Raw genomic sequence first — 1,017,685 nt, forward strand, 5'->3', positions numbered from 1 at the left:
GTCCACTTTGCTCTTGGGCAGAAATTCCTTACCTCCAACTTAGCCTCACCATCCTTCGCCAAGTCCCTTCCTAAGAACACTAAATTTTCAGCAGAAGAAAGTACAGTCGTACACAGCCTCAGAACAGATCATGACATAATCATCCTACCCGCAGACAAAGGTTTCACCATTGTAGTTATGAATCACAGTGACTACCTGGCAGAAAGCCTCTGCCAGTTGTCAGACTCCTACACCTGTAAACTCTGCCAGAGTGATCCCACCCCAGAAGCCCAACATAACTTCCATTCCCTGCTTAAAGCCTTAGACACTTCCAAGACCCTCTCCTTCAAATCTATTTCCCTGCTCACACCTATGACACTCCACACACCCCATACCTGTATATCAGTGGTTCCCAAACTGGGGTAATTACCCCCTGAGAGGTGAAATGAAATTTTCTGAGAGGTGAAAGTAAAAGTGTTAGATTGAGTTTGTCATGAAATATCTATTTTTAAAAGATCATTTCTTTTTAAAAAAGTGTGCTAATCTTCACACCACTTCACTCGGTAAAGGGTCATTACTGTTATCACTATTATTAAGGTTGTAGCAAATTACTGCGTAAGTTACCGAAATTATTTTTTAAAACAGCATTAATGTGTGACAATGTTTTGGTCTCACAGATTTTGAAACATTTTCCTTACATAATCCACCCACTACACTACATTGTACTTTGTCATGCATCTATGGTGATAAAATGGAGACATATATGGGAGTGTGTTGTACTTAGAGGATAGTTTACCAAGGAACATGTGATGTTTTCTGGTCACCGTTTCAATCTAATGACCAATTTTAGAATCACATGAAGGATTACACACTAGAGACCTGCCAGACACAGTTTTCAATATTTTCTACTGTTTTTGTTGTAAGAAGCGAGGTTGTGTTTTGTGCAGCATTTGTAAATATTGAGAGTCCTACATATTAAGTGTTGTATAATATATTGAACCTAGTTTGAGGATATTCTTGATTCTTCAGTTGCAGAGTTTTATGGTGAGTAAATTTCTTTATCCATCTTTTTAAAACTTTTAACACAATGTGTAACTAACTGAATGATACTTTGTCAACCATGCGCCATCCTATAGCTGAAGCGGAAGGTACCTTTACTATATAACGTGAAAATTTGCAAATTGAGTTTCATTAATGTCTTAACAATTTTCTGTGTCTCAAAAATGGAAATTTGTTGTAATTGCCTATAGCTTCTATTTCAGAATGTTTTTAATGTGTAACTGTTGTTGATGACATTTATTAATTTGATTTCACCCACTGATTATTGATATGGAGTAGAGTAATAATGTAATGTGCAGACAATTAAATAAAGTTGTAGGCAGCCGCTAAACAAGAGGAAATTTTGCACTGCCTTGCTCTTTCATCAGTCCAGGCAAATTCACACACTCATTGCAAAGGAAAGGAAAGATGGCTGAGAATAAAAGTATTTTACTTGTAAAAGTGGATTGTCTGTATAACACTACACTGTGCAAGACAGTTATCAGAATGTCTGAGCAGTTTGGCGGTCACAGGCAGTCATCCCAACCTCTGCCCTCATCCAGCCGTCCTATCACGGTGAAAGCCAGGTAGAAAATCTTATAGTGACAGTGACCAGTTGCTGCTGCACCCTCAAGAGGGCACCTTGCACCAATGCAGAACAGTCTGCCCTCCTAATTTATATGAATTAGACAAACACAAATATTCACAAGCACCATAAGTTAGGTCAAACAAACAAGAAAATAAAATGATTGAATTAGTCATCTTCACTGTACACAAAAGAATTATGTTCAGCTAGCAGTTGAGTAGTTATGTGGAGGATTGAAGTGTGTTTCCAGATCTTCAATAGCTGTCATTTGTTGGTTCCCATTGCTGTGCGCACTAAAACAATGCACCAAATTGTCGAGATCAGCGTGCATGTAAATAATGGCCCCCAGACTGCAAGACAACAACTGGCAAGTTGTCTTCCTTCAGGAGAAACAATGTACCTGTCTGTAGATTCTTTCGTTGAGGAGTGCTTTGTTCTCTGCTGCAGCTGTGATAGGTAGCCCTTTCACCACAGTTTACACACATGCTGCTTATACTGCTGGATGAGCTGCCATCTCAGCGACCTGGATAATGGTTCTGAATGCAAGTCTGACTCTGGGACAGTTGTCTAGGGTTCACTGATAAGAAAACAGACTGAAGTGAGGTATGAGAATTCGTATGGCTTATCAGAAAGGTGTGTAATGGGTCGGGAATTCGAAATGGGCATCAGAGGAGTGTATAAATCTTCAGATATCAACACTTGGTTTTCCACAAGTCTGTTTAAATGTGTCTTGATGTATTTTATATCTGCTTCCCATAGTGCACCAAAATGCTGCGCGTGTGCGGAATAAAATGCCACTGTATTCCATTCTTTGATGCATAGCTACGGATTTGTGTTGTGTGGAGCAGAGTACTAAATAGTTAGTGCAGTTCACTCAGCTCATTCATTACTCCCATGAATGTCTTCTCATTGTCACTGTACATATTTGTACAAAAGCTTTGTCATGAAATAAATCTTTGAAGAGCAGAAAGAACTGTTCAGTGACAAGCTTGATGTGTGCTGCCTTTGTTATCATTCAGATGAACAAGGCAGTGTAGATCTTTGCCCTAGCTTTGTTGCTCTTTCCTCCATTCCAGACGTATAGTGACCTTCCATACTCAACCCTGCAGTTAAGGAAAGGTCTCCTTTGTTCTATTCGGACTAAAGGAAGTTGTCCCATTAGCTGGGTTGCAGTGATTGCCTTCTGGTGGTAACAAGGAAGGCTCTCGTGAATTATTTTCTTTCTTGCATATCTTCAGTTGGGTATCCAGTACCTTTATCTGAGGCTTGCTAGTGGGAGTTGAGATCCTGCTCGCAACAAACTAAGATGCTCACCCATGACTATCAATTTAGTTATGTCATGCTTAGGAGGGAGAATCCTGGGGTGCTTCTGACTGTAAGAAGCCACTGACTGTCCGCCCAGACTTGATGACTATCCCTTGTCCAGAAAGGGATGAAGTGAATTCAATTTGCTTTTTGTGCGCATTGTTCGACCTTGTTGCAGTTCTTCAGTCTCCATGTAATAGTCCAGCTGTTGCACCATACAAGTGATTGCATGTGATGCCATGCAAAGTTCTCGTGCAGTCAAGTTTCCATTGTACCTTTGTGGTTTGCTTCTTGAGATTATTTATATATCAAAACACATATGCTATAAGTCTTTGCAGCAAGGTTATTTCTAAATGATACGTGATTTGACTCCTCTGTTAATGAGAGTTGCTGGATTTCACACACAGTTTCCAACAAATGTTTTCCACAATGTGGCTCTTTCACCAATCGTGCTAAGATAACAGTAGTATGTCTACAAAATTAAGTTTTTGTGATATTTTAGGTGTAGTCCAGTATTAGTCTTTTCCACTCATCCAGCAAGTGGTAGAACTGCACACAGTTTGTCTTGGTAGTGATACTGGCTTTGGATTTTGAACTCAAAGTTTGACTGAGAAATTACTTTTTTCAGAGACAAGGCTAAGATAGATACAGGCTCCATATGCTCACTCAGAGACATCTGAGAATGCGTGTGACTTCAGGCTTTTTAGTCAATTGCTGATCACTCTTTGTTCAATCTAAGTAATATTCAGTGACAATAGATTATTCGCCTGCTCATATTGTGTCTCCAGGTCATCTGATAATAGCTTACCCCATTCTATTAGTCTGTGCTAAAATTGATGCAGAAATGTCTTGCAAGTCGCTACCACTGGTCCTAGAAGTACCAATGAATCAAATATGAAGGCAGTTTGAGAAAGCACATTCCATTCAGTCTAACTTGTGTTACTGCTCTCTGCATCAGTAGCCAAAAACTGAAAGGTATCATTATGAAGAAAAAAAAAAAGAGTACCACAGTAGACCCAAAGTCTTGACTGTTGCTTGCTGTTCATTGCCCAGACTCATTGGATTTGTGCTTCACAGTGTTCAGGTTGGATGTTTTCTGGCTGTACTGAATCATTGCCACAACATTTATGAAAGAGAAGTTCTCCACTCTGAAGTAATTTAATCAGCACTCTTTACAGACTGTTGCCTCCTCTGTTGTGTCTGCTCTACTCAAAACATTGTCTACATAAAAATCTCTTTTTATAAGGGGGTGATCAAAAAGTTTCCATTCAAAGGTCATCCAATCCAGAGTTGGTAAGCCAATCAGGCAAAATTGCTGTGAGCATTGAGGTAACAATCATCCCACTAATGTACTAGGTGGAAGATATCTGTTTGGTAAAACCCCTTGTCCATCTGTGTGAAGAAGTTCGTACCTGCCTGCTGCACATCCTCATCTGACAGGAATCGTCGACTCTTCAAGGCCTTTTTTAATGGGCCGAAGGCATGATAATCATATAAAGAGAGATCAGCACTATAGGGCGGATGCTCGAGTGTCTCCCACTTGAGTTGGCATAACTTCTGCATTACATTTGCAGTATGGAGACATTCATCTTCATGAGGGGGAGAAGCACCCCTTGTTGTGGACCATTCCATAACGGTGGTTTGTGACAGTCAAGTTGCCCTATACACATTTCTCATTCTCCAGTGGATGTCTACCAGTGTTCGTCCTTTATTAGCCAAGAAAAGAATAACAGCACGTTGATCTGTTTGGATGCACTTGGTAGTAATGTCTCCATAGCATGCGTTTCCCTGTTTACCACATGCATGTCAGAAAGACATAATGTTACACTGATACGTTGTGTACATGTCAGTGCTTATGTATCTGCATCAGAGTCGTGCTACATTGCATATACATTGCAGCAGTACCGTCACAAAAAAATTTTTTGATTGCCCCATGTAATATGGTTGCAGACTTCATATAGGCTGCTCTTTCATCTTCTGCCAGTTGTGACAGGCATCTTGTTTCTAAAAAGGGCACATTTACTGTGCCATTGGTGATTATTGTCAATCAATAGGACTCGATTGGTCCATTGGGAGACTCACTCCGTAGTATTCATTGTAGGTCTCTATCCGCCGTTCGGTCCTCAATGCGTCTATACGTTTTTTTAATTTAAGCAGTGGAGGCATATCTGTGTAGTATCTGCAATAGGATCTAAGTAATTTTTTAATGTTGTTCCAACCATCAAGATGGCATTGAAAGAAGTCTTAGATGTCTTTGCAGAGGCATTAAACACTACTTGATGTTTAGCAGCAGTACATGATATGGCATGAAATACATACAGTTCTCTGTATATATGGTGACTATTTCCATATTACCCAAATCTTCATATTCTCTCATAAAACTAACATAATGTACCTTTAATTATGGCTGTCGTTGTAGCGTTCTCTCAAAGCTTTGTAAGCAATGTGTAGCTTTATTTCTGGAATTTTTCAGCCCTACATAATTAATTTTCACTGGTAGTTTCACCACAAACCTACCATTTGCATTCCTCTGAATGTTTGAAAAATGCTCCCCACATAATCGCTCTTCTTCCATGCACACAGAAAAGACTTCATTTCTTCCTACTGCTAGAGTCGTTCAACCTGAATGTTAAGGTGGTTGTTGCCTGTGAGACGTGACAGTACCCTTTGCATATTGGACTTCATTGAGTGATGTGGTATCTTTCTGGACAGAATCCAACTAATGATGTTTCCTGTAATGCTAAATGGTTGTCTCGCTTTAGCTAACCTTATTTCAATACGTCAAAAAATATGAATGCTGCATGCAGAAAATTGGTATCACCAGTTTCATTGAATGATGGTTATGCTAATCTTATGTGCTTAGGAAATTGCCAGGTGGAGATATCAGGGGAAGCTGTTGGGAGTGGCCCTGTAGTGCATGGCAGTAACGCACAGACTGCATGTTTGTGGCAGTCGCAACTCTGGAGGATATGTACACCTCGCCAATGTGTAACGATTCTGTGATTTAAACATCGCTGATACCACTTACTGGAACCAGATGCTGACTGAGTCATAGTCCCACCCGATCTGCTAAACACCTAGACATGAAGTCAGACATCTGTCAAGCAGTCCTCTGCAATGGTATACCTTCCCAATTTTGTCGGAGATGTTTACAAGGGTAGTTGATAACAGTACATCTGCATTCTGATGGCTTTTTTTTAACTGTGCAGTATGTTTGCTGGTGTGATATACCTATTTCTTTCATTTTATTGACATTATAACTGGCTTGTATATTATGCAGTAGCGCATTGTGTTGCTTGTTGCAAATGTGGCAGCTGCTGCCACAGCATTCCTTGTGCATATGATTTGTGCCCAGACAGTTGAAACATAGCTTTTGTCCGTTCACAAAGTCTATCGTGCTTTCAATATTGCTCTCTTTGATCTTAGGATGGCTACTTATTCTGTGTATTGAGGTAAAGAATTCACATTTAGAAGCAGTGGTAAGAAATGTAGTCTTCTGTGTTAGCATGCTTTGCGGCTGTCTGCTGGGACTGGTGCAGGATTTTGTCTGACAATAATCTCGGACATGTGGTTTCTTTAAATGTCACCAGATCTTTCAGACAAGGAAACGTGGTATCAGCAGTTTTTGATCCCCACTATTTCCTCAGATTCACTCTAACATGATCCAGCAAAACATGCTACAGTAATACCTCACGCAATGGAATGCCACCCTACATGACCTCAGTTCTGTTCAGATTCACATCAGCTGGATGATTAGCATCCCTAAGTCATTAGCAGATTTATTTTTGGTGTTGGGCAGATTCAGCCGCTCCTTTGCATCTAAATCAACAGTTAACGTGGAATTGTTATACCTTTGAAAAGTCAGATCACATGCCATGTTAAAGTTACTTTCTGTAACTGGTAAGTTTTCAGACAGCTTACGAGGTTCATAGAGACACATGATAACAAGCAATAGTACCACTGGACATCAGTTAAGGCCTCATTGCTAATAGTGTCTTGAAGGTATCAAGAAAAATGCATGAATTCTGCAATGCTACCATTAAATTTTGGCAGTGAAATCGCTGTAAGCCTTATGTCAAGCGAACCACATGAACCTGCAGAATGAAGTGGTATCACAAAATTTGACAGGAGTAATGTCATTATCTTTGATTCTATATGTAAGCACAAGTGTTCAAATGACATCCTGTCTGCATCAGGAGATTCTTCCACATTGTTAATCTCTACCTGAGTTTGTATATTATCATACTCATCTTTACTTGTATTTATCAGTGACTGCTTTACTCTAATGTTGCTGAGATTTGATCCTTCCTGAAAGATATTAACAAAAATTCAGTTACTGTGACTAGATCACTACTCTTTTCTCAATTAAACTTTGTCCCCAGCTCTTGGTCTAGTGGCTAGCGTTGTTCCCTCTGGATCACGGGGTCCCAGGTTCTATTCCCGGCTAGGTCAGGGATTTTCTCCGCATGGGGACAGAGTATTTGTGTTGCCCTCATAATTTGGGAAAGTGGTGAGGCTGGACAGTGAAAAGATTTGGACTTTGTACGGTTACTTATAACCAAGCACTTGAGCACCCTACAAACCAAATATCTTCATCGTCATCAGTTAAACTTCGTTTTTTGACAGGATCTGTCATTAAGGATATCAGAACACAGGATAATAGATTAAGGAAACTGAGCTAGACTGCTAAAAGAGCAGGACGACTGTAGTTGTGGCTGTGGCATGCTGATTGGGCTGCAGCTGCTGGTGGTCTTGGCAGTGAGTTGAAGTACAAGGTGTCTGCTGACTTGACACGAATTTTAGGACATGATTCTGGTGGAATTTGTAGCCAGAAGTGCTTTACTGTGGGCGTACCTCAAAATCAAAGCACATGATGTTTTGGATCATGCCCAAATAGCTTTATTCATGCAGGAGGATTAAAATGTTAGCAGCCATAAAACGTGAGAATTCTGTGCTACATCGCTTTTTACACACTCCAGACAAATGTATACACTTGTTGCAAAAGGAATGTCAGTTGAAAATAAAGGTACAAAAGTGGTAAAAGTGGACTGTATCTTTAACACTACTTTGTGGGACACAGTTACAGGTAAGCGTGAGCAGTTTGGTGGTCACGGCCAATCTCCCACACCTCTGCCCTCATCCTGCCATCGCATTATGTCAAAGGCCAGGTAGAAATTCTTATCTGCATCAACAGCAACCAGTCACTGCTGCACCCTCGCGAAGTCACCTTGCACCACTTTGCTCGACTGCATCTCTTCAATTTGAATGCAAAGTTTGTTCCTGGTTACACTATATTGGAATAGTTTTTCATATTTGGGAAGACCGAACTTTTCTGAAGTAATTTTTGTAATTTCTGAAAAAGACTGCAGCACACGCAAAGTGAATGCTAGAGGCGAAAGTGTGAAAAGAGTTCAGGCATACAACAGTGTCCCCTTTGTCACATATCCTTACCTGAGTTGCAGGTAGTTCCCACAATGGACCCAAATTGATTCATTATTGACTTTGCAACATATAAATGAACAAGTTAAGAGCACAATGCAGTACTAATTTAACATTGGCTACTACATTTTTGTATGGCCTACACATTATTATTATTATTATTATTATTGCTTTAATATCTGTGTTAGAAAACTGCTACATAAACAAAGAGAGCTTCATCACAAATTCAAGAGAAGTAAAAACATAGCTGAAAGCAAAAGCCAAAGGGAGCATAAGGAGAGGAATGAGAGAAGCATTCATTGACAGAGAATAACATTATGTCATCCAATCAGACTAAAAACCATACAAGGTTTTGATTCTACGTAAAACTCTGTAAGAAGTTCGAAATCCTCTATTCAGTCAGTCAGTCAGTCAGTGACCACACTTTCGCCTGCCAGGGTGGCCGAGCGGTTCTAGGCGCTACAGTCTGGAACCGCGCGACCGCTACGGTTGCAGGTTCGAATCCTGCCTCGGGCATGGATGTGTGTGATGTCCTTAGGTTAGTTAGGTTTAAGTAGTTCTAAGTTCTAGGGGACTGATGACCTCAGATGATAAGTCCCATCGTGTCAGAGCCATTTTCGAACCACACTTTCACCAAAATGGAAGATAATAGAGTGAAGGCCAAAATAGTGAATAGTCTTCTGAAATTGTTTCCATCAGCGTGACCACTATGGGTTTCAAGCACAGTGCACACCACCAATCTTGTCCAAGGGGCAAGTGGTGAGTACGCAGGTCTGCTGAAACAGTTTCCTGTTTTGATGCAACCTCCTGGAGCTCCTAAGGAGGTACATTTTTTTACTGTTCGCCATATTAAGACAATGGTCCACTTGTCTCTTGCAGACCTAGACAATTTGCTTCCAACCATCTGGCCACTGTGAAGGCAGAATTTGTTTCCAGATCAAGAAAGACACTATGTGCCTCTCAAGTAGCCCATGGTCATCTTCTTCCACATTAGACCTAAGGCTCCAGGTATAAAGGACCGGTGTGGCATGATCAGAGCAGAGAAACAGTAGTGAAACAAACCAGTAGTGTTCAAGGCGCATGATTATGGTGGCGCTGCAAGCAGAGCAGTGCTAAGTGAATCAGATATATTTGTTTCTGAGAGCGGCAACCAGAGCATTCAAGTGACCCCAAGTGCAATTGGGCAGTGCAGGTAGGATTTGTCTGTTGCTGAAGGCAGCAGAGTCAGAACTGTTGGTGGCACTTCTGTTTCTTCTGTTGTACTGTTGAGAAAATGGAGAAATGTAGGGTCCCCCTGAATAGGTCAGGCGTGCACTACACGCCGGAAGTGGCTACAAGGGTAGCGGAGTACGTGTGGAGTGCACATGGGTTTTTTTTAGGTTAGAGAATTCCCTCCCTAGGCCCGACAAGATGCCTCCTGAGACGTGGCAAGGTAGGAGTAGGCAAAATGCAACAGGGAATAACAATATTAAATCGCTAATAGTAAACTGCCGGAGCGTCTATAGAAAGGTCCCAGAACTGCTCTCATTAATAAACGGTCACAACGCCCATATAGTACTAGCGACAGAAAGTTGGCTGAAACCAGACGTAAACAGTAATGAAATCCTAAACTCAGATTGGAATGTATACCGCAGAGACAGGCTGGACAGTGAAGGGGGAGGCGTGTTTGTAGCGATAAGAAATGCAATAGTATCGAAGGAAATTGCCGGAGATCCAAAATGTGAAATGATTTGGGTGAAGGTCACGATTAAAGCAGGCTCAGACATGGTAATTGGATGTCTCTATAGGCCCCCGGGCTCAGCAGCTGTTGTGGCTGAGCACCTGAAGGATAATTTGGAAAATATTTCGTGTAGATTTCCCCACCATGTTATAGTTCTGGGTGGAGATTTTAATTTGCCGGATATAGACTGGGAGACTCAAACGTTCACAACGGGTGGCAGGGATAAAGAATCCAGTGAAATTTTTTTAAGTGCTTTATCTGATAACTACCTTGAGCAGTTAAACAGAGAACCGACTCGTGGCGATAACATATTAGACCTTCTGGTGACAAACAGACCCGAACTATTTGAAACAGTTAACGCAGAACAGGGAATCAGCGATCATAAAGCGGTTACGGCATTGATGATTTCAGCCATAAATAGAAATATTAAAAAAGGTAGGAAGATTTTTCTGTTTAGCAAAAGTGACAAAAAGCAGATTTCAGACTACCTGGCGGCTCAACACAAAAGTTTTGTCTCAAGTACAGATAGTGCTGAGGATCAGTGGACAAAGTTCAAAACCATCGTACAATATGCGTTAGATGAGTGTGTGCCAAGCAAGATCGTAAGAGATGGAAAAGAGCCACAATGGTACAACAACCAAGTTAGAAAACTGCTGCAGAAGCAAAGGGAACTTCACAGCAAACATAAACATAGCCAAAGCCTTGCAGACAAACAAAAATTACGCGAAGCGAAATGTAGTGTGAGGAGGGCTATGCGAGAGGCGTTCAATGAATTCGAAAGTAAAGTTCTATGTACTGACTCGGCAGAAAATCCTAAGAAATTTTAGTCTTATGTCAAAGCGGTGGGTGGATCAAAACAAAATGTCCAGACACTCTTTGACTAAATTGGTACTGAAACAGAGGATGACAGACTAAAGGCCAAAATACTAAATGTCTTTTTCCAAAGCTGTTTTACAGAGGAAGACTGCACTGTAGTTCCTTCTCTAGATTGTTGCACAGATGACAAAATGGTAGATATCGAAATAGACAACAGAGGGATAGAGAAACTATTAAAATCGCTCAAAAGAGGAAAGGCCGCTGGATCTGATGGGATACCAGTTCGATTTTACACAGAGTATGCGAAGGAACTTGCCCCCCTTCTTGCAGCGGTGTACCATAGGTCTCTAGAAGAGCGTAGCATTCCAAAGGATTGGAAAAGGGCACAGGTCATCCCCGCTTTCAAGAAGGGACGTCGAACAGATGTGCAGAACTGTAGACATATATCTCTAACGTCGATCAGTTGTAGAATTTTGGAACACGTATTATGTTCGAGTATAATGACTTTTCTGGAGACTATAAATCTAATCTGTAGGAATCAGCATGGGTTTCGAAAAAGACGGTCGTGTGAAACCCAGCTCGCGCTATTCGTCCACGAGACTCAGAGGGTCATAGACATGGGTTCACAGGTAGATGCTGTGTTTCTTGACTTCCGCAAGGCATTCGATACAGTTCCCAACAGTCGTTTAATGAACAAAGTAAGAGCATATGGACTATCATACCAATTGTGTGATTGGATTGAGGAGTTCCTAGATGACAGAACGCAGCATGTCATTCTCAATGGAGAGAAGTCTTCCGAAGTAAGAGTGATTTCAGGTGTGCCGCAGGGGAGTGTCATAGGACCGTTGCTATTCACAATATACATAAATGACCTGGTGGATGACATCGGAAGTTCACTGAGGCTTTTTGCAGATGATGCTGTGGTGTATCGAGAGGTTGTAACAATGGAAAATTGTACTGAAATGCAGGAGGATCTGCAGTGAATTGATGCATGGTGCAGGGAATGGCAATTGAATCTCAATGTAGACAAGTGTAATGTGCTGCGAATACATAGAAAGATAGATTCCTTATCATTTAGCTACAAAATAGCAGGTCAGCAACTGGAAGCAGTTAATTCCATAAATTATCTGGGAGTACGCATTAGGAGTGATTTAAAATGGAATGATCATATAAAGTTGATCGTCGGTAAAGCAGATGCCAGACTGAGATTCTTTGGAAGAATTCTAAGGAAATGCAATCCAAAAACAAAGGAAGTAGGTTACAGTACACTTGTTCGGCCACTGCTTGAATACTGCTCAGCAGTGTGGGATCCGTACCAGATAGTGTTGATAGAAGAGAGAGAGAAGATCCAATGGAGAGCAGCGCGCTTCATTACAGGATCATTTAGTAATCGCGGAAGTGTTATGGAGATGATAGATAAACTCCAGTGGAAGACTCGGCAGGAGAGACGCTCAGTAGCTCGGTACGGGCTTTTGTTAAAGTTTCGAGAACATACCTTCACCGAAGAGTCAAGCAGTATATTGCTCCTCCTAGATATATCTCGCGAAGAGACCATGAGGATAAAATCAGAGAGATTAGAGTCCACACAGAAGCATACCGACAATCCTTCTTTCCTGAACAATATGAGACTGGAATAGAAGGGAGAACCGATAGAGGTACTCAGGGTACCCTCTGCCACACACCGCCAGGTGGCTTGCGGAGTATGGATGTAGATTTAGATGTAGATGTAGCAGAAGCCTTGATAACAGTTGTTTTTACTCACCTTCATTTATCGAACCAGTGAAACAAGTATCATTACAACTGATTCATTTTGTACAAGTTATTTGATGAGGTGGCAGCAGTATTACAAACTATAAGTCCCAAATACATTTCCTTAATCTCTTATTTCCTTCATTGCTCTTAAAACAATATGCAATAATAAAGTTGAAGTAGCCTAGCTGACAAACACATGAAGAATGTGTTTTATTATGTGAGGAAAAAAATTCAAAATCATCTCATCTGACAGCTTCATTTGAAGCTCTGTTAAAATTTCATCCTGTCTGATAAGTACCTTGTGTAAAACACTCGATTTTTGCCGTATGTTGCTCATTGACACTCCAGGATCATTCTAAGTCAATAACAGTGTTGTGGAGAACATGTACAGTTCACAGTATCGTGAGCAAATTCTGGTGATGTTTGTACTGGCTTCCAAAATATGCTCAAGTTAGCGCTTATTATTCCAAATGTACATTCAATTAATTGTTGTGGTCTGGAAAAGCGTTTGTCGAAATATTCCTCTCTGGATCGAAACCCATCGACCGAAAGAGTTTATAAAATATCTCAACAGTGGATATGCCTCATATCCAATGAACACAAATGACAACACACCTGATGCCTTTAGTAGTGTTCATCACAGACGAGGGCATCCTCAGGAGTGTCCCAGAGAAGTGTGATAGGACCACTATTATTCTCTGCATATGTAAATGATTTGGCAGACAGGGTGGGCAGCAATCTGTGGTTGTTTGCTGATGATGTTGTGGTGTATGGTCAGGTGTTGAGTTGAGTGACTGTAGGAGGATACAAGATGATTTGGACAAAATTTCTAGTTGGTGTGACGAATGATACCTAGCTATAAATGGACAAAAATGTAAGTTAATATGGATAATTAGGAAAAACAAACCCATAATGTTCATATACAGCTTTAGAAGTGTCATGCCTGACACAGTGACATCGTTTGAATATCTGGGTGTGACATTGCAAAGTGATATTATGCAATTACCATGTGTGGATTGAGGTAGGGAAGCATATGGTTAACCATAGTTTGTTGGGAGAATTCTAGGAAAGTGTGGTTCATCTGCATATAGAACACTAGTGCGACCTACTCTTGAGTATTGATTGATTGTTTGGGATCCATACCAGGTCACATTAAACGAAGACATCCAAGCAACTCAGAGCTGGGCTGTTAGATTTGTTACTGGTGGATTCCAGCAAGATGCAAGTATTACAGAGATATGTTGGGAACTCAAATGGGAATCCCTTAAGGAAAGGCAACATTCTTTTCGAGGGACGCTTTTGAGGAACTTCAGACAACTAGCATTTGAAGCTGACTGCAGAACGATTCTATTGCCTCCACCATACATTGCACGTAAGGACCACGATTAGACACGGGAAAGTAGGGCTCATACGGAGGCATATAGATAATCGTTTTTCCCTCGCTCTATTTGCAAGTGTAACGTGAAAGGAAGTGACTATTAGTGGTATGGGGTACCCTCTGCCACGGACTGTATGGTGGATTGTGGAGTATTTATGTAGATGTAGTGGCGAGTCTGGCGGTATATTAAGCTCTCCTTCTGCACCAAGCGCAATACAATAGAAGAATGAAACCTAGCACCTTCTCTTTACTTCTCATATCACCCAACATCGATTATAAAGGATCTGAAACTGCTTGTAGGAAGATTGAATTAAAATCTTTTATGGTTATAAACATTGTAGCAGCGTTGTAGACGAATTTATTTTCTTTCAACATCACTGACTGCATTCAGGGCTTTTGTTTGTTGTATATATCATTTATAGTATTTAGAAAATCATCTTCAAAAGGCAATCGTGTAGTGGCTAGAGGCAATACCGCAATACTTTGGTAGTTGACTCCACAATTCTTACAGTGGCTGTGAATTGTATTTTGAATGTCATGTTTCGAAAACTTCTTGTGGTTTCTAGGAAGCTGTAACTATTATCTTTTCACCAGCTGTCGATGACCTTTAAAAATTACATTATTTCATTGAAAAAAAATCTGGTATTACTTGTATGTCGCGCTAGATAAGGAAGTTACGCACAGTAAGCATATGGCAACATACTGTCCTATTTACATACTATCCCTTGCCAAAACCCTTTTTTAAGATATCAGTCAGTTTATGAGATACAGGGGTGTTATGAATATTTCATTCTACTTTTATCATTTGGGCATGCGAGTGAAATGGAGTGCACTTTATACGACACATTTTCTCGAGAATGGAGTGAGTTATAGATCCCATCTCAAGTTTAAAGAATAGTTTAGTATGTTAACTACATTTTATATGTGACAAAATACAACCTAACATGCACCAAACGCAAATTCATAGCGACCTCTGTATTTCATTGTAAACTACTCGATTTTCTTGCAGCAGTTTCCTTACTTTTGAAATATCTTAAAAACTTATTTTACATCGAGTGGTTTCCTTACAATCGTTTGAGAAAAATTGCGCGTTAGCCATCCACATTGTCAAGTGAGGCTGCCGCGCCGCGCTCTGCCTCTCTATACCTGTGTCGAAGGACCCTTGCAACAGCTGGCCTACATGCAGACCCACTTTGCTCTGCTGCGCCGTTCTACTAGAATCCGAGACTGAGGAGTGCGGTACGTGGCGCCCATGCAGCGACTACTGAAAACTTAATGCTCAGACAGTGGCAGACCGGTACCCAGTACCCCTGCTGCGGAATTACAATTACGCTTCACAAGGCGCAAACTTGTTCAGCACTGCACTAAGGCTTTCACTCAAATCCCAGTAGCAGAAGATGACGTCACTAAAACAGCCATAATCACTCCACTTGGTTTATTTGAGAGTCTTTTATGATATTTCGCCTACATAAGTCTCCACAGTCGCGGCAAAGGTTCATAGACTCAATATTGCAGGGAAATATCACAATAACTATGACGACTGACGAAATGATGAACAGTTTATTCTGAAGCTGAGGAATAAAGCTATGCGCGAAAACGTATTGTGTTTCGCGTACTTGGACAGAATCCTTGCCTTTTCGGCCACTGTGGAACACCACCAACAACACCTAATCAAAATGTTGAAATGCATAGACCATCATGGAGTGGTACTGAACACTGCTGTGTGTGTGTTTGGCCAGTCACAGATTAGCTATGTAGGCCATCAGATTACCTCCCCAGGCTCACTACCATCGCTAGAAAGAGTAGAAGTCACTGCGAAGATTACATGACGAAATACTGATAAAGAATTACCCCACTTCTTGGATATGTTGAATTTTTACCGTCACCATTTGCCACATTCCACTGAACTGCAGGAACCACTGACCGCAGCACTAGGTGGTCCAAAAATCAAAGTAAATTTTCTGATTCAGTAGACAGACACAGTGAGCTCTCCCTTTGAACTGGCAGAACAGAGCGTGGCGAATTCTGCACTCCTGGCACACCATGAATTGGATGAACCACTTGCGAATTGGATGAGCCACTTGCTTTAGTGGTAGACTTGAACCAGACTGCTATCGGTATGACATTGCAGGAATTACATGATCTGAGTTAACCGACCTGTGCTTGGCATGAACAAACTGTGTCTGGAGGTTTCACAGAACAAAATTCTTTATTTTAATAACAAAAAGTGGTTCAAATGGCTCTGAGCAATATGGGACTTAACTTCTGAGGCCATCAGTCCCCTAGAACTTAGAACTACCTAAACCTAACTAACCTAAGAACATCACACACATCCATGCCCTAGGCAGGATTCGAACCTGTGACCATAGCAGTCGTGCGGTTCCAGACTTTTACTAACAGTGTCTGCCACAAAGATGGGACAAGTGGTTAATAATTTGGATACAAATCTGAACGTTTAACTCGCAGCTGAAACGTTCTGAACATGCATATAACTCAGGAAGAGGCAAAACAGTAAAACTTTCGTTGACACACACTGTCTTCCAGAGAGACTGGAGAAAACATACAAACATAAACCAAACGAAATCATGTAAAAATTAACATGTCAAGGAGTAAACAATACAAAAGAATATAAAACGTATAATGAAACACAGTGCCACTGGTGGTTGGCACGGAAGCTGTTTGATGGCTGCGATTTCTTTGTTAACAGGGACCACACCATACACAACACTGTACCACTGAACACAATAACAACACCAGTTGGTGCGAACTGTGTAGCAGACGCTACATCAGCCCCTGCAATGAAAGTGAAGTCTTGTCATAGAACTGGGCCGCAAAGTGTACATGACGGCCTGAACGAGTTGTGCGCTCTTGTCAGTCGAATTTGGCCGGTCTTTGCAATTTACCACACTGTCTAAAGTCTGCATGCTTCATTGTAGCACACAGTACGGGCCAGTGTATGATGGCTGCAGCGGTGGCGTAAAACTGTTCAAAGCATCACGTGTGTGCAGCTTTCCAAGTCACAGGGCACATAATTGGTTGCCATACTATGCCTGGAGGCTGTGGGGGACGTACACGTGTGATATGGTCTCTTAATTCTTGAAGAAATTCGGACTAATCTGAGTTGGGAACTGTAGATAGATAGCCTCAACAAATTTCCCAGAAGAGACAGTGGTTCAGCGTAGACTAATTCTGTAGCCAAGGAGTCCAAATCTTGCAAATGCATTGTCTTAGGCCCAGGAGAACAATCAGAATGGCGGAAATACAGGATGTACCACGGTACAGAAGTGCTGCCTTCAGGGAATGGGGCCATCTCTCGACCATGCCGTTAGTAGCATAATGGTAGCTAGTAGTTTCATGATGCACATACCTGCAGAATCTACCCAGCTCGGTGAACAGTCCTGATTCAAACTGCCTGCCGTGTTCGGTAGTTATATGGAGCGGGTAGTCAAACCTAGCTAGCCAAGTTGGTGTGAAGACAGAGGCTAAGGTTTCTGTGGTGATGTTGCTCACAGGTGTTGCCTCCGGACAGGGCGTAAATCATTTGATCACTGTAAGGAAATATTGCTGGCCGTTCAATGGGGAAAGTCGTCCTACAACATCAAGATGTACATAAGTAAAACGAGAGGTTGCATCTCAAAAGTTACCCACGGGCAGATGCACATAATGGGACACTTTGCAATGCTGGCATTGAAGGCATGTCCACTTCCACTCTCAGCAATCCCTCTCCATACCTGACCAAACAAAGCACTGTGACACTAGGCGAAAGGCAGGATGGAATCCAGGGTAATTTAGAGTGTGAACACTGTCGAAGGCTTGTTGTTCAAAGGGTGACGGGAGAAAAGGGTGAGGTCTTCATTGGGAGGCATCATAATATTGTCTGGCATCTTCTGCCATAACACCGACGAGTTGCAGTTGCAATGCTGACGTGGGATCGGTGACAAAAGTTCGGAGCTCTTGGTCATCTAGTTGTGCATGTGCCAGTTCCGAAAAGTCAATTGGGCTCACTAAACTGCTGACACGTGAGAGATAGTATGCCACTAAATTATCGATGCCAGATATGTTCCTTAAGTCCATACTAAAGTGGCTTATAAACTTCAAATGGTTGAATCGGCAAGAAGAGCAGCTGACGCTATTCCTTTTTAGTGCATAGATCAGTGTTTTGTGATCTGTGTGTATTGTGGATGTCCTAACGTCTATCTGTGGACGGAAGTATTTAATTGCCTCATACATGGGCACGAGTTCGTGATCATATGCACTCCACTTACTCTGCGATGGTGACAATTTGTCGGAGAAATATGCAATAGGTTGCCACGAATCTAATGACTATTGTTGCAGTAGTGCGCTGACAGCTGTTTGACTTGCATCTACCACTAACACAAAAGGTGCGTCCAGCTTAGGGTGCACGAGCAGTGCTGCATTTGCTGCGCTCTTTTTTGCAGCCTCAAAAGTGGAGCACATAGTTCCAGTCCACTGCCCTGCAATGCTGCCATGAACCTTGCGGCCATAAAGTGCTGCATTCAAATGCTCTTGTAGTTCCACTGCACAGGGAAAGTTTCGGCGGTAATAGTTCAGCATGTCTAAAAACCAGCTTAATTCCACGACTGTCGTTGGTCGTGGTGTTTAAAAGATTGCTTTGACCTACTCAGTTAGTGGTGGGAGCCTGTAGATAAAATGTGGTGGCCTAGGAACATCACCTCAAGCTGTCGACATATACTTGGTCACATTCAACATCACGGCATGTTGCTGTAGATGCTCAAATATTTCTTATAGGTACTGGTTATGTTCTCTGGTGGCAGGAAACACACCAATATGTCATCCAGGTATGTGAAGTAAAGCAGTAGTCCTCGTAGAACAGAGTCAGTAAACCTCTGCCAGGTTTGTGCAGCATTCTGTAATCCAAACGTCGTAAATTTATTCTCAAAGAGCCTAAGTGGATTGATTGTGTCCATCTTGGGAATGCCCTCTGTGGTACAGGTACACTGAATATCGTTGCACTGTGCTGCGCTTAATTATAGTCATGCAACAAAGGCACTGTGTATCGATCAGGCACAGTTCTTGCATAGAGAGCGCGATAGTCACTACATAAGCGCCAGGCTACTCCTTTCTTTGGAACAAGGTGCTGCACAGACGGTCACAGGCTGTTTCATGGCCGGATTATACCTTCCTTAAGCATCACATTGAATTCTACTTTAGTGATGGCGAAACAATCATGTGTCAATCTCCTGGGTCTACAACACACCGGTGGGCCATACGCGGTTTCTATATGGTGTGCCACGTGCTTAGGTGCACCTGGTGGCCTGGTCAAGGTCAGATATTGCCACAACAGTGCAGCATACTTCTCGTCACGCATCTGTATTAGCTTGGCACTATGCACTAATGTGTCATGGTGAAAACCCGCTGCAGTCAGTCCAGTAACACTGTCGATCAGTTTGGCGTTGGTTACATCTGGTAAAAGATGGTAACATGCCAGAAGATCAGCTGTTATTATCGGCTCCATAACATCAATTATGGTAAAGTTCCATGTAAACGGATGGTGTAATTCCAAATTTAACTCTTCCGCTGCATTCCATGTGTAGAGATGGATGAGTTGTTTGCAGCATATAAGTAGAACACAGTAAGCGGTCTACAGCGGCGGACTGGAGTTTGTAGCAGGATGCTTAAGTCTGAACCAGTGTCTGTTAACTATTTTTGACCATATCTCTTGTCTCTAACAAACAGGCACCATGACTTTATTGAACAGTCGGTTGCACTTACTTCCGGCTGCCACTCGCATTTGGGTGGGGACGTGGTGCTGTAAATTTATGTGCCTGTTCGCCAAACCTAGGGTTGTACCAGTTCCGTGTTCGACGATGCAGCTTTAGTTGATGACCAGCTTCTGAATCTCTGGCGATTACATCCTCTACCCTTTCAAACACCGCCCTGAGACAGTAGCGCTCCAGTCTGTGTGCTTAGCGTGTATATATAAAAGGGGCGTTCAAAAAGAAACGAGCGAGAGGCAAAATTACAGAAACCAGTATCTGAATGTTAGAACTATTGACCCTGCCTGTTGAGACACTTGTCCCACTGTGACACAAGGTGGTGAATAGCTGTCTCATAAAATTCCCAGTGCTGCAATGTTAACCAGTTCTGCACAGCCAGCTGGACGTCGTCGTCCGAGGTGAATCGTTTGCCCCCTTGCTGACGTTCTTCTTTGACCGAGATGGCCCCCTTCTGATTCACTTCCTGCAGCACGGGACTACAGTAAATGCCCAGTATTACTCGCAAACCTTGACCACCCTCCGCCAAGCGATCAAATCAAAATGACCAGGCAATCTCACCCGTGGGGTCACTCTGCACCATGACAATGCAAAGCCTCATACACCCAACACAGTTGCGGCACTCCTGCAGAAATTCAAATGGGAGGTTCTCTGCCACCCTACATACAGTCTGGACCTCTCACCCTGTGAGTAAGCCATTTTTGGTCCCCTTGAAAAGGCTCTGAGGGGCAAACGATTCGCCTCAGATGACAACTGCCAGCTGTATGTGCGGGACTGGTTAACATCGCAGCGCCGGAAATTTTATGAGACAGCCATTCACGACTTGTGTCACAGTAGGACAAGTGTCTCAACAGGTAGGGTCAATACTTCTAACATTCAGGTAATGGTTTCTGTAATTATGCCTCCGGCTCATTTCTTTTTGAATGCCCCTCATACTTTTGCTGCCAGCAAGTTCATTCCATGTGCACAATTGTCGGTGTCACTGTCGCTCTACTGAATGACACTGTCACTGCACTAGCCTGTGTGGGTGCGATGGCCCCTTGAATCTGATCTCCTAGCTCTGCCACTGCATCCAGTGACATTTCTGTCTGTGATGCAACAATTGCTTTGACTTGCGGAGATAATCAGGTACTCCACAGGGTGCATAGCAAGTTGTTAAGGACGATAACTGTATTGACTTTGCTCCACACATGACGCAGATATTGCGATGGCTTATGGTCACCAATGTCTTCTTGCATCTATATCTCTCTGATCCACTCTTCGTGTTACGCAGTGACACTCCAGATTAATTCCGATTTGATCTTCTCATTTGAATGTTCGTCTTGCGGTGCAGTGATCATGTCTTGTACCTCTGCAGCATAGCGATGGTCAATTTGGCTCTCAACGAGGTCGAATTTTGTTGAGTCAGCTGTAATTCCTGAGTAGCTGAAACTGGCTTCGGCTTGAGAAAACCATGAAATCTGGTTGTTTGACCAGAACGGAGGTAAACGGATCGCTAGTGTACACACACTTAGCTCATCTGTATCTAGCATGATATTTAAGTTCCATAGTAGTCGCTCAACCATTTTCTTCATCCCAGATCACGTTGGGGGATTAACATGATTCGAACTGACCAGCCTTTGCTTGGCGTGAACACACTGAGTCTGGAGGTTTGACAGAACAGAATTCTTTATTTTGGTAACATTGTCTGGCAAACAGAATGGACACGTGGTTACTATCTAAGCTGGATGTCAATCTGAACGTTTAACTCGCAGGTGAAACGTGCCGAACGTGCATATAGCTCAGGAAGGGGTGAAACAGAAAAGACGGTCGTTGACACTGTCTCTCACCCACATAAACTGCACCATTGAACACAATAATCCCGCCAGTTGGCGCGAACTTCGTAGCAGATGCTACAACACAATGGTGCATGGCAGTTGTTCACTTTTTATTCGCATAAGCTGTCACCCTAGCGGCGAAAGTGTGGTGCATATGATCCAGAAGTTCTCACTCTCTATGAAGCAATCAAGTAATTCCCTTCACAGCTGGAAGCCAGAGAGTCCATCTTCATGGACCATAAACCGGTCACCTATGCCCTTTGACAAAACAATCAATCACATCAATACAGCCGTTTGAAATTTATCTCTCAGTTAAGGACTGATATGAACATATCTCGGGTATCAACAATGTAGTAGCTGATTATCTTTCTGTCACCAGCAGTGTGACGAGAACCATCACAGTTTGCCAAGGCACAATACACAGACCAAGAGCTTCAAAATATCCTAAGTGATGAATCATCAACCTTAAATTTGCGACTAGTCGATGTTCCTGGTGCAGATGTCAAATTATAGCGTGATGTCTCAAGTTGAAGGCCTTGCCCCTTGTTGCGAACTACATTCTTCAGATGTGCCTTCGACAACATGGATAACTTGTGCCACCCAGCTGTCAACCATCATTTCGCCTGGTCTCGAAAATATTCGTCTGGCGTAGAATGCAAAAAGACTGTCGCAAATGGACTTGTGTATATATCCAATTGTAATGTATCATACTATTATTATTTATCTTCTCTCTCCTGCTCGTTTCTTTTTATACATATAGGATTAGATATATAATTTTGTACCATAGATAATACTGGCATAGAAACAAAACAAGTAGAGATACGCTCTTCAACTGTGAATTTTTGTATGTTCACCTGACTGTCTCTATAAGTGATAGTGCGCGGACATATTACGAGTTCCACTGAGTTAATATTGTAAAAAAAAATGTGTATTCCAATGGTACATTAAAAAGTATTATAGAAAGTTATCAGAATAGCAAAGTTTATTCTCGCAGTCATATTCTGTTCGTTATTCCGCGACGCGCCGAGAATCCTGCATCAAGAATATTGAAGCTAACAAGAAGAATTTGCGTGAGCAAAGGAGAGGCGATCCGGAACCAGTATTGCCATATCAAACTCCATGCACAATAGTGGTGACAAGAAAAGGCTGTACGTAAATTTACAATGTTAATCTAAATATATATCGAATATTGATATTAATGGTAGCTAAAGTTACTCAGGATATGAGTACTTTCCATTTTTTTCAATTATTCTTTCGAAATTTCTTTTTTAATTATTTAAGCAATAATTTTAATCAGTTTCCATTATGTATTATATTTTATGCACGACCCCCTATTCTCCTATTCCTCTCAGCAACTATTAAATGGCGGCCATTCAATGGATGGTGCCGAGCAGAATATGAACAGACCTTTCCATTGTTGAGATAAAATTTTTATGAGACAAATGATCCATTTTATCGTTACAAGAAACTACTGAGGCATTTGTTACATGTACGTGGGATTGGAACTATTAACAACTTGAAGGAGCAAATAAAATTAAATACTGCCAGAAAACGTGACGCTGCCGGAATGATGATTTCAGCGGTAAAGGGAGGAAGCTGCTACGCTGTATGCTTATATGGCCGCTCTTGGCGTTGTCTCTCTCGCAGTAAATAATTCCTTTACCTTCCAATTAATATCCTTTACGGAAAGTGCATTTGTATACGAAAGACGAAAATTTATGTAAAGTCAACATTAAAGTGCAAAATAATTCATTCAAATTCTGTAAGACTGTATCAGAGAAAAATCAGTTTCATTAATGAATACGCATATAAATCTGCTTTAATTGAAAAGTACCGATACAAACAAAATTTCTTGTTTAATTTTTTTTCTTTTCATAATTTTGTTAAACACTGTTCACAGTGGAGTCAAAGGAAACGGCCATTGTTGAAAACTCATTAAAAAATGGAATATGCCAAGATGGCAGAAATTTCCCTCAGCAACTCTTCACGGTGTAAATGGAGCATGGTACACTGCCATGTGCCTACACCAGTGAGAGGCTGCCCAGACGCAACTTTAGAATTTGCAGATCAATGTTGTAGGCTTCCTATCACCGGGAGATGGTCAACGTTTCCTTCTAATAGTGGTTGATTGCTTCACTTGCTGGCCGGTAGCGGTGCCAGTTGATAACATTTCAGCAGAAATGCTAGCCTCAATATTGGTATCAAACTGGATATCTTGTGGGTTATAGTTATCAAGGAGAACTGTAAGTGTTAGTCTGATATAAATGAATGATACAAATGAAGTGAGAAGAAAGCATGGTCGAATCTAAGACTAATAATGGTTGATGTCATGAAACGATTCAATTGAGCCCTCTTGAGCCATAGTATGGAGATCACTTGAGGTTGTAGAATTGCATAATAACCACCTTTATGTTGTTTACGTTTATTCCACTTCTCTTGCATTGGACGACGGTAAGATGCGTGATGTTATGCATATAATCCATATATGGTGTTTTGTAGTCAAGAATACTGCCTGTTGAAATCGCTTAGTTAGCTAAGATGATCACTTCCTTGTTGTATTTTATACCTGCATAAGAATAATTTGGCCTTTCTTAGAACAGCGATTAATTTCCTTGATCACATCCAGAATACATTGGTTATTGATTTATTCTAATGCTGAAACTTGGAACCTTTCAGGACACTATAGGAATCCAACACAATTAAAATCCTAGAGAATGAAGTTGAAAATATAAATTTAAGAGCCTCTAAAATTGCTACTGCTTCTGTCGTGAATATAGAAGTTGTCTTGGGTAATTTGTATGTCTTCCAGATTTGAAGCTGGGGGCAAATATAAGCGCATCCAGTATATTCCTCTTACGAATCTTATTAATCCATCAGTATAAAGATAAGTGAAATCTGGCAACTTTTCTGTACAGTAGGAGTGAAAATAGAGTTTATTAAATAAATTATCCCAAGCGATCTGTCCAAAATAACGTACTGGTATTTGAAAGCTGAGTACGTCTAGATCGTACTCAGATAGTGGGAACAGAGTGGAACATTTAATGTCTGAAGTGATAGTGTTGAAACTAGAGCAGATGGCATGATTTTTAATTCTTCTGTTAGAAACCACGCTAATACACTAAAAAATGCTATCTTTACTTTTATAGACTGAGCTGTCCTTAAATACAGTGCCGTGAAGATAAAATTTATCAGCAAGTTTTTATCGCCGAATGTTAAGGGGATAGCCTTCACCTCCGCTAATAGTGCATTTGTAGGTGTCAATCGCTTAGCCCAAACACAAGTAGGAATGGTTCTGAATTGTAGAGTGTCTAATTCTGATGCCAATAGCTTCCTTCGTTATGGATTCATTATTCATACTCTTGTGTAAAAGTTCTCTCAACTGCGTTTTCTTATCGAGAAATGCTTTGTCTATGTTATCCTGAATAAAGATATTTTCCAAGGTAGGCAGAAGTTATATTTCTTGTATCAGCCAGGCTGAACATTATGAGAAGCATTTGGTCAAATTGTTTGGATGGCCTCTGCTTTAGTCTATTCGAAACACTTTTTGCAGACGATACCCGTATATACCACGAAATGTATCTGCAAAATTATATCATTGTATGATACACAGTTCAGGGAATATGACATCATACACCATTAGATGCGTGAAAAACTAGATTCTGCTTAAAATGATTTACTTTATAACATCATTAGTACTAATTCACAGCACACTTTGCTGACTGCATCCACATGGATCACTGTACCTGCGAAATTATATCATTGTATGACAAACAGTTTATCAGATATGACGTAGTAAACAATGAGATGCATGAAAAACTAGCCAAATGGTAATCATCAAGTGTTTCGTAATAAAAACACTCAGCGACTTCCAACAATTAGCCTAATTTCAAACCTTTCTGAAATATTTAACACATTAACTTATCTGCAAAATAATCAGATGTTTAAAGTTGTTCCGTACATGGGCGTTCGATTCTTTACAGAACTGGCGCTCCCTGATACTGGGGATATTGAATAGATACAAAGAAGTGTAGAATAACACATACGGTCACAGGTTTGTTCCACCCATGGGAGAGTGTCACAAAGATGTTGAAACAACTTTACTGGCGGACACTATCCTGTGAAAGCCTACTTAGAAAGTTCCTAGAAACAATTTTAAGTGATTGATATAGGAATATACCGCAAACACTATATAGGCCTATAATATTGCCATAGGTCTCACAAAGATAACATCAATTACATCGCACACAGAGGCGTTTAAGCAATCGTTCATCCTGGCCTCTTTATTTGAATTGAGTAGGAAGAAGCCTGTGGAACTCCAGTACATAGTGATAGCGAATGATAAGGGACACATTAGTATGGAGTACACAACACACTTTATTTTGTACAAACTCGATACATACAAGAATAGACAATGTAACACACTTGAGTCACAGAGTGAACTGACTTGCTACTGTCAACCGTCATAGATAAGACTGTGAGTCTGAGTCGTTTTCTCTGGCCAGCGATGCTAACGTTCTCACAGAGCCTCCCCCTCCATCCTCGGTAGTGCATAGAATGGTGTAGATGGGGCAATGACTGGGGAGTGAAAATGCTGCTCTGGTGTAGGGTGTAGAGATGATAATCATGGTAATGGGTGGCCATGTGGATGGCGTGGCCTGTATGGGCGGGGGAGGTGGGGAAGATGCATCCCCCAGTATTTGTGCATGAGGTGGATCTGTTAGGAGCTCTCTGTCCAGAGGGGGCAGATGAGTAGTGGTGATGGCCAGGCAGCCATCATCAGTGACATGTGCACGCGGAGTTGTGGGGTCGACAGGTGAAAATTTCCTTGAAATGGTGTAGAATGGACCTAGGTGAGACTGTATAGTCATCGTGGGCCCCTGTGACTACCAGCTCCTTTCTGTAACTATGAGGCTAAGATCCTCTAGGCAGAAACAGCACATGAGTAGTGTCTGGAAATGAGGGGATGCAGTCACAGGAGGAGTAGGGTCGGGAGTAGGGGGGATCCACCATGATGGTAGAGTCTGTATCAGGGAGACAGTCGGTGAGATACCATTCAGGTTTCAGTCGGTTGATGGAGACAGTGGCTGGCCTCCCTCTAAGCAGAATGTTATAGGTGTTGGGACTGCATCGGAGGACTCTATGTGGGCCCAAGAATGGGGGTCTGAGTATGTTACGGACAGTACCATCATGCAGCATGATGTGGTCGCATGTGGTTATGTCTTTGGAACTAAAATTTTTGGATGGCATGGGGGAGGGTGGCAAAACATGAAGGTTGGCAATGTGACACCAAACATTGTCAACCAAGTTGGGAAGTGCAGCTGATGTAGATGGGCAGTCGGAAGAGACAAAATCACTGGGGACGGACAGTGTCTCACCATATAAAATCTTGGGTAGTAAGGCATTGAGGTCTTGTTTATTTGCCTTGCTGACACCCAGCAGCACCCATGGGAGTGTGTCAGACCAGTCATCTCTGTAACCTTTAGGGTTCAGTGCCACCTCTCAATAAGCCCCTTAGCTTCAGGGTGTCAACTGGGAGGAAACTCAGCATTGGCCGTATTTTGTTGTTTTATTGTCCACAAAATCAATTTTCGGTCACTTAGTGACCATCCTCAGTGTTGTAATATACAATTAAAATTGGTAGGCACTGGTATCAAGCTATAACCACAAGCTTAGAGCGTTTATGTGATGGCTCTAAGCTTGTGGTTATAGCTTGATACTAGTGCCTACCAATTTTAATTGTATATTACAGCACTGAGGATGGTTACTATGTGACCGAAAATTGATTTTGCGAACAATAAAACAACAAAATACAGGCATTGCTGAGTTTCCTTCCAATTCTATCCACTATTTGGTCGTGGTGCACAGAACACTCCATGGAGTCGTCAATCAATTGAGGGTGTCAGGCGGTGGTTCAGTAATGGGTAATCCCACATAGTCTACAGAGTTCAGCAAACAGCAAGGGATAGGATTATCTACCTTGGTCTGTGATTATGGAGGCAATGTGGCTGAAACCCACAAACCATAGACACGAGAGCACTGGCAACTGTTTCCAGCAGTGATGTCTTGGGGATGGTGTACTCTCTACCCAGTGTTTTACCCAGTCAACAATAGAGATGAAGTAGCAGTAGTTGTCAGATGGGGGAAGGGGCTGACCAGGTTCACATGAATGTGCTGGAGGTGTCTCTTCGGTGTGTGGAAGGTGCCTAGTGGGGGCTAAGTGGGCTGGGTGGTTTTACATCGCTGGCTTGGTACACAGGACTTCATCCACAACTTTCAGTCTCACTTAAAATAGAGCCAAACATATTACTCAGTTATGCAGCAAGTAATAGGTTTGAGATTTGGGTAGGCGAGGTTGTGAAACAGGTAGAAAATAATTCTGCAGAATTATTGTGGGATGACGGTCATGTGCATCCCTGGGACGTGCCACAGAGAACAGGGCAGGTTGAATTGGGGATAATCTTTGGCTCAGTGATGAGGGTGGAGGAGGCATTATTTAAGAAGTCCTATAGCTGACACTCGTCCTACTGAAACTGCACGAACTTGGGCTTCTATCCCTAAACAGCTTAGGACAGCAGTGATGGACAGGGGAGCTTCTGGAATAGGGTGAGCTAAGGTGGCTGTCTGAAACAGATCGTCCTTGATCACTTGGAAGGCGCACTGCATGTCTGCGGTCCATGTGAGCTTCCTGTGACCAGCTGTATTTTTGCTTTTGAGGGCCCATGTTAATGGTGCCTGCAGGGCAGCTCATTGCACTCTGGAGTTGCGATTGCCAGAAGTGTTAACGATGTGCCCCAAGATGGTGACATGCACCCAATAGAGCTGACATTTGACTTTGTTGATCACTACATCGTTGGCATCAAGAGCACCGAGAATTGTTTGATATGAGCAGAGCGTGAGTTAATATCTGTCGAAAAAAATGAGGATATCTTGCAGATATGCATAGCAAAAAGAAAATTTAAAAAGCAGGCTGTCTATAAAGTGTTGCCATAATTGCGAAGCGCTTTTTAGTCCATAAGGCATAAAAAGGAGCTTGAACAATCCAAAAGGCATGGTTATGGCAGTCTTGTGAATGTCATCTTTGTACATTGGTATCTGAAGATATACCTTCTTACAATCAATTACACCGAACACTTTAGCGCTGGCAAGATAGTGTGTGAAAACTTGAATATTAGGAACATGATTGTGTGAGAATTCCAGGCATGTTAGTCCCTGCACAGTCTGACTGAGCCATCCTTCTCATGGACGAGGCAGATGGGTGACACCCAGCTGCTATCTGATGGGTGAATGATACCAGCTTGTAACATCTAGTCCACTGCTGCCTTAGCCATGTGGAGGCAATTAGGGGGTAGACGTCAGGGGTGCTAACTAACTGGTGGGCTGGGTGTAGTGTTAATGCAGTGCACGATGTTGTAGTGGATTGCTGGCAAGATAAAAAGATCACATGGGGTGGAGCCACTGGTTGAGAGTTTGTCAGCATGGGCAGAGTGGAGGTCAGTGTCCTGAGCAGCAGAAATGAAATTGGATTTCAGCTGTAGAGTGGAGCCAGATTGCCTGACTGAGCAAGGTGGCAGTCTGTGTGTGCACAGCACGGTCAGTCAGCTGTGGAGTTTCAAGTGTGGTGCAGTGCTACGTGCAGGTGCTGGCTTGGCCTGGGAGGCAGTGGTGTCAGATGGAGGCTGCAAACTGGAGCTGGGCTACCTGGATGAGGCCAGTGCTTGCACGTGCCTAGTGACATTGACGAGTTGCAAAGATTCGGTCATGGTATGGCAGGCAGTGCAGGGTGCAGGTGCTGGCTCAGCATGGGCAGTGGTGTACCGCATGGGCATGGGTGTGGTGCAGGTGAGGCTGTTCTGCACAGACTCAGGTGTGGAGCAGGAGGCAGCGTATTGTGTTGGTGTGGACACAGCATGGCAGGCATCATCTGGCATGGGCGCAAGGGTGGAGAAGGTGAGCAGCAGTACTGTTAGCATAGCAGAGATGGCAGCAGGTGGTGGAGCAGCAGGCACAGAAGAAGCGGCAGGCAAGGTAGTGACCTGGGTGAACAGTGAGGCAGGGGCGGCTGCGTCAAGCAACTTGAAGTATCAGGTGACAGGTGCAGGTCTCCAAGCATAGGCAATAGGTGAGGTTTGGAGGCACTCGAGGCTGGAGCAAACCTCTGCAAATTCTGCCTGTGCTGTTTGGATGCGACTGTGTAGGGACACGTTGTCCTGTCGGAGGTGAGTGAGTGTTTCTTGCATGTCCACACACTGTTGACAGACGTGTAGCAAGCAGTCAGCGTAGTCCACACACTGTTGTATGTACTGTTGTGTGGGCATGGCTGAGGGTGAAGGAGAACTGGTATCATTGCATTGTGGCTGTGTGGTGGGCATGGTGTGTGTGCTGTTAGCAGTGCAGTCAGGAGACATGTAGGTGAGCCTGTTTGTGTGCAGTAAGGCCACAAGGTGAAAGGCCCATAGGAAATAAGCACACAGGACCAGCTTCATAACATCAGCAACAATGAACAACCACATGAAAGCTGTTGTCAAGCCAAGATCTAGAGTGCTTGTCCGGATACCCCTAACGGCGATAGGAAAGCAATTAGCAGCTGTCAAAGGAAAGCGTGAGTCTTCAGATATAGGCAAGACAGGCATGTGAGGCGTCATGCAGATCTGCGATCTGCTGTCGACCAGGAAATGCAGTCTGCTGATGCGGTAGAGGATGTAGAAATGATTGTTCAGAGTGACATCAGAAGCCAGAAGCAGGTGGTCACTTAATGTGTGTCAAGGCAGCCTATGCATAGTTCATGGCTCATGGCGCCTCAGGTGAGGCGAGTACAGTGTAGTCACAAGGTTGATGACAGAGGCACACAGTGTCAGCAAAGCACACGTGGTGCCAGCAGAGGCGAGACAGTGTGTGCACGGCTGCTGATTCATTGGGAGTGACAGATGGAGCCAACTTTGATTTGTATACACAGTGGGTGGTGGTCATTGTTACGCAAACATCAGGCATGGCCGACTGTCGATGGCTCCAGGAGGTCGCGCACTTGGCAGTGCAGCGTGCATATCCATACCATTGTTGGGAGCTTTGTTGTTATTGTGCCTATGTCGAGAAATGACAAAAATTCGGTCGGACAAGGACAGCCAGGCGTCAGGAGTCTGGTTACGAGTGGCAAGTAAACTCATCTGTACCTAGGATGGGAGCTTGATGATCCAGATCGTCCACAGCACCTCTTCAGACATGATGCGTGGGTGTATTTTGCTGCAAAGTAGCCGCCACAATTAGGAGGAAGTCCCATTCTGAAATTGTTCATTGTAAAGTACCTGTTGCAGTTGCTTTTAGGGAGTCTGAGAGAGGTATCATAAGAGGATTGTTTTGGCGGTCACATACTTGCCATAGACGGTGGTGCCAGGATGACGTTGTAGATAACGTCAGTGTGAGTTCCAAGGTGACTGAGTAGAGTGACGTACTTCATGTCGTCAGTGACGATGGCGTTGGAACCTTTCGACGATCGTGAACCACAGGCGTCTGTTGACTGTATGGAACGGAGGTAACGTGAGCCATGAAGCAATTGTATGGTAACGTGGTTGGAATACAGCCGCACAGCATTGGGAGAACTGTGAGTGAGTGGTGACCGATAATACAGGCGTCTGTATGGACTGGGACGGACGGCCCGTCATGCGGCGTGTCTGAGACGGGACGCATATTGGGAGGACACGTGTACGGTACGTACGATAGTGGCCACGACGCGGTCGGCACGGATCGGTAATCCAGGTCGTGAAAATGTTGACGAAATGAAAGGGTAAAAGTTACACTGGTAGAGTCCGTAACAAAGTCAATAAGCGAGTTGTCAATTGCTTTGCACTGCTGTGCCCCTGCGATTTGCAATGAGAATGCAATGTGAGAAATGTCACTGTCTCTTTTAGTCACTTGGGCAACATTCGGAGCATTGTTCATCTCTGTCGATAGCAAGAGGCGCGATAGTTCAACGAAATTCGCCGTCGGCGTGACGCAATGGGGGTGTGATGGCCAGATTGTCGCGACGCGAATTTGGACCATTTCTCGTAGTTCAGAGTCCCCAATGTGGATCTTTGGTATGTAGTGATAGCGAATGATAGGCGATGCAGTGGTATGGAGTACACAACACACTTTATTTTATAGAAACTCGATACAGGCAAGAATACAGAACTGTCTTGCAACCATCATAGATAAGACTGCGAGGCGTTTTCTATGGCCAGCGATGCTAACCTTCCCAAATGCCCTACTAACTTGTCCAATGTAAAGTGCCCTATGCTATTTACTTCACAGTGATTTGAGGAGCGTAGATGTAGATGTGGACACTGCCTCAAAAGATTATAACGGAGGAGATTATTGTGTGCAAGTGTTGTAGCAATCCCGCATGTAGGCTAACACATTGAGGTTTCTAAGCTCAAAGCAAGCAGAACTAATAATTTGTTTATGGTCCATGGGATGTTTTTCCTTTTAAAATTACAGTTTGCTGTTTGCTGCGGCGTCAACTCTCTTATTTTCTCTATTGAAGAATTGAGAGCAGCTGCCTTCTTATCTCAATCACTGTAATCTTTGATCGTCTCCTTCCACAAACATGTGACTCCTATATAGTTCAGTACATCCACCAATGAATTCGCGAAAGCACTGTCGTGTATCAATCACTACAGAATTGACTGCTTTCCGAATTATGAGAACTACTACACTGAACAAACAGCTGACTCAAAAACTTTCGCGCCCCGTATTTTCGGCAATCTTCTCTGCAGGCGCTACTATTTTCCTGGACCGATGTGATTTATGACCACACAATTGGGCAGTTTTACTGAAACCAAATTCCAGGTTTATGCACATCTTTCCACAAATCTCTTGTTCACACGCTAAGATCTGTCTCGGCCGTTGAGATGTTCGGTGGGCACAGATTTTTGTGCAGGCACATCGTTCCGTGTTGATTTGTATCAAGGATGTAACCACCACACTACAGTAACCACTACAGTCTTGATCAGTATCTGGGATTCTGGGAGTAAAGGCCCGTCCACACGCAACGATCTGTCTGCGCAAATGTCTGCGCACATCACATCTGCGCAGACAGATCGTTGCGTGTGAACAGAAGATTTGCACCAACCTGAGGTGTGTGCAAACCTGGAAGTTGGAGTTGGAGGTTTGAGCGAAACCTCTCGAATCTGTCGGTTCAAACCACATCTGCGCAGACAAGTTGGAGCGTGTGGACAGGAGATCGTCGCAAATCTGGCGCGAAACAGCTGTTTGCTCAGTCTAGTGTCTGTATTTGTGTGCACAGGGCCTTAAAATGGCTGATACTCGTCAGTGTTCTCGAGAGTTTGTAAGTGAATTCATTGAAATATACAGAAACCACCCATGTTTGTGGAAGATTAAAAGTAAAGAATATAGTGACCGAGACAAAAAGACAGCAGCATACAATGCTCTAATTGAAAAATTGCGGGCAGTTGTCGCCTCGGCAAACAGAGAAACGGTAATAAAAAATAATTTCGTTGCGAACTGGCGAAATTATTTGTGGATGGATGTCGAAACTTATAATTATCTCTTAAAGCATGTAAACCCTCATATTATGAGAAAAATACTTGTATGAGAAGGGAAATTTATCCTCATGAACGCCTGGCAGTAACATTAAGATTCCTAGCAACAGGAAGGAGCTACAATGATTTGGAATTTTCATCTGCAATATCGAAACAAGCATTGAGTGAAATAATACCCAACACATGTGAAGCTATTTACGCTTTCCTGAAAGATGAGTTCATGAAGGCAAGTCAAGTAAATTAGTCTGTCAGCGAACTGTTTACCGAAAAGAGTTATCCAAAGTTCAGAAATCTAGAAGATCTGGTGTAGGAGTAGATCCAATATACCAGCCAACGTTATGGTATTTTGATCTACTTGGCTTTCCTAGTGATCAAGAAACGCCAAGACCAAGCAGGAGTACAATTGAAGATGAAATTGGAGTGCCAATGTGCGAGGAAATGGAACACGAGGTTATGTAAAACAAAACAGGTTCGCCCTGCAACTCTCGCAGTAAATTTACGTGACAAAACTGCTTTCGCTTTAGCAGCCACTGTCTGCACCATTTTGACCGCTTTCTCTGTTTCCTGCGGTTGGTCTGAATGTTTTTTGCAACACAAGTTGCGAACACAGACCACAACAGAACTTCCTCCATTTCTATTTTTCAAAATAACTGAATTAAATTTTGACGTTTTCGGGGAGCGTAGTCGCTTGCCACTGATATTTCTTTTCTACAGCGACAGATGGCGGGCGAGTAGTAGATTGGGGTTAGTGTCGTGTGAACACACCACATTTGCAGCGATCTTTTGCATGTACAGACATCTGCGCCGATGTCTGCGCAGACAGATCGTTGCGTGTGGACCGGGCTTAACGAAGTTAAGTCATCTATGACTGAGGAACTGTAGTCTTCGTAGTAACTGCACTGAAACTGGCAGACGAATTGAATAATAACGTTTGTAAACAAGAAGTAATCCATTCCAAAACAGAAGAGCAGGTATATAGTGTAGGTGGGAAACCATAACTTACGTATTTAAAGCTGCACAAATAAGTATATCAAATATCAATACCAGTCAGAGTGAACTTCATTTACTGTCAGTTACCTATGAAAACTGGCGGATGGACAGCAGTCACTTTGCAGTGAAGCGAAATCGTGACACTAAGTAATAATAACATGCAAGGGACTATGATTTCAACGCCGCATTGAATTTTATGAGGTCATTTATTACCTTAATTTCTTTTGGCTCCTTATTATAGATAATTTTACCATTGCGTATTGTTTTTCTTTGGCAAAGACACATTTTTATTTGTTGCTTGTTTTCTGCCAGGTGTTATGATAATGAATATTTTGATTTTTGCTTAAAAAATATAGAATATGAACAGAAGTTTGTTGCTAAGGCAGAATATTCAAAATTTCTGGATGTGTGCATTGACGAGAAATTGAATTGGAAGAAACACATTGATGATCAGCTGAAATGGTTAGGTTCACCTACTTTGGGTTATTGCAAATTTTGGCCTACTATGCCTATTTTCATTTACTGCTTTCATATGGCACTATATTTTGGGGCAATTTATCATTAAGAGAGAAAGTATTCATTGCACAAAAGCGTGTAATCAGAGTAATAGCTGGAGCCTGCCCAAGATCACCTTGCAGGCATTTGTTTAAGGAAGTCAGGATGTTCACAGTACCTTCACAATACATATATTCACTTACCGAAATTTGTCATTAATAACCCATCCCAATTCAAAAATAAGTTAAGTGTATAGCTACAACACTCGAAGAAAGGATGATCTCCACTATTCTGGATTAAATCTCACTTTTTCACAGAAAGGAGTGAATTATGCTGCCACAAAAGTCTTTGGTCATTTGCCGAATAGCATTAAAAGTCTGACAGATAGCCAAAAAGTCTATAGCCAACCAACATTTAAAGGCAAATTAAAAGAATTTGTGAATGAGAACTCCATTAACTCAATAGATGAATTTTCAGATATGAAGTTAAAAAAAAACCTTAATTATATCACGCAAAGAAAACCTGTGTTAAAGCGAGATGTTCCACACCATTATGAAATGTCGTATTCATGATCTATGGAACAAGGGTTAATGTTGAAATGTCGTATTCACGATCTATGGAACAAGGGTTAATGTATGTATACCAGGACATATTATTGAATACTCCATAATTAACACTGCACTTTCGAGACTGTAAGTCAAAGAGGAAGCATCCCCAGCTTTTAAGAGTCATATACAAGGTTTGATCTTTTCGGTTCATCATGATTCTCACTATTCTTTTGCGCATGCTAAAGAGTTGTAATCAGAATGGTGGGTTGCCCCAGAAAAAGGTCTCATACATTAGGGGAGGACATAAATTAGCATAGTACACAAGTCATCAGACAGTCCTTATGAAACAAGTTTCAGGCTTTTCATTAAGTAGCACAGGGTACTTAATCTGTTAAACATACCATCAATATGTGAATCTGATATAGGGTTGTCTTGAAGCCAGATCACTAGAAATTTTGCAGTGGCTGCACTAACAATAAATGTGTCCGACAAACTGACTTTACATGTCCTCCTCAGTCTCTTTGTCACTGTTATGGAAATTTAATGCTACGATTTTACTTTTACTCATTATCAGCTTTCTTTTTTTCTTTTTGGCTGAACAAGTTTGAAGCATTTCTGCTGTCTCACCACTGATTAATATGCTTCTTCAATCAGCAAACTGAATAATGTTGTGAAAGTGTACGTTTCCTGTTACATCCCTTAGATAAATCAAAAATAGAACGATTCGCCATACTGACCCTAGTGGCACATTTTATTTTTCTTCATTGTGAACAGAACAGTGGCTGGTTAATTTTTTTTCATTAAATTGTATTTCTACTACTTGCTTGTAGCCAGTACGATCTTAGTCAGTCATTAGGTGCACTTCTGATACCAACACTTATCAAATGTCTGCAGCAATAAATTATGGTCTATAATGTCGAAGGCCATGGACAGGTCAATACATACACCTGTAACTTTTTTGCCACTATGAGGCTCTCAGAGTTCTTCATTGAGATATTCAAATATTTAAAATTTCTGTTGATCAGCCTTTCTGAAAACTGCATTGGCTGTAGTGAAAATATTGTATTTTGTACAAAATTAACACCTTCTTCTGGAAAACTTTTTGTCCAGTATTTTTGAAAACCAAAACAACAGAACAGTGGGTCTATAATCAGCTAACTCTCCTTTTTTCCCCCCATTTTGAAAAGTGGCTTGAGCATCATGATCTGTAAATAGCAAGAAAATATTCCACTTGTAAATGTAGTGTCGAACAGGTGGACTAACGTTATTGCAATGAGGTCACCAATGTTTTAAATGACATAGTCCGGCACTTTATACTTCCCAATTGAATATATTGTTTTTAACATTCTAATTACTTGCATAATCCTGTGGGTTGGTTGGAGAAAGGAAGAGGGAGTTAGGTTTTGTATTCAGTTATACAGATGATATTGTACAATATCACCACTCAGTAACTGATCAGATATTTGAAAAAAATGTTGAAAAAGTAGTAGAAGCTGACCTTAGAAATGTAGGACCACATGAGGCAGGGAAAGGTGGCAGGAGAGGGGGGGACCCCTACCACTTATCTTAGAAGACAGGTTAAGGAAGGGTGAACCTACGTTTATGTTTATAGCATTTGTAGACGCTGAAGAAGCTTTTGGCAATGTTGACTAGACTACTCTCCTTGAAATTCATACTAGCAGGAGTAAAGTACAGGGAGCAAAAGGCCATTCACAACGTGTACAGTAACCAGACAGCAGTTGTTAGATTAGATTAGTACTTGTTCCATCGTGAATACGACACTTCGTAATGATGTGGAATGTGTCAGGTTAATAGTGGGTGTCTATACAAGATATTACATTACACAAAATATTACATAACACTCAATATTTTTTATATTTTTTTTTTTTGTGGTGGTTGGGGAATTACCTACCCACTTACTATATCCAGAAATTCATCTAATGAGTAGAAGGAGTTGCCATTAAGAAATTCTTTTAATTTCCTTTTAAATGCTATATGGCTATCTGTCAGACTTTTGATGCTATTAGGTAAGCGACCAAAGACTTTTGTGGCAGCATAATTTACCCCCTTCTGAGCCAAAGTTAAATTTAACCTTGAGTAGTGATCATCATCCTTTCTCCTAGTGTTGTAGCCATATACACTGCTATTACTTTTGAATTCGTTCGGATTGTTAATAACAAATTTCATAAGTGAATATATATATTGTGAGGCTACAGTAAAGATCTCTAGCTCTTTAAATAAGTGTCTGCAGGATGATCTTGGATGAGCTCCAGCAATTATTCTGATTACACGCTTTTGTGCAATGAACACTCTTTTACTCTATGGTGAGTTACCCCAGAATATGATGCCATCCAAAAGCAGAGAATGAAAATAGGCGTGGTAAGCTAATTTACTCAGATGTATATCGCCAAAATTTGCAATGACCCTAATAGCATAAGTAGCTGAACTCAAACGTTTCAGCAGATCCTCAGTGTGTTTTTTCCAGTTGAACCCCTCATCAACGCATACACCTAGAAATTTTGAATATTCTACCTTAGCTACTGATTTCTGATCGAAGTATATATTTATTAATGGTTTCATTCCATTTGGTGTGTGGAACTGTATATACTGTGTTTTGTCAAAGTTTAATGAGAGCCCATTTGCAGAGAACCACGTAATGATTTTCTGAAAAACATCGTTTACAATTTCACCAATTAATTCTTGTCTGTTGGGTGTGATAGCTATACTTGTATCATCAGCAAAAAGTACCAGCTTTGCATTTTCGTGAATACAGAATGGCAAGTCATTAATATATATTAAGAACAACAGAGGACCCAAGACCGAACCTCGCAGCACCCCATTCTTGATTGTTCCCCAGTTTGAGAAATCACCAGTTTTTTGCATATTATATGAACTGTTTATTTCAACTTTCTGTGCTCTTCCAATTAGGTATGATTTAAACCATTTGATTCACACCACAGTACTTGAGCTTATCTAGAAGTATTCCATGATTTACACAATCAAAAGCCTTTGATAGATAAAAAAAAAATCCCAATGGGTGACTTCCGGTTACTCAGAGCATTTAATATTTCATTAGTGAAAGTATATATGGCATTTTCCATTGAAAAACCCTTCTGGAAACCAAACTGACATTTTGTTAAAACTTTAATTTTACAAAGGTGTGAAGCTACTCTACAATACATTACTTTTTCAAGAATTTAGGATAAGGCAGTCAGAAGAGAGATTGGGCGGTAGTTGTTGAGATCAGACGTATCCCCTTTTTTATTCAGAGGTTTAACAATGGCATACTTCAGTCTATCTGGAAAAATACCCTGCTTCAGAGAGCTGTTACATATGTGGCTAAAAATCCCACTTATTTCTTGGGAACGCGCTTTTATTATCCTGCTGGAAATGCCATCAATTCATGTGAGCTTTTGTTCTTGAGAGAGTTTATTATCTTCCTAATTTCAGAAGGAGAGGGGGGTGGAATTTCAATTGTATCAAATGGTGTGGGTAAGGCCTCTTCCATTAACTGCCTTGCTTCTTCTAATGAAAATTTAGATCCTATTTTCTCTACAACATTTTAAAAATGATTATTCAAAATGTTTTCGACTTCCGGCTTGTTGTTTATCAAGTTTCCATTTGCTTTGATGGTGATGCTGCCATCCTGTACTCTTGGTTGCCCTGTCTCCCCTGTAATAATATTCCAAATTGTTTTGATTGTGTTATCAGAGGTATTAATCTCAGACATGATGCACATGCTTCTGGACTTTTTAATAACCTTTCTTAATGGAGCACAGTAGTTTTTATAGTATTTGGCTCTTTCTGGGTCATTACTCTTTCATGTTGTTAGATACAGTTCCCTTTTGTGGTTACAAGATATTTTTATTCCTTTAGTAAGCCAAGGTTTTTTTGCATGGTTTCTTATAATTAGATTTAACTTCTTTCTTGGGGAAACAGTTTTCAAATTCTCTTACAAATGTATCATGAAATAAGTTATCTTTTAAATTAGCATCGGGTTCCCTGTACACCTCATCCCAGTCTAACTGCTGAAGATTTTCTCTGAAATTTCTAATTGAGTCATTAATTGAACGCACAACTTTGGAGGGTAGTTTTGAATTACTGAATGGAGCTATGTCATATAGTGTAACTAGCTGAGCATCATGATCCGAAAACCAATTCTCAACAGGACAATAATTTATGTTTTTAAACCTATCTTGGTCTATAAAAGTGTTATCTATCAATGTGCTGCTGTCCTTTACTACCCGAGTAGGAAAATTAATGACAGATGTCAAATTGAAAGAACCGAGCAAGACTTCCAGGTCATTCTTCCTATTACACGCTTTCAGTGAATCAACATTGAAGTCCCCACAAATAATTATTTGCTTTCCCCTATCTGACAGATAGCACAACAAGGGATCCAAGGAATAAATGAAAGTTTCCTGAAGGGGACCTATATACTGTTGCAATTATAAAAGAGCCCTCCTTCAGTTTAAGTCGACAGGCACATGCTTCTATATGTTCCTCTAGACAAAACTTTTTTGTATCTAAGCTTTCTACACAGTGATAACTTTTGACATATATGGCAACTCCTCCTCCCACCTTATCCTCTCTACTCATATGTGCAGCTAGTTTATAACCACTGATATTTACCTTTTCCATATCAGACACAATGTGATGCTCAGACAGGCATAGTATATCTATTACATTATAAGATTCAATGTCATCTAAACAAACCAGGAGCTCATCTACTTTATTCTTCAATCCTGGAATATTTTGGTGAAAAATGGTAAAATTATTTTTTACTTTACTTTTCTGAGGATCTACTTTTTTCTTAATCCAACAATATTTTGGTTAAATATGGTGTACCTCCTTTTTAGACTAATACTAGTGTCCAATGAGAAGTTTAGGCAGGCAGGTGCTAAAGAGGTCCAAAACTCACAAAATTCTCACAACAGGAAAGTACTAGTCCCCACCTTATGGATTTCGCTAACAACCCTGCCAGTTCACCCTTCCCTTTCCGATTGAGGTGTAGGCCATGCCTTGTGAAATCCCCCCCTATCAATAGCCTCAACAGAAACCAATCCAATGTCTAACAGAGTGGCCGCCGTACGCAACTGATCCAACTCCATGTTTACCCTCCTGACAGAGTGGTTCAACTGGGGCTGATCATGCCGCATGAAAGCAGGCACCAGCCCAACATTGGTATGGGTTGTTGCCAAGGCTATTTTCACCAGGTCACACTCAATATTGTAGCCCTGATCCCTATCAATACTGTTTCCCACTCCACCCACTATCATCACATGATCCTGCTTTGTGAATCCCTTGCACAAGGAACCTATATCGTCTACCACATGGCTAGGACTTGCACTTGGCTTGAAAAAGTTTGTGACCTGGTACCTCTCACTTAATTTTTCCTGCAAAATCTGGCCCACACCTCTTCCATGGCTGCTACCTAGCAACAGAACTTTCCTCTTACTATCTACTTTTTTTGAAATAGTTGGTTTCCTAGTGAGATTCTGTTGCATCTTAACTACATCTACTTCTACTGCAGCCTCTTCCTTACTTAACTGTGGTTAAGTGGCATGTAAAGTAATCAGTGGTTGAGAAGGTAGTGAGGCAATGTTGTAGCCTATCTCTGATGTTACTCAATGCATACATTGAGCAAGCAGTAAATAAAACAAAGAAAAAAATTGGAATAGGAATTAAAGTTCAGGGAGAAGAAAAGCTTTGAGGTTTGTTGATGACATTTTAATTCTGTCATAGACAGCAGTGGACTTGGAAGAGCAGTTGATTAGTTTGGACAGGGTGTTGAAAGGGAATATATCATGAATAGCAACTAAAGCAAGGCAAGACTAATGGAATGTAGTTGAATGCTGAGGGAATTAAATTAGGAAATGAGACACTTAAAATAGTAGATGAATTTTGTTATTTGGGCAAAAAACAAATGATTGCCGAAGTAGAGAGGATATGAAATGTAGACTGGCAATAGCAAGAGAAGCGTTTCTGAAGAAGGGAAATTTTTTAACATCGAATTCAGACTTAAGGGGAGTTAAAATGCAAAAAAAATTTTTTTCACATTTTCGGATTTTTATCTCATTATAAAATTTACAATTTTCCAAATAAAATGATATGTATATATCACTTATAAACTCACATGGGAAGTAGTTCATTTTATTTTTTTAAAATATAATCTACACTGGTTGAAAATGTTAAAAAATTTTATGTGCGTTACTTAAAGATCTAATAAAAATCAGTAATTTTTTGTATAGTAGGCTGTGGATTGCTGTGTTACAAAGGTTAACAGTGGTGGTCATGTCCAGAAGATGATGGGCACGAGGTTGAGGAAATTGAAACGAAGTTTGAGAGACAAGAAACATTCTGATGGTAAAACCATAAGAGGCAGGCTGGCAGACAGAATGATTGATGAACTACAGCAATATTATGGGATAGCCATTAGAAATAATACTGAGGATTTGTTGAAAATGAAGCAGGCAGTATGGGCTACCTTCTTCCATGGACTGTCAACTGATGAAAGACCAGTACACCACCTTTGCCCTCCTGGACCTGAGTCATGGTGCAATTACTGCAATGCCCAGTACTCAAACAGTTCCTACAGCCATAAACATTTCATCCTAGTAGCAGTCATGGATATCATAAAACCTATTTACAGAGACTGGCAAATCCTGAATTACTGAAGAAGCGTCTGCATAGTCAGACTCAAAATCCCAGTGAGTCATTCAGTTATCTTATATGGACTCACTTACCAGTAAATGTTTTTGTTGGAATGAAGACACTAAAGTGGGGCATCACTGATGCTGTTATTGCTTTTAATGATGGCAATGTTGGTAAGGTGAAAGTGCCACAGCATAAGGGAATTAATCCAAGAGCAAACTGCATCAGAGAAATTGAACAGATGGACAGGTTCATATTGATAAAGAAGAGTATGCATCACAGCTGGCCACTAAGGAGTCCAGAAGCAAGAAAAGAAGAAAAAGCTTGGAAAAAGATCGAGAGGATGCTATACCTTACAGTGCAGGGTGCTTCTGAGTGACTAAAAATAAAAAAATAAGCATATATTAACATACATATCCTGAGGCTACTACATTAAAAGAACAACATAATGTTATGTATAATTAAAATTATTTAGGATAACGTACAAAAAAGTACACAACATTTTAACTGTGTAATTAAAAAACCATATTTCTGAAAGCAGTGACTGAAATGCAATTATTTGTAGTTCAGTAGACTCAGAACATGCAGTTTAATGCCATGTAAAAGTTCCATGTCAATGGCTACAGTGGTTCCTGAAATATAGGGAAGCTAAGTCACTAAATTTAATATTGTCGGGATAGGGTGTTCCAACTTCCCTTAAGTGTTAAGAAGCCTTTTCTCAAAGTATTTGTATTGATTGTAGTCATGTATGGAAGTGAAACATGGACGATAAACAGTTTCGACAAGAAGAGGATAGAAGGTTTTGAAATGTGGTGCTACTGAAGAATACTGAACATCAGATGGGTAGATCACATAAGTAATGAGGAGTGCGAACAAACACACACACACACACACACACACACACACACATACACACACACTTTTTTTTCCAGTTTATATTCTCATCAGTATGGACACCTAAAATTTCTGAAGTTTTTCACTCTATTTAGTATATCCTCATCACATGTTACACTTATCATTGATGTGGTACCTCTAGGTGTGCAAAACTGAATACATTTTGGCTCTTAAAAATGGGAGTTAGCCCATTCGCAGAAAACCAGTCAATTACACTTTAAAAAAAAAAAAATAGTTTATCACTGTTTCTCTTGCTGTATGTATACTTGGATTGATTACAATAGTAGTGTGATCCACAAAAATAACTATTACTGTGTTGTGCATTTTACTGAAATCAGTATATATATGAGGAACAGTAAGCGGTCTTAAGTTTGAACCTTGGGAAACCCCATACATGAATTCTCTCTAGTCAGAATAATGTTCCCTGAGTACATTGGTTGAATTAGTAAGTAACACTTTCTGCAGCCTTTTGGCTACATATGACATTATCCATGGTTGACTATACTGTCAGTCCTATAACACCTCAGTTTATCCAGGAGAATATTGTGAGTCACACAGTAAAATGCCTTAGATAGGTCACAGTAAATACCAACCAGTGCAGTTTTGTTATTTAATGCTTGTAAAATAAGGCGAGTGAATGTTTAAATGGCATTCTCTAAAACCCAGACTGCAAGATATTACAGCACATAATGTACATTGTGTGAAGAGTGCTGCTAGAAACTTGCTTTCAGTGAGTGAAATAGTAAGGACAGTAAATTATTTTTTTATTTAAATTGTGCAGAAATAATTGATCAGAGTGGTTTTGTAATAGCCACAGTAAATAAAGAAAGCAGTATTTATAAATTAGATGCTCTTCAAGTTGGAAATTGTTATCCAGTATATCCTGCAAAAGTTTTTTTGTGAAATCAAAGACTTGGCTATCTTAATTGGAAAGGTATTGCCTTGTGAAAAGGTATGGCAACAAGGGTAAAAGTAACTTATGAAATTTGAATACAAGGAAAGATAGCCAGATTACCATTCAAAACAAGTAAAAGTAGATTTATTGAGCTTTTACAGCTGATACTCATAGAAGTGGGCCTGTGGAAAAGGAATTTATAGGAGGCAGTAGTTATTTCCTTAACTTTATTGATGATTTTTCAAGATATACCCATTTTTATTTCCTTAGAAACAAGGACAAAGTGAGTGAAATATTTGACAGTTTTCACACTATGGTTAAAAGAGATACTGGTAAGAAGATAAAAATTCTCAGATCAGACAATGGTACCCAATTTGTCGACAAACAGCTTAGGCAACAACTGAGTGAATTTGAAATCAGACATCAAACTACGTTATTAGGCAGAAGCAACATAAACTGCAGTGTATCTAAATAATATATTACCTTCTGAAACTGTACTAAACAAGATTCCACATGATATTTGTACTGGAAACAAAATTCATCTAGATCATCTAAGAATTTTTAGATGCAACACCATGATCCAAGTTCTCAAATGACTTAGAAGAAAATGCAACCCTAAATCTCAAAAGTATATTTTATTGGTCACTGTGAAGATTCCATATGTTACAGACTTACAAATGATAAAAAGAAGAAGATAATAACTAGCAGAGATGTAATATTTTTAGATGTGCTTAAAATGAAACAAAGGGCGAAAAAGTATGTGAAGATATTAATCCTGAATATGATGTACAAGAGCATGCAAAGGCAAAGTTAGAAACTAAAAGACTTGAAAAAGTTGTTCAAGAACAGTCATATATATGTTTATTTAAGATGAAATGGATGATGAGATCCAGTAAACTCCAAAAGCAAAGTTCTGTACATGTACATGGCTGCTCAAACATCCAACAATAAACATCTTACAGCTGAGGAAGCTGTGGCCAGACCGAATGCAAATAACATGAAGAAAGCTATAGAAAAGGAAGGTAACGGTTTGCCACATAGTTGAGGTGCTGTGTCATCAACAGTTACATGAACAAAGACAGAGAATGCTGCTAGCTTTGAGCATCCTTCTTTTGACTGTGATTGACTGACATGCGGACACACACACACACACACACACACACACACACACCTGTTCACTGTTAGTGAAAGCTTCCAATGTTCTCAGTCTTTTTTTATGTGCCTGGTGACGACTTGGAACCTCATCTATCCACACCTATAGAACAGAGTGTACAGCTGATAGTAAAGAAGATGAAATGTATGAAAAGGAAGTACCTTATTTGGAGGCAGTGGAAAGTCCTGTACATTTAGCTCAAATTTCCGTGCCAGATATTGCCTTAGCAATGAACACTGTGAAGAAATTTTGCAGAGACTATAGAATTGTACATTGGGTTGCAGTTAAATAAATATTTAAATGGAACAGTTGATTACAGGTTAAGATATTGTAAGGCAGGAAACTGGAATGTCTTATTGATGCAGATGGGCGAAATTAACTGCATAACAAATTTCTGTTACAAGTAGATGGGAGGAGTAATATTCTGATCTTGTGAGAAACAAAGAGTCTGATTGTCTCTCACCTTACGAAGAGTGTTACGGTTAAGAACTCCGAAAGGTGAATCTGAGCCGCATATGATTACTGAACCAACCAAAGTGCATTGAAAGGAAATGAGAGCTAATCATGCTATCTCAGATTGAAATAACAAGTGTGAGCTCCAAGCACATTGATATTAGGCAACATCTTATTAGGTACCACCGAAAACAGAATGATATTACTATGAAATATTTGTGTACAAAGGAAATGCTTTGATTTATTGGCCAAGCCAATCCGTAAAGACAAATTCCAAAAATTGGTAAACTTGTGTGGTTTAAATGCATAAAGTTCCATGCGTAGTGCTTTGAGATGGTGTAGCGTTCTATATTATTGTGAGCACATAAAAATATTTGTTCAGGGTGGGGTGTAGGGATTTGGCGAACAAAGTATTTGTTGTGTTTGTTGGCAGTGAGTTAATTTGTATTGAGTCTCTACCTATTATATGTATTCTTAAGTGCTCCATAGAAGGTCAATAATATTGGCAGTATTTCTTGGATGCACAGTAATATTGACCAACTAGGAGTGAGATTGAAAGGTTGCGCAATAACGTTCAGAACATCAAAAACTTTGAAAGTATGTTGTGGACCCTGGAAATATTGTGCTGACTGTGTGTGCAGTGTTGATGATATCCTTGACAGTCCCTTGGTGTTACATAGACAGAGGAGATTGTTGTTGTTGTTGTGGAAAATGAGTTCAAAACAAGATGAGACAGCATTATTGTTAGAGTGCATCAAAATGTGTAAATCATTGCTGGCATTGTGAGATATTAGGTCACATCAATATAAAAAACTGAAGTGTTAAGAATGATGAATTATGTGTCATGTTGCTCAGAAAATAAATCGAATGACCACAAAGGAAGATATTAAAAATTAATTAATGCAAAGTTTTGAATAAAACTATGTATGGCTATTTATCCATGTGTTTATGTTACTTATTTTACTGTTTAGTGCACATATTATTGCGTGATATGTTTCCATAACTATGTCTCTTCGTGAGTCACTCGTGTCCTGTATCACTCTAGTGCCCTTAGTGGCACATTTATATATTGTTTTAAAATGTTGACTATACCTGTTATGTATTCAGGTGGAAAATGTTTTAATTGTGGTTTTAATGTTTTGACTAGAGCAATGCCTCTCAAATTTCCTTTTAACCACAAATAAGGTAACAGTTTCTTCTGAAGAAGGCGCCCCCAGTTGGTGTTGAAAACTAATTAAAGACTTTTAAATTCTATTTGCAACCTGTTGGCTGGAAATTTGTGACATTGCCAAAATATGAAAATAAACAAATTTGTTTTGGCTTCTTACTACTGCAGGAAAACTGGCAATCAGGGTGGGGTGGCAATTTACACAAATGAAAATGTAGATTTTATTACCCTACCTGACTTAACTAGAACAAATGTCGAAAAGGATTATGAAATTGCAACTATAAAAATTATTTAGTTCAACCTGGTTATTGCCACAGTTTACCGATCACCACCTGGAAATTTTGAACTCTTCTGAAACAAAATGGAGTCATTGCTAAATAAAGTAAATAAAAAGGATTATGAGTTGATAATCTGTAGTGACTTCAATATTGATTTCCTCACAAATAGTGGAAATAGAGAGACCTTTTTGAACCTCACAACATCCTACAATTTAAAGGCTGAAGTAAAAGTGGCTACCCGAGTAACAGAAACTTGCCAAACTGCTCTAGATCAATTTCTAGTCAAGAAGTCTTTACACACCACTTCATTAAAAATTTTCAATGCAGATTTTAGTGACCATCTTGCTCAAATATTAAGCACAAAAGTAATAGGCAGTATTATTAACAAGATGTCTTTAAGTACCTCGTGTAGAAGTTATAATCAGTATAATGTAAACAACTTCAACACCTTATTACAGAAAGAAAAATGGTCAGAAGTGTACAAAATGAACAATATAAATGAAAAATTCAACACTGTCACTGGTACATTAACCCATTTATATCAAATTGCATTCCCACTGAAAACTGTAACCATAAAGGGGAACTCTAGAAAAAACAGCTGGATCACAAGGGGAATAAGAATTTCATGCTAGAAGCAAAGACTGCTTCATGAAATATGTAACACAAAAAATTCCTCACTTGAAGTATGAGCGTACTATAAAATATATAAAAAATACTCTTAGATATTAAGAAAAGTAATAAAAGCAGCAAAAATAATACATAATGATGAATTCATATATAATTCGGCTAATAAATCAGAGGCTATCTGGAGTGTTATAAAAAAGAATCTGGAGAATATAGACAACCGTGAAAAAATATAACACTATCACAAAAAAATAAAAAAGTAACAAACACCTTAGAAGTAACCAACACATTTAACAACTTTTTCACGGGTGTTGCTGATAATATGTTACAATCGAACTTACATAAGAGCACCCGGGCAAATGAATATAAAATAAATGCATGTAGAGGATCAATGTACATAAGTTCTGTTTCACAAGATGAAGTAGTTAAAGGAATGAAAGGACTGAAAAATTCCAACCCTGTAGGCATTGATGGTGTACCTGCAACTATATTAAATAAGAGTGCAAGATAAGAAAAAATTACGTATGAGAAAGTTATGAAATTTTTAAATAAAAGCTACATTGTATGTAAAAAAACAACATGGATTTAGAAATAAGAGGTCAACAACAACTGCTATTTACGAGTGCATCAGTTCCATCCTAAACCTGATAGACAAAAAACAGGAATCAATAGCACTAATTGAACTGTCAAAAAGCTTTTGACATGGTGGATCATAAAATTCTGCTATGAAAGCTTGAAAGATACAGTATTTGAGGTCTGTCCGACAACTGAATCAGTTCCTTTCAGACTAATCGAAAGCAGACAGTGTGCATCAAGCACACACATATCAAACTAAAAACTGTACCTGAACACTTACCTGACTATAAACAAATTAAATGTGATGTACCCCAAGGATCAGTAATGGGACCCCTTCTGTACATAAATGATCCGAGCTTAACTGTTGATGCACATAAAACAATCATATTTGCAGATGACACAACAATTCTACTAAAAGGAACAGCAACGAAAAGTTACAGCAGTCAGTAAACACGGTCACAAAACAACTTAGCAGATGGCCTAGAATAATCAGCTTGTAATAAACATTAAAAAAACATTGCACTAAAATTCCACAATGCTCCTAACAAGGACATGTTCATCCCATCAGTCTCTATCAATGGCGAACTTGTTGGTAACAGTATTGAAACCAAATTCTTAGGACTTTCGCTGCAGAGTGGCTGATTTTTGGCCGGACATGGCTGCTTGTCCTGTTCCAGAGGTTGCCCCTCAGTCTGCAAGATCCGGGCGGTCGCAGAGGGTGGGCTTACTGGTAGTTGGGAGCTCCAATGTCAGGCTCGTAATGGGGACCCTTAGGGATATGGCTGCAAGGGAGGGGAAGAAAACCAATGTGCACTCCGTGTGCATATCGGGGGGAGTCATTCCAGATGTGGAAAGGGTCCTTCCAGATGCCATTAAGGGTACAAGGTGCACCCATCTGCAGGTGGTTGCTCATGTCGGCACCAATGATGTGTGTCGCTATGGATCGGAGGAAATCCTCTCTGGCTTCCGGCGGCTATCTGATTTGGAGAAGACTGCCAGTCTCGCTAGCAGGATGAAAGCAGAGCTCACCATCTGCAGCATCGTCGACAGGACTGACTGCGGACCTTTGGTACAGAGCCAAGTGGAGGGTCTGAATCAGAGGCTGAGATGGTTCTGCGACTGTGTGGGCTGCAGATTCCTTGACTTGCGCCATAGGGTGGTGGGGTTTCGGGTTTCGCTATATAGGTCAAGAGTCCACTGCACACAGCAGGTGGCTAGAAGGGTAGCAGGGGTTGTGTAGTGTGGGCTGGGCGGTTTTTTTAGGATAGATGGCCTCGGGCAAGTACAGAAAGGGCAACAGCCTCAAAGGGTGCAGGGCAAAGTCAGGACATGCGGGGACCAAGCAGCAATTGGTATTGTAATTGTAAACTGTCGAAGCTGCATTGGTAAACTACCGGAACTTCAAGCGTTGATAGAAAGCACCGAAGCTGAAATCGTTAAAGGTACAGAAAGCTGGCTGAAGCCAGATATAAATTCTGCCGAAATTTTTACAAAGACACAGACGGTGTTTAGAAAGGGTAGATTGCGTGCAACTGGTGGTGGCATGTTTGTCGCTGTTAGTGGTAGTTTATCCTGTAGTGAAATAGAAGTGGATAGTTCCTGTGAATTATTATGGGTGGAGGTTACACTCAACAACCGAGCTAGGTTAATAATTGGCTCCTTTTACTGACCTCCCGACTCAGCAGCATTAGTGGCAGAACAACTGAGAGAAAATCTGGAATACTTTTTACATAAATTTCCTCAGCATGTTATAGTCTTAGGTGGAGATTTCAATTTACCAGATATAGACTGGGACACTCAGATGTTTAGGACGGGTGGTAGGGACAGAGCATCAAGTGACATTATACTGAGTGCACTATCTGAAAATTACCTCGAGCAATTAAACAGAGAACCGACTTGTGGAGATAACATCTTGGACCTACTGATAACAAACAGACCCAAACTTTTCGACTCTGTAAGTGCAGAACAGGGAATCAGTGATCATAAGGCCGTTGCAGCATCCCTGAATATGGAAGTAAATATGAATATAAAAAAAGGGAGGAAGATTTATCTGTTTAGCAAGAGTAATAGGAGGCAGATTTCAGACTACCTAACAGATCAAAACGAAAATTTCTGTTCCGACACTGACAATGTTGCATGTTTATGGAAAAAATTGAAGGCAATTGTAAAATGCGTTTTAGACAGGTACGTGCCGAATAAAACTGTGAGGGACGTGAAAAACCCACCATGGTCCAACAACAAAGTTAGGAATCTACTGCGAAAGCAGAGAGAGCTTCACTGCAAATTTAAATGCAGCCAAAACCTCTCAGACAAACAGTAGCTAAACAATGTCAAAGTTAACGTAAGAAGGACTATGCGTGAAGTGTTCAGTGTATTCGAAAGTAAAATTCTATGTACCGACTTGACAGAAAATCCTAGGAAGTTCTGGTCTTACATTAAATCAGTAAGTGGATCGAAACAGCATATTCAGACACTCTGGGATGATAATGGCATTGAAACAGAGGATGACACTCGTAAAGCTGAAATACTAAACAACTTTTTCCATAGCTGTTTCACAGAGGAAGACTGCACTGCAGTTCCTTCTCTAAATCCTCGCACGAATGAAAAAATGGCTGACATTGAAATAAGTGTCCAAGGAATAGAAAAACAACTGAAATCACTCAACAGAGGAAAGTCCACTGGACCTGGCGGGATACCAATTCGATTCTACACAGAGTACCCGAAAGAACTTGCCCCCCTTCTAACAGCCATGTACCGCAAGTCTCTAGAGGAATGGAAGGTTCCAAATGATTGGAAAAGAGCACAGGTAGTTCCAGTTTTCAAGAAGGGTTGTCGAGCAGAGGCGCAAAACTAAAGGCCTATATCTCTGACATCAATCTGTTGTAGAATCTTAGAACATGTTTTTTGCTCGCGTATCATGTCATTTCTGGAAACCCAGGATCTACTCTGTAGGAATCAACATGGATTCTGGAAACAGTGATCGTGTGAGACACAACTCGCTTTATTTGTTCATGAGACCCAGAAAATATTATATACAGGCTCCCAGGTAGGTGCTATTTTCCTTGACTTCTGGAAGGCGTTCGATACAGCTCCGCACTGTCGCCTGATAAACAAAGTAAGTGACTATGGAATATCAGACCAGCTGTGTGGCTGGATTGAAGAGTTTTTAGCGAACAGAACACACCATGTTGTTCTCAATGGAGAGACGTCTACAGATGTTAAAGTAACCTCTGGCGTGCCACAGGGGAGTGTTATGAGACCATTGCTTTTCACAATATATATAAATGACCTAGTAGATAGTGTCGGAAGTTCCATGTGGCTTTTCGCGGATGATGCTGTAGTATACAGAGAAGTTGCAGCATTAGAAAATTGCAGTGAAATGCAGGAAGATCTGCAGCGGATAGGCACGTGGTGCAGGGAGTGGCAACTGACCCTTAACATAGACAAATGTAATGTATTGTGAATAATAGAAAGAAGCATCCTTTATTGTATGATTATATGATAGCGGAACAAACAATGGTAGCAGTTACTTCTGTAAAATATCTGGGAGTACGCGTATGGATTGATTTGAAGTGGAATGATCATATAAAATTAATTGTCGGTAAGACAGGTGCCAGGTTGAAATTCATTGGCAGAGTCCTTAGAAAATGTAGTCCGTCCACAAAGGAGGTGGCTTACAAAACACTTGTTCGACCTATACTTGAGTATTGCTCATCAGTGTGGGATCCGTACCAGATTGGGGTGACAGAGGGGAGAGAAGAGATCCAAAGAAGAGTGGCACGTTTCGTCACAGGGTTATTTGGTAAGTGTGATAGTGTTACGGAGATGTTTAGCAAACTCAAGTGGTAGAATCTGCAAGAGAGGCACTCTGCATCGCGGTGTAGCTTGCTGTCCAGGTTTCGAGAGGGTGTGTTTCTGGATGAGGTATCGAATATATTGCTTCCCCCTACTTATACCTCTCGAGGAGATCACGAATGTAAAATTAGAGAGATTTGAGTGTGCACGGAGGCTTTCCGGCTCTCGTTCTTCCCGCGAACCATACGCGACTGGAACAGGAAAGGGAGGTAATGACAGTGGCACGTAAAGTGCCCTCCGCCACGCACCATTGAGTGGCTTACGGAGTATAAATGTAGGTGTAGTTGTAGAAAATGGAATAAACAATTGCAATATTGAGAAAAACATGTTACCTTCTTTGCTCACTAAAATTATGCTGTAGTGAGAAAACAGTAATGAACGCATATCATGCTTACTTTCATTCTCGTATTAGGTATGGGATCACTTTCTGGGGAAACTCTAAAACTGCTAATAGCACTTTAAACTATAGAAAAGGGCCATTAGAATCTTATTTGGGTGCAAGTGTAGAGACTCTTGTAAACCTCTGATTAAGAAATCTGGTATTCCTCCATTACTCCCCCAGGGGGTCCACAGATCTTTTGTGAATACGTTTGTGGTGAGCACGGCACCCTGAGCTAGTGCGGCCCTCTTTCCTTTCCGGGCTGCATACCTTCCTTTTCCACATCCTTCCCCATCCCCCATCCTACCTATCCCCCTCACCTCCGCCTCTTCCCTTCCTCTTCTCCCCCTCTGGGAGTATGTTTTGTGCCTACATCCGGAGATGGACGCTTGTAACTGTAAGACAGTCTCTCATCTTCACTTTCTCTGCTGGAAAGTCTCTGTCCTTCTCTTTTCCTTGCTTCTTTTCTCTACCCTCTTCTCCGCTGCAGTGTTTGAGACCTCTCTTCTTTCCTCTCCTCTTCTTTGTACATCCCTTTCTCTCATTTCCCCCCTTTGAATGGTTTGCTCTTGCTGATACACACTCGAGTGACCATTTTTCATGTGTCCTTCGATTGTAGCGAAAACTGCCATCCATGCGCCCGAGATGCTGGAAGTTTGCCCAAGCCAGTTGGACACTTTTTTCGTCTCTAGCAACATTCGATGACCGTCACTTTCCTAGCGTCGATGATCACGTCACTCGTATTACAGAAGTTATTCTTACAGCCACGGAACGTTCAATACCTCACACCTCAGATTTGCCCCAGTGCCCCCCAGTTCCTTGGTTGAACAAGGCGTGCCGTGATGCAGTATGTGAGCGGTGACATGCTCTTCGCGTTTTCTGCCATCATCCTACCTTGGCCAACTGTATCTGCTATAAGCAGTTACGTGCACAATGCCGTCGCGTCATCCGCGGTAGCAAAAAGGGAGGCTGGGACTTCTTTACTAGCTCTTTTAACACCCTCACTCCCTCCTCTGAAGTTTGGAGTCGAATTCGACGGTTATCTGGTGCGCCTAGTTCCCCCCCAATCTCTGGGCTCACTGTCACGCATGATACCTTAGTGGACCCCGTCACAATTTCTAACTCATTGGGTCAACACTGTGCTGAGATTTCGAGCTCTTCAAATTACCCACCAGCCTTTCTCCCAAAGAAACGTGCTGTGGAAGTGCGACCTCCTGCTTTCTCCTGTCAAAATAGTGAAAGCTATAATATTGTTTTCTCCATGCGGGAATTCCAACACACACTCTCCTCTTCACGCTCTTCCGCCCCAGGACCGGATGGTGTCCACATCCAAATGTTGCCCACCCTATTTGCCAAATCATTTATGTAAATCGAGAACAACAAAAGCCCCATCACACTTCCCTGGGGCATTCCTGGCTATACCTTTGTCTCTGATGAGCACTCGCCATCGAGGACATACTGTGCTCTATTATTTAATAAGTCTTCGAGCCACTCACATATCTGTGAACTTATTCCGTATGTCTGATTCATCACTTAGAACTGTTTCATCCAATTTTGTAATCAGGATTTCAAAGGATAGTTTGCATCTATCTTCAAGTATCTGCCAGTTCAATTTTTTCAGCATTTTAGCACTTTACTAGTATCCTGCCAGTGAATTGAGGGCTGCTGCCTACACAAAATTTTACTTGGTTTTCACTCATGGTATTTTCTATTTCTGTGGTCTCAGTTATGCTGTGAGGAGCACCAACTTCACTGATATGTACTTAACATCTGTGTGACTGGCTGTGATTTATTGTAAGAATAGTATATGTGTTAGGAATTTTATGTAAATTTGGCTTTCATTCATAACCCTTTGACATATTTTCTATTTACAACTCCAGGTGACTCAAGACATTGATAATCCTGAGCAAGACATTCATGTAACAGCATAGAAGCTAAAAAGAGGAGATGGCTTCTCATTCGTCATCTAGTAATCCAGACAAAGAAGATAGCTATGAAGGTGAGTTTGAGTTATAAACAAACACCTTCCACACTGACTAATTTGTTCATTTTTAATGTCATTATTGTTACCTCTCTCATCATTCTGAATGTTTTTATTTTACTTACCTTTTAACCAAGACTTATTAGAAATGTATCAAACCGTTAAATTTTTGGAGTGTTACTACTAGATAATCTCATTTCAAATTTTAGTAATTTTGAAATAACCCAGATAATAATTTAACTACAGTTAGCGGGAAGAACAGTCAGATTACGAGGGTAGTTTAAATAGTTCTCTAAGTGGAATAGATAGAAATGACTTACCTCAGTGAAACATTTCTATTTTACAATGTAGTCTAATACTGACAAAGAGATAGAGGGGCTGGCCAGTACTTACCTCAGCTCAGTACAGCCGATAGATACACAAGAAACAGAACCGAAAATTTACGTTCCTAGCTTTCGGAAAAAAATGTTCCTTCATCAGGGAGGAGAGAGGGGAAAGAAAGGGAAGAAGGGAAAGTGGATTCAATTACTCACAACCCAGGTTATGAAGCAACAGGGAAAGGAAAACAGGGAGGGTAGCAAGGATGGAGGCATGGTTGTCAGAGGGAAGCCAAAAATATTCTACTGTAAGTACTGTGCCAGCTTCAAACCAAAGAGGATGCATACAGAAGTAAAGAGGTATACAGTATAAAGATAAACACAACTATGTAGGATGAATAGATGCGTGAATGGCTAAAGAGGAAAGGGAAACAGGAGAAGACTGAAGAGTAAATGGGAGTGAGGTTGTTTAACATAGGTTCAGTCCTGGGGGATGGCATGATGAAAGGATGTGTTGGAGTGCAAGTTCCCATCTCCACAGTTCAGAGGGACTGGTGTTGGGTGGGAGAAGCCAAATGGCACATACGGTGTAGCAGGTTCCTAGGTCCGTAGAATTATGCTGGAGGCATGCTCCGCTACTGGGTATTGGACATCTCCTAGGCGGACAGTTCGTCTGTGTCCGTTCATGCGCTCAGCCAGTTTAGTTGTTGTCATACCGATGTAAAAGGCTGTGCAGTGAAGGCATGTCAGCTGATAAATGACATGTGTAGTTTCACACGTGGCCCTGCCTTGAATTGTGTATGTTTTACCAGTAGCGAGGCTGGAGTAGGTGGTTGTCGGGGGATGCATGGGGCAGGTTTTGCATCAGTGTCGGTTACAGGGGTAGGAACCGCTGGGTAGAGAAGGTAGTCTGGGAATATTGTAGGGTTTAACAAGGATGTTACGGAGGTTAAGGGGGGCGACGAAAGGCAACTCTGGGTGGTGTGGGGGAGAATTTTGTCAAGGGATGATCTCATTTCAGGGGTTGACTTGAGAAAGTCATATCCCTGGCGGAGTAATTTGTTGATGTATTCGAGGCCAGGATAATATTGGGTGACAAGGGGGATGCTTCTGTGTGGTCTGGGGGTAGGAACATTGTTGTTGGACGGGGAGGAATGTATTGCTTGGGAGATCACTTTGTGGACAAGGTCTGCAGGATAGTTGTGGGAGAGGAAAGCACTGGTCAGGTTATTGGTGTAATTGTTGAGGGACTAATCACTGGAGCAGATACGTTTGCCACGAATACCTAGGCTGTAGGGAAGGGAACGTTTGATGTGGAATGGATGGCAGCTATCAAAGTGAAGGTACTGTTGTTTGTTTGTGGGTTTGATATGGACAGAGGTGTGGATGTGAGATCCAGATGAAGGTCAACATCCAGGAAGGTGGCTTGGGTTTTGGAGAAGGACCAGGTGAAATTCAGATTCGCAAAGGAGTTGAGGTTATGGAGGAAATTAAGGAGTGTTTCTTCACCATGAGTCCAGACCACAAAGATGTCATCTATAAACATACAGCAGGCCAGGGGAAGCAGCTGTTGGGTCTTCAGGAAAGCCTCCTCCATGCGGCCCATGAAGAGGTTAGCATAGGATGGAGCCATCCTGGTTCCCATGGCCATTCCCCTGATTTGTTTGTAGGTCTGGCCTTCAAAGGTGAAGTAATTATGGGTTAGGATGAAGTTGGTAAGTGTGATAAGGAACGAGGTTTTTGGAAGATCTTCTGGTGGGCGTTGGGAGAGATAGTGCTCAAGGGCAGAGAGACCATGGGTATGTGGGATGTTTGTGTAAGGGGATGTAGCATCTATGGTGACAAGAAAGGTTTCAGGTGGGAGAGGAGTGGGAATGGATTTGAGGTGGTCTAGGAAGTGGTTTGTGTCTTTGATGTAGGATGGGAGTGTGTGGGGGATAGGTTGGAGGTGTTGGTCTACCAGAGCTGAGATACGTTCTGTTGGGGCTTTGAAGCCTGCTACAATGGGACGGCCAGGATGGCGCCAATTCCTGTTTTAGTTCATGTATTTTTGCCATGACAATGCCACTTGTGCATGGGCATACATTGTCATCTAAATCTGCGTTACTACTCTGCAGTTCACATTTAAGTGCCTGGCGGAGAGTTCATCAGATCACCTTCAGACTATCTCTCCACTGTTCCTCTCTCAGACATTGCGTGGGGAGAAATGAACACACGAAATTTTCTGTACGAGCTTTGATTCCTATTGTTTTATTATGATGATCATTTCTTCCTATGTAGGTTGACTTCAGTAAAAAAAATTAGCATTCAGAAGAGAAAGTTGATAATAGAAGTTTTATAAAAAGTCCTTGTTTTAAAGATGGCCACTCGTTTATCATATCCATGGCACTCACTCCCCTATTTCACAATAATACAAAATGAACTACCCTTCTTTGGACTTTTTTGATTCCCTGCATCAATTCTATCCAGTAAGGCTACCATACCATACAGCAAAATTGTAACAGAGGATAGACAAGTAGTGTAATCTTTTGTTTGTCTTTCCCACAACACCATCTATGTGATCGTCCCAATTTAAGTTGCTCATAATTATAATTCCCAGGTATTTAATTGAATTGACAGCCTTTAGATTTGTGTGATTTATTGCCTAACTGAAATGTGATGGTTTCCTTCTAGTACTTGTGTGCATGACCTCACATTTTTTGTTATTTGGAGTCAACTGCCTCTTTTCGCACCATACAGATATTGTGTGTAAGTTATTTTTCAATTGGTTTTGGTCTTCTGATGACTTAACCAGATGATAACTGACAGAATTGTCTACAAACAATCTAGGAAGCCTGCTCAGATTGTCTTCTAGATCATTCATATAGATTACAAACAGCAGAGGGCCTTCATAAAACGCTTCTTTCTTCCTTGTCAGACTCGTCTTTTTTCATGTATCTTTTGCTGTAGTTGCTCCATTAGGTTAGTGCAGTATTGTCTTGTAATTGTTTGATCAGTGGGAAGATAATCTATTCTACCAGTGGGAAGATAATCCATCAGCAGAATCCCTTTCTTATCCCAGGAAACTGATGCCACAACCTTTCTGGCCAATTGTATTGCCTTTGCTTCCTTTGGTGGTGATGAATCAATGTTTTCATTACATTGATTGTTTTGTCTGTGGGGTAAAGTAGTGGATCGAAGTTTCATCTTGAGGGGTCTTGTTGTAGATTGATTTTAAGTGATAAATATATTTCAAGATGCCAAGTCCTTACTTGTTCCCTGTAATAACAGTTACCTGATTCTCCATCCGTTTCTGTCTAGTTTTCTCTTGATTATTTTAATAATGTGGTTTGTTTGTTTATCATGAGATGCTAAATTTCGCCCGCCATTTACCTTAAGCCCCCCTGCGGGTCCGGGGGTTAGAATAGGCCCGAGGTCTTCCTGCCTGTTGTAAGAGGCGACTAAAAGGAGTCCATCCCCCTCAAGGGGGTAGTTAGCGCTTGCGTCTGGAGATGGACGGTCCCACAACCTATATTTGTGGTCTTTTTGGTTTTTCACTTCTCGTTTCTTCCTTCTTTGGTTGGTTCCTTTCTTTGTTCTTCTCCATCTCACTGTCTTCCTTACTCTTTCCTTTGCCTTCTTCTCCTTGCCTTCTCTGGTCTCCGCCTCGGCGTTTGAGACAGTCTGTCCTCTCTCTCCCTCTCTCTCTTCTTTTTCTTCTTCTTCCTTCCTCCCTGTGCGCGCCTGAAGGCCGACCCACGCGTTCGCACGCGTAGCCGGTGACGGGGTAACGCGTAATTCCCCGCCCTGGGTAGACAAGTAAGGCACGCACGTACCCCCTGGTAAAGGCCAGGCCCAGGGAGGGGTGATTGCCTGAGCTGATACCTTCTGACCATGCCGATTGGTCCCTCCGTCTGTTTCTCGGGAGGTGTGACCTGAGGTGTAAATATTCACCTAAGGCGGGAGTGCCCTCTGAGAGGGTCCCCTTAAGGAAGGAGCGCGCCATCGGAGACGCTGGCAATCATGGGGGATTCCTCTGCAATGGATTTCTCTTCTTCTCTCTCGACTTCTGCCCACAAACGGAAACATGGCCAGCCCCCAGTGACGAAAGTACTACCGCCTACCCCACAGTTCCTCGTCGTTTCTCGATCTGAGGATGGAAAGGATTTTTCCTCTGTCAACCCTTTCGTTATCCAGAAGGGCGTAGATGCCATAGCCGGATCTGTCAAATCTTGTACCAGGTTGAGTAATGGTACCTTGTTACTAGAAACTGAGAGCGCCTTTCAGGCACAAAAACTGCTTCGAGCCACACTCCTGTACACGTTCCCTGTCCGGGTGGAGGCTCACCGAACTTTGAATTCGTCTCGTGGTGTGGTCTATACTAGATCCCTCGATGGATTGACTGACGAGGAGATTCAATCTTTCCTCGCTGAGCAGGGCGTGACGGCTGTCCATAGGGTCATGAAAAAGGTCAACAATGACCTTGTACCGACCCGGACACTTTTCTTGACCTTTGATAGTGTTAAGCAGCCATCGCGCATCAAGGCGGGCTACGAGGTTATTTCTGTTCGCCCCTATGTCCCGACACCTACGCGCTGCTACCAGTGTCAGCGTTTCAATCACACTCAACAGTCTTGTTCCAATGCGGCTAAATGTGTCACTTGTGGCAGGGATGCCCATGAGGGTGACTGTCCAGCTCCGTCTCCTCGTTGTGTGAACTGTCAGGGTGACCATGCCGCATCCTCCCGCGACTATCCCATCTATAAGGAAGAATGCTGTATCCAAGAAATTCGGGTCAAAGAGAAAGTGTCCACCTCGGCTGCTCGCAAGCTATTGGCTAGTAGGAAGCCCACGCTGCTCCCAGCGGGGAAATACAGTACTGTCCTCGCCTCTCCTCGGACTACCAGGGAGGTAGCAACCCAGACATGCGATCTGACCTTCAGCACCACGGTCGTCCGTTCGGCCAGTGCTAAGATCGCGCGGTCGACGTCTCCTCTTCCTCCCATCACCCCACAGACACCAGCCCCTTCATCAGCTTCTGCTAAGACGAAGACCCAGAAGTCAGATGCACGGGCCTTCAAGAAGGAACCGTCCCGTGCAGACTTCCTACGTACCTCGACCTCCCAGCCATCGACCGGTACTTCCACCAAACGACCTTCCAAGAAGGCTCATAGGAAGCACAGTTCTCCTTCTCCGCCACGGCGCATTTCTTCTCCTGCGCCACCCAGCGGTTGCCGCCCCAGGCCGTCATCAGTGTCGCCTGGCCGCACCGCTGGTAGCCGAACATCTGGCTGTTCACCGGCGGAGGAAGCTCCCCCTCCCGGCCATCTTCCCAAGATGGCTGATGAACCTATAGAACCAATGGACGATGACTGTCTGCCTACTGATAGCGGCGGCAGTGCTCGCTCGAAGCCAGGCCCTCAGCGGCCTTCGAGGTGACCCCTTCTTTCATCTTCCTTTTCTTCTTACGATGGCACTTATTCACTGGAATATTCGCAGCATTCGCTCCAACCGAGAGGACTTGAAGTTGCTGCTCCGCTTGCACTGTCCGCTCGTCGTAGCCCTCCAGGAAACGAAGCTACGCCCATGCGATCAAATTGCCTTGGCACACTACACCTCTGTGCGTTTTGACCTACCCTCTGTGGTAGGTATCCCGGCTCATGGAGGGGTTATGTTGCTGGTCCGGGATGATATTTACTACGATCCCATCACGTTGCACACCGGCCTGCAGGCAGTTACCATCCGCATTACTCTCCCCACTTTTACATTTTCCATTTGTACCGTTTACACTCCATCGTCGTCTGCCATTACCAGGGCAGACATGATGCAACTTATTGCTCAGCTACCTGCACCATTTTTGTTAACTGGAGACTTCAATGCCCACCATCCCCTTTGGGGCTCTCCAGCATCCTGTCCGAGGGGCTCCCTGTTAGCAGACCTTTTCAACCAGCTCAATCTTGTCTGCCTCAATACTGGCGCCCCTACTTTTCTTTTGGACACATCTCACACCTATTCCCATTTAGACCTCTCTCTATGTACTTCCCAACTTGCACGCCGGTTTGAGTGGTATGCACTTTCTGATACATATTCGAGCGACCACTTCCCGTGTGTTATCCATCTCCTGCAGCATACCCCCTCTCCGTGCTCATCTAGTTGGACCATCTCCAAAGCAGACTGGGGGCTCTTCTCTTCCAGGGCGACCTTTCAGGATCAAACCTTCACAAGCTGCGATCGTCAGGTCGCACACCTCACGGAAGGCATTTTCACTGCTGCTGAATATTCCATCCCTCACCCTACTTCTTCTCCACGTCGCGTACTGGTCCCCTGGTGGACCGCAGCATGTAGAGACGCTTTACGTGCTCGTCGACGTGCTTTACGCACCTTTAAACGCCACCCTACAGTGGCGAATTGTATCAATTATAAACGATTACGTGCACAGTGTCATCGTATTATTAAAGAAAGCAAGAAAGCCAGCTGGGCTGCTTTCACAAGCACCTTCAACAGTTTTACTCCTTCTTCTTTTGTCTGGGGTAGCCTGCGCCGGCTATATGGCGCTAAGGTCCACTCACCAGTTTCTGGCTTGACGGTCGCGAATGACGTCCTTGTGGCCCCTGAGGCTGTCTCCAATGCCTTCGGCCACTTTTTCGCAGAGGTTTAGAGCTCCGCTCATTACCACCCTGCCTTCCTCCCCCGCAAACAGGCAGAGGAGGCTAGGCCACCTAACTTCCGCTCCTCGAATCGTGAAAGTTATAATGACCCATTCACCATGCGGGAACTCGAAAACGCACTTGGCCGATCACGGTCCTCCGCTCCAGGGCCTGATTCTATTCATATTCAGATGCTGAAGAACCTTTCTCCTGCGGGTAAAGGTTTTCCTCTTCGTACTTACAATCGCATCTGGATTGAGGGTCATGTTCCCGCATGCTGGCGCGAGTCTATTGTTGTCCCGATCCCTAAGCCGGGGAAGGACAAGCACTTGCCTTCCAGTTATCGACCCATCTCGCTTACCAGCTGTGTCTGTAAAGTGATGGAGCGAATGGTTAACTCCCGTTTGGTTTGGCTGCTCAAGTCTCGACGCCTACTTACCAATGTACAATGTGGATTTCGTAGGCGCCGCTCTGCTGTTGACCATCTGGTTACCTTGTCGACCTTCATTATGAATAACTTCTTGCGGAAGCGCCCGACCGCGGCTGTGTTCTTTGATTTGGAGAAGGCTTACGACACCTGTTGGAGGGCGGGCATTCTCCGCACCATGCATACATGGGGCCTTCGCGGTCGTCTCCCTCTTTTTATTCGTTCCTTTTTAATGGATCGACAGTTCAGGGTACGTGTGGGTTCTGTCCTGTCAGACACCTTTCGCCAGGAGAATGGGGTGCCACAGGGCTCAGTTTTGAGCATCGCTCTCTTCGCCATAGCGATCAATCCAATAATGGATTGCCTCCCAGCTGATGTATCAGGCTCCCTTTTCGTGGACGATTTTACCATCTATTGCAGCGCTCAGCGTACGTGTTTCCTGGAGCGCTGTCTTCAACGTTCTCTTGACCGTCTTTACTCCTGGAGTGTCGCCAATGGCTTCCGTTTTTCTGCCCAGAAGACGGTCTGTATTAACTTCTGGCGCTACAAAGAGTTTCTCCCACCGTCCTTACGACTCGGTCCCGTTGCTCTCCCATTTGTGGAGACAACAAAATTTTTAGGTCTTACATTTGACAGGAAACGTAGCTGGTCTCCACATGTGTCATATTTGGCTGCCCGTTGTACCCGTTCTCTAAATGTCCTCTGTGTTCTCAGTGGTATGTCGTGGGGAGCGGATCGAACCGTCCTACTTCGCCTATATTGGTTGATCGTCCGCTCCAAGCTGGATTATGGGAGCTTCGTATACTCCTCTGCACGGCCATCCATCTTACGCCGCCTCAACTCCATACGACATCGGGGTTTACGACTTGCGATCGGAGCGTTTTATACTAGTCCCGTCGAGAGTCTTGATGCTGACGCTGGTGAATTGCCACTCACCTAACGGCGCGATATACTGCTTTGTCGGTATGCCTGTCGGCTACTGGCAATTCCCGACCACCCGTCTTATCGTTCCTTTTTTGATGACTCTCTCGACCGTCAATACGGGTTGTATGTCTCTGCCCTGCTACCCCCTGGAGTTCGCTTTCGTCGCCTCCTTCAACACCTTAATTTTGCACTCCCTGCAACCTTTCGAGTGGGTGAGAGCCACACGCCACCTTGGCTCCAGGCTCAGGTTCGCATCCACCTTGACCTCTGCTCGCTCCCAAAGGAGGTTACCCCCGGTTCAGTCTACCACTCCCGTCTTGTTGAACTTCGTTCGAAGTTCATTAATATGACCTTCATTTATACAGATGGCTCTAAGACCAATGACGGGGTCGGGTGTTCTTTTATTGTCGGGGCACAAAGTTTCAAATGGCCATTGTTCGGTCTTCACAGCTGAGCTCTTTGCCCTCTACCAGGCTATTCTTTACATCTGCCGCCACCGACATTCTGCTTATGTCATCTGCTCCGATTCCCTGAGCGCCATCCAGAGCCTCAGTGATCCGTACCCGGTTCACCCTTTCGTGCACCGGATCCAACACTCTCTTCAGCAGCTGGTGGACGTCGGTTCTCTGGTTAGCTTTATGTGGGTTCCTGGCCATGTCGGTATCCCTGGGAACAAAGCTGCAGATGCCGCGGCCAAGGCTGCGGTCCTCCAGCCTCGGACAGCTTCTTGTTGTGTCCCTTCGTCAGATTGTAGCAGGGTCATTTGTCAGCACATTTTATCGCTGTGGCATGCCGATTGGGCTGCACTTACAGACAACAAGCTTCGGGCCTTGAAACCTCTTCCCGCGGCTTGGACGTCCTCCTCACGCCCTTCTCGGCGGGAGGAGGTAGTTTTGGCCCGGTTACGAATTGGACACTGCCGGTTCAGCCATCGCCATCTGCTGACGGCTGCGCCGGCGCCGTTCTGCCCATGTGGGCAATTGCTGACGGTCTGCCACATTTTAACGTCCTGTCCGGATTTTAACACACTGCATCTTGATCTTGGCCTGCCATGTACTCTAGATGCCATTTTAGCTGATGACCCACGAGCAGCTGCTCGCGTTCTTCATTTTATCAACTTGACAACCCTCTCTAAGGACATTTGATTATGCTGTTTTTTTTTTTTTAATCCTATGCCTGTCAGTCTGTCTTTTATAGTGTTTTCCGTTTCGTTGCTGTTTTAAACTTGTGACTCGCGGTGCATTCCTAACGTTGTCTAGGCACTAATGACCGTTGAAGTTGTGCGCCCTAAAACCACAAAAAAAAAAACAAAAAAAAAAAAAAAATTACCTTAAGGAGTTACATGTTAGAATTTCATCTTGTCTTACTTTCCACATTTACAAATCTCAGAATTGTTCTTGTTCAATGTGTATTCAAGAAGGAAAAGTCTGCAAAATCAGTCAGGTCCTGGTAGGTCCATATGCTTTAACTATTGTCGAGAATAATTCCTTGTTTTCATTTAATTTACTTTCCTAGTTTTGTATTTTTACATTTGCTGCATTCTCTCATAAACTAGCTTTCCTTCCTTGAATCCACCTGATGTTATTAGCTATAGGTTCTCTCTTTCATAGGTGTAGGTAAGCCTCCCTCTCATTCCTACCAAACCTATTCAGGTCCTTTCTTCTGTGAATTCACCTGACCTCAGGTATAGGTTCCCTTTTTCTAGGTAAACCTACCTTCTCGCCCCCCCCCCCCCCCCCCCCCCCACCTCTCTACAAATCTGGATACACGTCACCTTCATGCTTACAATCATATCCCTAGTCTCTGACCATACAGCTTTTACCATTTCTAATATTGAAGATTTCTCCTTAGCAAAGTGATCTTACCCAAAAGCTACATAAAACATTAGTTTCTTACTTCCTTCATTTCTCTTATCACTCCTCTTTCTGAACCTGTTGTTATTTGTGTGTTATATAAGTGCCTTTGAATAACTTAGCTTATATTACTATGTCCTTCCTCTCTAATCAGTGCGGGCTTGTAGCCATCTGTTGTGTGTGGCCGAGACTAATACAGTGTGGTTCATAAGTAGAGCGTGCAGTGAGGTTCGTAAGGTACCAAAAGAAACACAGGAACAAAGGAAAAGAAGAATGGACATTGAGTATAGTAATGCATTAGAAAATAGTAACAAAGGATTGAAGAAAACCTGATAATCTAAGCTTTCGGCCCTCAAAGGTCGTTTGTCAAAAATAGATCACACACACACACACACACACACAGGACTGCAGCATCTGGCAGCTGAAGCCACACTTTCAGCTGCCAGAGGCTGCAGTCCTGTGTGTGAGTTTGAGTTTGTTTGTTTGTTTGCGTGCGCGCGCGCGCGCGCGCGCGCGCGCGCGCGCGCGCGCGCGCGCGCGCGTGTGTGTGTGTGTGTGTGTGTGTGTGTGTGTGTGTGTGTGTGTGTGTGGGAGGGAGGGGGGGGGGGAGTGCACGTGTATGTGCATGTTGTGTGTGTTTTCCACAAAGGCTTTTGATGGCCAGAAGCTTAGATTGTGACAGTCTTTTTTTGTGCCTATCTGCGACTCAGCATCTCCGCTATATGGTGGATAGCAACTTCCCTTTTCATAACATTGGTGCAACATCTTATTTCCCACATTACTCCCGCCGATATCATTAATCCTATACCTTCAAATTGATTATTCTGCCTGTTTCACTCTCCTGTATTTTTGCGTGTTATATCCCACACTTTTCTGGTGCCTCATGATCTTGTATCTCATCATACGAACACCTCCCCACCACCCACTCTTTCTCCGTTCTGTCACAGTTTGCTCCCACTAATTCCCTCTAATTCACTTCATCCAGTCACATCAACCATCCCCCTTCTTCGCACGTACCCACCCTCAGACCTGCTACCCACAGTAAAACCTTTTTTAAAATTATTTCTATCTTTTTTTTGGTCTCATTGTCACTTATCACCAATTTTTGTGAGTATTCACCTTTTGCTGTCGTCGACTCCATCAGATTTCATGATGTTTCCCCCATTTTAATCCATTTCTTCCTTCTCATGATTTTTCCCACAAATTTGGCTGTATTTTTGCGAATTTTTTCAGATGTAATTCTGTCATTTATGTAATTTTTCGCATTTTTTCCACCACCATGGATCCTTACTCCTTCCACCTGCATCAATACAGAGAAGTTCCCTTATTCCTAGCCAGAACCCAGTCCCACATACTGTTCCTGCATTGTTGCTGGGCTCATGGAATCCTCCAAATGGCCTTACCATCAAATTAACCATCTCTGGCTGCCACCCCTTCTTCCACAGTGACCTCCATCTGTTCAGATTCCGCCAGTCCTTAGCCCTCACCAACATAGTCCTGCAAAACCATATCAACCTAGCCCCTACCTCCTTGCAATACCTTCTCTCCATCTGTAAAATTCTCCTGCTATACAATCCCAAATTCCTGGAGCCCATAACACACATTGAAACTCTAGTGTCAATTTTTCTTGCAAACTTGTGGACCAATATTTTCTCTTAAATTTTTCCTAAACATTTTCCCATGATTTAAATTCCTCTGAATGAGCTGTTCCCCATTCTGCTGTATCAGCTCATAAATTTCCTAGTGCAAGATTTACTTTTTTAGTATCATCCCATTTTGTGAAGCATAGATCGAGAAAATACTCCCAAGCAATATGTCGGCTGTCCTCCTCCTTCCAGCTTAAACTTTGAAAACTGCTTAGTGCAACTAGTTCCATTTCTATGCGTAATTCTTTTAATAATGCTTGTTTTCTTTATTCTCGAATCAGAAACATACAAATTTACAGTAGCCATACACATCAATAAATATGTACATATATATACACAAATTGTATTTATATTACATGTGCCCAGTACTTTGCAACCTCCAAGGTGCTTGGAGTGGCTTGCAGGAGATCAATCTTTGTGCAGGATGTAGGGCACAAAAGGCGCTGGAGCATGTGGCTTGTGGTTTGTTCTTGTCCACAATCACAGGACGTATCTTCTGTTATGAAGCCCCATCTCTTCGGGTTGTCTCTGGATCGTCCAACTCCTGATCATAATCTGTTTAAAGATTTCCACACCAGCCACCTCTCGTTGTGTCCAGGTGGTAGTTCTTCAGCTTCTGGCGTCTGCAGGTGAGGCGTCGACTTCTTCCATAACTCTAGCCTTGCCTTCTCTGGTGAAATGGTGAGCTTCTCAGATGTTGTCAGGAAGCTCTTTCGCAATCTCAGCCGTTGCTGTGGTGGATTATGTCTGTGTAGTGGATGGGTACTGGCCTGTTCCACTTTCAGTCTCTGCTTGTTGGCAGCCACTGTTCTGCGTATCCATGGTGGCGCTATTCCAGCCAGGCAGTAGAGCTTATCAGTTGGGGTAGGTCTTAAGCAACCTGTGATCAACCTGCAGGTTTCATTGAGAGCAATGTCTACTTGTCTGGCATGAGATGACCTGTACCAGACTGGAGAAGCATATTCAGCAGTAGAAAAGCACAGTGCCATTGCAGAACAGTGAATAGTTTGTGGATGTGATCCCCACTGTGTCCCAGCTAGTTTGCGAATTAGGTTGTTTCGAGCGGAGATTTTCATTTTGGTGTTCTTGCAGTGAGTTTTGAATGTCAGAGTTCTATCGAGAGTGACTCCCAAGTATTTAGATGCATGATGATGCTGGAGTTGGATGCCTGACCATGCAATATGTAGCTCACGATTAGCTTCCCTGTTCCTTAAATGAAAGGCACACATTTTTGTCTTCGAAGGGTTTGGTCTGAGTTGGTTCCAATTGTAGTAGCTTGACAGTGTTCTAAGTGCTGTTGTCGGGTTTCTTTCCACTCTTTCAAAACATGAGCTCTGCGTAGCAAGGGCTAGGTCATCTGCATATAAAAATCTCCTTGTGCCTGGGGTCAATGGCTGGTCGTTGGTATAGATGTTGAAGAGAAGTGGAGCCAAGACGCTTCCCTGAGGTAGACTATTTTTCTGCATTCTCCAGCGACTGCATTGTTCTTGAAATTCAACAAAAAACCTGCGGTTTTGGAGGAGGGTGCTGAGTAGTCTAACAAGGTGGGCATTGTTGATCATATTGTATAGTTTTGCGTGGAGTAACCGATGATGGACAGTATCATATGCTGCTGTGAGATCCACGAAGATCACGCCTGTTACTTGACGGGTTTCAAAACCATCCTCTATAAACTGCTTGTGATAATCCTATGTTAGATGTAGCTATTTTGCTTCTGAGTTCCTATTTGGTATCTTCTAATTCTTTCCATAATTTCTGTAACTTTCTCATATTAATAATAGTATTATCTGAGGAATTACTGGTAATGCTGTTGGTATCTACTTTTTCTTGTACTTTTTGCTCTACCATTTCTTCTAGACGCTTATCCAAATCAGGTGAAGTATTTGGATCACTAGAAATTTCAATAAGTTTTTTATTTAGTGCTGATATTTCTACCCTACCTCGTGTCTCTAAGTTTTGATTGCATATAGTTTTGTAATTGCTTGAAGATGATTAATAGTTCATGTAGTTTATCAGCTCAATTTTTTCTATTTTGGAATAGTTCATCTAATTGCTCCATTTTATGAGACATCTATTTTATTTGCTTGTTCTTCTAGTTTATCTGCTTGAGTTTTATTGTTTTGACATAGTTTATCTAATTTTCTAATGCTGTAATTTTATCTAGAATTTCTGCTAAGACCATATTGTCCATACTTCTGGTTGTGATAGGCATGTAATCTAAATCACTGTACTACTTACATCACACTAAAAACCTTCATTGTTAAGCAGTGTATTTGCATCATCACCCAATGTTGTTCACTGTCAATTATTTCAGATTAAATAACTACTCACAAATTCTATACAGCTCACATAATTTGCATAACCAGGTGCCATAGTGCCCTGCCGATGCCATCGTGTGTAGTGCAGTCTAAGGCAGTTGCTCAGTAGCCGCTGCCATAGTCTGCTGCACTGCTGCTGACTATGAAGCGATGGAGTGTTGCCGTTGGAAGCCTTCACAGCACTTGTCATCATTGAAACCACTCGCCAAAAATCTTCTCTGTAGTCAGCTTATCTTCATGTGATTTACATGCCAAGAACAACTCCAACATGTGAATAATATTTGTTGTTGACCTGATTGCTATGGCCAACTGGTATTCCTTTTGTTATAGATCATGACAATCTAAGTTGTATGGGTTTAATTAAAGCCACAGTCTCTTTAGTTGGAATAATTCGCTGTTGTTTGTACTGTTGCAGCATATCTGCTTACGATACAGTTCTTGATAGCTTGTTTTCTTTTGTCGCCGTTGGCAGCGATGTACATCTTCCCATTTTTTGTAAAATTTTAGTTTTAATTTCTTGTTGCTTCACTTATGATGCCACATAATGTGTTTTTGTTGTTTTGGGTTGATTTTAAGTGATCAGTATATTGCGAGATGGCAAGTCTTTACTCGTTCCTTGTAATAACAGTTACCTTCTTTTCCAAATATCCCAGCCCCTGTCTTGTTTTCTGTTGATGCTACAGTCCTGCTATGTAATGCTACGCATTTGACTGCTGATTTCTTTTCCAATTGCAGGGGGCAGGGGCTGTAAAAAAGCTTCTGCATCTAAACAACTCACTATGAAATCACAAAACACAGTTTCCATAATTCTTCTGTATTCAAATAAATTCTCAAATCACAACTGATAATTAACAAAGCTTTTCAAACAATGTGTTTGTACATGATGCGTCAGTGCTTGTCCACAACTATAAGTTCATACTTTACTACTTAACTTGAGATAGCATAGCATAGAGTCCAAATAACAACTTTCATTTTTCTTTAGTGCTTGACCATTGTCATCGGGCCCCTTTCATGTTTGGAGTCCACAGCACCCCCAAAGCCCACCTGCTAAGGGTAAGTGGCCCCTCATTGGCCAGTCCGAATTACACATATGTTGTCTCTTTCTAGTATCTGCACATAAATTCCAACAAACCTGGGCAAAGTGGATGCTCTTTATGCTACTACTAATTAAAGTCACATTTTTCACATGCACGTCTTTCAGCAGTCTAGTAAAGGGTAAGTGAGATGTATTGCTATGCTTTATAGCAACATTCACCATACAATCTGCTGTCACAAACCAGTGCAAAAAATCTTGTTGGTTGCTCTGGAAGTGAGTCAAACATAGTTTGGACATTTCCATTCTGATACATTTTTTATCTTGCATTAAGAATTGCAGCACCCACCTAACAGACAAGTTTCTCATGTTCAGTTCTACTGGCAAAATGTGATGTGCCCATTCAGGTGACATCCTTACAGCTTCAGCAATTTTTCCCACTTTCAGTCGGCACTCCTCCATGACAATTTTATGCACTTTCCCAATAATTTCTGGGGTAGTAGCATATCTTGGCTGACCACAGCACAGACATAATCTAAGCTGTCCTGATAATGTTTAAACTCGTTTGTTCACCTGGCAGTATTTGAATATGAAGGAGCGGAGTTCCCCAGTGTGTTCTGAAAGCCAGCATTAATTTCCTTTTTCTGTCTTTCTTTTCTTTATCAAGCACTTAATCACTGCTTGAATCTCAGTTTTTCCATCTTCACAAATAACTACACAAGAACAACAACAGTGGGAGATACTTGTATCACAGAGCTCCACCCAGTGTGCGCGCGCACACACACACACACACACACACACACACACACACACACACACACACACACTCTCACTCTCTCTCTCTCTCTCTCTCTCTCTCTCTCTCTCTCTCTCTTTGCGTGTTTCCTTATAAAGGATGACCTGTTATGCAGGAATTTCATTGCAGTAGTTCTGACACCTGGTGGTGATTCCGTGTACTTTTAAAACCACTCTTGCTTCACCTGGTATTTGTCATTCATATTTGTTGTGTCTTATGTAAATTACTTGAGACAAAGTGTACCACCTCATGGCAACAATCTGTCCCGTTTCAACTGTTATGAATTATCCCTTATGAAGGAATAATGTGTTTATGTGTTGATGAAACAATGTCAAAGATTTATGTGTTGTGGGAACAATAAGGCACTCACTAATTCCGTAAAAGTGGTGAACATTTGGGCAGTAGGCCAGTTGAAACACCCATTCATCCAAGAGACCCTTGGAAGAGTGCCTCCCTGATCAGGTATCATTAAAAGAAAAGTACTGTAAAAGAATATGCCTAGCATGTCAAAATGTATGAATAGCCATTAAGTGGCAAGAAGGTACATTCAAGAAGGGTTCATCCTTAGGCATCCAAAGAGCTTCAGAAGTTTAGGTGCATCCCTAAAATCAGTCAAAAGACTGAAGTACAATTAAAAGCTAAGAGAAAAGGGAGATGATAGGAATACACCAGAGAGCGAGAGTGGGAGAGCAGAGGTAGCAGGCGAATAAGACTTAATAATAAAAAACACAATAAAATGATGATAGTGGAAAAATAATGACAGTTGAAAAGAGGAGGTGGTTTATGTTAATGGAGATTAAGTTCAGAAGAGTATTGGGATGCAAAGATATGTTGCAGGGTAAGTTCCCCTCTCAGAGTGGAGGATCACTATACTTCGTTTGTCATAAGAATAAACCTGATGTAAACAAACACAAACGCTATGATTGGTCAGCAGCCATAGCTCTCGTAAACTGTTGTTGTTGCTCCACTCTTGGAAGTAGGTGCCACTTATGTATGTATGTATCAAAACATGTGGTGCATGCTAAAAATCTTTTCAGTGACAAATCTAAAGTGTTCAGTGAGAAAGATTTACGTGAGCAACGATAAGAATGCAGTGGGAATGTGTTCACATCTGTTGGACAAATGTTATGAAAACAAACACTCCAGACTGACATTTCACATAAGTCACATCCAATGGAAATCTGTAACGCAACCATCTGTGTGTGGCATGCTTATAATTATGTATTATTTATATTTTAGGACAATTAATCTGTAAAAAAAATGCACCACATGTTGTAAGGAAAGCATATAAACCGTCTGAAGATGAATCACAATGATTCAAAACTGGTAACAGTACCCTGTGAATAAAGGAACTGAAAGTAAATTTGTGGCTGGTTGCTGCCAAACACCATAAACATTTGTCTTCGAATGACAGCCATGGTCTCCAACCATGCCATCATATGAAAAAATTGCAAATCATTGAATATTTTGAAATGGGTAGCTGACAGGTTCTACCTCCTGCAGCTTTACAGGGCATTTTTCAGATAGATTATGGGAGCATGGTTTGTGGATCAACATGAACCTCCTATCTCATGATGTTAGATGCTGCCTACCATGAGGGCATTCAGATATCAACTGGAACCTATCGGACTGGCCCAGTTCAGACACCTTGTGCCGAGGCCAGTGAAATACCACTCCAGATTTGGCACCAATCCTTCTGGCTTGACAGGCACTGAAAATCTTTGCATTGCCTCAGTCATCAGCAATAAATCTGGCCACCCATCTCAACTCTGAGCAGCTGTTCAGGAATAGGCCCCATACGACCAAACCATTTATGATATGTGCTACTGCCTGTCTCACAGATATATCATAGATATGCAGCCAGGGATAGAACAAATTGCTACACTGGTGTCTTCAGAGGCCCAGAATAATTGTAAGCTTGATGCAGTTCTATAAACATGCGCCCCAGAGTACATTTTACATAATTTATTTTCTTCAGTTTTAAGTATATACCATGGTTTTATCATTGTATATACTGATGGCACTCAGCACAGTAATGCACTCACTATGTTCTCTAATGGGGTACTTTCCAAGTACACCTTCCAGAACATTACAGATTATAATGTGGATTATGAATGCACTGGATTGAATCCAGATCATCACAGTGTGAAGTTTCTCAGCTACTCAGACTGATTCAGTGCATTACAAGCAATCCACCAAATGTATCCAGTAGACCTGTTGACTTAGATCATGCACGACACACAGCAGATCCCACACCAAGGAGGAGGAGGTGGTGTTTTGTTGTGTACTTGTACATGTCAGTATTGTTAGTATACAGGGTAATGTCATAGCTGACAATGAAGCCAAAGAAACATCTAGCGATGTTGTGCATCGATGTACCTTGTATGCCATCATCTCATTGACAAAAGAATTGTGCGTCCCAAGTGGCGACCAACAAACTGCGGTCACTTGTATTGTCTACACAAGCTTGGTGGACTCATGCCAGCCACACAGGTAGAAGGAAGTGCTGCTCACTAGTCTCTGAATAGGACATTGCCCACTAACATATGGTTTCCTCTTCCAATGGGAGGATCCACCACTCTGTGAAGTTTGTGGTGATCTCTTTCCAGTTCAGCATGTTTCGGCTAAGTGTGTTTTACATACTGACAGTAGAGCAACCCCCAGTTTGGCAAGATATCTGCCCTCCACCATCGCTGATACTGACACCAATGCAATACTGGCACTGAAATTTTGTAAATTGCTGTGCCTCATCCATAAAGTGCTGGGGAGGAGAGGTCAACATGCTCTGGTTGGATAGCTTGCCCAGGCAGTTTGACATTTTTATTAAATGGGTTTCATTTCAATAGTTCAATTAATAATGAGAGTATTTTTTTTATAATTGCTAGGTGGTGTGTCAGACACTATAATCAACTCCATCTGTGAGGACAGCCTTCGTGCCCCCCCCCCCCCCCCCACTCAACATCATCATCATCATCATCATCAGATAGTTATGATTTCAAATCTCTGAAGTCAGATTAAAATGGAATACTTGTTTCTCTTTGGTCAGTGCCGTTGGGCCCTGATGGCCTGTTTTGGCGGAGGTTTTTTTTCCCTTAATGGGACTGGACCACACACAATGTGCAGTAATAATAATGTCCTCTTATTACCAGAAATAGCACTTAATGATATGTTAAATGAAAAATGAGTAAAATTATGTATAGTCCAGGTAGCTAACAAACTAAAACACAAGCAACATCTGCTAAAGCAAAGAATTTTTTCCTTCTTTCCTTCCTTCCTTCCTTCCTTCCTTCCTTCCTTCCTTCATTCATTCATTCATTCATTCTGTCATCCATCAAGTCTTGTAGATATGAACATGAAAATTAATTCAACATGATGACCTCCCAAGTGCAAGCTTATCTTCTTTTGCTTTAGCTTATAGTTCACTGTAGAACTTAAATGTGCCCAAGATGGTTAGCTACCAACTTGTGCTAGCACTGATCCAGAGCTGTGTTACTGTCAGTGAGAACTTGTGGCCTATAAATGCCTGTAAGTTCTCTAGGTGTCACCATACAGCCTCACACTGTGTCCCCGAACTTAAATAAAAATGAGTTTATATTCATAAAAGATAGGAATGTGGTTGATTCTCTTAATTAATGTTTGGGCAACCCATAGTTTGAATTTTAAACAGATAGCAATCTGTTTCACCCCACACATCTCAGATGTGAGATAAAAAAGCATTACACTACACTCGTTCGTCCTCTGTTAGAATATTGCTGCGCGGTGTGGGATCCTTACCAGTTGGGATTGACGGAGGACATCGAAAGGGTGCAAAAAAGGGCAGCTCGTTTTGTATTATCACGTAGTAGGGGAGAGAGTGTGGCAGATATGGTACGCGAATTGGGATGGAAGTCATTACAGCAAAGACGTTTTTCATCGCGGCGAGATCTATTTACGAAATTTCAGTCACCAACTTTCTCTTCCGAACGCGAAAATATTTTGTTGAGCCCAACCTACATAGGTAGGAATGATCATCAAAATAAAATAAGGGAAATCAGAGCTCGAACAGAAAGGTTTAGGTGTTCGTTTTTCCCGCGTGCTGTTCGGGAGTGGAATCGTAGAGAGATAGTATGATTGTGGTTCGACGAACCCTCTGCCAAGCACTTAAATGTGAATTGCAGAGTAGTCATGTAGATGTAGAGGATTTAGCCATAGGTAAAAATTGACTAACACTAGAAAGCATGAATTAATGTTTTGCAGAATTGTATGCAGTGGGCCAAAAATGAAATTGTAATTTGCAGTTTGGCTAAGTACCAGAATAACTTTTGTCGCTGTTCCCAAGTGCAATAACAAGTAATTTAGAGTCTTGTAAGAAGCTCCCAAAAATGACACAAGTTCTGTCTAACTCTGCATTAATTTTAAACAGTGGAAAATCCAGGATGGAGTAGCGACAATATTATGGAAAGGATAGATTGCTACTCGCTACTTGCTACTTTTAGAGGAGATGTTGAGTCACAGACAGGCACAGCTGGAAAACTGCTTTACACCTGAGGCCACCGAGGCCTTAGTGGCCAGAGGCAGTGCTCGTGTGTGTGTGTGTGTGTGTGTGTGTGTGTGTGTGTGTGTGTGTGTGTTTTGTGCTTGCATGAATTTGTGTGTTTTCTATGTTAGAAGAAGGCCTATTGACCAAAAGCTCATGTTTATAGCAGTATTTTTGTTGTACCTGTTTTCAACTCAACATCTGCTCTATATGGGGAGTAACAATCTATCCGTTCCATAATATTGTCGACACTAATTTTATAAGAGATAACTAGTATTACTGTTTTACTTTGCGTATGTGTTTTGGCTCAACAGTTTTCAGTCTGTGATTGTTTCCTTTGATAGAGCTGTGCATCTAATTAATTAAGATAGCAAAATCCTCATTGGACTTCTGACCTCTAACTAATGGGAAGAACTCCTAATTACAATAGGGACCTCATAAGTCCTGTTACAATCTCTCATAAGCAACAAATGTCCCTGTTCTGCATGCAAAAATATTAAGTTCCATGTTTTTTCTTTCTTTTATATTCAAATAAAAAGTCAAGTAATTGTGTTTACGCATGACCTCGATCATATATCATATTAATTCTTTGATCACATGCTGTATTAATACTTTGAAATCATGTAATTACACTGATATTACAGACTGTAGATATTACCTGCTTTATGCATTTTAAAATGATTTATGCTTTTTCAGCAACTGCGGAGGAAAAGCTTGCTGCAGTTGATTATGAACTGCAAGAAATTGAAGCTAAAATTCAAAGCTTACAGGAGAGAAAAAATGCATTGGTGAAAATGAAAGAAAAACTGAAGGATGAAATGCTTTTGAGGAAAAGCGAGCAGGCAGCAAGTCGTAAATGGGATACAAAAGGTAGGACTGATCTAAATAATCTAGTTTCAGTACTTGCAAGAGTAATTACTCCTCAAATGAATGGCAGGAAATCCATTCATATTAAACATGGGATTGAGAGAGGTGAACCTTTCCTGACATTAATGTTTTTGTAATACTTAAGAAATTGCTGGTTTTTCAGTGTAAAGCTTTATAAAAAGAAGACAGTATCAGAGGTTTGAAACTTTGTTAAAGAGTCTGTGAGTCCATGATATAGTCAGTACCATGGTTTTCTTTCTCAAAACAACTACAGTAATACTTCACTGTATTTTAAGTGCATGGGAGAACAGAAAGGTGGAACGAATAATGAAATCCTCCATCTTCTGGTGGAAACTGGCCATCGTATAATTTCTGGTGATGACTGGTGTAGCTTAACTCATCCCATATGCTAAGATAATGCTGACTCAGGGTAAGTTAAACAAACTGAGTAGCCTACTTAGTAAGTAAAAGTGAACAGAGATATATGCAGCCAATGGCACAGCTTTGAAGAAGCATTACCACAAAAAACCAGTAAGGTTTAAGGGAAACAAGAATGAATTACACCAGCTATAAAAACCTCCTGCCAGAGTGAAAGAATATTCCACAAGTTGCGCAAACAAAGTAATGGCTCCCGTCAGTTACTCAAATACTATAAAAATTATGTTTCTATCCTGAGGAGTGATAAGACAGCCAAAAGGTTGCACAGTGATGAGTACCTTGACAAACACAACAACAAAGTAAAAGCAGGTTGGAGTATTATGCAAAGAGAAAGAGGGGAAAACAAAGCATGCACGCAAACATAGAAATTAAACACAACAATAAAGTAGCAAACTAATCTGGAAACTTTGGTGACCACTGCCAGAAAACTCTTTTCAGGCATTAACTAAAAGTAATGCAGTCACAAAATATCAACCAGAAAACTAAAAAATGTGCATGTGCATGTGCATGTGCAAAGAGTCAATGTCTTTTAGTACAATCACTAAAGGTAGCAATGAAAAGCCTTCAGAGGGTTAAAAAGTTCTTATGCAGTGGGCTTCGATGGTGTTCCAGCGATTGCCAAAAAATGCGGTCATACTATGATATTGCTGAACCACTAACTCACATCTGTCACTGTTCTTTGCAGGCAAGTAATTTCCCAGAGTCACTGAGAAAGACAAAAGTAATTCCCATTTTCTAAAAAAACATGACAAAACGTACATGAACAGTTATTGGCCTGCGTCTGTAAAATATTTGAGAAAAAAAATTATGCCCAAAAAACTGATGGGCTTCATTGGCAAAAAAGTTGTACTAGCGTACATGTACCTCAGCGTGGGATTAGACACAAGTCTACACAAACAGTTGTATACGGCTGAATTAATATGATACTAGATTCAAAATAATGGAGCACAGCAATCAGTCATCCTTTTCTATCAGGCTTTATTAAAGCAAATCTGGATTTCAGCTAGTGCCTAGCCATTATCAGTGCACACTATTTCATAGTTTCAGTACATGTCCTAGTCCATCAGTCCCCTGTTGTTCGGACTTCTGTCATAATTCTTTCAAGACTACTGTATAATGAAAGTAGGCTTTGCGAAGAACTTGTTTCTCTGCAAAGCCAATGTCCTATCACAGTCATGGAGTGTATCCACATTCGTAATGGAAGGTAACGTGATGGTACTAGATCTTTTGGATGCAAAGTAACCTGCCACAGGCATATTTATAGGTCTGTCAAAGCCTTTTGATACAGTGAATAATAAATTATTGCTGCTAAAAATTGAACAGCATGATATCAGAGGACTTGCAAACAAATGGATTGCATCATTCCTAATCAGTTGTGTACAGGAGGTTCAATATGACATGTACAGATGACTAACTTATTTCAGCAAATGACATGTTTTATCTGGAAGTAAAACAGTCAAGCAAGGTGTGCCTAGGGGCTTGATACTGAGACCTCTTATATGCCTCTTGTATATCAGTAACTTAACTGTGAATATTGATCCCCACCGAACTGTTATATTTGCAGAGGATAGAACTGTTTTCCTTAAAGGGGATAACACAGAATACTGTGAACTTAGCTACTTAGCAACTTAGTGACTGAGCCATAAACAGCAGACTAATGATCATTGTTATAAAGAGTGTTTCACTAAGTTTGGCACCACACAAAATACAAACCCAGTCAACTATCTGCAACAATTAATAAGCAACCAATAGAAATTATCACTGAATTCACAATTGTGGATCTGTGGTTAAAAGATAATCTGAAATGGAATGAATATATTGACCAGACAAATGTTAAAATAAGCACTAGCTGCTATGCCTTAAGTGTGGTGTGAGAATGTACTACTCAGAAAACAGTAAAAAGGGCATACTATACATACATAACAAATTCACTTAAGATATAATTTGATATTCCAGGTAATTTTTGAACTGCTCTTATCATTTTCCAAATCAAGAAGAGAACCGTGAGGAACATTAATGAAAGCAAAACTAGAGACTCTGGCAAACCCATTTTTTAGGAAACTGGAAATCCTAACACTACCTGCTTATATATTCTCGAGACTGTAAAATCCTCAAAAAATCTCATAGTGCCAACTGAATGCAGACTGAAGAAAAACAGTGAAATTCACAATCATTACACTATAATAAATTCAAACCTGTATTTGTTACATGCTAATACATGACTTTGTTCAAAGGGATAAACTTCATGGGCCTTCAGCTGTTGAATAAGCACCCCACAAGTGTAAAGCTTATTGAAACTATCCACAATTTTATGGGCCATACTGTATTTGCTGTGGCACTGTTCTTACTTGTAAAACAATACCTAGAACTGTAAATGTGCTGGTTATGATTAAGTGCAACACATGAACTATCCAGTGAAGCAAATTTTATACAAACTTGTTGCAATATATTGTAAACCATAATTTACCCAGTATAAATATTAACACACCTGTAGCACACTGATGATTTCATATCGCATGGACCAAATAAATAAAAGAAATGACACATTGCAGATCATGTGCATAGTCCTTGTGAAACTGAAAAAATATAGATGCATTTGTAACATGAAATACAACACAATGTCTAACATTACGAACATATGTTATAACAGCATATTAATTGCAATTATTTTTTGACAAGTTGTCTTACTTGTTGTCATGCATGTGGAAAAGATTGCAGTGACAATACAGTGTGCCAAGAGATTTTACACAATAGTGCTATGACACATCAAGAGATAAGTGATTGAGTGTGTTAAGTGCTATAACCACTTTTATCAGCTCTTTGTTTTTTGTCTTTGAGTAAGGCTAATTGTAATGGTCTTCTGTAAGTCAAAGGCAGTTCATATATGTTAGTTTTACTAGGAAGGTTCTCAAATAATAGGGTGGTTTGCCCTTTGCTTATATGTAAATAGCTTTTATAACTATTTATGGAAACACTGAATAAATTTATATATTTTTGTTTGGTCCAGAATTTCCATGGTCAAAACAGCTTGATGAAGCACTGCACAAGGTTTTTGGCCTGACAGACTACCGTTCATTACAGTTGTCTACTATTAATGCTGTTTTGTCAAAGGAAGATGTAATATTAGTTATGCCTACTGGAGGAGGAAAGAGTCTATGTTACCAGTTGCCAGGTGTAGTTTCTAAAGGTAAGGTAGGTAACACTACATTGTTCTGTGTACTTTTCACTTCTGTCAGTTTATCTTCTTGATCTTTTTGTGTTAATAATGTGGTGAAATATCTTAATGCTTTTTGTGTTGTTTAAAAAAAGGTTGGTTAATGTGTATTTTCTGTTTTATAAGGTGTTACTCTTGTAGTTTCACCACTAATTGCTCTGATGGAAGACCAGATAATGGCATTAAAGGCTCTGAAAGTGGGAGCAGAGATGTTAACTGCTACAGCTACAAAAGCAGATGTTAACTCTATACAGGCAGTAAGTATACATGATACATCTGATTCAATTACTGTAAATTGTCAGTCTGTGCTTCAAATAATTAAATACAATGTGTACATTTCTGGACATAGCATGGCATTATGCTTCTGTAAATAAAATGTTGACATCTGCTAAACTCATACTAAGCTTCTGAAGATTACAAATTAATTTATCAAAACCGGTAAAGCATAAAAAAATTATTTGCAGCTGATGACTGAATTTTGTCCTGAAAAAATACATACTGTAGTTTCTGTAAATTAGAGCCATGTACAAAATAATATGTATATGTTGTGTTAGTAAATCACAGTGGGCTACTCTCATTTTCAAATTTGTCTTAATGTCAATAGTATTTTTACAGCAGATAGAAAATAAGCATGAAATTTTGCTTAGTTGCAGCAAAGCTGTAGCTTAAGCATTGGGTGTCATTAACCTACAATAAACTAGTGAATTTCACTGAATATTTTCCAAAATGTGTAGTGTACATTATGTCTGGCCATTATGCTTTACACTAATAAAATGCCAGATGAATGGAAATTAGTTTTTGAACATTTGTAGAGTGATTGTCACTGCTTAATTGATATTTTGAGTAAGTTGGAAACATTGTGTTATTGGAGTGAGTGGTGTGTGTAAAGAAATAAGAATATAAAGCTACTGACATCTGCACCACTGCTCTGCATTCCATATCCAAATGGTTGGCAGAGGTTTCTCGGAACTACTTTTCGATTATTTCTCGACCGTTCCACTCTCAAATAGCACATGAGAAAAATGAAAACCTAAATCTTTCTCTTTATTTTCTATTTATTTTACTATGATGGCCATTTATCCCTACGTATGTGGGAGTCAACAAAATATTTTCACGTTCTGAGGAGAAAGCTGGTGACTGGAATCTTGTGAAAAGATAACTGGTGCAACGAAAAGTGCTTTTGTTTTTCCCATTGCCATCCTGCTCGCACGTCATATCCATGAAACTCTCATCCCTATTTCGCGATAATAGAAAATGAGCTGCTCTTCTTCAGCCTTTTTCAATGTCCTCCATCTATCCTTCATACTAAACAGTAATACTCTAGTAGAGGACAGACAAGCATAGTGTGGAGAGTCTCTTCACTAGGTTTGTTGCATCTTCTACATGATACATCTGATTCAATTACTGTAAATTGTCAGTCTGTGCTTCAAATAATTAAATACAATGTGTAACACAGTCTTTGGTTTCAATTCCCCACAACATTTTCTCTGTGATGTTTCCAATTTAAGTTGTTCACAGTTGTGATCCCTAAGTGTTTGTTCGAAGTGAGATACTTTAGATTTGCACCATTTATCATGTAACGGAAATATAATGGATTCATGTCCACCCCAATAGCTGAATGGTCAGTGTGACGCGCTGCTGTCCTAAGGGACCCAGGTTCAATTCCCGGCTGGGTCGGGGATTTTCTCCACTCAGGGACTGGGTGTTGTGTTGTCTTCTTCATCATTTCATCCCCATCCGGCGCACAGGTCGCCCAATGTGGCATCGAATGTAATAAGACGTGCACCAAGGCGGCCGGACCTGTTCCGTAAGGGGTCTCCCGGCCAATGACGCCAAACGCTCATTTCCATCTTTGTACTCAAATGGAGGACCTCACAGTTTTTATTGTTCAGTATCAATTGACACTTTTTGCACCATACAGATATTTTGTTCAAGTTATTTTGTAATTCACATTGCTCATCTGGTGACCCTACTAGATGATAAATAACAGCATCATCTGCAAGCAATCTAAGAGGGCTGTTCACGTAGTCTCCCAGATCATTTGTATAGATAAGGAACAGCAGAGAGCCTATAACATTTCCTTGGGGAATGCCAGTGTAGCTTCTGTTTCCCTTGATGACTTCACTCCAATTAGTAGGAATTATGTCCTTTCTGATGGGAAATCACAAATCCAGTTGCACAGCTGGCAAGCAGTTTGATTAGAAGTCACTTATGAGGAACAATGCTGAAAGTCTTCTGGACATCTAGAAATATGGAGTGAAATGAGATACCCTCATTACTTCATGTGAATAAAGGGCCAGTTGTGTTTGGGATGAACTGCAAAACACATTTCTTTTGGGGGGGGGGGGGGGGGGGGCAGTTGCAGATATACGTTATGTGGGACGATGATGCAGTGGAGATACAGTATGAGGCTAGGAAGGGTTTAAGAGAGAGGGAAAAGTAAAAATGGCAAGATCTAGACATTACAATGCTTTGTTCTAGAAAATAAATTACACTGTTCTTACAATCAGAATGCCTTTTATGTTCACAGTGTTGCAGGACTTATAATTGATTCTCATTTTGAGAATAAGATATTCAGATCAAAGTATTTAATTTCTTTGCTAAGTTTTCAGCTGTATAATTTCTCAGAACTACAATTTTCTAGCTAATATGAAAAATGCAAAGGTCATTTAGAAAAATTTGTGATTGCGTCCAGAGCCGCCATGTTGATAAACTGGAATTCATGTTTATAGTAACAGAGAATGGGTATGAGGCAATAATGTGGTGCAATTTCAATGTTCTGATGTCAGTTTTTATGTAACAGTTCTATGAAAAAATGGGAGTGTTAAGATTGCCTCCAACTAATTGTGAGCATCATGCGGTTGTATTTCTATGTTCTCAGAAGCAAACACCAGCAGAGACACCATGAGCTGAGTCATGTGTATCGACCTAACATTATGAGAGTGTGGTCTGAAAGAAGGTGCAAGAAATGCAGTGAAGGCTGAACCAACGTGCAAGACAAAGACCATTGTGACTGGCTACTCTGGGAAAATCAGGGGCGCTTTGTAATCTTTTAATTAGAATTTTGACTTTCCGATAAAAATATACGCTGCTCAACCAAATCATTGTGATCACCTAGCTAATAGACAGTTGTCCACCTTTGGCATGGATAACAGCAGCAACACGTCATTGCATGGAAGGAGTGAGCCCTTGGTAGGTCGCTGGAGGGAGTTGGCACACCTGCACACATAAATTACCTAAGTCCTGTAAATTCGGGGAAGGAGGGTGATGAGCTCTGATGCCATGTTCAATGACTTTCCAGATGTATTCCCACAGGTTCAGATCTGGTAGGTTGGGGGGACCAACACATTAATTGGAAAACACCATTGTTATCGGGACACATGAGCACCATCAAGGTGTTTATGTGGTCTGCAACCAGTGTGCGATGCACCTTGGCCATCATGATACCTTGCACGAGCTCCACTGGACCCATGAATGTCCACGTGAGTGTTACCCAGAATGTTTAATAAACTCATGTGGCAGACTCTGCAAGAGAGGCGCTCTGCATCGCGGTGTAGCTTGCTCGCCAGGTTTCGAGAGGGTGCGTTTCTGGATGAGGTATCGAATATATTGCTTCCCCCTACTTATACCTCCCGAGGAGATCACGAATGTAAAATTAGAGATATTAGAGCGCGCACGGAGGCTTTCAGACAGTTGTTCTTCCTGCGAACCATACACGACTGGAACAGGAAAGGGAGGTAATGACAGTGGCACGTAAAGTGCCCTCCGCCAGACACCGTTGGGTGGCTTGCGGAGTATAAATGTAGATGTAGATGTAGATGTACATAATGGAGCCACCCCTAGCTTGTCTCCATCCTGCAGTACAGGTGTTAAGGAGCTATTCCCCTGGAAGATGACCGATTTGCGCCCTCCCATTGGCAAGGCAAAGAAGGTAGTGGGATTCGCCAGACCATGCAGATCTCTACCACTGCGGCATTGTCTAATGCCAATGGTCACATGTCCGTTTCAGCTGTAGTTGCCGGTGTCATGGTGTTAACATGCCCAGCATTAAATTATGATGTTACTTCCGCCACAGTTCGCCTCCTGTCCTGTTTTACCAGTCTGCCCAGTCTACAATTTTGGACAGAAAGTAATGAGGGGTGGCCGTACAACCCCATGATGTCTGGACGTGGTTTCACCTTGGTTTCGTCACATGTTGAAGACACCACAGCACTCCTCAAACATCCGACAAGTTGTGGAGTTTCCAAAATGCTCGTGCCGAGTCTCTGGGCCATCACGGTCTACCCTCAGTCAAACTTGGAAAGAGTGTGCGACCTCCCCATTCTACACAAGGACAGCATGTTCACTGATACTACATGCACCATGCGTGTGTCTGACTAGCAGTCATTCCTTGCCAGTTGACACTGCTATTACCCAGGTGGGTTTATATTGATAGTAAGTCAGTGGTGATAATCTTCTGACTGATTAGTGTACATCACAGAGTTGAGCAAGACGAGTATTTTTGGGTGGAATGATCTTCCTCATTGTCAAATGTCTCATCATACACTGTAAAATCTGCTTGGCCACCTCACGAATTCACCAATAGAACGAAGTTGTTGTTAGCAATGTAAGTTTTTAAATGTTGTTTCCAGAAACTTTTCATAAAGCTCTTTTGTTAGTGTTAATGACTTGAAGCAAGAAACGATGATATTCTTATATTCTTCTTCTGATTTTTTCACGGTACCAGCAACTCGAGGACCAAATTTAGTGCCAGGCTCTTGCATACATAAAAACACAAGGGGTAACAGTTTCCATCAAGCAATTAAACTGTACTGTGCTGTGCAACAGTGGATGGTTTGGGAGAGAGTGAGTTTGTTCACCAAAATGGTCTTCGAACTCTTGTAGTTGTGTGTGCTGCTGTACACTGATTCATACTGGCATCCAGTCTGGTCAGTGTTAATTACATAATCAAGGTTGAAGTTTTGAATTATACAGGGTGATTCAGAGAAATGGGAAATATTGAAAGTTGTGTTGGTAGTCATGGGTGATTAGTAGCACTGAATAGAGTATGCATGTCAATGATACCCTGCCATGTAGTTATCACTGATGCTGGGAGTGGTGTGCAATGTGCATCTGCAGTCAAAGCGTTTTACGAGAACAATGATTGTGTTGAGGGGGCACATAGAGAATTCTGCTGTCATTTTAATTTAGTCTGCCATGATTGTGTTCCATCAGCACATACAATTAAAACATGGATATGTAATTTTGAGGAAACTGGTTTGGCAATGAAAAAGAAGCCTCCAGGCTGTGTGCAAATGGTTCATACACTGCACAATATAAAAATTGTTTGAAATGCTGTCATAGGAAGTCCATACCTGTCAATCTGTCGCTACACAGCATCTTTACGGTTGCTTAGTTCAAGTGTTCAAAGAATATTAGTGCAAGACTTGTAATGCCATCTGTACAAGTTGCAGATCGTCCAGGAACTGATAATCAGTGATCATAGATGCACTTCTGTGAATTAGTGCTTGGAAAGATAATTGAGGATGAGGAGTTTATTAAAAAACTATGAATATCAGATGAAGTCCATTTCCAACTCAGTGGACTTGTTAATAGACTAAATTTTAGATATTGGCACAAGACAGTCTTACAGAACTACACAAGCATTCATAACACAACCATAAAGTTGCTGTGTGATTGCTATGTCGTCATATAATGTGATAGGCCCTTATTTTTTTGAGGATGAGACTGGCCATGCAGTTTTAGTCACATCAAATTGTTCCATCACCATACTGGAAACCTTTCTTGTGGAACAACTTCAGAGATTTCCACACATTAATGGCACAACCTAGTTTCAACAAGGTGGATCAAGGTCACACACGTGCAACAACGCGGTTTCTATGTGCTCGTCCAACAGAAATAATGTTCCCTCACTTTATGGTGAATTTCTTCTTCCGCAGTCTGGTCCACACACCTTCCCTGTAAAAAAAGGAATGGTGTTGTTCTTCTGGAATAGCTGTAGTAGAACCAGTAGCATTATATCAGTTGAGCAGGAGCAACAAATGCTTTTCAGTATCAGGTTAACTGAGCAATTAATAAAAAGATACTTTGTGTGTGAAAACTTCAATATATTGTTACTTTTTTATACAAAAACACTGTTAAGCCTGTGCTAATCTTAAGTTCTAGTTTCAGCACTCTCAATCAATCATAGTCGCTCGTAATAGCCAGCTTATGGTATTGAACCGAACATGTTACCTGAAAGGATTACAAAATGGATTAACCATGACAGTATTCTTGCTCAAATATTATACAATTTAACCACCAGAAGTGTTCAGCTTGTGGGCACTACTTGTATTACATGCCACACGGATTTCATGTGTTCAATTTTCTCACATGTTCACATCCACTTTGCAGCACTTCACACTCAAGTTTTAATCATTATTCTGCAAAACCAACACATATGTTCAGAGATCCTTATATCCACATCTGAACATGATGATGGCTGAGTGCTGAACTGGACCGTAGACTTCACAAAGAAATTCTTTAGCCCACAAAATTTGCTCGTACATACTTTCCTTTGATTGGCTGATACACATCATAGCCAATCTGATCCAAGTATTAAATCGTGCAATCCTGAGTCTTTTACCTTTGACTGATCACAACTTTATACATTTTATGAATAATTTACTAAATGAACAAATTCAGAAAATGCACAGTTATAAAAATAACTCCTCTTTAAATAACAGACTTATTATAATATATTTTTTGTTTCCCCAGTCCCTTAAGCTGGCTAGTTGCACCTTACAATTTCCCCTGAATATGATTCACTCTCACACTAATGCATACTCAGTTAATAGACACAGCATTATTAATTTCTTATCTTATTTTCCATTCACACCATCATTCATACTAATAAACAAATTAAATTAACAATAATTAATGAAAGTTGTAGTTGTCACAGTAGGGCAGTTTTGTTTCTAAAATATATTTTAACTACATATTATTTTATAGTATGTAAGATACTGATACCTTTCGACCACAGTCATAACTGCTTGCAGATAGCTACTGGATCAGAGCACAACTGTTATGTGATGGTATGAATCGTTGTATCTATCTGCTTGCTTCGGTCTCATACTTACATAGGTGCGAAGTAAGGCACTGCGCCTTACAGCATGAATATCGATGGCTGCTTTACAACAATTGTTTGGGGAATGTGTAATTTCAGAGAAGTAATTGCTGAAATTCCAGTTGAGATGTTACATCAAAGCGTGAACAAGGTAACGATGAAACTGCAGGAATATTTGCTTAAAGGAGGAGCTCACCTGCAAGATGTCATCTTCAAAAAATAAACTGTACTTTATGTATTCCAAAAAGGCATTATGTTTACTACCAAATGATACAGATAAATATTTTTAAAAAATGGTCTTTGTGAAATTATATAATTTTCTAAATTCCCAATTTATCTGTATCACCCTGTATGTCTTGTCTGTATATAAAACTTCTCTGCTGCTTCCACCGTTTCTTCAAAACTTGCAACTTCTTTTTTGCTGACAAACTTGGTGATTTTTCACTGCCTTATTGAATGTTCATGTTTGAAGGCTTTTGTTCAGATATCACTAGCAATAAACTGACATTTTTCTGCTAAATATGGGACTGCGACTGCCATTGCCCATTGTTGTAATGTTCTCATCATTACTTGTTCATAACAGCCTTGTACTTCCTGAAATCTTTACCATGTTTTGGAGCTGATGAATGCAGTTTTGTCATTTCTTGTGCCACCTTGTCCTGTTTCTTTACTCGAAATCTGGAGATTTTTTTTCTCCTCCAAGGTTGAAAATTGTGATTTTAGTGATGGGGACTCCCATTTGGGATGGGTATCACCAAAACAGATCACTTTCTTCTTATGAACCAGGGGCGCCAGAGTGTGAGAAGAATATTTGTCTGGATCATACTCATCATCATTCATGGCTGTACTTGAAGAAAGAACCTGTTACAAATAAAATAGGACTGCATACAGCAAAAGTGTATGTGGGCACATAGGGGAAGAGAGAATAAGAAAATCCACATACCTCTTCATAGAGATTTTGTTCATTTGGTTCAGTGTGTAATATTAAAGCTGTATCATTTACTATGAAATTAGCAGTCATAATTTCAGTAACCTGCTCTGCAGTTGCTTGACCTATGGCTGTTGCTGCAGGACCCACAGGTGTGTGAGGATTGTCTGTTATCATGCATTTTTCTTTACGAAATTGAATAAGTGTAACAAAGAGCACTGGTGATTTTTTTGTTTTTAAATCTTCATCACAAGTTTTATTTACAATATTTTCACCAGTCACTTCTCTGGTAGAAAATCCTTGCTTGGTTTCCATTTTCCAATAAAATAAGTTTTTATGATAAATCACCGCAGACACTTGGTGAAATACTGTTCACAGTTGTAGAAATTGTTACATTATCTCTTAAAATGGGTGAAACAACAAACTGTTAGAGATGAATCATTTAAAATCAATCCCTGTTTAACTATTCTCATTATTCAAATTAAAGTAATCATAACTAATTGTAAATTGTATATATTAATTTTGTGTACATAAATTGAACTGTTAAACTATATTTAAATTTTGTAAGCGATGATTTAACTTTGTGAGGAATAAAATACAATGAATTTAAAAAAAATAAAAATAAAAAAAAAAATTGGGGAACAGTGAAAATCAAACTTGAGCCATGGAATTATCACTCCATTATACTTTCCAACTGTACCCCACCACTAACTGGACAATAGTTATTCCAACATTACTCACAATGTAAGCAAAAAACTTTTGAGAGCATTTTCCCTTTTTCTTCCGCCCAGTCAGACAAAATATTTTAGGAACTTCAAAGGATCATCATGTACTTGTTTCTACTGACACAATTTGAGCCAAATCGATGGGACTTGTCCCATGCCCTCCCCTAGTCAGTTTAAAAAAGAGTGCAGAAATTTTTAGAGGAAAAAGTTAAAAGAGATTTGTACGTCTAAAAAATGATTGATGTGTGAAGCCTACAACAACTTCCACCATGATATGTTAGGGGAAGATCTTGCTGAGAACCTGAGAAAATTCTGGTCCTACATAAATTTGCTGAGCAGGTTGAATGCTTCTCTCATATCACACATTAACCAATCTGTTATGACAAGAGAACACAGCAATAGGAAAGCTTAAGTTTCTAATTTTATGTTTAAGAAATCATTTGCACAGGAGGGCTGTACAGACATACCATTGTACAGACTTTTGTATGGGGGACATAGTAATACAAATCCCAGGTGTTGAGAAGTACCTGAAAGAGTTGAAAACAAATAAATTGCCAGGTCCAGGTGGAATCCTAATTCAGTTTTACAGTATTTGACATCGGTTCTTTACTTAGCTTGTGGTTATGACAGATCTCTAGCCCACCAGTGCAGAAGCCCATGTGACTGGCGGCGGGGGGAGGGGGAGGGGGGGGGAGGGAATGGGGGGGAGAGAGAGAGAGAGAGAGAGAGAGAGAGAGAGAGAGAGAGAGAGAGAGAGAGAGAGAGGGAGAGAGAGGGAGAGAGAGAATGCAGTTGACCCCTGTGGGTAAGAGAACGAGAGATGGATCCACAAAATTACAGACGAATATCCATAAAATGCAAAATTTTGTAACATTTGGTGTAGAAAGCTTGTTTTTCAATTAGAGCAACTGGAGACTGTTTCGTGATGAGCTTTCGATATTATTAACTTGAGATTTACCAACAGTGCAAATGCCATTTATATGGCAGGTAAAGCTATATGTTCCAGGAGGTTGTCTTGGTATATTTTATAGATTGAACTATGATGCAGATAACTATTCACATCTTACCAACAATATTAGGATAAGAATAGACTGCTACTCACCATAAAGATGATTCATTGAGTTACGGATAGGCACAAGGTTTTTGTTGTGTCTGTCTGCAACTCAATGGGTCATATTTACAAAGAGGAGCAGTGTACCATTTTCCTAATGTTGTTGATATTCCAACCTGGAATTTCTATTATTTACGTCTTATGTTTCATAACTTGTCCCGATAAACATTTCACTACCATAACCTCATTTGTGATCTACTTTTGCACACTTTTACATATATTTGTTTTGTTTTGTTTTGTTTACTAACCTCATTCTCTTCTTGAATGTTCCTGTGTTTACTGTTCCTGGATTGTTGCCTTTGTTTACATTTATATAGGACTATTCATATGCCTTTATTAAAGTGACTAGCATTTTTTTCTATGAAACTTCTTCTTTGTATCAACATTCCCAAGTATAACAACTTTGTAAAATGTAAAGCCAGGCTTTCATTACTTTGATATGGAGAGAGGTAGTGGAAGATTAAATGGAAAACTGCCTTGAGTTGCGCTCGAGTTGCTAAATTTATAAGAGCACTGCTCTAAATAAGCAGGCATCTGTGTTCAAATTCCATCTGGTTCACAATTTCCATCTTGCAATTAATGTTTAATTCTTAACTAGAACTGAAAAAGGATATGTTTTTAAAATTACATTATTAAAAGGTATTAACAATATTTCTGGAATCCTCAGATGTTAATTAACAAATATATATTTTAAAAAAATTACAGCATTTGTTAGTGAGAGCACTGAACGTGATGTAATGGTACTAATTTTTCAATATTTGGTATCGTGTTTGTCACGACCAGTTTTAAATCACCATGCTCTGTGGTTGACAGTATGTTTCTGTTCTTGCTAACCACGCTAAATCCTCTTTGCACTAAATACTTCTTTGTTGCAGCTCATAAAGGTGTATGTACTATAGGAATTTGCCTTTGAAGCCATAAATAAATCTTGATATCCCTCTTGGAATTTTAATTTCAACCTTTCATTTGTTGAAAGTTCCATCAGTGGTTCCTGCAAGGATAATGCTGACATTTGTGGGTCAGAGAAAGGTGTCAGTACTGAACCTGAAATGGTCACTTGATGATCCTGTAATCTGTTTGTAAAATCTTCCACAAGTGCGTCCGAATGTTGACAACAATATCCTAAAATGTCATCATCATTTGTTTCCACAGGAGAAAGATTTGGAAACTTTCATACACAATGATAAGGAGAGGTGGGCTCCAGAGCAGCACAGCAGTGTTGTAGGGAAGCTGGGCAGGAGCAGAAATGATTAGCAAATACGTAAATACAGCAAACAAAAGTTTTATTTAACTTGTTACTTTCTCTAAGTTTTGTGAAGAAACTGTAGAGAAGACCAAACAGCAATAAAGTCCAGCTATTCCAAGAAGCAAACTAAAGAGCCTCATGCAGTGTGAAGCTCCCACTTCTAATGCACGGGTGAACTGTTGAAGGCTGGTTAAGAATGAAGATGGTCAATCACTGCAGCTGAGACTGGGCATGTAGCTGCTGCAGGTCATCCTATATCGCGGTGGCAGAGGGAACTTGTAGTCGGTGCTGCTGAAGGTGTGGTGCAGTGGGCACACATTATCGCATCTGCTGGGTCCCCACGTGACTGCTGTCAGTGTTTGTCAGAATGTGCGTTTCCATTTCCAGCTGAGAGACGCGAGTGAGCGTGCTATCGATCTATAACACCACAGTTTTTGACAAAAATTATATCTGTACTAGACAAGTTTTGACACAAAAGTAGAAATATACTACACAACAGTTGAAAAGATTACTCTTTCAGCGTCCTGTAATTGTTTCCCATTGTGCCACACAAGTTTGAAATTTGGCTTGAAGGTGCCTACAACCTTCATCTGTAATGGTGCAAAATCATGACATTCTGCTACATGACTCTCATGCTGAGTGATGATTCAATCAGCAAGGTGTCAACATGTGCGAAAGAAAGGCCACAGCTCAGAAGTTTATGTGAGCTATAAGGTGGGCGAATGCTGTCATTTTGGCACCAAATTTCACCTTAATTCTGCTCAACACCACCTCAGCTGTGTCACACAATGAGAAGGTCATCACAGCCCCTCTTACCCACATTTCACCCCTTCTTTTGACGTCTCAGCAGTGGAAGTCAGAGCTGTGACAACTGGCACTGAAGTAATGCAATTTTCTGATTTGTAGCTGAGCAAAACATTTCGGACACACCACTGCTCAGAATTGACATGAAAAGGCCACAGGGGATGGCATAAATGGCGTCAGTGAAACTATCCCTTTCCCCGGGGCACTCATTCTCACACATTATGTGATTGAAAATGATAGTTCGCAGTGAGATGAGTAGCAGGAAGAAATTCTTGTCGCCCTGACACTGCTGACACCCTCATACACTTCAAACTTTCTCTGAGGACATGTGGGGCTACATTCCCTCTGAGTGTGATCAAACCCCTTTGGAGTGCAGTCCGAACACAAGTTTTGCTCTTGTGTATGGGTTGGAGCCACTAGGAACCGTTCAAAACCATCTGATGAAATTTGAACACGATCCGAGGCAGTGAAGGATATATATGTTTTTTCAACTCTCCTATTTTTCACCCTCCTATGGCATGATCACATGTGTGTTAATAAAAGAGCAAAGGGTCTCTCTAAGACCCTCCAGTTTGGTAATGCCCTTGGTGCCAATGACACACCTATATTGAGCATGTTAGAAATGTACCTTCAGAAATTTTGACACCAAATTAGCCTGGCAGCTACTCTAGCAGTTGAAGGTTAGGCAACACGTTCACCACCCCTCAGGTGCGGTTTACCTATCTTCGGACTCTAGAGCAGGTGCGGGCTGAATTGGTGTCAAAGTTTCTGACAGGTACATTTGTAGCACACTCAACAAAGGTGGGGTGGGTGGTTCCAAGGGTGTTGCCCAACTGGGAGGTCTTAGATGGACCCTTTGCTCTTTTATTCATGTATATGTTACAGTTGCACTCCCATGTGATAGCACCACAGGATGGTGAAAAACAGGGGGGCTGAAAAATCATAAGTACCCTTTGCTACTTCGGATGACATTCGAATTTCATTGAATGATTTTAAACATTTCCTAATTGTTCCAGCTTGTAAATGAGTGCAAACATTATGATCGCACAGCACTCCAAAGGGATGCCATCATGTTCAGCAGGGATGCAGACCCACAATGAACTTGGGGAAGAATTGAAGCATATGAGAGTGTCAGCAGTGTCAGGGTGATTGCACTGTGAACTATCATTTTCAACTGCATAATGAGTGAGAATCAGCATCATAGGGAAAGGGGTGGTTTCATTGAAGCCATTTATGCCATACCTCCCAAGCCCTTTTTATCATGTCAATTTTGAGCAGCGGTGTGTCTGAAATGTTTTGCTTAACCACCAACAAAAAAACCACATGATTTAAACACTGGTTGTCGTGTCTCTGACTGCCACTGCTGAGATGTCAAAAGAACGGATGAAATGTGGGTAAGAGGGGCTGTGACATGTCCACGGTGCTGGGCAGCATTGTGCTGACATTTAGTGCCAATGTGACATCAGTGACCCACCTTACAGCTCACATAAACTTCTGAGCTGTGGCCTTTCTTTCGTGCTTGTTGACATGTTGCTGCTTGGAGTGTTGCAGAGCCTGAGAGTGACTTTGGAGGGTGCCATGATTATGTGCCATTACAGAGAAAGGTTGTGCTCTGCTTTGAGCCAAAATTTCAAACTTGTGCATTGTAATGGGAGACAATTATGTGGTTTAGAAAAAGTGATCCTCTAAATTTGTTGTTCTGTATAGTTGCTGTTCTGTAGATTAAATTGAAATCCTCACCTTGCAGCTATGGATTTGTGTCATTAAATTTACTCTGTAAGTAGTGAAATATGCTATATCATTCTTAAACTTCAGTAAATTATCCCTCAAAGAGTGATCTTTGTTTGCAAAAATGTTACAACTGTATCAAAGAGGTTTTAAAATCTTTTGAGCAGGTACCCTCTGACAGCCAATGAACCTCTGTGTGCAGGAGCTGGCAACTGAAATCTTCGTTGCTTTCATCACATAGATTCTGAAACTATCTATCATTGAGCGTGCTGCTTCTAATCTTGTTAATTATAGTAATTATGTACTGTAAGGAGCTATGAGTATGATAAGGAAAGTTTTTTGCCACCAAATGTTGTCCGTGAATAACTCAGTGTATGACTACTATGTTTGGTACCGCCTTTTTTTAAGTATGAAATGAGCCCGTGATATCATCCTACCATTGCTGAGATAATATTTTGTTGAGGAACATCTTTTTCTTTAAAAATAGTGTTCCAGTAGATAAAACACTGATTTTCCTTAAGAATTGGTTTATAATTTTCTGGCAAATAATGATGCGTGACAGATTTTATCATGCTTTATGAAATGAATGTAAGCAAAAAGTGAATGGTCATTATTTGGTAATATTGATTCATTGACCTGCAAAGAAAATTTAAAAAAAAAAAAATTGTTAGTGTTCTTGACATTCTCGGACAGTCCATGGATTCGTCCCTGTACTGAGCTGTTACTCAGTGGGACTTTCTTAATGGTATCTGACAATGGTTTATGCAATGCAGTTTGCAAGACCTCACTAACAGTTGTAGTATCAATTCCTCTCCAATAGTGTGGGGTTTTTCAGATTTAGCAGTAACTAAAGAAATTTTATAAGAGGCAAGTAACCCATCCTTATTTTGATTCAGTGCCACGCTAAACGTATTAGGTATCATTTGATGCATTGAATGTCGTTCTTTGAGGCTTTGTAAGTAAGACAAATTTTTATTTTCTTTATCAGGATGCATTTTTATCAAATGTTCTTCTAATCTCAAAGATTTCGTGACTTCATTTGGAAATACTTTCTGGCATATCACTCACATTGGTAATTTCTAAAAACCTGCTTTAGCCGCCACCATACAAATCATTGCTATATTAAATTAGTTATTATGATTTAATTGTGTAAATATAAATAACATTTTGATTTGTATTGTTATTAGAGTCTGCAAATACAAATATAACATGAAAAAAATAAAAATTTGAAGTTTAATTGAAGATAATATTTCCTGCATGTTTTTTTACCTGTGTTTTCTATTGTAACTCGTCCCTCATGGGAAAAATTTATGAAGCTGTTCCATAGTATCTTTGTGCACTAGTGGCCTATGATGCACAATTTATGTATATTTTTGTTGCTAAGTGTTTTACCTTTCAAGTGCATACAACAATAACTGCTTACAAGATTTAGCAATATAGGGTGAAATGGTGGAGTACAAAATACCAGCATGCAGTAATGGATTTTTTCCCTAGCTATTATTCAGTTATGGAGATAATATATCAACTTTTGGCGCAACACTTCCCAAAGTCCCACCTAAGTAAGCTATACTTCAAAATATGTCTTTTTGAGAAATAACTTGCAGTGTTGCCCTTATACAGAATATATTTAAAGTCTGTGCCAATAAACCAAAAAATGTTCTTTAAAGGTGCCATAAGAAAAGTAACTGAATTCCTATCAAACGAAATACTTTTTTACATCATGGAACAAGTGTTTGTTCATATGATTTTATTATTATGTAATGGTAAGACAGAGATTCAGGAACCAGGTTTTAAATTGTAAGACATTTCCAAGGGCAGATGTAGAGTCTGACCACAATCTATTGGTTATGAACTGTAGATTAAAACTGAAGAAACAGCAAAAAGGTAGGAATTTGAGGAGATGGGACCTGGATAAACTGAAAGAACCAGAGGTTGTAGAGAGCTTCATGGAGAGCATTAGGGAACGATTGACAAGAATGGGGGAAAGAATGGGTAGCTTTGAGAGATGAAATAATGAAGGTAGCAGAGGATCAAGTAGGTAAAAAGACGAAGGCTAATAGAAATCCTCAGGTAACAGAAGAGATATTGAATTTAATTGATGAAAGGAAAAAATATAAAAAATGCATTAAATGAAGCAGGCAAAAAGGAATAAACACGTCTCAAAAATGAGACCAACAGGAAGTGCAAAATGGCTAAGCAGGGATGGCTAGAGGACAAATGTAAGGATGTAGAGGCTTATCTCACTAGGGGTAAGATAGATACTACCCACAGGAAAATTAAAGAGACCTTTGGAGAAAAGAGAACCACTTGCATGAATATCAAGAGCTCAGATGGAAACCCAGTTCTAAGCAAAGAAGGGAAAGCAGAAAGGTGGAAGGAGTATATAGAGGGTCTATACAAGGGCGATGTTCTTGAGGACAAATTTATAGAAATGGAAGAGAATGTAGATGAAGATGAAATAGCAGATATGATACTGCGTGAAGAGTTTGACTGAACACTGAAAGACCTGAGTCGAAACAAGGCCCCGGGAGTAGATAACATTCCTTTAGAACTACTGACAGCCTTGGGAGAGCCAGGCCTAACAAAACTCTACCATCTCATGAGCAAGATGTATGAGACAGGCGAAATACCTCAGACTTCAAGAAGAATATAATAATTCCAATCCCAAAGAAAGCAGGTATTAACAGATGTGAAAATTACTGAACTATCAGTTTAATAAGCCACAGCTGCAAAATACTAACACGAATTCTTTGCAAATGAACGGAAAAACTGGTAGAAGCCAACCTCGGGGAAGATCAGTTTGGATTCCGTAGAAATGTTGGAACAAGTGAGGCAATAGTGACCCTATGACTTATCTTAGAAAATAGATTAACGAAAGGCAAAGTTACGTTTCTTGTATTTGTAGACTTAGAGAAAGCTTTTGACAATGTTGACTGGAATACTCTTTTTCAAATTCTGAAGGTGGCGGGGGTAAAATACAGGGAGCAAAAGGCTATTTACAATTTGTATAGAAACCAGACGGCAGTTATAAGAGTCGAGGGGCATGAAAGGGAAGCAGTGGTTGGGAAGGGAGTGAGACAGGGTTGTAGCCTATCCCCGATGTTATTCAATCTGTATATTGAGCAAGCAGTAAAGGAAACAAAAGAAAAATTCGGAGTACGAATTAAAATCCATGGAGAAGAAATAAAAACTTTGAGGTTCGCCAGTGACATTGTAAGGATCTGGAAGAGCAGCTGAACAGAATGGACAGTGTCTCTTAAAAGGAGGATATAAGATGAACATAAACAAAAGCAAAATGGGGATAATGGACTGTTGTCAAATTAAATTGGGTGATGCTGGGGGAATTAGATTAGGAAATGAGACACTTAAAGTAGTAAATGAGTTTTGCTATTTGGGGAGCAAAATAATTGATGATGGTCGAAGTAGAGAGGATATAAAATGTAGACTGACAGTGGCAAGGAAAGCATTTGTGAAGAAGAGAAATTTGTAAACATCAAGTATAGATTTAAGTGTCAGGAAGTCATTTCTGAAAGTGTTTGTATGGAGTGTAGTAATGTATGGAAGTGAAACGTGGATGATCAATAGTTTAGAGAAGAAGAGAATAGAAGCTTTCGAAATGTGGTGCTACAGAAGAATGCTGAAGATTAGATGGGTAGATCACATAACTAATGAGGAGGTATTGAATAGAATAGGAGAGAAGAGAAATTTGTGGCACATCTTGACTAGAAGAAGGGATCAGTTGGTAGGGCATATTCTGAGGCGTCAAAGGATCACCAATTTAGTATTGGAGGGCAGTGTGGAGGGTAAAAATCATAGAGGGAGACCAAGAGATGAATACTCTAAACAGATTCAGAAGGATGTAGGTTGCAGTAAGTACTGGGAGATGAAGAAGCTTGCACAGGATAGAGTAGCTTGGAGAGCTGCATCAAACCAGTCGCTGGACTGAAGACCACAACAACAACAAGTAAGCAGTGTTTCATTATATTTCTGGTATTTCATTTATCATATTACATACAACATAGGCTACTTTGTTCTTTGTCAGAAAGCTTAACAGACACAATTATAATCTGTATAAATACACATTCATTTGCCACCCTGAAAATTACTAATATCAGGTGCTAGAAGAAATACTAAACATATAACTCTAGAAAATGTGATTGTAAACGTACCTCTGTTGTAAACAGTTATTGCAACAGATATGTGTTTTTAACGAGCGATCCGTGTAAGTAATCCTTTGAATTGGTGTGCTGTGGTTCACAGTTGCTCTGAATGACCTTTGAAAAAAATCTACTGGAAACAAAAAGCCTTGGGTGTTTGAAATACTGTAAAGCATAATGAACCATTGGGGGAAAAAGCAGGTATCTTCACTATTCTGCACATATGTTGATCTTGCCACAAACCACTGCAAACTGGTATAATGTAGGCTTTATTGATTCAGCCACATCAATTGCAGATTATTCCACTTGGTTTTGCTGTGTGTCAGATAGCTAGGCGCATCATAAGGTGTACCGAAGAAAAGACAGCAACATAAAAAAAGGGGAGCTTATACTTACTAAGTAAACTGTCATGTACTCCTTGTCAAAAACGTTGTAAGGATGAGAGCTGATTGTACTGCACCTTTCCATTGTGGCTTCGTGAGTATTGCCTGAAGGGAGAAAGGTGTGTGTGTGTGTGTGTGTGTGTGTGTGTGTGTGTGTGTGTGTGTGTGTGGGGGGGGGGGGGGGGGGGAAGGTGTGAGTGACCATCAATACCCTTTAAATTTGCTCTGGATCAACCCCCCCCCCCCCCCCCTCCCTTTCCCAGACATCATGACTGGCCACCGGTGGGTGGTACCACCCCAGTAAAAACTGCTGCACTTGAAATAACTATAAATGAGAAATATCTTACATGAATAAGTCAAAAGGTCCAGTTTCAGATACTGGAAACATAACTGTGTGCAGCCTCTCAGTGATACTAGTTGCCGGAGAATATTTCTCTGGAGATAATTTTGATAGCCTTTTGTTTCTTTTTTATTTACCTTGTTTCTTTCAAGGTTGTGTTACCTGTTTGTGACTTTCCAGGCTATGCTGGACCATAAGGCTTCATTAAAACTGTTGTATGTTACCCCAGAGAAGCTAGCTAAGAGCAAACGGTTTATGGCAAAGCTGCAGAAAATGTATTCAATGGGAAGACTGTCACTTCTTGCTATTGATGAAGTACATTGCTGTTCCCAGTGGGGCCATGACTTTAGGCCAGGTATGACAAAAAAGTACTATAATGCTTGTGTGAGTGTGTAAATCATTTGTTTCATTGTGTTTCTTAGTATAGACGCAATATAAAACTGGACAGGACATCATAGTAAGTAATGGCATACCATTTGACAATCTTGTTCTTGTTGAGTTGGTGTTAGTGGTAAAATTTTTATTAGATGAGTTTTGAAACTGATATCAGGCTCATTCTTTGAAATATGTACAATTATAAGTGTGATAGATCACAGTTTATTGAATAGACTGAATTATGGCTTTTAATCAGAATATATGGCAAAGATGCAGTGAACACTCAAAACCAAGAATTTCCATTTTTAACTTGAAACAGGTTGTGGGATTGAAAGGACCAGACTGCTGCGGTCATCGGTCCTAACTTGAAACAGGAAAAATAATGCTCATACATCAGTACTTGTGTTGGCCAAAAATTTGTGTTTTCTAAGGCTTTTCCATTTCAGTTTTGTTAAATGCTTCTAGCTATCAAAAGGAGTCAGGTGCTCCCAATTTCTTTGATGATGAATCCCATCTGAAATGTCTTCAATTTAATCACCCTATTGGTGTGACTTGTTGAAATACACACATCAAAAATAGTTTTGCATCAACCCGGTTCCCAGAATTTCTGAAGATAGACATTGATTGTGGATATTGTATCACAGACACAGTCCTTTCGACTGTTCAGAGATCTCACTAAACCCGCCCAAAGATGTAAACAACCATGCATGAGCAGTGCCTATTAGACGGAGGGGGTCGGACAGCTGATCAGTTCGTCATTCCACCAGGAAGGAGGTACATGGCTCGTGTTGTCTGTAGTTCAACTGTGCCTAGACGGTCAATACCTTGGTTCGATCACACCCGCATTGTTACTTTATGCCAGGAGGAGCACTCAACAAGGGAAGTGTCCAGGCATCTTGGAGTGAACCAAAGCAATGTTGTTCGGACATGGAGGAGATACAGAGAGACACTGTTGATGACATGCCTCGCTCAGGCTGCCCAAGGGCTACTACTGCAGTGGATGACTGCTACCTATGGATTATGGCTCAGAGGAACCCTGACAGCAATGCCATCATGTTGAATAATGCTTTTCGTGCAACCACAGGACTCAAACTATGCGCAGTAGGCTGCATGATGTGCAACTTCAGTCTCGATGTCCATGGTGAGGTCCATTTTTGCAACCACGACACTGTACAGTGCGGTTCAGACAGGCCCAACAACATGCCGAATGGACTGCTCAGAATTGGCATCATGTTCTCTTGACCAATGAGTGTAGCATATGCTTTCAATGGAACAATTATCGGAGACGTGTGGAGGCAACCCGGTCAGGTTGACAGCCTTAGACACATAGTCAAGCAAGTGCAGCAAGGTGGAGGTTCTCTGCTGTTTTGGGGTGGCATTATGTGGGGCCGATGTATGCCGCTGGTGGTCATGGAAGGCACTGTAATGGCTGTACAATATGTGAATTCGCTGTATGATATGTGAGTTCCATCCTCCAGTGAGTGCAGCAAGGTGGAGGTTCTCTGCTGTTTTGGGGTGGCATTATGTGGGGCTGATGTATGCCGCTGGTGGTCATGGAAGGCACTGTAATGGCTGTACAATATGTGAATTCGCTGTATGATATGTGAATTCCATCCTCCAACTGATAGTGCAACCATATCGGCAGCATATTGGCGAGGCATTCGTCTTCGTAGACTACAGTTCGCACACCCGTCGTGCACATCTTGTGAATGACTTCCTTCAGGATAGCGACATCGGCCGACTCGGGTGGCCAGCATGTTCTCTAGACATGAACGCTATTGAACATGTGTGGGATAAATTAGAAAAGGCTGTTTATGGATGACGTGACTCACCAACCACTCGGAGGGATCTACGCCGAATTGCTGTTGTGGAGTGGGACAATCTGGACCAATAGTGCCTTGATGAGCTTGTGGATAGTATGCCACAATGAATACAGGCATGCATCAATGCAAGAGGATGTGCTGCTGGGTATAAGAGGTACCAGTGTGTACAGCAGTCTGGACCACCACTGCTGAAGGTTTCGCTGTATGGCGGTACAACATGCAATGTGTGGTTTTAATGAGCTATAAAAAGGGAGGAAATGATGTTTATGTTGATCTCTATTCCAATTTTCTGTACAGGTTCCAGAACTCTTGCAAAACATTTTTGGTTGTGTGTACTATTCACTGCCTCAGAAATATGTTCTTTTACTTTTGTATTTTCCTTTTAAGTAATAAAACAACATTCAATGCAATGCTTCTTATCAGTCAATTATTTTCTGTTCCTCAGTTTTCATCTCATAAAGATTATCATTTTTTCCAGCATATTAACACTTTCTTTTTTCTGTACGCCTTTTTTCTGTCCAACACTTTCACAGAGCCTTCAGACCCATTGTAATTTTAGTTTTGCATGCTTCCTGATGGCTGAGCAAGGTGGTGCAGTGTTAAGACATTTGACTTGTATTCAGGAGGACAGCAGTGCAAATCCACATCCAGCCATCCTGAGTGAAGTTTTCTGTGATTTCCTTAAATCACTCAAGGCCAGCATCAGGATGTTCTGTAAAAAAGGCATGGCCAGTTACTTCATGCAAACTGGTTTAGTGCTCTGTCTCTAATGAACTTATCACTGATGTGATGTTAAACCCTAACCTTCCAGCTTCCTGGTCATTACAACTGTAAAGTAATGTACACAGTTGCTTTCTTTTGTCTGTTCCAGAAAGCAGAAAATTAACAATAATATGAATTAGGTCAGATTGCTACTCCATGCATAGAGGAGGCATTGAGAGTCATATGGGCACATGTAAAATAAAGAGTGGGGCTGCAACATCCAGACTACAGATGACAGTGGCCATATGTGTTTGATTTGTGTGTGTATGAATGTGTGTGCGTGTGTGTGTGTGTGTGTGTGTGTGTGTGTGTGTGTGTTTCTTTGTCTGATGGAGGAGGATGACTAAATAATATCCAGCAATCTGCTTTTAAATCTACCTGTCTGCTGTACCACATCTCCTCCATGTGTTGAGTAGCTATCCGCTACAATTTATACCCTTGTTCCGTCTTGTATTTTCTGTTCTTTTGTTTCAGAATTAAGCTATTCTGCCTGTCAATTAGTCCAGAAAAGATGTCATCTGTGAGCTGTGTCCTGTGATAAGCTCTCAACCCTTGAATTTTTTTGTATGTTCCATTTTATGATGGTTCTTTTCAGACAATATGCTTGTAGGCTAGGAGTGGGCAGGGGGCATTAGGAGTGTGCTTGCATTTCCAGCATTTGGTTTCGCTGACAACCAAGAGAAACCTCCTGAAAATGTTTCTAGGTAATGGGGGCTTGGAACTATTTTTTCTGTACATGACGTATGTATGTGTGTGTACGTCCTAGGACCTCAGGGTAACACATTATAGCAGATCCCTGAAGACATTTACATATGAGTGAGCTATTCAAGTTTTAGTAGTTGTTGCATAATGCATTTGTAATTTTTACCATCGTAGGTGACTTTTTGTCAAAATGAGGTTTTAGGGTGATAAAAATGATGCCTTTATTTGCAATCAATATGGTACTGGGAAAGGGCATGGATCAGGAGCATGTAGGCCTTGTATATGTGCACTGTTAGTATGGTGTGATGTGATAACAGTAATGGCAAGAAGTGTGTTATGTTGAAGTACAGATTTGAGCTAATTAAATCTGTGGTTAGTGTCCTGTGTTAAGGTTGGGAATTGACAGACAACGACATATAGTTGGTAAACTAATGGCAATGTATGTTGAGTGGAAAACTTAAAGGTAGCAACAGGATGACTGCCAACATGACTGGGACAATGTCTTAGGAAATGAGTAGAAGATACAAATACAAAATTCAGACTGTTTGAGAAATTTAATGGAGCCAGGAGCTACGCACTTACCTGAAACAGCTGATTTTGAAGGCCTTTGAAGTAGGCTCAGATTTTTCACATAGAATCACAGGGATAGATTTTGTGCACTGTGTGTAATTGAAGAAGGCCCTTGACCATATAAAAATTACTATGTAGCACAAATGTAGTGGAATCTTTGTCACCTACGAGGGTTATATACCATGAGCACAAGAGCAAACAAATGATACAATGTTTAGCAGGACTTTTATTGGGACTCTGAATGTCCCTGTGTAAGGACTGGAAATAACCGAGTTCTAAAAGGTTATTGGGAAATGGTGGAAAATCATAGTTTGCTGATGGACAAGATTATTCTCCTTCAGGGTCACATATAGCAGCTGATCGTGCTGACAGTTGATCTTTCCACAATAGGGCAATGCATTTCTCACTCAACAGTTGTATGTAATGTGTTAATATAAAATGAAAATGGAAAATCTGCAATGGAAAAACAAAAATATGAAATAGGATACATCACTGCCCATGACATGAAGGAGGTATTGAGCAGCAGACTTGCATATTGAATGAAGACTATTACGTATTATAAGCTGTGGGACAGAGTTCTTCTTCAGGCACTGGCAGAACACACACACACACACACACACACACACACACACACACACACACACACACACACACACACAGCCATCATCATCTCTGGTCATTAAGGCATGCCTGCAGCGAACCAGAATCTCAGGTGGGATGGAAGATAGCAGGCATGTGCGATGCCAGAGTGGGAGCAAGGAAAGTGGTAGAGGTGGGTGTGGACAGGGACTAGCGAAGGTTGAAGTGGGGTAGGTGGGTTAAGTGAATGTAAGTAAATGAAAGATGTGTTGTAGGGAGAGTGCCCACCTGTGCATTTCAGAAAAGCTGGTGTTGGTGAAAGAATCCACATGGCGTGGTCTGTGAAGCAAACAGAGAGAGAGAGAGAGAGAGAGAGAGAGAGAGAGAGAGAGAGAGAGGGAGAGTTGTATGTGTATGTGGTTTTCTATCTGAAGAGTACTCTTCTATCCATAGGTTATGATACCTAACAGTCTTCTCTCAACATGCCTGTCTGCTGCTCAGTGCCTCCTCTATGTAGTGAATAGCAATCTGTCCTCTTTCATATTGTTAATATTGACGCTCCGTGTGATTCTTTTTCCTTACAGCCTATTTTGGAGGATGAGGAAACACCTGGATTGTCACTTTATATGCTAATTTTTCTCTTCATTCACTTAAAATAAAATCTGTGATTCTGAAACTAAATAGTTCAAATACTTGTCTTGTCTGAAAACAAATTGTTTTTCTAGCTCTCCTCTCCGCGTCTCTCCTTCTCTTCATGTACCTCTTGTTCCATATCTTTCTTATTTATCTTGTAGAGATATGGAAAACCAAACAATGGAAACTCCAGGATGGAATAATGACAATGTTGTGTGAAGATAGATTGCTACTCATCATGTAGTAGAGATTTTGAGTCACAGATAAGTACAACAAAAACATTGTTAAACAAGTAAGCTTTAGGCCAAAAAGGCCTTCATCAGAATTGAGCAAAAAGAAAAAAAGAAAAAAGAAACACCCCCCCCCCCCACACACACACACAAAACAAACACAGATCACACACACACGACCAGGGTCTCCATCCGCTGAGACCAGACTGTAAACAGCGGCACATGATGGGAGGAGCAGTGTAAGTGGTGGTGGTGAGGGAGGGGGACGAGGATGAAGCAGGGATCAGAAAAGGAGAGAAGTAAAAAGACTGCGGGTGTTTTAGTGGAATAGAGGGCTGTGTAATGCCAGAGTGGGAACAGGGAACAGAATAGACAGGTGTAGGACAGTGACTGACAGAGGTTGAGGGCAGGAGGGTCACAGGAGAATAGGATACATTGCAGGGGGAGTTCCCACCTGTGCAGCTCAGAAAATCAGGTGTTGGTAGGAAGGATACAGATAGCACGGGCTGTGAAGCAGTCATTAAAATGAAGAATGTGTTGGGCAGTGTGCCCACCAACTGGGTGGTCCAGCTGTTTCTGGGCCACAGTTTGTTGATGGTAACTAATGCAGACCGACAGCTTCATTGGTGGTCATGCTCACGTAGAACACAGCACAGTGGTTGTAGCTTAGCTTGTAGATCACATGGCTGGTTTCACAGGTAGCCCTGCCTCTGATGGGATAAGTGATGCTTGTGCCTGTACTGGCACTGGTGGTGGTGGGAAGATGTGTGGGACAGGTCTTGCATCTTGCCTATTACAGGAATATAAGCCATGAGGCAATGGATTGGGAGCAGGGGTTTGGTAATGACGGAAGTGGATATTGTTTAAATGGAACATTACTATTGAAGGAGTGGGAAGGGTAGTGGGTAGGACATTCCTCATTTTAGGGTAGGACAAGAGGTATTTGAAACCCTGATGGAGAATGTGATTCAGTTGCTCCAGTCCTGTATGGTAATGAGTACCAAGGGGAATGCTCGTCTGTGGCCAGACAGTGAGACTTTGGGAGGTGATGAGTGACTGTAGAGATAAGGCAAGTAAGATCTGTTTGTGTACAAGGTTGGGAGATAATTACAGTCTGTGAAGGCCTCAGTGAGGCCTGTGGTATATTTCGAGACGGACTGCTCATCACTAAAAATGAGACATCCACACGTGGCTTGGCTGTGTATAGAAGGGACTTCTTGGTATGGAATGAGCAGCTGTTGAAGTGGAGCTATTGCTTGTGATTGGTTGGTTTGACATAGACGGAGGTACTGATGTAGCCATCTTTGAAGTGCGATCAGCATCAATGAAGTGGCTTGTTGAATTGAGGAGGACCAGGTGAAGTGAACTGAAGAGCAAACAGCTGGACCACCCAGTTTCTGAGCACGCTGTCCAACACCCAACACAACATTCTTCATTTCAATGACTGCTCATTGTGGAAAACACACACACACACACACACACACACACACACACACACACACTTACTTATCCCCTTCCCTGTTCCCACTCCAGCACTACACAGCCTTCTATTCCACCAACACACCCACAGCTTTTTTACTTCTCTTCTTTTCATATACTCGCTTCAAGGATAGGAAAGTCAAGGCAAAGGGAACAGAACGCTCAGAAGAAAAAATAGCGTGTAGGTAAGGTTGTAACGGCCAAGATTTGACTTGCACAGTGCCAATAATAGAAACTTTACAGTTACCAAATCAAAGATAATATATCAAAAAACTGAAAAAGGATCATTATGTGCAGATAGAAATGTAAGTTTACAGATTGAATTAGAGGTGTGCATGAGAACTTAAAAAGGTGAAACATCATGTTAGAGAAACACTTAATGAATGCAGAAATGTTTCATAATAATTGAGAATCTACATTTTACCATTGCAATACATTGATGATTGCCTATTTTGATACCATTTTCTCTTATTTCAGATTATAAATTCTTAGGAGTGATGAAGGCGATGTTTCCTGATGTTCCTATTTTGGGGCTAACAGCTACAGCAACTGCAAAAGTGATTACAGATGTCCAGAAAATGCTCAATATTCAAGGGTGCCTTGTCTTGAGAGCTTCATTTAATAGACCTAATTTGTATTATGAGGTAATATTCAGTTCCCCTACACATACATATCACTTTTTTTCATGATGGTATAACAACAGATTGTGAAAAGGATAGATTGCCACTCGCCATATAGAGGAGATGTTGAGTCACAGACAGACACAATGGAAAAACTGCTATACATTTTAGCTTTCAGCGAAAAGGTCTTCGTCTGAAGTGGGAAACACACACACACACACACACACACACACACACACACACACACACACACACACACACAAAGAATCTTCAAGGATTGAACAAAAGACACATGGGTGAAACACAGGTTGCTTTATTCACACCTAATGTATTGCAAATATTAGATGTAGGTGAACAGATATCTGTAAGCAATTGACACCATAATTAATTGTCAATGTGATCATATGGATCATCGTCACAAATATGTGATTAGTTCATGGAATATTTGAGTAATAGAGCACAGTATGTTATTTTGAATGTCAGATATTCCATTTGGTGAGCAGACATTTCAACTCCAGCTCAGATTATCTAATCCTATAACATTTTATACTTAATAAAACAATGTAACCAGGCACTACTGAATTTGTTTTTAATTTTAAAATATGAAAATTCGAAACAAGATCACGATGATTTGTTGTGCTGTTTTATTTGTGTGTAAAACGTGGACGTGGTCTACCCACCATTGTTATTTTTAACTCGATGTAACCAAATGTCATCTGTTCAACATAGAAAAGCATGGCCTTCAATGTTGAACCTTTATATAGGTTAGGCAGTTATGTCATCTTTTTCTGTGTCTGTCTGAGAGTCCAGCCAAGACAAGTGATTGTGCAGTGGTTTTTGTCTTGGTTAAACCATTAGCAAAAATTTGGAACACTCGCTATGGGTTCAGGAAGATCCTCAGACATCCCACATCATCATCTTCAGAGAGAAACTGGGCTAGATGGTGCAGTGGTTATCATGGTGGACTTACATGTGGGAGGATGGCAGTTCAGATTCGTTTCTGGGCATCATGATTGGATTCCAGGGTTTCCGAAAATCAGATGAGACAAATGTCCAAGTACTTCCTTAAAAAAAAAAATATGGCCAATTTCCTTCCACATACTTTCTAATCCACATTTACATCTGTACTCTGCAAACCATTGTGAAGTGCATGGCTGAAGGTACTTCCCATTGTACCTTCCCATCCATTCATTTACGGAGTGCAGGAAAAATGATTTCTTAAACATCTCTGTGCACATTGTAATTAATCTAATCTTGTCTTCATTGTATATGAGAGCAATAGATTTATTATTTATATTCCTAGATTTTTCATTGAAATTTTTTTCTTGAAATTTTGTTAATAGGCTTTCACTGGATTGTTTGCATTTATGTTCCGATGTCAGTTAATTTTTTTCCCTGCATCTCCATGATTTATTTCCATGTGTCAAGCAAATCTGTCACAGTTTGTGCTACTCTTCTGTATATATGATCAATATCCCCTGATAGTCTGGTTTGATACAGGTCCCACACACTTCAGCAATACTCTAGGATGGGACACAACCTGCTTTGTTGTGATTGAGCCTCTGTGATCATTCATTTTGTATCCCATTTTGTATCCCAACAAAATGTGATGCCCAGCTAATTGTATGTTGGGTGAATCCAGTTGTGGCTCATTGATATTGCAGTTATAGGATACTACGTGTTTTGTTTTGTGAAGTGTGCAATTTTACATTTTTGAACATCCAAAGCAAGTTTGCTACTCTTGTCACCACTTTGAAATCTTATCAACTGTGTGTCCACTTTTGTTTTCCATGGTTTCCCAAAATCAGATAAGATAAATGCCCAAGTACTGCCTTTGAAAAAGTATGGTCAGCTTTCCCCATTCTTCCTGTATCTATATTTACATCTATGCTCTGCAAACCACTATGAAGTGAAAATTCGTGCAGCCTTTTTTGGTAAGTGCTTTATTAAGGATAACTGTAACTTAAAAAGGTCTGAAGGTACTATTAACATTATGTGCGAGGTCATTAATATGCAGTGTGAACTCCAAGAGTCCCAGGACATTTGCCTGTGGCACACCTTAAGTTATTTGTACCTTTGTCAATGACTCTCCATCCAAGATAACATGATTGCATCCTTCCTGCCAAGAAATCATCAATCCACCCATAAATTTTGCATGATACAATACAGTTCTACTTTTATTAATAATCATTGGTGTGATACTGAGTCAAATATTCTTGGAAATAGAGTATCACTGCATCTACATGACTGCCTTGATCCATGCCTCCTGAGATATCATGTGACAAGAATGCAAGTTGTTTTCCACAGAAACGATACCAGTTTTGACCCTTTCCTCAGACCATCTTCAGAATTTTCCTTGCTGTTATGGCTGCTGGTGGCAGCAGATTGAGCAAGATCTGTAGAAGTAAAGTTGTCACTGCTGCTGGAGCTTTGTTCAATTTGAGTGATTTCAGCTTTTCCACAATATCACTGGCACTAATAACTTATCTCACTCATCTTTCCTGTGGCATGAGAATTAAATTGGGGCAATATTCCTGGGTTTTCCTGTGTGAAGGAACATTTGACAATGAGGTTCAGCATTCCTGCTTTTGCTTCCCTAACCACAATTTCAGTTTCAGTGTAATCCATTAGTGTGTGAAGTCCGACTTTCATGTCACTGACAACCTTTACATAAGACAGAATTTCTTTGGGTTTTGTGAGAAATGTTGTGATAATATTCTGCTGCGACAGTCATTTGAAAGCCTTATGCCATGTGTTCTTGACAGTGAAATGAATTTCATTTAACATTTCCCTATGTATAGATCCATGCTTTGTTTTGCGGGTATTGTACAGTAGTCTATTTATTTATAGTGGCTTATACCATGGATGGTTGTTCTGATCATGAACTGTTCTATTAGGTATGTTTCTATCCAGTGCAGGATCAACAATGTTGTAAACATGAGTCAAATTTATTCTGTGTGCTCCTGGCCGGAGATAGAAGTTTTCAAGTTCCCTATTGAGATACACACAACTCCCTTTTTATTTATTTTAACAACAACATGAAAGGAATAGATTGCTACTCCCACGTAGAGGAGATGTTGAGTCACAGACAAGCACTATGAAAAAGACTGGTAAAAACTTAAACTTACAGACAAAAAAGTCCTTCTGAAATAGAAAAGATTTGCACATTCTCACAAGCACAACTCACCGTTGTGCTGCCTGTGTGGATATGCAAGTGTTGGAAGGCTGAGTGGGGATGGTGGCAGGAGGAGGGGGAGAGGAGAAGAAAGAGAGAAGTAGAGAAGGGGAAAAGAGAAGTAGGTGCATTGGTGGGAAGGGAAGGGATAGGTAGGAGGGGGACAGGGATTAGGGAAGGTGAAGGCCAGGAGGTTTACAGGAATGAAGGATATATTGTAGGGAGAGATCCTACCTGCACAGTTCAGAAAACCTGGTGTTGGGAGGAAGAACCCAGATGGTGTAGGTTGTGAAGCAGCCATTGAGTTGAGCAACAAGTTCAACAACTGGGTGGTCCAGCTGTTTCTTGGCCATAGTTTGGCAGTGGCTATTCATGTGGACCGAGAGCTTGTTTTTGTCTTGCTCACATAAAAAGTGGCGCAGTGGTTACAGCTTAGTTAGTAGATCACATGGCTGCTTTCACAGGTAGCCCTGCCTTTGATGGGGTAGGACATGGCTGTTACAGGGCTGGAGTAGATTGTAGTGGGAGGATATACGGAAAGGGTCTCGTATCTAGGTCGGTTGCAGGGATGAGAGCCATGAGGCAAGGGGTTGGGAGGAGGAATGGAATAGGGTTGCGCCAGGATATTGTGTGGGTTTGATGGGCAGCAGAATACCACTGCTGGAAGGGTGGGGGAGGATGTTCTTCATTTCAGGGCGCAACGAGAAGTAATAGAAAGCCTGGTGGAGAATGTGATTCAGTTGCTCCAGTGCTAGGTGGTACTGAGTCATGAGTGAAGTGCTCCTTCGTGTCAGATTGTGATTATGTGGAGGATGGTAGGTGACTGGTGAGACAAGGCACAGATTGTGATTATGTGGAGGATGGTAGGTGAGTGGTGAGACAAGGCACAGGATATCTGTTTCTGGGTACTGCATCTGGACTGTTCCAAGCTGTCAACAAGAAGAGTTCTAAAGTCTGAAGCACTAAACCAATTGAAACAGAACATGAGCAAGAACGTCAAAAGGGCACATAACGTGACAAGAGGCAAACTGAGAAAAAAACCCCTAAATATGCAAATGTGTAAGTGTGGTAGAATGTAGGCAGGTCAGGCTTCTAAGGAAGCAAAAATACAACTGACGTGAGTCAGAGGCAACCTTAACTCCTCACCGCGGAGGCTCTCTCCAGCACCGACAGCGCGGGCATGCTCTGCCAGTGACCACAGTGACTAGTTCGCTGGCTGCCAGCACTGTTGGTTCTGCATCCTCCATTGCCACGGCATTATCAGCAGCCACAGACACCAAACTGAACAAGGTTCGTAGTGTATTTTCAGTCTGAGAAGGCCGCAGTGAGACCCTTGGCATATTTGGAGAGGGACCACTCATCACTGCAGATGTGATGACCTTGATTGGCTAGGCTTTATGGAATGCTCTTGTTGGTAAGGAATGAGAACTGTTGTTGAAGTGGAGATATCTTTATCTGGTTTGCTTAACATATGAATCATTCTACTTGTTTTAGTTGCCATTTGTACTCTGGTAATCATTGTTGCTATAATTATTTCATAGTCTGTGAACTTAGTTTCAGCACGGACATTCTCAAAGAGATCAGGTTTATTTGTTCCCATTAGGCCCAATATATTTCCATAGTGAATGGCTGCCTGAACTGTTCTACATATTTTACAGAGAAGGCATTTAGTATTGTTCCACAGGATGTCTTGTCAGGCTCATCACTTACAGAACTGTAATCATCTCAATTGATTGCTCAATGACTAAAGTCTTTGATTATAACAGTGTGATTGGAACTTTTGTACTAGCGAAATGAGTCATTCCCCTCCCCCCTCCCCCCAAGGTTTTCAGTCACATTTGAAGGTGAGGCTCATGGTTGAAAGAAAGATCAAATTGTAGGTTTACACCCATCCTGGGGACTGAGTTTTGTCACATAGTTTTACATAAAGTTTCAGTTTTTATCTCATTGGAACTGATTTTCTTGTTATTGTGACCAATTCACAGTCTCTGTTTCCTATTAGGCTATCCCACTGATATTCGCCTAAATTGTGCCCAAAAATCTCACTGCTATCATCTTTGTGTTTTAACCAGAATCTTGTGCTCAGTATTCTGTGAGCTCCACTGCATTTTAGGAGTGTTTCAAACTCTGATGCATTGTTGTGAGTGCTTCGGTAGTTAAACTCTAGGATTTTAGTTTTCTCACCTGTGGATGGCATTCTGTGGCTGTTAAATACTTTGGAGTCTCCTGCAGTTCTCATTACATTGAGTGGCTGCAGAGATGCCTCATTATATATTATTGATAGTGAGGTAAATCAACAATGTAGGAAAAGATTGAGAGCCACTTACCATAAAGAAGACACGGCAAGTTGCAGACAGGCATGATTATAAGACACTCACATGTTGCTTTCGGCCACAGCCTTTGTCAGTCAATAGACACACACACACACACACACACACACACACACACACACACACACACACACACACACATGTGTGACTGTTGTGTGTGTGTCCCTCTTTACTGACGATGGCTGTGGCCAAAAGCTACATGTGAGTGTCTTTTAATTGTGACTATCTGTAACTTGACGTGTCTACTTTACGGTAAGTAGCTTTCTGTCTTTTCCTACATTGTTGATATTGAGGTAAAATAAGTGTGACAACACAAATGTATTGTAATGTAATGTTTATTGTCTCTGTAGGTAATATACATTGTATAGACCAAGTCAAATTTGTACTACAAGCATGGAAAAAATATAAACTACAATGTCCAATTTGTAGCATTTAGCAAATTATAATGATATACCTCAATATTGTAGGCCTATGTCATACTAAATTACAATTTCGTATGTGTCACCTATGCTGTGAGCAAGTTTTATTTTAACTAAACAACCTTTTCCATAACTAAAGATTTCATTTTATTGTGGTGATTACTATGTGAAATTATAATCTATGCTCATGACATGAATATAATGATATTCAACCACCTGGGCAGACAGTGATTGCCTTAGTGTTAGAGAGAAGCCAGGCATCTTTCGGTTGTTGGTCTGTTGAAGAATTCTAATTGCTAAAAATATGACTAAGATACAAATACATTCCTGCTATAAATTAAAACCCTTCATTTGTAAAGGTACGCCCAAAGCCAAACAGTCAAGCTGATTGTGTCGCAGAACTCGTAGACCTCTTGAAGCACAGATTTGCTGGCAAGTCTGGCATCATCTACACAACATCCATTAAGGATTGTGGCGATCTAATGGACGAGCTGCGCAGCAAAGGATTGGCTGTAGGCATGTACCATGCTAACCTGGATGCTCAGTTACGAAGCCGCTGCCATGCCAAGTGGCTTAATGGTGAATATCAGGTGTGTTAATATGTTAACGTGACTGATTCATTAAGTGAACTATTTCTTGAATCATTGTTTTCTTCTTCTTGACTGTATTATCTTACTGTCAGTACTCTGTAAGGTTTTTTTATCTAAGAAATTATGTTTTGGTTTTGTATAACCTCTGCATAAAGGAACTACCTTTTTTATATTGGTTAGAAAAAAAAATCTACTCACGAAGCGGCGCCAGAACACACACATAAAAGGAGGTTGCAATTAGGCAAGCCTTGGGAGCCAGTGGCTCCTTCTTCAGGCAGAAGGGTTGAAGGAGAAGGAAGAGGGATGAAGGAAAAAGACTGGAGTGGTGTAGGAAAAGGGATAGATTTTGAGAAAGTCACTTAGAACCGTGGGTCAGGGGAGACTTACCACACGGGAGGAGATGGAATGAGTCTTTCCTTTTCATCCCGTGCGGTAAGTGTCCCCTGATCCATGGTTCTGGGTGACTTTCCCGAAATCTACCACTTTTCCTAGATCTCTCCAGACCTTTTTCCTCATCCTTTTTTCTCTTTCAACCCTTCTGCCTCAAGAAGGGGCCACCGGCTCCAAAAGCTTGTCTAATTACAACCTCCTTTTATGTGTGTGTTCTGCTGCCTCTCGGTGAGTAGATTTTTTATCTATCCAATTAAATTATTCTGTCACAAATTGATTTTAAGAATGTGTATGTTATTTTTTTCATGAAGTCAGCAGACTTACATATTTTGCAAAAGTTAGAAATAATTGTATTACAATAGCTATGCTTACAATGTATGTGTTTGAATGTCCCTTTACTCTGATCAGTGTACATTAGGATTTTGGAAGCAAGGCTGTTGGTTTCAAATACTGTCAGATCTAAATGGTGATATGAATTTAACTCACTGCTGAGAATGGCAATGAAGTGTCACTCAACTGCAATACTTTTGATATGGAGTTATTAATGAATACAATGATTTAAGTTGCTTCTAATGTTCTATGGAAATTAATATTTATGCTGGCTGAATAATTCAGTTGCTTCAAATGAACTAGGATAATTTTGAAGTTTATGCAGTTGCCAGGCCAGCTCAACAAACTTCACTGCAAATCAGTCGATTACATCAATATGTAAAATAAGGGAAAGGCAACCACTCACCCTACAGCAGATCCATGCATAGTGCACAGACACACACAGCAGAAAGTAGCAGTCACGCATAATGTTGTGGGTCAATACTGTAGTCTACCACACAGATCTACACTGGTACAAAACACAATATTCTAGGTAAATTACTTTTTTCAAAAGAGTCACTGGGATAGACAATTTGAATTATTGATGACTCTATGTGTCAATCTTACATTCTCGTGATGCTGATGTGTCAAACATCGTACTCTTGTGGAGATGTTGGTCCTTGACAACAATGCTCCTGAACAATTCCGTTTCTGAAGTTTGCGACAGCTCATTAATATTGTGCTGTGACGTAAACTGGTGGCCCAGTTTTCTTCTCTGCCTACTGCAAGCCATGAATGCCAGGATTGTGAGAAATCACATGTTGTTTAAGTCACACCTCACAAATGAATGTGAGTTCAGTCTGCCATTTATGAGCCCACCTTGTGGCTCAAACCTGCTGCTTTACAATGCTCTTTGCCCTGTCGTATTCCAGCAATTGCAAGGATTACACATCAACACTAGAAGTAAGAAATGTTTGATTAAAATAAACTTCATCCTTGCTCAGGGACAGTAAACCCAATATAGTAACATAGTCAGGTTTACTGTTCCTGAGCAATGATGAAATTTATTTTAATCAAACATTCCTTACTTCTAGTGTTGATGTGTAATCCTTGCAATTGCTGGAATACGACAGGGCAAAGAGCATTGTAAAGCAGCAGGTTTGAGCCACAAGGTGGGCTCATAAATGGCAGACTGAACTCACATTCATTTGTGAGAAATAAAAAAATAAAAAAAAATATGCGTAACTAACTTTGTTGTGCTTTTATATGTGCCTTACGGTTTCTCGGTGAATGATTACAACATGAAAACAAGGCAACATCCAAACAAACAATGTGTCACAACGCTCAGGAATCTACATTGTTTCCTTACAGTACCAAAATTTCTTACATAAAAGAATCTCCACCACTATTAGGCTCTGAAGATCAAGTGATTGTCTGTTGGTCACTGTGTCATCCTCTGCCATGGCGTATCATATGGATGCAGTATGGGAGGCATAGTTCAGCACGCCGCTCTCATAGGTGTTCTCAAATTTTCAGACCTTGGAGCTGCTTCTCAGTGTATTCTGTTCTAGTCCTTCGTATGAGTGTCAGACGTCCTGACTACTCGGCTGTGGAGGTGGACTTCTTACATAGAGCAGTTAAAAAAAAATGTGTGAATTATCTTTTTTGCATGAAATAGAAATGTGTACCAGTTACATTATTTTGTCTGTGTAATGTTCTCTCATACATAGTGCATGTTGTATATGAATAAATTTTTCATGTTCACAGAAAAAGCTTACACAACAAATTTGTGTCACAGTCACCTAAAACACAATTGTAACATTTTTTCTTGTGTACTTCAAAACATAGTTGTAAAACACCTTAAACTGTTAATTAATGCACCAAATTGTAAAAATGTTATGCACTTATGAAGAATATTGAAATCTTAAGGATGTAATGCTTTTTTAAAATACTATTATCGAAATAGAGTGATGATAACGAGCCTTTTATTTACCACAAAATGTATATTGAAAACCAAAAGATGTGTTGTGCATCTTGTTGTACAATATATTTAACAAATATACATAATTTTATTAGTTAACTGAAAACAGAAAGATTCAAATGGTCATTTGTTTCAAAAGAATCAGATTAATACAAAATTCTCCTTTTCTCCTACTACAGGTGATATTTTTAAGGGTGAATTCTGTAGCTTAATTCACAGAATTATATATCTTTTTCCATTATTCCTCAAATATGCCCCTTGTGGACACATTTTACCACTTAGTTTTGCACATGCAAAGGTTCAGTTGACATACATCTGCCTTTGCTCATGCATCGTATCACTGACATTCCCTTTCCTCTTTTTTCCTCATAATCACTGGATGACTTACAGTGTCCAAAAACAGTGCTTTTCACCTGTATCTCTGCATCTACGACCTTAGTTTAAGATTTCTTTAACCTAATACTTGGTGTCGTAGATGATCACTATTGAGACTGCTCACCATGCAGTTAAAAGCTCTTGATTACATTTCAAATAAGACCTGCGTAAGTATCGGTGTGCTGTGTACCAGAAATTTTGAAATGACCTTGAAAACAAATCTGAACTTCGAGATTTCATTATTCAGTTCACATGTGTTAATGGGGACAAGGACACCTTCCTTAAATTTCACAGGTGTTTTTTTTTCACTTGTTCGTGTGATACCTCCTTTTTCTGGACAAGGTCCAAGTCATGCCTTAGTGAAAAGTTAACCACTTCTCCCACTAACTTTTTGACCTTTTGTTTTTCAGAAGAAAACTCTGTACATTCATGAACTAAAGTGTGTAATGTGAGTTTGAATTCAGGTACTTATTTGCTCCGTACCCTGTAGTTATGATGACTACACAGTCTTAAATAATCTGGCTAGCTCATGCATGTAGTGTCCCATTGTCCTCTTGTAGAACGTTTTTCTCTACTGCCAAGCCATTCCATAACAGACCTTTCAGTTTGCTGTTTCTTGTCTCATCTGTTTGGTTTCTTTCTTTTTTTTTTCTTTTTTCCCAATTGCTTTAGTAACTTTTTAGTGATGCTGTAACAAATGTCGGTCTCTGTCGGGCAGTGTTTTCACTCTTTTTCTCTCTTCAATCTTTTGCTACTTTATTTCAGTTTTGCATGTGCCTGACATTTCATTAGTGTATGACTGTTTCTCATCTGACTCATCATTATCAGACCATTTTATGTCCATTTCACTTCGTAGATACTGAAATCTCTGTGTTCCCCAATGATATATACATGGTCATCAGTTTTACCTTCCTTCCACCCCCAAGTGCTGTCCTTGCTCAAAAAGTTTAGTTAACCGGTCAGCGTGATTTGGCTATGGCATCAACAATGAACTGAGCCACTTGCATCTGTTGCATGGTGCACTTCTCTTTAAACTTGCTAATTCATCCGGGTCAGGTGACCTATGATAACTTTTCCCACCACCTCTCCCTTTCTGTTCTCTGTCATGATGTACAAGCCCTTAATACAGTCAACCAAGCTGCTTAAACCAAATCACCAAATATTCTGATTCATTATCCTGTATAATGGCAATTTTATCCATTTCCAGATGATGTATTCCAAAATGCCCCTTTGTTCAACAGGGCTATTTCCTTGAGTGGTAACTTTCACCACAACTAAATTTTCACTTTCGACCATTATTGTTTTGTCTTTATGTATGCTAGGTTTGTCTCCTCTGCAAATATCACATTTTAATTCTTGGGTCACTTTGTGAAGCTCATGCATCTTTGTGTTCTCTAATTCAACTTCATGGCAGTTTTCTGTCAGCTGTTTTCACCAGTAAGGCCATCGATGTTTTTAGGCTTTTGGTTGGGCTGAAAACACCTCCCTGTGCCCACTTTGCCCATAGCTAAAGGTTCTACAGATTTCCTGCTCTTCCCATAGAAGCATCATTGCTGTTCTCTCTTTCTGTTTAAAGAGGTGTATTATTCCACCATTCTCTCCTCCCATCATTCCTCGCCATATTTACATGCTAGCTCTTTCATTCATTCCTGTAATGTTCCCTGTTCCTATCTTGAGCACAATCATAGCTTTGATGAAAAGTTCTCTGGTTTCCAGGCAGGTGGTAGTGTTAAAATACCGTGACGTTTCGAAGAGTGTCATATTCGTGATCTTCTGGCAGAGCGTTGGGATGTTGTAATATTTACACTAGCAGTGGACCCCCTCTTGGGTACTGTCCGACTGGCGGGCGGGGTGAGGGTCGAGGTTGCAGTGCTTGGTATAACAGGTGTGCTAGAGGCTGTGCATGAATCTCTGTCTGGCTGTTCCAGTTGCATCTTGGTGTTGTGGTGTTCTTGTATTGTCACTAGTGCAGGATTCTATTCCAGACTAAGTTATTATCCTTCATCCCTATTGACCAGGTACCACAACATCTCTACACTTTCCCAGATGATGATGATTATGTCACTCTTCAAGACATCACAGTATTTTAACACTGCCACCCTCTTGGACAACTGAGCACTTTTCATCAGTAGTACACACTGGAAAAGTCAACATTCCCAAATAATTCTTTAATTATGATTATCTCGGTTATCATAATTATTTCTTCAATAGTTGTCCTGATTAACATGTCAATTATCTTCATTTTCAATGCTTTCTAAAACTGAAGCGAATGCTCTGCATTTGCAACCTATAATCTAGAGTCATCTGGCAATTTTTTCCAGAGCTGCCAAATAATTTTCAACTCTGCTCTGCCTTGCAAGTACTCCACTCTGCAAATCCAACCTTAGCAAAATTCCTTGATTATCAGCCTATTCGCGAAATGTCATGCCATTCAGAGGTAAATTTAATACTCACCCCTTTGCAGATCCAGCAAACACATCAATTACAACATTAATCTTTTCACTGTTGGAAATTACTACAAGTAAAACAGATTCACAGTTCCTTATGAATTCCACAGAATACCAGCCACCCTCTTTCTTGTGGATTGAAATTTTCTTCTTTCAGTCACACTTCCATGTAGTCCATTTACCTGCGGCATGTTTTGGCTGTTCAAGTAATCTTCTTTCTGTAGCAGCCAGTTTGTTACTGAGTTCAGATGTGGTAGTGGTTAACATATCTACTAATTAACCTTTCTGTCTGCAGGATTGGTGTGTATGTTAACTTCAGATTTTGAAATTTTGGTTCTCACATTTGAGACCTCTACATAAGTAACTTGCTTACTTTCACGTTTTACTACTGAAAATGTAATTCAATGACAGTATTTTCAAAAATAGGACTTATATTCTCCTCTATTTTTGTAACTTTTTAACTGCATTGACTATTTATCACATGCACAGTGCATTGTGTTGACTTCTGGTTTCAGGATTCGTTGTCCCCATGGTATTATTTATAGTATTCACTTTATCATCTAAACTACGTACTTAGCTTGCCATTCAGTGCTGATGATTGTGTATTAAGCTATGATTTTATTGTTGATGCCTATGCATCTTGCTAGTCAAAACTGTTAATAAATCATTAATTGATGAAAAAGAGGTTTGGATTCTGGTTCTGATTTGAATTTGGTTTGTACAGTATCAAATTCTGATTTTGTCTTAATTACTTGTTTAGGCTCCACACTCGACACCTTCTATGAATGTGTGGCCCATTCCAGGACCATCATAGTTTTCTACATAATCATGATCAGTGTGAGCTTCTCCAGTTCCGACAGTGGCATATGGTCTCTAGCGTGAACTGTCAACAGTGGGCTCCACTTCGAGTGTGGCATCTGTTATTCCGTTCACATTAATTTTATTTATGTGATATCAGTGCAGTCTGGGCTGTGAGATACACCAGTTTCTGGTATGTCCTGTCATCTCAAGCCAAGTTTAATGTCATCACACACTGATTGGTTAAACCACTTGACCTTGTCATAGTGTACCTAAGGATTTCAGAAGTGAGGTTATCAGTTCTGAAAACTGTTGAAAGGGGAATCACATACAGCACACTGCCATGAATACCAGGGGGGATTAGAAAACTCTTCAGTCCCACTATTTTATCACTCTTATCTTAGGCTCTTAAGTGACCATCCCTCCCTCACAACCTTCCCCAACCTCTCTCTTGCTGCTCCCCAAATAAAGAACTAATAGTTCCAAATCCTAAGAATGTACTATTTACTTTTATATATGTGTATTGGTAGTAGTAAACATTTCGTTTCCTGAGGGTAAGGGCTATCCAGAAATTCTATATCATAATTTTGTATTTTTCCAAAGTGAATTTTCCTTTTTATACAAAGTATAAAAACAGTAGCAATTATCTACCACGCAAGAATAAACACTATGAGTTTACTCCGAAGAGAACTTGAAAAAGGCCTTAATGGCTGAAAACTATAATTGTGTGAATCTTTTTGTTGTGTCTATCGCGACTCAGCATCTCCGCTGTATGGTGAGGAGCAACTTTCCTTCTCTGGTATTGTTACATTCCATCCTGGATTTTCCATTGTTTGACTGTAACCCTTCTCAGATCAGAATCTAAGCGTAACAAATATGCAGTCTACTGGATTCTGGAACAGCCAGACACAAAAAAAGTTCAGCTTAACAATGCACTCCCCTCCATTCTCTCTCTCTCTCTCTCTCTCTCTCTCGCTCGCTCGCTCTACACACACACACACACACACACACACACACACACACACACACACACACACAAGTCTTTCTTACAGAGTGACAGCATCCAGTATCTTAGAAAGATAAAAAAAAAAAAATTTCTTTTACCAGGAATGAAGTGCTTTAGAACCCTGTAATAGAAAATTGGGAGAATGATACTGTCAAGTACATTGCAAATAGTAAAAAGGGAGGAAGATTAAGACTTAACATTTCATCACTGACATATTCACTAGAGACAGAAAACAATTCTGGATTGGGAAAGAGTAGGAAAAGAAGTTGGTTATGTTCTCTAGCAATTAACAATTTAGAAAAAGTGTAACAAGCCAAAATTTGGATGGACTGGCAGATGTTTGAAACCCAATGCTCCCAATACAAACCAAGTGTCTTAAAAACTGCACCTCCTCGCTTGGAAAGAAACAGAGACGAAAGAAACTGGTTTTAAAATACCTGTTGTTCATACTGTCAGAAATTACAAAACTATAGGACTCAGTCCTTTAATGACTACCGACACAACAAAAAGTTTATAATAAGATAGGGGAAACCAAGAAAGGAATGGATTGAAATAATGGGGATTGAGAGAAGTGGATGAGAAAGAGAAATAGTCCTGGATCAATAGCACCAAGAAGAAACCTCAAGTGCTTCAATGCTGTACCTGAGAAACTGGACTTGAAAAATGGTGAGTTTGATAATGATGATGGAAGAGTAGAGGTATATGAGCAAGGGTAGCAGGACTGAAATATAAATAGACCACAGACGAAATTTTGCACTCATCTGATACTCGCCATAGCCTCACCTAAGGGTCCAATACATTATATTTTCGTTACTCCTGTATTTGTAATTTTTTGAACCACCCTAAAATAACAGTTGTTATAAGTAGTGTAATACATTAATTTAATGTATCCTGGCTTTGAGTAACTGCATAAATTACATTAATTACAGGCAGTTGTGGCAACAATAGCATTTGGACTCGGAATTGACAAACCAGATGTACGATTTGTAATTCACCATGCCTTATCAAAGTCCATGGAAAATTTTTATCAGGTGAGGAACATGATGTGTTTTTAATGTTTTTTTTTTTCAAATTAATGTATTTCTGAAGATATTTTTGAGCTAACAAAAACATTGTGTAATATTTGTGAAGAGGACACACTCTTGAAATGCATTTGCATATGCACTATATAGCTTTTGCAGAGGTAATTTGTAGAAAAATAAAAAATTCCATGTTGACATAAGATTTCAGTTTGCATAGAATACTTTAAAAAGCACTGAGAAACAACTCAGTTTTTCGCTGTGTATTGGTTGGATTAATAAATGGTCTCATCATTAACTCGTTGACACCTCTTCTCCAATGTTAGCAACCACTAGTTCTAACTAGATCATCGATTTCATATGTTCATTGATAGTATAGCTGGGCACCAGTAGTAGATGACATTAGAAAACATGCAAGTGCAACATGGATGCATATAGCCAAAGACTGTCGTGCATGGAGAATTCTAGAAGAGGCCTTCATCCAATGGTGGATGTCAAACGGCTGATGATCTACTTCAGCTTCTTCCAGGACTTTATAATTCTTACAGTTGTTGGCTGGAACTTTTAGTTCTTATTACTCCCACACGTATGAGATGGGATCTGGAAACTCTAGAAATTCAGAACTTAATTAAAAGCATTTCTTAATTACTGTTGTGTCTGTAAATCATCTGAATATCTCGATTCTGAATTTGAAATATTACCTTACACAGTGATAAGTTTACTAAACAGGAAAACAGAAAATTTATAATGAAAGTTAAAATAATGTGTAAATTATAAATCTGTGACCTTTTTTGGTAATACTCACTTTTTTAATAACTTGTTATTTTCTAACTATAGATAGAAGACAGCTATTGTTAATGGTATCTGTAGTTTTAATTTGCAAAAACTTTCATCAGTGTTTTTTGTATATTTTGACAATTTCCACATACACAAGCTTTTGTCGGAAGGACATCTACAACTGAGCTTCATTGTAGAATCAGAAAATCAATAGCTTCATTTGTAAATAGGTTTACTGCTTCAAATGCACAACCAGTTTCAGGCAATTATAAACCCATCTTCAACTGTACAAGAACAGTGAGATGTGGGGCCACCACACACTGTGAACACTAGGCTGCCGACAGGTGGCTGCCGCACGTGATGCCAAGATGCCTGTATCTCAGCTTCATTTGTGGCGGTCACCTGCACACAGCCTAGTGTTCACAGTGTGCATCAACCACATGCCTCATTGTTCTTGTACACTTGAAGATGGGCTTATAATTTCCTAAAACTGGCCATATTTTTTCATCTACATTGTCTCCAAATTGGATCTACAGAACATTGTGTGGATTAATGTCTTCAACATGATGGCCACCTCTAATTTGTCTTCAGTGTATTTTAGATTTTTCATTACATTACTTGATATTAATGTATTTTTTTCGTAGCTTTCAGTTTTTTTGCAGTAGTTGATAAGGCCGTCTGTTGTAGGAAAGCGGTCGTGCAGGGCGTGATGGGAAACCTTCAGACTGCATTCTCTTCTATAGGTTTGCTGACATTTTCCGTTTAAGTACCATGGTATTTTCTCAGCAGACTGGTCTGGAGAATCTTTACAGTATTGTAGATTACTGTCTTGATACAAAGCGGTGAGTATATGATGTATATGATTGATTGTGCATTTTCCACCTTTCCTCTTATTGTTACTTTAAGAACCAGCTAGCTTTCAAATCACCTATGTTGGGATTAGTTGTTGTTGTTATTGATGATGATGACAGAAATAGCAAGTACAAGGTTTTTTTGGCACATGGCAAGGTCTTTAGTGTCTGTACTAAATTGTTAAAGTGAATTAACATTTTTTTAAAAAAGAACTACACTAAAATGAGAATAAAATATTTTCATTAATCTTCTTTTACTCAACACACACACACACACACATGCACACACGCGCACACACACACACACACACACACACACACACACACACACACACACACACACACAGAAAGTAATACAAAAATGACTAGTGCAAATACACAACACTAACGTTAGCAGACAGTTATTAGTATTCTGGTAATGCTTTGGTCAAGTTTTATTGTGCCACCAGTCTTGTTCTAGAATACTAATTAAATGCACGAAAGTCTATTAAAAAAACTGAAAGTAACCCTAAAAGTGAATGAAACTTTCAATAGGGGGAAAATAATTATATTAATAATAACAAAGACAGAAAATTAATATTTCTCTTGGACTAGGTTGAGAAATACATTAAGTGTATTGTAAAAGTGCAGTGCATCTGCAGAGTATCTCCACAGCAGCAGCGCATATCGCACGGGCATGTTCTGTGGACCTGCAGTGATAGGGTGGGTGTAGTACTGTTGCGTGTGTGTTGCAGTTCAATTGTTAGCTGTGTTATTATCAAGTTCTTGTGTAAGGTGAGTGTAGTGAGAATGCTTACTATTGCACAGAGTGTGTTTTCAGTGGAAGAGATTTTTTTTTTTGTGCAGCAGGAATTACGGAGCATGCGGGGCAGCAATTTAGATTGCATTTTCCTGCTTCGAGGTGTCCACATTGTTACACTGTATGTGATTTAATTAAAAAATTCCAGCCAACAGGTTCAGTTCATGATGCACCACAAACTGGTAGACCCACAATTTAACAGAATGGAAGCTTGACATTTTGGGCATCATGTTGTGGAGTTCGACAAAATCAGTGATGAGATTGTAGCAGGAGGCGAAAGTCTCTCATACAGCAGAACACAGGACCTTACCAAAGATCTTGGGGTGTATTCCATGTAAAATTACTGCTGTGCAACAATTAGATTCTATGGACCATGCGAAATGAATAGTGTATTGTGAATGGTTTCATCGATTTGTTAACTGATGTGGAGTTGGTGTTTTAGATCAATTTTTTTCACTGATTAGGCTTGGTTTCACCTATGTGGCTACATTAGATCCCAAAATTCTTGAATTTGGTCATCAGAAAATCCATATGCCTTAAGAGAAACGCCATTGCTTGCAGAGAAAATTGGAGTGTTGGCTGCCATAACACGAGTGCGAATTGTAGGGCTGATCTTTTTCGATACTACAGTCGCTTCTGATGCATATTGGTCCCAGATAATTTATCCATTTATTGCCCTGCTGAATGAAAATGAGATCAATCATTCATTTTTCCAACAAGACTGCTACTGCTTATGTGGCACACCAGTTTCTATGGCTTTTAGATGAAATCTTTGGAGACAGAGTAATTATAAAAGGTCTGTGGCACCCGTGCTCACTTGGTCTGTCTCCACCTATTTCCTTTAGGGTGCAGCTAAAACATTTTTGTTCCGAAATAACCCGGAGACTATAGATGAACTGAAGCTTATCTGCATTTGATTATGCATGAAGCACTGGTAAAGGCATTCACAAATAAATGTAAATGGCCTGAGCTATGCCTTCAAGAAAGAAGAAAACATTTCCAGCACTTACTGCGAATTGGTGAGTACAGTTTATTTAATTGCAATTATAATAATTAATTAATTTCATTGTTTTAGTTGTAATAATGTTGAATCTCAGCCCCTAGCTTATACGTTGACGTGAATGTGCTGCCAACATTATGCACCCCGCAAGGCAAGACACGTGGAGCTCGCCACAGTTGAGAGACTTTGCGGATGCACTGTATCTCTAGGAGAATGAACATATTCTTTTATATGCTTAGAGCTCTCCATAAGCACACTAAACCAAGAACTTGAGTTCCTGCTTCAGGGTTTCTGTAGCTGTTGATCACAAACTGGACAGAGGAAGGAAAAAATACAAACAGTCATATTGTTAATTTTTCCTTAGGAGGTAAAATGCTTATAGGTGATCTGTTCAGTACTGAAAGATAACTTTTCACATTGCCCTGTGATATGCAGATGACTCGTGGAGTGTGAAAGGAGAAACTTCTTGAAGAAAATGTTGCTCCATTATGGAAACTAGTCCAGAAAAACCAGTGTGTGTCATATTTGTGGAGATATCATGTGCAAATCCCTAATTCCCAGTGCTCTGCAACACCACATTGTTGTAAAAAATTGTTCTTTGTGGGTACTAAAATCTTATGAGGAGGATCTGATGGCACATTGTGTGTAGTGATTCAAAGAAACTGTCAAAATATTTTAAACTATTGTGTTTCAGCATGTAAGCAGAATGTTTACATATCACAAAAACTGTATTTAATTTCCACGCTGTTCCAACCGAATCACTGAACAAAATGTGCATGTTTAATTTGATCATTCACTCACTCATTTACTCATCCGTCACATTCTGTAGAATGTTTGAAGGTGAGGGCACACCTATTGCAGTCTGAATTCTCTGATTGTAGAGAAGAAAATGATTACTATAATGAATTTATTGAAATCTTTCACACCCCCCCCCCCCCCCTTACGCACACACACACACACACACACACACACACACACACACACACACACACACACACACACCCTGACAGTGATAGTGAATGACAACTTGAAGTTCCAAGGGCACTCTAAACACACACACACACACACACACACACACACACACACACACACACCCTGACAGTGACAGTGAATCACAACCTGAAGTTCCAAGGGCACTCTAAACTATGTGTTTAAGGATGAAACATTTTTAAATATTTATGTTAATCCTTTATACAAATTTGATATCAGCATTTTAAAACTGCAGTAAATTGCAAAGTCCTGGAGCAATCTCCCACCAACCATGATACTGTCATATGTAATGATGCCCTGCTTCCACAGCCACAGACTTGAATAAAAGGTTGTAGAGAAAGATAGATTGCTACTTACTGTAAAGAAGACACATTAAGTTGTAGACAGGCATGATTAAAAGACACATGTAGGTTTCAGCCGCAGCTGTCATCAGTAAAGAGGGAGACACACACACACACACACACACACACACTTATACACATACACGTGTGTGTGTGTGTGTGTGTGTGTGTGTGTGTGTGTGTGTGTGTGTGTCTCCCTCTTTACTGATGACAGCTGCGGCTGAAACCTACATGTGAGTGTCTTTTAATTGTGCCTGTCTGCAACTTCATGTGTCTTTTTTATGGTGAGCAGCAATCTATCTGTTTTCCTAGATTGTTGATATTCCTACCTGGAGTTTCCATTGTTTGAATGAAAGGTTGGTTAGTTTATGCAGATGAGGAGTTGATGTGTTTCTAGGGGACAGTGAATGTGCCTAGTAAAATATACAATTTTCACCCCTTCGAACAATGTTTGATGTTTTATTTTCTTGATTTAAGAGCAGCATTACGTGTTGTGTCAAGTGCCGTAAAAATTAAAACAAATTGATCTGTATTTCAGTATTTTGCGAGTTCTGTCCCTAACAGTTCACAGTTCTACTGCATTCTAACTACTCACTGCCATAAAAAAGTGAAACAACATTAATTTCTGTGTAATGAACCTGAGCTGACGATTGAAAATTCTTGCCAGACCAGGAGTCAGACCCTGATTTCCCACTTATTGTAAGCATTATATTTAACCATTAGACTGCCCCAAACACACCTCGACTCTTGACTCAAACTTTCATTGTCACTAATATCGCCACCTACAGTAGTGCTTAGGCAGCCTTGTGATTAAAGTGACTTCTTGAGACAAGGAGGAAATGTGAATTTTCACCTTGGCAGTCACACCTTTGTTGAGTATATTTGAAAACTGTTTCACTAAGAAAACAGTGAAACATAATTGGAAGAACCCATCTAAAAATCCATGGCTTACTGAAGAGATAAAAATACCTTTTAAACAGAAAAGGGAAATGTATCTTATAGCTAGAAGGGCTAATGATCCAGAAACAGCCAAACATTATGAAAACTACTGTACTGTATTAAGAAAAGTTATTAAAAAGTTCAGAAGTGTGTGCATTAGACTGGGATTAGTACCTCTGATAATAAAATTAATACATTTTGGAATACTGGTAAAAGGGAAACAGGGTAACTGAGAACACGAGAAGGCTGTGTTTCTATTGAACTCAGTGAAAAGTTTGTTAGCAAAAAGTCAGAATGAAAATAATTAATAATCATTTTTAAGTGTTGTAGAAAAAATAGGATCCAGCTGTTCATTAGAACATGCAAGGCTGCATATGGAATAGATAAAACCTATGCAATTTGATAAAATTGGAATTCAATCCACCACTGCTACTGAAATTAGGAAAATAATAAATTCACTCAAAAGTAAAAGCTTGCGTGGAATTGGTCGTATTTCCAACAGAAGACTTAAAGCTTGTTTTTAAAAGACAAGTAGGATTCTCAGCCATGTATTTAGTAGTTCATTGAAACAGGGCACTTTCCAGATAGACTGAAATATGCTATCATGAAACCGTTGCAGTAAAAAGGGGATAGGTCTAATGCTAACAGCTACCGCCCACTCTCACTTCTGACAGATTCATCTAAAATTCTTGAAAAAATAATGTATCAAGACTAGCTTCACATATTTGTAAAAATGAAGTACTAACAGGATGTCAGTTTGAGTTTCAGAAAGCCTTTTCAACAGAAAATGCCATATATGCTTTCATTGATCAAATATTAAATGCTCTGAAAAACTGATCATCACCCATTGGGATATTTTGTGATCTCTCAAAGGATTTTGACTGTGTAACAATATTCACCATATAATGGAGATGCTGAGTCACAGATAGGCACAACAAAAAGACTGTCACAAATAAGCTTCCAGCCAGCAAGGCCTTCGCCAAAAATAGATCTCTCTCTCTCACACACACACACACACACACACACACACACACACACACACACACAAACGCAACTCACACACATACATTCCATCCTGGATTGTTTGAATCACAAAATTCTTTTATATAAGCTTAATTATTGTGGTATGAGTGGGACAGTGTACAAATGGTTTAATTCATATTTAGCTGGAAGAATGCAGAAGGTTGAAATTATCTGTACAGGTCGTCTGCAAACATTGGCAGAGTCCTCTAACTGGGGAGCTATCAAGAATGGTGTCCCACAAGGTTCAGTTTTTTTTTTTTTTTTTTTTTGGGGGGGGGGGGGGTGTTCCTTATTGTTCTTAATATATATTAATGACTTGCCACTCTATAGTCATAAAGATGTAAAGCAAGTTCTTTTTGCTGATGAACAAGTATACTAAGCACACCCAACAAACAAAAATTAGCTGAGGAAATTGTAAATGCCGTCTTTCAGAAAATCTAGTTTGCAAATGGACACACACAAAATTTTGAGAAAACACAGTATATACAATTTTGTACAGTAAATGGTAGTATAACACCACTGATAAATAATGACTTTGAACAGAAGTGTGTTGCTAAGGCAGAATAGTCAAAATTTCTGGGTGTGTGCATTGATGAGAAATTAAATTTGTGATGAAGCAAGCTGGAATCTCTTTACTTCCTCTCTTGTTTTGTCATCTGACTCCTTAAATTCATTTTGTTTTAATTTTTGCCTAATACCATTAACATGCATGAGTATAATCTGCATTTCCATAAAAGAGAAAGGTTGGCCCTCAGTCTTAAATAATATAGCACCAGTTCTAATTATGTGCTTAGTTTTGTGTATGTAATTTATTTCATAATTTATTTTTACCATTCCTAGTTAATACCTTTGTTATAGGATGAAATCAATAATTGTTTTGTGACTTAGATTCTATTGTTGACTTACAAACAATTATAAATTGTGTACTAATTATAAACATTTGGAAGACATACTACTAGTATTCTTATAGTATTTATTTGGCTCTATTTGAAAACACATTAGCAAAGCCACCCCTTAATTAATTTCAAAATAATTACCATGTTTGTCAAAAGCATTGTTTATGTAACTGTGTCTGTTAATTTCATTACTTAAACAAATGATTTGGTGGAACCTTTATGGTAGAAGAAACTTAAAAAGAAGGAATTTTTCGATGAATCCAGTTAATTGAATGAGTTATGTTTTAATTGTAATTTCTGTAACTTAAGCATTGAACAATGTACAGTTTCAGTGCCTATTATTGTGAGGATATATAAAGGACAGATTTTTGGTCTAGAGGCAGTCAGTCCACAGTCAGTTTTCAGAGGGGAATAGTATACTGTTTCAAGTAACAACAATGCATCAACTTAACAATAGAATTAGTGTAACACAAATAGACCATGCGTTAAAACAATGACAGTGTATGTTCAATTTATTTGAGAAATAGTGTCACACGTACTGAATTATTTTGCAAGAACTGTGAACTCTGTGGTTAGGTTTTTACTGCTTGTAGATGTTCAACAGCATACTTGTAGCAGTGTGTGGTGTTTGCCTGGACACTATGAATGAGGCTTATCAAACTTTACCAATAGTGAAGTGGCCATATAACTATGTAATATTGGGGGGTTGTGAACAGTGAAGGGGTGTGCAACTGTTGGCTACGTGATTTAAAGTAGTCAGTGTTGAACTTCTATCCCCCTCCCGTTTTTCAGCCAGTATAACATTGCAGTATGTCGACACCGAGGACTATCAATGAAAGAATAAAGCAGGCGAACATCATAAATTGGAAGAAACAATTAGGTTCAGCTTCTTATGCTACTAGGGTTATTGCAAATTTTGGCGATAGACATACCAGTAGATTAGCCTACTATGCCTATTTTCATTCACTGCTTTCATATGGCATCATATTTTGGGGTAATTCATCATTAAGAGAAATGTATTCATTGCACAAAAGCATATAATCAGAATAATATCTGGAGTGCACCCAAAATCACCTTGCAGACATTTATTTAAGGAACTTAGAATGCCCAAGAACCTTCGCAATACATATATTCACTTATGAAATTTGTTATTAATAACTCATTCCAATTCAAAAATAATAATGAAGTGCTTAGCTATGACACTAGAAGAAAGGATAATCTTCACTATTCTGCGTTAAATCTGACTTTGGTACAGAAAGGAGTAAATTATGCTGCCACAAAAATCTTTGGTAATTTGCCAAATAGCATTAAAAGTCTGATAGATAGCGAGTCAATATTTAAAAACAAATTGAAAGAATTTCTGAGTGTCAACTCCTTCTATTTAATAAATGCATTTTTAGATATGAAGTAGTAAAACAAATTTTATATATATGTGTATAAATAAATGAAAACTTATGTTAAACTGACGTATTCCACATCATTATGAAATGTCATTTTCACGATGTGTGGTACAAGAATGTGGTGTAATGTAATGTAGGTTCAGTGCATTTGAACAAATTGCAGTGACATCATTTCATGTAACAGCATCTTTATCAATTTCACAACCATCTATCAGTTATTTCATTGTAGCGCAGTTAATTCATTTCATTAATGTCTCTCTCTCTCTCTCTCTCTCTCTCTCTCTCTCTCTCTTTTTTCCTTAAAGTTATTTATACATTTTATTTTTTACTGTAAGGTGTCGACGGTCAGTCATAGCATCACACTTCGATGAGACATGGCAACCAGAACATTGCAGGGCTATGTGTGATCACTGCAGATCTCCACGGGAATCTAAGGAGATTGATATCACAAAATATTGCAGACAGCTGTATCAAATATTGCAAAATGCTGCTAAGGGTGATGTTAAACTGACAGGTAAAGCATAGTAATTATGTTAAGGAGTGATATATTTGGACTGCTTAAATAATCTTTGTTCATGTAGCATGTGAAGTTTTGTTGGCAGAGGCGTACTGAAATGTCTGTGTTCGCCTGTAAAATGAAATATGTTGGCTGCAATCTGTGGTACTGTTAGGGAAGGAAACTGATTCCACTTGTAATAGGAAATGTATGACTTAGTAATGTATTTTAATTCTGTTTCCAGCATGCATTCCTGCTTCTCTCTCTCTCTCTCTCTCTCTCTCTCTCTCTCTCTCTCTCTCTCTCTCTGTGTGTGTGTGTGTGTGTGTGTGTGTGTGTGTGTGTGTGTGTGTGTGTGTGTGTGTGTGTGTTGGTTTACAGAGTATAGATGTAGAAGTGGCCTTTACAAATGTCTGCTTGAGTCTGTGTATGTGCGGATGGATATGTGTGTGTGTGCAAGTGTATACCTGTCTTTTTTCCCCCCTAAGGTAAGTCTTTCCGCTCCCGGGATTGGAATGACTCCTTACCCTCGCCCTTAAAACCCACATCCTTTCGTCTTTCCCTCTCCTTCCCTCTTTCCTGATGAGGCAACAGTTTGTTGCGAAAGCTTGAATTTCATGTGTATATTTGTGTTTGTTTGTGTGTGTATCGACCTGCCAGCACTTTCGTTCAGTAAGTCACATCATCTGTGTTTTTAGATATATTTTTCCGAACTAGATACAAATATAGATTTTCTTGACTGGACAGGTGTGCACAGATGTCCTTGTTAGCAGGTAATGCTAAGTTTAAAAGCTAGGCTGCAGATTTTGGGACAACGTTCTTGTCACAGTGAGATGCTCAACAATTTTCTTATTTGGTGAGTACTTGTCATTTTGCTCGTAATTATCCCTTTTATAAAAATTAAGCACCCATGAATTTTAAAATTTCCCCAGTGAATCAATGCGCAAACAAATTTCAGGCTTGCAGCCGGTTGTTGTTGAATTCATCGCACGATATTTCGACTGGGCACCTACTAGTCATCTTCAAGTGACCCATCAAAGACTGGCGAAGACTTGCTCTTCCACCGTATACATCACGCAGTGGGTATTCCGCATGTGCATCAAAATTCAAATTGACTGATGGACCACACATTCCGGCAACAATGCCCTGGCTGGTGGAACTGCGGAATTTAGCTGTCCACTGTGTTACCTGTCACCGCAGCCATTGGTGCACTCTGTTGACGTTAATTAGAACAAATTGTGGAAATGATGGGGTTCCATGAACTCCCCAACTGATAGCTGATATCACAGTTCATCAGATTTTCTGCCAGGTGAATTTCCACTGATTTTTTAATGTTGGAGTCCCAAAACCACACACACTGTGAAAGAATGCTGCACTGAGCATCTACATTGCACTCACCTTTTGCATACAATCAAGTCTGCCATTGCTGAACACTGTCTTTCGACTGGACAGTCAGTGGGGTATGATTAAACGCAGATTCTGAACAAAGCAACATGTTTTTGGGATTACATTATTGAAGAATCTGTGGAAATATGCTGGAGGAAAATCTGATGAACCGTGATAACAGCTAACAGTTGGACAGTGCATGGAAACCCATCATCTCCATGATTTATTCTAATTGAAAATGACAGAATGTGTGAATAGCCACAGTGAGTGGTAATGCAGAGCACAGCTGAGTTCCACAGTTCACCAGTGAGGTGCTGCCTCCGGGAAGTGTGGTCTGTCTGTCAACTTGAATTTTGTCGAATGCACGGGATACACACCACACTATATAGGGTGAAACGGAACAAGTCTTTGATGGCTCATCTGAAGATGTCTGGCAGGTGCTCAGTTGAAATATCTACTTCTACATTTACATCTACATCTACATCTACATCCTCACTCTGGAAGCCACCCTTTGCTGTGTGGCGAGGGTACCTTGAGTACCTCTATAGGTTCTCCCTTCTATTCCAGTCTCGTATTGTTCATGGGAAGAAAGATTGTTGGTATGCCTCTGTGTGGGCTCTAATATCTCTGATTTTATCCTCATGGTCTCTTCGCGAGATATACATAGGAGGGAGTAATATACTGCTTGACTCCTCAGTAAAGGTATGTTTTCGAAACTTCAACAAAAGCCCATACCGAGCTACTGAGCATATCTCTTGCAGAGTCTTCCACTGGAGTTTATGTATCATATCTGTAATGCCTTATTCATTACTGAATGATTCTGTAATGAAGCGCGCTGCTCTCTGTTGGATCTTCTCTCTCTCTTCTATCAACCCTATCTGATACGGATCCCACACCGGTGAGCAGTATTCAAGCAGTTGGCGAACAAGTGTACTTTGTTTTTGGACTGCATTTCCTTAGGATTCGTCCAATGAATCTCAGTCTGGCATCTGCTTTACCAATGATTAATTTTATAAGGTCATTCCATTTTAAATCACTCCTAATGCCTACTCCCAGGTAATTTATGGAATTAACTGCTTCCAGTTGCTGACCTGCTATATTGTAGTGAAATGATAAAGGATCTTTCTTTCTATGTATTTGCAGCGCATTGCACTTGTCTACATTGAGATTCAATTGCATTCCCTACGCCATGCGTCAATTCGTTGCAGATCTTCCTGCATTTCAGTACAATTTTCCATTGTTACAACCTCTCGATATACCACAGCATCATCCGCAAAAAGCCTCAATGAACTTCTAATGTTATCCACAATGTCATTTATATATATTGTGAATAGCAACGGTCCTACGACACTCCCCTGCGGCACATCTGAAATCACTATTACTTCAGAAGACTTCTCTCCATGCTGTGTTCTGTTATCTAGGAACTCTTCAATCCAATCACACAGTTGGTCTGATAGTCCATATGCTCTTACTTTGTTCATTAAATGAGTGTGGGGAACTGTATCAAATGCCTTGCAGAAGTCAAGAAACATGGCATCTACCTGGGAACCCGTGTCTATGGCCCTCTGAGTCTCGTGGATGAACAGCACGAGCTGGGTTTCACACGATCATCTTTTTCGAAACCCATGCTGATTCCTACAGAGTAGATTTCTAGTCCCCAGAAAAGTCATTATACTCGAAATAATACGTGTTCCAAAATTCTGCAACTAATCAACGTCAGAGATATAGGTCTATAGTTTTGCACATCTGTTCGACATCCCTTCTTGAAAACGGGGATGAGCTGTGCCCTTTTCCAATCATTTGGAGCACTATGCTCTTCTAGAGACCTACAGTACACCGCTGCAAGAAGGGGGGGCAAGTTCCTTCGCATTCTTTGTGTAAAATCGAACTGGTATCCCATCAGGTCCAGTGACCTTACCTCTTTTGAGTGATTTTAATTGTTTTTCTATCCCTCTGTCATCTGTTTTGATATCTACCATTTTGTCATCTGTGTGATTATCTAGAGAAGGGACTACAGTGCAGTCTTCCTCTGTGAAACAGCTTTGGAAAAAGACATTTAGTATTTTGGCCTTTAGTCTGTCATCCTCTGTTTCAGTACCATTTTGGTCACAGAGTGTCTGGACATTTTGTTTTGATCCACCTACCGCTTTGACATAAGACCAAAATTTCTTAGGATTTTCTGCCAAGTCAGTATATAGAACTGTACTTATGAATTCGTTGAACGCCTCTCGTGTAGCCCTCCTCACACTACATTTTGCTTCGTGTAATTTTTGTTTGTCTGCAAGGCTTTGGCTATGTTTATGTTTGCTGTGAAGTTCCCTTTGCTTCCGTGGCAGTTTTCTAACTCAGTTGTTGTACCGCGGTGGCTCTTTTCCAACTGTTACGATCTTGCTTGGCATATACTCACCTAACGCATATTGTATGATGGTTTTGAACTTTGTCCACTGATCCTCAACACTATCTGTACTTGAGATAAAACTTTTATGTTGAGCCATCAAGTACTCTGAAATCTGCTTTTTGTCACTTTTGTTAAACAGAAAAATCTTCCTACCTTTTTTAATATTTCTTTTTATGACTGAAATCACTGATGCTGTAACGGCTTTATCGTCACTGATTCCCTGTTTTGCGTTAACTGTTTCAAATAGTTCGGGTCTGTTTGTATTCAGAAGGTCTAATATGTTATCGCCACGAGTCAGTTCTCTGTTTAATTGCTCAAGGTAGTTTTCAGGTAATGCACTTAAAAATTTCACTGGATTCTTTGTTCCTGCCACCCATTATAAACATTTGAGTCTCCCAGTTTATATCTGGTAAAGTAAAATCTCCACCCAAAACTATAACATGTTCGGGAAATCTACTTGAAATATTTTCCAAATTTTCCTTCAGATGTTCTGCCACAACAGCTGCTGAGCTGAAGGGCCTATAGAGACATCCAGTTACCATGTTTGAGCCTGCTTTAACTGCGACCTTCACCAAAATTATTTCACATTTCGGGTCTCTGTCAATTTCCTTTGATACTATTGCACTTTTTATCGCTATAAACACGCCTCCCCCTTCACTGTCCAGCCTGTCTCTGCCATATACATTCCAATCAGAGTTAAGAATTTCATTACTATTTACGTCTGGTTTCAGCCAACTTTCTGTCCGTAGTACTATGTGGGCGTTGTGACTGTTTATTAATGAGAGCAGATCTGTGACCTTTCTATAGATGCTCCTGCAGTTTACTATTACCACATTAATATTGCCATTCCCTGTTGCGTTTCGCCTACTGCTACCTTGTCGTGTCTCAGGAGGTGCCTTGTCGGGCCTAGGGAGGGAATTCTCTAACCTAAAAAACCCACATGTGCACTCCACACATACTCCACTACCCTTGTAGCCGCTTCCTGAGTGTAGTGTGTGCCTGACCTATTCAGGAAGATCCTACATTTCTCCACCCGATAGTGGAGGTCGAGAAATTTGCAGCCCAGATCTCCACAGAATCGTCTGAGCCTCTGGTTCAAGCCTTCCACTCGGCTCCAAACCAGAGGACCGTGATAGGTTCTGGGAATGACACTACAAATACTTAGCTCAGATTCCACACCACGAGCAACGTTTTCTGCCTTCACCAACTCCATCAACCGCCTGTATGAACTGAGGATGACCTCTGAACCCAGACAGCAGGAGTCATTGGTGCTAACATGAGCACAATTTGCAATTTGCATTCGGGTGCTCCCTGTGCTCTCTATCACTGCCGGCAGGGCCTCCTCCACGTCTCGGATGAGACCCCCCGGCAAGCAGACAGAGTGAACACTGGCCTTCTTCCCTGACCTTTCCGCTATTTCCTTAAGGGGCTCCATCACCCGCCTAACATTGGAACTCCCAATCACTAATAACCCCCCCCCCCCCCCCCCCGCCCCCCGGTGTGCCTGCTTGGAACTTCCTGAAGGAGCGACCACATGTCCATTCACAGGCAGAGCGGGCGATGCCACACGGCCAGCCTCCACATTGACGCTCCGTCTTGTGCGACGTGAATGCCGTTGAACCCGCCACTCCCCTTGAGGAGAGGGTGTTCCAACCGCGTCCGGTACCCGCGAAGATGTCTCGACAGCAGGGACTGTGAGTGAAGCGTGTAACACTGGGGTGTACCATGCAATGCACCAGACTCCCCACTGCCGCTACACTATGAGGCAGCAGCCTGAAACGGCTGACCACGGCCATCAGCATGCTCAGCTGTTCGTGAACAGTGGCCAGCTCCTCCTGCGTCCGTACGCAGCAGTCACACGTCCTATCCATCGTAAGAAATCAAAGGTGGCTGATAGCTGACTAAACTGTGGTTACTAGACACTTCTTGTTGGAAATAATGAAAATAAGCACTAACTGTCTCTGGACTGTATTCAAAACAAACACGAAATCTGTGGAACACTATTACTAGTACTCGAAAATTAAAGCTTCCTAAAAGCAAAAACACACGGAAAAAGAAGTGACAAGTAAGAAAAACACAGTTATTACTTAAATTTACTTAGCTTGCTGCACAGGAGATGTGAAGCAGATGGCAGTTACGACAACACTCATGAATTAAACGAGACTGCCTACAAGCCGGAAATTTGTTTGAACAATTAAGTACCCAATAGCAAATGTCAGCATGTTGTAGTTTAAAACATGAAAGCTGTCAACAAAAGGATATGGATATGTGGTTTGGCAAACATATGATTGTTGCATTCTTCAGGCTGCCAAATCCTCTCCTGATTGTGTGATGTGAAGTTCAGTCTGTATCTAAAACTATGAAATAATTTGGCTGTAAACTGCTGTTCCATCTGAGATGCGTTGGACTTCCTGTAAGGTCAATCCAGAACAGAAGGGTGATACCAAATGTACAACTATTTATAAAATTAAGAATGTTAATTGCAAAATACCTCATTTGCCCTGGATTGTCCTCAGATGTTGTCTGCAGCAGCAAGGAGAAAACATTAGGGGTCACACTGTTTCCGTGGCCAGGGTAGAAATTGATGATGTTAATTCACCACGTTCTGTTAACTGGATCTTCCATCAGTTCTTGGTAGAACAACATTATAATCAATGAAAAGCACTAGTTTGCTTTTGTTCTAAAGTATTACTTTTCTTGCGTTTACTGGTTTTCGGATTACAAGGCCATCTTCAGACATTTACTGAATTTTGTCACCAAAGAAGCTACAATGTTTGTAAACACCATTGGAAGAGAAGTTACACATGCAGATTGAAGCAGAAATGTACGGCAAAAAACATGTTTGACAGTGTGGTGATAATGCAATGTAAAAAGTAAGTTGAATAGTTAATAAATAAAAACAGAGTAAACAGGAAAAAACTTCAACACAAAACATTTACAGCAAGCCTACATAACAGTTTATATTAATAAACAAAACCAATAAAATTAGTACTTGACAAGGCTACTTCAGGAGGTATAAAACATGGATAGTGATACACAAACCAATTAAAAGAAGAAAGTATTATCGATGTAATAACAGAATATACAGTAGAAGAAGAATGGATAGTTTTGAGAGATGAAATAGTGAAGGTAGCAGAGGACAAGTAGGTAAAAAGACGAAGGCTAGTAGAAATTCTTGGGTAACAGAAGAGATATTGAATTTAATTGATAAAAGGAGGAAATATAAAAATGTGTTAAATGAAGCAGGCAAAAAGGAATACAAACGTGTCAAAAATGAGATCGACAGGGAGTGCAAAATGACTAAGCAGGGATGGCTAGAGGACAAATGTAATGACGTAGATGTGCATATCCCTAGGGGTGAGATAGATACTGCCTACAGAAAAATTAAAGAGACCTTTGGAGAAAAGAGAACCACTTGCATGAATTTCAAGAGCTCAGATGGAAACCCAGTTCTAAGCAAAGAAGGGAAAGCAGAAAGGTGGAAGGAGTATATAGAGGGTCTATACAAGGGCGATGTTCTTGAGGACAATATTATAGAAATGGAAGAGAATGTAGATGAAGATGAAATAGGAGTTATGATACTACGTGAAGAGTTTGACAGAGCACTGAAAGACCTAAGTCGAAACAAGGCCCCAGGAGTAGACAACATTCCATTAGAACTGTTGACAGCCTTGGGAGAGCCAGGCCTAACAAAACTCTACCATCTCATGAGCAAGATGTATGAGACAGGCGAAATACCCTCAGACTTCAAGAAGAATATAATAATTCCAATCCCAAAGAAAGCAGGTGTTGACAGATGTGAAAATTACCGAACTATCAGTTTAATAAGCCACGGCTGCAAAATACTAACACGTATTATTTACAGACAAATGGAAATACTGGTAGAAGTTGACCTCGGGGAAGATCACTTTGGATTCTGTAGAAATGTTGGAACACATGAGGCAATACTGACCCTACGACTTGTCTTAGAAAATAGATTAAGGAAAGGCAAGCCTACATTTCCAGCATTTGTAGACTTAGAGAAAGCTTTTGACAATGTTGACTGAAATACTCTCTTTCAAATTCTGAAGGTGGGAGGGGTAAAATACAGGGAGCAAAAGGCTATTTACAATTTGTACAGAAACCAGATGGCGGTTATGAGAGTCGAGGGGCATGAAAGGGAAGCAGTGGTTGGGAAGGGAGTGAGACAGGGTTGTAGCCTATCCCCGATGTTATTCAATCTGTATATTGAGCAAGCAGTAAAGGAAACAAAAGAAAAATTTGGACTAGGAATTAAAATCCATGGAGAAGAAATAAAAACTTTGAGGTTCGCCGATGACATTGTAATTTTGTCAGAGACAGCAAAGGACCTGAAAGAGCAGCTAAACGGAATGGACATTGTCTTGAAAGGAGGATATAAGATGAACATCAACAGAAGCAAAACGAGGATAATGGAATGTAGTCAAATTAAATCGGGTGATGCTGCAGGAATTAGATTAGGAAATGAGAGGCTTAAAGTAGTAAATGAGTTTTGCTATTTGGGGAGCAAAATAATTGATGATGGTCGAAGTAGAGAGGATATAACATGTAGACTGGCAATGAGAAGGAAAGCATTTCTGATGTAGAGAAATTTGTTAACATAGAGTATAGATTTAAGTGTGATGAAGTCGTTTCTGAAAGTATTATTGAGTGTAGCCATGTATGGAAGGGAATGTGGACCATAAATACAGGGTGTCCGAAAAGTCTTTCCCTGATTACATAAATTGATAACTCAGGCTAGAAGTAAGATACAAATCTGAAACTGGTGTCTAATTGTTTACAAACTATGAAAGTTTTTTTCACACATCAGAAAACTTCCACATGAGCACCCTTGGTAACATGTAGCACATCTAGGTGACATTCAATTTCCGTCCACACATTAGCCAACATCACTGGAGGGATCAGTTCAATGACTGTGGTTATCCGTTGCCGCAGGGTTTCAAGATCTGGTACACGTGTTCGGTAGACCTCGTCCTTGACATAACCCCATAAAAAGAAGTGTAATGGGGTTGTGTCAGGAGAGCGTGGAGGTCAAACCGTTGGCCCATCACGACCAACCCATCGCCCAGGAAAGGTCGTATCGAGATAGGCACGGACATCCAAACCCCAATGAGACGGTGCACCGTCTTGCTGAAACAAGACATCGGGGTGATACTGAAGCAGCTGAGGAACAGCATACAGTTGCAACATGTCCAGATACACTGCAGATGTGATGATGGTAGCCTCAGCAAAGAAGAATGGCCTGATAATTCGATCATGCAATAGCGCGCACCAAGCATTCACCTTTGGACTGCCTCTGGTGCACTCCGTGACCTCGCGAGGGGGCTGTGAACCCCAAATGCGCACATTATGGTGAGTCGCTACTCCAGTGACAAAAAAGGTCGCTTCGTCGGAAAAGGAAATTCGTCTGAGATAACCATCATCGTCCTCAATAGGTGATAGCATTTTGACCACAAAGTCATATCGACATGTACTGTCATTGGGCAGCAAGGCCTGAATGATTTGCACTTTGTATGCACGGAACAATAAACGTTTGTGTAAAATGTCATGGAGAGAGCTTTTTGGCATGCACCAATTTCTTCGGACTTCGCAGAAAAGACTGTCTTACAGCTTCCACCCTGTCTGCTGAGGTTCTTGGTCGACCAGACCTCGGAAGGTCAGCAACCGATCCTGTGTTCTTGAACTTCTCATACCAGGCTTTAATGCTCCTGATATCAAGTGGATTCCTTCCAAATGTTGTCTGGAAGTGTCTCTGCACTGTGGTTGGTGATCATGTCTCATGGTACCACAGGACACACTGTGCCTTCTCCTGATTGGTTAACATGGCTTCTTGGGTACTGCACCTCATCCACTACTTACGTACTGCAAATCTAAAACAGAAAAAAAACTTTGATAGTTGTGAACAGTTCGACACAAGTTTCATATTTGTATCTTACTTCTACCCTGAGTTGAAAAATGTAATGAAATGTCGTGTGGCTAGGGCCTCCCGTCGGGTAGACCCTGAGTTATCAATTTATGTAATAAGGGAAAGTCTTTTCGGACACCCTGTAGTTTAGACTAGAAGAGAATAGAAGCTTTCAAAATGTGGTGCTACAGAAGAATGCTGAAGATTATATGGGTAGATCACATACGTAATGGGGAGGTATTGAATAGAATTGGAGAGAAGAGAAATTTGTGGCACAACTTGACTAGGAGAAGGGTTCGGTTGGTGGGGCATATTCTGAGGCATCAAGGGATCACCAATTTAGTATTGGAGGGCAATGTGGAGGGTAAAAATCATAGAGGGAGACCAAGAGATGAATATACTAAACAGATTCAGAAGGATGTAGGTTGCAGTAGGTACTGGGAGATGAAGCTTGCACAGGATAGAGTAGCATGGAGAGCTGCATCAAACCAGTCTCAGGACCGAAGACCACAACAACAACAACAACAACAACAGAATATACAAGAAACTTAAGCAATATCAATAAGATAAACAGAAATGAATAAATGCATGAAAATGGAGTGTGAGGGAACACACTGTAAATGAAATCTTTCAGAGTGTGTTGGTACTGCATTTTAAAAGGTAAAAAAGCTAAAAATATACAAATACAAAAGGAGTGAACAGGAAAAACATTAACACTATACTCAAAACTGTGCCTATATAGCAGTTTGTATTAAATAAGTGAACAAAGTAAAATAAAAACTATACACATTCTCGTAGTAATGTGAAAAGTGATAATGGAACAAACAATGCAAAGTCCAGTATGGCCTAATATATTGCTCATATAATAATAGCTAGAAGAATTTACCTCAAATTGGTGCAGGTATTATAATCAACAAACAAATCCTGAAGTATGACTGAGGAGCAAGCAAAATGGAATACAAGCAGATTGTCTAACCTTCTCAGATGATATTGTGATGTCTTGGAATCATTAGAAGAGGCAGCTAACCCAGTCCACGCAACTCCAGCGATGAGCAAGTAAAGTAGAGCTACAAATTTCTGTAGAGAAGATGCAGTGTATGGCAGACATCAGAGCAGTTCCTAGGTGGAGGTCAATAGAAGGAAGAAAGATTCAGAAGGAGGGGCAGAGATACCTGGGAGAATGGAACATTTACAGTAAGAAGACTATTTCAGCCAATGGAAAATTGAGACATTATCATACAGTGATCTGCCCTGAAGTGTTTTAAGTAGCAGGAACTCTTAGCCTGGTAAGAACAGGAGACCAGAATTGGTGGAATGAGAGATTCTCAGGAGGATATCAGGACCTCGAAGAACAGAAGGTGGTCAATTTAGAATATGGGCAAACCAAGAACTATGTACCAAGATAGAATGACTGTCTGACATCATCAGGAAAAGGGGCATGTTCTTCAGACAGATCCTTGGAATGGAAGGAATCTGGAAGAAATAGGAATACAGGTACCAGAGATACACAACATGGTAATTTTTAAATAAAGAATTCAGGCTTTCACATGGTTCGAGGCCAGAACTAGACCTAGAACAGAATCATCATAGACAAAGGAGCAAAGAAGATTGCAAAGTATGAGAATGGAAGAATATTGAACAAGGAGAAATACCGGAAGAAACAAAGCTGATGTGAATTAACAAAGTCCTCAGATGGACAAAGTAGAAAGAAGTAGTTGGACAACAGGAAATACAAGTTTCTGTATCAGCTGTTACAGAGATGGTTTGAGAAAAATGTTCATGATGTCCATTTACTGTCCGCCTTGGCACCACAATCAAAATTTTTCTGTGCATCAGATATGGAACTTTCCATCTTTGGACTCCCTTTTCACAGTGTAAAACCAAGGAAGAGCTTTGGATTGTGTTTATTTATCCCTTGTATGGAATTTGACACACACGTTAATTATGCTGAAAATGAGCCCAGCCTCTGATTAAATAAACTGTTTAAGTCTGTTAGCAAGATTTGTCAACAGCAATGTTGTTCATTCGGAAATACCTCCCAGGTTTAGTAGCTGATAGCATGGACCAATTGAAAGGAAGCTGCAGTATTTTAACAGATGAACAATTCACAGAAAAACATTTAGTGCTGGATTGACTTTATAAATGTGTGTAGTATTTTAGAGGTTGCGTTCCAAGAGGCAGCAAACAAATTAAATTTTTTATTGATAAACCACCGATTTTTAATACAGTCTAAGTTGGAAAAATAGTTTAATAGTGCTTGAAAGCATACCAGTACAATCCTGTTCTCTCCTCTGTACACATTTAAATAGATATTTTGTGTACTACATGTGAATATGTCTGAGTTGATATATTCATTTGATGTACTGTTTTCGTAGAATTGAAGGGACTAACAAGTTAACCAATACAAGGATTACCATAGTGATGGAAAAGGTGTTTAATAACAACACTTGTATATTTTTCAAATAGAATAATGTCCATTTTTACTACAAAACTGATGCTACAGGTGATCAGAGTCACAATAGAGTATGTACTAAGGTTTTCTGTAAATATTTTGTGAGGCATATTCATCATATACTGAGTATCATCCGCAACTTTGGAAACACCACCAGCTCAGTATCTCTGCCTACCGCAGGTATATGTATCCTTATTCAAAATAAAATCCATTAGCTACATTACACATGTACTTCCTAGCTCCCAAGAAACCACAGTGCTGCAAATTAATCCTTCACTATTCTGTTCCAAATATTCTGACTTTGTATTTCATGTACCGAATGAGGATGTCACTGACCAATAGTGCATGTTTTGTAAGTTAACTGACCTTGCTTTTTTAATGTTACCTCATCAGTTTTACCTGTTTCAATGTACATTGACACGATACTCAAAATCTTATTAATAGATACTTCTTTCCCTTCTTGATAGAACAATGTCATATTTAAGGGTGAAAAGCAAATATTGTTTTGTTCAAGAAATATTTAGTATTAACAGGCTTAATAGGCTACCTTGAGGTTCAAGAAATCAAACTTTGAAAGCCATGTATATTAGGAAAAGCACAAAATGTTCGGTTATGACACTGGCAAAGAAATGTCATACTGACAACTCATAATTCATGTTGTTTGCCAAATATATTTGAATTAGTGGATTTACTTACTATAGAGTGGTACATTGTATAATAGTGGATATACATTGTAATCAAAGTGACCATTATTTATACTGTCATTGTATATACTCTCTTGTGCACATATACTCTCATTCCCAAAGTGATGTAAATGTTGACCAAAAATTTCTTTATATATAGGAGGCACAGTTCCATATATTGCACAGGTTGAAGGGAACCTGATGACAATGTACAGATGTTGTTGTTGTTGTTGTTGTTGTGGTGGGCAGTGGCGGTGGTGGCGGTGACGGTGGTGGTGGTGATGATGATGATGATGATGATGATGATGATGATGATGATGGTCTTGAGTTCAAATGCTGATTTGATGGAATCATCAAACTGTTTTCAAACGATTTTTGGAGGGAATGAATGCAATATTGACAATCTTTGTGATACATAATACACTTGTCCAATTCATGTCACCTCATCCTGCAGTAATCTTGCTCAGCTTAACAGCTGGTGATTTGATTGCTTTATATGACAAGTCAGTGCATTCAGAACTTTGCAGCCTGTAAACTCACCTGCTTTACTTTCACTGTGCAAATTCTGACATTGCACTTCATCTGGTGGCACATGAAATGATAGGCCAGAGAAGTAGTTGGTTGGCCAGCAAATAAATACCAAACTTGTCAGGTAAAAACAGACTGTATTGTTGAGGCTCTGTGTCTTCCAATTGGTATTCATAGCGTATCATATTCTTAATTAGAGCAATGTGTGTGTAACACCAGAGTTCAGGGAGCCTGCATAGGAGCTACTAATTCAGAGTAGTCATCTTCTCAGTGTGCTCATTACGAAGTTCCAACACCGTTTGGAGATAAAGCAATCAGGCAGTCATTAATCTCACACATTTAATGACACCTGTACAAAATATTCTGGCATGCTGGGCTTTTACATTAAACACCAGGAAATTGAAATACTGACTGGCACACTTCACAAAATTATTTTCCACTCCTGTCACATTTACCCACTCAGTTGCACCCACATGACCATTAGTGATTGTCTAAAACAACACTTAGAATGTCTGCAAAAGTATAGTTAACATAGCTCTACTTATCATTACAGTGGAGATCAGTGATGCAGTGGAGTGATGTAAGCTTTGTTCATATTTTCAACAATGTCTAATTCCATAACCATTATCACTATTAAAAATAAATTTAACTTTGCCTGTCAGAATCACTTCCTATGCAATTGAACATTTTTGAATACAGCATTAGTAGTGTGCTGCTTGACACAGGCACACAGATTAAATATCTAGATTAATGTTGATAAATGATATGAAATAGTACAAGCACATCAGGTTGGTTGTGTGGAAGACAAATGGTTGACTTCATTTTACTGGGAGATTTTCTCAAAGTGTAGCTTATCTATAAATGACATGTGTTGACTCTATCAGCTGGTGGGACTATACTAGGCACGGTCTCCACCTCAACAGGAAAGGGTAGGGAAAACTGTCTGGCCTAATAGCAAATAATTTAAGGGGTGGGGATTGGGGGGGGGGGGGGGGTAGACGGCACTGTCACAAGTGGTAAAGTACCCGTGACAGATAAGCAGCTTTTTAGGGTAGGGAGGGCAGAAACAAAAGATGTTCAGAGACAGGTTGAAAATGACATTCACATTGATAAAACAGGCAACCAGAAAGCAAATTTTGATGTACACAATTCATGCAGAAAGCTTCTTATTGAAACTAGAGATACTAAAAAATCGACATGAAAATTACGTTCATCCATTTGCAATTCAGCTAGTGCACAAAATCAGTTATTGTTATTGCATCAGAATATCCGAGGGCTAAGGGGGTAAGCTTTAATGAGTTGCTTATTTGTGTTGAAGAATTAGAGTTGAGCAAACCAGTTGATATAATCTGCCTATCTGAACATTACATGACTACTGGTATAGATATGTTAAATGTTACAGGATGCAAGTTAGCTTTTTATTTCTGTAAAGAAAATATGGAGAAAGGGGGAGTTGCCATATTTGTCAGAAAATGTTTTGATTTCAAGAATATTGATATTAATAAATTTTGTTTAGAGCAGCACTTAGAAGCTTGTGCAACAGAAGTAGTGTTTCATAATAAGTCCTTCATAATAGTAGGTATATACAGAACACCTTCAGGAAATTTTAACCTCTCCATAAAAAATCTGGAATGTCTGCTGTCCCATCTCATGGGGAAAAAACAAGGAAATAGTGATTGCTGGTGATTTTAATGTGGCTTTATTGAAAAGCTCTGTCAGTGAACAATTGTTGAAGTCAGTAACACTGTCATTCAATTTAGTTCCTACTGCGAACTTTAATACTAGGATATGTGAATGCTCCAAGACTGCTACTGATAATATCTTTGTAGACAAATCTATGGAAAAAAGTCATATCACAAAACCAATAGTAAATAGTCTATCTGATAATGACATGCAGCATCTTGTGTTAAATGTTGAAACTTGTCAGAATAAAAAATCTATTAAATCTGAGTAGAGTCAAAAATTGAGAAATTGAGGAAATTGCTCAAGACATGAACTGGATAATGTTTACAATACTTCTGGCTCAAATGGAAAATACATTCATTAATAAAGTTACCTCCACTTTTGAAAATTGTTTTCCTCTAAAGGTAACTCAAATCACACAGAAGTCAAAAAATAAACTGTGGATTACACAAGGAATAAAGATATCATGTGGGACAAAAAGGATACTGTATCTACTATCTATGAACAGCTATGATGTTAGAATTCTAATGTATTACAAAGAATACAGCAAAATATTGTAGCAAGTAATCCAGAAATCGAAGCAGCTTTATTATGAGAGAAAGATAATTACATCAGGCAACAAAATAAAAACTGTATGGGATATAGTGAAGACAGAGACAGGTGGGGCCAAAAAGGTTAAAAGTGCAATGCAGTATCTGAGACCAGTCTTTAAAAATAACTTCAATAAAATGGACATGACACTCACATCTCCCAAAGAAGTAGCATCCATCATAAAATTCTTAAAATCTAGGTATTCCAGTGGGTATGATAACATATCAACGAAGTTAATCAAAGAGTGCTCATGTGAGTTGAGTTCTATCTTAAGTTATTTGTGCAATCAATCTCTTATCAGTGGAACATTTCCATACTGGCTAAAATATGCTGAAGTTAAGCCTCTTTAGAAGAAGGGAGATAAAGAGATACCATCAAACTATCAACCAATTTCACTTTTGCCGGCTTTCTCAAAAATATTTTAAAAGGTTGTGTTTCAGTGTCTTCTTAAGCATCTGACTGCAAATAATATATTGTCCAAGTCACTGTCTGGATTTCTTAAAGGTTCTGATGTAGAGAAAGCTATTTCCACTTACAGTGAGAATATACTTAATTTATTAGATAATAAATTAGAGGCTACTGGCATTTTCTGTGACCTGTCAAATGCTTTTCCGCGAGACTGCTACGGTCGCAGGTTCGAATCCTGCCTCGGGCATGGATGTGTGTGATGTTCGTAGGTTAGTTAGATTTAAGTAGTTCTAAGTTCTAGGGGACTGATGACCACAGATGTTAAGTCCCATAGTGCTCAGAGCCATCAAATGCTTTTGACTGTGTGAACCACAGCATTCTCTTAAGTAAATTAGAATATTATGGTGTATCTGGCTCTGCTGCCTAATGGTTTGAGCCTTATCTATCTAACAGGAAACAGAGGGTGTCGTCGTGAAATACCTTTGCAGTAAGCAGTCAGTCTTCATCTGACTGGTAATTACTTTCATGTGGTGTTCCTCAAGGTTCCATCTTGGGTCCATTGCTTTTTCTTGTGTACATTAATGACCTCTCATCTGTTACATTGCCAGATGCTAAGTTTGTTTTGTTTGCATATGTTACTAACATTGCAATAAGTAGCAAGTGAAATACAGATTTAGAAATAGCTGCTAATCAAATTTTCACTGTAGTGGTTTAAAGCTAATTCACTGTCATTAAACTTTCAGAAGACACAGAATATGCAGTTCAGAATCTGTAAGAGATTTCCTTCCAGTATATGTATAACATATAAAATCGTGCAGATTGAAGAGGTTGACAGTGTTAAATTTCTATGATTACAACCCGATAATAAGTTCAGTTGGGATGGGCATACCACAGAATTGCTCAAGTGTCTAAACAAGTCTATATTTGCCGTGAGAATGGTGTCAGATGTAGGAGATATAAACATAAGAAAAGTTGCATACTTCGCTTACTTTCATTCTATTATGTCATATGGGGTCATATTCTGAGGCAACTTACCAAACCGAGCAAAAGTTTTTAGGGTGCAAAAGCGTGTTATAAGAATCATTTGTGGTGTAAATTTAAGAACGTCATGTAGAAACCTGTTCAAGGAGCTTTATATTCTAACCTCTGCTTCTCAGTTTATTTATTCTTAAATGAAATTTGTTGCAAGCAATACATCTCTGTTTCCAACCAATAGCTTAATACATAGCATCAGTACTAGGAATAAGAACAACCTACATAAAGACCTAAAATCACTTATCTTGGTCCAAAAAGGGGTCCAATATTCAGGAACACACATTTTCAATAAATTGCCGGCAGCCATTAAAAACTTGGTTTCAGGTTAAGCACAGTTTAAACAGAGTTTGAAAGACTTTTTGATAGGCAACTCCTTCTACTCCATTAATGAATATCTTAACAGAGACTGTTAGGCCAGCTTAAGTAAAAATATCTGTTAGATTTCAGATTTGACAGCATTTGGTCACAACAGTCATAATTAGATATTTTGTGTATGATAAATTTATTAACAGTAAATAACAGTGTTTCATTCTGACAGCGTGTTAATTCTGTAAATATTAGCTGTTCCAGTTTACCACATTGCATTCGCCTATTTCGACAATCTCCTGACAAATGATCAGGGTAGTAAGTATTACATTCAAATGTTTTATGTTATACTTTCTGACATGTTCCACACCCATGAGAATCATTTTATTTTTTGGGTCTATGGAATGAAACCTGAACCTAATCTAATATGTGTATAGAACACTAGTGTGACCCATTCTCGAGTACCACATGAGCATTAAGGATCCCCACTAGGTCATAATCAAAGCAATTCAGAGGCTTAATGCTATATTTGTTACTAGTGGGTTCTGTCAGCACACAAGTATTATGGAGATACTCCATGAACTTGAATGGGAATCCCTGGAGGGAAGATGATGATCTTTTCATAAGGCACTATTGAGGAAATTTAGAGAACAGGCATTTGAGGCATATCACCACAGAAAAATTCTACTGTTGACTGCATACATTTTGCTTAAGGACAATAAATATAAGATGAGAGAAATTAGGGCTTGTACAGAGACTTTTAGACAGTCATTTTACCTTGGTTTATTTGGAACTGGCACAGGAAAGCAAATCACTAGTAGTGGTATGTGTGCCCTTTGCTATATGCCATATACTGGCTTGCAGAATATGAATGTAGACATATTTGTATTTCACATGTCAAAATCAAATAAATTATGACTTCAGCCTGTTAGTCCACTAGTACTTGACTGCCACCAACAATGATATACGTTTGGTCACCGCTGTCACGATCTGCCTCAAACAAGGCATCGCTATTGCTATTTGTGATCTTTTGTACATTTGTGATGTCAGATATGTCAGTTTCATAGAGCATATGTATGTAAAATACTTTTGTTTGCACCATCTGTGAGTGCCACTTATATCATCTCAGATCATTTATTAGCAGAATTTTAATATGTGAAACAAATACTAACAAAGAGATAGAGGGGCTGGCCAGTACTTACCTCAGCTCAGTACACCCGATAGATACGCAAAAAGAGAACAGAAAATTTACATTCCTAGCTTTCGGAACTCTGTTCCTTCATCAGGGAGGAGAGAGGGGAAAAAAGGGAAGAAGGGAAAGTGGATTCAGTTACTCACAACCCAGGTTATGAAGCAACAGGGAAAGGTTAACAGAGAGGGTAGCAAGGATGGAGGCATGGTTGTCAGAGGGAAGCCAAAGATATTCTACTGTTAAGTACTGTGTCAGCTTCAAACCAAAGAGGATGCATACAGAAGTAAACAGGTATATAGTATAAAGATAAATACAATTATGTAGGATGAAAAAATGTGTGAATGGCTAAAGAGGAGAGGGAAAAAAGGAGATGACTGAAGAGTAAATGGGAGTGAGGCTGGTTAATGTAGGTTCAGTCCAGGGGGATGGCGGGATGAAAGGATGTGTTGGGTGGGAGAAGCCAAATGGCGCGTATGTTGTAGCAGGTTCCTAAGTCCCTTGAATTATGCTGGTATTGGACATCTCCTAGGCGGACAGTTCGTCTGTGCCTGTTCGTGCGCTCAGCCGGTTTAGTTGTCGTCATACCAAGTTAAAAGGCTATGCAGTGCATGTCAGCTGATAAATGATGTGTTGTTTCACATGTGACCCTGCCTTGAATTGTGTATGTTTTACCAGTAGCGGGACTGGAGTAGGTGGTTGTGGGGAGATGCATGGGGCAGGTTTTGCAGCGGGATCGGTTACAGGGGTAGGAACCGCTGGGTAGAGAAGGTGGTCTAGGAATATTGTAGAGTTTGATAAGGATGTTACAGAGGAGGAATGTATTGTTCGGGAGATCTGTTTGTGGACAAGGTCTGCAGGATAGTTGCGTGAGAGGAAAGCACTGGTCAGGTTATTGGTGTAATTGTTGAGGGATTAGTCACTGGAGCAAATACGTTTGCCACAAATACCTAGGCTGAAGGGAAGGGAGCATCCAACAACAATGTTCCTACCCCACAGACCACACAGAAGCATCCCCCTTGTCACCCAATATTATCCTGGCCTCGAATACATCAACAAATTACTCTGCCAGGGATATGATTTTCTCAAGTCAAGCCCTGAAATGAGATCATCTCTTGACAATATTCTCCCCACACCACCCAGAGTTGCCTTTCATCACCCCTCTAACCTCCGTAACATCCTTGTCAAACCCTACAATATTCCCAGACCACCTACTCTACCCAGCGGTTCCTACCCCTGTAACCGACCCCGCTGCAAAACCTGCCCCATGCATCCCCCCACAACCACATACTCCAGTCCCGCTACTGGTAAAACATACACAATTCAAGGCAGGGTCACATGTGAAACAACATATGTCATTTATCAGCTGACATGCCTCCACTGCACAGCCTTTTACATTGGTATGATGACAACTAAACTGGATGAGCGCATGAACGGGCATAGACGAACTGACCGCCTAGGAGATGTCCAATACCCAGTAGCAGAGCATGCTCTCCAGCATAATTCTAGGGACTTAGAAACCTGCTACAACGTATGTGCCATTTGGCTTCTCCCATCCAACACCAGTCCCTCGAAACTGCAGAGATGGGAACTTGCACTCCAACACATCCTTTCATCCCGCCATCCCCCTGGACTGAACCTATGTTAACCAGCCTCACTCCCATTTACTCTTCAGTCATCTCCTTTTTCCCTCTCCTCTTTTCATCCTACATAGTTGTGTTTATCTTTATACTATATAACTCTTTACTTCTGTATGCATCCTCTTTGGTTTGAAGCTGGCACAGTACTTAACAGTAGAATATCTTTGGCTTCCCTCTGAAAACCATGCCTCCATCCTTGCTACCCTCTCTGTTAACCTTTCCCTGTTGTTTCATAACCTGGGTTGTGAGTAACTGAATCCACTTTCTCTTCTTCCCTTTTTTCCCCTCTCTCCTCCCTGATGATGGAACAAAGTTCCGAAAGCTAGGAATGTAAATTTTCTGTTCTGTTTTGTGTATCTATCGGCTGTACTGAGCTGAGGTAAGTACTGGCCAGCCCCTCTATCTCTTTGTTAGTATTTGTTTCACATCTTTATATAAGATTTTCCATTAATCATTTAGAATTTTAATATGTATATTTCTTACCCAAACAGTTTCTTTACAGAACGACCATTTTGTGTCTCCCTCTTTCAGGGACAGGGATGAGTCCATTCCTCTGAGCACAAGAGATATCCCTTCTCTCAAACGGCATCTTCGTTTTCAGTTTTGCCACAGTTGTATCCATACTCTAACCTTCTAGAAGCTGCTGTATCATGTAAATCTTCCGACCATGTCAGCGACCCCACTCAGCCGTTTCTTCTCCCATCTTCTGAAACAATGGCAGATATGGCTATCTCTCACTCCCTTGAATTCTGCTGCTCCACTGTCTTCAAAATTGTATACAAATCAAACTGTAAGTCTGAGTTAAATGCTGATCGCATCAATTAAATGGAAATTTTCTACTGCATATTTTCGATCCTAGTACCCATAATTTATTCTTTATGTTAACTTACATTATAATGAAATTTATTTTTGGTGATGAGCGTGGCCTCTGCCTTGTGTCATGGGATTAACATTTAACAATATGCAACATGAGACAACTTGTACGATGTTTTCTTTTCAGCAAAAGGTCTTGAATGTAAATGAGGATCAAAAATTGTTTTGTATCTCTCTTAGATGCAGAATGAAATGTTTATATTTGATATGACTGACACCGAAACATGCAAAGCTTCAGAATAGAGAACAAACATCTGTAGACAAAAATTCAGGCAATGCGTGAGCCTATTGTGAAGTCTATTGTCAGAACTGCACCATACTAAGTGGATTAAAATGCTTTATCAAACTTTAATGTCTTCAGATTCTGATCAGAGACATGAACGTGCAAGTGTGAATACAGATAAGGACTTGTGTGTGGATGCAGTGTGGATAGGGATAGCATACCTCTACCAATATGATATAAGCATATGAAACTATTAATGGAGACACACATCTTTCTGGTAATATTTGTAGTGGTGTCGATAATGTTCATAGAATGTAACAGTGGTAACTCAACAACTATTTGCAACAGTACCCTACAACAAACTCCATTGCAATTTACGTCTTTTCTACTATCACAGTAGTACTAATAGCGTAGTACTAATAAGTTGAAAAATGTATTTGGGATGCTATTAAACATTATTATTATTTAAGCTAACTTCATGAGTTCCATTCAGTATAAACAACTTTCTGTTGCACGTCTCTTATGGGAAATATTCATGGTGAGAGATTCCATTGAATCACGTGGTGTACAAAGTGACGTATATTGTGCAAAAATTAATAAAATGCATTTAAGTACTACTCTAGGTTTCGGTAATACTTTACTTAATTTGAATGTCATTCTGTAAATTAGTATCTGGTATGTTGTTGTGCTCTTCAGTTTGTAGACTGGTCTGATGCAGGTCTTCATGCTACTCTATCCTGTGCAAGCCTCTTCATCTCTGAATATACCTACACATGCACACACGTGCATGCATGTAGCTACATTGTACCAATGAAACACACAATGCCAGGGCTACAGTGTGGCAGGTAGTTTGGCATGAAGAGTTGTGTTGGGTGGGATGGATAGAGGGAGAAAGAAGCAGGAAGGAGGGGAGTATTGGAGATGGGTAGCTGATGGCTCAGAGGGAGGCAGTAAGTGTATAGTGTAGGAACGCAACACACAGGGAGTTTGTGCAGCACATGATAAAATGAGGTGGAGAATGGATTGGGAGGAGGTGACAGGACACAGGAAGGGGAGATTGTTGGGTAGATGATGTGGGTATAGTGAGTTAGCAAAGATTGAGGCCAGGAGGGTTAAGGGAGTGGAGGATATGTTCAAAGGATAAATCACATTTGCATAGTTCAGAGAACATGATGGGATGAAGGATCCAGATGGCACCAGTTGTGAAGCAACTATTGAACTCGAGTGTTTTGTGCTCAGCAGTGTGTTCTGCCAGTGGGTGGTCTGCTCTGCTCTAGGCCACGGTTTAGTGATAGGCATTCACTCTTTTGGACAACTGATTGGCAGTCATGCCCACATAAAATGCTGTGAAGAAATTGCAGCAGACACAGATGCTTCCACAGGTTTCCCTGCACCTATCAGTATTGGGTAAGCCTGTGACAGGACCAGAGTAGGATCTGCAGGGTGGGAGACTCAGGCAGGTCTCGCACCTGGATCTCCCACGGGGATATATGACCCCTTTGGCAAAGGGTTGGGAGTGGAAGTGGCATAAGGATGGACCAGAATGTTTTGTAGCTTTGGTGGCGGCTGAATAACACTTCAGGAAGGGTGAGAAGGATTGTGGGTAGGATTACCTCATATACAAGCCTGGTGATAGTTAAATCCTTGACAAACAACTTGGTTCATTTGTTCCAGGTTGGCAGGATATTGGGTAATGAGAAAGGGGGGTGGGGTACTCTTTTACCTTTTACAGCTGGTTCTTGGGGGATGTGGGATTAGGGTGTATTTGAGAATATGGTGCAGTTAATCTGTTTGTGGACTGGGTTTGGTGGATGGTGCCTGTCTGTGAAGGACTAAGACTGTTAGCAAAGGAATTCTCCTCACTACAAATACACTTTCCACAGGTGGGTATGAGAAATGGCAGCTATTTTTTGTGTGGAAGAGATGGCAACTGTCAAAATGCAGTTACTATTGGTGGTTAGTGGGCTTGAGATGGACAGAGGAGTGGATGGAGCCATCAGAAGGATGTCAGTGTGTGTTTGTCTTGGGTCCAGATCTTGAAGATATCATCAATTAACCTGAACCAGATCAGGGATTTGGCAAATACTTTCATTATTTGCAGTATTATGTAGAGAACTTAAAAAAACATCATTCACATAGCTTATGAAGGGATATGGAGCACTGGAGCACTGAGGAACACCAAAATCTGTATATCTTATTCTTGACCATCTCATCTCTAGTACTTCTCAATTTTCTTATGTAATTTCTCAACACTGTTGTTTAATATTAAATATGTTGCTAGTCATTGCATGGGTTTTCCAATGACACCACCTATTGTAATTTATGACAAGACTGCATCAAGATGTTCTGCGTTGAGAGGTCAGTTAATAGTTCTGCTGCTGACGTGGGACTTCAACCATTTCTCAAACCTGGAAATCCCTTAATATATCAGCGTTGTTGTAATGTTCCAAGATGATTTTTAAGATAGTTTCTCAACCAGTTTGCTGTATGCGGTTTCATGCAGACACCACTTTCAACAGTATCTATAAAGTAATGAGTAAAAATATTGCTAAGTAGAAGGGAATCAGAAGTGGTATAGTTATTCACAGTTAATTCTACATTATTAATATTAATTTATGTTGCATGGTTTCTGATTATATTTATAACTGACCGGCAAGACTACAAAATTTTACCTTAGCATCCCATAGGAAACTTCCTGACAGATTAAAGCTGTATGCCGGACCGAGACTCAAGATTGGGACCCTTGTCTTTTGCGTGTAAGTGCTACCCAAGCATGACTCGTGAACTGTACTCGCAGGAGAACTTCTGTGAATTTTGGGAGGTAGGACATGAGGAACATGTGGAAGTAAAGTAGTGAGGACAGGTTGTGAGTCTTGCTCCAGTGGCTCAGATGGTAGAGCACATGCTCACAAAAGGCAAAGGTCCTGGGTTTGAGTCCCAGTCCAGCACACAGTTTTAATCTGTCAAGAAGGTTCTTGAGAACTCTCATGTTTGTTGCACTACTTCAGATGTTGTATGGATGTCATCACTAGCTGAGTGAATACATTCAACAAATCTTGTGGAAGTGTTTTCACTGTCAGAGTATAATGATGTGTAATGCTGTGGCTGATCATTGCATTTGAAGCAAACTCTTTCACCAATGTGCACAATCCAGAGTGAATGCTCACCAACGAATATGCCCTGTATGTTCATAACACCTGCCAGCTTTGACCAGTGCAATTCGGTATCCTCAACAAAATTCTTCAGTGATTGGAAACCAAGTTCCTCATGTGTAGAGGTGTCCATTGAGTCTGAGAACAAGTATTTCTCTCTCATTTTCTTTCATGACATCATCTTTTGTGTGTTGAATGTAAACAAGTAGCAGTGAATGAAATCCAACATTGACCAGTTTATCATCCCATGAAAGGAAAAAATCTCACAGCAATCACTCTTTCTCCTCACTCCTTATGATCAGGTATGTCATGAAAAGCATAACAGTATCATTGCACACTTATATTTAAATGAGGAAATTTGACTGTGCCACAACTTCCAAAAATGCTCTCTTTATTCTGCACCTTTGTATTTTGTACTTCACAATGTCTTGTGAGTACAAGTCGTGAGTCATGCTTGGGTAACTCAGTCGGTAGACTACTTGCCCGCGAAAGGCAAAGGTCCTGAGTCGAGTCTGTGGCACACAGTTTTAATCTGCCAGGAAGTTTCATATCAGCACACACTCTGCTCCAGAATGAAAATTTTATTCTGGAAATATCCCCCAGGCTGTGGCTAAGCCATATCTCCACAGTATTCTTTCTTCCAAGAGTGGTAGGCATTCAGGCTTTGCAGGAGAGCTTCTGTGAAGTTTGGAATGTAGGAGATGAGATACTGGTGGCAGTAAAGCTGTGTGTTTGGGTTGTGAATCATGCTTGGGTAGCTCAGTTGGTTGAGGTAAGGCAAAGGTCCTGAGTTCGAGTCTTGGTCTAGCACATGGTTTAAATCTGCCAGGAAGTTTTGTACCAGCACACACTCTGCTGCAGAGTAAAAATTTCATTTAGGAGCTTCATATATGTTGGGTAATTCTTTTCTGCATTCAATCTCCTAACTTATTTTCAGACCTGATATTTGTGCTGCTTCTAGAATTGTTTATATAACTTGTAGTTAGTCTGTGCAAGCTATACAATTTTCAGAACTTTTGTTATAACATATAATGGCAAAGGTTTTTATTTTAAAGGTGGATTTTTATAGATATTATTTACTTTTTTTGAATGCGATTGGTACTGTTTTTGTCCAGTGAGGACTTCTAAGAGGAGGTTCCATTTATTGTTGACCCACGACTGTGTCTACGTATAGCAATTATGTGCAGATAGATATCTTTTGTGTTTGTACATTTTTCTTGGTTTTAATTTGGTATTGCAATATCTGCTGAGATGATGTGGTCATAATGATCTATTAAAATACCGTTTATGTTAACTGTACTGCAGGTACTTGTCATCATAGATCTTTAACCTCATAAGATAGGATGCAATATGTTAAAGTTTGCTTTCCTGACAATCATGAGAAGTGTTCATTTTCAGATCTCCGGGTATGGTGTTATTTAAATTCCTACACCATGGCATTAATTTATTCAAAACTCCATCAAAAGATTTCAGGAATGAATTAAGTTTTCCAGATGAGGGTATGTATCTACCAACAACAAAGAAATAAATAGAGTGAAACGTGAATTGAAATTTTGACTCTTTGTCAACATAAAACTTATTCACGCATGACACTTTCCCTGTAGTGGATAGAAGCTTACGTTTTCTCAAGTATATGACGATGCCACCTACTTTATTATGTGTCATGCAGTAAGATGTATCTAGTTTATAATTTGAAATAGTGAATGTTATCTACTGATTTCTGGTGTTCTGTTACAAACTACTGTAGATGGAGTCAGTCCCATAATAAATGATGCAAAAGCATCTCACTAACATCTTGTACTTATAACGCGAAAATGATAGCGTACTCTTTCATGAACTTAAGGATGTATGAGGCATATATGAAACATATTTTCATTTTCCAGGCCTTTATTGTGTTTCTTCATGGGATCAGAACGTCAATTTTTGGTTTTGGCATTGTTAATGTTAGAGTATGGCCAGATGCATTTTCTGTCGCCAATCGCAAATGTCTGAGTCTAGTATTATCTCGTGTAAAAGTGTGCAAATGTTTTCTGTACATTTAGAAATTGTGTAACTGAGGTAGGACATGAGAAGCAGCCTGGTATTCTGTTGTTGAATGTGAGAAACTGCCTAAAAACTACATCTGTGCTTATTGGCGCTCTGAATCTCATTGTTAATCCACCACGTGAATTCCAGCCTGCTGATGTGTGCGGATAACCATGTGGGTCCATAAATGAAACACACACGCTGGTGTTATCTCATGTAGCACCAATGCAGTGTTTATTTGTCCTTAAAAAAAATGTCACGTTTGTCCTGCATGTGCATTGCTTCAGTGACATAGTATTTCAGGATTAACTCTCCCAAGAAATTGTAATTTTTGTCCTTGAGATGAATGACCTCTGTAACATTACATTGCACTTTCAACTTATTGTTTACTATTTCTAGAAACTGTGTTTGTTACCAAGTCCTTCCCTAACCTACTGAGATGTAGATGATGGGTCATATGGAATTTTCTTCCTGTGCAGCTTATGTCAGCAAATGTTATATTATTAAATCTTGTGTATGTATTTTGTGTCTCCTTATTTACACATGACCAGTCTGCTTACTCGTTATGATGCTTCTCAGTGTGTGCAGTCTTCTTTTGTCAAGATCACTAGATCTTTTGTTTCATTACTTGCTACATTGTTCGTTTCCACTAAGATCAAGAAAAAGTCTTTGCTTGATAATGGTGACATCCGAACAGAAAGCATCCCATAGAAGTTGCTGCCTGGAATTTTGTGCCTAGTTTCACTGTACTGGTTATATTTTGATGTATGTATGTATGTACGTACTACTTCTGTTTTGAAACTTTGCAGCTAAGATTTGCCCTTCCATATAGAATTATTTTACATTTTTTGACAGTTTACTGATTTTAGGCATAATAGTACTTTGGTGCTGTGTGATGACACTGTTTTGTCTTTTGCCGATAGTAGCTGATAATGCCGTATGAGAAATTCTTTCAGATCACTTCATTATCAGTGACCACACTATGATAGCATTATTTTTATAATACTGAAAATGTCTGTGTCATGCTTTGATTTCAGTTTAGTTTTTCTTCTCATGTGATTCGAGACTGCTCATTGCACTCTCACAGTCTGTAAATAAAAGCCCATAAAAGGGGTTTGGGTTTTCATGTACAAAATTTGTGTTGCATGCACTGTTTACATGATTACGGACTTCTTCCATGTTGTATTTGTGTGTAACTTCCATCCACTTTCAGAAGCAGATTAGATACTTGCACAACTTCTAGCGTATTCAGCTTACTTTTTCCTACATGAAATTTCAAAGTGTCCATTTTCAGTGCATGAATTGTAAACTGTAACCTCTATGCATTCAACTTCGTGGTCTTTTGTGTTTGTACATTTTTCTTGGTTTTAATTTGGTATTGCAATATCTGCTGAGATGATGTGGTCATAATGATCTATTAAAATACCGTTTGTGTTAACTGTACTGTCATCATAGATCTTTAACCTCATAAGATAGGATGCAATATGTTAAAGTTTGCTTTCCTGACAATCATGAGAAGTGTTCATTTTCAGATCTCCGGGTATGGTGTTATTTAAATTCCTACACCATGGCATTAATTTATTCAAAACTCCATCAAAAGATTTCAGGAATGAATTAAGTTTTCCAGATGAGGGTATGTATCTACCAACAACAAAGAAATAAATAGAGTGAAACGTGAATTGAAATTTTGACTCTTTGTCAACATAAAACTTATTCACGCATGACACTTTCCCTGTAGTGGATAGAAGCTTATGTTTTCTCAAGTATATGACGATGCCACCTACTTTATTACGTGTCATGCAGTAAGATGTTTCATTTGTGTGTGTTTCATTTATGGACCCACATGGTTATCCGCACACATCAGCAGGCTGGAATTCACCTGGTGGATTAACAATGAGATTCAGAGTGCCAATAAGCACAGATGTAGTTTTTAGGCAGTTTCTCACATTCAACAACAGAATACCAGGCTGCTTCTCATGTCCTACCTCAGTTACACAATTTCTAAATGTACAGAAAACATTTGCACACTTTTACACGAGATAATACTAGACTCAGACATTTGCGATTGGCGACAGAAAATGCATCTGGCCATACTCTAACATTAACAATGCCAAAACCAAAAATTGACGTTCTGATCCCATGAAGAAACACAATAAAGGCCTGGAAAATGAAAATATGTTTCATATATGCCTCATACATCCTTAAGTTCATGAAAGAGTACGCTATCATTTTCGCGTTATAAGTACAAGATGTTAGTGAGATATGCTTTCTTTGTAACGGGGAAAAATTAACATTTTTATAAAGAGAAATGTGATCAACGTACACATTGGATGCCATCTTGATCTTATCTGTGTATTTCTCTCTGGTATTTCAGTGAGTTCCCTTTCACATTATGGCAGTGGCATGACTGCAGTTCTCAAAATCTCTGTACACAAAAATTTGGCGTGTTTTTTTTTTTTTTTGTTGTTGTTTACATCTTGCACGGCTGTAATCAGACATGATTGGTATGGTTGGTATGGGTCCCAGACACAACTGCACTACTACATATGATGTCTTACCAGGAGAAAGTACTCTTCTTGCTTCACCTTTCTCAACCAGCCCTCCAAGATTCTTGTCACTTCCAAGAAGACCCTGTTTGCCTTGCAGCCCACCCCACTTTCATGCATTTGTGTCTTCAGCCAAAATAATTAGATGGAAACTTTGGTTCCCTACAGGTCAAATGTTGATCGATGCCTGGCTGGGTAAAGGAAAAGCCAACCTCAGGGTGAGTGGTGTTCCTGTACCACAGTTCAGCCGTGAGAATTGTGAGGCAGTGGTGGCATATTTATTGATCCAAGGGTTCCTGCAAGAAGATTTTCATTTCACCCCATATTCAACTCTTAGTTACATCAAAAGAGGTAGGTATTTAGCTTATCACAGTTTTGAAGATACCCTTTTGATGCAGAAATTTTAAATTTTTGGATAAAATAATCATCATTTTCTAAAATTTTTGAGAAGGTAATGTACTCCATGATTGTTGCCCACCTGTATAGTAATGGGGCAGCCTACTTAGCCAATCACAGATTGGATTTCAAAAGGGCATATTCTATTGAGTCAGCTTTTTATACATTTATACCCCACATAATACAATTATCAAATGATAAAGTATAATCAACTGGTATCTTCTGTGACATGTTGAAGGCTTTTGATGATGTCAGTCTTTATATTCTATTAGAGAAGTTAGGTTTTCATGGCATGCATAACTCACCTAATACGAAACAGTGTTGTGAAGCTGAGCAAAGCAGCATCATCAGAGAAGATAGTAAATGATGTTTTTGTGATAGTTACTGAATAGTTTTGCATAAAGGGCTAACTTTAAACTTTAAAAAAACACAGTTCATCCAGTTGTGTACTGTCAAAAATATCCCACCTAGTATGCCAACAATAAATAATAGAGTAAAAAATAATAAGTTCTTAGATGTACATGTTGATGAAAACTTAAACTGGAAAAACCATTTAACTCAGCTACTTTTGCCACAAGAATAGTTGCCAACATTGGGAAACAGAAGTCAGTAAGGTAACATATTTTGCATATTTTATTTCATTGATGTCTTGTGGGATAACATTCTGCAGTAACTTCTCAATTAGGCAAAAAGTATTTATTGCACAAAGCAAGATAATTAGAATTATGTGTGGAGTTCACATGTGTACATCTTGCAGGGATCTCTTTTAGCAGCTAGGAATACTAATGACAGCCTACAGTAGGTCTACATTTATTCACTTATGAAATTTGTAATCAACAATCCATCTAAGTTTAAGATGAACATAGATATTGACAAGTACAACACTAGAAGAAAAAATGATCTGCATTACGCTTCAGGGAATGGCACTTTATCACCAAGTGGGGTGAGATACGCAGCTATAAAACTCTTTGGCAATATACTTGTGGAAATAAAATGTCTGCAAAGTGGCAGAAATGTTTTCAAATGTAGATTTAGCAACCTCGTCTATATCATACAGGAATTCTTAAGTAGAGATAGACATTTTTAAATAAAAGCACCTGTAAATGACCAGCACATAGCCTTATAATTATTATATTTTATTTTTTTAAATTTTTTAGTTTTTTGCATTTGTTCTGTTGAAATATTGCATATAATAAGGTTTATTGTGAATTTAATGTGTATAACAAGTAACTAATTAAACTAAAAAAAGGTGTTTTCTGTAATAAATTAAAGTTATATGTTAAATCCAGTTACTGGACAACAGTCCTGACACCATGCATTTAAAATGGATAAGCTGTTGCACCACAGTTTGGAGTCCACATTAAACTGTAGGTCCCCCAGTAACAGATGAGGTAAGTCAGTGCAAAGGCTGAAGGAAGGTAATGGCATACCATCTCCATTAGGACCATGCCTAGTAAAGCACTGTGGCATACAAACCAACCTTTGGGTTGATGATAGCTTTAGTTTTTTATTTCTCATAAACAGTTTTTATATGCATCTGTAAGAGGTAGTTCAGGTTTTGTTCAGAAAAGGGAAGGGAAGGGAAGGGATACGTAACACAACAGAAATTTTTCCACATGTCTTATTATAAGAAGCTAAATAAAAATAAGAGGTGGTAGGAATCAGTTGGAAGTAGTTGGTGCAGAATGGTCATGGAGACTAGAGTGAGAGGAGAGGGCAAATTAATGCCTTAACATAATTCGTGGTTATCTTGTTTTATTATTTTGACAGAAACTTAAAATCCTGAGCATACTTGGGCTATTTAAGGACAGATCTCGCGGAGGGGGGACCACTTGTATCTGTTTCAACACTTATAATTAAGTGTGCGGCTGTTGAGTTTCGGTTCAGGTTGTTGCCACTAGGTATCCTCTTTACTGTGTACGGCTTTGGATACTTGACAACAAAACACGCACTTTCAGCCCCTCTCCTGTGGTGTTGTCAATTCGACACTTTCAACAGAGGATGGTGATAGTGATTCTGGGTTTGACATTGAATATAGCAGCTCAGAAAGCGAAGAAGAAATTGATGTTACTTCATTAGAGCTGAAAGTGACAACAGTTTGTCAGTTGAATGACAAGTGCTTGCCAGTGGTATGAGATAAATACACCCACTGAGCTTCAGACAGCTTCTCCATGATTTTTGTTCACATTAAACCATTGTAAAATACATGGTTAGACTTCATAGTTACACAGAAACTAAAAAATAACTTCAAGTTTCAGGATATTTTAGTGAAAGTCCAGTGCATGAGTATACTACGGATTTTATTATTGGTGATATTCAATTTTTTTTAACCCATTATTTTGAGCTTTGAAAGCTATCTTTATATTCTATGTGTAATGCCCTTCATTATAGGATGTTTTTCACCAGTAAAAAAATGTTTTTGTAACATAATTTGAAAAAAAAGTCATTAAGTGAAGCGGTTGATAAATTTGAAAAAAAAAAAAGCAAAGTTTAGTTAACTTACAAAAGTTGTTCAAGGAGAGGAAGTATTTATCTAAAGCTGATATGAAGTTAGACTGGCCAGTTGTGTTACCAAAACAAAAAAATAATTTAACTGGATAGATAAAAAATCTACTCACCAAGCGGTGACAGAACACACATGTAAAAGACAATTGCAATTGTCAAGCTTTCGGAGCCAGTGGCTCCTTCTTCAGGCAGAAGGGTTGAATTGGAAGGAAGAGGGGTGAAGGAAAAGGACTGGAGAGGACTAGGAAAAGTGGTACACTTCGGGAAAGTATCCCAGAACCATCGATTAGGGGAGACTTACCACACAGGATGAGAAGGAAAGACTGATTGTTGGGGCTGCATCGGATGAGATTTGAAAACCTGAGAGCTTAAAGGTTTAAGACAGGGTAACATGCAGACAGAGATTACTGCTTAAATATCATGCATGAGTTAATAAGGGGGAAAAACTAAGTGCATTGTACATAACAGAGGTGGGAGGGGGGCAGTGAAAAATATATGGGTGAGACAATGAAAGATGTAGAAAACTAAACTAGAGTGAAGCAAATAGTAGTTACTGTGAAGAAATGCTGAGACAGAAGAAATTAACATAAATTAAGGCCAGGTGGGTGGTGAGAACCAAGGACATGATGTTGTGCTAGTTCCCAACTGCAGAGTTCTGAGGAACTGGTGTCTGGGGAAGAATCCAGATGGAATATGGGGTGAAGCAGGCGCTGAGGTCACAATTGTCATGTTGTAGAGCATGCTCTGCAGCAGGATATCGCGAGTTGCCAGTATACACCATCTGCTTATGCCCATTCATCCTAATTGATGATTTGGTGGTAGCCATGCCAATGTAGAAGGCCGAGCGGTGTTTACATAACAGCTGGTAATGACGTGTGCCGTTTCACAGGTGGCTCTTGCTTTGATAGTATATGTTTTGCCAGTTACAGGGCTTCTATAGGTGGTGGTAGGAGGGTGCATAGGGCAAGACTTACAGCGGGGACGGTCACAGGGGTAGGAGCGATAGGGTAGGGAAATGGGTTCAGAAGGAGCATAGGGTCTGACAAGAATATTGTGGAGATTGGGAGGGTGACAGATAACTATTCTAGGTATGGTGGGCAAAGTTTCAGACAGAATGGATCTCATTTCAGGGCATGATTTTAGGAGTTTGTGGTCCTGTCGAAGTAGCTGATTAACACATCCCAGACCAGGATAATACTGAGCCACCAGTGATGTGCTCCAAAGTTGTTTTTTGGAGGGATCAGCAGTAACAGGATTGGATGTGATGGCCCAGGAAATCTGCTTTTTAACTAGGGTGGGGGTGTAATTATGTGCAGTGAATGCTGAAGTGAGAATGGTGCTATATTGCTGTAAAGAGCCTGCATTCGAACAAATACATTTGCCTCAGATCCCAAGGCTGTATGGGAGGGAATGTTTGACATGGAAAGGATGGCAACTGTCAATATGTAAGTACTGTTGTTTATTGGTAGGTTTAATGTGGACGGAAGTGTGTAGCTGGCCTTCGGTGAGGACAAGATCAACATCAAGGAAAGTGGCATGGGATTTGAAATAGGACCATGTGAAATTTAATTGGGAGAAGGTAGTCAGAGATTCCAGGAATTTTAGCAGGTCAGCCTCACCATGAGTCCATATGGTAAAGATGTCATCAATGTATCTAAACCAAACCAGGAGCTGAAGACTTATGGATCCCAGGAAAGTGCCCTCCAAGCGACCCATGAAACGGTTGGCATTTGAGGGAGCCATCCTGATTCCCATGGTCGTACCCCTGGTCTGTTTGCACGTCTGTCTGTCAGAGGTGAAGTAGTTGTTGGGAAGTATAAAGTTCATTAAGGTGAGTAGGAAGGATGTCATAGGTTTGGAAATGTTCACCCGCAGCTGACCATGTATGTGGGGGCTGTTGGTATAGAGGGAGATGGTGGGAGTGGGACGGGCATGGATTTCAGATGATCTAGGACATGGTTGGTATCTTTGATGTAGGAAGGGAGTCTTTGTACTGTGGGTTGCAGGTGTTGATCAACTAAAGCAGATATATGTTTAGTGGGTGCTTTGAAGCCAGCAACTATAGGATGGTCAGGATTATTGGGTATGTGGATCTTAGGAAGAAGGTAAAAGGTGTGGGTGTGTGGTTTGGGTGAGTGAGAAGCTCTATGGATTGAAGTGTTAGCCCTTGTGAGGGGCCTGATGTTTTAAGGAGGGACTACAAGTCAATTTGAATCACAGGGATGGGATCTTGATGGCAGACACTGTATGTAGAGGTGTCAGGCAGCTGGCATAGACCTTCACTAACATACTCCTTTTGGTCAAGTAATGCAGTGGTAGACCCTTTGTCTGCTGGGAAGATAATGATGGAGTCATCAGCATTTAGGGAATGTAGAGTCTGAAGTTCTGCAGAGGACAGGTTAGGGTCATGTTGTAGGGAAGATGTTTGAAATGTCTCATAATAAACATAGAATGTCAATGCTGTGTAAGGTATTGATGCACTGCAGGAATTCTTGATTTCACCTAATCAGTGAGAAAATTCCACTACCAAATACAAAGATGTCTGATTTAACTATGAATGGTTGTACTGTGTTGTGGAAGATGGCCAGTGGTTTGTAGGTCTTGAGTGAAGGTGGTTTGAAACTCAAACACTGCATTAAATTTGTTGATGGTCAGAGCTAAGTGTTTAATTATCTGTGTTCACATAGGTCTACATTATCAGGACAAATCCTTGATAGAGAAGTACACATGGTAAGAATATGTTTTTGACATGAGTAACATTCTAGTTTGAAGAATACTTTAATGTAAAAATTGAAAGCTTTCTGACAGCATGTTGTAAATTAGGCAGAGCAGTTGTCATAAGCTGTGATTTGCAACTAAGATATCTAAAGAAGAAAAAGCAAACAAGAAGAGATGTACAAGAAAGTAGCGTGTACCAGTCTCTTGGCATCCCACTACAAAATGTTTCCAGTAGATGAGGGTTCTGGACTTGTGTTGACCAGGGCAACAGTCAAATACCTTCTGGCTCCAGAAATAGGCCGAGATGGCACAGGAAACGGGCAGTATTGCATTATCCAAAATAGAATGTCAAGAAGACTTCGAAGATAGAGCACAGTCACCAGACGTAACACATCAAGAATGAAATGCATAGTATCTAAACAACTTTAACAATTGTTGCATGCAATCTTCAAGGTGTTGCAATTTTAATGAGCAGTGTTGTATGCAGTGTTGGATCACAAGCCTTGCCACATCTCATATTATGAGCATATGCCAGACATTGGTGACACATAATTTGATTGGTCGATTCAATGGAGCATGTACCACTTCTTTACTTGTGTAATAGTCTCACATGTAATAGTTTGCTGAACACATGTCACACTAGTTTTTGGAAAATGGGGTGTATACTTCTCCTTGTGCTGCTTTCATAGAAGTTAGCAATGATGAGTAATCTTCCTGTATGAAGAAAAATTTGAAGAGTCTGTTAATGGTGATGTACATTTTCCCCTGTTTTTGCTTATCATTTGAAAAATTTTTGTAATTTAATTACTGATGTGATTTTTTTTTTTCCAGGGCCGAGGGCAGCAAGTGTGTTGGCGAACAGCTACTGTATAAAGATGGCCGTCCCTGGCAAGAAGCTCCCAATGCCAGCCGTGGTGAAACCTGTACTTGTGTCATCTGGTGCAGCTGAGAGAGAACCAGGAGCATACAAAGAGAAGTGTACAAATAATAAGACTACAATTGTGATAAGTCCTGATAGGGAAACGGATGTGAAAAAGGAAAAAATGAAACAGGGTGGTGGGCACTCGGACTGTGGCTCGAAGTTGAATGGTGGTCCGAGTGCTTCCTCTGCAAAGAAACGTAAGAGTGATCATGAAACATTGTCCAACAAAAAACACAAATCAGAATCAAAATCTGATGTGCTTAGTAGTTCTTCTAATCATATTACCAAGAAATCAGATTTCATACCTACAAGCAGTGTTGAAACTGTGACGTTAGAGGACTCTGATAGTGAAGAGGCACCTGTTTTGAAGAGCACATCATTTTCGGCCAAGAAGCACAAGAAATATATAAGTTCAGGTAGCAGTGATGAGGACTTGGAATGTGGTTGAAATATGACCAAATGAGACTGTAATATGGCTATTTTTGTTACAAATGTATTGTGTAAAATACTCAAATATTAATATCCATTGCATTTTTCTAAAAGTAATTTACATATTTATTTATTTATTCATTCTGAATCATTCCATTAATGTGGAATAAGAAATAATCAAACAAACTTTGATTGGTATATTTTCAACCTCAGCTTGAGTATTTTGTGTATTATACAAGTAAATATGCAATAAGTAGATAGATCAAATTGAAGTGTATTTTGACATCGTTTAATACTGTCAGTCAGCTTCCAAAACAAGAATAGCATGATCGTGCTTGACAAGCCAATAAAACTCTTTAATTACACCACTTTTAAAAAGACACGTCTGTAGGAGAAACAACAAATTAGAATGTAAGATGGGAGGAAAGTAAGCATGGGGACTTTAAGAAAATATGTGTTAACACTTCGAAGTGTGGGATTTGGGGAGTAACAAACTGAAGAAAAGTATTTAGAAATAACAGTGAATTATAACATAAGAGTCAGGTTCCAGTTTGCTTACAGTGCATTGGCAGAATTTTATATGTAAAAAAATTGAGAACTTCATTTGAAATAAAGGACAAGATAGAAACAAAAATAAAAGAAATGGTGAGAAAGGAGAAAAAAGCGAGGCAAAGATTAAGGGGGAAGTGAAGGTGGTGGTTTTTTGAGATGAGGGGGAAACAACACAATAATAATAATAATAATAATAATAATAATAATAATAATAATGTAGCAAGCCTAATGTATATGTCTCTGTTAACTTCAAAAAGGCCTATGACTCAATCCACAGACCCCCACTATTTAGGATTCTTGAAGAAAAAGGATTGGATTGGAAAATACAGAAAATCATTCAGCAGACACTAACAAATACAACATCCAAAGTGAAATTTATGGAAAAACTTTCAAAACCATTCGAAATAGAAACATGGCTTAGACAATGTGATGGGTTATCGCCTTTGTTATTCAGTGTAGTTCTAGATAGAGTCATGGAAGAATGGGAAAAGAAACTTCAAGAAAATTGCTGGAAACAAATTTCATTGGGGGGGGGGGGGGGGGGCACCTATGAATACCCTACTTAGCCTTTGCGGATGATCTCCCAGTAATGGAAGATTCTTGTGAGATGGCTATAAAACAGATAGAAACTCTAAAAGAATGCACAGAGAAAGTCGGCCTGTAGATCTCATTTGAAAAGACAGTGTTTATGACGACAAATTTAGAAATTTTCAAATTACAAACCAAATATGGAGAAATTAACAGAGTATCACACCTTAAATACATAGGAGGAATTATCTCTGAAAAATATGCACAACAAGAAAGGATACAAAAGCTCGTAAAGGTTTAGGATTTGTGCAAAACCTCTATAATAAAAAATGCTTATCTTTAAATGCCAAAATTAGACATTACAAAACAGTAAGTAAACCATCAATGTTATATGCCAGCGGAACCTTGGCACTAAACAGGAAAACGGATATAGAAAATCTAAAGAAAGAAGAAAGGAAAATAATTACAAAAATTTTTGGACCAAGATGGACCGCGAATGGATGGAGACTACAGAAAACGTCCAAAATTGAGGATTATTCTAACAAAGAGACAGACATGAGGAAAAGATGCCTCAAATTCTATGCCTACATAATGAGGCTTCCCGAACACAGACTAACAAAAAGAATAGTAAAATACATAGATTCCCTCGCTAATGGAGGAGAGTGAATCCAAAATGTTAAAAAAGACTTGCAATTAGCCAAAATCACCAAAGAAGAAATAGACGTAAGGAACAAGTTTAGAATAAAAGTAGAAAAATGGGAAGTTAAATCGGAGACAAAAGCCCAAAGAACCAGAATGAAATGGAGCAAAGAAAGAAGAACTAAATTCTCACAAACAATAAAAAACTCATGGGCAAATAAAAAGAACCAGAAGAACAAGAAGAACAGAAAATGAATGATCCTTACGTAGCATCCTCCACTCTAGGAGCTTTAAGACTAATAATAATAATAATAACAATAAGGACAGAAAAGGCAATATATACAGTGAGACAGAAGGATTCATGATTGCAATACAGGATCAAACAATAAACACCAGATATTACAGCAAGCATATTATTAAAGATCCCAATACTACAACAGATAAATGCAGACTTTGCAAACAACAAATAGAAACAGTAGATCACATCACAAGCGGATGTACAATACTAGCAAATACAGAATACCCCAGAAGACATGACAATGTAGCAAAAATAATACATCAACAACTTGCCATACAACATAAACTAATAAAACAACACGTTCCCACATACAAGTATGCACCACAAAATGTACTGGAGAATGATGAATACAAATTATACTGGAACAGAACCATTATAACAGATAAAACACCACCACATAACAAACCTGACATCATACTCACCAATAAAAAGAAGAAATTAACACAACTAATCGAAATATCCATACCCAATACAACAAATATACAAAAGAAAACAGGAGAAAAAATTGAAAAATACATCCAACTGGCTGAGGAAGTCAAGGACATGTGGGATCAGGATAAAGTTGACATTATACCAATTATACTATCAACTACAGGAGTCATACCACACAATATTCACCAGTACATCAATGCAATACAGCTACATCCAAACTTACATATACAACTACAGAAATCCGTAATTATTGATACATGTTCAATTACCTGAAAGTTCCTAAATGCAACATAACATATACTGTACAGTTAAAAGGAAGTGACGCTTGATCAAGGTCCGCGTCACTTTCCATTTTTAACCAGACTTAACGTCTGAGAAAGTAAAGAAATAACAATAATAATGTAGAGGGAGACAACAGCTGCTGATAAGCCAAATAGTAAAATGCATGAATCTATATAGATGGGGTGGGGTATGTGTTGTAAAGTGACTTCCTGCCTCTGAACTTGAGTAGTGTTGTTATTTGGGTCGGAAATACAAATGATGTGAGTGGTTAGGTGTGAAGGAGGTATACAAGTTGTCTCTGTTATGCATCATAATATGCTTGAGAACGGAATATTGAATTTTGTTTGTGGACATTCATTCTGAGCGTGACTTGTAACATTCACCTGCTTTAATTCCTCATTGATTGTCCTCAGTGTCGACATACAGCGTTGCTACACTGGCTGAAAAATGGGGCATGGAAGTTCATCACTGACTACTTTAAATGATGTAGCTGACAGGTGTAGTTCTTTACTTTCACAGTTCATAACCCCCCAATAATACACAGTTATATGGCCAGTGCGCTTTTGTTTAACTTTCAATAAGTCTCATTAATAGGTTGCAAGCAAACATCAACATACTGCTACAGTAGTTTACTGTTGAACATCTATGAGCAGTAAAAGCCTAACCACACAGATCTTGCCGCATAATATGGTACGTATTGAACAGACACTGTCATTGTTTTAGCACATGGCCTATTACACTTATTTCACAGTTAAGTGGATACATTGTTGTTGATCTAACCAATGTTCCTCGTGTGATATTTGGCTGTGGACTGACTGTCTCGGGGCCAAAAATCGAGCCCTTATATATCTTCACAATAATAGGCGCTGAACCTACACATTGTTCGATGTTTAATTTAGAGAAATTACAGTTAAAACATACCTCATTCAATTAACTGAAAATGTGGAAAAATTCTTTCTTTTCAACAGTTTCTTCCACTACAAGGGTTAAGCCGAATTATTTGTTTAAGTGATGAAATTAACAGATATAGTTATGCAAACAATACTTTTGACAAAACTGGTAATTACTTTGGAATTAATTAAGGGCTGACTTTGCTAACATTTTTCGAACAGAGCCAAATAAATACTTAAAGAATGCTATTAGTTGTTCCTTCAAATGTTTGTAATTACTACAGAACTTATATTTGTTTATAAGTCAACAATAGAATTTAAGTTACGAAACAATTACTGATTTCGCCCTAAAACAAAAGATATTAACTAGGAATAGTCAAAATAAATTAGAAAATTACACACATAAAACTAAGCACTTAACATAAAATGAAGCACAAAATTAGATCTGGTGTTATATTCTTTAAAACTGAGGGACAACCTTTCTCTTGTATGAAAATGGATATTAAACTCACACATGTTAATGGTAATTAGTCAGACATGAAAAAATGAATTTTAAGGAGGCAGATGGCAAAACAAGAGGGGAAGTAAAAAAATCCCAGCTTGCTTCGTCACAGACTGGTGCAGGTAGAAATTTAAAAACGGGGCTAGGCACAATGTTCACAAATATGAATGTAAATTAATAACAGTTTTTCTCTCTTTGTAGCATCTTGTCCTGTAGAACTCCATACCTACATATTTTTGGTATTCTGTATTCAGTCAAATGCTTCCATAAATTACATTATCATCATTCTTATGGTTATAACTGAAAACCAGACGATTCTGCTTTTACTTTGATATTGAGCTTTTGTCCAAATGAATTACACGACATAGTGCTTGTTACTGTGCAAGATTCAGAAATGTATTTCTGCCCTTTCTGTCAGCGTGAAGGGAGTCGTTGACTAGTGTAAGGTTTGTTACTGTGCAAGATTCGTAAATGTATTTCTGCCCTTTCTGTCAGCGTGAAGGGAGTCGTTGACTAGTGTAAGTTCATGTAAGTGTGTAAACAACCTGGCACAATTATTGTCATAGTACTATCATGGTTGATGCCCTAATAATTCCAAAACATGTTTCAATTCTTCAATGAAAAAATTATAGATAGGTGGGTGAGCTACCGAAGCCTGTTTCACAAATGAACTTTGATCTCTCTTGTACCCTGCCAACAACAAATAACAATAACTTTTCCCCATTTCAAGTTGAACTAATGAAAGCCTCTCTATTTTTCCCCTCCTCATGCGGTTACTCCAGTTTTTATAACAGACGTAGACATCATATCTTCAGGCGTCTAGTTGGATGTGTAATTCCATTTCATATGCTGAATATTCCTGTGAGTAATAAAAAAAGTACAAAAGGCAATCGTTCAGTTTTAGTTAAATGATGGGTGGTGCTTAGGTACACTTAACAGACAAAAAAATCACTCTTGGTTTCAAACTTTTGTTCTTCTGCCATTACCCATTGTTGGTCATTGTTCTCTCTATCTCAATCAATCAGAATCATCATCATCATCATCATCAAAATGATCATCATTATTTTTTGGGTGTGTGTCCGGGATAGCATTTTATCTTCTTTCAACATTTTGGCTAGTAACCTCACAGCCATCTATTAGGTGAGTCGCTGGCAGTATTTCAACCACTTAATGCAGTACTATGAAACTGTGGATTAAATGGATGTGTGTCAGAGGTAACTTTGTCAATAACCCAACTTGAAGATGGCTGTAAGATTATTAGCTGAAATATTGGAAGAAGAAATAATACTGTCCTGGGTTCATGTCCAAAAGATGATGGAATATTTTATCTGCTGGTTAAACCTCAAGGAACACATGATAAACCTCATTCATTCTAATGGAACAACATCCAATTTCATTGTGTTTGTATTGTATCTTTAATGTCTTTGAATTTATATAGAAAAATTTTAATCATATCATCTGTATTGTTTATATTTATTTCACCATTACATCCAACTCATTAGGAAATCAATAACAGTCAAAACAAAAGCAGTGACAGATGGAACTGTTCAGTTTCACTAACAAACACAGACATCTAATTCCTGTGTTTGTTAACTGTTCTAACATTCAATTCTGTGACTCTTTTTAGCTTGCTGATATTCATCTCGTTGCAGTGCCTGTACAAGCCAGTCATCTGTTTCAGCAATTTCATTTTCTTCTCCATCACTGCTGGCATCAGATTCGGTGGAGGCAATAGAAAATGAATGTTGTCGTGCCTGCTGCCTCTGGTTTGCAGTACACCTTGCCACCCTGAAAATGAGTAAATGAACCAGTGTCACCCATGAAAATATTCTACAAATTGATGTATGTTTTTCTGCCTGCTTTTAAAGCAAACACAAAAAAAGGAAATTTAAAAATGATTTTTATTTGCTGACAATCATAATTGTGTTTTCAGACGATGGGTTTCAACCATCTGCAGTGGAATTCTCAGACATTTGTGTGCTGCACAGCAGTGTCATGCATTGTCCAGGCAGTACATGGATATGAGGATGGTTGTTGGAGATGTTTGGAACCTGTTATCTGAAAACACAGTTGTGATTGTGTCAGAAAATTAAAACAATTTTAACAGTTGCAGCAGTTATGGTTATCTTCACTTTATGATTAAAATATGATACCGTACAATAATATATGATGTCGTTCTGTAGTTTCTCTAAGTACATTTGATGGCAACAAACTGCTTCCTATTTTGTCCAAATGGTACATTATTTAAGAGTGTGTCCAAGACAAAATAACAATATTATGAAAAGGATATAAATCCAACATGATTTCCAGCCCCTCCTCAAATCTGTAGGTCCACCCCAGAACCACCCCCTGAGTCTGTCTACCTCCTGATCCTACAACTCCCCACACTCCTACCTTCCTGAAGTCTATAAACCCAACCACCCAGATGCCTTTTGTGGCCAGTTACTGTGCCCCCACTGCTCTTGTGAACCAGCACCTTCAGCCTATTACCCATGACCTACCTTCCGATATGAAAGACACCAACAATTTCCTTCACCAACTTTCCACAGTTCCTGTTCCTTTACCACACATTACCCTGCTCATCATGGTTGTTACTACCTCCCACTACACTAAAAACCCCAATGCTGTAATTACTTCTCCTTTGAAGGCATCACCTGCAAAAAATTCATGGCACCATCCTGTGTCAATCTATTCAAGGGTCATCCAGAGGAACCACTCCTAACCACTCAGAATCCCAAGCCCCTCACCTGGTCCAGATTCATTGATGACATTTTCATGATCTGGACTGAGGGTGAGGACAACACTATCCACACTCCTCCAGAACCTTGACACCTTCTCTCCCATTCACTTCGCCTGATCCTCTTCAGCCCAACAAGGCACTTTCCTCAAAGTTGACCTCCACCTCAAGGGTGGCGGGTGGCTACATCAGTACCTCTGTCCATATCAAACCTACCAACCTCTAGCAGTACCTCTACTTGAATATCTGCCACCCATTTTAGAATGAGCGTAGCCACCCATGGTCATTGCATCTGCAATGATGATCAGTCCCTCTCCAAATATACCAAGGCTCTCACTGAAGCTTTCGCAAACCAAAATTACTCACCCAGCTGTGTACAGAAGCAGATCTGCCATGCCTTACACCTCCAGCCACTTACCACCTCCTACATATCCACTGCCTGACCACAAAGTAACATTCTGCTCGTGTTCAGTGCCGCCCAGGACTGGAGCAACTGAATCATGTACTCTGCCAGGGTTTCAACTACCTCTCCTCATGCCTTGAAACGAGGAACATCCTCCTCACAATGCTTCCCACCCCTCCCACAGGGGTATACAGCTGTCTGTACATCCTCCCACCACTCCTGTCAGATCATGAGCATCTTCTATCCCATCTGGAAAAGTAGTTCGTGATCTTCAGATTAAGCTGCAATCACTGTGCTGCTTTCTATATGGGCATGATGACTGACAATCTGTCTGCCTGCATGAGTGGCCACTGCCATATTGTGGTCAAGAGACAGCTCAACCACCCAGTTGCTGAACATGCTGCTTCACAGCCTGCACTATCGGTATCCTTCCTACCAACACTAGTTTTTCTCAGTTGTGTAGGTTGCACACTCCCTGCATTATATGAGGGTGGTTTTTAAAGTTCTCGGAATCACCATGAGAGGTCAGTGCTAGTGCAATGAGTTGTTCACGTGATATCCATCGGGCTGTGGCCTGTAAACACATGTCACGTCAGTGCTCTTGGAAGAGATCTGTGGCAGTGACGTGTCTGTTGTTGTTCCCGCATAGTGATTTGCAAAGATGGGAAAAATTGAGATTAGAGCAGTGATCAGTATTTCATAAAGAAAGGTACGAAAGCAAAGGATATTCATGCTGATTTCCAGAATACACTGGGCGACTCTGCTTTTTCATAATTCAACTGTTATCAAGTGGACAAATGAATTTAAATTTGGTCGGGAGAGCTTCAATGATGATCCACACGGTGGTCGGTTAAGATGTGTCAATACTCCAGAAATCATTGCAAAGTGCACAAAATGGTCATGGAGGATTGCTGATCGAAAGTGCATGAAGTTGCTCACGCTTGCCATATCTCATCTGAAAGGGTATATCACATTTTGACAGAAGAATTAGAAATGAGAAAATTATCTGCAAGATGGGTGCCATTACTCATGATGCACGCCCACACACATGCTGTCCCTATGGCAAAATTATATGAACTCAGGTATGAATTGTTGCCACATCTACCTTATTCACGTGATATGCTCCATCAGACTTCCATCTTTTCCCAGAACTGAAAATTTTTCTTGGTGGTCGAAGATTCACTTCAAATGAAGAATTGGTAGCCGGAGTTGACAGCTGTTTTGCAGGCCTGGAGGAAACTCATTTTCGAAATGACATTCACAGCTACATGGTTCTCTACTCGTCTCTTTTTACGTCTCTACTACAGCTGTTCACATCAGTGCAGGTTAGTTGGATCACTTCCCTGGCCAGTGCTGTCCAAGTTACATGCGGCGGTAAAGCTGTTGCCCCATATTATCTATGAGCCGATGGACACGTAATGTACAGCATAGAACATATCCTCATCATCATACTTGACTGTATTCGAACATCTTCACTTCTGCTCCCTGTGAAATGAAATCCAATGAGCTTCCAGCAAATGAGGAAAAATACATAATGTAATGTTTACATGAGGTTTATTCTTAAGATGAATGGAGTATAGTTATTCAACAACAGCTCCAATGGCCATGCCATTTTTATTCCACCATTCTCCATCACTGTCTTCTCAGAACAGTCTTTCTATCACATCCTTCAGTCTTGCAATCCCTTCAGTCTACACCTCATAGTTAACATACACAGCTGTCCTAAAATATATGGTAGCTTTTTGAGAGCAGTAAGGAAAGATTTCATTCATTCAGAATATCAGTAATTAATTCAGATGCTGCCTTCCCCATTCTGCAGTCTTTATGGGATTCCAGTTCATAATCCTAATTAGAGTTGTCATATTTATATACTTTAGAATCCTACTCTTCTTCTTGACCTACATAAATAACTTTCTAAGACATTAGAGAATTATGAAACAAATACAATGATAACGGATCCAAACACATTCATACCAGAGGCAGCATGGAGAAGTGCAATATGAGCTTACAGCTGGTTCACAACAAACAGCTCAACTCTTTGATCTTACAAAAACTCATATTATTCACTTTCTAGCCAACAAAAATGTCTTACAGGTACTGGAGATATTTATTATTTCCTCCTCATGTGTTACACTTAACATTGCTGTAGTACCTCTAGATGTGCAGAACTGAATGCTGTATGTTGTGTCTTTTAAAAACTGAGGGTGAGACCAATTGCAAAAAACTAGTCAATAATACTTTTAAGGACCTTGTTTACTATTTCTGCTGTTGCTATATGTATGAAAGGACTGATTACAATACTAATGTCATCTGCAAAAAGAACTAATTCTGCTTGCTGTATTTTAGATGGAAGGTTGTTTACACATTCGTATATGAGGCACAGTAGCAGACATAAGACTGAACAATGGGGAACCCCATATGTGATTTCTCCCATCGGAATGATGTCCCCAGACTACATTGGTTGAATCGCTAAAGGTTGAACAAGTATGTAGCCTACAGAAATGTACAATAACAACACTAGCAGAGATGCTGAGTCACAGATAGGGAAAACAAAAAGACTGTCGAACATGTAAGCTATCAGTCAAAAAGGCCTTCATTGGAAATAGACAAAACACACACACACACACACACACACACACACACACACACACACACACACACACACACACACACACACGCGCGCGCGCGACCACAGTCACTGATGAATGCCTTTTTGGCTGAAAACTTACTTGTTTGACAGTTTTTCTTTTGTGCCTATCTGCGACTCAGCATCTCCACTATATGGCGAGTAGCAGCTATCCTTTTCATAAAATTTTCATTATTCCATCCTGGATTTTCCATTGTTCAGTATCAATGTTTGTTAGTTGCGTGGTCCATAGACCATTTTGCATGATAAATCACAATGATGTGGAATGAAGCATGTAAAGCTGATAACCCGACTGCTTGCATTAACTTCTTCAGTGCCCTTGGATTCCTTACACTTAAATGATAAGGAATTTAGTCCCTAATGGTATTAGTGGTCAATGACAAGAGTGGAATGAATGTGATATACACAATCACAATACATCGCAACTGGTTTTCAGTATGCTTTACAGTAATAGTGTGCAGTGGCTACTTCTGCCAATTGATGTATTGCGACTGCCCCAAATCCCTAATGATTTTTGTTAGTGATGGGATTTGCAAAACATGATGTGCAAATTAATTAATTTATTTTTATACCGTAGTATTAAAAATATTTGAGTTCATTGGGATGTTTCTGAATGGATGACCCTGTAAAGACAAAAACTCCCTTTTTCTTCATTGTTTATCTTCTTCTTCTTCTTCTTCTTCTTCTCCTACTCCTTATGCTCCTTGTTTGTGGCTTTTATACCAATCTTAATGGGGTCAGTATGGTAATTTATTGATTTGACAATGTTAGTGGTAGAGGGTGGCCAGATGCCTGTTCGTGAACTCCTCCCCTCCCCCTCCCCCTATGGGACAGATGTTATATGTCCCATCTGTCTGTGTCTAGTGTTACACCATGTGAACGTGAGTGAAAGTTTCCGAAATGTTTGCCAGTTGTGTGTCTGGAGCTAACCTGCTAATCCGTGCAGGCTTCAGAAAGGACTTCCTAACAGTTAATTTTGTATTAGAAGTTAAGAAATTCCTGTTTTTCAGATGTGTGTTCTTGCTATTTCCTGTCTGCATTTTATATCCTACTAGCTGACAAACCCAGCATTGCCCGGGTATTAATTTTGCCAATTTTCTATTAGAAACAAAAACGAAAAATTAACTGGGTTTGTAGTGTAATACCTAAAAAATTTAATTTCCATGTATTCATAGAAACACCTGAGAAATTGTGTGAGAATTTATGTGTGCTGGGCACAGCTGCTTCATGCATTTACAATTTGATGTTGCAAGTGTCTCTGTGACAACACCTCTTCATAACTCTGTAGGCAGCTATTGTTTTTGCATACAGCCATTTGCACTTCACATTTGAAAGCTGTCAAAAGCTTTGCCAGGTATCAGGGATTTCCTTAAGTTGACTTGACTGTATGAGTGTCCTAGTAGTAAAGAACAAAAGTATTAAAACTTCATGCATGATACAGCATTTTTTCACACATCTCAGTATTAATGATATCATATCTCCTGAATTATGTGTGTTACCATGACATAATTTTCTAGGTTCATTTTGTGGCATATGTGGATACTGTCTGTGAAATTTTTTGTGAATCGAGCTAGTAGGTAGGTGGTTCTTATGCCAATAGTGATTTTTGCCTGGCAGTAAGGGATACGTGTACCAAGTTTGGTTGAAATTGGCCCCTTTGGTTTAGGAGATATGAAACATACACTTATATATTCTAGGGATGGCCATTATTTCTGAAACAACAAATTTTTTTGTCTGCAGTTAACCTGACTATTAAAGCCATTCAAAATAGCCAGTTTCTGAAACAACTAATTTTTTAAAAATTGTTTTTACTTCCAGTAATAAATGTGGACTTCATACAAAGATTGGAAAATTATAATGAAGGTGAAGGTACACTAGATCACAGTCAACATGGGGTTTAGGCTGTGTCATACATCAGTCTCATTGTCCCCATGAAGGACTGTGATGGTGTAGGAGATGGGCGCGACAATATTGAGAGAGAAAGTTCACAAGCTGATGTCTACCCTGTGTCTTCAGGATGGTATCAGTTTTTCACCCTAAAGCAACCACAAAATTATGAGTTCAGTTATTGTCTCGAGTTTATAGCATGTCAATAAAATTGTAGCTATGAGGATATGATGAAAAGTGATGATGATGATGAGGTCCCATACTCGAGGAGCGTAGGGGACGATGCGAGGGACCCGCACCGCTGTACTAGGCTAGGTCCTGGTGGAGGTGGTTTGCCATTGCCTTCCTCCGACAGTAATAGGGATGAATGATGATGATGAAGATGACACAACAACACCCAGTCATCTTGAGGCAGGAAAAATCCCTGACCCCGCCAGGAATCGAACCCGGGACCCCATGCGCGAGAAGTAAAGCCTCCAAATTTTTTATGTGAAAATGTTAAAGCTTTTTATATAAAACAAACATGATTAACATTGTACATCATTATTCTTCATATCTAGATAATTGCAGCCCTCTGCCACTAGAGAGCTCTGAATTGTAGCTTGTAACAGGGTGGTGTGTAATGTAACTGTCGGTGCGTGAGGAACAGCTGCTGTAATCGAGTATCGATTTCGAAAAGTTTATCCACACATGAAGCACCTTCTTTTTCAGCTTCACAATGCTAGACCGCACATGAGCACTGTGCCATCTGCAACAATCCAGGACCCTAGATTCACTGTCATCAAGCACTCTCCATAATGTACAGTCCTGACGTGGCCCCATCTGACTTTCATCTGTTCCCAGTACTCAAAGAACTACTTCAAGGACTTCACTTTGATAGTGATGGAGTGGTGCAAGCAGAGGTGAGGCTGTGGCTCCATCAACAAAGTCAAATATTCTACAGTGACAGCATCGACAAACTGGTCTGTGGTTGGGAGAAATGTGTTTGTCTCCAGGGTGACTATGTTGAGAAATAAACATGTAGACATGAAGAATAAAGATGCTGAATAGTAATGATGTTTTGTTGTATTTAAAAACGTCAAAGTTTTCACATAAAAGCTTCAGAGGCATCACTTTTCAGCACACCCTCATACATCAATTAAATTTACCTTCTCTTCTGTGGAACATTGTGGACGTTTTCTCGTTATATGATGTCACAAGTTTGTTGTGCCTCCTCCCATCTTTAATCTTTGAGAGCAAATGTAACATTGTACTTCACTGCTACTGCACTTTCTAAAATACTTGCAAACAAGGGATGGTATCGTTCTGCAATGCAACTGATGTCCGAGGCCATCACTGAGAAACTATCATATAGACCAGGTGGCGGCAAAAGAAAGGAACAAAGATCAAGATTTAACATCCTGTTGACATCTAGGTAATCAGAAATGGTGACGAGCTCTCAATGTTTCAAGGATGGGGAAGGAAATCTAATTTCAAAGGAACACCTGATGCAATTTAGGGAAATTATGGAAGCCTAACTCTGGATGGCTGGATGCAGATTGGAATTGTTGCCCTCCCAAGTGAGAGTAGTGTGCTAACCACTGGAGCATCTTGCTCAGTCTGTTTGGGGGCAAGTCTTGCACACTGCATGTTCACGTACACCGTCTGATAGGCCACGCCACACGCCAACAGATACATTATTGTCACTGCAGTGTTGAACTAATTCTTATGTCATGTGTAGGCATTGTTATTAAAATAGTGCTAATAGCATTTCTCAATTTCTGTACCAGTCCAATATTTCAAAGTAATATAAATTCTATGAGAAAACTTAACTCATTTCTAAAAAAAAGTTTTATTTAAAAACCAAAAATTTTACTACTGTTACTATGGCAAATAGATTTGCTGGTTTTATACCCGATTATCAGTAAAAAATGAAAGAAACTTGTTATAACTGAGACTAAACAAGTACTGGAAAATAATGGTCATTCAGAACTAAAATACTAGTATCATTTTTAACCAGTCAGTTTTTCCCATCCCTAATATATACATCAATTTTTATAACATCTGCTTAAACTATCCTAAGTTATTTTGCTGCCCAAATAGCAAAACTTATCATTACTTTTAGTGTTTCACTTCCTAATTTAATTCCTTCAGCATTGCCTGATTTAATTTGAGGACATTCCTTAATTTGACTACATTCCATTATCCTTGTTTTGCTTTTGTTGATGTTCATCATATACTCTCTTTTCAAGACACAATCCTTCCCATTCAAATTCTCTTTTAAGTCTTTTGCTGTGTCTGACAGAATTACAGTGTCATCAACAAACCTCTAAGTTTTTATTTCTTCTACCTGAACTTCAATTCCCTTTGCAAATTTCTCCTTTACTGCTTGCTCAATATATAGATTGAATAACATGGGGCTTAGTCTACAACCCTGTTTCACTTGATCCTTAGCTACTGTCCTTTCACTCCCTGTATTTTACCCTGCTACATTCAGAATGTCCAAGAATTATTTCAGTCAACATTATCAAAAGCTTTTTCTGAGGCTACAAGTGTAAGTTCACCTTTCTTCAACCTATTTTCCAAGATAATGTGTAGGATGAGTATTGCGTCACATGTTCCTGCATTTCTCCAGAACCTAAATTGATCTTTGCTGAGTTCAGCTTCCACCAATTTTTCCATTCTTCTGCAAATAATTTGCATCAGTATTTTGCAATGTGACATGTTGAAACTGTTTTACCATCAGGTATGATGCTAATAAGTGCAAAACAAGTCGTGTCTGAGGTATAAATAATTGAATATTTGCTGTCCAGACTTAACTCATTAGTGAAAGTGCCAAAATTGCTGTTGCCTCTAGTTTTTCTTGATAAATGAAAGAAAACTAAGATTGGAGAAGTTCATAAACCAGCCTCTCCAGCATCAGATTCCATACTGTTTTCTTGGACACTTAAAGAATGATCAGTACACTAATAAATTTCTTTTGTGACTGTTCCTTCCACGCTGGAATGTGAACAACTTTAATGTTGATATATAAAAAAAGAAGGCATTTGAAGCACATACATGCACTAGGTTGTCTCAAGGTATAATTTTCTGGCCTGATTTTCCCGAGATGATCTGTAGAATATTTATTCACGAAAATTGAGGAGTAAGAATGTAGTGCTGTGTAGAGAAATGTACATCTCAAAGCTATCTTTATGGTAAATGTCCATTTGCATGACAGTATTTTTAAACAATATTATGAAAAGGAAAGTTGCCACTCACCTTACTGGCCAAAAGCGTTATTTGTGACAGTCTTTCTGTTGTGCCTATCTGCGACTCAGCATCTCCGCTAATGGTGAGTGGCAACTTCCCTTTTCATAATATTGTTACATTCTATCCTGGATTTTTTACACTATTTTTAAACTTTATGATTATTAAGGAAAAGTTGCAACTGTGTCAGAGCAATCTGTACAACTTCAGAAGTTGTCTGGATTGGGTCGCCGAAGCCATAACATTTCCACTGCTGGCAAAAAGGAGTTACTGCGTAGTGCTCCACTTTTTCAGTGAGCTGCACCTTCTTATTTTGTCTCCTCTGGTGGTGTGCTATGATACCAGGATTCCTGACTTGTACTTGCAAACAAACAACAAATGAATTACAGAAATTTATTTTTCGAAGTAATGATTAAAACTTTATGGTTACCCCACATACATATGAGGAGCGCATTGTCAAAGACGGTCAACTCCACCTTTCATTACTATGATCCTTTAAAATTAAATTTCAGTTCATTTTTTTGGTATAGAGTGAATAACAAAGTTGAAATTTGTGAGTAAATTTAGGAGCTGTCCAGTTATGTTGCACATATGAGTATTCTGTGGTCATGTTCTGATTACTTCTATCTCTTGACTTTTCTTGCTTATTTAAAATGAACTTCTTACACATTCCCTTCTGTAATTGCACTTTATTATGTTAAATTGTAATGTAAGATACAACTGAAAATACAAAATCTTACAACATAAGCAGTTCCGCCAAACTGGATATGCGTAGCAGTATGGGAATGCCAGAAAGGTGATCCTGTCATTTTATTGGCTGCTGCTGAAGTTGGCCTGATATGAAGCTGAAATATAATGGAGATGCCCAAATTTTGTCCATTTTTGAAACTTGAGAAGTTTATGATTAGATTTGACTTGAAAAGTACTACTGGAATCAGTTAACATCTAAACTTAATGAAAAATGGAATTATCCATCTTTGTAATGAACTCATTTGAGTCGGAGCCATTTGACTGAAGAAGATGATGAATACTATTTCTATTCTTTGGTATGATGCATAGACAACCAAAATCAGTGCTTCCCTATTCTTTTGCATATGACAGATCACTTTGTGTTTACATGTGTTTATTTTGATTTTTGTTGTATAATTTGTTTGGTTCAATTTAATGAAACACTGCCAGGAGAAGAAATGAAGAAACCACTGAAATGTGACACACTTCATATAAAAAAGAAAAGGAAATAATTCTTTATTCTCCTTATGGAATTGGTTGTTGCATATCTCAAGAAATCTAAATTGACTTGCTGAATCTAAAGTGATACTTTTAATAGTTTGCAACTATTGAATGTAATGTTTTCTCTGGCAGAAACAGAGTAGGTGATTTCTTCATGACTGGTTGATAGAAACATTTTAATTAAATTTTTCCAGTAATATTTGATTAAATCATATATGCAATATACCTGACACATTAAGATATATCACAGTCACACATTTAGAGCTAGAATAACACTTCACCAAGAATTTGATAATGCTTCATAGATGTTGAGAACTATATCCCAGCCTTATGAGAGTATTTTACCACTCAGCACGGTTAGCAAATTTTCTGGTTCAAGGTAAAGGTTGATTCCCTCTTCTCTCTCTCGAAAGTATAAACAGAATGTGCTATTATAATACACGAGACAAAAAAGGCCAGAATTTTGCCAATTTAGCACTATTTGGAGATTGAGTTCAGAAATGGAACTGCACACTGAAAGAATGATAAATATCTATGACATAAGCATGATGTGAATGCCACACAACCAAAGATTATAATTTGCTGTGGATGAAAGCGACTCTCGCACATTTGAAAATATTGTAAATGTGTTCTCTGAAAGCAAAACCAAAACTATGTTAAGTAAATTACACAATGGAAACAAATAATTGTGAAGATAAATTTTATTATAGCCATTATCACGAGGTCAAAGTGTACATTATAAACAGTTTCACATACATACACACAGTGTTTAGAGTTAGTTTTAGGTAACATTAAATTTCTGGATGTGTGCTCAATGATTTCACAAAGTTGTGTGTCACTAATGAGTAATGCAGTTTATTTCATACAAACCTTAGCAGTTATGAATATATAGCTACCTCATTTGTCAGAGATTTTATAATATTACAGTTATAGAACACAATCTATGACAAATATTTTACCGCTCAAATGAAAAGATAAAACTGCTATTAAACTGAGTGCAAAACCGAAGCTGTAAATAGGAGTTTTAGCTGAGAATCTGAAGTTATATGCTTAACTAGAAGATGTGTTCAGACTGATTTTCTAGCTCTGATGTCATATAGCCTGCCTCCCTTTGTTGAAAGTGGAACAGATTTCATGAACAGTAAACAGTTTCATTTAACAAGGACTCCCACACCACACAACATCCAGTCATTTATCATTTGGATCACAGTTCTTATGAATTCTATATTATTACTTGCTCAATGGATCAGTACATACACAAATACATATTTACAAAGTGGACACAGTATTTTTACAGATAACACAAGTAGCTGATAGCTTCCAAATACATAGAACATCTCTCAGACCATCTGCAGAATTTTCTGAAGAAAATAACGAAATAATATGCCATAAAATACACAACTCACATCTGTCATGTGCCCCAAATTTTGAAAGAAGAATTGTACCAATGCATTTTGCAGGCAAAGGTTTAAAAAATATTTCCCTATCCTACATGAATTTTGGTTAAGCTTATAGCTCCTTTGTAGGACGTGACATCAATCATTAGCTGAGGGAATCATGTGAGATTTTGTTGGTTAGCCGACTACAAAAATCCATCTGCCCCCAAGTGCGCGCGCGTGCGCGCGCGCACACACACACACACACACACACACACACACACACACACACACACACACACACACACACACACACACACACGTGTGCACTGAAACTAAAGAGGCAGCTGAATGGGTGGAATGATACAGCAGACAATGCTGCCCTGTAATACTATTGGGAATACCAAAACCCATTTTAATTCTTATGCTGATGATGTTACATTCAAGATAATTGTCAAGTATTTCTGTTACTGAACAGCATAACGTGGAAGAGGAGGAAATAAGTCTGTTCTGTATTAATTTTGTGGTATTTTTCTGTCCAAGTGATAACAGATTCCGTGCCAGATGACTGCCTTTTGCTGGTGAACTCTCACTTTCCACATACTGACAGATTCAGCCTCCTTCCTTCCACAGATCCACCTCACAGCCAGTCTTCTGACAATGTAAAGTGGTTTTGTTATCTTTAAACAATTTGACGGTGAAATTATACACACTCAAAGTGTCGCTGTAGAATATAAAAGTGGCCAGCACAGACATGTCACTGCTAGCTAAATGCCTGTCTTCTTTTACAAATGGAAAACTTGGTACTAAAGTCCGTCTACAGGGTTATCAACGGCGTTTTTACTACGCCAATGTGCATTTCAAGGCACAGCTCCATCACCAGGGGTTAAGTCTCTTATGGAAGGAGCTTCTTGTGTCGTGAAAAAACCAGAAGCTCGATTATGGCTGATATCTGTCGTAATGTATCCGACATCGGATCCAAATACATAGAACATCTCTCAGACCATCTGCAGAATTTTCTGAAGAAAATAACGAAATAATATGCCATAAAATACACAACTCACATCTGTCATGTGCCCAAAATTTTGAAAGAAGAATTGTACCGATGCATTTTGTAGGCAAAGGTTTAAAAAATATTTCCTTATCCTACAAGTTGTTTACACTATTGTACGATCACAGACAGTTGTCAACGATGATATGGAGTTACTTCAGTGTGATGTTGTTTAACTCAGAAATTGGAAAAATTTGTAGATTCGCTTTTCTAGTGTGCTGGCATAGAAATGAAGGTCCTTTGACAACTCGATGAAGCCTTTACGTGGATCTGTGCTTCAAAGTGTCCATTGGCAGTAGAGGGGGCTCGTTTATTAAGTTTTCCATTTATTTCACTGTCTCAGTTTTGCGAAGAACAGAGACTACGGTTACCACGAAAGAAGTACAGCGAATTTTGAAAATGTTGGTCGAGTGCCACACTCTAAGTGTGTTCTCGCTTGTAGCGAGCGTCGTGCGGCGCGACTAAGTGATTTTTACTTCACAGTTATTACTGAGCACCTCAGGCTAGAACGACTAGCATCGGTAACAGCAGTAACGAGTAGAGTAGCACCGTGACGGCCGGAGCGGAAGCCCCGCCGTCTGCGTGCGGCGGCACTGTAGTGGTGGTGACGAAGCTACTGGTGCTGCTGCGGGTGGTGGCGGCTGCTCCGGGCACGGTGAAGGCGCTGCCCTGCTGCGGCGTCCACGCGTCGTCGCTGTACAGGTACGACTTTGCGTCGACGAAGGCGCGGATGACGCGGTAGTTGGGCGTCTGCTGGTTGACGGTGCCGGCCATGAAGTTCTGCAGCCGGTTGCTGACGACCCAGAGGTTGCGGTCGGCGTCTACGGCCAGCGACGAGATCCACTGCAGGCGCTCCGGGTCCTGCGTGAGCAGGCGGGCCTGCGCCAGCGGCTGCGAACTGTCCCAGCGCGCGACGGCGTCCTGCTGCAGGTAGCCCAGGTAGAGGTTGCCGTGCCAGTCGGCCGCCGCCGCCTGCACCGGCGACTGCATGCGGCCGTGGTTCCTGACGAGCGCCGAGACGGCGACGCCGGGAGCGGCCAGCGCGTCCGCGGGCAGCGAGAACAGGTCGTAGCTGCTGAGCGGCGAGTAGAAGAGGCGACGGGGACCGGCGCGCGGCCGCGGCGACAGCGCCAGCGCGAACACGTTGTGGCGCAGCTCGGTGCGGCGCTGGCCCACCTGCACGAAGGTGCTGTCGGCGCGCATGGTGCGGTCGCGCACCTTCCAGGCGCGGCTGTCGCGCGCGCTCACCACCACGATGCCCGGGTCGCTCGGGCTCGCGTCGCTCACGTACGCCACGTCGTCGTCGCCGACCACGACGTCGGCAAGCAGCGAGTCCGGGGCGAGCAGGCCGGGCTCGAACTGGACGGTGCGCTGCACGCGCCCGCTCTCCACGTCAATGACGAGCAGCTTGGGCGGGCAGCGCGCGTCCGCGTTGCCCGACTGCGTGTTGACGCGGCCCGAGTCGGGCACCCACATCCTGCCGGCGGCGTCGATCTCGACGCTCTGCACGTACTGCAGCGCGGTGCAGTTGCCGACGGCCTGCATGTCCCAGGACGGGAAGGGGTCGAGCAGCGGCGAGTAGGCGGCCGGCGGCGCGGCGGCCGGCAGCGAGGCGAGCGTGGCCGGCACGCCCGGCAGCAGCCGCGGCACCGTCACGTACAGCCGGTCGCGCCACGCGCGGATGCCAGACAGCGCGCAGTTGACGGGCTGGAAGCGCGCGTCCGACAGCGCGCGCAGCCTCACCGACTCGTCCGGCCACTTAAAGTCGAACTGGTTCCACATGTACACCTCTTTGAACTCGTTCAGCTCGGGCCTCTGCGCCGCGGCGACGCAGAGGAATGGCAGCAGCAGCGCCAAACACCGCATGGTGCGACGGAGACTTCGACGCGCGGACGGAACGGCAGCTCTAGTCGATTGGGTTCGCACGCGTGCGCGCACGCTCACAGAACGGTCGCGGAGGGACTGGAGCAAACCCCGCCTGTGCGCGACCCCTCTCTATATACCCGGTGGCGATACGACGCGTCACGCGGACCCACACGGCGCAGTCCGAAGTATCCCGAAGCGTGACTGCCTAATCTCTCGACTGTAGTGCGCGCGACTGTGGCCTGCGGCTGGCGGCAAGCACGAGGCCGTGGAGGGGGGCGAGAGCGCCTGCGCCCGAGGTGGGGACGGCGGCCGCCTACGCGCAGACGGCTCCCTCCACTCTCCGCGACAACTGGGTTTAACCCTAGCGTACTACCAAGGAGAGGGAGGGTGAGGGGGTAGAGGGGCACTTTATACCCAATTTCGTCAACTGCTGTTAATGTTCACTAGCAACATTCTTTTTAAATAGATACTGATGCATAACAAGGATGCAGGACCTGAAAATATCTTTTGCGCAGTCCTAGCAGTACCAACGCATTTTCCGTAGAGTGTACACAGAGAGGAGGGGTAGTTTATGACCACAAAAAAAAAACAGATTTCGTTAATTATCGTTAAGTTTTATTCGTTTTATTCACACCATACTTTTTAAAGATACAGGGATGTGAAGGAAGGGAGCTGAACTTGAAAATACCGGTATGACATCGGTTCGAATCGCCTAGTCACTCATCATCAGATTGTACATATATTAATTGTTTGCAACAGTGAGGCAGTCATGTAGCTGTGCCAAGATGTGTAAACGAAACATGTAAGCACTGAGCGTGGCGAGAATTATTCACATTTTGAGGTAGGTTTTGGTGCTTTACTTAAAGCGATAAGTATCCGTTGTACACCGTATTCGGGAAAACGTAGTGAATGATTTCCAGGGGATTTTTGCGTTACATTTAACTGAAAAAGTCAAAACAGTTACGCAGTCAGCTTTAAGAAAGCATTAAAATATATTTTTTCAGAATTTTAAGATATGTTACTAGGGTACGATATTTTCAAAAGGTGGGCATAAAGTACCCTCGCCCCTCTCTTCGCTTGGTGTTGCGAGGGTTAATACGACGCAAAATGTACCACCTGACAAATTTTGTTCACAAACAAGTTCTTAAATGCCCCACCTCGTGTAGTGCAAACCGACCAGCTAAGTTGTAAGAGGAGGACGTAACTCGAACCTGTACCGAATACGAACGGCTGACTGTTGTAGCATCCCAGCCAGCTTGAATGAGGCATTTAGGTTTTCTTCCCACTACCGACTAAGCAGTACGTCTCAGAAACCTTGCAGGTAAATAATTTCAAAAGGACATGTCTGAGTAACAGATAGCGATTAGTTTTGTTTTCCACACTTAAAATGAAAGGTAATGTAATTTTACAATTTGGGATAAAAATAAGTACACTACAGCAAAGAATAGAGTGTATCATGCCCGGCTCGACGTACCTCGTTTCGTACCAAGTATCTCGTCAAAATCACTCCGTGTATAACGTTTTAACTGGTCTGAAGATGACAAACGTCCGAAACTAGTCATTCCTGAAGTAATGTTCCGAAGTGACGGGCGAAAATATCATTGACAATGAAAGCCTGGAGGTGTGTTCAAATGGCGTACAAGTTGAAGCGAGTACTCGCTAAAAGCAGGAAATCCAGGTTCGAGTCACCGCCTCGCACAGCTTTTCACTTATCACTCCAGACGCAGCAGTAACTGATGAGAGACGAGGAGATGCGTGAGCTTCCGCGGCTGTGTTCCGCACTCTTTATTGCGTAAGGCCGGAACTGTGGACGCCGCCGTCTCTACCCCAGCGATATCGACCACCGCGTGCTCGGTAAAACCCAGACAGCTGACACGGCGTCGATTTTCGACGGGGGAACGCGTTAGGCGGGCAACACGGTGTGGGTTACCCCACAGCACAGCACAGCACAGCACTGCGCTGCCTTGCCGTGCCCTGCCCTGCACTGTCACTGACGAGGTGGCGCAGTGGTTAGCACACTGAGCTCGCATTCTGGGGGACTGTTCAAACCCGCGTCCGGCCATCCTGATTTAGGTTTTTCCTAATTCGCTTCAGGCAAATACCGGGATGGTTCCTTCGAAAGGACACGGTCGACTTCCTTCCCCATTCTTCCCTAACCCGATGGGATCGACGACCTCGCTGTTGATCACATCTTCCCAAATCAACCGTCTCTCGTCAGAAGTAAACCACTGAACTGGGTGCCACAGCTGTAAAACAGTGGAACTCAGCGTCTCAGCAGAGACTTCCGTTAACGTATCCTAAGATCTGCTCAGAATTTCTACCATTTCGGGGGATCACACGTGGTCAGTATGACAACATGATAACAGGACATTCTGGCTGTAGATTGATAGATTCAAAATGTCTGCAGAAATGACACTGGAGCTCAGACCTGATGGTTTTCTAAGGATTCGCATAAAGTCTATAATAGAGTGTTGCAGCAACTGTTAGAAAATTACAACTGGCTATTTATTTCAGACGCAGTTCCGATTTTAAGTCTACACACAGCCGTCCTTTGAAATACAGTTCGGTATAATTCACGTTATGGGACACAGCTCGTATTTGAAGATCAGTAATCTAGATCTACACATACTGTGCAAACCACTCTGAGCGCATGGAGATGACGCTTACGCTTCTACGAACTGATTAGACTTGTTCCAATTCCATTAGGGTACAGATAACGGGAGGAGTGCCTGTTTAAGTGCCTCCCTGTGCGCTGCAATGTTAGACTAATCTTGTCTTCACGTTACTGCACGTTGGTGACTGAAGCAGATTCCTACATTCTTCATTTAATATTCAAATAAAATGTGTGTGAAATCTTATGGGACCTAACTGCTAAGGTCATCAGTCCCTAAGCTTACACATTACTTAACCTAAATTACCCTAAGGACAAACCCACCCACACACACACACACACACACACACACACACACACACACACACACACACACTCTCTCTCATGCCCGAGGGAGGACTCGAACCTCCGCTGGGACCAGCCGCACAGTCCACGACTCTAGCGCCTTAGACCTCGCGGCTCATTTAATATTGGTTCTTGTAATTTTAACGTACGCTTTCGCGGGAGAGTGATATTTACCTTCAAGCGTCTCCCAATTAAAATTTTTCAGCATCTAGGTGACATTCTCCAGCGGGTAAAACAAAGCTATGACTATTCCTGCAGCCCTTCTTTGTATAGCCTACCTACAGTAACTTCTGATAGTCCTATTTGGTAGGAGTCCTACACACCTGAGCAATGCTGTAAGACAAGACGCACAACCGTTTTGTAAACACTTTCCTTTGCAGACTTACTGCATTTTCTCATCGATGAACCCGTCCTCCACGTGCCGTACCTAGGATTCCATTTCATGTCTCCACAAATGGTTATTCCCCGGTGTTTGTATAGGTTCACTGATATCAGTTATTAGTCACGAAATTTTAGTCATAGAATACTACTTTACCAGCGTTTTCTGACTTGCACTAGTTCAAATTTAAAACCAGTTGCTAAACTCTGCAGCTCTCTGAACGCTTATCAATATCTGCTGGGATATGTGTGCAACTTTGTTCGTAGAGCACTTCGTGGTAGATAACCACATCATCTACAAAAAGTCTGAGGTTGCTGTTATCTGCCAGATTACAAATATACAACATGAACAGCAAGGGTCCTAAAACGCTTCCCTGAGCCACTCCTGAAGCTATTTTCGACTCTCCACCCAACACAACGTGCTACGTCCTCCATACCAAAAATTCATTTTATACCCCACTGATAGAACATTCTCTCAGTAAAATTTTGTATGCTACTGAGACAAATGTTTGTTGGAGTCATGAAATACTGGATCTACATGACTGCCTTGAGCCACGGCTTTCAGGAAGTCATGTGAGAAAAGCACAAATTGGATTTCGCATGCTAGATGTTTGATCTTCGGATACCTTAAGCTTACTTACGGGGCACCTCGTTAACGTTGTATTTCAATGCTGAGGGAGCCACATACGGCGAATAAGTCGATGAGTTACACTGTAAGTAATGTGAAGAAATGTGAAGATGGCTACAACGCTCTGAAGTAAATAATGATATATTACTCCTGAAGTTTTGAACTGGCGTACAAGGCGTGCGCAGTTGGGAAATGTCATGTCTTACGGTTGGATACTTCCTCTGCTAGCAATCCCTTGTCGCGTTTCTGACAACTGGGAGAATCTTCTTTAACTGATTACGCGCAACTTTTTTTAATTTTTCATAGTAATGATCAAATTTATATTAAGATATTGTGTCACTGTCCGCAGCTCGTGGTCGTGCGGTAGCGTTCTCGCTTCCCACGCCCGGGTTCCCGGGTTCGATTCCAGGTGGGGTCAGGGATTTTCTCTGCCTCGTGATGACTGGGTGTTGTGTGATTTCCTTAGATTAGTTAGGTTTAAGTAGTTCTAAGTTCTAGGGGACTGATGGCCATAGATGTTAAGTCACATAGTGCTCAGAGCCATTTGAACCATTTTTCGATATTGTGTCACTAATGTAGCGGAGTAGTTCGATGTTCAAATCTGTATTCATCAATGCTGCTATATTTTTTCTCTTGTTTTTTTCAGTAGAAAGCAGGGATAGTTGTTTTAATACGGAGAGGGAAGCAAGCTTAGAGAGCAACGCTTTTTATACGACAAGCTCATTACGAGGGAGCATTAATTCCAATTAGACGAAGAGAAAGACGCATTCATTCCTCTCCTTGTGGAAGGAACCATTCTGGTATTCTCCTGAAGTGGTGTACGATGGGGGTCGAAATTTTCTAAGCTGACTAAAGAATGACAAAAATTTCATAATACGAATTTATTTTTCAATATAATATCCGCGTAGATAACTTCTGTAAACCATTCAGCCGGCCGGAGTGGCCGTGCGGTTCTGGGCGCTACAGTCTGGAGCCGAGCGATCGCTGCGGTCGCAGGTTCGAATCCTGCCTCGGGCATGGATGTGTGTGATGTCCTTAGGTTAGTTAGGTTTACTTAGTTCTAAGTTCTAGGCGACTGATGACCTCAGAAGTTAAGTCGAATAGTGCTCAGAGCCGTTTGAACCATTAAACTATTCAAATAAAAGCTCTTCGGTTTTGAGTCCAACGAAGCCTTCACTGCATCAATCATTGCACCATCATTGTCAAATCGTCTTCCTTTGATATCTTTTTTTAGGTTTGGGAATAGAAAAAAGTCTGATGAAGCCAAATATGGAGAATATGGCGGATGACGTTACAATTCGAACCCGCAGTCACGCAGAGTTTCCAGTATTGCGAGGGCTTTGTGCTCTGGTGCGTTGTCCTGATGCAAAAGAACTCCGCGCACCAATTTTCCGCGCCTTTTTTTCCTTTATCCCTACTCTCAAACGGCGTAGGAGGGTGCAATAGTATGATGTACTGACAGTTACGTCTTTTTGCAAGTAAACTACAGTAATTAGCCCTTCTGCATACCAGAAGATGGATGCCTTCAGCTTACCGGCTGATTTTTGCACATAGATTTTTTTTTTTGGGGTAGGGGATGAAGGATGCTTCCATTATTGTGACTGTTGTTTTCTCTCAGGATCAAAGTGGTGAATACACGTTTCGTCCATTGTCACATACTTTGCAAGAAAGCCGCCTTCATCCGCTTCAGATTGGCGGACGATTTCTTCACAACACTGAACACGCTCCCGTCTCTGATCCGCATTCAAGTCTTTCGGGACCCACCGAGGTGAAACTTTCCGCATTCCCAAAATATCCACAACAATGTCATGAGCACGCCCATGGGAGATTCCAAACGTGGTTTCAATGTGCTGTAACGTTGTTCGACGACCCTGCAAAATCGTATCGTGAATTGCACTGTTTCATCAGTGGCAACGGTGACAGGCCTTGCGCTCCTTGGCGCCTTTTCTACACTCATTCTTGCACGTTTGAAGTCGGACATACAGATTTTCACTGTTGCATAAGACGGATCACAGCCCTTAAGTGTATACCGCATGTCTTCCGCAATTTCCTTGGGCGTCATTCCCTTCATATGAAGATACAGAACACAGCATGTTGTTCTCAATGGAGAGACGTCTACAGACTTTAAAGTAACCTCTGGCGTGCCACAGGGGAGTGTTATGGGACCATTGATTTTCACAATATATATAAATGACCTAGTAGATAGTGTCGGAAGTTCCATGCGGCTTTTCGCGGATGATGCTGTAGTATACAGAGAAGTTGCAGCATTAGAAAATTGCAGCGAAATGCAGGAAGATCCGCTGCGGATAGGGACTTGGTGCAGGGAGTGGCAACTGACCCTTAACAGAGACAAATGTAATGTATTGCGAATACATAGAAAGAAGGATCCTTTATTGTATGATTATATGATAGCGGAACAAACACTGGTAGCAGTTACTTCCGTAAAATATCTGGGAATATGCGTACGGAGCAATTTGAAGTGGAATGATCATATAAAATTAGTTGCTGGTAAGGCGGGTGCCAGGCTGAGACTCATTGGGAGAGTCCTTAGAAAATGTAGTCCATCAACAAAGGAGGTGGCTTACAAAACAGTCGTTCGACCTACACTTGTGTATTGATCATCAGGGTGGGATCCGTACCAGGTCGGGTTGACAGAGGAGATAGAGAAGATCCAAAGAAGAGCGGCGCGTTTCGTCACAGATTTATTTGGTAAGCTATCATTAGCGTTACGGAGATGTTTAGCAAACTCAAGTGGTAGACTCTGCAAGAGAGGCGCTTTGCATTGCGGTGTAACTTGCTGTCCAGATTTCGAGAGGGTGCGTTTCTGGATGAGGTATCGAATATATTGCTTCCCCCTACTTATACCTCTGGAGGAGATCACGAATGTAAAATTAGAGAGATTCGAGCGCGCACGGGGGCTTTCCGGCAGTCGTTCTTCCCACGAACCATACGCGACTGGAACAGGAAAGGGAGGTAATGACAGTGGCACGTAAAGTGCCCTCCGCCATACACCGTTGGGTGGCTTGTGGAGTATAAATGTAGATGTAGATGTAGACATTCAATCACAGCACGGTTGCTGATTCTCTCGATATTCGCCATTTTGCTTACACTGCGGTATACAACTCATCGTAGTGGCAAAACTAACGAAGCTGGAACCGCGAAATTTGACTTGCGTACCCAAAATGGGTCACCATAAAAGTCGGGTTGTTGTTTGTGAGAGACATTACGGTAACTATCTCGGGCTAGAAACTTTCCGACCGCCCCTCGTACGGAAGCTACGGCAAAACTAGACCAGGGCGGCCGGTGCGGGATGTGAACGGCGGTCTTCCTGCATGCGAGACCAGTGCCGTGGGGCAGCCGCCACCACAGATTCACCGCACTCGTTCTCCCCGTGCGAGTCGCGCCCGGCATACTTCCGCTTGCTGCCGGGTCCACGAGGGATCGCCCATTCTTTGAAGGTTTCTGATTGTGGTTCTTCAGGTTATTCTTTCAACTGCCAATATCTTCCTTTTGCCTTTACGTAAATTATATTTTCTACATTTGTCCAACACCACACCCCGAAGCTCCCTAAATACTTCCTTACCGTCCTGCATTATGCCCCATACAACAACCAGCTCGTATGCAATCCTCTTTGGCTACCGTGGTTCTATTGACACACATTCAACATGGGTTTAGAAAACAACGTTCCTGTGAAACACAACTGGCTCTTTATTCACATGAAGTGTTGAGTGCTATTGACAAGGGATTTCAGATCGATTCCGCATTTCTGGATTTCCGGAAGGCTTTTGACACTGCCACACAAGCAGCTCGCAATGAAATTGCGTGCTTATAGAATATCGTCTCAGTTATGAGACTGGATTTGTGATTTCCTGTCAGAGAGGTCACAGTTCATAGTAACTGATGGAAAGTCATCGATAAAACAGAAGTGATTTCAGGCGTTCCCCAAGGTAGTGTTATAGGCCCTTTGCTGTTCTTTATCTATATAAACGATTTTGAAGACAATCTGAGCAGCCGTCTTCTGTTGTTTGCAGATGACGCTGTCTTTTATCGACTAATGAAGTCATCAGATGATCAAAACAAACTGCAAAACGATTTAGAAAACATATCTGAATGGTGCGAAAAGTGGCAGTTGACCCTAAATAACGAAAAGTGTGAGGTCATCCACATGAGTGCCAAAAGGAACTCGTTAAACTTCTGTTGCACGATAAATCAGTCTAATCTAAAGGCCATAAATTCAACTAAATACCTAGGTATTACAATTACGAACAACTTAAATTGGAAGGAACACATAGAAAATGTTGTGTGGAAGGCTAACCAAAGACTGCGTTTTATTGGCAGGAGAGTTAGAAAACGTAACAGACCTACGAAGCAGACTGCTTACACTACACTTGTCCGTCCTCTTTTACAATACTGCTGCGCGGTGTGGTTCCTTACCAGATAGGACTGACGGAGTACATCGTAAAAGTTCAAAGAAAGCAGCACGTTTTGTATTATCGCGAAATACGGGAGAGAGTGTCAAAGAAATGATACAGGATTTGGGCTGGACACCATTAAAAGAAAGGCGTTTTTTGTTGCGACGGAATCTTCTCACAAAATTCCAATCACCAACTTTCTCCTCCGAATGCGAAAATATTTTGTTGACACCGACCTACATAGGGAGGAACGATCACCAGGATAAAATAAGGGAAATCAGAGCTCGTACGGAAAGATATGTGTGTTCATTCTTTCCGCGCGCTATACGAGATTGGAATAATAGAGAATTGTGAAGGCGGTTCGATGAACCCTTCTGCCAGGCACTTGAATGTGTTTTGCAGAGTGTCCATGTAGATGTCGATAACTAAATTCGTTGATGAAATTAGCATCTCTTGTTATAAGACCTCGCTTGTATTCGAACCGCTTGACTTCTGCAGCTGTACCGAGAGAGGTGACGCAGCGGTTAGCAGACTGGGCTTGTGTTCGGAAGGACGACTGTTCAGACACGTGCCCGGCCATTCAGATTTAGGTTTTCCGTGATTTCCCTAAATCGCTCCAGGCAAATGCCGGAGTGGTTCCTTTTGCAAAGGCACTGCCGCTTTTCTTCTCCAGCCTAGACGCCATCCGAGCTTGTGGTCCGTCTCTAATGACCTCGATGTAGACGGGAATCTTCCTTCTTCTGCTGAAGCGACGGAAGAAGGAGAATGCACTTGTTTGGAGGGCACTGTTTCAGTCAACAGGAGGGAATGGGCGACAACCTTCTCAATGACACACTCATCTGCTTTACAATAGGTATTAAATAGTACAAAAAGAACTACACATTCTTTCCTAGCAACAAACATGGACGTCCAGTGCGAGAGTATGGAAGGAACCCATTACGCAAACTGTTTTTTTAATCTTTTGTACAATCCGGCAGCGTCGTTTTTAAAATACAGGGTAGTTATAAATGAACTTTCGCTACCAGAGTTGCGCACAAGAAAATCTATTTATCCATATAGGTACCGAACTTCATAGGAATGACGTTCAGTGCGTTGCAGCATTTGCGGACACGGAGACGCCGTGAATTAGTTTGAGACAGAGTTGGAAAAGGGCCTCATTGTGGGTTCCCATTTCGCCGGCCTGTCGAATTGTGGCCTAAGCAGATTGTGGGGCATTCAGATGGTACAGTGGTCCGGCGTTGGACTGCATGGAAGCGTGAGGCCGGCAGGCATATTCGTCGTCAACGTTCCGGTCGAACACGTCTGACCACCGAGAAGGGAGGATCGCCATAGTGTGCAACAGCAACCACCTCACATGTGCGCCTGCCATCCGAGAACAAGTGATGAAATCCCTGAAACATTGTGTGCGCCATTCCACGCCATTGGTTGGACACCAGCAGAAGGCGAACTAGGGAACTACTGTCCGATACGTAGATTGCCATTAAAACCACAACACAACTGGCTGCGTGTGGAGTGGTGCTGTGACCGGAAAGCATGGACTGCTGCGTCGCAGTGTGTTCAACGACGAATCGCAGTTCTGCACCATCGTCGGCGAAGGTGATGGCTTTCTCTGCCTCGTGATGACTGGGTGTTGTCTGATGTCCTTAGGTTAGTTAGGTTTAAGTAGTTGTAAGTTCTAGGGGACTGATGACCATAGATGTTAAGTCCCATAGTGCTCAGAGCCATTTGAACCATTTTTGAAGGTGATGGCGACCTGGGGAGAGGTCCGACTCTTCCAATGTTTTGGACAGGTACAGTGATGTTACTCGTGGCGTCAACGCGTGGGGAGCCGTCGAGTATGATTCCAGGTCAGAGGTGATAGCGATTAAGGGAACTCTGATCGTTCAAAGGTATGCTATGGACATCCTGCGTCCTCGTGTCTTACCTTTCGTGCGGCAGTATTGTGGTGCCATTTCTCAGCAGGACAATGGTCGCCCACACTTGGCGATTGCGTGACGTTTAGGTACTCCCATTACCAGCAAGATTCCCACATCAGTCCCACACGGACCTCAACTCTGTGCCATTGCCGATAGCCAGGATATCAAGGGCCATTTGCAACAGTCGGTGCTAACTTGCCTCCGGAGAGAGCACAACGGCTTTATGACAGCATTCCCAACCGAACCAGTGGATGCGTCCAGGTCAGAGTGAGTGCAACGTCGTACTAATACATGGGCCCATACTGCTAAGTTCTATATAAATCTGACTCGATTTTGTAATCGCTGAGATAACACCCTCTATGACATTCAATGGGGTGCTAACAAGCCCTTCCATTTGAAATGAATGTACATTAATTCTGATGTTTTGTCATTAAGCCTTGTTCTTTACATTACACGTGATAGTAATTGCATAGTAATAACATTGGTTTTTATTTTTCTGGGCAGATTTGAAGTGAACATGGCTGCAAGAAAATAGGGAATTCGTAGTGAAAGAGAGTCGTGCTGTGATTGTCTTCTTTTTGAAAATGTAACACCGCTAAACAAATTTATGATGATATGTCAGTTACATTGAGTGGTAACTCCGTCCTACTCCACTATCAAGGTTTAAAACAGTGCTAAAAATCAAGCGCGTCCTACAAGGCCAACTTAAGTCACAGTTCCTGAAACTGTGGATGCTGTTCATTCCATCACAGGCTGTGTGCATATCCCGAGAACTTCAGCGTAATATTATTCATCAGATTTCGGACATGAAGAAGATCTCGGTCAAATGAGTTCCCAAATGTTTCAATACAGACCAAAAGCATGTACGAGTGATTGCTTCACAGTCCGTTTTTGTCCAATTTCGCCGGAATCCTGAGAGATTTTTGGATCGTTTCGACACCATGGATAAAACGTACACTTATGATCCAGACACCAAAGAACAGTCCAAATAATGGAGACACAGTGGTTCTCCACGTCCAAAGAAGTTGAAAACACAAAGATCAGCAGACAAATTGCTCATGTTCGTCTTTCGGGATAAAGATGGAAGCCTACTTATTGACTACTTACAACAGTGTTAAACCATAACGGCAAAGTACTATGTTGAATTTCTCGAGGTCTCCAAACGTCACGGCAAGCTGAGAAAAGGAACCTAATTTTTGCTGGACAATGCCGCTCCTCACAAGATGGCCATCACGCAGCAAAAACTGGCAGATATTCACTCTGAAATACTCAAACGTCCACTGTATTCACCTGACTTGATTATTTGTTCCCAAACCCCAAGAAACGTCTCAAGGGAAGACGATTTCTGAACACTGAGGAAGCCAGAAAGTCTGAGGAAGAGTGGGTTGCAGTACAATCGAAACAACTGAAGCTGGAACAAAGCCGTCATAAATGTGTTGAGCTCAAGGGGAAATATGTTGAGCAAATAATTTTTTGTCAATCCTGTAACAGCACTTTTTCTTTATAAAGCCGAGGACTTATCAGCACCTTCTCATATATACGTAGGAGGCTGTTGAATATTCGTAGTTTGTTCCCTGAGAGTCGGTTCTTGAAGTTTCCTCAGGCTTGCCTGCCTGTCTGTCTGTTAAGATTTTTAGACGTTTCTGTTATAGGTCTCTCGCTGGTGAAACGAATCTGTGACCATTCGCGCCGCTTTTTCTGTATGCCCGCTGTCTCCTGCTGGTCCGACCTCATTTAGTAGAGAAATAGTATGAAAATGGTTCGATGAATCCTCTGCCAGGCACTTAAGTGTGTGAATTGCAGAGTAACCATGTAGATGTAGATTTTGATCACAAACACTTGAGCAGTGTTCAAGTACGGGCCTTTGAAGTGTCTTCTGTGCACACACTACTGTAGACGAACAGCAGTTTCCCAGTCTCCCACCAGTGAATGAAACGTAGCCTGCCATTTGGGTTACCTACAACTGAGCGTCTGCAGTCGTTCCATTTCACGCACAATGTTAATCTGCAATGTCCGTAGGGCGTGAATGACTCCAAATCGCGTGATGTACAGAACTTTTGATTTCTCTACATCAAGACCGAGGCACCTATCTTTCCATCACGCTCGTATTTTGTTGAAATCTAACTGAATATTGTTTCACTTTTTGCCAGGTATAATTTTCTCATAGACAACCGAAAAATGTTGCATGGGGGCTTAATTAAATTTAATGCAAATAATTTTAATTTCGTAGCTGTCTGTTCGGTTTCGCAGTCTCGTAACCGGTTGGCCCTGACTAGTATTAGTACGCAATCTGACTGCATAGAATAATAACAAAGAATGAAACGAAATTTCCGTTAACACAATTAATTAATTAAGTCCCCAGCAACTATGAAAGCTACGAAACAACAAGGCACAAGTGTCGCTGTTCTGTGTGTGGAAGTGTGATTCAGCGTACACATCTGGCACAGTTCTTCCTCAATAAGACAAGATATTTTAAACACCATTTATACTGAAGTAATTAAAAAAAAATAAACAGAAATACTATAATTGCACATAGAAACCAGAAATACAGTCTAATACAAGAACACGAGCCAGATGCTTTGTTGACTGAACCTGTGACCAAGAGGCGTTATTGTTTAAGACATTGAAATAATGAAAAAAAAAAGGAATTTTTTACCTTCATATATATTGACGAAAAGCACACACTGATCATTACAGCATCCCCAATCCAACAACATCTGGTGTCAAGCCCATCAAAACAATACTACAAGTTCTAAACAAGCACTCTCCATGGGAACTTCTCAACGACGACTCACCACTGCTACATCTCAATAGCACTCTCCACCACGACTTCTCGATAAGAACTGCCTACTACTACTTCTCGACAAGAACTGCCAGTGGAGGCGGCGGAATAATACTCTTTGGCGCAATCTCTGGCACTGTGGCTCAGTGTAGCCACCTTTCATATGCCCCTCCTCCACGGGCCAGAATTTGATGGTATTTTTGCCAGCATTGGTGGTGAAAATACCACCAAATTCGTCCAAAAAAAAACACAAACAAAAATAAAAGATAATATTAATAATTAAATATCACATAACTAGATAAAATTTTGGCTTTGCACTGACCGTTTCATATCCTAATATATAAAATACAGTAAGGAATACAAATGCTTTCATACATGTGATTTTACATAATACTTTACATAAGTATTATTCAGTCAATGGCACCCAGTAATGTTAAGCAGGTGCAGACACCAACAAGTGACATCATTTCAGTAGAAGCAGTCCATCAGTAGCACCCAGTAATGTTGAACAGGTGCAGACACCAACAAGTGACATTTCAGTAGAAACAGTTTCATCAGTGGCACCCAGCAATGTTGAACAGGTGCAGACACCAACAAGTGACATTTCAGTAGAAGCAGTTTCATCAGTGGCACCCAGCAATGTTGAACAGGTGCAGACACCAACAAGTGACATTTCAGTAGAAGCAGTTTCATCAGTGGCACCCAGTAATGTTGAACAGGTGCCGACACCAACAAGTGACATTTCAGTAGAAGCAGTTTCATCAGTGGCACCCAGCAATGTTGAGCAGATGCAGACACCAACAAGTGACATTATTTCAGTAGAAGCAGTTCCATCAGTGGCACCCAGTAATGTTGAACCTATAATATTTGTGGGTGTCAGTGCAAGCCACAAAAAACAAGTAAAATAATATTTAGGAGATAGGTCGGTACCAATTATCTGGGATTAGGAAAGGAAAACACACAAAACACACTCACTCATCTTTCATCCACATTAAGTACTACTGTGTAATTGAATAGTGTTAACTGTGTAAATGCAATTCTGTCAAAATTTGATGTTCGACATGTGTATCAAGTAGTAATGGCAGCAGTGTATAACAGTCAATAATAGTTAGTCAACGTCATAGTCATCATGTCAAGACCAATGTTTGCCAAGCCAAATCAAATGTACGGTTGCTGAACAACTGTCAATGTGCCAAGATATGCAATTACTTCCTCTCTCCAAAAAAAGTATATACTGCTTATTGATTTAACAAAGTGTGTGTGTAGACAATCTTCTTTCCACTTGAGTGTTCTAGTCTGCCATCTTCATCCTCCTTGTTCCATATAAACAAAAAAAAATATATTATGCTCCTCACTTACTTTACCTCTTATCCACCAAAACTCTAATAATCATCAGCATCACATAATCTTAATACTTCAATAATACCTCTTACGTCGATACATATAAACCTTATCATCAATATCATTTACCTTACCTCTTGTCCACCAAAACTCCAATAATCATCAACTTCACACAATCTCAATACCTCAATAATACCTCTTCAATACGTCGATACATATAAACCTTATCACCAATATCATTTCACTTCCATAGCAACTCTTTCCTCTAGTCAGTCTCCTCGAACAAGTACAGATAAAATTCTAGTGCAAACTTCAATTTATCGTCCTATGCAATCCGAAGACACAATGTCCACACACAACCTCTGTGTAGTCCACCTGAGCCAAATCTTCTACTCATTATGAATTATAAAATACATTTTGGTTACCTTGTCCATCATAAAATAAAAGAAATGCATACATGACCTCTAACAGCCTTTAGTTAGAATAACTTTCAGTAAGTAAGTACGAGTTTGGAGCGTGAATGATCGTAATATTTCACAGTGTGTACTCCACTACAAGAATCATGGCAAAACAGAAGCAAACATGTGGAGTATTTCTTGTGTCAAGTGTCACTTGCTATTTCAATTGCTCACGAAGGATGCAGTGTAATGACCGTCAATGGTCTAAACCTAGTGTTGGTATGTCATGTCGTTAGCTTCCTTCCTATTAGCATAAATGTATACAGCTTCCATAAAATCTCCAGCTCATGGCAGTTCATTTTCTTATCTTAAAATATAAAGCACTGAGCGTAAGCAAAACATGCAATAGCGAGTAAATATACCAGTAGAGAACAGAATGTCAACACGTGGATGCAGCACAATCCCTATAACGAGGCTCTGCCAAGCAAACAATCTATAATTAATACCATAGTGTGACCCAAACTCCATGTTCACACACTGTACATCAGCATTTCTATATACCAAATTAAAGAGTAGTTATGACAACAAAACAGAAATGTGTAAATATGCAATCCATACGCAAAGCAGCAAATATATATCTTACATAATAAACAGGTCATTAGCATCATATCTGCATAAGCAAATAAATGTTCATATGTAATCTTAATAAGTAAACATGAAGGCGCAAGCAGATAAATCACAAAGTAGAACTTACATACATAACCACAGCCAGCATAATTAATCAGGTGACAATTATAATTTAAATAAATAGGCACAGCAGGCACATAATAAAAAAATATGACATCAGTGAAAAAGCATAGCGGCCAAGCGCTGCATAATATACATAATTAACAACCCTGTTCATTAATCAATCATTGTCAAAATCAGTTAATGTACGCAAGCACGTCGCCTCACAAGTAAATTCATAGAACATGAAATTTAGCACAAAGTATGAATCACGTAATCGCGAGCAACAAATTACGTCTAAAGTACGTACCAAAGTGGAAATATGTTACCTGAAAAACAAACTCAATTAATAGTTACCTTTTTAGTTTATTAGTTTCTTCTTCGAAATTACATTCTTCCTGAAAATTTCTCGATAGCAAGTCCTCTTAACGTCGGACACACACAGAATGTACCTGAAGTTCTTAAATATTTTATACAACCGTATCCTGAAAAATACTGAACGTTAATAACATAATTTATCAAGTCACTATAGCTTTATACTGAATTTAATCAGAGAAATTAGACTGTGTATTTGTTTACGGCTGTCAGTGCATTCGCACTGAGCGCTCGATCAGCTGTAGGTACGCGTGACGTAGGAAGTAATTGTTTGCGGTCAACGACTGCCTTGTGCGGCGCGCAGACTTGACTGTTGCTTTGAGTATGTGCCGCCGCCGGAACACGGCGCGGTATCCTTGTACTCTCCGTGTGTTTACGTATAACTGTTAGTTTCTCAGAAGTATGTCATTCCACAAAAATTTTAACGTTCGATATATGATGTATTCCCTTGGAGCGTCGAGATTTAAGAGTTTCTACTTCAACAGTGTTGTCATGAATAATTTTGCGAACTCTATATGGACCGTTATAAAGCAGAAAAAATTTACGACACAAGCCTTTTCCTTTGTGCGACAAACGGTGAGACCTTTTGACCAACTGACAAGGTTTTTGAACGACCAGGACGTTTAGCTGATTTCTCTCTTCTAGCAGCCACAGATGCAATATTTCGTAGAGCCAGGTTGACAACTTCAGAATGCCGCAGTTTCCGTGAAGGCGGAAAAGGAACGATTTCAGAAATGCGATTTGTCGGTGCTTTATTTTTTAATATCAATATAGGCGGTAAAGAAGTTGAATCATTAGGGAGTTCATTCAGAATGTTTTGAAAAATATGAAAATACTGATCCCACGTTCTGTGATTCTGATGACAATAAAGTCGACACAATTTATTGATTTCCTTCATCCATCTCTCTGAAGCGTTAGATTGAGGGCGAAAAAGTGAAATGAAAATTGGTTTAATCTTACGACGCAGTAGAGTACGAAGCCAAATTTTAGAGCGAAACTGTGATCCATTATCTGATATAACCTTATCAACATGACCCACTTCTTTAAGAAAATGTTTGATGAAAGCATTAGATACTGAACGAGCTGTTGCTTTGCGTAAAGGTGTAAAACGCACATATTTTGATGTCAATTCCACTGCTACCAAAATGTACGCAAAACCATTAGTAGAACGAACCACTGGACCGAACAAATCGACTGCAGCCATCTCCTTTAATTTCGCTGGAATTGTGGTGTCACCGCCAGACACCACACTTGCTAGGTGATAGTTTTAAATAGGCCGCGGTCCATTAGTACATGTCGGACCCGCGTGTCGCCACTGTCAGTGATCGCAGACCGAGCGCCACCACAAGGCAGGTCTCGAGATACGGACTATCACTCGCCCCAGTTGTACGGACGACTTTGCTAGCGACTACCCTGACGAAGCCTTTCTCTCATTTGCCGAGAGATAGTTAGAATAGCCTTCAGCTAAGTACATGGCTATGACCTAGCAAGGCGCCATTAGCATTATATTGCATTTATCTAGAGAGAGTCTCACTTGTATAATCAAGAACGCTGTATACAAATGATGGATTAAAGTTAAGTATTCCAGCAGCTACGTACTTTTCTTTATAGCATTCATTACGTATCCTGTTTCAGACCTCACGCCACCCTGCGTGAGTTAGCGCGTGCATCTTGGCCGCAAGTGTTGGCAAGTCTGCCGACACTACAGGAATGATAGGAAACAACGGTGCTCTGTGAGAAATAGTTGGCGGCTTAGCCTTTTGACATAATTTGCATTTGGCAAGAACAGATCGAATACGTTTTTCCATATTACTGAAGTAGCAATTTTCTCGTAATTTATGAAAGCATTTTCTGGGACCAAAGTGTGCATAACTGAAATGTGTGTACCAAATCAATTTATTGACCCACTCATCAGGAATACAAACTAACCAAACAGAGTTGTCGACCGATTTTCGTTTAAAAAGAATATCATTGCGAAGTAAATAATACTGTCTAATCGCTACGCTTTCCTTTCTCCTCCACTTCTCCTTAATGTCCTTCCAGATTGGATCCTTATTTTGCTCCTTAGCGATGTCCTGGAGCGAAGACGAAATAAAATTCTCAAACGCAACACCTTGAATATACATCAAACAATAATTGTTTTCTTTGCAATCCTTCTTCAGCACTTTGTTTCAAACCCATAGATGCACGTGATAAAGCATCAGCAATAATATTTGAAGAACCCTGTATGTAAACAATACTAAAATCAAATTCCTGTAGGTACAGCGCCCATCGTGACAATATTCCATGAGTTAATTTTGTTGACATAAGAAATTCCAGAGCTCGATGATCGGTGTAAACCTAAGTATGTCTCCCATACAAAAATGTCCGATATTTTGTGAAAGCCCATACAACAGCCAAGGCTTCAAGTTCCGTAATCGAATAATTCTTTTCTGATTTAGAGAGAACACGACTTCCAAATACAATAGTTTTCTGTACTACAACGCCGTTTTCTTATATCTCTTGAAATAAATGTGCACCTAGGCCTTTGTATGATGAGTCCGTCGCCAAACAAAAATCTTTAGATAAATCCGGATGTGAAAGAAGTGGAGCAGCAACTAAAGCATCACGAAGTCGTTCAAATTCTGATTGAGCCTCCTCATCCCAACACCAATTAGAATTTTTTCCAGATAGTTCACATAAACGAAGTGTGGCCAAATTGTCCAATCTAACAAAGCGTCTAAGAAAATTACAGACACCAAGGAAACTACGAACATCACGTTTTGTAGTAGGAACAGCATAATTACGAATAGCGTCTAGCTTCTCTGGATCAGGAAGAATACCTTCTGTAGAAATAATATGACCAAGAAATTTCACCTGAGAACGACCAAATTCAGATTTTTCCAAGTTCACTGTAATGCCAACTCTTGCAAAAATACGTAATAAAGAATCCAAAATTTTGTTATGCTCACTCCAAGAACGTTTAGCAATAAGAATATCGTCCACATATGAAGTAGTATTGTCACGAAGATAAACAGGTAAAATTTCGTTTAAGCTACGAATGAATGCTGCAGAAAATATAGTAAGTCCAAACGGTAATTTCCGAAATCACTTCTGGGTAAAATAGTCATATCCGGTTATTCTTTAACGACTCTCTAGATAGATCGATAGTTGAAGAGTTGTTTTTATAGATACAAAGAATAGTAAAAGAGTAGGCAGCAGTGCAGAAAACTAAAAGGGAAATAGCACTACTACAGCTCGGGGCCCTGTGCACGCTACGGCACATATTCACTTAGCGTAGTGAATCCCCTGAGGACTTTAATAGCCGCTCATAAATTCCAGTTTGTGACTTAGTGGCCAATTTGGTGGAAGTGCGTACATAAATTGATCTAACCATGAACATGGATGCATGTCATTCTCAGAATTGCGAAAGATCTTAAATTTCCGAACAGTTAAAAAGTGTTTATAGTCAAAGTTTTCGCCTCATGGCGACAAAGACCTACCGCGTCTGTCCCAGTCCCAGTGTCGATTATTGACAAGTTCACGTGCCTGGCGCTCTCTTGTTGCATCTCGTAAATGAAATAAATTACTTTCTTCAAACCCCGCTGCTATCGGTGATTCCAAATTTCTTCTGCTATCTTTTCCAACGATTTCGCTTTCAATATGTTTGACTTGCTTTCGTAATGCCTCAAATCCCCTTTTAACGCGATCATTAAATTTTCCCTGATTTTCAACATGCTTATTTATTTTCTGGTACTCTTCGGTTTCTGCAAATGCCACTGGAGCTGTATCATCTGAATCACTGTCCCCATTTAAACTAAGACTTGTCAGTTTATCTGAAATCTCCTCAACTCTTTCCGATGAGTCACCTATTTTTTCTTTCTGTTTATTTACGTCTTCCGTAAGTGTCGCGACTCGGGATTCAGTATTGACACATTTAGTAGTTAACTGTTCACATTGTTGTGTTAGGTTATTTATTCTGTCATTTGGTACGGATTCCTCGATTCTCTCAAATATTTCTTCCTTATTATGTGCACGTTGTAAATTTAACTCTGAAAATTTTTGTACTATCACGCGATTTTTTCTTCCTGTTCTCTGTCCTGTTCCTCTTGTCTAATTTCTATTGAAATTAAACTATTATTGTGAGCATTCAACATCGGTTGTACTTCTTCTCTAATTTCTTTCTTTGATTCATCTTTCATGTTTTTGAAACACGTCCCTATTCGTGAGCTTAACCGTGTTTCCATTGTTTCTACCTTGGTTTTAATTGTTCCTATCCGTGAGCCTAACCGTGTTACCATTGCTTCCATCTGTGATCCCAAATTTAATATAGCACCCATCAACTGCTCCATACTAACTGGTTCAAAATTCTTTTCGCCCCTAACATTTCCCATAAAACTAACTTCCTTCGTCATAGCCGTAAAGCTATCTGTGTTCGATACTATTCCAGAATCTTCTGTCGTTAATCTCGTATTATGAAAATTTTTTGATTGTGAAAAATTTTGAATTGGTTCCGGACTATTTTCCCGACTTATTAAATTGTTTTCAACTTCATTATTCATCATCCGGTTCTCCTGTGTTGGCGAGTTCGCCATGTTAACAATTTCGTCATTCTCACTATTCAGCATTTTTGCCTTTTTCATCGATCGCGTAATCATTTACAAAACATAAAAAAATCGTCACTATACGAAAATTACACACAATGAGACTTTATCTCCAACAATACCATTCACACGAAATGCTTCCCGACAAACACGATTAACGAACAATTGAAATCTTCATAATTGCACAAAATTGTCAAACGCGTATACAAGACATCAAAAATTAAATTCTGCAAAAAAAATACCATTAGAAGAATAACAATTACCAAATCTACACATGCAATACAGACTACAATTACTAAACTCCAAATTACTACAACAATCCTACTATATGCTATTTTCAAAATCAGAAGAATTCCAAGGGTCGATCCGAAGCAGCGGTCGCCACGTGCATGGGGGCTTAATTAAATTTAATGCAAATAATTTTAATTTTTTGATTTAGTAGCTGTCTGTTCGGTTACGCAGTCTCGTAACCGGTTGGCCCTGACTAGTATTAGTACGCAATCTGACTGCATAGAATAACAACAAAGAATGAAACGAAATTTCCGTTAACACAATTAATCAATTAAGTCCCCAGCAACTATGAAAGCTACGCAACAACAAGGCACAAGTGTCGCTGTTCTGTGTGTGGAAGTGTGATTCAACGTACACATCTGGCACGGTTCTTCCTCAATAAGACAAGATATTTTAAACACCATTTATACTGAAGTAATTAAAAAAGTAAACAGGAATACTATAACTGCACATGGAAACCAGAAATACAGTCTAATACAAGAACACGAGCCAGATGCTTTGTTGACTGAACCTGTGACCAAGAGGCGTTATTGTTTAAGACATTGAAATAATGAAAAAAAGGAATTTTTTGCCTTCATATATATTGACGAAAAGCACACTCTGATCATTACAGCATCCCCAACCCAACAACATCTGGTGTCAAGCCCATCAGAACAATACTACAAGTTCTAAACAAGCACTCTCCATGGGAACTTCTCAACGACGACTCACCACTGCTACATCTCAATAGCACTCTCCACCACGACTTCTCGATAAGAACTGCCTACTACGACTTCTCGACAAGAACTGCCAGTGGAGGCGGCGGAATAATACTCTTTGGCGCAATCTCTGGCACTGTGGCTCAGTGTAGCCACCTTTCAATGTGCGAAAAGTTTTAGACTGCAACTAATATTACCCGCTTAGTGATTAGTGTGTAACATGTACAGCAAGACTCCTATTACACTTCCGAAGGTTGTCTGGGATGCATAAGCGATTCCCGTTACTGATTACTTCTGAATCGCTGAAACAATAAGTGATGAATTCTAAGCAAATCTTGAGGGCCAACCGAGCAATGATGAGCGCTCACGAAAATCTTCCTGCCAGTGCCTTCGCTGTGGAACAACAGAAAGATCTGAAGCACGATTTGCAGGGATCTCCATCCCACCCAAGAGATTTGGCTTTCTCATACTTCTACCTGTCCCACATGCAAAGAAATTTGCGACTGGAGAAATATTTTTGGTTTAAAACAGAGACTGTGCTATCCGTAGGTGGATATCTTCCAGATCTTCCGAAACTGCAATTAAAGAATAGAAACAGCTTTGCTTAATAAAGGTTCCAGAATTGATGTGATATCTGATAGGGGAGAGAAGTAGTGATTTCGCTGGTTCCCTTATACAGGATGCGCTGGGAGGAGTGGTCAAACTTCGTGGACAAAACAGGAACGATCATTCGAAGTAATAAAGTCCAGTAAACGTGGATTCTAAAATGCATACCTTAAAAGCTGTGAGCATTTGTTCAGTAGAAGAGTTGTGTTTCACAGTAGCAATGATGAGTAAGTGCCTTTTAGAGCGTGTGTTTACAGAGACATTTTTGCTTTCAATGGTCGTTTCTGTCATATCTCGTAATAATGACCATTCCTCCTGCATAACCCGGTATAGGAGTAGTGTTAGATTACAGTTAAAGGCTTTCTAACTTTCAAGTAATGATTAAAAACTCTGCTCGCCGTTTGGTGTTGCGGAACCTCTAGACCGGCGGCAGAAGGCGTTACGCCATCGCCCGTAGCGAGAGCGATTACTTTTCCTGAAAGGGTCAAGACTTTCAACTCTGCTCTACTGGTCGTGGGAACACTGGGGGAATATCACTCGTATCAACAGTTCCCACGAACATACGTCAAGTGGCGAAAATTTATTGGACTATCAGTGACACAAGTCAAAAAACGCACTTGTTTTTCTAGCTCCCATTTAGGGCTGTGTGTGATGATTAGCGTGTGTGAAACTCTGAACAAATGGAACATAAGAAAAATTGAAGTCAACGAAATGAAGCAAACTCTCACACATCGACAACATCACACAGAAATGACATAATACACAGAAAACGCACTTGAAAATGGGAATCATTTCCCGAAACGCGTAGTGTGAAAAGCAAATAAAAAATCATGACTGGTAGCAGAAGAATTATTTATAAACAAACCTCTCGGCAAGTCATGACACTAATGCTGCTAACAACGCACGTGCTTCACAGCGATCAACATCTGACGCTGTTGACGCCTCTTAGCCTACCCTGCCAGGCCTGGTGACGGCACTAAACACTAACAACTCTACTGCTCCCTGGTGGCTGTACTTCCTGTCACAGAGAATTGCAACTCTAATCACTTACAAGCCCGCCGACGGTGTGTACTCGTACCTAGTTACACTGACATCCGACTATGTTTTCCGAATGTTTCACATTTTTTGTCGGTCATTGTATACAGTGCAGTAGAGAAGGACCCTTCGCCTTGCCTTTAGGGAGATGTAGGTATCAAAACATTTCCAGCACATGAAATCGACGCCTACATCTCTGGTGTCGGGCCCTCGACTTCCTCCCACTCCTTAGGCAGATATTTCGTTTCTGCTGTGACTTTATTGAACTAACGACCCACGCTCAGCAACAAAGCGACCCACAACAATTCCCGGATTCATCTTAAAATGGTCCAGTTGCTACTGAAACGTTGTTTTCGCATTGACCTTTGAAAGTTGGAAGTTGTGGTAAGGTTCTATGGAACCAAACTGCTTAGGTCATCGGTCCCTAGGCTTACACATTAATTAATGTAACTCAAAGTAACTTACGCTAAGGACAACACATACATCCATGCCCGAGGGAGGACTCGAACCTCCGACGGGGGGAGACGCGCGAACCGTGACAAGGCGCCCCAGACTGCGCGGCTACCCCGGCGGCATTGACCTTTCGTCTACTTTTGTCTCAGCCAAATCTTCATGGATGACGTACCGCTCCCTTTCTTCTTATTGGCCCGCGTCGCCAGCTGTACGATACACTATTACCCGTCGACCGTCCAGTACCGTACTGTCTACGCTGTCAATGTTTCCTCTGTCGTTGAGTTTGGAGCATCCATCGTGTGGATTGTCTGTTGTGCAATAGAAGTACGGCGACGCTTGAATTCATCTCAAAAAGAAGAGAAAGAATGTAATGTATTAGAACTCATGTGGCGCTGTTCTCCACGTTTTACTATCTTGGACTGAACTTTTAACCTAGAATTATTGCACCCTATGGTCTGTATAACCTGTTTTATGTATTGTACCCTTGGTCTGCTTGTGTTACTTTTCCCCTCCATTACTTCCAGTGCCATCTGTTAACTGTCCCTGGCGGCCGTCGAATATGTCCCAGTACGCGTCCCTTCTCAAGTGTCATACACAGACTCGTATCCGCACCCGTTAATGCGTGTTTATTATTAAAAGCAAGGACGTAAACATCAAGAGTGCAGTGGGAGAGAGAGAGAGACCGTGTAAGTGGAAACCAGAGCCCTACTGAGCCCACGGCGAGATAGGCCCCCGCCCAGGACGCAGGTATACAGAGGGCGCAGAAACTGGATGAGGGTGAAAAAATCACGGAGGTCGGTTTAACAACTAACTGCGAGAATTGCGTCAGTTCACTTGCCGTGTGTTCCTACCTTCTGCCTGCGAGAAGTCGAGAACGTAGACGAACACTGCTGTCACAATGCCAGCTCCTCCAAGTACCATCGTAACGAAGTTACTACAGAACAGGCGTCACAGAGGTTATGCGCCAACGCTGCAGTTGCTTCATACAACTGCCGCCTGCACTGTTTGCTCCTGGTCAGCAACTGAGTTTTAAAGATTTTGCTGCAACTTCGCAATGTTATTAGAGGACCTCGAAGGTTCGCGAGTGGGTACTGAAGCGAATATGCTGCCTGACTCAAAGCATACGATTTTTGTCGATTTCTGTACTACTCCAGTTTTCATTTTACAGCCTCTGCCTCATTTCTTCTTAAATGATGATAATATACAGCGTCATTTTTTTCCACCGTGTACAATCTCTAGGGACTGATCGATGAGAGGATACGAAACAAAAGAGGTATAATGGGTTTATGTCCGGAAATGCATGGTTTCCTTGCTACAGACCACTTATTCAATCATACATTGTCACAGAGACTGCGGTCTAATGCGCGCTGTACCATGCAGCCACAGTTACAGTATGTGCTGAAAATGGTTTCCATGTACCTCAATGCATGCGTGTACGCGCCATAGCATGTTCTGTCTCACATGTTCACATCGGCCAGGCTCCATCCGAACAGTGTCAAAGGCAGCATGAATATGCCGCTCCAGTGTCTCCACACCTCGAATGAGCTCTGCGGACACTTTACTTTTGAGGTGGCCCCATAACCAGAAATCGCATGGGCTGAGACCCGGCGAACGAGGAGGCCATGCAACTGGATCCCCTCGTCGGATTCACAACCAGGGAAGACACGATTGAGATTAACCCCTTGAATCGTCAATGGCACTTCTTCCAGCAGGGAAGGCGTAGTCACCCGTAAGAAACGCCGATAGTTTCGGCCTATTACGCGACGTGGAAGGAAGACTGGTCCCAAAATACAGTTGCCAATTACCTCGGCCCACACATGCCGGCTGCACCGATGCTGATTATTCACCGTCACCATTCCGTGGCGATTCTGCATACTATCCCACAGATGACTGTCATGAAAGTTGAAGATACCACACCGCGTAAAGGTTACCTAATCTGTGAATAGGATGGATGACACAAACCCCGGAATCATGGTTGCTTGGTGAAGAAACCAGTGACGAAACTGCTCCCGATGTGGAAAATTTGTCTCTAGTAGGCCCTGCACACGCTGTAATTGATAAAGGTAGTAACAATTGTCACGGAGAATGTTCCACGCGGTCATCTGGCTTACCCTGTACTGGCGGGCCAACTGCCTGGTACTAACACGGCGGTCGCATTCCACAGTGTTAATCATATTTTCCTCCAAGTCTGGTGTCCGAACATTTCGGGTACGTATATCATGATTTCGTGCTTCCTGAAATGACCCTTTCTCAGATAGACGGTGAAACACTTTTGCAAATATTGAATGCTGTGGTTGTTGTCTGTGAAGATAGGTCTCCTGATGAAACCTTGCTGTCCGCCGCCCTCTGCCATCTGCCTTTCCGTAAGTAAACACCATGTCGGCAAGCTCTCGATCCGAATACAGAACCACTGCGTACAACGCTGTATCACATCCACTACATGGTGAGTCAGCAAGAGAAGTGAATCGGACACAACATTGCCAATGACTGTGGCAGGAGAGAGCGCGAGGGCATGACGTGTGAGGAGCAGTACCACCCTCCAGCCGCAAACCATGCATATTGTAAATGTGGCTGCAAGGTACAGCTCGTATTAGACCGCAGTCTCTGTAACAAAATATGATTGAATAAATGGTCTCCAGCACGGAACATGCATTTCCGGACATAAGTTCATTAGACCTTTTTTGTTCCATATCCTCTCGTCGATCAATCGCTAAAGTTTATACACGCTGGAAGAAATCACCCTGTATAGCTCATTTAACTAATATTTTCCAATAATGCTTAATTTTTTGTAACTTGTGAGACAGAAGTTACAAAAATTTCCTAAATCTATACAGAAAAAATTGCAGAGAGTTAGTTTGTGTGTGTGGGGGGGGGGGGGGGGGGCGCAGACTTTGCATTCTGGCAAGGGCACAGGACCACCACCGTCCAGCTCTGGTGGAAAGAGTACACGACCTCTACGAGGGGAAGGACGCGTCTGATGATGTGATAGAAGAAGAAATGAGAGTCGATATGAAATACGTAAGGAGTCCATATTAGAGTCACAGCTTTGGAAGACTTGCGATCAAATAAGGCAGAAAACACAGATAACGTTCCCTCGGAATTTCTGAAATCGTTGTGGGACGTAGCAACCAAGCGACTATTCAAGTTGGTATGTAGAATCTATAACTCTGGAGACATATCGTCACTCTTTCGGAAAAATATCACCCACACAGTTCTGAAGGTAGCCATCGCGAGAACTACCATGCAATCAGCTTAACGGCTCATGCTTCCATGTTCCTGACAACAGTAATCTACAGAAGAATGGAAAAGGAAACTGAGAATCTGTTAGGTGACTATCAGTGTGGCTTTTGGAAAGGTAAAGGCACCAGAGAGACAGTTCTGTCGTTGCGTTTCATGATGGAAGACTTAAGAAAAATCAAAACAAGTTCGTAGGATTTGTTTACCTGGAGAAAACGTCCAACAGTAGGGAATGGTGCAAGACGTTCCAATGTATGTGGAGGGAGGATGGCGGCGGGGTGAGCAACACAATTCTGAACGTTATCCAGCAACAGAGTTCGATTTCAAACATGTGCACCTTAGAACAGGCTACCTTTATTCTAGCTGTTGTTTTGTTTTCACTTCACATCAAAATTTTTTGGTCAGATGGGGCTGCTAAGTGCTATACCACCTACTGCGCTCCCCTGACTTAAGCCTTCGTGAGTTCAACTCGGTTTCTAAACTGAAAGAAGCACTTCACGGCATTCGCTTCAGAACTGCTACAAATTCGTCGGACAATAGACCGCGCAGCTCGAACTGTCAGCACAACTGGCACTGCTAAGAGTATCCTACGACTTCCACAACGGGTTATACACAATGCTGGTGACTACTTTGAAGGTCAATAAAACTTTGAAACACGTATCTATTTTGTACGAGCTGTAAATAAATAGTTGCCAGTATTAAAATTCCAACCCTCGTATATTACACATATATTTCATTTGCCTTTGAATGATGCTATAAATCATGTACAACAAATCAGGTGCGTCAAATATTTCTTTTAAGTAACAAATTTCACAAAACATTTCACAGATTTTTTCCAAAATATTTTGTTATTCAGTTTAATGAGGCTTATTCTTTCTTTCTCACTCACTCCTGGATATATTTATGGGTCGTGAAACGCGTTTGAGCTGTTTATTTTAATAACTGGCAACTGTTTGTTGTCCATAACGATTTCCACATTACACACAAGCGTCGAAAGCCAAGGATTTCATATCTGTTATTGTATTGCTTGTAAGCGTTGACGAGACTCATAAAAAACAGTAAACAGCCCTAATCAGTCAAACCATTTAAATGGCTGTGAGTAGTAGTACGAAGCGATGTCAATGAAACGAATTTGTGGTCGTAAGACAGCGATTTTTTGGGTGATAATGCGGTGTGTTAACGAAAGCGCATGCAGTACTCCAGTACGAATACTCGTCCAGTGTTTGAATCCTTGTCGAATGGATCTGATGGCTGACGTTGAAAGAATTTAGACTCGCGTTGCTTGTCTGATAACACCTCGAGCGCAGCCCATACGAAAGTGTAACGGAGATGCTGAGAGAACTCGAAGTTGAAATCTTTGGAAGAAAAGTGAATTCGTTCTCGCCACACACTATTGGATAAATCTAGAAAACAGATATTCGAAGCAGGCTGCAATACATCTACAACCTTTGGGCGTGGGTACCATGCGAATGAGATACTGGACATGAGCACGCACGCACGCCAGTAAATGCCTCAAATAGGGGAATAAGCAGATGGAAACAGTTGACAGCGTTAAATTCTTGCGATTACAACTCGATAATAAATTCAACTGGGAGGAGCGTACCGTAGAACTTGTGAAGGGCCCAAGGAAATAACTATTTGCAATACGAATGTTGTCAGACGCAATTAGGTGATATAAAAATAAAAAATGCTAGCTTACTACGCTTACTTTCATTCCATAATGTCATATGAGGTTATTTTCAGGGGTAACTCATCAAGCCAAACTAAAATTTTCCGCGTCCAAAAATGTTAAATCAAGAATTATTTAGGAAACTACGGACACTATCTTTTGCTCACCAATATATTTATTCCTTAAGGAAATTTGTTACTAAAATGTATCTCTTTTCCAAATCAACATAACTAAAGTCGCTTACTTTCGGCCAGAAATGTTTCCCTTATTCAGGAACGCACATCTTCAATAAGTTGCCAGCAGCGATAAACAGTTTAACTACAGATAAAGTTTAGATTAAGAGGAAAATAAAGGATTTATTGGTGGCTATCTGCTTTTTCTCCATTGACAAATTTGTTGGTGAGTCAACTTATTTGTATATGTTATTTATAATATCAAACAATGCGAGTATTACGTACAATCTAACTTCTGCACAAATTAAAAGCAGTAATGCGATTATTGTAAATTAGTCTAGTGATGGTGCATGGCTACAATAGCCTAAGAATTATCACAGACACTTCAGTATATTTAGAATTTACCTGTTTTGTTCAAAAATGGTTCAAATGGATCTGAGCACAATGGGACTTAACATCTGAGGTCATCAGTCTCCTAGAACTTAGAAATACTAAAACCTAACTAACATAAGGACATTACACACATCCATGCCAGAGGCAGGATTCGAACCTGCGACCGTAGCGGTCGCGCGGTTCCATACTGTAGCGCCTAGAACCGCTCGGCCACAACGGCCGGCTTACCTGTTTTGTGACAAGATTGTTATTACCTTTTAAATGAAAATATTTAAGATTTTTAACTTATTCCACACCCATAAGGACCACTTTACTTGGGATTTGGGGAAGGTACATGGGCATATCTGTTGTTCTTGTTCTCTGACACAGTCTGCATCCTACAGGATCTCCTCACTATGGATCTATTGGAACAATAGGAACGTCTAATCTAATGTAGACGACAGGCAGAAGCAGCGGCAATGCTGGCTTCTCCGTCGTGACTTTCTTGGTGATCGATACGCAGAGCCCGCACTTCCCGGGTTTTCCCAGCCCTACTGGGTTATCCCCGCCTAGGAGTACCGCATTGCGGAGCAGCAGAGAGAGGTCTGTGGCACAACTGCAGGCCGCGTACCCCAGGCGCCCGTCACATCCTGGGGTTTCTCGTTTCCTGTGGCAGGTGGCCTCACGGTCCCGGACCGCAGGCTTCACGGTTCTCAGTGTGTGGGCGTGCTGAGTTCGCCAGAGCGAAATGACGCAGTGGTCAAGACAGACAATGGACTCGCATTTGGAAGCAGTGGAGTTCAAATCTACGTCCAGCCATCGAGATTTCTGTTTTTGCTGGTTGCCCTGAAACACTTCATCTACAGACATAACTCCGCAAGCTACTGTATTAGTATTCATGCGACAGCACGCGTACGTAATATGTTCTAAAACGCCGCGCATAAAAACGGAGTTTTATGGTGCTCATACCACGCGTTCCATTGGTAATGAAAAGGTAGGGTAAAGTGTTTTGGATAGCCCCTGGCCCAGGGACCATTTGTCTACGCAACAAAGGATTGTCCTACAGTACATGGTCAAAGTGTGAATATCACACTTCCTCCTATTTAGGAAAAAGGACGAAATAGTTTGGTTCTTTTGCATCTGATGTGGTCTATGATGGGCTTGATAGGAGTTGTGGAGGCACCAATAGTTAATGGGCACTTTGTCGGAAAACCGATTTCGAACAATCTTGAAAATTTTCTGGATGTCTTTATCCGTTTCCGAGACACAGAGGTTCAAAGCTATCCCTACTTGTACGCGTAAAATCCGGTGTGAGGCGAAAACGTTGTTTATAAGATGATGTAGCACGGAGAAATATGCTGTAAAGTATCTCTGTCATCATCTTGGAATCCCATGTTATAGTACTGAAGCACATGCAAAATTTTTTGCACGTAAAATCATGTCTGAGGTGTGAAGTTAGTTTAGCGTTATTTCAGTTTCACATAAATAAACTATCTAAATTTTAATGATCCATTACATTTCTTTTCATATGAGTTACATGACCTGCTGCAGCAGGGAAAAGATGGGAACAAGCGGAAAAAAAGTTCCTATTTGAGCACAAAAAATTGCGAATATGCTGCTGTTTTTTTAAAGACTCTGACTGAAAAGTGGGGTATGAGCTGCATTTTTCTACCTTCCTCAGCACCTTTAAAAATGTTCCCAAAAATTTTGGCATGCGAACATATTCGCGCTTTTTTTCTGAGAGAGAAGAAGACAGGAGTAATGACAAAGAGACGGAAAAGTAATAAATACTGGAAGATAGGAGACAATGGGAATGTGAAAGAAAGAGAGGGACACAGTGGCAGTGGAATATAGGTGACAGTGAGAGTGATAAGAAAGGAGTGAAGGGACAGTGCCAGTGGGAGAGGAATAAAGAGAGAAGGAGAAAGGGGAAATGGGTGGGAGCCAGTGATAATGAGAGACTGGGTATATGACGACGACTACGAAGAAGAGAGATAGTGACAATGAGAAGACACTACAGCAGTGTGAAGGAATGAATGAGCCAGTAGCAGTAAAAGAAAGCAAGAGGGAGACAGTGCAGTGGCAGCGACAGTGACAGTGAGAGGAGACTGGAGACAATGACAGTGAGAGAGACACAAACGGATAATGGCAGTGGGTTTGGCTAAATGAGTGAATGAGAATGGTCTAGTAGTAGAGTGTATGGGTATGAGCGACTTACAGTGATGGATTGTCCGCCCCAGTAGCTGAGTGGTCAGCGTGACGGATTGCCGTCCTCTGGGCCCGGGTTCGATTCCCGGCTGGGTCGGAGATTTTCTCCGCTCAGGGACTGGGTGTTGTGTTGTGATCATCATCATTTCCTCCCCATCCGGCGTGCAGGTCGCCCAATGTGGCGCCGACTGTAATAAGACCTGCGATATGGCGGCCGGACCTGCCCCGCGAGGGGCCTCCCGGCCAATGACGCCAAACGCTCATTTCATTTCATTTCAGTGATGGATTAGTAAATGTGAATGAGTTACAGGTAGGGGAGCTTGGGGGAGCGAGATGTGAGTTGCATGTTAAAGAGAATGCGCTTATGTTTGCACCCCAAAATGTTTGGGAAAATTTTTAGAGGTGCTGAAGAAGGTAAAATGAGGCACCTGGTACTCTACTTTTCAGTCAGAGTATTTTAAATAAATGGCAGCATATTCACAATTTTTGTGCTCCAATAGGAGTATTATTCTGCAGGTAGTACATGGCGGAGTGTATTTCGTACCACTGCTAGGCATTCGCTTTCCCTTACACTAGCAAACAGAGGGAGCACAAACGACTGCTCGTGTTCCTCTGTATGAGCCCTTATCTACCTTAAATAGTCTTTGTAAGATGAAACATTAGAGGCTGTAGAAACGCCTTGCAGTCTCTTACAACTGTTGGTTCTCTAAACTTCCTCAACAGCAAACGCAGTGATAGAAATTAATGTACGTACGAATCCGCCGCAGATCGCGTGTTATTTTTTGCCTTATTATTAGTTTAGGTCTTCAGACGATAGCATTCTCAGATATTCATTGTTCTAAAGACAACGCATTCAATGATTCAAAGTTTTGCTAGCAACCATTGTCAACACAAAGTGTGAGTTGGATAGATGAGGTACAGAATTTCAGAATTATTTCGTCTTATTAGGAAAACGTACGAAAGACGACTATTTACAGAAAAAGCGTTACGGTGATACTAAAGAGGAAACCAGAACCGGACAGATGTGATAATTATTGGACCATCAGACTGACTTCTCATCTACATATCTAACTCCCTTTAGTAATATACAGAAGAATAGAAAGAAAAATGTAAGCGTTACCGGATGAAGATCAGATTAGCTTTAGAAGATGCGGGTTACATGAAAGCAGCTCCTCTATATCGCTGTGGACGGCGGGGCGTCCGATGTATATAAAGATACATCAGGATACCTTCATGACTTTTATGGACCCAGACAGACGCGTCAACATTGTAGGGTGTAATACGATGTTCGGAATTTGGATGATGATGATGATGATTGTTTTGTGGGGCGCCCAACTGCGCGGTTATTACCGCCCGTGCAAATTCACAACCTTTCTCAGTCCAATCTCGCTACTTACACAAATGATGATGAAATGATGAGGACAACACAAACACCCAGTCATCTAGAGACAGGTGAAAATCCCTGACCCCGCCGGGAATCGAACCCGGGACCCCGTGCTCAGGAAGGGAGAACGCGACAGCGAGACCACGAGCTGCGGACGGGAATTTGGAAAAGAAGAGGATAAATGAATGATCTTATACCCGTAAAAAATTTAAAAAGTAAATAAATATGAAAGAAATAAAACTGAAAAAACTGAACACTAATTATTATGGTGGGCGCTATTGTGTTGAATAAAACTCGATTTCAGAGCAGAAAAAAAATTGCAAGCATAACAGATGCCAATTCGTAAGAACTTAACAGAACTGTTTAATCGAATCTACAACGTATGTACTGTACAATATGTATCAATGAAAACAAATGAAAGGAATTCATAATAGTTGAAAACAAATTATCGACTTTCTAGACATCAGATTAAGGGAAGATGTGGATTGCACAAGAGAGCCAATGAGAGGATGTCATCAGAAGCTGATAGAGCCAAGCGAAGAAAGTTTTCCCATACAGCAGAGCAGCACCATGCGTCACATTTTGGCACAGAACAGCGAAAGGATATGTGTCACGCTGTTCCTTCTGAGGAAAGCATTGAATGAAAGTTTAATAGGAACACACGAGAATGATCTGAAATCATCTGAAATGTGCTGTTGCAAAAGGGTGTAAAAATTAATCGGTAAAGTACTTTACGGAAAGAAGAGAAAGTAAGTATAATAGTGTAGGAAGGAAGTCTATTACCGGCAGAACGGGACGGGTTAGTGGGTACACGTGTCCAAAACTAGTTACCTTGTAGACCAAGAAACAGTACAAGGGAAACGCTACGGAAACACAGAGTACTGAAATAAGTCTTTTCATATCTGCGTGACTCCTGCAACCTACATCCATTCCAACCTGATTCCTGTATTCATCCGTTGGTCTCGCTTTACAATTCTTACTCCCCACACTTTCTCCTGGCGATTCATTGATGCTTCAGAATGTGTCCTGTCTAACGATTCCTTCTTTTAATCACGTTGTGCGACAAATTTCTTTTCTTCCCATTTCGATCCAGTACTTCCTCATTAGTTATTACGACTATTCTTGCAATATCCAACATTCTTCGGCAGCACAGCATTTAAAAAGCTTCTATTCTCTTCTTGTGTGAACTATTTATCGTCTACGTTTCACTTCCGTACAAGGTTACATTCCAGACAAAAACTGGCTGCAAAAGACTTTCTAACACGTAAATTTCTTGTTAGAAAATTTCTATTTTTTATAAACACTTCTCTTGATATTACCATTCTGCATTTTATATCGTCTCTACTTCGGCCATTGTCAGTTATCTTGCTGCCCGTGTACGAAAACTCAACAACTACTTTTCGTTTCAAATTTACTAATCTAGCTCCCTTTGCGTCGCCTTACTAAATTCGATCACACTCCATTATTCTTCTCTTGCTTTTTCTTCCAAATCGTTTTCAATATCCCACAGAATTATAAGATCAGATTTTATTTCTTCTACCCGAAGTTTCATTTCCTTTCCAAATTTCCGCTTGGTACATATGTATAGCTTGAATAACGTAGGGGTTAGGCCATAACTATGTCTCACACCTAAATTTTCAAACACTGTTTTCCGGTCAACATTGTCGAATACTTCGTCTGTATTTGCTTAAGGCAATACTGTTTTTCTCCGCAGTGAGTTTTTAACGTCAGTTGAGTAGCGAGGTCGCAGAAACCCTCGTCCTGTGCCATCAGGTGACGCAACAACGGAAGCATCCGTGGCCGTCATGGGTCACATACAACAATTCCACTCTGACGTGAGAGAAAAGTCAGCGTGTGTGTGTGTGGGCGTGCGCGCTTCGGGGAAGTTGCGTGCCTGCTGAAACCACGGCCATTGGTTTCTAACTAGACTTATCACAGTGACGGATCAATCAGATATCATGGCTGGCTGCATATTATACGACGACTTCCTCAAAAACACACCTTTTTCTCGACACACCCCGCGTGTACCAGCTGTAGAAGTATGAAACCGGAATTTGGTTGCAATAATTACACGTCTATTGTTTGAAACGGATAAACAATATTTTATTAAAAACAATCTCCATTGTTATTTATACATTTCTCCCACCTCTCCAGCAGGCTATGAATGACACGCCACTAAAACAGTTTTTGCTTTTGAAGCTAACCAGTCAGCGAACTTATTGTCAGCGAGAGCGTACCCCAGTGACGCAAATAGATGATACCGGACGGAGCCAAGTCTGGAGGATAAGCCGTATGCCCTAGTGTCTCCCAACTGAACGCCTCGATCGTTTCCCTAACGCGTCTTTTTGTGTGTGATGGGGCGTTATCATGGAGCACCATGACTTTGTGTTGCCTTTTCCCATATTCCGGTCGTTTTTCATTTAATGCTCGATTGAAGTCGATCATTCGCTGTTGGTAGCGATCAGTGGTAACGGTTTGACCAAGTTTTACCAGCTAATAATAGAGGACACCGACGAAGCTGGCCGGCCGGTGTGGCCGAGCGGTTCTAGGCGCTTCAGTCTGGAACCGCGCGACCGCTACGGTCGCAGGTTCGAATCCTGCCTCGGGCATGGATGTGTGTGATGTCCTTAGGTTAGTTAGGTTTAAGTAGTTCTAAGTTCTAGGGGACTGATGACCTCAGCTGTTTAGTGCTCGGAGCAATTTGAACCATTTGAATAGATGGCACCCTTTTGATCCCACCAAACACAGAGCATTATCTTCTTTCCAAAGCGATTTGGTCTTGTGGTGAATGTGGATGGTTTGTCTGGATTCACGCATGATTTAGACGCTTAGAATTCTCAAAATATATCCATTTTTCATTTCCTGTCACTACTCGATGTAGAAAGACTTTCTTTTGTATCTGGTGAGCAGCATTTCACAAGTAGTCCTTCGATTTGGTTGCTGTCTTTCATTCAGTTCATGCGGAAGCCATTTTCTCACTTTCTGTACCTTTCCTAGAGCTTTCAACCGAAGAGAAACGGCTTTCTGCGTCACATTCAACACATTCAATTGTTCCGCAATTACCTGTTGAGTTTGAGTATCATCTTCATCCAATAAGGCCTGCAATCAGTTGTCTTAGAACTTTTTCGGTGGTTTCTCGCGCTCGTCGTTTCTCACGTCAAAATGACCACTTTCGAATTTTTTTGAACCACAGAAAGCTTCGAAAAGCATTGTATGCGATTCTGCAGCAGTTTTTTTCAAATGATAACAGAATACCAATGCTGCACACAAATCGTAGTTCGTAGGCACAAAACTTGACATTTTTATGGATTTGAAACAGATACCGATGTATGGAACTTGGGTTACTGTGTGTTGACATTCGTCGTCAGCCGTTACAGGAAGCAGATGGTGCTGTAGACGAGGTCTCAGGGCCCCTAATCTGACGGCTAGCACCATCTATAGGGAAATTTCGGTTTCATACTTTCTACACCTGGTAATTCGACACAGATACTTCACCAGTTCTGTATTTTCGAGTCGTAGAGAGGGGAGAAAATCTTCGCACGTATACGTCAACCTGAAGCGTCAGCAGAGTCATGCCACAGAGTTCTTGTCCCGCATAGATCTTAGAATTCAAACTCTTTCATCAATCTACATATAGGATGACTCAAAAGTAATGTTCTACAGGGCAAATAGAGCGAACCACCACTCCACCGACAAACGAACAAATGCTAATACCTTGTAAGATACGCATTTTAGTGCCCATGTTCACTAGGTATTTTTTTTCTTGTTCTGGTCCATACTACCACCTCTATAAAGTTCGTCGGTGGAATTTGGTTCACCCTGTTTGTCCTACGGGACTAGATTTGAATCACCCTGTATACACTAAAATGGGATTTGTTGTCGACTATGTCGACTGACTCAGAAGAAACTGGAACATTCATTCATTGAACACAGATGGAAAACGATTTGCAATTGAATAAAACTCCCTTAAGCGTTGTAAAGAAACGTGTGAACTTTTCAGCAGATTTCATTTCCAACAAGGTTCCAGTGGAACCGAAAAGAAAGTGACTGACAAACCGCAAATCTTCAAATACAAGCGGAAAGATTTCTGTACAGGAGTTCCTCGCAGAAACTGATGACTTTTCTCTATAATCTGTTATGCGCTGCCGGGAAAAAATGCAGCACCTTCAACGACTATGTTCAGCGGAACCTGGGTGTAATGTGTGCACACTGAGGAGCTGTTGTGATTCATTTGTCATCGGCGTGCGTGTGTGCGCACTGTGTCTTGATTCTGCAGGCTCTAACTTTTCTGAGTTTAGATGTGAACGGTATCTGCAGTGTTCATTGTAGGATACAACCTTGTCCCACAGACGAGTACGTAATCCTGTTGAACAGCTTCAAGCATTTGAAAGGGGTCGCATTGTGTCATCTACATCTACATCTACATTTATACTCCGCGAGCCACCCAACGGTGTGTGGCGGAGGGCACTTTACGTGCCACTGTAATTACCTCCCTTTCCTGTTCCAGTCGCGTATGGTTCGCGGGAAGAACGACTGTCTGAAAGCCTCCGTGCGCGCTCTAATCTCTCTAATTTTACATTCGTGATCTCCTCGGGAGGTATAAGTAGGGGGAAGCAATACATTCGATACCTCATCCAGAAACGCACCCTTTCGAAACCTGGCGAGCAAGCTACACCGCGATGCAGAGCGCCTCTCTTGCAGAGTCTGCCACTTGAGTTTATTAAACATCTCCGTAACGCTATCACGGTTACCAAATAACCCTGTGACGAAACGCGCCGCTCTTCTTTGGATCTTCTCTATCTCCTCCGTCAGACCGATCTGGTACGGATCCCACACTGATGAGCAATACTCAAGTATAGGTCGAACGAGTGTTTTGTAAGCCACCTCCTTTGTTGATGGACTACATTTTCTAAGCACTCTCCCAATGAATCTCAACATGGTACCCGCCTTACCAACAATTAATTTTATACGATCATTCCACTTCAAATCGTTCCGCACGCATACTCCCAGATATTTTACAGAAGTAACTGCTACCAGTGTTTGTTCCGCTATCATATAATCATACAATAAAGGATCCTTCTTTCTATGTATTCGCAATACAAGAAAATTGAATCTTGCAACCAACAAAAGTAATAGGTCCTTGCAGTAACTCCTGTTGACCAGTCTCATTTGGTGTAATTGAAAATGTATCCACTGTCTTGTACACTGGAAGTGTGCTCCTCCTCCTGTATCTTCTACGACGGTACGGCATGGCTGTGTGCTTCGTGCGGCTGCCTCGAGTCGAATGAACATGCTGCTGCCTCTCGACACAGTTATCAAGCACCTTGACGTCAGCACTTCCGGCCCCCACTCGCGCGCACAGAGCCAGCGCGCCTTATCAGTGTTGCGCAATCTTGATTTTCCAGCAACACGGGCCTAGTAATACTAGGGCCCGTGTTGCCCGACAGCCTCGCTCAGCGGCTAAGTCCGCTTCAAGGTCACTCGCCTTACACAGCAGCATAAGGCACATTCACACAGCCATGAAAAGCACACAGCCATGCCGTACCGTCGTAGAAGATACAGGAGGAGGAGCACACTTCCAGTGTACAAGACAGAGGATACATTTTCAATTACACCAAATGGAAGGACCTATTACTTTTGTTGGTTGCAAGATTCAATTTTCTTGTACTACAAGAGAAGTCGTTAGTGGCAATGCATAGTTAACAATTGCTGTTGTGAGAGGTACTGACAAAGCTCTTGAAGGATTGGAAGCTTACAATGAGAGGGACATTATTTCTTATCGCACTTTTGCAGTTGGAGTTATACCTAACCGTAATTATGGAACATGTGTTGTTACAACAGACAAGCTGGGTGGGCGTATCGAAGGACTGCTGCTCATGTTGGGCACAACTTACCGGTGGTGGTCGCTGCTTTCAACAGTGGTATGCGGAACATTTCCATGCCTGTAGACCAGGTTATGGACGTCCGCGTAGTTCAGACTCACGTCAAGACAGACGCACTGTGCGTGAAGGAGTGGCCGGCCGATCATCGTCCAGGGACGAAATGGGGTAAGTGTTGCCGTATCATCAGGGACCATAGGGAAGCGCCTACTTGCAGCAGGATTAAAATCGCGTGTGCCTCTGGCCAGGCTACCACTGATAGCACGATACTGCCAAGCGTGGCTACTCTAGTGTTGCGAAAGAGACGACTAGAGAATGGAACGGCGCTCTGTTGTCTTCAGTGATAAGGGTAGGTGCTACCTGTATGCGGGTGATGGTCGTACACGTGTACGATGTAGGCGTGGTGGACGGCCTATTCCGGAGTGCATCCAGCCACGCCACACAGGTCCCACTCCGCGCGTCATGCTGTGATGGGCCTCCAGTTACAACTCGCGGCCACATTTGGCGTTCTTGCAGGGTAAAGTAACCAGTGTCAGCTACAGTGCACAGGCTGTTGGCCCAGTGTTACTACCATTTCATCGACAGGAAGGTAATATGCTTTTCCTGCAAGACAATGCAGCTCCACTTATAGCCGCTGCGACACAATGTACCCTTCGCGGTGTGCACCAACTTCCCTGGCCAGCAAGAACACCAGATCGCTCGCCAATTGAACACGTATGGAACATCGTGAAGCAGGAACATAATGGTTCTCCACAGCCCGTAAGAACCAGTGTCGAATTACAAAAAGAGGCTCATTGTGCTTGGGACAATCTATCGCAGTTTCATGACGTTTGCGTTCCGGAATAACGCCTGTGTTGTTGCCAGAGATGGGGTGCACTGTGTATTGATGCGACTGTTTGGTAACTCTTTACCGTGACGTGTGCGTTTCATTTGATCTGAATTTGTTATCATACACTCCTACAATGGTGATCTACCTGCGACCTTACCTGTCAATAAAATGACTGGTCATTGTGGTTCAAAAAAAATGGTTCAAATGGCTCTGAGCACTATGGGACTTAACATCTGAGGTTATCAGTCCCCTAGAACTTAAAACTACTTAAACCTAACTAACCTAAGGACATCACACACATCCATGCCCGAGGCAGCATTCGAACCTGCGACTGTAGCGGTCGCGCGGTTCCAGACTGAAGCGCCTAGAACTACTCGGCCACAGCGGCCGGCCGGTCATTGTGGACGTTGCATTTGTAGTGATATATACATACCTATTGATGTGTGTGTTGTTGAATGGTATGTGGGGTTTTATTATTTAATATAATTTATATTTTATTTTTATTTTTAATTTGATTTTGGTTTCACTGCAAAGAATGCGAAGGCACGGATCGTTTTTAGATTTTACTGACACAAAAATGTAGCGTGAGATCCCGTATAACTATTGAAATTACTCAGACGAATCCATGCTCAAAAACAGTTAATCATTATAGGCTATATACACACACAAAAATGTATTTCACCATTTTCAATACGTAAGGACCTACGTAGGATTTAATTACGTCTTAGTGCAGGCCAAATCTGTCTCCTATTGCATGTAACATAAATCGTTAAGTACTTTGAAAATAGTTTCCCATAGATCATAAACGAAAGAAATAACATCGCCGATCTCCATCGTCCCCTATGGAAACAACGAGATAAAAATTACGATAATTTCAAATTGCCGCTTAATGGCGGCCAATTGTTGCCGCCCAGCGATGTTCAGCTTGCTGCCGGCGCGGCGTCTGAAATTCTTTTAAGAATGATGGGACAAGCAAACGGAATATTCGGTGCAGGTTACAGTTAAAATTAACAACAGCAGTACTGTAGACATATATTGGAACTCACTGCTCAAATAATAAAACGTGTACACAGCTTGTTATGTAGACTGCGCACAATGGCGTCCTATCCGAACAAGACAAAGCAGGATAGAGCCTGGCGCTTTTTGTTTCACGCCGATACCAAAAAGAACAAAGATAATAATACTTATGTTACAGATAATAGTTTTTCTTTATAATCGCATTATTCCTTAACTTTCAGTAGAGTTTCTTTTACACATGACAAATATAATTGCTTAATATCGTGGAAAAATATTTAATCATTTATAGTTAACCTAATCTGAGCCATGGGACCTCATACATCTTTGTCCCTGGCTGTATATTATTACACTATCTCATATTTGTTTTCGTGTTTCATGAACTCTTTAGTTTCTTTTCTTATATACGTTTTCTAACCAGCGTTCTGTAAACCATATACCGACTCGTATGACGAAGCAGTTTTGGCTCGCTGGGTCTCACGGAACCTGACAAATAAATAAATAATGTGCAGAAGCCTATGAGAGACTGCCGATGGATATCAGATAGAAAACTGAAAATCACCGGATATATTGAAAAGCGAAATAAAAGAGTATCTTATGAGCCACTCTAACAATTGGTCAGAATACCTGGACCGTGGGATCTAAGTTCCACTGACCACTCAGCCTATGTTCGTGTTATACACGTTTCCAACTTTACCTGTATATAGACAGCTGAAAGTAGTGATATCGGTAGAGTTACATAAATGCTTAGTATGAAGGAGCAGAACGAAAAAAAAGTTAGTGAGTGAAAGAGAAGGATCAGTGTTTTTCCCCAAATTAGCAGCTTCTTCTCTAATATAAATCAAGTTATTTGGAAGTAATTGCCATAATTATCAGCGCGAGTGAATATGCATTAGTTGTAAATTGATGTTAGTATACGTTACAGAAGCAGCCAGGACTATTTGCTCCTGCCTTTTGGTGTGTAATTTGAGTCTTTCCTCAACCCTGAAACCTCTACTTTGTCATGGGATTTATGAAGCACAATGTGTGACTGAACCAGAGATTGAATGAATCAGTGTGCTTTGTCACTGTACTCTCCTAGTAGATATTCAGGTGAAAACATGGATCCAGGAGGTGACGTCTGGCGTTAAAATCACAAGCTGGGAGGCTTGTTTCTTCCTTCACGTCCCTCCGCTCCCGACTCACGAGTCTCCGCCGCCCTCATCTAACTGAAAACTCTTCGCTTGAGTCTTTTGTCGGGAATAAGGGGCTCGACCCGTCTGGGAAGGAGGCGAGCACACGAGTTTACAAGTATAACCGCCGACTAGTGGCACTGCCACTACATACGCAACGGTTGGGCATGGCGATTATTATATACCAATAGAGTGGCTGACGGGAAAAAGATCGCGAAAACCAAGCAGGAGTAGTGCGACATAAACGGAAGTTGGTAGGCGTGTTTCTACATCTGAAAGACGATGTCTATGCATACTTCGTGACAGTCGCATACGAGTGGCGCTAGCAGAGCTACTATGGATGCAAACCAGGTTTGCTTTAAATACACGTTGTAACGGTCGTGAGCGTTAGATACCTTTGAGATTGGACAGATTCAACAGGGTGTAACACTCCGGTTTATTTTACTGACTTATCCCGCTCGATCGGGATCTGATAGCAGCCCAAATAGATATTAATTAATGTGACCGTGTACCTAATGGGGCTGGCGATCGGATTGGACTGCTACGGAGTTATTACATTCCATTTTGTCCTTCTCGAATGCTGTAATAATGAAATGTCTGGTGGCAAGAAGAACGACAACACAGCTTCATTAATCAACCACCTATATTCATCACAGAAACACAAAGTAAGGAGACAGCCACTGCCTTCGTCGTACAGAATTAATAACGGCTAATCTCAGCACAGGCCCTTTCGTTATTCCTTATCGTCACACGCAATTTCAATCATTGTAATCCACCACTACAATCCAACACTGCAATCCAAATAATGCCGGTGCGGTAGACGCGTAATTACAAATATCGGCACAAAAATATCACTGAATCACACTAGTAATTATACTTTTTCACTTTCCCGTATATTTCTAACACAAAGGGGTTAAACCACGGCGATGGCCACTCCCTTTGTCGGTACGGTCTTGCGTTCCAGCAACAGACCTCCACCCGGCTCGGCCCGCAGCGCGTACCACACTCTCACTGTCTCAACACTCGCTCTCGCTCTCGCCACCCGACACACACTATCGATTGTTTGTCCTGTCGACCTGTGCTGTCGCAAAACTTATAGTAAGGGCCTACGGACCCCTTACAAGGGGAAGTGACGTTAGACAACAACGAGTTTGAACGAGTCGTGTAATAGGACAAGAAGAAGCTGGACGTCCCTACTGCAATACTGCAGAGACTTGGAAAGAGTGCAGCCAGTGTACATGATTGCCGGCAGCGGTGGTCGCAAGAATGTACGATCGCAAGAAGATAGGACTCCGGACAGCCACGTGGTACTACAGAGCGGGAAGACCCTCGTCTTTGGCATATGCCTCTGGCGCATCGTACTGCACCTGCAGCAGCAATTTGAGCAGTAATTGGCACCACAGTGACACACCGCACTGTTACAGACACGTTACTTCAAGGAAAGCTCCGAGCTAGACGCGCTGAAGTGTGCACTACAGTAACCCCATACAACCAGTATTTGCGACTTCAGTGATGTCAAGCGAGAGCTCATTGGAGGGCCGGATGGAGGTATGTTGTGTTTTCTGATGAAAGGTGGTTCCGCCTCGGTGCCGATGTTGGTTAGAAGAAGGCCAGTTGAGGACCTTCGCCGCGCAGGATTAGCCGAGCGGTCTGGGGCGCTGCAGTCAAGGACTGTGCGGTTGGCCCCATCGGAGGTTCGAGTCCTCCCTCGAGCATATGTGTTTGTCCTTAGGATAATTTAGGTTAAGTAGTGTGTAAGCCTAGGGACTGATGACCTTAGCAGTCAAGTCCCGTAAGATTTCACACACACATTTGAGGACCTTCAACCAGTCCATCTTCGTAGTAGGACCTACTCCTGGAGTTATGGTCGGGGTGCTATCTTGTACGACAGCAGGAGCACTGTCGTGGCTATCCCATGCACCCTGACCTCAAATTGTACTTCAGTCTGGCGATTCGACCTGTTGTGCTGCCGTTCATAAACAGCATTCTAGGTGATGTTTCCCAACAGGATAACGCTGGCCCACATACCGCTATTGTAACCCAGCACGCTCTACAGAGTGTCGACATCTTGCCTTGGCTTGCTCGATCACTAGATCTGTCCCCAGTCGAGCATATGTGGGACATCATCGGACGACAACTCCAGCATCATCTACAAACAGCATTAACCGCCCCTGTATTGGCCGACCAAGTGCCACAGGCATGGATCTCCAGACCAAAAACTGACATCTGGCACCTGTGCGACACGATGCAAGCACGTTTGCATGCTTGCGTTTAACATTCTGGTGGTTGCAACGGTTATTAATGTACCAGAATTTCACATTTGCAATGGATGATCTTGCGCTTACATTAACCTATGATACTGCAGCGTTGATCACTTAAATGTGTTACCTAGATGAATGAATTTCCGAAACTACATTACTCTACATTAATTATTTTTTGTGTTGCGATTTTTTCCCGCCAGTTGGTTGGTTGGTTTGGATAGAAGGGGTCAAAACTACATCTATTCAGGGAATGTCTAATAACTACGTTGCCATACACACACTTTTAAGGCGCTGCCAAGCATGTGATGACAGTACAAGAAAACATGACATGAGGACGAAGTACTTTCTCTAAATGATGATTACTTATTAAAATAGATTTATAATAGTCTACAACATAAATACAGAAGCGAACGATAAATTACACAACTCGCTGTTAGTCCACAAACGAATGTTACCATGGCCATGATCGATGGAATAGCGCGCTTTTTGGTTGCGGGGCAGAACAGTGACGTTCCTCTGTGGCCAGTTTTCGTATGAAGCAGCACACATGTTTTCTCATGTTGAAGGTGGAATAAACAAGAATATAACCACTTTGTTTGCACTGGACGAAATTGCTATGTTTTGCATCTGAAGCTTGGACTGTAGTATGGAACTTATTTAAGACATCACTCCTCTTCTAATGGAACACATTTGCAATTGTATAGACTGCATCGCTCAAGTTCCGCCTTACACCATCCACAGTCTCAGAAAACACAGTATCGTTGGCCATCTGATCCCGACAATTGGTCATTTCGCCTTGTTGATACTCCTTTACAACAGCAAGATCGTGTACTCCATATTAACAAGTAGTCACGATTAGCCTTATACTCCCGCACGCTTCATTTATGAAGAAAAAGTCTACAAGTATGAAGCGACTGCAGCGCCACATTTCTCGGGCTCATCACACTCGCGGAACTACAGAAGGAAGGCAGGCAGGGAGGCAGGAAGGAAGGACTGACGTAACAGCGGCGCCTTGATTTGTTAGGTATGCAACCCGCAATGTTAGACTCTTTAACGCGCTCCATTTGTGATCTCCACTGCTGACTCATCGGCGCGCCGGTTTACCGCCTCGCGCTGCCCCACCACTGCCACAGCTTGTTAGTCGAGGTAACAGGCACATGGGTATTTGAAAACACCAAACAGCATATCTGCTTCCACCGAGTGAGTCAGTGGAGTAGGTAAGATACAAAGTTTCTGTCAGGCAGCAGTTGGATTCAAATCCCTGCTGCCCCTATCGAATACAGTTTACCACATGTTCCATGCACCCAGCTCTGGCCAATTCTAAGATAATTCCCTCTAAAAAAAAGTTGCAGTCGATTTCCTGTTCCCTACTTGTCTGACTGTAGTAGTGTTGCATCTCTAGTGATGCGGCATTGATAGGCCATCACCCCATCACCTCTAACCTATCTTCCTTTCTTCCCTCTTTTGACCCTTCTCTGCACCTGCATGAGGCCCCATCATTCTTGCATCATGCCCTGTCATAGGATGTCTTAATGCCTCAGTGCCATACTTGGAAAGGTGATAGCTCACATGGATAGTATTACTCACTGTTCACGAAAATAATGCATCAACTTCTCATTCATGATCTATGCACCTGAGAAATCTGTAACATTCCAAAACCTTTCACGAATTATATTTCATTTTTAATATATTTAGGTACTGTAACACTCAAGTTGTAGCAATACCCAGCCTTATGAAAAGAATGGAATCTCCCTAGCATGATACATCACAGCATCTGAAAAAGCTAACTCTGTAAGCTGTTCCCTCCGTGAAGCTGCATATGGAAGGCAACGTCGGACAAATTACGAGAGCGAATTCTTACAGTCTGCATGTCATGATTGGTTGATTGTAAGAACAGAGATCTGCTCATCTTGTGCCATCTAAAAATGTCTCGTTGTCCCAATTGGAATTGCTCTCCATAGGTCAAAGCTTCTAACTTAGCTATTTTCAACAGTGAAAATAAGTGTGGCTATGGGGATCGCTACTCATGGCACTATAGGACTGTTCATAGTTTTTGACTTAATAAAAACAGACGCCATCTTATTTATCTGTATAACTGCTGAAATAATGGAAATGCTTATATCGGTAGGTATGGTAATATAACTGCCGCATGAGAGCCAGTAAAAATCCATAGATCAATGTTACAATCGCGATGTCTAATCATGACATCGGACGCAGCAACTGTTGTGCATAATATCACTGTCTTTTCTTGAGAACCACTTGGAAGGGTTGTTGGAAGAAGTCTCTGTTTTGCATGGATTAAAAATGGTTCAAATGGCTCTGAGCACTATGGGACTTAACTTCTGAGGTCATCAGTCCCCTAGAACTTAGAACTACTTAAACCTAACTAACCTAAGGACAACGCACACATCCATGCCCGAGGCAGGATTCGAACCTGCGACTGTAGCGGTCGCGCGTTTCCAGACTGTAGCGCCTAGAACCGCTCGGCCACTCCGGCCGGCACTGCATGGATTAGTCTGATCATATTAACAGTTGTGTTTTCGAATGCACATCATGCTGGTAACACGTATTTCAATTGGTACCGCTAGGAAGAACTATTTTCTAAGTAAATTCTTTTGTCTTACTCTGCAATTATGTTTTTGTATTGGAAATTAAACGATCGTGAAAGGTGCAGTAACTCAAAATGAGTCTCTCGTGGGTTACCACTTTACTCCACAAATCCCTTAATTTAATATTGCATTAGGCGTCGTCGAGGCACTTTTAACATGTATATCTTTCGTTAACGAGTTAAATGTTAAACATTACCGAGCAACCGAGCTAAACTGATTGACGACCACATCTAACAGTTTGCTCCCCTGGCCTCTCAAGACGCATACCCATCAGAGATGGGCGCCATTTCTGCTGACATTCGTTACGTTAATTTGGTTCATTTGTGTTTTTTCCGAAAGCTTTTGTTAAAAAAATAATGTTGCATTTACGAAAATTCAGCATGAATAAGGATTCCCTTATGGTCAGCTTGCTTTTTGATGAAGTGTTTATTAGTTACCGTAAGTTAAAGCTGTAGCTATTACCGTCAGCTTTTACGGGAGTTCCAACGGTCTGGTTTAGCTCGCGAGCAAAATCCTCGGCCGGATGAAACTCCCCCTCACTCAAGGTCCAGATGACCATTCGTCATTTCGGAGTGTGTAGCCTGACTACCTCTTCTGACGGGCACAGCGATAGCACTGAACGTAATTCTGTATCGGAATTACAGTACGATAAGCAGCGTGGTATAAACGCCACAACGTGTGAACCTCACTGCAAGCTTCATACCAGCCAGAAGGAAGGAACCTGAGGCAGGCTTTAAAGTCCATCTGCGACGAGTGGGATTGACGCCCCTCCACGGCGAATTCATTAGACACAAATCTCACGGTTTGGGTAAGGAAATCGGTCGTATCCTTTGCAAAGGACCCATTCCGGCGGTTTCCTTACGCAATTCAGAGAATCCTAGATCTGCATGGCTGGACAAAGATTCGGACAGCTTTCTCCCGGTCTAGAATGGGAGTTCCGTGTACTGACCAAACGACCTGGGTCCTGGGTTCGAACCTAGCCCCTCCTTAGATATTGAACAAAATTATGAGCAATACTGGCTGTAGACTACCTTCATAAGAAGTCACCCTCGTTCGGCTAACGGCCTTGTCAAAGAGAGCGGAGGAGCGGACAGAGGTTCAGGCACTCTCTTGCCTTTGGGGCGGGACACTGCCCCTAAAAGACGGAAGAATCAGCAATGACCGACAGCATGAGAATGCAGAGGCAGCAGAAACCACTGACTTAAGGGCATGTAAGATGTATCCACAAGATATGTGACCTGTAATTAAAAAGTGTCTTGGAGATCTCTCTATTGCCAAAAGATTCCGAACTAGGCCCCTATTCAGATCTTCGGGAGGGGACTGCAAAGCGAGAGGTGACCGTGACAATGATTTCTGGGCAGATGAATACTGGGTAATATCAACAGCAGCAGAAAAGGGACGCAGGATGTAGAATTCAATTATGAGTAGGAAGATCGGGCAGCGAGTGAGTTATTGTGTAGAGTGCATGATAGGATTGCTCTTATCAGAATCGACAGCAAACCAACACTGACAATAGGCCAGGTATACATGCTGACATCGCAAGCAGAAGACGAAGAGATAGAGAAAGTATATAAGGATACTGAAACGGTAATTCAGATGCAAAGGGAGCTAGTCATAGGCGATTGGAATGAAGCAGTAGAGAAAGGGATAGAAGAAAGGTTGGGGGAGAACGTGGGCTTGGTAGTAGGAGTGAGACAGGAGAAAGGCTCATTGAGTTCTGCAATAAATTTCAGCTTGTTATAGCTCATTTTCTGTTCAAGAATCACAAGAAGAGGAGGTAACCTGGGAAAGGCACGGAGACACGGGAAGATTCCCGCTGGATTTCATCATAGTTAGACAGAGATTCCGAGATCAGATATTGGATTGTAAGGCGTACCTAGGAGCAGACACAGACTCAGATCACAAATTAGTAATTATGAAGAGCAGACTGAAGTTCAATGGAACCATCTGGAGGATTCAATGTGGAACTAAGTAGGATACTGATTAAGAATGAAATGCGTTTCATGTTCTCTGAGGGTATGGGTAATGTGACAATGAATTTCACAGTAGGCAGTTCAGTTGAAGACGCATGGACATCTTTAAAAAGAGCGATAACAGAAGTTGGCCTGCCAAACATACGTTCAAGGAGGGTAACTGCGAAGAAACACCGGAAACGGAAGTAATACTTCAAGTGATCAACGAAAGAAGGAAGTACAAAAATGTTCAGAGAAATACAGGAATACAGTAACATAAATGGAATGAAATAAACAGGAAGTGCAGGGAAGCAGAAGCGAAATGACCACAGGACAAATCTGGAGAAGTAGAAAAAGAAATGTTCGTCGGAACGATTGGCTAAGCGTGTAGAAAAGTCAAAATAATCTTCGGTGAAATAAAAAGCAAGAGTGGTAACACTAATTGTGCTATGGGAATTCCATTGTAAACGCAGAGGAGAGAGCGTATAGGTGGAAAGAGTACACTGAAGGCCTCTACTAGCGGGAAGATTTGTCTGATGACGTGATAGAAGAGGAAACTGGAACTGATGTGGAAGAGATAGGGAATCCAGTATTAGTCAGAATTTAAAGAAGCTTTGTAAGATTTAAGATCAAATAAAGCAGAAGGAATAGATAACATTCCATCGGAATTTCTAAATTCATTGGGGGAAGCGGCAGCCAAACGACTATTCAGGTTGGTGTGTAGAAACTATTAGATTGGCGAAATACCACCAAAGTTTCGGAAAAACATCAACACAATTCCGAAGATAACAAGAACTTACAAGTGCGAGAACTGTCGCACAGCTTAACAGCTCATGCATCCAAGGCGTTGACAATATACAGAAGAATGGAAAAGAAAATGAAGGATCTGTTAGATAACGAGCAGTTCCGCCTTAGAAGGGTAAAGGTACCAGGGAGGCGTCCTCACGTTATGGTTGATAGCGGATGCAAGACTGAAGAAAAATCAAGATATGTCCACAGGATTCGTCGCCCCGGAAAATGCATTGGTCACTGTAAAATGATGGAAGATGTTCCAAATTCTGGGCAGAATATGAGTAAGTCATATGGAAAGAAGGATAATATTCAGTATGTACAAAAACCAAGAGAGAACAATAATAATGGAAGACAAATATCTATATGCTCGGATTAAAAAGAGCGTAAGACAAGGATGTAGTCTTTACATCGAAGGAGCAGTGACTGAAATGCAAGAAAGATGCAAGACATGGATTAAAATTCAGGGTAAAAGGGTATCAATGACAAGATTCTCTGATGACATTGCTACCCTCAGTGAAAGTGAAGAAGCGTTACAGGAAATACTGAATTGAATAACAACCTAATAAGTACAGAATGTGGATTGAGAATAAACCGAAAAAAAGACGAAGGTAATGAGGAGTAGCAGAAATGAGAGCAGCCAGGAGCTTAACATCAAAGTTAGTGACCACGAAGCAACGAAGTTAAGGAATTCTGCTACTTTGGAAGAAAAATAACACATGGCGTGCCAAGCAAGGAGGACATAAAAAGCTGACGAGCACAAACAAAGAGAATGATGCCAGTGGCGGAGGATGACACAACGGTAGATCGGTATCGATTGCTCCCCAGGGCCTGTGGACGGAGCACAGTCAAAGTGGGAATTCATGGCCAAGAGAAGTCTGCTAGTATTCCGATGTCTTCACATCACACCCTTCATCGCCAACATGCTCACCAAGTAGACTCCCAATTTTTCAAAAGCCTCGATATTGTGCAGCAATTTTACTTTTTTATTGTTTAGATGTACTTTACACAAAAACTTCTATATTACTGACGTTTACTTCTGTTTTAGATACGTAGCATGGTATGTCGAACCTAAACTTACATTCAGGAACGTTTACATACAGTACGCTGTCGATTACATTTTGCTTTGATGAAAGTCATTTAGTATGGTACGGAATGTTACAGGACGTCTAAAAACGCTTCGAGGACCGGTAGGAACGTCGCAGTGGTTCATTTTGTGATGAAGAATACATCGTTTATTACTGATATCTGATGGAGACACACAAAGCAGATTAATGCTGCGACGGAACAACTTAAGATGCGGTGCATATTGACCAAGCCACCTAGGTTTGAACTGCCACGCAAGATCTGCTCCGTTCTTAAACGAACACGATCCAACACTGAAAGGTGTGCCGACTCTTTTTACAAATGGAAGAAAATAACTTCTCCAAGTTGTGACTGTGGTGTTGAAAAGCAGACTATATGGATCAAGAATGTCCTCTGAGACCTTCTCCTTGAGATCCAACAGAGTTCCTGGTGGTGACGGAGAGACCAGTAGAATACATTCGTGGCCTGGATGTTACACTACTGGCCCTTAAAACTGCTACGCCAAGAAGAAATGCAGATGATAAACGGGTATTCATTGGACAAATATATTATACTAGAAGTGACATGTGATTACATTTTCACGCAATTTGGGTGCATAGATCCTGAGAAATCAGTACCCAGAACAACCACATCTGGCCGTAATAACGGCCTTGATATGCCTGGGCATTGAGTCAAACAGAGCTTGGATGGCGTGTACAGGTACAGCTGCCCATGCAGCTTCAACACGATACCACAGTTCATCAAGAGTAGTGACTGGCGTATTGTGACGAGCCAGTTGCTCGGCCGCCAAATACCAGACGTTTGCAGTTGGTGAGAGATCTGGAGAATGTGCTCGCCAGGGCAGCAGTCGAACATTATCTGTATCCAGGAAGGCCCGAACAGGACCTGCAACATGCGGTCGTGCATTATCCTGCTGAAATGTAGGGTTTCGCAAAGATCGAATGAAGGGTAGATCCACGGGTCGTAACACATCTGAAATGTAACGTCAACTGTTCAAAGTGCCGTCAATGCGAACAAGAGGTGACCGAGATGTGTAACCAATGGCACCCCATACCATCACGCCGGGTGATACGCCAGTATGGCGATGACGAATACACGCTTTCAATGTGCGTTCACTACGATGTCACCAAAAACGGATGCGACCGTCACGATGCTGTAAACAGAACCTGGATTCATCCGAAAAAATGACGTTTTGCCATCCGTGCACCCAGGTTCGTCGTTGAGTACACCATCGCAGGCGCTCCTGTCTGTGATGCAGCGTCAAGGGTAACCGCAGCCATGGTCTCCGAGCTGATAGTCCATGCTGCTGCAAACGTCATCGAACTGTTCGAGCAGATGGTTGTTGTCTTGCAGACGTCCCCATCTGTTGACTCACGGATCGAGACGTGGCTGCACGATCCGTTACAGCCATGCGGATAAGATGCCTGTCATCTCGACTGCTAGTGATACGAGGCCGTTGGGATCCAGAATGGCGTTCCGTATTACCCTCCTGAACCCACCGATTCCATATTCTGCTGGATCTCGACCAACGCGAGCAGCCATGTCGCGATACGATAAACCGCAATCGTGATATGCTACAATTCGACCTTTATCAAAGTCGGAAAACGTGTGGTAAGCATTTCTCCTCCTTACACGAGGCATCACAACTACGTTTCACCAGTTAACGCTGGTCACTCGCTGTTTGTGTATGAGAAATCGGTTGGAAACTTACCTCATGTCAGCACGTTATAGGTGTCGCCACCGGCGTCAACCTTGTGTGAATTCTCTGAAAAGCTAATCATTTGCATATCACAGCATCTTCTTCTTGTCGGTTAAATTTCGCGTCTGTAGCACGTCATCTTCGTGGTGTAGCAATTTTAATGGCCAGTAGTGTAGTTTACAATTTGAGGTGATAGTAATTTTTTGTGATCTAGCCACACGTTAAGGAAATAAATAAAACGTGTCGTTTATGAGAAATATGATTTGGAGAGAAGGACTGCTCACAGGACACCAAGCGCCATCATGGTGAACTTGTAGTTTGTTATTCTGATCCTAGGCCTGAAACCTCACCAGTTGTTGTTTACACGTGACGTTTTGAGTCCAGTATATACTACGAACTGTTTTACCCACCGACACGATTTTGTATTACAACGAGTCGCGTCTACTACTATCGATTTTCAAAGAGGAGACATTCCTCTAGATAAACAGTATTATCACACTTGCGTACATTTCAAAACAGAAGCTTACCAACATTTAAAAATTCTGACAACTGGCTGTCAGATGTTACTTCTTGGTCGCGAAGCTTTCCTTGAGACAAGTTCTTGTGGTTCGGTACTGTGCTGAAACTAGCTCCTTAATACTATAGTTAAAGACATAACATTAAGAACATCATTGTCCATTCTGAATGCAATAGAGTGTGCATCTTTGTACGTGTCTTTCTGCTTGTGAACTATGATTCTAGGAGGGTGAGGGCGCAGCGTAATAGAGATAGATATGCCTAGGTCTGGCTATGCGTAAGTAAACTGTTCGTGCCTTTTCATATCAGTTCAGACAGAAGAGGCTTGAACATTCGCAGTAGCACACATCGTTTTCTAAAGCGGAGTATTGATTTCACAGTCGAGGAGTCATGGGAATGCCAGAGGAATTAGGCGGGAGATCCCACATGTAGCATCAATACCCGGGTTCCGCAGCTCCGGAAAAGAGAGAAAACTGAGCCGGACTTTATCCAGATACAGTTACAAACTTTCCCCAATTAGTGATAAGCTCAGTCGCTTTTTGTAACACTCGCGGCTTTCCAGCCGAAGAACCCTGGAGATACTAGAAGGTATCAGATAGATTATATAATGGTAAGACAGAGATTTAGGAACCAGGTTTTAAATTGTAAGACATTTCCAGGGACAGATGTGGACTCTGACCACAATCTATTGGTTATGACCTGTAGATTAAAACTGAAGAAACTGCAAAAAGGTGGGAATTTAAGGAGATGGGACCTGGATAAACTAAAAGAACCAGAGGTTGTACAGAGATGCAGGGAGAGCATAAGGGAGCAATTGACCGGAATGGGGGAAAGAAATACAGTAGAAGAAGAATGGGTAGCTTTGAGGGATGAAGTAGTGAAGGCAGCAGAGGATCAAGTAGGTAAAAAGACGAGGGCTAGTAGAAATCCTTGGGTAACGGAAGAAATACTGAATTTAATTGATGAAAGGAGAAAATATAAAAATGCAGGAAGTGAAACAGGCAAAAAGGAATACAAACGTCTCAAAAATGAGATCGACAGGAAGTGCAAAATGGCTAAGCAGGGATGGATAGAGGACAAATGTAAGGATGTAGAGGCCTATCTCACTAGGGGTAAGATAGATACCGCCTACAGGAAAATTAAAGAGACCTTTGGAGATAAGAGAACGATTGGTATGAATATCAAGAGCTCAGATGGAAACCCAGTTCTAAGCAAAGAAGGGAAAGCAGAAAGGTGGAAGGAGTATATAGAGGGTCTATACAAGGGCGATGTACTTGAGGAAGTAGTTAAATCCGCAAAATTTACAGCCAGAAAATCTTTCTAGAGTTACTGAGTTCAGTAGAAATGCTCTTACAAGCTAGAATGAGTTCACGTCAGGATGAGCGGTCGTTATTTCTGCGTAAAATTCAGCTTCTCGTCCCGGCAAGTAGTCCACCTGTGCAGGATAGCTTCTACGCCGATATACACCGAAACGCCATAGAAACTGGTATAGGTATGCGTATTCAAATACAGAGATAGGTAAACAGGCAGAATATGGCACTGCGGTCGGTAACGCCTATATAAGACAACAAGTGTCTGGCGCAGTTGTTAGATCGGTTTTTTTCTGCTACAATGGCAGGCAGGTTATCAAGATTTAAGTGAGTTTGAACGTGGTGTTATAGTCGGTGCACGAGCAATGGAACAATGCATCGCCGGGGTAGCGATGAACTGGGGATTTTCCCGTACGACCGTTTCGCGAGTGTATTTTGAATATCAAGAATCCGGCAAAATATCGAATCTCCGACATCACTGCAGCCAGAAAAGATCCTGCAAGAACGGGACCAACGACGACTCAAGAGAATCGTTCAACGTGAAAGAAGTGCAGCTCTTCCGTATATTACTGCAGATTTGAATGCTGCGTCATCAAAAAGTGTCAGCGTGCGAACCATTCAACGAAACATCATCGATATGGGCTTTAGGAACGGAAGACTCATTCGTGCGCCCTTGATGACTGCATGACACAAAGATTTACGCCTCGCCTGGGTCCGTTAATACTGACATTGGACTGTTGATGAGTGGTAACATGTTGCCTGGTCGGACGAGTCTCGTTTCAAATTGTATCGAGCCGATCGACGTGTACGGGAATGGACACACCTCATGAATCCATGCCCCCTGCATGTTAGCAGTGGACTGTTCAACCGAGTTGTAAGTGGGCTGCTTCTGTGTTGGCAGCGCTGTGTAGCGCTTGGCATTGAATCTCTGACTGCGCTTTATTTGTAAGAGACTCTGTGACTGGTTGGACTCATTGTTGGAAGTTAATCGCCAGTAGTGTTGGGTAGTTGGAAGTTAGTCGCCAGCAGTGACGAAAGTACTGTTGGGCAGTTGGAGGTGAACAGCCAGCAGTGATGGATGTTAAATGTGAGAAGTTAGCACTGATGGAGGGTAGAGGTCTGAAGTGTTAGCGTAGGCTAACGATCCGGAAGTATCCGACTTGGAGATTGAAAATTATTCATGATTGTACTGGATTTCAATGACGATTTATATTCGTGTTTGAACTGGGTGTCACATTATTAAGGTAAAAAATACATTATTTGGTTTGCAACAAAATCTTTCCTTTGCTAATCTCATGCCTATTAGTAGTTAGTGGCTTTAGTAGTTAGAATCTTTTATTTAGCTGGCAGTATTGACGCTCGCTGTACTGCAGTAGTTCGCGTAATGAAGATTTTTGTGAGGTAAGTGCTTAATGAAATGTATAGGTTATTGTTAAGATTTCTTTTTCGTCAGGGCCATTCTTTTGAATTAATTATTTGAAGTCAGGTTGTAATTTTTTGAGCAGTCAGATTGCGTTGCGCTAGAATATTGTGGGTCAGTGTTGACATGATAAGAAAAAGTAAAGAGAAAGTAGGCTCAGTACGTTCAGTTTTGCTCAGTTGTTTCAGAATCAAATAACGTAGAAGTTTCATCTTCTCAGTCATTCAGCAATTTAAGTACAGACACACACATTTAAATAAAGAAGTTTTAAAGTGGAGGCTCTGTAATGGTGTGGGGTGTGTGCAGCTGGAGTGATATGGCACCCCTGATACGTCTAGATACGACTCTGACAGGTGACACGTACGTAAGCATCCTGTCTGATCACCTGCATCCATTCATGTCCATTCTGAACAGAATTCCGGCAGGACAATGCGACGCCCCACACGTCCAGAATTTCTACAGAGTGGCTCCAGGAACACTCTTCTGAGTTTAAACACTCCCGCTGGCCACCAAACTCCCCAAACATGAATATTACTGATCATATCTGGGATGCCTTGCAACCTGCTGTTCAGAAGGGATCTCCGCCCCTTGGTACTGTTATAGATTTATGGACAGCCCTGCAGGATTCATGGTGTCAGTTCTCTCCAGCACTACTTCAGACATTGGTCGAGTCCATGCCACGTCATGTTGCGGCACTTCTGCATGCTCGCGGGAGCCCTACACATTAGGCGGGTGTACCAGTTTTTTGGCTCGGCAGCGTCATTGCTACTGAGTTGGATGAAATTTTTTTATTAAAATGAAATACATTGGCACAGTAGATAACGTCAACCTACAACTAATTTCGCCCTCCTCTCAGGCCTAGGAGCATGAGAAGTGGAACACAATTCGCCATTTCAGCATATAGAAGGAAGGCAAAGTCGTAATAAAAGCATGTCCGCTAAATCAGCGGCCGTCTTTTCAGCCACAAGTCTTTCACCAGCAGGTCTAGTTCTAATTTAATGAAGAAACCAATGAATGGATCTTCGAGTTTAGCGTCCAGACGGCATCGAGGTCGTTACAGATGGAGCATCAGACCAGGCGAAAGAGAGAGCTTAGCAGGGAAGGGACAGGGAAAGCAGTGCATGATTATCTTAATGACCCATCCCTGCATTCTTCTGAACCACAGAAAAGCCAAATAAAAATCGTGGATCTGAGCTGCTTTCCTACCGAATGTGTCTCCATCGCACCAAACACCTCACTTGATGATGCCAAATGAATCTGAACCCTATTTCCCGATGACGTCAATATTCCCAGGATATACCGTTTGGCTTTTCATTATCAGTACTATGATGTTCCTCTGTTGAAATTTGTCTGGTATGAATATTTGCCAGTAGGAGGACGCTTCTACATCAGCTTCAACTAAAGAAGCCACTACTATTGTTTATAAATGCACAATGATGAGTCAGAAATATGACGATGTATGAACAAGCTGACCAACTACAGGGCGATGTAGTTAGCTACAGGCCATTAGCCTTGAAATTAAATTCAGCACATACACCTTCAGTGCTGTAATGTACACACTTTAAGAAATAACTCCTGATAAAACAAGTCCCCTTATGGCATAACTGTGTATAAGATAGTGAAAGAGCTAATATAAGAGCGATGAGTGAAAAGCGACGTGACCTTACACAGAACTTCTTAGGACGTGTCTTACAAAAGAACATTACTTGAAAATTTTCTGTCACATCGAAGTAAGAGCAACAACACACACAAGATTCATGTCCACGGAGGGCAGATAATTCAGACGCAGACTTATTTACTCAAACCATCACAGAAGGTCAAAGTAGCAAAAGAGATCATCTGGCAGAAATGCTCACTACCACCAAGTCAACCATTCGATGTGAAAATGTCGTTTGAACAGCTCTATAAAGCAGACGCAATAAAAAGCAGACGTGGTGCAAGTATGGAGAGTCATAAGGGAGGAAGCTGCTATTAACATCGTTGTGCAGCCTCAAAATTAATTTTACGTAATACCACAAGACGAAATCGAAAGTAACTGTAACGACAGAAGTACAATAATTGTAATGTGATTCCTTACGCTCTAACTGAAAACAGGTTTCTAGAATAAATAATTGCATCGGATTCTGCCTGTTGAGGCAAAACACCAATTCTCCTTACTTTAGTTTCTTGTTCACACACTTTACAGCAAATCTTAGTGTTCTTCCGTCGGTACCTAATGTATTGAAATATGAAGTTACATGATATTTTACAGTAACAATTGCCAGCGAAAATTAGCGCTCAGAACATTTTTTTCAGTTCTTAAAAAAATCACAGTCACATTTGCTGACCACTAAGTTGCCCGCAGCCACTGTTCAGTAGAAGTGGAAACAGTTCTAAAAGAACAACTTGCACCAAAAACTTGCCATTGAAGAAAACTTTCTTTTTATATCATTACATTATGCTACCCAGCACAATGTTTAATACATTCAAAGAATTATACAGAAAAGAGCACACATATAGAGTTAGAAGGTTGGAGTGCACACACACACACACACACACACACACACACACACACACACACACACATGCGCGCGCGCGCGCGCTCTAGTGCTTGAGAAAACAAGATCAAGACAGAAATTCAAATGATGCGCCATATTAAGTAGTACAACAATAGAATATCGACGTATAGCAAGAGCATGAGCATTGTGTTTGCAGTTAACAAACTTGTAAGTGTCGTTACAAAGAATAACATGTGCAGCGTTTTTACACCCCCATTTTCACTTAATGTTAAGAACGTCTAAACGAACTGTTAGTACACACGAAATATTTTCACAGAATTAGAGTGAAAGAATTGAGTTTCAATAACTTCTTAATTATTATCATGAAATACCATCTTGTTGCAGATATGCGACCCATCCAGTTAGTGAACATTCTATCTGTCCATACATTTCCTTCAGCGTGTCTTCTTCTAATGAAGAGGCCGGCCGAGACACAAGCAGCAAAAGGGAAGTAACCGATTTTGTGACATTTTAAGAGATCCTAACCAGGAGCGGATTATATAGTTTCACCTGTGTGCTTTAGTGGTTTAGTTTCTTGAATTTCTGGGTGTTTACGTTTGTGTCGGAAAGTAAACAGATTTTTGGAGATTCAAAAGGATGTAGGTTGCAGTAGGTACCGGGAGATGAGGAAGCTTGCACAGGATAGAGTAGCATGGAGAGCTGCATCAAACCAGTCTCAGGACTGAAGACCACAACAACAACAACAACAACAATTACAAGTTCCTAATCAGGTGCGAATTATTTAGTCTCGCCTGAGTGCTTTGGTAGGACATGTTCTGAGGCATCAAGGGATCACCAGTTTAGTATTGGAGGGCAGCGTAGAGGGTAAAAATCGTAGAGGGAGACCAAGAGATGAATACACTAAGCAGATTCAAAAGGATGTAGGTTGCAGTAGGTAGCGGGAGATGAAGAAGCTTGCACAGGATAGAGTAGCATGGAAAGCTGCATCAAACCAGTCTCAGGACTGAAGACCACAACAACAACAACAACAACAACAACAATTACAAGTTCCTAATCAGGTGCGAAATATTTAGTCTCACCTGAGTGCTTTGGCAGTTTAGTTTTTGTATCTCTGCATGTTAATCTAATTTATTAGACACCTTTCTTGCGTTTTCGTCAGTGTCGACAGTAGAGTTCCATACCGTGTGTCGCTAGTCCTTTGTCTGTGTAGTGTAGTTTTCCGTTACCTGTAGTATGGATAGGGACTGTGATTCTTGTGTGTGGATGCGAGCCGAGTTGGTGACACTTCGCTCTCAGCTCCAGGATGTGATGGCTTCGGTTTCACAGCTTGAGGCTGCAGTGGATGGCCACCTCTGTTGAGGGCCGACCTTGGCGATCCAACGGACATCCATCCCGACTCAATAGTCAGCCCAGTTATTGTTCCCACTGAGATTGACCCCTCACCGGACCGGTGGTCGAGTGGGAGGTCTCCTCGGGGTGTGGCAGGCGCCGAAAGATGTGCTGGGGGGGGGGGGGGGGGGGAGGGGAGGCGAACGTAAGGCCTCCCCGGTTAGTGTGACAAACACGTTGCAGGTGCCGTCCGTGGCTGACACTGCCGCTCAGCCAGATGTAGTCACCTGTCCAATTTTAGAGGAAAGCACTCAGCCTGTATGGAACGGGCGACCACAGAGGGTGGGATTATTGTTGTTTCGGAGCTCTAACGTTAGGCGCGTTATGTGGCCACTTAGGGACATGGCTGCCAAGGAGGGGAAGAAAGCCGGCCGTTGTGGCCGAGCGGTTCTAGGCCCTTCAGTCCGGAACCGCGCTGCTGCTACGGTCGCAGGTTCGAATCCTGCCTTGGGCATGGGTGTGTATGATGTCCTTAGGTTAGTTAGGTTTAAGTAGTTCTAAGTCTAGGGGACTGATGCCCTCAGATGTTAAGTCCCATAGTGCTCAGAGCCATTTGAACCATCTGAGGGGAAGAAAGTCAATGTGCACTCCATGCTCATACCAGGTGAAGACATTCCAGGAGTGGAACGGGTCCTTCTGGATGTCATGAAGAGCACAGGGTGAAGCCAACTGCAGGTGGTGGCTCACGTCGGCATCAGTGATGTGCGTCACTTTGGATCAGAAGAGATTCTCTCTGGTTTCGAGCGGCTAAGAGAAGTGGTAAAGGCTGCCAGTCTTGCTTGTGAGATGAGAGCAGAGCTCATCATTTGCAGCGTCGTCGACAGCACACATTGCGGACCTCTGGTACAGAGCCTAGTGGAGGGTCCAAATCAGAGACTCAGGTGGTTCTCCGACAGTGTAGGCTACAGGTTCCTTGACCTGCGCCATAGGGTGATTGGGTTTCAGGTTCCGCTGAATAGGTCAGGATTCTACTACATGCAGGAAGCGGCTACACGTGTAGCAGGGGCTGAGTGGAGTGGACTGGGCGGTTTTTTAGGTTAGAAGGTCTTGGAATTACACAAAAAGGGCTTCAGTCTCAAAGGTTGCAGGTCGAAAACAGGAAGAACCTGGACCCAGGAACCATCGATATAACAGCTGTAAACTGTCGTAGCTGTGTTGGGAGAGTACCAGAGCTCCAAACGCTAATAGAAAGCGCTGATGCTCAAATCGTTATAGGCACTGACAGCTGGCTAAAGCCGGACAAAGGTTCAGCCGTAATTTTGCGAAGGACCTAACGGTGTTCAGAAAGGATAGGCTAAACAGAGCTGGCTGTGGCGTGTTTGTTGCTGTTAGAAGCAGTTTACCTTGTAGCGAAACTGAAGCAGGTAGTTCCTGTGAGTTAGTAAGGATCGAGGTCATTCTTGGCAACCGGAATAAAATAATAATTGGATCCTTTAACCAATCGCCCAACTCAGATCATAAAGTTGCTTAAAGGTTCAAAGAAAACTTGAGTCTAATTTCAAACACATACTCGACTGATACAATTTCAGTTGGTGGTGACTTCAATTTACCCTCGACTTGTTGGTGAAAATACATGTTTAAATCCGGAGGTACTCACAAAATTTCGTCCGAAATTGTGCTAAACGCGTTCTCTGAAAATTATATTCGCGCATTTAGTTCATGAGCCTACTGGAATAGTAAGCGGTTGTGAAAACACACTGGAACTCTTAACATCAAATAGTTCTGAGCTAATAACGAGCATCAAAACTGATACAGGGATTGGTAAACTCAGGGTTACCGGAGGGAGTCACTGTAGCTCCCAAATACTCAAAAAATAAATGAAAAATATATCCATTTAAAAAAGAAGATAAAAATTCGCTTTACGCCTTCCTGAGAGACATTCTCCACTTCTTCCAAATTAACAATGTAAGTGTAGACGAGATTGGGATTGAATTCAAAGAAATAGTATCGACAGCAACTGAGAGATTTAAAAATAAATTAACAAACGATGGAGCTGATCCTCCATGGTACACAAAACGGGTTAGAATGTTTTTGCAGAAACAGCGGAAACACCACGCCAAATTTAAACGAACACAGAGTCCCCAAGAGTGGCAGTCTTTTACAGAAACTCGAAATTTAGCGCGAAATTCAATGCGAGATGTTTATAATAGTTTCCAAAACGAAATTTTGTCTCGAAACCTGCCAGAAAGTCCAAAGAGATTTTGGTCGTATGTAAAGTATGTTAGCGGCAAGACACAATCAATGCCTTCTCTGCGCGATAGCTATTGAAATACTATCGACAACAGTGCTGCTAAGGCAGAGATACTAAACTCATCCTTCCAAAATTCCTTTACCAAAGAAGACGAAGTAAATATTCAAGAATTTAATCAACAACAGCTGCCAATTTGAGTAGCTTAGTAGTAGATATCCTCGGAGTAGTGAAGGAACTTAAATCACTTAATAAAAGCAAGTCTTCTGGTCCCGAATATATACCAATTAAGTCCCTTTCAGCGTATGCTGAGGCAGTAGTCCCACAGTTAACAGTCATATACGTCTGCTCGCTCGATAAAACATCCGTACCCAAAGACCGGAAATTTGCACAGCTTAAACCAACATTCAAGAAAGGCAATACGAGTAATCAAATAAATTACAGGGGCATATCATTAAAGTCGATATGCAGGAGGAGTATATATTCTGTTCGAGCATCATGAATTACCTCGAAGAGAACGGTCTATTGACACATAGTCAACACGGATTTAGAAAAGACTGTCGTTGTGAAACACAACTAGCTCTTTACTCACACGGCGTGCTACGTGCTATTGACAAGGGATTTGAAATTGATTCTGTATTTTTAGATTTCCATAAGGCTTTTGAGAATGTACCACACAAGCGACTTGTAATCAAACTGCGTGCTTATGGAATATCGTCTCAGTTATGCGAATCGATTCGTGATTTCCTGTGAGAGAGGTTACAGTTCCAAGTAACTGACGGAAAGTTATCGAGTAAGACAGAAGTGATTTATGGCGTTCCTCAAGGTAGTATTAATTGGCCTCTGCTGTTCCTTATCTGTGTAAGCAATTTAGGAGGCAATATGAGCAGCCGTCTTGCGTTGTTTGGAGATGCCGTTGTCGTTTACCACCTAGTAAAGTGATTAAAAGATCAAAATAAACTGCAGAACGATTTAGAAAAGATATCTGTATGGTGCGAAAATAGGCAATTGACCCTAAATAAATGAAAATGTGAGGTCATCCACATGAGTGCTAAAATGAATCCGTTAGACTTCGATTACACGATAAATCAGTCAAATCTAAAGGTCGTAAATTCAACTAAATACTGAGGAATTACAATTACGAACAACTTAAATTGAAAAGAACACATAGAAAATGATTTAGGGTTCAAATGGCTCTGAGCACTATGGGACTCAACTGCTGAGGTCATTAGTCCCCTAGAACTTAGAACTAGTTAAACCTAACTAACCTAAGGACATCACAAACATCCATGCCCGAGGCAGGATTCGAACCTGCGACCGTAGCGGTCTTGCGGTTCCAGACTGCAGCGCCTTTAACCGCACGGCCACTTCGGCCGGCAATGATTTAGGGAAGGGGAAACTAAAGACTGTGTTTTATTGGCAGAACAGTTAGAAGATGCAACAGAGCTACTAAAGAGACTGCCTACACTAAGCTTGTCCGTCCTCTTTTGGAGTACTGCTGCGCTGTGTTTTGTATTATGGCGATATAGGTGATTATGCAGGATTTGGGATGGACCTCATTAAAAAACAAAGTCGCGTCTCATTGCAGCGAGATCTTCTCACGAAATTTCAATCACCAGCTTTCTCCTCCGAATGCGAAAATATTTTGTTGACTTCGACCTACATAGGGAGAGACGAGCATCATAATAAAATAAGGAAAATCAGAGCTCGCACGGAAAGATATAGGTGTTCGTTTTTTTCTGCGCGCTGTTAGAGATTAGAATAATAGAGAATTATTGTGAAGGTGGTTCGACGAACCGTCTGCCAGACACTTACGTGTGATTTGCAGAGTATCCGTGCAGGTGCAGACGTAGGTGTAATGTCTGAATTCCTTGTACCTATGTGACCGGTGTCTCCCTCTTTTCTTCCTTCGTTGTGATTCCTGTTCCTTGATTTGTAGTGGCTATTTGTCCTCTGACGTGCTTTACGTATGTAGATACCATAAGAGTTGTTTTTCTTCCATAAAATCAAAAATCGAACTTTTAATATTTATTTTTATCCCCAGAACTTCATTTCTGACCCTTTTACGCTGGATACCCTATAAACCGTCTCAAATAGTCCACCTGATTTGCTTTTGACTAATTCGGATTGAACTGTCGATGTTACTGATCCACATGTCATAACGTTTCTGATAATTGTTTTGAAGACTTTTTCATTTGTCTCCTTTCTGATCTGTTTATCCCATAGGGCGCCTACCCAAGTGGCGGGTGGAGGAATGATCATTAAATACGGCGTATCTCGGAAAAATGAAATACTCCGGACGGACCAAAACTGCCAGCTCGTGCCTGTTGTTAGATATTAACTTATCAAAGGCTAAAGGAAGACAACAGTGAACAAAAATTATCTGGTCCTCCAGGCTGGGGGTTGATCCGATAGATGAAGTTCCCCATTCATCGTAAAATGCACTCTGAGCACTATGGGACTTAACATCTATGGTCATCAGTCCCCTAGAACTTAGAACTACTTAAACCTAACTAACCTAAGGACAGCACACAACACCCAGTCATCACGAGGCAGAGAAAATCCCTGACCCCGCCGGGAATCGAACCCGGGAACCCGGGCGTGGGAAGCGAGAACGCTACGGCACGACCACGAGCTGCGGACTCATCGTAAAAAAAACAGATGTTAACGAAGTAGTAACTTAAGTAAAAAATCGCAATAGACGCTAACATATTTTTCGACACAATTTTTACTTGTAGCTCTCTTCATAAAAGTTTTGTATTTTCAGATTTGATTAAAACCCCACTGATGATGGCGCAGATTTGTTGAAACACGTCTAGGGAGAAAATTAAGATAAAAAGTTTCTTTTTCAAAAAACGGAAGGAACCGAGTCATATAACTGAACTGCCCAGTTACGTTCATGTGACCGCCTGTCAAAAGCCGGAATAACCACCTTTTTCAGCCTGGACTGGTTCGAGACGTGCAGGAAGGCAGTCAGTGAGGTTCTGGAAGGTATCACCAGGGACGTGTAGCCATGCCGACTCCAGTGCCATGGCCAGCAACGCCAGGTTTCTGGGTTGCCGCTCCATGGCGAGAACAGCACGATCGAGGTGGTGCCACAGATTCTCGGCTGGGTTTTAAATACGGGGAGCCTGGTGGCCAGGGAAGTACTATGTAGTCATGCTAGTGCTCTTGGAACCACGCACATACACTGTGAGCTGTGTCACACGTTGTATTGTTCTGCTGGTAGATGCCATCGTGCCGAGGGGCAGACATGATCCCCAAGGATAGATGAATACTTGTTGATCCAGTGTACCTTTGAGAATGATGAGGCTACCCAGGGAGTGCCACTAAAACATTCCCCAGACCATTACACTTCGTCCTACGGCCTGGACTCTTCCGATGATTTTTGTAGGATGACTACGAAGTCTTTCGCGACGGAGTCCTTGCATAGAAAGTTCTCGGTTTACTTGCCGCGTCAAATTTGGATAAAATCCCAAGCTTTCGATGACTACCTCCGTCATCTTCGTCAGGGGTAAAACTGACTGTCGTGGACCGGTGAGGCTTCCGCTTTTATAAGCAGTGGACGGCTTCTCATTGGCTGAACTTCATAAAAGTTGTTGAACATTTGAATGGTATACATCAGAACATAAGATTTACAGTGGAGGTGGAGAAGGATGGAAAGTTACCCTTCTTAGATGTACTGGTGGAGCGAAAATCAGATGGACGTCTCGGACATTCTGTGCACAGAAAACCGACGCATACAGATTTATATCTAAACGCGCGTAGTTTTCACCACCCAGCTCAGAAGAGAGCTATGCTGAACACCTTGGTACACAGAGCAAGGACTATTTCGGACAAGGATCATCTCGGCTCCGAGATTAACCATCTGACGACGGTATTCATAAAAAATGGTTATTCTGTTCGTGATATCAGATCTACTCTGGCGAAGAAACCAAGAAAGGACGCTGTTCGAACAGATCAAGAGGACCAACACATCGCGCGGCTACCATTCTGCGGTGCAACGACCAGCAAGATCGGCAGAGTCCTGAGCCGGCAAGGAATCAGACCAGTCTTCCGCCCACCCAGGAAGATTAAGGAAATGCTGCGACCCGTGAAAGATAATCCTGGCCTGAGAGTACCGGGAATTTACAGCATTCCTTGCGAGTGTGGCAAAAGTTATGTGGGCCAGTCTATAAGAACTGTCGCCGATCGCTGTGTGGAACATCAGCGTCACCTGAAATACAGGTATCTAGAAAAATCAGCGGTGGCTGAGCACAGTTTGTTAAATAAACATAAGATTTTATTCGATGAAACAAGACTACTTGCTCACGCTTCAAACTATTGGGACTCTGTCATCAGGGAAGCAGTTGAAATTAGACTCTGTGAAAATAATTTCAACAGAGATTCCGGTTATGCACTCAGCAATGCATGGAAGCGCGCAATTGATATAGAAAGAGCACAGAGGGAGACTTCTTACATTCCTCGCACTTCTCCGCCTGTTGCGATGGATGGCGCTGCAAGCAACGCTGGATAAAGCGCGCAAACAAAATCTATGGATATAGAGGCCGCAACCTCAGTACGCATCGGTTTCACCGTGACGTCATCCAGCCAATGAGAAGCCGTCCACTGCTTATAAAAGCGGAAGCCTCACCGGTCCACGACAGTCAGTTTTACCCCTGACGAAGATGACGGATGTAGTCATCGAAAGCTCGGGATTTTATCCAAATTTGACGCGGCAAGTAAACCGAGAACTTTTTATGCATTTTTATAGGATGTTTTTGTTTCCAGACGTTTCACGACGGATGGGGCATAAAACGTGATTCATATGAAACGGCCACCTGTCGCCACTCAATTAAAGTCCAGCTGCTGTATTGGCTAGCAAATACCAGCCTACGACGTGGGTGCTTGAACCAAGCGCCTGCCACAGAGGCCCATACGCTGCAACGTTCGCTGAGCGGTCGTTGACGAGACACTGTAGGTAGCCCCTTCTGACATCTGGGCGGTCAGTTGCTCAGCAGTTGCAAGTCAATTCGGCCGTACACATATACAGACCTCCGCAGCCGTCGTTCATTCTCCTGTCATCTATGGCCCGTGATGCACCATAGTTGTCTCGGCACCGGTTTTGGATAGCGCCATTTTACCATGCACGATATACTTTAACCACGGCGGCATCCGAACAGTTTAGAAACTTATGCTTCCATGCTTGGCCCGAAAGCCAATGACCACGCCCCTTTGGATATCCCATAAATAGCTCCGGTTCCGCTTTATGACAACGAGTGCGTTGTTTTCCTCATTCCCCCGACACGCTTTATATACCGTCCACTGCTAGTACTGCCCCCTCCGGTCTGTGAGTGATTCTTGAACGTTGACCTCGGATATAGGCGGCGGTCACATTAATGTGACTGGACTGTGTATAATTTGCGAGAGATGCAATACTTTCTCGAATATCTTCTATACATCTGTAAACTGAATACGCGAGACAATAATAGGAAACTTGACCAAAGTTGTATACATAAGTAGCACCCAAGAGTGGTCTTTTTATATACTTATTCCAGAACTCAATTATCCAAAATACTTTTTCCTCTCGACGATGTTTACCTCGGAATGGCATTATTTTTGTTTTATTACTAGAAAGTTTAAAGTTGAGTCTCTTACGTATTTGATTCAGCTGGTATATTGAACTTTGGATGTCATCTTCACTCTTTTGAATAATAACAATGTCGTCTGCAAACGAAAATACATTCAGGTATTCCTCATTCGTACTCTTAATTCCTTTATTTACTTTACATTTCCATTATTTAGGCTGTGTCATAAGCTTCGATTTTGACTCTGATATTGAGAGTAAAAGCAAACAGATTCCAAGCTGTCCGTAGCACCATTAGCAGAACATTGGGCCATAAAGAACAAAAAGAGAGCGTCATGATATTCTACACTGAAGCACCAAAGAAACTGGTACAGGCGAGCGTAGTCAGATACAGATGCAGAATACGGCGCTCCGATCGCTAACGCCTATACTACTGCTACAATGGCAAGTTGTCGAGATTTAAATGAGTTTGAACGTGGTGTTATAGTCGGCGCACGAGCGATGGGACTTAGCATGTCAGAGGTAGCGATGAAGTGGGGATTTTCCCGTATCCGGTAACACATCAAATTTCCTAAGAGAATCGTTCAGCGTGACAGACGTGCAATCCTTCAGCAAATTGCTGCAAATTTCAGTGCTGGGCCATCAACAAGTGTCATCGTGCAAAGCATTAAACGAAACATCATCCACATGGGCTTTCGGAGCAGAAGGTCCAATCGTGTACCCTTGATGACTGCACGGCACAAAGATTTACGCCTCGCCTGGGCCCGTCAACACCGACATTGGACTGTTGATGACTGGAAGCATGTTGCCTGGTCGGATGGGTCTCGTTTCAAATTGTATCGATCGGATGGATGTGCACGGTAATGGTGACAACCTCATGAATCCATGGACCCTACATGTCAGCAGGGGACTGTTCAAGCTGGTGGAGGCTCTGTAATGGTGCGGAGCGTGTGCAGTTGGAGTGATAGGGGACACCTGATACATCTAGATACGACTCAGACAGATGACATGTACGTAAGCATCCTATCTGATCATCTGCAACCATTCATGTCTATTGTGCATTCCGACGGACTTGGGCAATGCTAGCAGGATAATGCGAAGTCCCAGACGTTCAGAATTGCTGCAGAGTGGCTCTAGGAACACTCTCCTGATTTTAAACACTTCCGCTGGGCACCAAACACCCCAGAAATGAACATTATTGAGCATACCTGGGATGTTTTGCAACGTGCTTTTCAGTAGAGATCTCCGCCCTGACGTCCTCTTACGGATTTATGGACAGGCCTGCAGGATTCATGGTGTCAGTTCCCTCCATCACTACTTCAGACATTAGTCGAGTCCATACACGTCGTGTTGCGGCACTTCTGCGTGCTCGCGGGGGCCCTCCACGATATTAGTCAGGAGTACCAGTTTCTTTGCCTCTTCAGTGTATATGTGCTCTCATTTACTTTACATTTCCATTATTTAGGCTGTGCTGTAAACTTAGATTTTGACTCAGATATTGAGAGTCAAATAAACAGCTTCCAAGCTGTCTGTGGTGCCATTAGGAGAACATTGGGCCGTAAAGAACAAAAGAGACCCTTCATGGTATTCCCTAAAGTGATGGCAGTTCCTGTGTTATCCTATGAAAGCGAAAGCTAGGTTACCACAAAAAATAAAAATCAAACAGGAAAGATGAGGTTGCTAAGGAAGAGGAAGGGCTGCACGAGAAGAGATGTGATTAGAAATGAAGACATTAGAGCAGAATTAAATATCTGCAAGATAAATGAGAAAATTCAAACATATGGTGAAGACTGAAGACAATACGTCAGGAGAATGACAGGTTACAGAATCCCGCTTATGCTGATCAACAGACGGAAATGGGAGAAGAGATACCAGAAGTCCCCGAAAAAGATGGGAATGTTTTTGTGAAGTCGGAACAGGCAACAGGATAATCCTTGAAAGGATAATGATGATGATGATGATGATGGTGACGGATTTTTTAACACATTGGGGACTGTGTATTTGCTACGCCATTGTAGCCTGTTTAACACTTACAGCACGGTGCCCGTACGCCATACGGGCGCGGCCGCTCTGACGTTGGCGACGGCGCCCGTATACCGTACGGGCGAGCCTTTATTTCGCTCCGTAAGCGCGTTTAGCGCGTCTTCGAAGCAGTTTCGTTAACTAATGTGGAGTTATTTCATTCTTCTTCCGCAAGAGGCAAGCACTTATCGGCTATCTCATCATGGGAGCGGTTATGAGCACTGCAATGACGAAGTTACCTGCAGTTCATTCACAGGTGTTTACGATCGTGAAAATATCGTGCAGCGAGTTGACGTAGGCAGAGATCTTAGATATTCTTTATGGAGATGCAGGATCTGAAATTGACGATTCTTACAAAGAGGATTCGTACTCTCCAGACGAAAGTACAAGTGATGATTCAGGTATGTATATGTCTCAATTGTTCATAAAGTGAGGAGTTCATTACCGCATTTTGTATTGTGAGTAATGTTCATTACTTCACTTGCATTTAGTACCTTTTACTACCAATGTTAGTATTATTTTTCTTCTATGCAGACAATGGTACAGACCATCAGTCACCGTCTGAGGTACCTGGTCGTGTGTGCCTCACTGAGCACAAAGAGCAAGATTGGTCGCAACTGGACGATCAGCCAGCACTGCCGGATTTCCAGAAAGTAGTCGGCGTAGCATCATACACTCCTGGAAATGGAAAAAAGAACACATTGACACCAGTGTGTCAGACCCACCATACTTGCTCCGGACACTGCGAGAGGGCTGTACAAGCAATGATTACACGCACGGCACAGCGGACACACCAGGAACCGCGGTGTTGGCCGTCGAATGGCGCTAGCTGCGCAGCATTTGTGCACCGCCGCCGTCAGTGTCAGCCAGTTTGCCGTGGCATACGGAGCTCCATCGCAGTCTTTAACACTGGTAGCATGCCGCGACAGCATGGACGTGAACCGTATGTGCAGTTGACGGACTTTGAGCGAGGGCGTATAGTGGGCATGCGGGAGGCCGGGTGGACGTACCGCCGAATTGCTCAACACGTGGGGCGTGAGGTCTCCACAGTACATCGATGTTGTCGCCAGTGGTCGGCGGAAGGTGCACGTGCCCGTCGACCTGGGACCGGACCGCAGCGACGCACGGATGCACGCCAAGACCGTAGGATCCTACGCAGTGCCGTAGGGGACCGCACCGCCACTTCCCAGCAAATTAGGGACACTGTTGCTCCTGGGGTATCGGCGAGGACCATTCGCAACCGTCTCCATGAAGCTGGGCTACGGTCCCGCACACCGTTAGGCCGTCTTCCGCTCACGTCCCAACATCGTGCAGCCCGCCTCCAGTGGTGTCGCGACAGGCGTGAATGGAGGGACGAATGGAGACGTGTCGTCTTCAGCGATGAGAGTCGCTTCTGCCTTGGTGCCAATGATGGTCGTATGCGTGTTTGGCGCCGTGCAGGTGAGCGCCACAATCAGGACTGCATACGACCGAGGCACACAGGGCCAACACCCGGCATCATGGTGTGGGGAGCGATCTCCTACACTGCCGTACACCAGTGGTGATCGTCGAGGGGACACTGAATAGTGCACGGTACATCCAAACCGTCATCGAACCCATCGTTCTACCATTCCTAGACCGGCAAGGGAACTTCCTGTTCCAACAGGACAATGCACGTCCGCATGTATCCCGTGCCATCCAACTTGCTCTAGAAGGTGTAAGTCAACTACCCTGGCCAGCAAGATCTCCGGATCTGTCCCCCATTGAGCATGTTTGGGACTGGATGAAGCGTCGTCTCACGCGGTCTGCACGTCCAGCACGAACGCTGGTCCAACTGAGGCGCCAGGTGGAAATGGCATGGCAAGCCGTTCCACAGGACTACATCCAGCATCTCTACGACCGTCTCCATGGGAGAATAGCAGCCTGCATTGCTGCGAAAGGTGGATATACACTGTACTAGTGCCGACATTGTGCATGCTCTGTTGCCTGTGTCTATGTGCCTGTGGTTCTGTCAGTGTGATCATGTGATGTATCTGACCCCAGGAATGTGTCAATAAAGTTTCCCCTTCCTGGGACAATGAATTCACGGTGTTCTTATTTCAATTTCCAGGAGTGTATTTTTCAGATGCCACTGAGGAGCTTCAACATTTTAGTTATTTCTTTGATGACAATCTTATTCGGCTCATCAAAAGTGAAACCAATCTGTACGCTGGTAACGTTATTACGACAATGAAACGAAAAGGTAGCTTGAAAATAAACTCTGTTTGGCATAAGTGGTCTGCAGTAAAATTGCAAGAGATTTACTGGTCTCTCAGTATTATTTTGCATATGTGCGTCGTCAAATTGCCGAAAATCAGTGATTATTGGGCAACAGATTCGTTTCCGCAGAAAGGATTTGTGAGTAAATTTTTGAGTCGCGATCGATTTTGCGCTACATTGTCGAAGTTACACTTGAATGACAATGCTACGTTAATTAGCAGAGGCGAAGAAAAGCACGACCCACTTCACAAAGTGAGGCCTTTGTTTGATTTCTTTGTGAATAAAAGGAAAATTAGTTTTCGTCCAGGCATGAATCTGACATTAGCTGAGGCAATGTGTCCCTTTCGTGGTAGAACAAGCTTCAGAGTATACATGAAAAACAAACCCAATAAATATGGAATAAAATTGTATGCTCTCTGCGATTTATCAACTGGTTATATGCTAAACTGTGATGCACATACAGGTTCTGCAGGCAGTGTTGACAATAGTATCCAGGACCTTGTAAAAAGGTTGTGTTCACAGTACTTTGGCAAAGGACATTGCATTTATATGGGTAGGTACTACACCAGTCCATCTCTTTTGGACATGTTGTGGGAAAAGAAAGCTCTTGGAGTGGGAACTGTAATGAAAAACAGGAACGGTTTGCGACGAGTATTCAGAACACTAAAACTATAAAAAAAGATCGTTTTTCAAAGGAAACACCATCTCTTGGCTGTGAAGTGGAAGTCAAAACTAGATTTTTTTTGTCTTGCCACAAAGCATAAGTCTACCAGCACTAATATTGAAGTGAGGGCCAAAGGTGGAATAGCAGAAATTGTAAAGCCAGACGTTATTATTGATTACAATAAGAATAAAGCTGGGGTTGACAGAGCAGATCAGTTCTCCAGCTGTTATCCGTTTGACCGAAAAACTTTGAAGTGGTGGTAAAAGCTGTTTTTCCACTTTTTTATCGTGTCAACTGTCAACAGTTTTATTTTATATAAAGAGAACTCTAGGAAGAATATATCCCTAGTAGACTTTATTCACAGAGTGGGGAAGAAATTGGCTGAGAAGGGCGGAAATATCTTTCAGCAACAAGCCGCTTCATCCTCACAAACTGAGAGGACATTTGCAAGGCACTTTCCAGAGAAGGTCCCACCCACTGCAAACAAGGTGAATACTACTAGGTACTGCAAAGTATGTTCAGACAGGGGGAAGAAAGAGACGGGTAAGCGCATCAGGAAGGAAGTAGATGGTGGTGCAAGGACTGTGGCGTTGGCCTTTGCCTCCCACAGTGTTTCCAGGATTTTCACACAAAGGCTAACTACATCTGAACTATTAAAATACTCTAGTTTACAGGTACCTGCAGTTAGACAGTCCAGTGATATTTTGTTTTAAATTTAGATACAGTAATAATGGCACTACTCGAGAGAGAGATCATGTAAAACTTCTTTATCCACGATATTTTTGTGTTTTCTTTTTTTAATTATAACACCCATTTGTATTTTATATTGTAAAATAATCTCAGATTCATGTAAAGCTCTTACTTTTTCCTTTTAAATGATGCAATTCCTATCATTTTTCTGTTCTTTGCAATCTAATTTCAAACATCCATTAAATATGCCAGTTCACAGCCGGTTGTAAAGAGGGCAGTGTTGAAAGTGTTAACATAAATAACTCGACTTTTAAAAGTGAATTTAGAGGACTCCTCGGGACCGGCAGAAGACGGCCTGGAGATTGGTGGTCCCGAAGTGAGTGCGGGAGGACGGCTACAGGACGTACTCTGACTCTCTGGGCACCACAGGTGAGTCAGCGCGCCGTGCGTCACCGGCGAGCCGCGTCCAGGTGCGCTGACACCCGCCCGGCAGCCCGCGGCGGACGCGCCTGTTAGCGGCCACGGACGCTGTTTGCGAGCCACTTCTGGCCGTGACGGCGTTCCTCGAAAATTCAGCGGACGGCGCCGAGGGAGCGACTCTGCGCTCACAGTGTGGGAACGTCGGGCTGCCCTCAAGATGCAGCACTTGCCCCCAAAACAGTTTAGTTACCCATATCTACGAACGTAGTCCGTAAGCCAATGGATAGCGCGTGGCGGAAGGTGATTCGTAACAATATTAGCGATTCTCTCTCCTAATCGATTTGCGTACTGAGTGCAGAAAGAAAAATGATGTGTATATACCTGAACACAATCTGATCAAGAGTATCAGGACATCTACTGTGGGATATGAAAATGGAATGTGTCACGCCTCGCCCTTATGACGGCTTCAGCTCTGCTGGGGACGCTGTCAATGAGGTCTCTAAATATCTGTGGACGAATGGTAGCCAGTTCTTCCTCAAGAGCCGGAACGAGAAAAGTTGGACGCTGGGGTCTGCGGTGAAGAGGACGCTCTAACTCACCCCAAAGGAGTTCCAAAGGGTTCAGGTCGGAACTGCAGCCAGGCCAGTCAATTTCAGTAATGTTAATGTCCACAGACCTCTGCCTCGCAGATGCCGCTTTATAACACGGTGCATTGTCATACTGATACAGTCTCTGTGTAGCAACTGTTGCTCTGCTGTACGCAGTAGAAAATGCTGTAAAGTGAGTTCGTATTCTTCCGCATTAAGAGTTTTCTTAAGTGCAAAAAGTGGACCACACCCTAACTACGAGAAACACCCCCACGCCGCAACACCATCTCCTCTGTACTCCACTATTCGCACAGCAGGTCATGCATGGCACGTAACGTCCTCCAGCCAGAAGACCAAATCAGATCTTTCCTGTCATCCACTCTCTCTTTACACCGTCTCAAGCGGTCATCTAGCATTGACTATAGAAGTACGTCGATTATGAGGAGCTCCCTCCCGCCCCCCCCCCCTCCCCCCCGCACCGATTCCTTTTGAATCCCTTCGCACAGTTATCGTGCTACCTAGACCGTTGGTAGCATTTTCGAGCTCACGAGTGATTCCTTCGCCTGATTTCACGTGATTTTTTACAATTACCCAATACAATCCTCCTTAGTCCCTATCCCTCAGTACATGACCTCTGCCTGGTCTCGGTTTAGCTGTGATTGTTCCTTCGCGTTTCCATTTCACAATCGCATCACCAACAGTGGATGGAGCAGCTGTAGAAGGACTGAAATATCCCTAATGGATTTGTTGTTCTGGTGATATCTAAAGACTGGTCAACGTTCCAATTCAGTGAGCTCTCCTGGACGACCCATTCAGCTGTTCCTGGTTCTCTACTAACAACGCAGTACTAATGGTTCAAATGGCTCTGAGCACTATGGGACTTAACATCTGAGGTCATCTGTCCCCTAGAACTTAGCACTACTTAAACCTAACTAACCTAAGGACATGACACATATCCATGTCCGAGGCAGGATTCGAACCTGCGACCGTAGCAGTCGCGCGGTTCCAGACTGAAGCGCCTAGAACCGCTAGGCTACACCGGCCGGCAACACAGTACTACCCGCCAACTTTTGTGCTTGCGGGTCTGCCTCTCGTGACATCTGGTGGTCAGTTTCGCATTACACAGCAGTTACTTTTGATCAGATAGCGCATATGGGCTTCAGTTTGCTTTAAGACACGCAGTAATTAATGACATTTATCTGACAGCGGACATTGATTTACATCCATGGGGGATGTTTAAAATTTGTGCTGCAATGATATTCGAATCCAGGCCTCGTGCTCACTAGCTAGACGGTCTGACCACTAAGCCGTCCCGACACAGTGGTCATCACAATTGTACAAACTACCCTAGCATGCTTCCCGTCAGGTCCAAATTCTCACCTTATCCACACACTACTGACGTAGTGCCCCTGTCCACTATGCTCTTTACTCGCGGCATTTCGTCGATTCCCGTTAAGAGTTCGAGCGTGGTGTGCATCTGCACTTAAGACATCACTATCCAGCTTTGATTATATACGTGTTGTCTGTTCTTTCGGACATCTCCTAAAGAACTGACACAACGTACATGTCAATTTGTTTTATTTTATCATCACGGTTCCTCCGCGAAGAATACGATGGTGGCACCGGAATTCTCCTAAAATTTCCCTTCAGCAGAGGTTCTCTAAATTTACCCAGCACGTTTCGCGACGGTAGCGTCACCTTTCTTGCAGATGTTCACTGAAGGAAAAAAAATCTCAACACCAATGAGTTGTGCGACATAATCGAAAGTTCGTAGGCGTGTTTCTACATCTGAAAGATGATATCTGTTAAAATTCCGCGCCAGTCGCGTAAGAGTGGCGCTAGTGAGTGAGGATCCAAATCATGTTTGCTTTACATACACACAGTATCGGTCGTGAGCGTTAAGCCGTCGGCACACGGACCGTGCTGCCGAACGTTAACGTTAGGCGTGCCCAGTTCAACGTGCTGCTCAACGCTCAGGAATGATGGGACTTGTGCATACGGTACGTGGACCCCAACGTGGTATACGCGATCGCAACGCACTCAAGCGACAGTTGAGGGATGTTTCTAGTTCGTTAATCACACTGTTTACTCAACGGGCGCGTAAAATTCCCACGTTAGCTCTATTAAAATGCACATTTCTTCCATTGTCCACGAAAAGGAAAGTACCATGTCCAATCAATAAGGACACAGGCTTATAAAAGTTCCATTACAAGCAGTGCGTTACAGAATTGGAATACTTTCCGCATAAGATAAACATTATTTCATCATTCCCACATTTTAGTAAAACCCCAAGGTCAGTCTTACTTGATCACTGTTCGTACCCAGTAGCAGAATCTTTGCAACATGTCAATTACGAAGCGTAAAAGAAAAAGGAGAAAAAATACCTTTATACATGTAGCGTAAGCTGTCCTTTAGATTAAGCCAATCGAACAAAGTCACCCCTCAAAAAAAGGTGAACTTGTATTTACATAAAATCAAACATTACAGTCTATACTTATATTAAACTAATAATAAAGTATCAGAACCTAATAAAAACACGAATGTTAGGAAAAAAAAAATTTGTCGTGTCAGGACGCGAACCACCGCCCCAACAAGAAAAAAACACTAGCATACAATGATGCTATTCATTACGCTATACCAACATCAGCTCTGCGTTATGTAGTAATAGTAGCTTACGTCTTGCTAGAAACTTTAATCGTAGATATTTTATTAACTGAAATTTAATTATAACACATTGTACCAAGAACAATGCGTTTTGGGTGGATCTTCAGTGTGTCGCTGCCTTCAAATAGCCTACTCTCATTATACGCAAGTTACAATAATTATTTTGCCGCGAATATGATGTTTCTCATTATTTTATTGGAACGAATCACACAGTTAACAATGAGTTTTGCAGTGATTCTCAATTTGCTGGTGCTCGGAACGGCATATATACGTATAGGCTTGAAATGAATGACAATATGGCGCGTCACAACTCTGTACTGAAGGGAGACGGCGTGCGTGTGACGTAGGTGGCGTTGTGCCATGTCATTGGTCAACGCTCAGACGCACGCTGAGAATATCTGACATGCCAGATATTGCTCTGCACGTTCGGAAAGACTCCCGAGCGTGCTATTCCATGCCGTGACGTCAGAAACTCGGCACGCTCAACGCTCAACGTTCGGATGCACGGTCAGTGTGCCGACGGCTTTAGTTACTTCTGAAATTGGACGTAGTGAGTTAATGTTAGTCAAGAATGCCTCCAAGGCGACAAAGACGTGGTTATCAACACCTCACTCACTTTGAACGAGGTCTTGTTATAGGGCTACGAGAAGCTGGATGTTTCTTCAGCAATATCGCAGAAAGAATTGGCAGGAATGTAGGCAATGTACGTGACTGCTGGGAGTGACTGTCACGAGAATATATGGTCGCAAGAAGACTGGGCTCAAGCCGACCATGTGGCACTACCGAGAGGGAAGACAATCGTTTTCCGTTATTGGCTCTGGAGCATCGTACTAGATCTGCAGCAGCAATATGAGCAGCAGTTGGCACCACAGTGACACAACGAACTGTCACAAATCGGTTACTTCAAGGACAGCTCAGACCCAGACACCCTGTACCGTGCATTCTTTTGACCTCAAACCACCGCCATTTGCGACTTCAGTGGTATCAAGCGAGAGCTCATTGGAGGGCAGGATGGAAATCTGTCGTGTTTTCTGATGAAAGGTGGTTCTGCCTCGGCGCCAGTGATGGCCGTGTGTTGGTTAGGAGGAGGCCAGTTGAGGTACCACAGCCAACCTGCCTGCATTTTAGTCGCACTGGACCTACACCTACACCGCGCCCAAGCCATAAATCCATATTGTCTGTGATGGGATTTCGAATGACAGTTCCGGCGCTCTCGTCGTTGTCTCACGCATCCTGATTCCAATTTGTGCCTCAATCTGGTGATTTGACCTGTTGTGCTGCCACTCATGAATAATATTGCTGGGGGTGTTTTCCAACTCGATAACGCAATCCCACATACAGTTGCTCTAACACAAAATGCTCTACAGAGTGTCGACATGTTTCCTTGGTCTGCTCGATCACCAGACGTGTCTCCAATCGAGCACATATGGGACATCACTGGACGACAATCCCAGCGTCATCCACAAACAGCATTAACCGTCCCAGTATTGGCCGACCAAGTGCAACAGGCATGGAACTCCATACTACAAACTGACATCCTCACTTGTACGACACAATGCATGCACGTTTGTATGCTTGCACTGAACATTCTGATGGTTACATAGGTTACTAATATACCACCATTTCACATTTGCAATGGCTTATCTTTCGCTTACATTAAATTTTGATGTAGCGATATTAATCACTTAAATACATTACCTAGACAAATGTATTCCCGAAATTTAATTACTCTACATTAACTGTTTTGGAATGTTCCAATTTTTTTCCGTCAAATTCTTCAAAAACCTCTTACATATTTAGTACGATCTTGACCAACCCGTTGCGATTCTGACAGCGTGTTTTTGAATTCGTTCCAAGTCTGGCGCGATGCCTATTTCCTAAGGACCCGAGAAGCCGGAATAAAACTCTACAGTGGTCGCATTAATGTCTTGTAAGCAATTTGCCTTACAGATGCAATGGACTTTTCTAGTACCCCACCCGTCACATCGAGTCACTTTCCTTAATACTGATAACATCTGTCACATCTGTTCATATTACTTTTCAATATTATCCCTCGATATTTATGCGATGTGACATGCTCATAACATTCAGGCCTAATCTTGTAATTGGTTCTTTCTCTTTGTTACAGGTGTTTCGTGTATTTATCCACACTGAAAGAGAACTGCCATGGACTGTGCGGCTTGTCCCGGAGGAGGTTCGAGCCCTCCCTCGGGCATGGGTGTGTGTGTTTGTCCTTAGGATAATTTAGGTTAAGTAGTGTGTAAGCTTAGGGACTGATGACCTTAGCAGTTAAGTCCCATAAGATTTCACACACACACAAAGAGAACTGCCGTAACATAGCACCAAGTAGTAATTTTATCCAGGTCTATGTACACTTCCGTACGATCATTCTACATAGTACTTTCGTGCAGACAACAGCATCGCCAAGTCACAGACTGTCAGTGTTGTTGTTCTTTGATAAACCATTTATGTATACTGAGAACTTTAGAAATCGTATTCCTCTTTCTTGGGGCACGCCCATTATTTATTTTCTGTGTGTGGAACTTTCTCCGCCCTATAAAATAGTGAGTTCTATTAGTAAATACTTCATCGAACCAGTCGCATATCTCTTGCTCTACATGACCATATATAGGGTGTTAATCAATATGTGATACAGTCCTGAACGCCTTTCATAACCGAGGACGACGTAATGTAGTTGTTCACCTCCGTCTGTTGTTTGCAAGATATCATCTGAGAATAAAGCAAGCTTTGTTCCACATTTATGTGGGTTCCCAAAATCTTTACACGACTTTTTAGATTATCAACATTAAAAGCTTCGTTCGCGTTGGCCCCAACTCTGAGTATATAGTGCTCTGCTTAGACTGGCCGTGCTTTTGCCGGGTACTCCCTGGTCATCCTGAAGGAAAAACTGATTATTACCGTGTGCACGTATTTTTTTACACTCTTAGTTTCATTCCCAAAATGGGATGCATACGTGGAAGAGACGTGGAGAGACGGAAGGTTTTCAGACTGTTTACATAACGGCAAGGCAGGGTTTTCAAAACCAAATTTTAATTTGCACATCATTTCCGGGGGCGGTAGATGAGAACCATGACCATTTGTTCATGAATTGCAGATCAAAACTCATGAAATTGCAGAAAGACTGGAAATTAAGGAGGTGACTCCTGGATAAATTGATAGAACCAGAGATTGGTGAGAGTTTCCAAGAGACCAGTAGGCACGATTGACTGAAAGGCGGGAAGGACTACATAAATGAAATGGTGAGTGCAGTAGAAGTCAAACGGGGAACATTACATTGAGGCGTCCAAAGTCATGGGATAGTGATATGCACATATGCAGATGGCGGCAGTATCGTTTACACAAGGTATAAAAAGGCAGTGCATTGGCGGAGCCGTCATTTGTATTCAGGTGATTCACGTGGAAAGGTTTCCGACGTGATTGTGGCTGTACGACGAGACTTATCGGACTATGAACGCGGAATGGTAGTGGAGATAGACGCATGGGACGTTCCATTTCGGAAATCGCTGGGTAATTCAATATTCCGTGCTGCACTGTGTCAAGAGTGCGCCGAGAATGTGAATGTAAGACAAAGCTGTGGCCAACGGCCTCCGCATAACTACCGAATACATTGACATTCGCGTAGAATGGTCAGTGCTAACAAACATGCAACACTGCGTGAAATATCCGCAGAAATCAATGTGGGACGTACGTCGAACGTACCCGTTAGGGCAGTGCGTCAAAATTTGACGTTAAAAGGCTATGTCAGCAGAACACCAACGCGAGTGCCTTTGCTAACAGCACTACATCCCTGCAGCGCGTCTCCTGGGCTCGTGACACATCGGTTGCGCCCTAGATGACCGGAAAACCGTGACGTGTTCAGATGAGTCCCGATTTCAGTTGGTAGGAGCTGATGGTGGGGTTCGAGTGTGGAGCAGACTCCACGAAGCCATAGACCCTAGTTGTCAACAAGGCACTGTGGAAGCTGGTGATGGCCTCATATTGTTGTGGGCTGCGTTTACGTGAAATGGACTGGGTACTCTGGTCCAATTAAATCGACCATTGATTTTAAATAGTTACACTCGTCTACTTGGAGAGCATTCGCTTTCATGGACTTCATGTTCGCAAACAATGATGTCACCGGGCCATGACTGTCTGCTATTGGTTTAAAGAACATTAGGGACAATTCGAGCGTTTATTGGCCACCCAGCCACCAATTCCATCGAACATTTATGGGACGTAATCGAGAGGCCAGTTCGTGCACAAAATCCTACATCAACACTTTCTCAATTACGGACGGCTAAAGAGGCAACATGGTTCAGTATTCCTGCAGGGGCTTCCAACGACTTGTTGAGTCCATGCCACGTCGATCTGTAGTACTACGCCAGGGAAAACGAGGTCCGCCATGCTATTAGTAGGTATCCCACGTCTTGTCTCACTTCAGTGTAAAATGAAGGCTTTCACGACCGGATCACATGGCTGCTGGTAATCCTTTCGGGATGTGAGGTCGTGGTCCAAGAAACTCTTCCGTTCCTGACGTTTCGTCCAGGACTGCGCTGGACATCTTCAGACGCACTGAGTCGACATGACTCAAAGGAGGAGCGCCTCTGAAGATGTCCAGCGTAGTATTCGACGAAACGTCAGGAGCGGAATAGTTTCTTGGACCACGACCTCACATTCCGAAAGGTTTACCCGCAGCTACTTCAGTGTAAACTGGAAACTTACGAATGAGTAACTGCAAGTCTGACAGCCTTCAAACTTACAGCTTTACTTGAAATGTAGAAAAACATTATTTCATATCTCTGGTATGACATGGCTTGATAGCTCCCTACCAACGTTTGACAACGTTAAGAAGGGGAACCGGCAGTGGAGAGGGACCAGCAGCACACACGACGCCCGTGTGAGCTCCCCGCTGTCGTCTGGTGAGGTGAGGTCACCCAGCGTGGGAGGGCAGAGGCGGCGCTGCGCTGCGTTGCGAAGTTCGCCCTTCGAGCACGCGCCGCGCTTCCGCCGCACTTTACGAGCTGGGGCCGGGAGCGTCCAACCGCGCAGAAAGCGCGCGGGCGTGCGTTGCTCGCGACTGCGACTACAGTGCGCACCTCCTGCCTCAACACACTGACAGGTGGGCGGGAGAAAGCACTGGCCTACTTGTGAACGTTATCAAGCTATAATCTGTCTTGTCCACCCGATCAATAAAAATAAATAAATAAAATAAATGGAAATGTCGTGTGGCTAGGGCCTCCCGTCGGGTAGACCGGTCACCTGCTGCAAGTCTTTTTGGTTGACGCCACTTCGGCGACTTGCGCCTCGATGGGGATGAGATGATGATGACAACACAACACCCAGTCCCTGAGCGGGAAAAATCTCCGACCCAGCCGGGAATCGAACTCGGGCCCCTTGGCGTGACAGTCCATCGCACTGACCACTTTTTTTTTTAATATCTTCATTTTGTTCGGTATTGTTCGTTGCGCTTGGTCTGGGCGGACGTCACAAGACTTCTGTTCAAGTTGATCGTTGATTCCTTGACTCAGTTTTTTTTTATTTTTTATTACAGAGAACACGCAGCCCTCTGGCCGAACACGCTGAGCTACCGTGCCGGCACACAATACCCAGTCCTTGAGCGGGAAAAATCTTCGACCCAGCCGGGGATCGAACCCGGGCCCCTTGGCGTGATAGTCCGTCGCGCTGACCACTGAGCTATTGTGGTGAAACCGATCAATAAATGGACGGCGATCTGATCGCTTTCCAGCACGGAAACTACCCCCGGATATTTGTTGATCGGGCGTTGTGCGAGGTCAAATTTTGTGAACGGTTCGGATGTGGTGACTGGGCGTGCCCTCCACAGTAAGAAACAGAGCACCGAGCAACAAATGCCAATTCGATACGAAAACGTTGACCCCCAACCCACTTGCACAGTGCGCGTCGACAGCGTAAAGATTGACGCGCTTGGTGGGCTACAATGTGTGGCGGTGCGCTCAGTACTAGGTTGGTGCATAATCCGTAGCGTTTTTCCATAAGTTTATTAAACACAACAAACAGACATAACAGAGACCTTAGTCATCAATAATGTATTTTCCTTTACAACCGCCTGCCAATGTAGAAACTACTTGGTTTTGAAGCATAGAACTCGTTGCGCCGTGCTCGGAGCTCATTTTCTTTCGGAAAGGAAATTCCTTGAAGGTTGTTCGATAGAGGGCGGAAAATGTGAAAATCTGAGGGCGCAAGATCAGGTGAATAAGGAGGTGCGGATTGACTCCCCAACCCAACTCCTGTGTAGTGCCTTTTGTCAGACTAGCAGAATGCGGACTGGCGTTACCGTGGAGTAGCATCACGTCACGCAGTCTTCCTGGTCGTTGCTGCTGGATTGCGTCTGCAGGACGTCTCAATTAGCGAGTTGGACCTCAGAAGTTAAGTCCCTTGGTGCTCAGAGCTATTTGAACAATTTTTTGGAAATATAACAAACGTACTTTGCTTTGAATACAGGCACAATTTTGGGAAGAACTTCAGGCGCTAAGTTCGTTATCTACTTGCAACTTTCCGGTCTCTTGCAATCTTCTCACAATTCTTGCGAGCACCGAATGATGTGGAATATATATATATATATATATATATATATATATATATATATATATATATATATATATATATATATATACCAGCTTACGGTGTGCGATGGAGGCCTCTCGTAGGACTACCGTTTCTCCTTTTAAGTGGTGTGCAGGACAAATGACACTCGACTGACTTCCATTGAGGTCTGATTTCTTTGATTTTTCCCGTAGTGGTATTTATGTTGCCAAACTCGTACGTGAAGCTTCAAAATTTTTGCAATAAACATATTCGTGATGCATATCGTCTCTCTTCATACGCCCCTTTTTACTTTTAACCTTAAATGCATGTAGAATATTAAGGGCCCAAGATGTTCGCGATTAACCTTATACTTAAATCTGCTTGTCTCTTGCTGTTACAAGCTTTATCTTCTATTTATCCGCATTTAAAGAGACCTGACAATCATTACACCAAGCGGAAAGTTTGTCCAGGTCTTTCCTTACGATCACCAATGACTATTCTTTCGTGTACACAACAGTATGGTCAGCGAACGATCTTTTAGTGATGTTGGCCCTGTCAGATAAATCGTTCGTGTATAAGAACGACAGTAGATGTTCTGTTATGCTTCTGTAGGGCACATCCATCATCAGTTTTGTAACGTCGTCCCGACAAGATGAAATCACGAGCTATCAGCGGAACATCCTCCAGGGAGCGTAGGAAGACATTTTTACAAATTTTGGTTGGTGGCTCTGAGCACTATGCGACTTAACTTCTCAGATCATCAGTCGCCTAGAACTTAGAACTAATTAAACCTAACTAATCTAAGGACATCACACACATCCATGCCCGTGGCAGGATTCGAACCTGCGACAGTAGCGGTCGCTCGGTTCCAGACTGCAGCGCCTAGAACCGCACGCCCACTCCGGCCGGCTACAGATTTTGGTTTCAAGGGTGTAGCATCAACGGAGGAACGACATATTCCTGTACGTTAAGGCTTCCGGTAGAAAACTCCACGCAAGTTTTCCCAATATGATGACGGATTTGCATCTGTAGAAGAAAGTTTAAAATGGAGAGTTCGATTCTGCCACAAACACAAGATTCTAAATGACATGACAGTTGTGATTGTTCAGTGGAGTATACGCACGCAGCATTTGACTTATGTAACGAAGCAAGACTGTGGCTGGCACTGAAATTAACGTTAGGCTTTAGCGTTCCGTCAGCATCGAAATCATCAGAGCGGCAACACCAGCTCACGGCCGTGGATAATTGTAACAGCCGCAGCGCCACTCCTGTGGAGTGTTGTAAGTAAACCGCAGAAGGTGAATCAGTTTGTCTGAAAGAACAGATGCGACGCGCACACACACACACACACACACACACACACACACACACACGAAGAAACGGACAATGATTCATTCAGTGCAGATGCACACCTGGCTCGAACTCTTACGGCAATCGAAGAAATGTCGCGAATAATGAGGATAATGGGCAAGAGGCACAACATTAATAGTGTGTAGACAAGTTGAGAATTTCGGCCTGACGGGAGTCGTGGTAAGGTAGCCCGTACAGATGCACTGACCACTGTGTCCAGATGGCTTAGTGGTTCAGTCTGCCTTCGGCAGTGACACAGTGCGGACCGTGTTGCCTGCCGGCCGCGCTGTGGTGCGCGCGCCTGTTTGTTTACGCTGGAGCAGCTTCGCGTGTGCGGTGTTGTGAGTCTAGAACGAGATGGCACACTCGTACAGAAAAACGACTTTGAAGTTCAGTTTTGCGAACGACTATACACGACCAAAGGCACACGAAATTGAACGTTTCTTCAGAGAAGAGGTAAAAATCGATCCACAGGAAATCGTGGGAATCAATTTATCGCTCGTTTCAAGCGTCGTCTATGTCAAGCTTGTTGACGAGGCTGCTTGCGAAAGACTTCTACAACGATCACCGAACGGGTATCGTTTCTGTCATGCCGACGGGAATGTTGGTGCGGTTACAGTCGATCACGCGGGAATGGGGATCCGCACTATACGAGTCTTCGAACTTCCGTTTGAGGTCCCGTCTGAACTTGTTACCGACGCCTTTCGACCATACGGTACAGTTCTATCCCATGTGGCCGAAAAATGGATGAGTTTTACAACGTACCCCGTTTTAAATGGGGTGAGACAAATACGGATAGAACTGCGCAAGCACGTCCCCTCTTATTTGTACATAGGAGGTTGTCGAGCGATTATAATCTATGATGGGCAACCTCGCACTTGCTCGGGGTGCGGGAAAGAAGGTCACGTCCGCTCGGAATGCCTCCAGCGACGTTTAGTGCAAACTCCACGGAATGACGTTCAGTCACCACAACCAACGACTGTCTTACCGTTGACCTTTGTGGAAGCCCTGAGAGGCGACGTGAGGGAGACTTCCGATGGGCACCAGCAGCTACGCCCTATAGAGAACATGGACACCAACGGACTGGAACTCCGACCACCGGTTCCACCACAGCAGACACAGGACATCACAGAAGAGATGCAGCTGACGGCCGCTCCAGGCTCATCCGTGGTGGCTGCCAGTGCTTCCACCGAGAGCGTGATAGGCCAGGCCCAAGACGGAGGATACGCAACCCCAACAGCCGATGCGGAAGCAAGGCAACGGAAACAGCGTTCGCCGAAGAGAAGAAAGAAGCGTCGACTGACTTCTGCTGACGATAGCCATAGTCCCGAGGGGACAGTGGACGACAACGACAGTATCGACCTGAGACCAGTGGATCCAACAGATACCGAGATGACGATGCAGGAACTACACAGCGACGATAACTTGAACTCTCCTTCTGGTGACCGGAAGGCAGAAGTGGAGATGACAACTGTCCAACATCAGAGCGATGACACCGTTACCTCCCATCCTTCGACCAGTTCCGGAAATATGCTGGGGGACTGGGCGCAAGAAATGGACCAACAGGAACAGGATGAAAATACGAACGCGACGATTGAGGACAGTCCTGGCCAGAGGCCGGGAGGGGTCGGGAAATGTTGACCAACTTAGGTGTGTTGAGGAGCGCCGGGGGTGCAGATGGTCGCTTAATGACACCGCCCTACAACTGATGAACACAAGCCAGGCGTACCGCATTGCCACGATAAACATTAATGGCATACGGACACCGCTTAAAATTCAAATGCTGAAAGATATGTTACGCGCTGCGGACGTGGATATTGTACTCCTACAAGAAGTGCGTTTCACATCGCCGCCGGAGTTCTACGGTTACGAGGCACATTATTCAGTGCACGATGAAAGTGGATGCGGTGTGGCGATTCTCACCAGGGAAGGAATAGAAGTGGAGGACGTCAGGTCTCTCCCTTCGGCACGCGGCATAGCGATCACTGTCGACGGCGTTCGTTTCATCAATTTATACGCACCATCTGGCTCCACAAAACGAAGAGAAAGGGCGACTTTTTACACCGAAGAGATAGCACCGTTGTTCGCTGGACGCTTTGATAACTATATAGTGGTCGGCGACTTTAATTGTGTCGTCGACAAAAAGGACCAAGTACCTCATTATGTGCCATGCATGGAACTGCGTGCGTTGATTACCGAAATGGCGCTTCTGGATACCTGGGAACTGCAGCATGGTGACAGACCGGGTTATACGTTTGTCACGGGACACTCGGCGAGTAGACTTGATAGAGTGTACGTGACACGAGCTCTACGGACGACGATACTGGATGCCGAAATCTGGCCAGCGGCTTTTACGGATCATATGGCGTACGTCTGTACGATGTCACTAACGCGTCAGAAGATATGGCGGAGTAAAGGTCACTGGAAAATGAATTGTACACTTTTACGTGACACTGAATGTCACCGGTCGATAGAGGCGGCCTGGGAGACCTGCGTTCGCCGCCAACGAGCATACACCTCAGTTCTCCAGTGGTGGATTAAATGCGCAAAACCAACGTTACGGAGAACGTTGATACGATACGGGCAGGACAAATCGCAGTGGAACCGCACAACGGCTGATTTTTATTTTACAGCCCTGAGGGAGCTGATGACCCAACAACCATCGCCGGAAAGGCACACGGCCATGCGCAGGATAAAAGCCAAGTTATTACAGCTGACGAGACTAAGACTGGAAGGTATAATGGTCCGGGCGAGATTGGCGGACACAGTTGCTGCCGAAACCCCCTCCATACACCACGTGGTACGTGAACGCCAACGACGACGCAGGACATTGATCAGGGAACTAATCTCTGAAACTGGCCAGCAAGTTGTGCACCAGCGTGATATTGCGAATGTGTTTACCGACTATTTCCGCCAGTTATATGGACCTGTACAAGTGAACCACGAGACACTACATGATGTCATCTCGGAAATGCCAGATAGAGGACCACCACTGGATGCAGAGACTTTCATCACAGCGGTAACAGAGGACGAGCTGACAGACGCAATTGCCAGGGGGGCTCCGAACAAGTCCCCAGGACAGGACGGCTTCCCAACTGAATTTTACCGCGCCTTTGCATACCTCATGGGACGGACCTGGATTCAGATGTACAACGAACTCCTGTTACCGCAGACTGAGATACCTGCCGAATTCACGGAGGGTATCATCGTCCCAATACCCAAACCACGCGGTGGCAGAAATCCAGGAGATTATAGACCACTCACTCTCTTGAACTGCGACTATAAGATTTTCGCGCGCATCCTTGGGGCTCGCCTGTGCTCTTCACTTGTATGTCTATTAGGCTCCAACCTAGGCACAATCTCGAAAATCATGATATATTTGGAACATTCACGACCGTTTCTCATAGATTGCTGTTATTCTGTTTGGTTACCTACGATATCAAATAACTAACAACAAGAGCATGAAATAGATGAGCTGCGGACACCGTAACTGCAGTTTAGCTTAAATTTCTAAATACCTCGAGATGAGACGATATCAGACCTTTTCGCCCATTTACATCACATTTATTTTCAGTCTGCCTTCGGCGGTGACACAGTGCGGACCGTGTTGCCTGCCGGCCGCGCTGTGGTGCGCGCGCCTGTTTGTTTACGCTGGAGCAGCTTCGCGTGTGCGGTGTTGTGAGTCTAGAACGAGATGGCACACTCGTACAGAAAAACGACTTTGAAGTTCAGTTTTCCGAACGACTACACACGACCAAAGGCACACGAGATTGAACGTTTCTTAAGAGAAGAGGTAAAAATCGATCCACAGGAAATCGTGGGAATCAATTTATCGATCGTTTCAAGCGTCGTCTATGTCAAGCTTGTTGACGAGGCTGCTTGCGAAAGACTTCTACAACGATCACCGAACGGGTATCGTTTCTGTCATGCCGACGGAAATGTTGGTGCGGTTGCGGTCGACCACGCGGGGATGGGGATCCGCACTATACGAGTCTTCGAACTTCCGTTTGAGGTCTGAACTTGTTACCGACGCCTTTCAACCATACGGTACAGTTCTATCCCATGTGGCCGAAAAATGGACGAGTTTTACCACGTACCCCGTTTTAAATGGGGTGAGACAAATACGGATAGAACTGCGAAAGCTCGTCCCCTCTTATTTGTACATAGGAGGTTGTCGAGCGATTATAATCTATAATGGGCAAACTCGCACTTGCTCGGGGTGCGGGAAAGAAGGTCACGTCCGCTCGGAATGCCTCCAGCGACCTTTAGTGCAAACCCCGCGGGATGACGTTCAGGCGCCATAACAGATGACTGTCATACCGTTGACCTTTGTGGAAGCCCTGAGAGGCGACGTGAGGGAGATTTCCGATGGGCACCAGCAGCTACGCCCTATAGAGAACATGGACACCAACGGACTGGAACTCCGACCACCGGTTCCGCCACAGCAGACACAGGACACCACATAAGAGATGCAACTGACGGCCGCTCCAGGCTCATCCGTGGTGGCTGCCAGTGCTTCCACCGAGAGCGTGATAGGTCAGGTCCACGACGGAGGATACGCAACCCAAACAGCCAATGCGGAAGCAAGGCAATGGAAACAGCGTCCGCCGGAAAGAAGAAAGAAGCGTCGACTGACTTATACTGACGATAGCCATAGTCCCGAGGGGACAGTGGACGACAACGACAGTATCGACCTGAGACCTGTGGATTCAACAGATACCGAGATGACGATGCAGTAATTACACAGCGACGATAACTTGAACTCTCCTTCTGGTGACCGGAAGGCAGAAGTGGAGATGACAATTGTCCAACATCAGAGCGGTGACAACGTTGCCTCCCATCCTTCGACCAGTTCCGGAAATATGCTGGGGGACTGGGCGCAAGAAATGGACCAACAGGAACGGCTACGAGGCACATTATTCAGTGCACGATGAAAGTGGATGCGGTGTGGCGATTCTCACCAGGGAAGGAATAGGACTGGAGGACGTCATGTGTCTCCCTTCGGCACGTGGCATAGCGATCACTGTCGACGGCGTTCGTTTCATCAATTTATAAGCGCCATCTGGCTCCACAAAACGAAGAGAAAGGGCGACCTTTTACACCGAAGAGATAGCACCGTTGTTCGCTGGACGCTATGATAACTATATAGTGGTCGGCGACTTTAATTGTGTCGTCGACAAAAAGGACCAAGTACCTCATTATGTGCCATGCATGGAACTGCGTGCGTTGATTACCGAAATGGCGCTTCTGGATACCTGGGAACTGCAGCATGGCGACAGACCGGGTTATACGTTTGTAACGGGACACTCGGCGAGTAGACTTGATAGAGTGTATGTGACACGAGCTCTACGGACGGCGATACAAGATGCCGAAATCTGGCCAGCGGCTTTTACGGATGATATGGCGTACGTCTGTACGATTTCACTAACGCGTCAGAAGATATGGCGGAGTAAAGGTCACTGGAAAATGGATTGTGCACTTTTACGTGACACTGAATGTCGCCGATCGATAGAGGCGGCCTGGGAGACCTGCGTTCGCCGCCAACGAGCATACACCTCGGTTCTCCAGTGGTGGATCAAATGCGCAAAACCAACGTTACGGAGAACGTTGATACGGGCAGGACAAATCGCACTGGAACCGCACGACGGCTGATTTTTATTTTACAGCCCTGAGGGAGCTGATGACCCAACAATCATCGCCGGAAAGGCACACGGCCATGCGCAGGATAAAAGGCAAGTTATTACAGCTGACGAGACTGAGAATGGAAGGTATAATGGTCCGGGCGAGATTGGCGGACACAGTTGCTGCCGAAACCCCCTCCATGCACCACGTAGTACGTGAACGCCAACGACGACGCAGGACATTGGTCAGGGAACTAATCTCTGAAACGGGCCAGCAAGTTGTGAACCAGCGTGATATTGCACATGTGTTTACTGACTATTTCCGCCATTTATATGGACCTGTACAAGTGAACCACGAGACACTACATGATGTCATCTCGGAAATGCCAGATAAAGGACCACCACTGGATGCATCATAGCGATAACAGAGGACGAGCTGGTAGATGCAATTGCCAGGGGGGCTCCGCACAAGTCCCCAGGACAGGACGGCTTCCCATTTGAATTTTACCGCGCCTTTGCATACCTCATGGGACGGACCTGGATTCAGATGTACAACGAACTCATGTTACCGCAGACTGAGATACCTGCCGAATTCACGGAGGGTATCATCATCCCAATACCCAAACCATGCGGTGGCCAGGAGATTATAGACCACTCACTCTCTTGAACTGCGACTACAAGATTTTCGCGCACATCCTTGGGGCTCGCCTGCGGTCTTCAATTTCTGATAGACTCCTCATACACTCCTGGAAATTGAAATAAGAACACCGTGAATTCATTGTCCCAGGAAGGGGAAACTTTATTGACACATTCCTGGGGTCAGATGCATCACATGATCACACTGACAGAACCACAGGCACATAGACACAGGCAACAGAGCATGCACAATGTCGGCACTAGTACAGTGTATATCCACCTCTCGCAGCAATGCAGGCTGCTATTCTCCCATGGAGACGATCGTAGAGATGCTGGATGTAGTCCTGTGGAACGGCTTGCCATGCCATTTCCACCTGGCGCCTCAATTGGACCATCGTTCGTGCTGGACGTGCAGACCGCGTGAGACGACGCTTCATCCAGTCCAAAACATGCTCAATGGGGGACAGATCCGGAGATCTTGCTGGCCAGGGTAGTTGACTTACACCTTCTAGAGCACGTTGGGTGGCACGGGATACATGCGGACGTGCATTCTCCTGTTGGAACAGCAAGTTCCCTTGCCGGTCTAGGAATGGTAGAACGATGGGTTCGATGACGGTTTGGATGTACCGTGCACTATTCAGTGTCCCCTCGACGATCACCAGTGGTGTACGGCCAGTGAAGAAGATCGCTCCTCACACCATGATGCCGGGTGTTGGCCCTGTGTGCCTCGGTCGTATGCAGTCCTGATTGTGGTGCTCACCTGCACGGCGCCAAACACGCATACGACCATCATTGGCACCAAGGCAGAAGCGACTCTCATCGCTGAAGACGACACGTCTCCATTCGTCCCTCCATTCACGCCTGTCGCGACACCACTGGAGGCGGGCTGCACGATGTTGGGGCGTGAGCGGAAGACGGCCTAACGGTGTGCGGCACCGTAGCCCAGCTTCATGGAGACGGTTGCGAATGGTCCTCGCCGATACCCCAGGACCAACAGTGTCCCTAATTTGCTGGGAAGTGGCGGTGCGGTCCCCTACGGCACTGCGTAGGATCCTACGGTCTTGGCGTGCATCCGTGCGTCGCTGCGGTCCGGTCCCAGGTCGACGGGCACGTGCACCTTCCGCCGACCACTGGCGACAACATCGATGTACTGTGGAGACCTCACGCCCCACGTGTTGAGCAATTCGGCGGTACGTCCACCCGGCCTCCCGCATGCCCACTATACGCCCTCGCTCAAAGTCCGTCAACTGCACATACGGTTCACGTCCACGCTGTCGCGGCATGCTACCAGTGTTAAAGACTGCGATGGAGCTCCGTATGCCACGGCAAACTGGCTGACACTGACGGCGGCGGTGCACAAATGCTGCGCAGCTAGCGCCATTCGACGGCCAACACCGCGGTTCCTGGTGTGTCCGCTGTGCCGTGCGTGTGATCATTGCTTGTACAGCCCTCTCGCAGTGTCCGGAGCAAGTATGGTGGGTCTGACACACCGGTGTCAATGTGTTCTTTTTTCCATTTCCAGGAGTGTATATCAAACTTGCCTCGGCGGTAAGAGTAACGTACATACGGCGCTCGGTGACTACCGAGATATCATCGCAATAGCAGCGGCATGCCGAGTACGTGGGGCACTCGTCGCTATTGACTTCGATCATGCTTTCGACAGAGTGGATCATATCTTTTTGCATGCGGTGATGGGCAGATTGGGAATCCCACAGGCCTTCATCCTAGTGATCATGCGACTGTTACACGGCTTGCGATCAAAGGTCTCGGTGAATGGGCGGGGCACTGACTACATTGTTATTTCAAGGTCAGTTCGTCAAGGTTGCCCCCTTTCGATATTTTTGTGTGCAATGGCTTTGGAACCCTGTCTATATGGTCTCCGAAGACGGTTGGAGGGAGTGCCGTTGCCACAACTGACCTTCCATTGCCGCGCTTATGCTGACGACGTGATGCTGGCGGCAAGGACAGGCGACGAAGTACGTACGGCGTTGGCATGGATACAGCGATACGAGATGGCGGCAGGAAGCGTGCTTAATCTACAGAAATCACACTGCATGAATGTCGGTCGAGGATTGCAACCGGGGGAGGAAGGCATGCTCATGTTAGTTAAGACCATCAAATGTGTAGGTATTACGTTCCACACGGATGTGCGGCGGACAGCAGCGGATAACTACCGACGCATATTGAGGCTGATGCGGACAATGGTGCTGTGACAGAAATTAAGAGCGTTGGATATGATTCAGAGGGTGACGTATGTTAACGTATACCTAGCACCGAGACTCACTCACGTAGTGCATGTCCTACCTTTAACGCGCACAATGGCACCACGGATACAAGCAACTTTCGGAACCTACGTGAGTGTGGGACACCTGTTCAAGATCCGATACACAACGCTTACGCTACCACCTGCAGAGGGTGGACTTGGTCTAGTGAACGTATATGTAAAGGCACGGGCGTTATTCGTCAGTACGATTTTCTGACAGTGGCTCGTTCAATTTCGCAATATCTCGGGTGCGTTGGCCAATGTACTAGCGCCCACTTCAATGCTGCCCCCAGTCAATGTGGGCCATATTTGACCGAAGATGTCACATTTCAAGTCGTCTTTTTGGAGCTTAGCTATGTCAGAGATTGCTTCCCAACAACACGACTACCGACGACGCGAGATGTGTACCAACTCTTACTGCGCCGGTCCCCCAGGAATACCCTGGAAAAGAAGTACCCTGACAAGAACTGGCGACAGATATGGCGCGTTATACGGAACGTTTACCTCCCAACGTCGGTACGGTCAATATGGTATGTGGTGGTAAACAGGAAGTTCGCAACGAATCAACGGCGGCACGCGATTCATTTGGCAGACACCCCACTATGTTTAGGCTGCGCAACAGTGGACACTGATGAACATCGTTTAGCATGTAGTGGGACGGCTCCAGTGTGGCACTTGGCACAACAGATATTGGCGTTCCTGTTAAGCTCCGCCCCTCACACAATTTCATCAGACACACTTTTTTTCCCCCAAGAATCTTATTTTCCGGTCCAAAAAACCAATGCAGTGACATGGGTACGGGGAATGGTGGTGGGCTACGTGTATAACGAATCGGAAAAGGACAAAATTGATTTTTGGCATTTTATCCTGGATGGACACACGAAGCTGCAACAGCATAAGAACTATGGGCAAGACTTCGCTAATTACTTGCGTCTTACATTTACCGACCCGCCGGCCAGATGGGGTGTGACGGGTGAGAGATGAGATAGACGAAGAAGCCGAGATACACATCGATCACACTTACGGACCCTTAGTTAATTTCGAGAAGACGACCTAGTCTTACACCAACATCTGGAGAACGAGTCGATAGATGGCTCTCTTGCTCTATCGAACGTCGGGTCGTGAGCAGGTGTCGCCCCAGACACGAATTTCATTTCATTGCTACAGGAGCATGTTTCTTTTGTATTTGTACTATCCGCAATGTCTTCATGTCTTTCATTTGGGCATTTTCAGTTTTATTCATTTCCTTAATTAATTAATTTTCTAATTAGCCACTATTTGTCAACACATGGACATTGTAGACACTATTTACGCGGGAGTACAACAAAATGTATGTCAGCAAAGGTGGTAAGCCTGACATTGGAAAAAAATGGCTAACTCACCTTCATAGCAAAAAAAAAAAGAAAAGTGGTCAGAGCATCTGCCTAGGAATCAGAAGACCCATGTTCGTATCCCGGTCCGGCAAACATTTTCGACTTTGTCCTTTGATTTCAATCAATGCACGCTCGCAGCCAGTGTCTGTAATTCCTTTGTGTCTTAATTCATAATTGCTGTTGTCTCAAAATGGTGTTGGCCCATACGAACATGTCCGAAAGAACAGACACACACACACACACACACACACACACACACACACACACACACATGTATGTCTATTAGGCTCCAACCTAGGCACAATCTCGAAAATCATGACATATTTGGAACATTCACGACCAGCCTGACCGTTTCTCATAGATTACTGTTATTCTGTTTGGTTACCTAAGATATCAAATAACTAACAACAAGAGCATGAAATAGATGAGTTGCGGACACCGTAACTGCACTTTAGCTTAAATTTCTAAATACCTCGAGATCAAACGATATCAGATCTTTTCGCCCATTTACATCACATTTGTTTATGTCTAGAGAAGCTTCCAATCTTTTAGCTAGACGCCTATGGTCAGCGGGTCAGAAATTTTCATAACACCTCCCTGTACATAACTCAGCCGTCTATTAACAGCCTCATACGACTACAGACGTTGCTAGCCAAGTAATTTGAGTGTAATCGCGAATGGTAGCGTACCACACAGACCTGAGGTACCCATGATGCTACCTTTGGTTGTGACGATGCCTGGTCGTTAATAACTACAGGGGGTGAACAAAAATATGGAGACACCAAAAACACATTAAAACGCCTAACGCTGTATAGGAAACCCGGTAGCATTCAAAACGAATTTCAGCCGTTTCGGAACGGATAGATACAAGTTCTGTATAATTTTTACTGGAATCTTATACCATTCATCCAGAGAAACAGTGGCAAGATCAGGCGACGATGATGGATGTGGACAGCGATCACGCACCCTTCTCTCCGAAGTAGACGACAAAGGCTCAATAATATTGAGACGAGATAACTGTGATGCAACAATTCATAATGGTGCTCACAAAACCAGTTATGGACGATGCGAGCTGTGTGAACAGGGGCCCCGTCACTGGCGAACAAACACTGTACCATGGAATGGATCTAATGTGCCAAAATGGTCAAATAATCCTTAGCAGTTGTTTGGTTTGTGAGATTAAAGGGACCAGACTGCTACGGTCATCGGTCCCCCTTAGCAGTAATTCGGCCTTGCAGAGTAACGATGGGACCGATGAAATACCACGACATGGCTGCCCAAATTACCACCGAAACCCCCTCCATGAGTCACTTTGGCGTCTGGATCGTTGACTTGAGATGGTGTACGCCAGATGTAAACTCGCCAAGAGGTTGAAATCACCGTGAAACAAGACTGATTCGACCAAATGCCTATCTTCCATTGCTCTGTAGACCAGGTTTTATGGCTTCGGTACCACGTTTTCCCGGATGGTGTGGCCGAGAGGTTCTAGGCGCTTCAGTCTAGAACCGCGCGACCGCTACGGTCGCAGGTTCGAATCCTGCCTTGGGCATGGATGTGCGTGATGTCCTTAGGTTGGTTAGGTTTAAGTAGTTCTAAGTTCTAGGGGGCTGATGACCTCAGATATCAAGTCCCATAGTGCTCAGAGTCATTTGAACCACGTTTTTCTGTTACGGTCATTTGCGTCACTGATAAGTGGTTTTGTAATTCCAGGTCGCCGTGAAATTGTCTGCTTTTTGAGCTCCCTTCGTGTTGTTCTGGTTCTGATAGGGTTCACGAGTGCGACATGCAGTTTTGCAGTCACTTTTGCAGCTGGCGTCCACACATTTTTCTTCACAGTGATCTTCAATGACCGCCTGTTACGATCCGTAAACACACGGACACACTTTCGTCCGCGTTGTGACTGCGCATCTGATGCTTTTCCGCTTTCGTCGTATGCGGTATCAATGTTCGATATGGTGCCTTTTGAAACACCAAACACTTCGTCTATCTTGGTTACGGAATCACCTAACGACAGTTTGCCCGCTTTCGAATTCTCTTTGCTCCGACATAATGCACTCAGTACTACACAGCACACTGTTCGCACCACGATCGACAATTTCAAGGTATTGAGGGCATTTCGCAGGTGCCATTCGTGGTCAAATACAGCAGCGCCACCTACAGGCTTGGCTAGCATCTAGATTTCTCGCGACGTTTTCATATTTTCGTTCAACCATCGTGTGGTTACAGTGTTGCTTATGGAAGGTATGGGTGGGGATTCCGATGCCGGCTCTTAGGAGGCAGGCTACTCATCTGTCAGGAAATACCGACGGCCCGGAGGGCCGCGCATTCCCTTCCGCTGGATGGATCTGCGTCACCGTTCTGGCGCAACCTCACCCCACGACACCCTGTGGGTAGTTCTAACCGCAGGTACCGGCACAGAGGCGTCTGGTGGCTCTCCTTCCCCCCTTGTCGGTGATGAGTGTTCGTAAAGGGAAAATCGTGATCACCAGTTAGCGTCAGCTCGTTAATAGGCGTCAGCCGTGGAGGTAGTTCTACGTAATGGTGTACTGGAGAATTTTTCCATTGCCTGATTCTCACACATACAGGATGTTTCAAAAAGGATTTTACAACTTTGAAAATTCATATAAATTAATTGATAGTACTTACAGCGGTGATTGTAGTGTCAATTTGTAGGGAAATAAATAAAGTTTTGTCTCGCGTACTTCGCTAGTGCCGAATTGCACCGTAAGGAGAGCTAGCTGCAGTTGCGTTAAAGATGGCTGCCTTCACTGGACCCGAGCGTGCTAGCTATGTGTTTTGGTTTGAAGAATCGAAGTCGGCGAGAACAGTTCAGCGTAATTTCCGTACCAAGTACGCTAATGATCCTCCTAAAAGGCCTGCAATTTATGAGTGGCATAAATGTTTTGTGGAAACAGGTTGCTCCGTAAGATATGGGAAATCATCAGGTCGTTCAAGCACATCTAACGACGTCATTGAGCGAGTGAGACGACGTTTTGTCAACAGCCCTACGAAATCGACTCGGGAAGCAAATCCCACATACTGTTTGGTGTATGTTCAGAAACCGTTTGCATTTGAAACCGTACAGATTGACGATCGTACAAGCAATAAAAGACACTGGAAAAATTGCTCGCAAGAACTTCTGTGCGGATATGTTAAATCGATTACATGAGTATGAACATTTCTTGGACAAAATCATATTTTCTGACGAGTCGACTATTCACTTAAGTGGCATGGTTAACACACACAACTGTAGGATTTGGGGCAGTGAAAATCCACATCAAACATTGTAACATGTTCGTGATAGCCCTGAACTGAACTTTTTTATGCATTGGGGAAGAACAAAGTGTATAGGTCCTTTTTTCCATGAGGGAACCATCAATGGGATAGTGTACCTGGATATGTTACAACAATTTTTGATACCACAGATCGATGAGGATGACCAAGAACGAAATGTTTACTTCATGCCAGATGGTGCAAAACCCCACTACCTGGTTGACGTCCGGGATTTTCTCAGTGACCGCTTTCCAGGTCAATGGATTGGCCGTGATGCGCCAGTTGCATGGCCCCTGCTTTCCCCAGACCTGACACCACTCGATTTTTTTTTATGGGGATTCATCACAGATATAGTGTTTCTTCCTCCTGTGCCGGCTTCCCTACCAGAAATTACGCCGCCACTAAGAAAGAAACACCTGCAATGCTACAGCGAGTTTGGGAAGAAATTGACTTCCGATGGGACGCGTGCAGGATAACTTTAGTCAAAGGCTAAAAAAAAAAAAAAACACTTGATGGGTTTCCCTTAAAATAACACTAAGCCCAGCTCTATATCTTCTTTCAATAAATTTATATGAATTTTTAAAGTTGTAAAGTCCTTTTTGAAACATCCTGTAGACTAGGTGCCACGTCCAGTGACGTACAGAATTGGTGCATGCGGTGGATGAGTATTTTTGTAACAGGCGGAAAAGCTGAGGAAGGGCAAAAGGAAAGGGAGAGTATAGCAGGAGAAAGAGGAAGAAGAAGAAGAAACAGAACTGGAGGGCAGTGAATTGAAATGGGAAGGGGGCGGAGTTGTGTGAAACTCATCACGCTGGAATTCGGATCGAGCAAGAGCTCCATAATATGTTCTTACTGCCACAGAGGCGCTCTGCACGCGTACTGCCATTCCGAGGTAGCCTTGTTTTGAACATTTCAAGCTGCTGTTGAGTGCAGCTGGTCATTGTCGCTGCCCCCCCCCCCTTCCCCCCTTCCCCCTCCCACCCCTGACACGTCAGTACAAAACACAGAGCATACGCACAACCACGTGAAACTATCAGAGAAGTCCTTCTTTTTCGGATGTTGCTCAACTCGCGCGTCACATTGGCTTGAAATTCACTTACGTCATTAAAGCGTTTGAGCCGTCATGTGAATTTCTTCACATTGTCATTTTTTAATATGTGAATTTCTGGAAATTGTATTTTTGTGGTGTTTAAATTTCTGTACATTGTCGTTCTGAGGGAGGTTCGTACTGATAACACCAAATCTCGTCACCCGCGATGGTTTCTTCCAGAAAACAACTGCCCGCGTTTTTCATTTCCTCTTCTTCAAAACATTCTGGAAAACTCTTGAACAGTCCGTTTAGAGGTGTTTCTCTACTGCGAGTTTTGGCACAGCAACGTTGACACACTGCGGCCGCAGGTCCACTACTTAAGACTGCTGCCCACAACTGAATGGTCGAATGCAAGCCTGCTGCTTACAGTTGTTAGTTGATGTTGCAACCGTAATTACTGCGCTGACGTTGCTTACACGCGAGGAATAACATCAGCCTCGTATCTTTTTTGACGGCTGTTGTATGCCCTTATGGAAGCGCGGTTGCGGTATACAAACAATGCGACACTGGTATTAAGCACAGCGTGTGATTTTAATGCGACGTATTAATGCTATAAAAACGCCTCACTTATTGTAGTAAACTGCATTGTGGCAATATCTGGTGAGCAGAAGGTGACTGATAACCGAAGCAATAAGTACTCACTCATGTGATACATCTGGGGCGGTAATACGACGAACTCTAAAATATTTTCGGAACACGATCAGACAATCCCCTATCGGGGCTGAGCTGGAGCCAGTGCAATTTCGATAATCGAAAATGGCACCTCACGTAACTACTGTGAAGCATTCGGGGCTTGTAATTGCAATAATGGCCAGCCGCTGTGGCCAAGCGGTTCTAGGCCCTTAAACCCGGAACCGCGTTGCTGCTACAGCCGCAGGTTCGAATCCTGCTTCGGACATGGATGTATGTGATGTCCTTAGGGTACTTAGGTTTAAGTAATTCTAAGTCTAGGGGACTGATGACCTCAGATGTTAAGTCCCATAGTGCTTAGAGCCATTTGAACCTTTTTTTTTTTGCAATAATGGTCTGCCGATAGTCCACCCTGGCCACCAGTAAATCAACATATAAAGAACTGTGTAAAATGTAAGTAAGTAATTTATATGAACCACTTTCAGAATATAAGGAAGTGTCAAATAATGGTTCAAATGGCTCTAAGCATTATGGGACTTAACATCTGAGGTCATCAGTCACCTAGACTTAAACCTAACTAATATAAGGACATCACACACGTCCATGCCCGAGGCAGGATTCGAACCTGCGACCGCAGCAGCAGCGCGGTTCCGGACTGAAGCGCCTAGAACCGCTCCGCCACAGCGGCCGGCTTAAGCAAGTGTCCTAGTAACTCGTAGAACGTAACTAGAACGCAGTTTTGTGAAACTGCAGCTGCTGTACGGAAGCACTGTGGCGCATGGCTGAATCAGTGCATGAATCAGTGCAAAGGTGGATGATTTCAACGAACTGTGTTCAAGTGAATCACCGTCATTCAAAACTACGTAGGCTCTCGCAATTTATTTGTAATGCGCCAACTGTGAAGTTTAGGCACCCCGCCCACCTGCCAAAGAACGGTTTACTATCGCACCGGGAAGGATATGAAATCGCTAACCATGTGATACTAACCAGGGGCGGATGTGGACTCTGACCACAATCTATTGGTTATGACCTGTAGATTAAAACTGAAAAAACTGCAAAAAGGTGGGAATTTAAGGAGATAGGACCTGGATAAACTGAAGAAACCAGAGGTTGTAAAGAGTTTCAGGGAGAGCATAAGGGAACAATTGACCGGAATGGGGAAAAGAAACACAGTAGAAGAAGAATGGGTAGCTTTGAGGCATGAAGTAGTGCAGGCAGCAGATGATCAAGTAGGTAAAAAGACGAGGGCTAGTAGAAATCCTTGGGTAACAGAAGAAATATTGAATTTAATTGAGAAATATTGAATTTAATTGATGAAAGGAGAAAATATAAAAATGCAGTAAATGAAGCAGGCAAAAAGGAATACAAACGTCTCAAAAATGAGATCGACAGCAAGTGCAAAATGGCTAAGCAGGGATGGCTAGAGGACAAATGTAAGGATGTAGAGGCACATATCATTAGGGGTAACATAGATACTGCCTACAGGAAAATTAAAGACACGTTTGGAGATAAGAGAACCACTTGCATCAATATCAAGAGCTCAGATGGAAACCCAGTTCTAAGCAAAGAAGGGAAAGCAGAAAGGTGGAAGGAGTATATAGAGGGTCTATACAAGGGCGATGTACTTGAGGACAATATTATGGAAATGGAAGAGGATGTAGATGAAGATGAAATTGGAGATACGATACTGCGCGAAGAGTTTGACAGAGCACTGAAAGACCTGAGTCGAAACAAGGCCCATGGAGTAGACAACATTCCATTGGAACTACTGACGGCCTTGGGAGAGCCAGTCCTGACAAAATTCTACCATCTGGTGAGCAAGATGTATGAAACAGCGAAATACCCTCAGACTTCAAGAAGAATATAATAATTCCAATCCCAAAGAAAGCAGGTGTTGACAGATGTGAAAATTACCGAACAATCAGTTTAATAAGCCACAGCTGCAAAATACTAACACGAATTCCTTACAGACGAATGGAAAAACTAGTAGAAGCCGACCTCGGAGAAAATCAGTTTGGATTCCGTAGAAATACTGGAACACGTGAGGCAATACTGACCTTACGACTTATCTTAGAAGAAAGATAAGGAAAGGCAAACCTACGTTTCTAGCTTTTGTAGACTTAGAGAAAGCTTTTGACAATATTGACTGGAATACTCTCTTTCAAATTCTAAAGGTGGCGGGGGTAAAATATAGGGAGCGAAAGGCTATTTACAATTTGTATAGTAACCAAATGGCAGTTATAAGAGTCGATGGACATGAAAGGGAAGCAGTGGTTGGGAAGGGAGTAAGACAGGGTTGTAGCCTCTCCCCGATGTTATTCAATCTGTATATTGAGCAAGCAGTAAAGGAAACAAAAGAAAAATTCGGAGTAGGTATTAAAATCCATGGAGAAGAAATAAAAACTTTGAGGTTCGCCGATGACATTGTAATTCTGTCAGAGACAGCAAAGGACTTGGAAGAGCAGTTGAATGGAATGGACAGTGTCTTGAAAGGAGGATATAAGATGAACATCAACAAAAGCAAAACGAGGATAATAGAATGTAGTCAAATTGAATCGGGTGATGCTGAGGGAATTAGATTAGGAAATGAGACACTTAAAGTAGTAAAGGAGTTTTGCTATTTGGGGAGCAAAATAACTGATGATGGTCGAAGTAGAGAGGATATAAAATGTAGACTGGCAATGGCAAGGAAACCGTTTCTGAAGAAGAGAAATTTGTTTACATCGAGTATAGATTTAAGTGTCAGGAAGTCATTTCTGAAAGTATTTGTATGGAGTGTAGCCATGTATGGAAGTGAAACGTGGACGATAAATAATTTGGACAAGAAGAGAATAGAAGCTTTCGAAAAGTGGTGCTACAGAAGAATGCTGAAGATTAGATGGGTAGATCACATAACTAATGTGGAAGTATTGAATAGGATTGGGGAGAAGAGAAATTTGTGGCACACCTTGACCAGAAGAAGGGATAGGTTGGTAGGACATGTTCTGAGGCATCAAGGGATCACCAATTTAGTATTGGAGGGCAGCGTAGAGGGTAAAAATCGTAGAGGGAGACCAAGAGATGAATACACTAAGCAGATTCAGAAGGATGTAGGTTGCAGTAGGTACTGGGAGATGAAGAGGCTTGCACAGGATAGAGTAGCATGGAGAGCTGCATCAAACCAGTCTCAGGACTGAAGACCACAACAACAACAACCATGTGATGTAAGCAATTAAGGGAGCTCACAGCTTGTGTCTTGTTTCTGGCTACTAGACGGAGCCACCCTCGCTATGCCAAGTAACCCAACGCAATGAAAATGGAGGAGGTATATTTTACTTTTGTTGATTTGCTTTTACGGCTTTGCATTTATCGCCAATGGAACAGTGAAAAGAGACTCGTGATATTTTAGCAAGCAATACACGTTTTGAATCATACAAAGTACGAGGGGCGTTTGAAAAGGCCATGCAAAGTCCAAGAGTAGGCACCGCCCGCGCGTATGGAGGTCTGGTTTAGTTAGTAGCATCTTTGGAAAGAGCGCACACCAAGTTTCAACCGTATTGGTCTATTTCTTTGTGTTTGACACTCGTGTGAATCAAAAAAGTCGAGTGATTATCAAAAAATGGACGAAAAAGAATTTCGTGTGGTGATTAAACATTACTTTATGAAAGGCAAAACGCCTCAGGAGACTAAAGAGAAGCTTGATAAACATTACAATGACTCTGCACCTTCGATTAGAACAGTTTATAAGTGGCCTAAAAATTTCCGGAGTGGCCATATGGGCACAAGTGATGCTGAACGTTCTGGACGCTCTGTGGAGGTTACGACTCCAGAAATCATTGATAATATCCATGATATGGTGATGAATGACAGAAGAGTTAAGGCGCGTGAGATTGCTAGTGCTGTGGGCGTCTCGAATGAACGGGTACATAATATTTTGCATAAACATTTGGACATGAGAATGCTATCCGCAAGATGGGTTCCGCGATTGCTCACGCTTGACCAAAAGAGGAATCGTGTGAAGCGTTACAAGGATGGTTTGCAGCTGTTCAGGAAGAATCCGCAGGACTTTAAGCGCCGTTTCGTCATTGTGGATGAAACATGGATACATTACTATACTCCTGACACCAAAAAACATTCTAAACAATGGGTTACCAAGGGAAAATCTGCACCAAAAAAGGCGAAGACCATTCCTTCGGCCGGAAAGATTGTGGCGACTGTCTTTTCGGATTCACAAGGGATAATCCCCATCGACTATCTGGAAAGGGGTAAAACTATTACAGATTCATATTATTCATCGTTACTGGACCGTTTGAAAACCGAGCTGCAAGAAAAACACCTGTGATTGGACCGCAAAAAGTCCTTTTCCATCACGACAATGCACCAGCACACACCTCAGCAGTTGTGGTCGCAAAACTCGTTTCACATCCCCCCTATTCTCCAGACTTGGCTCCCTCGGAATACCATTTGTTTCTCAATTTGAAGTAAAGGCTTGCGGGACAAAGATTTTATTCAAACGAGGAGGTGATTGCAGCAGCTAACAGCTATTTTGCAGACTTCGACAATTCCTATTATTCGGAAGAGATCAACAAATTAGAACAGCGTTGGACGAAGTGTATAAGTCTAAAAGGAGATTATGTCGAAAAATAAAAAAGGTTTACTCGAAACACGTAAGTAGTTATTATTTTTGCACGGACTTTTCAAACGCCCCTCGTAGTATAACTGACATAAGAACCCGTTACCTCATTGTGAATTCGAGTCTATCTCAGTACAACAGCCGGCCGGTGTGACCGAGCGGTTCTAGGCGCTTCAGTGTGGAACCGCACGACCGCTACGGTCGCAGCTTCGAATCCTGCCTCGGGCATGGATGTGTGTGATGTCCTTAGGTTAGTTAGGCTTAAGTAGTTGTAAGTTCTAGGGGACAGATGACGTCAGGTGTTAAGTCCCATAGTGTTCAGAGCCATTTGAACCATTCAGTACAGCAATAAAAGGACTGCGCAGCGATGAAGATAAAAGGGAATAAAAAGTGGGAGTAACGATGGCAGGAGCGGCGTGGGAGCGCCAAGTCGACGTTCGCTCAGGGCCTCCTGTCGTTCTCGGAACACTGGATGTGATAATTTCGTTACCAGGGGACGAACGAACCACTTCCGCAAGGTGTGCTGCCGCCGCGCACGTTCCTCCCACGCAGCGAAACCCTCCCCCTGCAGGGAGGTGAGGCGGGACGCAGGAGACTGGGACTTCCCTGCGCTGACGTGGCACCGGCTCACGTCACACTGACTCACCCCTGCTCCGCCGGCTGAATCCCGAGGCGGCCGCAATACTATACAGGACGTATTCTACAGCCGCGTTGCTGTGGTGGGGAGGGGCGGGTTGCGACACGCGCTACTCACCCACTACCTGACCGGCTTAGCGAGTGCCGACGCCACCGCATCCTTCTGCGGTTATTAACGTACCTTACAGCATGCTGCGATGGAAACGTCCGTCCCATTTGGGCCCTGGTAGAAAATTGGTAAAGGGCGCCCTGAAGCAACAATCCCTAATAAGTGAAAGTTTATTCACATATTATCTACGATCTTTTTTTAATTCCATATTTCTGCCTCCTCTCATCCTCAGGTTCCTTTGTAACACCGAAAATGCAGATAAAATACCTTCTGCACCATACAAAAATACTTGCCGTTTAATATCCGTTGATAACTCGTACTGTACTTCTGTTTATGAATCTCTAAGCCGTATTACAGAAACCGTATTTAAAAAAATGGCTCTGAACACTATGGGACTTAACATCTATGGTCATCAGTCCCCTAGAACTTAGAACTACTTAAACCTAACTAACCTAAGGACAGCACACAACACCCAGCCATCACGAGGCAGAGAAAATCCCTCACCCCGCCGGGAATCGAACCCGGGAACCCGGACGTGGGAAGTGAGAACGCTACCGCACGACCACGAGATGCGGGCAGAAACCGTATTTAATGCGTAATCGATATAATAGTGTATTTATTTTTGACTGTATATAATTGATTGCAATTATAACAAAAATATTGTAAATTGCTGGGTGATAGCCGAAGGAACTTTGTTTAAATGTATCGATAGCAACGACGAAACGGCAGTAGCTGTGCCGTTGTTTATCTTCGCGTATGGAGAGTCTCTGTCGCGCCGCGAGCAGAGAGGAGACAGAGCAGCTTGAGTTATGAGCCGCGCGGGATTAGCCAAGCGGTCTGGGCGCTGCAGTCATGGACTGTGCGGCTGCTCCCGGCGGAGGTTCGAGTCCTCCCTCGGGCATGGGTGTGTGTGTTTGTCCTTAGGATAATTTAGGTTAAGTAGTGTGTAAGCTTAGGGACTGATGACCTTAGCAGTTAAATCCCATAAGATTTCACACACATTTTTTTTTAGTTATGAAAGAGTGCGGAAGTGTTTGTTGTGCGCTCCCGCAGACGCGGTGTACAGCAATGCTCGCACTAGTGTTGGCGCGCCTAATTCTTTCTAAACTCCTCCTGAACAGGCCATGAAGGCCCAATGGTACCGACTGGCCGCCTTGTCATCCTCAGCCCATAGGCGTCACTGGATGCGGATGTGGAGGGGCATGTGGTCAGCACACCGATCTCCCGGCCCTATGTCAGTTTCCGAGACCGGAGCCGCTACTTCTCAATCAAGTAGCTCCTCAGTTTGCCTCACAAGGGCTGAGTGCACCCCGCTTGCCAGCAGCGCCCGGCAGACCGGATGGTCATCCTTCCAAGTGCTAGCCCAGCCCGACTGCGCGTAACTTCGGTAATTTGACGGGAACCGGTGTTACCACTGCGGCAAATCCGTTGGCTGCCTAATTCTTTAACAGGCAGTTACTGAGAGCACGGTAGGAGTGGACAGGCGGAGGAAGCTCCAGTTCCAACTGTTGCCTGTGCCATAATTATCCGTGGCTCTGGAGACAACACCAGGGTTCTCACCGAACAGCAGCAGCAGCAGCAACAACGACAGCTCAGCATTGTGGTCGGCTATATTCTTCGTCGTCGCAAAGCTACAATATCGTAAGACTGTTAAGTGAAAAATTATAAACTTACGTAGGCGGCATAACCCAACAACATTTCTTTCATGAAGTATGGCTAACCTGAATAATAACATGCAATTGTTAATACTTGTAGGGCACCTGTGGTGTCATTGACCTCAGACATTATTACCAAGCGGGGTCCCTTTTCCTTTCCATGCAATCACCGAATGTCGTAATAATATGAAAACTGATTAAATATTTACTGCCAGTTTTGCGTGTTTGCTATTGACCAGTTTCAGTCTAAATTTTCTGCCTCAGTAACTGTTCATTGTCGTATTTCGTGTCAAAGGCCACTTAAAGTAACCTAAAATTTCACTGGCAAAACTAATAACTAAAAGATACAGCACAAATTAAGAGTGCACGTTTCATTTATTCTGTATTTGCCTTAGTGAGTGACTTCTGCTGGCTTGGTATGTATCTTATTGCAATTACAATAAAAGTAAAATCAGTTGCTCATTTGCTTAAACTAAACTTAATTCAATCTTTCAATAATGAGAAGTAAATTGCTTGCCTTTTTCTGAATTTTGCATTACGTTACACTACGGTTACTGAAAGTAATTTTTTTTTACATAATAAAGTTTTAGTTACATTTAACCAGTAATTCCATTTAACTTTATTTTTAAAATTTAATATTTCAGAATAAGTAACTGCAAAATCAGTGCTTTCTGATTCATTTATTTTCTCGTGAACTGTTGTGGTGCGGAAAAGGGTGACAATCTTCTGTTGCCGCGCCAGTGATTATTGCTTAAATTTCTTTGCCATTGCCTTTCTTAAGATTCTGGAGCTAATGAGTGTTTTCTTTGTATTATCAGTAATATTGTAGTAAATATTAGTGCTACCCTCCCCATCTCCCCCCTGTGTGCTTCGTAAGCGATTGCAATATATTCCACCCATTTCAAAATAATCATAAGTGTTCAGCTTAAGTTTAGAACAGATTCTTCCTTCAGAAGAGTCTGTTGTACATTTTCCTCCAACTGACCGGTGTTATTTTCCTTCCATAACGATAGTCTTACTACTCACTGTAAAATTTCATTAGGCATTTGCGATCACGGTCAGTCATATTGCAATCCAGTAGGCCGATTAGGAAGGTGCAGGTTACACCTTACATTTAAAAATTACCAAAAAGTTCCGTATCTGATTTTTTTTCCTGGCGTAAAAGCAACGCCAGCGCAATAACTGCGGTGGCAGCTGGAAGTAAGAAGTATAAACAAGAGATATGCACGTCCGACCATTCAGTTGTCAGCAGGCAGTGGTAAGCAGTGGCCGGAGGCCATTTCGTGTTGACGTCGTTGTGTTACAAATCACAATGCAGCAACATGTCTAAACCAAGGGTTCAAGACATTCTACAGAAGGTTTTAAAGAAGAGGAAAGTCTGAGCAAAGTTTGTCCCACACACTTTGACTTCCGAAGAAAAACAATGGCGCGTGGAACCCTGCCGTGACTTGCTGTAAAAGCAAAACGCGGACTGGAAAACACCATCAACGGTGACAAGACTTGGTGTTATCAATGCGAGCCTACCAGATGACTCTACAGTGTGGAAATTTCAGTGAAGGGTCAACGGTTTGACGTCATGACGACACTGAAACCAAATGATGCGCGAGTTGATTAGATTCACTTTATTACATGAAAGTTGTGTCCGTTGTACTCAAGTGCAGGGAGACTTTATAGAACACCTGAATCATTAAAACCATGATCTTAACTTTTCTCTGTTGTTTATCAATCCGGACTAGAAACTTTATGGGCTGATGGGGTACGCAATACTGCAGTGGAGGTTCAGTAACCAAGGTGCATAAACTGAGTAAAGTATAAAGTATCACAAACAATATTTAAAACAAAGAGACAAAAAATTGAAGAATATGACAGGATAAATGAGATACTCTGTCTAATCGTGCAGAATACACTAATAACTTCCTTTTTACACTGCCAGACAAAAACAGTGAAGCATCGAGAAGACATGGTGGGAAGTCAACGTATCTTCACACACACGCTGGGTATGTAAACGATTAGAGCTGCAGTTCTCTGTGGCAGGTAGAACGGCCACCAGAGTGCATTACATTAGTTCGTGTTTAGTGTTGTTATCAGGTCTGCTAGGGTGTATAATGGGCGTGGACACTGTCGTATACTGAGTGATTACTGTGAAGGACACGGAGATGCTGCGCACTCGTGTGACACAGTGTTATCAGCACCTGACGGAGTTTGAAAGCGGCCTCACAGTGTGTCTGCATTTGGCTGGCTGGTCAAGTCGTGCAGTATCCAGATTTGTGGGACATCGTGGAAGTCACAGTTGCCAGATGTTGGGAACATGAGGACAGGTTTAATAGGCGTCAAGGTTCCTGTCGGCAACCTCTGACCACCATAATGGAGGATCACCATAATTTGCACCAGTTGCTTACTAACCCCTTCACGTCTACACCTGCCAAGCGAGGATATGTTGTGGATTCTCTGCAGATTCTGTGTCACCTGCATCATTGGTCAGACACTAGCAGCAGCTGGACAAGAGAATTACCGTCCAATGTAGGCTGCCGTTGTGGGGCCATTTTTCATCAGTATAATACTCGTCCAAATATGTCTCGCGTCTCTATGAACCATCGTGGTAATCACGTGGCCAGCAGATCCCCCGATCGTTCTCGACAGAATATGTGTGAGGCCAGGTCGGACATTAACTCCGTCCCAGTGCCAATATCCGGGATATCAAGGATGAGTTACAACAGCTGTGGGCCAGCTCGTCTCAGGAGAGGATACAATGGATTTATGGCACCCTACACCGATCGAGTCAGTGCGCGCATTCGGAGCAGAAGGGGTGTAACGATGTACTGATAAGTGGTCCCATACTACCACGTTCTTTGTAAATTTGGTTCTATATTGTAATCACTGAAATAACATCACACATCCTGTCAAGCTTTGACCCGCCAGGTTAGCCGAGAGCGCTAATGCACTGCTTCCTGAGCTGGAGTAGACGCCCCAGATCGAATCCGCCCGGCGGATTAACGGCGAGGGCCGGTGTGCTGGCCAGCCTGGATGCTGTTATTAGGCAGTTTCCCACATCCCTCTAGGTGAATACCGGGCTGATTCCCACGTTCCGCCTCAGTTACACGACTCGCAGATATTTGAATACGTTTGCACTATTTCATGGTTTACACTAGAAGCAAATAGCTGGGGTACAATACTTCTGTGCCAGGGGGATACGGGGTGGTGACAGGAAGGCCATCCGGCCACCCTCTGACACTAACATCGCCAAATCCATAGTAACAAGGCCGACCCCGCGTTGAAGTGGGACAAAGACATAACAAAAATGATGATGATGATCCTGTCAAGCTTTGCTTTCATTTCTGAGTGATTCACTTTCTTGTCAGGCAACGTATAAGGTATAGACACTTTCCACGTCTCTCTAGATCAGTATAAACCTGCCTAAAACTGGTTATGCGGCTAAATGTGTTACAAATGTTGAAGGCACAGCACGAGTTCCATTAGTTCAGTAGCTCAGTTTCCAATAGTGACTTGTTACCGTTGATTGTTAGCTCGGACAATAGTCGATAAGTTGCTAAATCGTTTAAATCTAAGTGGGTTTGGATTCTAGTTGGAAACTGTTGGCCAAGTTTTTTAAGATTACTTTCGAGTATTTTACGTGCTCGTTCTCCCTGACACATCGAAAAAAGAACGAAAACTTGTAGTTTGTATCACGTAGTGGCCTGGTACTAAGGCTGATCCTGTGAAGATGTTTCTTGAAGTTCCAATGATTTAACTTCAGTCTTGCAATAGCTGTTGTGTTTTTCTCATGAAAACCACGTAACTGCAGGGTTATTCGATTAATTAATGCATAATAGCCACCTTTGATTTTAGATATTCTTGACCATTCACCTTGCGATTTGAATCTCATCTGCTGTTTGAGCAAGGGAATCATATTCTTTACAACGATTTTCTCGTATTTAACGTTCCCATTTGCAGATGCCTGCTTAGTGAGGATGTTTACCTTTTCATTTCCAGGTATTCCAGAGTGGCCTTTCATCGCAGTTATTCCGATTTTTCGATGTTTTCTATTCATCTCGAACATGACAAAGGCCATGTTAGCTACTGGATTTGTATGACTACTGTGGTGCTTTCTGATTAATTGCAGGTCGGTTATGTTGTCGAATGTTTCGACTGTTGTGATCTCTCAGTGTTTCTCGTCGCCGTTGATTAAAGGCGTGCTTCGGCATGTTCTGGAAACGCACTAATAGTTATGATTGTTTTTCCTTCAATTGTCGTCTGCGCAAATATCAAGGCTCCCAGTACTGTAATCATGTCAGAAGTCACCACGGTATAGTCTGGGTCCAACTTATATTGTATGATCCTCGTTGTTAGGCACATTATATTCTTTGTACATGCTACTCCCATTTGTTGTAGCTGTTGCTCAGTGTAGGCCCCGGAATATAAGAAACATCCAGGGGAGTACGGTGGGTCACGTGCGAAGCCTTCTGCCCTGCTGGAAGAGCACGCCTTCCTGGATGTTGTGGTCCGACGCACTCTGAAGGATTTCCCTCTCCTGGTCGAAGCGTCACCAAGCGGGTCGAAGCAGTGACACGAGAGGGCTGCGGCTTACGTCTCAACACGCCTTCTCAGCCTACAACGACGCGCGAGACAAGAGGCCGCTCCCCATGAGACACACATTCCCAACTTAATGTCACCACACTACATTCGTAGTGCCCCTGCCCATTACACTCATTACTCGTGGCAGACGATCTTACCGACTCCCGTAAGAGTTCGAGCAATGCGTGTTCATCCAGCACAGAAGAAGACGGTCAATGGCCGGTTAGCCTTAACTATATGAAGATGGTATCTGTTCTTTTGGACATGTCCAAAAGAACAGATGCCATCTTCATAGAGTACACTGTTTGTTTGTTACATATTTTTACGAGCATCCAACAGGAGCGACTTCAGTAATGCATAGGAACAGTGATTGCTGTGTGCAGATGCGAGCTGAGTTTGTGAACGTTCGCTCACAGCTGCAGGCAGTATTGGCTTCTGTCACACAGCTTGAGGCTACTGCCAAGGGGTATCACTTTGGGGGGGAGGGGGGGGGGGGGCGGACGCCGGGATGCGAGGGACGTCGAGCACGTCCCACGTGTCCCCCGATCAGTCCACTGACTGTACTGAGGTCGACTTGTGGTCGAGTGGGAGATCACTCCAACATCTGGCAGCCAGCGAAAGACTCTCCGAGGGGCCGATTGCTGAGCCTCCCCGATTCGTTTGACGAACAGGTTTCGGCTCTTATCTGTGGCTGACGAAGTCTCTAAGCCGGATGCAGTCGTCCACCATGTTCCGGAGGAAGCTTCTCGGCCCGGAAAGCCTGGGCATTCACAGAGGGTGGGTTTGCTACTCTATCCTGTGCAAGCGTCTTCATCTCCCAGTACCTACTGCAACCTACATCCTTCTGAATCTGCTTAGTGTATTCATCTTTTGGTCTCCCTCTACGATTTTTACCCTCCACGCTGCCCTCCAATACTAAATTGATGATCCCTTGATGCCTCAGCATATGCCCTACCAACCGATTCCTTCTTCTAGTCAAGTTGTGCCACGAATTTCTCTTCTCTCCAATTCTATTCAATACCTCCTCATTAGTTATGTGATCTACCCATCTAATCTTCAGCATTCTTCTGTAGCACCACATTTCGAAAGCTTCTATTCTCTTCTTGTCTAAACTACTTATCGTCCACGTTTCACTTCCATACATGGCTACACTCCATACAAATACTTTCAGGAACGACTTCCTGACACTTAAATCTATACTCGATGTTAACAAATTTCTCTTCTTCAGAAACGCTTTCCTTGCCATTGCCAGTCTACATTTTATATCCTCTCTACTTCAACCATCATCAGTTATTTTGCTCCCCAAATAGCAAAACTCATTTACAACTTTAAGCGTATCATTACCCAATATAATTCCCACAACAACACCCGATTTAATTCGACTACATTCCATTATCCTCGTTTTGCTTTTGTTGATGTTCATCTTATATCTTCCTGTCAAGACACTGTCCATTCCGTTCAGCTGCTCTTCCAGGTCCTTTGCTGTCTCTGACACAATTACAATATCAGCGGCGAACCTCAACGTTTTTATTTCTTCTCCATGGATTTTAATACCTACTCCGAATTTTTCTTTTGTTTCCTTTACTGCTTGCTCAATATACAGATTGAATAACATCGGTGAGAGGCTACAACCCTGTCTCACTCCCTTCCCAACCACTGCTTCCCTTTCATGTCCCTCGACTCTTATAACTGCCATCTGGTTTCTGTACAAATTGTAAATAGCCTTTCGCTCCCTGTATTTTACCCCTGCCACCTTCAGAATTTAAAAGACAGTATTCCAGTCAAAATTGTCAAAAGCTTTCTCTAAGTCTACAAAAGCTAGAAATGTAGGTTTGCCTTCCCTTAATCTATTTTCTAAGATAAGTCGAAAGGTCAGATTTGCCTCACGTGTTCCAACATTTCTACGGAATCCAAACTGATCTTCCCCGAGATCGGATACTACCAGTTTTTCCATTCGTCTGTAAAGAATTCGTGTTAGAATTTTGCAGCCGTAGCATATTAAACTGATAGTTTGGTAATTTCCACATTTGTCAACACCTGCTTTCTTTGGGATTGGAATTATTGTATTCTTCTTGAATTCTGAGGGTATTTCACCTGTCTCATACATCTTGCCCACCAGATGGTAGAGTTTTGTTAGGCCTGGATCTCCCAAGGCTGTCAGTAGTTCTAATGGAATGTTGTCTACTCCCGGGGTCATGTTTCGACTTAGGTCTTTCAGTGCTCTGTCAAACTCGTCACGCTGTATCATATCTCCTATTTCATCTTCATCTAAACTCTTTTCCATTTCTATAATATTGTCGTCAAGGACAACGCCCTTGTATAGACCGTCTATAAACTCCTTCCAACTATCTGCTTTCCCTTCTTTGCTTAGAACTGGGTTTCCATCTGAGCTCTTGATATTGATGCAAGTGGTTCTGTTTTCTCCAAACGTCTCTTTAATTTTCCTGTAGGCAGTATCTATGTTACCCCTAGTGATATGTGCCTCTACATCCTTACATTTGTCCTCTAGCCATCCCTGCTTAGCCATTTTGCACTTCCTGTCGACCTCATTTTTGAGACGATAATGGCTCTGAGTACTATGGGACTCAACTGCTGTGGTCATAAGTCCCCTAGAACTTAGAACTACTTAAACCTAACTAACCTAAGGACATCACACACATCCATGCCCGAGGCAGGATTCGAACCTGCGACCGCAGCGGTCGCGCGGTTCCAGACTGTAGCGCCTTTAACCACGCGGCCACGTCGGCCGGCCATTTTTGAGACGTTTGTATTCCTTTTTGCCTGCTTCATTTACTGCATTTTTATATTTTCGCCTTTCATCAATTAAATTCAATATCTCTTCTGATACCCAAGGACTTCTATTAGCTCTCGTCTTTTTACCTACTTGATCCTCTGCTTCCTTCACTATTTCGTTTCTCAAAGATACCCATTCTTCTTCTACTGTATTTCTTTCTCCCATTGTTGTCGTTCCCTAATGCTCACTCTGAAGCTCTTTACACTCTGTGGTTCTTTCAGTTTATCCAGGTCACATCTCCTTAAATTTCCACCTTCTTGCAGTTTCTTCATTTTTAATCTACAGATCATAACCAATAGATTGTGGTCAGAGTCCACATCTGCCCCTGGAAATGTCTTACAATTTAAAACCTGGTTCCTGAATCTCTGTCTTACCATTATATAATCTATCTGATACCTTCTAGTATCTCCAGGCTTCTTCCATGTATACAGCCTCCTTAAATAATTCTTGAACCAAGTGTTAGCTATGATTAAGTTATGCTCTGTGCCAAATTCCACCAGGCGGCTTCCTCTTTCATTTCTTCCCCCCCAATCCATATTCACCTACTACGTTTCCTTCTCTCCCTTTTCCTATTATCGAGTTCCAGTCACTCATGACTATTAAATTTTCGTCTCCCTTCACTATCTGAATAATTTCTTTTATCTCATCATACATTTCATCAATCTCTTCGTCATCTGCGGAGCTAGTTGGCATATAAACTTGTTCTACTGTGGTAGGCGTGGGCTTCGTATCTATCTTGGCCACAATAATGCGTTTATCATGCTGTTTGTAGTAGCTTACCCGCATGCCTATTTTCCTATTCATTATTAAACCTACTCCTGCATTACCCCTATTTGATTTTGTATTTATAACCCTGTATTCACCTGACCAGAAGTCTTGTTCCTCCTGTCACCGAATTTCACTAATTCCCACTATGTCTAACTTCAACCTATCCACTTCCCTTTTTAAATTTTCTAATCTACCTGCCCAATTAACGGATCTGACATTCCACGCTCCGATCTGTAGAACGCCAGTTTTCTTTCTCCTGATAACGACGTCCTCCTGAGTAGTCCCCGCCTGGAGATCCGAATGGGGGACTATTTTACCTCCGGAATATTTTACCCAAGAGGACGCCATCATCATTTAACCATAGAGTCAAGCTGCATGCCCTCGGGAAAAATTACGGCTGTAGTTTCCCCTTGCTTTCAGCCGTTTACAGTACCAGCACAGCAAGGCCGTTTTGGTCAGTGTTACAAGGCCAGATTAGTCAATCATCCAGACTGTTGCCCCTGCAACAGCTCGTTTTGTATTATCGTGAAATAGGGGAGATAGTGCCACAGACGTGATACGCGAATTGGAGTGGCAACCATTAAAACAAAGGCGTTTTTCGTTGCGACGGGATCTTCTAATGAAATTTCAATCACGAATTTTCCGCTCCGGTTGCGAAATCATTCTGTTGGCACCCACCTACATAGAGGGAAATGATCATCACTATAAAATAAGAGAAATCAGGGCTCGTACAGAAAAATTTAAGTCCTCGTTTTTCCCTCGCGCCGTTCGAGAGTGGAAAGGTTGAGAGACAACTTTAATGTGGTTCATTGAACCTTCTGTTAGGCACTTTGTTGTGAATAGCAGAGTAATCACGTAGATGTAGATGTAGATGAAGAGCGGAGAAAGCATGACGTAGCTTCGAGTCCTGAGAGGTCGTGAGAGGGGTAATGCTTACTTGTTCCTTGGTCCGTACTGGCAACCAACGGATGTGCTCGGCTGGTACCGATCAGTAGCTGTAGTATAAATAAAGCACGGAACTAACAAGGACTCGCGAAAGCAGGTTATAGGGACATTCGGGTTCAAACACACTCGTTATATTATATACTTCTCTGCTGACCTGCACAAGGTTACTGTCAGCTGTGTAAGCGTGACTTCAGAATGGCTCAAAGGGTAATGTCGATTAAAATCAACGTTCTTGTTACAGAAGTTCATCATTGGAACGACAAAGAAGTGAAGGCGTTCTCAAATCTACTAAAATATTTTGGTAATGGCAGCAAGGACATTAAAAGCATTACAGGTGAGCTAGCCATAGTTTTTCACATTGTCAAAGATAGTATCAGCAACAGAAGTGTGGATTGTGGAAATAAATTATCTACTGATGGATATTTTCCACGATTCCAATTTAGGAAAGGTGATGACATGTGCTGGAACTAAGGCAGAAGCAACTGTGAAACAGGTTTTGGCTACAAAAAGTGTTGAGAACTTCAGTGGTGTCTTGAAAGATCCAGCTAAATCAAGCAACTTTTTCGCTCCAACGAATAAAATAGAAGGTATTTTGACCATGAAAAGGCAATAAGAAATATGTTTCTATACGTTACTGAACAGGCTGATGTTCACAGACTCATCAAGCCTTCACTGAATCATCACTGCATACTGTGCCGATAATTAAACGTTAATAAACGAAAGCATAACTGTATGTTTGAATTGTTTCAAGAAGACAACAGGGACTTGGTGAAACCACATATTCAAATAACATGCTGCATAATGTAACAAAACATGCATGTGATGCAGTAGATATAGAAATTGAAACACTTTTCTTTAAAATATATGGACATTTGTCTGTATCACCAAATCCAAGAAAACGCGATGTAGTCGTGCAGTTGAAATTTATTGCGACTAAATTCCCCTTGTTGTTGTTGTTGTTGTCTTCAGTCCTGAGACTGGTTTGATGCAGCTCTCCATGCTACTCTGTCCTGTGCAAGCTTCTTCATCTCCCAGTACTTACTGCAACCTACATCCTTCTGAATCTGCTTAGTGTATTGATCTCTTGGTCTCCCTCTACGATTTTTACCCTCCACGCTGCCCTCCAATGCTAAATTTGTGATCCCTTGATGCCTCAAAACATGTCCTACCAACCGATCCCTTCTTCTAGTCAAGTTGTGCCACAAACTCCTCTTCTCCCCAATTCTATTCAATACCTCCTCATTAGTTATGTGATCTACCCATCTAATCTTCAGCATTCTTCTGTAGTACTACATTTCGAAAGCTTCTATTCTCTTCTTGTCCAAATTATTTATCGTCCATGTTTCACTTCCATACATGGCTACACTCCATTCAAATACTTTCAGAAACGACTTCCTGACACTTAAATCTATACTCGATGTTAACAAATTTCTCTTCTTGAGAAACGCTTTCCTTGCCATTGCCAGTCTACATTTTATATCCTCTCTACTTCGACCATCATCAGTTATTTTGCTCCCCAAATAGCAAAATTCCTTTACTACTTTAAGTGTCTCATTTCCTAATCGAATTCCCTCAGCATCACCCGACTTAATTCGACTACATTCCATTATCCTCGTTTTGCTTTTGTTTATGTTCATCTTATATCCTCCTTTCAAGACACTGTCCATTCCGTTCAACTGCTCTTCCAAGTCCTTTGCTGTCTCTGACACAATTACAATATCAGCGGCGAACCTCAACGTTTTTATTTCTTCTCCATGGATTTTAATACCTACTCCGAATTTTTCTTTTGTTTCCTTTACTGCTTGCTCAATATACAGATTGAATAACATCGGGGAGAGGCTACAACCCTGCCTCACTCCCTTCCCAACCGCTGCTTCCCTTTCACGCCCCTCGACTCTTATAACTGCCATTTGGTTTCTGTACAAATTGTAAATAGCTTTTTGCTCCCTGTATTTTACCCCTGCCACCTTTAGAATTTGAAAGAGAGTATTCCAGTCAACATTGGCAAAAGCTTTCTCTAAGTCTACAAATGCTAGAAATGTAGGTTTGCCTTTCTTTAATCTATTTTCTAAGATAAGTCGTAGGGTCAGTATTGCCTCACGTGTTCCAATATTTCTGCGGAATCGAAACTGATCTTCGCCGACGTCGGCTTTTACTAGTTTTTCCATTCGTCTATAAAGCATTCGCGTTAGTATTTTGGAGCTGTGACTTATTAAACTGATAGTTCGGTAATTTTCACATCTGTCAACACCTGCTTTCTTTGGGATTGGAATTAATATATTCTTCTAGAAGTCTGAGGGTATTTCGCCTGTCTCATACATCTTGCTCACCAGATAGTAGAGTTTTGTCAGGACTGGCTCTCCCAAGGCCGTCAGTAGTTCCAATGGAATGTTGTCTACTCCCGGGGCCTTGTTTCGACTGAGGTCTTTCAGTGCTCTGTCAAACTCTTCACGCAGTATCGTATCTCCCATTTCATCTTCATCTACATCCTCTTCCATTTCCATAATATTGTCCTCAAGTACATCGCCCTTGTATAGACCCTCTGTATACTCCTTCCACCTTTCTGCTTTCCCTTCTTTGCTTAGAACTGGGTTTCCATCTGAGCTCTTGATATTCATACAAGTGGCTCTCTTTTCTCCAAAGGTCTCTTTAATTTTCCTGTAGGCAGTATCTATCTTACCCATAGTGAGATAAGCCTCTACATCCTTACATTTGTCCTCTAGCCATTCCCCTTAACATCCCTTAAAATCAAGGCCAGGTGTTGATCATCTCCCTCAAAACGATCTTCAAATGCTGGTCACCCTATTTCGCTTCCAGACCATAAAGTCAATCCTGAGCTCTATCCAATCAATTGTAACCTGCTCCACCTCTTCCATTCCAAATTAAGGCTCCAGTTCACCCCTCCCCTATATTCTGCCCACCTACTACCCTACTGCCTGCAGTGCATGCTGTTGTGGACCTGAATGGGTATGCCTGGGACCAGTTCAAACGCCAGCCGCATCGCCGTAGGAATCGTCTTCTCACCTGGGTGACGTCGTTAAGACAGTGAAATCTATGTAGAACAGAGTGAGGCACTGACGATATGAGAGACTGACTAGCAGTCCTGATGGTATATTTTCCAGTGACCGGTGACGCTGGACTTCGGGCTGCTAGATGTTTACGCCACTTTACATAGACTTAGAAGAGACGTCACAGAATGAAAGACCGGGCAGTTCCTCGTCGCAGCTCGCTGGCACTCTTCTTCCGGCTGCGATGTGTTTAGTTTGCTGGGCAGGTGTTTAGGAAGCGCAGACGCGGTGCTCGTTCACCAGGAGGCCCACACTCAGCTGGAGCACGTATGCAGGAAGCAGCGACTAATTCAGCTGAGTAAATCGTCGTTAATGTTAAAATAAGCACGATCTGCAAACTAATTTTTTTCACTGAGGAGTTCATCCGGTTCTTTGCGTTTCAGAAAGTAAAACACCAGTTATTCTGAACTTTCTAACCATCTTCTTGCTTCGACACTATGTACGATTTTTAGTTATTGGCAATGCTACGAATATTATGTCCCTCATTTTGCGTATGTAAACCTAATGCTGTTTTTATTGCTGGCTTAGGTATATTATTTGAATCTCAAGTCAAACGCTGGCCGGAGTGGCCGAGCGGTTCTAGGCGCTACAGTCTGGTGGTGGTGGTGGTTAGTGTTTAATGTCCCATCGACAACGAGGTCATTAGAGACGGAGCGCAAGCTCGGGTTTGGGAAGGATTGGGAAGGAAATCGGCCGTGCCCTTTCAAAGGAACCATCCCGCCATTTGCCCGAAACGATTTAGCGAAATCGCGGAAAACCTAAATCAGGATGGCCGGAGACGGGATTGAACCGTCGTCCTCCCGAATGCGAGTCCAGTGTGCTAACCACTGCGCCACCTCTCTCGGTGCTACAGTCTGGAACCGCGCGACCGCTACGGTCGCAGTTTCGAATACTGCCGTGGGCATGGATGTGTGTGATGTCCTTAGGTTACTCAGGTTTAAGTAGTTTTAAGTTCTAGGGGACTGATGACCTCAGAAGTGAAGTCACATAGTGCTCAGAGCCATTTGAACTATTTTTTTCAAGTCAAACGACATGCCAGTTTGGCCAATATACTGTTTCTCACAGTCATTACGTAGTATTGTGTAAATGCCTGACTTATGGTATATATTTGATTCCCCAGTTGTGTGTTTCAGTTTCATCTTTAGTGGGTTATTGCTTTTAAATGCTATTGTCACGCTTGTATTCTTAAATAAGTGGCCGTAACTTTCTAACACGTATTAAGGAACATACTACTGGTACTGCACGTACCAAATCAATATTTGGTCAACATCTTGATGGATACAATCGTTCTGAGGGTTGCATTTCTAACAATTTGAAAATATTACATACTGTGCCAAAAGGACTACTGCTAAATACTTTAGAAGAAATTGAAATCTTTTCACTTCACAAAAGCAATCCGTTACCTGTTTTAAACGAACAACTTCAGTTCAAAGACAGACATTTCTTTGAGCTTTCCGATGATCTGCTTTAGAATGTTCACTCTTCTGTCCTTCGTTTTTAAAATTATTAAGACTTTTAGGAAATATTTTGTCTTTACTTTGTAATTTTATTTCACCAAACATTATTTTATGACTGACTATCTGTTTTTAGAATATTTGCTTATTTGCTTTCAGACTGCATATTGCTAATTCACATCCCTTTGTTTTTGACAGTACGGCTCATAGTATTATAATTCTAAATTCATTCCATTTTCATTATTTTTTATAAGACTGGCATGCAACGTAAGTAATAGCAATGTCTTTTTAAAAATTGTCACATGTTATTTAAAAAAAATTGGAATCTACATACGAACTTCGTAGACAATATTTCATAAATACGCACAACTACTGTGCCCTCTCGATTTTTTTCTCTTAGTATTGATCTGTAAGAATTATTATGTAACCTATGTAAATGAAAGTCTCTTATTACACCAGTAAATCGTATCTGTACAGCATGTACTGTACATACCAGATAAAGATTATTGCAGCCTACTCATTGAAAATCGTTTCAATAAAGACATGGCCGGCCGCGGTTCTAGGCGCGCAGTCCGGAACCGCGCGACTGCTACGGTCGCCGGTTCGAATCCTGCCTCGGGCATGGATGTGTGTGATGTCCTTAGGTTAGTTAGGTTTAAGTAGTTCTAAGTTCCAGGGGACTGATGATCACAGCTGTTGAGTCCCATAGTGCTCAGAGCCATTTGAACCATTTTTGAATAAAGACATGTTGCTGCTCAATAGTACATCGTCTGACGTGACAGTCTTTGCCATTCCACTTTCGCAAGAACTTCGTTTGAAAGAAGCCTGCTGCCCCATCTCTGCACTGGCGTTTACCCTCACCATGGCAACCACTAGTTTGCCTATCGACTTTACAACAACTTCAGTGGAAAGGAGCCTGCTGCCTCATCTTTGAAACGGCATCCAACTTCACCATGGCAACCAGTGGTTCCAAATGGTTCACTAACAGGCCTTGAGAGGGCAACGCATGTACTGTCAAAACGAAGTTCATTTATCCTACATGTTTAAATATTTTTAACGGTTCTTAATTGACAATAGCTGTTAAATGAGCTAAGTTTAGTGTGTGTTTATTTTTATTTCTTGACAATGTTCTTTTAACTGAGAAATTTTACATTGTTATTCGACCTATAACCCATTGGATAGTAATGACATCATTCCGTCAGAAGTGGGCGGAGCCTCCATTATACAGGGTGAGTCACCTAACATTACCGCTGGATATATTTCGTAAACCACATCAAATACTGACGAATCGATTCCACAGACCGAACGTGAGGAGAGGGGCTAATGTAATTGGTTAATACAAACCATAAAAAAATGCACGGAAGTATGTTTTTTAACACAAACCTACCTTTTTGTTAAATGGAACCCCGTTAGTTTTGTTAGCACATCTGTACATATAAACAAATACGTAATCAGTGCCGTTTGTTGCATTGTAAAATGTTAATTACATCCGGAGATATTGTAACCTAAAGTTGACGCTTGAGTACCACTCCTCCGCTGTTCGATCGTGTGTATCGGAGAGCACCGAATTACGTAGGGATCCAAAGGGAACGGTGATGGACCTTAGGTACAGAAGAGACTGGAACAGCACATTACGTCCACATGCTAACACCTTTTTATTGGTCTTTTTCACTGACGCACATGTACATTACCATGAGGGGTGAGGTACACGTACACACGTGGTTTCCGTTTTCAATTACGGAGTGGAATAGAGTGTGTCCCGACATGTCAGGCCAATAGATGTTCAATGTGGTGGCCATGATTTGCTGCACACAATTGCAATCTCTGGCGTAATGAATGTCGTACATGCCGCAGTACATCTGGTGTAATGTCGCCGCAGGCTGCCACAATACATTGTTTCATATCCTCTGGGGTTGTAGGCACATCACGGTACACATTCCCCTTTAACGTACCCCACAGAAAGAAGTCCAGAGGTGTAAGATCAGGAGAACGGGCCAATTTATGCGTCCTCCACGTCCTATGAAACGCCCGTCGACCATCCTGTCAAGGGTCAGCCCAGTGTTAATTGCGGAATGTGCAGGTGCACCATCATGCCGATACCACATACGTCGACGCGTTTCCAGTGGGACATTTTCGAGCCAGCGAGGATTGTCCACGGACCAGTAGTGCATGTTCCGTAGATTCACTGCCCCGTGGTTTGTGAAACGCGCTTCATCGGTAAATAGGTAGAACTGCAACGCATTCTCTGTTAATGCCCATTGACAGAATCGCACCCGATGATTAAAGTCATCACCATATAATTGCTGATGTAGCGACACATGAAACGGGTGAAAGCGGTGACGATGCATTATGCGCATGACACTACTTTGACTCAGTCCACCGGCTCTCGCAATGTCCCGTGTGCTCATGTGTGGGTTCATGGCAACAGCAGCTAACACACCAACTGCACCCGCTTCTCCTGTGACGGGCCTGTTACGGACCCGTTTGCGTGCTACGACCATACCTGTTGCATACAGTTGGCGGTAGATGTTTTGCAATGTGTGGCACGTTGGATGTTCTCTGTCCGGGTACCGTTCTGCATACACCCTGCAGGCTTCAGCTGCATTTCGTCGGCACTCGCCATAGATGAGTATCATCTCCGCCTTTTGAGAGTTCGAATACACCATGGTCGCAGTTCCTACAACACTACACTATCACAGACGTCTGGTAACACGGTGTACTACAGTTGGTCTGCGTGCGGAGACGAATGCAGGATAAGAATAGCAGCTACACCAAACCACAATAGTGCACTACAGCCACACTCGTAAACACGGTCGTCATCGTAAACATGTCCCTGCAGATGCTGCTCGCCGACCGTGGCCCGTGTTTGTTACAACACGCAACTGAACTTCACAGGTTTCAAGCGCCAACTTTAGGTTACAATATCTCCGGATGTAATTAACATCTTACAATGCAACAAACAGCACTGATTACGTATTTGTTTATATGTTCAGATGTGCTAACAAAACTAACGGGGTTCCATTTTTTAAAAAAAACGTAGGTTTGTGTTAAAAAAATACTTCCGTGCATTTTTGTATGGTTTGTATTAAACAATTACACTAACCCCTCTCCTCACGTTCGGTCTGTGGAATCGGTTCGTCAGTATTTGATGTGGTTTACGAAATATATCCAGCCGTAACTTAGGTGACTCACCCTGTATATAGTAAGACGAAATGGTTCAAATGGCTCTGAGCACTATGGGACTTAACATCTGTGGTCATCAGTCCCCTAGAACTTAGACCTACTTAAACCTAACTAACCTAAGCACATCACACACTTCCATGCCCGAGGCAGGATTCGAACCTCCGACCGTAGCGGTCACGCGGTTCCAGACTGAAGCGCCTAGAACCGCACGGCCATACCGGCCGGCATATAGTAAGAGGTGCACTGGTTTCTCCAGTAGTGATTCTCCAGCGGAAGGAGATTCTTACTCATTGGTAATTCATCGTTCTATAGCTTTATAACTATATGTATTTTCTTTAATGTATGTAGCCCTCTAATTAAAGCTTTGTATACGACTTGTAGGTCTGAAGATGACTGCAATAGTGGTCGAAACCGGTCACCGTAATAAATAAGTTGTGATCAGGACTGTTTTTGATAGTAAATATTTGTAACACATTGATCACTGTCACTCCCATAATGTATTCAAAAGTAATTAACTTCTTACTGGTGGCTGGAAGAAGTAGCGTCATGAAGTCATGCGTGAACTTTTCAGCGCAGCCTCTTTTTCGTTTGAGGAAATCAATGTCTTTTAATCTCCCGGATTTCATACTCTCTTCTGTTATCATTCCACTTGACAAAACAAACTGCGCTTTTCATTAGCTTTATTCACTGTCATGGTAAAATCCCGTTTCAGAAAAGCTTCTTTGTATGAGTTTTTTCAGGTGGTATGGCCCTTAAAGAAGGGAAGAGTGTGTGAAGAACGGGTAGCGGAGAGCGAGAAACACACGGTAACGTATTTCTGAACAAAAGTGTCGCGAAAATGTAACATTATTTGTCAAGAATGTATTGCAACTGACATTTACTATACTGATGAGTTTAATATTACGTCTATTTGCAACTGAGTTAATACAATTTATATTTCGCTACGAACTTTTCACCTCAATTCATTATTAAGCACCTTCAGTAGCCTTACATGCTGCTCATGCCATTTTTTTTTATCCGTATACGCAAGTAATCTCAAAATTCTCAGTACAGTATTGCTACATTTTGTTCATTGTAAGATTAACACAGATATCATTGCGCTGTGTATTACCCGGCAAAGGACAGTGTAACGGCACCGTGTTTACAGCCCCGTACAAACTGAGCGCTCACGAAGGCTCCGTTTCCTCTGACGTACTGACGGCACGCTCAGTATGTACGCGCCTTAACATATTCAGATAGTATTTGCCAGGACACTTTGAATTTACAGTATATGCAGAAAGAGAACCACTGCTAAGAATAGCGTTAAATTTGAACAACATATTATGGACGGAGAGGGAACCGCAAAAAAAAAAAAAAAAAAAAAAAAAAAAAAAAAAAAAAAATAAATAAATAAATAAAAAAAGAGTCAAATTTTACCAATAAATGGCGCTCTAGGCGTCTTAACGTAAATGGGTCGGCTACAAAAGATAGATGAATCGCAATACGGCGGCTATAGTTTGAGTTACACATTACACTATCCATACTGTTCAATGTGCATCAGTGCACAAATTCGACAGTCAACAGTTGTTTCACTGTCAGTTAGGTAAGCCCATGCGCCAAGGCACGGTCGTACCACACCGGATGGGAAAAGTCGGTTTTTAAGTGTCCCGAGGCCAAAAACATCATTAAAAGCAAAATGAGCCGGCCGAAGTGGCCCTGCGGTTAAGGGCGCTGCAGCTTGGAACCGCAAGACCGCTACGGTCGCAGGTTCGTATCCTGCCTCGGGCATGGATGTTTGTGATGTCCTTAGGTTAGTTAGGTTTAACTAGTTCTAAGTTCTACGGGACTAATGACCTCAGCAGTTGGGTCCCATAGTGCTCAGAGCCATTTGAAAAGCAAAATGATAGCGGTTTTTAAATGTCTTGGAGCCAAAGACTGGGTAAAAAACAAAATGACATCGGTTTTAATCGTCGTGAGACTGGCGTAAGACATGTTCAGTATGCTGTCCACCGTTTTGTACCACAAATTGAAATAGAGCAACATCATATTCCACAACAGATCGCAGTGTCTTGGGGATGACGTTCAAATGGCGTTGCACTATGCGAGCCTTCATTTCAGCTATGTTCGTAACTGGAGCACTTAAAACAACATCTTTCACATAACCCCATAGCCAGAAGTAACACGGATTAATATCAAAAGATCTGGACGGCCAGGCTGTAGGGAAACAACGGCTGATAATTTTAGCATTTCCGAAATGCCTCTGCAGCAGCCGCTTCACTGCTTGTGGAATATGAGGAGGAGCGCTATAAAAAATGATCATACCCACACATCCACGCTGTTGCAGGGTTGGTATGACGTGAGCGTGCAAAAGACTCCCATAGCATTTACCAATGACGGCACAGGTAATAAGACCCACAGGACATATCTCCTCGAAATAATAAGGCTGTGTGATAAACGATGCCGCCAACCTTCACCACAGAGTCACCTTTTGCGGAATGAAGTGGTACCGGCTGATGTGCGAGTGGATTTTCTGTTGCTCACAGTCTGCAGTTCTGCATATTGACATATCCTTGGAGTTGGAAATGGGCTTTGTCTGGCCACATGATGTTCCATGGGCATCTTGCGTACAAGAAATTCCAGACCGAACGTTTGCCTCGTTGGCAGGTCAGCAGGAAGCAACTCCTGAACTGGGTAATTTTGTATGGATAGCAATGCAGGATGTTTCGTGGGATTTTATGCACTGTGCTCGCAGGCATGTCCGATGTTCGGGCGATTCCCCGTGCACTGCATGATCGGTTCAAAATGGTTCTGAGCACTATGGGACTCAACTGCTGAGGTCATCAGTCGCCTAGAACTTAGAACTAGTTAAACCTAACTAACCTAAGGACATCACAAACATCCATGCCCGAGTCAGGATTCGAACCTGCGACCTTAGCGGTCTTGCGGTTCCAGACTGCAGCGCCTTTAACCGCACGGCCACTTCGGCCGGCCATTCTGCACGATCGCACACCACCTCTCGACCCCTCCAGCAATGCCGTGGCCACAACTTCAACAGACGTCGCGTCAACTGCTTTCCTCCCTCTATCACATTGCGCTTCAAAAGAACCCGCCTTTTCGAATTCTGTAATCATTTACTCCAGATTTCTTGCAGACAACGCACCAATGACTTTTTCATACCGTTGAGTTTCCGAAATTTCTGCAGGGCTACTGGCGTACAGTCACCGTTCTTGTAAAAGAACTTTACCAGCCGTTATGCTGGTAGTGATGATGGGGTGGAGTAGCAGTCATGGAGCCAGGCATGTTGGCCGTCTCTGACGCACACTGAGGAACAGCCGTGTGCCGTGCGTCTGTTGGCGTGCATATTCTGACGCTTGCAGCGTCATCTATTGATCAAAGTTTCGTTAAAATATTTGTTGTTCTCATATTGAGAAGTGGCTCTATTTCTACAGCGTTGTCAAACAGGAACTTTAATTATTGATATCCTGTCTAAGACTGGTAAACGAATCCCCACAGGCGAGAAAGATGTATAGGTATTTTACAATCATAAAAAATCATTCAGATGTGTTAGCTGCATTTGGTACATATCAATGTATAATATAAAGTGCACCAACCGAAAAGTAGCAGAATTTCTCATAAACAATGGTAGATGCGGGAGCTTCTTGAAAGAATTTTTATGGCAAAGATCTTCTTCAGACGCTAAAAACGAAGATTGTGATGGAATTCAGAAACTCCTTGCTGGTGACTACAGAAGTTTTCGAAAGACTTCTAGAGTTGATTGGGGAATGCATTTCGAAGGAAGACGACAGTGTGAAGCTCCCAGTTTCTGCTTTCCTCACAGTATCAGTCGCACTTCGCACTCGTGAGTCACTGAAAATACTTCGAACAACGGGCAGTGAGTTGCTTAACTTCGAATATCGTGATAAATATTGTCAGTAATGAAAAGATAGCCACTTCATCATCAAGCTGCGATGTGAGACTATGAAATACAAAATATTTTTACCGAATAGTTTCCTAGAAATCGTTTGAAATCGACGGAATAGCGAGAAAACAAGCTGATCCAAAATCTGTGGCTTTTAATTTTTTGTGTAAAAACTAAACCTTTTTCCGAAAACCTACTTCAGCAAGCGATGCAGCTTTGTTTCGTTTGCATAAAGAAATTTTTTTCATCAGTGCAGCAGATGACTGACTTTTCAGCTTTCTGGTTTTCTTGAATTAAACCTAGACACAGACACGATTATTTGAACGATAGCGTGAAAAAGTCTGCGACAAAGAATCCGCGACAGAGGACTGAGGCACTGAGTCTGAACAATGAACGACCACAGTGCGCACTGAGGTTATCAAATGAAGTGCTGCCACGGGCTAGACGCCCAGATCGTCGAGCTCAGGACGCGCCGTGATGAAAGAGGGCGACCAGACGGACACTGCAGTCTCGGCGCTGGTTACATTTGTTGTAGCGTTCATCCCATGCAAAGACACTTGCTGTACTGTCACAATATCGAGTATGCCATCCTTTTATATTCATGAAAACATTGTAACAAATTACATCTCATAGAATTCTGTAAGGATTTTCCTCACCCTAAGTCTCCTCGATTTCACAAGCTTGAAACCACTATTATCTTTGAAATCATACCTACGTCTGTGCAACTTTCATTGCACAGTGAAAAAGCTGACTTAAACAACATGCAGAATCCAGATGTGTCTAGTGATCTTTTCATGATTACAGCTCAGTGGCAACGGAACTAGAAAGGAACTTACACACCTATTTACATCTTGTCAAATGGGCTATTTATGTCTGATAGCTAAACGACAATCAGTGGTCCCAAATTAGCAATTTCTTACCCGAGCAATGGCACTTGGATAGGAAAATTTTCACTTACTCGCTTCTCTTTCCTTCTGGATCTCGTTGAGAAGATAGTGAAATCAGAGGCACCGACAATGCATTTATTCACGTCTTCATCATCTTGGTTGGTGAGTGAACGACTTACAAACGAAAGATGAACAGTGAACGAGCCGATAATTCGTTGGAACCAATAATGGACGTCCCACGCCAAGCAAGTGGCCGGCAACCCGATAGACAGCCCTTAGTTTCCGCATGCCTGCAAACAGGAGCTAGAGCAGCAGCAGAGCTTCGCTCAGCTGAATGAGCATCGAAGTCTCTATACAGGTACAGATTTGAAGTGTTCAACAAAGGTGTACAGGTGGAGCCAAGGTTGTTGCCAAACTAAGAGGGATCCTTCACCATTTTATTCACGTACATGCCAATGCTACCCCCCCCCCCCCCCCCCCCCCAAAATCACCACGCCACAGGGGCGCGTAATACAAAGGGACTCAAAAACACAAACATCCTTTGCTACCTCGGATCTCATTCAAATTTCGTCGAATGGCTTTTAACAGTCCAAGCTGTACAGCAGAGCAAAGATTGTGGTCGCGCTACATTGGAAAGATATCAGATCTCGTTCAATGGTGTTGCAACCCTACGATGTCCTTAGTGAAGTGTTCAATCAATCGTCCGGTGGTTGTCAGCAGACTCTTTGGCATTAGTCAGTCATGCAGGCAGGCAGCAGCAGCCGACCGTGACAGCGGCAGCAACAACACGGAAGCAACAGGTTTTGTGATATTCATAAAATGTCTAACTAGGAGCGAATCTTACAGTTCCATCTGTGTGCTTTGGTAGTTTAGTTTTTGAATCACTGCGTGCTAATCTAATTTATTAGACACAGGTCTTCCGTTTCCGTCAGTGTCTACAGTAGAGTTTCGTAGCGCGGGTCGATAGTTGTTTGGACGTCTGTTTAGTGCAGTTTTCCAAGGTCGTTAGTATGGATAGGGTCTGTGATTGTTGTGTACGGATGCGAGCCGAGGTGATCATACTTCGCTCTCATCTCCATGCTTTATTGGATTCAGTTACTCGGCTTGAGGCTGCTTTGGATGGGAATTACTGTTGTGGGACGGCCGTGGGGATCCAAAGGACGTCCAGCACACCTGAGTCCTCCGATTGGTCCTCACCTGTGCCCAGCCCAGTTACAGTTCGCACTGAGTTGATTCCTCACTTGCGGTTGAGTGGGAGGTCGCCCCGGGGCGTAGCAGCCAGTGAAATACTTCCCAGGGGGTTGTACGTAAGGCCTCCCCAGTTAGTCTGACAGACAGGTACCAGGTGCTGTGTGTGGTTGTCATTGCCCTCAGCCAGATACAGTCACTTGTCCTATTTCAGAGGAAACCTCTAAGCCTACAACATCCGGGCAACCACAGAGTTATTGATAGTTGGGAGCTCCAATGTTAGGCACGTTATGGTGCCCGTTAGGGACGTGGCTGCCAAGGAGGGGAAGAAAGCCAACGTGCACTCCGTGTGTATACTGGGTGGAGTCATTGCATACGTGGAACGGGTCCTACCTGATGCCATAAAGAGCACAGGGTGCAACCAACTGCAGATAGTGGCTCACGTTGGTACAAATGACGTGTGTCGCTATGGATCGGAAGAGATTCTCTCTGGTTTCGAGCGGCTATCGAAAGTGGGAAAGGCTGCCAGTCTTGGTTGCCAGATGAAAGCAGAGCTCCCTACTTGCAGCATAGTCGACAGGACCGATTGCGGACCTCTGGTACAGCGCCGAGTGGAGGGTCTGAATCAGACGCTCAGACGGTTCTGCGACCATGTAGGTTGCAGATTCCTCGACTTGCGCCGTAGGGTGGTTGGGTTTCGGGTTCTGGGGACTAAACAGCGAGGTCATCAGTCCCATCGGATTACGGAAGGACGGGGACGGAAGCCATCCCGGCATTTGCCTGAAGCGATGTAGGAAAATCACGGAAAACCTAAATCAGGATGGCCGAACGCGGGTTTGAACCGTCGTCCTCCCGAATGCGAGTCTAGTGTGTTAACCACTGCAACACCTCGCTTGGTAAATAGAAAGCGCTGATGCTCAAATCGTTATACGCATGGAAACCTGGCTAAAGCCGTAGATAGTTCAGCCGAAACTTTTGCGAAGGACCTAACGGCTTCAGAAAGGGTAGGCTACACACAGTCGGCGGTGGCGTGTTTCTTCTTGTTAGAAGTTGTTTATCTTGTAGCGAAATTGAAGTAGATACTTCCTGTGAGTTAGTATGGGTAGAGGTCATTCTTGGTAACCGGAATAAAATAATAATTGGATCCTTTTACCGACCTCCCAACTCAAATGATACAATTACTGAAATATTCAGAGACAACTTGAGTCTAATTTCAAATACGTACCTGGCTGATACAATTACAGTTGGTGGTAACTTCAATTTTCGCTCGATATTTTGGGGAAAATACATGTTTAAATACGGAGGTATGCATAAAACTTCATCTGAAATTGTGCTAAATGCATTCTCTGAAATTTATTTCGAGCAATTAGTTCACGAGCCCACTCGAATAAAAACGTTTGTGAAAACACTCTTGACGTTCAAAATGGCTCTGAGCACTATGGGACTTAACTGCTGAGGTCATCAGTCCCCTAGAACTTACAACTACTTAAACCTAACTAACCTAAGGACGTCACACACATCCATGCCCGAGGCAGGATTCGAACCTGCGACCGTAGCGGTCGCGGATCCAGATTGTAGCGCCTAGAACCGCTCGGCCACCCCGGCCGGCCACTCTTGACATCTTAGCAATAAGCTAATAACGAGCATCAGAACGTATACAGGGATTAGTGAATGCAGCGTTGTCGTAGTGAGACTGAATACCGTAACTACCAAACCCCGCCAAAAATAAACGAAACATATATCTATTCAGAAAAGCTGGGACAATCTCCACTCCTTCCAAACTAACAATGTAACTGTAGACTAGGTATGGCTTACATTCAAAGAAATATTATCGATAGCAGTTGAGAGATTTATACCGATTAAATTAATAAACGACGGAGCTGATCCCCCCATGGTACACAAAGGAGATCAGAACAGTGTTTCAGAAACAACGGAATAAGCATGTCATATTTAAACGAACGCAAAATTCCAAGGTTGACAGTCTTTTACAGCAGCTCAAAATTCAGCGCGGAATTCAATGCGAGATGCTGATAGTAGTTTCCACAACGAAACTTTGTCTCGAAACCTGGCAGAAAATCCAAAGGGATTCTGGTCGTATTTAAAATATGCTAGCGGCAAGACAGTCAATGCCTTTTCTGCACAACAGCATTGGAAATACTATCGAAGACAGTGCTGCCAAAGCGGAGTTCTAAACGCATTCTTCCGAAATTCCTTCAGCAAAGAAGACAAAGTAAATATTCCAGAATTCGAATCAAGAACAGCCGCCGATATGAGTAACTTAGAAGTAGATATCGTCGGATTAGTGAAGCAACTTAAATCACTTAATAAAAACAAGTCTTTCGGTTCAGACCGTATACCAGTTACGTTCCTTTCAGAGTATTCTGATGAAGTAGCTCCATAGCTAACAGTCATATACGACCGCTCTCTCACCGAAAGATCCGTACCCAAAGACTGGAAAGTTGCATATGTCACACCAATAATAAAGAAAGGCAGTAGGAGTAATCTACTGAATTACAGGTGGATACGCAGCAGGATTTTGGAATATCATGAATTAACTCGAAGAAAACTGTCTATTGACACATCGTCAAACCAGATTTAGAAAATATCGTTCTTGTTAAACACAACTAGCTTTTTATTCAGATGGAGTGTTCAGTACTACCGACAAACGATTTCAAATTAATTCCTTTTTTTTTTTTTTTTTTAGATTTCCAGAACGCTCCAAACAACGTACCTCACAAGGGGTTTGAAATTAAATTGTTTGCTTAAGGAATATCGTCTCAGTTATGCGATTGGGTTCGTGGTTTCCTATCAGAGAGGTCGCAATTCGTAATCATCGAGTAAAACAGGAGTGATTTCTGGCGTTCCCGAAGGTAATGTTATAGAGCCTCTACTGTTCCATATCTATGTAAGCGAATTAGGAGACAATCTGAGCAGTAATCTTGGGTTGTTGGCAGATGGCGCTGTCGTTTACCGGCAAGTAAACTGATCAGAAGATCAAAATAAATTGCAAAACGGTTTAGGTAAGATATCTCTATGGTGCGAAAATTGGCAACTGACCCTAAATAAATAAAAGTGAGAGGTCATCGACATGAATGCTACAAGATATCCGTTATACTTCTAATACACTATAAATCAGTCAAATAAAAGGACGTAAATTCAACTAAGTATCTAGGAATTGCAATTAAGAACAACTTAAATTGAAAGGAACATACAGAAAATGATGTGGGGAAGGTGAAATAAAGACTGTGTTTCATTAGCAGGACACTTAGAAGATGGGACAGGTCTACTACATTGCGCTTGTCCGTCCTCTTTTGGAGTACTGCTGCGCGTTGTTTTGTATTATGGCGAAGTAGGGGAGAGAGTGTCACTGGTATGATAGAGGATTTGAGGTGGATCTCGTTGCGGCGTTATCTTCTCAATAAATTTCAATCACCAAGTTTTTCCTCCGAATGCGAAAATATTTTGTTGACGCCGACCTACATAGAGAGAAACGATCATCATAACAAAATAAGAGAAAGCAGAGCTCGGATGGATAGATATAGGTGTTCGTTTTTTCCGCGCGCTGTTAGAGATTAGAATAATAGAGAATTTTTGTGAAGGTGGTTGGATGAACCCCCTGCCAGGACTTACGTCTGATTTGCAGGGTATACATTTAGATGCAGATGTAGATGTAGCGATGTCGAAGGGTGTCAAAAACATCCTTCTGTTGCTTATCGCATTCCGAATTGTCGTTTTTGACCTCGAAATGTGTGCGAATCAAAGCCCCAAGTCAAGGGGTGGTTTTCATTGACTCCCTTTATGCCACCTCTGAGACCTTTCCGTGTTGATTCCGAGCGGCGGCGTGCGTGAAATGTTTAGCTCGGCCACCCAGAAGAACCGCGTGATTTTAACGCTGGGTGTCGCGGTTCTGACCTCCATCGCAGAAGCGTCGAAAGAAAGGGTGAAATGTGGTTAAGAGGAGGTGTGTACCTTACCATCCTGCGACATGTGCATGGTGGCGCTGGGCAGAACTGTGGTGAAATTTGGTGCCATTGTGACATCATTAACCAGCCTTACAGCTCACACGAGCGACTGAGCTTACTTTTTTTTTTTTTTTTTTTTTCTTTCCGCGCGTGTCGACACCTCTCTGTTTGAATCGTTGCCGAGTTCGAAGGTAACGTCGCAGGACGGCCCGCTTTTTCACCATTACAGAAGTAGGTTGCACGCATCTTTGGGCCAAATTTCAAACTTATGCGTTGGAAATGGAGACAATTACCATGCTTCGAGAAAGTGATTCTTTAATTTTGTTGCACAGTGTGTGTCTGGAAACCAGTACCCGTGGATTGTAACGGGACGTCCTCCTCTAGAATTACTTTTCCTCAACAGTAGTTGTCGATAGCAGTATTATTTTTCCAATTTTGGACAGGTCAATATTATCTCAGTTGCTTTTCTGAAAAAATTCATGTAATTTTATACACGGTATGGTATATTTCAAGCTAAATTTTATGAAAAGAATTACTGTATAAAGTATTTTAGTCTCGGTGTTATAATCGATAAGTCCTAGTTCTGAACGCACAGTTGAAATTATTTTTGTTTAGAAACATTTGAAATTACGAATTATTGACACACTTAAAATTTCTATTATTAATTACTCAATTGTGTACTGTTTACTGTATTTATTTCTGGATTTATTTATGATATAATAATCGAAATTAATAATGTAACGAAAACTACTAGACATCCATTTGTTAAGAAAAATTGTAAACCCTTTGGAATATTGTTATTTCCTCTGAGTGTGAGAGTCGTAAGTATGCCTCTTATGGGATGGGACGTATTTTTGTGCGAACAATTTAATTTCGGCTTTGGTAATGTTAAAAATCAAAATACTGTATGGTACACTCAAATTTGAGAAAATATATTTACATAAAAACAAAAATTCTGCAACAACAATTTTCAAATTTGTTTAGTTCAATCCACCGGTGCGGATTTAAGATGTAACGTTTTCAGCTTCATGAATCAGACCCCTAGACATGACAAGCTAAGTAAACTAGAAAATTTTCAGTAATCTTCGCTTCTCTCAAATCTTGATAAAAGACATTGAGCAAAGTGGACTATAGATGGAAGTAGGAAGGAGCAGGTGGATTGCAGGAGGTAGAGCCAGTCTGTCCTCTCATCACAACCTGCCTGTTAATGGGGAAGTAGGTACTATAGGCATATCCTGACACATACTTCAGCCCCTTTTAGCAGTGAATCACACACTCTATCAACTGCATCTGACTCATTTCGGATTCCATAACAGGCATCGGTGACACACCCCCGTAACATCTGCAAATTGTCGATAGCTTGGGCTTACCGAACGCCTTTAAATGTTGAAAGGGTACAGTACCGCCCGACATTGAAAATAGGTACAACATACTTCACTATTTTTTGTCAGAACAACACATTTTTTTCTAATAATAACTCAATTTCAATTAATACAGTGAAGCCGGATACCAGTGTGGGAAAGAATGACAATTTATTTATTTAATTGATCACATGTGCACTCCCACAAAATAAATCCCTACATCCAGTTTGGTGAGATCTGTGAAATGAATGAATGTATGGTCGTCTGCTAACCGCAGATAGTGAATTTGAATATATGATCATCTTTGAGACGATCCTTTGGCCACCTTTGGTGGGACCAAAGAGATTAAATTTACCTGAGCTTTGAGCACCTGAAATGTGGCTGACCAATACGGTAGCAAGGTGCTCCCCCACTTCGACAGAGGTGCAAGAGGACCTGAAGAACGGCCATGTTTCAGCACTCTGCCGCTGGATCTTGTGCTGTTAAGACCTGTCTTGGGTGTGCTCCGTAAAGACAAAAGAGTGGAGACATGGTATGCATGTAGAATATTTAACAGTAGTTTGAAATAATAATTTCTCTATTTCAGGAACTTTTGTGGGGAGAATTAAATGTCAGGCAGGTAATATTAATGGGATCGTAGTAATCTTCGAAAGTGACCAACGGTCACAATGAAACTACATGTAGCAATAAGTTGAAATACTTCCGTGTGCTTAAATTAAGCTGAATTACTAGCGTGTGTACTATAAGTTGAAATATTTAAGAAATAGCGTGTGCAAGACTTGAAATTAGAGGCGAGTACTTCCACGTGGTGAGTACTGTGTGAGTCTCATCTGTGTATGAGACAAAGGATAAAGAGAAGTACTCGTCCATGGTATCAGTTGAGGACTCGTGTGTGTGATGAACATGTTCTTTATATTACTTTGCGTGATATGTTTCCGTGTGACGCTTGATTCAATCTATAATACTCTGAGAGAGAAGCAAGGTGAGTCAGCCGTCTATCCAGCAACGCCACTTGGCTTGCATTGCACAGGAAGATGTGCATATATCTCCAGAATTCATAGTAGGAAAGAAGAATTACGAAGTGGGGCAGTGTCGTGTGAAACTGGGATAAATACTAATTGAAGTGGGAAAGCTGAAAGTGATAATGTTGTGACTATTCCTTGTGTTGTATTCCATGTTGTAGTGTGGTGTATGTCATGTAATTTAAGTATGTGTGGTTTGCATGGGAGAGTAGCAAGGTAGTTTCAGAGGTAGTGGGTATGCATGTTCCTTTTGTACTGCTCGACCTGGAGGAAAGTTTCGTGATGATGGTTGTGAGAGTCAAAGTGTAAGATATAGCAAAAGATCTACCATCCTATCCAGAAAGTGCACTGTAGCGTTAAATAATTACGAGACCATAAGGTAGAGAATCACCAATGTAAAGCCATGCCCACTGGGCGGAATTTCTCATGTGTTATTGTTGTAGGTTATAGAATTTGTGTGTTTAGCTTATAGAATTTATCGGAATAAATAAGATAGTGAAAAGAAAAAGATTGGTGGACTTTTCCTTCGAATTGTATGTTGTCATGATATCCCGAATTTATAATGTGTGCGCCATTCATATTCAGTGCGATGGCCACGTGTTGATAAAAGCCGTTAAATAAAAGAAAAAAGAAAATGTGGTATTGCCAGTGCGTAGTGAACAGTCAGAGTAGTGTAAATTACTAATAGTCAGATGTGCGTTTCCGTTGCATAATATTCATACAGGAGGATAATTTGCAACTTAATTGTGAGTACGAGAGTTCATGTTACTTGATAAATAAGAATGAATCCACTCGCTTGGCAGACCACTCATCTTGCAGGCCTGACTGCTTGATGCCACAGTATGAGCAAGGCATGTGGGTGCCTCTCATAATTTCGACCCTGCCAGGATATTTTGCTGTTAGGGTTTGCTGTTAAGATTTTTTTATTTGATGGAATATACTGTGATAGCGCTAAGAAGTAAAATTTTTTTTGTTTGCAATTTCTTTCTGGATTGGTGAGGATCTTTTATTTTTTTTATGTAATTAATTGCTATATCGTCCAAGTCTGGAAGACCATTGCATAATATTTTTGCGTAATGTCCGTAGTAACTAGGTCGCAGTCGAAAAGTGTAGTCACGATGGAGAATAGTGATTCTGGGGTGAACGTAGCAGTGCAGCAGGAAGTAGGTGTCGACCTTGGGTTAATGACCGAGAACGGCAAACACTCGGAAGGGGCTGAATTGTTCAGCGGACCGCGGCTAGGTGATCCTTTATGCGGCGGGCTTTGTCCACAAATGGGGGCTTTTCCCGACGACGCGGGCGAGCCGGGACTAGGTCAGGTATGCAGTGAAAGTGAAGCTACCCTTAGCGAAGCTACGGTTTCTCAGGCGAACGAGGTGAGCGCACCGAAAGTAGCAAATGACAATGTGCTACTGCAGTTTTTACAGAGGATGGATAGAGATAAAAGGGAGCGACATAGGGAGATTAAGGAAATAACGGAGGTGATGGATAAAGATAATAAGGAAAGATGGGAAGCGATGGATAAAGATAGTAAGGAAAGTATGGAGGCATTGGATAAGGGAAATAAAGAGACAATGAGGAAGCTACACTCAGTTATCGATGAGCGTCTGCCCACAGTTAATAATTGGTTAGATGAGGGGGAGAAGAATCTGGGAGCGTTGAAGCAAGTATGTGACGCCGTGAAAGAAAAAGCCAATAATTTGGAGGTACAAATAATTGCAATAGAGAGTGATATTACACAACGTATGAGCGAATCAAAGAGGTAGTGGAGGACTTACTTGCAGATAAACAAGGGGCATTAGACAATGTGGAAGCTCAAGTCACCCAGCAAGAAGTGGCGCTAAATAAACACAGGGATGAAGTTGCGGAGGTAGTGGTCAGAAAGAATAAGATTAGTGCAGATGTAGAAAAGATCAGTATAAGAGGCGAGACAGGTTCTGACACTACGCAGCGAGAGGTTTATGCCGACCAGGAGGAGATACAATCACCATTACAGTTTAAAGAGGCACAATTAGAAATAAATAGGAAACATAGGGAAGAACTAGCACAGTTGCAAATAATGTGCAGTGGCGAAGGTGACACACCACCAGGTAGATTGCAGACGGAGGGTGAGATAAATTCAAAAAAGGAAAATAGGCAGAAAGAGGAAGACGAATTCAGAGAGTCAGAAGAACGGTTGTGTCGGATAAAACAGGTGGGAAACCCAACTGGGTATAGTCCAAGGTCGGAAAACATAAATGCGGAAGAAGAATGTAGGAGGCACTTTGTGTCGGTACAAACGTACACTTGTTTTCCGGATCCTGATAATTACCAACATCCATGCCTGTGGCTGTCTCAATTTCAAGATTCATTACCTTTATTGTGGGAACCGCTCATCAAAATGAAGTTTGTGTGTAACCATTTGAGGGACAAGGCTAGAGCGAAAATGCTAGAAGTTATTAAAGACTGTAGTAGCTACAAGATATTTTGTGACAAGTTTTTAAATGAATTCTGGTCGAAAAATAAGCAGGACCAGGTTAAGCAAAGCATATTGGTGATGCCAAATTGTAACGAAGGTGGTATAAGAGATCCAGTGGCGTGCTATCAGGAAATGCTGAGGCGAAATAGGTATTTGGATGTGCCATACGAAACTGGGGAGCTCATTAGGATCTGTATAACGAAGTTGCCAGTGAAATTGCTCAGAGACATAGCGATAGCAGGCAGAGGCGTAGACAATTCTGCGTCATTTCAGCACTTGTTACAAGAATTGGGTAATGAGAGCAATATCGTGAACAGAGACACGACTCATAGGTCAGATAGTGTCGAGGTTAGGAACAGCAGAAACTATCAGAATGACAGGAGAGCATGGAATCCTGGCATTTCTTTCTTGTCGTAATAGATTGATGGATAGGAAAAACTAATCCAACATATTAGCCCTCAGCATCTTGCCTTAAAACACATGCGACTGGCACCGAAAATTGTCTATGTAACAGACATACTCTACTGATATGTAGGAATGCAAATACCATACTTCTGATCAGAGAATAAAACACCAGTAATGGCATCTGTTAGGCTGGTCTCTCAGAGCAAAATTTGCAAACTTTTATTTCGAACACTAAAGTAAAAGGACTGTTTCCTCAAAACAAACCAGTTGCTAAAAAGAATGTTATGTAATAATGCCAATGAGTCCAGTCTAATTAGTGTGATTTGACTATAGCAGGTACTTAACATGTAAGGTAAAAAGTCAACATTGTGATCGAAGTTTTTAAATTAGATGCCATCTGATCTATAGTATGTCATAGTGACAGTTATAATGAGGTGCTGCGTATGGTTGTTCAGAATCTGGTGTTGGCGAAAGAGACCACTAGCACCAAAGTTTCTAACACTTGGGCTGTCCCATCTCTCCCAGCTTGTATACTCTCTGCACACATTTAATTTTCATGTAAGCACAGATTCCTAACTAGCAAATTATTTACTGTGTATAGTGGACCATACAGAGTGAGACGGATTGCCCATGAAAATGCTGTACTGATTGAGACGATCAAGGGAAAACAATCTCGTGGGCTTCATCACATTTCTAACATCAAATTATGGAAATGTTAAGGATAGATCGAAAGTAGGCAATTTATGGTAGATAGTCAGTGTATTTATTTTTGGTGTGTGACGTTGTGCAGGGTCAAATCGAACATAACAATTTTCAGGCGGGATGTCAGGAAGTATGACGGAATAGACTGGTCGAATGAGTCATGAACAGGAGTCGACAGAGTGGTGTATGTACGTATTTTTTGTCATATGAATAAGGATCAAGCAGAAACGACGTGATGATTAATGAGTGGATAAAGATGGTAGATAGAGAAGCGGCGTGATAAATAGTAGTGGATAAAGGTGATATTTAAGGAGAGAAGCGATGTGAAGCAGTGTGATTAATAAAGAGAGATTCGACGTGATGAAACAGTGGTAAATAAAGGTGAGTAGAACTAATAATGTGGAGATGTCTTAGAGGTATGTTACAGAGAGGCCTGTGTATGCTGCAATCGAGATTGATGCGAATGGCGAAGGAAGATCAGGAAATGATGGAGTAATCGACGGACGGAGAGCCAAAATACGAATGAAGAGATGAGGACAACTGCACAACGTGAAGGGACATAAAGGGAGTATGAGATCCAGATGGTGAACGTTGTGGAAAACTGACATAAGATGTAATATAAGTGTAAATCTAATTCTTACCATAACATTTGCAATATGAAAAAAAAATAATTATTGTTGTTGTTGTTGAAGCCTGGTACCAGTATAACTAATCAGAACGGTACCAAGAATGTGTACAGTTATTTTGCAGGATGAATAAATTGTGTATTTTTTGTTCTTAGATGAAATGTCGCAATTCTAAGTTGGTATTTAGCAGGATGAATAATCGGTAAAGTGAATGCAGAGGTAAGCCGATGGAGAGAGGTGCCAGAGTGAAAGGACGAATTCGGAGACTGGAATGCTATCTCCAAAACAGCTTCATGTGTTATGTGGTTGAGTATAAGGGAGCAAAGGTATGGTATGTTGTCGTGAGTGTGGTGGTGTTAAGGTTAGCTGATTTCTAGACCTATTCTGTTAGTGTATTAATGGATTGAATGAGAAGCAAAATGTGTTGTCTGGTGAGTGAGAGTCATAGAGTAGTGTGATCAATGCGCACACTCCTGTAAAGGGGATGCTACTGATCCATAACTAAAACATTATTGTGCTTTATTGTTTGATTTGGATGAACCTCGATGACAGGTCAGGATCTGACATCATGTGGATGGTTCATACATGTCCTAAAATGTTGTTATATATAATAAAAAGGTAAAATATATAAAGAGATACTAATTTCAGTCTGTCACATGCACAAAGGTGCATTGTATGTTGTAGATTTAGAGTCATCAGTTTCTAAAATGTTTATTGTGTTAGGATGTTAAAGTAGTTTACTATTTAATAACATGTGGTAGGTAATGGTGAGCTGTGTAGATTATTTCTTATTTTTTTGTTAGAACACTTTCAAGGGGTATTAATTTCAGTCTGTCACAAGCACAAAGGTTCACTGTATATTGTAGTTTTAGAATCAACAGTTTCTAATATTTTCACTGTGATAGGATGTTAGAGTAGTCTACTATTTGATATTGTAATTATGAGCTGTACAGATTGTTTCTTATTCCTTTTTTTTTACACTTTCATGTTTTGTATGAGGGACGACAGGTACAATCAATAGCACAAGTGTGGGCTGTATATAGAAAAGGCATAAATGTTGATGTTGTATGTGTAGAAAACTAGGGTGTATGATTTTACGTTTTTGGGACAAAGATTCTTTTATTACCAATGTATCTAATAGATCATACATGTAAACAGTGAGTATTTAAATACTGTAAGAATATTCTTTTGTCTGTAATGTTGCGAGATGCACGGAAGGGTCTGACTGATTGGGTGCCGTAGCGCTGAGGTGTTCATGCAGAACAAGCCCGTACCACGTAAGCCAAGCTGACATCGGCATGGGAGAGGCAACAGAGCCGGTGCGCTCCCCACTCCACTGCCGGTCGAGGTACACTCCACGCGCCCACTACAGCAGGTCAACGGCCTGGGGCGACACGCACGTACCACTGGCCATTCATAAGTTCCGCCACCCTTACGACTGTGGAAAGTATCCCGTAGAGGCAACAGTGGGTGGTTTCTTCTGCTCAACGGCTCACTCGGCGGCGCCACGGCAGAATGAACAACGCGGGGCAGAGTCCGGCGGGCATTTTTTACCAGCAACTATTAACTAGTACTGGACTGTGGAGCCGTGAAACAAGATGACTGCTCGTATGTCTCCATAAGGTGGAAAGTGGAGGACTGGTGTTTCCACGTTGTGAGTGGTGGAAAAGATTTTGTCTTTAGCAGACAGGACGATTGTTTTGTTTTGTCTTGACCACTGAACGGTGGGATCCATAAACTTTTGGCAGTGACTTGTTAAGTGTGCTTTGTGAATTGAATGTGGGACGCTTGGTATACTTAAAGAGGACAGTTGTCGTTTGGTGAGTAATTATTGTATGAACGCAAGAAACTAAAGTGGGGCATTGACATTTGCATTTGTAGTAGGAGACATTTCTTTAATTGGTGCAGTAATAAGTGCTGTTTGTTGGAACTTACGACTTTTAATTACACCATGAACTGAAAGGACAGAACTGTGGGTAATAGTAGTTGTAGGGCCATTTCTGGATGACCAGTTTCGTGTGGATGGTACTCTGAGAGTGGCTATGACATTTGTGTTTAATGTGAGATACAGTTTACTGTTCAGTGCGTGTTCAAAATGCCGATTTGAGTGACCTCAAGACTTTCGTCCGGGTAACCATGGGAGAGCTTTGACACCGAGACAGTGTTTCTAGGGAACCTGTCAGCAACTTTTTTGACCCCAAGAAAATCACAGAATGAAATGATTCCGTGTGACTGACGAGATAGCGAATAATGTATTTGTACTTGTAACTGTGTTTTTTTTATATGTTTCATTCCTGAAGGGAATTAACATTTGTGTTTAGAATAGTTAGTGTGTTTTTTTGTTTGTTCTGTGTTATCAAGTTCACGTAACATGTTTATTAGAATATTTGGTACAATAATACTTTAATTATTAGCCAGTGGCGTAATACTAACGTAGCGGCACTTGTTGCATTGGTCAGTAGGGTTGTCACAGGGAACAAGAGTTTGCGTTGCACAACAAATATCGGAATTAACTGATGCATTTTGATGTCGTGGACAGTAATGATCTTGTTGGTGTGTTGACTGAAGCCACTTATTTGCATTATCACAGTGGTGATATTTCACATTAAAGTGTAACGAAGGCTAGTCGATATGCAAGTTCTTGTCATCTAAATGTGTAACAACAGAGAAATGAGCAGTAGAGTAAGATACGAGAGCTACTGGTTCAAATGGTTCAAATGGCTCTGAGCACTATGGGACTCAACTGCTGAGGTCATTAGTCCCCTAGAATTTAGAACTAGTTAAACCTAACTAACCTAAGGACATCACAAACATCCATGCCCGAGGCAGGATTCGAACCTGCGACCGTAGCGGTCTTGCAGTTCCAGACTGCAGCGCCTTTAACCGCACGGCCACTTCGGCCGGCGAGCTACTGGTGGATTCAAGCATTTATTGTTAACTATTTATTGCGTGTATTGATCAAAGTTGATGGACTTAGTAGCTCAGCAGCAGGTATTTGTACTGGTGGACAAGGATAAGGTTAAACTCACAGTCGAGTAATGGTGGCAATTGCTTAAGTGATGATAGTTAATGAGGTATGACATGATGTCTTAGGTTGACTATATTACGTAACCAGTATGTAACTTGTGGTATATTTCATTGTTTTTCTTCTCAGTTTTATTTCTCTGTAGGTTCGTTGTATATTTTAGAGTACTGATATGGAGCCTGTCATTTTACATGGAACTAGTGTACGCAATTTTTTCTTTTGTTGATTTTGTTTTGTATTTAGACATTGCCGTGTAAAAGATTATTACAACGCAATTTATGAATGTCGGATTACTTGTTCTGTGTTTGGACGGTGAGCTATTTAAAATTTCATGAGTACAATTAGTATTTTTTTTTATTTGTCATAGAATTAGTGAAGTTTGGATTACTCATAAAAATAACGAAGATCCCAGTAAATAAGCAAATTTTTATCTCAACATTATTTTTTATTTGTATGATGTAAAGTTTTATTTGTCATGTGGATTGTTGTAAATTTGTATGTGTACGTTACTCTGGATTGTGGAGAGTACAATAATGCAACAACTGTGTCAATAATTTGGTAAAGTAACAGCATTTGGTCGTCTATTTGAGGTCACCAGGGGCTAAGGTCTCCTCCTGGTTATTTTGATGACTTGCTACGTTTGTTCTAATACAGCTTTCTTAAAAAAATGTTCGGAGCTACCCTCGCATTGCAAGGATAGTACCGTGCCATTTTTTCTGCATGGGTAGCCGGTGGTGAAAGGGTACAGTACTGCCCGACATAGAAAATAGGTACAAAATACTTCATTATTTTTTGTCAGAACAACACATTTTTTTCTAATAATAACTCAATTTCAATTAATACAGTGAAGCCGGATACCAGTGTGGGAAAGAATGACAATTTATTTATTTAATTGATCACATGTGCACTCCCACTAAATAAATCCCTACTTCCAGTTTGGTGAGATCTGTGAAATGAATGAATGTATGGTCGTCTGCTAACCGCAGATAGTGAATTTGAATATATGATCATCTTTGAGACGATCCTTTGGCCACCTTTGGTGGGACCAAAGAGATGAAATTTACCTGAGCTTTGAGCGCCTGAAATGTGGCTGACCAATACGGTAGCAAGGTGCTCCCCCACTTCGACAGAGGTGCGAGAGGACCTGAAGAACGGCCATGTTTCAGCACTCTGCCGCTGGATCTTGTGCTGTTAAGACCTGTCTTGGGTGTGCTCCGTAAAGACAAAAGAGTGGAGACATGGTATGCATGTAGAATATTTAACAGTAGTTTGAAATAATAATTTCTCTATTTCAGGAACTTTTGTGGGGAGAATTAAATGTCAGGCAGGTAATATTAATGGGATCGTAGTAATCTTCGGAAGTGACCAATGGTCACAATGAAACCACGTGTAGCAATAAGTTGAAATACTTCTGTGTGCTTAAGTTAAGCTGAATTACTAGCGTGTGTATTATAAGTTGAAATATTTAAGAAATAGCGTGTGCAAGACTTGAATTAGAGGCGAGTACTTCCACGTGGTGAGTACTGTGTGAGTCTCAATCTGTGTATGAGACAAAGGATAAAGAGAAGTACTCGTCCATGGTATCAGTTGAGGACTCGTGTGTGTGATGAACATGTTCTTTATATTACTTTGCGTGATATGTTTCCGTGTGACGCTTGATTCAATCTATAATACTCTGAGAGAGAAGCAAGGTGAGTCAGCCGTCTATCCAGCAACGCCACTTGGCTTGCATTGCACAGGAAGATGTGCATATATCTCCAGAATTCATAGTAGGAAAGAAGAATTACGAAGTGGGGCAGTGTCGTGTGAAACTGGGATAAATACTAATTGAAGTGGGAAAGCTGAAAGTGATAATGTTGTGACTATTCCTTGTGTTGTATTCCATGTTGTAGTGTGGTGTATGTCATGTAATTTAAGTATGTGTGGTTTGCATTGGAGAGTTGCAAGGTAGTTTCAAAGGTAGTGGGTATGCATGTTCCTTTTGTACCGCTCGGTCTGGAGGAAAGTTTCATGATGATGGTTGTGAGAGTCGAAGTGTGAGATATAGCAAAAGATCCACCATCCTATCCAGAAAGTGCACTGTAGCGTTAAATAATTACGAGACCATAAGGTAGAGAATCACCAATGTAAAGCCATGCCCACTGGGCGGAATTTCTCATGTGTTATTGTTGTAGGTTATAGAATTTGTGTGTTTAGCTTATAGAATTTATTGGAATAAATACGATAGTGAAAAGAAAAAGATTGGTGGACTTTTCCTTCAAATTGTATGTTGTCATGATATCCCGAATTTATAATGTGTGCGCCATTCATATTCAGTGCGATGGCCACATGTTGATAAAAGCCGTTAAATAAAAGAAAAAAGAAAATGTGGTATTGCCAGTGCGTAGTGAACAGTCAGAGTAGTGTAAATTACTAATAGTCAGATGTGCGTTTCCGTTGCATAATATTCATACAGGAGGATAATTTGTAACTTAATTGTGAGTACGAGAGTTCATGTTGCTTGATAAATAAGAATGAATCCACTCGCTTGGCAGACCACTCATCTTGCAGGCCTGACTGCTTGATGCCACAGTATGAGCAAGGCATGTGGGTGCCTGTCAATGTAATTACAAATTTCCAAAGGATTCGGGTCCAGTGAACATTCTACCTGACCTAGACCAATCCATCGTTCATGAAACTTTGCAGTAAGGTAGAGTCGCACGATCCGCCGGGAAACCAATGGAGCCCCGTAGTGCATAAGCCACAATCGTCTTTCGCATAGGTAAGTTTCAGCAGTAGCACTGGTAGTCCATCGCCCAGACACTGGTGATACACAACACCTTTGAATCTGTTTGGTAAAGTGTATGACCCTGTAAGTCTCTCGCCGACAATTTCTGCCAGTACAGTGATAGTGAAGCTATCCTGAGGCCTCACCTCCACATTTGCTTGAGAACGCCCAGACGTGCGTATTGCGGTTCTTTCCTACGCCACCTCATGTGAATCCTGCCCTATCTCAAAACAAAATGCAGGCTGCGGATTGCTGATCTTCCACGACCCGCATTGCAACAGCTTTTGGTGTCCGGACACATCATTATAGGAAATCTTCTTCTGTTTTTGACCAATACTTCATGTGACACTTTTTTTAAACCCACTGTATTTCTTAATTCAAAGCAGCTGTGAGTTTCATTGCGTAACATACGAGCTTAATTATGCTACTTTGTGGAAATGTCCGATTCTGAAACGCAGCATACCTTCTTGCATTGACGTTCACCGAAATTTAATATCATGTTGGCAATAGTAACCATGTGGAACAGATGTGCTATTATCAACGGAAACGAATTACCCTGTAATTTGTTTAAAGACCTAGGGAAAGCTCCGTTTCATATAATGCTTTTGTTCCTCTTCCTGTTCACATGAGACACGGAAGTAATTGCTAAGGCCGTAACGAGAGACAGGAATAATGCCTTTCCTTAACGACTTCAGAAGCAATGATTTGCAACTGTCGCCAGACAGTACGGAGTCGCTTGGTGCCTTCTGCTGCACGGCCAGAACTGAACAATGGCAGCGAGTTCAGTAGGTGAGAGAGAACAAAGACCCAGCGGGGCCTGGGGTTCCCAGAGCTACTGCAGTCCATCAGCAGAAGTAACGTGAGAACTGTGATCTCTCTGGTGAGATACAATTCCAGACCGGGCCGCGTGGGACGCTATATACACAGTTGCATTTACTTTTCCCAATCTGCTTTAACGTAGATGCGAGGATGCAGCTCTTTTATCACTCCCTGTTAACTGTTCCGTTTTTGAAAGTGGATTAAAACATTTTGTAGTCGAATATTTGCTCCATAAAAAGAAGAAACTGCGCAGCTAGTTTGGTCTCTCATAGTTGCAAGATGACCCTGTTTCCAGTGTTAGACAACAGAAATACGCTCGGTCACAGCTACTGTCTCAAGAGGGGCAACACGGACGGGTCTGAATAATATCCGTAGATAGCTCGATGAATACTCGTTCTTGGTGTTTTCTGAGTTCGCCTTTACCACGACACGAAGACTTATTTTTCTACTCTAAATTTATCTCTACGTTTCTGTAACACCTTCTGAGTAGACAAATAAGCCTCTGAACATTAGAGTCCGTGTACCCTGGATGACGGTAACGTCACCATGTCAGTGAACAGTATTCCAGCGTACGCCATACAAACGTATAGTACAAAATGTTCTTCAGAGACATCTTACCAATGAAACAAAGCTTTCCTCTTGTTTTATATACGTTTAAGTTTGAGTCAGAATTTCACTTAATGCACATAACCATTGTTGTTTCATGACCATGGACTGACAAAAGTCTTTGATCTTGATAGGCAGTAAATGACATCTGTATTTATATTCCGCACGCCACCTTACGGTATCTGGGAAAGCTCTTTCGTGCAGAACTACGATTTTGTCCCCATTTCCCTGTTTCTTTCACTTATGTCGCCGTAGTATCAGGTCGAATGTCCCTAACTTTCTCGTCCAAGTCAGTTCGCAAGACGTATGTGGGAAGACGGAATACGTTACCCGATTCTTGTTGTAACGTACGCTAGTCAAATTTTAACAACAATCCTCTGAGTGACTCACAAGACTCTCCTGCAGCGTCTGCCCCAGGTGTTTGTTCAGAATCTCCGTAACGCTTTCGCGGTAATTATACAATCTAACGACGAAATGTGCCGCTCTTCGTTCTTCTACTAACACTTAACTGCATAGTGTTCCATATTTGAAACATGGATTGTAAAAATTGTTTTGTGCACCTCTAGTGGAAATTTGGTGAACTAATCAAGTTTTACAGATGCAAAGAAGCTCACAGAGAGAATCTCTGATACTAGGCATGTAGGTGTTGGCTACACTGCGGACTTCTGGTAACCTCTTTGGATGAGACCAGAGAAAGCTGTCGAGTACGAATTTTTCTTGGTTTTGGATTGCGTTTGCCTTACTAAGAGCCAGTTTAGGAAGTAGGGGAAAATCACACAAACTAAAGCAAGTATGTAGAACCATATTAAACAAAAACAGCTGTGCAAGTTATACAACTTCAGACTGTGTATGTTGCATGTGTGGAACCTAGTGTGAATACTGAAACACAGCACTATTCAGACCGCTTTGCTTTGTCAGGATTTTTTACGTAAGTATTCTCATTCAATGTTCTGTTTTTGTGTTGGGTGTTATTTTTTAGGATGGTACAGGCACTACAGTAGTTAATTATTGGCTGTTTTTTTGTGGTGGTAAGACCCTGTGGAACCAAACCGCTGAGATCATCGGTTCCTAGGCTTACACACTACTGAAACTAACTTACGCTATGGACAACACACACTCCCATGCCCGAGGGTGGACTCGAACCTCCTATGGTGGAAGACGCGCGAACCGTGACAAAGCGCCCAAGACCGCGCGGCTACCAATAGCGGCTGTTGGCTGTGATTTAAAAAAAGTGTTTTAGGTTAATCACAGTGTTTTCTTGAAAAAGGCGCTGCTGTATTGGACATAAGGCAGCTATTAGATTTACCTTATGGGAATGCTGATGAGCTTAGTGACTTTGGCGGTTGCAGTGATGAAGATCCTGCAGCAAATCCGAAGGAGTAACATGTTAACACCAGTTCTGAAAATGATCTCTCAGCGAAAGATAAAACAGAGACTGTAGAGTTATGACACATCCCTGCAAGTAGTTCACAAAGGGTTGGAAATGAGCATATTTCCCGTTATGTTAAGCGAATAATCGAGTACCATAACAGCAAACCCAATGACTGTGCTCATAAGCATTCTCACAAGAATGATGAACCTAAAAGCATGAAAGCAACTAAAAAACTCAACCAGTGCATATGGGAAAGGAAGAACCTCTCCCTCATTGAGGAAGTAAATAAATTTAAAAGGAACTTAAATTATCGAGACGAAAGAAAAATATTTCAGGCTGGTTTACCGTTTGCTTGATCTTTCAATCAGAAATTTTTGGGCAGTTTATAAGGAAGTAGTGCTGAGCAACCCTTAAATCCCTTAAATTAGCAACAGTTCAGGATTAAGATGGTGCAATTTTTTTGTAACACAGAAAGATCTCAACGAAAGAAGGGAAGATCAAACAATATAATACAGCAGTAGCTAGAGACGAGAAAGAAGTGTCCCAGGAGTATTCTCCCACAAAAAGATGTGCGAAGTGACACTAATGGCCACTGCCCTACATCTGCGTCATGCTCCGCAACCACCTAATGGTGTGTGGCAGAGGATAGTTTTGCACCTTAAGTGGAATGCCAAAAGAAATCGATGCAGGTATCTTTGATGTCGTGGGTATACTTTCGTTTCTTGAAGAAAATGTGATGTATACCTTTGTTCAACAAAGACGAGAACTGCTATTTAAGTTTCCATCAGTAGTTGGAACTTACTGTTACTACGTAGAACATTGGTCAAAATTCATACGCGATGTTACCATTGCAGTTTGTGTTAGTTACATATTTATAAAAATGTCAGATTGATGTAGAGTAAGTATGTGAGTTTAATTTCAAAATATTTTAGAAACAAAAATAGTAGGATTGATGTTTTTCTACGTTGTATTGTGTTGTTTATTGACTGGCAACAGTATGATTCCACACGGTGTTGCATACAGGGTGCTCAGAAAGCAATTCGATACGTTGAGCTGTTTCCTGGTTAACTAGCATTGATGTTAGCCAATCTGGCTATTGAGCGCCCAAATTCTAACGGGCCGCCACATACAATTAGTATCAGTTGTTCTCACAGCGTAGATGATAGCACACGAGACTGCTTAACCGTTGGGTTGGGTTCAGTCTTTATTACCGCCCGATGTCCAATTGTTGCATCGCTCTCTTGTTTGGTTTTAGTAAACCAAACGAGGAACACGTTTGGCGACACCATCTCCGGTGGGCCGCTTGAATTTGCGCGCGCAACGGCCTGATTGACCAACTCCAATGGTAAATAACTGGGAAATGGCGCATCGTATCGAATTTTTTCGAAACAATTATTTCTCAGTACAATCTACCCTGCAATACAATCTACCCTGCAACCCTTACACGCTTTTCAGACTTTTTCTGACCACTCTGTAAATGCAAAATGTGGAAAATATGTTTTCTTTTTAAGTTTTTGTTTTTTTGTTTTTGCCTCTGTTGTCCCCTTGCTATGAACCTACTTAAAGCAGTGGACGTCAACCTTTTTTGTCCAAGAGCCAGTACTGACATGGTGGGGCGTCCTCTCGGGCCGCATACGTACCGATCTCACGATTTATTTGTATGCTACGTAAATTAGTGTGTTACGAGCCGCCAGCAGAGTAGCTACAGTAACGGCTTCGTAAGTCGGCCGCTGGCTCCCAAGTACTGATCGTTAACAGTCGGCACCATTCGGAACGCTTTATGTTGACTCTTCTGTTTCATATTCCTGCCACTCTGAGAGACCCAAAGTACTGTACTTGCCTGACGAAGTTTTGTTGTGTTGTCTGTGTGAGCCGATGATTACTTGATTAATAACAGTAACTCCGCTTATACGAGGGTAATCCCAAAAGTAAGGTCTCCTATTTTTTTTATAAGTACAGAATTCTGTTTGTGTGGCAGTTGGTCACACTGTTATGAAGAATGCTTCACGCGCTGTGTGTAAACATGCGCACGCCGCGCTGAGGCGCTCAGTCTTGGCTTGGCAGCTGTTGAGAATGGAGCTCCCGTTGCATGTTGCCGCCAAGTGCGAACTGCGCGCAGTTATTCGGTTTTTGAACGCAAAGGGCACTGCGCCGATTGAAATCCATAGCCAGTTGACGGAAGTGCATGGTGAGTCGTGCATGGATATCAAAAATATTCGTAAGTGGTGTAGAGAGTTTGCAGCTGGTCGGACCGAAATTCACGACTAACAAAGGAGCGGGAGACCGTCAATTTCCGAGGAGACAGTGTTGAAGGTTGAGCAAAGCATGCGTGAAGATCGGCAGATCACCCTGGATGATCTTTGCACGTTGGTTCCTGACGTTTCCCGAAGCATCGCTCACAGAATTTTAACGGAAACATTAAACTACCGGAAGGTATGCGCAAGATGGGTGCCACGCATGCTGACTGAGGACCACATGCGGCAACGAGGTGATGCTTCCCGCGCTTTTCTTCACCGCCTTGCAGTCGAACAGGACAACTTTATGGACTCAATTGTCACGGGTGACGAAACCTGGGCATACCACTTTACACCTGAGACCAAGCAACAGTCACGTCAGTGACAGCATCCTTCTTCAGCATGGCGGCGAGCTAGTATGACATGGGCATACAAAAACTGCCACAGCGTCTACAAAAATGCATTGACAGAAATGGTGATTATGTCGAAAAATAGCTAAACGTTCAAGCTGTAAACTGAAGTAAATCATTGTAGAAATAAACAGTTCTGTGTACTTATAAAAAACTAGGCGACCTCACTTTTGGGTTACCCTCGTATTTAAATACACTATTGAACGTGAGACACCCCAAAAATCTTACGAAGTATTTTGAATGTTATTTTTCTTTTATCGTTTTGGTATATTGCTGCACTCTTAATTTAATTTCATGTTACTTGCTACAAATATGTGCCGCATTTGAACACGACAGTCTCTATAAAGCGCACTAACGAATCCATGTTACTTCCGTGTCAAAATCTACGGTATACCGCAGCAGTGGATCGGTACGAGCAGCGCACGACCGTTAGTGGTCAGTACTGGAAGACAAACAGTAAAACATTCCCAGTCTCGCATCTCTAACCCCGCAGTGACCACGCTATTTGAGGTATGCAGACAACTTTACTTGGCTGGCAGCCAAATTCACCAACTTCAGTTAAAATTAAGCACATATTGAAATGTTACTGCCTCTTAAAGTACTTCTGTACCTCACGGAGCAGGAAAACTACTTTGTTAAGAAGCTCTTAACGGCGGTTGACTTTTTGGATTCGGCTGTTATTTGCTACATGCACATTATGATAAAATAGGCTGAGAACCGATAGCCACACTAACACTTGATTGAACACTAGCCATACTAACACCCACTAACATGGGCCACCGTTTGACGACCACTGTCTTAAAGATTTCAAAATTAACTTCTGAAGAAAACATAAAAAAATCGTGCATACCTCGAGATACCTGGATGTTGTTGTATCGTCTTCATCATCATCATTCATCACCATTACGGTCGGGGAAGGCAATGGCAAACCACCTTCGATAGGATCTTGCCTAATCGGCGGTGCGGGTCTCCCGCATCGTCCCCTACGCTGCTCAGAGTATGGGACCTCATCATAATCATCATTTAACGATTAACACTTCCTGGTAATCGTCGCAAGCTACCGAGCTATCTGTCAAACGACGGCCGGCCCCTGTGGCCGAGCGGTTCTAGGCGCTACAGTCTGGGGCCGCGCGACCGCTACGGTCGCAGGTTCGAAGCCTGCCTCGGGCATGGATGTGTGTGATGTCCTTAGGTTAGTTAGGTTTAAGTAGTTCTAAGGCTAGGGGACTGATGACCTCAGATGTTAAGTCCCATAGTGCTTAGAGCCATTTTAACCATTTGTCAAACGACGGTTTTACAAGTTACCTCCTTCGTGAAAGAATTCTTCCAATGAATCTTAGCCTAGCAAGTGCTTTTCCTGTGACTCGCTTTATGTGGTCGTCCCGCTTGGGCGGTTCTGTACGATTACATCTGTGTGTTTTACGGCTGCTGCTGTTGCCATTGATTCATCGCCAACCGCGTAATCATCCAGTAGTATGTCTTCGCCTGTTTACGTGCAACACGTCACACTTATTCACGATCAGGGTCAAATGCAAGTCTCTGCGCCAATCTTAGATCCTTACATATCTCCATACATTTCCATACAATCTACTGGTATTCTAACCTTTGTATAGACAACAAAATTGTCCATGAACGGCATCACGAATTTTTCGACTTTATGCACTGGATCATTTATATGTATTGTATGTAGTAATTTTCTTAAAAAACTCCCTTGGAACACTCTTGAAATTACCTTTACAGTTATTGAACTTGTCCCTTTAAGAGCGGTGTGTTAAGTTCTGCCGGCCGGAGTGGCTAAGAGGTTCTAGGCACTACAGTCTGGAACCGCACGACCGCTACAGTCGCAGGTTCGAATCCTGCCTCTGGCATGGATGTGTGTGATGTCCTTAGGTTAGTTAGGTTTAAGTAGTTCTAAGTTCTAGGGGACTGGTGACCTCAGCAGTTAAGTCCCATAGTGCTCAGAGCCATTTGAACCATTTTTGTTAAGTTCTATCTGCAGGGAAGTCCCGATCACAGTCACAAATGTGACCTGATACTCAGCAAGCTCATTTTTTTCACTTATCTACATAGCGGAATTGTGTCGAATGTCTTGCGAAAGTGAAAGAAACATGAATGTTTTCGATCTCCGAAAAGGCCTTAATATGTGAGCACAAAACAGGTTCCACACTTGTATATAGTGCTACGTTCTCCTTACGGGAGACGATAAACAGTGCTGCGCCCTGTTGCCAGTCGTATTTTGCACACCGTTTTCTATTTTTGTGACTAGGAGGATGTCGCCGTGGCAGACTGGCTGGTTTTATCTTCGCGTGTCGTTATTGTGTACCTCGAGGCACTCATTGTCATACAACGCTTCTCACCAACAAAGAGGCAATAACAGCCAAGAGAAATGACGTGTTAGTGCATTTTCTTCGGAGCAAGCGTCTCTTGCTGCTGTGCCTTCTGGCTCGTTTCACTGGTTTCGCACTTGATCTGGCACCCAGCAGAAGGATAAAGCCTTCCTCTGTCGGTTTTTTAGGTGAATGGTGTCTTGTACATCATGTTCCAAATTGTCTGCTAGGTATGTCTGCATAATTTATTGGTATATTTCGTGACGGAACCTATACGCTTTACAAACTCCAAGGAGAAACTATGGAATATTTAACATGACATGAGTGTTTGAAACGACGAAGACTTAGACATTTCTAACAGCAGCTTAAATTTTCTTGTGATAATATTCTGCCTGTTTTGTTGCTTAGACGGCCGCTAATAGTAGAATCGTCATGCCGCACGGCGCGGCATTTGAGGTCAGGTTAAAATATGCGTCATTGATTGACTTTTTCACATATGAGACCCGGGTCTTCTAATATGGAGCACTTAACTAAATTATCTTTTCACGTGTCTTCTTCAGTCCTCAACCGCTTAAGGGTTCTGCTACGCAGTTTCTTCAGCAGTTCTCACCCACTCACTCGCGTTGAAAGAAGTTGCTTTCTTTTGATCCACACGAGCTTTATCTGGTGATTGTGCTGGCTCTTGGATATTCTTTATAAAGCTCCTCTTTGACCTAAATCGCGACGTGCAGTAAATGTAACAGTAATAGGAACACCTACTGCCTTACAGAGACTTATAAATTTCACATCAGTACAGACTATTCTTCTAATGTTTGATCGCAGACTTCGTCATGTGATTTGGGTATAAGACAACCAGTGACAAACCGTGCAAGTGTTTTTGAGTTCAGTGTCGCCCACCTAATGGTCTGAACGGTACTTACACAATCAGAACATACCCTTGAATTATTACATAGCTCAGACACACCTCATCTGTTGCAGGGACTTTAGGACCGCGCAGTGTTCTGCGTCAAATACCGCAAATTTATTTTCAGACGTCATGGAAAATTACCGAGGCAGCGGAATTTTCTTCTAACTTAGACCCATCGCTACGTACAACTGTAAAGAACAATTACCCCTCTAGAAAAACTTTGTAACAAGAATATTTATTAGTTCAGTCTTGTGTACAGGGGCTCTTGTCCTTTGGCAAGTGTTAAAATGACTCTCACTGCCGGCTAGGGACAAAACTTACTGTAACACTGTGTCATAACGTTCAGCTTTGCTACACCAAGAAACATTCGTCAACCATCTTACATCAACTGATAGAAAAAAGTGTTCCGGCGTAAAGACAAGCGCGGACACAAAGATCAAGAACGATACAGCAGAGGGGGCTGTGAGACGACGTCACGCTGACGGGGACCGCACCACGACGGGAGCGGCCTCTACACAAAGAGAATAAAAGAGACGCGCCGCCTAGCCTCGGCCGCTCTAGTAGACCGGCACCACACGACGGACTAAAAGAGAGGCACTAGAAGAGCCGTAGTCATATTAACGACAGCAGTGACGTATGAACTTGTGTGATTAGCTTCCATAGAAATTGTATCTGTCAAAGGACACTCGAGCAGTACTCAAGACTGGGTGACGCTATTATTCTACATGCCGTCTCGTTTATAGATCAGCTACACTTCCCCAAAATTCTTCCAATAAAATCAAGTCGAATATTCACCTTCCGCACTACCGTCATTACGTGCTCGTTCCAGTTCACTAGCTTTGCAGCATTACGCCCAGATATTAAATTGATGTGATTGTGTCAAGCAACACGCCACTAATGTTGTATTCGAAAATTACGGGTTTGCGGAATGACATTTTCGCTACCACTAATGTTGTATTCGAAAATTACGGGTTTGCGGAATGACATTTTCGCTATGGAGAGAGTATGTGCTGGTATGAAACTCCCTGCCAGATTAACAGTTGTAATGCCGGCTTGAGTGGCGCTACAGTCTGGAGCCGCGCGACCGCTACGGTCGCAGGTTCGAATCCTGCCTCGGGCATGGATGTGTGTGATGTCCTTAGGTTAGGGGACTGATGACCTCAGAAGTTAAGTCCCATAGTGCTCAGAGCCATTTGAACCATTTTTTGAACAGTTGTAATCTGACAGGAAGTTGCGTTACAGATTTGTTTTCCTTACTCATTTGCATTAACTAACATTTTTCTACATTTAGAGCAAGCTACCATTCATCATACTAACTAGAAACTTTGTCTAAGTCATCTTACATCTTTTTTCAGTCACTCAACAATGTCACCTTCCTGTACACCGCAGTGTCATCAGCAAAAACAGCCACAGATTGCCGCTCATCCTGTCTGCCAGAACATTTACACATGTACAGAACACTTTGCAAGACTGTACTGCACTTGCGGTATGTTTTGGAAGGGGACAGGCGACTCTGGTTTACCGCGCTGACAGAAATCGCTTTAACGAGTAAACCTTCCGCTTGCCTACCTGTCCCAAGCATCTGATACATCGATTTTGCCCTTCAACTGTGTGTGTTACTGATAGCACAGTTATCAGAATCTAAGTGAACATGAATGCTGAAACAGTGTTGTCGAAATGGTGGTCGTGTCATTATATTTGTCAACAGTTGATGGGTGATTAATGTATCAGTAGGGGGTTGGTCTTTTATAAAAGTTATGGCACAAGTTTATTGGTAAAAATTGGACAAAATACATGTTAAGCATGATGATAAAAAATAAACATGATCTGATGTTAGCACAAATATGCAACGAACAATTGACAACCGTGTGGGATGGCTGGTTGGCGAAGACTAACGTTTGTCTGATTGAACTATTTACTCTGGCTCTAAATATGGATAACTCATTTTGAAATTATCTAACACTCAATAAACCTTGATGCATTTATTCTACACAGAAGTTATACTACGTTGGTGCACCTGAGAACAAGTGGCAAGATTGTCATCTTGTTTGCCCTAGCAAGCCAGAGCAGCTTTTCTTGATTTGCAGTGCTGTCTCAGGTGACAGTCGTGGTTCAAGCGTCTGCAGAGCAGCGATGTGTGGCGCCTGTAACTCCCTATCGTGAGCACAAAATATGCAAAGTCGCTGCTAGCGATCTGTTAGATGGTTCGCAAATACTCTCTAATGGAGCTCTGAAATCGCAGCAGATCCAGCGTGTGACACTCCCGTTCACCAGTCCACCGTGGACCAATTTGACTCACTTCTTATACAGCAGTGCACACAAGGAGATCAAACGTCAAAGCGGCAGACCTGTCACGAATAAGATTACCTCGGCACAGCCAGTTGTCCGAGATGACTGAGCCCTAAACTGTCGCTACATCTAAGCATTCACCACAGGTTCCCCAGTCAACATCAGCGCTAGCGCAGAGTCATGCTCAGGTTAAGTGTCCCAAGTGCAGCCCACTCGTAACAAAAGTCAAGACCAGTATCCTCTCTAGACCGAAGTCTGAATCAGAAGGCCCACTACAACCCAGAGTCTGAATTGGAAGACCCACTCCAGAACAGAGCCTGAATTGGAAGACCAAATATCTCCTCTCCTCACTTTACATCAAACCTTGGTAAACTCTACAAAAGCATTCCTGCAACTGACCCAATAAGGGTTTCCTGCCAATCACAAGTCTCCATGAGTTCCATGTCTCCCCTCTAACTCATCTGTTCTACTCATCGACCAATCATAAACAAAGTTCACAATATTCTTAACTTTTCAGGAGAAGCGGCCAATCCCTGACTCAGAAATTCCTGTGCAGAGAGGAGGAGCCGCTGCGCTCCCGATTTTTTTTTTTTTTTTTTTTTTTTTGACAGCATGTTATTTTGAGTTTCCTCGTAACTCTAGAGTGAACAACACATTTATCATGGAGATCATTTTCTGGACGGCCTGAATGCTACCGCGTGACCGACCATTTGTCCTTGTCAAACCAATAGAAGTGATTTTGTATCTCAACATCATCGTTTCAGAGCTCCCATAAATGTTCTATTCCTTCTAAAATTGATTGTAATGTCTGAGGCTTCCCAAAAAACTCTGGCAGGCTGAGGGATGACAGCACCTGATGGCTCCCTCAACAGCGTCCTGCCACGATCAGCATGGAAACCGCGAATTTTTATGGTCACAATCACTGTTCACTAAGGCCGTTTGTGATGCTGTCGTAACGTATTGGCCGGGTGAAGTGGATTTCTCTCACGCCCCCGACCTATGCTGTGGCAAGGTGCGTCTAACAGATATATCTAGGTAGGCCGTTTTTCCACATCGTCGACCGAATGCATTATCTGCACTCCATGGGAGAAGTTCTTGGGCCCAGAATTCTGTCCTCAGTAAGTGCTTTGAGACGTCCCTTTAGCTAATAGGTGCATGTGGCTTTCAAGCCCCAAGCGTTCACTGCAAGATTTGTTGTTAAATGACCAAAGTGCCTCTTGTTCTCAACTCCAGAAAAATACTGTTGGAAGGAGGGCCACCATAAAAACCACGCGTACATTAACAATGTGCATGCTTCCATCATTCCCCGCTCATGTTGATACTTCAAGACGTCTCACAAATTTGATGTCAAAAAAATGGTTCAGATGGTTCTAAGGACTATGGGACTTAAAATCTGAGGTCATCAGTCCCCTAGACTTAGAACTACGTAAACCTAACTAACCTAAGGACATCACACACATCCATGCACGAGGCAGGATTCGAACCTGCGACTGTAGCAGCCGCGTGGTTCCGGACTGAAGCGCCTAGAACCGCTCGGCCATAGCTTGTGATGTTGTAGGAGAGAAATCAACATCACTAAATTGTACCCTTGAGAGAGGAGAATAGTGAGAGAGTGACTTGTCCTCTCTCAACTTCCCTGGGGCACTCCTGGCGATACCCTTGTCTCTGATGAACATTCGCCGTTGAAGAAACCTACATGGTTCTATTACTCAAGAAGTCTTTGAGCGATTCACATACCTAGCAAGCTATTCGGTATCTCAAACTTTTGTTAACAGACTGCAGTGGGGCACTGCATCAAACATTTTTTGTAAATCTATGAATATTTATGAGACACTGTGGGGTAGTTTGGAATGTAACCCAGAAGATTGGCATAGAGAGAGAGAGAGAGAGAGAGAGAGAGATGATCAGAAACTTTACGCCGCCACCTCTTCTCCCCTCCCCTTGCCGGCCGATTACTGGCAGTGAGAATTTCATCCACCACCAGGATTCAAACCGGCTTGCCTCCGAGTCTGTGCTGACGCACAGGAGTGCGTTGGTGACGTATGCGGGATTCACTACGGTGATGTGATCCCCCACTGTCACTGGCCCAACGTCGCAGACGTCCATTACTGGCATCCTTGTGAGCTTCGCGCCCGAAAGTATTAAGCTACATATTGCACACGAAAATGTCAAATATCCGATCTCTGCCAACTCATCTCGACGAGTCCCCGGTATATATTTCAAGACACAGAAATGCATCTAATACTTCTGTCAGAGACCTGGCGCAAACCTAGTATTCCCACAAGTACGGTAAATCTAGAGGGGTTGGAGTAGGGGATTTCTCACCTAGGTGCTACACACGTCCAACAATATCGAAGATAGACAAGTGGAATTTATGTTCATAGAGACTAAATCCCTCAACAGAGAGTGCCTGATATGTCTCCTCTACAGAATAAAAAAAAAAAAAAAGGGTTTGCGTCTTTCGAAACTGCTCTTTCAAGGTCCGCAGCTCGTGGTCGTGCGGTAGCGTTCTCGCTTCCCGCGCCCGGGTTCCCGGGTTCGATTCCCGGCGGGGTCAGGGATTTCCTCTGCCTCGTGATGACTGGGTGTTGTGTGCTATCCTTAGGTTAGTTAGGTTTAAGTAGTTCTAAGTTCTAGGGGACTGATGACCATAGATGTTAAATCCCATAGTGCTCAGAGCCATTTTTTTTTTTTTTTTGCTCTTTCAAGTCTCGAAGCGACACACGAGCACGTAATTATAGTTGGTGACACTAATACAAATTTGATGTAAAATAGTCCATACAGTGCGAATGTAGGCGGGTGCTTTCTTCTTCAGATGGGTCACTACTTCAGGCTACTCCTACCCATCACACCAACAGTAGTCACACTCTCACAGATATATTTGCAACTAAATCCCCAGAGTAAATCGTACTTCTCTATTGTCTGCATTGCTCTTGTCCGCCCATGACATAATTTTTATGACGTATTCGTTAGAATATCCCAGAAAGAAACCGCAGTTGACTACATAGCGAGACTTCAAATGCATTAATTTATCTGAACTTGCAACTGATGCGAAATAAATAGCTTAGGGGACGTCTTCTATTACTCTCTCGGAGATAAAAGAAAAACTTCGTAGGTTTACTAATAAACTTGCTCAACTACGTGACAAACATGCCCCCTTAAAGACCAGAAAAATAAGAAGGAAAGCTGCACCTTGGCTAACATTCCATTAACCACGTTTTGCTGTTATTGATGTTCATCTTTATGCTCCTTTCAAGACACTATCCATTCTGTTCAACTGCTCTACCAGGTCTTTTGCTGTCTCTGGCAGAATTACAATGTCATCGGCAAACCTCAAAGGGTTTATTTCTTCTCCTTGGACTTCTACTCCAAATTTTTCTTTCGATTCCTTTATTGCTGGCTCAATATACAGATTGAATAACATCGGGGTAGGCTACAACCCTGACTCAGTCCCTTCTTAGCCACTGCTTCCGTTTCGTGTCCCTCGACTCTTACAACTGCCATCTGCTTTCTGTACAAATTGTAAATAGCCTTTCGCTCCATGTATTTTACCCCTGCCACCTTCAGAATTTGAAAGACTGTATACAGGCCAACATTGTCAAAAGATTTCCCTAAGTCTATCAATGATAGAAACGTAGGTTTTTACCTACGTATGTTCTAAGATAAATCTTAGGACTTTGTAAGGAACGGGAAGAAGGGAGATTCATCTGTAGTGATTCACATTAGATTTGTCTCCTTTTCAGTGAAGTGGGTGGATGAGTGCGCATTTCCAGTCGTCTAGGAGTTCTTCACTTCGCCATATGTTCTGAATGATCTGTGTGATTTCCTCTAATGACTGTATTCCGAGTTTTTTCATTAATTCTGTCATGATCCCATCTTCTCCTGATGTCTTTCAGTTCTTCAGTTTTGTGATGTTGGGTCGGATTTTTTTTTTTTTGTTTTTTCGGCGGATCGGCGTCGGGTACCGTGTGACTTGGGGATGTGTGTGGGAATCGTTCGGATGGTTAAGGGCAATTAAGAAGGTCGGAAAAATAGTGTGCTAGTTCTTTGCAGTTCTCGGTTGGCGAGTGCGAGTTTCCCATATTTTTTCATGAAGGTTAAATTTCGTGGTGAGTAACCTTTGATTCGGTTAGCGAAAGCTCTATAGAAATTTCTGCTGTTGTAATTTCTGAAGTTGTCCTCAATGGAGTTGAGCTGTTCGGTGATGTAGTCACGTTTGGTTTCCCTGATGGTTCTGTTGGTCTCTTTGTGGATACAGAGGAAATGTTGTAGGATTTCCGGCGAGTTGTTACTGTTGTATTTCTGAAAGGCTATTCGGCGATTAATGCTGGCCTGCTCGCAGTTGGAATCCCACGATGGGTGTTTCGCCTTTTCCTGAAGTGGGATTAATTCTTTGGCTTTGGTAATTATTTTACAACAGAAGTCAGTCCAGTTGTTTGTCTTTTTTTTTCATTCTTCTGTGATCTTTGTTTCTTGAATTCTATATGTGTCGAACTTTTCGGTATGCGGTCACAATTATTGTTGTTATTATTATCATCGAATTTTCTCATTTTGAGAATATAGAAGGAGCGATCTGTTTTACTTGCTAAAACACTCAGCAGCCTAGATCATTTAAATATTTCTTTAAGACTGGTTGTCTCAAAAATAAAGAAATATTTAGGCGATCTATGCTCTTGAATGGTTTTAGCAGTTAGTGTTGTCACTATTTGTGGCTGCAGCCGCAGTAGCAGAAGTAATGGCAATATTAACTTTGTTAGTTCATAGTCAGTATAATTTAGTCATACCGCCAATGCAGACACTCGAATCATTTTAATACTAGTTGTCATACTAAAATAGTTATTGTGTTATTTATTTATTTATTTTACACGTCTAGTTTCTTAGGACCAAACTGAGAAGCAAATCTCGAAGGTCATGCAACGTGTTAGTACATTAAATTACAACATAAAAGTAATAACAGATAACATAAAATGTTTATGAACCCAAAAAAGACAAATGGTACGTTTACGTAAACGCAGTCAACAATATAACACAGGATACAGGTCAATTTTTCAAGCAGCTCCTCGGCAGAATAGAAGGAGTGACCCAGGAGGAAACTCTTCAGTTTCGATTTGACAGCGCGTGGATTTTTGAATTCTTGTGGTAGCTTAACGAAAATGGATACGGCAGTGTACTGTACGCCTTTCTGCACAAGAGTCAAGGAAGAGCGAATCAAACGCAGATCGGATGTCTGCCTAGTATTAACTAAGTGGAAGATCCTAATTCTTGGAAATAAGTTGATATTGTTAATAAGAAACTACAGTGAAGAATACATATATTGAGAGGTCAGTATCAGAATGCCCAGACTAGTGAAGAGAGGTTCGCGAAGTTACACCACTTATTGCCCGAACCGCCCATTTCTGAACCAAAGATATCCTTTGGGAATGGGAAGAGTTGCCCCAAAATATAATACCATAGATCACAATCGAATGAAAACAAGCAAAGTAGACTACTTTTCGTGTCGAACTGTCACTTACTTCAGATGCCCTTCGAATAATAATAATGGCAGCATTAAGTCTTTGAACAAGATCCTGAACGTGGGCTTTCCACAACAGTTCTATCTGAACACCTAGAACTGTTGAATTTCACCAATGGCATGCCAATTCTGTGAAATTAAAACGGGTTTTGTTGAATTGTGTGATAGAAAATGCAAAACGGAGTCTAACTGTGATTTAACGTTAGTTTATTTTCTACAAGCCATTAAGTTATGTCATGAACTGCGTTATTTGAAACAGAGCCAATGGCACACAATATACTTACTACCAACCTAGTGTCATCATCAAACAGAAATATTTTAGAATTACCTGTAATACTAGAGGGCATATTATTTATATAAATAAGGAACAGGAGTGGTCGCAGCGAGGATCCCTGTGGCACCCCCCATTTGACCGTATCCCCTCAGACCCCACATCATAGCCATAGGTAACTATGATGTAATATGTAGAGTATGTGTGAAGTCCTCGTCCGGTGTAAGAGAGGGCCTGATGGCCCCTATCAGATAGGGTGAAATAAATAAATAAAATGAGAATATGTTGATAATTAGGCCGCCTGGGGTGGCCGAGCGGCTCTAGGCGCTTCAGTCCGGAACTGCGCGACTGCTACGGTCGCAGGTTCGAATCCTGCCTCGGGCATGGATGTGTGTGATGTCCTTAGGTTAGTTAGGTTTAATTAGTTCTAAGTTCTAGAGGACTGATGACCTCAGATGTTAAGTCCCATAGTGCTCAGAGCCATTATTTTGTTGATAATTATGTCGCCTTCCGCAGTCTGCTCTCCGGTCAATTCGTTTGTTTGTTTTTTCTTCAGCCTTTCTCGTAATTCCCAAAACACGAGCACGGTTTCCGTCGGACAGCAGACGATTGGCCGTAGTCGGCCTCTGTCTGGTTTACCTAGAGTTGTCGATGCCGCGACGCAGCGAGGACGGTCGCGCCGGCGGCAGCTGTCGGGTGACCTCTGTGTCTTCTGTTGGAGGTCAGACTTGCTCGTCCCCATTGCATGCTGTCCTAGGACGAGGCCACCGCGAACGGCAAGTGGCGCTTGTGTGTCACACCTCGGCTGTTGCTGCTCCTGTTGCGCGAGCACCGCCGACTCGGCGCTAAACGGGTTTCTCGGGTGGAAACCTTCCACCTTCCTGCCTGTCACTCAGACCGCAAGTGAACCTCGCCACCGGAGGCGGCACGCAGCGGCGGCCCTCAGTAGTCTGATAGGCCGGTCAGCCCTGTGTATCAGCCACGGCCTGAGGCCAGTATTCATATGTCGCTAGTCGAGGTCGTACGGCTGCCAAGTCGATGATCGAGGTTATTCCAGCACTTTATCGCCGCACACGTCCGCATCAGAAACCGTCCCAAACGTTATGATTCTCTCACTGATATACGGGCCGCTTCTTTGACGATGTTGCAAACTTTCAGGTATGATAGAGAAGGGTGAGAGTGTCAATTTGAGGTAAGGGACTCTGGTTCGGAAGCAACCGAGCCGGAAGTTATAAGCGAAAATCGTTTTTGGAAATTTGTGGTAAGGTGTTATGGACCAAACTGCTGAGGTCATCGGCCCCTAAGCCTACACACTACTTAATCTAACTTAAACTAAGTTACGCTAAGGACGACACACACGCCCATGCCCGAAGGAGGACTCGAACTTCCGGCGGGGGGAGCCGCGCGAACCGTAACGAGGCGCGTCAGACCGCACGGCTACCCCGCGCGGCGAGCGAAAATCGTTCTGATGCCTCTGACAATCGACCTCTTGTACTGCAAGCTCTCCATATTTTGAGGGGAGCAGAATAAAAACAAAAAAATTGGTCAAGTGCCGCTGGGACTCGTCCACAGAGGGTTCTGTACAAACTTAGCTATGTGTATAGATAGTTCATCCATCCCGGGAATCGAGAATCTCGGTAGTTTTTGCCTGTTGTCGATGTCGATACTGGCAAGATATCGGTCCCAGGGATTCGAATGCCGTATAGAAATGTCCACAGTAGCTCCTGGGACTAGCCTGGACATACAGAATGGAGCGAATAGGTGACTTCCATTTATATATCTATAAAGAAAGTATTTAATAAAATATTTTTTATTTACTTACTAGAAGACCACAACTTACATTTTATGATTGCATGCGGTAATATTTTTTCAATTACGCTTCTGACGCATTATGAATGCAGTTTAAGTTATAATGGCGAAAAGATATATTTTATATAATATAATTACAATTTAAATATTTTCGGGCTTCTTTTTTCTATACTTGTACTGTGAGAGATCGTCTCCTGTCAGATTTGTTATGCTCCAGGATAGTACTCCCGGCGGACACTAAAATCTCGTTCAACTTCTACCTTGGCAGCTGTTGGAAGCCGAACCGCCTGTGTCAATGACCAGTAGACCGCCAGCTAGGAGGAAATGCTGAGCGAGTTGCTGCAAACACGGAAGCTGTCGCAGCATGGGGAACGACCGAGAGCCCTAGTTTACAAGCTAAGCGTAATGACTTTAAGGAAGCTGAGAGATACTGTCATACTAATGACAGAGTTTCGTAAGGAAGGCTAGTTACGACGCAACAATGATTATTCAGGTGTTGAGCCAGCAGAAAAGAGCCTCTGAAAGGTGAAGTTGCGAAAATCGGAAAACATTAGGAGAACTGACAGCGAAGGAAAACCAGGACACATGACGTCATTGCCACCACCACAAATACCCCGCACATTCATAACAAATGTCTCACTGCTGAATGGTGATAGCTGACCGCCCAGTGCGTAGTCTTAGTCCATTTGTCAGTTGCATCTACCGAGTGTGAAGGGAGGCTATGGAGGTCGACCCTCGGCAAGCGTATCTGTCTTCGATCTTCTATGGAATGACGAATTTGGTTGGAAGGACGCTGCTGCTGCCAGCAGCACTGCCATCTTCTGAAAAAACAATGATGGGGCGCGTCTTTGCCGGAGTCTTGACCTGCATGACCTGGGCAAAGTTCGTCATCCGCCTCCGAGAAGGGGGGTACTGCAGCTGCTATTCCCGCTCCAGTGGTAGATGCCAATGCTGCCGACTTCTAAACAGGGCTGAGAGCCGACACCTGCATGCCAGCGAGTACTTCCGGTGCAACTGCGCGAGACTTCTGACTGCAGATCTTCGACGACAATTAGTGCACTTTGGGGATCGACACGTACAGCTGGACGCCGCAGATCGACGGCCGCTCCTTGATGTAGCAGCCGCCACCCGAAGCCTCGGTGTCCTGGCAGTATGGCAAGACAATCACTGCTCTGCTGGCCCAACTGTGGCGTGGCGCTCTGGAAGATAATTGTTTTTACTGCCCAATAAAACTACTATTGTCAAAGACGTATTCTTGGCACTCATGAGCGTAGCTATGTCTTCGTCACCGCATCACTTCGAGCGCTCTCCTGACGACTGTAAGAGTCTGGGACTGGATTCCTGTAGATTTCATGACTGTAGGTAAACGAGAGGTAGCCCTTAGGTTTTGATGAGTGAATCTAAGAGTATCTTTTGCTTGTACCGAGTTAGAAGATTAAATATTTTATTCCAAGAGAGCGTAGACCTTAATACACTACTGGCCATTAAAATTGCTACACCACGAAGATGACGTGCTACAGACGCGAAATTTAACCGACAGGAAGAAGATGCTGTGATATGCAAATCATTAGCTTTTCAGAGCATTCACACAAGGCTGGCGCCGGTGGCGACACCTACAACGTGCTGACATGAGGAAAGTTTCCAACCGATTTCTCATACACAAACAGCTGTTGACCGGCGTTGCCTGGTGAAACGTTGTTGTTCAAATGGCTCTGAGCACTATGGAACGTAACATCTGAGGTCATCAGTCCCCTAGAACTTAGAACTACTTAAACCTAACTAACCTAAGGACATCACATACATCCATGCCTGAGGCAGGATTCGAACCTCCGACCGTATCAGTCGCGCGGTTCCGGACTGAAGCGCCTAGAACCGCACAGCCACCATGGCCGGCAAACGTTGTTGTGATGCCTCGTATAAGGAGGAGAAATGCGTACCATCACTTTTCCGACTTTGATAAAGGTCGCATTGTAGCCTATCGCGAGTGCGGTTTATCGTATCGCGACGTTGCTGCTCGCGTTGGTCGAGATCCAATGACTGTTAGCAGAATATGGAATCGGTGGGTTCAGGAGGGTAATACGGAACATCGTGCTGGATCCCAACGACCTCGTATCACCAGCAGTCGTATCGCGCAGCCACGTCTCGATCCCTGAGTCAACAGATGGGGACGTTTGCAAGACAACAACCATCTGCACAAACAGTTCGACGACGTTTGCAGCAGCATGGACCATCAGCTCGGAGACCATGGCTGCGGTTATCCTTGACGCTGCATCACAGACAGGAGCGCCTGCCGTGGTGTACTCAACGACGAACCTGGGTGCACGAATGGCAAAACGACATTTTTTCAGACGAATCCAGGTTCTGTTTACAGCATCGTGATGGTCGCATCCGTGTTTGGCGACATGGCGGTGAACGCACACTGGAAGCGCGTATTCGTCATCGCCATACTGGCGTATCACCCGGCGTGATGGTATGGGGTGCCATTAGTTACACGTCTCGGTCACTTCTTGTTCGCATTGACGGCACTTTGAACAGTGGACGTTACATTTCAGATGTGTTACGACCCGTGGCTCTACCCTTCATTCGATCTTTGCGAAACCCTACATTTCAGCAGGATAATGCACCAATTGAAAACGTCTGGTCAATGGTGGCCGAGCAACTGGCTCGTCACAATACGCCAGTCACTACTCTTGATGAACTGTGGTATCGTGTTGAAGCTGCATGGGCAGCTGCACCTGTACACGCCATCCAAGCTCTGCTTGACTCAATGCCCAGGCGTATCAAGGCCGTTATTACGGCCAGAGGTTGTTATTCTGGGTACTGATTTCTCAGGATGTATGCATCCAAACTGCGTGAAAATGTAATCACATGTCAGTTCTAGTATAATATATTTGTCCAATGAATACTCGTTTATCACCTGCATTTCTTCTTGGTGTAGCAATTTTAATGGCCAGTAGTGTATTTTATTCCATGAGAGCGTAGACCTTAATATGCGACAACTTGATACATTTATCTGTACCTGAGGAAAAGGGTTCTAAACAGTCGGACAGATAGAGAGCAAAGCTATCCTATAAGGGTCCCCTTTTTACGGATTGGGGTGTATTAAAATGCAAGCCTCTCCAGTTGTGAGCACTTCTTCTGTTGCAAGAGACGTGTTTCAGAGTAACAAAGATGAACAAGATCTCATACCTCGTAATGTTTGCAGTTCGCAGCCCATGTTTACCGGAAATTTCTTTCTTGTTTTGGTCCATATTACCTCACCCCAAAACATGGAAAGCAAAGAACCTGCAGTAGCAAAGGTCCACTGTCAGAGGTATGAGAATTATCTTCGCTTATAACTTTCGATTCTGTCGTTTCCGAACCACGGTTCCTGACCTCAAATTGATACATTTACCCTTCTCCCTCATCCCTCAATGTTCGCAACCTCGTCACCGAATCACCCTGTATACTGGTGAGCCACAGCGCTTGCCCACACTACGTGTGAATTGTCGCCTGGTGACGTTGCTGGCACGTGACGCCGTAAGGAAAGTACATAAGCTGGTCAGAGACAAATAGAGGGTCAATCCTCAAATGCGTGTGTGTGTGTGAAATCTTATGGGACTTAACTGCTAAGGTCATCAGTCCCTAAGCTTACACACTACTTAACCTAAATTATCCTAAGGACAAACAAGCACACCCATGCCCGAGGGAGGACTCGAACCTCCGCCGGGACCAGCCGCACAGTCCGTGACTGCAGCGCCTTGTCTGCTCGGCGCTCAGTCCTCAGAAGCGCAAAATTTTCGCTTCACAAAACGGGAAAATGTAGTACCCTATGACTGCAATATGAATGAGACATCTCTGGAATCGGTTAACTCGTATAATTACCTGGCTGTAACGATTTGTAGCAATACGAATTGGAACATTCACATAGACTTAGACGTAAATAATGCAGACGACAGACCACGGTGGATCGGTAGAATACCAGGGAAATGCACGAAGTCTACAAAGGAGATTGAATACAAAACTCTCGTGCGACGCATACTAGAATACTGGTCAAGTGTGTGCGACACTTGAAATAAATTGTCGTATTTCCTCATTTTTATGTCAAAGTACAAGATGTGAGGCATAACATATTTATATGGATGTTGTTACGAGACTGCCACACTTTGTGTGACATTACAAGCATAATGCCCCAGATAAGTCTAGTGAATGGTAAACGTGCACTCAAAATTCATCTCATAGACAAACTGTTGTGATAATTAAACTATTACAGATAAATAAAGTTTCTGTATGACGAAGCTCACGGGAATGAAAGAGCTGCCCGTCGCATTTATCAAGATCGTTAGCCACAACGTCCGGCTCCATCGCATACCCTTTTCGCCACAATTACGCAACGGCTTCGAGAAAGGGGAACCTTCAACGTCAGCAGGCGTGACTCATGCTCCAAGGAGACGCCGCAAACCTGAATCGGAAGAGGCACGGTATTCATGAAAACTGATTAATTGTTTGTTTCTTTATTAATGAGTGGAGTTGTAAAAAAAAGATGTACTGGGTTATACCTAATAAATTACTTGTAAAAGTGGTCGCGTCATCAACATGTTTTTAAATGGTTGTAGCGCGAAAATGATACTTTTCAGGACGACGGGTTCCCATTCAAAATATTATCGTCTTTGTCCCCTCTACAAGTCCTAGAACTTTTTAAGGGGAATTTTAGAGCACCCTGTAGATAAAGGCTAAGGTATTCTACATGTGTGGGGCGAAAATGCTACCTGTTCACCACCAGATATTTCGTGGAACTATCAAACCTCCTTAAAAAATTTATATACAAAGTGTCCCAGGAGGAACGGTAAATATTTAGGGATATAACGGAACGATCATTTGAAGCATTAAACTTCACACAGACGTATGTCCCATTCCAAATGGTTTTTCGAGACAGAACAATTTAATATATAATGTTATTTATTTTCCCTACTATTCGGTACATTGTCAGGTTTACACTTCCACAACAGTTAGTGAACATTAAAACACGCGTTTTACAAAGTATCAGTTGATAAATACGTATTTTAACACACTCACCTCAAACCATTGTCGTACACGTCACATTACAGCTGCTGTACTGTTCACAATAAATGTTCGAATATCCCACGGTCAGCTTCAGTGCATTTGTGCGCTCTTCAGAGACATATGTTGCTTGTCTGAGTGTGTGTGTGTGCACTTTCCCTAAGGACGGCAACAGCGTCCATTCTGCGACCAAGCAGTTCATCTCGCTTCTTTCGTTTGTAGATCTCAGACTTCATCCAACACTATAAACAAAACTCTAACGGTGTAAGGTCTGTCGATCTCCGTGGCCGGTTAATTTTGTTACAACGAACAATCCAGTGATTAGCAAAAGTATGGTTCAGATGTCCCCTCACATGACTGAACCTATCAAAATGCTACCGATCATGTTGCACCAAACAATTATTGAAAAACAAACCCGGAAATTGGTTTCCGCTGTAGCGTGTGGATTTTCCTGCTACCGTAGATGATTATTACGTGTGTCGTTAATTCCACTCCGTGTACACGTGGCTTCCTCAGTGAACAGTATCAACGGGAGCAATTGAAGATTGTCATGCAATCATCGACAAAATCCAAGTAGTGAGGCATTGTCGCCAAAGCGAAAATTGTGGACACACTATACATATGTGCTACGGACACAAGTTTTCCACATGTAATGTTCGCCATACAGTTGTTCGTGGCCCATTGGTACGTGCAGAAAGTCTCTGTGTGCTGGTAGCAGCACTACGCTGCACCATTTCAACGCTGTGTTGCTGTTGCTGGAGAGGTTGTTGAACTGCACGTTCAGAAGAAGAATGGGAACTTGGTTGAATACTTGTTTCAAGCAGTGTGCTAAAAACTCTGGTAAATGCTCCACGATCAGGTATTCGGCATGTCGGAAAGGGCGGACGGTATTCTTCGACAGCAGCAGGAACACTACGGTTGCAGAAGTCGTAAATATACACCTTACCTGCAATTTCAACATTAGTGTAGATTTGTGGCATTTTGGCCAGCGCGTGTACAAACACAGTTAACCGATGCTTCTGTCTGTTACAGTCTCCCGCACTATTTCACTCACAAACAAACCAGGAACAACGGCACGTTCAACGAGCTAGTGTAATTGCGGAAAGAGATCCTGAGCGAAGAGGTTGGAAACAGCGAGGTAGTTTGGGCTGGAGTAAAACATTACAGAGGCTGACTGTCTAGGGTCACATACTTTGATGAGCCAAAACATTGTGACCACTGCTCACCGCGAGGTTGAGTTCCTGGTACTGTTGCAGACGTGTGAAGCAGTAAGGAAAGAATACGAGCGGAAGAGAGACGAACGGGCAGTCACTAAAGCGGATATACGGGCCGCAAATGCGGAAACCCACTGATATAAGCGGTTTTGACAAAGGCTAGATCGTTGTGCCGCTGCGGCTGGAGACGAGAATCTCTGAAACGGCGAATCTGGTCGCCTGTTGGCGTGCTAATGTCGTGAGCACGTATGGGATGTGGTTGAAGGATGGTGGAATAACGCGTAGGCCATATGGTACTGGGTGACCACGACTCATCACAAAACGTAGAGGTCGGAAGGTCCCCCACTGTGTAATACAGGATAGGCAGCAATCTGCGGCAGATCTCACGACATAATACAATGGTCGTACAGTCACAAATGTTTCGGAGTACGCCGTTCAAAGCCATTGTTGAACATGGAGCTCCACATCACACGACCCCAACGTGTGCCTGTGTGGACTCAACTACATCGTCAGTTATGATTGCAGTGGGCACAGACTCACTGGGTTTTCACCCTGTCGCCTGTCGAATGAATCGCAGGCATTTCTTGTTACACCAGGTCGATGGCTGGGTCCTCACACGCCGTCGTGCAGGCGAATGGCTGCAAGAAACATGCACCGCGCCACACGTGAAGGCCGGTGAGGGCAGAATTATGCTGTGTGGCACAATGAGCTGGGCTTCCATGGGGTCTGTGGTGGTAAGCGAAGGCACTGACATCTTCTAGCAGGATAACTGTCCGTGTTGCAAGGTCAGAATCGTTCTACAGTGGTTTCAGGTGCTTTGTAGTGAACTCACATTGACGTCTTAGGCAGAAAATGTGCCTGATGTGTATCCATTGGGACACATATCGTATGCCAGCTGCGTGCCCGTAAACCACCATTCTGTAATTAGCGGGAATTGCTTGACGTTTGCGTAGACGTCTGGTGCCTCATATTTCTGGAATCCTGTCAAGGATTTGAAGAATCAATGCTAAGCAGAATTTCTGTTGTATTGTGTTTGAAAAGTGGAACAACACGCTGTTAAACAGTTGGTCGTAATGTTTTGGCTCATTGGTGCACGTGCGCGCTACTAGCCCAAAAACGAATTTAAATTAAGTGAGTTTTGTCTCAGAAGCCATCAGGAATAGGGAATACTTCCATGTGAACTTTTTTGCTTCAAATGAGCGTTCCTGTCATATCCCTGAATATTGACCATTTCTACTGGGAAACCCTGTATGTACAAGAACACGTCACAAAGGGGATATTTCCAGTTGACGAATCATATGCCGACGGTTGGTTATCGTCACAGTAAGTGACATTACGAGTGAGACAATGCGCTGGAGGTGAAGTACCGTTGCGAGCGTTTGTTTTCGTGAGGAGGGGGTAGGGGGAGCGCAGTGAGCGCGTCTTGTACGCCGCAAGGGCCCACGGCTGATTGTGAGCGGTCGACAATGCGCATTGTACGCGTCTGACACGCACGCCACGCATGCCGACGCGTCCCTCACGCACGCTGCGTGCCAACGTCCCGGGACAGCGCCACAACGCCGCTTGCGAACCGTCTTCCAATGCTGTCTTCTGAGCAGGACGGTACCTTACCGGTATAGCTTCACTGTAGCTGTGTGGTCTTCAGTCCGAAGACTGGCCGGATGGAGCTCTCCACACTACTCTATCTTCAGTGTATCTTTTCGACACTGCATAACTACTACAACCAGAATCCACTTCAGCGTGCTTTGTATACTCAAAAACTTAGTCTTCCTCGACGACATTTCACTCTCACACGTCCCTACATTAGAGTATTACCTACTCCTTGAGCAGCAGGATGGAAACACTTTTAGCTATGTTGTGTAGTAAAGTTCTTTTCTTCACAGCTTAATCTCTTCGTTAGTTACTTGAGCTACCCATCTAATCTCTAGCATTCTTCTGCTGCCCTACATTTCAAATGTTTCTATTCCTTTGCTGTCTGAACTCTTTACCGCGGACCTTTCACTCCCGTGCAAGGCTAACCCTAGACAAATCTTTAGGAAAAGGTTTCCTAACACTTAAATTTAATTTGATGATATCATATTTGTGTTTTTCATAAATGATTTTCGTAATGTTGCCAAACTACACATCAAAATTTCACATACTATCTACTTTGGCCATCGTCAGTTAACCTACTTCCTCCAGCATCACTTACTTCGACTTACTCCTTTACCCTCTTTTTACTTTTATTGATTTTCTTCTTGTAACCTATTTTCAGGACACTGTGGATTCTGTTTAACTCATGTTACAAGTAGTTTGCCGTCTCTACCTGCCGGCCGCGGTGGTCTAGCGGTTCTAGGCGCGCAGTCCGGAACCGCGCGACTGCTACGGTTGCAGGTTCGAATCCTGCCTCGGGCATGGATGTGTGTGATGTCCTTAGGTTAGTTAGGTTTAAGTAGTTCTAAGTTCTAGGGGACTGATGACCACAGATGTTAAGTCCCATAGTGCTCAGAGCCGTCTCTACCAGAATCACAACACCATCGCCAAACCTCAAAATTTTTACTTCCTCCCGCATGACTTTAATGCCTGTCCCAGATTTCTTGTTGGTCCCCTTTACAGCTGCTCAGTGTACAGATGGGCCAGAATCCTGTCTTATTCTCTTCTCATTTATTGCCTCAGTTTCTTGTACTTACACTCCTACAGATGCACTCTAGTTTCTGTTCTAGTTGTAAATAACGTACTATTAGTGCTACAAAATATATGGATTTATAACTGGAACAATAATTTTTTCATAATTCGAACACGGTAGCATCTTGTGTGTACAATATCTGTCCTGTGCATAAAATGCAACTTGTCTGTAGCGAGCGCTTGTACAGTGTGGTGTAGTTTCTTGTTACAGTTTTGGACGATGGAAGCGCTGCATCACATCTCCGCTGTACCACAGCGGTAACTGCCTACGGTAGGGTCACTAATGTACCCCGGAAAGATGACGTTCTGGATGAAGACAGTTTCGTTGGCTGGGAGGAGCTACACGTTGAGCAGATAGCTGGTACAATTGATGGGAATATCTTCTGCCTCACTTCCTGCCACTCTCCCAGTCAAGGATGCATGAGGCTGTGGAGGGACAGTGCACGTAGGGGGACTACGTGCTAGGTAATGTGCAGACTTCCCATACTACTGTATCCGCCGATTTATCTTTCCGAGTTCCGAAATGCTCTGCCATCGAACTAAGCATTACCTTCTTCCATAGTCGGAACAGGAGGTGGACGAAATCTTCAATTCATTAGGCTATGATTACATTTCCCCTGCTTAAGTAACCTTAACATCAGAGGTACCTCGATGTAAACACTGCAGTTGATTATCAGAGGCAGAGCAGACGCTTAGACGAACCAGTGTAATTTGAGAAATAACTACGTTGTTTACTTAAGAGGTCGTGGACTAACCATTTAAATTTGCAATCCAGAATGTAATTTCTCTTGTACTGCAGGAGATCGGAAATAGCTCGGAATCTCTTGACCATCCAGTACGACAGTCGGCTTTAACCGTGGACTGACGCTTATCTCCGGTCTCCTTCGTTCCCGACTGGCTTTGTGGATCGCTGGTGATTGGAGGAACACGACTGTATAGCGGGAGCGATCAACCGAGTGGCGACGATAGTCGATCGAACAGGATGCTGTATGACGCAGCTCGAGGCGCTTCAGTCAGATAGACAGTGGTCACTTACTAATTCCAGCACAGAAAGTGTCTATGCCGTTGGTCCCGTTGTCACCTGTGGTCAGCAGAATCCTCTCATGGTGGACAGCGTAGATGATATTTTAATGCATATCTCTTGGTACTCTTTTCAGCTGGAATTCATGCAGTCCATTCCAGGCACAACCATCTGTGGACTTCAGAAAGTTGTAGCAGATACTCTCTGTCCTCTTTCCAAGAACTGAATCTGGAGCATGCAAGAATGCCTATTAGCTGAGCTTGCTATCAAGTATGATCCTCGTTATGTAACTGGCCTCTCTTGTACCTCGTCTCTCTGAATCTGGAGCACTGAGAACATTTACAAAGCATGTGACTTAAAAAGGAGCCATGAATGCTGCAAATGGACGAATCCAAACTTATCTGTAGAAAATCTAAACCCAGAGCATCCCATGACTGATCCAAGGCTTTTACCTCACTACAGTCAGTTGCAAAATCATTCACAAATGTGGAGGGCTGAGTTAGTCTCCTAATGGAGAACATTTTACTGTTGATGGCTGGTTATGACTATTACTTCAGTTCTGTACGGACTTCTTCAGGCGACGCTTGCTTATGCGAAATTAATGAGGTAAGAATGAACATTTATTTTTTCGTGCAGTTAGAAGGAATTAAACGGAGCACATCGAATTCAAAAGGTAAAACGATGTGTAACAGTCATTGGAAGGAAGGATGATAGGTGGCGTAACGTCGATTAAAGTATGTTCAACTGCTCGCTGCAATGTAGCCACGAGATGTAAACAAAGATCAAACAGAGCTTGCTTCACTCACATGCGATTAGCTTCGGACTGCGGACATCTCAGGTTTCCGAAAGACTGTTGTTGATAATTCTTCCGGGTTATATGGCCGTGGTCTATGGAATACTTCTATTCCTAACGTTTCGTCCAATACTATGTTGGACATCCTCAGAGGTATGGCTGGTCCTGTTGAGTCCTGCCGACTGACGAGTGGGGCGTCGGAGAGCGGCCTAAATACCGAGGAAAGTGGGCGTGGTCTAGCTTGCACACAGTAGCAGAGGGAAAACTAGTCAAAGATAAAATGTAACTATCGATAATAGTCCGTCATAAATAAAAATCACTTATCGATCCTGTAACGCCACTGTCCATATCTCGCTTAATTTCAATGCCTCTTCTTTTCTATTAAAATTATCTTCATATTTATAAATTTCAATAGCCTCCCTATACAGTCGTGGATAATAGTTCGTGGTAGCACTTAAAACTGTAGTTTCAGAAAACTTAACTACATGGTCACCGGACTGAAGTGCATTTCCCGCAACGGCCGATTTATCTATTTTGTCCAGTCGGCAAAGACTTTTATGCTCCTTTACCCTCGTATTCACACGTCTTTTCGTAGTACCAATGTAGACCTTGCCACAGGTACACGGAATTTTATACACACCGTTAGATGATAATGGTGGCCATCTATCTTTAACAGAACGAAGTACTTGTCCTATTTTTCTGGTAGGTTTGAATACCGGTTTCACATTATGTTTCAGCAAAATTTTGCCGATTCGATCTGTAACCTTACTAATGAAAGGTAAAGACACCGTGTTCTTCCATTGTTTGAACCATCCTTGTCCTTTGGCCTGCTGTAATTAGGTTTTAAAACTCTAATAATTTCTTTGTTTGAATACCCATTCTTTTCGAAGGCCTGTTTCAGATGATTCAGTTCCGTATCCAGATGTTCCGGCGTATAAATCTGCTTAGCCCTGTCTACTAAACTCTGAGGATGTCCAACGTAGTACTGGACGAAACGTTAGGAATAGAAGCATTCCATGGACCACGGCCATATAACCCGGAAGAATTATCAACAACAGTACCATCCGGTCGTGAAAGCCTTCATTGTTTCCTAAAGACGTCCCCTACTGTACCACACCATCCAGGTGACTCTCATTACTATCTTTACAAATATGTAGTTGTGTCGAGGACTTTTGGCAACCGAACACAGTACGTTATACTGGGCAGTGGACGTTCAGCAGAAAGGAAAGTTCCAGTGAAGTCTAACAGGACCTCTGATGCTCTCCGTGTCCACCTTTGTAGCTGGTCAGCATGGCTGCCTTCCATGCGGGGTACCAGGTTTCGACACCCGGGGTTTTTCCTCGGTCGTACGGGGTGCACTCAGTCTCGACCGGTCAGTAGCGGTTCGAAGGTCGAAAAACCCGACAAACGCCGAGAGAGTGCTGTCCTGACAATATGCCCCTCAATACCGCATACGATGACGCCATTGTCGGAGGATGGCACGACGGTCGGTCGGGCCCCACTGACCCATCTAGGGCGAGAACGCGCAAGTCTACCATCACCTTTAGTGTCCTCTGTACACATTAACGATGGATCAGATAGGATCTACAACATTGTCAGATTGTTCGCTGACGATGCCGTCTACAGGAAATTATCATCGATATTCAGAAAAGTTTGCCCAACATTTCAACGTACTGTAAAGAACGGCAACTCTCTCTGGTTGTGGGTAAACGCAATGTAATTCCCAGAAGAAAGAGAAACAGCCCGATAGTAGGTTACTCGCTTTCAAGGTAAGTGGTCAACATACACGCAGTATATCACGTCGTCTCAGTTTTTAATGTAATACTCGAGAGATGGGAGGCGAAGGGATAATGAGAATAAGATACGGGTCATTAGGGAGTAATTCAGAGGAATACAGACCGTCGCTTTTCCCTCCTTCAGTACGTGATGGGACAGGAAATGTACTTTCAAAGTACCATCCGCCACGCAGAGGACAATGGTTTGGGAACTATACGTGTAGATGTAGATATGGATATTCCGATTAGGCGCGCGTTCGCATGGCAGTTAACGCTTACATACATGAGATGAAGTAAAACAGACGTCCACGTGGTTCCTTTCTTCTACGGGTTTCGGCAGGTTCAGTCGGAATCTACGGATGGCAAGTTAAATATTCCGCGGAGCTGTGGAGATAGAAGAGCGCCGCTTGGCACAGAAGTCTGCCTGTTCTGGAGCCGTGGTTCCACGTGCAAGCAGTCGCGGTTTCTGATCTCACGTAGGCAGATAGCGCGCGCACCTCCCGCGCGGCTTGGACTGCCTGCCTGTGTGTGTGTGTGTGTGTGTCTTGTCTCCAGTCTGACGTAAACGCGCTGTTGCGCATCGTCCGCTCTCCATGGTCGCCTGTGAGACGCATCTTCAGCAAAAACCAGTGCCAGGATATGTTCCGCGGTGTTAGGCCGGTGGCCATTAGTAACAAACTGATCAGAGCAAGTTCTGTAGTAAATTAAACGAAACAGTTCTACATGACAAAACCACTTCCAAATGATGAGTACGAAATTACCTATTAAATATGCTCATAAAGTTTCGCACCGCCTTCTAGCTCTGCATAGTTTGTGGCTTTTGAGCTGAAACACTTTTCTCAACATTCTTTTGATCGCAGGTAATTGCTATCTGTGTAACAGAGGTAAAGTAAACCAGCATTCAAGATGAAATTTCGTAGAACTCGCTGTACCTCCAATCATGAACGGGACAGTGCGGCGTTGTGAACGATCTTCAATCCGTCCCTTTACACCAAGAACGGTTTTCAGTACGCGAAGTTTCCTGTTGAACTGACGCACCCCACCGAGCATTAAACCACTAACGCGAGACACAATACATAAAAGATCTGCTTTGTGGTCACATACGATCAATAACATCAGTTGATAGCCGCTGTTTCCTACCTATAGCTCAGAGGTACCCCGATAAGAACGCAACAGAACTTTCTGGAGGGAACTGGTGGACTCTGTCGACTGTACGTAACCGTCTCCACACTATCTACAACTACAACTACACCGCAAGCCACAGTACGGTGCGTGGAGAAGGGTACCCTGTACCACCAGTTGTCATTTCCTTTCCTGTTCCCATCGCAAATCGAGCGAGGGAAAAACGACTATCTGTATGCCTCCGTATGAGCCCTAATTTCTCGTATCTTCGTGGTCCTCACGCGCACTGTATGTCGGCAGCAGTAGAATCGTTTGGAAGTCAGCTACAAATGCCGGTCCTCTTAAGTTTTCTCAGTAGTGTTTCTCGGTCAGCGTGGTCTCTGGGCGTGCCCTACAAAAAACAGTAAAAAGCTCCAAGCCTGTGGTGCTTGTAAATGATGGGCAATGAAATATCTGGAATCCAACCTGGATCAGTGGCAACGGATTATCTTGACTGACGAGTGTAGCATCTGTCTGACGCTTACGGTCATCGTAGAAGTGTGTAATGGCGGCCAAACACCAAAGTACAGCACATCTCAGACATACAGCTCCATGGCCTCAGAAGGAAGCTGGGTGAGACATGTTTTGGGCTGGTGTCAGGTGCGAATGTCGGACGGCTCTCAAAGCTATCTAGCACAATTTGAGGGCTGTGCAGTATGGGAGACAGGATCCTGTAACCTATTGTCGAGACCCACACTCAACATTTCGGCGATGGGTTCGTCTTTCAATACAATAATGCCTGAATACACTGCGCCCTCCTCGTGAACATATTCCTCCAACAAGCAGCAATCATCCGAATTGAACGACCTGCGGTACCTGCTTCCGAGGTCCCCAACCGAGCATGCCGAGCTGAAGTCCGCAATGCGTCGTCGTATGGGCCCTCCTCGTGCACTGTAAGACCTCAGGAGAGATGCACATTACGGACTTGAGCAGCAGCGCCTCCACCACCTCGTGGATAGCTTGCCAACTAGCACCCAGGCGCGTAAGAGTGCTAGGGATGGAGAAAGATGGTACTGTATTTCACCCAGCAGTAGATTTTGATTTCACAGATGTGGAAAGATGTGTACTTTCGAACAGACTGGCTGTTCAATTCCCTGCTCCCCTTGAACCAAAGTCCACTTATATTTGCGGAAATATTGTGGCACTAACCTTTTTTGAGCTGTTTATGTCAGAAGGCGCGGGCGTGTGTGAATCTTCTAATTTAACACTGGAACTGCTGGCAAAATTTCAACCAATCTCGGTACACATATGAAAAAAGTGATGTATGGTAAGTCACTGTTAGGAGCCACAGTGAAAAAAAGTCTCCAACAGACTGTCCACATCAGAAAATACTGACTTTTATTTTATTTAACACATCGTTCAAGTTGTTCACAGTGAAAATATATATATATTGGCGGCCGTTGTGGCCGAGCGGATCTAGGCGCTTCAGTCCGGAACCGCGCTGCTGCTACGGTCGCACTTTCGAATCCTGCCTCGGGCATGGATGTGTGTGATGTCCTTAGGTTAGTTAGGTTTAAGTAGTTGTAAGTCTAGGGGACTGACGACCTCAGATGTTAAGTCCCATAGTGCTCAGAGCCATTTGAAAAAAATATTACTACGATAATAGTTCCGAACATCGATCAGCGGCCACGACAGAATGTCATGGGAAAGCTCATGTGGCGCCGAGGGCACGGGAGCCTGGGCCACACCTTCCCGTGTGATGTGTTTCCAAACTCTGCTGTCAGCTCCTGGGACATAAATAAACCAGCTCACATGTGTCTGAATGCGGGCTCCATCAGGAGCTGCGTGAACTACCACGACCACACCAGTATTAATATCAAAAGATGGGTCAGCATTGGTCGTTGAAGTAGAAATCTTTATTTCTGGTGCAAATATGTTTCGATCACTACGTCATCAATGCTGTAGATAAAACAAAAATAAAATAATCAGACTTCACTACAAAATACAACATCTACCCAAATATACAAGTAAGGACATACAGAAGCGATCGTTTACATTAACATATCTGGTAGTACAGCCTTGTGGACTCATAAATGCAAGCAGTAAAACTGTAATATCTGCATATATCAGTGACGAGTACTAGTAAGACTGAAAATACGAGCTGTGCTGGATGCTTACACTGGCCTACGCAGCTGCGCTCACTGCCAACGTCGGACGCAACAGCGTCCTCTTTAATTACCATTATCACAATTTTTTTTATTAATAAAAATAGAAGTATAGTATCTAATCATCGCACGCATCAAGAACCTTAAACGTATAAATCTGGAGGATTAATAGTAAAATCATAAAACTGACAGTGCTCACGCCTTCTACCGTGTGTTACAAGAACCATGCCGCGACGCATGCGGTGTACCATGAGACATTCGAGAACATAGCATTGCAACCATTATATTAACATAACACTGAAATAATTCCAGCGAAACCAAAAGAATTGGGTTACACTGTTATGCTATTTGATATTAATTTTTATACTCATACAATTTCAAATACCCATATGATAGACATGTTTAAAATACAATGTAGGTATGGAAATACACAACACCGTGTAAAAACTTTTAAAAAATCCAAATTCCAAATTCGTCATTAATCATATTTAGGTAGAGTGACTGTACTCACACCTTCGGCCTTAATTTTGACGCTCATATGTATTTGAATGACGAATGAAAAACATCTAGATGCTAACACAGATAAAACACCATCTAAAACCTTTTAAAACCAGCATAGAAAATTTTCATAATCATATTTAGGTAAAGTGACATTGCCATCATGTATTGCCATAACATGATCATGGCGTTTTGAATCCGAAGAATGATTACCCTACTTTACTGCAGTTGAGACTTGATCTACAATAAAACATTACAGTTTGCTATTATGAAGTGTTTCTTGTTTATCTTCTATTTGTTCTTACTTGTATGACTGGGTAGATGTTTTATGTTATGGTGTAGTCTGATTATTTTATTCTTGTTTTATCTACAGCACTGATGATGGCTACTCAATGATTGAAATGGATTTGCAACAGAAATAAAGATTTCTTCTTAAACAATTTGTTATTCATATTTTTTTACCGTGATAATCTTAAATCTATGGATCAAGGCGGTCAGGCAGATGTAACTTTTCTTGACATCAAAAAGGCACTGGACTCAGTGCTACACACATGCTTATTAACGAAGGTGCCATCATATCAGATGCAATTTGTGGCGGTATTCAGGATTTCCCGGTAGGGAGCACGCAGCAAGCAATCTTGAATACACTGTCATCAACAGATATACACTGCTCAACAAAAGTTTGCAATACTTTTGGAAAATGTAGTGTACTATCCTGGAGGTCTTATTAATATAGGCACGTCATGCATTATCCAGTCAGAGCCTATGAACTGTACGGTGTTTACTACTGGCATAGTTTGCGGCCGTTTCCCAGCCATGTAAACATACCGTTACCGCAGCGACATACTGCGAGCAGTCCAGCAGCGACAACAGCTTCATTCAGGTTGTGTTCCGCACTGCAGTAACATGCCACATGCGGGCATACAACACTTTGACAGAGTCAGCATAGTGGCTTTACTTTCAGCGGGTCATACGCAGAAGATGTTGCCGGTCGGTCACATGTCACTCAAAGTGTTGTGTCTAAGGAGTGGAGAAATTACAGAGAGAAGGGAAACGTGAACGACAGACCTCGCAGTGGTCGTGATTGTATGACAACACCAATGCAGGATCGTTTCCTCCAACCGTCGGCTCGCAGGCGCCCGGCATCAACTGCCAGAGATATTGACTTCTCCCGGGCAAAAGGGATTCGTATCTCAGACCAAACAGTGCTTAGAAGATTGCGTCAGGGTGATCTTCATTCCAGAAGACCAATAAGAAGCTTTGCACTGAACCAACGGAACCGACGCAGTCGAAGGACCTGGTCTCTTGCACATCAACATTGGACCATTGCAGAATGGAGTAATGTCACGTTTGCTGACCAGACCAACAAGTCCTACAGTCCTGCTCAGGAGCACATTCAAACCTCTCGAGATTTGTAGTCTCTTCAGAAGTTGAAGTATAGATCGGTCGTTCACCGTCCAGAATTAATCACTTATAAGACCGCACTTCACTGCAGGCAGGTCTGCCTTCTTCAAGAACTCGACGCAAAGTGCCAGAATCGCTCCCTTGAGCTCTTCACTCGAAAAATCCCAGTCTCCAGTTGACTCCCGTAGTGTTCCGCTTCCGTCGGCTTTTTCATTGGCCGATGGCTATCTTCACCAAAAGTACACCGTCCTGAAGCTCTACAGATACGATTTGATTCAAGATGACCACTTCCCAAACTAAAGTAATATACAGAGTCCGGCAGAAAAATGTATACACACTTTAAGGAACGAAAAGTATTACTTCTTTGTTTATTTTACATTTAATAATTGATCACACATGTTGTACAACCTTCAGTTTAGCACATGGTTACTTTAAATGTTCAAAACGTTCACCGTAGGCCGCTATACACAAAACAGAACGACGAGCGGTCGCCCCAACTACGTCAATGTTATAGTGGAGATCGCTACACATGTCGCTGTAATCTCCTGACGAAGTTCCTCCAACGTGCGTGGCTTACGTCGTTAGGTGTTATCTTTCACAGTTCCCCACAAGTAAAAGTCCATAGGTGTTAGATCTGGTGACCGTGGAAGGAACTCAATGGGCCCTCTTCGTCCAATCCAGTGCCCCGGAAAATTGTCATCCAGGGAAGCTCTTACGGATAGGTGGTAGTGTGGTGGCGCCCCGTTCTGTCGGTAGAAGATCTCTTCATCAGCTATATAAAGTGCACGTTTACCTGGAAAAATTAGTGTGCGTAACATTTCCAGGTACACTTCTCCAGTGACAGTAGCATCAAAGAAAAAGGGTCCTACGAAGTCCCTAGATGACAGTCCACACCACACATGAACCTCTGGTAGATTGACCGCTTTATCCAGATAAACATGCGGATTCACGGTTCCATTAAGTTTAAATTGTGCCTCGTCACTCCACGCTACCTTGGTCACAAATTGTTCGTCATCAGTTACCATTTGCTGGTACCATTCGCAAAATTGCATTCGGCGATCAGAATCGTCATCTTTAATCTCGTGCAGTAATCGTGCAATGTAAACTTTCCACTTTGCAGCTTTCAGAATTCTTCGTACACTTGTGCTGCAAACCCCCACTTGACGTGCACATTGCGTAGCAGACTTCCATGGAGAGTTAACAAACGTATCCAACACGAGAGCAGACGAAGCAGAACTTGTAGCTGTACGCTGTCTTGCCGGTCTTCCATTGTGAATATCAAAAATCGTTCCATGCAATTCAAACTTGTCAATGATGCGTTTAACTGTTAGGCGGGTTGGCGGCACTGTTTCAAACTCCCGCTTCCATTGACATCGCACTTCAGTGGCATTATCAAACTTGAAAAACCACATCACAATACATTTTCGTTGCTCGAATGTCAAACGTGCTCCAGCCATTTTGTTTTCTCAATACCTAGATGAAAGTACTAACATCTGTTGAGCCAAAGGCCATACTACAGCACAATCGTAACTCAAATCGAACGACAATATCGATATCTCGATAGAGCCTGACAAAGAGTGCATACATTTTTCTGTCAGACTCTTTATTATAACAAAATTTAAATAACTAAATGTTATAAACATTTGGTCACAGTCAGACCATTAACAGTAAATATAAATAAATTTTGTCCATACACAAATAAGCCTGTATTCTGGCATAAGTGTGCTAACGATAACAGATTGTACGTTATATATTGTTTAATGAATTGTTTAGACCTGCTTGTCAGAAGTGTCTTTTGGTACTCTTTTGAAAAGATGGTGTCAGAGCTAACAAATGCAATTGTCCACTTCTTAAAATAGCTCAGTTTTTAATAACACTTACAGTCATCATTTAAATAAAGTTACTGGCTAAATAGGAAACTGTTCATTAAATAAATACGCAAGTATGCATACTGTGTTCATTTTCTGTGTAACTTTGGAGAATACGATGGTCTGACAAATATTTGTTTAATAAAAAAGATACAAAAGACTTCATAAGCCAATATAAAAAAATAAATACAGATAAATGGCTTTCTGTGATGATAGCTACCGTGCAATGCTATCATACGTGATATCGTTTGCTGACATCGCATGAAGCGCTTAAAATTTGCTAACTCAGAGGTTCATCATGTAAATGTTTATTCACTGTGATACATTAACTTCTGCAGTTTTAAAAATATTGAAATAATGTCGTGTCTTTCGATGCGCCTCGTTTATCTGGGGTCTCCGATTATCCAGATTTGCGTTAATACACGACTGTGGGCTACTGTCGAATCTCAGAGAGCTGTAACTTAGCCACCTTTAAGACTCTGTGACACTCCGCCATTTTTGGAGTATCGTCTCCTGCAAAAAGGTCATGTGAACAACAGCCGTCACAATTCCCGTACTAGAATTTTTCCCATTTCTGGCCCAACTGCTAGTCTTTGTACCTGAATTCGCTCGTAGCGTTCACCTAGCCGCAAGCCGGAACTGCCGTGGTGCGTCCTGAGACCTTTGCCCGCTAGTGTTCAGCCGTACAACAAATTCATCTTACAGCGTACCAATATTGGGCGACCGATTAGCTGGCCTAAATACGCGTGACGTTATATGGGAGAAGGTGGTAGAAATCGCAACAGAAATAAAAGATTTAGAAAGTAGCACAAAGACGTGTATCCTGAAACAGCGGAGAACAACGTACTCTTAACCGAGGGCGGCCTGCACTGACATAGACACATTCAAAGAGTGACGTATAGAGATAGAATTCATGTAGAGCTACTCATGTTTAACTGAGAACGCTCCTGAAAGAGAATACTGAACCATGAGAACTAGGTTTCGGCAATAAAAGAGGGGAAAGGGGAGGGGGGGGGTGGAAGGGGTGGCAGACTTGGGTGAACCTTACCGCATGGCTGGCGCTGCTGCTCTCCCGTAGTATCGCGAAATACTCGCCGTCGCTAAACGGCCCTAATAGTGATCGAACCCGGGCATCGTTATTAGACTGTGCCGGAGCGCACACTTATAGACAACAGGCGGTCGAGCGCGAGACGGCAGCTAGTGGACCTCCCATGAAGACCTTCTAGAACGGGCCGGAGCGGCGATGCTCGAGTGTTTTGTTAGCTGACCGGCACCTCACACTAGTGTGGCTACGGCTGAAACAAGTAGTTCCGGTTCCAACTTGCTGGATGGTTAAGCTGCTAGCTGCCGCGTGCTGGGCCATAGAAGTGATAGCTTCCCTTCTTTCCCCAGAAGTTTGCTAACCTAGTACAGTCCCGGCCGTTGGGATGGCTGGATGTTCTGTGTTCGTAACTGCCTCAAGAAAAAGAAGACGCTCCGTTTCACCTTGAATCTTTCTAACGGCCGCCGCCATTTTGAAGAGTTTATTAATTCCTCTCAAAATGACGCCAGACGTGGCCTGTTTACAGTTTTCGGTTTCTCTGTATCTAGAGAATTATTATTAAAAGGTTTCTTTAGTTTCTGTATTATTTAGCTTCTTTAATTCGCGGTTCAATCCTTGTTGTTGTTATTGTGGTCTTCATTCCAGAAACTGGTTTGTTGCAGCTCTCCATGCTACTCTATACTGTGTAAGCCTCTTTATCTCCAAAAACCTGCTGCAACCTATATCCTTCTGAATCTGCTTAGTGTATTCATCTCTTTCCCTCCCTCTACAATTTTTACCCTTCACGCTTCCCTCCGATACTAATTTGGTGATACCTTGACGCATCAGAATCCGTCCTGTCAACCGATACCTTCTTCTAGTCAGATTGTGCCACAAACTCCTCTTCTCCCCAATTCTATTCAGTACCTCCTCATTAGTTACGTTATCTACCCATCTGCTTCAGTCCGGAACCGCGCGCCTGCTACGGTCGCAGGTTCGAATCCTGCCTCGGGGTCTAAGGCGCCTTGTCACGGTCCGTGCGGCTCCCCCAGTCGGAGGTTCGAGTCCTCTCTCGGGCACGGGTGTGTGTGTTGTCTATAGTGTAAGTTAGTTTAAGCTAGATTAAGTAGTGTGTAAGCTTATGGACCGATGGCCTCAGCAGTTTGGTTCCATAAGATCTTACCGTAAATTTCCTGCCTCGGGCATGGATGTGTGTGATGTCCTTAGGTTAGTTAGGTTTAAGTAGTTCTAAGTCTAAGGGATTGATGACCTCAGATGTTAAGTCCATAGTGCTTAGAGCCATTTGAAACATCTACCCATACAATATTCTGTATTCTTGTGTGGTAGCACATTTCAAAAGCTTCTATTTTCTTTTTGTCTAAACTATTTATCGTCCATGTTTCACTTAGATACGTGGCTACACTCCGTACATATACTCTCAGAAAAGACTTCCAGTCACTTAAATGTATACACGACGTTAACAAATTTATCTTCTTCAGAAACATTTTCCTTGCCATTGCATGTCTATATTTTATATCCTCTCTACTTTGATCATCATCAGTTATTTTGCTCCACAAACAGCAAAACTCATTTAGTACTTTAAGTGTCTCATTTCCTAATCTAATTCCCTCAGCATCACCCAACCTAACTCGACTGCATTCCATTATCCTCGTTTTGCTTTTGTTGATTTTCATCTTATACCCTCCTTTCAAGACACTGTCCATTCCGTTCAACTACTCTTCCAGGGCCTTTGCTCTTCTGACAGAATTACAATGTCGTCAGCAAACCTCAAAGTTTTTATTTCCTCTCCACGGATTTTAATTTCTACTCCAGATTTTTCTTTTGTTTCCTTTACTGCTTGCTCAATATACAGATTGAATAACATTGGGGGTAGGCGAAAACCCTCTCTCAGTCCCCTCTCAACCACTTGTTCCCTTTCATTTCCCTTCGACTCTTATAACTGCCATCTGGTTTTTGTTCAAATTGTAAATAGCATATCGCTTCCGGTATTTTACCCCTGCCACGTTCAGAATTTGAAAGAGAGTATTCTAGTCAATGCTGTCAAAATCCTTCTGTAGGTCTGCAGACAATAAAACGTAGGTTTGCCTTTCTTTAACCTATCTTCCAAGAGAAGCTGAGCACTATGGGACTTAACATCTGAGGTCATCAGTCCCCTAGAACTTAGAACAACTTAAACCTAACTAACCTAAGGACATCACACACATCTATGCCCGAGGCAGGATTCGAACCTGCGACCATAGCGGTCGCGCGGTTCCAGACTGTAGCGTCTAGAACCGCTCGGTCACACCGGCCGGCTCAAAGAGAAGACGTAGGGTCAGTATTCTGTGTTCCTACATTTCTACGGGATCCAAACTGATCTTCCACGAGGTCGGCTTCTACCAGTTTTTCCATTCAACCATTAGATACTTCGAATTAAAATTAATACAAATTATAGATAGAGAAGCGGTCTATTCCTCGTCAGAAAGTCCCGAACCTGTCACCTTAGTTCATTTTCATTAATTACTTCTTGACTCATCCCGTGTTTCCGGTCTTCCATGCCTGCCCACGCCCTCCTCACTGTACGTGGCAAGCTAGGGAGGGTTCGCAATTCGATATGTTACAAGAGTACGGTGTGGAGTGGTGGACAGCTTTCGCAGCTGATGACAGCGCAGTGGACTGTTTGCGCTGGTTGGAGTGGCGTGCTCGCCAGTGCCGGGTACCACGTTACCACGCTACCACGTGCAGGGGGCGCCCCCCAGCTGACCGCAGTGTGTGTACATTTCACAGCGCCGCTCGTACCCAAGGCCGACCGGTCTCCGTCTGTTTACCGTGCCGGCTGTGACGCAAGCGCCTCGCCTCGCTACGCCGCCCCCTCAAGACGGCACGCATTAAGGCCGGTTCCCACTAGGGCTGCCGCGCGTCAAAACGGCGCGTCAGCGGCGTGGTTGCCATGGAAATGGCGTCAGCGGCAAGGCGCGGCGGGCTCTGCGTCGCGGTTTGACCATGTCGAACCGCTTCCGCTGCCGCGTGCCGCGCTCCAGGTGCGCGCCGCCAATCACAGAACGAGCTGAGCGTGACGTCAGGTACGGACTCCCGGGCCACACGAACTTTCACCGAACCGCTGGCGCGGACGCGGCGGCAGCTATGAAATACTTATCATCCGATTCCAAGGAAACTATTCGGTAGAAAAATTTGATTCTTGGGCATGTTACAGCCTGATATCTTCTCTCGATAAAGGACCGAATTTCTTTTCGTTATTCGTCGTGGTTACTTGCTGTATCGCATTTACGTAAACCTTTACACGAAATTTGAATGAGTGTGCAGAGGTAAAAACGCATTGCGTGGACTTTGCGTACAGTTCATTTTAGGTTATACATTATTGCGTATGAAATTTAGTCAACATATCGAAATTGTTTTTAAAGCTGAGAGCAGAACGATAGCTATCACCGTTCTCGAGATATTGGATGATATGTCAGCGGACGGGCTGTGCGGTGACCGCGCGTGGGTTGCTCGCGACGCGACCGATACTTTCGTCCCGCTCGTCGTAAACCATGTGGTTGTATCAACTGCAAATTTCGTAAACGGTTCAAGAAATCGAAACGTGTTTTTTTGCAAACGATAACTTGTAAAAACTCATGTATTTTGTCGCATGATAAATATCCAAAATCTGTTTACCTACCAAGATATGAAACAAACTACAGTTTTTTCGGAAGGGATAGATGAACTTTTTAAACAGCATTTAATAGCATGTGTAATGAGAAGTTAAACCGAGACTAATTTGCTGGTATGTCATAAGATGTAATTTGCTAATTATCTACAGCTATTGATTATTTCCTTTGGAAGTAACAAACGTTTTTTTCTTTATCCAGTGTACTTTATTGGTTCAAGACGCGTTTCGCCATTTACTTTACGGCATCTTCGGTGGAATCTAGAATGATTCAGTTTTGTTTTGATATGTGATACTTGCAGATTATAAAACAGTTCACATCTTTTTTTACGCGAATAACTGATTACTCTGAACGGAATGGACATGTCTTGAAAGGAGGATATAAGATGAACATCAACAAAAGCAAATCGAGGATAATGGAATGTAGTCGAAGTAAGTCGGGTGATGCTGATGGAATTAGATTAGGAAATGAGACACTTAAGGTAGTAAAGGAATTTTGCTATTTGGGGAGCAAAATAACTGACGATGGTCGAAGTAGAGAGGATATAAAAGTAGACTGGCAATGGCAAGGAAAGCGTTTCTGAAGAAGAAAAATTTGTTATCATCGAGTATAGATTTAAATGTCAGGAAGTCGTTTCTGAAAGTACTTGTATGGAGTGTAGCCATGTATGGAAGTGAAACGTGGACGATAAATAGTTTAGACAAGAAGAGAATAGAAGCTTTCGAAATGTGGTGCTACAGAAGAATGCTGAAGATTAGATGGGTAGATCACATAACTAATGAGGAGATATTGAATAGAATTGGGGAGAAGAGAAGTTTGTGTGACAACTTGACTAGAAGACGGGATCAGTTGGTAGGACATGTTCTGAGACATCGAGGGATCACCAATTTAGTATTGGAGGGCAGCGTGGAGGGTAAAACTCGTAGAGGGAGACCAAGAGATAAATACACTAAGCAGATTCAGAAGGATGTTGGCTGCAATACGTACTGGGAGATGAAGAAGCTTGCACAGGATAGAGAAGCATGGTGAGCTGCATCAAACCAGTCTCAGGACTGAAGACCACAACAACAACAACTGATTACTTACAGTGAATCGAGTTTTTGGCGGACATCTGCGTTTCCCCTGACCTGGTCACATGCTGGAGGTTGAACTAAAATTTAGATTATGGAACATAACCACATTTTTATGTTCACTCTTTTTTCTTCTGTCACTAGCTGTAGACATTTTACCAAAAACACTGATTTGAAGTCATAACTACAGTGTGTTCTCCTCATGTCCCTTCCTGTTTGATTTGTTTATGTGCATGTTGCCAATCTAAAGAATTATATGATGAAAACTAATGTTTGTTTATTTCTGTCCTCCTTACATCTTTATGTGTGTGTGGCTAGCCAGTGATAGTTATAGAAAGTTGAAAGAGAATGCAGTAGTTGTCAGACAGTGGTTGAAAGATTTGGTGTTCAGCTGATATCAGTTCTGGTTTAAATGTTTAGTGGAGAAGTGCATGGAATAGTATATTCACTGCTTACATTAATCGATAAAATAGCAGAATAGCATTTCAACAGATGATTATTATCAGAATACTATCACCCAACCCCTTTGTCCTCACTCTTTGACACCTCATAATATGTCCTGTCAACTTATCCCTCTTGTAGTCAAAGTTGTGCTGTAATTTCCTCTTCCTCTTCCTGCTCTAATTCTGTTCCTCTTCTTTAGTTACACGATCCTCATATCTAATCTTCAGCATTCTTATTGATCACCACGTTTTGAAAGCGTCCATTGTCTTCTTGACAGAACTGTTCATAGCCCACGTTTCACTTACATACAAGGCTGCACTCCACACAAATACCTTTGTAAAATTGTACCCAATCATTAGAATTTATATTCGATGTGAACAAAGTTTCTTTTTCAGAACGCTTTTGTTGCTATTCACAGTTTTCATTTTATATCCTCTCTACTTCTGCCTTCTCAATTACTGCTCCCTTGCAAGTCATTAAAGTCTTAGAAATGCAGTTTGGTTTCTGTACAAGTTGTAGATAATCTTGTGGCCCTATGTTTTAGAGCTTCAAAGAATGTTTTAATGAAGACTGTCAAAATCTTTCTCTAAACATGCAAATGCTATAAACACAGTTTCACAGTTCTTCAGTGTGTCTACTTAGCTAAGTGGTAGGATCAGTATTGCCTTGCATGTTCAGACATTTCACAGGAATCTAACATTGTGCTTATGTTAGTTTGTACAACCCCTCCCCCTCTCCTCTCTACATATTCCTTCCACTTTCTAGCCTTCTCTTATTTGTTTAGTTCTGGCTTGCCAGATGAGTCCTTGGCAGTTGCTTCTCCTTTGAGCAAAGTTTTCTTTGTTCTTTCTCATTTTCATTCCCCTGTTTTCCAAGTGCAAAATCGCGTTGCAATTTTGGACTTTCTGTCAACGTCATGTTTAGATATTTCTATTTTCCATGGCCTACTTTATTTGCTGCATTTTTATATATTTCCCTCGTGTCAAATTTAATATATCACGTTTTATCTAACGATTTCTACTGTACCTTCTTCCCGTTCACATACTCTGCTGCATTCACCACTTTTTCTCTCAAAGATATCCATTCGTATTCTAGCGGATTCCTTTCTCTGTTTCAGTCAGTTGTTGCATTACGGTAACTTTAAGATTATCGAAAAACTGTGGGTCTTGACTTATTCAAGTTCCATTTCCTTAATTTGCTACCGTTTACTGTCTCTTTAGTTGTAAACTGCAGCTCGTAACTAATAAAGTATTGTAGGTTTGCGTCTGCACCGGGAAATGTCTTATAATTTAAAATCTGGTTTCGAAAACTTTGTTCCAAATATGTATTATTCTTTCATGATTCTTAAGCAATGTGCTAGATAGTGAACAATGATGAACGGTAGTCATGAAATCTGTTTATGGTGAAATGAGAAAACATGCATAATGGAATATGTGAAAGAGTACATTGTACAGAAAATGAAAAATTGGTATGTCTTCACCCAACTTCGTCTTTCCTTCATGTAGGTGTAAGATATAGTTTTTCAAACGCACCGCGCGTTTCAGTGGGTCCTGCCCAGTACCTCAGTGGCTGCCCGTCATTGGCTACCGCTAACGTCTGCCGCTTCCAGATGGGAACGCCAATTCCGCGAGCCGCCGCGTCAACGCGGAAAACGCTTGCCGCTGCCGTTGCCGCACGCCGCGCTGCCGCGCTCTAGTGGGAACCGGCCTTTAGGCACGCCGCAGCACGGCACACCAGGACGTGTCGTGCCGCGCTACGGCAAGGCCCGAGCGAGTGCCCACCCGTTGCGGCGTGGGGTGGCGTCGCAGTGGCTGCCGCAACCGCCTTGTACACGCTGTCAGCGATGCCGATGTGGCCCTTATCGGAACATCATACTTCACTTCCAGTATGCCTCTAGTTGTAAGGACTCGCAATGTTCGTAAGGCTAATGAGACTGAGTCTGTTTTTGTACGGTGGTGGTTGTTGTGCAAAAGTAGAAATTCTAGCTTATTTTACAAGGGTCGTTCAATAAGTAATGCCCCACATTTTTTTTTTTTAGAACGTATTTATTGTTAAGAGTCAGAATTTGGTGACAATATACATCAACATGTCTTATCCATGTCCTATCTTTCTACGTAGTCTCCGTCACCTTCTACGTCCGTACGCCAACGTTGTGGAAGAGCATGTATTCCCTGCTCATAAAAGCTCTAGCCGGCCTCTGTGGCCGAGCGGTTCTAGGCGCTACAGTCCGGAACCGCGCTGCTGCTACGGCCGCAGGTTCGAATCCTGCCTCGGGCATGGATGTGTCTGCTGTCCTTAGCTTAGTTAGGTTTAAATAGTTCTAAGTCTAGGGGACTGGTGACCTCGATGTTAAGTCCCATAGTGCTTCGAGCCATTTGAACCATCATAAAAGCTGTTGTTCTGTAGGCGTAGCCATGTTTTCACTGCATGACTGACAGTCTCGTCATCTTCAGAATGCGTTTCCCGCCCAAAGACATGCAAGTCCGAGGGTGCCAGGTCCGGATTGCAGGGAGGATACACTGCACACAAACGTTTATGGATGTTCACCATGGTTTCTTTTTCTGCACACAAGAATTCAATAACAGCACGCTGCTTATAGCGTGAGTCCTATGTAGGAGCCATTTTGACGCTATGCTATGGCTCTGCCATCTTCCACAACGGTTGCAAACTTCACCGGCGCACAGAACAAACATCAACTGTGAAGCGCCAACAAGGACGTTTGTCTGTGTATATTAATGGCTTAAAAAAATTTAAACGACTCTGGTACAATGTCAGTCGAAGGAGGTCAGTCAAAGCAGGGCACGAGGTGACCTACAGAAGCGGGACGACGGCGTTAGTTTCGAAATGAAAACGCAGGTGGCGGTAGTGAGTCATGAGCAGGAGATATGGCGTCAGCTGTTTTGTGATAGGAAACGCAAATTAACGCTAATGACTCACCGAAACGTATCGTAGCCCATTAAATGCGTGACAGTAATTTTATCTCGTTATCCAAAATTATGAAACAAAGATTTACCCACAAAATAATTGTAATTACTGACTCCACTCTTACGTTAAATAACATCCCACCTCCACGACACTGCTTCCATCATTTAGCGACTGTATATCGAGAAACTCTTTTTCATCCTCTCCCCCTTCTCTAAGGAATTCTACGTCATATATGTGGTTAAAGAGTGAAAGTGCCCCTACCCCACTCAGCTGAAATCTTGGTTGTGGTGACAGATTGATCTTTACCATAGCTCAAGGTCTAAATTAGGTCGGAGGGTCATAGTTTGCTTGTGAGTTGGCGAAGCCAACGAATGTGAATACGAAATGAAGTTTGTAGTATCGGATATGCTTGTAGCATAGTACAATGTCTGCAGTCGCGCCATATCTAATGCACTATTCGTTATGACAGTTAAAACTGCAAAATAAATGCAAAACGCTGTATTAGATAGTAGATAAATTTACGACGATTATTTTAGAGTATTTAATGCACGTGCTTTTACCCGCATGACCCGTTTCAATCCTATCACACTACTCTCTTGCCGGGCTTTCCAGTACACTGGCCTGCAATCGTAAATCACTTTTGGTATTTTTCCATTCCCCATCCTATTCAACTGCTCCTTCCAGTTCCTTCTCATATCTTTTATTTTATAATTGATACCAAACAATTTAAGTTCTTCTCTGACTACATTAATTGTTATCTTTTGTATGTCCCTTGATTGATCTAAGGAGTTCCTTCTCCGCCGGCCGGTGTGGCCGAGCGGTTCTAGGCGCTACAGTCCGGAACCGCGCTGCTGCTACGGCCGCAGGTTCGAATCCTGCCTCGGGCATGGATGCGTGTGATGTCCTTCGGTTAGTTAGGTTTAAGTAGTTCTAAGTTCTAAGGGACTGATGACCTCAGATGTTAAGTCCCATAGTGCTCAGAGCCATTTTTGAATTCCTTCTCCGCTACGTAAGAGTAACAGCTGTCACGAATATCAGATAGATGCGATTTCACAACGCATAACAAAATGCGAAAGCAAACTGACACGGCTACTATCCACAACAACACACATAAAACTTAAACAAAAAATTTAAAAAAACTCCGACTCAAAAAATCTCTAAAAAGAATATATATATATATGATGTTTCACTAAATCTGTTGGGGGACTGATGACCTTCGCTGTTTAGTCCCCCTTAAACATCCCAACAACCACCAACCACCACCACTAAATCTGTTTGCCTCTGTAAGTTACGAAGTAATAGGCGACGAAAATATTTATTGCGGTAGGCCACCATAAGAAACGTTACACTGTCTGCGGAGCTATGAACATAGTTTATTGTGTTATTATCCAAAGAGTTACAGCGAAAAGATATAATTTTTAAAATGGAACAATAGTTGTTTCTATCATGCACTGGAATTTATAACACGAGATGTGAATACATCAATTTAATTACATTCCTATCGCTATTAGTTTGGGAGTTACAACCTTTCTTGGTTTCAGGGGCAGATACCACATACGCTGCGCATAACGCAATGCGCCTTCTGAATGTGGTGCGGCCGAGTTGTAGCGTCACCGTTGTCACGGAGCGAGAAGCTTCCTCGATGCGCTGTTAGACTGCCGACTGTCGCTGCACACGGCCGTATACCCGACAGTTCGAGCCACACAAACAAACGGGGCTCAATATACCACAGTTACTGACATCGGTTGAAGATGGCACACACGAACAACGAGTACGTTGACATGTTGCTGATGCTCGGCGAGTGCCGACTCGATCCCACTGAAGCAGCCATGGCATACGCCGTGAGGTATCCTAGGCGAAGAGCTCTGGCAGCCATTACGTTCTTACGTACCGAACAACGACTTCGGGAAACAGGCAGCTTGGTAATGCGCTGCAGTAACAGACGAGGAACTGAAAGAAGTGAGGAGACGGAGGTTTGTTTTAGCTGCAGAACACCACGATCCTCATGTCAGGTTACGAGCCGTTGCTGCAGTCGCTGGTGTCAGTCTCACATCTGTGTAGCGTATAGTACACAGCCACAGGTTTGACCCGTATCACCTGTCACTGACCCAGGAGCTGCATGGGAAAGATTTCTGTGCGAGAGTTACATTCTATGAATGGGCAATGCATAATTTCATGCTGTAGTCTTTACAAGGTGTTATGTTCTCTGATGAGTCCACGTTCACAAACTATGGTGCAGTGAATCGCCGTGACGTGCACTACTGGGCTGCAGACAATCCTCGGTGGATACGACCTGTCGACCGTCAACGCAGGTGGTCTATTAACGTATGGTGTGGAATCCTTGGGGATGAAATCAACGGTCCACACTACTTCCCAGGTACACTGACAGGCGAGTTATATCGCGCGTTTATAGTCGACAGTTTGCGTGGTCTCCTTGAACATGTGTGTCTACACACGAGAGTCCATATGTGGATGCAGCAGGATGGTTACCCAGCCCATTCTGCGCGTGCTGCTGTGGAACAACTAAACAACAGATTTGCAGGAAGGTGGTTGGGGCGCCATGGTCCTCATTCATGGCCCGCAAGGTCGCCCGATTTAACACCGTTATATTTGTTTTTGTGATGACATCTAAAGGATCGTGTTTATGTCACTGAGCCCACATCCCCAGATGTTCTAAAACGGCGCATCGAGGACGTATGTTGCTCCGTGACACCGGCCATGTTACATCTCGTCCGCAGATCCTTTAGAAGCCGCATTGCATTGTGCATTCAGGAACATGGACACACATGTGAACATCTCATGTAAATCAACTTCCCACCGCCAGAACATCCATCACACAGCACACAGCCATGTATTAGGTACAGCGTTTGGTATCTGCCCCCGAAACTTTGAAGGGTTTTAGCTCCCCAACTAAAAGTGATAGGAATGTAATTTAAATTGATGTATACACAGCTCGTGTTACTAATACCAATGCATGATAGAAACAACTATAGTTCCATTAAAAATATTTTCTTTTTGCTATAACTCTTTGGATAATAACACAATGAACTATGTTCATAGCTCCGCAGACAGTGTAACGTTTCTTATGGTGACCTACAGCAATAAATATTTCCGTGCCTGTTACTTCGTAACTTACAGGGGCAAACACATTTAGTGAAACACCCTATATATCTCTAAGTTTAACATAAGTATTAATATTCTGGTCCAAGAGCCGTCGCCTCGGGGGTCCGCTAAGTAAATAAAATAAGTAAGAAGTTAACAAAAATGGCTCTGAGCACTATGGGACTTAACTTCTGAGGTCATCAGTCCCCTAGAACTTAGAACTACTTAAACCTAACTAACCTAAGGACATCACACACATCCATGCCCGGGGCAGGATTCGAACCTGCGACCGTAGCGGTCGCGCGGTAGCAGACTGTAGCGCCTAGAACCGATCGTCCACCCCGGCCGGCAAGAAGTTAACAGCAGCTATAATTTCTGCAACAGCCTACTTTCATTGCTTGCATAAGGCTTTTCTAATTGACGTCATCTCTTCCAATCCTGTGCATCCCGCAGTTGCACCTCAGAACAGCTAGTGAAGTTACAATTACTTATCATATAAAATTTGAGAACCAGTCCGTCCTTAATAAACCTAACGTAGTTAAAGAATGAGGTTACCTATTTATGTTTACCATATTTTACATAATTACGTACGAAGTTAGTTTGATGCCTTGATCTATCTTACGAGGCCAATGTCCTGCACTGGTTTGGCTACAGCGTACTAACTAACTCACGCTTCATCAAAGCCCGGGGCGTTACGTTATGGTGGTGGTTTTATTATTATTTTTTTATTTTATATTTTATTTTATTTTGGAATTTAATTACCACCATCAAGATTCATATTTCTTTAGCTAGGATTATCTAAAATTTCCCTTTTTGCAAAACGAAGTACGATAGCTGCTAGAAGTAAATCACGTCCCAAAATTATATTCACCAATAGACAAATTTTAGATGCAGGTTCTATTTTGAAAGCAAACCAAACGTATTACACTGATTGGTGCCGTTAATATGCGTTCATTCACCAACAAACATCCCCACACAAAGTAAGCCACATTTACTTTTCAAATTCATGAGAAAAGCTGAGGAAAAAAGGTATGATTAGTCATAATGATAAACAGAATCAAATTAAGTAGTTATTGTTACGCAAAATGAGCATAAAAAACATAACCTCTACGTAACACAGATTATTGCGACCGTACCGGACAATGGCTGAACAGGAAGAGAGCGAACAAAAAAAGTTGTCGGTCCGGTTCATTTAAAATTACATAGATAATGAAATTACAGAGAGGTTTTATTGTAATCACAGAGTCTGTTAAGCAGCGATAAAATCGTCCCAGCGCTACTGCACGAAAGCACACTGTCACGAAATCCGCTAACACTTGGGGAACATTACAACGTGATCAAGTACGGCGATCCGAATGTGCATTCGTGTGAGGGCAGGTGTCAATGACGGGTGTGTCTGTATTGCGAATTATTCGGAGTGAATTATTTAAAGATTAGGTAGTGTTATTATGATATTTACCTACGTTGCCTAGGTGGCTTACTTGTATTTAAAATTCATACTTAATCATTTTTAGACGTATTGTGTTTTATTTTATTTACTTAGTGGTTCATCGACGCGACGACACCTGGATCATAATATTACGACTTACATTAAAATTAAAGGACAATACATATTTTTTAAAATTTTTTAGACGATTTATTGTCAGGGTTATTTTAAATTTTTAATTCAAGTTCTATTTCGTACTTTCCATACTTTATATCTTACTAGTAGACACGGCTCCATCGCTACTCTATCCCCACAGTCACATAAATACTTTTCGGAACGAAGCACGAAATTGCGACGCGAGATATTGCCTCACCGAAATCTGCGTATTCCGACAATGGATGTATTTTCGTAAATATTGCTACAGTTACACGATTTTGGAAATGTAATATCGCATGTACGGTTTTGAGTTTCAATCTGAAATTATTATTCCGACTTTTTTCTTTTATTTGATATTTTCTTCACTTACTCGATTTACGTGTTTCTGTTTTTGATTCACAAGTATATTCATTAACTGTGTTTTAGTCTACCGTTGGCTAATTTAGGTGACATAAGCAATAAGCAGTGGCAGTAGTTCTATATCAGATCGGAAGAAAGTGGGTTGCCATTGCGCTCTCTTGCAATAGGCTGGCCAAACTGTTAGGGCACAATCATTTGGTTTGGTACTGAAATGTGGAGCTCAAAAAGAAGTACAAATGTATGCTAGCGCTTATGCTTATCTTTTACAGTTGAGTTACAGTCACCCTTTTTCTGCTTTGTAGGTGCTGAAACAGGCGACCTCAAACGACCGAAGTCATCATTGTTGGTCAACCGTAAACGGTAAACATATATTCTCTTGGATGTCTAAGATCTTTTTGAGCTCTATAGTCTAGTACTACGTAAATTGATGTAGCTCTTATGTATTACGTAGCACATATCAAGGGACCGTTCTGGAGGGAAACATTTCCCTGGGGAAATTTAAGCGGCTGAACAACAGAAAAAGATGAAAAAATCATCAATGTTGGTCAACCGTAAAAATAGATATATGTTCTGCGGACTTTTATTTGTATCTTTTTGAGCTCTACAATCTGGTACAACGCAAATGGATGTAGCTCTTATTTATTACGTAACGTATGTCAAGAGAGCGCTCTGGCGGAAAACATTTTTACTTAATGTCTCTGATAAAATTTAAATAACTGAACAGACTCCCATGGAACATAGCTAAAAACCATCCCGATTAAATCAGCTTTCAAATATAAAAAACTGCATTAAAGTCGGGCCTTTCGTTTGGGGGCTGCAGACAGATACACATGTTAAACTTGTAACGCCCCTCTCTCTGCATGGGTGGTTAAAACTCGTAACTCCCTTCTCTTTGCGGCAGCAGTGAAAAAAACCTAAGTATATAACTGTACCATATTTAGGAGTCACTTCACACAAAATAACCAGCCTTTTTAAAAACACAGCTATGAGGGTCACTGTTGCCACCACCAATAACTTAAGGAACAGACTAATGCATGACATCTCACAACCAGTTGACAAACTGAGCAAATAAGGAATTAGCTAACTAATATGCAGTCACTGCAACAAATACTACATTGGCCAAAGGCGTAGAAATTTTAATAGTGTTACAATAGACAATATTCTGAAGTACTGCATGCTTTACTAAAGAGCTGGATCATGTACATCTCGGAGGAAATGGTAATATTCATACATTACCAAAAGTTGAAAAATTAGATCCTAAAAGAAATTGCAAAGTTAAAGACCTCACATTTTTTTACATATTTCAATTCAATACTCTTAATATGAAACATACGCAAAAATTACGGACGTACATGAAACTGTGTTCCAGAAATATATTTGTAATTCTTTAAAATAATTTTGTACTTTCATTTTTAACATCAGATTGTCACAGTCTCGCTAATTGCAACATATTTCGTCTACTAAAATCAGAGATGCGACAACGAGTTGCACAGAAGACATTAAATCGAAACAAGCTTTGTTTTGACTGCCATCTTGTTTCTACTACACAATAATTGCTTGTGATGTAGTGTTTTAAGTATCCCTTACAGGTTCATGAAGAGTAGTTAACAGCATCCTAGAAGCCATAGCAACGAAAATATATGAACACACCACAAGAAGAAAGCCATTTAATATGAACACAGTGGGCGATTACTCAAATTTTTTTATGTGAGCTGCAGGCCAACAAAAGAAATGAATACTTGCTCATATTATGTTATCCTTCTCTTTCTTCATAGGATGACCGCAGCACTTGCCAGCACCCTACAGAACAACTCTGAGATCTACCTGGATTTTTATTAAATTATTTTTGTATTTGCTCTTGTAGCTTGAAGATTAGGTTTGTCCTTAGAAACATGTTGCTCCATTAAATAGCTTGGGCAGTTAACAAATTTTGTGAGCGGTACCGGTCTCTGAAGAAAACCTTTTCATATAGTGAGAAACTTGTCGAACTGGTTTATTATCGATAGTTATTTTTTGCTCAAGACATGTATGTTGCTACGAATGCGGTTACTTGACTTTTTCAGGTCAGTAAATTCTAGTCAGAGCAGATCTGATTCATTTTATGAACAGAGAACTGCAGACCGATGACTGCGTCACCTACAGTTAAAACATCATAAGCAGCAATAAGCCCCTGTGATATCCTACTGTCGTCAGTTTTTACTCATTTGTGTTTCAAACTGAAAGGTTGCATCCGTTTCGGAGACCATGATCCATAATTCTTTTTTCATCATTTGACTTTTGAAGGTCTGTAACCTCCCCCTCACTTATCGACCTTAATGACAGTGAAAAATGAAACCGCGTGTACCTAATGGGAATTTTGGAAAAGCAATCGTCACCGAAGTTAACCTGTCGGTAAAGAGGGAGGAAAGGGTTACATCTCAATGAAAGGAAAAATGCAAGTGAAACTGGTGGAAATTAATTTTGAAATAGGGATAAAGTTAATAAAGAAAGTAAATGTGCGGCCGTTACATTAACAATCAACTAGCGGTAATTAGATATTTGAGATTTGGGGGAAATTACGGTCGCCAGTCCTATGGACAATTACTATAATAACTGAAAAAGAAAGGTTATTACACATATAATTAGCACTAGAAGCGTGGCAACTGAAGGTTGACACGTGTAGTGTGAAAACTGAAAGTTTGTCAGAAGTAATAAATTTCGCTACACTTAATTTAGCAAAAGAATTAATGAAACCGGAAAATCGAAAGTTAATTTAGTGACTGAAGTTAATAGTGAGCTTTCTTTCTGAAGCACATCGAAATACAGTTAGTCTTGGACTACCTCAACAATCATTTCTAAAGCTACTTGAATCTACGCAATTTAGAAAGAAGAGATTTAACTTTGAACTTGAATTAAAAGATTCTGAACAATTAACAATAGTAAAATTTAGTACGTACCAAGCTGAGCTGCAGTCACAGGTAAGCTAAAATACGGTAACAAAACTCGCACTCTTAATTTGTGCTTGTGTAATCTAACTATTGTAGCCAGCTATGAATACTTAAATTGAACTTTGAAATTAAAGCAGTGAAATGGAATTATGCTGGCGTTTGAATTTCAACGACACTCGGGTTCATTTCGGAAAAGGAAGGGACCCTGCTTGGCAATGCAATTGGGACAATGAGCAACAAAGGTTCATGCTAAGTTGCTGTAATTTTGCGAGGCAAATGGAACAATTTGAAAAGCTGAGGTCTGCCATACAGTTCTGAAACTTTACGTGCTTTTAGTCTTCCTTGTTGGTTGATTGAAGGTTTGAAGCCGTCGATCGAGGAGGTGGCGGCAGTCACTCATTGTCGGCCGTCGCTGTTGCAGAAGCTGGATGTTGGCGCGCCTTCTTCTCGACACGGTCACCAGGCGAAACGGGCTCTTGATGTGCGCCAGCTAATGCTTCCCGTCCGCGACACCATGTCAGAAACTATCATCGCGAGTCGAGCGCAACTACATGCTGCCAAACCCCGAAAGCGCGGCAACTCGCGGGAGCGTCACACAACACACCTGCTCCACTCGCTACTCCAACCAGACACCCTCAGCTCTGCCCGCGCTCCACGCGGCAGAGTTAACACTACCAAAGATCCTACACACTTTGAGTCTTCACACGACCTATCGATGTAATCGTTCGATAGCAGCTTTCCCTAGGCAAGACCCAGCGTAAAAATACAAATAATATTTACGAAACAAACCAATTATACATCGACATAAATGCATAAATATATATATATACAAATAGTAAAACAATTACAATATGCAAAGACACAGAAATGTCATATATTCAGGTAACAAAAATAAGGAAAACAAATTATAGTACAATAGATGGAAATAGGAGGATATGCATTTCCGGCGTTACAGGTCGATGACTGTTTTGGTATTCTTGCTGATTTTAGTTGTATGGACATGAGGCTGTGATCTAAGGCTTAGTGCCTATACAGCTAAACTCACCAAGGATGTAAATTCTGGCCGGGAAAAACTACGTTGTACTAAGTATTGTGTAACTTTCCAATATTGTGTATAAAGTCTATCAGGTACCTGTATTCTTTAATGATCTGCCGTAGCAGTTTTCTACCAACTCAGTCGAAGGCTTTTCACAATTTATAATTGCCTTGTGAGTTGATTTATTGAATTTGCTGCGCTTTTTAATTATTTGTTTATTAACACGTATAGGATAGGCAAAAAGTCATGAAGGGGTTATAAGTGTGCATAACTTTTTTATTTATTGTGCTCAATAATTATGATGTTTTTCAAGAAGCAAAATCAGTTCTATAAAAATCAATATGAATTCCGCAAACTGAGATCTTTCGAGACCCAGCTCACTCTGTTCCTCCATGAGATCCATAGCGCCGTAGACAAAGGCGCTCAGGTGGGTGCCATGTTCCTTGGCTTGAGGAAGGCATTTGACACTGTCCCATATTGCCGTTTAGTGAAGGAAAAGCGAGATTACCGAGTACTGGGCCAGATTTGATACTGAATTCAAGACATCATTGCAGACAGAACTCAACACGTCACTCTTAACGGAATAAAATCGACAGATGCAAAGGTAATTCCCAAGTACCCCAAGGAAGAGTGATAGGCCATTACTGCTTACAATATATACAAATGATCGAATAGAAAAAAGCGTCGGAAGCTCTTTAAGACTGTTCGCAGATGATTCGATTGTTTATAACAAAGTAGCAACGCCAAAAACAGTGACCATTTGCAGACTGACCTCCACAGAATTGATAAATCGTGCATTTTGTGGAAGTTCACCCTGAACGTGAATAAATGTTAACATATTGAGCAAATATAGAAAATAAATCAGCTACTGCACAACTTCACTACTGACGACGAATTACTGGATACAGTATCTACCGTAAAATATCTAGGAGTAATTATCCATAGCGACTTTAAATTTAAAAAGCGCATAAACCAAACAGTGGGAAAAGCTGATGCCAGACTGAGATTCATAGGCAGAATCTCATGGAAATGTAACTCATCCACGACGGAAGTGGCCTATAAGGTGCTTGTTCGACCGTTTCTTGAGTACTGTTTATCAATATGGCCTCCCTACCAGGTGGGATAGACAGAAGAGACAGAGAAAATTCAACGACGAGCGGCGCGTTTCGTCAAGGGATCGTTTAGTCGGCGCGAGAGCGTTACAGAGGTGCCCAACAAACTCCAGTCGAAGACGATACAAGAGAGGTGTTGTGCATCACAGACAGGTTTACTGCTAACATATGGAGAGAACGCTTTGCGGGAAGAGTAGTGCAACATATTACTTCCTCCTATACATCTGGCAGAATGACCACGACGAGAAAATTCGAGAAGTTAGAAGTAATATAGAGCCTTGCAGACAGTCATTCTTCCCTCGCGCCATTCGTGAGTGGAACAGTGAAGGGGGGATCAGTGGTAAAAGAAGTACCCTCGGCTACACACAAAGGTGGTTTGCGGAGTATTGATGTAGGTATAGATATTCTTTTCCCCTTTTTTGTTTCAGAGTCTGACAGAGGAAGGAAGGGAGATTGACCACGGAAAAACTGAGTAGCTACTGTTCAACGAATCATGAAAATTAATGATAAACGTTCTTTGCAGCTATAACCCTTTCCTGACTTCGTGAATTTCGGCCCACCCTGTGTTTCAGAATCTGTTATCAAGTAATAAATAGAATTATTTCTCTATTTAATTCTCTCTTTACCCCCAAGTCCTGGAATATACAAATCTAATATCGATGAACCTGATTTTTCTCCTTCATTCATAGAGAAAGGGATTCAGTCTACCGTGTACATAGCGTACCTGCTTCCTTCCAACCACCACTCCCTAACACTACATGTAAAGAAATATTTTTTTCGTTCTCCACAATATTTACCATTTCAGCTGAATGTAGGAATTGCAGTTTGTGTGTGTGTGTGTGTAGTGCCTTCTCTTTATAATTTTAGCGTCCACACAGCTTCGTTTCAATTATTTCAGAGACGTTTGTAGCACTATTAACCACGCGAAAGGGTCCAATAATAAGCAAGCGGGATAAGGAATTAGTCACTCCCAGGAGACATGACGTTAATACTGTGTAACACCCCTTGTAGACTTCATCGTGTCCTCAGTTCGGCGAGGAAGACAATCGATACGTTTGTTCAGGTATACCATACCGAGGTGAAGCCAGCCATTGATGATCAGATACCGGAGAGCTACAAAATTACGGAAATGTCAATTGCTACGCTACACACTGTGTTCCAGATAGTCTCAGACATTTTCTATGGAATTAAGAACGGGCGATTTTGCGGGCCAGTCGTGGTGATACAGGCTGAGTTTTCGCCAAACCAGGAACGTACGCGTGAAGTACTGTGAAGGTGGTTGTTGTATCTTGGAAGACAGGAGTGTCCGCAGCAGACTCGTCACGAAGGTGAAGGAAGGGCGACACTTGGTTACCGAGAATGTTGAAATATTTGACGTTGAGATTTGAGTGATCGGAATGAGCGAACCGCAGTCATGGTACGCGAAATAGGTCAAAAGTATCACGGATCCGTATCTGGCCTCAACTACCCTCTCCACACACTCTGGGTTCAACACCTCATTCGTCCGTCCGTGCACCCGACGCCTTTCATCGTTTGAAAAGAGGCAAAATTGCGACTCGTCGGACCACACTACATTGCCGTCATCTTCTCTCGAATTCCTGTGATGTATTACGCATTGAAGAAATGCAGCTTTCTGTGGCGCTATGGGCAATCGCCTTTTTCGAGGTACCCGATTCCAAATGTTCACTGCATGCACATCCCGTAGCGACGTTCGCTCGGAAACTGGTTCAGACTGACCTGCATTGGCTGAGAGCAGCAATTCCTACCGAATTTGAAAACGATTGTCGTAACACTTGTCTGCGTTTCCTGTCGGGTTGGGTAAATGACCAAACAGCGAGGTCATCGGTCTCATCGGATTAGGAAAGGATGGGGAGGGAAGTCGGCCGTCCCAGCATTTGCCTGGAGTGATTTAGGGAAATCACGGGAAACCTAAATCAGGATGGCCGGACGCGGGATTGAACCGTCGTCCGCCAGAATGCGTTCCTGTCGGTTACGTTCTTTCTAGAAACACTGTTCTCACGCCCTGTTACAAGGCCGCGAGGGGTACATCATTCTTCGTAGACACATTGGACAGTCCACGTTGATACGGAAGCAAATCAGGTAAGCTACCGATAGCTTGGCAATGAACACGTCCAAACAAGATAGCTCGTTTCTGCCATTACGTCACATAGACTCGTCAACTCACGTTCCATGCAGCCGACTGGCTCAAGCACACCATTTTACTACCGTGACTTAATGCAACCGACTTCACATGACAGTCTGGTAACAGATCTACGGCGCTCCACAGAGGTCTTTGTGTTCTTTAAAGCGTCACTAACATTTCGTCCCGTCTGTTTACAAACACAGTCGAACATCACTCGTACTCGGGGTGGTCATTACTACTCTTCCGTTTCTTACAAGGGAACCTCCCCATCGCACCCCCCTCAGATTTAGTTGTAATTTGGCACAGTGGATAGGCCTTGAAAAACTGAACACAGATCGATCGAGAAAACAGGAAGAAGTTGTGTGGAACTATGAAAAAATAAGCAAAATATACAAACTGAGTAGTCCATGTGCAAGATAGGCAATATCAAGGCATATGTGAACAGAGGAGCGCCGTGGTCCCGTGGTTTGCGTGAGCAGCTGCGGAGCGAGAGGTCCTTGGTTCAGCCCTTCCCTCGAGTGAAAATTTTAATTTTTTATTTCCGGTTTACATGACAAACTCTTATGTTTTCATCACTTTTTTGGGAGTGACTATCACATCCACAAGAGAACCTAAATCGGGCAAGGTAGAAGAATCTTTTTACCCATTAGCGAAGTGTATAAGTTAGGTGGGTCGAAAACATATTCCTGTCATGTGACGCACATGCCGTCGCCAGTGTCGTATAGAATATATCAGACCTGTTTTCCTGTGGAGGAATCGGTTGACCTATGACCTTGCGATCAAATGTTTTCGGTTCCCATTGGAGAGGCACGTCCTTTCGTCTACTAATCGCACAGTACTGCGGTGCGGTCGCAAAACACAGACACTAAACTTATTACAGTGAACAGAGACGTCAATGAACGAACGGACAGATCATAACTTTGCGAAAATAAAGAAAGTAAAATTTTCACTCGATGGAATACTTGAACCCAGGACCTTCCGTTCCGCAGCTGCTCACGCTACCCACGGGACCACGGCGCACCTGAGTTCACACTTTCCTTGATGTTGCCTATCTTGAGCATGGGCTATTCAGTTTGTATATTTTGCTTATTTTTTCATAGTTCCACACAACTTCTTCCTGTTTTCTCGATTGATCTGTGTTCAGTTTTTCAAGGTCTATCCACTGTGCCATCTTATAACTAAATGTGAGGGGGGTGCGATGGGGAGGTTCCCTTGTTAGGTGCAGTATAAAGCAGACTGTAAAGTGATAAATTCAGCTAAAAAGTAGTATACTTTAGAAATGCTATCCAGAACGTGGCTTTAGCATGGGCTTGCGGAAACCAGCTGCTCGGAGGACGTTGGCTTCTTTGCCTTCAGCGCTCGTTTTTACGACTGCCACCTGAGCGTGTGGCATCGCCTCTTGGCCGTGAATGTCTTGCGTGCGTGCAGCCAGTGCTGACTGGCTGTTACGGCGACTACCGGTCGTGCGGTCGGTGGACAGTGACCTGGGCGGCAGAGGACGGCTGTATAACGTGGTCTGAAGGTGTTCACAGAAACAAAAATCAATGATGTTTGCATCTGTAGGATACTTGAACTTAATGCTGTGACAGATTACATCAAAATCCGTCATCTCTGTGGAAGTGAACCGTCAGTTTACTGGAGACATGTTGTGAGGAGTGTGTCAGAACTCTCCATTACATTGGAAACAATATAGTCAGCTCAGAACTCTCCATGACACTGAAAACAATATAGTCAACTCAGAACTTGCAACGTCCCCTTAGAACAATTTCACACGACTGTTCTTAAACTGACACACAATATTTTTAGCGCAACGCAATCTGACTTTCAAAAATCCCTACAAAAGAATGGCCTTGACTAACATTAACCTATACTTTCCACAAATCGCTTACCTCACCAAAAATCTTCGTTACTCGAACTACTTCAATACAGCGAGCGCCACTACTGCCAGCTAAATAAAAGATTCAAACTACTGAAGGCACTAACTACTAATAGGCATAGTTAGCAAATGAAAGATTTTAATAGAGAACAAACAATGTATTTATCTTAATAGTGTTGAAAAATCATAATATACATAGCAGTTCATGACATCCAGTCTTACAAATTTCAAAACTCCGCCATTTCTCTCCCCACATCCACCACTGCTGGCGGCTCACCTCCAACTGCGCAACGCTACGCGCTGTTAACAGCCAACTGCCCAACGCTACAGTGGCAGACAACAATGCAAACTAGCCACAGACTGTACACAGCACAGCCAGTCATTTTTCACACAGAGCGCTACGTGGCGTTACCAATAAGAAAACCTAAACAGCCTACTTACATAGCCCCCATGCTCCCCACAAAAAATTTTACAAATTGTTTTGGGCACTGGCCAATACAGATTTGAAAAAAATTTTCATAATTACAGTAAGAAAGATATCAAATGCACACACTTATTGATACAATGTTGGTCAAAAGCTAAAATTTTCTCACAGTCCATAAAGACAGTCCTGATCATTCATCACAGTAAAATTGCAGTGTTTTTCTCAAAGTCTGAGCAGTAAAAGAAAATGCACATGGAAGTAGAGCATTTCCATGCAGTCTTGAAGAAGTAGTGTTGTCCTTCCAACGGAAAGACAGTGCTGACTCTCGACATGCAGACAGGTAATGGGCCACAACAGAGCAAACCCACCGCAGAGTCAGTCGAAGTTTTGAAGAATATTGGTAGGTAGGTCATCACAGAGCAGACCACTGTAGTCCTGGTAGAGAGTACGGTATTGGTGGGCCACCAGAGGTGCAGACCCACTGCAGTCCTTGTAGAAATAATGGTATTGGTGGGTCATCAAAGGTGCAGACCCACTATAGACCTTGTAGAGACGGCCAACAGCCAACTGTTGCGACTGTGCAGGTGCACAATCACCATCTAAGAGTCTTGCGGAGAATATAGCAAGTCCATAAACCAACACTTGTCCACTCACAAAAAATTTGTTTGAAATGTCCTTAGAACCAGCAATGCTGTTATCCAGTCCCTTGCTGAATTATTAACACATGTGCAAACTTACTTAATTTGATGAACTGGTGTCAAGTACAATTTTATAACATAAGAACACAATAACAAAGGTACAAAACACATCATTAAAAACATAATAATACAGATAACATTTGTAGTAATAGGGGCTTTACAAAAGAATAGAAATAAACATATACATCAGTGTTACAGGAATTATGACATAAGTAAATACATAAAAGATCAGAATAACTTTTGAAACATCAACTTCACACATGAGCATTAAAACAAAACAGAATAAATAATGTCTAAACATCTTTACAAAGAAAATAACATAGTATTTGAAAAATTCTACAACATAAATCTTATTAGCTAAACACATAAAGACAGGAAAAACACAAATATACAAGAGTACACAAACACATAGCAGAATAACACAGGGGGAAAGGACAGGGTTTGTTTTCAGTGTAACATTTGGTACTGCAGTCCAACTTAAAACTTCATTCCATAGATCTTTCGTCTTATTTCAACATTTGTTTCCACCAAAAAAATCCTATCCAAGCATGCTTTCTGTATTTATATGTTCACATATTTCTTACCTCATTATTTATTTTCCATCATCTTACATCATTTATTTCCAAGAAAATCCTACGTAAACCTGTTGTCCCTAAACCCTACTTTTTTGCTCATATCCTCTTTCAAAATACTTTTTTGGCCAAACCATTTTCTTATAGCTTCTCAATGCATTTCTTCCAATTCATCACAACTCGTTCTCTCATATAGCCTACCCCATCTTAAGCTAACTTAAATCTACTGAGCTCAGATGCTAAACTAAGGAACGAGGCAATGCAGCAGCACAAAACAATTAACATAAACAGCAATGATAAAAAATACAAATGGCAAAGCAAGCAGCATAAATTAGCAAAGCAAATGCAATATTACAACTAATATAAGGCAATGCGCAGCAAACAAGAAAAATAAATCAGTAGTAAAACTAGATTAACAGAGTAAAACAAAGTGAAATTTAATAACACTATGCCTGGCAAACAGCAGCAGCATATGCAATAATGCAATAACTTATATCTAAACATGACAAAGCTCAAGCAGAAAAATATTACAGTAAAAATGGCCATGTTTAATACCTATGTCACATCTTAACACTAGAGTGATGCATCACTGTAACTTGCTCTAGCAGACAAGTTACCAAGTCACTGACAAAAATTATGTATGCAATTCCTGTAAAGTGGAAATGTCTTTTTGTGCTCCCTCATTTTTTTGGAATACATCCGTCATAAAGTTATTTTTTACTGGATCTGTAGGCATAAAATATTTATATTAGTACATCTATAAAATTTTATTTTAACCAATGCTGCAGTGCAGCTAGGAACTAGACATTAAACAAAATGAGTAAATAAATACATAAAGCAAGCCATATGGCATTTCTCTCAACTAGCAAGACAATAGCCGTGAAATGTTTCTCATCGTTTCATTAGGCATTTTTAGTAAATATCATAAATTAAGAGCACCACAGTATAATCATATGTTTTCAAGTTTGAGCGAGTCGTATTTGTAATGCTTTCTACAAAGGAATGTCAATAGCGAGGATAATGGCCTCTTTTTCTTTTTTTTTTCACCTGTGCCTCTGAAAGGCACACACTAATGGCTTTTTCTCCAGGCGTCTGACACAGCTGGGTGCCCACGACGCAGGTCGTTACTTAACTTTCTTACGGAAATATTTACGACAGCAGTTTCCGCTACAGTGACAGTCTCATATAAAAATATTTCACAGGTCAAGAATTTGCATTACAAATCTGTAGAAACAAAACCCTATTGATATAACAGAGTCCAAAAAATTTTCGTTGGCATTTTAATACATTCACGCATTTACATACATTTCATAACTCTTAAAGTACGATTCTTGGTTTCCAGCATCCTTTTTCACAAACCAGAGTCCCTAACCACTACTCATTATTCCTTACCTTATTCGTCAACACTTCTTCAATATTTCATCATAACACATACGTAGCATACTCAGATAACTCATATAGCATCAGCTTATTGATCATAAACATACCGCAACAGCATAATACATATAGTCATCGTAATAATAACATCATAACACCTCAGTCAACTCTCAAAATCGTCGTAGCTTCCTCCAATAATTTCAAAACCTAAAAAAAATTCTCTGCTCATTTCAATAGTGTCATCTACCTCAAATGTACTTCAAAAATCATGATCCCATAGCAAATATATCATTCAAAGCTCTCATAGTATCACAATGGTTCCAAAAAAATATGAACAGTTCACAAAGTACAGACGAAATACAATTTCATAAATGTGAAGTTATCCAACTGTGTAATTGCGTAAACATGTGTCACTGATGTAGTAAAAAAAAAGTTTATCTCTCAGTTAAATGATCAGATAGCTGTGTAATTTGTGTGTTAGAGATATATGGTACCGATGTCTAAAGTTGTATAAGCAAATACCATATTAGCTAGGGCTCCTTGTGCTTGCCAAACACATGGTACACAAAGTAAGTGTGTACCCCCCTGAGGATTAATGAATAATACCCTCAGGTGTTACAGATTACAGCAATGGAATGAAATGTATCATGGAAAACCTTTGTATCATTGTACTTCAAATATGTTTAAAAATAAATGTTTTAAGTACAAAATTAATCACTCAAATACGTGTACTGTAGTGCTAAACTGTGCGTCTTGTTGTAAGATTATCTCTGTGGAAGTGTCGTATTTATCGTCCTCCGAAAGCTAAGTTCTGCAAAAGTCAATGTACTTACCTCATGATAAACAAAAGTGAAATGCTTTGCGTATAGATATCTTAGTTATTACGCTTATTGTCGTGATGAAGAAAGTACTGTGCTGTAACATATTGTTGTGCTACGGAAAAGGCAGTCTCATTGTAGCTATACCACAAAAGTTACTACTAAAACATGTTTTACTTTCCAGAATAATACAGAAAAACTGTGCAGATATAAAACAGAAACACTGCAAAAGCAACATTGTAAATTGTCACTCATTAGTAGCATCGTGATAAAATCGTGTAGCTGTCACATAAACTAACCACTGTGTCTTCTGGTATCTCACAGAAAGTACTTTAAATCCAGAATATATTTTCAAGTAAACCAAAATGTTGCATTAAAATCTCATTAGCAGTACCAGTATATGTTCTAAGTATGTGAGCCTTATAGTCGTTACGTAATCGTGCAACTAACAAGCAAGAATGTACACACACAATAAGACTGTGTCGCCTGTTCACTATAACAATGCATTTGTGAATACTGTCTAAAATGTTCCCTTGGTTCTAGGCTGGATAGTTAACTTCAAAACATTGTTGCGTATTAACAGATTCTAAGTCTGACAAAGCATACTAGAAATGTGAAGTGAAATGTTTTATGGCAAAGACAAAGTTAAAAAGCAGATTATCTTTCAACAAACGGTTTTACATGTGAAATGTGGTGTAAACCTTTACTCTGACTGCTATGCAGAGCTCCAGCTTCAACGGAATCATCGTGTGGTATATGTCGGTAAAGAATACTGGAATTTTTCTCAAGGTTAGCATCCATGTTATTTTTCTCTGAGCCAGCTGGCGCACGCGGCTGCCTGCTGTGCGAGTCATTGTCTGTCTCTTTGTTGGCGCGCGTCGTTATTAGGATTAGGAGACCTAACTTCTACAAATTCACCTTGCCGAGAAGGCCCTGCCCTGTTTAAGTCCCGCCAGTTCTGATGCAATTCAGGTCTGTCGTTACGAATATATCGTCTGTCGTAATGTCGGTAGATTCCGTAGTTTCTTCCTTGTCCGTCACGTGGTGGAGAGTTTCTCCCTGAATCGTAACCGTGTGCTGGACTGTTGCGTTTGAAGTTATTATGTCTCCCTTGATAATAATTGTTTTGGTACCCATATTGTCTGTTTCCATGGTTATCTCTATCATATTCATTACTACAGAAATGCGATCTTTCTCTGTAACTGTTACTCTGCCAGTGGTTGTCATACGGGTGGTGTCTGTTTTGGTCACGATTTGCTTTGTAAGAATAGACTTGTCATGTCCAGTTATTGTTTCTGTCGTCACGGAATTGTGACGGATGTGACCTGTAGTGATTGTTTTCCTGTTTTCGCATCTGGCGACTGTCTGTGTCAATTTCTAATTCTTGTAAGAGTCCCTGAAAAGCTTCAATGTCGTCTTTGCAACGTCCTGCCAAAATAATATTTCTTAAATGTTCAGGCAATTTCATTCAGCAAATGCGGATGAGTTCTGAAGGACTGTATGGGTTTGAAAGATACTGATTCTTATGCAACATGTCTTCAAAATAGTTCACAAGACTGGAAAATTCAGATTGTTCGAAATGTTTCATCATTATGATGCTATGTTTCACTCGGTCTTGTGTAGCTTGAGACCAATATGCTGAGAGGAAGGCATGGTAAAATTCTCCTTCACTGTGACAATCGTGAATGATCGATCGCATTCTTACAGCTGGTTCATTCTCTAAATAGCCACACATAAATTCTAACCTGTGCTCTAATGACCAGTTGGGAGGAAAACAATGGGAGAATTGATGGAGCCACACTTGTGGATGAATGTCGTTGCCAGAATTCTTAAATGTTTTAAATTTACGTGTAGTAATGAACAGCTTATAGTCAGAATCATCATCTAGGCGAGTCGCATATCGGTCATTGTTACGTCGTTTCGGCGGTTCAATTTCAAAATTCGGTGCACCTTGCCAATTTCTTTCAAAATTTCCAAAATGCGCTGTGTTATTATTTTGTGACTGTTCCGTATTTCTATGTCCCTCTTCCCGTATTGGGGCGCGAGTGTCCTCCAAAATACGTAATTCTTGTATTACCTGTGTCAGCTGTTCTTGTACTTCCCGGATTTCTCTTTGGTGTTGTGTATTAATTTGATTCTGATTTTGTTTGAATTTCCTAATTTGTTCGCACTCTTCTGTCTCATTAAAGACTACCGGTTTTGTGTCATTCAGATTATCATCTACCTTTGTGGATAAGTTAGTGAACTGATCCGAAAGTTCGGCTACTTTCTCTGATAGTGAACACATTTCCTCAGTGTGTTTTTCTGAACCAAGTTTCAGAGTGTCCATTTGTGTTGAAATCGAATCTACTGTGTCCTTTAAGTTTTCCTGAGTTTTTGCAAGTTGCGTAACCGAATCGGTAGATGCAACTGAGTCAATTTTAGCCCACAAGGTCTCATGATTTTCATGAACAATGGTTTGCAGTTCTTTTATGGCTGCTTCGTGATTCTGTAATGCATTTTCATGTCGCGAAAAGATAGGTTGAAAATGCTCACAAATTTGTGTTTTTACGTCATTACAGACTTTTTGTTTGACATTTCGATTCAATGTTATGTAACTCAGTAGTTAAATCTTCACGTGTTTGTTCAAGTGTGGTGTCTAACTTCCGAAGATTTTGTTCCATTTTGTCTAACTTTTGAAGATTTTGTTCCATTGCGTCTAACTTTTGAAGATTTTGTTCCATTGTGTCTAACTTTTGAAGATTTTGTCCCATTTGTTTCTGATTTTGTTCAAGCGTTGTGTCTAACTTTTGTAGCCTTTGTCCCATTTGTTGCATTAACTGTAATAACAGTGCACTGGTGTCTGAAACATGTTCTTCAGTGCTATTCGGCAGTGCATTTGAACCGGCAATATTCGCATTTCGAAAAGCAGAAAATGTGTCTTGATTTATTTGAGAAAACGGTGAGGACGCAAAACCTGAATCTACAGTATTTGCAAGATTGTGTCCTGTCATTTCGGAATCCTGAGGCGAGCTGTTGCCGACCGATCGATCGATAATGCTTCCCTGTTCACTAATTGTTTCACTGCCTACACCATTATCTGCAGCCCGCTCCATTTCCCTATGCACAATTACCAAATTACTACTTTGAACATTAGTTAATTCATTACTCTGCGGCGCTAACACACTGCTTTCGTCTTCACTGTCATTTCTCAGTTTACTTTGATGCCTAGTATTACGTTTTTCACACGCCATTATTGTCACAATATTTCACACGACAACATAGAAAAACACAATTTGAAGAGCAAAAATAAGAGAACACATTAACATAGCACTGAAAATAATATCTAGTTAATTGCAAGCGCAGCAGCGAAATACTTGGTGCAAATCTACATGCATGCCACAACTTCAATGAAAGACTGTAACTACAAAGGAGTTCTCTCTACAATTACGCGCTAGCAATAAACAAAATCTACACTAATTACACAAACTACAAGGAAAAAATCAGAAGATTCCAGTGAGGTATCCTCGGCTAAGGGTCGACATATGAAACGTCCCCTCAGAACAATTTTACACGACTGTTCTTAAACTGACACACAATATTTTTAGCGCGACGCAATCTGACTTTCAAAAATCCCTACAAAAAAATGGCCCTGACTAACATTAACCTATACGTTCCACAAATCGCTTACCTCACCAAAAATCTTCGTTACTCGAACTACTTCAATACAGCGAGCGCCACTACTGCCAGCTAAATAAAAGATTCAAACTACTGAAGGCACTAACTACTAATAGGCATAGTTAGCAAATGAAAGATTTTAATAGAGAACAAACAATGTATTTACCTTAATAGTGTTGAAAAATCATAATATACATAGCAGTTCATGACATCCAGTCTTACAAATTTCAAAACTCCGCCATTTCTCTCCCCACATCCACCACTGCTGGCGGCTCACCTCCAACTGCGCAACGCTACGCGCTGTTAACAGCCAACTGCCCAACGCTACAATGGCAGACAACAATGCAAACTAGCCACAGACTGTACACAGCACAGCCAGTCATTTTTCACACAGAGCGCTACGTGGCGTTACCAATAAGAAAACCTAAACAGCCTACTTACAAACTCTCCATCACACTGAAAACAATATAGTCAAATCAGAACTCTCCATTACATTGAAAACAAGACAGTCAACGCTATTCTTTGCATTGTGTAAGCACGTAGATATAGATAGTAACAATCTGAGGGCTAAATATGGGAGCGCGATTCTAAGCATTGTTCTGAGACGAGGTCTGTCTGAGAGAGTGGAAGTAGTAGTGTCGGTCGAGAGATCGGAGACAGAAGACGTGTCACGCTGCCTTCACGTCAGTGGTGGCAGATCTGACCACAGTCAAGGCCTGATTTCATTGATATAGCCAGGAGAGGTTTAGATGCCATAACTACGCCTGGAGATGGAATTCAAGGTAAAATTCGCAAGCATAGCCCAAAAGCAATTGCAGGGTCAGGCTCGTGATTGTTAGTCCGACTTTGCAACAATCCAGTGTTTTGCTAGTCAGTCAAAGAAAGCCTCCTTATCCTCCAAATAATAATAATTGTTCTCCACATCTAATTAATTAATAAATGCTGTGGTGATTAAATGTTAATGTAACTTTAAAATTGAAAAAACTTGTTAATCTGGCACTCAGCGATGATTGATACCTATGTCATTGTCAGTTAATTAATGAAATCCCTTTTCAAAAGTTATTTAGTAGTTAACAGGACCTAAACAAACTCCTTTTTATTAAATTCATTCTTACTAACAAGAAGCTTTAGCCGCTGCTGCTGCATCCTGCTGCGAACTGCTGTAAACCACATGGAAAAAAGCAGTCTAAAGAGGTGAGGGCAAAACTTAGGGCCAAAACAGAGACGCTGACACACCACAACACGCCATGTACTCTAATCCAGTAAATTCAGTTGCACAAGTCAGATTCTGTATAACTTGCAAATTCTTGTTCAAAAACGCAGTTAGATAGCTTAGGTATTCATTGTTACAGGTTTTTCGTATTCAAATACGCAGTCAGATAGCTCATCCAAATGTTAATTTTAAGTTTTTCATGTAACGATCTGTTGAGGGCTTAAATGACAGTGAAGCTGACACTCTTACAACACGCACACTGTGTTGTGCAGGTTAGATTCCGTTTACTGATAGCTCAGGATGCTTATCGAGTCCATTTTCACAGACGAACATCGGCAACATTGGCTGTAGCTACGTTACTTATATTAGTTGCATATACGTTACAATGTCTTGCTCTCCGCCGCAAAATGTGTGTAATGTCTTGCTCTCCGCCGCAAAATGTGTGTGAGATCCGACACAAGAGAATACAGAATGATGATGCCAATACACATACTAGCCAAATATGATCTGTCAGTGGTGGTTATCTTGAAAAGTGGGACACGCATAAGCCCACACACGTCTGTATTTGTTCCAACCACATCTCTTCGTAGGCTGAAAGAAAATTTGCAGAAGGAAATAAACCTGAGAAGAGAATAGGCGCAGGTACTACAGTTCGCAGGCGACGTAGGCCTCATAGACGGATGTATAGAAGCAATGGATAGCATATTAGCAAAGAATACAGGTGACGGGTAAATAAAGAAAAGGTAATGAGCAGTAGTGATAAGGAGGGTAATGATTCGCTTCAAATCGAAATTGGGACAGACACGATAGTGAAAGAAGTGAGGGAATTCCATCTACGAATTACAATAATTCGCAACAGCCTAAGCCAGGAAGGTATTGGAAGTAGCAGGTGGTTATAATTAAAATGCAGCTATTCACGGAGGTCCATTGAGGGCTGTTATTGTCATATGCCACCGAAATTTTGTGGATATGCTAATGCGTTAATGCAGAACCAATCTACGCTGGAAAAAAATTAGTTCCAGCCGTGGGAACCAGGCGCAGATCTGGCGCTGTACACTGTTTGTATGACGGATGACTTTCACACTGTCGTTTGACAAGCCATAACGCGAGGGAACAGTAGGCTGTAGAGCAGAGAGATCGTGCGCTTTCAGTGAAACTGTTTGATAGTTCAAATGGCTCTGAGCAGTATGGGACTTAACATGTGAGGTCATCAGTCCCGTAGAACTTAGAACTACTTAAACATAACTAACCTAAGGACATCACACACATCCATGCCCGAGGCAGGATTCGAACCTGCGACGGTAGCGGTCGCGCGGTTCCAGACTGAAGCGCCTAGAACGGCTCGGCCACTTCGGCCGGCAAAGTGTTTGATGTAAACGGCAGCAATTGGAGTGCTGCATTGCCAGAGTATCGCCGACTGAAAGGCGAGGCACTATGTCATTAAATGGTTTAAAGAAGATGATAATGGTATTCGAAAACACTGGTGAGCTTAGTGTGATGCCTAGAAGAGGAAGGCGTCCTATCCTGGTGGAAGTTACTGACGAGGTTGCTGTTGCTGGAACTGACCATGTGCCACGTGCCCCGGGTTGTGCTACGGCTCGTGCAGTGTGTAACGAGAATTGTCCACCCCACGATCAACAGAGCGGAAATTTTTGGGTCTGTTTTACAGTGGTACCCGTAAAAGATGTAACTGAAATCTCAAGATCCGCAGCAATGTTCTGAATTTGCTCTTCGGTTTCTTGCATGGATCGAATTTGTTGACACGTGGCCGGTCAATATTCTTTACAGTGACGAGGCACATTGTACACTACAGAATACAGTGCTTACACAGAACTGTCGAATTTCGGTTACTGTTAAACCGCATAATGTGCGCCAAGAGCCACTGCACTCTTCATATGTGACTGTGTGGCGTGGATTCACAAGCACCTTACTCTCGGTCCATTCTTCTTTGAACAGAATACTGCCAGAGGGCTTGTCTGGTGTACCGTGACATCGGCACGCTATCGATATCTCCTTATAAATCATGTAATTCCTGCTTTGGAAGAGCGCAACTGTGTGGAAACCACTGTTTGCATCCAACATGGAGGCAACACCTCATGTCGATCGCTCAGCGGAAGCTTTGCTTAATGCAACATTCCACGAATGTGTTATGTCCAGAGGCCTTTGGCCTGCAACATCACCTGATCTGAATTCGTGTGACTTTTGGCACTGGGGACATCTGAAAGAATGCGTTTGGCAGGGACACGTTCGCTCTCTACCTGGTCTGATGGCCAGTATACAGGAACACATCGCTCAGATTCCACCGCAACTGCTGCGACCAACTGTTGTTTTACGGATGACGACGTCACCAGTGTTCATATTGAACAAATTGTGTAAGAGGAAGGTAGCATTAAAATCAAAATTATCCTTTTGTCTCTTGTTTGACCTTTTATGCCCACGTCCCGTTCCTAATCCATTGCATATGGAAACATTTCTATACGTTTCTCTTGCATTCTCAGCGCTAGATTTCTCACACCTGGTGGCCAAAATTGGAACTAATTTTTTTCGAGCGTAAATTGGTTTCGCATTAACGCATTAGTATATCTATCACGTTTCTCTGTCACACGTTAATTACAGCCCACAATGGACGTCTGTGAATAACTGTAATGTAATTATAACCACCCGGTAGACTGGCACAGGTGAAGAATATTTTGTACGATAAACCAATTCTACTGATATCACATATTTGATATTAACATGGAACTAGGGATACGTTCGTGGAAGAGTTGGTCTGCAAGACAGTATTGAATGGAAGTGAAACATGATCCATCGGAAATCTTGAAAATCAGGAACTCGAAGCATTTGAAAAGTGGGGCTGCCGAAGAATGTCAAAAATTGAGCTCGCAGCTAAAGTAGGAAATGAAGAAGTACCAAGGAGAGTAGGTTAGGATAAAGGCCCATGGAAGGCCTCCACTAGAAGAAGGGGCAAGCCAATCGGACATCTGTCGAGGCTCTAGGAATTTGTTAACTTGGCGCTGGAAGGAACAGTGGAGGGGAGAAATAAAGGGAGCAAATTAAGACTAGAATATGCACAGCAGATTGTAAACGGTGTTTGGTGTAGTGGTTGCATGGAGATGACAAGTTTCGCACTCGGTAAGAAAATATGGATGTCAACGTCTAGCCTCTCGAAAAGTTGACGGCTTTTTTTTTTTTTTTTTTTAAAAAAAAAAACTGCCCAGGAATTCCGACATTTTTACCTTCCCGTTGAGCGCTTGCACGTCTAATGGTACTGCGCTGATCGAGTTTGATGAAATGTGTTGCAGCCAAAGGATACAGCGTTAGTTCCAAAAACAATGGCGCACCGATACGTCACGGCAAGCACATTGTTGTTTGCGAAAAGTCTCGTATTAGAAAATCTAGTATGATTGGTGCACGTAGCTTGAAAGACATCTTGCTGTACGCCTTGAGCACATGAAGCTCCTGGTGTAAAGCAAGATATTTTTTTAACAAAATGTGGTTTGTTAAACTGTACAAGTACGCCGATTATTCCTGAGATCTCTATCCTTTATTGACGGCCCATGTTGTGAAGTCTCAGATTCAACCGTTGGCAAATGTTAGACATAGGTAAACGAGACTTGACGTGTTGTTGATATCCAGTTTACATAAGGCGCGATACAACTCTAGAAATGGCTACGTGCAAGGCTATGAGCCGAAGAGGCCAGGACGATTTGGTAGTAATGCGACACAGAGTCCAAAATGTGAGGAAATTGTGAGATAACAGAGATCTCCATCTTCTCGTCAAGAGAGATTTCTTCATCTCGAGTGTTAAAATAATAATAACAGAAATACTCCATACCACTTCCTCATGTACGACACCTCTTTCTGCTTTTACGAGAGAAGTACACTTACTCGAATGCCTAAAACCTATTAAAAATTCTTATAAAATACGGAGATGTGTCTGTTTTACCACTAATTAAGGACATTTGTCTATTAAGCTTTGTTTGCGTGTAAAATTGCAGCTCATAAACAAATGAATCTAGAGTACAGAAGAACAAATCACTGAAGAAAGAATTCTGTGAAACAGAGTTGATCAGTAGACTCATGAGAGTCACGCATGAGATGATATTTGAAAAAAAGCTAAACATTTGCCTGAAACAATGTATGCTAATATACGTAGTACCTACAGAGTCACATTTCTCACACGAGAAGTATCTGAGTTGTAGAAAGTTCGTCGCCTATTCGTCATCGACGTCCAAATGTGTTCCATCTAACGGATTAAAACTATACATAGGAGCGGGACTCGAATCCAAAACCCGCACTCACAGACCTACTTCTATCAGTAACTCATCATCTACCGCGCATACTTTACGGTAGTTCTCGCGCATACCTGCAGGATCAGGACATATGTAAGAAAGCATAAGGGGGAGAAATGGATTAGCTGGAGATTGTTTACGGAATGCAGGGCTTCTGGGTTCGAGTCCGGTCTGGCAGACATTTTTAATCCGCCAGGAAGTTCTAAATTTCACAAATTTGCAATGAGCTTGTGCATTTCACAAGTAGCATAATATTATAAATGGCTTTCTACGACAGATCGATGGAGCAGTTAAGTAAAGGCATCTTATCTTTCGGCTTATGAAGTATGTGTTTCGAGTCTTATCTGCCTCCGAAGCAGTCCGGAAAAAGCGCAGCAGACAGGTTTACTGCACACAACACTTTGACCGCTGCGTTATGAAGCGCGCGGGAGGTTGTTCTAAGGGCACACCAAGGTGGTTGTAGTTTTTACTCTCCTGCAGGCGCGGATTATATGTAAGAGCGCTGATTGCAGTGCTGCGGAAAGTCGTGTAATACGCCGCATTCCACCTCATCCAACCTGTGTTACGTGCCACCATCACTGGCTTCCGGTAACAGCGAATATTTGCAGGAAAATTACTGCACCTCTCATCAAAAGGACTCTCACAGGCGCCTGCCAGGTTAGGGTCTAAATGGGTACCATAAGGACGGGTACCATGAGGCGTCGGACCAGGCTAACGAGGTGTTGTATTAACAGCCAGGCGGCTTACTCATACAAACAGTGTGCGCCGTTTTCGGGATTTAGAGCAAACTTCAATGCGAGATACTTTTAGTATTTTCCACAGCGAAACTGTCTCGCCACGCGGTGTGGCCGCGCGGTTAGAGGTGCCATGTCACTGATTTCGAGGCCCCTCCCGCCGGAGTTTCGAGTCCTCCCTCGTGTTGTTCTTAGTATAAGTTAGTTTAAGTAGTATGTAAGTCTAGGGACCGATGACCTGAGCAATTTGATCCCTTAGGAATTCACACACACACTAACTCTGTCTCGAAGTCTGGAAGAAAAACCAAAAAGATTCTGGTCGTATGCAAAGTACACCAGGGCAAGACGTAATCAATACCATCACTGCCCGATAACAATGGTGATGTTATTGATGACAGTGCCACTAAAGCAGAGTTGCTAAACACAGTTTTCCGAAATACCTTCACAAAAGAAGATGAAGTAAATATTCCAGAATTCGAATCCAGAACAACTGCCAACATGAGTAACTTAGAAGTAGATATCCTCGTTGTAGGGAAGCAGCTTAAAACACTAAGGAAGGCAAGGCTTCCGGTCCAGATTATATACCAGTCCGGTTTCTCTCAGAGAATGCGGATGCAATCGTTCCATACTTAGCAATCACATACAACCGCTCGCTCGTAGCAAAATCCGTATCGAAAAACAGGAAAGTTGCAAAAGTCAGACCAAAGTCTAAGAAAGGAAGTAGGAGTAATTCGCTGGATTACAGACCCATATCACTAATGGTGATTTGCAGTAGCATTCTGCAACATGTATTGCGTTCGAGCATCATGAATTACCTCGAAGAAAAATATTTATTGACAAACAGCTAACACGGATTCAGAAAATATAGTGCTTGTGAAACACAACTAGCTCTTTATTCTCGCGAGGTAATGAATGCTATCGACAGGAGACGTCAAATTGATTCCATATTTTGAGATTTCGAGAAGGTTTTTGACACCGTTCCTCACACGCGGCTTCTATTCAAATTGTGTGCCTATGGAATATCGTCTCAATTGTGTGATTGGATTCGTGATTTCCCTGTCACAAAGGTCACAGTTCGTAATAACTGACGGAAAGTCATCGAGTAAAACAGAAGTTATCTTTGACGTTCCCCAAGGAAGTGTTATAGGCGCTCTGTTGTTCCTGATCTGTATAAACGATTTAGGAGACAATCTCAGCAGCCGTATTAGGTTCTTTGCAGATGCTGCTGTCATTTATCGAAGTCAAGTCATCAGATGATCAAATAGAAGTACCAAATGGTTTAGACAAGCTATCTGTATGGTAAAAAACTATAAACCCGCATCGATTGCAAAAAAACACCTAGTGTTAAACTAGGTTTCGGCGTAGATAACTACACCTTGTTCAGAACAATAAAACCCACAGGTGCCTAAGAAGACCTTTGTCAATGATTAAAAGACCACCATAGCTATACATTTATAAACGAAATAAAGGAAACCACAAACAGTACATATGTACAAAGTCTTTAAGACTTTATTTCGTTTATAAATGTATAGCTATGGTGGTCTTTTAATCATTGACAAAGGTCTTCTTAGGCACCTGTGGATTTTATTGTTCTGAAGAAGGTGTAGTTATCTACGCCGAAACCTAGGTTAACACTAGGTGTTTTTTTGCAATCGAGGCGGGTTTCTAGGTTTTTAATATATTAACCAACGATTGCTGACGCGCTGCGATGTTGAAGGTTCTTATATCTGTATGGTGCTAAAAGTGGCAATTGACTCTAAATAATGAAAAGGGTGAAGTCATCCACATGGGCACTAAAAGGAATTGGCTAAATTTCCGATACACGACAAATCACTCAAATCTAAAAGTTGTAATCTGAACTAAATACTTAGGGATTACAGTTACGAATAACTTACATTGGAACGATCACATAGATAATTTTGTGGGAAAAGCAAACCAAAAACTGCGATTTATTGGCAGAACGCTGAGAAAAAAAAGAGACTGCCGACACTACGCTTTTCCGCCCTCTTTTAGAGTAATGTTGTGCAGTGTGAGATCCGCATCACATAGAATTGGCGGAGGGCATCCAGAAAGTTCGAAGAAGAGCAACAAGTTTTCTAATATCGACAAATAGGGGGGAGAGTGCCACGGATATTATACACGAAATGGGATGGCAATCATTAAAACAATGGTTTTTTTCACTGCGACATAACCTTCTCATGAAATATCTCTTGCTGACTTATCTTGTGGTGGATGTGATGCAGCGTTGTACACAACGGTTCCGTATTCGAATAGAGAGCTTACCGACATGGTGTTTACTTAAGGAAACGCAAATGGCAACAGACAGCAAGGTTGTATCAGGAGACCTATCCCCGCCAACAGCAACCAAAGCATTCAATGTTTGCAACAGTGTTTCGCCGTTTCTTTGAGACAGGGTCGTTTCAGAAAGCAGGAAATCATAAAGGGCATACCCGAAATGTTTGGACACCAGACTTGGAGGAAAATGTGATTAACACTGTGGAAGGCGATCACCGTGTCAGTACCAGCCAGTTGGCCCGCCAGTACAGGGTAAGCCAGACGACCGTGTGGAACATTCTCCGTGACAGTAATTACTACCTTGATCATTTACACCGCGTGCAGGGCTTACTAGCGACAGATTTTCTGCATCGGGAGCAGTTTTGCCACTGGTTTCTTTACCATGCAACCACGATTCCGGGAATTGTGTAATCCATCCTATTCATGGATGAGGCCACCCTTGCGCGGAGTGGTTTCTTCAGCTTTCATAACAATCATCTGTGGGGTAGTATGCAGAATCGCCATGGAATTGTGACAGTGAATCATCAGCATCAGTGCAGCCGGCATGTGTGGGCCGAGGTAAATGGCGACCCTACTTTGGAACCAGTCTTCCTTCCATGTCGCATAATAGGCCGGAACTACCGGCGTTTCTTGCGGCTGACTTTGCCTCCCCTGCTGGAAGAAGTGCCGTTGATAATTCGAGAGGTTACGTGGCTGCTCCATGACGGTGCTCCAGCAAACTTCGCCGTTAAAGTCCAGATGCATCTCAATCGTGTCTTCCCTGGTTGATGGATCGTACGTGGGGGTCCAGGTGCATGGCCTGCTCATTCACCAGATCTCAACTCAACCCTTCGATTTCTGGTTATGGGGCCATCTAAAAAGTATCGTGTATGCAGAGCCAATTCGAGGTCTGGAGACACTGGAGCAGCGTATTCATGCTGCCTTTGACAGTATTCGGATACAGCCTGGCCGATGTGAACCTGTGAGACAGAACATGCTATGGCGCGTACCCGCATGAATTGAGGTACATGGAAAACATTTTCAGCACATACTGTAACTGTGGTTGCATGGTACAGCGCGCATCACATCGCAGTCTCAGTGACAATGTATGATTGAATAAATGGTCTGTAGCGTGAAAACCATGCATTTTCGGACATAAATCCACTAGACCTCTTTTGTTTCGTACCCTCTCGTCGATCAATCTCTAAAGTCTGTACACTGTGGAAAACATCACCCTGCACGTGACGCAATTCTGGCAGCAGTACTCATGTATCTGGGAGTGGCAAGGTTCTGCTCTGTGTCTGTAGAGGGAGATGACGGCGTCACGGGTGTTGAGGTGATCGATGGATGATGACATTTCCGAGAACACGCGGACGACGAAAGAGGGGCCGGAGGAGTTGCCGCTACGTAGAACTTATGTGATCATGGCGTCAGGGATTGATTTCTTCTCTTGAAAGCAGTAATGCTGGTTAACTGTGGCAGACTGGGTAATAAATTCAAGGTGTACTATCCCCTTCACGTCCAAAAAACAGTTTTAGAGTTGGTTGGTAAAACTAACAGTAGTATACAGCTAAAACTCATCAAAATGCCATCCCGGTGCAAGAATTAATAACGAACCCTTGATATATACCAATGAAGACGTGTGCAATCCACGAAACGCATGTGGCATCCTATAACTATAGGAATAATGAGACACTCTTAGATTCTGCTACGTCATAACAATCCAGGGTGCGTAAAAAATGTACATGCACTTTAAACTCTCATAGAATATTTATTTTCTAGTTACAAACTTAGATTTCTGTGAAAAAGTAACGGCCGGCCGGGGTGGCCGAGCGGTTCTAAGCGCTACAGTCTGGAACCGCGCGACCGCTACGGTCGCAGGTTCGAATCCTGCCTCGGGCATGGATGTGTGTGATGTCCTTAGGTTAGTTAGGTTTAAGTAGTTCTAAGTTCTAGGGGACTCATGACCTTAGAAGTTAAGTCCCATAGTGCTCAGAGCCATTTGAACCAAAAAGTAACGTTATGTTTTCCCAACGCAGGGCAGTAGAATCACAGATCTAGCTGCGAAACCCGGTAAGTGTGGGAAGACTAACGTCAAAATGGCCGACATTAGTTGGAGCTCTGAAGAGTGGAAGCAGAAGCAGGTTATTAAATATTACTGGAAATCTGAGAATGTTTCAATGGTTCAGAGACAGCCTAGGCGTGAATGTGAATCTGAGCCACAAAAGAAGCCCACAAATCCCTGACCGTATTTCACTGTTTCCTAAAATCATTCACAAAATTATATCCTCCCGTCTTTATCGTTGTCGCTTAGCTGTTGCGCTAGCCTCGAAATGAAATAACACAACGTGTTTCTCTTCAAAATGTGTCGATCACTTCTAGAACTTAGATCCTTGAACTGAAGAGCCTCGAGGTGAACACTGAAATAGTTAAGGATTGTAGCCACGAGAGGTCGCACTGATCAGCCTTCCTGCGCATCACATACTGCTCTGTGGACGTAGAATTTTTTCTTGTAGGTGTGTACTTGCTAACCTTCTAGGTGAATCATTCCCAGTCCCATCTCCGATGTCTCTGAATCGCAGTAACACTCGCCTACCATCTGTTGAGAATACTTACGATTTCATTTTCTCATAAATTTAACCTTGTAGCTAGGGAAATAAATTTTCTGTGATAACTCAAAGTGTACGTACATCATGTGACATTATTGCCGCATATCCCTCAGTGATATTTATACTGGGAGTACTGGACATGTGGGCTTCGGAGGAAAGTTTTGGTTTCTTCGCAGTGGTGAGGTGTACCCCTGGCGTGGCCTCAGGGTCCTGTTGCCAGTAGAAGATGTTACGGCCACCATCTGGCGCCGGTGGAACATGTGTAAGTTACTCTGATCTTTTATGTATGTACTTATGTCATCATTCCTGTAACACTGATGTATATGTTATTTCGATTCTTTTGTAAAGCCCATATTACTACAAATGTTATCTGTATTATTATGTTTTTAATGATGTATTTTGTACCTTTGTAATTGTATTCTTATGTTATAAAATTGTAATTGACACCAGTTCATCAAATTAAGTAATTTGTTAGTTACATTTCACTGCACACATTTCTGTTGGTCATAGTATATGGACAATATGTGAGAAGTAGGGACTGTTAGTGTTTGCACGTGTGTTGATAATTCAGCAAGGGACTGGATAACAGCATTGCTCGTTCTAAGGACAATTCCAAAAAACTTTGTGAGTGCACAAGTGGTGGTTTATGGACTTGCTATATTATCCGCAAGACTCTTCGATGGTGATTGTGCACCTGCACATTTGCAACAGATGGCTGCTGGCCGTCTCTACAAGGACTGCAGTGGGTCTGCACCTCTGGTGGCCCACCAATACCGTAATCTCTACCAGGACTACAGTGGGTCTGCTCTGTGATGACCTACCTACCAATATTCTTCAAAACTTCGAATGACTCTGCTGTGGGTTTGCTCTGTTGTGACCCATTACTTGTCTGCATGTCGAGAGTCAGCACTGTCTTTCCGTTGGAAGGACAACACTACTTCTTCAACTTCTTCAAGACTGCATGGAAATCCACTACTTCCGTGTGCATTTTCTTCTACTGCTCAGACTTTGAGAAAAACACTACTATTTTACCGTAATGAACGATCAGGACTGTCTTTATGGACTGTGAGAAAATTTGAGCTTTTGACCAACATTGTATCAATAAGTGTGTGCATTTGATTTCTTTGTTATTGTAATTATGAAAAATTTTTTCAAATCTGTATTGGCCACTGCCCAAGCCAATTTGTAAAATTTTTTTGTGGGGAGCATGGGGGCTATGTAAGTAGGCTGTTTAGGTTTTTGTAGGCTGTTTAGGTTTTTTTTATTGGTAACGCCACCTCTGTATGAAAATCACTGGCTGTGCTGTGTGCAGTCTGTGGCTGCTTTGCATTGTTGTAATACTCGCCATTGTAGTGTTAGGCAGCTGGCTGTGAACAGCGCGTAGCGTTGCGCAGTTGGAGGTGAGCCGCCAGCAGTGGTGGATGTGGGGAGAGAGATGGCGGAGTTTTGAAATTTGTCATGAACTGCTATATTTATATATGATGATATCAAGGTAAATACATTGTTTGTTCTCTATTAATATCTTTCATTTGCTAACTATCCCTATCAGTAGTTAGTGCCTTCCATGGTTTGAATCTTTTATTTAGCTGGCAGTAGTGGCGCTCGCTGTATTGCAGTAGCTTGAGCAGCGAAGATTTTTGTGAGGTAAGTGATTTGTGAAAGGTATAGTTTAATGTTAGTCAGGGACATTCTTTTGTAGGGAATTTTGAAAGTCAGATTGCGTTGCGCTAACAAAATATTGTGTGTCAGTTTAAGCACAGTCATTTGTAATTGTTCAAAAGGGGACGTTTCACATGTTTTGCTGGTTTTGGGGAAATGGAAATTTCGCAGTCTACGGCAGCGGGATCTGCACTCTGAATAGCTTGCTAATTATTTGTTTTGGTATTTGATTACAATTTGTGACTCCGTCTCATTAACATAGAATTCGCGAGCTGCCCCACACAAGGATAAGTTATTGCGTTTTCTCCCCGCAGTCCTCCATATAATTCATTACATCGCCACAGTGTTATGAACATTTTTGTGTGATTTCTATCCAGAGTTTCAGAAAACTTTGCTTTCTGCTACTTGTGAATTGTAACCAATAATTAGACCAAATAAAAATCTGTTAGACGTGGTTCAAATTACGAGATCATCTAATTCCTTTACATCGTTAGGCGACTCACTAATAATAAATATAACTTGTGGCGTCCCTCTGACGCTGTTATTGGCGTGCACAGTGGCCAAAGACAACAATAACTCTCTTATTATTCAGTGAAAGTAACGAACATTGCAATCCCTCGTCTTGTTTGATAACGTTTGTTCATTGACTAGGGAGAGATGTGTCGGTTTCCCCTAGGATTATAAGTTTGCTACGTGTTGTTTCACGACTATTTGGTCAACGAGCTTGCAGTATTCAGTTGTAAGCAACGACTTTTTATAGCAAAGTCATAGCACACCGCAGGTCCAGAGTCTCTGCATTCGAAGTACCAAATTTTTTGAAGCATACTGTGCTTGGGAGTAACAGTATGCAGAGACCTGAAATGGAACGAGCACAAAGGCTGCGTTGTGGATGGAGGAAGTGACAGGTCACGACTCAGTGTTAGGATGCTGGGAATTCCAGGTCATCTGCAAAAGAGATCGCGTATAATATGTTTATAAGGCCCATAGTTGAGTTTGACTGGCGAGAAAGTGCGACAAAATGAGTCGAAAAATCTTAGCTCGAAGACAGTCGAAGAAGGATTTGTATATCTCACGACTACCTGCTTAGAAAACTTCGAGAACCGTCTTAAAGGGCAGAAACTACTAACATTCCTTCGTGCTCTCCACATCTATCCCTTGGAGATGAAGCAGACGTTATTAGGCAAATACGAGGGGTATTCAGTAAGTAATGCGACATTATTTTTTTCTGAAAGCAGGTTGGTTTTATTCAGGATTGTAATACATCATGTTATGGCCCACTCTTTTGGCTACAAAACCCGGATTTCTATTTAATCTCCGTTCAATGCGACGGCCTCAAGTTACCTTACTGGGAGGGCGTGCATGCGCTCATGGTACCATTATACTGGTCAATGCCGGAGCCAGTGTCTTGCTGCATCAATAACCTCCCCATCACCAACCTACTGCTTACTACCAGCGGAGTGCATCCTTCATTGGGCCAAACAGACGGAAGTCGGAAGGCGCGAGATCCGCGCTGTAGGATCAGGAAGAACAGTTCAATAACGTTTTGTGAGTTCCTCTCGTGTCTGTAGACTTGTGTGAGGTCTTGTGTTGTCACGGAGAAGGACAAGTTCGTTTGCATTTTTGTGGAGACCAACACTCTATAGTCGTTTATTTATTTTCCTGAGGACAGCACAATAAACTTCGGAGTTGATAGTTGCAATATGAGAGAGGACATCAAATACACTACTGGCCATTAAAATTGCTACACCAAGAAGAAATGCAGATGATAAACGGGTATTCATTGGACAAATTTATATACTAGAACTGACACGTGATTACATTTTCACGCAATTTAGGTGCATAGATCCTGAGAAATCAGTACCCAGAACAACCATCTATGGCTGTAATAACGGCCTCGATACGCCTGGGCATTGAGTCAAACAGAGCTTGGATGGCGTGTACAGGTACAATGCCAAAGCAGCTTCAACACGATACCACAGTTTATCAAGAGTAGTGACTGGCGTATTGTGACGAGCCAGTTGCTCGGCCACCATTGACCAGACGTTTTCAATAGGTGAGAGATCTGGAGAATGTGCTGGCCAGGGTGGCAGTCGAACATTTTCTGTATCCAGAAAGGCCCGTACAGGACCTGCAACATGCGGTCGTGCATTATCCTGCTGAAATGTAGCGTTTCGCAGGGATCGAATGAAGGGTAGAGCCACGGGTCATAACACATCTGAAATGTAACGTCCACTGTTCAAAGTGCCGTCAATGCGAACAAGAGGTGACCGACACGTGCAACTAATGGCACCCCATACCATCACGCTGTGTGATACGCCAGTATGGCGATGCCGAATACACGCTTCCAATGTGCGTTCACCGCGATGTCGCCAAACACGGATGCGACTATCATGATGCTGTAAACAGAACCTGGATTCATCCGAAAAAGCTTCGTTCACCCAGGTTCGTCGTTGAGTACACCATCGCAGGCGCTCCTGTGTGCGTTGCAGCGTCAAGGGTAACCGCAGCCATGGTCTCCGAGCTGATAGTCCATGCTGCTGCAAACGTCGTCGAACTGTTCGTGCAGATGGTTGTTGTCTTGCAAACGTCCCCATCTGTTGACTCAGGGATCGAGACGTGGCTGCACGATCCGTTACAGCCATGCGGATAAGATGCCTGTCATCTCGACTGCCAGTGATACGAGGCCGTTGGGAACCAGCACGGTGTTCCGTATTACCCTCCTGAACCCAACGATTCCATATTCTGCTAACAGTGATTGGATATCGACCAACGCGAGCAGCAACGTCGCGATACGATAAATCGCAACCGCGATAGGCTACAATCCGACCTTTATCAATGTCGGAAACGTGATGGTACGTATTTCTCCTCCTTACACGAGGCATCACAACAACGTTTCACCAGGCAACGCCGATCAACTGCAGTTTGTGTATGAGAAATCGGTTGGAAACTTTCCTCATGTCAGCACGTTGTAGGTGTCGCCACCGGCGCCAACCTTGTGTGAATGCTCTGAAAAGCTAATCATTTGCATATCACAGCATCTTGTTCCTGTCGGTTAAATTTCGCGTCTGTGGCACGTCATCTTCGTGGTGTAGCAATTTTAATGGCCAGTAGTGTAGAATAACCCCTTCAGAGTCCCAGAAGAACGTCGCCGCGACTTTACCGCCTGAGGGTGCGGCTTTAAACTGTTACTTAAGAGGATAGGTGGCGTGGCGCCACCTCATGGAGTGCTGTTTTGTATCCGGTTCGACGTGATGGGCCCCTATTACTTCACCTGTGACTGTGTTCGACAAAAATTGTCACTATCAGCCTTGCAACCAGCAAGCAATTCTGCACAGATTGTCCTTTGTTGCTCCTTATGGTCTTGTGTTAGGCTGAGAGGAACCCAGAGAGCAGTACCGCAACTGGTTGACGAGTGTACTAGCTCAACAATCAGAGACGTCCAGTTGTGCAGCGAGGTGTTTGATTGTAACCTTTCGACCACTCGAATGAGAGCGTTCGCAAGTTCCAACATTGCAGGAATCAGAGCCATGTGCGGAAAGCCGGCATGCGAGAGGTTTGCACGACCTTGTCGCGATAATGACAGACACCTCTCACAACGACTCACCGCGCGTTTCTTCTCTGTAGGTCGCCATAGATATTCTGCAAGCGCCTTTTAATACTCGTATGTTCGATGCTTTGGTTTTCCGTCAAAAGAATCTCAGTGACAGCTCTCTGCTTGGGACAGACCTCTGTTACAGACCCCATTTTGAAGGCTACGTACAGCGCCGCCACCCATCAGAACTTCATGAAACCACAGGGGCTGAGGTGAGAAATTTCCATGATGTCCTGCAACAAATTCTACATTTTTTCAGTCGCAACTGGACAACAAAAAAGTGTTGCATTACTTACAGCAAGCCCCTCGTAGCAGCTCGCAAACTCTGTGAGTGATGTGAACGAGTAACAACTGTTAATGCGTCAGGATTGGCCAGGAGCGGAAAGCGGTAGGCACCCGTTGAGGTGAAGAATAAAACATAGTTTAACCTGTGTGAAGTTTTAATGCCGTAAAGAAAGGCATGCCTGGAGAAGCCGCCGAGACTGAATGGGCAGCCGCCCAAGAGAGCAGGTGAGGAGGGCGTCTGATCGATGTGGAAGCTGCCAGCAGAAGAGAGCGAACGGCGTGTCCGCTCACGGCAGCCGGCCGTGGTTCCACCCCCACTTGACCACCTCCAAGCCTCCCTATTGGTCGGCAAGATCGTAGGACGCGTAGTTCGGTAGCGTTACCTCCTCAGCAACACGTGAGTTTAGCTGCTGATGCTTCAACACGTGAGTTTCAGGGTGGTCCTATCCAGTTCTGGGCAACGTGACTGAGACGCTGCAGCTTACCGCCAGGCAGAAGGCACTGACGAACATCAAGTGAAAAAATAAAAATAAAATTTTTATATTAGTGAACCCATTCAGTAACGGCCCCCTACTGTACACAACCTTAATGTAATATACGATACCTACTGTTACGCAGTTCAGTGTTTGGCAGAGTGTAGATAAAAAATAAAATAAAAAAATTGGAGTTAATCCACAGGGCTTGATATGAGCGAAACTGAATGCGTGGACTGTTGGACTCACTGCCGTAAGTATTTGTGCCTCTGTTGCGAGACGTTCAGTCGCAGAGGTGTGGTAAACACATGCACGAATCGCACCCTCGGAAATGATTAAAGTTTCATGCGACGGCGCGTCGCTGTGTGCATGTCAGACGACGCCGTCGAGGTAGCTCTATGTGTGATTTATACAAACCGTCTTTAGAACAAAGAGTGTGTCGTCACACCCACAATACTTGCAAGCCCTGAGTCATGAGCGGTTGCCACGCATAGGAAATGGCTGTGGCGATTGTGCGAACAAATGACGGGGCTTGAGGAAACACCTTGTCAAGCACGGGAGGAGACTGTGTGCCGAGCAGTGGAGTGGCGAGGCGCGTGTGTGTGCTCCATTTTAACCGCGCATGCCGCGAACTCTTACTGCGTTTCCCAATACCGCGATCAAACGGTATCTAATCTGGAAGTAGAACACTGTTATAGAATTGATCCGAAAGACGGTGGTGAACGTGCAACGTTCTAGCTCGAAGCCCCTTGACTGGAAAGATTTAAACACTCTGGAACACACTCACACCTCTGCCATATAACAGTTTAAGAGGGGTCATACATGAATTTGGCCGAAAATGTTAATTTTCACTTTACTTTTTGTTTATTAGTAGCACTCATGGACAGTGAGTTCCCAAAGGTTCAATGACGAAATCGCATCCGAAGTGCGTGAAAAATCCAGAGAAACATCCCATTCATCATCTGTGCCACATTAGCTGTTGTAAAGATCAATAGGCTCAGAGGGGTAACAACCCGCACATTCACAAGGAGGCTCTTCAAAACCGGTATGTTGCGAAGCCCACTTACTGGTTTCTGGCCGATCCTGAAATTGTAAAAGAAAATGTGTTCATGGCAAAATCCAGAATCCAACCGAATCTATAAATTCACTCATATGGAAGGTATGCCCTAGAACCACATGTTCATCTTCTAAAGTTGTTAAAATTGCAACTTGTGATCAGTTCTTGTACTTAATAGCGGGAATTTAAAGAGAATGAAGATATTAGAGATAATAGTCGTTAAGATAGGAAATTTCACTCAAGACGTCTTGAGGAAAACAGATTTACAGCCTCTCTGCAGCTGAAAAGTCAGTCGAAGACCAGGTAAAGGAAAGAAAGCAGAAAAAAAGAAACCTTGACAGACAAGAGGAGCCTGAACACAAATCTACGCTCTTCTGAATAGACGGCATAAGAAAAACGACAGGTTGAGCTTCAAAATGGAGTTCCCCCAACATTATGTTTTTTAAAGTTTATGCACCTTTTTCGTAAAACCTATGAAATTTAGAATTATGAAATGTTGTACACTTATTTCTATAAACCCAGTAAATGTTGTCTCAACAGTAAATTTTGAATTCTGAATGTAAGCTGAGATATGGAGCAAAGTGCTTGAAATTTTGCATGAATTTTGTATTATACTTACATATTTATACTTAAAAAATTCGATTTTTTTAAAAAATCTCATGGGACAAGTGTACTACATGCAAAGAGATAAAGCAGAGATAAAAATTGTAGAAATCTCTTGAATAGTTTATGAGAAAAACGTACATATATTATTTTTGTAAATAAAGTTCCATGAAAAGATTAGGAACTTTGACAGTAAATGTGTTAATATCATGTAAAGCGTGGTACAAAATTTCATTGCCGTATATTCAAAATTGTGGATTTGGCGCATCTTTCAAACAATGTGTGTTTAAATGTCCCCCTTACGCGAAGATTATGTACACCTCACAACACCCTAAGATCAGTTTCGGACACTTCTCATTACGGTCAGTGTTCGTCAGAAACAAAGGGAATGTCAGGAGTGCCCCAGGGACGTGTGATAGGACCGCAACCGCTCTCCGTGTAAATAAACCTCTGTCGGATAAGGTGGAGAATCTGAGATTTTTTTGCTGCTTACACTGTTATCTAAATGGCAGTGTTATCTTCGAATGATTTCTAGGAGGATTGAGGATGATTTGCGCAGAAAATCTGTTTGATGCGATTAATGGCAGCTTACTTTAAATGTGGATACATGTAAGCTAACGCGGATGGGTAGGAGAAGCATTCTTGTCACGTTGGAGTACAGTATTATCGGTATACTGCTTAAGTCTGTCATGTCGATTAAGTATGTAGATCCAACGCTGTGAAACGATGTCACATGGAACGACTACATAAGGTTAGTTGAAGCGAAGGTGAATGGCCGTCTAGGTTTATTGGGAGTGTTATGGGAAATGTAGCGCGTCCATGAAGAAGAAACCACACAGAATGCTTGTGCCACTTTTTTCTGAGTATTGATAGAGTGTTTGGGATTCTCATCTGATCCGATTAAAGGGACACATGAAGCAGTGCTGTACTGCCGGGAGTGCAGCCGAGTTTGTATTTCCATTCTGGCACCAGAACATCACGAAGAGTATCAGCAACGCATCCAGCTAAAACAAAAATGCAAGTCAACAATCGCCAAGCACTGCGTCGAACATAATCATGAGATGAAATATCCCACTACTACATAATAGAAAAATACATCCATATGTAGAGGCAGGCAACCATTCAAATGGTTCAAATAGCTCTAAGCACTATGGGACTTAACATCTGAGGTCATCAGTCCCCTAGAACTTAGAACTACTTAAACCTAACTAACCTAAGGACATCACACACATCCATGCCCGAGGCAGAATTGGAACCTGCGACCGTAGCAGCAGCGCGGTTCCAGCAACCATTCAGGTCTGGCACAATTCTGAAGTATGGGAAGTTCTTGATCGCACAATTCTTTATTGAGCTTAATAAAGAATTGTGCGATCAAACCATTTCCATATTTCAGGGTTGTACAAGAAATGAAATATGTTGAGACTAGTATAGTAGTGCAAATGCCAAGTTTCTGGGGCAGCTTAGTTACCGAGTCCATTTAAATAAAGATGTTGGAGAATCTAACAAACGTGGATGGAAGTTTCAATATAATTTTTTTTCAGTCTTCCATCGGTCGTGAAATGGAAATCACAGTGAAAGTAAAAAAGTCTTATTCGTAAAATTTGGCTGTACTTTGCAGCTACTTCTGCACATAACTGCCACTCTGACTTAGACATGGGTCATATCATGGTACAGACTTTCCAATACCCTTACCATAGAAGGAGCTTTCTGCAGTTTTACGCTGGTCTGCAGGCCATTGTCTGCACCTACATGCTGTGCTCATAGCCAGGAGTTCTTGTGAGTGAAGACTTAACAATCAGAGGGAGCCAAGTCCAGGCTGTAAGGTCGATATTCAGACACATCCCATCGAAAATGCTGCAGGAGTGTATTCGCTGCATCTGCAATTGACGCTGAGAATTGTTCTAAAGAAGGAAAGCCATTACAGTTACGTTATGCAGGCTGTGTGAAATCAGGCGCAGCCTCTCAACAGGCACTTCACACTTGGCGGAGACATCTGTAGGCACCTGTATGTGCTAGCTGTGCGCTTAGAACTGAAAAGTGTGACTTGATGCGATCGATGGGCACACTAGAGACACTGCTCAACACATTTGTACAAAGCTTCATCGGATTTTTACGGTGGTTTTGATTTGAAGACCGATTGGTGGTTGAAAAAAATAGCTCTCTTATTAAGAACTCTGCGGCCATCACAAATGCAAGAGTGTGGAAACACTGAGTGACTGTGTGCTTCATGGAATATCATTGCAGTCTCTGAAAAACAAAACAGGCTCAAAGGTCCTAGTGGGCATCTGGAGTGGAACACACAACAAGCTACAAATGGTGGCTCAGGAACAACAATAGTTCACTGCCTGGTTGGAATCCAGGCAACGAATACACATAACAGCAAAACTCGCAGCACCTGAGGAAGACAACTGGGTCGGTGGTCGAAATTATGTGTAGATAACCGAAAAAGTGAGAAATTGGAAATACAAACTCTACTGAACACTTGGAAGTACGTCGTCGATTAACCGTGCCAGGAAGATCTGAGAGATCGCAGGCACGAACCAATTCGCAGGACTGCTGTAAGACTTGTTACTGGTCTCTGCTCAGCAGGTGATCCATGGTCTTAAGTGGGACTCCTAGGGCGGAAGACGACAACCTTTTTACAAAACGCTATTGGGGAATTCTTGACACAGGGTGCAGAAAGATTCTACTGCATGCAACGTACGTCTCGCCGATCGTTTCTAGGCGCTTCAGTCCGGAACTGCGCTGCTGCTACGGTCGCAGGTTCGAATCCTGCCTCGGGAATGGGTGTGTGTGATGAACTTAGGTTAGTTAGGTTTAAGTAGTCTAGGGGACTGATGACCTCAGATGTTAAGTCCCATAGTGCTTAGAGCCATTTGAATGTTCGTCTCGCATAGGGACATTGAAATGAAATGATGATATGGCATTGTTGCTGGGATGTCCCGGTCGGGCTCGGCCGCCAAGTGCAAGTCTTATTTCATTCGGCGCCACATTGGCCGACTTGCGGCCGGTGATGAGGATGAAATGATGATGAGGACAACACAACACCCAGCCCAAGTAAGGGAGTTGGGGGCTCGTACAGAGGCATACGAGCAACAACATTTCCCTGTCTCTATTTGCCAGTAGCAATGGCAATGGCACGCCCGTGACAGACGAGAACTCCTAATAGGCCTAACGTGTGGATTACATTTTTCCACCATTCTCCACACTTATTAAGGGCTTCTCTTACCTAAACTTAAACATCGCTTACGTAGCTTGGAGCTCTACACCTACTATATTTTTACCACCCCTTACAGCTACTTCAACGTCTTGGATTAGCCGGCCGGAGTGGCCGTGCGGTTCTAGGCGCTACAGTCTGGAGCCGAGCGACCGCTACGGTCGCAGGTTCGAATCATGCCTCGGGCATGGATGTGTGTGATGTCCTTAGGTTAGTTAGGTTTAATTAGTTCTAAGTTCTAGGCGACTGATGACCTCAGAAGTTAAGTCGCATAGTGCTCAGAGCCATTTGAACCATTTTTTTCGTCTTGGATTCTGTCTAAATTTGTGAGTCTATCTTTCTTCTAAGAATGCATCCTGTTACAGCTAGTCATATTTTCTCTTTTCTGTAAATTCGTCGGACATCTTCGAAAATCCTACTGTTCCTTCAACGTCAAATCATTGTAATGTCGGGCCGCTGCCCTGCCTTCTTCCAGCACCTTCCCACGACCTCAGAGCTACTTCGGTGTGCCCCTTCTTCCTGAACATGACGTCAACTTTCCCTTTTTACCTACAGCCTGAGTCTGCCATGCTGCACGCACCGCGGTTCCCGTATCCTGTCTCACCTCATAACAACGGCGCACCTCTCACTCCTGCCCGTTCCCTCTGTCACGTGTTGTTAATGAATTGAGGCTCAAGACTAACAGTATGGCTGCTACCTAGCCGACCATGGTGTGAAAAAAGGGAAACTAGGGTAGCCTAAGTATTAAAATAGAATTAAAAAAGTACACAACCAGTCACTAAATTTTAAGTATTAGTGTAATGTAATAACTATTCTAGGTGAAATAATTGCAGAACTTTCAGGCCCATTACGGATACGATAGATACGATCCACAGATTTGGAAACGTGCAGATGAAACGAAACTGAGAAGAGCAAGAAAACATATGGCGCTTAAACTGCATCACGAAACCAAATTTTTCAATGAACAAAGGAGAGCAGAAATATTAAAAGCATTCGTGTTTTAAACGGTGTATAACGATCCTAGGCTGACGGTCTGTGCCCAGCAGTGAATTATCGAAGCCCGATTTCGTAAACGAAGATTCTGCTACAGTTTTTGTTAACTTCGTCTTTCGGTTTTGACGGAGGCGCCCATTTATATCTGCTCGGCGTTCGGCTTTTTGCAGGATAATTTCTGATTTAAAGTTTTCAGTAGACGTAAATGCTGTAGCTCCAAGAAGAATAGCCATCCAGGTACTTCACACGACTTAAAACGAATTTGAATATAAACGATAACTAAATATATTAAGACAAATGATATTTTTAAATAAAAGATAAATTTCTACCTTTTCATGTACAAAAATTTATGTCACGCTCTATATTTTTTCATACCAACGCAATTTCTTGGAAGCCTATCTTTGGTACAAGTGTATCTTTGCCTTTGGAAGGTACCAGTCAGTCAAGTCGGCATATTTGTAACGAAGTCTGAGGAAGGAACTGTGTTAGCGTGCTTGTAACTCGGGAATAGTTGAGTCATGTATGAGAGCAGTTATTGGACTATGCAGAAGGAAGTTCCATTTCGCTGTTTTTACGATGAAAGTGGACTGTATCGTCTATGTCAAACTAAACGAAGATATTTTTGGTATTTTATCAGTTTTCAGCAAGTATAGTTATATATAGAAATAATCAGCAACTAGTTACACAAAAGGAATTTTATTTCCTCAACCTGTTTGAGACACTTAGTGCCCTCCTTCAGAAGTTCCGGTTACAGTTTCCAGTCCCAAGATGCGATTCGCACATTGTTTTTGCTGACAGGCTCTCTGCTATGGTCCTATCTACTGACGATGGTGGTTCGTACATGTCGAGGCACGAATGGGGATGGCGCTGATGGCGATTCTAAGCGACAGTTGCGGTAGGCGCACGCGCATGCTTTCCGCTTGAAGAAAGCATATATATGCCGCAAGTTATATCTCTGGCTTCCTTATGCAGAATTTATCGCTTAGCACCACCACCGGCGACAGCAAATGGAATAGAAATTCACTAAACAACGCGCTACCACCATATTTAATGCTCGCCTTAGCAGCATTCGCAGCAACATTCGCAGCAGAGTGCTCAGAATACTTCTGAATGCTCATTGGCTGTCGGAGAATGCGTGACGTAGACGCGCAGAACAAGTGCAAACTCGACTGCCATCGTTCTGACTCCAACTATAACATGCTAACGACCTCGTTATAGCTGTTCGGAGAGGTGCATCATGGGACTGAAAACTGCAACCGCACCTAAGTGCCTCAAACCGGTGAAGGGAATAAAATTTGTTTTATGCAACTGGCAGCTGGTTTTTTCGATGTATGAGGGGATTTTTCTTGAAGCCAACAAGGAAGCTTGCGTTTTAGACAAGCAACTGTTAAAAACCGGAACCATTATTAACACCACGTCAGTAGAACACAACTCTCAAATCATTTACTCCACTCCAACCTAATTCGAAGTGCAAAACTGTTTCGTCTAAAATGCTTTCACCAACTAACTTTTACCGCTAATATCATTGTGAGATGTGGCTACATTTGAAAGTGCAATTACCTCCCTAGTTTGCCCCTCTTATGCCACTTCACACCTTTCGCTGTATTTCACTCCACACCCAAACCCCTCCTCTCCCATACCGTCTCTCTATTGAGACGGCCTATTGCCATTGCCAAATGTTGTTTCAGTTGGTAGCGAACTTATCTTAGATATACTTTGGCTCGTAGTAGGAAAATGAACGCCTCCTGCGTGTCAGCAGAGATAACGTCATAAATTGCGTGCTGAAATTCTGGGCAGAACAATAAAGCAAGCAACGTGGTTGTAATAAATGAGTTTAGACGCAGCCAGACTTAACTTGACATATGACGACAGAATAGCGTCATTCATTTGCAAAAAAAAGATACCATATTTTATTTTTTAAACCGGTGCAATATCTCGTTTTCACTAGTCCCACCGTGTGCAGTCTCTCTCTCTCTCCCTTTCTGTCTGTCTGTCTCTCTCTCTCTCTTTCTCTCTCTCTCTCTCTCACACACACACACACACACACACACATCACACACACACACGACTATAAACACGGCTATGACGCTGTAAGGCTTGGCTTGCAGAGACGACAGAAACCGGCCCGCTATCCTTGACGCTGGTGAGCTGGGAACGATTTGTTTCACTGCCTACGGCCTTGACCGTCACCCCGTTTAAAAAAAAAAAACCGCCGGGATTATGAAAGCACAGGTAGCCTTGTACAGAGCCAGCGTTCTGCGGTGCTTTGCTAGCGATGCGACTGGTGCCCCAAACGCCTCGAGTTTCCTCGTATGCAGCCACGGCTAGCAGAAAGTGTTAAGGAGATAAAGCAGTCCACAACCCGAAAATTGGCCTGGACACCGTCGTGGGGACCGATGACCTCAGCAGTTTGGTCACATAGGAACTTACCACCACACCGCCGTGCTCTGCTAAGTGCGGTCTTCCATCCGACCGCTGAACTCACTCACCCCACTAGTTATATAGTGGGGGGAGGGGGGCGAGAGGGGGGGAACTACAGTTTAGTTCAGACTCCCAACCATGGCGCAACTTGGCACTTTACACATTTAAAGATCAAGGCAAGAAAAGACTGAACTTGGACTTTGAGAGTTTTCAAACTCTCACTGTAAAATTTGGAAATTTGTGGTAAGGTCTTATGGGACCTAACTTCTAATGTCATCGGTCCCTAAGCTTACACACTATTTAATCTAACTTAAACTAACTTATGCTAAGGACGACACACACACACACACACACACACACATGCCGGAGGGAGGACTCGAACCTCCGACGGGGGTACTCTCACTGTAACTTCACCGGTTTATACGTAGGATATAAAATACCCTTCTGTCTACTGCTCTTTCCCTCCATAACGACTATCGAACTACATCACACTGCACATATGTTTAATAGAAAAACTAATAATTGAACGCTCCGTTCGTGTCCTTTCACGCACATCATTCCAGGATTAACCACAGTGTTTGAAGAGGAGAGACTTTCTTTCTGTCTCCCCCCCCCCCCCCCCCTCCAAAAAAATCTTAAGACCTCACATACACATTTGGGTTTGTAATCAAGTAGCACTTTGATGCTGTTTAAATTGAAGAGAAGAGGTGAAATGACGGTGAGTTTGGTACTGGACAAGGGGAGGTGCAGATAAGGAGAAGGGCCTGACTTTGTGGGTGAAAGCGATTTTACAAAACTTCCCCGGCCGCAACTCCTCCTGCTGTTGAAGCTTTTGCAGTCGTAACTCCGAACACAATAAGTTTTTTCCTTTTACAAACATATCTAGGACATTTAGAGGCTTTCCTTAAATTCCCATTAGCATCACACACTTAAGTGTGATTTTCAAAGTATTCATGTAGATGTAGATGAAGCAGTCGTTGGTTACAGTTTCAGAAAACCTGGATTATTTATTCAGGGGCAAAAGCTTCACAAAGTGGGCAAGTTAGCGACGCGTTGGTCTACCTCTTACCCTTATGTAAACACCTATTCTGCTTGCCATTGGTCGATAAAGATGTCGGATGTCCTCCTGAGCGATATAGTGCTAAATTCTGTGCAATTGGTGCGTTAGGATCGCCATAATCACGAAGAGATTTGCGGGTCCTGCTCATAATGCTCCAAACGTTGCTCAGTTGCGGAGACAATCGCTTACCTTGCTGGCCAACGTAGGGTTTGGCAAGCACAAAGACAAGCAGTAGAAACTCTCTCCGTACACGAGCGGGCATTATCTTGCTGAAATGTAAGCCCACGGCGGCCTGCAATGAAGGGCAACAAAACGGAGAGTAGAATATTGTCGATGTACATCTGTGCTGTAAGGGTGGCACGGATGACAAAGAAAGGGGCCCTGCTACTTATGAAATGGTAGCCAGGCTGGTATCCCGGCGCTGTTCGGGGCGCTTCCAGACACGTCTTCGGCTGTCATCGGGGATCATCACTGAAGCGGGGCTCATCATTAGACAATTCTGCTCCAGTCAACGAGATTCCAGGCCGAATGTGCCCGACACCACTGCAAACGGGCTTATTGGGGTCCACACGTCAATGGTAGTTGGCACAAGGGCCACCTTGAGCTCAGCCACATTTTCTGTGGGCCGCATATTAATGGGCCTTGTGGTCACTGAAGCAACAGTTGCACGTCGGATCGATGATAATGGCGAATCCGTTGAAATTGGTCTGCAGAGGCACACATCCATCCATCCATCGGCCGCCAAAGTTTACAATTTTGCTTTTGCGGTCGACGTTGTTGTTGTTGTGGTCTTCAGTCCAGAGACTGGTTTGATGCAGCTCTCCATGCTGCTCTATTCTGTGCAAACTTCTTCATCTTCCAGTACCTACTGCAACCTACATCCTTCTGAATCTGCTTAATGTATTCATCTCTTGGTCTCCCTCTACGATTTTTACGCTCCACGCTGCCCTCCAATATTAAATTGGTGATCCCTTGACGCCTCAGAACACGTCCTACCAACCGATTCCGTCTTCTAGTCAAGGTGTGCCACAAATTTCTCTTCTTCCTAATTCTAATCAATACCTCCTCATCAGTTATGTGATCTACCCATCTAATCTTCAGCATTCTTCTGTAGCACCACATTTCGAAAGCTTATATTCTCTTCTTGTCCATACTATTTATCGTCCACGTTTCACTTCCATACATGGTCACACTTCATACAAATACTTTCAGAAACGACTTCCTGACACTTAAATCTATACTCGATGTTAACAAATTTCTCTTCTTCAGAAACGCTTTCCTTGCCATTGGCAGTCTACACTTTATATCCTCTCTACTTCGACCATCATCAGTTATTTTGCTTCCCAAATAGCAAAACTCCTTTACTACTTTAAGCGTCTCAGTTTCCCGTCGATACCTGTATGAATATAAATTTGTGACCAATTTGTATAACTTCTTCGCAGAGCGTCGTTTCTCTCTCTTTTTTTGTCTTAGAGTGCACATAAAAATATTCGTTGCAGCTTGTTTCTGTTACGACAGCTTGCTGTTTATGCTCGAATAATCCAAGTCTGAGACTGTGGAGATACACATCGTCGTTCTTGCATTCATTCTGTGACCCTGTGGAACCTTAAGATGTAAATTTCGAGCAAATGTGTTTGAGGACACGATTTTACGTTCGTGTACAAAGACGGGAAACAGGAATTCTTTGAATCGTGAGGCGGTGTTACACAACTGTTGTAAACTGCGATCCAGCAGACGCCAGAAGAAAACCTTCTAATATTTGGAGTAAACCTACTTTGAAAAAAATCCGAGAATCGGTTTGCGGCATCGAATTCCTCACATGTTCCCTAAACGCCAGCGCTGGCAGAGGCATAGAAACACGCATTCTTCTTTCTATCCTTACGTGAATAGTAGCAAAAGAATTCTCTAATATTCAGTAAAAACTACTTTTCGCCAAACAGTTCATAGTAATCTGCAGACTATGGATGTAGATGTAAATGCAAAAGCTAAATCCGTATGACAAACAATTTGTTTCAATTAGTTGCATATATAAGGAATCATGAAGAGTGTAACATGACATAACTAAGAAGCAGCCCCCATAAGCATCGACTTATGCATACGGGAGTCACATGCTTCTAATTTGTATACTGGTACATAATTACTGGCGAATTTTGTGGTGTGAGGTACAAAGGAAAAGGTTATAAAATCGTCAGAGATTTCTCATACTGGTGAGAGTGCCGCTCGCCAGGAACGAAAATTAAAGCTGGCGATTTACGACCGGAATGATTGAACAGACGAACGAAGTGTCAAACCTCGTTCGTGCATGTCATACGGACGTGTCTTGAAAACTGACCAACAAGCGCGTGTGTCATGATTAGCGGCTCTTATGCACGCCAGGCACAGAACGCAGAAACGAGGTCTGGCTGCTCGTTTACACGTTCGCTGGCCGTGAATTTGAGTACGCAGACCGGAGTGTCCGGTACTTTTCCTACTCTGTTCGAGGCTGCGATGAGTCAGCGACGCTGTACTGCGACAGCAGACGACACTACGTGCAGGGGAAGGTCGCGGGACCCCGTGAGCTGGTTGTTGACGGCGCGTTTGCCTCCCGGCTCGCCATTAGAGGACGTTCTGACACAGCCTTGCCGGACCAGTGCTCACGTGCGTTTTCCAGGGTTTTGAGGCAGGCCTTCACCCAATCAGAGTGTTCTTCCTGCATCGTTTATTTTAATGCTGAGTAGTCTTATGGCAGTATTATCAGGTGTTTTTAATGACAGCGTACGGTCATAGATGCATTGGCTGTGTGTGGTCCTCTTTTGTCCTTAATTAAATAACCTTAGGCCTTTTCAATAATTGCACTAAAAATTCTCGGATTACTTGCCGCTTCAAATTCCGATAAAATTCCAAGCTTTGGATGACTGCCTCCATCATAGTAGTCCGCGGCTCTGTCTGACGTAGTGAAACCAGCGAGGCTCCAACTTTTATATCCAGATCACAACATCTGCTTGGCTCGATTATGTCATCATCTGACGACGGTGTTCAGGAGGAAAGGATATTTGTCTGTGATGCACGAATTGGATAAAAAGCAGTGGCAACAATGTTGTAATCCGTATCAGACTTTATTGGCAGACGCTAACCATATTACAATGAAGAGCCAAAGAAACTGGTACACCTCACTTGTATCGTGTAGTACCTCTACGAGCACGCAGAAGTACCGCAACACGACGTGGCACGGACTCGAATAATGTCTGAAGTAGTGCTGGAAGGAATTGACACCATGGATCGTGCAGGTCTGTCCACAAATCAGAGTACCAGGGGGTTGACATCTCTTCTGAACAGCACGTTGCAAAGCATCCCAGATATGCTCAATAATGTTCATGTCTGGGGAGTTCGGTGTGCATCGGAAGTCTTTAAACTCAGAATAGTGTTCCTGGAGCCACTCTGTAGCAATTCTGGACGTGTGAGGTGTTGCATTGTCCTGCTGGAATTGCCCGTCGGAATGGACAATGGACATGAATGGATGCAGGTGATCAGACTGGATGCTTATGTACGTGTCACCTGTCAGAGACGTATCTAGAGTATCAGGGGTCCAATATCACTCCAACTGCACAAGCCCCACACCATTACAGAGCTTTCACAAGCTTGAACAGTCCCCTGCTGACATGCAGGATCCATGGTTTCATGAGGTTGTCTCCACACCTGTAAACGTCCATCCGCTCGATACAATTTGTAACGTGACTCGTCCGGCCAGGCATCAACAGTCCAATGTCGGTGATGACGGGCCCAGGTGAGGCGTAAAGCTTTGTGTGGTGCAGTCATCGAGGGTACACGAGTGGGATTTCGGCTCGGAAAGTCCATATCGATGATGTTTCGTTGAATGGTTCGCACGCTGACACTTGTTGATGGCCCAGCATTGAAATCTGCAGCAATTTGCGGAAGGGTTGCACTTCTGTCACGTTGAATGATTCTCTTCAGTCGTCGTTGGTCCCATTCCTGCTGTCTCTTTCTCCGTCCGCAGCGATGCCGGAGATTTGATGTTTTACCGGACTCTTGATATTCACGGTACACTCGTGAAATGGTTCAAATGGGTCTAAGCACTATGGGACTTAACATCTGAGGTCATCAGTCCCCTAGAACTTAGAACTACTTAAACCTAACTAACCTAAGGACATCACACACATCCATGCCCGAGGCAGGATTCGAACCTGCGACCGTAGCGGTCGCGAGGACGTGAAATGGTCGTAGGGGAAAATCCCCACTCTTCTATTGACAACACAGTAGTCGCTGCCACAAATTTAAAGTGGCGGGTGCGTCTCTCGTGACACCTAATCGTCAGTCCCGCGTGACATAGAGGTCTCTGGATATCTATGATCAGATAGTGTACACTGTCAAGTTCATAGTGCATTATATCCCTGAGTCAGGGTTTCAAATCCAGTCGGAGCACTGTTGCTCATGTCCGCAGGTATCACCTCTCTTTTACCTCCCTCTTACTAAGCGAGGAACAACTATTAAGATGAGACGGAGCCGTCTTAAACGATCTCTAGGTGAGAAATTAAGGAGTGGAGATACTCGAAGAAGTCCTTACGAGGACCTTTAAGTTTGTATTATGAGTCCTTCAATTGCCAGAGATGAAAGAAGTGATAAGTGAGAGAGGAAATCCCACGGACTCATTGGGATTGAACCCCAGACATTTTGAGCTTTAATCTGGCTTTTAACCACGACACATTTTTCTTTAGAATATCGTAAACATTACACACACACACAAACACACACACACACACACACACACACAGACACACACACACACGAGCTCTGTGACAGATGTGGAAGGATACCCGTAAAATGAAAGAAAGAGGCAGGTTATACGTAACGCTCTGCCTATGTGGCTTTGGGCTCTAAGGCAATTCGTGTTCGAATTTACGCAGCGGATTAACGGTTACTTGTCTGATATACCGGCCAGATTTCCTGTGGCTTTTAGTCGATTTCCTACACTCGTCTAGGCCGATACCCATAAAAAGGAGACACAAATAGCCGAAACGGGAAGTGAAATGTGCGTACGGCATAACTGACTGGTGCGAGTCCTTTTATTTGACGCCGCTTCGGCGACTTACGAGTCCATACTAATGATGGTGAGGGCAACACAACACCCAGTCCCCGAGCGAATAAAATGTTCGACCCTGCCGTGAATCATGACCTAGAGGCATCAACGCTAATTTTTTTCTTCTTAATTGTGAATTATATGATGAGGAAAAAGTTTTCATTTTGTGGAACTGAAAAAGAAAAGAAATAATACAATAAAGTTCTTGTTTCTTTTTCAGAAAAATTAGCGAAATAAATAAAATAAATTTCTTCTCCTTCGCTGTAGCATATTTTCTTTTTACTATGTACTTGGAGATCGTGAGGTGCATTTGAAAGTAACATAATGAGTAAAAGCATTAATCTTAGTTACAGAGTAAAAGGAGCAGTCTATACACAGACCTTCATAGCCCAGGTACAGAGATACCATGCGCTTGGGTAGATTGCGAAATTGTTTTGATAATTTCGTTTGTTCTGCAGTTCATGGTGTAATGTTGTCAATTTAGACTTGAATTCCGCTGATCTCCTTGCTTCTGATATTATCACGACTGTACGAATTGACCCGATAGCCAGCTTACAATATCGTTTTCCTTGCCGGGGTATCGGTTTTGGTCAGGTGTCACAGTTTTTCGTATCTTCACATACTGCGGTGTCGTCCGCAGTAGTGATGCAAGTTTGTGTTGAGTCAATTCCCAGACTCTGCGTGCGTTGTGACGTGTGAACCGGTATATCACAATTCAGTGAATCCGCAAGATGAATGGAGTATAGCTTTGTGCGCACTGGAATTATTTCATTGACGAATTTTTGACATTCTATCCTAATCTCTGCCGTAAGATGATTTTCGTGAATGTTCCTCTACACGTCAGGCCAATTGACGTGAGGATATTTAGTTTCCAATCTGTTAGAAGCTAAAAGTTAATATGATGGTACCGTTTCCTTGCGTCACGCATTTTGTCTTCCTGGGTTACGTAATGGTTCTCTACTATGGCGGTTTTGAGAAAGCCGAGTTTTGAATGTATTTTGCCAATGTTGACGGTTGCTACTTCGCTTTGTTGCTGCTCTTAGAAGTATACTTGTCCGGCTGGTAGAGCTGAATTTTGACCTTTTGAGGACGTTGTGTGCTGGTAATGCTTTGCATTTTGCTTCAGTATCTATTAACACTACCCCACTGTCCGCCCCTGGTAGCTGAGTGGTCAGCGCGACGGAATGTCTTATCTAACGGCCCGGGTTCGATTCCCGGCTGGGTCGGAGGTTTTCTCCGCTCAGGGACTGGGTGTTGTGTTGTCCTTATCATCATCATTTCATCCCCATCGACACGCAAGTGGCCGACGTGGCGTCAACTCGAAAGACTTGCACCTGGCAAACGGTCTACCCGACGGGAGGCCCTAGCCATACGGCATTTCATTTTACTACCCCACTTTCTTCAGAGGGCAGTGTTAGTGTGCTGTAATTTACACTGAAAATATTTCCACAGGATACGGAACATCCAGTCGCTGATAACAGACGTCCGGCGCTGGTACTGGCAAAATGGACGCTAGGTAATACACTTTCGAAAAGATGAATTCGTTCATTAGTTTGACTTTCTTTTACGGAGTATAGCTGTGCGCTGGTCCTAACTTTGTTCATCATCGGCCGCTAGTTGCTAGTAGGTATCATTCGTGTGCCTAACACCGTCCACTAGACCAAGAGCCGCGGACACTGATATGGGAAATCACTCAGCACATTTTTTACACGATTTACAAAGTGGTGGTGCACCCAACTTTCCCTCCCACTTTAGGCTAAAGCGACGATGCAGAGACAGATATCATCGCATGAAGCAATGCTAAATCCAGGAATTACAAACCCGGATGCCGTCCAGTAACTAAGAAAAAGCTGAAACTCAGCGCACAGAAAAATTAGTCACCCCATTAAAAGATCGCACCGGTCGCTTCGGAGCGCTGAGATAATTTAGGACTCGTCTCATGGGGTCAAGCGAGCCTCCAACGCTGAGGTAATGTAAGACGTGACAGAAAAGTGGAATGTGACAGCCTCTCGGTTATGTGGGACCGGCGCAGCGAGATGGGACGACTTGACAGAATGGAAGAAAGATGCTGTTGTATGTGGAGGGGACTACGGCTACACCGTGAATGTGGTTGCCCGATTGGACACGTTTCTATAAGGAATGTCGCACCACTCGCAACAACCACGCACCGCGGTGTCACAAGCGGTCGCACAAAGATCCTAATGGACTACGACGGTCGATTTGGAACTCGACAGGAATTTCTGCTATCAGTGAATGCAGGTTGGACTCAGCCAGTTTCCCAGCGAGGGGAACCGCATGGAACGAACACTTTGATTCGGGTGTCCCGCAAGAGTCACATAAAACTGCACGTTTTCATACCCGCCAAGAAACAGAAACTGGTTTGTAGTTGACTGACACGTGTAGTGTGGTCCGGCGAGTCGCGATTTTACCTCTTTTCAAATGATTCGAGGCGTCGAGTGCACCGACAATCCAATGAGGCGTTTACCTGCAATATGTGAAAGGTATAGTTCAGACCTGAGGTGGTTCTGTGACGTCTTGGGGGTGTTTTTTGCGCTGTGACTTCGGCCTTCTCATTCACATTACCGTGGAAATGAATCAAGATGTTTATTTGAACATTCTCGTCGACCAGATCTCGCCATTTTTTTACATCACTGTGACGAATATGTACTGGACACTCCTGTCTCCCAAGAGACAACAGCTGTGTTCACACACGACTCCCGGCGTGGGTTCCTAGATTGACGACAACTCAGGCACGCAGTGGCACTTCTAGTGGTCCGTTAAATCAGCCGACCTTAACTCGATAGAAAATACACTACCGGCTATTAAAATTGCTACACCAAGAAGAAATGCAGATGTTAAACGGGTATTCATTGGACAAATATATTGTACTAGAACTGACATGTGATTACATTTTCACGCAATTTGGGTGCATAGATCCTAAGAAATCAGTACCCAAAACAACCACCTCCGGCCGTAATAATGGCCTTGATTCGCCTGGGCATAGAGTCAAACAGAACTTGGATGGCGTGTACAAGTACAGCTGCCCATGCAGCTTCAACACGAAACCACAGTTAATTAAGAGTAGTGACTGGCGTATTGTGACGAGCCAGTTGCTCGGCCACCATTGACCAGACGTTTTCAATTGGTGAGAGATCTGGAGAATGTGCTGCCTAGGGCAGCAGTCGAACATTTTCTGTATCCAGAAAGGCCCGTACAGGACATGCAACATGTGGTCGTGCATTATCCTGCTGAAAAGTAGGGTTTCGCAGGGATCGAATGAAAGGTAGAGCCTCGGGTCGTAACACATCTGAAATGTAACGTCCACTACATCTACATCTACATCTACATTGATACTCCGCAAGCCACCCAACGGTGTGTGGCGGAGGGCACTTTACGTGCCACTGTCATTACCTCCCTTTCCTGTTCCAGTCGCGTATGGTTCGCGGGAAGAACGACTGTCTGAAAGCCTCCGTGCGCGCTCTAATCTCTCTAATTTTACATTCGTGATCTCCTCGGGAAGTATAAGTAGGGGGAAGCAATATATTCGATACCTCATCCAGAAACGCACCCTCTCGAAACCTGGCGAGCAAGCTACACCGCGATGCAGAGCGCCTCTCTTGCAGAGTCTGCCACTTGAGTTTATTAAACATCTCCGTAACGCTATCACGGTTACCAAATAACCCAGTGACGAAACGCGCCGCTCTTCTTTGGATCTTCTCTATCTCCTCCGTCAACCCGACCTGGTACGGATCCCACACTGATGAGCAATACTCAAGTATAGGTCGAACGAGTGTTTTGTAAGCCACCTCCTTTGTTGATGGACTACATTTTCTAAGCACTCTCCCAATGAATCTCAACCTGGTACCCGCCTTACCAACAATTAGTTTTATATGATCATTCCACTTCAAATCGTTCCGTACGCATACTCCCAGATATTTTACAGAAGTAACTGCTACCAGTGTTTGTTCCGCTATCATATAATCATACAATAAAGGATCCTTCTTTCTATGTATTCGCAATACATTACATTTGTCTATGTTAAGGGTCAGTTGCCACTCCCTGCACCAAGTGCCTATCCGCTGCAGATCTTCCTGTATTTCGCTACAATTTTCTAATGCAGCAACTTCTCTGTATACTACAGCATCATCCGCGAAAAGCCGCATGGAACTTCCGACACTATCTACTAGGTCATTTATATATATTGTGAAAAGCAATGGTCCCATAACACTCCCCTGTGGCACGCCAGAGGTTACTTTAACGTCTGTAGACGTCTCTCCATTGATAACAACATGCTGTGTTCTGTTTGCTAAAAACTCTTCAATCCAGCCACACAGCTGGTCTGATATTTCGTAGGCTCTTACTTTGTTTATCAGGCGACAGTGCGGAACTGTATCGAACGCCTTCCGGAAGTCAAGAAAAATAGCATCTACCTGGGAGCCTGTATCTAATATTTTCTGGGTCTCATGAACAAATAAGGCGAGTTGGGTCTCACACGATCGCTGTTTCCGGAATCCATGTTGATTCCTACATAGTAGATTCTGGGTTTCCAGAAATGACATGATACGCGAGCAAAAAACATGTTCTAAAATTCTACAAGAGATCGACGTAAGAGATATAGGTCTATAGTTTTGCGCATCTGCTCGACGACCCTTCTTGAAGACTGGGACTATCTGTGCTCTTTTCCAATCATTTGGAACCCTCCGTTCCTCTAGAGACTTGCGGTACACGGCTGTTAGAAGGGGGGCAAGTTCTTTCGCGTACTCTGTGTAGAATCGAATTGGTATCCCGTCAGGTCCAGTGGACTTTCCTCTATTGAGTGATTCCAGTTGCTTTTCTATTCCTTGGACACTTATTTCGATGTCAGCCATTTTTTCGTTTGTGCGAGGATTTAGAGAAGGAACTGCAGTGCGGTCTTCCTCTGTGAAACAGCTTTGGAAAAAGGTGTTTAGTATTTCAGCTTTACGCGTGTCATCCTCTGTTTCAATGCCATCATCATCCCGTAGTGTCTGGATATGCTGTTTCGAGCCACTTACTGATTTAACGTAAGACCAGAACTTCCTAGGATTTTCTGTCAAGTCGGTACATAGAATTTTACTTTCGAATTCAATGAACGCTTCACGCATAGCCCTCCTTACGCTAACTTTGACATTGTTTAGCTTCTGTTTGTCTGAGAGGTTTTGGCTGCGTTTAAACTTGGAGTGGAGCTCCCTTTGCTTTCGCAGTAGTTTCCTAACTTTGTTGTTGTACCACGGTGGGTTTTTCCCGTCCCTCACAGTTTTACTCGGCACGTACCTGTCTAAAACGCATTTTACGATTGCCTTGAACTTTTTCCATAAACACTCAACATTGTCAGTGTCGGAACAGAAATTTTCGTTTTGATCTGTTAGGTAGTCTGAAATCTGCCTTCTATTACTCTTGCTAAACAGATAAACCTTCCTCCCTTTTTTTATATTCCTATTAACTTCCATATTCAAGGATGCTGCAACGGCCTGATGATCACTGATTCCCTGTTCTGTACATACAGATTCGAAAAGTTCGGGTCTGTTTGTTATCAGTAGGTCCAATATGTTATCTCCACGAGTCGGTTCTCTGTTTAATTGCTCGAGGTAATTTTCGGATAGTGCACTCAGTATAATGTCACTCGATGCTCTGTCCCTACCACCCGTCCTAAACATCTGAGTGTCCCAGTCTATATCTGGTAAATTGAAATCTCCACCTAAGACTATAACATGCTGAGAAAATTTATGTGAAATGTATTCCAAATTTTCTCTCAGTTGTTCTGCCACTAATGCTGCTGAGTCGGGAGGTCGGTAAAAGGAGCCAACTATTAACCTAGTTCGGTTGTTTAGTGTAACCTCCACCCATAATAATTCACAGGAACTATCCACTTCTACTTCACTACAGGATAAACTACTACTAACAGCGATGAACACTCCACCACCGGTTACATGCAATCTATCCTTTCTAAACACCGTCTGTACCTTTGTAAAAATTTCGGCAGAATTTATCTCTGGCTTAAGCCAGCTTTCTGTACCTATAACGATTTCAGCTTCGGTGCTTTCTATCAGCGCTTGAAGTTCCGGTACTTTACCAACGCAGCTTCGACAGTTGACAATTACAATACCGATTGCTGCTTGGTCCCCGCATGTCCTGACTTTGCCCCGCACCCGTTGAGGCTGTTGCCCTTTCTGTACTTGCCCAAGGCCATCTAACCTAAAAAACCGCCCAGCCCACGCCACACAACCCCTGCTACCCGTGTAGCCGCTTGTTGCGTGTAGTGGACTCCTGACCTATCCAGCGGATCCCGAAACCCCACCACCCTATGGCGCAAGTCGAGGAATCTGCAGCCCACACGGTCGCAGAACCGTCTCAGCCTCTGATTCAAAGTGTTCAAAGTGCCGTCAGTGCGAACAAGAGGCGACCGCGACGTGTAACCAGTGGCACCCCATACCATCACGCCGGGTGATACGCCAGTATGGCGATGACGAATACACGCTTCCAATGTGAGTTCACCGCGATGTCGCCAAACACGGATGCGACCATCATGATGCTGTAAACACAATCTGGATTCATCCGAAAAAATGACGTTTTGTCATTCGAGCACCCAGGTTCGTCGTTGAGTACACCATCGCAGGCGCTCCTGTCTGTGATGCAACGTCAAGGGTAACCGCAGCCATGGTCTCCGAGCTCATAGCCCATGCTGCTGCAAACGTCGTCGAACTGTTCGTGCAGATGGTTGTTGTCTTGCAAACGTTCCCATCTGTTGTCACAGGGATCGAGACGTGGCTGCACGATCCGTTACAGCCATGCGGATAAGATGCCTGTCATCTCGACTGCTGGTGATACGAGGCCGTTGGGATCCAGCACGGCGTTCCGTATTACCCTCCTGCACCCACCGATTCCATATTCTGCTAACAGTTATTGGATCTCGACCAACGCGAGCAGCAATGTCGCGATACGATAATCCACAATCGCGACAGGCTACAATCCGACCTTTATCAAAGTCAGAAACGTGATGGTACGCATTTCTCCTCCTTACACGAGGCATCACAATAACATTTCACCAGGCAATGCCGGTCAACTGCTGTTTGTGTATGAGAAATCGGCTGGAACCTTTCCTCATGTCAGCACGTTGTAGGTGTCGCCACCGGCGCCAACCTTGGTGTGAATGCTCTGAAAAGCTAATCATTTGCATATCACAGCATCTTCTTCCTGAGGGTTAAATTTCGCGTATGTAGCACGTCATCTTCGTGGTGTACCAATTTTAATGGACAGTAGTGTATCTAGGGCTGTTTGGTGTAGTGGGTGCAACTTGGAAATCAACATACTGGAAATCTGTCGGCACTGCTGGATCTAATTATCAGTGAGCGACTTCAGTTGGGTACATCATCATTAGTGTTCTAAGGCAGATTTTCACGTGGTAACTCTGGACGCTCTCCTGTCTTCTGCCATCCCCTTCACGCCTGTGTAATTTCCGCTTCCCTTTATGTTTATGTCAAATTGTACCTTCTTCTTGCTCTGTCGCCTCTTACAAACTAGTCCTTCCAAAGAATCTCATAGCAAGCACTCCCATTTCAGCGAACATCCCATCCAGTTGTTCTTCCCTTCGCTTGTAAGCTGCAGCAGTCTTCTTTCCTCACCAATCCTTTCCCAAATTCTTTCGTTATTCACTCTTTCCAACCAGCTAATCCTCTCCATGCTCCTTCGAACCTACATCTCGAATGCTTCTCGCATTTTTTCATTCTCTCGTCTCAGTTTCCATGTGTTGAGTGCCACACTCCAGACAAAATATTTGCCAAGCCTTTTCCTCGGACCCTTATCTATTTTGCCACGTAATAACTTCCTCTTTCTACTGAATGCCTCTTTTGCTATACCAAAGCGAGTTTTCACCTCCTGATGACAATTCAAGTCTTCAGTGATTGTGCTGCGGAGGTATTTAAATGCTTTTACTTGGCTGATAATACCTCGTCCTATCTTAATATTTGTCAATGTCTTTCCTCTACCCAGCACCGTACTCTTTGTTTTTACTCTATTGATTTTAATCCAATATTTCACACAACATTCATTCAGATCTGTCAGCGTTTTATTTACGGTTAGTTCACTTTCTGCCACTGATCGTCAGAAAATCTTATACATTCTGGCCTCTTCCCACCAATTCATTCTTCTCTTTTTCCATTTAAACCTTTTGCAAAAATCTCTGCTAGATATTAGTTGAAAACAACGGGGAGAGGCGACAACCTTATATAACTCCTCTTACATGGCTGCTTCCTTCAGACATTTCACTTCCAATCCCTATTCTCACATTCTGTTGCAAATGTAGATTTTGTACCAGTCGTGTCTCCTTCCAATCGACTCCTCTTCAAAATATCCATCAAGTCGGTCTACTGAATCCTGCCGAATGTTTTTTTCCAAATAATAAAAACAGCGTAAATCTTCTGCGTAACTCAATACATCTTTCCCCTCTAATTCCTAACAGGTCATTCGTCTCTGTTGTCCCTTTCCCTCTTCTAATTCCGAACTGCTCTTCCCCAATCCATCTATCCAACTTGTCATAAAGCCTTTTACTCGATACTCTCAGCAGTACTTTAGCTGCACTAGAAATTACGCTGATAGTCCCATGCTCTTCACTTTCTTTGCTATTTTCCTTTTTCTCAGTTGGTATCAATACCGTTGCAATAAAGTCATCAGGCCATTCCCCTGTCCTATATCTCATTACTTGCGGTTTCATACAGATGACTTGAGAAACCTCGTTCTCTTCGTCGGGGATTAGTGAACAAAGGGTTGTCGTAGCGAGATGGACTATTATAACCCACAAATCCTCGAAAAATAAACGAAAAATATACCTACCCAAAAAAGCAGATAAAAATCCGCTTGACGGCTTCATGAGATACAATGTCCACTCCTTTCATATTAACAATGTAGGTGTAGACCAGATGTGGCTTGAATTAAAAGAAATAGTATCGATAGCAATTGAGATATTTATACCAAATAAATTGACAAATGAAATAGTTGATCCTCCTTGGTACACAAAAATCAGAACATTTTATGAAGGAGCCAAGGTGGCCTCTGAGGGCCGGCAACCCGCATTACACCACAGAGGACGGGGCTGTCTATGTCCAAGGCATACCAAAAGCACCATGGTAAATACCGGCTATTTACATACAACATAATGGAAACAGACATTCCGAGCACTACTTGCTGCAGGTGGAGCTCGAGCCATGGCCTGCAGAAAGTATCACTACGCCAAAACTTGACTGGCTGGAGACAGCTATTTAGGGGCTAGAACCAGCCCAAAGTTCAGTTCACTCCGGATGCCGACCTCGTGGACGTCGACCGCTGAAGATTACGTCTTCGTCTGTGAATTGGACTTTTACTAGTGTGCGTGTGTTACCACGAACCTTTATGGAAAATTAGAAGTGGACTTTTATTTGCCTCAATTACGAGACTTTTACTGGCATCGTTATTGTTACCTTTCGTTTGTATATTCAGTCATCAACCTCGTAAACGCACATAAGTAAAAGTTGTGTTCGTGAAAAATTGCGAATTGTCAGTCACTACAGAACACTGTTACAGAAACAACGAGAAAGCATGCTAAACTTAAACGAACGTAAAGCCTCCAAGATTGGCGATTTTTTACAGAAGCTCGAATTTTAGCGCGGACATCAATGCGGGATGCTTATAATAGTTTCTACAACGAGACTTTGTCTGGAAACCTGACAGAAAATCCTAAGAGATTTTGGTCGTATGCTAGCGGCAAGACACAATCAATGCCGTATTTGCGCGATAGCAATGGAAATACTATCGACAACAGTGTTGCCAAAGCAGAGTTACTAAACACAGCCTTCCGAAATTCCTTCACCAAAGATGACAAAGTAAATATTACGGAATTCGAATCAAGAAGAGCTACCAACGTGAGTAACTTAGAAATAGATATCCTCGGAGCAGTGAAGCAACTTAAATCACTTAATAAAAGCAAGTCTTCCGGTCCAGACTGTATAACAATTATATCTTTCCTGAAGGAATAGCTCCATAGTTAACGATCATATATAACTACCTGCCCGACGATAGATCCATACCCAAAGACTGGAAAGTTGCAGAGGTCACACTAATATTCAAGAAAGATAGTAGCCAAATTACAGGCCCATATCATACGCAGCAGGACTTTAGAACATATATTGCGTCTCAACATTTTGAATTACCTCGAAGAGAACAGTATATTGACACATTGTCAACACGTAATTAGAAAGCATCATTGTTGTGAACCACAAGTAGCTCTCTACACAGACGAAGTGTTCAGTGCCATTGACAAGGGATTTCAAACTGATTCCGTATTTCTAGATTTCCGGAAGGCTTTTAACACTGTTCCACACAAGCGTGCTTATGGAATATCATGTCAGTTATGTAAGTGGATTCTTGATTTTCTGTCTGAGCGACCACAGTTCGTTGTAACTGACGAAAAGTTACCGAGTGAAACAGAAGTGATTTCTGGCGCTCGCCAAGGTAATGTTATAGGCCCTCTGCTGATCCTTATCTATATAAACGATTTAGGAGACAATCTGAGCAGCCGTCTTAGGTTGTATGGAGATGATACTGTCGTTTATCTTCTAGTCACGTCATCAGAAGATCAAAACCAATTGCAAAATGATTTAGAAAAGATTTCTGTATGATGCGAAAATTGACAACTGACTCAAAATAATGAAAAGTGTGAGGCTATCCACATGAGAGGTAAGAGGAATCCATTAAATTTCGGTTACACGATAAATCAATCAAATTTAAAGGCCATAAATTCAACTAAGTACCTGGGAATTACAATTACGATCAACTTAAAGCAGAAGGAACAGATAGAAAATATTGTGGGGAATGCTAACCAAAGTCTGCGTTTTATTGGCAGGACTCTTAGAAAATGTAACATATCTGCTAAGGAGACTGCCTACACTACGCTTGTCAGTCCACTTTTAGAATACTTCTGCGCGATGTGGGATCCTTACCAGATAGGAGTGACGGAGTACATCAAAAAAGATCAAAGAAGGGCAGCACGTCTTGTACACACATCAAAAAAAGTTTTGCATCACCTCGGTTCCGACAGTTTCGAAACCTGTACTGAAAATTGGAATAGAGATCAACATAAACATCATTTCCACCCTTTTTATTGCTCATGGAAACCGCACATTGCATGTTGTATCACCATACAATGAGACCTTCAGAGGCGGTGGTCCAGACTGCTGTACATACTGGTACCTATAATACCCAGCAGCACGTCCTCTTGCATTGATGCATGCCTGTATTCATCGTGGCATACTATCCACAAGTTCATCAAGTCACTGTTGGTTCAGATTGTTCCACTCCTCAACGACGATTCGACGTAGATCCCTCAGTGGGTCACGTCGTCCATAAACAGCCCTTTTCAATCTATCCCAGCCATGTTCGATACGGTTCACGTCTGGAGAACATGCTGGCCACTCTAGTTGAGCGATGTCGTTATCCTGAAGGAAGTCATTCAAAAGACGTTCACGATGGGGGCGCGAATTATCGTCCATGAAGACGATTGCCTCGCCAATATTCTGCCAATATGGTTGCACTATCGGTCGGAGGATGGCATTCACGTATCGTACAGCCGTTACGGCGCCTTCCATGACCACCAGTGGCGTACGTCGGCCCCACATAATGCCACCCCAAAACACAGGGAATCTCAACCTTGCTGCACTCGCTGGACAGTGTGTAAGGCGTTCAGCCTGACCGGGTTGCCTCAAAACACGTCTCCGACGGTTGTCTGGTTGAAGGCATATGCGACACTCAACGGTGAAGAGTACGTGATGCCAATGCTGAGCGGTCCATTGTGCCGCGCTGCATGTTGTCATGTTTGCAAAGATGGACCTCGCCATGGGCGTCGGGAGTGAAGTTGCACATCATGCAGCCTATTGCGCACAGTTTGAGTCGCAACACGACGTCCTGTGGCTGCACGAAAAGCATTATTCAACATAGTGGCGTTGCTGTCATGGTTCCTCCGAGCCATAAGCCGCAGGCAGCGGTCATCCATTGCGGTAATAGCCCTCGGGCGGCCTGAGCGAGGCTCTCTCTGTATCTCCTCCATGTCCGAACAACATCGCTTTGGTTCACTCCGAGACGCCGGACACTTTCCCTGTTGAGAGTCCTTCCTGGCACAAAGTAACAAAGCCTGTGCTATCGAACCGCGGTATTGACCGTCTAGGCACGGTTGAACTACAGACAACACGAGCCGTGTACCGGGGTGGCCGAGCGGTTCTAGGCGCTACAGTCTGGAACCGCGCGACCGCTACGGTCGCAGGTTCGAATACTGCCTCGGGCATGGATGTGTGTGATGTCCTTAGGTTAGTTAGGTTTAAGTAGTTCTAAGTTCTAGGGGACTGATGACCTCAGCAGTTAGGTCCCATAGTGCTCAGAGCCATTTGAACCATTTGAACCGAGTCGTGTACCTCCTTCCTTTTGGAATGACTGGAACTGATCGGCTGTCGGACCCCTTCCGTCTAATAGCCGCTACTCATGCATGGTTGCTTACATCTTTGGGCGGGTTTAGTGACATCTCTCAAAAGTCAAAGGTACTGTCTGTGATACAATATCCACAGTCAACATATATCTTCAGGAGTTCTGGGAATCGGGGTGATGCAAAACTTTTTTGATATTTGTATTACAGCGGGAGAGAGTGTCACTGAAATGATAGAGGGTTAGGGATGGGCGTTTTTCGTTGCGGAGGAAGCTTCTCACGAAATTCCAATCACCAACATTCTCTTCCCAATGCGAAAATAATTTGTTGACGTCGACCTACATAGGAAAAAACGATCAGGGAAATCAGAGCTCGTACGGGAAGATACAGGTGTTCGTTTCTTGCGCGCGTTGTTCGAGATTGGAATAATAGAGAGTCATTATGAGGGTAGTTCGATGAATCCTCTGCCAGGCTTTTAAATGTGATTTGCAGAGTATCCATGTAGGTGTATAGTCTGTCGGTAAACTGAAGAGCGAGCGAGCGAGTCCCCACTCTGCCAACCCAGCTACGTCACAAGGCGCTTCTACAAGCTGCTTCACAACGTAGTACCGGCCCTGCCGCGGCGCGCGATTTCGATCTGTGGCGACGCCGTGCACAGATACGTCTCGGCTGCTTTTGTTTTTAGATAAATGCATTAAGACCATAAGGAATATAAAAGACGATATATTCTTTCGAAATAAAACAATAGAGTAAATAATATTAACATAAGAACGGAAGTCAGGATTCTACTACAAACATAGAACCGAATGCCTGTTCATGTGAATATGGTATACGTTCCTCTATTGCTATTCGTAAAACGAACCGCACGTAATTCAATCAATCTGTAGAATTTAAAGCTTATTCTTACTTTGTGTTTCTACTGAAAGGTACAAGTTTTCTTTGAAGGACTGAATGGAAACTTAACAATTCTTGCAACATGAAGAGTGTCTAAAAAGTAAGCAGAAATTTATAATTTTGTGTGTTAGTCCGATTTGCACTACCTTTTTGTCACTGTTTTCGTGAACATGTCTCTAAAGTATGTGTACAATGTTATGCATGTTGGCTATTTACTCTGTTGTTAGTTGTCAAAAAGATTAATGTGTTTTGGTAGCATCAACGATTATTTGTTTTGTATAAAAATAGATTAGAGAATCTGTATCAAATTTTGTTGTAAGAATGGAATAAAATGTATGAAATTTTTAGAAATGTTGAATACTGCTTTTGGTGAACTAGTTATGAGTAAACCAAGGGCATACAAGTGGTATAAACATTTCAAAGTGGGTCTTAAAGGGCAGCAGTTTTACAAGTATGGATGAGATTAAAAATGTGCAGTCAGAAGATCTATAAACTATCCCGAAGAAACAGTTCCTAAAGTGTTTCAGGAATTGGAGAAAGCACTGGCACAAGTGTGTAGTATGTAATTGGGAATATTTTGAAGAGTATAACATTGCTGTAGACTAACAAATAAAGTTCTTAGCAAAAAATAAAAGTTAATATGTAAGCGCACCTCTATGTCAAGCTTTCTGCTTGGAAGCCCAGAATCAGGGTATGTGTTTCGAAGGAAATTTCAGCAGTGTTTACAATAGCTATTGCGCACATGTTTTAAGCAATATGACTTAGAATCGGGTGAATAGTGACCGAGACAGAGATTTAGTGTTCCATCAGCATCAAAGGTTTTACGTGATTTTGAAACTTTCTATAACGATGGGTTTCCTCACAAAATTATTAATTTTCTTCGTGGCGATTCAAGTAAACCATGCGGCTTATTTCCGCGTTTCTTCTTTATGCGTCCTATTGGGAGAGGCTGACATTTGCCTAAATTGTAGCCGCTTGGTTGGGAGTAGTAATATTAGCCAACAGTTCTTTTTGCGTCGCCTCTTTAACATACGCTGTACTAACATTAGAGACGATCGAAAGCTTGTTATTCCGCAAATACCTCCTCTTCTTCATATTCTGCACATTTTCTTACAATGCTAGACGATTATATCGAAGTATATCAGTAAGTATACTGACACTGGCAACTAAAATCCCACGAACAGAAACGACGTATATCACTGCACGACATTTCATTTTTCACTGCACGCCGATCTACAGCGCTACACAGGTAACGGGCAACAGATTTTGGGTGCCCCTGCAGCCCGGTGGCAGCGTTCTTCCGGGAAAGGCCACTTCCCCCACCAAGATCGCTGCTCGCTCTTCAGTATACAGACAGACTATAGTTGTAGGTGCTGTGTTACTCGCTATTGACGTAGTGTCACACGGGGTTAAGTAATCCTTCTTGACGGTGTGCTGTCTCTCGAGCACACGGCAATCTGTGTTGAGTTGAGTTATCGACAGAGAAAGCAAAGCGAGGCGCGGCGCTTGCCCGGTAGCCAGCCGGCGGTGGCGAAATCAGCGCCATCCGGTCACGAGCAGGTGGTTAGCGAGCGGCCACTAACCGCCGGCCCTCCCGCCTCTTAGCGACGCGCCACGACCGCCACAGCAGCCCCGGTAACAGCCGGGAGCGTCCTCGCCTTCACTTGGCGGCGGGCTGCCGCGGGCGAAAGCCTGCGCGAGATCTGCATCTCTGGGCCACGGCAGGCGTTAGCGCGAGCAAACTCGGCAAGACACCCAGGACATAACGAGAAAGTGTATCAAACAATTTCATAGCTGGTCAGCGCAGTTCTTGTGGCGTTCTTAAACCATACTCTGCATCTACATCTACGTCTGTATCCTGCAAGCCATCTTACGGTGTGTGGCGGAGGGTACTTTTTGTACCAGTCCCACTTCCCCCTTCTCTTTTTCCAGTCGCGATGGTTCGGGGAAAGAGCGATTGCTGGTAAGCCTCCGTTTGGGCTGGAATTTCTCTGATTTTATCTCCGTAGTCCTTACGCGAGATGTACAAACGAGAAAGCAATATATTGCTTCACTCTTCTAGGAAATCACGCTCTCGGAACTTTTAACAGTGCGAGGGGCGTTTGAAAAGTCCGTGCAAACTCCGAGAGATGGCACCACCGGCACGTATCGAGGTAATGTGTAGTTAGTAGCATCTTTGGAAAGAACGCACGTTAAGTTTCAGCTATATTGGTCTATTTCTTTGTGGCTATATGGGCACAAGTGATACTGAACGTTCTGGACGCCCTGTGGAGGTTACGACTCCAGAAATCATTGATAAAATCCATGATCTGGTGATGGATGACAGAAGAGTTAACGTGCGTGATATTGCTAGTGCTGTCGGCATCTGGAATGATCAGGTACATAATATTTGGCATAAACATTTGGACATGAGAAAGCTATCTGCAAGATGGGTTCCGCGACTGCTCATGCTTGACGAAAAACGGAATCGTGTGAAGTGTTGCAATGATGGTTTGCAGCTGTTTAGGGTTAATCCGGAGGACTTCAAGCGTTGTTTCGTCACTGTGGATGAAACATGGATGTTGTTGTTGTTGTGGTCTTCAGTCCTGAGACTGGCTTGATGCAGCTCTCCATGCTACTCTATCCTGTGCAAGCTGCTTCATCTCCCAGTACGTACTGCAGCCTACATCCTTCTGAATCTTCTTAGTGTATTCATCTGTTGGTCTCCCTCTACGATTTTTTACCCTCCACTCTGCCCTCAAACACTAATTTGGTGATCCCTTGATGCCTCAGAACATGTCCTACCAACCGATCCCTTCTTCTTGTCAAGTTGTGCCACAAACTCATCCCCAATTCTATTCAGTACCTCCTCATTAGTTATGTGATCTATCCATCTAATCTTCAGCATTCTTCTGTAGCACTACATTTTGAAAGCTTCTATTCTCTTCTTGTCCAAACTGTTTATCATCCATCTTTCACTTCCGGACATGGCTACACTCCATACAAATACTTTCAGAAACGACTTCCTGACACTTAAATCTATACTTTCCGTTAACAAATTTCTCTTCTTCAGAAACGCTTTCCTTGCCATTGCCAGCCTACATTTTATATCCTCTCTACTTCGACTATCATCAGTTATTTTGCTCCCCAAACACCTAAAATTCCTTTACTACTTTAAGTGTCTCATTTCTTAATCTAATTCCCTCAGCATCACCCGACTTAATTCGACTACATTCCATTATCCACGTTTTGCTTTTGTTGATGTTCATCTTATATCCTCCTTTCAAGACACTGTCCATTCCGTTCAACTGCTCTTCCAAGTCCTTTGCTGTCTCTGACAGAATTACGATGTCATCGGCGAACCTTAAATTTTTTATTTCTTCTCCATGGATTTTAATACGTACTCCGAATTTTTCTTTTGTTTCTTTTATTGCTTGCTCAATATACAGATTGAACAACATCGGGGAGAGGCTACAACCCTGTCTCACTCCCTTCCCAACCACTGCTTCCCTTTCATGTCCCTCGACTCTTATGACTGCCATCTGGTTTCTGTACAAATTGTAAATAGCCTTTCGCTCCCTGTATTTTACCCCTGCCATCTTCAGAATTTGAAAGAGAGTATTCCATTCAACATTGTCAAAAGCTTTCTCTAAGTCTACAAATGCTAGAAACGTAGGTTTGCCTTTCCTTAATCTAGCTTCTAAGATAAGTCGTAGGGTCAGTATTGCCTCACGTGTTCCAATATTTCTACGGAATCCAAACTGATCTTCCCCGAGGTCGGCTTCTACTAGTTTTTCCATTCGTCTGTAAAGAATTCGCGTTAGTATTTTGCAGCTGTGACTTATTAAACTGATAGTTCGGTAATTTTCACATCTGTCAACACCTGCTTTCTTTGGGATTGGAATTATTATATTCTTCTTGAAGTCTGAGGGTATTTCGCCTGTCTCATACACCTTGCTCACCAGATGGCAGAGTTTTGTCAGGACTGGCTCTCCCAAGGCCGTCAGTAGTTCCAGTGGAATGTTGTCTAGTCCTGGGGCCTTGTTCCGACTCAGGTCTTTCAGTGCTCTGTCAAACTCTTCACGCAGTGTCGTATCTCCCATTTCATCTTCATCTACATCCTCTTCCATTTCCATAATATTGTCCTCAAGTACATAGCCCTTGTATAGACCCTCTATATACTCTTTCCACCTTTCTGCTTTCCCTTCTTTGCTTAGAACTGGGTTTCCATCTGAGCTCTTGATATTCATACAAGTGGCTCTCTTTTCTCCAAAGGTCTCTTTAATTTTCCTGTAGGCGGTATCTATCTTACCCCTCGTGAGATAAGCCTCTACATCCTTACATTTGTCCTCTAGCCATCCCTGCTTAGCCATTTTGCACTTCCTGTTGATCTCATTTTTGAGACGTTTGTATTCTTTTTTGCCTGCTTATTTACTGCATTTTTGTATTTTCTCCTTTCATCAATTAAATTCATTATCTCTTCTGTTACTCAAGGATTTCTAGCAGCCCTCGTCTTTTTACCTACTTTATCATCTGCTGCCTTCACTGCTTCATCCCTCAAAGCTACCCATTCTTCTTCTACTGTATTTATTTCCCCCATTCCTGTCAATTGTTCCCTTACGCTCTCCTTGAAACTCTGTACAACCTCTGGTTCGTTCAGTTTATCCAGGTCTCATCTCCTTAAATTCCCACCTTTTTGCAGTTTCTTCAGTTTTAATCTACAGTTCATAACCAATAGATTGTGGTCAGAGTCCACATCTGCCTCTGGAAATGTCTTACAATTTAAAACCTGGTTCCTAAATCTCTGTCTCGTCATTATATAACCTATCTGAAACCTGTCAGTATCTCCAGGCTTCTTCCGTGTGTACAACCTTCTTTTGTGATTCTTGAACCAAGTGTTAGCTATGATTAAGTTGTGCTCTGTGCCAAATTCCACCAGGCGGCTTCCTCTTTCATTTCTTCCCCCCAATCCATATTCACCTACTACGTTTCCTTCTCTCCCTTTTCCTACTATCGAGTTCCAGTCACTCATGACTATTAAATTTTCGTCTCCCTTCACTGTCTGAATAATTTCTTTTATCTCATCATACATTTCATCAATGTCTTCGTCATCTGCGGAGCTAGTTGGCATATAAACTTATTCTACTGTGGTAGGCGTGGGCTTCGTGTCTATCATGGCCACAATAATGGATACATGGATACATGGATACATTACTATAATCATGAGACTAAACAACAATCTAAACAATGGGTTACCGAGGGAGAATCTGCACCAAAAAAGGAGAAGACCACTCCTTCTGCCGGAAAGACTAGGGCGACTGTCTTCTGGAATTCACAAGGGTTAATCCTCATCGACTATCTGGAAAAGGGTAAAACTATTACAGATACATATTATTCATTGTTATTGGACCGTTTGAAAACCGAGCTGCAAGAAAAACGCCGGAGATTAGACCGCAAAAAAATCCTTTTCCATCACGACAATGCACCAGCACACACCTCAGCAGTTGTGGTCGCAAAATTAATGGATCCCTCGGACTACTGGTTGTTCCTCAATTTGAAGAAATGGCCGCCGGGACAAAGATTTTATTCAAACGAGGAGATGATTGCAGCAACTAATAGCTATCTTGGAGACTTGGACAATTCCTATTATTCGGAGGGGATCAACAAATTAGAACAGCGTTGGACGAATTGTATAAGTCTAAAAGGAGACGACATCGAAAAATAAAAAAGGTTTACCAGAAACACTTTAGTAGTTTTTGTTTTTGCACGGACTTTTCAAACGCCCCTCGTACACCACAACGTGGTGCAGGACGCCTCTGTTGCCGCGTATGCCACTGGAGTTGGTTGACAATTTCTGTGACGCTTTCGTGCTAACTAAATGAACCTGTAACGGAAAGCGCTGCTCTCCTTTGGACAGTCTCTATTTCCTCTGTCACTCCTATTTACTGCAGATCCCAGACTAACAAGTGATGTTCAAGTATCTGACAAACTAAGGATTTTTTTTAAGTAGCACATTTCAAAAGCTTTGATTCTCTTCCATTCCATACAATACATTCCGCACATTTTGCTTCCATAGAATACTACTGTCCAAACACTACCCACCTAACACTTAATTTGTACCAGTGTTAACAAATTACAAGGAAAACTTTTCTTGTTATTGTCAGTCTACATCTTGAATCTGCAACACTTCTGATAGGTGGAAAGGTAGCGACTCACAGAATAGTGGACGTGAGTTCGTACTTGTACTCTTAAATTATTTGTATTACACTATGACTTTCATTACTGTATTTATACTTATATTATTGTTAGCTATTTTTCTGTGCAAAGAACAACACTCATCTACTACTCTTAGTGTTGATTTTCATACAGAATTCCCTCAGCATCACGTGACTTAATTCAAGTGCACTTCATTACCACTGTTATACATTTGTCGGTATTCACGTTATAAACTCGTTTCAAGTCGGTGAGCATTCTATTCAACTGATCTTACAAGTTCTCTGTCATCGCCGACAGGGTTACAGTGTCCCCGACAAACCTAAAACGTTTAATTTTTTCTTCCTAAACTGTAATTGCTTTCCCCAATTTCCCCCTAGTTCACTTTACAGCCTGCTCAATGTATAGATTACTTGGGGCCGCGTGGGATACCCGTGCAGTCTGCACCATTACCGCAGTCTGCTGTCGTGCTTGGCAGTTACGCTATGTGGGTTACATGAAACCAGGCGGAAACCCTCACCGAATCGCAGCCAGCGCTTCACACTTCGCGGGACGCTCTACTGTTGTAGGCCTCTTTATTTCCTCACTGTGCACTCGCTATTGAAAACTGCGACGTGATGCTATCGACAGGCATACTTAAGACAGAGGGCAACACATGTGCACAAAGCTTCATCGGATTTTCGCTGTGGTTTTAATTTCGCGATCGATCGCAGCTTTAAAATAGCCCTCTTACACTGAAGAGCCAAAGAAACTGACACACCTGCCTAATATCGTGTAGGGCTCCCACGAGCACACAAAAGTGCCGCAACAAGACGTTACATTGACTCGATTAATTTCTGAAGTAGTGCTGGAGGGAACTGACGTCATGAATCCTGCTGGCCTAACCATAAATCCGTAAGAGTACGAGGGGGTAGAGATCTCTTCTGAACAGCACGTTGCAAGGCATCCCAGAAATGCGCAATAATGTTCATGTCTGGAGAGTCTGGTGGCCTGCGGTAACTCAGAAGAGTGTCCATGGACGTGTGGGGTGTCACATTGTCCTGTTGGAATTGCCCAAGTCCGTCGGAATGCATCCTGGACAGGAATGCATGTAGGTGATCAGACCGGATGCTTATGTATGTGCCACCAGTCAGAGCCGTTCAAATGGCTCTGAGCACTATGGGACTCAACTGCTGTGGTCATCAGTCCCCTAGAACTTAGAACAAACCTAACTAACCTAAGGACAGCACACACATCCATGCCCGAGGCAGGATTCGAACCTGCGACCGCAGCAGTCGCACGGTTCCGGACTGCGCGCCTAGAACCGCGAGACCACCGCGGCCGGCAGTCAGAGTCGTATGTAGACGTATCAGGGGTCCTATATCTCTCCAACTCACCACGCCCCTCAGCATTACAAAGCCACCACGAGCTTGAACTGTCCCCTGCTGACATACAGGGTCCATTAATTCAGGAGGTTGTTTCCATACTCGTAAGCGTCCATCTGCTCGATACAATTTGAAACAAGACTCGTCCGACCAGGCATCAACAGTCCAGTGTCGGTGTTGACGGGTCCAGGCGAGGCGTGAAGCTTTGTGTCGTGCACTCATCAAGGATACACGAATGGACCTTCGGCCCGAAAGCCCGTATCGATGATGTTCCGGTGGATGGTTCGCACACTGACACTTGTTCATGACCCAGCATTAAAATCTGTAGCAATTTTCGGAAAGGTTGCACTTCTATCACTTTGAACGATTCTCTTCAGTCGTTGTTGATCCCGTTCTTGAAGGATCTTTTTCGGCCGCAGCGATGTCGGAGATTTGATGTTTTATCAGATTCCTGATATCCACAGTACGCTCGTAAAATGGTCGTACGGGAAAATATCCACTTCATCGTTGCCTGGTTGATGTTGTGCTCCATCGCTCGTACGTCGACCGTAAGACCACGTTCAAACTCATTTAAATGTTGATAACCTGCCATTGTAGCAGCAGTAACCGATCTAACAACTGCGCCAGACACTTGTTGTCTTCTATATGCGTTGCCGACCACAGCGCCGTATTCTGCCTGTTGACATATCTCTGTATGCCTATACCAGTTTCTTTGGCGCTTCAGTGTATAGTTCAGTGTCACGTAAGATATTTGCGACAAGTAGACACAGGGAAGTACATAATTCAGGTCAGTATATCAAGAGAACGAACGATAGGATCCCATGAAATTCCCGAAATAACTGCAATCGCCGGCGAAGTGCTACTTTCATTTCATCATTTTCTTGCTGTTGGATGCAGTGCTCGCTAGATCAAAACTAAGTTGCAATAAGTTTATGGGGACTCCACAGCACCACCGAAGGCCGTTTACTCCTGGATGGTCGAAGGTGAAATGCTCTCCGACCGCCCTACCACCCAGTTGCGATAATAAAAACGGAGTACATAGAAAACAATCTGGGAAAGCCGAGCGAAAGGGCATTAGTGAGGTTAGACGGTAAGTATAGACATGTGAACTTAGCATAGTCTCTTGCATTAAAAAAATCAAAATGAAAATCCTGTGTGCACGATAGGAGTCGCGGTTGCTGACATTCGACCAACAACGCATCTGTAAAACTGTTTCAGTGCAGTCTTTGGTGTTGTGTAACCGCACTGCGCCCCACTTTTCGCGGCGATTCGTGATTGCGAGTAAAGCGTGGATCCATCAATGCTGAGCTTAATGAAAACAGCGGAAAAAATGGGAAAATGCCGATGAGAGTGCGCCGGAGACGGTATAGAACGTTTTGTCAGCTGGTAAGGTGATGACCACCATTTTTTTTTTTAAAAAAAGTTTGTCGTGTTGCGATCATCACAGATAACCTGGAACACGGCAGAGAGATAACTGAACACTACTATACTTTAAAGTTGGATTATCTGAAACATGAGTGGGTGGAAACGATCAGAAAGGGTTAGAATTGGATCCTCAACCAGTGGCGGACTGATAAGACACTAGACTCACATTCGAGAGGGTGGAGGTTCAGTTCCCGTCCAGCCATCAAGGTATAGGTTTTCCGTTATTCCTCTCAATCGAAAAATCGGGTAAGTGAATGCCGCGATGATTCATTAAGGAGAGTACAGCGGATTCCTTCCACAGTGAGAGCGTGTGTTCCGTCCTAATGACCTCACCGACCACGGGACGGTACACCCTAGCATTATTTTTTGTATATCACTCAACTTTTCAGCAAGCCAAGACGTCTGGGAGAGCAGTGTTACTGATACAGAGTGGAAAAAAAATCTATAAAGGCACTGTTGCTACTGTCTAGGATGATGGTGTGTGAATTATAGCTCAAGTTCAAATTGATACACACAGACACACAGACACACACACACACATATATATATATATATATATATATATATATATATATATATATATATATATATACTCCTGGAAATTGAAATAAGAACACCGTGAATTCATTGTCCCAGGAAGGGGAAACTTTATTGACACGTTCCTGGGGTCAGATGGTCAGATACATCACATGATCACACTGACAGAACCACAGGCACATAGACACAGGCAACAGAGCATGCACAATGTCGGCACTAGTACAGTGTATATCCACCTTTCGCAGCAATGCAGGCTGCTATTCTCCCATGGAGACGATCGTAGAGATGCTGGATGTAGTCCTGTGGAACGGCTTGCCATGCCATTTCCACCTGGCGCCTCAGTTGGACCAGCGTTCGTGCTGGACGTGCAGACCGCGTGAGACGACGCTTCATCCAGTCCCAAACATGCTCAATGGGGGACAGATCCGGAGATCTTGCTGGCCAGGGTAGTTGACTTACACCTTCTAGAGCACGTTGGGTGGCACGGGATACACGCGGACGTGCATTGTCCTGTTGGAACAGCAAGTTCCCTTGCCGGTCTAGGAATGGTAGAACGATGGGTTCGATGACGGTTTGGATGTACCGTGCACTATTCAGTGTCCCCTCGACGATCACCAGTGGTGTACGGCCAGTGTAGGAGATCGCTCCCCACACCATGATGCCGGGTGTTGGCCCTGTGTGCCTCGGTCGTATGCAGTCCTGATTGTAGCGCTCACCTGCACGGCGCCAAAAACGCATACGACCATCATTGGCACCAAGGCAGAAGCGACTCTCATCGCTGAAGACGACACGTCGCCATTCGTCCCTCCATTCACGCCTGTCGCGACACCACTGGAGGCGGGCTGCACGATGTTGGGGCGTGAGCGGAAGACGGCCTAACGGTGTGCGGGACCGTAGCCCAGCTTCATGGAGACGGTTGCGAATGGTCCTCGCCGATACCCCAGGAGCAACAGTGTCCCTAATTTGCTGGGAAGTGTCGGTGCGGTCCCCTACGGCACTGCGTAGGATCCTACGGTTTTGGCGTGCATCCGTGCGTCGCTGCGGTCCGGTCCCAGGTCGACGGGCACGTGCACCTTCCACCGACCACTGGCGACAACATCGATGTACTGTGGAGACCTCACGCCCCACGTGTTGAGCAATTCGGCGGTACGTCCACCCGGCCTCCCGCATGCCCACTATACGCCCTCGCTCAAAGTCCGTCAACTGCACATACGGTTCACGTCCACGCTGTCGCGGCATGCCACCAGTGTTAAAGACTGCGATGGAGCTCCGTATGCCACGGCAAACTGGCTGACACTGACGGCGGCGGTGCACAAATGCTGCGCAGCTAGCGCCATTCGACGGCCAACACCGCGGTTCCTGGTGTGCCCGCTGTGCCGTGCGTGTGATCATTGCTTGTACAACCCTCTCGCAGTGTCTGGAGCAAGTATGGTGGGTCTGACACACCGGTGTCAATGTGTTCTTTTTTCCATTTCCAGGAGTATATATATATATATATATATATATATATATATATATATATATATAATCGAGCGAGCGTTCGTTTTCAGAAATGTCGTCTAGACTAGCTACATTGAAATGCACGTGCTGATTCTTCCAGCGTCTTGCTGATCTGTGAGTGGAGATTCGATATTATCGCGCGTGTTATAATCATATGTATTCTCCGAATGGCAAGCAATTACGCTACCTGCATCTTCCCTGTTTCCTTTTCTTTTATTTTCTTTTGCCTCACGTCAGAAAAGTAGCTTTAAACCACGACTGAGACGTCAATGATACGAATACCTCTACTGTGTCTGAAATTCGTAGTTTTCATAGTGCTGTAAGCCTCTATGTTCAAATGGCTCTGAGCACTATGAGACTAAACATCTATGGTCATCAGTCCCCTAGAACTTAGAACTATTTAAACCTAACTAACCTAAGTCATCACACAACATCCAGTCATCACGAGGCAGAGAAAATCCCTGACCCCGCCGGGAATCGAACCCGGGAACCCGGGCGGGGGAAGCGAGAACGCTACCGCACGACCACGAGCTGCGGACTGTACGTCTCTGGCAGGCGTGCTAACACCGCAGCCAATTCTTGATGGCACATGTATGAAGGCACGGATTCAATTTCAAAAGACATTCTATTCCACTGTTAAGATTTTCAGTTGAGTGAAACAAAGATAATCCTAATTTGTGGTAACGTGTAAAGATAAAAAATATGGTAAGAAGATATAGACATGAGCTGCTACGGGGTGCCGGCCGCGGTGGCCGTGCGGTTCTAGGATCTGCAGTCCGGAACCGCGGGATTGCTACGGTCGCAGGTTCGAATCCTGCCTCGGGCATGGATGTGTGTGATGTCCTTAGGTTAGTTAGGTTTAAGTAGTTCTAAGTTCTAGGGGACTGATGACCTAAGATGTTAAGTCCCATAGTGCTCAGAGCCAGCCAGCCAGCTGCTACGCCCAAATCAGACACCAACATCTAGCGAAGTAAGTGCACTCAAGCCAGTCGCATCTGAAATTATTACATGTCACAGTAAGTAAGGTACAACATACGTGGCTATCCACTTCGGTGATACATTACGAACATGTCGCGTATCTTCCGCAAATACTGAGATATCCAAAATAGTGACACGACCTCTTTTGCTGGGTAGTATTCCCTGATAGAAAATAAAATGTTTATTATGACTGGGAATACCACTCCTTACTGTCCAGCTGAATGGAACCGCATGTTACACAGAATGAGGTTTAGAAAATCTTAGAAGGATATATGATACGTAAACAAAGGAGAGTACCTCTAATTATAACAACATAATTTATGATGATGCTGAAACGTTTAGGGTTGAATTTAGCTGTTTTCGAGGAAGCGTTATTTCACATCTTTGTTTGACAAAGAAAAGAGGAAATGTGTTTCATGAGTTTGATGACCTTGGCTGGGTTTGTCCCCTCTTACATGCAAAACATAAATTTGGTAAGCTATATGTGGAACGCGGGCCGAGCTAAACGAAGCATAAGGGAAAACAATCTGATATAGCAACTGATGCTACATGCTAAGCCATCAATACGTAAAAGAAACAGCAGTGGTTCTGTCAGACCTCCCTCACAGAAGCCCTTCATCCGGGATAACGTGCTGTGTTCCACATTACAAGAAGTTTCTGTGTTAGTCTCAAATGAGTATATGCCGTATGATGGCAGTTTTTTTAGTGGACGTGGTTGTGCTACGGAATCAAAAGCTTTCTGAGTCTTGGTACATCTTGTCCGCCTGGTTACCTCCATAATTAATGTTCTCACAGCTGATGCTAGGTGGCAGGTAGAGAGTTATATTGTTCTATTTGGGACATTATGTCTTAACTCTGTATATATTCATGAAATCTATACAAGTTGAGGAGAGAGGTACAGCACAACCGTTTTGTGAATCTGTTCTGCAGACCTGTTATTTTTATTTCTTTTTTTTTTCAGACGCGTGAAACTCTGCCCTTTTCCAGTCTGAGGAAACACTCCGTCGCTGGTCGGATATGCGGGACACTAATGTTGTGTTAAAATGTTGGAAATGTTAGACTTCGAGATGTGGAACTTCAGAATCGTATCATTATGGACAGAGGTGAAAAGCGTTCGACACTGTACCACAACCCAGACGGTTGACAAAGCAAAGTGTAAGCAGTCTCTTTAGTAGACCTGCAGCGTTTTCTTAGTGTTCTGCTAGTAAATCACAGTCTTTGGTTTGCCATTCCCCGCCTCATCACCTATGTGATCGTTCCAGTTTTAGGTATTCGTAATTGTAGTTGAGTTTACAGCCTTTAGATTTGTGTGATTTATCGCGTAACTGAAATTTTGCGGATTCCTTAGTGCCCATGTGTAAGACCTCACACTTGTCATTATTTGGAGTCATGTCCCACTTTTTAAACCATACAGATATCTTGTCTAAATCATTTTGCAATTTGTTTTTATCCTCTGATGACATTGCATGACGGTAGATGACAGCTACCTGTACACTATTTAAGAGACAGTCTGAGCAGTCCTTTTAGATTGTTTGCAGGTGGTACTGAAATTTGCCATCTACTAAAGTTATTAGAAGATCAAAATCGATTGCAAAATGTCTTAGACATGATATACGTATAGTCCGAAAAGTGGCAGTTGTCTCTCAATGACGAAAAGTGTGAGGTTATCCACATGAGTCTGCCTACTAAAAGGAATCCCTTGAATTTCGGTTACACGTTAAATCACGAAAATCTAAAGGCTGTCAGTTCCACTAAATACTTAGGGTTTACAATTACGAGCAACTTAAACTGGAACAAATAGATAATATTGTGGGCAAGGCAAACCAAAGAACACGTAGAAGATGCAGTAAATGTACTAAAGAGATTGCTTATACTACGCTTCAACGTCCTCTGCCAGTGTATTACGGTGCGGTATGGGATCCTTAGTAGATAGAATTGACGGATGACATCAAGAAAGTCCGAAGAATGTGAGGTCGTTTTGTATTATCGCTAAATAGGGTGGAGAGTGTCACGGATATGACACCGAGATGGTGTGGTACTCATTAAGACAAAGATGTTTTACTTTTTACTGAATTACAATCACCACCAACTTTCTGCTGTGAATGCGGAAATATGTTATTGGCGTCAGGCTGTATAGGAAGAAATTATCAATGGAATAAGAGAAATCAAAGCTCGTACAGGAAGATTTAGTGTTCATTTTTCCCGCGCAATGTTCGAGAGTGGAACGGTAGACAAACAGCTTCAAGGTGTTTGGATGAGCCCTGTATCAGACAGTTAAGTGTGAATTGAAGAGTGGTCACGTAGACGTAGAAGGAGAACGTCCTCTTCAAAGTTGAGAGTGCGGCGCGTCCGTTGAGTACCGCAGTCCACCGGGCCTAGTTGTGGACATACCGGTTTCTCGCTGCCGTTGTTTCAGCCAGACGAAAATGGTGTGTGATGTCATAACTTCGTCAGCGACTGACGACGGGGCGCTCCTCTCAGTCTTCAACAAGAATTGTGGAAAAGCCTGTATGCGCAGACGTAGACGTTCGGATAGTTATATCAGACACTGGTCCCCAATACTTGGCCCGCCGGCTGCTGAGAACATAAGCGACGTGCAGCCGTTGAGATTCGCGAGCAGCGATGAGCGCGTGTCGTGGGAATGCTAGGCGGGGTCCCGTTGTCCCATTCCCAGCATTGTGAGCGCCCGCTGACCCCGGGGGAGCTGCGCGCCGCGCGACCCGGTTTACAGGAGGTGCGGGTCTGCGGAACCACGCGCTCGCTTTTACAACGGAGACACGGTTCGCTATTATGTTTGGAGAGATCGCAGTTATTCTCCTGCAGGGGAGAACGCGACCCACTGGCAAGGGATGCGGGCACTCGACTGCGCATCTTAGGTTAGTACACTTCATCCAGACACGGGATACCAACAGCCAGCGTGGCCTTGTGGATCTACCTTTCCAAATCTAGTTGCAGGATGCGAATTTATCCCTCACACGCAACCCCAGAATAACGAGTAATAATTCTGAAATTGTAGCGATTTTGATAAACAATTTTCTGTAGTGCCTTTTTTTCTTGAAAATGTACGTAAACAGTCTCGACCACGAAAACATTTATTTTGTGGTAACCGGTTTCGTTCAGTTTTTGACCGTTCTCAGTCCTTATACCATGACAGTAAGCGGTGGCCGTTAATGGTGCGGGTGTTGTAACTCCACGAACGTCAACTGCTCAAGTTACAACACCGCCCCAGTCATCGCCATCGCTTACCATCATGGTATGCGGATAGAGGATGGTCAAAAACTGAACGAAAGCCGTTACCACAAAATAATCGTTTTTGCAGTCGACACTGTTTTTGCCATTTTTAAAGTACTTTTTGCCAGACCGCTATTCTCCACGACAAATGTTATCAAAAATGATCTTTTTCTTGGATCACAGTAACACGAAAAGTTACGGCAATATAGCAAAATGGTTCAAGTGGCTCTGAGCACTATGGGACTCAACTGCTGAGGTCATTAGTCCCCTAGAACTTAGAACTAGTTAAACCTAACTAACCTAAGGACATCACAAACATCCATGCCCGAGGCAAGATTCGAACCTGCGACCGTAGCGGTCTTGCGGTTCCAGACTGCAGCGCCTTTAACCGCACGGCCACTTCGGCCGGCGCAATATAGCAATCTTCTACATAAAAATGGATGTTGGTGTGTACGTTTGAGATAAATAGATTTCGACATCACTTGACCGATCACCATGAAATTTGACTTATATATGTATACATGTTTTTCATGGAGAACGTTTTTATGGTATACCATTTGCTGTAACTCGACAGTAGATAGCGCTGTAGCACATCAACTTCTATGCCATTCAACCGCTCGCCATGAAAAGTGGTAAACATAGGTATTTGAGCGTGGAAAATATTTTCGCGCCGTCTACCTTGTTCCAACTCTCCACTAAATGGTGCTGCAGCATATCAATTTCTCTATCGTCCAGTCGGTCCCAAAAATCATAGCGACGCCTCTGTCCTCAATAATAACAAACTCTACGGTTCGTAATTGGTGACTGAGTTTGAATTGGAGTACCATATACATTTTGTCAACACCAGCAGGCGAGACGAGCGCATGTCTGAAAAATTCGGCCCTCTGGAGAAATGTGAAGAAAATGACATTGCCGGACCAATAATGCATGTGCATTTACTTGGAGATGTTTTTGCATAAATATTAACCAAGCAAGTTTTGGATATGGACAACGGCAGACTTCCAGTTCTTCCAGAAACACAGGAGGTATCGTCGTCACGGAGCTTTTGTCTTCTTCAGTCATCAACTGAAGATTTTGAGAAGGTTTTTCTGAACATCGCGCACATTTATAGGGATCACGATTGGCTATGTGAGCTAAATATCTTATTTCCAAAGAAAGATGACGTCAATCGAAAAAATAACAAGATTCAATTGAAACTTTCTGGTGGGGGTCACGAAATACAAGTCCGTTGACACAGTTACAGACCGAGCGAGGTGGTGCAGTGATTAGCACACTGGACTCGCATTCGGGTGGACGACGGTTCAAATCCGCGTCCGGCCACCGTGATTTAGGTTTTCCGTGATTTCCCTAAACCGTTTCGGGCAAATGCCGGGATGGTTCCTTTGAAAGGGCACGGCCGACTTCCTTCCCCTTCCTTCCCTAATCCGATGGGACAGAAGACTTCGATGTTTGGTCCCTTCCCCACAACCAACCAACGAACCAACAGTTACAGAAGAGGATGAAGCTGTTAATTGTGTAGGATGATGAAATGATGAGTTCAACACAAACACCCAGTCCCTGGGCAGAGAAAATCCCCAACCCGGCTGCGAATCGAACCTGGGACCCCGTGATCCGGAGGCAGCAACGCTAGCCACTAGACCAGGAGCTGCGGACAGGAGTCCTGGAGTGACGGTTTCTTTGCACCTGAGTGGAGAGTGAAGTGTTGATCTTTTATTGGTACCTGTTATCAAGCCCACGTGTGTGTTAATGTTGAATTGGCCTCGTAATTTTCATTACGCCTCCAAATGATTGTGTGGATGGTCACCGGTGAGTGTAACTGATTTTAATCTGTTTATTCCAGATCAGATCTATCGCAAGTGTATGAATACTCTCTGTTGTAAACTGAGTCAAAGTAATTGTGTCTGTAATATAGTCTGTGTCGAAGGCAATGCACTGTTAAACGAGGATGTGTCCTGGTATTTGCATTTACAGGTGGTTTTAGTTCACGCCCTCAGTTTTCGTATAATATTAAGGAGCGTCAAGCTCGTGACTTGTGTGTGTAGCCACTTCCGCAATAATTGAATATTTCCTCCATCTTAGATATTGTCGCTTGTAGCGTTATTTGGGCAGATTACTGGTTCCTTTCTGGTGCATGTTGGCAGGGTAGTTTTGGCAGCGGACGACGCGTTCCTGTTTGCTGGGCCTGCAGCAGAGCCGTGTTTTCTTCCTGCTGCAGCGACACGTCCGTGGTCGCACGACGTCTTAGTTCGCCCGCAGCCAGGCGCCTCTCTCAGCTGCCTCGTGTTAGCTCAAGTTAAGTAAATTTGATCGTTTTCGTACGTGCCACGGCGGAGTGTCGCCCAGTTAATTCCGGAACCCTTGATCTATTCAAATATTGAGAGTTGCGCAAGCACAAAGGCCTTAAAGTGTTTTGTACAAGCCCGAAGTTCCTTGTGAGTATATTTGCCCTTTAACAACTTGTTTAAATCTTCCAGGCCCTATTTTGCTACTTCTGTGCATGTTGAGTTTAAAAGGCTTTTACTTACGAGTATCAACCGTTGAGTGTTTTTACCTGCAGTTATTAGCTAACTCCATTCATTGTCAAACTTTCGTGGTTGCTGCCAGTTTCCTGTGATAACTGGTTGCTATAATTTGTCACCTTTCTTGTATTCTGAGGGACTGTATATTTATTTAAGGGTCATTTTTAATGTTTCTACTGGTGTTTACCAATTGGGAGTCACGTTTAAATTGTATGCCTTCCGAGGGGGTTGTGTATTTTATAGCTTACGGGATTTTATTACGGTCGCAGGTTTGAATCCTGCCTCGGGAATGGATGTGTGTGATGTCCTTAGGTTAGTTAGGTTTAAGTAGTTCTAAGTTCTAGGGGACTTATGACCATGGATGTTGAGTCCCATAATGCTCAGAGCCATTTGAACAATTTTTGCTAAAGTTTTTTTTTAATGAAGTGATCCATTTCAAGTTCTTTAAATTATTGTGAGCACTGTTATTTATTTTTTTGAGGAGCCTTTTAATTTTCAACCATAATAAATATTATTAAGCAATAAAATGATTCAGTGAAATGACAAATGACGAAATATGTGGGTCCACCCTCTATCTGCTTTTCCTTTAAATTATCCCAACCCCTGTTGTGAGGTATCAGACATCTTAATGCACAAAGTATAAAGATGGAAGAGGTTTCATGTGCAATACCAACGAAGTCATTAGTGTCGTTACGCAGACTTGGATTAAACAAAGACTGGAGAGGAGATTCGCTGTAGACACTTCAGGGGAAACTTCTCAGTATTTGTCCGAATCTCACTGGCAGTAAACCTAAATCTGCCTCGTGAGACAGGAATATGAATCCCTCTCTTCACAAATGAAACTCCATTTAATGCTGACCTCTTCTAAGTGTAACGCATGGTTTTGCAGGCCATTCTAAATATACATATTATTATTTACGCACCGAATTCAGTTGCTTAATATACACTGCAATTAAGGGATCAATTTTTCGAAACTGCGTAGTTGTCTCCCATTGCAATATAGAAGTTTGAAACTTGAGTTAAAGGCGGCTGCAACCTTTCCCTACACACGGCTGCAAAAGCGTGGCTTCCTGCAACGCCACTCTCGGGCTCGGCGAAGTTTCAGACAGCGAGCTGCCGACGCATCCGAAATTAGGCCATAGCTCAGTTCGTGCGAGGACCAAGGTGGGTTAATTATCTCACGTTGACACCAAATTTCACCACAACTCCGCCGAACGCTACCGTGGACGTCTCACACAATGGAAAGGTCGTCACAGCCCTCTTTTCACATTTCACCCCCTCTTCGGGCGCCTCCGCAAAGAAGGTCAGAACTGTACCGCCCGGCCTTAAAATTAGGCGGTTTTATTATGGGTGGACTAGGAAAACATTCTAGATGCACCGCCGCTCAAAATTAAGCGGTGGCATAAAAGACGTCGATGAAATAACCCCTTTCCTTCGGGCGTTGATTCCCACACATTTCTCGATCGAAAACCTTCAGTTTACAGTGTGTTGAGCAACAGGATGACCTTCTTAACAACCTTCGAAACAGTTGATTCACCCCCCCCCCCCCCACCCTGGACGACTCAACCCTTCTCTAAGGACATTGTGAGCCAGGAGCCCCACGGAGTATGATAGCACCCTTTTGGAGTGCAGTGAGACTGCAGTGTTTGCTCTGGTGTGCAGGGTGGAATCACTAAGCGCCGTTCAAACCCACTCGATAAAATTTAAACGCAATCTAAAGCAGTAAAGGGTTCTTGGCCCTTCTGTTTCGCACCATCCTGTTGAGTGATCATGGAGAGCTGTGTAATTGACATACGCGTGAACTGAATAGCAAAGGGTCCTCCGAGAACCTCCAACTCGGTGCCGCTCATCCGCCTTGTACACCACCTTAAAAATCACCCAGTATAGAGACTAACTTGTAAGGTGGCTATGATTTCGCAGCTTACAAGCACTCATCTACATACTTTGCCATGATTTACAACCGGAATTACGTATCATTTGATAGGTTGTACATCGTATATATGAATATTTAAAGAAGAATGACATTGTCATGTACACCTTGTAAATAGTTGTTAACGCTTACTGCATGAAAAGTGATGGAGTGTCTTTATTATCAAAACGGCGTAATGAATGATTGCCTATACTAGTAGACGTTGGAACGTCAGTGGGACGAAACGGCAGGCGTAACTCAGGCCCTGGGTGGAAAGACCCACACAGGTGTCCTAGCCGGATGGTCGAGGCACCTAAGTGCTGAAACACAATACAGCTGCGGCCGGCTGATATTGTAGCGGGGTCGGAAGAATAACCAGACAATACTTCGGAAACTCTGAAAATTTTGGATGCAGCACAGAGGATTTTTTACTCTGAGAAGCGTACCATTGTATGTACTCCTAATTAATGAGGATAGGTATTTCCTCGCAAACTTTTCGCGCTGGACGACAAAAGACTAAAATATGGTTGGTCGGCGTTCAGAATAATCTGTAGAGAGGGAGAATATTCGGTGGTTTTCAGAATACGATTCGCCTTCTGCAGTTACGAGAGAGAGGAACTGAGCTTTCCTGGGAAGGCAGCGGTGGAGAAAAAGAGGTCTCCAGTTTTGAGCGCCTGTGTTTGACGGTCGCTCAGAATCAGCTTTTGTTGGTACAGACGGACTTGCTGTCTTTGCTCTCAGGAGATTTTATCGTTAGAACGGTTAGGTACTGTACTGTTGCGAACTTACACTATTCTGGACTTAGCCTCCAGGTAGGGAGTCGTCGATGAGTACGCAGTGTTCAGTGATTGAGAGCACTTCTTCTGCCTATACTTACGTTGAGACATTATCTGAACTCCATCCTTGTGGCTGGGAGTTCGCGTTTCTCGTCTGTAGAACACAGAGAGCAGAAGACAGTATTAGATTATACTAGTCAGAGGACCGTCTTCTACGTCCTAGTGTCCAAATGAAGATTTTTTTATATCTTGTGGCTGGAATTGTTCCGTCGTCACAGACGTGTACGAGAACCATCACTCTGACGCACTGGACGCAGTACATACGGTGATATTGCTAATTGTTTCGGCTTATTAGGGCTATAAAGCTAAACAGCTGTGACCACGTAAATTTTATTTCCAGTAAGGTTGCACACCACTGTAGATCATCTTTGAATGTAGTGTCCTCTAGTGTTTGGTACGTAGATGATGTCAGTCATTTCGCGTTATTTATATTATATTGCATAGCCATAAAAAGGGACAGGTTTAGGCAATTGATCAATCATATTAGTGGATGTGTGTGATGTCCTTAGGTTAGTTAGTTTTTAGTAGTTCTAAGTTCTAGGGGACTGATGACCTCAGAAGTTAAGTCACATAGTGCTCAGAGCCATCTGAACCATTGAACATTGATATATAAACATTTGTAATATATAAAGGGGTTTTAATCCGCAATAAATGTATAAGCAGAAACAGCATTTATCATTTGTAGTTACTAGTTCCCTTAATTATTCATTTATGTTTATGTTGGAATTTGTATGTTAAAGAGCAAGGAAGAGGAGATAATATCACCATTAGGAGATCCTATGATCTGCCTCAGGGTGTGGTCAGACAGGGCCAAATCTTCATTTGCGTGTTCAGTATTTTCCGTTGCGCACATTCATTTTACACCTGCCTGGAGTAGCATCTTGAAAACTATGACAGGAGTCCTAGGCGCCTGCAGGCAGGTAACATTGCTGCTCTTGCGCCTGCAGCTAGCCTACTAGGCATGCAGAGTCGGAGTGTTGCCTCTAAGAAAGCACCTAGGACTCTGTCACAGTCTTAGTACAAATAAATTTTCAAAGTGCTCAGTGAAGGTGGGCAGGTGGCACCGAAGGTATTGCCGAACTGGCGTGGTCTTAGAGGGAGCATTTTACGTTTTATTCGCAAATGTGTCTATATCATGCCTCACACCGAAACACAAGAGCTGAAAACGGATAAGCACCCTTTGCTGCTTCAGACTGCATTCATATTTTGTCGAATGAATTTGAATGGTCTCTGGTGGTTCTAGCCTGCACACCAGAGAAAAAACTGCAGTCGCACTGCACTCCAAATTGGCGCGATCATGTTCAATGGGATTGCTGGCCATGATGTTCTTAGAGAAGTGTTGAATCGTCTGTGGTTGTCAGTTATGTCAACGGATGTCAAGAACGTCGTCCCATTGCTTACCACAGTGCGAACTGTCGTTCTCGAACCTGAAATAAGAGTGTGAATCAATGCTCCACAGAGAGAGATGTTTCCATTGACAGCCTTTATGCTACCTTCTTAGGCCTTTTCGTGTTGATTCTGAGTGGCGGTGTGTCTGAAATATTTTCTCGGCCATCATAAGAAAACCGCGTGACTTCATCGCACTAGTACTACTATCGAACATTGGATTTATTTGATTCACCTGTATTTGCGAATATTTACATTAATAATTTCTTTGCGATTTAACGTTATAGGTCAGTTTCAGTTTTACGATTTTAGTATACTTTTGCATAACATGTGATCAATAACAATGATTACTATTCTTTAAGTCTTTATTGTTATCAATCTGGTACAGAATTTCGCAATCTTGTCTTAAATGAGCAGTACCCCAGGGACGTTAGTTGCACTGTGGATCTCCGCAAAGACTAAAGATGAGGACACGGAGATCTTCCTCATTTTTTATGTACTTCCTATTTTGGTCGTATCAGTCTTATGTCTGAATCATTCCTAATTCGTTCGTATTAAGAACTACCGTTATTGCAGTTACCGAAAGTTGCCATACAGAGACCAGGAAGGTATTTTAGGACACTCCATACACTGGAATTTTCACTTCAGCGCCCGACTGCCGTTTGCATATCACATACGACGCGAATAATGTTCACTATTATCAACGGCTTCTCTTAAGAATGTTAACAAGTACACAAATCATCTCTTGTTCAAAATGGTTCAAATGGCTCTGAGCACTATGGGACTTAACATCAGAGGTCATCAGTCCCCTAGAACTTAGAACTACTTAAACCTAACTAACCTAAGGACATCACACACATCTATGCCCGAGGCAGGATTCGAACCTGCGACCGGAGCCGTCGCGCGGTTCCAGACTGATGCGCCTAGAACCGCTCGCCCACAACGGCCGGCATCTCTTGTTACGTTCGGAAGTATAACACATTAATGTGATTTAATAATATGTTGAATTAACATACAGTTGATAAACGATCTCTACATCTAACATTAAGCAGTTTGCAAGATGTGGCGAAAACTTATAACACAACATCCTAGCGTCGAAGAAATATTCGACACAACTTTTCACAAAATTCTTTTCTGTAAGGAGAACAGGAAGGTGTAATTTAGGGAACGTAGCAATAATATGACAAGACTTCTTGTATCAAAATGTGGTCGCGATGGGCACTTACGTTCTTAGGCTGTGAAATGTAAATCAAAAGGTCCGACGAAAATTCAGACCTGGCGCAAGCCTACCGTCATACACTGATGAGCCGAATCGTTATAGCCACCGCCAGCTACGACATCAGCGACTTTGAGAAAGGGCAGACTGTTATTGCCCGGTGACTGGGAGCGTGATTCTCGGAAAACGGCCGGCGAACCTCGTCGGCAGTTTTCGTACTACTGTCATGAGCATCTATGGAAGGGCGGTGAAATTACATGTAGGCGACAAGATGTTGGACGTCCCATAATCGCCGTACACAATGGAAGCTGAGGGCTTGCTCGCTCTGTAAAGCTCCTTTTACACGATCGACTTTCTTGTTTCAATTGACTGCCCGTGACAAGTGAGTCTACTGCAGCGCCCCTGGCGCCTTATTCCTGTACTGAGTGTCGCCTGTTTCGAGTGTTAATTCCGTTTACAAGTCAGCACCGAAATTATGAGAGTTGTCTCTGTAGTGGACTGACAAGGCAGCCAGTCCACAGTGACGGGTAGCCGAAAGAAAGGCACGCGTACACACACGCCGACTGGCGTGAATTCTGGAACAGGATAAGTAGTGAATTCTAATAAGAAAAGCATGCAGCTCCTCGAATACTTAACTTTTATTCTTTGTTGGTTTACAACGTTCTTGATGAGACATTTCATACGATAACTATCAAACTATGTAAGGCTAATGGCGCCTTGCTAGGTCGTAGCCATGGACTTAGCTGAAGGCAATTCTAACTGTCTCTCGGCAAATGAGAGCAAAGGCTTCGTCCGTATAGTCGCTAGCAATGTCGTCGTACAACTGGGGCGAGTGCTAGTCCGTATCTCGAGACCTGCCTTGTGGTGGCGCTCTGTCTGCGATCACACAGTGGCGACACGCGGGTCCGACATGTACTAAATGGACCGCGGCCGATTTAAGCTACCACCTAGCAAGCGTGGTGTCTGGCGGTGACACCACAGTCTCCTGTGGCGTTTGGCATCTTAACGGCGAAACAAAGGTTATGAGGGACTTCTTTGCACAAAAAACTTGGAATATGGTAACAAAATATTGTAACAAGTAATGATAGTAGTGTTTATCAATGTCAACAGCAGAACTCATTGTGGAAGTTCTTTTCAAATGTCGGATGATAAATTTTTTACACTCCTGAGAACTGTAAGAATACGAAGTGTCATTCAAACATTTCATAACATACCGGCATACCTTTTTTTTGCTCGAGAAAATGTATACCTGCAAAGCGCAAACACATCAAACGATATCCAGAACGCAGTAAAAACCTTTCTTGTTCTTTCCCCTTTATATCTTATTTTCTTGCTGAGTGCCAAATAACATGGAAAATCATTCTTTTCATCAAGTAACTCTGACGTTTTAACAGGTGAAACAATTTTCATTACATCACTTTATCTATTTATGTTCTTGTTTCTGTATACGGTAGGCTAGATTTTTTCTCTGTAATCTGCAGATATCTTTTTCGTTTCAGATATTTCGTCTGTCTTGTAAGATAACACCAGTGCGAAGAAATATCTGTACTATATGTAAGGTACCAAAGAGCCACAAAAACAAAGCAAATAACAAAATAACGATTAAGCAGACAGGAAAGTACGAAATCCATTTCTATAACAGGCGTGAGGTCGTGCAGTATAGATTAACTTCAGGTTTCGCGGTGTTGCAGCATCCTAAGATGTTTAGAAGTCCACAATCTATAGATCATTGACATTATGCACACATTCTCCTGCTGATTTACAAGCAAGCATAGCAGATGCACGCACTTTGAGTAGTCGATTTTGACCAGCAAATCGCTCATGTAAAACGGGCTTAGCGCACGATAGGTGGTGATCAGTGGCAGATCTGACGTCAGAGTACAACATTGGTTCAGGCACAAGTGTATCGGAAAACGATGCTCGGCGCACATCGCAGAACACGGGACTCGCTTGTGTGCCACACCTACATGCTGCCATGTTGATCCAACAATGTCGTCAGTTAAGACTGCAGTGGAGGCTGGACGATGGGGCAATGGAAACGTGTCGCCCGGTAGCGTGAATCAGGTTTCTTGTTACACCAGGCCAGTGGTCGCGTCAGGAGAGGCCCTAATCTAGGGGAAAGCCGCACCACTACACGGACGCAGGCGGGTGTGGGCGGTGTTAAAAGGAAGATTAGGTGGTAAGTTCCTATGGGAACAAACTGCGAAGGTCATCGGTCCTTAGGCTGACACACTACTTAATCTGACTTAAACTTACTTCCGTAATGACAATACACACACACACACATGCCCCAGGGTGGACTCGAACCTCCGACGGGGAGAGCCGCGCGAACCGTGGCAAGGCGCCCGAGACCGCGCGGCTACCGTGCACGGCTGGAAGATTAGGTTCAAATGGCTCTGAGCACTATGGGACTTAACATCTATGGTCATCAGTCCCCTAGAACTTAGAACTACTTAAACCTAACTAACCTAAGGACAGCACACAACACCCAGCCATCACGAGGCAGAGAAAATCCCTGACCCCGCCGGGAATCGAACCCGGGAACCCGGGCGTGGGAAGCGAGAACGCTACCGCACGACCACGAGATGCGGGCGGAAGATTAGGGTTTCACGTCCTGTAGACAAATGGGACACTAGGAACGGAGTACAAGCTCGGATTGTTTTAAGTAAAGGGAAGGAAAGATGCCTTTTTAAGGTATCGTCGCGGCATTTACCTGCAGTGATATAGGAAAATCAAGGAAAATCCAAATCTGGATGGTCGGACGCGAATTTGAACCTTCGTCCTTCCGACCGAGAGACCAATCTGCTAACCGCTGCGCCCGAAGGGATAGTATCATAGTATGCTGCCGTAAGGTCTCTGGTCACAATCGAAGGCAGCAGGACACCTGTTCACTACGTTAACATAACGGAGGACCATCTGCATCCATTCGTGTTTCATGTCTTCTCCGAAAGCGACAGCATCTTCCAGCGGGGTGACTGTCCGCGTCACACTTGTTGGAATTGCAAATTCGCCCGATCTGAAACCGATGGAATACATTCGGTACGGAATCGGGCGCAAGCTCTACGCTTACCAACTACCGGCTCGTAATTTACCGGAATTGTGTGTCCTGTGCGAACACGCCCAGTGCCACATACCTACGGAAAGCTAACAAGGACTTACCGAATCCTCGCCACAGCGATTGTCCAACACACTTCTAAGCAGGTGCTCATAATGTTTGGCCTCATTAGTGTAACCGCAGCACACTGAACGTTTTGGTGTACAATATTTTTTAGTTTGGTGCATAAATTTGTAGCGTTTTTTTTTTGTTTTGCATGTTGGTATCCGGTTGGTATGGATTTATTTATCGACTATCATTTTTTATTTTTAGTTCACTGCTGCTGTCTTTTTGACATTTGGAAATAGTGAGAGGAGCTGAGGACACTAGAACACGGAGTGCCAAGTGGAGAAATCGGAACATTTCCGACATAGTCTATTATCTGAGTTCAATAGATGGGTGACAGCAGCGTAGGCAGCCAGAAACATTTGGTCCTTGTATGGGGATCATCCCGCTGGACAGAGCATGGCAAAGAAATGATTCTCTCGTTCCAAGGAAGATCGCTTTGACATTAGTGATTCTCCACTTTCAGGAAGACCTTCGGGGTTTGATGGAGATCGTTTAAACGCGTTAATCCACAATGATCCAAGTCAGTGTTCTCAAGAACTGGGAAGTGTGACGAACGGTGATCATTTCACCATCGTGCGACATTTGCACGCAATGGGGAAGGCTCAAAAATCGGGTGAACGAGTATCGCATGCTCTAACCCGAAATCACCAAAATCATCTGGTGGCGTTTTATGCGCCTGTGCTTGCTCGTTATCAATTGGCTCGTAATAAACATCAACCATTCCTATCCTGCATCGTTACTTGTGCCGAGAAACGGTGTGTTTATGCTAACATAACGAAAAGAAAGGATCGATTAAGCCCAAACAAAGCAGAAATTCCCTGTACAAACACCTACGTGCTCCCACAAAAGATAGTGTTATGACTATGGTGGAACAACGCCGATGTGGTGTACTACGAATGGCTTCCCAGAGGTGTAACCATCACTGCTGACATTCATGTCGACAAATGAGACGTTTTGCAGACGCAAGCGAAGAACAACGACCAGGAAGACTGTGTGAACTGATGCTACTCCATGATAACGCTCGTCCGCATCCTGCTAAACGCCGGCACTTGTGGCCGAATGGTTCTAGGCGCTTCAGTCCGGAACCGCGCTGCTGCTACGGTCGCAGGTTCGAATCCTGCCTCGGGCATGGATGTGTGTGATGTCCTTAGGTTAGTTAAGTTTACGCAGTTCTAAGTCTAGGGGACTGATGACCTCAGATGTTAAGTCCCGTAGTGCTCAGAGCCATCTTGCTAACCTGACAAAAGCACTACACAGGTTGGGAACTGATTCCGCACCCACCTTATTCATCTGATCTTGCGCCCTCAGATTTTCGCATTTTCCGCTCTCTATCGAACATCTTTCAAGGAACATCGTTTCTGGGTGACACTGCACTCCAGATATTGCTCGACGAGTTCTTCAGGTCAAAGCGACGTGATTTCTACAGTCGCGGAATGGAAACGTTACTCCAGCGTTGGCAGACTGTTCTGAATAATGAAGGAGAATTTACGGGGTGAGTCAAAAAGGACTTTACGACTTTTTGACATAGAAATTTATTGAGATAGCTTACAGATCTGTAGATGTGTCATTTTGTAGCAAACAACCTCACGTTTGATTCACTTGTGCATCAGTACCCCATTCCGCCACCAGGAGCGTCAGCGTAGAGCACAGTTAAAATGGCTACTTTGGCTGGTCCGTAGTATGCTCGCAGTGTGTTTTGGTTTCCTGAAATGAATTCTGCAACAACTGCTCGGCGTAAATTTCGCACCTAATACGCTAAAGAAGCTCGAAGCAGGCCAACAGTTTACTCTTGGCACAAGAATTTTGTTGAGACTGATTGTTCACTGCGACATAAAACTGAAAGTGTAAGGCCCTTTCTTCTTCATTGAGAAAACTGTCACTGGTATTGCGCATATGGATAAACTTGAAAACTTTTTAATCCCACAGATCGATGAAGATGACCGAGATGAGACGGTTTATCTTGAAACGTCCCCTTAGAACAATTTTATAAATTACTGTGCTGATAAACCTATTACGTTATTTGATTTATAAACAACTGAGCAAAACTGAAGGTACTCACACATTTCTCTCTTTACTTATTCTGATCATCACTAAACTGACAAGCCGGCCGCGGTGGTCTAGCGGTTCTAGGCGCTCAGTCCGGAACCGCGGGACAGCTACGGTCGCAGGTTCGAATCCTGCCTCGGGCATGGATGTGTGTGATGTCCTTAGGTTAGTTAGGTCTAATTAGTTCTAGGTTCTAGGCGACTGATGACCTCAGAAGTTAAGTCGCATAGTGCTCAGAGTCATTTGAACCATTTGAACCACTAAACTGACACACAATATTTTTAGCGCAACGCAATCTGACTTTCAATCCCTACAAAAGAATGGCCCTGACTAACAATAACCTATACCTTTCATGAATCACTTACCTCACAAAAATCTTCGTTACTCGAACTACTGCAATACAGCGAGCGCCAGTACTGCCAGCTAAACAAAGGATTCTAACTACTGAAGGCACTAACTACTGATAGGCGTAGTTAGCAAAGGAAAGATTTTGATAGAGTACAAACAATGTATTTACCATAATAATGTTCAAAAGTCATATATATATATATATATATATATATATATATATATATATATATATATATATATATATCAGTTCATGATATCCAGTATTACAAATTTACTCCTTCTGGCGGACATATGTCCTGATCGTCCGCTCTTAAAATTCTGCCATCTCTCTCCCCACATCCACCACTGCTGGCGGCTCACCTCCAACTGCGCAACGCTACGAGCTGTTCACATCCCACTGCCCAACACCACAATAGCAAATATTCCAACAATGCAAACCAGCCACAGACTTCACACAGCACAGTCAGTGATTTTCATATCGGGCGCTACGTGGCGTTACCAACATAAAAACCTAAACAGCCTACTTACGATCTTCAGGAAGACGGTGCACCACCAGATTTCCTCACTGGATTTCTTTCTCTGGTGTTTCATTAAAGGCCGTGTGCATGTTCCTCCCGTAGCGAATAATTATAGCCGACGTGAAAAGTCGAATGTACACTGCCCTTGCACAAGTTAGGCCACATTTGCTGCAACGAGAGTGGGAAGAAACTTATTATTGGTGGGATGTTAACGGCATCGCAAACGATAGTCACATCGAATGAAAATGGCACTTGACAATTTTACGTTAAACTTGAGATTGTTTTCTACAAAAGGACACATCTACCGTTTCTGTAAGTTGTGTCAATAAATTTCTAGATAATTCCGAAGTTTTAAAGTCCTTTTTTGACTCTCCCTGTGTTATCGTTGACTAAAATCTGTGTTATGTGTATCTGTTGTGTTTACGGTAAAACGCTACAAACTTACGCACCAACCTAATAATATCCGCAGATGTGGACGGGGATGACAGACGCGGGCCTTTCGGTGTGGGATGTGCACAGGACTTTTGTTACGCGCGCAGACGTGTACCGGTAGGTGCCGGTCTGCTGGCAGTGTGTACTGGTTGTGGATGGGTGGGGGGTGGGGGGTGGGGGAGGGGCCACATGGCTGCACGTCGCGCAGGCGCCCTCTGCATGCTGAGCACTGTGCTGCTGCGCTGCGCTGTTTCGCTGGCTGTGGTCTGCTCCGCACTGTCTGGCGGACAGGAAGCAGGCGGCCAGGGCGCAGAGCTGCTGCAGTCAACAGCTTTACGGCCTCCACGTCCCACCGCTTGGCACCGATCCTTCCTCGCAGCACCAAGCTCCGCGCTTTACTTCTCCCGTGCTGCGAATCCAGTTGGACGATGCCCAGAACAGGGCGGCGGTGAGAAAGTGTTGCACTTAAACGGCCAATGAACTTGTATTTCCTTCGTGTAGATCCACATCTGCATGTACATCTGTATAGATAATCCGCAATCCACCGCGCAGCACGTGACAGAGCGTACCCCGAACCCACTACTAGTCATTTCCTTTCCAGTTTCATTCGGAAATAGAACGAGGGAATAACGACTGTCTATACGACTAAGTACGAGCCCGATTTTTTGTATCTTGTGGTCCTTACGCGCATTGTATGTTGGCGGCAGTAGAATCATTCGGGCCGACCGCGGTGGCCGAGCGGTTCTAGGCGCTTCAGTCCGGAACCACGCTGCTGCTGCGGTCACAAGTTCGAATGCTGCCTCGGGCATGGATGTGTGTGATGTCCTTAGGTTAGTTAGCGTTAAGTAGTTCTAAGTTTAGGGGACTGATAACTTCAGCTGTTAAGTCCCATAGTGCTTAGAGCCATTTGAACCATTCTTCCTTCAATCTGACCTGGTACTGATCCCAAACACTCGAGAAGTATTGAAGAATATGTCGCACCAGCGTCCTACATGCGGTCTCCTTTACAGATCGATAACTTCCTAGAACTATCCCAATAAACCGAAGTCGATCATTCGCCTTCCCTACCACAATCTCCACATGTTCGTGTTATTTCATACCGCTTTGCAACGTTACGCCCCGATATTTAAACGACGCGACTGTGTCAAGCAGGACACTAGTAATACTGTATGCGAACATGACAGGTTTATTTTTCCTACTCATCCGCATTAACTTACATTTTTCTACAGTTAGGGCTAGCGGTCATTCACCACACCAACTAGAAACTTTGTCTAATTCTTCTTGTATCCTCATGCAGTCACTCAACTTAGACACCTTACCACGGTATCATCAGCAAACAACCGCAGATTTCTGTCCACGCTGTCCCCCAAAACATTTATGTATACATAGAATAATAGCTGTCCTATCATACTTCTTTGACGGCCGCTGGTGGCCGAGCGATTCTAGGCGCTTCAGTCTGGAACCGCGCGATCGCTACGGTCGCAGGTTCGAATCCTGCCTCGGGCATGGATGTGTGTCATGTCCTTAGGTTAGTTAGGTTTAAGTAGTTCTAAGTTCTAGGGGACTGGTGACCTCAGATGTTAAGTCCCATAGTGCTCAGAGCCAACACACTTCTTTGGGGCTCTCCTGACGATACCCTTGTCTCTGATGAACACTCACCGTCGAGGACAACAAGCCTTCGAGCCGCTCACATATATGTGAACCTCTTCCATATGCTCCGTACCTTCTTTAATAGCCTGCAATGGGCACCGTGTGAAACGCTTTCCAGAAGTCTAGAAACTAGCAGTAGTAAGAAACTATATTATATTCTGCGCACCCACAGCTGTTGAAAGCCGGAGTTAATAGCTGGTAAAATTGTTGTTTATTGAAACAACCGGTTTCGCGGCCTGAAGCCGCATCATCAGGCGCAGCCTACGTGGTAAAGAGCAATGTACAGTGTCACCACTTCGTGGATATTAAGATTCATAAAGGAATGTCTAAAATATACCCACAACGTTAAAAGATTATAGGCATAACCATCGGTCCTAGTTAAAATTTAGTATTCAGTGAATGTTATCAATACTACCGTGAACGAAAGGTAGCGAAGCGGTGCTCCATTCGTTTAGACAAACTGCTGATAGGTGAAATTTGCAGTTACAGAACCATGTTTCGAATTTGCCTGCATCTAAAAAGAAAAAAGAAAAATGTTTATAGTGAGAGGACGCTAAAAATATTTTTGAAAAAGAGTACAATTGGCGATGGCGATAACAAATTGTCACTGCTAACATGGTTAGTCGCGGCACTATGCAGGTTACCGTGTGGAACGTATCTTACCAATGCGACAGCAGGGCAAGCCAGAATAATACAGAATTTTATTACCTAACCGTGTAAAGAATCACAATTACCCAGAATGTTATGGTGCTTTAAATCTAATTGGTTATTCAACGTGAACTGTGCATTTCGTTTTTTACATCTAAAAATTTCTGCTTCCTCTAATACAATGGCTTTTTTGTGAAGTATTTTTAAATTTTCTGAAGGATTTGTGATACTGCACCCCTCTTCGGAATTATTTACATTAAGATGTTCCTGAAATCTTATTCTAAATGACATACCGGTTTGCTCTACATATTTCTTAGGGCAATCACTGCATGTAACAGAGTATGCACCACTTGATTATACACTATGTGATCAAAAGTATCCGGACACCCCCAAAAACATATGTTTTCCATATTAGGTGCATTGCGCTGCCACCTACTGCCAGGCACTCCATATCAGCGACCTCAGTAATCGTTAGACATCGTGAGAGAGCAGAATGGGGCGATCCGCGGAACCCACGGACTTCGAACGTGGTCAGGTGACTGGGTGTCACTTGTGTCACACGTCTGTACGCGAGATTTCCACACTCCTGAACATCCCTAGGCCCACTGCTTCTGATGTGATAGTGAAGTGGAAATATGAAGGGAGACGTACGTAGCACAAAAGCGTACAGGCCGATTTCGTCTCTTGACTGACAGAGACCACCGACAGTTGAGGAGGGTCGTAATATCTAATAGGCAGACATCTATCCAGAACATCACACAAGAATTCCAAACTGCATCAGGATCCACTGCAAGTACTATGACAGTTAGGTGGGAGGTGAGAGAACTTGGATTTCATGCTCGAGCTCATAAGCCACACACCACGCCTGTAAATGCCAAACGACGCCTCGCTTGGTGTAAGGAGCGTAAACAGTGGACGATTGAACAGTGGAAAAACGTTGTGTGGAGTGACGTATCACGGTACACAACGTGGCGATCCGATGACAGGGTGTGGGTATGGCGAATGCTCGGTGAACGTCATCTGCCAGCATGTGTAGTGACAACAGTAAAATTCGGAGGCGGTGGTGTTATGGAGTGGTGGTGTTTTTCATGGATTGGGCTTGCACTCCTTGTTGTTTTGCGTGGCACTATCACAGCACAGGCCTACACTGATGTTTTAAGCACCTTCTTGCTTCCCACTGTTGAAGAGCAATTCTTTCAAAACGATCGAGCACCTGTTCATAATGCACGGCCTGTGGCGGAGTGGTTACATGACAATAACATCCCTGTAATGGACTGGCCTGCACAGAGCCCTGACCTGAATCCTATAGAACGTCTTTGGGATGTTCTGGAACGCCGACTTCTTGCCAGGCCTCACCGACCGACATCGATACCTATCCTCAGTGCAGCATTCCGTGAAGAATGGGCTGCCATTTCCCAAGAAACCTTCCAGCACCTGATTGAACGTATGCCTGCGAGAGTGGAAGCTATCAGGGCTAAGGGTGGGCCAACACCGTATTGAATCCCAGCATTACCGATGGAGGGCGCCACGAACTTGTAAGTCATTTTCAGCCAGGTGTCAGGATACTTTTGATCACATAGTGTATTTATGCTTTTTCCTTGTTCCTGAGTTGCCTACCTAGATCCGAAAAAAGTAAAATATGCTGGAATACCGTTTTTAGGTCTCATACATCTGCCTATTTTTTTTCTGATACTGCATCCAGATATGGTATTCTACAGAAAATAGAGCGTTCCATTGTCTTCTCGGCTGGTCTAAACGTCATAAAATCTGCCTCCGATCCGCTATGAGAAAGAAGATTTTTCCTTTCTTAATATACTTCTATAATTTGCGTTAACAAATTCGGTATCGTAATCGTTTTGATACGATATATACAGTATAATCTCACATTCAGTCTTTTGAGCTACACTAGTAAGGGACACTTTGTACATACGTTTTAACATGGCTCTAAATGCCGCGGATTTATAGTTCATTGGGTGAAATGACTCGCTATGTATAACAAGATCTGTCTCGTTGGATTTCGGTAAATATCGAAGTAAGTATTTCCGTTTCTTACGGTCACTTTACGCCACGAAATCGGTTGTGTTTCAATAAACAACAATTTTACAACTTCTTAGCGGAACTTTTTAGTAAATTTGGAAGTCAATCCGCTTACTCTACCCTACAATAAACCATCACCAGCACATCACTTCCTGCGCACATTGAGCACGTCCTTACATACTGTCCTTCTCGGTAAACTCATTGTTTCCCCCTAGTTACGAATCATGCTGACCTGCCTCAGCTTTATCAACATGGTGCAACCGCTCTGCACTTACACACCTTCCATACCCCCCGCCAGCGCACTTTTATAATACCCCCACTTCCTGGCTAAGAAGTCCGCCTTGACACCTGTTCCTCCTACCAGATTTAGCCACCTTCTCCCTAGCCCTTTCTGATATCAGGGTTTCACCTCCTCGCTCCCTCCCTATCCCTCCCTTTCCTTCCTCCCCTCGACTCTGGCCTGTCCCCCACTCTAGCTATCTGTACCCTGAATTCCACATTTTCCTGTCATCCATACTCCCACACTGCCCTGTCCCACAACCTAATCCACCTGTACAAAGTATCTCCATAAGCACTTAAACTTCACCAAAGGATCAATTGCCTCTCCCCATTATTCATCCTAAACGCACGTCTCTCTCACGAAGTGGTAACGAAATAAAATTTAAGACAGGACAGTGTTTGTTTTAAGTTTCCTGCAACCTCTTGCAATTGTTTTAAATCTCAATCAACGTTTTAGTTATATTTCAATTATCATCCATGAAACAGTTTTTCAAAACATTTGTATAAAGTTCAACCTTTTAGAATTTTAATTTCGCCGGCCGGTGTGGCCGTGCGGTTCTAAGCGCTTCAGTCTGGAACCGCGTGACCGCTACGGTCGCAGGTTGGAATCCTACCTCGGGCATGGATGTGTGTGATGTCCTTAGGTTAGTTAGGTTTCAGTAGTTCTAAGTTCTAGGGGACTGATAAAAACATGTCATCAAATTACCACCACTCCTCACCCAAATCGAACACCTTCGTACATTCTACACTACTGGCCATTAAAATTGCTACACCACGAAGATGACATGCTAAAGACGCGAAATTTAACCGACAGGAAGAAGATGCTGTGATATGCAAGTGATTAGCTTTTCAGAGCATTCACACAAGCTTGGCGCCGGTGGCGACACCTACAACGTGCTGATATGAGGAAAGTTTCCAACCGATTTCTCATACACAAACAGCAGCTGACCGGCGTTGCCTGGTGAAACGTTGTTGTGATGCCTCGTGTAAGGAGGAGAAATGCGTACCATTACGTTTCCAACTATGATAAAGGTCGGATTGTAGCCTATCGCGATTGCGGTTTATCGTATCGCGACATTGCTGCTCGCGTTGGTCGAGATCCAATGATTGTTAGCAGAATATGGAATCGGTGCGTTCAGGAGGATAACACGGATCGCCGTGCTGGATCCCAACGGCTTCGTATCACTAGCAGTCGAGGTGACAGGCATCTTATCCGCATGGCTGTAACGGATCGTGCAGCCACGTCTCGATCCCTGAGTCAATAGATGGGGACGTTTACAAGACAATAACCATCTGCACGAACAGTTCGACATTTGCAGCAGCATGGACTATCAGCTCAGAGACCATGGGTGCGGTTACCCTTGACGCTGCATCACAGACAGGGGCGCCTGCGATGGTGTACTCAACGACTAACCTGGGTGCACGAATGGCAAAACTACATTTTTTCGGATGAATCCAGGTTCTGTTTACAGCATCATGATGGTCGCATCCGTGTTTGGCGACATCGCGGTGAACGCACATTGGAAGCGTGTATTCGTCATCGCCATACTGGCGTATCGCCCGGCGTGATGGTACGGGGTGCCATTGGTTACACATCTCGGTCACCTCTTGTTCGCATTGGCGGCACTTTGAACAGTGGACGTTACATTTCAGAAGTGTTACGACCCGTGGCTCTACCCTTCATTCGATACCTGCGAAACCCTACATTTCAGCAGGATAATGCACGACCATATGTTGCAGGTCCTGTACGGGCCTTTCTGGATACAGAAAAAGTTCGACTGCTGCTCTGGCCAGCACATTCTCCTGTTCTCTCACCAATTGAAAACGTCTGGTCAATGGTGGCCGAGCAACTGGCTCGTCACAATACGCCAGTCACTACTCTTGATGAACTGTGGTATCGTGTTGAAGCTGCATGGGCAGCTGTACCTGTACACGCCATCCAAGCTCTGTTTGACTCAATGCCCAGGCGTATCAAGACCGTTATTACGGCCAGAGGTGGTTGTTCTGGGTACTGATTTCTCAGTATCTATGCACCGAAATTGCGTGAAAATGTAATCACATGTCAGTTCTAGTATAGTATATTTGTCCAATGAATACCCGTTTATCATCTGCATTTCTTCTTGGTGTAGCAATTTTAATGGCCAGTAGTGTACATCATCTTGAAACTGGTACAATAATCCCATACCCCACTGTTTGCTCCTTAGTTTCCAGTCACAGGACGCTGCCGCGCCTGTACAGTTACATCACACACACACACACACACACACACACACACACAATCACACACACACTGATGAATACCCTCTCCCTCCCTATACTACTGCCCATGCGAGTCCCCACTTCCCTCTCAAGCCTTACCTGTTCCTCAGATTCTAGTTCCCTATTCCATCCACTAGCCATCCACCATCTACTCGCCCGTTTATTCTGGACCGCTGTTAATGCCTTGCCCTACTACTGAAAAAGTTAAATACATTATTAATTGAAACAGTATATGAAATAAGTACAATCAAATTGGAAAAATGCATTTTTAAATACTGAAACTTAATTATAAAAGAAATTGCCGATGCGTCTTTTTTTGTTGTCATACTAGGGTTCAGTTTATAAACCACAGTCGTTAAGCACCGAGCGAGGTGGCGCAGTGGTTAGCACACTAGACTCGCATTCGGGAGGACGACGGTTCAATCCCGTCTCCGGCCATCCTGATTTAGGTTTTCCGTGATTTCCCTAAATCGTTTCAGGCAGATGCCGGGATGGTTCCTTTGAAAGGGCACGGCCGATTTCCTTCCCAATCCTTCCATAACCCGAGCTTGCGCTCCGTCTCTAATGACCTCGTTGTCGACGGGACGTTAAACACTAACCACCACCACCACCATAGTCGTTAAAATAGTTTTTCATCATTGGTCCATGTTTAGAACCCATGAAAAGTTTATAGTGTGTAACCAATGGCACAGGCCCGGACAGCAGCACTGTGCCGTATCCAGGCCGTGAGCCGCAGGCAACCAACTCAGCATTTTGCCATGCCGGCAGCTTTCTCAAAAGCGAATCAGTTCTTCGGTCAATGAGCATCTTCAGGAAGTTTCGACGGCATTGCCTTCTGTATGAACAAGCCCCCTTGGGCCATATACTGGGGCATATACCATGGGCCATCCAGGAAGAACGTTAGTACGCATCGACACACATCGTGTCTCGGCCTCCACAGCAGGTTGACCGCGTTCTCCAGACGCAGCTACCATCGACACAGCCGGGCTGCAAACCAACGACCGTTGCCATACAGCCTAGTCACCAGGCTGTCTCTACTCTGTCACGTTCTCCGTGAGACCGTCTGCCGGGGATCCCACCAACAACTCGAAATCCGAAGTAGGAACTGAAGTCCTCCCGATTCGGAGCCAGATGCATTCAGACGCAGTTCTTCAGCCACCTACCCACAGTTCGCCCACAGGCGACACTGCTGTCTCCCGCGTAGTTGGACGACAACGTGCCCCGATGAGGCCACACGAGACGGGACACTGAGAACGCAAGTTAAGTTTGCCTACCTTAGAGGTGAACTGTTTAATATCATCAAACCAGAAATGATCGTCGTTCAGGCGTGTTCCAATAACACGTACCAATTTTTCATTTTCCTAGTTTAAGAATTTACATCTATCTACATCTACATCATTACACTGCAATTCACAATTAAGTGCCTGGCAGAGGGATCTTCGAATCACTTTCAAGCTGCTTATACAGGGTGTTTCACTAAATGTGTTTGCCTCTGTAAGATACGAAGTAATAGGTCACCTTAAGAAACGTTGCACTGTCTGCGCAGCTATGAACATAGTTTATTGTGTTATTATCCAAAGAGTTACAGTAAAAAGACACAATTTTTAAAGGGAACAATAGTTGTTTCTATTGCGCACTGGAATCAGTAACACCAGTTGCGTATACATCAATTTAAATTACATTCCTATCACCTTCAGTTTCGGAGCTACAACCCTTCAAAGTTTCAGGGGCAGATACCACACGCTGTACATAGTACATGGCTGTGTGGTGGGTGATGGATGTTCTGGCGGCGGTGAGTTGATTTAAATGAGATGTTCAAATGTGTGTCCATGTTCCTGAGTGCACAATGCAGTGCGCCTTCTAAAGGATCTGCGGACGAGATGTAACATGGCCGGTGTCACGGAGCAACATGCGTCCTCGATGCGCCGTTTTAGATCATCTCGGGATGTGGCCTCAGTGACATAAACACGATCCTTTAGATATCATCACAAAAAGAAATATAATGGTGTTAAATCGGGCGACCTTGAGGGGCCATGAATGAGGACCATGGTGCCCCAACCACCTTCCTGCAAATCTGTTGTTTAGATGTTCCACAACAGCCCGTGCAGAGTGGGCTGGATGATTATCGTGCTGCATCCACATATGGACTCTCGTGTGTAGACACACATGTTCAAGGAGACCACCCAAACTGTCGACTATAAACGCACGATATGACTCACCAGTCAGTATACCTGGGAAGTAGTGTGGACCGATGATTTCATCCCCAAGGATTCCACGCCATACATTAATAGACCACCTACGTTGACGATCGACAGGTTGTATCCACCGAGGATTGTCTGCGGCCCAGTAGTGCACGTTATGACGATTCACTTCTCCGTAATTTATGAACGTGGACTCTTCAGAGAACATAACACCTTGTAAAGACTCCAGCGTGAAATTACGCATGGCCCATTCCTGGAATGTAACACTCGCACGGAAATCGTTCCCATGCAGCTCGTGGGTCAGTGACAGGCGGTACAGGTGAAACCTGTGGCCGCGTACATTACGCCACACAGATGTGAGACTGACACCAGCGACTACAGCAATGGCTCGTAACCTGACATGAGAATCGTCGTGTACTGGAGCTAAAACAAACCTCCGTCTCCTCACTTACTGCAGTTCTTCGTCTGTTACAGTGGCGCATTACCAAGCTGCCTGTTTCCCGAATTTGTTGTTCGGCACGTAAGAACGTAATGGCTGCCGGAGCTCTTCGCCTAGGATATCTCACGGCGTACGCCATGGCTGCTTCAGTGGCATCGTGTCAGCACTCGCCGAGCATCAGCAACATGTCAACTTATTCGTTGTGCCATCTTCATTTGAGGTCAGTAACTGTGGTATATTGAGCCCCGTTTGTTTGTGTGGCTCGAGCTGTCGGGCATATGGCCGTGTGCGGCGACAGTCGGCAATCTAACAGATGGTTCAGATGGCTCTGAGCACTATGGGACTTAACTACTGTGGTCATCAGTCCCCTAGAACTTAGAACTACTTAAACCTAACTAACCTATGGACATCACACACATCCATGCCCGAGGCAGGATTCGAACCTGCGACCGTAGCAGTCGCGCGGCTCCGGACTGCGCGCCTAGAACCGCTAGACCACCGCGGCCGGCGGCAATCTAACAGCGGATCGAGGAAGCTTCTCGCTCCATGACAAAGGCGACGTTACAACTCGGCCACACCACATTTAGAAGGCGCATTGCGTTATGCGCACCGTATGTGGTATCTGCCCCTGAAACTTTGAATGGTTGTAGCTCCCAAACTAAAAGTGATAGGAATGTAATTTAAATTGATGTGTACACATCTGATGTTACTGATTCCAGTGCATGATAGAAACAACTACTGATCCATTTAAAAAATTGTATCTTTTTGCTGTAACTCTTTGGATAATGACACAATAAACTATGTTCATAGCTCCACAGACAGTATAACGTTTCTTATGGTGACCTACCGCAATAAATGTTTCCGTCGCCTATTACTTCGAAACTTACAGAGGCAAACACGTTTAGTGAAACACCCTGTATATCGTTCCACTCTCGAACAATGCGCGGGAGAAACGAACACTTAACTTTTTCCGTGAGAGGTCTGATTTCTCTTATTTTATTATGATGGTCATTGCTCCCTGTGAAGGAGGACGCTAACAAAATATTTTCGGATTCTGTGGAGGAAGTTGATGATTGAGATTTCATGAGAAGCCACGCGGGGTAGCCGTGCGGCCTTGGGCGCCTTGTCACGGTTCGCGCGGCTCTCCCCGTCGGTGGTTCGTGTCCTTAGCGTAAGTTAGTTTAGGTTAGATTAAGTAGTGTGTAAGCCTAGGGGCCGATGACCTTAGCAATTTGGTCCCATAGGAACTTACCACAAATTACATTTCATGAGAAGATCCTGCCGCAGCGAAAAGGTCTTTGTTATGTAAGTAGGCTGTTTATGTTTTCTTATTGGCAACGTTACGTAGCGCTCTGTATGATAATCACTGGCTGTGCTGTGTGCAGTCTGTGGCTAGTTTGCATTGTTGTCTGCCATTGTAGTGTTGGGCAGCTGGATATGAACAGCGCGTATCGTGGCGCAGTTGGAGGTGAGCCGCCAGCAGTGGTGGATGTGGGGAGAGAAATGGTGGAGTTTTGAAATTGGTAAGACTGGATGTCATCAACTGCTATGTATATTATGATTTTTCAACACTATTAAGGTAAATACATCGTTTGTTCTCTATTAAAATCTTTCATTTGCTAACTATGCCTATCAGTAGATAGTGCCTTCTGTAGTTTGAATCTTTTATTTAGCTGGCAGTAGTGGCGCTCGCTGTATTGCAGTAGTTCGAGTAACGAAGATTTTTGTGAGGTAAGCGATTTGTGAAATGCATAGGTTAATGTTAGTCAGGGCCATTCTTTTGTAGGGATTATTCAAAGTCAGATTGCGTTGCGCTAAAAATATTGTGTGTCAGTTTAAGGACAGTCATGTATAATTGTTCAAAGGGGACGTTTCATATGTCGACCCTTAGCCGAGGATACCTCACTGGAATCTTCTGATTTTTTTCTTGTAGTTTGTGTAATTAGTGTAGCTATTGTTTATTGCTGGTGCATAATTGTAGAGAGAATCTCCTTTGTAGTTGCAGTCTTTCATTGTTGTACAGTAAAACAGTTGTGGCATGCATGTAGATTTGCACCAAGTATTTCGCAGCTGCGCTTGCAATTAACTAGATATTATTTTCAGTGCCATGTTAATGTGTTTTCTTATTTTGCTCTTCAAATTGTGCTTTTCTGTGTTGTCGTGTGAAATATTGTGACAATAATGGCGTTGAAAAACGTAATACTAGGCTCCAAAGTAAACTGAGAAATGACAGTGAAGACGAAAGCAGTGTGTTAGCGCCGCCGAGTAATGAATTAACTAATGTTCAAATTAGTGATTTGGTAATTGTGCATAGGGAAATGGAGTGGTCGGCAAATAATGGCGTAGACAGTGAAACAATTAGTGAACAGGGAAGCATTATCGATCGATCGGTCGGCAACAGCTCGTCTCAGGTATCCGAAATGACAGAACACAATCTTGCCAATACTGTAGATTCAGGTTTTGCGTCCTCACCGTTTTCTCAAATACGCCAAGACACATTTTCTGCTTGTCAAAATGTGAATGTTGCCGGTGCAAATGCACTGCCGAAAAGCATAGAGGAACAGATTCCAGACGCTAATACATTATTATTGCAATTAATACAACAAATGGGACAAACACAGCAAAAGCTTCAAAAGTTAGACACAATGGAACAAAATCAGAGACAAACACAGCAAAAGCTTCAAAAGTTAGACACAATGGAACAAAATCAGAGACAAACACAGCAAAAGCTTCAAAAGTTAGACACAATGGAACAAAATCTTCGGAAGTTAGACACCACGCTTGAACAAACACGTGAAGATTTAACTGCTGAGTTACAAAAAATCGAAGCGAAATGTCAAAAAGTCTGTAATGACGTAAAAAGACAAATTTGTGAGCATTTCCAACCTATTTTTTCGCGGCATGAAAATGCATTACAGAATCACGAAGCAGCCATAAAAGAACTGCAAACTATTGTTCATGAAAATCATGAGACCTTGCAAGCTAAAATTGACTCAGTTGCATCTACCGATTCGGTTACGCAACTTGCAAAAACTCAGGAAAACTTAAAGGACACAGTAGATACTCTGAAAATTGGTTCAGAAAGACACATGGAGGAAATTAGTTCATTATCAGAGAAAGTAGTTGAAGTTTCGGATCAGCTAAATAATTTATCTACGAAGGTAGATGATAATCTGAATGACACAAAACCGGTGGTCTTTAATGACACAGAAGAGTGCGAACAAATTAGGAAATTCAAACAAAATCAGAATCAAATTAATACGCAACACCAAAGAGAAATCCGGGAAGTACAAGATCAGCTGACGCAGGTAATACAAGAATTACATATTTCAGAGGACACTCGCGCCCCAATACGGGAAGAGGGACATAGAAATACGGAACAGCCACAAAATAGTAACACAGCCCATTTCGGAAATTATGAAAGAAATTGGCAAGGTTCACCGAATTTTGAAATGGAACCGCCGAAACGACGTAACAATGACTGATATGCGACTCGCTGACATGATGATTTTGATTATAAGCTGTTTATTACTACACGTAAATTCAAAACATTTAAGAATTCTGGCAACGACATTCATCCACAAGCGTGGCTCCATCAATTCTCTCATTGTTTTCCTCCCAACTGGTCATTAGAGCACAGATTAGAATTTATGTGTGGCTATTTAGAGAATGAACCAGCTGTAAGAATGCGATCGGTCATTCACGATTGCCATAGTGAAGGAGAATTTTATCATGCCTTCCTCTCAGCATATTGGTCTCAAGCTACACAAGACCGAGTAAAACATAGCATCATAATGATGAAACATTTCGAACAATCTGAATTTTCCAGTCTTGTGAAATATTTTGAAAACATGTTGCACAAGAATCAGTACCTGTCAAACCCATACAGCCCCTCAGAACTCATCCACATTTGCTTAATCAAATTACCTGAACATTTACGACATATTATTTTGGCAGGACGTTGCAACGACGACATTGAAGCTTTTCAGGGACTCTTACAAGATTTAGAAATTGACACTGACAATCGCGGGACGCGAAAACAGGAACACAACAATTACAGGTCACATCCGTCGCAATTCCGCGATGAAAGAAATAATAACTGGACACGACAAGGCTATTCTCACAACACAAATCGTGACCAAAACAGACATCACCCGTATGACAACCGTTGGCAGAGTAGTAATAATTACAGGGAAAGATCACCTCTCCGCGGTAGTGACTATCACAGAGACAATCAGAGAAACAGACAATTTCGGAACCAAAATAATTATTATCAAGGGAGACAGAATAACTTTAGACGGAACGGTCCAGCGCGCAGTTACGATTCAGGGAGAAATTCTCCACCACGTGACCGACAAGAAAGAAACTATGGAATCTACCTACATGACGACAGACGATATGATCGTAACGACAGAGCTGAATTGCATCAGAACTGGCGGGATTCAAACAGAGCAGGGCCCTCTCGACGAGGTGAATTTGTAGAAGTTAGGTCTCCTAATCCCAATAACGACGCACGCCAACAAAGAGATAGCAGACAATGACTCGCACCGCAGGCAGCCACGTGCGCCGGCTGGCTCAGAGAAAAATAACATAGAGGCTAACCTTGAGAAAAATTCCAGTATTCTTTACCGACGTATACCGCATGATAATTGCTGTGAAGTTGAAACTCTGCGTACTAGGAAGAGTAAAGGATTGCACCACGTTTCACATGTAAAACTGTGTATTGAAAGATAATCTGCTTTTTAACTTAGTCTTTGCCATAAAATTTTTCACTTCACGCTACTAGTACAATTTGTCACACTGAGGAACTGTTAACATGCAACAATGTTTGAAGTTAAATATCCAGTCAAGAACCAAGAGAACTTATTTCAACAGAAATTACGAATGCATTGTTATAGTGAACAGACGACACAGTGTTGTTATTTGTACATTCTTGCTTGTTAGTTGCACGATTACGTAATGACTACAAGGCTCACATACTTAGAACATTTACCAGTACAGCTAATGAGATTAATGTAACATTTTGGTTTACTTGAAAATACATTCTGGATTTAAAGTACTTTCTGTGAGATACCAGATGACACAGTGGTTAGTTTATCTGACAGCTACACGATTTTATCACGACACTACTAATGAGTGACAATTTACCATGTTGCTTTTGTGGTGTTTCTGTTTTATATCTGCACAGTTTTACTGAATTATTCTGGAAAGTAAAACATGTTTTAGTAGTAACTTTTGTGGTATAGCTACAATGAGGCAGCCTTTTCCGGAGCACAACAATACGTTACAGCACAGTACTTTCTTCATCACGGCAATAAGCGTAATAACTAAGATATCTATACGCAAAGCATTTCACTTTTGTTTATCATGAGGTAAGTACATTGACTTCTGCAGAACTTAGCTTTCGGAGGACGATAACTACGACACTTCCACAGAGATTATCTTACAACAAGACGCAAAGTTTAGCGCTACAGTACACGTATTTGAATGATTAATTTTGTACTTAAAACATTTATTTTTAAAGATATTTGAAGTACAATGATACAAAGGTTTTCCGTGATACATTTCATTCCATTGCTGTAATCTGTAACACCTGAGGGTATAATTACATTAACCCTCAGGGGGGTACACGCTTACTTTGTGTACCATGTGTTTGGCAAGCACAAGGAGCCCTAGTTAATATGGTTTTGGCTTATACAATTTTACACATTGGTACCATATTTCTCTAACACATAAATTACACAGCTATCTGATCATTTAACTGGAAGAGACAAACATTTATTTTACTACATCAGTGACAGATGTTTACGTAATTACACAGTTGAATAACTTCACACTTATTAAACTGTATTTTGTCTGTACTTTGTGAATTGTTCATTTTTTTTTTGAACCATTGTGATACTACGAGAGCTTTGAATGATGTATTTGGTATGGGATCATGATTTTTAAAGTACCTTTGAGGTAGATGACACTTTTGACATGAGCAGAGAATTTTTTTAGGTTTTGAAATTATTGAAGGAAGCTGCGATGATTCTGAGATATGATTGATCTGTTATGATGTTATTATTGCGATGACGATGTGTATTATGCTGTTGAGGTTTGTTTATGATCAATAAGCTGAGAATCGTACTTTAAGAGTTATGAAGTGTGTGTACATATGAGAATGTATCACAATGCTGCTGAAAATTTTTTGGACTCTGTTATACTGATATGATTTTGTTTCTACACATTTGTAACGCAAATTCTCGACCTGTGAAATTTTTTATATGAGACTGTCACTGTAGTGGAAACTGCTGACGTAAATATTTCGGTAGGAAAGTTAAGTGACCTTCACGTAATGCGTGGTGGGCACCCAGCTGTGTGGTAGTCACCTGAGAAAAAGCCATTAGTGGGTGCCTTTCAGAGGCACAGGTGGAGAAAAAAAGAGACCATTAACCTCACTATTGACATTCCTTTGTTGAAAGCATCGCAAATATGACACGCTCATTACTTGAAAACATATGATTACTCGTACTTTGTGCTACTTACTGAAATGCTTATGAACTAATGGGAAATATTCATACATCTGCACACCTGATTATGACAAGTGTCTTTCTACGAGAATTGAGAGAATTTCAACAAACTTATGAAATGCCTCATGACTACTGAATTATTATTTTATGCTTTACTTTGTACATAGTTACTTATTTTATTTGATATCTGTTTTCCAGGTGTGTTGCATTATTGCTTTTATAAAATAAAATTAAATGCATTTGCTAATGTGAACACTTTCTGTCAATAGATCTGTTAGATAATAATTTTATGATCCACATTCTTCAAAAAAAATAAAATAAAATAAAAAAAAGGAGCACTTGAAAAGGAAAGAACAGTAAGAAGGGACTAATGATAGTAACTACATACATAATTTACTTTTCAAGTACTTGGTAATTTTTATGGTAGAATAAGTTGTGGTGCACCACTTTAATTACACAGACATTAAGATGTGAATATACATTTCCCTTGTCTGCATTGTAGTCTTTAGTGTAATATTTTTTCTACATGAGCTATGTCATGTTTAGATATAAGTTATTGCATTTGCTGCTGCTGTTTGCCAGGCATAGTGCTACTAAATTTCACTTTACATTACTCTGTTAAGCCAGTTTTACTACTGATTTATTTTTCTTGTTTGCTGCTCATTGCCTCATATTAGTTGTAATATTGCTGCTTGCTTTGCCAATTTGCATTTTTTTGTCATTGCTGTTTGTGTTAATTGGTTTGTGCTGCTGCATTGCCTTGTCCCTTAGTTTAGCGTCTGAGCTCAGTAGATTTAAGTTAGCTTAAGATGGGGTAGGCTATATGTGAGAACGAGTTGTGATGAATTGGAAGAAATGCATAGAGAAGCTATAAGAAAATGGTTTGGCCAAACAGTATGTTGAAAGAGGATATGACCAAAAAAGTAGGGTTTAGGGGCAACAGGTTTAGGTAGGATTTTCTTGGAAATAAATGATGAGGTAAGATAATGGAAAATAAATAATGAGGTAAGAAATATGTGAACATATAAATACAGAAAGCATGCTTGGATAGGATTTTTTTGGTGGACACAAATGTTGAAATAAGAGGAAAGATATATGGAATGAAGTTTTGGGTTGGACTGCAGTACCAAATGTCACACTGAAAACAAACCCTGTCCTGTATTTTTGTGTTATTACACTATGTGAATTTGTGTTTTTCCTGTCTTAATGTGTTTAGCTAATAAGAGTGATGTTGTAGAATTTTTCTAATAATATGTTATTTTCATTGTTAAGATGTTTAGACATTATTTATTCTGTTCTGTTTTAATGCTCATGTGTGAAGTTGATGTTTCGAAAGTTATTCTGATCTTTTATGTATGTACTCATGTCATAATTCCTGTAACACTGATGTATATGTTATTTCGATTCTTTTGTAAAGCTTGTACTACAAATGTTATCTGTATTGTTATGTTCTTTAATGATGTATTTTGTACCTCTGTAATTGTATTCTTATGTTATAAAATTGCAATTGACACCAGTTCATCATATTATTAACTTGTAAGTTCCATTTCACTGCACACGTTTCTGTTGGTAATAGTATATGGACAATATGTGAGAAGTAGGGACTGTTAGTGTATGCACGTGTGTTAATAATTCAGCAAGGGACAGATTAACAGCATTGCTGGTTCTAAGGCCAATTCCAAAAACTTTGTGAGTGCACAAGTGGTGGTTATGGACTTGCTATATTGTCCGCAAGACTTTCAATGGTGATTGTGCACCTGCACAGTCGCAGCAGATGGCTGCTGGCCATCTCTACAAGGACTACAGTGGGTCTGCACCTTTGATGACCCACCAATACCATTACTTCTACAAGGACTACAGTAGGTCTGCATCTTTGATGACCCACCAATACCATTATTTCTACAAGGACTACAGTGGGTCTACACCTTTGCTGACTCACCAGTACCATTATTTCTACAAGGACTGCAGTGGGTCTGCACCTCTGGTGGCCCACCAATACCACAATCTCTACCAGGACTACAGTGGGTCTGCACCTCTGGTGGCCCACCAATACCTTAATCTCTACCAGGACTACAGTGGGTCTACTCTGTGATGACCTACCTACCAATATTCTTCAAAACTTCGAATGACTCTGCTGTGGGTTTGCTCTGTTGTGGCCCATTACCTGTCTGCATGTCGAGAGTCAGCACTGTCTTTCTGTTGGAAGGACAACACTACTTCTTCAAGACTGCATGGAAATCGACTACTTCCGTGTGCATTTTCTTTTACTGCTCAGACTTTGAGAGAAACACTGCAATTTTACTGTGATGAATGATCAGGACTGTCTTTACGGACTGTGAGAAAATTTTAGATTTTGACCAACATTGCATCAATAAGTGTGTGCAGTTGATATCTTTGTTATTGTAATTATGAAAAATTTTATCAAATCACTATTGGCCACTGCCCAAAACAATTTGTAAAATTTTTTGTGGGGAGCATGGGGGCTATGTAAGTAGGCTGTTTATGGTTTCTTATTGGCAACGTTACGTAGCGCTCTGTATGATAATCACTGGCTGTGCTGTGTGCAGTCTGTGGCTAGTTTGCATTTTTGTCTGCCATTGTAGTGTTCGGCAGCTGGATGTGAACAGCGCGTAGCGTTACGCAGTTGGAGGTGAGCCGCCAGCAGAGGTGGATGTGGGGAGAGAAATGGCGGAGTTTTGAAATTTGTAAGACTGGATGGCATGAACTGCTATATATATTATGACTATTAAGGTAAATACATCGTTTGTTCTCTATTAAAATCTTTCATTTGCTAACTATGCCTATCAGTAGATAGTGCCTTCCGTAGTTTGAATCTTTTATTTAGCTGGCAATAGTGGCGCTCGCTGTATTGCAGTAGTTCGAGTAACGAAGATTTTTGTGAGGTAAGTGATTTGTGAAACGTATAGGTTAATTTAGTCAGGGCCATTCTCTTGTAGGGATTATTGAAAGTCAGATTGCGTTGCGCTAAAAAAATATTGTGTGTCAGTTTAAGGACAGTCATGTATAATTGTTCTAAGGGGACGTTTCACTCCTACTTCTAAGTTAGTCAAGTTGGCAGTTGTTCTTGATTCGAATTCTAGAATATTTACTTCGTCTTCATTTCTGAAGGAATTTCGGAAAACCTTGTATAGTAACTCTGCTTTAGTGGCACTGTCATCTATAACACCACCACTGTTATCACGCGGTGAAGGTATTGATTGCGTCTTGCCGCTGGTGAATTTCCGTAAGACCAGAATCTTTTTGAGTTTTCTGCCAGATTTCGAGACAGAGTTTCGTTGTGTAAACTATTAAAAGCATCTCGCATTGAAGTTCGCACTAAATTTCGAGCTTCTGTAAAATTTCGCTAATGTCGGGATTTTGCGTTATTTTAAATTTGGCATGCTTTCTTCTTTGCTTTTGCATTAGAGTTCTGTTTAGTCTACCAACTGCCGTCGATACTATTTCTTTGAATTTAAACCACATCTGCTCTACGCTTACGTAGTCATATTGGTCGGAATGAAAGCTGTCTCTTAGGAGAGTGTCTAACGAAATTTTATTTGATTTTTTAAATGACGTATTTTGCGTTTATTTTTGGTGCGTCTGAATGTTACGGTATTCAGTCTAGCTACGACCACTTTGTTGTCACTATTCCCCGTATCTCTCATGATGCTCCTTATTTGGTCAGGATTGTATATTGCTAAGAGGTCAAGTTTGTTTTCGCTCCTGAACTAGTTGTGGGCTCCTGAAGTATTTGTTCAGAATAATTTTTTCTGAAAAGGCATTCAGTACGATTTTGGACGAGTTTTATGACCACCGCCGACTTTAAAAATATATTTTCGTAAAGCTTCTTCAACTGCTGCTGAGAACAGTCTCGGTGATATGGGATCTCGTTTCTCGAGACCTCCTTCAACCGTGAATTTTTCATTTTTTTATGTCGGGAGTGGGCGAGTGGTTCTCTGATAGAGGTGGGTGAAGACACAGACGATGAAGGCAGCGAAACATATCGATGCGGATGCGAGGCTCCAGTTCCAGGAATCAGAGCCTCGGATGGATGTTGGTCCTGCATTTAAAGATATAGAATGGTAATATTATGCTCCATGGCAGTTGGTAACATGAAGAAGAGCCATGTGTGAATTACGTAAACACTTACGTTGAGCCTACGTAACACTCTGTGACGTCAACGTGGACCCTCGCAACGTCACCACGAGGCGAAGTACTGAAGTACTGTTTACGTCGGAATTCTAAAATACAAGGACCAGTGTTTAATGTGTTGACAGAATTCAGTTCATGCATTTATCCAGACTGTCAATGACTCAAGTCATGTTACCTGCGATAGGATCCTCGTCAGTATTCTAAAATCTACCTTTCTGTTTTAACTACAGCGAAAGAAAGTAAAATTTATTCTAACAGAGACGTCAGAGATTGGTTAACTTAGTTGAAATGCTTGAGAAATATATTGCAGATTGAACAAAGCACCAAGAAAAGTATCAGACGAGTTATTCCGAAGTACTGAAGTAAAATTTGAAGTTCAGTGATACAGTCACTAGTCAGAAAATAAACTGAATCTGACGGTCCTATTTAACAAATTTAAAATAAATTTTAAGTTTTGTTTAGCATTCTATTTATGTGCGACTAGAGTATATTTGTCCATGTTTACTTGCGTTAATAGAATATCTATGTAGAGAAAGTAGTAGTAGACGTTGATTTATTCAAAACCAGTCAGATTATCAGAATGAGAGTTTTCATTCTGCAGCGGAGTGTGCGCTGATATGAAACTTCCTGGCAGATTAAAACTGTGTGCCCGACCGAGACTCGAACTCGGGACCTTTGCCTTTCTTTCAGGAGTGCTAGTTCTGCAAGGTTCGCAGGAGAGCTTCTGTAAAGTTTGGAAGGTAGGAGACGAGGTACTGGCAGAAGTAAAGCTGTGAGTACCGGGCGTGAGTCGTGCTTCGGTAGCTCAGTTGATAGAGCACTTGCCCGCGAAAGGCAAAGGTCCCGAGTTCGAGTCTCGGTCGGGCACACAATTTTAATCTGCCAGGAAGTTTCAGTCAGATTATTTTCGTAATTGTTAGTGTCAGGAAGTCATTTTGTTGTTACTTAGTGTATCACAGTAAAGAGAATGTTGAAAATTAGGTGGACTGATAAGGTAAGGTATGAGGGGGTTCTGCGCAGAGTCGGAGAGGAAAGCAACATGTGGCCAGACGTCGTGGTTGAGCGGTTCTAGGCGTTTCAGTCCGGAACCGCGCTGACGCTACGGTCGCAGGTTCGAGTTCTGCCTGGGGCATGGATGTGTGTGAAGTCCCTAGGTTAGTTAGGTTTAAGTAGTTCTAAGTTCTAGGGGACTGATGATCTCAGATGTTAAGTCCCATAGTGCTCAGAGCCATTGGAATCATTTGAGCAACATGTGGAAAACACAAGGAGAAGGGACAGGAAGAGAGGACATCTGCTAAAACTTCAGGGAGTGACTTCTGTAGAGGGGAAAAACTGTAGAGGAAGACAGAGACTGGAATACATCGAGCAAATAATTGAGGACGCAGGTTGAAAGTGCTACTCTGAGATGAGGAGGTTAGCATAGGAGAGGAATTCATCAGTCAGTAGACTGATGACTCAAAAAAAATAAAAAAATAAAAAAAAGATAAATAAGAAAATTAGTAAGTTAGTGAAAAGTTGATTCCACGAAATAGTTCTCTCATGGAACTGTGAGTGAAGAAACGTAATTACCTTATTTTGAGTTTAATGCTTGCAATTTCCGTGTTTACTGAAATTAATGTCATGTTACCTCGCTACAACTACAAATAACTGCTTCGTGTAATGTAACAAAAAACGTTTGAAAATCCGGATTTTTCTGTATACTGATTATGGTATGTTTTGAAAATAGGAACTGTTAGTCCGATGACCTAAGTAAACCTCTATCAGCAAGATTACGGTTAAAAATTACTAAAATAATGACACCAGAACGAGAGACTGTTACAGGTACTCCATCATCGTGGCGATTACAATGCTTATCCTCGGCGCATCAAATTCCTCTGGCTCATCCACAGACAGCACCTGCAGCCGAAGTAACAGGCTCGAGCATGACTTCCTTCACGCGCGTTTCTGGAACTGCCCATCTTACGTGTCGACACTGCGTAATGGACCGTCATTCACCACGACACAGAACGTCTTTCCATCGGTTACAACGACTTATCGTGTCTGTCCATAGTCGTTGTGAAATACTATGGTGTCTAGCTTCTACACAGCTGACCGTTTCTGGGTAGTTGGTTTATACTCTTACGTCTTTTCACTCATAGTGTAGTAACATTACTGAGTTCCTTGATTGCAGTGGCGATGGTTGAGCCAGCAAATGTCAGAACAACATTTTTATGTTCTATACCGGAAATTTTAAGTGTGTGGTGACAGTGGCTACTCCACGATTGCGGAAGTCCTGAGAGGTGTCCATACAATTGTGAAATATGAAGCACCGCTCCGACTTTTATACAGAACAGTTCAGCATAATTCTCGCACTGTACTGTAGGTAAGGTCTCCATTTTAAAGGTCCAGTTCACTGAACTTTCGGCTAACGAAACTGCGAATAAAGGTACGATCACTGAACCTAGTTCAGTTGAAACCCAAGATATTCTTTAGTCTTAGAAGGAAGAGTGCTTACGTCTTTCTGTTCTGCCATCGGCCTTAATAACGTTCAGCCCGTGAAGAACGATATTAACCTACAACTTTCAGAGTAACTGTTATTTTAATATGAAGAGGCGATTCCACAGTCACTGAACTCCCGGTAGCATATTTTTACGTCTGTGTTCACAGAAGGATGACTAAATTACGTATCGTCAGAAGCTACTCCAACGCATTTAAGTGAGAAAGGGCACAGAAGCATTCTCGCCGAATGCTTTGCTAGAGACCTTTCACACTAACTGTTCTATCGTCAGGTGATGGCCGCCGATTTGTCAGTTTGCCGTCAGTGCTTTTCCACCCTTCAGAGGAACGTCAATCCGCCAACCGTAGCGCTGTTGGGAACGTGACCACTTTGTACAGTCCAAATGGAAGTGTAACAGAGACGCTTGAGGAACATACGTAGAAAAGCAACGCTATCTTCGCAAAATATTTTTGAGCAAATCCAGAGAAACTGTATGTGAGAATGATTTGCTTCCGCCATCGTGTATCTCGCGTGGATACCGCGAGATCAAGAGAGGGATTAGGAGGATTGCAAAGACAGCTATATAGTCATTTCTCCCTCGAGGTTGGAATAGGACAGAAAATCGCCAATACTTGTCGAAGTACCCTCCGCCACGCTCTGTACAGTCACTTATGGAGTATAGGCGTTTATGCTGATATACACTGTTCTGCAATCGAAATTTCGAAGAAGAATCTGTTAAACATATGAATAACAATGCCTGATGGCCAAATCCTTGACAGTGGCGTAATAACAACTATATTAATTGAGGGTGGAGAGGGGAGGGAGGTAGGAAAGGGAAGTCGTGGTGTCACCTGCATCGAGACTTTACACTAAGTCAGCGGCGATGAGTGACAATGTGTACCGGACAAGGATTCGAACCCGGGGCCTCCTGCTTACTAGGCAGTTACGTTAACCACGTTGCCAGCCGGAAATACTGTTTATCGCAACTGCGTGGACTATAGAAGGTCGAACGTGATAGTGCATTCGTACTGAAGGTGCTGGAGTCATAGACTGTCGAGTGGAGTCAGTTATGTGAATGCTTGGTGTCTGATCTGTCGGACGTGCCTGACTCACCTAAATGGGCAATGAATCCACAACCTTCAGTGCCGATGCACAGTCACGTTCGACCTTCTGTGAGAAAAAGCAGTGAGTAAGGGCACAAGAATGGGGACTGCGGATAGGTGGCGGTAGGTGGGAATATGGGTCGGCCGAGGGGCGTACCATGATAGTCCACGCATTTGCGCTAAACACTATGTCTGGATGGCGCAGTGGTTAACACACGTGCCTAGTAAGAGCAGATTCCGGGTTCGACTCCCTGCCCGGCACACATTTTCACTCGTCGCCGCAGACTCTGCATAAAGTCCCGATGCAGCTGAAATCTACAATTTCTTCCCTTTTTTTTCCCACTCCTCCCCTCAACCTATTTACATAATACGTATCACAGCTGAGGATTCTGCATGGTGCCTGTTCTTTCGGACATGTGCGAGAGAACAGACACTACGCACTCATTTAATAATAAAATACATGTATAAGAAACAACACAACAAATTACTGATACTAGTACTTCGCTAGGTAGCGTTTCGGAAAATAATTTACATCTTTAGATGATGCACTTGATTCAGTTTGGTTGCAGGCTTGATACACACTTAGCTGTCATCGAAAGAAGGCCTGTGAAACCAAATTTCAGAATTTAGACTGAGGTGATGTGGAAATTATTTTCGTTCAATAAACATTGCAAGTCTGCTCACGTTATTGTTTGACAAAACTTCAGTTTACTTTTCAAGAATTGAAGATACTGCAAGCGCACCAGGATGGACTGACGTCCTCCTAGGAGACAAAGAGCTTTGCGAGGTTTTCCAGAAGCCAGACACGTCTCCCTACAAGGCCGCAGCTGCTGCCGCTACCCAGGCGACACCCCGGTGACGTAAGCGGCTTCGATGCAGAACGTCACTTCCGCCGTTTATTTCGCTTGTAACATTTTGAAACAGATGCGTGATAACAGTGCAGAGGTCGACGAAATAATTGTCTCTAAAACTGAAAACTAACAACTGGAGTGACATAGTATTTCCCTTCGTAATCATTTCTTTGCGAAATCATTCATTTAGTAACAAGTGAGGCTACCTTTTAGCACCGTAGTTAAGTGAATTTATAGACAGACGGGCGTAGGTCGCAAAAGTTGCTGGTGTACTACATCATACCGCAGTCTATATCTAATCTACATCTACATCTACATCTACATCCATACTTCGCATACCACCTGGCGGTGTAGGGCGGAGGGTACCTTGAGCAATTCTATCGGCACCTCATACGAGAGACGTTCAGTAAGTAATGCGACGCATTTTTCTCGGCCAATTTCGGCTGAAAAAATGCGAAATCTGTTTTGGGACATCGTGGAACATTCCCACTTCATCCGATATGTTCCAATAGGTGGCGGCTCTATACGAAGCCTCAAAATGGCGTCTGTAACGGAGGTGCGTTCCAAGTAGAGAGCTGTCATTGGGTTTTGCGGAAAAGCAGAGCATCGCTTGCAGATTGTCTACGGTGTCTTGGTAGCGAACAAAAGCAAAGTTAGTCGTTGGGCGAGGCGTCTGTCATCATTGCAACGAGGTCGTGCAAATGTGTCCGATCTCCCACGAGCCGGCAGGCCGCACATGGCTGTGACTGCTGCAATGTTGCGACGTGCGGACACTCTCATTCGAGGTGATACATCAGTTTGGAATACCTCGCTGCTTAACTGGACGTCTCTGTTGGTAGTGCTAACACACTCGTCCACCAGTTGGGGTACCCAGAGGTGTGTGCCTGCTGGGTTCGTCGCCATAAAAAAGCAACGAAGGACCATCTGTTTGGAACTGATTGCTCATTACAGGACTGATCGTGACGGCTTTGTCGCACATCGTCACAGGCGATGAAACATGGGTTGATCTCTTCGAAACAGAAACAAAACAGCAGCGCCTTCGGAGCGCCGCAACATCATCTCTTCTTCGAAGAGAGAGTCCAAAACCGCACTCGCAGCCGGTAAACTCATGGTGACGGTCTTCTAGGGTGTCCTTCCTCGTGGTCCAACGAATGACTCCAAAGTGTATTGTGATACCCTCAGGAAATTGAAGAAATCACTTCAGCGTGTTCGCCGCTCCTGCACTACAACTCAAGATCTCACACAGGTTTGCGTATTTGAGATGGGATCACAAAATTTCTTTGGACTGTTGTTCCTCATCCACCATATAGCCCGGACTTCTCACATCCCGACTTCCATCTGTTTGGCGCATTGAAGGATGCACTCCGCAGGAAGCAGTATGTGAATGATGGGGAGGTTACTGATTCAGCAAGACGTTGGCTCCGACGTCGTTCATTAGAGTGGTAGCATGCGGCCATACAGGCCACCCAGTAAGGCGGGATAAGGCTGTCTCATTGAACAGAGACTATGTTCAAAAATATGGTTTTGTACCCAAAAGAGTGCGGTATAATACGGTGAATGAGAATCCTTAACTAAACCAGTTCAAATGGTTTAAATGGCTCTGAGCACTATGGGACTCAAGTTCTGAGGTCATTAGTCCCCTAGAACTTAGAACTACTTAAACCTAACTAACCTACGGACATCACACATATCTATGCCCGAGGCAGGATTGGAAACTGCGACCGTAGTGGTCACGCGGTTCCAGACTGTAGCGCCTAGAACCGCTCGGCCAATCCGGCCGACAATGAAACCAGTCTACTGTCAGAAAAAAAAAATGTGTTGCCTTACTTACTGAACGCCTCTCGTAGTAACTGTAGTTATAATAACGCATCTTTGTCCCTCGTAATGTAGCAATCTTGCTTTTTAGTACAGCACGTACCTGAAAACAGCTTGTACCATACCGAGAGATCTCCTTAGTCTGATTTACAGACATACAGATGTTTGATAGGCTATTCTCCTGACTGTTTCATATATAAATAAAAACACAACGCAAGCAGTCACAAAATTTTAATTTTTTTAAATATTTACGATGCATTTAGGAAGGTTTGATGCATCATTAGCTGCGAGTTATGGCGTTGAGATCATCTACATTGCTCCTGGAAAACCAATGATGTCAAAAACTCAGAATGCCTTAAGTTCATCACTTTAATTGCAGAATGCTTTTGGTGGATTAATAACAAGAAATCTTTTGCAAGTCGTCTAGCATACGTGCAGTCCTCTTCATCTTAGTTGTCAAATAAGTATACAGAGTGTGGCATGGGAAGGAGTGATGTATTCAGGCGCGTAAGTCTTTGAGTAACTACCCATTGACGTAACGGTTTAATAGATAAAAAATTAACTTCAAACACATGGTAAAATCATATCTGCTCGATATCTCTTTATTATTTTCAGCCATGATGGCTATGTTTGTGAACCGTGACTGTGTGGGATAATTATTTATTTCAAGTTTCTGCTACCAGTCACATGTTCTGTTCATCTTCAAGCGTTTATACATACATAGAGAAATGATACTTAAAAATAAACAGTTTTAAACTAGGTTAATCTAGAACACTTTGTTTTTTACTGTAGCTGCTGGTGTGGCATTTGGGGGGGGGGGGGGGGGGAGAGGGCAGTGTATATCTAGAAATCGAAGTCAGCGATGTCTTCTGCTGGTTTTCTTTTTCTTCTTTGTTGTTGACTATGTATATCACAGCCTGTATCGGATGCAGATAGATTTGCATCAGCTATGTGTTACGAAAATAGTGTGAAAGGCCAGAATGAGATTTTCACTCGGCAGCGGATTGTGCGCTGATATGAAATTTCCTGGCAGATTAAAACTGTGTGCCCGACCGAGACTCGAACTCGGGACCTTTGCCTTTCGCGGGCAAGTGCTCTACCAACTGAGCTACCGAACCACGACTCAGAGCCGGTACTCACAGCTTTACTTCTGCCAGTACCTCGTCTCCTACCTTCCAAACTTTACAGTTTTAATCTGCCAGGAAGTTTCATATCAGCGCACTCTCCGCTGCAGAGTGAAAATCTCATCCTGGAAACATCCCCCAGGCTGTGGCTAAGCCATGTCTCCGCAATATCCTTTCTTTCAGGAGTGCTAGTTCTGCTTGGTTCGCAGGAGAGCTTCTGTAAAGTTTGGAAGGTAGGAGACGAGGTACTGGCAGAAGTAGAGCTGTGAGTACCGGGCGTGAGTCGTGCTTCGGTAGCTCAGTTGGTTGAGGCCTCCAGGAGGCTGAAGTGGCACCCCTGCCGCTTGTGCGGACTCTCCGGTACCTTGGCATTACCTTTAGCCCCACGGTCACACGCACGGCGGCAACGAATTTCCGTCGCCTGTTACACGTCATCCGCAACGACGTCCGCCAGAACCTCTTGCGCCGCCAGGACACACTTCAACGGGTTGAGTTTATTAATCTTTATGTGGCATCAAAATTGGTTCACATCGCGCAAGTTCTCCCTCTACCAACTGCAATTGGGCGCAACCTTCAGGCGGCTTTTGGCTATTATCTCACGGCTGGTTCAATGTTTAAAGTCCGTTATGAGACACTTACCCTGCCCTCACGGTATGGTGGCGTCGGGCTCGTCAATGTCCGTATGCGAGCTGCAGCATTGTACATGAGTACCATGAGAAAACAGTGGACGGGCCAGGGTACATCTCTAACACGCAGCTTGCTTGAGGTCCTCCTACCCGCTTCCACCTCACCACCGGTGTCTGTCGGCCATATCGTGCCTTATTTGTCCCATTTTTCGACCTTTTTCGTCGACTACAGTTACATACATACCAGTCTCCCAGATACACGCCCACCTAGGACTGAGGATTTTTACAGCCTGTTGCTGCGCTGTGTTCCCCGGAATGTGATGGAGACCAAACACCCCTCCATCCAGTGGCCCATAGTGTGGACTACCGTCCACCAGCCCTTCCTCCCTACGAAGGTCCGGGCACTGTGGCATCACATAGTCAACAGGAAATTTGCCACGAAGCAGCGCCTGCACAACATTGGCTTGTCGGAATCCCCTCTTTGTCTCCTTTGCCAGCAACTGGACACTGATGAACACCGTCTGACATGCGCCTCATCGCAAGATGTATGGCGCTTTGGGCAGCAAATCATTGCCTGCTATCTCCGGGTGCCACCAGACACAGTCGAACCTCGAATGTTTCTATACCCGGAGGACCGACATTTTCCCGCCGCCAAATATCATGCTATTACGTGGGTCAAAGGGTGGGCGGTCGCTTATCTCTTTCGTGAGGGACCTAAATCCCGCCTCGACTTCTGGACCTATTTACGAACAGCCCATGCAGCTCTCGAAAACACGCCACGTTACCGAACATTATTTGCTAACTATCTTCGAGCGGTCTTTGTTAGACCTCCACTGAGTTGGGCGGTGCCTGGCTCAGAGGGCACCCACCCCTCCTCCCCCGGCGGTGTCTGAGTTTCAACCGCCTACGATCTATTCTACTTCTGACCTCCGCGGATGGGAGAGCGCGTTGCAGATTGCGCGGATTTTATTTCTTTTTGCTTTATTTTTTTTCTCCTTTCTTTTTCTTTAACCAGAATTTATATTTCTTTTCTCTTTCGCATATGTGTTCCCATAATTTCATGCTATTAGTGAATATTACAAAAACACATGCAAATAAATAAATAACAACGCCTTCCACTACTGTTGATTCCTGTTTCTCCCACTTCCCTAAGCACCACAGGCTCGGTGGTGGTGAGGGGGACACTGTGGCCAGGCCTCAGGTTTCGACCCCTGCCCGCTTTGCCCCCCAAGCCCCCACCGGTCCACAAAAAAAAAAAAAAGCGCGGCTGACTGTCAATAAAAAAAAAGAAAGTTGGTGGAGCACTTGCCCGCGAAAGGCAAAGGCCCCGAGTTCGAGTCTCGGTCGAGCACACAGTTTTAATCTGCCAGGAAGTTTCAGTGTGAAAGGCTTTTATATGACAGTTGATCACTTACAATTACATCATCTTGATGCTTCACTTGCATCACTGGTGTAATGGCGCAACTGTTGATTGACATTACACTATTGCACATTATATTTTGTCACTGATTGATACTGCACAAATTGCTTCGATGTTATACACACAACACAAGATTGCGGACTGTAGCATGTGAGTCTGTATCAACTATCGAGGTTTTGTATCGATATTCTTGGTTCAGTCAATTATTTGCATTGACATTTCTTAAATCTACTGAGTTAGAACTGGCTTAATACTGTTGAAGAATTTTGAGTTTCTGAATACGGTTATTTCATTAAGAATGTTATCTCCATGCTTAGATGGAACATAAGCACAACGGTCAAAAAACTAGTCATCCCAAGGAGATAACACTCCGGTAACGCGAAAGAGCGCCTGTAGCATTGTGGTCCCAGCTCAGCGAGGAATTCAAGAATGACTTGTCTAGCTGTAGCCACACATTGATGATTAGATGCCGCTTATTACCAGTGCAGGAATCCTGATTGTTACTTTTTTCCCGTTGTTCTGATGATTTGAAGTCGTTTTCTAAAGAATTACATTCAGTCGGTTTAGCAGGCCGGCGGAACTGCGACGGAGTGCCCGAGTGTTCGTCAAACTACGGACACAGTGCGTGCAGCTCCGTGAACACGGCTGTCGCTGTCTTGGAAGACGTGAGTACCCCCAGTGCACTCATCATGAAGATGTAGAATAAAAGCACCGCTTGCTCACCGAGAACACTGAAACAAACATCCTGTTTTACGTTCACGGCGACCTGAATGGGTGGAGAAACGCCACTAAAACATAACAGAGCTGTCTCCAGCCCGTGTTACGCGCCGCACGCACTGAGGGTTAAACGTTTCACTCGGACGCTGCCGTACTCTCCACGCTTCGCATCATTCCAAAGTGTGACTCCTCAGATCACAGTACACGGCTCCCATCAGCGACCGCTTCTATTAAATTTTTGTTAAGTGATGAACCACACAAATCTAAAGGCTGCCAATTCATCAAAATTCTTAGGGATTACGACTACGAACAACTCAAATTGGAACGATTGCATAAATAATGTTCTTGGGAAGGCAAACCAAAGATTACATTTTATTGGCAGAACACTTACAACATGTAACAGGGCTACTAAAGACGCTGCCAACACTACACTTTGTAACGTAGCAAGTTATTACGGGATAACATTCTGTACAGTATAGCACGCAACCGTGTATCGAGGTGGCTGCAGGATTTGCTCTCCGCTATGACTCACAGCGCAGCTAACGCTATCGGCCGTGAGAAAGGTCTCCAGTAACATCTAGTAGGAACGTAAATCCATACCCCCTACGAATCTAAATAAACTATAGTAATTATCATCCGATTTTGTTCAAACTTGGAATATCATCTTTTGTTATTAATTAGAAGTGCGTGTTAAAATTTCAGATTTTTATATCATATAGTTCCGGAGATTGAGAAAATTACTTAAATGTTCAAAAACCGACACTTATGTTTCAAAACTCAGTTAGGAACAATAGCAGTTTGTCTTTTATTAGCATCTAAAGTCATACCAGAATTCTCAATAAATAAAATCACTTAACTGGAATTTTTCTTTTCAAAATTACTCTGCATTTCGTAGTGTAAAAAATTATTCAAAATTATTATCTGCTTATTATTTTGTTGTGTGTATACATGGGAACGAATGAGAGAGTGTCTGTGGGACATACGAAAAAAACTTAATATTGTTTTATGTAAAACCTGATAAAGCTGAATCGTGGGAAAACTGTGGTGCAACCACGATGCTGATGACGTATGTCGAAGTGTGCATGCTTTTGTAAGAGAGCAGCCAGAATGCCAGAATAGAGGTCGGAAGTGAAATAAGTTTCTAAATTAATTTAAAAATTATTTTGTATTTCGGTCTATTTTAATGAACATTATATTAGAAATTGGAAGTGTAATGACGTCAATATTTTCTGAGTAGTGATTGGCTCAGGCAAGTTTTGCCGCGAGAACGATCTAGAGGGATCATTCTGATTGGTCAATCAGACCCATCAACCAATCAGAATTAAGCTGTTCCCGCGCACAGATAGTTAGATATGCAGAGAGTGGGGTGCCATCGAGAAAGTCGCTCCCCAACCTTCGTACGTGTAACATCATGTTAAATGTTGCCGAGAAACTAACTTGTTAAATGAAGAACTGTTGAGTTAATTGCTGTTAGAAGTGTCGTGGCTCAGGCAGTTTAAGTTACGAACTTTTTGAGAACAATTTGATTAATTAATTGATGTGTTATGAGCGTGTGATATTTCGGTGTTAGTGAAATTCCACGTGACATATTCCCTATACTTTATGGACTACTTGGGTGAGCACTTCTAACTTTGAAGACCACTGATACGACCGAAGTTTCAACTCGCCGTAGTAGTGGGTCAGTGACTGTCAGATCGAATATTAATCGGGTCGGACTGGTAGATATTCTGGCTGCTTTTTTCGTGCGAGAACATTTTGTGCAGACTGTGAGATGGGAATAGCAGAGCAGTTAAAATAGTAAATTCGGACTTGATAGCAAATTTATGTGCTTCCTTAAGAATAAAAACCAATTTGCTAGAATTTCCGAAGGCTTACTGCAGGTAAACTGCATTTTACCACCATCCGAAATTTGTTAAAAATGTATTAACAGGAACTGATTAGCAACTTGAGTCATGCGGCCTCTGTGTGGTAGGTATTAGGTCGTGGTTTCATCAACACTGCTTTACACGGCGAAGTGAGTATCTACTACTGCAGAGTGAAGGGACGTCGTAAGAAAGCCCAACTGAGGTAGGTGGACAATTAATGAAGACAGTACGAACGAGCGTGCGACAACAAACCCGACCCACCGCAGCTTGTCCGCCCCCTTATGGAGTATTGCTGTGCGGTGTGGGATTCTTACCTGATAGGATTTACGGATGACATTAAAAAGTCCGTAGAAGGGCAGGTCTTTTTGTATTATCGCGAAATAGAGGAGGGAGTGCTATGGGCATGATACTTGAATTGGCGTGGCAATCACTAAAACAAAGACGTTTTCCGTTGCGGCAGGATCTTCTTGTGAAACTTCAACCATCAACTACCTCCTCTGAGTGTGAAAATATTTTGCTGCTGCACACCTAAATAGAGAGTAACGATCATCGTAATAGTGTAAGAGAAATGAGGAAGCTCACGGAAAGATATACGGGTTCGTGTTTGCCGCGCACTGCTCGACAGTGGAACGGTGGAGAAATGGAGTGAAATTGGTTCTATGAGCCCTCTGCCAGGCACTTAATTGTGAATTATAGAATATTCATCTAGATGCACAGTATAGACTCCGGCAATTGTGGTGCATGGCAGTTGTATCTTTGCGTTCATCTTGTTACTGCCGTACGCCAAACTAATCGGAAGACATAGGGCCTCAATAATATGTGGAGTTTCCTCAGACTAGTATGTTATTAATTGGATGGTGTACGACCCTCTTTTAGAGTAGTGTTGGGTTAATGCAAATAGTAACTGTGCCACGCCAGCTGGAGCGCAGCGTAAGACTGACTGCAGACCAGGTAAGGGCAGGCAGATCTTGACACGCAGAGAACGTGCGGAGAGACTACGAGTAGAGAGAATTAGAAATAAGGTCCGTGGGTCAATCATACCTGTCATTATTCCGCTTACGGCTGCAGACAGCTTGTTCTAACATACGTTGACGGTTTCCTCTGGCGTGTTTCTCCTATCTAGTATAAATGGATGCGCTAGTTATTCATGGCTGTACAGCCTGAAACGTTTCGAAGTTGTGCAACTCTAAATAAACGAACTATTTAATAATGGTTAAGGAAGTTTGACGTTGCACCCGAGTCCCTGAATTTCACGGCCAGTGCCCCACCAGTTGTGTTGAGATTGAAGACCAGAGCTGTTTTAATTGCACTCTGAGAAGTGCTGTGTCGTCCCCTTTCGAACTTTTCCCCCCTGTATCCACATAAAACGAAAGATCACATCAAGGAGAACAATAAGCATTCAATGAATTTGAAAGATTTTTGTTTCCAATCGATTAGACTAAACATTCTGAAAAGTTTTTGTCTTATATAAAGTCAGCAGACGGGACAAATTGATCTATTTAGTCGTTCACTGACCATACTGGTGCCGCAACGGATGGTAACGAGAGAAAGCGGAGATATTGAAGTCAGTTTTCCTAAACTGCTTCACCGTGGAAGACCGCTGCACGAATGCCGAAACGGCAGATGTTGAGATAAGTGACTGCGGAACAGAACCTCAAGTAAAGCTGCTTAGTAGCAGAAAGACACAGAAAGATCCTGCAGATATTGTGTGAAAGAAGTTGCTCCCCTTCTAGCAGTAGAGTTGTTGGGTCGCTGCGGCGACCAAAGCGACTGGATTACAACGCAGGTAATTCGTGAGGTGGCTGCTGAGCTGCTTAGCATACCCCCAAGCTGCTATAAGGCTGACCCCTGGTGACCTACAGCAAAGCGGAATTCCCCATAAAATCACGCAAATTTAACAAAAAAAAAAAGTAATGGTTCACAAGGAACATCTCACTGAAGGAAAAGTAATAGGGGTGACACAATCAAGCATGAAAATATGGGTACCACACTACAAATGGATATATTAATGAAAGGGCTCATCTGTCTACAATAGAAAAAAGCGTTTACGGTGACAGTTTCGTTTATTACTACGGAATAGGAACACATGAATTACCCACTGACATATGGACGTGAACATTTAACAACGGGACAAGGAATTGTAATTGTGAAATCTAATCTTGCCACAAGCTGCTGAACACGATAAAAGCGTAATCATGAGAATAAATTGCAGATGCAGCCAATGATTGAAATAACTGTTAGTGGTTTGAAGAAAAAAAAAACACGGAAAAATAAGTAGAAACGTCAGTGGAATCGTCAAAGTGCATGAAGGAAGCAATTAGCTGGCTGCGAACATTAAAGCTGTGTGATTCAGTGACTACATAGCCAGCTCGTTCTTACTATTGCCGTATTCTGAGTCCAGCTCGACCTCTGTACTCTGTTCTAGGATGAGGACATCATTCTGTAGGACGCCTCAACAGCGAGTCTTTACTCATCGATCTGCCAGCAGTGAGTGTGTTTACTAACCGATCGCCAGGCAGAAACTGCCCTTGCACTTAACTCTCTTAATCTCGGCTGTTTCTGCCAGTGCAGTGTATGAATCTCACTGGACAGCTACAGTAGATCGTGTGCTCTCACTTATTTTTGTCATGATTAACAAGTGATGGTCTCGCATGGTGAGGAAGGCAGGAAATCTCTCCTACTCCGTGAGAGGTTTCTAACAGTGGCGTATCGAACGGCTTTCATCTAGGCACATACAGAACAACACATGTTCTACAGAAGGGTTTTAAATGACATTCTTTCGTGGCGTGACAACAGAGAAATGGAAGGTACCACGCTTTTCCAATTCTGCAAGCTACAACTGCCTTCACCCGTTATCTTTCCAAAAGGATTCCATCAGGCGTCTCACACAATGGAGACTCGTGGCAGGCAGCCCGGCCCCTGAGTCGCCCACTAGGGATGGGGTGATGCGAATTCTGCGTTGCCTACCTGCTGTGGAGGACAACTTTCATGTCCTAACACGTTTACGACTCTGTAGTCCTTTTAAGGAAGCGTCCATGTTGCAGCAACCAGCTAAAAAGAGCTCTCGGAGGCTGCAGAAAATAGCAGGTCCCTCGCTGTAATAAAAGGAAAGGAAGAGAAGAAGTAATTAGCTTGGCAGTCGCTGGTAGTAATGAATACTGTCTGTACCTACGACGCAGCGTTACAGGTTCGACTATATTGACCAGGGGGATGTGCATATAACATTATAAAACACGCTGAGCGACAGTTTGGGGATAAACTGCCAAGTAACGCATTCCAATTTTCGACCTCGATCACAGATTGATCACTTCCAGAGCGGAGTAGACTAAGGTTCAAGGGCTGATTCCTTTTTCCTTGACTTCAGGATGGCATTCGATACAGTTCCATAGTGTCGTGTGATGAACAAAATATTAGCTTACCGAGTAAAAGACCTGATTTGTAACTAGTTTCAGTATATCCTTGCACGCAGAATTCAACAAGTCGCTCTTATCGGAACAAAATCGACAAATGTAAAAGTAATTTTCGTGGTTACACCATTACTATAACCTTCTGTAGTGGTCAATCCGAGGATTGGTTTACAACAGCTACAATGGCAGCTTGTCTCCATTCTGTGCGTCTTTCAGTTTTCCTCTTCATTTCTTTATAGGTGTTACATCCCACACCTTTCACGATTTGATTCATGTACCTCAGCCGTGGTCTTCCTCTTGGTCTTTTTCCCTCGACATATCCCTGTACGATTGTGATCAGGAGTCCTTTATGTCTTGATAGATGGTCTGTAAATTGCACTCTTCTTTTAACAATGAAACTCCAGAAGCTTCTCTCCTCACCTGCTCTTTTCAGAACCACTTCGTTTGTGACCTTGTCGATACATTTTATTTTGAGCATGCGTCTATAGCACCACATTTCAAAAGAATTTAGCTTCTGGTCTCCCTCTGTCCCGAGAGTCCATGTTTCGCACCCATAGCATGCCACACTCCACACATATGATTTCAAAAATCTTTTCCTGATTTCAAGGCTGATGCTCTTAGATGTTAATATGTTTTTCTTCTTGTTAAAAGCAGCCTTTGCTTGAGCTATTCTACTTCTCACTTCTGCCTTGCTCCTTCCATACCTGGTAATATTACTGCCCAGATAAGTAAATTTATCAACTTGTTCAAGCAGTTCATTGCCTACATGAACTTGGACTTTCACTTGATCTTCTTTGTCGCATGCCATTACTTTTGTTTTTGCTTTATTAATTCTCATATTATATTCTTCACCCATAACTTTATCCATTCTATTCAGTAGGACTACAAGATCTTCTTCACTTTCAGCCAGGACAGCTATATCATCGGCATATCTTATCATATCTATTCGTTGGCCATGAATTACTACACCTGTCTGTGAATTTTCCCTTACTTTTTTCAGCGCCTCTTCAATGTATATGTTAAAGATAACAGGGGATAGTGCGCAACCTTGTCGGACACCTTTCCGTATCTGCAACTCTTCTTGTTTTGTCCGTCCACGGATAACTGCTGTCTCGTTTTTGTACAGGTTCCATATCATTTTTCTATCTTTATAGTCTATTGCTACTTTTTTGAGAACTTCAAACATCTTATCCCATTTAACATTATCAAAGGCTTTCTCTACATCTACGAAAGCTATGTATGTTGTCAGGTTCTTATCTAGTTGTTTCTCTATTATTATTTTTAGAGCAAATATTGCTTCTCTGGTTCCTCTATCTTTCCGGAATCCAAACTGCTCTTCGGAGAGTGTAGCTTCGAATTTTTGTTCTATACGTTTTAGGATAATTGAGGTTACTATTTTAGAGGCACGAGTAACTAGGCTGAGGGTCCTATAATTTTCACATCTTGTAGCATTTGCCTTCTTTGGAATGGGGATCATAATGTTTTTCTCAAAGCATATACCAGCATATACATGACAGAAAAAAACATAACACCAAAAATTGATTAATATAGAGTGATGAAATTCTGGAATACATTTGTCTAGGAAACATATTTCAGCGATTAACACTGAAGATCGCAAGTAATGTAAGTCCAAAACAAGCCACTGCAAATTTGAAATACTTGTATATTAACAACCGAGGAGGTTGAACGCAAGCATGCAAACGTGTAACGTACAAGTTTGTGGGTTTGTGGGTTCGAGTTCCACGCCTGTTGCTCTTGGTCAGTCAGTGCAGGCACAATTAATACTGCTGGTGGATGACGCTGGAGTTGTCGTCCCATGGTGTCCCGTCCGTGACCGACTACAGACAGATCTGGTGATCGATCAGGACAAGGCAAGACATCGACACTCTGTAGAGTCTTACGTGGGCGAGCGATGTCCCGCTGTAAAATGCTGTTTATGAATGGCAGCTCAACAGGTCGAATCACCAGATTGACGTACAGATTTGCAGTCAGGGTGCTTGGGATAACCACGACAGTGCTCCTACTGTCTGCCCCCAGACCATAACTCCAGGTGTAGGCCCAGTGTGCCTAGCACGCAGACACGTTGGTTGCAGTCCCTTAACACGGCCACCGCTGGCACCGAGGTAGAATGTGCTTTCATCATAAAACACAACAGTCCTCCACCCTGCCCTCCAGTGAGCTCTCGCTTGACACCACTGAAGTTGCAAACGGTGGTGATTTGGGCTCAGTGGAATGCACGCCACAGGGCGTCCTTGATGTAACCGATTTCTAACAGTTCGTTGTGTCACTGTGGTGCCAACTGCTGCTCAAACCGCTGCTGTAGATGCAGTACGATGCGCCAGAGCCATATGCCGAATATGGTGGTCCTCCCTCTCCGTGGTGCCACGTAGCTGTCTGGAGTCCGGTCTTTTTGCTACCGTAAATTCTCGTGACCACTACTGCCAGTAATCATATACAGCGGCTACATTCCTGCCAAGTATTTTTGTAATATCGCAGAGGTAACATCTAGCTTCTATTAGGTTTATTACACGACCTTGATCAAACTCAATGAGGTGTTGATAATGCCGTCTTCGTCTTGACCAACATCAACCAAGGGCGTCCAATCTCAAAGGTAACTAACGCTCACGACCGCTACAGCGTGCACTTAAAGCAAACCTGATTTGCACTTTCATAGTGGCGCTACAAGAGCCCCTCTTATGCGACCGGCACGAAATTTGAATATACATCTTGTTTCAGATGCAGAAACACGCATACCAGTATTCATTTATGTCGCACATGACATTGGTGTTGGGACTTTTTCCCGTCAGTGTAAAATGATTTGGTAGGTAACGTCGTGAGCTACGTAAGGTTGTTGGAAAACCTTGCGGTTGCTTACAAGGAGGTAGCAACGTCATAAGAGTATAGTGAAATACAGGCGGACTTCCCGGCGATCGGTTATTGGTGCGAGGACTGGCAATTCTAACGTACTGCACACAAATGGGCTAAGAAACCCATCAATGTTCCATGACACTAGTGGCAACAAATCACTAGCAACAGTAACTACAGTAAGATACCTAGGGGTAGCCATTCGGAGCGACCGTAGTGGAGTAGCCATTTAAAAGAAAAACCAGATGCCTGACTGAAGTCCAATGGGAGAATCTTATGGGAGTGTAATCCATGCACGAAAGCAGTGGCTTACAAAACACCTCTCCGGAAGATTCCGATTGCTCATCAATCTGTGACCCTTACTAGGTTATACGAGGGGCGATCAAAAGAACAACATTGTGGCTATAAATGAAGCCTTAATTCAAAAGCAATCACCAGAGGCCTGAACACAACTAACCCACTGTTTCACGAGCCGAAGGAGTCCCAGTTCCCAAAATTGCTGTAGCTGTGACAGGCGGCAGTCCTCCACTGTTTCATTCAGTTCGTCGTCTGAGTTGAAGCGCTTCCCTCTGAGACTTTTTTTTTTTTTTTTTTAACTGACTAAAGACACGGGAGTTGCAGCGCGACATGTCCATACTGTAGATCGGATGCTAAAGTTACTCCCACTTGAATTTGCCCACTACGCTTTGTGTGACCTCGGAGACGCGTGGAAACGCGTTATCGTGCAACAGAATCGCTCCCTCCGTCAGCAGCCCAGGCCGTTTTCGATAGACTTGCGCAGGTTAGGGAGTGTTTGAGAGTACACGTCACTGTTAATGGTTTCTCCGTGCATGAGGAATTTGATGAGTATCGGACCGCAGACGTCGAACAAGACTGTGAGCAACACCTGAGGGCACAGTTGTGACTTTTTTAGGGGGAAGTGACGAAGCATGCTTCCTTTGCCCAGATGTCTCACCGCCTAGTTTAGTTGTTACGACGTTTCATACCTTTTCATTTGAATACTCCTTATACACTGAAGGGCCAAAGAAACTGGTATAGGCATCCGCATTCAAATACAGAGGTATGTAAACAGGCAGAATACGGCGCTGCTGTCGGCAACGCCTGTGTAAGACAACAAGTATCTGGCGCAGTTGTTAGATCGGTTACTGCTGCTACAATGGCAGATTATCAAGATATAGGTGCGTTTGAACGTGGTGTTGCAATCGGTGCACGAGCGATGGGACACAACATCTCCGAGGTAGAGATGAAATGGGGACTTTGCAGTATGACCATTTCACGAGTATGCCGTGACTATCAAGAATCCGATGAAACATCAAATCTCCGACGTCGCTACGGCCGGAAAAAGATCTTGCAAGAACTGGACCAACGATGACTGAAGAGAACCGTTCAACTTGACAGAAGTGGAACCTTTCCGAAAATTGCTGCAGATTTCAATGCTGCGCCATCAAGTGTAAGAGCACGAACCATTCAACGAAACATCATCGATATGGGCTTTCGGAGCCGAAGCCCCACTCTTGTACCCTCGATTACTGCACGACACAAAGCTTTACGCCTCACGTGGGCCCGTCAACACCGACAGTGGACTGTTGATAACTGGAAACATGTTGCCTGGTTGGACGGGTCTCGTTTCAAATTGCATCAAACGCATGGACGTGTACGGGTACAGATACAACCTCATGAATCCATGGACACCGCATGCCAGCATGGGAGTGTTCACGCTGATGTGCGGCCTGTACAGTTGGAGTGATATGGGACCCCTGATACGCCTAGATACGACTCTGACAGGTGACACGTACGAAAGCATCCTGTCTGATCACCTGCATCCATTCATGTCCATAGTGTATTCCGACGGACTCGAGCAATTCCTGCAGGACAAAGCGATACCCCACACGTCCAGAATTGCTACAGCGTGGCTCCAGGATCACTCTTCTGAGTTTAAACACTTCCGCTGGTCACCAAACTCCCCAAACATGAACATTATTGAGCATATCTTGGATGCCTTGCAACGTGCTGTTTAGAAGAGATCTCCAATCTCTCGCACTGGTACGGATTTGTGGATAGCACTGGAGGATCCATGGTGTCAAGCCCTCCAACACTACTCCGGACATTAGTCTAGTCCATGCCACGTCGTGTTGCGGCACTTCTGTGTCCTCACGGGGCGCTATACGATATTAGGCAGATGTAACAGTTTTTTTGGCTCTTCAGTGTATTAATACACGAGATAGAGAAGATCCAATTAAGACGGCACATTTCGTCACAAGATCGTTTACCCGCCGTAAGAGAGTTACGGAGATGCTCAATGAACTCCAGTTAGAAACGCTTCTCTACAAGAGAGAGTTCGTGCAGAGTACAGAGTACATTGCGTGAAGAGGTGCACAACATATCACTTTCTCCCACATACGAGATAACAACAACGGGAAATCTGGAAAAAAAGGTAGAGCTAATGCAGAGCTCTATCTTCACGCTTCCCAGGCGCCATTCACACTTGGAACATTGAAAAAATGGCTCTGAGCACTTATGGGACTTAACTTCTGAGGTCATCAGTCCCCTAGAACTTAGAACTACTTAAACCTAACTAACCTAAGGACGTCACACACATCCATGCCCGAGGCAGGATTCGAACCTGCGACCGTAGCGGTCGCGCGGTTCCAGACTGTAGTGCCTAGAACCGCTCTACCACCCCGGCCGGCGGAACAGTGAAGGCGAGCTCCAGATGGTGGTATCTGAAGTACCCTCCGCTACACGCGTAATACGGCCTGCGCAGTACAGGACAAGGGACAAGAATAGACGAGTGTGAAGCAGGAGCGCGACGTGTTTACCCGCCCTCGTAGCGAGAAACTTCGACCCAGCATCGCTAACGAGCAGCGTCCACGCCTGACGCAACTTCTCCCTTCACAGGTGATGGCGATAACCATCTGCAGCTGACCGCGACGCTTGCGAGGCTGGTTGGCTCACCTAGTTAGTCTCTCGGCCGTTTCAGATCGACTAAAAAAGGTAACTGTCGTACGTTGTCTGTGACAACAGCAAACACGTAACATATTCCATTGTTTATTTCCGTCGCCTATGGGCGAAAAATATTGGTTATTTGGAACGTTGCTTTGTGCATTTCGTTGCTCTCGGCAATCGCATATTGCTACTAACCACATTTATTTTTTAAGTCAATTAACCACCAGCGAATGTTTCCCCTGCTACAAAATTACATTTGCTTTAATTATATTCTGCACGACACATTTCAGGGAATAATTTATATTATCAGGTGTGTTTTTCGGGTGCTACGATATTTTGAGACGTGGTTTCCACTGTATGAGCTGCTGCGTTACATGGGTGCCTTTACTTTAAAAAAGACATGCTCAATTTTGTAATCATCCTCGTCAGACACCAGAGGCAATGCCTTACTGCTATAGGCCTCACCATCTTTGTAAAAAAATTTGTGGTAAGGACTATGGGACCAAATTGCTTAGGTCATCGGTCCCTAGGCTTACGCACTACTTAATCTAACTTTAACTTATCCTAAGGACAACACACACATCCATGCCCGAGGGAGGACTCGAACCTCCGACGGGGGGAGCCGCGCGAACCGTGACAGGACGTCCCAGACCGCATCGCTATCCCGCGCTCACCATCTTTACGATTTGTTTGTAATCACTGCAGCTCCTTCCCCTGCTAACACTTTGTGAGAGAGATGATCTTGGCTTAGCTCTCGATTTTTTCCCAGGATTTTTCGTTTTAATTTTTGTTTAAGCCGATACGTCTAATTAAATGTCCAGTTAATTTAGCTTTTCTTCTCTGTATCATGTAAATCACTGTCCTTCTCTCCTTAATTTCTTTTAGTATTTGTTCATTAGATTTTCTGTCGGCCCAAGATGTTGTTTTGGCCCTTCTCTGTATCCATATCTCTTTTGCTTCTAATATTTGCTTTTCTTGTTTCCACAGAGTCCACCCCTCACAACCGTAGCTTAAAATGGTTAAAATACATGTATAATTAACGTTTTCCTTGTTTCTGTATTAAGGTGATTTCTGTTAGTAAGCATTATTTCTCAAGGCTTGTTTATTCATTACAATTCTTCTTTTAATATCCATGACATTTCATCTGTTATTGTAATTTCCAAATACGAAAATTCATTTATTAGCGTTAGTACTTTATTTCGTATCTTAATATTTACAACCACTGCCCTCTTTGGTTTATCTGACACGGTTATTTTAGTCTTGTTTGCGTTTATTTTCATTTTTCTGTTGTCCAAGGCATCAGGCAAAATTTTTAACTAATGCTTCAAATCCTTTTCAGAATCCGTGAGGACTAGTATATCAACAGCAAATCGAATGCTATTTATTTGTTTACGATTACTTTTGACTCGTTTCGTGTACATTTTCATTGTTTATATTGCACTTTCTATAAACAAGAAAGGAGATAGAGGACAGCGTTGTCGGACACTTCTTCTTATCCTAGCCTCCTTAATACCATCGATATCGGCTTCTGTACTTTGCTCTTTGTATAAACTGGGAATCAATATTTTGCCTCTGGACTCTGTTCCAGTTTTATCTAATTTTACAATCAGTATCTTCCCGTCCACTCTCTCAAAAGCCCTCTGTAACTCAATAAATGCAGCATACGTTTTCCTATTCTGCTTTATTCTTCTTTCTACGATCATACAGCTACCCTGGTTCCTTTTCTGCTCCTAAATCGAACTAAGCCTTCTTCGAAATGTGGTTAATTTTTGCTTTTAATCTTTCCTTGACAATACTGAGTATAATTCTTGAAGCATGACTTACAAATCCAAGGTTCTATAGCTCGAACAATCATTGGCATTTCCTTTCTCAGGCAAGGGTAATCATTTTGCTTTTTATTAATTCCACTGGTAGTGTTCCATCCTCATACCAGATACATATAGATTTGTACAGTTCTTCTCTGGCCTTGTCTCCAACATCCTTTAACAACTCAGCACGGATGTTATCTGTTCCAGTCGCTTTGTTGTTGTTAGAGTTGTTATTGCAGAGTCGAATTCTGACTTGGTAACTGTTGGTCCTATGAGTTCATTACCACTTCTTCCGTTGTGCTTATGGCATCTGAATCATTTGTGACATGCTCTCCATCTCGTAGTATTTTCTACAGATTCAAATATAATATTACCTTGTTTATCTTTAAGCATGTTGCAACTAGTTCTGCATTTAAACAGGAGTGATTTAATTTTTGAGTTCATCTTGTCTCTTTTTCTCTGGGGTGCAGAGTGGGTTTTTTTTTGTGTCGGCAAAAATCTCATTTTCTCAACCTATTTCGTTCTTCGATGACGTGCAGAATTTTTTTGTGTCATCCGTGATTTGCTTGGCTTCAGTTCCTTTTCCCCTAGTACATTCTCTGCTCCTATACTGACACATCATCTTATTTACTCTCGGCTTACAGTTTCCTGATATGTTGTATGTGTTTCCACTCTAAATTTCACACCTGTGGTTTTCTATGCATCGTTTAATCCCAACTGTTCGTTATTGCTTTTTATATCTAATACTGTTCTTGGCTGTAAGTATTACGTGATCGCAGTCAGTGTCTAAACTCAAAATAAAATACTGTAATGAGAAGAAAGTAATGAATTTACACAATGTGACAGCATCTATATCTTTTTGACACTGTTTTCGTGAAACCTTTCAGTTTGTAGACACTTATCCAAGATTGAACTGTACCACCATGAGCTGCAATAGAAAAAAACTTTATTATTGCTGCTAGATTCAGCTGTCACAAATCATCGTCAGGAACATGGAGTTTGACGATCAGAGTACTTTTGTGGATACATACAAGCTGTCCAGCCGCATTCTTCATACTCTGAAGGGCACAAAGTGAACAGCAGAAAGCGGGTGAGGCGGTGCAGTGGTTAAGACGCTAGACTCACGTTCCGGCGCACGACATTTCCAATTCCCGTCCGCCCGACCACATTTAGGTTTTCAGTGATTTCCCTAAATCGCTTAAGATGAATGCCGGAATGTTTTCTTTGAAAGAGGACGGGCGATTTTCTTTCCAGTACGTCCCTTATTAAAATTTTTACTTTGTCCACAATGATCTTTCCGTCGAGCACCTTCCTTCTTTCTAAATATGAGAAAGTGTTAGATAAAATCTGGACATCGTTCACAAGATGTGTGAGTAATAAAACGGTACGAGGCACCCAGCTTCGGAATACTGGTAAGGTGTCATGCGTCTAAACAACAATCAGCCGCGATTAAGAGGTCTAATCGTGATTTGTAATCAGAAGATGGTAACCAGAAGCTGGATGGTTTATATCGTTGTATTTTTTGCGGCACTGGACCTTGCGAACGATGTTTAGATTTTATAGGGACGTTCTAAAGTTGACTTTCAGTTTTTGACGTTACGTAGAGTGTGGCCACCCTCATGTACTTATCCCAACAAATGCTCTGGTTGAAAATTTTTTTGAATGTGATGATGTTTTGTGACAATCATAACTAGTAGCAATAATACAGGTTTTTCGAAGAATTTGATGGTGGTGCAGTACCATTTTCTATGAATAGCTTTTGTTCGTGAATTACTGATTAATACAATACAGCATTTGGATTGTGCAGTCCTGACGTCACGTCCATGTTGTGATGACATTTCTTGTCTCTGCAGCTGCGGTAGTGTTCAAATGGCGTCAAAGGGCGGAATATCATCTAGTTAAATTTTGTTCGGTGTGAGGAGTTGATCGACTGAAGAATTTCCCGAGAGCTACAGTAATTCTGTGTTTATTTCAGTATTTTATGTGGCAAGATAAGGCTCTTCAGACCCTCTAATGCAGGCATCTACAGAGCCAATTGCCACAAATGTCAACTCAGCATTTACTATGTATTTTCCGCGCTCTATAAATCACGAGCACGTTACTAATGTATTCTGCGCCCAGTAATCGATGTCTGATGTGAGGATAGTCGTTTGCTAGTCGTAAAGCGGAGACTTTGACGAGCAGAGTCTCAGCCAATGGGAGCTCAGAGCGGCCTCGTTCCTGTATTAGCCTGAACTGCGTTCCAATGGGAAGACGGAGAACTGGATAAAAGAGAGAGAGAGAGAGAGAGACTTGCTTAATGATGTTTACGGTTCGGGGCGGGATGCATGGTTCTTTTGCGTGCAGCTCTGTGCTTACACGTCCTTAGTGAAGGAGACAGCTTTGCAAACTTGCCACGAGATTGCTTTCGGCATACTCTAATTACGAGTTTCGGTGAGGCAACGCCTAGGGCTGCACAGTTTAACATACACTCCTAGAAATTGAAATAAGAACACCGTGAATTCATTGTCCCAGGAAGGGGAAACTTTATTGACACATTCCTGGGGTCAGATACATCACATGATCACACTGACAGAACCACAGGCACATAGACACAGGCAACAGAGCATGCACAATGTCGGCACTAGTACAGTGTATATCCACCTTTCGCAGCAATGCAGGCTGCTATTCTCCCATGGAGACGATCGTAGAGATGCTGGATGTAGTCCTGTGGAACGGCTTGCCATGCCATTTCCACCTGGCGCCTCAGTTGGACCAGCGTTCGTGCTGGACGTGCAGACCGCGTGAGACGACGCTTCATCCAGTCGCAAACATGCTCAATGGGGGACAGATCCGGAGATCTTGCTGGCCAGGGTAGTTGACTTACACCTTCTAGAGCACGTTGGGTGGCACGGGATACATGCGGACGTGCATTGTCCTGTTGGAACAGCAAGTTCCCTTGCCGGTCTAGGAATGGTAGAACGATGGGTTCGATGACGGTTTGGATGTACCGTGCACTATTCAGTGTCCCCTCGACGATCACCAGTGGTGTACGGCCAGTGTAGGAGATCGCTCCCCACACCATGGTGCCGGGTGTTGGCCCTGTGTGCCTCGGTCGTATGCAGTCCTGATTGTGGCGCTCACCTGCACGGCGCCAAACACGCATACGACCATCATTGGCACCAAGGCAGAAGCGACTCTCATCGCTGAAGACGACACGTCTCCATTCGTCCCTCCATTCACGCCTGTCGCGACACCACTGGAGGCGGGCTGCACGATGTTGCGGCGTGAGCGGAAGACGGCCTAACGGTGTGCGGGACCGTAGCCCAGCTTCATGGAGACGGTTGCGAATGGTCCTCGCCGATACCCCAGGAGCAACAGTGTCCCTAATTTGCTGGGAAGTGGCGGTGCGGTCCCCTACGGCACTGAGTAGGATCCTACGGTCTTGGCGTGCATCCGTGCGTCGCTGCGGTCCGGTCCCAGGTCGACGGGCACGTGCACCTTCCGCCGACCACTGGCGACAACATCGATGTACTGTGGAGACCTCACGCCCCACGTGTTGAGCAATTCGGCGGTACGTCCACCCGGCCTCCCGCGTGCCCACTATACGCCCTCGCTCAAAGTCCGTCAACTGCACATACGGTTCACGTCCACGCTGTCGCGGCATGCTACCAGTGTTAAAGACTGCGATGGAGCTCCATATGCCACGGCAAACTGGCTGACACTGACGGCGGCGGTGCACAAATGCTGCGCAGCTAGCGCCATTCGACGGCCAACACCGCGGTTCCTGGTGTGTCCGCTGTGCCGTGCGTGTGATCATTGCTTGTACAGCCCTCTCGCAGTGTCCGGAGCAAGTATGGTGGGTCTGACACACCGGTGTCAATGTGTTCTTTTTTCCATTTCCAGGAGTGTATTAATTCAGTGCAACGATTGCAAGCCTGCAACGACACATATCAAGTGACAGGACTTATCGCGCTTGCTGCTGTGAGATAATGTCGATTCACGTGGGCCAAAATAAATTTCCTAATAGTACGTACGTATCGTAGGCAAACTAAATACGTCTACATTTCGTTGCCACCATTAAACTGATAACTGTAACGTAACGCTTCTACATAACTTGCCTTGGGCTCCTGTACTTTGCAGTAAAGCTAAGTAGACCTTTGTTACATCATTTGCCTTTAGCAAAACTGTTTTTTCATGGAAGCTGCTCTACAGTCAGTACTTACATATTCGCGCAGCACCATTAGCTACCAGCTTCTCTGTATGATCTTTCAAGTTAGTGAAGAAAACTTTCGTCGAGATTTTCGCTGCAGACGCCGATATCCCATTCTCTATTCGATGTTTACTCTCGTATAATACAATTTCGTTGAAAAGTTTTGAAATGGCAGTTCGAGGCATGTCTGGCATTGCATATGCTTTCGTCTACAAGATGGGGCATTGATACAGTTCGTAAGTCAGATCATGAATTTGCCAATAGGAAATTTGATCACTCAAACCATTGCTCAAAGTAAGCCTTCTTCTTCTGAATTTGTGCTTAAAATTATACTCAGACAGTGTTTAATAAAATTTCATGGTTCAAAAGTGCTGTGTTATAGCCGGGAATTTTTAAACAGGACAATTTTCTGTAGATCTTCTCATTTAAGATACATAGGGCAGCTTACAACTTGACACAGGAATGTGCGTGGCAGATAACCTCCACACAGTAACAATAACAGCTACAGTAATGACTATAAGTAATACAGTAATGTCATGCGTGTTAATATAATTTTGAGTACACTTCTCACAAAATCATGGTCCTGTCGCATGGGTCTATTGCCACTGTAACAGAAATGGGTACGAGTAGAGAGAAAGTTTGAAGAAATTAACTAGTCAGGGAAAGTTCGAGCTAGAAAAGGGTTAAAGTTAATAGAAGGGGCGAAAGAAAAAATAAACAGAAATATGGGACGTGGCTGAGAAAGCAGGGAGTCTATTAATGTGACAGATGGACTACTTCGCTCTTCTACAGCTATGTATTTACTCCACAGACAACTGCACAGTGCACGGCAGAGGGTACATCCTTCCTTTTTGAGCGAGGGGAAGATGACTGTCTACATGCCTCTGTATCTGCTCTAACCTCTCATATCTCATTCTCATCGCTGTGTGACAGCATAATGGTCCTAGGAATTTCTTCGAACACAGTCTCTCTAAATTCACCCAATGGGGTTTTCCTCAAAGCATTCTCACTTAGGCTCCCCGAGTCTTCCTGTCCCACGCTGGTATGTGTTAAACCAACTTGTTACGATCGTCGCAGCACGCCTCCGAATACGTTCGATGTCTGTTCTCATGCCTAACTGATAAGGCCTCGAGAATTTCGTAAACTACACGATAAGTGGGCGCACTAGCCTCTTGTATTCGATGTGCTATACAGATGCAATGAAATTTCCCAGAACCCTTGCAACAAACCTGTCTTCCATTCGCCACCCCTAAGATTGTTTTTATGTGACCGTCCCATTTCGTATCGCTTGTTAGCATTACCTCTAGATACAAATGCGATGCTATGTTCTCGATATATTCACCACTCATCTTGTAATGGGGAGCTTTCTCTTTGTAGTAAGAAACTTTATCTTGAATTTATCCCCATTTAAAGACAGCTGCAATTCATTAAATCAGAGCAAATTTTATCCCAGTCTGCATTTCCTTACAATCGTCAAGCGACGATATTTTGCTGTACACAGCAGGAAACAAACTGATAGTACTGCTGATCCTATCTGATAAATGGATGTGGGCAAGAGGAGGACGGTTGTAGCGCGGCCAGCTCGCCACTATTAAGGTCCGGCCACGCATGTCCAGGCCGTGTCAGGGCCGAGCATCCGACGTGTGACGCCCGTACTCCACCCTGTTTCTCTAGGAACCACACATACACGAGGCTCGTCCGCATTCCTGCTGTTCCTTGTAGTGACTTGAAGGTGGTGGTCTGTATTCCTGTTCGTGAAAGTTGTAAATATGTTGGCTAATTTTCGTAATAGTGAATTAGTACTTACAGCACTTACCTTAGAGCAAATATAAAATGAAGTGAGACAAAAAAAGAAGAAATATATGGATCCACAGTGTCTGGAAAACAACATCAGTAAGGGAGAGTTTCTAATATTATTTCCTAGTCTTATGGATGATGAGACGAAGATTTATGAAAATTTTTAAGACGGCGCACAGTACACCTGCTGTCAACTTTTAAAGAAAATAGAACCAAAATCGAGAAAAAAACATACTTTCTGGAGATTACCAATTTCACACAAAGTACGCCTGGCTGTTTTTTAAGGTAGATTCACTAGAGACTAAACATAATGTAAACAGAAAAGAAGTTAAGAAAAGTTTACGAACTTCTTCTATGACCCTTTCAAGGACCATTTTTTTGTACACCAATGTCTTTCTCAGTTGCAAAGCCTACAAATAAATTTACCGTTGCATTGTCCTTCACGTGAAAAATTAAAGATAACTTCCGGGTGACGGCCGATACTCGGATGTGTCTCGGGACGGACACACCCCGGACATGGGTGACCGCACCATCGGCGTTAGCCAATCCACCAGGTGCGGTCAGCCACGCTCGCGGCGAGGTGCAGAAACAAGAGAGCAAGTGTTCGTGCGAACAACGCGGCGTGGTAGGTGCCATCGCGCGTGAACCACAAAATTAGTGGGCCAGTGAGGCACCATTCTGTTCAAACTTATTTTGAGTGGCGCGATAGTGCTGGCAAGATCAGGAAACGGCTGAGCTACGGCTGCACTTCAACGACGCCCCGCCAGCCTCCTACGCAGAACAAGCTCACCTTCAGGATCTCCTTGAACGGCGATGCAATCGCCTCTGAGTCACAAGCAAGCCAAACGCTGCCCTGCTGTTACCGTCTAGGTCTTCAGTCTTTCCAGCTGGACATCCAATTTCTCAAACTGTTAAGATATACGCTGAACAGCCAAAGAAACTGATATACCTGCCTAACATCGTGCAGGTCTCCCGCGAACATGCAGAAGTGCAGCAACACGACATAGCATGCACTAGACTGATGTCTAAAGTAAGCTGGAGGGAACTGACGCCATGAATGCTGCAGGGCTGTCCATAAATCCGTAAGAGATCTCTTCTGAACAACACGGCGCAAGGCATCCCAGATATGCTCAATAATGTTCATATCTGGGGAATTTGGTGACCACCGAAACTGTTGAAACTCAGAAGAGCATTCCTGGAACCACTCTGCAGCAATTCTGGACTTGCCGGGTGTCGCACTGTCCTGTTGGAATTGCCTAAGTCCGTCGGAATACGCAATTGAAACGCAATTTCCATATACTCCGTCAGTCCTATCTGGTAAGGATGACACACCGCGCAGCAGTATTCTAAAAGGGGACGGACAGGCGTAGTGTAGGCAATCTCCTTAGAAAGTCTGTTACATTTTCTAAGTATCCTGTCAATAAAACGCGGTCTTTGGTTAGCGTTCCCCGCAATATTTTCTGTGTGTTCCTTTCAATTTAAGTTGTTCGTAATTGTAATATCTAGGTATTTAGTTAAATTTACGGCTTTTAGATTAGACTGATTTATCGTGTAACCGAAGTTTATTGGGTTCCTTTTAGCATTCATGTGGATGACTTCACACTTTTCGTTATTCAGGGTCAACTGTCACTTTCCACACCATTCAGATATTTTTTTCTAAATCGTTCTGCAGTTTGTTTTGATCTTCTGATGACTTTATTAGTCGATAAACGACAGCGTCATCTGCAAACAACCTAAGACGGCTGCTCAGATTGTCTCCCAAATCTTTTATATGGATAAGGAGCAGCAAAGGGCCTATAACACTACCTTGGGGAACGCCAGAAATCACTTCTGTTTTACACGATGACTTTCCGTCAATTACTACGAACTGTGTCCTCTCTGACAGGGAATCACAAATCCAGACAGATAACTGAGGCGATATTCCATAAGCACGCAATTTCACTACAATCCGTGTGTGTGGTACTGTGTCAAAAGCCTTCCAGAAATCCATAAATACGGAATCGATCTGAAATCCCATGCCAATAGCACTCAACACTTCATGTGAATTAAGAGCTGGTTGTGTTTCACAGGAACGATGTTTTCTAAACCCATATTGACTGTGTGTCAATAGACCGTTTTCATTTATTTTTCTAATTTATAATGTTCGAACACAATATACGTTCCAAAATCATGATACATATCGACGTTTCCATTGCAGCAACGACCTACGAGAAACTACAGCTGAGAGAGGAGCAAGATCTCTCTTTGGCGTGTTGCCTGTGGAACCTCCCCCGGTCCGGACGGAGTTCCAACGTCATGTCTAGCTTTGCCGCGTTGCGATGAGGATGTCCCAGGAGCGCGATGAGTCACAGGGCCGTCCAGCCACAGGGGCCGCGCTCGTATCTGGCGCGGGGCCTTGCCCCAGTCCTGTCCAGGCCAGGCCAGGCCTACCAGCTGAGCAGCAGCAGGACGTACAGTAGATGTCCTCGCACAGTACACGACGCGCAGCGCAGGGCCGCGCCGTGCCGCGTGCGCTCGGTCAGGATGCTGCGGTCGCGTTGTGCTCTCGCCGAGTCGCTGGCCGGCCTCGCGTGCGTTAACTGAGACAGGGGCGAGCTTTTTCACGGACTCTCCTCCGAGCCCAAGAACCATTGACCGCAGATCGTGGTCTAGTGGCTAGAGTTGCTGCCTCTGGATCACAGACTCCCGGGTTCGATTCCCGGCCGTGTTGGGAATTTTCTCCACCCAGGGACTGGGTGTTTGTGTTCTCCTCATCATTTCATGATCAATCGTGGTAGTGGTGAGATTGGACTGTGTAAAGATTGGGAATTTGTACGGGCGCTGATAACCGTGCAAATGGCTCAAATGGCTCTGAGCACTATGCGACTTAACTTCTGAGGTCATCAGTCGCCTAGAACTTAGAACTACTTAAACCTAACTAACCTAAGGACATCACACACATCCATGTCCGAGGCAGGATTCGAACCTGCGACCGTAGCGGTCACGCGGTTCCAGACTGAAGCGCCTAGAACCGCAAGGCCACAACGGCCGGCCGATAACCGTGCAGTTGAGCGCCCCATCATCACCAAGAACCATCCCTTTTGGGTAATAACGAATAAAGCGTAAACTAATAACCAAGGTACCGGCACATTCGAGCAGAGCACCTTCGCAGATATGTGATCTGCTCGGTGAATCAGCAGCGTGGCCCAAGAGTCCGTTAAATTTGAAAATGCACTAATTCATGGAATATTGTACACTACTGGCCATTAAAGTTGCTACACCAAGAAGAAATGCAGATGATAAACGGGTATTCATAGGACAAGTATATTATACTAGAACTGATATGTGTTTACATTTTCACGCAGTTTGGTTTCATAGATCCTGAGAAATGAGTACCCAGAACAACCACCTCTGGCCGTAATAACGGCCTTGATACGCCTGAGCATTGAGTCAAACAGAGCTTGGATGGCGTGTACAGGTACTGCTGCCCATGCAGCTTCAACACGATACCACAGTTCATCAAGAGTAGTGACTGGCGTATTGTGACGAGCCAGTTGCTCGGCCACCATTGACCAGATGTTTTCAATTGTAGAGAGATCCGGAGAATGTGCTGGCCAGGGCAGCAGTCGAACATTTTCTGTATCCAGAAAGGCCCGCACAGGACCTGCAACATGCGGTCGTGCATTATCCTACTGAAATGTAGGGTTTCGCAGGGATCGAGTGAAGGGTAGAGCCACGAGTCGTAACACATCTGAAATGTAACGTCTACTGTCCAAAGTGCCGTCAATACGAACAAGAGGTGACCGAGACGTGTAACCAATGGCACCCCATACCACCACGCCGGGTGATACGCCAGTATGGCGATGACGAATACACGCTTCCAACGTGCGTTCACCACGATGTCGCCAAACACGGATGCGACCATCATGATGCTGTAAACAGAACCTGGATTCATCCGAAAAAATGACGTTTTGAGACTCGTGCACCCAGGTTCGTCGTTGAGTACACCATCGCAGGAGCTCCTGTCTGTGATGCAGCGTCAAGGGTAACCGCAGCCATGGCCTCCGTGCTGATAGTCCATGCTGCTGCAAACGTCGTCGAACTGTCCATGCATATGGTTGTTGTCTTGTAAACGTCCCCATCTGTTGACTCAGAGATCGAGACGTGGCTGCACGATCCGTTACAGCCGTGCGGATAAGATGCCTGTCATCTCGACTGCTAGTGATACGAGGCCGTTGCGATCCAGCACGACGTTCCGTGTTACCCTCCTGAACCACCGTTTTCATATTCTGCTAACAGCCATTGGATCTCGACCAACACGAGCACCAATGTCGCGATACGATAAACCGCAATCGCGATAGGCTACAATCCGACCTTTATCAAAGTCGGAAACGTGATGGTACGCATTTCTCCTCCTTACACGAGGCATCACAACAACGTTTCACCAGGCAACGCCGGTCAACTGCTGTTTGTGTATGAGAAATCGGTTGGAAACTTTCGTCATGTCAGCACGTTGTAGGTGTCGCCACCGGCGCCAAGCTTGTGTGAATGCTCTGAAAAGCTAATCATTTGCATATCACAGCATCTTCCATCGGTTAAATTTCGCGTCTGTAGCACGTCATCTTCGTGGTGTAACAATTTTAATGGCCAGTAGTGTAGGTATATAGGTAAAAATTGACAAACATGCCTGAAATGACCTTTGGTTTTATTGAAACCAAAAACGAATGCAAGAACCGACCAAGAGATGACGCTAGACAGCAACATGTTGGTGACGCTGAATGAGAATCGTGTATAAAATGAGCGGTAGTGAGAGAGGGACTCAGATCAACCCTACAGTGGCTGATAAATACCTGATGGAATGTACAACTTTCATGCAGGTTGGCGCTCCATCCCATATTGCTACACGAGATGAAGATCTCTCGCGCACATCATTTGGTGAGGATCGCGTGCTGAGCCGCCAGTTCCGTCATATGCTTGGCCTTCCAGGTTCCCAGACCGCAGTCCGTGTGATTATTGGTTGTGGACTTACCTGAAGTCGCAAGTATTCAGCGATCGTCCGACCTCATTAGAGATGGTAAAAGACAACATATAACGGCAGTTTCTCACCAAACGTGCTCGCATGCTGTGCAGTGCTGTTGACAACGTTGTCCCTCAAGTGCAGGTATCGTCGAAGAATGGCGGTCGACGTGTTAAGCGCCTATTATAAGGAACATCGTCGTCTCTACAAATCTGTTGTATCATATGAAACGACATCTGTTGGACTTTCTGTGTACATGTTTTTGCTTTCAGTAAAACTCCATGTCGATTCAAGCACAGGTTTGTCAATTTTTACCTCTCTACCTACGTTACTCCGTGAAGTACTGAATTTTCAAACGTTAACGGACCTTTGTGGCACCCTGTATATTACTAAACGACTAACCTGGTACCATTTCCAGGCTGCCTGCCTCATAGCTTCGAGCGGCAGCAAAAATTCGGTTTCAAGTATTTTATATAAGTATTAACGAAATTTGAAAATTTGAAATACTGTCATAATCTCCTCATAAAGATGTATAACCATATGTTAAAAGTATAGCACAGGAAAGTCAGTATTGCAGCTAGATACTGTGTAGGTGTCTTGACGCAGAGTAACTCACGCCGCCCTGATCATGCAGAATATGTTGTACATCCAGTGTCAGAGAAGGAGAGCACTCAGTGACTTTCAGTAAACCTTACATATACACTCCTGGAAATTGAAATAAGAACACCGTGAATTCATTGTCCCAGGAAGGGGAAACTTTATTGACACATTCCTGGGGTCAGATACATCACATGATCACACTGACAGAACCACAGGCACATAGACACAGGCAACAGAGCATGCACAATGTCGGCACTAGTACAGTGTATATCCACCTTTCGCAGCAATGCAGGCTGCTATTCTCCCATGGAGACGATCGTAGAGATGCTGGATGTAGTCCTGTGGAACGGCTTGCCATGCCATTTCCACCTGGCGCCTCAGTTGGACCAGCGTTCGTGCTGGACGTGCAGACCGCGTGAGACGACGCTTCATCCAGTCCCAAACATGCTCAATGGGGGACAGATCCGGAGATCGTGCTGGCCAGGGTAGTTGACTTACACCTTCTAGAGCACGTTGGGTGGCACGGGATACATGCGGACGTGCATTGTCCTGTTGGAACAGCAAGTTACCTTGACGGTCTAGGAATGGTAGAACGATGGGTTCGATGACGGTTTGGATGTACCGTGCACTATTCAGTGTCCCCTCGACGATCACCAGTGGTGTACGGCCAGTGTAGGAGATCGCTCCCCACACCATGATGCCGGGTGTTGGCCCTGTGTGCCTCGGTCGTATGCAGTCCTGATTGTGGCGCTCACCTGCACGGCGCCAAACACGCATACGACCATCATTGGCACCAAGGCAGAAGCGACTCTCATCGCTGAAGACGACACGTCTCCATTCGTCCCTCCATTCACGCCTGTCGCGACACCACTGGAGGCGGGCTGCACGATGTTGGGGCGTGAGCGGAAGACGGCCTAACGGTGTGCGGGACCGTAGCCCAGCTTCATGGAGACGGTTGCGAATGGTCCTCGCCGATACCCCAGGAGCAACAGTGTGCCTAATTTGCTGGGAAGTGGCGGTGCGGTCCCCTACGGCACTGCGTAGGATCCTACGGTCTTGGCGTGCATCCGTGCGTCGCTGCGGTCCGGTCCCAGGTCGACGGGCACGTGCACCTTCCGCCGACCACTGGCGACAACATCGATGTACTGTGGAGACCTCACGCCCCACGTGTTGAGCAATTCGGCGGTACGTCCACCCGGCCTCCCGCATGCCCACTATACGCCCTCGCTCAAAGTCCGTCAACTGCACATACGGTTCACGTCCACGCTGTCGCGGCATGCTACCAGTGTTAAAGACTGCGATGGAGCTCCGTATGCCACGGCAAACTGGCTGACACTGACGGCGGCGGTGCACAAATGCTGCGCACCTAGCGCCATTCGACGGCCAACACCGCGGTTCCTGGTGTGTCCGCTGTGCCGTTCGTGTGATCATTGCTTGTGTCGCAGTGTCCGGAGCAAGTATCGTGGGTCTGACACACCGGTGTCAATGTGTTCTTTTTTCCATTTCCAGGAGTGTAATTTCAAACGAATGTTCAAATGTGTGTGAATTCCTAAGGGACGAAGTTGCTGAGGTCATCGGTCCCTAGACTTCCACACTACTTTAAACTAACTTATGCTAAGGACAACACACACACCCATGCTCGGGGGAGGACTCGAACCTCCGGGGGGGGGGGGGGGGGGGGAGGGGGCGCGCAATCCGTGACATGGCGCCTTAAACCACGCGGTCACTCCGTGCTGCTATTTCAAACGATTTCGGACCTTTCTCTCCCTGACACTATCCACAAAATAATGAAACGAGAAAAGTTTATCGCTTACTAAATTCTCGCTGTTCGTGCGGTAAAACTCCAGCGTCAGACTTTACTTTATGACTTCCTCACCACTGACTCTATTCGCAACACATTTTTGCAGACAGAGTCCACATATGCCGCTGAATGTATTCGCAACGTTGTATTACAGTACGGCTCACAGTTCAGGAGATATGACGTCACAAACATTGAATAAGTGAAAAAGTAGATTTTGCTTGAAACTGAACGCAAATTACCCAGCTTATACTCATCCAGTGTTTGATGATGAGAACACATGACGAGTCCCAACAGACCTTTTCTAAACTTGTTCTCGCGTACACCTGGGACTTCGATGCTAAGACGAATCACGCAAATGTTCAAGAGAAGTAACATCGTGTGTCCCGCAAGCCACCCTTATAGGACCTCGAACGTCGTCTCCACACATAGAACATTTACCAGGAAGGATCAGCAGCAACGCAAGGGTGAAGGCCGACGATGCTGTTGTCTGCACGGAAGTGTCGTAGTTTCCCGACCATAAGAAAATGCAAAGACACTTGCGCGAAATTCCCACTTGCCGTAATGAACGACAGCTCTCTTTAAATATGGATAAATGCAAAGTAATGTCTATAACAAAGAGAAAGAACTGTATAGTACCAGATTACGAGATCAGCCGTGCACACCTTGAGCCCATCAGTTTCTATAAGCACTTACGAGTAATACCGAAGCCAGTATTAGGAAAACTGGTGCAATACTTGGTTTTGCTGGAAGGGTTCTGAGGAAGAGCAGTCGATCTGTAAAGTAACTCCAACACTACACAGCAACAAATTGCTGTAGCGTTTGCGATCCTTAGAGGTTGGGTTGTTTGGAGGACGTGACCAAACTGCGAGGTCATCGGTCTCGCCGGATTAGGGAAGGAGGGAGAAGGAAGTCGGTCGTGCCCTTTCAAAGGAACCATCCAGACATTAGCCTGGAGCGATTTAGGGATATCACAAACCTAAATCAGCATGACCGGAAGCGGGATTGAACTGTCGCCCTCCTGAATGCGAGTCCAGTGTGCTAACCACTGCGACACCTCGCTCGGTAGGATCCTTAGGCCAAAGGTGCAGTACCAGATATGTAACGAGTACACAGACTCGCTGTGAGAATTGTTACTAGTCGGTATAGGCAATACGAACCAGTATAGGAAAGGCTTGGGAAACTCAAATGGAAATTCTTGGAAGAAAGTGAGCGTAGTTCTTGTGAAACCATATTTCGTAAATTTGGAGCGGAAGACCTTTCGACAGTTCCGCTGCCACTGCCATATATCTTGAGTAGGCATCGCGAGAACCGCATGAGAAGCACACGGGGGGGGGGGGGGGGGGGGGAGTTATTTCACAGTTCCTTTTATAGCTCTAGGGGTTGTAGGGGCACTTAGTAAGTAAAGTTTTGACAAAATAAAAATTGCGACACAAAACTAGTTGAAGATCGGATCACTTTCAAATTACCCACTTAACGGTCCAGTGTTTGATGGTAAAGCTGCTCATTGGGAATATCGAGAACGTTTTCCGAGTCGCCTCAGCGCATCACATACCATTTCCAGCAGACTACAACAACGGCTGCGAGAGACTGGTACACTCGCAACTAGGAGGGTTGGCTGTGTTATGTCGCCGACGCGCGCCAGGGTTTGTGGGCCGTTTTTGTGAAAGCGTGCGTAGCAAGTACACCCGGTGGCATGGACAGCAGGGCCGCCACATGGAGCAACTCCTGCAGAGCACACACGTCACAGCTCATTGTCTCCGCTGTGTGCGTACCGTAAGGCGAGAGATTTGAAAATGATCCGATGTTCAAACTTGTTTTACATCCGAACAAGACATTTACAGACATGGCTTCCTTATGAAAACTTTACCTTCTAAGTCTCCTCTACAAGCTCTAGAACGGTGCTTCCCAACCTACGTGATTATTACTGCCTGAGGAATAAAATGAAATTTTCTAAGAGACAAAAACTAACGGGTTCGACTGTGTTTCAGTCCCGAAACTAAATTATTTTAAAACGTAATTACTATTATGCTACTTCGTAACGTTGTAATCCTGATCACATAGGTCTCGAGCAATTCATTTTTCCCCGAATACTAGCTGGAGGGAGGGGGTTCTAAAGGAGAGCTGATGGGAAGAGTTTCTGGCCACCCCTTAAAAATGAACGTGCCAGTTCCGTGAATAACGATGATGACCGTGTGTCAAAGGCACAAGAAAAAGATGAATCAATTCACTAAATTTAACGAAAAATAGTATTGAGAGCGCAGTTTTCATTTCATTCTCTCTGAACTGCAGTATATCTTTTGCAGTGCATGTTTTCTGGTATATTAATGCAGTGGAAGAGTTCCCACTTGACAACGATGAATGATCGTTGGAGGAATAGGTAGGTGTTTCCATCAGGCTCTCGTTAAAACGACAGCAGCTGTGGCGTAGGGAAATAACGGTGAACATTACAACCTTTAAAGCGACAATCAGCAGGAACCACTACAGACACGAAAGGCTATTACAGTGGAAGTGACACACTCCAAAAAAAATTCTTTACAAGGTTTTCAGGTAGTACCCAACTGGAAACCACCGCCCACATTGATCAGGTACCCATACGCTCGTACTTGCATTGATTTCTACATGAAAGGGTTGATGTATGGGTGACAACTTTCGTTCATTTTTAGTCCAGCTGAAGAGCAGTAGAAATACAGAGTTCGGTAATAGCAGATTTGTTGCCTTGGAGGAGTGCTGTACGCTGCTGGTGATCCATAATTAGTTATTGGACGTTGCGCGTGATTTAAAAAAAAATGGTTCAAATGGCTCTGAGCACTATGGGACTTAACATCTAAGGTCATCAGTCCCCTAGAACTTAGAACTACTTAAACCTAACTAACCTAAGGACATCACACACATCCATGCCCGAGGCAGGATTCGAACCTGCGACTGTAGCGGTCGCGCGGTTCCAGACTGAAGCGCCTAGAACCGCTCGGCTACAACGGCCGGCCGCGCGTGATTTGTTCTACGTAAAATATTTGGTACAAAATCCTATAAATCCTGCCTTGCGCACCACTAAATCGTCTTTGATCTGTCCCAGAAGCGCCGTGGGTTTTGCTGGTGGAAGACGCACCGTTTTAATCTGTCGCTGTCTCTGTACTCTACCTTCGCACAAAAATTTCCTATCTCTGACAGTAAGGTGTCGTTACCCAACACCCTGCAGCTCTCCTGAAATTTCACAGGAGAACTATAAGCCGGGAAATTCTTAAACTATACAGCAACCATTTATTACTGGCATAGTGAAATTTAGACAACACTAACCAGGTATTCTGGGAAAGCTTTGTCACTGAATGGAGTTGGGGTGCACAGTTCACGAAAATAAAAGATGAGGTAGAAACATTACTTTAGCATGTGACTATATCAGAAGGCAGAAAAGGTAATGATTTCATTCAACATAATAGAGACAAAATAGGGGCCATGTAGAAGGCACGACAAAACGCTGTGCACACAATAATAGTTTTTGACTTGCTGTCGTTCTGAGCACTATTCCGAGTCAGTGAATGGGACTGCCATACCAGGATAAACTATAAACTCCATCAATTTGAATCTGCTTACTGCAGTCAAGAATTTTATTTCTGTCTGTTTCAACAGACACGATACTTCCAAGAAAGCTCTTCATCAAACTTAAGCAGGAACAATAAAAAGAGCTCGACTTCAGCAATTATTTACTATCTTCTGTTAGTAAAATATCGATTTTTTTCAAAGTTAATTGTCACTATTTATTGTGTGTTATCGCAGACGAAGCTACACTATATCCCCCAGACGGTGTTACCTGTCTCAACAATTACTGTATCAACGACGTTGATTCACGTTATCTGTATAAATAAATAAATAAATAAGAATTAGAGTCATTTGTCACGTTTAGTGGTTAATCAGTATTACATTTCAAGAGAAACAGTGGAACAAGAACTAAATCTTGTACCACACCTTATACCTGTTGTGTTGTTGTGGTCTTCACTCCTGAGACTGGTTTGATGCAGCTCTCCATGCTACTCTATCCTGTGCAAGCTTCATCTCCCAGTACCTACTGCAACCTACATCTTCTGAATCTGTTTAGTTTATTCATCTCTTGGTCTCCCTCTATGATTTTAACCCTCCACGCTGCCCTCCAGTACTAAATTGGTGATCCCTTGATGCCTCAGAACATGTCCTACCAACCGATCCCTTATTGTACTCAAGTTGTGCCACAAATTTCTCTTCTCCCAAATTCTATTCAGTACCTCCTCATTAGTTATGTGATGTACCTATCTAATCTTCAGCATTCTTCTGTAGCACAGCCTATGCCTATACCCACTCAAATATACAAGGTGATCAGAAACAGTCTGAAAAGCTTGTAAGGGTGTTGCAGTGCAGGTTGTGCTGAGAAATATGTGTTCAGAAAATAATTTGATTCGTTGCTCCGTTTCCGAGTTATTCAGGAACCAGGCCGTTGCGCGCGCAAATTCAAGCGGCCCCGCCATAGAAGCCGTCGCTCAACGCGTCCTTCGTATGATTTCCAAAAAACCAGCCAAGAGAGAGGTAAAAAAATTGGACGCTGGACAGTATTAAGGATAGAACCCTAGCCAGAGAGTGAGCAGTCTCGTGCTCTATCATCTACGCTTTGAGAACAAGTGACGCCAATTCTACACTACAGACAAAAAAAAAAAAAGAGGCCCCACAAAGAAATTATCTGAATGGAACGTAAATCGGTAGGTGTGATGTACATGTACACACTAACAAGTGATTACAGTTTCAGAAAATTCTATGATTTATTCAAGAGAAAGAGCTTCACGAATTGAGGAAGTCAATAAAGCATTTGCCACCTCTGGTCCTTATGCAAGCAGTTAATTGGCATTGATTGGCAGACTTGTTAGCTCTCCTCCTGAGGAATGTCATTCCTAATCCCGTCCAACCGGCGCGTAAGATCGTGAGAATTCCCAGGTGGTTGGAGGTCTCTGCCCATAATGCCCCAAACGTCCTAAGTTGGGGAGAAATTCTGCGGCGAGGCGGGGTTATGAAATTCCGTGCTCCTATGCCGGCTGCAAATTAGAAATTCACCTCCCTCAGAATGGCGTCTGCTCGATGTCCCTTCACTCGGCAGCATAGATACTTACAAGATGATGTAAAAGCAGTATTGATAAAAAACACATCTACAATTACTGCGGCCGCGCAACTCTAATAATGAAAAAAAATTTCTGTAGAAAAACTGTCATTAAAAATTTATCGGGAAGTAAGATAATGGATTGGCTTCTGGTAAATAATGTCCGAAATTTCCACACAAAAAATTTTTTGTTCTTATAGCCAAAGAAACAGTACTATTCAGTCCACATTTAAACTATTGGTTATTTTCGCCAAGTTCACATTTCATACACTCATTTCGCATGCCCAGCAGCCAGAAATCTGTCAAAATCCCACCCGAGTTAAACAACGTTACCACAGTCATTAATTCCACCACTAACATGAGTTATTACATTCGGTCCTTCTGGTGGATTTCAAAAAAGAAATTGGTTGTCAAAAATGCTCAGTGGTTGAATACTGAAACATGCCACGCGGATACTATGAAGGCCAAATCGCACATGCGAATATTTGTCCAATTAAACAGTTCTAGAACTTCCGAACTTCAAAAAACTGTCCATAACTACATCAGCGTAAGTCACGACACATATCAAATGCGAGGAACTCAATATTTCGTCATTTTACACATAAAGAGAAAAATCACATTTAACATGTACTTCCGCGACCGAAGTTGGCGAGCGACTCCTCTCTTGCAGCCTCGCTCCCAATATAACTCAGGTAACGAGCGGGAACCATCTCAGTTCTGATTGGCTGATCATAGTGACTGCCAATCAGAATCCTCGCTCATGACCATGCGCCAAAACTGGCCTGCAGCAATCCTTATACACAGACGCATTTGCGTCATTCTGACATACAAATATTAAAGCAATGTTTAATGAACGAAAACTAAAAGACAATAATTCTGAAAATATTCTTTAGATACAGATTTTACTCCAGCTAACTTTCTGGCTGCTCTGTTCGATAGCAATCACACCTAGACACACGTCATCAGCAAAGTGGGTAATTTCCCTATGATATTTTCCCACGACAGGCTTGCGTAACTCTTGCACGTTACTTAAGACGGTATGTAATGCAACATTAAAATTTGATGAATGTCACGTACACACTCTCATTCACTCACACATACTCCCACAACAATATCAGACACCAACAATAATTTTGTCTGATTTTTATATTACGAAAACAAAAAATAATTAAAATTTTAATACGGAAATCTCAATTAATTAATTCCTCTCACTGAGAGTTCTGTTTATGTTTTTAGACAATACCAAAAGATAAACTACTATATTTCCAAACTGAATTCAGTTCCGTAAGAGTCGGTTTTTTACTTTTTTAGCAATTTTTTTCTATCTCTGAAACTGTGATACTTATAAATCTGAAATTTGAACACAATCTTCTCCTGAATGTCAAAAGGTAGTGTACCGATTTCGAAAATGATTGAATAATATTTAATATCATTTATTGAGGTTCTTATAGGTGGTGAATGTACGCGTCCAGTAAGAGACAATAGATAGCTTTCCCACGGCAGCTACTGACAGATGCGCGTGTGTCTTCCGGTTAGGCCGGCAGATGTCAGCCCCCAAAATTACACTACTGGCCAATAAAATTGCTACACCAAGAAGAAATGCAGATGATAAACAGGTATTCATTGGACAAATATATTATACTAGAACTGACATGTGATTACATTTTCACGCAATGTGGGTACATAGATCCTGAGAAATCAGTACCCAGAACAACCACCTCTGGACGTAATAACGGCCTTGATACGCCTGGGCATTGAGTCAAACAGAGCTCGGAAGGCGCGTACAGGTACAGCTGCCCATGCAGCTTCAACACGATAACACAGTTCATCAAGAGTAGTGACTGGCGTATTGTGACGAGCCAGTTGGTCGGCCACCATTGACCAGACGTTTTCAATTGTAGAGAGATCCGGAGAATTTGCCGGCCAGGACAACAGTCGAATATTTTCTGTATCCAGAAAGGCCCGTACAGGGCCTGCAACATGCGGTCGTGCATTATCCTGTTGAAATGTATGGTTTCGCAGGGATCAAATAAAGGGTAGAGCCACGGGTCGTAACACATCTGAAATGTAACATCCACTGTTCAAAGTACCGTCATTGCGAACAAGAGGTGACCGAGACGTGTAACCAATGGCACCCCACACCATCACGCCGAGTGATACGCCAGTATGGTGATGAAGAATACACGCTTCCATTGTGCGTTCATCACGATGTCACCAAACACGGATGCGAGCATCATGATGCTGTAAACAGAACCCGGATTCATCCGAAAAAATGACGTTTTGCCATTCGTGCACCCAGGTTCGTCGTTGAGTACACCATCGCAGGCGCTCCTGTCTGTGATGCAGCGTCAAGGGTAACCGCAAGCATGGTCTCCGAGCTGATAGTCCATGCTGCTGCAAACGTCGTCAAACTGTTTGTGCAGATGGTTGTTGTCTTGTAAATGTCCCCATACGTTGACTCAGGGATCGAGACGTAGCTGCACGATCCGTTACAGCCATGCGGATAAGATGCCTGTCATGTCGACTGCTAGTGATACGAGACCGTTGAGATCCAGCACGGCGTTCCGTATTACCCTCCTGAACCCACCGATTCCATACTCTGCGAACAGTCTTTGGATCTCGACCAACGCGAGCAGCAATGTCGCGATACGATAAACCGCAATCGCGATAGGCTACAATCCGACCTTTATCAAAGTCGGAAACGTGATGGTACGCATTTCTCCTCTTTACACGAGGCATCACAACAACGTTTCACCAGGCAACGCCGCCCAACTGATGCTTGTGTATAAGAAATCGGTTGGAAACTTTCCTCATGTCAGCACGTTGTAGATGTCGCCACCGGCGCCAAGCTTGTGTGAATGCCCTGAAAAGCTAATCATTTGCATATGACAGCATCTTCTTCCTGTCGGTTAAATTTCACGTCTGTAGCACGTATTCTTCGTGGTGTAGGGATTTTAATGGCCAGTAGTGTACATGCAGCTAGCTATCCTAAAACAAACGTTCGATCGGAACAAACTTGAAACGCTACAATCCGGCGACCTTGCTGGTCAAGATAGGGATCACCATGTGCAGGTGGGTATGGTGTCACCGCCAGACACCACACTTGCTAGGTGGTAGCCTTTAAATTGGCCGCGGTCCGCTAGTATACGTCGGACCCGCGTGTCGCCACTGTCAGTGATTGCAGACCGAGCACCACCACACGGCAGGTCTAGAGAGACTTACTAGCACTCGCCCCAGTTGTACAGCAGAGTTTGCCAGAGATGGATCACTGACAATTACGCTCTCATTTGCCGAGACGATAGTTAGCATAGCCTTCAGCTACGTCATTTGCTACGACCTAGCAAGGCGCCATTACCAGTTAATATTGAAATTATAAAACATGTACCATCAAGAGCGATGTTCTCGAATTGTGGATTAAAGTTAAGTATTCCAAGAACTACGTTCTTTTCTTTATAGGATAATTACTTTACCTTGTTCCAGACCTCACGCCAATCTGCGTGAGCTTAACGCGTGCCTTTCGGCTACCTCCGAGTGGCTTGGCTGTCTTGCCACGCCACTACAGTTGGCGACGAGCTAAATCGCGTTTGTACCAATTGATCTTGCCTTAATTTACTTGTGTCATGGCTTCGCCACAATCTCCAGATGTACTGTCCGAATTTTATCGCTTGCAGAATCAGCAGACGCAGGCGTTATTGGATGCCCTTGGACAGCTCGTCCAGGGTCAACGTGCAATGCAAAACGATGCGGCCGCCGCCGCTCCACCGCTACCGCAGCCACAACACGCAGTTGCACCACCTTTTCGTCTTTTGATGCGGCACTGGAAAGCTGGACGGAGTGGTCACGCCAATTTGGATTCCATCTCGTCGCCTACAGAATTCAAGGTAACGTGCGGCAGCCTTTCTTGTTAGCATCCGTTGGGGTGCAAACGTACAGGGCCTTGGTTGCGCTAAGAACTATAAAGCACATTTGGAACTGAAAATAAACGCGCAACCGAAATTTTTCAGAGTGCGCAATGTTCCCCACACATTGCGTGATGAGGTCGCGAGAACATTACACGATTTGGAATCACAAGGTGTAATTGAACGTGTGCAGGCTTCTCTCTGGGCCTCACCCTTAGTAATTTTGCCAAAACCTTCCGGAAAATTGAGACTTTGTGTGGACTTCAAGGCTACGGTGAATCCACAACTAGTGATTGCAACTTTCCCTTTACCCCGCCCGGAAGATCTTTTTGACAAACTGTGCCCGGGTAAATATTTTTCGAAGTTGGACCTCGCAGATGCGTACTTGCAAATACCAGTGGACGACGAATCCCAGCGCGTCTTGGTGATTAACACGCATCTTGGTTTGTATAGATTCAAAAGACTGCCATTCGGGTGTGCATCCGCCCCTGGATTGTTTCAGCAATATCTGCAAACTGTTTGTGCGTCGGTCCCTACTGCAGCAAACTATCTGAACGATATTGTGATCTCCGGAAAGACGGAAGAAGAACATTTAGCCAATCTCAGAACATTATTTCAGGTCTTGCGACAAAATGGTCTTCGCTTGCGGAAGGACAAATGTGTGTTTTTTGCTCGGGACTTACAAGGGGAGGCCGCCAATTGTGAAATTCAGATTCGATTCATACTGCGCATAATAAAAGCTCATGGCCAGAGGTGTAATGTGGCAAAGCACCAAGATGCACTTCTCGGCCGTTGTCGAGAAAATCGACAGTTAAAAGAAACCGTTGCGGTGAAATACTCTCTACGATTAATAATTCTCTACAGCGTCGTGGCGCAGCGGTAAGCGATCGCGTTCGTAATCCGAAGGTCACCGGATCGAATCTCTCGCTATGCAACCTTTTTTTTTTTTTTTTTTAGTATTTGTTTTTTATAATTCAAATATATATATATATATAATTCCCGGCAATCTGTGCAACAATTATGCATATAATATGTTGTTGAAAGTCGTTTGTCGTGGAAAAACTGGCGACTTCGAACATCATTATGTTTTCCGCAAACAAAGTTGTATTTCACAAATGTTATTAATTGTCTTCATAATGTTAACCACGTATAGTTAACGGAAGACGTAGAAACGATATTGCGAAACTAATACGTATAGCGTAAGTCAAACGTTCGAATTAGAACAGAGACCCCACGAATACAAATTTGCTGTGGCAGGTATGAAATATAAACTCCGTTACTCGCTCGTTACACTTGAATGACAGATGTTGAATGGGCCGAAACGAGCCGCCGCATAACAGCGTAGTTGCCTGCTAACTTCGAAAGAAGGTAGATGCGGTCCCTGGCGCAACTTATAACATTGTCGAAAATCAGTGCGGACGGGAGAGCTTTGTTACACCCTGTTAAAAAAAACGGAAAAATGGATCCGCCTTCACCAACATGCATAAGCCATTAATATATCTGAATTACAAAAAACTAATAATTAAAAAAAAAATGCATGGCGCGAGATTCGATCCAGCGACCTTCGGATTACGAACCCGAGCTCTTACCGCTGCGCCACGACACTGTAGAAAATTGTTAATCGTTGAGAATATTTCACCGCAATGGTTTCTTTTAACTGTCGATTTTCTCGACAACGGCTGAGAAGTGCATCTTGGTGCTTTGCCACATTACACCTCTGGCCATGAGCTTTTATTATGCACAATATGAATCGAATCTGAATTTCACAATTGGCGGCCTCTCCTTGTTAGCCTATCTGGGCCGTGTGCTCAATACCCAAGGCATACATCCCAGTCCAGAGCACCTCCGTGCCATACAAGACTTGCCTTCGCTGCAGAATTTGAAGCAGCTACAGAGTGTGCTGGGAAAAATACATTACTATAACAAATATGTGCCCCACGCCTCTTCCATTTCAGCTCCGCTTCATCGCTTACGCCGTAAAGGTGTTCCGTTCGTCTGGACGACGGAATGCGAACGCGCCTTTCGCCAGTTGAAATCGGCGTTGCTTTCTAATACTTGCCGTACGCCATTCGATCCCCAGAAACCCCTTTTGTTGATGGTAGATGCATCGGATTTCGGGATCGGTACTGTGCTTGCGCACAAAGATGGTTCACACGATCGTCCTATTGCCTTTGCGTCCAAATTGCTCTCGTCTGCGCAAAGAAATTATTCACAGATAGGGAAGGAAGCTTTGGCTCTCGTATTTGGTGTTACTAAGTTTCATGATTTCTTGTATGGTCGTCACTTTACCATCATCACAGACCACAAACCTTTGACGTCGCTTTTTCATCCGAACAAGCCTGTACCTCCACGTACAGCGCAGAAATTCATTCGCTGGTCTATTTTCCTCTCGCAGTACCGCTACGATATCTTGTATCGGTCCACTGCTCAGCACGGAAACGCCGATGCGTTGTCCCGTTTGCCCGTTGCTGAGGATAGAGCATTCGATTCTTCCGAACTTGCTTGCATGTTCATTGATGCGGAAACCGATGACGTGGTCGACTCCTTTCCGACTGATTTTCGTCGTGTAGCTACGGCCACAGCTGCTGACCCTGTCCTTGCTACAGTTTTGCGTTTTGTTGCTACGCAATGGCCCTTGTCAAAGTCACGGATCGAGGATCCGTTGGTTCGCCGATTTTTTGCTCACCAGGAGAGACTTTTTGTTCGACGTGGTATTTTGCTGTTGCGTTCTGATAATGATCAGTCCAGGGTCGTGGTCCCGCGTTCGTTACAGTCCTCTGTCTTACGGTTTCTCCACCAAGGACATTGGGGTATAGCGCGAACGAAACAACTTGCTCGTCAGCACTGTACTTGGTTCGGAATCGATGCTGCAATTACGAAAATGTGCTCTTCTTGCATGGCGTGTGCCGAACAACAATCCGCACCGCCGCGGAAATCCTTTGCATGGCCGAAAGCCACTTCCCCTTGGCAACGCTTGCACATCGATTTTGCTGGTCCATTCTGGAATGCTCGATGGTTGGTCTGGTCGATTCCTTCAGTAATTTTCCTTTTGTTGTCCGGATGTCTTCCACGACGTCATCTGCCACCATCCAAGCGCTATCCGCTATCTTTTGCGTTGAAGGTCTTCCACAGACTATTGTTTCCGACAATGGCCCACAATACATGTCCGCAGAATTTCAGTCATTCTGCAAGGCCAATGGTATTCAACATCTGACATCCGCGCCGTTTTCGCCTCAGTCAAACGGTGCCGCTGAACGATTGGTCCGGACTTTCAAGTCACAGATGTTGAAGTTGAAAGAGTCGCATTCTCGGGAGGACGCGTTCTTGCTCTTTTTGTCCTCGTATCGCTCTCAGCCCCGAGATGGTCGCTCGCCGGCTGAGTTGCTCCACAGTCGTCCTCATCGAACCTTGATGTCTTTGCTACATCCGCCGCATCAGGTTCCTGTGCAGCGGCAGCCACATGCTTTTGCTCCAGGCGACGTTGTATACCATCGCCACAATCGAGGTTCACGGCGTTGGCTCGCAGGGCGCATTCTTCGCTGCCTCGGCCGCGCTATGTATTTGGTTTTGGGGGCCTCTGGTGAGGTGCGTCGGCATCTCAATCAGCTGCGCCTCTGTCGTCGCACGGGTTCTGCCGCTCCCCGTCTGCTTTCAGCGACGGTGCCGTCCGGTCAGCGCCCTGGGGCCCATCTACTGGCTCGCCTCATCCCCAGGTGTTACCGACGCTGCCTTCCATTTTTCCCCATGGCGACGCGCCGCCGCCGCCGCCGCCGCCGCCGCCGCTGCCGCCGCCTGTTCTCCCGCCGGCGCCGCCCGCAGTGGACGCGTCGCTGCAAGCGCCGGGCGCCTCCCTGGGTCACGCGCCGCCGATCGCTTCCCGTGAGCAGCTGTCCTCCGACATGGAACTCTTGCCGGCTCCGGACCAGATGTCGTCTTCGCCCGTCGGGTACCCCGACGCGATGGAGGTCGACCCTTCGGCCCCTCCTGTCTCTCCACGGGCGCATACACCGTACGTTGGCGTGCACCCTGGACTAGGTTTTCAGGCGTTTCCTAGCTCCCCTCGGACCGAATGGCAGGTTGCGGGTGGCACAGCCTCGCCTGTTGTTAGGCTCCCCACCTCGTCGCATACGTCAACATGGGGTCCTCCCCACGGCGGGCGGAAGCCATATAACACAACCGTTCGCCGATTTGCGGAGGAGGAATGTGGTGTCACCGCCAGACACCACACGTCCGCAGCCCGTGGTCGTGCGGTAGCGTTCTCGCTTCCCGCGCCCGGGTTCCCGGGTTCGATTCCCGGCGGGGTCAGGGATTTTCTCTGCCTCGTGATGACTGGGTGTTGTGTGGTGTCCTTAGGTTAGCTAGGTTTAAGTAGTTCTAAGTTCTAGGGGACTGATGACCATAGGTGTTAAGTCCCATAGTGCTCAGAGCCATTTGAACCATTTTTTTGCCGAGACGATAGTTAGCATAGCCTTCAGCTACGTCATTTGCTACGACCTAGCAAGGCGCCATTACCAGTTAATATTGAAATTATAAAACATGTACCATCAAGAGCGATGTTCTCCAATTGTGGATTAAAGTTAAGTATTCCAAGAACTACGTTCTTTTCTTTATAGGATAATTACTTTACCTTGTTCCAGACCTCACGCCAATCTGCGTGAGCTTAACGCGTGCCTTTCGGCTACCTCAGAGTGGCTTGGCTGTCTTGCCACGCCACTATAGTGGGCATTATGTTGCTGAAATGTATTCCGAGGGTGGCTTCTCATGCAGAGCATTAAAACGGGACGTAAAATATCGTCGACGTACCGCTTCTCTGTAAGGGTGCCGCGGATGACAACCAGAGGGGTCCTGCTGTGAAAAGAAACTGTACTCCAGACCATCACTCGCCGTTGTCGTGCCGTATGGCGGGCCAGAGTCAGACTGGTATCCCGCCGCTGTCTGGAGTGTCTCGAGACACGCCCCCGCCGGTCATCGGAGCTCAGTTAGGAGAACAACTCTTCACTGAAGACAATTCTACTCCAGACAATGAGATTCTGCCCCGATCAACAACGACGACGTGTCTGGAGACGCTTCGGGCAGCGGTTGGAAAGAAAAGTCCGCGCTTAATACAGTGGCCTATGCACAGTGACCAATTTTCGTCCAAAGCGTTCGGCGAGTTCATTCTTTTGTTCAGAAGGGGAGGCCGACAGTGTCTGATTCCTTTCGGCCGGTCGGAGATGACAGAATCGAGGCACACACCGTGCTGTTTCTCTCAAAGGATTTTACAGTGATGATTTGGTAAAAAAAAATATTCGTTTTTGCATCACATACAGCTTTTATGTTAGCTTCATCATAATGTGCCCATCATTTTGTTAATGGTTACAGTTATCGTATTTCTGCATGGAAGCATGATACTGTGCGAAATTCGAAAACGTTTGCAGTGGAAAGAAGGGGTCGCTTTGATTTTGCCTTTGGTGCATATTACATAATATGTTGCTATGTACGAAACTTAGCTAATATACTGAATTTTTCTTTTAGACTTGGATGGAGGCCACTATCTATCACGAACCTCCAGAAAATTGATCAGATGTACACTACTGGCCATTAAAATTGCTACACCACGAAGATGACGTGCTACAGAAGCGAAATTTAACCGACAGGAAAAAGATGCTGTAATATGCAAATGATTGGCTTTTCAGAGCATTCACACAAGGTTGGCGCCTGCAACGTGCTGACATGAGGAAAGCTTCCAGCCGATTTCTCATACACAAAAAGCTGTTGACCGGCTTTTCCTGGTGAAACGTTGTTGTGATGCCTCGTGTAAAGAGGAGAAATGCGTACCATCACGTTTCCGACTTTATTAAAGGTCGGATTGTAGCCTATCGCGATTGCGGTTTATCGTATCGCGACATTGCTGCTCGCGTTGGTCGCGATCCAATGACTGTCAGCCTAATATGGATCGGTGGGTTCAGGAGGGTAATACGGAACGCCGTGCTGGATCCCAACGGTCTCGTATCACTAGCAGACGAGATGACAGGCATCTTATTCATGGCTGTAACGGATCGTGCAGCCACGTCTCGATCGACGTTTGCAGCAGCATGGAATAAATGGAAATGTCGTGTGGCTAGGGCCTCCCGTCGGGTAGACCGTTCGCCTGGTGCAGGTCTTTCGATTTGACGCCACTTCGGCGACCTGCGCGTCGATGGAGATGAAATGATGATGATTAGGACAACACAACACCCAGTCCCTGAGCGGAGAAAATCTCCGACCCAGCCGAGAATCGAACCCGGGCCCTTAGGATTGACAGTCTGTCACGCTGACCACTCAGCTACCGGGGCGGACCAGCATGGAATATCAGCTAGGAGACCATGGCTGCGATTACCCTTGACGGTGCATCACAGACAGGAGCACCCTGCGGTGGTGTACTCAACGACGAACCTGGTGCACGAATTTGCAAAACGTTATTTTTTCGGATGAATCCAGGTTCTGTTTACAGCATCATGATGGTCGCATCCGTGTTTGGCGACATCACGGCGAACGCATATTGGAAGCGTGTTTTCATCATCGCCATACTGGCGTATCACCCTGCGTGATGGTATGGGGTGCCATTGGTTACACGTCTCGGTCACCTCTTGTTCGCATTGACGGCACTTTGAACAGTGGACGTTACATTTCAGATGTGTTACGACCCGTGGCTCTACCCTTCATTCGATCCCTGTTAAACCCTACATTTCAACAGGATAATGCACGACCGCATGTTGCAGGTCCTGTACGGGCCTTTCTGAATACAGAAAATGTTCGACTGCTGCCCTGGCCAGCACATTCTTCAGATTTCTTACCAATTGAAAACGTCTGGTGGCCTAGCAACCGGTTCAAATGGCTCTGAGCGCTATGGGACCTAACACTTATGGTCATCAGTCCCCTAGAACTTAGAACTACTTAAACCTAACTAACCTAAGGACATCACACAACACCCAGTCATCACGTGGCAGAGAAAATGCCTGACCCCGCAGGGAATCGAACCCGGGAACCCGGGCGTGGGAAGCAAGAACGCTACCGCACGACCACTAGCTGGGGACCCGAGCAACCGTCTCGTCACAATACGCCAGTCACTACTCTTGATGAACTGTGGTATCGCGTAGAAGCTACATGGGCAGCTGTACCTGTACACGCCATCCAAGCTCTGTTTGACTCAATGCTCAGGCGTATCAAGGCGGTTATTACGGCCAGAGGTGGTTCTTCTGGGTACTGATTGCTCTGGATCTATGCACCCAAATTGCGTGAAAATGCAATCACATGTCAGTTCTAGTACAATATATTTGTCCAATGAATACCCGTTCATCATCTGCATTTCTTCTTGATGTAGCAATTTTAATGGCCAGTAATGTAGTACATTCATTTGCGATCAGTCGCGCCAGCGATAAAGCCTGAGTGAAATATCTACAACATTCCTCATTATTTCATAAACAGTTTGAGATATCGAAATGACATTTTGGCGAACGATAGCAGTCAAAGAGGAGAGTAATATATCATATGCTTATTATGCAAAACTTCGTTATCTACCGATTATTCCACTAACTACAGACGTTTCGATGAAAGAATGTAATTTTTAAGGGCCATCGATAAATGGCGAATGAGAAATCCTAGGGGCTTTAGAACAACGTAAGTGAAGATATTACAGGATTATTTCTGTATCGAGGATAAGATTTTTCAGAAGTACTGACCTTACTTTTCCTCAGTTTTTCGCTTAATAAGCTTAACCGTTTCAGAATTCTCCCGCAATTGCATCTGCACAATATGTTAGTGAGGTGGCACTGTAAAATCCGCTATGTTTTTGGGAAAGAAAGCGGATTCTAACATGGCAACCAGAGAAATGTGTAAGTCTTACTCAAAATTTGCCACTCATGACGCTTCTCTGAAAGTTACAAATCGTTAACAAGCCAGGTCATAATGTCACTTCTTTTATTGGATTTTTGCGGAATTCCTTTTAGATACTAACAACCTAAGTGTAGACTGGGAAGGCCTCCACTTCATATTTACAAAAAATGTGAGTGTGGGTTGAGTTTAGAACGCCATTTCTCCTCCAGCACTTGGTATTTCCCCTACAGCGACTGTCTGCAACCCCCACCACTACCGCTCTAGCCACACATGACCTGCCGATTGCGCATCTAGTGGCAACGTTATCCTTCGTGAACTCTCAAATGGTTCAAATGGCTCTGAGCACTATGGGTCTTAACATCTGAGGTCATCAGTCCCCTAGAACTATTTAAACCTAACTAACCTAAGGACATCACACACATCCATGCCCGAGGCAGGATTCGAACCTGCGACTGTAGCAGCAGCGCGGTTTCGTGAACTCTACCAACCTGTCATCCGCTATATGGCTCGACAACCAGTAGTGGTAGTCCGTGACCTAGCGGTATGTCGACAAATTTTATGCTTGAATTTTCTCATTTTGAGACATCAGAAGAGCGACTTGCTTGATCAACATTCAATATCGCATAAAATATATTTATTTAAAACAACCAGTTTCAACAGACTATGCTGTCATCTTCAGGTCTTAAAATCTTTTGTTGTAAAACACGTTCATTTTACGCTGAAGTCACGCACAAGATGTCAAGTGGATAAAAATAGCATATTATAAAATGTTTGTCATCGCTAAAATATTTAAAAGCGTAAAGTAACTTGTGCAACAGTCTATGTCTAAGTACATTTTGCTCACAGTTCTTTGTTGCATCGTACAAACTCAGTACACAATAGCACAACTGTTTGCACATGCTCGGCATATTCCAAAAACAGTGTGAATCCACTTTAAATAGCATATAAGGTACCAACCTTTTATAATGTGCTTGGCATCTTGTGAGTGAGGTCAGCGTGAAATGAACATGTTTTACAACAAAAGATTTTAAGGCCTGAAGATGACAATGTAGTCTGTTGAAACCGGTTGTCTTAAATAAAAAATATTTCATGTGATCTTGAGTGTTGAATGGTTTGTAACTATTGATATTTTATGCCTCGTTTTATTGCTCTTCAATGCAAGCCGTCCTGGACTCAAATTTTAACAATATAAGGCCCGCCACGCTCATAGCGAGATTTTCTACTGCTTTCTTCGTGCTTGTCAAATCCTGCCTTGGCCAGCAAGGTCGCTGCATCTCTCCCCAACTGAGAACACTTGCTTACTTATGGGCAGAGTTCTCCAAGCAGCTCGGGATTTTGACGATCTAACTTGCCAGTTGGACAGAATTTGGAATGATATCCCTTAGAAGAACGTCCAACAAGTATGTCAATCAATCCAAAGCCGAATAACTGCTTGCATAAGGGCCAGCGGCGGACCAACGTTTTCTTGACTTGCTTAGTTTGTGAGGCTCTTGAATAAATTATCCAATTTTTCTGAAATTTTAATCATTTGTTTATCTGTACGCGTACATCACATCTGCCGATTTCCGTCGCATTCGGATAATTTCTGCTTGGCAAGTGCTTTTTTATAGATGGGCTTCTATCGATCTTTAAGAGCTGTTTTTTGAAGAAAATAATAGACGATGGTTTTAATAAGACATTGAAATGCACTGAATTACATAAGAAATCAAAAGTCATGTTCAAGGAAAAGGAATTTTTCAAATATTTAGGACAAACAAAGAAATAGGACTGCTAACGTATCTCAAAAAAACTTTGCTGTCTTTTGAAAAATGGTTAAAAATCAAAATGTTTAATGTATGAAGCCAGTTATTCAGATAATATCGTGTGACTAGGGCCTCCCGTCGGGTAGACTGTTCGCCGGCTGCAAGTCTTTCGATTTGACGCCACTTCGGCGACTTACGCGTCGATGGGGATGAAATGACGATGATGATTAGGACAACACAACACCCAGTCCTTGAGCGGAAAAAATCTCCGACCGAGCCTGGAATCGAACCCGGACCCTTTCTTTTTTCTTTGATCTCATTTTGTTCGAATAGTTCGTTGCATTTGTTCGGTGCGGATGTCCCATGTAACTAGTTCAATTTCAGTGCTGTGCCGTTGACTCAGTTTTTTATTACAGAGGGCAGCTAACCCTCTGACCGAACACGCTGAACTACTGCGCCGGCAAGTGTTGTTTATACCGAGATTATTTTTTTTTTTTTTGCATTTTGTTCGGTATATTTGATCGTAGCGTACGTCACGCGACATCAGTTGAAGTTCGTTGTTTCGTTGTTGATCCTTTCGCCCAGGGTGGTTTTTTTTTTTAAAAAAAAAAAAAAAAGAACAGAGGCCATCCAGCTCTCTGACCGAACACGCTGAGCTACCGTGCCGGCGTGGGTCTTAGGATTGACATTCTGTCGCGCTGAGCACTCAGCTACCGCTACCGGGGGCGGACATTCCGCTAATAATATTAGATATATATGGGCAATAAAAGAAAGCAGGAAATTAGGTAAGGAGTATGGGGACTTTACTACTAAAGAACACAGTTGAATGGTAAATGACGGTATGCTGGCAGATAAAGTATTTAATAACTACGGTCTTTAGCAGCTCAGACGCTTGGCATGGACAGTTCAAGTGATACGTAAATATAATATGCAAGTAGCAACGCCTCATATGTACAGATAAATCACAAATAATCCACGCCCTGTCAAAGATTTTAAGAATGTAATTAACTCTCTCAAAACGAAAAAGTCACAAATAATGGACAATACATCAAGTAAAGTAAAGAAATCCCGTTCTTTAGAAACATGCAGTGTATTTAATGGTATATGTACCACGTCAGTACAACAGAGTATATTTCCAGGCAGACTTTAATATGGTATTATCAGATCCATTTATAATAAGGGTAGTAAGAGAAATGTTAATAAATCCCGACAAATCTTACTACTTATTGAACTTCTCTCAAAACAAGATATTAAGTGAATCTCAGTTTCATAAAGGTTCCTCCATGGACATGCTACACTCCTGGAAATTGAAATAAGAACACCGTGAATTCATTGGCCCAGGAAGGGGAAACTTTATTGACACATTCCTGGGGCCAGATACATCACATGATCACACTGACAGAACCACAGGCACATAGACACAGGCAACAGAGCATGCACAATGTCGGCACTAGTACAGTGTATATCCACCTTTCGCAGCAATGCAGGCTGCTATTCTCCCATGGAGACGATCGTAGAGATGCTGGATGTAGTCCTGTGGAACGGCTTGCCATGCCATTTCCACCTGGCGCCTCAGTTGGACCAGCGTTCGTGCTGGACGTGCAGACCGCGTGAGACGACGCTTCATCCAGTCCCAAACATGCTCAATGGGGGACAGATCCGGAGATCTTGCTGGCCAGGGTAGTTGACTTACACCTTCTAGAGCACGTTGGGTGGCACGGGATACATGCGGACGTGCATTGTCCTGTTGGAACAGCAAGTTCCCTTGCCGGTCTAGGAATGGTAGAACGATGGGTTCGATGACGGTTTGGATGCACCGTGCACTATTCAGTGTCCCCTCGACGATCACCAGTGGTGTACGGCCAGTGTAGGAGATCGCTCCCCACACCATGATGCCAGGTGTTGGCCCTGTGTGCCTCGGTCGTATGCAGTCCTGATTGTGGCGCTCACCTGCACGGCGCCAAACACGCATACGACCATCATTGGCACCAAGGCAGAAGCGACTCTCATCGCTGAAGACGACACGTCTCCATTCGTCCCTCCATTCACGCCTGTCGCGACACCACTGGAGGCGGGCTGCACGATGTTGGGGCGTGAGCGGAAGACGGCCTAACGGTGTGCGGGACCGTAGCCCAGCTTCATGGAGACGGTTGCGAATGGTCCTCGCCGATACCCCAGGAGCAACAGTGTCCCTAATTTGCTGGGAAGTGGCGGTGCGGTCCCCTACGGCACTGCGTAGGATCCTACGGTGTTGGCGTGCATCCGTGCGTCGCTGCGGTCCGGTCCCAGGTCGACGGGCACGTGCACCTTCCGCCGACCACTGGCGACAACATCGATGTACTGTGGAGACCTCACGCCCCACGTGTTGAGCAATTCGGCGGTACGTCCACCCGGCCTCCCGCATGCCCACTATACGCCCTCGCTCAAAGTCCGTCAACTGGACATACGGTTCACGTCTACGCTGTCGCGGCATGCTACCAGTGTTAAAGACTGCGATGGAGCTCCGTATGCCACGGCAAACTGGCTGACACTGACGGCGGCGGTGCACAAATGCTGCGCAGCTAGCGCCATTCGACGGCCAACACCGCGGTTCCTGGTGTGTCCGCTGTGCCGTGCGTGTGATCATTGCTTGTACAGCTCTCTCGCAGTGTCCGGAGCAAGTATAGTGGGTCTGACACACCGGTGTCAATGTGTTCTTTTTTCCATTTCCAGGAGTGTATTTTTCTGTTCAGTTTTTGCTAAGATTGTAAGGCAGACAACTTTCAGAGGTGGTAGTATGGACCGACACAAGGAATAAAGTCTATTAAATGTGGGCTCGGATATGCACGCCTTAAGAGCTATGGGATTTGTTCAGTAGAAGATATGTGTTTCACAATAGCGAATATGAACAAGTGCTAATAGCTCCTCAGGTATGCATTGTAAACCCCATGTTTACCAGACTTTTTTTCTTGTTTTGGTCCATAAACTGTCTCTGAAAGTTGCCCATCCTATGATCTTGGTAACAATATGACCGGTTCATGTACTCCACTGTTAGGGTATCAGAACGATTTTCACATATAACTTTCGACTCTGTCATTTGCGGACCAGGGTCCTTACCTCAAACTGAAGCATTTACCCTTCTTCACCATCCCTGAAAGTTTGTAGCATCATCACGGAATAACACTGTATATATACCTGTCAGTTCATCGTTGCTTCACGACCTGATATGGTCACCGATGTCTCATGTATTAACTGCGAGCAGGCAATCTCGCTGTCGCTTAATACTATAGTTAATTTATTCAGGATGTAAGTTGATATGTCAGACACGACAGCAGTGTGGCACAAACTTGTCTTTAAACTATACTTCTAATGGTTGCTAGAAGTCCTCGTTTTCTGTACAGAGAGCGCAATTGTCGTTTGCGGTGAAGTGAAGACGACCATTTACTGCAACTGCTCACCGTAATATACAGCAGTTCTCGCCGTTTCTCTTTCGACGACGTTTTAAAGTCTTCAGCGTATTCCTTAACTCGCCTTCCTGCCGGTTACACGTGTGCTATACTTTAGGACATTAAAGTAATAGGTAAACTTGGTCTGACCCCACACCCAGAAATAAAAAGATTTTGACTACCTTCTGCTACTAGCCCCTGTTTACTTGCCACAGATTGTTCTCAAGCCGCTTTTTTTTCTACTCAGAGCAGCTCTCGCTCTTGTCTGGTGACCTTGGCGCAGCAAAGCACACAACATGTTTACGTTCTGCTTTATCGTCCCGTCACGACCCACTGTGGCTCTTTGCTATTTCCTTCTAGGATACCTATCTGTAGAAACCCTTTTCTTGTCTTTCTTTTTTTAAGAAAAAATGTCTTAAGAGAAATTTGAGCCACATTCTCCTCTTGTTTGCAGAGTAAATTCAATTGTGCAATTGTGTTTCACTGTTGCTACTCCAAAGCAAGACTTTTAGTAAAAACACTGGAATGACTGCAAGCCAGAAAACACAAATTGTTATTACCAGATGACGTGCTTAACGGAAAGAGGAATAGTTTTCCCCGTAACCTGTAAAGGGCCTCTCGGAGATTAAACGACTTTTGATTATTTTTTATACGTTCCATTATCGCTGTTGGATTTTCAGGAGCGGTAACTCACACAGTGGCGAATGTTAAGTGGCGAAGAATATACGTTGCGCATCGTAACAATTGCAAGTAGATATGATTATAGAGTGAAACGTACGGCCCTTTCTAGTTAACAGAGGAGGAACAAAACTGTACTGATAAAAGGTTCCCTATGTCTGCCCGAGGGAAAACTGGGACGCAATTCTACGTTGGGCTTTCAATAAGTAATGCAACACGTTTTTTTTATGAGAGCAGATTGGTTTTATTCAGGATTCCAATACACCATATTATTCCCCACTTTTTTGGGAACAAAATCGTATTTTCCAGCAAAATCTGCGTTAAATGCGACGGCCTTACATCACCTTGCTCGGTGGGCCTCTACACCTGCATGGTATCATTCTACGTAGATGCCAACGAATTACCGCGTCAGTTACCTCCCCATCATCCACGTAATGCTTCCTGCGGAGTACATCTCTCATTGGGCGAACACATAGAAGTCGGAAGGTGCGATACGGGCCGTGGGGTGTATGAGGAAGAACAGTCCAATCAAGTTCTGTGAACTCCTCTCGGGTCCGCAGACTTGGGTGAGGCCTTGCGTTGTCACGGAGAAGGAGAAATTCGTTTGCACTTTCGTGACGATGAACACGCTGAAATCGTTTCTTCAGTTTCCTGAGGGTACCACAATACACTTCAGAGTTGATCGTTGCACCATGGGTATGGACGTTAAACAGAATAACCCCTTCAGAGTCCCAAAAGACCGTCACCATGACTTTACTGGCTCAGGGTGCGGCTTTGAACTTTCTCTTCGGAGGATAGGTGGTGTGGCGCCACTCCACAGATTGGCATTTCCTTTCCGGTTTGAAGTGATTAACTCATGATTCATCGCCTGTGACGATGTTCGACAAAAAATTGTCAAGATGAGCTTCGTAACGCGCAAGCAATGCCGCACAAATGGTCCTTCGTTGCACTGTATGGCCTTCCCTCCGTAAGGGACGAGAAACCCAGCGGGAACACACATTTGGCTATCCCAACAGTTGGACAAGCGTGTCAGCACTACCGACAGGGACGGATAGTTGTGCAGTGAGGTGTCTGACTGTGATCCGTCGATCACCTCGAATAAGAGTTTATATGGATATGGTGTCTGTTCATTCGATCATGTCCGAAAGAACAGACACCACTGATGACCTGCAACCGTCTAGCACAAAATTAGAATTATATATTAATACATTCAGCTGCTGACAGGCGTTGATATACAGTATATCAAGGGGACAGGTGAAAATGTGTGCCCCGATCGAGACTCGAACCCGGGATCTCCTGCTTACAAGGCAGACGCTCTATCCATCTGAACCACCGAGGGCACGAAGGATAGTGCGACTGCAGGGACTATCTCGCGCACGCCTCCCGCGAGACCCACATCCTCACCTTATATGTCCACACACTACATTCGTAGTGTCGCTACCCAACACACTCATTTCTCGTGGAAGACATTCTTACCAAGTCCCGTAAGAGTTCGGGTAATATGTAATAGAACCAGATATTTTGGAGAACGAAATCCAGTGGGCCCTTGAAAATATGGCTGATAACAAAACTAGTGGACATGATGAAATACCAGCAGAATTGTTTAAAGTCACTGGAAAGGATGCAGTGAAAGTGCTGCACTCAATATGTCAAAAAATATGGATCACGCAGCAGTGGCCAGAAGACTGGAAAAGATCAGTATTCATCCCCATTCCAAAGAAGAGAAGTTCTAAAGAATGCTCGGATTACCGAACAATCGCACTTATCTCACTTGCTAGCAAAATCATGTTGAAAATCTTACAAAATAGACTTCGCCAATATCTAGATCGAGAGCTACCAGAAGAACAACCTGGATTTAGGAAAGGAAGAGGAACTAGAGATCAAATTGCTAACATTCGGTGGATTATGGATAAAGCAAGAGAATTCCAGAGAGATGTGTACCTCTGCTTTATTGACTACGCAAAAGCCTTTGACTGCGTCGATCACAACAAATTATGGAACGTATTGAGCAAGCAATAAAGGAAACAAAAGAAAAGTTCGGAGTAGGTATAAAAATCCATGGAGAAGAAATAAAAACTTTGAGGCTCGCCGATGACATTGTAATTCTGTCAGAGACAGCAAAGGACTTGGAAGAGCAGTTGAACTGAATGGACAGTGTCTTGAAAGGAGGGTATAAGATGAACATGAACAAAAGCAAAACAAGGATAATGGAATGTAGTCGAGTTAAGTCGGGTGATGCTGAGGGAATTAGATTAGGAAATGAGACACTTAAAGTTGTAAAGGAGTTTTGTTATTTGGGGAGCAAAGTAACTGATGATGGTCGAAGTAGAGAGGATATAAAATGTAGACTGGCAATGGCAAGGAAAGCGTTTCTGAAGAAGAGAAATTTGTTAACATCGAGTATAGATTTAAGTGTCAGGAAGTCGTTTCTGAAAGTATTTGTATGGAGCGTAGCCATGTATGGAAGTGAAACGTGGACAATAAATAGTTTAGACAAGAAGAGAATAGAAGCTTTCGAAATGTGGTGCTACAGAAGAATGCTGAAGATTAGATGGGTAGATCACATAACTAATGAGGAGGTATTGAATAGAATTGGGGAGAAGAGGAGCTTGTGGCACAACTTGACTAGAAGAAGGGATCGGTTGGTAGGACATGTTCTGAGACATCGAGGGATCACCAATTTAGTATTTGAGGGCAGCGTGGAGGGTAAAAATCGTAGAGGGAGACCAAGAGATTAATACACTAAGCAGATTCAGAAAGATGTAGGCTGCAGTAGGTACTGGGAGATGAAGAAGCTCGCACAGGATAGAGTAGCATGGAGAGTTGCATCAAACCAGTCTCAGGACTGAAGACCACAACAACAACTGAAAAACATGGGTGTACCAGATCGCCTCATTCATCTGATACTGAGTTTATACCTAGACCAAGAAGCCACGGTGAGAACTACGTATGGAACAACGAAATGGATAAAGATTCAGAAAAGGGTCCGGCAAGGCTGCATACTGTCACCGTACTTATTCAATCTGTAGGCAGAACATGTTACGAGGAATGCGAGGCTAGACGAAGGAGAAACGGGAATTAAAATAGCTGGAATAAATGTAAACAACCTCAGGTACGCGGATGATACGATCCTGTTGGCAGAAAGTGAAGAAGAATTGAGAGCATCCCTGCTGAAGGTGTAAGACGAAAGTGAAAAGGCCGGTCTTAGGCTGATGGGAAGAAAACGAAAATTATGGCAATTACACCTACCAATTCGTGGGATATAGCAGGAGAAACCATGGAGGTAGTGACCACATTCAGTTATCTCGGTTCCCAGATCTCTGCTGATGGCGACTTCAGCCTTGAAATCCGGAGACGCCTGTTGCTCGGTATACAGGCCATGTCAAACCTTGACAAGGTTATAAAGTCCAGAGATATAACACTAGCAACAACGATCCGTAATGTGAGGGCTATGGTCTTTCCAGTTGTGATGTATGGCTGTGAGACCTGGACCATTAGAAAGACTGAACGGCGAAGAATTGACTCCTTCTAATTGTGGTGTTGGAGGAAACTTCTTAGGGTTCCATGGACTGCAAAGAGAACCAACAGATCAATATTGGAGCAAATAAAACCATATTTCTCCCTGGAAGGTCTAATGTTAAAGCAAAAGCTGACGTACTTTGGACACACAATGCGAAGGCATGCCTCGCTGGAAAAAAATATTAATGCTGGGGAAGATTGAAGGAACTAGAAGAAGATGTCGTCAGAGGATGAGATGGATCGATGGCATCACAGAAGCTATGTGTTCCAACCTGGAAGGTCTACGGGAGAAAGTGCAAGACAGGAAAAAGTGGCGTGATTTGGTTCATGGGGTCACGAAGAGTCGGAACCGACTAAACGAATAGAGACAGAGAGAATATGTTTGCATCCGCACAGAAGAAGGAGGTCATGGCCGGTATTGCCAGAACTTTATATTTATATGCATATGGTGTCTCTTCTTTCGGAAATGGGGTAGGGACACTACGAATGCAGTGTGTGCACATTAAGTTGGGAATGTGGGTCTCGCGGGAGGCGTGCAGTCGCACTATCCTTTGTGCCCTCGGTGGCTCAGATGGATGGAGCGTCTGCCTTGTAAGCAGGAGATTCCGGGTTCGAGTCTTGGTCGGGGCACACATTTTCACCTGTCCCCGTTGATATACACTCCTGGAAATGGAAAAAAGAACACATTGACACCGGTGTGACAGACCCACCATACTTGCTCCGGACACTGCGAGAGGGCTGTACAAGCAATGATCACACGCACGGCACAGCGGACACACCAGGAACCGCGGTGTTGGCCGTCGAATGGCGCTAGCTGCGCAGCATTTGTGCACCGCCGCCGTCAGTGTCAGCCAGTTTGCCGTGGCATACGGAGCTCCATCGCAGTCTTTAACACTGGTAGCATGCCGCGACAGCGTGGACGTGAACAGTATGTGCTGTTGACGGACTTTGAGCGAGGGCGTATAGTGGGCATGCGGGAGGCCGGGTGGACGTACCGCCGAATTGCTCAACACGTGGGGCGTGAGGTCTCCACAGTACATCGATGTTGTCGCCAGTGGTCGGCGGAAGGTGCACGTGCCCGTCGACCTGGGACCGGACCGCAGCGACGCACGGATGCACGCCAAGACCGTAGGATCCTACGCAGTGCCGTAGGGGACCGCACCGCCACTTCCCAGCAAATTAGGGACACTGTTGCTCCTGGGGTATCGGCGAGGACCATTCGCAACCGTCTCCATGAAGCTGGGCTACGGTCCCGCACACCGTTAGGCCGTCTTCCGCTCACGCCCCAACATCGTGCAGCCCGCCTCCAGTGGTGTCGCGACAGGCGTGAATGGAGGGACGAATGGAGACATGTCGTCTTCAGCGATGAGAGTCGCTTCTGCCTTGGTGCCAATGATGGTCGTATGCGTGTTTGGCGCCGTGCAGGTGAGCGCCACAATCAGGACTGCATACGACTGAGGCACACAGGGCCAACACCCGGCATCATGGTGTGGGGAGCGATCTCCTACACTGGCAGTACACCACTGGTGATCGTCGAGGGGACACTGAATAGTGCACGGTACATCCAAACCGTCATCGAACCCATCGTTCTACCATTCCTAGACCGGCAAGGGAACTTGCTGTTCCAACAGGACAATGCACGTCCGCATGTATCCCGTGCCACCCAACGTGCTGTAGAAGGTGTAAGGCAACTACCCTGGCCAGCAAGATCTCCGGATCTGTCCCCCATTGAGCATGTTTGGGACTGGATGAAGCGTCGTCTCACGCGGTCTGCACGTCCAGCACGAACGCTGGTCCAACTGAGGCGCCAGGTGGAAATGGCATGGCAAGCCGTTCCACAGGACTACATCCAGCATCTCTACGATCGTCTCCATGGGAGAATAGCAGCCTGCATTGCTGCGAAAGGTGGATATACACTGTACTAGTGCCGACATTGTGCATGCTCTGTTGCCTGTGTCTATGTGCCTGTGGTTCTGTCAGTGTGATCATGTGATGTATCTGACCCCATGAATGTGTCAATAAAGTTTCCCTTTCCTGGGACAATGAATTCACGGTGTTCTTATTTCAATTTCCAGGAGTGTATATCAACGCCTGTCAGCAGCTGAAGGTAGTAACATATAATTCTAATTTTGTTCTAGACGGTTGCAGAACTACGTTGTATTCATCGTAAGTTAAACACGGAAGCCAACATTGGGCCCTATGTTGTTTTTCGTTTGTACTAACTCCACTGGATTCTCCTACTCGCGGGACTGAATTTACGCCCTGTCGAGTACAGTCGCTTACGAATACAAGGGCATGTTTATGCTACAGGTTGTGTAAAGTACTAGAGGGATCTATGAAATGCCGTTAAGGTCCTAGACACGACGAATGGAAACTCCTACACCTCCTCCTAATTGGGGGGGGGGGGGGGGGCGCCACTGTGTGTGACGACTAACCACTTGGAATGTGAGAACACTGCTGCAGCAAGGGAAACTGCAAAACCCAACACTTGAAGTCAACAACTGTAAATCGGTGTCCTTGGCATATCTGAGATGAGATGGCACCTACCAAGAGACTTTTGGCATTGGAGAGTACAGAGTCACGTCGCATTTGATCAAGACAGTCCAGACGTAAAAGGAATTGGAGTGATTTTAAGAAAAAATCGCTGCCTAACGTGTCAACCGATATGAGCAATACAGCTCTAGGATAATACTGGTAAAAGTTCAAATTAAACTAAAGTACACTATAGTAATACAATTGTGCACGCCAACATCCAAAGAAGTGGCTGTGATAGTTGACGAAATGTTGTTGTCGTCTTCAGTCTAGAGAATGGTTGGATGCAGCTCTCCATCCTAATCTATCCTGTGCAAGCTTCTTCATCTCCAAGTACAATCTGCTTAGTGTATTCATCTCTTGGTCTCCCTCTACGATTTTTACCCTCCACGCTGCCCTCCAATATCAAATTGGTTATCCCTTGATGCCTCAGAATGTGTCCTACCAACTGATCCCTTCTTCTAGTCAAGTTGTGCCACAAATTCCTCTTCTCCCCAATTCTGTTCAGTACCTCCTCATTAGTTACGTGATCTGCCCATCTAATCCTCAGCATTCTTCTGTAGCATCACATTTTTAAAGATTCTATTTTCTTCTTGTCTAAACTATTTATCATCCATGTTTCACTTCCATATACGGCACACCTCATACAAATACTTTCAGAAACGACTTCCTGGTACTTAAATCTATACTCGATGTTAACAAATTCTCTTCTTCAGAAACGCTTTCTCTGCGATAGCCAGTCTGCATTTTATATCCTACTTCGACCATCATCAGTTACTTTGCTTCCCAAATAGCAAAAGTCATCTACTACTTTAAGTGTCTCATTCCCTAATCTAATTCCCTCAGCATCACCTGATTTAATTCGACTACATTCCATTATCCTCGTTTTGCTTTTGTTGATGTTCATCTTATATCCTCCTTTCAAGACACTGTCCAATCCGTTCAACTGCTCTTCCAGGCCCTTTGCTGTCTCTGACAGAATTAGTGTCATCAGCAAACCTCAAAATTTTTATTTCTTCTCCATGGATTTTAATTCCTACCCCAAATTTTTCTTTTGTTTCCTTTACTGCTTGCTCAATATACAGACTAGATAACATCGGGGATAGGCCACAACCCTGTCTCACTCCATTCCCAACCACTGCTTCCCTTTCATGCCCCTCGACACGTATAATTGCCATCTGGTTTCTGTACAAATTGTAAATAGCCTTTCGCTCCCTGTATTTCACCCCTGTCACCTACAGAAGTTGAAAATTAGTATTCCAGTCAACAATGCCAAAAGCTTTCTCAAAGTCTACAAATGATAGAAACGTAGGTTTGCCTTTCCTTATCTGTCTTCTAAGATAAGTCATGGGGTCAGTATTGCCTCACGTGTTCCAAAATATCTACGTCATCCAAACTGATCTTCCCCGAGGTCGGCTTCTACCAGTTTTTCCATTCGTCACCAGACGGTAGAGTTTAGTCATGGCTGGCTCTCACAAGACTATCAATAGTTCTAATGGAATTTTGTCTACTCCCAGAGCCATGTTTCGACTTAGGTCTTTCAGTGCTCTGTCAAATTCTTCACGCATTATCGTATCTCCCATTTTATCCTCATCTGTGTCCTCTTCCATCTCCACAATATTGCCCTCAAGTACATCGCCCTTGTATAGACCCTCCATGTACTCCTTCCAATTTTCTGCTTTCCCTTCTTTGCTTATAACTGTTTTTCCATCTGTGCTCTTGATATTCATGCAAGTGGTTCTCTTTTCTCCAAAGGTCTCTTTAATTTTCCTGTAGGCAGTATCTATCTTACCCCTAGTGATATATACCTCTACATCCTTACATTTGTCCTCTAGCCATTCCTGCTTAGCCATTTTGCACTTCCTGTCGATCTCATTTTTGAGACGTTTGTATTCCTTTTTGCCTGCTTCATTTACTGCATTTTTATATTTTCTCCTTTCATCAATTAAATTCAACATCTCTTCTGTTACCCAAAGATTTCTACTTGTTCTTGTCTTTTTACCTACTTGATCCTCTGCTGATTTCACTATTTCATCTCTCAAAGCTATTCATTCTTCTTCTACTGTATTTCTTTCCCCTGTTCTTGTCAATCGTTCCCTAATGCTCTCTCTCACACTCTCTACAACCTCTGGTTCTTTCAGTTTATCTAGGTCCCATCGCCTTAAATTCCCACCTTTTTGCAGTTTCTTCAGTTTTACTCTACAGTTCATAACCAATAGATTGTGGTCAGAGTCCACATCTGCCCCCGGAAATATCTTACAACTTAAAACTTGGATCGTAAATCTCTTTCTTACCATTATATAATCTATCCGAAATTTTCCAGTGTCTCCAGGCCTCTCCCAATTATACAACCTTCTTTCATGATTCTTAAACCAAATGTTAGCTATGATTAAGTTTTTCTCTGTGCAAAATTCTACCAACGGCTTCCTCTCTCGTTTCTTACCACAATATTGACGAAATATACGAGAAATAAGTAGCGTGATAAGACATGTTAAGGGAAGTGAAAACTTGATTGTCATGTGGGGGGGATGCTTGTCTGGATGAAGAGCGGAAAGTGGGGATTGCCGGTGACTATGCACTTTGAAGAAGTAATGAAGCAGGAGCCCGATTAATCGTGTTCTGCTAGAGGCTGGGGCGTTGGCAAGGGGCTATAGTTCCTCACCCCCCCCCCCCCCAAATAGAATATCATATTACACTGGATAAAATGACTTCAGAAATCAGCGAATATCTTACTTCAACAAATTCACTCTCTTTTTTATAATTATGTAACAATATAGGTTGCAATGTATTTCAACATTTGAACAAAAGAATAAGAGCGGCAAATAGCGTACTATCCAAACCAATAAATATCATTTAACTTAAAACGGGCGTCTTATTATTTATTGATATACTGGATGTATATTAATGCACGAATACCACTCAAGAATCAAGAAAGCTAAATATGCCGGGTATGCCTACAAACACTTAAATTTCTGACCCCAGACAAAAACTTCGAATTCGCCGGAGATCTGGGTCAAATCGTATTATTTTCCCGGGCACACACAAGCTGTAGGAATGTTTTTACCCTGAACTCCAAAACAGTTACCAAAAACTAAGCAACACCAAATTTTACCAATTTGTCGGTGGAGGACCCCAACTCTCCTTTTGTTAAGCGATATTCCGTTCCCCCAAACCCCCTTCCTCCCGCCATTAGCCCCACTACCCCCACCCTTGACCGATTTCCGACATAACAAGCGATGAAGATACACCCTGACGGCCCCATGAGTCGTAAGGAGACAATAGTCGATTACACTTTTAATGAAACCACGTTTCAGAAAGCAAGTTAAAGATTGTAGCTGGTATCCAACTGCAAACATAGAAAGTGACTACAGCCTGGTCCTGATGAAAAGTTCGCTCACATTCAGATGTCTGAAGAAAAAGACAGTAAAATAGAAAAACTGAAAAAACAGAGATTGCCAAGGCATTATGAACAGCAAACGACAACATAGCTAAAAATTTCCAAAATGGTGGAGTAAAAAAAGACTGGGAACAAATTAAATCTGCTATATACAAATCAGCGGGAGAGAGAGTTTGGAAAACTAAATCCAAAAATAAAAGGAAATGGATTACACAAGAAGTTAATCAGCTTACCGAAGACAACGTAAAAACGCAACTGATGAACAAGGAAAAGCTGATTACAAGAGACTGAGTCCATAGAGAAGCTAGGAAAGCAAAAGAAAGTTTTCTAGAGCAAATGTGCAGAACAGTGGAAGAAAAAATACGAGAAAGGAGACCCGATATATCCTACAGAACAGCAAACAAATTTTAAAAGAAAACTCCAAACAAAAATGTCGCGTACAATCGAAGATCAAGAGGAAAAAATGCTGTTTTGTGAAGACGTCGCGAAGAAATGGAGAGAATACATTGAGGAACTGTATGATGAAACACGTTTATCGGCGGATATAAAAGGACAAGAAGAGGAAGCAGACAAAGATGACAAAGGAGACGACATTCTGTAGGAAGAATTTGAGACATCTCATAAACATGTACAAGACAACAAAGCAACGATCTTGACGACATTCCCGCAGAAATAATCAAGAATGTTGGTAAAAACATGAAAATGATGCTGCTGAAAGTTATTAGGTCCATCAGGAGACACAGCAACCGAATTCCAGAGACGCATCACGGTTCTCTTACTGAAGAAGGCGGCAACTGCGAAATGTGAACAGTATCGAACCTTAAGCCTAGTGCCACATCCATCAAAAATTCTCATATTATAATTCTGAGAGGAACTGAAAAGGAAGTGGATTCAAGAGGGGATTAGGTACCAGAGATGCGATTGTGGCACTGAAGCTTCTTATCGGAAAGCAAATAAAGAAAAATAAACCAACTTATATTCCCTTCGTTGGCCTGAAAGAGACATTTATTTTGTTTTATTTACACGTCAAGTACCGCAGGACCAAATTGAGGAGAAAATCTCCAAGGTCATGCAACGTGTCAGTACATAAAATTACAACATAAAAGAAATAACAGATAATAATAAAATGTTAATGAACATGAAAAAAGTCAATCCATAAGTTTAAGTAAACGCAATCAACAATACAACAAGAATCAGCTTCATTTTTCAAGGAACTCCTCGACAGAATAGAAGGAGTGATCCATGGGGAAACTCTTCAGCTTAGATTTGAAAGCGTGTGGATTAATGCTAATATTTTTGAATTCGATTGGTAGCTTACTGAAAATGGGTACAGCAGTATACTGCACACTTTTCTGCACAAGAGTTAAGGAAGTCAGATCCAAATGCAGGTTTGATATCTGCCGAGTTTTAACTTGGTGAAAGATGCTTGTTCTTGGGAATGAGCTAATATTGTTAACGAGAAATAACAGTAATGAATATATATATTGAGAGGCCAATGTCAAAATATCCAGACTCGTGAACAGAGGTCGACAAGAGGTTCGTGAACTCACACCACTTATTGCCTGGACCGCCCGTTTCTGAGCCAAAAGTATCCTTGTAGAATGGGAAGAGTCACCCCAAAATATAATACCATACGACATAATTGAATGAAAATAAGCAAAGTAGACTAATTTTCGTGTTGAAGTATCACTCACTTTCGATACCGTTCGAATAGTAAAAATGGCAGTATTAAGTCTTTGAACAAGATCCTGAACATGGACTTTCCACGACAGCTGACTATCTATCTGAATACCTAGAAATTTGAACTGTTCAGTTTCACTAATCATATGCCCATTCTGTGAAATTAAAACGTCGGGTTTTGTTGAAATTTGTGTTATAAACTGTAAAAAATGCCCCTTGCTGTGATTTAGCGTTAGTTTATTTTCTATAAGCCAATAACTGAGGTCATGAATTGCACTATTTGAAACCGGGCCAATGTTGCATCCTTTACCACGAAAGTAGTATCATCAGCAAACAGAAGTATTTTAGGGTTACTCATAATACTAGAGGGCATATCATTTATATAAATAAGGAACAGGAGTGGCCCCAACACTGATCCCTGGGACACCCCGCACTTGACTGTACCCTGCTCAGACCCCACATCACAGCCATTCTCAACATTGTGAATAATGACCTATTGCTGTCTGGAGCAATATTTTGTGATCAACACATCAAACGCCTTCGTTAAATCAAAAAATGTGCCTAGCGTTTGAAACATTTTGTCTAACCCATTCAGTATCTCACAGAGAAAAGAGAATATAGCATTTTCAGTTGTTAAACTGTATATTTGATTGCAAATCGTGTGATATGAAATGATCAATTATCCTTTCATACACAGCCTTTTCAATAACTTTAGCAAACACTGATGGCATAGAAATAGGTCAAAATTGCCTACATTATCCCTTTCCCCCGTTTTATAAAGCGGCTTTTCTACTGAGTACTTTAATCGCTCAGGAAACTGACCAAATGAAAAATTGCAAATATGGCTAAATTCAGGGCTAACATGTGCAGCACAGTACTTTAATATTCTGCTAGGCAGTCCATCATATCCATGATAATCCTTGGTCTTCAGTGATTTAATTATTGACTCAATCTCCCCCTTATCTGTATCACAGAGGAGTATTTCAGACAGCAAGCTCTAAAAGTCATTTGCGAAGAAAGTTATGTGATTCCCTGTAGAATTTACGCCAGCAATGCTCATAAAATGATTGTTAAATACTGTACATATATCTGATTTCTCAGTAACAGAAATAGTTTTACTACGAACTGACTTTATATCGTCGACCTTGTGCTGCTGACTAGACACTTCCTTCATAACTGACCATTTGGTTTTAATTTTATCCTGTGAAACAGCTATTCTATTTGCATACCACATACTCTTTTCTTCCTAATAACATTTTTAAGCACCTTACAATACTGTTTGCAATGGGTTTCTGTAGCTTGATTGTGACTACTTCTAACATTTTATTATAATTCCCACTTTGTTCTAGATGATATCCTTGTCCCACTAGATCATATGAATTTAGGAGATCTACCAACATCCTTTTTCTTGCACCATCATATACAAAATTTATTTTTAAGTCACCACATACAACTAATTTCTGGTACTTCCTACAAAGTGATTCAAGAAACATCTCTAGCATGAGCAGAAATGCACTGAAGTCAGAGTTAGGAGGCCTACAAAAAACAACAATTAGAAGATTAGTTGCACTAAATTCAACTGCCCCTGCACAACATTCAAATATCTGTTCAGTGCAATATTGTGATACGTCTATGGACTCATATGGAATACTGTTTTTAAGTACATAGCCACTCCCCCACTCCGCAAGTAACTCCTTCAACAACTATAGGCAGATCACTAACTTTATCTCTAATACCTCTTAAAAAATGGCTCTGAGCGCTATGGGACTTAACATCTGAGGTCATCTGTCCCCTAGAACTTAGAACTACTTAAACCTAACTAACCTAAGGACATCACACACATCCACGCCCGAGGCAGGATTCGATCCTGCGACCGTAGCGGTCGCGCGGTTCCAGACTGAAGCGCCTAGAACCGCTCGGCCACACCGGCTAGCCTAATACCTCTTATATTTTGATGAAATATGCTAATTCCTTCTCCGCTTGAAAACATGAAGTCCTCTGAAGGTGAGCCCTTAGTTAAAAGGACTTCCTTTAAGCAGATATACCTATCAGCTGACTTCAATCGAAAAAAACGTGCAGCTTTAACACCGGCTACTCCAGGAATTTTTCCATGGGTGATCCCACCACCACGCACTACACTGTCACCTATAAGCTTTGCCAGCCTCCCCTTCCCATACCTGTTGAGGTGCAGGCCATGCACAGTGAAACCCAATCTACTGATAGACCTAACTGACACCACTGAAATGTGACCCATGCCCTCTGCCATCAGCGCCCCCTCCAGCCTCATGTTAATGCGCCTAACAGCCACATTAAGATTAGGCTGATCATGACGCTGAAACAGTTGCACGAAATGCACATTAGTGCCACCAGTTTGAGTAGCTATCTTTACCAGATTACCACCTACATCATATTCCACGTCCCTATCAAGGCTGTTCCCTGCTCCACCCGTTAATACTACCTGATCCTCCTTCGTAAAATTCCTACATAACTCCCCTATGCTGTCAGTCACCTGAGCCAACCCTGCACTAGGCTTCACAATGCTGGTGACCTGGTATTCACTCCCCAACACTTCCTGCAGCTGCTGGCCCACACCTCTACCGTGCGAACTACCTAGCAGCAGAACCACCTTCTTTCTGTTAGACTTTGCAACTGACCTAGGCCTCCTAACTGCTGAGGACTGCTGCACGTTGCCTACATCTACAGCTGCAAGGGGCTCCTCTCCACTCAACTCTGACAACTGGCCAAATCTATTGTACATATACGAAGTATAACTCTCTTAATACCTCCTCTTCCTAGCTGCCTTCTTGCCATCTGCCAGTTCCCATTCCGCGCCACCCTTCACCCTCCTCAACCTATCTAGTTCTTCCTTTGCGCGTTGTAAATGCACCTGAAGGGCACATATCTTACGCTCCTGCTTGTCTATCAACATATTTCTACTACAGATTCTGCTTTCCCAGGGGAGGATCTCGCTAGAATGCCCACTGGCTTCCCCTCTGCACCCCCCCCCCTCCCTATGAAAATATTTTGAACAAATAACACACCGTAACCCACTACTCACAAACCTACGACAGAGACCACACTTCTCACTCATGGCAAAATGTTACAGTCACTGAAAAAAACTATACGTCTACGTTACCTAAGTTTAGTTACACCAGCAGAACTATTTATAGAGCTAATAATAGTGGTCTCGAAATTCTCTGTCTACTAAGAAAGGAACTACTTTTAACACTACTACACCACAGCTAATACCAATACCAACAAAACTTCACAATATTGTTAGCTAAAACCAAAAATTCAAGCAGCCGCTGGAACACTCAACGAAGTTAAAACACTGAATGAAAATTTTACTGAAATATTTCACTAGAAACAATAAGAAACTTCAACTGAAACCTAAAGCACGAAATTTACTAAACGACTTCAACGCACAGAAAACTCTAAAAAACACAGCGAGAGAACGTTTCCAAAAGTTTATTAAATCGTTATTTCGCCACAAACAGCACGCAACACCGCTGAAAACTATTAAATTTAATAACTGCATAACAGTGCACAAATAACTTTGTCAGTAATGAGGTTTATAAGCGCTACAGCAGCAACCGCACGCCGTAAAATGTAAGCACACTACATAACAATGTTATCCAGCAAGACATGAGCAGAGCGCTGACGAAAGCAGGTCTAATAATACAAAGGCATACTAGTGATGCTCAGCTTCTATAAGAACGTAGAGACGGTGATCACAAATTTTCACCAGAAATAAGAAGCAAAAATTAGAAAACGCTTGAGGCAAAGATGTGCTCCCTTTCGTCTTATATTCAGAGCTTGCGTCCTGAAAGCCACAGACCAAGTTCACGAAACTACTGATGTGGGATCAAGAGTAAAGGACAGCTAAGACAGACATCGTGCTTTATGGAGATAATATTGCTGTGGTCATGGAGACGAAAAGAGATCTAGACAAGGTTCTCAACAAAGTCGATGGATTTTCTGTAATCATTGTGATATGAAAATAAAGAATCGAAAAAAGAAGAATATGACACTCAAAGAATAAGAATTGGAAGAGAGGTATTAGAAGGGATACAAGAATGTTCCTATTTGGAAAGCAGCATCGTACGAAACGGTAGAAGCCGGAAAAAAATGTAGGCCACAATTGCATTAAATTTGAGCATTCATCAGCAAGAACATCAGTCTGGAAATAATGGAAAGGATCACTGAAGCATTGAAGCACTTGTGGCACGAGTTGTGAAAATTGGATAGTAGGAAACCAAGAGAGACAGAAAAGATGGGGCAAACTCGTAGTATACATTTTAAGACACAATAACATCATTGAAACAACAGCAGAAGGAGCTACAGAGGGATAGTACCGCCGGGGGGGAGGGGGGGGGGAGGGGACCAAGGATGTCATGCATGCAGCATATTGTGAATGACGTGGGGTGCGCTACATACCCAGAAACGAAGAGAACGGCAAACAATAGAGGGAAATGGTGTACTGCTGCAGATCAACCACAGGGTTGAACACTAAATAAGAAAGGATACATCCTTGCGGTTCGCATTTTGCCTCACTGGCGCACTTAATGTCAGAATACCAAAAATACTTTTCACGACTACGGAAATTATCTCCTACATTGGTGAAAGGCCGAAGAAACACAGCATCGACATTATACACAAGCTCTTTCTCGCCACATTTTAATGGTTTTTCGCACAATTGTTTCACTTCTGAAGACAAAACAGCCTCACTCTATCACAGTGCGCACGAACGACAATACCATATGTGCATGTGCGACGGACAGGACAGAACAAGCGACTGTCCAATGGGAATCGGAACAGTATGCTCTGCGTCTGGCAAGGAAAATGAAGTCTTAAAGTTTTTCAGTTCTTTAGCGTGCCGGTTCAGTGTATCATTCGCACTTAAGATTAACAAGATACCTACCTAATACATACCATAAATAGGGCCTCTTTCCAGTAGTACCACAACAGCTTGCAGGTATGCACTATAGCCGACGAACAATCTTTTAAATTTTATAGACCGAAGAGCAAAAGAAACTGGTATACCTGCCTAATGCCGGGTAGGCCCCCGCGAGCACGCAGAGGTGCCGCAACACGACGTGCGTCGACTCGACTAACGACTGCAGTTGTGCTGGAGGGAACTGACTCCATGAGTCCTACAGAGTTGTCCATAAATCCGTAAGAGTACGAGGGTGGGGGGGGGGGGGGGTAGGAGAGAGATCTGTTCTGAACAGCACGTTGCAAGGCATCCCACATATACTCAATAATGTTCATGTCTTGGGAGTTTGGAGGCCAGCGGAAGTGTTTCAACTCAGAAGAGTGATCCTGGAGACATTCTGTAGCAATTTTGCACGTGTGGGGTGTCCTGCTGTAATTGCGCAACACGAGGAACTTGAATGGATGCAGTTAATCAGACAGGATGCTTACGTACGTGTCACCTGCGAGAGTCGTATCGAGACATATCAGGGGTCCCATATCACTCCAACTGTACACGCTCCATGTAGGGTTTATGGATTCAAGAGGTTGTCTCTGTGTCCGTACATGTCCATCTGCTCGATATAATTTGAAACGAGACTCGTTCGACCACGGAGCATATTTCCAGTAATCAACAGTCCAATGTTGGTGTTGACGGACCCAGGCAAGGCGTAAATCGCTGTGTCCTGCAGTCGTCAAGGGTACACGAGTGGGCCTTCGGCTCCGAAAGCCCATATCGATGATGTTTCGTTGAATGGTTCGTACACTGATACTTGTTGATGGCCCAGCACTGAAATCTGCAGCAGTTTTTGGAAGGACTGCACTTCTGTGACGTTGAAAGATTCTCTTCAGTCGTCGTTGTTCCCATTCTTGCAGGATTTTTTTTTCGGGCGCAGCGATGTCGGAGATTTGATGTTTTACCGGATTCCTGATATTCACGGTACACTCGTGAAGTGGTACTACGGGAAAATCCCCATTTCGTCGCTACATCGGAGATGCTGCGTCCCATCGCTCGTGCGCCGACTATAACGTCACGTTCAAACTCACTTAAATCTTGATAACCTGCCATTGTAGCAGCAGTAACCGATCTAACAACTGCGCCAGACCCTTGTTGTCTTATATAGGCGTTGCCGAACGCAGCGCCGTATTCTGCCTGTTTACATATCTCTCTGTTTGAATACGCATGCCTATACCAGTTTCTTTGGCACTTCAGAGTATACATAGAGTGTAATAAATAGGTATAGCCTAAGTTTCATTCCGCGCACTTAGAGGAACAAAATTTTGTATGGACATGAACCATGGAGCTTGCCGTCGGTGGCGTGCCTTGCGCACCTCAGCGGAAAGATACCCGTACAGTTGGTGAAATCACAACCGAGGAGCATCTGTTGAGAGGCCAGACAAGCGTGTTGTCCCTGAAGAAGGGCAGCGGCCTTTTCAGTAGTTGTAAGGGAAACACTCTTGATGATTTTCTGATAATGATCTTGTGACATCAACCAAGACGACGTTGCTGTGCTGGTACTGCGTACAGCTGGAAGCAAGAAGAAACTGCAGCCGTAATTTTTCCAGAAGGCGTGCAGCTCATCTGTATTTTTAATAATGATGGAATCCTCTTCGGTAAAATATTGCGGGGGTAAAATAGTCCCTCATTCGGATAGCGGGGCTTCTCAGAAGGATGTCCTCATCACGAGAAACAAAATTGGCATTCTATGTGTCGGAGCGTGGAATATTAGATCCCCCAGTCGGGCAAGTGGGATAGAAAATTTAAAAAGGAAGATGGATAAGTTGAAGTTAGATATAGTGTGAATAAGTGAAGATTAGTGGGAGGAGGAACAGGACTTCTGGTCAGGTGAGTAAAGGGTTCTAAATACAAAATCAAATAGGGGTAATGCAAGAGTAAGTTTAATAATGAATAAGAAAATAGGAACACGTGTAAGCTACTACGAACAGCATAGTGAACGCATTATGATAGCCAAGAGAGACACTAAGCACACACCGACCACAGTAGTACAAATTTATACGCCTATTAGATCTGCAGATGATGAAAAAATTAAAGAAGTGTTTGATGTGATAAAGTAAATTATTCAGGTAGTTAAGGGAAACGAAAATCTAGTTGTAATGCGGAACTGGAATTCGATAGTAGCAAAACGAAGACAAGGAAAAATAGTTGGTGAATATTTACTGGAGAAAAGGAATGAAAGAGAAGTCCGCCTGGTAGAATTTTGCACAGAGCATAAATCAATCATCATTAAGACTTTATTGAAGAATCGTGAAAGAAGGCTGTATGCGCTGAAGAGACCTGGAGACAGCTGAAGGTTTCAGATTGGTTGTGTGATAGTAAGACAGAGCTTTCGGAACCAGATTTTAAATTATAAGACATTTCCAGCGACAGGTGTGCACTCTGACCACAATTTATTGATTATGAACTGTAGATTAAATCTGAAGAAACTGGAAAAAGGTAGGACATTAAAGCCATGGGACATGACTAAGTTTAAGGAACGAGAGGTTGCTGAGAGTTTCGGAGGGAGCGTTAGGCAACAACTGACTGAAACAAGAGAAAGGAATGCAGTAGAAGATGAATGGATAGCTTTGGGAGATGAAATAGTGGAGGCAGAAGACGATCAAATAGGTAAAAAGACAAAGCCTAGTAGAAATCCTTGGATAACACAGGAGATATTGAATTTAATTAGTTAAATGGAAAGAATAAAAATGCAACAAATGAAGGAGGCAAAAGGGAATACGAATGTCTCCAAAATGAGATTGACAGGAAGTGATAAATGGCTGTTCAGGAATGGCTAGAGGACAAATTTAAGGATTTAGAAGCTTATACCACTACGAGAAAGACAGAGGTCTTTGGAGAAAAGAGAAGCATTTTTATGAATTTGTAGAGCTTAGATGGAAAACCAGTCCTAAGCAAAGAACGTGCAGTTGAAAGGTGGAAAGACAGCATAGATGGCCTGTACAAGACAGATGAAATTGAACGCAATATTATACAAAGGGAAGAGGACACAAATGAAGATGGGATAGGAAATATGACACTGCGAGTTGAACTGTACAGAACACTGAAAGACCCAAACCGAATTAATGCCTCTGAGCAGACGACATTCCGTCAGAACTACTGATAACCTTGGGAGAGACAACCATAACAAAACTATTCCATCTGGTATGCAAGATGTGTGTGTCAGGCCAATACCATCAGACTTCATGAAGAATATAATAATTTCAATTCCAAAGAAGGCAAGTGATGACTGGAGTAAAAGGCCTTTTACTTACAGAAGTTACACATGTGCTGTCGCATTTGTTCGTGGACCTTAGGGATATGATTGTGTTGCTGAATAGTTATGTCAATGGAGTATATGTTTACAGTTTTTTGTGACTTCAGTGCTATTTTTATGCACGGTTTTGACCGTGATTTACATTGTTTGCATGTTGAAATAATTAGAGTAAATGAGATATTTCGGTGGCTTTGCGATGTCTATAGAACGTTTGTTCATTATGTTTTTTTTTGCATTTGTTTACTCCAGTCGTTTGGTTTTATGTAATTAGGTTGCTTCGTTTTACTATTGGTACATCCTGCATACGTAGGTGTTCCGGTTAGGGAGGTACAGGACTTCGGTTACTTTGCGGGTGTAATACATTACATCACTGATTTATGTAATTATTATATACATATAAAAACATTTAATCAATATAAATTACATGGTCAATTTTATTTTCCACGGGTACCAATGGTAAATTTTTATTATTTGATTTTATGACTGTATGATTTTTGTTGTCAGCACTCTCATTATACTTTACTTTCATTCTGTGTTTGTTTCCATGTTCAGGGGCCTGAAGCTGACGCTTTTTCGCGTCGAAACTGGTAGCATTATTTAAATAAACGACGGTTGAACTACAATACAGTTGTTGGTTTCAGTTTTCATCATTCAAGTGCTTCAGGTAAGGCTGTTGTCCCACTGTCTTCGATGGATTAGCAGGCGTATCAGTATGGTGCGAAAAGTGGCAATTGACTCTAAATAATGAGAAGTGTGAAGCCATCCACATGAGTACTAAAAGAAATCCGCTAAATGCCAGTTACACGATGAGTCACAGAAACGTAAATGCTGTAAATTCAACTAAATACTCAGGGATTAGAATTACGAGTAACTTCAGGTGGAACGAATACAAAGATAATGTTGTGGAGAAAGACTGCGATTCATTGGCAGAACACTCAGAAAGTGCAACGCAGTCTACTAAAGAGACTGCTTACACCACGCGTGTGCGCCCTATTCTGGAGTATTGCTGTGTGGTGTGTTACCCGTATCAAGTGGGACTAACGGATGACATCGAAAAAGTTCAAAAGAGGACTACTAGTTTTGTATTATCGCGAAATATGGGAAAGAGTGCCACAGATATGATACATAAAGTGGGCTGGCAGTCATCGAAACAATGGCGTTTTTCGTTTCAGCAGGATTTTCATGAAATTTCAGTTACCATCTCTCTCCTCCAATTGTGAAAATATTTTGTTGGCGTCCACCTGCACAGGGAGAAATTATCATCATAATAATATAAGAGAAATCGCAGCTCGTACAGAAAGATTTACGAGTTCGTTTGTCCCGCACGCCGTTCGAGAGTGGAACGGGAGAGAAATAGCTTGAAACTGGTTCGATGAACCCTCTGCCAGGCACTTAACTGTGAATTGCAGAGCAGCTGTAGATATCTGTTTCATTCTTTCTTTTGATGAAACAGACGTTATGGGGGCTATGAGCAGTCGATAGACTTGCCACTGTGTCATTAACTTACCGCTCTATAGAAAATAAACAGCCTTCCAAGGGAAAACAAACTCCACGTTGTAATAGGTCATTCCTTTTCAAAATGTCAGAAAACGCCTTCTTTTGTCCCGATGGTGTCCACTGCACAAACACCTGAGTCATATAACAACTTTATTAGTAGGAGAGAAATATACGAACTGTCGAAGGCCACTAATTGATGAGCGTACTTGTGGCTCAGTGTTCAAGAGAAAAATTGGAATATTGGAATCTTGTTATCCTTTCGAGTGGTGTACATGTAGAGAATTGGGTAATAAATATAATAAAACGGAAGTAAACTGCGCTGCTGGAACTGCCTCTTCCCACCGATCTCGACACAACACTTGTAACGCCACATCCTTCTCTAGTATTACTCTTGCTCAACAGTAGTTGTCGATACCAGTATTATTTCCGAACTCTGGACAGATCAATATTATCTCAACTGGTATTCCGAAAACTTTCATATAATTTTATACACAGTAAGTTATATTTCAAGATAAAATTTATGAAAAGGAGTTACTTTACAAAATATATTATCTTCGATGTTATAATCTGTAAGTACTAGATCTGAATGTACAGTTAAAATAGTTGTTTTTAGAAATATTTGAAATTACGAGTTATTTGCAGACTTTAAATTTCTGTTATTAATTACGCAATCCTATACTGTTTACTATGTTTATTTGTGGGTTCATTTATGAAATAGTAATCGAAATTAATAATGTAACGAAAGCTAGTAGGAATTCATTAGTTAACAAAAATTGTAAACCCTTTGGAATATCGTTATTTCCACAGAGCGTGGGAGTCGTAAGCTTACCTCTGATGTGGTCGGACGTATTTTTGTGTAATAGGTGCGAATAATGTAATTTCGGTTTTGTTAATGTGAAAAATCAAAATACTGTGTGATATACTGAAATGTGAGCAAATCAATGGAAAACTTACTGAGTTAAAAAATTTTGCAACAACAATCTTCACATTATTTAGTTCAAACCAATCGCGAGGATCTGATGTTAGATTTTCAGCTTCAAGAATCAGACTCGTAGACAAGAAGAACTGGAACCATCTCAACATGACAAGCTAAGTAAACTTGAAAATTTATAGTAATCTTCGCTCTTCACAAATCTTCATAAAAGACTTTGCTTATCAATTAGCTGGACTGGGCATTGTTTAATGTGGACAACAGATGGAAGAAGGAAGGAGGGGGGAGATTACACACTGCAACACCTACATTTACATCTACATACATACTCCGCAATCCACCATACGGTGCGTGGCGGAGGGTACCTCGTAACACAACCAGCATCTTCTCTCCCTGTTCCATTCCCAAACAGAACGAGAGAAAAATGACTGCCTATATGCCTCTGTACGAGCCCTAATCTCTCTTATCTTATCTTTGTAGTGTTTCCGCGAAATATAAGTTGGCGACAGTAAAATTGTACTGCAGTCAGCCTCAAATGCTGATTCTCTAAATTTCCTCAGTAGCGATTCACGAAAAGAACGCCTCCTTTCCTCCAGAGACTCCCACCCGAGTTCCTGAAGCATTTCCGTAACACTCGCGTGATGATCAAACCTACCAGTAACAAATGTAGCAGCCCGCCTCTGAGTTGCTTCTATGTCCTCCCTCAATCCGACCTGATAGGGATCACAAACGCTCTAGCAGTACTCAAGAATAGGTCGTATTAGTGTTTTTAAGCGGTCTCCTTTACAGATGAACCACATCTTCCCAAAATTCTACCAGTGAACCGAAGACGACTATTCGCCTTCCCCACAACTGACATTACGCGCTTGTCCCACTTCACATCGCTCTGCACTGTTACGCCCAAATATTTAATCGACGTGACTGTGTCAAGCGCTACACTACTAATGGAGTATTCAAACATTACGGGATTATTTTTCCATCTGCATTAATTTACATTTATCTATATTTAGAGTTAGCTGCCATTCTTTACACCAGTCAAAAATCCTGCCCAAGTCATTTTGTATCCTCCTACAGTCACTCAACGACGACACCTTCCCGTACACCACAGCATCATCAGCAACAGTCGCACATTGCTATCCACCCTATCCAAAAGATCATTTATGTAGAAAGAAGCCGGCCGGAGTGGCCGAGCGGTTCTAGGCACTACAGTCTGGAACCGCGCGACCGCTACGGTCGCAGGTTCGAATCCTGCCTCGGGCATGGATGTGTGTGATGTCCTTAGGTTAGTTAGGTTTAAGTAGTTCTAAGTTCTAGGGGAGTGATGACCTCAGAAGTTAAGTCCCATAGCGCCCAGAGCCATTTGAACCATTTTGTAGATACAAAACAACAGCGGACCTACCACACTTTCCTGGAGCACTCCAGATGATACCCCCACCTCCGATGAACACTCACCATCGAGGACAACGTACTTGGTTCTTTTACTTAAGAAGTCTTCGAGACACTCACATATTTGGGAACCAATCCCATATCCTCGTACCTTAGTTAGGAGTCTGCAGTGGGGCACCGCGTCAAACGCTTTCCGGAAGTCAAGGAATATGGCATCCGTCTGATACCCTTCATCCATGGTTCGCAAGATATCATGTGAAAAAAGGGCGAGTTGCGTTTCGCAGGAGCGATACTTTCTAAAGCCGTGGGAAGCGAAAAGACGCTCTTGACGCGCCAGGTAATGGGTATGTCTTCAAACATGTGGTACACCCAAAAATAACAGCCGTACCACATTGTCGTCTCTGTAGTCACTAGGAAACAGGAATGTAGGTGGACCACACGACTGCACTGGTTCTCAGATTATTAAAAAGCATTTTTCTTAGACTTTCCTGGGACAATCAGTACGGATGCGGAGCACGGGGAGTTGACCAAGCTTCCGCACTGGCTGCTGCTGTTGGAAACGGACGTTTAACACGGGAGCCGACAAATCGCCTGCGTCTGACCCTGGCCGTGGGCTTCCCGCCGCGTCCAACTGCTAATGAATGCTGAGCGGCAGTGGCGGAGAACACTCCTCGTCGCAGCCCGCTGGTGCGTCGCCAAGCACGTAGCCGCAGCCGCCTGGCAAGCTGCCCTCGCGCTCACCGTCTTCTGCTGACATCACCGGCCGCACTCAAGTTCTGCCGCTCACCAGCTGTTCTCGCGGCAAGTACACAGCTCATAGTCCAGAGAGGCGCCTGGAAAATTTTCCACCACTACTTTCCTAGTCAGACGCACGTAGGGCACTTTTTTTGTGTCTGGCGGAGAGGAAATGTGGAATATTATACTCGGGTTGTACAGAACAGTCACCGACAAGCCTGATCGATTCCATATATTGAAAAACAACAGCAGGAATATTATATGCACAACGCTGCATCAGTATTCCTAACACACGCGGTCAATCGCACAAGGCACACAATCTAAACTTAATCACTTGTTACTGAAGCATAATGTGAACAGCACTTACACGCGTTCGGCAAAAATATGGAAGGACGTTACTGAACATAAATGCAGATACAGGTCAAGCCTGCAGCTTTCGCTGTTTATTTGACCAGAAAAGCCCCTGTGTGGTGTCCTCAACAGGTTACAAGCGTGACTCGTGGCCAGAACAGTGTTCTGTGTGATTGTGAGTGCATTATGTCGGAGATGAGTGAATTCGAACTTGGGAAAATTGTTGGTGCTCTTATAGTGGGTGCTTCCGTAACCGAGGTGGCCGAAGTCTTTCGTATTTCAAGAGCCACCATATCGAAGATTTATACCGCACACTGAGTAAGCGGGAAAACTTCACCCGCGGACGAAATGATTGTCGGGTTTATTACATGAAATGAATACCCCTAGCTGCATACAGGCGTTGATATAAGTCAACGGGGACAGTTGAAAATGTGTGTCCCGCCCGGGACTCGAACCTGGGATCTCCTGCTTACATGGCAGACGCTCTATCCATCTGAGCCACCGAGGACACAGTGGTTAGTGCGACTGCAAGGGACTTCTCTCTGGCACGTCTCCCGTGAGACCCACATTCTCAACTTATTGTCCCGTACTATATTCATAGTGCCCCTGTGCATTATATTCATTGCTCGCGGCTTTTTGCCGATACCCTTAAGAGTTCGGGCACTGTTTGTGCATCCGCACGGAAGAAGATGGTCAAATGGCCGGTAAGCCTTAACTATATATATATATTGTCGGGCTTGTTACTGACGGTCATTGACGAGGGTTGTGACAAAAAATATTAAGGCGAACTGGAATCAAAAGCCGCTCATCAGTGATGCAAATGCCCGTAACTGGAAAACGTGATGCCGAAGGTATAAAACGTGGACAATGGAACAATGAATGAAAGTTATTTGATTTAATGAGTCTTCTTGCACATTGTTTCCGATGTCTTGCCGAGTTTACGTCCCAAGAGTGAAACGTGGCAAAGGTTCCGTGATGATTTGGGTAACCTTATCGTGGTGTTCTATGGGCCACATGGGTACTCTGCATTATTGCACTGCTTCCAATGACTATGTGATCATTGTGGCTCATGTGGTCCATCCCATGGAACAATGTTCGTTCCCAAATAGTGATACTGTATTCCAAGAGGACAGCTCCCTTCTTTCACACAGCTTGCATCGTTCAGGACTGTTTCTGTGAGCACGAGGTGGAATCGTCGCCTCTCTCACCAGATCTCAGTGTTACTGAGCGTTTGTGGTCTACTTTACAGAGGAGGGTGCGTCATCGCTATCCATCTCCGTCACCATTAACAGAGCTTGTCTCTAATTTGCAGGAAGATTGGTACACGATTTCATTGAAAAACCATACAGGATTATCATTTATCCATTACGGGACGACTAGAAGCTGCTCTGAATGGCAACGGGATTCCTAGACCGTATCTAGGCATGGAATGTGTTATCTTTTTGACGTTTAGACATTTTTGTCCACACCCTCCTCCCCTGTACAGACACTTCTCACTTTCCTGGCTCTGTTTTTGAGATAGACGTATGAGAATGAACAAATCATACAATGATGAGGCAGGGGTATCATCACTGACCTGGTGTCGACGGCAACACAATAAGTGTGTAACGTACACAGTGATTCTTGGTGGGATTTCAAGGAACAACATAAACGTTTTGAAATATTCGGTCGGTACTTGGAGCAACACACAGGGTGACAATTGTGAAACTATATGAAATTAAGTCTTCATAACTTCTGAACGTTCAAACTACACGGTTGCCCGAGGAGCATGTTGAGAATTAGTATGCGCAGTATGGCTTGGTTTAGAGCCGAAGTCCACTTTCATTTGTATGGGTCCGTCAGTGAGCAAAATTGGCGCATTTGGGGGATTGAGAAGCCGCATTCCGCCATCTAGAAGTCTCTTCGCCCTCAACGGGTGACTGTGTAGCGTCCAGTGTCCAGTCACGGAATAATCTCTGCGATGTTCCTTGTTGGCACGGTGACTACCGAACGGTACGTGGTTTTGGATGATGATTCGTCCTCATTATCCAAAGTGACCCCGATTTCGACAAGATATGGTTCATGCAAGGCGGAGCTCGACCCTATCGAAGCAGGAGAGTGTTTGATGTAGAGGAGCACCCTGGAGACCGCACTCTGGCTCGGGGTACCCAAAGGCCACTGGCATGGGCCACGATTGGCCGCCATACTCTCCGGATCTGAACAGATGCTGCTCCTTTTTGTGGGGCTATATTACAGACAAGGTGTACAGCAACAGTCCGAAAACCTTTGCTGGCCGAACGGTTCTAGGCGCTGCAGTCTGGAACCGCGCGACCGCTACGGTCGCAGGTTCGAATCCTGCCGCGGGCATGGATGTGTGTGATGTCCTTAGGTTAGTTAGGTTTGAGTAGTTCTATGTTCTAGGGGACTGATGACCTTAGAAGTTAAGTCCCATAGTTCTCAGAGCCATTTGAACCACTTGAACCAAAACGATTGCTGAGCTGAAAGCAGCTATTCTGGAGGTCATCGACAGCATCTGTGTTCCAACACTTCAGCGGGTCCTGCAGAATTTCGCTATTCGTCTGCACCACATCATCTCCAATGATGGCAGACATATCGAGCATGTCATAACCTAAATCCGAATATCTTTAGTGACGTTTATGTGTTGAATAAAGTGTGTGCACGGTGTACGTTATAACTAATTTACGTATTTTCATGTAGTTCAATAATTGTCACCCTATAAATGAAACACACACTATTTTTTTAAACAAAAATACCGTGTATTTCAGTTTTTGGACAGTGTAAAACAAGTTACGCAGTTTACTAGCACAGTAAGTGCTACGTTTTATTATTGTATGAAGCTGATTGATCTGATAAATGTAATTCAAAAGTTATCTGCAGATGAATAATGTGTAACCAACAAAGATCTGTCACAAGTGTAGTTAGGAAATTAAGCAGAGCTCACTTTGGCGATGGAAGAAGGAATGTTGGAATTAGATGTTTGACAACATCTACGTTGTACACGAAGCAGCATGTGCCACTTGAACAACAGCGGTATGCAAATTAGGAGACCTTGCTGCCTCATAAATGACGGAGCGTGATCCGAGTGCGAGAGCCCGGGACTAGCGTGCTGTGGCTGGACGGTGACCCTGCGGGGGAGGGCGGGGGAAGGGGGCGCCCGCAGCTCTTATCTGTTGTGGCTGCTGCTGCCGCCGCAGCTGTGCGCGTGCTGCCTCGTGTCGCTGCTAATGACCCCGCCACCTGACGGAAATAGCGCTCAGTTCAGTTCAGTCACGCTCTACACATAGGCCTATTATCCTGGATGACTGTATCTAATGGCGAATTTATTTTGTTCAATGCCGCAAGAAAAGGAAAAAAAATGTTATCTGTTTTGGTTGCAGAACACTGCAGCTGTTTTCGTAAATTACACTGCAGGAAATACAGCAACCAGTCACAGCTTTTCTCGAAATTATTTTATTATACCATTACCAGTTTCGGACCTGAGCCCATCGTCAGATAGTACCGCTGACTTCAGGCAAGTCCTAAAATACAATAAAATTTTTTGTGATGCAAAGTTTACAAAAGATTTTAAATTTCCATTCTAAAATTTAACAAACTTTTTTTGATTACACAGCTTTATACTTATTAATTTAGCGTCTAGTAAAATCATCAGACGATCAATTTCAGTTACAAAATGATCTAGAGAGAATTTCTGTATGGTGCAAACAGTGGTAATTAGCGCTAAACAAAGAAAAGTGCGAGGTCATCCACATGGATACTAAAAGAAATCCGATAAATTTTGGGGATACGATAAATCGCACAAATCTAAGGGCTATCAACTCGACTAAATAACTAGGAATTACAATTACGAGCCACGTAAATTGGAAAGACCACATAGATAATACTGTGGAGAAGGCGAAACAAAGACTGCGCTTTGTTGGCAGAACACTTAGAAGATGCGACATACCCACTAAAGAGACAGCCTACATTAGACTTGTACGTCCTCTGCTGGAATATTGCTGCGCGGTGTGGGATCCTTACCAGGTAGGATTGACGGAAGTGCAAAGAAGGGCAGCCCGTTTCGTGTTATGGCGCAATAGGGGTGAGAGTGTCCGTGATATGATACACGAGTTGGGGTGGCAGTCACTGAAACAAAGACACTTTTCTTTGCAGCGAGATCTGTTCACGAAATTTCGATCACCAACTTTCTCTTGCGAATGCGAAAATATTTTGTTGACACCCAACTACGTAGGGAGAATGATCATCATAATAAAATAAGAGAAATCAGAGCTCGAACGGAAAGATTTACGTGTTCCTTTTTCCCACGCGCCACTCGAGAGTGGAATGGTAGAGAAGTATGAAAACGGTTCGATGAACGCCCTGCCAGGCACTTGAGTGTGAATTGCAGAGTAACCATGTAGATGTAGATGTAGATGCAGATGTATGCTCCTTACATATTATAGAACAGAGGTCTGATTTTTATTTTACAATCCACACTGATCAATGACTTGAACTAAAAACAAGATAACGGACACATTTATTTATATCGACTGCTGACCTGAAGTGCCAAACAACGTGGTATGTGTACAGATATGTTACACTTATGGAGTTACTTCAAAGATATTTCTACGTAGTACAGATAATTTTATACAGTCAGATATTTAATAACTTAGGTTTGAAAGATACTGGTAGTGACCAATGAAGAAATTTCTCTCTATCAATTGACTGCTTCTGTCGTTTCAAATTATAACAGTTGTATGAAATTTTGGAGGTACATTTGGTTTTTTAATCTAAGGTGATCATTCAGTATACAATCACTTTTGTTGTCAATGTGGTTGTATATTTCTAATTCCTCTAACAAATTCATCTATACTCTTTTTTTACAAAAAGTACTATTTCTAAGTTTTCGTCCATGCTTATGTCTGCGTTCCCGTACTGGGCCAACTGAGTAGCGAAAGTTGATTTATTTAAGTTGTTGAGCCTGAGATTATCCATGTGCTCCCGGAATGGTACGCTGAAACTCCCACCAGTTTGGCCAATATAGAATTTGCGGAGCATAGAACAATTTAGTTTTTAAGTGCCAGACCTGTGGTGTAGCTTGGTTTTTAAATTTAAGCTGTGAACAATTTTGCCTTTCATTTTATTGTTTGTAGAAAATATAATTTTGATATTTTTTGACACGGAATAGGTTTGCAACCTGATATGACACTTTACCAATGAATGGTACCCAGACGTATTTCACAGAGTTTTGAGGACCTATTTCTGCTAAAGTGCTGTTTCCTTTGAACTTACAGCTAACTTTGTTACAATATTTTAATTCTGTTGTGAAGTTAAGTGAGGGTATTAGAGCTGTTAGCACTATTGTGGGCTATTAGTTTGATTGAATTTAGTTCTTCTAGTTTATCTTGAGTGCCTAAGGGATTTTTTCCATTCTGTTGGGCATTGTCCTATCATAAGCCATTTGGTGTTGCTCAGGGTTACATGATGAGCTGCTGAATGTGGGTTTTCTGTAAATCTTAAATTTATGTTTACCACTGTATTTACTCATTTTCACCCCTTAACCGTTTAAAATATTTAAACTTATACGTCAGTGCACTCAAAAGATACAGTCGTTTATGTTACATCTTTTGACATATTGCCAGTATGGCTATCGATAACAGGCAAAAATCGTCGATTTCTCGATTCCCGGGACGGATGAGCCATCTGTATACATACTGAACACGTGGTGTTCGAGTCCTACGAGCACTTAGCCAGTTCTTTTTGTAGAATACCTTGCTTTATTGATTCAAATTTACATTCGCAAATGTCTCAACACTAGAGTCCAGCCAAGAAATTAAATCTGACAGCAAGATAACGATTTCAAAAATTTCTAAACTAAACAACGTTTTAACAATGTCATCCATGATAAAGGTTCTCACTTTTTTGTTCTCGGGAAAGTGAGTTGTCGTTAGCATAATACAAAAAGTCCTATTATGCAAAAGAAAGTCTGCAGTTGTGCATAGGTAGCACTTTTTTCGTTATGGATCAGTCCACACATCGGCCGTTCACTTGCAGGCAGACACACCCGCGGCCTCAACACTCCCAAACCATCATATCAGTTTGTCTTTCAACATTGTGCATGACACTTAAGATGAGATAGAATGTTGCAGGCGTCCAACCTTCCAAATTGTGAACCGACTTCTACAAGATCCTGACATTAAGCGTGAGCTCCTCCACCCAATACTAATGCAAATGATCTAGATAATAATCTGAGTAGCCCCCTTAGATTGTTTGCAGATGACGCTGTAATTTACCGTCTAGTAAAATCATCAGACGAACAATTCCAATTACAAAATGATCTAGAGAGAATCTCTGTATGGTGCGAAAAGTGGCAATTAGCACTAAACAAAGAAAAGTGCGAGGTCATCCACATGGGTACTGGAAGAAATCCGATAAATTTTGGGTATACGATAAATCGCACAAATCTGGGGGCTGTCAATTCGACTAAATACCTAGGAATTACAATTACGAGCAACGTAAATTGGAAAGACCACATAGATAATATTGTGGGGAAGGCGAAACAAAGACTGCGCTTTGTTGGCAGAACACTTAGAAGATGCGACAAACCCACTAAAGAGACAACCTACATTACACTTGTCCGTCCTCTGTTGGAATATTGCTGCGCGGTGTCGAATCCTTACCAGTTAGGATTGACGGAGGACATCGAAAAAGTGCAAAGAAGGACAGCCCGTTTGGTGTTATGGCGCAATAGGGGTGAGAGTGTCACTGATATGATACGCGAGTTGGGGTGGCAGTCACTGAAAGAAAGGCGGTTTTCTTTGCGGCGAGATCTATTTACGAAATTTCAATCACCAACTTTCTCTTGCGAATGCGAAAATATTTCGTTGACACCCACTTACGTAGGGAGAAATGATCATCATAATAAAATAAGAGAATCGGAGCTCGAACGGAAAGATTTAGGTGTTCCTTTTTCCCACGCGCCATTCGAGAGTGGAATGGTAGAGAAGTAGTATTAAAATCGTTCGATGAACCCTCTGCCAAGCACTTAAGTGTGAATTGCAGAGTAACCATGCAGATGTAGATGTAGATGTAGGTACACATATTTATGCACTTTTTAGCAACAGCATCTTTCATCGAGGCTGGTAGTGGTTCAGGACTTACTCTCTGGCATTTACTGCAGACGTGTGGTCCAGAAGGCCGCCGTAGAACCGAAAGAGATCAGAACAGAGCACGTGCCACAGTCACTTAATCAATGCGACTTCTAGCCTGTTTCATCGCGAGTGAAAATCTTTAAAAAATACTGCCACGACGAGCGTTTTTCACTCTCAAGACAAATTCCTTGTAATCTAGATAAGCTTTCACATCTTCTTTAGGCTCACGTTCATGCTCCACGAACCTGCGGTGTGCGACCGAGCGGCTATCGGGTAGTTAGACTGTCGTGCCTTTCGAGCATTCTATGCCCCAACGACCGTGAGCAAAGCCGAATGCAGTTTGCTCCCCGCATCCGACGCGGCTGCATTTACATTTTCGGACTCATGCGGAACTACCTGAGCCGAGCAATTCGATTGAACATAAACTGCAGAGGCAGACCTCTATTGCACATCTATGGCGGAAAGGAAGGGAAAGGTCGTATGGGATTGTTGGCTGTGACTACCGAGGGAGTGTTCAGTTTCGTAAGCGGAAAGGGTTTTCTTCCTGGTCTGTGAGATTTATGTTTTAAATCTATCGGTTGAATGCAGGCAATTGTAATGGGTATGTGTATAATATGATATCACCTTTTTGTTGTACAATGATGAGAAAAGGGAGCCTACTGCTCTCGAATAAGACGAAGGGAACAGCCGAACTTAGGGTCACCATCAAATGGACAAATCAGTATCAACAGAGTTATATGCCCTCACCACATAAGAGACAGCAAAGATTTGGAATTCAATTCACGAAATTGGGAAAAATCTGATGATCGTAAACTTTGCACCGGTACTTCTCCTCCTTTCGCCGGCAAATAATGACAGTGAAAATTTCATCCCCCACCGGGATTCGAACCGGCTTTCTCGACGTCGAGTGGCACTACACGTTTTAGAGACCTTAGGTCGGGAGGTAGGCAAGTATGGTGGAAGAAATTGGCGATCGACCACTCATCTGACCGTAAGCTTCAAATCTCTATGCCTGGACTGGATGCAGCCTCGCTCGTTTTATGCATTTCCCAGCCGTAGGTGTGATGGGCTTCAGATTTTCCACTACACTCCCTCTCCGCCGGAACACTTCTCGAAGAAAGGCTAACGCCGAGAAATGGCTTAATGTTAGTCACAGCCTGGGGTATGTGCTGTCAGCGCGGGACGCGCCTGGTATGCAGGCTCGTCTGCAACACACCGTAGAAGCGCTGGCTGCAGCGTCCAGCGGCGGCGCGGCGCACAACTGTAGCAGGAAATCCTCTCCAGATTAGAGGTTCAAAACATGCCTTTCCAGGGATAGGAACAGAACGGCTAATTCACTGCAATGAACAAACTCTTTTTACCGAAAGAGATCTAAAGCGAATTTGTCTTATAATTATCACACACATAAACAATTTTCGTGGATTTTCCATCATTTACTTTTTATTTTTAAACAAATATATATAGGGTGGTCCACCGGTCGTGACCGGACGCAATAGCTCACCAAATAAGCGTCAAACGAAACTTGTCTAGCTTGGAGGGGGAAACCAGATGGCGCTATGGTTGGCCCGCTAGATGGCGCTGCCATAGGTCAAACGGATATCAACTGCGTTTTTTTTAAAAGACAGGAATCCCCATTTTTTATTACATATTTGTGTAGTACGTAAAGAAATATTAATGTTTTAGTTGGACCACTTTTTTCGCTTTGTAATAGATCACGCTGTAATAGTCACAAACATATGGCTCACAATTTCAGACGAGCAGTTGGTAACAGGTAGGTTTCTTAAATTAAAATACAGAACGTAGGTATGTTTGAACATTTTATTTCGGTTGTTCCAATGTGATACATGTACCTTTGTGAACTTATCATTTCTGAGAACGCATGCTGTTACAGCATGTTACCACATTAATGCAATAAATGCTCAATATGATGTCCGTAAACCTCAATGCATTTGGCAATATGTGTAACGACATTCCTCTCAACAGCGAGTAGTTCGCCTTCCGTAATATTCGCACATGCATTGACAATGCGCTGACGCATGTTGTCTGGCGTTGTCGGTGGATCACGATAGCAAATATCCTTCAAATTTCCCCACAGAAAGAAATCCGGGGACGTCAGATCCGATGAACGTGCGGGCCATGGTATGGTGGTTCGACGACCAATCCACCTGTTATGAAATATGCTATTCAATACCGCTTCAACCGCACGCGATCATCTATGTTGCGGACATCCGTCATGTTGTAAGTACATCGCCATTCTGTCATGCAGTGAAACATCTTGTAGTAACATCGGTAGAACATCACGTAGGAAATCAGCATACATTGCACCATTTAGATTTCCATTGATAAAATGGGGGCCAATTATCCTTCCTCCCATAATGCCGCACCATACATTAACCCGCCAAGGTCGCTGATGTTCCACTTGTCGCAGTCATCGTGGATTTTCCGTTGCCCAGTACTGCATACTATGCCGGTTTACGTTACCGCTGTTGGTGAATCGCGCTTCGTCGCTAAATAGAACATCCTCCCGTAATTTCTCTTGTGCCCAGTGGCAGAACTGTAAACAACGTTCAAAGTCGTCGCCATGCAATTCCTGGTGCATATAAATATGGTACGAGTGCAATCGATGTTGATGTAGCATTCTCAACACCGACGTTTTTGAGATTCCCGATTCTCGCTCAATTTGTCTGCTACTGATTTGCGGATTAGCCGCGACGGCAGCTAATACACCTACTTGGCCATCATCATTCGTTGCAGGTCGTGGTTGACGTTTCACATGTGGCTGAACACTTCCTGTTTCCTTAAATAACGTAACTATCCGGCGAACGGTCCTTGACACTTGGATGATGTCCAGGATACCGAGCAGCATATATAGCACACGCCCGTTGGGCATTTTGATCACAATAGCCATAAATCAACACGATATCGACCTTTTCCGCAATTGGTAAACGGTTCTTTTTAACACGGGTAATGTATCACGAAGCAAATACCGTCCGCACTGGCGGACTGTTACGTGATACCACGTACTTATACCTTTGTGACTATTACAGCGGCATCTATCACAAAGCGAAAAAAGTGGTCTAACTAAAACATTCATATTTCTTTACGTACTACACGAATATGTAATAAAAAATGGGGGTTCCTATTTAGAAAAACGCAATTGATATCCGTTTGATCTATGGCAGCGCCATCTAGCGGGCCAAACACAATGCCATCTGGTTTCCCCCTTCAAGCTAGACGAGTTTCTTTCTTTGTAGTTTTTTCATTTGATGCTTATTTCGTGAGATATTTGGCCCGGTCACTATCAGTGGACTACCCTGTATATAATTATTACACAGATAAACGATTTTCGTGGATTTTCTATCATTTAGCTTTTATTTTTAAACGAAAAAGCTAATAGTTTTATTTTTAAAACAGAAAGCTAATAGAAGGCACTTTGCTTTAGCAGCTTAGTTCTACAGAACCGTATTTCTACCTGACTTGCTGATTTGGCCCTCTTTAGAAAATAAAGAGTGAAATTAGATTAAAATTTTCAGTAACGTTCTTCCAGCTACAGTTTTGGTATTTACGAAAGATCCTAAATCTATTTGTCAATAAAGTTACAATTATAACTAACAGATACTGAAAAAAATATTCCACGTTTGACCATGAGAAGGCAGCAAGGCACACGCAAATTACACTGACTGCCCTCATAGCTGCATCATCAGGAAGCAGAGAAATAAAGAACTTTTCCTTATTTTGCATACATATATGAGGAAGGAAGAAGACACGAATGGCGAATGGGGGGTGTACGGGGAGCGACATGTAGCACACAGAGCTGCGATCCTCTGCAGCAACAATGAATCATCAAATCGAACTGAGCTTGGCTGACATCCATGGACAAGTCATCCGTGCTGCTTCAGCCTCAAGCAAGTGGCTGGCGAATGCTGGCGTGCCGGTCTCTTGGCAACGAAAGTGTTACGGCCGAGTGCACCAACCTCAACCAAAAGTTAATGGAACTAAAGTCGGCATTTAACATTCTTCATCGCAAAATTCTGGTGCAGCGACCTCGATGAAAGTGAAACACGGGAGTTCACCGCGGTTAAATTTGACCGCCGCTCAAGCCCCGTTTCCGAGAGATGACCAGTGTCTTACAAGCGTACGGTATTAAGAGGACGGCACGTTTCGATGTACTGAGAGAGACTCAGGGCATCGTATACCGTGCCCTATATGTAAGGTTGACCCAGAAAGTTTATTAATTTATGAATCAAACTTACTAGGCGTGGAATTACATTGTGCATCCACATGTGACCATATTGACTGTTTTCGGTAAAAAGATTTTTGTAATTTTTTATGTTTATATTTATACAAGGTGAATCACTTAAAACTTGCACAGCAGATATTGCGAAAATGGGAAGTGCTATTGATGAGTGGTTTTCACAGACTGGGTTATTAGTCAGGGGCTCTATTGTTAGCCATTAAACAGAAGATAATAATACTTAGAAAGTGTAATTTTTGTGCAGATACACTTTTTTAAATCTAACAATGCCTGTTGACATTAACAGACTAAAAGTACAGTAAATTGGAATGTCAGTGGTGTTTGTTGCAGGAGGCAAGCGCGAGTCGTTTACGAGAGTCGTATTGTGCAAAATTTCCACACAGACATTTGTTTGTGCCATTCAACATGCGTAGTTGCTACATACGATGTTGTGCTGTTTGCTTACAGTGTGTTTGCGTGTTCCTTCAGTTCATTGCGACTTGCTTGTCAGTTAGTGTGTGACAGTCCAAGCAGTAATTCGTGAGTGGAGAATGGGATTTACGAATGAAGAAAAAGCCGACATGCACATGGTGTATCGACATAATAGGAAGAATGCAGTTCGTTCTTGTACGGTGTATACGGCAAGATATCCCAATAGACGTCAACCATCTCAGCAATTATTTATCAACCTCTTCAACCAAATGGTCCAAATGGTTCTAAGCACTATGAGACTTAACATCTGAGGTTATCAGTCCCCTAGACTTAGAACTACTTAAACCTAACTAACCTAAGGACAGCACACACATCCATGCCCGAGGCAGGATTCGAACTTGCGACCGTAGCAGCAGCGCGGTTCCGAGCTGAAGCGCCTAGAACCGCTCGGCCACAGCGGTTGGCAATCTCTTCAACCAGTCATGTGAAAGTGGTAGTGTAACACTTAGACAACGTAAGAGAAGGAAACAGGTGACGACAGAAGAGGGGGAAATTAATGTCCTTGTTGACGCTGCAGTTGCTCCGCACTTTATTTCCCACGCAATCGCACGAGGAACTGGCATGAGTCAGGCAAGAGTCCTACGCATTCTCCATCGAAGAGCTGCATGGAAACAACTGTGAGAACCGTGTTGACTCTGTACATTGGCATTAAGATAGGATACCCTAGGTGCTTTATGTATCTCGTTTAGTGACGAACCCGCATTTAGCAATCACGGCCAGATAAACCGTCGAAACATGTACTATTGGTCTGCCTAAAATCCCCGTCGGCTTCGTCCGGTGGAACGTCGGCGTCCGTGGAGTGTAGACGGGTGAAGTGAGACAGCGAACCATCAGCTCATTGGCCCGTTGTCTGTAGACGGAACACAACGTGCACAACCATCGCAGCCTCCTAACAGCCTATCTTCCACGGATGCTAGAAGACGTTCCTCTGCAGACGGGGAGAAACCTGCGGTACCAACATTATGGCTGTCCAGCCCGTAGTGCACGAAGTACTACAGCATTTTTTCACGAATTGTCTCCAAGTCGTTGGATAGGACGCAGAGGACCTGTACCATAGATGGCCTGTTCCCTCCATTTGACGCCTGTTGACTTTTTTCAGTGGGGAAAGCTGAAAGATGATGTCTACAAGGACATACCAGCTACGCCGATGATATGCAACGATGTAGTGCTGCATCCTACACTACTGGCCATTAAAATTGCTACACCACGAAGATGACGTGCTACAGACGCGAAATTTAACCAACAGGAAAGAGATGCTCTGATATGCAAATGATTAGCTTTTCAGAGCATTCACACAAGGTTGGTGCCGGTGGCGACACCTACAACGTGCTGACCAACCGATTTCTCATACACAAACAGCAGTTGACCGGCGTTGCCTGGTGAAACGTTGTTGTGATGCCTCGTGTAAGGAGAAGAAATGCGTACCATCACGTTTCCGACTTTGATAAAGGTTGGATTGTAGCCTATCGCGATTGCGGTTTATCGTATCGCGACATTGCTGCTCGCGTTGGTCGAGATCCAATGACTGTTAGCAGAATATGGAATCGGTGGATTCAGGAGGGTAATACGGAACGCCGTGCTGGATTCCAACGGCCTCGTATCACTAGCAGTCGAGATGACAGGCATCTTATCCGCACGGCTGTAACGGATCGTGCAGCCACGTCTCGATCCCTGAGTCAACAGATGGGGACGTTTGCAAGACAACAACCATTTGCACGAACAGTTCGACGACGTTTGCAGCAGCATGGACTATCAGCTCGGAGACCAAGGCTGCGGTTACCCTTGACGCTGCATCACAGGCAGGAGCGCCTGCGACGGTGTACTCAACGACGAACCTGGGTGCACGAATGACAAAAAGTTATTTTTGGGATGAATCCAGGTTCTGTTTTCAGCAGAGGTTCCCAAACTTTTGTTTGTCACGCCCCCCTTTTGATGAAAAGAAAACTTCCGTGTCCCCCCCCCCCTAAAAAAATATAGAGATTTTTATTAATTATCAAGAAACTATTGAAAAATTTGCAATGGTGACGTCATGTAACATGGCGGGCTGTTAATGTATCGAGTCGCAGTCATTACGTCATCAGTCTAGTCTAGTGATTATAAGCCACTCCTAAAGTAAAGAAAGTCCTTGGTAAACAAGGAAAAATATTTGCGACCTTGAAAGGTGGCTACACTGAGCCACAGCGCCAGAGAGTTTTGTTTCGCCGCCTCCACTGGCAGTGTTTATTGAGAAGTAGCGGAGGGCAATGCTTGTTGAAAACTCGTGGTAGTAGAGTGCTTGCTGAGATGTAGAAGTGAAGAGTTCTTGTCGAGAGGTCGTAGTAGGGAGTTCTTGTTGAGATGTGGTAGTAGCGAGTCGGTGTGGAGATATATTGTAATGATTAGAGTGCTTTTCGTCAATATATGAAGGTAAAAGAAAAAAAAATTTCTCCTTTTCTTTTTATTGTCTCAATGTCTTAAATAATGCGTCATTACAGGTTCAGTCAACAAAGCATCTGGCTTGTGTTCTTGTATTAGAGTGTAATTCTGCTTTTCTTGCGCAATTATAGTATTTCTATTTTTTTTAATTACTTCAGTATAAATGGTATTTAAAATTTCTTGTCTTGTTGAAGAAGAACCGTGCCAGATGTGTACGTTGAATCACACTCCCACACACAGAACAATTACACTTGTGTTTTGGTTTCGTAGGTTTTATAGTTGCTGGGGACTTAATTAATTAATTGTGTTAACGAAAATTTTCATTTCATTCTTTGTTGTTGTTCTATGCAGTCAGATTGCGTAATAATACTAGTCAGGGCCAACCGTTTACGAGACACAGTGTAATCGGATACACAGCTACGAAAAATAAAAATATTTTCAAATTTGATATAATTAAGCCCCCATGCACGTGGCGACCGCTGCTTCGGATCGTCCCTTGGAATCTTCTGATTGTAAAAATAGTAGACAGTAGTATTGTTGTAGTAATTTGTAGTTTAGTAATTGTAGTCTATTTTGCATGTGTAGATTTGGTAATTGTCATTATTCTAATGGTATTTTTTTCAGAATTTAATTTTGTTGTCTTGTATACGCGATTCACAATTTAGTGCAATTATTTCAATTGTTCGATTAATCGTGTTTCAGGGAAACATTTCGTGTAAATGGTATTGTTAGAGATGAGGAGTCATTGTGTGTAATTTTCGTACAGTGACGAATTTTGTATGTTTTGTAAACGATTACGCGGTCGATGAAAAAGGCAAAAATGATGGATAGTCAGAATGACGAAATTGTGGACATGGCGAACTCGCCAACACAGGAGAACAGTATGATGAATAATGAAGTGGAAAACAATTTAATAAGTCGGGAAAATAGTCCGGAACCATTTCAAAATTTTTTCTCAATCAAAAAATTTTCAGAATCCGAGATTAACGACAGAAGATTCTGTAATAGTATCAAACACAGATAGCCTTACAGCTATGACGAAGGAAGCTGGTTTTGTGGGAAATGTTAGGGGCGAAAGGAATTTTGAACTAGTTTATACAGAGCAGTTGATGGGTGCAATATTAAATTTGGGATCACGGTTAGACTCACTGGGATCACAGTTACGATCTGAAATTAAAATTGATATGGGAACAATGGAATCACAGTTGGGATCTAAATTTAAAACAGAGATGGGAACTTTGAGATATGAATTAAAAACTGATATGAGAACAATGGAAACACTGTTAGACTCACTGGGATCACAAATAGGAGCAATTAAAACAGAGATGGAAACAATGGAAACATGGTTAGATTCACGAATAGGGACATGTTTCAAAAACATGAAAGATGAATTAAAGAAAGAAATTAGAGAAGAAGTAAAACCGATTTTGAATTCTCACAATAATAGATTAATTGCAGTAGAGATTAGACAAAGGGAACAGGATAGAGAACAAGAAGAAAGAGATCGCGTGATAGTACAGAAATTTTCAGAGTTAAATTTACAACGTGCACACGATAAGGAAGAAATATTTAAGAGAATCGAGGAATCCGTACCAAATGACAGATTAAATAACCTAACACAACAATATGAACAGTTAACTACCAAATGTGTCAACACTGAAACCCGAGTCGCGACACTTACGGAAAACGTAAATAAGCAGAAAGAAAAAACAGGTGACTTATCGGAAAGAGTTGAGGAGATTTCAGATAAATTGACAAATCTTAGTTTACATGGGGACTGAGATTCGGATGATACAGCTCCATTACCATTTGCAGAAACCGAAGAGTACCAGAACATACATAAGCATGTTGAAAATCAGGGAAAATTTAATGAACGCGTGAAAAGGGAATTTGAGGCATTACAAAAGCAAGTCAAACAAATTGAAGGAGAAATCGTAGGAAAAGACAGCAAAAGAAATTTAGAATCACAGATACCAGAGGGGTTTGAAGAAAGTAATTTGTTTCATGTACGGGATGCAACAAGAGAGCGCCAGGCGCGCGAACTAGACAATAATCGACATTGGGACAGGGACAGGCGCGGTAGGTCTTTGTCGCCACGAGGCGAAAACTTTGACTGTAAACACTTTTTGACTGTTCGGAAATTTAAGATCTTCCGCAATTCTAAGAATGACATACATCCATGTGCATGGTTAGATCAATTTATGTACACACTTCGACCAAATTGGCCACTAAGTCACAAACTGGAAATTATGTGCGGCTATTAAAGTCCTCAGGGGATTCACTACACTAAGTGAATATGTGCAGTAGCGTGCACAGGGCCCCGAGCTGTAGTGGTGCTATTTACCTTTTAGTTTTCTGCACCGCTGCCTACTCTTTTACTATTCTTTGCATCTGTCAAAACAACTCTTCTACTATCAATCTGTCTAGAGAGTAAGTAAACAATAACCGGATATGATTATTTTACCTAAAAGTGATTTCGGAAATTACCATTTGGACTTACTGTATCTTCATCAGCATTCATTCGTAGTTTAAACGAAATTTTACCTGTTTATCTTCGTGACAATATTACTTCATATGTTGACGATATTCTTATTGCTAAACGTTCTTGGAGTGAGCACAACCAAATTTTGGATTCATTATTACGTATTTTTGCAAGAGTTGGCATTACAGTGAACTTGGAAAAATCTGAATTTGGTCGTTCTCAAGTGAAATTTCTCGGTCACATTATTTCTACAGAAGGTATTCTTCCTGATCCAGAGAAACTAGACGCTATTCGTAATTATGCTGTTCCTAGCACAAAACGTGACGTTCGTTGTTTCCCTGGTGTCTGTAGTTTTCTTAGACGCTTTGTTGGATTGGACGATTTGGCCACACCTCGTTTTTGCGATCTATCTGGAAAGTTCTTTTTAAACGAAAATCGGTCGACAACTCTGTTTGGTTAGTTTGTATTCCTGATGAGTGGGTTAATAAGCTGATTTGGTATACGCATTTCAGTTATGCACACTTTGGTCCCAGAAAGTGCTTTCATAAATTACGGGAAAATTGCTACTTCAGTAATATGGAAAAACATATTCGATCTGTTCTTGCCAAATGAAAATTATGTCAAAAGGCTAAGCCGCCAACAATTTCTCACAGAGCACCGTTGTTTCCTATCATTCCAGCGAAATTAAAGGAGATGGCTGCAGTCGATTTGTTCGGTCCAGTGGTTCGTTCTATTTATGGTTTTGCGTACATTTTCGTAGCAGTGGAGTTGACATCAAAATATGTGTGTTTTACACCGTTACACAAAGCAACAGCTCGTTCAGTATCTAATGCTTTCATTAAACATTTTCTTAAAGAAGTTGGTCATGTTGATAAGGTTATATCAGACAATGGATCACAGTTTCGTTCTAAAATTTGGCTTCGTACTCTACGGCGTCGTAAAATTAAACCAATTTTCATTTCACTTTTTCACCCTCAATCTAACGCTTCAGAGAGATGGATGAAGGAAATCAATAAATTGTGTCGTCTTTATTGTCATCAGAATCACAGAACGTGGGATCAGTATCTTCATATTTTTCAAAACATTCTGAATGAACTTCCCAATGACTCAACTTTTTTACCGCCTATACCGATATTAAAAAACAAAGCACCGACAAATCGCATATCTGAAATTGTTCTTTTCCCGCCTTCACGGAAACTGCGGCATTCTGAAGTTGTCAACCTGGCTCTACAAAATATTGCCTCTGCGGCTGCTAGAAGAGAGAAATCAGCTAAGCGTCCTGGTTGTTTAAAAATCTTGTCAGTTGGTCAAAAGGTGATAATTAAGTCTCATCGTTTGTCTCACAAAGGAAAAGGCTTGTGTCGCAAATTTTTTCTGCTTTATAACGGTCCATATAGAATTCGCAAAATTATTCATGATAGCACTGTTGAAGTAGAAACTCTTAAATCTCGACGGTCTAAGGGAATACATCATATATCTAACGTTAAAATTTTTGTGGAATAATACACTTTTGAAAAATTTTTGTGGAATGACATACTTGTGAGAAACTAACAGCTATATGTAAACACGCCGAGAGTACAAGGATACCGCGCTGTGTTTTGGCGGCGGCACATACTCAAAGCAACAGTCAAGTCTGCGCGCCGCACAAGGCAGTCGTTGACCGCAAACAATTGCTTCCTACGTCACGCGCCTACAGCTGATCGAGCGCTCAGTGCGAATGCACTGACAGCCGTAAACAAATACACAGTCTAATTTCTCCGACTAAATTCAGTATAAAGCTATAGTGACTTGATGAATTATGTTATTAACGTTCAGTATTTTTCAGGATACGGTTGTATAAAATATTTAAGAACTTCAGGTAAATTCTGTGTGTCTCCGACGTTAAGAGGACTTGCTATCGAGAAAATTTCAGAAAGAATGTAATTTCCAAGAAGAAACTAATAAACTAAAAAGGTAACTATTAATTGAGTTTATTCTTCAGGTAACATATTTCCACTTAGGTACGTACTTTAGACGTAATTTGCTGCTCGCAATTACGTGATTCATACTTTGTGCTAATTTCATGTTCTATGAATTTACTTGTGAAGCGACGTGCTTGCGTACATTTGCTGATTTTTGTCAATGTTTTATTAATGAACAGGGTTGTTATTTGTATATATTATGCATCGCTTGGCTGCACTGCTTTTTCACTGATGTCATATTTTTTTATTATGTGTCTGCTGTGCTCATTTATTTAAATTATAATTGTCACCTGATTAGTTGTGCTGATATGTATGTAAGTTATACTTTGTGATTTATCTGCTTGCGCATTCATGTTTACTAATTAAGATGACATACGAACATTTATTTGCTTATGCTGATATGATGCTAATGACCTGTTTAGTACGTAAGATATATGTTTGCTGCTATGCGTATGGATTGCATACATATACATTTCTGTTTGTTGTCATAACTACTCTTTAATTTGGTATATAGAAATGCTGATATACTGTGTACAAACATAGAGTTTAGGTCACACTATTGTATTAATTATAGATTGTTCGCTTGGCAGAGACTCGTTGTAAGAATTGTGCTGCATCCACTTGTTGACATTCAGTTCTCTACTGGTATATTTACTCGCTATCGCATGTTTTGCTTACGCTCAGTGCCTTATATTTTTAAGATAGGAAAATGAACTGATAATTCGACATAAACGACATTAGTACAAGAAACTTCATAGAAGTCACGGGAGCTGGAGGTTTTATGGAAGCTGTATAAATTTATGCTAATAGGAAGGAAGCTAACGACATGACATACCGAAACTAGGTTTAGACCATTGACAGTTATTACACTGCATTTTTCGTGAGCAATTGAAATAGGAAGTGACACTTGACACCAGAAATACTCCACATGTTTGCTTCTGTTTGCCATAATTCTTGAAGTGGTGTACACTGTGAAATATTATGATCATTCACACTCCGTAATCGTGCTTAATTACTGAGAGTTATTCGAACTAAGTCTGTTAGAGGTCATGTATGCATTTCTTTTATTTAATGATGGACAAGGTAACCAACATCCATCTTATAATTTATAATGAGTAGAAGATTTGGGTCAGTTGGATTACACAGAGGTTGTGTGTTGACAGTGTGTCTTCGGATTGTATGGGATGATGGGGTTTGCATTAGGATTTTATCTGTACTTGTTCGAGGAGACTTACTAGAGGAAAGAGTTGTTATGGAAGTGAAATGATATTGGCGATAAGGTTTATATGTGTCGACGTATTGAAGAGGTATTATTGAGGTATTGAGATTATATGAAGTTGATGATTATTGGAGTTTTTTTTGGACAATTGGTAAGGTAAATAATATTGATGATAAGATTTATATGTATCGACGTAAGAGTTATTATTGAAGTATTGAGATTATGTGATGCTGATGATTATTGGAGTTTTGGTGGATAAGAGGTAAAGTAAGTGAGGTGCATATTTTTTTTTGTTGGTCTATATGGAACAAGGAGGATGAAGATAGCAGACTAGAACACTCAAGTAGAAGGAAGATTGTCTACACACACTTTGTTAAATCAATAAGCAGTACATATTTATTTTTATTTATTTATTTATTTATTTATTTTTTTTTTTTTTTTGGAGAGAGGAAGTAATTGCATATCTTGGCTCACTGACAGTTGTTCAGCAACCGTACATTTTGATCTGGCTTGGCAAACATTGTTCTTGACATGATGACTATGACGTTGACTTAACTATTATTGGCTGTTATACATTGCTGCCACTACTACTTGATACACATGATGAACATCAAATTTTGACAGAATTTCATTTACACAGTTAACACTATTCAATTACACAGTAGTACTTAATGTGGATGAAAGATGAGTGAGCGTGTTTTGTGTGTTTTCCTTTCCTAATCCTACCCACCTATCTCCTAAATATTATTTTACTTGTTTGTAGTGGCTTGCACTGACACCCATAAATATTATAGGTTTACTGATATTTGAGTATTTGTAATAGTTAATATGACAATTATCTGATATCATTTGTGTGTTTATTAGAATTTGTATGTTTAGTGTAAGAGCATTGAGAATAATTTTGTAAAAGCATTTGTATGTGCATTCAAACTATTGTTCATGCCTGAACTGTCTGATTAGTGATGGTGAATATTATAGATTGTTACCTGCACTTTTTCAACATAATGGGTGCCACTTAGAAATGATTAATTTCTGCTGATGAACTGTGTGATTAGGATAGTGAATATTATGGACTGTTACTTGTACTTTTTCTACATGATTGGTGCCACTAGGACATGTTTAATTTCTGCTTATAAACTCTGCTGAACAGTGTGATCAGTGATAGTGAATATTATGGACTGCTCTCTGGACCTGCTCATCATTGCTAGGTGCAACTGATGGACTGCTTCTACTGAAATGAAGTCACTTGTTGGTGTCTGCACTTGTTCAACATTGCTGGGTGCCACTAATGGAACTGCTTGTACTGAAATAATGTCACTTGTTGCTGTCTGCACCTGCTCAACTTTGCTGGGTGCCACTGATGGACTGCTTCTACTGAAATGATGTCACTTGTTGGTGTCTGCACCTGCTCAACAATGCTGGGTGCCACTAATGAAACTGTTTCTGCTGAGTGATGTCACTTGTTGCTGTCTGCACCTGTTCAACATTACTGGGTGCTACAGATGGAACTGCTTCTACTGAAATAATGTCACTTGTTGCTGTGTGTACGTGTTCAACATTGCTGGGTGCCACAGATGGGACTGCTTATACTGAAATAATGACTTGTTGGTGTCTGCACCTGCTCAACATTGCTGGGTGCCACTGATGGACTGCTTGTACTGAAATAATGTCACTTGTTGGTTTCTGCACCTGTTCAACATTGCTGGGTGCCACTGATGGACTGCTTCTTCTGAAATGATGTTGCTTCTTGCTGTCTGCACCTGTTCAACATTACTGGGTGCCACAGATGGAATTGCTTTTATTAAAATGATGTCACTTGTTGGTGTTTGCACCTGTTGACCATTGCTGGGTGCTACTGCTGGAACTATCAACTATTTTTTTTAATAATTAAAAGTATTTTATGTGAACATTTGTATAAACTGATTTTTTGTGTATTGTGTAAACTATTACGTAAAGCCACATGTATGAAAGAATTTGTATTGCCTACTGTATTTTATATATTGGGTCATTGAAAGGTCAGTGCAAAGCCAAAATTTTATCTAATTATGTGATATTTACGTATTAATATTATCTTTTATTTTTGTCTGTATTTTTTTTACGAATTTGGTGGTATTTTCACCACCAATGCTGGCAAAAATACCATCAAATTCTAGCCCGTGGAGGAAGGGCATATGAAAGGTGGCTACACTGAGCCGCAGCGCCAGAGAGTTTTGTTTCGCCGCCTCCACTGGCAGTGTTTATTGAGAAGTAGCGGAGGGCAGTGCTTGTTGAGAACTCGTGGTAGTAGAGTGCTTGCTGAGATGTAGTAGTGAAGAGTTCTTGTCGAGAGGTCGTAGTAGGGAGTTCTTGTTGAGATGTGGTAGTAGCGAGTCGGTGTGGAGATATATTGTAATGATTAGAGTGCTTTTCGTCAATATATGAAGGTAAAAGAAAAAAAAATTCTCCTTTTCTTTTTATTGTCTCAATGTCTTAAATAATGCGTCATTACAGGTTCAGTCAACAAAGCATCTGGCTTGTGTTCTTGTATTAGAGTGTAATTCTGCTTTTCTTGCGCAATTATAGTATTTCTATTTTTTTTAATTACTTCAGTATAAATGGTATTTAAAATTTCTTGTCTTGTTGAAGAAGAACCGTGCCAGATGTGTACGTTGAATCACACTCCCACACACAGAACAATTACACTTGTGTTTTGGTTTCGTAGGTTTTATAGTTGCTGGGGACTTAATTAATTAATTGTGTTAACGAAAATTTTCATTTCATTCTTTGTTGTTGTTCTATGCAGTCAGATTGCGTAATAATACTAGTCAGGGCCAACCGTTTACGAGACACAGTGTAATCGGATACACAGCTACGAAAAATAAAAATATTTTCAAATTTGATATAATTAAGCCCCCATGCAACCTTTGCAGATTAGTGGATGCGGGCCATTATTCTAAGTTGAGTGTAGCTTATTACTTTCACTCATTATCAAAAATAGTCACTCAGTCGCGGTGTTAACGAACACCACTGATGTACGCCTATAGCGCTCCCCATTGTCATTGCGCATAGGTTGGCATTTAAGTCAACGACGACAGTTACCGAACGTCGGCAAAGGCCCAGCTCCCAGAACCAGACAAAAAATGAAAAATAAGTTTTACGAAATAATTTTGCAGACTACACAGAACTTTAAAAAATATGAATAAAACAACTTCCTTACCTTGATTACATTCCCTTGCTGCACACTAATTCTTCACCAGTATACGATTTTAGGACTACTCTTCGCTTGCCATATCTAGGATAAACTTTCGCTGTGTCTTCATCCAGAAGAAATACTATTATTAGTTGAAATAGCATACCACACGTAACATCAGAATCCATAAGGACCACATGCAGTATTTATATTTAAATCAGAGTCACTATGTTTATTTTATATTGTTTCTTCGAAATAGTTTTTTATAATTTTACAGTGTTACCTACATGTAAGAATAGTTAGGAGGAAAATAATAAGTTCTCTTATAATGTGACGTATTTATTATAAAAATATTTCCACACACATATGGCAAGAAACAAACAAATTATCAATGTGAATAGTAGAAACTGCGCAACGTAAATCATTGGCAATACTGAGTTTGCTTCTAAGCTTATTTTTTATCGCCACTACCGCTGAAAATGCTCTTTCGCACGAATAAGTGCTTGAAAATGGTAAATATAGTTTCAGTGCTTGTTATGCGGTGCTGGGATACACCGTGAGATATTTCACCCAAAATAAAGGCTTATCCATCTTCTCAAAGTCATACTTCGCTGCAGAATCATTTTTAATTTCTAAGACTTCCTCTTGTAGTCTGTCTGGCAACACATCCACGTCAACGTGAAATGGATCCGTCGCTAACCTATAATAAATTTTAGCATTACAACTGTTAGGGAAGTATCGTTCGAATTCATCAATGAGGTGCTGCAAATGGTTCGATATTTTACTCTTAGTATCAGTATCCTTATAATCGTTTTGAAATCGGGCTTCTTCCAGGATTCCAAACAATCTGGGAAAGCAGGAATAATTGCAGGCTAACATTTTACGTTTACATTTACATCTACATTTATACTCCTCAAGCCACCCAACGGTGTGTGGCGGAGGGCACTTTACGTGCCGCTGTCATTACCTTCCTTCCTGTTCCAGTCGCGTATGGTTCGCGGGAAGAACGACTGTCTGAAAGCCTCTGTGCGCGCTCTAATCTCTCTAATTTTACATTCGTGATCTCCTCGGGAGGTATAAGTAGGGGGAAGCAATATATTCGATACCTCATCCAGAAACGCACCCTCTCGAAACCTGGACAGCAAGCTACACCGCGATGCAGAGCGCCTCTCTTGCAGAGTCTGCCACTTGAGTTTCCTAAACATCTCCGTAACGCTATCACGGTTACCAAATAACCCTGTGACGAAACGCGCCGCTCTTCTTTGGATCTTCTCTATCTCCTCCGTCAACCCGATCTGGTACGGATCCCACACTGATGAGCAATACTTAAGTATAGGTCGAACGAGTGTTTTGTAAGCCACCTCCTTTGTTGATGGACTACATTTTCTAAGGACTCTCCCAATGAATCTCAACCTGGTACCCGCCTTACCAACAATTAATTTTATGTGATCATTCCACTTCAAATCGTTCCGCACGCATACTCCCAGATATTTTACAGAAGTAACTGCTACCAGTGTTTGTTCCGCTATCATGTAATCGTACGATAAAGGATCCTTCTTTCTATGTATTCGCAATACATTACATTTGTCTATGTTAAGGGTCAGTTGCCACTCCCTGCACCAAGTGCCTATCCGCTGCAGATCTTCCTGCATTTCGCTACAATTTTCTAATGCTGCAACTTCTCTGTATACTACAGCATCACCCGCGAAAAGCCGCATGGGACTTCCGACACTATCTACTAGGTCATTTATATATATTGTGAAAAGCAATGGTCCCATAACACTGCCCTGTGGCACGCCAGAGGTTACTTTAACGTGTGTAGACGTCTCTCCATTGATAACAACATGCTGTATTCTGTTTGCTAAAAACTAGTTGCAACTTATCGATAAACGCTTTGATGGCATCCTGATGAAAAATTATGTTTGACTCTCCACATTGTAATTTCAAATTCAATGTGTTTAAAGATTCGAAAATATCTGACAGATAGCCAATGCAACATGAACACCGGGCTTTCTAAATTCCACATACAATTCAGCTTGTTATTTTCCAAAAACTGCATCACTTCGTCTCGAAGTTCAAATAACCTTCCTAGCATATTTCCTTTTGAGAGCCAGCGTACTTCTGTATCAAATAAAAGTGCTTTATACTCTGCTCCCAAGTCTTCACAAAGAGCCGTAAATAACCTGGAATTTAACGCACTCTTTTTAATATGATTCACGATTCTGATGAACAATTTCAAGACATCATAGAGTTCCTTTGGAAGTATCTTAGCTACCAATGCTTGACGGTGTATTACACAGTGGATAGCAGTAACACTTGGTTTTTTTTCTCTGACCGTCTGCACGAATCCTGAGCGACATCCAAGCATTGATGGGGCGCCGTCTGTGCATACACCTATCAGTTTCTGCCATGGTAACTCATTTTTATAAAGGAATTCAGAGACGGCTGCCATTATATGAGTTGCTTTTAAAGTTGTCTTTAACTCTGTAGAAAACAGCAACTCTTCTTTAGTTACTTCATTTTCTATATAGCGAACGAAAGTTAGGAGTTGGCAACAATTCGCAACATCGGTACTCTCGTCTAACTGCATCGCGAAAAAATGCGATTGTTTGACGTCCGTAACTAATTGATTTTGTATGTCTTCGGCCATATCATCAATCCGACGTTTCACAGTATTGTCAGAAAGCGGTATTTGTGAAAGTTTTTGTTTACTTTCTGACCCAAGAACAATATCAGCAGCTTTCAACAAACAGGGTTTGACTAGTGTCTCTCCGATAATATGACTTTTCTTGGTCCTTGAAATAAGTAGCGATAACTCATACGAGGCATCCAGTACCTTTTCTGATGTCTGAGCGAAGGTTCCAGCAGTGTCCAACTTCATTCGTTTCAAATTATCACATTTTGTAGCAAAAAATTCCTTCGGCTTCTCTTTCAATGCACCATGCTTTGCCCACAAATGGCGTTCCAGACGAGAAGGTCTCATTGCTCAATACCTCATAGCAAATAACTTGCGGCTGGCCAACACCATTTTTTTGTATAGAAGCAAAACCGTATTTGATATAATTATCATTATAATTACGTTTTTTCACGACACTCATGGTGAAGTAAAAAGAAAAAAGGAAGTTCACAATATAATTTCGCACTAACACTGATTTTACTGAGGCACAACTGTGAAAGATTGAATGCGATTTCAGCAAAATCCAATACATCAGATGTGTCAACAACTGGAAACAACCAACTGAAATAAGGAAAGCTACTGTCGTCTGTCGGCACCTCAGATGACTCACTGCCTGTGAGGAGTGGGGCGAAGAACGGGGAAGCCCAGCCGCAGCGCAGGTAGACAGTGGACTGTCTCTCTGCGACCTGGTGGCCGAGCAGGGCTCTTGCTGGGAGAAACGGGCTTTTTCCGGATTAGGGCGGAAACAGCCCACAGGCACCCTAAGAATTTGCTACCTGCTCTGCGGTGCTGTTCTGAGCAGTGCGGCCTGAGGTTTTATGCGAAAATCGTTTTCGTGCCCCTATCTTTCGTTACTTATAAACGATATGTTATAAGTTTTGAGATAACATCAATGAATTGGTTGTTAAATTTCACAGTAATTAAGTAAGGTCATGGATACACCTCACACATCGCTGTAAACTGTGCACAGTGCCAAGCAGTTATCTCTGTACTCGTACCAAAAGAAGCCATCGTCACACCATTTCAAACGAAATTATGCCGTATTTCAAAAAGGCAGAAGAAAAATAACTGTTTTGTCAGATAAGTAATCCGAATGAAACAGCTGTAGTTCTGACTGTTCGAAACAAAATAGCCTCACTAATGGACTTAATTGTCTACCTAGATGGATTATGTTCATTGTTAGCAGTCACGACAATGTTTCCAGAACGGCGTGAAGTACTCAGCTCAGATCGAACACTTGTACTAGTTTCGCATTCACATCGTGCACATTTTTCTGGTGACAAAGGGCATAACCCTGGCGTCCAAATTACGAACCCGCCAGTTCATTTGAAGCGTATACAGTCTATTAAAGTCACTGTAATCGCATCACATAGGGATCCGCGGGTTGACAGGGTAATAAAACAACATTTTTGCAATTACGCAGTATAATTGATTATTACCCTGATGAACATAGCCTACTACGGCTAAAAGTTATAACATGATTACGTTCAGTTCATGTGTACAAATGTACGGAGTAGTTAATACCTGAATTTTCTGTTTTCCAATTGTCAGAAGTAAGTTGTTTACAAATCTGATATATTAGAATTAACGCATATAACCTTCGTAATTTTGAGAGTTTCTGTGTGAGACATTCTAAACGTGATCTTCAAAAGGTATATGTTCTAGGATAGGTTATTGAGATAGGATTGCGGGAAGTGGGACGCCAAACGATTGCATTTAGCACCATAATCTATCATTAATACCTGCGCATTCATTTTTATTAAAATATCGATATTAAAAAGAAGTATTATGTTTATACCCCTATCTCCACCCGCGCACCCCTTGGAACATCATCACGCCCCCCCCCCCCCCCCAGGGAGGGGGGGGGGCGCCCCCCAGTTTGGGAACCCATGGTTTACAGCATCATGATGGTCGCATCCGTGTTTGGCGACATCGCGGTGAACGCACATTGGAAGCGTGTATTCGTCATCGCCATACTGCCGTATCACCCGGCGTGATGGTATGGGGTGCCATTGGTTACACGTCTCGGTCACCTCTTGTTCGCATTGACGGCTCTTTGAACAGTGGACGTTACATTTCAGATGTGTTACGACCCGTGGCTCTACTCTTCATTCGATCCCTGCGAAACCTTACATTTCAGCAGGATAATGCACGACCGCATGTTGCAGGTCCTGTACGGGCCTTTGTGGATACAGAAAATGTTGGACTGCTGCCCTGCCCAGCACATTCTCCAGATCTCTCACCTGCTGAAAACGTCTGGTCAATGGTGGCCGAGCAACTGGCTCGTCACAATACGCCAGTCACTACTCTTGATGAACTGTGGTATCGTGTTGAAGCTGCATGGGCAGCTGTACCTGTACACGCCATCCAAGCTCTGTTAGACTCAATGCCCAGGCGTATCAAGGCCGTTATTACGGCCAGAGGTAGTAGCAATTTTAATGGCCAGTAGTGCATTAGCAAATCTCCGCTGAAATGCTAGCACGTTTACTGCAGTGGTTCCACACCAGACTGGAAGCGTGTATTGTCGCTGGCGGTGGTTATCTTCAACACAAGTTGTGATAGTCAGCTGTCTCGTTACTCTTCAGAATCCATATAACTAGGGCATTCATTCACTTGTGTTCCTTTTTAGTATGTGCTATCACAAGTATTGCACAAGTGTCGGTGTGGAACTTTTCAAAATACGGTATCTTGTAAGCGACTCGTACTAGAATCCTGCAACAAACAGCATTGACATTCTAATTTACCCTACTTTTAGTCAGTTAATGTCAATAGGCATCGTTCCGTTTAAAAAAGTGTTTCTTTGCGGTAAAATATACTTTCTCAATATTATTACAATCTGTTGACTGGCTAGCAATAAGAACCCCTGACACACAATCCATTCTGTGAAAAAAACACATCAATAGCACTTGTACTTGATTCACCCAGTATATTCATACAAGGGTTGGAACTGTGGTAGTGGCAACTAATTATTTACAGCTCGTACAAAATAGATACGTGTTTCAAAGTTTTACTGACTTTCAGAGTAGTTACCAGCATTGTGTACAACCCGTCGCCAGCGATGTGGAAGTCGTAGCATACTCTTAGCAGTGCCAGTTGTGTTGACAGTTCGAGCGGCGCGGTCTATTGCCCGACGAATTTGTAGCAGTTCTGAAGCGAATGCCGTGAAGTGTTTCCTTCAGTTTAGAAATCGAGTTGAACTTACGAGGGCTTAAGTCAGAGGAGTGCAGTAGGTGTTACAGCACTTAGCAGCCCGATTTCTAAACTGAAGGAAACACTTCACGGCATTCGCTTCAGAACTGCTACAAATTCGTCGGACAATAGACCGCTCCGCTCGAACTGTCAAGACAACTGGCACTGCTAAGAGTACCTTACGACTTCCACATCGCTGGCAACGGATTGTACACAATGCTGGTAATTACTCTGCAGGTCCGTAAAACTTTAAAGCACGTATCTATTTTGTACGAGCTGTAAATAAATAGTTGCCACTATTAAAGTTCCAACCCTCGTATTCATATTTATGCTCCTTGAAATTCAAAACTCAAATACATCCCTCCCAAAGCAGTTCGACGAAATTCTCAAAAATTCTCGAGAAACACGATTTCTAAGTTGTCCTACCATGTTTAATATGCTAAAATAAGTAGATATTTTTCGACAACCAGTGTTTACTCGCAGCGCGAGGGGTCTGGGTTTCATTTCTAGGTAGACTCCAATTTTTAAACAAAGATGCATGTTCTACGAACATTTCGTGGTACTTAAACACAAAGAGACAGAAAAAGTTAATTTGTTGTTTTTTAATTGTACAACGGGATTTTTGTATACAGTATGTACATTAGTCAACCAGGACATTGTGACTACCGACTTACTATAGATACAAAATCGTCCAGCCGATAGGAGCGCCACCTGGCGAGGATTGGCTGCTAGTCAGACTAACGCACGGTTCATATAGTGTCAGTGAGCGTGCTGATCGTCTGTAGAATGTGTAAGGCGCGCGATCTATCCGAGTTTGACCGATGGCTGATTGTGAAGGCCCAGAGGCTCGGCTCGAGCATTTCGGAAACTGCACGTCTAGTTGGCTGTGCGGAAAGTGCTGTAGTGTCTTCAGCATATGGTGAAACCAGGCGTCGTGGACACCCTCATTACAGGTGTCGGACGTCGTGGGCTGGGCAGACTGGTGAAACAGGACAGGTGGCGAACTGTGGCGGAACTGACATCAAACTTTAATGTTGGGCAGAGTACAAGTGTGTCTCGATACGCAGTGCACCGAATACTCCTAAAGATGGGCCAACGCAGCCGACGACCTATGCATGTGCCAGTGTTAACACCACGACATCGGCAACGACGACTGAAATGGACGTCTGACCATCGGCACTGGAAGTTGGCGCTGTGGTAGAGCGTTTCATGGTGTGATGAATCATACCTTCTTTATCATACCGATGAGAGGGTGGGAATCCGTCGTCTTCCAGGGGAACGGTTCCTTGAATCCTGTGCTGCAGGACAGACAAGCTGGCGGGCACTCCATTACGCTCTGATCAATTTTCAGTTAGGCGTCCATGGGTCCAGTCGAGCTCCTGCAAAGCACCATGACGGCCAAGGAGTATCGTACACTGGTAGCACACCACATACACTCCTTCATGACGATCGTGTTTCCGACGGCAGTGACATTTTTCAGCGAGATAATGCGCCGTGTCAAAAGGCCAGGAGTGTGATGGAGTGGTTCGAGGAATACAGTGGCGATCTCCAATTGATGTGCTGCCCCCCAGCTCGTCAGCTCTCAACCCGATCGAAAAAATCTGGAATTTGACTGAACGTGGCGTCAGAGCTCATATCCACCCTCCCCGCAATGTACAGGAATTCTCTACATCTACATCTACATGGATACTCTGAAAATCACTCCTAAGTGCCTGGCAGAGGGTTCATCGAACCACCTTCACAATTCTCTATTATTCCAATCTTGTAGAGCACGCGGAGTGAACGAACACTTATATCTTTCTGTACGACCTCTGATTTCCCTTATTTTATCATGGTGATCTTTATTTCCTCTTGTAGTCTGCGTCAACAAAATATTTTCACATTCGAAGGAGAAAGTTGGTGATTGAAATTTTATGAGAAGATTCCTCCGCAACGAAATACGCCATTGTTTTAATGATGTCCATCTCAAATGCTGTATCACTTCAGTGACTATCTCTCTCCTATTTCGCGATAATACAAAACGTACTGTCCTTCTTTGAACTTTTTCAATCTACTCTGTAAATCCTATCTGGTAAGGATCCCACACCGCGTAGCAGTATTCTAAAAGAGAACGGACAAGCGTAGTGTAGGCGGTCTCCTCAGTAATTCTGTAACATTTTCTAAGTGTCCTGCCAATAAAACGCAGTCTTTGTTTAGTTTTCCCCACAACATTTTCTATGTGTTACTTCCAATCGAAGTTGTTCGTAATTGTAGTTCTTAGGTATTTAGTTGAATGTACGGCCTTTAGATTTGACTGATTTATCGTGAAACCGAAGTTTAACGGATTCCTTTTAGCACTCATGTGGATGACCTCACACTTTTCGTTATTTAGGGTCAATTGCCAATTTTCGCACCATACAGATATCTCTTCTAAACCATTTTGCAATTTTGTTTTGATCTTCTGATGACTTTATTATTCTATAAACGACAACGTCATCTGAAAACAACCTAAGACGGCTGCTCAGATTGTCTCCCAAATCGTTTATATAGATAAGGAACAGCAAAGGGCCTAAAAGACTACTTTGGGGTACGCCAAAAATCATTTCTGTTTTACTCGATGACTTTCCGTCAGTTACTACGAACTGTGACCTCTCTGACAGGAAATCACGAATCCAGTCACATAACTGAGACGATATTCCATAAGCACGCAATTTCACTACAAGCCACTTGTGTATTAGAGGGCCGAAAGCCTTCACGAAATCCAGAAATACGGAATAAATTTGAAATCCCTTGTCAAAAGCACAAAACACTTCGTGCGAGTAAACAACTAGTTGTTTGTCACAAGAACGATGTTGTGGTATCGACAGCTTCGATGCCACAGTGTAGGTACTACGACACCGACGACAGCGCCCTCTAGCCGGCGCTGTGCAGCTCTATGAGCGCCGCTCCAGATTCTGCCCATTTGATTCCGAGCAGACGACCAAGCAACTTAGCTTCTACTTCATAGGGGGCTAGCCATTACAGACTTTGCCTTTGTTACTTCAATGATATTTTGCCCAACTACTAGTAACTGCTAGCTTTGATACATGGACAACGGCTTCGCACCCACATGCTCATCTTTACCAAAAGTTACGTGTATGTCACTGACTAATATTCTCTATTAAATGTACTCTTACTTTAAAAGCAGTACAAAGAGTTTTTACCTCACCTGCTCCTACTCGCTTCCTACATTCGGCCTACCCTTCGGTTTACAGGAGCAGACCCACGCGCCACCTTCCAGGCGGGATACAAAAGATGTTTTCTAAATCCGTGTTGACCGTGTGTCAATAGACCCTATTCTTCGAGGTAATTTATGATGTTCGAACACATTACATGTTCCCAAATCCTGCTGCATATCGACATGGGCCTGTAATTTAGTAGATTACTCCTACTAACTATCTTGAATATTGGTGTGCCATATGCAACTTTCCAGTCTTTGGGTACGGATCTTTCGTTGTTAAGTATGGAGCTATTGCATCAGTATACTCTGAAAGGAATCTAATTGGTATAGTCTGTACCAGAAGGATCACTTTTATTAAGAGATTTAAGTTGCTTTACTACTCCGAGGGTATTTACTTCTACATTACTCATGTTGGCAGCTGTTCTTGATTCGAATTCTGGATTATTTACTTAGTCTTCTTCTGTGAAGGCATTTCGGAAGGCTGTGTTTAGTAACTGTGCTTTGGCAGCACTGTCTTCGATAGTATCTCTATTGCTATCGTGCAGAGAAGGCATTGATTGTGTCTTACCGCTAGATTCTTGACATACGGTCAGAATCTCTTTGGATTTTTTACCAGGTTTCGAGACAAAGTTTCGTTTTGGAAACTATTATAAGCGTCTCGCATCGAAATACGCACTAAACTTCGAGCTTCTGTAAAAGAACACCAATCTTGGAGATTCTGTGTCTGTTTAAATTTGGCATATGTTTCTCATTGTTTCTGCCACAGTGTTCTGACCCGTTTTGTGTACCAAGGAGGATCATCTCCGTCGTTTATTAATTTAATCGGTATAAATCTCTCAATTGCTGGCGATACTATTTCTTCGAATTTAAGTCACATCTGGTCAATTTGGAAGGAGTGCAGGTTGCCTCTCAGGAAGCCGTCGGGTGAATTTTTATCTGCTTTTTCGAATAAGTATATTGTTCGTTTAATGTTGGAGGATTTGGGGGTTACAGTATTCAGTCTCGCTACGACAACCCTGTGTTCACTAACTGCTGTTTCTGTTTTGATGCTCGTTATTAACTCAGCGTGTTTTGTTGCTAAGAGGTCAAGTGTATTTTCACAACCATTTACCATTCGCATGGGCTCATGAACTAACTGCTCGAAATAATTTTCAGAGAATGCGTTTAGCGCAATTTCGGATGACGATTTATGCGTACTTCCCGAATTAAACATGTATTTTCTTCAACATATCGAGAGCAAATTAAAGTCACCAACAACCATAATTGTACGAGTCTGTTACGAATCTGAAATGAAACTCAACTTTTCTTTGAACCTTTGAGCAATTATATCACCTGAAATGGGAGGTCGGTAAAAGGATCCAATTATTATTTTATTCTACATCTACATCTACATTTATACTTCGCAAGCCACCCAACGGTGTGTGGCGGAGGGCACTTTACGTGCCACTGTCATTACCTCCCTTCCTTTTCCAGTCGCGTATGGTTCGCGGGAAGAACGACTGCTGGAAAGCCTCCGTGCGCACTCAAATCTCTCTAATTTTACACTCGTGATCTCCTCGGGAGGTATAAGTAGGGGGAAGCTATATATTCGATACCTCATCCAGAAACGCACCCTCTCGATACCTGGACAGCAAGCTACACCGCGATGCAGAGCGCCTCTCTTGCAGAGTCTGCCACTTGAGTTTCCTAAACATTTCCGTAACGCTATCACGGTTACCAAATAACCCTGTGACGAAACGGGCAGCTCTTCTTTGGATCTTCTCTACCTCCTCTGTCAACCCGACCTGCTACGAATCCCACACTGATGAGCAATACTCAAATATGGGTCGAACGAGTGTTTTGTAAGCCACCTCCTTTGTTGATAGATTACATTTTCTAAGGACTCTCCCAATGAATCTCAACCTGGCACTCGCCTTACCAACAATTAATTTTATGTGGTCATTCCACTTCGGATCGTTCCGTAGGCATACTCCCAGATATTTTACAGAAGTAACTGCTACCAGTGTTTGTTCCGCTATCATATAATCATAGAATAAAGAATCCTTCTTTCTATGTATTCGCAATACATTACATTTGTCTATGTTAAGGGTCAGTTGCCACTCCCTGCACCAAATGCCTATCCGCTGCAGATCTTCCTGCATGTCGCTGTAATTTTCTAATGCTGCAACTTCTCTGTATACTACAGCATCATCCGCGAAAACCCGCATGGAACTTTCGACACTACCTACTAGGTCATTTATATACACTCCTGGAAATTGAAATAAGAACACCGTGAATTCATTGTCCCAGGAAGGGGAAACTTTATTGACACATTCCTGGGGTCAGATACATCACATGATCACACTGACAGAACCACAGGCACATAGACACAGGCAACAGAGCATGCACAATGTCGGCACTAGTACAGTGTATATCCACCTTTCGCAGCAATGCAGGCTGCTATTCTCCCATGGAGACGATCGTAGAGATGCTGGATGTAGTCCTGTGGAACGGCTTGCCATGCCATTTCCACCTGGCGCCTCAGTTGGACCAGCGTTCGTGCTGGACGTGCAGACCCCGTGAGACGACGATTCATCCAGTCCCAAACATGCTCAATGGGGGACAGATCCGGAGATCTTGCTGGCCAGGGTAGTTGACTTACACCTTCTAGAGCACGTTGGGTGGCACGGGATACATGCGGACGTGCATTGTCCTGTTGGAACAGCAAGTTCCCTTGCCGGTCTAGGAATGCTAGAACGATGGGTTCGATGACGGTTTGGATGTACCGTGCACTATTCAGTGTCCCCTCGACGATCACCAGTGGTGTACGGCCAGTGTAGGAGATCGCTCCCCACACCATGATGCTGGGTGTTGGCCCTGTGTGCCTCGGTCATATGCAGTCCTGATTGTGGCGCTCACCTGCACGGCGCCAAACACGCATACGACCATCATTGGCACCAAGGCAGAAGCGACTCTCATCGCTGAAGACGACACGTCTCCATTCGTCCCTCCATTCACGCCTGTCGCGACACCACTGGAGGCGGGCTGCACGATGTTGGGGCGTGAGCGGAAGACGGCCTAACGGTGTGCGGGACCGTAGCCCAGCTTCATGGAGACGGTTGCGAATGGTCCTCGCCGATACCCCAGGAGCAACAGTGTCCCTAATTTGCTGGGAAGTGGCGGTGCGGTCCCCTACGGCACTGCGTAGGATCCTACGGTCTTGGCGTGCATCCGTGCGTCGCTGCGGTCCGGTCCCAGGTCGACGGGCACGTGCACCTTCCGCCGACCACTGGCGACAACATCGATGTACTGTGGAGACCTCACGCCCCACGTGTTGAGCAATTCGGCGGTACGTCCACCCGGCCTCCCGCATGCCCACTATACGCCCTCGCTCAAAGTCCGTCAACTGCACATACGGTTCACGTCCACGCTGTCGCGGCATGCTACCAGTGTTAAAGACTGCGATGGAGCTCCGTATGCCACGGCAAACTGGCTGACACTGACGGCGGCGGTGCACAAATGCTGCGTAGCTAGCGCCATTCGACGGCCAACACCGCGGTTCCTGGTGTGTCCGCTGTGCCGTGCGTGTGATCATTGCTTGTACAGCCCTCTCGCAGTGTCCGGAGCAAGTATGGTGGGTCTGACACACCGGTGTCAATGTGTTCTTTTTTCCATTTCCAGGAGTGTATATTGTGAAAAGCAATGATCCCATAACACTCCCCTGTGGCACGCCAGAGGTTACTTTAACGTCTGTAGACGTCTCTCCATTGAGAACAACATTCTGTGTTCTGTTTGCTAAAAACTCTTCAATTCAGCCACTCAGCTGGTCTGATATTCCGTAGGCTCTTACTTTGTTTATCAGGCGACAGTGCGGAACTGTTACGAACGCCTTCCGGAAGTCGAGGAAAATGGCATCTATCTGGGAGCCTGTATCTAATATTTTCTGGGTCTCATGAACAAACAAAGCGAGTTGGGTCTCATACGATCGCTGTTTCCGGAATCCATGTTGATTCCTATAGAGTAGATTCTGGGTTTCCAGAAGTGACATGATACGGGAGCAAAAAGCATGTTCTAAAATTCTACAACAGATCGATGTCAGAGATATAGGCCTATAGTTTTGCGCGTCCGGTTGCCAACAATGACTTGTCCTCCTACTAATTCACAGGAATTATCTACAATTTCGGGAACGATCTGAGCGTCAGTGCATTCTATTAGCGCTTGTAGCTCTGGTACTTCCTAACACAGATACACTTAACAACTGTTATAAGTAGTATAGGCGTAGGTATGGGACACCACATATTTTTCACTTAAAAATACTTTCACATATTTTTCTCTTAAAAATATTTTTGTCTTATAAAGTTTCCACTTAAATTTTCTCTTAAAATTATTTTTGCACATAGTTTTCTCTTTAAAAAAATTTCCTGATAAACTCCTGTCATAAAAATTTCCTGTTAAATTCCTGTTAAAAACATATATCGAGAAGACTATCATGGTTTCGTTGTTGAAGTTATTGATACTATCGGGCGAATAACACTCTGGACAGCCGTGCCAGAAACAACCGTGATTCTGGTAAACTGTTTTCGTGTTTGTATAGTAGGCGTCAACTTTTGCACCATATATTGTAACTTCCCCACCGCTCAATGCGTGTTGTACATTAGGAAATGAATTTAACCACCCAACTGACTCTTTGCTGAACGTTTCCTTCTTTTGATCTTTGACTACAGCAGTCGCGTTAGGCTCAAGGTATTCTGACCTGTAAATAGCCATACAAACAATAGCAATTGCTATGTATTGGAAAGAATCAATGTTTGCTATTTCCAGGAAAATCCTCCTAAATTCAAGGCAGCCGCGGCGCAATATGTCGACATCAGAATGGCAATACTCGGCATGGGCGTGCCATTCTAAGAACGCTTTTCTTGCTTCAGGTTTCATAGTGTCAACACCGTAGTACTTGGTTGCTGGAAGTCGCCCTACGTAATTCTGATTTTCGCGCCTATTGAAGAAGTGCGGAAAGTAACCTCTCTTCAACTCTTTCAAACCGAATGTCTTGTGAAACGTCACGAGACCTCCTTGGATAAAGTTTATGCTGTCAATTATTCTGAGCCTTAGGGAAGGTATTTTTGGCTCCATAATCTTCGTTCCTTGGTATATGATTTTGATCTTAATTCCGTTATTCACACAATACTGTAAAATGAAGTACGCATCCTTTGCATTGTGTGCTGTATACGTGTACCCCCTGTTACTGTGTGATAGCAACCACTCACAAAATTCATTGTTATTTCTAAATTCGTACTTGTTTCCTTTGAAGTCAAGCACAGCCACAAAGTTTGGCATGTGTACGCCTGTATCTTGTTCTGCTTCGAAATCGAAAAAGTAGTACCTTTCTGTGTAAGTGCATTTTTTAAAAATTTTTTAATGCCACTCCCATTGCAAGTATGTTTATCATAGCAGTAACCACCACGACTTTTTCTCCTTTCTATGTAGCATTTGTGTTAATTTATCATCACACATTCTTCACCACAATTACGGCAATCAGAGAAGCCACAGTTGTGTCCGCCGAGGTTTCTTCTATATATTTTTTTACACTTCTCGCACTTGTAAACCTTTTCACACACTCGCTTGTTATTATCCATCCTTTACGAAAGCAATATCTGTTGCACTTTTGCAATAAATTATTGGTCGTTTACCTTCATGCTTTGGTCTTAAACACAAATTGCACACATTTCCTTTATCTTTTTTGCAAGAGTGTTTGTCTTTATGGTCATAGGGTTCATCAAACTTCTTGCAATAAATAGTACACGCTGCCTAAAAAACCCTTCATATTGTTGATGACGTCATAGTGGTCATTATTTAAGTACAAATAAAATGTAATTTCCTTTTCGGCGCCAGAGGAATGAACTACCCTGTTAAAATTAACAGCTGAAACACCTTTAATCTGAACATTCAAAAAAGCTGCTGCATCGTTGATATCGTCCAGACTGAAACTTTCTTCACAGTTCTTTCCGAGTCTTGCGCACAACTCTTTTGCTAATTCTTCCCGCAGAACTCTCCCTTTCCTAATGTAGAGAATTTCGTTATCCATCAATTCCTTGCCCAGTATGTTTATTGTTTCGTAGGGAAGAGCTGTGATTACTGCTCGAGGGCCGCACAGGTTATCCTTGTTGGTTATTTTGTGTATACTTCTCTTGCCAATTATATCTTAGGCAATATTCACTTATTTCTTTCCCTTTGAACCTTTACCTCTAGGTATTTTGCAGACCTCAAAGTAAAATTTGGTGTTGTTTATGCCTACATTTTTGTTGGATGTTACTAGTCTTTCAATCTGATCAAGTAGCCGTGAAGCGTTGACTTTTAAATTCCTTTTCGACGAAATTTCATAATTAAAATGATCATTTTCAGCAACTACTTTCTTTTTGTCTCCTTGCTTGGAATCTGTTAATTTTCTTATTGCTTTTATAGCTGCGTGTACAGTGTTTCTGACAGTTTTCATTTCTTCCAAGGGATTAGCTTTCTTCAAGTCTTTGATTTTAATAGTATAAGCTGTCTGCCAAACATTATATTTCTTTAACAATACCGTACGATCATATGGTTGAATCCCGAACGGTAGTTTCTTTTCTTTCACTGAAGTGAACAGTTTTTTCTTGAACGGGAAAATTTGGCCTAGTTTTTCTGTTTTCCTGGATCCTCGTTGTTATTGTTGTTGTTGTTTTTCTTCGAAAACCTATGGAGAGAATTGGAAGTGCCGAATTCTTTCCAGACGTTCCTTCTCTGCATGTACCAAGTTCAGCAGGCCTTTCTTTGTATGTACTAGAGAGCAACCTTTGACCCTATTTTCCCTCGCTATTTTTTTTCAGTTCACGAGTAGTTTTCTGAGACAAGCCTCCATAGTTAAACAAACAATCCTCCATCAAAACATGCAATCAATAAAAAATAAAATGCAACTATTAGAAGTTGAGCTCCAATCTCTGAACTGCACAGTAGTTTGTGTTACTGAGCACTGGTGTAGAGACACAGAAATCCAACATGTAGTATTATCATTGCATGAAAGGGCACACTCTTACTGCAGAACTGCTTCAAGCGGTGGAGGATCATGCACTTATATCAGAAAAGGAACATAGTTCAAATCAAGACAAGACCTCAGTACAGTAAGTGAAGACAAACACTTTGAAACATCATCTATTGAATTTACTGGGCTTGATATCACCAAGAAATTAATCATTTTGTGTGTATATAGATCTCTCAGTGGTAGTGTGGACACTTTTTACAATAAATTAACAGAAGTTCGTGATAAAGTCTCAAGTATAAGGGTGAACATAATACTGTGTGGGGCCATTAACATCAACACTAATGTCATAAATGAATCCAGCAGCACCCTCATAAATATCCTTCAAAGTTTTGGCATGTTCCTATTGGTCAATAGCGCAACAAGGGTACTACAATGACTGTATCAGTAGTTGACCATGTGGCCACAAATATGGACAGGGAAAAATGTGATGTAGCTGTAAAAGATCACGGACTATCAGACGATCTCTGTCAAATAACAACATTAAAATCAGGCATCAAATCGTTCCCTAAACTACAAGCCTACAAACGCATCTATTAGAAATCAAAATAAAAGTTTTTTCAAGGGAGAGCAGTTAAAACAGGCAAGAGTTGTACCTTTGCTTAAGAAAGGTAATGCAGAAGACATGGAAAATTACCGGCCCATTTCTCTGCTGTCACCATTCTCAAAAATAATATAAGAAATTATGAAAGACAGATTAATGAATTACCTGAATAAATACAATCTTTTAAGCGAATCACAGTTTGGTTTCCAAAGTAGCAAAAATATGGAGTCATCCATAGTAGAATTCAAAAAAATTGTACTTGATGCTCTTGATAAAGATGAGTGTGTCACAGGCATATTTTTGGATCTTTCTATGGCCTTTGATACAGTCAACCACAAGATTCTATTAAATAAATTAGAAGCATTAGGAATAAGAGGAGTAGCTAATGACTGGTTCCGATCATACCTAGCAGATAGAGTACAATGAGTAGAGATAAAACATACTTCAAATAGATCTAAACATTTAGTAAAACTCTTATCAGAACCAAAATACATTAATATAGGGGTTCCGCAAGGTAGCATATTAGGACCAATACTATTCCTGATATACATCAATGACTTCCCCAGTAGTGTAACTCACTGTGAAAAAATTCTCTTCACCGATGACAGCAATATTATAGTCACTGAGAAAACAAGAGAACTCCTTGCAGAGAACGCAAATGAAACTCTCAAGGAAGTTAACGGCTGGTCAATAAGTAATAAAGTGACAATGAACATAAAGAAAACTAACGTCATCAATTTCAGTTTTACGAGGAAAAATGACAATGTTAAATTAAATGTAGATGGCACCTCTACACAGTGTGTAGCAAATGCAAAATTTCTAGGAATGAATATTGATTCTCATTTGAAGTGGTGTGAACACACAAAGGTACTTGCAAACAGAATGTCATCAGCATGTTATGCCCTTAGAATCCTATCATCAGTGTGTAACATGCAGTGTCTTTTAGTTACATACTATTCGTATGTACCCTCAGTTCTTAGCTATGGCATTCTTTTTTAAGGGACAAATGCACAAAATATGAACACAATTTGCAAACTCCAGAAAAGAGCCATAAGAATAGCAACCAAAAATAGTAGTCGAGCTCATTGTAGAGATCTGTTTAAAACACTGTGGACTGTAACTGCTCCATGTGAATACATTTACCAGTCAGTTGTACAGATCAAAAACAACATTGGTAATTACTCCACAAACAGTTGTTCCATGAACATGGAACAAGAGCTCGACTCAACTTACATTTACCAATAAAAAATAAACATAAAACTCAAAACAGCATTTTCTACCAAGGAATAAAACTGTACAATAAATTACCAAAAGAGCTTAAAGAAATTACAAAAATACACTTATTTAAAAAGGCAGCTAAAAAGTACCTGTGATGCAATACATTTTATACGTTGAAGGATTACTTAAATAAACAGCGTAGGGGTTTGGTAAAAAAAATGTTATACAAATAAATAATAATAGTGATTATAAAACATCCAACATTCTATATAAAACCTTCACACTATGTTTTTCCCTTCTTTTTTCCTTTTCTAGAAATAGTTACCCCCAAGCTATGCATAGCACAATACTAACACCTCTTCCTCTTTTTGAGCTCAACATCTCACTCATTATAGAGGAATACTGAATCAGTTTTTCAGGATAGCAAATGGGAAGTTGCGGTACAGAAAATGGCCCAGAGATCACCAGTGTGTGTGTGTTTGTGTGTGTTATGAAACAAAGTGTGTATTGTGTGTGCAGTGACTGATAGTGACATATGAGTAAACAGTGTGTATACCAGGAGTAAATACAATGATTTTCTCGAACTAGAAGTTTGTAAATGTACGTGTATACGAATTAGCTTATTTTAAATTGGTCTAAACTTACAAATACTTCGACATGTCATATATCCTTGTAAAAAGAGATCTACGGATGAATAAATCTGCTACTGCTACTGCTCCCTGGTTTGCCACAGGCTAGGGAGCTGGTCTGGCCACCCAAAGCAATTAGGATCATCATCATCATCAAGTCGCTGCTGTTCCTGTGCCCTGCCCCCTCAATTAGAGACGACGGGTGACAGATGCAAGAAGGAGCAGCTTCCACCTCGTCGCAGATCATTGGACCTGGCAGTGGACTTGGACATCGAGAGAAAAAACTCCGGAGGTTAAAAGATGAGAGAGAACTTGGAAGAAGAAAAAACTCCCTCCGGGCTTTCCTTCAGGTGGCGCCGAAGGTTTTGCACTCTTTTAATGGATCTCGATCCATTAAAAAATTATGCCAACAGCTTAGCCTCATGGAGATACTTGATATCGTTAATCAGTTCGTCTTAAGTGTAGTTCATGTGGTAGTCTATGTTCAAGTTTTCCTTCATTCTTTGGTAAAAATATATCGTACTTGATCGTACTCGAGCCTCAGCATTTCTTCGCTATTTGAATGTCTGTCCATAATACCGTACAAATGCTTTTGGAAATTTCTTCTCTCACTCTGATGACGTAGTAAGCGTAGTTGCAATCATCGTCAAACAATATCAAGAGTACAAACATGTGTCTCAAATTTTCATTGACTGTTTGAGGGTCAACATGAGGTAATAATTCATTTAAAAGTTGAATGTGCTATTCGTGAATTCTACTTAAATTTTCCAAGTGAGTTTTTGGCCTTGATACATGTCTTTAATTCTGCACTCACCGTGTTTTCGAATCCAAGGCAAGGCTTCGCGGGTGACCCATTTTCTACCCTGTTTAGCCTCATTTTTAGTGGATGTAAATAGCAGTGAATAAAGTGCAGATTCGTTGATGAATATTGATGACTTCGTTACCTCTTAACTCGCTATCCGATAGCGGTTTTAAAATTTCTTCATATTTTAATTTGTCATCTTCATCAACATTTATTGTAATACATTTGAATGCAGACGTTCATGAAAAAATTGAATTGCATGAAAAGTAATAATAATATTTTTTCTATGAACGGAATACTTGTTCTTTCAATCTTTTTATCCTTATTAGTATCTCCTCTTGATGAAACAGCAATAAAGTACTTGCACAACTTTGGCTATCTGGCTGCCCAAGGAGAATATCAGCTTTCTAAACTGAGTGACAAAGTGTTCAAAGAGGCGCTTACGTTATTTCAGCAGAAATATAATCTAGTGGCTAATGGCGAGCTGACTCACGAAACTTTGCAATTAATGGAGAAAGCAAGATGTGGCGTGTAAGAGGACGTTTTGAGCTTTACTACACACATCTACAAGTGCAACATGAAGAATATAAAATGACATTGCTATCTTCCGACTAGAAAAATGTTGCAGGTAGCTGAAGCAGCTTTTAAAATGTGCCGAGATCACACATATCTTACTTTTGAGAACAGCAACCAAAATCCTGATATTGTCATTTCGAACAAGAGAGGAGGTCACAGAAGACAAAATACAGTGCTGCAATTCTGTCAACGCAGTTTTGATGGGAGAGGTCACATGCTGCAGATTACCCTAATTTGTACAACGATCCTATTGAAATTCACGTTGAACAGGATGAATACTGGTACATGGAAACGGACAATAATACGCCTTCTTCGTAAACAAACTTGCTCGCTTAGTTCACGAAATTGGCCACACGCTAGGTTTGGCGCATTCAGACGTCGATGAGTCTACAACAGCACTATCATGCAGCTATCAGAAGACGATGTACGCGGTTTTCAAAGTTTATACGGCAAACGTGCTGCTGCTGCTGCTTGTGAGCCTACTCAGCCGTAGACGCCAGCAGTGCCTGAAAAAGTTTGGAAGCTGTGTTGGCTCTGAGCACTATGGGACTTAACAGCTGAGGTCAACAGTCTCCTAGCACTTAGAACTACTTAAACCTAACTAACCTAAGGACATCACCCACATCCATGCCCGAGGCAGGATTCGAACCTGCGACCGTAGTGGTCGCGCGGTTCCGGACAGAAGCGCCTAGAACCGCTCGGCCACCCCGGCCGGCGGAAGCTGTGTTATTGTGGAAGAATTCCTGTACATTTTCCACGGAAGATGGGTTTGGATGAGCGCTCTTAATACTAATGACGAGCACGCTACTACTAACCCTTTGCTAATCACAGACTGGATAAGATTTCTACCTCAGAACTTCAAAAATATATCTGCTGTTTATCAGAGGCCACCAGGTCAAGTCGCGTTGATTGTCAGTAATATGGTATACATGGTTCAAGTGCCGAGTTTAGCTCTAGAAGCTGGCTACCCTCAAAAAGTGTCTGATATAGGCCTGCGGCAAAACTCTGTCATCCACGGAGCTTTAAACACTTATTCAAGCAGAACGTTTATTTTTTATGACGACGTAAACTTTGCAGAAATAGACGCATGCAGCTTTAGAGCAAAGGCCTATGGCGTTATCAGTAAAAGTTTTCCTGGCGTGCCGTCAGCATTAGACTCTGTATTTAGATACATAAACGGCATGTTGTACTTCTTCAAGGACGACATATTATACGAATACAATGAATTCTCGAACGTTCTAGTGAGAGCAGGTAAATTTGAACTGTCATTATTTTGCATAAACTTCCCAAAGACATCTTCTTCATTCAGGGCAATAATGAAGACTTTAAGGAATACTATGGCGCAACTAGAAGCGATAAATCCCTAAAAAATATATATTTCATATAATAAAATGGAGCCGGCCGGTGTGGTCAAGCGGTTTGGTCTGGAATCGCGCGACCGCTACAGTCGCAGGTTCGAATCCCGCCTCGGGCATGGATGTGTGTGATGTCCTTAGGTTACTTAGGTTTAAGGAGTTCTAAGTTCTAGGGGACTGATGACCTTAGATGTTAAGTCCCATAGTACTCAGAAGCATTTGAACCATTTTTAATAAAATGGAACGAGATAAGTTGATGACGAAACTCAATAACGTGAACGCACCAATGTGTCATAAAAAGCTTAGTGACTTAGAAGAAGAACGTTTATACTCAATTACAAACGCCAGCAGCGTAAATATGAGACATGGATATAATACATCTGTAGTTCACGATGGCGAGATTAAGATTCTTTTACCAGATAGATAAAACAAAGTGCTGACTTACGAGGGCTATGCAATGCTGATAGGCATGATGATGATATATAAAGGTTACAAGAATGTCAATGGCTATAACGTTCACGATATCGAATTCTGTTAAATTTTTATGGTTGATAAAACCTGCCAGGCGGGCCTCAAAATATCCGCAAAGCAGTGGCTAAATGTTTGCATGCTCAGTGAGACGTGAAAACGTAGACGTGAGACGTGCATCTTTAAATGTTTCTCCTTAAACAAAGATGTTTGCAAAGTATGATCAAAAGCTTGCTAAACATGCAAAGAAGAACAGAAAGAAGTCTGAACAGCTGAAAAACTAGTTCAAAGAGTGGAAGATGAAGCCGATAACAGAACACGGGAAGTATAAGAAAGAAGCCAGCCTGTTACCGATAAACTGGACGCTTTAGGGAAAGAAGTTATCAGTGTTATCGTGAAAAATCTAGAGGTTGAAAAACAGCTAGTTGCTTACAAAGGGAAGTATGACGATGTGTTTCCTATCCCGCCTACACCTAAGGAATCATATTTTGAAAGAAGCTTATTTGTTGATGATGAACCGAACACGCCAAAGACGCGTAAGATACTTGAGCCCATGTTGCAGCAAACTGAGGAAAAAGAGCGGGATGAAAGCTGTTACAGACTACTCGACAACATATCTTGGGCCAAAAGTATCAAAATACTTGGACGGTCTCGGTGATACAGTATTTGGCCTAAAGTTTGACGATGGAAAGCACTACATAGGCGATTCCGAAGTAACGTTTCACAATGACACTATTTCTATCAGAGGTAACGGTTTCACTGCCAGTGATGGAATGATGAAACTGCTAACCCGGAAAAACGTATAATTCGAAGACTACACACCTGATGACCTTGAAGCATATACAACTATGCTGAAGGAAACGATTGCAATATTTCACCACAATGGTCCAAGTACGAATAAACCAAAGTCAAACAGCAGCGAAAAGTGCAACAACATCATTCAGCCGATATGGCAGTCGTTAAGGAAAGTACGTAGTAATTCGACGTCGAAGTTACCAGGCAACAGCAGCAGAGGAGGGATGGGCTTTGTAAAAAACTATACAGCAAAACCTGTCGAGTATATCTGGATGAATGACGTCAGAGATTTAATCGACAGCCTGATAGTGATTTGCGGTGAAGAGAATGCAGGAAATAATAGTTATCGTGTGTGACGTCCTTAGATTAGTTAGGTTTAAGTAGTTCTAAGTTCTAGGGGACTGATAACCTCAGCAGTTAAGTCCCACAGTGCTCAGAGCCATTTGAACCAGCCAATAGTTATCACAACGAAAAAGTAGGTATAACTAAAACTCTTACCAGTAAATTTAACGACTTTATTGTGAACAATGCAAAGGGAATTCCGTATTTGATTTCTGAATAATCTCCCTCACACGTTCTGGAAGTCAGAAAAGCATGGTAAAGGCCCAGTCAATTGGGCATTTAATAATCTGCCAATGTTCGAGATGCATCTGCCTGGCTACAACGTTTGCGGGCCTTTTATTAATTAGACGAGAGATTAGCACGTGGAGATGTAGGAATTAATCGTTTAGATGAAGCTTGCAAGAGACATGGTACGGCAAACAGAGACCATAAAAATCTGGAAAAAAGACATGAAGCAGATAAAGAATTTCAGAAAGCAGCAAAAGAGAGAATTTTCAGCAAAGACGCATCGCTAGGTGAAAGATTAGCTTCTACTGCTGTTGCAGGGATAATGTATGGAAAGAGAAAATTAGGCATGGGCTTAGTAGACGATAATGGTTGGACATTATAATTTTTCTCTCCTGTTAATGAATGAAAGGATTTAGTATTGATTTTAATGTAACATCTAGTGGCAAGCCAAAGCTATTAAGCTAAAGCTCTCCAACGACGAACTGTAAAGTCACGCCTTTCTTGATAATTTTCTTACTGAATCACAGGTGAAACAGAAAGCCAGTAAGTTAAAAAAGGCGGTAGTTTACTCCTACTTGAATATCTTACAGCAAAAAAAGAAGCTAAACACGAAGGCGGCTTCTTACCGCTGATTCTAGCTGCATTTGGCGCAATTGGATCATTGGCCGGTGGTGCTGCAGCAATTACGAATGTTGTCCATAAAAAACAAAAGGAAGATGCAGAGTTAGTTTAACAGAAGAGACATAACCTAGAAATGGAGGAAAGAAAAGTGTGGGCAAGTTTACATAAGAAATCATGCCTTACAAAGAAGAAGTCAAAGAAATGATGCTAAAGTATAGCCACCCGCTAACCAACTTTGACATCGAGAAATTAGTAAATCAACTGAAAATTGCAAATTTTAGGGGCGTCTTTATGATCGATGAACTACCGCAAAAAGCAGCAAACGTTGAAGCAGAAATTGTTAACATAGACACGTCTGATCTCGTAGGCACTCACTGGATATTTTACTAGTGAAAAATTTGTGTTTGACACGTTTGGTGGCGATATTCCACAAGCGTTAGTGAACTATCTAGGCCGGGATGACTTGTCTTACAACGCAGAGAGGGTTCAATATTTTGGTCAGCGCCGTCCGCTGTGGCCGAGCGGTTCTAAGCGCATGAGTCCGAAACCGCTCTGCTGCTGCTGTCGCAGGTGACCTCAGATGTTAAGTCCCATAGTGCTTAGAGCCATTTGAACCTTTCTTTTTTTCTTTAATCAGGTGATCTTGACGCTGCATACAGACGGGTGGTCGTTTGATAAAATTCTCGATATAATAAATGGATATATTTGGGAATAAGATAAAAGAAGGGGTTAAGGAGCAACTAGAATCGACTGCCAGTAAAGCTGACTTGGGGGAATTAGCTTCAAAAATCAAACAATTTTAGAAGGAACTAAGATCGACTGCCAGTAAAGCTGACTCAAAAATGGAAGGCGAGGCTGAACAATTTCGAAAGTAATTAAATAGCGTTTTTAAAATAACGAAAGGTTATATTGACTTCAAAGGTAAGAGATAAGTAAATGTAAAAGACCCTATAGATTGCCATGATGTAGTTACCAAAAGATATCTAGAAAAGCAATTAAATAACTACGCGAGCAAAGCTGAATACACAAGTATTCTCACACTATTGAATAACTGCTCGAGCAAAGCTGACCTCGGCGAATACTACAGCAAAAATGACTTACAGATAAATAACATGAAAGGCAGGATTGATGCACTAGAGAGGAGGATGAAAAGTTAATTATAAATGAATGACGACGAGAGGCGTACTTGGTGCTTGAGGTGCAAAAGAATTACTTTTACAGTTCACCCTCAGTTACCACAAAAAATGGCCGAGCCAGAATCGAGGGCAATTGTGCAGAATGTAAGAGTAAGAAGAGCAAGTTTGTAAAAAAAAGCTGAAGTAGTCGACTGAGAATATTCGTGAAGAAATTGTGAACGAGCTGCACAAACCGTTGAGAAAGAACTTCCCAAGAAGAGCTGTTGTGGCATTTGGTATGGACGATTTGTGGCAAGCTAACTTGGTTGAGATGGATTCTGGTAATCTAAAGAAAGTATCCAAAATCAATAAAAATATGCGGTGTTTATTGACTGTGATAGACGTGTTCTCGAAATATGCTTGGGCGCTTCCTGTTACAGATAAATTGGTGAAAACGTTACTAGCGCTTTCAAGCATGTATTGGCAGAAAGGAAGCCGAAAAATTTGCAGAGAGATAACGGTAAAGAATTCTACAACAAACACTTTAGAGAGTTGATGAAGCTTGAAAACATAAATCACCATTATACTATTTCAGAGATTAAGCCGTCTGTCGTCGAACGGTTTAACAGAACACTCAAGGAAAAAATGTGGAAACAGTTTGCACTTCATGGTAATTACAGGTGGGTCGACCTACTGCCAAAGTTAATACACAAGTACAACAACAGTGTGCATAGTTCAATAGGCATGAGCCCTGTAAATGTAATTGATTCGCTACGGCAAAAAGCGGTGGAACTCAGAGGTGAATCAGCCAAGTACGCATCAGGTGATAAAGTAAGAATCAGCAAAATGAAGGGTTTGTTCGAGAAAGGTTACACAGCAAATCGGTCTACTGAATTATTTGAAGTCGTTGATGTCAGCAACACAAATCCGTCTACTTATAAGTTGAAGGATATGAGTGGTGACGAAATTAAGGGAAACTTCTATGAGCAGGAATTACAGAAGACGAAATACTTAGATGTTTACCTCGTATAAAAAGTTCTGAAAAAGAAAGGTGATAAAGTTTATGTGAAGTGGCTAGGCTTTGATAGCTCACACAATAGTTGGGTGAATAAAAGCAGTGTATGGATCTTGATTCATTAAAATCTGATAAACGTTTTAACTTTATCTCTGTATTTTCCCGAATTCGCTTTCCGAATCATATCGATAGTTATAAAGCCAAAATTCTCGTTCCAAGATTTACTGCAAACTTCCGTAAAGTCGTTCCACTTCAAATCTCCACCCACAAACTCGTCGCAGATGTGCTTTAAATTCGTGTCATATTGCCTAAAAACGTTGAGAAAATTAAGGTTATCTCTCACCAACTGATTGGAATTTTTGAGTACGTTTGTGCAAAATAGAAGAAGTCAATGTTCTTATGTCGTCCTCTGGTAAAATATTCTCTGACTATATCTTGATTTACAAGAATGAAGTCGTCAAAAGAAACAGCGGAGTTGTCTATACATTCATCTAGTGGAATAATTTCATCAGTGTTGCTGATAAAAGTAGTAGTTTTTTCTCTGTGTTTATCTTCACTTTTTTGCATGCTTTTATAAATTCTTGATGTTTCGGCTTATTTAAACTTCTAGAGTAAACAGATGGTTAATTTTTTCCCAGTTCAACCATCCTGGCGCTAAGATATAATTGTCAATTATTAACGTTGTTTTCCCACAGCCACTTGGGCCTATTATTGCACATCAAATAGAATTAGGTAAGAGATCACCATGTCGCTTTTTCTGTTTCATTACACGAATTCTGATTTTTGTCTCCCAATCAGTCGTCATTTATTATAATAATAAATGAACGGAATTTTTGAACTCAGTGGTAAGTCTTCGACTTTAGAAAAAAGACTGAACGTACCTATACGAGGTGTGGTTACAAAAGTAGGACTGGTTGGTTTTTGCTTGTCATTTTAACTCCAAATGTTATATGTGAAAACAACATACTGTACTTTGAGAAAGACGGTGTCATTAACACATTAACTATTCCCACAGGCCAGTACAGTCTAGATAATTTAGAGAAATATATACAGAGTCAGCAGCCATTCAATGTTGATAATTTAAAGACTAAGCCAAATAGTACGCTCAACAGAGTCGAAATCCAGAGCACTCGCCGCAAGCTGTATTTTGATAGAGAGCGCAGTATTGGGCGGTTGCTGCGTTTTACGGAGAATCAAACTGTGGAGCTCGCAGTAAACGCTGTTTTAGCACAGCTGCCGAAAATCATACTTTTCGATAAAATCAAAGTCCATTTGAATTTAGCAGATGGCATGTTTGTAAAGTACCCTGATCATTTTCGTAGGGAAACGAACATTATCGCTTCATTTAAACCAAACATCTACATCTACGTGATTACTCTGCTATTCACAATAAATTGCCTGGCAGTGGGTTCAATGAACCACCTTCAAACTGTCTCTCTACAATTCCACTCTCGAACGGCGCGCTCTGATTTCTCTTATTTTATCGTGATGATCATTTCTCCCTATGTAGGTGGGTGGCAACAGAATGTTTTCGTAATCGGAGGAGAAAACTGGTGATTGAAATTTCATGAGCGGATCCCGTCGCAACGAAAACCGCCTTTGTTTTAATGATTGCCACTCCAATTCACGTATCATGTCTGTGGCACTATCTCCCCTATTTCGCGATAACACAAAACGAGCTGCCCTTCATTGTACTTTTTCGATGTCATCCTGAGAATTTTCCAAGTCAACTATGGGTTGTAGTAATTGTCAAGAAAAGAGAACAGATTATATACATGCTAGAACATCCAAGTGTTTCTTCAACAGTTTTGTATCACCTAACGTCTTCTCTGGACGATGACACAAGATTCGAGGGAAATTTCATTAACAACGGGAAGTTGCAAAGAAAAGAAAATGAAGTACTTTACCCGCTGAAAATGCTGGGCGGCTTTTTTAAAGATTATAGAGAAATAATACGGGAAAGAGATTTACCGACAACGTTGTAGGAAGTCCAAATGCTGGCGACGCGTTGTGTAGATAGTTTTCAAAGAAGGGTGAAGGCACTGACATTCCAGATTCTCGGTCATACCATGGCAAAGTGACAGTTACGAATATGGAAAATCGAGTACCTATTGTAAAGTACGAACCAAACTATGAAATGGAATTGAGAGAAAAGATGCTTAAGCAGCCTGAAATACCTATTTCATTTTTTTTACCTCCAAATGCAGGAAATAGCGGGAATCATCGGCAAAAGAATTTTTGAATTGGATATAACAAATTACTATAATTCTATGGAGATTGACATGCAGTAATTTGTGTTTGTGGTGTTTCAGACCAACAGGAAAGGAAATCAAGATGGCGACTCGTCATTGTATGATCATGTTAAGCTGCAAAACATCTATCTGAAGAACGGCAGGAGCAAGTTATTTCCCGAAGAGCTGTGGAACATTAACCCTCCAGCCGCTTGTTTGAAAGCATACAGTGCTTTCACAGATTTCAAGAGAATAACTGAATCGAGTAATGGCTCTAAAATTAGCCCATACGCTTTCGTTCATTCATATCCAACTTATGCTATCAATACGAACAAGCGCAAGAATGTTGCTACTGCTCAAAAGACAGCATGAAACTGTCAGCGACTTTTAATGAACCTATTCCTGATGGCATTTTGGCGTACATCAGTAGGTACGGCAAGAGGAATTTGACTTATGATCTTAAGCATGGAATAATTACTGAGAATTTTTAAACGAGTTGAGAGGTATAGAGTTTTTTAATGGATCTTGATCCAGTAAAAAGGTTCACTCTCACGCTTAGAAGAAGTACGAAAATAAATTGCGGATGCCGTTGTTGGTTGTTGTTGCTGTTGTTCTCCAAGATAGTTGTTCTACACATTGGACAATTGTTTTGCATTGCTCGCCACTTTATGAAGAAAGTGCTTGCATCTTGTCACCACAAATTGCCGTTGCTGGTTTTCTTCTTCACCTAAGCAGATGGCACATTTTTCCTGACACTGTTCAATTAGATCATACTTTTGAAACAATTTTTCAAAGAATGATGCAGATAGTGTTTGGTACATTGGAATTACTTGCAAGTCTAATCTATCTCGAAATTCCATTATAAAATCTTCCGACAGGTCCTGTATCTTGTTATCTTGTACCAGTCTACGTTATGTTGAAATTCAGGAATTAAATTTTCAGATAGCTTTTGTTTTTCGGATATGATATGCCAGTCTACTTTATCATGAAATTCGAGCATGAATTTTTGAGATAATTTTTGCCAGCATGAAATTCCCTCCCAGTCTACTTTATGTTGAAATTCACGATGAATTTGTCAGATAATTTTTGACAGTCTGAAATTCCCTTCCAGTCTACTTTATGTTGAAATTCACAAATGAATTTTTGAGATAATTTTGATTATATGAAATAAATGGCCAGTATACTTTATGTTGAAATTCCCGTATGATTTCTTGAGTTTGTTTCCGGTACAATGACATCTCTTTCCAGTCTAATTTATGTTGGAAATCACGAATCAAATTACCTGATAGCTTTTATTTGTTACCGGATATCCTCTCCCAGTATAGTTTATCATGAAATTCGCGCATGAACTTTTCAGATAAATTTGTACGTTTTGAAATGGCACGCCAATTTAATTTAATTTCTTCTCTCATGATTAACTGCACAATTACTTCTCTGCATTTTTCATTCATTGAATACAATTTGTATAACTCTCTAAAGCCCAATTGTTTACCGAGCGAGGTGGCGCAGTGGTTACACACTGGACTCGCATTCGGAAGGACGACGGTTCAATCCCGCGTCCGGCCATCCTGATTTAGGTTTTCCGTGATTTCCCTAAATCACTCCAGGCAAATGCCGGGATGGTTCCTCTGAAAGGGCACGGCCGACTTCCTTCCCCATCCTTCCCTAATCCGATGAGACCGATGACCACGCTGTCTGGTCTCCTTCCCCAAACCAACCAACCAACCCAATTGTTTGCACACGTAACTCAACCCATTAAGAAATTGTTCTTCTGTAGTGTAATTCTTCAGTTCTTTGGTAAACACTTATAACACAAATAATTTTAATTTTTTCAATAATGCAATTCAGTTGCACTGACCAACGCCTGTCCGCAGGAAAGTGGTCGCCAAAAAGTGGTCGCAATAAGGCGCCTGCCATAAAGTGCTCGACATCTTCTGCCCAAAATGTTGAGGGTTTGTCCTCAATCTCCGCACTTACTTTAAGCCGCTAAGATTTCCAAAAAAACCGCTCACCTGAAAGTGTCCGCCATCTTTTGTCCAAAAAGATGAGGCTTCAAAGAGGCGACCGCTTTTCCAGTAAAGTCGCCATGATTCCGCAAAAAAGCGAACGCCAAAAAGTGGCCGCCAGCTTTTGGCCGAAAAGATACGGATTCAAAGAACCGGCCACTTTTGCACTAAATGTTTTAAAACTTAACAGTGAAACAGTTGTGAAAATTTTTTATGTGGAAACTCTGTGGAAATATTTTTATGGGAAAAACATATGGAAATGATGAAAATAGTCTTATCGATACAGGTTTTTAAAAGGAATTTAACAGGAAATTTTTATAACAGGAATTCAACAGGGATTTTTTAAAGAGAAAACTAAGTGGAAATATTTTTAGGAGAAAAATATCTGAAAATATTTTTAAGTGAAAAATATGTGCCGGCCTTTATGGCCGAGGTGTTCTGGCGCTTCAGTCCGGAACCGCGCTGCTGCTACGGTCGCAGGTTCGAATCCTGCCTCGGGCATGGATGTGTGTGATGTCCTTAGGTTAGTTAGGTTTAAGTAGTTCTAAGTCTGGGGGCTGATGACCTCAGATGTTCAGTCCCATAGTGCTTAGAGCCATTTGAACCATATAAAAAATATGTGGAATTATTTTTAAGTGAAAAATATATGGAAATATTTTTAAGTGAGAAATATGTGGTGTCCCATACCTACGCCTGTACTACTGTTACACCGATGGGTCCTGTATCTACATTCTTCCTGTGTTTGCCCTGCACCCTTTGTGACTGAAGCCCTTTTTGTGTTTTCCCGAGGTCCGCTAACCTAGAAAACCGCCCAGTCAACGCCACACAGCCCCTGCTACCCGTGTAGCCACCTCCTGCGTGTAGTGGGCTCCTGACCTATTCAGCGGAACCCGAAACCCAACCACCCTATGGCGCAAGTCGAGGATTCTGCAGCCTACACGGTCGTAGAAACGTCTGAGCCTCTGATTCAGACTCTCCACTCGGCTTTGTACTGGAGGTCGCAACCGGTTCTGCGACAATGCTGCAAATGGTCAGCTCTGCTTTCATCTCACAAGCATGACTGGCACCCTTTACCACTTCTGTTAGCCGCCCTAAACCAGAGAGAATCTCTTCTGATCCAAAGTAACACACACCATTGGTACTGACGTGAGTCACCACCTCCAGTTGGCTGCACCCTGAGCTCTTCATGGCATCTGGAAGGACTCACTCCACATCTGGAATGACTTCACGCGGTACCCACATGAGTGCGCGTTGGCTTTCTTCCCCATCTTGCCAGCCATGTCCCTAAGGGACCCCATTAAGCACCTAACGTTGGAGCTCCCAACTATCAATAGCCCCACCCTCTGTGATTGCCCAGATCTTGCAGGCTGAGAGGTTTCCTCTGAAAAAGGAAAGGCGATGGCATCTGGCTGAGCGACAGTGTCAGCCAAACAGCACCTGGAACCTGTTTGTCAGACTAACTGGGGAGGCCTTACGTGCGGCTCCCTGGGAAGTCTTTCGCCGCCTGCTACGCCCCAGGGCGACCTCCCACTCGACCACAAGTGAGGGGTCAATCTCAGTGTGAGCAGTAACTGGACTGGCCACCGGTGAGGACCGATCGACGGGCTCAGACGTGCTGGACGTCCGTTGGATCCCCACGGCTGGCCCAGAACATTGGTGGCCATCCACTGCAGCTTCAAGATGTGTAACCGAAGCCATGACAGCTTGGAGCCGAGGGCGAAGTGTCACCAACTCGGTTCGCATCTGCACACAACAATCACAGTCCCTATCCATACTAAAGACTGTGGAAAACTAAATATCCAGATAAACGGACTATCGGCAAGTGCTACGGAACTCTACTGTAGACGCTTACGAAAACTCAGGAACTGTGTCTAATAAATTAGATTAATACGCTGAGACACATAAACCTAACTAGTGTAGCACTCAGGTGAAACTAAATAATTCGCCCCTGATTAGGAACCTGTAATATGCCAAAAAATCAATTTACTTTCCGACGCAAACGAAAACGCGGGAACAGTGGTTATCAGATATAAATTAACACCCGGAAACCCAAGAAACTAAACCATCAAAGCCCACAGTTGAAATTATAGAATTCGCTCATGGTTAGCAACTCGTAAAAGTCATAAAGTCGGATACTTCCCTGTTGCTGCGTTTGTCTCGCCCAGCTGCTGTTGCCTGAATGTGACTTCTGTGAACAGATGTGGTGCCAACTCCCTCCAGTGACTTAGGAATGCCTTATTGCTTGCGTGCTAAGACTCGTCGACTCTGTCATCCGTGCCAAAGCTGGACATACTGGCTATCAAGTAGGTGGTCATAATGTTCTTGTTGATGAAGTAAATATTCCAGAATTCGAATCGAGAACAGCTGCCAACATGAGTAACGCAGAAGTAAATATCCTCGGAGTAGTGATGCAACTTAAATCACTTAATAAAAGCAAGTCTTCTGGTCCAGACGGTATACCAATTAGGTTCCTTTCGCAGTATGCTGATGCATTAGCTCCATACTTAACAATCATATACAACCGTTCGCTCGATGAAAGATCCGTACCCAAAGACTGGAAAGTTGCACAGGTCACACCAATATTCAAGAAAGGTAGAAGGAGTAATCCACTAAATTACAGGCCCATATCGCTAACGTCGACATGCAGCAGGATTTTAGATCATATATTGTATTTGAACATAATGAATTACCTCGAAGAAAACGATCTATTGACACACAGTCAACATGGGTTTAGAAAACATCGTTCTTGTGAAACACAACTAGCTCTTCATTCACATGAAGTGCTGAGTACTACTGACAAGGGATTTCAGGTCGATTCCGTATTTCTGGATTTCCGGAAGGCTTTTGACACAGTACCACACAAGTAGCTTGTAATGAAATTGTGTGCTTATGGAATATCGTCTCAGTTATGTGACTGGATCTGCGATTTCCTGTCAGAGAGGTCAAAGTTCGTAATAATTGACGGAAAGTCATCGAGTAAAACAGAAGTGATTTCTGGCGTTCCCTAAGGTAGTGTTATAGGCACTTTGCTGTTCCTTATCTATATAAACGATTTGGGAGACAACTGAGCAGCCATCTTCGGTTGTTTGCAGATTATGCTGTCGTTTATCGACTAATAAAGTCATCAGAAGATCAAAAAACTGCAAAACGATTTAGAAGAAATATCGGAATGGTGTGAAAAGTGGCAATTGACCTTAAATAACGAAAAGTGTGAGGTCGTCCACATCAGTGCTAAAAATAACTCGTTAAACTTCGGTTACACGATAAATCAGTCTAATCTAAAAGCCGTAAATACAGCTAAACCCTAGGTATTACAATTACAAACAACTTAAACTGGGAGGAACACACAGAAAATGTTGTGGGGAAGACTGCGTTTTATTGGCAGGACACTTAGAAAATGTAACAGATCTACTAAGGAGACTGCCTATACTACGCTTGTCCGTCCTCTTTTAGAATACTGCTGCGCGATGTGGGATCCTTACCAGATAGGACTGACGGAGTACATCGAAAAAGTTCAAAGAAAGGCAGCACGTTTTGTATTATCGCGAAATATGGGAGAGAGTGTCAGACAAATGATACAGGATTTGGGATGGACATCACTAAAAGAAAGGTGTTTTTCGTTGCGACGGAATCTTCTCTCGAAATTCCAATCACCAACTTTCTCCTCCGAATGCGAAAATATTTTGTTGACACCGACGTACATAGGGAGCAACGATCACCAAGATAAAATAAGGGAAATCAGAGCTCGTACAGAAAGATACAGGTGTTAATTCTTTCCGCGCTCTATACGAGATTGGAATAATAGAGAATTGTGAAGGTGGTTCGATGAACCCTCTGCTAGGCACTTAAATGTGATTTGCAGAGTATACATGTAGATGTATATCAGTGTAGTTAGAAATAGGAAGACAAGCATTTTCCATAAAAATGATAGATGTGATAATGAGCATATGTTTGATGATTTTTATATTTAACTAACTGAGGTATTCGAACTGAACGGAGTCAGTTCTTTTATTTTCAAGAATTGATGCACTCGCACCTACCAATCCGAGAAGTTCATCCATTTCGTACTTTGAAAAATTTGGTGTTCTTCTATTGTTTTCCAAATCACCAAACACTAACGAATGGGCTGTTAGCGAGGTATTAAGACATTCCTACTTGTAAAATAAAATGTAACAATGACATCACTCAGCACTGATTGTCTAGGAAACTTATGTATACAGGCAACTGTCTGCAAATTCATATCTCTATTAACATGTTTGCTTCTCGAGGGCGCCTTCCATTGCAATACATGGAGATAACCATGGTCAAATGCACGTTTCGCTAACCGGCGATTAATATTGGTGCACCGCAGAGACACTGTAAAGGCGGTTTGCTTTTAACTGTGGTCATGGGACCTTGGCCACCTTGCTTTTTGACCGAGGTTGGTGCACTCGGCAGTCAGTATAACGCCTGCTGTGTGATTGTATTGTATGTGAACCGGGGACCTAGAAACGAAGGAGAGGCTCCGTCCCCGCCGCAGCCGCAGTGGTCCACAATCCCACGACGACTACCGCAGTCCACTTCACCCCTCCGCCGCCCCACACCGAACCCAGGTTTATTGTGCGGTTCGGCCCCCGGTGTACCGCCCAGGGAACGTATCATAACAGACGAGTGTAACCCCTATGTTTGCGTGATAGAGTAATGGTGGTGTACCCGTACGTGGAGAACTTGTTTGCGCAGCAATCGGCGACAAAGTGTAACAGAGGTGAAATAAGAGGAACCAGCCCGCATTCACCGAGGCAGATGGAAAACCGCCTAAAAACCATCCACGGACTGGCCGGTTCAGCGGACCTCGACACAAATCCACCGGGCGGATTCGTGCCGGGGACCAGGCGCTCCTTTCCGCCCAGAAAGCCGTGCGTTAGACCGCACGGCCAACCGGGCGGGCGCTGTGTGATATGCGGGAGATCTGGAGGGCGTGCTTACCAAATTAACGGTCTGTACATCAGGACAGCATGGGAAACATTCGGTCTTGCCTTATGTTGTTGAAAGATAACGCCACGTAGTTATCGAAGACGGGGAGCAGCCACCATCCTTAACACGCCAGAAATGTAAGGTCAGCCCTCTAAACAGCCTTCTCCGTGAAGCAGACGTGATCGTGTTGTTTGCCCAATGGCACTTCGTACCGAGTGCTGGGCCAGGACGACAGTAACGAATGTACACATGGACGCCCCACCGTGACGCAATACACAGAACCGGGACTCGTCTAAGAGGCGGCGCGCTGCCACTCCTGTGTCCAGTGCCGTTGTTAGCGGCACCACTTCGCTGCGCGACTCTCTGTTGCGGCATCCAGGGAAGCGTGCCGGAGTCCATGGCGCGCTACACGTTGTCGCACTCTTCCCGTGCGTCCTCGGCCAATTCGATGGCAGCAGGTTCCGCAAGGCCGTTGACCCGTCAAAATGTTTGTCAGTCACCTACTGGCGTCGAATTGGTCGAAGACGAACCTCGGAATGTGCAGGTGGCGAAGAAGGCATCCCATAACGTACTATCTCGGGGTGTCCATTGTCTGCCGATGTTGCCGATGCTGACCGGCAGCAAGTGAATCAGCACGGAAGACTCGACGCCAAGGAGATACTGCGTTCCGACACAGAACGGTAGATTCTGGAGAATTCTGCCGAAGCTACCATATTTTACGGCCTATAAGACGCTACGGAGTATAACACGCATCTTAATTTTCAAGCAATTCTTTTAAATATCATTTTTATCATTTTTATTATTACATTACAAAGCCAGACTTAAAAGGATTCTTAGTTTATAAAACTGAACTGACCCTTAAAATCCCTGAAAATCGTCATCTAAACTTTCTTCTTGTTCTCCGTCATTATCGTTGTCCTTTTCGTATATAAAACAGTCTTCACTGCCATCGAGAACGTTACTCATGCCGCACTTCTTGAAAAATTTAACAGTAATGTCTACTCTCACTCTAGACCACGACTTTTTTATGCACTAACACACTTGTTTTCTTGTAGAATCCAGGATGTAATGTATTGTTTGATTGTAGATCGTTTTATAGCTCCCTTCGGCGTGAATTCATCCATTTGTTCCATTCCTCTCTCACATACTCTTTAAATGGTTTATTTGTCGACACATCAAGAGGCTGCAATTGTGAAGTAAGTCCCCCGGGGTAACAGCACACTCTGTATTTCGCTGTTTCAGTTTCTCTTTTACAGAATTTTTCAAATGACTACTAAATGGATCTAACATAACAAGATAACTCTTCTTCAATAAAGCACCTTTCCTTCTCTCCCACGCTCTATTAATCCATACTAATTTCATACTACCCTCGTCCGTCCAATCCTTATCATGTAGGTGAACAACACCTGGCGGTATTTCAGAAGATTTTGGCATTATTTGGCGCTTGAAAATGTTCAACGGATTAAGTTTAGTACAGTCAGCACAACATGAGAGGCCAACAGCGTTGTTTATTTTTTCATGTTCACTTGTTTTTATAGTTACAGTTTTAGCAACTTTCAAGTCAACAGTTTTGTCACTTGTCGCATGAAATGTCGGAGGAGTTTGGCCCATATTCGCTATTTGGCTTTGTTCCACACTGGTTTTCTTTCCATACTGAATAATAAAGCGATGTAAATCATAACATGTAAGCTTTCACGGCCGGCGTCTTCATTAATTAAAACTTCCAGGCTGAATTGCCGTGGTCCATAAGTAAAACTTTTTCTCCTTCCTGACGTTTCGTTGCCTACTGCGGGCAACATCTTCTGAGGTGAGTCGGCGATGTAAAGATAGTGTTTTCTTTTTATACTGTTGTGGCATTTCCTGAGATATTTTGGTTTTGGTTCGCATGCTACGTCCATGACGCCTTATATACTTGTAGCACCAACCAACTCAACCCTAAAGTCTGTTCCACTGTAGCGCTAGCTTACGAGTGTGTGTGTGAATCGTTTTTGTATTAATTCCTGTGCCGTTTTGACAGTGTTCTTGAATTCATTTCAATATGTCACCTTCTAGTTTTGGCCATTTTGCATTCAGTCCTCAATTTACACATTTAGTCTTCCTCATTTTATACAGCTCTTCTTTACCAGCCCGCAAGTAGCGAATGGTTTTTTTACTGTTGGTGGAGGGCCGAAATGCCGCTCTGCTGCTTTGTCTCCATCTTGTTCTGCATATGCTGTTATATGCTATTACTTTCAATTTATGACTCGCATTATTTGAATACCTTTTATTTTTCTCCATTACTAAACTAGCTACTAATAAAAGAAATTGTACTGTTACCGATAGCACAAATCACTTTCAGTTCAAGTTGACTGGCGCTGAAGACTGCAGTGACGCACCGTAGACTAGATAGGGGCATGATAGGACGATGATTTGAAAACACTGAAGAAGTCAAGCAAAAACTGAGGGAGGAGCTGTCAGCCATTTCTAAAGATGATTACAAAAAATGTTTCGAACAGTGGAAGTACCTGTGGGACAAATGTATTAGTTGTAAAGCATAAGGTTGTTTTGTAACCAATTTGAAAATATGTAGCTTTTAAAAAATAATTCCTGCTTTTTCGGTACCCCTTCGTAATTTCTAGTATAAAACGCGGCTTAATTTTGGAGACAATTTTTTGAAGAAAAAAGTGCGTCTTATAGTCCGTAAAATACGGTATTTGAAGTGAGGCTTGGGTAGCACGTTACCTTGTAAGTTAACCCCCATGTATTCCATGTCGTGGCAGAAGACCGAGAAGCAATTCAGCGAAGACATCTGAGATCCACAGTAGTGACAGACAAATCGACAACAGCGCCAGCACGCAGATCGTGACAACGCCAGAGTGGAAGCGCGGCTGTGGATCTTGTCTCGTGATCCAAGGAACAAGTACCAGGGTGACCTGTGTCGGTATGTTGCTGCACTCCTCTCCGGGAGAAACGATGCTCGCTCGGAATAAGGAAGTCGTCCCGTGCAACAAGGAAGCCTACGAACATCGGAAGAGGCCGACAAAATCACAACACCGTGCACAGTGCCCAGGGAATCGTCACGGTGTGCCTACGGAACGGGTAACGATGGAGTGCATTGTGGAAAATGCCAGTCAAGACCTGGCGTTATTACTGTTTATAACCTTTGTCAGTTGTTTATAGGGTTTACCAGTGACAGACAGGAGGGAAACAAGCTGTAGGGCAATAACAGTGGCAGACATACTTAGATTTGGAAGTGGGTGTCGTTTTATCAATATGGTTCAAATGGCTCTGAGCACTATGGGACTTAACTTCTGAGGTCATCAGCCCCCTAGAACTTGGAACTACTTAAACCCAACTAACCTAAGGACATCACATACATTCATGCCTGAGGCAGGATTCGAACCTGCGACCGTAGCGGTCGCGCGGTTCCAGACTGTAGCGCTTAGAACCGCTCGGCCACCACGGCTGGCGTTTTATTAATGGTAGGAATAGTAGTGGTGGTGGGAAGAAGTATTGTTTAGGATGTAATAATGCATATCTTATCATTGATTGCTGCCGTATAGGAAAAAATTAGCCTAGGTTTTCAATAATTTGTGTAAGAATGAGTACAGCCTGTGTTTAAATTATACATAACAGGCTAGACTGTGGTGTGTGACGTTGCCTCACGATCCTGCATGGCCGAGCAAACGTGCCCACTCGGGCGCTAGTCTCGTGGGGCCGTTGAGATCCAGCGTAGCACTGAACATGGCCATCCTGAACTCATCGATTCCATATTTCCATAAAAGTCTTGGGATCCTGACCAACACGAGGAGCTGCACCGCGGAACGATTTACAGCAGTCTACTTAGGTCACGACCACGCCTCTGTCGAATTCCAACCCATGCTGATGGAAATTTCTCGTTTTTACGCAAGACATAACGCGATCTTCTCGCAAACAATATCATTCAGATTTTATTTCTGAATGATAAACTCCGTACTTAACCTTTCGATGTGTACGAAATGTAAGTTGCACTACTGCTATCTACTTCGTTAAGTTACAATTAAATGCCAATCATCTGCGTATCTAAAGCAGCACACGTCATGCCATTTGACGTTTGTTGCGCGCCACATTCATGGTGTGTATAAATCACGTATTAGCAAACCTGACACACCTTTGGCCAATTGAAAAAATGATTCTCCCGCCTCGCCACGCTCGCGTTAGAATCGAACAGTCACGTGACCACAATAAACGTATTCACATTTTTACGTAATATAAACGAACCTACAGATGTCGTTGTACAGGGTGACCCAAAAGACCGTTAACATTTGAAAATTCGTTACTTCGCGGGATAATGTAGATCGACAGATAAAAGATGACACGCGCGCCTGAAATGACGTGGAGTTTTATTGAAACGAAAACAGAGCTCAAGAACCGGCCAACAGGTGGCGCTGGGCAACAACACGTCAGTGACGCCTCACGAGGGTGCGAGGTACGCCCCATACGTTAGAGGATCGCATCATCCCTAGCCTGGGTGATAAACACCTGCTGGGAGGTACGATTCATGCAAGATGGCGCTCCACCCCGTACTGCTACACGTGATAAAGACCTCTTGCGCACATCGTTTGGTGAGGATCGCCTGCTGAACCGCTACTTCCACTGTGCTTGGTCTCCGAAGTTCCCAGACTTCAGTCTGTTTGATTATTGGTTGACGAGTTACCTGAAGTCGCTTTAAGTCAACCGCGATCATCTGATCTCATTAGGGAAGCTAATAGACAACATACGACGGCAGTTTCTCACCATACCTAGCTGGAAGTTGAACAGTGTTATTCACAACATTGTCCCTTGACTTCAGGTATTGTTGATGAACGACGGCCGACGTGCTGAGCGTTTGTTACAAACAACATCACCTTTGTTAGAAACCAGTTGTTCCGCTAATTACTGCTTTTTTATCATATGAAGCGACATCTGCTCGTCATTTTGTGCACCTTTTTTATTTTCAGTTAAGCTCCACGTCATTTCAAGCATGTGCGTCAATTTTCACTTCTTTACCTACATTATTCCGTTATGTATATAGTTTTCAAATGTTAACGGAGTTTTGGGTCACTCTGTACATCATCCAAATAGATAAGTTACGTATTAATTAACATAAAATTTATTTTATTTTTATTAATTTTCCTTCATGTCATATTAGCAAACAGTGTTTTTTAAGTAAGTCCTATGAAAATGTACCTATTACATTTAAAAAACAAACGACTATAAATCACCTTTATTTCATTCCTTTGCACTATAGGCGCACTGTAGCTTGGCGTTTCGCGCAGGTGATGCTGGAAGCAGAAGCATGTGGTCCGTTCCTCCCACAAACGCTAGTTTCGTAAGGTGGACCGCATACAAAACAACCGTGCACTCGCAATTCTACGAAAGCAGAGGTGACATCTAAGATATGATCGCTTACATATTTCTACGAGTACGTGTGTAGTCAAACCAAAGTTTTTTTTTCCTATATGGAATTTACAGAATACATTGTTAAGACAATAGGCTCGCATTCGGGAGGACGTCGGTTCAAACCCCCGCCCGACCACGCAGGTTTACGTTTGCCGTGATTTTCCATAATTAGATCAAACCGGTAAGCACCCACACCCGAACCCATCCACAGAACACCTTCAATCGTCTGATATTTACAAATGAGTTTGTGTTGAATATTTGACGTTCAGCATGTGAGCGAGAAAAAGTTTAGGTGAGGTTTGAAATTATGTTTAAAGTTTGCTAGAAATCGCTAAGCGCTCTTATCATAAAACACCGGATGTATACACATAGTCTGGGTAGACTGTACGCCTTACAAACAGAAGCCAGTTCTTCATGCATCTCAGTGTTTACGACATATCTTCTCCAGTACGTCTCGTATAATCATATAATTTTGCAGGTCCGTTCAGTGGTATATGTGGATACCGTCTGAAAAATCTGGTGCTAATGCAGTTAGTAGTAAAGAAGAGATATTTGAATTGAAATTAGTCTTGGGTGCAATTTATTCTTATATTAAGAACGAGTTTCGCCTTCATAGAGCATCTTCAGATTATCTTAAAAATGTGATTCCACAACATTAAAATAAAACCATTAAACGGATCTATGCCACACTGAAGCACGCATCGAATCAGATGAATGGGTACTTCAGCCTAGCACAGAGCCGATTTATGGTTTTTAAATATTGTAAAACAAAAATTTTAAGATAATCTTAAGATGTGATACGAATGAGAAACGCGTTGCTAATAAAAGAATAAATTGCAAACAAGACTGATTTTGGTTCAAATATTCTACATACGATTGCTGTGGGAGACAGCCTAATGGAGTGGTAGGTAATTTAAAAGAAAAAATAAATTAAACGTCATGCCTGCTAATGAAATTTTACTGCGCGAACAACGAAAATATGTCAAGCGACAAACGTTTATCCTTTTCCCATTTTATAGGATTGTGCGCAAGGAAAAGTTCCGTAAAGATTTGAAATTATGTGTAAAGTTTGTTCCAAGCTGCTAAGTGCTCTCATTATCGCATAGTGTATGCATATAGGGCTGGTAACTAGCGCCCCACGAGCTACGATTCCTCAAGGTACACAAACTGTAACACCTGTCTTACTGTATGAAACCATTAACGTAAGATTATACATCGTAATGACTAGATTTCTAAAGCGTTTTAAATTTTTAAATTCGGTCAGTAATTACGGGCAATACCTAAAACCAAATTTTTGTTGCCCAGACAGGACGTTAGATGGGCAACCTGCAACTAGGATTGTGCACCATGACACATGAAACGGGTTGCAGACTATAGATGCCGGGCTGCCATCCATACAAAGTTGAAGTATTTATTTATTGCCCCTGAACTTTCATCCACTTTCCAAACTTCTCCTTGGTCTCCTTTACTTCTTTCTCTATGTGCATTTTGAATAACTTGTGGGATAGGCTACAACTCTGTCTCACGCGACCACCGTTTACCATCATGGGATGAGGGTCTGAGAATGGTCGAAAACAGACCGAAACCGATTATTTCTGGGGAAATTGTTTGGGTCCATTTTCAAAGCATTTCATTACAATTCTAAATTACTTCCTTAGCCTTAGAGTCATGGGAGAAGATACGCTAGTAGACAGCCCCCCTTTCATGTCCTGCGACTCTGAGCACTGCAGTCCGAGTTCTGTACAGGATGCACCTAACCTAGTTCGTGGAGCTGTAACAGAGATATCTACGGAGCCTCCTAAAATCTGCGGCAGTGTGGAGGTGCCCCCTGCGTGCCTGGGAGGAGCCCCCCGCGCTCCCGGACAGACGGAAGCGCCAGCTGAGGCTGCCGGCGGTTGCGGCGGCCAAAACGCAGTCCTTGACCCGCGGTGAGCGGCGGCCTGGGAGCCCCTCCCTCCCCCTCCCCCGGCCGGCGCTCTGTGCCGTGCCGTGCTGTCTGCTGTGCTTTCCTTTGTTGCCCTGCTGGTGCTACGTGGCCGGCTTCCCACGGCCCAGGCAGCCGCCGTTACTCTTATACTGCTGGACCCGTAAGGCGACGGCTACTCGTTCACTCCGCTCCTGCTCCGCGCTTTACCTCTTGGTGACAGGTCGCCTCCGTCCCTCGTGTCGCAAGGGACCAAACGCTGTACCTCGATCCCTCACAGCTCGATTTCTGGGTATACTCACAAGGGGAGGCCACGACGTTTGGAACGCGGATTTACTGTAAACTTCGTACACTCGTAGTACCCCACGGGGACAACAAAATGTGTAAGCAGTAGTGCGTACTTCTCAAGCGTTATTGATAAAATCGCAAGATAACTTCGGTCGTCGAATGTATACTGTATTTGTGCGTGGCCATTTTAACAATGAAGCGGCTGCGACCGAGTGGTGCTGGCACGGAAGCTCAGCATGCCGGCACGGTAGCTCAGCGTGTTCGGTCAGAGGGTTAGCTGCCCTCTGTAATAAAAAACTGAGTTAATCGATCAACGACGAGCTTAAACGGGTGCCTTACGACGTCCGCCCCGAGCAGAGGCAACGAACGAAAACGAACAAAAATGAGATTAAAAAAAAGAAAAAAAAAGCGTGTTTGGTCAGAGCGTTAGATACCCATTATATAAAAAAAAACTGAGCGAACGGATAAATGAACAAACTGCACTGGTGGCATCGGACGTCCGCCCTGAACAAATTCAACGAACAACATAGAACAAAAAGTTAAAAAAAAGTGTTTGGCGTTCAAGCTGCTGGATCGAGTTCCGTTCGTCAGATTTTTTTTTATTTTCAACATAGTCATTTTCTTTATTATTTAAATTACTGTGGTGTGCGTACTGTAAGACCTTCGGTACACACACCATCAGATTATTTGACTTGTCGCTCTAACGAAGTAGGCGAGTGTCAGCAATATGTCTTGTGGTCTTATCGTGGCGTGTTTATCTTCTGCTGTTAGGTCAGACGATAGAAATGCCACTTGCACGCTTAGAGTAGCAGATTGACGGTGACCAACTTTAAACGGGACTTGATTAATTTTCACACACATTTATTAAAATAGTAACAAGCATAAAGCTTACTTAACTTGATTCTGGATGCTATTTACAATTGACAATCTGAAGTTCCTATGGTCTTGGTATGTTAATCTTATTCTCACATATCTCTGATACTTGACAAAGTGTCTATTCGTTTATCTTCATGGCTATGTACAGGAATATGATAATCTTATTAGGCGCAGACTGAAACTTGACTATAGACTGGTACAGACTAATGCAGACTCGTACAGACTAATGCAGACTGACTAATCGGAGGTCTGTACACTCGTTATAATACCTCGTGCATTCATGTATCACTGCGCGATTGTGATCCGCGAGGAGAAAAGGTTCTATGTTAGCAGCAAACTAATTGGCTGCGTTACATATTAATACGCGGATCGGCGGAAGCAGAATTTGGTCCGTCTCTAAGGTAGCGCCTTCTCGTAGTGCGAAGACGGACGAGCGCTGCGCCTGCGCTGTTGTGCTTAGCGGGGCACGCTCTAGTGGGAAAGTTGTGTACGCGCTGACTAAGCGGAACTACGTACACAACAATTACAATTGATATAATGGCGAAAATACGTGTAATCAGATGAACTTTTATTAAATTTACAATGTTATTTGGCAGTCTATATTTTTATTATCATAAATAATGTAATATTCATAACTATCGACTAGTAAACAACCAAACGCATAAAGTGATACTAAAAATGTATGCTTGTCTGTGATTTGAGAAATCTCTTATACCCAGAAGGAGCCCGAAACGACTTGTTACCTCCAAGTTTTGACTGGCACAGACGGCTTTCGAAAGACGTACAATTAATCGTCGCTTTCGACATTACCAGTACAAGTTGCAGGATGGTACTTTTCGTAAAAACATGGAAAACATAAAGTTAAATGGCACCAGCTGCATTGAATAAATGCCATGTTTCCGCATACGCAAGGTCTTTTGACGGTTTCCGTGGAAAAACAAACTTCGTTAACATTTTCAAAAACCTCTCTTTCAGACGATAGTTTGGAAGCAAACCATGCATAACGCAGTATTTCCCTAAAAATCGGCGCTGATAATTGGTTATGCAGTATCGAGTGTATTTTAATAGCGTCTTCCGAGAAGCAATTTCTCGTTCTCTTTCGATTAAATACGAACAGTTTTGAAGACACGGACAAACATACATTTTCAGTATCACTTTATGCGTTTGGTCGTTTACTGGTCGATAGTTATGAATATTACATTATTTGTGATAATAAAAATTAGTAGACTGCATTGCGTGGCCCTTCCCGCCGGAGGTTCGAGTCCTCCCTCGGGCATGGGTGTGTGTCTTGTTCTCAGTTTAAGTTAGTTTAAGTACTTTGTAGGTCTAGGGACCGATGGCCTCAGCAGTTTGGTCCCTTAGGAATTCACACACACACACACACAAAGATAATTTTTTTTCTTTCTCCTGTTGGTGCTCCTGTTACTGTGGGAACAGTCTAACACATATATAACGACACTCCTCTAACTTTTGGTCTATACTGCAAAAACAGCACTCCCTGCGGCCTGTAAGCTACACTTCTGAATACGATGTCAGATGAGTAGAAATAGTATCTTTTATATTGATTTGCAACACAGTCTTTATAGTACGGAATGAACATCATCATCATCATCATCATCAGTTATCTGCTATATTAGCAGGTCCTTTGCCTCTCCATTTTCTGCGATCCATTGCTTCCTTCTTAAGGCTGCTGTATGTTGTACCGTCCAACATGTCATCCAGTATCTGGAATCTCTTCCTTCCTCGCTTCCTTTTCCCTTCTACATAACCTTCTAAAACTGTTTTTATCAGTCCGTCATTCTTTCTTAATATATGCCCAATCCAATTTCTTTTTCTTCTCTTTATTACATTTAGTAACTGTCTTTTCTCTCCCATTCTTCTCAGTACCTCTTCATTTTTTACTCTGTCCATCCAACTTATTCTTTCCATCTTCCGCCATGTCCAGATCTCAAAAGCCTCCAGCCTTTCTCTGTCTTTTTTCCTCATAGTCCATGTTTCAGCGCCATATAGAAGAACACTCCATACAAGACATTTTATGAGTCTCTTTCTGAGTTCTCTGCCCAGACCGCTGCAGAAGATTCTCCTTTTCTTATAAAACGCCTCTTTTGCCATTGCTATCCTTGTTTTAATTTCTGTGGTGCACTTCCAGTCGGTGTCTATCCTGCTTCCAAGATACTTAAAATTTTGCACCTGTTCTAGTGTTTCTCCATTCAGCACAATTTTTATTTCCTTATTTCCTCCTATTGCCAATACTTTTGTTTTATTTGTGTTAATTTTCATTCCATATTTTTTTTCCGTTAGTTGCAATGGTGTCCACCAAATCCTGTAATTCTTTTTCCCCTGTGGCTAGAAGGACCATGTCATCAGCAAATCTCAAGCACCCTACTCTTCTTCCTCCAATTTCTACTCCTTTGTCATCTAATGAGCATTGGTCAATCGTATTTTCCAAGTACAGGTTGAAAAGAGTAGGTGATAAACAGCATCCTTGTCTTACTCCTTTCCCTAGTCTGATCCAGTTTGTACTTTCTCCTCTCACTTTAACTGAAACTTTTTGATTAAGGTACAATGAGTTTATAAGTCTTCTGATTTTCCAGTCCACTCTCTTTTCCCTCATAATAGTCGCCAGCTTGTCCCAAACCACATTGTCAAATGCCTTTTCTAAATCGATGAAGCACATATAAAGGTCTCTTCCTTTTTCAATAAACCTTTCTCCCAAGATTCGTAGGAGCCCTATTGCATCTCTGGTGCCCGTATTCCGTCTAAAGCCAAACTGCTCCTCGCCGAGATTCTCCTCCATTACTTTCCCAAGTCTTTTATTAATTATTCTTAACATCACTTTGGCTGCATGTGAAATGAGGCTGATTGTCCTGTGCTCGCTGCATTTCTTGGTTCCTTGTTTTTTCGGTAATGGAATCATTACTGTTGTCGAAAAGTCCTTAGGCCATTCACCACTGTCATATATTTTATTACATAACCACAATATTTCTCTTAGTCCATTGTGGTTCAAGCATTTTAGTATTTCTCCCGGTATTGTATCTGTACCTACTGCTTTGCCATTTTTCATTGCAGCAATGGCAGACTTTAGTTCTTCCATTATGATGGTCGGTCCTTTCTCTTCATCACTTACACTGTTGTGTGATTCAAGTTCCAGAGTTTCTGGTTTGCTATTTGTGTCATATAGCTCTTTTATATATTCTTCCCATCTCTGGAGGACATCGTCACGATCTTTGTACACTACCTCTTCGTCTTTACTCAAAATTTCCATAGTAGCACTTCCTGCTCTGTTTTGTTCCCATGTCATAGGCTTTACTCTGTTGTATAGTAAGTCGTATATTCCCTTCCTGTCCAGTTCTTCAATTTCATCACATTCCTCTTCTAGCCATTTTTTCCTAGCCTGCTCTGTTTCTCTTCGCAGTTCGTTATTTAACCTTCGGTATACCTTTCTTGCATCTTCAGTGTTCTTATTTTTCAATTTTCTTCTCTCCTCCATCTTGGAAATCATTTCTTGTGTGACCCATAGTTTTTTTTACCTTTTCCCTTTTACATATCCTATATTTTGCTGTCCTGCTTTAATGGTTCCTTCTTTCAGCATATTCCAGTACTCGTTGGCATTATCAGGTGCTTCTTTGTCTCGTAATGTGTTTAGAAAGTCCCGAGACAGCATTTCTGTAATTTGTTCTTTGTTGGACCTTATCTTCTCTAGATCCCACTTCTTCACCATTGTAACCTTTTTCAGTTTTTCATTCTTATTTCTATTTCTGCCATAAGTAAGTTGTGGTCACTATTAATATCTGCAAAAAAAAATGGTTCAGATGGCTCTGAGCACTATGGGACTTAACATCTATGGTCATGAGTCCCCTAGAACTTAGAACTACTTAAACCTAACTAACCTAAGGACATCACACAACACCCAGCCATCATGAGGCAGAGAAAATCCCTGACCGCGCCGGCAATCGAACCCGGGAACCCGGGCGTGGGAAGCGAGAACGCTACCGCACGACCACGAGATGCGGGCTTAATATCTGCACCTGGTAATGTGTGCACCTTCTTGATTCCATTCCTGTATCTTTCTTCTACCAGTATAAAATCGATTTGGTTTCTATATTTATCCCCTGGTGATTTCGAAGTGTAGAGCCTCCTCTTATGGTTCTTGAACCATGTGTTTGCCGCTATCAGCTGCCTTTCCCTGCAGAAGTCAATTAACCATTCACCTCTGTCATTTCTCTTACCAAGACCATGACTGCCTTCTATGTTTCCCTCTTTCCCTTCTCTCACAATGGCGTTCCAGTATCCCATTACTATTTTGCAGCATTTTTTATTTTCGTCCATTATTCTCTGTATTACATTGTACGTTTCCTCTACAATTTGGTCATCATGTTCTGAAGTTGGCATATACACCTGGACAATCAGTAAATCTTTTTGTGCTCCTTTCAGCCTTACACCAATAACCCGGTCATTTGCATAGTCTACATATTCCACACATTTAGCCAATTCCTTTGTCATAATCATTCCTACTCCATTAATTCCTTTTACTTCTCCTCCTGAGTAGTAGAATACATATTCATCTGACTGCAACTCTCCATGTCCATTCCGTCTTGCCTCAGCAACTCCTACGAGGTCCATATGATTCTTTTCCATCTCTCTTTTGAGGTTTTCTAGTTTTCCTGCTTGTAGCAGAGTTCTGACATTCCAGGTACCAATTCTCGTTTTGATTTTTTGCCTCCTTTCAAGTTGTCCCCCCCCCCCCCCCCCCCGGAGATCCGAATGGGGGACTATTTTACCTCCGGACACTGATTTAACATGAGAGGAAGCCATTTTTTGTGCATAAAATTGAGACTGCATTATGCAGGGAAGATAATCTGCAGTGGTATTCCGTTGCCTTCCGCAGTTCTGGAGGCCGCCCCTAACATGGGATACAGACGCTTTTTGCAGCCGCCCGCTCAGGGTCAGACGCTGCATGAGAAGTATAGGTTGGAAAATGAAAGACCCCTAGCCCTCGAAACCTATATATAACGACACTCCTCTAATTTTTGGTCTATACTGCAAAAACAGCACTCCATGCGGCCTGTAAGCTACACTTCTGAATACGATGTCAGATGAGTAGAAATAGTATCTTTTATATTGATTTGCAACACAGTCTTTATAGTACGGAATGAACACAGTACCCTAAAAACTGGAAATAATTAAAAAATTACTCCACATTTGTATTTCTTTAATTTTCTAAGGACCCTGGGACGTAGAGTATATTATGGGACAGTTTATTTACAAGTCTCTTGTAGCCTACAGATATTTACTGAAGAATATCGTTTTCTTTTAAGAACAAAAAAGGTTAGCAAACAACAGAATATCTGATCTTTTGTAGAAAGGCTTCGTATAAGTTTTCATCACTACACTTCCATTCAAATTGCTGAATGTGGAACGCAGGAAACTTGTGTGGAATGCAATACCCGTACGTACGTTATTTAACCTACTAAATAAGGCATCACAACTGTAGCTGAAGTGAAAATCACAAAGACGTGATAATAAAACGTCGAAACAAAACTAATTCCCAACAGAGACGAAACAAATTTCACAATTGTTACTACATATGAGCCACATACGGAAGGAATCAACACTTTCGCTTTTGAAACAAAAATAACAACAATTACAAAAATATTAGCGTATTAGAAAGTCTAGTGAAGTGCAAAAATGTGCGAACAAGAACAGTGCCTATCATAATAAGAACAGACAACAGTAATATTTGCGTCTCATGCACGAAATACGTGTTTATATACTCTTGCTTTCAGCGGAGTAAGCTGTAATTATACATATATTCGAAAGTATTTCTTCACGAATAAGATGTAGCTTAAATCACTAAATCACTGAGATTTCGCTGTTTTGACATTTATTTCATGATTATTCGTGTCTCTTGATAATTTATCAGTGCTTAGAACACAAAAATATAATAACTATTTTCTTAATTACGCAGAAAAGCAATTAAAAACAAACATTAATCTTACGACGAGTTTCACGTCGCTATAATCCGTTCATCATAAGAATAAACCTGATGCAAACAAACACAAACGCGATGATTAGTCAAAAGATGTTATTACACTCTTGGAATTAGGTCCAACTTATGTATTAGATATCTTATTACTAAGTTACGTTAAATGAAACTTTAAAATATTCAAATGTATTAACAGCCGTCAACGCTTTTGTTAATCACGCTGTAGCTATGTAGCTTTTATTTCAAAAATCGTGTACAGTCGCAGCCTCTGCAGGATTGTGCTCTGTCGCGCTGTTAATGCGCAGTATGAAAATGGTTAAGGCTGCTTTCTGTTCCGTAGTGAAACACCGCCTGGAACACGGTTAGAAAGTGCCGAGAAATAGGCTGTTCTTAATGTTTTTCATAAATTTACGGAGATAATCGGCTTCAAAGTTTTCCCAGAGCTGTACACAATGCAGTTATAGATAAATTTGCGTTGATTGTGTAGTGCAGTTGGTAGAGTATTGGCGCCGTCATTCGTACGTTGGTTCAAATCTCCACAGTATCAGTTTTTTTCTCGTTCATTTTGAGATACCTACATCTCATAATTATAAAACTCATCGTTTTTTTATGAATAATGCACGTCTTCTTGTTTCGAATTACATATTGGACGCGAAATTCCTGTTTCCATTTCAAATACGAATTCTTAATTATCGATGTTTTATGAAAGACTGTTAATAAAAGTTGCTTAAATTAACTCTTCAGGCGAAAATGAAAAATCAAATCCTCTTTATCTGGACTATGTCCATAGTTTTATACCATAGAGGTAAATAAGTATCGTAGAAACATGAAAAACAATCATTTTCACAGCATCGAGCTCGTCATACAAATGCTGCATTTTTACATTTGCTACTGTACCACTGCAGTATGAACCCAACAGAACTGATCTGGATCCAAGCCGCGCGATTTGGTCTGGGAAGTTACAAGACTGTTAAACAGCCAGTCGTACTGGAACTAACGCACGCAGCTTTTTCAGACGTCACTGCCGAACGCTGGCGGGATGTAGAACGGCTCGTCACAAAAGAAGAAGAGAAAATGCTGCGCCTGGTTGGCTTCGTGGATTATGTTGTTGATAGGCTCGTTATAAACGTAGCAGGTGACACTCCCAGAACTGAAATGTATTTCTCGGATTCGGAAAAGGAAGCAGCTAAGAGATTACCAAGCGACTAACTGTAAGAAATGCCTTCAGTGGCTTGAATATTTAATTATACGGTGAAATCCTTCAATACTCACTTAAGTTTACACACGGCTTATGCAGGAAAATTACCCTGTGGTTAAGTCAGGAATTTTCATCATTCTTGTTTTTAATTACAATCGTACGTTAGCTAAAAAAAATAACGTGTTGCGGTTTTCGTCTAGTCGTCTAAGGAGTGTATTGTTGTAGATTTGCAGTGTATTATTTCATTCTGCTTAAAAATTAAAAGACACTGGAAGCTGTATTGCTCCTCTGCTCGTCTCTTGTTACGTGTGTACTGCAGCTGGCCACATCACTGCACGCTAGCTGTACCAGCTGACCGGCCAGTGCTAGTGCTGTCCAAGCTAAATGCGCCGGTAAAGCTGTTGTCCCTTATTATCGTTAAGTCGGTGTGCGCGTAACGCACAGCACAAAACGTACCCTTATTATAGTACTTGATAGTACTCGAGACGGATTGGCAGCAGTCCCACGTGAAACGGAAATACAATGAGGCTCCAGCAAACGCGGAAGAATACATAGTGCAATGTTTACCTTAGGTTTATTCTTATGATGAACGGATTATAGGAACTCTACTGACGTTTCAATGTCAGACTGCAATAACTTTCTCAGCAGTAAGAAAAAAATGGCTCTGAGCACTATGGGACTTAACATCTATGGTCATCAGTCCCCTAGATGACAAAACAACTCTCCGAAGAGACTCAAAAAAGGCCTTTATCAAGACCATCACTAGTAACAACTTCCTGCAATATTGAAGGCTTATCTGTAAATAAAGAAATTTTATTATCTGACGTGTGCAAACGAAACAACTGTGATGTTTTAGTGTTACAAGAAACACACAGAGCACCAACTAGCCATAGACCAAAAATACAGGGCATGAAATTAGTTCTTGAGAGACCACACGAAAGGTACGGAAGTGCTATATTTGTGAAATCGAACTTAGACGTACGCTCCTGCGCTCTGACCTGCGAAGAAAACATAGAAATTTTAACTATTGAGCTACATTCATGTACTGTAACATCCGTGTACAAACCACCCGGTACGAGGTTCAAATTTACGGAGCCTGGAAATTTCCATTCAAAAAACATGAAAGTTGTACTAGGAGATTTTAACTGTCACGGTCTCGCATGGGGTTATAAAGAGACAAATGACGATGGCGAAATGCTGAAGACCTGGGCAGACCAGACTAAACTGAAACTGATACATGACCCAAAGTTGCCTGCATCATTTAACAGCGGAAGATGGAAACGAGGATATAATCCAGATAACATCTTTGTCTCCGAAAAGGTATCCCTGCAAACTGTAAAGCAAATCGAGGACCCAATTCCAAGATCGCAACACAGAGCAATAACTTGCTGCATTACTGCAGTAATCAAATCAGATGTAATGCCCTTCAAGAGACGCTTCAATTTCAAAAAAGCTCATTGGGAACTTTTCACAGAGGACCTTGATAAGGAGATCCTGGAAATTAAACCAGAGATACAAACATATGAAACTTTTATAGACCTTGTCAAGAAAATCTCTCGTCGGCGCATACCTAGAGGGTGCCGCACTCAGTATATCGCTGGACTCAATGGTAGCAGCAAGGAAGCTCTGAAAAAGTATGAAGAACTGTACAATAAGGACTCCTTCTCAGAGGAAACGATCCAGGCAGGTGAGGTACTGATGTCTGGTATCTCCGAAGCGAGAAAGGAAAAGTGGTGCAACCTCCTACAAGAGACGGACATGAAGCACAGCAGTAGGAAGGCATGGAAACTGGTCAAAAGTCTCAACAACGACCCAACAGAACCACAACCAAATTACAGTGAAGTTACACCTGATCAGATAGCTCACCAACTACTCATGAACGGAAAAACTAAAAGGAAGATCAGGAATGGCAAAATTAAAAGAAAATTGAACGAGGAGATTAGCTTCCTAGCTCACCCGTTCTCCATTCAGGAGCTACAAGATGCCATCAAAGATTTGAAAAACAATAAGGCCGCTGGCCTCGACGATCTGAGATCTGAGCAAATTAAACATTTTGGACCGGGAGTACAAGCATGGATCCTAGAGCTAATGAATAACTGTATTACAACAATGCAAATTCCTAAACTGTGGAGGAAAGCCCGGGTTATTGCGTTACTAAAACCAGGGAAAGACCCAGCCGAAGCTAAAAATTTCCGGCCTGTCTCACTGCTTTGTCATTTATTTAAAGTGCTGGAGCGAATGATCCTCAAACGCATAGCTGATTATGTGGACAAAGCCCTCATTAACGAACAAGCTGGATTCCGACCAGGAAAATCATGCTGTGGCCAAATCCTGAATCTCACACAGTACATCGAAGACGGCTATCAGAGAGGAGAAGTAACTGGGGTCGCATTCCTGGATCTCAGTGCTGCATATGACACAGTTAACCATAAGTTGCTTACCCAGAAAGTGTATAATGTCACTAAGGACTACACCCTTTCTATGTTCGTGCAATGTATGCTACAGAACAGACGCTACTATGTAACCTTACAATCTAAAAACAGCCGATGGAGGACACAGAAAAATGGACTTGCACAGGGCAGTGTCTTGGCTCCAATATTATTTAACATCTATCCCAATGATCTTCCCATCAGCCACCAGACACGAATGTTCATATATGCTGATGATGCAGCAGTGGCCACACAGGATAAAACCTTTGAACAAGTGGAGGAGAATCTCACAGGAGCCTTAACAGAACTTGCTACCTATTACGACGGCAATAATCTCAAACCAAACCCCAGTAAATCACAAGTATCCGCCTTCCATCTTAGGAGCAAACAAGCCAAACGGAAACTCCGAGTCATGTGGCAAGGGGAAGAGCTGAAACATACAAACAGCCCAAAATACCTGGGAGTAACATTGGACAGAGTACTTACTTTTAAGCAGCACTGTCACAACACTAAAAAAAAAGGTCTGTGCCAGGAACAACATACTGCGGAAGCTAACAGGTTCATCGTGGGGAGCTCAACCACATGTTTTGCGCACCACAGGTCTGGTGCTGAGTATCTCAGCTGCGGAATATGCGGCGCCAGTTTGGAGGAACTCTGCCCACGCTAAGCAAGTTGACGTCGCCGTAAACGAAACTGTATGTATTGCCACAGGATGCCTCAAACCAACTCCCACAGACATCATTTACCCCATCATAGGCATTGCACCACCCACTATCCGCAGACAAGTAGCCGCCGAGATCGAAAGATCAAAACAAAAGAATGATCCTCGACACCCGATGTATATGCACCGAAAACAACGTGTCCGGCTGAAATCCCGCAGGAGTTTCATGGAAACTACTGAAGAGCTCGCCACCAAGCCCGTCGCAAGGCGACTATCTCTCTGGGAAGAAATGGTGCCACACTCCACAATGGAACTACTTGAGGAGGGATCTGCAGGATTTCAACTACCTTTTACAACTTGGAGGTCATTAAACCGGCTGCGCACTGGAGTAACTGGGTGCAAATCAAACCTATTTAAATGGGGTTACAGTGATAGCGATAGGTGTGAATGCGGAGCAATACAGGACTTGGACCACCTACTGATCTGCCCAGACATGTCTATAACATGCACTAAAGAAGATATTTTGAAAGTCAATGACAAAGCAATCTACGTTGCTAATTACTGGGAAGGGAAGATATAATTGGCGCATCCGGACACGGAAGAAGAAGAAGTCCGCTAGAACTTAGAACTACTTAAACCTAACTAACCTAAGGACATCACACAACATCCAGTCATCACGAGGCAGAGAAAATCCCTGACCCCGCCGGGAATCGAACCCGGGAACCCGGGCGCGGGAAGCGAGAACGCTACCGCACGACCACGAGCTGCGGACTCAGCAGTAAGAGTTGCGATTTTATGTGTTAGATTGCGCTATGCGCTATGCGCTTATTGATCGATTGTCATCTTTGTTTGTTCAACTTCTGAAGCTGAACTCGAGGTTACATAAATGTATTTTTCTACTGTTATTTGCATCTGTAGGGTCACTTCTGCGTATCGCTCAGGCGGGCCGCACGTACGTACAAATGATGAGAACGCCGATATCGTATTTGAGTGCGAGTTGTGTAACCAGAAACGCTGCTACTGATTGTAGGATAACACGGGAGACGATCTGATAGCCACAGAGTACCAGATTCATGATTGTTTCCTCGTACTTTCACCAAACAACATGAGACGGATGCAGTCCATAGCAGTCATAGTGTATTAATCGGAACGTGCAAATGAACAGATTATAAATACAGTAAAAGACATTATTCATCTCTTACAACGTAGACGTTCAACTAGGACACGCAGAATTTCTGCACGTGTCAGTATTCCATATACAAGAATATAGCAGATATTACGTATGTACAGCCTCTTGTAGAAGATGGGAACTTTGTTGTTGGCTAATTGCAAACCGCCAAGAAATTCCATTAATTATGTTTACTGGTGTTGCCACTTTTACTTGTGACGATATCAATAACACTCGCAACTGACATCAGTGCTGAGAATAATATCCACGTGCATTTGTAGAGACATATTTTCAAGGATGCTTCCCTGTTAATGTGTGGTGTGGTGTGTGATAGACAGTTCATATGGCCTGTTCCATTACGGCATCGTCTTTTTTAAAAACTAGCTCTCAACACTACTGCAAGAGGTTCCTTTGGCTACGAAAATGAGTGTGTTCTTCCAGCACGACGGGAGCCCTACACATTCTAGTCGCCAAGTGACACATCAGTTAAGCCTGACACTCACCGGAAGATGGATCGGCAGAAATTGTCACCTTCCCTAGCCACCAAGGTTCCCGAACCTGACCCCTTTACATTTTGCCTACGAAGTTGGTTCAACGCGAAGTATACAAAGGAAAAGTGAACACAAAAACCGACTATGAATTGCGCTGTCCTCGTAAAAAAGAGGACCTCAGGGTTATGTGAAATGTTTTATTGGTCTATACTACCATCTCCTAAAAAAATTACTGTTCCTGTCGGTCTTTTTCGTTGTTCTCGTTGTTATAATTTGGGACCCGTTCCGGAACGTGCCCGCTTTTAGCTGTTCGACCTCTCACAGAGGAAAGCACCTCCTCTAGGAGAACTGTTCGCTATGTATACACGACGTCTTATGTGACATACACACTATTTGCTAAGAATAGCGAATGAAAATAGGCATAGTAGACGAATTTACTGACATGTGTATCACCAAAATTTGCAATAACCCTAATAGCATAACCGGGTTCGATTCCCGGCCGGGTTGGGGATTTTCTCCGCTCATGGACTGGGTGTTGTGTTGTCCTCATCATCATTTTATCCTCATCACCGTACGCAAGTCGCCCAATGTGGCGTCGACTGAAATAAGACTCGGCCGAACTTCTCCGGATGGGGCCTCCGGCCAACAATGCCACACACTCGTTTCATATTTTTATCATCAAAAAGAACTAGCTTTGCATCCTCATGAATATACAGTGGCAAGTCATCAAAAACAGTTTTGCATCACCTCGGTTTTGAGAGCTCCGGAACCTATATAGAAAACTGAAATAGAGATCGACATAAACGTCATTTCCGCCCTTTTTATTGCTCATGGAGACCACACATTGCATGTTGTACCACATACAACGAGACCTTCGGAGGTGGTGGTCCAGATTGCTGTACACACCGGTACCTCTAATACCCAGTAGCACGTCCTCTTGCATTGATGCATGCCTGTATTCGTCGTGGCATACTATCCACAAATACATTAAAGTACTGTTGGTTCAGACTGTCCCACTCCTAAAAGGCGATCGGCATAGATCCCTCAAAGTGGCTGGTGCGTCACTCGCCCATAAACAGCCCTTTTCAATCCATCCCAGTCATATTCGATACGGTTCAAGTCTGGAGAACATGCTGGCCATTCTAGTCGAGCGATGTCGCTATCCTGAAGGAAGTCATTAACAAGATGTGCACGATGGGGGTGCAAATTGTTGCCGATGAAGACGAATGCCTCGCCAATATGCTGCCGATATGATTGCACTATCGGTCGGAGGATGGCATCCAAGTATCGTGCAGCCGTTACGGTGCCTTCCATGATCACCAGCGGAATACATTGGCCCCACATAATGCCACCCCAAAACAGAAGGGAACCTCCACCTTGCTGCACTCGCTGGACAGTGTGTCTAAGGCGTTCAGCCTGATCGGGTTGCCTACAAAAATGTCTCCCACGATTGTCTGGTTGAAGGCATATGCGACACTCATCGGTGAAGAGAATGCTATGCAAATACTGAGCAGTCCATTCGGCATATTGTTGGGCCCATCTGTACCGCGCTGCATGGTGTCGTGGCTGCAAAGATGGACCTGCCAAGGACGTCGGGAGTGAAGTTGCGCATCATGCAGCCTATTGTGCACAGTTTAAGTCGTAATACGACGTCCTGTGGCTGCACGAAAAGCATTATTCAATGTCCGAACAATAACACTTTGGTTCACTCCGAGACGCTTGGACACTTCCCTTGTTGAGAGCCCTTCCTGGCACAAAGTAACAATGCAGACGCGATTGAACCGCGGTATTGACCGTCTAGGTAAGGTTGAACTACAGACAACACAAGCTGTATAGCTCCTTCCTGGTGGAATGACTGGAACTGATTGGCTGTCAGATCCCCTCCATCTAATAGGCGCTGCTCATGTACGGTTGTTTACAATTTGGATGGGTTTAGTGACATCTCTGAACAGTCAAAGGGACAGTGTCTGTGATACAATAGCCACAGTCAACGTCTATCTTCAGGAGTTCTGGGAACTGTGGTGATGCAAAACTTTTTTTGATGTGTGTATATTAAGAACAATGAGGGAGCCAAAACTGAACCCTGTGGGACACCATTCTCCATACCTCCCCAGTTAGAGGACGCTGGTGATTTTTGCAGACTATCTGTACTGTTAATTTCAGCCCTCCGGATTCTTTCAGTTAAATATGAATTAAACCATTTGTGCACTGTCCCATTCGTACCACAATACCTAAGCTTGTATAGAAGAACTTCGTGATTCACACAGTCAAAAGCCTTTGAGAGATCACAAAATATTCGGTTATTCAAAGCATTTATTATTTGATCAGTGAAAGCATATACAGCATTTTCTGTTGAAAAGCCTTTCTGGAAACCTAACTGACACTTTATTAGCCGACCGGTGTGGCCGTGCGGTTCTAGGTGCTTCAGTCTGGAACCGCGCGACCGCTACGGTCGCAGGTTCGAATCCTGCCTCGGGCATGGATGTGAGTGATGTCCTTAGGTTAGTTAGGTTTAAGTAGTTTTAAGTTCTAGGGCCCTGATGACCACAGATGTTAAGTCCCATAGTGCTCAGAGCCATTTGAACCAATTTGACACTTTATTAGCTTCATTTTTACAAATACATGATGCTGCTGTTAAATACATTACTTTTTCAAGAATTTTGGATAAAGCTGTCAGAAGTGAGATTGGATGGTAGTTGTTAACACCAGGCCTCTCCCCTTTTTTATGAAATGGATGCTATGGTTTAACAATAGCGTATTTAAGTCTATCTGGAAAATGCCCTTTTTCTGTGAGCTACTACATATGTGGCTGAGAATCCTACTTATCTGTTGGGAACAAACTTTTAGAGCTCTGTTGAAAATGCCATCAATTCCATGTGAGGTTTTATTTTTGAGTGAATTTATTAGTCTCCCAATTTCAGTAGGAGAGCTGGACTGAACTTCAGTTTTATCAGATTGCATAGGTATTGCCTCTTCCATATAAGACTTTGCATTGTCTAATCAATACCTGGTTCTCTCTTCTCTACAACACTTAAAAATGGTTATTCAAAACGTTTTCTACTTCTGACTTTTTGTTAACAACATTTTCATTGAATTTGATAAAAATACAATCTTCCTATACTCTCAGTTGCCCTGTTTGCCTTTTAACAATATTCTAAATTGTTTTAATTTTATTATCAGATATGTTAATTTCAGACATAATGCACATACTTCTGGAGTTTTTAATAACTTTTCTTAATACAGTGCAGTAGTTTCTATAATGTTTCACTGTTTCTGGATCATTACTCCTTCTAGCTATAGGATACATTTCTCCTTTCTGTGTAAAAGATATTATTATCCCTTTAGTAAGTGTCTTTTTAGATGGTTTCTACCGGTTATGTTTCACTGTTTTCTTAGTGAAACTGTTTTCAAATATGGTCACAAAGGTATCATGAAATAGGTGAAATTTTAAATTAGCGTCAGGTTCCCCGTACACCTCATTCCAGTCTAACTGTTGCAAGCTTTCCCTAAAATTTTCAATTGTTAAATCGTTAATCGAATGCACTTTTTTGGAAGACTGTTTTGCGTTACTGTATGGAGCTATGTCATATACTGTAACTAGCTCTGCATCATGTTCAGACAGACCATTCTTAACAGGAAAAGTTTTTATTTGATTAAATTTATCTTGGTCTATAAAAACGTCATCTGTTAAAACTGAAGGTGTAAAATTTGCATGTAATAGTGCTTCTGTAGATTGTTTTATGCTTTGTATTATTTGAAACTTGCTACCAAAATTAGATTGCCGCAATAGTCTCTTGTCATACAAAGATAGTTCTCGATGTAAATGAATAAACTACACTCCTGGAAATTGAAATAAGAACACCGTGAATTCATTGTCCCAGGAAGGGGAAACTTTATTGACACATTCCTGGGGTCAGATACATCACATGATCACACTGACAGAACCACAGGCACATAAACACAGGCAACAGAGCATGCACTAGTACAGTGTATATCCACCTTTCGCAGCAATGCAGGCTGCTATTCTCCCATGGAGACGATCGTAGAGATGCTGGAGTAGTCCTGTGGAACGGCTTGCCATGCCATTTCCACCTGGCGCCTCAGTTGGACCAACGTTCGTGCTGGACGTGCAGACCGCGTGAGACGACGCTTCATTCAGTCCCAAACATGCTCAATGGGGGACAGATCCGGAGATCTTGCTGGCCAGGGTAGTTGACTTACACCTTCTAGAGCACGTTGGGTGGCACGGGATACATGCGGACGTGCATTGTCCTGTTGGAACAGCAAGTTCCCTTGCCGGTCTAGGAATGGTAGAACGATGGGTTCGATGACGGTTTGGATGTACCGTGCACTATTCAGTGTCCCCTCGACGATCACCAGTGGTGTACGGCCAGTGTAGGAGATCGCTCCCCACACCATGATGCCGGGTGTTGGCCCTGTGTGCCTCGGTCATATGCAGTCCTGATTGTGGCGCTCACCTGCACGGTGCCAAACACGCATACGACCATCATTGGCACCAAGGCAGAAGCGACTCTCATCGCTGAAGACGACACGTCTCCATTCGTCCCTCCATTCACGCCTGTCGCGACACCACTGGAGGCGGGCTGCACGATGTTGGGGCGTGAGCGGAATACGGCCTAACAGTGTGCGGGACCGTAGCCCAGCTTCATGGAGACGGTTGCGAATGGTCCTCGCCGATACCCCAGGAGCAACAGTGTCCCTAATTTGCTGGGAAGTGGCGGTGCGGTCCCCTACGGCACTGCGTAGGATCCTACGGTCTTGGCGTGCATCCGTGCGTCGCTGCGGTCCGGTCCCAGGTCGACGGGCACGTGCACCTTCCGCCGACCACTGGCGAAAACATCGATGTACTGTGGAGACCTCACGCCCCACGTGTTGAGCAATTCGGTGGTACGTCCACCCGGCCTCCCGCATGCCCACTATACGCCCTTACTCAAAGTCCGTCAACTGGACATACGGTTCACGTCCACGCTGTCGCGGCATGCTACCAGTGTTAAAGACTGCGGTGGAGCTCCGTATGCCACGGCAAACTGGCTGACACTGACGGCGGCGGTGCACAAATGCTGCGCAGCTAGCGCCATTCGACGGCCAACACCGCGGTTCCAGGTGTGTCCGCTGTGCCGTGCGTGTGATCATTGCTTGTACAGCCCTCTCGCAGTGTCCCGAGCAAGTATGGTGGGTCTGACACACCGGTGTCAATGTGCTCTTTTTTCCATTTCCAGGAGTGTATTTAAGACATTACATTCGCTGTCTGATAATTTAGTTTGACAGAAAAATCATTCACCCATAACGAAATTCCAAACAAATACCGATGCCTGCTAGCGTAACAGACAAGCAATATCACGTTCCTGTGCATTCATCGTTGCTGCCCGAATACTCGTATTTCAGAGGTGGAGACCAAGAAAAAAGTTGACAGTTAACAAGCGACCAGTAAAATCAGATTATGTAGTTTACTGTCGTCTTGGATCACATTAACTTCGTGTCTCTAACTGAAAAGTAATTATTGCGAAGGAACGTTTTATAAGATTTCGAGCAAACGTACCCAAGTGATTACTATGTTACAGAATTAACGGAGACCAAACTGGTGAAGCGATGGGCGAAAGGTACTCGCCTGTAAATCACGCCAGAGCCAGTCATACCGGGGTATTATTATAGACGCAACAATACTACAATTACAAAAGTTTATTCTGCACTGTTTCTCAACTGAAGCGCTACATCATTACGTAATGTACATTAAAGCGCATGGTCCCGGCGGAGGTTCGAGTCCTCCCTCGGGCATGGGTGTGTGTGTTTGTCCTTAGGATAATTTAGGTTAAGTAGTGTGTAAGCTTAGGGACTGGTGACCTTAGCAGTTAAGTCCCATAGGATTTCACACACATTTGAACATTTGATTTGAACCTCAGATGTTAAGTCCCATGGTGCTCAGAGCCATTTGAACCATTTCAAGTAGAGCATTTTCCGCCAGTGCGCTTTCCAGAACGCAAATGCATTGACCAGTCGTTTGTTCTCAGATTCAGACTCGACAGTTTTCGTTTGTAACTTGAAGTTCCTTTCTAGTTTCAGTATCATTTTGATTATGTGCACATTACCAAGGCCAATTCCAAATCATGCGCCGATGTTTAGTTTCCATTTGGTCATTTATAAGGTTAAGTCTATCCGTTTACTATATATTTTCACGAACGGTAAACATAAACAGTCTAAAACCTGTGTTCCTTTTGATACGCTATCCTTATCATCATTAAGCTCGATAATTATGCAACTCTAATAAAACACGCACTTCTTTCATAAACTTGCATAAGTTGACAGTTTGGGCAGCGCAATAATGAAAAACAGTAAGTGTTGGCCACAAATCCAGTTTAGCGGGAAAAAGAAAACTCAGTCCATAACAGTCAATCATTACTTCAGTTACAATAGCTATGTGATGGGCTGCTGTGTTCTGCCGCCATATTTGAGTTCACCCTGTATTGCAGATTTGATTCTTCCATCCTCTGTTCCTCAAAGTTGTGCTGCACCTTCCGCGTGACTCCTCTACACGGGAACTGCACGAAGAGTGATGCCCGTTGTTCCGGCCCCCATGCAGTCTGACTGCACACTGGTTTTCCGGCAAGACACAGTACACGGATAGTCAAGTGACTTGACTCAAGTCACAGTCTCATCTCGAACGTGTAACATCAGATAACGAAAAAGGTTTTACCTTGCAGTAAAATCGCAGTGAAGGTATTTATAAAATACTAATTGCATGGTACTTTTTCCACTTTTATGAACTGCAAAACTACCTTTTATGTAATCTAAAAACAGGTAACTTTTTCTCTCTGATTGTCTTCGAAGGAGTATTTGTACCTTCGTTTAATGCAAAATTCTTTCTTTTAAAGTTACCACATAAGGGTGCACTCAGCCTCGTGATGCCAATTGAGGAGCTACTCGACTGAATAGTAGCGGCTTCGGTCAAGAATACCATCGTAACGACTGGGAGAGGGTGTGCTGACCCCACGCACCTCCTATTCGCAACCTCCACTGAGGACGACACGGAGGTCAGATGGTCTCGGTAGGCCACTCATGGCCTGAAGATGGAGTGGTACATAAAACTATGCCTCAAACAATTTGGCCTCAATGTTTTGACGCTCAAATGTTTTTCATCAAAGGAAAATTGAAACCAGATGCTGTGCACCTATTTTTCATTTTCCTGTGCGTGTAACACTCCAAGAAAAATGCGAAAACCACCAATTCATGGAAGTATGAAAGAAGTGCTACCTGGATCGGAAAATGAAGTTCAAGATCTTATTTATACTTTTGTCAATATGACAGTTAAAAAAATAGTTATGCATAAGTTTCAGTTACTGAAAAATTCAGGTTCATACCATCTGAAATGCCATTTATCAGAAGTTTGTAGAAAATCTACAAGAAACCCTATGAATAGTGTTGTTGAATAAGAGCAGCTACTATTGGAGCTTTCATAGGATACTGAAAACAACACTTCAATGAATATACTTTTAAATTTTAGCAGTAATTTTTTGTCAATTTCAGAATGCAGAAAGCTTGTTTAACATAACATAACTGTTTTTTCACTGTATCACAAACATTGTCTTCTTTATGAGCAACTCTTTGTTGATTTTTTTGTTGTGCATTTTTACCACCTAAAAATGTGCTGAACTTCCTGGCTCCAGGCCAAGAAGTCAGTTTTATAGACACTAGAAATGCACTTATGAATCACACTTCGTTAGGTAACACTTTCATTCTCTAAAATATATTACATAACTTACAGCTTATATTATCTCACTCACAACTACAGTTTTCTCAATAATCAATGTCTGGTAACATATTTTGCTCCATAGTAGGTTGACATTGTTTCAGTATATGGAGTGGATTTCGTAAATATCCTAAAATCTGAATACTCATTTTGTGTAAAAATAGAACTTCATTGATAAAATATTATGTCATTTCCTATAATATCATAGCATATTTTTTTTTCCTCCCATGTTTCTGGAGTAATCATTTGAAAACAAAATGCATTCTATCGAACTGACATTTTGTCTTCCAGCTTTGTGGAAGAATGAACTACATGATACACAGAGTAGCAAAAAGGGGCATTCATTGAAGAAAATGTAATTATGGTCTTTGTGCAAAGTATACATAGAACTGTCAGTACAAAGCATCAAAATCTGTTTATTGAACTTTCATCTGGCTGACTATTAAAATAATAAATGTTAAGAATTTTGCAGAAATTACGTTAACTGCAGTGCTATAGCAGATATTGTATGCATTACTAATACAAGAAGACACTCAGATGTCAAAATCAATGCTTCATTTCAGCTAAAAATTAGAAACACCTGTAACAGTTAGCTCCATTTTGCATCATGCAGAATGACAGAGTATATGGCTTTATTCCAGCCATCCATCATGTGACTGAGATGTCAGTTTCAAACAGTGACCTTTATGGTGTATGAGTGCAGAACTCTGGTCTGGGAGTGCAGTATGTTCATGTGCCTGCGGATTTCTGCTTCATGCTTTGTCCAGCATGTTCTAGTCAGACAAAATGTTATCATCGGTCTGTACATGATTATGAATTATATTCTTATTTTTTATTAGCTTTTTGTCACTGACTGTAATAGCTACTGAACCAGAAGACTATCAGATCAGCATAAATATGCAACACTTTGTTAGAAGATGCCCACAAAACAGAATAATTTCTTCCTCACATATGCTGCAAACACCACAATTTCTCTTGTGGATTTGTTTAGCAAATGGTAGTAGAAAGTTCAGTGCTCCAGAAACATTTTTTGTGCTTTGTATCATTATTGTGTATGTCTTGTTAATAGGGCCAGATTAAGGTCCAAGTGACACATTATGTTCAGCTAACTTTTGAAGAACAAAAGACAAGGAGAACCAAAAGTCTTGAAAATGGCAAGAAAATTTAAAAGAAATCACAAGCTTAGTTTAGCTTAGGATCTCTTCCCTGAGGGGAACTCGTGTGAGTTCGTTTGCAGCCCAATGGGCTGCAGTAAACATTTCAACCAAGAAATGGCACAGACTTACAAGCCTGACCATACCTGCTGGAAACAACAGATACGACATGGTTTCTGAGTCCACAGGCTGGATCAGCAAAACACAGTTGGTTGACTAAGGCAAGACAGAAGGGGAAAGACACTCCACTAAGACAAAAATGACAGAAAGACTTCACACATCAATTTTCTATCACATAAATTATCAAGTTATAAAATTAAGAAAATGTTTACATTATTTGCTTGATACCAGTACTCCAAGAATTTTTAGATAGATGACATTTAAATGATATATTTCACTGTATCACAGTTTCTTGGAAGCTATGCTATATTGATGTACCGGTATTTCATTAATGTTAATAAGAACTGCTGCAGCTGTATAAAGGTACATTTATTATGTCACAGCTTGTTTCATTCAATGTATGTCACCAAGTGATGCTCCCAATAGTCTTCCTGACAAATTCTCACAGATTACACAAAATTGTTATTATATTAAAACATTTTATGTACTTTACTGTCACTGTTATTAAAATCTTAGGCATCTGTATTTCATCAAAAGTGGGGATGACAGCTGGTTTTATTTGGGGGGGGGGGGGGCGGAGGGGGGGGATACCCCTCAGAATCCAAACCAAAACGATAGATCTGTGCGCTTATGGTTTCAAACTATTACAGTGTTACACAAATATCAAGCAAGATGATGTACAACATGTGTTAAAACAGGAAATGACCATTTAATTAGCATTTCAAACATTTACTTGGCTGATGTATAGTTTCTCCCTTTTTTTAAAAAAATCATGATGATTTCATGAGGCTAGGCTTTGATGTTAATCCTGATTCATCGCTTCAAGAGTAGGACATGGAGAGTTACATAACAATGCTACCTTTTTTGTGAGTGAAATGGAGGTTTCTCTTCCAAATGTGCTGCACGAAATTTTATTTCTAGGCTGTTCTTTTAAATCAGCATATAAAAGAAATGTATACTTACCTTTCACTCACTGTGTTCATCTTTTCCAGGTTATTTCATCTGGCATGCAATTTAGAAGCCGTTTCACTCAAAAGATGTTGAGGATTAACTCATGACATTACATGTTCAATGCAAAAATAAGTATATAAATTCATTCAGCAAGTAACCACACTATATGATATGACATGTCATGTGTACTGGTTTGACATCTAATGTGCAGATATGGGAAGTTATACAAACAGATAAATAACAGAAAGCCTTGAAAGTAACATCGGATAAATGGCCATGGAAAAAAGCTAATGAGTAACAAATTTTGCTCTGGTAAAGATCAGAATTATTAATCTATAGTTCCTACAAAAATAATTTATGTTTAAGAATGACTATCTGCAAACTGTGGTTCAAACCTGGAAACTGAAGTCTTGTCCTGGAATATTAAAAGTGTATGGTATTGTGTGACTTAGAGCCACCCCTTACCTTACATCTCTGTATTTGTTGACTGAATGTATTAAACTGGAGAATTTTAGTAATTTTAACCATTCTGCATCTGAAAATTTACATTTTATAGCTTCAAGCTTTGTCCTTAACTGAGAGGCACACTTGATATTTAAATTGAGAGGTCACTGAGCACAAAAGGGAAATTCAGGGTTTGGTTCTGCTCTTGTACTCATTAACTTGCTATATATCTTCAAATCAGGGAATGTCACCAAGAGGAAAAACTTAAATCAAAGTTGGCAAGTCTGTTCACTAATAAAAATTTTACTATCAGGGGTAGATACCAAGTGGAAGCACTCTGCCTTCTCTTCAGCAACAGAACTGAAGTTAATGCCGTTCCTAATTGCTGTAAGTAGTGCCACGGAAACTAAGCAGCAAAATAAGTTGAGACTTACCCCCTAATGATGGCTGCAACTGCTGCACATGCTGAGGTTCCCAGGCTGAGCACATGGAACAGTACAGCTGCACCCCACTTCTGGACGATGAAACCCGCAACCAGGCAGCCGCACCCGTAGCCGATACCGTAGCTCGTCCTCACACTCCCAACTGTTCCACCTGAGGACAGGGCAGATCCAGCCCCCTGCAGGGTTCCCAGCAGTGGTGGCAGCACCCACACTGGATGAAGCTGAGCTGCCAGCTGCTCGACACCAAGCAGCAGGGTGCCAGCCTCCCACAGCCACCACCACCGCTGGTGGCCGGTCACTTCTGTCCTGAGCAGTTGCCAACGTCCGCCCCCTGTCTCGTCGTCAGACTCACTTTCAGCATCCTCTCCAGCTTCAGTTCTCTTCCTTAGTACCCTATTTGAACAGTAGTGTTTACCCTGTTCCACTATGTCATAAAAAGAGAGAGTACACATACTTATCTGCACATGTATCTACATTATGACATCATGTAGCCAAAATTAAAGCAAAAATTAATTCTAGTAACATTCATCACAGAAGACAAGTGTTGCTTACCAGCTACCAAATCAGGAGCATTGCATCAATTATCTCTCTCCATTGCCTCCTAGATAAAATTTAAATTGGAATACGAATAGTGATAACCTATTAGGGACATTGTCCTGCTGTGCATTTGCAATGCAAATATTATTCAGAGCCACTGATGAGAACTTTTGAAAAACTGCATACTGCAGCTATTTTGAAACAATAATCAAGTATGGCATTGTTTTCTGGGAAAGTTTTAGTAACACATCATGTATACTGGAGTCCCAGGAACAAATTATCAGAAATGTGTGGTGCCCATCCAAATAGCCTTTATCTAAAAACCTGGAAATTTTAAAAATCCCCTCCCTATACATCCATGATATAGCAATCTTTTTAAACAGCATACCACAATTATTCACAAAAAATAATTTTGATCATTCATTCTGTACCTCTTGTGCAACAAATGGTTTATGAACCAAGAAAGCAGAATTACCGTTACAATATGTTATACAGAATAAAGATCATTTTATGGCTCCTGTTCACGCATTAACATTATATGCCCCGACTCCTCAACATATGGGAATGAAAATCTCCAACAGGCTAAAAGACAAGAGCATTTGGAATGTGAAGTTAGATCTACTAAATAAAAGCTAGATGGTACCCTAATACGGAAAGGTTACCCCTCAGCTGATAAGGATGAGCTGATAATTCAAGCAGGATGTCTGTCAATGATCATTAGCATTATTGTTTAAATATAACATGAGGAAAAAATATTAATTTTAGAATACTGCTTCATTTCATTAGCTATAATTTTACCTAATTAAAATGAATTATTGATTTATGATGTCTCTCATGTATGCTAATTTGATAATTAATGAACATTTATGAGATGAATAAATCACTATTCATTTCTCTCTCTCTCTCTCTCTCTCTCTCCCTCTCTCTTTTCAGAGGCTATGCTCAACTATTTGCTAGTTGTTGTAACGCTATTCAGCTACTAACTTCAATGTTCTTTGCTCTTACTGATTATGAGATTGTTCATTTCAACATTTTCAAGAGCTCATTCATGCTGAGAGATAACTCAAGGAACCCATACAAAGGAGACAGGAAATCCAGTATCAACCTTCAGAATAATGCAGAATAATAGCTATCTTCCTAGAAAGCAATATCTTAATATTACCCTATGGTAATGCTCTAGGGACAGGGTACAACTATACAGATGAGGTGTTATTAATACAACAAACTTCTGTAAGGTTATGGGAAAAACAATTTTTTTTTCTGTTTACTCTTTTTTTGGAAATCAGGGCCAAATTTATTTATACTCAAAACATCTTAGTGGCTTGTTTAATGAGGGAAACATTAAATTTCATACTGACCTATTTAACAGAAACTGTGTGATTGAAGCTGTGGCAGAATATCCACAGTACAGATATTCATAGTTGTGAGAGAATGTTTCTTGTGCTTCCATGTACCACATCATGAACTCCATATTACATGCTGTTATAAATCCTGTTATACCCATTCTAAGTGAGAAGGAAAATCTGAAAAATAAGATTGTCCATACATAAGTGGTGTTTTTGGACCAAAGAAATATTTTGTAGGTGGAAATGAAAGCAAAAAAATATGTAAGGAACAATGCATATATTCAAACAACTTAACAGTTTGTAAATTGTAAACAGAAGTGTGTTGCTAAGTGTACTACCAAGAACTCAGCTTATTGAAAAAACAAAATTAAATAAAATCGTAAAAATGATCATAAGAAATGTGAGACAGCATGACAAACCAGATGAAGTACATCAGAACAAAATTTGTGTGATTATAGTAATTAACAATAAGTCAGTACAGTTTCAATGAATATGCTGTGCCACTAATAACTGCAGGCATGGATTTGGGAAATTCTTGTAGATCTCAAACAGCTATGGCTGGAAGGCAGTAGATGAGGGATCAATCAGCACATTGGATGGCAGGCGCGGGTGATACTTTGCTTACAATTCTGTGAGGCAGGTTTACAGCACCACTCACAGACTAGAAGGCATGGCCCAGTGGACACTATATATGAATTTGAAGTAATCAGGGCAGCACAGGGCACAAATGTGCTGGGAAGAACCCATGCATTGCAGTTTTAACAGCACCTAGTGTCCTGTAAGTAGGGGTCGCAGTGGGCTGAGGAAAGCTGATGTTGTAATTATCAAAGAGCACTGCACTTTTCCCCTCCAGAGGAACTACATCAGAGGCATAGGGAAAAGATATATAAATAAGGGAGCCCAGAGGCTCAAAGCAGGCAGTCGTGCCACCATTTTGTCGCATCTAGGACCAGAGAGAATGACGATTGTTTAAGTTGCAGGTAAACCACAATGACTTTCTAGTGATGGATATAGGCTGGCCCGCTGCTCAGATGAGTCACTGCTGTAGCAGGGTGAGTCGCACCTTGGAGCTACACTGGCAGAGGGGCGAGAGGGCTGCTAGCCTCCACTCTCTGGGTAGCATCGACTGGTGGACTGCATGCTGCCGCCCACAGGGGCTGCGCCAGGGCTCGAATTTACAGCCTCCCAGGTGCAGAGCTGTTGGTGGACACCGAATGAGCTGCCCTGGGTGGACGACCAGAGCAGCTAAGGCTCACTACAATTACGGCAGTTGGCTGCTTCCCTTTGGTGCTCTACACAGGGTCCACAAGTCACACTTGAGGAAGCAGTCAGCCGTGTTCTGGGCCATGGGCACAGTTAACATGCACAGTGGCCACTTAGCTGTGGCATGAGTAGGACCTCTACATCAGCAACCAGATGCCGATGCTTCAGATTCAGACATTCGTGTTGGCTGACCCAAGCATTCACTGTGCGATGCCATCACCAAGTTCAGTGCAAGGCTGGCTGTGTACCTTCAGTGTAATAAAGTCAATGACACACTTGCCTGTATTCCTCTGCATGCTTCAGCATGAGTCACCCCTTGCTCCCAAACCATACCTCTTGTTTGATCTGACATACTACAACCCGTGAGTAAAAGTGGTTGTAACAGTGTACTGCAGAAGAAAATGTGTTGCACTGTTTACGCAGTTAAAATTCAAGCCATAAACCCATCACAGGTTGTTTATTGTTTGATTTATTGGGTAGTTTTGTTCATTAAATGTGAGCACCATCAGATATTTATTTCTTAATTGGCAACTCGTTACAGGTTTAAGCTACCACTCGACACCATCATCAAGAAAAAGTATTTTGTATATATACCTCTGGTATTTGTTGACAGAACACCAAACAATGTACATCTACATCTATACTTGGCAAACCACTATGAGGTGCATGGCAGAGGATACATCCCATTCTACGAGTGTAGAGTGCGTAGAGACTATTGTGTATCCAATTCTATTGCTGTTTCTACAATGTCGAGAAGATATGCACTTCCAGCAGGTCACAACCAGTGCACAAACACCCATATTACCCATTGCTATGCAATATCATTGCCAGCTTTTTTGGCCAACAGAAACACTAGATCCCACTGGGCATGTGTTGGCTACACTGGAAAAATGTGTATTGTTTATTGAAGTATTGTCAACAGTGTTTAACCAGCTGCAACAAAAGATGGAAGAAACTTCTACAAGTACTTCTGTGCTCTGCAAACCACTGTGAAGCGCATGGCAAAGGGTATGTCTGACTGTACCAGTTATTAGGAGTTTCTCATGTTTTATTTCCATATGGACTGTGGGAAGAACAGTTGCTTGAATGCCTCTCTGTGTTCTGTGATTATTCCAGTCTTCTCTTAGCAATCCCTATTGGAAAGACACATATACAGTTGTAATTAATTCCTAGATTAATCACTTAAACTTAATTCTAGAAACATTCTAAGTAGATTTCTTGGGTAGTTTGTGTCTGATTTAAAACATCTGTCCAATCAGTTCTTTCATTATATTTGTGACACTCACAAACCTGTGACCATTCATACTGCCCTTCCTGTAGCCATTCAATATATGCTGTTAGTCCTGTTTTGTATGGTCCCATGCACTTGAACAACATTCTAGGAGTGGGTGCACAAGCGCATTGTATGCTGTCTCCTTTGTAGACTGATTGCATTTCCGTAGTAATCTATCAATGAAACACAGTCTGCCACCTGCTTCACCTATGACTGAGACTACATGAATATTCCATTTCATATTCCTAGAAATTTTTACATCCGGATATTTGTGTGGGCTGACCAATTCCAACTGTGACTCATTGATATTATAATCATAGCATGCTTTTCGTTTTTTGAAGTGCACATACTTACTGAATGCTCTTTCAAATTAATTCTGTAAATTTTAAAACTATGTGTGATTATTTGGTGTTATTAAACTAATGGGGCACAATTACAACAACAAGACATCCCATTTTAAACAGATATCAAATTTACATAAATTTGAAGCAAAACTGAAGGATCCCAGTGTGGTACTCCTGCACCATTTGGCTGTACCATGTCACATATCTATACACCTTTCTGCTGTGGCCTCACCACAACTCAGCTGCTGGAAAATAAACATGAGACTTCATACTTGCAATGTAAAATAAGCATATTTACCAACCAACTTATGGAAAGCACCGCATGGTACCATAGTGCCAGTGTCACTCCAGGTGGCACCACAATTGTGGACCTATTTCCTACAAAGGGCATATGCCACCCGGAAACTGTTTGTGTTTGCTTCTGCTGGGCATGTACTTAGACAGCCATGTGGCCCACAGCCATCCACTTGTTCTGCAGGTTCCATCTTTCCAAGCAGCCAAACCAGCAGCAACGCCATTCACAGCCACAAAGGACTTCACCAGTAGCACACTTCATAGTTTCATTGCTATTGCCCTAAGTGTTCTTTGCTTGCCACCATCCACAGGCTCATTAGTCTAGCATCTTATGCTCTTATGCCTCGCTGTAAGCTGCCTGGCTGACATCCCTGACCTGCTCAGCTGTCACCAGGTGCTGCCATTGCTCACCACAAACCCCTACCCCATGGGACTCAGCAATTATAAATGCTACTAGTCAATCCTACTTCAGAGAACTAACCTAGACTCTGACTGAACTATCTTACTTGTGGATACAGTGTAACCTTGTTTTTTGTTATCCAGAAGTGACTATTTTGTTCTTATCATCAAGTGGTGGCTCTTTATATTCCTATTACTCATGTTCCATGTTTACTGACTTAATAAACTATGTTGATCATTACCAGTGGCACACCAATAAGTGTTCTCTCCTTGCGGTCACAGACATAAAAGGAACTATTGCCTGTATTCTGTTTCCGGGATTTTGGAATACCACAAAAATTAGTATAATTGATGAAGTATTCTTACCATACTATTCTTTCAATTGTCTTATTTTTTTTTTATAAACATGTTACCAATATACAATTATTTTTCACAATCGTAATATATATAATTGTATTTACTACATGAAACTTGACTTGTCCTATTTTGTTTGTGAAAACTACATATGAAATCATGATTTTCAACACTAATAAAGAAATACAGATCCAGACTGCCAAATGGTGTTGTAGGAGTGACAAGTAATTCTTGGTCGTGGTCAACTTGTAGATTCTGTTTCAGTGAGCTTGAAATTTTAACTACACTTGTGTAACACATATGTGGTTATGAAATGTATTGTACATAATTCATCAGGTTTAAAATACTTGTACATTACCAATATGTAATTACAATAAGTAACAAAAATACTTCCATAAATCTTCTATAAAGCTAGCTTCAGCTTAAAAAGGGATGAATTATACCACAACGAAATCTTCAGTGAGTTGCCCAGTGATTAAAATGCCAGATAGTAAGGTTAATGTCAAAAACTGAATGCAAAAATTTTTGTTTTTCTAAATAAACTTGTGCAAAAAATATGAATATGAGCATTGCTGTTAATAACTGGAACCATTTTTTGCTGTTGTTAATAGCAGCATGTAAATGTGAATAAACCTATTTTTTTAATAACTGAAAACAAACTCATTCCACACTCTTATGATAGGTCAGACAAATGATCAATAGATGCTGTAGTTAACACACCTGCATCTATGTCAGTGTTGAAAAAAAGTTGACACATTTTCAATGTATGCATTACAATGCAGTCCAGCAATGTGCATAGAGTGACTGTAGAGACAGTAGTAATGGTAGTCATTGTAGTAATAGTTTTAAACAATGTAAACTGTAGCTAGGAATGTCAACACTGTAGGAAAAGACAGATTGCTACTTACCGTAAAGAAAACATGTCAAGTTGCAGACAGGCACAATTAAAAGACACTCATAGCTTTTGGCCACAGTCTTTACTTACACACACACAAACACACATATATATATATATATATATATATATATATATATATATATATATATATATATATATATATATATATATATATATATATATATATATATATATATATAAAACAAAGGAAAGTGCTGGCAGGTTGATAGACACACAAACAAACACAAACATACACACAAAATTCAAGCTTTCGCAACCAACGATTGCTTCATCAGGAAAGAGGGAAGGAGAGGGAAAGATGAAAGGATGTGGGTTTTAAGGGAGAGGGTAAGGAGTCATTCCAATCCCAGGAGCGGAAAGACTTACCTTACGGGGAAAAAAGGACAGATATACACTCGCACACACACACATATCCATCCGCACATACACAGACACAAGCAGACATTTGTAAAGGCAAAGAGTTTGGGCAGAGATGTCAGTCGAGGCGGAAGTGCGGAGGCAAAGATATTGTTGAATGACAGGTGAGGTATGAGCGGCAGCAACTTGAAATTAGCGGAGGGTGAGGCCTGGTGGGTAACGAGAAGAGAGGATATACTGAAGGGCAAGTTCCCATCTCCGGAGTTCTGACAGGTTGGTGTTAGTGGGAAGTATCCAGATAACCCAGATGGTGTAACACTGTGCCATGATGTGCTGGCCGTGCACCAAGGCATGTTTAGCCACAGGGTGATCTTCATTACTAACAAACACTGTCTGCCTGTGTCCATTCATGCGAATGGACAGTTTGTTGCTGGTCATTCCCACATAGAAAGCTTCACAGTGTAGGCAGGTCAGTTGGTAAATCACGTGGGTGCTTTCACACGTGGCTCTGCCTTTGATCATGTACACCTTCCGGGTTACAGAACTGGAGTAGGTGGTGGTGGGAGGGTGCATGGGACAGGTGTTACACCGGGGGCGATTACAAGGGTAGGAGCCAGAGGGTAGGGAAGGTGGTTTGGGGATTTCAGAGGGATGAACTAAGAGGTTACGAAGGTTAGGTGGATGATAGAAAGACACTCTTGGTGGAGTGGGGAGGATTTCATAAACGATGGATCTCATTTCAGGGCAGGAATTGAGGAAGTCGTATCCCTGCTGGAGAGCCACATTCAGAGTCTGATCCAGTCCCAGAAAGTATCCTGTCACAAGTGGGCCACTTTTGGGGTTCTTCTGTGGGAGGTTCTGGGTTTGAGGGGATGAGGAAGTGGCTCTGGTTATTTGTTTCTGTACCAGGTCGGGAGGGTAGTTGCGGGATGCGAAAGCTGTTTTCAGGTTGTTTGTGTAATGGTTCACGGATTCCGGACTGGAGCAGATTCGTTTGCCACAAAGACCTAGGCTGTAGGGAAGGGACCGTTTGATGTGGAATGGGTGGCGGCTGTCATAATGGAGGTACTGTTGCTTGTTGGTGGGTTTGATGTGGACGGACATGTGAAGCTGGCCATTGGACAGATGGAGGTCAATGTCAAGGAAAGTGGCATGGGATTTGGAGTAGGACCAGGTGAATCTGATGGAACCAAAGGAGTTGAGGTTGGAGAGGAAATTCTGGAGTTCTTCTTCACTGTGAGTCCAGATCATGAAGATGTCATCAATAAATCTGTACCAAACTTTGGGTTGGCAGGCCTGGGTAACCAAGAAGGCTTCCTCTAAGCGACCCATAAATAGGTTGGTGAACGAGGGGGCCATCCTGGTACCCATGGCTGTTCCCTTTAATTGTTGGTATGTCTGGCCTTCGAAAGTGAAGAAGTTGTGGGTCAGGATGAAGCTGCCTAAGGTAATGAGGAAAGAGGTTTTAGGTAGGGTGGCAGGTGATCGGCGTGAAAGGAAGTGCTCCATCGCAGTGATGCCCTGGACATGCGGAATATTTGTGTATAAGGAAGTGGCATCAATGGTTACAAGTATGGTTTCCGGGTGTAACAGATTGGGTAAGGATTCCAGGCGTTCGAGAAATTGGTTGGTGTCTTTGATGAAGGATGGGAGACTGCATGTAATGGGTTGAAGGTGTTGATCTGCATAGGCAGAGATATGTTCTGTGGGGGCTTGGTAACCAGCTACAATGGGGCGGCCGGGATGATTGGGTTTGTGAATTTTAGGAAGAAGGTAGAAGGTAGGGGTGCGGTGTGTCGGTGGGGTCAGGAGGTTGATGGAGTCAGGTGAAAGGTTTTGCAGGGGGCCTAAGGTTCTGAGGATTCCTTGAAGCTCTGCCTGGACATCAGGAATGGGATTACCTTGGCAAACTTTGTATGTAGTGTTGTCTGAAAGCTGACGCAGTCCCTCAGCCACATACTCCCGCCGGAAGAATGACGATGGATCGGTCAGCCTTCAGATCACAGATAGCCTGGAGATCTGGTGTGAAAAAAGTCTAAAAAGTGTTGGTTAACAGTTGCTTTCTAGTTCACCTTTATCTCCCCCCATATATTTTTATTTTTATTTTCATTTCAGCCTCATGTTACACTTTCCACCTTCTAATACCATGTCACCCTCACAACATCCCCACAACGATCCCTATGAAATCCCCAAACCACCTTCCCTACCCTCTGGCTCCTACCCTTGTAACCGCCCCCGGTGTAAAACCTGTCCCATGCACCCTCCCACCACCACCTACTCCAGTTCTGTAACCCGGAAGGTGTACATGATCAAAGGCAGAGCCACGTGTGAAAGCACCCACGTGATTTACCAACTGACCTGCCTACACTGTGAAGCTTTCTATGTGGGAATGACCAGCAACAAACTGTCCATTCACATGAATGGACACAGGCAGACAGTGTTTGTTGGTAATGAGGAACACCCTGTGGCTAAACATGCCTTGGTGCATGGCCAGCACATCTTGGCACAGTGTTACACCATCTGGGTTATCTGGATACTTCCCACTAACACCAACTTGTCAGAACTCCGGAGATGGGAACTTGCCCTTCAGTATATCTTCTCTTCTTGTTACCCACCAGGCCTCAACCTCCGCTAATTTCAAGTTGCCGCCGCTCATACCTCACCTGTCATTCAACATCTTTGCCTCTGTACTTCCGCCTCGACTGACATCCCTGCCCAAACTCTTTGCCTTTACAAATATCTGCTTGTGTCTGTGTATGTGCGGATGGATATGTGTGTGTGTGCGAGTGTATACCTGTCCTTTTTTCCCCATAAGGTAAGTCTTTCCGCTCCCGGGATTGGAATGACTCCTTACCCTCTCCCTTGAAACCCACATCCTTTCATCTTTCCCTCTCCTTCCCTCTTTCCTGATGAAGCAACCGTTGGTTGCAAAAGCTTGAATTTTGTGTGTATGTTTGTGTCTGTTTGTGTGTCTGTCTTTGTTTTTAGATATATTTTCCCACGTGGAATGTTTCCCTATATATATATATATATATATATATATAGTTTGACAAATACAGGCAAGCGGTTGGCTGTGGCCTTAAAGTAGGAACCATCCCAAGTTTCCATTTTGTGTACCACGACTTTCCATTCTCTCTATAATGAAGGGGACTCAGAGCTCAGAAATAGGGTAGGGTGCCAGTATTATACATTGCATAGATTTAGGAGCAAGATTTCCCCAAATTGAAAAGAAGAGAAAAGAAAGAAAGTAAAAAACAAAGTGTGAAAGTGTTATGTGAAATGATAGATGTTTTATTATCATTATTACTATTTAGTAGTGACAGAATTTCTTTCTATACCCCTACTGTGTGTCATGTTCAGTGAATAGGACATATTGCTTAAAGTTTTATTCTCTGGTAGATAACGCTGTTTTGAGTTATCTGTTCTACCAAGGCATCCAATGTAGTTTGCAAGCTATGGATTTCCTCAAAAATTCTAGACGGATATCATGTCATGATGGCTGCATAGTTTAGAGTTGACTCCTTGGGTGAACTTGGTAGGCATCTGTCATGTTCAGTCAGCCAGTATGGCAGTGTTGTTGTGACAACTGTTGCGGATAATTCGAGTGTTACACAGGCTCTATCAGTGACCTGTAGTAATTTGTTGGGTGATTTATTGGAGCATATTGCCAATGCTGTTTGCAATTGTGCCAGTAGTTGTTACTGCTAAACATATAGTTATAAATTGTTGGAAACTGTGGAGCTGTCTACTAAATTGTGTAGATGTCAACAGAACACTGAGAGGGTCTTGTCACTAAGTTTCTCATCATATATTACTTGTTTCACTCTGAGGTCAATGGATATCACACAGCAAGAAATAAACTCATTTTTCAGCTTGTTGTAAGCTGTGTCTGGTAGTCAGTACACTATAATATCCACTACCAAGACTGTGGTTTGTTGGTCCAAAATGCCTATCTCAAAGGTAAAGTTCTCATGGTCATTGGCTACTTGTTATTGCAAAATAACATTCTCCATTACTGTGAACCAAGTGTGCAGTTGGTGCATGGAACTGTGGTCACAGCTCTGTTATAGAGCTCATCATTACACATGGTTGCAACCAGGAATACTTAGCTGAGCCAATAAAGTCTTTAAGTCTGGGTTAACATCTTCTTCTGCCTTTGCAGAAATGTGCACTGTGCTGTGATATGTGGCTATCGCAGGCGTAACACCACTTCTGTTTTACTGGTTAGGACTCACATTCAGAGTCACTTAGAGAGCAAAATACAAGATCTGTATATTGTTACATAGTTTGTTCTTCTTGTCAACAGGGGCATGGAATGGCCTGTTGCCATCATTTGTGGTGCTCATGCATATTTCTGCTGTTTGTTGAAAATACCATTTCTGGGAAGGAATGAAAATTGAGGATCATTAATTATGTGCCCTCTTTGTTTAAGCATATAATCAATTACACAAAGCTTTTGAATACCCAGAATTAACTTTTATTCATGAACATCAACATACAAGAGCATTCAGTAAAGACAGGTATTAAAAGCATAGTACTTACAAGTGATGTAAAAGATAAAAATGCATGTCAGAGAGGCCGGCTCTCACAAAAATGCATCACTGCCAGTAGGATATACTCTTACTCTAGAACTGTGTGTTGTCACAGCATTGACTTGCAGGTTATGCTTCTGTCTAGTATCATAAAAGTGAAAATCACAGTTAGCTTGAAGAGTTATCTTCTTTAAAGGCACTTTCTTTTGTGGAGACTAGTGTTTGTGTCTATGGAATCTCGGTGTTTAGCTTGTTTTATTATTCCGGAAATCTTTTCCTGTAGTCTAAATTTTTTTTCTGATAATTATGGAGATCCTCCAAAAGATAATTCAATACATCAGGAGTGACTGGATTCTGCTGTGGTACATTGTGGCCACTTATGCACATCTTGTATTTTGTGAGAGGAATCTTACAGAATATGTGTATATATTTAACTTTTTATTCACATTATTCAGGTGAATCTCTCAGTTCAGTTTTTTCTGAATATATATACCTAAAAATTTTGTCTTGCTTACCAATGAGATAAGTTTTCTGTCAATGTTAAAAATTGGTGTTGCAGGGTGGAGTTTCTGTGCAGTGTGGAAATTGACTGTCACTGTTGATGAATTTTCATTTCTCACCCTTAAATAACATTCACAAAATGTTAGAGACACACAAATGTTAGGGACTATTATCAATTACTTTTATTAAATTGAAAAATAACTGAAGACAACTGAGCACAGACTTCTTCCTTCAAAATCTTATAGTAAAGACGTTTATCTGCTTATGACAGAGACTCTTATAGAGATAAGAAATGTATGAATAGAATGATTTCATGCTAGTAATGCTTGCTTTAAGCTGTATAAAGAGTTCTGTAACCTTCAAACCAAACCAGTTGTGTCTTTCAGTTCTTCAGGAATAGATGCTCCTTCAGGAATAACCATGTATATTTCCTCCTTGACTAATCAATCAAGAAAAGCACTGGCAACAACAAATTGTTCCAGATCTAGTCCTTATTGGATTTCAATAACTGACATTATTCTAACAGTTGCAAGCTGAGCCACTAGCGCATATGTTTCCTCATAGTCAGATCTTTTTGATTGTGAACATCCTTTAGCCGCAAGTCTAGCCCTGTGTCTTATAATATTTCCATCCTTGTTCTTCTTCAGTTTGAATACCCATTTTCTGCTGATGATTTTCCTTCCAGGGTGTAGTTTAACAAAGATCCAAGTCTTGCTTTCCTTTATGGAGTCAGGTTCATCCAATATAGCTTCATTCCAGTATTCCTTATCTTCACGAGTTGCAGCTTCCTTGTAGCTTTTTGGTACATCATCAACAAATGATTCAGCATCAACTGCAAGAACAGTGTAGTCATATAAGTATTTGGGAGGGTTCCTCTTCCTGGTAGAACATCGAATAGCATTCTTTTCAGTTTCCTCTTCATCACTGGCGAATAGCTTTCTTTTCAGTTTCCTCTTCATCACTGGTCAGTTCTGGTATGGGAATTCTTTCATGACCTCCAGCATTTGATGTAACATCATCTTCCTACACAGATTCTGGAATCCAGTCCTCAACTGGTATACGTTCAAAGTCAACTCTACTTTCATAGAAAACAATGTTCCTTCCTGTGACTATTTTTCCCTCCTCCCAATATCGAAGTCTGTAGCTATCAGGACAGTTGCCAGTGAAGTAGGACTTCAAAGATTTTTTGTCAAGCTTCCCTGTTCTCAATTCCTTTGGTACCAGGAGATAAGCAATACCTCCAAAGACTTTCAGCTTCTTCAAGTTAGGTTTCTTATTGTACCACAAAGCTACAGAAACCTTTCCTTCCAAAGATGTAGTAGGAGTTCTGTTTAGTAGATCTGTGGTGTCACCGCCAGACACCACACTTGCTAGGTGGTAGCCTTTAAATCGGCCGCGGTCCATTAGTATACGTCGGACCCGCGTGTCGCCACTATCAGACCGAGCGCCGCCACACAGCAGGTCTAGAGAGACTTCCTAGCACTCGCCCCAGTTGTACAACTGACTTTGCTAGCGATGGTTCCCTGACAAAATACGCTCTCATTTGCCGAGATGATAGTTAGCATAGCCTTCAGCTACGTCATTTGCTACGACCTAGCAAGGCGCCGTGTTCAGTTACTATTGATATTGTGAATAATGTACAGTAAAGAGCGACGTTCACCATTAATGGATTAAAGTTAAGTATTCCACCAGCTACGTCTGTTTTTCTAAATTCTAATTTCCTTGTCCTGTTCCAGACCTCACGCCAGCCTGCCTGAGCTAAAACGCGTGCCTTTCGGCTTCCTCTAATAACACAGTGTTGGCTCTCCTGCCAACCCACAACATTGGCGACGAGACAATACCGCTTGCGTAACTATACTGCCCTAATTTACTTGTGTAATGGCTTCGCCACCATCTCCAGATGTACTGTCCGAATTTTATCACTTACAGAATCAGCAGACGCAGGCCTTACTGGATGCCCTTGGACAGCTCGTCGAGGGTCAACGTGCGCTGCAAAACGATGCGGCTGCCGCCGCTCCACCGCTAACGCAGCCACAACACGCAGTTGCACCAACTTTTCGTCCTTTTGATGCTGCACTGGAAAGCTGGACGGAGTGGTCACGCCAATTTGGATTCCATCTTGCCGCCTACAGAAATCAAGGTAACGAGCAGCAGCCTTTTTTGTTATCTTCCGTCAGGGTGACCACGTACCGTGTGATAGTCAAATTATTTCCCTGACGCGACGTAGCAACTCTGTCCTATGAAGAAATTTTGTCTGCATTAGATGCATATTTCAAAGAATCAGTCAATGTAGTTGCCAAACGGTATACCTTCTTTCGTACAAAACGTACGGCAGGTCAGACTAATCGGGAGTGGGTTGGAACCTTGCAAGGCCTTACTAGGGATTGTGCTTTTGAGTGTCAATGTGGACTCCCTTATTCAGATACTATGGTACGTGATGCAATTGCACAGAACGTTTCTGATGTTCGTATAAGGGAACAGATTTTGAAACTAGTCAATCCCTCCCTTCAACAAGTGATGGACATATTGGATCGGCAGGACACACTTGACTTTGCTCAGGAATCATTTGAAACTTCGCCACCCGTGTGTCAGGTTAACCGCCCCGCCGGGCGAGCTGCACGGAACAGTAAACAGTCCTCGCGCCCGGCTGCGCCGCTGCCGCCAGGCTCTCAGCCACGTGTACCGCGCCGGCAAGCAAATGCAGTGCTAAAATCATGGCCGCAGCGTGCTACTGGACATTCGCGTGTTGCCCATCATGCCAAGCTATTTGCTTTTACTGTAATAAAAAAGGACATGTTCAAAGTGTTTGCCAGAAAAAGCTCATATCGGAAGCTCAAAACCATACCAGGTCCTTTGCTTTGCGACGGAATCGGAATCAAACCAAGGTTACTCAGGCTTGTGACACTTCGCCCATGGAAATTCATATAGTTCATGCCACTCCGCCCAGTGCCACTCTCTCTAACAGTGACTGTGTTCGTCCCACAAATAGTGTGCGTCGACATCGCAGGAACTCCCGTCAAGTCGCAAGTGATTTTGTACCAGTGTCAGTTCACGCTGCACGAGACAGTCGCTCTTGTCGTCAGCAGGGCAATAAACGTTTTGTGGACTTGGACATTAACGGCAAAGTGATACCATTCCAGCTCGATACCGGAGCTGCAGATTCATTGATCAATAAAGTCACGTACAAACAACTGCGCACTCCTCCGTTGCGTGCCGCCAATGTTAAGCTAACTACATACTCAGGTCACAAGATACCTGTGTTAGGACAGTGCAGCCTTCTTGCAACATACAAGGGACAAACAAAACTTGTGTCATTTTACGTCCTTCGTTCTTCTTCTGCAGTGAACTTGTTTGGTTTCGATTTATTTCAGTTGTTTAACTTGTCTATAGTAAATCAGGTCCTATCAGTGAACCAGACTGTGCCTTCCAACAATGTTTCTCGTCTATGTGACGAATTTGCAGACATTTTTGCACCGGGCCTCGGTTGCGCTAAGAACTATACAGCACATTTGGAACCGAAAGTAAACGCACAACCGAAATTTTTCAGAGCGCGCAATGTTCCCCACGCATTGCGTGATGAGGTCGCAAAAACATTACACGATTTGGAATCACAAGGTGTAATTGAACGTGTGCAGGCTTCTCTCTGGGCATCACCCTTAGTCATTTTGCCAAAACCTTTCGGAAAATTGCGACTTTGTGTGGACTTCAAGGCAACAGTGAATCCACAACTAGTGACTGCAACTTTTCCTTTACCCCACCCGGAAGATCTTTTTGACAATGCCCGGGTAAATATTTTTCGAAGTTGGACCTAGCAGATGCGTATTTGCAAATACGAGGGGGACGAAGAATCTCAGCGCGTTTTGGTGATTAACACGCATCTTGGTTTGTATAGATTCAAACGACTGCCATTCGGGTGTGCATCCGCCCCTGCATTGTTTCAGCAATATCTACAAACTGTTTGTGCGTCGGTCCCTACTGCAGCAAACTATCTGGACGATATTGTGATCTCCGGGAAGACGGAAGAAGAACATTTAGCCAATCTCAGAACGTTATTTCAGGTCTTGCGACAAAATGGTCTTCGCTTGCGGAAGGACAAATGTGTGTTTTTTGTTCGTGACTTACCCTACCTGGGACATGCACTCAATGCCCAAGGCATACATCACAGTCCCGAGCACATCCGTGCCATACAAGACTTGCCTTCGCCGCAGAATTTGAAGCAGCTACAGAGTGTGCTGGGCAAAATTAGCTATCATCGCTATGTTCCCAATGCCTCTTCCATTTCAGCTCCGCTTCATCGCTTACGCCGTAAAGGTGTTCCGTTCGTCTGGACGACGGAATGCGAACGCGCCTTTCGCCAGTTGAAATCGGCGTTGCTTTCCAATACTTGCCTTACGCCCTTCGATCCCCGGAAGCCCCTTTTGTTGATGGTGGATGCATCGGATTTCGGGATCGGTGCTGTGCTTGCGCACAAAGATGGATCGCACGATCGCCCTATTGCCTTTGCGTCCAAATTGCTCTCGTCTGCGCAACGAAATTATTCACAGATCGAGAAAGAAGCATTGGCTCTCGTATTTGGTGTTACAAAGTTTCATGATTTCTTGTATGGACGTCAATTTACCATCATCACAGACCACAAACCTTTGACATCGCTTTTTCATCCGACCAAGCCTGTACCTCCACGTACAGCGCAGAAATTCATTCGTTGGTCTATTTTCCTCTCGCAGTACCGCTACGATATCTTGTATCGGTCTGCTGCTAAGCACAGAAACGCCGATGCGTTGTCCCGTTTGCCTGTTGCTGAGGACAGAGTATTCGATTCCTCCGAACTTGCTTGCTTGTTCATTGATTCGGAAACCGATGACGTGGTCGAATCGTTTCCGATTGATTTTCGTCGTGCAGCTACAGCCACAGCTGCCGACCATGTCCTTGCTACCGTTCTGCGTTTTGTTGCTACGCAATGGCCCTTGTCAAAGTCACGGATCGGGGATCCGTTGGTTCGCCGATTTTTTGCTCACCAGGAGAGACTTTTTGTACGACGTGGTGTTTTGCTGTTGCGTTCAGATAATGATCAGTCCAGGGTCGTGGTACCACGTTCGTTACAGTCCTCTGTCTTACAGCTTCTCCACCAAGGACATTGGGGTGTAGTGAGAACGAAACAACTTGCTCGTCAGCACTGTACTTGGTTCGGAATCGATACCGCGATTACGAATCTGTGCTCTTCTTGCATGGTGTGTGCCGAACAACAGTCAGCACCACTGCGGAAATTCTTTGCATAGCCAAAAGCCACTTCCCCTTGGCAACGCTTACACATAGATTTTGCTGGTCCATTCTGGAATGCTCGATGGTTGGTTGTGGTAGATTCATACAGTCATTTTCCTTTTGTTGTCCGGATGTCTTCCACGACGTCATCTGCCACCATCCAAGCGTTACCCGCTATCTTTTTCATTGAAGGTCTTCCACAGACTATTGTTTCCGACAATGGCCCACAATTCGTGTCCGCAGAATTTCAGTCATTCTGCAAGGCCAATGGTATTCAACATCTGACGTCCGCGCCGTTTTCGCCACTGTCAAACGGTGCCGCTGAACGATTGGTCAGAACTTTCAAGTCACAGATGTTGAAGTTGAAAGACTCGCATTTTCGGGAGGACGCGTTATCGCTCTTTCTGTCCTCGTATCGCTTTCAGCCCCGAGATGGTCGCTCGCCGACTGAGTTGCTCCACGGTCGCCCTCATCGAACCTTGATGTCTTTGCCACATCCGCCGCATCAGGTTCCTGTGCAGCGAAAGACACCTGCTTTTGCCCCAGGCGACGTTGTCTACTACCGCCACTATCGAGGTTCACGGCGTTGGCTCGAAGGGCGCATTCTTCGCTGCCTCGGCCGCGCTATGTATCTGGTTTTGGGGGCCTCTGGTGAGGTGCGTCAGCATCTCAATCAGCTGCGCATCTGTCGTCGCACGGGTTCTGCCGCTCCCCATCTGCTTTCAACGACGGTGCCGTCCGGTCAGTGCCCTGGGGACCCATCTACTGGCTCGCCTCAGCCCCAGGTGTTACCGACGCTGCCTTCCATTTTGCCCCATGGCGACGCGCCGCCGCCGCCGCCGCCGCCGCCGCCGCCGCCGCCTGTCCTCCCGCCGGCGACCCCCGCAGTGGACGCGTCGCTGCAACCGCCGGACGCCGCCCTGGGTCACGCGCAGCCGATCGCTTCCCGTGACCAGTTGTCCCCCGACGGAACTCTTGCCCACTCCGGACCATAAGTCGTCTTCGCCCGTCGGGTGGCCCGGCCCGATGGAGGTCGACCCTCCGGCCCCTCCTGTCACTCTGCGGGCGCATACACCGCATGTTGGCGTGCACCCTGGAGCAGGTTTTCAGGCGTTTCCTAGCTCCCCGCGGTCCGAATGGCAGGGTGTAGGTGGCACAGCCTCGCCTGTTGTTAGGCTCCCCACCTCGTCGCATACGTCAACATGGGGTCCTCCCCACGGCGGGCGGAAGCCTTATGCCACAACCGTGCGCCGATTTGCGGGGGGGAAATGTGGTGTCACCGCCAGACACCACACTTGCTAGGTGGTAGCCTCTAAATCGGCCGCGGTCCGTTAGTATACGCCGGACCCGCGTGTCGCCACTATCTGTGATTGCAGACCGAGCGCCGCCACACGGCAGGTCTAGAGAGACTTCCTAGCACTCGCCCCAGTTGTACAACCGACTTTGCTAGCGATGGTTCCCTGACAAAATACGCTCTCATTTGCCGAGACGATAGTTAGCATAGTCTTCAGCTACGTCACTTGCTACGACCTAGCAAGGCGTCATGTTCAGTTACGATCGATATTGTGAATAATGTACAGTAAAGACCGACGTTCACCATTAAAGTTAAGTATTCCACCAGCTACGTCCGTTTTTCTAAATTCTAATTTCCTTGTCCTGTTCCAGACCTCACGCCAGCCTGCCTGAGCTAAAACGCGTGCCTTTCGGCTTCCTCTAATAACACGGTGTTGGTTCTCCTGCCAACCCACAACAAGATCTACAGCAGTACAAACAGTTTCTGACCAGAACGTCTTACTTAATTTACATAGAAATATCAAACAGCGAGCTTTCTCAATCAGAGTTCTGTTCATTCACTCCGAGGCACCTTTCTGCTGAGGAGTATATCTGATTGTAAACTCAAACTGTATTCTTTTTTCTGCAAAAAACTGCTTTAACTCATTCAACATGTAGTCATGACCATTGTCACATCGCACTCTGCTGATCTTCAACATGAAATGAGCTGTAGTCATGGCATGGAACATCTTCAGATAGTGAGTTACCTCCAACTTTGATTCCAGTGCGTAGGCCACTGTGAAATCTGTACAGCCATCAATGAACGTGAACACATACTTCATAGTTTCGAATGACTGGTGAAATTGGGCCACACAGGTAACTGTGGATCAACTCAGGAGATCTGGTGTCACTTTTCCTAGTATGATTGTTTTCCTTTGACACAATCTGAGCATTGTTCTGTGGGGAATGTGGAAGTGTCCAGTTCCATACCAACAACTTGTGACTGCAGGAATTTAATGCTATCATAACTGAAATGGCCTAATCGGCAGTGCCACACTTTCACATTAGTTTCAGTTGAAGCAACTGACAAGGCTTTATGTTGCAAAAAAATTAAAACCTTTAGCTGAGATTTATTCCTATTTGCAATGACAATGATTTCTTTTTCCTTTTTAATAGAAACCTTGAGTTTTTTCAAATGATACCACTTCCAATATTCTAACTGACAGCAAATTATAATTAAGATCAGGCACAGATAAAACATCTTTGATTGTTATCTCAGTTTCCTTTCCTTTCACAACACCATGGACCATGGACATTGCCGTTGGTGGGGAGGCTTGCGTGTCTCAATGATACAGATAGCCGTACCGTAGATGCAACCACAACGGAGGGGTATCTGTTGAGAGGCCAGACAAACGTGTGGTTCCTGAAGAGGGGCAGCAGCCTTTTCAGTAGTTGCAGGGGCAACAGCCTGGATGATTGACTGATCTGGCTTTGTGACGCTAACCAAAATGGCCTTGCTGTTCTGGTACTCCGAACGGCTGAAAGCAAGGGGAAACTACAGCCGTAATTTTTCCCGAGGACGTGCAGCTTTACTGTATGATTAAATGATGATGGCATCCTCTTTGGTAAAATATTCCGGAGGTAAAATAGTCCCCCATTCGGATTTCCAGGCGGTGACTACTCAGGAGGACGTCGTTATCAGGAGAAGAAAACTGGCGTTCTACAGATCGGAGCGTGGAGTGTCAGATCCCTTAAATGGGAAGGTAGGTTAGAAATTTAAAAAGGGAAATGGATAGGTTTAAGTTAGATATAGTGGGAATTAGTGAAGTTCGGTGGTAGGAGGAACAAGACTTTTGGTCAGGTGAATACAGGATGTTGTTGTTGTTGTTGTGGTCTTCAGTCCTGAGACTGGTTTGATGAAGCTCTCCATGCTACTCTATCCTGTGCAAGCTTTTTCATCTCCCAGTACGTACTGCAACCTACATCCTTCTGAATCTGCTTAGTGTATTCATCTCTTGGTCTCCCTCTACGATTTTTACCCTCCACGCTGCCCTCCAATACTAAATTGGTGATCCCTTGATGCCTCAGAACATGTCCTACCAACCGATCCCTTCTTCTGGTCAAGTTGCGCCACAAACTTCTCTTCTCCCCAATCCTATTCAATACTTCCTCATTAGTTATGTGATCTACCCATCTAATCTTCAGCATTCTTCTGTAGCACCACATTTCGAAAGCTTCTATTCTCTTCTTGTCCAAACTATTTATCGTCCATGTTTCACTTCCATACATGGCTACACTCCATACATATACTTTCAGAAATGACTTACTGACACTTAAATCAATACTGGATGTTAACAAATTTCTCTTCTTCAGAAACGCTTTCCTTGTCATTGCCAGCCTAAATTTTATATCCTCTCTACTTCGACCATCATCAGTTATTTTGCTCCCCAAATAGCAAAACTCCTTTACTACTTTAAGTGCCTCATTTCCTAATCTAATTCCCTCAGCATCACCCGACTTAATTCGACTACATTCCATTATCCTTGTTTTGCTTTTGTTGATGTTCATCTTATATCCTCCTTTCAAGACACTGTCCATTCCATTCAACTGCTCTTCCAAGTCCTTTGCTGTCTCTGACAGAATTACAATGTCATCGGCGAACCTCAAAGTTTTTATTTCTTCTCCATGAATTTTAATAACTACTCCGAATTTTTCTTTTGTTTCCTTTACTGCTTGCTCAATATACAGATTGAACAACATCGGGGAGAGGCTACAACCCTGTCTTACTCCCTTTCCAATCACTGCTTCCCTTTCATGTCCCTCGACTCTTATAACTGCCATCTGGTTTCTGTACAAATTGTAAATAGCCTTTCGCTCCCTGTATTTTACCCCTGCCACCTTTAGAATTTGAAAGAGAGTATTACAGTCAACATTGTCAAAAGCTTTCTCTAAGTCTACAAATGCTAGAAACGTAGGTTTGCCTTTCCTTAATCTTTCTTCTAAGATAAGTCGTAAGGTCAGTATTGCCTCACGTGTTCCAGTGTCTCTACGGAATCCAAACTGATCTTCCCCGAGGTTGGCTTCTACTAGTTTTTCCATTCGTCTGTAAAGAATTCGTGTTAGTATTTTGCAGCTGTGACTTATTAAGCTGATAGTTCGGTAATTTTCACATCTGTCAACACCTGCTTTCTTTGGGATTGGAATTATTATATTCTTCTTGAAGTCTGAGGGTATTTCGCCTGTCTCTTACATCTTGCTCATCAGATGGTAGAGTTTTGTCAGTAGTTCCAATGGAATATTGTCTACTCCGGGGGCTTTGTTTCGACTCAGGTCTTTCAGTGCTCTGTCAAACTCTTCACGCAGTATCATATCTCCCATTTCATCTTCATCTACATCCTCTTCCATTTCCATAATATTGTCCTCAATATACTCCTCTATATACTCCTTCCACCTTTCTGCTTTCCCTTCTTTGCTTAGAACTGGGTTTCCATCTGAGCTCTTGATATTCATACAAGTCGTTCTCTTATCTCCAAAGGTCTCTTTAATTTTCCTGTAGGCGGTATCTATCTTACCCCTAGTGAGATAGGCCTCTACATCCTTACATTTGTCCTCTAGCCATCCCTGCTTAGCCATTTTGCACTTCCTGTCGATCTCATTTTTGAGACGTTTGTATTCCTTTTTGCCTGTTTCACTTACTGCATTTTTATATTTTCTCCTTTCATCAATTAAATTCAATATTTCTTCTGTTACCCAAGGATTTCTACTAGCCCTCGTCTTTTTACCTACTTCATCCTCTGCTGCCTTCACTACTTCATCCCTCAAAGCTACCCATTCTTCTTCTACTGTATTTATTTTCCCCATTCCTGTCAATTGCTCCCTTATGCTCTCCCTGAATCTCTGTACAACCTCTGGTTCTTTTAGTTTATCCAGGTCCCATCTCCTTAAATTCCCACCTTTTTGCAGTTTCTTCAGTTTTAATCTACAGGTCATAACCAATAGATTGTGGTCAGAGTCCACATCTGCCCCTGGAAATGTCTTACAATTTAAAACCTGGTTCCTAAATCTCTGTCTTACCATTATGTAATCTATCTGATACCTTTTAGTATCTCCAGGGTTCTTCCATGTATACAACCTTCTTTCATGATTCTTAAACCAAGTGTTAGTTATGATTATCTTGTGCTCTGTGCAAAATTCTACCAGGCGGCTTCCTCTTTCATTTCTGTCCCCCAATCCATATTCACGTACTATGTTTCCTTCTCTCCCTTTTCCTACACTCGAATTCCAGTCACCCATGACTATTAAATTTTCGTCTCCCTTCACAATCTGAATAATTTCTTTTATTTCATCATACATTTCTTCAATTTCTTCGTCATCTGCAGAGCTAGTTGGCATATAAACTTGTACTACTGTAGTAGGTGTGGGCTTCGTATCTATCTTGGCCACAATAATGCGTTCACTATGCTGTTTGTAGTAGCTTACCCGCATTCCTATTTTCCTATTCATTATTAAACCTACTCCTGCATTACCCCTATTTGATTTTGTGTTTATAACCCTGTAGTCACCTGACCAGAAGTCTTGTTCCTCCTGCCACCGAACTTCACTAATTCCCACTATATCTAACTTCAACCTATCCATTTCCCTTTTTAAATTTTCTAACCTACCTGCCCGATTAAGGGATCTGACATTCTACGCTCCGATCCGTAGAACGCCAGTTTTCTTTCTCCTGATAACGACATCCTCTTGAGTAGTCCCCTCCCGGAGATCCGAATGGGGGACTATTTTACCTCCGGAATATTTTACCCAAGAGGACGCCATCATCATGTAATCATACAGTAAAGCTGCATGCCCTCGGGAAAAATTACGGCTGTAGTTTCCCCTTGCTTTCAGCCGTTCGCAGTACCGGCGCGGCAATGCCGTTTTGGTTATTGTTACAAGGCCACCTCAGTCAATCATCCAGACTACTGAAAAGGCTGCTGCCCCTCTTCAGGAACCACACGTTTGTCTGGCCTCTCAACAGATACCCCTACGTTGTGGTTGCACCTACGGTACGGCTATCTGTATCGCTGAGGCACGCAAGCCTCCCCACCAACGGCAAGGTCCATGGTTCATGGGGGGGAATACAGGGTTATAAATACAAAATCAAATAGGGGTAATGCTGGAGTAGGTTTAATAATGAATAAAAAAAATAGGAGTATGGGTAAGCTACTACAAACAGCATAGTGAACGCATTATTGTGGCCAAGATAGACACGAAGCCCATGCCTACTACAGTAGTACAAGTTTAAATGCCAACTAGCTCTGCAGATGACGAAGTAATTGATGAAATGTATGACGAGATAAAAGAAATTATTCAGATAGTGAAGGGAGACAAAAATTTAATAGTCATGGGTGACTGGAATTCGAGAATAGGAAAAGGGAGAGAAGGAAACCATAGGTGAATATGGATTGGGGCTAAGAAATGAAAGAGGAAGCTGCCTGGTAGAATTCTGCACAGAGCATAACTTAATCATAGCTAACACTTGGTTCAAGAATCATGAAAGAAGGTTGTATACATGGAAAAACCCTGGAGGTACTAAAAGGTATCAGATAGATTATATAATGGTAAGACAGAGATTTAGGAACCAGGTTTTAAATTGTATGACATTACCAGGAGCAGATGTGGACTCTGACCACAATCTATTGGTTATGAACTGTAGATTAAAACTGAAGAAACTGCAAAAAGGTGGGAATTTAAGGAGATGGGACCTGGATAAACTGAAAGAACCATAGGTTGTACAGAGTTTCAGGGAGAGCATAAGGGAACAATTGACAGGAATGGGGGAAAGAAGTACAGTAGAAGAAGAATGGGTAGCTTTGAGGGATGAAATAGTGAAGGCAGCAGAGGATCAAATAGGTAAAAAGACGAGGGCTACTAGAAACCCTTGGGTAACAGAAGAAATATTGAATTTAATTGAGAAAGGAGAAAATATAAAAGTGCAGTAAATGAAGCAGGCAAAAAGGAATACAAACGACACAAAAATGAGATCGACAGGAAGTGCAAAATGGCTAAGCAAGGATAGCTAGAGGGCAAATGTAAGGATGTAGAGGCTTATCTCACTAGGGGTAAGATAGATACTGCCTACAGGAAAATTAAAGAGACCTTTGGAGGAAGGAGACCCACTTGCATGAATATCAAGAGCTCAGATGGAAACCCAGTTCTAAGCAAAGAAGGGAAAGCGGAAAGGTGGAAGGAGTATATAGAGGGTCTATACAAGGGCGATATACTTGAGGACAATATTATGGAAATGGAAGATGATGTAGATGAAGATGAAATGGGAGATATGATACTGCGTGAAGAGTCTGATAGAGCACTGAAAGACCTGAGTCGAAACAGGGTCCCCAGAGAAAACAAATTCCATTAGAACTACTGACAGCCTTGGGAGAGCCAGTCCTGACAAATCTCTACCACCTGGTGACCAAGATGTATGAGACAGGCGAAATACCCTCAGACTTCAAGAAGAATATAATAATTTCAATCCCAAAGAAAGCAGGTGTTGACTATCAGTTTAATAAGTCACAGCTGCAAAATACTAACGTGAATTCTTTACAGACGAATGGAAAAACTGATAGAAGCCGACCTCGGGGAAGATCAGTTTGGATTCCGTAGAAATGTTGGCACACGTGAGGCAATACTGACCCTACGACTTATCTTAGAAAATACATTAAGGAAAGGCAAACCTACGATTCTAGCATTTGTAGACTTAGAGAAAGCTTTTAACAATGTTGATTGGAAAATTCTCTTTCAAATTCTGAAGGTGGCAGGGGTAAAATACAGGGAGCGAAAGGCTATTTACAATTTGTACAGAAACCAGATGGCAGTTATAAGAGTCGAGGGGTATGAAAGGGAAGCAGTGGTTGGGAAGGGAGTGAGCCAGGGTTGTAGCCTATCCCCGATGTTATTCAATCCGTATATTGAGCAAGCAATAAAGGAAACAAAAGAAAAGTTTGGAGTAGGTATTAAAACACATGGAGAAGAAATAAAAGCTTTGTGGTTTGCCGATGACATTGTAATTCTGTCGGAGACAGCAAAGGACTTGGAAGAGGAGCTGAACGGAATGGACAGTGTCTTGAAAGGAGGGTATACGATGAACATCAACAAAAGCAAAACGAGGATAATGGAATGTAGTCGAATTAAGTTGGGTGATGCTGAGGGAATTAGATTAGGAAATTAGACACTTAAAGTAGTAAAGGAGTTTTGCTATTTGGGGAGCAAAATAACTGATGATGGTCGAAGTAGAGAGGATATAAAATGTAGACTGGCAATGGCAAGGAAAGCGTTTCTGAAGAAGAAAAATTTGTTAACATCGAGTATAGATTTAAGTGTCAGGAAGTAGTTTCTGAAAGTATTTGTATGGAGTGTAGCCATGTATGGAAGTTAAACATGGACGATAAGTAGTTTAGACAAGAAGACAATAGAAGCTTTCGAAATGTGGTGCTACAGAAGAATGCTGAAGATTAGATGGGTAGATCACATAACTAATGAGGAGGTATTGAACAGAATCGGGGAGAAGAGGAGCTTGTGGCACAACTTGACTAGAAGAAGGGATCGGTTGGTAGGACATGTTCTGAGACATCAAGGGATCACCAATTTAGCATTGAAGGGCAGCGTGGAGGGTAAAAATCGTAGAGGGAGACCAAGAGATGAATACACTAAGCAGATTCAGAAGGATGTAGGCTGCAGTAGGTACTGGGAGATGAAGAAGCTTGCACAGGATAGAGCAGCATGGAGAGCTGCATCAAACCAGTCTCAGGACTGAAGACCACAACAACAACAACAACAAGTGGCTTTAATTTCTCCTTTTACCTTAAACCTCAAGAAAAATGTCTGATATACCTACTTTAACTTTAATTGGTTGTTCCAGTTTCTTCAAATTAGTGAGAGGCATCTTACTGTTAATGAAGTGTTCCATTGCCCCACAGTCCAAGAACCAATTTATGTCGTTCACTGACTGATCTTCACTTGATGCTACAAAACAAAAACTTCAATTGTTGCTGCAAAACAAAAACCATCTTCCTCTTCGACATTAGACAAGACCACTGAACTGCTGGTTCCTGACTTCTTGTTTGGTACCTTAGCTCCATAGGTAGCTGAATGAGATCCCTGAAGTTCCTTGCTGATTTCTTGCTTTACTGGCATCTGACGAACCTTTTTCTGATACCGCTGGGTCTGATTCATTTTTGTTTTACCCAGCGACTAGCTTCCCATTTGACTCTTCATCCAGTAGCCTATTTTTCACGAAGCTCTGCGTCAAGTCTTTCATTGGGATTGTTTCGATTGCAGTGACCACTACGCTGTATTCTGTAGGTATTGTTAAAAGTATATGGCATACGATGTCGATTTCTTCCATAGTAGCTCAAGTCAAACGTAATTCGCGAATCTGTTTATCAAACTTAAGAAAGTGATCCACTAGCATATCATTTGTCGCATTAAATTTCGTGGTTAACAACTGTTTTCTCAACAAAAGTTGACTAGCAATGCCTTTTCTCCCAAACGTACTGCACAGGGATGTCCATAAATCGAAAGATGTTACCTTATCTTTCACATATTCCAAGTGACTGTCAGCGATGCATTGAATAAGCTGAGGCTGAATAAGCTGACCTCGTTTATCCAGTTCAACCAGTCGTGTTCCTTTTGCGACACACTACGTGTCTGCCTATCCGTCCATAACTTTGTGAGATAATTCGCTTATACAAACGGTAAAGTTCCAGTTCCTCGAGAAGGATTTCCATCCTGAATTTCCCATTTTGAAGTTTGTTCCATCAAATAAAGGAATATGATTTTTTTCCGCTTCAGTTACCATCTTGAAAAAATTTTACATGAGCGTCCACTCATGGCCAGGTATTTTATTACAAATTCCATTTTAAAACAACCCTGGACCCAAAACCTGATGCATTTTCAGTTTTTCACCCTTAAATAACACTCGCAAAATGTTGGAGACTATCCTTAATAAACATACACGAATTTTAGATACTATTGTGGTAGCAGAGCGTGGTTGTGGACCTCTGCTACCATCATAATCTTTAACATTTGTGAGTGTTAATTAACGATAGTTAAGGGTAGTCTCTAACATTTTGTGAGTGTTACGTAAGGGTGAGAAACCGAAAATTCATAACTGTTTTCTCAGAATTTATTATTAGCCTGTTAGTTCTGAACAACTGTGTTAAATCTTGTCTTACATCTATAGCTGTTTTTTGTAGGCTGTCTTCATCTCATTGGAAACCTTCTTTCTAAAGGTGAGATGCACCAAATTGTTGCTCCATAACTCAGCAATGAATTAAAATGGGAGAGTCTTGGTGACATATTGGTCTGTTTGTCTCCAGAACTTGCAAAGATATATTGCTGAATGCAGCAGAGTTATAGGAATTTGTCCATTTTCAAAAGATTAATATAAATATGAGAAATTGGGATGTCAGTTGTTATCAGTTTACACCGTTTTATGCCAGTTATAGGTAAACTAAAATTACTAATAATTTATAAATACTTTGTTTTGAAATAATCTGTTAGGATGTGGTGACTCAACATCGATTCCCTTAGCAAACCCTTTGGTCAGCGCAGTAGATATCTGCTGTGGCACTTTCTTTGGCCAGCAGTTTCCTCTGAACAATAGCTGTGTGTGTATGTGCTCTCCAGTGTAGCACAGTATTGGTAATAAAGTGTAAATTATATGCAACTGCTGCCTACATTATCCAGCTATGAATATCCACAACTAGATCATCTCCACATTGATGACCCTGCGATGAAATTCAGTACCCACTATGAAATGCTCAGCATACCCCATCTCATGTGCTGACAATGCAGTCATTTGTGTGACGACTCCATTGTCGGCACATAGGTAATGAGATGGAGTATGCTGAGTATTTCATAGTGAGTTCTAGTGAACTCCAAGTGCAAGACTGAGACTCTCCTAATGTTCTGCTTAGTGCTCCAAATCAGCAGGAAAAATCTGAGTTTTCTGTGAAATGTGGAAGTGATGCTTTTCCGTACCATGCTGTTGGTAGCAACAATGATCCTTGTGTATGTAGACAATGTGTAGTGACTGCCGACCTTCTGGGTGATTTCAGTAATGAGTGTAGCCTGTTTGTGTACCAATAAGACAATTTATATCAGACTGTCGCAGACGAACACAGTGGCATGCTATCCAAGTACGAGTACATCGCACCAGCTGCGTCAAAAACTTTTCTGCCAAACCCATCTGTGGTGTCATATGGAGCCCAGCTGGACTGGGATTTTCTTCCCCGCCATGTCTGGACTAGGGAAACTCGTCCGCTGTTGCTGTCCAATCTTTCATGTCATCACATCTATTCCAAAATTCTTGTGTAACTTTTATTTGACTGGGATCCCACCCCAAACTAACACCCTTCCGCCTGGAACAACCAGCGATGAGGTTTCCTATCAAGGGGTGTATTCTACACAACTACATAATTTTTTTATGACAGCTGCAAGTTTGTCACACTGTTGAGCCATATAGTGGAGCAAGACAACATCATCAGTGACATCATTCAGACATCTCTGGCTATAGACATGTACAACACGGTGAAGGCAGCATACTTCACCAGTTATTGAGGACACCAGAACAACAATTATGCTAAATCATTTAAAGTGAGGGACTAGGCACCTGTGCCCTCTCAAGTTTGGAGCTGTCTAGGAGAACCACATCGAAACATTCGTGATGCTCGCATGCGTGCAATGCTTCTTCATCGGGTCTCAGACGTTTATGAGTTGCAGCATGCCCCTTTCTCTGAAGCCAAATTGCTCTTCAGGGAGCAGAGAGCAGGCCCAAACTAGTTTTGCTGCGATTTCACAGGACAGTGCCAGACTACATGCGCTACATCACTTAAAACAACTAATACTTTCTCATCGAGATGTTGTGAGAAGTGAGTACCCCTCCCAGTGAGGAACCACCGACACTTTGTGCCACAGACGATTCCTCCATCACAATTAATGGAACTGCCTATCAGAATGTGAACCTTGTGTTGAAGGACATGTTCCCTTGGCAGATTTTAGTTGCCAACACCAGAGAGCCTGTACTGCAGGCAGATTTCCTCTGACATTTCCATTTTTCTCTCGGCTTGGCTCTCCTACCAAAAGCAGCAGAGAATCTGTGACCAGCATCATTGGCACACCACCACCACCATACACTCAGCTGCCGTTGACAGATACGAGCAGCAGCTATCTCACCCCATCTCTGCACAGGATAGCTGCTGACAGATCCTCCAAGACTGCCAGGTGTTGGAGTTGGAATTACGACAGATCACCCTGCATTGTGGGTATGTCAGGAGAGAAAGTCTCGGTTTACGATGAGAACTGCAACCTGCACATCAGAATTCGTTAGATTTCCGACGAGTTTAACGCTGCATGCTCTTACTAGAAACACCTCACAGGAAAGCAGTCACATTGTTCCAACACCACCGTCACACACGAGGTAGTGGCGCAGAGGCGCCAGAAGCAGACGCACAGCCTGCAATGTTCGTGCCATCATCAACAAGAGGTCACTACAGCGAATTTTTCTCACAGTGCCTGTACACCCCTCTCCACCCCCCATATGGACTTCCCCAGCCCTCAGAACTTACATGTGACGTTATAACAGAGAGCTATCCAACGCAGAACTGTATATAAGATTCCCAGTTATCCACAATGCTTGACGACTAGCCCCTGACAGATTTCATGCAGCCAAGGTGGCTATAGACAATTATTACTATCCAGAATTGTGAGACAGTCTGATAGTTCCTGGGCCTCACCCATCCAACTCGTCCCAACAAAGCACGTATAGATTGTGCGCAGTTGCTGGCCTCTCAGTGCCCAGCTACCCAATCCCAATCCCGAACATTCAGGTCTTCACCCATAACTTACTAGGTGCCCCACTGTTCATTGTTTTAGATTGTAGAAAGACATAATCTAAGACAGTGATTATCATCACTCCATTTGGACTTTAGGAACTTTTTTACATACCCTACCACCAGAAACGTGGCACAGACGAGGGAGAGGTTCACAGACAATATTCTCTTCAAGTTCACCTCAACGATATGCTAGTCTTTTCCACTTTCCCACACATAAACACAAGGAGCATCTCAAATTCGTTTTCGAAACACTGAAACATTTTCGTGTTGTGATCAGTGACGACAAGTATCAGCTGTAGAAACACGAAGTTATCGTTTTTGGTCATTCCTTCGGCAATGAAGGCATATGGCCTACAACACAATGCACGGAACTCATCTGTTGGCTGCCACAACCATAAAACTACGCGAATTACCCTGTCTTCTCGGAATGGTAAACTTTAACTTCTAGCATGTACCTCCTGCTGCCATTCAGGCCCCACTGATGAACGCTCTGGCATAAAAACACGCATTCAGCAAGCGAGATCTTGTACGGACCCCACAGATGCAATGGGCGTTCGATCAGTCTCTCTCAGGCTACGACGCTGGCATACCCACTTCCCACCACAGCCTCTGTCGATCATTTCCAACTTGAGTGATTCTGCTATTGGAGTAAAGCTTTAGCAGGTGTACAACAACCGCTACATTTCTTCTCTAAGGCACTGACTGATTCCCAGTGCAAGCGGTCGGCATATGATAGGGAACTGCTCATAGAATATGAAGCAATGCGCAATTTGAAAGACGATACTGAGGGCAGACCACTTACCATCTATACTGATCACCAGCTATTGGCGGATTCCATCTGCAACCTGTAAAAAAACTTCAGCCCACAGGGTTTCAGTATCTAGATTATATTGCACGACATTCCACTGATATCCTACGTCTCTGTGCTACAATGTCATCACAGGCTATCTCTCTCAGATCAAGGCACTCTCAGAGAATAATGATTACGATGAGGTGATCGAGGCACAAATACAGGACACACAATTGCTTGATTTCCTTTGCAACACCAGAACTGAATTGAAAACTGGACGTCACATCATTCCTGGTTCACCAGCAGTAGTTTTGCGTGACGTGTCGCAGGATCGCCCTAGCTCCTCGTTCCACTCATCATGTGGAAGGCTGTTTTCGGCCGACTGCTCAGGCTGTCACATCTGGGTGTCCATCCGACAGCTAGATTCATCACAGACTTTTTTGTATGGCCGAATGTAAACATTCGACCCAAGCTTGTACAGCCTGTCTACACCCTAAGAAAGGCCGGCAGGCACAGCTAAAACACGGCCGCTACCCCGTACCAAAGGGTCGCTTCCAGTACGTTCACCTGGACCTCATCGAGCCCCTCCCTGAGTCAGGAGGCTTCTACTACATTCTTTCGACCACCAAACTACTCGCTGGTGTGAGGCCATGTCACTCTCTAACATCATGGCATAATCCATGCTCAGGACATCTGTTCACTTGTGGATTTCCTGTTTTGGCTGCCATGCCTCTGTCACGACTGATCAAGGCTGCCAATTTGAATTGGTTCTCGTCACCGAACTCTACAACTAATGTTCAGTGTTTCTGAATCGTAGCATATCACCGTCAAAGCAATGGCTTAGTGGAGTGTTGTCACGGCACAGCACACTTAAAATGTGTGATGGAGGTGATTGGATAGAATCCTTACTATAGGTGCCCTTAGGCGTTTGTTGAGCATATAAACAAGACCTCCAGGGTCCCCTACTCGAAATCATATGCTGCGAACCTCTCACACTACCGGCAGACTTTATATCACCAACATCAATGGATAAGAAACTCACAATGTGCTCATCCACAAGGTTAAACAGCAGCTACATCTACAGATACTCCACAAGCCTTCGTACAGCTCTATACGACTACTAGACATTTCCTTTCCTGTGCCAATCGCAAATAGAGCGAGGGCGCAACAACTGCCTGTATGCCTCCGTATGAGCCCTAATTTCTCGTATCTTATATTCATGGTCCTTACGCGCGATGTATGTTGGCTACTGTAGAATCATTTGGCAGTCAGCTTTAGTTGCCAGTTCTCTAAATTTTCTCAGTAGCGTTTCTCGAAAACAACGTCGTCTTCCCTCCAGGGAGTCCCATTTCAGTTTCCGAACCATCTCCATAACACTTACATCCTATGCTTCAAGATATCCACCTGCAGGCACATGGATCACACAAAATCTTTGTCCATCGACCCCTGAAAGACTGGACTTTGACATGCTGAGGGATGACACGGTCCGCCCTGTCTTGCAATCATCTTATACTGGCCCTCACAGCATGATAAGATGAGGAGTCAACATCTCTGATATTCTACTACGGGAAACTGACAACTGTAACAGTGAATCGTCTACCCACGTGGATCCTATGAGACACCACCGGTACAGCCAATGCTGCTACCGCTCACAAATACACCAATTAGCACACCACCTGAGACAATCTCAGTCTGCTGGATATGTAGGATGAGAAAGATACATGCGTAATGCGACTCGATATGCAGCACTTTCAAACAGATAACGTGATGGTGAAACTACTCGATGCCTTCCTCGTCATCGAAGAACAGTATGGGGAATGGCAGGCCGACGAAAGGTCACTTCCTTGGCCATTTATCCACAGACTCCCGTATGACGTCGATCGAGAGACAATTACGTCAACGTTATGAGCTGACAGAGCCCTTACCGTCGTGGCTACATGATGACGACATCCACTTCGGCACGCGCAAATAAAGTTTGATGTAACTCCCACTACAGCGTCGTCGCCTCCCGCAGCCCATCTCCCAGTACACCCACCCCACTCCACAGTAGGACTGTTGATATTTTTAAAAATATCGGGAATCTGATACATCGAAATTTAAAAAAGTATCATTATCGGCCCTCGGTATTTCGGTATATCGGCGGAAAACATCGACGGACCAGCCTATAAAAATATCGACTACTTATTGTAAATATAGCGCCGAGTTTAGAATTGTATATTAAAATATTGATTTATTATTGGACATTCTGTACATCAACGATCTAGCGGGCTGCTTATCTCCCTTAGAGGAAGGACTGAAAGGAAAACGATACACATTCACGTTTGACGATAACTTTGCTAGCAATGGTAACAGCATTTAAGTAGCACAATAAAAGGAGTCCAGTGGGTCCGTCGACCGGGTTTTGTCACATATCGGATTTGCGCAGAACAGTTCATGTCGATTTCCCTGTTTTTTTCATTTCTGCAAACGTAAGCGGCCTAGTAACTGTAGTGTTAAAATTGCGTGTTTGAGTTACACGTAGCACTTTCTGTTGGTAGCGCCGAGCGCCGATTACGTCAGCATTTCCTCTCACACGTCTCCACCAACCACTAAGACTAGTTTTGTCAATTAGATTTTTGTTCATCTTCCCTGTTTTTGAATAATGCCAATGTGAAGAAACAGCACACTAGTTGGATTAAAAATTACTTTTTAACGCAACTGGTGTGCTATTTCTTCACATCGGAAGTCTTTTTATTCTGTTCACACTGCCATCCCCAAGGGCAATCTGACATCTTTTGTGCGACCTATACTTGTTTCACACAGTCAAAGAGACCGACTGGACGTGATGAAAGCTCAAAAATTAGCTAGATTCCTTCACACAGTGAAAGTAAAATTGTTTTCTACTACAATTTCATAATAACATTTTCAAATATTAACCGAAAATTGCGAAAAAAATATGACCTGAAATAAAAATATCGGCACCCGATATTGCCATTTTGATACCGAAATATCGATACATCTGTGAGAAAGATATTGCTGGCATATGTCTACATTTCGTGGAAACTAGCGATATATCTATATTTTATCAACAACCCTACTTCAAAGCAGACACTCTATCACATTATGCCTGACCACGCCGTCTTCTTCCTCATCTCGCACAATATAATCCGTATTAAGTCGTGACAAGGACTGCACCCACAAACGGTCCAGCCGTGACCAGTATAAGCTGCCAGCCACAGCACTGGCGGTCACACACATCTGCGTGAAGATGTTACTTGACGCTCCCGGGAAAGGGTGGTGGGGATTTGTAGTGACTCAACATCTATTGCCCTTTTATCTTTCTTTTCTAAGTCACCAGTTTTCTGATTGGTTTGATGTGGCACGCCACAAATTCCTCTACCATGCTAACCTCTTCATCTTAGAGTAGCACTTGCACTCTACATCCTCAATTATTTGCTGGATGTATTCCTATCTGTCGTCCTATACAGTTTTTACCCTCTACAGCTCGCTCTAGAACCATGGAAGTCATTTCCTGATGTCTTAACACATATTCTGTCATTCTGTTCCTTCTTTTTGTCTGTGTTTTCTACATGTTCCTTTCTTCAGCAATTCTGGGGAGAATCTTCTCATTCCTTACCTTATTAGTCTATCAGATTTTCAACATCATTCTGTAGGATCACATCTCAAGTACTTAGATTCTCTTCTTTTCCGGTTTCCCACATTCCTCCACTTACTACCATAGAATGCTGTCTTTCAGATGCACATTCTCAGATATTTATTTCTCAGATTAAGGCCCACGTTTGATACTTGTAGATTTCCTTTGGTCAGGAAAGCCCTTCTTGCCAGTGCTAGTCTGCTTTTTATATCTTCCTTGCTTTGTCCGTCGGGAGTTACTTTGTTTCCAAGGTAGCAGAATTCCTTAACTTCATCAAATTTGTGATCACCAACATAAGTTTCTACCTATTCTCATTTCTGCCACCTCTCATTATTTTCGTCTTTCTTCGATGTACTCTCAGTCCACACTCTGTACCCATTAGACTGTTCATTCCACTTAAGACGTCCTGTAATTCTTCATTGCTTTCACCTAGGATAGCAATGTCATCAACGAATCTTATAATTGATATCCTTTCACCCTGAATTTTAATCCGACTCTTGAACCTTTTTCTTATTTCTGTAATTGCTTCTTCGATATATAGATTGAATAACCTTGTTATCCACAGATAAACAGGCATCAAATTTGTAATTTTTAATAGAATAATGCTGCATTTTTGCCGCAGAATGGAACTGACCCAATAAAACACTTTCATAATTCTGAAGCTTCGACCACACCGGTGACCTGCAGAACTTGTAAGCTATGTGTCAAGGTAAATATCACTGAAGAATTAAAACATATTTGCAGCAAGAAGATTCACTCGCCCAGTCTGCAAAGAGATAGGAACAGAAACGTTCTGTACTTTTTCATATGTCAAAGATAACTGCAGTTCAGAAATCTAGTGAGCAAGATGTATGAGACAGGCGAAATACCCTCGGACTTCAAGAAGAATATAATAATTCCAATCCCAAAGAAAGCAGGTGCTGACAGATGTGAAAATTACCAAACAATCAGTTTAATAAGTCACGGATGCAAAATACTAACGTGAATTCTTTACAGACGAAAACTGGTAGAAGCCGACCTCGGGGAAGATCAGTTTGGATTCCGAAGAAATATTGGAACACGTGAGGCAATACTGACCCTACGACTTATCTTAGAAGAAAGATTAAGGAAAGGCAAACCTACGTTCCTAGCATTTGTAGACTTAGAGGAAGCTTTTGACATATGACGATGTTGACTGGAATATTCTCTTTCAAATTCTGAAGGTGGCAGGGGTAAAATACACGGAGCGAAAAGCTATTTACAATTTGTACAGAAACCAGATGGCAGTTATAAAAGTCGAGGGACATGAAAGGGAAGCAGTGGTTGGGAAGGGAGTGATACAGGGTTGTAGCCTCTCCCCGATGCTATTTAATCTGTATATTGAGCAAGCAGTAAAGGAAACAAAAGAAAAGTTCGGAGTAGGTATTAAAATCCATGGAGAAGAAATAAAAACTTTGAGGTTCGTCGTGCTTCGGTAGCTCAGATGGTAGAGCACTTGCCCGCGAAAGGCAAAGGTCTCGAGTTCGAGTCTCGGTCGGGCACACAGTTTTAATCTGCCAGGAAGTTTCATATCAGCGCACACTCCGCTGCAAAGTAAAAATCTCATTCTGGAATCGGATTATTGTTCGAATGGCAGCTGTGTGAATAAGAACTAGCACATGCCCTTGTTCTTGCGATTTTAAACAATTTGGTAAAACATTTTGCGCACCTACTGTGCAGCCTGATGATAAACTATTTTTCCATTTACTCCTAAACCATTAACTTATTTCAATTTCTGCTTTGGTTGGGCAAAAGAAGGAAAAAATGGCATCTAGATAAATATACCGTATGTGTTACTCAAAATTCGTCGTTAATGAGTGACATTTCCGAAGAAATCAAGTTTAACAAGTCAGATTAAAATAGATGGCCAGTTCTGTTGCAGTTCCAGGGGAATTCTGTAACTCAGTACATCATTAACAATGAACATCTGGGAATTAACTTCTTGTTGTGGTCTTCAGTCCTGAGACTGGTTTGATGCAGCTCTCCATGCTACTCTATCCTGTGCAAGCTTCTTCATCTCCCAGTACCTACTGCAACATACATCCTTCTGAATCTGTTTAGTGTATTCATCTCTTGGTCTCCCTCTACGATTTTTACCCTCCACGCTGCCCTCCAAAACTAAATTGGTGATCCCTTGATGCCTCAGAACATGTCCTACCAACCGATCCCTTCTTCTAGTCAAGTTGTGCCACAAACTTCTCTTCTCCCCAATTCTATTCAATACCTCCTCATTAGTTACGTGATCTACCCACCTTATCTTCAGCATTCTTCTGTAGCACCACATTTCGAAAGCTTCTATTCTCTTCTTGTCCAAACTAGTTATCGTCCATGTTTCACTTCCATACATGGCTACGCTCCATACAAATACTTGCAGAAACGACTTCCTGACACTTAACTCTATACTCGATGTTAATAAATTTCTCTTCTTCAGAAACGCTTTCCTTGCCATTGCCAGCCTACATTTTATATCCTCTCTACTTCGACCATCATCAGTTATTTTGCTCCCCAAATAGCAACACTCCTTTACTACTTTAAGTGTCTCATTTCCTAATCTAATTCCCTCAGCATCACCCAACTTAATTCGACTACATTCCATTATCCTCGTTTTGTTTTTGTTGATGTTCATCTTATATCCTCCTTTCAAGACACTATCCATTCCGTTCAACTGTTCTTCCAAGTCCTCAAGATTAATCTGCCAGGAAGTTTCATATCAGCGCACACTCCACTGCAGAGTGAAAATCTCATTCTGGAAACACCCCCCAGGCTGTAGCTAAGCCATGTCTCCGCAATATCCTTTCTTTCAGGAGTGCTAGTTCTGCAAAGTTCGCAGGAGAGCTTCTGTAAAGTTTGGAAGCTAGGAGACGAGATACTGGCGGAAGTAAAGCTGTGAGGACCGGGCGTGAGTCGTGCTTCGGTAGCTCAGATGGTAGTGCACTTGCCCGCGAAAGGCAAAGGTCCCGAGTTCGAGTCTCGGTCGGGCACACAGTTTTAATCTGCCAGGAAGTTTAATAATCCGATTGTGTGGTTCCAGCACCACCAGGGTGCTTGTGGTGAGAGGGCAGTGGGTTTATGACTTGGTTTAGATAGTCATCTCCGTGTTCAATTTCTGTTGTGTTTTGGCAAAAGAATCAAAAGTCAACGTGGAATCTCGACAAATGCACAATGTATTACTCAAAACACGCCCTGATGACACTTTAAAGAAAAAAATTTAAAAAGTCACATGAAAATGAATTGCCAATTCTGTAGCACTTCCTGGGGAATCCTGTAACCCAATGTATGTTTAACAATGAAGAGCTGGAACAGGAAGCGCGTGCATCTTCTTACTACAAATATCTTCTAATTCATCAGTGGTATTTACTTTGAAAAAGATTCGGCGAAGTTCTGCAAGTTGACAATGTGTTCACAGCTTCAGAGTTACAAAATGGCTCTACTGGGCCAGTTCTACTCTGCAGCAAGAATTCAGCCTTGTTCTATTAGAAGAAACATGTTTGATGCCTGTATACCTGTAGATAACAGGGTAACAGAAACGTGATATTTATCACCTTATGAATCGCTTGAAACTACGGCTAAAATAGATTATAAATATAAATAATGTACTGCCTTTAACACATTACAAAATAATTATTGCGAAGTAGGTCACCACAGCACCCTCAATGGGGATAGGAACAGAAATATGGTACACTATTTGCTGCGAATTATTTTCATATCTCTCAGATGAAGAGCAGGAAGAAATTCCTTTGGTAAGTTCCATTCCAGTCGTTCACTATTAAAAGAACGATGGGTTCCACCTAAATTGCAACAGAATTGGCGACTAATGTTTACCTGGATTGTTAACCATTTCTCGTTTGAAGAAACATCATCAGTTATGAGTAGCGGCTGCATTTCTCTTGTTGACTCGTTGAATTTTGTTTCTTTTGCCAAAACACAGTAAAAATTACACAAACCCATCTTGCAATAGCTATTGCGACAGAATCTTGAAATCGAGTGTTTTATTAAACAGGTAATAGGTGATCAGAGAGATCATTACACAAACACATTACACAAACCCATCTTGCAATAGCTATTGCGACAGAATCTTGAAATCGAGTGTTTTATTAAACAGGTAATAGGTGATCAGAGAGATTATTACCTTATAGAAAAACTCATTATATCGGTTTGCAGTAACATAAGAGAACAACTTTAACGTTTATTTTCATACTAACAAATTGTTTTTCCTCTAGCTACCGACGAGTTTAAAAAAAATTACAGTAGGCTAGATTGGAAAAAAAATTAAATAAAAACTGTATCTACAGCTATATCGATGTAGATAAGAAACTTCAATATGTTAAGCATATGGCAAAATACTCTCTCCTTCGTGTGCTACTGTCAGTCAAAATCTCGGTTTAGGAGATATGAGGTGTATTATGAATATTTCACTGTCATGCTTGTACGATTGTAAGTGAAGGTGCTACATAAAATCCATTATCTTGAGATTCGAGACAGAGACTTCCTCTAAAGTCAAAAGATATTTTCAATGCATTAGCTAAATTCCATGTGCAGAAACCTATGGTACAATATGCACCAGACGCAAAATCATAGCGACCCATATTTTTCATTGCAAATTCCTTCAATTTTGTGCAGTATCGTACGTAAATGCGAATATCATAGTAAGTAGGACTCTTTGGGAGATGATGAGTATTTCATCATTAAGCTGACGTAAAAGCTAAAAGTAAAATAAAAATTTAAAAAATTAGATTAAGTAGAAAATAAAATTTTACCGAGTGTGGTGGCGCAGTGGTTAGCACAACAGACTCGCATTCTGTAGGACGACAAATCAGACCCACGTCTGGCCATCTACATTTGGGTTTTCCATGATTTCCATAAATCACTCCAGACAAATACTGGGATGGTTCCTTTGAAAGAATACATTCAATTTCTTTAATCGTCCTTCACACCATCCGAGCTTGTGCACTGTCTAATGACATCGATGTCGATGGGACGTTAAACCCAGTCTTCCTTTCTTCCTTAAAATCAATTTTTTTAATGAATAGTTTATGTAAAATAGTTGAAAAAGATGGTAGTATGTGTGCTTCGATTTTGTCGGCCCAGCGCTTCGCCAACAGGTAAGGAATGTCTCGGTCACTCTGGCTCGCCGGCAGCTGCACGAGCGCTCCAGTCAGCGCCACCGCCCAGCGACCATCGTGTGCTGCCTCATTAGATAACACCGGGACATCTACCGTGCTGGTTCGGGCGGCCTTGCGCTTGGCCATCCCGGTGCACCTAAATGGCTTTCTTTCTGTGTGCTCCCTAACAGGCTGTGAATTTGGGTCAGATGTGATGCATGCTCAGATGGCTGAGGCGAATAAGGCGACTGCTTGCATCAAACGGGAGATCCAGTTCTCAGTCCCAGCGTCCTGGCCTGGCATAAATTTTCACCTGTTACCGGTGATCCATTTCAATGCCCAAATGTGGCCACCATAATTGAAAACCGTTAAGTAGTATTTGTTTGGCAGCTGGATTATATATATATATATATATATATATATATATATATATCATAAAGCTTATGACAGTCTGGAGGTGCGGTGAAACAGTGTAACCAATGAAATTGTCAAGTATTTCAACGAAAGCTACCTAAATGCAGTTGCTTTAGTGACTGCAATAATGAAATGTACACCAAGAAACGAACAGAATTTGGTATATCCACAGAAAACAAAATTTTAAAAAAGGCAAAATGAAAAAGAAGTCTTCAGAATCACGATCAAGGACGACTTCAGGTGGGAAGTGCATACATATTCCTTAGCTTCCAAGCTGTCTGCAAATATACTTGTCATAACCATGATTAGCAAATATTGTAAAGATATGTATGACATTCACTATGCTCTTTTAATTTAAACTATGCAGTAGAAATACGGGATGCAACAACGCAAAACAACCTAAGTACATTAAAATTGCTACACCACGAAGATGACGTGCTACAGACGCAAAATTTAACCGACAGGAAGAAGATGCTGTGACATGCGAATGATCAGCTTTTCAGAGCATTCACACAAGCTTGGCGTCGGTGGCGACATCTACAACGTGCAGACATGAGGAACGTTTCCAACAGATTTCTCATACACAAACAGCAGTTGACCGGCGTTGCCTGGTGAATCGTTGTTGTGATGCCTCGTGTAAGGAGGAGAAATGCGTACCATCACGTTTCCAACTTTCAAAAAGGTCGGATTGTAGCCTATCGCGATTGCGGTTTATCGTATCGCGACATTGCTGCTCGCGTTGGTCGATATCCAATGGCTGTTAGCAGAATATGGAATCGGTGGGTTCAGGAGGGTAATACGGAACGCCGTGCTGGATCCCAACGGCCTCGTATCACTAGCAGTCGAGATGACAGGCATCTTATCCGCATGGCTGTAACGGATCGTGCAGCCACGTCTCGATCCCTGAGTCAACAGATGGGGACGTTTGCAGACAACAACCATCTGCACGAACAATTCGACGACGTTTGCAGCAGCATAGACCATCAGCTCGGCGACCATGCTGCGGTTAACCTTGACGCTGCATCACAGACAGGAGCGCCTGCGATGGTGTACTCAACGACGAACCTAGGTGCACGAATGCCAAAACGTCATATTTTCGGATGAATCCAGGTTCTATTTTTCAGTATAATGATGGTCGCATCGGTGTTTGGCGACATCGCAGTGAACGCACATTGGAAGCGTGTATTCGTCATGGCGTGATGGTATGGGGTGCGATTGCTTACACGTCTCAGTCACCTCTTGTTCGCATTGACGGGACTTTGAACGATGGACGTTACATATCAGATGTCTTACGACCCGTGGCTTTACCCTTCATTCGATCCCTGCGAAACCCTACATTTCAGCAGGATAATGCACGACCGCATGTTGCAGGTCCTGCACGGGCCTTTCTGGATACATAAAATGTTCGACTGCTGTCCTGGTCAGCACATTCTCCAGATCTCTCACCAATTGAAAACGTCTGGTCAACGGTGGCCGAGCAGCTGGCTCGTCACAATACGCCAGTCACTACTCTGGATCAACTGTGGTATCGTGTTGAAGCTGCATGGGCAGCTGTACCTGTACAAGCCATTCAAGCTCTGTTTGACTCAATGCCCAGGCGTATCAGGGCTGTTATTATGGCCAGAGGTGGTTGTTCTGGGTACTGATTTCCCAGGATCTATGCACCCAAATTGCGTGAAAATGTAATCACATGTCAGCTCTAGTATAATATACACTCCTGGAAATTGAAATAAGAATACCGTGAATTCATTGTCCCAGGAAGGGGAAACTTTATTGACACATTCCTGGGGTCAGATACATCACATGATCACACTGACAGAACCACAGGCACATAGACACAGGCAACAGAGCATGCACAATGTCGGCACTAGTACAGTGTATATCCACCTTTCGCAGCAATGCAGTCTGCTATTCTCCCATGGAGACGATCGTAGAGATGCTGGATGTAGTCCTGTTGAACGGCTTGCCGTGCCATTTCCACCTGGCACCTCAGTTGGACCAGCGTTCGTGCTGGACGTGCAGACCGCGTGAGACGACGCTTCATCCAGTCCCAAACATGCTCACTGGGGGACAGATCCGGAGATATTGCTGGCCAGGGTAGTTGACTTACACCTTCTAGAGCACGTTGGGTGGCACGGGATACATGCGGACGTGCATTGTCCTGTTGGAACAGCAAGTTCCCTTGCCGGTCTAGGAATGGTAGAACGATGGGTTCGATGACGGTTTGGATGTACCGTGCACTATTCAGTGTCCCCTCGACGATCACCAGTGGTGTACGGCCAGTGTAGGAGATCGCTCCCCACACCATGATGCCGGGTGTTGGCCCTGTGTGCCTCGGTCGTATGCAGTCCTGATTGTGGCGCTCACCTGCACGGCGCCAAACACGCATACGACCATCATTGGCACCAAGGCAGAAGCGACTCTCATCGCTGAAGGCGACACGTCTCCATTCGTCCCTCCATTCACGCCTGTCGCGACACCACTGGAGGCGGGCTGCACGATGTTGGGGCGTGAGCGGAAGACGGCCTAACGGTGTGCGGGACCGTAGCCCAGCTTCATGGAGACGGTTGCGAATGGTCCTCGCCGATACCCCAGGAGCAACAGTGTCCCTAATTTGCTGGGAAGTGGCGGTGCGGTCCCCTACGGCACTGCGTAGGATCCTACGGTCTTGGCGTGCATCCGTGCGTCGCTGCGGTCCGGTCCCAGGTCGACGGGCACGTGCACCTTCCGCCGACCACTGGCGACAACATCGATGTACTGTGGAGACCTCACGCCCCACGTGTTGAGTAATTCGGCGGTACGTCCACGCGGCCTCCTGCATGCCCACTATACGCCCTCGCTCAAAGTCCGTCAACTGCACATACGGTTCACGCCCACGCTGTCGCGGCATGCTACCAGTGTTAAAGACTGCGATGGAGCTCCGTATGCCACGGCAAACTGGCTGACACTGACGGCGGCGGTGCACAAATGCTGCGCAGCTAGCGCCATTCGACGGCCAACACCGCGGTTCCTGGTGTGTCCGCTGTGCCGTGCGTGTGATCATTGCTTGTACAGCCCTCTCGCAGTGTCCGGAGCAAGTATGGTGGGTCTGACACACCGGTGTCAATGTGTTCTTTTTTCCATTTCCATGAGTGTATTTGTCCAATGAATACCCGTTTATAATCTTCATTTCTTCTTGGTGTAGCAATTTTAATGGCCGGTAGTGTACATTACTGACACTTCAGAAAAAAGTTAACATAATTAACTGTGGTGCTCAACCTAGAAAATCATATCAGAAACTCTTTCCCAAACTAGGTGTGCTACCGACGTACACTATGTGATGTAAAGTATCCGGACACCCCATAAAACAAACGTTTTTCATATTAGGTGCATTGTGCTGCCACCTACTGCCAGACTCTCCGTATCAGCGACCTCAGCAGTCATTAGACATCGTGAAAGAGCAGAATGGAGCGCTCCGCGGAACTCACGGACTTCGAACGTGGACAGGTGATTGGGTGTCACTTGTGTCATACGTCTGTACGCGAGATTTCCACACTCCTAAACATCCCTAGGTCCACTGTTTCGGAGGTGATAGTGAAGTGGAAACGTGAAGGGACACGTACAACACGAAAGTGTACAGGTCGCCCTCGTCTATTGACTGACAGGGACCGCCGACAGTTGAAGAGGGTCGTAATGTGTAATAGGCAGACATATGTCCAGACCATCACACAGGAATTTCAAACTGCATCAGGATCCACTGCAACTACTATGACAGGTAGGCGGGAGGTGAGAACACTTGGATTTCATGGACGAGCGGCTGTTCATAAGCCACACATCACGCCGATAAATGCCAAACGACTCCTCGCTTGGTGTAAGGAGCTCAAACATTGGACGACTGATCAGTGGAAAAACGTTGTGTGGAGTGACGAATCACGATACACATTGTGGTGATCCGATGGCAGGGCGTGGGTATGGCGAATGCCGGGTGAACGTCATCTGTTAGCGTGTGTAGAGCCAACAGTAAAATTCGGAGGCGGTGGTGTTGTGGTGTGGTCGTGTTTTCTGTGGAGGGGGCTTGCAGCCATTGCTATTTGCGTGGCACTATCACAGCACAGGCCTACACTGATGTTTTAAGCACCTTCTTGCTTCCCACCGAAAGAGCAATTCGGGGATGGCGACTGCGTCTTTCAACACGATCGGGCACCTGTTCAAAATGCACGGCCTATGGCGGAGTGGTTACACGACAATAACATCCCTGTAATGGACTGGCCTGCACAGATTCCTGACCTGAATCCTGTAGAACACCTTTGGGTTGTTTTGAAACGCCGACTTCGTGCCAGGCCTCACTGTCTGACTTCGATACGTCTCCTCAGTGCAGCACTCCTTGAAGTATGGTTTCCATTCCCAAAGAAACATTCCAACACCTGATTGAACGTATGCCTACGAGAGTGAAAGCTGTCGTCAAGGCTAAGGGTGGGCCAACACCATACTGAATTACAGGCTCACCACACACAATTAATGTCAGTTGTTCTCATAGCATAGACGCTAGCACATGAGACTGCTCAGCCTTTGGCTTGGGTACGATCCTTACTACCGTCCCATGTCCAATTTTCGTATCGCTTTCTTGTTGAGTTTTAGAAAACCAAATGAAGAGCACATTTAATGATATCATCTTTGGCGGCCTGTTTGAATTTGCATGCACAAAAATCTGATTGGCGAACTTCAATGCTAATTATCTCGGAAACTTTTTTTCTTAACAATTCACTCTCAACACAGCATAACATGCAACATCCTTACAAGCTTTCCAGACTGCTTCTGATCGCCCTGTATATTAAAAGTATAAATGCTTGTGAGAACAGTAATTCCAAACATAAACTGTGTCCTACACCAGCGTAATACAAGATAAAAATTAAGATACCATGTAAATTGCCACAAAAAAGCTTTATACGGAAAAAATGCATTTCATGCTGGGCTGAGTCAGTTTCCTTCCGAAGAGTCTCATAGCTCTTCCTACTGGTAACTTAAGAGCCCAACTAAAAAGAATTTTAACTGAAAATCCATTTATTCCCTTGATGAGTACTTTAGCTTCATCTTGTGAAAAGTGCTGTCCGAGTATTGTAATCTCATAGTTTTAGGTAGTTAACAAGTGACCTAATGATAACAAAAAATTTTTACCACTGTTATTTATAAAAAGCATGAAAATGTAGAAGTTTAATTTAGTTTGTAATTCTCAAACTGACGTATTCACAAGAACAGTCTATACAATACCCTGGAATTGTATTAATTCTAGGGATTGTATCTGATTATTCGATGCTGAATAACTATTATTATTATTATTGTTATAATTATATCCTTGAGCTTTGATTGTCAAGATTATACTTGTCTGACGAGTTTACCAGCAGACATTTTTAAGTGATATAGGCGCTCGTAGAAATGCTTCCTGCTGCCTTGAAGTATCAGAGACAGTAAACACAATTGAACATTTTTTTAAAGATATGGAACCTAACGAAATGCAAATAGACTCCCTCTTAGGGGTGAATCATAAGGGATGTTTAAATTGTGCACAACATACTGACAGGTAAAAAGAACAACCATTTTTTACACGGCAGAAGAAATAGGGATAAATAAATAAAAAACAACAAAAAACCTAGCAAAGAGAAAAACATTGCTGGAAGAAGAACTATTCAGGAGTTAAGCGAAAAAATCATCCCAGACCTTGGGTGGGGGGAAATTAATAGAAAATAATGACTTAAAATGTGAGACAAGTCAGCAATCATACATACACCCAACAATGTGTAGCATTGCATCCTTTTTACGAGATTTAGCCCTGTTCTCGTGTCTTCTCTATTTATCTAGGCCTTGGCAGTCTACAGTACAATGGATAGGATTGTTAAAAGTCGTACTGCTATGTGAAAAATCCAGGCATGTCAGATCCTGGTACAGTAGTTGGGAGTAGTCCACTGAGGAAAATCGAAAAACTGCTGCTTGTAACAGCAAGCATCTTCTGCATCCATATCACGCTACACGAAGTTTGGATCTATAGACAATAATATGGACCTTATAACTCCACCTGCCTCTGCCATTTTTTAGGGATGCAAAGAAAACTCAGCGAAGTTGAACGAAGAGTTAAAAAATAAAATCACCTGAATTGGGTAGAAGAAGTTAATGCAACCAAGACCATTTTACTGCAGAGAAACAGAGCTTGGGGAACATTCTAATGAATGCTTTGCAATAAATAAAGAAAATTGAAATCAATTTTAGAATTTTAGACAGAAGTGCTAGACTTGTTTTTAAAATTTTGGGGATATTGATAGCAACCTGTATCGCCGGCGAGCGAAAGGAGGTTTATCTTTGGACAGAGCAAAGTCTTCAGTGCGTTCTGTGTCATGATTGAATGTGGACGTGTCTTTATATTGCAGCTTGTAACTGAATCACTCATACAACTAACAGTTTCAACTACGTCACTGGCACATTCCTTGTCACCAGATGGGGAATGTCTCTTCAAAATTAAACAAAAATTATTCCTTTCCAATCATTCATTATTGTCATTACTCGTCCATTTGACTGCGAGTGGCGTTTCTATGGTAGATCCAGGCGCCTTGACCAGGGCGGACTGACGGTGTTATACCGATTCCCCTAAGCAAAATGTTCGAGGTGCTGTCTTTCGCTGAAACTGGAACTGAGCTGAGCCAGTGGGAGTCACTTCAGCTGCTTTGATGAAACCTGTCTTGTCCAGTGTCAATAGGAGGGAAACGCAAAGGGTAGGGATCTATTAATCGTTGTCAGTTCAAACGTTGGGTGAAAGATGGCACCCGTTAGGAAAATGGCAGCAAGGGACAGGGTAGGACACCAGGTGTACTCAGTGTGTATGCCTGAGGGCCTCATTCGACATCTTGTGGAGGCTAATCCGGCAGCCACTGCATCCAACTGCAGATTGTGGCGAACGTTGGAACACCTTATGCCTGTGGTCTGGTCTTCTAGGTCGTATTTCAATTGTTCCAGTGCCTAGCAGAGGGGGTGGAGAATACCAACCTCGCTCAAGGAGTTTCAAAAAAGCTCACAATTTGCAGCATTGTCCTCACATCATACCATTGTCTCCTGGTTCTGAGTCCAGTGGAAGGACTGAGCCAGAGACTTGGAAGGTTGTGTGACAAGCTAGGCGGCGACTTGCTGGACTTGCGACATAGGGTCAGGTGTGCACTATACATCAGAGGTTGCTACCCAGGTAGCTGACTGTGTGTGGGGTGCACAGAACGGTTTTTTAGATTAGGAGTTCTCAATCCAATAACGATAACTATGGCTAAACGAAATCTAGAAACGTTTCCCACAGCTGAGAGTATTAAAATCTTATAGGTTAACTACTGAAGGATTCGCAACAACGTGTCATATTTCAAAGTGCTTCTGAAAAGCAGTGAAGCTCACATAATACTAGGTACAAAAAGCTGGTTGAAACCAGTAACTGATGGCAGTGACATTTTTGGCGAAAATTTAAATGGATATCGATAAAATAGGCTAATGGGAAATTCATGTCCACCAAGATAGAAATAGAAGCTTCATGTGAGATTCTCTGAGCAAGACTTAGTATCAGGAGTGGGCATAAAATGGTAACTGGACCCTTCTATCGCCCACCAGAGACATCTCCTAATGCAACGGAAAACTTAAGAGAAAACCTCAATTCACTTTCCCAGTCATACTGTAATCGTCGATGGAAACTTTAATCATCCAACAATCAATTGGGAAAATTACAGTTTCGTTAGTGGTGGGCGCGATAAGACATCCTGCGAAACATTACACAAAACATATTCTCCGAAAACCGCCTATAACAGTTCGGAACGCCATTCATGGTGGAAGTATGTTCAGTGAACTAGATATAATGTCGCTAGTGTCATATCTCAATAAGGAACTTGAAACTTTCAGCAGAGGGCAGGAGCATGTAGAGGAACTATGGCTCAAGTTTAAAAGAATAATTGGCCATGCACTGGATAGATATGTACCCAGTAGAAAAGTTCCTAATGGAAGAGACTCTCCATGGTGTGTAGTCACTGCGGAGAAACTGCTAAAGAAACAGAGATTGTCACATAATAAGTGTGAAACAAAGCATAGGACTATAGGTAGAGAAATAAATAAAGTGCGTTTGGCTGTCAAGAGAGCAGTGCAAGAAGCCTTCAATGATTACCGTAGCGGAACTGAAATTGAGGGCAGCAAAGCAAAAGCTGAAATGCTTAACTCTGTTTTCAAATGTTTATTTTCAATGGAAAATCCAGGAATTTCTCTAAGCACGTCCGATGTTACCTGAATGACACCATTCCAAGACGTTGGATTGGAGAGGAGGAGCAGAAGATGACCTACACCGCCGGTCGCCTCCCATGTCACCAGATCTCACACCTTGTGACTTTTATCTGTGGGGTTACGTAAAAGACAGCGTTTTCATCCCCACTCCCCCCTTCTCTATGCCTGACACTTTTGAAAGTCTGCAACATCGCATTGTTGAAGTTCTGAATTCGGTAACTAGAGACCAGCTGCTAGCAGGAAATGAGCCACCGTTTTGATGTTTGTCGTGTAATATATAGTCCTCACATTGAATGCATAAAAATTTGAACTTTTCTTTTCCCAGGTAGTAGTTGTTAAAATCACAGTGCAGAAAAAATTGTAAAATTTTATTATATGGAACTGAATAATAACTGTGATCAGCCGCAGAGCTAAATGATACCATGGAATGAGATGATGATGAACAAATGAATAATTGTTAATATAGTGAAAAATCAACAGTGTAATTAAGTCAACCATCTATTGTAAGGTAATTTTTATTATTTTTATTGGCATGCGCATAGTAAAGTTACTTGTCTGAGATGTTAATATTAATTTGTTTCATTCTTTTCTTTTGGGATTCGTCAGCACCAGTTGACCCAGATTTGTAATATATTCAATTTTCCTGTGTAATGGATTGTAGATCTTTATCAATAACGTAAAAAATTTTCAGAATATAATTGTTTTTATCAGTCAGCTATAAAAGTATAATTTCCCCTTACGCCACTGCCAGTCCAGATCCAGTCATTTATCTAAATTAAAATATTCCAGAACTTTTGTCAGATCATAGTCATGCGCTCTTTAGCAATCAGACGACCAACAGTGCAGCTGTGTCACTAAGTAAAATCAGTTTTTCTAGTAATTCAGATCTCAGACAAATGTTATCCAGTATTAGTAGATAGGCCAGCATTGCACTAAGCTGTGCCATTTACGAGCAGATATATAGACAGCGTTATCCAGCGACACCATCACGAGGTAAGAATTTTTCAGTTTATTTCTCACCAACAGATTCAGATTGATTTCACAGGGTCATGGCATAGCGCTGCTTACGTCAAAATTTATTTGTTTTTCATGAGTTAAGATTTATCAGTTTTCATGCATCAGAACTTAATTATCCAAATTTCATTATTTTATATTTTTTTATTTACACAGGAAGGTTACAATGGTGAAGAAACTGAACTGGCAGAGTCTTGAAGGCAGACGTCAACTATCCCGGGAAGATCTACTAACTAAGTCACAAGAACCGGCTTTAAATGATGACTCTAGGAATGTATTACAATCCCCTAGATATCGCTCTCATAGGGATCGTGAGTACAAGGTTAGAATAATCACAGCATGCACAGGGGCTTTCAAACAATCATTTTTCCCACGCTCCATACGTGAATTGAACAGGAGGAAACGCTAATAACTGCTACAATGGGACGTACCCTCTGCCATGCACCTCACGGTGGTCTGCAGAGTATAGGTGTAGATGCAGATGTAGATTCTAATGTACGCACCAATGTGCTAACAACCAGCTGAAGAGGCGGAAGAACGCTATGAAGAATTACAGGAACTGGTAAATAACACCAAATCCCACTCCAAGACAATCATTGCCGATTTTAATACATGTACTGAAGAAATCATTTGTCACAAGTGTCATACACGGCGGCTATTCCGAAAGTGTGGAACGATCGGTCGCGAAATGTAAACCACTGTGAAAATCCGATGAGGCTTTTCACAGATGTTTTGGGCAGTGTCTCTAGTACGCCCATCGATCGCATCAAGACGCTCTTTTCAGTTGTGAGCGCACTGTGAGCTTGTAAAGGTGCCTCGAACAACTCTGTCACCCGCCAAGTGGGAGGGCCCGCTGAGAGGCTTCGCCTTAATGAATGCAGCCCGCCTAACACAACTGACACGCACTTCCTTCTTCATGGCAATTCTCAGCTGCACTCTGCAGGGGCAGTGAAGACGCTCCTGCAGCCTTTTCGATGCAAAGTGTTCGATCACCCACAACACAGCCCTAATTGTCTCGTCCTGAGTATCATCTCTGTTCACATGAAACGCTGGATACGAAGACAACACTTGGGCGCAGGCTACGCGCTATAGACCAGCGTAGAGAATTATCGGGAAGCACAGGCGGCTGCCTCCTATAACGATGGTGTTGGAAATTTGATATAACGATACGACAAATTTCTAAGTCGGAGCGGCGACTATGTGGAGAAGTACCTGGAAAGTGTAGCTAAATGTGCAAAGAAAACAGTTTTGATTTTCACTGCGGTTTCCATTTCGCGACCGATCGTTCCTTACTTTCCGAACAACCCTCGTATTAACAGAATTTGCAAGAACAAAGTTAACACACTGCTCAACAAAATTAAAGCATCATTTATTCGAAACCCGGTAACTGTATCCCATTGCGACGCATGGGTCTGGCATTTGGCTCAACGGTGCCTAAAACCTTCCGCTGTAAGGGTGCAAAAGCGCGGCTGGGCGACGCTTGAGACAGCAAGTGGCGACACATTAAAAAAAAAAAGGTCAGAGCTTAGAAGTTCAGCCGGCCGAAGTGGCCGAGCGGTTCTAGGCGCTTCAGTCTGGAACCGAGCGACCACTACGATCGCAGTTTCGCATCCGGCCTCGGGCATGGATGTGTGTGTTGTCCTTAGTTTGGTTAGGTTTAAGTAGTTCTAAGTTCTAGGGGACTGATGACCTCAGATATTAAGTCCCATAGTGCTCAGAGCCATTTTAGAAGTTCATGTGAGCTGTAAGACGGGTTAATGATGCCACATTGGTACAAGACTTTACCACAATTCTGCCCAACGCCACCGTGGATGTGTCACACGATGGGAAGGTCGTAACAGTCCCTCTTACACACATTTCACCCCTTATCTTCACGCTTCTGCGATGGAGGTCAGAACCGCCACATCCAGCGTTAAAATCACTCGGTTTTCTTATGAGTGGCCTAGGAAAAAATTTCTCACACACCGCAGCTCAGAATAGACACGAAAAGGTTCCATGGGGTGGTATAAAGGGCGTTAGTGAAAATCACCCCTTCGCTTGGACCGTTGGTTCTCCCACTGTTCGCGGTCGAAAACGGCAGTTCGCAGTGCGACGAGCAACAGGACGATGTTCTTGACAACGTTCAAAACCGCTGACATACCCCTGGGCGTTTCAACCCTACACTGACGACATCATGGGGCTGCAACCCCATGGAACGTGACAGATCCGCTTTGGAGTGAAGTGTGACCGCAGTTTTTGCTCCGGTATGCAGGATGTAACTACTAGGCACCGTTCAAAACCATTCGACGAAATTCGAACGAGATCCGAATCAGTAGAGAGTGTCTATGCTTTTTCAGAGCTCCTGTCTGACGTCCTCCTTTGGCGTGATCACACGAGGAGAGGGGGGGAGGGGGGGCGGTACATTAGCAAATGCATGAATAAAACAATGAAACGGTAAAGGGCCCCTATAAGACTCCTCATTCCGGCAGCACCCTCGGTACCACACACGCGCCTTTCTTGAGCACGTTACGATTTTGGAGACAATTTGAGCAGCCGTCTTAGGTTGTTTGCAGATGACACTGTCATTTATCGACTAATAAAGTCATCAGAAGATCAAAACAAATTGCTAAACGATTTAGAAAAGATATCTGAGTGGTGCGAAAATTGGCAGTTGACCCTAAATAACAAAAAGTGTGAGGTCATCCAAATGAGTGCTAAAAGGAATCCGTTAAACTTCGGTTACACGATAAATTAGTCTAATCTAAAAGCCGTAAATTCAACTAAATATCTAGGAATTTCGGTTGTGAACAACTTAAATTGGAAGGAACACGTAGAAAATGTTATGGGGAAGGTTAACCAAAGACTGTGTTTTATTGACAGGACACTCAGAAAATGTAACAGATCTACTAAGGAGATTGCCTACACTACGCTTGTCCGTCCTCTTTTAGAATAATGATGCGCGGTGTGGGATCCTTACCAGATAGGACTGACTGAGTACATCGAAAAAGTTAAAAAAAAGGGCAGCACGTTTTGCATTATCGCGAGATATGGGAGAGAGTGTCACGGAAATGATGCACGATTTGGGCTGCACATCATTAAAGGAAAGACGTTTTTCGTTGCAACGGAATCTTCTGACGAAATTCGAATCTCCTCTGAATGCGAAAATATTTTTTTGACACCGACGTACATAGGGAGAAACGATAACCAAGATAAAATAAGGGAAATCAGAGCACGTATGGAAAGATATAGGTGTTCTTTCTTTCCGTGCGCTATACTAGATTGGAATAATAGAGAGTTGTGAAGGTGGTTCGATGAACCCTCTGCCAGGCACTTAAATGTGATTTGCAGAGTATTCATGTAGATGTAGATGTTACAAATGTACATGTCAGAAACTTTGATACACATTCAGCATAGGAACTGCTCTAACACCTGAAGGCCAGGCAACCACTTCGACACTCCATAGGTGGGATTTGCCTGCTTCAGGCGCTACAGCGGCCATTTTACTGTCGCACATGTTGATATTGCAGCCCCCTCCTCCCTCATGATTACACCACAGCAGGGCTCGAAACAGGGGGGCTGTAAAAGTATTAACACCCTCTGCTGTTTCGGGTTAGGTTCGAATTTTGTCCGGTCCCTAGTGGTTCCACACTGTATACCGAAGCAAAAATTGCGGCCGCAGTACACTCCAAAGGAGACAGATCATTTTCAATAGAGTTGCAGCCCCATGATGCCCTTAGTGTAGGATTGAAAGGCCCTGGGGGTGGGAGTTATCAAGAATGTCGTCCTGTTGCTCGTAGCACTGAGTGCTGTTGTTTTCGACAGCCTACTGTGTGGGAATCAACGCCCCAAGAGAAGAGGTAGTTTCATTGACGCAATTTACGCCACCCCCTGGTCCTTTTCGTGTCTGTTCTGAGCGGTGGCGTGTCTGAAATGTTTTCCTCGGCCACTCATGAGAAAGCAGCGTGATTTCAAAGCTGGGCATCGCGGCTCTGACTGCCATCGCAGAGACATCAAAAGAAGGGGTGAAATGGGTGTACGAGGGACCGTGACGAGCTTCCTATCATTTGACACGTCAGCAGTGGCTTTGGTCAGATTTGCGGAATAATTTGGTGCCAATATGACGTCATTAACCCACCTTACATCTCACGTCAACAGGCCCATTTTTTCTCTCTCTCTCTCATGTGTCGACACCTTGCCGTTTGAAATGTAGTAGGGCCTAAAGATGACGTCCCAGGGTTCAGCACTTTTGCTCCATTACAGAAGATGGTTAGCATTTTTGAGCCAAATTTGAAACCTATGGCAGACAACTACTGGGTTAACTTCGTTGCGTAGTGTACATTCCTTCATCCATTCTTTCATTCACATATCACGTCACATAAATCTCACCTTCACGTAGGGACTTGACGGATATGGAATAAATCAGTTAATACATTGACAGGCAAAAGCAGCGACACTTCACTTACTCATTTAATTGTGTTGTGCAGATCCCATCAGAAAGAAGAACCATCAGGTATGTGGAACAAGTCAGGAAATACATTAACAAAAGACAAACAGATAACACAAAGTTAACCTCTAAAATGTGTTAATAATAATTAATTACTATTTTGTTTGAGATTTTCACGTTTATGACAGCTAAATTTAACATAGTAAATTAGAGGACCAGATCTAAACAAGACAAAAGTGCACGACAAGCAGGATTGCAAAATTCTTCAGAGTATGATTAAGAAGGCAAAAACAATGTACTATGCACAAAAAAGTGCAAGTCCCAAGAAGGAGACAAGAAAAATTTGATGAGTTTTAGGCATAAGCTAAATGTAAGTTGTAAGACAAATCGCGTTCAATTCCCTTATGATAGGGAGATAGATGATATGAGATTCATGTCATTAATTCTTCCTAACAGCGACTGAAAACACAGGGACAATGAGTGGTCCATCAAAGACAGACCCAATAGATTTACTTATACAGGCATTACATTGTCCACTAAAAGACGTCAGTTTTTTAAAATCATGTTAGAAGATGACAAAAGTTATTGGGTCACTAAGATACTGTCATTTTTCTGGTTGTGCAGGTACTTCAACAAAATTACTAATATCTTGCAGTAGTGCCACTCTAGTGGTACCTTTGTAGCTAGTCAATCACCCAACGTATATTTGCTGCAAGGCCAAAGTATATAGTAGTTACACCATTTACAGAAGTGGTGATGTGCAAATGACGTCTAATTATAGGCGGTTCTGTCTGCTTTCGACGATCTCAAACATATTTGAGAAAGTAGCTTACAACAGAATATTGAATCATCTTTCAGAGAATAACTTGTTAATTATAGTTCAGTTCGGCTTCCATAAAGGCTTCTCCATTCACGAAGCAATATATGATCTCACTGATACCATTTCAGTAGAACTAAACAAGAAAATGTATCCTGTTGGCGTTTATTGTGATCTTGTCAATGCCTTTGATCGTGTAGATCATAAAATCCTACAAAGGACCCTAAAATGATACGCCATTGAAGGCGTTGTATGTATAGACTCTTACCATAACAACAGAAAAAAGGGGTTCACTTTAACAAATAAAGCTACAGGAATAAGATTAAATTCAGAAGGGAGAACATTAAATATGGTGTCCCACAATGTTCAGAACTTGGCCTCTCATGTTTTTGGTCCACATAAATAAATTATTGTGGATACTGGAGAACTCTTCAGACTCGTACAGGTACTTTATTTGTTTGGTATTTTATTTTAGTCTATTACCTAGGTACAAGAGCAGACCAAATGGCGCACAGGAATCGGTATGAATGTAAGATGTAATACTTTTACATAATTGCGAATATGTTAGTTTAGTTAAACTTGATGATGTTTAAGGAAGAAAAGAAAATAGACATAAAATTTGTTCATAAAAATATTATAAAATAATTTTTAAAATCCACATTCTACCCTTTGGCATCTGGCGCACAGATATACCTATGTTCATGTGGAATCCAGAAGGCACTTGCCACTGGTCTACTGGACAATGCTACACTGCTACATCACAAATTTTGTAGTTTATAATTCTGGACTACAATAACACGAACTCCACAGCACTACACTGCACTACTGTACTTGGTATTATAGCCAAGTTAGGTTCCCAAGTTTGTCTGGAAGGTTACGACCTGGTATGTCGAGGCACAACTCAGGATTCGGAGAGGCAGTTGCTATGACCCAGGGTGCAGAGATTGAGAGATGGTTGATAGGATATCAGGAAATCCTTGCTGGTCCTCCCTGAGGCTCACCTCCTCACTGCTTCCAGAATGTTGTTGTAGATGTATGTTCTACCATCCTGCGTCTAACTGCCTATGGTGTGTGACCTCTTCTTGGTTGTCCCTCTGCCATATAGGGTTTGCATTTCATAAACTGATATTTTGGCCGTCAGCGAGCTCAGGTAGTGCCACAGCTCCTCATTCCTTATTATGTTGTAGACTGGTGTATTATGAAAGATGTTCCTATCCTGATCTGTAACATTCTGCGTAATGGCGTACTCCCAGACGATGTGGTCCGGCATGGTGATTGCTCAGGATGCACAAGTATCTGTGGTGTGTTGTCCTACTTGGGATATGGACTATGTCACAACTGGTAGTGAGTATCTCCCTTCGTTGGTAGTAAGTTCTTCATCTTTCTTTCACATTAGGAAGGAACTGATAAGTTCTCCTACCTGTTCCTGCCCTATCGCAGATTTCTTTCCACTTTGTATAAATGCGTGTGTTTATTTCCTTATTTGGTGTGTCTCTCGTGCCCAGTATCTCATTTACCTTCCCATATTCATCCTTCTTGAGCCATATTGAACTCCTCTCTTTCCTATTACTAAGTCTGAAGGTATCAAGCCTAGTATCACCAGCAGCGCCTCAGTCAGTGTTGTTCTATACGCGCCTGTCACACGAGGGAGTACACCGAGTTAGTCGTAGAGCTTGTGCTGGCCAAATACCCCAGACCCCGCCCAGGTCGTTAACACACAGTTCACAAATCTTTCGAAAACGTTCTTACATATTCATATGGTTAACGCTTGACACAGACTGATTTGGTGCACAAATTTCGTCCCGAGGGACGGGGGTCAGGGGGGGGGGGGGTCTAGGGGAGGGGGAATAATCTCACAAAGCCTCATATTATGCAGTTAAAGACAAATGAAAATGACCTCAAGATACTAGAAGTACGGATTGGTGGGCATACACTGGATGAGGCTCCATGTGTGAAGTTCCTGGGATCTTGATAGTTCATAAACAGAGATGGTACCGGAAAACGAATGAATCAACCAAATCATTCAGTTCCGCCTGCTCTGCTCTTAGGAATTTCTCTCAGTGCTTAGTCTTACTTATTAGCCTTCTGCGGCGTTATCTTCTGAAACAGTGCAGACAAGATGACAAAAGAATTTACATCGACAGATATGTGCATTAAGAATACTGTGGAAAATTGAAAATCTAACGTCTTCAGGCACATAACTAGTCTTAGGCTTGCGTGCCAAAACATGTAATTCCTAATGGTATTTGCGGTTAATAACAAGAGTAATTTTAGGATAAATTCTGCAGTTCGCTCACAGCACTGTGGAGTCGTTAAAAAACGAAACTGTTGTAGGGATGTTTCAGGGCAGTTCCTACTGAGATATAAATGCTGAGAAAAAGATTCGATATGTTGCGTTGTGTTCCGAGTTATTTAGCATTGAAGTTAGCCTATCAAGACGTCGCACAGCCCACAATCAGTCAGCCACCAGTGCTCTATTTGTTTAGCCTGAACTTGAATTTGAGCCGGCAACGACCCGATTGGCTGAATAACTAGGAAACGGCGCAACATATTGAATTTTTTCTCAACTTTTATGTCTCCTTACAACCTGCCCTGTAACATCCCTACAAACATTTCAGACATTTTCTCACAACTCTACCCCTCTCTAGCCATCAGGATTTCTACTGTATTTCGAAAGTCTATAATAGGTTTAGCCAGAAATCGATGTAATGTGACATATCACTCTAGTAAAAAGATATGCTGGATGAGCATTTACCAGAATTGGGGTAAAGAGAGTCTGGTGCCACTCTGCATTGTTGCCACATGTATCCAAGATGGTGTCGATGACGTCATCCAAGATAGCGGCGTGTAGGCTTGGCAACAGCGCATTACGTCACCCAAGATGGCGGCCATAACGTCATCTAAGATGGCGGCCGTGACATCAGCTGATGACACAGGTAGCATTATCCAAGATGTTGGGGGAGTGCCACACCCCCATGCCACACACACACCCCCTTGTCACGCCCCCCCCCCCCCCCTGGTGGGAAGTTCAATTTCCATCAGGACAATTCAGCCTCCACTAACCTAAGAAAATGGCGGGAAAGAAAGGTCACTTGGGTTACCTCCACTAACCTAAGTCATCCGACTGCCACCTCTTCCTAGGGATTGGTGTGAAGTTTGAATTTTGGCAGTAAAGAAAGATCACTTGAGCTATCTCTACTAACCTAAGAAAATGGTGGGAAAGAAAGAGCACTTGGGCTACCTCCACTAACCTAAGTCACCCGACCGCCACCTCTTCCTAGAGATTGGCGGTACAATGACTTGACCTGTGTGGGACATGAGTCTTTATTATTTTGCATGCACCAGTCTTTATTTAAACAATTAGAGGCAGTACCACCATCCAGTGTGTTCGCCATAAGGTCTGGACTCCAACTGACCTAGTACACAGTACCACTGCCAGGGGGTGTTCTCATCCATGATATAATCCAAGATGACAGTCATGACGTCAGCTGATGACACAAGTACCATTATCCAAGATGGTGGGAAACAGTGTGTTCACCATGAGGTCTGGACCTAGTACACAGTACCACCACCAGAGAGCACTGTTGTCCATTCCATGACATAATCCAAGATGGTGGGGGGAAATGGAGGAAACAGTGCAGTTGCCATGAGGTCTGTAGTCCAACTGACCTAGTACACAGTACTGCCACCATAGGGCGCTGTCATCCATTCTGCAGTGTAACCCAAGATGACGGTCTGGGGTGGGGGAAAATGGTGGGAAAATGACTCTGCCTGTGCTGGACATAAGTCTTTATTTTGCAGGCAACTGTCCTAGTAAACAATACTGCCGCCAGAGGGTGCTGTCATCCTTATGTGACATAATCCAAGATGGTGGTCTGGAGGGGAAAATGGCGCGAAAATGACTCAGCCTGTACTGGGCTGCTGGAGAGAGTAAGAAAGGAGTGTACTTTATTGATTTTGGAACAGTTTATTTAGGGATGGATTTTAAGAGATAGTATATTTATCACACTGATACAAAACACATGCTCTGACATGCTGGGGGTCATGCCACACAGTCCGCAGACCTGTAAATTACTCCTAAATAACACCCTGCACACACACAAACAACTCCTAAATTACTGAAATAATTTCAGCACAGACATGCAAACTCCTCCTAAATAATGCACTCCACTGATGTTCAGACATGAAATCAACTCGTAAACTGTTCAAATAATGCACAGCACAGCCTACAGACCTGCTAGCAAAATAATGCAACAGTCACACAATCAATGTGCACAAGCACCGCCCGACACCCCTGTCCACAAGACCACACAAGAGGCTACCGGCAGCCCCTGTGAAGTGACGCAGCCATCAGCTGTCAAACCACGTGCAGGTGCCCTCAAGCATGAGGCAGCGACATCCCTTTCATACTTGACACATGAGAAATTTCTCTCAAAAATACGTGATCACCTAGGCACCATTGCTGACACAACCGGACGGGAGCCAAGACCTATTTGCAGAGCGCAGACACTCCAAAGGCGTGCACGCATTGAAGCCACCACAGGACAAAAGCCAGTGCAAGACATCACTCTCACGCCGCTGCTGCCTGCAGTGAGCAGGTGAGAGTTTCTTCTATTTTCGGGTATACAGTTAGAGTTCTATGAGTGTTATACTGATGTCACAGAACTCCAATGCATGCTCACACTGCTCCCATATGTGAGAAACCTTTGGGCAGCACATGTGTTTTACCATTGCTGTTGCGATACCTGGTGATACTGATGTCACTGAACAGCACAGGGTACATTGTTCTTAGCGCAACATACGAGACACATCTAGCCATGCTTACCTGCATCAGCATGACTGACGCCTCGCTGCGAAACGTCCACGTGGCAACTCACCATCCCAAAGGTTCTCAATGTTATACTGACATCACATGGCTATGTAAAATAAGAAGTGACTCGACCTCTCAGAAACTGTATACTGTCCCAGAAATAGTTAATGCTCGCTTTCTTGATGTCACAGCTTCTTTGCACGGAAATTCTTGTCCTAACAGAACCTGTTTACGAAAATAGCTCAGAATAACGTCAAATGAATTCTTCCTCGCGGTCCTAACGTGGCACCACGTCTATCACATGTTACCCATCCTGCTTTCAACATACACAAACGTTCTCATCAATATGTAGAGACTCCTATACCCAGAACAAAAGGATGTCATGTGAATAAGTGGGGGATTATGATTGGCTCTTATCGAATTTACCCACCGAATTACTGATGCAGCCAGTGTGGAAGCACCGGCTGCCTTTTCTTTTCGTTTCTGCAGACAAGACTTTCAGCAGGAAAAAAAACTACTTTACACAGATCGCCATATTGCACCGACAATTAAACCCTGCAAAGTGCCCATACATATCGCCAAATACAGTAAGACTCTTACTCAATTACACTGCCCTTCCACTGAGAACAGGTGCTTGAATATTAGCGACCTAGTACACAGTACCACTGCCAGAGGGTGTTCTCATCCATTAAATAATCCAAGATGGCAGTCATGACGTCAGCTGATGACGAAAGTACCATTATCCAAGATGGTGGGAAACAGTGTGTTCACCACGAGCGAAACCGATCTCCAACCCAACAATATATCACTGCATAACGTGTTGGTGTAGTAAACATATATTTCCTATCCTGCGCCATACAAAAATCATCCCTTTTACATCATTCATACATATACCGTGAAGACAGACAGCACCGTATATACTCCTCACAGCACTAGAAATTTCCATGTGAAGTCAGCGGTCATCCACGTCTGACAGGTGACCAGACCACCCTCAGTGGACCGAAGTCACTCTCAGAACTGTTCAACAAATTCGGGCGTGAAATGTGCCGAAGCAATCAACCAAACAATTTACATTGGAGGGAATAAAGGTCCAGCGCAAACACACCTTCACATTCAATCTTCTCCAACTTACATGTGATCACCAAAGCTATCCAACACATACTAAGTAATAGTTCGCTATATGGCTGTCTCCATTTGGACAGTCTCTGTCGTTAGATGTAAACGTGAATCATTCCCACCACAGGCCATGCATAGATGGAAATATCCTGGGAAATCAGTCACATATATATTTGATCGTTGTACTTACAATTAAATGTTACGAATACGGTTTTAGTTGAATGACCTTTGACAATGAACGAAGTATCGGAAATACATCCTGCTGATGACTGTGGCTCTGGAAATAGAAATATCTGTACCATTCTTATGACTTGACACATTATCCCCTTTGCTATCACAGTATTCCACAGTCATCTCCCCTGCACATGTCAGAACACAAACACATACTTTATAAGCCTGATGCTCAAGGTGAACCTTTCACACATCCCCTACTACTACTAAGTATAATACTTCATCAATAGCTGATTGCCTACGATACGAAATAATGCTGAGAGAAAATCAGCGTGGGTGGACATGTCTCATAAGTTTCTGTTGTGAGTGATACCAATGTGTCTTAGAAAGATAGGCGTAATCGTCTCATCTGTTAAAAACCCCAACCGCAACTACTACTGTATGTTACTGTCACAAGCAGTCTTGATTCTCCAGGTGCACACAAGTATTGTTGTTAAAAGCTATACCGGCTTTATAAATCGTGGTACGACATTACCTCTGAATTATAGATGATTACCTCTGAATTATAGATGGTTTTGTGGCCAAACAAATACCGAGACAGTGATCACTGGAGTGTATATTATCAGAGCAGCAGTCCGCTTACACATAGCCCACAATGCAACCTCATGATAAAATCATTGAATTTTGAAAGTGATTCAGCTAAGAAACGTGGTATGTATGCGATATTTGCGACTCCCTCACGCTACCCCAGCTAGATATTTCTCCAATACGTGTAACGTATTCTGTCTCGATACCATGTCAGAGGTTCTGCGATATATCCACTGAGTTAAGGGCAATGACTGATTGAGAAGGATCACAAACAGTAGTAGTAGATGGTGCGCTGATTGTGGTCATAAGGAAATGTACACTAGCTTTTCAGGCCTCTAGTGTAATGCTATCTGTTAGAAATGATGTTTATGGTTTGGAATACAGTCTTTCCATTCAAGCATATACCTGCATTGGATCCTATTGACAAGTCCTTTAATGATTACAACCACTACTCAGTCATATTTCTCGCACTCTTATATATCGAAACAAGTCATCTTTCTCGAACCTATCTGCTACAGTAAAATTCCCGCCTCGTTTTCGATAGCCCTTATGCAATCTGCAACTGCGCTTCTCAGACTCTATGCTACCATCCCTGCAGCTTTGCACACATGATCGTTCCCATGTTAGTTGGAACTGAGCAGAAATCGGAGAAAACCATATCCACTACCTTCTACAACCCGTGTAGAAACGGAATGACCTTAGTTAGTGCAACAGAACCGTGTTTTGACCATTCAGTGGAAATGCGTGCATTGTGGTGGTTCTCCAAACTACATACAAGTACTACAGATCCATGTCCATTCACATCTATCTCCCCAACGTGCTATCTTCGTTATTCTGTACCATCCATCAGAGAAAAATTACGAACTACAAAAGCTCAACTAACTTCATCCAATAGATAATTAGATAAGATTTTTACCGCATCTCCCTCCTACCATATATCGAAAACAAATGCTGCATGTGTGCAGATATCGAGCATGTGAGAGGATCCTATTAAATATACAGGTATTGATCAACTGCACAGACCAGTTTAAAGTTTCATCACCGGTACTGTAGGAGGATGATCGTATCCCGTTGACCATACTGTAAGTCGCAAGAGACGCCCCCTGTGGCCCTGTCTCATTGTTTGGAACATTGTTTTTTTTTTCTACTCTAACACGCTTTGTACACTGCCAAACATTTTGTTTTTCTGCCATGACTTCGAGGTCTGTGTCAGGTTCTAAACTGACATTAAGACATTCTGAACCACTGCCTCTCACAGACAACAAGGACATCACCCCAAAGTACCATTATCCAAGACGTCACACTGTGATGCAATTGACGTCATTCAAGATAGTTGCTGCGACGTCAGCTGATAATGCGATTGACGTCATTCATTAAGACGTTCTGATCCATGGCCTCTTGCAGACAACAAGGAAATCACCCCAAAGTATAGTTATCCAAGACGTCTCACTGTGACGCGGCTGACATCCCCTGACATTGCTACCGGGGGCAGATACCCCGATTTGATCCCCCCCTAGATCTGGGCCTCGCTGGAAACAGCATTTGAACCGTAAATGACACTATGTTTCTTGGAGTGCACATCAGTGACAGATTAAGCTGGAAATTACATCCAGATACTGTGTAAAAAACACTTAACAAAGTCTGTTTCTTACTGCAATCAGTAATAGATGCAAATAATGTAGACACTTTAAAACTTGAGTACGACGCCCTATTTGAGTCTGTTAGCAACTAGGGTCTGATTTTCTGGGGGAAATAGCTCTGAATCTCTTATCATTCTAAAGTTACAAAAGCAACAATGAGGAAGTACGAACACTGTACGCCACTTTTAAAACAGTTTAAAACCTTGCCCTTAGCATACCTGTACATAATTAATTTGGTTTGTTTCACACTACAGCATTCAGAGTCCCTAAACAATAGCCCCGATCACCACTCCAAAAATTCAAGAAACAAAAATCACTCATGGATTGTACCACACAATACAAAATTTGATGAATACTGTGCAGAGTATAAGGGAATCAAAATATACAGTCATCTTCCACTAAATTCAAGAGAATTAAACCAGATGGAAATGAAAGGCAAACTGAAACAACTTTTATTAAAACATTGCTCTCATTTGGTTAAATCATTTTTAGAAACAAAGTTATGATTTGAAATTCACATTTTTTTTCCCACTACATGATTTATGTAGCAATATCAACATCCCCCCCCCCCAATGAACCATGGACCTTGCCATTGGTGGGGAGGTTCGCATGCCTCAGTGATACAGATAGCCGTACCGTAGGTACAACCACAATGGTGGGGTACCATAATTGTCGCGAGGCCAGACAAATGTGTGGTTTCTGAAGAGAGGCAGCAGCCTTTTCAATAGTTGCAGGGGCAACAGTCTCGATGATTGACTGATCTGGCCTTGTAACATTAACAAAAACGGCCTTGCTGTGCTGGTACTGTGAACAGCTGAAAGCAAGGGGAAACTACAGCCGTAATTTTTCCCGAGGGCATGCAGCTTTACTATATGGTTAAATGATAGTGGTGTCCTCTTGAGTAAAATATTCTGAAGGTAATATAGTCCCCCATTCGGATCTCCGGACGGGGACTACCCAGGAGGAGGTTGTTATCATGAGAAACAAAACTGGCGTTCTGCGTTTCGGAGCTTGGAATGTCAGATCGCTTTATCGCGTAGGTAGGTTAGAAAACTTAAAAAGGAAAATGTAGAGATTAAAGTCAGATATATTGGGAATTAGTGAAGTTCGGTGACAGGAGGAACAAGACTTCTGGTCAGATGAATACAGGGTTATAAATACAAAATCAAATAGGGGTAATGCAGGAGTAGGTTTAATAATGAATAAAAAAATAGGGTAAGCTACTACGAACAGAATAGTGAAAATATTATTGTAACCAAGATAGACATGAAGCCCACGTCCACCACAGTAGTACAAGTATATATGTCAACTAGCTCCGCAGATGACGAAGAGATTGAAGGAACGTATGATAAGGTAAAAGAAATTATTCAGATAGTGAAGGGAGATGAAACTTTAATAGTCATGGGTGACTGGAATTCGATGGTAGGAAAAGGAAGAGGAAGCTGCTTGGTGAAATTTTGCACGCAGCATAACTTAATCATAGCTAACACTTGCTTTAAGAATCATGAAAGGTGGTTGTATACGTGGAAGAGGCCTGGAGACACTGAAAGGCTTCAGACAGGTTATATAATGGTAAGACAGAGATTTAGGAGCCAGATTTTAAATTGTAAGGCATTACCAGGGGCAGACGTGGACTCACCACAATCTATTGGTTCCGAACTGTAGATTAAAACTGAAGAAACTGCAAAAAGGCAGGAATTTAAGGAGATGGGACTTGGATAAACTGAAAGAACCAGAGGCTGTAGAGAATTTCTGAGAGAACATTAGGGAACGATTGACAAGAACAGGGGAAAGAAATACAGTAGAAGAAGAATGGTTAGTTTTAAGGAATGAAATAGTGAAGGCAGCAGAGGATCAAGTAGACAAAAAGACGAGCGCTAATAGAAATGCTTGGGTAACAGAAGAGATATTGAGTTTAATTGACAACAGGAGAAAATATAAAAATGCAGTAAGACCTTTGGAGAAAAGAGAACCACTTGTATGAATGTCAAGAGCACAAATGGAAAACCAGTTCTAAGTAAAGAAGGGGAGGCAGTAAGGTGGAAGGAATATATAGAGGGTCTATACAAGGGTGATGTATTTGAGGACAATATTACGGAGATGTAAGAGGACGTAGATGAAGATGAAATTGGAGAAGAAGTTTGACAGAGGACTGAAAGACCTCAGTCGAAACAAGGCCGCAGGAGCAAACAACATTACATTTGATTAGAGCTACTGATAGCCTTAGGAGAGCCAGCCCTGACAAAGCTCTGCCAACTGGTGAGCAAGATGTATGAGACAGGCGAAATACCCTTAGACCACAAAAAGAGTATAATAATTCCAATCCCAAAGAAAACAGGTGTTGACAGGTGTGAAAATTACCGAAGTATCAGTTTATAATCCTCGGTTGCAAAATACTAACTCGAATTCTTTACAGACAACTGGAAAAGCTGATAGAGGCCGACCTCGGGGAAGATCAGTTTGGATTCCGTAGAAATGTTGGAACACATGAGGCAGCACAGACCCTACGACTTATCTTAGAGGATAGGTTAAGGAAAGGCAAACCTACCTTTCTAACATTTGTAGACTTAGATAAAGCTATTGACAGTATTGACTGGAATATTCTCTTTCAAATTCTGCGGTACCAAGGGGTCAAATACAGGGAGCGGGAGGCTATTTACAATTTGTACAGAAATCAGATGGCAGTTATAAGAGTCGAGGGGCATGAAATGGAAGCACTGGTTGGGAACGGAGTGAGACAGGGTTGTAGTCTATCCCCGATGTTGTTCAATCTATATATTGACCAAGAAGAAAAGGAAACAAAAGAAAAATTCGGAGTAGAAATTAAAATCTGTGGAGAAGAAATAAAAACTTTGAGTTTTGCCGATTACATTGGAATTCTGTCAGCGCCAACAAAGAACCTGGAAGAATAGTTGAACGGAATGGGCAGTGTCTTGAAAGGGGGATATAAGATGAACATCAACAAAAGCAAAACTAGGATAATGGAATGTAGTCGAATTAAACCAGGTGATGCTGCAGGAATTAGATTAAGAAATGAGACACTTAAAGCAGTAGATGAAGTTTGCTGTTTGAGGAGCAAAATAACTGATGGCTCAAATGGCTCTGAGCACTATGGGACTTAACGTCTAAGGTCATCAGTCCGCTAGAACTTAGAACTAATTAAACCTAACCAACCTAAGGACATCACACACATCCGTGCCGAGGGAGGATTCGAACCTGCGACCGTGGCGATCGCGCGGTTCCAGACTGTAGCGCCTAGAACTGCTCGGCCACCCCGGCCGGCCAAAATAACTGATGATGGTTGAAGTAGAGAGGATATAAAATGCAGACTGCCTATGGCAAAGAAAGCGTTTCTGAAGGAGAGAAGTTAGTTAATATCGAGTATAGATTTAAGTATCAAGAAGTCGTTTCTGAAAGTATTTGTGTGGGGTGTAGCCATGTATGGAAGTGAAATAAGGACGATAAATAGTTTAGAGAAGAAGAGAACAGAATCTTTCAAAATGTGGTGCTACAGAAGAATGCTGAAAATTAGATGGGTAAATCACATAACTAGTGAGGAGGTACTGAATAGATTTGGGGAGAAGATGAATTTGTGGCACGACTTGACTAGAAGAAGGGATCGGTTGGTAGGACACATTCTGAGGCATCAAGGGATCACCAATTTGGTATTGGAGAGCAGCGTGGAGGGTAAAAATAGTATTAGGGGACCAAGAGATGAATACACTAAGCAGATTGAGAAGGATGTAGGTTGCAGTAGGTACTTGGAGATGAAGAGGCTGGCAGAGGATAGAATATCATGGAGAGCAGCATCAAACCAGTTTCTGGACTGAAGAACACAACAACACATCAAGGACATGTGTCGTTATGAATGTGACTCTATATTTTTCATATTTAAGTCACTAAATTTGTAACCACACTGTTTGTTTATCTTGTAAATAGCAGCATAGCTCCGTCGTTGACATAGGACTCTAAGTAGATTATTCTATGTGTACATGACATGTTATGTTGCATATGTAAAAGTGTGTGTATGTAGGAATCCACAAATTGTGTGTATGCATCTCATACATATGTATGTATGCAAAAATATGAATGTAGCTGATGAAACCCATGACAAGCAGGTGGTTGGTACATGATCAGTGGTTGATTAACAAATAAGAAAAACAAAATAAATCATTTTCTGTAGTTTTATTGCTAATATGGGGGAAAGTAGAGGAGGAGCGTATTTTGATTGTGTTGTTGTAGGTATCTGAGCATAAATTGCAAAATATTGTATAAAATAATAGTGGGACAGTTGAATGCTTGATAGCATGGAAGAATGAGTGGTACAGCATCAAGTGTATATGTTTGTAGATAGAAAGAGTATATTTCTTAACATCAGTGAAATTTTAATAGGGTCGCTTGTAGGCTGAGGATGACACGGCGGCCGGTCGGTACTATTGGGCCTTCATGGTCTGTTCAGGCAGAGTTTAGTTTTTTTTAATATTTAATGAGAGTTAAAAAATAATTAAATTAAAAAACAGGGTAAAGTGCATTGCTAGAAAAACAAAGACTTAGAAGTAAATTAATTTTAAGACAAAATTCAAAGATTTTATGTTTTTTTCCGTTGACCTAATGAAGTATTCTTTCTCGTGCGATTCTAGAAACGTTGCAATATCTATGAAGCAAAGGTAATTCTAGGGCAGCTAGCAGCACATTAAAAATAGTCGCTGTACTCCGATTAGAAGTTCTTTTTTGAAGTTGAAATTATGATATTACCATCTTACTAAGAAAATTCAGAGTTGGTGATGAAAGTTCTAACGTTTTTTTTAATTAGTACCTGAATGCGATGCACTCAGCATATGTCGTCAAAGACTTAAGAAAAATCTGAGAGATTTTTCACAATGTCATAAAAAAATTAAGACTGGAGGTTCTTACGAAATCACAATGTTTAACCGGCTACAACTGTAACAGTTACACGGAGCATATCAGACGCCACTATTTTAAAACTATACGGGCCAAAAGATTAATACCCAGCGCTATGTGACGGGAAATACTAAAAAAAGCTATGGTATCTGATACCTTTGTGTCTGTGGCAACCCTACACCACAAACACTTTTGGCTAATAAATTTACTATCTTGTCTTTACTCCTCCTACTCCGATGAAAGCAATGAAAAGGCAACAACCTGTAGACTGAGAAATGTAAGAAGTCCAAGCATACCTTGTAATGACTGTGGCGTGCATATCTTCATAGGTTTTCCGGTAGGACGGTTTCGATGGCTTCCTTTTCCTCGATCTTGACACTGGAGCAACCAGTGGCAAAAGAAGGAGAGCGCAGAAGGTGAGCGCAGCGGCGACCGCCATGTGTGCTGTTATCTGGAACGGGCAGGGAGACAGGGCAGCCACCACGCCCACCAGGGGACACACGACGAGCGACCACCCAACCAGCACCTGGCTGCTCGTAACGAGTTCCCCGAGCACCGCGCAAGTGTCCCGCGTCATTACTCCGCACAGTCTCAGCATCCAGACCAGAGCTGACTGGCACCCGGTCTCTAGAAACAGTGATATAGCAAACACCGTGTAGAATACAGTTGACCACGAACCGTACTTGCTGGCACCAAAGTCTTCAAGAGTAGAAAAATATGCGATGCTGTCCGTGTACATAGAGTTTGCATCTGGACGTGAACTATTTCGTATTTGCCTTTTAACGTTCAAGTGGCTGTTCAGTGCAGTATTCTTTTGTAATAACGGTGATAAATCTGTTACACTACCCGACGCTCCCCTCCTCGTCGTAATTTCACTCTGTAGCACATGATCAGAAGTAACTGGTTCCAAATGGAACAGATCAACACTGTTCACGACGTCACTATTTGAAATTCTATTATGAACACTGCGTACACTACGCTTGACAATGCCATTTTCATTCATATATTGCGATGGTAATTGGTATTGGTATAACGGTTTTACACTGTCATACTGCTGTGATAAGTCCAAAATTTGATCTTTTTGTTGTTGCTGATTTCTGTACTGCTTCTTGGGACTATTGGAGTAGTCCAGATCATTATCAGCACCATTTAATTGTTGTTCGCGATATCTGGGAGTGTGGAGAGGCTGTTTATGCTGATAAGGATTTCCGACGGTCAGCATATTGTTAACGCCGTTTGGCTGACTCTGTTGGAAATTTTTCTGAAACATCTTCCTCCTAGGATTTGCAAACGTCTTGCTGCCACCTTCGGCTTGTCCTCCTGAAACGCCACCATGTTGCATTTCATCAAACTTACTCTGGTCAATCCACTGGTAGTGATGACTGTCTGAAGGCTTGGGCTTCAAGTATTGTGATACGTAGTCATAGTCAGTATGCTCTGGCGTTACCAACATATTGTTATCATTTTCACCATCTGCAATATACGGTGGGCTATTTTTCTGAGAATTCTCCGCGACTGGCAAATCATGATTAAAAATGAACGGAGTGTTAGTGATTTTGTGGTAGGAATTGAGAATACCCTTTCTTTCCTCCATTTGCCAGGAGACTGGCGAAGTCTTTCTTTCTGACGATTTGTCGTCAGATGTTTGCTTGGTGTCAGTATCAGCAGAATTATGCTCAGGCGAATCGTTATCCTCCATATCTCTGTTTTTCTGCCCGATGAACTTGTGCCAGCTGTAGTCACCTTTCGAAATCTCAACTCTCTCTGGTGTAGACGCAGTGGTTTTGCTTTGTACAGTCTCTGGATCGACTGCAGTTTTTATCTCTGGCGCTGAAATGTTGAATGTCTTATTTTTGGTCTCCTGTAAAATACGACTGATTGATTCGTGGGCCTCTAACTTCGTAGTGCCGTTTGGGTCGTCCAGAACGAAGAGTCCCCAGCCTGGCCCTGGAGTGGCGGTGTGCGAGCAGTGAGTTACATCCCTGGGAACGGCGAAGGGCGGCACGAAGACGAGGCTGACGTAGGCCGCCACGGAGGTGAGCAGCAGCAGCGCCGCGAAGGCCCCGCGGCCGCGGCCCGAACCGAAGAGTGAGCTGGACAAGGCGGCGGCCGCCGGCGCCGCAGCGACGCCCGCCCACGCCTGCAGAGCGCGGACGGCGCCAGCGTCGCCGGCCGACAGGCCCAGGTACTTCAGGTACACCGAGAAGAACTGCGCCGCAGCGCTCTGGGCCGCGAACAGCAAGAAATACGAGAGCCTCGCTGGCGCCGAAAATTCGACGGGATCTGTTTCGTCGATCATAGTGCGCTTTTGTTACATCCACTTCCATGCGAAGTCGACACCTTTGTATCCAATAAATCTGATGGGCTAGCTGCTCGTCGCAGGTTTCCACCATTGGCTTCTTTAAACACGTCTTCCTGCACAATAAAAAATATTATTTAGTTTATTATGATTATTGCTTAATAATTTCAATTATGACCAACTATTGCACTAAAGTATATGCAACGGAAATTTGTAAAAGTAAAGTTTCAGAATTTAATTATGAGAGAAATAATCCAATCAAATTCTCAGAACAAAGCAGGTAACATAAACAGAGCCAGAAAAATGGAAATGAAACTCTACTTAACAAAGAACATTTACAATAAAAAATCCTTTTTAATAAAATAAAATACACACAGTAAAAATCTGTTTAATACAAAACTGAGGCAGTACAATATATCGATTAAGATCAGATGTCTTTATGCCTCAGAACACCTCGCCATAAACACAGCCAAACACTTAAATAATTTTGAGAAGTAAGAAAAGGATAATTTCCAAAAAAAGGATCAAAAGTATCAAAATAGGGCTTCGAAACTCAGAAGCATCTATGAGTTGTATGAAAAAACACAGAATATTATCGATACAACGAGACAGCGGAGCATTATACTTTATGCCCATTTAAAAAGAACTGACAACAACAGACTGATAAAAAAAAATACAGAACTTCTTTGCAAAACCCAGAAACCAAAATTCCATGGTTTATAGAAGTTACGAGAGATATGCAGGGCCGTCCGCTGTGGCCGAGTGGCTCTAGGCGCTTCAGTTCGGTACCGTGTTGGTGCTACGGTCGCAGGTTCGAATCCTGCCTTGGGCATGGATGTGTGTGTTGTCCTTAGCTTAGTTAGGTTTGAATAGTTCTAAGTCTACGGGACTGATGACCTCAGATGTTAAGCCCCATAGTGTTTAGAGCTATTTGAACCATTTAGATATGCAGGAAGTAGGGACAAAAGACAAAGACGTAGAAAACAGACACGACTTCAAGGAAAAGATTCAAAAAGTCCAAGGGTTTCCAGAAGAAAACACAAAAGAATAGATGAGGGACATGGTTAGCAGAAAATGGTTCAAATGGCTCTGAGCACTATGGGACTCAACATCTGAGGTCATCAGTTCCCTAGAACTTAGAATTACTTAAACCTAACTAACCTAAGGACATCACACACATCCATGCCCGAGGCAGGATTCGAACCTGCGACCGTATCAGTCACGCGGTTCCGGACTGAAGTGCCTAGAACCGCACGGCCACCACGGCCGGCATGGATAGCAGAAAGAAGAGATCAACAGAGAGCAACAACGATGAAGTGTTTGCTATCCAAGTAAAATAAAAGATTACGATGTCATAAAGCAGCTGTTTCACATGGTCCTTAGTTGGCCATCTTTGAATAATAATAACAACAAGAGCTCAGAAGTTAGCAAACTCTCGATTTCAGTTTCATTACTTAAATCACCTTGAAACGTTTTCGTTACCATTCACGCCCATCATTATGAAAAGCATCCAGTTGAGGTGACTCTTGATACTTACAGGCCCTAGGGCAGAAAAGTATTGGGCATTACCTACCAAAACCTGGACAGGCTCAAGAATATTTTTCAGACAAGCGACTTATCATTTAGCGCCCCCACGGCCCACCCCCACCCAGCCTCCCCCATTTTCCCACGTACATCTCCACCAATTGTCAGTTATCAAATGGTTCAAATGGCTCTGAGTAGTATGGGACTTAACATCTGAGGTCATCCGTCCCCTAGAACTTAGAACTACTTAAACCTAACTAACCTAAGGACATCACACACATCCATGCCCGAGGCTGGATTCGAATCTGCGACCGTAGCGGTCGCTCGGTTCCAGACTGAAGCGCCTAGAACCGCTTGGCCACACCGGCCGGCTGTCAGTTTTCGCGATTAATTGTGACACGCACTGTATACAAATCTTGCACTTGGACTCCCCTGCTGCCCCTCTGAACTTGGCGCTCCAAGCAGCCTCTACTAATTTTATGTCCTGTGTAGAAATCTCAGTTGTGCCACATCTGGCGCCCCTTTCAGTATGGCGATCCAAGCGGCGGCTTATGTCGCTTGGGCCGTAAGCCTCAGTGGGTGTTATGGAGTATACGAGTAAGAATAGCCCATCCATGTTCCAATGCACGTAAGGCCAGAATTTTCCGATGTGCGCACTTCTGCTTCTCAACGTTGTTTTGGGCGTTTCTTTGTTTGATTAGGAAAGTGAAGTAAGTTGCTTGGGGTAAGCCGCTCCCCGACCGCACTGTTCGCTTTACAAATAAAATAATTTTAGGCACTTTATATTTTTATTATTTACACAACTATTGCTATGGCTAGCACATCTAAGGACATTGTGTGTGTTGGGGATCCAAATTAAAGACACATTCTAACTCAGTGGTTAAATAATGTTGATGATTAGTTATTATTAGTTTTCCATCTTGAGCTCACGGCAGTTTCATTAAAGAGAATTACACCAGACGTATGTCGCTTTTATTTATAAAGCATCTTCCGTGGTTATTCTACAAATGGGATAACACGTAAAGAATATGCATACACGCCGCTGAATGTACCTGCAAAATTATAAAATTTTACGACACGTAATTCAGAAAATAAGACATCGTAAACATTGAACCACGTGAAAATCAAGTTGCAGGACGAAATTCGCTATATATATGGGTGAAATATGTGTACAAATATGTGTGAAATATGTTAAATGTACACTGAAGTGACAAAAGTGGATGACATCGGAAGTTCACTGAGGCTTTTTGCAGATGATGCTGTGGTGTATCGAGAGGTTGTAACAATGGAAAATTGTACTGAAATGCAGGAGGATCTGCAGCGAATTGACCCGTGGTGCAGGAATGGCAATTGAATCTCAATGTAGACAAGTGTAATGTGCTGCGAATACAAAGAAAGATAGATCCCGTATCATTTAGCTACAAAATAGCAGGTCAGCAACTGGGAGCAGTTTATTCCATAAATTATCTGGGAGTACGCTTTAGGAGTGATTTACGAGGGCAGTTCAATAAGTAATGCAACACATTTTTTTTCTGAAACAGGGGTTGTTTTATTCAGCATTGAAATACACCAGGTTATTCCCCAATCTTTTAGCTACACAACACTATTTTTCAACGTAATCTCCATTCAATGCTACGGCCTTACGCCACCGTGAAATGAGGGTCTGTATGCCTGCACGGTACCATTCCACTGGTTGATGTCAGAGCCAACGTCGTACTGCATCAATAACTTCTTCATCATCCGCGTAGTGCCTCCCACGGATTGCGTCCTTCATTGGGCCAAACATATGGAAATCCGACGGTGCGAGATCGGGGCTGTAGGGTGCATGAGGAAGAACAGTCCACTGAAGTTTTGTGAGCTCCTCTCGGGTGCGAAGACTTTTGTGAGGTCTTGCGTTGTCATGAAGAAGGAGAAGTTCGTTCAGATTTTTGTGCCTACGAACACGCTGAAGTCGTTTCTTCAATTTCTGAAGAGTAGCACAATACACTTCAGAGTTGATCGTTTGACCATGGGGAAGGACATCGAACAAAATAACCCCTTCAGCGTCCCAGAAGACTGTAACCATGTCTTTACCGGCTGAGGGTATGGCTTTAAACTTTTTCTTAGTAGGGGAGTGGGTGTGGCGCCACTCCATTGATTGCCGTTTTGTTTCAGGTTCGAAGTGATGAACCCATGTTTCATCGCCTGTAACAGTCTTTGACAAGAAATTGTCACCCTCAGCCACATGACGAGCAAGCAATTCCGCACAGATGGTTCTCCTTTGCTCTTTATGGTGTTCGGTTAGACAACGAGGGACCCAGCGGGAACAAACCTTTGAATATCCCAACTGGTGAACAATTGTGACAGCACTACCAACAGATATGTCAAGTTGAGCACTGAGTTGTTTGATGGTGATCCGTCGATCATCTCGAACGAGTGTGTTCGCACACTCCGCCATTGCAGGAGTCACAGCTGTGCACGGCCGGCCCGCACGCGGGAGATCAGACAGTCTTGCTTGACCTTGCGGCGATAATGACACACGCTTTGCCCAACGACTCACCGTGCTTTTGTCCACTGCCAGATCACCGTAGACATTCTGCAAGCGCCTATGAATATCTGAGATGCCCTGGTTTTCCGCCAAAAGAAACTCGATCACTGCCCGTTGTTTGCAACGCACGTTCGTTACAGACGCCATTTTAACAGCTCCGTACAGCGCTGCCACCTGTCGGAAGTCAATGAAACTATACGAGACGAAGCGGGAATGTTTGAAAATATTCCACAAGAAATTTCCGGTTTTTTATACCAAAATTGGCCGAGAAAAAAAATGTGTTGCATTACTTATTCAACTGCCCTCGTAAAATGGAATGATGATATAAAGTTGATCGTCGGTAAACCAGATGCCAGACTGAGATTCATTGGAAGAATCCTAAGGAAATGCAATCCGAAAACAAAGGAATTAGGTTACAGTACGCTTGTTCGCCCACTGCTTGAATACTGCTCAGCAGTGTGAGATCCGTACGAGATAGGGTTGATAGAAGAGAGAGAGAAGATCCAACGGAGAGCAGCGCGCTTCGTTACAGGATCATTTAGTAACCGCGAAAGCGTTACGGAGATGATAGATAAACTCCAGTGGACGACTCTGCAGGAGAGGCGTTCAGTAGCTCGGTACGGGCTTTTCTTAAAGTTTCGAGAATATACCTTCACCGAAGAGTCGAGCAGTATATTGCTCCCTCCTACGTATATCTCGCGAAGAGACCATGAGGATAAAATCAGAGAGATTAGAGCCCACACAGAAGCATACCGACAATCCTTCTTTCCACGAACAATACGAGACTGGAATAGAAGGGAGAACCGATAGAGATACTCAACGTACCCTCCACCACACACCGTCTGGTGGCTTGCGGAGTGTGGATGTAGATGTAGATGTATAATTGCGATATGGACATATACAGACTGCGGTATTATCACGTACACAAGGTATAAAAGGGCAGTGCAGTGGCGGAGCTGTCATTTGCATTCAGGAGATTCATGTGAAAAGGTTTCCGACAAGACTATGGCCTCACGACGGATATTAAACGGACTATGAACGCGGAAAGGAAGTTAGAGCTAGACGCATGGGACATTCCATATCGGAAATCGGTACGGAATTCTATATTTCGAGATCCACAGTGTCAGGAATGTGCCGAGAATACCACATTTCAGGCATTAACTCTCACCACGACAACGCAGTGGTCGACGGCCTTCACTTAACTACCAGGAGCAGCGGCGTTTGAGTAGAGTTTTCAGTACTAAAAGAAAAGCAACACGGCGAGAAATACCAATGTGGGACGTACGACGAACATATCCGTCAGGACAGTGCGGCGCAATCTGGCGTTAATGGGCTGTGGCAGCAGACGATAGACGTGAGTGCCTTTGCTAACAACACGACATCGCCTGCTGCGCCTCTCCTGGGCTCTTGACCGTATCGGTTGGACCCTAGACGACTGGAAAACTGTGATCTTGTCAAATGAGTCCCGATTTCAGTTGGTAAGAGCTGACGGTAGCGTTCGAGTGTGGCACAGACACCATGAAGCCGTGGACCCCTGTTCTCAACAAGGCACTGTGTAAACTAGTGGCGACTCCATCATGGTGTGGGCTCTGTTTGCATGGAGTAGACTGGGTCCTCTGGTCCAACGGAACCTATGATCGACTGGAGATGTTTTGTTTGGCTACTTGAAGACCATTTGCAGCTATTCATGAACATTATGTTACCAAACAACGATGCGCCACGTCATCGAGACACAATTGTTCACAACTGGTTTGAAGAACATTCTGGACAATTCGAGCGAAAGATTTGGCAACCAGATAACCCGACATGAATCACATCGAACATTTATGGAACATAATCGAGAGGTCATTTCGTCCACTGAACCCTGCACCGGAAATTATTGATGGCTATAGTGACAGCACAGCTCAATATTTCTGCAGGGGACTTCCAACGACTTGTTGAGTCCATGTCACGCCGAGTTGCTACACTACGCCGGGAAAAGGGGGTTCGAAACGATATTAGGAGGTATCCCATCGCCTCAGTGTATGTGAAATATACGTGAAGTACGTACACAGAAGAAGCCAGAGGCAAAAAGTTCCTCCTAAATCCTGGATTCATATCAGCCAAACATGGTACAGATGTCAGTTACTAACTGGTAAGAAATACTGCGGTGGTAAGAACCATCAGTTTCCTATTTGTGAGGAAGGGATGGAGAGAGAATCATGGGAGAAGACTAAATGAGAGGACATAGAGGGGAAAGGAGGAGATCGACAGATATAGGGGGAGGAGGAGATGGACAGAGGGAGAGGGAAGAAGAGATGGACAGAGGGAGGGAGATGAGGAGACAGACAGAGAGAGGGCAAAGGTGAATGTGGACAAAGATAGGGGAGAGGAGGTGATGGACAGAGAGTGGGAAGAGGAGGAGGAGAACAGAGAAAGGGAAGAGGATGAGGTGAACAAAGTAATAAAGAGGATGGATGGATAGAAAGAGGGGGAGGAGGAGATGGACAGAGAGGTGGGAGGATAACTTGGATAGAGGAAGGACAAGGAGGACATCTTCAGAAAGAGGGGGAAGATGGACAGAGAAAGGGAAGAGGATGAGGCGAACAGAGAAAGGAAAGAGGATGGAATGGACAGAAAGAGAGGAGGAAGAGATGGACAGAGAGAGGGGGACGATAACATGGATAGCAGAAAGAGGAGGAGGAGATGGTCAGAGAGAGGGGGAAGGTGGACAGAGAAAGGGAAGAGTATGAGGTGAACGTAGAAAGAAAGAGGGTGTATTGACAGAAAGAGTGGGAGGAGGAGATAAACAGAGAGAGGGAGAGGATAACATGGACATAGGAATGAGGAGGAGGAGATGGTCAGAGAGAGGGGGGATAACATGGACAGAGGAAGGAAGAGGAGCAGATGGTCAGAGAGAGGGGGAAGGTGGACAGAGAAAGGGAAGACTATGAGGTGAACATAGAAAGAAAAGAGGATGGAATGGACAGATAGAGGGAAGAGTATGAGGTGAACATAGGAAAGAGGATGGAATGGACAGATACAGGGTCATGAGGAGATGGATAGAGAGTGGGGAAGGTGGACAGAGATGGGGAAAATGATGAGGTGATCAGAGAAAAGAAAGAGAATGGAATGGACAGAAATAGGGAAAGAAGTTGATGGACAGAGGGAGGGGGAGGATAACATGGACAGAGGAAGGAGGAGGAGGAGATGGTCAAAGAGATGGGGAAGGTGGACTGAGAAAGGGAAGAGGGTGAAATGTACAGAAAGGACGGAATGGACAGAAAGAGGAGAGAAGGAGATGGACAGACAGAGAGGGAGAATAACATGGACAGGGGAAGGGAGGAGATGGTCAGAGAGAGGGGGAAGGTGAACAGAGAAAGAGAAGAGGATGAGGTGGATAGAGAAAGGAAACAGGATGGAATGGACACAAAGAGAGGTAGGAGGGGATGGACAGAGAGAGGGGAAAGGTGGACAGAGAAAGGGAAGAGTAGTAAATGGACAGAAAGTGGGGAGGAGGAGATGGACAGAGAGACAGGAGGAGGAGATGGGCAGAAGGTGGGTGAGGATAACATGAAAGAAGAGGAAGAGATGGTCAGAGAGAGATGAAGACTGGCAGGGAAAGGGAAGAGGATGAACAGAGAGAGCAAAGAGGATGAAATGGACAGAAAGAGGAGGAGGAGGAGATGGACAGAGAGAGGGAGAGGATAACATGGACAGAGGAAGGGAGAAGGTGCACAGAGAAAGGGAAGAGGATGAGGTGAACAGAGGAAGGAAAGAGGATGGAATGGACACAAAGAGGAGGAAGAGGAGATGGGCAGACGAAGGAGAAGAAGATGGATGAGATCAGGGGCAATAGGAGATGGAATTAGACGGAATGAGAAGGAGATAGGAGTGGTAGGAGGAGGCTTGAAGGCAGAGAAGGAGATGGGCAGAGGGAAGGAGCAGGTTGGATGGGGCAACTGGGGGAAGGGGGTGAAGGAGCAGCTGGGCAGGGGTATGGATGAGGAGGAGATGGATAGAGAAAAAGATGAACAGAATTTGGACAGAGAGAGGGGGTGAAGATTGACAGACAGAAGAGAGAGGTTGAGGTGAACACTGAGAGTGGGAAGGAGTAGTCAGAGGGTGCAAGGAACAGGTAGAGGGGATGGACGAGATGGGCTTAGAGTGGGGAGAAGGCGATGGACAGAGGGGAAGGAGCATATGGACAGAGGAAGGTAGGTGAAGCAGATGAAGAGAAAGGAGGAGGAGAAGATGGGCTAATAGAACATTCTATTAAATGCATATCTGGACAACATCGCATACTCAGCTAGTATTTCATAAAAGTACCACAATACTGGTTCAGGTTTACACTGGTCCTTCCCTAAACACAATAGAAAAAGTGCGACATGGCGCATAATTCGCCTAGTTGTCAGCTGAAACACGTTGGCAAAATGTCGACATCTTCTGGCTGCAATCCCGAAATATCCTGAAGTATTATTACGGCGGTAAACTTCAAGACTAGCAGGAGCATGCCTTGTTAAGTACTGTGGCGTTCAAACCAACCCTTAGGCTGAGGACAGCTTAACCTTTCTCCAAGATTAGATGCGTTATGAATGTACAAGATATTTGTGCAATATACACTCCTGGAAATGGAAAAAAGAACACATTGACACCGGTGTGTCAGACCCACCATACTTGCTCCGGATACTGCGAGAGGACTGTACAAGCAATGATCACACGCACGGCACAGCGGACACACCAGGAACCGCGGTGTTGGCCGTCGAATGGCGCTAGCTGCGCAGCATTTGTGCACCGCCGCCGTCAGTGTCAGCCAGTTTGCCGTGGCATACGGAGCTCCATCGCAGTCTTTAACACTGGTAGCATGCCGCGACAGCGTGGACGTGAACCGTATGTGCAGCTGACGGACTTTGAGCGAGGGCGTATAGTGGGCATGCGGAAGGCCGGGTGGACGTACCGCCGAATTGCTCAACACGTGGGGCGTGAGGTCTCCGCAGTACATCGATGTTGTCGCCAGTGGTCGGCGGAACGTGCACGTGCCCGTCGACCTGGGACCGGACCGCAGCGACGCACGGATGCACGCCAAGACCGTAGGATCCTACGCAGTGCCGTAGGGGACCGCACCGCCACTTCCCAGCAAATTAGGGACACTGTTGCTCCAGGGGTATCGGCGAGGACCATTCGCAACCGTCTCCATGAAGCTGGGCTACGGTCCCGCACACCGTTAGGCCGTCTTCCGCTCACGCCCCAACATCGTGCAGCCCGCCTCCAGTGGTGTCGCGACAGGCGTGAATGGAGGGACGAATGGAGACGTGTCGTCTTCAGCGAGGAGAGTCGCTTCTGCCTTGGTGCCAATGATGGTCGTATGCGTGTTTGGCGCCGTGCAGGTGAGCGCCACAATCAGGACTGCATACGACCGAGGCACACAGGGCCAACACCAGGTATCATGGTGTGGGGAGCGATCTCCTACACTGGCCGTACACCACTGGTGATCGTCGAGGGGACACTGAATAGTGCACGGTACATCCAAACCGTCATCGAACCCATCGTTCTACCATTCCTAGACCGGCAAGGGAACTTGCTGTTCCAACAGGACACTGCACGTCCGCATGTATCCCGTGCCACCCAACGTGCTCTAGAAGGTGTAAGTCAACTACCCTGGCCAGCAAGATCTCAGGATCTGTCCCCCATTGAGCATGTTTGGGACTGGATGAAGCGTCGTCTCACGCGGTCTGCACGTCCAGCACGAACGCTGGTCCAACTGAGGCGCCAGGTGGAAATGGCATGGCAAGCCGTTCCACAGGACTACATCCAGCATCTCTACGATCGTCTCCATGGGAGAATAGCAGCCTGCATTGCTGCGAAAGGTGGATATACACTGTACTAGTGCCGACATTGTGCATGCTCTGTTGCCTGTGTCTATGTGCCTGTGGTTCTGTCAGTGTGATCATGTGATGTATCTGACCCCAGGAATGTGTTAATAAAGTTTCCCCTTCCTGGGACAATGAATTCACGGTGTTCTTATTTCAATTTCCAGGAGTGTATTTACGTTCCACTGTTACTTATACAGGCTGTTACAAAAAGGTACGGCCAAACTTTCAGGAAACATTCCTCACACACAAAGAAAGAAAATATGTTATGTGGACATGTGTCCGGAAACGCTTACTTTCCATGTTAGGGCTCATTTTATTAGTTCTCTTCAAATCAGATTAATCATGGAATGGAAACACACAGCAACAGAACGTACCAGCGTGACTTCAAACACTTTGTTACAGGAAATGTTCAAAATGTCCTCCGTTAGCGAGGATACATGCATCCACCCTCCGTCGCATGGAATCCCTGATGCGCTGATGCAGCCCTGGAGAATGGCGTATTGTATCACAGCCGTCCACAATACGAGCACGAAGAGTCTCTAGATTTGGTACCGGGGTTGCGTAGACAAGAGCTTTCAAATGCCCCCATAAATGAAAGTCAAGAGGGTTGAGGTCAGGAGAGCGTGGAGGCCATGGAATTGGTCCGCCTCTATCAATCCATCGGTCACCGAATCTGTTGTTGAGAAGCGTACGAACACTTCGACTGAAATGTGCAGGAGCTCCATCGTGCATGAACCACATGTTGTGTCGTACTTGTAAAGGCACATGTTCTAGCAGCACAGGTAGAGTATCCCGTATGAAATCATGATAACGTGCTCCATTGAGCGTAGGTGGAAGAACATGGGGCCCAATCAAGACATCACCAACATGCCTGCCCAAACGTTCACAGAAAATCTGTGTTGATGACGTGGTTGCACAATTGCGTGCGGATTCTCGTCAGCCCACATATCTTGATTGTGAAAATTTACTATTTGATCACGTTGGAATGAAGCCTCATCCGTAAAGAGAACATTTGCACTGAAATGAGGATTGACACATTGTTGGATGAACCATTCGCAGAAGTGTACCCGTGGAGGCCAATCAGCTGCTGATAGTGCCTGCACACGCTGTACATGGTACGGAAACAACTGGTTCTCCCGTAGCACTCTCCATACAGTGTCGTGGTCAACGTTACCTTGTACAGCAGCAACTTCTCTGACGCTGACATTAGGGTTATCGTCAACTGCACGAAGAATTGCCTCGTCCATTGCAGGTGTTCTCGTCGTTCTAGGTCTTCCCCAGTCGCGAGTCATAGGCTGGAATGTTCCGTGCTACCTAAGACGCCGATCAATTGCTTCGAACGTCTTCCTGTCGGGACACCTTCGTCCTGGAAATCTGTCTCGATACAAACGTACCGCGCCACGGCTATTGCCCCGTGCTAATCCATACATCAAATGGGCATCTGCCAACTCCGCATTTGTGAACATTGCACTGACTGCAAAACCACGTTCGTGATGAACACTAACCTGTTGATGCTACGTACTGATGTGCTTGATGCTAGTACTGTAGAGCAATGAGTCGCATGTCAACACTAGCACCGAAGTCACCATTACCTTTCTTCAATTGGGCCAACTGGCGGTGAATTGAGGAAGTACAGTACATACTGCCGAAACTAAAATGAGCTCTAACATGGAAATTAAGCGTTTCCGGACACATGTCCACATAACATCTTTTCTTTATTTGTCTGTGAGGAATGTTTCCTGAAAGTTTGGCCGTACCTTTTTGTAACAGCCTGTATAACTGTGATGAATTATTACCTTTCAGTCGTTGCATTGTGAACAGACGAAAGTTGTTTCCATTGCTCAATTTAATGACAAAGAGTGGATTATATTAAAAGGTTGGTTGTTGCTCTAGTTTTGGTGGCGTCTTAACAGTAAAGTCGAGGGAGTACTTCACTAATTTATCTTAATAGAATACAGAAAGCTATCAATATTGAGTTATTAGGTTTATGATTAAATAAGCAACATACAATAATTACATATCTTTCACTCCCAAATTATAAATGGGGTGTTTTCATCTTCGTAAGCGTAAAACTGAAAATACAGATAAATAATGGGTTGTCGTGTTACGTGAGGTTGGCGGGGAGGGGGGCGGGGAGGGTTTCGTGGCGCTGGAAGAGCGAGATAGTTGCAAGTGTCAGATTGTTGCCGATTTAGATTATACTTTGTTTTAAAGTGTGGCATTATTCCTAGTGTGAGCGGATTGGAAGTTTAAATATTGTCAGTAGGCCTATATTAGTCAAGTTAGTTTTAGTCGTTGGTGTAGCAGCGAGTTGTTATGGGCATGCTGGTTACAACTTGGGTATTATTGACAAGTGTGCGTAGTTTTTGAGAGGTGCTGTGTGTGACTGTTCTTGATTTGGTCAGAAGGGCAATGCATTTACATCACGTTGGTTGGAGGATAAAACAAGTAACAGTATAAACATACAAAAGTCAGAATTTTTGAAAGTTTCTGTCCAAATTTCGGCGACCTGGTAGATAGACTATTAACTGTTTCTATGAAGCTGGCACTGCATCCATCACTCTGTTGGCTGCCCTGCATTTTCTAGCGCTGGACGACATGCGTTCTAGAAGAATCAGCATAGACACCTGAGTCTAATGAAGAGTCTACTTTGTGTGAATGTCAACCTGTCAGAGCATACTTACAAAGCAGATTCAGAGAATGCTTAAATTGTAACATTAGCCGCCTGGAGGTGATATGACAGGAGGTGAATTTGTTGTGTGGTTGAACGATAGCGGACCAAGGACTCAAGGCACGCAGTGGCAGGTCGTGTTAGGTGACCGGTACTGGCGAGACCAGGTACAAAGACTAGAAGTTTGTCAGAAATGAGGCAAATCCCAGTACGGGGAACTTTGATGGCTGTTGCCCACATGGTATTTGTGCAGGAGATGCACCAAAATGTCGGAGTGTCAGACAAGCTCAAAGACGGCTACAGTCAAGTATAAAATCTAATCTGACTATATTTGCGATATCAAAAAAGTGAGGCGCATCAAATGACACAACAATATTTTCAATATATTTGAAAATATGGATGTTTATATTTTACAGTGAATAAATATTTTCAGAGTGAACCACTGATTTAACAACTATTAAACGCTTCATGCGATAGCATTGCACTAAAGTTATCGTCTCTGAAAGCTATGTATCTGCATCTATTTTATTTCTTGATTTAATACGTTTTTAAATTTTTTCATTATGCAGATGTTTGTCAGAAAATTGTATCCTCCACAATTACATAGCAAATGAATGCAGCATGAATACCTCATATCTTGACATACTTTTGTAGTTAATTAAAGAACAGTTTACTATATTGCCAGTAACTTGATTTAAATGTTGATTGCAATATCTATTTAAAGAAGTGTGCTAATTTAATAAGTGGTCAGCCGCAGCTGTTAGCTAACAAAAGAGTGCCAAAAGACGCTTCTGACAAGCAGGCCTAAATAACTGCTTAAACAATATTTAACGACTATTTCTTGTCATCTATTGTGAACACTCTTGAAGAAGAATACTGGCTTATTTATCTATGGACAAAACTTTATTTATATTTATTGTGTGTGGTCTGACTGTGACTGAACGTTTATAACATTTCTCTATTTAAACACTATTGAAATAGATTAGTTTACTCGGATAAGTGGTGAACTTGAGTCAAATCATGCCTGTAGAACTTAAGAATGATGTATTTTTGGTGGGGACAGCCTTCAGTCAATGGAAAAGCAGACAGTAGTGAAACATTTGGGAGTCAAGTTGAGAATGGGACTTTTTCGAGCGAAGAGGTCAAGGGAGCGATTCGACACACTTTTACGTGATTTCTGTAAGAATGTACACCTACCTGTGCTAACAAGTTGTACTCGATCATGGAGGGTTTCTTAATTTGGGTGCTGAACGTGCACTACCATATTTCAACTTCTGAAGGGACTTTATATTTCGAGAGGTCTGAATCTTCTCCACAGTAGGACTCTAACTTTTCCGCTTGTATTATGAAACTGAGGACAGGGAAGGTATGAGTGTCTGCTTGCCATCTCAAGTGTGTTAATATGTAAATCATCGCGTTGAACTTTGAACTCTTTTGAGCTGATAAATATTTCGTGTATTGTGATCACGAAATTGACTTTGTTTTCGTATACCTTTGATGACTATTTAGTTTGGGGTTATTGCTATCATTCTAGTAAAACTCTCAACATTACTGCAATCGAGGAAGATGTTTTTTGTCTGTATTTTAACTGAATATCGTAGGACCACTTCCTGTTTATTTGAGATGTCCTTTTTTGAATAAACATTATTCAACGTAATTCTCTGTCGTCTACATCAATTACGGACATTATCAAATTACTCATTTATCTTTTATTTTGTATTGCTGTGCATTTTATTAACTTGCAATTCTAGCCAATCCATAGACTATATGAGTGCAGAATCACAGCTACATATTATTTGCAGCGAATTAGCTGCGGGGCATCAAAGCAGACGTGCGCGGCTCGATCCTATGACTACATCGAAGCCGGCCGGAGTGGCCGAGCGGTTCTAGGCGCTACAGTCTGAAACTGTGCGACCGCTACGGTCGCAGGTTCGAATCCTGCCTCGGGCATGGATGTGTGTGATGTCCTTAGGTTAGTTAGATTTAAGTAGTTCTAAGTTCTAGGGGACTGATGACCTGAGATGTTAAGTCCCATTGTGCTCAGAGCCATTTGAACCATTTTGACTACATCGAGCTATTCTTTTTAAACAGAGCTGTGCATAACCCAACTACGTAAAGTATGAGTAACCACGGGCAAAGAGGCAACTGGTTTGCTCATATGCGATACTGTTTGGGAGAGAAACTACACTAGCTGTAACTGCTAGGTACCGTCGCACAATAATAAGGGAAATGCCTGAGAATTACTTCATCAGTTACGCCGAAAGTGAAAATTTATGAAAGAATTGGGATTTGGTCCGGACTATTATTGTTGCCTCGCTGTGTAATACAAAACAGGTTTTTCCACACACCAAGACGACTGACAGCCTGTGAGGATACCACACTTGAAATTGTAATTTGTTGTTCAACCTAGCAGGTAACGAACTACAACTGTACGTAGCAATGTGAACAGCTAACGGCTGAGTATTATCAGGTGGTGTAACGAGCGCTTAGTGGCTGAGCACTGAGTAGGCCAGACGTGTATCATATGCAGCGCATATTTCGCTGCCATAAAAATATGCTGATATACGTCGTACCAGCTTAAAATGAAGGAAGGGAGCAGTGGCAGCCAGTTGTCATTTGCTGATGTGTTACAGCACAGCGTAAATATTGCGGTAAATTACGCCGTTCCTTTTCGAATGCGAGCCAGAAATCGCACTAAAATTGCGCCATTTCTCTTCGAATACGTGCTGGTATGCAAATGAAACATACGAAAACATGTTTTGTGCTACTCTCTCCAAGATAACTAGAAACCAGTGCTGGTTGCTGAAATGGTGGTCAGCCGTACTACAATCAACTCGTTGATGGGACGCAGCGAATTTGTTTTCGACTGTGCATTCTCTGATGTGATGTCTTCCTTTCCGTCACTAGGAGTGTTACAGTGCTCAGAGCAACAGGTGAGTATTTTCCTTTGAAACTTCTTGTAACGGATTACGCCAGTGTAGAGTACGAAGGGTTTTTGAGGAGCTATTCTCGTAACGGCAGCGCGACCGAGTGCCATAGCGCACTGACTGGCAATTCGTCGACTCGGGTTTGATGCTCACTGTCAAGAGCCTTTTATTTTTCTCAATGTTAAATTGCTAATTATAAAATGCAAAAATATTTAAATACTTCAATTTATATACGTAAAATTAATATATTCAATATAGTTACGACTACAACCCACGTAAGCCAAAAGTCTGCAGGCCACCACATTGTGGCACACTGGAGAAATTTTGCACAAACCACCACTGGAATGAATATTAGGTTTCCACGTCCTGTCGATTACGAGATCGTTAGAGACGTAGCACAAGCTAGGACTGGGGAAGGAAATCGGCTGTGTCCTTCTCAAAGGTAGCATTCTGGTAAAATTTTAAGGCCCCTGCTAATGATCAGATTTGTTTATCAGGTTTGCTGTTTCTTATCCACGGGTTTGTCAAACGAGAACGCAGAAGTACCAACTAAGTCTGTCAAATTTAACAGCACTTTAAAATCAGCTGACAAGCTGTGCGTCTCGTGTCATGAAGTATTCTGATACTAGTGCGAATGGCTACCAACGCTAAGGAAGCATTCCTTGTGTTGAAATTAGCACCGTGTGTATGTAAGAAAAAGGAAACAAGACGCTGGTCCAGGGAATGTCGGTGTTGGTTTGCTGTTGATCATGATGAGAACAACACTATCACTGAACTGTTCACATAGCAATTCACTCTCTGTCCTACCCTCCAATTCATAACCAGTCCTACTCCCATTGTATCATTTTCTGCTGCTGTTTATATTACCCTATACTCGTCTGACCAAAAATCCATGTCTTCTTTCGATTTCATTCCACTTACACTCAATATATCTAGATTGATTGGTTCAAATGGCTCTGAGCACTATGGGACTTAACTTCTGAGGTTATCAGTCCCCTAAAACTTAGAACTACTTAAACCTAACTAACCTAAGAACATCACACACATCCATGCCCGAGGCAGGATTCGAACCTGCGACCGTAGCAGTCCTGCGGTTCCGGACTGAAGCGCCTAGAACCGCACGGCCACCGCGGCCGGCTTATCTAGATTGAACCTTAGCATTTACCACCGAGCGAGGTGGCACAGTGGTTCTACATCCACATCTACGTAATTACTCTGATATTTACAACTAAGTGTCTGGCAGAGGGTTCAATGAACCACCTTCAAGCTGTATGTACCGTTCCACTCTCGAACGGCGCGTGGGAAAAACGAGCACTTACATTTTTTCTGTGCGAGCCCCGATTTCTCTTGTTTTATCGTGATGGTCATTTCTCCCTATGTAGGTGTGTACCAACAGAATGTTTTCGCAATCGGAGGAGAAAATTGGCGATCGAAATTTTATGAGAAGATCCCATTGCAACGAAAAACGCCTTTGTTTTAATGATTGCCACTTCAATACACGTAACTTGTCTCTGGCACTATATCCAATATTTCGCGATAATACAAAACGAGCTGCCCTTCTTTGAGCTTTTCCGATGCCATCCGTCAGTCCCGCCTGATGCGGATCCCACACCGCACACCAATACTCCAGAATATGGCGGACAAGTGTGTTGTAGGCAGTCTCTAATACATCTGTTGCACCTTGCAAGTATTCCACCAATGAATCGCAGTCTTTGGTTTGATCTACTCACAACATTATCTATGTGATCGTTCCAATTTAGGTTACTTGTAATTGTAATCCCTAAGTATTTAGTTGAATTTCCAGCCTTTAGATTTGTTTGACTTACCGCGTAATTAAAATTTAGCGTATTTCTTTTAGTACTCATGTAAATAACTTCACACTTTTCTTTATTCGCGGTCAATTACCACTTTTCGCACCACACAGATATCTTATCTAAATCATTTTGCAATTCGTTTTGGTCATGTAATGACTTTAGAAGACGGTAAATGACAGCATCATCTGCAAATAGTCTAAGAGGGCTACTCAGATTGTCTCCTATGTCGTTAATATAGATCAGGAACAATAGTCTAAGAGGGCTACTCAGATTGTCTCCTATGTCGTTAATATAGATCAGGAACAATAGAGAGCCTATAACACTTCCCTGAGGAACGCCAGATATTACTTCCGTTTTACTCGATGACTTTCCGTCTATTACTACGAACTGTGACCTTTCCGACAGGAAATCACGAATCCAGTCGCACAAATGAGGCGATATTCCATAGGCACGCAGTTTGGTTAGAAGATGCTTGTGAAGAACGATGTCAAAAGCCTTCTGTAAATCTAAAAATATGGAATCAATTTGACATCCCCTGTCGATAGCACTCATTACTTCATGAGTATAAAGAACTAGTTGTGTTTCACAAGATCGATGTTTCCTGAAACCGTGCTGACTATGTTTCAATAAATCGTTTTCTTCGAGGTAATTCATAATCTTCGAATACAGTATATGTTCCAAAACCCTACTGCAAATCGACGTTAGTGATACGGGCCTGTAATTCAGCGGATTACTCCTATTTCCCTTTTTGGGTACTGATGTGACCTGAGCAGTTTTACGGAACTTTCTGTGAGCGAGCGGGTGTATATTATTGCTAAATATGGAGCTATCGCATCAGCATATTCTGAAAGGAACCTGACTGGTATACAATCTGGACCGGAGGCCTTGCCTTTATTAGCACACTGGACTCGCATTCTGGGGGACGACGGTTCAAACCCGTCTCTGGTCATCCTGATTTAGGTTTTCCGAGACTTACCTAAATCGATTCAGGCAAATGCCGGGATGGTTCCTTTCAAAGGGCACGGCCGATTTCCTTCTCCATCCTTCCCTAATCCGAGCTTGTGCTCCGTCTCTAATGACGTCGTTGTCGACGGGAGGTTAAACACTAATCTCCCCTCCCCTCCCCCTTAGCATTTACCTTTTCAGATTTTCTTGCTTCCCTACCACGTTCAAGCTTCTGAGATTCCACGCCCCTCCTCGTAGAGCGGTTATCCTTTCATTGGTAATTCAATCTTTTTCTCATGGTCACCTCCCCTTTGGCAGTGCCTTCCCGGACTAGTCGGAAATCTTTTGCCAATGGAGAGATCATCGTGACACTTTTTTTCAGTTACATGCCACATGTCCTGTGGATACATGTTAGAGAGATCATCATGACACTTTTTTAAGTTATGTGCCACATGTCCTGTGGATACTCGTTATGTGTCTTTAACGCAATGGTTTCCATTGCCTTCTGCATCCTCATGCCGTTGATCATTGCTGATTCTTCCGCCTTTAGGGGCAGTTTTCCACGTCAAGGGCAGGAGTGTGCCCTGAACGTCTGTCCGCTGCTCTGCCCTCTCTGACAAGGCCGTTGGTAAAATGAGGGTGACTTCTTATGCCGGTGGTCTTCGGATGCCATTGCTGATGATTTTTATTCAAAATTTAAGTAGTGGCGGGGTTCGAACCCGGGACCGAGGACGTTTTGATTGCTAATCAAAGACGCTACCCTTAACTTATTATAAAGCGCAACTGGCACTTCCTGAGCAAAGAACACTCTGAGGGCTACAACATTAGCCCTATATTATTGAACTATTCAGTAGTGTTGTTCAATAGTTCACACACCCACCTGGCTGATGTTCTACTTCGACAAGCCATAGAGACTGCATCTGGCACACATCTGCCTTCGCCTGTTCGGGGCGGCCATCGTTCAGTAGCATCACTCGATCTTACATAAGAAGACAGCAAGTCGCTCATGGGAACGAGTGCAGAGGGACCTCCTACGTGCGATAAAATCCAGCAGGGCTCTCAGTTCGACTGACTCCTCTTCAGGCAGCCTGTAGAGCCACCGAGGGCTTTTCAGGTGCGATTCCACTGTGTTGGATGTGATGACACGTTTCGCACTGCAGTAGCCATGGGCCCTGCAGTGGCGCTCCTCTATTGTGACTGAATGCAGCCTCATCCAGTGGTGCACAGCCGATAAAATACATATATACAGTCTTAAAATGTAAGAATTTTGTATAACTTGTCTTTTAGTCGTTGTGCATATTTCAAGAAACGAAGCTTTATAAACATCAGCGGAAAAATGCTCCTATGGAGCACAAAAAAGGTGAATATGCTTCTGTCTACAGGCTGACTAAAAACTAGGGTACAATCTGCCTCATTCTATCTTCCACAGCAGCTTCAAAAATTTTCCCGAAAATTTTGGCATGCAAACATGTCCGTGCTCGTTTTAACATGCAACTCACCTTCACTCCCACAACTTCCCCTAGTTGTAACTCGCTCTCACCCACTAGTCCATCACTGCTGGTCTCATGTCCATCCACTCCCAATTGGCCACTCTCACTTATTCATTAGCCTGAACTCACTGTCATTATATCTTTGCGTCTCTCTAACTGTCACTGTTTCCCGTCTCATATCCACAGTCTCCTTCGTTCTGTCCTACTACTACTGGGTCCTCTCCCTGTCAGTTTCTCCCTCTTACCCTCTCTTACTGCCACTATATCACTCATTCCGTCCCACTGCTGCAGTCTCTCCTCATTGTCACTATCTCTCTCCTCCTCGTTATCATTGTCATAGACTCTGTCTCCCATTATCACTGACTCGCCTACTTCCACTTTCTCTCTCTGTTTACTCCTCTCCCTCTGGCACTGTCACCTTACTCTTTTCCTAGCACTGTTCTGTCACTGTCAATTATGTTCCACCATCATTATGTCCCTTTCTTTGTCTCACACCGCCATTGTCTCCTTCGCTCTTCCTACATTGAAGAGCCAAAAACACTGGTACACCTGCCTAACATCGTGTAGGGCCCTCGCAAGTACGCAGAAGTGCCACAACACGACGTGGTATGGAGGGAACTTTAACCATGAATCCTGCAAGACTGTCCATAAATCCGTACGAGCGGGTGGAGATCTCTTCTGAACAGCACGTTGCCAGACATCCCAGATATGACCAATAATGTTCATGTCTGGGAAGTTTGGCGGCCAGCGGAAGTGTTTAAACTCAGAAGAGTGTCTCTGGAGCTACTCTGTAGCAATTCTGGAACTGTGGGGTGTCGCATTGTCCTGCTGGAATTGCCCAGATCCGTCGGAATGCTCAATGTGTATGAATGGATGCAGATGATCAGACAGGGTGCTTACGTATGTGTCACCTGTCAGAGTCGTACATAGACGTATCACGGGTACAATATCACTCCAACTTCACAGGTCCCATATCACTCCCACTGCACACATCGCACACCATTACAGAGCCTCCAGCAGCTAGAACAGTCCTTTGCTGACATGCAGGGTCCGTGTATTCGTGAAGTTGTCTCCATACCTGTACATTTCCATCTGCTCGATACAATTGAAACGAGACTCGTCCGACCAGGCAACAAGTTTCCAGTCATCAACAGTCGAATGTCGGTGTTGACGGGTCCAGGCGAGGCGTAAAGCTTTGTGTCGTGCAAACATCAAGGGCACACGAGTGGGCCTTAAGCTCCGAAAGCCCATACCGAGGATGTTTCGTTGAATGGTTCGCAGGCTGACACTTGTTGATGGCCCAGCATTGAAATCTGCAGCAATTTGCGGAAGGGTTGCACTTCTGTCGCGTTGAACGATTCTCTTCAGTCATCGTTGGCCCCGTTCTCTCAGGATCTTTTTCTGGCCACGATTCCTGATATTAGCGGTACACTCGTGGAATGGTCGTACGGGAAAATCCCCACTTCATCGCCACCTCGGAGATGCTGTGTACCAACGCTCGTGCGCCGACTATAACACGACGTTCAAAGTCACTTAAATCTTGATAACCTGCCATTGGAGCAGCAATAACTACGCCAGACTCTTTTTGTCTTATATAGGCGTTGACGACCGCAGCACCGTATTCTGCCTGTTTACATATCTCTGTAGTTGAATTAGCATGCCTATACCAGTTCCTTTGGCGATTCAGTGTACACTACTGGCCATTAAAATTGCTACACCACGAAGATGACGTGCTACAGACGCGAAATTTAACCGGCAGGAAGAAGATGCTTTGATATGCAAATGATTAGCTTTTCAGAGCATTCACACAAGGTGGGTGCCGGTGGCGACACCTACAACGTACTGGCATGAGGAAAGATTCCAACCGATTTCTCATACACAAACAGCAGCTGACCGGCGTTGCCTGGTGAAACGTTCTTGTCATGCCACGTGTTAGGAGGAGAAATGCGTACCATCACGTTTCCAACTTTCAAAAAGGTCGGATTGTAGCCTATCGCGATTGCGGTTTATCGTATCGCGACATTGCTGCTCGCGTTGGTCGTGATCCAATGGCTGTGGGTTTAGGAGGGTAACACGGATCGCCGTGCTCCATCCCAACGGCCTCGTATCACTAGCAGTCGAGGTGACAGGCATCTTATCCGCATGGCTGTAACGAATCGTGCAGCCACGTCTCGATCCCTGAGTCAACAGATGGGGACGTTTGCAAGACAACAACCATCTGCACGAACAGTTCGACGACGTTTGCAGCAGCATGGACTATCAGCTCGGAGACCGTGGCTGCGGTTACCCTTGACGCTGCATCAGAGACAGGAGCGCCTGCGATGGTGTACTCGACAGCGAACCTGGGTGCATGAATGGCAAAACGTCATTTTTTCGGATGAATCCAGGTTCTGTTTACAGCATCATGATGGTCGCATCCGTGTTAGGCGACATCGCGGTGAACGTACATTGGAAGCGTGTATTCGTCATCTCCATACTGGCGTATCACCCGGCGTGATGGTATGGGGTGCCATTGGTTACACGTCTCGGTCACCTCTTGTTCGCATTGACGGCACTGTGAACAGTGGACGTTACATTTCAGATGTGTTACGACCTGTGGCTCTACCCTTCATTCGATCCCTGCGAAACCCTACATTTCAGCAGGATAATGCACGACCGCATGTTGCAGGTCCTGTACGGGCCTTTCTGAATACAGAAAATGTACAACTGTTGCCCTAGCCAGCACATTCTCCAGGTCTCACACCAATTTAAAACGTCTGGTCAACGGTGGCAGAGCAATTGGCTCGTCACAATACGCCAGTCACTACTCTTGATGAACTGTGGTATCGTGTTGAAGTTGCATGGGCAGCTGTACCTGTACACGCCATCAAGGCTCTGTTTGACTCAATACCCAGGCGCATCAAGGCCGTTATTACGGCCAGAGGTGGTTGTTCCGCGTACTGATTTCTCAGGATCTATGCACCCAAATTGCGTGAAAATGTAATCACATATCAGTTCTAGTATAATATATTTCTCCAATGAATACCCATTTATCATCTGCATTTCTTCTTGGTGTAGCAATTTTAATGGCCAGTAGTGTATAGTACAACCACTTTCTACTATCCTCCAGCACTTATTGCTTTTCCGTCTCTTTCCCACTGCCTCTGCCTCATTCAATCTCATCCTAAAAAAGTTGGAATATGTTCCCATGCCAAAATTTGTGGGAAAAGCTTCAAAGATTATAAGGAGGTAAGAGATGCCTTTTTGTGCTCCATTAGAGAAATTTTGCCGCTGGTTCCTTTCTTTTTCCTGGAACAGCAAGGCATGTCACTCATATGAAAACCACTTTACAGGTCAGTAAAACTTTGACAGCGTACTTATACAAAACTGAAATAACACAAAACTAATTTTAAACCTTAGACAGGATCTTACATACACAAAAATATTGCTTGTGCATCAGTACTACAACATAGAGTTTCTAGAACCCATTTGATGGTAGGGGAGACACTTTATAGCATATTTGTCGGTGCTACTTCACTTTATAAACTTCACCGGATTTTGCGTGTACAAGTAGCGTAACTTTAAAATTCTGTATCTCGGAAAAAGACATGCAGAAAATTTTCAAGGGTGTTCGAGATCGGGATCTTAGGAATATATCGTGAAAATTGTTGCCATTTGCTGTGCATAGCCTTCTTGGAATCCGCGGCCCGATTTTGGCACGAAAAAATTGTAAAATACGCTTTTTGGAGCTTTTCTAAGGAACCGCCAATGAGCTGATGGTGCCTCCTAAGCCCCTTAGGGCCATCGTGGACAACAGACGCGAAAAGAACCAACCGCTTTATTCCATTTGTCTGAGCAGGAAGAACTGCTTAGTATTCATACTTTCACACTGTAATGTGGGATAGCGACACTAAGGCGATCGTTCTGTTGGGTAGAAAAATGGTCTGTAGCCCTACGGTTATCCACAGCACTTGACGCTAATCTTTATATCACCAACAGAATCCGAGGTTTGGGTCCCGGAAGAGCCCCGTTTATATGCACTGCGCTGTGGAACTTGTTACTTAGTTCCATCACCCTAACATATTTCCTCTGTAGCAATACCTGTATAGTAACCCTTGTGGCCGAGTGGTTCTAGGCGCGTCAGTCTGGAACCGCGCGACAGCTACAGTCGCAGGTTCGAATCCTGCCTCGGGCATGGACGTGTGTGATGTCCTTAGGTTAGTTAGGTTTAAGTATTTCTAAGTTCTAGGGGACTGATGACCTCAGATGTTAAGTCCCATAGCGCTCAGAGCCATCTGAACCATTTTGAACTTAACATCTGAGGTCATCAGTCCCCTAGAACTTAGAAATACTTAAACCTAACTAACCTAAGGACATCACACACATCCATGCCCGAGGCAGGATTCGAACCTGCGACTGTAGCAGTCGCGCGGTTCCAGACTGAAGCGCCTAGAACCGCTCGGCCACACCGGCCGGCTCGTCACCAGAGAGAGCACTGTCAGTCGTGGACTACTTTTCTTCCGCCTAGTATCAGAGGTAGAGAACCTTCCGCCAACAAGCAGAAAAGTTGACAGGCCAAGGACAGTTTGTCAGTTCAGTTCTTGCGACATCAACAGTTGCGTCTGCAGTTCACTTAGTAAACGAACCCATGAGGAAATTTGCCGATTCTGTTAATCTAATCCGGTCTCCTGCTGACGAGTAGTACTTCTGTACATCTGTCAAACCATTGTTTTGTATGTCACTTCTTTCGTGGACAAGATTCCGCTCTGCTTTCTCTGCTACTTACTTCATGTGCAGACTCGACCTTAAATCGGTCGGATTGCTTGCTCCCAGGTATTTTACGATTGCTCCTGTTTCTAGTGATTTGTAATCAGTAGTGCATTAGAACAGTAGCGGCTCTCTTGGCCTACTTATGAGCAGTATATTCAGCTCCGACTCCCATTCTCGGCAACAATCGTCAATCGTCTGCAGCCCTCTCTGCAAATCACTCCAGCCTGCTGGCGTTACATCCCTCCTACAGTAAACAGCATCGTCTGTGAACAACGTACATCTTCACACATATTCCGCGGGCAGGGAACCGTAGTCACAGTATTACCGGTCTTCGTCCCACTCCCCTCTCGAGCACTGACTGAGGAAAAAGCATTTATCTATATACCTCTGTATGTACCGTTACCTATTTATGATCATTGCACTAGATAAATAGTTTCTCTAAATTTACCCAATAGTGTTTCGCGATAAAGAACCTCGTCTTCATCTCCAGGGATTTCCTGAGATTTTCTATCACATTTTACTAATAGGGTATAGCGACCTGATACGATCCGCTGGATGGTTTATATTGCTACAGTTTATTTGCGGGTTAATCATAACCAATGAATCATGTAAGGTTATTTTATTAGTAGTAGTGCCAATAAGTGATCCATGGGTATCGCTTTTTCCTGCATTTTGTTTTTATGTGATCATTCCAATTTAGATAACTCTGGATGGTTACTTACATATACACTCCTGGAAATGGAAAAAAGAACACATTGACACCGGTGTGTCAGACCCACCATACTTGCTCCGGACACTGCGAGAGGGCTGTACAAGCAATGATCATACGCACGGCACAGCGGACACACCAGGAACCGCGGTGTTGGCCGTCGAATGGCGCTAGCTGCGCAGCATTTGTGCACCGCCGCCGTCAGTGTCAGCCAGTTTGCCGTGGCATACGGAGCTCCATCGCAGTCTTTAACACTGGTAGCATGCCGCGACAGCATGGACGTGAACCGTATGTGCAGTTGACGGACTTTGAGCGAGGGCGTATAGTGGGCATGCGGGAGGCCGGGTGGACGTACCGCCGAATTGCTCAACACGTGGGGCGTGACGTCTCCACAGTACATCGATGTTGTCGCCAGTGGTCGGTGGAAGGTGCACGTGCCCGTCGACCTGGGACCGGACCGCAGCGACGCACGGATGCACGCCAAGACCGTAGGATCCTATGCAGTGCCGTATGGGACCGCACCGCCACTTCCCAGCAAATTAGGGACACTGTTGCTCCTGGGGTATCGGCGAGGACCATTCGCAACCGTCTCCATGAAGCTGGGCTACGGTCCCGCACACCGTTAGGCCGTCTTCCGCTCACGCCCCAACATCGTGCAGCCCGCCTCCAGTGGTGTCGCGACAGGCGTGAATGGAGGGACGAATGGAGACGTGTCGTCTTCAGCGATGAGAGTCGCTTCTGCCTTGGTGCCAATGATGGTCGTATGCGTGTTTGGCGCCGTGCAGGTGAGTGCCACAATCAGGACTGCATACGACCGAAGCACACAGGGCCAACACCCGGCATCATGGTGTGGGGAGCGATCTCCTACACTGGCCGTACACCACTGGTGATCGTCGAGGGGACACTGAATAGTGCACGGTACATCCAAACCGTCATCGAACCCATCGTTCTACCATTCCTAGACCGGCAAGGGAACTTGCTGTTCCAACAGGACAATGCACGTCCGCATGTATCCCGTGCCACCCAACGTGCTCTAGAAGGTGTAAGTCAACTACCCTGGCCAGCAAGATCTCCGGATCTGTCCCCCATTGAGCATGTTTGGGACTGGATGAAGCGTCGTCTCACGCGGTCTGCACGTCCAGCACGAACGCTGGTCCAACTGAGGCGCCAGGTGGAAATGGCATGGCAAGCCGTTCCACAGGACTACATCCAGCATCTCTACGATCGTCTCCATGGGAGAATAGCAGCCTGCATTGCTGCGAAAGGTGGATATACACTGTACTAGTGCCGACATTGTGCATGCTCTGTTGCCTGTGTCTATGTGCCTGTGGTTCTGTCAGTGTGATCATGTGATGTATCTGACCCCAGGAATGTGTCAATAAAGTTTCCCCTTCCTGGGACAATGAATTCACGGTGTTCTTATTTCAATTTCCAGGAGTGTATTTTACGATTCTAAATACTTATGACACACAACATTCAGAATCCAATTAAACCATATCCTAAAGAGCCAACTTGGACACAACAAATCACACTCCACTAATCTAACATCAGTAATAAAACATCTCGAGGGAACAGCACTTAACATACCTGCCACCACCCTTCTACTACATGTAACATAATAATAATAAACCATCAGTTTATACGTTATGATGATGAGGTTTAGGTCTCAAGGTACGGTTTGTAAAATTACACAATGTTAATCCTATAGAAAATGCGTGGGATTGTTCGGAACAGCGAGTGAAACGTAACAGACAGCATCCCCACAACCTGATAGGTCTACTTGATTTAGTCATCAATGATCAGGTCAGCTGGATATGGCATACCAATACAAACCTTCTCCCCAAATTGAGAGCATTATCAAGGCTAGAGGCGGTGTTGCACCGTGATGTAAGTAAGTCTTTGTCTGGTGTGGTTCTCTTAGATTATGTTTTGATATTCTAGCGTATTGGAGGTACAGATGCAACTATGCAGATATCCATATATATTATATAAATGGCTGCACGTGTGTTGCACATCTCCTCCTAAACAACTGGACCTATTTCAACCAAACACGGTACGCATATCCCTTACTGCCAGCCAATAATCGCTGTGGGAATACTTATCTGTCATCGTTCAGAAGATGATACAAAGTCATAAGGAATGAGATACTTGAAAAACTGCAGCATCAAGCATGAGGTTTTAAAACATTTATTCTTTATTACTAAAATCCTCCTACAGTCGAATCAACTTAGGGAAATCCTTAAGACATGGCAGCGCTTTTGACAGCTTTCAACTGTGAGCGAGAACGACAGCCATCTCTAAAGGTATGGAGAGGCGTTGCCGTAGAGACGTTTACAAAATTGCGCTGTAGACACGAGGAGCAGCTGCGCCCAGAGAACAGAAACTATCTGGCATCATGTTTCTTAATCTGAACATTGTACTTATGTATTTGTACAGTGTGCGCATTTCTCTGGCGACTATACCATAATTTCGATGATGTTTTCACGAATGCATGGAAATGAAATTTCTTCGATAGTTCACTTTTTGGCAAACTGCCAGTTGGCTTCTGTCTCGGGTTCTTCGGACGCCGTTCGTCTGATGATTTTTCTGTCGTTTCACCAGCAAGACCCTATTCACCGCCTCTCAAGCACATCGTATGTACGACAGAATGGAACCCGCTTTTCTTCGTGAGTGAATTCATATAACACGGAGATACTTAGCAACAACGGGTGAGGAACTTTTGGACATTTTCTATCAACTAAGTAGCAGAATGCATCGAGACGACTGGGACAAGATCGACAGCATCACTCACAAGAGCATGCAGAACGAACTCGAGCACTGCGCTGAATGACAGAAGGAAAAGTTTGAAAGATGCGGGAAGCAGACTGACAAGGCGATACCCGACATGTCACGCACAGTGGTCAACCTCACTGAAAGACAACTGACCGATGAGGAAGAGTCTGTCCTTCAAAAAAAAAAAAAATGGTTCAAATGGCTCTGAGCACAATGGGACTTAACTTCTGAGGTCATCAGCCCCCTAGAACTTAGAACTACTTAAACCTAACTAACCTAAGGACATCACACACATCCATGCCCGAGGCAGGATTCGAACCTGCGACCGTAGCGGTCGCGCGGTTCCAGACAGTAGCGCCTAGAACCGCTCAGCCACTCCGACCGGCAGTTTGTCTTTCAAAAAGGAGGAAATTTTGCTCTAATCCCTAGAACTGTACCTATGGAAGAAATGGTTCAAATGGCTCTGAGCACTATGGGATTTAACTTCTGAGGTCATCAGTCCCCCAGAACTTAGAACTACTTAAATCTAACTAACCTAAGGACGTCACACACATCCATTCCCGAGGCAGGATTCGAACCTGCGACCGTAGCGGTCGCGCGGTTCCAGACTGAAGCGCCTAGAACCGCTCGGCCACTCCAGTCGGCACCTATGGAAGACATGCTGAAGCGGCCATTCGTACCCCTTCCTTGTGAAAGAGCAGACGAAATACGCAATGCAACAGCCAGGATATTGCGCCGAACCAAACCACGAATTTGCAGCCTGAAGAAAGAAGAGGTACAAACCATTAAGAACCTTAATGCCGACAAGAATATATTGGTACTGCCTGCCGATAAGGAAAATGCGACCGTCGAAATGAAGACTGAAGATTACGAGCAGAAGATCCGGGACCTATTAGATCCGACAACGCACACGAAACTAAGCACAGATCCGACGCAGCGTATCACGCGGAATACGAATCGGTTAATCAAGGAGTCTTCTCTGCCGGCGGACATACAGAGGAACCTGCGTAACACAGAAGCCCTACCACCTCCGCTGTATAGATTACCTAAGATCCATAAGAATAACGTTCCAATGAGACCGACTATTGGTGCTGCTGCCTCACGGACATATAAACTGCCAAAACACTTGGCCTCTCTGCTCCAGCCACACGTGGAAAAAACTGACACATACATAAAGGACTCAGGACATTTCATTGAGAAGCTGAAGAAACTGAAACTTGCACCAAACGACATCCTGGTCAGCTCTGATGTTGTTTCTTTGATTACCAAAGTGCCACTCAATGACTGTCTGGAGCACATCGGTTCCATTTTCCTGCAAGACGTCACAAAGCTCTTTCATGCATGTCTCACCACGAGCTGTTTCACATGGAACGGCGACTTCTACGAACAGATGAAAGTCGTCTTCTTAGTTGAGTGATGGCCAACTTCTTCATAGAACATTTCGAAGCCCAGGAACTGAACCCGCTACCTTGTAAACCTAAGGTATGGTACAGGTACGTCGAAGATACCTTCGTTGTGTGGAACCATGGTGAGGAACAGCTCCGTGACTTCATAAGACACTTGAAAAACCTCCATGCCAACATAAAATTTACCATGGAAGTAGAAAAGGACAAAAAAGTACCACTTCTAGATGTGCTGGTCACAAGGGATGGTGAAAACCTGGGACAGCGTGTATCGAAAACCGACACACATGGACCGATACCTGCACAAACTATCAAATCGCCACCCGAGTCAGAAAAGAGGCCTGGTTAACACGGTTGTAACGCGAGCAAGACGAACATGTGAGCCGCACCACCTCAGACGAGAAATACGATACTTGGAAACTGTTCTGAGGAGCAATGGGTACTCCACAAGTTATATTAGCAGTATATCAGAGTCAAACACTCGGCGAAGTGACACATCAGAGAAAGAAATGTCGGTTACAGCCTTTCTGCCATACATTACCAGAGTGAAGGACAGAATCGGCCGTATTTTGCGCAAACACGGCGTAAAGACTATTTACAAGCTGACAAAAATGATCGAAGAGTTTCTGAGATCGGCAAAGGATAAAAGGGACCCTCTTGCAATGTCGTGAATATACAGCATACCATGCAGATGCGGAAACGATTGTCGGACTGACTGGACGATCAATCACGGAACATAAGCTGCATTTCAGGTTGGGGTAGGTGGAGAAATCGTCCGTGGCAGAGCACGCACTGTGTCAGGCCGACCGCGTAGTAAAATTCGCCAACACGGAAGTTCTGGCTGTGGAGAAGAGTTATCACACCCCCTTCTTCAGAGAAGCTGTAGAAATACACAAACACGAGAACAGCTTCAACAAGAAAGAAGGAAGTCTCAAGGTAAACGGATCCTGGCTTCCCGTGCTGCAGAAAACGACCGTTGCAGGAGCAAGAGGAGAGCCGCACCGGAAATGACCGCGGAGAAGCCCTCGGACGTTGGTGCGGCAGATACATAGTCTGCGACCGCGAGTTCGGCTGCAGTCCACCACCAGCAATGGAGGGTGAAACTTTAACAACGCCAGCCACTCGTGCTGGCGAAACGTCAGAAAAATAAGCAGACGAACGTCGGCCGAAGAACCCGAGACAGAAACCAGCAGGCAGTTTGTCAATAACTGGGCACAAAAGCCTCAACAACTTTTTACTTCGTTTTTTGTTTTCGTTTCTAATACAAAATTGACTAAATGAATCCCCAACAATGCCATGTTTGTCAGCTAATGTTACATAAAATTAGGGTCACCCTAAGAATACACTCTAATTAAGCAACATACAAAAGGATCAAACAGTTAATAGTGCGGTAGGACGCAAGAAATGTTCTAGATTCAATTCCCTATCCTGGGCTACTACACTGCCAGTATTCAGCAGCAGTGTGCGTGTTTTTGATGAGAGGCAAAATATTGTACATCTATTCCACAAGCCACTGTACAGTGCTGGGTGCAGTGTTGTTGAAGTAAAGTTAGGTGTTTTCTGTTCCATTAAGTGAAGCAAAACTGAGCTGCTTCTATAGTCTAGCGCGCTAACATGCCAGGCAGGTATACGGCATCAAGCCCACACGGTGGATTAACGACCTTTGGTCCTTTGCACTAGCCGGCCTAAGGGTGATTTTTGGACAGCTCCTCACACTAGCTTAGGCAAATGCTGCGCTGCACAAACTGGTTAATGTGATTCACAGTCAGATTGAGCCCAAAACTTCCGATTCTTAGGAAATGTTATGTACTTGGTCCAAGAGGTTCACGGCACTACTGCGAGAGGCTGCCACCACATAAGAACAGCCACTCCCTTGGCGTGTGACTCAGGTTCGTGCAGCAGCCTCCAGATGACGCTGGCAATCCCCGCACCACGTCCATCACGAGTCGTATTTGTTTGCCGATAATGTCACCGGTCACTAGAGGGAGCGCTGTCAATCGGGATCCGGCTAGTACCAGAGATAGTTGACACGCGGTCCTGCTGCGGATCACTTAGCACAGCGCCAATGTTTCCTGCCCTTACGCTTTGGAGCACAGCTCTGTAAGCTCCACTCAGGAGACAACAGTTAACAAATGCTAATCGTTATTTCTTCTTGAAGAAACAGGAAAGAATCAATGAGTTGCAAAACAGAAGGTTTATTTAAACCCCTTAAATAAACCTTCCATTTCGTAACTGAATGGCTGTTTATTATTTCTTCAAGAAGATTTCATCCTACGGTTGCTGCTGCAGCCATGTACAAAATTTTGCGATCATTTCTTATTGTGTTGTTGCATTTCTGTTCTATCCCCATCCTGTCAAGCAAGCATTTAATAAGTAATAACTAGTGTACAAATTCCCACCTATTTTATTGAACCCTAGTGGAAATACGTTCGGTGCTACCGCAAATGTTTGGGCTGAATAAACACTAACATTCAGTTACAGCATCCCAACAGGTTAAATGACGACTGCGATGAGAGGATGCATATAAGCTCACGTAGTTAAATCACATTAATACACCGACGGAAAAAATCTCAACATCAGAAAGTTATTAATGTAGAGTAATGAAGTTTCGGGAATGTATTCGTCTGTGTAACATATTTAAGTGATTAACATTGCAAGATCAGAGGTTAATGTAAGAGAGAGATAAGCCATTGCGAATTTGAAATGCTGGTACATTAAAAACCAAAGTAGCCGCCAGAATGTTGGATGCAAGCATGGAAAAGTGCACGCATTGTGTTGTACAAGTGCCGGCTATCAGTTTATGGGATGGAGTTCCTTGTCTGTTGCTCTTAGTCCATCAGTATAGAGACGATTAATGCTGTTTGTGGATGACACTGGAGTTTTCGTCCTCTGATGTTCCCTATGTGACCAACTGAGACATATCTGGTGATCGAGAAGGCCAAGACAACATGTCGACACTCTGCAGAGCATGCTGGGTTACAACAGCGGTATGAAGGTGAGCGCATACTGTTGGAAAACACCCCTGAGATGCTGTTCATGAGTGGCACCACAACATGTCGAATTACAACACTGACGTACAGTCAAGCTGCATGGGATAGCCACGAGAGCGCTCCTGCCGTCGTACGAAATCTCACCCCAGACCGTAACTACAGGTGTAGGTCCGGTGTGTCTAGCACGCAGATTGTTTTGTAGCGAGCCCTCAACTGGTCTCCTGCTAATCAAACCATGGCCATCACCGGCACCGAGATAGAACCAGCTTTGGTCAGAAAACTCAACAGACCGCCATCTTGCCCCCCATTGAGGTCTCCCTTGACACTACTGAAGTCGCAAACGGTGGTGGTTTGAGGTCAGTCGAATGCACACTAAAGTGCATCTGTCTCGGAGCTGCCCTTGAAGTGAGCGATTTGTAACAGTTCGTTGTGTCACTCTTGTGCCAGCTGCTGCTCAGATTACTGCTGCAGATGAAGTACGATGCGCCAGATCCAAATGCCGAACACGATGCTCTTCCCTCTCGGTAGTGCCACGTTGCCATCCGGATCCCGGTCGTCTTGCGACCGCACTTTCCCGTGACCACCGTTGCCAGCAATCATGTATAGTGGCTACATTCCTGCCAAGTCTTTCTGCACTATCGCAGAAGGAACATCCAGCTTCTCTTAGCTCTGTTACACGACCTCGTTCGCCGGCCGAAGTGGCCGTGCGGTTAAAGGCGCTGCAGTCTGGAACTGCAAGACCGCTACGGTCGCAGGTTCGAATCCTGCCTCGGGCATGGCTGTTAGTGGTGTCCTTAGGTTAGTTAGGTTTAACTAGTTCTAAGTTCTAGGGGACTAATGACCTCAGCAGTTGAGTCCCATAGTGCTCAGAGCCATTTGAACACGACCTCGTTCAAACTCAATCAGGTGTTGATAATGGCGACCTTGTCGCCATAAACGCATTCTTGACTAACATCAACTCAGGAGCCGTGCGGAGTGGCCGCGTGGTTTGAGGCGTCATGTCACAGACTGCGCGGCCCCTCCCGCCGGAGGTTCGAGTCCTCCCTCGGGCATGGGTGTGTATGTTGTTCTTAGTATAAGTTAGTTTAAGTAGTGTGTAAGTCTAGGGACCGATGACCTAAGCAGTTTCGTCCCTTAGAATTCACACACATTTGATTAACATCAACTCACCACGTCCAATTTCACAGTTTACTAACAGTTACAACCGTTACTGCATGCATTTAAAGCAGGCCTGTATCCTCATAGTGGCGCTACTAGCGCCACTCTTATGCGACTGGCGTGAAATCTGAATAGACATCATCTTTCAGATGCACAAACACGCCTGCCAACTTTCGTTATTGTCGCATAACTCCTTCGTGGTATTGCGATTTTTTTCTGTCAGCACATTAATAAATACTATTGATCATTTCTTATTGTGTTGTCTCATTTCTGTTGTAGATCTGCCCTGTCAAGCGAGTGTTTAAAAAGTAATAACTAGCGTGTAAATTGCCACCCATTTGATTGAGCTCTAGCAGAATTATGTTTCTTGCTACCGTGGATGTTTTTTCTGAATTAATAGTAACATTCTGTTACTACATCCCAACGGGTTAACACTGACGACTGTGGTGAAAGGATGGTTATCCGGTCACAAAGTTAAAGCAAATAGATATTTCTAAACCATGCAAACAGCAAACCCATCTTTACGGTATAAACGCTAGGAAACAGAGAGGTTAAGTGAAATAAAACGCTCCCTAATCTCCCATGATGCTTCCGCTAGATACCGCGAATAGACAACTGGACTGTCGCCCAGTCTTCCTCAAATAACAGACCCCTAAAGCCTCGATTTGAAATTTTCTAAGCACCTCTGCAACTATGTCGTATGAGCTGTACCAGCCTGCCACGACCACAGCAGCGCGTCTCTGGATTCGATCGATTTTGCTGTCACTCCCTACTGATAAGGACTACAAACGTCATAGCAATATTGTCGTTTGCTGCTCGTCGTCTGCAGTGCCGTATCTGCTGTAATTGCTGCCTGGCAACGAGTGGGGTAAGCGATTCGATTCTCACTTCCTGGAATTATTTATTGTTTAACGTCTGTGATTTCTGGAAGGTCCAGGGACTTACTTGTGTACGGAATACTGGAGTTTGCTGAAACATTCTACATATGTATAAATATGAGCACTCTCTCTTGAGGCAGACTTTTGAATCCGTCCGTACGTTCGTCTGTTCTGAACACGCTTTCAGTGTGTAGTGATACTTCTCGTTGATGACCCGACTGTCGTAACTGGTTCTTAATTCAGGATTCTACGAGACAGTATTCTAGAATTCGTCTCACTGGCGTCTTGTACAAGGTTTCCTGTACAGGTCTACCGTACCTCCTAAGAACCCAACAAATAAATCTAAGTCTTCCATTTGTTTTACCTATTACAGGTCGTACGTGATCGTCCCTTCTCGTATCGCTTCTTAGCATTACATCTAGATGTGACGTGCTGTCGAAGTTCACCACTAACCTGGTAATCGGATACTGTCGGGTTATTTCCCTTTTCTACGGGCTTCACCTTTCATTTATCAACATTTACGGAGAGATATCATTCATCACACTAAGAGGACATTTCTTACGCTCATCAAACGCCAACACGTTCCTATAGATCCCCATTGAACAATCTCATAATACTGTTGGCCGTATTTGATAGAGAATTCATGTACAGTATATTGAGAATATTTGCTGTCCTTTTTCACTCTCTTTGAATACGCCCGAATTTACTATTGTTTCTGTTCAACATTTGTCGCTCATCATAACGAAAGAAATATCTTTGACCAACAACATATGAGTAAAAATACTCCGTATGATAGTATCTTGGCCATCAGTGGACAAAGAAATATACCATCGAATCATTTTTGGAAATGTAGGCAGGCGAAATCTGTCTATTCACACACATTTAAGATTTACTTTTTCTCAGTGCGAGCTGGCTCTTTGAAACAGCTTAATTTCCCTCAGGAACGTCATAAAGTTTGAGTTTAGAATATGCTCTTGCTCTGTAATTCTGTATAACTGTTATTTTAGCCTTTTTAAGTAGGAGTAACGTGCAGGCTTTTCCATTCATGCTGGATACCTTAACTCTGTCTGCAATAAAAGGTGAACTGAAGTTCTATAGAGTGTTCGAGCGATGTACGATTCCGTTTACTAACAGAATTACGAAGACAACTCAAATAAAAGCTTTTAGTGTATTGTAAACTTAATGGACCGAAACGCACAAAAAAGTACTGACCTTCCAGTAAGCACAGCGTCGGTCCCTGTCGTTTACAGTAATACCAGGCTGTACCACTTCGGGTACAGGTACAGACACAAGGGCAGAAACTACATTTAACAATTAAGGAAAGGCAAAACTTAGGACAGAAACCGATAAGGCAAATCGTGTAAAGAAAAGCGTCCTGTGCTACAGTGGTATAGTATACCCAAAACATTAACAGCGGGAAAATGCTCCAACAGGAGCACAAAAAATGCGAGTATGTTCCTGTTTAATTTAAGACTCTGACTGAAAAGTAGGGTACCAGCTATCTCAATCTACCTGCCTCAGCATCTTTAAAAAATTTTCCGAAAAGTTTGGCGTGCGAATATATTCGCGCTCTTTTTAACATGCAATTCACACCTTACTCACACAAGCTCCCCTAACTGTAGCTCTCTCACATTCACTGTTTCATCGATGTAAGTCGCTCACATCCACCCATTCCCACTTATCCATTCTCACTCGCTCATTCAGTTCAACTCATTGCCATTACCTCTTCGTGGTTACCAAACTGCCACTGTTTCCTGTCTCTCAGCCATAGTTACCTTCATTCTGTCCTACTGCTACTGTTTCCTCTCACTGTCACCTGTCACTGTCTCCCTCTTGCTCTCTCTGACTGCTACCATTTCATTCATTCCTCCGCACTGCTGCTATCTCTTCTCACTGTCATTACCTCTCTCTCTCTCTCTCTCTCTCTCTCTCTCGTTGTCACTATCATAGACTCTGTTTTTCATCATCACTGGTTCTCTAAGACTTCCACTGTCTCTTTATCTTCATTCCTCCCTTCCTTCCCCCCCCCCCCCCCCCCCCCCTCCTGGCACTGTCTCCTTCACTATTTCCCTAGCACTGTTCTGTCCCTGTCAAGTAGCTTCCACTGTCACTGTGTCCAACTCTTTCTCTCACACTGTCTCTGTCTTCTTCGGTGTTTCTCCAACATAACCATCATCTACTATCTTCCAGTGTTTATTCCTTTTTCGTCTCTTTGTCACTGCCATTGTCTTCTTCTCTCTCAGTATAAAAAAGCGCGAATATATCTGCACACCAAAATTTTTGGGAAATTTTTTAAAATTGCTGAGGAAGCTAGAAAAAAGAAGCTGTTGCGCCACTTTTCAGTCAGAGTAGAGTACTTTAAATTAACACGAAGATATTAGCGTTTTTTGTGCTGCGATAGGAGCATTTTACCGCTGTTTTTTCCCTTCTTTTCTCTGATGCAGCAGGGCGTGTAGCTCATATGAAAAAAATGTATTGGTCAATAAAATGTAGAAATTAAAATAACGTAAAACTAATTTTACATCTCAGACCGAGTATTACGTGCAGAAAGTTTTGCACGTGCTTCACTACTACAACATGGGGTTCATAGATGATAACGAAATCCCTTCACTGCACGTTCCTCCGTGCTACGTCACTTTATAAACTATGTTTTCAGCTCACACCAGTGTTACGTGCGTTTTTACGTGTACAAATAGGGCAACTTACAACCTCTGTATCTCGGAAACAGGTAAGCTTATGAAGAAAATTTTCAAAGTTGTTCTGGATCGAAATCTTAGGAATATATCGTAGAAATTACGGCTATTTGCTGCGCTTAGCCGTCTTGGATATTGCGAGTAGGTTTTGGTACCCAAAAAACAAGTTATTGTGGTGTTTCTCGATAACGGATAGAGATTTTTGAAAACGGGGAGATGGGTCTTCTAGATAAATGTGTAGCAAATATACTGTTCCAATTTGAGCAACTTGCCGCAGTTATTTATTATTTAGCTTTCGCCTTATACCAGATTTTAAGGGTAGAAGCAGAGTAAGTTTTAATCTCCGTATCTTGGAAAGGGACAATGATATCAAGAAAATTTTGAAGTTTGTTCGAGATCCGGATCTTAGGAGTATACCGTAAAAGTTTTAGCCATTTGCTGTGCGTAGCCATCTTGGAATCCTCAGCTAGGTTTTGATGCGCTGGGGTTTTTTTCCAAGGAACCGCCAATGAACTAATGGTGTCTTCATAAGACCGATAAACCCCACTGTAGACCACATAAAATGCAAAAAGAACCGGCCATTTGCTCCGTCTACGTAATTAGGATCCTGTCTGTATGATAGTGGCACTAAGACGATCCCTCTGTTGGGTATACATATGGTCCCTAGCCCCAGGGCTATCCAAAACACTTGACCCTTACGGCCAATAGAAACCGAGGTATGATATCGGAAACTCTAATTTTTATCCAAGGCGTTTTGGAACATATTACGTATGCATCCCGTCGCATGCTCACCGATGACCACTGCGCCCATCGCAAGATCAATGCCGCCTGTGGGGCTTTGGGCACATAGCGCGATAACGGAACTATATGAGCGAAGCAGAGACGATTGGGGCTCATACTAGTGACTACACATGCCGCAAATGAGGAAATCCACTGACAAGAGAGCCTTAAACAAAGGGCAGATTGTTATGCCCTGGCGCCTGAGAACGAACATCTCGGAAACAGAGAAATCTGTTGTATATTTGCGTGACATTGTAGTGAACATCGATGGAAAGTGGCTGAGGGACGATGAAACCACGACTAGGCGACAAGAATTTGGACGTCGGCGCTGCAGAGAAGCGCTTCTCGGTGGTTCGTGTGAAGCAGCCCTTAACCATCTTCGGGCTCAAGAATGAGTTTTATGGTTGCTTGTTTAAGCGCACACCAGTGCGGCAGTCGTTAACGTGAATTGTTCAGATGTCTGTCGCGAACTCTAGATCGGAGAAAGCGAAGTAGCAGCGTAAAACTGACGGAAAAGTTCAAAAAACATTTTATGTTAAATATCTGTATATCGGTGATGAAAATTCTTTTATTTCAGTTATTATACTTACTGTCCGAAACTTCTTAATTTGTGGCAATGGCTAAATGTACAGTATTCTGTAGTTCTATGGGAATGTTGATCGTTTTCAAACGGATGGTTTTTTATTAACTTTTTTAATGAGCTAAAACTTTTGCTCGTGTGACTGGCGTAAAACAAACCATGCGTCTAGGTCTTATGTATGTCGTGCATTAATCCTTCACAACGACAATTATAGCAATAACAAAAGATAATCTATTATACTTACCTATTTGTGGATACATAAATCGAACTTTGCAAATCCTTGATAGAATCAGAGTGAAGTTGTTCGTTTTTTCTCGAGCGGTGCTTTTATGAATAAACATTCGTGACTGCGGAAGAATGTGACCTGACGAATGTAACAGCAGTTGTCTATAACAGTCTAGTAATGGAGTGAGGAGGTCATTATTACAAGAGACTGGATGTTAACTTACGAATTTGGCACGTAGCACGCACTTCTGTTTGTTGCTTCGTACAGTTGAGATCGCAACGGTTGTCAGTGTGAAAATGGCACGTGTGTACAAACGTAAATCGCGTGAATTGAGAAAATATAGCCTGGACGTTTTAGAACTGTGTCTCACAGAAATTTTAAATGGAGAAATAAGCATTAAGAAGGCTAACCGAGTGTATAAAATTCCAAAAGGAATCCTGAGAAATAATATTCATGGTCATCATTCGGGAGGACCACGGTTCAAACCCGCGTCGGGTCATCCTAATTTAGGTTTTCCGTGATTTCCCTAAATTGCTTCAGGCGAATGCCGGGATGGTTCCTTTGAAAGGGCACGACGACTTCCTTCCTCATCCTTTCCTAATGCGATGGGACCGATGACCTCGCTATTTGGTCCCCTCCCCCGAAACAAACAACCAACAGTTTTTAGTGCTAAAGAAGAAGAGTGTGTGTCTCTTCGGAATTTCATAAAGCAAATTTGTGATCACATTTTTTCTCCTTAAACATTGTTAGTATGTTACTCTGAAATTAGTATTAAAATTTAATTATTATTTAGCCAAATTTATTTTTCAATTATTGACAAAGTTTCATCACCATAGAGTTATAAACAATCCACAATTGTCATATAACAGATAATCGGTCAACTCACCCTCTGGTTTTATTGATTTCAAAGCTACACTCCTGGAAATTGAAATAAGAACACCGTGAATTCATTGTCCCGGGAAGGGGAAACTTTATTGACACATTCCTGGGGTCAGATACATCACATGATCACTGACAGAACCACAGGCACATAGACACAGGCAACAGAGCATGCACAATGTCGGCACTAGTACAGTGTATATCCACCTTTCGCAGCAATGCAGGCTGCTATTCTCCCATGGAGACGATCGTAGAGATGCTGGATGTAGTCCTGTGGAACGGCTTGCCATGCCATTTCCACCTGGCGCCTCAGTTGGACCAGCGTTCGTGCTGGACGTGCAGACCGCGTGAGACGACGCTTCATCCAGTCCCAAACATGCTCAATGGGGGACAGATCCGGAGATCTTGCTGGCCAGGGTAGTTGACTTACACCTTCTAGAGCACGTTGGGTGGCACGGGATACATGCGGACGTGCATTGTCCTGTTGGAACAGCAAGTTCCCTTGCCGGTCTAGGAATGGTAGAACGATGGGTTCGATGACGGTTTGGATGTACCGTGCACTATTCAGTGTCCCCTCGACAATCACCAGTGGTGTACGGCCAGTGTAGGAGATCGCTCCCCACACCATGATGCCGGGTGCTGGCCCTGTGTGCCTCGGTCGTATGCAGTCCTGATTGTGGCGCTCACCTGCACGGCTCCAAACACGCATACGACCATCATTGGCACCAAGGCAGAAGCGACTCTCATCGCTGAAGACGACACGTCTCCATTCGTCCCTCCAATCACGCCTGTCGCGACACCACTGGAGGCGGGCTGCACGATGTTGGGGCGTGAGGGGAAGACGGCCTAACGGCGTGCGGGACCGTAGCCCAGCTTCATGGAGACGGTTGCGAATGGTCCTCGCCGATACCCCAGGAGCAACAGTGTCCCTAATTTGCCGGGAAGTGGCGGTGCGGTCCCCTACGGCACTGCGTAGGATCCTACGGTCTTGGCGTGCATCCGTGCGTCGCTGCGGTCCGGTCCCAGGTCGACGGGCACGTGCACCTTCCGCCGACCACTGGCGACAACATCGATGTACTGTGGAGACCTCACGCCCCACGTGTTGAGCAATTCGGCGGTACGTCCACCCGGCCTCCCGCATGCCCATTATACGCCCTCGCTCAAAGTCCGTCAACTGCACATACGGTTCACGTCCACGCTGTCGCGGCATGCTACCAGTGTTAAAGACTGCGATGGAGCTCCGTATGCCACGGCAAACTGGCTGACACTGACGGCGGCGGTGCACAAATGCTGCGCAGCTAGCGCCATTCGACGGCCAACACCGCGGTGCCTGGTGTGTCCGCTGTGCCGTGCGTGTGATCATTGCTTGTACAGGCCTCTCGCAGTGTCCGGAGCAAGTATGGTGGGTCTGACACACCGGTGTCAATGTGTTCTTTTTTCCATTTCCAGGAGTGTATTTAAGTTCAAAGTCCAAATTCGATCAACTTCACTCGATCTGATGGTACTGAAATTTATGGTCAAGTGTTGGAAGAATGCTGAAAGGTAATTCGCAGATAGAGTATGTTGTACAAGAATGAAGTTTTGTTCAAATCTCGTGGCATGAATTTATTACTGTGATTCAATAACACCTTTCGACAAAGGGTACAATAGACCAATAGTGCCAGCTCAATCCACTCTGTTTAATTAACTTCACACAACCGATCACTAAAAACTACGCTAAGGAGAAGGGTAAATATAGACCTACTGAGGCAATGCGACTCGAGACTTTTTTAATTCTTTTTGTTTGTTAGCTTTCGTTACGTGCGCATACAGCCATCTCAACAGTGAAATGTCATTTATGACGATAGGAACGTAAGGACAACACAACAATCAGTCCACTAGCGGAGAAAATCTCCTACCCAGCCGGGACGGCTGCACTTAGTGCACAGTTACTGACGCGGATGAGCCTTACAGCTTCGTACTCTGCAACCGACAAACCCAGGTGTTTCCATGTTGACCCAACGTCATCGTCAGTTAGGACTGCTTTGGGGACGGGATCGTCGATTTTGGGTTGTGGATCAACGGTAACGTGTCGCCTGTCATATGAATCACGTTTCTTGCTAAATAAATCTAAATACATTACGTTGATGGTTGTGTCGAGATCTGCCTTCATCCAGGTGAACGGGTTCTCAACAGTTTCACCGCGCAACAGACTGGCCGGTGGGGGCCGTACTGCACAATGCCGGACGTTCACCTGGGCTTCCATAGAACCCGTGGTAGTAGTCAAAGGCACCATGACACTGTTAAGCAGCTGGTCGTAATAATTTGGTTAATCAGTGTCACTGTAGGCAGGAAATCCGGCGCGCAGGTCGCCCAATGTGTAACAAGGCGGCGGGACCTGCCCCGCATGGAGCCTCCCTGCCAATGACGCCAAACGCTCATTTCCACTTACGCAGGAAGCGAAGGAGAGGCTGCGGTATAACGTCTCATTGGGGTCAAGGCACCTAGGCACGGAATACTATTTTGAGGAACATCCTCAATAACACTATTTTCCATGTCAGATAAAAATTATCAACCGTTGTATTGAACAATATACCAGCAACTCAAAAAATTAACCAAATTTGTCAGCCCCACTTATTTGCTTTAAAAAAAAAAAAGTTGTCACCTGGATACAAAACCTGCAGACCCACATAGTACATGTATCATATTTTCCAAGGCTGCGAGCAGGGGGATTAGGAGCTGGCAAGGGGGGCTATGGGGGAGTGGGGGAAGCCGTCATCCGACTGGCTATTGTGTACCTTCTGGTATATGGGAGGGGGCTGGGCTTTTTCTGGTGGAAACGAGCTTTCGTAATCCCCTGACAAAAAGCCAAATGTTATTGATGTGATTAAGAAATGGCCAATGAAACTGTTTGCATTCTGCCCCTGAATTTGATTGGTGAAAAGGCCAGAATGTAAAAACAATTTTCGTCAGCTACTTGGAACTGACGAAATCGATAGTCGTTTAGCAGCCCTCAGGGATTGGTGAGCAGTGGGGGGATGTAGGAATCATTTCGTGAGTCCTGTGAGGTGGGGACAATATTGTTAGTGGTGCGTGTTCGACGTCGGGAGTGAGTGAGCCTCAGTGTTAGTTAAAATTATTTTGCTAGTACGGAAGACTAAACAAATTTGAAACTTCTTTCCCGTGAATGGTCGTGGATCGTGGCTTAGTCATTTCTGATCAGCTGTTGAGTGAGTGAGTGTGCGCTCGACACACAGATTTCTCATACCAGAACGTGAAGCCATTAGCTGTCTGGAGGTGGTGTTTAAGAAAAATCCTGTCTTGCAGATCTAAATGATGCTGGCGACCATCATAAGGAACGATTTGTTGACTCAGCAATGAGTTAATAAATAAGTCTCAAATGCCAGAATATCGGGTATTGTTTTAAATTTAGGGGCCCTACGTATCTGGAACTTGTGCTGACATGTCGTGTGGAAGGTAGCCTATATTCTGCGGCCGTTGGTTAATGATCTGCAGTCAGACCAAGACGGCAGCTGTGCCCTCAGTGTATACCCGACCGGAACATCGCGATTTTCTTGAGCCGAGGGACTGTCCACAGAGCACGCCCATAGCGAAATTCGTTCGGTACATGGTAAGAACTGTACTTCATAAAAATTCGTGTTCAACTGCATACAGGAATTCAGCAAAGAACAAGAAAAAGTCACAAACAAAGAGCGTCCTTGCCGCCCCGGTTAACCGGTGAGGCCACATTGTTTCGCCATCAAGGGGTATTTCGCTACCCCTTGGACACATCGGTCTTGTGGGTTGCAGCAACGTAAGGAACCAAAGGACCTCCTGCGAGGTCACTCATTAGATACGAACGCTGCCACATTAATTCTACACTGGAGCTCCAAAGAAAATGGTATAGGCATGCGTATTCAAATACAGAGATATCTAAAGAAGCACAATACGGTACTGCAGTCGCCAACGCCTATATAAGACAGCAAGGTCTAACGCAGTTGCTAGAGCGATTGCTGCTGCTACAATGGCAAGTTATCAAGATTTAAGTGACTTTGAACGCGGTGTTGTAGTCGGCGCACGAGCGATGGGACACAGACTCTCCGAGGTAGCGAAGAAGTGGAGATTTTCCCGTACGACCATTACACGAGTGTACCGTGAATGTCAGGAATCCGGTAAAACATGAACTCTCCGACATCGCTGCGGTCGGAAAAGGATCCTACAAGAACGGGACCAACGACGACTGAAGAGATTCGTTCAATGTGACCGAAGTGTAACACTTCCGCAAATTGCTGCGGATTTTAATGCTGGATCATCAACAAGTGTCAGCGTGCGAACCATTCAACGAAACATCATCAATATGGGTTTTCTGAGCCGAAGGCCCACTCGTGTATCCTTGATGACAGCACGACACAAAGCTTTACGCCTCGCTTGAGCCCGTCAACACTGACATTGAACTGTTGATGACTGGAAACATGCTGCCTGACCCGTTTCAAATTGTATCGAGAGGATGGACGTGTACAGTTGAGGAGACAACCTCATGAATTCATGGCCCCTGCATGTCAGCAGGGGACTGCTCAAGCTCGTGGAAGCTCTGTAACGGAGTGGGACGCAGGCAGACGGAGTGATATTAGACCCCTTACACGTCTAGATACGATTCTGACAGGTGACACATAAGTAAGCATCCTGTCTGATCACCTGCATCCATTCATGTCCATTGTGCACACCGACAGACTTGAGCAAATGCAGAAGGACATTGCAACTCCCCACATGCCCATAATTCCTACAGATTGGCTCCAGGAACACTCTTCTGAGTTTAAAGGCTTCCGCTGGGCATCAAACTCCCCAGACATGAATATTATTGACAATATCTGGGATGCTTTGCAACTTGCTGTCCAGAAGAGATGTCAACTCACTGGTACTCTTACGGATTTATGGACAGCCCTGCAGGATTCATGGTGTCAATTGCCTCCAGCACTACTTCAGACATTAGTCGAGTCCATGCTAAGTCGCGCTGTGGCACTTCCGCGTGGTCGCTGGGGTCCTACTCGATATTAGGCAGGTGTACCAGTTTCATTACTCTTCAGTGTATGTTGCACGTTTATCGAACGATGGTACTAAGTGTTAAAGATTACGAGGGGAGTATGTTGAAAAGGAACAGCAATTTTAGGCTGGTACACGCCAATCTGATGTCTCTATCCCAGTTTGCGACTTATTTATTGACTCGCCCTCGTAATAGTGTAGCACCTGTACTGCACATATCCAGTAATTTGTGTGTACACTTAAAGAAATACACCTATATACGCACTACACTTCCATATTTTCCATTTGTGACACATTAAAGATAGTTCCAATCCCCAATTTTGACCGGGGTTTTCGGGAGGTTTCCCCCTGGTTGTAAGGCAAATGCTGTTACTGGGAACCCTCTCCCAAATATTCCCACTTGGAACCTCCTTTACCCGACTGCCAGCTCTCCTCGTATTTGTCTGGGAAGTCCCTCACTTTCCAATGGACCGCCACCGAAAGAGCCCGCTCTAGCTCTACCTCGCGTAATTTGTCTGGCACACTGCCAAGAACGCCGTTCTGCAACCGTGTAGGCTGCGTGTTTCTTAACTTGCACCACTGGGTGGAAAGTGTCGGGATCCGCACAATGGTCAGGGGTCCACAACACGCAGGAGGTGACTTACTGGAAGCGGGGGCTGTGTGGAATGGACTGGGTTGTTTTCTAGGTTAGAGGGTCTCGCAAAACTACAAGGAGTGCTGTTCAAACACAGGACGAGGGTAGACCTAGTAAACAGCCATATTATAGTTGTAAGCTGTATCGGGAAAGAACCCTCACAGAAAGCACTGAAGCGGAAATCGTCATACGCACTGAGATATGGCTAAAGGTGCAGAAAGTTTTACCAACGATGAGACAGTGTCCAGAATTCTGTTGTTGAGTGCTTTTGTTGCTATTAGAAGTAAATTAAGTAATTTGTCTTGCATTGAAACCGAAGTAGATAGTAGGGTTAGAGGTTATACTCGGCGACTGGAAAAATTAATACCTGGTTGCTTTTACTGAACCCCCGAATCACACGATACAGTTGCTGAGGAGGTCAAGGAACATTTGAGTCTCGTTTCAAATAGACTTAAGGGGGTAGGGGGGGGGGCACTGTTTACAAGTGAGAGAACACCAGTTTTTTAGGGTAGAAAGGACAGAAACAGAAGATGTTCAGAGACGTGTTGAAAGTGACATTGATAAAACAGCTAGCCAGAAAGCAAATTAAATACACAATTCAGGCAAAGAGCTGTTGACTGAAACTGAGATACTCAAAAATTGACAGAAAAATTAGGTTCATCAATTTTTAATGCAGAAAATGCGCAAAATTATTTGTCCTTATTGCGTCAGAATATCCTAGGGCTAAGGTGTAAGCTTAATGAGTTGCTTATTTACGTTGAAGAATTAGAGTTGAGCAAACCAGGTGATATAACCGGCCTCTCTGAACATTATGTGACCACTGGTACAGGTACGTTAAATGTTACAGGATTCAAGTTAGCTTCTTACTTCTATAGAGAAAATATGGGGAAAGGAGGAGTTGTCACATTTGTTAGAAATTGTTTTAATTTCAAAAATACTGGTATTAATAAATTTTGCTGAGAGCAGCACTTAGAAGCCTTTGCATAAGAATTAGTATTTCATAGTAAGTCCTTTATATTAGCAAGTATATACAGAGCAATTTCCGAATGCTTTAACTTCTTCATAAAAAATCCGGAAGCTCTGTTGTCCCATCTCACAGTAAAAGACAAGGAAATAGTGGTTTCTGGTGATTTTAATGTGGATTTATTGGAAAGCTCTGTCAGTGAAGAATTACTGTAATCAGTAACATTGTCATTCAGTTTAATTCCTACTGTGAACTTTGCAACTAGGGTGTGTAAATACTCTTAGACTGCTATTGATAGCATCTTTGCAGACAAACCTAGGGAAAAAGTCATATTACAAAACCAATAGTAAACGGGCTATCTGATCATGACATGCAGCTTCTTTTGTAAAATGTTGAAACTTGTCAGGATAAAAAATTTACTAAATCTGAGTACAGGAGGGTAATAGATAAATCAAAAATTGAGAAATTCAGGAAATTGCTCAAAGACATGAACTGGATAGATGTTTAGAATATTTCTGACTCAAAAGAAAAATACAGAGCTTTCATTAACAAAGTTACTTACTCTTCTCAAAATCGTTTTCCCCTAAAGGTAACTCAAATACAACAAATGTCTAAAAATAAACCATGGATTACATAAGAAATAAAGATTTCGTGTGGGGCAAAGAGAAGACTGTATCTATTATTTAGAAATAGCTCTGATGTTTGCATAGTAATGCATTACAAAGAATACTACAAAATATTAAACCAAGTAATTCAGAAATCTAAGCAGATTTATTAGGAGAAAAATATAATTACATCAGGCAACAACAAAAAAATGTATGGGAATAGTGAAGTGGGCCAGGAAGGAAGAGTAACAGAGAGCTCTAAAAATAGAGTGCATGTACTGTTGCAAACCTCTTAAACAAGTATTCTGTTTCTGTTACTGACAGCTTGAAGTTATCAGGTTGAGTCAGTGTAATGGAATATCTGAGACCAGTCTTCACAAATAATCTCAGTAAAATGGAAATGACATTCACATCTCCCAGGGAAGTAGCATCCATTACAAAATCCTTAAAGTATTCTAGTGGTTATGATCACATACCAGTGAAGTTAATCAGAGGGTGATCATGTGAGTTGAGTTCTATCTTGGGTTATTTGTGTAACCAGTCTCTTATCAGTATTACATTTCAAGACTGTCTAAAATATGCTGAAAGTAAGACCTTTTACAAGAAGGAAGATAAAGAGATACAGTCAAACTATCGACCATCTTCACTTTTGCCGGCTTTTTCAAAAATATTTAAAAAGATTGTGTTCAAGCGCCTTCTTAAGCACCTGAGTGCAGATAATATTTTGTTCAAGTCACATCTGGGTTCCTTAAAGGTCACGATATAGAGAAGGCTACTTACACGTACAGTGATAATCTACTTAATTCATTAGATAATAAATGAGAGACTACTGGCATTTTCTGTGAGTTCTCAAAAGCCTTTGACAGTGTGAATCACATCATTCTCATAAGTAAATTAAAATAGTATGGTGTCACAGGCTGCTGCAAAATGATCTGAATCTTATTTAACTAAGAGGAATCAAAGGGTGTCGTAGCAAAATCTGGTACGGAATCAATTACATGTGATGTTCCTCAATATACCATTTTGGTTCCATTACTTTTTCTTGTGTACATTAATGACCTATCGTCTGTTACTTTGCCAGATGCTAAGTTTTTTTTTTCAGATGATACCAGCATTGCAATAAATACCAAATCAAGTACAGTTTTAGAAATGGCTGCAAATCAAAATTTTAATGACATTAATAAATGGTTTAAAGCTAATTCACTGTCATTAAACTTTGAGAAGAACCACTACATGTAGTTCAGAACCTGTAAGAGATTTTCTTCCAGAAATTGTATAACACATGAAGACAGGCACGTCGAAGGGGTTGACAGTGTTAAATTTCCGGGGTTACAACTCGATAATAAATTCAGTTGGGAAGAGCATATCACAGAATTGCTGAAGCGGCTAAGCAAGTCTGTGTTTGCAGTGAGAATGATGTCAAATGCAGGAGATAAAAATACAAAATAACTTGCATACTTTTCTTACTTTTATTCTATTACGTCATAAGGGATCATATTCTGGAACAACTCGCCAAACCACTCAAGAGGAAATTTGTGCCTTCGAGCCTGTTGCAGAAATTAATCATTTTTCATGTTAGTGTTTAGCGTTGTTACTAGACGTTGTAGACTGTATTATGGGCGTGAACAACATCAGATGTTGAGTGATCAGCTGTGAAGGACACGAAGATGCTGTGTACTCATATGAGCCAGCGTTATCAACAACTGACAAAGTTAAGAAATGGGCTTCACCTTGGTTCTCCATTTGGCTGGCTGGTCCAGTCGTACAATATCCAGATTTGTAGGGCATTTGGATGTCACATTTGTCGGATATTCACACTCCTTGAGAACGTGAGGGCACTTATATTCGTCATCAAGGTTCCAGCCAATCACATCTGACCATCACAGGACAGGATGACCTTATTGTGCACCAAGCACATCGTAAACCCTTCACATCTGTGCTTGCCTTACGGGAGCAAGTAGTAGAATGCCTGTAACATTCAATGTCATCCCATACCACTGGTCAGAGACTAGTAGCAGCTGGAATTACCGCGCCATGCGTCCGCTGTCGTTAACGCCACAACATAAACGGCTGCGTTTGGGCTGGTGCCTTGACCGGAAAGCACGGACTGCTATTGGATGGCGCCAGCAGTGTTTCAGCGTTTAGAGTTGCACCACTGCAGGTCATGCCGCCTACACAACACAGGGTGTTTCAAAAAGGACTTTACAACTTTGAAAATTCATATACATTAATTCGTAGTACCTACAGAGGTGATTGTAGTGTCAATTTCTAAGGAAATACATCAAGTTTTGTCTAGCATAGTTCACTAGTGCCGAATCGCACCAGAACGGGCGCTAGCGGCAGTTGTGTTAAAGATGGCTGTCTTCACTGGACCCGACCGTGCTAGCTGTGTGTTTGAGTTTGATGAACCGATGTCAGCGACAACAGTTCGGCGTAGTTTCCGTACCATATATGCTAAAGATATTCCTAGTAGGCCTACAATTTATGAGTGGTATAAATGTTTTGTAGAAACAAGGTGTTCCGCAAGACATGGGGAATCATCAGGTCGTCCAAGCACGTATGACAACGTCGTTGAGCCAGTGAGACAACGTTTCTATAAAACATTTATGCCACTCATAAATTGCAGGCCTACTAGGAGGATTTTTAGCGTACTTGGTACGAAAACTACGCTGAACTGTTGTCGCAGACGTCGATTTTTCAAACCAAAAACAGCTAGCACGCTCGTGTCCAGTGAAGGCAGCCATCTTCAACGCAACTGCACCTAGCAGTAGCGTCAGTAGCGAACTGCGCGAGACAAAACTTGATGTATTTCCCTACAAATTGGCACTACAATCACCTCATTAGGTACTATGAATTAATTTTTTGAATTTTCAAAGTTGTAAAGTCATTTTTGAAACACCCTGTAGATGGCGAACGAAGTTCTTTATTTCAATGTATGGCAACTATTTGTGTTACATTAAGGGTAATTTGCAAAATGCTAAAAATTTTTTCTGTTTCTTTTGTGTTCAACGTCGAACTTTGGCGTTAGCGAAAGGATACTCTGCTGCAGTTATCCGGCTTGAGGTGCTGGGCTAAGTTAATGCTAGACCGATACTCAACCCTCTGCGAAGGATGCGTGCTAAAATGCCGCTGGTAATTATAGAACTTGCGATTGTGCAATAAATTCTTGTGGTGTGCTGAACGTTAATCTGGTGGTTGACTGATGAATTTTTATCGAAAACCTCTCAGCTAAAACGCTTAAAGTTTGACTACTGGAAGAATAATCCAGATATGCATTACTAACACCGAGTGAAAATATTTTGCCAATACGACGGGGGAATATTAATATAAAATGCATCTCCGATGTTAGAGAATTACGACGACTTCAATTTACAGAGGCAGATTTTATTGCGTTTTAATACAGAAGATCTACAAGTTACCTATTACAGAAATTACGAGGTTCACCTGTAAGAAAGTAACAAGCAATAAGAAATATCTGAAAGTCAAAAAGCTAGCTGCGATTCATTTAAAAGTTTTAATTGCAAGATATGAGAAGTTATTGTGTCCCCTATTCTTTAAAGATTTTCTGAGTGGTTCTACACACGTATGGCTGTCGTGGGCGGGTATTACGACAACCTCCGGGGGGGTCCCGTTCTTCCAGTTTTTTCGAGAGACACAGCAGGAATAGTAAATACTGTGTTTTAGGAGTTGCTAGTATAGACTAATTCCAATAAAAACAGTCAATATAACACGCGTACAATTTTTATTGGTTGCAGAGGTACAGAGGTTAGAAAATAACCCAAACAGATACTCACAGACAAAAAATTTGATTTTTAATTTGATTTTCATAAACTCTATCTCCGACTTCTCTGGAGATGTGCGATATGGTGTAACAGACAATTAGGCGACTATGCCCGTTGTGCCACCGTTTCGTCCTACATGGCCCCGACACCTCGACTTACTTGTCGAAAATCTTCTAGCTTTATTGGAAAAGGATTCTTTGACTAAAAGGACTGGTACGTTCTTCCAGCGTGATGGGGCCCATGCACATCCCAGTCGTCTTCTAAACCTGGTCGGTCACATTTCCTGCCCACAAGGGTCACCGGACGTTATATTTTTAATTTTTTGCACGTGGTAATGGTTCAAAAGCGAAGTCTGGAATGGAGGAGTACACACAAGGGAAGAAGTGATCGTTGAGATTATCAGTAGTGCTGCCCCCACACAACAACGCAAGTAACAACACAAACACCATGTGTCGTCAAGAGAATTCGTAAGAGCATTGACGTCGGAAATTGAATTTACGAAAATTAACTTTCGGCTTACACCTACTGCGAATATTTGTTTAGGTTACAGTCTTACACCTCTGATTCTGTAATCAATAAAAATTGGTCACATGTTACACGGAATGCTTCATTCAAATGGGTCTTTGCTACCACCTCCTGAAGCATTTACTATTCCACCTGGTCAATATTCGTGGATGTGACAGCAACGATCATTCTAAGCAAAAGTTTAGCAAAAATCGGCTCTAAACTGATGCCTTAACAGCTATGAGCATTTCTTCATCTTCCTTACTGTAAAACAAATCTCTTCCGTTGCCTGTTGACACCTACGGTCGCAGGTTCGAATCCTGCCTTGGGCATGGATGTGTGTGATGTCCTTAGGTTAGTTAGGTTTAAATAGTTCTAAGTTTTAGGGGACTGATGACCTCAGAAGTTAAGTTCCATAGTGCTCAGAGCCATTTGAACCATTTTTGAACCGTTGCCTGCTCTTCGCTTTCTATATTTTGCCAGATGACAGCATGGACCAAAACAAGAAAGAAATGTCCAGTAAACATGTACTTTAAAGAGTATACTTTCAGAGCTATGAATACATGTTCATTTTGCTGCTGTGAAACACGTCTCTTCTACTAAAAAAGTGCCAACAGCTCATAAGCTACGCGTTTTACAGCCCTAGTTTACCGCCCATATTTGCTTGTTTTGATCCATACTGCCTCCTCGCGAAATATTGAAAGCATAGAGCTTGCATTTTAAACCGACGCATTCCGTCGTCGCTGAGCGTTGCCCTCAGCAGCATTTGTTTCCTGACAGGCCACAGACCGTATCCGGTACACTTAAACCACATGGGAGTACCTAACGCCGCGCGACTGCTACGGTCGCAGGTTCGAATCCTGCCTCGGGCATGGGTGTGTGTGATGTCCTTAGGTTAGTTAGGTTTAAGTAGTTCTAAGTTCTAGGGGACTGATGACCTCTGATGTTAAGTCCCATAGTGCTCAGAGCCATTTGAACCCAGTACCTAACGATGAAACGCGTTTGCGGAGAAACTGGGACAACAGGACATGTCACACTGCTATGCAACACGCTGGCACAAGTGAGAGCTATACAGAACGACAGTAATTTATTGTCGTTCGCCGGGTGAAAGTCTTTCGATTTGACGCCACTTCGGCAACTTGCGCGTCGATGGGGATGAAATGATGATGATTAGGACACTTTTTTTTCACTAGCTGCTTATATTTTATGACCCACCGTCTAATTTCTTATGGTGGGTCGTATGTTGCCACTTAGCCGCTGTGACTGGGTCCGGGGTCCGGTGTGGCTGAAAGTAAAACCACCCCGGCTCCCGTCCCCACTCACACCGTTGCCCGTGTCCCGCCACGTGGAGGCGGGCTCTATTTGTTTACATCCATTTGATATCTTTTTTGTGCAGCATTAGAAAAACTTACAACTAATACAAACAATTAGGACAACACAACACCCAGTCCCTGAGAGGAGAAAATTTCCAGCTCTGCCGGGAATCGGACCCAGGCCCTTATGATTGACATTCTGTCGCGCTGACCACCCAGCTACCGGGGGCGGACAGATCGACATGTGACATCGCCAGAATAATAGGTAATCCCGATGACTGGAACACAATAAATAGTGTAGCCCATATTGCATCGAACACACTGCATGAAGAATACAAGCGCCAAAACGCATATGGAAGGAGGCGTAGACAAGCACAAACAACACAACAAACCACATGGGAGGACACAAGCGCGACCACAGATTCCGAAACCGAGGAACGAACCAACACACTAAATGAACGTGACTCAGAAGGGATCAACACGTAAGGGTCCCGAACCAACAACGCTTGACACTGCATGGAACAACACAGTCACAAACAACACAACAGGCAGTAACAATGAAAAAAAACACCCACACCACATACTAAGACTCTAGCAATAACGTAACGCCGCTAGGGAGGAGAAGGCTCGAAAAACTTTTATTCTGAGGCTCATACCGCCAACGACATTTTGCATAGTGTTTAAAGTATACTACACACCAGCAGTAATGTATTGTGCGAAGATAGAAGTGCATTCTCTTCTCTGTTTAAAGCGACGATGAATTAATTTTATATATCAAATATATGTTCTGTATAAAGTATGTATAAAACTAAAAATGTTGAGTATTAAGTTATTTAAGGAACAATGCATTCAAGTAGCAATGATCTATATTCTATTTCTACGAACAAGTTTAAAAACGCAAGTGTATTTCTCATGTAAAGCTACAATTCATGTATTACATGTATCAAATGCTCAATCAGTATTTAATCTGTGTAATATCAGGTGTATGTATCTAACGTATAACACAGAATCTACCACAACTACCAACAATAGGATAAACAAACAGCTGCTAAATATCATGTAGTGTCCTGACTTGCAACACTCCCAGTAATATACCAATACACACAAACACAGTAAAATGGTTCAAATGCCGGCCGAAGTGGCCGTGCGGTTAAAGGCGCTGCAGTCTGGAACCGCAAGACCGCTACGGTCGCAGGTTCGAATCCTGCCTCGGGCATGGATGTTTGTGATGTCCTTAGGTTAGTTAGGTTTAAGTAGTTCTAAGTTCTATGGGACTGATGACCTTCGATGTTAAGTCCCATAGTGCTCAGAACCAACCAATTTTTAAGCACTCAATTCGCTATAACCTTAGAGAAATTTTTATATATTATGTTGTTTATATTATTTAAAATAGCGTGAACAATTGTATACCAATAAGACTGTAATGACGAGAAGTGCTTGCTGTTGGATTTAGAAGCATCCGACCCATCTTACATTTCAAGGCGATGGGTTACTCTGCACTGTTAATGAAATGAATAAATACATTTGTTTGGACTGACTCCAGCTACACGGTGCGAAAACAAAATTCCAAATGTCTAAGGAGAGACACCAAATGCAATCCTGTTTTCGCAACGTGTAGGTGGAGTCAGTCCAAAGAAATGTTGCTCATCGCGTCTTTCACGTAACGCCCAGCGTCGACGGAATGCGTCGGTTTGTTTCTCATTTCAAACAAAATGATTTTTAAATCAGAATTTTACGTGTCTGTTCAACACAGCACTACCAGATTAGCGTAGTGCGTCGTCCGTTTTATTCGTATCCAGAAAGACGGACAGTATAAGGTGAAGAATACAGGATAATCCAGCAGCGACAGTACCGCCCTGGCTCGTGTTCTACTGTGCCTGTTAACAGATATGAGAAAAACGAAGATCGCACTACCCTAATCTGATAGTGCTCTATCGATCAGGCACGTAGAATTCTGACTTAAAAACCATCTTGTTTGAAATGTGAAACAAACCGACGCGTTCCTTCGTCACTGGGCGTCACATGAAATGTGTTGACCAGTATCTCTTTGGACTGACTCCAGCTACACGTTGGGGAAACGAAACTGCGTAAATCTGGTGAAACTCCAGAGAAAATGGCTCTGAGCATTAGGGGACTTAACAGCCGAGGTCATCAGTCCCCTATAACTTAGAACTACTTAAACATCACACACATCCATGCCCGAGGCAGGATTCGAACCTGCGACCGTAGCGGTCGCGCGGTTCCAGACGGAAGCGCCTAGAACCGTTCGGCCACAACGGCCGGCGAAACTCCAGGGAGAATGAGCCCTATGACTCTTAGGAGAAACACTGGGTATACAAGATGATTCAGCTGATCCTACCGATCTGTTTTATATAATACACAACGCCTTCAAAAACGATGCTGGAGATTTCCATGTTCTCTCGCTCACTACACGCGAATTATTAATGCCACATAAAAAATGTACAGGACCTTTTTGTGGTAAATTTAATATACTTAAATTTTGTACTGGGATACGTTTTAGCCAGAGACTGTACTTTTCGGCTTATTCGAGAAAAACGTACAAAGGAGACTATTAAATAACTCGAAAACCATGGCCTCCAATGAAGACGTATCCCAGTAAGAAATATAACTACATTAAATTTGCCTCAAAAAGGTCCCGTACATTTTTTATGTAGGACTAATAGTTTCTGCCTAGCCAGCGAGAATATGAAAATCTTACACGTGGTATCTTACACGTGGGTTCCATAAAACCCGTAGGTAGGGACAGTTGAACGACCGTACATGCCGCCTGTCTCTCCTGATTGTGAGAGTCGACAGGCTCAGTTTCTCTGCTGCTTCCTGTAGTTTCATTTTTGCAGCGTTTAGCTGGACGCAGCCCAAACAATTACCGATCGTCAAGTCTTTCATGTGACGCCCAGGGTAGAGGTAAATTTTCGATTTGTTACCCGTTACAAACAAAATTGTTTTTAAAAGGCACTTTTACGTGCCCATTCGACAGAGTGGTCCCAGATTAGTCCGGTGCGATATTTGCTTTATCGCTATGCTTTAACTGGGACAACAAGACACGAAGAACAACAAACACTACCCCGGCAGCGCCAGCACCGGCGCCTGGCTGTCGCTGACTACTGCCGCCACGGAACAGCGCTGCTCGATAATTGCTTGTGGAGTACTCATTCTTCGTCGTCTTTTACTGCCCTTGTTAATAGATATCGATAAAATGAACGCGACAATAGACTACTTCGAGCACGCAAACTTCAGCTTTAAAAACAATTTTGTTTGTAACGGGAAACAAAACGAAAATTTCCCTCTACCCTGGACGTCGCATGAAAGATGTGGAGATCGGCATTTGTTTGGGCTGCATCCAGCTACACGCTGCAAAAACGACATCTGCAGAAACACAGAGAAAATGACGACCCTCGGTAAAGTCACCCGGGCATTTGAGTGAACCTCTTCCAAGCAACCACGGAAAGCCTAAATCAAGGCAGAGAACGTCGGTCCTCTCATATATGAAGATGGTACCTGTTCTTTCGGACATGTCGGAATGTAAGTGTGCGGATTTTAAGTTGGGAATGTGGGTCTCACGGGGAGCGTGCAAGAGATAAATCCCTGCAGTCGCACTATCGTCTGTGCCCTCGGTGGCTCAGATGAATAGAGCGTCTACCATGTAAGTAAGGGATCCCGGGTTCGAGTCCGGGTCGGGGCACACATTTTCAACTGTCCCCCGTTGATGTATATCAACGCCTGTCGACAGCCTATGGTCTTCATTTAATTATCATTTCGGTCCTTCCAGTCTTCCTTAATAGCTACACAATCTCGTCTACTGACACGAGAAACGCTTAGGGCATTAGAACAGCGGAATATCAAGCAGGTAGTTCATTCTAATAGAATACACGGCAGCTGGAGGCGTATGTGCTTGCAGTTCGAACTGAATGCGTTGTGGTGATCGTACTGGACGACGGCTTTTTACAGCAGTCTTCCTGTGGTATTGGTCACTACAGTATGCATTTGTAGTCGTAGCAGACACTATAACATAATGGACTTCGTGGGAAAAAAACTTCTTCGCAGCGAACATCATGGATTCCGAAAAAATCAATCCTCCGAAACACAACTCAACAAACGCACTGTTGATGTCCTCAGTCCCGTGAACAAGCGAAGCCCGGTCGATTCGATGTTTCTAGACTTCCGGATAGCTTTTGATTCAGTACAACATCCAGACCTTCTAAAGTAAATACAGAACGTCCCGATGAGAAATCTAACCATGCTTGCGACTCGATCTACAATCTTCTAACAAGTAAAACGCAGCACACCCTGGATGGAGAATCATCTACGGAGACTAAACTATTATCTGATGTGTCCCAGGGCAGTCTAGAAGGGCCAATCTTGTTCATATTAAACATTAATGACGTAGCTGAAGGTCGTACCAAGGAGTGCTGAAAAGAAATGCTTCCGAATTTTGAGTATGAAAACCCTTAAAGATTTTTAAATGAAACAAATATTATTTACATTCTACATCAAGAAGCACCCTCTCCTTCAGCATGACAACGCTGCGAGAAATTCGTTATCGACGGGGTGACTATCTTCAGAAATAAATATGTAGACATGAGGAATAAAGATGTAATGTTAATAACGTTTGTTTCATTTAAACAGCTTCACGAGTTTTCGCAAAAAAATTCGGAGGCATTGCCTTTCAGTGCGCTCTCATAATTTCCTTCACGGACTTTTCGCAGATGATGGGAAAGATTTATCGAATAAAAATTGCAGTATTATCCATTGAGATCTCGGCACCATATTAAACCAGTCCAAATCCGACAATGGCTATTTATGTTGAGTAATGCAAAGCCGTTCCTCAAAAGACGTAAAGCCGTGGTATCCTTTAACTATAGAACTTAGGACACAACTAGACTTGTGTCATGTCATACAAATATTTTGGAGCAAGAACGTGAAGCGGTATGAAGTGAAACGAGCACATAAACTCAGACTACGATTTGTGAGATGTATGTTTACCCTTAGTGCCCCTGTATTGTGTCGATGTATTGAATGATGTGGCCGCGTGTGCCTGTCCCTGAATTATACACTGTTGTGGGAACGTGAGAGTTCCTTTGCTTCTGATCTCAATAATGGGCCTCCTTAGGCGCGCGCCAGCATGCTGCGAGTGTTGTGTGGGAATATTCGTGAAAGGGAGACGACGTCGTCCAATAGGCGGTAGAACTGTTGATATTTTTAAAAATATCGGGACTGCGCTATATCGATATTTATAAAATAACATAGCCGGCCCTCGTTATACCGAAAAGAATTATCCGTATATTGACGGAAAAAATATCCACTGACTGGCAAAAAAAAAAAAAAAAAATCGACTGCACATTGTAAATATATTGGCAGTTTTAGAGCTGCACACTCAAGTATTAATTTGTAATTAGACATGCTGTAAATCAATAAGCTAGCAGCCTGCTCATCCCCCTTAGAGCAAGAATTGAAAGAAAAACTATAAACATTCACGCTTGGCGATAACCTCTTTGCTAACAATGGTAACTGCATGTAAGAAGCACAATAAAAGGTGTCCGATGGGTCCATCGTTTGGTTTCATTACATGTCGGACTTGTCTGGAACAGTTCATGTCGATTACCTGTTTTTTCGTTTCTGAAAATCGCCAGCGACCTAGTGTAAAAATTGCGCGGTGAAGTTAAACGTTGCAGTTTCTGTTGGTAGCGCCGAGCGCCGATTACGTCAGCATTTCCCCTCACTCGTCTCCGCCAACGGCAAAGACCAACCTCGTCATTTAGATTTTTGTACATCAGTTTCAGTAACTGTATTAGAAGAACGCAAGTGTGCAGAAATAGCACACTATTTGCGTTAAAAATTATTTTTTAACGCAACTGGTGTGCTACTTCTTCACATCGAATGTCTCGTTATTCCATTCACACTGTCACCCCCCAATGAAATAGGACTTCTTCTTTGTGCCATCTGTACTTGCTTGACACAGTCAAAGAGAAAGATGAAAGCTCAAAAACTAGTAAGACTACTTCACACACTGCAAGTAAAATTACGTTCTAGTACAATTTCACAATAACAGTTTTAAATACTTACAGAAAATTGCGAAAAAATGTAATGTAAAATAAAAATATCGCACTCAATATTCCCATTTCGATATCGATATATCAGTGAATATAATCTTGCCGATACGTGTCGGTGTATTTTGGAAAAAATCGATATATCGGTATTTTATCAACAGACCTAATAGGCGGCACTGCTGTGGCGCGTTTCTTGAGTAACATGATTAATATTTTGGGTGTAGGACTGTCTGAATCGTAGTGGCACATGACCATAAAAAATTTAAAAAGTGTCACGGCAGACTTTTGAGGAATCAATAATATAAACGTAGTCTTTGTTCCGCATTAGTCGACTTATGTATTAACTTGCGACCATCACAGACCTAACGTGAACCTGGCAATCAGGGTCCTATCTATAAAGATTGTAAGCTAGCTGCCTATGCAGCCCGCAAGTCAAAACGAAGACGAAAAATACACTCTGCAAGAGGATAAGTAGGGGGTACATGGTTTGTATACTGGGAAACAGCAGCGTGTCTAAGAAAGAGATTGCATACGAGACACTACGTGAATGATGTTCGGGTGTGTATGACCAAACCAGGTCGGAGTGACAGCACAGACGAAGATGGGCGGCGCGAATAGCTATAGGCTGGTTTGCCCGTCGAGAGAATGTAACGGAAATATCGAATAATTTTAGGTGGCGTACACTCATAGAAAAGCGCCTACATGTCGCGAAAACTTGCTTCGAAAACTTCAATAAGCATCTTTGAAGACATAAACTACGAATATTCTACAGCCTTTCAACTACAGGGTATCCCAGGAGGAATGGTCACTATTTAGGTATACGACAGGAACGATTGAAGCAAAAACATCTTGTGGACGTGAGCTCTAAAATGCGTAGCTTAGGAGTTATGATCATTTGTGCGTCTTCAGTACTGTGAAACAAATCTCTTCTACTGTAAGATCCTTGCTTTCCATAGTTTGGGAGGTGGTAGTATTGGCCAAAAGAAAAAAAAAATGCCAAGTACACATGGGCCTTGAAATGCATACGTTAAGAGATACGAGTACTTGTTCATCTTCGATGCTGTGAAACAAATCTCTTCTACAGCAAGCTCTTTGCTTTCCATATTTTGAGAAATGGTAGTATGGACTAAAATAATAAATAAATGCTGTAAAGTGCAGACGTTAATAGCTATGAGCACTTCTTCAGTAGAAGAGATGATGAACACGTGCTCATAGCTCTTAACGTACGCACTTAAGAGCCCGTGCTTACTGGGCATTTATTTATTTTTTGGCCGTACTACCGTGTCTCAAAGTATGGAAAGCAAAGGGCTTCCTCTAAAAGAGATTTGTTTCACATCATTGAATATAAACAAGTGCTCGTAGCTCTTAAGGTATGCATTTTAGGGGCCATGTTTAACAGATTTTTTTTTACTTAGAATGATGGTTTCTGTTATATAACTAAATAATGACTGTTACTCCTGGGACACCCCATATTTCCCGTGTAAGAAGAAAAGATAAAAACCATGCGGATATCAGCTCGCACTTAGTTGTACAAACAGTAATTCTTCACGTACTCCTTTCGTGAAAAGAAGGTTCAAAATGGTTCAAATGGCTCTGAGCACCATGGGACTTAACCTTTGAGGTCATCAGTCCCCTAGAAATTAGAACTACTTAAACCTAACTAACCTAAGGACATCACAGACATCCATGCCCGAGGCAGGATTCGAACCTGCGACCGTAGCGGACTTGCGGTTCCACACTGTAGCGCCTAGAACCACTCGGCCACTCCGGCCGGCTGAAAGGAAGGGGATGAGACTTTAATGTAAGATACAACAAAACTTAGCCTCTGCCTTCTACTTCACAGTTTTTTGAACAGTACAAATATCGATGCAGAACCAGTATTTGGTCGCTTTATGTAATAGTGAAATATAGAGATGACTTGAACGACATTGACAACATGCAGTTTTGGGTGATTCATGTTGACAGCTAAAACATCAACTTGATTCATTTCTAATGTAAACGGTCTGGTCTAAGTTACTCTCTAACTTTCCGAAAAAGCATTCGTTGGAAAAGAAACGATACACTGAACGGTATTTTCAAGAAATTAATAAAATTACGAATAAACGGAACCAATAAGAAATAAAGAATTACAAACGGCAACTACTCGTAGTTTACAGCTAAAACAAGGAACTTACGATTCGAGGTCAAGAGGGCACAAATCTGAAACACATCCCGCTCAATCCGGAACACGGAATCAGTCACACACGTCGGCTAGCTCTGCCGTATTGAAACTACTGTCGACCAGAGTGTGGGCACCGGCGGCGGCCCGTCCGGGTTTAATTTCCGACTGCAGGGTATTGCACCATACGGCGGACCTCTGGCTGCTATCAGCAGCGCCGGAAACCCACAAGCGAGATAACTGCCCTGCTGTGTGCCGCGCCATCTCACCATCAGGTGGAAGGGCAGTGCTCCAGCCAGCCAGCTGAGGGGTCAGCGCAAAACGGGGCCACGTACACTCTGAAGCTGAAACTTCCCGACAGACTGAAACTGTGCGCAGAGCCTAGCTGCTCGTGGACAAAGCTCCATCCAAATGACCGATCTGGACAAAGAAGTGATTCAACCATTTTACTAAACTTCCCGACTTGTCACAGCCTTAGGAATGTAACAGTCTTTTCGTATGCTTATAATAACCCTCAGCTGGAGATCTAGCCCGACTAGCCAACCACACTGCACCAGTGTCCACTGTGACACTTACGAGGGTCACTCCAAAAGAAATGCACACTATTTTTATAGAAATACAGTTTTCATTCTGTATGTGTCAAAGTTTTACAGTGTGTAGATACATCCTTTCCACTTGTTTTCAAACTTAGTTCAACCCGTTCCCGCGAGTGGCTCCGCCACAGCATGTCTTCAAGATGGCTGCTACACTTGACGTTCGCCAGAAGCAACGTGCTGCCATAGAATTCCTGTGCTGTGAAAACGAGACAGTGGGAAACATCCACAAGAGGTTGAAAAAGGTGTATGGAGATGCTGCTGTCGATCGCAGTACAGTTAGTCGGTGGGCAAGCAGGTTACGTGATGAAAGCGGGCACAGCAATATTGAGGATTGTCCTCGCTGCGGCAGGCCTCGTACTGCTGTAGTGTAACGACGTAAGTTTTGTATAAATGATTTTCTTTGGACGTATGACCATGTGCAGACTTTGTCACCTACGTCAGTTACAACACACTTCAAAATTATTTAAACTGTTTTAAAATTTGTCTCTGAATGGTTCTTGAACGAAACTGTAATTAAAACATCATCATTTGAGTCGTATGCGCAGAATTACGTCACTCAGTCCAATTGGTTTGAGCAAACTTTTTCCAATTTAGACGTCGTTTGTTTCTCCTCAGAAATTATATAAATGCAAGTTATCTGCTTTACTACATATTAGAACCACACTGAATCAAACTCGCGATGAACGCTGTCAAAAATTAATAATCTTGTCAAATAAATTACGTAGCATAATTCCTCATAAATAAATTCTCGGAACACGTATTTAAACTTTAGTAGCATCCACTAGTTTATTATCTTCCTACATATAGACGTGAACCTGAGTCTTGACAAGACAGAACTGAACATTTACAACATGATTAAACTTTCTATGACGTCATTGTTGTAGAAACATTACAAAATTCTTAATTTTCAATTTTTAGAAGCACGACGCAACAACTCGGTTTCAGGATCTTCTGTTGCTCTTTGGCTGTCGACCCGCGACGTATAGTGACCAGCAATTTTTTCTCTGGTCCCGGCAGCGAAGATGCTGTCTCCGTTCGTTGCGCCGCCCTCTCCGTACATGACACATAAAAAATAAATACAAAACTTTAGACAATTCACAACCATTACAAATATTACAAAAATACATAAACAAAAACTAAATTAACTTATATTCACCTGCAAACTGGGCTGACACTGGTGGATGGGTGACGCTTCAATTTCACGTCCCACTACACTGCACACACTCCAGACAGTGTGCAGAGAGTTAACGAATTGGTGACTGCTTACAGACGCATCACAGTGAACGAATTGTCGCGCTACCTTGGGATAGGGGAAGGAAGTGGTTGCAGAATACTGAAAGTGTTGGGGTTGAAAAAGGTTTGTGCCAGGTGGGTCCCAGGTTGTTGACACTGGCTCACAAAGAAACAAGAAAAAACGGTATGCATCGAACTTTTGGAACAGTACGAGAATGGTGGAGATGAATTTCTTGGAAGAATTGTGACAGGTGATGAAACATGGCTCCATAAGTTTTCACCCGAGACGAAGAGGAAATCAATGGAGTGGCATCATGCAAATTCACTCAAGAAAAAAAATTCAAAACCACACGCTCTGCTGGAAAAGTTATGGCTGCGGTGTTTTTCGATTCCGAAGGACTCTTGTTTCTGGACATCATGTTAAGTGAACCACCATAAATTCTGATGCATATGTGACCACACTGAAGAAACTTCAAGCTCGACTGAATCGTGTTCGACCACATCGGCAAAAGCAGGATGTTTTGCTGTTGCACGACAATGCACGGTCACATGTCAGTCAAAAAACCATGGAAGCGATCACAAAACTCGGATGGACAACACTGAAACACCGGCCTAACAGTCCTGACCTGGCTCCATGTGACTATCATCTCTTTGGGAAACTGAAAGACTCTCTTCGTGGAACAAGGTTTGAAGATGATGACTCCCTTATGCACGCTGCCAAACAGTGGCTCCAACAGGTTGGTCCAGAATTTTACCGTGCGGGTATACAGGCGCTGGTTCCAAGATGGCGTAAGGCAGTTGAGAGGGATGTAAATCATGTGGAGAAATGAAAATATTGTTCCTAAAGGATGTATCTACACACTGTAAAACTTTGAAACATGTAGAATGAATAATGGATTTAAAAAAATAGTGTGCATTTCGTTTGGAGTGACCCTCGTCATTCCGCCTGGAGGCATTTCGGGAACGTGACGAGGCAAGGAAAGTATTACACGAATTGGGGGGGGGGGGGGGGGGGGGGGAATTATTCTAGCGACAATACGACCTTATACTTTCCCAAATCCCCTACGACACTTACAGCTGTAATACCGGTGGTTCCTAGATCTACGTTCTTGCTGTGTTTGACCTGCATTCTTTGATACTGAAGCCCATTCTGTGTTTCCCCTATACCTTCTAACTTAAAAATATCGCCCAGCCCACGCCAAATTCGTCCAAACGGGAAAATTAATTGACACAAACGATTTCTATAAAGGCAAGTTTGTTATGGCGCGAAGCTTGGGAGCGAGCACCTCGGAAGCGACCAAGCCGGTGCGCTGTTCGTGTACTGCTGTCATGAGCGTCTACGGAAAGTGGTTCAAGGATGGTGAAACCAGGAGTAGGCTACTAAGTGTTGGACGTCCACGCCTCGCCACAGAACCGGGAGGTCGGAAGCTTGCTCGTTTTGTAAAGCAGGGTAGGCGTCTACCTGTTGCTTATCTGACGATAGAGTACAATGCTGGTGCCGGCGCAAGTGTTTCAGGGCACGTCTTTGAGCGCACAGAGTTGAACGTGAGGCTCCGCAGCAGACGAGCCTTACACGCTCCCGCGTTGACCCAACGACATCGTCATTTAAGACTGCAGTGCGCTCGAGATCATCGAGACTAGACCTTGAATCAATGGAAACGTGTCGTCTGGTCTGATGGATCATGTTTGTTGTTACAGTTTGTCGATGGTCCTGTCCGGATAAGCCATCAACTGGGCGAACGGCTGCTCGAAACATGCACTGGGCCACGAACATAGGCCGGCAAGGCAGTGATCTGCTCTGGGGGACAGTCATCTGGACTACCGTGGCACAATCGAAGGCATCGTTACAGCTGTGGGCTGAGTGAACGTTACTGAGGACGGCCTGCATTCCTTCGTGCTCGGCCGGCCAGTGTGGCCGAGCGGTTCTAGGCGCTTCAGTCTGGAACCGCGCGACCTCTACGGTCGCAGGTTCGAATCCTGCCTCGGGTATGGATGTGTGTGATGTCCTTAGGTTAGTTAGGTTTAAGTAGTTCTAAGTTCTAGGGGACTGATGACCTCAGATGTTAAGTCCCATAGTGCTCAGAGTCATTTGAACCAGCCTTCGTGCTCGATGATTTCTCCCACGGGCTACTGTCGGTGTCACAAGACAGAATCGTGCTATAGTGGTTTGAGGAGCGTGACAATGGATTCACGTTGATGTTTCGACCACCAAGTTTGCCTGATCTGAACCCGCTGGAGAGATTCCGAGATACTATGGAGAGCCAGCCCTGCACCCGCAAACCACCAGCCCATAAACTATGGGAACTGCGAGACCAGTTCGTACACATCTGATGCCACATATGTACATTCGGGAACCCAGTAAGGACCTGTCGAACCGATGCCATGCAGGATCACTGCTGTATTGCGTTCTAAAGGCGAAGCAGCAGCTTATTAAGCAGGCGGTCATAGTGTTTGGGGGAGGAGACCAAACAGCAAGGTCATCGGTCTCATCGGATTAGGGAAGGACTGGGAAGGAAGTCGGCCGTGCCCTTTCAAAGGAACCATCCCGGCATTTGCCTGAAGCTATTTAGGGAAATCAAGGAAAACCTAAATCAAAATGGCCGGACGCGGGATTGAACCGTTGCCCTCCCGAATAGTGTTTAGGTTCATCAGTGTACGGACTAAATAAAAACGAAACATTTTCTGGTCACTTCTTTTTCTGGTTGGTTATGTTTCCTTTAAGAACATGGAATTAAGTGATTAATCATTCACTTATTTTGACGCTCGAGTGACATGTTGTTATATATATATATATATATATATATATATATATATATATATATATATAGGGTGTCCCAGCTATCTTGTCCACCCAAAATATCTCTGGAACAATAACAGCTATTGGAGAACGACTTTCACCGGTATCAATGTAGGGCTGGGGCCCATGAATGTACTTATTTGGAAACATTCTAAAACGAAACCATATGTGTTTTTTAACACAAACTTATGTTTTTTTTTAAATGGACCTCCTATATTTTTTCTTCAGCAATCCATAGCATGACAAAGCACATACACAATGGCGTTGATTGCATTGCAATATTCCCATTACATACCGAGATATTGAGACGCGAAGTTGACGCTTGAAACACCCGACATGGCTGCTAGCGCACGTCCTGAGGCTCAGGCGTGAACCCCATGCTGCCCGTAATCGCGATGAGATTGACAAGTAAGTGTCCCTCTTGATAAGTATGGAAGTGTGATTACGCATGTCAATCACATCGCGATTACGGGCAGCATGGGGTTCACGCCTGAGCCTCAGGACGTGCGCTAGCAGCCATGTCGGGTGTTTCAAGCGTCAACTTCGCGTCTCAATATTTCGGGATGTAAAGGGAATATTGCGATGCAATCAACGCCATTGTGTATGTGTTTTGTGATGCTATGGATTGCTGAAGAAAAAATATAGGAGGTCCTTTTAAAAAAACATAAGTTTGTGTTAAAAACCACATATGCTTTCGTTTTAGAATGTTTCCAAATATGTACATTCATGGGCCCCGGCCCTACATTGATACCGGTGAAAGTCGTTTTCCAATAGCTGTTATTGTTCCAGAGATATTTTGAGTGGACAAGATAGCTGGGACACCTTGTATATATACAGGTTGAGTCACCTAACATTACCGCTGGATGTATTTCGTAAACCACATCAAATACTGACGAATCGATTCCACAGACCGAACGTGAGGAGAGGGGCTAGTGTAATTGCTTAATACAAACCATAAAAAAATGTACGGAAGAATGTTTTTTAACACAAACCTACGTTTTTTTAAATGGAACCCCGTTAGTTTTGTTAGCACATCTGAACATATAAACAAATACGTAATCAGTGCCGTTTGTTGCATTGTAATATGTTAATTACATCCGGAGATATTGTAACCTAAAGCTGACGCTTGAGTACCACTCCTCCGCTGTTCGATCGTGTGTATCGGAGAGCACCGAATTACGTAGGGATCCAAAGGGAATGGTGATGGACCTTAGGTACAGAAGAGACTGGAACAGCAAATTACGTACACATCCCAACACCTTTTTATTGGTCTTTTTCACTGACGCACATGTACATTACCATGAGGGGTGAGGTACACGTTCGACGGTCGCTTCATAGGACCTGGAGAACGCATAAATTGGCCAGCCCGTTCTCCTGATCTTACACCTCTGGACTTCCTTCTGTGGGGTACGTTAAAGGAGAATGTGTACCGTGATGTGCCTACAACCCCAGAGGATATGAAACAACTTATTGTGGCAGCCTGCGGCGACATTACACCAAATGTACTGCGGCGTGTACGACATTAATTACGCCAGATATTGCAATTGTGTGCAGCAAATGATGGCCACCACATTGAACATCTATTGGCCTGACATGTCGGGACACACTCTATTCCACTCCGTAATTGAAAACGGAAACCACGTGTGTACGTGTACCTCACCCCTCATGGTAATGTACATGTGCGACAGTGAAAAAGACGAATAAAAAGCTGTTAGCATGTGGACGTAATGTGCTGTTCCAATCTCTTCTGTACCTAAGGTCCATCACCGTTCCCTTTGGATCCCTACGTAATTCGGTGCTCTCCGATACACACGATCGAACAGCGGAGGAGTGGTACTCAAGCGTCAACTTTAGGTATATATATATATATATATATATATATATATATATATATATATATATATATATATATATATATACTCCTGGAAATTGAAATAAGAACACCGTGAATTCATTGTCCCAGGAAGGGGAAACTTTATTGACACATTCCTGGGGTCAGATACATCACATGATCACACTGACAGAACCACAGGCACATAGACACAGGCAACAGAGCATGCACAATGTCGGCACTAGTACAGTGTATATCCACCTTTCGCAGCAATGCAGGCTGCTATTCTCCCATGGAGACGATCGTAGAGATGCTGGATGTAGTCCTGTGGAACGGCTTGCCATGCCATTTCCACCTGGCACCTCAGTTGGACCAGCGTTCGTGCTGGACGTGCAGACCGCGTGAGACGACGCTTCATCCAGTCCCAAACATGCTCAGTGGGGGACAGATCCGGAGATCTTGCTGGCCAGGGTAGTTGACTTACACCTTCTAGAGCACGTTGGGTGGCACGGGATACATGCGGACGTGCATTGTCCTGTTGGAACAGCAAGTTCCCTTGCCGGTCTAGGAATGGTAGAACGATGGGTTCGATGACGGTTTGGATGTACCGTGCACTATTCAGTGTCCCCTCGACGATCACCAGTGGTGTACGGCCAGTGTAGGAGATCGCTCCCCACACCATGATGCCGGGTGTTGGCCCTGTGTGCCTCGGTCGTATGCAGTCCTGATTGTGGCGCTCACCTGCACGGCGCCAAACACGCATACGACCATCATTGGCACCAAGGCAGAAGCGACTCTCATCGCTGAAGACGACACGTCTCCATTCGTCCCTCCATTCACGCCTGTCGCGACACCACTGGAGGCGGGCTGCACGATGTTGGGGCGTGAGCGGAAGACGGCCTAACGGTGTGCAGGACCGTAGCCCAGCTTCATGGAGACGGTTGCGAATGGTCCTCGCCGATACCCCAGGAGCAACAGTGTCCCTAATTTGCTGGGAAGTGGCGGTGCGGTCCCCTACGGCACTGCGTAGGATCCTACGGTCTTGGCGTGCATCCGTGCGTCGCTGCGGTCCGGTCCCAGGTCGACGGGCACGTGCACCTTCCGCCGACCACTGGCGACAACATCGATGTACTATGGAGACCTCACGCCCCACGTGTTGAGCAATTCGGCGGTACGTCCACCCGGCCTCCCGCATGCCCACTATACGCCCTCGCTCAAAGTCCGTTAACTGCACATACGGTTCACGTCCACGCTGTCGCGGCATGCTACCAGTGTTAAAGACTGCGATGGAGCTCCGTATGCCACGGCAAACTGGCTGACACTGACGGCGGCGGTGCACAAATGCTGCGCAGCTAGCGCCATTCGACGGCGAACACCGCGGTTCCTGGTGTGTCCGCTGTGCCATGCATGTGATCATTGCTTGTACAGCCCTCTCGCAGTGTCCGGAGCAAGTATGGTGGGTCTGACACACCGGTGTCAATGTGTTCTTTTTTCCATTTCCAGGAGTGTATATATATATATATGTATATATTGTGTGTGTTGTGACTGTGAATGAATGATCTGTGTGTAATGTAGTTATAACGTGTTTTATGAAACTGTCTTTTAAACAGATAACGGTCAATTATTTTTATCACAAATCACCTTACAATCTTTTAAACTGTGAAAATGTTAACACATGCGTATTACACTCAACACTTCGGTGCGCTAAATAATTGGTTATAAATTTTTCCTTTTATTGAAGTTACGTTATCGTGCAGATACGTTAATGCACACCGAAGCAAAAACAACATATGAGCATATCTCTTTTCAGAATGAAATTTTTCACTCTGAAGTGGAGAGTGCGCTGATATGAAACTTCCTGCCAGATTAAAACTATGTGCCGGACCGAGACTCGAACCCGAGACCTTTGCCTTTCGCAGGCAACTTCTCTACCAACCTTTTTTACTTTATTTTAAAGGTATAGTAGATCAGGGGGCAGAGTGGGCAGGGATCGTACTTGGAGGCCTGGCCACGGTGTCCTCGTCTCCTGTCAGGATAAGGGAGAGGCAGCGGGAAGGAAACATTGTACATGTATGTAATTCTTTTTTATTATTTATTTATTTATTTAATTTTAATGTCCCAGAAGAAAAATCGTACATGAAAAAGAAAGGAAAGAAATATAGGGCCGAAGTGACATCCTCGTCACTTCACTGGGAGTAATATCCTATCCCTCAAAACTACGTAAACTTGGGGCTCCCCACCGCGTCGGGGGGTACTGAAACATGCTGCCTAAAAAGTTCGCAAAGTGCGCTTTATATTTATAGTGGCGTCGGATGATTTCGTGTTGTTCTAGGAGATAATGCCAATAGTCCATGCCCGATATCAAGTCCGCGAGAGCACGTAGTACGATGAGTGTCCTCCAGCGGTTTGCCGATGCTTTCTGTGAGGGGAAAAAGACAGCGTCAGGGAAAAATAAAGCGTCCGTTGTGATCGTGGAATCGTCGGTGCGTCGGAGGAGTGCCATGACACGTTGCGTCAGTCGCCAAACATCCTTTGCCTCACCACACTACAGAGAATGTTCGGCGGTGTCCTGCATGCCACATATAAGGCAGAGCGGGGAATCTACCATGCGAATATCGTACAGTCGTTGGTGGTTGACTGTCTTGCGGTTGATTAATGTATACCAAGACGATCTTGCTGCCGTGGTGAGGAGAAGCGTATGGACAGCTTGCCAAATCTGTCACCAATCCCGCGTTGGGTATTTAAGTTCGACAACATTGCTGCCATGATGACGCCTCAAGTATCGATATATCTCACGGGTAGGGGGGATTCTCGTAGTAGGTAGCTATAACTGAACATAACTAAAATCAACAAAGAATCGTGCGAGGTGAGAAAAAGAAGGCGATATTGTGCCTACCGCCACCGGCGGTTCAAAGGAAAAACTGTGTGCCGGACCGAGACTCGAACCCGAGACCTTTGCCTTTCGCAGACCAACTGAGCGACCCAAGCACGACTCACGACAACTCCTCACAGCTGCAATTCCGCCAGTACCTCGCCTCTTACCTTCCAGAAGCACTTGCCCGCGAAAGGCAAAGGTCTGAGTTCGAGTCTCGTTCCGGCACACAGTTTTAACCTGCCAGGAAGTTTCACGATCTCTTTTGGTGCCAGGGATTGAAACTTTAGGGTTCTTACGTATGTATACTTATTAGTAGCACAATTGTTTGTTAATTTAATTGCACGAAGCGTTTTTAGTTATAGCTCTCTCAGTAACGGCGCCTATGTGAAAAATAATGTACTCGATATTTGTCTCCCAGCACGGCAAAATTTGCATCAGAAAATGAAAATAGTGACGGAGGTGCTTTAATATTTTCCTAAATGCATAATCCAATTTAGTTATCTAAATCATATCGGGGCTAGAAGAGCCGTAATTACCAAAAATAGTTGTGCCGACCGTGATGGCGAACAACAACAGGATAAAATCGTAACTAATAAAACTTTTAATAGCTGTTGGAAAGGACGGAATTCTCCTACAAATAAAAGATGGTTTCAATAGTAACAAATAACATTTTGTATTCTGACAACGATTTAGATAAATTAACAATGATTACACTTATTACAGACCTCTTAATATGGAACGCAGGAAGAGTGCGTATTGCTAGATCAGCGTATAACACTATTTGTTTATGGTTCATCTATATTTTTTCAAATTTTTTGCTTTAAAATTTTCGCGTATTGGTACTATATTTCCTGTATATGTAAAGTAAAGCGTACTATATTGGAGACTGAAGTTCTTTGCATTGTATGTCAGTAATGTATGTAAAATACGACGTAAATTCTTTATTACGTTAAATAATTTTCTGATGACATTTGTATTTAAAAACATTTGTGTGTGTAAACTATTCATGTTGATGTAAATTTGACAATTTTAAGAAATGATCACCCTTAGGAACAATGTAAGAAATAGTTGTTATGTAAAAGCCAGCGCACTTTTGCTTGAAACGAAAGTGGCTCTGGGAGTGGAAAAGATGGCAATGGCGAATTGTCGCGCTCCCTAGCGCAAGTGCGGGAAGTAAGTCACACAGTCTGTAGGCAGCAGTGGTTGAGGCAACAACCTTGTGGAGCAGGAGAAACTTTGGCTGCAAATTTGAACAAAAATGCCTCTGACGAAGACTGCAAACGTCTTACGGCGTAGTTGCGAGTTGTTGGGCTACTATATGTAAAATTGAACGACGGCAAGAAGAGAATTTGAGGCCATGCAGCAAGATACTTGCAGGCCGTACTGTGGGAGTGTAGGAGTGTAGCCGCTATAATTGTTCGCCACTATCAAGCCTACAGCCACCACATAAGATTTTTTTTTTTTTGTATTCTACTTTTTTACAGCGTGAATCATTAACATAAACATATGAAGATGGTATCTGTTCTTTCGGACATGTCCGAAAGAACAGATGCCATCTTCATATAGTTAAGGCTAACCGGCCATTGACCTTCTTCTGTGCGGATGCACACGCATTGCCCGAACTCTTACGGCACTCGGTAAGATTGTCTGCTGCGAGTAATAAGTGTAATGGGCAGGGGCACTACGAATGTAGTGTGTGGACATTAATTTGGGAATGTGGGTCTCACGGGGGGCGTGCATGTGATACATCCCTGCAGTCGCACTATCCTCTGTGCCCTCGGTGGGTCAGATGGACGAGTTCCGTTTCAGTCGTGATGCACTTCCGTGTTTACATCGCTATATTTGTGCTTCGCCGAGTGCTGTCTGTCCGTTAATCTCCGTGTTCGTTCATATTCCTTGTGATCTGATCGCTCTTTCTGGTCTTGATGCTTCTAATTGGAATTTCGGTTGTTTAACCGAAATTGCGTCGCTGAATTAACCATAGCTACAAACCTCAGGAACAAGACTCTGGTATTTGCTTTTGACAAGGGATCTCGTGCTGTTCAGCCTACATCGCTGGAAATAGATGACTGGATTACACAGGTAATTGGTCTCAATTTTGAAACCGCCCGTACCTGGCAACTGGATCAGGAAAAATACTAAGTTTTTATGAAGTTAATCAGTGCTGCGACTGTTGATAAAGTGTTACGAAAGTGGGGCTATGAAATACATTTTGTGCATAAAAATGGTTATAAAAGTAAGGTTTCCATCTACAGAGCGGACATTCATTACGAAACCGTTCGTGTCTTGAATCTTCCCATTGAAATTGAAAATGATAAGATTAAGGAAGCTCTTTCAAACTACAGGGACGTTAAATCAATAGCAAATGAAAGACGGTCGCCTCGCTTTAAACTGCAGTTTTTCAACGGGGTCAGTTGTGTAGAAATGGGCGTTAGACGAATATTCCGTCTCACATAACTGTTTGTGGGTATAAGGCACAAATTGTTTATACAGGTCAGGAAGCTACATGTCATACATTTAACGAAACCGTCCACTTCAGACAGGAATGCCCGCGGCGAACTGTTGTTCTTAAAAGTAATTTGATACAGCGTCAGAAGCTTACCTTCAATGATCTGTTACCAAAGAGTAGCCCGGATCAACTGGTTGACGATGTTAACGCAGCGGGCCAAGCTGATGTCTCCCGTCACGATAAGTCAATTTCCCCCGTTAACAACAAAGGGAAACCCCGTTACCACTACTCGTGAAACTGGACTGCAACCGAAAAACCGACCTCTGGAGACAACTGATAGTTGCGGGCTGAATCGATTGGGACGTGGCCTCTACGGTGATGGGTGAATTGGGTGACGGCAACTCACGGTGAAGCACCATCTCCTTCTCGGACATGGGCTACGGGCGCGGTGGTAAATGGAGTCTTACGGCGACCCACCAGTAAAACATCCCTGGTCATGACAGTCGTAAAAGTCTGTTTCAAGGATGGAAAACGTAATCAGAGAGAAGGTTCAAAAAATGGTTCAAATGGCTCTGAGCACTATGGGACTTAACATCTGTGGTCATCAGTCCCCTAGAACTTAGAACTACTTAAACCTAACTAACCTAAGGACATCACACACATCCATGCCCGAGGCAGGATTCGAACCTGCGACCGTAGAGGTCACGCGGTTCCTGACTGTAGAACCGCTCGGCCACTCCGGCCGGCCCCAAAGAATGTTCGGTCCGAAACGGTCCTACACGAATCACTGGAGGAAAAATCAGTAAGTTTACCAGGAAATCAGTCTGCTTGCGGTACAAAAGAAAACATCAGAAGTAGAAAAAAAAGAAAACGGGACAGTAACTAATAAACTAACTGAAGTGTTATTCCATGTTCAGCCTTCCGAGCAAACTGTTACAGCTTAACTGAACCCTTAACCACAGAAAACTAAATTAGTTCATCAAAACAGCGATATAGTGGCAGCGCAATGACGCAATCTTATTCTGTCACCACTACAAACATAAATAAAATTACGTCCGGTTTGAAATTATCGGCCCTTAAGAAATTTTTGTACGAATCAGCGACTGATATTGCCCGTTACAAGAAGTTCTAATTTCGGATTTAGTAATTCCCGGTTTAGTCAGTTACATAAATGTGTCTCCCGAAACAAGTGTTCGAACAGCTGTTTTGGTGAAGGAAAGGATTATAGTAAGCGAGGTGGAACGACTGGAATACGGAAGGGAAATAGGACTAAATATCTATGATGTGGCTATCATCAACTTGTATGCCCCTTAAGGAAGTTCTCGCCGAGCTGACAGGGCACATTTCTTCAAAGATGATCTGATATACTTGTTAAGGAAAACTCCAAGACAGTTATTACTTGGAGGTCATTTTAATTGTTTTTTAAATGGAAAATATCAGTTACCTAATTTTAATTTCTCAGGTGAACTAAAACAACTAGTCACTGGTTTAGAATTAAAGGATATATGGGAAATCAAATACCTCTCCATTGTTGAGTTCACTTATGTCACGGCAACATCAGGTAGCAGGGTTGATAGATTATACATCTCTAAAAATCTTGAAACTTCCGCGACGAAAGTAGAAACCATTCCTACGTACTATTCAGACCATCCAAGTGTCTTAGCTTGCATGAATCTAACAAGACAGCCAGTTCGCTGATTCAAGAGTCAGTGGAATTTGGACACTTCCTTGTTAGTAAATCATGATTTAGAAGACCTGATTAAAGACACGTGGGCAATATGCCACTGCTATCGACTGGTGGGTTAAAATGGCGAAGCCAAAGCTGAGAAAGGTTCTTATTCAATACAGTGCCCAGAGCGCAAGAGAAATGAAATACACTACAGAATATTACTATTCCGTTTTGAGGGATCTACATGATGACGTCTCAGCAGGTTCCTCACTGGGGACAGCAGACATCAATAAAGTCAAAGCCAAGTTACTTAATATCAAGAGAAGTCAAATGGAAGGGTTGAAAATAAAATCGAAGGCAAATTCTGTGTCAGAAGATGGAACTTCTTCCCTGTATCATTTAGTGAAGCATAAGAGAAACAGGAGAAGGACTTTTATTGATGGAATTAGAAGAAAACACGGTACGATTCTCAGAACCCAGCAGGGTATCATGGACGAGATTTATCGCTATTATTGCGAGCTATATTCTGTGCATCAAAGTAGTGATGCTTCCTTCGAAGAATTCCTTGACATCCTAGCCCCACAGCTGACAGAAGATGACAACGAAAATTTTCTAGAGGTTGTCGGTGAAGAGGACGTGTATGAGACTCTATGCGCCTCACCACCAAAAAAATCCCCAGGACCGGATGGTCTGCCAGCAGAGGTCTACATTCGTTACTGGCCGAGAGTAGGTGCGAAAATCACGGACACTGTAAATGAGGTTATTCAGGGTAAAATGATTCCGGCTGAGTTTAAGGAGAGTAAAATTGTTCTGGTGCCAAAAAATAATGGAAACAAAGATTTTAATAATTTTCGTCCAATTTCACTGCTGAATTCTGACTATAAATTAATAGCTAGAATAGTAAACAAGAGAATTTCATGCCTACAGATAAAATTATTAGTCAAGATCAGAACTGCGCGGAAGGCAGAACCATTTTTTTAAAATCTAGCAGAATTCAGGGATATCACTGCAATTACTTTTGTAACAAACATAAAGTGTGTTTTTTTTTTTAGATTTTTTATAAAGCGTTCGATGTAGTAAATCATGAATATCTTCTACAGATATTGAAGAAAATAGATTTCAACGATAGGGTCATACAATTGATTAAGAACATAGCAACTGGAATAAATGCTAAAATAGAGGTGAATTGTCAACAACCCAGACCGATGCAAATACAATGAGGTGTTCCTCAAGGAAGTCCTCTGTCCATGTCGCTCTTCGCCATTTCGCTGGAACCTTTCCTCCGACATGTCCATGCTAGATTAAAAGGCTTAACATTATCATGGCATAACACAGTTATAAGAGCCTATGCTGACGATATAGGGGTCATTATAAGGAATAATGACGAGGTAACCACGCAAGCAACAGTGATTGATTCGTACTGTAAAGCATCTGGAGCCAATGCAAACGAAAAAAGAGTAAGATGTTAAATCTCAGAGGTTTTGATGATATCAGCATCGAGTGGGCAAAATTAGTCCGACAACATAAAACACTTGGGATCACCCTGACAGCATGCCCCATGAAAAAGACTGCTTTAAATTGAAAAGTTGCAGCAGATAAAGTGCGAAGAGCCTTTATAGAGAATTTAACTCGATATATGAACCAAATTCAAAGAACAAAGTATATCAACTCATGCATCCTTGCTAAAGCTTATTATACAGCCCAGCTGTTTCCAATACCGAGAATGATAACAATTAGAATAATGCCCAAAATCAGCAACTTTTTGTGGAGAGGTGAAGTGTTCAGAGTACCTGCTAACGCAGCCACTTTAGATCCTAAAAATGGTGGACTAGGATTAACTGATATAAAGCATAAAGCCTCTGAACTTTTTATCAAAAGGCAAGTTAATTTAATAAGAGACTCACGAGGAAGCATAACCAGCCAGCTTTTCGAGATCATTCAACCTCGCAGCCTGCTTCCCCCGATTGACGTGCAGAATATCAACAGTCGTTTACAGCATGTGAGGATTTTCTATGTTGAGTTTAGTTATGTAAGTGTCGAACGACACTTAACATCAAGAGCCACAATGCGGGAACGAGAGAAAAGCGAAGGAAGGAACAAAATAGAACGACAGTTTCCAAACATTGAGTGGACTGAGATTTGGAAAAACATTAGTTCTAATGTGCTCACGTCTAATATAAAAACTTCATGGTACAAAACAGTTAACAAAATAGTTAGCACCGTTGAAAGACTGTACGCAAACGGACTCTGTGAAACAAATTTATATCAACAATGCCATCTAGTTGACATAATAATTCATAAATATACTTGCAGTGGTCACGTGAATAGTTGGAAGTGGATCAGGGAGCAAATAGCTCTGATTACGAGGACATCCCCTGAGTATATATCGCTGTCATTGATACACAGGCCTGAAGCACGCTATTTCCCAGAGGCAAAAAATAACGCTGTGTACTGGTTGCTGGGAAATTTTGTTAATTACGTCCTTAACGAATTAGGATCCGACAGCACCATAGAGTTCAAGGTACACATGCTGTGTAAATTCCACAAGATTAGAAGGTATTCGAATCACAAGAAAAAGTTCGATAATATGTTAAAAATTATATTTGAAACAATTGGCATTTGTTAATGTAAAAAAGAAGACTGTGTTGACAGTGATGTATTGTAGTTACCTTAAGGATATTATTTAAAATTTTACTGTACATTTTTGGTGTGTGCTCTTTCTACTTCAGTGAGCAGTTTTTGAAATTTTATAGGCTAATGTACAGAACTTATGTGACAGTCAGATTGTGTGTCTAATAGTGTCAAAACACAAAACATTAAAGCTGCATTATTGATTTATATTATAAATCTGGAAATTGACAGTTTTTATGGAAATGTCCTTATCGATTGGTTAAAACCATAAGATTCTATCTGATATAATGTATTGTTCAATGGCTGGCACATTGCCCTGTTCACTTTTGCAATGTGATGTGTAAGTCAGTTTTGCAGTGAAAGACTTATGATATAGGTCTGATCACTCCATATACTTAACATTCAATTAATGTCCAGAGAGTGTAGTTGGAAGGCTAGTCAACTTTATAACATCTCTTTTCCGCGATTCTCAAGTATTTCAGAAATTGTCTAATATGATTATTCAATTGTTTTTATGTGCGATGTGCATAAATCTTCCTTATTCTGTATTTGGTGACTTCCATACATTTGTGTGAAATGCTCATAGCTAGTCTGACTAAGCTGAGAAGGTTAAAGCTCAGTTTCTACCCTTAACCTGTCTCTCACAGAGACGATTTCCTTGTGTGCATTTATATATTAAAAATTATCCCACCAACTTGCTGATATCCTTCATAAAGAGATATTTATGTTTCTGTAAAGATTGGAGCACATGTAATTCTACGTGCGGATTTTATTTCTTCATGTTTGAAGTTTCAATGTCTTTAAAAAAACTTTTCTTGATGTTTAGCTTAATTCTTGCTATTAATTTAGTCGGTAACACAATCTTCTATTGTATTTCTTTAACATCAGTATAATTGCAATGATCAAACTGTTTTTGTTTAGATCATTGCATGTATAACATGTGTACATGGTTAGTATATGTACTTCGTATGTATTTGGAATGTGTAACATTGTTTCTTTAATAATTTTTTTTAAAGGATGGATAGAGCGTCTACCATGTAGCAGGAGATCCCGGGTTCGAGTCCCGGTCGGGGAACACATTTTCAACTGTCCCCGTTGATGTATATCAACGCCTATCGGCAGCTTAGGGTCTTGGTTTAACTATAATTTCATTAACTTAATCCGTGAACAATCATTCTTGAACTTGAAAGAAACTGGTTCGCCCTGTTATTTCATCCTAATCATACAACTATATATATGGTGTTTGATTGATCCGAGTATCCTGTTTTACAGACTTATAAAGTGCCAAGTTAATACAAAGATGCTCAATTTAAATTGTTTTTCTGTAAATAATGAGATAATTGCAAAGGGTTATAGTAAAAGTTTGCATACGTAAAATTCAATCAGAGTGGAGCCAAGTTACTAGAATCTCTTAAATGCCTATACAGAGATAGTTCAAAGCATAATAGTTTTTGAAAGTAAATTCCAATAAGAAAGAGGTTTTTTTCAGTATAAAAAGTGTGTGCTTTAGTATGCAAGAATTTAATATTTAAGTTTTTTGATTATGTAAAGTGCTTTACTAGAGGTCCCCCCAGGAAAAAAATTTTTTTGGCTTCCTTGAAATTATCTACTGGGCTTTTTTTTTAAAAAAAAAAAACGTAATATATAAGGGTGCACCCCAACATTGTTTAGGTGGAGTAATATTTATTTGGAAAAGCAACTTAAACAGTAGCAAGAAAGTAGACAAAATTTATACTTCTGCTTTTCCAATACTTCACTGTTTCATATTTTAAACCATTAACTGAACTTGGAACTGAGTTGTCCTAGCTTCAATATAATACTATTCATACTGCGTTTCTTTCTAACCGCTGGGTAAGATCTTAGGGAAAGAATAATCTCATTTAGTTATCCATTAGACACAACACATGGTCAAATCCTGTAAAAAGGGTAACTCTATTGATTAGCTTTTCTATTAACAGGACTACCCTCCCATTGTGTACATTATTTGGAAGCTAAACTAAATTTAGTAAAAGGGTTATACGTGGCAACTTAGAGATAGGGTTTTCTGTTTTTTAGGTAAAAGCATACTAAATTACAATAGTAGTGGTAGGGTTAAAAGAGGTACTACTCGAAAAGGTACAATGTCTTCTTTTTTATTAGACAAATGAAAATTAACAGAGTATATATTGTCTTCTTTAATAATTGTCTACACAGATAAAAAATCGTGGTTATTGTCGTTGTCATTTTCACTCGATGCACTTCACATGAAAAAAGTCAATGTTTTTCACATATTACAGAAAAAAATGTGAAGTTCCTTTTTTTTTCAACTATATTCACAGAGGAAAATACCCAAGGAGACAGCACAATGGACACTGGTTTGCAGTAGACTGTTTCATCTGCTACCACATTTGAACATACCGTAAGGCGTTGGCTTTAATCTGGCATCAACTAGTAGGTAGAACGCCCGTATCTGTGTCACTTATGAAAGCTATCTTTTGTTATAGTCTGTAGCTGAGTGCTTTTCATCCTGCGAGGCTACCTAACGAAGTGTCTAGCTTGCGGTCTGGCAGAATCATGGCTGCTGGCAGAGGTTTGGCCACTCTCCCTGCCTCCCACCCGTAAAAATGTGTTTACACGAAGTCTGCCGCTGACACTGACGCAAAACATAGTGACATGGTTGGTTGTTGCTTGCATTCTGCTAGGGACGTTTTTCTGTGTCTTTATAACCAATGTGCCTTCTCGTATTTATTTCAAAGTTTCAGTGTCGCTAATGATTTTCACGGATCGTTCACCTGTCAACAAACACTCAGCGACGAGCGTTCGTAGTACTTGTCTCACAGTGTAGTTGTATGGAGTGCGCACATTCCTAAGTTTGCAAGTAAAGTGGCTGTTGACCCCGATACTGGCTGTTGACCCCGATACTAGCGTCGTGACGACAACGATGTGCGTGCAACTGGACAACGCTGCTATCGTAATGGATCCAGAGTTGGTGAAACTCTGGCAGCACTTGCTGTCACTCGAGGGTGCAGCCAACTGCAGGTGGTGCCTCACATCGCTACCAATGATGTGTGTCGCTGCAGATCGGAAGAGATTCTCTCTGGTTTCGAGCGGCTCTCACAAATTGCAAAGGCTGCTACTTTTGCTTGCCAGATGAAAGCAGAGCTCGCCATTGGCAACATAGTCGACTTGCGGATCTGTGGCACAGAGCCGAGTGGAGGGTCTGCATCAGATTGGTTGATTTGGGGGAGGCGACCAGACAGTGAGGTCATCGGTCGCATCTGATTAGGGGAGGATGGAGAAGGAAGTTTTAAACGCAAATTTTCATGCTGAGCTATTATTGGCAGAGAAAGGAGTTATAAGTAAGGAGAAATAATTTAAGCCACAGATATAGTCCACGGCTGTATAAATATTGTATGCAGCCGCTAGATACATTGGAGGATTTTTCATCGTCAGATTATTGGCGGAATGAAAGGCACCTTTTGTTTTCTAGGTCTTGTCTAGACCGGACGTATTTTGGCACATCGCCATTAATATTACATTATTTTATTAATACATGCACGAGTTGCAACCAATCGACACTTGTAATTGCGTAATACAAGTCTCAATGTAAGTGTCGTAATTTAATTGTGTTTTGTTTCAGAATATACTGTTATTACTAACCTATGTATGTTTTATTTTGTATCTTTAGTCATTTTAAGATTGTTGGGTGACTTGGCATGGCAAAAGGCTACGAACTTCTAAGCAAAAAGTCGTCCAGCTCGACCAGCCGTCGTCTGAACGTCAGTTCAGGCGTGTTTATCACCGCATTGGATACTGTACTTGGTGATGAATCAGTTGCTCGCTAGTTGATGTCCTGCTGATAGCTAGGAAGACTTGGTCGGAACACACTGATACTTTGCAAAAGATTCTGCATAAATTCTCACAAGATGGAGTGACAGCTAATCTCAAAAAGTCGAAATTTGCTTGCAGTGAAATTAAGCATCTAGGACATATTATTAATGCTCGAGGTATACGTCCTAACCCAGGTAAGTTAGACGCAATTAGGAATTTTCCCAGTCCACAGACTAGAAAGCAATTGAAATCTTTCCTTGGACTTTGTTCTTTTTTTTGACGATTTTTACCACACCAACTTTTAAACAGCAAACATCTATGGAACCTACTCAAAAAGGAATCAGATATGGATATGGTCTGACCAGTGTCAGAAAGACTTCGATAGTATTTAGCATTCTTTGGTTATCGCAAACACTTTGGATCACCCTGATTTTAATTTAGATTTTTGTATGACGTGACGCCTCATTCTATGGCTTAGGCTGTTTTGTTTCAAGTTGTAAAGAACGGAGAACAAGAACATGTGAAAACTCACACTTAGTGAATGTCAACGCACTTATTCTACCACAGAACTTGAAACACTCTCTATTGTGTGGGCCTTTAAGAAATTCAATTATTGTTTTTATGGTTAGCACACTAAAATTTATACTGATCACCAAGCTCTCACATTTCTTTTAACTTCTAAGCTTGTACAGCCCAGATTATCACGCTAGGCTTTATCTCTGTAAAACTATTCCTTTGAAATTGTATATAGTAAGGGCAAAGACAACATCATTGTCGACGCTTTGTCTCGTCTGTCTCAAGGCTTGAATGAGCGTAACTCTGACCTGGAGAACGTGAATGATTACCGACTACTTCTTATGCAGGATAAGCTATATCACCAATGTTATATCGGCTTATGCAAAAATACGTCAACGTTGTAGAAATCTGATCCGCACTTGAATACGGTAAGAGTTTTACGTACAAATCAACTTGACCATCCTCTGTCTAACCGATATTTGATACATAATGATGTGCTATTTTATCACCGTCATCCTGAAGCCACTACTTGGTGTGTTTGTGTTCCTAAGGATTCTGAACGCAACCTACTTTGTCGCACACATTTTGTTTGGGATGGTACCAAGAAGTGCCTAGCAAAGCTTAGTAACTACTGTTACTTTATCAGTATGAGACGTAAGATCCACAGTGTACTCAAAACATGTGTGATTTGTCAAAAATCTAAACCGCTGAACTTGTCTACGAAGACTGATTTGCATTCTATTCTACCAAGTGAACCTCTAGAAATTGTAAGTTCTGATATAAGTGGTCCACATCCCACAAACAGTGGTGGTGTGAGATATATTCTTGCATTGTACGATTTATTCTCCAAGTATGTTAAACAGTATGCTATAAGATCTGCTACTGCCCACTGCCATCATTAGTCGTATCTCATGTGACTACATTCCTCACGTGGGAAAATCAGAAGCTATTTTATCCGACAATGCTGCGTACTATACTGGGTACAAGTGGCGTAAATTTCTCAAAGACAATAGTATATGTTTATCTCAAGTTACAGTCCCCAGTGTAATCCCACTAAACGTGTGTTCCGTGAAATTAAGAGATTTATGAGAATCTACATTTCTACCAAACATACCAATTGGGTAACATATTTGTCTTTATTTGAAGAGGTACAGAACAACCTCAATGTTTATGAGACTCCGTATACTACTAATGAGCTCATTTTCGATCGCAAAGAAGAGAACGATTGGATAACGCCGTTACCAAAACTTTCTTTTCAGCAAACAACATACGTCGAAAAGGTTAGGGAAGTCTGTGCGACGCTGTCTACGGAAGCCAAAATTAGGAACAAAACTAATGCGCGCACTGTCAAGAGGAAGCAGGAATTTAAAGTTGGAATGTTAGTGCTTTTGCGTACTCACCATAAGTCGTCTGCTCTTCAGCGGCGCAACGCGAAGTGGCGTCTGCTGTACAACAGTCCTTATGTTATTGTCAGCATTCCGCCATCTGGTGCATATCTGCTGCAGCATCCTAAGACAAACAGAATTGTTGGATTATATGCTCGCCATTATCTTAGAGTATACCATGCTCAACAGTAGACACATCTATGGATCACGCTTAAGTTATACACAACTATTAAATACACGTACATAATAGTACTTTTACAGAGAAGCTGCGTAGTATGAGTTTTATTTCAGTTGTTCCTGTCAGCAGTAGAACGAGAAGGAAGAGGTTCGTCTTCGCCGAATACTTACAGCAGCAACTTAAAATTTTAAAGCAAATTTTTTATTAACTTTTATGCAGGTGTGAAGAAGATATATTTTCAGCCTAGAGATTGACTATGTGCACCGTCAGTCGTCGATTACTAACAATTAATTGACGTGAATACTTAATCGTTCTACACTCTTACACTTTCAACTTGAAACTGACTGGATACGCATCTCACCATTGAACACACACACTTACGATTAGCTAAAGCCGCGCGGAAAAGCCGAGCGGTCCAAGACGCTGCAGTCATGGACTGTGCGGCTGGTCCCGGCGGAGGTTCGAGTCCTCCCTCTGGCATGGGTGTGTGTATTTGTCCTTAGGATAATTTAAGTTAAGTAGTGTGTAAGCTTAGGGACTGATGACCTTAGTAGTTAAGCCCCATAAGATTTCACACACATTTGAACATTTTTGATTAGCTAAGGCCATGCTTACATTGCACACTTACACTCGTGCCGAGAGTATTTTTTTGTGTTTCATGTTAGTTCATTGCTTTTGTTATTTGGCTATTTGAAGTTGTGTGCTTGATCTCATTGCTGGTGTGGGATGTCGTGTCTAATCCTCTATTTCAGGTGACAACATTTGCAAAAGCAAAACATGGATCTAAACTTGTAATGATAGTAAATAATGTAAATATTGTAAACTTATGTAAAGCTACGTAAAAATATTTCTGTGTGTGCAATAAAAGTTGTGTGGAAATGGAAATGCCGTGTGGCTAGGGCCTCCGGTCGGGTAGACCGTTCGCCTGGCGCAAGTCTTTAGAGTTGACGCCACTTCGGCGACTTGCGTGTCGACGAGGATGAAATGATGATGATGATAAGGACAACACAACACCCACTCCACGAGCGAAAAAAATCTCAGAGCCAGCTGGGAATCGAACCCGGGCCGTTAGGTATGACATGCCGTCGCGCTGACCGCTCAGCTACCAGGGGCGGACTAACTTGTGTGAAGACAAGAGAAATATTTTTCTATGTATATGTAAAGCCAATATGTGATATGTGTGCGTGTATTTGTACTTATGTAAAAACCTATCTGTTTATATTTCTCTGTATTTATCTGTATTTAGGTAAAGCTAAATGATATATGTTGATTTGTATATGTTATCCGTACTTGTTACATGTGCCCATACGTTAAAAGTTATGAGACTTGTATAACCTGAAACTATTTGTGGACGTTTACTATACGTCGCTGAACTGGTGTGCAAAACCGCATAATTGAGAAAGACTATTCAGATGGTGTGCTGATTGAGATCATAAGACATGTACACTAGCTTTTCAGATCTCTAGTTCCACGCTTTTGGTAGAAAAGCATGTAGAAACAGGCTAAGCTGAGTTACTGCGACAGGACTGTATTTTAACCATTCGATGGAAACGGGAACTGGGAGAAGGACGAGGATCATGCTTGTACACTGTGGTGCGCCCCCAAACTACATACAAGTACTACAGATCCGCATCCTTCAGGACCCATTCACGTTTATCACCCCAAAATGCTATCTTCGTTATTCTGCACCACGAAACAGAGAAGAATTACGAACTATAAAAACTTGACTAACTTCACCCGATAGAGAACTCGATAAGATTTTTACCGCATCTCTCTCCTCCCATATAACGAAAATAAATACTGTCTGCTTTCCGGCATTGAGCACATGTGACGATCCAATTAAATATACAGCTATTGATCCATTGCACGGACCAGTGTAAAGGTTCATCGCCTGTACTCTAGGAGGATGACCGTATTCCACAAACTATACTATAAATCGAAGAGACCCTCCCTGTGACCCTGTGTCGTTGTTTGAAACATTGTTTTTTTTCTACTGTAATGCACTTTGTACACTGCCAACATTTTGTTTTTCTCCTCCACGACTTCGAGGTCTGTGTTAGCTTCTAAACTGACATTAACACATTCTGATCTATTGCTTCTCACAGAAAATTAGACGTCGCACGGTATAAGTAATGTTGCTACTGCTGCTGCCATAACACACCACACACACTGGATGATTTTAAATAAAAGACAGTTACAACATAAGGAAACTGGAAGAGTTTGGCAGCGTTGTGAAGAGTTTCCACACTGCTATCCGAAGGTGGTTTATGACCTCTACATTTAAACTCATCTGTCACAAGGATGGAATAGCTGATGGCTCTGCGTTCCGTTTCGAGTGATACCTCATACTGTAGTCATGTACTGTTTCGGTGCTAGTCATCCCCAGAAGGTGTTGCCTCTCCACCAAAACTCTTTCTCCAACTCAAACAAGCGCTATCAGTCAATCATTATGTAGTAACCAACAGAGTACCAGTGGATGGATTGGATGGAAAAGACACCGTCGATGTACTGTAATAACAAGCATCACAGTTGATAGTGCGAACAATTTTAACAATTTTATAGTAATTTCAACACAGAACAATGACGCGACAGCATGTTTCCCAATTCACTATCATAGCTAAACCGCCCCTTCTCTACTTTGCGAGTATCATTGAAAATGTAGATAGATGACTGTGCAGTACCTCCATTCATTGTTAATTCTTGAACATGTACATCATCAAAGTATACCAGACACACTTTTAGCTCCTCGAGCATAGTGCTTAATTTCTGATCTCTCTTTCTATGTGAAAGGGAGTCACAGAGCATTCTCGCACTTAGGGTAAAATTAGAGACTGAAAGACCCCCTCACACTGTCTTTGTTTGACCATCCCAGTGGATGGATTGGATGGAAAAGACACCGTCGATGTACTGTAATAACAAGCATCACAGTTGATAGTGCGAACAATTTTAACAATTTTATAGTAATTTCAACACAGAACAATGACGCGACAGCATGTTTCCCAATTCACTATCATAGCTAAACCGCCCCTTCTCTACTTTGCGAGTATCATTGAAAATGTAGATAGATGACTGTGCAGTACCTCCATTCATTGTTAATTCTTGAACATGTACATCATCAAAGTATACCAGACACACTTCTAGCTCCTCGAGCATAGTGCTTTATTTATGATCTCTCTTTCTATGTGAAAGGGAGTCACAGAGCATTCTCGCACTTAGGGTAAAATTAGAGACAGAAAGACCCCCTCACACTGTCTTTGTTTGACCATCCCAGTGGATGGATTGGATGGAAAAGACACCGTCGATGTACTGTAATAACAAGCATCACAGTTGATAGTGCGAACAATTTTAACAATTTTATAGTAATTTCAACACAGAACAATGACGCGACAGCATGTTTCCCAATTCACTATCATAGCTAAACCGCCCCTTCTCTACTTTGCGAGTATCATTGAAAATGTAGATAGATGACTGTACAGTACCTCCGTTCATTGTTAATTCTCGAACATATACATCATCAAAGTATACCAGACATACTTCTAGCTCCTCGACCATAGTGCTTAATTTATGGTCTATCTCTATGTGTATGGGAGTCACAGAGCATTCTCGCAGTCTTAGGATAAAATTAGAGACTGGAAGACCGCTTCACACTGTCTTTGTTTGACCAACCCACTCTGCAGCACCATTTCCGATTTAATCTGCAGCTGACCAGAAGTAGACCGCTACATTCCGCATCTCATGAATGAATGGAGTTGCTGAGTCCTCGCCCATCCAAGCGCACAAGATTTCTCCAGACGCGCCCATGTCGAGGAGGTTAGCACCCCTTATCGGTGTATAGTAGCAGATTTGAAAGTGTTGAGATTTAATAGCAGACTGTTAAGAATAACAAGAAACAGGTGATTTTTTATGCATGATGGTGCTCCAGATGGATGGAGTTCGAAGCATTTTACGTAAATCGAATATGCTATCAATTTTATAGTATTGTTCCAGTGTCTGGGATCAGTACCAGGAGGGTATTGGTAAGAGGGAACATAAACACACACACTCCTAAGGCTACACGGTTCTGCACTTAAAACAGGCTATAATGTTAGATCGCTTCAGTTTCCGACCTATCAGTCGTGTGGAATGCAGTGCTGTTAATATTCCAATGTAAGATATATATTTTAAGTGCATGACATACATACTTCTTGCAGGTTTCTCTACGACAAACTGTAGTAACTCTAAAACGAAAAAACTACTTATTTAAAACAGTGGCTCTGTGTGATACATGCACAATGTAGCTTTCCAGAGATGTATAGTGTCCACTGTTCACATCCGATCATGGTTCAGAAATTATACTATGCCTACATCAGCTCTATATAAAATGATCGTTAGTAATGGAGAATACCTCTTACAAGGAAACAAGTAAATGAATAGCAGTGGCGTCCGACATCTGAAATTACTAGTCATGCCCCCACTAACTCTGTAAATAGCACATCTGTCAAGCAGATGTATACATGGGGATTGCAGTGTCTCACAAACACCTATCGCTAACTTAGTTATGAAACTGAAGTCTCGATTTTATACCCAAGATGCGACAATGGGGTGGAGTACATTGCATAACTCTTCTTACGTGTAGCGGAATATGTCACATTTCATCACACATGAGATGGAAGTCCTCTGATGACCGAGAGGTTTACTGCTAATGATCGCAAGTAGGCAGTGCTCAAAGTCAAATACAGAACACGTGGTTGCACACGAGTCAAACACAGGCTATGTCACACAACTGATGCATCCTGACAGAACATCATGAAAAAATGGTCAAATGACCTGCAACAACTTCTCCCTCCCTCTCTAGAATGCATCATCAGTCAACCACTAAATCGTACCTCGTTACAGCTCCATCTCAGTCAATCACCCCGTCCACTCTATGTCATCCTTAACGCAGATGGAAGTGAGTTTAGAGGCAGATGGTTCTCTGTCTTCCTCAAAAGCGTCAAATACAGTAGTCAGGTCGCATGTATCACTGTTACCTCAATAGACATACAGTAGAATGCTGCCTCGATGGAAAAAAGTGACTCCCTGGTTCCCGTCGCTTCCACGTTGACTTTTTCTCGGGTTCCTCTTGCTGTAGCATACTTGTTTCCATGTACAAACTGTTCTGTGATGACAAGAAGACACGCAAGTAGTTCCTCAATTTCACCGCATTTCGGTGTATATTCCTTCAATTTATACGTATTTTACGCAATTATATCAATTTTATGTCAGTTCTACCAACGCGATCATGACATAACCTCTCGTTCCATGTTCTAAAATTGCTTGTAAATGTAGTACAGCTGCCAACACCTACCACAAATGCACTGATTGGGAGGCATAGTATAGCACTGTACTCGATTGTCTTGTGACAGCCAGAGCGAGAGCACCAGCAGCAGCGAGTACTGTTTGTATAAAGCGTTTATTTTGCATTTTGTTTACGACCTTCCACTAAGGAAGGGATTCTATTTGTGTTTATCTGCTCTGCATAGTAACTAACAGTTCTTGATAAAACTTTACGTAGTTTTCGTGTTAGATTTCTTAGTGTTTTCTTGATCGTTTAGAACAGAAAGCGCCCTAAAACCGTCTTTTGTTTGTTTCGCGGCCGTTAGCCACTAGTCACTTGAATCAGCAGTTGTCTTGTGACAGCCAGAGCGAGAGCACCAGCAGCAGCGAGTACTGTTTGTATAAAGCGTTTTTGTACTTATTTGCTGCGCTTAGCTTTTAAATAGTTTTTCTGGGAAAACCTAGCGTAGTTTTCGCGTCTCGTATTTCAGTGAGTGTTTCTTGATTATCAGAGTAGCTCATCAGAAGATTATCTTGGGAATTTGTCACCGTATAGAGTAGGGTAAACATAGTCATGTGTAGGGACTGTGGTTGTTGTGAGCGGACGCAAGGAGAATTGGCCACTCTTCGGGGGCAGGTGGAGGCTTTGTCTGTTAGGCTCATCGAGCTCGAGGCGCAGGCGTCGGCTCGTAGTGGCGTTGGGGCAACTGTGGTGAGACCTATGCCTACTTCGGTGGCCTCGGAATCACATGGAACCCCTGATGTCGCTGCGTCTTCCGGCAGTGAGCATCTTACCGGTGAGCCATCACTCCAGGGTGAATGGCGGACAGTGGTGGGCTCGCGCGAAAGGCGAAGGTGGGATCTGGCCGCGTGGCAGCTGCCTTACCCCTTTCCAACAGGTACGGGGTGCTTCCTAGTGGTGATGACATCGTTTCCGAGCCACCACAGGATGCCTCGCCTGTTGGGCCAGTGGCCGATCGTCCGGCAAGGTCCCGACAGTCACAGAGGGCGGGCCTATTAGTTATAGGGAGCTCCAACGTTAGGCGGGTTATGGAGCCCCTCAGGAAAATAGCGGGTAGGTCGGGGAAGAATGCCAGTGTGCACTCGGTGTGCTTGCCGGGGGGTCTCGTCCGTAATGTGGAGGAGGCCCTTCCGGCAGCTATTGAACGCACTGGGTGTGACCGGCTGCAGATAGTAGCACATGTCGGAACGAATGACGCCTGCCGCTTGGGTTCTGAGGCCATCCTTGGTTCCTTCCGGCGGCTGGCTGATTTGGTGAAGACAACCAGCATCGCACGCGGAGTGCAAGCTGAGCTTAATATCTGCAGCATAGTGCCCAGAGTCGATCGCGGTCCTCTGGTTTGGAGCCGTGTGGAGGGTCTAAACCAGAGGCTCAGACGACTCTGCGACTATAATGGTTGCAAATTCATCGACCTCCGTTATTGGGTGGAGAACTGTAGGGCCCCCCTAGACAGGTCAGGCGTGCACTACACACCGGAAGCAGCTACTAGGGTAGCAGAGTACGTGTGGCGTGCACACGGGGGTTTTTTAGGTTAGAGGGACCCCCCCTTGGGCGAAACGATAAAATACCTGACGGCTTACCAGAGAGCACATTATCATCGTTGATAAAGAACGTCCGTCCTCAGAGACCAAAAACAGGAAAAGTTAACGTAATATTGGTAAACTGCAGGAGTATCCAGGGCAAGGTTCCTGAATTAGTATCTCTTATTGAAGGAAATAGTGCGCATATAGTATTAGGAACGGAAAGTTGGTTAAAACCGGAAGTGAACAGTAACGAAATCCTAGACACAGAATGGAATATATACCGCAAGGATAGGATAAACGCCAATGGTGGAGGAGTATTTATAGCAGTAAAGAATTCAATAATATCCAGTGAAGTTATTAGCGAATGCGAATGTGAAATAATCTGGGTTAAGTTAAGTATCAAAGGTGGGTCAGATATGATAGTCGGATGCTTCTATAGACCACCTGCATCAGCAACCGTAGTAGTTGAGCGCCTCAGAGAGAACCTGCAGAACGTCGTGAAGAAGTTTCGTGATCATACTATTGTAATAGGGGGAGACTTCAATCTACCAGGTATAGAATGGGATAGTCACACAATCAGAACTGGAGCCAGGGACAGAGACTCTTGTGACATTATCCTGACTGCCTTGTCCGAAAATTACTTCGAGCAGATAGTTAGAGAACCAACTCGTGAAGCTAACGTTTTAGACCTCATAGCAACAAATAGACGGGAACTTTTCGACTCCGTGAATGTAGAAGAGGGTATCAGTGATCATAAGTCAGTGGCTGCATCAATGACTACAAGTGTAATAAGAAATGCCAAGAAAGGAAGGAAAATATATTTGCTTAACAAGAGTGATAGGGCACAAATCGCAGAATATCTGAGTGACCACCATCAAACGTTCATTTCTGAGGAAGAGGATGTGGAACAAAAATGGAAAAAATTCAGAAACATCGTCCAGTACGCCTTAGATAAGTTCGTACCGACTAAGGTCCAAAGCGAGGGGAAAGATCCACCGTGGTATAACAATCATGTACGAAAGGTACTACGGAAACAAAGAAAGCTTCATCATAGGTTTAAGAGTAGTCGAATCATAGCTGATAAGGAAAAGCTGAACGAAGCGAAAAAGAGCGTAAAGAGAGCAATGAGAGAAGCATTCAACGAATTCGAACATAAAACATTGGCAAACAATCTAAACAAGAACCCTAAAAAGTTTTGGTCATATGTAAAATCGGTAAGCGGATCTAAATCCCCTATTCAGTCACTCATTGACCACGATGGCACCGAAACAGAGGACGACCGAAGAAAGGTAGAAATACTGAATTCAGTGTTCCGAAACTGTTTCACTGCGGAAAATCGTAACACGGTCCCTGACTTCAGCCGTCGCACGGACGCCAAAATGGAAAATATTGAAATAAACGATATCGGAATTGAAAAACAACTGCTATCACTTAGTAGCGGAAAAGCATCCGGACCAGACGAGATACCCTTAAGATTCTACAGTGATTATGCTAAAGAACTTGCCCCCTTTCTATCAGCAATTTATCGTAGATCGCTGGAAGAACGTAAAGTACCTAGCGACTGGAAGAAAGCGCAGGTCGTTCCCATTTTCAAGAAGGGTCATAAATCTGATGCGAATAATTATAGGCCTATTTCGCTTACGTCAATCTGTTGTAGAATAATGGAACATGTTTTGTGTTCTCGTATTATGACGTTCTTAGATAATACAAATCTCCTTCATCATAACCAACATGGATTCCGCAAACAGAGATCATGTGAAACTCAGCTCGCCCTATTTGCCCAAGAAATTCACAGTGCCGTAGACACTGGCGAGCAGATTGATGCCGTATTCCTGGACTTCAGGAAGGCATTTGATACGGTTCCGCACTTACGTTTAGTGAAAAAAATACGAGCTTACGGAATATCGGACCAGGTTTGTGATTGGATTCAGGATTTCCTAGAAGAAAGAACACAACATGTCATTCTTAACGGTTCAAAATCTGCAGATGTAGAGGTAACTTCGGGAGTACCGCAGGGAAGCGTGATAGGACCTTTATTGTTTACAACATACATAAATGACTTAGTTGACAACATCGGTAGCTCCGTGAGGCTATTTGCAGATGACACGGTTGTCTACAAGAAAGTAGCAACATCAGAAGACTCGTACGTACTCCAGGAGGACCTGCAGAGGATTAATGCATGGTGCGACAGCTGGCAGCTTTCCCTAAACGTAGATAAATGTAATATAATGCGCATACATAGGGGCAGAAATCCATTCCAGTACGATTATGCCATAGGTGGTAAATCATTGGAAGCGGTAACGACCGTAAAATACTTAGGAGTTACTATCCGGAGCGATCTGAAGTGGAATGATCACATAAAACAAATAGTGGGAAAAGCAGGCGCCAGGTTGAGATTCATAGGAAGAATTCTAAGAAAATGTGACTCATCGACGAAAGAAGTAGCTTACAAAACGCTTGTTCGTCCGATTCTTGAGTATTGCTCATCAGTATGGGACCCTTACCAGGTTGGATTAATAGAAGAGATAGACATGATCCAGCGAAAAGAAGCGCGATTCGTCATGGGGACATTTAGTCAGCGCGAGAGCGTTACGGAGATGCTGAACAAGCTCCAGTGGCGGACACTTCAAGAAAGGCGTTACGCAATACGGAGAGGTTTATTATCGAAATTACGAGAGAGCACATTCCGGGAAGAGATGGGCAACATATTACTGCCGCCCACATATATCTCGCGTAATGATCACAACGAAAAGATCCGAGAAATTAGAGCAAATACGGAGACTTACAAGCAGTCGTTCTTCCCACGCACAATTCGTGAATGGAACAGGGAAGGGGGGATCAGATAGTGGTACAATAAGTACCCTCCGCCACACACCGTAAGGTGGCTCGCGGAGTATAGATGTAGATGTAGATGTAGATTGTATCCAGTCGCCTGCACACCACATATTCCACATTTGCAGAGTGCAAGCAGGTCGGGTCCAGAAACAGGAACGCGTTTGTGCCGAGGTGAAACGAGCCCATCTTTGCACAACAGTTCTGAGAGTGACTTCAATCCACTGAGGGTGCTGTGGTCACACATTGGGAGTGGATGACTACCCAACCTTGCAGGAAATACTAGTGCTGCGAGTATACCTATGGTACATGTGCTTGTGCTGTCTGTCTCTGCTATATAAGTACAAATGATGTGTAAGGAGCGATTTTGTATGGCGCAGGATATGAACTGTATGTTTACTACATCGACATGGTATGTGGTGATATATGGCTGGGTTTGAGATCGGTTTCACACTCTAGTATTCAAGCTCCTGTCCTCAGTGGGAGAGCAGTGTAATTGAGTAAGTCTTCCTGTATTTGGCGATATGTAGAGGCACTTTGAAGGGTTAATTGTCGGTGCAATATGGCGATCTGTGTAAAATAGATTTTTGCCACTGAAAGTCTCGTCTGCAGAAAGAAAGAAAAGTTGGATGATGATTCCACACCAGCGGTATCAGTAATTCGGCGGGTAAATTCGATAAGAGCCAATCATAATGCTCCATTAATTCACAAGACAAGGAATGCAAGGTTTCCAAAAACTCTGGGTTTAACGTGGAGTTCAAATATGTCAGATTCCACACTGGTAAATCTCCAGAACCCCTTCCGGATAAAACAACGTTCCCTCTGACAAAGTTAAAGCTGTTTCATCCGTAGGTGTTGCTGGAAGACGGAAATCCTCCCCCACAATTTCACAAACCGTACCATTTATAATTATTCCACTCTCCCACAGTTGCAACCTCCTTATTTTATCCGCTCTCTGATTGGTATAAAAAGTGAACAACACCCATATCGGTGTAAATACCGAATATAACCAATGCCTCTCTACCTTCTGGAAGTAGGAATGTGTCGATAACACCTCTTTCTCACAATCTGAGCCATTCGTAATCCCCAGGAACAATCCAACTTCGCATGTAGTACTATTCGAAAAAAACTGATCGATTAGGGCAAATCATCACTCGTCCCTGTGGAGAAAAGGAACGAAACATGCCTGTACCACCCCTTTCCACTACAAGTTACTACAACATCATATGACATCCTCAAAAATTCCTGATAGTTCACTCTGCCCCTATCGAATTCTCTGAACAAAAAAAAAATAGTCTCCCCATACAATGACAAAACTAAAACAACAAACAAGAAAAACGCAACTATTATCGAACACACCAAAACACGAGAAAATGAGAGAAAAAAAAAACACACACACACAAGAAACAAAACGCAAATGACCGCTTGATCCAGAAACACAAAATGTAAACATGCCATACAATATTACACATACAATAATTTACTCCCTCCGTGATCGTAACTCATACAGCACGTTATGCGTCCACTGTTGCCCTTCCGTTTGCTATGCCTAGCCTCTGCAGTCGGGTCACTTCCTTGTAATTGAGGTAATCCGTCCACCATTCCTTTAAAAGGCTTTACTTTACTCACGTGGATAATGGATGTTTTTGTTGGTAGGTGCACTTTAACATTCACAGGCACAGTCATCTCCCCGACCTGGTACGGTCCATGGTACTTCGTCAAGAATTTTGTTCTTCTTTACCTTAGGTGTATATGTATTCGTGATTAATACCCATTGACCTACCCTGTACTGTGGTAAGGGTCCCAACCGCTTATCCGGTTCTTCCTGCCTCTCTAACGCTTTCGTATTGGCCTTCTGTACCCTCTTGCAGACTTCCCGTGTTGTTCGTGCAAATTCCCTCACTACGTCCCCTTTAGCTCCCGATTTTGGACATAGAACGTCAAATGGCGATGGCATCTTCCTTCCATAGACCACCTTGAACGGTGACATTCCGACCACCGAATGTATTTTAGTGCTATAGCTCGATACCACGTATGGAAGATAAACGTCCCAGCTATTGTGGTTTCCATTCACAGAATAACTTAGCATTTTCGAAATTGTCCTATGTACTCGCCCCGTTCTCCCATTCTCCTGCGGATGAAATAGACTGGACCGTAATTTTTTAATTCTCAATAGACGACACAACTGTGACATTAATTCGGACATGAAGTTCGTTCCCTGATCCATAATTATGGTATCAGGCACCCGAAACTTCAATAACCAGTTATTGACTAAAGCTTGGCTCTGAGCACTATGCGACTTAACTTCTGAGGTCATCAGTCGCCTAGAACGTAGAACTAATTAAACCTAACTAACCTAAGGACATCACACACATCCATGCCCGAGTCAGGATTCGAACCTGTGACCGTAGCGGTCGCTCGGTCCCAGACTGTAGCGCCTAGAACCGAACGGCCACTCTAGCCGGCGGCTAAAGCTTGTTCTACGGTACCTGCCTGTTGGTCTGGTATCGCGACCATGGCTAGAAACCGCGAAAAGTGATTAATTATAGTTAAAACATAAAGATTCCCTGCCGGTGTTTTGTTGTATGGCCCGCAAATATCTAGCCCGATGAACTCGAATGGTTTTGAAGCCTCTGGTAACCGTTGCAATGGAATTCTTGCGCGCATCACATCCGCTTGCTGTGCACATGGCACACAATTTGCTACATATTGTTCCACATCCCTTCTCCGAGTGCGCCACCAAAGTCGTTCTGCTACTCGTCTTCCCGTTGCTCAACAACCACCATGCCCCGAGAGCACATGATCGTGGGCCTGCTTTAAGACTTCCTCTCTCAAACTCTTTGGTACCACTACCCGTGGTCCGCACCTGGTAACTCTACACAACAAATTTCTCTCCACAATGAAATGCGGTTCACTTCTAAAACCCTGGCACTCCTCATCCTCTGCTTGTGCCCTTTGCCATTCCGCGACACTCTTACCCATTACTTTTAATGCGTCTAACTTGTGACTCAATGCATCTGCATTCTCGTCTTTCTTCCCTGGCTCATGAATTCCTTCAAAGTCAGATTCACTTAATTTTAGAGCCCACTGTGTTAATCGACTAGAAGGATCCTTGAGTCCCAGTAACCATCTCAACACTGCATGATCCGTCACGACCTTAAACTTCCTACCATAAAGGTAACAACGAAAATACGTTACTACATATATATTACAGCCAACATCTCCTTTTCCGTTGTGGAATAATTCCGCTCTGCCCTATTTAACAGTCAGCCGGCTCTTTCTAGGGGGTTCCAGCCACCTTTCACCAAATTGTGTAAAATAATGAGTAAAATTATTGAATAAAAATATGAAAATCAAATTCATCACTATTTTTTTTTCGTGTGAAAAACATGTGTACTTTTGCTTCAGGTCGTATTCCCAAGTAGCCTTTGCGGTTCCTAAGTGAAAACGCATACACCGTTTAGTGCCGGTGAATGTGGCTTCTCTGATCGACTGTTTCGCAACGATACGGTGGTCGTTTGTGTGCCGACTCACGGCGCTAGATGCGCTGAAACCTTCTACGCATGCGCGGAGCGAGCTTTGTCGACCAATCACGGCGCTCGCTGGCACGTATGGGGCCCCAGGCATCATTAAATGTTAAACTTGCCTTGTCAGTGCACTACCTGTTTCATAAGTCGATTTTTGACCAGTTTATTACTTCTAACATGGACCGGTGGCTGAAGTCAGGATCATTGAAGAAGGCTGCAGTTTCTCCATCGCCTTCACAACAAGGGAAGTTTCCAGTTGAAATGAATGAGGAGGGGGGATGACCAAAGGAAGAACAATCACAAGAAGCTCCACAGCCTGATTTATTACGTCCAAACGCTGCAAGTACTCCATTGGTTGCAATATCCTGTGGAAGTGGAGTAAACAAGAAGCGTAAGTACAACGAAAGCTATTTAGAAATGGGCTTTATGGAGACAAAGGAGGGTAAAGCTCAGTGTGCAATTTGTGCGCGAGTCCTTTAGAAGACTTCAATGGTTCCAATTAAACTGCGCCGTCATTTTGAAGGTACTTACCCGGATTTCCAGGCTAAAGACCGATTTTTTCAAAAGGAAGAGTGCTGAACTAGCGGCTACTCAGCATTGCATGAAAACTCATGCAAAAACAATTAATGAAAACTCATTAAAAGCTTCTTTCTTGGTTAGTTATCGAGTGGCAAAAAACAGGCAAAGCTCATACCGTTGCAGAAAATCTCATAGAGCTGTGTGTTAATGATATTGTTTCTTGCATGCTAGACGAAAAGGCAGTAAAGCTTGTATCTTCGGTGCCATTATCAAACAATACTGTCAAGAGACGCATTGTTGACATGTCGAATGATGTGAAAGACACTCTGGTTCCTCGCATCCAACACAATTCATTTTCTCTGCATATAGATGAATCCACTGATGTTACAGGATTAGCGATTTTATTGGATTTTGTCCGTTACGAATATTCTGGATGTTTTGAGTAGGACCTCCTATTGTGCAGACCACTACCTGCCAACACAACAGGTGCTGAAATATTCCGTCTATTGGATGCTTTTTTAAGGACTAACGAAGTTTCATGGTCGAATTGCACAGATGTGTGCACAGATGATGCAAAAGCTATGACGGGTCCTACAGTCGGAGCAATAACGAAAATAAAAGAAAATGCCAAGAATTGCAGCAGTGGTCATTGTGCTTTCCACAGATACGCTTTAGCTACGAAACAAATGCCTGTTTCGTTCAAGAAAGTCTTAGACGAATCCATTCAAATCATTAGCTACATAACATCAAGGCCGTGGAATTCAAGACTTTTCACAATACTGTGTGAAGATATTGGAAGCCTTCATCGTTCCCTGCTTCTCCACACAGAAGTGAGGTGGCTCTCACGTGGGAACACACTCTCTCGGTTGTACGAATTAAGATTGGAAGTCTCAGCTTTCCTTTTGGAGCATAACACCAAATTAGCAGACCTTACTAATGAGGAAAATTAACAGTGTATACTTGCCTGTTTGTCAGATATTTTCTCCAAAATGAGCGAAATGAATATTTCACTCTAAGGGCAAAGTAAAATAAAGGTCACTGCTATCGACAAGTTCGAGCATTCAAGAGAAAAATCAATTTTTGGGCAGAGAGTGTCGAGGAGGTGGAGGTCGAGTGTTTTCCTCTTCTCAAAGAGTTTTTGAAAAACAAAACATTGGCACTTGGGAAGAATTTGTTTCATCAAATCCTGGAACATCTCCGAAGCTTAAAGTCATTGATGGAGCATTATTTCCCAACAGCTGAAGATAAGAAGCTGCAGAAATACGAATGGGTAGTCAACCCATTCACTGTATCCAAAAAGCCGAACATTCTATCATCAAATCAATATGAGTTGTTGATAGAAATTGCCACAGACCCTACTATGAAATCAAGTTTTAACATTGACGGTTACTCATACTTTTGCATCCGTTTGGATAACAAGAAATACTACCCCCATGTTGAAAAGGCAAAACGTGTACTTCTTCCGTTTGCCACAACATACATGTGTCAATCTGGATTCTCGCTCTATGCTGCCCACAAAACTAAGTACCGAAGCTGTCTAGATGCGGTACCAGAAATCCGTCTCCAGTTGTCAAGAATTGAACCCAACTTTTCAGAATTGTGTCAGCAGAAGCACCCTCAACCATCACATTAGGATTCCTTTATTATTCCTACAGACTCACCTATAGTAAAGAAGAAAGCATTTTTCTTCGTAGATGCTCAGTTAACGTACCTGAACTATAACTCTGTAGGAATTTTGTTTCTGTCTTCTATCATTTACAAAATAATTATTAATTGAATTCTGTTGGCATTGATATGTTTGTTACGAAAATTAAAATGGTCTCTAAATCTAATTTCTTTTCTTTATAATATATTCCGTCGTCTCAGTTAAAAATATGTCCTGCCTATACTTCAATTACAATTACTTGCAGTTCCCATGGGTTTTGCTCTGAAATTTAAAGTTACTGTTCTCTTGACTGACTAGAGGTCCGCCATGGATTTTCGACTGAAGAAGGGATCCACCAGCTGAAAAGGTTGGGAAGCCCTGGTCTAGAAGCATACGCCACCGGATGCTCCTGTCCATTCACCATCTGCCCCAAAACACATCCTACTGCACCATTTGAAGCGTCACATGATAAGATGAAGTCTTCTTCAAAATTTGGAAACACGAAAACCAGACCAGAAACTAATCTCATCTTTAATTCATCGAAAGCTTCCTGACATTCCTCCGTCCATTGAAATTTAACCCCTTTCTTTAAAAGCTTTGTTAACGGCTCGGCTATTTTAGCAAAATCTTTTACAAATTTATGATAATATGAACATAACACAATATACGACTGTAATTGCTGCGTTGTACGTGGTGCCGGAAAATATTGAACTGCCTGTGTTAACCGAGGACCGGTTTGAACCCCTTGTTCACTAATTACATGACCTAAATATTTGACATGCGTCTGCGCAAAATTACGTTTTTCTAAACTTAACGTTAACTGTGCCGACCGAAATCTTCCAAAGACTTCTCTTAAACGCGATACATGATCTAGTATACCCTTCGAAAATGCTATAATGTCGTCTAGGTGAACCATACATGTCTTTAGTTTCAATCCCCTTAAAAACCCGTCTAACAATCGCTGAAAAGTTGCCGGTGCATTCTTCAACCTGAACGGCATACGTATATACTGATAGTGTCCCCCAGGAACAGTAAAAGCTGTCTTCGCCCTATGCTCTGGCGCTACTTCCAACTGATGGTATCCACTCCGTAAATCCATCGTCGTAAAATACTTACATTGTCCCAGATTGTCCAATGTGTCCATAATATTCAGAATCGGATATGCGTCCGAAATGGTTTTCGCATTCAGAAACTTATAATCACAAGAAAATCTATATTTCCTTTTACCATCCACCGACTTCTTAGGTACGAGAACTACACTGCTTCAATACGGACTATCGCTATGCTCTAAGATTCCATCCCGTAGTTGTTGTTCTATAAACTCCTCTAGTAGCGGTTGCATATGACGTGCTATCCTCTATGGTTTCCTAAACACTGGTGTATTATCCTCCGTTTGTATGTGAGGCTTCGTAATCTGTGTTGTCGGTAACCTCCCCTCCGTTCCGAATAAATCGCTAAATGTCATTAATAATTCCTCCAAAGCGACCCTGTCGTCTACCTGCAAATGCTGTAATTTTCCCATTAATTGCGCTGCATCGACGTTTTGCTTATGGCTCGCCTCTAAATCCTCCCTATCGAGGCCGCCTTCATCAAAAACCCCCAACGTGGCCATTTCGACAAGCTAAAATCCGCTCTGCCGAAGTTATCTATACTTACAGGAACCCTATAATCTCCTTGCACATAACTTGCGTGAGCTAAACTCCTCCGCACAAAACAGTGCGCATTATCCAACTCCTCATTACTCGGGAGTGGCTCCACCACGTTCAACGTCTCCTTTGGTAAGTCCGTGTTTATCGAAACCCAGACTACCTTCCCTGTAGCTGCCAGCATGTTATCCTGCTGATCGACCTTTAATGAATCCGTTCGCAGTTTAGCTGGCGTCTCCTTCATATTAAGTGCGCCTTGCGACATTCGTCCATTTGCAGCCGTTTCCCCCATGTGAAACATTGTTCCATCGAGTTCCACTGTTTGTTGCCAAAGATCTATCTTCGCACGATGTTTGTTAAGGAAGTCCAGTTCGAGAATCACTGAATACCCCTCACCCACACACGGTAACACCTCTACCTGCTCACTGAACTTAGATCCTACGATCACAAATTGAAGTACCGTTGTACCCAATGACTCCACTTTATTATCCCCCACCCCACTTAACTACAAACAGCATAGTGAACGCATTATTGTGGCCAAGATAGACACAAAGCCCATGCCTACTACAGTAGTACAGGTTTATATGCCAACTAGCTCTGCAGATGATGAAGAAATTGATGAAATGTATGACGAGATAAAAGAAATTATTCAGGTAGTGAAGGGAGACGAAAATTTAATAGTCATGGGTGACTGGAATTCGTCAGTAGGAAAAGGGAGAGAACGAAACATAGTAGGTGAATATGGATTGGGGGGAAGAAATGAAAGAGGAAGCCGCCTTGTAGAATTTTGCACAGAGCATAACTTAATCACAGCTAACACTTGGTTCAAGAACCATAAAAGAAGGTTGTATACCTGGAAGAATCCTGGAGATACTAAAAGGTATCAGATAGATTATATAATGGTAAGACAGAGTTTTAGGAACCAGGTTTTAAATTGTAAGACATTTCCAGGGGCAGATGTGGATTCTGACCACAATCTATTGGTTATGAACTGCAGATTGAGACTGAAGAAACTGCAAAAAGGTGGGAATTTAAGGAGATGGGACCTGGATAAACTGAAAGAACCAGAGGTTGTACAGAGTTTCAGGGAGAGCATAAGGGAACAATTGACAGGAATGGGGGAAAGAAATACAGTAGAAGAAGAATGGGTAGCTCTGAGGGATGAAGTAGTGAAGGCAGCAGAGGATCAAGTAGGTAAAAAGACGAGGGCTAATAGAAATCCTTGGGTAACAGAAGAAATATTGAATTTAATTGATGAAAGGAGAAAATATAAAAATGCAGTAAATGAAGCAGGCAAAAAGGAATACAAACGTCTGAAAAATGAGATCGACAGGAAGTGCAAAATGGCTAAGCAGGGATGGCTAGAGGACAAACGTAAGGATGTAGAGGCTTGTCTCACTAGGGGTAAGATAGATACTGCCTACAGGAAAATTAAAGAGATCTTTGGAGAGAAGAGAACCACTTGTATGAATATCAAGAGCTCAGATGGCAACCCAGTTCTAAGCAAAGAAGGGAAGGCAGAAAGGTGGAAGGAGTATATAGAGGGTTTATACAAGGACGATGTACTTGAGGACAATATTATGGAAATGGAAGAGGATGTAGATGAAGATGAAATGGGAGATAAGATACTGCGTGAAGAGTTTGACAGAGCACTGAAAGACCTGAGTCGAAACAAGGCCCCGGGAGTAGACAACATTCCATTAGAACTACTGATGGTCTTGGGAGAGCCAGTCCTGACAAAACTCTACCATCTGGTGAGCAAGATGTATGAGACAGGCGAAATACCCTCAGACTTCAAGAAGAATATAATAATTCCAATCCCAAAGAAAGCAGGTGTTCACAGATGTGAAAATTACCGAGCTATCAGTTTAATAAGTCACAGCTGCAAAATACTAACGCGAATTCTTTACAGGCGAATGGAAAAACTAGTAGAAGCGGACCTCGGGGAAGATCAGTTTGGATTCCGTAGAAATGTTGGAACACGTGAGGCAATACTAACCTTACGACTTATCTTAGAAGAAAGATTAAGAAAAGGCAAAACTACGTTTCTAGTATTTGTAGACTTAGAGAAAGCTTTTGACAACGTTAACTGGAATACTCTCTTTCAAATTCTGAAGGTGGCAGGGGTAAAATACAGGGAGCGAAAGGCTATTTAGAATTTGTACAGAAAGCAGATGGCAGTTATAAGAGTCGAGGGGCATGAAAGGGAAGCAGTGGTTGGGAAAGGAGTGAGACAGGGTTGTAGCGTCTCCCCGATGTTATTCAATCTGTATATTGAGCAAGCAGTAAAGGAAACAAAAGAAAAATTCGGAGTAGGTATTAAAATTCATGGAGAAGAAGTAAAAACTTTAAGGTTCGCCGATGACATTGTAATTCTGTCAGAGACAGCAAAGGACTTGGAAGAGCAGTTGAACGGAATGGACAGTGTCTTGAAAGGAGGATATAAGATTAACATCAACAAAAGCAAAACGAGGATAATGGAATGTAGTCAAATTAAATCGGGTGATGCTGAGGGGATTAGATTAGGAAATGAGACACTTAAAGTAGTAAAGGAGTTTTGCTATTTAGGGAGTAAAATAACTGATGATGGTCGAAGTAGAGAGGATATAAAATGTAGACTGGCAATGGCAAGGAAATCGTTTCTGAAGAAGAGAAATTTGTTAACATCGAGTATAGATTTAAGCGTCAGGAAGTCGTTTCTGAAAGTATTTGTATGGAGTGTAGCCATGTATGGAAGTGAAACATGGACGATAACCAGTTTGGACAAGAAGAGAATAGAAGCCTTCGAAATGTGGTGTTACAGAAGAATGCTGAAGATAAGGTGGGTAGATCACGTAACTAATGAGGAGGTATTGAAAAGGATTGGGAAGGAGAGAAGTTTGTGGCACAACTTGACTAGAAGAAGGGATCGGTTGGTAGGACATGTTTTGAGGCATCAAGGGATCACAAATTTAGCATTGGAGGGCAGCGTGGAGGCTAAAAATCGTAGAGGGAGACCACGAGATGAATACACTAAACAGATTCAGAAGGATGTAGGTTGCAGTAGGTACTGGGAGATGAAGCAGCTTGCACAGGATAGAGTAGCATGGAGAGCTGCATCAGACCAGGCTCAGGACTGAAGACCACAACAACAACAAACCCCACTTAACCTATAACGTGGTGGCTCAAGCCTTTTCCTGCTAACCAGGTCCAGAGCAGTAACAGACACGTGTGCCCCGTGTCAACCAGAAACATTTGTTAACTCCCATACACCAAGCCTATTAAGCAGCATTCCGTCTGTGCACCTACAAGCGCATTACCTAATTTCACTGGGACTGCTCTCCGACGGTTGAAGCAATCCCGTTCTCGTTTAACGGCTGCTGCCGCCGTGGTTCCCCCCTACTTTTACTCCTGCAGTTCACTGCCCGGTGACCCATTTTCCCACATGAGTAACACCGCAACTGACGCTGACAATGCCTTCTAATGTGCCCTACCTGACCACAACCAAAATACCTAATTTCCGCTGCCAGGACTCTATGCTCCACCCTTTGCTTCGTTGCATAATCTGCCTCCTCTAAGTATGTGGCAATCCTTAGAGCCGCCGCAAGATTACTGGGATTCTCCATTCTCACCTGACGTGACATCTCCGGCGGTACTCCCCACAAAAAGACATCTAACGCCCTGTTCTCGGCCTCTTGTAACAGCACTTTATTAGTCTCCCCATTCTTTGACAGTTCGAACTTTTGTACATCCAGTTTTCAAATCCTGTCTGAGAAAACCTCCATAGTCTCATTTCTCCTCATAACTAACGCACTTAATTTTTCCAGAAAATACCTGGTATTATTCTGTTTTTGATACCTCTTACGTAACCCAGCCTCAAGCTCTGAAAACGTCCCCTCATTGTTCAACGTTTCATACTACAATGTGTACAACTTGGCCTCCCCTATTAAGCGTAACTTAGCCACTCTCAACATTACAACCTCCGACCACCTAGTGGCCTCAGTCATTGTGATAATGTCATTAAGGAATACCGACACATTCTCCGTTGCTTTACCCGAAAAGGGGTTAATCAATGCCGTGACTGCCGGGTCAAAGGGTCTATGACACTCCCCGACCTGCAATTTACTTTCACCCGACGTCCCTTCCCCTACTCGCAGTGCCTCAAATCTCCCAGCTAATCCTTCGTATTTTTTTTCTTCCCCTTATATTTGCCTCCGGCAATAATCGAACTTCTCTGTTAGAGCGGCTACAGCTTCTGCTGTAGTTACTGCCGCAGCATCCGCTGCTTGCTATGTTTCCACCACTCTTGCTTATAGCTCCACTGTTGCGATTAATTTCACTCTGCTACTCCTTAAACTTAATTCTAGCGGCGAATCATCACCCATCTACATTCTGAACAATTGCGCGCCAAATGACCAAATCTCTTACAAATAAAACAATTTTTTGGCACCCACTTTGTACACTGTAATCCGTGGCCTGACAGGTTACAAAAGTTACATCGCTTAGGCGCTATGTTATCATGTCCCCCATTTCCCCTCCGGCCTTACAAAAGACACCTTTAAAAAGTCCATCCTAATTAACAAAAGAATGACACTTAAGCCACAAATCAAACGTCACTCACCCCTCCACATCGTGCTCGTCTACAGGTGAACAGTCCTGCTTTCTTCCCTAAATTGGTATGGACGAACACCTCCCGAACGACAAGACGTAACAAGAAGTGCACGACCACCCATCACGAACGCAACCAGACACCTCAACTACCCCTCTACACAGACACAAATCAACGCTACTTGCTCGACATAAGATGTGGGAGTCGAAATCCGGTACCAGCGTTGTAAACGGCACCACTTCTGACACCACTGTTTCGGGGTCGGGGGGGTCGAACCTGAGACTCCAGTTGTCAGAGCTGAAGCCGGATCCCACATCGCCATATTTTGTCAGGAGGCCGAGCAAGTTCAAGAGCGTCGAGGGGCAGTGCAGAGTGATACAGAGGTATTCAATAACATTCGTTTACTCAGCTAATTTACAGTACTCGATGTGTGAAGCGTAATGTCGGTGTGGCGCCGCGCGCTGTCCCATGAGTCCAGCCGGCTCAGCAAACTCCTGGTATGTCGACGCTGCTGCTGCCATCATCAAGCTCGCCTGCCAATGGAAGTCAGCCGTGCTGTTCCAGTCGCCGCCCGCCGGGACATTGTTCCGCTGCCCGTGGCTCCGGAGACTGCTACAGTCCCTGGACCTCGCCGTTCTCTGCCCGTTTGACCTGCTCTGTCCGACCATGGGACGAAGGTGGGTGTACTGGTCACCCGTGGCCCTCGGGCCGCCGCTGCTCCCACGACAGGACCGGACTCGAAACCGCGCCCTCCTGAACGCTGTGCCACAACTTGCCGCTAGCGGTGCTTGCCGGATGGCAACACCTGCCGCCGTCTCTGGCGCTGTTGCAGCGCTTCTGCGCCTCCCGCAGCGTATGCCTCGCCCGGACCCCGGACCCTGGACCCCGGTACGCCAGGTGGGAAGCGAACGTGGCCCGTAGACTCAAGTGGAACGGAGCCCCTCCTCGACCCACTGCAGACTGCTGTCACTGCCCTCCTTCAGGCAGACCACGCAATCTCAAAGTTCCTGGCTGCCGTTCCATCCTGCCCCAGTGTTGTGTTCCTGGAGGCGGAATATAACCCGAGCAAGTACGTATAAACAAAGTACAATTTTATGCAGAATACTTATAACATAGCTGCCAGACTGGCCCGTATAAGTGTAGACCAGCACAGGTCCATCCCAATGCTTGACTGACCTGGCACACTCAGTCCCAAGCTAAAATTGCCCATCTATTTACATTGGTTTCTCCCTCGCTTCTGACGTAGTGTCAGAGAGAGACAGAAACTATGGGAGGGATAAATTCCCACACGTCAGCCATTTACAAATCGCCACTCTTGGCTCTGGCCTAGTGCCCTACCTCATACATCGCAATAACTTAATGCAATGCTGCAGTTTCCTGACTCGTTGTTGTTCCACTCAAAACAAATCATGTGTGCAATACCGCCATCGCAGCTCTGTGCCCGTGAGTGCCATGTTTACCTTGCCTGGCCCACTGGCTGTCAATTGTTACCACACTGTGCCAGCGGCCCCAGATTTCATCGACCAACCGCGCCTTCAATGAATTTTGATAACATTTCCATTTCCCTCGACTGGGACTGACACTAGCGCAGCAAGAGGTAGCTGTGGTGTGTTGCATTGTCCTGATGGAATTTGAACTTCCCACCATTTTCTGGGGAAGGGGAGAGGGGGGAGAGGGTTTACCAGAGGGGGTGAGATTAATTAATTGATCAATTTAATTAAATAGTCAATCAAATTGATAAGAGTGAGAGGGGCTATTCCAGTAACTCAGCTCTGAAAGTGTACCTGCAGCAGCGAGGGGGAGAACAATAGATTAAGGACCCGTCAATCAAAGGAGAACAATAGATTAAGTACCTGTCAATCAAAGGAGAACAGTAGGTTTGCCCCTAAGTGCATACCTGCCCCTAATGTAGGCAACATGCACTAACAAAATGCGCCACAAACCGCCTTGCCCACCTACTTCTCTACACTGACGCTGTTGATAAGGTAAGACCTGTTTGTAGCTACGAGGTCTAAAATATGTACATTGCATTGGGCTGCAGAACTAGCTACTCGAGACAGTTTTCAGAAAATATGTTCAAAAGTACATCGCAAGACTGTGTGTCTGTACCCCGTATAATGAATCCATGGATGTCGCAGTCTATACTCAGTAGCTTAAGGTCGCCTCCAACTAGTATCGCATGATCTAGGTATTTACGCGCTATTGAGCGAAGACTTTCTTTGAATGGCTCTAAAGTGGAATTGGGTGGCTGGTAAGTACATCCAACAATTAGGCCTATGTTGATTCCACCTGTATCTGTCATACGTAACCAGATAACTTCGCTGTCAGACTCAAGTTCGACTTCAATAGGGACAATTTCTTTGTCAACTGCAACGACCACTCGCCCTCCTACGGCGTCTACGTCTTTCCGATATAAGTTCCATTACTCGCTAAATATCTCAGCGCTTCCTTCTTCGGATTTCAGCCGGTTCTCGGTCCCGAGAATAATTGAGCGCGAGAACTTCCCTGGAGGACAGTAAATTCGGGGACTTTGTTTGCATCGACGACTCACTGATAAAATTTTGGCAGTTTAAGTGTCTTCACCCCGAACACGGTCTGATTTCGCTCTCTGCATATCGTCTGGAGAGCGTTCATCAGAGTACCCCAACATACCGCCTAGCCTAAAAAAACCATATGCGTTCCACAAGAACTCTGGAACTCTGCTACCTGGGTAGTTGCTTCCTTTGTGTAGTCCACCCCTAAATCATCAAGGTGTATCCTACAATTCCCCACCAGATAACCCAGGTCCAGAAATCCGCAGCCAAGACCGTCACACTGTAAAAGACTCGACGAAGCCTTTGGTTGAGACTTTCCACTCTGCTCCAAACCAAAGGATCCAGCTCACCTCTGGGTACCCTTTCAGGTTCGGGGGAGGGGGGGGGGGTTGGAACCCTAGGGGGACTTGTAGCTAGGAAAAACATGATACAAAATTTCCCATATTGGTTCCCAAACGCCGGCCGCTGTAGCCGAGCGTTTCTAGGCGCTTCAGTCTGGAACCGCGCGACCGCTGCGGTCGCAGGTTCGAATCCTTCCTCGGGAATGGATGTGTGTGATGTGCTTAGGTTGGTTAGGTTTAAGTAGTTCTAACTTCTAGGGGACTTATAACCTCAGAAGTTAAGTCCCATAGCGCTCAGAGCCATTTGATTTGGTTCCCACACTCGTCTGACACTGGTAAAACGTTGTCGTCGTTGAGAGTGAAAGCAAGAGGGGAATGTCCTGGTTCTTGTCGTCCACAGCAGATGATTGGAACGAACAGCACAAACATATATTTATTATTATGAGATTCTTCGAAACTATTTTTTACATTATAATCGAATTTGAACATTCTACGGCAGGAAACTGAATCTTGTTTTATTGCTTATGAGACTGGGTTGCAAAACACTGCCGATCACAATAAGTTTGGAGGTCCTGTACGCTAGACGTACAAACGGAGGGCTGCAGTAGTTTCAAAACGTGTCTTTTGGATCCACGAGATTTCCATGCGGAGACCTCTGAACAGACGGGTCGTAGCGTGTGAGACGCCTTTTACGTCACGCCGCCTACATGACTGGGAAGACAATGGTCGCGTGCGTTCACAGCTGGTCCCGTCGCTGCTGGTGCGAGGCCAGCCATCGAGTGTCAGCCGGAACCTCTGATCCTCACACACGGCGGAAAGTTCGTACGTGTGACTGGTGATGGAGAACTGGATATGCTTTGGCGGAACATCCAGGAAGCAGGAGAGAGGATTAGTATTTAACGACGAGGTCGCTGGGCACGCAGTAGGAGCCCCGAGGGTTGGAGGATGTGAAACAAAATCGTAATCAGTAATATGAAAAGTTCTTTGAAATTCCGAAGATCTCGGGAATAAAACACACGGACTGAATGGTTGCCTCCAGTTTGTACACTAACCAGACAGTACTTACAGGCGTTGGTCTGAAACATGAAAACACTGTGAGAAATGTATGCTTAAACACATGGTAGCCAAGCCTGCAGGTTGCACCGTTGTATCTGGCCACGAACGGCACCTGTGCAGTGCTCTCAATACGGTGCAAGGGTCAGTCGCGGTCAGAACAGTAAGTTCTGAGTGCACTGTGTCGTAGCTACGTGAATTCGCACGTGGCGCTCGTGTGGTAGGTGCTTCCGTAACCAAGGTAGCCGAAGTGTTTGGCGTTTCAGAATCCATTGTACCGAAGATTTACACGGCATAGAGTGGAAGCGGAAAAGCATGATCTGCTAAGTCACAACGCTGACGAAATCTGTGTTGAGTGATCGTGACGGACGGCCATTGAACAGGATTGTGACGAAAAATAAGAGGACGACAGCTGCAGAAGTCACTGCACAACTGAATGTCGCGTTCTAGAACCTTGTCAGCACCAAAACAACACGAAGGGTGCTCCATAAGCTGGCAATTTCAGGGTGACCTGGACACGGACTACATGGGTAGAGGGGCTGTGTAGAAGGGACTGGGCGGCTTTTTAGGTTAGAGAGTCTCAGGGAACCACAGAAAGGGCGTCGGTCTGAAAGGGAGCAGGTAAAACACAGTAAGGTAGTTGTAGAAACGATCGGTATTGTAGTTGTAAATTGTCGTAGCAATGTTGGGAAAGAACCAGAGCTCCAAGCCCTAATACAAAGCAATGAAGCTCAAATAGTTATATGTACAGAAAGTTGGCTAAAGCCGGAAATAAGTTCAGCTGAAATTTTTTCAAACGATCTAACAGTGTTCAGAAAGGATAGATTAAATGCAGTTGGTGGGGGAGTATTTATTGCTGTCAGAGATAGTGTGCCTTGTAGTGAAATTGAAGTAGATAGTTCCTGCGAAATAGTATGGTTAGAGGTTATACCTGACAATCAGACTAAACTATTAATTGGATCGTTTTATCGAACCCCGACTCAGAAGATATAGTTGCTGAACAGTTCAAAGAAAACTTAAGTCTCATTTCAAATAGGTACCCCGCTCATACAATTATAGTCGGTGGTGACTTCAATCTACCCTCGATATGCTGGAAGAAGTATACTTTTAAAGCCGACGGCAGGCATAAAACGTCATCTGAAATTATGCTGAATGCTTTCTCAGAAAATTGTTTTGAACAATTAGTTCACGAGCCCACTCGAAGCGTAAATGATTGCGAAAACTTACTTGACCTCTTAGCAACAAATAATCCTGGACAAATAGTGAGTATCGTGACGAATACAAGGATTAGCGACCACAAGGCAGTTGCTGCTAGGGTGAATACCGTAACACCTACAACATCTAAAAGAAACGCAAAGTATATCTATTTAAAAAAAGCTGATAAAAATGCTCTTAACGCCTTTTTAAGAGACAGTCTTCACTTCTTCCTCTCTGATCATGTACGCGTAGAAAAGTTGTGGAATGGTTTGAAAGAGATAGTATCGACAGCAATTGACAAATATGTACCATATAAATTAATAAGTGATGGTACTGATCGCCCGTGGTACACAAAACGGGTCAGATCGCTGTTGCAGAGGCAACGAAAAAAGCATGCCAAATTTAAAAATCCCCAAGACTGGCAAAGTTTTGCAGAAGTTCGTAATATAGCTCGTACTTCAACGCGAGATGCTTTTAATAATTTCCACAACGAAATTCTGTCTCGAAATCTGGCAGAAAACCCAAAGAGATTTTGGTCATACATAAAGCACACCACTGGCAAGACGCAATCAATACCTTCACTGCGCGATAACAACGGTGAAGTATTTTTTTTTAACTGTTGACAGTACCACTAAAGGAGAGTTATTAAACACGGTTTTCCAAAACTCCTTCACCAAAAAAGACGAAGTAAATGTTCCTGAATTCCAATCAAGAACAACTGCCAAGATGAGAAACATAGAAGTAGATATCCTCGGTGTAATAAAGCAGATTAAATCAATTAATAAAGCCAAGGCCTCCGGTCCAGATTGTATGCCAGTCAGGTTCCTCTCTGATTATGCTGATACAATAGCTTCATATTTAGTAATTATTTACAATCGCTCGCTCACAGAAAGGTCAGTAGCTAAAGACTGGAAAATTGCTCAAGTCACACGAATACCCAAAAAGGGAGGTAGGAGTAATCCGCTGAATTACAGGCCCATATCACTAACGTTGATTAGCAGTAGGGTTTTGGAACATATACTGTATTCGAACATTATAAAGTACTTTGAAGAAAACGATTTATTGACACATAGTCAGCACGGATTCACAAAATATCGTTCTTGTGAAACACAACCAGCTCCTTATACTCATGAAGTAATGAATGCTATCGTCAGGGGATGTCAAATTGGTTCCATATTTTTAGATTTCCAGAAGGATTTTGACACCGTTCCTCACAAGCGTCTTCTGACCAAACTGCGTGCCTATGCAGTATCGCCTCAGTTGTGCAACTGGATTCGTGATTATCTGTCAGAAAGGTCGCAGTTCGTAGTAATAGACGGAAAGTTATCGCGTAAAACAGAAGTTCCCCAAGGAAGTGTTACAGGCCCCCTCTTGTTCCTGATCTATATCAACGACATATTAGACAATGTGAGTGGCCGTCTTTGATTGTTTGCAGATGATGCTGTCATTTACCGTCTTGTAAAGTCATCAGATGACCAAAACGAATTGCAAAATGCTTCAGATTAGATATCTGTATCGTGCGAAAAGTGGCAGTTGATCCTGAATAAAGAAAAGTGTGAAGTTATTCACATGAGTACTAAAAGAAATCCATTAAATTTCGATTTCGCGATAAGTCACACAAATTTGAAGGCTGTAAACTCAACTAAATACTTAGGGATTACAATTACAAATAACCTAAATTGGAACGATCACAAAGATGACGTTGTGGGTAGAGCAAACAAAAGACTGCGATTCATTGGCAGAACACTTAGAAGGTGCAACAGGTCTACTAAAGAGACTGCTTACACCGCACTTGTCCGCCCTATTCTGGAGTATTGCTGTGCGGTGTGAGATCCGCATCAGGTGGGACTGACGGATGACATCGAAAAAGTACAAAGAAAGGCAGCTCGTTTTGTATTATCGTGAAATAGGGGAGATAATGGCACAGACATGATACATGAATTGGAGTGGCACTCATTAAAACAAAGGCGGTTTTCGTTGCGACAGGATCTTCTCATGAAATTTCAATCACCAGTTTTCTCTTCCGATTGCGGAAACATTTCTGTTGGCACCCACCTACACAGGGAGAAATGATCATCATGATAAAATAAGAGAAACCAAGGCTCGGACAGAAAAATTTAAGTGCTCGTAACGGTAGAGAGACAGCTTGAAGGTGGTTCATTGAACCTTCTGTCAGGCACTTATTGTGAATAGCAGGGAAATCACGTAGATGTAGATGAATTCCAAAACCACTCATCAGTGATGCAAATGCTCGTAAGAGAGAAACGTGGCGTCGAAGCAATAAAACCTGGACTACGGAGCGATTAGCCATTTTCTCGGCTGAATGTTGATTCACACTGTTTCCAATTTCTGGCCAAGTTCTTGCTCTAAGAGTGAAACATGCTGGGTGTTCAGCGATGATTTGGGCAGTGGTATTGTGGTATTCCATGGGCCGCATGGTTACTCTGCAAGGTAGCGTTACTACCAAGGGGCAGTGACCATTCTGGGAAAAAAGCAAAGCCCTTTTTGACAAAACTGGCATCGCCCAGGACTCATTTTGTGTGCACGAGAATGAATTGTCGTGTCTCCCCTGGCCACTGCAGTCACCAGTCTCAATATGATTGAGCCCTTGTGGTCTGCTTTGCAGAAAAGTTTGCGAGATCGCTATCCACCTCAATCAGTGTTATTTGAACTATCCTCTATTTTGCGGGAAGAATCGTGTAAGAGTCCTTTGAAAACCATACAGAATCTGTATTTATCCATTCCAAGACGGCTGGAAGCTGGTTTGAACGGCAACAGATTTCCTGCATCGTATTACGCACGGTAACGTGTTCTGTTGTTGGTACTTCCACGTTTTTGTGCACACTGTACACATCTAAGTCTACGTCTATACTCTGCAAGCCACCCCACGGTGCGTGGCTGAGGGTACTGCTGGTACCACCGTCGCCCTCTTCTCTGTTCCTTGTCTGAAGGGCTTGGGAAGATTGATTGTCTGTAAACCTCCGTACTTCGCCGAGTCTCTACATCTACATCTACATTTATACTCCGCAAACCACCCAACGGTGTGTGGCGGAGGGCACTTTACGTGCCACTGTCATTACCTCCCTTTTCTGTTCCAGTAGCGTATGGTTCGCGGGAAGAACGACTGTCTGAAAGCCTCCATGCGCACTCGAATCTCTCTAATTTTACATTCGTGATCTCCTCTGGAGGTATAAGTAGGGGGAAGTAATATATTCGATACCTCATCCAAAAACGCACACTCTCGAAACCTGGCGAGCAAGCTACACCGCGACGCAGAGCGCCTCTCTTGCAAAGTCTGCCACTTGAGTTTGTTAAACATCTCTGTGACGCTATCACGGTTACCAAATAACCCTGTGACGAAACGCGCCGCTCTTCTTTGGATCTTCTCTATCTCCTCCGTGAACCCGATCTGGTACGGATTCCACACTGATGAGCAATACTCAAGTATAGGTCGAACGATTGTTTTTTAAGCCACCTCCTTTGTTGATGGACTACACTTTCTAAGGACCCTCCCAATGAATCTCAACCTGGTACCCGCCTTACCAACAATTAATTGTATGTGATCATTCCACTTCAAATCGTTCCGCACGCATACTCCCAGATATTTTACAGAAGTAACTTCTACCAGTGTTTGTTCCGCTATCATATAATCATACAATAAAGGATCCTTCTTTCTATCTATTCGCAATACATTACATTTATCTATGTTAAGGGTCAGTTGCCACCCCCTGCACCAAGTGCCTATCCGATGCAGATCTTCCTGCATTTCGCTACAATTTTCTAATTCTGCAACTTCTCTGTATACTACAGCATCATCCGCGAAAAGCCGCATGGAACTTCCGACACTATCTACTAGGTCATTTATATATATTGTGAAAAGCAATGGTCCCATAACACTCCCCTGTGGCACGCCAGAGGTTACTTTAATGTCTGTAGATGTCTCTCCATTGATAACAACATGCTGTGTTCTGTTTGCTAAAACTCCTCAATCCAGCCACACAGCTGGTCTGATATTCCGTAGGCTCTTACTTTGTTTATCAGGCGACAGTGCGGAACTGTATCGAATGCCTTCCGGAAGTCGAGGATAATAGCATCTACCTGGGAGCCTGTATCTAAAATTATCTGGGTCTCATGAACAAATAAAGCGAGTTGTGTCTCACACGATCGCTGTTTCCGGAATCCATGTTGATTCCTACAGAGTAGATTCTGGGTTTCCAAAAACGACATGATACGCGAGCAAAAAACATGTTCTAAAATTCTACAACAGATCGACGTCAGAGATATAGGTCTATAGTTTTGCGCATCTGCTCGACGACCCTTCTTGAAGACTGGGACTACCTGTGCTCTTTTCCAATCATTTGGAACCTTCCGATCCTCTAGAGACTTGCAGTACACGGCTGTTAGTAGGGGGCAAGTTCTTTCGCGTACTCTCTGTAGAATCGAATTGGTATCCCGTCAGGTACAGTGGACTTTCCTCTGTTGAGTGATTCCAGTTGCTTTTCTATTCCTTGGACACTTATTTCGATGTCAGCCATTTTTTCGTTTGTGCGGCGATTTAGAGAAGGAACTGCAGTGCGCTCTTCCTCTGTGAAACAGCTTTGGAAAAAGGTGTTTAGTATTTCAGCTTTACGCGTGTCATCCTCTGTTTCAATGCCATCATCATCCCGGAGTGTCTGGGTATGCTGTTTCGAGCCACTTAGTAATTTAACGTAAGACCAGAACTTCCTAGGATTTTCTGTCAAGTCGGTACATAGAATTTTACTTTCGAATTCACTGAACGCTTCACGCATAGCCCTCCTTACGCTAACTTTGACATCGTTTAGCTTCTGTTTGTCTGAGAGGTTTTGGCTGCGTTTGCACTTGGAGTGATGCTCTCTTTGCTTTCTCAGTAGTTTCCTAACTTTGTTGTTGAACCACGGTGGGTTTTTCCCGTCCCTCACAGTTTTACTCGGCACGTACCTGTCTGAAACACATTTTACGATTGCCTTGAACTTTTTCCATAAACACTCAACATTGTCAGTGTCGGAACAGAAATTTTCGTTTTGATGTGTTAGGTAGTCTGAAATCTGCCTTCTATTACTCTTGCTAAACAGATAAAGCTTCCTCCCTTTCCTTATATTACTATTAACTTCCATATTCAGGGATGCTGCAACGGCCTTATGATCACTGATTCCCTGTTCTGCACTTACAGAGTCGAAAAGTTCGGGTCTGTTTGTTATCAGTAGGCCCAAGATGTTATCTCCACGAGTCGGTTCTCTGTTATGCTTCTCACGGCCTCTCTCTTGTAACTTTTGCCGCTGGAGGTTGTTGTGCAATCTGTAACGCTCTCGCGCCGACTAAATGATCCCGCAATGTAACGTACCGCTCTTTGTTGCGTCTTCTCTATCAATCTCCTATTAATCCACCTTGATAAGGGTCCTAGATTGATGGCAAATACTCAAGAATCTGGCGAAAAATATTTTGTAAGCCACTTTTTTCGTGGGTAAATTACATTTTATTACGACTATTCCAGTGAATCTCAGATCTGCATTTCCTACTAGTTTTGTGGTCATTCCACTTTGGATCGCTTCGGACGCTCGTCTCTAGCTATTTTGCGTCAATAACTATTTTCAGGCCGGCCGGTGTGGCCGAGCGGTTCTAAGCCCTACAGTCTGGAACCGCACGACCGCTACGGTCGCAGATTCGAATCCTGCCTCGGGCATGGATGTGTGTGATGTCCTTAGGTTAGTTAGGTTTAAATAGTTCTAAGTTATAGGGGACTGATGACCTCAGAAGTTAAGTCCCATAGTGCTCAGAGCCATTTGAACCTTTTTTTGAACTATTTTCAGTGACTTATCGTCATTTGTGTAGTCGAACATTAGTGAGTTTCTTCGCCACTTCATGCATAATATTTTGCTTTTGTTTACGGTCAACGGCCAGCCCTTCCCTCCATCAATCATCTATCCTCCGCAGGTGTTCCTGCACTTCCCTACTGTCCTCTGGGATTATTACGTTTGCACAGACAAGTGTTTGGTCTGTGAACAGCGTCACGCAGCTCCCATCGCTATCTGTAATGTACTGCTACGTCGTAAAGAAAAATTAACTTGACCTTTGACTTTGACACAGATAAGACAGGTACTGCATTTAAACCCTCTTTTGATTTTTTGCCTAGATGCATAGATTTTAAAATTTTGACCTGTCTAATATAAAAAACTGAAAAAATTTGCCTACAGATGAATATGTTTTCCTCGTGGCTGCTGTAAGGAGAGCACAGGTTAGGTACAGGATGAGTTGGCGGTCGGAGGTTTCTGTTTCTCCGGTTCTCAGAGAATGCCAGCCGAAGTCGGAGAAACCTGCTACAACTCGCGAAAAACTCTGTCTCTCGTGACAGCTAAAGTACTCACAGTCACCGTAAGATTTTCTGGAAACGCTTTCAGAATGAGAAGGCTGAACAGCAGTCGTAGTATGATATCTTCTAACAGACTGGTCGCTTAGGGAAAGTCTTTAATACACAAGGTGACGGCGAAATACTGCGCGTCTTTCGGGCCGCGATAATAGCAGCTTCGCGCAGTATTGTTAATTTGCGAAGAAATCACTACGCGCTGGATTGCTAAACACACTAATCGTTTTATGAAGACCGGGAGAGCCAACATCGAATAAAAGTTCGTAGACGATATTAACCTTCTTTTTAACAAGATAATTTTTTTATTCTTGATAATTGCGATTACAAATTGTATCTCCTCTGCACTTCAAATTCCGTCTATATGCAAACAAATTATCTCACCCCCAAGAAACAAAGTCCAATAGACATTCCATATCTACAACAATTACAAAAGACATAGATGCTCTTCTTCACAGCAAAGAGAGTGGTCGTCTCAATTACGATAGCGCATCATCTCTGGTACTCGCAGCCGGAATATTACAATAATATTAGTTAACCGCTCCGCAGGGACAATGCTTGCGATAATTGTCTTTAAATCTTCTAAAGGTATTGCAGTGTAGCGTTTACTTAGAGTTAACTATTACGAATCTTTCGCGCCGTTTCCGAGTTAATGGGTAAAGTTAGCTAATCAGGCCTTTGCGCTCGCAAATTCAAGCAGCGTTTGTTTTTCCTAAAACCGAACAAGAGAGCGATACTAAATTGTATGGGGACGATAGTAAGGATCAAGCCCGAGCCAATGGCCGAGTAGTCCTAACAGGTGGTCCGGGAGTCCGCGAGCTATGCCAGAGGGGTCCGCAAGATGCTATTAGAATAAAAAAGGGAGTCCGCGAGCTATGCCAGAGGGGTCCGCAAGATGCTATTAGAATAAAAAATACATTAAATATATTTCGTGTGATAACAGATTTTTTTGTTTTGGCCGCTTCCTGCATGAGCAGAGCTTTAACGACTTCTAACTTCTGCGTCTAGCGTCATCCTAGAGCCAACTGACACCAGCACACTCTAGCGCAAAACTAGAATTAGATAGAGGCAAATAGTTCTGCTGTATGCCGTTAGACTGCGCTAGCGGCCTCTTTGCAGAAACTACAAGAAACTTGGAGATAAGGCAATGAAAAAGATCGTTCCATTTGCAACCACATATCGGTGTGAGCAATCATTTTCTTCCATGTGTTCCATGAAAAACAAATATAGGAATCGGCTCGACATGCGGTCGGATTTCAGAGTGAAAGTTTCAAGTTTGGAACCTAATATTTCAGAAATAACGGACTCAAAAGTCAGATTGAACTCATCTCATGAAGAACTGAAAATTAAAACTAACTGGATACTGATGGAGTACTCTGTTGTAATTGTATTTTTCAAATAAATAATACCTTGTATGAAATTAGTGGTATCTTATTTTTCACACATGTTTACTCAATGCAATCTCAAGTGTAATACACTTGAAAGACCAATACACTCAGTTATTTTCTGTCATTTTCAGTTCATACTCAATTTTTATTTTTTTAAGGAGTTTGTTATACTAGACACAGAGATTTGAAGACAAAGATTTTGGATCAATAATCAAAAATTGAACGATAACGATGATGGCTACATTGAAAAAGTTTTAAGCTCAATATTTTTTCAATAATGAATATGTCAATGTTTTTTCTAAGTACCAAAAATAGAAAAGTTTAAAAAGACTCTTAATTTGTCTTTTTTAGGTACTTCATACTGTGATATGACAAGGTACCAATCATGCTCGCTGAGGGGGTCCTCGAGAAAATTTTGTTGGGAGCCATGACAATAACAGATACTGACTATGTGGCTTGAATCTGCGGACGCAACGGCCTGATTGGCTAACTTAAATGCAAATTAACTTGGAAAGGGCGCAACGTATCGAATTCTTTTCATAAGAGTTATTTCTCAGCACTATATTTCCTGCAACACTCTTACAAGCTTTTCAGACTGTCTCTGTCTACATACTGGTACACAGTAACAGTCCTATCACACTTCCTTGACGTACTCCAGAAATTCCATTCGACACTGCCAATTTTGTTCCGTTAAGAGCGACGTTTGAGTATTATCTGATAGAAAGTCTTGAATCCAGTCACAAATCTGCCCCGATGCCTCGCACACTCGTATACTTTTACACACTAATCGATAGCGCTGAACTGCATCGAAGGCCTTTCGTAAGTCAAGGTACACGTCAGCAACCATGGCGCCTTTGCCTGGGACGTTCTGAGTCTCGTGGACGAACAGAATGATTTCAGTTTCGCAGTTATAACAACCAAGAAACTTGAAAATAAGACAGTTCAAATGTGTGTGAAATCTTATGGGACTTAACTGCTAAGGTCATCAGTCCCTAAGCTTACATACTACTTAACCTAAATTATCCTAAGGACAAACGCACACATCCATGCCCGAGGGAGGACTCGAACCTCCGCCGGGACCAGCCGCACAGTCCATGACTGCAGCGCCTAGACCGCTCGGCTAATCTCGCGCGGCTAATGAGACAGTAATAGAGAATGGAGTGACCCAGGGTTTTAGTTTATCCCTCATAATATTTAATCTGTACGTAAAACAAGCAGTAAAAGAAAGCCGAGAAGGAAAAGTGGGAAAGAGATTAAAACTCAGAGAGGAGAAATATGAGCTCTGAGATTTGCCTATGACACTGTTGTTGCGTCAGAGACGTACAAGATCAGTTTATCAGAATGCGTAATACAAGCATAATTTGAGTGTAGTCGAATTAAGTCAGGTGATGTTGATGGAGTTAGAATATGAAATGAGACTAAAAGTAGTAGATAAGTTTTGCTTTTTGGAAGGCAAAATAACTGATGTAATAACAGAATTAATAAGGATATAATATTAGAGTCGACACAGTTGAATAAGTAATAGTGAGTAAAGACGTTTAGTGCCAGTAACTATATTTGCACTTCCAGGTAAAACACATCGAACACAACAACCAAGGCACATTGCATTACACACATAAAACTCAGAGCCTTACAATAGCACCAGAGAGGTCTATAACGAGGTGCATTCAAGTTCTAAGGCCTCCGATTTTTTTTCTCCGGACTGGAAAGAGATAGAAACATGCGCATTGTTTTAAAATGAGGCCGCGATCATTGTCAATACGTCCCAGAGATGGCAGCACCGTACGGCAGATGGAATTTTACCGCCAGCGGCGAGAATGAGAACTGTTTTAAATACTTAAAATGGCGACGTTTTCCTTACTTGAACAGCGTGCAATCATTCGTTTTCTGAATTTGCGTGGTGTGAAACCAATTGAAATTCATTGACAGTTGAAGGAGACATGTGGTGATGGAGTTATGGATGTGTCGAAAGTGCGTTCGTGGGTGCAACAGTTTAATGAAGGCAGAACATCGTGAGACAACAAACCGAAACAACCTCGGGCTCGCACAAGCCGGTCTGACGACATGATCGAGAAAGTGGAGAGAATTGTTTTGGGGGATCGCCGAATGACTGTTGAACAGATCGCCTCCAGAGTTGGCATTTCTGTGGGTTCTGTGCACACAATCCTGCATGACAACCTGAAAATGCGAAAAGTGTCATCCAGGTGGGTGCCACGAATGCTGACGGATGACCACATGGCTGCCCGTGTGGCATGTTGCCAAGCAATGTTGACGCGCAACGACAGCATGAATGGGACTTTCTTTTCATTGGTTGTGACAACGGATGAGACATGGATGCCATTTTTCAATCCAGAAACAAAGCACCAGTCAGCTCAATGGAAGCACACAGATTCACCGCCACCAAAAAAATTTCGGGTAACCGCCAGTGCTGAAAAAATGATGGTGTCCATGTTCTGGGACAGCGAGGCGTAATCCTTACCCATTGTGTTCCAAAGGGCACTATGGTAACAGGTGCATCCTACGAAAATGTTTTGAAGAACAAATTCCTTTCTGCACTGCAACAAAAACGTCCGGGAAGAGCTGCGCGTGTGCTGTTTCACCAAGACAACGCACCTGCACATCGAGCTAACATTACGCAACAGTTTCTTCATGATAACAACTTTGAAGTGATTCCTCATGCTCCCTACTTACCTGACCTGGCTCCTAGTGACTTTTGGCTTTTTCCAACAATGAAAGACACTCTCCGTGGCCGCACATTCACCAGCCGTGCTGCTATTGCCTCAGCGATTTTCCAGTGGTCAAAACAGACTCCTAAAGAAGCCTTCGCCGCTGCCATGGAATCATGGCGTCAGCGTTGTGAAGAATGTGTACGTCTGAAGGGCGATTACGTCGAGAAGTAACGCCAGTTTCATCGATTTCGGGTGAGCAGTTAATTAGAAAAACAATCAGAGGCCTTAGAACTTGAATGCACCTCGTATATTCCACATGATGCACTTTGCCGCCGCCTCACACGAAATATATTGTTCATACAATTCCAACACTCCCCTGTGAACATATATTTTGTGGCTTGCCTTCACAAGATAAACCAAATAGCTCCACAATCTGTTCAAACTTTTCTTTTTCCAAGGGTTTTGTCAGGTCAGCCAACATGTCTTCTGTGCGCAGATAGTCCACGGCCATGTTCTGTCGCTCTATGTGGTCCCGAATAAAATGGTGCCTTATATCAATTTGTTTTGTCCTAGCACTAGTAACATCATTTGCAGCTATGTTAATGGCTCCTTTACTGTCACAGAAGATAGTTATAGGTTGCACGAATAAATTGGGATCTATTTCACATATTAATGTTCTTAGCCACAATGCTTCCTGTGTGCTGTAATATACCTCCATATACTCGGCCTCTACGGTACTCAATGCAACAGTTTTTTTTCTTTTGACAGGACCACGAAATGAGACCCCACCATTAATTTAAAGCAGCAGCCAGTAGTGGAGTGCGTATCTCCCAATTCACTCCCCCAGTTCGCATCGCTGTAGCATTCTAGTTTTGCATTACCTTCTCTATGGTACTTTAATTCGTGGTTTGAAGTTCCTCTTAGATATCCGAATATCCTTTTCACAACTTTCCAGTGCTTCTCCTTTGGGTCTATGCAATATCTGCTCACTGCGTTGGTGGCAAAAGCAGTGTCGGGTCGTAAAGTTTGAGACAAATATAACAGACTGTCTACTGCTTCTAAATATGGAACATTCTTATCACATTCCACATCTGTCACATTTATATTTAACTTCACTTCTACTTTCATTGGAGTATTATGGGTTTACAATCACTCGTACCACATTTCTTTAAGATTTTTTCCGCATATGATGATTGATTTATGCCTAATTCTTGTCTCTCTTCATCCTAAGTGATTTGGATACCTAAATAACGTTTAACTTCTCGCAAATCAAGCACCTTAAACTTGGTTTCCAGCTGTTTCTTAAAAATTCTCATTTGGGTTTCGTTTTCAGCCAGGATAAAGAAGTCCTTCACCCATATTGCCATTATTATTATCCCTTCTCTTCCCCTTTTATAGTATATTTTGGGATCTGCTTTAGATTGCTTCATATTCATATTTTTAGAGTTTTATGTAGACATCGATTCCAGAAATGTCCACTCTGTTTAAGTCCATAAATACTTTTTCGCAAACGCCAAATATTTTTCCTTTCCGATCTGGTTTTCAGGCTTCTCCTGGTGGAACGCCATGTATCTCCTCCTCCAATTTCCCACTTAAATATGCTGTTTTTACATCCATATGATGAATTGTTAAATTTCGTTTTGCTGCCAAGTGTAAAAGATATCTCAGTGAGGGATACTTGACTACAGGTGAAAAAGTTTCTTTGTAATCTACCCTTGTTTATGTGAATATCCTTTTATTACAACTCGTGCTTTATATCTTGGTGGTGAATTCTCGGAGCTCTTCAAAGTGAATACCCATCTTGCCTGTAATGGTTTCTTATCTGCTGGCATATTTACCCATTCAAAGGTTTCGTTCTGAGATAAAGCTTCCAACTCCCTCTCAATTGCTTCTTTCCATCCTTGACAGTTCGGGCCCCTCATCCGTTCTTCTGCTGTTGCTGGTTCATCTTTAAAAGACGGGGCTGCGTGCATCTCAAAACCCAGATATTCTTTCGGTTTTGGCACGCGAGAAGAACGCCTCACAGTGTTCTCTTCATTTTGTTCGTCCTCAAACTTATCGTCGTCATAAATAGTCTCCATGTGCTATTTGACTATCCTCTTCCTGTTCTTCACTTTCTATTTCTTCACATAAGGTTTCACTCTCAGAACTAGGTGCAGTTACCTTAGTAGTCTTACCTTCTTCAGAGTTCTTCCTATTTTCAAAGGATACTACATCTCTGCCTGTAACAATCCTTTTATTCAATGCATCCATTAATCGGTAGCCATTTGAATTCTCACAATACCCTACAAAAATATACTTTTTAGCTTTTGGGTTCCATTTTCCTCTCAGCTATTTTGGAATATGCACCATTGCACCACATCCAAAAACCCTTATATTGCTTAGGTCAGGTTTCCTTCCTACCCATATCTCATAGGGGGATTTATTCCTTAATGCTTTTGTAGGTGGTCTGTCGTTCAAATATATGGCCGTTGACACCGCCTCTACCCAAAAATCTTTTGATACTCCAGCATCAGTTATCATGCTCCTTACTTTTTCGAAAATGGTCCTATTAGCCCTCTCAGCAACTCCATTTTGAGATGGGCTGTACCTTATGGTAGTTTGACGCCTGATTCCCATTTTTGTCGGAAGTGTCTTCAATTCTGGTTAATATATTCTCTCCCACTATGAGACCTGATGATCTTAAGCTTCTTTCTTGTCCACCTTTCGACCATATTACGATATTCCTCAAAAATGTAACTCACTTGGTCTTTGGAACTAAGAAAATAAACACATCGTGAATAATCATCAATAAACGTAAGAAAATAATAATTTCCACCTGTGGATTAGCACTCCATCGGGCCACATACATCGGTATGGATTAACTGTAAGACCTCTGTAAATGTACTTTTACTAGTCTTAAAAGGTAGCCTCGCTTGTTTCCCTTTTATGCATATCTCTCAAGGTTCCTTATACACTATAATTCTGTATTCCCCTTTGCCATATTCCTTATTAAGGACATACTCTTTCTATTTAGGTGTCCAAGTCTGCGGTGCCATAAAAAACCTTCCGCTGAGTATACTGAATGACTAACATTTCTGTGTTTACTGTCAATGGTATCCAACTTAAAAATACCCCTTTCTTTGCTTGCTGTAGCTGTAACTTCACCATTTTCGTTGATTACTCTTGCTCCGTGCATGTCAAAAATAACTGTATTTCCCTTCTTGACAATTTCCCCTACAGTCAGTGGGCTAGTCGCAACAGTTTTTACATTATGAACATCATGTGCCGTAACCATATTGTGTTCACCGTTTACACTTGCATGTAGGTCTAGTTCCCCAGCCAAATGACGCTGGAGCTTGCTGCCATCAACAGTAGATATTCCCATATGAGTCTTATCTTTAACATCATAAAGAAGAGATTTGTCTTTAACAATATGCACAGATGCAACTGAGTCTAAAATCCATTCCAGCTGACAATTACCCACATCTCCAAGAGAATAAAAACATGAGAGTACCTTACCTTTATTTTATTGGTCCCTCTGTCTGGGCTATCAGCAACATACCTCTTTTGCTGCGTGTCTGACTTTCGATTTACCTATTTTTCTCTGCAGTGCTGCACTGATATGCAATATGCCCCTTCTTCTGACATCTATAGCACCTCACTGATTTCTTCGTTTTGTTTTTTGAATAAAGAGCAGATGCAGTTTCCTTCTCCAATTCATAACAGCTTGAAGTACTGTTTACATCCTGTAGGATTTTCACTTTAACACAGTCGCCCGTGGTCGGTATAACTGAGCTTTCCAGCTCCTTAATCATAGGCGCACACCTTTCGGGTAGTCCAGCCAACACTAGTGTCCCTATCCACTCGCCAGCGATCTCAAACCCAATGTTTCTCAGTCGGTCCCACGTGGCTATTATTTTGTTGACGAGTTCGTCTACACTCTTGCATTTGTCCAGCTGAGTGGTAAATAACTCACGTAATAATCTTACTTTCGTTGTAAGACCTCAATCCTCAAATGCACTTCGTAATTTGTCCCAGACTTCTTTCGCCGTTGCAGCTCTTTCAGCGTCAACACAATTCACTGGGTCAACTAGTAATATCAACTTTGATTTTGCTTTCCTAGTCTTACTTGATTAATTCTTATTTGTGCGTTTCATTGTCCCATCCACCACATACCAAAGGTCGTCCAAACGTAAATACGCTTCTACTGCAAATTACCACGTTGCATAGTTTTCGCGACCCATAAGTCTTTCAATCTGCGATATTTGTGCCGCGCTCATTTTAACGGTAACGTTGATCTTTCTTGACGGAAATAATAATACCGAAGAATAATACAAAAGAGTTACGTTCGTCTTGTAAGGATAACTCGTACTTCACGCGAGTGCACTAACTGAAACTTTTTCAATACTTTCTCACTATTATATTACTCAAAATGCATCGGGAGAACCATAACCTATTAGAGTCGACACAGTTGAATAAGTAATAGTGAGTAAAAGACATTTAATGCCAGTAATTATATTTTCACTTCAGGTAAACACATTGAACACAACAACCAAGGAACATTACATTACACATATTAGAACACAGAGCGTACAATAGCGCCAGAGGGGTCTGTTATATTCCACATGATGCACTTTGCCACCGTCTCACACGAAATATACTGTTCTACATATAACATGTCGACTGCGACTCACTGTCACGACAGTCGTATTTTATTAACGTACCAGATGCATTCAAGGTTCAACATCTCCGATTTTATTTCTCAGAACTGAAGATAGATGGCAACGTACGGTTGTTTCAAAATACGCGTGCACTCACTTTCGATGGTTGCAGAGTTGGCAGTACTGTAAGACACAGAACTCTGCGGCCAGCAGGGAGAGTGAGGGCTGTTTTTGACACTTAAAAACTGACGACGTTTTCGTTACGAGAGCGGTGTGGAATCATTGTTTTCTCGATTTGCACGGAGTGACGCCGATTGAAATTCATCACCAGTTCTGTGAGACATGTGGTGATGTTGTCATGGATGTGTCTAACGTGCGTTCGTGGGTGCAACGGTTCAAAGAAGGCAGAACGTCGTGACAACAAACCAAGACGGTGTCGGCCTCGCACCAGCCGGGCTGGCAACATGATCTAGCGGGTGGGGAGAGCTGTTTTGGAGGATCGCCGAATGACTGTGAAACACATCGCCTCCAGAACTGGCCGTTCAATGGGATCTGTGCACAAAATCCTGCATAAAGAACTGAAAATTCGGAAAGTGTCCTCCAAGTAGGTGGCACAAATGCTGACGGTCGACCACAAGGCAGCATGGTTGGCAAGTTGCCAAGCAATGTCTATGCCTGATGACGGTATGAATGAAACTTACTTTTCATTGATTATGACAATGGATGAGTCATGGATGCCGTTTTTCAATCCTGAAACGAAGCGACAGTGAGATGAACGGAAGCACACTCACTCACCGCCAGCAAACATTTTCGGGTAAGCGCCAGTGCTACAAAAGTAATGGTGTCCATGTTCTAACACGGCTACGATGCAATCCTTATTCCCTGCGGTCCAAAGGACACTACTGTGATAGGTGCATCCTACCAACATGTTTTGAAGTGCAGGCTCCTTCCAGCATTGCGTGAAAAACGGCTGGAAAAGGCTGCTCTTATGCTCTTTCACCAAGACAAAGCGTCAATGCTTGGGGCAAACACAATGCTGTAGTTTCTCCGTGACAACAACCACACTGGTTCGGCAACCACGCCGAAAGGAAAGCGGGACATCTCTTGCGGGCACTGTCCCTACGGTGCGACAACGTGCAGAACACACGTGCCACACAACCTAGCAAACACGGGAGCAGCAGCGAGGCCGCTCAGGTTTGAGAGTCTCTCCAACCAAAGGTGGGTGGAAGGTTTCAGGAATTAGGAAGGGCTGTAAGGGGAAGTAGAAACTAAATTACAAGACACTCTGCACACATGGAGCTACTTCGCCCATAGGTGGACTATCAATTAGGGGTTACCGAGAATAAACAGCAGTTACTTAGCTGAACGTCAACAAAAGCAAAACGAGGCTAATGGAATGTAGTCGAATTAAATCAGGTGATGCTACGGGAATTAGATTAGGAAATGAGACGCTTAAAGTAGTAAATGAGTTTTGCTATTTGGGGAGCAAAATAACTGATGATGGTCGAAGTAGAGAGGATATAAAATGTAGACTGGCAATGGCAAGGAAAGCGTTTCTGAGGAAGAGAAATTTGTTAACATCGAGTATAGATTTAAGTGTCAGGAAGTCGTTTCTGAAAGTATTTGTATGGAGTGTAGCCTTGTATGGAAGTGAAACGTGGACGATAAATAGTTTAGACAAGAAGAAAATAGAAGCTTTCGAAATGTGGTGTTACAGAAGAATACTGAAGATTAGATGGGTAGATCACATAACTAATGAGGAAGTATTGAATAGGATTGGGGAGAAGAGGAGTTTGTGGCACAAATTCACTAGAAGAAGGGATCGGTTGGCATGGCATATTCTGAGACATCAAGAGATCACCAATTTAGTAGAGGGAAGCATGGAGGGTAAAAATCGTAGAGGGAGACCAAGAGATGAATACACTAAACAGATTCAGAACGATGTGCGTTGCAGTAGGTACTGGGAGATGAAGAAGCTTGCACAGGATAGAGTAGCATGGAGAGCTGCATCAAACCAGTCTCTGGACTGAAGACCACAACAACAACAACTTAGCTACGAGTAGTATAGTCGAAGATGAGAACCGTACCAAGATGCCTACAGAACAGCAGCATAGCCTTAACGTTACAGAACTGGGTGCCTTGCAGCAGTAAGCATTCTAAGAAGAAGTCTGTGTTCAGTTCCAAGGAGTAGTTGATTTAGATAACTAGACAGCAGCACGAATACTGGCTGTCTTTGTGTGTCAGATAATAGTTTAAAGGACAAGATCAGCCTGCATGTGAGCTAATAGCAGTGGTTCTGTAAAGAGTTCAAATGGCTCTGAGCACTATGGGACTTAACATCTGAGGTCATCAGTCCCTTAGACTTAGAACTCCTTAAACCTAACTAACCTAAGGACATCACACACATCCACATTCGAACCTGCGACCGTAGCAGGCGCGCGGTTTCGGACTGAAGCGCCTAGAATCACTCAGCCACAGCGGCCGGCTTGTAAAGAGTTAGAGTGAGCCATGGCATAGTACTCATCTCAAACAAAGCTGAATAGTTAAGAGAACAGACGAGGTATATGTATTTCGTATACGTAAGCAGCACTCGTCTGTGGTAGCTAGGAACCAATATCGTTAAAGCAACCAGAGCAGTTTGCTATAACGCACCTGTCTCTTGGAGGAATTAAGACAGCAAACCTTCAAGGTAAGTCCACTATAAGACACCTGAAGCGATTGGATCAAATGGCTCTGAGCACTATGGGACTTAACATCTATGGTCATCAGTCCCCTAGAACTTAGAACTACTTAAACCTAACTAACCTAAGGACATCACACAACACCCAGCCATCACGAGGCAGAGAAAATCCCTGACCCCACCGGGAATCGAACCCGGGCGTGGGAAGCGAGAACGCTACCGCACGACCACGAGCTGCGGGCTGAAGCGATTGGGACGTGGCCTCTACGGTGATGGGTGAATTGGGTGACGGCAACTCACGATGAAGCACCACCTCCTTCTCGGACATGGGCTACGGGCGTGGTGGTAAATGGAGTCTTACGGCAACCCACCAGTAAAACATCCCTGGTCATGACAGTCCTCGTAAAAGTCTGTTTCAAGGATGGAAAACGTAATCAGAGAGAAGGTTCAAAAAATGGTTCAAATGGCTCTGAGCACTATGGGACTTAACATCTGTGGTCATCAGTCCCCTAGAACTTACACTACTTAAACCTAACTAACCTAAGGACATCACAGACATCCATGCCCGAGGCAGGATTCGAACCTGCGACCGTAGCAGTCGCGCGGTTCCGGACTGAGCGCCTAGAACCGCTCGGCCTCCGTGGCCGGCTCAGAGAGAAGGTTATAGGGAGGGATGAGCATTGCAGTTGTTCATGGATCACATGCTGTGGTGCCTGACATGACGGAAAATGATAACGTGTACTTGCCCCATGCGAAAGTCAGTGGCAATGTATGCCTGTATAGGGTGCATTACGGTGGCAGTGTAGCTGGGCAGCAAACTAGACCAGGCTAGAGCTTATGGACCGCCGGGAAGGGCGCCAGCAACAGCCCAGCAGGTGACTAAGCAGAGTAGAGGCACCAAGTTGACAACATGCACATCTCAGTTCAGGCCGCAGCCTATAGCAGCATCTGCATCTACACAGAGACTCCGAGGCCTACGAGAAAAGACAGGCCGCGGCGCGTACGTCAAGAAGGTAGTCCTGCGCTCGCTCGCTCGCTCAAATCAGCAGACAAACTACGTTTCTACACCTGTTAACTCGTAACTAGGCATGCCAGTACAAACGAAAACTGAATTTTCTACTGGAATGCGCTATTATGGAATCTTACTGTTATTAGTCCTATAATGATGGGAATTCCATGGGCCTACTTATAATTTGTTACGGCTGTACTGGCGTACAATAAAATAAAATCATACTAAAATGACTATCAGTTGCATAAGGCACCACTTCCAGCATGTAATGAGTACTGTTAAGCAGAAGAGACCAAATGCTATAAACAAGCCGTTATACCGTTTATATCGAGCACTGATCTTAAATTAAATTTTGCTGTAGTACTGTTAATCAGTAAGACTTCATAATAGCAGATTCCAGTGGAAGATGCAGTTCCCGTTAGTACTTACACTTCCAGCTGCGAGTGAACAGGTTTAGCAACGCATTTTGTCTGCTGAGCTGAGCGATCTAGCGAGTTGAAGATTACCTTCGTGATGTACGCGCCGCGGCCTGCGTTTCTCGTGGGCCTCATATACTCCCAAAGCCACCGAGAGTACTCGTACGACTACAAGTCATTTGCCCTCCTGTTCCACTCGCAGATAGAGCGAGCACTAATTTCTCGTGTCTTATCTTCGTGGTCCTTACACGCAATGTGTGTTGGCCGCAGTAGAATCGTTTGGCAGTCAGCTTCAAATACCGGTTCTCTAAATTTTCTCAACAGTGCTCCTCGAAAAGAACGTCACCTTCCCCCCAGGGATTCCCATTTGAGTTCCTGAAGCATCTCAGTAACATTTACGTATTGTTCGAACCTATCGGTAATAAATCCAGCAGCCCTCCTCTGAACTGCTTCGATGTCTTCCTTCAATCCGACCTGGTACAGATCTCAAACACTCGAGCAGTATTCAAGAACAGATCACACTCGCGTCCTATGTGCGGTCTGCTTTACAGGTGAATCACTCTTTCCTAAAATTCTCCAAGTAAGCTGAAGTTAACCGTTCACCTTCCCTACCACAGTTCTCACATGCTCATTCCGTTTCATATCGCTTTGCAACGTTACTCCCAGATATTTAAACAACCAGACTGTATCAAGCAGGACGCTAGTAATATTGCCGGCCGCTGTGGCCGAGCGGTTCTAGGCGATTCAGTCCGGAACCGCGCAACCGCTACGGTCGCAGGTTCGAATCCTGCCTCGGGCATGGATGTGTGTGATGTCCTTAGGTTAGTTAGGTTTAAGTAGTTCAAAGTTCTAGGGGACTGATGACCTCAGATGTTAAGTCCCATAGTGCTTAGAGCCTTTTGAACCATTTGAGCTAGTAATATTGTATTTGAACATTACAGGTTTGTTCTTCCTACTCACCCGCATTAATTTACATTTTTCCACATTTAGAGCAAGCTGTCATTCATCGCACCAAGTAGAAGTTTGGTCTAAGTCGTCTTTTATCTTCCTACTGTCACTCAACTTCGACAACTTACTGTATACAACGGCATCAACAGCAAACCATCACAGATAGGTGCTCACCCTGTCCGCCAAAACTTTTGTGTATACAGAGAATAACAGCAGTCCTATCACACTTGCCTGGGGCACTCCTGACGATACCCTTGTCTCTGGTCTCTGATGAACTCGACCCATCGCGGACAAAACACTGGGCATTGTTACTTAAGAAGTTTTCGAGACACTCATAGATCAGTGAACTTATTCGACATGCTTGTATCCTCGTTAACAGCCTTCATTGGGGCACAGTTTCAAGTGCTTTCCGGAAACTAGAAATATGGAATCTGCCTGTTACCCTTCATCCATAGTTTGCACTACCTACTGATGGCAAAGCCCATGAACCACGTGTGGCTGTGTCATCTTGTGCTGCAAGCAGTCGCCGTATTGTAATCGTCAGCTGGCATAGACTGTGTCTTGCTACGTACCTGGATACTGCTGGATAAAACGAACCTCTCAGAATGTCGGTCTGATTTGAAGGTATATGTTATATAGCTAGAGAAGGCCGAAATGCACGCTACTAGCTCACGCAGGATGGTGTGAGGTCTGAAACAGGATACGTAATGAATGCTATAAAGAAAAGTACATAGCTTCTGGAATACTTAACTTTAATCCATCATTTGTATACATCGTTCTTGATGAGACATGCTTCATACGATAACTATCAGTTGCTATGGCGCCTTGCTAGGTCGTAGCCATTGACTTAGCTGAAGGCTATTCTAACTATCTTCTCTGCAAATAAACGAGGCTTCGTCAGTGTTGCATCGCTAGCTATATAACAAGTGGCGACGAGGATGGGATCACGTTGTCATTAATGTCCAAGTGTACAAAAAGTTTATTGTCCTGCTGACGACAAGAGCGACTGTCTCTTGCAATTTGAACAGACACTGGTACAGAATCACTTGCTAATTGACGTGATTTCCGGCGACGTCGACGCACACTTTTTTTGGGACGAACACAGTCACTGTTAGAGAGAGTGGCACTGGGCGGAGTGGAATTAACTACATGTATGTCCATGGGCGAAGGTTCACGAGCCTGAGTATTCTTGGTTCGATTCTGGCGCGAAGCAAAGGGCCTGGAATGGTTTTTAGTGTCCATTCTGAGCTTTTTCTGGCAAACACTTTGAACATGTCCTTTTTTATTACAGAAAAAGCAAATAGCTTGGCGTGACGGGCAATTCTCACGCGAATATCTAGTAGCACACCGCGGGCATGACTTTAGTACTGCATTTGCATGCTGGCGCGGGACACGTGGCTGCGCAGACGTGCGCGAGGGCTGTTTACCGTTCCGTGCAGCTCGCCCGGTGGGCCGGTTAATGTGACACACAGCTGGCGAAGTTTCAAATGATTCCTGAGCAAAGTCAAGTGTGTCTTGCCTATCCAATATGTCTATCACTTGTTGAAGGGAGGGATTGACTAGTTTCAAAATTTGCTCCCGTATCCGAACATCAGAAACGTTCTGTGCAATTGCATCACGTACCATAGTATCTGAATAAGGGAGTCCACATTCACACTCAAAAGCACAATCCCTTGTAAGGCCTTGCAAAGTTGCAACCCACTCCCGATTAGTTTGACCGGCCGTACTTTTGTACGAAAGAATGTATACCGTTTTGCAACTACATTAACTGATTCCTTGAAATAGGCATCTAAAGCAGACAAAATTTCGTCGTAGGACAGAGTTGCTACGTCGCGTCGGGGAAATAATTTCACTATCACACGGTACGTCTGCACCCCTACACACGCCAATAAATGAGGCTGCCGCTCGTTACCTTGAATTCTGTAGGAGGCGAGATGAAATCCAAATTGGCGTGACCACTTCGTCCAGCTTTCCATTGCCGGGTCAAATGGCCAGAACGGGGGTGCAACAGCATGTTGTGGCTGCGGTAGCGGTGAAGCGGCGGCTGCCGCATCGTTTTGCATTGCACGTTGACCCTGAACGAGCTGTCCAAGGGCATCCAATAACGCCTGCGTCTGCTGATTCTGCAAGCGATAAAATTCGGACAATACATCTGGAGATAGTGGCGAAGCCATGACACAAGTAAATTAGAGCAATACGACCATCCCATCCTCGTCGCCAAAAATGTTGTGAACTGGCAAGACAGCCAATCCACAGTGACGGGTAACCGAAAGGCATGCGCTTAAGCTCACGCAGGCTGTACAACTGGGGCGAGTGTTAGTAAGTCTATCTAGACCTGCCGTGTGGCGGCGCTCGGTCTGCAATCACTGATAGTGGCTACACGCGGGTCCGTCGTATACTAGCGGATCGCGGCCGATTTAAAAGGCTACCACCTAGCAAGTGTGGTGTCTGGCGGTGACACCACAGTATATATGTGAGCTGCTTATTTAGTATTTCTCCAGTGGCAGCATTCAATCCCGGAACTCATTGCAGGCCAGAGCGCCAGGACATCGCCAATGGGCAACAGTGACTTAATGTGCTCCAGTTTTTTCTTTAGTCATTTCCCCTAGAAGCTCTGTCGGAACCGTAAGGTTTCACAACTTTTACTTTCAGGGCTACTTGCTGGCGTCTTCCGCTTTGTCAGCAACCTGAATGAGTGCTCTTGCACTCTGAATACGCCTTCTTCCATATGGGCGCCTGGACTTCAAGGTGACAAACACTTCCCTCTCTACGACATGTTCCGCTCATCGATGCAGGAAGAGTTCGTTGCCCCAGTGAAGTCGAAGAGCAACAAACCTTTAACAGTAAGGCATATAAGAAAAATAACCTGTTTAACTATTTAAGCTTTAACTGTTCGAAATTCAAAATACTTCCTAGTCTTGTAACAGCTCAGTCCATTGCTCTCAGTTCTCGTAAGCAGGTAAGTGAGGACGACTTCTACTCCCTCTTAATTCCTACGTCGTTATAAGGGAGACAGTTCACAAGTAATTGTCGCTCAGGTCCTATCAGCAGCTAATGTGCATGTGACATATTTACAAATTTTGGGTACCGGGAGCGTGGAGTGAAAGCGTTTTTGATAGCCAAGATCGAAAATTAAGTGTAATAAAATAGAAGGAGAGAATAGGAACAATATCTAGTCAGACTCCTGAATGGTTATTGACATACGATAAACCTACTGAGACCTATATAGATAACATAGGCCAAAGAAAGAAGAAGTCTACTTTGAGGCCCAGCTGAGCTTGTCGAAGTCAACAAGCTGAAGAAAAACGAATGAAGGCAAAACCAAAGGACGGATGACTTCGCCATCACCATTGCCACCACAATAGAAGACCACACAGGAAAGTGACAACAGCACTAATATTACAGTAGCAATGACAGCGGAGTCAGTACTAGGAATGCATTAGTGTTAACAAGTAACTCTTTTGATAGGAATAAGTTAGAGCTAAGAGAATTCAGTGATAATGTAAATGCAGAATTTTAGATCGTGTAGCATGAATATAATTCAGATATTGTTGTTTCAATATGTAAAGTTTAAAATTGGTGAGGATGCAAGGGCCAAGTTAACCGTATGGAGAACGAATTGCACGTGGAATCATGCAGTCGAAATATTAGAATTACTGAAATAAACGACTATCGATTCTTAGACATGCTAGATGTTTCAAGCCGGGCACCCACCAGATGAAGCATTCTCATCATGCGAAAAGAGAATCGATGAGCTGTCCACAGCGGCCATAACAAGAGTGGCAGACGCAGCACAATTAAAAGATACTTACATTTGCTATACGTATTAGGGCAGTCATGCTTTATCCGGGTTTTAGCGAATGACTGAATTCAAAGCATTGCACGAAGTCGCGATGGAAAGATAAGTTGAAGTGATGCAGTGGAAGTGACACTAAAGAAGAAAGCGCACTGCTGTCAGTAGAAGAAGGGCATCTGTTCCCAAGGACTACCCACAGAAAAATTATAGAAAAAATAACACAGAGGCTAAACGGTATAATTGTGGATGAAAAGGCCAGCTAACTGCACATTGCCAAAAACGAAAGACAAATGCGTAACTACAACAGGTAATGACACCCATAAAAGCACAAGGTGACAGAAAGTTTCGGAATTATTGTCACCATTGTGAAACTGGGAACATACAGATGCCAAGCGGGAAAAATAATTATCTGCAAACAATTTCACAGATGTAGCATGTTGTCAGACATGAAAAGCCTATAGCTGGAACAAGTTTGGGATATTAGGCTTTTGTATAGAGAGAAAGTGATAGAAAATTCGGTGGACGAAAAGGAAAACGAATAACATGGAACATGAAGCAGTTATATGTTACCACAAAAAAGACGCCAAAAATTAGAGCCATGAACAGCAAAGCAAAAAACGAGATAATTACTACACAGTGTTATGACTCAGGTAAAAGTTTATGGTTATCAACTGATATGGTGGCACATATAAGATAGTGAAGGAAGAGTGGCTAGAAAAGAGAAGTCAATAATGGTTCAGAAATCGGAAGACTGGAAGGCACCATGCAAGGAACGTTGGACACAATGGGGACAAATGATCTGCGATTGATCATAGCAGAGAAAGCACAAGTAGAATACAGATTTTATGTCATACGAAGAGGGAATGATACCCCTTAGGCTGGTTTAATATGACGATTCTTTTCGAAAACGCAAGGCATTGTAACAGTTTATAGTGATAATGTGTTCAGAATCCGGGGTCAAAGTATTCCACTGCTCACAGTGACCAAAATAGACAAAGTAATGCAGCAAGTTTGCAAGAAACGCGTATGTGTGTGGAATCAGTATGGAACACAAAAAGAAGTGTTACTTGTCGAACGGAATTACAAGCGTTATATGATAGTTGGCTCTAGAGAAGCGAAAATCTTGTGGATAAGTGTAGAAACAGAAAAAACTCCTACGGATGCAAAGGATGTGATTACGCGCAAGCAGGACATAATGAAAGGCGTATGTGTAACAGAGCTGATGGTACATGTAAGATAAGGAAATGTATCAGTGTGCTAAATATTAATGAAGTTGACTGTGGCAAAACTCAGTGAAAGTAATAACAGAACAACCAGTAAAGCTAATGTCAATGAGAAGTATAAAGGTGAGAGCAGACAGGTTAGAAACATATAGGTCCGTATGACTCGAGTAAAAGCAGTGACCTGCACAGAGCATTTGAATAGAGAAGAGAAATATGAATTAGGGAAACTATGTAGCGAGTATTGTAACATATTTTATTTGAAAGATCACCGATGCCAAACAGTGAAGCATGCTCTCCCTATGTTATCACTGCTTAGTGTTTGTGTTTAGAATACATTTGTACCAACTAGGAAAATATATCGTACTGGAGTCGCGGCGCCTCGTAACAACACACATTCGCAGTTATGTCGCAAATGGTGCACTTACAGACTGTATCTACTGCAACGGTTTTGTTTTAAATTGGTGCGTTCACCAGGAATCAAACTCAGGTCCACCTCATGATTTCTCTTTTGTATCAAACGCAATTTGTGTTTTCCTTTTCAGTTGTATATATAAACATTTTGATAGCGATTATCTACTTTCAACCATTTTCATAGCAAATGCTTAGCACTGCAATACGAACCAGAAATTAATTTCTGTTACAAAGGAATGTTCAAAAAATGGTTCAAATGGCTCTAAGCACCATGGGACTTCACATCTGAGGTCATCAGTCCCCTAGACTTAGAACTACTTAAACCTAACTAACCTAAGGACATCACACACATCCATGCCCGAGGCAGGATTCGAACCTGCGACCGTAGCAGCAGCGTGGTTCCGGACTGAAGCGCCTAAAACCGCTCGGCCACAGCGGCCGGCCCAAAGGAATGTCTGTGTAACAGTTACTTTAATATAAAAAAAATTCTATATCCACGATCACCAGATTTACTTCATTTATAAGCCCACAGAAAGACAACTAATATCTAAGGGATGGGTTTGGGGCAGTGCGATCGCCACCAAATGATATCTGGGTTGCGTGGGGAAGATGTTTTCGAGCCGGCCCTGGGTGTGCCAATTCGTTTTTGGTGTTTGACAACACTGTAAATGTTTGCGCCGCCCAGGCGCCGTCTCATGTTGTGGTGCATTGTTGGCAGACGCTTTCACCACACTAGCATGTGTTCTTGCAGCGTTGTTCTCCTTGAAATTCATAAAACTAATTACCGCTCCATCCTCCACTGTACCAATGACTGCTGCATTTTTATCTGGGTCCTCTAGCTGCATGCTGACGGTCCATGGCGCGGGGATTTCAATATGTGCCCGTCTGCAAACATGTAACTGGAACTAACTAAAAGTTAATTACGTAACTTTATTTCTTCGATCCCACAATTATAATTTTCTGGCTAGTTGTCGTACAGTCCCCCCAAAGGGAGGAGTACTGTGATCATTCCATTTCACAAAAAGACAGCTAAAAAGTGTTGCTGTATCACCCTTCTCTTTTTCATGTACAACCTTGTCAAATGGCGTTCATAAGAAAGATAGGGAACATTTTGACTCGGTTTCAACTAATGTTTAGTTACAGGCAAATTCTGTTATTTTGACTTTAGTTGTGCAGGTGTCACCAGTTTCCCATGAAAATTATGAAATTAATTCGACGCGCTTTGCTTCGAAAACATATTTCTTGCCGTAGCATATTTTGATGGTGTTTCCTCGAGCATCAGAAGAGACCTCAACAGACACAACAAAACAGTAATTTTTTAGATCCTCCTCTAGGCATCACCAAAATTTGGTGTGTGCGGGATTCCTCGTGAATGTGGAATGACATACACTAGCTAGACTTGTCATACAGTGTATCTCAAACAACTCACCTATCTGGGCAAAATGGATAAATCTGCAATAGCAGTCCTTTGCCTTACTACATGATTCATGATGTACAAAACGACAACCATTATATTCTCAGTCTTTCTGGCACCGTGTGAGAAAAGAGGCAATACATATTCACAGCACGGATAACCCAATAAATGGGGACTCATGATTCCAGTTAAGAAGAAGCTGGAAACCTATGGTACCACCATTAGCTATAGGGAGAAACAAAGAATATTCTGATGACAGTTACAGCCGAAGTGACACTCGGTAGGATCTGCACAGAACACCGTGGCCGGTAAATTCGCAGACGACAGGGCACACGGTGGTGGTGAGGCTCGTGGAAAGTGCTGTAGGGGAAATGCCGAGCGCTGGAGGGGAAGCTCTGCTCGAAACTGAAGCCTACACTTGCATTTCTTGTAAATATTAAATGAGGTCCGTCCACGCCCCCATTTTTATGGTGACCCTTTAAAAAGATCTGTTATCTCTGCTTTGTTTAGTATCTAAAAGAATTCTGCCGAAAATGCAGTGATTTATTTTCGCCTGACTTATTAATCATTTGTAACTTTCAGAGAAGCATCATGAGTGTCGAATTTTGAGTAAAACCCACACATTTCTCTTGGTGCCATATTAAAATTTTCTTCTTTGGCCAAAACATAGCGGAGTATACACAGTCTCACCTCACTAATATACCATGCAGAAGCAATTGCGAGAGAATTCTGAAACAGCGGTTTATTAAGTTTATTAAGTGATGAACTAGGAAAAAGTAAGTTCAGTATCTTATGAAAAAGTACATCCTCGGTAGAAAATAAATTTGTAATGTCTTCACCTATGTTGTTCCAAGACCCATAGCAATTCTCGTTTCACCAGCTATCGATGCCCCTGTAGTTGGTGGAACAACACGTTAGATAATGAAGTTTTTCCCAATAACCGTACGGAAAAACGCATATATCTTTGCGTGCTACTATTTTCCAAAACCTCATTTCGATAACTCAAACTGTTTAAGAAATATGAGAAATGTTGTGGACATTTCACTCTGGCTTTACCACTGGCGCGGTTTGACCACAAATAAGTCTGTTACGTCATATCAGTTTTCTGGAGACTCTAAGAAAAAAGTCTAAAGAAAAATTCAGTATTTTAACTAAGTTTCATATGCAGCAACATATTGTGTAATATGCTACAAGCACAGTATCACGGCAACCCCTATTTTTATTGAAATTTTTTTCGAATTTCGTGCTGTGGGGTGACTTCCACGTAAATATCACAGTAACTATAACCGTTAAAGAAATGACTGTACATCATCATGAACCTGACATATAAAGCTACAAGTAAAGAAAAAATGAAATTTTTCTACTGAATAGTTTGTGTAAAATCGTTTGAGAATGGTCGTAGGGGGTGCCCCTCGAATCTGTTATCACCGACCGGCCGAAAGGTGGCAGACAGTGTGTAGGCCTCCCCTCCCGAACAAACGAAGGAACTCACCAAGCGCTTTGGACTAAAACTGGTCACTGCTCATCGGCCACCGTGTCCTGCATAGATTCGAGGAGCAGCGGTTACCTGGCCCATGAGCGAAGAGCCGCACCTCGGCTCCCAGTGGGGACTCTAAACACGCTATGACGCTGCCGTCATTTGTCTGGAAGCTAACAATCGTTCACGCGCAGCAGTAAAACAAGATATCCGTGCAAATAGTCACAATGGACACACCAGAAGTTGCTACATTCCAAGCAATAAGAGACAGCCACCGTCTGACGATATCAACTAGTTGCCTCGAAGAAATATCGTGGGGTACACGAAATGACGTACCTGAGAGCATAAATTGATCATCTCGTATTGCTTGTGAAAGGCTATGATCAGGAAAATTTGGGGTCCTTACGTGAGCTGGACAAGGATAAGGACGATCTTGTATGGTTAATATGTAAAATGGAAAAACAGAGGTACACTCATGCTCATACATTAAGGATAATTGCAGAATGTGGTGCCACACAACGTGGGAGAGCAAGGAGCAGGGAAGGCGGCGGGATGAAGAGAGTAGGGGCGTCAGCAGGTACAGAAAGAGGCAGGAGACTGGTGGGGCAGAAGATGAAGAGGGAAGACAAGGCAGGAGGGAGTGCAGAGACACTGAAAGGGAGCGCAAGAGAGAGGGGGGAGTAGGAGGGGGAAGCCGCTCAGGAGAAGGGAGGGGGAGAAGAGGGAGCCCTGAGGAGGAGGCAGGAAGATAGGGTTAGAGTTGGTAGGAAGGGTAGATGTCGGGGCGAAACTCATCATCCGGGAGGGGTAGATAGTGGAAGTTGCATTCGGAAAGGAGGCGGAGGGTGTGGAGATGGAGAGAGGGTGGGACACAGCCGTAAAGGTGTGGCAACAGATTGGGGGTGGAGAGGAAGGGCGACAACAGGGGGTGAGAGTGATGAAGGTGGCAGACGATATATAGTGTGCGGATGTGTTCAAAGAAAAGGAGAAGGTGGGGGAAGGGATGAGGTCGCAGAGGATGTGTGTGGGGGACTGAAGGCAGATGAGGAAGGCGAGGCGGAACGCATGGCGTTCGAGGATTTGGAGAGCGTTATAGAACCAGGGAGGGGCGGAAATCCAAGCTACAATGGCGTAACAGAGGATTGGGTGGATCAAGGATTTGTAGGTGTGAAGGATGGTGGAAGGATGCAGACCCCACGTCTTGCTGGTCAGAAGTTTCAGGAGGCGGAGTCTGTTGTGAGCTTTGTTTTGGATGGTAAGGAGTTGGGGAGTTCAGGTGAGCTGGCGGTCGAGGGTGAGGCCAAGGTATTTGAGGGTAGGAGTGAGGTGGATAGGACAGACATAAGTGGTGAGGTAGAAATCATGGAGACAGAAGGAGCGGGTGGTGCAGCCTATGATGATCGCCTTGGTCTTGGGGGGGCTGATACGGAGGAACCACTGGTTGCACCAAGCGGTGAATTGGTCAAGGTGGGTTTGGAGGGAGCGATGGGACTGTTGAAGGGTAGGATAAAGGGCTAGGAAGGCGGTGTCATCAACAAACTGGAGAAGATGAACAGGTGGGGGAGGTTTGGGCATATCAGCAGAGTACAGGAGATAGAGGAGAGGGGAAAGGACAGTGCCTTGGTGCACGCCGGCAGAGGAATAGATAGTACGGGAGTTGGAATTGTGGATAGTGACATAGGAGGGATGATGGGAGAGGAAGGAAGCAACGAGACGGACGAAGTTGATGGGGAGAGCATAGGTCTGGAGTTTGAAGAGGAGCCCGGGATGCCAGACACGGTCATAGGCGTTCTGGAGATCAAGGAAAACAAAAATAGCGGAGCGACGGGAGTTAAGTTGGAGGGAAAGAAGATAGGTAAGGCTAAGAAGCTGGTCGTCAGAGGAGGAAGAAGCTGGCTGAGTGAGAGGCTGGCGCTTAATTACGCTATCGGGGGCGCCGCTATTGGCCGCTGGAACCACGTGTTCCACTGTGGCGCCCTCACATTAAAAGCGGGCCAGGAGGCGCGCGCCGCCACAGCTTACGGTGCGACGGTGCAGAGACGTCTAGGGGTCTCCAACGTCCATGACGTCTGGCGCGGATTCAAATTCCGCAGTGCGCGGTACCAGAGAGAGGTTTGCCGTTAACCATTGCAGACAGATAGTGCTATAAGTTAGACAAAGAACGTGCGATTGCATGCGAGTCGAACGCAGGTTATACTACACAACTGATACACCCCGAGAGAACAACGGAAGAAAATGGTTAGATGTGCGATAGATGACCTGCAGCAACAACTCCCTCTCTCTAGAATACATCATCAGTCTACCATTAAATCATATCTCGTTACAGCCCCATCTCAACCGGTCATTCTATCCACTCCCTGTCGTCCTTTAACGCAGATGCAAGTCAATTTAGCAGCAGATGGTTCTCTTTTCCAGGAAAGCATCAAAGACAGCAGTCAACTAGCATGTACCAACATTACCTCAATAGACATACAGTAGAATGTTGTTCAAAAAACCATACAGCAACTGTTTTTATGGTATTTGTTAGCTGACACCGCAAGATTGTGACTGGTGGGGGATACAGAAAAGCACACTGTAAATACTGCTTGTTAGAGTGCAAAACACCTAAACAGTCCTGCACGTGTTCAAACACACGATCCAGTCTGTAGCTGTCTATTGCAGCCACCCCAGCTCTTAATACAACGCTCTTTAGGTAAGGACAGTTTATAAACATCTATAAGGTGGCTGCCAACAACTCTGGGGCCACAAATATATAAATTTATTAATCCAAATTTGGCCAAAACATTCTGTTCCAGCCGCTGTTGACGAAAAATGATTGTTTCCCTGGTTCCTGGCGCTTCAATGTCAACTTTTTTTGGTAATCATCTTACTGCCACATAATCGTTCCCATGTACAAGAATTTTCCTGCACCAATCAGAAGATATGCAAGTACTCCCTCAATCCCCACCCCCCACTTTTGATGTATCTTTCCTCAAGTTATAAGTAGTTTCCGTCGTTTTTCATAATTTGATCGATTTTATGTCATTTCAGCCCATGCGATCCTGACATTACTTCTCGCCACGTATTCTAAAGTTGCTTGTAAATGTAGTACAGTTGTCAACACCCCATCCTCCCACTGGTGGATCCTACTTCAGATATAGAACAAATCTCCAGACGTAACACGTGGTGGATCCAACTTGGAACCCTATCCTGGATTTGGCGTATTGTTGATCGCCTCTGAACATTGCTCCGCATGTAATGTATGACAGATCCACAATCAAACACTACCTCAGGTCTACTTTTGGTCGTGGGAACCATCCACAACACACGCAAAAAAACAGACATACAGAAAACTAAGTAAACGCACTGCAACTGTATAGTATGTGGTTGGAGGTGACTGGATGCATTCAGCTATAGTGCTTTACTATACTGTCCGATCAGAAAAGTAGTGGATTTGCAGGGAGAATGTACACCCTGTGATGGAAATATATTTCTTACATTGGAATATTGACGGCTTTGCATTCCACACGACTAATAGGTCGGAAACCACCTGGCTTCAACATCATAGTGTATTTAAGTGCAGAACCGTGTAGCCTTAGGAGTGCATTTGTTTGTCTTACAGTCATTTCTCTCTTACCAATAAATACATTTTCGGTACTGACCCCAGACGCTAGAACAATACTTTAGAATTGATAGTGCAGTAGATTTACGGAAAATGCTTCAAACTCAGTCTGTCTGGAGCTCCAGCACGCATAAAAACACAATTTGGTCTTAACTGTCTGTTATATTGTCACAACACTCTCATATCTACTATACACCGATAAGGGATGCTAACCTCCTCAACATGTCCGCATCTGGAGAGAACTTGTGCACTTGGATGGGTGCCATGAGTAAGATTGCTGAGGAACAGTCTTCGCTGAACAGCTGTTAAGGGCTCGGCTCGCTCTGACCCTTCACGAGACGTGGAATGTAGTATGTATAGTAGCGTCCTACCTCTGGACAGCTGCAAATTAAGTCGGTGACAGTGTTGGAGGGAGGGTTGGTCAAAGACAATGCGGTGAGACCTTTCAATCTCTAACTTTATCCTAAGAATGCGAGAATGCTCTGTGACTCCCATCAGCATAGGGAAAGATGGGTAATCGTAATCGTAAAATGCGCACTATGATCAAAGTGATAAAAATATGTAGACAACATAACTGCATCGGAATAGGACGCTGTCTGGTATACTTTAGTATATGTGGTGGTCCATTGATCGTGACCGGGCCAAATATCTCACGAAATAAGCGCCAAACGAAAAAACTATAAAGAACGAAACTTGTCTAGCTTGAAGGGGGAAACCAGATGGCGCTATGGTTGGCCCGCTAGATGGCGCTGCCATAGGTCAAACGGATATCAACTACGTTTTTTTAAACAGGTTCCCCCATTTTTTACTACATATTCGCGTAGTACGTAAAGAAATATGAATGTTTTAGTTGGACCACTTTTTTCGCTTTGTGACAGATGGCACTGTAATAGTCACAAACATATGGCTCATTATTGTAGACGAACAGTTGGTAACAGGTAGGTTTTTTAAATTAAAATACAGAACGTAGGTACGTTTGAGCACTTTATTTCGGTTGTTCCAATGTGATACATCTACCTTTGTGAATTTATCATTTCTGAGAACGCTTGCTGTTACAGCGTGATTACCTGTAAATACCACATTAATGCAATAAGTACTCAAAATGATGTCCGTCAACATCAATGCATTTGGCAATATATGTAACGACATTCCTCTCAACATGGAGTAGTTCGCCTTCCGTAATGTTCGCATATGCATGTTGTCAGGCATTGTCGGTGGATCACGATAGCAAATACCCTTCAACTTTCCCCACAGAAAGAAACCCGGGGACGTCAGATCCGGTGAACGCGCGGGCCATGGTATGGTGCTTCGACGACCAATCCATCTGTCTTGAAATATGCTATTCAGTACTGCTTCTACCGCACGCGAGCTATGTACCGGACATCCATCATGCTGGAAGTACATCGCCATTCTGTCATGCAGTGAAACATCTTGTAGTAACATCGGTAGACCATTACGTAGGAAATCAGCATACATTGCGCCATTTAGATTGCCATCGATAAAATGGGGCCTATTATCCTTCCTCCCATAATGCCGCATCATGCATTAACCCGCCAAGGTCGCTGATGTTCCACTTGTCGCAGCCATCATGGATTTTCCGTTGCCCAATAGTGCATATTATGCCGGTTTACGTTATCGCTGTTGGTGAATGACGCTTCGTAGCAAAACAGAACGCGAGCAAAAAATCTGTCATCGTCCCGTAATTTCTCTTGCGCCCAGTGGCAGAACTGTACACGACGTTCAAAGTCGTCGCCATGCAATTCCTGGTGCATAGAAATATGGTACGGGTGCAATCGATGTTGATGTAGCATTCTCAACACCGACGTTTTTGAGATTCCCGATTCTCGCGCAATTTGTCTGCTACTGTTGTGCGGATTAGCCACGAGAGCAGCTAAAACACCTACCTGGGCATAAACATTTGTTGCAGGTCGTGGTTGACCTTTCACATGTAGCTGAACACTTCCTGTTTCCTTAAATAACGCAACTATCCGGCGAACGGTCCGGACACTTGTGTGATGTCGTCCAGGATACCGAGCAGCATACATAGAACACGCCCGTTGGGCATTTTGATCACAATAACCATACATCAACACGATGTCGACCTTTTCCGCAATTGGTAAACGGCCCATTTCAACACAGATAATGTATCGCGAAGCAAATACCGTCCGCACTGGCAGAATGTTACGTGATACCACGTACTTATACGTTTGTGAGTATTACAGCGCCATCCATCATATAGCGAAAAAAGTGGTCCAACTAAAACATTCATATTTCTTTACGTACTACAAGAATATGTAATAAAAAATGGGGGTTCCTATTTAAAAAAAAACGCAGTTGATATCCGTTTGACCTATGGCAGCGCCATCTAGCGGGCCAACCATAGCGCCATGTGGTTTCCCCCTTCAAGCTAGACGAGTTTCGTTCTATGTAGTTTTTTCGTTTGATGCTTATTTCGTGAGATATTTGGCCCGGTCACTATCAATGGACCACCCTGTATATGCGTTCGAGAATTAACAATGAATGGACGTGCTGGACAGTCATCTATCCATATTCACAATCTCATAAAGTCGTGGAGGAGTTATTTAGTAATGATACAGAAATTGGGAAGCATGCTGCTGTGTCATTAGTCGGCATTGAAATTCCGCAAAAACTATAAAAAATTGCTAAAATTGATCACTCTATTAACTGTGATGCTTATTTCAGCACATTGTTCCATACTGACGGTGTCTTTTCCATCCCATCCATCCACTGAGGGTATGCTGTTGATTACCATGTAACGGTTGACTGACATCACTTGTTTGAGATGGAGAGAGAGTCTTGGTGGGAGCAACACCTTCCAGGAATGGCCTGCACGAAACAGTGATCGCGTACTTGCCTGCAATGTGAGGAATCAATCGAAATGGAACATCAAGACATCTGCTAGCCCATCACTGTGGAAGATGAGTTTAATGTAGATGTTGTCAGTTACCGTTAGGCAGCTGTTTGGAATCGCCCCACAATACCGCACACTCTTCCAGTTTCCGTATGTTTTGATGTCTTTCACATTTTTTTGCCAATAAGAAACACTGCCTCTGTCTTTTATTTCAATCATCCTGTGTGTTGTGAGAGCAGCAGTAGTATAATTTACACCACGCAACATCTGCAACATCTGCAACATCTGGCTTTTAGTCACAGTCAATGGACCGAGACGTGTTAATGTCTGTTTAGCACCTGACACAGACACTGACGTCAAGGTACAAAAACAAAATGTATAGTTGTGTACACAACTGCAATCATACACTGCTTTGATACCTTACAGCAAAAAAGCAAATGTATCAAATAACAACAACACAGGGACTCCCTCTTTTGACTGATAGTCTGTGGGATGTGGTCCTACAACAGCACAGATGTTGAAACTTTACACTTCCAGAATGAAATTTTCACTCTGCAGCAGAGTGTGCAGTGATATGAAACTTCCTGGCAGATTAAAACGGTGTGCTGGACCGAGACTCGAACTCGGAACCTCTGCCTTTCATGGGCAAGTGCTCTACCAGCTGAGCTACCCAAGCATGACGCACGACCCATCCCCACAGTTTCGATTCCGCCAGTAACTCGTCTCCTACTTTCCAAACTTCACAGAAGCTCTCCTGCAAAACTTGCAGTACTTACACTCCTGGAAGGAAGTGCTTCCAGGAGTGCTAGTTCTGTAAGTTTTGCAGGAGAGCTTCTGTGAAGTTGCTGAGGTCATCAGTCCCTAGACTTACACACTATTTAAACTAACTTATGCTAAGAACAACACACACACCCATGCGCTAGGGAGGACTCGAACCTCGGGCGGGAGAGGCCGCTCAATCCATGACATGGTGCCTCAAACCACGCGGCCACTCAGCGTGGCCATCACTTTGTACATATCCTAATTTCCCTTATCGTGTTCCAATGATTACCCAGAAATACGACAGAGTAATTGTGACCGAACCTTCACTGACAGCACAGTGTCTCTCCCCCCCCCCCCCTCCCTCTCTCCCTCTCGTTATTTTAGTAACATCCAATAGAGTAAAACTACGAACTATAACAACTTCGCTAACATTGCCTGTTAGAGAATTCAATAAGATTTAACTGTATGTCCCTCTTCTGATATATGTTGGAACAAATACCGCCTGCAAGCTGAAATCGACCATATGTGGTGATCCTCTTAAATATAAATGTATTGGTCCACTGGAGCAGACGACCAGTGATCGAAGTCACTTCCACAGATGTGTGTAAAATCTTGTTGCCTGTACTGGAGGAAGACCATGTGTTGTTGTTTGATAAGCCGTTTGATACATTTGTTTTTTCTGTGACACATCGAAGCAGTGTATGACTACAGCTACTCACACAACCATACATTTTGTTTTTCTACCATGACTTGAAGTCATAGTCAAGTGTTAAACCGCCATTAATATGTTTCGATCTATTGGCTCCCACAAAAAGCTGGACATCGCTTGGTGTACATATGCTGCTCTCACAACACACAGTATGGATGAAATAAAAGACAGAGGCGGTGTTTCTTATTGACAAAAATGAGGAAGATATCACAACAAACGAAACTGGATGAGAGTGTAACATTGTGGAGCGTTTCCAAATAGCTGTTTGAAGATGATTACCTCTACATTTAACCTCATCTTCCGCAGAGACGTGGTAGCACGTGTCTCAAGTTACATTTCGAAGAGATCAAGAGAATTTATTTTTCATATTGCACCCATGTTCGTGATCACTATTTCGTTGCTGGCTGTCCCTGGGAGGTGTTACTCCCACCAAGACTCTCCTAATCTCAAACAAGTGATGTCAGTCAATCATTATGTGGTAATCAACAGCGTACCAGTGGATGGATGGGTGGAAATGACACCATCAATAAGGGGCAATGCACTGTAATAAGCTCCATTGTTGATAGTGTAATCAATTTTAGCAATTTTACCATCTTTTCTGTATTTTCAGCGACAAACAATTCTCAGTTTCTGTATCATCGCTAAACCACTCCTCCACTGCCTTGTGAGTAGCATGTACTAGACTGCGAATAGATGTCTGTACAGTACGTCCATTCATTACTCATTCTCAGACATATAGACAAAATTATGCCAGACAGCGTACTATAGCGATGCAGTTAGGTTATATACATGTTTCTAGCACTTTGATCATAGTGTGGAATCTACGATTATGGTTGGTCATCTTTCCCTTATCGGTGTATAGTAGATATTGGAGTGTTTCAGTGATATAACAGACTGATAAGAATAAACATGTGGTTTATACATGATGGAGCTCCAGATGTATGGAGTTTGAAGCATTGCTATCAATTCTGTGCTATCAATTCTGAAGTATTGTTCTAGTGTCAACAAAGTATTGACAAGAGAGAAATGATTATAGAACATAAACACGCTAAATGGCTCTGCACTTAAAAATGCTGTAATGATTGAGTCATGTGGTTTCCGAAATATTAGTCATGTGTAACGCTATGCTCTTAATACTCCAATGCAGGACATGTAAGTCCAACATCTGATGAACATCCACCCTGCAAGTTTTCTATTTAACTCACTATGATGACGAACTTTAAGATGATATACTACTTCCTTCTACACCCAGAGTAGACTTGAATTAGCATTTGAGCATTGAGCGTTTGAGCGTTGAGACCATGTGTTATATCTGGAGCAATGTTCGGAGGCAGATCCCCAATACACTATGTCCTGGATAGGATTCAAAGGCGGATCCACCATGTATTCAAGTTATGTGCAGAATGGTGCCTAGGGGTGGACCCATGATGCATCACATCTGAGATAGAGATAGGATTGGAAGGTGGGTCCATCACACCTTATGTCCAGAGACGTGTTCTATATCCGAATATGAATCCACCAGCAGGAGGACTGGTTCATGGGAGCCATCCGTGACACAGACATGCAGAAAATAGAGCAAATGCAATGCAACTGTAAAATACGTGGTTGGAAGTGAATGGATACATTCGAGTACAGTGCTATACTATACCATCAGACTAATGTGCTGTTCTATCTCTTACATAAGAAAGACACTCATGAAAGACTGTCTTGCTCCAGTCAATGGACATCTAGCAAACAAAATAGTGTGAGTGGGATGAAAATGTGCCATTATCAAGGATCCTTAGAGTATAAAAGGAGGTGTGATAGACACAGTGGGACTCCTAGGAGGGTTTTTATTACTGGAGAATCTAGAAAATCTTGTTACAAATGCTAATAGTATAAATTATATGGACGATGTTATGTTCTTTAGCAGGATGAATTTCAATGTGCTTACATGGCTGCAAAACCGTTTTGCAAAGAGTATTTCACTATTTGCAGGGCTGTAGGACTGTCGAAAATAATGTACAAGTGGTTGAAAGCGAGATGTCACTATTTGTAATATGGGTCCAGAGTCTCTATTTGTGTGTGTGTGTGTGTGTGTGTGTGTGTGTGTGTGTGTGTGTGTAGAGCTTTCAGCAGGTGATAGCTGTAGTTTGGATGCATAAACTGCTCACTGGCCATCTATAAATAAAGCTGTCGGTTAGACTAATTATGTACACAGTGTACATAGAGGAGGGAAACTCTTATGACCCAATATGTTACCTGCAATCGACACACTGTCAACTAATGAATAACTTATTACTGGGGTAATAAAAATAAATGCCCGATAGCTGTAGTTTGTAGATGGCCTCACAAGGTTATGGGTACATATCTGAGTTATAAGGTACAAACAGAAATAACAAAGCACATCTGCTAAGTAATAAGAACATATACTCGTGGAAAAAATCTGAGCAGCAACAGAAATCAACTCTACACACATGTCAAATCCATGTTGCAGACCCCTAGACAATGGAGTGGACATCAAATGAACATGTAGAACTGTTTCCAGACATTAACTCTGCATCTAGTGCAGCACTACGTGAGTCTTCAGACCAACTCTCTGATGGGTCAGACTAGTACTCGAAATTGTTTCCAGACTTCGAGTTTTCAATACATCCATTATCTGCACCACTCGTTGAGTCTCATATAGGTACAAAGCAACAGATACTAGACTTTTCATGATCGTCCTATTTAAAATGCATGCGTTTTGGAGGACAAGTCTTAGGCTTTTTTAGTATGTTGGTGTATAAGATGTGCAAATATTCCCACAGAAAATCAAACAACATGTGGGTTTGTCAGCAATATGACAATACACACATGGAAAACTATCAAAAAAAGAAAAATGGCATAAAATCGGTAATATTCGAGGAAAACCTAGTATAATCATGAAAACGTGATGTGAAATACTTAAAAATTGAGGGAAATATTATGAAATATGTATAATCGCGATAACCTGGTAAAATTACAGAAACTGATTCAGAATACATAAAATTAGAGAAAAAATACAATGAAATGAGTACTGAGCGAAATCAACAAAAATTGCATGTTCTGGAGGAGGAGAGTGGACTGATGCTACATATACACGCCTTAACAGTCGAAAGAGGTGGAGGCATTCTAGAAACATGAAGTCAAGGCGAAACAGCAATATTATCCTCCGCATGAGTAATTCAACATGATATCAGACCATGACTTCTGGCTACTGATCATGGTCTTTATTTCCTTATCAGATGTCACTGTTTCTTTACATGCATTTTCGGCTGCCGACGATAATTTTATAGGACTGTTGTGAAGATACCATAATTTCTGATCCGTAATCGAGCTTGAACTTCGTAAACAGCAGGTGTCGTACACCACCAGAAATCTATGTAGTGTTTGTATTACAAAGACACGATGTATTCTTTGGTGCACAAGGTAGTTGTTTTATCACCTTACAGTTTGTTACCATAGTTTATAGGAGAGAAATTTGCAGAGAGAATGTGTGCTATGCACTGGAAATATATTTCTTACATTGAAATATTAATTCCACACGACTAAGGGGGTCTACTATCATAGCACGTTTAAGAGCAGAACTGTGTAGCCTGTGGAATGTGTGTATGTTCTACAAACACTTCTGTCTTGCCAATACCTTCTTGGTACTAACCCCAGAAACTACATCAATACTTCAGAAGTGATAGTACAGTTGATTTAAGTAATATGCTTCAAACTCCTTCCATCTGGAGCTCCATCATGCATAATCCACATGTTTATTCTTATCAGTCTGTTATATCACAACACCACTCCCATATCTACTAAACACTGATAAGGGGTACTAAACTTCTCAAAATGCACAGATCTGGAGAAATTAAGTGCACTTGAATGGGTGCTGTGAGTAAGATTGGTGCAGAACAGTATTCACTGAACAGCAGTTACAGACTCAGATCGCTCTGTTTCTTCACAAGACACAGAGTGTATGGGTGTACCTCCCGCTTCTGGTCAGTTGCAAATTAAATCAATAACAGTATTGCAGGGCAGGTTGGTCAATGACAATGTCGGGAGATCTTTCAAACTCCAACTTTATCGTATGAATGCAATAATACTCTGTGACTCACAACCATATAATGAAAGGTGGCTAGTTGTAATTCTAAATTCTGCACTATGATGAGGTGCTAGAAACATGTATACAACCTAACTGCATCAGTACAGGTCGCTGTCTGGTATACTTTGGTGTATATCTCCGAGTTTTAATAATGAATCGACTTACTGTACAGTCATCTATCCAATTCGCAATCTAGGGTGTGGTATTTGCAAAGTAGTGGAGGGGTAGTTTAGTGATGATACAGAAATTGGAAAGCATGCAGCCTTGTCATTGTTTGGTGTTGAAATTACCTACAAGCATGCAAAAGGACTCTCATAATCTATTTAATTACTCTATCAATTCGATATCAATGACATGCCACCAGGTGTGTGGAAGCAAGGGTGGACATGATTCAAGAGTTGAAGTAGAAATCAGAAGTTTTTTCATTGTAGCGAGTTCTTTAAACAGTGTTTCAGTCTCCCACCCACATAAAAGGAGATGATCATAATAGTAAAATCAGCTATATTATCAAATTTATGAAGTGATTCACAGTATAAACGTGATATATACAACTTCTCTGTGCTGTTGCCTTGAGAGAATTTGTATGTGATGAGACATTTGCTTATTTTAAGAGATATCGAAAATGAGGAGGCATCTTGAGACAGGGGTAGAGGATGCTCTTAGCACTCTGTCATAAGCCAAAAACGAGATAATTTTCTAGTCCTGCGATGCAGGATGTGGCAGATAAGACCAGATATTTTTCTACCTGATAAGAAAATACTTAGAGGTAATAGAGCCTGTGCCACAGTGTTGTACAGGATTTTCACAACAAGTAACGATACTTTAGCAATGTGAAAACGCATCCATGGTGCGATTTCTTCTATCTTCGAAAATAACTCGCATGAAAGGGAGCAATTTAAATTTCACATTAGAAATTAGAGGTGTATGAATAAAGAACATCCCCATTTCGGATTTTGTGAAGGGAGGAGTCTGTGACAGGAGTGGAGCTGGAGTTAGTCCACGTCACACCCACTGTGCCACGGTCAGCAATAAGGGTGTCAGAAGTAGAGGCTTAAGAAGTCTGTCACTAGCCACGATTTCCCAGCTGGCCAGATCTTCAGGTACACAAGACACTTGGTAGATAGTGCTTAACTAGACTGGAGGTGACTGGTCAGTTTTCTTTATAGTCTTGAGACACGTTCAGGTAAGTTAATGAACACTAAAGACATAAAAATTTCGTACAATACATTTCCCATGTTTCTGTTGGCTGGGATACGACTTGAGACTCATAAATAGGTATAAGTGTGTTTCATTCCCAAATGATGTTGCTACAAGAGTACTGTGTACAGGGGGAAGGATGTTCCTGGTGCAGTGGGACAAGTGGGTTGCTAATCTAATGTTATTATCACCCATCCTTATGTTCCTCCCAACCGCAGCTTTTCTCTTGTAGATTGGCAGGAGGCTACTTCCTTGTACTTCAGTGTTAGCTTGATGTCATATCATTATTATCCATCCTTCCCATAGAGAGCTATTGGCTAGACTGGCTGGAGCAACTCTCTCCAGTGTTAGACTAATAGCGAAAATATCCACTCCACATCCAGCTGGTATTCACTTGTAGGTCGGCAGGAGGTTGCTCCCCTGTACTCCAGTGATAGCATGCTGCCCTATTGTTATTACTACCCTTCTATCCCTTTTAGAGCTATTGGATAGACTGGCTGCAGCAACTCTCGAATGCTAGACTAATAGTGAAAATATCCACTCTGCCTCTAGCAGTTGTTGCTGAAACTGGGTAGAGGTATTGTCTAGTGTTCAATCAGAGGCAACCCGAATTGTTTAAATACGCAGTATTCTGCACTGTGTACAAAATAATAAAGACTTACATCCATCTTATCCAGCAGCCCTTCACAGACTGAGTTTTTTTCCCACCAGTTTCCAGATGGAGGATGGGAAGGGAGGGGAGAGGAGTGAAAGGGAGTGGGGGATACCCAGCAGCGCCCTCTGGTGATGGTGTTATGAACTAGGTCAGTTGGTTTCCGAACCTCTAGGTGAACACCCAAAATTTGATATTGCCCCCAATGTATTTGAGTTTCCCGCCATTTTCAGGGGTAGGGGTGGAGTGGGAGGGGATGGGAGGGGAAGGGACATGTGGCAGCTGCGAAAAACCCATGACATCATCAGTGCTAATTAATTGAGCAATTTCATTTATTTGCATAATTAATTTGATACTAATTTAATATCAAAATTGCGTCAGAAACAGCTTTGTCGCACTACTTGCATCACACTGCTGAGTCTGGAGACCATATTGAACACATGATCTAGCTTGTGACCATATCATAATGAATATGCCAGAATTGTAGTGTCTTGATTGTTCCTTTACTGAAGCCACACTGCATTCTGATTGCTTACAGTGCGATAGTTTTACCTGTTGGCAGGAAGTGGAACTATTATTTTTTCAGCATACTACAGGAGTATACTGATTAATTAAAATACCTATGATGTTTCAGCATCATGTGATGTATACAGTCCATTGCAGCTCTCAGAACACTGTTAATTTAATTATAACCACACAGTACTTCCACACCAAAGGTATAGCATTTCTTATTTTTGTAACTCTCTTTTTCAATACAGGAACACAGAAAAATGTATCACTTATTGAACAATAAATAATTCACTAGACAATATACCACTCTTCAGTTCATGTCATTTCACTTCAATTTTGATCATACTATTACACTAACATCTCAACTCCTTTCTCTGTCATACAAAATTTTTCAAATTCCACATGTTGTCCAGAGATGACACCATGTCTGCCCAACAATATTATAGGACAGTATGTCTTTTTGCACATGCTGCGCAAACCATAGTACTAACACAAAGCACCACTTTAGAGAGGAGAAATAGATATATAGACGTACAATGAAACTGATGTGTATGATTGGATACAGAGTCAAGTAGATCTCTGCAGCAGAAATACAATAAATAATTAATAGCAATTGCAGTTTTATATCCACAAAAGAGATCAACTACCAGTTTATAACACTCATTGACATTCATCGACTGAGCTACATACATATTTGATTGCATACATAATTAACCAGTGAAAGGCAATTTAACTGGATGCTTAATGACATCAGCTTGATTAATAAACCAAAGCAAGTACGTGATCATCACTGCAGTAAGTGTTTTGAATATACATGTGCATCACTTACAATGTTTACATTATAAAAATTGTTAAGTTTAATTGTCAATTTTAATTAATTATTCAATATTTTCATATTTTTGTCCATAATTTAAGTATGGTTAGAGACACGTGTATTCAGATTGCAGCAGTGAAATGAGCAAGTCATTTCCTGTAAGGATAAGCTGCCTTATATTTGGGTGTACACTAATTATTTAAGACATGGAGGGCAATGAAACTGATCATGGCAATTAAAATATATATTTATTCAACTGTGATTTGTGGGAAAATTACTAGACACAGGATCAAATATAAAATGTCCAGTTTTGAGGTTGAATTTTTGTATGAAAAGTTATATGTAAGGCTGGTGATTGCTCAGACTTGTTAAGTGACATAGATGATTGGGATTTCCACAGTAGGTTGGCTGTGGGCATGGTGCTCATTCATACGTGCTGGAGTGGAACTGAAGTGGCAGTACCAATGATGGTCTCGGCAGTGATCGAGTCGCACGTTTATGGAACATCGAAGATTTTTTTTGTGATGATGGTCATGACACTATTCCATGCAGTAACTCAGTGGAGACTTAGAATAGTCCGCAGTGGTCAGCATTCTGATTTATGCTACCAGAAGCACTGTAGAACTTGCATCTTTCGCATGTTAAGCAGGTTTCGACTTAGAGTGATCTTATACTGTGTCGAACTGTAACTCAGTCTCTTTGGTAGGAACTCTGCTTATTTCAGCGCCGATTGACATATGGAATCATTCTCTCATGTGACCATTCGACTTGCGTATTTTAATAATGTAATAAGTTTGATGTCCACTGTATTGGGTCTCAAGCTATTTAAATCCACTTAATGTCACTGTTGAGATTTATCACGTCTGCATTCAGTGTGTGGAAGAATAATAAACTATTATTATTGAACTTAAAAATTTATAGTTCAGAACATCATTTAGACTATTGCACTTATATTCAACCTAACATTGTCTAATCTGATTCATAGCTCAGGAAAAATTTGTTGGTAGGACTGCGAACATCCCCTACCACAATGCAGAGACAGCCAAACAACATTTTTTGCAGTTCTTTCAGTGAAGTTGTGCCATAAATTTCTTATCTTCTCAATTCCATTTAGCACCTCTTCATTAGTTATACAGTCTTCCTCTCTAATCCTCTGAATTTTCCTGCAGCACTACATTTCAAAAGAAAGCTTCTATTCTCCTCTTTGCTGTAATGTGTATCATCCTTTTTTCGCTTCTGTACAAGGCTACACTCTGTATAAGTTCGTTCAGAAACGACTTCCAAAGATTTAAATTTACATTTGAAGTTAGCACACTTCCACTTTCCAGATACGCTTTTCTTGATATTGCCAGTCTGCATGTCATATCATCTCTACTTTGGACCTCAAGAGTCACTTTGCTGCCCAAAAATCACAGCTCAACTACTACCTCTAGTGTCTCATTTCCTAACGTAATTCTATCAGCACTATTGAATTTAATTCGACTAGGCCTACATTCCATTACCCTCGTTTTAGTTTTGGTGACATTCATGTTATAATTACTTTTTGTGCACTACCCACTCCATTCAATTACTCTTGTAAGTCCTTTGTTGTCTCTGACAAAATCACAACAACATCAGCAAAGTGCGAAGTTTCTTCTTCCTAAACCTTAATTCTCTTTCCAAATTTGTCCTTGGCTTTCTTTTCTGCTTGCTCAGTGTACAGATTCAGCAACATTGGAAGTAGATTAAATCCCTGTCTCACTTCATTCTTATCTGCTGACTCCCTTCCATGTTCCTCAACTCTTTATAACTGTTGTCTGATTTCTTTACAAGTGGTAGATAACCATATAATTAAAAACAGTGTTTCCTTTTTTGCTATTAGTTATGTGTAATGCATTAGCCGGGAATCAGGAGGTACACGTATGTATTGGTACTACTACTCGCCATCACGTCACGTCATATCAAGTCAGAATATTCCTCAATAAATTTCAGATCGTGTCATTCACACTGGCCGTCAACGGACCGTGGTGTCACGCCAGTGTTTCTTGGGAAGAACTTTACGACAAGGGTTTCGTCTGCCAACATCGGAAGTTAATCTATTTTTGCCGCTCTCACACACACATGTTATAGTAGTGGATTTTGTGCTTTTGTTTCTTTGTTTGGTCCTTCTTTGATAATTGTGATTTGTTTTCCAGGTAAACTGCAAATGTTCCAAAGCGATTTGGATATTAGTTTCCATTGGCTATTCTTCTACAGGCGGGGCCAGATATCTGAAAACGAAAAATTGTTTAAGTTTTACGACAACAGGACAGAACTCACACCCATACCGTTTATAAAGAAGCATATAAGTTGATGAAGCAATTTTTTTAATAACGCTTTGAGTGAAAAAAGTCAGAACTAACAAGGGAGGAAAAGGCAATTGTTTATGATGTTATTAGTTACATAAGGAAAAAACATCTTGTTTAAGGCTCTCTATTCCTGTATAAATATTGTTTGATTTGTCTGTATGTATATATTTTCGCTAGCACATAAATGTCAAAGTTTTGAAATCTTGTTTCCCTTTTCAGCACTTTACTACTCAAAAATGATCAAGAACATACGTTATGAAGTTTGATTTGAACATTAATAATTTTTTTCGTTGTTTGTTCCCAATTCCGATATTATACTCCGACTTTTTCTAACGTGGATGTTAACTTATAACCTCACATTCACAGTTTCGGTATTGAACTAAGCCAATTGTCGTGACGTCACGTGATGGACAGTGTGAATACATCCTGGCATGGCTTGACATGACATGACGGACGGTGTGAATGGCCTGTAGTGTGGTGCAACCTGCATGCAGTAGACCTACCGTCTCACAGGGCACTGTGAAAGTAGATCGTTTATATGTATATAATAAACAGATGCCGGTATTTAGATAAAAATGGTTGCGGGCATATTCACTGTATAATACTGCGGTACAGAAATTGTTTGTCGTAGACCACCAAAATATTTAGTTAAATACAAAAGAACATGACATTGTATCTCTCTTTCTCGCAAGAATTATGTTATCTCTCTAGGCAATTTTTGACGCTAAAGTTTCAAACAATAACACTAATAAAGCAGTCCGATGGACAGTGTCACGCATGTCGGTGTCAATGACCTGGTGATAAAGTATGAATCTGACATTGCTACCATCTAACGACAAACTCCTGAGGTCAGAAACGGGGATCCTTACACCATATGAAGAAAAATCTGTATTTACCACATATCGCGGTCTTCGCGCATCCGGTTTTGTCAACAGCTTGATGTGGCGCTTTCGCTTGGAAATCGATTAGCCGTCTTCTTTTTTTTTATCTAGAAAAATTGCAGTCTCGAAGCTACAGTCGAGTTACCGTGTAATCGATTACTGCATAAAGTACTGACGTATGATAATGCCGCACGTTGCGAAGTGGTGTTCATTTGTTTACTGTGACGTTCGAGTTTTGTGTTTCTATGAAGATAAGTAATTGCCACGATGGCTGATGCCGGTGTAAACATTGGGAAAACGGAAATGGAAGCCAGTGACAAGCATCTCGAGGTATTTGTCGCGTAATGAGTAACATCTTATAAAAAACATAAAAACTCGATTCATCAATCGCCTCAGTAAACACATCGCAGTTTTATAAAATAATGTACCAAGAAATGTTAAGTCTTTGGAAGAGTTCTTTTTATTTACTGTTGTCACCTTAGGCACAATTGTCTCTACTTCTGGTAAAAATAATATCATGTTAATTTCAGGAACCTACACAGGCTTTGACAGATATTGAATTCCAGGCGTCCCAAGTTATTGAACGCCTCGAGGAAGCTGTGGAGAAAGCAGAAAAAGGAAGAAGTGAAAGCAATGGACAGGCCTGGGAAAGTTCATATGGATTTTTACCATTCCCACGGAAGCCAAAGGATGAAATAATGAATATTTTGGAGGTATTCGCAACACCTTTCATTTTGATTGTTAGGTACTTGTAATGATGCAACGAATACGTACCTTGTCTTCCCAGCGACGCAGTAGTGTTTCTTTCCATGCAAGTAATTGTAACAATTGCGAAGAAATATTATTTCAGCTAATAATCCATCTTGTTGAAGGTTGGTGCACCTCTCTTGTATCCCTTTTACTCATGTTTTCAAAATAATAATTTATGGGTCTTGCAGACAACCTCTTCCTTCAACAAAACTTTGTATTAAGGTAATTCTCCTGTATTTGTTGTTCAGCGTACTAGTATCTTTATGAACACTGATTGTTAGTTGTACCAATATTCTCGGAGTCATAAATACACTAGTGGAATTTATAAATTTTTGGAGTGTCCTTTATACACCTTTACAACATACATTGTCCCTGTATTTGTTTCTCTCCAACATCTTTTGGTTACGCCCAGCATGTTAAGGCTGATTAAAGCTCAGACGAAGGCATGATTCTGTATTATTATTATTATGCACATAAATAAAATGAAGAAAATTCTGTATTCATCCATACATCCAAAGAAATATAAACTGCAGTGATTTATTGTGGCTTAACATAGTGCTGCTTTTGTTTCGAAAACCCAATGTCTTGAGATTTACATACACAGAAATGCAGTGATGGTAGTCTGTTCTCGTTTGTATGTGAACACCATTGCACTTACACATATCGGAAATTGTGGATCTTCACTGTTCATATCCACTTGACAGTGTAATTTTCGAGAATGACAAAGGCTGCTGTACACACACAAGAATACGATTGATATGATATACAATTTTTTGTGTATTTGCATCTATTGATGTACAGATAATTTTATTTTAAACAATAGATGTATACACAATACACTACACATGTAATATGCCGTTTCTCACAACTACATCGATACTCTGCAAACCACTGTGACGTGCATGGCAGAGGGTACACCGCACTGTACTAGTTATCAGGGCTTCCTCCCATTCGGCTCACGTATGCAGTGACTGTTCGAATGCCTCTGTTAATAGACTTTCTCAGGATAGTTTACTTCTGTCTTAGAGTGTGCCATTTCAGTTCCTTCGGCATCTCTGTGACACACTACCATGGATTAAACAAACCTGTGACTATTCATGCTGCCCTTCTCTATATACGTTCAATATCCCCTGTTAGTCCTATCTGGTATGAGTTCCACGCACTTGAGCAGTGTTCTAGGATGAGTCGCATAAGTGATTTGCAAGCAGTCTCTTTTGTAGACTGATTGTACTTCGCCAGTATTCTACCAATAAAGTCAGTCTACCAAATGTTTTTTTTACCCATGATTGAACTTACGTGATCATTCCATTTCATATCCCTACGAACTGTTACACCCAGGCATTTGTATGAGTTCACTGATTCCAACTGTAACTCATTAGTATTATAATCACATCTCTCCTGCAATAGCCTGAAAACTTGTAGTTGTATAAAATGGAATGGCTTTTTAACTTACTGTGTAAAGCTAATGTTCACAGCCTGCTCGTTCTTCTCATTAAACCAATACACAACTGTGTTCAAGGACATACCGCAACTCAAATCTGAGGAAACGCTGACGCCAAGTCCCTGGCAAATGGTTGGGAAAGAGTTGCAAGCTATTCACTGAGGAGTCACTCTGCAGTCGTGCCTTCTGCGGAGTGCTATTTAACTGTACAGGAAGCAATTTGCTGCCAACCTGTTTCCAACTCCCATCGTTAACATTACTTTGAGTCGCTCGCTCTGTGTGCGGGGGCCTGAGTTGTTCAATTTTAATTGCACATACCTAGGGCAGCCATACTGTTTTAATAGTTATATTGAAAAAAATCAGTGTGCGACCATGAAAATTGGTAGTGGTGTCAGTCCTCTTCCGCATGTTCACTCTTCAATGCCGCACATTTTTCACAATGTAGAGTGGTTTGGTAGAGAGATTGGTTGTAGAAATCTGTCTTTTGGCTGTACAGGAAACATTCCACCTTAAAAATCACGTAGTCATTGTTCTGGAAATGCCCACCACTCAGCAGTCTCTTCATTAAGGAAAGTGGAAGAAGTCATAGGGTGCCGTATCATTTCTTCGCTGTTTTCATCGGTGGTGAAGCCACGTTCCCATTGGTTCTTTGTCTTTGGGTCATTGTGATACTTATGGACACTGTGGTTAGCGCACTGGACCTTAATTCAGGACGACGATGATTCAAACTTGCGTCCATCCATCCTATTTAGGTTTTCCGTATTTTCCCTAAATTGCTTGAGGCAAATGCCGGGACGGTTCCTTTGAAAGGGCATGGCCGACTTCATACCTGATCCTTCCCTAATCCAGCGAGACTGATTACCTTGCTGTTTGGACCCGTCCCCTGAATCGAACAAATAGGTAACTTAAAAATATACAGACATGAAGAATAAACAAGCATGCTTCATGAAGATAGGACAGGTAGTCAGTTGTGACCTTAATGACGGAATCAGCCTGGCATTTGTGTGAAATGATTTAGGAAAGTCATGGAAAACCAAAATAAGGATAGCCGGACATGCTCTTGAATGTGAGGTCAGCATCTTAACATCTGCACTGCTGCATTTAGTTGGTACTTACCGTACAGTGTTCTTTGATATAAACAAAATTTTGCTCCTCATCGTTGCACATGTCAAGGGCACCAGCTGGTGATTCAGGAACTGTGAACTTGCTGCCATGTCCCATGCACCAACTCTAGACCGTTTGGGAAACTATCTCCAGGCGTGCCATCAATAGTGTAGCTGTATTTTCTCCTTTTGTTTGTGCTTATCGACAACTTAGTGCTTCTGCCTTTTGGTGAGTGGTCTCCGTTAATTCTAAAGTATTTATGTTCTACAAGATCTTTCCTATAATGTTTGACTATAGAAATAAATAATCCCATTCAGAAATTTGTGAAATATACAGAGGCAGGTGTCCAGCATCTCCGAGAAATAGAGAAACAATAAATAGCTACGCCCACATCTCGTGGTCGTGCGGTAGCGTTCTCGCTTCCCACGCCCGGGTTCCCGGGTTCGATTCCCGGCGGGGTCAGGGATTTTCTCTGCCTCGTGATGGCTGGGTGTTGTGTGCTGTCCTTAGGTTAGTTAGGTTTAAGTAGTTCTAAGTTCTAGGGGACTGATGACCGTAGCAGTTAAGTCCCATAGTGCTCAGAGCCAATAAATAGCTACAATGATTTAAAGTTTTGGGATTTGCAACATGAGTTAAATTCTCATGACAACTCTTTAGTTGTCTCTCTCGGGTGCATGCCAACCTTACAGTGAACGGCACATGTTGTGTGTCACTCTAGCAGTTGTTTCCTGCTCCAGAAGAGGACGGACAAGTACGGTGAAGGCCATCTCATTAGTAGACCTGTTGCATTTTCTAAGTGTTCTGCCAATAAATCACAGTCTTTGGTTCACTTTCCCCAAAACATTATCTATCTGATTATTCCAAGTTATTTAGTTGAATTCACGGCCTTTAGATTTGTATGCTTCATCAAATAACTAAAATTTTACACCTCACACTTTTCATTACTTAGTTAGTTGCCACTTTTTGCACCATATCTTGTATACCATCATTTTGGAAATTTTTATTCTTGTCTTTGCTTCTTCTTGATACTGTAGCCATATCATGTATCCTTTGTTATACCATACCCAAAATAGTCTACTTTTCCTATACTTTTTTGCCCAGTTATCTCATTCCACAAAGTTGTTTGCCCCCCATCTTTTAATGTTGCTTGTTCTTTCACAAACTAATGCTGCAGCTTCAAGAGTGTTGGCTTAATTTTTTTTAAATATTTTTGTCTTGTTTCCAAACTTTTATTGGACTCACCTGTTGTGCTCTTAAATCGATCCTGGCTATGAGACTCAGGACTGTTAGTCAGTGGTCACTATCTAAGGATTTTAGTAGCTAAGAGTACTGTTGTTCTTTATTTTTTTTTTGCTTTTGATCACTGTACTGAGAGCTGACCCTTCAGAAAGTAAGTAGGCGTACTGCTCATGTCACCTGCCTCTTCCTAAAATGACCATTGTCATGATGTAGCAGTAAATGTGATTCATATGATCCGGTGACATATTTCCATTGGTCCACAGTTCAATGTCAGTGATCGCATGCCCACTGCAGTTGTGGTTGACAATGTTGGGTTGACACAGAAATAGGTAGGGGTCACCTGCAACAGAACTCTGTGTTCAGCAGTGTGCACTGAAGGGCTTGCTGAGAAATATTTTTGCCTGTGCCAGCACTGAACTGTATTAGATCTGCCACAGCTCGTACTGTAGCCTGCTTTATGGAATGGGTAAGCCTCCACATTCTGTGATGAGGTGGCATTGCCCAATACCTTGTTGCTTTCTTGTGGTTCACCAGCCGTCAACCACTTTATATAGTTACTCACAACAGTAGCAAGAGAATAGCTGACCAACTTTGCTGTTTCTGATTGTGAAATGTTTGTTCCCATGCAGCAGATCCTAACAAACTGATGTTTGTCAAATGGGCTAATGTAACAATGAAAATATCAATTATTGATACTATAATGTGTAGTGAATGATACTAAATAATGCTATAGTGTATAGTGAATAATACTATAATGTAATTGTAGTGTCAATGATGTTTGTCAAAGTCACTCATTTGAAGCCCATATTGCTGCTAGAATGATTCCTTGTTGCTGTCTGCTGCCCTTGTATAGTTTCCTTATCATGTCATGTGACCACTATGCCAGCAGCTAGCATTCGATGGGCTTTATGTTTTGGTCCATCAGTGCATATTTTGTACGGGTATGGACCAGTTCATTACTTTCTTAAATTACAGTGGATAATCGGACGAGCATAAAGTCTAGTTACCACTTACTGGTTTCCGAGGTAACCTTTCTTGTAAAGAGGCCCAACAATATATATTTTAAGTTGTATAGAAAATTACCCAGAATTAATTATCCTTGAAGCACGAGACTAAGAATATGACAGTATTGAGCCCCAACTTTTTAGTGTCTTCCTGGAAATATGTGGCTTTGGTTAATCATAGTAGAAATTAGTTCATTTGTAAATATGTGTCTTTTCGATTGATGTTGTGCACTTATGTTTGCAGAATGGGACCATACAGTATTCTAATGTAACAATGTTGTCAGTCAAGACTGGAAAAATAGCAAAGTATTACAATCCTGAAATTATATTCTTCTTGAAAACTTCAGTATTTTCTACATTGCTTTGTCTGTAAAACATGGATACACACCAGCCTGCTCCTTGTTCACATTCCAGCACTACACAGCCGTCATTCCACAACCACATCCAGTCTTTTTATTTCTTTCCTTTTCCGCTCCTCCCCCTCCCGCCCCTCCACCCCAGCCCTCCGTCTAACCTGCAGCACTTCACTATCCGCCACCCCCACCATCCTCCTCACTCCCACCCAGTCACCACTCCCATCGTGCACTGGTGCTGCTGCTCGCAGTGTAGTTTCAATTGCCTGAGACTGCAGTCGTGTGTGCGAGTGTGTGTGTGTGTGTGTGTGTGTGTGTGTGTGTGTGTGTGTGTGTGTTGTCTATTGTTGACAAAGGCCTTAATGGCCAAAAGCTTTAATTGTGAGAGTCTTTGTTGTGCCTCTCTGTGACTCAGCATCTCCGCTATATGGTGAGTGGCAACTTTCCTTTTCATAATATTGTTACAGTCCATCCTGGATTTTCCATTGCAGAAGAATGTAATGTTGGTGGGTAAATAACTAACTGAAGGTTGCATGTAGGATTTCACAAGGAGCAATTTGATTGTATTATAGCTGTGCATTGGATTTTATCACAGCTTGGAAGCAGATTATCTGGCCACTATACAGACAGTTGAGATTTTAATTCTGGATATCCCTTGTTTTTCAGGATTTAATAGTATTTGAGGAAGGTAAAAATCGAGATGATGTTGCAGAAGATGAGGGAGTCAGCACTCCAGCAGTTGCAGTTCTGCCTCCCCTGGATTCCATTTCGAGGCTAGCAGTGCTGACCCAAAGCATTGCTGCATACGCATCGGGGCTGGAGAGACAGCATCTTCAAAGACTTGTCACTAAAATAACATCAGACGTTACGAGATGGCTGAGTCACATATTCAGGTATTTATACATATGTTTTATATGTGACATACTGTTACTCACTCTTCTAATGAATTTTGCTGTTCATATAAATTTGTCTAAGTAATTTTTACATACAAGCAGGAACAAAACTTCTATGTAGCCTAAACCACCCGTAAAAATGAGCCCACATCATCAAAGGAAAATTATTTTTATAACTAATATAAATGAAATAGCAGCTTTAAAAAGAGTCAAAAAATAGCGACAAAGTGAATTGATGCAGTGGTAAACACTCTGCACTTTAATTTGGGTGGACAGTGGTTCATATCACTAGCTGATCAGTTGGATACAGGGTTTCTGTTTGTTCCTTATGACCAAGAAGTGTTCCTTTGTGGAGAAGCTGGCAGATTTCCTTCCCAGTCTGAGCGTTTGCTCTGTTTCTAACGAGCTTCTTGTCAGCAGCGTGTTAAACCTAAATCTTGTTTCTTGACAAAACAGTGATGTGTGGATCTATGTGAGCCAATTCCACAAGGCTTTTGCAATAAAAGATGTATGTAGGTTACATGGACATATCTGTAGCTATTTGGTTATGAGAAAATGAGAGAAGCTATAGGTTACTAAAGACAGTTTTAATCTATCTCAAGCATCTTCTAATGCAAAATCATCAATTTGTTGCACATTGTGACAATATGATTCCACAGAAATAAATAAGCATGTGACACACAATGTTAGTGCAGTTGTAAATGAAGAAATGTAATTCATATCCCTCCTCTGTTAAATTAAGTTTAATTGATGTGTACAAGACAGAACTGGGTAATGACAGTAAAATAAGCTTTAAAATGTAACCATTTAATCTTGTATGAAATACATATTTTTAATTTTTAATAACTCATAATATGTCTGTCACAAGTGACAGTATCTTTGGTTGTGACAGTTATTATCTGCTAATGCACTAAGCAGTTGAAAACTGGGTAGCAGTAAAATAAGAATTGTTGCATGAACCTCATTAAAGACTAGGAAACACGCGGATGTGATTTGCAGCACTACGGAAGGTGTCTGCACCGTTTTTCAAATTTCACAATGTGCAATCACTCAGCTATATAACAAACCTCTATTTTACAAGAAGTTTGTTTTACAGTTTGACCAAGTGCGCTTGTCCACTTAAAAGGTAAGAAAATGTATGTCAGATTGTAAACCTTAAGTTGGTTTGCTACATAAGTGATTGCTTGTGCATCGTTAAATTAAGTTAAACAATGGAAAATCCAGGATGGAATAATGACAATATTATGAAAAGGATAGTTGCTACTCACCATTTGTTGATTCAATGTGACTAAGGAAGCATAATATTGTGTTGAACACTGGTATTACCATCAGGGAATAGCTTGAAACTACAAATTTGATTCATGTATCATATTCAGACTTAACACTTGTACGTCACAGATTTATATGTCATCTTCAAAAGGCTATGTCTTTGCACTCGCTGAATGTTGGACACTGTTCATATGAAAGTTTTATGTCGAAATTGTCTGTTTAGCTGCCTCCTGAAATAATGAAATATTTGTCATTCGTCCTGCAAAACCCTGTATTTAGGAGTGTATGTAGTGCACTGCACTGTAGTTAACCTTTATAGATCCTGCCACATAGAATGATATTTTTTCTTCTGCTTATTTCGCCAGCTAAATTACAGCATGCTCGGTCAGCAGTCTTTAAACTCTGATGACAGTATCATCTTTGTTTATTGTATTGAGTTGTGGTTATGGGCCACTTCTCTGATAAACATTTTATATTCCATTTTTCAGAAGAAAAAGGAAGAATATTAAGAAATTATCTTCAGGAGACATCTCTTTATTGGACAATACAGTGTTCTGTCAAAATTATTGTGTTGCTTTGTTAAATTTCATACAAAAAGTTTCTCTTTGATTTGTAATTGCAATTACATTTCTGCCAGTAGGTGACTGTAGAAGTATTTAGCTTCCGTATTTACTTTCGACTATAGTGAGCTTGGGACAGCACAGTTCCTTCCATCCTTTTTACTAGCACCTACCTGTGAACTAGTCACAGCAGATCGCCGGTAGGAAAGCCGAGCAGAAATTTACCGTACTGCGACTCGCACCAAGCTCAATATATGACATAACTACTCTGAAAATCGGGAAAAGGTCTTAATTTTGAATGAAAGGTGGAAATACTGGCAAAACTTTGGTATATTCTGAAGTTGAGAATTACACATTCACTGCCAAGCCTATGCTAATCCTAACATGTTAGCAAGTTTATGGTAATTTATTTCCCGAAATCTGAACAGCTACTAAACACAGACTGTTCCTAAATGAAAATGCTCGTTATGCTATTATGTTTATCGGTGTCTAATGCACTCAAGCTTTCGCTCACCAATCTGCTGAATATATGATGTGGGTTTACTGTCTTTTCTCATACAAAAAATTACTTAAGAAATTTGTACTTTCTAAAAGAAACACACTGGTATAAATATACCTTCAATTTAAAACACGTTCAAAACATGTAGCACAAATAAAACCTGCAAACTATAACTTCCTTCGGAACTCCTCCTACACATGGCCGTATCATCTAGGCTCCAACTACTTAAGACTCATGTTAGCATTCTATATCTCGGAGAGAAAAGACGCACCAAGAATACTCCGTTCTCATTGGTCAGTTTTTTTAAGGCCAATAGAAAAACATCATTCTCCCACATTAGTCCATGCTTTTCATGGCTAACCAATCAACAAATAACACACTTTCGACCTGTACTTTTCCCGAAATAAATATTTAACATTTTGATATTTGTATTATACTTTACGTTATTAACTATTTTCATTTGCACTCGAATTAGCTTTCCTTTTACCATAAACTTACTTAACAAATTATGATACAAAATTCTCCGTCATCTGCATTCACACTGTTTCAAAACTTCCTCTTACTACAGCATTCATGAGCAGAACAATGATTTACATATTTACTTTAGATCACATTCATGCATCATTCACACTACTAAAAGCAACACAGAACTGTACAAACATAAATAAACAAGAAAGCCTTCGAGAAATAAACCGAACAATTCACAAAAACATTCTCTTGACCTGTTTCTTGAATGTCTCTGTCCGCTACTGTACTCCGGTGGATGAAAATTAGAACTACGTACTCGACTGAACCCACTTCAGACCATCTGTCACTGTGCACGCACGGGTCATTCTCCCAATACACAGGCTCTAGATAGGAGCAATATAAGACGTCATGTCTCAAGCATTATTCTTGGATTGCTTCTTTAAACTTAAGGTCATAATAATATGATATAGCCTAATCCTTGAAGTATCAAAAGATAAAAAGAATTGTTTATCCTTGCAGGTTTCTTGACAGTGCTTCATTTTTCCATGATGATCCCATGGATGGTGTTGTACGGCTGACTCGTATGATGCTGCATTATAAGTATCCGAAATACCTAGAGGATGGCTACGAAGCCCTCTCGTCACACCCTCCTGTTATTTACAGCAGTGTTGCTTCACCTCTAGGAGTTGTTCAACATATCTGCCGTCAGGTAAACCTTTTGTATTTTATGTAGAAGCACTTAATCGTCATAATGCAACTAAATAGAAGAATAACTTATACCTAGTTTTGTTGTCATATTTTTGCTGCCACTAGATAGCTTGGCTTCCTTGCAGGATGGAAGTAAAAAAGAGAGAAAGAAAGAAAAGAAAAAGAAGTGTGTAATGCAGATGTTCAGTTACTGTACAGTGCAGACAATTTTGTATTTGTATGTGGTGGAGGAGGCACTTAACTGTTTTGGATAGTATAGCTAGATCATTTGGTCCACACTAGATTTTATTTTGAAGGGATTTCATGGATTTGTTATTAGATAATTTATTGTAGACTGCTGTCAGGCTATATATCCTCCCAAAAGTTACTGTGTTTGAAATCTCTTATGATATTTCTGTCGTGTCTATTACTTTTTTATCTTCTTAAAAATAAAAGTTAGTGGTGGTGTTGTACGTAATGAAGCTTTTTTTTTTTTTTAATTTCATGTGGATTATGATGTTAAGTTGAAGAAAAAATTGCAGTGTTTCAATAAATCTGTGGTGTACAATTCATTTATCACAAATCAACTTTCCAGACTTAATGCATTCATATGAGGAGCTGAAATGAAAAATGTAAATGCCATTTTTCTGAGAAACATGTAATCTGTGTTTCTGCATTCTCAGTACTCTGTTGCACATTCCTAGACTTGTTCCAAGTGTCAAATCGGAGAGAAAATGTTTTAGACATTCATTACTAGAAGGTGCATGGTCTTTGTGTCAAGCAGTGCTTCGCTCAGGAGTTCAGTCAGTTAAAGCTATGAACCCATTCCATGTGATTCCAGTGCACGCAACTGACTTCTTTGATTTTAAAGGTACTGCTGAAACATTGTTGTCAATGCAAGTAAGTAAAATCTCCAAATTCAGTATGATCAAAGTGTCTTATACTCATTCATCTCAAGTAGCTATTTAAAACTCTAATTCCGAAACAGAAGAATGGAAAAATGTCAGTTTACTTAGGAGGAAAGACCATGGCACACACAGGCTATGCCATACTTCTTTCCATGCCAATGTTTATTAGCTGCAAAACAGGAAGAACTGTTTAGTTGCCATTTCCTTAACAGCATGAGAGTTTACCGTAAACTTTGCCACATCTGATCACAATAATGGAGTTGTATAAGAAACAAGTCAATACTGAGGGATGTTTTTTTGTGAATTTAATATTTTTATGCTGCAGAAATGTGAAAGAAATGAGAAACGATTTTTTGTTGACTACAGTTCTGCTAGTTTAAATATTATTGCTTTACTCCTCTACTTGTATTATCACAAGTAAAACATAGTGCCTGTGTATTAATGGCACTTGGAACTGTTAGGATTAGGACTTGAAATTACAGTGACGACATGTGTTTAACGAACAACTTTATTCGTAAAGGACCGCACACTGATCAAGGAACACACACAGACAGAGAACACACACTGCTAGGACAGCTGTGTACATAACAACATCTGTGGACACCAACAATATTATGTGGCGGTAAAATTTGAATCTCAACATGGCCCCTCAATTTTTACACACAGGTATAAATCGATGAACCTGAGTCCTTAAGTTTGTGGTTCTAGGTTCGCAGTCAGTCCAACAACACACATCTCATGCTTCGGCGCAGGAAAGGCCTTCGTCAGCACATCTGCTACCATGTCTTCTGTTGACCGATATTCCAGTTTCAGTGGATAATCTTGCAGGGCCTGGCGAATGAAGTGGTACTTTATGTGAATATGTTTTGTCTTTGAGTGGAAAACTGGATTATTTGCCAATTTTCCAGCTGACTGGTTGTCATTGAACAGTACAATGTTTGACAGCTCCACTAAACCCAGCTCCTTCACGAAGGTTGATAGGTGAATCACCTCCTTTGCTGCTTCGGAGATACTCATATACTCAGCCTCAGTTGATGAGAGAGTGATGGTCCTCTGCTTGCGCGAACACCATGAGATTGCTGACTTGCACAAGATGAAGTTGTAACCAGTATAAGACTTCCTGTCAGCATCAGAATTTCCCCACCCTGCATCTGCAAAACCGAATATTCCCTCTTTATCCTTGACGTAGGTTAGTTTCTTGTCAATTGTTCCCTTGAGGTATTTAAGGATTCGTTTAGCTGCCTGCCAGTGAACAAGATTATGGCTGTTGTTGTATTGGCTTAGCTTATTGACTGCATGGCATATATCAGGTCGAGTGCCAATGACGATGTACATCAACGCTCTGAGCAGTTCCCTGAATGAATGGATACTGAGTCCCATCCGCTGTACTTGCAGCTGCAATATCCAGTTTGATCCTGGTCACCAACAGGGTTCTTACGGGCTTGCAGTCATCCATTCGGAATCAGTGTAAAACTTCTCTGATGTAGCCACTTTGACACAGCGTGAGTTTGTCAACAGGCTGATTTACATCAATGCCCAGGTAGCATTTCACAGGACCAAGATCCTTGACGTCAAATCTGACAGATAACTTGTCCTGGATCTGCCTTGTCCTTTCCGGGTCTGATGATGCAATTGTGATGTTGTCAACATAAGTGAGCAGGAAGACTTGACAATTTCCCACACTGTCCACATATACACAAGGATCTGCACTAGTGGGCTGCAATCTGATTGACATCAATGTGGTGTTTAATTTGGCATGCCACTGTCTGCCAGCTTGGCACAATCCATAGGTGGCTTTTGTAAGCTTGCACACTTTGTCACCAGATTTTAGCTTCTGGAGCATATCATCTGCCTTTTTGGCTATGTGATGGTCCTCCTCTACATCTCTCATCTTCTGTAAGAACTTGGCTAATTAGTCCGGCTTTTTCATGAAGATTTCAGTATCTATTTCACCATTGAGGAATGCAGTGGTGAAATCCAGCTGTGAGACATGCAAGTTAAACTTCACTGCCAGAGCCATGAGGAGTCTGAATGATTCTTGCAACTGGAGAGAATGTTTCCACAAAGTCAGCTCTGGGTCTTTCGTTGAATCCTCGTGCAACTACTCTGGCCTTTCTTTGTAGCAAGGATCCATCACTACCGTATTTGTTTCTTAAGACAGTTCTGCAGTCAATTATTTTTCTGTTTGCTGGTCTGTCCACAGTGTCCCAGGTTTCATTCTTGACTAGCGACTTGACTTGATCGTATATAGCGCGAAACCATTCTTGACTATCTGGACCGTTCAATGCATCCTCAACACTCATTTCTGTTGCACTAGCAGCAAAGCTGATGTGATGACTTGAAACATCTGGTACAAGCTGTGGAGCAGGTGTGACACTTGAGGAATTGCTGTCCTCACCACACGACAGGTTATCATCTGAAATGATATTGTGTGGTAGCAAGGTGACTTCTTCTTCTTCTTCTTCAAAACTGTAAAGTGGTTCTTCATCAGAGAATGATTCTGACTCACAGCTTCTGTTGTCACTCAAGTCTCCTGGTGAAAGCTCCATGCAGATGATTCTTCTTTGGCAATGATGTTGTTCATCTGCAGAGAGGTCTACATAGGTTTGCTTGGGTTCAAAACTGTTATGATCAAGGAACCTGACATCTTATGATGTGTTTATCTTGTGGTCTTTTGGCACCCACACACGATAGGTACTTGAACAGTCTGAGTAGCCTACGAAGATTCCTTGGTTGCCTCTCAAATGGAACTTCCCCTTATTTGGCAATTTGTCCAGGATGATGACACTTTCACTGAATACACGAAGATGTGACAGGTCTGGTGTCTTCTCCATCCACTTTTCATATGGAGTTCCACCTGAAAGTCCTTTGGTTAGTCAGCGATTTCGGATGTGGTTGTCTGTGTTAATAGCTTCGGCCCAAAGTGATGGTGGCTGTCCAGACCCCAGCATCATGCAGCGAGCCACTTCAACCAAGGATCGGTTCTTTCGCTCAGCAACACCATTCTGTTGTGGTGAATAAGGAACTTTTCAACATCGCTGTATTCCTGCCGCTCGGAAGATGGAGTCCATCCTTTCATTGCAGTATTCCTTGCTGTTATCTGACTGGAAAGATTTGATTTTACATCCAGTCTGATTTTCAGCAAAGTTCTTGAATTCAACAAATCTGTCCACAACTTCCCCCTTGTGTCAAAGAAAGTAGACTTGACACCATCTGCAGTTGTCATCTATGAAGGTTACAAAATATCTTGCACCACCTAGAGATTTTTCTCTCATTGGCCCACAGACATCTGAATGTACTAACTCCAGGAGGTCACTTTTGTTTTCATCCCGCCTGGTGAAGGGGGTGGATGTGATCTTTCCTTCAAGACATATGCACTTGGTGAAGTCTGCATCACTGAATTTTAAGCCTGTCACATACTCATCCTTGAGCATTCTAATATCTCCAGAGTTCAAGTGTCCTAAATGAGCATGCCAGATTTGCGTGTCACATTTTGTAATTTTTGTCTCAGCAGCTGTACAGGCCTTTGGGCTTTTTTCATGCAAGTAAAACAGGTTACCAATTCTGTTTGCAATCACCTTAACTTTATCGTTAGTGTCCCTTATAAATGCGCGATTTTTCTCAAAGGTAACAGTGTGATTGCTGTCCACAACCTTCGTGACTGAGGTTAGATTGGTTCAGAGTTTTGGCACATACAAAGTGTTTTTCAGCGTACTGGAGTTTGTATCACTGGCTGAGATTTTGATGCGTACGCCACCTTTAGCTGTCACTTGCGTAGCACTGTTGTCTGCAAGCGTTAAACTTTCATGCACTTTGGTTACACTTGTGAACACTTTAGGGTCATTACACATGGATGATGTGCAACCACTGTCTATACACCACAAAACGTTTGGTTCACGAGACTTCGGAGCATGTTCGTTAATGGAAAAACAGCAATGAGCTTCATCAACTTTATTTGCAGCTTGCGCAATTAGCTTTCTTTTGAAGAAACACTCTTCTTCTTTGTGGTCTTTCTTGTTGCAAAAACTACACCTGAATGATGATTTTTCCCGCCTTCACTTCTGTTTTGATTTTTGTTCCGATTTGACATAGTCACTTAAGGCGCCTTTTGATTTGTTTACGAAATGTTTAGGCCTGACCGGTTTGACAAACATTGCAGCACTCGCATTTTCACTGTCTTTCTGAACTCTCACGTTGTTTTCTTCCAAGATTTTCACTTTTAGTGTCTCGACATCAGCTAGGTCATCACGAGATTCGATTGGACACCTAAAATTACCATAACTATCTGGCAAACTGTAGAGCTACATTATCGACAATAAATCATCGTTTATATCGACGTCCATTGCTTGTAATTTTTCCACTGCATCGAAGAATTCATTAAGATGTGGTACATCGTCACTAGGTTGCATCTTGTGAAGAGTGAGACGTTTCAGTAGCGTTGCTTTGTGAGCAGGTCCTTTGGATGCATAAATTGATTCAAGTTTGAGCCATACCTTACGTGATGTGCTGCAGTTCTTCACTTGCTTCAGTTCCGTGGGGCTGGTGGATAGAATGAGGTGTGCCTTCGCCTTCCTGTCTGCAGTTAACCACGCTTTGTACGCGGCTTGTGCAGCGGCGAGTGCGGCGCCTTCACCAGTCACTGCTGTTGCGGTATGTCTCCAGATACATACCCCCACGTGTAGTTCTTGATGAGTACTGCTTCGATTTGAATTCTCAATATGTCGTAGTTATCGCATGATAATGTTTCCACTCGAACTCCGTGTCCAGCAGCCATGTGCACTATATTTGTCGTGTTAACAGACTCAGTTTATTCCCACACTTCAGCTTACGAATTTCCGTTTTCATATAAACAAAAGAGTATCGCTTTTACTGCTCGCGTGAAACCTGGGCCCATAACCTGTTAGGATTAGGACTTGAAATTACGGCAACAACACGTGTTTAACGAACAACTTTATTCATAAAGGACTGCACACTGAACAAGGAACACACACAGACAGAGAACACACACTGCTAGGACAACTGTGTACATAACATCATCTGTGGACATCAATGATGTTATGTGGCGGTAAAATTTGAATCTCATCGGGAACAAAACCTTTCTTATTAGCACTAAGAACCAGTTAATTTCCTGATATGGCACTTAGAACATTCTTGATAAATTAGTTTTTTTTACAATTTTTCTCATTTTTTGCAGTCATAAGGTAGGCAGGATAATTATGTGGTGTCAGTACCTTCTCATTGTGTGTATACAAATAAGTTTTGTTCAAAAACAGATATATTGGTTCTGATTCTCCTGACAAATGTGAGATTTGCAATTTAGAATGTTTCCCACTTCCACTCTTCAGATGTTCATAAAAACCATTTTCCTCCATAGAACTGAAGTAGTAACTGAATTCACTGTCACAAAATTTCTAATTGGGCGTCAGATGAGAGTTAAATATCTGGATTTTTAGAATTTTATCATTTCTTACAAATCCTTCTTGCCTTTTAAACAATAATAATCAGCCATCATTGGTTGGATTTAAAATATTCTTCTTTTAAGTACTGAAATTCTGTTCAGTTTTGCTTGTGTAGAAATTTTCTTGTGAGTGTACTACTGTATAATGCATGAAACAGATATGCTGTGGTTACAGTCCAAACATTCAGTCAGTCATACATAACTAAAATTTTGTGAGTTAGCCAGACAATAAAATTAAATCATAATTCCATGTGTTTCCAGAATAGTAGTGAAGTAACGTATCATGTATGAATAAGAGTGTTTACTTCACTACATACTGCAACATCACACATCTATCGATCCGACTGAAGGGCAGTTAGTGTCATTAAAAAGACCCCATAATACTGTGACAGGTGCATAGGTAGTGTGTACACTTGACGGGGTGTCTTTTTGTCAGTTGTTAGTTCCACTCTCTTGTTTGCTTACCTGTCTGAAGATGAGGTTGGGTCAGGAAGGAAGAACACCAAACAGTCTGAATTTTATTGCAAAAAGAAAAACAGTAAAACAACAGTGCTTACAACCAGTGTCACACAGCCACGTGAGCTATATGTAAAAGACAGCATGCCAGAAAACACCTGGTGTGGTCACATTGATATGCAGTCATGCACTTGTAGACTACAATTTGAATACAGAAATGCATATAGCAGTCATTACAAAAGATACAGCCAGTGACCAAAGTGGTAGGCATTTAATACAAAAATGAAATCTGTTGCTTGCAAAAGACTGCAGGTGCCTTTCATTACTTCATATCCAAACATTCACACCCTCTGTATGGGCATACCATTAATTACATCAGACTCAACCATTTTGTGGTGTCACTGTCAGACACCACACTTGCTAGGTGGTAGCCTTTAAATCGGCCGCAGTCCGTTAGTATATGTCGGACCCGCGTGTCGCCACTATCAGTGATTGCAGATCGAGCACCGCCACACGGCAGGTCTAGAGAGACTTCCTAGCACTCGCCCCAGTTGTACAACTGACTTTGCTAGCGATGGTTCACTGACAAAATACGCTCTCATTTGCCGAGACGATAGTTAGCATAGCCTTCAGCTACGTCATTTGCTACGACCTAGCAAGGCGCCATTACCAGTTACTATTGATATTATGAATAATGTACCATCAAGAGCGACGTTCACCATTAACGGATTAAAGTTAAGTATTCCACCAGCTACGTCCATTTTTTTCTAAATTCTAATTTTCTTGACCTGTTCCAGACCTCACGCCAGGCCTGCGTGAGCTAAAACGCGTGCCTTTCGGCTTCCTCTTGTATCCCGGTGTTGGCTCTCATGCCAACTGACAACACATTTTATTGAAACAAATTACAAAAATCAATGTACATTTATTGCATCATACTGTAGGCATATAATGTGATTTTTTAAAAAAGTGCATAAAATGGGTAAACAATTAAAAATGAAAATATGTAATAGCTAAGGTATATTGGAATAAAAATTGCATAGAAAGAACACACACATCCTCTATAAGAGTTGGGCAAAAACATTGGTCCAGTAATTCATGTTGCTCTAATTGCACATGACACTCATGTTTCCAAAACACGCAGAGGCTCTTGACATAAGTGATAAGGATTTTCAGAACTCCAGTGTTGATTATTCTGAGAGTTCATGTACCCCGATAACCACAGGCATTCTTCTTCATCAGTTAAAAAAATATTAAATTAGTATACAGTTGTCTGAGCTGATGCTGATGACACGCCTTTCTAAGTGGCAGAATGATTTTATTTTCTCTGGCTTCCTTCCAAGGCTGCTCGTAATGCATCTAGTTAAGCTAAAACCGATATGCTACCAGTCAGTCCCAGAAATGGGGCAAAGAGTATGCTGCCTCTCCAGCATCAGTCCCTGTGCAACGCCAGACACAACGTTTCTGTCGTACATGAAACCCCCCATGTACAAATGAGCAGCTAATAAGACTTGCATAGAAACAATAACCACAAAAAGATTGATGTATTCTTTTGAGTGTGGCCCACTTTAGGGCTAAATGATAAATTGAGACAGTAGTCATATTCGATTTAACATAATCATGAGATTGTTTGAACCATGCAAACACATGCACTAATTGGAAAATTATAAAATTAGAGGAAGGATAAACAATGCTTCATTACTCACCTGCGATATAGGAAACAGAGCATGGCTGCCACAAGTTCTGGAAATCAGGAAATATCAAGAAATTTCAAATGTTTCAGGGAAATTTGGGGGGAAAAAATTGGAAAAATCTTGTTTTTGTCTTGGTAGATGTAAAGGTTTGTTTACTGAGAAGTCATGTATCATCACTGGCTTGGCGCAGCTTAGTACGTGCGTCGCTTCCCAACACTCTCATTCTTACTGCTTCTCACCTTGCCGCTAGCCTAGCAGCTGCCGACAAGAGGCAGGGAGGCATGAGGAGTGGTTTGTTTGGATATGATTCTCAGAGACTGTTGACACAGTGGCCAGAGATGGCAGTCGTATGCACAAGTTGTGTTTGAGTGATTGTATGAAAATGTGTGAGCCCTCATTTTCTGACAAAGCCTATGGCCAAAAATTTCGTTATGAGAATGTTATTGTCATTTCTATTTGCCTGTCTGCGGCTTGGCGATCATCTTTATAGTGAGTTGCTACCTATTCTGATTCGTACTGATTCTCTGAGTATTCACGCAACTTACCTGTTGCATGGATTGATCACCATGGTCTCATTCATCAACATGGTGTCTGTGACATGTTAATAGCTGGCCACACGAGTGGATTTCCATCACAGGCCAAAACCGTAGGTCATTGCTGTGGGTATCTCTAACAGATCAGGCTTGCCGATCTGAAGCCATTCGGTTCCCACTAATGTGCAGACCCTTCCCACCAGATCTAGTCTCACCAATCTGCCTGCAGTCCAGATCTGTCTTGTGTGTGGCTTAATGCAGCGGATTTTTGTGGTTTATCCATGGATCCATCCCATGAACCATGGACCTTGCCGTTGGTGGGGGGGGGCCTTGCGTGCCTCAGCGATACAGATAGCCGTACCGTAGGTGCAACCGCAACAGAGGGGTATCTGCTGTGAGGTCAGGCAAACATGTGGTTCCTGAAGAGGGGCAGCAGCCTTTTCAGTAGTTGCAGGGGCCACCGTCTGGATGATTGACTGATCTGGCCTTGTAACACTAACCTAATCAGCCTTGCTGTGCAGGTACTGCGAACGGCTGAAAGCAAGGGGAAACTACAGCCGTAATTTTTCCCGAGGACATGCAGCTTTACTGTATGATTAAATGATGATGGCGTCCTCTTGGGTAAAATATTCCGGAGGTAAAATAGTCCCCCATTCGGATCTCCGGGCGGGGACTACTCAAGAGGGCGTCGTTATCAGGAGAAAGAAAACTGGTGTTCTACGGATCGGAGCGTGGAATGTCAGATCCCTTAATCGGGCAGGTAGGTTAGAAAATTTAAAAAGGGAAATGGATAGGTTAAAGTTAGTTACAGTGGGAATTATTGAAGTTTGGTGGCAGGAGGAACAAGACTTTTGGTCAGGCGAATACAGGGTTATAAATACAAAATCAGATAGAGGTAGTGCAGGAATAGGTTTAATAATGAATAAAAAAAAATAGGAGTGTGTGTAAGCTACTGCAAACAGCATAGTGAATGCATTATTGTGGCCAAGGTAGACACGAAGCCCATGCCTACTACAGTAGTACAAGTTTATATGCCAACTAGCTCTGCAGATGACGAAGAAATTGATGAAATGTATGATGAGATAAAAGAAATTATTCAGATAGTGAAGGGAGATGAAAATTTAATAGTCATGGGTGACTCGAATTCGGTAGTAGGAAATGGGAGAGAAGGAAACTTAGTAGGTGAATATGGATTGGGGCTAAGAAATGAGAGAGGAAGCCACCTGGTAGAATTTTGCACAGAGCATAACTTAAACATAGCTAACACTTGCTTCAAAAATCATAAAAGAAGGTTGTATACATCGAAGAAACCTGGAGATACTGACAGGTTTCAGATAGATTATATAATGGTAAGACCAAGATTTAGGAACCAGGTTTTACATTGTAAGACATTTCCAGGGGCAGATGTGGTCTCTGACCACAATCTATTAGTTATGGACTGTAGATTAAAACTGAAGAAACTGCAAAAAGGTGGGAATTTAAGGAGATGGAACCTGGATAAACTGACTAAACCAGAGGTTGTACAGAGTTTCAGGGAGAGAGTAAGGGAACAATTGACAGGAATGGTGGAAAGAAATACAGTAGAAGAAGAATTGGTAGCTTTGAGGGATGAAATAGTGAAGGCAGCAAAGGATCAAATAGGTAAAAAGACGAGGGCTGGTAGAAACCCTTGGGTAACAGAAGATATATTGAATTTAATTTATGAAGGGAGAAAATATAAAAATGCAGTAAATGAAGCAGGCAAAAAGGAATACAAACGTTTCAAAAATGAGATCGACAGGAAGTGCAAAGTGGCTAAGCAGGGTTGGCTAGAGGATAAATGTAAGGATATAGAGGCTTGTCTCACTAGGTGTAAGATAGACACTGCCTCCAGGAAAGTTAAAGAGACCTTTGGAGAGAAGAGAACGACTTGCATGAATATCGAGAGCTCAAATGGAAATCCAGTAATAAGCAAAGAAGGGAAAACAGAAAGGTGGAAGGAGTATATAGAGGGTCTATACAAGGGCGATCTACTTGAGGACAATATTATCGAAATGGAAGAGGATGTAGATGAAGATGAAATGGGAGACATGATACTGTGTGAAGATTTGACAGAGCACTGAAAGACCTGAGTCGAAACAAGGCCCCCGGAGTAGACAACATTCCATTAGAACTACTGACAGCCTTGGGAGAGCCAGTCCTGACAAAACTCTACCATCTGGTGAGCAAGATGCATAAGACAGGCGAAATACCCTCAGACTTCAAGAAGCATATAATAATTCCAATCCCAAAGAAAGCAGGTGTTCACAGATGTGAAAATTACCGAACTATCAGTTTAATAAGCCAGGGCTGCAAAATACTAAAACAAATTCTTTACAGACGAATGGAAAAACTGGTAGAAGTCAACCTCGGGGAAGAACAGTTTGGATTCCGTAGTGGATTCTGTAGAAATGTTGGAACACGTGAGGCAGTACTGACCCTGACCCTACAACTTATCTTAGAAAATAGATTAAAGAAAGGCAAACCTACGTTTCTAGCATTTGTAGACTTAGAGAAAGCTTTTGACAGTGTTGACTGGAATACTCTTTCAGATTCTGAAGGTGGCAGGCGTAAAATAAAGGGAGAGAAAGGCTATTTACAATTTTTACAGAAACCATATGGCAGTTATAAAGAGTCGAGGGGCATGAAAGGGAAGCAGTGGTTGGGAAGGGAGTGAGACAGGGTTGTAGCCTCTCCCCGATGTTATTCAATCTGTATATTGAGCAAGCAGTGAAAGAAACAAAAGAAAAATTCGGAGTAGGTGTTAAAATCCATGGAGAAGAAGTAAAAACTTTGAGGTTCGCCGATGACATTGTAATTCTGTCAGAGACAGCAAAGGACTTGGAAGAGCAGTTGAACGGAATGGACATTGTCTTGAAAGGAGGATATAAGATGATCATCAACAAAAGCAAAACGAGGATAATGGAATGTAGTTGAATTAAATCGAGCAATGCTGAGGGTATTAGATTAGGAAATGAGACACTTAAAGTAGTGAGTGAGTTTTGCTATCTGGGGAGCAAAATAACTTATGATGGTCGAAGTAGAGAGGATATAAAATGTAGACTGGCAATGGCAAGGAAAGCGTTTCTCAGGAAGAGAAATTTGTTAACATCGAGTATAGATTTAAGTGTCAGGAAGTAGTTTCTGAAAGTGTTTTTATGGAATGTAGCCATGTATGGAAGTGAAACGTGGACGATAAATAGCTTAGACAAGAAGAGAATAGAAGCTTTCGAAATGTGGTGCTACAGAAGAATGCTGAAGATTAGATGGGTAGATCACGTAACTAATGAGGAGGTATTGAATAGAATTGGGGAGAAAAGGAGTTTGTGGCACAACTTGACTAGAAGTAGGGATCGGTTGATAGGACATGTTCTGAGGCATCAAGGGATCACCAATCTAATATTGGAGGGCAGCATGGAGGATAAAAATCATAGAGGGAGACCAAGAGATGAATACACTAAGCAGATTCAGAAGGATGTAGGTTGCAGTAGGTACTGTGAGATGAAGCAGCTTGCACAGGTTAGAGTAGCATGGAGAGCTGCATCAAACCAGTCACAGGACTGAAGACCACACAACAACAACAACAACAACAACAACATCCATGGATGCGGGACTGTGGTGCTCCAGGGCAGGCCAGAGGCCACGGGCAATGGTTTTCAAGAATTGTGACTGTCTCACTGCAAGTATATTGTACAGTGTGGCGTTTTATAGATATTCTGTTTATTCTAGTACATTTTGGCACTTCAGAAGTAGTTTATATATTAGAAAGTATGGATGATGAGAAGAAGAAAATTGTGCCAGTCCCTGGGAGTTTTTATGCTATGTACTCATGTATTTCGTGAAAGAAAAATCACACATTACCTGTAAAATAATAGAAATAACACAGTGGGTAATAACCAACAATAACAAACATAGTAGAACCATCATTTCATTGGCAGTCACCTATAGTGTTGGTTTACACAACTCCTCCCTGCCTTGTTCACTTCTTTCAAGAGGCCTACTTTTTTCTGAGGTTATTTCTGAAATCAGTGAAGGTATTTTAAATCTTCTTGCCATTCCAACGAAATGCATATTTTTGTCACAAAAGGTTTATTGAAATATATGACATCAGTGGTCTTAATGAAACGTATATACCATTTCACTTGCTTTCTCCATCTGGAAACAGTTCATCACAAAAGATGTTGATGTTAGTACTTAAGAGTTTTGCTCACACATTTGGAAGTACAGAAGTCCTTTTCTTTTTGTCAACTTAAATCTTTTGTTACCATTGAGATCTCAGAATTTGTCAGGGAAAAATGCTAAAACTTGTGTGGCAATCAGGGGATTTCACAATGGGAAACTTGTAGCAACCCTGCAGAAGTTTGCATTCCAGTGTCAATAAACAGGGAATTGATTTGATCTGGATGGGATTATGTAAAGTCGGAGGTGCCTCTGTTCTGGGTTCATTGCTTTTATTAATTTGTATCAGTCATTGGCCAGTAAAAGTGGTACCGGATCTGAGGATGATCATTGTCGCCCGAAATCGATAGTCCAAGGACAATATCTTGTGATTGTAGACTGGAAATGTCAGATGGACAAAAGAGCATACCTACTCCAATAGAACTGTGCTTAGTTAAGTATTATGGGGTTCAAATCAACCTTTGTTTTGGGGACAGCTCTCCCTCCTCCCAATCCGAAAATCAAGAAATTCCTGATGGCTATTATGCTTTAGCTAAGTCTTATTGGTTAAGTGAGCACTAGCAACTGGGACATAGCGTAGCACCCATATCATCCAGATTTTCATTTTATTTTTAAAAATAATTAAACATAGAAATAGAAATGTGAATAGTTTTATGTATGTTAACGCCTCTGTCTCTTCACATCAGCTGAATTCATTCACTTTTTTCGTGTTTTCTTCCATACGTTTCATCAGTGTCAACCCAATTTGTATTAGCATTTTGTCCTTTTAACAGTTGGGTTTGCCAATGTTCTGTGTTCGCCCAGTGCCTTGCAACACAATGTTTGGATCGCAGCAGAAAATTGATGTCGCTGCCCTTGAGAGGCTTATGGAAGAAGATGCTGCTGGAGGGCGGATCCCTCTTATTGTTTTGGCAGATGCAGGTAATAACATATGGAAGAAAAAAGCAATTTTTATCATATTTAAAAATTGCTTTAAATGTTCCAGTTCTTGTACTTCTTTCTATATGTTGCACTGTTTCATTATGCAAGTAACTTTGAAAATTACATATTGATTTAATGATAGGTAATTGGTGTTTGAGCTGTTTCCAGAATTCCAACTTGAAAACAACTAACAAAAAGTGATAAGATGAATGCAGGCAAGTTCAAGTAACCTCACTTGCCATTTTTTGTTTGATGTCTGAATTCTTTAGTAACTGATGTACTTATTCTTTTAACCAGACTCCAATCTAACTATTTGGCAGTAATTGGTTGAAGGTAGCACGTATTTAATTAAATGTGAAACCCTCCATGGTAATACAGAGTTGGTGCCTGAATACTGCCCCCAGAGCTTACTGTTTAGGACCAGTGAACTCTATGAGCATGTAGTGCTATGACTGCATGATGTGTTGGACAAAATCCACGCACATGTAGCCATATTTTTTTAATTCCCAGTGTCAGACACTAAAAGGTAGAGAAAAAATTGGATACCAGAAATTTTGATCAGTTAGTGTTTGATTGTGCAACAAAGTATAGTTTTGTAACGGTGTTGGGATGGATGAAGTGAAGTGAGCACGTGGTTCTCTGCTATAGGTGGAGGGAGGTACAGACAATGAAGGCTGCCAGATGTTGTCAAAGTTATTCATTGTCAACCGTAAACAGACGCCGTGCAGTGTGCCTGCAGTAATCGGATGACAGACATCAGATGTTCAACCCTGGACCTAAAATGTAACGGCCGGGTGTGCAGCGGTCACCACAGAGTGGTCATTTCTGGGAACTCTGAGATTCACACCCACTCACTCACTCCAACGCCCAACCACCCACCTACCTTCCTTCCTTCCTTCCTACCTACCTACCTACCTACCAGATTAAGCAGTTGAAAACTAAGCTCATTACTTCTGCTTTGTAAATGTAAATCTCCTCATCTTCATCCACAATTCAGAAGCCCCTTATGGTATGTGACCAGGGGTACTTCTGAATTTAATTTTGTATTATATGATGTCAAAAAACAAAACAAAAAAAGCACCTTTTAAACTTTGACTTTACTATGCTAGTTTGTGCAAAGTAGCATAAAATAAAATTAGCTTTCGCTTTGTATGGAAAAACTGCCAGTCCTCAATCCAACAATGTACTTTTCAGGGACAGCTGTTGCCGGACACGCCGATTCAGTTGCTAGGATTTATGAATTGTGCAGACACCACGATGCGTGGCTTCACCTCCGTGGTCACGGCTTGGCTGCACTGGCCCTTGCTGCTCAGCCCAGCATTGCAACTCCAAATTCTCAGCCACCATCTCCACTTGGTGACATAATGGTAAGCAATTATTTTGTCTAATACTGAACAATAACAGATATATTGACAGAGAGTGAAAACTTTAGCACTGTTTAGTGCCGTTACGTTCATTGCCATTGTTGGATGATGATAACTCCACGGCTCCACAAACAGAGTGATGATGGGGCAGAATACAATCACTGGGCACTTGTTTGGGAGGAGCAAGGTTCAAATCCATGTCTGGCTCTCTAGGTTAAAGTTTTCTTTAAACTGCTTCCTCCAAAAGCCATGATGGTTCCTTTGGCAGGCCACACTTGATTTCCTCATTCATCCTTCCTCAAATAAACCAATGCTCTGCCTCTAATGCCTTCACCATTGATGAAAGGTTAAACCCCAGTCTTACTTTTGGTTACTCTGTCTGGTCCAAACTTTACTCTATGAAATAATAATTTATTTTGTAAGTTAACTCTCACATGCAGTTTTATCAACACCACAACAAATTTATAACAAATAACAAAAACATAACAACATTTGTTAAAAAGAGTTGTTACTCTTTTCCATTAAATTGAGGAAACAAATTGTTAAATGGAGAATAGAAGCTGAATTTTGTTATTGGTGTCATGTCATTTTAATTGAAATGGTCAGTGAGAAAAAGTGCCAGTCTTCAATTTCATAAGGATTAGTGTGATTAATTTATCTTTTGCATTTTTGAATGCATCACGTGCTGGTAACAAGTAGTTTCACACGTACCTCTAGAAAATGCTGTCTGCTATATAGACTGATTTGTCTTATTGAGCTATGTTCTTATCTTTGAGTTTAATGAAACATTTAACATCCACTAACACAAAATCTCGTGATTTAGCCTTTTCTTCTGCCAACCCCATTCAATTCAGTGTTACAGTATCTTAATTTGTATTACAGTTTTCAGATTCATCTTCTGGGCATGATAGTATTTTCTTTGTTTCCCTTGTATGTCTCACATGCTCGCATGCACTAATTTTTCTGTTAGATTTAAAAACTGCACTTTGCCTCTCTGTTTGCAGTTGCTCAGCTAATAAATAAATAAACAGTAGGAGAGCATTATCAGTCTTCAGCAGCTAGTGATGATAGTTGGTTCGTGAAAAGTAGGCTATAAATAATAATTTAAGAGATGTATCAGTTTTTTCACAGGGCTTTGTAATCAAAACATTTAAGACAAGGGTTTATCTTACGAATTAATGTGTACACATAAACGTTGGAAGCCATTTGATACATACACATGCGCAATGGAAGAGATCACAGGAACCTGGTGAAGCAGGTATTGATGATGTCATGGCTGTTGTGTTGTTGAGCATGCTTAGCGATCAGGTGTTGCCCCATAAAAGTATTTCATCAGTTTCTGTTAAATCTTACATGTGATTGCTAGATGTCAAGCCACTGCGGAAAACTCAGTAGTGATTGCATATGAGCTTGTGTATGACCTTGATCATTTGAGAGATGGGTGGTCCTTCACTTGGTAAACCAGATCGTAGCCAGTGTGTGGCTGATGTAGGAAATGGTAGGGGATATCATGCTAGGTGCGTTCATTAAGTTCATAGGCTAAGGCAGTAATAAATCCTTAATCAGAGATATGTGGATTTGACTGTATTTATTCTAAGTGTAATGTGACACATTGCTCAGCATTAGGCACAGACCCGTCAATGTTTTGGAGATGTTGGCTTTCAGAATTGCCCTGAGTGTGCCACAACCTTCAGTCAGCCATCAAATCAGTTGAATCCAGACCCTTCATTTCATTTTCAGTTTTAAGAAGGCGAAATAGTCCAAATGTGACAAATCTGAGAATAAAGTTATGTTGCATCATTGAGGTTTTCTTTTCAGTGAGGAATCAGAGATTTACGGTTGCCAAATGAGCCAGGGTGTTGTTATGCAAGGAAAAAGTAGAAGTGTTGAAGATGTCTAAGATGTCTATTTGAAATAGTTGAATTCAAGTCAGCAAGTTGTTCATTGTTCTTGTTGATGCAGCTGCTGTTATATGCAGTCCTGAGTGTGTACTCATGCGACTTTCCATGCTAGTTTATGCTCTGGAAGTCTCTTCGTATCTGTATCCATTTGAACCTGCTTACTGCAGGTAAGTTTTGATCTCCCTCCTACTGACCACTCAACCTCTCAGCTATTTGGATAATCTTCTCCTTTACTCTTTCCATTAGTTATATTCCACCTAGAGCTTTCCATTAACACATTTGTACCACCTCAAGGATTCCTTGTACCCTATTACCTTGTACTGAGTGCGGTTGCACAGTGGTTAGCACATTTAGATTTTCCATAATTTCCATAAATTATTTAAGGCAAATGCAGGGATGGTTCCTTTGAAAGAGCATGGCCGATTTTCTTCCCCATTGTTACCAGTACAGATTTTGTTCTGTCTCTAATGACCTTTTGTCAACAAGATGTTTAACACTAATCACCCTTGTTGCTTTTATTACCTCATGTCATCCACTCTTTATTGATGTGAGGTCTACATCTTATTTTCTCTCTCATGTTATCCATCCACATTGGTCTTGTGTTTTTCTTCGTGCCTTTCTCACACCACCTCAGTAAATGTTTCAGCCGGGCGATAAGATACATAATTACACTGCCTGACAAAAAAAATGAACATCCCAGTATGGGAGGATAAATGAAATGAAATTTCATGGGTTTACCGTATTTACTCGAATCTAAGCCGCACTTTTTTTCCGGTTTTTGTAATCCAAAAACCCGCCTGCGGCTTAGAATCGAGTGCAAAGCAAGCGGAAATTCTGAAAAAAGTTGGTGGGTGCCGCCACAACTTACTTCTGCCATCGAATATATGTAGCGCTACACAGGCATGCTTTGTAGGCACAAAGATAAATAGTGGTGCCAAAACCTCTGCGTCAGTAAATAAATTTAAAAAAAAAGGTGGAAGACGAGCTATTTTCTCCGCCCCGAGTTTTGACCAGTGCATTTTCATACATTATCCGACGAAGTAAATACAAATTCCATATTGTTTATCTTCGAATGTAGCAGCATTTCAATGTACTACGAAAATCCGACTGGCAAGACTGTTTGAGATGTTTGTCAATATAGCCAACTCTACATTCTGAATTTTTTCCAATCTGTGAGAAGGGATGGTTGCTAATAGGAACTTTTATAAATTGTGAATCACATGCAGTATTCTCGTCACCATAAGAAGAATACACCTATAAACATTTTGCCATTTATTGTTTCATGTTTGCTGCTATCTCATTTAAATCCTGTCTGCCTAATAAACTATGAAACTAGACCAAGACAACAGCAAATGCTGAAGAATGTAGCCTAAATATCATGTCATGTTTATATTCGTAATATTCTTATGCTTAATAGTGATACCGTCAGAAATGAAGCACGGCAATTTACTAGATTTTTAAATCTAAGATGACTCTAATTTCTGTGTAGAATGTAATGGCGCCTGCAAAGATTTTCAAACTGAGAAAAATTTTCGCTAAATTCTCGTTCAGAACATCTTCTATCATACGCAGTCTATTATTTGGTTCTTGTTGATCATTATCAAAGAAAGCAGCAGTGTAAGTAACAACAAATAGCAGTTTCTTGCCATTGTTTCGCTAATGAGACGATTTCTCTCGCTCTCTCTCTCTCTCTCTCTCTCTCTCTCTCTCTCTCTCTCTCTCTCTTTCTTTTTTTAAATTTTAAGCAGCGGTAGCGCGCACAAAAGCAAGCCATGCCGCGAGCGGCGACAGGCCGTTAACACGCACTATCAGAATGCGACAAACAATGCACGACAGTACAGTAATGCATTTTCAGCTTAGAGTGACGTAAACACCTATAACAAAGAAAACTGCATTTATCAGATCAAAGAAAAATAAGCAATCAATTCAAACCAGACGAAGCACGTGGAAAAGGAAGGGTACCCGTATAAATACGGACGGAGCGCCTGACGCATAGCAGTGGCTACCTGGTAAAGCTTAACTGCTAAGCTTACGACTCGAACCAAACTATTGTAGCTGTATCATCATTCATTCCACCTAAATTGTGTCTCATATTACAATGGACCAACTTTGTTTCGATTTGGAGATGCGGCCTATAATTTTTCTCTCCCCTTGAATTTAGAGTCTCAACTTTCAGGTGCGGCTTAGATTCAGGAAAATTTTTTTTCCTTGATTTCGAGTCTCATTTTTCAGGTGCAGCTTAGATTCGAGTGCGGCTTAGATTCGAGTAAATACGGTATGTTATTTCATTGATTACAAAGTAGAGTGATATTTGCAAAGAACTTGGCAGTATGAGAGACCACTTATCAGTATCGTGTTGCACCTGCTGTTACCTTGATGCATGTACTGATTCAGTTCTTAAGGGTGTCATAAAGCTATTGGTTCCTCTCCTGAAGCAAACTTGTCCATAACTGCTGTAACTGGTCCTTGATATCCTGGATACTGGCAATAGGATGGATTTGAAATTAAGAGTTGACTCCTCACATGTCACTTTCGGGAGAAGATTGGGAATCTTGCTAGCTACAGGAGTACCTCATAACATCACACAGACAGTTCATAGAGACATGGTGTATCTAGATGAATATTGTCCTGTTGAAAATGTCACCATACTACTGTCGCATGAGAACCAACAGGTGAGGATGCAGAATGGCCATTGCATACTGTTGTGGCTTCAGTTCTCTTGGTCTTTACCAATTGTGACTTGAAGTCATACACCATGGTTCCCCATACAATGACAATAGGAGTAACAATGCTGTGCATCTCCAAAGCAGTGGAAGAAAGGGACCTTTCCCCAGATCACTGCCATACTTGCCAATGATGGTCATGTGGGGTAGGGCAGACAGCGATTGATTGCCGAATACAATGCAGTGCCATTCAATCACAGTCTGTGCTTCTTAGTCATGGCACCACTCCAAACATGTTTGTGTTGTGTTGTTATTGGCAGCCTATGCGTTGGACAGTAATTCCCTAGTCCAGCAGCTGCTGGTCTCCAATCAGTTAAGGTTAATGATACAGAATGTTCCAGGGAGTCCAGTCTTGTTCTAGGATGATAGGCACAGACTGAAGCAATTATGATGTGCTTGATGCACAATGGGGGGACCCTCCCTTGGGGCGGTCAAAGGTGGTCAGCCAGAACCTTGTGGTAAAGCTCTGACAGAAGTATGCAGCATCTTAGTGTCATCCACAGTGATCACTCAAACATGTGGTACTGTCCACATCCCTAATATACCCTACCAAGCGTGGTAATGATACTAAAGACGAACAACACTAATGTATGCTGTTGGCCACTCTGTAACAGAAAATTGCAACTCTTAATCATTTACTTACCCGCTGACAGTGTGCATCTACAAAGATACTTTGACATTTGAGCATGTGTTCTGGGTGCTTCATTTATTTTGTCATGCAGTGTAAATATTCCTATGGTACTGAAACATTCTGCAGCCAGTAGTGGAAAAGCTTTTTGCATTTCCTTTCCCAAGCAGTTTCCACTGATCCCTTCACATGTGTTCATTTTTCTGTTTCATGATTCTAATTTTTCTGTTTCACGTATCTAGTCCAACCTCAGATAATCTCTACAGTATTTGTCCTCACTTACTACTCCCTGGCATCATTTTTGGATCCCCCCCCCCCCCCCCCCCCATTTATCAGCAACCAATTTCTCTCAGAAGAAACCAGTTGACAACTTCATTCAAGAGACCAGTACATCACCAAATCATAAACTGTTCCTTCCATATTAGAAATTTAACAATTATGTTTGAGTCACATCTCATTGTCTTAATTAGGCTCCGTGGGTGCTCACTCTAGAAATGAAATCTTAGATGTACAATTTGTTGGCAGCTTCTGTTTCATTATCAGATGAAGGTAAAGCCTTTCTTCATAATATTTTCACACAGATGAAATTTGATTACACCAATGTAAATGTGAAACAAACTGTCGGTAGACAGATTACCTGCACAAAGACATCACAGCCATATAAAATCAAGACACAGTCACAGGCTTGAAAATTAAACTTTTTTGGGAGGGGTGGGGAGGAGAGGAGGGGGGGGGGGGAGGTTTTTAGGCTACAGCAGTAAATTTATTGCAATGCATTATTATACTCAAACTTTGGAAGCGCAGTTGAAGATAATCCAATTGACAAACACATTTATTATGAAAAGGATAGATTGCTCCTCACCTTATAGTGGATATGTTGACTTGAAGACAGGCATAACATGCTAAACAAGTAAGCTTTCGACCAAAAATCCTTCTTAGGAATTGAACACACACACACACACACACACACACACACACACACACACACACACACACACACACATGACCACTTTCTCTGGCTGCCAAGACCAGTGGAGTCTGGAGTCATATGTGTGAGTTGTGTTTGCATGAATGTGTTTATGTGCATGTCATTCAATGCAGAAGATGGCGTTTTGGCGAAAGCTTACTTGTTTAGCAGTTTTTTTGTTGTGCCTGTCTGTGAGTCAACATCTCCAGTATACAGTGAGTACCAATCTATCCTTTCCATAATATTGTCATTATTATTCAATCTTGGATTTTCCATTGTTTGATAAACGGCTTTGTTGTTTCTAAATGACAATGGTATCCACAAATGTGTGTGCCACCACGACAACCAAAAGAAACTGTCATTCAGTACTTAACTGCTTCTTCCACCGTACAGCCCATACCTGGTGGCTTTTTCCAGAATATGAGCGTGACTTTCACTATAATACCAGTAATGAAAATGTAAACAGCATTCAGGATGTGGTTGAAAAGAAGTTGAGTTGCTTGAGTTCTTCACTTAACAGGTTTATTGTTTTGTGAGATGTGTTTGTATAATGACATTAATTTAGATATTTTCTTGATGTAGCAATCATTTACTGTCCAACCAAATCCTGATCTTAATTTTTCTATTTTTCAGGTTGGAAGAATTGCAGATAGCTTTACTCTGCCGATCGGTACATGGTTAGGCATTCCTACATTGCCTATGGTTGTATCCTTTTTCCTGTACATTCAGTGAAACAATAACAGGAATTTAGAATCTTCAGTTGGTCCAAATTTTTAGTGTCACTAGTCATTATTTTCTGCCATCTAGTGAAAGTTGCTTGTATGCCAATACATCAGTGGCTCAAAGTCAGCACAAAAGTACTTTTATGAAGGTGTGGTGGCTTGGTGCGACTGTGCTGCGGATATAAAATTCCTCACCTTGTGTTGAAGCTCTTCTCTCATGCATGCCTCCTTGAACTTACTGTTGAAATCTGAATATGTAGCACAGTGCACTTTTTTTGCAGTTGTTAAGGAAGAATAGTTTCCATCCTGGCATACGTGTCTACCTCAGTATTTTCAAATCACTGTGAAGTTTTTAATGTAACATACATTGAGGCTTTTTCCCATTTGATTTACAGATTGAGCCCAAGAAGGATGACTGTTTTTATACCACTATGCAAGGTGTTGTTTGCTTATTTTCTCTGCACAGTTTCCACAGGAGAGATACATGAGGTTCAAAAATATTTGTAGCTTTACAGAAGGTGGAAGAGGGCCAACTCCTACACTTCCTGTCAGTGCTTTTCACAGTGAACATAAAAACTTCGAATGTGAGTGGTGTTGTAAGTTGACACATACAAACGGATATCTGTATGAACCTTTGAATCAAAACACAGCAGGTGCATGATCAATTTTCTTGTAGTGTGTGTGATTTAAATATGCTACACTCATGCTCATAAATTAAGGATAATGCTGATACATGGTGAAACAACGCATTGGTGGGCGGTTTGCAGGTTTAAATCTCCTCGGGGTATGACCATGTGGTGCATTTGACCTGCGGTCGTCACACGGCCGCGCTGGCAGCAGTCCACATACGCCGAGATGTGTTGGTGCATCTCAGAGTATGGTGCAGCGAGTAAGTGTGCAGATGTTTTCAGACATGCTAGTGGTGACTGTGTGTTGAAAACAGCTCAAAGAACACATACTGATGACGTTATGGGGGGTAGAATACTAGGGCGACTGGAGGCTGGTCAAACACAGCAGGCCGTAGCACGGGCCCTCCGTGTGCCACAAAGTGTGACCTCAAGATTATGGCAACGATTCCAGAAGACAGGAAACGTGTCCAGGCGCTACAGTATTGGACGTCCACAGTGTACAACACCACAAGAAGACCAGTATCTCACCATCAGTGCCCGCAGACAGCCAAGGAGTACTACAGGCAGCCTTGCTCGGGACCTTACTGCAGCCGCTAGAACAGTTGTCTCCAGACACACAGTCTGCAGACGACTGAACAGACATGGTTTATTCGCAAGGTGCATTCCACTGACCCCTGGTCACAGGAGAGCCCATAAAGCCTGGTGCCGAGAAAACAGTACGTGGTCATGGGAACAGTGGTCCCAGGTTCTGTTCACGGACGAGTCCAGGTATAGTCTGAACAGTGATTCTCGCTGGGTTTTCATCTGGTTTGAACCAGGAATCGGATACTAACCCCTTAATGACCTTGAAAGGGACCTGTATGGAGGGCGTGGTTTGATGGTGTGAAGTAGGATTATGATTGGTGAACCTATACCCCAGCATGTCTTTGACAAAGGAACTGTAACAGGTCAGGTGTATCAGGATGTCATTTTGCACCAGTATGTCCGCTTTTTCAGGGGTGCAGTGGTTCCCACCCTTCTCCTGATGGATGGTAACGCAGTATTCCTAACGAAGTACCTTGAAACAGAAGATATCAGGCGAATGGAGTGGCCTGCCTGTTCCCCAGACCTAAACCCTATCGAGCACATCTGGGATACTCTCGGTCAATGTATCACTGCATGTCTTCAAATCCCTACGACACTTCAGGAGCTTCGACAGGCACTGCTGCATGAATGGGAGGTTATACCCCAGCAGCTGCTCGACCACCTGATCCAGAGTATGCCAACCCGTTGTGCGGCCTGTGTACGTGTGCATGGTGATCATATCCTATATTGATGTCGGGTTACATGCGCAGGAAACAGTGGCGTTTTGTAGCACATGTGTTTCGGGACAGTTTTCTTACCTCATCACCAATATCATGGACTGACAGATCTGTGTCGTGTTTTTTTCTGCTGTACATCTCCAGAGGGTCTGTTAGAAAGTCATACATTAGACAAGCACATTGCGAAATCATTATAGAAATAGATAGATGATCAGAAGTGATAGAAACAGGCGAAGGAGAAAAGGAGGAAGCTTACAGCATCGAAGAGTATATAGTTCACCACCATCTTAGAACAAAAATTTGTTGGCCTGACAGGAAGATCCATCAACAAGATCACTGAATATACATCAGTCACATAGTAAAATTAAATCATAAATAAGTGTTCACCGTGTAGCAGAACTGAAAGGCCCATTTGACTAGAGGAACCACGGAAATATGGAAGTGTGATATCTTCCACAGATAGGTGGGAGCTGTCGAATTAAATGGATACAGGCTCCTGTGTTGTGTGAAACTACCGTGGAAATGCACAAGGAAAGACCCGTAGGCAGTGCCATGAGGTTGATATAACCTCAAGCTGTGAGCTAAGTTTCTAGTTTGCCGCCAGTAATGAAGGTGAAATTTTGACAGTTGCAGCCACTTGTGCTTGAGAAATGTAAAAAGCAATTGAATATCAGTCCGCTGAAGATTTCAAGAACAATGCCAGTTGTAACGGTATCAAGAACTCCCATCCTTAACTGCACAGAAAAGGGAAGGATGTCTTGTTTTACTGAGTACCAGATGATTTGGGAATAAAGGGCAGAACATATGAGATGAAATAGCTAACAGAACCTCCATAAGATAAACTGTTCATTTGCCTGTCCAACCTCAATGTCAAAGTGCAGGACCTAAAGTCATTTGGAGGAAGGACGAAGATAGAGAAAAATCACACTTTGGCTAGGGAAGTGTGTCACGTGGTTGCAGCAGTCCTCATTCCAGCCATGAATGCAGGAGGAATACTTGAGCCCACCACTGGGTCGAGCACTTTTCAGTACTACATGTTGCATCCAGTTCTACATGCTGAACCCTGTTTTACTGCAGTGTGTTTTATATTGTAACAAGAGCCAGTTGACAGATGTGGGGCAAATTTTAAGATTCTGTGGTCTGTTTGACCTCCTTCCCCAGTTGTTAGGTAACAGATGGTAAAAGATTTTATTAGGTTTTCCGGGCAACATCATAATATTGGACAAAAAAAAACATGTATGCGACTTTTCAGCTATTTCTACCCAAATTTAAATTTATTTGAGCAACACCATTTCAAACTACAAAAAGTTTATGCTAATTTTTGGTTTCATTTTTGGAATGGTAGGCATCTAACAGCTTCACCTGAGGATCTTAAAATATGTGATTGGAGAGACTTGCTCACCAGAGCTATGCTGAATACCAGAACTGCACTCCCCTCCAGTACTCACAGGAAAATACCTCATCACTCTGTAATTGTTATGAAAAATCCAGTGTTGTAATCAAATTTTTGAAGTATTGAAATGGTCCTCTTTTTAAAATTACATGAAAAACAACTCTTGCTGTTTTGTATCCAAATTGTGTACACTTCATGCATTACAAATTGCTAGTGTAAAACATTTTTAAATTTAAAGGAAAGAGAAATCATTTACTAAAAAGTTTCATGATTAATAATATAAAGAAAAATGTACTAATCTTTTTGCTTATCCTCAATACATTACTTATCATTTTGGTAGGAAATGATCGCAGGCCTCGGATTTTTTTTACTGACAGACTAAAAACAGTTTCTCAAATTACAGCACATTTTATTCCTCATTTTAACTTGTCACAAGAGTGAAAATCCACTATTCAGCTTTTTAGCACTAAATATAGCTTCTTACTTGTGCCTTTATGAGACAACAGATGTATTGTAGGCTGCTGAAACAAAGACTAACGCACCTCTTGACTGTCAGCTACTGACTCGTAATTTTGTATGTATTCAGTTCTCTATATTGAAACATGAACTTCTAGTGTTCTAGAAGCTGTATTGTTCAGATTAATGATTATAATGACATCAGGTTTCTGTATTATTAACAATTTTATGTAAACTTATCTTCTCTCACTTTTGCAAAGGAATAAAATAATGTTAATATTTATTTTATAAAATTACAAAAGAGAAATCTCCAGATTATAAAATATGCCACACGTAAAAGACAGTATATTTGGCTTTTATAAAATATCACATTATTTATGAAAAAGTTGTGTGTTTTTAGAACATAATAATAGTTTTGTTTAGTGAACAATAAGTTTCCATAAAATATTACGTAAATTACACTTAGAATAATATTCAAACCTTTTGGCCTTTGTTGTAACTTGTGTAAAATGAAATCTATGGGATAACTAATTTTTGTGATGGAAAAACTTTTACATTGAAGACACGATAAAACTTATGTAGAATAAATGCAAACAACTGTCTGTGATACCGTCACGTGTTCTACATTTGAACAGGGCCAATTTAAGGCGAAAGCAAAACAAGCTGCTGCTTGGGGCGCCAAAGCCAAACTGAGAGAAGTGCCAGAGGCTCAGCAACTGTACCTTTCCATGCAGGATGTATCAGTCAGTAGTTGCTGCTTGGGGTGTCAAGCTGAGAGGAGTGCCTAAGGGCAAGACTTTTATACAGTGTGTAACAGTGCTTAATAGCAAGTAGTAGCAAAAACTGACACAGGAAAATGTATGAGGGAAATTGGGGGGGGGGGGGGGGGCGGGGGCTGAGGGGGTAAATAATGAGTCACTTGTGAGGAAAAATGTTCTTGAACAGACCCTTCCTCTGAAGGCATGTGACAAGTGTACCAGGTTCTTATCCTCCCTTTGGCTCTATTAAATATTCATCACGTGTCTTGGTGACAAGGGTTTGATGATCAAGGAAAAGGGGCATGTGTCACAATTTTTTATTTTTTCACCTTGGGCTTTCAGTTGTCATTAGTGTTTCTATGTTAACAGGGCAGGTCCAAAAGTCTTGTCTGATAGTAGACCCACAGTTTTCTATACTATACATGCAACATTTAGAAGGTGAAGCCCTAAATTGTCTTAATTTCAGTCTTTTGATTTGATTTTATTAAGATGATTTCCTTGACTAATGGAATTAGACGTTGTACAGGCTGTTTGAACAGACAAGTATGAAGCCGTCCAGGCTGGTCGCTGCTGTGGGTGTGCCTCGTGAGAGCACACTTCCAATAATTGCTGGTTTGACAGCTGACCACAGCACTCGTCGGCTGAGCTGTATGTCACTCTGGGTCACTCTTCAGGTAAGTGTGTGCAACAATTAGGAGCAGTAGCAGAGAGAAGTTAATAAACTACTTGAGAGGTGGAATGGTTTTAACAGTTTTACACCCCCAACTTCAAACATTTATTAGTCTCTCCCTCTCTCCCTCTCTCTCTCTCCATTCAACAAGTCATAGAATTCCTTCCTTCCCTTCTTGCCCCTTTTTTGTGTGTGGAATATTTACAGATGTGGATGTGTGCTCTCTAGTAATATTCTTAAAACATTTGTTGCTGTCATTTACATTCAGTTGTTTTCCAGGCTCTGGGTAGAGAAGGAATCCATCAAAGGATACGACAAGCATTTGAATCGACAGAACAACTCTGGAGAAGATTGTCAAAATATCCATGCCTTCGTTTGTTGGTAAGTCGCCTGTGTATGGAGTTGTTAACTTTGGTAAAAGTCATCGGAGGAATACATTTCTAGCTATTATACATGCAACACCATGAAGGCATCATTCAGTAAAGTCGAATTAGTGTGAAGTTTACCTACATGTGGTAATATGAAAATGACCAGCACAAAGTAGGCAGGGGAATGCCATCTACATTCAGTATATGAGGAAAGATAATGCAGCAGGTTTCCCATTCAGAAATTCCATTTGAATGTAGGTTGTTTGTGAGAAGTTTGCATTATGCCTTTTGTAGAGGAGAAAATTCAACAGTGGCAAGATAATAGTGTATCAAGACAGAGATTTATCGTTTTGCGATATTGCTGCTTGCATTGGACAGGATTCCACTACCAGCATATGAATATGGTATCAATAGGTTCATGCTGTGCCGCATAAATCGGTGATCCACATGCACCTGAGAATGCAGACATATTGTTTGCTAAGCTTTGCAGGTTTGTACACATCATCTAACTTTAGTCAGGAAATGGGGATGTTTGCAGCAAGAGAAGTATTGACATACACAATGCTGTGATGTCTGGAACACCACAGAGTGTCAGCAATGTGACAATGTTGTGGCTTCCATTGGCATAGCAGCAGAAAGATATGCGAAAAGGGGTACACAGTGAACACACTTGATGCAGGAGTGGCACCTTTTCTTCTCGGATGAGTCCTTATTTTGCATCCAGCTTGTAACTGCGGCAAACGTCTGTGTGCTGCAAGGATGACAAATGTTGCAAAACTGCCCTTGTCATTGTCAAATGGGCCCAGCTCCTGGCATGATGTTACAGAGTGCCATTAAGTATGCTACTGTAATTTGTACAGAGCTGTTAAGTTTATGATTTGTTAAGACCAGTGGCTGTGTCGTATCGTAGAAGTCTCTGTGCCGTTATCTTTCAGCAAGATGATGAAAGGCCATATTTTGCTGGTGCTGTCTTGACCTACCTCAATGCGGAGTGTGTCACTGTTGTCCTGGCCAGATCTGTCACCCACTGGGAACATCTGTTCACTGTTTGCCTAAAGGCTGGAACACCATGAGCTGCTAGCAGCTATGATACATGAACTCCAGCATAGAGTTGAAACAGCGTGTAATGACATCTGTATTTGTCATCGGAGCTCAGTTTGTCTCATTGCCCAGCTGTACTCTTCCTTCTTTATCGTATGCACATACAAGTCAAATTTTATTATTTACTTTCCTTCCTTGTGTTCCAGTTTTAATGATCAGAAATGTATAACTATTTTGATGGAGTAAGTGAACATCTCGTGGAGTAGTTGAGGTTCTGACTTGTCAATAGACACATAAACAAGACTGACAATGTTGCTATATTGTGGACAAATGCTTCTCCAGATCCGTAGGACGTGCGCAAACAAACACACACACACACACAGTGTTAGGGATATAGATATTGGGGTCATTGGTATGTTAATATGTACCCATTTCATTGTGTTAGTTTTTTTCTCTGCACCTAACAGTCTTCCTGCAAAGACATTGCATAATTTACTACCAAATGTTCACTGCACGTTAGTAACTGTTCTTTGAAGTGAACTACAGCTAGTGGTATAGGCTACCCAATTTGCATTCACATTTCAATACCTGATCTGCTGCCCAGGAGAAAATAAACAATAATGGCTTGCATGCTATGAGGTACTAACTAACCTAAAAACATACTACTTGTAATAGCTATAATTATTAGTCTGTAAATGGAGTAAATACTAATGTACTGTTGTTCAGTACACTGTCCTCAGTTGTGAATAGAAATATCTGCACTTATACCCCGACAGCCTATATATACTCACACATATAAACTCACGCACCTTCACAGCTATATTGTATAGGTTGACTACCTTATGCCAGGACTGCAGCTCGACTGGGGTGTGAGGGTTCGACCGGGGGGTAAGGTTTCCTGTCGTGTGGAGTGAAGAGGAGGGGCATTGATGGGGATGAGGTTGAAGGGTTGTGGGTTGGTGGCTGAGGGCTGGGGGGGGAGGGTCAGTAGGCACGCAGGATAGGAATGTGGCACCACTGTGCTCCCTCTGGTTGTAGCTAATAACGACGTGGAAAAATGGATTACAAGGGAAAGATAGAATACCAGAAAAGGGAGACTATGGAGAAGAGGATATGGATGACAGATGACTGAAGTTAGGGGCAAGGGGCAGAGGTTAGCACAAATTGAGGCTGAGAGGGTATGGGATCAACAGAGTGAGGCTGTGATTGTATGGGATCAAAGGAGGTGTCACATGGGCAGTTCACACGTACATAGCTCAAGTGAGTGTGTGTGTGTGTGTGTGTGTGTGTAGCACACATGCACATGATCAGTAAAGGTGGAGGGAGCATATGGCACGGGCTGTGAAACAGCTATCGAAACAGAGCATGTGGTGCTCGGTAGCATGTTCCACCACTAGGTGGTCGTCTGTGCTATTGGCTGCAATTTGGTGGTGGCCATGTGTTCAGCTGGGTAACCACATAAAATACTATGCAGAAATTGTGATGGGATTGATACACAACATTACTTCTTAAGTAGGTGACCTTGCTTCTGACTGTACAGGATAAACCTTTGATGGGGCTAGCGTAGTATGTGTTGTGTGGGTGCAATGGAAACTTCATGCACTGTTGTCTTCCACAGGGATATGAATCTAGTGACAAGGTGTTGGGAGGATGTGTGGTGGAAGGCTGGACTAGGGTATTGTTTAGATGAGTGGATGGCAGAATACCACTTTAGGAGAAATGGGAAGATTGTGAGAAGGATAATCTTCTTTCTCAGGGATGATAAGTAGTCTGAGCCCAGACAAACGATATGATTACATATGTGTCTTTGGAGTCTGAGGCAGTGGCACATTTCAATAAAATCTTCTTGGTTTACAAGCCCTGTCGTTTCTAACGACTCGAGCTTTAAACAGCTGTCTCCACCATCGTCGTAAGGATTTGAAATCATTGACTACCAGGGCTGGCACGGTGTTCTGCTTGTATAGGTGTAATGGCTGCATCTGGAACCTTAGAGGAAGGCCAGAGTGGTGCATGCACGGAAGGCAAGTTGGGCAGCATGTAGCAGCTACGTCTGCCACAGGCTCAAGCAACATCACATAGTGCGAGAGGCCAGTGCCGCATTTGAAATGCTGTTCCCAGTTCATGTCTATTCAGCATGCACCCTATCTTGCTAGTAGTTGCTCCACAGAATGGAAGGAAAGCAGCAGGCTTGACCTCTTCTGCCGATTCACAGTGTCTTTCCTCGTTGGCACTTGAAAGCTTTAACAATTTCTCCCTTGCTTTAACCATTTTCTCTGAACACACTCTTCAGCGGCTCAAAATTCACTCTAGATGGTTGTTGTCTGATGTTATCTTTGCACTGTGTACAAATGTGTTCAGTAGTGCTTTCTTGTGTACAGGGTGTTGAAATCTGTTGGTGATTAAGTACGTAAATTTTCTGTACACTGAGTGACTAAGCTGGCCTCCTGCCTTCCTCCTTCCAACTTGACAGTAAATTTAATGTTGAGAAGAACACTGTTCAGTTGATAGACGAACTGCAACATTACATTTTCACCATAAAGCGATATGAAGAAGGTGGCGTCAGCGTATTGTAGGAAGCAAGATGGTCACAATGTATCAGAGTTCAGAGCTTGCTCCTCAAAGTACTCAATGAAAACACCCACGACGTCCAGGGACAGTGGTGATCACATAGCTGTGCCAGGCGTCATATCATAATATTTGTCGCAGAACATTAAAGTACATAGTTGTCAAGGCATAGCGGAACAGCTTGATGATCTCAGGTAGAAACTATTGACCCAAAAGATCCAGTATATCTTGTACTGGCACTTCGTAAAAAGTGACACAACATCCAGACTAACCATTATAATGATGAATAACATAATATAAATGGATAGATAAAAAAATCTACTCACCAAGGGGGGCAGGGGAAAACACACACACACACACACACACACACACACACACACACACACACACACACACACGTTTATCTATAACATGTTTTCGGAGCCAGTGGCTACTTCTTCCAGCAGAAGAGTTGAAGGGGAAGGAGCAGGGTGAAGGAAAAGGACTGGGGAGGTTTAGGGAAAGGGGTAGAGTTCAGAAAAGTCACCCAAAAACCCCGGGTTGGGGGAGACTTACTGGACAGGATAAGAAGGAAAGACTGACTGTTGGGGCTGCACCGGATGAGATTTGAAAACCTGAGGGCTTAAAGGTGAAAGACAGGTTAACACGCAAGACAGAGATTACTACTAAAACATCATGCACGAGTTAATAAGAGCAAAAAGCTAAGTGCATTGTTTGTGACAGAGGTGGGAAGGGCGGGACAGCGAAAAATAGACAAATCAGAAAATGAAAGATGTAGGAAATTAAAATGGAGTGAAGAAAGTGGTAGTTACTGTGAATAAATGCTGAGACGGAAGAAATTAACGTAAATTAAGGCCAGGTGGGTGGTGAGAACCAAGGACATATTGTTGTGCTAGCTCCCACATGCAGATTTCTGAGAAACTGATGTCTGGGGGAAGAATCCAGATGGTGCGATGGTAAAACCGGCACCAAGGTCATAACTGTCATGTTGTACAGCATGCTCTGCAGCAGGATATTGCGTGTTGCCTGTAAACACACTCTTCCTATGCCCATTCATCCTGATGATAACGGTTGGTAGTCATGTAAAAGTCCAAACAGTGGTTACATAACTGCTGGTATATGATGTGTCGTTTTGCAGGAGGCTCTCCCTTTGATAGAATGTGTTTTGCCAGTTGCAGAGCTGAAATAGGTGGTGGTAGGAGGGTGCATAGGGCAAGTCTTGGTGGGGATGGTCACAGGGGTAGGAGCCATAGGGTAGGGAGATGGGTGCAGAAGGAGCATAGGGTCTGCAAAGGATGTTGCGGAGATTGGGAGAGCGACGAAAAGCTATTCTAGGTGTAGTGGGCAAAACCTCAGATAGAATGGATCTCATTTCAGAGAATGATTTTAGGAAGTTAAGGCCTTGTCAGCCAGTGAAGACTGAAGCATTCCACCAAGATTGACTTTGATGACACATATAATTCCTCTATGGTGATAACATAACGTGCAGAAAATCTTCAGAAGAAGAAATCACAGCTGCTCATTTCTGTGTCTCAGCATTTTTACAACAGTGCTGGAACAAGGAGGTAATTCCTTGCTTTGATGTAATCAAGTACTACATTCAAATGTTGCAGTTGGCAGAATTTTGATGAGATTAGTCACGCCATAGTGACAGAGCGAATAGGACGCACAAGGTATGTACTTGATGTTAATGCCAGAAATTTACCCTATTTTCATCTCCTCCTGGCATCAACCATGTAGGCCTTCGATTGGGAGTGGGTAGATATAGTCACAGCAATGCAACAGTGCTTAGGTTTGTGCAAGATGACATCTGAAGAACGTTCCAAGTTCGACCACTTAAGTTGCAGAGGTACCAACCTGGACTACAATAAAACCCACAAAATGGTTGATAATCATTCCAACCGAGAACTGGATGGCGGCTCTGTTGCAGCACGGAGTAAAGGCCTTAATTTTTCTCCAGCATCATGACACCTGCCAATATTGTGTATTGTTAGTGGAACAGATCAGGGCATTAGACATCTCTCATGTGATGCAGCTAAGGACATCACACTAACTACTGACCGTATGCTTGTGAAAGTGAAGCCACCAAAATGCAGTGTTAGCTGGGAGGAACAAATGGCTTATGCTTATTACATATAGAAGAGGACTTGGTTGCCACTGTGATCCTGAATGCCGAAGGCTACCACCTGACATGAAGGTGCTGAATTTATTAGAAGATGATACATATTGGACACTTAGTCACGATCCAACACAGACCATTGTCAGAAAGACAAGGAAGTGAATACAGGACTCTGGTTTGCCAGAAGAAATGATGAAGAAATTAATGCCACTTACTGCCAGATGTCCCTGGCTTAATGAATTGCTGAAGACACACAAGGAAAATGTCCCTCTGAGACCTACAGTTAGTGCAATCAGTTCACCCACCCACAGATTGCAAAACATCTGGCGTGGTTATTAGCGTCCAAACTGGGACACTGCAACAACACGATGTTAACTCACAATCATTCGTTGAGACCCTCAAGAAAATGCCTGCTGCTTTCCTTCCACTCTGTGGAGCAACTACTAGCAAGGTAGGGTGCGTGTCAAACAGACATGGACTGAGACTGGTATTCTGGCCTGCCTGCAAGATGAGATATATGTTATGCCCATTTAAAGACAGCATAGGTCTTAGAGTTCCTGGAATTTATGATGTCCCCAGCGAATGCAGTAGTATTTGCGTAGTTCAAACCATTTTCATAGTTGCCGAGTCTTGCGCAGAGCATTCATGACACATCAAAGGGAAGTTGTCCGTGCCTGAACATTTCCTAGAAAGTTAGCAAAAAATGCAATCTGAGAAAAATGTGCATTTGGGCTCAAACCACAACATACTGGTATACCGTTACCAAAAAACTTGCTGAAATTAGAATAAATAGCAACAATTTTAACAGGGGGCAGGTGTTCACACTTGGTAGGCCATGGGGGCAGGCTTTGGACACTGAGCGAAAACAAAGTTGTGTGCTTGACACTTTTAGGGAAACAGGAACAGCATTTCCAAACTAGGCATTGCCCCATTGCAATTTGTGATATCACTTGGTCCCACAGCATGTGGAGCCACTAGGAGCTACCCAATTTGCCTTCCTGCATATGCTTCACTTGGGCCTTCTCTGGAAGGTTCCAGATGCTGCCGTGTCAGTCCCAGCAACCAGTAATTTCAACTCTTGATGATGACAGCGGAGACAGCTGTCGAAAGCTCAAGTGTTTTACTCAAAATGATGAGGCTTGTAAACCAAAATGATTTTATTGAGATATGATTACATTGTTCCTGTTGGGATGGTACTGGTTGATGAGGGTGGTGTGACCCTTTGCATCTGCTTCGTAGTGGGTGGTCAGAGGATTAGGAGTATATGTGGATGCATCAGGGGAAATCTGTGTGCAGACTAGGGTTTGGTTGGAAGAGGGAAGGGGAGGGGTGGTGGTGGTGGTGGTGGTGGTGGTGGTGGTGGTGGTGGTATGCCTGCCTTGTCCTGTGTGCCTGCTGCTGCTTCCATCTAAGCTGTTAGCCGCCCTTCCCCAACCTTCTCTCCCACTTCCTCGTTCACACACACACACACACACACACACACACACACACACACACACACACACACACACCCTCCTCCCCACTGCACAACTCCTTTTTGGCGAGCTGCATTTCCAGAACTGTGTGTTCTGACAGGACACTGTAGCCATGCAAGGGCATGCCTGGCAATAACTGGTTTAATAATGTGTTTTAGTTACAGGCCTGTGCCCATCAGGTACAGTTACATACCTGAAATACAAATCATAGTTACTAAAACATTTCAAGGTAATACAAAACTTTGAAATTGATGAAATCTTTTAGACTTTCATCTGGGTGGTTACATTTAAATTCTGCGACAGTGGTTCCATGGTGAACTTAGCTGGTAGCCCTCATCTGTGTTGACAAGGTAGATTGTCTTGGAGCCTCATCTCGGTTGAGCTCTCTGAAAAGTCACTAACTCGGCACATCATTTTCCTTTTCCCAAATTCAAACATAGCTTCCATGTTCAGGCTGTGATCTGCCATGCTGATTTATCTTTGTCCCAGAGGCATGCATCTAATGTGTTCCATATAGCATTTCAAGATATTAGTGCCATATTCGACTGTTGTTGTACTGGAGGCCCCACTTGCAAGGATGCTGTATACACCAGATATTTGCAATTGTAGTTTGTCCTTTGCCAAGCCAAGTGTATATTTCATTTTTTGTGGTGGTTGAAAGGTGACCTTGCTGTTGTTTTTTCTGAGGATCTTGCAATTTTTGCCGAAGCAAGCCCAATGTATGGGATAAAGGCAGGTTTCTCAGCCTCTTCTTTGTAGGTGGCCATATCACTCGTTGTTTTCAGTGTGGGTTTAATCTATGCTCCACTGAACCAACTTTAGGAAACAAATCTCTAAGACATTGCAGTTCAGCTGGAGGCTGTCCTTGTCACAAATGGTACTTGCCCTGTGTGTTTGAGTTTTCAGAACACTGCATCAGGTGATGAGAGCTCATTGCATGAAGATACAGATCTATAGCTACATCTATATGGATGCTCTGCAAATCACACTTAAGTGCCTGACGGAGGGTTCATAAAACCACCTTTACAATATTTCTCTGTTATTCCATACCCAAACAGTGCACACAAAAAATGAACCTCTTTATCTGTCTGTGAGAGCTCCAATTTCCCATTTCGTGAGAAGATCCCACCACAACGAGAAATGCCTTTGTTATAATGATGTCCATCCCAAATCCTGTATCATGTCTGTGACATTTCCCTCCTCCATTTCTCGATAATACAAATGTGATGCTCTTCTGTGTACGTTCTCGATGTACTCTGTAAAACCCATCTGGTAAGGATCCCACATCTCTCAGCAGTATACTCCTAAAGAGGATGGACAAGTGTAGTATAGGCAATCTCATCAGTAGATCTGCTGCATATTCTGAGTGTTCTGCCAATAAATCAGTCTTTCGTTTGCCTTCCCGACAACATTTTCTGTGTCTTCTTTCCGACTTGAGTTGTTCGTAATTGTAATTCCTAGGTATTTAGTTGAATTTACGGCCTTTAGATTTGATTAGTTTATTGTCTAACTGAAGTTTAACATATTCCTTTCAGCATTCCTGTGGATGAGCTCACACTTTTCATTATTTAGGATCAGTTCCAATTGTAGCACCAAATCAGTATCTCATCTAAATCATTTTGCAATTTGTTTTGATCGTCTGGTGACTTTACTAGATGATAAACAACAGCATCATGTGCAAACAACCTAAGACAGCTGCTCAGATTGTCTCCTAAATTGTTTATACAGAAAAGGAACAGCAGAGGGCATATAGCACTACCTTGGGGAATGCCAGGAATCACTACTGTTTTCTCGATGGCTTTCCATCAATTACTATGAATTGTGATATGTCTGACAGGAAATCACGAGTCCAGTCACATAACTGAGACTACTCCTTAAGCGTGCAATTTCACTGCAATCCACTTGGGTGGAAAAATGTCAAAAGCCTTCTGGAAATCTAGAAATATGGAATCAATTTGAAATCCCTTATCAATAGCACTCAACACTTTGTGTGAGTAAAGAGGTAGTTGTGTTTCAGAAGGACGATGTTTTCTAAATTCGTGTTGTCAGTGTGTCAATAGACCATTCTTTTTGAGGTAATTCATAATGTTCGAACACAATATGTTTTCCAAAATCCTGCTGCATATCGATGTTTAATGATTTTAGCCTGTAATTTAGTGGCTCAACTCCTAGTGCCTTTTTTGAATATTGGTGTGACCTGTGCAACTTTCCGGTCTTTGGGTATGGATATTTTGTCGAGCAAGCTATTGTGTATGATTGTTAAGTGTGGAGATATTGTGTCAGCATTCTCTGAAAGAAACCTAATTGGTATATAGTCTGCACCGGAAGACTTGCTTTTATTGAGTGATTTAAGTTGCTTCACTACTCCGAGGATATCTACTTCTAAGTACTGATGTTGGCAGCTGTTCTTGATTCAAATTCTGGAATATTTACTTCATCATCTTTATTGAAAAAATTTTGAAGGCTTCTTCTGTAGACTGCATGTCCTGTGGTACCATCCGCTTTTATTATTATTAGAATGTCCATATATGGAAGACATCCATTCTGTTCTGACTCTTTTGTGAACAGTATGATTTACTGGACGCTGGGTGGTCCACAAATTCATTCAGGGCCTCTCTACCATGTTATCACACTACGAAGGTGTCATAAACATAATGGAAGAAGTGTTCAGGTTTGACGTGTAGTTTTTAGTGCTATGTCCAAAGTGCTCCATGTAATTTGCCAATACCAGGGGAAAGCAATAAGTCAATTGGTACTCCATTTTATTAATAGAAGTCTCCACCACATTTGAAGTAGGTTGTGGTGTGTGTTCAAGTAGCTTCACTTTTTGGAACTCAGAATGAATTCCTAAGATTACCAAGACATTTCGAAGCTGTACTCATGTGAAAAGACACCTTAAGTCAAAGCCCACAAGCAGAACTGTCCTCACACCACTGCATATCTTTCAGTATGCTTAGAAATTTGGCACAGTTTTTCAAGTGATGTCAGCAGTGTCCAACTACAGGTTTCAGAAGTAAGGCTAGAGATACATGGGAACTTTATATGTGCGGTGCAGTAGTGGCGTTGTCTATAGGCTGCAGTGGTACATTTTCTTTGTGAATTTTAGGCACTACATACAAGTGTGGTGGTGCTGGAGCCTATGGATTGAGCTTGTTCATATCTTCTGTCATCAAAGCTGTTAATAAGAAAAGTAACTTAAATGTTGGGCACTTGTTCGGCTTCCTTTAGGCCAGATTCTGTAGCAAAGTGCTTAGTTGCTGGTGGTAGTCATCAGCACACATGGGACTCTCACACTTCCTTTGTAGCTGGTAGAACTACTGCATTTTTATCTTCTCTTAGAAATCTTGGTGTTCTCCATACTGCTGTTGTCATGTTTAGTTTCAGAAGTTGGGATGTGTCAAATATCCAGCAATTTTCCTGCGCCATTGCCTCTTCTGTGCTGACGGGCCATAGATTGCTTGTGGAAAATCACTAACGACATCCTTCTTCAGTTGATCAGAAATTAAAAGGATCAGGAAAATGACTTCGAAGGACTAGGCCCCTTTAATATCATTTATTTTTTGAAGTAACAACATGTCCCCTTTAATAACAACAGGTAGGAAAATTCCAAGTTAATTTGCCATATTAAATTTACGCACTTGGAAAATGTTCAAAATGGTGAGTAACGCAGTTACTGAATTACAGTGATACCCTTTTCATGGCCTTAAACAAGATGCAAGAAGATAATTTAATAATTTTAGCATTAAAAATTTAAATGAATCAGCAAAATAATTAAAACTGAACTCTGGATAAATTTCTGCAAGCAAACTCAAAACCAAGACATTAGGCAGACCCCCAGAATGTAAACACTAACTAGTTAACAAAACATAACAGTTCTCCTTTACAGCTTACCCAAGTTTACACCAAATAATCTAAAATAAAATTTAGATGAAAGTTACAATATGTATTAAACAGAACAATAACATTAAAGGTAAATTCCCTATGAGAAACCAGTTAATCAGATAAAGGCCTCCTCATTGACACCAAAACTTCATTTACCTTTGCAATTCAGATAACATAAGGTACTCAGCTTGAGCACAGATAGTCAGGACATGTGACTGCAAATGAGTAGCAAGCCATGCTAGAAAATGCTCGATAGCCACCCACACAGTCTTAAGCAGGCCAGGCCCACCCAGCAAGAAGCCACTGACACAGAACACTCTCTCTGTAACTTACTTGATGCTTTTGCCTTCTGCCTAGTTCTGGTGAAGAAGGGTGGACGACGACCTGAAAGAGACATTGTGCCGATCTGCACTGCGCATCCATTGCTCCAAGTGCAGCTGCTGGCCCCAACTCCACACTGCATGGAGGCTACATGTAAACTGCCTGCACTGCACTGTTCGAAGGCCTCCCCATGATGCCGGTCTAGCAGCCGCTTTTGAAGCTTAAATGGGGCACTGATAACCACGCAAGGCAGTAAGAAGCGTCACCTGGTGAGACACCAGCAAGAAGTTGTCGATAGTGGGGAAGGTGAAATGAGTCCTCTTCCCCCATTCAAGAGGGGGGGGGGGGGAAGAGAGAGAGAGAGAGAGAGAGAGAGAGAGAGAGAGAGAATAGAAGGAGAGAAATGAATCACTTAACTACTTTTCTATTTGGCTCATGTGTGCCCTCAAGGACTTCCCAGTCACAAGGTTGCGCACTAGCAGATTAATGGGACTTAAAATCTTAACATTTGCTCGGGGTCTCACTAACCTAGAAGCAAGCTTCCTGGTAATACTGTTACACTGATTACCACCATGCGACTGCAAAAGGGTCTCCTTCCCTGATTATACTGTCTCTATTAATGGCAATGGGCTAGGTCAGTGGTCAGCAAACTCTTTCGTTAAAGGAACCAAATTCCAGTAGTATAGTGGTTAAAAAATTTTGTGAGAGCTGTTCTTATTTTCTGAAACTGTGCTTTTAGGAGTCTGTTAATAGTACTGATAGCAAATAAATATAGAGATCACAACCCTATTGATTGACAAATAAAATACAATAAATGATATATGACAATGCATGTTTAATATGAACAGTAGCCCTGCATTTCTTTGGAAATTTTGACTAGGTCTGCTTTGTATGTCGTTGTTTTTTAAGTTTAGGCTGGATTCCAGGTTGTTGTCAATAAGGCAATTTCTCAATTTACTTCTTGCAAGGTTCATGCTTGAAAAAGATTGTTCACATGTATATTTGGAGCATAAAAGTGACAGAACAGCAAATGCTAGTTTCTTAACTGGTGAAATGATTCTGGAATACTTTTCCAGGTGTTAAAAATTACCATGTCTTCCTTCTTTAGATCTTTCGAAGTGGGCTGTATGTGCTGTGAACTAAGATCACATTTTTTCTATCTAATTGTTCCAAATCAGCATTAAGATGCTCAAATTTGGAGCTCTATAGGTCTTTTAGCTATAGTAATTGCATTTCAAAAGTGCCAATTTCAAAATTAAAGGGAGAAAAATTTAGTTTTGTTATGTTAGCATGGAGTGCATTTTTAACAAAGGCTAATGACACTTTGCTTTTTCTGAACTTCTGAAACCTCTGCAGGAAAGTTTCTCTCATGTTTAAAATTGTTCTTTCGAGAAAGGGAATGACAATTACCGTGTTATTTACTTACCGATATTTCAGCTGACTTGGAAAATGAATTAATGTTCTTCTCCCCCAAATCTTGTGCCAAAAGAAACAATTTATTTTTGAATCGAAAAGACTGTTTTCCCATTCTCTTGTAGCTTACAATTCAGTTCATTTAGATGGGCTGTAATGTCTACCATAATATAAAATTTTTGGATCTAATTCTCTTGTGTTAATTCAGGATAGTCAGTTCCCCTTTCTAGGAGAAATACTTTAATTTCTGATAATAAAGACGTGAAACTCTGTAGAATGATCCTCTTCCAAAGCAACAGACCTTGTTATAAAGCAGATCATCTGCATATTCACTCTTTATTTCAATCAAAAATTTCTTAAATTGCCCATGATAAAGAGCTTTAGCCATTATTGTGTTGACCATCTTAATGACTAACACTGCCAATTTCTTCTGAGAATGTCCAGGCACAAATCACTTCTCGGTGAGTGATGCAGTGATGACCAAGTACCTCATGGCTGATTTTTTTTTTGAAAAGGGAAGCAGATTCTTTTCTCTCTCCGGTCATACTGTTTGCCCTATCTTTTGAAACTGAAACAATTCTAACAACTGGAATATGGTATTTGTTCAAGCATTCTGTGACACTATTTGCAATATCCTCACCACGTGTTTGACTTTTGAGTAACAGTAATCCTAAAATTTCTTCTTTTGGAACTGTAGGTGAAGTAAACTGTACGAGAAGTGAAAATTATGCTGTGTCATTTATGTCACAAGATTCGTCAGCAGCTGTAGACAAGGGTGAAACTACTTTCAGGTTTTCAATTAGTTGATCAATAGTGTTAGAATATATTCTGACTGTTCTTTCACTGTTTTAGCACACAGTGGTAGCTCCTTTTTAAGAATCTTTTCCTTGTTTTTAAAATCATGGGATAACACTTCGGATGCACTTACAAAATAACTTTATAAAAGAAGCCTTCTGTGTATGGTTTTCCTCTCTTGCCAATCTCTTGACTTACAACAAACATTGCAAGGTTAGTGCTGTTGGAAAATTCTGCCTAGTGATTAAATATCGAACTTGGCTTTTCTTTATTCATTTAAAGTTCCTGAACTGCTTTCTTTCTTACATCGCTGGCAGGATATTTGCTTCCAACTGACACATGTTTCGTTGCAAAGTGCCTCTCCAAATTTGAAAATTTGATTTCCTGTTATGTGCCACTTTTGGAAGACCATTTGAGTTTTGTATGAAGGAGCATTTCTCAGTCCATTCAATTTTAAATTCGCAATTTGCATCTTCCATTTTTCTTTGCTGCTTCTTCTTTGTAGCCACGGCTAAGAGGTGTCACCTAATAAGAAGGTTATTGTTTTAAGAAAACCAGAAATACTAAGTTGTAACAATTACCTAAATTGTTGTGGAAATGGTTGAGAGAACTATGGTATACATTCTGGCAATCCAGTTATTAGATCATAAAGCAATATTTTGTTTGTTTGTGCTTTCCCATGGAAACTTACATTAATAGCTTATATAATTTAATATTTTATTTGCAGCATATCAGCTTGTATAGAGTATGGATCCAGTTTCTCTATGCATGAGTATACTGTTCATAATTAGTTACAAACAAGCAAGAGGGAACACCAGCAATCAATAGTGTCCTCAGGCAAAACAGTTATTGTTGAATAAACAAGGCATAAAACTTGTCACCTCAACAGCTGCTGCTTCAGGGTGGATCACTGTGAACTTACTTTGCCATTTTCCGAAAGATACACAAGCAATATACACGTGCGTCTGAAAAATGGAGCACTATATACAAGCTGGGCGTGTTTGTTAACACATGGACAGTGTCATTAAATATAGCCTCATACGTTCTTTAAATTTAAGATGAACTTGGTGATTTTCGTAATACTTTCTGTGATAGAAAATACAAAAATGAAGAAAAATTATATTCCTTTTTTTTCTTTTTTCCTTGGCCCTTTTACCGTTCTGGAGTCGGCTTGTTTACTGATATGGGGCATGTGAATATAAAATGTGGAGTGCTGACCACTGAACTCACTCTACTTAGTAACTGGCTCATTGCAACTGTATGCTAGTCGCGTACAAAAGGTAGCGTTTCATTATAGTTTTGTTTTGTTTGTCAAGATATATTATTCAGCTTGCGAACATATGCATTGCTATGTGCACCTGGAGGGTTTCACATTATACCCTGTAGTAGGGAAAATTATGGCTGCACGAATCTTTGACGAAAAGTTGTCATGTGGGAGACTGTGTCATCTTTTGTGTTTATTACAGGTTTTTATTAAAAAAGTGGTCACTGTGTTTGGATAAATTTGAATATTGTAAAAGATAGCTAGCTTTCCAGAATGTCTTAGAAGTCTTTCCTCAATTAAAAACAAAAACATATTTAATGTATCCAAAAGAGCCATGAAATGATCCCAGGTTGGTCAATGTTAAAGAGATAAGGAGTAAATTTTTATATAGTACTGCTAAGGATACATATCTTGGATGCAACACTAGTTAAGAAAATGTGGTCCTGTGGGTAATTTACATTCAAATCATGATCATTTACCTATATCTAGTACTTAAAATATGTGTCATATTCCAAAAATGAAATTTCTGTCACAAAGTTATATAGCTTGCTAATTTAATAGCAAAATTACCTGTAAGATTCACAGCTAGTTGAAAGGTACAAGTAGCTTAATACACCGTGTAGATATTTCCATCGAATGCGTGCTTTTTTCCGACCGACCTGGCTCTGACCAGAAAACACACTGATAACAGACTCCCTTGATATAATGTGTGTCGTGCGTACCTTCTCCATGCCTAGCCTGTAACAAAACACCAACAATACCTAGTCAATTAACAATTGCCACCAAATTTTGAGGACTGGTCTGAATATACACACTCCAAGGACTTTTGGAAACAGAGCATACAGGATTTTTTCTTTCACTATCTTCCATCAAATAGACATTTAAAATGACTGCAATAGAAAAAACAACCAATGTTCTGCGCACGTGCCCAGATAACATCAGTTTTCAGCCTCATTGTGGCCATAAAGTTTGGCAATAGCTGTAGTCGGAGTTGATCTTCAAAGAGCTGCACTGGAGTGTCCAAAGAGCCGCATGCGGTTTGCTGGCCACTGGTTGATGTTTTTTCTAGCTCTGTTCAAGTTTTCTTTAGTCAGACAAGTGATAATTCACTCAGACAATAGATCATTTATACTCCACAAATTAGCCAGGGAGAATTAAGGGAATAAGAAAACATCAAAGCAGAAGGAATTGCTTTAGAAGCCACATGCTGTGCTGAATTGAAGACAGCATTAATCCAAGGGGTGGAAGTGTCCCATTTGGTCTGATGGTTAGCATGGCAAAAAATAATTATGGTGGCCTTAAGATTACGATTAACCCCCTCGGAAAAGGAAGGTTGAGCATAGTAGGGTAGAGTGGATATGTACTTAATGGCATTACCAAAACAAAACTTTTTAAATTCTTGTGACACAAAGGCAGGAGAATTGTTACTGAGAAGTGCCTTTGGTGGACCAAAGCAGAAAAATATTTGAGTTAAATCACGAATAGTTAGTGAGGTGGTAACCCCTCTACTTGGCAAAAGCCACACACAGCTACAAAAGGGATTGACAACAACTAATATGTAACAATTCCCAGTCTTGTTCACGGCAGGGAACCCACATAATCACTGAATACTTTATCCTTAAGGCTTTGCTCCCATCCAGAATGCAATAAGCCTTTGTGAGTTGGGATTGTGCCTCACCATTTTAAGATCCCCACTCCTGAACCAATCGATGAATATCCTTGTACAAGGACAGCTATGTAACATGAGCTCGGACCTTAGTGAAGAATTTATAGAGATCCAAAGCCCACCTAATAAGGAACTATGAAAATAAAATACAGATGGCACGGGTTTAGCAGGTAAATATTTTGAGTTCGGCTAATTTCTCAACTTCATGACAAAGTATACCCTTTCTCAAGGAATAGCTGGGAAGTTCCTCACCTGCCAACAACCACGCTCTTATAGGCCTTAAATAAGGAACTTTGTTTTGCTTATTCCTAAGATCAGAAAATAATTGAGGTATCTCGCGTAACACATCAAAAACAGAAGACCTGATGATTGAATAACACAACCTGGATTTGTGGGCACCTTCCTCAAACATTTGGCTGAATGCACGTGTTTATCTGACCCCTGATTTGGTGAACCTCAAAATGAAAGGCAGGTTTGTGGATCAGCCACCTCGCAATGCTGCCAGTTTTTCTTAGGGAGGCCAAAGCCCAACCTGAGGCCTGGTTGTCTGTCTGTAGGTCAAATTCCCTGTGTTCCAGATAAAATTTAAACATTTCCAAATTGAACAGAACAGCCAAAGCCTCACAATCAACAGGTTGTCTCAAACCAGCATCTTCCTGTAAAAGGACTGCAGCCATCCCGAAATTACAAGATTCGGTCTGGGGAATGAATCTCTTCTCAAAATTTGGAGTAGTGAATACTGACAGGTTACTTAGAGCTGTCTGTCGCCTTAAATGCTGCCTGCTGGCTCTGTCCTCAAACAAATTCCCATCCCTTCTTACAAAGATCAGTAAGAGGGGCAGCTAATTGAACGAAATTAGGGACAAACTTCTGAATGTAGTTGGCCATCCCTGTAAATTGGGTGACTCCCTTTTTGTACTTAGGTTAAGCAAACTTCATGAGATTGTAAGTACATTCTTGACCAAATCTGATTCCATCTTTAGAAACCAGATGTCCCAAAAAGGAAATTTGCTGCTTGGTGGGAGTGACCTTAGAAGGTTTAACCATCAGACCGAAGCCTCAGTATGACCGTTGAAGATGTGAAAGATGTTCACAAAGGACTGATTATACACACCAACATCGTCAAGAGAATTATAAACACAGTTGAACTTTAAATCCCCCAAAACATTGTCTGAAAGCCCGGCAGCTCAAGTGGCTAGGCCAGAGGATACGTGGTTGGATTCATACAAATTCCAGTCCATACAGAACGCTGTAACAAACTGAATCAGCATTCAAAGATATTTGATAATAAGCCTGATGGAAATCAAGCAAAGAAAAATATGTTGCATCAGGAAACCAAGTAAAGCAGGTATGGAAATCCAGAAGGGGGGACTGACTCTTTTAACATAACCCGTTCATTTCCTATAATCAACGACCAGTCTAAAATCCGTGCCCTGTCCCTTAGGCACCGAAACTATAGGTGAGACATGTGGAGAAGTTGAAAATGTAATTACTCCAGCACAAAGCATGAACTCAGTCTGTTGCCTTAAAACCTTTGTTTTAGGTGGTGACAGATATGAAGCCTGACAAACAGGAACACCATCCACTAAATGGATTTGATATTTAATCTTGTCGGTCACCCCCAACCGATCAGTTAGTATATTGGGGAAACTCACTCAAAAGGTCCCTTAACTGAATAGCCTGAGGCTCACTAAGATGACCGAGCTCCATCTCTGTCCACTCAGTCTGCAAGGTATTAATATGAACACTATTAGCGGAACAGGAACAGAAGGATATCTTCTCTGATGGACGAAATCTAAAGAAGGTAGTATTACTGGCAACACCGGGGACTAATCCAGTATGCTGGATAAAATCACATCCAAGCAACAAGGTGGCAGGTAATTTCTTCACAAATAACAATTTAACTGGTCAGGAAAAAGCAAGAATCATCTCACCTACCAGAGGTAACATCTGCCCATTGGCAACACGATATCTCTTTGGGGGAGGGGGGGTGAAGGTCTTAAAGACTAACTTACACAAATGTGGAAATTCAAATTACCAATCATAATCAACTGAAGAAAAAGAACTTCTGGAATGAAGCAGAGTGCGAATTGGTTCTCTCTTAATTTGAGCAGATGTATAAGGAAAGAAGCAGTTTATTACAAGCGCGAATATGTGCACAAAACCCAACAGACCTTTTCACTCAAGCGATTACTCGCTTACGACGGCGTCAACTATGGGCCTAGGCCCATGCTCAATTGGACACTCCTGCACTAAGTGACTCATATTATTCCTATGGTGAAGAGAATACTGCATGTGATTCACAATTCATAAAAGTTCCTAGTAGCAACCGTCTCTTCTCACAGGTAGGAAAAAATTCAGGACGTAAAGTTTCCCATATTGACAAACATCCCAAACAGTCTTGCCAGTCAGATTTTCGTAGTACATTGACATGCTGCTAGAAGATGAACAATACGAAATTTCTATTTACTTCGTTGGATAATGTATGAAAGTGCAGTGGTCAAAACTCGGGGCAGAGAAAAAAAGCTCGTTTTCCACCTATTTTTTTTTTTAATTTATTTACTGACGAAGAGGTTTTGGCGCCAGTATTTATCTTTGTGCCTGCAAAACATGTCTGTTGTAGCGCTACATATATTCGATGGCAGAAGTTAGTTGTGGCGGCACCTACCAATATTTTTCAGAACTTCCGCTTACTTTGCATTTGATTCTAATCCGCAGGCGGTTTTTTGGATTACAAAAACCGGAAAAAAAGTGCAGCTTAGATTCGAGTAAATACGGTATTTTTCAAAGTAACAACAGGTCCCCTTTAAGAAAAACAGGTAGGAAAATTCCAGGTTAATTTGCCATGTAAAATTTACACACTTGAAAGTGTTCAAAATGGTGAATAACATGGTTACTGAATCACAGTAATACCTTGTTCATGGCCTTAAACAAGATGAAAGAAAATAAGACTTTAACAATATTGGCCTTAAAAAAGTTTTAATTTAAAAAATGAAATAAACCAGTAAAATAATTAAAACTGAGCTCTACATGAATTTCTGCAAGTGAGCACAAAACTGACACATTAGGCAGACCCCCAGATAGGAAATATTAGCTAGTTAACAAGACCTAACATAACAGTTCTCCTTTACAGCTTACCCAAAAGGTTTACACCAAATAATTTAAAATAAAATTTAGAACAAAGTTACAATATGTATTAAACAGAACAATAGCTTTAAAGGGAAAATTCCCCGTGTGAAGCCAATTAATCAGATAAAGGCCTCTTGATTGACAGCAAAATTTCATTTACATTGCAGTTCAGATAACATAAGCTACCCAGTTTGAGCACAGACAGTCAGGACACGTGACTGCAAACGTATTGCAAACCATGCTAGGAAATGCTTGAGAGCCGTCCACACAGTGGTAAGGAAGCCCACAGGGCAGGAAGCTAAGGACACAGAATGCTCTCCTGGCAACTTAGTGCTTTTGCCTTCTACCCGGTCCTGTCAAAGAAGCGTGAATGACGACCTGTAAGAGACATTGTGCTGATCCGCACCGCATGTCCATTGCTACAAGTGCTGCTGCTGGCACCAAATCCACATTGCACAAAGACTACACATAAGTTGTCTGCACTACGCTGTCCGAATGTCTCTCCTGACGACAGTCTACCAGGCGCTTTTGAAGCCTAGCCAGGCCAGCGATAACTACACAAGGGAGTAATATGTGCCACATAGTAACACACCAGCTAGAAGCTATCAATAGTGGGAAAGTGAAATGAGCCGCCATGGCTCATCAGTATTGTGTTTGGAACAGGAGTGGAGTTCAGCCTTTTGCAGAGGGCTGAGGTAGCAGCATCCAGTTCTTTCTGTGTCAGATGGATAGTTGTCCTTGTACCATTGATATCTTAGGTCTTCATCTGAGCTCCCGCCAGCCTCCGAAACTTTTTTGCTGTCCGAAGTTAGCACACTGTCTTTGTCTTTCACTGTTGACAAATGAACTGCAATCTACTCATTCCCAGGACTATTCTGACAGTGTACCAATGATACGTAGGTGCCATGTGGGTAGAGGCTGTGTATCCTTGTTGATTTCTCTTATTGCGAAGCAGATGTGTTCGCTCATTATGGCCTGGCTCACTCTTGTAGTATCAGATCTGTCAACAGCCTCCCAGCAAAGCAGAAACACCTTAGAGATGTACCAAAACGGGTACAGCGAAGTGCAGATTAAATGTTAATTGAAATCATATAAATTAACTTTTCATAACTGGGATTCACAGTCATGTAAAATTTGTTGAAAGACATAATGTTTACGTCAGTGACTGTTAAAATTTTTATTTCCACTATTGCAATTTCAGCCTTGGGCCATTATCAAGTGCAGGTGTTTTGGCTTTAAGCCATGTCAACTTTATACATTACAAATGTATATAACAGCAAATGATGACATAGAGCCAAAACATCTGCGCTGGATAATGGCCGAAGTCCGAAATTGCAATAGTGGAAATAAAAAGTTTAACAGTCCTGGCGTAAACATGATGTCTTTGACACCATATAGCCTTCCACAAAGAAGAGGTTTGCAAAGAGGCAAAGAAACTCACCTGTATCCCCTGTACTAGACCTCCTTCGCCCAAGGTGAAGAATCGGAAAAATTTCAAGGTCGCCTTTCAACCACCACAAAAAATGAAAGACATGCTTGGCTCAGTGAATGGCAAACTACAAATGTAAATACCCAGTATATATAATGTCCCTTGCAAGTGTAGCCTCCAGTACACTGAGCAAACACAGCTGTGCATCTTGCAATGCTGTGTAGAACACATGCTTCAACAATGACAAATATTCGAATTTGAGAAAACAAAAATATTGTGCCAAGCTAGTGACGTATGGGAGAGCATCATTAAAGACTTAATTCTGATAAGGCTCCACGGAAGTCTCACCAACAGGGATAAGGGCTCCTAGCTAAGTTCGTTATAGAACCCTGTGCTAGCAGCTGTGCACAAAGACTGCACCCAACAGTTGACACTTCGCAAGTCTTGGCAAGACTGAATGCACTGGGAGTCAGAAGATGGTCCGCAACTCTCCAACCACAGGTCACTGACCCCAAAGGTGGAGGAAGGAATGGAGAGATAAAGCCATAGCTAGTGTGTGTGTGTGTGTGTGTGTGTGTGTGTGTGTGTGTGTGTGTGTGTGTGTGTGCGCGTGCGTGCGTGTGTGTGTGACGGAGAGAGAGAGAGAGAGAGAGACCTGCACAGAATCCCGACACTTTGTCAGAAAGTGATGAGAGTGACAGACTAAGTAAACCAATGTTTCTATAGAAGTGTTCTGAGTAATCCTATTTATTGATTCTTGTTTACAACTGCACCTGATGGGCATATGTGTGAAACACAACATTAGTTACTGCCACATGACGTGTTGTAGGAAATTTGTCTTAATGCTTTCTTAGAAGTAAACTCAATAAGAGTAATAGCTAACGTGGGGGGCTTCCTACTACACATTAACTCAGCCAATGAACACACCCGTCAGCTCCTATCCTTAATAAAAGTCCTCAATCTTTCCTCTCCCACATTCACACCAGCTGTTCAGAGCATCCTCCTACAGGCCAACAGCAAATTAGAACAGCATGCCACCCTCCACCTCAAAAAACTATCCAATCTCCTGGTTTCCCACCTCCGGAAAGGCAACTCACTCACCCTTCACAAGCTTTCCAGCAAACCTCAACCTCCTCTCATTGCACACAGACCCAGTCTCTCCCATCTACTCAATCTCCCACTTCCAGCTCCACTCCCCCCCAAAACCTCAAAATTCCAATCAACACAATCAGGAACCACAACACCCTAATTCAGTAGTTAACCTTTCCTCCAAACCTCTCTCCCAATCCGAAACCTCTGTCCTATCCAAAGGCCTCACCTTCAGCCCCACTCCCAGATTCAACCAAGCAGCCCTTGTCAAAGATTTACTGTCCTACACCTGTACTCTCTGCTGGAAATATCACTTTGCCACGAAGAAAAATGATCCTAATCCTACTCCTAATGATCCAACTCCCCAAGACACTATCCAAATTGAACCCTGCCTGGAACAGTTCCGTCCTCCGTCACAGCGGGACCCACCTCCTCTTCCTCAAAATCACCCTCTCCAAACTTTCCAGGAATTTCTGACTTCCAGCCTTGCCTCTCAATCCTTCTTAAAAAACCTTAATCCTACTCCCAACATCACCACTGCTGAAGCCCTGGCTATCCGTGATCTGATGGCTGACCGATCCATCGTCGTACTTCTGGCGGACAAGGGTTCCACGACCGTGGTACTTGATCGTCGGGAGTATGTGGCTGAGGGACTGCGTCAGCTTTCAGACAACACTACATACAAAGTTTGCCAAGGTAATCCCATTCCTGATGTCCAGGCGGAGCTTCAAGGAATCCTCAGAACCTTAGGCCCCCTACAAAACCTTTCACCTGACTCCATCAACCTCCTGACCACACCAACACCCCACATCCCTACCTTCTACCTTCTTCCTAAAATTCACAATTCCAATCATCCCGGCCGTCCCATTGTAGCTGGTTACCAAGCCCCCACAGAACGTATCTCTCCCTACGTAGATCAACACCTTCAACCCATTACATGCAGTCTCCCATGCTTCATCAAAGACACCAACCACTTTCTCGAATGCCTGGAATCCTTACCCAGTCTGTTACCCCTGGAAACCATCCTTGTAACCATTGATGCCAGTTCCTTATACACAAATATTCCGCACGTCCAGGGCCTCGCTGCGATGGAGCACTTCCTTTCACGCCGATCGCCTGCCCTACCTAAAACCTCTTTCCTCATTACCTTAGCCAGCTTCATCCTGACCCACAACTTCTTCACTTTTGAAGGCCAGACATACCAACAATTAAAGGGAACAACCATGGGTACCAGGATGGCCCCCCCGTACACCAACCTATTCATGGGTCGCTTAGAGGAAACCTTCTTGGTTACCTAGGCCTGCCAACCCAAAGTTTGGTACAGATTTATTGATGACATCTTCATGATCTGGACTCACAGTGAAGAACAACTCCAGAATTTCCTCTCCAACCTCAACTCCTTTGGTTCCATCAGATTCACCTGGTCCTACTCCAAATCCCATGCCACTTTCCTTGACGTTGACCTCCACCTGTCCAATGGCCAGCTTCACACGTCCGTCCACATCAAACCCACCAACGAGCAACAGTGCCTCCATTATGACAGCTGCCACCCATTCCACATCAAACGGTCCCTTCCCTACAGCCTGGTACAGAAGCAAATAACCAGAGCCACTTCCTCATCTCCTCAAACCCAGAATCTCCCACAGAAGAACCCCAAAAGTGGCCCACTTGTGACAGGATACTTTCTGGGACTGGATCAGAGTCTGAATGTGGCTCTCCAGCAGGGATACGACTTCCTCAAATCCTGCCCTGAAATGAGATCCATCCTTCATGAAATCCTCCCCACTCCACCAAGAGTGTCTTTCCACAGTCCACCTAACCTTCGCAACCTCTTAGTTCATCCCTATGAAATCCCCAAACCACTTTCCCTACCTCTGGCTCCTACCCTTGTAACCACCCCCGGTGTAAAACCGGTTTCATGCACCCTCCCACCACCACCTACTCCAGTCCTGTAACCCGGAAGGTGTACACGATCAAAGGCAGAGCCACCTGTGAAAGCACCCACATGATTTACCAACTGACCTGCCTACACTGTAAAGCTTCCTATGTGGGAATGACCAGCAACAAACTGGCAGACAGTGTTTGTTGGTAATGAGGATCACCCTGTGGCTAAACATGCCTTGGTGCACGGCCAGCACATCTTGTCACAGTGTTACACCGTCCGGGTTATCTGGATACTTCCCACTAACACCAACCTGTCAGAACTCCAGAGATGGGAACTTGCCCTTCAGTATATCCTCTCTTCTCATTATCCGCCAGGCCTCAATCTCCGCTAATTTCAATTTGCCGCCGCTCATACCTCACCTGTCTTTCAACAACAAATTTGCCTCTGTGCTTCCATCTCGACTGACATCTCTGCCCAAACTCTTTGCCTTTACAAATGTCTGCTTGTGTCTGTGGATGTGCGGATGGATATGTGTGTGTGTGTGCGCGAGTGTATACCTGTCCTTTTTTCCCCCTAGGGTAAGTCTTTCCACTCCCGGAATTGGAATGACTCCTTACCCTCTCCCTTAAAACCCACATCCTTTCGTCTTTCCCTCTCCTTCCCCCTTTCGTGATGAAGCAACCATTTGTTGCGAAAGCTTGAATTTTGTGTGTATGTTTGTGTGTCTATCGACCTGCCAGCACTTTCGTTTGGTAAGTCACATCATCTTTGTTTATATATGTATAATCTAAAAACAAAGATTCTGTAACTTATCAATCGAAAGCGTTGCTACGTTGATAGAAACAATAACACACACACACACATTTCAGGCTTTTGCAATCCACGGTTGCTTCATCAGGAAAGAGGGAAGGAGAGGGAAAAACGAAAGGATGTGGGTTTTAAGGGAGAGGGTAAGGAGTCATTCCAATCGCGGGAGCGGAAAGACTTACCTTGGGGAGGAAAAAGGGACAGGTATACACGCGCACCCACACACATATCCATCTGCACATACACAGACACAAGCATACATGTGTAAAGGCAAAGAGTTTGGGTAGAGATGCCAGTCGAGGCGGAAGTACAGAGGCAAAGATGTTATTGAATGACAGGTGAGGTATGAGCGGCGGCAACTTGAAATTAGCGGAGGTTGAGGCCTGGTGGGTAATGGGAAGAGAAGACATATTGAAGGGCAAGTTCCCATCTCCAGAGTTCTGATAGGTTGGTGTCAGTGGAAAGTATCCAGATAACCCGGACGGTGTAACACTGTGCCAAGATGTGCTGGCCGTGCACCAAGGCATGTTTAGCCATAGGGTGATCCTCATTACCAAAAAACACTGTCTGCCTGCGTCCGTTCATGCGAATGGACAGTTTGTTGCTGGTCATTTCCACATAGAAAGCTTCACAGTGTAGGCAGGTCAGTTGGTAAATCACGTGCGTGCTTTCACTAGTGGCTCTGCCTTTGATCGTGTACACCTTCCAGGTTACAGGGCTGGAGTGGGTGGTGGTGGGCGGGTGCATGGGACAGGTTTTACACCGGGGGTGGTTACAAGGGTAGGAGCCAGAGGGTAGGGAAGGTAGTTTGGGGATTTCATAGGGATGAACCAAGAGGTTTACAAAGGTTAGGTGGACGGCGGAAAGACATTCTTGGTGGAGTGAGGAGGATTTCATGAAGGATGGATCTCATTTCAGGGCAGGATTTGAGTAAGTCATATCCCTGCTGGAGAGCCACATTCAGAGTCTGATCCAGTCCTGGAAAGTGTCTTGTCACAAGTGGGGCACTTTTGGGATTCTTCTGTGGGAGGTTCTGGGTTTGAGGGGATGAGGAAGTGGCTCTGGTTTCACAAGTCCGTTCCAGAAACTACTTTGGTGGTAACCATACTCCCCAAGAACCATTAAATCATCATTGTTTGGTGGGATATATATTTCCCACAGTCCTGAAGGCTACATTTCACAACAAACAGAAACAGCGGGTAGTACAGTGGAATGCCACTAGATGCCAGGAGTGTACAGAAGTGGTAACACATATTCCCTTAATATTAATATGTTATATATAAAATAACACAAAACAGCACACAAAAGGGAAGTGGGAAATCCATTTACCACCATAGTTTTAATACCTCACAAGGTGCTGGGGTGATATATGTACCACCATAGCTTCTGGCCGTAAATCACAAAAATAAAATTATCAAAAAATAAGTACAGTCAGTTGATCATAATTCTAATAGGATAGAAAAAAACCTTTGCTCAGTTGCTACAAAAAATTTGCCTGTGAAAGGGTTAAAGAAAAGCTTTTGAACATACATCAATTTTCAAATGTATATGACGTTCTGAATATTAAAATGTCACAGATTACTTATAATAGAATATATGTTCAGCCAGGGATTTTTGAGTATAGAACATGAGATTATCAAAAAATAACACATTTAACCAGTAGGCACTAAGGATTATGCTTAATGAATCATTAGCAGGTAGGGTTCCTATGAAAAACTACTAAGCTACCATTATCTTTCTCACACACTTTCGCATGTGGGCACCCCATCCCCTTACACACACACACACACACACACACACACACACACACACACACAAAATCACACAAATAAACAAACAAAATACTTAAACCTTAGTTTTAAACTTATAATTACTATTTGGAAATATCATACTTACATTATGTACAATTGTGATAGTTCTTATTGCTTCTTTTGCAGAGCCAACAGCCAGGTGGTGAGTCTGGAACAATTACTGTCAATGAATTAGTGACCCGTCCAGTTAATACCTCAGTGAGTCCAATATTTATTACTAATAAACATTAACACCTAAGGACAGTTATGAAAGCCAAATTGCTTAGTATCTTTAAATAGCAGTTATATTTCTTCAGTGTTTGTGTGTGGAATGGGGAAGGCAAGAAAAACTTATTGTATTGAAGAGTACAATTAAGCAGTATGATTATGTGCATTGGGGATTAGATTAAACTGAATGTGCTTCCACCGTGGATATTTCTGCTTTACAGATGCTTTTTGAAGTTGTTGCCTCCACAGTTGTGTTCCAGTTCATTCCTGAAGCAAGTGAAGGAAATGAAAGTGGACGTGTGCCCTCGTACTATGACAAGCTCAATTCATGGGTACGTTTGAGGTATTTTTAGGTTCTCAATTCACCTTTGCAAGTGCCTGTAATAATAATCCGTATTGTTGCATGCTGAGTGTTTCTGAATGGCAATATTTCATTTTTCATTTTCTCAAAATACCTCTTTAAAACTGAATATTATTGTTGTTGCAGCTCGGGCAGATCCTTCAGCGAGATGCCCCACAAGTACCAGTGGAAATATGTGAACTGGAAACTAGCGGTGTGGTTTTACGATACTCACCTCTGGAGTTGGGGCAAGACAGGCAACCTACAGTAGAAGACATTGATTCATTTATTATTTGTCTAGAGCAACAACTGGTATGTAAAACGGTTGTAAAATGGAATTACCACATCAAGAACTTTGAATGATACAATCTTCCTTATAATTTTAAATTTTGTCACCACCTTCAAACTTCCTACCACAATGAAAATGGTCAAAAATAGCACTCTGTTGTTTGTTCTTTGCTTTTTTTTTTTTTTGTTCTATGCTGCAAAGTGGTTATAGATTCGCACCAGGTTTGTCCCTACATTGGCACACAATCCCCACCCCCTCTTTTCTTATTCTAGGCCGTCACCTTACTACTCCTTCATTGCAAAAGCCACCTCAAAATATTAAGTCTTTCTCTTTTTATTAATTAGCAATGTAATAAAAGATAGATTACTACCTACCATAAAGATAACATGGTAAGTTGCTGACAGGCAGAATTGAAAGACACTTAAAATCAGCTTTCGGCTTCAGCCTTCGTCGGAAAAAGAGCAAAAGCAAGCACATGACCATCAACTCCAGCATCTCGGGCCAGAATGCCTCTATCATCTGAAATGGTAGAAGCAATCTGCGGGGGGTGGGGAAGGGGAAGATATAGCAATGTACAGGTGGGGTAGAGAAGACCGCTGTCTGGGTAAGTGTGCAGGGGCTAGAATGCCAACAAATGCAGCATCGGTAGGTTGTGAACAGGGATATGGAGAAAACATAACGAAAAAGGAGAGGAGCGGGGAAATATTGGCAGGTGCCATGGCAGAGGGTGGCAAACAAAGACTAAAGGAGATGGGAATGGGGAGGAGGTGGTAGGGCAGAGGGGGTGGAAACTGTTGGGTTGTAAGGTTGAGGCCAGAATAATGATAGGAGCAGAGAATATGTTATAAGGATAACTCACATTTGTGAGTTAAGAAAATCTGGTGGTGGTGGAGAGGATCCAGATGGCTCAGGTAGTGAAGTAGAGATTGAAATCAAGGTTGTTATGTTAGGCTGCATGTTGTGCCACAGAATGGTCTACTTTGCTCTCAGCCACAGTTTGGCAGAGGCCATTCATCGTGGTGAACAGCTGGTTGGTAGTCATACCAATATAAAAAGCTGTGCAATGATTGTAGCGTAGCTGGTAAATGGCATCGCTGCTTTCACAGGTGACCCAGACCCTGATGGGGTAGGATAAAACTGTGACAGGTGCTGAATGGTGGATTGGCCAGGTCTTACACCTGGGTCTTCCACAGGGATATTGTCCTTGTGGCAAGGAGTTGGGATTGTGAGTGGCAAAGGAATGGACTAGGATGTTGTGGATGTTGGGTGAGTGACGGAACATCACTTCAGTAGGGGTGGGAAGGATCTCACGGGTAGGATGCCCCTCATTTCAGAGCATGATGATAGGTAATCAAAGCCCTGGCGAAAGATGTGTTTCAGTTGTCCCAGTTCAAGGCAGTATTGGGTGACAAAGGGGAACTCTTTTGTTGCTGATTCTTGGGGTTGGTGGGAGAGTTTGGGCTGTGAGGGGAAATGGCATGGGAGATGTGTTTGTGATTTGGGTCTGGGGGTAGTGCCGGTCTGTGAAGGCCTTGGTGAGAACCTCAACACACTTAGCAAGGAAGTTCTTGTCACTGCAGATACATCGTCCCCTGGTGGCCAGGCTATATGGGATTTTTTTTATGTGAAAGGGGTGACAGCTGTCAAAATGCAGGCATTGTTGATCTTTGATGGTTTTAGTGTGGACAGAGGTGCAGATGGAGCTATCAGAGAGGTGGTGATCAATGCCTGGGAAGGTAGGTGGCATACTGGGTTGAGGAGGACTGGGCGAATTGGATGGGAGAGAAGGTGTTGAGGTTGTGAAGGAAAGAGGATAGGGTGTCTTGGCCCTGCCAGATCATGAAGATACCATCAATGAACCTGAACGAGGCTAGGGTTTTGGCATTGGAAGGCTAGGAAGTTTTGCTCTAGAAGGCCTGTAAAAAGGTTGGCATAGAAGGGTGCCATCAAGTGCTCATAGCTGTGCCGCAGATTTGTTCGTGTACTTTTCCTTCGAAGGAGAATTAGTTGTGGGTTAGGATAAAGATTACTAAGGTGTATGAGGAATGAGGTAGTCGGTTTGGAGTCTGAAGGACTTTAGGAAAGGTAGTGTTCAATAATGATAAGACCATGGGCGTGAGTGGTGATGGTGTATAGGGAGGTGGTGTCAACACTGATTAGTAGAGGTCTAGAAGGTGAAGGATTGTGGACAGTGGAGAGTCAATGAAGGAAGTGGTTGGTATCTTCGACATGGGAGGCTAGATTACAGGCAGTTGGTTGAAGATGTTAGTCAATGAGGGCTGAAATTCTTTCAGTTGCGCAAAATAACCAGCTACGGTGGGGCATCCAGGATTTTTGCATTTGTAGATTTTGGGGAAACTCTACCATCTGGTGAGCAAGATGTATGAAACAGGCGAAATACCCTCAGACTTCAAGAAGAATATAATAATTCCAATCCCAAAGAAAGCAGGTGTTGACAGATGTGAAAATTACCGAACCATCAGTTTAATAAGCCACAGCTGCAAAGTACTAACACGAATTCTTTACAGACGAATGGAAAAACTAGTAGAAGCCGACCTCGGGGAAGATCAGTTTGGATTCCGTAGGAATACTGGAACACGTGAGGCAATACTGACCTTACGACTTATCTTAGAAGAAAGAATAAGGAAAGGCAAACCTACGTTTCTAGCATTTGTAGACTTAGAGAAAGCTTTTGACAATGTTGACTAGAATACTCTCTTTCAAATTCTAAAGGTGGCAGGGGTAAAATACAGGGAGCGAAAGGCTATTTACAACTTGTACAGAAACCAGGTGGCAGTTATAAGAGTTGAGGGACATGAAAGGGAAGCAGTGGTTGGGAAGGGAGTAAGACAGGGTTGTAGCCTCTCCCCGATGTTATTCAATCTCTATAATGAGCAAGCAGTAAAGGAAACAAAAGAAAAATTTGGAGTAGGTATTAAAATCCATGGAGAAGAAATAAAAACTTTGAGGTTCGCCGATGACATTGTAATTCTGTCAGAGACAGCAAAGGACTTGGAAGAGCAGTTGAACGGAATGGATGGTGTCTTGAAGGGAGGATATAAGATGAACATCAACAAAAGCAAAACGAGGATAATGGAATGTAGTCGAATTAAGTCGGGTGATGCTGAGGGTATTAGATTAGGAAATGAGACACTTAAAGTAGTAAAGGAGTTTTGCTATTTGGGGAACAAAATAACTGATGATGGATGAAGTAGAGAGGATATAAAATGTAGACTGGCAATGGCAAGGAAAGCGTTTCTGAAGAAGAGAAATTTGTTAACATCGAGTATAGATTTAAGTGTCAGGAAGTTATTTCTGGAAGTATTTGTATGGAGTGTAGCCATGTATGGAAGTGAAACATGGACGATAAATAGTTTGGACAAGAAGAGAATAGAAGCTTCCGAAATGTGGTGCTACAGAAGAATGCTGAAGATTAGATGGGTAGATCACATAACTAATGATGAAGTATTGAATATGATTGGGGAGAAGAGAAGTTTGTGGCACAACTTGACCAGAAGAAGGGATCGGTTGGTAGGACATGTTCTGAGGCATCAAGGGATCACCAATTTAGTATTGGAGGGCAGCGTGGAGGGTAAAAATCATAGGGGGAGACCAAGAGATGAATACACTAAGCAGATTCAGAAGGATGTAAGTTGCAGTAGGTACTGGGAGATGAAGAAGCTTGCACAGGATAGAGTAGCATGGAGAGCTGCATCAAACCAGTCTCAGGACTGAAGACAACAACAACAACAACAACAACAGATTTTGGGGACCATGTAGAAGGTAGGTGCATGAGGTGTCATAGGGGTGAGGAGAGAAATGGATTCAGGGAAGAGGTTCTGGGAAAGGCCTAAGGCTTTAAGCAGGGATTCAGTGTTGTGTTGGACTTCTGAGTGGGATCATTCTGTCAGTCTATTGGTGCAGGAGTCAGATAACTGGCAGTCACTGTGATTCATAACAACAATGGCGGGATTTTGTCTTCAGGTAGGATGATTAGGTCAGGATTTGTTTTGGGGTTGTGTATGGCTATTCTCTTGTCTGCTGAAAGGTTAGTATTCTGAGAAAGGGACCTGGGGAGGGATTGTGAGGCTGAGTTGTAAGTTGGAGGTAAGGAATTCCTGGAAGGTGACCAGCAGATGATAAGATGGGTGGTGGGGGGAGGGGGGGGGGGATTGCAGTTGGATGGTGATATGATCTGGGAGAGGCAGGGTGCAATGTTGGAATTTGGTTGGCTTTGTTTGGAGGGATTGGCAGTAAAGAAGTGTTTCCATTTCAGGGATTGGGAGAATAAGAGTAGGTCTTTCACAAGTTCAGTGTCACTATATTTGGGCTGAGAATATAATTTCCGCAGTAACTTTTTTAACACCAATCTGTTGTTTCATAGGGTGTATGTCAGGATAATTATATCTTTTTCTACAATAGTCTGTCCAATGGATGCAGGGTTAGCATGATGTGATAACATTATTGCAGCACTCTGTTGCAGTGTTTACCACATCTAATTACAGTTCCACAGACTACGTCAGGACTATTGACACCCTCATATACCGGGTGTTGAAAAGTGTCTTGTATTCTTGTAGAAGACAATACTGGTAAAAAATGCATAGAGAAAACATCCTATGTCCAGAAATATGCTTATTGAGCCATGGACCATTTTACTTGTGCCAATAAATGAGTACTTGGATGAGTAGGCTGTCGTCTTGTTTATGTTAATTGCTTTATTGGTTGTGTTTGGTACCCCACTGACTGTGATGCTGTTGTGAGAAATAACACCTAAAACTGTGTCCTACATCAACCTTTCCATACATATCGTATAGAGGTTGTGCTGGCATCAGAAAAAAGATTAATGATTCAGTAGAGTATGAACAACATACACAGAGAAGTGGCAGGCATAATATTCTGCTATGGTTTAGCCAACAGTATTAATCAACTGGCACATGTCATATATGCCACACAACAATGCCAATACTGCTGGACATCCTTAATGTGGTATTTCGTCTGAAAAAATCTTCGGAAAATTGTTCCAATGACTTGCAGGTACAAGGTTCTTTGCAACAAGGGCAAGAGTGTTTAGTAAAGTTATCACAGTTTGCATTCTGGATACAGAGGAATGAGTATTGTGATGACCAGATAATGAACCTGAAACAAGTGTGCAATGAATTGGAGCTACTGAAGGCAAAAACCACGCACTTGTATGAGCAAATCTTCACAGTCAATTAATGTATCTCATAATTCACAGTTCATTCAGTGGAAGAACATAAGGATGTGTAAGAATGAATTTGTTAAAGAACCTTTTTCCTAAATTTCATCAGTACTATTTCCTATAAGAATATGGGACTTTTTGTACATCCAGTATTTTTAACTACAGAGATATAGAATTACTGTCCAATTCCTATTTTCTAGAGATGGAATTCAGGCACTACTGGCACAAAACATTCCTAGCTTTTGCAACTGTTCTTGCACAGGGAGGAAAGGTGGATAGGTTGAGAAAGTTTATAATGGAGGGCCAGGTTACTAAGACCCTAGGTTGATACTCCTGTTGTAAGAATGAGGAGATCTGTGTGACTGACAGCCTTCGTCCCATCACATCCTTCTTTCATCCATGATGAAGGAATTAACGCTTCTGAAAACTAGAACTGTGTGCTGGCCGGCCATTGTCTCCCTGTTATTTTCAGTTTACTCAAGTGAATTGTCTTTTTGATATACCTGTCTCTTACTGTTAAATTTGTTTTATGCAGCTATTATCAGTATGAATCAAATTTCTTACAACATGTTCTCCTGGCCTGAAGTTTTTAGTGTTGTAACTACATTCCATTACCAGAGACAAACTAGCACCCTCAACAATGTATTTGTAAATAGACTTTTCTCAGCTTTTTATAGACAGAAATGAGGGAAGTCAGCCATATACATGTGCAGCTGATAAGTGTGTGGCACATAAAAACCACAACACTTCAGAAATTGCTAGCTTTCAGCGAGGGATGTCACGCGATTTATAAACTTGAGACTCTGGCTGTTGTGGCAAACTTGCATCTCCTTACCGTACCTTCATTCTGCGATGACTTGCTGTGTGTTTCACACTTCCAATATAGCAAAACATTTATGCACTAGAAGCATTGCTTCTTAATTTTTGTAATGTTTTAATGTCCCATCAGAAACTTTCTTTGCAGTATTCTGTGTTCTCTGAATACATGCATATGTGAATTGTATCATTGTTAATAATATTGTTCTTGCTTTTTCTTGTGATATCTTTCATTTTTGTGTGTCAGAAATTATTAAAATGTTTTGATCAATTTTATTTTCTTGTCTCATTTGAAAGGATGGAAATAAGTTATTTTCAAGAATAAAAGTTAGTCACTGTGAAATTTGTGGGGAAGATGTTAACTTATGATGTATGTGCTTCCTGCTTTTTCTTTATTGTTATTGCCATTACAATATTTTGTGTTGTTCAGGACATTCTTTCAGCAACAGTTGCACATAAAGCAACATTTCAACGACTTGTGTCATCTACGCCAAATCTGTGCTTGGTTGAAATGGAAGGATGGGCCGGCTTGGGTGGTGTCCGCTATGTGCCAGAAGCGTGGCAAACTTTACTTACTGACCAGGCCAAAGAAGAGCTCAATAAACTCAATGTATCGCTCGTCGAACAGCTGCGGAGTACAGATGCTGCATTTTCTTTGGGTGAGGCAGCACTTTAAAAATATTTTTTTGAGTCTTCAGATATACGGTTCTGCATAAATATTGGCCTTTACAATCTGTTATTTGCCGATCTTTAGGGCATGCAGTTTTGAATAATGAATTTTTGTTAGACCTGCATTACAACCGTGACTCTGTAATCAATTTAATGTCTTTTATCACATAACAAGAATACATACGTTATTTTTAATTGTTGTCTGCCCTCTACTTTAGCTGGTGAGAAGACATATGGTGTGTATCTTATAATTGTGTGTGTTGTTTCTCAATATTGGATAATTTTGACCATATAGTCATAATCAAGTGTCATGTACTTGTGGTCATATGTATCCTGACAGCAGATTGTATGTGCACTCATAAACAAAAAAGGAAATGTCAGTTTTTTATTTAAGACTGCATGTATGATTTGCTGTTAATATATTTACCATTTAACCCCCATCCCCAATTCCTTAAGGAATCAAATCCAGTATATAAATGCCATCTCCCCCAAACCGTGTGTCATACACCTGTGATATAGTTTTGCAGTTACATTCAGTGGTGTATGTGAGTACTGTCTGCAAAATGTGTTATGAATAGAGTTAGTAATAAATGAGTAATAAGCTTCATCGTTATGCCTGTTGTTGCAATTTTAGTGAATGAACAGTGAAAATATAGTAAGGAATAGTCTCTCTTCCTTTCATGATTTGGTGGGGGTGTGATGTACACTGCCTCAAGACATATATACAGACATAAATACATTAGAAATGTCCTGCCCACTATCCTTCCCACCCCTCCTACAGTGGTATTCCGCCGTCCACTGAACCTACACAATACACTCATCCATCCCTACACAACCCCCTGCTCCCAACCCACTTACCTCATGGCTCGTACCCCTGTAATAGACCTAGGTGCAAGACCTGCCCCATACATGCTCCCACCACCACCACCTACTCCAGTCTGGTCACAAATATCGCCTATCCCATCAAAGGCAGGACTACCTGTGAAACCACTGTGCTGCATTCTGTGTGGGCATGACAACCAGCAAGCTGTCTGTCCATACAAGTGGCCACTGACAAACTGTGGCCAAGAAACTAGTGGACCACCCTGTTGCTGAGCATGCTGCCAAACACAACATCCTTCATTTCAATGACTGCTTCACAGCTTGTGCTATATGGATCCTTCCCACCAACAACAGCTTTTCTGAATTGTGCAGGTGGGAATTTGCCCTGCAATATACCCTACGCTCCCATAACCCTCCTGGCCTCAACCTTCGTTAGTCATTTTCCTCATCCATCCCCTGTTCCCATTCCAGCACTACACAGCCCTCATTCCAGCATTGCACCCAGTCTTTTTACTTCTCGTGATCTGAAAAAGAGTTATCATATGTCAACACAACATGTTCCATAATTCTGCAACAGACACATATAACAGTGTTCTACATTTCTTCCCATTTGTCTTTAAAATCTTCTCAAAAACAGACCGGACCTTACCAGACAAGGTGTTGCATGGCCAAAATTATTTAAGACAAATGCCAGGATGGTTCCTCTGAAAAGGTAATGGATGATTTCATTTCTCAATCTTGCCCAATTACTGCCTGTGTTCCCTCATCACCATGGATGGGATGTTAACTTGTTCGCTGCAGGTTTGTGTGGCTGACACGTAACTGCTCTGTGTGTTGCTAGGTGTATGTCATTCTCAGGCTTACATTCTCTTTCTATAATCAGCAAGAATGTGTGTCTTCCTCCTTCACTAAATGGATGGTCATTGTGTGGGGCCTACTATACTGAAGTAGGGCCACCATTGTTCTTTAATTTGTTGCATTATTTTAAAAGTCAATAATGACACTACTTACCTCTATGTATATGTAAGCAGTTAAAAAGACCGGAAATTTAACAGATTATCAGCTGGTGCAGTTGTTATATTAAAAAAAAAAGCCTGTTCACCAGGTACCTGGATATATCAACAAATTGCTAATGAACGAAATGCAGTTTCTTGTGTTATGAAAATGTTGTCAAGGAAGTATTACTCCTGTGCAGTTTCTTGTGCTGTCAAAATTAACAGTTTAGTTCCGCCATTGATACCATATTATATAATTATTGAGTGTCTTTACAGTGGTAATCAAAACAGTAGTTAAAAGAGAAGATAATATTTATTGTTCGACAGTTTTAATGAGATGTATGGAGATTTAAAAATTGGGTGCATTAGAAGCACTTTTGGTGGAGAATGATATGCATATATTATTTCTTTGACCTTCATCGAAGTACTTACGAACTGGAAGGAATTTTGTCTGTAGGAGAGGGACCAGATGGCCTGGCTTGTGTAAGATTTGGCATGGTGACAGCAGAAACAGATGTTGAGGAGTTGCTGGGATTGGTGGTCAGTTTCGGGCAAGAAGTTGAAGAGTCTTCACGTTTCCTTGAAACAATGACGGAGATAGTGAAAAAAGGTAATGTCACTTCCCGCTTAAAATGGATTACTTCTTTTTTAGACCAGTAGTGTACACAGAATCTGAAATGTTTTAAGGTTATGTTCGAATATTAGAGTTGTTGAGTTGTAAAAAATGCACATAAACAAGACTGAAAACTTTTCTAGAATGAAAAAGGATTTGTCCAAAAGTTAGCGAAGTTAACATTGCTGTTTTTATTCCTGTCGTTGCCTCTACATCTTTCCTATTCATATTCATGGAGTTGGGTTACCTTTACTTATAGATTATTTACATTTTACTAGGACTACCCATTATCATAATTGTGTTCTCACTTATTACTTGAAAAGTTTTCGAAGAGTAATTAAATAGCTTATCAGTTTCGTATGCCTGTGGAGGTGTCATCCATTGTTCACACGCTTTTGTTTGTCCCTCAACCCCCTTAATGCTGAATTGGCAGAAACCATAAGATAGATGACAAATAGTGTGATTGCTAACCTGCATAAAGCAAAGTCAATGGCATTATCATTTGAAAGACTACGATTTCTATGCTTTTAGTACATTTGTGCAAAAACAAGTGATGCAGAAATTTCCAGTCTATCAAAAGTATCACCCACAACTATTCCTTTAAGCAACCTCTGTAGGTTAATTTTAGCTTACTGGCAACAAATGTAACCATCTTAAAGAGCTGCTTTGTAATTTTTGTGAAATATGACTGCATATACTTCAGAATTATCTATCAGATGATATGGTTGCATAACTATTTGGGCATTGGTGGCAGTACGAGTAATCATTAGGGATAATTGATATAGCTGCACAGCAAATTCCAAGGTTATGTAATTGTTGCTTGAACCTCTATAAGTATAGTGCAGTTTGTAACATTCCAAGTCAATTACTGCATTAGTACTATAATTTTTACAGGTATTGAAACAGCTACACTAGATTTACAGAAGGAAAATGAAGAAAGGCTGTGGCAAGAGGGTATACTGAGGCATGTTCCAGTATTTGGTAGTCTCGTGAACTGGTGGTCACCTCCAAGCAAAGAGGGAGGTATCAAAGGGCGCAGCTTAAATCTTACAGCAGGTAATGTGTCTGCAACTGCACTTGTGCTTGTTGGTAATTCATTATGTGTTCGATGACAAATGTTGCAAACCTAGTTTAAGTTATTATTTATGTCTTGTGTGAGCAAGTTGCAGAAGGTGAAAATAAGGTCTTATCTGTGCAAACGTAAGTAAATGCTTTTGCCAGCAATAGAGTTGAAAGGAGAGTAGATATGCAGTATCAGGTGATAAAAAATCAACAATGGTAATAGTAAATATGCTAGGCAGACACTGCTAATTGCAGAATGCAAATCATCATCCTTTGGTTTTAATACTGTAACAACCACCTTGTTTGCATGATAAACTATAGCAGTTGTAAGAACTTGCACCATGCTGGAGTATGCGCTGCGAATGTAAATTACACATTTTGTTGACATCTTTGGAAATCCCATTTTCGACTTTGTTATGTTGATTTGAAAATGGGTCACAGCCCAAAACTAGTTATCGAATGAAAAATAAAATATTTGCAAATTCTGCTTGTTTATGCAAACCACAATATTTTCTTATCACTCAAACATGTTTCAGCACATTTGTGCCATTGTCAGTGGGCTACAAGCTTTACCACAGAACTTCAAAACACAGTATATATTGTACAGATGTAAAAATAGTGTTTTGAAATCTACTGGTGAAAGATGAGTGCTGCTCACTAAAAATAATGTACTGTGTTTTTGCTCCTCTCTTTGCAAGATAACAACATACCTACAAAACCAAATCTTATGGAGATTAAGACTTCAGTAAAATATGATACACCAATGATGACACAAATGTGCTGAAATGATTTTGTGATTTACATAAACAAGGGGAATGCAAATCCCTATAAAGCAGAATGAAAACTTGAGAGAGTTCTAACAATTTGTTTCTTATTTATAAAATTGAATTGTTATGACTTGTTGCTATAATTGCACTGATTTCATCCAATCATGTTAAAGAAATAATTAAAAATTAAGTGTTTAAATTCTCCCAGCATTGCCTGACTTAATTCCACTACACTTCATTATCCTCATTTAACTTTTGTTGTTGCTTGCTTTCACTGCAGGTGTCGTAGAGAGCACAGAGAATATCTACCGGTACCACATGCAGCTGCAGCAGGGCGTGCCCCCAGCGCCCGGCACACGATCACCGCCGCAGCCGCAGGTGCAGACTCCGATCGCTCCCCCCAGCGGCAAACATTCACGTTCGTCATCGCACAGTTCACAACAGTCTCAGTCGCACACCACTCCCATTGGAGCTGTCGGCAATACTCCTGTCGAGCAACACCAGACTACTCCATAGAAAATTTTGTCTTTTTAAAACTAATTATTATTGGAATCATGCACGAGCTATCAGCACAGCTGCCAGGTGTCAATAATGCCTGTTTATGCATTTGTGCTGCTACCAGCAGCTGAGGAGCAGGTAGAGTTTTGTTCTCACCGTGAGTGTGATGGAGCTCCGTTCTGGATGAGAGCTCTTATTCACATCACAGTCCAGAAGAAATTCTCTTGTGAAAGGCTTTCCTGGTTATTATCTTGTGTTGCTAAACTTGTCTGAATCACTTGAGAAGTGACGTACTTGAACATTACTGTTGCCAGACATTATGCCTGTCCTGATAGTCCATGAGAATGTTCTCTATTTGTCTGGGACAGGGCTGCTGGATAGGGAGTTTACATTTTATGCTTTTATAAATTTTCTGTTTGGTAAAATACTGCTCTCCACTGACATATTGAATTGCACATTTAGATGTAATTTTTATTCTTTGGTACTGTATGTATTCTGTTCTTAAAGATCAGTACAGAATGACTATATGATGATACACATGTTCATCCTTGGTGAGCCACAAAGAGAGATTGACAATTTATGGTGCTACAGTTATTATGCAGTTTAGTGTATATTAAACCCAAGAAAATGATTTGGGTTAGCTAGGTATCTCCGCTGACAGCTGCAGTATATCAGGACAATAATAGCACTGCTCTGATTTTTCTCATAATCTTTTTACTGAAATACATTTTTTGAGGTACAGTTTATGTGCCTGTCTGATTATAAGTTCTTGGTATCTAAATGGTAATTCACTTTCAGATTTAAAAATACAGCTTTGTTACAGAAACTTTGATGAATGTATCACACAGTTTATTGATAAAGAATATTGATTGGATTTATAAATTCATTAATCATCAATTTTCTAGAAATACTGTCGTATGTGAAAGCTCAGCAGATTTGGGTAACATTCAAACGGTTTTTGACCTGGAAAAAATTCCCGTAATGATGGTTGACTAAATGAATATCTCTATGAACCCTATGGAAGTACAGGAATAAAACCCATTTTTCTGTTTGATACTCTATATGAAATTTGTGAAGTTTAAAATTATACAATCATTTCATTTGTCTGTAGAAATCAACTTTGATGTAATAGATGGGGAAAACTGTTGGTATTTGCTGTGAAAAATTGTAATGAGATGAGAGAAGACAGAAAAAGAAAATGATTTCAGGACTGTCTCAGTTGCAGGAAGTATTTATTTAGTGCAGGTGTGTGTTTTGTGACCACAAAAAACATTAATTTGGCCATTGCCAAGTATTTTTCACTTCCCATTAAAAGTACCAAACCACAGTATTTTTTTCTGTTGCAAAATCATGTACTTCTCATACTTATGATGCGATTTATTTATGAATCGTAGTGTGTGTGTTTTATTTGTGCTGTCAGTGCCTTATTCAGTGCCTTGTATTTTTATTGTTCTGTAACTGTGCACATGAGTGTAGACATTTATTTTCCAGTTTGATCAAAATACCCCTTACCTCAGCGACATGTTCACTGACAAACATTGTGTAAAGGGTCTGCAAAAGAGGTTCTTTCTGCACAAAGCTTAAATAATTCACATTTGTTTAATACTGACAATCAGTAATTGCAGTGAATGTACTGTTTCATTTTACCCCCTGATGCAGTTCACTTACTATTGCCATTAATCATGTGAGCTTCATTGAAATTCCACTTGCTACCATGTAGATCAAATTTTAAATCTTTTGGATCTCATCAGTTGCTATTGAAGGAATTGTATGAAATCAGCTAAAAACTATATGTATGATAGTGTAGTCACAATTTCTTCTGGTGTTTTACATTAATTATTATTTTTTTTTTTTTTTTAGATGGCCAGCCATTCTCCTGGTTGTAATAGTTCACATGTTATTGTGAGACTGAAAAGTATGTCTAATTGTAAGGATTTTTAGTAGAAGTTACTTCTATATCCATCAGTTGAATAATGTAGGTATGATAAGCTATTTAGCAAACAATCAGAAACAAAACACTATGCGAAGTAGACATAAGCGCTACTACTTTTGGATAAAGCAACTCCCAAGGCACAAAAAAGAAAAGCTAAAATGCACGGAAGTGTATGTTTCTTCTTCTAGGTAGACAAAACTGTGTATAATATAACTAAACGGGTTTAGCAAAGAAGATCAGGTGGTGAGAGAGAAAAGATGATAATAGTGTAGAATGTGACTGGTGACATTTTGTTTGGTGACAACCAAACAAAATGGAGCCTATCTGTGACAGAGAGAACAATAAAGTTGGAAGTAATAAAGTGAAACTGGAAGTGAAAACTTAAGATTGAACAGGAGTATGGAAAGAGGAATGAGTAGTAGGATTAGTATAAATGGGCAAACATTTGTGGCTAGGTCTTTCTTCCTCTTAATTTCTTCATTCATCATTTGTGTTCTTTTACTTTTGCCAGCTGTATTATTTATTTTGCCATGCCAAGCTATAGATTTTTCTGTTAATGTGTCACTCAGTTCATAATTCAACTCAGTGTTGCCCTTATCTGTGTCTCGTTTCCCAGGGTCGTGGGTATTTCATTTTATTTTATTTTTAAAGTCCTTATACCTTTCCCTTCCCACTCCACTCCATTTACTGTAAATTTGAAGTACAGTAGGCTATTAATTGTACCTGTGAAACTGCTGCAGCTGCTGCTCCAACCTGCATTGCCTGTAGGCAGACTCTCTCTCTCTCTCTCTCTCTCTCTCTCTCTCTCTCTCTCTCTCTCTCTCTCTCTCTCCCTCTCTCCCCCCCCTCTTCTCCCTCTCTGCCTCCCCCACCCCCGTCATGTGAGTATGTGTTCGTTCTGTGTACTGTGGATTTTCTTACAGTATAAACTCTTGAGTGGCATATTTTCTTGTAGTATTTAAATCAAGCATCAAATATGTCTTCCATAACATGTTTAAACTCACGCATCTGGAAGGACTTTGTCAATGGATTAAACAGGGAATTCCAGTACTGCAGCCTGGACTCTCTGCATTGTAAGAGACTGCAAATGATACACCAAGTTTTCGAGAACAATCTTTAAGAAGCTGACTTTTAAGAGTGTTTGTCTATTTTTCAACAACAATTGTAACAGCAATAACACCTGTACTACTACTATTTTATAAAATGTAATGTTACTTCCAGAAAAGGACAAGAAATTCAAGCAGTTTTTTCATGTATTTATTTAATTATTTGCCACTGTACAGGAAATTAATGCAGCCTCTGATTATGAAATACTGCATTTGTTGAATTTTGTTATTTATTTTCATAGATTTAATAAATAAGAAAACTACCAAACATGTAAACTATACTTTCAGTACACAAAGTAGTTCTAGAATTTTATTTTTAAATGTGCCTGAGAAAAAACTATGATTTCACCTGTCCTATTCCTTTTAGATTGGTACAATAATTGTTAATAGCATTGATTTCACCCGTAAGACACCTGCAACACCTATGAAGCTAGAGTTCATTAACTTGCTCTTTCTCTTCCATTACAAACTTGTGTGTGTGTGTGTGTGTGTGTGTGTGTGTGTGTGTGTGTGTGTGTGTGTGTTTCTCATAATACTGCCATTCATATTGGTGCGTCACCCCATTAACATATTTCTGACTAAGCACTAGAAGCTTTCCTGTCACGTCATGGCAAGTTGGCCCGGAGCCTAAATAAGCGTGTGAATCAGGCTTGCCGGTCACCATGGGTTTCCCACATCTGAGCTTAATGTTTGACTTGTTAAACAAGCTGACTGAAGCAAGGACAGGTTTGAATAATTTTCAGAGGTAATCTTGTTACAACCATTCTCCAGTATTATAAAAAATGGAAATGCTTTCTTCAAGTATGAAACAGAGTTAAGGTCATGAAGAAAAAAATGTGAGAAAAGGTAAATTCATAATATGAATACCAGTGAATATGATAAGGAACAAACCATAGATTTCATTGTTATTGACAGAGAGCACAGACCTGAACCATATATCCATTGTTTTCACTCTCTAAAAACTTTTCTGTTGTGCCATAGTTCATATTCTGAACAAATATGTTGTGCAGCTTGTCATTTGAGAAATAGTCACTCACATTTCTTAAAAATTGTATATTTTTTTCTAATTGACTGATCTCCACACAAAAATGGTGCAGAAGAAACAACTTTAATCTGCACGCTACTGATGCAGACATTTTATCTTTGTTGGTAGTTTATTATAACTGTCGTTTTCACTTCTTTTTGTACCAAAATGATGTTTGCTAGAGGTTAGTGCAGATCATGTTTACTTTTAATACTTCTTATCAGTGTCTATTACTGTCAGACTCAAATTGATTATGGACATTGAAAAAATCTCATATGTAGTGTTACAGTTAATGTCCACAACTTCATAAATATATTGCCTATAACACCCTCCTCCCAGTGAACATTTTATGCTAAAGAGCTGAAATCTAGTGGGGGTAGCTGTCCTATCTTGGATATTGGAAGAAAGGGGGTGGGGGTCGTATAATTCAGACTTACATTCTTCCCCGTGCATTCACAATATGCATGTAAAAATATTGTAGTATTCAAAACAGAACTTTCATAGAGAACAATGTTCATTCTTATATTTTTTGCTATGGACTAAAGTGAACATCTTCACTACATTCACCACTCAGTGAAACCATAATTGTAATGAATTCAGATCATAACTGAAATTCATTTTCTCCCCAATTGTGATTTTGCTGGTAATATGTGTGTGTGTTTTCTGTACTAGTTACCTTGGTAGGGGGACATCATCCAGAAGCTTACCTCAACTGCATGGTGAGTTGTTATATTTAATCCTCTGATTGTTTAAATACTTACTCTTCTTTAAGCACACAGAGTAAAGCTAAAACAGAACAACATTGGCTTGAGATAGAAGATAGTCTCAGTCTGGCATATGGGATTAATTGGCCAGCAAATTTCATATCAGTCTACACTCCGCTGCAAAGTGAAAATTTCATTCAGATAGTGTTGCGTTTGAAAAGTCTTCGTGTTCTGTGGATCATTTGTATGAATAATTATAATGATGTAGAATGAGTCATTTATCATTGACATTACACATTCATATGTAAATATGGGTGCATGCTTGCTTGTGTGGTGGTGATGGTGATGGTGATGGTGTGTGTGTGGTTTTATTTATAATGAAAAGGATAGTTGCTACTCACCATGTAGCTGAGATGCTGAGTCACATAAAGGCGCAACAAAAAGACTGTCGACGGGAGAGGCAACCGGGTGGGGGTAAGGAGGAGGCTGGGGTGGAGAGGGGGAAGGATAGCAGAGTAGGAGTTGGAGACCATAAAGTGCTGCTGGAGCATGCAGGGATGAGGCTGAGAATGGGTCATATGATGCAGTTAGGAGGTTACACGGAGCACAGGGGAGAAAGTGGCGAGTTAGTGGAAAAGGAGTAAAAAGACTGGGTTCATTTGTGGAATAGAGGGCTGTGTAATGCTGGAAAGAGAACACTTCAAGAAAGAAAGTTAAGTGGTCCCAGAACATTGTTCCATAGGAGATTACTGAATGAAAATACACAAAATATGTCAGCTTACTGATTTGTGTAAAACATGTTGTTTCAAACGAGAGTACTTTTGAAGCTTTAATAGGATACACTATTTGTAAATGAAGCATCGTCATCGATATCATACCCTAGGTGCGTAATCTTTTTTATCGATCCAATTATTGGTTAGTGTAGTAGGGATCCATATGCAGTTACAATCAAAAGTGAACTGCGTTCTGCCTTAATTTATGTGACAATTCGTCTTTTTCCTATGCTAGTTCTGCTTGAGTAAGATGCTAGAGATAATCTTTTATAATTAACTTCCCTAACCCTGTGGTTATGTGGTGCTTAGATAGGCACAGGATGCCTGTGTATTCAGAGCTCTCTAAATTTTCCAGAAGAAAAAAAGTCTTACTTTATTACTTAGTACCGAAGTATACTGAGGAAATAAGCTTACCTTAACTTTTCTGTGCTTTCTTGAGCATTGTGTGGAACTGTTTGTCGTTTCAACTTCTTTCACAACATAGTGCCTAATTCCTGACAGACCTAGAAAAGGTTCCCCTCTGTCAACATTAACCACAGGGATCTTGCTATAATGTCATAGCCCCCTGTACATTTTGTACAAGAAGCTCAGCCCACTTATCTTCCCTCTCTTATTCATGTCTAGGGCATGTCTAGTATGTCCCCATCTACCAGTTGTAGCAATGGGCACACTGCACTCATATGAGAATTCATTTTGTACAGTAGCAGACTGCTGAACTGTGTTCATATGGCCCACAACAGTGTTAACCCATAGCTGGTCATTGCACCATAGACCTCCATATAACTCACACTTGTGTGTGAAGTTGCTACAGCTATTCCATAAGGTCATCCCTAAGGCTGCAATTTCTGTCTTTAGCCAGGCTGTTTCTTGCTCCACCTACTATGATCTCATGATCCTGTTTATCAAAATCATCACACAAATTCCTTGTGTCCCCTGCCACCTGGCTAAGACTTGCACTTGTCTTCACAATGTTTGCGACCTGGTAGCTTGTTCCTTATATGTCGTGTATCATCTGGCCTGCACCTCTGCCATAGCTACTGTCTAGCAGTAAGACTCTTTTTTTCTAACTTCTTTTGTTACCAACCTACACTTCATTTCTTTGCTAGAAGTCTCCTGCACCCTAATGTGGCCTACAGCTGGATGAGGTTCTCCCCCTCCTACTGGAGGTAACAAGTCAAAGTTATTAGATATTGTAAGCTCAAATGTAAATGAAGAAACTGAAAGGCTGTTCTCCTTTCAGTTGTCACCTTCACCAATTTCTCACAAATTTTATACCCCTTCAACCCATGTAGTTCAGATTTTGCGTGATCTAATTGAGACTGAAGGGCACAAATTGTTGCTTTCTATTCAGTAATTCCCTCATCTTTTTTGCAGAGCCAACAGTTCTATGGGAGAGCCTGACTGCTTTCCCCATTCAGGTCCCCAGTACTATCACACTAGTGGAACTCACACACACAATCTATCCCTGTCAGATTACCATACAGAAATGTCCACACTAATCAAGCATTGCAACACAGACTAAGCTCTTAAAAGTTGAACCAGATCGCTTAAAAGTATTCAGTCTTTTTCTGTGTAGGATGTTAGTATATGTAGAATCCATGAGTTACCTGTGAGTGGTTACTATGGAACATTTCTTACAGGGTGTTAATTATGAAGATAGCTTTCCTCCTTCAACTAGTGGCTGATGAGAGACGGGAGGCGGACAGAAAATGTTCTCTCTGGGCTTCACAAATATAGTGATCAATGGTGAAGAGTGTGTTCAGTGTGAGATTTGTGTAGCCATTTTAGCTTCAGATAGTATAAATAAATGTATTTTGAATGATCCAGCTCCACGCTGTTTGAGGTGCCATGCTGCAGATTGCGCGGCCCCTCCTGCCGAAGGTTCGAGTCCTCCGTGTGTGTGTGTGTGTGTGTGTGTGTGTGTGTGTGTGTGTGTGTGTGTATGTGTGTGTTTTGTTCTTAGCAAAAGTTAAAGTAGTGTGTAAGTCTAGGGGCCAATGCCCTCAGCAGTTTAGTCCCTTAGGAATTCACACACATTTGAATGATTCAGCATTATCTGGGCTGTATTCAGTCACTCAGAGACACAGTAAGAATCCTGAAGAAGATTCTAGCAGAGGACTGGAAATCTCAAATAATTTAGGATTTTGAAGAGGAATGAAGTGGCCCAACGACTCAGAAGAGTTTACCAACAGTGACAACAGCCATAAAAGCCTGCATACGTATCGTAGTTTCTGTTCTAGAAGCAAACAGTACTTTGCCACCAGAAAAATGATGGTTCAGACAAATTTCCTGAATGTCTATGAACAATAGTTGGAAAAAAGAATCAGGCAAGGCAATTATTTGTCAGTTAAATTTCTCACTATTCTTTTAAAGTCTATTAAAAGCTGCAGTATCAACATATACAGGGTGGTCCACTGATCGTGACCGAGCCAAATATCTCACGAAATAAGCGTCAAACGAAAAAACTGCAAAGAACGAAACTTTTCTAGCTTGAAGAGGGAAACCAGATGGCGCTATGGTTGGCCCGCTACATGGCGCTGCCATAGGTCAAACGGATATCAACTGCATTTTTAAAAAGGGAACCCCCATTTTTTATTACGTATTTGTGTAGTACATAAAGATATTAATGTTTTAGTTGGACCACTATTTTCGCTTTGTGATAGATGGCGCTGTAATAGCCACAAACGTATAAGTACGTAGTACCGTATCACGTAACATTCCGCCAGTGCGGACTGTGTTTGCTTCATGATACATTACCCGTGTTGAAATGGACCGTTTACCAACTGCAGAAAAGGTCGATATCGTGTTGATGTATGGCTCTTGTGATCAAAATGCCCAATGGGCGTGTCCTATGTATGCTGCTCAGTATTCTGGACGACATCACCCAAGTGTCCGGACCGTTCGCCGAATAGTTACGTTATTTAAGGAAACAGGAAGTGTTCAGCCACATATGAAATGTCAACCACGACCTGCAACACATGATGATGCCCAAGTAGGTGTTTTAGCTGCTGTCGCGTCTAATCTGCACATCAGTAGCAGACAAATTGCGCGAGAATCGGGAATCTCAAAAATGTCTGTGTTGAGAATGCTACATCAACATTGATTGCACCCGTACCATACTTCTATGCACCAGAAATTGCATGGCGATGACTTTGAACGGCGTGTACAGTTCTGCCATTGGGCACAAGAGAAATTATGGGACAATGACAGATTTTTGCACGCGTTCTATTTAGCGACGAAGCGTCATTCACCAACAGTGGTAACGTAAACCCATAATATGCACTACTGGGCAAAGGAAAATATGCGATGGCTGCGACATGTGGAACATCAGCGATCTTGGCGGGTTAATGTCTGGTGCGGCATTATGGGAAGAAGGATAATTGGCCCCCATTTTATCGATGAAAATCTAAGTGGTGCAATGTATGCTTGTTTCCTATGTAATGTTCTATCGATGTTACTACAAGACGTTTCAATGCATGACAGAATGGCGATGTACTTCCAACATGATGGATGTCCAGCACATAGCTCGCGTGCGGTTGAAGCGGTATTGAAAAGCATATTTCATGACAGGTGGATTGGTCGTCGAAGCACCATACCGTGGCCCATACGGATCTGACATCCCCGGATTTCTCTCTGTGGAGAAAGTTCAAGGATATTTGCTATCGTGATCCCCCGACAATGCCTGACAACATGCATCAGCGCATTGTCAATGCATGTGCGAACATTACAGAAGGCGAACTACTCGCTGTTGAGAGGAATGTCGTTACACGTATTGCCAAATGCACTGAGGTTGACGGACATCATTTTGAGCATTTATTGCATTAATGTGGTATTTACAGGTAATCACGCTGTAACAGCATGCGTTCTCAGAAATAAGATAACAAAGGTACATGTATCACATTGGAACAACCGAAATAAAATGTTCAAACGTACCTATGTTCTATATTATAAAATGTTCAAACATACCTATGTTCTATATTTTGATTTAAAAAACCTACCTGTTACCAACTGTTCTTCTAAAATTGTGAGCCAAATATTTGTGACTGTTACAGCGCCATCTATCACAAAGCGAAAAAAGTGGTCCAGCTAAAACATCCATATTTCTTTACGTACTACACAAATATGTAATAAAAAATGGGGGTTCATATTTTAAAAAACGCAGTTGATATCCGTTTGATCTGTGGTAACGCCGACCAGCGCGCAAACCATAGCGCCATCTGGTTTCCCCTTTCTAGCTAGACCAGTTTCGTTCTTTGTAGTATTTTCGTTTGACGCTTATTTCGTGAGATATTTGGCCCAGTCACGATCAATGGACCATGCTGTATACATTCTTCGGGTTATTAATCAAAGACTGAATAAGCACCTGTTTCTCAAGGGCTGTCAGCGCAGATTTCATTGAAACTGAGTCGAACACATTCTCGAAACGAATTTCACACAAAGTGGTAATTCATGCTCATTGCTAGGTTGTATAATTTAGTTTATGGGTTGCCAATGACCCATTACGCTGCACTACCTGCAAAAGACGGTTTCTTTTATTTAATGTTTTTTCGTATGTGGATGGTAGTAATTTTAATCATCTTTGAACATTACTTAGAAGAGACATTTTTAAACCTTTGTCCACTATGTTATGATAAAGATTAATTACAGGATTACTCATATTTCTTTTTCGTAAGCATGCTGTAAATAACAAGTTTGTTATTTTGGCCATTTTCTATAGCACGTGCATAATTATTAGTTTATAAACGCCGTCTTACATTAGTCCAGTAAAACTAGATCAAAGCGGAACGTGTACATTCGGAAATCTGCCCAAACCGTTCAAGCATTTCAAGCCCACACATTCGATACACTTTCGTATGCAAAATTTTTGTATAAAGCGGAACGTGCCTAACACGGAAATGGAATGAAAACTTTAAGACTTAATTAATAATCCACTGTATAATGCGGAAAAGGTCATGTACAGTACTACTGTATTACAGTCTACATTATTCACGATTCTACAAGAAAGCTACTTTTAACACAGTCTACAGCACTTCCGGTGCTCTTAACCGGCGCAAAACCAAGAAATTCCGTGCAGCGCTCTGTGCAACAACGAGAGAGATCAGCACAGTGTCGGTACTTCAAAAGAAATGGTTCGTTCGTGAGCACTCTGTTTGTCGTCGTATCTCGTTTCCCATTATTATTGACACGCGCGGGCGCACACTGCAACATTGTTGAGCACCTATGAACATTCTGCTGCAAACTCCGTAGTGGAAGAGGTGGGTATTGTTCCGTTAAACAATGGTTTTGCCCGGCAAGGTCAAGCGTTCCAACAAAGAAATGCATTGTTGCATTAATTTGAGGTGTAAGCGGTGCTGATATTCAAGACCATAAAAGTGGGTTAAAAGCTGTGAGCTATGTGGGGAAGTTAACCTTGCATTACTGCGCAACTGTTTCACCAGGTATCCAGTCTAGCTTACCAAATTCCCAACCAGACTAACATTAATTATAATCTTTTAGTATTCATCTTACGATAACCAGTGATATACATATAAAAAGACAAGTTAAATAAAAAGAAGTAAATCAGTTTATATTTGGACATGTATTTTAACATTGATCATTGTTCCATTAAAATTTCAGCATATCAAACTTGATTCATAACTAAACTGGTGCCTTATTTAGGATTGTGAAAATGTGAGTTTGTAATCTTGCGGAACACATCAAATAGGGAGCCAAGATTGGGAGACTACATACAACACTGCATTCATAAAATAACACACGAAGAACGTTGAAACATATCCAAGAGGAAATTGACCACAACCAATCGATCCAATTTTCACCCAAAGAAGTTACGTTCGTAGCGCAGTCCTGTCCGTCATGAAATTACCACACACTGGCATACTAAATTCATACTAACTCTCTGTGAAATCTTCCTGAAAAGAATAGCTGAGGGCTACTTTGATGTTACACCACCTGCTTCACGTGGTCAACTTGGTTTACACAAATAGTGTAACTCCAAAATAATTTTGATAATTAAAATAAATTAGATCGAAAAGCAATTTACAAAAGAAAACTCTCGAACTGGTTACTATCGTCTCACTACTAACCTGATGGGTCAAACAATTGTATAAGCACGTGGCACTGGTCTCACAAAGTACACCCCATGTGGGTTGAACATAAAGAAAAGTTGCTATACTGAAAAATATTGTCAAGACGAGACGTTACAATCTCACGCACATTCGCATTTAAGATTGATAGTCCTAGTTAGCGTTACTGATCAACACGTGGTTCCACTTTACTCACAAAGTAGTGACAAAGCAACTACTGGAAGATATTCTGAACTTCACACTCAAATACACTACGTTGCAATTTAAGATAACATTAGATATTTTAGAGCTAAACCTGGAATAAAGGTGATTAAATTCTCAGTTAGGCTGAACTTAAGAAATCCATTGTCCTACGGACTTCGCAGACACGCGCTTAGCCGGAGATCACACTACTTCAGACGCTCGCCGGGGACAGACTGCCGTGGGTCCCCTACCAAGGGTGCTTCCCTTCGACCATAGATATGGGTAGTATCTATGGTCGAAGGTGCTTCCCGATACAAAACAGAAGTGACCAGAGGGGCAGCTTCCTATACCAACATGACAAGGGACGGACAGGACCATACTAAGAATAGAAACCTCTTTGCTTCTAGAAAGCGTAGCTACCTGTTCCGACGTTGGTCCTACTGTTCTCTAGTAGACAGGCTTGTCTGCTACCATCAAGCATGCAACTACTAATACATTTGCTCATTCATCCTCTCACACAGAAGGGAATGGGGATGACAGTATCTTATCATATACAGTATATAAAAGAAATCAGATGTAGGTTCCGTATGAGACTGTGTGACATGAATTGTGTTTTAAAGTGTAGTAGTGTGACAGATCATTCTTGTTTACGTGTAAAAGTAACACGTTCCACTGCTGAGTCTCCTCCCAGATAGTCAGAAACACCACAGTAAATTTAGAAGAGGAATTTATGCCGTAAATGACAACAGATTTAAGAAATTAACATGAAAGGAATCCAACAGAAACCTTTCATAACCCCAACGCCCTGGGAAAAGACTGTGCAGGGAATTTTCTGGCCATGCTAGGACATTCCCAAGCAGGCTTCTCACACCCAACTTAAACCAAAAATGTAAAGAAAAGGCAAAAGGTCACCAGCTACCTGCTAAAACAATAATTTCAACATATCTTTAGAATCTACCAATTTCAAAGAGAAAAAAAACAATCTGTGACACCTATTTAAAAGATAGTGTAGACCTAATCCGGTCAGCAAGTAAAAACAATGGTTCTTGTGTCATTAATATGAAAACAATTTTTGGTTGTTATCCTTATGGAGTTCACAAGTATTTGCTCATTGCAAGAGCCAACTGATCACAGGAAAATTTATGACTGTTTATTAACAAGTAAAATTTATGAAAATAGCAAAGGTGCCACAGCAATTAAAAAAACATGAAAATAATATCAGTATTATAAAGCAGAACATTGCAATGCACAATCCGCAAAGGCAAAAAAAAGATATGAGGAAAACCATGTTTTACAAAGTGGTTATCGCAAAAAAATTCTATATCTTATAAAACTAATAATTTGTAGAATTAAAATAACTTTGTGGCACTAATTTAATCACTCTACTATATTTCAGTTAGCAAACAATAAACACTGTGTCATTATACTGAAACTACAATTAATTATGTGATTGTTACCCTTATGGGGTTCCTCACTATAAATATGCCCCATGCAAAGGCTAATCGATCACAGTCCAATGAGAATGAATAGCTATCTGACTGATAAACGGAGCAATGCCACAGGAATGAATTTACGAAACAAAACATCACAAATCTAATACATCACACAAGAACAAACATTGATCAATAAAACTGCTCTGAAAGTACAATAGTCAACGCCTAAAAAAAAAAAAAAAAAAAAAAAAAAAAAAAAAAAAAAAAACCCTGCAAAATACAAGAGTCAGTCTAATAAACACCAATAATTCGAACCCCTGCAAAACACACGAGTCAAAGTTTCTCTGACAGAAACACACGTATATGCATTGAACTAAGAACCGTATAATCACTGTTCACTGACACACTCAGTAGTTCCACTGTTCCGAGGCACAATATAAGGGGGGGGGGGGTTCGTCGCCGCAGCTGTCAGTAGGGATTTTTGTCCATCTGTTGCGTGCAATCCCGTCGTCTCTGCGCTCTCATGAAGTTTCTCTTGGTGGCCCGTGTCACGTACAACTCGATTTGGTTCCATGTTTGTGTTGTCAAATTCGTGCGGTATCCTCGTTTGACACGCCAGGTTGATATTCCTGGGCAAGGATGACACTTAATGGCTCTTCTTTGTGCCCCCCTTAGCTACCAGAGAACATCGAACTATGGTTTATTGTCGCTTGACAGTGGGCATCCGCCAGGAAATGTTGATAGTCGTCGTTGACGCCTGCAAGTTTCTCTGGACAATACCTGTCAAAAGGCTCCACGCCCCTTTCTCCCCTGTCTTCTGTCGTTTCACCGCGGCCGTCTCGTCACGGTCGCGTGCGTGTGGTGCGTTGCCAGCAGATGGATTTCCGCGCGGTGGACCGCTCGGCCATCTCATGTCATCGCCTCCACGAAGGGTCGCACTGGTGCGGCCGGCCATTAGCTCCGGGTGCAAGGGAAAGTGTTTCTCCCGTACCCTCCTTTTGTTGTGACCGCGCTCCCGAAGTGGCCCGGTGGACAGTGTGTCCTGCTGGGAAACCCGCCTGTTTACAACTAGTCCTCCTCCTCGCTGCTCCCGCTGTCTCATAAGAGTTGATCCGGTTTGCTTTCACGTTCTCAACTGCATTCACAGAAATTGTTCATCATAGTTATGTGATTACATAGTGTCATACATAATACCACTTAGTATTGTCTTTCACAATTTTTAAGAACAAAAGTGAGACTTCATTTTTTTTAAATAAAAAAGTTAGATGAATCGACAATATAAAAATAAAAGTTAAATGACTTGACAATATAAAAAGTAAAAGTGAAATGACTTGACAGTATAAAAATAAAAATTAAATGAACTGACAATATAGTAGCTAAATTCACATCACTAATGTGGTTCACTTGCGTTTTAATAAATCAAATGCTACTTATTAATTCACTAAAATGAACAGGATTATGCCTTGTGTAAGAGTAGGTCAGGACAGCATAGGGTTCAAATGTTATTTACACACACACATGCACACCTGTTGACTATTCTACAAACTAACTACCCATAAACATGAATTACTCAAAATTCTACTTCAATCCACTACTAGTTAATCCAACAGGCTACTTCAATGCTACTTAAACACCGTGTTTATACCACTACAACATTGTTCTAATTCGTCCTCTTCTTGACGCTCGCGGCATATGTCTTGTCACATGAAAAATATGGAGAAACTTTCCTTAAACATACATAGTAAAAAGAACAATGATTATTTGCACGCCGAAACATTTACACCAGTTGACACACCTGATAAGAGACTCGCAATTACTCATTTATCATACTCATATGTTCGTACATAAAACAATAAGACAATTTCATCTAAGATTACGTTATCACAAGAATTAATCACACAGATGACTCTGAGAAGGGTAAAAATATTTTCATTATACAGGTTATACTACATTTTCTTACCCATTTCGTTCCTTCTTTAAGTTACCTTTCGCTTCCAAATCAGTTATTTCGCCTGTGGTGATCATTCTGGATTCATTTCTCATGAATGGCAAAATTGTGGTCACGTCTATTCTGTAAAACAGTTTCATCTTAACATCCTATTGAACTTACAACTGACACAAAAGATCCGAATCCTCCTGTAGTTTAAATGACAAATGTTTTGCTTCATCCTTATTACATTAAACCAAGCTTTCCTTCGGTACCATAATCAAAATTATTTAATCTTCCTCTACCTTCAAGAGGGCAATTTCCTCAGTACGAATCATATAGGCTGCAGTGCATAGTCGTGTGAAGTTAGCACCCCTTTTTCGAGAAATATACATTTTTTCACAGTTCTTGATAGATGTACCATAGTTCTAGAGTTCTTTGCACAAAATATCAATAGTTCTGTAGAATTTAGCGAAGAAAATAACAATACTCGAAAAAATTTTCGTATTGAAAACATTCTTTGTCAATTTCCGCAAAATGTAAATAAGTACAAGACTTCTGAGCACAGTTCTGAACAGAGCTCCAAGAGTTCTTTCGAAAATCCAGGTAACATTTTTTTGTGCAGCTAATAGTTTACGAGATAATTGCATTTTAATGAGAAAATCTTTTCACTTACTGTTAAGTTGGCACCCTTTTTTTCAGAAATATATATATTTTTAAGAGTTCTTGATAGATATGGCATAGTTCTAGAGTTCTTTGTACAAAATTTGAATAGTTCTGCAGAATTTAGCGAAGAAAACAACAATATTCGAAAAAAATTTCGTATCGAAAACATTTTTTGTCAATTTTCGCAAAAATTAAACTTGTGCAACAGTTCTAAGGACAGTTCTGAACAGAATCCAAAGAGCTCTATCGACAATACCAACAACATTTTTCTATGGCGATAATAGTTTATGAGATAAATTGATTTAATGTGGGACACACTTTCTCTACGAAAAATATAAATATATTCGTACAACAGTTCTGATGACAGTTCTGGACACCACGTGAAGAGCTCTATCGAAAATCCTAGTAGCATTTTTTTGTGCAGGTAATAGTTTAAGAGGTAATTGCAACTTAATTAAGAATTCCATAAGAGTTCCTACTGTGAAGCTAGCACCCTTTTTTTCAGAAATATATATCTTTTTCAGAGTTCTTGATAGATAAGTCATAGTTCTAGAGTTCTCTGTACAAAATTTCGATAGTTCTGCAGAATTTAGCGAAGAAAACAATACTCGAAAAAATTTTCGTATCGAACACATCCTTTGTCAATTTCCGCAAAATGTAAATAAGTACAAGAGTTCTGAACACAGTTCTGAACAGAGTTCCAAGAGTTCTTTCGAAAATCCAGGACACATTTTTTACTGCAGCTAATATTTTACGAGATAATTGCATTTTAATGAGAAAATCTTTTCACTTACTGTGAAGTTGGCACCCTTTTTTTCAGAAATGTAAATTTTTTTCAGAGTTCTTGATAGATATGGCATAGTTCTAGAGTTCTTTGTACAAAATTTGAATAGTTCTGCAAAATTTAACAAAGAAAACAACAATACTCGAAAAAAATTTCGTGTCAAAAACATTCTTCGTCAATTTCCGCAAAATGTAAATAAGCACAAGACTTCTGAGCACAGTTCTGAACAGAACTCCAAGAGTTCTTTCGAAAATCCCAGTAACATTTTTTACTGCAGCTAATATTTTACGAGATAATTGGATTTTAATGAGAAAATCTTTTCACTTACTGTGAAGTAGGCACCCTTTTTTTCAGAAATGTATATTTTTTCAGAGTTCTTGACAGATACGCCATAGTTCTAGAGTTCTTTGTACAAAATCTGAATAGTTCTGCAGAATTTAACGAAGAAAACAATAATACTCGAAAAAAATTTCGTGTAGCAAACATTCTTTATTAATTTTCGCAAAAAGTAAATTCGTACAACAGTTCTTAGGGCAGTTCTGAACAGAACCCCAATAGTTCTATCGAATATCCTAATAACAATTTTTTGTGCAGCTAATAGGTTACGAGATAATTGCAATTTAAGGAGGAAACCACTTAATGTGAAGTTGGCACCCTTTTCTGCAGAAATATATATTTTTTCAGAGTTCTTGGTAGAAATACCGTAGTTCTAGAGTTATATGTACAAAATTTGAATAGTCATGCAGAATTTAGCGAAGAAAAGAACAATACTCGAAAAAATTTTCGTATTGAATACATTCTTTGTCAATTTTCGCAAAAAGTAAATTCGTACAACAGTTCTGAACAGAACACCAAGAGCTCCTAATAACATCTTTTTGTGGCGATGATAGTTTATACGGTAACTGCTTTGATGTTAGACCCACTGTCTCCACAGAAAAAAGTGAATTCGTACAACAGTTTTGATGAACAGTTCTGGTTAACACCCCAAGACCTCTATCGATAATCATTATAACACTTTTTGTGGTTATAATAGTTTGTAAGGTAATTGATTAATTGTGGGCCTCACTTACGCTACAAAAAAGTTATGGCTATTCGTATGTTCTGATGACAGCTCTGGATAGCATTCTAAGAGTTCTATCGAAAATACTAGTAACATATTCTGTGCAGGTAATTGTTTACGTAGTAACTGCATTTAATAAGGAATGCTTATGAGCATTTTCCGTGAAGTTTGAACCCCTTTTACGAGAAATATACATTTGTTTCATAGTTCTTGATATATCTGCAATAGTTCTAGATTTCCGTGCTCAAAAAACGAATAGTTCTGCAGAATTTCGGGAAGAAAACAATAACTCAGCAAAATTTTGGTATGTTAAAAAATTATTTGTCAGTTTGGAAAAAATAGCACCTGAAGAGTTGTATTGAAAATGATATGAACATTTTTGTGGCGATAATATTTTATACGTAATTGTTTTAATCTGATACTCACTTTCTCTACGATAGCAAAATTGGTAGAGTAGTTCTGATGACAGTTCTGAATAGCACCCACAGAGTTCTACCAAAAACTATACCAACATTATTTGTGACGATGACATTTTATGAGATGATTAATGTGGGACTCACTTTTGTCATGTAAAAGTAATAAATTCGTACAAAAGGTCTGATGGAATTTCTTAATAGGACCCTAAGAGATCTACCGAAAACTGTAATAACATTTTTTGTGGGGATAACAGTTAATGAGATAATAGCATTTTCGAGAGACACACTTGGTCTAGATTATAATAAATTGGCACAACCCTTTTGCTGACATTTCTGGACAGCACCGAAAGAGTTCTTTTAAAAACCCTCATAACATTTTTATGGTGCCAGTAGATTATGAAATAGATTGTGTGTTCACTCTGCAGTGGGTGTGCGCCGATGTGAAACTTACTGGCAGATAAAAACTGTGTGCCGGACCGGGTCTCTAACCTCAGGCTATGACGTAGGAATGTCGTCACAATATCCTTTCCTCCAGGAGCGCTACTTCTGCAATTTTCGTAGGACAACTTCTACGAAATTGGGAATGAAGGAGATGAGGTACTGCTGGAAGTACAGCTATGAGGAGGATCGTAAATTCTCACTTTTATTTTGGAAAAACCTGAAACCCGGATGTATATTCTACTAAATACAAAAAGTCTAAATGTTCAGCACTATACAAATGCCAGTACACCTCCTTAAGACTGACTGTAGTAACTGTAGGTGGAAGCGTGGGATGTGCACGCTTAGATGATTCAAGGAGAGACGGCTCGTCAGTGCAAAACAAACAGATGGCTGAGAGAACAGATACATTCACACGCGCCACTAACCAGATGGTGTCACACCTGTCGAGAATCGCACCAGAGGTACAATGAGCTGTGGTAGAGTGCTGTTGGCGTGGTTACTATGCAACTTACTTGATGGGCACCAATACACCGTTATATTAATGTACAATACTTGAGAAACAATGTCATTCACCCACTCTGAGTTCCTTATCACTCAGTACTAGACTAAATTACCGGCCTAGTGATAAGCAGCCTATGTACCTCACCGACTACACATCTTCGTGTTACAAGAAAAAAAGAGAAAAATACCAAGGGACACAAAATATGAATCCAGAGAAACCGGAAATCCGGATTACTGAGGACAAGGTAAACGAGGTTCTTGTTTACAAATTTCGAACTCCTTATTAACGTTAATACTGTATCCCCTCAACGTAATAACACCTCTATCAGTCATGTATTGAATTAGGATTTAAACATACTACTCAGTTCGTTTGTACAATATATTCATTTAAATATACTTACATTTCTATACATTGTAAAGACTTTTGATTCTCGCTGTAGTGTAACTCATCAAACTTCCTTTCTAACTAGAACAAATGTTTGCAACAATATTAACGACAGCAATTTCAAATTTATTCGTTACACACAGCACATGTTTTTATGTATCCTAGCGTCTGGTGATGTTGCCACATAACTTTCATCCATGAGGGTCCTGGGCATATTTTTAGCTGTTAGTGGGTCCTGGATGTCATGAGAGCTCAAAACAATTACTGTTTTACGTAATAAAATTCATCTGGTTCTTCCTGATTCTAAAAATATGCACCTCATGTACAGTGCCTCGTAATTCTCGTGCTTAAATGTCATTTTGTTTAATTTCGCGTGCCGCGCCGGATTAGCCGAGCGGTCTAAGGCGCTGCAGTCATGGACTGTGCGGCTGGTTCTGGCGGAGGTTCGAGCCCTCCTTCGGGCATGGGTGTGTGTGTCTGTCCTTAGGATAATTTAGGTTAAGTAGTGTGTAACCTTAGGGACTGATGACCTTAGCAGTTAAGTCCCATAAGATTTCACGCACATTTCAACATTTAATTTGGGCGCCGCAGTTTCCGTAGAACCTCGTTTATGTAATACCTTTGAAGAACCTGTCAACTGTCGTATGTGCAGGAAAAATGTTTACATGGCATAAACCAAAATCAGAATGCGTTTCAACAGTTGCAATAAGTTTTAATGGTGGAGTAAAAATGGTTCAAATGGCTCTGAGCACTATGGCACTTAACTTCTAAGGTCATCAGTCCACTAGAGCTTAGAACTACTTAAACCTAACTAACCTAAGGACATCACACTCATCCATACCCGAGGCACGATTCGAACCTGCGACCGGAGCGGTCGCGCGGTTCCAGACTGTAGCGCCTAGAACCGCTCGGCCACTCCGGCCAGCCTGATGGAGTAAAGATTAAAAACAATGAGCAGAACAGGCATCAAAACTAGAACAACATGAAAATTGTGCTGGTATGGGCGGACAGGCAACATGTCACATAAACTGAAAAAGCTGCTAAAAGCATGAAAATGGAGGCCAGAATAACAAAGAAAAGAAGCAAAACTAAAGAAAATGAAAAGGACATGAAAGGTATCAACAGGATTATGGAGCAGGAATGGTTTGCAATGTCGTCATTGAGAAGAAAATGACATACAAATCTTTAGTTTCAATTTTCTGCAGTCAACGTGTTTGTATACAGAGATACTGTTTCTGGTATCTCATTCACTATTAAAGCTACATAAACAAAGCTATGAATGAATAATAATAAAGTGCTTGCCTACACACTTAACCACATTATTCAACAATGGATTAAATATTTTAACCTGCAGTATGTCATATTATGTTCTTAAAGTATTAGGAGAAAAAATTTTCTCTTAAAATACATTGTTTTTAAAATAATCAAAACATGAAACTAAAAAATATTACTGGTTTGCTGTTTCAACAAGGTAATAATTCAAAGAATAAAATTTGTTTTTTATCTTTTATTTCGAAAAATGTGTAAGTACAGTGAACCTAAAATAACAATTACGTGTAATTCAGTATGTAAGAAAAACATCAATATTCACTGCACAATGTATTGCACAGATTTACAATGTATTTCACCTAGAGCTCACAATATACCAATTCTTTGATAAAAGTTTCATTCCGGAATCTATTGACAGTCTTGCATTATTAAATTTCAAAGTACAAGGAAAAACTACAGGCCGTGAGGTACAGGTCCCCTTAACAGCTCTTCTTCAGGATACACTAAAACCGAGAAGGAAATACATATGTAGGGAATTCAGTAATAAATAAGCATAGAATTTATGGGGTGTGAAACAACTATGAAAAATAAGTACAAAAAATATATACGTGAAATTTAGGGCATAAAATGCTCTTATTCTAGTAACTAAAACAGAAGGGCTGTGGTTCCAGAAAAAAAGATACGAAGAAGTAACATAAGAGCTGTATTTGTAATATTTAGATATCAACTTTTAGCAATTGCTTACTTTATAAAGCAAAGTTCCTATGTAGGAACTACTTGTTTCGTCTCGTCGGTCTTGTAGCTGCCATTTGAAAATTTTCCTGTCTTGACATACATGAACAGATGTGGAGGAATTATCGTTTCTTTTGAAACTCTCTGTACATCTTTATACAGGTCATCGTACTGCTTCCAGTAGGTTCCATCGAAGACATATGCCGTGTAGTGTTTGATGGAGCTATTATAATGAATGGCACCAACGAGAGTGTACTCGTGATTGTCGACTACGATTTCTTTCGTGATCGTTTGCAACACACATTTCTTCCTTTGATTCGGAGGAAACTGATCTTCAGTTAGTGGACAAGTTGTTATACTAGTATCCATCATCAAGTAGCATCCGAATTTCTTTCCTTCGACTGCTTCTCCTTTACATTTTTTGCATTTTATAATTGCATCTACAGCCTCTTGCATGAAATTATAACCAAGTCTGAAAAGCACATACGTATCAACGGAAATATATGTCGTTTCACATAGCGTGAATTTAGACACGCCAGACACGATATCTTTTTGTTGCAAATCGGGTTATCTTTTAATATTGTCTCGTATAATTCCCCAACATTCGACTCTGCATTCAGAGACAATATTTTTCGAGAGATTACTCCTTTTTTTTAGGAACGGTATCACATATAAAATATCAAATCTCTGCTTAAAATGCGGGAGTTTATAATTTTTTTTGTCCAAAACATCCAAAGCCAGATCCAAAAATGGATGGCTCACCATTTGAATGGTACTTTTGAAATCATCACTGAGTGATATTGCTTGCATGCATAAGGTTATCAAAGAATCGAAACCGAACGTTCCCTTCAAGTTGTAGGTAGCAGATTTAAATTTGCTTGAGGACCCATTTGGAAAAAGTGGCAAATTAATGTCTATGAATTTCTAGTCGAATTCCAGTTTGGGCAATCATCTAAGTAGTTTTTCTTGCTCTTAGTTTGCATGCTCGATGTGACAATGATTTCATTTTGAAGCTTTTTCAGCATTTCACTCTCCTCAATTTTATTGTTACCGGTCTCTCGGTTTTCTTCTGTTTTCGAACCACAGGATGAAATTTCAGTGACATCCCTGGTGAAGCATGATTCTCGATAGTCTTTTGTGGAATGACATATCTCTTTAGAGTCCAAATTCGGCAGTAAATTATTATCTGGAGAGCGCTGAAAACACACACTATCACTTTTGACTGAGAGACTGTTGTTCTCCGCATTCATAACAAGTGAACTCGAAGTAGGAGAAAATCTGTATTCAAAACTATTAAAAATTTTGTTTAACTCTGTCTCACTGGCATCATCGAGTTGGGTCTCACTGCGAAAGGTATTGTTCAGTGTGCTCTCAGAATTATCAAGGATATGATTGCTTTTGGGGTTTGTTATCTCCAGCTTCTTATTTTTTCCTCTCCAGTTTTCTTCTTCATGGTAAGGCAACGATGCTTCAGTTGATTTGTGCTTCACAGCTTGCTTTGAATCTTGTTTTTCCATCATAAGTGGCGCTAACAGTTTTGTTTCCTCACGCAGCCACTTTAAATGTTGAAAAATGAATTTGTCTACTCGTAAAGGCAGCTTGTCAAAGCCCATTGTCTTTAATTTTGAAAACTGTCCTTCAGTCACTGCTGACGAACGAATAGATAGAGGAATATGGAAAGAAGGATACATCACAGCTGTCCACAGTGGTATATAGTACATCAACTCTTTCAGCATCTCTGCAGCATTAGGAATGTTGTACGGATTCACATCAAAGAGATTGTCATCCTTAGTCTGATTTGCGATGACTTCAGCTTCATTGTAGATACGTTTTGCCCAATCAATCCACGCGTTTGCAGTAGATTCCTTAGAGTTCAAAATTGATTCCAAAAGACAGTCATCATCGTTTTCAACATCATCAGTTTTCTTGTCATCATCTTTCTTTTCGTCAATACATGCATGATGTGGACCACCTCTGATAATGTTATCAAGGTGGCGCTGATGTTCCATTGATGAATATTCTTGACCGCACTCATCAATACCAAGATGTTCACTCAACGCAAGAACCAAAAGTGAGCGTAAAGCACTTTCAATATCACGAAAATCTGTCATCATGTAAATATGGGCCAAAACTCGAAGATAAAGTTGTTTGACTTGTGATTTACCTCTCGAGAAGCATTTCCATCTCGAAATCATGACCATAAAATGGTTTAAGTCTATTCTCAAACAACACGAGGGTAGAATTACTCTTTCATGCAAAACAATATGACTGTAACACCTATTCAAATAATCTGTTAAGTCCGAGCAATCGGCTATTGCTCTAGAAATGGCAACCAACAAAGCCTTACCAAAATCAGTTACCATGATTTTTGGTCAGGGAGCTCCAGATCTGACGATTTCCATAAAGAAAAATGACAAGAATGATGTGTCATGTCTAGAGGATATCATCTGATAAGTTGGGCAACTGATTGATGATCGATTGATGATATTTGGATCTTCACTAGTGACGTTTACCTTGCGGATGCACATGTACTGATACAGGTATATGTACTTTGACTTAATTTCCACACAGTCAGCCCTGTTTGACAGATCCCCAAATCGTGGAATAACTCGAAATGCAACGCCACCTGTAGCATCTACTGAATCGTATACACTGCTATTGATTTGATGACAATATTTGTGCAACTGACTTTGATCTTTCGGCCAATATATACAGAAGAATGGGTCCAATTCGATTGCGTGAATTTCGTCCCGATGCGTTGTATGTTTCGCAATTTGCAGGTTTTCAACAGGCTTACTAGTTGTTATACCAAATCGTTTGTCCCTTTCCTCTTCTTTAGCCTTTCTCGAGACATCAGCATTTGGGAAATTTGGAGGAATCATGTCTCCGAAAGACATATTTTTCGCTTCATAATTTCGCCAAAGAGCTGCAGGCATCCTGTTATCAACCAATTTAGCAGCTACCTGTTGTCTTCTAGTGTCACGACGTTGTCTTCTTTTCAGGTGAATACTATCGTCTGAAAAGTTTGAAAGTCTGCAGTTTAGAATAATATCGTTGTCCTTTTTTGGCTTCTTCAGAGCAATCCCTTCGAAAGTGGCTCCGCATTCTGTACATCTTCCTTTGATCTTCAAGAAGTACGTTGATCTTGAAATTTCACGTATTTTCAAGGAAAGGCACATGGAATTCTGTGATGTTCATAAATTTTATCAGCCATCAAATCGGTCCATTTCCCTATTTCTAGTCTTGAAGGCTTCCCAAGTTTCCTCTTTGTTGGTTTTATGGTAGACCTTTTTTCTGCTGACAGTAGGAAGTCGAATTGCTTTGTCATGTCCTTGTTGCACGAAGAACCAAAAACATTCCACAACTCATCTTTGCTGTCGTCGTCTTTTTCTTCAACGAAACATTCCAGCCTGAAAGTGTTTCTAACAAAAGTAAGCAGATCATGACGATCTTCTTTAATTGTTGTGTAAATATGTTTTGAAGACATTTTCGAGCCGATGTCGGCCATGGCATCGGACAGTTTTTGGAAGACCGGATGAGACGGAGTGAATTGAATGCCTCTATCATCGATTACTTTAAATTCCTCCATGCTGAGAAGACGTTTCAATTCTGGTAGATTGTACATTTTTATGGGTATTACGGTTCATAAATATCACTTACACAATAGCACCGACTGCACAACAGGCACCGACTGCACAAGAGCTCTGACTGAACGAGCATAATGATTATTCGCATGAGAGTGAGCAGTATTGTTACGTTTAGTCATTAGGGGCAGATCAAGGAGCGAAATGTAGCACAGGCGGGCGGCTTCACACGACGCGGCGCGCGCCACCCAAAAAGTGCAGCTGTTGTTGTCATTAGCTTTGATGCAACCGCGAGAAGCTTTGATGCTACCTTTATTGTAACTACTACACTGACGTCATTTGCCGATTGTTTAAAAGACGCAGTTCACGTGTTCATTGTTTCCAGATGTAGTGCCACGACTTTTGCATTGTTGCTGTGCTTTGTTTATTATTTTTTGGTCTTGAGAGGTCTCAGGGATGTATCATAGTTTTCATTATCCTTGTATCGGGCGCAGCTGTTCAGATTGACACATGTCGAAATTTTCTGTAAATTACTTGTCAACAATTGGCAGCACTGGTCTCTTCTCGTTATAGCTTCCTTTCTGTGTATGTGTTTCATTGTTGTATGATTCAGTATCGACGCTAATGCTCTCTTGATGAGATATGAGCCGACTGCTCATTTTTATCCACTGTGCCCTTTCGTATTTCATTTCAGCAATTAATTTATTTGTTTATCAACGTAGTAAGTAGTACAAAGCTAATCCAGAATGTAAACTGCACTTAAATTCTGTTTGAACTGTTTAATCGTCAGTGTCCGCTGTTTGAAATCAAATATCAGATTACTACACTGCGCCTGGTTGCCTTTTTTTATAGGAATTTTATTAATTTAGGTGGGAAGTACTAGATCATGTTGAAGAAATCCAAAGCATATTGTTCGAAGAGGATAATATTATTCGAAATTTACCTGGACCAATAGGTGCAGCCAAAGCAGCCTTGTGATGCTGTAATTACCTCATAGATGACGATATTTGTCTATTGTAGTTTTGAATTCCAATCAGAATTTTGAGAGCATCAAAGCTTCATTTCAGCGTGAGAGAGGGGTAAAATCAATAGATGTTATTGAATTGAAAGCCTTCATCAGTCTCTTGTTTCTAATTGTTGTTAACAATAGTAACAGATAAAGCCTGGAAGATCTGTGTGGAACTGATGGTGATGGCATTGAAAAATTTCACCTCGTAAATGAACATAAAACGTTTCAAATTTATTGTGGAGTGCCTTAGATTTTACAGTCGCGCTATTCGTGATGAAAGGAGACAACTAGACAAGCTAACAGCAATTTGGGAAATATTTACTGTGTTTGTACGCAACTACCACAAATCTTACACCCTTGGAGTAAATGTTGTAGTAGACAAGAAGCTGGAAGGATTCTGTGGAAGGTACAGTTTTCGCCAATATGTACCTACCAAAACAAACTAGTATGGATTCTTAAGTGTGGATTCTTAAGTATTTTACCTGTACAGTTTGGAAATATACGCTGTGTTGCAACCAGAAGGATTTACCAATTGAGCAATAAACATTTTGATGGTGTTCTGTGACTGTGTAAACCTATATATCAGTCACGTCGAAGTGTGAAAGCGACAACTGGTTTACTAACACTGGAATGATAATAGAGATATGAAGGGAGAATTTTTCTTTTGTTGGCATGATAAAGAAAAACAAGCGTGAGATTTCTCTAGAGTTTGCTATCAGTAAAAGAAGGGCTGCCCACATTTCCTTTTTTGGCTTCCACAAGACTGAACTCTAGTTTCCTCCGTATCTAAAAAGGGGAAGTGTGTGATCCTGGCATCACGTTTGCATGAAGATAATTCGATAGATGCTGACACTGTAGATAAACGGAAGCCATCCATCGTAAATTTTACAATAGCATTAAGTGTGGTATTTTCACAGCGGATAAGCCAAATGCTTTGTACAACGCTGCAAGAAATGTGCGCCGCTGGTCAATGGTTATATTCTTGTAATGATCAGTACAGTTGGACTCTATGCACAAGTGATTTATTGTGGCAACAGTAAGAATTGTATCAGAAGGAAAGGGTTCCTGAATCAGCTATCTTGTACATTGTTGTTTTCTTCGCTAAATTCTGCATAACTCTTGAAATTTTGTACAGAGAACTCGAGAACTATGACTTATCTATCAAGAACTCTGAAAAAAATATATATGTCTGAAATAAAAGGGTGCCAGCTTCACAGTAGGAGCTATTATGGGGTTCTTAATTAAGTTGCAATTACCATTTAAACTATTACCTGCACAAAAAAATTCTACTAAGATTTTCGATAGAACTCTTCACGTGGTGTCCAGAACTGTTGTACGAATATATTTATATTTTCTGTAGAGAAAGTATGTCCCACATTAAATCAATTTATCACAAACTATTATCGCCATAGAAAAATGTTATTAGGATTTTCGATAGAGCTCTTGGGGTTCTGTTCAGAACTGTCCTCAGAACTGTTGCACAAGTTTAATTTTTGAGAAAATTGACAAAAAATATTTTCGATACGAAAATTTTTTCGAATATTGTTGTTTTCTTCGCTAAATTCTGCAGAACTATTCAAATTTTGTACAAAGAACTCTAGAACTATGGCATACTTGTCAAGAACTCTGAAAAAAATATTCATTTCTGGAAAAAAGGGTGCCAACTTCACAGTAAGTGAAAAGATTTTCTCCTTAAATTGCAATTATCTCGTAAACTATTAGCTGCACAAAAAAGTGTTACTGGGGTTTTCGATAGAACTCTTGGAGTTCTGTTCAGAACTGTGCTCAGAACTGTTGTACTTATTTACAATTTGCGAAAATTAACAAAGAATGTTTTCAATACGAAAATTTTTTCGAATAGTTTTCCTCGCCAAATTCTGCAGAACTATTCAAATTTTGTACAAAGAACTCTAGAACTATGTCATATCTATCAAGAACTCTGAAAAAAATATACATTTCTGAAAAAAAGGGTGCCAACTTCACAGTAAGTGAAAAGATTTTCTCCTTAAATTGAAATTATCTCGTCAACTATTAGCTGCACAAAAAAATGTTACTTAGGTTTTCGATAGAACTCTCGGAGTTGTTCAGAACTGTGCTCAGAACTGTTGTACTTATTTACAATTTGCGAAAATTGACAAAGAATGTTTTTGATAAGAAATTTTTTTCGAATATTGTTGTTTTCTTCGCTAAATTCTGCAGAACTATTCAGATTTTGTACAAAGAACTCTAGAACTATGGCATATCTGTCAAGAACTCAGAAAAAATATACATTTCTGAAAAAAAGGGTGCCAACTTCACAGTAAGTGAAAAGATTTTCTCCTTAAATTGCAATTATTTCGTAAACTATTAGCTGCACAAAAAAATGTTACTTGGATTTTCGATAGAACTCTTGGAGTTCAGGACTGTTCTCAGAACCGTTGTACTTATTTACATTATGCGGAAATTGCCAAAGGATGTTTCCGATACGAAATTGTTTTCGAATATTGTTGTTTTCTTCGTTACATTTTGCAGAACTATTGAAATTTTGTGCAAAGAACTCTAGAACTATGGCACATCTAATAAGAACTATGAAAAAAATGTATATTTCTCGAAAAAGGAGTGCTAACTTCGCATGACTGCAGTGCATCCCGCACCAGCGGAAACAGTAAGCTGTAATGCTCACAGCATCAACAAAATACATAAACGTCGCTTTTCTAGGACAAGCATTAACGCAGAATAATTTTTCAGGCTCTGGCTCAACATCAATCAAGACTACAGAAAGGATCCATATTTCTGTTCCATTCTCCATTTACTGAAAAACTGCTCGTATTTGACTACCACAATAATATTTCAAGGGCACGTAAATTACACAAACCACAATTCTTCTTTCACCTTGAAGGGAATCAATATACTGACGAAATCCACAGACAGCACTGTACATACTCAGCTATAAAGAACAAAAAAGACATATATCATCAATATTAACATATCATCGCATATTGGGAAGCCAATGGTTAAACAATCGTATTATTGCATCCTGTTTTCAAGATTCTAAACTTACTCATTCCTTTCTCAGAGTTCTCCTATCTTAAAATATTCATACAGCACACATAGTAAGAGATCCTCATTTATACTGACAGATATAGAATAGTAATAGATAGATAGTAGAACTGAAAGCAGACCCATAATACCCACAGATTGGATATTCCCCTGAGTTTTGCATTAATTCAACACAGATCTTGCTTCTCTCAGGAGCGACTCTTTTCAATTTACACCAAAAAACCATAAACAGCATTTTACTCGTTCACAAAGAAACCTTTTATCTTCACATTTGAACCAACCTAAATCCTAATTGCACAAGGAAAGAAAAGAAAACTAAAAACATCACTTGAATCACATAGAAACATCTTTATCATTATTTTCACCGACATATTATTCAAAATGCATATGTCACAAATGTAAACTAATCAATTCATTCTCCTCTCTATATGCCCTATGTACTCATTTGCCATGTCGCTCATTTGTTCTGATTGGGCGCCTTCTGCGCTGATCGTTTGTCATTGCCGATTTTGTTCATTTCCATTTGCTGGATTATGTCTAGGGTTAGTCGGCCGAATTTCAAAATCGTGAGGTGCTCCGCCTACAGTCCTATTCCCACCGTCTTCACCGTAGTATCGATTCTCGTTGCCGTACCTGTAGCGTTCACGATATTGTCCACGTCCTCGATCATTTCCGTTGTTCCACCTGTGTTCGCGAGTGTTACCCCAGTTTCTATACGGGCGGTCCCGATTATTGTTCCGTTCGCGTCGCGACGACCAGTCACGCCGTTGATTAGTACTAAGGCCACGACTGCGATCGCGCTGCTGTGCCCCGTAATAACTTTGTGCCTGATTAGGTGGGCATTCTGCTGTATTATATTCCAACTCTTGGAGAAGTGTCTTAAACGTTTCCACATCCTCTTTGCATCGTCCCGCAAGAGTGATGTGGCGCAAGTGCATCGGCAATTTGGTGATGCATATCCTAATTAGTTCCGCAGGCCCGTATGGGTCGTATAGAAATTGATTTGCCTGCAGCATGTGGTCGAATAGGCGTGCTGGGCTGCTGAAACCAGACTGGTTCAAATTTGGCAGCATAATTATCCCATGTTTGACCCTATCTTGTGCCACTTCCGACCAATAGGCGGACAGAAAGGCTTGTCGAAACTCCCGAGTGGAGTTGCAGTGACGCGCTGCCGACCTCATGCGAATTGCCGGTTCGCCTTCCAAATAGCCACACATATGTTCTATCTTATGTGAACTTGCCCAGTCGGGGGGAAGACAGAAGTCAAATTCCTCGAGCCATGCTCGTGGATTTATTCCTTTTTGGGAATTTCGAAATATCTCAAACTTTCTCACCGAAAGGAAATGTTTGAAATCAAATCCCCGCATTTCCTCCCGGCGAGGCCCTTGAATGATTCTATTTTTCTCATGTCTGCCCCTCAAAATACATTCTTCCCTGTAGTCAAAATCTCCCTCGTGGCCGGAATCCCTCTCTCCACTGTTCGTACGGCTATTTCTAGTGCTATTGGCGAGTTTGGAATCACATTCCATGCGGCATTTCAAATTCACCACGCGTTCTTGTAATTCGCCTGTTACAGCTTTGTGTCGCCTGTTCACTTCGAACTGTCCGTTCTGAAATCTAAGAAACGAACGCACTTCTTTGGTCTCTGCGACCGCTACTGGTGTAGTATTGTTATCGCTCTCTGTCACCTTCATCGTGCCTACGATGTCCGCTAATGCCGCAATCTTATCATGTATTTGTCTGTTGCCCTCCGCCCCAGTCTGCTTCAATTGTTCTACTTGCTGTTCGAGTGCGTGAATCGTTTGACTGTAACTTCCTGGCAGATTAAAACTGTGTGCCCGACCGAGACTCGAACTCGGTCGGGCACACAGTTTTAATCTGCCAGGAAGTTTCATATCAGCGCACACTCCGCTGCAGAGTGAAAATCTCATTCCGTTTGACTGTTGTCCGCTACTGTGTTGCTAACGGACGCGGGACAATGCATTTCTGCCTCCTGGACCCTGGAGAGTACCTGCTGGTATTCCCCTTGGCATTCTTCTTTCAGCGCTTGGAAATTCCTAAGTAGATGTTCCTTGCTCTCTTTAGTTTCCGCATCGTGACTCCGCTTGCCCTCTTCTAAGGCTTGCAGACGATCATCGATTTGTTCAAATGTACGGCCTAATTCTTTCATAATATCACTTTTTATTTCACTTGCCAGATTGTTTAATCTTTGTGAGATATCATCGGGACACTCTCTGCATCGATTTGTCGACTTTATTTGTCTGCTGGATTAGTTTTTCGTCTATTTGTTCGCCTAGCTCGCGGATAGATTTTTCAGATTTCTGCGTCATTTGTTTGCCTAGGTATCGGATCGTTTTTTCAGATTTCTCTGCGTTTTCTTTATTTTGTTGCAATAAGGCTTTCATGAGTTCTGCCAAATCAATTTGGTTAGTTAGAGGCAAATTAATTTCTGGCTCTGATGTGAGCCCGTTCGCCCTGTTTTGCATTTCCTCTAAAGTATTCCCCAATGTATTTTCGGAACCGTCCGACGCGTTAATATTCGAAATCAAATTATCCCGTTGATCCATGTTGCTTAAGTTGTTGGACAGCCTACTTTTAGCTTGGTTACGTGTCTGCATTAGTTCAATTTATACCCAGTACGCAACACACTAATCATAATAAATGTATCCCCCAAAAATTACGACAGTCACACGAAAGGTACCCAACCTAGTACGCAGTTTTTCACACACAAAACAAATTTATATCTTTGATCGAAGTCAGTGCAATTTACAACCGAGAAAAAAAACACATACATATAAAACACACAAATACAGAAAACAAAACAAGACAAACAATACAACGCCGCTCAACAACGCCGTGAATCTTTTGAAAGTCTGCTCAGAAACAACGCAGAAGTTGTTTGAGCGCTGCAGGGAAAAAAAATGAAGATTATACAACGCTCGCAATCTAATGTTTCAGAGATTCCAGAGTCTAGCAGAATCACAGAACAGGGTCGCCATGTGTAATGTTGTTGCATTAATTTGAGGTGGAAGCGGTGCTGATATTCAAGACCATAAAAGTGGGTTAAAAGCTGTGAGCTATGTGAGGAAGTTAACCTTGCATTACTGCGCAACTGTTTCACCAGGTATCCAGTCTAGCTTACCAAATTCCCAACAAGACTAACATTAATTATAATCTTTTATTATTCATCTTACGATAACCGGTGATACACATATAAAAAGAGAATTTAAATAAAAATAAATAAATCAGTTTATATTTGGACATGTATTTTAACATTGATCATTGTTCCGTTAAAATTTCAGCATATCAAACTTGATTCACAACTAAACTGGTGCCTTATTTAGGATTGTGAAAATGTGAGTTTGTAATCTTACGGAACACATCAAATAGGGAGCCAAGATTGGGAGACTACATACAACACTGCATTCATAAAATAACACACGAAGAACGTTGAAACATATCCAAGAGGAAATTGACCACAACCAACTGATTCAATTTTCACCCAAAGAAGTTACGTTCGTAGCGCAGTCCTGTCCGTCATGAAATTACCACACACTGGTATACTAAATTCATACTAACTCTCTGTGAAATCTTCCCAAACAGAATAGCTGAGGGCTACTTTGATGTTACACCACATGCTTCACGTGGTCAACTTGGTTTACACAAAGAGTGTAACTCCACAGAAATTTTGATAATTAAAATAAATTAGATCGAAAAGCAATTTACAAAAGAAAAACCTCGAACTGGTTACTATCGTCTCACTACTAACCTGATGGGTCAAACAATTGTATAAGCATGTGGTACTGGTCTCACAAAGTACACCGCACGTGGGTTGAACATAAAGAAAAGTTGCTATACTGAAAAATATTGTCAAGACGAGACGTTATAATCTCACGCACATTCGCATTTAAGATTGATAGTCCTAGTTAGAGTTACTGATCAACACGTGGTTCCACTTTACTCACAAAGTAGTGACAAAGCAACTACCGGAAGATATTCTGAACTTCACACTCGAAATACACTGCGTTGCAATTTAAGATAACATTAGATATTTTAGAGCTAAACCTGGAATAAAGGTGATTAAATTCTCAGTTAGGCTGAACTTAAGAAATCCATTGTCCTACGGACTTAGCAGACATGTGCTTAGCCGGAGATCTTACCACTTCAGACGCTCGCCGCGGACAGACTGCCATGGGTCCCCTACCAAGGGTGCTTCCCGATACAAAACTGAAGTGACCAGAGAGGCAGCTTCCTATACCAACATGACAAGGGACAGACAGGACCATACTAAGAATAGAAACCTCTTTGCTGCTAGAAAGTGTAGCTACCTGTTCTGATGTTGTTCTCTAGCAGACAGGCTTATCTGCTACCATCAAGCATGCAACTACTAATACATTTGCTCATTCATCCTCTCACACAGAAGGGAAGGGGGATGACAGTATCTTATCATATACAGTATATAAAAGAAAGCAGATGTAGGTTCCATATGAGACTGTGTGACATGAATTACATATAAACTGTGTTTTAAAGTGTAGTAGTGTGACAGATCGTTCTTGTTTATGTGTAAAAGTAACACGTTTCACTGCTCAGTCTCCTCCCAGGTAGTCAGAAACACCACAGTAAATTTAGAAGAGGAATTTATGCCGTAAATGACAACAGATTTAAGAAATTAACATGAAAGGAATCCAACAGAGACCTTTCAGCATTACCTGCATTATTTTCTGTCAGTATTATTTGACTAGTGGCACTTTAAGCGATAACACGATCCCGAACAAAACATGTGTCGCTAACACTTAACGAAAAGATAAAAATGTAACGGAGGCGAGTGAAAAAAACACACACTGTGCGCGAAATAATACTGTATTTCAAATGCTGTAAGACACAAATCTATGACACTTCAAGAAACAAGACAGGGGAAGAATGGATGGAAGGGGACGGGGAAAAGAAAAGAAAGGCGAGGAAGACGGGAAATGAAGAAATTAACGAGGTAGTGTGAGAATGAGTCGTAAGTGCGCGTTTATAAACCTATCTTTGTCTGAAACCATGTTGGCAGAATGAGACTCTGAAAGTCACTAAAGAGCTTGAAAATATGGAGTTTAAGGCATCCACAGGACGGCTGGACAGTTCTGAAATTAGGCACAACATCGTGTGGAGTGACATTTGGAGAAGCAAGGTGCAGGGAAGTGTAACAACAGAATGGAAGAGAATACTGTACTACCTAAATGTGAATTATGACCCGAAAGACATGTTCAGTGCCGATGAAACGAGACTTTTATCGCGCGCTGCCTTCAAAATCCCTACCAGTTGAGGTGAAAAGTGCACCGGCGAAAAATATCCAAGGAAAGGCTCACCGTACTACTGGGTGGAAACATGTGAGGTGAATGGAGAAGCCACTGGTGATTGGAAAGACACCAAAAAACATAGATGCCAATAAGCCTCCTGGCACATGGCGAAGCAATGAAAACGCGTGGATGGTGAGTGGTCTTCTGGAAGTATGGCTGGGTTCTTGCAATCCCAAAATGACTAAAGGAAATCACCAAGTTCTCCTATTGCTAGACGGTGCAACCTGCCACCCGAAAGTCAAGTTATCAGACGTTAAACTGGCTCGGTTCCCGCCTGGTTCAACCAGCCCCACACAAACCATCGACCAGGGTGGTTAGTTTCTGTCCTTGATGCAGTAAATTCGATTGTCTTGACAGTAAGTGAAATAAAGCCCGAAAATGTTACCAAGTTCTTCGGCAAGGCAGCATTTGGAGGTCAAGAATTAGACGTTTCTGTTGCCATCGAAGTTTAAGAAAATACAGCAAAAACTACTGAATTAATTGAAACGCGTAACATTTCACACAGTACCGATGACTACATTCGAAGTGATGTTCAAATGTGTGTGAATTCCTAAGGGACCAAACTGCTGAGGTCATCGGTCCCTAGACTTACACACTACTTAAACTATCTTATGCTAAGAACAACACACAAACCCATGCCCAGGAAGGACTCGAACCTCCGGCGGGAGGGGCCGCGCAGTTCGTGACATGGCGCCTCAAACCGCACGGCTTCGCAGTGATGACTTTCTTTCAGATCAATCCATTTTTACCTCAGTAGCAGATTTAATAGAAATTGGCAACAGAAGAACCAAAAGAAGAAGAAAAAAATGATATCCCTAGAAAAATTCATGCGCCTGAAGCAGCTGTTGCATTGATAAACAAAGTTAACGCACTTTGCAGCACACACTAACTCTCCCAATCCGTTGGAACTACTGCATAGTGCAAAAGAAAAACAGCAGTAAGTCCCATAGTGCTCAGAGGCATTTAAACCATTTTTTTAGGAATGAAGGTACGCAAATACATACATATTTACAAATTTATACCTTTGCGCATGATACCTGACAAATTTTATATATCCTAGTGAGTTTTGTGTAATCAGGAAACGTCCAATTTGCAAAATTATTTTAGTCCCACACGATTCTGTTTTCAGTAAGTTTTACTGATTAGTATTTAATTTCCAGACATGTTGTACCTCTGATTTAAAAGGCATCTGCTGTGCATTTTTATGTAATAATAGTAATATTGCAACAAGGAAAATGTATTTAAATTTTTTTAATGAATGCTCTGTAAATAATTTGCCACATCCCTTTGTATGACTTGTCCTCCAGGTAAGATCGTGTTCTTTCTCATGCCCTCCCATTCTTCGTACTGGGATTTAATTTGTACACATCACCTAAGTCCTAACATTACTACCAAAATGTCAGTTTCATAATTAACTTTTTGTCTTGCTGCATAATTATAAAATGCACATTTCTAATTTGTTTAAAACATTTTTTATTTTTTAAATGCTCAGGAAATTGCAATTTACAACTTGCTTTTCAGATAGCAGCATCATTAAGTATTAGTGTTTGTCCATAATTTTGAAGCCACCTTCTCAAATTTATGTTCTTTGGAAGAATAATATTGCGTGGTTATTCATTTCATGCACATAGACAAAAATTCAGTTTGACAACAGGAACTGAAGTACAAAAGTTAAACTCAGCAGTCAGGCCCTGAAGACTATGGTTTCTTGACTAGCTGCCACGTGTCGTCATGACTATGTGGTATTGAGGGGCACGGTGCCAGGCGCCAGCAGACTGCTGTCCCAGCTGTTGTCAACTTTCCAGACCTGGGAGCTGCTACTTCTCATTCAAGTTGCTCCTCAGTTCCAGAATGAAGGTCCGAAAGGTAGGAAATGGAGTTCTGGCAGAAATACAGGTGTGAAGACTGATTGTGAGTTGCTCGGGTAGCTCAGTCGGTAGAGTTTTTGCCTGTGAAAGGCAAAGGTCTCATGTTCAAGTGCTGGTCGACACACATTGTTAATCTACCAGGAAGTTTCAGCTTCCCAATTGGCATCACGAATGCACCCCGTTCGTCCGACCATGAAGGAAAACTTCTTGGTAGGACCTGGAATTGAACTTGGGCCTCTTCTTTAATTATGGGGATGATTTTCCATAGCGGGTTTCTAGTTGCATAGCCGCGCGGCCTAGGGCGTCTTGTCACGGTTCGCGTGGCTCCCCCCATTGGAGGTTCAAGTCCTCCCTCAGGCATGGGTGTGTGTGTGTTGCCCTTAGCTTAAGTTAGATAAAGTGGTGTGTAAGCTTAGGGACCGATGACCTCAGCAGTTCGGTCCCATAAGACCTTACCACAAATTTCCAGTTTAGTTGTGTTTGCTAATAGCAATGATAAGCACTACGAAGACAAAAACAAATTACGAGGGTCATCCACAAAGTAAGTTCCGTTTCTATTTCTATCCGCGGCAGCGCTACGATCGCAGTTCCGAACATGCGCGGCAGTTACTCTGACTCAAGGAGAAGACATGCACGCCATTTTCAGATCGCTGCTGTCGACCTATTCTTTGTAGTGCTTCTTCATAATGTCAGCCATAATTGAAAATGCCCCCGCGTGTGAAATCAGATCTGTGATTCGTTTTCTAAATCCAAAGAAAGTTGAACCAAACAACATTCATCGGCAAGTCTGCGAGGTTTACGGACAAAATGCTATGAGTGATTCAATGGTTAGAAGATGCATCAGACTGTTCAATGAAGGATGTGATCAAGTGCACGATGAAAACCGAAGTAGACGCCCGTCTGTGGTTACAGATGAACTGGGTCACACAATGGAAGAGAAGATTAAGCACAACTGTAAGTTTACACTTAGTGCCCTTGCTATGGAAGTTCCGCAAATCTCACGATCACTGATTCATGAAACTGTTACCGAAAAACTGAAATTTCGAAAACTTTGCTTACGTTGGGTACGCAAAGTTCTTACTTAACAACACAAAAAACAACAGACTCACTTCAGTTTTTGACACACAGCAATCAATGGAAAGGAGGCACACTTCAACCCCCAACGAAGGTTAAGTCTGAGCAAATCTTGACACCTCGAGAAGTCTTGTGCACCGTTATTTGGGACAGAAAAGGCATTTTGCTGATTAACTTCTTACCACGAGGTCAAACGATCAGTGCACATGGTTACTGCGAGACCATTAAGAAATTGCGCCGCGCAATACAGAACAAGCGCCGAGGATTATTGTCAAAAGGTGTTTTTTTCCACGATGATGCCAGACATCACACGGCGAATGTGACCAAACAACTCTTGCGGAAATTTCACTGGACGCGTTTGATCATCTTCCGTACAGCCCGGACCTCGCTCCTAGGCAGTTTCATCTCTTCTTACACCTATAATCTGTCCCTTAGTGGTCATCACTTCAACAATGATGATGAGCTGAAAAAACATGTTACCACATGGTTGAATACACAGGCGGCAACCTTCTATGAAGAAGGCATACAAAAAATTGTGCCATGCTATGACAAGTGCCTACATAATTTCGGAAGCTATGTAGGAAAGTAGTTTAACAGTTGTAGATTTTTGTACAATAAATATTTTTTCTGTATCTGTACACGTTTGTTTTATATAACCAAACGGAACTTACTTTGTGGACATACCTCGTAAATTAATTCTTCGCAGAAGTTCGCTTCCCAATACAAATACACTCCTAACTTATACCATACTAAGTTTGCTTCTCAATACGAACATTCTCCTAGCACATACCATACACGTAGCTATCGTACTTCTCGGAACCAAACAATGCTACGGAAAGAGACGATACAAGCACATAGCTATATTGTCGCATAATGGCAATATCCTTCTCTGACCTGATTCTTAACGGGAAATGCTTTTATGTATTTCAATATAAATTAATTTGACTTATTTAATGAAAGCTGTTATCTTACTGTTACTGAGCGATGATATTATTACTGATACAGGATAGAGCTTTGAAATTTATTCTGCTTTAAATTCAGGTTGTAATCACTGTCAAATATTACGCCAAACTGATTGAAAATATTTCCTAAGCTTAATTTGTCGGGTGAAGCCCATAAATAATTATTGTTTTTGTCTAGAGGAATGTTCGATACTTTGACCTGTGATGTGACGTCACGTTTTGGTGCGTAGTTTGAAATGAATTTCTGTGTAGCCTTATATTCTATGGATCGTAATCTCGTTGACTTATACAAAAAGTAATTTGTTAATCTTTGCGCGGGATTTAAAATTGCTTTTCAAGTATTAGTAGCATCGCGAAATATGGAAGGAAGTGCGGGGCCACGTCCTGCCCATGATTTTGATGTGGAAAATAGTGGTAACGGGGAACAACATATTCCTCATGTTCGTTTCGCTATTGTGAACTTAGCTGATGAATTGAGGGAACCAGTTAATGTGTCACTTTTGGTAGAAAGTACAATTTAATTGCTTGCTTCTGTAAGTGTAGTCGGTTCTAGGCCTTCAGTCCGGAACCGCGCGACTGCTACGGTCGCAGGTTGGAATCCTGCCTCGGGCATGAATGTGTGTGATGTCCTTAGGTTTGTTAGGTTTACGTAGTTCTAAGTTCTAGGGGACTGATGACCTCAGATGTTAAGTCCCATAGTGCTCAGAGCCATTTGCACTGTAAGTGTAGTGTTTGTGGCAACGACACATTGTGCAAGGTTTCGAAGAAACGCGCGAGCCATCTGTATAGGTGGCGCTGTGCACAAGATCGTGTGTGGCGGTCTATTCGTAGAGGGACGTGGTTTGCGAAATCAAGGCTTCCTATGAAAACTAGGTCTCCTATTTGGTTTGATGCTCATGAGATAGAAACAGACTGTAAAACTGTTATAGACTGCTATTCGTTTTGCAGGGAAGTTTGTTTGGATTTAATTATGAGAAGGGGGAAAATTGGTGGGCCGGGGGTTATTATAGAAATAGATGAACTGAAAAAAACGATGAGAGGACGTGACGTCGTTGTTCCATGGGGGTGCGTCTGTGTGTGTGGGGGGGAGGGGAGGGGGGGGGCAGTTGTTCCACGAAATCATTCTTCACCAGGCATGGTTTTTAAGCGAATTATACGTAGGATAGCTTTTACGATGTTTTAGTTACTAAAAAGTTACATAGCAGATGGGACAATCATAATGTCAGATGGATGAGCTAGTTACAAGGGATTAGACGAAATTGGGTACATGCATTTGGCTGTGAATCATTCCGTTGACTTTTTAGGGAGTAAAAAACGGGGTCATGAACAAATGGCTCTGAGCACTATGCGACTTAACTTCTGAGGTCATCAGTCGCCTAGAACTTAGAACTACTTTAACCTAACTAACCTAAGGACATCACACACATCCATGCCCGAGGCAGGATTCGAACCTGTGACCGGAGCAGTCGCTCGGCTCCAGACTGCAGCGCCCAGAACCGCACGGCCACTCCGGCCGGCATGAACAAACAATACTGAAGGGCATTGGGCAGCAATAAAAATGGACGTTTCAATTCTTGAAAGCCATTTAGATGAGTATGCCTGGAGGAAGAATCTTCCACAAAATTGGTGCTCCTTTTTTTTTGAGGTGCGTATTTAGTTTTTTCTGTTTCGTTAATTATGTTTCATGTTTGCGCCTTGATTTGTTGGACGTCAACCTTTTGGAGATACTAATATGCTATTGGTAAGTACTGGTGTGCATCTTGTTACTGTAATTTTTATTTCTATACTCATTTTGTATAAGTGACTTGCTGTGTGATGGTTCTTGCATTGTGTGCTGATGCTGACAATTGTTTGACATTGGTGTTAACGAATTTGTAGATAACAATTATGCAAATGTTGAGGAGGCGATAGATTGAAAAGAGAGATGTACACTATGTGATCGAAAGTATTCGGACACCTGGCTGAAAATGACTTACAAGTTCATGGCGCCCTCCATCGGTAATGCTGAAATTCAATTTGGTGTTGGCCTACCCTTTAGCCTTGATGACAGCGTCCACTGTTGCAGGCATACGTTCAATCACGTGCTGGAAGGTTTCTTGGGGAATGGCAGCCCATTCTTCATGGAGTGCTGCACAGAGGAGGTGTATCGATGTCAGTCGATGAGGCTTGGCACGAAGTCGGCATTCCGAAACATCCCAAAGGTTTTCTATAGGATTCAAGTCAGGACTCTGTGCAGTCCAGTCCATTAAAGGGATGTTATTGTCGTGTAACCACTCCGCCACAGGCCGTGCATTATGAACAGTATGAACAGGTGCTCGATCGTGTTGAAAGATGCAGTCGCCATCCCCGAATTGCTCTTCAATGGAGGGAAGAAAGAAGATACTTAAAACATCAATATAGTCCTGTGCTGCGATAGTGCCACGCAAAACAACAAGGGGTGCAAGCCCCCTCCATGAAACACTCGACCACACCATAACAACACCGCCTCCGAATTGTACTGTTGGCACTACATACGCTGATGACTTTCACCCAGCATTCGCCATGCCCACAACCTGCCATCGGATCGCCACATTGTGTACCATGATTCGTCACTCCACACAACGTTTTCCCACTGTTCAGTCGTCATTGTTTACGCTCCTTACACCAAGCGAGGCGTAGTTTGGCAGTTACTGGTGTGATGTGTCACTTATGAGCAAACAGCTTGACCATAAAATCCAAGTTTTCTCACCTCCCGCCCAACTATCATAGTACTTGCAGTGCATTCTGATACAGTTTGGAATTCCTGTGTGAGGGTCTGGATAGATGTCTGCCTGTTATACATTAACACCCTCTTCGACTGTCGGCGGTCTCTGTCAGTCAGCAGATGAGGTCGGCCTGTACACTTTTGTGCTGTATGTGTCCTTTCACATTTCCAGTTCACTATCACATTGGAAACGGGGGACCTAGGGATGTTTAGGGGTATGGAAATCTCTCGTACAGACGAATGACACAAGTGATACCCAATCACCTGACCACGTTCGAAGCCCGTGAGTTCCGCGGATTGACCCATTCTGCTCTGTCACGATATGTAATGACTACTGAGGTCGCTGATATGGAGTACCTGGCAGTAGGTGGCAGCACAATATATCTAATATGAAAAACTTATGTTTTTGGGGGTGTCTGGATACTTTTGATTACAGAGGTTTTTTTTTTTTAATTTTTGAATAAGTTACGGATTTCCGAGAGAATGATCACTTCGTGAGTCAGTACAACAGCTTAATGTCACGATAATGGATTGGTTGCGCCAGAGGTCTATGTTAGGACAGAATGTGACGATTTGGAAACATTGGCAAAGCCAACGAATCTTGCAGTAGAAGAAGGTGTCTGTGGTGACACACTGATCTGTAATGTAAAGTGAAGTCTAGGCTATTTTGGAATCCAACAATTTGTTTGTGAGTTATCGAAGCCAACGAATCTGACAGTGGAAAAGATTTCTGTGGTGACAAACTGATCTGTAGCGTAACCTGATGTCTAGGTTTGGTTGGAATGCAACAGTTTGGTTGTGAGTTATCAAAGTCAACGCATCTGACAGTGGAAAAGATTTCTGTCTTGACAGACTGATCTGTAGCGAAGTCCGAGGTCTAGGTTAGACTGGAATGCAACAGTTTCGTTGTGAGTTGGCGAAGCCAACGAATGTGACAGCCGATAACATTTCTGAGGTGACAGACCGATCTGTGGCGTAGCCCAAGGTCTAGGTTAGGTTGGAATGCGACAGTTAGTCAGTGGCGAAACCAACGAATCTGACAGCGGAAAAGATTTATGTGGTACCGGTAACAGACAGATCTGAAGCGCGACCAGAGGTCTAGGTTACGTTGTGATGCGACAGTTTGGTTGTGAGTTGCAAACGAATCTGACAGTGGAAACGCTTTGTGTGGTCACAGACTTATCTATAGCATAGCCTGAGGTGTAGGTTCGGTTATAATTCAACAATTTTCTCGTTAAAGCCAAGAAAACTACGTGTGTTACGAGACTCGCCTGTAGTGTAGCGGGAGTTCTGTGTTAGGTGTAATGTGCGAATTTCGTTCAGGTGTCGAAGAAAATGAATACCAACATGAATGTACTGTGCCTGGTTGATCTGTATCGTATGTCGTGATATATGATGTTCTTCGCAATATCCTAATTGTATTTACGACTTTGCCGAATATTTTGACTGTGTGGTTCAGTTATGTTATTGGAAAACCGCAGCTGATATTATGAGTGTTGACATTGGCTGACAGCATACTAGTGATTTAACGTTATCAGTTTGTTCGTTGTGATGCTACGTAGAATTAGTTCCGACTATTACTCGATTTACGAGGAATTATTTATTACAGATATTTCGCTGTTTCCGAGTGTAACATGAGTTACGGTTGTTCGCGAAGCAAATATTATTTCCGAGATTTATGGGAGTCATTATCAGCAGTAGCAAACTTTGGAAAAGTCCCTGCGTCTGTTAAGTGTATTTTTAGTTTCCGTTTTTGAATGATAGTTTTGAGTCTTTCGTTTAGTAGCATGGTTTTTTTTTTCAGTTACATGGGCTGTACTTTGAGAAGATTAATATGTATTTCTTACTTTGGTAGTTACTGATGCTTTCAACAGATAGCGGTAGTTATAGTTTTCACCAGAATCATTTCTTTCCATTTCGTATTTTATGTTCTGGCGTCCATTATAACGGTAGTGTGTGTTTTTATGATAGGGACTACTCGAATACTTTTTAGTTCTCTAAACTATTTATTTCATTACAATATTCATAATCCCAAGTGTTTGTTTTGAGACGTTGTCATTTTTTTTCTTTACTCACTGTTTCTGGTCTATTACGGTGAAGAAATCGACGTTAATACGACGCCACATTGGGAATAATGTTTATGACGTTTGTCGCATGTTATTTACGTCACTTGCCAAAGCCAACGGCTGTTACCAAAGTCTTTATCTGCTTTGAAATTTATTCTCATTTAAATTCAGATTGTAATCAGTTTGACTTTAATGCTATTACCTTCAAATATTACGTAAAACTGATTAAAACTATTTCCGGAGCTTATTTTGTCGGATTTTGAGGATCAGTGGACAAAGTTCAAAACCATCGTACAATATGCGTTAGATGAGTATGGGCCAAGCAAGACCGTAAGAGATGGAAAAGAGCCACCGTAGTACAACAACCGAGTTAGGAAACTGCTGTGGAAGCAAAGGGAACTTCACAGCAAACATAAACATAGCCAAAGCCTTGCAGACAAACAAAAATTACGCGAAGCGAAATGTGGTGTGAGGAGGGCTGTGCGAGAGGCATTCAATGAATTCGAAAGTAAAGTTCTATGAACTGACTTGGCAGAAAATCCTAAGAAATTTTGGTCTTATGTCAAAGCGGTAGGTGGATCAAAACAAAATGTCCAGACACTCTGTGACCAAAATGGTACTGAAACAGAGGATGACAGACTAAAGGCCGAAATACTAAATGTCTTTTTCCAAAGCTGTTTCACAGAGGAAGACTGCACTGTAGTTCCTTCTCTAGATTGTCGCACAGATGACAAAATGGTAGATATCGAAATAGACAACAGAGGGATAGAGAAACAATTAAAATCGCTCAAAAGAAGAAAGGCCGCTGGACCTGATGGGATACTAGTTTGATTTTACACAGAGTACGCGAAGGAACTTGCCCCCCTTCTTGCAGCGGTGTACCGTAGGTCTCTAGAAGAGCGTAGCGTTCCAAAGGATTGGAAAAGGGCACAGGTCATCCCCGTTTTCAAGAAGGGACGTCGAACAGATGTGCAGAACTATAGACCTATATCTCTAACGTCGATCAGTTGTAGAATTTTGGGACACGTATTATGTTCAAGTATAATGACTTTTCTGGAGACTAGAAATCTACTCTGTAGGAATCAGCATGGGTTTCGAAAAAGACGGTCGTGTGAAACTCAGCTCGCGCTATTCGTCCACGAGACTCAGAGGGCCATAGACATGGGTTCACAGGTAGATGCCGTGTTTCTTGAATTCCGCAAGGCGTTCGATACAGTTCCCCACAGTCGTTTAATGAACAAAGTAAGAGCATATGGACTATCAGACCAATTGTGTGATTGGATTGAGGAGTTCCTAGATAACAGAATGCAGCATGTCATTCTCAATGGAGAGAAGTCTTCCGAAGTAAGAGTGATTTCAGGTGTGCCGCAGGCGAGTGTCATAGGACCGTTGCTATTCACAATATACATAAATGACCTGGTGGATGACATTGGAAGTTCACTGAGGCTTTTTGCAGATGATGCCGTGGTGTATCGAGAGGTTGTAACAATGGAAAATTGTACTGAAATACAGGAGGATCTGCAGCGAATTGACGCATGGTGCAGGGAATGGCAATTGAATCTCAATGTAGACAAGCGTAATGTGCTGCGAATACATAGAAAGATTGATCCCTTATCATTTAGCTACAAAATAGCAGGTCAGCAACTGGAAGCAGTTGATTCCATAAATTATCTGGGAGTATGCATTAGGAGTGATTTAAAATGGAATGATCACATAAAGTTGATCGTCGGTAAAGCAGATGCCAGACTGAGATTCATTGGAAGAATCCTAAGGAAATGCAATCCAAAAACAAAGGAAGTAGGTTACAGTATGCTTGTTCGCCCACTGCTTGAATACTGCTCAGTAATGTGGGATCCATACCAGACAGGGTTGATAGAAGAGATAGAGAAGATCCAACGGAGAGCAGCGCGCTTTGTTACAGGATCATTTAGCAATCGCGAAAGCGTTACGGAGATGATAGATAAACTCCAGTGGAAGACTCTGCAGGAGAGACGCTCAGTAGCTCGGTACGGGCTTTTGTTAAAGTTTCGAGAACATACCTTCACCGAAGAGTCAAGCAGTATATTGCTCCCTCCTACGTATATCTCGCGAAGAGACCATGAGGATAAAATCAGAGAGATTAGAGCCCACAATATCAGTAAAAGTATCACTCTTCTGCATATCTTCCTGACTTTCACTACAGTTTTTTAACATTTCAACTTCTCTATTTATGACAATATCATCTGTGATCAGTCTTGTGGAACTTCCTGTGCTATCCACTAGGTCATTAGGAACAATAAGGGTCCTATAATGCTCCTTTGGGATATGCCTGACGCTGCTTATATGTTTGGAGATTCCTCTCTATTAAGATAGGTATGCTGTGCTCTATTGGATAGGAACTCTTCAATCTAATCACAAATTAAGTCCAATCTTCCATATAACTCAAATCTACTGGAGGGGGCTATACAGCTATACAAGTAACACCAAATAGGTAAATTTTTGGACCACGTGGGGTGGGCTGACGCTACTATTTGAAGTCATGATATCCTCAGACCACTCCATGCATGGGGCATTTGGAAATGTTGTCTAGTGTTTTTACAGTCTTTCCTTGGTGATATTATTTTGTAGCTCTAGTTACACATTTGCTATCAGATCATTTCAGATAAGGGAACTGAGTTCCTCTAGGCAGTATTTTAGGTCGTATTTTGTCTTTAATAACATCATTCTTATGTTAAAAGTGGGGACACCATTTTATTTTTATAGAGTCTGTTAGATTCAATGGCCTAGCTTTTCATTGGAAGCTTAGAAGGCTGCCACAGCCGAGGGACCTGGTAACTTGATCCTCCTGAGCACCTGGTATTTTATGATGTACTGTATGTACAGAACATGTTGAGCAAATCAAGCTGTCTGCTCCTGTTTTATAGAGTTTATATGTCATTGTGGTTTGATTATGTGGATATACTCTTCTAAAATTAGGTAACAAGATAA

The 1,017,685-nt window shown here is 42.5% G+C and overlaps 4 protein-coding genes and 1 non-coding gene across 10 annotated transcripts; 2 read left to right on the forward strand and 3 right to left on the reverse strand.

Annotated features, from left to right (window-relative positions):
* The first annotated feature begins 33,981 nt into the window (after positions 1-33,981).
* Positions 33,982-165,817, forward strand: LOC126458247 (ATP-dependent DNA helicase Q1-like). Of its 6 annotated transcripts, none has more exons than XM_050095158.1 (13): positions 33,982-34,100; positions 53,963-54,081; positions 75,216-75,389; positions 78,832-79,011; positions 79,165-79,295; positions 97,746-97,920; positions 105,196-105,362; positions 111,622-111,852; positions 120,088-120,189; positions 121,642-121,796; positions 129,529-129,707; positions 158,899-159,081; positions 165,181-165,817. In XM_050095158.1, exons 2-13 carry the CDS (start codon positions 54,030-54,032, stop codon positions 165,717-165,719), a joined length of 2,268 nt encoding a protein of 755 aa, XP_049951115.1. In that variant the 5' UTR covers positions 33,982-34,100; positions 53,963-54,029; the 3' UTR covers positions 165,720-165,817. The 6 variants fall into 6 exon arrangements, with proteins under 6 accessions (XP_049951115.1, XP_049951113.1, XP_049951114.1 ...); XM_050095156.1 differs by having other exon boundaries at positions 34,004-34,104; XM_050095157.1 differs by having other exon boundaries at positions 34,010-34,091.
* A 5,449-nt stretch (positions 165,818-171,266) lies between these two features.
* On the reverse strand, positions 171,267-798,918 carry LOC126458252 (uncharacterized). The gene is made up of 5 exons (XM_050095165.1): positions 798,785-798,918; positions 736,152-738,270; positions 669,518-669,682; positions 667,614-668,015; positions 171,267-171,611 (listed from the first exon to the last, which is right to left on the reverse strand). The coding sequence occupies exons 2-5, from the start codon at positions 738,152-738,154 to the stop codon at positions 171,422-171,424; spliced, it is 2,760 nt and encodes a 919-aa protein (XP_049951122.1). The 5' UTR covers positions 738,155-738,270; positions 798,785-798,918; the 3' UTR covers positions 171,267-171,421.
* LOC126458253 (protein yellow-like) lies at positions 181,395-186,469 on the reverse strand. Its single transcript, XM_050095166.1, has one exon. The coding sequence runs from the start codon at positions 186,246-186,248 to the stop codon at positions 184,881-184,883; it is 1,368 nt and encodes a 455-aa protein (XP_049951123.1). The 5' UTR covers positions 186,249-186,469; the 3' UTR covers positions 181,395-184,880.
* Positions 502,118-502,192, reverse strand: Trnas-cga (transfer RNA serine (anticodon CGA)). Its single transcript has one exon. It is a non-coding gene; the product is annotated as a tRNA-Ser (tRNA).
* A 95,598-nt stretch (positions 798,919-894,516) lies between the features above and the next one.
* Positions 894,517-974,926, forward strand: LOC126458254 (putative pyridoxal-dependent decarboxylase domain-containing protein 2). Its single transcript, XM_050095167.1, has 16 exons — positions 894,517-894,661; positions 894,862-895,044; positions 900,889-901,115; positions 904,431-904,620; positions 918,615-918,762; positions 919,957-920,129; positions 926,979-927,050; positions 932,120-932,278; positions 932,554-932,655; positions 959,460-959,531; positions 959,762-959,872; positions 960,028-960,192; positions 966,616-966,844; positions 969,129-969,281; positions 970,179-970,340; positions 971,394-974,926. Exons 1-16 carry the CDS (start codon positions 894,599-894,601, stop codon positions 971,627-971,629), a joined length of 2,445 nt encoding a protein of 814 aa, XP_049951124.1. The 5' UTR covers positions 894,517-894,598; the 3' UTR covers positions 971,630-974,926.
* Positions 974,927-1,017,685: the final 42,759 nt, after the last annotated feature.

This window comes from Schistocerca serialis, chromosome 2 (genome assembly GCF_023864345.2).
Source record: "Schistocerca serialis cubense isolate TAMUIC-IGC-003099 chromosome 2, iqSchSeri2.2, whole genome shotgun sequence".
Lineage (NCBI taxonomy): Eukaryota > Metazoa > Arthropoda > Insecta > Orthoptera > Acrididae > Schistocerca > Schistocerca serialis.

Bases quoted from the DNA above. Each gene is read 5' to 3' on its own strand.
- LOC126458247 (XM_050095158.1), top strand. From the start codon at position 54,030: ATGGCTTCTCATTCGTCATCTAGTAATCCAGACAAAGAAGATAGCTAT. The intron at 129,708-158,898 runs GTAAAGCATAGT...GGTTCCCTACAG, and splicing joins GGGTGATGTTAAACTGACAG to GTCAAATGTTGATCGATGCC. The intron at 159,082-165,180 runs GTAGGTATTTAG...TTTTTTTTCCAG, and splicing joins TCTTAGTTACATCAAAAGAG to GGCCGAGGGCAGCAAGTGTG.
- LOC126458252 (XM_050095165.1), bottom strand. From the start codon at position 738,154: ATGATCGACGAAACAGATCCCGTCGAATTTTCGGCGCCAGCGAGGCTC. The intron at 669,683-736,151 runs GTATGCTTGGAC...CTTATTTTTCAG, and splicing joins CACGCCACAGTCATTACAAG to ATTTTCCTTCTCACTTAGAA. The intron at 171,612-667,613 runs GTAAGTCTCAAC...ACTCATTTTCAG, and splicing joins GTTGCAGCCATCATTAGGGG to GGTGGCAAGGTGTACTGCAA.
- LOC126458253 (XM_050095166.1), bottom strand. From the start codon at position 186,248: ATGCGGTGTTTGGCGCTGCTGCTGCCATTCCTCTGCGTCGCCGCGGCG.
- LOC126458254 (XM_050095167.1), top strand. From the start codon at position 894,599: ATGGCTGATGCCGGTGTAAACATTGGGAAAACGGAAATGGAAGCCAGT. The intron at 895,045-900,888 runs GTATTCGCAACA...CTTGTTTTTCAG, and splicing joins AAATAATGAATATTTTGGAG to GATTTAATAGTATTTGAGGA. The intron at 932,279-932,553 runs GTAAGTGTGTGC...GTTGTTTTCCAG, and splicing joins CACTCTGGGTCACTCTTCAG to GCTCTGGGTAGAGAAGGAAT.